This window comes from Pseudonaja textilis, chromosome Z (assembly GCF_049901715.1).
Source record: "Pseudonaja textilis isolate UNSWEBS1 chromosome Z, rPseTex1.2, whole genome shotgun sequence".
NCBI classification, from domain to species: Eukaryota; Metazoa; Chordata; class Lepidosauria; order Squamata; family Elapidae; genus Pseudonaja; species Pseudonaja textilis.
Window position 1 is genome coordinate 63,002,663 of NC_142008.1, and position 981,454 is coordinate 63,984,116.

Consider the following 981,454-nt stretch of genomic DNA (forward strand, 5'->3'; position numbering starts at 1 on the left):
TTCCAAATTATCATATTTCCATACAAGCACAATTTAATATGCATATTTATCTTATATATTCAACTTCATATCTTTTCCCAATTTCTCTCTATTTCTCCCTTTCCTTCTATTCAATTATATTTCTTTTGCCTTGATTTCTATATATTCATTGTATCCATCTGTCTTATTTACAATTTCATTATTCTCTTCCAACATTTTTCTAGAATTTTATTAATTCAAACATAGACAAACAAAACACAAAACATAAATACATAAAACTTCTTTTTGGAAAGCGGCTTAACCCCGGGTTACATCTTTTTGTACAGACATAAATCAAATTCATGCTCACCTAATATACTATTTCATATCTTATTTAACATTCTATATTTTCTATATATTTTCACTCTTCTATTCACTCTCTTAATTCTATTTTATTTATTTCATCTCAATTTAGATAATTATACTTGCATCTTTTGTCTGTTCTCTTTCAATTATCTATTTATCTTTCCTTTCTAATAGAATATTTCTCCTGTAATCACTGGTTGAAGTATGACAACTTTTTATCTTTCCCCTAAATTTAACACTTAAAATAATACATAATTTCCATACTGATTCTGCTTAGTACATTCTAAGTACTACATTTTAAAATAGTAAAACAAAAGAAGAAAAATAAGCTTATAATATAGTAGAAACAATGTTCCATAAGGAATCAAACTCTATTGTTAAATCTTACACATTTTTATACATTCCCTTTAATGTATTGTTAACTCTTATAATATTCAGTTTTCTAACTCGATTTCAAATATTAATATCTACAACACAGTCTGATGTACTTTTGGAGAATCTTTTTTTTTTAATTATATTTTACCCTTTGTCTCTGAAAAAAACCTGTTTTTTAACATCTTGTGTTATTATTTATGACTTCTCTTCCCTTTTTCCCTTCCTTTGTCAATTCTAGCCTTTTTGTCCCCCATCTCTCAATCTCCACTCTCTTAGTCTCTCCTCTCTGTTGTATTTCTCTTTTCTGTTGCTTTCTGACATTGTATCGATTTTTCACCTTATTTTTCCCTTTCTTGGTTGCTTTTTTAGGTTCTCAATTCTCCATTTTTTTACCCCCCTTTCTCTTTTCTTCCTCAACTAAGATTATTTGTCCATTAAAGATGGCTTCTTCTTCTTCATCCCAGCTTTCTTGTTGTATTTCCTGGTAGGTAGGAATCGCCATTTCTAAAAAATAGATCCAGAAGAGCCCTTGCCTTCTTGTTCCTCTTCTTTTTTGAAATTCCATTTGCAATTTTTCAACAGATAATGCCATTATCAAGAGAAGAAAGTTTTTTTTAAACAACCCAAATGTTTTTAGTCTTTCAAGAAATAGTTTCCAAAAGTCACAAAGTCACAAAGCAATCCAAATCAAGACAAACTATTTCATTTAGCATTTTCTTCTTTTTATATTTTCTCTTCCTGGGGTAAAATTCAATTACACAGTTCCAAAATAATTTTTTAGAAGTCTTATTGCCATTTATTTCTGGTCTTATAAACTCCAAGCAGTCTCCTCCAGTACAATCTTAAAATAAGTTCTTTACCTCTTCCTTCCCACTTATAGCAAAAAGATTTTAATTTTTAATTCCAATGTTCAAAAATCTTTTATCCCCTTGGCTTTAATTTTCAAGTTTAGTTACCTTCTGTGCCCAAGCAGGTTTTTCAGATTTCCATCTGCTATTTCCGTAGGGAAGGAGAGTGAGAGAAAATAACTTTCCTTTTCAACTTTCTTCCGCCGCTTTTACAGTCTTCTGGGGAAACAATGTATCGTTCAAGAGATTAAATTTCCAGGGTATTTAGAGGTTCCTAATTGTCCCAGTTCAGCCAAGAACTTTCACTTTCTCCGACTTCCTCCTGCACAATCTTGTCCCGCTGCAGGCTTCTTTGTGGCAGCCATTGCTGACCGCCACTCCACGGCCTTGGGAAAAGGGGGTTTAGCTGGCTGAGGAGGGGGGTTGCGATGCCCCTGGACCCCTGCCCGGATCCCCCCTGTCTTCAGTTACCTCTACGGAGTAACCATATCCTCCAAATCCAGCTGAATCAGAGGGACTTCAGCAGCAAGCACAGCGGGAACCGCGCACAATCGCGGATTCCTGCCACCGCTGAAGCTTTGCAAACTGGAAGCCAAAATAGAATAGAATTCTTTATTGGCCAGGTGTGATTGGACATATAAGAAATTTGTCTTGGTGCAAATGCTTTCAGTGTGCATAAAAGAAAAGATACATACATCAAGAATCAAGAATTATATGGTACAACACTTAATAATAGTCATAGGGTACAATAAGTAATAAAATCATACTGGGAAATAGTCAATTTAAATCGTAAGGATACAAGTGACAAAGTTACAAGTGGGAGGGGATGGGTAATAAGGAGTGATGAGAAGATTAATAGTAATAGTGCAGACTTTGTAAATAGTTGGACAGTGTTGAGGGAGTTATTTGTTTAGCAGAGTGATGGCATTTGGGAAAAATACTGTCCTTGTGTCTAGTTGTTCTGGTGTTCAATGCTCTAGAGCATTGTTTTGAGGGTAGGAGTTGAAACAGTTTATGTCCAGGATGTGAGGGGTCTAAATATTTTCAAAGCCCTCTTTTTGACTCACGCAGTATACAGGTCCTCGACTGAAGGCAGGTTAGTAGTAATTGTTTTTTCTGTGGTCCTAATTACTCTCTGAAGTCTGTGTCTGTCTTGTTGGGTTGCAGAACCAAACCAGACAGTTATAGAGGTGCAGATGACAGACTCAATAATTGCGGTGTAGAACTGTATCAGCAGCTCCTTGGGCAGTTTGAGCTTTCTGAGTAGGCACAGAAAGAACATTTGTTCTTTGTTGTGCTTTTTTGATGATGTTTTTGATGATAGGTGTACATTTTAGGTTTTAAGCAATTAGTAATTAATAACTAATTAATGAGTTAAGAGTACCATTAGAAGTATTATTGTAAAGGATACTATAGGACTGTGATTGATGAATTTTGAATTATTGTTTCTAATATTGAGTTAAGAGTGATAGGAACATCTCCAGGAACGAATCTGCATATTGATATACAGAATAGAAAGGAAATCAAAGATATAAAACAGTGGAGGGTTCAACAAGCAGGGGAAAGAGGTGGGAGAGTCTGATAAAAAGCAACTTTGTAAAAAGATTGTTAAAATGACTAGTACTACTGATTTAACAAAGATTGGAGCAGGAAGGAAAACAACCCCACAGGTGTCAACAATGTCATCAAGCCTCTCTAATGAAAAATCTATTGAGGAAATGTTACAAAAGGAAAGATCAAATTTGTTCAAAAACCTGCAAAGCATGTTGCAAAATATGCAAGAAACAATGACAAAGAACCATGAAGAAATGAAAAAAGAGAAAGGAGTGGTGAGAAATGATACAGGTGAACTTAAAGAAAAAATACAGATGATGGATGGAAAATTTGAAGCTTTCCAACAACAGATGTTTAAAAATGGGCAGAAACTATTAGAAATGGAAACAAGAATGGAAAAGGAGGAAAAAAGAGTCAATGATTTAAGTGGAAAATTAATTCAGGCAAACAAAGAACCAGAATGACAGTGATCTTTCTAAAGGCTGAAAAAGCAGCCCATTATCTACTTTTTCAAAACGTAAAAGAAGCAAAGGGGGAAGATCTACCGGACGCGATGGCAGACTTGATTGTGAAAGCACTCAGAATGGAAAAAGTTGAAATGTTGATAGATATAGATGAAATATACAGGGTGAAAACCAACTACACAAAGAGACACAATCTCTCGAAAGAAATACATATTAGAGTTGTAAAAATAATCCATATGGGATGAGATACAACACAGAACAAGAGACAAGCCAATAGAATATAGAGGAAAACAGACAGAATCCTCAAACAAGTACCAAGAAGGGATAAGGGATCTGAGAAGACCCTACCAATTTTTGATGACAAAATTGACTAAAATTGCAAAATTGAATTTAGGTGGTTGTCATCAGAAGGTATCATGGTTACCTGACAAGATAAGAGGTATAGACTGGACTTGGTAGACAAAGCAGAAGAATTCCACAACCAACACTTTACTAATGAAGAAGAAAGAGAAGAAAGAGACACAGCAGAAGCAAGATATGTAGAAAGAATGATTAAGAAAGAAAGCTTACTATATATTAAGAACAAAGGAAATGGAAGAAGAGGAAATGCAAAGAGATGCAAGAAGAATGCAAGATGAATATTAACAGGCTAAATTCTCCCATGAAAAGAAGGAAAATTCTTTACAAATTAAAGTGCCAAAATGTAGACATAATAGCCTTACAAGAAGTTCACATAAAAGAAAAACATATGTAAAAGATAGGATCCTGGCTAATCAAATCTATAAAAACAAAGAAGGGAGAAACCTGATAGTAGAAATAGAAATAGATTATACGAAAATATTAATAGTAGAAATTTATGCACCAAATGGGGGACAGGAGCAATTTTTCAGAAATTTACATAATATAATTTGAGATATAGAATATGATGAGATTTGTATTCTAGGTGACTTCAATGCAATCAATAATAAAAAAAAGATTAGACTACAAAAGCAAGAATAGGGAAAAGAAGAATATTGCCTAAAACCTTCTTTAAAATGGCAGAAGATCTAAACATCCAAGACATCTGGAGTGAAAGAAATTGAGAGAAAAATCAATACACATTTTACTCAAGCAGATACCAATCATGGTCTAGGATTGATATGGTGTAGATCAGGCTTGTCCAACCCGCGGCCCATGGGCCGCATGCGGCCCAGGTCACCTCGTAATGCGGCCCAGTGCCCACCCCAACCATCGTGCCACAGCCAGCGAGAAGGAGGAGGAGAGGCAGGCGCGAGGCGGGGCGAGGTGAGCACCAGGTCAAGCAGCAAGAGAAAAGGCGGGCACCGTCAGGCGCCACCTCCTGCTGTTGCCGCCACGGCACCGCCGCCGCTTCTGCCCCCGCCACCACTGCTGCTTCTGCCCCGCCGCCACTGCTGCCCCCGCCGCCGCCGCCGCTTCTGCCCGCTGCCACCCCTGCTGCTTCTGCCCCCGCCACCCCGCCGCTTCTGCCCTGCCACTGCTGCTGCTTCTGCCCCCACTGCTACTGCTGCCCCCGCCGCTGCCGCTTCTTCTCGCCGCCGCCACCCCCACCGCTTCTGCCCCCACCGCCGCCGCTTCTGCCCCGCCACCGCTGCTGCTTCTGCCCCGCCACTGCTGCCCCGTGGCGGGGAAGAAGCAGCTGTGGCGGGAAGAAGCGCGGCGATAGCGGTGGGGGTGGTGGCGAGGGCAGCAGCGCGGCAGCAGAAGCAGCAGCAGTGGCGGGGAAGCGGCGTGGCGGGGCAGAAGCGGTGGCGGCAGCGGGGGCAGAAGCAGCAGTGTCGGCAGGGGCAGAAGCGGGGGGGCGGGGCGGGGCAGAAGCGGTGGTGGGGGCAGCGGCGGCGGGGGCAGAAATAAAAAGTTTTGAAGAGTTCATACTTATTTTTGAAGGGGGGAGAGACTGGTTGTTACATAAAGCAGGGTCTTCAGTAGTGGTCAACCCAGAGAGAAATATTTTTTTCTTCCAAAATTTCACTCTACCAAGGGGACCCTGCAACAAAGTCTGAACATAGCAATGAGCAAGGGGAAGCTGAGTGCTGAGGAGAAACCTCAACAACTACCCAGACACCAGCTCTGTATGCTCCATTGAACACATCAAAGCTATCTGAAAGTTCTATGATGCCTCAATGGTCTATAGGCATAGGGAAAAGAGACAGCTGGGATGGAAGAGCCAGGGGAGTAACCCTCACCCACAGTAACCATAAACCTGGATGGAAAATGAAACTGGAAGCCTTTTCATGACCAGGAAGAGCTGATCAAGGAATTGCTGGTGGATAATCAACTGAAATGGTACATAAATCGACTTGTGAGGGAAGCCTTGGAAGACCTCAACATGCGAGATGAACCAGGTCGCCAATGAAGGAGAGTGAGTAAACCAGCAACTGAGGAAACCTGAGCCATCAACCCTGATCCAGCTGAAACTGATTGAGCAACCGACCAAGCCAGAGGACCAGCAGCCATGACAGGTACCCAACTTCCTGCCATTCCAGAGCAGGGAATTAACCCCAGCCAACCCAGGGACCTATGGCTGCAGAGAAAGATACCCCCCTTGGGGGTGATATTGGATGGACACCCCAGAAATTGGGATTTTTTCCTGGTGCAAGTCCTCACCTATATGCAAAAATATGAGCAGAACTCCCAACCCAAGGAGGCCTGAGTATGAGTCATCACCTAAAAGGGGCAGCCACCAGATAGATGGTAACCCTCCACAATGTTGATGCTCCAGAGCTGTGGAATCTCAATCAAATCATGACAGCCCTACACCACCACTTTGAAGACATCCTCACTGATCAAAAAGTCTGTGACCACATTAGTGTCGTAAAGCAGGGCCATCGCCCTGTAGCCAAATAAAATTCCATCTCCCTGAAAAATTCCAAGCTGACAGCCAAGTCAACTGTCCAGAGGATATTCTAGTCTATTTGTTCAAAGATGGACTCAATGACGACCTATACATTGCCTGCCTGGCCCACAGGGCCCCCAGCCACCTGCATGGATGGCAGAGGAGGTGGAGAGCGACATGACCCAAAACCAGTACTGCACTGGCTTGGAGAAGATCCCCACCCCAGGGGAAGCAAGAGCTTTTCAAGCCCCAAACCACCATGGCACCAAGACCATCTGACTGTTTTAAATGTGGGAAGGAGGGGCACCATGCAGTGGAGTGCCATTCAAAAACCCCTGCCAGAAAGCCAGATTGCCCATCGGGGGGAAACCTGGAAAACCCAACTCCCGAAGAAAAGAAACTGCTCTGAGAAGCCAAGAAGCCATGGGGTTTTGGTCCCCTCCAAACCCAGAGGAAGAAACTCCAGTGCCTCGAGAATACCTGAGCCAGTCCAAAAGCAATCCAGAAGACAACCCGCTGGTAAATGGCCCAATCAAACTGCTCACTCTATCTCTAAGAATCTTTATTCCCAGCCGAGGGAAGGGGGAGGAAGTAGCAGCATTACTGGATTCAGGGTGCACCCATGCCTAATCAACCCAACCCTAGTAGGGAGTTTGGGGATCCACCTAAGGACAATGGAAAACCCCATCGCTTTCTGCCAGTTCGACAAGACTATAGAGGGAAGGAGCCAGCCATTTTTGCCACAGAGCCATTACAAATAAAACTGGGGGACAATAGTGAGACATTCACATTCATTGTAGCCCTGGGAATAGAAGGGCCACTAGTCCTAGGACTCACATGGCTATGGAAATGGAATCCAAAAATAAATTGGGAGAGAGGAACTGTTATGATATGTACAGAATAACCCTTGAGTAACAAGGATATGCACATGGAAACATTTATGAGAATAGTTATGAATAATAATCCAGCCACACACAGATACACTAAATTGAGTTAAAGTTTACTTTAAGAAATAGCACAGTCCAATAAACAGTCCAGGTCATATAAGTTTAACAGTCCAAAGAATATCCAATTACAAAGTCTTCTTACCGGTTGCCTTTGTCATTTACAGTAAACAAAAATATCAAAGTATAAACACAGCTTAGATAGCAACACAATGTCAGAGATACAGAATGTCAGAGAGAGCAAGCCATGATCTCTAGATCCCTCTTATGGCAATTCACAATACAATCAACCAATCGGAATAGAATACAAATCAATCAGTAACTTTGTCTTAAAACTACAAACATACATTGTTGGTTTATACATTGCCAACCCAACTAATTGGTGGACAGATTCCTAACAGGAACCATAAAATCCAGAAACATGCAACATATGTGAACATCCTAGAGGAGGGGAAGGAAGGAAAAGAAAACAGAGAAACAGCCATGGCTGGCCAGCCTGCTGAATCCACTAACATCTCCAAAGAATACCAGGATTTGGTCAAGTATTTAGCGAGGAAGCATCTGATGAAGTCCCGCCTCATCACGCCATGGATTGTGCCATTGAGATCCTACCGGGGGCTAAACTTTCAAAACCAAAAATGTACTGCATGTCCCCTAGAGAACTAAATGAACTCAGAGCGTTTATTGACAAAAATCATTAAAAAATCTCAAAAGGGTTTCATCGAACCCACACGACCTAAAATAGCAGCCCCAGTATTATTCCATGAAAAGAAAGATGGCACCTACACCTCTACATTAATTTCCATAATTTAAACACCATCAGCATGGAAAATATGTACCCACTCTCCCTCATGAAGGACATGCTAACCCACCTCTCTAAAGGAAAACAATTTTCAAAGTTAGATTTATGAGAGGCATACTACCGCATCAGAATTAGGAAAGGGAAGGAATGGAAGACTGCTTTTAACACCCCACTGGGGTGCTACCAATTTAAAGTATGTCCTTTCAGACTACAAGGAGTTAATGAGGTGCTCCATGAACATTTGTACAAAGGGGTCTTTATCTTGATGACATTTTAATCTACAAACAAAAGAAGAGCACATAAAATTAATCTGAGCAGTTCTCACAAAACTTCAAGCTGCCAAACTATATGCAAAACTCTCTAAATGTGAGTTCCACCAAGAGAAAATTGACTATCTGGGATACAGAATATCTCATGAGGAATAGAGGTGGACCCATAAAAAGTAAAAGCCATTATCAATTGGGAGGTGCCCCCAAATTGCAAACAACTACAAAGTTTCCTGGGTTTTGCAAACTTACCATCAGTTCATTCCAGCTTTTGTGAATATCACCCTCCCAATTATGAGCTTGTTGAAAAAGAAAGGGGTGGGTGGGAAACTGAAGCCAAGGCAACCCTTTAACTGGATGATGGAATGCTAAGTGGCATTCAAAAAACTTAAACAACTATTCTCAGCAGAACCTATCCTGAAACACCCAGACCCAGAGCAATCATTTGTTATCCAAGCGGATGCTAGTGACATAGCAGTAGGACCAATCCTACTCCAAAAGAATGAACATGGACAATTGAAACCATGTGCTTATATTTCCAAGAAATTGATAGAAACTGAGCAAAGATGGACTATATGGGAGAAAGAGGCATATGCCATGCAATGGGCCCTCCTCACATGGAGATATTTCCTAGAAGGGAACAAAATCCCTTTCGAAGTCTGGACTGATCATAAAAATCTAGAAGCCCTGAAAACTCCACAGAAACTCTCTGCCAAACAAGTATATTGGGCGCAATATTTTAAATGCTTTAATTTCACTCTCAAGTATCTCCCAAGCGGGGTGGGGACTTCTTGGCAGATGCCCTGTCCAGGAAACCCCAATATAACAGTAAAAGGATTGAAATTGTAAAACCCATGCTCCAACCAACCCAACTTGCAGCCAAAGTAATCACCCAAGCACAAGGGAAGAAAGAACTACTTTCTGACAATGCAACAGCTTCCAAATTTAAGGAGGCACTACTTAAGGATGATTGGCTCCAAGCTAACAAAAATATTTGCTTACTCAAAGATGGTCTAGCCTGGATAGAGATCAAATTTTATGTCCTCCCCAGCCAGAGACTGAACCTCATGAAATGATGCCACGACTCCCAAATAGATGGACATTTTGGATATGTAAAAACTCTGCACCTCATCAAGAGACAATTCTGGTGGCCATCCCTTAAAAAAGAGCTATTGAGCTATGTTGCCAGCTGCCCTATCTGTGCAGCTGCAAAAAGAAGACAAGGAAAATCCCCAGGACTTCTATAAACTGTAGCAGAATCTTCAGCACCCTGGAGAGAGATTTCTATGGATTTTATAGTGGAGCTCCCTGAAAGTGTGCGAAACACTGTCATTTGGATTATAATGGATCTCTTTCCAAAACAAGTCCATTTTATACCCTACCAAAAGAATCAAATAACCAAGGCGTTAGCAAAGATGTTTTTAGTACATATTTATCGCCTGCACGGAACTCCCCAACACGTTATCTCAGACAGAGGTGTACAAATCACTTCAAAATTTTGGCTGGCTTTTTAAAACCTATTAGGCTCCACCCAGGAATTGAGCTTTTCACAGCACCCCCAGACAAATGAGGTGATGAAGAGAGCCAATGGAATATTAGAACAATATTTAAGATGTTTTATTAACTACAAACAGGACAATTGGACTGACCTTTTGCCTTTTGCTGAGGTAGCTTACAATAACTTGATACACAGTAGCATGGTTTCACCCCATTCCAGGTAGCCACACGACAAGAATTCAACCTCATGCCAGAGCTACATACCAAGGAACCTGACATTCCCTCCCTTAAGGAGTTGATAAACAATTTACAAACCATTTGGCCAGTGATCAGACTAGCCCTACAAGAGGCCAGAGCTGCTTTTAAAGCTCAAGCTGACAAAAAATGCACTGAACTCAAACCATTCAAGGTTGGGGACTGCATATATTTATCTACAAAAATTCCTACAATCATTACAACCTTCTAAGAAACTGGGACCAAAATTAATTTGCCCATTTCCCATCACCAGCATCATCAACCCTTTCACTGTAGAACTTCTACTCCCTAAGACACTTAGACAGTATTTCACTGCAGCCTACTCAAACCAGAAATCACTTCAAAGTTCAAACCCCTTCTTCTCTCACCTCCAACCCCCATTATGGTGGAAGAGGAACAACACTTTGAAATGAAAGATATTCTTGACTCATGCACTCACCATGGCTCCACACAATATTTAGTAGCATGGAAACACCTACCCTCCTCCCAAAATGAATGGGTAGCCAAAACACATGTAAAAGCCCCTAACATTGTTATGGAAATTCCACCTGAAATACCTTCACACACCATCCTAAATCTTAATGTAACACATGTTTATGTCTTCCAGGTGGATTTCTCAATTTTTGAGGAAGGCAATATGTCAGATCCATATATCTGCCATTCTTCAATGAAAGAAGAAGGGGGGAGTTGGTACAAGTAATCCTTTTTGATGTAACCTGAATATCTTAAGTCTTGTATTGAATCTGTATAACTTGTACATGATATACAACTGGGGACTGGAGCCCAGATGACTGGAAACTTGTCACCTCTTGGAAAGAGAGCAAGAAGAGAAGGGGCCATAAAAATTCCAGCTCCAAAAGAAACTTCCTGGGAAACTTTTCTCAACTACATTCCCAGAAAAAAAGGGGGGGTGATTAACATGTTGCTTCTTTCTATTGACAAAACCCCCATCAGACTAAGGGGAGGGGTTCTAACTCTCTTTATCTATGCTGCATGCCTGGAGGCATATTAGACCCTACTTTGACTATTACCTGATAACTTCCCTTTCAATAAAGAATTCCTTTTGAAATACCCAGCTTTCAGAAGTTCATTCTTATCATTTGAAGGGGAGAGAGTCTGGGCCTTAAAGATAGTATGATGAGAGTCCCGGGATGTGCTGCAGTGGCAGTAAAGTCCAGCCCCCTCTCTTCAGCCCTACACAACCTTCTCACCCATCAGCATCCGATGGCAAAGCACTTGCTTTCTGCTATCTGGAAGTACAACAGATGCTTCCAAATGACTTCTTTTGGAGCCAGAGATGTGAAGGAGGGAAATTTTATGCCAACATTCAAAGTGCAAGTGCAGGTCTACCACTGGATAGGGAGTACCATAGTGTGGCCCCAGCAGCAGCCTTCATTTCTTCAGATATACTTTGTTAGTGATGATGACAATGAGAGAGACAACTCTAACTGTTGCCTGGCACCGCAGATGCCTGGAAAATTCTCATCTCTTGGAGAGATTGAAAGGGGAGAAGGGGCCATATAGATTCCCGTACCGGAAGAAAACTCCTGGGAACCTTTCCTTAGGCTTTCCCAGAGACAAGCAGAAAATAACATGTCCGCACCTGCAAATTGGTGGAATCCATATCAGACTACGGGGAGGGGTTCTAATTCCCTTTATCTGAGTTGCATGCCCTGTGAGATATCAGACCCTGCTTTGAATTTTGACTTGCTTTTTCCCTCTTCAATAAAAGATTTCTTTTTAACTACAAGAGTTCATACTTACTTTTGAAGGGGGGAGAGACTGGTCTTTACAATGCCTTTCTATGGAATGGCAGAATTACAATATATAGATATTTTCTAAGACATTATGTGAGGTATGCTTTACTTTTAGTATGGGAAAAAGTTAAACTACAAAACTATAGGAAAATACCAGTCTGTCTTTCCACAATGGAAGCATTGATACATCCAAATGTTGTCAACTTGGAAAAAATTCTATCCTACAAAGATATCTGAAACAAGAAAGGGGAATGTAAAACCAGACAGAAATTACAAAAGTCACAAAAGGGGTGGATTTAGCGTGGTGGCCACACTTGCAAATGCAATCAAGGTATGAGAAAGAAGTGAAAACATGAGGTTTCTATAAAGGACCAACAACACTTGATATTATTAGGGTCAGATGAAAAACTAATAAGAAAACTATATAATTACCGATTAAGCTTTAAAAGATGAATGGAAAAGGAACAATGATAGTATGGGCAAAAAAAAAATGGCTATATGGTATAAACTAGATAAATGGCAAAAACTTTGGGATAGAAATTACAAACTGATAATGGCTACTGCATACAAGGAAAATCTTTATAAAATGTTTTAGCAAGATTAGCAAAAATATTTAACAAGCCTGCCAAATGTTGGAAATGTAATCAGACTCCAGGTACCTACTATCATATATGGTGCACATGTATAAAAGCAAGAAAATATTTGGACAAAATTACACACATGACTGGAAAAGCAGCATATAGATTTAATGCCAGAAATATTTTTGTTAGGTATAATAGCATTAAACTATGATAAAGGGACTATATATTTAATGCTACATGTATTGACAGCAGCAAGAATTGTATTTGTGCATTATTGGAAAAATGAGAACACCCCACCAGATGAAAATATAATTCAGAAAATATTGGATTGAGCAGAGATGGATAGATTGATATTGAAAATAAAAGATAAAGGCGATACAGAGTACCATTCAACATGGAATAACTTTTTTTTTAAAGTAAAATAAAAATAAGTCACTAAATCTAATGTCACCCACCCCAAGATCTGTTCCTTATTTCTTTACCATTTTTGTTACAGATATTAAATGTTTTTCCACCAATTTCTGGGACAATATCCCAGATCACAAAGAGCTGTTAATTAGGATCCTTGCAATTTCAAGTAGTTTGGATAGGCAAATTAAATTATCTAGTCTCACAATGAGCATTTACATATAGTAAATGATGGTTTCACTAAACACTAGCATCACATTTGAAGTGATTACATTAGAGAACCCTCTGAAAGACAAAAAAGACAAGTATAAAAAGTGGAAAGAAGGGCACATAACTAAGGCAGAATATTGGCAAATAGCCTAAGCCTGCAAAGATGAAGTGAGGTAAGCTAAGGCTCATAATGAATAAAGGCTTGCAACAAAATTAAAAAAATAACAAAATAAGCTTTTCCCAACATGCTAAAAACAAGAAAAAAAAGTCAAAGAAACAATTGGTCCATTGCTGGGAAAAAGTGGCAAGAAGGTGACAAGCAACAGAGAGAAAGCAGAACTACTTAACTCATTTTTTTTTGCATCTGTCTTTACATAAGGGGGAAAAAAACAGTCCCACCTAGCAAAAACAACACCACAAAAAACAGATTAGGAACACAAGTTAAAATAGGGAAGAAAATAGTAAGTGAGCACCTGCCTACCCTAGACAAGTTCAAATCACCAGGACCGGATGGATTACACCCAAGGCTCTAAAAAAACTGGCAGACAAGATCTCAGAACCATTGAACTATATCTTTCAAAGATCCTGGAGCATCCAGGAACTGCCAGAGGACTGAAAAAGAGCTGATGTAGTTCCAATCTTCAAAAAAGGAAAAAAATAGATCCAGGAAATTGCAGACCTATCAGACTGACCTCAATACCAGGGAAGTTTCTGGAAAAGATAATCAAGCAACGAATCAGCAAACACCTAGAAGCAAAGTAACTAAAAGCCAACAAGGGTTTGTCAAAAACAGATCATGCCAGACTAATCTTATTGCATTCTTTGACTAACTGACAAAATTAGTGGACCAGAGGAATGCTGTGAATATAATTTACTTGGACTTCAGTAAGGCATTTGATAAAGTAGACCATAAACTACTACTTGATAAAATAGAAAAATGTGGGTTAGACAGCATCTAACCCACATTCGTAACTGGCTGACCAACTGCACTCAACCTGGAACTGCATCACTCAATGGAACTACATCTACATGGACAGAAGTATGCAGTGAGGTACCCCAAGGTTCTGTTTTAGACCCAGTACTCTTCAACATCTTCATTAATGACTTGGACAAGGGAATAGATGGGGAACTCATTATATTTGCAGACGGCACCAAGCTGGCAGGAATAGCCAACACTCCAGAAGATAAGTTTAAGATACAAAAGGATCTTGACAGACTTGAACATTGAGCGCTATCTAACAAAATGAAATTCAATGGTGAAAAAAGTAAGGTTGTACATTTAGGCAAGAAAAACAAAATGCACAGGTACATTATATGTGGTACCTCGCTCAATGGTAGTAACCGTGAGAGAAATCTTGGAGTCCTAGTAGACAATCATTTAAATATGAGCCAGCAGTGTGCTGCAGCTGCCAAAAAAGCCAACATAGTTCTAAGCTGCCTAAACAGAGGGATAGAATCAAGATTGTGTGAAGTGTTAATAGCACTTTATAATGCCTATAATGACCATACTTGGAATGCTGCATCCAGTTTTGGTCCCCACGATGTAAAAAGATGTTGAGACTCTAGAAAGAGAGCAGAGAAGACCAACAAAGATGATTAGGTGACTGGAGGCTAAAATATATAGAGAATGGTTGCTGGAACTGGGTATGTCTAATTTGGTGAAAAAATAGACTGGGGTGACAGGTCTACTGAGCAGCTGTGACTGCAGAAAACAGTAGGGCCATGGTCCATCAAATGTGTTATAAAAAATGTATACAATCTAAAGTTAAAGAGATATAATTTGAATAAATAGAAGGAAAAGAACTAATAAAGAGAAGTTTGGGATAAGATATGAAGATGAACAGATAAGGTAAATATATATATCAAATTGTGCTTGTTTGGAAATGTGATAACTTGGAATAATTCTGTCTTTAAATAAGTTGTTGTATTGGCTTTTTAAGAAAAAGAAAATTCCTATGTCATTATATTTTATGTTTTGTTTGTCTGTGTATTGTTTTGGAAAATCAATAAAATTTGTTCAAAAAAAAAATGTGTGACAGGAACATGCTCCACACACAGGCAAAGGGCAAGACATATGAGGGGGCTGAGGAGAAGATGACCAGTGGTGACCTGTTCTCTAACAGCAAGCAAAAACAGTGGGATGGAATAAACAGGTCCAGTGGTTCTGCATCACATGCCTCCCAATTTGTCCTGCAACAAAGTTCTAGCATCATACTAAATACAAAGTTTTGGAAGCTTTTTAATGTTTTCATTAATACTTTTAGCAGTTGTTCCCTTAGAAGCATCTCCTGCTAAATTTACCAGGAATATATGTGTGTGCTTGAGGAGAATGCAATAAACTTATTAGGATTTCTTTTTGTGAGTGGAAATGGAAGGAATACTTGCTAACTCATGGAACAATGCAACTATGGGGAAGGACATGCAGTAGTTGACCAGTTTGAAAAAGTGAGCAAAGATGGCTGGCATTTCTTGTGCTTTTTGTTATTGTTGAGTTCAGATGAAGAAACCATAAATAATGATTGTCTGAAGGCACACTTCACAAACACCAAATTTGTAACTATACGATAACACAAACCAAAAGTGTTGAATTCTGCAGAAAATGAATATCATATTAAGGGAAGGGGGGAAATACGAAAGTATTTTAAAGACTGGAAGATTTAGTGTGTTCAGTTGGATAAATAAAGAGGCTTTGGATTTTGTCAATCTAAAAGATGCCCCAACATAACCATGGACAATTCTGCTTCACATTTTATTGCCAGTGGGGAAATTGCTAGTTGTAAATGTATACCAGTGACCTTTCTCAGACCACAGCTGAAGTACCTCTAGACTAGTAGTACTAACAAGCACATCCTGAAAGCCCTTCAACTGCCTTTTGACTAGCTATGTATGTATTATTTGTCTTCTCTCCATGGGATCTGTTAGTCTGTTTCAGTAATGGAGAGTATTCCCTGTGTTGTTGAGGTACAACCATAGAAATCCAAATTTAAATATTTAAATAAATCTTCAGCCACAGAAATTTACTGGGCAATTTATTTTCTGTCTGCATAAACTTTCATAAGTTAGTATTCTAGGACTAAACTAGATGAAGGAGCCCTATGTAATTGGCCTGTTATCTGGACAAAAGGCAGGATAAAAATACATATTTTTATTATTAAACTTTTATGCTACCCATCTCTCTGAGGTGAATCTTTCATATATAAATATGAATGTTCACAATTCCTGCTTACCCTAAATCCTGACATAAGACTGTAGAAGCTAATTCTCTCTTTTTTTAGTGCCACATATTCTGACTGTCAAGCGACTCTTTACAGACATTTCCTATATGCTATGTGTTAGACCAGGGCTGTCAAACTTGCAGCGCACAGGCCAGATCCATCACACATTGGCCATACCTATGCCCAGTTTAACAAAGGAGGGGTGGAGTTGTGATACATCACATGACAACATCGTGATGATGCAAGTTTGCCACAGTCTTCTGACTGTGCTAGACAGTCAGAAGACCAAGACAAAGTTCTTCTCTGCCACAATCAAAACCTTTAAACTATCCATTCATAATGACATGCCTGATGTAGTTACATCAACTTCAATCCAGAATAACAAAGAATGAATATAATCTAGATGACTGGTGATAATATATAGAAGAAAACCTCATGGATCATGTTTTCCTTGCAGTTTATTCACTCAGTTTAAAGATTAAAATTAAATCATGTTTTGTTAAGAGCATGTTTTGTTAAGTATGCAAAGGTCAGCACAGTAGGGTTCAGCCAGGTGCTCAATTTCCAAAGAACAGACTGCTTCATTTACTTTTGCACTCAGTGAACTTGATAATAAGAAAAAAGAACAAAAGGGAAAGAATGGCAACTGCTGTTTGAGCATTTCCCCTCTTTTCTCCTATTTCAGCAAAGTAGTCAATAAAACAGGGTAAACTATTCTTAGGCCTAATGACTAGATTACAGAGTTAATACTGGACACCAGGATCAACATTCTCATAAAAATAAGAGTGCCCAAGAGCATCTCTCTAAAACCTGAGTGATCTATCTCCACAACCATCCTCCATATCTTGGGTAATAGGATGGTCAGAAATACATTTTCCAAACAAACCTGAGCATCAACCTTCAAAGAAGTAATACTGTTTTCAGCAAGTCTTTCCTCTTCCCTTCCTTTTCTTTTTTCTTTTTAACCTCTTCACACATTCTAGGGGCAATTTCAGAAAGGGTTTGGTTCAAAATGTGAAATTGGAAGGGATTGTGTGCTTAGATGCTTTGTGAACTCTCCAGAAAGAGAAGCAAACAACTTTGGGGCATACTGAAGGCTTCTGCTTTACTGAGCTTGTTGGACAGGAAAACAACAGAGAACTTGGAAACATGTCATGCTAAAAAAACACAAGCTTTCCTGAGATAAGGTAACAAAAGTGAAGCCCTACCAAAAAGAAACTCCATGGTATTTCAGAAAGGCACATTACCTCCATAAAACAAAAGAAACAAAGCATTAATAGAGGGTAAGCAAAGCAAAAGTTCCAGGACAGCTGTCTTAATCAAAAGGCGGGAAACTTCAACATACACACACCCCTCCCTGAATCTCAGCTTTTGATTTGAGAACCCAAAGGATTGCTAAAATACACATCCTACCACCAAAGGGCTCACCAATGGTAAAGCTGTAGCCATCAATGCTGAAAGTGGCACTCCTGCATTTTTTAAATCCTTCCTTTCGGTTGCTGGGTTCTGTCATGATGGAATTGCCGAGAAATCTTCAAGCAGCAGAAGCAGCAGCAGCCCCTTCCACTTCTAACAGCAGCAATCTCCCTTTGTGGGATATAAGCTTTTCTGAGCCAGCAATTTTCTGCCTTCAAATCTCTCCTGTTGGCAGTTCTTACTAATGACTTCACACCATCTCCTAATGTACAGCACTAATGCCAAAAGAGCGAGGGAGAGAGACAAGGAAGAGATGCACCCAGCAGCATTCTCCACCCCTAAGATTGTCACTTGGTACCTACTTGGAGATGCCGACTGGAGATGTTAGAATCCCAAACCTAACAGCAATTAATGTAATATTACTGAGCTAAACAAATTGGCAATTCAGGCTGCCAATGCTTGCAAGCAGGAGTTCCAACTATAATATTGGAATATTCAGGGCTGCCAAAATAAATTTTGTCCCAAACTTCTTTCCTTCCTGACCAACACTAAAATGTCCTGCTTTTCCTCCTTTGTCTGGGGTCAATTGCAGTTACTGTTAATAGAAGGTGAGAGAGATCCCGCTATGGCCCCTATTATGGGGGGTTGCATCAGAGTTTAGTTTTCTTTTCTTGCCTACTATTTAACATTTACATGTTGGGTAAGGTGCACTTGCAATCTTCCTTGCAAGTTTAGCCATTGACTTTTTGGAAAAGGAGCAGAGAAGATTGCAAATGGTGATCCTTTGATCACAGGGGACTTGGTGCTGTAGCTAGCCATCAATGTGAATAGGTGGCCAAGTGCTCAAAATGTGGTCCTGTAACCAGGGTGGCTGATACAAAATGCCCAGAAATGATTTAGAGGCTGGAAAGCACCCATTCCAAGGTCATAGTGATTGTGAACTGTTGTTAAACCACTGTTTGTATTTTGAGGATTACCTGAAACTTGATTTTGGGCTTTTTTTTCTTTGGGTGGTGGGGAGAATGTCTCTAGCTGTGAGAAAAGTTTCCAAATGTGGCCATCACCCTTTAAAGAAGAAAGGCTTACAAAGTATTCTATGCAACATGTTCTCCATAAGTCTCAGGCACTGCAGGTTGGTTTCATTAAATCTTCACTTATGGCAGGAATATCCCTAATTTTTACATATATGCCTAAGGATATTCATATACAAACTCATTTATTTATTCTTAAAAAGTAACCAGTTGTTGTTGAAGGGCCTATATTGGTTGCCATTTCATATGAGGCACAGGAGCCTAAAGCTTCACTATTTGAAGGAATAGTTCTGTTTCAAACATCCTTAAGCATTTAAGATCTGCAAGAGATTTATTTCTTTTTAAAAAATTATATGGCCACTTATTCTTAGTGACACTGAATGGATTACAAAAATAAAAACCTAGTATACAACAATAAAAAGCAATACCCCAACTCACCCTCCTGGCAATAACAGTTAATAAAACAAGCCACTTGATGGGCTCCATCCCACTCTGGGTTTCCCAGGCCTATTGGCAAAAACCAGGTCTTCAGGGCCTTGCAAAAGAGTGGGGGCAATTCATTTCTGCAGGGATGGTGTCATAACAGAGAAGAAGCCATAACAGAGAAGGCTCTTCTTCCTGATCCCAATAGATGTACTTCCTTAGGAGAGGGGACACACGACATTGTCAGAGTATACATGAACTGGCAGAGACATAATTAACAAAGTCAGCTAATGGGAGCTGAATTGAAGGCGTGGCTTAGCTCCATGTTCTTAGCACTGAAGTGAAACTAACTCAGTTGCTCTCAATTCTGAAAGTGAAACAAGTAATCTGTTCTGAGCCACCTGAGCTGCTATTTGTGTTTTGCTTGTTACGGTGGAAGAAACTACTAATGGTATTGTAAACTTTATTTCATATTATTTATGTATATAAAGAAGTTAAAGAATCCTGCTAAATCAATCATCTGTGTGTTTTCTGGACTTGAATTCTGCTGTAAACTCTCACAGGTTATGGGCCCAGCCAGAACCAGAACCCAGAAAAAGACTGAATTGTAATTTAAGCTGAGAGAGACTGTCTGTGTTTAAAAGGAGAAACAAGACAGAGAGAAAGCTTTGCAGGATGGCTGAGAAAATTAAGGAGACCTCTCTGCTTCTTTTGGGTCAGAAGAATCATATTATTTGGGCTGTGGAGATGGGGAGTGCTTTTCACATGCCTCAGCATCTGAGTTGTCCATATCAAAGTCATCGAATCTATGGACACCTCTTGCTTCATCAAACCCCAAAGAAGGTTTCAAGCCTGCAGAGGCCCAGTCAAGGTATTCAGATCTGACCGTGGAACGAACTTTGTAGGGGCTTGTAAAGAATTACAGATTGAGGAAGGCATTCGCCCTAACTCGCCAATTGATGGCTATCTTAAAGCTCACAATTGTGTATGGATATCTAAACCTGCCCATACATCCCACATGGAAGGGGCATGGGAACGCATGATCGGAATAGCTCAATTTACATAGACTTCTGTAAAGCCTTTGATTCAGTGGTACACGACAAACTACTACTAAAACTAAAATCTTATGGTATCTCTGGACACCTACATAACTGGATAGAAGCATTCCTGTCAAACAGACAACAAATGGTCAAAATTGGGAGCATCCTATCAAATTCTGTACCTTAAGGCAGTGTTCTAGGACCAACTCTCTTCATACTCTACATAAATGACCTCTGTGATCATATTAAGAGCAACTGCGTTTTCTTCACCGATGATGTAAAGCTATTCAATACCACTGACAATATCACTACCCTTCAAAAAGACTCGACTATGTATCAGAATGGTCAAACAAATGGCAACTTCAAATCTCAACAAATAAATGCTCTGTCTTACATATTGGCAAAAAAAAATCAGAAAATAAAATACAAGCTGAATAGTCAAGACCTTGTAGATGATCCAAACTCTGTCAAGGACCTTGGGGTACTCATCTCCAATGATCTAAGTGCTAGAGCCCACTGTAACTACATAGCTAAAAAAGCATTAAGAGTTGTTAACCTAATCCTATGTAGCCTTTTCTCTGGTAATATCACACTACTAACTAGAGCATACAAAACATTTGCTAGACCAATACTTGAATACAGCTCATCAGTCTGGAACCCACATTACGTATCTGGTATTAATGCAGTTGAGAAAGTCCAGAAATATTTCACAAGAAGAGTTCTCCGCTCCTCTACTCATTGCAGAATACCTTATGCCACCAGACTTGAAATTTTAGACCTAGACAACCTACAACTACGATGCCTTTGGTCCAATCGAAATATAGTATATAAAATTATACATTGCAATGTACTACCTGTCGATGAATACTTCAGCTTCAACCATAACCATACAAGAGCATACAATAGATACAAACTCAAGGTAAACCATACCAAACTTGATTGCACTTGGATTGAAACTTGATTAGACTGTCTACTATTGACCTCACCCCTTTCCTAAGAAGTCTGTAGGGGGTGTGCATAAGTGCACCAATGTGCCTACCGTCCCTGTCCTATTGTTTCTTTTTATTTTTCTTATATGTATCCATTTCATGTATTCATAACTATGTTTATACTTATACCTGTTATCTTATAATTGCTTGATAAAATAAATAAAATAAAATAAAAATAAAAGCTAAGAAACTGTGGAATATTGTGGAAAACCCATCCCAAGCGTGCTTAACTGCTGCAGATCAGAGGCAGCATGATAAAGCAATGGCTTATATCATATTAAGTTTACAAGATGAACAGTTTATCAATGTAGCTGATTTAAAAAACTACAAAGGAAGTCTGGCAGAAATTAAGGACTGTACATGTGAGTGTGTCAGCATGTAATATTATGCAATTATCAAGAAAGTTATACAGAGCCAGTTTGCAACCAGGAGAATCTGTTGAGCACATTAAGTGAACATGCGAAGGTTGTCTATGGAGTTAGAACAGCGTGGAATGCAGATTCCTGAATCTCAGAAAGTGCTGCTAATTTTAAACAGTCTAGATGACTCGTGGGATATTTTTTCTGCAGTGTTTGAGCGTTAACCAAAGCAGGAATTGCGTTTGGAGCAAGGGTGGGATTCTACAGGTTTGCACCTATTTGCTAGAACCGGTTATTAACATTCTAAGCAGTTCGGAAAACCAGTTGTAGAAGAAATTACTGGCCTAATTCTGTAAGGAAGGCAGGAAGGAAACATTCTGGTGTTGCTTACAGAAACTGCCTCTCCGTTAACCCTTATTACATTCTTGGCAAGACTAGACTTCCTGTCTCAGGAACATCTCTGGAGTTTTTTACCCTTCCTTTGCTGGTACTTTGCTTGTGTGGAATGACCATTTAAAGTTACAATGGCACTGAAAAAAGTGACTTATGACCATTTTTCACACTTATGACTGTTGCAGCATGGCCACAGTCATGAGACGCCAGGGGAGGAGATGCATGCCTCGATGTGAGTGATATTGAGTTGGCCACATGTAGCCAATAACATGACCACCAAGCCATGTCCACCCAGTCACATGACCACCAAGCCACGCCCACCACCTAAGCCATGCCCACAGAACCAGTTGTTAAAAATTTTGAATCCCACCCCTGGTTTGGAGGCGTTGAAAGCATGTCTGATCAAGAAAGAAAATAAATGCCATTATAGAAAAAGCCCTGAGGAAAAAATCCCTGAGGAGGGGGCCCAAGGAGCAGAATGGAAAATTCCACAGACTGGCTGTCTCCAGAGAAGCACTAAATGTTAACTCATAAAATATTTCTATGGTCTTTTTAGAGTTGCCAACAGAAAGGGAGGCAGAGCAGTGCAGCAGCTTGGAAACCAAAAGTGCATTCCATAAATAGTTTTCAAAGATAGTAACTAGGTGACTGAAGTTTCTGCCATGCAAAATTCTAACTGGAGAGCATGATTAATGACTCTTGGCTATGGATGTGCCCCATTGGAGAATATGAATTATAATACACCCAGAGGGTGAGGGGAAACCAGGGTCAAAGGTGACAATGAATTATGTGTCTCAGAGTCGGCTACACCCAGGCAGTGCCAGACATTTTAACTCCCAATAAATCCTTTTGAAGTTTTGGAAGTTTGTCTCGAGACTCATGATATAAATGAGGGTAACTGCCAGAATCCTGACAGCTAACTGACTCTCATAATTCATCATCATTACCAGGACACCTGATGCCTGGCCTCTTCTATCATTTCCTGACATCTGGAATGCATGGAGAGAAAGTCAGGTGACATGGCAGAAGGGGGATTATCAGAAGAGAACTTCCTCCAAACTACTCAAATGCAAACAGAAGCTGACAATATAATTACAGCCAAAGCAGAGAAACCTGATCCAGTGAAGGAAAGAAAAAAAGATGAATACTGGTGGAAAACAAAACTCCCCAAAACTTCAGAAGTTGAGTTCCCCTATCCCAAAAGGAGAGGAAGGCCGCTGAGCGACTTGGGAAGAGTGGAATGGTTGTGGGACTGGGAACAAGCCACAGCCCCAAAGCTCCTGACGAGATCCCTGGGGAGATCCATAAAGCAGCTGAGAGAGGAATTTGACTGAGCTACCATTAGAGATGACAGCCCATCATACCACCCAAAACAGAGAGGAGTTTCCACAGAGTTTTCTGAAGTGAAGAGAAACAGGCAAAATCACAGCCTCCCCTTCCCTACCCAGCAGAAGAAAAAAGAGTCCACAGCAGCAACCAGTGCCTTCCTCCATGCAGCAGGCAGCCCCCTCCTCCTGTGCAAACTAGAGCTGGGAAGGAAGGTCAACCATCTCAAGCACAAATTTATAGAGGGTGACAGGAAGAGGGGAGAGCAGAGCTCTACGAACTGCTCTGGTTCTGGAGGAAATTTGATGGGGACCCAGACCAGCTAGCTCTATTCCTTGACTCAGCTGAGATCCACCTAGAATGCTATGGACACCTCTACCCCTCCCCTAGAGCCATGGTGAACGCCATTTCTGGGGGTTTTGAGGAAGAAGCAATAGGATGGCTAGCAACTGTCCACAAGAGAAGGACCCCCCCCCAGCTATATTACACAGATGACTTCCTACAACTGCTAGATGCCAGATTTGAGGAGGCAGAGGAGGGCCCATATGCAGAAGATGAGCTCAGCAACCTAAAGCAGGAAGGACAACCCATCAAGGAGCACATCTGTGAATTCAGGAGAATTAATGGGAAGCTACCCCTTCTGCCTGAGCAGATGCTAGGTTCATTTTTCAGGACAAGCCTGGGCAAGCAACTTAGCAAAGTAACCGCCTATCAGGACATCCCGAACTGACTCTCTGAGTTGTTCTGAGTTGCCAGAAAAGTCAACGGGGCATTATGCCCTAGCAACATGAGGAAGCTGCCAGGAACCAGAGACAGAGGGCAACCAGACCAGGGGCCACCAAGCCAATGGGACAACACAGCACCATGATCTGCCGCAAAACCAACCCTCTCATGAAGCCCAATTAAATGTTACTGATGTGGGCGGGGGGAGAGGCGTGTGCAACCCCAGATTCGAAACCAAAGCCAAACCACCACCCAGGGAGCAACCTGAACGAGGCCCCATATGTGCCACCAATGCTTCCTAGAAGGTCCTTCATGCTGCAGAGGTCCTTCTCCATCCAGCTGAAGAAGGAGGGACCCCAGACAATGATGACCAGTCATTGGATTCTTATGACAGCGAGGATGAGGGTGAAAAAAACCTAATGGTGAGTGGATCGATTCCCCCTTGCATCTTCCCAATATGGCTTATGGCTCCCAAAACAGGAAGTAAGGGGACTTTCCAAGCCCTAATAGATTCAGGTTGCACTAGGTGCCTGGTCAACCTGACCACAGTCCTAAAACTGAGGTTCAGAGTGAAAAAGGTAGCAAACTCAGAGCCTGACAGCCAGATTTTTATGACAGCAAGGACAAGGTCGAAAATGACCCAATGGTGAGTGGACCGATTCCCTCTTGCATCTTCCCAATATAGCTTACAGCCCCCAAAACAGGAAATAAGGAGACTTTCCAACCTCAATAGATTCAGGCTGCACCAGGAGCCTGATCAACCTAACCACAGTCCTAAAACTGGGGATCAGAGTGAAAAAGGTAGCCCACCTGATCTGATTTGAACAAGTAGCTGGCTCCCTGCTGGGAGGAGCCTATTCCACTCACTTAATCGAACCAGTGAGACTAGAGCTAGCAGATCACTGGGAAACAATTCGATTTGTAGTGGCTCCCAAAATGACAGATGCAGTCATACTGGGACTTTCCTAGGCCCGACCATCTGATGGCACGGGGGAAGCTGCACACTGAGGATAGCAAAGGGACCTCAACCCCTTCCTCTCCATCGAATAGAAGCACTGGCCATGCAGGGGATCAGAACAACTGGCAACCACATCCGACAGAACCCCAGAGGCCAGACAGATCCCAAGAGAATATCATGACCTTGCTGAAGTATTCAGCAAGATTGAATGTGACATGCTACCCTCCCTCCCATCGTCAGACAGACTGCGCCATAGAAATCATTCCCAGGGCAAAATTACCAAAACCCAAAATGTACGCCATGATGCCCTGGGAAATGTAAGAAATGCACGAATATATAGACAAAAACTTAGTAAGTGCCAGCCAGGCCATGGATTGCAACTCCAGTCTTGTTCAAAGAAAAAAAAGATGGGACTATGAGATTATGCATTGAAGAGGGCGGAGCTGGCATCGTGACAATACGGCATGCGATTTTGGAGGTCTGAGATCGCTGCCAATATCTTTGCTCCTGGACAGCCCAATCAGATCTAAACTGTCCCAAAGAGATGATGAATGTAAAGAGTGCATCCTGTCGATCCCAGGGATACCACAAACTCCCTGGTAGATCCAGGAGAAGCTCTTTTTGCCAGTGGCAAAGAGGCAGCCATTAAAGCTGCTGAAGTTGGGACAGCTCCAAAACGAAAGAGAACGGAAAGAGAAAGTGTGCCGGTTTGGTGAGAACTTTTTCTTTATTTTAAGATTTGAAAGGACACCCTAAGGAAAAGAAAGAATCTGTAAAAGTTTTGACAGAAGTGATTAAGCGGTGATTTTAAACAGGAATGTCAAAGTAATTTTTTTTTCCTCATTGCTGGATTTTCTACACATGATTTTATATTTTGAAACTGGACTGGGCTTTTTTTTCTTCTTTCACCTATTCTTTCTCTCCTTTTTGTCTTTATAATATTCTAGGCTAGAGGCTCCCTTTTAGTCATCTTTTTAAATATCTTTTTCCCTTTTTAATTCATTTTTATTATATTTTATTTGGAAAAGGAGGGGGAAAGTGAAAGCAAAAGAGACTTTGTAACACTGCCAACTAGAGGCTTGGAAATATTCTATTGTTAATCTAATTCTACGTAGTTTTTTCTCTGGTAATATCACACTACTAACTACAGCATACAAAACATTTGCTAGACCTATACTTGAATACAGCTCATCAGTCTGGAACCCATATCATGTATCTGATATTAACACAATTGAAAAAGTCCAGAAATATTTCACAAGAAGAGTTCTCCGCTCCTCTACTCATTGCAGAATACCTTCTGCCACCAGACTTGAAACTCTAGACCTAGAAAACCTAGAACTACGATGTCTCCGGTCTGATCTAAGTATAGTATATAAAATCATACATTGCAATGTCCTACCTGCAAATGAATACTTCAGCTTCAATCATAACAATACAAGAGCACACAATAGATACAAACTCAAGGTTAACTGAATCAAACTTGACTGCAGAAAATACGACTTCAGCAACAGAGTGGTCAATGTTTAGAATACTCTACCTGACTCTGTGGTTTCTTCCCTAAACCCCAAAAACTTTAACCTTGGACTGTCTACTATTGACCTCATCCCCTTCCTAAGAGGCCTGTAGGGGGTGTGCATAAGCGCACCAGTCATGCCTATGGTCCCTGTCCTATTGTTTCTTTTTATTTTTCTGATAAGTATCTATCTCATGTATTCAAAACTATGTTTATTCTTATTCCTATATCTTGTAAGCAATTGACAAATCAAATAAATACTAAAAATAAAATACTACAAAATTATGCTATTATAGCTTATTGTAATAAAGCATACATGTAGCATTGGCTACATCTATCATAGCAGTAATTTAATATGTAGACAAGTCTCTAGGAGGTTACCTGGATGATTTGTATACATCCTTAAAACTCTTTAGTTGCCCTAGTCCTAGAGGATGCTGAGCTCTAGCATAAATGGTTAATTTAATTATGTGCCATCAAGTCATTTTTTACTTCTAGTGACTATATAGATGTTCTCTATGATGATCTGTCCCTAACTTGGTATTTCAGGTCTTCCACAGTGGATTGATCAGTGCATTGATCAGCACTGTAAGTCCATCTACCTTGCTGTTCTTTCCTTTCCTTCTATCTTTTCAAGCATTAAAACTTTTTCCAAACAGCTAAATCTTTGCATAACACATTCAAAATAGGATTATTTGAGCTAGTGCCTTGAGTGAAAACTTTGGGTTGATTTATTCATTGGTCCATTGCTTTGCTTTCTTGGGTGTCCAAAGTATTCTCAAGTGCCGACTCCAACATCAAAGTTCAAAGTATCAATACCTTTCCTATCCTGCTTTTTGCTCTTCTGCTAATTCATATATGCATAGATTTTCTTTATTGATTCAAGAAATGGGACCTATATACAGAGGAGGAATACTTTTCTGAATCAGAAACTGTATTCCTGTGATCTATGTAAAATGAACATGTGCCCAGAAAAGACCATGCTTTACATGGGCATTATATGATAAAGTTCTTCCATTATTCTAGAAAAGCATGAGGCTTGGAATTCCATAAGTACACACACATGTATGCACTTTCCCACTTGCGTCAGCAGCAGGTAAACGTGCATATGCAATCCATTTGCATGAGCGGTGGGTACATATATGTATGGCACTTTCACAAATGGAGCTATACATGCTAGCCGGCCGCTTGCATGAAACCATCCCCTCTCCTCCCACACACACTGGTCCACAAAGCCAGAACAGTTAGGGAACTTTGAAGTAAGCCTTTGATAGCCTTATGAGACAGATGAAAAAAATGTTCATAACAGAAAATTCCCAACAGAAAAAAGATGGGACATCACATACAGCTTCAAAAGAAATTTGTGTGCCTAAAGAACATTAGGCCTAGCTAACTAAGGTTTTGATATAAGCATTTTGAATTGTACTCAGTAAAGATAGACTGAACATAAGCACATCCTTAAGTCATTATACTATTTTCAATATCCATTCCAGCTTCTCTTTTCACATTCTTTATAACGGCTTGTAAAGGCCAATATTGCACCTTTTTGGTTTAAACTTTTTCTATAAATTCAATGTTACTAAATCTGCTAAATGGTTATACTGATAGGCATATGACTTGCACTTTCTACTGGTTATGTTTTATGGTTTTAATTGGGTTTTTTATTGATGTATTGCATGTATTGCTATTCAGAGTCATGAATGTGAGATAAGTAGCTCTACAAATGAAATAACCACTAACAGCCCTTAGTTTCCTGTTGGAGTTTCAGCACAATAAGACCTCTGAGGTATTAAGCACCTTTTGAAATCTGCAAAGAATAAAGTTATATTAAACTATGGCTATTACTCTGCTTCTCTGGCTCTCTTTGGGAAAAAAAACCTCAGTAAGTGGCTTTTTAAGTTACCTAAAGAATGGATTTGCTGCCTCGTTAAAAAGAATGGGGGGAATCCTAGAAATTAACATAACTCAAAATCTGCAATCGATAGTCTCAATCAGCAGCCCCCAACCTTTTGGGCACCAGGGACCAGTTCCATGGAGATAAGTTTTTCTGCAGACCAGAAGGGGTGTTTTATGTGCTGCCTGCATCCCGCACATGGGGCTTTGCTGGCATGCCACAGACTTGTGCTAGTCCATGGACCAGGGATTGGGGATTGGGGACCCCAGCCCTAAATCATATTTCCCATGCAATACTGTAGCAATTTCTCCTTTTCTTGCAAAATCACTCCAAAACAAGTTAAGGATGGTTATCTCAGTAATGTTTCTCAATGCCCATTCCTTAAACTCTGTTCTTATCTCTTAAGCAATTTGCCATTAGCCTTGGTTATTCTTCAGCACCTGGTGGTGCTTCCTGAAAATAGCTTGCTAAACATATTTGAATCTTTGTGCAGGAAAACAATATGGCATGATGCCAGATAGTGCCTGCAACAATGCATTTGATTCATGCCCAAAAGAAAAAAGATGACAATTTAGTCCTCAATTCAGTCATTGAGCTGAACTTCATAAAATTGAATACTACAGTGTGTAGTACTGCAGTTACTAAGTTTTTGGACTGACACTAGGGAGATGTAGCTTCAAATTTATCAACCACAAACATTTACAGTATTAGTTGATTTTGCACCAATTCCTCTTCATGCTCCCAATCTACCTCTCAGAGTTACTAAGAGGGGAAAGAGAAGGCACATTAATAAATGAAAGGCAAGATCTAATAATGAAAGAGTCAACAAGAGAGAGAAATAAAGTTTATATTATGACATAATGTTAGACAATGAGGGTGGTAGCAAATATGATTCCAGCATTCTGTACAGCAATGCCTCCATGAATCTAAGTGACTGCGGGGTAACAGAAAAGAATTATTATCTTTATTGCCCTTCTCCACACATCCTGGCTCAAACATCTGATCAAACCTACATGGAAACAAAGACCTGGACAGATAAACTTTTGGCTTAATCACACAGGTCTTGAAGACTTGCCTCTTGCACATCCAATTTGGGAAAATGCAAAACAGCCTAACCACCTAGAGGTGGTTGTCATAACAAATAATCAGCAATGCATAACAAATCATTTGCAATGCAAATCCTCTGCAATGCATTTATCATTCATTGTGAACCATAGCTCATCACCTTTGTTTGGATCAAATATCACATTCCTGTCTATAACAATAGCAGCCAATCCTTATAGAACATAATATTTTCATTCTCCTTCAGTGTGTGTGGGGTGGGGGGGGTGGGGAGGTGGAATGTTTGAATCCCTTACTGGTGAAAAAGTGAAGCTGCTGCACAAACAGCTTTGCAAATTCTATACATGCAAACAACTTTCTATACATGCAATATTCTTGTGCAGGAGTATGTGACATTTCTTTCAGTTTATCTTAGGCTCTATTTCATGTACAAATGAATTCCCTGATTCGCAGTAAACTCTTTAAATGTATGAAAAGAAAAATAACTACCACAGAATTTTTAAAAGTTGTGTGACCATTAAATGTTGGCATTAATGAAAGCTGAATTGGGAAGGGTTCAAATTCTAGCCAACAATAATTTACTATAAGACCAACACTACAATTCTCATTCCAAAATGCCTCTCTGCATTTGAGAGACTGCCAAGGAGAAGTCAGTACAATGGTATGGGAAAATTGAAACTTTCCAGTGTTGAACTTATTACCTACTGGGAGAAAAACTAAGATTGTCATTTAATTAAGAGAAACTGCTACAAATCCAGATCCAAGGCCAAGCTTTAATAGTGTCCTCTCTGTGAAGACCTCTTAGTGGAGGGGAAGGGGGTTGGGGAAGACAATCAGAAGTGGGATTCAAATTTTGTAGCAACTGGTTCTGTGGGTGTGGCTTAATTTGTGGGTGTGGCTTGGTGGTCAAGTGACTGGGTGGGCGTGGCTTGGTGGGCATGTGACCTGATGGCGTGGCTTGGTGGGCATGTGACTGGGTGGGCATGGCCAGGTGGCCATGTGACTGGCAAACCAAATGCAAGTGGTCCTCGCTTAATGGCTGGTTGCCTAGCAAGTGTTCTAATTTATGACTGATCTCACCAGAGCTACTTGGCCTGTTTTTGGAGTTTTCACAGCCATACACACACACACACACACACACACACACCCTTCTAACCCTGCTATTCTATGATTCTGTAAGGATCTCCTGCTGAAGCAGGGGGTTGGACTAGATGACCTCTGAGATCCCTTGCAGGCCAGCCTTAAATTGCTGTGCTGCTTCTCTTTCTTTCTGTTCCTTCCTTCCATCCCCGCTTTCTTTGTCAATCCCTTTTCTTCCTTTCTCTTCCTTTCTCTCTCCCTTTTTCTTTCTTTCCCCTTTCTCTTTCTTTTCTTTCTCGTCTCTTCCTTCTCTCTTTCCCTCTCTCCCCTCTCTTTCTCTCCCCCTCTCTCTTTCCCTTTCTTTCTCTTTTTCCATCTCTCTTTCTCTCTCTTCCTCTTTCCCTCTCTCTCCCCCCTCTTTCTCTCTCTCTCTCCCTCGCTTTCTTTCTCTCCCTCTCTTTCTTTCCCTCTCCCTCTCTTTCTTTCTGTTTCCCTCTCTTCCTCTCTCTCCTTCTCTCTCCCGACTCTCTCTTTCCCTCTTTCTTTCTTTCTTTCTTTCTTTCTTTCTTTCTTTCTTTCTTTCTTTCTTTCTTTCTTTTTCTTTCTCTCTTTCTCTCTCTTTCCCCCTCTTTCTCTCTTGTTCCCTCTCTTTCTCTCTTTTCCCTCTCTTCCTCTTCTTTCCCTCTCTCCCCTCTCTTTCTCTCTCTCTCTTTCTCTCTGTCTCTCTCTCCCCCTCTTTCTTTCTCTCCCTCACTCTCTTTCCCCCTCTCTCTCTTCCTCTCCTTCTCTCTCTTTCCCACTCTCTCTTTCCCTCTCTCTCTCTCTTTCCCTCTCTCTTTCCCTCTCTCTCTCTGTCCCTTCCATTCCTCCTTCCTTCTCTCCTTCTAAAGCTAGGAAACCCACCTAATTTACACACAAACACACACACACACACACACACACGCTTCTTACATTGCTCTTTAACTTATGTTCTTCCTGGCCAGTCTCCTAGAGTCCCAAGGACTGGGTGCAATTGTCCATTTGCATCCGGTCCTGTGTTGCCTGGAAAAGCCAGCAGGCAAAGCTGGGGGGGGCTGGGGACTTCCTCCCCTCCCTCAAGCTCCCACCCCACTGGCATTCCAACTGCCTGCAAAGTGCAAACTTACCTTTCTCCCACAGCTGGTCGCAGAGGGAAAGGTGAGCCAGCCAGGACAAAGCCATTGCCAGTTGGCTGCCCGCCAGCCCGCATCTCATCCCTTGCTGCTGCTCGGATTCTCCACAGCTGCTGGGGCTCGCGGCTGCCCAGGGGGAGCTGTTGCCACTCAGCTGCCCACCAGCCTGCATCTTGTCCCCTGCTGCTACTCGGATTCTCTGCAGCTGCTGGGGCTTGTGGCTGCCTATGGGAGTGCAGGAGGCAACCAGGAAGCACGCATCCATCCTCATTGCCCCTCTGTCTACCACCCCTCCCTCGCCTGGCCAAGCGTTTTAGCCGAGTGCAGGCCACCGAGGAAGATCTGCTTCCTTGGTGGCCCACAGCAGGCAAAGGGGTGATGGGGGCCCAGGCACCATAGCATTGTGCTCCTTGGTTGCCCCCCTCCCCTAGTAGGCAAGGCCAAACAGCTGCGGAGAATCCAGGTGGTGGGTGAGATGCAGGCTGGTGGGGACCCGAGCAAAAATGAGTCAGCCCTGGCTTGCCTTCCTCTCTGCCACCAGCAAGCTAGTTAAGCTGGAGGCTGGGGACAGTTGTGGGGGAAGCTTGCTAGGCCTGAGTGCCACATGGGTGGTGCTGGCAGCTAAGCAAGCCAGGCAGGGATGGGCAGCTAGCTAGGCCATGAGCACTGAGGGTGATGACGGCACAGCAGTGGAGGCCAAGGTCAGCCTGGGAGTCAGGACTCAACTGGGGCTTGTGGCAGTGGTGGTAGCAAGGGCAAGGGCGGCAGTGCAGTGGTGGCAGCCTAGGCTGGCCCAGGAGTCAGGACTCAACTGGGGCTGCAGCAGCATGTAGGCAACCGGGGCTTGCAAAGTCTCACTTACCTAGGGAGATCATGGTGGAAAGCAGACAGCAATGGCTGGTGGGCAGGCGAAGGCAGACTGCAGGCAGTGATGGTGTATGTCCGAGATAAGGATGGGCGGGGCGGGCAGGATTAGAATGCAGTCAGCTTGTTGTACGTGCGTGCAATGTCGTGCATGCGCGGTAAGGACTGACTGGGCAGGGAGTGGAGAAGCGGGCGGAAAGGAGTGGGGCCAGCCAGGGGCCGTTTTACCGGTTCTCTGAACTACTGGGAATCATAACAACAAGTTCTACCGAACTAATCTGAACCAGTAGAATCCCACATCTGAAGACAATGCAGGGTGGCTGTTAAGACAGCAAATAAGCTGGTAAGGATCAGGTGAGAGTTTCAGTTAGAAAGAGAAAAGTAGAGAGAGGGCCAGATATTCAGGAAGCCCCAAGATATGAAGAGGTGGAATCACAGAAAAAAGAAGGCAAAAGAAGATACAGGAATGGAAAGAGCAGCTTTTGGAAATACATGGCACAGATCAGACTGGAACTGTTAGAAAGGGAGGAGAGGGGAAAAATTCAATGTAAGAGGGAATCAAGGACCTTTGCAGGGCCTGTTCCTCCACCAGGCTGTATGAACTTTTGTACTCTTACTCTATTTGATTATCTGGATTGTAAATAGAAGAACCTGGAAAGAAGGGGTTTGAAACTGTTAACCATCAGCAGATGGATGGCATACTACAGACTGCAAAATGAGTAGCATATAAATTTGACAAATAAATACTAAGCAGACTCAGTATACAGAGGCACAGTCTTTCTCACCATGCACAGAACTATTGACATTCCATATAATATTCCTAAATTTATATTATTAGCAAATGTAAATTGCATGCAATTTGGTTTTAAGTAAAGATCATTCCAATCATATGCTAAATTTATATCACTGATGTTATTAGGTAATAATGATCAGACAATCTTTGAGCATTCACATATTATTTTTATTTTGGTAAAAGTATTTAATGAGTTTGAATCTTTAATTCTCTATGCATGCATTAGTGAACATTTTGAAGAACCAGTAGCAAGTATAATTTAATAAACTGTGCTACTTCTCTACAAAAAATTAATCCTGTAATCTTCTTGATTCAGACATATTTCCAGGTTTGTAGCATGTCTTCAACCACCACTAAAATTCATTCACCAAGTGTAAATTGAAGAAGTAATTCTCAAAAGGGATAAACTAGGATCTCTGCAAAGATACTTTGCAGAAAGCTAACATAATAATTTCCAAATTGCTTGTGGTAATTGGGCTCTCTACATCTGATCAAATCTTTGAGTCTTTTTTCTATAGAAATATAGCATCTGGATGTTCAAATGACTTAATCAGGGAAATACATTCAACTTCAGTCATTTTTAAAGAATTAAATAGCTTGAAGTCAATGCAATAATTTTGCTAAAACAGTTCAGCTGTTGTTGTTTTTTAATTCTCTCTCAAAGCTGACCATTTTACTCTTGCCAACTATTAATCAAGCATTCTCCAAAATCCTAGGAAATGTTCAATGCTTGTGTCACTTCAGATTTTTTACTTATTGTTTTCCTTTTGGGGAGACAGGAAAATATGTTTTTAGAAAAAAGTGAAGAAAATAAAATTGATTATGGACTGAATTCAAACCAAAGCATTTCTTTCCACTACTGATTTGAATTGTCAGTACTTATTGCTGTCAAATTGAGTAGTGCATGAATTTATGATGGATTAAAATCAGCCATCCTGCGAAATAAACACAGACATTTCTTTCATAGCTATATTGTAAAGCATTAGACTTGAACCAAAAAAATATGAGTGTTGTTTGGTTAATTCAATTCAGTAGGCTCTCCTCAGGCAAAGTTCAGTGCCCTGTCTGCTTGTAAAATGGAACAACAATCTTTTTCACTAGGGTATAGTCAGTGTAATATTTTCCAACAAGAGAAAATTATTCCCCTTGGTACTTTTGCTTTGCCCACAGGAAGAAAAGAAAGTAATTCTGTGGAGTAAGTGAAATGGAATCACACTCTACAAAAACTAACACCTTGACTTATCTCATAAATTAGAAGATCAAAAAAGCAAAAACAAGAAGCTATGACTTATAAGTCCATTTATCTTTTCACTAACTCTGACAGGCACAATATCTGCTGTCTGATATTTAAATAAGACTAAATATGCCTAAGGTTTAACTATAACACACAAACATTGTGCTTTATCACTGAATTATAGTTATACAATGCTGAGTTAACCATTGGGTGCAAGCTGCTAGAATACAGCCATTACTGTGAGCTATCTACAAGTTAGTGGAACTTAACTAAATGTATTTATCCAAAATTGGATTTTTAAAATAGTTTAATGCACACAAGTTTAATATCTGAAGTAAACTTCAATAAATTCGGAGTCATATTTGATTAACATAGGATAAAGTGGAACTGTTTCCCAGGATTAGAGGGTGTGCGTGTGTGTCTGTGTGTATGTGTATATGTATGTGTGTGTGTGTGTGTAATCTGTCTCTGTGTGTGTGTATATGCAGCATAAATTTCTATTTGTCTTTTTATAGCTATATCACATTTTTTTACATAGTTTGATCATTCACTTTGAAATCAGTTATTCTAAAATCTTTTTCGCAAGTAAAATTATCAAGTCAAGTGTCTCCAATACCTGTCTTTAGTCTATTGAATTCACTGTATCTATCTAATTTTGTATTAATCTACAAATTTAGTACTTTGATACACTTCTTCACCCATGTTACTAATAAAAATATCTGTATAGCTTTTGCAAAACAGGATGAGCTAATAAATAAACTGTTCAGCAGGTCACTGCATCATTGGGAAGATAACAACTAGAAAGTATTTCCAATTGCTATTATTCTAATTGCTATTATTACTAACACTTATTTATTATGGTTTCCCCCTCTCCCACTTGTCTGACTTGCTGATGGCCGAGAGAAAGGTGAGACAGGGCTGACCCATTGCCACTTGGGTCCTGCCTGGATTCTCCACAGCTTGCTGGGCCTTGCCTGCTAGGGCCGGGGGTGGGGGTGGGGTGACCAGGGAGCATGATGCCATGCCTCCTGCATCACCGTTTGCCTGCCTCTCTTTCCCTCTGCTGCCTGCGAGGTGTGCACTTTGGCTGAATGGGGACCGCTGCTGTGAGAATTATGCGAGTCAAGCCTCACAAGAGTGGATCTTTCCAGCCCATGGAGCTTGCATAGCGGTGTCCTGCACTTGGCTAAAATTCTTGGAGGGGCAGCTGGCAGAGGGGCGATGAAGGCAGTGTAAGCCTCATGCTTCCTGGTTGCTTCCCATACTCCCCTCCAGCCACAACCCGCGAGCCCCAACAGCTGACAAGATGTGGGCTGGCGGGGAGCTGAGTAGCAACAGGTCTGCCTTAACTGGCTCACCTTTCCCTCTGCCACTAGCTGCAGGAGGAAGGTAAGTTTGTAGGCAGTCGGGAAAGCCCAAACTGCTGCTACCTGATTTGAGGCTCCTTCATGTTTCTTGCCATTGTGTGCAGGGAAAGAAAAGTTCTGTTGGGGCTAAAATAAATTCCAGCCAGGGGAAAATGGCAAACATGCAAGTCAGGCAAACCCAGAGACAGTGGGGGGGACAGCGCAGTGGCCTAGGCCAGCCCGGGAGTCAACTTGATGGAGCTTGCTTGCAGGCTCACTCACCCAGGGAGATCAGGGCCAGGGCAGAAGGCAAGCAGCAATGGCAGGCGAAGGCAGGTTAGCAATGGCAGGCAAAATGAGGAATGACTGGGTGGGGCAGGACAGGGTAAGTGGTGGGTGGAGTGGGTCAGGCAGGGAAGGGAGGGGTCAGCCAGTAGCATGATTTTCCAGTTCTCCGAACTGTGCAGAATCATAACAACCCATTCTATGGAACCGGTCCAAACCGGTAGAATCCTACCCCTGATTAGGATCATCCCAGCCTAGACAAATAGAATGGGGTCTTATTAGGTATGTCACCATTTTGTAGAATCTGTGTCAGTTCTTGCTATGTTCTTCATTGTGTCCAATAATATAGTAAGAGTTGCTACACTTAAACTTTGACAACTAGTAATTGATTTTTATAACGAGTAAAGTAACATCCTGTATTCTGTCCTTGAATTCAGCATTCTGATTTGTTTTCCTTTATTTTCTTCTTTCTTTTTCTATTGCATTTTTAAAACTTGATTTTTATCACAAGAAGCCCATTTAACTTAATGGGAATATCCATAAAAAGCTTTCACAAATTTAATCAGCGCCTTTTTTTCTTATTATTATTCTTATAAAAATTATTGCAGGTATAGGACTTAGAGTTGTGAAACAACCCCCCCCCCACCTTGCTGGCTTGGTTGGATTTTCTGCATGGATCTTAGTCACAAGGTGATCGGCTTGGATGTTCCTACTGTTTACCCAAGATGTCTCTGATAAGGGGTAGCCCTTTCACTTGATTAAATATTGGAGTTGTCTTCTGTGCCAACTCAAATTGAGGATTCACTGCACCTCATAATGGGTTTGATCATGGGGTCTGGGGGCTCATGAGGTCAGGGTCTCAGGGTTGATCCGACCATGGGTTTTAAGAGGCGACTATGAAATATCGAGTGTAATCAGGGCAACTTCAGTTGCACCGTGACTGGGTTGATAACCTTTACTATGGGGAATGGTCCCATAAACTTTGGCCCCAATTTCTTGCTAGGGGGTCTATTGTAACTTTGAATGGTCACTAAATGAACTGTTATAAGTCAAAGATTAACTGTACAAAAATACAAAAAGCCTCTTTGCTTGAAAAAGCTGCCCTAAATCTTAATCATTAGATTAAAAATACCTGCAATCTGGAGTTACAAATCAGGCAGGGTGCCAGAGCACCTTGATGAATTAAAATAGTTAAAATGCAATGATAATTGTCAGCAGCCAACTCTTGCTCATAAAGTGAAACCCTTTAGCACTGTGGTCCCCAACCAGTGGGCCATGAGAAAATTTTGATGGGCCGCAGAGAAATCTCACCCACAATGCACCCCCACAAAGCAATTAATCCAGGCTGTGCAAAAACACAAGGCTGCACTGCCCACATGGCCCATGGGAACCTTCCCTGCCCACTCACTCCTTACCCGATAAACTTGCCTGCTAAATTGCTATTTTTCCTTTTTCCGACCATCATCTGTTCTGCTGTGCCTGGAGATTTAGATTAGCTAGGAAGCAGGAAATGGTTGGATTTCTTGCTTTCTAGCTAGTCTTTAGATCTTCAGCTCAGCACAGCCGAACCTCCCTTAGGACTGAAGGTTTGCTTGCAAGCAAATTCAGTGCAGACTCACGGCAAGGAAATTTGAGAGACTGAGCTAGCTGATGGCAGATAGATAGATCACTGAATGATTCTGTGAGCAACTCAATCTGCCTGCTTTGCCTGATTTTGGGTAAAAGTTGCTCTTTTTTATAAAAAATTCATATTTGCATGCATGGTGTGTTGTGAGTTAATTTTGTGAGTTTGCTTGCAAGCAAATTTTATGTGACAGACTGAGCTAGCCAATGGCAGATAGATAGATCTCTGAATGAATCTGTGATTCTGTGAGCAACTCAATCTGCCTGCTTTGCTTGATTTTGGGTAAAAGTTGCTCTTTTTTATAAAAAAATTAATATTTATATAAATATTTATATTTACATACAAGCCATGCCCAGCCAGTCACATGACCATCAAGCCACACCTACAAATTAGGTCACACCCACAGAACCAATTAGTGGTCCCTGGGATCTAAAATTATGAGTTTGGTGGTCCTTGAGGTCCAAAAGGTTGGCGATCCCTGCTTTAGCAGATAGGTCATTTAAGCTCTCCAGAAAGAGCACACCCAGGAAAAGCAATCCTTAGGTCCACTTAAAGGTACCAACTGGTTTCACTCACCTCACAAGATATCCTAAAGAAATCATCCAGATTTAAGGAAAGGTCACATGCCCCCCAGGAAGGCAGTAAAAAAAAGTCAGTGCCAAGCTTGTATCCTACCTCTTGGAAGTACACCCCAAAAGGACAGTACCAGATACCACTAAAGCAGTGAATGTAGACCACCTCCCCAGATAGAAAAAGAAACCATGAGGCAGGAAAAAATTCAAACACAATGCAAATAATTAAATCGCAACAGTAGATGTTGCTTGTTAAACCAATTACCGGAACAAATAGACACAGGAACTAGCCAGATTTCTCAACCAAGTTTCTTTTTGGGAACAGAGATTAACCTTTTTCCTTCCAAACAAAGCTGAATAGGGAAAATTATCCCATCAATAAATGCAGGATTAAACTTCACCAAGCACAGAATTAAACTTCACCAAAAACCAGTTTTAGATCAAAATGCAGAAAGTCTGCACATTTGAATGCTAATCTTTCTAGCTAGCCAAGAAGCCTTGCTGACTGTCACTTATCTTGGTTCCTTGTCATTAAAAAGCTTCAAATCTGCTTCATTATTCAATTATTTTCTTCAAAGTGCTGGAATGATCTGGAAGTATCTCCAGGGGAGTATTTCCTCCCAACAGCAATGTAAAAAGCTTAAAACAATCCTTCCCCTTTAAGAAAGTACTAGGAAAGAAAAAAAACTCCTTTGGAGACAGTATCTTTAGGAATACTGCCAAGAATGTAATAAGGGTGGGAAAAAACAAAACGAGATTTATTCTAACAACCAGTTCTCCAAACTACTTAGAATGTTAACAAGGGGTTCTATAGAACCAGTCAGAACCAATAGAATCCCATCCCTGGTTTTTTCCCTTTCTATACTAGGTCATCTCTTTTTGTTAAGATGTGTTGATTCTGACGGTCTGCTAGCAGTTCAGTTTTTAATTTCATGGTTGTCTGTGGATTGAACTTGCCAATCACAGCATTGTTGTCTGGTGGTTACTTGGGCAGCTATTTGGGTAAGGGCGTTTATGACCTCCTCCCTTTCACATTTATACTGGGGCATGTGAGAGAGGGCATCAGCCAGAAAGTTCTTTCCTCCAGGATGTGTTTAGCATGAAGTTGAATCGGATGACGTATTGGGCCTAGGGGACTTGTTTGTGTGATAGTTTTCATGGGGTTCTAAGTGTAGATGAGAATGTTGTTCAATTAGACAAGGACCCCCCCTTATAAAGATGTTTGTGTAGTTCCTCATTTATTAATTTCATAAACACCGCTGGGGCTCCCTATAGTCTGAAAGGCATGACTTGAATTGGAAGCTCCCTAGGGGCAGTTGAATGCTGTTTTCCATTTGTCTCCCTCCCTGATGCAGACTGCATAGTATGCTTCTTTGGGGATCTAATTTGCTAAAGATCTTCCCTTTGGCCAGTTGGGATAGCATGTGATTATATGAATGGGAGGGGATATAGACTGTGTACATACAGTCTGTTGATCGCTCTAAATTATGAGATTATGCATTGGCATAATCTCATAGTACTATCTTTTTTTTTCTTTGAATAGGACTGGGGCTGCAACCCATGGCTTTGCTGGCTTCAATGAACCCTCTTGCTAGGTTTTTGTCGATATATTTGTGCATTTCTAGGTTTCTGTCGATATATTTGTGCATTTCTTGCATTTCCCAGGGCGTCATGGCGTACATTGGGTTTTGGTAGTTTTGCCCTGGGGATGATTTCAATGGCACAGTCTGTCTCATGATTTGGGGGGGGTAGCATGTCACACTTGGTCTCACTGAATACTTCAGCAAGGTAGTGATATTCTCTTGGGATCTGTCTGGCCTCTGGGGTTCTGTCGGAGGTGGCTGCCAGTTGTTCTCTGAGGGGGTTCCCTGCATGGGCAGTGCTTCTATTTGATGGTGAGGAAGGAGTTGAGGTTCCTTTTCTATCCTCAGTCTGTGGCTACCAGATAGTCAGGCCCTACTTGCCTGCCACCAGATAGTCAGGCCCTACTTGTCTAGCCAGGAAAGTCCCAGTGTTGAGGTATTCCCCATTAGGAGAATGAGTGCACTCAGGGAAATGTACTGAGAGTGATGTTAAATAACACACAACCAGCATACAGATACACTGAATAGTAAAATGTAGGTTTTACTTCCAATAAATGGGTAAACAAAGTCCAACAAACAGTCCAAATCATACATGGTTAAAGCAGTTATTATCAGTCCAGTCAGTCCAGGGATAATCCAAAAACGAAGTCAAGTATAAACAGAGTTCAGTAAACCAAGTTTGCTAACAATTGCCAGACTCACAGCAATCCAAGCAGAACGATGATCAGGCAACATGACAAAACGGAAATGCAAGAAGAGAGAACCAGGCTCCATCTTATGGCCATTGGAGGAACCTAAACCAATCACAATTACAGCATTCTCTTAAAGATACAACAGTGTTAAATGACTATCTTGATTTATATATTTCCAATCCAACTGTTAGGTGACTATCATTCCTAACATTCTCCCCTTTGGGTAGGACAATATATAAAGCCTTACAGTTTAAGTCCATATTCATCACAGCAAGCCTTATGTTTTACAGTGCCTTGGGTTTTCATAAAATGATCTGCAATGTTACTCCCTGACATGCAGTACTCCAGTGTAATCATTTTACTTTGAACACATTGTCTCACATTTAGATATCTTAGATCAGTGTGTTTTGATCTTGTCTTTACAGCGAGATTGGAAGCATCTGAATTGCTGATTGGTTGTCTTCATGCACAACAATAGGTTCATTTACATTAATTCCCATATCCATCATTAGTTGTTTATAACATACTAAATCCATACATAATAGAGACAAACATGAGAATTCAGCCTCCATTGTTGATAAGCTTAGATGTTTTTGTCAAACAGACTGCCATCCAATTAACACCTTTCCTAATACTACAGTACCTGATGTTGATTTACATGTAGGTACATCTGTAGCAAAACTTGCATCGGCATATGCAGTTAAACTTAGTTCATCCTTAGGCTCTAAATATAATGCATAATGCATTGTTTGTTGAAGATATCTTAATACATGCTTAGCAGCTTGCCAGTGCCTTTAAGTAGGCTCAGCATTAAATCTGGCTAATTGGTTAACACTATATGCTATGTCTGGCCTAGACCAATTACTAAAATAAGATAAGCTATCAATCAATGAGTGATAAATATCTTTATCAAAAATAGTACTTTGCACATCACTGTGGCTAAACTCATTGGTGTTTTAGGTGGCTTACAAAGTTCCATTTTAAAGTTTTTCAGTAATTGGTTAATTTTATCTGCCTGGGAAATTTTGTATCCTCCCATAGTTTTATCTATTTTTAAACCAAGATACTGTTTAATCTCACCTAAATGTTTTATTCTAAATTTCTTCTCTAACAGTGAAATAATCTCAGTAGCTTCTTGCTCAGTTTTCATGATTAATGCTATGTCATCAGTGAACAACAGCAACAATGAAATTACACCATCACTTTCCTTTTTGAATAAACATGGATCAGCCATGCCAGCTACAAAACCTATCTTTGTTAATTCCTTCACTATGCACTGGTTCCATTCATAGCCTGATTGCTTCAATCCATAAAGACTCTTTTTAATCTCCAGCAATCAGTTTTGTTATCAATTTTTATCCCCAATGGCTTCTTTAAATATATAGTATGTTGCAACAGTGCATGAAGATATGCCATCTCCACATCTAAATGGTTTATTGTGTATTTATTCTTAGCTGCCCACACTAATGCTGCTCATAATGTGGTAGCCTTCAGACTAGGTGCAAACACCTCATTGTAGTCATTGGCTGACTGATCAAACCCTTGTGCTACTAACCTGGCTTTATGGGTAAAAGTCCCATCCATACCTGTCTTAATTTTATAAATCCTCTTACACCCTATGGCATGCTTACCTGGTGGTAACCTGTCATTTTCATATACCTTCAACCTTTGTAAGGATTTCAGTTCCTTCTCCATTGCTTCCTGCCAAGCAGCCTGATCCTTAGCAGGATACAGTTTCAGTTCATTATAGTTAGTAGGAACTATATTTACTTGGCATACTATACTAGCCTGGTATCTATCTGGTAGTCATGTTACACAGGTTGAACATCTAGGCAACTCAGGGCTTACTGGTGGACTCTCCTGTTCCACCTGCTCCTGTTCTTCTACCTCCTCCTGTACCTGTTCTTCCTCTTTAATAGCTATTGATGGTTTAACTATCTCATCATTTGGGACTACTTGGATGTTGATAACAATATCATTTTTGGATTCCTGTTCCAGTTTATGCCACCCAATGTGCTCAAGAAATTTAGCACTAGCGCTACAGTAAATATTAGGCTGTGCCTTGATCCCAAAATCTAAATGATCTATGGTTGGCCTCGTAACCTACAAAAAATAATTTCCTAGCTCTATATTGCCCTTTCAGTCTTACTTGTGAGGGCATATGTACCTATGCTAGAGCTCCAAATGTGTGTAGATAACTTAAATTTGGTTTTCTGCCATGCCAACGAGTGAATGGCAATTCACCAGTTGTTGTGTTCACCACATTGTTTAACACATGGTTGCTACACATTATGGCTTCACCCCACAGCATTTCAGACAAACCTGAATCAGATAACATAGTGCAAGCCATAGCTTGTAACGCTTGCCCCCTTCATTCTATAAACAAGTTATGTTATGGCCTGTAAGGAGCAGAACGCTCATGCTTGGTACCAGCCAATTTCAACATTATTTGGAATCTAATATTAATAAACTCAGTTCCATTATCTGTAACTAAAGTAATTATCTTACGTTTCATTTTTCTTTCTGCAAATCTTAGCCAATTAAAGAAATGTTGGAATGTTTCTGTTTTGTTTTTCATTAGATAGCAGGAAACGTACCATGAGTAATGATCCATTATATTCAAAACATAGCAGGCACCTCCCAAACTGGGTTTCTTAGGACCAATTATGTCAGCAAACACAACCTCTAAAGGTTCTTTGGTCTTAAACCCATTCAGTCTGTTTGCTGGAGTAACCTTGCTTTTCTCCTGGTTACAGGCATTACAGTTTAAGTACTTGCTACAGGGTTTTCATTTTACTCCCTCTGACAATTTAACAGTTTGTTTCAACATTTTGAAATTAATGTGCCCCAGACGTCTATGTAGTAAATGTATACATTCGTCATATGGCTTAACATTGTTATAAACCAAGTTAGCCATCTGCAACTGGTCATCATGTATCACACATAAATCATTCTCTAAAGTAGCAGTAACACTTTTACCCTCTTTCTCTATTATACAGTTATCTCCTCTAAAGGTTACTACATAACCAATATTAACTAAAGCCCTTACTGATAACAAATTAAATTTCAGTTTAGGTACATATAACATAGTTAAATTCTCGTTTATACATGAATAATATGACTAACCTTCACCAGACACTTTCATCTTCCATCCATTTGCCAATGATACTTGTAGACATCTTTATAAACATCTCTCTATTTCTAGTAATGCACTGCGATGCTCCACTATCAACAACACACAAATCATGGTTTATAGTTGAATTGCTAGACATAGCTAAACTAACATTTTTCTTAGCCTTCTGGTGATTACCAGTATTCTGTCATTTTCCCTTCTTACAGAATCTAGCTATATGTCCCCTAGCCCCACAAGTCTAGTCTTGCCAAGAATGTAATAAGGGTTAATGGAGAGATAGTTTCTGTAAGCAACACCAAAATGTTTCCTTCCTGTCTTCCTTATAGGATTAGGCCAGTAATTTCTTCTAACAACCAGTTCTCCAAACTGCTTAGAATGTTAACAACCGGTTGAAGTGAATAGGTGTAAACTGGTAGAATCCCACCCCTGCTTTCATCCAATGAGGAAAGAATTATGTAAACCTGGTGTAGCTCTGAAAAAATCAGTTCCTTTTCATGTAGCTCTTGAAAAGTTCTTTTCATGAAATTCAAATGAGCTAACCTATCTCCACCTTTCTGAAGACGTGCTCTAAACAGTTTATGTGTAAGATGTGTGTGTGTGCACCTACACTGTCACGAATATAAATCCTCTTCAAATTCTCCCAACACCTAGCAGCAGACTCTTCTCCACGAATATGGACTAGCTGCTGGTCACTCAGTGTTAGTCCAATTATACAAATAGCTCATTTTTTGTTCCATTTAAAGTAAGCTAACTTTTTGGCATCATCCTCATTATTTGGATCCCAAGAATTTACATCTGGTGGATCCAGAACTGCAGCCCATAATCCTTCCCTTCGCAGAAGTAGACTGCACTTCATAGACCAGGATACATAGTTTATTCCATCCAACCAGGTTATCAGTGATAGATTTGTTGATGGGTCTTGTGCCATTTTTACCAGGACAGTAACCCACAATTAAACAGTAAACAGCTGTCTGTATATGGTACTGTGTGTTCATACTAACTCTCAGTTATCTGAGCCTGGTATGGTCTGGGCCCATAACCAGTGTTGAGGTATTCCCCATTAGGAGAATGAGTGCACTCAGGGAAATGTACTGAGAGTGATGTTGAATAACACACAACCAGCATACAAATACACTGAATAGTAAAATGTAGGTTTTACTTCCAGTAAACGGGTAAACAAAGTCCAACAAACAGTCCAAATCATACATGGTTAAAGCAGTTAGTATCAGTCCAGTCAGTCCAGGGATAATCAAAAAACAAAGTCAAGTATCATAAACAGAGTTCAGTAAACCGAGTTTGCTAACAATTGCAAGATTCACAGCAATCCAAGCAGAACAACGATCAGGCAACACGGCAAAAGGGAAATGCAAGAAGAGAGAAACCAGGTTTCTGGCTCCATCTTATGGCCATTGGAGGAACCTCAACCAATCACAATTACAGTATTCTCTTAAAGATACAACAGTATTAAATAACTATCTTGGTTTATATATTTCCAAACCAATTTTAGGTGACTGCATATGTCATTTTGGGAGCCACTACAAATTGAATTGTTTCCCAGAGATCTGCTAGCTCTAGTCTCACTGGTTCCATTAAGTGAGTGGCATAGGTTCCTCCCAGCAGGGAACCATCCACTTGTTTGAACCGGATTGGGTGGGCTAGCTTTTTCGTTCTGATCCCGTTTTAGGACCATGGTCAGGTTGATCAGGCACCTGGTGCAGCATGAATCTATTAGGGCTTGGAAAGTCCCCTTACTTCCTGTTTTGGGAGCCATAAGCCATATTGGGAAGATGAAAGGGGGAATCAGTCCACTTACCTTTAGGTCATTTTCACCCTTGTCCTCGCTGTCATAAGATTCCAGCAACTGGTCATCATTGTCTGGGATTCCTCCCCCTTCAGCTGGATGGAGAGGGACCTCTGCAGCCTGAAGGACCTTTGGGATGCATTGGTGGCACATCTGGGGCCTTGTTCCAGTCGTATCCTGGGTGGTGGTTTCGGTCTTGATTTCAAATCTGGGGTTGCTGCAATGTGCCCTCCCCCCGTATTGGTAGCATTTTATTGGGCTTCATGAGAGGGTTGGTTTGGGGGCAGATTATGGTGCTGTGTTGTCCCGTCATCTTAGTGGCCTCTGATCTGGTTGCTTCCTCATGTAACCAGCGCGTAATGCCCCGTCAACTTTTATGGCTACTCGGAACTACTCAGAAGGTCAGTTTGGGATGTCCCAATAGGCTGTTACTTTGTTAATTTGCTTGTCCAGGCTTGTTCTAAAAATATGAACCAGCATCTGCTCAGTCAAAAGGGTAGCTTTCCACTGATTCTCCTGAATTTACAGATGTGTTCCTTGATGGGTCACCCTTCCTGCTTTAGGTTGCTGAGCTCATCTTCTGCATACAGGTCATCCTCTGCTTCCTCAAATCTAGCCTCTAGCAGTCGTAGAAAATCATCTGCATCACAACTTTCTCTTGTGGAGGGTTGCTAGCTATTCTCTTGCTTCTTCCTCCAACCCCTCAGAAATGGTATTCACCATGGCTCTAGGGGAGGGGTAGAGGTGTCCTTAGTATTCTAGGTGGATCTCAGCTAAGTCAAGGGATATGAATGGTCTGGGTCCCCATCAAATTTTCCCCTGAACCGAAGTGGTTCGTGGAGTTCTGCTATGCCCTCTTCCTGTTGCCCTCAAAAACCTGTACTTGAGGTGGCTGACCTTCCTCCCCACCTCTGATTGTCCCTGTGGGCTCTTTTTTCTTCTTCTGGGCAGTGATCTTGCCTGCTTCTCCTCACTTCAGAAGGCTCTGCGGAAACTCTTCTCTGTTTTGGGCAGTATGATGGGCTGTCATCTCTAATGGTAGCCCAGTCAAATTCCTCTCTCAGCTGCTTTATGGATCTCCCCAGGGATCTCATCAGGAGCTTTGGGGCTCTGGCTTGTTCCCAGTCCCACATCCACTCCACTCTTCCCAGCTCGCTCAGGGGCCTTCCCCCCTTTTTGGCATGGAGGTGGGGGAAATCAACTTCCAAAGCTTTGGGGAGTTTTGTTTTCCAACAGTACTCATCTTTTTTTTTTCTTCTTCACTGGATCAGGTTTCTCTGCTTGGGCTATAATTATATCATCAGCTTCTGTTTGCATTTGGGTAGCTTAGAGCAAGTTATCCTCTGATAATTCCCCCACTGCCATGACTGCCTGATTTTCTCTCCACACATCCCAAATATCAAGAAGTGATGAAAGAGGCTGGGCATCAATTGTCCCAGTAATGATGATGAATTATGAGAGTCAGCTAGGTGTCAGGATTCTGGCAGTTACCCCAATTAAATAATGAGTCTTGAGCCAAACTTCCAAAACTTCAAAAGGATTTATTGGGAGTTAACATGTCTGGCACTGCCTGGGTATAGCTGACTCTGAGGCACATAATTCATTGTCATCCTTGACCCTGGTTGTCCCCCACCCCCTGGGTGTATCATAACTCATATTCTCCAGTGAGACATAGCCAAGAGTCATCAATCATGTTCTCCAGTTAGATATTTGCACAACAGAAACTTCAGTCACCTAGTTACTATCTTTGAAAAACTATTTATGGAATGCACTTTCCAAGCTGCCACACTGCTCTTTCAAACCCCTTTCCCCCTCCTTTTTTTTCCAAAAAGTATTTTTTTATGTTATATTTTACAATAATTCCATTCCATTTCAATGATGTGTCGACTAGGTAAATATTTCTTGTGCTTACAATTATAATTAACATTTTTCTTATCAATATAACAATAATCAAATTTTCTTATAAGTATTATCTAATATATTCAGCAAATCCCCAGCTGTGAGACCCTTTTTCTTAGATTGGGCTCAAGGGATCAGGTGGGATTGCTGCAGCTATACCAGCCTCCCTGCTGCATGGCAGCTTCCCTACCTGGGCTCCTGGACCTCACTGCAGGGCTTGTGGTGGAATTCCCCAGGCTTATAGTTCTGGGGAATATCAACCTGCCTTATCTGGGTCGGGGTCGGAGGTAGCCTGAGATTTTATAGAAACCATGATTTCCATGGGCCTGCCCCAGATTATCCAGAGCCCGACTAGTAATAGTGGTCACATTCCTGATTTGGTGTTCTTGTCAGAATAGTGTCTATGTGACCTGGAATTGGTAGATCTCTCCTTGGTCCCCTTGTCATGGTCAGATCACAGTCTGGTGGCAATGAGTTTCTCAAAAGCTGCATCCCCCCACAAGGAGGCAGGACCCATTAGATTGGTCCACCCCGTTTACTAATGGACCCAGATGGGTTCCAGAAGGAACTGGGGTTTATAACTGCAGATCAATTATGCAGTCCAGCTGAGCTCTTAGTCACTGTTTGGAATAGGAAGGTGACTGAGGCTCTGAACAGGATTGCACCCTTGCAACCTCTCCTCACCCATAGACCTCTCTGTGCCCCGTGGTATACAGAGGAACTGAGCAGGATGAAATGCCTGAGGAGACTCTAGAGCACCACTGGCAGAAGACAGGAGATGAATTTCATCTAACATGGGTAGGAGCTGCTACTAAGGCCTATTTGTGGTGATTCATGAGGCAAAGTGTAAATACTTCTCCACACTAATTGCATCTGCAGATAATCGCCCAGCGACCCTCTTTAAGGTGAGTCGTCTTCTCCTAGGCAAGGAGAAGATTGAGGTCTACCTGAAGGGGCGCACTGAGGAATTTGTGGATTTTCTGGAAGACCAAATTGCTTGACTTCGTTCCTAGTTGATGCTGGCATAGTTGCTGATCTGGTGGAAGCTCCTGACGCCTGTTATCTGGGAACAGTTTGACCCTGTTGCTCCTGAGGAAGTGGACAGGATCCTAAGGAGTATGCACGCAAGCACCTGTATTTTAGACCCATGTCCCTCCTGGCTTGTGAAAGCTTCCCATGAGATGACAGGCGGGTGGACTTCGGCGGTGATTAATGCTTCTCTACAGGAGGGGACAGTGCCTCAGCACTTTAAAGAGGCTGTGGTCTGCCCTCTTCTTAAGAAGCCATCACTGGATTCCATCCAGTTGGAAAATTTCCGACCTGTCTTCAATCTTTCCTTTTTGGGAAAGGTGGTTGAGAAGGTGGTTGCGCAGCAGCTCCAGAGGTTTCTGGATGAAACGGATTATCTCGACCCCTACTAGTCAGGATTCAGGCCTGGATTTGGAACAGAACAGCATTGGTCGCACTTTTGGATGATCTCTGGCAGGAGCGGGATGGGGGTAGTGCATCCATCCTTACTCTACTTGACCTCTCAGTGGCTTTTGATACCATTGATCATGGGATTTTCCTGGGGCGGCTTCGGGGAATGGGAGTGGGAGGTCTTGTGCTGTCTTGGTTCACTTCCTTTCTCTGCGGCCGCTCTCAGTCAGTATTGATAGGAGGGGAAAGATCCAACCCTCGCCCACTGCTTTATGGGGTTCCACAGGGCTCGGTACTCTCTCCGCTCCTGTTCAACATTTATATGAAGCCGCTGGGTGAGATCATCCGTCACCATGGACTGAGGTATGCTGATGATACTCAGCTGTATGTCTCAGCCCGTTGTGAGTTAAGTGTTGCTGTGTCCTCCCTCTCACAATGCCTGGAGGCTGTTAGGGGCTGGATGGGGAGCAACGGGTTGAAACTAAATCCTTGCAAGACCCATGGCTTTGGGTTTGGGGTTCATAGGTTCAGGGAGAATTCCATCTTTAGTCTTGGATGGGGTGGCACTACTCCAAACAGCCCTGTGCATAACCTAGGGGTTTTCCTGGATTCATGACTCCTGTTCGAAGAGCAGGTGGCGGTCATGGCCAGGAGGGCCTTTGTGCAACTGAGGGTTGTGTACCAGTTATGCCCTTTCCTGGATCAGTGGTCCCTACTCACAGTCACTCATGCCCTGGTCACTTCCCATCTTGATTATTGCAACACGCTTTACATGGGGCTGCCCTTGAAGAGCATCCGGAAGCTCCAGTTGGTGCAAAATGCAGTGGCCCACATAGTTTTATGCAGACCCCGGTGTGCACATGTGTCACCTCTCCTGCAGGAGCTGCATTGGTTGCTGATTTGCTTCCAGGTGCAATTCAGGGTGCTGGTTATCACCTTTAAAGCCCTTCATGGCTTGGCTCCAGGTTATTTAAGGAAACATGTCTTGCCAGTCACATCCACCCGACCCATTAGAGCGAGGAGGCAGGGAATGTTGCGGGTCCCAACCCTGAGGGAGATACACCTGGTGGGACCCAGAAGAAGGGCCTTCTCCATGGTGGCTCCATCTCTCTGGAACATCATTCCCCCAGAGATTAGAATGACCCCCTCACTAATACTCTTCCGAAAGGCACTGAAGACCTGGTTTTGCCAGCAGGCCTGGGGAACCCAGAGAGGGATGGAGCCCATCAGGTGGCTAGTGTGATCTACTGTCATTGGGGAGGGGGGTGGGAGTTGCTTTTTGATTTTTTTTTTTGTTTTCCCAAATGTTGTTCTAATTTATTTGATTCTTTTTATTAGTTTTTATTGTTTTTATTTTTATTGTTTTGTTTTAAATATGGTTTTACATTCTGTAAGCTGCCTCAAGTCACCATGGGCGAATAGGTGGCAATATAAATTAAATAAATATCTGTCATTTTTAACAATTCTGTCTTATTGCTTTATACATTCATTTAATCCATATTGTTTTATTTTCAAACCATTGATAAAGTAAATCCCATACTGTATAATATTTCTATTTCTTCTTTTCCTTTAATTTCCAATGTTACTCTACTCATTTCTACACATTCAAATATTTTCTCAATTATTTTCCCTTCTGTCAGTATCTTATCGCTTTTCCAATTCTGAGCAAATACAATTCTAGCTGATATAAGTACATGTATAATTAAATATGTTTTTGTTTTTTGTTTCTTTTTGCTGTAACCTTCAGATACCATTCCTAATAAAAAATATTTCAGGCTTCAAGTCTATGTGTTGTTTTATCATTTTTTCCAACCATGTGTGTATTTTTGTCCAATTTCTTTTAGCTTCTATACAAGACCACCACATATGGTAATATGTTCCCAGTGTTTGGTGACACATCCAGCATTTGGCTGATTTATCTTTAAACATCTTAGTTAATTTTGCTGGTGTAAAGTGCCATCTATAAAACATCTTATGCAAGTTTTCTTTATATGCTGTCGATATTGTTAGTTTATATTTCTTATCTCATAACTTCTGCCTTTATCTAGTTCTATAGTATATCCAAAGTTTTTTGCTCATGCTATCATTATTTCCTGAACTTGTTCTTCTAATTTAACATCTAATAAATCACAATATTGTCTTTTAATCAGCTTATCTTCTGTTCCTGTTAATATTTTATCCAATTCTGTCAACTCCTTTTCATATCTTGATTGTATCTGTGTACATGAATACCAATGCAACCCTTGTTCATTCAATTCTTGTTTTGTTTTGAGCTAACCCTTTTTATTTAAAATATCTTTGTATCTAGCAATAGTTTTTATTTTACAAACATTTGTATGTATAAGTGCTTCCATTGTTGACAACCAAACTGGTATCTTCATATAATATTGTTCTCTAGTTTTTCCCCATGCTAGTAACAATGTGTTCCTGATGATATGCCTTTGAAAATACCCATGTATTTTGCTTCTCCCATACCACAAAATGCATGCCAACCCATTTGCAAACCACGTTCTTCCAACATTAACAACCTTTTGTTCCTCAGTGTAATCCATTCTTTCATCCACGGTTAATACCGTGGCCTGATAATACATTTCCCAATTAGGTAACCCAAATCCTCCTCTAACTCTCGAATCATGTAGCATTTTACATTAATTCTTGCTTTCTTCCCTTGCCATATATATTTCAATACTTGTTTATTGATATCTTCAAAATATTTTTCCCAACTTTATTGGAATTGTTTGAAACAAATACAACATTTGTAATATGTTCATCTTAATTGCTGCAATTCTTCCTTTTAGTGATAACTACATATTACCCCATTTTTCCAACTGTCTTAATTTGATGTTTAAGTTTATAGTAATTATCTTCTTTAATTATTCCATCAACTGAATTCCTAAATATTTAACTTTCTTTACAACTTGAATATTTATACTCTTTATCAATTCTTTTTTTCTATTTAACTTTATGTTTTTTCCCAATATCTTAGTTTTTCCCTTTGTTTATTTTCAATCCAGCCATATCCCCAGATTCCTCTATTTAGTTTATTTTTGGGTCTTGTTCCTAGAGGTTCTTCTAATATAAAACTAAATCATCTGCAAATGCCTGTAATTTGTACTCCTCTTTTCTTATTCCCATCCCTTTTATCTCCTTATCTACCCCAATATTTCTATTTAATACTTCTAATGTTAATACAAACAACAGTGGCGATAGAGGACACTGTTGCCTTGTTCCTTTCTCAATATGAATTTTCCCCATCAGTTCTCCATTAACCTTTGCATATTGTTTATAATATGTTGTCTTAATCATGTTAATAAACCTTTCCCCAAATTCCATTTCTTCCATTTGTGTCAACATAAATTGCCAGTTCACATTGTCAAAGGCCTTTTGTGCATCTAAAAATATCAACACCAATTGTTTTTCAGGATGTGTTTCATGGTATTCCAAAATGTTTAAAATTATTCTCATATTGTCCTTTATTTGTCTCTTAGATAAAAACCCATTTTGATTTGGATGCATAAATTGGTTTAGGTATCTCTTTAATCTTTCAGCTATTATTGATGCAACTATTTTATAGTCCAAGTATAATAATGATATTGGCCTATAATTTTTAATCTGTTGTAAATCAGTATCGTCTTTTGGTATAAATGTATGCTTGCATCCATGAGTTAGGTGTTTTGCCTGAGACAATATTTCATTTACTATTGCTAGTAATATATTGCTTAAAAAATCTTGTAGGGTTTTGTACATTTCTCCTGGTAGGCCATCTGGCCCTGGCAATTTCCTGTTGTTTTGTCTTTTAATTGCTTCTGTTAGTTCCATCATTGTAATTCGTTCCTCTAACATTATTTTAGTTTCTTCTGGTACTTTAGGTAATTTTATCTTCTTTAGGTATTTCTTTATTTCAACCTTCCCCATTTGTTCTTCTTTGTATAGTTCTCTATAATATTTTTGTATTATTTTTTTTTAATCTTCATTTTTATAACATAAATTCCCTTTAACATCAATTAGTTGAGAGATCCTTTTCTTTTCTTTCTCTTTTTTCAGTCTATATGCTAGCCACATTCCTGATTTTTTTGTATCTTTGAAAAAGTTCTGTTTGGGATTTTTTATTTTTTGTGCTAGCTCTTCTTTATCTACCTTTCTTTGTCTGTCCCTTTATCATTCTTTCCCTTTTCTCTTTTTTTTTTTTTCTTCCTTCTCTCTCTCTTTCTCTCTCTCTCTCTTTCTTTTCTCTCTCTCTCTTTCCCTCTCTCAGGCTCACCCCATTGACTTGGTGCACTGCTTCACTCAAACTTGCTTGGGCAGGTCCCTCCGGTGCAGCAGGCTCAATGGGATAGACCTGTGGGGCTGGCACCTAGAACGCGGCAGTGGCGGCACATTTGAAAAGTAGAGCAAAGCCAGAGGTCAGTAATTTTTGCTGCAAAGAATCACAAAAGCTTCTGGGCTGTGCACAAGAAGGGACACACATGTCAATGCAATTCAGCAACATAAAATAAAGAAATACAAATAAAACAAATCAACAAGAATCAGCAAAGCATCTCTGATTAGATTCTATTCACTACTAGAATCTAATCAAAGATGCTTTGCCGATTCTAGTCCAATGATCTGCTCCAGCAGGGTTAGAAGTGTGTGTGTGTGTGTGTGTGCGTGTGTGTGTGTGTGCGCGCGCATGGCTGTCAAAACTCCCAAAACAGGTCAAGTAGATCTGGGAAGGCCAGTCATAAATTAGAACAATTGCTAAACAATCGGCCACTTGTATTTGATTTGCCAGTTACCTGGCAACACCCACCCAGTCACATGATCACCAAATCACACCAGTCATGTGACCAGCAAGCCATGCCTAGCCAGCAAGCCACGCCAGCTAGTCACATTACCAGCAAGCCACGCCCTCAAATTAGATCACGCCCGCAGAAATTTGAATCCCACCCCTGGGTGGGGGGCACCAAGGATGAGTTTGTAGCACCAAGGGGGAAGTGGACTGAAAATGTTTGGGAACCACTGCTCTAGAACATCATTTCTCACCAAAAATGCAATTTAATGGATAGTAAAGATCTTATATTTAAGCAAGAAAAAAACCAAATGCATAGGAATAGAATAGGTGGTGCCTGGCTCAATGGAAGTAACTGTGAGACCAATCTAAGAGTCCTAGTGGATAACCATTAAGTATGAATCATAAGTGTGCTGCAACTGCCAAATAGTCATTGCAGTTCTTGATTGCATCAAAAAGGAATAATATCAAGATCACATGAAGTATTAGTACCACTATAGACTGCTTTATAAGATTACACTTGGCATCTTGTATCCAATTTTGGTCACTGCAATTCAAAACAGATATAAAGATTTTAGAAAGAATATAGATAAGAGAATTGAATTGGTCATGCCCATGCACTCACATGACTACCCAGCCCTGCCTTCTCAGCTGGCCATTAGGGCAGAGAACCGGTTGTTAAATTATTTGAATCTCACCACTGCCCCAAACCATTCCCTGAAACTTTAGAGTAATAATTAGAACTGAGTTGAAAAGTGGCAGAATCATAAGAACCAATTGGAAAAAAGACAATGTTCTGGATACTCAGATCACATCAGGCAAATACCACATTTCTGAAGAAAAAAAATGATGTTGTCTGAAGAAATGTCTGAAGCCAGACAGATTGTTCCCAGGTAGATCACTAGCCTTAATCTACCTGCTGGGTATTGAAATAATTCCTTGTTCAAGAATCCAGGAATATAACTTAGGATGTTTATCAAACAATACAAGTCCTAAAAAATTTACCAATCAGCAGGACTGAGTTGATAACCTTACTATTTTCTGTTAGGAATGAAATGGTGACATCCCATTTAACAGATTTAATCAATTGAAAGAGTTGGAAGGGAACTTGTAGGTCATCAAGTTCAAACCCCCGCCCAAACAGAAGACCCTACACCATTTCTAACAAATGGCAGTCCAATATCTTCTTGAAATTCTCAAGTGATGAAACTCCCACAACTTCAGAAGGCAAGCTGTTCCATTGGTTGATTGTTCTCACTGTCAGAAAATTTCTCCTTATTTCCAGGTTAAATCTTTCCTTGTTCAGTTTCCATCCATTATCCCTTGTCTGGCCTTCAGGTGTTTTAGAATATAGCTTGACTCCTTCCTCTCTGTGGCAACCCCTCAACTATTGGAACACTGCTATCATGTCTCCCCTGGTCCTTCTCTTCACTAGACTAGCCATGCACAGTTCCTGTAACTGTTCTTCATATGTTTTATTCTCCAGTCCCCTAATCATCCTGGTTGCTCTTCTCTGTACTTTTGCTAGAGTCTCAACATCTTTTTTTACAGTGTGGTGACCAAAACTGTAGTGGTGCACTGTTTGTACACCAGGTACAACAGTGTGATGGAAGAACCTCAGCTTGAACTGTCAGCTTAGAAAGCAAGGAATCGCCCTGGGACATAGGTTCCCCAGAGGGTTCCGCTGTAATTTCATCCGGACCCAGCTGAGCAGTATTTTGGGCCTTGTAGACTTGAACAAGGATGATCAGAAGAGATTTCTAAAGGTTGGTTGCTCAGGCTTTAAACCCTCATCCTCTCAAAAATTTGGAGACTCTAACCTCCCTTCCTCCTCCTCAGACAGAGGAGTGGCTCTGGTCAGACAGGTCCATGGAACATTCTTCCCTGTAGTCCACCCATTCAGTATGAGAGGAAGCTAACCCTTGCTCAGGTAGTCTGTTATACTTGGCCCTCTCAGGTAGGGCTACCTGCTGAGGGAAAGGATGATAAAAACCAAGGGCTAACTTAGTAGGGCACAGAAATTTGCTGAAATCCTTCAGCAACCCCCTGTCTAATTGCTACCGTTACCACCTCTTTAATATCTTCAAGACTGCTAGTTACAGGAGATTCTACGGGGCATAGGCCAGCAGCTATTGGCATAAAAGTGGCCTCCAACCCTTGTCTATTCCCGCCTTAGGGCAGATTCCCATAAGCATTGGTGCTTCTGATGCTGAGACTGCCTGCCTAAAACTAGGGCCAGTTCTGCTTAAGGCCTGAGTTAAAAAAAAAGCCTCAGCAGCCCCATCTGGAGACCATGCCTGTAAACGATGTGTAGGGCCTAGTTCTGCCTTTGCAGCCCTGGACAGTTTGTGGGCAGACCTGAAAATCACCAGACTGAGGAGACAGTTGGCTCTGCCCGCCTGTTTGTTCCAGGCTTTTTGCAAATTGCTTTGCCAAGGTCTCATGTCTCCTTTTTTCAGCCTTAAGCTCTGTTTTTGAGGCCTTCTTGGTAGCGAAGGCTTTGGCCTTAATCTTGGCTGCCACCTCCCATTTAGTTGAATGGGGCCTTGAATGTCTTTTTGTTTTGGATGGCCCTTGAGAAGCTTTGGCAGAATGGGCCTCATTGCAGCCTAGTAGACCTGACAGGGCCTGTGTGTCCTTCATTTTGCTACGGCCCATTGAAATAGGCTCTGGAAGCAGCCTATCTAGTTATCCTCCCTGCTTCCTTAGGCCAGGCGAGCAGGATCACCGCTGTGAGACCATACTTAATGCCATGAATATAAGCAAGGGTGGGAATATAAGCAAGTTTGCACCTATTCGCTAGAACCAGTTGTTAACATTCTAAGCAGTTTGGAGAACTGGTTGTTAGAAGAAATTACTGGCCTAATCCTGTAAGGAAGACAGGAAGGAAACATTCTGGTGTTGCTTACAGAAACTGCCTCTCCATTAACCCTTATTACATTCTTGGCAGGACTAGACTTCTGTCTCACAAACTTCTCTGGAGTTTTTTTTCCTCCTTTGCTGGTACTTTGCTTGTATGGAGTGACCATTCAAAGTTACAATGGCACTGAAAAAAGTGACTTATGAACATTTTTCACACTTACAACTGTTGCAGCATCCCCACAGTCATGAGAGGCCAGGGGAGGAGATGTGTGCCTCAATGTGAGTGATATTGAGTTGGCCACGTCCAGCCAATAACATGACCACCAAGCCACGCCCACTGACTAAGCCATGCCCACAGAACCAGTTGTTAAAAAATTTGAATCCCACCCCTGGATATAAGGCCCAGGAATTTAAATGGGCCAAATTTTTCCTTTTAGTCAACTGAGAAGTGCTGCAATAAAGCTGATAGGCACAGTTGATAAGTTGCCCTTGCACCAGCTGCACAAAGGTCTGGGGCCAGTGTGTAAAACCTTGGCACAAGCCGAGGTTCTTATGCCAGTACTCACTCTGTTGCTGTGCTACCACCCTGGCACCAAAGCCCTGGCACTGGAGGAGAGTGGATTCCCACTCTCCACAATGGTGCAGGCTCCACTGGATTCCCAGGAGCAGCTGATATTTAATTTTGTTGATTGTTGTTATTTCAATAGTAAACTAGCAAGAGCTCGTAGAGGCATGTCCTTCCCCAATGAGGGGCTGAGTCAAAAGCTGGGTGCCATGGCAACAGAGGCAGGTCTTATCAGCTTGAGACTCAGTCCCTATGATGAAGGAGGAGTTTTCCCTAGCCTGGACTCTCGCAGCAGCGTGGAGGAGAAAGAGGGGGGAGGGAAGGAGGAGGGAAAGAGAAAGAAAGAGAGAGGGAGGGAAGAAAGAGAGAAAGGGAATGGGAAAGAGAGAGAGAGAAAGCATGCACACACACATACATATATAATATCATTTAAGCCTTATAACATTATCCGCACTTCCTAAGTTATGCCAAATATCTTCAAAATATTGTTCTTGTCAAATCCAGAGGAATATTTTCTTTAGTAACGTTGATGCTTTATCCTCAAAAGTAATGGAAGGAGAGATAGTACATCACCTATCAAGAATATCCCTGTGTATGTTCTTTCACAAAAGTTGAACCAATTGCACATATTCTATTTATATGCTTTTGAACCATCTGCCAAGCTGATACTATATCCTTGAATTGACTCAAATGAGAAATAATGCCTTTCCTCCCAAGAAACCATTCTACAGCACACCAAGAGCAATCATGGTTAGAAGATGATGGGTGTGATTAGTTGAGTCACAATTTCCACCCTAACATATTAAGTTCAAGAGATCTTTTGTTATTTTTGCAATTATTTTTATTATGAACATTAATATTATTACCATTTTACTTTTTTCTGGGTATTTATATTATTCTATACCTACTGTTATTTGTTTTATTTTGTCTCTAATTGTTCTTTTGATCTAAGGTTTCAAATTCAATGAATAAAGAAATATCCAAACCAAACAAAGATTTTGGGGAGTTAAAATTGATCCTCTTGTAACCCAGAATTTGAACATTTCTTGTTCAAATGTCATGCAATCCAGTCAAGCCCCTTGTATGAGCAGCATGTGACTTATGGATTAGCCATTGCCTTAACAATCTTTACTGTACAAATTAAGTATTTTAAAAATGAAATCCCCACACATAGACTCCTAAATACAAAACATATGAAAGGAATTTGATCTTCTTAATACTATCACTTCTGTTCAGCTAATTATACAAGCCAGCTTAATTTTAATGACCATCATATTATCTGATGGCAGTTTATCTCCATGTTTTGCAACTCAGACAAAACAAAACAAAACAAAACTGATTCCCGCCCCCTCTACTAAAGACACATTGGCTAATCAAACATAATACAATGTTTTACTCTGATGCTATAGGTCTGCAGGAACAAAGTACAGCAGTGAAATAATAAGATGCTTCTAGAGTAATCCAGTTCCAATTTATAATTAGGAACACAATGAAAGACATTTGGTGGATGCTTGCCAATATACAGCCAAAATAAAACACTTGCAGCACTGAATCATTCACAGTATTCATAGGCTAAGAATAATTAATTTAGCAACAGACTCATTCAGAATTTGGCATAGCATCTGCTCAATCATACTGTAGTACTGGGGCTAAAGGAATTTCCTGGAATCCATATGCCTTCCCCCTAAACTTTAAAAGGTTTTATGTGAAAGTATTAAACACCCCCCACAAAACCCAATCCCAGCTTGAAATTTCTCATGACCCATCATGGCTTGACAAATTTCCTTTTTGATGAAGGGCTCTCATACCTGGGGTACAAAACTCCAGAAAACAAATAGAAGGCAACAAAGAGTTTGTTTTCTGCCATCTACGGCCATCTGCATCTGGTGGTCATCTGGATTTTTGCATCCCAGATACAGTAGCCTACCTTAGTTGCATAATTTTATCCTTATCTCATCCTCAACTGCTCTGAACCATTCATGTCATTCATATATTTACCAGTAGATAAGCATATTTTTCCAGTGTATCTTCAAGATCCATAAAATCAATGAAATTTTATTATTATTAACATTGTTTTGGAGGGAATATCAAATGATCTATTTGAAGGAGGAGTGATCAAAGGTTGTTTAGAAAGTGCTGGGAGCCATAATATATTGCTTTCTGAGTTCCTTTCATACCTTTATCCTCCTTCCTTTTAAAATTGAAGCTTCTCTTCAGGCTTCCAATAAAGTATTGAAGAATAGAATCGGGACTATTTTAATTTGATAAGAATAAAGCACATATTAGTGTATTATAGTATATTATTTCTGACTAACAAAATTCCAAAATAACCAGAACTCCAATATTTTAATCCTCAAAAAAGAATCATTATGTGAGGAAAATATATGTGTCCCAGTATAACGTTGCAGGATCCAATCTTAGTCAGTCATCAGGACCAAAGATTTCAATCTACCAAGCTTTGAGGCTCATGCTGAGCCCATCATCAGAGAACTTCTCTCTCTCCAGAATATTGGATCCTTCAAGAATCATCATATCCTTAAGGAATTATGAAATAAACAGACTGCCACTATACAATATAGGGAAAAAGAGGAAGGTTATATGTATCTATTGCACTTTATATTATGTTCTAAAATAATTTCAATGTGTATATTTTTCCTTAAGTCCTTCTGGCTCCTTTTTTTTTTTTTTTTTTGCTTTTTCATATCACAAAAATAATGAAGGTCATGAACTGATTTTTGTTACTTACATGCCAGTTTCTCTAATAATCATCATTTTAATAATTTTTCTGTCTCCTTCTCTAGTACATTTTTCTGGACATAAATGCATGAATATGGAAATCAAATTTTTGCCCATTTGGTACGTTCTCATCCTGCCCCAGAGAGATTCATACAGTTCTACACATTGATGCAAATGCAGCCTTTTATAGAGGGTTCTGGGCAGGGGTGGGATGCTACCAGTTTGGCCCAGTTCTATAGAATTGGTAGCTGCGAAGAGCAGTTGACACTGAACCCGTTTGCTGTTGCCCAGGCTCTAGGCTGTCCCTTCTTTCCTGCTTTTCCCTTCTCAACTGCTTTGCGCAGCACAGCTGAGATTGAAAAAGCAGGAAACAAGAGGATTTTCAAACACTGCGCACCTGCATGCAGCACTTGTCAGCTGTCCAGGCAGCACAGCTGATGATTTCTTGAAAATGCTGCACACATGCGTTATGATTGTCTGCAGTTCAGAGAACTGGCAAATCGTTCCACTGGCTGGCCGCTCCCCACCCCGTTCCCTCACTCCTTACCTGGCATGCGAGCCATCCAACTTGCCTGATTTGGTAAGTTGCTATTTTTCCTTTCCCACCCCGGTGACCATCAGCTGTTCTGCTCTGCCAGGAGATTTAGATTAGCTAGAAAGCGGAATCCTTGGATTTCTTGCTTTCTAGATAATCTAAAAGCAGAGCCGAACCTTGCTTAGGACTGAAGCTTCTATTTTTCAGTGCAGACTCAGGTAGCTGATTGCAGATAGATAGGTCTCTAAGTGAATTTGTGATTCTGTGAGCAACTCAACCTGCCTGCCTGCTTTGCCTGCTTTTGGGTAAAAATTGCTCTTTGTTTATAAAAAAAAATCAATATTTACATAAATATTTATAATATTTACATACAAGCCATGCCCACCAAGTCACATGACCACCAAGTCATGCCCAGTCAGCAAGCCACACCCACCCAAGTCACATGACCACCAAGCCACACCCACAAATTAGGCCACACCCACAGAACTGGTTGTTAAGAAATTTGAATCACCCCCTCTGGTTCTGGGTGATATCAGCAGAACCTCCATGCTGTATTCATTTTTAACTGGAAAAAATCATTTTTCTGAAAGTAAAGAGGACAGGGTAAAACCAGCAAACATACAATAATTTCTTGCTTTTCATCCATATATCCATAGGTGTGACATTTAACTGAGAATACAAATTACAACCCTTGAAATTGTGGGAATACTTTTCGGAATAGAATGAATAAACGAGGTAAGAAGGACTCTAACTATGATTATCATATTGACAACTTCAGAACAGGTGCAGCTGAGTTTTATTCTACTCTATTAATGGTTACACTTAATAATTTAACTGTCATGCTCTCTTCAGGATCAAATTGAGTAGAATTAACATATACCATAATTTGTACACGAGAACTTGAGTCACTTCTTATACTCTTTAAAATCACAGTTGGATGCTTATGTAATTATTCCCTTGGCAGGAAAATGCATCATGTAAATATTAATAGTGACTAATAACCTTTAAACTCTCACAGTAGGAATACTGGATGTAAAAGAACTAAATAAGAAATGAACAAGATAGAAATGCTGTATTCAGCACAATATTCTCATAGGTTTGTCCCATCCAGCCCCATTTGGACAAAGATACACAAAATATCAAAACCTGTGATAAAAGAATTAAATAAAATAATGGATAACAACAATATCCCTCTTTCGGAAATTATATTGCCTTTTCATAGAAATAAATTATAACTGGGAAAAATCTAAGTCAATTGTCAAATTAGTAGCAATTGAGTATACACAAATCAACTCCACATATCATCCAAAGTGATGTTTTATTAACTGAACTGTATTGACTAAATCATAGTTGCTGGGTTCGTTAAATACACTAAATCATGGTTTCCAAACCATAGTGGTTTGTATAATAAGAGATAATGAAAATACTGAGATGTCTGTCTTCAGCATTGTTACACTTACAGTATCTGTTACATTTTCAACTACTGGTACTTTTAGCATTATATTCAATTCAAAGTAAATTGGATAAAAAAAAATTAAACTCAGAGCATTTTATCTAGTGAAGTATTTTAACTTTTTCCAATGAAAATCTTGTAGGAAGATTACCTGAAGCAGGATTCAAACATGATATACATAGTGTTAAACTTTTCTCAACTTTACTCCAAAGTAATTTTAAAAATAGTAAGATGTTTACATGTTTGCCACTTCTATTCATTGTTTCATTATTAATTTCTTGCTTTGCCTATTGCCATACTAACACCACATTTTTATTGCAACAGAAATTAATATGAAAAAGGGGAAAAATAATCAAGAAATTATTTAAAAATGGAAATAAAAATATTTTCTATAATGAATTTTTTTTCAGTCAAATATGGGAATATTACATAACAAAATAAACCACAGTATATTTTAAGGGCCAATCTGTGGCTGCGTTGACTTGTATTTGATTTAGCTTAGATCCAAAGGAGGAAAATACCTCTCCTACAGGATTTTAGAACTCCAATTTTTTTTTTCATTTTAAATGACATTTCCAATCCATATGTGTGTTCTAATTTTATACAGATGTACTATTTACACCTAAACAATCTTGGTTTGTTTCCTGAGAGGTCGTGGCATGGCATTAAGATCCTGCATTTGTTAAAGTTGTTCCACAATCAATGCATCATGCCAACAACACATCTATTTCACTTCTACAGTTTAGTATTAAAGTTCAGCAGCTACATGCTGCAATATTATTCAGCCATTATTTCAGAAAACTCAAATAATATTGTTGTGGAGCGATGGTAAGGAAGAAGCATGAGACCAGAGCGTACAACTAACAAGGCTTTATTGCAGGGAATAAAGGGTTGTCGCGTCTGCTTGCTAACTTGCAGACTAGCGGGCGACAACGGACTGGCTCTGCTCGACAGCCGGTTTATATAGCCGACTGTCAAACGGAGCCAACCAATGGGAGCGGCTGGTGCTCCCGCTCAAACAGCGGACCTGGTTGGGAACCCCCACCAGTTCCACGGACATAACACTCCTTTCCCCCAGCTGGGAACATGCGTAGTCCTGTAGGTAAGTTGGCTGTCTGCGCTGGTGACCAGAACGTCGCAGTTCGGGTGAACTGTTGGCTGGTGACAAGTCCAGGCCCTCGGGACGTGCCTCGACGGTCGTCGGGGCATGGGCTTGCCCTGGCGCGGTGTTCTGTGAAGTCGGCGAGTCCCTTTGCTCGGGCTGACCCGGGCGAGTCTCGAGGTCTGGTTGGCAAACTGGAACACTCGGCTGCTGAGTCGGTGATCCTGGCTGGAAACTCGGGTTCTCCAGTAGACCTTCCTGTTCGTCGGGGAAAACCGGGTCCCACAGGGAGCTTCCGTCTGGCACCGGCAGGGAGACATTGGCGCTGGCAGGTCGGGTTGGGTTGGTATCAGCCACACGTCGCCTTCTGAGTTGGTCCACGTGCCTTCGCCACAAGCGTCCATCTTCCAGGAGGACCCTGTAGGATCTTGGACCTGTGACTGACACGATTTGACCTGGTACCCACAAAAGATCCCCTGCATAGTTCCTGGCGTACACCAGGTCTTGCAAGGCAAAGTCTCTGACCAGACTGTCAGACCCTAAAGGGGTGTCTGGGCAGTAGTGGGGGTGTAGCCTGTCCAGGGTGGTTCTAAGGCATCTCCCCATTAAAAGTTCGGCGGGAGATTTGTTAGTAGTGGTGCAAGGCGTCGTATGTTGGCTGAGCAGGAAACGAGACAGTTTAGAGTGCCAGTCTTCCTGGCCAAACCTGGTGAGTGCCTCCTTGGCTGACCTTACTGCTCTCTCTGCCATCCCGTTGCTAGCGGGGTGAAAGGGAGCTGTAAGGACATGTCTGATGCCCAAATTAGCCCACGTACATACTGAACTCACATGATGTGAACTGCGGGCCATTGTCAGACACCAGCGTGTCTGGAAGTCCATGGGTGACAAATAAACGGGTCAGGGCTTTGACTACTGCTTGGGTGGTGGTCGTGGGAAGCAAGGCCACGTCAATCCACTTGGAGTAGAAATCCACGACCACCAAGAAAGTCTTGCCATGCACTGGTCCGGCCAGGTCGATGTGCAGGCGAGACCAAGGGGCGCTAGCACTTTCCCACCTGGTGGGTGTGGCGGCTGGCGGGGCAGCCCTGGTTTCTTGGCAAGGTTGGCAAGAGCTTACCCAGTTGGCGATTTGAGCATCCATGCCGGGCCACCAAACATAGCTGCGGGCCAACGCCTTCATCCTTACGATGCCCGGATGGCCCTCGTGAAGCACCTTCAGGATGGGTACTCGAAGGGTGGCTGGGATGACTACTCTTGTACCCCACAATAGACATCCCTGTAGCCTCGACAGTTCCTGCTGGCGGGTTTTAAAGGGAACAAAGTCAACTGTACATTGAGTTTCCGGCCACCCCCTTCCCACCCAGTCCAGAACCTGGGCAATTATTTTGTCTTTTTTTGAGTGCGCCGCGATGTCTTCGGCTGTCACTGGAAGTTTGAGTTCGTTGACCTCAAAAATGGCGTGAATTGGTGCAGGGTCCTCGACTGGGACTGGCAGGGGGCAGCGACTGAGGGCATCGGCATGACTCAAGTTCTTGCCAGGACGATGCACCAACTTGAATGAGTAGGCGGCCAGAAACAAAGTCCATCTGGTCATTCTGGGTGAAAGTACCTGCGGGTTTGCTTATCTCCAGATAAAAGTCCTAGGAGAGGTTTATGGTCAGTCACAAGTTCAAAATGGTGGCCAAATAAGAATTCGTGGAACTTTTTAACTGCGGCAACCGCAGCCAGGGCCTCTTTATCGATTTGGCTGTAGTTCCTTTCTGCCGTGGAGAAAGTCCTAGAAAAGAAGGCAATTGGTGCCTCGGAGCCGTTGGGGAGTCTGTGGCTTAGGACAGCCCCAATCCCAAAAGGGGATGCGTCAGCAGCCAGGACCAGAGGAAGGCGTTGATCGAACTGGACTAAAACCGCTTCCGATGTGAGTAATGATTTGACTGATTTGAAAGCGTGGGCTTCTTTGGGTCCCCAATGCCAGGGTGAGTCTTTATCTAAGAGTCTATGTAGAGGTTCAGCAACAGATGCTTTGTGTGGGAGGAATGAGGCGTAAAAGTTTAGAAGCCCCAGAAAGGCTTGTAGTTCAGTCTTGTTGGTTGGTGTGGGTGCCTCGTGGATGGCCTTCACCTTGGACTCAATTGGGTGGATGCCAGAGGCGTCTATCCTATAACCCAGAAAGTCCACCTGCCTAGTGGCGATGGCTCACTTCTCCCTTTTAAGTTTGAGGCCATGCTGCCTAAACTTCTCTAGCACTGTCCTGACCCTCTGAATGAGTTGAGGTCGGCTAGTAGCTGAGACTAAGATGTCATCGAAATACGGAACAACTCCTGGGAGACCTTGGAGAATCCGTTCCATGAGTGATTGGAAAATACCCCGGGCCACACTGACCCGAATTGAGGCGCTTACATTTGAATGCCCCTCTATGTGTGACTATGGTTTGTAATTCAGCTGTCTGATCATCAACAGGGAACTGTTGGTATGCCTGGGACATATCTAACTTGGTGAAAATGGTACCGGGTTCGAATGTGTGTAACAGGTGCTGAATAACAGGGACGGGGTATGCGCTGACCTGTAAATAACGGTTGAGCGTGGTTTTGTAGTCTGCGCAGATCCTTAAACTGCCATCCTTCTTGAGTGGGGTGACTATGGGGGTCTCCCATTTGGCAAAATCAGTAGGTTCTAACACCCTTGTTTAAGTAGTTTGTCTAATTCTGCGTCCAATTTAGGACGGATGGTGAAAGGCACCCTGCGTGGCTTAAGGCGGAGAGGAATTGCCTGGGGATCTACGGAAAACGAGATGGGGTGCCCGAATAGCAGCCCAGCTCGCTGCTAAATACGTCAGAAAAATCAGAAAATAATGTATCTACGTCAGAAGTTGAGACAGCATGGATCCCAGTTACACTAAGGCCAAGGGAAGGAAACCAATCAAGTCCCAACAGGCTGGGGAGGGCACCGTTAACAACCACTAAAGGCAAATGGCCTTTAAAGGCTTGGAATTGAATGAGGAACTTGCCTTTCCCGAGGACAGGAATGTTCTTGCCCTGGTAGTCCCGCAGTGTCAGGTGGCATCTTTGGAGCTGTTTCCTTGACAGTCTGGGCTGGATCTTCTTCAGAGTGTCCCAGGAGATGATTGAGAGTGCAGATCCCGTGTCTACCTCCATCCTGCAGGGTTTACCTTCTAGGAAAACAGAAATTTTAATTTTATCAGGGGTTTGGGAAGTATGGTTAGCGTGGTAGCAGGTATAGCAGTCCTCCACTTGCCTTTGGGAAATAGAAGGTGGTGGAGGTCTTTGAGGCAAGGAGCGCCCTGCTTGGCATACTCTAGCGAGGTGACCCTTCTTCTGGCAGTTCAGGCAGATGGCGTTTCTAAACCTGCAGGATGCCCTAGAGTGGGAGCCTCCGCAGGTTAGGCACAAGGGCGATTGTTTGGGGGTGAAGTTGTTTGTCTGTCCCGCTCCTACCTGTGAAGGCTTCTGATGCTTAAGGCGGTTAATGTCTGATGAGTCTGTGGGGTCTTCTTCACTGAGCACTTCTTCAGAATGGACGGTTGGACTGGTGGGCTTTAATGGAGTGCCCTGAATCTCAGCTGCTGACTGGGCAGAGAGCTCAGCAGCCAGGGCTTCCTCCATGGCTAGGGCCAGATTCAAGTCCTTTTTTGCCAGCAAACGTCTTTGGAGTCTCAGGTCTCTAACCCCACAGACGATCTGGTCCAACAGCATGTCTTCCAGATATACTTTGAAACCGCACTGTAAGGCAGCTGTCCTCAGGGCAGCCATGTATTCGTTGATCGACTCCCCCACTGCCTGCTTCCTGATTCTGAAGGCATACCTTCTAGTGATCTGGGATGGTTTTGGCGCGTAGTGATTGGAGAGTATTTCTTGTAGTTCATCCCATGGGATGCTTCTGATGGCGCGTGGTGCGACTAACGCTGTAGCGGTGTCAAAAACGGCGGCCCCACAATAGCTGAGGAAATAAGACTTCTTTCTATGTTCCGCAGCATCAGCTAACCCGATGGCATCGAGGAAATGGCTGAAGCGATTCTTGTAGGAGTCCCACATTTCCTCGTTTGGCTTGAATGGCGGGAATGCTGGATTAGCATTCATCGTGGGTAGTGTCGGGTTCGTCTTCTACAATCGTCTTTGAAATCGCGCTCTTAAAAGAGCACAGGCTGTGACTGTCTCTCTGGGCTACGTAGCTCTTTTTGAATTTCGCGCTCTTGGTGAGCGTTGGCGGCCGCGGCTACGGTGCCGGTGGCTCGTTTCAGTGACTGCAGCTCGAGTAATGGTGGTTTGAATTTCGCGCTCTTTGTGAGCGTTGCGTGGCTGCGGCTACAGCGCTCGTGACTTCACTCTCAGTGATTTACAGCTCTTTGAATAGACGCGTCTGGTTAGCCTTCGACCATCCCACCTTCGTCGCCAGTGTTGTGGAGCGATGGTAAGGAAGAGGCATGAGACCAGAGCGTACAACTAACAATGCTTTATTGCAGGGAATAAAGGGTTGTCGCGTCTGCTTGCTAACTTGCAGACTAGCGGGCGACAACGGACTGGCTCTGCTCGACAGCCAGCTTATATAGCCGACTGTCAAACGGAGCCAACCAATGGGAGCGGCTGGTGCTCCCGCTCAAACAGCGGACCTGGTTGGGAACCCCCACCAGTTCCACGGACATAACAAATATCAAAAGAGAATTTTGTTTCTCTGAAGAGTTTCCTGTTTGTAGCACAGAGTACTTTAAAATACAGAGGAATTCAGCAGTAGGAGTAGATTCTATGAACCCACTATTATGTTAATCAATGTGCCTTATCTAACGAAGAAAAGTATTTTTCCTTAAGTTTTCCAAATTAATTATTCTACAATTAGAACCCCTCCAGTTACAATTATTATATAACAACAACAAAAATAGCAGCTATAATGGCAAGATTGCAACTTGCATAATTACTAGCTTTATTTTTTTTAATATCTTACTTTGTAGAATACTTTGAGTCTTTTCTCATTTGCTACCATTAGTAGGAGGGACATATTTTTTCCTATACCATTACATTACACCTAGATGGGTTATCTACTGCAGCTCGATTCCATCTCTTGCTCACTACTATGACAAGCATACAAGACCTTGATTCAGTCCTCTCATAGGATCCTCTATTTTTTATTACTTGAACAGTTTGGTAAACAAACATAGGATAAGGATGAATTGACCATACCCATGAAATCAAATCCCCTAGTGTTTCCTCTTACAAGAACTGATTGCTATATATGCCAACTGTTCCCAAAACACAGCAACTGTCCTCAGCCCATGCAAGAACTATCCAGAATGGGTTCCACAAAATCACTGAATTTTGTTATTCTCAATGCGCTAGTGCTTGCATCTTGTCCTGTGCAATCATTGAACCTTAATGTCCTTGTTTAGAATAGAAGGAAAGATCCAATTCATCAAAAGCATCTCATAAATGACAACTCTGTATTAGGATTATTATATTGAACTATAGGCCAACAGCTATATATTGTTAGCATTCTGGCTTAGCAATTCACAAAAATCAGCAGAGGGAAAATATTTTCTGCTATAAAGAAATGGATTTATTAGAACTGGATATGGTCAGAGCCAAGATGGGTAAGATAATGAGAATTCAATATAAAATAAAAGAATAGTTTCATGCATATATCCTTCTCAGCCAGCCTTAAGTTCCTGCTGCAATTTTGTGGGTAGAGTAATAGCAGAGGCAAACAAGCTTAATAAGACTAATTAAGGGACTGGGTGGTATTCAGCAGGTTCTGACCAGTTCTGGAGAACCAGTAGTGGAAATTTTGAGTAGTTCAGAGAACATCAAATACCACCCCTGCTGGTCCCACCCTCATATATTATCTGCCTCCTGATCGGCTGGGTCTTCTTTTGCTGCCCTGCATAGGAGAACGGAGTTGGAAAGTAGGTTGGTGGGGTGGGAAGGGAAGGGAAGGGGGATATTGCAGTATCCTTCCCCTTCCCACCAAGCCACAACCACAGAACTTTGAATCCCAACACTGGAATCCATAGAAAGAGAACTTAAAGAAAATGTAATTATAAAGGATACTATTAAAAGAAGTGGTCGACCTATACTCCAAAGCACATAAAGTAATGGACAAGAAGTAATAGATGGAAACTAATGAAGGAGATAAACAACCTAGAAGTAAGGAGAAATTTCCTGACAAAACAATTAATCAGTGGAATGAGTTGCCTCCAGAGGTTGTGGGAGTTCCAAAACTCATGGTTTTAAAGAAGAGATTGGACAATCATTTGTCTGAAATGGTATAGAGTTTATCAGATAACAGATAATCAGAGTTGAAAGGAACCTAGTAGGTCATCTACTTCAACACCTCCGCCCAAGCAGAAGACCCTACACCATTTCTGACAAATGGCAGTCCAATCTCTTCTTGAAAGTCTCAAGTGATGGCACTCCCACAACTTCCGAGGGCAAGCTGTTCCATTGGTTGATTGTTCTCACTATCAGAAAGTTTCTCCTTATTTCCAGGTTAAATCTCTCCTTGTTCAATTTCCATCCATTATTCCTTGTCTGGCCTACAGTGCTTTATAAAATAGCTTGACCCCCTCTTCTCTGTGGCAACCCCTCAAATATTGGAAGACCTCTATCATGTCTCCCCTGGTTCTTCTCTTCACTAGACTAGCCATGCCCAATTCCTGTAACCGTTCTTCATATGTTTTAGTCTCCAGTCCCCTAATCATCCTGGTTGCTCATTGTACTTTTTTATAATGTGGTGACCAGAACTGGATGCAGTACTCTAGGTGTGGTCTTACTAGGGCTTTATAGAGTGGTATTAGTACCTCACTTGATCTCAGTTGTATCCCTCTGTTAGTGCTTAGGATTGCATTAGCTTTTTTGGCTGCTGCTGCACACTGCTTCTCATATTTACCTGGTTGTCCATTAAGTTTCCAAAATCCCTCTCACAGTTATTACTATTGAGCCTGGTTTCACCCAGTCTATATGTGCACTTTTGGTTTTTCTTGCCTAAGTGTAGGACTTTATTTTTCTTTAACTGAATTTCATTTTGTTAGATACGGCCCAGTGTTCTAGTCTGTCTTTTAGTTTTTAGTTTATTTTATTGTCATAGCACCACGTACGATGAAATCAAACACCATCTTCAGTGCACATCATGACCATGACCATGACCATGAAAATAAATACACACATCCTTCACCCTTCACTCATTGAACCGGAAACCCCCAACGCACCACAGCAACATTGCACTATACAGCAGAATTCAAAAGAGCTACTGCCCTGGGATAGAAGCTGTTTCTCAGCCTATTTGACCTTGTTTTTATTATTCTGTACCATCTGCGAGAAGGTAATAGTTCAAAAAAAGGGTTCCCGGGATGAGATGGATCTTTCTTAAGGCAGCGGGAGCTATAAAGCTCTTCCAAAGAGGGGAGAGGGCAACCAATGATGTTCTGGGCATAACATTAACCCTCTTGAGTACTGCCCTACCTGCCACTGTGCAATTGGCAAACCATACAAAGGTGCAGTATGTTAAAATGCTCTCTATGGTGCAGTGGTAGAAGGTCACCAGCAGTTTTCATTCAGTTGTTGTTTTCTGAGAAGTCTCAGGTAATATAATCTCTGCTGGACCCTTTTGACCAGGGCTGCAATGTGGGCACCCCAGGTCAGGTCCTCTTTTAGGGTAACACCCAGAAACTTAAAACTGGCCACTTGTTCCACTTGGTCTCCATTGATAAGCAAGGGCTGGATGTCTGATCTGTTCCTTCTATAATCCACTATAAGCTCCTTGGTCTTATTGGTGTTGAGGACCAAGTTATTGTCTCCACACCATGAAAGCAATAAGTCCACTTCATCTCAGTAGGCAGACTCATCCACCTGGAGATAAGTTCCACCATTGTTGTATCATCTGCAAATTTAGAAATAGTATTACTCGCGTGAGTGGGGATGCAGTCATGATGTCAAGATCCATCTGGATCTTGAGCCTATCTTCTTGGGTGTTAGCTATTCCTGCCAGCTTAGTATCATCTGCAAATTTGGTAAGTTCCCCTTCTATTCCCTCATCTAAGTTGTTAATGAAGATATTGAAGAGTACTGGGCCTAAGACAGAATCTTGTGGCACCCCACTGCTTACTTCCCTCCATGTTGACTTAGACCCATTAAGGACTACTCATTGAGTATGGTTTGTCAGCCAGTTGCAAGTCCAGTTGTGGTGGTGCTATCTATTATAGCTTACCAAGAAGTAGGTTGTGGTCTACTTTATTAAATGCCTTACTGAAGTCTAAGTATAATATGTTCACAATATTTTGCTGGTCTTCTAATTTAGTCACTATGTTGAAGAATAAAATAAGATTGGTTTGGCATGATCTGTTTTTAACAAACCCGTGCTGACTGCCACTTATTACTTTACTTGTTTCTAGATGTTGGCAGATCCGTTGTTGTTTTTTTTAATTATCTTTTCCAGTATCTTCCCGGGTATTGATGTTAGGCTGATTGGTCTACAATTTCCTGAGTCTGTTTTTTACCACCACCAACCCACCTTTTTTTGGAAGATGGGAACCTCATCAGCTCTTTTCCAGTCCTCTGGTAGTTCCCTGGTGCTCCAGGATTTTTGAAAGATATGGTGCAGTGGTTCTGAGATGACCTCTGCCAGCTCCATTAAAACTCTGGCATGTTGTCCATCAGGCCCTGGTGATTTGTGTTCATCAAGATCAGACAGGTGTTCTCTTACTATTTTTTGCTTATTTTAATTTTTATTTCTGGTCTGTCTTTTACAGTTATCTTTTTGGTGGGTTGAGCTATAGTTTCTTTTTGCATGAAGAGCAATGCAAAGAATGAGTTAAGCAGTTCTGCTTTCTCTTTGTTGCCTGTTACTTGCCATCTTCTCTCTTTTGTGGACAGACTGTTTCTTTGATTTTTTTCTTGTTATTTATATGTTGGAAGAAACTTTTTTTATTATCTTTGACTTTTGTTGCAAGTCTTTGTTTGTTCTGATCCTTTGCTTTCCTGACCTGGTCTTTGCAGATTCTGGCTATCTGCTGATATTCTGCCTTAGTTGTATGCCCCTTTTTCTGTACTTGTCCTTTTTTTCTTTCAATTTGCCAGAGAGATCTTAGAGCAGCCATGCTGGTTTCTTCTTGGATTTCTTGATTTTCTTTCTCAGTGGTATTGTGCTGGTCTGGGGTTCTATGATGGTACTTTTTGGAGTTTCCCAACATTCTTGAGTTGTTTTCCCCTTTAAGATTTTCAACCATGGAATCTTTCCCAAGTTCTCTCTGAGTTTATTAAAATCAGCTCTTTTAAAATCCAAGACTGGTATCATTATGTTCTGTTACTTGTGTTTGTGTTATGTTGAATTCTAGTATGACATGGTCACTCTCACCCAAGGTTCCCGCAGTTTCTTCTTCTCTGTTTGTAAGAATTAAGTCCAGTATGGCTGTCCCACTAGTTCCATCCTACCTTTTGGACAACAAAGTTCCATCCTACCTTTTCGACAACAAAGTTGTTAGCTAGGTTGGTTAGGAACTTATTTGATTTCTCACTTGGTGCAGAATTAGTTTTCCAATTGATATCAGGATAATTGAAGTCCCCCATTATTATTGTTGTATGTTTCCTGCATATGTTTGTTAGTTGGCTGGCAAAAAGGACATCAATATTTTTTGCTTGATTGGGTGGCCTATAATATATACCTATGGCCATGTCATTCTTTTTTTCTTTTATATTGACCCATATGTATTCTAGGAGGTTTTTATCTTTGGTTTCATGCATTTCTGTAGCAATACAGTGGTCCTTTACATACAATGCAACTCCACCACCTTTTTATGGGGTCTGGTTTTTTTGAACAATGTGTACCCTTCTACCAGTATGTTCCAATCATGGGTTTCATCCCACCAAGTTTCTGTTATTTCAACTATATCATATCTACTTTCATGTATTTGTAGTTCGAGTTCACCCTGTTTGTTCCCAAGACTTCATGCATTTGTGTATAAGCACTTGAGATCTTTATGTCTGATGCTGTGTTTACTGTCTATGTAACTTGTGTTGTGCCCACCTGCCCCTACTTTCTTGCCACCTGTTTGATTAATGCACATGGTATAGCATTCACTATTAAATGCTTGGTTTTGGTTGACAGCAAAGTTGATAATCTTACCTGCACAAACATCTATGTTACACGCACTGATATCCTTATTAATTTTTGGTTTCTGGGGACATAAATGTTCTGTATCCATTAATTCTCTATCCAAGCTGTTCAGTTTAAATATTTATCCAGAAAATCTGTGAATTTAATGCCAAGTAACTCAGTCCCTTTCTTTGATGGATGCAAACCATCTCTTTTGTAGTTTTTCATTGGACCAGCTGCAGACATCATGACTAATAAAACCAAAGCCTTCCCTTTTACATCACCCTTTTAGCCACATATTAAACTCCACTACATGGTGGACTTTCCCTTTTTGTTTCTTGTATACTGGTAGAACCTCTGAAAAGATAAGCCTACAGCCCATACTACTAAGTTCATACCCCAAGTTCTGGAAGTCTTTCTGCATAGAAAGTGCATCCTTTTGGGACAGATCATTTGTATCAAGATGTATAATAGTATCAACATCACAGTCCTTACTGGCATTCTTGACTATCTTAAGAATATGCCTCTTGTCTCTGCTGGCAGTAGCACCTGGCAGACACCTGACCTCTTTCAAAACTTCCATATCCTTTCCTAAATTTACATCCCTTCCAATTGAGTCCCCAACCAAAAGGTGGCTTATCTTTTTGGATACCTTGCTCTTCTTGTGTGACTGATGCGTAATACCTGATTCACACTTTCCCCTTTCCAAAGTAAGTTCTTCTTCTCAGACCATGATCCCCAGCTTGTTTGAGTTATCATTATTACAATAACCTTGACCTGTCACTTTAGTATTCCTATTAAGGTCAGCAAAGGCACTGTATCTGTTATGCTGTGACACAGCAAAAGCTTTGTGTTTATGGTCCGCAGCTCTCACCCTGCCAGATTCCATGGTTGTCCATACTGCCCTTTTCCTGTAGGATTTTTGTGGTAGTGGGGGCTGGTAGCACAGCCGCTCAATAGACTGGTATGGCTGGATTGGGCACCTAATTTCTCCTGGAAGAGCACAGATTAGAGATTCTAGATAAGTAATCTGTCCATGTAGACTATTAATTTGTTTACAAAGAGGATAGTATGCAAATTTGAAAAGAGTACTGCGAAAGACAGCTGCAAAACAACTATTACACTGAACTAAGATGGTCATTTGGAAATAAAATAAATCACAACCTCAAGCACACTAACCCTGAATGTATTATTGCTATTTTTGGTTTACAGTTATATGATTGGCATGCAGTTAGGTATGAGGGCTGCTAACTTTCTTCTTTGTATTCACTCTGCCTCCATCATAAACAGCTAGCAGCTCCTCCCACCAGCCTCTGGGAAGTTGAAATGCAATGGAAGTAATTCAAACTACCTTTCTCCTTTGTACTCACTCTCTGCCTCCCTCACAAACAGTCAGCAGCTCCTCCCACTAGCCTCTGGGAAGTTGGAAATGAGGAGTTTCCTACTTGAGGAGTGGGTTGGACTCCAAGATCTCTTTCAACTCTGTTATTCTGTTATTGTTGAGGATGTTTTCATTCAAATTCCTGCATCCCTACAATCAAATTTAGTGGTAAAAATCTATAGCAGCAGTCCCCAACCTTTCTGGCTTGGTAGCCAGGTGGAGGGAGAGGAAATAGTTCTCTGTGACTGACAGGGAGGTACATGCAAACCTGAGTGACCATCAAGAGTGCAAGGGGAGCTTTGTGCACACATACCCACTCCCCCACCCCATGCATGACCTGGTTCCAAGCAGGCCACAGCCCAAGGTGGGTCGCAGCCTGGAAGTTGGGGACCCTTGATCTATAGGGTTTGTGGTGGCAATGGCCTCGAAGAGCCTGAAAGTCTAATTTCTCCAAACAAAAATTCAGAGTTTTGTTAGTCCACAATATATAAACATATCTAATTCAAACATGCACCATCTGTATATATTTTTTAAATAAATGCCTGCCGTACTGGAAAGATAGAGAACACAGAGAAATGTTCTCTAGCAAATATATCATTATCAAGTTTCCCTCTTCATCATTAGTGACTAAATAAAACATATTTGTAGTTGTTCTAAATACCATTTCCTTTCAAAACCCCATGTTGTTCAATTAAAAGTACACTTTTACCTTCATTAGCTATGTAAGTTGATCAGCATGAAAGATTTCTTTTTTCTTTTTTAATTCCCAGTATCCCAGATGTGATTATTCCAATTTGTTACAACAGCCAATAGTGACAGGTAGCTATGAGAGCTATATGATTATTTTCTTCACTCTGGCCTTAGCTGCCAAATCAAGGTAATTCTTAAGCATGATTCTATTTCTCTTTTTGAATCCTCTTGTAATAAAAATATACCTGAAATACTCAATACACATGCATGCATGTATGTAATAAAAAATTAAAAGCCTTTCAGAGAAAAGTCAGGTGTGAACCTATTGAAAAACAGGAGCTTGCCCTACCTTGGTTTTTCTTTCAATTCAGGAAAACATAATTGTAATTAAGACTAAGACTCACTTAGTAAGTAATATAACTTGTCTTTGAGGCTTGTGATTATTTTATGATAATTATTTTAAAGTATTATTTAATTGCAGAAAGTTTGATAAAGCTGTCATATTTATTCAGTATTAATCCACCTGAACAAAGGTTTTGAACAGGAGATCCAAAAAGGTACAGTAATTCCCTGGAGTAAAACATCATTTGACAGTCTAGTCCAATCACTGGGTTGAAGAATTATTTAAAATATAATCCATAAAAATGTATTCCTTCCAAGTTATTGTTTCTGTATTGTTTCTTCTGGTTTGGTAACCATGCTGTGACCATTGTCTATACCTGCTATTTTCTTATGAAGAGGAACATTAAATTAATGTATTCTCCCTTACTAATTCTCCATTCTATTATTTCTAGCATCAATTCACTGATGATAATGAAAATGAAAATGAAAATACATTGTACTCAGACCAAATATCATCAATAAATATCTTACAGCACAGATGGACAGAAAATTGATTTAACTGGTAGATTGCTAGGTAATTTATAGTTCATCCAGAAGTTTTCAAAAATTAAACATCTGTTAAGATGCAGCCCTATCTTATCTAAATGGATTAATTGTTATGGATTTCCTTTTTGATAGTCTATTCCCTTTAATCATTAATGTGTATATTTCATAAGCTGTGCACATCTTTCCCCATAAATAAATTCTCAAGATCCCAATTTAGAAATAATGTCTCATGATAGTTTAAAATAAACTCAGCTTACTAATGTATTTCCCTTGTAATAAATAGAATGATGCTCTTTCAGTCTGTGAATTGGAAAACATTCATTGAACCTATAGTACAATACCTACAGCATTTGCCCTATTTAATCTATTTAATCAGGTGCATATTCAACATCTCCCAAATACTCAACTATTCACATGGCTAAATATAATAATCTTAGTGTCAGCTTTAAAATTCAGCTGCCACATTTTTTTTCCTTTTAGAGAGTTGAAAAGTTCAAGGTTATTCTGTATGTCATATTAAGTAATTCCAGTGGCAGTTAATTGGTGCTCGTGATTTATGAAGTGTAGAAATGGGAGGAGAGAAGGTGGATTCTGTGTAAGGCGCGAAAATAATTTCACTTGGGAAATTACCTTTGCCATGCCAGATCTGTTTCTAATAAATTCAACCTTGGAGAGAGATGTCTTGGAGTGATTGATATCATGGATACTTTCTGGATGCCTTACATTAATTTCCCAAGTCTAAATTTTTTTTAAAAAAAGGGCTTGGCTGATACCCAGATTTCTTTTTCCTGAGATGGAGAATTATCAACAATCAGCCGAAGTTGGAGGTATGCAGGGGAGAGAGTATGGGGGCCCTCCCTCTGGAACATTAATTGAATCTGCAAGCCTTTGTTTGGAGGAGATGATGGATGCTTCCAGAATGACAGTAGAGGAAAGAAGTTTGGGAGCTATACCGAAGCGTTTCAACTCAAGAAATTGTTATAACCCAGAGGTAATCCAGCTGGTTGAAGAGAAATCTTCCTTGAGCCCCAGGCAGATTGTTATTCTGTCTAATTGGAGGGAAGAGTCTATACAGATGCCAGAAGGACGTATCAACTAACAGAGGTATGTTGCAGCCTTTGAGGCAATCCCCTCATTTTCCAGAGGGAATTTTGCCCCCTGCAGAGAGTATCCTTCCAGGGTGGAGATTTAATCTAGGCCAGGGATGGATTCAATGCCAATGGCAGACAGCACTAACCCAGCCCTGGTCTGAAGGAGGGTTGCTGAGACAACAGACAGCAGCCACTTCCCTCCTCCTGACCAGGCCACACCCATCTTCCTCCTGGAAACCACAAATGCAGCCCCAACCAGCAGTGAGGCCAGAGGAACCCCTATTCCAGAGAGGCACCACCCAGCCAGGATACAGGGGGCCTACCCAGCCTACGTATGCCACCAGGCCGGTTTCTTTCATTCCAGTACAACCTGCAGGGGCCTGGCCTGTGCCACCTCTGCAACCATGACCCAGGCTGGACCAAATACCCTTTAAGGCTGTATTCGATGGCCGCCATGAACATTTCAATTACTTCCTCACTTGAATCCGATCTCATATAGAACAGTTTGGAGATCAATATGCTAGAGTCCAATTTGATTACAGCCATAACAAATGGGATGAATGAAGGGGATGCTTCAGACTGGCTGGCCCAACTACACAACGAACAAGCCCCCGAATTATGCAGTGTAAATGGATTTATTCAATTAAGACTCAGATTTGAAAATCCAGACAGGGTAGCAGAGAATGAAGAGAAGTTAATGGAAATGAGGCAAGGCAAGTGACCCTTGTCAGAATTTATTTGGGACTTTAGAAGGGTCACAAGCCACCTCATGGATTGGCCTGAAAGAATGACTTTACACTATTTTAAAAAGACCATTGATCCAGAAGTAACGAAGGCCTGTGAAATTAGGGGAATCCCAGAGACCTTACAATTGTGGTATGTTGCATCCCACAGCTTAGATCGCAGCATCAACCCACACAGGAAACCCTTTCCAGCAGCCCTGCCTAAGAGAATTGTGGCTAGGAGACTGCCGACCAGATCAACCGAAACTGCTCATACCCAACCTACCAGGGTGCTGAAATATTACCTATGTGGCCAAGCCAGCCACAGAGCAACAGACTGTCTGGCCCCTGCTCCTGTACCACAAGCTCCACAGTTGAAGTCTAATCCAGCTGTTAGAGGTTGGAAGAATCAAGAAAGACCTCCAGCCAGGGGCAGGTTCACCAAACACAGCTGGGAAAGCCCCCTCGGCACAGATGGGAGCAACAGACCACCAGACTGCCACCACATCCTCGAGAACCCGACCTGTGAAGACAACCCAATGGTGAGTGATTCCATTATACCTTTTACAGTCAAGGTCAAGTTAGTGTTACCCAAAATAGGGGAGGTGGGGGAGTTAGAAGCTGTCATTGATACTGGGTGTTCTAGATGCCTTATCGGACTCCCCATCGTTGAACCATTGGGCATAAAGGCTAACCTGCTAAAATGCCCAATCAGATTTGAGCAAGTGGATGGAACCTGAATTGGGGGGCAGCCACTCAGGTGACTGAATTAATCAAGATGGAATTAGGGCCACATCGCGAACTCATACGTTTCATAGTGGCCCCCAAGATGTCAGAATCAATCATACTGGGACTTGCTTGGCTAGACAAATGGGCCCTGATGATCAAATGGGAGGATGGATTCAGAAAAATCCTCATTGGACCAGGCCCGTTGCCCCCTCTTTCACCCACTACAAAGCCACCAGTCAGCTTGAACCCAGAGCCTGAGCCAGCATCCATGGCATCCCACCTTCTCCCAGATAACCCCCAGGTACTCGACCAATACAAAGACTTGGCTGAAGCATTCAGTGAAGAAGACTGTAATGTCTTACCTCCCCATCGAGCCACTGATTGTGCCATAGAATTAGAGCCCGGGACGAAATTACCAAAACCAAAGATGTATTCCATGATGCCTGCTGAAATGACTGAATTAAGGAAATACATCGACAGCAATTTGGAATGAAGTTTTATTGAGCCTGCCAAATCAAGACTAGCTGCCTCCGTGTTGTTCAAGAAAGATGGTGGGTTGAGATTGTGTGTTGACTTTAGAGGCAGGAACATCAAAATGCATCAAAAACATGTACCCTCTCCCCCTTATGAAGGACTTATTGAACCACCTATCGAAGGGCAAGATATTCACCAAGCTAGATCTCAGGGAAGCTTACTACCAGGTCCACAGCAAAGAAGGAGATGAGTGGAAAACTGCTTTTAACTGCCCTCTGGGTAGCTTCCAATTCAAAGTCATGCCTCTCGGACTTTAGTGGGCTCCTGCAGTGTTTATGCAGCTCATGAATGAGGTGCTACACCTGCACCTTTACCAAGGGGGTCCTCATGTAACTGGGTGACATCCTTATCTTCAGTGAAACCATGGAAGAACATATTCAATTGGTCTGACAAGTTCTAGAAAAACTTCTAGCCGCCAAATTATATGTGAAACTCTCAAAATATGAATTCCGCAAAGAGTCATTTGACTACTTAGGCTATTGAATATCCAACCTGGGGATTGAAATGGATTCCAGAAAGGTGAAAGCGGTGCTGGACTGGCAACCCCCCAGAATTCGAAAACAACTTCAAAGTTTCTTGGGGTTTGCCAACCTCTATAGACAATTCATTCTGTACTTTGCTGAAGTTGCCCTCCTGTTGATGGATCTGTTAAAAACAGGCCCATCATCTACAAAACCAAAGCCAAAGCTTGGACCAAAGCCAAAGCTTGGACTATGGACTGTTAGAAAGCTTTCGAGGCCTTAAAACACCTTTTTGCAGCTGAGCCCATCCTCCAGCACCCAGATGCAACCAAGCCCTTTATTGTCCAAATGGATGCAAATGATGTAGCAGTGGTAGCTGTTTTGCTGCAAAAGGACTCTCAAGGTTGACATCATGCCTTGACTTATGTGTCTAAAAAACTGACAGACACTGAGTGAAGGTGGGTGGTCTGGGAGAAAGAATTATTCACTGTACGGTGGGCTTTGTTGACTTGGATGCATTTTCTAGAAGGGGTGGCAGAGGCCTTTGAGGTATGGACTAATCATAAGAACCTCGAGGCTCTAAAGACCCCTAGGAGATTATTGCCCAAACAAGTCCGTTGGGCCTAATATTTCAAGTGTTTCAACTTTAACATTAAATATATCCCCGGAGGATAAAACTTACTGGCGGATGCTCTGTCCAGAAAACCTCAGTTTGACAGCTACCGAGAGGAAATAGTACAAGCCTTAATTTCAGAAGCTCAATTGGCAGGCTAAGTGACCACTCGAGCCCAAGCCAACCACAACCCCAAACACCTGGAAGATAAGCTGACTACAGAATTGAAAACAGCGCTATTGACCAACCCTTGGTTCCTGGACCATCAAAATGAGTTGACAATGAATGACGGACTAGCTTGGAAAGGGATTAAGCTTTATGTACCCGCAACCCTAAGACTACTGGTACTAAAGCATAGCCACGACTCCCTGCTGGGAGGCCACTTCGGATTCCTAAAAACCCTACATTTACTGAGAAGACAGTTCTGGTGGCCAAAAATGAAACCTGATGTCGAGGACTATGTAAAAAGTTGCTCAATTTGTGCCACAACAAAACACAGAACTGGAAAAACCCCTGGCCTCCTGTAACAAGTTGCAGAACCAACCCAACCTTGGGAAGAGATCACAATGGACTTTATTGTTGAACTACCTAAGAGTGAAGAGAATACAATCATTTGGACTATAGTTGACTTATTCTCTAAACAGGCCCATTTTATAGCCTGCAAAGGACTTCCATCTGCAAAAAAAACTTGCAAAGCTATTCATGAAACATATCTATAGACCACATGGATTACCTTGTAGAATAATATCAAACAGAGGGGTACAATTTACTGAAAAATTTTGGAGGAAATTTCTGAAATCCATTGGTTCATCTCAAGGGTTATCCTCAGCTTTCCATCCTGCTTGTAAGGGAGCAGTGGAGAGGGCTAATGCCATGATTGAACAATACATTAGATGCTATGTAGATTATCAACAAGAAAATTGGGCTGAGTTATTACCTTTTGCAGAGGTTGCTTACAATAATGCAGTACATAGCAGCACGGGATCCTTTCCAAATCAACACTGGAATAGATGTTGTCCTGATGCCAGAGTTACCTAGACACCCTCCCTCATCCATGTCCCTAACAGAATGGATGAACTCATTAAAGAAAGGATCGGAAGATACAAAAAAAGCTTTGACCGAAGCTGCAAAAAATTATAAAAAACAGGCGGATAAACATAGATCCCTTAAACCGCCTTTTAAAGTAAGGGATAAAGTATATTTGTCAATCAAGTATTTTAGGTTGAAACTGCCCAGTAAGAAGCTGGGTCCAAAATTCTTGGGTCCGTTCCCAATTTCAAAGATAATCAATCTGGTCACTGTCTAATTAAGTCTTCTTCGAATATTGGGGAAAATTCATCCAGTATTCCATTGTAGTTTACTAAAACCAGCTACTACATCAATGATAAGACCACCACCAATCACTCCCCCTAAACCGTTGGTACAGGGGGAAGCATATTATGAAATTCAAAAAATTCTCGATTCTAGATTACACCGTGGCCGATTGCAATATTTGGTCTAATGGAAAGAATAACCTCTCTCAGATGCTAGTTGGGTAAAGAGTTGGGATGTTCATGCTGATCAATTGATTAACCAATTCCATGAGGATTTTCCCCACAAACCAAAGAGTCCTCGTGGGAGGGGAGAGTGGGTTAAGGAAAATGTGTTAACCCCTGTATCTGTTCTTTTCCTTTCTTTTAGGAGGAGGGGTTTTCAAGGGGGGATGCCTGTCAGCTTTAAAATTCAGCTGCCACATTTTTTTCCTTTTAGAGAGTTGAAAAGTTCAAAGTTATTCTGTATGTCATATTAAGTAATACCAGTGGCAGTTAATTGGTGCTCGTGATTTATGAACTGTAGAAGTGGGAGGAGAGAAGGTGGATTCTATGTAAGGTGCAAAAATAATTTCACTTGGGAAATTACCTTTGACATACCAGATCTGTTTCTAATAAATTCAACCTTGGAGAGAGATGTCTTGGAGATTAATATCATGGATACTTTCTGGATGCCTTACACCTAGCATGAAAATTGGGAGATGAGTTCCTATATCTTGAGGACTTCAAATTAGAAAAGGTGGGGTAATTCAAATAAAGATCAGTTATGTACTAACTCTATGCAGGTAGTCCTTGAATTACAACAATAATTGGAACTGGAATTTCCAACACTAAGTGATGTGATTGTAAAGCATAACATCATGTGACCACACCACTTTTAGTTATGACAATCCTGCCTGGCAGTCCCTTTGCTGTCAATAAGTGAGATTCAGATGAGTGATTAAGTGAAGAACTCATAGGACTATAGCTTACAATTTCCTGCTGGTTTCCAAACAACAAAATCAATGGGAAAGCCAGCAGGAAGTTACAGCTCACAAGCAGATGGTGGGAAGTACCACATCAAGCAAGTAAATACTACAAAGTGCAGTAGGCACATGTATGGTGATATGAGCAGTCAAGTGCTATGGGTGGCTATGACTGCAAGTAGACACACAAGTGAATGCTAAAGGTGCACACAAGTGCAGGTCAATACCACAGATTACCCCTACCACTGAAGAAAAATTAGAGAAAAATTGATAGCAGCAGCACTTGTTTGAATGACTTGCAATCTCCCGCCAGTTCCCTATTAACATTACTTGTGGAAAGTCAGAAGGGAAAGTTCCAAATGATAATCATATGATCACAGGATGCTAATATCATAATTGTGAGCAGTTGCAATTATTTAATCATAGAGACACTGCAAAGTTTACATCATTAAAGACAGTTGTTAATCTCCTATAGGAAGAGGAATAGAATTTGGGAGTGGAGTTAAAAGAGGGATCAGCCTAGAATCCTGTTAGAGTTTGCAGCAGAAACTCAAATCCAGAAAGCACACACAGATGACTGATTCAGCAGAATTCATTAACTTCTTTATATAACCAGGGGTAAGATTCTACCAGTTCTGACTAGTTCCATAGAACCCCTTGTTAAGTTTCTAAGCAGTTTGGAGAACTGGTAGTTAGAAGAAATCTCCTTTTGTTTTTTTCCACCCTTATTACATTCTAGGCAGTATGTCTGGACTTACTGTCTCCAAAGGAGTTTTTCTTTTCTTGATATTTTCTTAAAGGGGAAGGGTTGTTTTAAGCTTTTTACACTGATATTGGGAGGAAATACTCCCCTGGAAATACTTCTTCTTGGCTAGCTAGAAAGATTGACATTCAAATGTGAGTTTACATACCCTTTCTGAGTTTTGGTCTAAAACTGGTTTTGGATGAAATTTAATTCTGTGCTTGGTGACATTTAATCCTGTGTTTATTGATGGGATAATTTTCCCTATTCAGCTTTGTTTGGAAGGAAAAATATTAATCTCTGTTCCTGAAAAGAAACTGGGTTGAGAAATCTGGTTAGTGCAGCAGCGAATCCACATCTAACAGCCTGGGCATATGCCAAAGCCTCACGTAGGCAAAGGAGTTTTGATATATGCCAAGCCTCACGTAGAAAGGAGTTTCGATACCTGCAAGACCTCACGTAGGCTGAAAGCAGGTATCAGGAACAAAAAGGATGCTGCCCACCTTGGGCTACTGGCTGGACTGCAGGCGCGGATTGGTTACTTTGTATCCCTTAAGCACTGTGATTGGGTGCTACAATGTATCCACTGAGACCACCCACTCTTTTAACATGTAAAGTAGACTGAACTTTCTCTTTTGTGATGTTTAACAATGTGTGTTCAATAAAAGAGCTTCCTGAGCACGTGTTCGGGCTGCTCATCCAAGACTGAACCGGCTTGGTCTCTTTCTTGATGAATTGGACTCAATGAGAAGCCCTCCTAATGCGGAGCAAAGCCGCATCTGGTGACCCCGACGTGATCTGCTGAAAAAGAAGCAGACCCGCCCGCCTTCGACCTCCCATCTCACCCGGCCGGACGAGCCAGTTGCAACCCAGGGACGCCGTCTAGTGTCACGGATCCCTCCCCAGGAGAAAATCCTCCCTTCAGGTGAGTATGGGCGGAAATTTCTAGAGTGCAGATGGTGCATCTGCAAGAATTAAGGGAATTAACGAAGAGCTCACAATTTTGATTCTTAGGAGTCAGGGCAAACGCTCTCGGCTCCAACTAAAAAGGACCTCATAGCGCTTTTAAAGTACATCCACACGCAGTGTCTGGCTTATCCGGAAAAGGGGTCCTTAAAAGTCTCCACACATGGCAACGTTTGGGTGACTTTTTCATGATACTCCCAGGGCTCCGCCAAAGATTTTAACCACCTGGCGGATAATTATGGAATGTTTAAAAGTTCACAGCTCAGTGCTGACTAACGCTGGCACCCCCCCCTGCGGGAGGTCCCCCTCCCTATGCTGCTGAGACCAAAACCAAAGACGCTCTCCCACTGGAAGCCTCTTCCCCCACAGCTCCTGAGCCCTCGGTTCCTCCTAAATTAAATCCTGCGGGGGATCAGACACCCATGGGAGCAGTTGCACAAGCCATGGCACAGGGGCACAAGGAGGGCTCTCTTACCCTAGAGGAGCTCTCCCTCGTCCCCATAGAATATGTGGGGGATGGAGCTGGGAATATGCTGCCTAGGCTTGAACCCTTATCCATGAAATTAATTAGAGATTTAAAACAAGCTGTGGCCATGTATGGCATTCAGGCACAGTATGTCAGAGGTCTCATTAACACCATCAGCACCTCCTTTTTTCTCCAAAAGGCTGTCCAGAGGCAAATTTCAAATGGAGAGGCCCGCAGAGAGCTTCTGTTGAAATTAGCCTTTGAGAATGCAAATGAGGATTGCAAAAGGATTCTGCAGCCTCTGGCTGCCCGAGGGGGCTTCTCTCAGACTATCTAAAGGCTTGCAGAATCGTGGGGACTGTTTCCTACAATATGGAACACCTGGCAATGGCCCTGCAGCAAGCAAATTCTCAAAACAGGCCGGCTGGGAATTGCTTCAATTGTGGGAAACCAGGCCACTTCAAAGCACAATGTAGGGCTAGGGACAATCCACAAAACAACAACAAGCCAAAACAATTTGCCCAAGGTGCAAAGGGTACCACTGGGCAAGCCAGTGTCGCAGCAGCACCCCAACCGCAGGGAAACTAGAGGGGGAGCAGTCAGCCAGCCCCACTCCAAAGGCTGACACCATATCTTTCCAATTAGTTGCTTCTGAAGATATGGAAATTGACATCCCAGGCACTGTGTACTTTCTCCCCACGTGTCTGAAAACCATCCCTCCTGCCATGACGCCCTCATAAATTGAAATCCCATCCGGGACCTCATGGCAAAAGGAATTATTGCATCTCCATTTCTGAGAGATTCGATGACTTTTCCTCAGTTGCCATAGCGGTAATTGGAAATACTCCCACAAAATTTAGCAAGGAGAACTAGTGGCAACTGCTGTTCCAGTACCTGTTAAACTGAAGATGCCTGGGCATTCGCTGTCCATCAATCTATGGAATGAGCCAGGCCTGTATTACAATTCACAATCAATGATAAGGTCTTTTCGGTCTCTTAGATACTGGAGCTGACGTTAGTGTCATCCGAACGGCTGAGTGGCGCGACGATTGGCCCCTGGAAACTGCCCCGGCCGTTCGGGGGAGTGGGAGGAGTTCAGCACGCCCACCATAGCAAACACTGGCTACCAGTGAGTTCATCTGACGCTCTCGCACTGCCTACCTCCAACCCTTGGTGCTTCACTACACACTAACCTGTGGGGCCATGATCTCATGTCTCAACTTAATGCAAACTCATCATAGACTAATGGCATCCTCCACTGAAACCCCACTGCGGCTGCAACTAAAAACCACAGAGCCTGTTTGGGTGGATCAGTGGCCCCTTACTATAGACAAATTAGAAGCCTTGCAATCACTTGTCCAGGACCAAATTGTCAAAGGGCATGTTGAACCATCTGTCAGTCCATACAACACCCCATTTTTGTTGTAAAGAAAAATCAGGGAAATGAAGGCTCTTACAGGATTTGAGGGCCTTGAACATGATTATAAAACCAATGGGGGCGTTACAATGTGGTCTGCCAAATCCCAATATCATCCCTGAAAAATTTGATCTCATGGTTGTTGACCTAAAGATTGTTTTTTTTCTATCCCACTGCATGAACTTGACTGCGCCTTGTTCGCCTTTACTCTGCCTCGCTTGAATAACTCCTCTCCCTCCTCTCGCTTTCAATGGAAAGTCCTACCTCAGGGCATGCTCAACAGCCCCACCATGTGTCAGCACTATGTAAATGAGGTCCTTACCCTATCGTTCTGCCTATCCACAATTTCTGGTGTATCATTACATGGATGACATCCTTGTTGCTGCTCCTGGACCCCCAGGTACAGTGTTTGCTTCGATTCTCTTTCCTGAAAGCCATCCTGCGCAAAGGGAGGCTTGCACATAGCACCTGAAAAGGTACAAGTGCTGACTCCTATGCATATCTAAGGCTATAAAATGCTCTCAACTACTGCCTATCCTTCACTCCCCTCACTCTCTCTGCCTCCTCAACCTACCCTGGTTCAGCTTCAACAATATCTGGGCACCATTAATTGGGCCCGACCTTTCCTGTCACTAACCACTGACACTCTTTCTCCGCTGTTCGAAGCCCTTACTTGGGGAAAAGGGCCCGCTGACAAAATATCCTTGCAGCAACCTCAGCTTCAAGCGCTGACCCATATAGAAGAGAACATACGTAGAATATGGGTGGATAGGGCCGCTGCCAATACTCCTCTAGATATGGTCATTCTAGCCACCCCAAGGCTCATGACCGCGGCAGTGACCCAAAAGGACCCAAAGCTCCACATCTTAGAGTGGATCCATCTCTCCCACACACCCTGATGCTCCATCACTTCCAAACCAGCTCAATTGGCTCAATTAATCGTAAAGGGCAGCCGCATAAAAAGCACTCATGGGGATAGATGTCTCCACACTTTTATCCCCTTCTTGCTGCAAATTTGAACCTCTATTCCAAAACTCCCAGGAGCTTCAGTTGGCCTTATCCGACTGGCCTGGGCTAGTCTCCTGCCACCCACCCGCTGACCCACGTTTTCAGATCATTGAACCATACCCATCTCCTTCTCCTCTCCCATCAGCAAACAACCTTTGGTCAGTGCCCTGACTATATTTGCTGATGGCAGCAGGGAACGAGGGGCATGCGCTTGGCAAAAGAATGGAGCATGGCACACCAAAACCACCCCTGTGCAGACTTCACCACAAAGGGCTGAGCTTGCTGCAACCATACTAGTCCTCCAAAATTTCATGAACCCCTCAACTTGATCTTGGACAGCCTGTATGTTACCCAAATAGTCTCTACCATCCACGACTCTTACCTCTCTCCCGCTATTGACAAGAACCTTTCTCTCTTTTTGTTACACTGCAACAGCTTGTTGCGCAACGACAACACCCTCTCCTTGTAGCCTACATTCGCAGCCACCAGCCTTTCCCAGGAATTCTCCAGGAAGGCAATGACATGGCTGATCAAGCGGCTGCAGGTATTATGACCACGCACACCCTAACTCCCTGGGAAAGCCATTCTTACTTTCATCAAAATGCCAAAGCCCTCATGAAACATTTTAACCTTACCATGGCAGAAGCCTCAGCCATCAGACAGCAATGCCCACCTGCAGTCAGCAAGCCAATTCCATCCCCTTAGGAGTAAATCCCCGCAGGTTGAAAGCCTGTGAAATATGGCAAATGGATGTTACTCAGTTTCCTCCATTTGCCCCCTGGAAGTACCTGCATGTCACAATTGATACTTATTCAGGGTTCATAATGGCAACCCCGCAGAGAGGAGAAGCCTCTAAACATGTCATTAACCACTGCATTCGCACCTTTGCATCGTTGGGACGCCCAAGCGAAATAAAAACAGACAATGGTCCTGCATACACTAGTGTGGCTATGTCAGAATTTTGCTCTAAGTGGCAGGTCACCCACAAATTTGGGATCCCTTACAACAGCCAGGGACAAGCCCTGGCAGAGAGAGCCAATTTAACTTTAAAGACAGTGCTAGAACGACATCTGACCAAAGGGAAAAAAACCCCTTGGCCTCCCGGCGATGCAAAACACCCTTAATCTTTGCCTTTATACGCTTAATTTCCTCAATCTCTCTGGCACCCTGCTACGACAGCAGCGGACCAACACTTTTCCTCCCCCTCCTGATTCTCCCAAACCACAGGTATACTACCGCCAACTGCCAGACCCTGCTTGGAAAGGTCCTGCTGATCTCCTCACCTGGGGTCGCGGCTACACAGCTATCCAGCTTCCAGATCGTGTCCTGTGGGTTCCTGGATGGCACGTGAGACCATACCACCCCAAGGTAGCAAAACCACCAGCTGCAGACATATCAACATGATCTGCCCTGCTGCTTTGCTGACCCTCCTCCTCCTCCTCTTCCTCCTTGCTGCACACACCTCCAAAGTTTCCATTCCATCCAGAGTAACATGCCTTCACGCCAGACACCCCCTCCTGCTGACCTGCACTGCATCCTGGGACATTTTCCCCCTTATCTCAGATGGTCAGCGCTTCCTCAGCCATGGTCCTACATCTCCAGCAACGCCTCTTTCCGGGTCAACACCTTTGAACAACCCCTCGAGCTACACTCCTCATATCCCATCCTACTGCAACCACCTACTATTGTTCAGGTCGACGCCTCCATGATTCTCGCGCAACACCTACAGCTCCTGGACAATCCTCAGACCTTAACTCACCTCATCATCATCACAGACAATTCGTGAATCAGCCTGACACTCATATTCAGAACCCCCTTTGCTGCATAGGATTAAAAGATCACAAAAACCCACCAAACCAAATGACTGCACCCCCTGCTTGACCAAAACCACACAAGCAGGCTTCACTCGACTGACTCTCATTTACCATACCCAGCAACCACAGAGATGCCTTTCTACTGGGAAAACTTGCCAGAATAACGGGACTATGTATCAGTTATGCAAAATGAACTCAAAAACTATTTGCTATGACCCCAAGGCGGCTGTTCAGCCTCAATGTTACTTTGTGGGCCGGACTTCCAAAAGCCTCTGGCAGAGCCGATCCTGAAGGGGAGGAAAACTTTACTACCTAAATCACACCACTGTGCTTAAGGATGGTACTGACCCAATTGTCTTAACTTTTGATGTTTTCATTGCTTGTTCCAAACCAGGGGATATCCTTATGGGTCAAATGTTTGGAAAACCAAATATGCTCATGATCATAAGTATTTGTGTCCCACACCCATCAATTGGGCCGTAGGGAACCTAATCATTGGATCCCTTGCGGGGGCTCCATTGAATGCTCGGGTTGGTCTTGTGTCTGTGATTACACTGGGGGAGGTACTCAGGCTGCAATCATCTGTCACATTTTAAAGCAAGTATCAGGGTCTACCAAGGACAACAAGGTAGTGATCACTATCTCCAGACAACACCCTGCCATGGATACCTATGGTATAGGGATCGATGGCATAGGAGCAGACCCAAACACCTACATTACTATAAAAACAGAAGTGATATATAAGGGTAAGGAAACATCATTAGGCTGGTCAGTGTATAATAATTTAAGAAAGTTAGATAAAGCCCTGATACCAGCATAATAGCAAAAAACCTATTCATGGACATGGCAGAAAAATTGCAAAACCACTTGCAATAACCAATTGCTTTGTCTGCGGGGGACCACCACAGGAGAACAGTGGCCATGGCAAGCCTTAGAAGCCTCGCCATCACTGTTCAACAACATGTCTTCTATAGGAAACATAACAGCCAGAACTGCCCCTGACCCCTTATCTGGACAATTACTACCAATCTAATCGGTAGAAACTGCTTCTCCCGAAGCAGGTCCATTCCGGTAGGACATCTCCTTTGTTTAGGTACGTGGGACATCTCCTACCGGAATTGGACAGCACCTGATAATGCTACTACCACACCCACAAAATTCAACACAACCCTCCTCCCTTATCTCAGGGACACTTCATCCTCCCAGAACTGGACTGCACCCAATGACATGTATTGGATCTGCGGCAACCTAGCCTACCCATCCCTCCCAGCAGATTGGCAAGGGTCATGTGTATTGGGATGGATAAGACCTTCCTTCTTCCTCCTTCTATCTCAGTGAAGCAGGAACTAGGCATCCCTGTTTATGACATGTTGTCTCGCAAAAAAAGGGAAGCCGACAATGCTTTTGCAGGCTTCCCCTGCCAATCAGAATACACAGGGGACACCAGGACCTCAGAAAGAATCGTCTGCACCTATGGCATGGCTACTTGGGCCCAAGACGGGTCTTATGGGTACAGGACCCCCATATATATGCTTAATAGAATCATTCGTTTGCAAGCTGTCTTAGATTTAGCAGGTCAACGAATAGATAAGGCTCTAAACACTCTTGCAACTGCTACAGACAAATTGCGCACAGCTGTCTACCAAAATCGCTTGGCTTTGGATTATTTATTAGCCAAGGAAGGGGGGGTATGTGGAAGGTTTAATCTCACAAATTGCTGTCTTCAAATTGACAAGGTTGGCAAAGTCGTAGCGCAGTTAACTACTGAGATGCGACAATTAACCTACAATCCGGATCAAGTATGGACCTCAAAAATATCTTTAGCTCCTGGCTCCCAAAACTGCCAGGATTACAAGCTATAGTAGCACTCATAAGTATTATTGCTGCTGGGTGTGTCATTCTTCCATGTATATTACCAATCTTTGTTCGCACCATCTCCAGTAGTCTGTCACTGCTAGCAGAAAAACGCGCCATTGCACAGGTCAATGCCCTCTGGGAAAAAGAATCTCTGTACAAAGCTATACCCTCAGAGGACCCCGATGAGAACATGCGCACGGACATCTGTATGGGCTATAGCGAAGAACCAGAAGAAATCCTCTGCGTAAAACTAAAACAGAGGAGATGCAGCAGCGAATCCACATCTAACAGCCTGGGCATATGCCAAAGCCTCACGTAGGCAAAGGAGTTTTGATATATGCCAAGCCTCACGTGAGCAAAGGAGTTTCGATACCTGCAAGACCTCACGTAGGCTGAAAGCAGGTATCAGGAACAAAAGGATGCTGCCCACCTTGGGCTACTGGCTGGACTGCAGGCGCAGATTGGTTACTTTGTATCCCTTAAGCACTGTGATTGGGTGCTACAATGTATCCACTGAGACCCCCCACTCTTTTAACATGTAAAGTAGACTGAACTTTCTCTTTTGTGACGTTTAACAATCTGTGTTCAATAAAAGAGCTTCCCTGAGCGCGTGTTCGGGGCTGCTCATCCAAGACTGAACCGGCTTGGTCTCTTTCTTGATGCATTGGACTCAATGAGAAGCCCTCCTAATGCGGAGCAAAGCCGCAGGTTAGTTCCTATTTGTTCTGGTAATTGGTTTAACAAGGAACAGCTACTGTTGTGATTTAATTATTTGTAATGTGTTTGATTTTTTTCCTGCCTCATGGTTTCTTTTTCTATCTGGGGAGAGGTTTTTCCTTCACTGCTTTAGTGGTATCTGGTACTGTCCTTTTGGGGTGTACTTCCAAGAGGCAGGATGCAAGCTTGGCACTGATATTTTTACTGCCTTTCTGAGGGGCATGTGATCTTTCCTTAAATCTGGATGATTTCCTTAGGATATCTTGTGAGGTGAGTGAAACCAGCTGGTGTCTTTAAGTGGTGCAAATGGATCTAAGGATTGCTTCTCCTGGGTGTGCTCTTTCGGGAGAGCTTAAATGACCTCTCTGCTAACGGGTTTCACTTTATGAGCAAGAGTTGGCTGCTGATAGTTATCATTGCATTTTAACTATTTTTATTCCTCAAGGTACTCTGGCACCCTGCCTGATTTATAACTCTGGCTTGCAGGTATTTTTAATCTAATGATTGGTATTTAGGGCAGCTTTTTGCAAGCAAAGAAGCTTTTTGTATTTTTAACTTACAACAATTCATTTAGTGACCATTCAAAGTTACAATGGCACTGAAAAAAGTAACTTATTACCATTTTTCACACTTACGTCCATTGCAGCATCCCCACTGTCATGAGAGGCCAAGCAAGGAAAACTGCCCCTTGACATGAGTGACATTGAGTTGGCCATGCCCACCCAGTCACATGACCACAAAGCCACAACCACCAAGTAAGCCACATCCGCAGATCTGGTTGTTAAAAAATTTGAATCCCACCTGTGAGAAGTGTTAATAAAGTATCCTTTTTATGACTCAAATCTCATGTTGAAAGATAGATTATGTCCTTGAAGTAAGGGAGTGCAGTACCAGACACCAGTTACTTTTTTGGAACGTCTTTGAAGCGCTGGGAATTATCACACTTTTTGGAATGTCTTTGAAATGCCAGATACTGGGTAAGAAAGTGTCTGTTATGTGCTGGGTACCAAAAAGATAATAAAATGTAACTTGTATCCTGAAAGATGTATTGTAAATCGAGCCATTTGTATACGGGGGAGGGGGAAGAGGGGTGTAGTTTTAAGATATAAGAGTAGAGCAAAAACTATGCTTTTTGTTCCTCCCAGCTGCCAAGGGTGGAACCCATCTGCAGATGTATATCCAATAAAGCCTTTTTCCTTGGATCAACTTTGAATCCTGGTGGTTTTTCTTTAGCCACAATCTCACACACCCCTGCATATACCACATAAATAAATGTACAACACCATGTAGGTTCTTCCAATGTGGTAGAGAGTTTCAGGCAAAAACACAAGCAGAGGAGAAAACAGTTTCAGTTTCAATTCAGCAGTTGCAGACAATACTGCAACTTCAGAGCTCAGAGCTTAATATAGAGTCATGCCTAGATTATTTCCAGTTTCAGTTTCCAAATAACCCTCATTGGTTCACCTAGTTGCTCTATCTATTCATTGGCTGACGTTGTAACCATGCCTCTGCCAGTTCATGAATATTCTAACAAATCCCATAGCTACAAGTGAATTAAGTCCAACCTCCACTGAATTATCTAACTCCAAGTAGGCGCTGTTAGTTGAGAAGATTTCCGTGCATAGGCATGATAAATCACATAAAGTGAGAAATCAGTTTCATCGAACCTTTATGTGTAGACACTAATTTTTCATACTTGACATGTCCAATATTCAATACTGTCATGAGCTGAATTTTTCTATGTATGTGTGTGTGTGTGTGTGTGTGTGTGTTAAGGTCCAGCATTATAAATAAAAGCAATAAAAACAACAATAACAGTAAGAAAGACAGAATAATATATTGTGATTGGTGGTGGATTATCAATGAACAGTTAGAATCTGACTAGTTTTATATACAGCAAAAAACATTTCCCCATTCAGATATTGCCATTTATTTTGTGAGTTCCAAATCAATATAGAAGTCATATTAAAATGTAAATAAACTTATGAAGAACATTTGGAATTGGGCCCCATGAGTGGCTGACCAGAATGAGTATTCATGTAGCTCAACTTGCATGAGCAGCAGAGCAGTGTGCAATCATGCACATGCGTGCTGGACCACCACTTGTGTAAGTTGAGCTGTGCCATATGTGCCAGCCCACCACTCAAGCAAGGGCTGTGTATGTGCATGCAGGTGTGTGCCATTCACACAATCCAATTCCCCTCTCTCCCCTCCCCCAGCTGAGCTGCTAAGCTGCAAAGGATGGGGACTGCAGAGCTGGGAAAACAGAACCAATAAGAAGTATAATAACTAAGTTCTAAACAGACCAATACAAAATACTTCTCTTGATTATCCTCTCTAGTGGCAGAGGAGACTGAAAGCCTCCAAAAGTAAATACTTTGCCTCTCTGAATCCCATTCAATACATTAGTACTAGACTTGAGGAATGCCTACATATTTATAAGCTAACACAAATCATTATTAGGAATGTTGTGTCTATTTATTTTTATTAGACCACATGACAAAAATAAACCAAGAGGAGGGAGACAGGCAAAGGAGAAAAATTATTAGCCCCTGCTTAGTATCTCTTCTACTCTTATAACTCATATGTCTTGTTCTTTACATTAATTATATTCCCTTCCTGAAATATGCATATCAATTAACCAGTAAGCAGACCTTTATACATACTCAAAAAAAAATTCACTAAATCCTGAAATATTTCTCTTTTCTGACTAGTGTTTGTTTTGTTATTGAAGACTATTGCTATTGAAATTTAATCTGTAATTGAAAGAAGCATTTCGGGGAATTTGAAAAGAGATCATACTACCCACAAAGACCAAATCCAAGTAGGTGATCTCACAATTTCTTTTTTTTTAATAGAGAATCTAGAAGCTGGCTAGAATTTGCTGTCTCATCTCCAGTCACCACCACACAGTGCCATTCCTTCTCATTCAGGAACATCTAGTTCACCATGAAGTCTCACCAGAAGCCATTATATAGGTAGTCCTTGACTTACAACAATTCATTTAGTGACCGTTCAAAGTTACAATGGCACTGAAAAAAGTTACTTATGACCATTGCAGCGTCTTCAGTGGTCACATGATCAAAATTCAGACACTTGGCAACTGACTTATATTTATGATGGTTGTATCGTTCTGGGGTTATGTGATCACCTTTTCTTCTGACAATTTAGTAATTTAAAAACTGCAATGATTCACTTAACAACTGTGGCAAGAAAGGTCATAAAATGGGGCAAAACTCACTTAGCAATTGGCTCACTTAGCAACATAAATTTGGGGCTCAATTGTAGTCATAAGTCTAGGACAACCTGGGGTTCAATTGTGGTCATAAATGTAGGACTACCTGACTACTTTATTTCTCATAGTGCAAAAAGTCATTTAACAGATTTTCTCATGTCCTCTAGCTTAGAACCCACTTAACCCAAGATTTTCAAGTATAATAATCCCCAATTTAGAGGCTTCTATTTCTTCTATTTTGTAGGTTTCCTGTTCATGGATGCAGCCAAAGGTGGGCTGCAGATGGTTTGCATTGTTAAAATTCTGTGCAGTTTGGCGAACTGGAAAACCCCACCACTGGCTGGCTCTGCCCCACCCCCTAGATCCTGCTATACCCCTGCACACTCCCTGTGCCCCCTGCGATCCCCAACCCCCCTGGGGTTGCCATTCAAGGTGGGGAAGCTGCAGGGACATGACTGGAAACCACGCTGATCATCTGGGAGGCGATGAATGAACCTGCAGCGCCGATCAACTGGAAGGCTGCCACCCCCCTGCAGTCCAAAAGAGACCATGTGACCACCAGTTTTTAAAAAGTTCAGTCAGACCTTCCAATTTCGTAAGATCTTTTTTTCCCTGAGAAGTTGGAAGGTCTGACTGAACTTTTTTTTAAACTTGAAGTCACATGGTCTTCTTTTGTTGCCCTGCAAGCAGGAGAACAGAGCTGGAATGCAGGTTAATCAGGGAATGGGATGGGGTGGGAGTGAGGATTTTGCATTATCATTGGTCTGGAATGGGGTGGAAGTGAGGATTTTGCATTATCAGTGGTCTGAGATGGGATGGAAGTAAAGATTTTGCAGTATCATTGATCTGGGATGGGATGGAAGTGAGGATTTTGCATTATGATTGCTTGTAACTAAGTAAGGACCAATGAAAGAGGAACGGTAAAATCCCTATCTACAGATTCACTGTTTTTTAATCTTGGCAAGTTTAAGATGGCAAACTTCATGCTGCCTTGGGAATTCTGGAATTTAAATCCATGCACCTTAAAATTGCCAAAGTTGAGATGCATGGGTCTACACTACAGCTTGGGGTTTTCCATTCCTGTTTTATTTAGACTTTGATGCAATTAAATAAATCAGTTGTAGTTTCCCTAACAAACAGAGATTAAAGCAATATGAATCTGTTCTAACCTAAACCTGGTTCCAAGAGAGCAAACACAAGACAAAGGCAGCAGTATAATCTTTTTATGTTTCAGCTAAGAATTCTGTTTCTTCACAGACAAAAGGCTGCTTCCAACTAATTAGCTGCGACAAGAAAGAACCTTGCCAAGTTTTTGCAAGTCTGCCAAAACACAACAGATAAGAAATAGTTTACAATACAAGAGTCTTCAAATACCAACTGTAATGTCCATGAGACTGAATTCAAAATGTCTTTGCCTTCTGCAAAGAAGGTTAGTTTCACAGCTGGCTTTTATCTTCTTGAAGGAGGGGCCATTACCTTGCAGCCTTACTCCCAAGTTGCCTGTGCTGTTGTAATTGCTGTTTCCTATGAGCAATCCTGCGTGCACGCGCACTTGGCACAGGCTCCTTGGGAACCTCCTCATCACTGTTGCCAGCCCCCACAATCTCTCAAGGCAGCAGTCCACTCCCTAACAGTCCTGGCTCCTCATCTGAGTCCTTGCTCTCCTCAGCCATCCGCACCTGCTGCCAGATAACCACAACAGAACCATTACTGGACTTTTTGTGAAAAACTGAAATAAAAGTTGATCTGGGCTTTGATGATTAGATATGAGATTATGGAAATAATGTAGACTAATGTTAATCTTAGAGTAAGAGTTTGATATATTTTTACTTATATTTGTACCAAAGAAAGTTGGAAGTCATTCTTTTTTTGTTTTCTCCTTTTCCTCTTTTTTTCTTTCTTTCTTTCTTTCACTTTCACTCTTTTTCTTTCCTGAACCTATTCCTTTTTTCAAATCTATTTTTTATTCATTTATCTCTTAGCTTTGTTTTTTTTTTTTTTTTGATGTTTGAAGGATCAAATACTCAGCCATTATAATTCTACATTCATTATTTATAGAAATGATATCAAGATTTAGAATGAAATCTACTGGGAACCATCTCAGATAAGGCAGGCTCTGAGTCTCTTTAACCAAAAAGGTGTTTATTGATTAAAGAGAATATGTGTAGCTGTTCTGACCCAAGCCTCGTTCAAAGCAAACAAACACCAAACAGAGATAAAAGCAAAATCTTTTTAATGCTTCTCTGTGAATTCTGTTCATTCACAGTAGAACGCTATTAAAAACTAATTGTCCCAGATAAGAACAAGCCTTGCCAAGATTGTGCAAGGCTGCCAAGAACACTAGATTAAATTGCAAGGAAATAATCAAAATCAAAAGTCTCCAAACACAAACCAGGATAGTCCGAACTTCCACAAGATGTGAAGTGCAAGAACTTCTTTGCTTCCTGCAAAGAATCCCACCTCTGAGGGCTGGCTTTTATCCCTTAAGGGAGGGGCCATCACCATGCAGTCTTACTCCCAAGTTGCCCGTGCTGCTGCAGCTGCTCTTTCCTTCAAACAGCCCTGCATGAACGCACACTGGGCACAGGGTCCTTGGGGTCTCTGCATCACTGCTGCCAGCCTCCACAAGACCTGAAGGCAGCACTCCACTCTCTGATTGTCCTGGCCCTTTCCCTGCATCACACACAGGCCCCTCATCCAAGTCCTCGCTCTCCGAGACCTCAACCATCCACACCTGCTACTGGCGAATCACAACACTAGCTCAGGTTAAATTATGGGGTCCTTGGTGCTCTTTGAGCTTGATGGTTTTCTTGCAGATGTTTCATTACCAAGCTAGGTAACATGATCAGTACTAGAAGGGAGTGGATTTTGCTCTTATTTTCATATACTAGTGGATTCCCTGTCAGTGTTGATGAATTGCTTCACAAACAATGTTTTGATTGGTGCCAGGTCTCTACAGCCTCAGGCAGAGAAGGTCTATTCTCTGCAACCCTCCCTCAAATGTTCTTTAAAATACAGAGTTTTCCAGCATTCCTTTAGGATCCTCCAACATGCAAACTGTGGTTATTCATCCTAAAATGAATCCTCTTTACCTGGATCTTCAAAATTTGCTGTTTGCTGGGAAGATGTGTAGCTAAAAGTCAGTCTAGATTTTCTTCATAACCAAACAAAAGTGTATTTTCTGTGCAGTTCACACCCCTTGCTCGCTGACTCTGGATTTCACAAAGTAAAGCTCACATTTTGTAATTAACCCCTGTGCCCTGTTTTGCCTGGAAGAGTGCTGCAGGAGACTGAGTGTTGTCACACACCCTGGCCACACCCTTGGCCATGCCCACCCACCCAGTCATTAGGGCAGTGAACTGGTTGTTAAAAATTTTGAAGCCCACCACTGGATGCAGCCCTTTCATTTTTTCAAAGGCTAACTGAGAGGCAGTTTTCCAGCCACGCAGGAGTTAAAAATTACATAAGGGACAAAGATTATTGAACTCTATGATCAATAGCAACTAGAGGTTGCCTTCCTACTTAAAGCTTTTCCTAATCTTTCTAGACTAAATATTAGTAGATCACAGAAAAGTGGTACAGCTTTTTTCTGGGTTAACCTAATGGATAAAAGTTCTGCAGTGTACGATATTCTTGTACTGTCAAAACCTAGATTGCTATGTACATCCTTCACTTTCTATTAGTAATCACTTCCTAACTGACTTTCTTGTGATCTCAACCAAGCCATGACCGCAGTTTGTGCTGTCTGCATGATTCTTCCTTTGGAAGCAAATTACCAACTGATAATGACATGAAAATTCTACATACCATATTTTTCGGTGTATAAGATGTACTCCCCCCACAAAAGTGGGTGGAAATGTCTGTGCATCTTATATAGAGAATGTTGCTGAAACCCCGCCCACCCACCGGCCCCCATCCTTCGGCCTCTGCCTCCCAGCAATTTGCCTCCTTGCAGCAAACAGCAAAGAATCTGGTCAGCTTCAGCACAGCCTGATTACCACAAGCAGCAGATCAAAGTCAGTTTGATCTGCTTCCTGATGATCAGCTGTTTCAGGCTGCATGGATCGCCATCGCTTATTCCTACCTCTGTGTGCCCCATTTTTGGCCTCTGCATCCAATTTTCAGTCTCCGCATGCTTCATTTTTGGCCTCAACTTTTCCCATTTTTGGTCTGTTCTGATCCCTGCTGCATTAAACAGGCTGAAAATGGGGTGTGCCAAAAACAGGGCACTCAGAGGGCAAAAATGGGATTCAGAGGTCAAAAATGGTGTGTGTGGAGGTAGCCATAGGTGATGGCAATCTCTGCAGCCTGAAACACCTGATCATCAGGAGGCCAATCCAACTGACAATCAGTTGCTTGTGCTAATCAGGCTGTGCTGAAGCTGACCAGGCTCTTTGCTATTTGCTGCAAGGAGACAAATTGCTGGGAGGCAGATTTTTTTTTCCTACCCAAAAGCTTATACTTCAGAGGGTCTTATAGTCTGAAAAATACAGTAATAGAAATAACTTTAATCTCAGTAGAGGAAAATTAAGTACACCTGGAAAACAAAAGGGATCTGATTTTGAAATTGCAATTTAAAATATCAGTTCATTCTAAGTTATGGAGGAAAAATGAATCTAACAGGAGGATGTGGAAGTGAACAGCTTTTGAGTTGTTTGATTGTGAAAGAAAGGGAGTGCATGCTTAATGGAAGCCTTGTTGGGAACAGAAGATAGCAGGCTAAGCCTTCACTTGTGCTATCCTGTTTATTTACTCTACAAAACACCCTATACAATAAGGAATCTATGTAAACATATATGTTTGCAGATTGTCTACTTTGTAAATCCCAGGAGTGCCAAGCATCCTGATGACATGCAACTTGCAATAATAGAAAAGGCTTTTCAGTCTGGAGCTTTGAGATCATTACAGATGTAGATAGTCTAATACAGCTGGTCACCATCAGGGTGAGAGATGATATACAAAATGCTAGAAAACTTTATTTGGCAATGAATAGGGTTGAAAACACCTAAACTGAACTTAATTCACAACTTAAATCTGACTTAATTCTATCACACCAATGTAAGCAACTCTGAAGTTATATGAAAACCAAATTTCAGTAAAGAAGAATTTGTCTTCTTTGAAATCCAAATACCAAAGTGAATTTCAACTGATACTGTTGGTTATGTCATCATGCTTAAGGGAGATGAAAAGTTGCACCATCCAGAGCTTTTTACTCATTTAGTACTCTTGAAAATAGACCAGCCTTCTCCTATGTTGCATCTTGATAATATACAGTAATTCACACTCGCTTAGATAGGGTCAGATCACTTCAAAGAAAGTTTTACCTGCTGCAGTAGGACATATTGGAAGCCGGACCCCGATCAGGGAAATGAAATCAAGTGAACAATACGAGAAAGAGAAGCATCTCAAAGTCTATGTTTTTCTTATCCCTTCCATGATTATACTTGTTGATATGAATGTATATGATTATATACACAAATACAAGATTATACTCACAGGCGCTACGATTACGGCGGGGAGGAGGCAAGACTAGCCCAGGGGCTCTTTCTTCCGTTTCCGAATACTTCAGCACGTCAGACAGCTCCCGGATCACTTCTGCCGCGGCTGGGGCAGGCCTGCTGCTCCCTTCCCAGGCGCCGGGAACAGGTGGGAGTTTACGGACTTCTATAGTTGCCGCTGTCGTCTCTTTGGTCGGGCTTTTAAAGGTTCGCGGCTTTCTGGAGGTGATCCGTGGAGGAGCTGCCGGCTCCGAGGTCAGCTGCACCACTGTGTTGCGCGACCGGGTGAGTGCTGAGGTGACTGAACCCATTGCCGTGCGGGGAGATCTGGCTCCGTCAGAGAACTTTGCTCGGAGTCAGATCAAGCACCTCGTCCGCCCTCACTCTGGTGCTCCGCCTTTTCCCGCCCTTGCCAGGCTCTGGGAACTCAACTTTCTCTGTTTCAAACGGCAACTTCAGGCCCCCGTGCTCTCTTTTCTCATGCTGATTCGTTCCTTCTGACTCTCGGAGATAAACGATATAAAGTGAGCATCATCCTGGAGTTTGCCATCTCACTATTGGTGACAGATAAAAGGAGGCTCTCAAAGCCTGTTGTCAGTTAGCTCTTTCTGTTCTTGTATTTACTACTCATATGGAACAGCGGTAAACATCTTCTTTTCGCTGACTTGCTATATTGTGAAAAGGGAAATCCAGAGAATCAGGAAATAGATTCATTTGCTTACCAAATTAAGCTGTCTGTGCAAAAATAATTATTTTATTAAATGAAAGCTAAAGAAATTTAGAGAGCCACTTTGATGTCGTGATTAAGACACCAGGCTAGGAACTGGAAACATGAGCTCTAGTCCTGCCTTGGACACAAAGCCTGCTGGATGACCTTGGACAGGTAATTATCTCCCAGAAAGAAGACAATAGCAAATCGTTTCTGAAAAATCTTACCAAGAAAAACCAGGAGTTTTTCAAGGCACTCTCTGAGAATTAGACACAAGAAAAGAAGAAGAAATTAAATAGTGCCTTGGAGATAAGGATGGGAAACTATTATTACATTTATTCATGCTGAGCACAAGAACTGAAAGGAAAACTTCTCTTATTCAAGATAAAATTGAAAGTAATCCTTTTTTGTATGAAAAGGCTCCAGATTCAGCCAATCCTTACTTGTCTTTTATGGATAGACACAATGGATATACTGCTTAGAAAAATGGGGGTGTAATCTTGTCTGGGCATGAAACCTAAGAGGTTGAGGCTTAGTTAGCATTTGGATAGAGACCACCAGCAATCTCATGGGCTCAGACTAGATCAGGAAGATGAAAAACATCCCAGAAAAAGAAAAACTGCATAGGTGTGCCCATGAAGCTTCATGAAATACTTTCAAGTTGATCTAAACATCTAGTAATTGTTCCCATGCAGTTTTCATGGCATTTATAGATTAGCCCTTATCTTCCTCAGAGATTGTTATTTGATTTTATAATTTAGCCAGTTGAACTCACAAGTATTGTCTCATCTCACCACAAACCAAACCAATCTTATATGGCTTTTAAGAGCAACCAATATCAGCTAGAAGCTGCCACATGTCATATTTATTTACAAAGTTTGTGGGTGGGGGGAACCAAAGTTTGAAAAACAAAACTGATTGGGATGGGGGAAACCTAAAAATAAAAGTCCTTTTGTTAGTCAAGGGGAAATGAATATATATAAGCAACAAATGAAGTTTTCTTGGTGAAGAATAACTAACAATACTGTACCATTTTCTATTGTGGAAATTATAGTGCTAATGCATCTAAAAAACATTGGACTAGGAGGAGATGACATAATGGGGACCGGTTAGGAGTTTTCAGAGCCCCTAACATTGCAAACAACATTGTGAAGGTTCTGTCTCATTTTTATTAATGGGTTTTCATAATAAGAAATGAGAAGGAAGATGATTTCTTCTAGCACCTTTCCCAAGATCTGTTTTAGAGGAGGCAGAAAGAGACCCACATGCCATGCATGAAAGAATGATGATCCAAAGTAATCAATATTTCAAAGGGAGCAATACTTTTCATTCAGCATTATCAGTTTGCTGTCCAGGGGAAGATAGAATAGGAGCAAGCTTTTGGTCCTTTGGTATTCTCTTCTCCTGGGATCAGATCTGGAGAAATCTGTTCTTTCTTTATCAGTGAACTGAAAGCAGGGGAAAACCATCCTCTTTCACATAATCTTTGGAAGGTAGGTTTAAATAATGTTGGCTATTATTTTGGCCCTGGAAGTTACAGTTTTATGCTTTAAATTCTGTATTAGGAACAGAGGTGGTATTCAGCAGGTTCTGACCAGTTCTGGAGAACCAGTAGAAGTTTTGACTGGTGATTTTACTGTATCCTTCTCCTGCCAAGCCCACCAAGCCATGCCCACAAAACTGGTAGTAAAAAAAAATGAATCTCACCACTGATTAGGAAGTAATTTGGCCCATAATGTTTACATTGATTTTATGATTAAAAGATTCTATTGATACTTTATTGTTGTGAATTTAAGGCAAAGAAGGCACAAAAATAATATAAAATAAATAAAATCCTAATAATTACTCCAATATTTAGGGTTTCTTTACTTACATTCATTTAATGAGCTATGAGCCACAGTAGACAAAAAACTATATTAAGCATTGTATCTTGTTTTAAACGAAGTTACATCATAAATGAGATAGCAGTAACAACTTAGCTATTTCTCCGTTGTGTTCCAATAAATGGTCATGTTATCAGGCCTTTTGTAGGTAAAGATTATCCAAAAATTTTGTTTTTGTTATTTCCAAAAGAAGTTGGCTTTATTCTACAGAGATACAGATTTTATGCTCTGACAAAGACTTAAGCCTCTTCAACAGTAATGATGCCATGAAGTTTCCACCACTAATGGAATTGTCCCTTATGAGCACAAAAAACAATTCGTATACTCGGTCAAAACAACCTATACACCACCATCCCCAAACCAAGCTCAAGCCTACTGCTACCATGTGTTATTGTTTGGTCTTCAGCAGCATCTGTCACTGAACCTGGCTCTGAATGGGCTTCTCCCTAAGGGAAGAAAAAGAGAGTAGCAGCATCAACAGTAATAGGTGGCAAAAAAGTATTTTCCTCCTGGGGGAGGCTATTTTGTTAGTGACTAAGAAATGTGTTTTATTATTATAAGCTTCGAGGTAAAGGGATGAAAAAAATACCACATGGCAATTCTACATCAATATTTTAGACATAGTTCTTTCTATTGTTGAAATCCTGAGACAGACAGAATCCTTTTCTTCATTGACACAGCAACCCATATAAAGATTCCAGAGTTATTCTCATTTTACTGGGCTTAATAATTAATTTATCATTGTAGCTAATCAATTGCATTTTAGCCAATTTAAATAAAAGTCAGGGATAGGTAATTTCCTCCTGGGCTAATTCCCTTCTCCCCTAAATATATATGTATAGATATAAAAGAAGTTTGGATTGGTGATCTGTCACCCAGCTAACAACTGAGTGCTCCCAGTTGAGTCATGGTTATTTCCCAATTATATGGCTTACCTGGAAAAGGCCTGCTAAACAATATCAAATTCTTTTTATGAAGTCATTACTTTGGAGAGCAGTATGAACACAATTTCTGTTTTTGAAGAAGGACCCCATTTCTACAAGTGAAACTCTAAAATTTAGAATATCATGCAAAAGTTCATTTATTTCAGTAATGCAACTTAAAAGGTGAAACTAATACATGAGATAGACTCATTACATGCAAAGCAAGATAGTTCAAGCCATGATTTGTCATAACTGAGATGATTATGGCTTACAGCTCATGAAAACCCCAAATCCATAATCTCAGAAAATTAGAATATTGTGAAAAGGTTCAATATTCTAGGCTCAAAGTGTCCCACTCTAATCAGCTAATTAAGCCATAACACATGCAAAGGGTTCCTGAGTCTTTAAATGGTCTCTCAGTCTGGTTCAGTAGGAAGCACAATCATGGGAAAGACTGCTGACCTGACAGTTGTGCAGAAAACCATCATTGACAACCTCCATAAGGAGGGAAAGCCTCAAAAGGTAATTGGAAAAGAAGTTGGATGTTCCCAAAGTGCTGTATCAAAGCACAATAATAGAAAGTTATGTGGAAGGGAAAAGTGTGGAAGAAAAAGGTGCACAAGCAGCAGGGATGACCGCAGCCTGGAGAGGATTTTCAGGAAAAGGCCATTCAAAAGTGTTGAGGACTTTCACAAGGAGTGGACTGAGGCTGGAGTCAGTACATCAAGAGCTACCACATACAGACAGATCCTGGACCTGGGCTTCAAATGTTGCATTCCTCTTGTCAAGCCACTCCTGAACAACAATGTCAGAAGCATCTTACCTGGGCTAAAGAAAAACAGAACTAGTTTATTGCTCAGTGGTCCAAGGTCCTCTTTTCTGATGAGAGCAATTTTTGCATCTCATTTGGAAACCAAGGATCCAGAGTCTGGAGGAAAAATGGAGAGGCACACACTGCAAGATACTTGAAGTCCAGTGTGAAGTTTCCACAGTCTGTGTTGATTTGGGGAGCCATGTCATCTGCTGGTGTTGGTCCACTGTGCTTCATTAAGTCCAGGGTCAACACAGCCATCTACCAGGAGATTTTGGAGCACTTCATGCTTCCTTCTGCAGACAAGCTTTATGGGGATGCTGACTTCATTTTCCAGCAGGACTTGGCACCTGCCCACACTCCCAAAAGCATCAAAACCTGGTTCAATGACCATGGGATTACTGTGCTTGATTGACCAGCAAACTCACCTGACCTGAACCCCATAGAGAATCTATTGGGCATTGCCAAGAGAAAGATGAGAGACATGAGACTGAACAATGCAGAAGAGCTGAAGGCCACTATTGAAGCATCCTGGTCTTCCATAACACCTCAGCAGTGCCACAGGCTGATAGCTTTCATGCCACACTGCATTGAGGCAGTAATTGCTGCAAAAGGGGCCCAAACCAAGTACTGAGTACATATGTATGCTTATACTTTTCAGAGGTCCGATATTGTTCTATGTACAATCCTTGTTTTATTGATTGCATGTAATATTCTAATTTTCTGAGATTGTGGATTTGGGGTTTTCATGAGCTGTAAGCCCTAATCATTTCAATTATGACACATCACGGCTTGAACTATCTTGCTTTGCATGTAATGAGTCTATTTCATATATTAGTTTCACCTTTTAAGTTGCATTACTGAAATGAACTTTTGCACGATATTCTAATTTTTCGAGTTTCACCTGTATATGCAGAATGAACAGAATTTAGAACCCCAAGAATGTGACATTTATATTTTAAAGATGACTGAAATTTCTGTTTTGTTTCTAGAATATAGAATCATAGGACTAGAATGAACCTAAGAGATCTTCTAGTCCAATTCCCTACACAAGGCAGGAGACCTTATACCATCCTGGTCAATTTGTTCTCAAGATTTTCAAAATCTTGAGTAATGGAGCATCCACAACTATGTGAGACAAGTCATTCCATTGTTTATTTTTTCTTTCTGTCTTCTAGGTAGGATCTCACTTTAGCAAGCTTCCACCCATTATTTCTTGTCCTGCCCTCTGCTGCTATGAAGAAAGTCAATTCCCTCTTCACTGTGATCTCAAGTACTAGAAGACAGTTATCATACATCTCCTAATCCTCTTCCTTGATAGGCTAGACATACCTAGTTCCCTCAACCATTCATCATACAATTTAGCATTCAATCCCTTTTTCATCTTTATTGCTTTATCTGCACTTTCTAGACTCTCACCATCTTTTTTCTATCATAGCAACCAGAACTGTACGTAGTATTCCAAGTGTGGCCTCACTAGTGCAGCATAAAGCAGTATTATCTTGTGATCCTGATGCTGTCCTCTGTTAATCAGCCCAGGACTTCATTGATTTTTTTGGCAGCTGCAACATGCTCATACTTACGATAAATAGTAGGCCATTTAATGTTATTATGTAAGGAACTGGAATGATTTTGTTATTGAAACCGCAGATAACTGTTTAAAAGGAGGTATTTGTTGGTAGCAGATGGCTTAAATGACTGAACTTGATCAGCTCTGAAGACCCCAAGGAAAAACCAGACTGTAAGCTAGTCTGAGAAACTTTTTAAAAAATCCTAAAAGGCAGCAATGGCTGACTGTTGGCAAAAAAATGACACTGATGTACCAATCATGCTAATATGAGCTACAATTAACTCAAAGAATTCTTTATTTTTCAATTGCTGAACTTTTTCTGGAGCTTAGTTGGGTATGAACTATTTGGAATCTCTAAATAGCAATAGCAAAACCACCATATATAAATCCAGTCTTTTAAAACAATCCACATACTATGGATTGGAGAAATTATCATTTATTATGTTTGAAAGTGATGAAAGGTTGGATCTCCATGTCATTGCCAGAAAGAAAGAACTTACTATGGCTTTCTACAATGGAAGCATTGATACATCCAAATCTTATTAATTTGGAAAAAATGTATTTTATAAAGATATTTTAAATGAGAATGGTGAACTTAAAACTAGACAAGAATTACAAAATCAAGGAGTGGACTTAGCTTGGTGGCCACACTTGCAAATACAATCAAGATACGAGAAAGATGCAAAAACATATATATATATATATATATATATATATATATATAAATTATTTATTAAGCTTTAAAATAGAAGATGAAAGAAGTTAAAGTTAAAGAAGTTAAAGAAACAATGATAGTATGGGCAAAAAACTTTGGTTATACTATAAAACTAGATGGCAAAAACTTTGGGATAGGAACTATAAACTGACAATGGCTACTGCATATAAGGAAAACCTTTATAAAATGTTTTATAAGTGGCACTTGCCACTGGCAAGATTAGCACAAATGTTTAACAACATGTCCGCCAATGTTGGAAGTGTAATCAGATTCCAGATACTTATCATATGTGGTCGACATGTACAAAAGCAAGAAAATATTAGATGAAAATACATACATGGCTGGAAAAGATGATTAAGCAACATATAGATTTGAAACCAGAAGTATTTTTGTTAGTTATAATAAGAAAAAGGTTATTGCCATGGCCCTGGTGGAGACTGACTCTGAGGAAGAGGAGGAAAAGCCAACAGGGAGTGGGAATGTGGCTCCAGAGGTGGTGGAGGAGTTTGTAACTACGCAGTCAGAATTGCTGGAGTCAAAGTTTAGTTTATTGTTTCCTTTGAAAGAGGTTTATCTTGGTTGGCGTTCTTCCCATGGACTCTCCCTGTATCTTCCTGGAATGTATGATTAATTATCTTGGCTTGCTTCAGAACTCCCGTCAATGCGGTTTGTTTTGGTTTCTTTTTTGCCTCATTATTTACTTTTGTGACTTTAAACTGTGCCTAATAAAACAGTGAAGTTTAGGTTGAAGGCATTACTGGGCTTTAATGTATGTTTTGGGTTTTGGGTTATTTTGAGAGATTACGCGTCATCACATTTTAATTCCAGCCACCCCTGCAACTTATTTTTGCTTTTTGTGGGGTGACCATGGATCAGCTCAGGGCAGAAATTGCCCAGTTAACCCAGCAAGTGGCTCTTTTGACTGCACAGGTGGCACAAATGCAAGATGCCTGGCCATGCCGAAAATGCCCAGTGGCAGTGCCAGATAAATTTGATGGTTCGCTGGCCCAATTTCCAGCATTTTTTGGGAAGTGCCAGCTTTACATGAGCCTTCGGCCTGAGGACTTTCCCACTGACCGGGATAAAGTGGGGGTTTTGATTAGTTTGTTGTCAGGCTCTACAGCACATTAGGCGATGCCTCTGCTGACCCAGCCCAACAGGTGCTGGACAATTTTTGCCATCAGTTTCAGGCCATGTTTGAGGACCCTGCTCGAAGCCAAACAGCAAACAGACATTTGAGAGAGTTGAAGCAGGGGCGTGGCTCACTCATGGATTATATTGCTAGTTTTTGGGTGGTTGCTCAGGATGTACAATGGAATGAGGCAGCACTATTAGACCAGTTCCAGGAAGGCTTGTCATTGGAGCTCCTGGATGAGTTGCCGTGCACTGAATGCCCTCACACCCTTCAAGAGCTCATGCATCTGTGTCTTCGTATTGATGCTAGACTTGTTGGCATTCTTCCCATGGACTCTCCCCGTATCTTCCTGGAATGTATGATTAATTATCTTGGCTTGCTTCGGAACTCCCATCAATGCAGTTTGTTTTGGTTTCTTTTTTGCCTCATTACTTACTTTGGTGACTTTAAACTCTGCCTAATAAAACAGTGAAGTTTAAGTTGAAGGCATTACCAGACCTTAATGTATGTTTTGGGTTTTGAGTTATTTTGAAAGACTACAGGTCATCACAGTTAGGATAAAGGGACTCTATATTTAATTTTACATGTATTGACTGCAGCGAGAATTGTATTTGCACAATATTGGAAAAATTACAACATCCCATCAGATGAAAATATAATTCAGAAAATATTGGATTGTGCAGAGCTAAATAGATTTACATTGAAAATAAATGATAAAGGAGATACAGAGTGTTACTTAACTTGGAATAGATTTTATGAATGATTAGAAATAAGAGGTAGAAATTAGATGAAGAAAAAGTATTGCAATATATAAATTAAACCTAAACATGGTTTATAGATATACTAATATAATTATAGAATTATAAATCAGCCAACATAATTATAAGTTTGGTAAAATTATTCTGTTGTACCACTACTGTTATTAGCATATATGTTACTATTTCTTTTTCCCCCTTCTTTTGTAAAATGATATGCCCAGACAATACACTGTATTCATGTTTATATATAAATAAATAAAAATTGGACTCAAAAAAAAGAAAGAACTTGCTATGCATAGTGCCATTATTCAACTTTCAGTAGAAAAACTAGCAGCTTAATTTTATTCCAGCACTGACAACAAGGGCAACAAACTAACTTTGAGGGTACATATTAGTTGCTCATTATTTCTTTCAACATCTACCATGTGTAATAGGCTGTTAATACTACTGTACATCTCAGAACAGGGATAGTTCAGACTTTAGTTAACTTAATTATTTTTCGCTTGCTAGTGGTGTATGTTTGGGATTACTGATTCCAACATTTAAATATTTTAAATTGCTGTGGGTCAAAAAGCCCATAGTATTGGCTAAAAAGCAAGATCTAAATTAATATAATTCATAGTTTTAAATTTAGTAAATAAAATATCTGCATATCTTGAATAGCAATTAGCATTTACTCTATTTTGCTAAATAAGTTTCTTCAGAAAGGAAATGGTCATTAGTGTTACAAGGTTTACAAATGTGAATGCTAGGAAGAAACACTGTTACTGCACAAAAACAATAGAATCAGAAAGGTGACTGGGCAGACTGTTAAATGAGAACTTAAGAATCAACCTACTCATGAATGCTTATTTCTACTCAGGATGGCATTCTTAAGCATACATATTATTATAATGGCCATAATCCCAATCATTTATATGCAGGTAAGGATACAAAGAGATCTTTAAGTTTACAACTTCCACAATCAATAAAATATGGCAATGCCTCAGTTTAACTTTAAAAAAGCTAATTTATCATCTAGATTGTTAATTGTCTATCTTGTTTGATAATTGCTCTTTATTTTCAGAAAGAAATCTTTTTCAGCTCTAGCCAGAGATGCCTCAGGGAAAAAATCCAACAAACAGTGGGCACTCTGATTTATGGCCTTTTCTTTTCGTTTCAATGTCCCAAAAGATCTTCTAAGTATTTAAAAATCATCTTCTCAAGCAAGAAAGTAATAAAGAGATTTTATTGGGTTAAGTAATATCTGATTTGGTTTCGATATTCAATGTCAGTCAAGAAATTGTTTCAGAACAGGCATATTTCTTGGAAAATGAAATGAAATATTAAAAAGATGTTTATCTGATTAGAACAAATATTAACCCACATTCACTCAAATAGGTGAAGCAATCATTTAAAGTAGTCCAGTAGTTTACACATCATTCTTGAAAATACTCATGAAAACATAGCAAAAGATAAGTATAATTTGTAATTAACAGAATTAAAACAAACAAGAGCTGAGCTATATCCCAATGTATACAAATTCTTTGAGCTATAGGCTTAAATCATTTATTGCTATCCATTATCAGCTTGAATTCACTATTGTGTTTGTAGACTGATATTTCCTCACAAGGTGCATTGATTTTTGAATCATACCTAATCATAATGTTATTTCTACTTATGCAGCTTGTTTCTGGCTTTTACTTTATGTGGGTTGGGTTCAGGTTCCAATTTGCTTCCAATAATGCTGTTGTCTTTTTATTGCTTGCTTACTATTCATAGAAGCAATGCGACATATACATCTTTGTACACACAGTAGTAGTAATTTTATTTATAGTCCTTGACAGATATAGCATAAAGAAATAAAACAAAAACAGAAAATCAAACTAGAAAAAATACTATAGAATTGAATAAGCATGCAGCATGACATTTAGCAAATAATGTTTAAACTGATCCCAAATTAAAATATGTGGGACTTGTAATCTTTAGCTTTAGTATATTTTACCAACTGATCTTCTTCCAAATGACCAAGCTGGCCAAAAATTCTAACAGCTTTAGTTCAGGAGATCTAGAGGACACCATACTGAGAAAAGCAATTAAAATTAAATATTAGATTCTCGCCTTGTGCATAAAAGTAATGTTTATCTGATCTAATAATTCTGGTTCTGCTAATATTATTTTCAGTGAATGAGTTCATATTATCCCCAAATAAATAACCAGGTTAATCAACATTTTATCATTAACTGGGGGTTGCCCAAAGAAGAGGGAGTCAAACTATTCTCCAAAGCACCTGAAGGCAGGACAAGAAGCAATGGGTGGAAACTAATCAAAGAGAGAAGCAACCTAGAATTAAAGAGAAATTTCCTGAGTTAGAATAACTAATTACTGGAACAACATGCCTCCAGAAGTTGTGAATGCTCTAACACTGGAATGTTTTAAGAAGAGATTGGACAATCATTTGTTTGAAATGGTATAGGGCCGTGATGGCAAACCTATGGCACATGCCGGAAGTGGCACACAGAGCCACTTCTGCCAGCATGCAAGAGGTCGCCTGGAAGAGCCCCACTGTGCATGCATATGCGCCGCCCACCTGCCAACTAATTGTCGGGTATCTGGTATGCATGCTGGGGGCAGAGGGGTTGGAGATTCATGCACATGCGCAGCCACACAGGGTACATGGGGTGTCTCATGTGCATGCGCAGAGTTGTGCGGCGCATGCAGGGGATCGCATGTGCATGCGCAGAGGTGAGGGATTGTGCACACATGCAGAGGTGCACGGCACATGGTGTGGTTGCACACGCAGGGGGTGTGGAGGGCCCGCCTTCTGGGTGCTGGCGCATGAGCACGTGAGCATGAGTGCCCATGCAATTTTTGACACAGGAGCCCAAAAAAGTTAGCCACACTGGTGTAGGGTTTCCTGAGCAATGGAACAGCAGGTTTCCTGAGCAGGAGATTAGATTAGAAGACCCCCAAGGTATCTTCCAACTCTGTTATTGTTACTAATCAGAGAAATACATACATCCTAAAAGTCTTGCACTAAGTCTTTTGGAACATTTTTATATTTCTATGTAAATTTTTGCAACTAGGAATCTCCAAATAATATTTAATAAATATTTTAGAAAGAATCCATGCATATTAGTATGGAAACATGAGTTCCATGATTTTTCATGATCAAAGTATCTCATAGCAGTGTGGCCTTGTTTGTGACTAAAACCATTTAACCAAATAACTAAAAAACTCTAAATGTAGTGAACACTCATATTGAGCTGATAGTACAAGATGGCAGTTTAATTAGGACATATGGAAAAAATCAAAGCATAATTTCCTTAAAGCCCCTAAAATATAGACCTGGCCAGCTTTTACTAACCATCATATTTTTGCCTTTCACAAAAAATATGAATCCATTTTGTAATTTTTGTTGTGGAGATAATTTTCTTCCTGGATTGAAAAAGAATTATTATGTAATATAATCATAGTAAAGTATTCTCATGTAGTATTTCCCTATCCATTATTAAACAGTATTTAGTACTAGAGTAGGTCACAAGCCTTCATTTCATATCTATGTGCAAATCTTTAACCAGGAAAATAAAGTCAAATTTTAGTTTTCATTCTTCTTCTGAAACAGCTGTAATTGAAAGACCTATAACAAACATAAATAAATCCCATTAGCACAGCCTAACAACCAGCTCCTATCAGGAGACAATCACCATGTTCTATTAACACTGCACAAATGTGAACTTATGAATCATTCACATGCTTTTCTCCTGGGCTTACTTTTTCCACAGTGTTTCCTTATTTTGGGCAGCTCAGATTTCCCAGGTTTTTGTTGATAATAGGTTACTATGACAGTGTTTTTAATGTTCCTAAACCATATAACTTCTTGCAGAATAAAAGCAAACATTTAATATTGAATTTTAACAGCAGTTCTATTGAACATCATTCACATATGCATGGCATTTGACAATGAAGAATAGCATTGATACTACTTCATGTATACAATAAACTAAAATTGAACCACTGCTTTCACCTGACCTAAACTACAATACTGGTTGAGTTGCTATGTCACAAATTTTTTAATGGCCCCCAAACGTTACTATATGCTGGAAGGGAACTGATTGACATTTGATTGAATAACAAAGTTGTTTATAGCTGATTATAAGGATCAGGAATTAAAAGACAAGGAATTAAGGATGTGTGAAAATTGGAGAAAAGTGGGAAGGTACTAAATAAAGTATGAAAGAGTGGGCAGAAAGCTCAAACATTAAAACTTTAGGAAATAGAATTTTTAAAGCAGATGTAATGGAACATATACATGGGATTGAAAGATTCAACTCAAAGAGGCCAGGGCATACTTTCCCCCTCCCCACTTTTTTTTCAGTGAAAAGACAATAGAGGAATTTCAATCAATTTTTATCAGATGTCAGTCAAAATCACTTTTCAGTTTACTTTCATTTACTATGTATATGGAATTCCCTTCTACATGACATAGCCTGATTCAAAAGTATCAAACAAGCTTTTCTTCTCCTGCATTAACTCAGAACTCTATTTCAGTAGTCTCACACTAATTCTACATATCATTTATTTACTTATAATTTAATGTATGTGTATACCTAGCATACAGATTTAAGAAAAGGACTTATAGAACATACATGCAAACTTTATCTATCAGATGAGAGAGAATAATCTGAAACTAGCTGATGACCCTCTCATAAACTTTGATCTTTCTTCAGTGCATTTACTGGCACTACTCTATGTCTTCTGCACTATCAGATGCTTTCTTATCAGTATGTCTCTTCCAAACATTAAACATTCTGTGAACTTCGCCCTACTCAGAAACAGAGAAGCCATCAGTATGTTTAACTGTTTAATCCAGTCAGGAAGTCTAATCACATTTTCTAGATCATTTAGATCAGCAAGCTTTGTTCAAATTGCTTCAATGTAGCTAGCTATTCCAGTACTGTTAGCTGTTCACTATCACGTTCATGACCAAGCTTTTCCTGATGTAAAGACTTATTTGCCAACCCTCCAATCACTTGTTATCAGGGTGTACAGCAAATGGTTTACTCATTAGCAAGTAGTGATTATTTGAATTAACCATATATAACAAGCAGTGTCCACATTCCTTGTTAAACCAAATTAAATACAGTAATTTTTAATTGGAAAAAAATTAAAACACATTTCCTACTAAAAACATAGCATACACAAATAAAACATCAAGTAAAACTTCAATGTCGGGTCAGAAACCACATTAGGAAATATTAGCCGTATATTAGGGAACAAATGAAGATCAGAAGTAAATCTGTACTTTTCCACTGGCTGAAAGTACTAGATCAGCTGCTTTGTAATTCCCAAGGCATCTGATATGTGCAGTTGCTTGGTAACTTGTGAAGTGCTACTGCACATATATTATGTACACATGCAGAAACAATTGTAAGATGATAACAGTCAAATACTGAAATTATTCATCAGGTATTTTATTAGAAGTTCCATTGCATTTAGTTTTCTCAATTTTTATTATCATTTTTTACCTTTTAGGGTAGAATGACATTTAAAGCTTATCATTGTAATTTTAATGTATGTGTATATTTTATAAGGTCCTTACTTAAATAAGCCAAGAAAAATGTAAGAAAATTGCAGAAATGAAATAATAGTTGATAATCAGCAATTACTTGTTCAATGATTTGGGGAAATAATTATTTTTAGCATATCATTAAGAGTCTTTATTTAAATGTCTGCTTAAAATCGTATTCAACTGAAGTCAATGAGATTCACTTCCAAGTAACTACAACACCTACTATACCAGTTCTTTGATTAAAACCTACTTTTGCTAGTTCTCTCTAAAATACACTGAACTAGTTCTTATCTGAGCTACTTTCAACATAAACACTTGAAAATTTAATTTAGCATGAATGGAAACTATAGCAAAAATATGTAATCATATACTGTACCAATATGCAATTCTGATATCAAATATAAAATCCAGAAGAGTTGGAATTTTCCTAATAATAATGACTGTTTACTGCATGTCTTTTACATATTACCCTAATTCAATAAAATACTGTGATTTTTTTTCAGTTTGCACGTATTTCCATTTTTTTCATGTGAGAATTACCAAGGAAAGACTTCACTTGCATAATAATGAAACACTGTAAGAAAACATAAAAGGAATAGAGCACATATCAACAATATTACTTTCACAATGTAACTTATTTCAAGGAATGTTTCACATAGGATTTAAAACATGTTTTCATTTTTATAAGGTAAAAAGCTGCTATTTCCATCCCTTATTTATTTCCCATCCGAGTTATTTTTTGCATTTTCAATTACTGCTTTAAATAAAAGAGCTTCCCTCTACTGGGCAGTTAGAATGATAGAAAACCAATATATTAGTTGAATCAGAAAGTAAATTTTATACGCAGGAAATCCTTGTTTAACAACCAGAACTGGGACCCGCAACTTAATTGTTAAGTGAAATGGTCACTAAATGAAAGTAATTGTCCTTATGATCTTATTTCAGTTTTCCTTACAGTCTGTCGTAACTGTGAACACTGTTAAATGGGAAAGTCACTAAATGAAGATTTATTTTACATTTAATAATAATCCATATATCACATTAACACTTGGAATATTATTTTAAAACTGCAGTATCTAAGTTCATGTATTTTATTAAACTAAATTCAAACTACACTCCAGCTTAATCTGATATACAAACCCAGCCAATGTATATTCAACGACACCTCTGCCTTCCAATATGTCACGTTCTACCTGTGAGATCAATTGGTTTGAAAAGTTCCTGGCAGGAGAAAAAAATTTGCATAGATATACTGGACAAAGCACAAGAATTTCTTGAATTCATGGCACCAGACAAAGAACAGGATAGTAGAGAAGAGATAGAGAACAAAAGTCAGGAGGAACAATCAGTGGAAGAAAGGGATCCGGCCAAGAAGTAAGAAAACGACAGGAAATTAAACACCAAGAAATAGAGAGGATAAAGACATGGTCGCAAAGAGAGATAAAAACAAGGAGAGGAGAGAGAACTCGGTATAAACAATAACATGGCAGAAGTTACATTTCTATCATTTAATATAAATGGACTGAATGCTCCGATAAAAAGAAAACAAGTATTGACTAAACAGAATGCTGATATTACTTGTCTGCAAGAATTTCACATTGAAAAGAAGTACGGAGACATGTTAGAATCACCTAAATTGGGAAAATTGCACCTTGCATTGGTACAGAAAAAGAAAAGAGGGATAGCAATATATATATATAGCAATGGTTAAACCCTATTCAAATATTTGCTGACAAGGAAGGAAGAATCCTAATGGTAGAAATACAAATAAACCAAAAGTATTATTAACAGTAATATATGCCCCAAACACTAACCAAAAAGAATGTTACAGTAAGCTGTATCGGAAAATAGTAGAATTAGAACATGAAAACATATGCATTATAGGAGACTTTAATGCAGTAGTAGATATAGAAAAAGACTACACAACAAAGAAAAAAACTGAAAAAAGAGGAAAACACTGCCAAATACATTTCATAAATTGACACAAGAATTAAACCTCAAAGATATGTGGAGAGAACTTAACAGACAAGAGAGACAATATACTTTTTTTTCAAACCAACATAGTTCCTGGTCTAAGATTGACATGGTATGGATGGATACAGAAGTAGCAAAAGTTATAGAGAACATAGAAATAGTACCGAACATATGGGCAGGCCACAACATACATCCGAGGTCTAACAATCACATATGGAGCAAAAAAGAATAAAGATAAGAAAAAACAACATATAGAATTACAAGAGAAACTCAAAGAATTGGAACATAGAATGCAAAAAGAACCACAGAATGAAGAAATTAAAAAGAGAGAGAGAGGTGACTAAACATAAAATAAATCTAACCTTACAGGATGAAATGTCACGGAATCTCAGGATGGTAAAGCAATACTACTTTGAGTATGCTAATAAACCGGGGGCATTGTTAAATTGAAAAAAGAGAAGGAGAGCAAAATCATACAAACCCTACAGGATGAAATTGAAATTCCACACCATCTGGCGGAAGAAAAACAATCCATTGCCAAGAAATATTTTGCAGCACTGTACACTCAGGATGAGATACCAGAAGAGAGGATCAAACAATACTTGAATGAGAAAAATTAACCTACAATTCCAGATCTCACAAAGGAAACGTTAAATGCTGAAATCACAATGACTGAAATGAAAGAGGAATTAGTAAACAAAAATGTAAGAAATCACCGGGATCAGATGGGATCCCCGCAGAATTATACAAGGAAATTCAAACACCATTGGAACAGCTAATGTTGGATGTGTACAATGAAACATTAGAATAAGCAAAACTCCCAAATTCATGGACAGAAGCCTATATTACCTTTATTTTAAAAGAGGAATGTTTGGTTTTATTGTATTTGTATAAATTTGTTTAATAAAATATTTTTCTAATAAAAAAGAGATTAAAGGGTTGTAAACAGAAAAATATGTTTGATAAATAAATGTGTGAAATAATCATCATCATCAAAAAAAAAAAGAAAAAAAAGTTCCCAGAAAAACGTAAAAAAAAATCTATTTGCAATAATGAAAATTTTCTCACATTATTTTGGATCCAAGCATACTTATTAAAAAAGGATTTGCATTGTATTTTAAACTCTAAATTGTAATTTAAATTGTATTTTAAATTGTGTTTTAAACAAGGTGACTTTCAGAATACTCTTAACATAAAAACTATAACAAGAATAAATTATTTATTTTCTTAACACACAATATAATTAGACATTTTCCATTATAGATGGTAAGGTAAATACAGCGAAGTCTGACAATATGTGTGAACTAATTTTTCCAAAAATTTTTCCAATAAGTTGCTGTTCATCTGTTAAATGAGCTTAGAGTAGTACAACTGTTATGGAGAGGATGAACCACAGTAAGAGGAATTCCAATGAACATGTGACATTTTCTCCAATAAAGTTAAGATTTCCTATAGTTTAACAAGCAGATACTGTTTGGAGTTACAAGATAATAAGTTCTATTTTTAAAAAGGGCTAAGACAGGTGTCTGCAATCTTAAATACTCAGAGCCCACAGAAAATGCCAGGAGCCACAAACCTGGGTGGGCGTGGCCAACTTGACATCATTATATCCCACCCAGTAACATGACCCCCCCCTCCCAACCACACCTACCCAGGTTTTTGTGGCTTCTGGTATTTTCTTTTCTCTGGGAAACAGTATCTGTGCGTGTGTGTGTGTGTGTGTCTCTCTCTCTCTCTCTCTTTCTCTCCTCTCTCCCTCTTTCATCTTTCTCATCTCTTTTTCTCCCTCTTTCTCCCTCTCTCATCTCTCTCCCTCTCATCTCTTTCTCTCTCATCTGTCTTTCTCATATTTCTCCCTCCCTCCCTCCCTCTCGTGTTTGTCTGTGTATTCCCTCTTGAACTATTTCCCAAAACAGGAGAGGGTTGGGTTTTTTGTTTTACTGATACTGTTCTTTTTTCTTCTTTGGGTACTTTTTACCATATGATTTAAATCAAGAGTCATTTCAGGTTCCCAGATAAATGAAGCTTTTTTATCCTCCTGCTGTGGCTTCCTGTCAGCTGAACCCAACAGTGGCTGGGCCCCCCTGGCCCTCACTTCCCACTCACTCTTCACCTGCCCTGAGAATGGGCATTGATATAATTACCTGAGAATGCCCTTTCTATCTACGCTGCAAGAGAGTTGAGGAATGGGTTAAGCTCCTCCTTCTGTCACCATAGAGCTGAGTCTGTCACTATAAAAAAAGCCAGCCCCTGGCTGGCCCACCCATCTTTTAGGCAAGGATAATTGACAGACGTAATGTGTCTCTAGAAGATAAGCAAGAAATTAATTTCACCCCTCCCCAACCATCAAAACCAGACATATAGGGTGGGGCTGGACTCTCTTGCAGCATCATCCATGCTGTTTTGAGAATCCAGGAATGGGACATACCAAAGCCTGAATGTACATGGGAGGGCCAACATCTAGGCCAGTCACTCTGACTGAGGAACCACCTGTTGAAGCACCCTCTGACCAAACGATACCTGGGCTGAGGCAAATGAATCCAGGTGATAATGCCATATAAATGGTGAAACCGGAGCATCCATCAAAGGCACTAGCAGTGGCCCACATTATGGAATCATCTGTCATGAGCAGAAGGGCAAGGCCCTGCCCCTGAAGAGGTGCACTGTTCCTTCACTAAATCAAGGAAAATTAGTGGGGAGGGGAGAACCTCGGTATGCACCATAGCATGGAGAACAACGAATCAGTGTAGCCAGATGTGGTCGCCTGTAGTTCTGGGGCCATCTCCTCAGGGCTTAGTTGTACAGTGACCAAAGCCTTGTGTAACAAAGGCTTGAATAAGGAAGGCCTAAAAACCCCTGCTTTCTGGGAGCCTTGGCTCTGATTTTTGCAACAGCCTGTTAGCAGAAAGGCCTCTTTGTCTTTTCTTCTTCCTTAAAGGGGCTTGGAAGTTTTGGTGTCTTCGAAACCTTTGGGGCCAGGTTGGGGGGCTTCCCTCTCCATCTTGCTAACAGAGCAGGCACCAAGGGTGCTGTGAGCTTCCCCCACATAAATGCTGCTTGTTGCTAAGGCCAGGTGGAGTCAGGAGACTGTGAGGCCTCGGGGAAACACTTTTCCCTGAAACAAAATGGCCACCCGGCATTTCCAAAATGGTCACCCACCACGTGGAGTGGCCTGGGATGGCCTCACCACCTTCTTCGCACTTTAGACTCTTACTAGGCCCCAAATGATCAAATTAAGGTGGAACAGTTGAGAAGCAGCAGGAACAGAGCTCTGGAGTAAGCTCTGAAGTGGCTTTGCCAGTGGTGGTAGCAACCAGGTTTGTGATCAGTGGAGATGCGTTGGAGTTCTTCTGAATGTTCCCTGGATCTGGAGTCCTTGCACGGCAGCACCGAAGCCTCGACGCTGTAGGAGAGCAGATCCCTGCTCTCCTGGAAACAGAGATCTACTGCAGCCCCAGGAGCTGGATTTTAAAATTATTTGCTGTCTCCTTTGTTCAAACTTTCTTTTAGCTGGCTTAAAGCACTTCTTCCAGAGACTATGCTCTCAGACAAGAAGCTGAGCCAAAAGATGGACAGGCCAGCCAGGGGTTGGCTTTTTTATAGTGGCAGACTCAGCTCTACGATGTCAGGAGGAGCTTAACCCATTCCTGGACTCTCGAGGCAGCGTGGATGAGAAGGGCAAAGGTGGTGGATGGAGACTTGCTCCATATTCCAGAGTGGGAGTGATGCACCCCTCTACTTGCCTCTTCTTCCACTCTTATTGGTGCTGCGTGCACCTCAGCTGCTCAGGGAGACACACAACTTCCTCTCCACCCTGAGACACTGGCTGGGCCAGCTGCAGCCAATGCTCATGTCATAATGGACTCCAGAAGGAGGGGACACAGTCTCCTCCATTGTGAAGCATGCTAAATTTAAGTGTGCTGTGCAAGGCGCTGCAAAAACAGTGAGCAGGACATGGAGAGGTGAGAGTAATATGGGGAGACGCGTGACTTTCTCTCTGTCCTGAGACGCTGGCTAGGCCAGCTGCAGTTGACATCACCGCTCTCACTGCCTCCATGGCCTGTTCGCTGTCCTTGCAGCACTTTCCAAGCAGAGTTAAATTTAGTGCGCTTCATAATGGGGGAGATGGCATGTCCTCCTCCCGGAGCCCATTATGATGTAGAACATTGGCTGCAGACGGCCCAGTGTCTTGGGGTGGAGAGAAAGTCACACATCTCCCCAAGTGACCGAGGTACACACAGCACCAACAAGGGCTGGAAGAAGAGGCAAGTAGAGGAGCACTTAGCTCCTGCTCTGGAATATGGGATGAGTCTCCATCTATTGCCATTGCTCTTATCTTCTCAGGAAAGAGTTGGAAAGTAGGGTGATGGGCGGGGCCAGCCAGTGGTGGGATCATCCGACAGGGAGCTGCAGGAGAGGGCCCAAAAGTCCGCATGTGGCTCTGGAGCCGCAGGTTGCTGATCTCCAGGCTAAGATTTCCACACACACCAGTTCCTTCCTTTTATTTATATAACTATAGATTTGTCAGGTGATTGTTTAAACAGGGAGCAAAATCAGGGAGGAAAGCCTTGAAGGGATGTTCAGAGAATTACTAGGCATGAAACAAATACACACATGAAAATTTGATGATAAAAATGTACTATCTATGTACATTTTTGTCTATGGTACAAAAAAAGTGTTAATAGCTCGATTAATAAGGCTTTGCAGTTCTTTGGATACAAAGGAGAGCAGATGCTTTAGAGCAGATATCCCCAATCCTCAGGTCATGGCACACTACTGGGCTGTGGCTCATTTGGAACCAGATCATGGAAGCAGTGGATGAGGAGCATGCATGTGTGTAGTCCAGCACTTGTAGAAAGGCAGCTGTGCATGCCATTTGCGCAGAACCATCCATTCTCCCTCTCCACCAGTCTGCAAAGCTGGAAAGGCTGAGAAATGCTGTTTTAGAGTATCTAAGGGAGCTCTAGAGCATTTATCAGCAACTCCTTAAAGCAGCTGCATCTTTTCCCAGAATCATGCAGATACAGCACATTTTCTGGAAAAATATCTTTGGATCTAAAGAACAATCTGTACATGCCCCATGTAATGCAAAGCAATTTGAAATTTGAAAGGCTGAACATCCTTATTACATACAGTCTTTTATAAATTGAAGCAAGTACTATAGATCTCACTTAACAATTCCTGTCAATAGCCATTTCAAGTTATGATGGTACTGAAAAAATAATGACAAATCCTCATAGTTATGACCGTCAGTGTCCCACAGTCATATGATTACCATTTGAATGGTTTACAACCAGCTCCCAAAAAGCAAAGTCAATGGAGAAGCTGGCAGTCAAAATGAAAGTTGTGGTCACATTATGTTTTGCTTAGCGACTCACAATGACTTAAGAAACAATCTGAAAGCAATGTGTTAAATTTGCAATAGTCATATGTCACTTAGCAATCTCAGAATTTAATAACAACAACTATGGTTGTTAAATGAGGATTACCTGATCAGTCTTCTGGGCTAGTGCTCTAGATCAAAATCTCTCTTTCATTTATTATTTCCTCAAATAACAATTTCTGTTTTCATTCAAGGAGAAAAGAACCATATCTTTTGAGTACAAAAATTAATTAAAGGGAAACTCATAAGAGAAATAAAATAAGCTTTTGGAATCACGATTTTATTATTTTATGTATTTAATGGTATATTTTCTATTATTTAAAATACTAATCCTTCACCCTCAAATCCCTATTTACAACTCTGTAATCCCTTAATTTGAAGTAGAAATGCTTGAAACAACTACATCTACTTGATTCCAAGCTCTTACATAAACCACATACTAATCAGAATTAAAAAAAACATTTTATTTTCTTGCCCTTAATAGCAAATTAATTTTGTTTTTACAACAAAGTCATGATTTTAATGTACAAAACTATTATTAAAGATGCTGCATCCTTGAAAAAGAAACTATGTTATATTTAAATATCACTATGACATGTAAGAACAGAAATTTAACAAATTTCAGAACATATTCTAGCAATATGTTTCAAACAGAATATGCAACAAAACTTCTTGCAGTGATGTCAAATGAATATTTATACTTCTGGTCCTTCTCCTCCAGGAACCAACTGTTTGGAGAAAAAAGAAGTAAGATTTTGTTTTGGAAGGGAGATAAAAATAAATATAAAATAAATATAAATCCTGCAGTCTCTCACCACTGCTGTGCAAACCCCAGCACGGCCTTCTCCCTTCCAAAACTCACTTGACCTGCTATTGAAACACCTCCTGGTTCTTTTCCAGAGAGAGAGTGGCTCTTCTCTACATTTCTCTGCCTTCACTGTAGTGCAAGGGTCGGTGGGCAAGTCCCACTTTACTTTTTCGACGTGCTTGCCGCTCACTTACAGCAATTGGGACTGCTGCAGGCGGCACTGGAAGCAGGTGTAGGCAAAGACACAGGGCTGCTCACTCGTGTCCAGCAGACACTGCAGGCGCATTTTAGACAGCTGCTGCAAGCACATTTCAAGAAAGAGCTGGGAAGCATTTCAATATTGGCGGCAGGTCAAGCTGGTGTTTTTTTCAAATCACATCTCAGCATGTTTTGGAAGGGAGAAGGCTTCCATATTGCCCAGGATGTGATCTGAGTAACACCTGGCTTGATCTGCTACTATATTAAATGCTTCCCTGAAAAGGAAACAAATGGGAAGGGCACCCAGACTCGCAGCACTTTGTTTTGATTCAGGTGTTCCAGCTAGCTTGGAACAGCTTTTACATTTATATGCCATGTCTCCTGAGAGGTCTCGCAGAGAGGCAGGATAGCCCCTTGTCCTTAGCTTCTCCCTCAGCTTTCTCCTGTGCCAGCCCAGCCTAGCTCTCCATCCAGCAGCTAAGGATGAGGGGCTTGCCCCCCTCTCCATGAGGCTTCTAAGGGGTTTATCCACCTCTCAAAAGACCTCTAAAAGAGACAGAGTGTGCGAATCAAAACAAAGAATCGCAAGTCCAGTCATCCTTTCTGCTTGTTCCCCCCCTCTCTCATCCTCTCTCAAAATTGCGGGGGGGGCATCAAGGAGATGCTGGCAAGACACTCCCAGGGAGATGAAAAAACAGCCCTGCTGCCACAGCCCAGGCAATGCTGCTAACTTGGAAGGGGCAGCTTTTACATTTGCATGCTGTGTCTCCGAAGAGTTCTCATGGAGAGGCAGGTGAGCCCTTCGTCCTTAGCTGCATGGCTATTCCCCCCTCCCCCACTTTTTCTCTTTTGCTTCAGCTCAAGCTAGGCTCCATATCCCACCAAGGAGGGAGGCCAGGTTTAAAGGTGGGGTTGGGATAAATCTGCAAGAAACAGACCCTTTGGCTCTGGGTTTCCGCAGGGCTGGGGAACAGCGCCAAAGAGGCAGCCCTCGAGTGACCGCTCTCCCTTTCTCTCCTTCTCCTTGCTTCTGAGGTGAGGGATGAAAAGCTCCATCGTTCCCAGCCACCATCCCACTGTCTGTGTTTATGGAGCGTGCTGCAGAGCTGGAGCATCAGGTTGGATGGTGGGTGCAGAGCGTGCAGGGGCCGTGGCATGATGCCATCCCTGTTGCCTTGCAGCAACAGCACCAACAAGTAGAGAGGTGCAGGGTGGGTGAGAAGGCATGTCTGGTGGGCTGCATCATGTGCCTCCCTCACCACCACCCCCTGCTGGTGTTGCCGCTGTGAGGCAAAGTAAGTGGTGGGGCAATAATGGTGCCATGCTGCGGCGCCGGCACTCTCAGCCCCCATAATCCAACCTTGTCCTCTAGGTCTGCCACACTCTCCACAAAGATAGATGGTGGGACAGCTGGCATGCCTCCCTCCTCACACCTTTGCATGGAGGGACTGGGCTTGCGCAGGCTTCAGCTGCTTCTGGACACCACTGACCCACACACACATGTTCTTTGCCTCTGTTGGCCACGCTCAGCTCCCTACCCCTGCTAATGATGTTCTAAACTAGGGCTTATTTTTTGGATAGGGCTTATTTTGAGGGAAAACACAGTAATAGAATTTTACCTCCCTGAAGCAGGAATCCTGAACAATGCCAACATTCATTCTTGCTCCAACTTGTTGTATCAACATACTCTATTTTTTCTAATGGTATTATTTTCCAAATGTTGTTCATAACAATAAAAATACCAGTCTTTCATGAGCCGTTTGAACTGATAAGTAACAATTTAAGGAAGAAACTACAGAACACAAATTATTTACCATAGTTATATTGTTTCCATTCAGCAGAATCTGATCCAGCTTTGTGATTCTTCTTCCTTCAGGTGTTATTTCACTGTTGAGCATGATTGAAACAAAGAATATGTTAACAAAAAAAGAAAACTATTAAGATTGTTTTATTAAGATATGCTTCATCAAAAGTTTAGCTTTTTAATGAAAAATTAGTATTAGTGTTTTATTACATAAAACACATTTTCATTAATACCAAATTTAATGGTCCTTTTCTAAGAACAGGCTGAATTAATACAATTCCAGCCTTATTAACTCTGGCATGCATTATGCAGTATTTTACCTGCCACACAAATATATCTATTTGATCTAAGTGGAAAGACTCAATGAAGCAGCTATTTCCCATGTTAAAATCATCACTGTGTGCTGATGTTGGATATTCAGGCTCTCCTGTCTATTCTGTTTCACACAGTGAATTAAGTCATAATATAATGTCTTAGTAACTTTGTGTGATACATAGACACTTAGCCTGTTTAACATTGTTCATGGTTTGGCATATTATTTGGGGGTAATTTAACATATTTTATTGTCTGGACTTGATAAAAAAATGTTTGGCTTAGTACAATATGCAATGCAAGTCATGATTTTGCTTTCATGCTCACAGAACAATGTGGGAAGCAATCCTGCTGGAACAGTCCCAACACAGCAGTAATAAGATAAACCAAACAGGCCCACTGGAAGCATTAGTAGTACACTTTCCTTTTTAACAAATACCAGTATTTTGAATGTATTTACCAATTAATACTTTGTGCAAAAAGTCATCATAGAAAATACAATTATTAACATTACAGAAACAGAATAAATATTCCAGAGGAACCCAACAAACCTCCATTAAAATTAATCTCAGGAAAGAAGCATTAAAAAAAACTGTATTCCTGAAATAAATACATTAAATCATGATTATATAGGAAAGAAAAAAACCTAAACATAAGAAAAAAAATTAAACCTTATATATTTACCCCATTTAGTTTGGTCAACTCAAGCAGTGAATATAACTAATATTCCTGCCTCCTGTTTTCCCACAGTAACAATCCTGTGAGGGGGCTAAGAGAGTGTGACTGATCCAAAGTCATTCAGACAGTTTTCATGCATAAAGGACACCTGGAAGTCAGAGTCTCCTAGTGCTTAGGTCAATGTAATAAATATCTATATAGAATTACATCAAGAATTAAGCTTATAATTAAATCACACAGCAATATACTGTGCTATCATTAGAACCCAAAGACTTTGTAAAAATAGTGAACTTCAAACTTGGATTCATTCCTTAAAATCAGAAGACTTTCTGTCCAGTTACATGTTTTATATTCCAGGATAGTCATATTTCTTAATTTTAAAATGTATTTCTTTTACTTAATAGCAGTGTATAAAAGAACAAATTAAACAAGAATTGTTGGGATAAATAAAATAAACAGAAAAAGCACTATTAACAAAAAAGTTCAATAGTTTATATTTTTCATATTTTACAAGAGCTGACATATTTGTGACTTGCGATTAACATATTAAGCATAATCTGCACTTGCTTATATTTAAATTTGATAAAAGTGTGATCCTTAAATTTACAAGTTTATTATTCTATATTTATTAGTATTTTTTCTAATAAAACAACTGAGACCCAATCAATTAAGAAATATCCAATCCTGAGCAATAATTAGTTTTTCTACAGAAAAGTAAATAGAGCAGCTTTTCATTTTAAAATAAGGTATTTGATTTATAAATAAATACAAGCATAGCTAAGAGCATTTGATTATATGTTGTTATATTAACATATAATTACCTTTACCTTTGTGCCGGAACAGTACTAATTTATCAGACATCCACCATATATGTTAAAATTTCTCTTTTCTACAGCCACTCTTAATGTTTTAAATAATGTATGAAGTATATACAGTATGCTTGTTGTGGTCCGCTGGCAGCCTGCGGAGACAGCAGCAGAATTGGAAGGTGGGGACAAACATGGGCAAGTCCGGGAGTCTGGGGAGGATTTGGACGATGGTCCTACATCCGATACAGAGATGGGGACAGAGCCATCTGGGAGTTATGTGCTGACTCCAGAAGCCTCCAGAATCTGACTGCAGCAAGGCAGAGGAACAAGGGGAGCCTGTTCCCAGTGCATGTGTGCAGAGCTGCCAGAAGGCAAGAGCAGTTAAGACAAAAGGGGCAACTCAGGAGTAAGGCTTGGAGGTGATTGCCCTCCCATAAGATATAAAGGAAGTGCAAAGGGACAGGAGCCTTTGCAGGAAGCAACATTGTTTGCTCTGGTCGGTTTGGAACCTAAAAGCTCCATGGTGAATTTGTGCTCTGTTTGGTTTTGAAAGACTAATTGGTACTTTAGTCGTTGGCAGCACTTCAAATAAATAAAGGTGCATTCTTATCAGACTTCTCCCAAAGAACTTTGGGACTATTTATAACTGGTTGAGACTCGTTACGGGCTGTGAATGACGATAATTCACAGCCATTGAACTAAGGGTTTTGGATTTAACATGTGTTTGTTGGTGTCTCAGGAAGCCTTGGTCAGAACAATGCTAATCTAACAGGAGCTAAATGTCATCTTCAACTGCAACTCTCAGGCAGAGGTGGAAAGAAACCCCCTTGTTTTTTTACAATTTTAGTTCAACTATTGGCTTGCCTAATAAAGCAGTATCTCAAAGTATTGTTTAAACCAGAAGGGATATCCCTATCTCAAGTTGCAATACCATAACAATCTTTTAACCTTTAATAATATATGTACTAACAATTCTCTAAAAGATTCTACATCATTCAACAGGAAATCCATTCCATCTTGATACTGTCTACCCCCAATTTCATTGCCTGCAATTGCCTGCTTTTGTACTCTCTTGTAATGTTGATGTTGTTCCAATATTTCTGTTCTCAATAATTTTTTTTAACTAACATGCTTCTTCGTAGACAAGATTCCTCAAGATCAGATTTCCTGAATTTAAAAAATCTTGCACTATAATATTGAGAAGGACAGAATAGAATGTAGTTGGCAAATATATATTGTATTTTTGAAGTATAAGACACACTTTTTCCCCCTAAAAGAGGGTGAAAATTTGGGTACCTCTTATATACCGAATGTAGTCCCGCCCACCTGCCAGCCCCCACCCTTTGGCCTCTGCCTCCCAGCAATTTGCCTCCTTGCAGCAAACAAATAGCCAGTTTCAGCTTCAGTACAGCCTGATTAGCACAAGTAGCTGATTGTCGGTTGGTTCGGGCTCCCAACCATCAACTGTTTCAGACTGCAGGGACTGCCATTGCCTATTGCAGTCTCCATGTGCCCCATTTTTGGCCTACGCATCCCATTTTTGGCCTCCCGCCACCCCATTTTCCGCCCATTCCGATTCCTGTTGTCTGGAACAGTGGAAAATGGGGCACACAGAGGCCAAAAATGGGGTGCCCGGAGGTGGCAATAGGCAATGGCAATCCCTGCAGCCTGAAACAGCTGGTCGGGAGGCTTTTTTTTTTCTTTTGTTTTCCTACCTCCGCAAAAGTTAGGTGAGTCTTATACTTCGGAGCTTCTTATACTCGAAAAAATATGGTATGTAAACTTTTAAATAGAGAAAATATTACGCACTACTTTTTAAAATATGTATGAAAACATAATTAGAACATGCTATTCAAAATAATTCTCAACCAATACCGAAAGTTTATTAGCTAATAAATATATTGTATCAAAGAAATTAAAATCTACGATATTAGAGGAATAAAAGGGCAACTTTAGAAAAGAGCAAAAGTAGACAATTGCTGATCCAAAAAACAAACACAAAATCTGTTGAAGTTATAAGCCAGAGAAGCAATACTTACAATTCAGTGACATCTTCTAATACCATGTCTGGAATTTGTTGTTAAGAAAAATATAATAAGTCACCACAAAAGTATTAACTTTTCTGCAAAATAAATTAAATTATTTTTATAATATCAAAAATATTAACTTAAATTTGCAAGCCTTGACAGCCTTTCAGCTGCTCAGTATATACAGTATTCAGTCATGGCCTTGAAATATTTTATATATTCTGTTAACTTTATAGATATTCCTGGACTTACAATTGTTCATTCAGCGCCTGTTCAAAATTATGTTAGTGCTGATGAAGGAACCTACTTCCTCTATCTAAAGTTCTAACAGCTGCACTGTCCCCACTCTCATGACTATGAAAACACTGCAACTCCCCCTTCCCATTATGGGCCAGAATGCCTTACCCAGTTGGTGCTGTGCAGAAATTTGCTGCAGGCCACAAATCCTTGACCAGCTAGGTCACTGTTGCATGGACTTCCTCTTCCCACCCCGAGGCCTCAGCCTTCTTTCTTCCCACCATGCCTGGGTTACTTACTTTCCTTGCAGCTGCTGACAGACAGAACCAGCCTATTCAAGGCACAGCCAGCTAGAAAGCTCACAATTGGCTAGAAAGCTCACAATTGGCTAGAAACAGCTGGCTAACTTTCTGTTCCTGGACAGCCTTGAGAAACATTGCCTCTCTAACCTTGATGAAGCCTGCCTTGTTCTTGCTGGCCAACATTGGCTAGGCGAACCTGTCAGCAGCTGCAGAAGAGAAAGATAAACCTGGAAGTGATGGGGCAGGGAGAAGGAATCCTGGGAGTGTTGGGAGTTGGAGAGGGGGAGGCCATGCACTGGTGGCCTAGCTAGTTGAGTCCTCTCAACTCATATTGCCATGTGCTGGTGGGTTATGGGCCTCCCCCATTCCTTAAGGTATCCCATGCATGGTCACTTGAATACTACAATGGAGAGAACTGGCCTTATGATCATTGAGCTAGGTGATTATAAGGTGTCTTGCTTAATGACCACAGCAACTTACAATCAAATTTCCAGACTTATTTGTGGCCTTATGTCAAGGACTTCCTGCATATAGAACTTCCAAAACATAAGAATTTCTCACAAAAACTAAATACTCAACAGATATTTGCAGATTATTTCATCTTAATTTACAAAAACTCTTTTCTAGAGAAACAACAGTTGAAAAAATTAATTTTAAAAAGTAGAGAAAAGCTCCCAAATAGGTATAGAAAGGATACTGACAAAATCATCAAATCCTAGGAGCGTGCCAACAATTTCTTTATCACTTTTCATTACAATGTGAATACGAGAGCCTATACACTTGTCTACCAGTTCTGTTGCATAGAAAAACAGATATTAATATTTTAAAAGAAATATTATCTCCCAGATAGTGTACATTCAAAACACTGCATTTAAAATGTCTACATCGTGCTACATCAACTTTTAATATAAATGCTATTATTATACAGTGGAACCTCAGGTCACAAACGCTTATGTTCGCGACCAAATTCGGCGACGACCAAAAATTTGAGAAAATTTTTGCTTCTCTCCGTGAACAGATCTTCAGGTGCCAATCAGTACAGCCACGGTGATTTTCCCTGCCATGGCGATTTACCCTTCCGCACATGTGCAAAACTGCATGCATATGCGCTGTCAGTCTCGCTTCTGTTCGCGACCAAATCGGGTTTTGACCAAAGTCCTGGAATTGATTACAGTCGTGACCCAAGGTATGCACTTATACCTTGATGTATTTTCTGGTTGTCCGGGAAAGAATGGATTTAAAACCAAAAAAAATAAAATAAAATCAAACGTTTCATTTTTGAATTATACACATTTTTGTATAATAGTCATAAATTACAATAAAAATGACAGCACAACAAAATGGGTTACAATGTAGGATGGCAAAATCGGAAATACTCTCCACTTGACCATTCCTGGGATTGCTACAATAGGGGGAAAATGCAAGCCATACTGTTGATTTGTTTGAGTTCTCAAACAAAAAAGACTATGCATTCAAAATTAATTAAATAAGAATGAACTTCATGGGAGTTCATTCTCAACTGAGCAATTATGCAAACAGCAAAGTAACAGTGATACACGAAACTGCACATAACTAATTCTTTCCTCAAATATTTTTTGCTTTGTAAGAGGACTGCTGCAAAACTATTTACAGCTCTGTGATGAAGGCTATTTCATTTGTGGTGCTGCAGTTCAGATGAATGAATCTTTTCCTTCATGTATGAGCCTGTGTGGTAAGTGTATATAAACAGAGAGGGGAAAGGAGACAGTATGACAAAGGAGCTAAGGATAGTCTTATAACTTAGGAATCTACCCGTTCAGGATGAGTAGGAACAATGCTATTGCCCACCTTATTCTTGGAAAAGAATGAAAGCAACCAGCCTATAAACTATTATACCATATATGCAATTTCTGTCCATGACCATGAGCTCACAAGCAAAGCTTCTTTTCTTCTCTACCAATCCTCTACTGGGAAGCTATTATATATTGAAGAAGTGCGTTTATAGTGTTCTACTGATTCCCTTTTAAAGGTTGCAAAAAGTTGGTTATCAAAGAACCAGTGCTTCAGGCATCAGCTAGAGCTTCAGTTGCTTTGTTTTTTTCTAACAGAAAAAGACAAAAGGAATGCCAAAAATGGTTCATAGGGAAAATCTCCTTCAAAATGTTCAAAGCTGTTTAATGTGGGTTCCTTTTAGGAGCTGGATGAACCTAGACAGTATACTTTCAGAATGGAGTTGTGACTTTAGTCATAACCAATCCAGCTTCCGTGACCCAAATCCTTATTTAGAATAGGACACTGTTATAACACTCTATTTTCCTTACCCACACTATTCATAAAATCCACCCAGGTACAAAATGTTAAACATTATTCCATGAAACCGAACAACATACTCTTGTTCCAATTATTCTTTCAAATCTTATCTTTCTCACATATCACTATATTGATTATCAAGAGATTTTGCAAAAGGAAGAAAGGTTATAACTTCAAGCACAAGTTTATGAATAAACTCGTACCCCATCCAATTGGAATCTCTTTTATATTTCAAAATACTTTATTGTGTATGCTTATAATATAAAATGCAGTATATTTGTAAAATGCTTCCCATTATCTTTAAATACAAAACTTGATTTCAAACCTTTACACTATGCCTACAGGGGAGAAAGCAATTAATTGTCACCTATAATATAAACTGTCCTCTATTGCTAGAGGCTCTTGAGCCTCATCTGCCTCAAACCTTAGAATGAAAACAGCAGAATGGGAGAACGATTCTTTTTATCTGTGCAGTTTTTTACTTTACTTTCACTGATATACCATCCCATTCTACCAACAGCCTGATATAATCCAAATATTTCTTTTTCGTTCTATCTCTTGCTTAGAAACCACTTCAATTTCAGCAGCTTTGACCAACTTGGAGCCCTTCTGACGCGTTACTGCGAGAATAGTCAACATTAGGCCCATTGGCGGGAGTTACGGAAGGCTGCATCCTATTAAAGGGGACCCATGCCCATGAAAAGCAGTGCTCCTCTGCTTTCGATCCCGCATCACAAGCTGGACTTTTTCTACACCCTCTGTCATTTGCAAAAGGCACTCAGGCAAGCCTACTCTAATCTTCCGATTTGCACACCGGGCCACCCATACACGCGGGCATGATTTTCATTACCAAGCGGCAAAAGCTGGGACGGATTGGTAGTCACGTTGGCCGCCATTCTTCAAGAAGATCTAGCCAATCAACTCCGCTTCCAATTATTGGCGTTGGTGCGAGGCTATTGGTCGAAACGGGGAAGCGGGAGACAGTGAAGCAGACACTAGAAGTCGAAGAGGAATAATCGAGCATCCAGCGCGAGGAAAGGCACAGAAATCCCCGCGACAAACTCGTTGAATAGCTATCAATGCCCATTGCATAAAATAAAAGATACAGGCTTTAAACATAGATGAAATTTACATCGCGGAAATGAGTAATTGTTTTATGTCTGTTATTTGGGAAATAATTAGAGGGATAGAAAATGGCTGCTGATTCAAATCTAAATGTTACGGGGGGCGGGGAATAATCTGGCGAGTATATTTATATTATAGACCACTCCGGAGAAGTGTAATTTCAGAACATATTCTAATGCCAAAAGAATGAACATGTTTATAATTTGTATTATTATTCCTGACTACTGCTTGCTAGCTGTACTTCACGAAGTCGGCATCCAACTAGAAATTCTACGTAAATTTTGGCTTAAGAGAAAGTTTTGCGGCGGGAGGGGTTTTTTTCAACAGGCAATAAGTAATACTTACCCTGGAGGAATTGTTAATATGCCGTGTTAGCCACTGTGCCCTTCTAGCATCATCTTTTTGAAGTATTTGCATCATTCTGTATAATGATCTATGTTAAAACAGTATTCTGCATTTATCCCTCATTTCTTGTCCGTTTTTTTATCTCAACTCTTGTTGACTACTTGGCATATCTCCCATACTCCCATGGGATCTTTTATCTTCTTATCTCGTTCTTGTTTAAGTATTTCTTCTATCCCTTTCCCTTCTTCATTCTTTTGAATCTTCAATACACCTTTCAATGATCTTTTCCTCACCTCAGAGGTGTCTTTCTGTGTATCTCCTTCTAACTTTTAATCTCTTAAAAGTATAATTCACCATTTCTGTTTCAGCTTTGACTGTCTCTTCTTTTTTATCTTTTTGTATCATTTATCATTTTCCCTCTCCTGTCCTTTCCTCTGGTCTTTCTATTTTATTTTCTGTTTCCTGAGTTTCATGTTTGTTGTTTAATGTCTTTTGGTCATAGTTTCCTGGTCTCATAACTACATCATGTATCAATTCTTTTATCCCCCTATGGTTCCTTGTCATCATTTCCTGCGTACCTTGGAGGGTCAATAATATTTCTTTTAGTAAGGTATTTATTTCTCCTTGCAGTCTCATTTTAACTTATTTTAATAAATTTAAAATTTTACTCCGTAATCTGTCAGAATCCCAATATCCTAGTTATGTCTCACCAAGATAGCCAATATTAGAGCAGTTCAGACAATCACTCCATTAATTAGTCCCTTAACAGTGTAGGAAGGGAACATAAAGAGACACACAAACCATAAGGAAAACTTTTAATCCCAGAGATAAATACAGTAGGAATGGCCAGGAAAAAAACACAGATCACAGTCAAGTGCTATCACAAGAAGCTGCTGCTCCAAACATTGAGATCAGGAAGTAACCTCAAAGTCAGCATAAACACATTAGAATGAGGAACATTGAAACCCCTTATAGAAACTAATAGCCCAGAAGGGAAAAGACAGAAATAGAGTAATTAAAAGATTCAAAAATAGGAAAACATAAAGAAATACAAAACACCTAAGGCAACAGACCACGACAACAAAGGGAAGCAAAGAGGGAGACACCCAAGATCGATCACGAACACCATACCAGTTTCAAAAGACACTTAGGACAGATAAGATTAAATTAGAAATCCAATCAAGCCCTAGCAAGCACTCCCCATCAGCCTTACGAATAATTCCAAATAAGGAATAAATCCATTAAGCACAGGAATCACACGAGGCACAAACCATTAAATATAATAGAAACAAAAAAGCTATTCTTAAAGGAAAAAGGGTATAAAAACATCCAGTTACTCACAGTCAGATTGTTAGCCCAGGAATCTGTGTCCTCGCTACCACTCATGCCACTTGTATCCCTTCCTGCAATAAATAAAGGAGGTCTTGCTTTCAGCAGCTGTTTCCATCTCAATTTCTAGACCGTGCCGGCAACCCTTCCCAGCGGGAAATTCAAACCTAGCGGAGGAGATTTCACATTAAATTCAATAACAGTCTCCACTTTGTTTCATAATTCCAAACTACTTCATACTCACACATTGTCCAACCTATTTATAATCCCCAAGGTTCTAATGAATGTCTTCACAGTCTGTCTCCAAGCACCAAGTATAATCAGTTGCAGGTGTTTAGTCCAGCCAATCTATCCTGCTCAAAACAATTTTCACTTCATCCACTTTTTCTAGCTTTATATTGCCTTTCATGGCCAGCAGGTGTCACTGTTACTTTTTTTCTCCACTTTTGCTGCAAATAAAATGTCTCCAAATAAAAATATTTTCCAATAGTTTCCCAAAATTCATCAGGTCAAGGTGGTAGTAGTAAGAGTATAATCCAGAATTTTGAAATAATTTAATTTTTAAAGAGCTAACCATTGCAAGTCTGTCCCTTTTAAAATTACTTCTGACTGCATTTTTCTTTCTTTACCAAATTTGACAGTAGCTCCAGGTCTTTAGTCACTGCTATTTACCTCCATTGAGTCCCACTTTCCACAGGGGGTGCTTTCCCACAGGGAAAATTCCATGGCAAAAGTTAGAAAAATTCTTACCCAGACTGAGCACACTGTTACAAGATCTTTTCTTTCTTCACTTCCATTTCAGCTGTTTTCACGGCTTCCGTTCAGCCATAATAGCCGTCTTCTTTTCGGTCAGTTCAGGGAGTTTTCTTCGGGTCAGTCAAGAAGACTGCTCTCCTCGCAACCACTGAAGCATCACCTCTACCTTCATTACCCCTACAGGGTGACTTTCGGCCTGTAAAGCCTCCAGACTTGAAGAAATCGGCAGGACTTTGTGAAGCTGCTGCTCATCCGCACCACTTCACCGCTAGGTCCACTGCAGAAACAAAGAAATGCTGAAATAAAGAATTCAGGAAATACTGACTTAAGAAAAAATATAGTTGTTGTTCCTGCATCTATGCTAGAAGTCTGCAACCTTAAACACTCAAAAGAGCTATTTGAATCCTTTCCAACAGAAAACACTGGGAGCCAATAATTTAACAACCGGTGTGACCGGGTGGGCATGGCCAACTCAACATCACTCACTCCCACCCAGTCACATGAACCCCCAGCCACTCCTATCCAGCTGGTCATTAGAGCAGAGAACCGGTTCTTAAATTATTTACTACACCTGGCCCCGGCTCACCCCTCCCCTCCCAGCCAGTTCTCGCCACACCCGGCCTCAGGTGTGTTGTTCACCTTTTTCTCCCTCTGTGTCTGTCTGTCTGTGTATCTATCTCTGTCTCTTGTCTCTCTCTGTCTCTCTGACACCCCTGTTAACGGGCAAATGGGCCATGGATGCATTGTGTCTCTGCATCGTAATGGGCTCCAGGAGGAGGGGACCCATCTCTCTCATTGTGAAGCGCGCTAAATTCCATTGTCCTGCACAAGATGCTGTGAGAGCAGCGGGCAGACCATGGAGGTGGCAACTGCTCCGAGCCTGAAGCCACTTATAGCTTTGAGCCCAAAGTGACAGGAGGCTAGAGCTGCCTTGAACAGAAATGTACCGCAACGAAGGTAGAATGCTGTTGCCACGCAAAGGCAAGTACAGGGGTAGTTCCCTCCCATTCTGGAATATGGAGCTCCAACCCCTGCCATCACCCTTAGTTTCTCAGGCCAGGTGAGGAGTGACTGGGAGGGGAGAACCAGCCAGTGGTGGGATCAGCCGACGGAGCATAGCAGAGGGCCGAAAGAGCTTTATGCAGCTCCAGAGCCACCAGTTGCAGACCCCTGATCTATGCAGAGCACAATGGATTTTTCACAAGTAGTGTAAATGAATTAAAAACATTCATGGAGTTTATATTAATATTGTCATTTCCTGAATTATGAAAAAAATATTCCAAAATCATTAAAAACTCAATGAAATCTTGTATGTCTAAATGGTATAGACACATACAGCAATCACACTTCAATTTATATACTACTTTACAGTGCTTTACAGCCCCTCTCTAAGCAGTTTACAGAGTCAGCATATTGCCCCCAACAATTTGGGTTCTCATTTTACTCACCTTGGAAGGATGGAAGGCTGTGTCAACCTTAAGCCTGGTGAGAATTGAACTGCCATATTGCAGGCAGCCAGCAGCCAGCAGAAGTAGCATGTAGTACAGCACTCTAACCATTGTACCACCGTGGCTCATATCCTAATACAGTGGAACCTCAGGTCATGAACGCTCCTGCTCACAACCAAATCGGGTGGCGAACAAAAAATCCACCTGATTTTTGAATCGGGTGATGATTCAATAATCAGGTAATAAACAAAATTGGCGCAGAAAGATTCCCTTTCTGTGCCAATTTCCCCTTTGGCACTATTTTTTTTTTACTGAATGCATGCGCAGTCAATTGTGCTTCTGGACATGACCAAATCAGGTCACGACCGGAGTCCAGGAACGGGTTAGGGTTAGGGTTCCGCTGTATGTGGAAGAATTCTTTCACAAACAAGACAATTTTCCTTAAGCTATAAACATTACTGGTACATAGAGATGTACAGTTTAAGAATATTTTCTTTACATGGCTCAATTACACAATGGACTGCAAATTCACCAGTCATATTTTAATAGATACCATAGATAACTTTGTCATTTTTTAACTATGGGCACACTGGCACATTAAAAATGAAATCCTGCTCTCAAAAGTATACAGATAGATAACACACGCACACACATACAAAATTAATTGGCCGCTCCCAGCAAACCACATATATTTTCTCAGACTAACCAATATTTTGATTTATAAATAATCTAGCATTTTTTTCATTTATTTGAAATTAGAACAATAATTATTTATTAAATTTCTATGCTAGTCATCTCCCCTACAAGATGACCCTGGGCAACTTACAAATTGTGGAAACTAGTGAAATATAAACTAATAGTTTAGTTTACTTTATTGTCATTACACTTTGTACAATGAAATTAAATACCATTTTCAGTGTACATTATGACTATGAAAATAAACACACACATCCTTCACATTCTGTACATTGAATTGAAAACCTCTGATATCGCATTAATATTGCACTATACATTAGAATTCAATAGAGATACTGCCCTGGGAGAGAAGCTGTTTTTCAGCCTATTTGTCCTTGTTTTTATTATCTTGTATTGTCTGCCAGATGGTAATAGTTCAGAATAAAAGGGTGCCCAGGATGAGATGGATCTTTGAGAATGTTTTGAACTTTCTTAAGGCAGCGAGAGCTATAAAGCTCTTCCAAAGAGGGGAGAGGGCAACCAATGATCTTCTGGGCAATGATGTTAACCCTCTGGAGTGCTGTCCCATGTGTGCAATTGGCAAACCATACACAGGTGCAGTATGTTAAGATACTTTCTGTGGTGCAGTGGTAGAAAGTCATCAGCAGTTTTTCATTCAGTTGTTGTTTTCTGAGAAGTCTCAGGTAGTATAATCTCCACTGGGCCCTTTTGACCAGTGCTGCAATGTGAGCACCTCAGGTCAGATCCTCTTTTATGGTAACACCCAGAAACTTAAAATTGGCCACTTGTTTTATTTGTTTGTTTATTTGTTTATTTATTTATTTGGTTTGTCAATTGCTTACAAGATAATAGGTATAAGTAAAAACATAGTTATGAATACATGGATACATATAAGAAAAAAAATAAAGAAACAATAGGACAGAGACGGTAGGCACGTTGGTGCACTTATGCCCGCCCCCTACAGACCTCTTAGGAAAAGGGTGTGGTCAATAGTAGACAGTCTAAGGTTAAATTTTTGGAGGTTTGGGGAAGAAACCACAGAGTCAAGTAGAGTATTCCAGACATTGATCACTCTGTTGCTGAAGCTGTATTTCCTGCAATCAAGTTTGGTGCGATTAACCTTGAGTTTGTATCTATTGTGTGCTCTTGTATTGTTATGATTGAAGCTGAAGTATTCATTAACAGGGAGTTCCGGTTTGTCAGGCTTCAGCGACGGCAGGAATTCGCGATTGTGCGCGATTCCTGCTGCGCTCGCCGCCAGAGTGCCTCCGATCCAGCTGGATTTGGAGGCTATAGTTATCCCATAGAGATAACTGAAGATAGGGGAGATCCGGGCAGGGGTCTGGGGGCATCGCAACCCCCTTCCTCAGCCAGCTCAACTCCCTTTTCCAAAGGCGGTGGAGTGGTGGTCAGCAATGGCCACCACAAAGAACCTTTCAGCCAGACAAGTTTGTGCAGGAGGAAGTTGAGAAAGTGAAAGGTTTTGGCTGAACCGGGACAACAAGTAACATCTGAATACCCTGGATATTTAGCTCTTTAAAGGATACATTGTTTCCCAAGAAGATCCTAAAAAGCTGCGGATGAAAGTGGAAAGGAAAGTTTTTTTTCTTCCACTCTCCTTCCCTACGGAGATAGCAGATGGAAATCGAAATACCCGCTTTGGCCACAGAAGGTAACTAATTTTGAAAATTAAAGCCAAGGGGACATTAAAGATTTCTGAACATTGATATTTAAAAATCAAAATCTTTTTGCTATAAGTGGGAAGGAAGAGGTAAATGATTTATACTAAGATTTTGCTGGAGGAGACTTCTTGGAGTTTATAAGATCAGCGACTAAACTGCAAAAAAACTTCTAAAAAATCATTTTGGAATTGTGTAATTGAACTCTACCCCAGGAAGAGAAAGTATTAAAAGAAGAAAGTGCTAAATGAAACAGTTTGTGTTGATTTTGATTGCTGGATGACTTTGGGACTTTTGCAAATTCTCTTTTGAAAGACTAAAAGCATTTGGATTGTTTAAAAAAAACACCTCACAATGGCATTATCTGTGGAAGAATTGAAAATAGAATTTAAAAAGCTAAAAGAAGAGAAACAAGAAGGCAAGGGCTCTTCTGGATCTGTTTTTCACTTCTTAGAAATGGCGATTTCTACTTATCAGGAAATACAGCAACAAGAAAGCTGGGATGATGAAGAAGAAGCCATCTTTAATGGACAAACAACTTTAGTTGAGGAAGAAAAGGGAAAAAGGGGAAAGAAAATGGAGAATTCAAGATTTAAAAAAACAATCAAGAAAGGGAAAAATAAGGTGAAAAATCGATATAATGTCAGAAAGCAACAGAAAAGAGGAATACAACAGAGAGGGGAGACTAAGAGGGTGGAGATTGAGAGATGGGGGGGTAAAAAGGCTAGATTCGACAAGAAAGGAGGGGGAAAAGGGAAGAGAGGTTATAAAGGCTTAAAACAAGATGTTAAAAAACAGGGTTTTTTTAGAGACAAAGGGTAAAATACAATTTAAAAAGTGATTCTGCAAAAGTACGTAAGATTGTATTGTATTTGTATTTGAAATAGAGTTAGAAAATTGGAATATTTTATGTGTTAATAGAATATTGTAGGGAATGTGTAAAATGTCTAAGATTTAATAATAGAGTTTAATTAATTTGTTATGGTACATTGTTTTTACTACACTATAAGCTTATTATGTTTTTTATTTTAAAATGTTACATAGAATGTACTAAGCAGAATCAGAATGGAAATTATGTATTATTTTAAGTGTTAAATTTGTGGGAAAGATAGAAAGATGTCATACTTCAACCAGTGATTACAGGAAAAATTTTGTATTAAAGAGAAAAGATAAATAGATAATTGAAAAAGAATGGACAAAAGATACAATGATTTAAATTGAGATGAAGTAAATAAAATAGAATTAAGAGAGTGAAAAGAAGGGAGAAGACATATAGAAAATATAGAATGTTAAATAAGATATGAAATAGTATATAAGGTGAGCATGAATTTGATTTATGTCTGTACAAAAAGATGTAACCCAGGGATAAGCCGCTTTCTAAAAAGAAGTTTTATGTTTTCATGTTCTGTGTTTTGTTTGTTTATGTTTGTTTATTGAGAATTAAGAATGTTGGATGAGAACATATGAAATTGTAAATAAGACAGATGAAAGTATAAGTTTAATGAATAAAATTTAATAGAAGTAAAGGGAAAAATAGTGAGAACTTGGAAAAAGAGTAATAAGATATGAAGTTGAATACACAAGATGCATATTAAATTGTGTTTGTATGGAAATGTGATAATTTGGAACTATGCTGTACTTAAACAAGATGTTTTATTTGTTTTGTTAAAACTTAAGCAGTTTTTAGAAAAGATGTTTTATGTTCTTACATTTTATGTTTTGTTTGTTTTTGTATTGTCTTTGAAAATTAATAAAATTTGTTTTAAAAAAAGTATTCATTGACAGGTAGGACATTGCAATGTATGATTTTATATACTATGCTTAGATTGGACCGAAGGCAGCGTAGTTCTAGGTTTTCTAGGTCTAGAATTTCAAGTCTGGTGGCATAAGGTATTCTGCAACGAGTAGAGGAATGGAAATATATCTTGTGAAATATTTCTGGACTTTCTCAACTGTGTTAATATCAGATACATAATGTGGGTTTCAGACTGATGAGCTGTATTCGAGTATCGGTCTAGCAAATGTTTTGTATTCTCTAGTTAGTAGTGTAATATTACCAGAGAAAAAGCTAAGATTAGGTTTACAACTCTTAAACGCCTTTTTGGCTATGGAGTTACAGTGGGCTCTAGCACTTAGATCATTAGAGAGGAGTACTCCAAGATCCTTGACAGAATTTGGATCATCAACAAGGTCTGTTATATTTTCAGCCTGTATTTTATTTTCTGTTTGTTTGTTTTTTGCCAATATGTTAGACAGAGCATTTATTTGTTGAGATTTGAAGTTGCCATTTGTTTGACCATTCTGATACATAGTCAAGGTCTTTTTGAAGGGTTGTAGTATTGTCTGTGGTGTTGAATAGCTTTACATCATCAGCTAAGAGAACACTGTTGCTGTTAATATAATCACAGAGGTCATTTATGTAGAGTATGAAAAGAGTTGGTCCTAGAACACTGTCTTGGGAGACACCACTGTTGACAGGTACAGAATTTGATAGCGTGCTCCCAATTTTGACCATTTGTTGTCTATTTGACAGGAATGTTTCTATCCAGTTATGCAGGTGTCCAGAGATACCGTAAGATTTCAGTTTTAGGAGTAGTTTGTCGTGAATCAAAGGCTTTACAGAAGTCTATGTAGATTGTGTCTATTGCTTTGCTCTGATTGAGTTGTGAAGTCCATATGTTTTTGCAGTGTAAGAGTTGCAGATTACAGGATAGTTTTTTTCTGAAACTAAATTGTTTATTAGAGATTAGGTTGTTTGTCTCTAAGTGGAGGATGATGGATTGGTTAATAATGACTTTACAGGTGACACAGCATAAAGAGATTGCTCTGTAATTTTCAACTAGGCTGGGGTCTCCCTTTTTGAAGATGGGGATGACCATGGTTTGTGACCATAGTTTTGGCAAGGAGCTGGTCCTGAAAGATTTTTCAAAGATTATGCTTAGAGGTTCGGCTATGGCAGTGGATAGCTTTTTAAAATAGGCACATATTCCGTCCGGTCCAATAGATAGAGATGGTTTTAGATTGCGTAGTGCTTTTTCAACATTGTCTTCTGTAAAATCGATATGTATTAGATCATTGTGGTTGTCTGTGGTTTGACTAGGTAATACTGGGCATGATCCATTGCTGTTTACAAATACTAAGCCAAAGAATGTATTAAAGAGGTTGGCTTTAATGGTGTCGTTGTTGCAGTCTTTACTATTTGGTCCTTTCAGGGGTGGGATGGACCTTGAGGGCTGTGAAAATATTTACAGACCCGTCACATCTCGGACATAAACTGTTTCAACTCCTTCCCTCAAAACAACGCTATAAAGCACTGCACACCAGAACAACTAGACACAAGAACAGTTTTTCCCCAAAAGCCATCACTCTGCTAAACAAATACTTCCCTCAACACTGTTCAACTATTTACAAAGTGTACACTACTATTGCTGTTAATCTTCTCATCACTCCTTATCACCCATCCCCTCCCATTTGTGATTGTAGGACTGTAACTTTGTTGCTTGTATCCTTATGATTTATATTGACTGTCTCCTAGTATGATTTGATTGTTGATTGTACCCTACGACTATCATTAAGTGTTGTACGTTTTGATTCTTGATTCTTAACGAATGTACCTTTTCTTTATGTATACTGAGAGTATTTACACCAAGACAAATTCCTTGTGTGTCCAATCACACTTGGCCAATAAAGTATTCTATTCTGTTCTATTCTATCCTATTCTATTGAGTCTTTTAGTTTGTTGTTTACAAAATTGTAGAAAACACAGGTGGAATTGGTGTGTGGAAGGTTTTCCTCTTGTTTAATGTGATAATTGGTGCATTCAGCCTTTATCTGGTGCCATAAATTTTTGTATCGGCTTTTGAAGTTGGCAACGTGACCAGATTTGTTTTTCCATCAAAGTGATTTCTTTTTTGATTGAAGCTTCCTTACTGTTATGGGTAATTTGTTTTTTCTGGTTTTGGGAGTTGTTATTGGTACATATAGTTTGACGACTCTTTTGACGTCAAGTAAAAATATGTTGTAATGGTCTTCTACAGTATTGCATGTTCCACTCCGTCTCCATTGATAAGCAAGTGCTGGATGTCTGATCTGTTTCTTCTATAGTCCACTATAAGCTCCTTGGTCTTACTGATGTTGAGCACCGAGTTATTGTCTCCACACCATGAAAGCAACCAGTCTACAATAGCTAATTGTATTGTGTTACTGATAAATATTGAACATATATAGCAATCTATGTTTGTCTTAAGGTTGGTTTCTGAGGTTCTGATACTATTTTTGAAGAGAGAGTTTAGATTGAGCCTGCACTTTCATGTAACTTTTGTTGAAGTTTATTTACTTAAATTTAAATATTACTTCATAAATTATTTACTTGCTTTTTTATGTAAAAGTATGATTAATATATTGGATTATTTTCCAGATTGTACAGCATTTAAGCTACTTGTGGGTGTTTCACTTTATTATTAGACTGAAACCTAAGCTACATCGGGAAATCTAAGCAGACACCGTACTAACAATGTAGCAGTCTTTGTGAACGAATGCACATCGTTGAATCACACAAGGTCCTAGTAAGGGTAGAATGGCCAGAGTTAGTTTCTGCTCCTTTAAGAACAAAGCACTGATCGATGGTTGCCAGGAGAAACCAACCTGAGGTAATAGGGTAAAGAAACTCCTTCCTGTCATAACATATTTTTGCAGGCAGTCGCTATATTCCTATAGTGAAGGGTCATTTTAGAGCGTATATGTCCTAACATAACCCTTCCCTCTGGAATTAACCCTTGTAGCTTAAGCCGTTTTTTTGAAGATCTCCCGGCACCCGCCTGTGAGTTGTTTTTCACCCTCGAGTCCACGAAAGACTGTCTACCCGAGCGGTCCGACCACCCGTTCCTTCTTCGTCTCCTATAGCTACGCGGTCAATCCGGATGGCTTGAGTAACGACACTAATTCCACAGGCGCTACTGAGCGTGCTCAGACTCCTGGAGCATGCTCAGTGACAGCCAAACTGCAACTTCTGTCGTTCGACGAGTTTCACGCGTTCAGCAAGAGGAAGCGCTCCCAGCCCCGCAATAAACGGCTTCCCGCTGCAGGGCGACAGCGGTGTGGTCTCCTAGATGGAGCGAAGGGCCAAAGGGAATCCCGATCTCTGCATTCGAACTGGTGGCAGTCCTGTGCTACACATCGTGGTGGTCGGTTTCCATCACAAAAAGGGCTGCCAGGTGAGCGGCTGCCAGCTAGACTGGCTTCCTTGACCTATCCTTTCACTCTTTTATGCTTCTTCCCGCTTTCCAGCCATGCTTCCTTACGTATTACATCTCTTCTGGTGCCCGGCCACCCCATTTTTCCTGACACTCATCTTCTATGTATAATACATGGTCTTTTCATTTATTTCCATTGCCCAGCTTTTCTAAAGCTACTGCCTTTCCGCGATTGAGACTACAATATAAGTTAGTCCCAACCAGCATGCTAATAGTGGCTATTCATAATTATAGTATTAACGCATTATGGAGTGTTCTTTACAATTAAACAATTAACCCATCTTACTGTTTCTGTATACCTATAGGCATATTATATGATGAGGTATCATCAAAAATTGCATATACATCTATTTCTAAATGTGAGAGAAAATCTGTATGTGTGTGCACAACTCTACATAACTATACTGTAGAAGTATATAATTAACTCATCCAAATGTCCAGATACCATGAAGCTTCAGGTCACTTATATTTCTGAGACATTTCTAAGTATTTCTAGACATTCTTTTAACTAAATTAAACCAGCTATCAGTACCTGAACACACTTGTAAGTGGATCATAAGCTTCTTAACAGACAGGAAGCAGCAAGTGAAGCTAGGCAGAATCACATCTGATACCTGTACAATTAGCACATACACACACACACACCCCAGGCTGTGTGCTTTCTCCACTTCTCCCTCTATACCAATGACTGCATCTCAAATGATCCATCTGTTAAAATACTGAAGTTTGCAGATGACACAACAGTGATTGGTCTCATTAGAGACAATGACAAATCCGCATACAGATAGAAGGTTGTACAACTTGCCTTGTGTTGTAACCAGAACAATCTGGAACCGAACACACTCAAATCCGCAGAAATGATGGTAGACTTTAGAAGAAACCCTCCCATACTACCACCTCTTACAATACTAGACAACATAGTATCAACAGTAGAGACCTTCAAATTTCTAGATTCTATTATATCACATGACCCAAAATGTACATCTATCATCAAAAACATCATCAAAAAAGCACAACAAAGAATGTTATTTCTGCACCAACTCAGAAAACTTAAACTGCCCAAGGAGCTGCTGATACAGTTCTACAGAGGAATTATTGAGTCTGTAATCTGCACCTCTAGAACTGTCTCGTTTGGTTCTTCAACCCAACAAAACAGACACAGACTTCAGAGGATAATTAGGACCTCAGAAAAAACAATTGCTACCAACCTCCCTTCTATCGAGGACCTGTATACTGCACGAGTCAAAAAGAGGGCTGCGAAAATATTTACAGATCCCTTCACATCCCGGACATAAACTGTTTCAACTCCTTCCCTCAAAATGACACACTAGAGCACTGCACAACAGAACAACTAGATACAAGAACAGTTTTTTCCCAAACACCATCATTCTGTTAAACAAATAATGCCCTCAACACTGTCCAACTATTTACAAAGTCTGCACTATTACTATTAACCTTCTCATCACTCCTATCACCCATCCCCTCCCACTTGTGACTGTATGACTAACTTTGTCACTTGTATCCTTACGATCTATATTGACTGTTTTCTAGTATGCTTTCATTGCTTATTGTACTCTATGACTATTATTAAGTGTTGTACCTTATGATTCTTGACTCTTGACAAATGTATCTTTTCTTTTATGTATACTGAGAACGTTTGCACCAAGACAAATTCCTTGTGTGTCCAATCACACTTAGCCAATAAAGAATTCTATTCTGTTCTATTCTATTCTATTCTAATTTACTTTTATCCTTACAGATTTTTTTAATATAAATTTTTATTGAATAAACATTAAAAACAATTGAAAACAGTTCTTGGCCATCATTTTGGCCATACAATCTATAGTATAAAAATACATATGACAGTTAATTTCCTTTTTCCCTTATGTTATTAGTATAGTACTAGCTGCATAATATTTCTGTTTACGTTGATCTACATTTATATACAATTATATACATATTTACAACCGTCTTTTATACTCATACATTCGTATCATCTCGTATTTGTCCATTATATTTCATTCTCTTTAGTTTACAAAACTTTAGCTTTCATTCCTATAAAGTGTCAGCCCTTTCTTTCTTTTTCCTTGACTCTAGCCATTGATACATTTTACTCCAGACTTCATAATACTCTGTCTCACCCTTACCTTTGATTTCTAAAGTTAGTCTTTCCATCTCTGCACAGACTAATATTTCCTTATTATTTCACTTTCTCTAGGGGTATCTTCATTCTTCCAATTTTGGGCATGCACCAATCTCGCAGCTGTCATTTTATGAATCATTAAATATATTGTTCCTTTACTGTATTTCTCATTAATAATTCCCAGTAAGAATGTTTCTGGTCTGAACACTACTTTCTGGTTAACCATCTCTTCCATCCAAACCTTTATTTTCCGCCAATATTTTTTTGCTTTTATACATTTCCATCACATATAATAATAGGTCCCTATCTCTATATTACATTTCCAACAATGTGGTGATATACTTTTACTAATTTTTCCCAATCTAGTTGGAGGAAGATGCCATCTGTAAAACATTTTAATTGGTTATCTTTATATGAAGTTTCCAATGTTATTTCTTTCCCCTAATTTTTGCCAATAGTCTAACTCAATATTATAAATGAAATTTTGAGCCCATTTTATAATTACTTTTTTGACTTGCTCCTCCTCCATTTTACATTCTAGTAAATATAAAAATATATTCTCTTGATTGTTTTCCCCTCCGTTCCTAATAGTATCTTATCCAATGCCATCAATCCTCTCTGTATGTCCCATTCTGTCTTTCTTGTATCTTGATTGGATTTGTAGGTATGCCCACCATTCAAGTTGTATCCGTTCTTCTTTCAGTTCATGTCTGGATTTTAGTTCCCCTTTTCAATCTAGTAGATCTTTGTATGTAATGACTTTCTCCAGTTTCATGAAATTTGGATGCACTATTGCTTCTAGTGTTGAGAGCCATACCGGAGTCTTCATGTAATTTTGCTGTTTAGATTTTATCCATACCGTAAGTAGAGCATATTTTACCTAATTCCTCTGGAAATACTGGTGGACTGTCTTTCATCCCATAAAAAAGTGTGCCATCCTGATTGTAGGTCATGTTCTTCCAATGTTAATAACCTCCTATTTTTTAATTTTATCCACTTTTGCTCTCAATTTATTGCAGTGGCTTGGTAATACAGCTCCCAGTCAGGTAAAACAAATCCCCCTCTTTCTTTGGCATCTTGCAATAATTTTAATTTAATTCTTGGTTTCCTTCCCTGCCAAATAAATTTCAACATTGTTTTATTCAAATCTTTCTCTAATTTTATTGGTATATTTTGGAAAAGAAAAAGTATTTTAGGTAGAATATTCATTTTTATTGCTGCAATTCTCCCCATAAAGGAGAGTTGCAGATTTCCCCATCTTTCTAATTCTTTCTTTATTTGATTGGTCAAATTAATATAATTATCCTTTTTAATTGTTATATACCTTGCTGATAGTTATATTCCCAAATATTTTACTTTCTTTACTATTTGAATACTTATCTTCTCAGCCAAATCTTTTTTCTGTGAATTTGTCATGTTTTTTATTATCATTTTAATTTTATCTTTATTTATTTTTAGTCCTGCTACTTCCCTGTACTCCTCCAGTAAGCCTTGTGCCTGATTGCAGTGGTTCCTCTATAATGAATACAAGGTCACCTGCAAATTGCCTGTAATTTGTACATTTCTTTCTTAATATTTAGCACTCTAATTTGTTGTCTTTCCTAATAGTTCTTGTTAACACTTCCAATAATAACGGTGATAATGGACATCCTTGTCTTGTGCCTTTCCTGATTTTAAAACTTTGCAGTACTTCTCCGTTGAGAAGACTCTCGCCTCTTGTTTACTGTATATAGCTTTGATTATATTAATAAAATTTTCACCAAAATCCATATAGTTCAACTCTTTTAACATGAAATTCCAATTTATGTTATCGAAGGCTTTCTGTGCATCAAGGAATATCAATGCTACTTGTTTTTCACAGTGAACCTCATAATATTCTAAAATGTCCCCTTGGTGCTACAAACTCATTTTTAGTGCCCCCCACCCCCTATAAATAGCATTATGAGGAAGATAGTAACAGTAAAATTCAAACTGTAACAATGAATTGCACATTTATTCAAAATCCAATTTAAAAATCTTTGAAAATCCATTTTAAAAATCCTGTTCTGTGGGCATGGCCTAATTTGTGGGTGTGGCTTGGTGGTAATGTGACTGGGTGGGCATGGCCAGGTGACTGGCAAACCAAATACAAATGGTCCTTGCTTAATGGCTGGTTGCTTAGCAAGTGTTCTAATTTATGGCTGACCTCCCCAGAGCTGTTTGACTTGTTTTTGGAGTTTTGACAGCCACGCACACAACCACACACACACACACACACACACACACACTCACACTCCCTTCTAACCCTGCTGGAGCAGGTGGTTGGACTAGATATCTCATTCACTTTCTCTTCCCTCCCTTTCTTTTTTCTTTCTATCTCTTTCTTTCTGTCCCTCCCTTCTAATCCCCCTCTTTCTTTGTCTATTTATCCCTTTTCTTCCTTTTCCATTCTGTCTCCCTTTTTCTTTCTTTCCCTTTTTTCTTTACTTGTCTCTTTCTCTCTCTTTTTCTCTTTCCCTTTCTCTCTCTCTCTCTCTATCCTTTCCCTTCCTCCTTCCCTCCTAAAGCTAGGAGACTCTCCTGAAACAAACACACACACACACACACACACACACACTTCCAACAAGGTACTCACCCGGCAGTGTCACTCATGACAAGTCTCCCAGAGTCCCAGGGATTGGGCATGATTGTCCGTTCACGCCCGGTCCCGCATTGCCCAGAAAAGCTGGCAGGCAAGGCTTCCGGGTCCAACAAAGGGGTCGCAGGCAGGACTTCACCCCTCGCATTATTCTCACAGTGGCAGGAGGCATAGCATCATGCTCCCTGGTCGCCCCCGGTGCGAACTGGTAGAATTCCACCCCTGAATTGTGCCCTGTGAGGGGCCCACCTCCAGCACTCCTCTGCCACCCCCTTGACTTTTAGTGCCTCCCTAAGTCATCCCACCACACCCAGGGAGTGGTACCGGCCACGTTGGGAACCACTGTTTAATCCTTTTTTTTTCTGTTTTACTTTTGTAGTCTTGTTTTTGATTAGTAATTACATTAAAATCTCCCATAATACAGATATTGCCACATTTTATCTCTTGAATGATGTTATATAGTTTTTTGTACTAATCCACTGTTCAGGGCGTATATTCCTACTAGCATCACACATTTTTTATTTAATATTGTTTCTACAAACATCCTGCCTTTGTTTGTAAATTTGCTTAGCTGAGATTGCTTTTTTGATATATATATTACTACCCCTTTTGTTTTATTTTGCACTAATGATGTAAACATATTCCCCAATTTGGGATAGTTCAATAGGTATTTGTGCTGTTCTCTTATGCGTACTTCTTGGAGCCCTATTATATCCAAATTCTTTTTATTAAGTTGTTGAAGGTTAAGGTTTTGTTCCTTTTTTGAACTGAATTCAATCTATTTATGTTCAAGGACAACATCCATATTTCTTCCTGCATTTTCTTACTTGTATCTAGTTTTAATACCCTCGTTATTCTGGTTTCTCTTGGTTCTTCTCTCAGTTCTCTTTTTTTCCTTTATTTTCAGTTTCTCCTCTTTTTCCATTTTTCCTTTCTCTCACTTGTAATTCTTTCTCTTCTCTGGCCTGTGTTCTTAATTCTTGTTCTCTTTCTCCTTCTGCTTCTCTTTCTTCTACTTCTTCTTCATTGCTAAAGATGTCTTTATAAAACTCCTCCGCCTTCTCCAGGGTATCTATTATAATCCTCTTTTCCTGCCAAGAAATCATTATTCCCTCTGGGGTCAACTATCTGAAAATAATATTGTGCCTAATCAGTTTAGATGTCAAAAATTGATTTGGTTTCCAAAGGTCCCTGATCCTTTTTGGCACTTGTTTCAATACTATTAGTTGTTTCCCTCTGTACTCTAATGGGTCGTCTCCTGTTCTATGGAGGATTTCGTCTGATTGATTTTTTGATGAATCTTACATGAATTTCTTTTGGTAGGTTGTGGCATCTTGCATAATTAGTCTGTATTCTATAAACTTTGTTCATTTTGATCAGCATTTTGTCCTTTCCTATTCCCAAAGCTTTTGCCAATAGTTCCACCATTATTTCCGGTAGATCCTCTCCTTTTTCTTCTTTTATGTTTTGAAAACGTAAATAGTGAGCCGCTTTTTCGGATTCTATGACCATAACCATTGCTTCTAATTCTTTATTTGCCCTGGTCAGTTTCTCATTGATTTCTTCCACTTTTTTTCTTCTCTTTCCATCATTCTTCCTTCCATTTCCTGTAATTTATGCTCATTTTTCATAATTTGGTGTTGAAAAGATTCCAGTCTCCCATCCATCATTTCCAATCTCCCAACCATCATTTTTATCTTTTCTTTAAGTTCGCCAGTGTCGTTTTGTACCTCCCTGATCTCTCTCTTCATTTCTTCATGGTTTCTCAACATAGCTTCCTGCATTGACTGCATCATAGCCTGTAAGTCTTTGAACAAATTGGACCTATCTCTTTGTAATAGTTATTCTATTGACCTCTGACTAGATGGACTTGAGGTCACTAATGATGTGTTCGATGAAGTCTTTCTCAGTTGTCACTGCTATAGAGTTTTGATTTCTTCTTCCAAATAGTTTTCAAACAATAAGAGTCCAACAGTGTAGGTAATATTCAATATTCAATTCTCAGTTTTTGTTTTTAAATCAGACACTTTGGAGGTGAGTTAGCAAATAGTCAGCAAATATCTCTCTCATGCTTCTTCTAGCATGGAGTCTGTGCCAAAACTGCTCTGTCCCTGTCAGCCAGCCCTGCCTGTCAGCCTCTTGATAAGAATTGTTACCAAGATCTTTCACAAAGTCTTTTCAAAGATAGAAAAAAAAACCCTTCAGCCAGCCTCTCTTGGATTATCACAGTCTCACTTTTAGATATGCAGTTCTTTTATTCTTAAGTGATTTTAGTTGGGATTCCTAGTTTCCCCCACAATCTCCTTTGCCGTTATCTAAGAGGGGGAAGGCACCTCCTCCCTCTTTTTTCCTGGGTTTTCCCTCTTCTTTATTTCTGTGGGAACTCTTTCCGGGAGTTCTTTTCCCCAGAGTCACTTACATTTCTTGTCAAGGTTCCTATTTGCCTGTTCCAGTCGCACAGTTATTCTGCTTCTTCACCACTTCCCTTGTCCAGCTGTCAAGCCTCTCTGATGGCCATTGCTGGCCGCTTTCCTCCTTCCCTTAATTGTCCAGACCTCCTCAGCTTGCAAGTTTTGACCACCACTTAAAACTCACTCGGCTGAACATCCTTCCCTTCTGATCTCCCTCCAAGAGATTGCAGCTCCAAAAAAAAAAAAAAAACCTTGTGGAGCCAATCAAATGGGTAGGAAACAGCTGTCCTAATGGAAGAGCTGTTTTGCACATCTGGATGGCTCGGCAGTTGGCCCTGCCCCCCTTACAGAACTTTCTGTTCACATCTTGACCATGCAAATCAACTGTATGAGGAAAAATGCCTAGACTGTAACTTTATCATTGTGATCTTAATTTATAAATATTCTTATTAAGCTGAATGCAATGGAACATAGTAGCAATAGCGCTTAAACTTATATCCCCCTTCACAGCCCTCTCTAAGCAATTTACAGAGTCAGCATACTGTCTCCAACAATCTGTGTCCTCATGTTATTGACCTCTGAAGGATGGAAGGCTGAGTCAACCTTGAGCCTGGTGAAATTTGATATGCCAAATTGCAGGCAGCCGGCAATCAGCAGAAGTAGCCTGCAGTACTGCATTTTGCGCCACCATGAACAAACTTGTCCTAATGGCATTAAATAGGTTTATGTTGTCTTTATATACTATATAGCTATGTCAGGACATTTTTATGAGAAAGGTATAGAAAAATTAAAGGATTTTTAAAGGACTCTTATTCCACATGAACTACAAAAAAAGCATACATAATTTAGTGACTGAGGATCTCCTATTACTGAAATTATATAAGATTAGCCTTGATTGATTAAATCAATTGTATAACTAATCCAATCCAAAACCCGCACAGCAGGGTAAATTCTGATACTGCTGTTTAAAGAAGCAATAGTATTCTGTAGGTTAAAATATACAATAATTGAAGAATAAGTGCAGGAATATGATGCCTTAATCAGTTGTTCTGACAAACTTATTACTTTGAGGGGAACTATGATCCATTCCCACTGTAGAAACACATTCTTTTCCTTGGAAATACTCTTTTATGAATACATCTACTGACAGCACCATCAGTATCTTTTAAGCGCTTTTTGGTTTTCTTTTATTTTTTAGATAAGTTTTAATTGAAACATTTTAATAAAACTTTGGCATGATGTAGAGATAGCATTCCTCTGAGGCTATCTATAGGTTATTTGTAGAACATAAAAACAGGTGACTACAGGTTTTTTTGTTTTAAAATGTGCCTATAAAACAAGAGGAACTAGATCTTCGATTTACAGCAATTTATTTTGTGATCGCTCAAAGTTACAGCAACACTGAAAAAAGTGGCATATGACTGTTTTTCACACTTACAACCATTGCTACATCCCCATGGTCACATGATAAGAATTCAGACACTTTTTGAGATATGACAGGCAAAATCTATGGGGAAACTAGATTCACTTAACAGCCATGTTACTAATTTAATCACTGCAGTGATTCACTGAACAACTGTGCCAAGAAAAGTCATAAAATGGGGCAAAACTCATTTAACAACTATCTTGCTTAGCAACAGAAATTTGGGACTCAACTGTAGTAAGTTGAGAACTACCTGTAAGCTGAAATGACAAACTCCTTATACGTTAGAAATTTCTCCTAGAAGAGCAGGGAACAAATTTACTATTTACTATTATTTACTATTTATTCCCTAAAAGAATAGCCATGGGTTGCAATATAAAACCGTATAAAGCAGATCTACTTTTCAGTAGTCATGCATAGCATTCTTACGGAAACATGTTGTGTTAATCAGGTGCTCAAAAATGACATCATTGAGTTCAACTCCATTCAAACAAAAATATTGATAATTTTATTTTTAAAATGAAACTGGCATTTTAACAGATAAAAGATAATCAGAGTTGGAAGGGACCTTATAGGTCCAACCTGCCGCCCAAGCAGGTGGCCCTACACCATATCTGACAAATGGCAGTCCAATCTCTTCTTGAAAGTCTCAAGTGATGAAACTCCCACAACTTCTGAGGACAAGCTGTTCCATTGGTTGATTGTTCACACTGTCAGAAAGTTTCCCCTTATTTCCAGGTTAAATCTCTCCTTGTTCAGTTTCCATGCCTTATTCCTTGTCTTGCCTACAGGTGCTTTAGAACATAGCTTGACCCCTTCCTCTGTGGCAGCCCCTCAAATATTGGAAGATTGCTATCATGTCTCTCCTGGTCCTTCTCTTCACTAGACTAGCCATGCCCAGTTCCTGTAATCGTTTTTCATATGTTTTAGTCTCCAGTCCCCTAATCATCCTGGTTAAACTTCATTTTATACACTACTTTAACATCCAGAAGAAATAATAACATAATGTTTTCTCAGTTGGCAAAGAGCCAAAATGCTCTTTTTCAGATATGGTTAAAGAGAAAGGCACAGGGACTTCCGTCGAAGACAAATCAGAGTCCGCAATTGTGCTCAGCTTCGATTCATGCTCTACCCATTGGAGGGTCCCAAACAGGGCCGAAGCCACTTTGTAGGGGTGGAGAAAAAGGAGGAGACCACCTTACAGGTCGAGGGGAGCTGCATCTCCCCTCCCTGGCTAGGAACACTCCCTCCAAAGATGGGCTGTAGCAGTGGTCTGAAGACGGCTAACTGGGAAATCAGGTTGTGCTGGAGAGGTGAAGCTATGAACAGTGTGTGGACCAGGTGAAATATCTGGATATTAAAAGGTAACCCCGTAATTAAAGGAAAGAGTTCTCAATTGTAGAATCTGTGATTTGAGAGAGAGAGGAAAACTCAAGAAATTGGATTTTGGACTTTGAAAAAAGAATTAAATTGGATGTGAAAAAACTTAGAGGAAAACATTGAATTATAACAGATTTGGAAATTTAATTGGATAACTATTTAGAATTTGGCACTAAATAGGCATTGATTAAATGCTATAATTGACTGTTAAAAAGGAATAATACCTAATAATTGGGAATTACCGAAATTAATAAAAGAAAAAAGTGGAAAAATAAAAGATGGAAAGTGGAAAGTGATTTAAGCCACCAAATGGTAAAGAAAAAATTGTATTGACTTTTTGAAAAGTGTTTGGTCTGTTTTAGATTGGAATGTGAAATGAAATAAGAGGAAATTAATTACACCCCCCACCCCCAAAAGTGGAATATTAAAACATTACAGTAAAGGGATACATGAAGATAATTACCGCGGGACTGATTGGTGGCTTTGAAAAGGAGTTTGAAAGGAGCAAATTGAATATAACTGGGAAATAAAGACATAGATATTGACTGTTAAAATTAAACATAAAAGACACTGGTTGAAATAAACTACTGGATAATCGGATTTGATTCAATATTAAAGAAGAAAAAGAAGTACACAAAATGAGTGGAATATATGTGGAAATAAGTTCAGAACTGCAAAGCATGAAAGAAATGATGAAAGAAAGCTTGGAAATATGCAGTACTATACTAGAAAAACTAGAAATGGCGACACAAATTAAAGAAGAACAAAGAGCTGGAGGGGGAGGAGTTAAGCAAAGAAGAAATCAGCTTTAAAGAACAAGCGGAACAATGAACATTAAGACGGGACAAAAAGGAGTTAAAACTAAAATTTTAAGGTTTGATGTGATAAACAAAGGGGGAATTATCTGGGAGGTTAAACAAAGGAAGAGGGAAATAGAAGAGGGAATTACAGAGGAAAGATCAAAAGAGGAAGGGGTATAAAATAAACAATTGGAACAAGAAATTGAGGGAAATAAGGAAAAGAGGGGAAATTAAGAGAACTGACCAAAAGATGATAGAAAAGAGCAAGCTAATGAGAAGGAATTATATAATCAGGAAGGCAAGAGATGATGGGTAGATGATGCTTAGGAAAAGGGATTCTGCATGGAAATGTATTGTGGTATTTAAGAATATAGATATAAAAATGGAAAAGATTGGAACTGATATTTTATTAAAAATTATTATTAAACTAGATATAAATTTAACTAGAATAGACATGGAAATAAGAACTTACTATAATATTTAACAATGTGATGAATAAAGTAAATATGGAGTATGAGAATTGAAATGGAAAGAAAAATAAATTGGTTATGTAAATGTTTTTGGAATAAATATATAAATTAGAATGTAATAGAGAAAAGAAAATACCATGTGGAATCTGATTTTATATACACACACACACACACATATATGTATACATATATACATAAATACATATGCACATATGATACATAGCAGTTAATGGATTACCATTGGGGTTTTTTTTTTGAACAGAATTTTATTAGTTTTTAAAGACAAACAAAATGTAAAAGCATCCAACTTTCCATAAGTATACAAACAGTGTGTCGGTTGGTTTACCAATTTTTTTGTGCATCCATTTCGTAGTCTCAATTACAGTTGCATTACATAATGACTCATATTATCAATCAAAAATTATATACCCTAGTATCATTATTAAACAATCATTTGACTCTAATTTTATTCATTCATGCTTTACGAGATAGCTATAATTTACTTAGTTTATTTAATAGCAAATTGTATAGTCATACCAGATCTATCCTCAAAACATTATAATATCAAATAGAAAAGAAAAAATGTCTCTTTATATATTCATTATCATCTAAAATTCTAAATATTCTATTTATTATGTTTTATCATCCAACCATCTATAGAAAAGATCCCAAATTTCATAAAATTGTTTATCCTCTTGTTCTCTAATTTCAAATGTCAATCTACTCATCTTACCACATTCCAATATTTTCTTAATAATTTCTTCCTGCAATGGTATTTTCTCATTTTTCCAGTTTTTAGCAAATACAATCCTAGCCGCTGTTAATATATTTACAATCAGGTATTTCAAATCTTTACTGTATGTATCAGGTAAGATTCCCAATAAAAAAAATCTCTGGTTTCAAGTCTATATGTTTCTTTGTCATTTTTTCCAACCACATGCGAATTTTAGTCGAGTATTTTCTAGCATCCTCACAAGTCCACCACATATGGTAATATGAGCCAGGTATCTGATGACATTTCCAGCATTTTTCAGATATATTCTTGAACATTCTTGCTATTCTTTTCGGGGGAAGGTGGCACCTGTAAAACATCTTATACAAATTTTCTTTATATACTGTTGACATTGTCATTTTATAATTTTGAGACCACAATTTTTGCCATTTCTCTAGATCAATCCCATATCCAAAATTCTTTCCCTGAGCAATCATAGTTTCTTTAACTTGTTCTTCCTCTAATTTCATTTCCAATAAATAACGGTATAGTTTTTTAATCACCTTTTCATCAGTACCTGTCAAGATCTTGTCTAAATCAGTCAATTTATCATAAAATCCCTCTGTCTTAAAATCTTCATCATACCTTGAATGTATTTGCGCATATGAAAACCAGTTCATCTTTATACCTTGTTCCTCTAGATTTTGCATTGATTTAAGTTCACCCTTTTCATCGAGTATTTCCCCATATCTGTTTGTTCTTTTTATAAATTATAGGATAGGAAAATGCTTCAATAGTCGATAACCAAATTGGAATTTTCAAATAATATTGTCTTTTAATCTTCTCCCAATTCAACCACAAAGACTTCCTTATATGATGTCTTCTAAAATAACCCTGTGTTTTAGTTCCCTTATACCATAAAAAAGCATGCCACCCCAACAACAAATCATGTCCTTCTAATGTCAACAATCTAGTCTTTCTTAATATTGTCCATTCTTTAGCCCACATCAAGTTTGCAGCTTGGTAGTACAATTCCCGATTAGGCAAACCAAAACCTCCTCTAACTCTGGCATCTTGTAGAAGTTTTAACTTTATTCTTGCTTTTTTGCCTTGCCATATGTTAGGAATAACAAGGTTACCTAACATAGTTTGGGTAAAATAATATATATAAACTATGATAGTAAGTTTAAGTGTGTGTCACTTTAAACTGCAAAGCATGTAATTTTGGGTAAAGGTGTGAAACCGCCATAAGAGGGAGCAAGAGAACCTGACAATTGCTGGCGCTTGCTGACGCTTGCTGGTTTGATGGATTGATGGTTTGTTAACTGCGTGTTTCCCTACTGCTGAGTTGCTGAATGCTGGAGGAAGAAAGGAGGTTTGACTTCTTCATATCTCTACTGCGAGGAGATATATTACTGGACTGATATTTGTAAGTTTACTGACCTCTCTTTTTCGACACTAGAATTTGCAACTGAATAATCCCCGGATAGACTGAATTAGTGAATGATATATGGACTGTTTTGACTATGCAAAAACTCTTACTGGAATAAACTATTTAACTAGCACTGTGTATCTGTTTTACTGAGTTTAAGCTACAAAAACGTTTATCTCACATATTTTGCCTGCCTGCCTGACTGCCGTGCAGATTTTGCTAGGGTGTATCCCTAACACTGGTTATGGGCCCAGCTGCACAGTCAGACTAACCAGGATATAACGGGCTTATATAAAGTGAGAGTTAGTGTAGTTACACAATACTGTAAACAGACAGCTGTGTTTTATTAATTATAGTTTAATATCCAGAGAAAGATGGCACAAGTCAATTTACCAAGTTTGTCTCTAATATCCAAATTGGATGGAACAAACTATGTTTCATGGTCTATGAAATGCAGCCTACTTCTACGCAGAGAAGGTTTGTGGAGTATAATTCAAAACCCACCAGAGGTAGATGCTTGGGATCCGGATGATGAGGATGATGCCCAGAAAATACAAGAATATAAACTGAAGAATGAGCAAGCTCTCTGTATAATAGGACTGATACTCTGTGACCAGCAGCTTGTCCATATTCGTGGAGAAGAAACAGCTGCTAAGTGTTGGGAGAATTTAAGGAAGATTTATGTTTGAGACAGTGTAGGAGCACATATAAATCTTACACGGAAGCTGTTCAGAACACATCTTCAAAAGAATGGAGACATGTTGACTCATATAAACACTATCAAGAGGATTTTTCAGGAACTGCATGAAAAAGAACTTATCTTCACTGAACTGCATCAGGTTTATATAATTTTGTCTTCGTTAGATGAGAGCTATGACGACTATGTAACTTCACTGGAAGTACTGCCAAAAGATAACCTCACATTAACTGACATTACTCGCAGATTAATTGAAGAAGCTAGGAGAAGGCTTGAAATGGATCAACTGAGAAGGGAACAACCACAAGAAGAGAAAATATCTTCGTCAGCCTACACAATTAGAAAATGTTTTAATTGTGGAGGAAAAGGACATTTGGCTAGATTCTGCAAGAAAGGAAAATGCCACAATGCCAGCCAGAATGCAAAAAGGCATCAAAAGGATGAAAAATGCTTAGCCATGTATAGCAACGAAAATGTGAACAACAATAATTTTTGGGTTATAGATAGTGGAGCATCGCACTGCATAACGAAAGATAAGAAAAGATTTGTTAAGATGTCCATGAGTTCACAACAGATATCATTAGCTAATGGCTGGAAAATCAAAGCAAAAGGTCAAGGTATTGCACATTGTTTTTGCATAAAAGAAAATGTAAAAATTATACATTATATGTACCACAACTTAAGTTTAATTTGCTTTCGGTTAGAGTTTTGATTAAACTAGGTTATGTAGTTACCTTTAGGGGAGAAAACTGCATAATAGAAAAGGAAGGAAAAAAGTGACTACAACTTTAAATGGTGAATTGTATGTGTTAAATGATAAACAATTAGAGGTGGTTAACACAGTGTATAATGTTAAACCTCATGATGAATGCATACATTTGTTACACAGACGTTTAGGACATATAAATTTTAAAATGCTCAAGCAAAGGTTGAAACGGTATAAAAACGGTATAAAACGGTTGAAACGGCAAACGGTATAAAACTGAAGCCTTGCAGCAAGTATTTGCACTGCAATGCTTGCAGTCAAGAAAAAAGCAAGGTAATACCAGCAAATAGAATTAATGGATTTAAAACTAAAGAGCCTCTAGAGGTCGTATTTGCTGATATTATAGGTCCTAAAAAACCAAGTGTGGGAGGTGCTCGTTATATATTAAGTATAATGGATCATTATTCTAGATATGGTTTCTGTTATTTAATGAAGAGTAAAACGGAAACATATCAGAATTTCTTTAATTGGTTGAAGTTTGCAGAAAGAAAAACTAAAAGGAAACTAGTAACTCTTGTAACTGATAATGGTACGGAATTTATAAATAATAAATTCCAAAATAGACTCAAGATGGCAAGTGTGGAACATAAAAAGTCTGCACCATATAGGCCACAACATAATTCCTTTATAGAAAGACGAGGCCAAACACTACAGGCAATGGCTCGTACTATGTTGTCGGATTCAGGATTACCTGAAACTTTGTGGGGAGAAGCAATAATGTGTGGTAATCATATATTGAATAAAGTTGTTAACTCAACAACAGGTGAATTACCATTCACATGGTGGCATGGTAGAAAACCTGACCTAAGCTACATGCACACATTTGGAGCACCAGCATGGGTGCATATCCCTACACAACTGAGACATAAGGGGCAGCATAGGGCTAAAAGATTATTTTTTGTAGGTTATGAATCTAACCACAAATCATACAGGTTCTGGGAAAAAGGTACATCTAGTGTTTTCTGTACTGCTAGTGCACAATTCCTTGAACATGTAGGATGGGAAAAACTGGAGCAAGATTCAAGTAAGGATGTAATTATAGAAACCTACAAAAGACCAAACCACCATATCAGTAATAAGAAGAATCCAATTAAAGAGGAAGTACTGGAAGAGCAAATAGGACCAGAACAGGAAGAAATAAGTGAACAGGAAGAAATAGATAACCAGGAACAGGTAGTACATGAAAGTCCACCTGTAAGCCCTGTAATACCTAGACGTTCAACATGTGAAACCAGACCACCTGACAGGTACCAAGCAAGTGTAGTTTGCCAAGTTAATAAAGTTCCAACTACTGTGGAAGAACTTAGAATGTATCCTGCAAAGGATCAAGAGAATTGGCATAGAGCAATGGAAAAGGAACTAAATTCATTAAAACAAATGGAAGTTTATGAAAATGTTAAATTACCTCCAGGTGAAAAGTCCATTGGCTGTAAATGGATATTTAAATTAAAAATTGGTAAAAATGGGACTGTTACCCATAAGGCTAGGTTGGTAGCTCAAGGATTTAATCAAACTGCATGTGATTATGATGAAGTGTTTGCACCGAGTCTAAAAGCAACAACCTTGAGAGCAGCTTTAGTGTGAGCAGCTAAGAAAAACTATATCATAAATCATTTAGATGTAGAAACTGCCTATCTGCATGCACCATTGCAGCATACTATATACCTAAAGAAACCTGTAGATATTAAGGATGATAAAAATAATAATGGCTGCTTGGAAGCTTAAAAAGAGTCTCTATGGATTAAAACAATCTGGTTACGAATGGAACCAATATATTGTTAAGGAGTTAAACAATATAGGGTTTAAAGCAGGTTTAGCTGATCCATGTTTATTTTAAAAACAGACAAATGGAATAGTGTCATTATTGTTGTTTACGTGATATTTAGATGATATTGCTTTAATTACAAAAACTAATAATGAAGCTACTGAAATAATATCATTATTAGGTAAGAGGATAAAATTAAAGCAATTAGGAGAGATAAAACAGTATTTAGGATTGACAATAAATAAAACCAACGGTGGCTATAAGATATCTCAAGAGGATAAGATTTATCAATTACTAAAAACATACAAGATGGAACTTTGTAAGCCGGCAAAAACTCCAATGGGTAAGGAATTTGGCCACACTGATGCTCAAAGTTCAAAATTCGATAAGACTATATATCAGTTGTTAATTGGTAGTTTATTGTATATTAGTAATTGATCAAGGCCAGATATTGCCTATAGCGTTAATCAATTGGCACGATTCAACGCTGAACCAATTGAATGACACTGGCAAGCGACAAAGCGTATCTTAAGATATCTTAAAAGGACAATGCACTATGCATTGTATTTGGAGCCAAAAGATGATTTGATTTTAAGTGCATATGCTGATGCAAGTTTTGCAACAGACATAAACACTAGGAAATCAACTTCAGGAATGGCTATACTATTAGAAAAGCATTGATTGGTTGAAGGTCAATTAGACAGCAACACATAAGTATGTCCACAATGGAAGCAGAATTTTCATGTCTATCTTTATTATGTACTGATTTAATTCTGTATAAACAGTTACTATTGGACATGGGAATAACTGTTAATGATTCCATTGTAGTGTATGAGGACAATCAAGCAGCCATACGAATGGCTACAAATATTGCTGTAAAAACGAGATCTAAGCATACGGATCTTAGATATCTGAATGTAAGACAATCTGTAAAAAATGGTTTAATAAGATTGGAATATTGTATGACTGAACAAAATATTGCTGATCAATTTACAAAAGCCCAAGGTGCAGTGAAACACAAAGAAAGTTGTGATGACTATGGGTTGAGGTTATAAATAGATATATATATTATATTACCCAAAAGGGGAGAATGTTAGGAATAACAAGGTTACCTAATGTAGTTTGGTTAAAATAATATATATAAACTATGATAGTAAGTTTAAGAGTGTGTCACTTTAAACTGCAAAGCATGTAATTTTGGGTGCGGTGTGAAACCGCCATAAGAGGGAGCAAGAGAACCTGACAATTGCTGACGCTTGCTGACGCTTGCTGGTTTGCTGGATTGATGGTTTGTTAACTGCGTGTTTCCCTACTGCTGAGTTGCTGAATGCTGGAGGAAGAAAGGAGGTTTGACTTCTTCATATCTCTACTGCGAGGAGATATATTACTGGACTGATATTTGTAAGTTTACTGACCTCTCTTTTTCGACACTGGAATTTGCAGCTGAATAATCCCCGGACGGACTGAATTAATGAATGATATATGGACTGTTTTGACTATGCAAAAACTCTTACTGGAATAAACTATTTAACGAGCACTGTGTATCTGTTTTACTGAGTTTAAGCTACAAAAACGTTTATCTCACATATTTTGCCTGCCTGACTGCCGTGCAGATTTTGCTAGGGTGTATCCCTAACACCATATATACTTCAATACAATTTTATTTAAATCTTCAAAATAGTCTTTTCCAAGCCTAATTGGTATCGTTTGAAACAAGTATAAGATTCTAGGTAAAATATTCATCTTGATTGTTGAGATTCTCCCTATTAATGACAATTGTAGATTTTCCCATTTCATCAAGTCTAAGGCTATCTGTTGCTTAAGTTTAATATAATTATTCTCTTTTAATGTACTACATCTTGGTGTCAAATATATCCCCAAATACTTGACCTTATTTGTAATTTGAATTTTCAATAGGTCTGCCAGTTCTCTTTGTTTTAATAACATATTTTTCGTCAAAATCTTTGTTTTATCTTTATTTATTTTCAAACCTGCCACCTCACCATAAGCCTCTATCTTTTCCAATAGTTTTGGAGCTGTTTCTAAAGGGTTTTCCAAAATGAAAGCCAGATCATCCTCAAAGGCTTGCAATTTTTTAATTTTCATTCCCTTTATACTTTTATCATCTCTAATGTTTCTATTCAACACTTCCAAAGTCAATACAAATAGCAAAGGTGATAGAGGGCATCCTTGTCTTGTACCTTTTCTTATATTAATAGAGTCTGTGAATTCTCCCTGTATCATTACCTTTGCCGTTTGCTTATAGTATATGGCTTCTATTGCTTGAATAGATTTTCTGGCAAAACCTATCTGTTCCAATAATAATAACATAAATCTCCAATTCACATCAAATGCCTTTTGGGCATCTAAAAATATCAAAGCCATTTGCTTTTCGGGATGTGCCTCATAATATTCCAAGGTATCCAGGATTACTCTCATATTGTCCTTAATTTGTCTCTTTGGTAAAAATCCATTTTGATCTGGGTGGATAAAGTTATTTAAGTATTTTTTAAGTCTTTCTGGCAAAATTGAAGCAAAAATTTTATAGTCTGCATTTAATAAAGAAATAGGTCTGTAATTCTTGATTTGCAATGGATCAGCCTCTTCTTTTGGAATAAGTGTAATATAAGCTTCTGACCATGTTTTAGGTATCCTCTTCTTTAACATAGCTTCATTCATGACTTCTAGCAATGGAATGCTCAATGATTCTTGTAGTGTTTTATAAAATTCTGCCGGAAGCCCATCTGGACCTGGTGCTTTCCCATTGTTTTGCTTTTTAAGTGCTTCAGTTAATTCCATCATTGTTATATTACTTTCTAACATTTTTTCAGTCTCTTTAGGTATCCTAGATAAGTTAGCATTCTGAAGATACTGTTTGACTTTTTCCTCATCAACATTCTCTTGCTTAAACAGTTGCCCGTAGAAGTCTCGAATGATTTCCTTTTTCTGTTTATTACCATAGCAAACTTGGCCTTGATCATTTATCAATTGTAATATTTTCCTTGACTCTTTCTCCTTTCTCAGTTTATATGCTAACCATCTGCCTGGTTTATCTGCATCTTCAAAATAGTTCTGTTTAGCACTTCTAATTTTCTGTTAACAATGGATTACCATTGTTAATGTAGAATGTGGTAATTAAAAATGGCTATATTGTTATAAATTTTCATAATGGGTTAAAGGGAGTAAAATGGGGATAATGTATAAGGTAAAGGGATGCTTGAATTGACAATGAAAGGGATAATAATAATAATAATAATCATCATCATCATCATCATCATTTTATTGAACAATGAATGGAATAACAGTATGTGATAAAATTTGCAAATGTGGCGGACATAAGAAAATGTGCGTAATGAATATAGAAATTGAATAAGAATACAGATGTTGAATAGCTTTACATTGTCAATGAAGAGGACACAGTTGCTCTTAATATGATCACAGAGGTCATTTATGTAGACTATGAAGAGAGTTGGTCCTAGAACACTGCCTTGGGGGACACCACTGTTGACAGGGACAGAATTTGATAGGACGCTCCCAATTTTGACCATTTGTTGTCTGTTTGACAGGAATGCTTCTATCCAGTTATGCAGGTGTCCAGAGATACCATAAGATTTTAGTTTTAGGAGTAGTTTGTCGTGTACCACTGAATCAAAGGCTTTACAGAACTCTATGTAGATTGCGTCTATTGCTTTGCCCTGATCGAGTTGTGTAGTCCATATGTTTTTGCAGTGTAAGAGTTGCAGATTGCAGGGTAGTTTTTTTCTGAAACCAAATTGTTATTTGAGAGTAGGTTGTTTGTCTCTAAGTGGAGGATAATGGATTGGTTAATAATTGATTCCATGACTTTACAGGTGACAGAGCATAAAGAGATTGGTCTGTAATTTTCAACTAGGCTGGGGTCTTCCTTTTTGAAGATGGGGATGACCGTGGCTAGTGACTGTTAGGGATATACCCCTAGCAAGAATCTGCAGGGCAGTCAGGCAGGCAGGCAAAATATGTGAGATAAGTGTTGTGTAGCTTACACTCAGTAAAAGCAGATACAGTGCCAATTAAAGTAGTTTTATTCCAGCAAGAGTTAAAGCATAGTCAAAACAGTCCATATATCATACACTTAGTTCAGTCCGTCCAGGGATTATTCATTTGCAAATTCCAATGTCGAAAACGGTCAGTACACTTACAAAATAACAGTCCGGTAATTTATCTCCTCGCAGTAGAGAGAGATATGCAACAAACTCAGAAGCTCCTCTCTTCTGTCTGCAAATCCAGTAATTGCCAGCAAAGCGTCAGGGAATCGTCAGCTTCTCGTCAGCGTCTCATCAGCGTCTCTTGCTCCCTCTTATGGTGGTTTCACACCACACCCAAAATACATGCTTTGCATTTAAAGTAACACACACTTTAAACTAAGAATCATAGCTTATATATATATTATCTTACCCAAACTAGTTAGGTGACCAATGTTATACCTAACATTCTCCCCTTTTGGGTAATATAATAATATATATAGCTATTTACAATCTTAACCCATAGTCATCACAACTCTCTTTGTGTTTCACTGCACCTTGGGCTTTCATGAACTGATCAGCAATATTTTGCTCAGTCATACAATACTCCAATCTTATTAAACCATCTTTTACAGATTGTCTTACATTAAGATATCTAAGATCTGTATGCTTAGATCTCGTTTTAACAGCAATATTTGTAACCATCTGTATGGCTGCTTGATTGTCCTCATACACAACAATGGAATCATTAACAGTTAATCCCATATCCAACAACAACTGTTTATACAGAATTAAATCAGTACATAATAAAGATAGACATGAAAATTCTGCTTCCATTGTGGACATACTTATGTGTTGCTGTCTAATTGACCTCCAACCAATTAATGCTTTTCCTAATAGTATAGCCATTCCAGAAGTTGATTTCCTAGTGTTTATATCTGTTGCAAAACTTGCATCAGCATATGCACTTAAAATCAAATCATCTTTTGCTCCAAATACAATGCATAGTGCATTGTCCTTTTAAGATATCTTAAGATACGTTTTGCCGCTTGCCAGTGTCGTTCATTGGGTTCAGCGTTGAAACGAGCCAATTGATTAATGCTATAGGCAATATCTGGCCTTGACCAATTACTAATGTATGATAGACTACCACCAACGACTGATATATAGTCTTATCGAATTTTGAACTTTGAGCATCAGTGCGGCAAAATTCCTGACTCATTGGAGTTTTTGCTGGCTTACAAAGTTCCATCTTATATGTTTTTAGTAATTGATAAATCTTATCCTCTTGAGATATCTTATAGCCACTATTGGTTTTATTTATTGTCAATCGAGATACCTTTTTATCTCTCCTAATTGCTTTAATTTTATCCTCTTACCTAATAATGATATTATTTCAGTTGCTTCATTATTAGTTTTTGTAATTAATGCAATATCATCTGTAAACAACAATAATAATGACACTATTCCATTTTTCTCTCTTTTGAATAAACATGGATCAGCTAAACCTGCTTTAAACCCTATATTGTTTAACTCCTTAACAATATATTGGTTCCATTCATAACCAGATTGTTTTAATCCATAGAGACTCTTTTTAAGTTTCCAACAATCATTATTATTTTTATCATCCTTAATTCCTACAGGTTTCTTTAGATATATACTGTGCTGCAATGGTGCATGCAGATAGGCAGTTTCTACATCTAAATGATTTATGATATAGTTTTTCTTAGCTGCCCACACTAAAGCTGCTCTCAAGGTTGTTGCTTTTAGACTTGGTGCAAACACTTCATCATAATCACATGCAGTTTGATTAAATCCTTGAGCTACCAACCTAGCCTTATGGGTAACAGTCCCATTTGTACCTGTTTTTAATTTAAATATCCATTTGCATCCAATGGACTTTTCACCTGGAGGTAATCTAGCATTCTCATACACTCCCATCTGTTTTAATGAATTCAGTTCCTTTTGCATTGCTGTATGCCAGTTCTCCTGATCCTTTGCAGGATACAATTTCAATTCTTCCACAGTGGTTGGAATTTTACTAATCTGCACACCATACTTGCCTGATACCTATCAGGTGGTCTACTTACTCGTGTTGACCTTCTAGGTAGAACAGGACTCACAGGTGGACTCTTATCTATCACCTGTTCCTGGTCATCTATTTCCTCTTCACTTATTTCTTCTTTAACTGGTTCTATTTTCTCTTCCTTTACTTTCTCTTTAATTGGATCTCTCACATCACTAGTATGGTGGCTCAGGCCCCTGTAGGTTTCTATAATTACACTCCCATTCGAATCGTGTTCCAATTTAGTCCATCCTACATGTTCCAGGAATTTAGCACTAGCACTACAATGAATTCTAGTTGTGCCTCTTCCCAAAACCTGTAAGATCTATGGTTTGATTCAGTAACCTACAAAAAATATAATCTTTTAGCCCTACGCTGTCCCTTATGTCTCAGTTGGTGGGAATATGCACTCCATGCTGGTGCACCAAATGTGTGCATGTAGCTTAGGTCAGGTTTTCTCACCATGCCACCGTGTGAATGGTAATTCACCTGTTGTTGAGTTAACAACATTATTCAATATATGATTACCACACATTGTTGCTTCTCCCCACAAATTCTCAGGTAATCCTGAATCTGACAACATAGTACACAGCCACTGCCTGCAGTGTTTGGCCCTCGCCTTTCTATAAAGGAATTATGTTGTAGGCCTATATGGTGCAGATTTTTTATGTTCTACACCTGCCATCTTCAGTCTATTTTGGAATTTATTATTTATAAATTCGTACCTATTATCAGTTACAAGAGTTACTAGTTTCCTTTTAGTTTTTCTCTCTGCAAACTTCAACCAATTAAAGAAATTTTGATATGTTTCCGCTTTACTCTTCATTAAATAACAGAAACCATATCTAGAATAATGATCCATTATACTTAATATATAAATTATGAGCAGCTCATTACACTTGGTTTTAGGACCTATAATATCATGCAAAATCACGACTCTAGAGGCTCCTTAGTCTTAAATCCATTAACTTCTATTTGTTGGTATTACCTTGCTTTTTTCTTGACTGCAAGCATTGCAGTGCAAATACTTACTGCAAGGCTTCAGTTTTATACCTTTAGAAAGTTCAACAGTTTGTTTTGAGCATTTTAAAATTTATATGCCCTAAACGTCTGTGTAACAAATGTATGCATTCATCATGAGGTTTAACGTTATTATACACAGTGTTAGCCACCTCTAATTGATTATCATTTAACACATACAATTCACCTTTTAAAGTTGCAGTCACTTTTTTACCTTCCTTTTCTATTATGCAGTTTTCTCCCCTAAAGGTAACTTCATAACCTAGTTTAATCAAAACTCTAACTGAAAGCAAATTAAACTTAAGTTGTGGTAATATATAACATTTTTACATTTCTTCTTTTATGCAAGGACAATATGCAGTACCTTCAGCTTTTGCTTTAAGTTTCCAGCCATTCGCTAATGATATCTGCTGTGAACTCATGGACATCTTAATAAATCTTTCTTATCTTTTGTTATGCAGTGCGATGCTCCACTATCTACAACCCAAAAATTATTATTGTTCACAGTTTGGTTACTATACATGGCTAACTCTAAGCATTTTTTATCCTTTTGATGCCTTTTTTGCATTCTGGCTGGCATTTGGCGTTTTTCTTTCTTGCAGAATCTGGCCAAATGTCCTTTTCTTCCACAATTAAAACATTTTTCTAATTGTGTAGGGCTGGACGAAGATAATTCCTCTTCTTTGTGGTTGTTCCCTTCTGAGTTGATCCCTTTCAAGCCTTTCTCCTGGCTTCTTCAATTAATCTGCCAGTAATGTCAGTTAATGTGAGGTTATCTTTTGGCAGTACTTCCAATGAAGTTACGTAATCATCATAACTCTGATCCAATGAAGACAAAATTATATTAACCTGATGCAGTTCAGTGAAGATAAGCTTCCTTTTTCATGCAGCTCCTGAAAAATCCTCTTCATAGTGTTTATATGAGTCAACATGTCTCCATTCTTTTGAAGATGTGTTCTGAACAGCTTCCGTGTAAGATTTATATGAGCTCCTACACTGTCTCGAACATAAATCTTCTTTAAATTCTCCCAGCACTTAGCAGCTGTTTCTTCTCCACGAATATGGACAAGCTGCTGGTCACTGAGTGTCAGTCCTATTATACAGAGAGCTTGTTCATTTTTCAGTTTCCATTCTTGTAACTTCTGGGCATCATTTTCATCCTCTGGATCCCAAGCATCTACCTCTGGTGGGTTTTGTATTATATTCCACAAACCTTCTCTGCGTAGCAGAAGTAGGCTGCATTTCATGTAGACCATGAAACATAGTTTGTTCCATCCAGTTTGGATATTAGAGACAAACTTGGTAAATTGACTTGTGCCATCTTTTTCTGATATTAAACTATAATTAAAGCACAGCTGTCTGTTTACAGTATTGTGTAACTACACTAGCTCTCACTTTTATATAAGCCTGTTATATCCTGGTTAGTCTGACTGTGCAGCTGGGCCCATAACCAGTGTTAGGGATATACCCTAGCAAGAATCTGCAGGGCAGTCAGGCAGGCAGGCAAAATATGTGAGATAAGTGTTGTGTAGCTTACACTCAGTAAAAGCAGATACAGTGCAATTAAAGTAGTTTTATTCCAGCAAGAGTTAAAGCATAGTCAAAACAGTCCATATATCATACACTTAGTTCAGTCCGTCCAGGGATTATTCATTTGCAAATTCCAATGTCGAAAACGGTCAGTACACTTACAAAATAACAGTCCGGTAATTTATCTCCTCGCAGTAGAGAGAGATATGCACCAAATCAGAAGCTCCTCTCTTCCGTCTGCAACTCCAGTAATTGCCAGCAAAGCGTCAGGGAATCGTCAGCTTCTCGTCAGCGTCTCTTGCTCCCTCTTATGATGGTTTCACACCACACCCAAAATACATGCTTTGCATTTAAAGTAACACACACTTTAAACTAAGAATCATAGCTTATATATATATTATCTTACCCAAACTAGTTAGGTGACCAATGTTATACCTAACAGTGACCATAGTTTTGGCAAGGAACTGGTCCTAAAAGATTTTTCAAAGATTATGCTTAGAGGTTTGGCTGTAACAGTGGATAGCTTTTTTAAGAAGTAGGCACATATTCTGTCTGATCCAATAGATAGAGATGTTTTTAGATTGCGTGGTGCTTTTTCAACATTGTCTTCTGTAAAATCGATATGTATTAGATCATTGAGTTGTCTGTGGTTCAACTGGGAAATACTGGGCACGATCCATTGCTGTTTACAAATACTGAGCCAAAGAATGTGTTAAAGAGGTTGGCTGTAATTGTGTCATCATTGCAGTCTTTACCATTAGGTCCTTTCAGGGATGGGATGGACCTTGAGTCTTTTAGTTTGTTGTTTACAAAATTAAAAGTGCGGGTGGAATTGGTGCGTAGGTTTTCCTCTTGTTTAATGTGATAATTGGTGCATTCAGTCTTTTATCTGGTGCCATAAGTTTTTGTATCGGCTTTTGAAATTGGCAACGTGACCAGATTTTTTTTTCCGCCAACGTGATCTCTTTTTGGATTGAAGCTTCCTTATTGTTATGGGTAATTTGTTTTTTTTCTGGTTTTTGGAGTTGTTATTGATACATATAGTTTGATGACTCTTTTGACTTCAAGTAAAAATATGTTGTAATGGTCTTCAACAGTATTGCATCCAGTGAATAGAAATTGCCAATCAAGGGATGAGAGATCGTTGTCTATAAGATCATACTTGCCTTTTTTGAAGTTTTAATTGGGGATCACATCGTTGTGTTGATTTTTGTGTGGACATATGTTGAAACAAAAGTCAATCATGCTGTGGTCACTGTTGGAAAAGGTTTCTTTAATTTGTATTCCATAAATTGAATTCAAACTATGCAGAGGATGAGATCGAGGCAGTTGTTAAGTCTAGTGTTGTTGGTTACTAGTTGTTCCAGTCCCGGGTTTGTTACATCTTGTAGAAGGTTGCATGTATGGGTTCAGTTTTACATTCGTTTAGGGTCCAGTTAATGTGAGGTAGATTGAAGTCACCAAGAAAGATAAAAGTGTGTGGGCAGGATGTTGCCCATGTTAGTAGTGAATTTAGCTTGTTTACATGTTCGATGTCATAATCGGGCTCTGTAACATAGTAAGAATCAAAATGTGATATTTAAGGACAGTTCACAGACGATGGTCTCAGGAAGAGCAAGCTCTTGGGTAACTTGGATGTTTTTTAGATGTATGGACTTTTTATAGAAGATAGCAACACCACCTCCTCTACGGATTTCACGATCTGAACGGTAAACATGATAGTCTCTTACTGTGGTAATGAAGTCAGGGAGAGATGCATTGAGCCATGTTTCACAGACAAATATGATGTTGAATTTAGCCATATTTAATAAGAGGAGAAATTCAGGTATTTTATTCACAAGGCTTCTTGCATTGCATAGTTTGCATTTAAGGCCAGTTGTAGCTGGAATTGAGGTAGTTAGGGGTGTGCATGCCCAGTTTTGAGTGATGGTGGGTTGGATGAGGTAGGGTTGGATGTGGAGTTGTGGGTTGTGTGACTTACTTTTGATACAATCTGCACGGTAGTCAATGTAGAGATCCTTCTCTCCATTGTCTAGACATCTTTTGAGTTCATTGTGGAGTTCATGGGAGCAGATTCTTTGCAGTATGAATAAGTCTGGTCTTGAGCGAAGTTTTTTGTGGTTGGGGTTGGTTTTTGCAATGGCGTTTATTGTATGAATATGTGTTTGCTGGACTCATTTTTGCAAACAACTCTACAAAATTTTGGGGCTACAGAGCCATCACTGTATTTGAACTCAGGGCCATCTCTGGTTATTTCAATGATATCTTCAGGAGAGATTTTTGTTGTATTTGAGTTGCTTATGATATTACGAACTTTGGTGATGTCATCTGATTCGTTGGTGTCTTCAAGACCAAATAAGATGGCATTTGGACGTTTCTGATCACGTTCTATGGTGTCTCTGATGAGTAAGGAGATATCATTTGTGGAATTATTTGATGGGATAATAATTATTTGTGGTTGTGGTTTGGTTGTAGTTGTGATTGTAGTTGAGGTAGTAGTTGTGGTAGTGGTTGTTGGGTTGGGATTTTATTTTGAGTTGATAGGTCATTGCTTATCAGTGCTGTATTTTTAGGCTTTCTTGTATAATTGTTTCAAAATGTGTTGCATTTTTCTATTGAGTGCATGAGTGATTCTATGCTATCAACTCAGGCAGGGTACTTGTTTAGCTTAGGAAAACATGATGGACATAGACAAAGGAATGTATCTAATGCTTTTAGGATGCTTTGTTTAATTTTAAGCAGGCAAGATGGGCTTGATTGTCACATAGGTAGCATTTGATGTTATTTTCACTTTCATTGATAGTTTTAAGACATCTGAAGTATGTACAGAGTCTGGGAGGTCATTGGTAGAGATATTATTTTTTGTTGTTGTTTGGTAGTGGAGGATTTGGAGTTTCTGGAGTTTCTGACTGGCATGCTCAATGACAATAGTACACTAAACAATTACAATAGCTAATTAATGTGATAGGTAGACAGTTACTTAATTAACATTGGTAATTAATAAATGTTAATTGATAAGTTAGAGAACAAATCAAAAGTAAGGTTACTTATTACTAAAAATCAATCAACTTATTACTAAGAATCAATCAATCAATCAGACTAGATAATCAATAATACAGTATTAAATCTCTATCAATTCAATAAATCAGTAAGTTAGTGGTCATTTAACAATTAATTATTATACTATTATATGATAAATCAATTATTATAGACAAAGCATTATCTGTAAATATTTGGTCTTGAGGTACTGAAATAGTGTAGGTAGTAAAGTATTGGAGGTTTGTTATGTAAATTTCCTTTGTTTTTCCTTAAAGCCATGTTTGTTGGTTTTTGTTTTGCTTTGTTTTTGTTTTAAAGAGGAAGTGTTGCTGTTTGATAGATTTGAATGGAGAAGATTTGAATGTGCTCACCAATCATCTACTTTGGAATTTGGAAAGGATGAGATTTGGGTGGGGTTTTAGTGGAGATTGTCCAATCAGCTGAGTGGGAATTTAAATTCAGGCTGACTAATCAGCTGGGTTCTTTAAATGGAGCTGGGTGATTTATATGGAGACCATCAATTCTCCGTGAGTCTCCTTTGTTCTTCCCAATTGGTGGCCATTTAGAATTATTTTTGGTGATTTGATTTAAATGGGGACTGTAGACATCATGCCTGTTCTTCCATCATTGGAATTCACAATCAATCTCAGTTTCAAAAGACAGTTTTCCTGAATAAAAACCTTTCTTCACACCTCTTCTTCTCGTCTAGTCCCCCTTTTTTTCCTCCTTTAATCACACTTTCCTCAAGCTGCCATTTAACTTCCAGAGTTAGAGGGTAAAAACATAAATTAAGCCGCTGCTACTTAATCTCCACACTCACCCCTTCCACTCTGGAGTCTTCGCTTTTTAAGTTGTTTCTGACTCGGGTCCACAGTAAATCTTCAAGCCGTTTACCCGCTCCTTCCTCCCACTGAAAAATGCACCCCCAATCTATCTATTCTATTTAATTCTATGAAAAATTTATCTAATTTTATAGTTGTTTGGAATAGGTATAATAATTTAGGTAAAATATTCTTTTTGATAGTTGCTATTCATCCTAATAGAGATAATTGTAAGGCCCCCCATTTCTCCAAATCTTTTTTAATTTGATTAAGTAATTTCATATAATTGTCTTCTTTTATTGAGGAGCATCTTGCCATTAACAAAATTCCTAAATATTTGATCTTTTTTGTGATTTGTAATCCAATTGCATTTTCTAATTCTTTTTTGTGTTTTAATGTTACATTTTTCACTAGCATTTTGGTTTTAACTCTGTTAATTTTTAGCCCTGAAACTTCTCCATATTTCTTTAATTCTTGTATCAGAATTGGCCCTGATTCTAATGGCTCCTCAATTAAAAAACCCCAAATGGTCTGCAAATGCTTGTAATTTGTACTCCTCCTTTCTAATTCTGTTTCCTTTTATTTCTAGGTTTGTTCTAATTTTTTATTAATGATGTCTCTAATGCCAAAATAAAGAGCAAAGGTGACAGTGGACATCCCTGGAGAACTCCTTTCATTATTCTGAATGCTGTTGTTATGTCTCCATTTATTATTACATTAGCCTTTTGGAGGAATAGACTGTTTCTATCAATTTTTCAAATCTATCTCCAAATTTCATTTCCTTAAATTGTCAAATTAATTTAATTTAATTTAATTTAAATTGACAAATGCTTTTTCAGCATCCAGAAAAACAAGAGTCACTTGTTTCTCAGGAAGCTTTTCGTAATATTCTAATATATTCACTACCATTCTAATATTATTTCTTATTTGCCTTAATGGCAAAAATCCATTCTGGTCAGGATGTATAATCTCATTTAGGATTTTCTTTGTCCTTTCTGCTATGATATTCATGAAAATTTTGTAGTCAGCATTCAAAAGTGAAATTGGTCTATAATTTTGAATTTGGTTAAGATCGGTACCTTCTTTTGGGATCAAGGTGATGTTTCCCTCCATAATTCAGATGTTTTAGCTTCCAGCGAGGCCTCATTGCACACCTCCAATAGTACTGGTTCTATTGGTTCACCTATGTTCTTATATAATTCCCCTGGTAAGCCATCTGGCCCTGGGGTCTTATTTGCTTTTTTTAGTTCTGTTAATGTAATTTCTCTATTTAATTTTGTTCTTTTTTCTTCCTCTATTGGTAACATACTGTCTCTTTTTAAATGCTGGCCTATTTTATCTGTTGCTATTTTTTCTTGGCTATAAAGGTCCTCAAAGTATTTTAAAGCGATCTTTTTCTCTTCTTTGTTATTTTGTAAAATTCCTGTTTCGTCTTGGAGCTTATGTATTATTCTTTTTTTTTCTTTTTTAATTTGTAAGCCAGTCATCTCCCTGGCTTATTCACACTTTCAAAAAAAAAAATTGCTTCATAAATTTAAGATCCCTTGCATGATCCTCTTGTTGTAATACATTGATTTTATGTTTATGTTTAGTCAATTTTTCATTAATTTGTTCATTCGCCAGTTTGTAATTGTTTTTCTAAATCTCCAATTTCTACTTGTAATGTGTTATGTTGCCTCCATTTCTCCTTATTCCTTTTTGTCGTATAAGCTATTGTTATTCTCCTGGTGTATGCGTTCATTGTGTCCCATAAAGTTTGTAGTGAGGTGTGCTGTTTTTTATTTTTATCAAAAAATAGCATCAGTTCTTTGATGAGTCTTTGAATATATTCTTTCTCTAGTTATATCTGGGGATTCAGTGTCCATCTTCTCCTTTTCTTTCTCCCATGAGCTGTTCAGAGCATCCAGAAGTGGGAGGTGCTTCAGTCTCTTCTGGAAAGGCTGGGCCGGGACGCTCCTCCTCCCCCACGAGACACCTCCTCAGCATCCCCCAGTTTTAGCTCAGCCTTCGTGGTAAGAGGTTGTGCACTCCCTGACTAGAACGGTTTTCTGATTCAGGTTTGCTCTTGGGTTATTTCGGTTTTTAAAATTCTTCCCCATTTAATTTGGCTTTTTCAGACTTGTCCCTCTATTAGGTTACCTCGATTAGTTCAAAAAACAAACAAACAGTTTCTTTTGTAAATAGCGGAGCCTGCCACTCTGTAGGCAGCTTGAGGCTACCGCCTCAGGCAATTACCTTATCTAACTTTCCGATCACCTTCTCTGCAATTGGAGCGGAGCACTCGCAGCCATGGCTCACTTCGCCTTGCCGTTTCATCTGACAGCAGCATTTAACTCGCAAGTTAGAGCATCAGCAGCAGCGGCTCATTAGACAGCTCAGACATTAGCAACAGTGATTCTGCTTCCCGCCCTTTTCAACGGCTGGCTCAACTTCGTGCCTAATTATCACAGGCGCCATTCCTCGCTAGTTTCCCTTTCTGGGGACTGAGGCAGTACCTTTCCACTTTGTTCTCCCTGGGTTTAGCTCTCCCTTGTCTGGCTAATGTTGGATAAGCAGGCTAGTCATTAAACAGGCATTTCTTTGCAATTGCCTTTGGATCATTTCTTCGGACTGAAACTGCAAGTGCCATTTAAATTGCGGGACGTTTGGTTTTGACAGGAAAGGATTCACCTCAGAGCCTGTATAGCTGGTTTCCCTTGTTGGGACCAGGGATCCAGAGTTTTTCTCGCTTGGAGCACTTGAGGGTTTCCTTTGTTGGGGACCCTTAGATACTGTTTACCGTATACACAGTTATACATATAGATACAGGCATACGCTTATGTATATGGGCATGCATATATACGTATATACATGTATACATATATACATATACACATACACATACACACACACACACACACACACACACACACACACACACATATATATTTGTTTTCTGATATATCTATCTATCTATCTATCTATCTATCTATCTATCTATCTATCTATCTTACTCTCCTGGAGGAGCGTTCTACTTTCAACCACAGGGGAAGGCATCACCCCAAAGTACAAATATTAACAACAATAATAATCATCATCATCATAATTGGAAAAAAAAGAAGAAAATTTAAAATTAAAGTCAGAGGCAAGACAATCAGTCATCTACAATGGAAGGTGACAACGTTTTCCACTCCAAGTCAAATAAGTCCCAAATTTAGCCAGTGGGCCCCAAAAAGGCCTCTAAGGCGGTGGATAAGGATGCCCATAGATGGCACCTAGCTTTGGAAAGGCAATTGCAGAAACGAGCCAGGAAGGCAGACAAGATGGCTATGAAACAACAATCTGATCAGAACCCAAACCCATTGATGGGGCTCTTGGACTTATCTACCCAGCCCAGGCAGGCTGTTTCTGGACAACCTCCCATAGGCACATCTTCTCCAATGAGCACTGCCCAGCCAATCCCAGAGGCAATCTTCACCCCTACGGTCACCAGCCTAAGACAGGAGGAGGGATTACCTGAGACCATCCCCATCAAAATGAGGCAATGGATGGAGATGGCAATTCAAAGGGGCATTGTGGCTGGAGTTCAGCAATCCATCAGGACCAGACACTTCTCGGCCACTTCGGATGCGGGATCAATGTCCGCTCTAGCCTTTGCACATATCGGACAACATCATTCTCAGGTATTCCCCAATATTCCTAACCTACCAGCCCAGGATCTTCGGGAGGAGGTGGACTTTGAGGATCAGGATGTTCCCATGGAGGGGTGGTCGATCCATCAGATGGACTTGGGGTTGTCAGAGGCTGACCCGCTAGAACAGGGAATGTCAGACGACGAGGGCCTCGTTCCGGACCAACCTACTTTTTCTGGCCTTTTTCGCCCACACCTCTTTAAATCCTTACTGTTCAAGGCAAAGAACACCACTAAACTAGGCACATCAAACCCTCATCCATTGTCAACAGGGTCTCAGGACGAATCTGAGGATCTAATATTCTCACAACTGGCTAATGAGGCGGAAACTATTCCTGTTCCTCGTATGTTTGCTGAATTAGTACAAAATCAATGGGCATCAGCAGCATCATACCCAGCCCCAACAGGCTATGATAAATGATATTATAATTTGGCACCAGAGTTTTCAAATTTTCTCAAAACGCCGGAGATGGATGAGCCCATTGTGGCACTGGCCTCTTCTTCAACCTTTCTCAACGAAGCTGAGGAAGCCCTGAGACCGGAAGAAAAGAGAGCAGAGTTGGCACTCCGTAGGGCACACGTTTCTGACGCCTGGGCCAGTAGGGCTGCTACAGCAGCATCCTTTTTTACATGGTCCTCCCTCCGATGGCTCTTCCACTTGAGGGATATATTGCCGGCATCAAATGTCAGAGCCCAACAGGACATAGCTAAAATTATTGCAGCAGCAGAATTCTCTGCCGACGCCACATTTAATGCAGTCAAATTCTCATCTAGGGCCATAGCATCTCACGTATCAGCACAGAGACTGCTATGGCTCAGACATTGGCAGGCGAATACCTAGCATAAATGCAAGTTGGCATCAGCCCCAATATCGGGGGATAAATTATTTGGCAGTGTTTTGGAGCCGCTCATAGAGAATAGAAACAAGAAAAAAGTGCTTCCCCCTCTTTTTCGGAGGTCTGAAAACAGAACGCCCCAGTCGTTTCGAAGGGGTTCCTTTCGGCCCTACTATCAAGGCTCATACGTTCCCAAATCTCAGAGAACATCAGGCTACAGGCCCAGTTTTAGACAGGATAGGTCTGAGTCTTCCGATAGAGGTCAGTGGGGAGGCCAAAACAGAAGAAACCCCAGAGGCACTGGACGCCGATTTTTTCATCACCCCAAGTGAGTCCTTGACAGCAGTTCCCATTGGAGGACGGCTAAAATTGTTTGCTGATCAATGGGACAGCTCCACCTCTGATGCATGGGTCAAGGACAGTATTAGGTTTGTTTTGTCGCTAGAGTTTCAATCCTCCCCCCCGAACTTTTTCATTAGGAGCCCTAGGTCCATGGACCCCATTAAGAGGGCGTTGATGCAGGAGGCTATCAATCATCTTCTACATATTCGGGCCATTAGAGAGGTCCCATCTGAACAGTGGGGTCAAGGCTGTTACTCTCTATTGTTTGTGGTCTCAAAGAGTTCGGGGGGCTGTAGGGCAATTCTGGACCTCAAACGTCTGAACAAATCATTGGTTTATCGAAAATTCAAGATGACTATTCTCCAGTCCATTCTGCTCAGCATCAGAGAGAATGATGTCCTGACCTCTATAGATCTCACAGAGGCTTATCTACATATACCAATTAGACCTGCTCACTACAAATATCTTAGATTTTGCTATTGTGATTGGCACTACAAATATATCGCCCTACCATTTGGTCTGGCTTCGGCCCCTAGGACTTTTACCAAGGTCCTCGCGGCTTTGGCTGCCTCACTCAGGATCAAATCTATTCGCTTACAATGTTATCTAGATGATATTTTAATTTTGTCATCTTCCAGACATCAAGCAAAATTGAATACCAAGATTAGTCTGGAGACCCTTCAGGGTCATGGCTTTTCCATAAATTGGGATAAAAGCCATTTGATCCCCTCAACTAGGTTAGTTCATTTAGGGGCAGTGATAGATACTGTGGAGGGCAAGGTCTTTCTCTCTCAGGACAGGCTAAACAGTATCCAGTCTTTGGCCAGAGAGATCAGAGCCTTAAAGAGGGCTTCCCTGGCAGTGCTGTCTCAACTGTTAGGGAAACTGATTTCTTGTATTTCCATTGTGTCTTGGGCTCGATTCCATTCTAGAGAGCTGCAATGGTTCCTGCTACCTTTCCAGCGATCCGGAAGAGCCACTTCCAACGTCTGGATAAAGGTACCACACAATGTTCTCCGATTGCTCCGCTGGTGGTCGGAAAAAATGATAAACAAGGGGTGTCCTTTCAAGGAACCTTACAGGGCAACAATCACAACCGATGCCAGCCTGGTAGGATGGGGAGCTCACTTCCAATCCCACACTGCGCAGAGAATTTGGACTATTTCCAAACAATCACAAAGCATCAATCTGTTGGAGCTGCGAGCAGTTCACCTGGCCTTACGCAGTTTTCTACCCCTTTTCCAATCATGCCACGTTCTGGTCTTGACAGACAATATCACAACCAAGGCCCACGTAAACAGACAGGGGGATACCCACTCCAAACTTCTTATGCTGGAGACGGCCAAGTTGTTCAAGTGGGCCGAGGCCAATCTGTTTTCGCTCAAGGCACAACACATAGCAGGGGCATTAAACACACAAGCGGACTTGCTCAGCAGGGCCACGATAGATCAGGCAGAGTGGTGCCTACACCCATCTGTCTTCCAGGAAGCAGTGCGGAGGTTTGGGCAACCGGTGATCGATTTAATTTCCTCTCCTCTCAACGCCCAATTGCCCCGGTATATTTCAAGGTACCTGACTCAGGGGGCGGAGGCCGTCAATGCCCTACCATGTCAGTGGCCTCCCGGACTTCTATATGCGTTTCCTCCACTCCTGATAATACCCAGGTTGATCCAGAAGTTATTGGAGGAACGAGCAGAATTGATATTGGTCGCCTCTTATTGGCCCAGGCGAACGTGGTTCCCAGATTTACAGGACCTGTCGCGAGAACAACCTTGGAAAATTCCACCATCGAAGGTTTCCCTCTCCCAAGGGCCGATACGTCACCCGAACCCAAAATGGCTCAGTCTAGCCATATGGAGGTTGAGCGGAGCCGTTTAAGGGCCCAACAGATTTTAGAGGATGCTATTGCCACCAGTCAAGCATCCAGACGGTCCTCAACAAATCGTATATACGAGGCCACGTGGTCCGCCTTCTGTCACTGGTGCCAGGGGTCTAAGATTGACCCAACTGCCCCATCAGTAGGACAATTATTGGACTTTTTACAGGAGGGGTTGACCAAGGGCCTATCTCCAAATACTTCACGCAGACAGGTGGTGGCTTTAGCCTTGGTGATAGCCTGGAGTGGCCTCCATTCCATAGCGCACCATCCACATGTCCACAGCTTTCTTAAGGGTGCTGCAAACTTACCACCTCCTGTAATTCACCGCTATCCCACCTGGGACCTCAACAAGGTGTTATCCGCACTTACAACTGGCCCGTTCGAGCCTTTAAGAACCACTGGTCTTAAATTCCTGACATATAAGGTGGCCTTCCTAATTGCAATCACATCAGCTAGGAGAATTTCCGAATTGGCGGCATTGTCAATGAGAAAGGACCTGTGCGTGTTTCATGCGGACAGAATGATTCTCCGATTGGATCCATCGTTCACTCCTAAAGTAAATTCACCCTTCCACAGAGTGCAGGAGTTGGTCCTTCCAAATTTTTGTCCGAAACCATCTCATAGACTGGAGCATCAATGGTATCGACTTGATGTTCAAAGGGCCTTAAGCATCTATCTAGACCGTACGGCGGCATTTTGAAAATCTGAGGCTCTATTCCTATCCTTCAATCCATCCACTTTAGGGCAAAAGGTGTCGTCCATGACCATTGGTAGATGGTTGAGAGCCACCATAGCTAAAAGTTATGAATGCCAGTCCATCTCAGTTCCTCAAGGCATTACAGCCCACTCAACAAGGAATGCGGCAACATCAGCAGCATGGGCCACACGGGCTTCCATAGACGAAATTTGCAGAGCAGCAACTTGGGCTTCACCATCTCCCTTTGTCAGAAATTGTAAAACTGATGTCTATGCCTCAGCAGATGCTTCATTTGGCAGAAGAGTCCTGCAGAGGGTCCACAGAGTTTAGGAGTGGATTTCGATCCAGATGGAATCCCTCCTTAAGGACAGGCCAAGTTTTGGTATGTCCCACTTCTGGATGCTCTGAACAGCTCATGGGAGAAAGGGCGTTGGTACTTACCTGATACGCCCATTCTCTGTGAGCTGTGAAGAGCATCCAGCCCCACCCATTTCTTTCCATCTGGTGGGGTTCTGATCCAGTCAGGGATCTAGATTAGGTGATGAGTCCCAGACTTTGGCACTCAGTCTTCGCAAAACTGGGGACACTGAGGAGGTGTCCCGTGGAGGAGGAGGAGCATCCCAGAGTTTTAAGCTCAGCCTTTCCAAAAGAGACTGAAGCACCTCCCACTTCTGGATGCTCTTCACAGCTCACAGAGAACGGGCATAAGGTAAGTACCAATGCCCTTTTTCTGGCCTCTCCATACTACTTTAATGGGGTGTGATCAGCCAGGTATTTGGGGAGATCTCAATCTTCTCTATCTCTTTTCCTAAGTCAGTACTTGCCCATACCACGTTAATCCTCGAGCAAGATTTATGTGGGTTCGAGTAAAAGGTAAATTTCTGTTCTGTGGGATTGAATGATCTCCACACATCTATTAAATTTAGTTCCTCCATCATATCAAAAAATGTTTTTGGTAATATATTTCTTTTCTTTTGTTTCTTGTTATCACTAATGTAATCTTTTGTAATATCTACAATTCCATTATGATCTCTCACTATAAATATGTCCTTTTGGCCTGTCTCAATAATCTTTTAGTGGAGTTTCTTATAGAATTCTTTTTTATTTTTATTGGGTGCATAAGTATTTACTAATAGCATCAATTTTTGTCCTATCTTTATTTCAATCATTAAGATTCTTCCTTTAGTGTCTGCATAAATTTGCTTAGCTTTTATCTCTTCACTGATGTATACCACCACCCCTCTTTTTTTTCTCCGCAAGTGCTGTGTAGAGTTTTTCCAATTTGTTGAGTTCTAAATATTTTTCATCTTGTCTTTTAATATGTATCTCCTGGAGGCACACAATATCTACATTTTGCTTAACCAGTTTTGAAAGTATTTGTTTTCACTAAGGCGTTTAACCCATTCACATTTACTGACAATAGTTTTAATTCTTTCTGCTTGGTTGGTCTACTGGTTTCTAGTATCTATTGATTTTCTTGTTTCTTTCTGTTCTTGTTCTGATGCCTTCTTCCTTCTGAAATTCTTGTGTCTCTTTACCTTTGCCTTCCTGATCTTCTATTTCGGATTTCAGCTGACGGTCTTCTTGACTCCCTCTAGTTTCTTTCTGCTGCTATCATTCTCTTCCATTCCTGTCAATTGATCATATAATTCTTGGGCTTTATCTAGATTGTCTATTTTTATCTTTTCACTTTGCCAGGATACTAGCATGCCTTCTGCGATAATCCACCGAAATAGTATATTCCATTTACTCAGTTGGGAGTATTTTTCTCGATAGACTTCATTGTCTCCTCCGAACCTCTCTTCTTCGCTCTTCGATCTGTTCCAGGTTTTTCTGACTTCTTTCAGCCTCGGTTCGCTCAGCCGTTACTTTGTTGCTTTCAGCACTAGTCGAGTTGGGTCGCAGAATTCTCCTTTTGTCTCTCTCACCTTTAATGCCTTCCGCTCTCCTGCTTTCACTTTCGACATTCTTTCTCTTTTCTTTCCCTCCGTACTCGTTGCACCCCTCTCCATCACTATTGATTTCAGATTTCTTCCACTTTTTGGGTTTTAAGTTCAATAGATCACAGCTCTTCCCTTCGGATCGCTGCTAAATTTTTCAGGATTAAAACCTTCCCACCAAAGCTTCCTTTTTTACCAAGAGTTTCTGGGAATTAATCACTTTAACAATTCAGTTCAATCCACTGCAGATCTGGGATTTTCTCGCCAGTCAGAATGTCACAGTCTGTTCAATACAGTCTTTTCTTCCTCTTCTGTTGTGACTAGTCATGCCCTCAGGTCCGCCATGTCAAAATGACATGGCAAGACACTTTCCGTGCCAGGTTTGAGAGGGATCCTTTCGTTGCAGCGAATGGTTGGCTTCCTCCTGCTGCTCCCCAGCCCCAGGTATCCCTCTGTTTCACGTTGCTCTCAAAGCTTTCCACGCCTTTGAAGGTTCTCCAATCACGGTAAAATCAGAGTCAAAGGACTGAGGTCATCCTTTTTGCTCTCTACTGCCACGACGTGAAATAGAATTTATTCTATTTGAATCATTATTTATTTATAAAAATTTATTGGCCACTCATCTTACCACAAAATAACTCTGGGTGGCTTACAAGCATAAAAGATAGAGAAAGAGGTGTGGTGGTGCAGTGGTCAGAATACCGTAATGCAGGCTACTTCTGCTGACTGATAGTTGCCAGCAGTTCAGTAGTTCAGTTTTTACTCAAGGTTGACTCAGTCTTCCATCCTGGTAAAATGAGGACCCAGGTTGTTGGAGAAAGTATGCTGACTCTGTAAATTGCTTAAAGATAGCTGTAAAGCCCTGTGAAGTAGTATATAAGTCTAAGTCCTATTGCTATTGCTATATATCGTGTGTGTGTGTGTGTGTGTGTGTGTGTGTGTGTGTGTGTGTGTGTAAAGAGAGAGAGAGAGAGAGAGATTATTGTAAGCCACCCAAAGTAAATAAATTAATACTGGCAAAAGCTATGATACAATTACAGATGGGGAAGATTACAGATGTTGTAAGATCTGTTGTTAATCAATCAACCTCCACTGGGACTCAAAGCTAACTGACAGAGCCAGGTCTTTAGTTCTTACAAAAGGCCAGGCTGATTGAGGTTATTAACCTGCTGATCTGTTTAATCATTCTCTATATAGAATAGAACTCAGCCTTACTATTTTAATCTGAAATATTTGCTACCATAAATTGTATATGCTGCTTGGGTTTCTCTACACCTCTTGCTTGAAGTAACAGTAGAATTACTTAACAGTTTTATATTGGGATACCTGATAACTGAGTATAGGTTTGATGAGGTTCTCTTGTATTCTTGCATTTAAACTCATGTAATATATGTTTGTTTTCAGATTGAGTTCTCCTATCCTCCTCTAATTACTGGAGAAAGTCATGATAGTAATAGTTTGCCAGAGGAATGGAAATACCTGCCTTTTCTTGCATTGCCAGATGGTGCTCACAACTATCAAGAAGGTAAGAGCTCACATATGTTCCTTTCCTATAAATGCCTAAAAACTCTGGAATTTGATACTAGGCAAAGAATTTGATGCTCCGTAAAGAATTTGATGCTCTCAACGCAGGACCAAACTTTTTTTATATGGTTAGCTGGCAAAAAAATCTTTAAAAAATAATACTGTATGTTTTCCAGCCACAAACAAAACTTCCCCCTCTTTTGCTAGACAAAGAAAGGTGATTGTATAAACATTTTAAAATGCCATTTACAGGTAGAGGAAGAAGTAAGTTTTATAATTCAAGTAATATGAAGTAAAACTGATTTGGCCTTCAGTATTTTCTTTAAAAAATACGTTTATATATCTGGTGTTTATGGTATGAAACGGTTCTGCAAAACAGTATGAATGTGCTTAGGCAAACTGTGTACAAGACTTGCACAATATCAACAATTCCTAAATAACACAGACCAAAACACCAAAATCAATGCATACTGCGTTTCCCTGAAAATAAATTGGGTCTTGTTTTCTTTTGGAACCAAATAAGCACTAGGGCTTATTTTTAGGGGCATCTTATTTTGTGGCCACCAGCTTTGCTCCTTTCCACCATCTGCTTGCCCATGGCTGCAACAGCTTACAAGGCTTCCCAGGGCAAACACACTTTTTGACCAAGAAATGAGAAAGGCTCAAAGCTTCATCTGCTTGCAAATGGGACGGTTTGAAATGGAACTAAGCATGTTAGGATTGTCTGCCTCCCCCCCTCCCCCCCGGTGGGATGCTTTGAAATAGAAAAAATAGCATTTTCAAGCAGATGGACTTCATCTACCACTGGGCGAAAAGTGTACAGCCAGGTAGAGGGAGAAATATGGGTGGGGTGGGGTGGAAGAAGGCGATCCCAATGTGCTTATTTCTGTTTCAAAGCATCCCATTTGCAAGTAGACAAAGTTTCATCTTGATCTGGGCAAAAAGTGCATGGCAGAGGCGAGCTGAGACAGGCGATCCAGACATGCTGCACGGCTGCCTGGCTCACAGGAGGCTCACGGGAAGTTTGTGTGGTGGCACCAACAGCAGGCAGAGGCACGGAGGAAGCAGCTGCCCACCCTCTCCCTCCCACCATCTGCTTGCCTGCAGCTGTAACGGCTTACAAGGCTTCCTAGGGCGGACACATTTTTTTGCCCAAACGGAGAAATGAGGGAGACTCAAATCTTCGTCTATTTGCAAATGGGACACAAATGCAAAACAGAGCAATTAGCTCTGTTTCAAAGCATCCCATTTGCAAGCAGATGAAGTTTTGGCTCCCTCTGGGAGAAAAGTCACGGGCAGAGAGGCAGGTGATCCCAAAGCACCACCCACTCCATCCCACCATTTCTCGGGTTGCCTGAGGCTGCATCAGGCAGGCACTCCCATAGGACATCGGGATTGCCTGTCTCCCCCACCCGCTTTGCCTCTGCCTGCTGCCAGTGCCACTGTGCAAGTCTCCCGCAAGCCTTCTGTGAGCTAGGCAGCCATTCAGCACATCCAGATTGCCTGTCTCCCTCTGCATTTGCTTCCACCCTTGGACTTATCTGTTCTGTTCCAAGGAGCTGGTGGGCTATGGGTCCTAATCCTTGCACACTCTCTGCCTCTTGTGTTGGTCACACCCATCTGCCGGGTTTATTTTTGTAGTAGGGCTTACATTAGGCCCACTCCTAAAAAATGAAGCCAGGGCTTATTTTCTGGGTGGGTCCTATTTTCAGGGAATCACGGTGGTTACCAATTATTCTACCACTATTGCAATAAGTCATTGATGCATAGTTGTAGTAAAAGAAAAAATATATGCTTTCAGAACCAATTCCTTTGTTTCTGAGAGGCAGTTCATCTCCATATTAGGCTGCCATTTACACTCTTTGCTTAATATATTTTATTAATATTGTGGACTGCATGAAGGACCAGTTTAAAATATAATAAGGAAAATTGGTTTAAAGTTTCCGTCTCAACCAGCTGTGAAAATAGCCAATAGCAGAATATTTTCATAATTCCCAACATCCTATCTACTTAAAAATATGCATTTTCCAATCTATAGGAAGCAAAGGTGCTTTGGACCAGTCATGGGTACTTTCTGTATCTTAAAATAATTGTATCCTTTTAAGATTTGCACAGTAATTATGCAGACTGTGAAATATGCATTTCCTGAGCTCCTTGGCTACTGTGAAACAGCCCAATTCCTTTAAGAAACTGCTGACAGGGTCAGAGAGGGTGTGCTCAATAGATCTGATGCCCACTTTGTATCCAAATAACATATATCTCTCTATTTGTCTTGAAAGGCTGCATAAAGCAAATGAAGTAGGAATTTTGCAATATGCTGGAAGAAGGAAAGCAACTGAGACATTTGGATGTATATGAAAACTAGTAGAAAAACCTTTTTATGCAGGATCACAAGCCTTGTAAAAAAACATAGATACTTTAATGAATCATGTATCATATGTATCTTAAGATTATAGTATCTCAAATTTGGAATTAGAATCTTGAAAGCAAGTTTTAAAATGCCAGATTTGATAGTATATGTTTAACATAGTATATATTAAGGATAGCATATGTTTAACATTTACTCTGGTCATATATTTTGTTATTGGTTATCTAAATTGATAAGATAGCTAACCCTATCCTAATTTAATATTGATTGGGTTCATAGGTAACTCTAAATAAGGGGTGTCAAACTTAATTTCATTGAGGGCTATATCAGGATTGTGTTTGATTTCAGGGGACCAGGGTGGATGTGGCCTGGATGGGCATGGCCAGCTCAACATCACTCATGTCAATGCCTGTGGCGGCCCAAGTGTTCTGCCAGTGGAAACAGGCTCCTGAGCTCTCTTTCCTGCTGCAACAGTCTCCTGCAACCGTTTGCCAGCAAAAACGGAGGTCAGGAGAGCCACTTGCAGCCCTCCTGAGTTCCATTTTTTCTGGGTGAAACACCACAGGCCAGTCCCTCGCTGTATCCAGGGTGGCCCCACAGGCCAGATCTAAGCACCTTGTGGGCTGGATCCAGCCCTTAGACCTTGAGTTTGACATCCCTGCTCTAAACAATTGTGGTTTACAAATCACAATGGCTGGATTCACAAATCATGCTCAGTTAAAATCTCCAGACCCTATTAATGGCCTTTGTGATATGTGAAGTTAGTGCATAATTATAATTTAGATAGCAACCTATTAGAAAAAAAGTTGAAACTTTCTACTCTCTTCAGCAGGATAATGAATGAGTAGCCTTAAAGGAATCTGAGTGTCAAAAACATTGGAGGTGCTGAACTTTTGTACATATTGATTCAACCATAAAAACTATTCAAACCAAAGAATTATTTCAGTATGATTAAAATCACAACTTTTTAAAACTAGTAAAACGGCTTGGGCTGTTCAGAATAGTCACATGCTTATTTCTAATACCAAGCCAAAAGGTTGCATTTTTTCCCTGATTACGATACATTAATTTGAAATTTGGTCCTTATTATTTGGAAAATTATAGTCCCGAAGAAACTTAATGTCTCAATGTGATACTTATAAGGGATATAAAACAATCTCTTTTCTTCATTTTTAGACACCGTGTTTTTCCATTTGCCACCAAGAAGTGGAGATCGAAGCACAATATATGGGGTCTCTTGTTATAGGCAAATTGAAGCTAAGGTAATTATTCTGAAGTTAGGTAAACATTTGTACTGAAAATTTATTGAAAATGCGTTCTTCAACTTACAACTATGGTGGAGCCTGGAATCTCAATCTAAGTTCCTGTTGCAGGCCTACAGTATGTAACCAGATTCAATTTTACACATGTTTACAATGATTGTAAAGCAAGTCACTATGGCGTTAAACAAATTATGTGATCATTAAGCATATCCTAGCATTTTCCAATCCTTTGCCAAAAAATGGTTAAAATGTCATAAATTGTAGTCACCTGTTGAACATTACAGCTGGCCATAAATGCAAGCTAGTTGCTATGTAACTGAGATGTGATCATGTGACTATAGGGTAGGAAAGGAGCAGTCATAATTTCAACAGTAAGTCATAAGTAGCTTTTTAAAAAATCTGCTATACCTTCAACCAATTGTTAAAAGACCAGTTGTTAGTTGAGGACTGTATACTGAATACTGGTTTTTACATGTTCATTTGATATTGAACATCTGCATGGTTGTTCAAATGCTAAACCAGTATTTTTGAGAATTCAGTTTATCAACAATATCTAATCATTTGGGGCTTCCCGCAAACATGTACATACAAACAATTAGAAGATAGGTAAAGGAAGAAACCGCTTGAATTCAAACATTCAACTGCTTGCATTCAAATAGTCTTAGTTTCTAATAAGATAGAAATTAAAGTTAGCTCATAAATCTCATTAAAGATTTATAAATGCATAATGTGTGACAATACTTGTTGTAGCATTGGATGTCCAGCTTCTTTAGCCATATGATCACAAAAATGCTTTTATATTAACATATTCCCTATGAAATAAAAGACAATGACTTTGACCTATAAGTTATAAGTAGTTTGAATAATGATTACATGTTTCTAGAAATTCTTTAGAAGGTGCAGAAGTAATTTTTTTGCTATTTTATCTTCAGATTTAGATACCTGCAAATATAATCCTACTTTGATGTAATATTTATTAAGAATTGTGATTATACTAATAAATATTAATACAAACTAAACTTGAACAATGAGGAAAGAAATAGTAAAAAGTGCAAGAAAAAAGAACATAGAAAAGATAATGAATGTTATAAAGAAAGATCTTCATTTATTTATTTATTTATAAAATTTATTGGCTGCCCATCTTATCACAGGATAATTCATCACAAGTGTGAACACATTTCTTCTCTTTAAAGTTATAAATATTTATTTCCTCATCCCATGTCCCAATTTTGATCAATAGATAAATCTATAAAACATCATCTTTTCAGTCCTGGTATCAGCAGAAAGCCCATAAAGGATAGCCACAAGTAACAACATACTTTGTTTTAAATAAAGCATTTATTTGATAAAGTGAACCAACTCTATATTCCTTCCTTTTATTTCTGACTGTCTTAATCTTTAGTTCATTAACAACTCTTTGTAAATTAAATAGGAAAAAAATTACCGGGATCACTCTCTTGATTTGTCATTTGTATTTCTTTTTTAAATTTTAATTTTTCACTCAGTTTCATTTACAGAGCCAATCAAACATCCTTTTATAAATTTTTCTCTTGGCCTGGAAGTTGTAAATCCACTTTCAATACCATCTCTATCTTGTCAGATAAAATTTATTCTACATCTGAGTATGCTTCAGTAACATCTTTTGGTCATAGTCTGTCCATAGAAGCAGTCATCATTGTTGATAGCATGGATATTGTAGCTACTATTTTCTGATTCCATTCTTCAGAAGTCTCCTTCAGTATTTTTATTGTCATAATGTTTTGTATATTACAGTCTTATATATCTTTATCTAAAATCTTTAGTCCCCTCTGTGATCCAATTTTTCAAAGCACAACTTTGCTTATCTATGCTATGTCTCCTAAAACGAAAACAGGATCTATTTCCCATGACAATTTTTTGTTTTATAATTAATTCCAAAATCTTATTGTAAAAGTTTCAACATTCCAAATTTATCTGGACCCTTAGTCCACTGATAGCTTCTAAGTTCAATTTTTTTTTAGTTTTCATTTTTATTTCAGATTCTTTTAATTAATTAAATTTATAATTAACTTTTTCATTCAGAATTCACCCACATTCACAGAAGGAATTTTAAACATGTCATTCTGAAGATCTCTTAATAGCTTAGAAGTAATTACTGTGCGATTTCCAGAAGCGATTAGAAAATTAGGTTTGCAAATTTAGTATCCTTTGCTGCTGTTATAAGCAAGATGGCTAATCCTATTCTTGGCTCTGCTTTCACATAGCCATCTTAAGTTCACCATAGTTTCCATGGAAATCACCCAAATATATTCCTACTTTCTGAGAATTTCTACTTCATTTATTATATAAGCTATTTGATATCTTGTCCTATTAAAAATCAATAACATTAGTAATTTATAAAATCATTTTAGTTTCCAACTGTAGTTGCATCTATCATCTATATTCAAAGGATGGACATGATAATTTGAATAGTTTTAACGTAGGATCAAAGTTCTATATACTATACAGGAAGTGATTAAGTATTTTAATTGTTCCAAATTAATAATAACTTCCCAAATAGATTTATTTTGTAGAAAATAAAATGAGTAAAATAGCGACAAACACAAGAAATCAATGGGTTCGCATAACATTAACTCCAAACAAGTCCCATGGTACCTTTCCATGATGTGACTTTTTCTAATGTAATGCTTTAATATTTCCCTATTATATTCTTTCTCTTTCAGTAAAATGGATCTTCAGTCAAGTTGCTAGACTACTTAACTTTTTTCTAGATTATTAAAGTTAGTAAATAAATGTCATATTTTAGTGAAAAAATGTTTGCTTTTAAATGGAAATACATTAAGAAAAGCTTTCTAAGTTTAGTTTTTCTTCCTTTAAGGCATTGAAAGTACGGCAAGTAGACATTACTCGGGAAACAGTACAGAAAAGTGTATGTGTTCTAAGTCAGCTGGTAAGAGATAAGATAACATATGATGCTTTGTTTTTGGATGTTTATATTAGATATGGATAATTGCATGAACTGAAATCTGAATCAAAGTTATCCTTTCCAGAGGATTTGTTTGATAGAGAAAAAATACTCTGTATAAACAGTTAAATAAGAGCAACCCAACTGGATATGCCCATATTTTTCAATATAGCATATTGTAATGTAGGGCAGGGGTCCCCAACCACCGGGCCGCGGACCGGTCCCGGTCCGTGGATCATTTGGTACCGGACCGCAAAGAAAATAAAAATAAAATAAAAATGGCGGCTTTCTTCGCCTTCGGTGAATGCTGCTGGGATCAGGGATCAAGAATACAAATGAAAGAAGGGGAGGGAGGAAGCAACCAAAGCCTGTCCTGCTCTCCGGCTCAGCGGCTTCGGTTTCCTCCCGCCTCGTTCCTCTCTCAGTCGCTCTCGCTCCTCCACCAGCCCAGGAAGAAACTGCTTCAAAGAAGCCAGCAGGGTGGCTTTTCCTGTCGGCGCAGCTCCTCCAGCGCCCGCTCACCCCACCCGCCGCCGCGGTTCAATCCAGTGCTCCGCTGCCTGCCTGCCTGCCTCGTTTCTGGTTGTTTCGGAGGAGCTTTGGCTGAGAATAATAACTATTCGCCTCTTTTACTCAGCCGAAGCTGCTCCAAACAACCAGAAACGAAGGCAGGGAGGCAGGCAGGCAGAACGGAGCACTGGATTGAACTGCGGGCGGCGGAGTGGGGGTGAACGGGCGCTTTGGAGGAGCTGCGCCGACAGGAAAAGCCACCCTGCTGGCTTCTTTGAAGCAGTTTCTTCCTGGGCTGGTGGAGGAGCGAGAGAGCGACTGAGAGAGGAACGAGGCAGACACCTGAGGGATGAGGCTGAAGGAGGCAGGGCTGAGAGGCGGGGCTTCTCAGCCATCCTGCAGGGACTTGTCCTGAGCCTCCCTGAACTTGGTGGTTTGCTGGCAGACGTTTTATTACCTGACTAGGTAACAACATCAGATGTTATCTAGTCAGGTAATGAAATGTCTGCAAGCAAACCACCAAACTCGGACTCCTCCCCCCCCCTTGAAAAAGTGTCTCCCCCTCCGGTCCTTGAAAAAGTGTTTCTGCGTGAAACTGGTCCCTGGTACAAAAAAGGTTGGAGACCACTGATGTAGGGTACAAAAAATTATTGAAGCTTATACTGTTAAAGTCTTTTTCCAGCCTTAAGTTCCACTTTAAGTTCCACTCAACTAAATTTAGAAAATGACATTCAATTCCTGCTCCAATTTTAAGAGAAAGAAGACTATGATTCCTCACATGATTTAGATCTAAATACTTGTCTTCCTAGTCTTGTCTCCCAGTTTGTTAATCTGTTACACCAGTTTTTAATGAAATAGAATGAGATATTTTGCCCATATTTTACTGTATTAGTATCTAATGTTTTGAATAAAAGCATATTCATAAAAAAACACAGATGTATGCGCAATTAAACCCAGTGTTGCTTTGAAAGCCACATATCCCAAAAGTGCTTTTTCAAGAGGCAACTGGACTTTCTGTTTTTTTCTTTTGTTTCTCATCCAAGAAGCTTCTTCAACTCTGACTGGATGTGGGGAATGGAAGGATTTATACTCCTTGCAGACATCTGGCCATTTGCATTCTTTTAGTGAGTTAAAATCACTTGGAGGTTTATCTGTGTCATCAGGGTGCGTGGAGTCTTCTTGGAACTGTTGAAATGACTGTGTTGTAGATTGGAGACAGATGATGTTTTATCCGTCCTTCTCCCTCTCCCTCTGTTGAGAGAAAGCTGTTCAATTTTGATATAGATGGCCTCTTTGACCCTTCTCTCAAACTACAGGTCCTCCCTGTCCAATTTTGGGTCATAGAGGCCATCTATATCAAAATTGAACAGCCTTCTCTCAACAGAGGGGAAGGGATACAACATCATCTGCCTCCACAGTCATTTCAGCAGTTCCAAGAAGACTCCATACCCATTGCCACTGGTGACCCTGATGACACAGATAAACCTCCAGGTGATCTTAACAACTCACTAAAAGAATGCAAATGACAGTCTGCAAGGAATATAAATCCTTCCATTTCCCACCATCCAGTCAGAACTGAAGAAGCTTCTTGGATGAGAAGTGAAACATCTTCAAAGAAAAAAAACCTAGAAAATCCAGTTGCCTCTTGAAAAACATCCTTGGGGCAACCATGACCTGGATGACTGAGAGTCTCCATAGAAAATGAAATCCAGATCTTACTGTATAGAATAACTGACCATTCCAATTCATATTCATAAATTAGCTGCAACTGTATATGATATATGGCTTGAAGAATATTCAGTGTATTCAGATTATTCAAATTCATCTGCTTTTAATGACTAGATTGTGTTATTACTACATTGTTTGGCTTTGTTGATATAACATGATGCTCTGTTTCTTGCAAGCCTCTATATGGGCTACTTCAAGCTAAGTTGCAGCTAATTACGCATGCCTACTTTGAAGAGAAAGACTTCTCACAAATTTCAATTCTTAAGGTATGTTTTAAATATACAAAAGTAAGAGAGGGAGGGAGAGGGAGGGAGGGGAGGGAGAGAGAGGGAAAAAGTGAGAGCACATTCAGTAACATTAAAAGTGGAATGGAGAACCCATTGCTGATAGAAGAGTATATACACTCATGGACAGAGTCTATGATCAGAATAGAATGGAAGATTCTGCTTAATGATATTCTTTGCAGCACAGATAGTCCTCATCTAATGACTAGTTGTTCAATGATAAGTAGCGCTGATGAATGCTGGTTAATGTCTGGTCCCCAAAGTTATGATCATTGCAGTGCCTCCAGTTACATGATCAATATTTGGATGCTTGGCAGCCCATCTGCACTTATGACCACAGGGACTTTTCAACTCTCTATTTATTTATTTTTATTTTTATTTATTTATTTATTTTTATTTGTCAATCACTTACAAGATAATAGATATAAGTATAAACATAGTTATGAATACATGAAATGGGTACATATAAAAAAAATAAAAGAAACAGGACAGGGACGGTAGGCACTTTGGTGCAGGCCCCCTAGAGACCTCTTAGGAAAGGGGTGAGGTCAATAGTAGACAGTCTAAAGTTAACATTTTGGGGGTTTGGAGAAGAAACCACAGAGTCAAGTAGAGTATTCCCGACATTGACCACTCTGTTGCTGAAGTTGTATTTCCTGCAATCAAGTTTGGTATGGTTAACCTGAGTTTGTATCTATTGTTTGTTCTTGTGTTGTTATGGTTGAAGCTGAAGTATTCATTGACAGGTAAGTCATTGCAATGTATGATTTTATATACCGTACTTAGATCAGACCGAAGATGGCGTAATTCAAGGTTTTCTAGGTCTAGAATTTCAAGTCTACAATGAGTAGAGGAGTGGAGAACTCTTCTTGTGAAATATTTCCAGACTTTCTGAACTGTGCTAATATCAGATACGTAATGTGGGTTCCAGACTGATGAGCTGTTTTCGAGTATCTTGCCTATCTTTCCCTCATCTTTGCTCTTTAGGCCACCTGCAAGACTGCTGGTCTTGCCGCCCTGTGCTCTGCTGGCCCTGATTTTTGTCAGAGCTTTAAAAAATCTGTTTTGGAAGTTGGTATCCTTGTCCAAACTGCATGCGGCCCTTGTCTAATTTGAAAAGATTGCAAGAAGGTCACAGGTTTAAGAAGGCCTAGTGCAACAGCAGCTGCCTTGCAAAGGGCCAAGCTGGGTGTGCCTCAAACAGCAGTAGCAGAAGGAAGAAGATGCAAATGTCAGCCGGGGGTGGCAGGGCTCATATAGCCTTGTAACATTCAGGCCTGCTGAATGTTAGTTTCCTCTTACCTGTTATTTACAAAGAGAAACTTGATCCAACCAGGTGTCCATTGTTAGTAAGTTAGAAGGTAGTTTCTAGCAAGACTCTGACAGCCAGTTTTGTATGCTTTCTGAAAGAATATTCTATTTAAAAGCTATTGAAACTATTGCTAAGGGATGTTTTTGAAAGCTACATGCACACATTATTTGCAGAATAGCATACTGTATACAAGATCTTTGCAAAATTCCATTAAAGCAGTTCTGGACCCCAGGATTTTAAAGATTGAATAACTATATCTTTTTTTGAGAGACTCAAAAAAGTTAGCTCTCTTAGAAAAACTATTTTGGTATATTTTTCTTATAGAAAGTAGACCTATTCCTTTTCCCTCTAAAGTTACTTTTAAAAAAAGGATGCTTATGCTTTCAATATTTTATTGTTTTTCAGGAACTTTATGAACATATGAATAGCTCACTGGGAGGGGGCTCACTGGAATGGTCACAAGTTTATCTCGGTAAGGTAACATAACGCTTCCAATTTTTATAAGTATTTTATAACATATAAAGCTTAATGCCAATCCTGTAAGTCTGAAAATAATTACCAGTTATTTTGATTTTCTTTCCTATTTGTCAAGCACCTGTGTATCATGATTTGTGTGTCATGTATCATAAAAATATTAGGTGTTATGTTCAACTTCTTTTTTTGCATTTCAATTTATTTCTGAGGAATTTCTTACAAAATAGTTTTTAGAAACCACAACCACAATATTAAACATGTGTTATTGAAACAGATCATTCAAACTTCCTTCCTTTTTTCTCTTGGAGGATTTGATATGAGGATTTAAAATCCATAAAAGTTAAAAAAAAAAAAGTCCAAGAACTAGACTTTTTTTCAATATAACTTTATCCTATTCTTCCTGCTTTAATTCATACTGTCAGCAAACTTCTCTAATGTACAGTATCCAAATAAATATACAGCATATGACAAAAGTCATTGCACCAGGTTTACACAAATGAAAATATAAATGACCAACACAGTCACATCTTGTCTAAAATATTCATTATATTAAGTAAATAATATAATGCTCAGTGATGAGAAATAGTATTGTCAGTTGATGTTTCCCTCAAAAACTTGCCCGATGTTTTAAGACAAAGAAGACATACAATGCAATAAAAATACTTTTTTTCTTATTGGTGGTAGAAATTCAGGATGCTTCTCATTGTAAAATGAATAATGAGGCAGATCTGCACTCTAGCTGCTTATAAAGACTTTACATTCACCTATCTGACTGCAGAGTTAGAAATTTTAGGCTGTGAAAATTTGATGTTTTATATGAAGAGATATTATCTAAATAACAGTTCACAATATTGCATTTCTACCACCCCAAAAAATGAATTCATATATTTAGTAAATGGAAACAGGTAAGACTCTTAGAAGATTTCAAAGTGTTAGTTGCTTTTATTGAAATGTACCATTTTCCTCTCCATTGTTTTTAGGCCTGTCCCCACGAGATCTTGTTCTTCAATTTAGACACAAGGTATGTTATAAAATTGAAATGTGCATAACTATTTCCACTTTTTTTGAAACTTAAAAAAACAATATGTAGTTACAGATATAAGTAAATAAAAGAAGAATTTTCTGGATCTATATTGTACATTGACATGACATTTGAATACTTTAAGCGTAGGGTCATTTATAAATACATTGCTGGACTACTAAAGTTTTAAGATATCTCTTTCTTTATGTTTTAAAGGTTTTAATTCTTTTTAAGTTGATTCTTCTAGAAAAGAAGGTAAGATTATTCTTATATTTCCTAAAAGGCAAAATATATGACTTCATTAACATTATTCCATTAATACTTATGGAGATGCATTATTCCTTTATGCAGTTAACCAGGATGGAGAAGTGCTTATTTTCCCACGAGCTGCAAAGAGCATCCAGTAGTGGGAGGTGCTTCAGTCTCTGCTTATCTAGGCTGGGCTTAATTTGCGGAACGCTCCTCCTTCTCCACGGGACTCCTCCCCAGCGTTACCCAGTTTTGGCTCAGCCTTGTGAGAGATAGGCAGTGCTTCTTGTTAATCCTTGGCCGAAACAGAATTCTCTTTAAGGTTTGCAGATAGTCAATTGTTCTTTCCTTACCGACGCTGCCCTTGCCATCTGGCCGTTGGGGATCGCATTACCAGGAAGCGCTCCTAAGCGCAGGGAGGCTTCGATTTCATTTCGCTCCCACCAACCACTAGCCCTACTCTTGCCATTACGATCGCGGAGCTGCTTTATCATTTAAACAGCGAGGCTTTTTTTCTCACGCTCTCTCCTGAGTTGTATCACAGTTTTTCCTTTTCTCCAAGAACGCCGTTTAGGTGGAGGTGTAATCGCCTTGTTATTTCACCCCTCCCCGCCGGTTTAGCCCTAAGGGAAGGCTGTTGGAGCTTATCTGTTTTTCTTGGTGGGAGATTGCTGCTGGCATGCACGCCACAAATAACGTCCAGTCGCCAATTTTTTTTTCTGTCAAGGTTCTAATTCAATAAATTACCTGTGTGAGGTAATCCTTATTACGGATTGAAGGGTTTTTTCACACAAAATACCCCGAGGAATCATTACAACCTCATTTTCAACATATTCGAGGCTTTTGTTAATTCGTGTTGTTGGCTCAACCCTCACAGTTCTCCCTATCCAGCGGCACAACAGCAAGCAATTAGGCTAGCTTCTGCCTGTGCAGGGAAGCTGTTGAAAGCCTGAGAGTGATTATTTGGCCTGCTAGGCGTTCTCAATTTGGCTGATTGGGACATCCAAATTTGATATATATTTGCACCCATACGCTCTGATAATATTAATCACACCAATATAATAATACTGGCAATTTCATAACAATAATAAATTAATTGTTGAGATACGACTCAATTTTGAAGCAGATATCCATATTTTAAAAAAAACTTTAAAAAAAATGGGGGATTTGATTTCAGGGCACCCTATCTATTCTTGGCCAGGTTCCTGGGTGCGCCAACCACCTACACAATATAGCATTAAATAATGAGCGTACTGGTCCTTTTATAATCACAGTGGCAGGGGTAGTGGTTCACCCTCCTCAACTTCAAGGGACAAGTCCATATCTCAACACAATCCTAAGCAAAAAAAAAAAAAAAAGGACTTCTAAGGCATCAGAAAAGGATGCCAACAGGCGCCACAAGGCTCTGGAAAAACAAATAGATGTGCACACGGGAGGCACACAGGACCTCTCAAGTCTTCTCACCCCACAGTCCAGAGCTGTCCTCCTCTTTCCTCCCTCCTACCCCCCTAGATCTCTCCCTCCCATCCAGGCGCAGCGTGGCTCCCCTGAGTCAACAGGCCCAATCAGCTTAATCACCAACCATGTGAAGAATACCTGAAGCGATGTTCACACCAATGGCTGCCAGTCTTCAACAGGAACAATCTCTTCCAGAGGATGTGCCAGAGTGAATGAAGACCTGGATGGAGATGGCTGTCTGTCAGGGAATCGCAGCAGGCCTGCAACATGCGGTTCTGACCAGGGATCATCCCGCACCCGCTGAGTATGATTCGCAATCAGTTCGATCATTGGCCAAGTCGGAGCTACACTATACCCAGGTACAGTGTCAAAGGGGTATGCTCCTACAGGAGCTACAGGAGGAGGAGCAGGAGGAGGAGGCGGAAGAGGTGGAACACATTGAACACATGGACCAGAGTGAATCAGAATCAATGCATGATACTGACCTGGCCATGTCGGAAACAGACCCCTTAGAAAAGGGGATGTCTGAGGATGAGGGCCTCGTTCCCAACCAACTGGTATTTACAGGCTTGTTCCAGCCACAACTTTTCAAATCTCTATTATTCACGGCCAAAAATACTGTGCGACTGGACAAGCCGGCCCCTTCTAACACTCCAACTCCATCAGACGAGAGACCAGAGAATCTCATTTTCATCCAGCCTGTAGTTGAGGCAGACGTGATTCCAGTCCTTCACATGTCTACAGACCTGGTACAGAAACAGTGGGCTTCTGCAACAGTGTTCCCGGCCCCCACTGGTTACGACAGGAAATTCTTTAATTTGGCCCCAGATTTCTTAAAATTGTTGAATACTCCTGAGGTAGATGTACCCATTGTGGGATTAGCGTCCTTGTCCTCCATTCCCAGTGAGGCGCTGGAGGCATTAAAGCCGGAGGACAAACGGGTCAAGCTAGCCCTATGCAGGGCCCATCAGTCTGATGCGTGGGCATCAGAGCGGCCACGGCCGCTTCCTTCTTTACCCGTTCTTCCCTCAGATGGCTCCGGCTATTACGGGAGCATGTCCCCAATTCCAACACTAGAGCACACCAAGACATTGCAAAGCTTATAGCAGCCGCCGAATTCTCAGCTGACGCAACTTTTCATGCAGTTAAGTTTTTAGCCAGAGCCATCACTTCACATGTCACAGCGCGACGCTATGGTTAAAGAACTGGCAAGCGGATATTAAACATAAATGCAAGCTCGCTTCATCTCCTCTAGTGGGAGACAGACTGTTTGGCCCTTCCCTCGATCCGCTACTCATCAAGACTTGAAATAAAAAGAAAATTTTACCCTTCCTTTTTCAGAGGTCAGACCCTAGAGACCCTAAGTCCTTTTGGAGGGGATCCTTTCGGCCCTTTTATCAGGGACCGTTCTCAACCAGATACCAGAGATCCCCACCTTTCCAACCAGGGCAACAGCCAGAAAGGTCAGACTTTGGGGATAGGAACAGAAGGGGTGGCCAACCCAAGAAATCCTTCCGAGGAGCGGGCCTCCTTAAATTATTCACAGACCAATGGGACTCCTCAGTGTCTGATTCCTGGGTCAGAGACATGATCAGATTCAGCCTCGCGCTGGAGTTTCAATCCACTCCCCCAGACTTCTTTATGTCGTGCCCTCTTTCCAGAGATCTGGCTAAACGAGATCTTATGGAAACAGCTATTCAGCACCAACTGGACATACGAGCCATCCAACCAGTAGCTACCGACCAACGAGGGTGAGGTTTTCTATTCACATCTTTTCATTGTTCCCAAAAGTTCAGGGGGGTGGAGAGCAATCTTGGATTTGAAATGCCTTAATCAATTTTTAGTATATCGCAAATTTAAAATGCACACCCTACAATCTATCTTACTTGGTATCAGAAAAGGTGACGTCCTTACATCTATAGATCTGACGGAGGCATATCTACATATTCCAATTCGGCCTTACCACTATAAATTTTTAAGATTCTGTTATAATAATCTCCATTTTGAATATGTGGCTCTTCCCTTCAGACTAGTCTCTGCCCCCAGGACCTTCACAAAGGTTCTTGCAGTCCTCGCTGCTCATCTCCAGGGGTGTCCCCATACGACTGCAGTGTTACCTCGATATCTTAATTCTGTCATCTTCTGTTCATCAGTCAGTCAGAGATACTCAGACATTACACTCCCTATAACTACATGGGTTCTCAATCAATTGGGAAAAGAGTCATTTATACCTTCAACTCGATTAATCCATCTGGGGGCAGTCATAGATACAGTGGAAGGCAAAGTTTTCCTGTCACCAGATAGACAAAACAGCATTCATCAATTAGTTAAGGAGATCAGGGTTCATAGGAGGGTGTCCCTAGCTGATTCATCAAAATTTTTAGGCAAGACGATCTCATGTATATCTATTATTCCTTGGACCCGGCTCCACACTAGATCCCTCCAGTGGTTCCTGCTTCTGTACCAGCGATCCGGCCAAAGCAACTCCAAATACAAGGTCAGAGTTCCATCACAGGTCCTCATATCTCTCCTCTGGTGGACCAGACCAGCCATAAACAAAGGTTGCCTATTCAAAGAGCCCCACAGTCTTACCATCACCACCGATGCCAGCCTGATTGGAAGGGGAGCTCACTTTCAATCGCTCACAGCCCAAGGCTGCTGGTCCTCCATAGAACGATCGCGCAGCATAAACTGGCTGGAGCTTTGAGCAGTACACCTGGCTCTCCGCAGCTTCCTTCCACAGGTACGCAACCAACACATATTAATATTGACTGACAACGTAACCACGAAAGCTCACATAAACAAAGGGGGGAACTCAGTCGAAACACCTCATGCGAGAAGCGGAGTGTTTGTGTCGTTGGGCAGAGAGCAACCTGATTTCCATCAGAGCAGAACACATTTCAGGACTGTTGAATACACAGGCAGATTGGCTAAGTAGGGCCACGATAGATCCATTGGAGTGGTGCCTCCATCCGACCCTCTTTCAAGAGGCGGTCAGGACATTTGGGCAGCCAGTAGTAGACCTGTTCGCTTCTCCCCTCAATGCTCAGCTCCCGAGATTTCTTTCCAAATACCCCTCACAAGGAGCAGAGAATTTCAATGCGCTCCATTGCCGTTGGCCCCTGAGGCTTCTGTATGCATTCCCGCCACTTCCACTGATCCCCAAGGTCATCCAGAAGCTACTTGATGAGAGGGCGGAGCTGCTTCTGGTAGCTCCCTATTCACCCAGACGGTTGTGGTTTGCAGACCTCCGCAATCTATCTGTATCATCACCATGGAGAATTCCGCCAGACAGGGTCTTGTTAACCCAAGGACCCCTTCAACATCTGGACCTTCAATGGTTGCACCTGACCGTCTGGAGGTTGAGCGGAGTCGTCTGAAGAGCAAAAAGTTTTCCAACAGAGTTATTGCCACCATCCAAGCTGCCAGATGCTCCTCAACAATTCTCACCTACATTGCCACGTGGTCCAGTTTCTACAAATGGTGTACCAAGTCTCAAATTGATCCCATTTCTCCATCTGTGGCACAGATCCTAGAGTTCTTACAAGAGGGGCTTGACAAGGGATTATCACCTAATATGTTGAAAAGACAAGTGGCAGCCTTGGCGCCAGTCATCACTTATGAAGCTCTCCTATCCCTTTCCCATCATCCATGCATAGAGTGTTTCCTTCGAGGAGCCACAAACTTACGCCTGCCAACAGTTCACCGTTATTCCACTTGGGACCTTAACAAGGTCCTTCTTGCACTCACTAAGTGCCCTTTCGAGCCTTGGCAATCATCAAGTCTCCAATTTCTGATGTATAAAGTAGTTTTTCTTGTAGCGATCACTTCCACTTGTCGTATTTCAGAACTGGCAGCCTTGTCGATCAGACAAGATCTTTGCGTCTTCCATTCTGACAGGGTCGTCCTTCGTCCCGATCCTACATTCATACCCAAAGTTAATTCAGCCTTTCACAGGGCACAAGAACTGATACTTCCTAATTTTTGTCCCAGGCCATCCCAAGGACTGGAACGACAATGGCATTGGCTGGACGTGAGGCGATCGTTACGAATATATATTCACCGCACAGCCTCTTTTAGAAAAACGGAGGCTTTATTTGTGTCTTTTCAGCCCAACAATCAGGGATGCAAGGTCTCATCCTCCACAATAGGCCGTTGGCTATGGGCCGCAATAGTGAAAACATATCAGACTCAAGCACTTCAGGTGCCCAGGGGCATAACAGCTCATTCAACAAGGAGCGCCGCAACATCGGCAGCATGGGCCACGTAGGCACCAATCACTGACATCTGTCGTGCCGCAACCTGGGCCTCTCCATCGCCTTTCATTAGGCATTATAAAATGTGTTTGCATCAGCCGAGGCCTCCTTTGGCAGAAGGGTTCTGCAATGGGTCCACAGGGACCAGGAGGGGATCCCAAGACAGATGGAGTCCCTCCTGTAGGACAGCCCAAGCTTTGGTATGTCCCACTACTGGATGCTCTGGCAGCTCGTGGGAGAAGGGGTGTTGGTGCTTTCCTGACATGCCCATTCTCCTTGAGCTGCGAAGAGCATCCAGCCCCATCCTCTTCCGTCTGTTTCAGCCAACAAATTTTTATAGTATTAAGGGCGAGGGTGTTTGTTTCTCTCATCTTCACCAAAACTGGGGAACGCTGCGGAGGAGTCCCGTGGAGGAGGAGGAGCATTCCGCAAATTAAGCCCAGCCTAGATAAGCAGAGATTGAAGCACCTCCCACTACTGGATGCTCTTTGCAGCTCAAGGAGAACGGGCGTGTCAGGTAAGCACCAATGCCCTTTCTGTTTGTTTTCTGTAGATTTATTCATGGTTCCATCAATGTTATTTGCTATGTTACGATAAGTTACAGTTCGCTAGTGAAATTAAGTCACTTGCTTCCTCTCTTTAAACAGACACATAAACCTGATTTATGTTATTTATCTATTAAACTGATTTTTAAACTATCTAACTCTTTGGATTCTGAGCATAGCACATACAAAACAATGAAATGGAAAAACTTCATAGAGTCCCCTGGACAGAACAGCAACCAAATTTCTTCCCCACTTGCAGAAGAAAAACAGTCAAAAAGACACCAGCCCAAAACACAGAGAAGGAGCCGTGGTTATAGTGGTATTTTAATGTTGGTATGGCAAAAGGTTTTTCAAATGTTTAGCCTACAACATGTATCCTCTGTTGGCCCTGATTATTAATCAAGAGAATATAATACATAATACGCCTTATCTTACATCTTACATACAAACCTACAGAAGCCTTTGATTAGAAAATATATTCATTATAGAGAATAAAAGAAATAAAACTCTATAGTTGAATCTAGAAAAGAAAATTATATCCAAAATAAAAAAGTTTTAATAATCAAAGTAACAGCTTATCTTCCAGAACGTATACAGGTGAAACTTGACAAATTAGAATATCATGCAAAAGTTCATTTATTTCAGGAATGCAACATAAAAGGTGAAACTAATATATGAGATAGACTCGTTACATGCAAAGCAAGATAGGTCAAGCCGTGATTTGTCATAATTGTGATGATTATGGCTTACAGCTCATGAAAACCCCAAATCCACAATCTCAGAAAATTAGAATATTGTGAAAAGGTTCAATATTCTAGGCTCAAAGTGTCCCACTCTAATCAGCTAATTAAGCCATAACACCTGCAAAGGGTTCCTGAGCCTTTAAATGGTCTCAGTCTGGTTCACTAGGAATTGCAATCATGGGAAAGACTGTTGACCTGACAGTTGTGCAGAAAACCATCATTGACACCCTCCATAAGGAGGGAAAGCCTCAAAAGGTAACTGCAAAAGAAGTTGGATGTTCCCAAAGTGCTGTATCAAAGCATATTAATAGAAAGTTACTGTATTTCCCCATGTATAAGCCACCCCTTTTTTCCAAAATTTTCAAGCCCAAAAAGTAGGGGGGTGGCATATACAAAGCAGGTACACTTTTTATACGTGAAAAATGCATAAAATAATAAAGTAGGAATAAACTGGTTTTCCAGCAGTATGCTATACTTTTTTGTAAAAATTGTACGTGATGATACGATTACAGTGCGAGTACGCGATAGAAATGCATATGCTAGGCATCGGCCTGAATGCTTCGTTCCTACTCTCGTTCCGATGCGTAGATTGCTAGCGTCGCCGCACCGCTTTCGGCGTCATGACCGAAGTTGTAGATCTAGGCGTCAATTTTGTTTCTTTGTAAATTTTCTTTCTTCATAACTTGTTTCTCTAATAAAATATTTTTTTCAAAACTTCACAGTCCAAAAATTGGGGGTGGCTTATACAAAGGGGGTGCTTATACATGGGGAAATACGGTATGTGGAAGGGAAAAGTGTGGAAGAAAAAGGTACACAAGCAGCAGGGATGACCGCAGCCTGGGGAGGATTGTCAGGAAAAGGCCATTCAAATGTGTTGGGGACTTTCACAAGGAGTGGAGTGAGGCTGGAGTCAGTACATCAAGAGCCACCACACACAGACGGATCCTGGACATGGGCTTCAAATGTTGTATTCCTCTTGTCAAGCCGCTCCTGAACAACAAACAACGTCAGAAGCGTCTTATCTGGGCTAAAGAAAAACAGAACTGGTCTGTTGCTCAGTGGTCCAAAGTCCTCTTTTCTGATGAGAGCAACTTTTGCATCTCATTTGGAAACCAAGGATCCAGAGTCTGGAGGAAGAACGGAGAGGCACACACTGCAAGATGCTTGAAGTCCAGTATGAAGTTTGTGTTGATTTGGGGAGCCATGTCATCTGCTGGTGTTGGGCCACTGTGCTTCATTAAGTCCAGGGTCAATGCAGCCCTCTATGAGGAGATTTTGGAGCACTTCATGCTTTCTTCCACAGACGAGCTTTATGCTGACTTCATTTTCCAGCAGGACTTGGCACCTGCCCACACTGCCAAAAGCACCAGAACCTGGTTCAATGACCATGGGATTACTGTGCTTGATTGGCCAGCAAACTCGCCTGACCTGAACTCCATAGAGATTCTATGGGGCATTGCCAAGAGAAAGATGAGAGACATGAGACCTAACAATGCAGAAGAGCTGAAGGCCACTATTGAGGCATCCTGGTCTTTCATAACATCTCAGCAGTGCCACAGGCTGATAGCTTCCATGCAACGTCGCATTGAGGCAGTAATTGCTGCAAAAGGGCCCAAACCAAGTACTGAGTACACATGCATGCTTATACCTTTCAGAGGTCCAATATTGTTCTATGTACAATCCTTGTTTTATTGATTGCATGTCATCTAATTTTCTGAGATTGTAGATTTGGGGTTTTCATGAGCTGTAAGCCATAATCATCTCAATTATGACAAATCACGGCTTGAACTATCTTGCTTTGCATGTAATGAGTCTATCTCATATTAGTTTCACCTTTTACATTGCATTCCTGAAATAAATGAACTTTTGCACGATATTCTAATTTTTTGAGTTTCACCTGTACTCCAACAAGTGATTATCTAAAACTCTCTACTAGATTTCAATGTAAATTGCTGCATAATGGCCCATAATACTACATCATAGTACAGCTAAGGGGAGACAATGCATTGAATAGTTGGAACAGATCTCCCCATTATTGGGCCGTACATTGAATAGTTGGAACAGAGAATGCATTAAAAAGTTGCAACAGAGAACCCCATTATTGGGCCGTGGCTATTTCATACTGGGTTGTGCAAGCAATGAGCAAGCACACGTGTGAACTGCACAAATCTCCACTCATAAGAGTAGTGTGCCCTTGCACTCATTCATGAAGCTCCTCTCACATGAGTGGAGGGCACACTCCGCAAGCACAAGTGGAGCTTTGCACATGAACACAAGTGCCCTCTGCTCAAACGCCCTCTGCTTAAACGCCCTCTGCTTGTGCAAGTGGACCTTTACATATGAGTGCAAGCACCCTCCTTTCACACGTGAAGCTCTATTCACGTTAGTGGAGAGTGTGTGTGCCTGCCACTCGCACCAAGGGAGCTGGACATGCATGCATGCATCTGCCACTCACACATCCTGCGCTGTGCTAGGCTGCTGAAGTGGAAAGATTGGGAACTGCTGAGTTACAACATTTGTGCAAATAAGGAAGGAAAGTAAGAGACATTATTTATAAAATCATCAGAGAGGAACCATTGTTATATAAGGGAAAAGAGATACTCATATTGAAGCAAATCCCCAGGAGAGTACGCGAACAACAGGATTACCGATTTTTGGCAAGTCATCTAAACAAAAAGAGCATCCTGTTTCGATGAATCACACCAGAGGGAATGCTGATCACATGGTATGAAAATAAAATAAAAATTGATAATCTGGAAAAAGCCCAAGACTTCTACGAACAGCTGGTGGGATCAGAAGAGGAAAGTGATAGCAGAGGGGAATTTGATCCACCGAGTCAAGATGAACAACAGCAAGAAAATAGGAGGAGCAAGAAAAGGGAAATTGCGAGGAGAAAGTCAACCAAGAAGAGGAGGGAGTACAAACTAGAAACCAAAGAGAAACTAGAGCAAACAGAAGGCAGATATTGGAACAGAAATAACAAGGATTAAAGTTAGTATCGATCAGTGTAAATGACTTAAATATACCAACAAAAAGAAGAATACTATCTAAAATAGAGAAATAAAAGATGGACGTTGTGCGTCTTCAAGAAGTGCACAATAAAAAATGAGAGACATCTACAGTACAAAAAATTAGGAAAACTATATACATTAGCAGAAGAAAAAAGAGAAAGGCAGCAATATACATTAAAGAAGAAATAATATCAAAATTAGTATATACAGACAGAAAAGGAAGAATTTTAATAGTGGAATTATTTGTGGGAAGAAAAGATATACTATTGGTAGGATATATCCACCTAACAAAAATCAAAGCGAGTTTTACAAAAATAAACAAAATAAAATTATTGAATTAGGAAACCAAAATGTGTGTGTAATTGGTGACTATAACACAATTTTAGACACCTGAAAAGACTACTGAGCAAAAATGTAAATACAAAAGAAACATGCTATCAAAAACCTTTTTTGAACTAAATTTAATGATCTACGGAGGACCTTGAACCCAGGAGAAACCCAATTCACCTTCTACTCCAACCCACATAAATCCTGATCAAGAATAGACATGGCCTGGGTAAATGGGGACTTAATCAAAGATATTGAAAGAATAGAAACAATGCCAAATATCTGGGCTGACCATAATCCTCTCAAAATAATATGGAAAGGACAGAAGAGGAAAAAGAGGCAGATGGACCCTAAATGCACAAATTCTAAAAGAAAAAGAATAAATCCAAAAATATTCAGAAGAATTCAAATTATTAAAGATAATAAAAACTAGAATACCTCATTACAAAATTTATGGGATACAATGAAGGCATATTTGAGAGGAATAACAATAGCTTATATGGGAAAGAGGAATAAAGAAAAATGGCAAAATTACAATATATTAGTGGGGGGAGATAAACAAAGTAGAAGATAAATTACAAAAAGAACCAGGGAAAGAGCAAATTAGAAACAAATTGGCCCTAACAAAACACAAATTGAACATTTTAGACCAAGAAATTTAAAATATACAAAACAAAATAATTTTGAACATGCAAATAAACCTGGCAGATTGGTTGGCCTATAAATTAAGAAAAGGAAAATAAGAGAACTATATACCAATTACTAGATAAGAATAGCACTGAGGAAATTACCATGGATACGAAAAAAGAAATTGTAAGAGAATTCTTTGAAAATTTATACACTCAGGGAAAGATAGAAATGGAAAAAAATAGTTGAATATCTGAAAGGAGAAATGCCACCCCCATTATTACAAGAAAAAGGGGAATTATTAAATAAGGAAATAACACTAATTGAATTAAAGGAAGCAATTAGAAGACAAAAAAACAATAAAACCACAGGTCCGGATGGTCTACCAGGAGAACTTTACAAAAATATATGAGAATCTGTAGAAACATTGTTACTAGAAGTTTGTAATGAGGTATTGATAAAAGCAGATTCGTGGAAGGAAGCCTATATCACATTGATTCCAAAAGAGGGGTCAGACACTAAGTAAATTAAAAACTATAGACCGATATCCCTTCTAAATGCTGACTATAAAGTGCTTATGAGTGTTATGGCAAATAGGTTAAAGAAAATATTAAATGATAGAATATACCCTGACCAAAATGGATTTCTCCCAACATGACAAATTAGGAATAACACAAGAACAAAAATTAACATATTAGAATATTATGAAACACACCCAGGAAGTCAAGTTGTGCTTGTCTTCCTGGATGCGCAAAAAGCATTTGACAATGTACACTGGGAGTGTATGACCCAACAGATCAAATTAATGGATTTTGGAGAAAGATTTGAGAATGTGATAGAAACGATCTACTCTATTCAAAAGGCAAGTGTTTTAATAAATGGGGAAATGACAGATTCATTTGAAATAACAAAAGGAGTTAGACAGGGATGTCCATTGTCACCTGCTTTTCAACCTGACTTTATTAAGAAGAATCAGATTAAATAAGGAAATAAAAGGAACCCAACTTATAAAAGAGGAATATAAGTTGCAGGCCTTTGCTGATATGGCATTCATTATTGAAGATCCATTGGAATCTGGACCGATACTGTTGCAGGCCTTAAAATGTATATGGACAGGGAAAAAAGCAAGAATAAAATCAATCTACTTAGAGGATAGCAAAAGCAGATATGGCTTTGGACTCCCAATATGGGAGACTTACTACAAAGCAGCAGCGTTAATATGGATTAGGATTGGATCAAATTAGAGAATAGGAGCATCTTGATATTAGAAGGATATGATATAGAAATAGGATGGCATGCCTTCATATGGAACCCCAGGAACAAAAACCACTCCTACTTTTACAGGCACGTTTTACAAGATTCGTTGATAAATATCTGGGAAGAAATTAGGAAGAAACACTATACCAAAATTCCAGGTTGGTTGTCACCATGGAGGCAATGATCCACCCAAATACTTTGGATATCAGTAAAAAAAGTCAAATATTACCAAATTTGGGATAATCAAGAAAGACTTAAAACAAGTCAAGAATTAGAAACACGGGGAATACATATAGATTGGTGGCCATACCTTCAAGTACAGACGAGGTATAAAAAAGATCTAGAAGAATTCGGATTTGAAATGAAAGAAACCCAGCTAGAAAAATTATTACTAGGATCAGAAGAAAAAACAATATCCAAAATATACAATTATCTATTAAATTTTGACTTAGAAGAGGAAATTGTTAAAGAAACCATGTTAGCCTGGGCTTGGGAAAAAAATCTGGCATAAATTTTTTTCCTTGACGAAGTCAGTTGCATATAAAGAGAATGTATATAAAATGCTTTATCATTGGCATTTGGCGTCATCCAGATTAGCAAAAATTTATCCTAAGCTGAACCCAAACTTTTGGAAGTGTAAGAGAACACAAGGCACCTTCTTCCACGTCTGATGGCCGTGCCCAGAAATTAAAAAATATTGGACCAAGATACAAACATAGAGGAAATTATCCATTGCAGGTTGGAGTGGAAGCCGGAATTATTTCTCCTGGGAATCATTAAAGAGAAATATCCCCAAAAGATCCAATATCTGATTATACACATAATAACGACGGCAAGAATTGCCCTAATGCAGGCTTGAAAGATGTCTACCATTCCGTCTGATGGAAGTTATAATTCGTAAAATCCTGGAATGTGCAGAAATGGATAGTCTCACAATGAAATTAAATGATAAAGAAGACTCAGAATATTACTCAATTTGGAACATTTGGTATCAATGGGTAGACAGTAAAACATGAAATATATAGATTAAAAGAGGAAATAAAATTGGCATATAGGTAGCACCAACAAGAAACTGTTGAAATCAAGAAACTGCCAGAAAACTGAGATCTATGTAAATATTTATATTTAATTTATAATAAGTATGTAGTTATATTTATATTGTATACTGAAAATATATAACGTATCTACTCTTATGGCTTGGAATAGAGAGGACAGTACATAGACTATAATTATGTAGATTAATCTCTGATTTTTCTCTTTTTAGATAAATATATATTGCTTAATTAGTCAAAGAAATTGAATAAACATTATCATGTCACAAACAAGGACCCAAAATCTTACTCAGTCTTTTATCAACCATCACATTACTTTAAGCCATAGAATGCAAGGTCTAGTAGTTTCATAATTTTTCAAGAAGTAATAATACAGATTGCAACATATTTTTGTGGTTATTATACAGGTGGTATATTATAACATCTATATTAAAAATGGCAGAAATATAGGTAAATAGATACTACTGATCATCATCAATCATCATCAACCAATCAATCTTTATTATGGTCACAGACCAGCAAATAAAAGGATTAAAATGATAATGGTAAAAAATAAATATAAAAGTCAGAGTAATATATTGTGATTGGTAGACAGAGGGACCTTGGAATCCTAGTGGATGATCCAATAGTACGCAGCAGCAGCCAAAAAAGCTAATACAATCCTGGGCTGTATAAACAGAGGCATAGAATCAAGAACGGAGTGCCATTTTTCAGAAATGGTATAGGGTCTCCTGCTTGGGCGAGGGTTGGACTAGATGACCTACAAGATCCCTTCCAACTCTGTTAATCTGTAATCTGTAAAGATCATGTGAAGTACTAGTACCACTTTATAAAACTATAGTAAGACCACACCTAGAAAACTGCAACCAACTGTCACCATACTAGAGGTGAGACTTTGGAAAAAGTTAAAAGAGCAACTAAGATGATAAAGGGCCTGGAGATTAAAGAATATGAAGAATGGCTGCAGGATTTGAGTTTGGCTAATCTTAAAAAAAGAAGAATTAGGGGTTACATGATAGCAGTATTCCAGTATTTGAGAGGCTGCCACAAAGAAGAATGGGTCAAATTATTCTCCAAAGCACTGGAGGGCAGGACAAGAAACAATGGTTGGAAACTAACCAGAAAGAAGCAACCTAGATCTAATTAAGGAGAAACTTCCTAACAGTGGGGACAATTAATCAGTGGAACAACTTGCCTCCAGAAATCTTGGGTGTTCCATTACTGGATATTTTTAAGAAGAGTCCAGATAGTAACTTAACTGAAATGTTATAGGTTCTCCTGCTTGAGCAGGGGGTTGGACTAGCAGACCATCAAGGTCCCTTCCAGCTCATTCATTCTATTCTATATAAATATTTTGCTGCTTTAAAGGGGGCAGTTTGACTGCCTCGGTTATACTCCGGTTTCTTTTGAAATGGTATACTATTGATATATTTTTCCCTGCTTCTTTTCAGGTTCTGTTTTATATCTCTCCAGTTAATCGGCTGGTGGGAGCATTAATGAGTGTCTTATCACTATTTCCTGGTTAGTACATATGTGTATGTGTGTGTTCTTATCAAAATGCTACTTGAATCCATAGCCATTTTTAATTTAAGTATTTAATTTATTTACTTGAGAAATATTCTGAATTTTAAATGGCTTACCCCTCCCCCAAAAAGAATAGGCAGGAAAGGTAAATGTACACAAAAAGAATGTGTAATGTCCAGCTGCCCCACATTGTCAATTTTAATTACATAGAAATCAGTCCTAAATATGATACATCTTTATGAATTTATATGTGCATAAGCTTCTAAGAAGATATAGTCCCCAAAGACTTAACAGTAGTTCAAAAAACATTAATATTAATTCAGCTAATAACTATTGATAAAAATTATTGGCTGTAAAACAAGGTATCCTATTGTATTTAATTGATCTACAATAATTATACAACCAGCTATTCTCACACGAGTCATTGTCACACACAAAATATACAAGTACATTCACCAATATTCCCTTTCTTTCTTCTGATAGAATCAGCCAAAAGAGGTACAGAAAATATGCAAGTTGCATGAGGAAGAGAAGAAAAGGGGCAGTTAAGCTAGTTGGAAATAATGCAAGGAGAAAATACAATTGCATGGGGGGAGTGAAAAAATGTGTTTCAGTATTACAGAAAGGGCTAAAGGTTCAAGAAACTAATAGCCTTCCCAACTCATGACTAATTTTCAGGTTAGTTTTCAAAAGCATTTTTGTAGTAATATGCAGCCATTTGTATTTTCTCCCATTTATTTAAGTATTTTATTGAGTATAATAGAACATTCCCTCCCAGAGGATGGGGCTGACCTGACGATGATACGACATATCCCATGGGGCTCCATGGGATCGTGTCGAAATTCAAAGTGCAAGGAAGTTCTGATGGACCTAAATCACCTCAGAAGGATGATGAAGTAAGACAGCATACTCCACTGATCTCAGGAAGCCTGCAAACTTCCTGATCGATCCAGAAAAGGCTCTCAATCCAACAGGAAAAAAAACCCATTGCATGCCCGATCAAAGGCAGCAAAGCTGACCAATGAAGAAAGCGCGAAATATTGAGGAACAGTGTGAATGATCTGGGTGACAGATTTCTAACTTGTAACTGCGATTGAGGAACAAGCCCCCTGGAAACTAATCTGGGAGAGAGTAGGACCCCTAAAAGAGGAAGTTGTGTTCTTCCACCTCCCAAGAAAAGCAAATGAGCAAGCTGGAGAGCCATTTTTAAAACCGGAAAGAAAAGAGAATTTTTTAATGAAGTGGAAGAACCTTAAAATTAGGAAGCTGGACTGAGGACTCAAATATAATATTGATCAATTTGGAAAGCTTTTGGAGATTATAAAATTTGGACTTAAAGAACTTTCTGGACTGGATAATACAATATAAAATAAAAGGGAGAGAAGCAGAGCAACAGTGACACCTGCTGGCAGAAGTCAAAGGGTGCAAAGGAAAAAATAAATAAAAGCAAATATAACCTTGAGAGACTGAAGAAGAAGTAGTTACGGGTTGGTTGCTAAAATAAAAAACATTTATACCAGTAAGCTGTTTATGCTACATAGTTGAGACAGAGAGTGAAATATTGAGACTTTAAAAACAGTCTAGCTCTTGAAACTCAAGCAGAAGCTAAACAGACAAAGTGAACAATAAAATATCACCCTTCTTTTTTGTTCATTGCTCTGTGGACTCTCCCTTTAAAGATACAAGATAGTTGGCTGGTTGAACTCTGGGATTTGGTGGGCCTATATGAATTATAAATTTAACAAGAGAAACAGATACTTTTTGAACAATGAAGGGCTAATAGCCTAAAAACTCTTGGATTACAATTTATACTTTCACTTTCCCTTTGGATTATAAATATCAGTTTCATTTCTCTGCCTTTGTGGTTTATAATTACGTGTCTCTGGGATTACAATTAAATTACAGTTATAATTAAAGCATCACAAAATGAAGAAAACTACATCTGTGGCATCTGCAGCAGCAGCAGCAGCAGCATCCAGCCTAGCAGGTCAAAGGTCATTGGATGTGATGTTGCAGCAAGAAAAAATGAATACGACGCAGGCAGAGATGAAAGCTTTGCTCCAAGTCATGCATGAAGCCCTCAAGGAAAGAATAGGAAAAGTAGAAGATAAAATAGAACATTTTCAACAAATAATGGCTAAAAATGAACAACGCATCCAGAGAAAGCTGAACAAACAGAAAAGAGTGGAAGAGGTTGTTCACAGACTTACATTGGCAGATAAAAATCAGGAGAGAATAATATTATTGGAAATGGATAGGGCCGACCATTACTTGCGTTTCCAGAACGTTGAAGAAGAAAAGGGAGAAAACTTTGTGAGAAATAATGGCAGAGCTGCTGGCAAATGTCTTAGAGATATCCAAAGAAAAGGTGTTCGCTGAGATGGACAAAATATTTAGAAATAGACTTTCCAATGAGGTACATGTGAAATTCACTAAAAAAGCACTAAAAATAGAGGTACTACAAAGGGCAAGGGATGAACCCATAAAATACAAAGAGAAAGAAATAGTAGTTCTAAAACATTCCCAGAAGAGTAAGACAGATAAGAAAGGAATATCAGTTTTTGATAAAACAGCTTATTAAGAATGGAGTAAATTTTAGATGGCTGATACCAGAAATTTAGATGGCTGATACCAGAGGGTATTGGTGACTTGGATGGAACAAACACATAGATTAGATTCCATAGAAAAAGCAGAACAATTTTATGATAATTATTTTGGACCACAAGAGGGAGTGATAGTAAGAGAGATAGTAAGAGATGATCCAACCGATAATCAGCTGCTTGTGCTAATCAGGCTGTGCTGAAGCAGACCAGGCTGTTTGCTGTTTGTTGCAAGGAGGCAAATTGCTGGGAGGCAGAGGCAGATTTTTTTCTTGTTTTCTTCCCCAAAAGCTAGGTGTGTCTTACACTTCAGAGTGTCTTATACTCCGAAAAATATGGTACCTCTCTATCACAACATAAGAAGAGAAGAGTAGCGCTTTGTATAAAAGAAACAATAAATGCTAAGCAAATATTTAGGACAAAGAAGGGAGGATTTTGATGGTGGAAATAGCAATAAACAGATATACCTGGTAGCAATTTATGCACCAAATAGTAAACAAGAGAATTTTTATAGTAAACTTCATAAGAAAATAATAGAATTGGAGTATGAAAATATTTGTATTGTGGGAAATTCCAATGCAATTATAAATGCGGAACTAGACTATAAAACCAGGAAAGTGAACAAAAAAGCGAGGAAAATGCTTCTAAAGGCTTTCTTAAAATGGTGGAAGAACTAGGCATCCAAGATGTATGACAAGAGATACATCCTAAGGAAAATCAATATTCATTCTATTCAAATAGACACGTTTTGGTCAAGAGTAGATATGATATGGATGTCAGCTGAACTGAAAACTAATGTACAAGAACTGAATATAGAAATAAATAATTGGGTAGACCATAATCCAATAAAAGTCACATGGAAAAAAACAAAAAAAAATTAAGATGAATATTGAATCAATCAATATTAAGACAAGGAATTTATTCAATTCATGGGAAAAGAATTAGATTTTTTTCTTTAAAGAGAATTTTTTTGAAAATGTAAATAAACCAGGAAGATGGCTGGCATATATATTGAAAAAGGAGAAAGAAAAAAAATTGATACATCAATTAATGGATGAGGAAGGAAACCTTTACCATCAAAATGATAAAAAGTAAGTGATTCAAAATTATTATGGAAAACTATATGACTAAGAAACAGTTTCAGAAGATAAAATAAAACAATACTTTAAAACGGATGTCAGGGCTCTGGCAGTTACCCCCATTTAAATCATGAGTCTCAAGCCAAACTTCCAAAACTTAAAAGAGGACTTATTAGGAGTAAACAAGTTGGTACTGCCTGGGTGTAACCGGCTCTGAGACACATCATTTATTGTCACCCCTGATCCTGGTTTTCCCCCACCCCCTGGTTGTATCATAATTCATATTCTCCAATGGGACACATCCATAGCCAAAAGTCATCAATCATAGTTAGAATTTTGCACGGCAGAAACTTCGGTCACCTAGAAACTATCTTTGAAAACATTTATGGAATGCAAGCTGGCCACTGCTCCCCCCTCCCTTTCTGTTGGCAACTCTAAAAAGACCATAGAAATATTTTATGAGTTGACGGCGGAATTACCTAAAATACCTGAAACAGAAAAGGCCATGTTAGATGAGCATATAACAATGATGGAACTAACAGAAGCAATTAAGAGACCAAAAAATAGTAAAAAATAGGGCCCAGATGGTCTACCAGAAGAACTTTATAAAGGTCTGCAAAATATCCTAAGTATACCAATGCTGGAAGTGTTCAATGAAGTACTGTTAGAATAGAAGGTATCATGGACGGAAGCATACATCACACTCATACCAAAAGAAGACTCAGACTTATAACAGATAAAAAAATTACAGGCCGATATCGTTACTGAATGCGGATTATAAAATATACACCTCAATAATTGCAGAAAGACTTAAAAGATTTTTAAATCAATTTGTACATCCAGATCAAAATGGATTCTTACCTAAGAGACAAATTAAAGACTATAGGAGAATAATTTTAAACACGTTGGAGTACTAGGAAGCACATCCAGGGAAGCAAATGGCATTGATCTTCCTAGACACACAGAAAGCATTTGATAATTTGAACTGGCAATTTATGTTAGCACAGTTGAAAGATATGGATTTGGGGGAGAGATTTATTAATATGATTAAGGCAATATATTACAAGCAAACAGCAAAGGTGATGGTAAATGGAGATATGACAGAGCAGGTTGATATTAAAAAAGGCATGTCCCTTCTTTCCCCTACTATTCATAATGCCACTGGAAGTATTAAATAGAAATATCAGACAAGATATAGAAATAAAAAGGTATGGAAATAAAAAAAGAAAAATATAAATTACAGGCATTTGCAGATGATTTAGTTTTCATTTTGGAACATCCACAAAAAGAGGGCCTAAATTAATTAAAAAATAGAGGAATATGGTTAAATGGCAGAATTGAAAATAAAAACTAAGATATTAGTTAAAAATCTCACAAATATGCAGAAAAAAGAGTTAATGAAGACAATAGGTATTCAGCTTACTAAGAAAGTAAAAGAGGGATTAATTTGACCGCAAGATTTGTAATTCATAAGAAAGATAATTATTATAAACTGATGCAACAAATTAAAACAGATCTGGAGAAATGGATAAACCTGCAACTATCATTGATAGGAAGAATAGCTACAATAAAAATGAATATATTGCCAAGATTATTATATCTATTTCAAACAATTCCGATAAAACTGGGAAAAAATATTTTGAGGAACTCAATAAAGTAAGATATATTTGGCAAGGGGAAAAAGCAAGAATAAGTCTAAAAATGTTGCAAGATTCGAGAAATAGAGGAGGCTTTGGGTTACCGAATTGGGATTTATATTATCAGGCTGCAGTACTCACTCTGAAAGAATAGATTGTATTGAGGGGAAAAAAAGACTTTGGAGGGACATGATTTGCAATTGGGCTGGCTTGCCTTCTTGTGGTATGGGAAAAATAAAATACATGGTTACTTTCAAAGGCATTACATTAGGAATGTGTTATTGTTAGTATGGGAGAAAATCAGAGAACAACATTATTTGAGAATACCAGTTTGGCTTTTGACAATGGAACCACTGGTTCACCCAAATGTCATTAACATAGAAAATATTGTTAGATATGAAGGTATTTTGAATGAGAAGGGGGAACTTAAACATAAACAAGAATTAAGCGATCAAGAGATTGATAGACATGGTATTCACAAGTACAGATATGTGAAAAAGATGCAAAACTATATGATTATTATAAAGAACTAACAAAACTAGACAAGATATTAATGGGCAGAAGAAAAATTGATTAAAAAAACATACATCTACCTATTAAACATTAAATTGGAAGATGAACAAGTGAAGGAAACAGTGATAGTATGGGCAAAAAAATTTGGTTATACAATTGAATGAGATAAATGGCAAAAATTGTTGGATAGGAACTATAAATTATCAATGTCAACTGCATACAAAGAAAACTTGTATAAGATGTTTTATAGATGGCATTTTGCGCCAGCACGGCTGGCAAAGTTCTTTAAAGATAAGTCGGCTAAATTTAGAAGTGCCACCAGATATCTGGGTCATATTATCATATGTGGTGGATTTGCCCAAAAGCAAAAAAATACCAGGTAAAAATATATATGTGGTTGGAAAAAATAATAAAACAGCATACTGATTTGAAGCCAGAAATATTTCTATTGGGGATCCTACCTGAAAAATATAGTAAGGAAAATGCATATTTAGTTATTCATATATTAATTGCTGCTAGAATTGTATTTGCACAAAGCTGGAAGAGTGAAGAGATACCTACAGATGAGAATGGGAACAGGAAAATATTAGAATGTGCAGAAATGAACAGATTAACACATGTAATTAAGGAGAAAAAGCAAACTGAATTATTATATGACATGGGATTTATTTTATCAATGGTTAAACAACAAAAATGGAAGTTAGAAATAGGGAAATGGAAACAAAATAAAGAAGATGTGTTTAAAAAGATACGCTAATATAATTAGTTTGTTGAATATTACTATTTTAATATTGTAGAATTAATGTGTGAAATATTACTATTTTAATTAATGATGTTGCAAATTTTGATTACTGTTCAACAAAGATATTTGTACCCAGAGAACACACTGTTCAACTAAAGATGGATTATTATATTAAAAATAAAAATAATAATAAATAAATAAAAGAACATTCCCTCCCAAGGAAAAAAACATTTGTCTTTCTTTTGAGTAGGGTTGGTACTGTGAAACATTTTTGACTAGCAGAAGGCTTGTAATAGAATCATTTTTTACTAACCTTGTAACAATAGGAACTTCAGCCATGAGATTTAGTGCTAGAATCATTATTAGGAGCCAAAGAAAATACTTGTTGAGAATTCTTTTATACATACATGCATACATACATACATAGTTTTTATTTTTAACAATTATACAGTGTGTCAATTGCTACATAATTCTTGTGCACAATATGTATAGTCTTTTCCTCTTAAATTTAAATTTACATTCATATTATATTAATCAACTTTCCATATCATATTATATTATTATTACACCATCATTAGACTTTAGTTTCAAATCCACATTATCCTTTAGAGCAAATCTCAGTTCTTACTAATTTTTATTCATATTAAAAGTTGTTCTATAATAATCAATTATAACATATCATTACTGTTGAATTATACTTCAATTTCCCAGTTTTCTATCTAACCATTGATAAAATAAATCCCATATCTTAAAATATTCCTTTTCTTCTTGCTCTCTAATTGCTAATGTTAATCTACTCATTTCTGCACATTCCATTATTTTCTTAATCACCACCTCCTCTGTTGGAATTTTCTCATTTTTCCAATTTTGAGCAAATACAATTCTAGCTGCAGTTAAAACATTAATAATCAAGTATATCAATTCTCTATTATAACCTTCAGGTAAAATTCCCCCACAAAATATCTCTGGTTTCAAATCTATATGCTGTTTTGTCATTTTTTCCAGCCATCTGTGTATTTTACTCCAGTATCTTTTAGCTTCTGCACACATCCACCACATATGGTAATATGATCCAGGTGTCTGATGATATTTCCAACACTTCACCAATTTATCCTTGAACATCCTTGCTATTCTTGCTGGGGTAGATGCCACCTGTAAAACATCTTATACAAATTATCTTTATATGCTGTTGACATTGTTAGTTTATAGTTTCTAGTCCATAGTTTCTGCCATTTGTCTAGATCTATCCCATATGCAAAAAATTTCCCCCATGCAATCATTGCTTCTTTAATTTGTTCTTCTTCTAGTTTCACTTCTAGTAAATAACCATATAATTTTTAATCACCCTCTCAACAGTACCCGTTAAGATTTTATCTAGTTCTGTAAATTCTTTATAAAGCCCTTCTGTCTTACTGTCTTTATCATATCTAGAATGTACTTGCACACATATGAATACCAATTCATCTTTAACTCTTGTTCATGTAATTCTTGCTTTGTTTTGAGTTCACCCTTTTCATTTAAAATTTCACTATATCTAACTATGTGTTCCATTTTAAAAAGAATTGGATATGCGAATGCCTCTATAGCTGATAACCAGAATGGTATTTTCATATAATGTTGTTTCCTTATTTTCTCCCATGTTAACAATAAAGCATTTCAAATATAGTGTCTCCTAAAATACCCATGTGTTTTCCTTTCCTTATACCATAAAAATACATGCCCCCACAATTGCAAATCATGGCCTTCCAGTATTAACAATATAGTATTTCTCAGCGCAATCCATTCTTTCACCCACACCAGTATTATTGCCTGGTAGTATAATTCCCAATTGGGTAGTCCAAAACCTCTTCTCAGTCTAGTATCCTGTAGCAATTTTAATTTAATTCTTGCATTCTTTCCCTGCCATATATATTTCAACATTATTTTGTTTAAGTCCACAAAATATTCTTTCCCTAATTTAATTGGAATTATCTGAAACAAATATAATATCCTTGGTAGTATGTTCATTTTGATTGTAGATATTCTTTTTATCAGAGATAATTGTAAATTTTCCCATTTTTTCAAATCTGTTGCAATCTGTTGTTTTAAGTTCTAATAATTATTTTCCTTTAATGTTCCACCGCTTGCTGTTAATTGTATTCCCAAATATTTTACTTTGTTGTGATCTGGATGTTCAGTCTGTCTGTTAATTCTTTCCTTTGTTTTTCCATCATATTCTTAACTACAATCTTAGTTTTATCTTTATTTTTAGTCCTGCCACCTGCCCATATTCTTCGATCTTTTCTATCAATTTAGGTGCTGTTTCCAATGGTTCCTCCAATATGAAGACTAGATCATCTACAAATGCTTGTAATTTAAATTCCTCTTTTTTATTTTCATTCCCTTTATTTCTCTATTATCCCTAATATTTCTATTTAATACCTCCAAGTCAATACAAACAGCAGTGGCAACAGAGGACATCCTTGTCTAGTTCCTTTTTTAATTTGATATTATCTGTCAAATCTCCATTTATCATTACTTTTGCAGATTGTTTATAACACAGTATATTGTCTCAATTGCCTTAATGAAGCTTTCTCTAAAGCCTGTCACTTCCATTTGCAATAACATCCATTTGCCAATTTACATTGTCAAAGGCTTTTTGTGCATCTAAAAATACCAAGGCCATTTGCTTTTTTGGGTGTGTTTCATAATATTCCAATGTATTCAAGATTATTCTCGTGTTGCCTTTTAGTTTGCCTCTTAGGCAGAAATCCATTTTGATCAGAGTGTATAAAGTGGTTCAAATATCTTTTAAGTCTTTCTGCCATTACTGAGGCAAATTTTTTATAGTCTGCACTCAGCAGGGATATAGATCTATAGTTTTTTATTTGTTGTAAGTCAGTATCCTCTTTTGGTTTAAGAATAATATAAGCCTCTGTCTATGTATTAGGTGTTTTGGTTTTTGACAAAACCTCATTCATTACTTCAAGCATTGTAATGCTTAAGGCAGTTTAAGGCTTAAGGCTAACCAATTCTAGGATATTTCAGTACTTGGACATGTTGTTTTTTAATATGAACTACTTGCAAGCAGACTATATCTAGTTTCAATTTTTCTAATTTAAGGAACGTTTTTTCCTTTTGATGTCCCAATTCAGTCCATTTATATTTATTGTAATCAATTTCTTCCATTGTTTATACTCTATATGTAGGGTTTACTGCTCTCGTTGTTCTTTGCTCTCTTCTTTTAATTCCACCCTTCCACCTACTGCTCCCTCTTCTCGTGTCTTTTCATCTCTTTTTTCTTTATCTCTTACTTGAACCATTTCCTTTTGAAGTTTAACTATTTCCTCGTCTCGTATTCTCTCCTCTTCTTTTCCTCTATATTCTCCATAAAATAATTCTGCTTTCTCTATTGAGTCCAATCTGTGTCTTTGCTCTTGCCAAGTAAATATTAAGCCTTCTGTAATCAACCATCTATAGTTCACTCCTTTCTTAATTAAAATCTTTGTCAAGAATTGATATTCTCTTCTCAAATCTCTCATTTTTCTCGGTACTTGTTTTAGGACTGTAATCTCTTTTCCTTTATATTTCAATGGGTCATCCCTTGCACTCTGTAATATTCGTGTTTTTATTGCTTTCTTAGTGAATCTTAAATGGACTTCTCAAGGCAATTTGTTTTTCATAGCATATCTTGTGTACACTCGGAACACTATCTGTTCCATCCATCTTTTTTTTTAGATATCTTCAAGGCTCCTGCTGTAACATAGTGCGAAGTGACCACTGAGAATTTGGGCTGAGAGAGGAGGTTGTCTTCTTCATCTTTGAATAATTGTAATCCCAGTCAAAAATTTCAGTGTACAACACCAAAAACAATTTTCTTCGGGTTCTTCTTTACCCTTAATCTAATTATCGGGGGCGGGGAGGGGGGAGAAAAAGTTGCAGAGAAGAAAAATAAAATAAAATTTTAAAAAAGGGGAACAATAAAAAACCCAGGAGAACAACAGAGAGCCAATAAAAAAAGGAAAAGATGCTGGGATGTAAAAATGTGAAGATAAAGAAAAAAAGAAGAAAATATAAAAACACCATGTTTAAAAATAGTATATATAAAAAGGAAAGAAAAATAGTAAGATAAATCCACCAGTAGTTTAAAAGAGAAAAAGAAAAAAAAATTAAACAGGGGAGGGTTATATTCTAACAGTGAGACTATAAACAGGCTAATAACTTGAATAAGCCTAAAAAGGAACAAAGTAGGCCAAGATTGGCCACCCACCAACAAAAAAAAAGAAGAAAAAGATTCAGTTGTAATTTAAGGATGAGTCACAAAGTAAATTACTGCCACCATATACTGTCCAAGGCACAATATCAAAGTTTCAACAAGTTTCAGCAAAATATAATCCAAGGTCACAATAATCTTGTCTCTTTCAACTTCAGTCTCCAGCTGTTTAGATTGTTTTACAAGAGAAGCACCTGCATAAACATTTATTCAGTGCTGTACTCTCTATCTTAATATAAACAGCCTGAGAATTCTATATAAGTGGAAAATTTGAGGAATTTGTAACAGGTGCTGTCAGTTCTTCAAGGCAAGCCAGGTTATGGTATAAATAACGCAAGGATTTCTGGAACTCTACCATACTTGAAAGGCATCTAGCTTGAAAGTTATCGTATGCCTTCTACACCAATCAGAATAAAGGATTGTTCTTACAACAATTCTGATGTTCCTTCATTAAAATTATCTCCAAACTCTGCTATACCGACTCAGTTACACCAAAGATTATTTTCTTCATTGAAAAATAACTTTCTGAAAGACTAGAAAGAATCATGGGTGTGTTGTATTTTTGCAATTAACTGTAGTTTTCATCTTAGCATAATTTCCAATATAAATTGGTGATTGCTCCTATATAGAATATATTAATCTCATTTTTTAAATAAATTCCAGGTATGATAGAACATGGTCTTACTGATTGCTCACAGTACCGACCAAGAAAAAGCACATCAGAGGAAGTTGGACAAGAAGTTTCTCCTCCTTCCAGTTACTTTGTTTCTTTGTCTGCTCTGGCAGTTTCAAATGCCAATTTTGACACAGTTGGGGAAGGCAACCAAGAAAGAGATACCCAGAGAGCAGATGTACCTTTATTTCAAGTTGAGCATCAATCTAGTGAATTACATGTCTGCCAGGATCATGGACAATATTGGAAACCTTCTTTACCCACTTCTCCAGAATCTTCTGAAAGTGACTGGGAAACCTTAGATCCTAATCTCCTAGAGGATCCTAACTTGAAAGGAGGAGAATGTGAAATTACTTCAGTAGCAGGACAGACTGAATTTCTTCTGAAGGAGTCAGTGATTTCCAAAAGTGTTCCAATTATTGTTCAGCCTCAGCCTAATACAGGACATACAGTCCTTGTACCTGGACTTATTTCTGGTTTGGAAGAAGATCAGTATGGTATGCCATTAGCTGTCTTCACTAAGGTAATTCCTGTAGTATAAAGTGGGACAAACTTTAGTTACCAAGTGCTGTTTTAAATATTTTTCAGGAATAAAGGGAGCATAGAGGGTAGAAATATTTTTCACTTCAGAAAAACAGGAAATAATGTTAATAATTTTGAGTAATTATAGACAAACAATCACTGGAAGCAAACTTGGAGATTAAAAGCTGCTGAGGTTGCCTTCATCTGCTCTAGTAATTAATGAGCAATTCTCTGTAATTTTAGGAGCTCTTTCAAAAAATGTCGTGTCACTACAATAGATTTATTTTTGAAGAATGTCAGGGACCTTGATCATAAAATGCTTTGAATAACAATTGCAGAAAAGTGAAGATATCAAATCAAAGCTGCATGTTTTTGTAGTAATGGATTGATGGAGTGGATAAATATATTAAAAAGGAAATGAACTTAAGTACAATATAGACTTTCAATTATAACTCTCCTGGTAATATATGATATCCTAACAAAGCCAGTAGTGTCCAGCTTCTGGAAATCCTTTAGATAAATTGATCTTAGAGCAGGGGTTCCTAAAATGTTTGCCATCATACCTCTCTTATTGTAATCTTAATGTAAACACCTCCTCTAAAAATCCAAACACCAAATGAATACAAATAAACAATGAAAACAATATTATGCTAGTATGTGACCATAATAAAGATTTGGTTGATAAAAACCAAACAAATACATTTTGGCAAATATGGATTTTGTCAGGGTTTCAATCAATGCTCTTAACAAAATCAGGAGCCCCAAGCCATTGTGCAAGAAAAAAATCCAGATGTTTATTAGGTGTGCCATGTCGGTACAACCTAGGTGAATCCAGCTCTGACTTCACCCAGTTTGCACCTTGCTTCTTATTGCCCCCTCCCCACAAGGTGTGTCACCAGTCACATTCCCCAATGAAGCAATTTTGGGGGTCGTAGGTCACTCCCTCCAGCCATTGTAGGTCTCCATGGAGATGGCCTTGACTTCAGATGGCTAGGATACTTTTGTTTTGACTGAGGTGTGAATTTCTTGATACAGCTGCGAGGCACGATTTCCCACCCCCCTGCCTATGGCAACTCGGGAGCAGGCCAGGAAAGCTTCACAAGTTGACATTTGGCCTTGCTCACTTACTGAAGGCAACCTATGCTGAGCAAAAATAATTTGAGTACAGATATATCTTTTAAGGGTATGATTCCCCCCCAGCCCAAGTTTGGTTGGGTTCTCTTCATGGAATCTGGCTATGAGGCGATAAGCTTGGATTTTTCTGCTCTGTGCCCAGGATACCTCCGATAGAGGATAACCCTTCACTTGCACCTCATAATGAGTTGGCCCCCTATGATCATTGGATCCAGGGGCTCATAGGATGGTCTCAGGATCGACCTGACCACTGGTTTCAAGAGGCTGCTGTGGAATACCAGATGTATTTTTCCCAGCAGCCAGGGCAGTTTCAATTATACCATGACTGAGTTGATAATCTTTACTAAGGGGAATGGCCATTAATTTTGGTCCCAGCTTCTTGCTGGGGCATTTTAACCTTAAGTATTTTGTGAAGTGGTACACCCCAACTGAAACGGCTGTTGTGGGGTTTGATGTTTGTCTGCCTGTTGCTTATAGGTCTGTGCCACTTTAGCTAGTGCTTTCTTGATGTTTTCCCATGCCGCTTTTAGCGTTGACAGCCAGTCAGTCAAACTGACAGAGGAGGGAGCTTCCCTTGAGTATTCCGGCATTGGGACAAAGTCCATACCACTTACTATCTTGAAAGGGGTTAATCCCGTGCTGCTGTGTACAGCATTAGTATAAACAACCTCTGTGAATGGCAGAGTCTACCCAATTGGACTGTTGGAAGTTCACGTAGTACCTGAGGTACTGTTCTACAATGGTGTTAAGTCTCTCTACCCCCCATTGGTGCTTGGATGCTCTGCCACTGACCACGTCTCTTTTTCATAGAGGCACAGATGGTGCAGCTTTTTTACATAACTGTCCATGTCTTTTTTCATGCCAGGCCACAAGAATTGTCTCCTCACTAAGTGTATAAAGTTTTTAAGAATCAAAATTGGCCCACTGATTTGACATTATGGCTTCTCCGGAGGATTGAGGTCTACAGGGACTCGGGGACATAAAGTTTTGCCCCCTTCCATACTAGGTCCTCCCTTTTTGTCAAGATGTGTTGGTTGACACGGAACCAGGGGTCTGCTTCCAGTTTGGTTTTGAGATTCATGGTTCGAAGGCTTGCGAGTTGGTCTTGCTGGCTGTGGTGTTGTTGGTGGGTGGTCACTTGGGCCATGGCTTAGGGAAGGGGACTGATGGCATCTACTACCTCCTCCCGCCCGCATTTGTATTGGGGCATGCAAGAGAGTGTGTCAGCTGGGAAATTCCTCCCCCCACCCCCGGGATGTGTTTAGCATGAAGTTGAATCAGTTGAAGTATTGAGCTCAGCAGATTTGTTTGAGTGATAGTTTCTGCAGTGTTCTAAGGGCCTCCAGATTCTTATGGTCAGTCCAGACTTCAAACGGTTTCTCTCTCCCCCCCTTCCAAAAGGTGGCCCAGGTTAGTAATGCCCATCTTACTGCAAAAGCCTCCTTTTCCCACACTGCCCATCGTCTTTCCATGTTAGTGAGTTTACAGGAGGTAGAGGCACAAGGTTGTAGTTTTCTCTGACAATTTCTTTATGGTAAAATGGTTTCCACCACCATGTCACTGACATCTGCTTGGATGACGAAGGGTTGTTCAGGGTTAGGATGTTCCAATAAAGATTCTTTTGTGTTCTAAATCCCTCTTGGAAAGTTAGGTCCCACTGTAGGGGTTGCCGCAGACTGGGCTTCATCCCTGGGTTCCCTGTTTTTAGGAGGTCTGTCAAGGGTTTGGCAATTTTTGCAAGGGGGGGGATGAATTGCCTGTAAAAGTTTGCAAATCCCAGGAAACTTTGTAACTGTCTACGTGTGTGAGGGGGCTGCCACTCTAGGAAGGCTTGTATTTTATTGGGGTCCATCTCTATCCCCTCATTTGACGCTCAGTAGCCCAGGTAGTCTAGCCACAAGCAATGAAATTCGCATTTTGACAGCTTGACATATAAGTTTGCTGCAAAAGGTTTTCAAGCTAGGGGTACGTGGTCGTCTATGGTCTCAGTAAAGATGAAGATGTCTCCAGGTAGATGAGGACCTTCTTATAGAGATGCTCATATAGCAGTTTGTTTATTAGCTGCATAAATACCACTGGGGACCCCTGCAGCCCAAAAAGCATTACTTTGAATTAAAAGCTTCCTAGGGGGCAGTTGAAAGCTGTTTTCCATTTGTCTCCTCCCTGATTTGGACTTGGTAATATGCTTCTCTGCGATCTAGTTTAGTAAAGACCTTCCTTTGGCCAAAATGGGACAGCATGTCCTTCATGAGAGGGTATAGTTTGTGCATGCAGATGCCGTTAATCCCCCTGAAATCCACCCATAATCTCATAGTTCCATTGTTTTTCTCTTTAAATAGGACTGGAGCTGCGACTCATGGCTTGGCCAGTTCAATGAACCCTCTTGCTAGGTTTTTGTCTATGTATTTGCACATTTCTTTCATTTCCCAGGGCGTGCAGTTTGGGGAGCTTGGCACCGGGGATGATGGCACAGTCTGTTGTGTGGTGGGAGGGTATGACATTGCACTCAGTTTCACTAAACACTTCAGCAAGATTCTGGTATTCTACAGGGATCCATTCAGTCTCTGGGGTTTGTTCAGAGGTGACCACCAGTTGTTTTGACCACCAGCTGTGGGCAATAACTTTATTTGCTGGTACGGAGGGGTTTGGGGGCCTCTAGCTATCCTCAGCCTCTGTTTCCCTTTGCCACCAAATGGTCGGGCCCCATTTGTCTACCCATGAGAGCTCCAGTGTCATCACCTCTGTCATTTTGGGAACTATTATGAATCAAATTGATTCCCAGGGGTCCGCTAGCTCTAGCCTCACTGGTTTGGTGAGATGGAGGCATGCCCCCCCCAATAGGGACCCATCAACCTGCTCAAACTTAATTGGGTGGGCCAATTTCTTTGCTCTCATCCCCAGTTTCAGGACTGTGGGTAAGTTAATCAAACATCTAATGCAGCCTGAGTCTATTAGGGCTTCAAACATGGCGAGAGTCCTTGTTTTGGGGATTGTGAGATGTATCAGGAAGACGAAAGGGTAAATAAATTCACCCACCATCAGGTCGTTTTCTCCCTCGTCCTAACTGTCATAGGGTCCTGGTGATTGGTCATCAGCTGGAATCCCCCTTTGACTGGGTGGGGAAGGGCCTCTACAACCTGGAGGACTTTTCGGGACTTATCGTCAGCACACCTGGGCCTCGTTCCGGTCACGCCCTGGATGGTAGCTCTGACTTGGGTTTCGGAGCTGGAGTTGCACAAACTGATGGAAAGTGACCTATCCCTCCGCATCTGTAGCATTTCAACTGGTCTCAGGGGAGGGTTGGTCTTGGGGCCAGTTGAGTTACCACCATATACTATCAGCCAGGTGGTCTTCACTCAGGCTGTCCTCTCTCTCTGGGATTCGGTTGCCTCCACATATCATTGGTGCACAAACCACAGTCAATCTTTATGACCACTTGAAATCAGTCAGAGTCAGTTTGGAATGTCCTGATAGATGGTGGCTTTGCTAATTTGCTTATCTGGGCTTTTTCTGAAGAAATGGACTAGTAACTCCTCCAGCCAGGGTGGTAGCTTTCCCATGATCCTTCTGAACTCACGGATGTGTTCTTTAATGGGTTGCCCTTTCTGCTTTAAATTCTGAAACTCAGCCTCTGTATATAGTCTCCTCCACCTCCTCAAATCTGGCTTCTAGCTCTTGCAGGAATTTGTCGATGTCCTGCAGTTGAGAAGCTCTCCTCCTATGGAGGGCTGCTAGCCATTCATTTGCTTCTCCCTCTAATCCCATGGCAATGGCATTCACCATGGCTCTATGCGATGGGCAGACATGTCCATAATGATCTAGATGGACTCCAGCAAAGTCAAGGAATAGAGCCAGTTGATCTGGGTCCCTATTGAACCTCCCCCTGAGTCAAGGTGGCTCATTCAACACTGCCACACCATCTCATTGGGTTTCATCTAGCTGCGCCTGGTGTGCTTGGCGGTCTCCATCAACTCTAGCTCATGGAGGGGGGGTTCTCTCTGCCTGTATTTGTTTTGGGGAGTTTCCTTGGGGTTTTGAGGGCTTCTAGAGTTTTGTGATCAGTCCAGACTTTGAAAGGGATTTTACTGCCTTCTAGGAAATACCTCCAGGTTAAACACGCCCACTGAACTGCATAAGCCTCTTTCTCCTAAATGGCCCACCTTTACTCAGTCTCATTCAACTTTTTGGATGTGTTAAGCACATGGTTGTAGTTGGTTTGCTCATTTTTCTGAAGCAGGACCGCCCCTACTGCCACATTGCTGGCATATGCTTGTATGATGAATGGTTTCTTTGTGTCCAGGTGCTGAATTGGCTCTCCGTTTTAAGTTTCTCAAATGCAGCTTGACATTCCATTGTCCAGTTCAAAGGCCGTTTCGGTTTTGGGTTGCTCTCCCACTTTATTTTTAAGAGGTTGGTAATGGGGAGGGCAATCTGAGTGAAAGTGGGGATAAATTGTCGGTAAAAATTGGCAAATCCCAGGAAGCTTTGTAACTGCTTATGCATGCAGGGTGGTTCCCAATCAAGTTCAGCCTGCACTTTTTGAGGGTCCATTTCTACACCCTGATGTGAAATGTGGTACCCCAAATAATCAATTTTTCTTGGTGGAATTCACTTTTAGAGAGTTTAGCATAAAGTTTGACGGAGCGGACTTTGTTTAAAACAGCTCAGACTAGTTTTACATGTTCTGCTTTGGTCTCAGTATATATTAAAATGTTGCCCAGGTAAATCAGGACTCCCTTATACAAATGCTCATGTAGCACTTCATTTATTAATAACATAAACACCGCAGGGGGCCCTTGTAACCCAAGTGGAAGCACTTTGAATTGTTAGCACCCAGGGGGGTGTTAAACACCACTTTCCACTCATCCCCCTCCCTAATTCTGATTTGGTAGTAAGCTTCCCTAAGTCCAGCTTTGATTTAAAAAAAAATTCCCTTTAGTGAGGTGTGCTAGCATATCTTTCATCAGGGGGAGAGGGTACATGTTCTGCTCACTCATTGTATTTAAATTTCTAATATCCATGCAGAGATGTTTTGAGCCATCTTTTTTTTTCTCTAAATAACAGTGGGGCTGCGATTTTCGATCAGGCTGGCTCGATGAAACCCCTTGCTAGGTTTCTCTCAATGAATGCCCTCAGTTCTTCCAGATCCCTCGGGGACATGCTATACCTCTTGGGTTTAGGGAGTTTGGCACAGATATAAAATTCTGGGTAATATATTCATTTTGATTGTTGATATTCTCCCTATTAATGACAGTTGTAAATTTTCCCATTTCGCCAAATCTAGTGCTATCTGCTGCTTAAGTTTGATATAATCATTCTCTTTTAGTGTACTACATCTTGCTGTCAAATATATCCCCAAGTACTTGATCTTATTCATGATCTGAATTTTCAATAGGTCTGCCAGTTCTTCCTTTTGTCTTAATAGCGTATTCTTTGTCAAGATCTTTGTCTTATCTTTATTTATTTTCAAATCAGCCACCTTTCCATATGTCTCTATCTTTTCTATCAATTTTGGTGCTGTTTCTAGAGGGTCTTCTAAGATGAAAACCAAATCATCTGCAAATGCTTGCAGCTTAAATTCTTCCTTTTTGATTTTCATTCCTTTTATATTCCTTTCATCTCTAATATTTCTGTTTAGCACTTCCAAAGTTAAAACAAATAACAAAGGTGATAGTGGGCACCTTGTCTTGTTCCTTTTCTTATATTGATAGAGTCTGTCAGTTCTCCCTCTATCAGGAGGGCAGAGCTGGCGTCGCGACGATATGTCATGCGATCTTGGAGGTCTGAGATTGCTGCCGATATCTTTGCTCCTGGACGGTCCTATCGGATCTAAACCATCCTAAAGAGACAGTGAAAGTGAAGAGCGCATCCTATCGATCCCAGGGATACCGCAAAGTCCCTGGTAGATCCAGGAGAAGCTCTTCTTGCCAGTGGCAAAGAGGTAGCCATTAAAGCTGCTGAAGTTGGGACAGCTTCAAAACGAAAGAGAACAGAAAGAGAGCGTGTGCCGGTTTGGTGAGAACTTTTTCTTTATTCTAAGATCTGAAAGGACACCCTAAGGAAAAGAAAGAATCTGTAAAAGTTTTGACAGAAGTAATTAAGTGGCGATTTTAAACAGGAATGTCAAAAGTAATGTTTTTTTCTCATTGCTGGATTTTCTATACATGATCTTATATTTTTAAACTGGACTGGTTTTTTCTTTTGCATCTATTTTTTTTTCTTTTTGATTTTGTAACATTTTAGGCTAGAGACTCCCTTTTAGTTATTTCTTTTTAAAAATATATCTTTTTCTTTTCTTTTTTTATTAATTCTTATTATATTTTGCTTGGAAAAGGAGGGGGAAAGTGAAAGCAAAGAAACTTTGTAACACTGCCAACTAGAGACTTGGAAATATTCTATTTCTCCTGTGACCAGACAAAGCTGAGAAAGAAAGAACTGAGACTTTTTTTCAAGGATATTGCTATTTGATAAGATAGAGGGAAGAGCATGGGAGAGTATTATTGCAGGTGCTCTTCTGGGTTTCTATCAACAGCTGGAGACTGGTGTTGAAACCTAGGGGAAAAAAGGTGATAAGTTTTTGGAGAAGAAGTTATAATAAGAGCCTTGGATAATTAAACAAAGTGCAGTGTGCTCTTTCTACTTTTTGTAAGTTGTGCTATCCCTCCTCACCAGCTTTATTTTATTTCATTTTATCTTTTTTTTTTTTTTTGCAATAGCTATTTGGATTTTTGCTTTGTTGAAGCTTGTCTTTGTTTTTCTTTTTGTTTGGAAGTCCAATTTCTACGCTTGCTTTTTATTTTAAAGGGAAAGCTTTAGTATTAATGTTTCCTTTTTTTTAAGGGAATAGCCTTTTTTTCTCCTTTCCTGGTATTTTTGTTTTTTCATCTACCTTTCTGGTTTATTTTTATGCACTCTTTTTGATTTGAGACCTCTCAATTGGATTAAGGTATTGAGGAACCTGAAGAATTTTTCCTTTTCTTTTTTTCCAAGCCTTTTTCTTCATCTAACTACTGATTGGATTAAGGTATACAAGAACCTGAAGAAATTCTGTCCTCCCTTTTTTTTTCTTCTTCTTTTTTTAATCATTACTATTTGGCTTCTTTTTTGTACTATTTTTATTTCGAATTACAATTGGTTATTTCACTATGGGATTAAGGTTTAGAAGAACCTGAAGATTTTGAATTGCTTAAAATGAGTAGGAAACTTACAGTTCCCGGTTCTTTAACTTCTACTTCTTCCTCTCCACCATCTGGAGGACAACGTTCAATACAGACAATGTTAAAGCAAGAAAAAGTGACTCTGCAGATGATTATGCAAGGAATTCAAAATATTCAAGCAAGATCAGAGAATATTGAAAAGAGAATAGAGAACATTAAACAAAGAACAGAGAATATTGAACAGATAACAGGAAAGACTGATGAAAAAGTGGAGAACATCCAACAAATGATGTTGAAGTATGATGAGAGATTCCAAAAAATTGAACAAGAAGATAAAAAAGAGACAAGAAGATTGGAGATATTGATAATAGATTAACAGTGGTTGAACAAGATAAAAGTGGTATGTTCAGATGGGAGATGGATAGATCAGAATTCTATCTTAGATTCCAAAACGTAGAGGAAGAAAAAGGACAAAACTTAGCTGATATAATGATAGAAATACTGGCTGAAGCTTTGGAAATAACTCAAGAGAAGATGATGGATGGAATAGATGAGGTTTATGGAGTTTTCACAAGATATGTGATGAGAAATAGCTTACCAAGAGAAGTTCATATTAGATTTACAAAGAAAGCCATTAAAACACAAATATTGCAAGTGGCAAAAGAGAAAACATTGAAATATAAGACAAGGAGATTGTGGTCTTGAAACAAATACCCAGAAGAGAGAGAGATGAAAAGAGAATACCGATTCCTGACTAAAATGCTACTTAAAAAAGAGGTGAATTATAGATGGCTGATTCCAGAAGGTTTAATATTCACATGGCAAGAACAGAGACATAGAATTGACTCGAGAAAGCGGAATTATTTTATACAGAATTTTTGGGAGGGAAAGAGGAAGAGGCAGAAAAAGAAATCTCACTAATTGAATTCCAAGAGGACTGCCAAATGGCGATTGAAAAAGAAGAAGGTGCAGTAGGTGGAAAGGTGGAAGCCAAAGAACAACGTGAACTAAGATCTACAAGAGTTGCTAAACCTAACTACAAAATATAACCAAAATATAACAATTAATATAAATGGACTTAACTCAGCCATTAAAAGAAGGACAATCTTTCATAAATTAGAGAAATTAAAATTTGATATAATTTGTCTACAAGAAGTACATATTAAAAAACAATATGAACAATTATTGATACAGCCCAAACTAGGAAAAATATTTACTTCCTTGACACAATGTAAGAAAAGAGGAGTTGTTTTATATATTAACGAGACCATCCCAGAAAAATTGATTTATACCGATGATGACAGAAGAATATTAATGGTGGAAATAATGGACAATAATACGAAAACACTCCTGATTGCAATCTATGCCCCGAATGACAAACAAGAAGAATTCTACAAAAAAATTACATATGAAAATAATTGAGCTGGACTATGCTAATATAGTTATGATGGGAGATTTTAATGGAATTGTAGACAATAAATTGGACTATACAGCACAGAAAGCAATAAAGCAAAACAGAAAGACTCTCCCTAAATCTTTTTTTTTAATGGTAGATGAAATAAACTTAAAAGATACATGGAGAGAAAGAAATGCTAAAACTAAACAATACACCTTCTATTCAAATAGACACTTACCATGGTCCAGAATAGATGTGATATGGATGTCAACAGAATTAATAACTAATATTCAAGAAATAAATATTGAAACAAGTACTTGGGCAGATCACAATCTAATGACAATTAAATGGAAAGGACAAAAATGAAGATCTAGATGGATGTTAAATAATACTATTTTAAAGGAAAAAGACTTCACACAGTGGATGGAGAAAGAATTGCCTTTTTTCTTTAGAGAAAACAAAAAAGAAGATACATCAATTCAGAATGTATGGGATACAATGAAGGCATATGTAAGAGGCTTGATAATAGACTATACAAGGAAAAGAAGTACTATGAAAAGATTAGCCTCTAAGGCCTTAGAGGATGAGTATAAAAGACTTGAAAAAGAGCTACAGAAAATGCCACAGAAAAAGGACATCAAGCTAAAAATGGATATAGTTAAACATAAAATGGATCAAATAGAAAAAGAAGAATTAGCACAGAAAATTAGAGGTGCTAAACAGAACTACTTTGAAGACGCAAACAAACCAGGTAGATTGTTAGCATACAAATGGAGAAAAGAGAAAGAATCAAGGAAAATATTGCAATTAACAGATGACCAAGGCCAAGTTTGTATGGTAGTAAAGAGAAGACGGAAAACATTCGAGACTTCTATGGGAAACTATATATGCAAGAGAATATTGATGAGGAAAGAGTTAAACAGTACTTACAGAATGCTAATTTACCTCAGATATCTAAAGAGACTGAAAAAATGTTAGAAAGCAATATAACAATGATGGAGTTAACTGAAGCACTCAAGAAGCAAAATAATGGAAAGGCACCAGGCCCGGATGGGCTTCTGGCAGAATTTTACAAATCATTACAAGAATCGTTTAATCTTCCATTGTTAGAAGTTACGAATGAAGTTATGTTAAAGAAGAAGATACCTAAATCATGGTCAGAAGCCTATATTACACTTATTCCAAAAGAGGAGGCCGATCCATTACAAATTAAGAACTATAGACCTATTTCATTACTAAATGCAGATTATAAAATCTTTGCTTCAATATTGGCAGAAAGACTTACAAAATATCTAAATAATTTTATTCATCCTGATCAAAATGGATTTCTGCCAAAGAGACAAATTAAAGATAATATGAGAGTAATCTTGGACACCTTGGAATACTACAAGGCACATCCTGAAAAACAGATGGCTCTGATATTTCTAGATGCACAGAAGGCATTTGATAATGTGAATTGGCGATTCATGTTATTACTGTTGGAACAGATGGGCTTTGCTAGAAAATTTATTCAAGCAATAGAAGCTATATACTATAAGCAAACGGCAAATGATAGAGTGTTGTCATATATTTTTATTTAATTTTATATGTCATCCCTTCTACAATATATTAAATCTATATAAACAATTAAATTAAATGGTTTTCAAAATGGCTGCATACATGGATGCTGCAGTTAACCGTTCCTTCTTTCAATGTATGGTGTGTATGATTCTCTGTGTGTTTTGGATCCTTTCCTTGAGTGAATTCTGTGGGGCAAGGAGCATCTATAGTCGGCAAGCTTTGTTACAAATTGGACTGAAATGTGAAAAGGCTATTACAAATGATTTTATACATTCTCATAACATACCAAAGGAGGCAGTTAGGCCCTGGGGGAGCCATGGATCACTATTCCTGTAGGAAGGAGGAAGAGGTGGAGAAAGAAGAACAGGAAGAGGAAGAGAGGATGCCATGCTGGGGTTTTCTTTAAGCTGAGTAAGTTTCCACACAAGCCTTCAATTCCAAGTATATTTCTTACCAATGCAAGATCTCTGACTAACAAAATGAATGAATTAAGGTTACAGATTGCAAAGACTAAATTCATCAAGAACAGCTGTGTTTTGCTATTCACAGAAACTTGGCTTTGTTCACTCATTCCAGATGCAGCTGTTGAGCTGGAAGGCTACATAGCACACCAGCAGGACAGGAGTAGAGATTCTGACAAGATCAACGGGGGAGGTTTAAGCCTTTATGTGAACAAAAGCTGGTCTATCAACACAAAGACTGTAGACAGCCACTGCTCTATGGATCTGGAGTATATGACTCTTAAATATAGACCCATATATCTTCTGCAGGAATTCAGTGTGGTTTTGATTACTGCAGTCTATTTCCCACCTGATGCCAATACTACCATAGCTTTGGGATTCTTGTATAACATTGTTAGTAATCAGCAGAATAAGTATCCTGATGCTGTGCATATCATAGCGGGGGACTTTAATCAAGCTGATCTAAAAGAAGTTCTCCCTAAATTCTATCAGCATGTTAAGTGTGCTACTAGAGAACCAAACATATTGGACACAGTATATACCAACATCAAACATGGCTATAAGGTTATACAACTACCACATTTGGGACAATCAGATCATATGTAACTGCTTTTAGTACCAGCGTACATCCCTCTTGGGAGACTGGCTCTGCCTATAATAAAGTCAGTGAAATCTTGGCCAGAAGATGCTTCTCAACAACTTCAGGATTGTTTTGAGAAAACCAAGTGGGACATCTTTTACCACCCTGACCAAGAAGGGCACACTGCAACTGTTCTGTGCTATATCATACACTGCATAGATACTTTCACTGTGGATAAACGTATTAGGATCTATCCCAATCAGAAGCTAATCTGAAGAAAGGTATTTGGAAGGCCAAGATTGATTGTAAGAGGAAGATTGAGGATAATTTTTATAGCAATAACATGAGGCAGGTGTGGCGGGGGATTCAGCAAATTACAAACCATCAACTGACCAATGTCATCCCTGCTGAGGGGGATGCTTCATTGGCTGAGGAACTGAATCATTTCTTTGCTTGCTTTGAAATGGAGACATCAGAGACAGATAAAATACAACCACTAGCCAATTGTAGCCCCCACCTCATTGTGGAGGAACAGGAGGTGAGCAGCATTCTGAGGACTGTGGACCCTAGAAAGTCTGCCGGTCCTGATGGTATATCTGGCCGAGTGCTTAAAGACTGTGTTGATCAGTTGGCTAGAGTCTTTACCAGGATCTTCAACCAGTCTTTATCCCAGTCCACTATTCCATCTTGTTTGAAGTCTTCCACCATTGTTCCACTGCCAAAGAAGTTCCCTATCAATAACCTCAACGGTTACAGACCAGTGGCACTCATTCCTATCATCATGAAGTGCTGTGAGAAATTGCTCTGCCGGCACATCATTTTTGGTCTTCCGCATACATTTGATAAACACCAGTTTACATACAGAAAAAATAGATCTACAGAGGACGCTATAGCCATCAGTCTTCACACTGCTCTGACTCATCTAGAACAGCAGGGGAGGGCTATATGAGGATGCTTTTTGCGGATTTTAGTTCTGCATTTAACACAATTCTTCCATATAGACTAATGTCTAAACTTCTGGACTTCGGGCTTTCTAATTCAATCTGCCTTTGGATTATGGATTTCCTGTCTGGCTGCTCACAGAGGGTCAGATTAGACAATCATACCTCTTCAGCCCTTATTCTAAACACTGGTGCACCACAGGGTTGCGTGTTGAGTCCCTTACTCTATACTCTTTATGTGCATGACTGCATTCCCACTCGTGCTAGTAATATTATTGCTAAATTTGCAGATGATACAACCTGCATCTCTGTATGGTTTGCCAATTGCACAGTGGCAGATAAGAAAGCACTCCAGAGGGTTAATGTCATTGCCCAGAAGATCACTGGTTGCCCTCTCCCCTCTTTGGAAGAGCTTTATAACTCCCACTGCCTTAAAAAAGTTCAAAACATTCTCAAAGATCCATCTCATCCTGGGAACTCTTTTTTTAAACTATTACCATCTGGCAGACAGTACAGAATAATAAAAACAAGGACGAATTGTCTGAAAAACAGCTTCTATCCCAGGGCAGTAGCTCTTTTGAATTCTGCTGTATAGTGCAGTGTTGGTGTGGTGTCGGGGGTTTCCGGTTCAATGTGTGAAGGTTGAAGGATGTGTGTTTGTGTTTATTTTCATGGTCATGGTCATGATGTGCACTGAAGATGGTGTTTCTTTTTGTTGTGTGAGGTGCAATGACAATAAAGTAAACTAAACAATTGAAAACTGATGTTAAAACCTCTGTCTTGGTTGCTGCTTTAAATTTAGAGAAAATAGGGACCAAACATAGCTCCTGAAGAAGCATTTTTCATAGTCATGTAGCAAAACAGAAGAAACTCCTTTTTGTACAAATAACTAAACGTAATCAGAAGGCATGGTGGCATAGAAGAGTCTACAGTGTGTGTGTGTGTGTGTGTGTGTGTGTGTGTGTGTGTGTGTAGATAGACAGACAGACAGAATGGAGCCTCTGAGTATGGAGCAAAGATGGGATTCAAAAAAATTTACTACGGGTTCCGTGGGCATGGCTTGTTTGCTGGGCATGACTAGGTGGGCATGGCCAACTTGGCAAGGTGGTGCGGTGTTGAGTTGGCCATGCCAACATGACCAATGCTGCAGAAACAGGGTGATTTCTACATACCTTCCTCCCCCCGCCCTTGGGCTGACAAAAAAAAAGCCCAACTAAAAATCACGACTGCCTGCCAAGTTTGCCTGCCAAATGGGTTTTGTTTTGGGGTGGTTTTTGTTTTGTTTTTTGCCAGAAGCCCCTCGGAGATAAATTTGCACCACTAAAATATACTGTACCTTGTTGCAGCACTGCCTGTTGCTGCTGCGGGTGCTGCTGCAGCGGTCTGGCTGCCCAAGTTAAGAACCGCACCGGCTCAGGGCAACTATGAGGAGCAAGAGGGGAAGCCAAGACATTCTCCTAATAGCAGTCAACTTTGTTCTCTCTCACTCTGGTTAGGCGCTCCCGGTGTGCACAAGGAGCGTGAAGAGAGGCAGACTCCACGCAGATGCGTTTTAAAAGTCAAGAGAAGTTTGCCCAAGACTTGTCGTGAATTCAGGAGCTATACTGCTCCCAATGATGAGTTAGCGGCAATCTAATGAAAAGTCTTCCAGCTCTTAAAAGATTGACTTTAAGAGCACCCCCATGGAAGAAGCCGAGAATGAGAGCAAATGTAGTGGTGGCGGGGGTGACAGGGGCATGTGATGGATCCCTCCACGGTCCCCTCCTGGGTGACAGTCAGGGCTTTGGCACCTCCTCTTTTCTTCAGAGGTGTGGTGTCTGCCTCCCTTCACACTCCTTGTGAAAGGACACACAGCCCATCACCCCTGCCACTACTACATTTGCTCTCAGTTCTTGGCTTCTTCCATGGGGGCACTATTAAAGTCGACCTTTAAGTAGTCCCAGAACATCTGCTCGCTTGCACGGCACCCGCCCCCCTGGGGCACGCTTTCTTCTCCTGGTGGATGCACCCCTCCAGCCCGGCCCGCCAGCAGGTGACCACATGCCCCGGGGCTTCTTGCCCCCTCCTTGTCACGAGATGCCTGCAGCTGCTGCATGCTTTTTTCAGTGCGGCTGCAGTCCAGCAGCCACACCGAAAAAGCATGCCTTGTTCTATGTGCCGGGCCCGGCAAGTCCAAGCAACCGGCACATAGAACAGGGTAGTGCCAGACCCTTGGAGAAGCAAAGCAGAGCCAGACAACAGTAGCTGCCTCTTTCACAGCACAGAAATCCTCCCCAAATCGGCCGGCTGGTCTTCACTTTTTCCACCTGTTTGTTTTGTATGGCCGAGGAGGTGGCCAAAGGGGCGGCTGCTGGAGGCAACTCTTTTTCGGTCTCCAGCCCCCTTTTCAGCACAGAAATCCTCCCCGAATCAGCCTGTTGGTCTCCTCCTCCTTGGCCATACAGAACAAATAGGCAGAGAAGGAGACGACCATCCGACCAATTCGGGGAGACTTCTTGCACTGCAAAAGAGGTGGCTACTGATCTCCGGCTTTGCTCTGCTTCTCCAATGGTCCAGCACCGCCCTGTTCTATGCACCAACTTGATGGGCCTGGCACATAGAACAGGGCATGCTTTTTTCGGTGCAGCTGTGGGACATCCACCCAAGCTGCGCCATAGCTGCCACATAGCTGCCACAAGCTAGGGGCAGGGAGCGATTGGGCGATCACGTTGGGGGCGTAGCCACCGGTTCAGCAACCCACACCAAATCACCGCTACCAGTTCATGTGAACCGGTATGGACCAGTTGAATACCACCTCTAATATGGAGGCATCTGAAGAACAATCTGGCTGTAAACTATTTAGGATTATCACCAACAGTTGAAATTGTGCTCATAAAGGAATTGACAGTGATTTGGAAACGATATGGCACATTTCACACTAAGTACAATTTCCAGATTAATTTTGAGGACAGTCTCATAGAAAGATGTTGTGCTAATAAATATGAGGTTTGATTTATTTTATTGGATAATTTGTTGTTTTTTAACTTTGGCAAATTTAAGATGTATGGACTTCAGTTCCCAAAATGAATTAATTTATAAGTAGTTTTTGTCCAGATACTCAAGGTAGCTGTCATGGAAATCACTCTTCATTTTATCTCCACAATAAATCTTTGAGTAGATTGGGATGACAGAGAGTAAATGAACCAGTGGATTTATATATTTGAAAATGGAATTGAACTTGGGCCCAACAGTCTTAGATGAACGTTTTAACTGTTATAACGCATCAATTGGCATTGATAGCTATTGACAAATCCAGTCTGGCTTAGAGCTGTAAAGCAGGGTCTCCAACTGCGCTCTGTTTGGAACTGAGCCATGCAGGTGCTGGAGCGAGCGCATGTATGGGCATGAACTTCCCCTCTTGCAAGTGGTGACCGCTTGGCATTGTACAAACAGCAGCTGCTTGCCCTCACAGCCTCCTGCAGCCCTCTGCCAGTGAAAATGGAGCTCCATTTTTGTTGACAAAGGGCAACAAAAACAAACTAAAAACAAAACAAAGGAGAAATGTTTCCCCTTTTGCATCTGAGCATGCAATAAGGGTCAGGAAAGGAGAAAAGGAAAGAGGAAAGACAAAGAAAAAGAAGAGAAGATGGGAAGAGAGCAAGGAAGGAAAAATAAGGGAAGAGGTGAAGGAAGAAAGGAGAATTAAGAAGGAGGGAAGGGAGGGAGGGAGGGAGGAAGGAAGGAAGGAAGGAAGGAAGGAAGGAAGGAAGGAAGGAAGGAAGGAAGGAAGATTATAATGAGGGTGGGGGATGGTCTGAGGAAAGTCCTGCCTTAGCACTTGGCCACACAGGCACCCCCAACACAAGTGACGTTGAACTAGCCATGCCCACTCCAGCCCCCTGAGGTCAAACGCAACCTGATGCAGCCCTCAATGAAATCGAGTTTCACACCCCTGATCTAAATGTTCAGCAACATTGGAAAAGGCAAGTTTTTTCCATTCCCCTTCCTTCACCAGCCTTTTTATACTGCTTGGATTTCTTAGTGAAGGCAATAGGTTAATTCAATGAAACAATCATCTATTGTTTCTTTAAAACAAAAATCCCAGAGTGGTAAATAAGCAATAGCTAATGCAGTAAATTATAACCATTGCTTTTATATTGTACATTAAAATTGTTCCTCCAATCCTTCTGTCTTTCTAAATTATAATTTCATCCATGATTAATATTTTTCTTTATTTTAGGGATACCTTTGCTTGCCATACATGGCACTGCAACAGCACCACCTTCTATCTGATGTAACAATCCGCGGTTTTGTTGCAGGAGCCACCAATATCCTCTTCCGTCAGCAGAAACATCTAAGTGATGCTATTGTAGAGGTGTATATTCTTTCCGTTATAATTTCTTATAGTAATTACTTCATGGAGCAAAAGACAACTTATGTATTACAAGGTTCTAATTAAAAAGTTTCTTAGATTTTTATAAAAAAATATTTGAGATTTTGGAAAGCAGTCATTTTATAATCACATGGCATACAAGTGATATATTTCCTTATGTGTTTAAAAGTGTGTATGTTATGTGCGTATATGTGCATGCATGCATGCATACAAGTGTAGATAAGATTCTCTTTGTGGATAAATTTATCAATAATAGATGGTAAACATGTTTAAAAAATATTTTCAAGACTGCATTTAGTCACTGTTGAAATGCCAAAATTAAACTAATGGACCTTTCTAATCAAAGATCTAAAAAAAAAGATTGTATTAGGAGCTAGTTAACACATTACAAATCTATGTATTGTTTCTTAAAGTAAGCTTTCATAACTCCTTGTAAATCATTAATACTTAAGTCTCTTGATAGTTACTATTTCTTGGAGTGCTTTTAGTTACACCAGATTTCTACTTCTTGGTTTGATAGAATTAGATGTGAGCACAGGAGAATCAGGTTGCCTGGACTACAATGAATTTGTGATGCATTCTGAAATCTTTCCATACAAGATGAAAAAGGTGTCTTGCTTACTTTTAGAAATTGGAATAAATAAGTACAAATGATTGCATATGCTATTAAACTCAGAAGCCAACATAATCATTTACATTACATTATGTATGTATTTGTGCCCAATAATATATCACTAGATATTAATTACAGTATAGCTTTTGGTAAGATGGAAATAATATACCTATGTTTATGATTACAGTTTGTGTTGTTTCAATCACCATCTCTACCCCAAAGTTTTTTCACTTTGAATTGTTCTCAATCAGATTGAGGAAGCTCTTGTCCAAGTCCATGATCCAGACCTTAGAAAAGTCTTAAATCCTACAACAGCTGACCTGAGATTTGCAGATTTCTTAGTGAAGCATGTAACTGAAAACAGGGATGATGTCTTCCTGGATGGCACTGGCTGGGAAGGAGGGGATGAATGGATTCGAGCCCAATTTGGGTTATATCTCCATGCCCTACTTGCTGCTACAGTACAGCCAGGTAAGTTCTGGAATATTTTGATCTGTAAATTTAAACAATCTTACAAAATACTTTGTAATTGTCCAGGAGAATCTAGAAAAGGAAAGTCAAAAAAATCCAGAGAGTAGGATATGGCCAGCTTAATTATTGATTGAAAGACATTTCCCTGTTAAAAAATATCGATCATTTATATATTCTCATGACTAATTAGTCTATGAGTTATTGTGAAAATGGCTTTTGAGAAACTAAATTGATTGAGCACAAACTATGGGTGGCATTGAGACATAATACTTCAATGTTCTGCACAAGTTCATCTCAACTGCCCTTGCAATCTAGTCTTGAAATTTTTGTCTTCACTGGATTAATCGAGATTTAGTCATGGTTAAAACCTCTGGAGTAGACTAGCTGAAATTGATTAACTGTGTTATGACTAACTTTTCCACTGATTTCAATGCATATGATCTAAATGTTAAATCTGTATCTAACCATTTCATTTGTAATCCTTACCAACAAGGGTCTGAAGCTTAAAGAAAAGGCTAGTTTTTCTCTGAGAGCAACACAAAATTCACACTAGTAAAAATTAAAATATTGTTAAAACTCTTTCTAAATAGTCCTATGCTGAGAGAGATAATGCTCAGGATACATGAAAAGAAACTATATTTAGTTCTTCAAAACCAATTGAATAATTGCAAAACTCCTTTTCCTGGATATTTATATTCTTCTGGATGGAATAATGGGTGATTTGAATTTTGTAAAGTAAAATTGATGTGTTTACTTTTTGAGTGAAGATACATTTATACTTTCGCTGATTACATTTGAAAAATCACTCTAATCCCATTTCTGTTTGGGTAGGGAGCCATTAACAGTAGCCCTTTCAAAGAAGAAACTACTTTTAGTAGCACTTGTCATCTGTATAATTTAGAATTAAATCATGCATGTTTTGGAATATGCAGGAAAAATTTGGCATAAAAAGAAACTATCAACTTTTTAACCATTTTGTTCCTTGACTAGATATTTCTGTATCCATCAGTCTTATGATAGTTTTATGCTATTGAGGAAAGGAAAAAAGAAGTCTTGCCCTTTAAATAATAGGCAAAGTTCTTTCCTTTTTTGGATTCAAATTTCCAGGCTGGGAGAAATGCAAAATGATTTGGTCAGCTGCTTGGAAGTCAGAATCAGTTTATTTATAGGAAGGCAGGTAAGAAATCTGACAGTGTTCCTAGGATTAATCTAATAAGTGAGTAGAAAAACCTCTCTTTTATACACTTCAGGTTCTTTGATTTGTAGGCGTGAATCTTTGAAGACTTTGATTTGTGTGTGTTGAATTTCTGTCTCTTTGGGATCTTGGTTTTATGGTCCTGGTCCTTTGTAGTTGCTTGTTTGCTATCATGTTTCCTTCCTGCCATGCTTTTTGGTTTGCTTTTCACAAGTTTTTATAACTTGCCATCTATTATATTTCTATGGGAAAAGATCTTAGCTAGTTTGTAGGGTTTTTTTCTCTGTATCTCATGCCTGTAATTTTCTCCTTCCTTTGTTGTGAAAAGTAAGCTGACTCCAGCTGTTTGAATAGCCCTATTTGACAAAGGGTGGGGGCTGTTTCCTTAGAAGAGGGGGGAATCATAACTTCCAACACTATCACGGTGAAATAAATTTCTTAATATATTAAATTCTAAATTCAAGTTAGCTTTGCCTCCTCCCTATTAAAGGAAGATTACATAGAAAAAAAATAATCTGTCTTCAGCAAATCTGAGATTGCTCTTCTATTTCAAAATTAGCCCTTTAGAAATAAACTAGTATTTCACTGAGGAGAAGGTATATATTCTTTTATTGCTTAAGAACAGACCACAATCAGTAGGTATACCTAAAGGATAGAAAGTATTACAACCCAGTCACTTTGCTCATTTTATTTAGCAGATAGTGAGAAAATATTGTCTGACTTTGGAACAGCCTTCGTAGCAGCTTGGAAGAATACTCATAATTATAGAGTGTGGAACAGTAATAAACACCCAGCCCTTGCAGAAATAAATCCTAGGTAAGATTATATCAATTTATATGGAAATGAAAAAGTTATGGTGATAGTGATAAACTTCTCATAATTTGGGAGTGTATTTGCTTAAAATCATTGGTGGTAAAATCTTCTGTTTCTTCCGCTGAGAAAGATTCTGCAAAGTTATTCCTGATTTGTTGAGCTCAAGTAATAAGCCAGAAAGTGTTCAACTTCCTTTGTCCTTAATAGTACCTAGCTAATTACTGAAGCAGCAGGATTGCCGGGCATCAGCTGTTTAACACACAGGGAGAGAGTGCAGGATTGCAGGAGAAGGTCAGTAGCAAACCCTCTGTGTGCAGGCAAAGCGTGCACTCACCAAACCAGTTGTTACACCGGTTGAATCACATCCCTGGTTCCCAAAGACAGGAAATACCTAGATTATTGATTCCTAAGAAGAGGGGAGGCAAAATGTTTTAATGTATCCCATTTCACACAAAAGTAATGGTTCATAGTTATAACTGAGAAAGTATATGAAATGGTTTGTCAGCTTACCTTTTCTCTCTCTCTCCTGCCCTACCTCACTTTTCAGTCATCCATTCCAAGGACAATATTCTGTTTCTGATGTAAAATTAAGATTATCACAGTAAGTATTGCTTATGTTTTTAGTCTATTATTCAGTTATGGCAGTGTTGGCTTAAAAAGTGAAATGGATTGATCAATGCTCAATATTTTATGAAAAATTAAGAATTTTTTGAAAGATTATTCAGATACTTCTAAATAGGCATATAGACCAAGTTTTAAAACTATTTAGAAATAAAAATAATGTTCAAATTCCTGGAAGCATTCTGAGATTGAAAAAGCAATAGATTGAGTTTCAAGCAGTTCCAAAATGGAACAAACAATTTTAAATTCAAAATATTTCAAATTCAAAATATCTTACCATTCTAGTGCTAATTATCTGCATCATAAATTAATACTTCAGTTTACTTATGCTTAATTGATACTCTTAAACATTCATATCATCATCATCATTTTAGCCATTGTCCACTGCATAATGAAGGCCTCTTCTGCATGTTTCCATCTAATACAGTCCTGACCTTTCTTTTGCCAGTTGGGCCTATAATTAATACTATTAAACATTACATACATGAAATTAGCAGAAACCAGTAAGACATGCTATTTTATTTCTTAATTTAGTTCTGTTCAGAACAGTGAACGTAGTAAGAAGATTGGAAATGCCATGGTTACCACTAGTCGAAATGTTGTGCAGACAGGAAGAGCTGTTGGTAAGTGATCCTCTTAACTAGAATCAAAGTGCTACAAATTCAGTGGCTGGACTATGCATCCTATTAGGCAGTGATGAAATTTATATGGCTAATGGCTTAGTGTTATATATAAACCCAGACAATTGACTTTTATTCCGGCTTGCAAACAAGAGACTGGGGAGAAATCTTCATTCCGCAAAATATCCTTCCTTTGGCCAGCTTTAAAATATTGGTTTTTTGCTGAACCATAAATTCAAATTTTACCAAAAATATTTTTTAACACAGGAAATTCATGAACCATTTAGGTCCCACATAATACCAAAAACCAAACAAACATTCCGTAGCAAATTAAAATATAAGGATAAAAGAATATATATGTAAAAGAAGAAGCAGGCATCCTGCGATCTCCAAAACTAAAAACTATATTTGTTGTACTTACTAAGCTTTTGTCAGCCTCTGTTGACATCGTCAGAGTATTAAGCTACCATTATAGAGACTCTGTCTTTACATATCATTAATCAATTTAGCCCTTGCACACATAATAGGCTCTTCCAACAGCCTCCTATCTGTAATTAACTTTTTTGTTTGGTCATGTTAGTCAAAGGAGGCTTATCTCTTGTTGTTGGTTCCTACCTTGTCAGATCCAGCCTGGAATGCTTATCTCTATGAGGGATGTTAACCTGCCAGTTATTGCAATTTGTTGCTTTGCTCGTGACCTTGTGGTCGGCCTGGCTCGTTCTTCATTATTTCTGTCTGTTATAACTTGAGGCAGCTCTGCCAGACTCCTCTCTATTTGGACAGGCCTTTGTACAAAATCCTTGCTTGAGATTGTGGTTTGGAGTCAATGAAATCATGCAAGCAATATCAATATTTACAAAGAATAAGGAAGAGATGCATACATGCACCAGTGCCATATAATTTATAATTAATGATTTAACAATACTGATGAAGAATCATGAAGCACACATGCCTAAGTATTGCAACACTTTGCTGTAAGCTGACAATGACATTATCATATTCAATTCTACAGGTAGTCCTCAATTTACTACCACAATTTTTTAAATATATTTTTATTGTTTACAACTATAAATATCAAACACAGTACAACCATTTTGGCATTATTCTGCCATACATACAAAAATATTATTAAACTATTAGCATTCATATTATTGATACAGTATTTTCATTCTAGATCTATTCATTCTAACTATTTTTGTTCCGACCTTCCCCTCTTTTTTGCAACCATTGATAAAACTTACTCCAAATATCATAATATTCTGATTCCCCCTTATTTTTCAATGCTAAAGTTAATTATCAGATTCTGCATAGGCACTTATTTTCCTTATTATTTCTCTTTCTGGTGATATATTTTTGTTTTTCCAGTATTGTGCATAGACCATTCTCACCGCTGTATATTATACCTTTGCTGTAGCTTTCTGTCATTATTCCTAAGAGAAATAGTTCTGGCTTAAATTGAATATGTTCTCCCACCATTTGCTCTACCCATGTCTGTATCAGTCATCAATATTTTCTTGCGTGGTTACATGTCCACCACGTATGCTAGAATGTACCTGGCAAATCCTTAGTTTTTGAATATTTTGGCAAGCCTTGCTGGGGGAAGATGCCACCTGTAAAACATTTGTATAGATTTTCCTTGTACGCTGTGGCCATTGTTAATTTTCTATTATTCTCCCAAAGATTCTGCCATTTAGCCAATTCAATATTATATCCAAAATTTTTGGCCCATGCCACCATTGTCTCTTTGACATGCTCTTCCTCCAATTTATATTCTAATAGATATCCATATAGCACCTTAATTTACTACCACAATCGAGCCCAAAATTTATGTTGCTAAGTGAAATATTTGTTAAGTGAGTTTTGCCTCATTTTATGACTTTTCCTGCCACATTGGTTAAGTGAATCACCGCAGTTGTTAAATTAATAGCATGGTTATTAAGTGAATCCAACTTCCCTATTGACTTTGCTTGTCAGAAGGTTGCAAAAGGGACTCTGCCACCATCATAAATGTGAGTTTGTTGTCAAGTATCAAATATAAATCATATGACCATGGGGATGCTGTGGTCATAAGTGTGAAAAATGGTCATAAGTCACTTTTTTCAGTGCCGTTATAACTTTGAAAGTTCATTAAGCAAAATGTTTTAAGTTAAGGATTACCTTTATTCCTAAATTGGATTATGTAGATAAGAAGACTTGACTCCCTATTATCATAATTCTCTGGTTATTAATAAATCAAAGACTATGGGTTTTTTTAGAAAATGACATTGCAGTCATAAGTGGCTTTAAGGAACAGTCTTCTCTAGACTGGATCTTGGCTCCCTCATCATCAAAGGAGCTCACATAAAGTGAGAACACATGTAATTTTTTTTGTTAAAATTAGTAAATCACTGTTATTCATATTTTTAGCCATAATTATTAACGTATACCAAGACAAAGGTACTCCTATACTCCCTATATAGAATTCAAATAAAATGTACAAATTATGGAGCACATACAATACATGAGAAGTATTTTGTATGTGGCTAAAAGGACCTCAGTTGTTGCAGTCAGAGCCACATTGGGAATGTGTTTTCTAAAATCAACGCACACAATTATTGCACCAAAATCAATGCTAGCAGTTATAGTGGCCCAGTGGTTAGAATGCTCTATTGCAGGCTAATTCTGCCACAGCCTGGAATTCGATCCTGACCAGCTGGAGGTTGATTCAGCCTTCCATCCTTCCTAGGTTAGTAAAATGAGGGCCCAAATTGTGGGGGCTATATGCTGACATTTGTAAATTGCTTAGACAGTGTTGTATAGCACTATCGAATGATATATAAATTTAAGTGCTAGTGCTATGGAAACTGACAGACTTCCAAAATTATGCTTTGATAGTACAGACTGAATTTCAGCTAGAGAACTCTTTGAATTGTTTCCTATTTTGGATAATGAAACATCTGCAAGAAAACAACCAAGCTCAGAGAGTATCAAGGACCTCTCAACTGTTGAACTACATAAGTCACAAACTGTATCAGAAGTTGTGGTCTTCCTGTTTCTTATCCACCTGTCTCTGGGAAACAAGAAGACTGCTGCCCAAGAATCTTGAATATATTGTAAAAGCTCAGAGAGATATAATTACCTTCAGTTCATTGAAGACCCTCAGCTTTTATAAAGTCATCTTCCAACCTGCAAAATATTTAAATATAGAAATGCCCAAGCATCGTAGTGGTCTATTTCTCCAGCAAAATTTCAGCCGTTGTACACAATGATTAAATATTAAAAGATTTTTTACCAAGTACCATATGACAAGGGTATTATGAAATAAAAGAGACTTCTGGTCATAACTCATATATTATTTGAATGCCAATTGTATAATAGAAAGAGAGATCAATATCCCTGTCTTTATTATCTAATAAAATAATTATCCAGATCAATATCTTAGATATATTTTTAAATGGCTTATTGGGATCCATATATTAAAACAATATATTTCATGTGTGGTAGGAACCCAAATACTATGTATAATATGGTCCTTTATTCAACCACAACAGTACAATTGAGAACTGTGAGGATGTGATTATGGTAAATTATAAAGGTGATGCAGAAATATGATTTATATATCCTTTTAATTCTTTTATTTATTCATTCATTCATTGCCTAAATTTATATAGCCACTCAAATATGTAATGCTGAACAGCATACACAGCACATATAAAAATAATAAAACAAAATAAACACACAACAATTTAAAAGTATTGAAACAATAATTATTATTTTTAATCCGTAACCTGTGTGGAAGCGTGCACTTATTTTTCTAACAATACTGCTACCTGGCAAGCTCCATAAACATATCACTGGCTACCCAGATCAAATGGCAGCCATGTTTTCAACCCTTTTGAAGGTGATCAAAATTAGGGCCAGTATGAACTCTGGGGAATTAATGTTATAGAGCAGGTGTCCCCAATCCCCTATCATGCCTTGAGCCATTTGGAACTGGGCTGCGGATGTGAAAGTACTGAAAACTCTGTTACAGGTATTTCTGGCTCTCCATCAGATAATGTTCCTTTATGGACTGGACCTGTGACATATCTTTCCCACCAGAGTTGATGGGATTGATGAGATTGGGGAGAAGCAGTCCCTCAAATAACTCAGCTCCATGCCATGCTTACTTTTATTTGGTTACCTGTGGTCTTATTGTTTTATATTTTATATTCTGATATGGCCTAATGGTTACTGTGATGAATAAAATATTATTATTCAGCCAGAAGACATATATTCTTAATCTATTTTTTTTTCTCCCATTCCCCCTCTTATTTTGTTTTAATACAGGTCAGTCAGTTGGAGGAGCACTCACCAGTGCAAAATCAGTAATGTCTTCATGGTTTTCTACTTTCACCCAATCCTCTCAAAGCCCTGGGGAATAATTCTTCTGGGCCAAGATCTTACATTTCTTTTAAAAAATCAAAAACCTTTGCTATAAAAGCATAGGCGCTTGAATTCAAGCTGCATGAAGATGAGCTGCACCACATATAATTTGGCAAATGTTTTTATACTCCTTTGCTTTCTTTTTGAACCTTGTTACACCTTTATTTTTTATTTTGGAGGATGGTGATCTATGTCAATTTAGCTTTTTCAAATTAAATTGTTCAGCATTGTTTTTAAGAGTTGAATTATATTTCAGTATGGAACATGATAGTGCATATGGAAATAATATTTCAACATTTAATACATAAAAATATATTCAATTTGTATTTGTAATATCTTTTCCATTCTGCAAGTCCAATGTGCAGAATTTTTTCCATATATATGGAATATATTTCCATAAATGTGTTACAAATGGAAGTAATTGTCAGTGGGGTAATGTGAAATTAATGAGATTTAAATTAGTTAACTTTTCACACTGAATAGTTCTAACTACTGTTTTTGTTAATGGGAATGTAATGCAATTTCATGTTATATTTAAGTATCTCAATCTAAATACTTCTAACAAATTATCTACCTCTCCTCAATTAAGCTCTTTTTTTCCATAGCTTCTATAATATTTTATAGTCAGCATGTGTTAACTAGGAATTTTTGCTTCATCTATATACACGTACATTATGTTTAACCTTATTCAATCATTTTGGGGGAAAAAAGTAGTCTCACTGATGCCTATGAAAACATAATATGACCCAGTTTAAAACAACAACTTAACAAAATATTTACTTTGGGACCATTTTCATTTTGAAATAATCCCATTGTCACAATTGGTCATTCTCCTTTTCAGAGTTGATGTAATGGTAATGCATAGATTGTTAACAAAAATTATGACAGCTGTAAGTAGATTATTTATTAGGTTTCTAGACATCTGAAGATTAAAATTACTAGTACATTATTTCTTTCTTGGCTGCATTTGATCTTGTTTACCATAATCAGATTTTTGTATTCTGAATTTAAGAGAAACATATGATTGTATTTTTCTAAATAAATTTATTTCAAATATATTCCTAGTTACAATTAATGTCCACGATTTCCTTATAAAGTAGGAATGAGAATGCCTGTTATCAAATTTGTACTAGCAACATTCTTGTCTATTTACTGTGCTGTGTCAGTTCTGAAATTAGATATTTAATTTCTGCAATTGCTTTAATGATTGGCTATATTATCTGGAGTGAATGGAAATTCTAATTAAAGCTCCATCATGAAAACTTGTTCTATAATATTGTTCTTATAATATAGATTAGTTTATTGTACAATAAATATCTAATCTATTCCAATTTTATGAAAACTAGTAACCAGTTTTGGCACCCCAAGCATCCATGTACTGTCTTTATAAAGATTAAATAGAATATTTTATAGATATATTGCTGCATAATGTAATATATGTTTAGAAAGGGCAGCTAGTTCCATTGGAAAGAAGCTAATTGCTGTTTCCAAACATTTTGATAACTGAAATGCAATGAATATCGTGATTTGTCAAACAACTGTTCTTTTAATAGTGCATTACTAGAGTAAGTTCTTAAAGTACAATTCTGTTCTGCACGTATAACTGTTAACAGGGTTGTCAAAGAAATATTTTATCACAAGAACTTGCTGTAATCCTATCAATAAAATTGAATTTACAGATAGCTGGACAGACTATCCAGCTATTGACTAGAGTTTAAGCACAATGAAAGTACCATATTTTTCAGATTATAAGACACACTTTCCTCCCCAAAAAAGTGGGTGGAAATGTCTGTGTGTCTTATACAGCAAATAGGGGCCCATTTTTGGCCTCCCAAAGCCTCCGTGTTCTGTTTTTGCCCTCCCCAGCGTCAGACTCTGCAGGCCAAAAACGGGTGCGTTTTTGGCCTCCAGAGGCCTTTGCTCCCCGGCATCAGGGAGGTCAAAAACAGGACCCACAGAGGCCTCCAGAGGCCAAAAACAGGCACATTTTTGGCTTGCAGAGTGCTTCTGGACATCGGGGAGGGCAAAAATGGGATTCACGCAGACAAAAAAATTATTTTCTTGTTTTCCTCCTCTAAACCAAGGTGTGTCTTATAGTCTGAAAAATACAGTACTTGTAGTAATGAATAATTAATTTTGAACAAAAAAGTGGAATAGAAATCAAATACACTGTAAAGTAGTTGCTTTTGAATTTTAAATGCTATCATCACATAACTTTGGTTTGATTTTTGTTCTGGTTTGGTTTATTTTGATTGTTGGGAGTTTGTTGATTATATACACTTTTTACATAGAAAAATTACAGCTTTTTGAAACAAAGGTGACAATCCCATGCAAGTATTTATAATATATGCATTCTAAAAGTTAGTTCACATACTGAGAATTTAAGAAGAAATATTTAACCATATCGGTAAAGCTAAAAAGTCATCATGTATCAATTTCTGATCCTTTATGCATAAATCACTGATTATGATATGACTCCAACATATCTTTTTAATGATGGGACTGATATTTCAAATTATGTTGCTTCAGTGATACATAAAAATGCAATTAATATGAACAGTGTATCTTTGTATTCCAGCCAATAATGACTTCTGTTCTGGAATTTGAGCCTTGGGTACAATTCTTTAAACTCCATCAGTAGGAAGTGAAAATTAAAAACTAGGTTTTACTTAAAAAAACACTAGGATTTTATTTTAGCGTGTCAGTTTATCTACCTAGTGTATTCCTGTGGCATTGTCATTCATTGATAAGTACTACACAAATGAAGTTTATTCTTCCAATTCCATTTTTAATTCCTTATTTTGATGTTTTTACTATTGTGCAGATAGATCTTATAACTAAAGTCTAATTTAGCTTTCATTGTGTCTTATGAAATGGTTTATATCATCAAATGGATCTTATTTTATTGTGACACGGAATGTGTTTGTGACTCAAATATATGATAAAATGAGTAAAATGAGACACTCACGCTTTTTTCTACAGATAGGAAAAAATGTGAAAATAAAAGTTGCATGTAAAAGGAATAACTGTGTGCAATCAATATGCCATGAAATCTCCAGTTTCTGAATATATTATATGTACCCAATCTTACTGTGCGAACAAATGATCAAGAACAGATAATGCGAGTATTTAATAGATATTTTGAACATCATGTTGATGCTACATATGCATGAACAGGTTAGGATCAGACTTACGGTCTCTTGCTATTTTGAAGTATTTTTGTTTTAGCACTGGGATTTTCTACTGTGAAAATATATATTTGCATCATACACAACAGATAACTAATATTAGTTTTTAAAACTTTTTTCAAGCATTTAGAAATGTGTATCATATTACAAAATGAAATAAATACTTAAACCTCTTATCTAATTTATAAGTCATTAGAATCACAAAATTAACTTCTGGACATACAAACATAGTTGTCCAATCATGAGTTAACTGAAGTGAAACATAATAGTAAAAATTAATTGAAAGCAACCCATTATCAGTTCTAAAAAAATAAGTATATATTGGATGAACAAAATAATTTATTTTTAAGGTATCTGAAGACATGTTATTTGGATAATATACTGTAACAAAATATGGCACATAGATTTCAGTACAAGTCATTATTTTTGCTATGTAGAAACATTAGGAGCAGATTTCACATGAGAAATTAACAGCGCTAAAAGCTTCTGAACTGATGAAATTTGTGTTATAAAGATAACAAAAATTAAAAAAAAGTGAAACGCTAAAAGTGCTTTACACTTTACCATCTCTAATGTTCTTCGGTGGATACAAATTTTAATATCCCCAAAATCTTTTTCTATTGAACATGTATGATGATATAGCTAATGGAAAATGCTTATTTTGTCTATGAAATGACAATAAAAAATATAAAGTCCACAAAACATTTTAAGTCTTATCCTCAAGGACAGGAGTGTCAAACTCAAGGTCTGCAGATCTGGCCCACCAGGTGCTTAGATCTGGCCCACGGGGCTACCCTGGAAACTGGGAAGGACCAGCCCATGGTGCCTCTGCCAATGAAAATAGAGCTTGGGAGTGCTTCACACCACTCTTATGGGCTCTGTTTTTGTCAGCAAAGGGCTGTAAGAGGCCATCGCAGCTGAAAAGAGCCCAGGAGGACTGTGTGCAGCCCTCATGAGCTCAGTTTTCGCTGGCAGCGCTAGCAAAACAAACTGCTAACAAAACAAACTACTAGCAAAAGTAGCATATGATCACAGGAGTGACATTGAGCTAGCCATGCCCACCCTGGCGCCCCAAGATCAAACACAAACCTGATGCATGAAATAGAGTTTGACACCCCTGCTCTAGGCAATTTAGAAAATAACTGTTTTATCTCTTATTTTGCTTTTGCCTTGGTATCCCATTCTACTATAGCCTGAATTACCATTTAAGTCAGGGGTGTCAAGCTCAAGGCCCATGGCTCAATGGGCTGGATCCAGCCCACAGGGTGCTTAGATCTGGCCTGTGGGACCACCCTGCAAACAGCAAGGGACCCACCCACAGTGCCTTTGCCAGCCAAAACAGTTCGGGAGGGCTGTTTGTGGCCCTCAGAGGCTTCATTTTCAGCCACGACAGTCTCCAGCTCTCTGCCAGTGAAAAGCTCGGAGGGACAACATGCAGCCTGGGCAGGCCAAGTGATGTTGAGCTGGCCATGCCCATACTGGCCACACCACCCTGGCTCCCCAAGATCAGACACAACCCTGATGCAGCCCTTAATGAAATCGAGTTTGACACCTCTGATTTAAGTGTTAATCATGGTTTCAAACTTTTCTTATACATACTTGCTATAAAGCAGTTTCAGGTGCATATTTTTTAAAAAAACCTTATGCTGTTTTGCTGTACAGACGCACCAGAATCTTAGATAATTTCCATAAAAATAAAGATCCTAATTGTATATACACCCTTTACAAGTTTATGACACCAAATATTAGCTCCAAACGTCCAGGTAAGCCACCAAAGACTAAGGACTGTAAAGTAGGTGGGCCTAATCACATATAGGCAGAACTCTTTGGAGAGTATTTTTTAAAATAGATGTTCCTGGTTTTGAATTTACATACTATACCATATCATTTGTTCAAAATGGTGTGACAGTTGAGTTTAGTTACCATGATCAGATGCTCTCAGGTTGACAAAAGGATAACATACCTGTATACAACTAGATCCTTGTCTAAGAATTTTTCAAATGTTTTTGAGCTGAGGAATCTGATGGTTTTAAAAAAAAAGCTATAATCCCTGATCAAGAGTATTACTCAATATTAGATGTTACATGTCTTCTTTTAAATTTAAGATTGCAATTTATATCTATCTAATATATATATATATATATACACACACATACACACCCTCACACAAATTTATGAGTACAGATTAGCATAATCTCAATGCCTCCCTTCCACAGACAATTTTATATTTACATTTTTACAGGGACAAAACCAAAATCAAAAGGAGCCCAAATTAAAGAACAAAAGGATCAGCCATATTTACTACTTTAAATCAAATGCTTCTTAAAGGGAACTATTATAATCCAACACCAGCATGCTCAAGTATAAGATACCTACCTTATACAAGTTTCTGTGACCATATATTGTAACTTCTGCCATTCCTCCTTTTAATGTAAATCTCTTTAGCTGGGTTTGTTTTGTTTTTATTTTCCAAGCAGCAAGAATTGGCTTATTCAGTGATCATGAAAAAGTATTCTAATTAGTGCTATCACAACTCTGAAAGTTTTGCTACCGCATTCCATCCTAACCAAAATAGATAATTTCAAAAATAGAAAGTTTTTAATAAGCTCTTGAAGAATGAGTAATTGACTCAAAAAGGGACGATAGGTTCTAAATGCTTCTGATTCCATTCTCAAAATTGGCTGATACAATCATATAATTTCTATGATTTGGGCCGAATATCAGTTTTCTAGTTTTTGTGATGTCTCCTATGAATGATGGCTTATCCACGTCTTCTCGAGGCCTCAAGGGAAAATGAAAGCATTCCTGGCACGTCTGGTATTGTGGACCCTAAACTGCTGGCAGAACATGTCTTGGCTGGGCAGAGCTCGCAGACCAATGAGGAAGAGAGGGAGGAGCTGCCAGTCTTAGTGAATGCTAGAGTGCACAGGGCAGAGATCTGCCAGACTGATGGGGAAAGGCTCCGCCCCTCTTAATGGGCTATATTGGTAGAGGTTATTTAGCACAGTTGGCAGAGGGAGGCATTGCTAGAAACAATGTGTGGGTCATGGCCAGATAGTTGTTTGTGTTTCCAGGATTCTGCAGCTTGTGGATGTAATTTAGTTGCAGTGTTTATTTTTGGAACCTACCCAGGCAAAAGCTTTATTTCTAAGACTGTTTGTGGTTTGGCTGTAAGTTTGTTTTCCTTTTGGTTATCTAACTGGTTGCGAGCCAATTACGAGCTTGTAGCTGGGGATTAACTGAAAACCTGAAATAGAACCGGGGGATCAGACTGAATAAACCTCTCTACACCAACCCTGATGTTTGGGTGAGTGGGAGCAGCATATGTTTACAGAGACTATTTGCAAAGCAATATAAGATCTATTCTAAAGATTAAAGAAAATATAGTTACTGATTTGGAAGGAAGGAAGCAAAAAGCAGGTGTAAGAAATCCCAGGGACAAAAATAAATGGCTGAAGGCGAACAGGAAGATTCAGTATACTGTTTGACTGTATTTACATTAGTATGATTTTGTGTAATAAGACTATGAATACTGTCTATGAAGAAGGCCTATGTGTAAAAGCCTGCATGGTCTTTAACAAATACAGTTTTTACCACGTTATTCTTCTGTCTTCAAACATTTGTTTACTTCCAAAGAGAAAGAAATAATAGAAGTCACTTGCTCATCTTTTTCAGATTTTTCTGAACAGTTATACTGTAAGTATTAATATTGTAAACAGCAATTTAAAAAACTGTTCTTCAGTCATACTTCAGTAACTCGAGATAAATACACAAACGTGTGAGGGGGGAAAGAACAAACTGATTCTTTTTAATAAATTAATATCATTCAAAATACAGTGCCAGAACATAATTCAGTTGAACATGCTAGTATGATCCATCATGAAGTATCTGGTCTCATGTGAGATTGGTGGTGCCTTACTTCTGATAGGGGTGCCTGGGATTAATTCCAGAGAAGCATCAGACAACCACTCCTCTGCACAAAGTATTCCTGAACAAAAGTTCTCTCCCCCAACCCCACAGAAAAAAAATAAGAGACAAACAATGTAAGGATATTTTTACAAAGACATAACTACAGTAATGTTAAATTAACAAAAATAAAGACACTATACTTTTGTTTATACTGGGGTAGGGGAAAATAAGCAGCAAGAACTAATATTCATGAGCCAATGTTTCTGAAATACAGAACATGGAGCTATTTACTGATCAAAAGCTCCACAGAGACCCGCACTTGGAAGGGCTAGCAATTCTTACTGCAAACCCAGCAATATCACTTCACACCTGGTAAACTACCAGCTGCTCGGAAGACCTGTATTCTAAATAAACAGGTATAAGTTAGTGAAAATACATGCACCTAGTCATCTTCATCATCAAATAGCTCGACTGAACCTGCAGTCATTTTGCCCTGCATATCACCATAAAATGGAAGATCTACCCTTCCTATCATAGGTAGATCCATGGGATTTTATTCTTTTACATGGTATTATTACACCAATACAACTGTGTGTATTGAATGCAGCACATTTCATTCAGCTATACAATCTATATAACAAGCACATACAGATATTTCCAGAACTCATTTAAATATAACTGGAAGGTATTTTGAGCAATTAATATAACATTCTAGAAATAGAAGCTGCTTTGTGAAAAGTTCCAGAACTCACTGTTTTCGCAGGAGTAAAAATTTAGACAATAAGCAGAGACTTTAAGCTTGAAATATAGATACATATAGATAATACATATAATCATGATACATATATGATCATACACATACAAACATATCACACACCTAAACATCTGTGTGTGTGTTGTGTGTGTGAGAGAGATTCCATCAACTATCAGAGGGACTGAGATTATGGAAGCATATCTAGTAAGATTTTTTACTAATTTAAACTCAATGGCCACAAAAAAAATTAGGGCATACATACAAGACAAGTTAACATTTCATTTTGCAGCTCTAGTCTCTCAAATACAATGTTCATTAGTTACAGGCATGCAGTCTTTGAATAAGGGAGCTATACAGGTGGCAGTGGAACATCTTCCTCAATTTCAAACTCATCATCTGTGTAAGGAAAGACTAGGTATGATGGAGGTTTCCATGTGGACTCTTCAAGACAAGATGGATATAGTTTTCCCACAGTGCATCGGAAGTCTTTTCCCAAATCCCAGAGTACCCGCTCAGATATATCCTGTCGCAAAAACCAACGATCAAGTTCCATGTCATATTGGTATGTAGCATACTTGGCTCTTTCATGCATATGAGTTTCTCGTATGAAGATACACAATGAGTTAGAAATCACAACAGCTCTGACACAGGGATCAGAATAACGCTTGGCAGGAATTTTGGCGGTCATTTGCCATTCATTTTTATTCACGTCATAAACTTCCACTGCTAAGGAAGGTCCAGTTACAGCCCGAGGACGTAATCCTATACCAAGATTGCCGCCAACATGCAAGCCTCCAATATAAAATATTTTATCCCGAAAAGCAGCAGCTGAAGCAAAGCATCTATTAGTTTGTCTTGTAGCCATTTCAACCCAAGCATCTGATCTGGGGAAGTAACAGTACATCAAATTGTGTGCCATTACATAAATGCAATTATGAAGAGCAACGGCTGTACTCCACTGCCAAGCACAGGGCAGAGGGCTTACCATAGTCCATTCATCTTTCTCAGTATCATATCTTTCTACAGTTCTTCTGTCAAGTTCTCCACCAACACTGTCTCCACCAATTGCATAGATAAGACCTTCACAGAAAACAAGAGACGGCTTTATACGAACAAATAGCATTGGACTCTTTGGAAACCATGTATTTTGTTGGGCATCAAACCAGTAAAAACAATTCACAGTACGGAAGGCAAATTGAAATTTGCTAGTTTTGCCATAGTTGATTTTTGTACTTTTCAGTGGGATTTGCCCACCCGCTATATAAATATCATTATCAGGAGTTACAAGTGTCCCAACTTTATGGAGATCAGCAGGAGGACTGCAGAGTTTGTAAACTTTTTCAGCCTGTGGGCTGTAACATACTGAAGAGTAAAGGTTACCAGGACTTTCAGCAGCAGCTTCAATGAAGATCATCATTTCCTCTTTAGTCATTCCAAGTCTTGGTTTAAAAAACTTCGGCATAGATTTATACAACCCTTGAACCACTACTGATTTATCATTTGGCGGTAAGCCTTGAAACCAAGCTCGTTGTGTAACTTCAGAAAGTGCATCAATTCTTATTTGGCTAAGAACTGATGACAAATACTGTGATCGGGATTCGGTATTATACTCCAGCCACAACATAGCAGCTTCACGAACTGTTTCTTCTTTTTCCACATTTAAATTGTCACTGCTCAAAATATCTATCAACAGATCATGTGAGAGCTGCATGAAAGCCTCTTGGTGATATACAAGTGTAAACTTGTGTTCTACCATTCTTTTAGCACTCTGTTTTAACTCCTCACAACTAAAAAGATCAGCAAAACTCAAAAGCCGCACACAGTTTTCAGCATTAATTTTTTTAATTAAATATTCCTTACACTGATGTAACACATCATCGACCTGCAATTAAAAAGATGTATAAATGAGAAGTGATCAAAACATTTTCATCATCTTCATACTTGTGGTTAATGATGAAAAAATGGATTGTAAAAATCTTAATTTCTATTTTCTGTCATATATTAAAATATTGGGTATCACATTAATCTAGGACTGTTTACTGTTAGCAGATTGTGGAAAGAATAGAAACTATCAAAATTTCTTTCTGAGACCAAATTGATCAATAGGAAGTAATAATACTGTGCAAAGTATCTAAAAGGAACTTCACAAAGTATATTGTGAAATACAAGCAAAGCACCCTTTCTTGAACTGTGCTAATGATTTACTTCCAGTACCACTGAACAACCAGAGAAAACTTTCAAAGAAGCTATATTGAGACTGCTGAAGAGCATAGTTGCTTTTACATTTTGAGGTGTGCTTCAATATATCCCAGTTATGCTTTCTAAAGTCTGACTTCACTTCAATGAATGCCTTCCACTGATCTAGTGAATAGGACTATGCAGATGATGCTCCTGATTTAGATACAAGTACAAGCATGTTCACTTTGCTTTGATGGGAAAACAATGAAGCTTGGAAAACCACACAGCTGCTTTAAAACAAAAGAATCTCATACACATTTCTGCACATTCTAAAAATCTCTTTCCAAGAGGTGAACCTTAAGAGTTCTAATTTTTCCCCAAACCACTGAAATTAATGCAAGAATGTCTACTCTTATGAAATTTTAGCTAGTCAGAATGAATTTCTGTACCAAGAAAGGTATTTTCCACTATGCATTTTTATTACTGAGGAGACTATTAACATCTCAGTAAGCAATAATTTTTTTCTATTATTTCTATATTAACAGAAGAGATGTCATGACATTTTAGTGTGAGTCATAGGTATCTAAATCTGCACAATAATTATTTGTTTAAACAGAAGGGTATAGTTGGAATTTCAAGAGTTGTTTTCATTTTTTCTTACCAATCTTGCACGTTACTTTATTGTTAAGTACAGTATTCAATTTTATTAAAGATATAACTTAGGAAAACATGTCTTAGAAAAGTTAGTATAAAATAATCTTACCTGTAGGAAACAAGCTGTTTCATAAAGCTGTTCAACTGTTGTGTCATTTATTGCCAAATTACCCGTATAAGCATAAGTTATTACGATCTGAAAAGTAGTTGCATCAACATTCCTCAGATGAATATGTGTTTGCTTGCTTTCACTCAGACCGCTCATGAACATTGCCCTGGATGAAAAAATAATATTGTAATCATCTTTAGTTCCTATGTAGTTGTTCCAGTATTCCAAAAATGGTTTGTGAATAGCATTCAATATGATTATCTTGTAAACTATTGATTCAAAATATATAGTTGTACGGTCTTATAAAAATTAATCATATTTTAGAAAGTCATAATACCCATATACCACCCATTGTCACTTTTAGAAATGTTAGCATTCAACACTACACACTATTTTCATTGCTAAAATAGAAAAATGCTTTTACTGTTTTCCCTGAACTATCAAAAATTAATTACAGATAGTCCTCGACTTACAATAGTTCATTTATGACTGTTCAACGTTACAACAGCACTGAAAAAATTAACTCATAACCATTTTTCATACTTACGATCATTGTAGCATCCCCAGGGTTATGTGATCAAAATGCAGACTCTAGAAAACTGACTCATATTTATGATGGTTGCAGAGTTTCAGAATTACTTTTGGACCTTCTGACAAGCAAAGTCAATGAGGAAGCCAGATTCACTTAATAACCATGCAACTTACCTAACAAATGTAGTGATTCACTTAACAATTTTGTCAAGAAAGGTTGTAAAATTAGGCAAAATTCTTTTACTAAATTGTCTTACTGAGTAACAGAAATGTTGGGTTCCTTTGCAAGTTTAAGGCTACCTATATTAAGAGCTGTTCAATTTTGTTCATATTAGTTCATGTTATAATTTCTGATGTTTAGAAAGCTAGAATCTGTTGACTCCTCTCCACAATGGCTGAAGAGTAACAACTTGCTTTCTCTTACTCATGATCATGACTCATGTTTGCTGCCAGAGCTGATTCTTTGGCAGTCTTGCCCCCTGCATTGGAACAGGGTCACTTAGGAATGATTGAAGATGACTTTTGAATGGATGTGGACCTACCCAGAAGGGAGAATCTTGAAGATTGCAACTCCTTGAGGGAGCAGCTGGAAAATCAGTGGTCTTTTTTACATCTCTTCCTACCAGCAGAATGTTTTCTTAAGCAGAATGTTTTCTTAATGTTTTCTTCTGGGACTTTTAACTTCACATTTGTGAAAATTTTTGTTCTTATTTTTAAAGGTTAATTGGTTGGCTGAATGTTGATTTATTTCAATCCCCCGCTGGATTCCGTCTGGTATTTTTTTTAGATTTTCTTTTTCTTTTTTTATTTGACTGCTCTTATCAATTTTTGCTTTTCCATATGGAAACATGGCATATGTCTCTGGATTTGTATTTTATTAACCTGAAAAAAGTTTTGGGACCAAAATAGTCAGAAAATATCTTTGTAGTTTAGTTGTTCCCTGCTTTATTTATCCACTCCACTGAGCAACAATTACAGAGAGAAGGAAGAGGCTGTCTTAGGGGAGGGGAGGGGAGACAGAGACTGCAGCACATGCAATCTTTAGCTGATTTTTTTCCCCAAATGTTTTGATGAACTAATAAAGATCATGGAAAACATTCTGAAGAAACTGACCTTAAATACTTTAAATCCAGAAAAAAAACTTGTTTTAAAAATAGCAGCTTCAAAGCAAGAAATAATAGACTCAGAAGCAACACAGACTGTGGAAAACCTTCTGAACGAATGTAATTTCCCAGTAGTAAACCGGTCGTGAAGAAATATAGACTTAGAAATAACAGTGTCAACTTCATACACCTTCCTGAAGCTCAATACTGTGCTTTTATATAATAGCAGAGAACTCTCTGGTAGCAAGAGAATGGTAAAAGGGCTTTTTAAAGGGGTCTGAAGGAGAATGGGAAATTGACCTATTATATTTAATTGAGGAACAATCTTATCTGGTTATTTTTTAGAAGATACATTAGCTTTGGAGATTGGACTTATTGTATTCAATCAATCAGAAATTGATAAAAGAAGATATAAAGAAACAAACATATTTGATCCAGGACCGGTTAGGGTTATTATTTGAGATGATTTGGGATTAAAGCCATGGTAAATTTTCTATGAGTTGATTTAAGTTTTTTAACACAGGGTTTTGGAATTTCAACCTTGTTTTTCTGTTATTAATTTTTATTAGATTTATAATTTCATATATTACCATTTTTCCTGTTAACAATTTTGTTATTAATCTAGTATACAGATGACTGGCTACCAATCTTTAGATTTAGTAGTTTAATAGTTTAAAATTCTTCTTGCCTATTTTGCAAGGGGTGGAAAACTAACACTGATGTATTTATATTAATCAGCATTCAATGAGGGCAAATATTATGTGTTAATCTTTTCTTGTTTTTTAACATACCTTTGCTTTTCAATGTACTCTTTATTGTGGGTTTTATTCTTTTAAATATTTCAGCAGTTTATATTTTAACTTTCTTTGAATAATCTAAAAAATTGTCTGAAAAAAAAGCTGGAATCTGTTTTACCAGAGATACTTGCCTAGTTTCCTCTACAAGGAAGCAAGCCATAGAAGAAAAACATTCTATCCCAATATCTTGCAAATCAATGCAGAATATATGGACCAAGCCTTAGGCTTAACTAACACTGCAACCATTTCATAACAAATCTTATCAAGTAACTTTACAGTTATCTAGTGGTTTCCTATAACTGGAAGGAGGGCCTATGTTGATGCAAAATATTATATAAATTAGGCATGCAGGTGGATAAGCTTTAAGCACCATCTCCTATTATGCGAAACACCCCTCTAAATAGTGGTGAGATATGCAAAACACCCCTCTAAATAGTGGTGGGATTAGAATGCAATATTGCAGACAAACCCTGCCCATAGCCTGGAGTTTGATCATGGTGAGTCTCAAGGCTGACTCAACCTTCCATCTTTCTGAGATCGGTAAAATCAGGATCCAGATTGTTGGGGTAAAATGCAAATAATGTTCACATTGTAAACTGTTCAGAGAAAGCTATAAAGCAGTATAGAGCAGTATGCAAGACTAAATGATATTGCTAATATACTTTGGAGAATACTAATTGTCAAATTCATGGATATAAATGTTTTACATTGTATTAATGGTATCCCATTCCAGTTCAAATAAGGGAACCTGTAGTCAAGTCTGTTTGCTTTCAACCTTATAATTGGCCTAGTCTTCATGTTGCCTAATACTGATCAACTTTCCTTCAAAATCATTTTATATCCCTAGTCAAGATAAGCTTTCCATTTCAATTTGTCTTTAAGATTTACCTTTTTGAGATTTCTTTTAGTTAAACACTACTGTCTTCTTCATTTATAACAGAAACAATGCCCTATAAGCTGTATGTGATCTCAAGAGATTCCAGAGATCTCCAAAACCTGTTATTAAATTGTAATTTTAAATGACAGAGGGAAAACATTATTAAATATGTTACTAGGGAATAGCCATAGCACTTAAGACTTATATATCACAGAGCTTTACAGCCCTCTCTAAGTGGTTTACAGTTAGAATATTAGGTCATGGGTCCTCATTTTACTGACCTCGGAAGGCTGAGTCAAGCTTGAACCAGTGAGGATCGAACCTCTGCCAGTCAGCAGAATTAGTATGCAATACTGCATTCTAACTACTGCACCACCACAGCTCATTAACTCATTAACTATATTTTAATTCAAACCAAAATAAATTTTAAAATAAACTGCCCACCAAATTAATGAGTTGTTTTTGAGATGTCAGATAAGTCAATAATTAAATATATCACATAAAAGTGGCGGATTGCAGCAAAATGCTTCATTTATACATATTTCATTTGTCCAATAAAAAAGTTAAAGTTGAGCTAGATAGACAACATAATGGATGGACAAATTTGAAGAATTTTTGGTTGCAATGTTGCCAGTTTTCCTCTGAGAGGGTGTATAAGATGTTTTGAAATTCCAAAGATACATAGGGATTTCAAAAATTTGCCTATTCCTCCCTCATCACATGACTATGTTTAAATAAACCTCATATATTTGATGTCCATTTTTATCTTCCATATTGTGAATAACCCTGAAACACTTAATATGCATTATGTTCAATTTTTTCATATTTGTTAACCTGAGTTTAAACTGCATAATAACTTAGTTCTTCATTTATTTCAAGTTAGTGGTAGAATGCACAATACATTATTCAGACATATTTTGGATACTTGGGAAAAATAGCGTTACTATAAACACATACCTGAAGTAAGAGCTGCACGTAGCAAGAACCATCTTATGACATGGGAATTCAGTGCCCTCAACAATTAAAACAATGTCAGTTAGCAATTGCTGTTCGTAGAATGATTTTAACTGTTCTAACAAAGCAACAGCATAGTCTGTGTTGATCTGTATTCCTTCATGAGTAGACATGACTGCATTCCATTTAATATCTCCAAGACAAGATTAGAGAAAGCCAGTTGATTTCAGAAGAGATCAAGCTACCTTTCCTGAATAATTAAGAACTATAGAGAGTACTATATGAAGTGTTTTTAAGCTTTCTTAACATACTTATGGATAATAGATTGGCCTGCTGAATTGAGAATGCTTCATATTTTGACCCATTCCTAGAGTCTAATACATTGACCTGATGTCCGTATATTCTCCTGAGACTTTCAAAAATAACTGACAAGTTCCTGTTGAGATCTCCAGTGATGCAGCACATGGGCAAACAAACGGAATTTGTGAGGTAGATTTTCTTGAACCATCTCTTAACAATGACTTGCAACTAGAAGGGGGAAAAAAATCATGTCAGATATTTTTTCCTAAGCCAAGCAACTATGATTTTGCCTGAAATAGTGCCTGGTATACCACTTTCTACAATTATCTGCTTGTTTTATGAAGGACAGGAGCAGAGGTTGTTCAATACTTTCTCAAGATCAATTTATTAGGAACATGGACAACTACAATTGAGATACTAAATAAACAGTACATAGTATATAAAAACAATCAGAATTTCCTTTAATTTCACTGAGAAAATATACTAAAGCACTGATTTAAGATTCCATAAAAATGTAAACTGACCACAAACTTCAACAGAGAGATCATTTGATTTAGAATCAAATATTAATCTAAAGTCATAAAATGGAAAGCTAACTATCTAATTTCACATGTTTAACATTCAAAAATTTTAACTGAGGAAGGACTACATTTCAGTTATTCATTATCACATTAAAATATGATAAAACATCAATATTCTTTGTAAAATATAATCTATTTATTGTAAAAAAAACCTGTGTGATCATGCCTGCCTTCTCCAAAACCTGCTAGGACATATCTGTGATTTATAACATATAGGTATATTAAATACCAAATAAATTTTAGCCTGAATCACTGTTTTTTATTCCCAGTAAATAAAAGTAGATATTGACAAGCATGTATAACAAGTAGGGGTACTTTTGACATCCCTTAAGTGTTACATTGCAAAGCAGAAGTTTTCCAACAGTTTGGAGTAGTTTTAACATGATAACCCCATCTTTCTCTCTTCACCACAAAGAAAAATTATTATAAATTTTAGTATCAAAATCAATTGAGAGATTCATTAAAATTGACAGCTACTCACAAGAACAGCCAAGCCAATTCAATTCATAAACAAAATTTGAAGTTAGATTGAAACAGATCTCACTAGTGCATTTGTGTAAGTGTAGATACCGGTAATTCATTTGCATTTCCTCATTCATTTTCCCCAATAATACAATATCTAAGATTATATAATTAGCTAAATACACAGATATTTAAAAGATTTTGAGATTATGAATATGCAATTATTCCCTTGAGGGGCTTTCTATCCAGGCATCCTTTATTTAAGTATTAAGTTTAAAAAAAACCAATCACAAGCTGTTGTAAACTTAGGCAATTATCTATGTAAAAGTTCTTTCCAAATCTTAAGAGATAAAATAAACCCATAGCATTTTTACTGTAGAAACTGAACCAGAAAACATTTCCAGCATAATTAGAATTGTAAATCAAAATGAATATAAATTATTTTATATTAGTTATAAAAATCTAATGAACTACTTGGAAGCAACTACCCTTTGGCCACCCTTACAGGTTACATGTTATGAGAAAAAAATGGAAGAGGAAGTGCTATGTGCAATACTTTCACCTGTATTTTAAAAATAAATAAATAATTGTACAGTGGACTTCACCAATTGATTTTAGCAGATCTCCAAAATGTTTAACTTTGATGGAAGCCAGTTTAAAGAGAGCTTTCAGATCACAGCAAATTGGGTAAAGCAACACTAAGAAGATATTGATAGAAGAAAAAAGAGCCAGAGAATCATGTACTGGCAACTCGTTTTATCCATCCACATTCTCTGATAGGCATCTGAACTTTCTCAACTTTCTCACAGATTCTTTAAATGGCCTTAAATATTTTTTTAATATTTCAGCTAATCCCAATTTATTTAAATCCTATTTAGGTTTGACAATCAAGCCAGTTCTTACAATCCTTTTAATCCTACTCATTCTGCTTGTATATTTCTTTCAATGTATAGATATTGGATTTAGTCACAGGCAAGCATGAACAATAATGTAATAAGAAGTCCTTGGTGGTCTCCAAGCTTGGTTGTTTTCTTGCAGACGTTTCATTACCCAAACTAGCACTGATGATGTTACCTAGTTTGAGTAATGAAACATCTGCAAGAAAATAACAAAGCTCAGAGACCACCAAAAACCCTCATGTCAACTCTCAGCTACAAATATTTTCCTTTGTTGATAAAATTGTAAATTTGCAACAGCCTATTTAATTGGGATTAATATTTATGACATTCTGGGAAGCTGAAGCATTATGAAAATAATCAGCCCTATTATGTGGAGTTGCTTTGAATAATAATTTACTCTTTGAAAAATTCTATTGCTGAAATTATCAGTCCTTATTTCTCCATTTAGAGCCAGAGGTTATTTTGGCTAAGACATGCATACATAAATGCATTTTTGCCATACATCCCCAAAATAGCCATCTTCAATCATACTTTTTGGCACAAAAAGGCAGGTTAACTCTTGTTTTGACACTGGGCTTTGGGTACCAGGACTATGCGTGCTTTACAAATGATTCAGAAAAATGATTCAGACTTTTTCTGAATCCTGAATAAAACAGCCCAACTTTGTTCAAGCATGAAAAAAAGTTACAGTTTTAAGGATTGATTTTATTAAATGTAGCACTTTTTTCAGGACCGATGAAAGACTGAAAAATGCTAAGCTGCTTTTATAAAAGACAAATAAGCAACAACAGGGCTATGAGATTCTGAAAGGAAAAATATCATTTGGAGCAGAAATCACCAACCAGTGGTCTACGGACTAGAAAATTTTGGTGGTCAGCAGCGCACCCAGATGGAGGAGCTGCTTTGGGATGACCAATGGGCCAGTCCTGTGATTAGAGTTATACTGGAATATGGGACTAGCCAGACAACTTGTGGTGGGGCTGGAAATTTCCGCTGTAGAAGGAGATATGTGCAACTTGCATCTTTGCAAGTAGTTAATGTGCAAGGAATAGTGCAGCCCTCACTGGCCGGAATGAGGTAATGGTGCTGTTGCAGCAAGTGGGGGGGTGGCGCAGGCAGGCCGAAGCAACGGGTGTCAGCACCCGCAGCTGTTTCATCTTTCTGCTATGACTCCGTCAGCTGAACCCATCACTGGCCTGGCCTGGCCCACCCCTCCCCCTCCCCCCGTCACTCCTCACCTGGCTTGAAAAGGTAAGGATGAAGAATGGAGATTCGCTCCATATTCCAGGGTGGGAGCGAAGCTTCATCTCTTGCTGGGTTTCATGGGCATTTCCTCCGGCCCTTATTGGTGCTGTGTGCACCTCGATCGCTCAGGGAGGCACATGACTTTCTCTCTGCCCCAAGATACTGGCCCAGCCCGGCCGTTTCTCTCTGCCACTGCTGTTGGCACCCTCATGGCCTGCCCACTGCTCTTGCAGCGTCTTGCACAGCACAGTTAAATTTAGTGTGCTTCACAATGGGGGAGCATTGGCCGCAGCTCTGTCAGGCAAGTGTCTTGGGATGGAGAGCAGGTCATGCATCTCCCTGAGCGACCAAACTGCATCCAGCACCACAAAGGCCAAAGTACCTGTGAGACCGCAGAAGAATCAGAATGAGAGATGAGAGAGAGAGAAAGAGAGAGAGAAAGAGAGAGAGAAAGAGAAACAAACAGATACAGATGAGAGAGGGAGATAGGAGAGATACAGAGAAAGATGAGAGAGGTGAGAGATGAGAAAAACGGAGGGAGAGATCCCAGTGTTTTATTTTCTGTGGGAAACTGGTCCAAATGGTTCTTTGAGTGTTTAAGGTTGCAGAAACAGGCGGCCAAGCTAAGTGCCTGAAGGACCCCATACCATCACTGGGAGTCCAAGCATTTCAGGGAGCGGTGCGCTGGATTCATATTACGGGATTTAAAATTATGAATTTAATGGCCCCTAAGGTCCACAAAGTTGGTGACTCCTGCTTTGGAGCACACTAAGAAAATTACAGAGCAACTCCTTAAACCAGCTAAATCTTTTCCTAAGATTCCTAAACTGCCCTCTGTGGTACAGAGTAATCATTTGGCTCAAGTAAGGCATTGCTAACGACTGCTCTTTAAACAGTTAAATCTGCACAGTCCTACTATCTTTTTTTTTAGCTGTGCCTCTCATTTTTCCTTACTGAGCAAAATTATCTAAATGGTTGAATTATTTTCTTTCAGACATTGCCACTAATTCAAAGAAATAAAACCACTAAAGATATTAAGGTAACAGTTTCCCAAACTGTGAAGTTGCCTTTTCCATTATTGCTACATTTTTGTTTCAAGTTAAAACTTTCCCTTCTATAGGACAACTGTTTTTGTAAATTAGCCCATACATCATTTAAAACTCAGTATGAATGTTGCAACAAAACCTGCATTTTTGCTAAATGATAATTTAATTAGAAATAGTTCACTAGTAAATGGGTCAAAAATAAAAATGACAAACTGCAGCCATGGGGTGTGGGTGGCTGCTTAGAAAGTAAGTAATCATTAAAAGTAAATAATCATCAAAATTCTTTAACTGTATTATTTAGAACTTAGTTATTTACTATTCCCAGTAGGACACTATATAATCTGTCCAATAGTCTCATATCTAATAGACTAGGGGTCACCAACCTTTTGGACTTCAGGGACCACCAAACTCATACTTTTAAATCCCGAGGACCACTAATATGATTTTTTTTTAAGTTAATATATTTAATATAAAAACTTATATTAAATATAAATTTATATTAAATATATATACACACACACTTAATTATAACAAAAATGTAAATGCTTAATGATAACAAAGTAAAATGTTCCGGGCTGGAAGTCTCCCCCCACCTGCACCTTCCAAAGAGACAGAAGAGCGGAGCTGAGGGGCCTCGGGGCAACTGCCACTGGGAGAAGCAGAGACAGAAAGGGGGCTTTGCTCTCCTTGGTGGGCAGCGCTCCTTGGCCACCACTCCAGGGGCTTCTCAGCAGGCATCTACCTACAGAAGGACTGCTGCCCTCGGCGATTAATTGGGGGAGGAGTGGGGGAGAAATTTGGAGCTCCTTTCAGATTCCAGGTGGACGATTGAGAGAGAGCTCAGATCTGCAGCTGAGGAAAAGCTGGGGAGGGCTCTTCCAGCCTCACCTGGAGACAGGCAAGGAAATGTGTCTCTGGGGACACTTCGCTCACTTTAGTGCTGCTGCCAAACCCAGCCACAGCCAATGATTATTTGGGGGCAGGGGAGGGGAGAGAGAGAGAGAGAGAGAGAGAGAGCTTCTCTCTCATTACCAGGGGAGGAAAGGAGGTGAAACAAAGCTCACTCTTTCACCAAGACCTACAGAACGCCAATCTACTGCATACTAGGAGTTCTTTGAAATCACTCGCAGTTCTCACTCTTCCCAGCTCTTCAAGGCTTCGATGTCCCAGCTCTTCAAGGGACATCAAAGCCTCAGAGATGCAGGCAAAGTTGCCACAGCAGTAGTGCCCAAGTTGCCTTAGCATACTCAGTTAGTTCAGAATCGCCCTACCCAGAGAAAGAGATACTGGAGGAGGAGGAAGTAGCGGAAAAGCAAACAACTCAGGGTGCTACCACTGCGGCGGCTTTGCCTGCATCTCCAAGGCTTCGATGTTGGGAGAGGCAGCGAGGGCTGGAGGAGCTGAGAACTGCACACGGCTCCGTCTCCCTTTCCTTGCCTGCCTACACATGGGTGCAGGGGGGGGAGGGGGAAAGAAAGAGAGAGAGGCAGGAGCAATTCAAAGCTAGAGAAGTAATGGGGAGAGCTAACAGTGGGCAATGGGGGAAGGGACTGTTGTTGCCATCACCCACCATGTGTGGGAGCTGGTTGGTTCGAGCATCTCGGGGACCTAACTCCAGGGTCCCTTGAAGAGCCGGAAGAGCTGCGCAGCCCAGATTAATTGCTTTCGGGAGCCATTTCTTCTGTGGCCCACCAAAAAGTTTCCACAGCCCACCTGTTGGTGACCACTGTAATAGACTAATACTGTACTGCAAATTAAGTTCTCACTATAGTTTGATTACTTTTGGCCCGAAATTTAAAAAGTTGCTATTCCTTATTAATTATACTTTTTTTAAATTAACAAACCTTTCCCCTCTCCTAGAGTGGGAAATACCTTTTTTAATCCTCTCTGGCATGCAAAATCATTGCATAACCACTGACAATTAAACCCACCCTACCTGCTTTTCTTTTAGGGGGGCTATGAATTATTCTAACTGCAGCTGGGCAAGGGTTTCAGGTGAGCACAGCCAACTTAGTATTTGCACAGCAGAATCAGGATACCACTTTCAAAGCAATAAGGTACCCTGACCCATACCCCATCAGAATGTCATCCTATGGCCAGGCAAACCAAGTTATTCAGCTTCTCTCTTTTCCCGTCCTATGCTACGTATCTCGAAAATCACCTCTGTCAGTCCCTCTGGAGCAAAGCACCTTGTGTCAGGGTTTAGCCGCAATATGACTTCAGAAGAAGCCAGGAAACAGCGGTGCTGTTGCCCATAGCAGGATCTCACCCAGGCTGTCGCTGTACCGCCGCATGATGATAAAAGAAACCGGAGGGCGGGATATATTGACCTGGTCCACTAAGCGCATAGACTATCACTTCCCTGCCCATTCAGCCGCTTCTGCTGCCCCGGCAACCGCCGGACTCCAAGGACACAGCAGAAAAGGCGATTCTCCCAACTTCCTTACCCCACTCAGCGAAAGCACCCATTTCCTCCTTCCTTCAGGCGGTTACTCGCAGGTCACAGCCCGCCTCCGAGAACCAAGTTTGGAAAGCAAAGAAAGAGAATGAACACGCCCCACACCGTCTTCTCCACAACTCTCGCCGAGCAAGGCCTGCAGAAGGGAAAGGTGAGATGATGGAGGAAGGGAAAAGGAGGGGACGGGAAGCGAGTTCCCCGCTCCTTCCTCCCAGCTTCCGGCCTGCTTTGTCGCTTGTTTAAACCCCATAGCTTCCTCCTGGCCATAGAGTAGGAGGTGGCGGGACTATTGGGGAAGGGACGCAAGGCGACTGCATGCAACCTCACCTAGTTCTTCCCCCGCCCTAACGTCCGCTGAATAATACCGAACGAGCAAGAAGCACCATTCAGAGCTCTTCGATCCCAGGGTAGTGCAGACTCCGAACAAGAGAATCGGACGTGGGTGGGAGATGAAGAAATCACCTTCTTGTTGAGGTATAGCTCCGCCTCCGCTTCCCCCCTGCGCTTGCGCATTCTGTCTTCCTTTTCCCCTACATTGGGAAAGCAACTCCTTCCAATAATGCGCATGTTCACTTGTACTTTTAGGCGCTCTCTCGAAAATAGACTTTAGTTAAAAATACTTGGGTTATTGCTTCTAGTTCGTCCCTTCCTAAAACGTTTACCTCAAACGCGAGACTTAATCGAAGTTCAGCGTTATACGCAACCTGTACTTTCAAATGATATTGGAAGCCTTTTTTTTTTAATGAGATGGCTCCCTACACCGGAAGCCCGAGTTTTGTCTTTTGCTCTAGCAGTTGGGGTGCTGTCAAACGGGTGGGCGGGGTCCTTTCCTGTACCAGAATTGAAACTTTATTTTATATCATTATGCGGTTTGGTTTGGGCTGATCGTATTTTGTATATTTTGCAAAACTATACCTGGAGTGACTTCAATGCAGCAAAACAAACTGGTTTGGTACAGTTTGTGATCTTAGCCATTATGTTAAAGAAAAACTGCATTTTAATTACTTAGAGATTTTTAGCGTGAACGTATTTAATAAGCTAAATGTAATAATACTGCCTGGAATTTTAGGCTTTGTTATTAGCATTTTAAAATGTGATATTAGCACTTTTAACATGGCAGTCTAGGTATCTAACTTCTAGATCCTGACTGAGATCCTTCCTTGAATCCACCATAAGATCTTTGTAGAGATCACTTCTGGGATTACCTCCATGCCGACATGTTCTCTTCCAGGATCATATTCAAGGATGAAATAAGACTCAGGCTGTCCCAGTCCAATCTGATGTGTATCAGCAAGTCACCCTCCCTGCTTGGAAATGGTGGTCGTTTCAGGATTGCACCATGCAGTCAGCAATGAAGTGGCTTGATTTGCTTCACTTAATGCAAGTTCAGCAACATTCTGAAGCAAAGCAAACTATTGCTGGCCTGCATGGCACAATCCCAGAAGTTTCTTCAGAAAATGGTGTCCGCTTCCAGAATTGTGCCACATGGCCCAGCGATGTAGTAGCCTGCCTTTCTTTACCTATCCTGATTTGTTGAGATCTCTAAAAGGTAAGTTAGGAAGAGAATATAGGTCCCAGTGGGAAGGAAAGCAGGCCCAAGGCCTGCATGGACCCAATTGGTGGATAAGAGTGGAAGGGCATTACAGAATCCTTGCGGTAGGACATAAGGGCAAACAATCCCAATGCAGATGTAACCAGGACTGGATCATAACTACTTTTTGGGGGGTGTACCTGTAACTTTGAACAGTTGCTAACTGAATGACTGACTGAACTGAGTGTCAGCTGTATCACTAGAGGCAAGCTACTCAACATTAAAACATCTACCATGAGCAGCTTGGGGGCACTGATCATTGTATGATTCACCGCATATAGATAGAAAGTGCTAGTATGAGAAGTTTTCTGTGAAACAGGCTTGAGCAATAAAGTAACTAGTTTATACATGTGAGTCTGGTTGTTCTCAGTTGACAGTAGTCCTTCACCTATGACTGTAAAAGCCTGGCCAGCTCAGTCATAAGACATGATGGCTGTTAAACCAGAGGGCCTCTCTTAATAACTTCCCCCATCCCTTCCTCTCCCTGATGCAGTTGTTAAACAAATATGTAGATCATTAAGCAGAGTACTGGGTACCTCAGGAGTGGGACAGATCTAGTGTAGGTATAGCCCCACCTGCCACAGGTCTCCCAAGACACTCCCCATCCTGAGACACTCTGTGCTCACATCCCACTCCTTAGAATCCCACAACCCTTAGGTCTGCTTCCCCACTCCAATGTCACCCTGCAGACCTTCCTCAAACAAACCAGATTCCTACAAGCTTTACCTCTCCCCCCACTGCCCCCAGCCCCTGCAGGCCTTTATCCAACCACTGGATCCTGCCCCCCTCCCACACCAGTCCCTGCAGGGCTTGGGCCTTTTCCTCACCCACCATCACTCACTGCACACTTACCTTTTAAAGATCTTTGGAGCTCTCAAGTTTTCTGCAGTACAATTCCCAGATTAGGTAATCAGAATAGACCCTGGGCGCAGTGATTAGCCACTCCATTCTGCTTTCCTAACAAAGTCTCCACAGGACTGTGGAAAGCTCTGGATGTTTCCTCAGTGTTGTACAGATTGCTTTGGGGAAACAGAATGCACAGTTCATCCTTGATCTGGACAGCAACTTTTCAGAAACAGTCGTCCTTTCAGCATAAACACAAAAAATTGTAAGCCTGCTGAAAATGGCAGCTTCTTCCAAGAGGCCACCACATGGCCCAGGGACAGGGGCCTTCCCTCCTTACCCAACATGGTGGGATTTTCAAAAAATAAAGCGTGTGATGGATGAGAGATAGGTGGATAGCAGTTTAAAGGTCTGTGGGACTTTTTACATGCATTAGTCATTCTGACATGTATGAGTTCTGTTGAATATTCAATAGGGAGTGGATTCTGACGTAAGAACACTCATTTCCCCAGCAGGAAATTGAAGTATTGTCAGTGACTTAAATACCAGACAGCTCCAGTTAAAAAAGCAGGGAGCCAGCAGCAACTTAGCCACTTGTTTCTGCATCTTCAATAAGGAACTATTTATATGGTCCTAAGTGTCCTGCCTCTTCAATTGACCCCCCCATAACTTAATACTAGCAATGAGGATCAGATTCTAGAAGAGAACAAAGGATGAGGGACTCCGCATGGCATCTGCAGCAATCTTCTCAAAAAGCACACCTGCAAATGCATCAGTCAGATCCAGGATGACCACGCACTGCCAGCTCCATTCAAACCGGCCGATGAGAAATGGTCCTCATATATGGTCGATTTAGGATGCTCCTGGAAGCCAACAGTCTCCAGGATTTGTTGCATCCCTGGAAAAGAGCACTTTTCCTAAGTTACTGCGGTCCACAGATGTACGAAATAGCAGAAAACCTAGTCTCACCCACAGATGTAGAGACTATATCATGGGCAACGCTGCAAGAGACACTTAAGGAATATTTTGAACCCTCTGCATCACCACTAGTTTGCAGACATGACTTCTATATCAGAAGCCAACAAGCAAGGGAGACAATAAATGAGTTTGTGACTGCCCTGAGAAAACTTGCAACCAACTGTGAATTTCCAAATGTGGAAGACATGATACAAGATAGGCTCATATTAGGAATGACGGACTTAAACCTACAAAAACGTCTATAGCAAGGAACAGTGTCCTATTTAAAGACGCTGTTGAGGAAGCCTGAGCACTTGAAACCTCAGATAGATCTGCCACCAAAATTCATCTAGGGGAGTGACTGCCAAGGAGTACAAGGGAGCACAGAAAACAACGAAAGCACTGAGGAGGAGGAAGACATTTACCAGATAAAGATCAGCAAAAAGGTAGGACAGTCGGAAACGGGGCAGAGACCTCCTTGGTGTGCTGGCTGTGGGGGGAATCACCCCAGGGTGGCTTGCAGGTTTAACACTATCTGCCAGAGGTGTGATCACAAGGGTTACATAGCCAAGGCATGCAGAGCGAGCAAGCCAACTTATCACCAACAGAGGCAACTTTGGTCCCCCATGCATCTGTATGGCCCCAGATGTGTTTCTGGAAAGCACCAAACTCAAAATATAACTGGAGAGAAGACCGAAACGAGGAAGCTAGGGAAACCCATCAAACGATAGTGGGGCATTCTGACATGTATAAATTAAAAAAAAACACCATATCATCATGCAACTTGAAGGAAAACCATGCAACATGGAGGTGATACAGGATTTTATATTTCCATGGTGTCCTGGTCCACTATCAAAAAAGCAGTCTCGAGCATCATTCCAAAACAGCTAAAACCGCAAAAGACACTTAGATTATCAGGGAAATCGCATCCCAGTATTAGGGAGAGAGTTATTCAAGATTAAGTTTAAAGAGTTTACAGGCTCATTACCGTTGACTGTATTGGATAAGGACCTCCCCAGCTTCCTAGGAATCGAGTAGTTCGAGGCCCTGGGACTAGGTATGACTGGCATCAACGCCGTCCAAAGAGATGACTTCGAAATGCTGGAATCTAAATGTGATAAATGCCAAAAAATAGACTCGACAACCAAAGAACCATAAAAAGCTTTATTCAGAAAATTTGCAAATATCAGAATAGAACCCCATCTCCTTAACATTAGGAGATGAAGACACCACACCCAAAATGGTTATTGCTTTTATAGAATATCACATTCAGAGGATTACATAATTCTTCCTATTATGCTCTTTCAGTATTTTTAGGGGTTTTCTGCAGTAAATTTCCACTCTAGCTCCGCCCAACATATCATCTCTGGCCTTGTCTTCCTGTTATGCCCATTTTAACACAATGGATCATTAACAGGTTCCACTGAGTCAGGATAACCCTGCATCTCTCACATGTATCTGTAAGCCAAGGAAAATACAGGCCCCCTGTTCTCACCAAAAACCTGACATTTACTTAAGAACATAACAAGTTACAAAACATAATATGCTTATTAGTTCAAATATTGGATAAACATGGATTCCCTTCTGTTCTTCATTTTCTCAGGTGTAACTCACAATATATAATTTCCACGTATAACACCAAATTCAGGATGTCTTCAATGGAAGCCTAGGCAAGTACACGGGGACTCCTATATCTTTCAATTTAGACCCCCTAGCTGCCCTGTCCGACTGAAACCGCAAAGAGTCCCTTTTGCTCTGCAGCCCAAAGTTGATGGAACCGATTGACCACGCAAAACTAGGCATGCACACCACTAACTACCTCTATTCCAACCACAACTGGTCTTAAATGCAAGCTACTCAATGCATGAAGCCTTGTAAATAAAATACCTGAATTTCTCCTCTTACTAAATATGGCTAAATTCAACATTATATTTGTCTGTGAAACATGGCTCAACGCATCTCTCCCTGACTTCATTACCACAGTAAGAGACTATCATGTTTACCAATCAAATCGTGAAATCTGCAGAGGAGGTGGTGTTGCTATCTTCTATAAAAAGTCCCTACATCTAAAAAACATCCAAGTTACCCAAGAGCTTGCTATTCCTGAGACCATCATCTGTGAACTGTCCTTAAATATCACATTTCGGTTCTTACTATGTTACAGAGCCCCTGATTATAACATCAAATATGCAAACAAGCTAAATACACTACTAACATGGGCAGCATCCTGTCCACATGCTTTTATCTTTCTTGGTGACTTGAATCTACCTCATATTAACTGGACCCTTAACGAATGTACTACTGAACCCACACATGCAGCCTTCTACAATGCACTAACAAATCTAGGACTAGAACAACTAGTAATCAACAACACTAGACTTAACAACTGCCTCGATCTCATCTTTTGCAATAGTTTGAATTCAATTTACAGAATAAAAATTAAAGAACCCTTTTCCAATAGTGACCACAATATGATTGACTTTTGTCTCAACATACATCCACACAAAAATCATCACAATGACGGAATCCCCAATTATAACTTCAAAAAAGGCAACTATGATCTTATAAACAATGATCTCTCATCCCTTGATTGGCAATTTCTATTCTCTGGATACTGGATACTGTAGAAGACCATTACAACATATTTTTACTTGAAGTCAAGAGTCATCAAACTATATGTACCATTAACAACTCCCAAAACCAGAAAAAACAAATTACCCATAACAGTAAGGAAGCTTCAATCCAAAAAGAAATCACTTTGGCGGAAAAACAAATGCGGTCACGTTGCCAACTTCAAAAGCCAATACAAAAATTTATGCCACCAGATAAAAACTGAATGCACCAATTGTTGAGGTATTCCCAGTTAGGAGAATGAGTGCACTCCGGGAAATGTAGTGAGAGTGATGTTGAATAACACATAACCAGCATACAGATACACTGAATAGTAAAATGTAGGTTTTACTTCCTGTAAACGGGTAAGCAAAGTCCAACAAAACAGTCCAAATCATACACGATTAAAGTAGTATCAGTCCAGGAATAATCCAAAAATGAAGTCAAGTATCATAAACAGAATTCAGTAAACAGAGTTTGCTAATGATTGCAAGAACTCACAGCAATCCAAGTAGAACAACGATCAGGCAAATACGGCAAAACAGGAAATGCAAGAAGAAAGAAACCAGGTTTCTAGCTCCGTCTTATGGCCGTTGGAAGAACCTCAGCCAATCACAATTACAGCATTCTCTTAAAGATACAGTATTAAATTACTATCCGGGTTTATATATTTCCAACCTAACTGTTAGGTGACTATCATTCCTAACATCAATTATCACATTAAACAAAAAGAAAGACTACACACCAATTCCACCTGCGCTTTCTACAATTTTGTAAACAGCAAACTAAAAGACTCAAGGTCCATCCCACCCCTGAAAAGACCTAATGGCAAAGACTGCAACAACGACACTATTAAAGCCAACCTCTTTAACACATTCTTTGGCTCAGTATTTGTAAACAGCAATGGATCGTGCCCAGTATTTCCTAGTTGAACCACAGACAACTACAGTGATCTAATACATATCGATTTTACAGAAGACAATGTTGAAAAAGCACTACGCAATCTAAAACCATCTCTATCTATTGGACCAGATGGAACATGTGCCTACTTCTTAAAAAAGCTATCCAATGCCATAGCCGAACCTCTAAGCATAATCTTTGAAAAATCTTTCAGGACCAGATCCTTGCCAAAACTATGGTCACAAGCCACAGTCATCCCCATCTTCAAAAAGGGAGATCCCAGCCTAGTTAAAAATTACAGACCAATCTCTTTATGCTGCGTCACATTTAAAGTCATGGAATCAATTATTAACCAATCCATTATCCTCCACTTAGGAACAAATAACCTACTCTCTGATAAACAATTTGGTTTCAGGAAAAAAACATCATGTAATCTGCAACTCTTACACTGCAAAAACATATGAACGACACAACTTGATCAAGGCAAAGCAATATACAATCTACATAGCAATAGATGCAATCTACTTCTGTAAAGTCTTTGATTCATGACAAACTACTCCTAAAACTAAAATCTTACAGTATCTCTGGACACTTGCATAACTGGATAGAAGCATTCCTGTCAAACAGACAACAAATGGTCGAAATTGGGAGCGTCCTTTCAAATTCTGTACCTGTCAACAGTGGTGTCCCCCAAGGCAGTGTTCTAGGACCAACTGTCTTCATACTCTACATAAATGACCTCTGTGATCATATCAAGAGCAACTGCGTTCTCTTCGCTGATGATGTAAAGCTATTCAACACCACAGACAATATTGCTACCCTTCACCGTAGATCGTGACTCTCTGTGACTATGATCCGTGCTGTTTCATTGGAGAGCCCCGATCATTACGATTAGGGGCTGAAGCTGCCTTGGAGGGGCGGCGGAGTAAGGGGAAGCTGCAAGACAGGTTGAGGGGAGTTGCATCTCCCCCCACGGGCTTGGTCTTTTTCCCCCTGAAGACGACTGCAGTGGTGGTTTAAAATGGCCACTCCGAAGAGGAGGACTCAGCTGGATTAAGATTTGTGCAGGAGGGAAGAAAGAGGTGGATAACATCTGAACCGGGACAACTGGGCAATACAACTAAGCAAAAGTACCCCAAGATTAAGGTAACATGGAATTTTTAAGAAAAGAAAAGTGAGCGGCGAAATTACAAAAGGACAGGAAAAAAATAAGAAAATATTTTTGACAGCTAAGCGGGGCTTCGAACCGGGAAAGGAAGAAGCCGGAACTAAAGATTTAACTAAATTGGACTAAAATATTTTGGAAATAAACAGGCATAAAACAAAGCTGGACTTAAGATTGTCAAAATAATAATAATAATAATGTTTATAAATTGGAGACTGGACTGTGTTGGAATATTGAGGTATGAAAAACCCTAAATAAAAAAATAGGGGAAAAAGGTGAAGACTTTGTATAATGGAAAGTGCCACCTTTTGACAAAAACTTGAGCTCAAACAAAAGGGAAAGCATCCTGTTTCTGAATGAACTTGTGTGGATATAACATTAAAGAAATATTGAAACAAAGTAAGAATCTTAGAAAGTGAAAGCAGAACCAGAATAAAGGAAAAAGCAAGGAAAGACCGACTGTGGGATTGATTGATGTTTTTGGTATAGACTTTGGGCTGGAATAACTGAGAACTTTAGAAAATTGAAAGAAGAAAGAAGGAAAGTAAAAGTGTTTGGGTTTTTTTTTTTTTTTGTGGACTAACAATCATAAAATATAAGAGTGTGTAATGATGATATCTCTTCAAGAATTAAAAATGGAACTTAAAAATATGAGAGAATTACTACAGGAAAGAGGTGAATCATTTTGCTCTGTGTTAGAAAAAATGGAAATGGCGATTGAAGAATACTAAGAAAGCTTCAGAGGAGGAGGAGTCAACTCAAGGAGAAGACATTTTAAATAGATAATTAACACAACACTACAAAGAAGTGGGGAAAGAAGGAAGGTTAAAAAGTTGAGATTTGAGAAGGCAATCAAAGGGAATATGGGAAAGGCAGAAAGACCCATCAGAAAAGGGGAAAGGAATATATTAAGAAAGAGAGGGATATAATGGAATGAGAAAAGATATGGGGAAAAGAGGGGGAGGAGAAGCAGTAAGAAACAGGTGCATGAAGTAAAGAAATACAGAAATAGTAAAATGTTGAAAAGAAATTGTTTTTTCAGAGATAATGGTTGATGAATTAAAATGGGGATTCTGCAGGGTGACAAGGGTAATAAGAATATTTCTGCAATTAAAAATATTTAGAAAATAGGGTAATGTAGATACTGATAACTCTTATTAAAAATCAAGGGGGGGAAATATGCTGCGGAATCCAAATGAAAAGATGTAATGATTATTATTGTAATTTCTTAAAAATAATGGTTTACTGGGAATCAAGATGAGGGAATAAAGGTATATTTTAATCATTGAGGTGTCACACTCAAAGCAGTAAAAGAGAGGAAACCTATACTTGGTTGTTGTTTTTTAGTGTTAAAATTTGTATTAATCTAGAATTTATAAAAAGAATGTGTAATGGAAAGGGAATATGACAGACTAAAGAACCAACTAAATTAATAAGTTAACATAGACTATTAAAAGCAAGGAGAGACATTGGTAACTTTATTATTATTATTATTATTATTATTATTATTATTATTATTATTATTATTATTATTATTATTAGGCAAGCACATATTGTTTATCTTTATTTTTAAAATAAATATTAAAGGTTATATTTGAAATAATTGAAATGAAACAAAAAGATGTTTCAATTGAGATTAATGAAAGAGGCTAGAATTAATGTGCTTGTTTCTCTCCTTACTCAAAATTTGGAATGGAAAAGGTAATAATATAATTAAGTATGCATATATGAATGTATAATTGCTGTCATATTTGTATGTAAGTGATGACCCGGAAATATGTTGTCCATTAAAAAGAGATTTTTGTTTTTAATGTGAAAAACTGAATAAAATTTGTTTAAAAAAAAACACATAACAACACAAGAGCAAACAATAGATACAAACTCAAGGTTAATTGCAACAAACTTGATTGCAGGAAATACAACTTCAGCAACAGAGTGGTCAATGTCTGGAATACTCTAGCTGACTGTGGTTTTTTCCCCAAACCCCCAAAACTTTAACCTTAGACTGTCTACTATTGACCTCACCCCTTTCCTAAGGGGCATGCATAAGTGCACCAACGTGCCTACCATCCCTGTCCTATTGTTTCTTTTATTTTTATTTTTTTTCTTATATGTATCCATGTATTCATAATTATGTTTTTACTTAAACCTATTATTTTGTAAGCAATTGACAAAAATGAGTAAATAAAAATAAATAAATATAATTCATCTTATATTACTATTTTGTGGATTATTTTCCAATATATACAATTTATGCAAAAGTAAACATTAGTTTATATGTTGTTTATCATTAATTTTTTCATCATCCATCTATCTATCTTTGCTCAATACCATTTTTCCCAAGTCTTACAATACTCAGTCTCCTTTTTCTCTTGTAACATCAGGGTTAATTTATCCATCTCAGCACAAGTCATTATTTTTTGAATGATCAATTCATCTGCTGGTATACATGTATGTTTCCAGCATTGGACATAAGCAATTCTGGCTGCAGTTAGAATATGTAATACTATATATTTTATATTTCTCCCGGAATTTCTTTTTGTATATCCCCAATAAAAATAATTCCAGTTCTAGTTCTATTGGTTCATTAATAATCTCTTGCAACTATTGCTTAATTTTTAATCAATATTTTTGGGTCTCTGGGCAGGACTACCACATGTGGTAGAATGTACCTTTTTTCTTTTTGCACTTCCAACATGCTGGATTCATGTTGGGATACATTTTCGCTAATCTCAAAAGAGGCAGATACCATCTATAAAACATCTTGTAAGCATTCTCTTTATATACAGCTGATTTTGTTAATTTATTATTTTGATTGCACATGCTTTCCCATACTGTCAAATTTATGTTATGACCAATATTTTGGGTCCAGGTTATCATGCATCCTTTAACAATCTCTTCTTCCAATTCTACCTCCAAAAAATACTTATAAATTTTTTTTTTGGTCTGGGCCTATTAAAATTTTGCCTAATTGTTGGTGGTTTCAAATATATTCCAAAATCTTTTATGTCTTTTTTGTACCTATTTTGTAACAGAAGAAACACCAGTCAATATGTATCCCTTATCTTTGGAGGTGTTGCATCGATTTCAAATTTCCTTCTGCGTCTAATATATCTTTGTATTTTGTCATCTTACCTAAATCTAGATTATTTGGATGAATCATAGCCTCCATCGTAGATAGCCAAATTGGGATCTTCCTATAGTGTCTATTTTTAATTTTGGTCCAGTTTTGTAATAGAGAGTCCCTAATTAAATGCCAATGAAAATATGTTGCTTTCCAGTTCCCGTTTCCCACAAAAAGGCATGCCATCCTCTTTGCAGGTTGTGACCTTCCAAGTTTAATATTCTTTTATTGGTTAAATTAATCCATTCTTTCATCCAGATTAATGCTGCCGCCTTATATTATAACTCCCAATTTGGAAGCCCAAATCCTCCCCTGCTTTTTATATCTTGTAATGATTTTATCTTTATTCTGAGATTTTTGCCTAACCAAATAAATTTCACCATAATTTTATTGAGTTCATTAAAAAAAAGATTTCTTTAATCTGATAGGGTTCGTTTGGAATAAATATAAAAATTTTGGTAAAATAGATGTTTTTATGGCTGCTATTCTTCCCAGTAATGATAATTGCAATTTGGCTCATAGTTCTAAATCTTTTTTAGTTTGTTGTAGTAATTTATCATAATTATTCTCTTTTATTGTTTTGCATTTTGCAGTCAGCCATATACCTAAATATTTAATTTTCTTTATAGTTTGTAATCCCATTACCCTTTTTAATTCTATTTTTTGTAATTCTTGTAAATTTTTTGTTAAAAGTTTCATGTTCTGTCTATTAATTTTCAGGCCAGCCACTTCCCCATATCTTTCTAGTTCACTAATTATCTCCTTCCCTGTCTCTATCGGGTCTTCAATAAAAAACACCATGTTGTCCGCAAAAGCTTGCAATTTGTATTCTTCCTTTCTAATTCTCGGTCCTTTTATTCCAGGATTTTGGCTAATTTGTCTTAATAAGGTCTCAAGTGACAATATAAAAAGCAGAGGAGAAAGAGGACAGCCTTGTCTAACTCCTTTTCTTATTTCTAAACTCTGGGTGTTTTCACCATTAACTATAATATTTGCCTTTTGGGTAGAGTATATTGTTATTATGTTCTCAAATTTAATTCCTAGGTTCATATTGTAAATTTGTTGTATCATAAATTACCAGTTCAAGTTGTCAAATGCTTTCTGAGTGTCCAGCTGGACTCAGAAAGCATTTGACAACTTGAACTGGTAATTTATGATACAACAAATTATGATACAACAAAAGACAATGGATACTTGTTTCTCTGGGTGGGCACCATAATATTCCAAAATATCTATTACTATCCTTACATTGTTCCTAATTTGTCTATCTGGCAAAAATCCATTTTGGTCTGAATGAATATATTCATTCAGGAGTCTCTTCAGTCTATTCATTATAGTAGTAAATATTTTGTAATCAGCATTCAGTAGAGATATTGGTCTATAATTTTGGATTTGTCTAATATCTGTGCCCTCCTTTAGGATCAGTGAAATAAGTGCATCCCTCCATGACTCCGGCATCCTGGCTTCTATCAAAATTATAGAGGTCTAACAACAGTGGCCCTAGTTGTTCTTCCATCACCTTATATAATTCCCCCCAGAGACCATCTGGCCCTGGAGTTACTAATTGTCTGATTCAATTCTACTGTGGTTATATCTTTGGTTAAGTTTTCCTTCAAATCTTCTGCTATTAATGGCAGAATCCTTCCTCTCAGATATTCTCTTATCTGTTCTTCATCTACCTCCTCTTTTTTACACAGATTCGTGAAGTATTGGTGTACAATCTTTTTCTTTCTTTCTATTGTGTGTTGGTATTCTCTGTTTTCATCCTGTAGTTGATAAATCATTCTTTTTTCTCTCTCTTTCTTGAGCCTATAGGAGAACCATCTTCCTGGTTTATTTGCTTGTTCGAAAAATGTTTGTTTAACGGCTTTTAGATTTTTCACCATTTCTTCCTGTTCTACTAAATTAAGTTTATGTTTAGATAAAGTCAATTGTTCTTTTAATTTGATATTTTGTAGGGTATTTTGTAGTTGAATCTCTAATTTTTTTAATGGTTTCCCGCAGATTATTTTGTTGAGCCCATCTTTCCTTGTTCTTTTTTGCTGTATAATATATTATCCCACAGGTAAATGCCTTCGTAGTGCCCCATAAGTTCTGCATTGATGTATGTTGTCTATTATTTTCCTTAAAGAATAATGTTAATTCTTCTCTAAGTTTCTGGACAAATTCTGTACCTTTTAGTATTTGGGTATTTAAAGTCCACCTTCATCTTGTTTTTTTCCTACCTCTCCAACTTATTTTGAGTGGATTGTGATTAGCCCAGGAATTTGGTAGTATTTCTATATCCTCCACTTCTCCTATTTCTCTGTCCATCCAGGCCATATCGATGTGTGACCATGATTGATGTGGATTGGAGTAGAAAGTGAATTGTCTTTTTTCTGGATTCAATTTTCTCCAGACATCTATCAAATTAAATTCTGCAATAATTTCAAGACATGATTTTCTTTTCTTTTCTTTCCTTTCCTTTTTTCTTTTCAGCCCTATAATCTTTTTTGTGATCTGCTATTGCATGATAGTCTCCTATGATACAAATATTTCTTTGTTCTAATTCAATAATTTTCTTATGTAATATTTTATAAAATTCTTGTTGATTTTCATTAGGTGCATAGATTACTACTAATGATACCGGTTTGAGGGCTATTCACACTTCCATCATCAAAATTGGGATCTGCAACTTCCAGTTTGCAGGGATTCGTCAGCAGGCAGGAATCCGCGATTGTGCACGGTTTCTGCCTGGGCTCGCCGCTGGAGCGCCCCAAGCCAGCTGGCTTCAGGGCTAAGCCACCCCGTAGAGGTGGTGAAGACGGGGGAGATCACCAGCAGGGTCGAGGAAAGCCGCATCTTTCCTCCTCAGCTGGCCAAACTCCCTTTCCCAAAGGCGGTAACTCTTACCGAGTGGCGGTCAGAAATGGCCACCTCAAAGAAGCACTCAACCGGGAAAAAAAAGTGCAGGAGGAAGCTAAGAAGTGAAAGTTTTGGCTGACCGGGATAAAAAGCAACAACTAAGGTACCCTGGAATTTAAATTTTATAAAAGATAACATCGCTCCCAAAGAAGACTCGGAAGCAGCGAATGAAAGTGAAAGGGGAAAGATTTTTTTTTTCACTCTTCTTCCTCACGTTGACAATGAAGAGAACTGAATAAGAAATCAGAAAAATCCGCTTTGGCACCAATAGGTAATTAAACTGGAAATATAATTAAATGCCAAAGGGACAATAAAGATTTCTGAACATTAAAAAATCCTTTTTTTGCTATAAGTGGGAAGGGAGAGGAAAAGAATAAGGGCAGGATTTGGAAGGAGGAGTCTGCCTGGAATTCAAAAGAATCTAAAATTAAATCTTAATAAGACTTCTAAAAGATACATTTTAACTGGAACTTTGCAACTAAATTGTAACCCCAGGAAGAGAAAGTGAAAAAAAAGAAGAAAGTGTTAAAAGAAACAGCTTGTGTGTATTTGGATTGCTTGGTGACTTTGGGATTTCTGGAAATTATATTTGAATGACTAAAAACAATTGGGTGGTTGTTTAAAAAAATTCTACAATGGCATCACTTTTGGATGAACTGAAAATGGAATTTAAAAAATATAAAGAGGCACAAGAAGGGAAGGGCTCCTTTGGCTCCGTTTTTCAATTCTTAGAAATGGCGATCTGTGTATACAAGAAACAAGAAAAGACTGCGCAACATGAAGATTGGGACAAAGAAGAAGCCATCTTTAATGAACAAGTAACTCTATCTGGGGAAGAAAGGGGAAAGGGGGAAAAGAGAATGGAGAATTTAAGACTTAAAAAAACAGCCAAATAAGGGAAAAATAATGTGAAAAGTGGATATAATGTTGGAAAGCAACAGAAAAGGGGAATACAAAAGAGGGAAATGGAGGTGGAGAGATAGGGGGGTAAAAAGGGGAGAGAGAAGAAGAAAAGGAAGAAGGAAGGGAAGAGAAGTTACAAAGGTTTGGAGCAAGATGTAAAGAAACAGGACCAGAGATAATGGGTGAAAATTTAACTGAAAAAGGGATTCTGTAAAGGTACATAAGATTGTATTGTTATATTTGTAATAGAAATAATGTTAGGAAATTGGAAACAATATATGATTATAAAGTGGAATAAAATAGTCAGTGTAATCTAGTGAAACTTTTGTGAACAAAATAAATGAAATGAAATAAATGAGAAAATTGAATTAGGAAGGAATGGGAACATTTTAACTACTCAATGTTTTATAAAATATAAGTGAAGTGTGGGGGAAGTAACTATGGAAAGTTTATAAGTGTTTCCATAGAAGTATGATACTTATTTGAAAAGTAATGTGTAAAATGTTTAAGATTTAAATGAATATTAATATTAATGATAGAATTGAATTGGTATGGATTGTTGTTTTAATTATATTATATGTTTATAATTTTTTCTTTTTTAAAAAATACAGTGTGTAGTTTTAGAATGTACCAAGCAGAATCCAAATGGAAGTTATGTATATAAGTGTTAAGTGTTATAATTTTAGGGGAAAGATATAAAGGCGTCATACTCCAATCAGTGATTACAGGAGAAAGTTTGTTTAATGAGAGAAGATAATAGACAGTTGAAACAGGACAGACAAAGAATATAAATACAATGATTTGAATTGAGATGAAATAAATAAAATAAAATTAAGGAAGTTAAAAGAGGGGAGAAGCTATATAGAAAACATAGAATGGTAATAAGATATGGAATGGAATATAAAAATGAGCATGAACTTGAATTTGTGTCTATATGAAGAGATGTAACCCAGGATCATGCTGCTTTCAAAAAAGGTGTTTTATGTTTTTATGTTTTATGTTTTGTTTGTTTATGTCCGTTTTTAAAAATCAATAAAATTTTCAAAAAAAAAATTGGGATCTGCAAAAATTAAATTCATTTTTATTTCCTCTTTGATGTATACAGCTATTCCTTTCTTTTTGTTTGAATCTGCTGGGGCAGTATATAATTTCCCTAATTTGGGACATTCTGTTTTTCATCTACTTTTTGGATATGTGTCTCTTGTAAAAATATTATATCTACTTTTTGTTTAATTAATTTTGCTAGTTCTTTTCCTCTTTGTTGCTGAACTGAAACCATTTATGTTAATCGATAGTAATTTCACTTCTTCCCCCATTCACTTAGTTGTATCTAATTCTTTGTCTTCTGCTCATCCTTATTTCTCTTTGTGTTCTAGTTGTTGTTTTTAGGTCTTCCTGATCCTATTGTTGATGATCTGTCTTTTCTGTTCTCTGATCTTCTTTACTCTCTTTTTGTTGTTGTTCTTGCTCCTCTTGGGTGTGTGATTCAAGCTCTTCCTTGCTGTTCTGATCTTCCGGACCAACTAGTTGGTCATAGAAATCTTGGGCCTTCACTAGGGTGTCAATTTTAATTTTCTTTTCCCATGTGGTAAGCATCCCTTCTGGAATCAGCCACTGAAATAAGATATCCCTCTTGTTCAAGTCAAAGAAACTATGATTGCTTGGGGGGAAAATTTTGGATATGGGATTGATTTAGAGAAATGGCAAAAATTGTGGTCTCAAAATTATAAAATGACTATGTCAACAGCTTATAAAGAAAATTTGTATAAGATGTTTTACAGGTGGCACTTTCCCCCGACAAGAATAGCAAGAATATTCAAGAATAAATCTGAAAAATGCTGGAAATGTCATCAGATACCTGGCTCATATTACCATATGTGGTGGACTTGCGAGGATGCTAGAAAATACTGGACTAAAATTCACATGTGGTTGGAAAAAATGACAAAGAAACACATAGATTTGAAACCAGAGATCTTTTTATTGGGAATCTTACCTGATACATATAATAAAGATTTGAAATACCTGATTGTAAATGTATTAACAGCGGCTAGGATTGTATTTGCTAAAAACTGGAAAAATGAGAAAATACCATTGCAGGAAGAAATTATTAAGAAAATATTGGAGTGTGCTGAAATGAGTAGATTGACATTTGAAATTAGAGAAGAAGAGGATAAACAATTTTATAAAATTTGGGACCTTTTCTATCAATGGTTGGATGATAAAATACAATAATAGAATATTTAGAATTTTAGATAATAAGGAATATATAAAGAGATTTTTTTTCTTTTTTATTTGATATCACATTTATAAAATGTCTTCAGGATAGATTTGGTATGATTATATGTTTTGTTATAAAATAAATTAAGTAAATTATAGTTATCTCGCAAAGTATGAATGAATAAAATCATAGTCAAATGATTGTTTAATAGTGATACTAGGGTATATAATTTTTGATTGATAATATGAGTTATTAGGTAATGTAACTGTAATTGAGACTACGAAATGAATGCACAAAAACTAGTAAACCAACCGACACACTGTTTGTATATTTATGAAAGAAAGCTGGATGTTTTTATGTTTTGTTTGTCTTTAAAAACTAATAAAATTGTTTTCAAAAAAAAAAAAAAGATATCCCTCTTGTTCAATTGCATAGCCAAGAATCTATAGTCCCATCTCTGCTCCCTCACCCTTCTCAGGATCTGTTTTAATATCTGAATCTCCTTTTCCTTGTAGACAACAGGTTCATCTCTTGTTATTCTGTATACTATAGCCCGGACCTTTTTCCTTGTAAACCTTATGTGGACTTCCTTTGGCAATTTATGTCATCTGGCATAACTTGTTCTCACCCTGTAAACGTCATCCATTTCATTCAGTATTTCATTTTTATCTCTTCCTAATGTTTCTGCTAAGATTTCCACCATCACCAGTTCCAGATCTTCTTCCTCGGTTTTCACGACATTTTGGAATCTAAGATATGAAGCTGCTTGGTCCATCTCAAAGTGGCTCAAGGAATCTTCCAATTCTTTTTTTATTATTTTCATCTGTTGATCGACCATTTCTAATCTTTTCTCCATTTGTTTTGTTCGTTTTTCAACTTCTTTTATTGTATGATCATTCTTTTCTAGGGCCTGCTGAATTGAACCAACTTTCTCATCTAATTTAGATATATCTGATTTAATTTCACTGTTTAATTTTTCCCATTTCTTCTTTGACTTCATTTATATCAGCTCTCATTTCTGTATGGTTCTTTATCATTGTTTCTTGGAGTTTTAATATCAATTCCTGTAATGTAAGTAATGTAGTTTGTATGTTAATGTTTGAAGCCAAATTCTGTTTCTCTGCTGTTAGCATCCCCTCAATTGTTTTTTGTGTCAAGGATGAAGCTACCATCGTTGAGGTTGTTGACATCGGTGTGGTTTTTTTCCCCGGTCTTCACCATCGTGGTGGTTATGCTTGTCATTTCTTTTAATATTTCAGTCTGTTTTCTTAAAATACTATAAACATTATCCCAAATCAACATTAAATAATCTAACTAATATGGATTACTAAATTTAAGTATTTATCAATGATATACTTCTAATAATTTAATTCCTAAAACTTTCAATTTTCCTATTTAAGATCAACACTTATTGCCCCCCTATTAATATTTTTAGATACTCAATTTATCTGACCATATAAATATGTTTAACTATATAAATATATAAGTATGTAAATAGATATATAAACTGTAAATAGAATAAATAGAAACACACTATCCCCCCTTATTAATTAAATAGAAAATTAATCTAACTGTTTAAATATATGTAAATGTATATAAAAGTTGTAAAAATGTGGATATATAAATATAGATATAAACTGTAGATCAGTGGTGGGATTCAATTTTTTTTTACTACCGATTCTGTGGGCGTGGCTTGGTGGGCGTGGCAGGGGAAGGATACTGTAAAATCTCCAATCAGAGGTGGGATTTGCCGGTTCTCTGAACTACTCAAAATTTCCACTACTGGTTCTCCAGAACTGGTCAGAACCTGCTGAATACCACCTCTGCTGTAGATATACTGAATATAAATACAATTAACTAAGTACCAATAAAGTAGATACTATTAAATTAAACACAGTATAAAATAATATAAAAGTTTAAGCTCTGAGCCTCTAATCAAATCTTACTGATTTTATCTATTCTTAATTTCTATAAAGTAATTTTCTAGATATCACTCTATTAGCAGATTTATGTAAATGTAAACACTTATTTCTGTAGATCTTCAAGTCCCTTGTAATCAAAGAGGAAAAAAGAAAACAGAGGAAATGTCAATAATTCAGTAGTTAATCTAATAATACACTCCTCACAATGGCTTTCCACTAGTTCAGTTCCCTTATCTTAAAGGCAAGTTGCTGAGTAATAGTTGTTCTCCTCGATGGATGCCTCCAATATTCCAGCCACTTCTCTTGTGTTCGTCACTTCCTTAATAAAGTTCCCTAACTGCAGCCTAGTAACTGGCGCTTATCACTATCACGTCTTTTGTTCTTTTAGGTCTAAAAGGCTTCCTGGATCTTCACTCTTTTCCCTTTTTTGGGGGGGGTTGTCACAATCTCCTAGCTCCTCTCTTGGGCAATCTGCTGCTCCCCGCTCTCTCTCGGATTGATCTCACCCCCACCTGCTTACCACTTTTCCGGAGCTCCGATCAGCCTTCCAAACTAATCTCTGCCACAGCCTATCTCCAATCTTGCTTCCTCCTATCAGCTGGGCTGTCAGGACTTCAGAGGAAGGTATTCAAGGACGGCAGCCTCTTATGTGCTGGGCTCAAAGGGTTTCTCTTTGTCGCGGGAGCAGTCGCCCTCCGCCACTCCACTCCTCAAGTTTCCCCACACCATCACAATTCTCTTCAGGATTCGTGTTCCCCACAGGGTCACTCCAGCACCAAGAAAAAGGGGTGAAGAACAGAGCCTGCTCTTTGTTGCCTCTTCTTGTCCTGACATCACAACCGGAAGCAGCCAAACATTTCTTATAATTGTAGATGCATATTCAAAGTGGTTCGAAGTAATCCAAATGACCACAACCATGGCAGAAGCCATTAGCAAAGTACTAAGGAAACTGTTGGCCAGCCATGGGTTACCGGACATAGAGGTGTCTGATAATGGGCCCCAATTCATGGCAAATCAATTCAAAGGGGTCCTAGCAGAATAAGGAATCTGCCATGCCCTGTCCATGCCCGGACGATCAAGCACTAATGGTCAAGTGGAGAGGATGGTGAGATCAATCAAGGAAACCCTAGCCAGAATGGGCCCAGGGGATTGGTAAGCAAAAATAGATAAAATGTTACCAATACAACATATCACTTCTAGTGCCACCACACATAGAATTCCGGCAGAATTATTAATGGGCTGGAAATTAAGATTCCCCCCTGGATAGGTTACACCCAAATTATAACACATCCATGGACTTGACCAACAAATGCCAGTCATTTAATATAGGGTAGTTAGTCTATGCCCATAACTACATGGGTGGGGCCACGTGGGTCCTAGCACAAACAGTACAAATCACAGGTCCCTGATCTTATTAGATAGAGTTAGAGGACAGTAAAATATGGAGTAGGTACATTGACCAACTCCAGGGATGGTTGAGCCACCACAGGACCAGACATGGAAACACAGAACCAGCCCTGACACAATCCAATACTAGTCTCAAACCCAAACAGTTGTCTCAATCACTTGAGCTGCGCAGGTCAGGTCACACCCACCATAGCCCTGCCTACCTGCATGACTACTTACTACATATTCAATCTGATTGGTTAACACCTGTCCAAGAGGGGAGGGGTGTTGAATATTCAACAGAGTGGATTCTGAAGTAAGAATCCACTCATTGGAGCAATTTCCCTGATAGGAAACTGAAGTGCTGTCAGTGACTGAAATGCCAGATAGCTCCTGGCTCTCAGCTGCTTGTTTTAAGATCTTCAATAAAGAACTATTTATATGGTCCTAAGTGTCCTGCCTCTTCAATCAATCCCCCAACTTAACAAGTTCTGTGTGAATTTTGTGAGAATTTAAGAAAGCAATGGATACATGTGATTCAGAAAGAAAGGGGGACCTGCAAAATAATTTCTGATTTTAAGAATATGAACTGCTGACTCCTGTTGCCTTATAACTCTTGATTTAACAGACTTTTTTCTCACATTTCTTTTTTGGCTCCTAAAATCTAGTTGAAGATTTTGTCTATGTGTGCTGATAACTCCTGAGCATTTAAAAAGTGTAGGACATACTCCATTTCCTTTTTGAAGCAAGCTGAGTACTGAGTATTATGGAAAACCTCAGATTACATAGCAAACTTTTATTTAGCTGAGGTTTAAACTTTTTCCAGCACAAAGAGAATTACAAATTAAATGTAGAAAGTTAGCACCCACCCCTCTCCTAGAAGAATGAAATATTCTAGGAAATATTAAAAAGGCAGAATATTATACCTCCCTGGATATACACCGAAAACCAGCAGCCCCCAGCTTTGTTAATAGCCTCAGAAAGACTGAGCTTTCCTATCTATAAGACAAAAGGCCTTCAGCTCCAGGGTGATAGCATTAGCTCTCACTCAAGATCCAAGATCCAAACCAGGACAAAGCCACTAAGCCATAATAGAATACAACTTCTTCATTACATCATCACCCAGCAAGATTCAACCAAGCCTTGGACACAGACAACTTACAAGGTTAGCTGGACCCCCACATAGCCCTCTGGAAATCTGACAACCAATAGGATACATTTCTTGCAAGGCCCAAAAGAGGATATAAATATATCTCACTCTCCCCTCCATGTGGTCAGCTACACAGGATTTGAAACCCATGTGGTCCTGTTCACTATTAAACCATCCTTCCAAGCAACCTCCATGTTTCCAGTGTCTTTCTCCCCACTTGGAATTGAACCCAGATGGATTTTCTTCCACCATAAATAAAAATATTATTCTGCAGGGTGGTAGCTCCTACCCCCCAAGTTTGGACTGATTGTCCAATCTTATCTAAGGCTCCCCAGGTAACAATTCAGACTTTTTAAGTTAAATTAAAAGCTCATGAAGGGAGTGGTAAAGATAGAAATTCCAATAGCAATTCGTTTTATTTTGGTGTTTTTGTTTTATTTTCGTTAAACAAATAGGAAAGAGCAAAAATTTTCACACACCACTGGATTTAAGAAATGCCCTTTCCGAAACTTCCAGTTTGCAGGGCTTCGGCAGCAGGAAGGAATCCGCGATCGTGCATGGTTTCTGCCTGGGCTCGCCACTGGAGTGCCCCGAGCCAGCCGGCTTCAGGGCTAAGCCACCCCGTAGAGGTGGTGAAGACAGGGGGGATCCGGTAGGGTAAAGTGGAGCCGCACCTCTCCTCCTCAGCTGGCTAAACTCCCTTTTCCGAAAGCGGTAAGAGCGGCGGTCAGAAATGGCCACCTCAAAGAAGCACTCATCCAGAAAAGAAAGTGCAGGAGGAAGTTAAGAAGTGAAAGTTTTGGCTGACCGGGATAAGAAGCAACAACTAAGGTATCCTGGAATTTAAATTTCAAGAAAGATACATCGCTCCCTAAGAAGATTCGGAAGCAGCAAATGAAAGTGAAAAGGGAACGTTTTTTTTCTCACTCTCCTTCCTTACGTTGACAGCAGATGAATGAGAAATCGGAAAAACCCGCTTGGCAACAGCAGGTAATTAAACTGGAAAATTAAATGCCAAGGGGACAATAAACATTTCTGAACACTTAAAAAACTTTTTTTTTGCTGTAAGTGGGAAGGGAGAGGAAAAGAATAAGAGCAAGATTTGGCTGGAGGAGGCTGCTTGGAATTTAAAAGAATCTAAAGTTACAGTAACAAGACTTCTAAAAGATACATTTTAACTGGAACTTTGCAACTAAATTGTAACCCCAGGAAGAGAAAGTGAAAAAAGAAGAAAGTGTTAAATGAAATAGCTTGTGTGTAGTTGGATTGCTTGGTGACTTTGGGACTTTTGGAAATTATATTTGAATGATTAAAAACACTTGGGTGGTTGTTTAAAAAGTTTTTTACAATGGCATCACTTGTGGATGAACTGAAAATGGAATTTAAAAAATATAAAGAAGAGGAACAAGAAGGGAAGAGCTCTTTTGGCTCCATTTTTCATTTCTTAGAAATGGTGATTTGTACCTATGAGAAACTACAAGAAACTGCGCAACAAGAAGATTGGGACAAAGAAGAAGCCATCTTTAATGAACAAGTAACTTTATCTGGGAAAGAAAGGGGAAAGGTGGGAAAGAGAATGGAGAATTTAAGACCTAAAAAAACAACCAAGAAAGGGAAATATAAGGTGCAAAATGGATATCATGTCAGAAAGCAACAGAAAAGAGGAATACAGAAGAGGGAAATAGAGCTGGAGAGACAAGGGGGTAAAAAGGGCAGAGTGAAGAAGCAAGGGAGGAAGGAAGGGAAGAGAAGCTACAAAGGTTTGGAACAAGATGTAAAAAAACAGGATTTATTTAGAGATAATGGGTAAAAGTATAACTGAAAAAGAGATTCTGCAAAGGTACATAAGATTGTATTGTTATACTTGTATTAGAAATAATGTTAGAAAATTTGAACAACATGTGATTATAAAATGGGATAAAATACTCAGTGTAATTCAGTGAAACTTTTTTGAATAAAATAAATGAAATGAAATAAATGAGAGAATTGAATTAGGAAGGAATGGGAACATTTTAATTACTCAATGTTTTAAAATATAAGTGAAATGGGGGGGAAGTAACTACGCAAAATTTATAAGTGTTCCCATAGAAGCATGATACCTATTTGAAAAGTAATGTGTAAAATGTTTAAGATTTAAATGAATATTAATTTTAACGATAGAGTTCAATTGGTATGGATTGTTGTTTTTAATTATATTATATATTTATTATTTCTTCCTTTCTTAAAATATAGTGTGTAGCTTTAGAATGTACTAAGCAGAATCTGAATGAAAGTTATGTATTACATTAAGTGTTATAAATTTAGGGGAAAGATATAAAGGCATCATACTCCAAGCAGTGATTACAGGAGAAATTTTGTGTTAATGAGAAAAGATAATAGACAGCTGAAACAGGACAGACAAAGGATATAAGTATAATGATTTAAATTGAGATGAAATAAATAAAATAGAATTAAAAGAGTGAAAAGAGGGGAGAAGCTATATAGAAAATGTAGAATGGTAATAAGATATGGAATGGAATATAAAAGTGAGCATGAACTTGAATTTATGTCTGTACGAAGAGATGTAACCTGGGATCAAGCTGCTTTCAAAAAAAGATGTTTTATGTTCTCATGTTTTGTGTTTTGTTTGTTTAAAAATCAATAATTTTTTTGGAAAAACAAAAACAAATGCCCTTTCCCCCCCACTACATGAACATTTCTAGCATTTGTTTTTATATGGAAGGGTTCTTCAGTATATTTATTTGCATACCTCATAATGCTTGGATTTACGCACAATCTGTTTTTCTTTTTCTTTTCTTTTTCAATTATTAAATTTTATTTAGTTTTCAAAATTTAAAAACAAAATAAAACTTTATACATCATTATATTAGTGTCAAGACATCTTTTACATTTCCTTATCATCTTTCTAAATACGCCTTTCTTTCATTATACTATTTCAACTTAATATATAAATAAATATAGATAGATATGAATATAGATGAATATAAGTATTTACATATTTCTTATTCTTTACTTAATTGCCATTTTGATTCCTTTTTATTCTTAAACCATTCATACCAGGCATACCAGACATTATAATATATCGACTCTTCTTTGTCTCTTAATTTCATTGTTAATCTGTCCATCTCTGTATAGTCTAAAAATTTTTTATAACAGTTGTGCATAGGAAATCCTAGCAGTTGTTAAAATGAGCTTAATGTATTTATCTTTTTTTTATTATATTTTTCTGTTATTATGCCTAATAGAAATACTTCTGGTTTGGTTTCAGTTTTCTGTTTTGTTATTTCTTCTAGCCACAATCGAATTATATTCCAATATTTCTTGACCTCTGGGCAGGTCTACCACATGTGAAAATATGTACCTTTTTCCTTTTTACATTTCCAACAGCTTGGGCTTAGGTTGAACATTTTCGCTAATCTAGCACCTATAAAACATTTTATATAGATTTTCCCTGTATGCTGTGGACATAGTTAATTTGTAATTTAGTCCCCACATTTTTTCCCAATGTTCCAAATCTAAATTGTGTCCAATGTTTTTCACCCATATCACCGTTGTCTCCTTTACCACCTCCTCTTCCATCTTGAAATTTAATTAAAAATTATATATTTTTGAAATCATTTTTGTTCAGTTCCAAGTATAATTATGTCTAATTGGTGTTTTCCCATGTGAAATCCATATTGTTCTTTATCTTTTTTATATCTCGCCTAAATTTGTATGTATGGTCTATTTTTATATTTTGTTGTTGTAGTGCTTATATTGTTTTCATCCCTCCTTATTCATCTAATAAGTCTTTATAATTTCTCATTTTGGTCAGATCCATTGCATTGGGGTAGATTTGTGCTTCCATAATTGATAGCCAGCAATGTACTTTATCATAATGATTCTTTTTAATTTTATTCCATATTTGAATTAATAAATCTCTGATAAGGTGTCTCTGAAAATATGAATGTTGCTTATTTTTCCCTTCCAACAGAAAGCTATACCACCCTTTTTGCAAGTTGTAGCCTTCTATCAAGAGTATTATTTTGTTTTTCCAGATTGATCGATTCCTTAATCCATACCATGGCTGCTGCCTGATAGTACATTTCCCTGTCAGGGAGTTCAAAGCCACCCCTTTCTCTTTTGTCCTGTAATAGTTTCATTTTTATCCTAGCTTTTTTTCCCCCAAATACACTTATTTACTATTTTGTTAATTTCTCCAAAAAATTTTTATCTAATTTCACTGGTATTGTTTTAAAAAGATAATACTTTGGGTAACGTGGACATTTTAATTGCCATGATTTTCCCCATTAATGATAACTGTAATTTCTCCCATATTTCTAATTCTTTTTTAAATTTGCATCATTAATTTATCATAATTATATTTTTTTAATTGATGAGCATCTTGATGTTAACCAGATGCCTAAATATTTTATGTTTTTGACAATTTGCATTCTCAATTTTTCTTCCAATTCTTTTTTTTTTTTTCATCTTTTAGATTCTTGGTCAATATCTCTGTTTTATTTTTATTTATTTTGAGCCCCATAACATTGCCAAATTCTTCTATTTCTTTTAATAATTCTACTCCAGTGTCCTCCGGATCTTCCAAGAAAAATACTATATTATCAGCGAAAGCCTGTACTTTATGATGCTCCTATCTCATTAAGGTCCCTTTAATTTCTTTATTTTTCCGAATATTCTCCAATAAGTTCTCTAGCATAAGTATAAAGAGTAGGGGTGACAGTGGGCATCCCTGTCTTACTCCCTTGTTGATCTTAAATGTTTCTGTCCTATCACCATTTAGTATTATACTGGCCGTTTGTGTTGAATAAATTGCCGAAATTGTTTTAATAAACTTGTCACCGAAATCCATACACAATCTGTTTTTCATTGACTTTTACAGAAAATCTGCTAGTTTTTTTCTAACCTTTTGCTAGAGTAGACTACAATTTTCCAATATGATGATTTCATGTGTTGATCACATGAAAATGCTACAGTTAGAATAAATTACAATTTGCTCAGTTAAACAAAAGACCAAACAAGAGGGCTATGCATATGAAGACCAGTAACTAGATGCCGCATGATGTACCCTTCTCAAGCATGGGAATGTTTGCTCATTTTTGCTTTATGACTTGCATCCTATAAAACATGCAACATCTGCAGAATCCAAGTATAACAATTTCCAGTGCTTCTCTTAAAAATCCAGCTGAATTTTTCCTGTCTCCCATGACAAAAAGTCCAGCTTTTCTTTTTTCAGTAGCAGAAATGAAGTAAATAAATGATCTCAAAGATGCACCCAGTTTTAATACAAACTTTAAATTTTACTGTGATGATATTAGTTCCATCACAAAGTGGATAGAGTGCAAGGCGCAAGACGGGATATGCAGCCCCCACAAAACAGAACATTCTCTAAACAGCAGAATTGCAACATAATGGAGGTACAGAAGAAACAGAAATATTAGCCTAGAGGTTTAAGCAAAATTGGGCATGTATAAGAGATAGTTGGCAAATGTGCAAATTGTTTAGCTTATTCTAAGGCACAGCGCGAGTGTCAAATTCATGATGTCACATTGTCATCACATGATGTATCATGACTTTTTTCCCCTTTGCTAAACTGGGGGTGGAGGCGGGGTGGCCAGCACATGACGCATCCAGCCTGTGGGCTGCAATTTTGACACCTCAGTTCTAAGGGAAGAGGACTAAAGCCACATTCATCCTGATTATTATTCAGGAACTGTGGTGGCACAGTAATTAGAATAAAGTAATTGCAGGCTAATTCTGCTGACTGCCAGGAATTCAATCCTCACCAACTCAAGGTTGACTCAGTCTTCCATCCTTCCAAGGTCAGTAAAATGAGGATCCAGATTGCTGGGGGCAACATGCTGACTGTAAACCGCTTAAAAAGGGCTGTAGCGCACTGTGAAGGGGTATATAAGATTAAATCGTAAGTGCTATTGTTATTTAGAGCATGGTACAAGATACAGATAATCAGAGTTGGAAGAGACCTTGTAGATCATCTAGTCCAACCCCCCAGGCCTCAGCAGGAGACCCTACACCATTTCTGACAATCTCTTCTTGAAAGTAATAAAGTTCCCACAACTTCTGAGGGCAAGCTGTTCCATTGGGTGATTGTTCTCACTGTCAGAAAGTTTCTCCTTGTTTCCAGGTTAAATCTCTCATTGTTCAGTTTCCATCCATTATTTCTTGTCTGGCCCACAGGTTCTTTAGAAAATAGCTTTACCCCCTCCTCTCTGTGGCAGCCCCTCAAATATTTGAACACTACTATCGTGTCTTCCCTGGTCCTTCTCTTCACTAGACTAGCCAAGCCCAGTACCTGTAACTGTTCTTTGTATGTTTTAGTCTCCAGTCCCCTAATCATCCTGGTTGCTCTTCTCTGTACTTTTTCTAGAGCCTCAACATCTTTTTATAGTGTGGATTTACTAAGGATTTATAGAGTGGTATTAGTACCTCACTTGATCTTGATTGTATCCCTTTGTTAATGCAATTTAGGATTGCATTAGCTTTTTTGGCTGCTGCTGCACATTGCTGGCTCTTATTTAGCTGGTTGTCTATCAAGACTCCAAGATCCCTCTCACAGTTACTGCTATTGAGCCTGGTTTCACCCAGGCTATATGTGTACTTTTGGTTTTTCTTGCCTAAGTGTAGGACTTTACTTTTCTCTACATTGTATACATAATATAGCTCCATTACCTCACATCTCCTTGTGGAATTTTCCCTTGCAAACACTCAGGTCTTTGAGTTTCTTTAAATATTCCAAGTTGCTCATATTCTTTCTCATATAGAGGCAGATGATACATGAAAAATTTTGGACAAGGAAACCTTGACAGAGCAGCCTCAAGCAAATACCTACTAAACAAATGAAAAAAAATATGTGCAGTAATATGTTTAAATTTAAATTTTTACCAGGATATCAGCATAGTGTCCTTATTCTTTAAGCTACCCTATCAATTGTCTTGTCTAGCATTTATACCTTTTAAATTTTATATCTCTCACTATTTATCTATTTCAAGCTTAGAAAATGAATGTTCCTCCAGCTCCAGAAAGCAGACCTTATTCCACAAACCCAAGGCCTTTTTTTTAATGCTCAGCCTACAGCACATCAGCCATTTCCTAATCCATGGCTTGTTGGACCTATATACAATCCCTATGGCATGCCTGCATCTGGTAAGAGAACCTATATAATACAATGTTCTGATAAACAATGATAATCTTGTGAAAAATAGCGGGGTAGTTTGCCAACTTGAAACAGGAAACCAAAAAGTGAAAAAATCTATCAATGTTGTTTTCTCCATTTGGTCAAACATAGAGCTGCCGTTGAACTGCTAATTTATTTATATTTCTGTTAAGGCTTCATCTACTGTTCTGGATCTTGGCAATAGTGCTTTTAACTTATTAGGGTCTACAGAAAATGAATGTTCTAAAACAGTGGTTCCCAAAGTGGCCGGTACCGACCCCTGGGGGTCAGTGGGATGACTTAGGGGGCGATAAGAAGCAAGGGGGCTGGCAAGGGGGCACTAAGAGGCAAGGGGTGGCAGAGGAGTGCTGGAGGTGGGTCCCTTGCAGGGTGCAATTCAGGGGTGGGATTCTACTGGTTTGGTCCTGGGGGGAGACCAGGGAGCATGATTTTATACCTCCCACCCCTGTGAGAATGATGTGAGTCAACCCTCACAAGAATGGATCTTCCAGCCCATGGAGCTTGCATAAGGCGGCCTACACTCATCTAAAATGCTTGGAGGGATGGTTGGCAGAGGGGCGAGGCAGACAGCGTAAGCCTCATGCTTCCTGTTGCCTCCCGCACTTCCCCTCAGCAGCTGTGACCCACGAGCCCCAGCAGCTGACAAGATGCAGGCTGGTGGGGATCCGAGTAGGACAGGTCTGCCCTGGCTGGCTCACCTTTCCCTTTGCCACCAGCTGTGAGAGGAAGGTAAGTTTGCAGGCAGTCGGAAAAGCCCAAACCACTGCGGTTTGGGTTTTCCTGACTGTCTGCAAACTTACCTTTCTCCCACAGCTGGTGGCAGAGGGAAAGGTGAGCCAGCCAGGGTGACCTGGCTCACCTTTCCTGCAGCTCACTTCTCCCACAGTTCCTGCAGTGGGCAAGGCTGCAGACCTTTCCCCAAAAGAGGGAGAGGTGGAAATCCTGCCTGTGTCCCCTTTGTTGGACTTGGGAGCCTTGCCTGCTGACTTTTCCAGGCAATGCAGGACCGGCATGAATGGACAATCACGCCCAATCCCTGGGAGACTCATCATGAGAGACGCTGCCTGGTAAATACCTTGTTGGAAGAGTGTGTGTGTGTATGTGTGTGTGTTTGTTTGTTTTAGGTGGGTCTCCTAGCTTTAGAAGAAGAGAGGGAAGGAGGAAGGGAAAGAGAGAGAGAGAGGAAAAGAGAGAGAGAGGAAGAGACAAGAAACTAAAGAAAGAAAAGGGAAAGAAAGAAAAAGGAAAAAGGAAAAAGGAGAGAGAAAGGAAGAGAAAGGAAGAAAAGGGATAGATAGACAACGAAATGGAATGGAAGGAAGGGACAGAAAGAAAGAGAAAGGAAAAGGAAAAGGAAAAGGAAAAGGAAAAGGAAAGAAAAAGAAAGAAAGAAAGAAAGAGAGAGAGAGAGAGAGAGAGAGAGAGAGAGAGAGAGAGAGAGAGAGAGAGGGAGGGAGGGAGGGAGGGAGGAAGGGAGGAGAAAGTGAATGAGATATCTAGATCAACCACCTGCTCCAGCAGGGTTAGAAGGGAGTATGTGTGGGGGGTTGTGTGCATGGCTGTCAAAACTCCAAAAACAGGTCAACTAGCTCTGGGGAGGTCAGTCATAAATTAGAATACTTGTTAAGCAACCGACCATTAAGCAAGGACCACTTGTATTTGGTTTGCCAGTCACATGGCCATCAAGCCACACCCACAAATTAGGCCACATACACAAAACCGGATTTTTAAATTGGATTTTCAAAGATTTTTAAATTGGATTTTGAATAAACGTGCAATTAATTGTTATAGTTCTGAATGTTACTGTTACTATCTTCCTTAGTGGGTCGTGCAAACCGCTATTCTGAATAATGCTCTTTATAGGGGGTGGGGGATGCTGAGGATGAATTTGTAGCATCAAGGGGGCAGTGGACTGAAAAAGTTTTGGAACCACTGTTCTAAAACAAGGAGACTTCCGGTTGTTCCTTCGTCACGTCGGAGCAAAATCCACAATCGTGTGTGGTTTTGCTCTGTGCTCACTTGTTGGAGGGTCCCGATTGGGACCAGAACCACCCTGGAGGTGTGGTGAAGAAAGGGGGGACTGCTTAGACGGTTGAGGGGAGCCACATCTCCCCTCTCTGACAAAATAACCCCCCTCTGAAGAAAATTGCAGCGGTAGTCTAAAATGGCCACCATGAAGATGGGAGGCAGTCCGGAAACTAAGACTGTGCTGAAGTGGTGAAGTTGTGAGTGGTGTGTGAACCAGGCAATATACATGGACCTTAAGGTATCCCGGAATTAATAAAGAACTATTTTTGATTAAAGTGTGTAAAAGTGGCGACCAGAGAGAGTGAGAAGAAAATTTGAATTTATGAAATTGGTTTGAACATTGAAATGAATTGATTTGGAGATGAAAAATTTAGAGGAAAATGTCTGATTACAAAAGGCTTGGAAATTAAACTGGATAATTATTGGACTTTTGGCACTAAATAGGCATAAGTAAATACTGGAATTGAATGTGTGAAAAAGAAATAATAGCTAATAACTGGAATTAATGAAATTAATAGAAGTTTAAAAAGTGAAAAGTGAAAAGAAAGGGTGGAACATGGAAACAAAACTGAGAGCACCACCTAATGGTACAGGAAAAATTTCAGTGACTCTTTGAAAAGTGCTTGGTCTTTCTAAAATTGGAATTTAAAAGGAAATAAGAGGAACTCCACTACAATAAAATAAAAACCCAGATGGCCAGAACCCATCACCTCTGAGAGGCACAGCCAGGAGATGAGAAGATCATAAAAAATCCACAATGAGATGTGTCCTGGAAATCTCTGGAAAAGTTCATTGTAAAAAGGGGATGGAAGAAAATTAGGTATGCCCTGGGGAACTGTGAAAAAGATCGTTTCTACAGAAGGGGTGGGGGGCATTAACATACTGGCTTTTAGTTCACTAAATACACATCGAGGTAAGGGGAGAGGTTCTAAACTCCCTTATCTATCCCTGTATGCCTGAGGAACCTGCTTTGAACTCCTACATGAACTGTCTCATCTCAATAAAGGATTCCTTTTGATAAGTTTGGTTTTCAGAAGTTCATTCTTGTTAATTGAACGGGAAAATGTTCTGTAGCCTGACACAAAGACTTATGAACAATGATTGTTGAAATTAAATATAAGAGATGCTGGTTGAAATAAACTACTGGACATTTGGATTGGGTATAATTATCAAATAAGGGGGGAGGAGAAGAGTACAAAATGGGAGAATTATATGCGGAAATGAGACTTTCTTTCTTTAAAATAAAATAAATTTCAAAACTACTTAGTCACTTTCACTCTCAAATTTCACAGTCACAGCTTTATATCAAAATGGTTCCACTCTCCGTTCAACTACAGTTCTCCATTAAAGTTCCAATTGTTTTCTCTAATGTCTCTTTTCTGCTCTACCAGTAATCAATCCAAATTGTAGAAATTTTGAGTTTTTATTCACAGAGTCTCGATCTTTTCTTCTGCAGTACTCTCTCTCAGCTGTTAAACTGTTGTTTCCTCCTCTCCCTTTCGGTCCGCTATCCCCTGCCAATTAGCCACTGTATTCACTCTCTCCAGAGTCTCACTTTCTCAAAGTCTTTCACAGGGCTCTGTCACCTCTCAAAAACTGTTCCAGTCTGCTGTTCTCCTTCTGATGTCTTGCGTTGATCCACTTTCCTGCTTCCCGATCGCAGCTGGCTGTCACAACTTCGGACCCGCCATAGATGCCGTGTTTCTTTCGTGCCAGATTCAAAGGGCTTCCCCTCATTGCAGTGGGAGGTTGCTTTCCTCCACTCTGCTCCTAGGTTTCCCCTTAATTCGTGTGTCTCTCCAAGCTTCACAATGCCTCTGAGAGTTTCCAAGCATGAAAATTCAGATACAGGATTGCAGAGTTCAGTCTCCTGCTCTGCTCCGCTGGGATTTTACCACCGGAAGTCTATTAATTGATATTTAATAAAGCAGTGAATAAAGTTAAAATGAATTATGAGAATTGTAATGGAAAGATTAATATCAGTTTCTGCAATTAATTGAATAGATTAATATTTTTGAAATATTTAGATGATTTATAAGGTAATTGAGAAAAAGAATACCATGCGGAATCTGATTTAAAATATAGATGCATATGTGATATGTAGTAGTTAGGAAAATATTGTTAGTAATGTAGAATGTGGTAATTTAAAAATGACTATACTATGGCAAATTTTTATAATCAATTAAAGGGAATAAATTGAAGGAATGTATAAGGTAAATAAGTGGCAAGCTCAAATTGACAACTAAAGGGGACAACAAAGTGTGAATTTCACCAAGGGAAAATTGACTATCTGGAGTATCGCTTATCGCATGAAGGAATAGAAATGGACCCAGAGAAGGTCCGAGCTGTTTTAGAATGGGCTCCCACACACAGCAGAAAACAATTGCAATGTTTTCCAGGTTTTGGTAATTTCTGCCATCAATTTACCCTGGCTTTTGCAAAAATTGCATTGCCCATTACAAACCTCCTAAAGACAAAAGGAGAACTAAAACCAAAGCCCAGTCAACCTTTGAAGTGGTCCATGGACTGCCAAGCGGCTTTTGAGAAACTGAAACAACTATTTGCAGCTGAACCTGTTCTTAAACACCCAGATATAATCCTTTGTAATCCAGGCTGATGCAAGTGACATTGCTGTGGGAGCAAATGTGAATGGGACTTTACAACCTTGTGCTTACACCTCCCCAAAACTAACTGAAACCAAACAGAGATGGGCTATATGGAAAAAGGAAGCATTTGCCATCTGATGGGCATTATTATCTTGGAGACATTTCCTCGAAGGGGCGAAATGGCCCTTTGAGGTATAGACAGATCACAAAAACCTAGAGGCTTTAAAGATCCCGTGAAAGCTGTCTCCCAAGCAAATTCATTGGCCTCAATACTTTAAGCAGTTTAATTTTTCATTAAAATACCTGCCAGGGGGAAAGAATATGGCCAATGCTTTATCTAGATTGCCCCAATATAATAGTGTCTGACCTAAAGTGATTCATCCTATTGTCCCTACTAAGCAACTGGCTGTTCCAGTGGCCACTAGAGCCCAGGGGAAGGGGCTTAACCTTTGGAATGATTTAAGTGAACAGTTAAAAGAAGCTTTAAAATTGGATGATTGGTTTTTATTCCACTCAAATTATTGCATTGGGGGTGAAGTTATATGTCCCTGCTAGTCTTATAGGAGCCATTCTAAAACATGCCCATGATTCAAAAGTTGTCGGGCGTTTTGGGTTTGTGAAAACACTACACTTAGTTAAATGGCTATTTTGGTGGCCGTCTTTGAAAAAAGACATAGAAGCTTATCTCACCAGTTGTCCTGTACATGCTTCAGCAAAACAACCTCCTGGTAAACCAGCTGGTCTGCTACAGAATGTTGCTAGGCAGAGTGCCCCGTGGAAGGAAATTTCCATGGATTTCATTGTGGAATTACCTGAGAGTGGGGGAAATACAGTCATTTGGGTGATTTGGCACACTTTGTAGCCCTCTGCTAAAATGTTGGTTAAATTGTTTATTATACATGTGTATATGCTACATGGTGTTCCTGAACATATAATTTCAGATAGAGGAGTACAATTCACTTCTAACTGGAGATAATTTTTGAAGTTATTAGGCTCTGCCCAGGGCTTAAGCTCCACCTACCACCCTTAACCTAATGGGGCTTGTGAATGGACTAACTCAGTACTAGAACAATGCCTTAGATGTTATGTAAATTATCAGCAAGATGACTGGACTGATTTATTGTCTTTTGCAGATGTGACTCCATCCATAGTAGTACTGGATTCACCCCATGTAAAGTAGATACCGATCAAGATTTTGTACCAGAGCTACCTCAGGAGAAACCCCAAATCCCATCGCTGGTAGAATAGATAACCCAGTTCTAGCTTACCTGGCCAGTTACCCATAAAGCATTAGATGATGCTCATCAAGCCCATAAGAAAAAGGCAGATAAGAAAAGAGTACTACAGAGAAACTAGTGGGAAATAATTGACCATTAAGTACTTACAGACCACCCAGAAATCTAAGAAATTAAGACATAAGTATGTTGGGCATTTTCCAGTCGTACTGATTATGAATCCTATTGCAGTACAGTTAGAACTACCAAAAACTCTTAGAAGGATGCACCCTGTATTTCATGTTAGTTTATTGAAGCCTGAACATAATTCCCCTCTTTGACCTGACCAGGCCCCTCCAGTTCCCCTCCTAATTGAAGGTGAACAGAGGGAAGACTCCAGTACTAGGTTGTTTGGAAACATTTTCCTCCTTCACAGTCGGAATTGGTTAATAACCATGATGTCAGGGCCCCTAAACTTATACAATTGTTTTACTATAAATATCCGGATAAACCTTGATGTAATCTTATATGTATCTTATTTGCTCCTATTTGATTTCTTTTTTGCCTGTTATCTACTATGTTTTGTTTTCCAGGGCTAACGCCTCTTTTGCAGGAGGGCCAAATGTCAGCCTCCAAGAAATTTTCCTGACACCTGTTGCTGCTTGAGTCTTGTTGGCTGCCATAGAAATGGGGGTGATTTGGTATTTGGCAGGGAAGACGGCTGGAGTGAGAAGACATTCTTGTGTGAACTAATAAGGAGGGAATGCTTTCCTGCTTACTATACAACTGCACACATTTATCTCTACTAAGCCAAGATCAACCACCTTGGCATACCAGATGAATGAGAAACCTCCTGAAGATGTATCCCACATGACATTATATGTTCTGTATTGCTACATTAGCATTCTTGTAACCCCCCGTCCTGATTGGCCAGGACGCATGGCACTCGGATTGGCTGAGTAAGCTGCAGCGATTGGCCCGTTGCGAATCTCCCGCGATTGGAGGAACCAATCACGGGGGATTCAAAACGGTGTCATTGGCCGCGGCTGGCGCAGCAAGTTCAATATAAGCCACCACCGATCCGAAGAGAGCCGAGCCGATCTCAGAGCAAAATAAAAGAGCTTAAAAAGGTCACTGAGTCTCGTGTTTCCTTTGCGATCGGTGAACATGACACTGGTGATGAGGATGGGATCGCCGAACTGATACCCCCAAACACGTGGCACCAAGATGAAAGCAGCCGACAAGATGGCCAGCAACATCGCGCCACCCGCACCCTTTAACAGGCTACTGAGGACTGGGAATCGTACATTGATCGATTCCTGATGTTCCTGGAAAGTAGCAACCTCAAGGACGCGAATGGACAGTGGGCCGGCAGTGTTCAAGATGGCGAAGGCCCTCGCAAAACCCGAAGATGTAAAGGCGATGGACTGGGCCGATCTTGAACCTTTGTTGCGAAGCCGAAAAGGAACTACAGTCAGCTAGACAAGGAAGCCCTTGCAATCATCGCCGCCATGAAGAGGTTCCACGAGTACCTCTACGGCAGAACATTCACCATCATCACCGACCACAAACCACTGTTGGGCATCCTGGCAGGGAACAAGGCCACCCCGAACATACTATCCCCGAGAATGACAAGGTGGTCCGAATTCCTTGCCGCCTACAGCTACCTGCTGATCCATCGACCCGGTAAGACAATCGCACACGCAGACGCCTTGAGCTGCACCCCGCTACCCGACCTGGATGCCGACCCGGCACCCACTACGTCCACCCTGAGCATAGAGACCTTACCCAACTTCCCCCTAACTGCGTCAGACATTGCCCGCGAAACCAATAAAGACAAACGTCTGGTGCAGGTCCTCAATTGGGCGGAGAAAGGGTGGCCGAAAAAAGACAACGACAAACAATTCAGGACTTTTCGAAACCGACAAACAGAACTTTTCACACATAAAGGTTGTTTACTATGAGTGGACAGGGTTGTTATCCCGGAAAAATTACAGAAAAAGGTTTTGGAATTACTACATGAGGGGCACCCAGGCATCGTTAAGACAAAAGCCCTGGCCAGGAGTTACGCCTGGTGGCCAGGAATGGACAAGCAAATCAAAGCCTGGGTGGCAACCTGTAGGCAATGCCAAGAATCCAGGCCGAGCCCTCCCGCCGCCCCAATCCTGGAATGGGAAACCCCTAGAGGGCCATGGTCCAGGATACACATAGACTTCGCTGGGCCCACGAAGGGGCACACGTTCCTTATAACGGTAGATGTCTACTCCAACTGGTTGGAGGTAAGCGACATGAGAACTACCACCACAGAGGCCGTCATCAAAGAACTCAACAAACTGTTCTCAACTCACGGTCTCCCAGATGTAATTGTATCAGATAACGGCCCACAGTTCACCGCATTGGAATTCGAGAAATTCCTAGCGGAACGGGGAATACGGCAGGCCCTGACAGCGCCAGCACATCCGGCGGTGAATGGGAGGGCGGAACGAATGGTCCAATTCACCAAAAAAACAATCCAATAAATTGAAACTGGGGAAATGCAAGAAAAAATAAATAAAATGCTATTCATCCAACACATAAAGCCTAACACAATGACCAACAAAAGCCCAGCAGAACTATTAATGGAAAGGAAATTAAGATCTCCACTAGACAGGCTGCACCCCACATACAACCCCGAACCCCCCCCGACTCATCGAGCAAGCACCGAACATTCACACCAGGAGACGCAGTATACGCAAAAAACTTCAGAGGGTACCCACTCTTGGTACCAGCAATGATAACCCAGGTAACAGGTCACCGCTCATACTGGCTACAAACAAACGATGGACAAGCATGGAAGTGACACATCGATCAACTAAGATCGAGAATTGCCACGGGAAACACAACCGACATGCAAGCACACAAAAACAAAAATCCAGGAGGGGAGGGGGAGCACCCAAACACCAGCCAAGAAGGGAAGGCAAACCCTGAAAATCAAAACAGGCAACCCCAACAAGAAAGAAACCAAGAATACTCACCAGCCGAAGCACAGGGAAATGACCAGCCCGAAGCCTCGCCTGGAAGGAGCAGCCAAGCCAGCTCAACCAGCCCGGAAAGACCATGCGGAAGCAGCGGAGCCAGCAGCTCAACCAGCCCAAGTAGACCGGGAGGAAGCTATGGCGAAAGGCCCGGCTCACCCTTCCAGGCGGTTCCATTGATGAGGCAGAGAGCGACACGGAACCCGACCGAACCGCTTGAAGACCAGGCACCAAATAACCTGCGCAGGTCCAGTAGACGGACACGGAGCCCCGCCTACTTACGGGACTACGTTACGTAGGACCATACCATGAGGGGAGGGGTGTTCTGTATTGCTACATTAGCATTCTTGTAACCCCCCATCCTGATTGGCCAGGACGCATGGCACTCGGATTGGCTGAGTAAGCCACAGTGATTGGCCCGTTGTGAATCTCCCGCGATTGGAGGAAACCGATCACGGGGGATTCAAAACAGTGACATTGGCTGCGGCTGGCACAGCAAGTTCAATATAAGCCACCACCGATCCGAAGAGAGCCGATCCGATCTCAGAGCAAAATAAAAAAGCTTTAAAAAGTCACTGAGTCTCGCGTCTCCTTTGGGATCGGTGAACATGACATTATACACACCTCAGATTGGATAACCAGTCTGGACTCCTGGGGGAGGGGACTTGGGATAACTTTAATATGTAATTTCTGTGCCTATTTGCCTCAGATCTTATTTTCCTTTTGTTGATATCACTTCAAATCTAGAAAATAAGTTTTCTCTATTTTAATGGAATCTAAGGATTTTTTCTTGGATTTCAAATGGATGCACAGCTGGCACATTGTGCAAGATGTAAAGAATCTAGCTGAACTAAAGAATGAGTTACAGAACAGGCCTCCCATACTGTATGGAGCTGGATTATGTTTTGGTTATCTGTGTCAGTCTGGTTGCAAAAGTTGGCTCTAGGATGCCAAAAGCTTTGAATCCTGGAACTCTGTACCCTGAGATTACAGGTAAAGAAAACTTATGTAACTGTTTGCAGACCAAGAAAGAAAAACCTTGCTTAAATCTTACTAAAGATTATAATATTGCTAGAGACATAAATATTAATTATGTTCACTGATTCTATATTCATTTTTGTATTTGCCATATGGAAGCTGAAAGGATTCATCATCTCAGGCTGTCTGATTGCCTATGCAGATTTGTCATTTCACTTTTAGATGCACTTCTTTTATTACTAAAGGCAATTACTTTGCTGAACCAACTGTTACATAGGCTGCTCAATAACTATTTTACCTAGTGTCAAGGCAGTGATCAGGTGCCCAACTAATTGGTTCTTTTGGATCCAGAGAACAATAAGCACACTAGTAAATAAAGGGATTTTAAGTTTTATTAGTAGCTCAAGCAAACAGAGTTAAAAGCATAACATAAAAAGCAGGCATACCAACAAGTTAACAGCTTGGTATGTATGGTTATAAGCTACCAAGAGATGCTTATTAACAACAACAGAGGTGCTCTAATGGAACATCAACAGTACCCAATACTAGGGTACAGACAACACAAACCCAAGGTTTTTTTTTTAATCAAAACCTGGCCTCATGACTTCATGGTCTGCAATGATCAGGAGACTATAAGACCTGACCTTGACTCTCTGGCACATGACTCTAGGATGGAATCAAAAGTCTAGCACTTTCCCACACAGGTGGTATTCATCAGATTCTGACCAGTTCTGGAGAACCGGTAGTGGACATTTTGAGTAGTTCAGAGAACCGGCAAATCCCATCTCTGACTGGTCCCGCTCCATCTATTCTCTGCCTCCCAAGTCCCAGCTGATCAACTGGGTCTTCTTCTGTTGCCCTGCACAGGAGAACGGAGCTGGAAAGCAGGTTAGTGGGGCGGGGAGGGAATGGGATTTTCAGTAACCTTCCCCAGGAGTGGGGAGGGAATGGAGATTTTATAGTATCCTTCCCCTGCCACACCCACCAAGCCACACCCACAGAACTGATAGTAAAAAAAAATTGAATCCCACCATTGCTTTCAGAGCAAGAGAAACTTTGAAGCTACATGAAGATTTCTCCTTTGTTTAGCAGGCAAGAGTGGAAAACAAACATCTGAGCTCAGAATAAGCTCTAAACTTCTAGACTTTTCTTAATACAAAGGAGAAATCTAAATATGTCACTAATTCCTCACAATAACAATTGTCTTCCCATATTGCCATTACACTAAACCTGTGTCTTTAAGTCTTTGCATCTGTGTTTCAAATTCCCTCTGCTGTTACAATTTCTCTATGATGCGTCTTGAAATGGCTTCTTCTGGATGATTCCTAATGGATGATCTTTTTATTTCTATTTTATTTTATTTGGTTTGTCAATTGCTTTCAAGATAATAGGTATAAGTAAAAACATAATTATGAATACATGGATACATATAAGAAAAATAAAAGAAACAATAGGACAGGGACGGTAGGCACTGTGGTACGCTTATGCACGCCCCCCTACAGGCCTCTTAGGAATGGGGTGAGGTCAATAGTAGAAAGTCTAAGGTTAAAGTTTTTGGGGTTTGGGGAAGAAACCACAGAGTCAGGTAGAGTATTCCAGACATTGACCACTCTGTTGCTGAAGTCATATTTCCTGCAATCAAGTTTGGTGCGATTAACCTTGAGTTTGTATCTATTGTTTGCTCTCGTATTGTTATGGTTGAAGCTGAAGTATTCATTGACAGGTAGGACATTGCAATGTATGATTTTATATACTATACTTAGATCAGACTGAAGACGGCGTAATTCAAGGTTTTCTAGGTCTAGAATTTGAAGTCTGGTGGCATAAAGTATTCTGCAACGAATAGAGGAGTGGAGAACTCTTCTTGTGAAATATTTCTGGACTTTCTCAACTATGTTAATATCAGATACGTAATGTGGGTTCCAGACTGGTGAGCTGTATTTGAGTATTGGTCTAATAAATGTTTTGTATGCACAATAAATATAATAAAACATAATGTTTTGTATTGTCTCAAGTAGTTTTCTCCTCCCTCTTCTGGCTCAGCAACTACATGTGAAAAGATATTGTAATATCTAGGGTATTTGAGACTGGTTTATTCCTGGAAGCTATGTGGCAATTTCCAGGAGTTTCTTCTAGGCCAAGGATTTACAAAGGGGAGGGGAGTGCTCCCTGCCATTTCAATGCATTCATGGCTAAGGGAGAACAAACTAACTGCCAAAAAGTTTCTATCCTTACAGAAGTAGTGTAGAGAGCTCTGAAAGGCAGTTCTGATACAGTTCTCTGAGTGACCAGATACATCCATTTCAGGCAGGAAAATTTGTGCTGCTTAAAACTTCCATTGGATGATTCTTGATTTTTGCTGACGACCCAAATGTAGAAGAAAAAGATTCCTGAATTCCCACAGGAGATTGTCAGACTTGTGAAACTTACCTGATGAACTTTCTTTGGAAAAAAACATTTGTGGACTTACTGCTTTTAAATAACTATAATTCTGTTGGACATTTGCTTCTGTTCCTTCTTTTACAATCTTTTTTATGCAAATGGGAGTGGTGAGGCTGAGAGAACAAAATTCTTATTCAGCTCAAGCAGTATATAATTGAAAATGCTGGCCTGTAAAATAAAATTATTGGATTTACTCTTTGCAGATTCCATTGAGTAAGACATGTCCTCTTTTCCTGTGCTCTATGTACTGATTGATGGGTAAATCAAATTACTGCATTTGATTTCAGTGTTACACAGGAACACTCTATTGTGCCAATCTATTTTCAAAGAACTTCAATATTTCAAATACACAAATAATGTTTCTGTTATATTTGTATTAATCAACTGATTATGAAGCAGCTTTTGATATTAAAACACAAACCTGCTCAGGGCTAATAGCCAAATACAATAGATATAATAGTCACAAATAGTTGTAGTAAAATTGCTTGTGGTGGTCTCTCATGGAAAAGATGAGACACAAGCGAGTGTTCTCGGGATGAGAGCCCAGAGCAAAATCCAGCGCTCCCTTTTATTGAGATTTTTGTACATGGTAAACATAGCAAGCATAATCACATGATGGGTTACAATAGCTCAGATATAGTATAGACCTGTGTATTGCTGTCTGAGACTTGTGTATTGCTGTCTGAGCTGTTTCCTAGTTCCTTGTGTTTATTCTTATCGTTCTCATTGTGAAATTTCCTTACACTATCTCAGTGACCTTTAAACAAGCATGTATGTACAAAGTATTAGATTGATCAATACCCAAACCCAAACCAAAGTTTTATTCCCACATCTCCCCTGTTTTAGTTTTTTGATGATCGTGGATGCCTCGGTAGCTTTTCACCATCTGCAACAGCAGTTCTCCTTCTGGAGGCTTCACCCGACACATTCCTAAAAGTCCAGGGAGACATTGGATATAACAGCATGCACAGAGAGAAAGTATAATAAGCAATATCACTCCAACAACTAGGTGACGAATCCATGAACCATTTGGCAACCAGGACCAAAGTGCAGACCACATGTCCAGTCCCTCACCCTCCGATTGTAATGGATTCTCCTTCAAGGTTTGTTCCATATACTGTATAGTAGCTGTAATGTTTGGAGAATAATCAGAGATATACATGCAACAATGCGTATGAACCACAGTGCAAACTCCCCCTTGCGCAGCCAGAATAGTATCCACCGCATATCTGGTTTGCAGGACGAAGTCACAAATTTTGCCTTGCTCTTCTTCAAGCAGCCTTAGCGTTTTAATGGTGTCATTAAACATAGTAACTGTCCAATTGTTTAAACAATGCAAATCTCTATAGTTCACCATGACTATGGGGAATCATTCCCCTTGATATCTGTGTCCAGTAGTCATGGGTCAAAACAGAGTTTACTTCCATTGCAGAACGCGCATTGCAGATATGAGCAGTCCCCAAAGATTTTGAAATGACATGAGATGGGATTACTTTCCCAAAGGTGCAGACCCCTTTCCATCGTGCTGGCATGCGATCATAGGCCATCTGGCCACACAGCAACCATAAATTTGCTCCCAGGAGATGACCAACCTTACCTGGCTCAACATAGATTAGTTTTGCAAAGGACTCCATTAACATAGCCAAATAAGTGGACGATGGTGCGTTAGTCCCGTTCGCACATTTAGACAACTGGTTTTCTGTTGTGGTGGGACAACATGTGGCAGGAATATATGGGCACCCATTTTCATTGATCAAAGATGTGATATCAAAATAAGAAATGTTGTGTACAAAGTAAGTAAGATTTTTTGTTTTCATGTCACCCGAATAAACCCGACTTCCATTGCCAATAACAATTGTTTTGTTGCAAAACGGATACGTTCCCAAGTAAGTCATATTCTCTACCATCTCATTGTGGGTCCAGCAGATACCCGCCACCTCTTGGATCCGGCTTCCAAGGTGTAAGGTAGTTATGTTACTTGGAGTCCAACTGCTAGACCACGTCCCTGAACAACCATAGCATTGTCCCTTATACCAATCACCTTTGGCCAGAGGTACTGCAACCATTGGAAGCCCTGATATTTTGTGAGTTGGCATGTGCATACATACCCAACGATCAGTTTTGTTATAAAGGTTTGCTAGTTTCCCCAATGTGTTTCTTTTCCATTCCCCCAAATCCACCCCCTTGCCCCTTTGGCTGATGATAAGGACGCACACAAGGAGCAGGAACCCAAACAACTGTCCCCTCATCTTCAACGGCAGCGTATCCTCGGCCCCAAGTTATCAGCGGGACAGGTCCTCTCCATGTTGGATCTGGCAGTCTCCTATACCGAACTTTCGGTCTTGGCGCTCCTGCAGAAGGGGAGGAAACAAAATGCCTACTGGCTGCCGTAGCAGCAGGAGATCCTGTTATGTTTAGAAAATTTAAACTATATAAGGTAATATTAAGAATGTTTTGTATGTAAGGCAAACCATATCCATCCACTTCCCCCGTTTTTGTTTTTATATGAAGGAGTGCTTGTTTGAGTGTCTGATTAGCTCGTTCCACAATGGCCTGACCAGTGGAATTGTAGGGAATGCCAAATTTATGTATAATTGACCATCGATGACAAAATTCCGCAAAGGCGGTGCTGACATAAGCAGGGCCATTATCGGTTTTTATCTCCATTGGTGGCCCCACATGTGTGAAGGTACGGAGACAATGGTTGACTACATGTTTTGTAGCCTCTCCTCGTTGAGGTGTTGCCATAATAAATCCTGAATAGGTATCAACGGTGACATGCAGATGGTGCCATGGTTTGAAAGGAGGGTGTTGTGTGACATCCATATGCCATAGCTGACAAGCAGATGTCCCCCAAGGATTTACTCCTTGAGGAAGAGCACTGGATTGGGCACTGCAACTAGGACATTGCTGGATAATAGCTGCTGCTTCTGCAGCAGTGAGACTGAATTGTTTACAAAGAGCTTTGGCATTTTGATGAAAATAGCTATGTGAGTCCCACGGAGTAACAGGGGAAAGCGAGAGACATGACATGGCTGAGGCGGCTGCGTCGGCCACGTCATTCCCTTCCTGCAGCTCCCCGGGAAGTGGCTGGTGGCTGCGAATATGTGTGATATGCAAAGAATGTATGCAAGAATGAAGACAGCTTTGCAGGGCTAAAAACAAACTCATAAGATTAGCATCAACAGATGGGGAAAGATAAGCAAATTCAATGTTAAGTATCAATTGATAAACGTAAAGAGAATCCACAATTAGATTTAGCGGTTCTTGCGCAAATTCCTGTAAGTCCAAAATAGCAGCAGATAATTCAGCCCTTTGTGCTGATTGCTGAGGAGGGGTAATCTTTGTTTTCCATACCCTTCCTGTCTCCATGCACAAGCGCCGTAGGTCTTACCACCATCCGCATAAACGGTCACACCCTCAACAGGCTGCTTAGCAATAACTGAATTAAAATTTACAGATACGTTTCAAAGCAACTGGAAACGGGGGTCACTGGGGGTATGGTAAGAAATCTTCCCCGGCCAATTTTCAAGAACAATCTGCAATTCAATGGATTGACTATACCAAGTTTCCCACAAAGTGAGGGAGATAGGTAAAAATAACTGAACTAGATCTATGCCATATAAATGCATACTGCGATTCCGGCCTTTGATGATTAACTCACTATAAAGCATAGCCATAGTAGAAACTGTTTTTCTGGGAGTATTCTGCAAATGTAACCATTCAATGATATAAACCTGCGCCTCATGTAATTGAAATAAAGCTGCCGTAGGCAAGGCTGGAGTTTGTAAAATTGCCAAAGCAAATGGGGTATCGGGAATGCATCGATCAACCCAACGCTGCGTTAAAGCCGCATTTACGTGTGCCAGTACCTCCCTTTGTTCTGCTGATAATGTTATAGCAGAATCCGGCCTCGCGGAGCCCTTTAGGGCCAAGAACAAGGGCTGGAGCACCGCTGTAGTTAATCCCAGGTAGGGCTTAACCCAGTTAATTGTTCCTAGTATTTGTTGTAATTTTACTAGAGAAATTTTTTCCTCAATTTTGATTTCCAGAATGACTGGATGAGCGTAGGTTGCAAGGACCTTATGCCCTAGGTAGGCATATGGCGTTTGACTTTGAATTTTTTCTGGGGCAATATGAAATCCAAATCACAATAATACCTCTTTAAGGCAAGGTAACGCTGCCTTAACCATTCCCGGTGGGCCGGGAGCTGCAATTAAAATATTATCCCTGTAATGGTAAACCTTCCACCCAGATGAGAGGTTCTGAATGGAGCCAGAGCCATTCGAACATATGACTGGCACATCGTTGGACTGTTTAGCTTTCCTTGTGGCAAAACCTTCCAGTGGTAACAAAAGGTAGGTGCATTGTTATTCAACTCAGGTACGATAAAGGCAAATAATTGCTTGTCATCTGCATGCAAAGGGATAGAAAAGAAGCAATCCCGCAAATCTACTACAACTAGATCCCAATTGCGCGGGATCAGGTTAGGGTTAGGCAAGCCACATTGTAATGCTCCCATTGGTTGAAGGATGGCGTTGACAGCTCTCAAATCATGTAAAAATCTCCATTTTCCATTTTTCTTTTTGATAACAAACACCGGAGTGTTATACGGACTAGAAATGGCCTAATTGTAGCTGCTCAGCTACCAATTGATGTAAAGCTACAAGCTTTTCCTGTGGAAGTGGCCATTGGTCAACCCAAACTGGCTGAGAGGTTAACAGTTGTAACTTTTCCATTATCCAATAACAATTTTTGTGCGGAACTGTGACAGCAAATCTCTACCCCACACGTTTACATGCAGGGGCAACACAATAGGTTGAATCCTTGCAGTCTCGCCAGTTGCTCTATGCAATGCCGACAACCAATGTACACTACTTCTTGCAAACTGCATACCACCTACTCCACGAACAGCCGGAGAGTCCTCAAGCGCCCATTCATTTGGCCATTCCTTTTGGCGTATCACAGAGACATCTGCTCTGGAATCTATAAGGCCAGAAAATGATTTTCCCTGAATTTCAATTGTCATTTTAGGTTGGTCTGTAGTCAACTCTTGTCAGAGCTAGCAATTCTGCAGCAACTGGAGAACTGGCCATTTCAGTGGATCCAAAACCGCCAGTTCGTGGGATCCCAATTAAAGGATTCACAGGAATGTATGGAAGCAATAATAACTGGGCAATAGATTCACCGGCCATTAATGATGCAGGAGTATCAGTGTACAATTATATCTTAATAAGCCCTTTATAATCTTGATCAATAACCCCTGATCTTGATCAATAACAAAGAACCCTTTTTTTGATGCAGATGACCTGGGAAGTACCAATCCCACTATTTTTTCTGGCAGTGGCCCATGCAAATGAGTGTCCTCAATGTACACTTGATTAGGAAAAGTCACATCAATCGAGTGCAACATTTTTAAACCCAAACCTGCACTCCCGGTGTTGCAGGTGATGCCTTTGTAACAGCCTTGGGAGCAGGGCTAGCTGCACGCCCCAAATCTAGTTTCCCGAATTTTGGTTCTGATCAGAGCGACATTGATTTGCCCAATGAAACCCTTTTTTGCATTTCGGACAGACCGACTTCAAGCGGACGTCCTTATTTTTGTTTTTCTTAAACGCCATTCCCCCCCCCCCCAGGGGCTCGGCACTGGGCTTTAAAATGGCCAGGCTTCCCACAATTAAAACAGTTCCCTGTAGGTTTCATCCCTCTTTGTAATGCCTTAGCCAAAGTCTCCATGTTGTAAGCCTGAGAACCCACCACTGCTCATGCCTTTAACAGATCAGCCAGAGTAACCTCACCTCTAGCCACCAAAGGCTGTAAGATATGCTTGCAGTCAGCGTTTGCATTTTCGACTGCCAATCTCAGCAAAAGTTCCTTTGCCGCTTCCTCATTAGAAATCTGCCAGGTAATAGCCAATTGTAGCCTTTCCACAAATTCGTTATAAGACTCAGATGCTGTTTGCTTAATTTGAGAAAAAGACCATGCCGGGGTTCCCACATCCTGGATGCAGGACAACGCTCCAAGGACAGCCGCCATAACCACGGGAAATACATGATCAGGCAAATTAGTAGCTTGATCAGCAGTGGATTCAAACAAGCCTGCCCCATAGATTTGGTCTGGTGCATACAGCCCCCCCGAATTCCGTCCCCTAGTGATAGCTTCCCTTTGGTACTCTGAATCAAAAACCACATACTGAGTAGAGCTCAATATTATTCTCATTAAATCTTTCCAGTCATTAGGAATCATGCGTGAGGTAGCCAAACTTGTCAGGAGACCCTTTGTAAAAGGACTTTGAATACCATAATCTTTAACGGCTTTCTTGATTTCCCTAAGTACTGCCAATGGAATCGGAACCCATTCTGCCTGCATGTTGCCTTGAGCATCCACTTGCCTATTAACTGGAAACAAATTCATCTGGGGAATCTCATCAGGCTCTAATTTCCCCTCATTGAAAGCCTGATGCATCATTGCTTGAACTTTTCCCATTTGTGGCTGGAGTTTCTCCTCCACAGGCGTAGGCGCTGTTGGGGGTGAGAAAACATACTCCAGTTTTGGAGTCGGAGGGTACAACACAACTCCTTTATAAGGAGGAGGTTCTACTAAAGGTTTTAAAAGAGGTTGTTGCTGGGTCTCTAAAGCAATCATAACAACCTTCCAATATGTCAAAATTTCAGCTGTTGCCCATGGTTCCTCATGAAGGATAGTTCCAATTCTCCTCCACATGTCTAACTTTAAAGAGCCCCTCTCTGAGTACCAGGGGCATTGCAGCCAGATCTCTTGCAGCAGCTTTTTCACATTACCTTTTGAAAGAACTATATGCTCCCCTCCGGATGATTTAAAGATAAAGAAATTTGTCCTGACTAACTTCAGCAGCTCGCTAACATGACGTTCCTATGGCTGAGAAAGTTTTCCCCCCATGTTTCCTGAAAAATCCTATTGTCCAGCAATAGTTAAGTACGTACTTTACCTATTCCAGGCGAGGAAACACGGAGATCCGGACACGTACCACCTGCCATGGATCACATCAGGGTCACCACTTGTGGTGGTCTCTCATGAAAAAGATGAGACACAAGCGAGTGTTCTCAGGATGAGAGCCCAGAGCAAAATCCCTTTTATTTAGATTTTTGTACATGGTAAACATAGCAAGCATAATCACATGATGGGTTACAATAGTTCAGATATAGTATAGACTTGTGTATTGCTCTCTGAGACTTGTGTATTGCTGTCTGAGCTGTTTCCTAGTTCCTTGTGTTTATTCTTATCGTTCTCATTGTGAAATTTCCTTACACTATCTCAGTGACCTTTAAACAAGCATGTATGTACAAAGTATTAGATTGATCAATACCCAAACCCAAACCAAAGTTTTATTCCCACAATTGCTGAATATTAAATTTACAGTAGATAAAGTTGAATTATCATTATTAAAACCATCGCTATCCACAGGACCAGATTGTTTTTGTGCTTTCTTCCTGAAAAAGCTTGCTACCATCCTGGCTGAAACTTTGTGTACAATTTTCAAAGTATTGTTTCAAACTAGTTCTCTGCCTGATCTATGGACCAATCTCTTTGTGTTGTGCTACATGCAAAGTTATGGAATCAATTACAAATCAATCCATTGTTCACCACTTAGAGACAAACAACTTGCTATATGACAGACAGTTTGGCTTTAGGAAAAACTTGTCCTGTAATCTGCAACTTTTGCACTGTAAAAACATCTGGACTACATCTGGACTCAAGGCAAAGCTGTAGATGCAATTTACATAGATTTTTGTAAGGCTTTTGATACAGTAGTACAGATAAACTGCAAATTGAAATTAAACTCTTACAGCATTTCTGGTCCTTTGCACAAATGGATTGCTGCTTTCCTGTCTAATAGACTGCAAAATATCAAAATAGGCAACTTGCTGTCTAACCCTGCATCAGTTAACAGTGGTGTTCTGCAAGGCAGCATCTTAGGTGTCATGCTTTTCTTCCTCTATATCAATGATTTATATGATCAACTTAAAAGCAATTGCATCCTTTTTGCTGATGAGGTAAAATTATTCAATACTACAGATAATTCTGTGATTTTACAAAGTGATCACGATTATGTGTCTGAACGGTCATCTATTTGGCAACTTCAAATTTTGATCAATAAATGCTCTGTCTTACATATTGGTTAACATAATCAGAATGTCAAGTATAACCTAGGTGATTGAACTAGCTGATGACCCTCACTTTCTCAAGGACCTAGGTGTATTTATCTCTAACGATCTATGCTCCAAAGTTCACTGTAACAGCATTGCTAAAAAGCATTAAGAGTTGTAAATTTAATTTTGCAGTTTTTTTTTCTGGAAACATTGTATTGCTATTTAAAGCTTATAAAACTTATGCTAGACCAATCTTAGAGTATTGTTCAATTGTTTGGAATCCCCACCATATATCTGACATCAGTACAATTGAGTGGGTTCAGAAGCATTTCATGAGAAAAGTCTTGTACTGTTCTGTACACAATAGAATTCCCTATGCTACTAGGCTTGAAATTCTTGGTTTGGATAACTTAGAACTGTGTCGCTTGCTAGTATTGCATACAAAATTATATGTAATATAATGTAAAATTATAAGTTTTACCTGTAAATGACTTTTTTTTGTTTTAATTGCAATAATACATGTGCTAACAACTGCTTTAAACTCAATGTAAATCGTTCTAAACTTGACTGTAAAAATATGATTTCTGTCATATTTGTTGTCAAAGTCTGGAATGCTCTATCTGATTCAGTTGTTTCAGCTACAGATTTTCAGTTTCAGTCACAAATTGACTTCTGTGGACCTTACATCATAGTTAAGTGGTTAGTAGAGGGGGCCTGCATAAATGCACTAACATGCATATCATTCCTGTCATTGTATTTTTATTCTTTTATTCTTGTTCTCATTTTTGTTTGTCAAATTCTAATAATAAATAATAGCATTTACACTTTAATGAATATATATTAGCCTGAGCCTTGGCATATAATACTGAAAGCATCGAATTATATTGGACTTCTGACATAGTTTTCAAGCTCTGTTAAAATCCTAACAAGGAATTTATACTATTTCTTGGCAATGGCCAGAAAGAATATTTTCACCACAAGAAATCAAATGGTCATTTAGCCATAATTATAGAACATGCAGGGCAATTACTACTTCTATGAAATTATACAAACTATGAAAAATAAAGGCATTCATAATGTGGCTACATTTGTTGTAAATCTGTAACTTTTAAAATCTTATTTAATGATATCTTACTATTAAATTATTTCTAAGAATGAGCTGAGGCAGGCATTGATGAACGAAACAATGTTTATTGTAACAAAGAAACAGGTTACCCTAGTCTGTGGATATGTTGCTGAATCAGCCAGCTGACAGGTAACAGCTGATGCTGTCTGACAGCTCCCTTTTATAGTTCACTGTCAGGCTGCTCAGCCAATCAAACAAGCAAAACTCCCGCTCAAAATGCGGACCAACAAATAGAACTTCTGTAGAACACAATACTTACAATACAGTAAACTGCTTCAGAATGAAATTCTTTCCCTAAAAGATATAGAATAACAAAATAGGCTGGTGTTAGATCATTTGCAATATAGGGAGTTTGTATGCATATTAATCACATGCACTTGCATATTCTATGAAGGTTTAATTACATAACAGCAATTAGCTAGACTAGTTGCCTCCCTATCTACGGACAGGAATATTTTTCAAGAAACATTTATTACTTGACATTATTATTACATTGATACTCCTTGTTTACTACAATGTACTACAATAAGAATATGCAATTTTTTGTTTGTTTGTTTTCCTGCATCCCAATCTGCCACAAGTTTTTTAAATCTGTGCTACAACACATATTCTTTGTAGTTTCAAATGCTAACTACTTGCTTATTAAATATCATACTTCAGCAAATTATAAATGAGAATAGAATGAGAAAATTATTGCCTGGAATTGTAGGCTTCATTTATTAGTATTTTAAAAGATGATATTAGTACTATTAACATGGCACTAGGCTTTTTTTAAACTTTGTTTTTCTCTTCTTAGCTAAAGTCATTTCTTTTGGTTTGGTTATAAATCATGTAAAAGGTTATACAAAAGACAATATAGGAAATAGGATATTTAGGATACATAAAGAGGAAAAGAATTAAATGTATCAAATCCAACCCCCGCTTTTCGTCATCAAAGAATGGCAAATATACGGATCTGACATATTGCCCTTGTTAAAAAAATGGAAAATCCACCTGAAAGACATAACCATATACTACATTAAGAATTAGGATGGTATGTGAGGGTATTTCAGGTAGAATTTCTATTACAATGTTTTTACATGTTTTTTGGCTACCCATTCATTTTGGGAGAAGGGTAGGTGTTTCCATGCTACTAAATATTGTGTGAAGCCATGGTGAGTGCATGAGTCAAGGTTATTTTTAATTTCAAAATGTTGTTCCCCTTCCAACATAATGAGGGTTGGAGGTGTGGGAAGAGGGGATCTGAACTTTGAAGTGCTTTCTGGTTTGGGTAGGATGTAGTGAAATACTGGATGAACTGTCTAAGTGTCTTAGGGAGTAGGAGTTCTACAGTGATAGGGTTGATTATTCTGGTGCAATAGTATGCCTCTCGTAAGTCTAAATTTGAAAAAAAAATCCTTTAAATAGGTGGGCCAGCATGTCCTTCATAAGTGGGAGTTGATACATATTTTTTTCCATGGTGATAGTGTTCAGGTTTCTGAAATCCACATAGAGACGTAAGGTGCCAACTTTCTTTTCATGGAAGAATACTGGGGCTGCTATTTTCAGTTGGGTGGGTTCGATGAAACTCCTTTTTAGTTTAACACTCTTTCACCTAGTTCTCTAGGGGACATGCAGTACATTTTCCATTTTGGAAGTTTAGCCCCTGGCAGGATCTCAATGGCACAATCCATGGCACAATGAGGTGGGAGTTCATCAGACACCTCCTTGCTAAATACTTTGGCCAAATCCTGGTATTCTTTGGGGATGCTAGCGGGCTCAGAAGGTTGGCTGGCCATGGCTGTTTCTTTTCCTTCCTTTTTTTTCCTCTGGGATGTTTGTGAATGTTAAATTTCTGGAATTGTATGGTTCCTCTTTTCCAGTTTATTCTAGGATTCCACTTCTATAGCCATGTGAGTCCTAGAACTAGTGGCTCTTCCATTCCCAGGGCTACAATGAATGTGAGGGTCTTATCATGGTCCCCCAATTTTATTTGTAATGGTTCTGTAATGCTGCTACTTCCTTCCCCTTCCCTTGGCTGGAGATAAAACAGTCTTAGGGGTAGAGTGAGCAGTTTGATTGGGTTGCTTACCAGCGGGTCATTCCAGATCACTTTCAGACTGGCTCAGGTCTTCTAGGGGCACAAGAGTTTCTTTTTCTAGGTTTGGAGGGGAACAGAACCCCACAGCTTCTCAGCATATTTTTTGTCCTTGTGGGTTGAGTTTTGCAGATGTCCCCCCGATGGGCAATCAGGCTTTCTGGCAGGGGTTTTTGAATGTCACTATGCTGTATGGTACCCCTCCTTCCCACACTTAAAGCAGCCAGATAGCCTTTGTGCCATGGTGGTTTGGGGTTTGAAAAACTCCCATTTCCCCTGGGGTGAGGATCTTCTTTAAGCCCTGCTGGTGCGGTACTGGTTTCGGGTCATGTCAATCTCTGCCTCCTCTGCCACAGGTACCATTAATGCAGGCAGCTAGGGGCCCTCTGGGCCAGGCAGGCAGTGTACAAGTCATTGTTAAGACCATCTTTGAACCAGCAGACTACAATACCTTCTGGCCAGTCGACTTGGCCGGCCAGGTCACAGAATTCCTGAGTGTATTCAGCTACAGGGCAACTTTATGATCCTAATGCGGTTGTGGGCTTTGTGATTGGCGAGGGTTTTTTTGAAGCAGTGGTGTAGTGCTGTCATGAATCGATCGAGATTCTGCAGCTCTGGAGCATCAACATTGTGGAGGGTCACCATCCATTTGGCCACTGCCCCTTCTAGGGCTAGGATGATAACTTACACTCATGCCCTCTGGGTTGGGAAGTTCCGCCTATATTCTTGCATATAGGTGACGATTTGAGCCAGGAAAAACCCCAACTTCTGGGGGACTCTGTCGAATCTTACTCCCAAGAGGGGATCTTTCTCTTCAGTTGTAGGTCCCTGGGTTGACTGGGGTTAATTCCCTGCTCTGGAACAGCAGGAAGTTGGGAAACTGGCATGGCTGTTGGTCCTCTGGCTTGGTTGGTTCCTTGATCAGCCTTGGCTGGATCGGGGTGAGGGCTCGGGCTCCATGGGTTGCTGGTTTGCGACCTGGTTCATCTCAGACATTGAGGTTTCCCAGTGTTTCCTCATGAGGCAATTTATGTACCACTTCAATTGATTATCTGCCAGCAGTTCCTCGATCAGTTCTTTCTGATCAGAAACAGCTTCCAATGCCAGTTGCCACCTGGGTTTATGGCTACTGTGGGTAAGGATTACTCCACTGGCTCTTCCATCCCAGCTGTCCCTTTTCCTTATGCCAATAGCCCATTGAGGCTTCGTGGAACTTTCGAAGACAGCTTCAATATCTTTGATGGGACATATGGAGCCAGTGTCGGATTGGGTAGTTGTCGAGTTTCTCCCCAGCACTTGGCTTCCCCTTGTTCACTGCTTTGTTCTGACATTGTTGCAGGGTCCCCTTGATAGAGTAAATTTTTTTGGGGGGGGGATTTCCTCTCTGGGTTGATCACTATTGCAGATCCTGCTTTATATAAGGAACAGCCTCTCCATTCTTCAAAAAATAAGTATAGACTCTTGAAAACTTTATATTTCAAAAGGAATCTTTTTATTGAAGCGAGATAAAAGCAGGTCAAAATTCAAAGCAGGATCTGAGGTCCCTCAGGGCATGCTACTAGGATAAAGGGAATTAGAGACCCCTCCCAACAGTCTGATGTGGATTCCATCAATCTGCAGGTGTGAAGATGTTATTATACCAGTGTCTCTGAGAAAGTAGATAAGGAAAGTTTCCCAAGGTAATCTTCCGGTGCTGGAGTCCACATGGCCTCTTCTCCCTTAGCATCTTCCCAAGAGGTAAGAATTTTCCAGGGATCTGTGGTGCCAGGCAATGGTTATAAATCATGTAAAAGAGTATACAAAAGATAATGTAAGAAATAGGATATTTAGGATACATAGGGAGGAAAAGAATTAAAAGTATCAAATCCAACCCCCACCTTTCTTCCATCAAAGAATGGCAGATACACGGATCTGACAGGAAAGTGTATTCTGAAAATTATTAAATACATTTGCACATTTTTAAAAAGGTACAAAACCAGCTGGGAACGATTAATATAACCCATACATTTGCTCTTGTGGAACATTATCTAGAATTAAGTTTTCTATTGTTCAAGTCTCATAGGTAATTAAGTGTTGTTTATTGTTTGATCATTTGATTTCTGACATATATCCCAAACCTATGTATCATTTGTTTCTGTGCCCTGTAAAAAGACTTGACACTCCCCATACCCACTCAAATAAATGTTTTTTGCTCTGCCTGAATTATTGAGTGATTTGTATTTTCAAGTAGGCAAAAAAGCCACAATATTTTTTGAAAGGAGAGAGGAACACAAATTAGTACTGAGTATTGTGGAAAGGAGGTCACTTGAAAAAATATAATTTAGCAAAGAAAAAAATGTCTCTCTGAAATTTAGGGATCAAGTTCTTATCAGCTCCAAGTCAAACTCAGATGCCTAGATTTGGAAGCAACAATAAACACCCATTTTGTACATTTGTGTATGGGGTTCACAAAATAATAATAAATTACTTTAAATATTTTAGGAGAGGCTATTTAAAATTGATTTTATTTTTATATAAGGTAGAGGTGCAAGATATTTCTTTGAAGTTGCTTGTAATTTCTACCATTATATCAGGTCTGTTACATGGATTGAGCAAAGAGATGGTGACTAGGAATTTTCCAAGACCTGAAACTCCTGGTCCCAGGCCAAAACTTTAATCATCACAGTCCACATATAAGACTATCTGTGGAAAGAAGTGAGTACATTAAGAGTAAAAAAAAAACTTAAGCTGGAGCCCCAACGAGATTGGCAAAAATTTATCCCAACACAAATCCAAAATGCTGGAAATGTAAGAAGGTTGACAGTACATTTTATCATCTGTGGTGACTATGCCCCGAGACTAGGACATTCTGGATTCAAATTAAAAACTGGCTACAAGAGATTATTGGTTATCAGATTAAGCTCAGACCAGAAACCTTCCTTCTAGGAATTATTAAAGATAAAATCTCAAAAGAAATAAAATAAAGAAATATTTTAAGAAACAAAAATATCAAACAGCCACCAGAATAGTCTTTGCACAGGTATGGAAAACTCCCAATATTCCTAAGGAAGAACTCATACTACAAAAAGTAACAGAAAGTGTGGAGATAAATACGTTAATGCTGAAATTAAAAGAAAGCGATGACTGAATTCTTCCTAAACTGGAATAAATGGTATGAACTAAAAAATAAAACAAGAATACTAACTTTTAGAAGCCTTAAGAAAGTAAAATGTAAATTTGTAAATTATATAAGAATATAGGAATAATAATTATATTTAAAGTTATTAATATTAAATATAAATACAATGTGTTAAGATATTAAAGATAAGAACTTGTATAAATATCAAGAATGTTGTTGAAACTATGATGTTTTGTGTTGAAACAATAGAAACTTAATTAAAACATATTTAAAAAAAAACTTAAGCTGGAATGTTCTTAGATTCTCCATCAAGTTAAAAAAAACATGTACAACTTTTATGTTTTCCTTCTGAGCCCAATCCACAATAATTTTTTGAAAGGAGAGAGGAACACAAATTAGTACTGAGTATTGTGGAAAGGTCATTTGAAAAAATATAATTTGCTCAGTTTTAGTTTAGTATGTTGTACAAACCAAGCTAATCATAGTTCTTTATATAGTAATGTGTAGACTGGTCATTGAGATAAAGTTTGAACTTAAAATATAACAAAAAGTATTTCTATGTTCTATTTTATACAGTAAAGTGAGACAGTGTTCTAAAGTTCAACCTAATCACCAAAGGCTCTATGTAGATAGTTTTGCAGATACTCTACATGGAAACAAGCAGTAAGCTAATTTATGAGAACATTATAAGAATGAGCTTCAGCTGTGTATGGAAGACCACTGCTTATTAAGAGAGAGAGAGCTCTTTTCATTTAGTTCCTTTCCGGGCTGTTCTCAACACAGTAGCAGCTTGCGTCTTTGGTTGGAATCATATATAACACTGTAGAAGAGCTTCTGTTCAAGGTTTGAGGGCTATTTGCATGTAGAAATGCCTAGTTTAAAAGGTGGGGGTGAGGTTTTAAAGCAGTGTTGATTAGCTTTTGAAAATGTCTCCTTACTTCAAAAGATTCTGTTTTATTATAGTTTCTATGTGGTTTGGAAAAGTATTGATCCCTTTTAAAGAAACGTTTGTTTTTCCTTTGCAATGCTTTTATAAACCAATTTTAATAGCATTGTGTATACAATACTAATTAGGAACTATACATCCAGGATATTCTATATGGTTTACTATGTTGGCTGCAACAAATATTCTACTACAGGAATTTCAAGTAAAGAACTTAGCCAGCTGACCAATTCCCAACTTATTGAAATCTCTATGTGCTTGTTTTAAAAATCCCAATAGTGGAGATGTTACTTTACTCTGTTGGCCACAACATGGAGGGAGAGGGGTTGATTTAAACTAACAGTAATAGAAATCTTGTTTATTCTGTTAGGTGCAACTAAACTGGAGTTGCTTTAAAACCCAGTAAATAAATTTTCCTTCATTCTGCTGGTAGCCATTAAATTGGGGGCGCTTGCTTTAAAATCCCAACAATTTAAATGTTTTCTTTTGTTAGCTATAAGTAAATGGGGGTGCTTGCTTGTAGACCCCAGTATTACAAATGTTTTATTGTTTTGACTGCAACTAAATTGATGTTTCTTGCCTTAAAAATCTCAATAATAGAAATTTTGGTTTATTCTGTAGGCTGCCTCAAAATTGAGGATGCTTGCTTTAAGTAATAGAAATGCTTTTTTTTTTAGTTCATTATAAGTAAATGGGGATTGTTCCTTTTAAATTCCAGTATAAGAAATATTGTTTTGTTGGCTATAAGTAAATTGCTTGCTTTAAAATGCCAGGAATAAAAATTCTAGTTTGTTCTGTTGACAGCAACTAAATCAGGTTGGAATTGGATGCTTTAAAATTTCAGTAATAGAAATGTTAGTTTATTATGCTGGCTAAAATTAAGTTGGGGCTTGTTGCTTTAACATCCAGTAAAGAAATTTTCCTTCATTTATTGGTAGGTTACCAATAAATTGGAAGTACTTGCTTTAAAATCCCACTTTTAAAAATATTGGTTTATTTCGTTGAAGCAACTAAATTGGGACTGTTTGCTTTAAAATCCCAGTATTAGTCATGTTTTATACTGTTACCTACAACTAAGTTGGAATTTCCTTCTTTAAAATTCCAGTAATAAAAAGGTTTTATTTTGTTGGCTACAACTAATTTAGGGGTGCTTGCTTTAAAATCCCAGTATTAGAACTGTTGTTTATTTTGTTGCAGCGCTGAAAGTAGAGTGCTTATTTAAAACTCCATTAATAGAAACATTGTTTTATTCTGTTGCTGCAACTAAATTAGGCTTGCTTGAATTAAAAGTCCAATAATAGAAACGTTTTATTTTGTTGACTATAATTGGGGTGCTTGGTTTCAAATCCCATTAATAAAAATGTTAGTTTCTCTGTTGAGTGCAACTAAATTGCTTTAAAATCACAGTAATCGAAATTTTAGTTCATTCTGTGGGCTGCCATGGAATTGGTGGTGCTTTAAAATGCCACTAATAAAAATGTTATTTTATTTTGTTTGATATAAATAAATGGGGCTGCTTGCTTTAAAATCTCAGTATTAGACAAGTTTTATTGTGTTGGCTGCAACTAAGTGGGGCTTTCCTTCTTTATAATCCCAGTAATAAAAATGTAGCTTTATTTTATTGGCTACAACTAATTTTGGGGTTCTTGCTTTAAATTTTCATTAATAAAAATGTTGGTTCATTCTTTTGCAGCAACTAAATTAGGGATACTTGCTTTAAAATCATAGTAATAGAAATTTTAGTTCATTCTGTGGGCTGCCAAGAAATTGGTGATGCTTGCTTTAAAATGCCCCTAATAGAAATTGTTGGAAAAATGTGCATCTGGGTTCAGTTCCAAGAGGGAAGAAAGACACTGGAAACTGCTTGGAAAGATGGTTTAATGGTGGACAGGACCACGTGGTTTTGAGATCCTGGGTAAAAAAAAAAAAAGCATATGGGTGAGAGAGGGAGAGAGATTTTTAACCACTGTTGGGCTTTGAACTTGCTTCCTGTTCCTATAGCAAGAAATGTGTCCTGACTGGTTGCCAAACTCCCATGGGGCCATGCAGGGGTAGCTTGGTTGAATCTTGCTGGGTGATGTAATCTTCCCAGGTGCCATATGATGAGATGGATAGAGGGCTAATCCTATCATGTCTTAATCCCAACACCTGGAGCTGGAGGGGGGGCAGGGAGTTGCTTTGTCTTTAAAAACATGTTTCTCCTTTTTTCATCCAGGGAAATATAATATTGTGCCTTTTTAATATTTCCTAGAATATTTCATTCTTCTAGGAGAGGGGTGGGTGCTAGTTTTATTTTTCTGGATATAAGTAAATGGGCCAGCTTGCTTTAAAATCCCAGTATTAATCATCTTGTTTTATTCTTTTGCAGCAACCAAATTAGGAAATGCTTACTTTAAAATCCCAGTAACAGAAATTTTAGTTCATTCTATGGGCAGCTATGAAATTTGGGGTTCTTGCTTTAAAATGCCACTAATAAAAATCTTGTTTAATTTTATTGCTGCAACTCAATTGCAGCTGCTTACTTTCGAATCCCATTAATATAAATGCAGTTTTATTTTGTTGGTTGTAAGTAAAAAATGGGGTTTGCTTTAAAATTTCAGTTTTAGAAATGTTGATTTATTCTGTTACAGCAACAAAATTGAGGTGCTCATTTTAAAATCCCAGTAATAGAAATTTTGGTTCATTTTGTGATCTGCCACAAAATTGGAAATGCTTGCTTTAAAATGCTGCTAATAGCAATGTTACTTTATTCTGTTTATTCAATATTATTTTATTCTTTATTCTTTTGAATTGGTCTGATTATTGAAAACTCCATTAATGGAAACATTGTTACATTTTTTTACATGGGGTATGTGTGCTTGCTTTAAAATCCCAGTATTAGAAATGTTGGTTTATTCTGTTGCAGCAACAAAATTGGCAGAACTAATTTAAAATCCCAGGCTGTACAACTTTAATAGGTAATATGGCAACAATCACTGATAATGTGGTTTGTTTCATTTTGCAGGATCCTGATGGGGTAAGATTCACCAAGTATTTGGGGCTACATACAGATAGATACAGATACAGATAATCAGAGTTGGAAGGGACTTTGTAGGTCATCTAGTCCAACCCCCTCCCCCACCTAAGCAGGAGACCCTACACCATTTCTGACAAATGGTAAACCAATCTCTTCTTGAAAGTCTCAATGATAAAGTTCCCACAACTTCCAAGGGAAAGCTGTTCTTGGAAGAGTTAATTGTTCTCACTGTCAGAAAGTTTCTCCTTGTTTCCAGGTTAAATCTCTCATTGTTCAGTTTCCATCCATTATTCCTTGTCTGGCCTACAGGTGCTTTAGAAAATAGCTGGACCCCTTCCTCTCTGTGGCAGACCCTCAAATATTGGAAGACTGCTATCATGTCTCCCCTGGTCCTTCTCTTCACTAGTACTAGCCATGCCCAGTTCCTGTAACCGTTCTTCATATGTTTTAATCTCCAGTTCCCACAACTGCTGGTTGCTCTTCTCTGCACTTTTTCTATAGCCTCAACATCTTTTTTTATAATGTGTTGACCAAACTGGATGCAGTACTCTAGGTATAGTCTTACTAAAGATTAATAGAATGGTATTAGTACCTCAGTTGATCTTGATTGTATCCCTCTGTTAATGCAATTTAGGATTGCATTAGCTTTTTTGGCTGCTGCTGCACATTGCTGGCTCATATTTAGCAGGTTGTCCACTAAGACTGCTATTGAGCCTGGTTTCACCCAGGCTATATGTGTACTTTTGGTTTTTCTTGCCTAAGTGTAGGACTTTACTTTTCTCTACATTGTATACATTATATACCTCTATTACCCCACATCTCCTTGTGGAATGTTCCCTTGAGAACACACAGGTCTTTGGGTTTCTTTAAATATTAAAAGTTGCTCATATTCTTTCTCCAAATGTAGAGGCCGATGATACATGAAAAAATTTGGACAAGGAAACCTTGACAGAGTAGCCTCAAGCAAATACCTACTAAACAAATGAAAAAAAATATGTGCAGTAATATGTTTAAATTTAAATTTTTACCAGGATATCAGCATACTGTCCTTATTCCTTAAGCTACCCTATCAATTGTCTTGTCTAGCATTTATACCTTTTAAATTTTATATCTCTCACTATTTATCTATTTCAAGCTTAGAAAATGAATGTTCCTCCATCTCCAGAAAGCAGACCTTATTCCACAAACCCAAGGCCTTTTTTTTATGCTCAGCCTACAGCACATCAGCCATTTCCTAATCCATGGCTCGTTGGACCTATATACAATCCCTATGGCATGCCTGCATCTGGTAAGATAACCTATATAATACAATGTTCTGATTCACAATGATAAACTTGTGAAAAATAGGGGGTGGTTTTTCAATTCTAAACAGGAAACAAAAAAGTGAAAAAAAATCTATCAGTGTTGTTTTCCTCATTTGGTCAAACACAGCTGCAGTTGAACTGCTAATTTATTAATATTTCTGTTAAGACTTCATCTGCTGTTCTGGATCTTGGCAACAGTAGTTTTAACCTATTAGAGTCAAAAAAAAAAGAGAGAGAATGTTTTAAAACAGTGATTCCCAAAATGGCCGGTACCGCCCCCTGGGCATGGGTGGGATGACTTAAGGGGGGCGCTAAGAAGCAAGGGGGTGGCAGAGGAGTGCTGGAGGTTGGCCCCCTGCGGGATGCAATTCAGGGGTGGGATTCTACCAGTTCATTACCGTTCCTGGTAGTTTGGAGAACCAGTAAAACAGGCCCCTGGCTGGCTCCGCCTGCTCCTTCATTCCCTGCCCATTCTGTCCTTATTGCACATGTTCGACATTGCACACATGCGCAACATAATAGCTGACAGCCACATTGGCGCATTGGAGAAGTGGAGCAAGGAAAGCCAGAGGTTGTAATTTTCACTGCAAAAAGCCTCCAGCCGTCACGTGTTTTTTTCACTGCGGCTGCAGTCTAGGCGACGTGACAACGGCGACGTGGGCTGGTGGGAGCCAGCGACAACAATGGCTCAGCCCTGGCTTGCCTTCTCTGGCAGCCAGCCATGGGAGGAAGGTAAAGTCACAGCCATGACTGGGATGACAAAAGAGGCGGTTGTAGGGGAGGAAACAAAGAGATTAAGGGCCAGGGCCTCTGAAAGGGGAAACAGGGTGATGCAGGATTAGCTCAGATCTTTGACAGATTAGACCATGCCTGCCTGGGCAGAAAATAGGTAGATAGATTAAGGAAGGGATAGAGAGTGAGGGAAAGAGAGAGAGCAAAGAGAGAAAGAAAGAAAGAAGAAAGGGAGAGAGGGAAAAAGAGGGGGAAATAGGAAAAGAGAGAAAGAGAGAGGGGGAAAGAGAGAGAAAGAGGGAGAGAAAAGAGAAAAAAAGAAAGGGAAGGAGGGAGGGAGAGGAGGAGAAAGTGAATGGGATATGGAGGGAGGGAGGGAGAGAAAGAGAGGGAAAGAGAAAGAAAGAAGAGATAAGAAAGAAAAAGAAAAGGCAAAGAAAAAGGGAGAGAGAAAGGAAGAAAAGGGATAAACAAAGAAAGAGGGGGGATGGAAGGAAGGGACAGAAAGAAAAAGAAAGGAAAGAAGGGAGGGAGGGAGGAGAAAGTGAATGAGATATCTAGTCCAACTACCTGCTCCAGCAGGATTAGAAGGGTGTGTGTCTGTGTCTGTCTGTCTGTCTGTCTGTCAAAACTCCAAAAACAGGTCAAGTAGCTCTGAGGAGATCAGTCATAAATTAGAACACTTGCTAAGCAACTGACCATTAAGAGAGGACCAGTTATATTTGGTTTGCTAGTCATATGGCCACCTGGTCACGCCCAGCCAGTCACATGACCACCAAGACATGTCCAGCAAGCCACACCTACCCAGTTACATGACCAAGACACGCCCACAAATTAGGTCACACCCACAGAACCACTTATTAAGAAATTTGAATCCCACCTCTGGGTGGGGAGCACTGAGGATGAGTTTGTAGCACCAAGGGGCGGTGGACTGAAAAAGTTTGGGAACCACTATTTTAAAACAACTAGGAGGCTATGCCTAGGAAGGGGCATAGCAAGTCTCAAAGATATTGTTGGAAGAAATATCAAGGTCCAGGTCCAAGCTGGGAGAAAGATACCAGAAATAAAATGGAGCTAGAGGTTGATTGGAAGGAAAGGTTCCTTTTATTGATGAAACAAAATCATCAACCATATGTGATTCTGGGCAACTGACAAAATAGAGTTTAGAGTGGGTAGGTTTTTATACCTTCTGGATTCCAATGGGGGTCATCTAGGGATCATAGCTGGCTCTATAACCAAAGAAGAAATGCAAATCCTAGGTGTTTGTCTAAGCAAATTTGCTCAACCTTTTGTTTATTATTTGCGTTTCTATCTTGATCCAGTCTTTCTGAATGGATTACCAGATCTGCATTTCTAAAAGTTGGCCTCCTCAGTTTTGGCTTGGTGCAGGGAGATTGAGGCTTGTTTCTGTCTCCCTTAAGATTTTTTTCCCATTTCTCCTTTAGGGAAATATTCCATCCTGCCTTTTAATATGTCCCAAAATATTCCATTCTTCTAGGGGGAGGGGTGTCTTCCCACAACATAAAGGCTGATAAGGCAAAAATGACACTAGCAAATTTTTCCAACAGTTTGCTCATGCCTTCTTAAGTCATAATTTGTTATGCATTCTTTTCAGATGTTGAAATTTGCTTTAAAACTTATTTTCTATAATACTAGCAAAATACGGTGTGTGTATGGAACCACTAATACTCAGATTAGGATCATAGTTCTAATGTTTTGTGACACACTTTATAGTATACTATAAAGTTAATTAGTTATCAATACCTTAATAGGTTCTGCATAGTTTTGTTCATTGTGGTTCTCTTTAACAGCTTAATGATACTTAGTTTAAAGTGGATGAAACTTTCCGAGCATATAGTAACAAACAGAAAATATCTCACTTTCATAACCTCTGCTTGCTTGCTCCTAGAGCAAATGAGCTTAGAGATTAATATAGAAAGTGTCTCCTTCAAGTCAAACACAGCTTCTAGCAGCTTCATAGATATGCCCCTGTTCTTTTGGCTCAATTTGTTTTTTTAACCTTCCTAGTATTTCATGGATATTTCCATACAATTACTAGCCAGATATATACTAGCTCTGTTTTTCAAGATCTATCAAAAGCAAAAAGCATAACAAATATAATTGTCAGCAAAAATATTGTCTTCTGTTTATTCAATTCCCAAATTATACAAGGTTGTCAACCTCCTTTACTTGTAAATTATGGCTTTTTTTCAGTAATAGTCATTGAGCTGCACTGAAATTTTGCATGTACTACATGTTTTCTCTGTCTTGCTAAGCTAAATTTAATTGTAACTGTGGGATCCTCAGTGATCTCTGAGCTTGGTTGTTTTCTTGCAGACATTTCAGTACACAACTAGTGCTAAAAGAGGATGGGGTTTACTCTGTTTATATACAAGTGGTTTGCCTTGTCCATGTTAATAGGACTGTTCTTGGTGGTTCCTTAATTAGATTGTTTACTGTTAGGTCAAACACTGTTAGTATTGATGATGTTTGCTAGTTGGGTAATGAAATGCCTGGAAGAAAATAACAAAGTTTGGAGAGCACCAAGGGCATTGCAGTTCAATCATGACCTACAAATATTCTTTTCTATTGGCATAACTGTAATCTTAAACTAAAAAAATGTAAAATCAGGAATTGCCAAAGGCACAGAGCTATTAATTTTTTCAATATCAGAAAACAAGGAGCTTAGAAATGTTGATTTATATGTTGCAGCAACTAAATTGGAGGTAATAGAAATATTGTTTTATTCTGTTGCAGCAACTTTATAGGATACCTAGGAAGATATAGAACAGTCTGTTGATGCTATTAAAATACCATAAATACATATATTCTTTATTTTTAGGGGCTTTATTGAATTTTTTGGATTAGCTTGATGGCATGTTTAGCCTTGCTGAAGATCTACAATTACAAATCAATGATATAACTGATGTAATTTTGGTTTTGTTCTAAGGTTTAAGAAATGGCAATCCATATTTCCAATGTTACTCAGTTCCTGCCCATGAATATCCTCGATATTTAGTTCCACAGCCTCCTATGCATATGAGAATTAGACGACCTTATTTTGGTGGTCCTCCATCACCTATGGTGTATCAAGTCCCACGGTTCAGGCATGGTTTTCCCATGATGTATCAACCACAAAATCCAGTGAAACAAACAGAGGACAAAGAAACTCAAACTGATTTTGGAGAATCTGAATGTGGAGCAAAAACACATGTGGAACAAGATATAGGAACAACAAGCTGTGATGCTGGAAATACTGAAAATACTGCTTATATTGCATCTGATAGTTCTAAGGAATTTGAAAGTTTATTAGAAAAAACAGATAAAACAATATCTTCTGCTATGTCAGACAAGGAACTTGTCAAGAACCCTTCAGGTCTTGTACCATTTCGAAGTCTTCCCCCAACAGGCTATGCCATTGAGAAAGAGAAAGTTAGAGTACAATATGGAAATGATGGTGCTCCTGCTATTCAGCTCTGGAAGTCTTTCAAAGAAACAATCCCTCTCTATGAGATGGCACAAAAACAAGTCCCAAAGAATATCGTGCAAAGAGATATGCTTGCTGGTAGCTCCTGTGAAGGAGTTGCATATGGGACTCATGAACAAGGAGAATTACTTCCATGTATTCCATTTTCAGAGGAGCAAAATGTTCCTGAGGACATGCAGAAGAAACAGCTTCTATGTAAAGAAAATCAAGATTCAGAAAAACAAGGAATTATAAACTACAGAGCAAAAGGTCCAAGGGATGAAGCTGGAACAGTGCAACTGACTGAACTAACTGGGGCTGACCACCCAGGGACAAAGCAAGATGTACTGATGGCCAAAATACCACCTGGTTTTAAAAAATCAAGTAGTTCAAAAACTCCACAAGAAGTTTCAAATCATATTCGACAAAGAAAATTATTTCCCTCTGGCATGGAGATGACAAATGATTTGCCTCAGAAGTTGAGTGAATATAATGACATGAACAATGAAAACTGGAATACTTCTGAAAAAATCCAATGGTGTGATGACTCTGAAAAATATCTTCCTTCTGAGAGCTGGTTGGCTTGTGTGGATAACATGGATCCAAACTATAACTACGAAAAATATCTTTTCCGAAGAAAGCGTCCAAATTTGCTCAGTATTACCTCTGATGATACGTCTTCTATTGAAGAAGGTGTATCAACTGAGAATTCTTCAGTGTCTATCATAGTTCCAGACTATCTGGTTCCAAAGGGTTTATGTACCTTCAAGAAAAATGGCAATGACTTGGGAATAGGTCAAATAAGAACTGGAGGCACCCTCAATGAAGATGAGGAAGTGATGGGGATTGAACAGGCCACTAGTGAGCTTAGTCAGAATCTCAAGAGGGATTCAAGAGTCAAGGTTAAAGAGATTCCTAGCCAAATCAAAAAGATGAGCATTTTTCCAAGATGTTCCAGTAACAAGCATCTCTACTATCTCCAAAAAATAACAAGTTCATCTCCATCAGATGCTGATGATTCTGAAGAATATTGGGTGATGGAACCAGAAGAATATGAAGAACAAGAAACTGATGAGGAATACTTTGTTGAGGAAGATATGCCATATGAAATCCCAAACCCAGACAAAAGTAGATTGGGTCAGCAGACTGCCCAGAAAGTATTTTGGAGAATCCCTAAAAATACAGTCCCACCAAATGTAATTAACTGGCCTGTGCAAGAAAAAATATCTGGGTTACCTATTAAACTGCAGAAGGAGCAAGATGAAAATCTCTGTGATGATTATAACATCTGCTGGATGAGACCTAGAGCCCAACAGGTTGAATTACTTGAACACACAAGAAATCCACAGAAATGCTCAGGTAAATAGAAAACTGAAACAGATGTCAATCTATTATTTTAGAAAACTTCATTTTCTCATGTCTTTATAAGTCAAGAAGAGGGAGAGTAAAATAGATTATTTTGGGGGATTTGCAGGCTTTTAAAAAAATAAGCTGTATATCAAGAATTTTGTACATAGCTACTTGAATGCCTATCTCTCTGAAATGTTGCAGTTTAGAATGTATTTCAAATTTTCTCTTTCTCCTCATATATATTTCTTACTTTGAAATACTTGTACACACTTAACAAACAAGCTTTTAAAATATGATAGGATATTGAGTGAGTAGTCTAAATGTTCCTTGATGAAGACTTGAAAGTAGCATAGTTGATTTATGTGTACATCTGAATATATTCATAGTCTGAAGTTATATCAGTGGACATATTGGAAGAGAATCAATTTTGTTAGGATTATTGAGCCAAATTGCTTTACCAGCTACTAACCATATATGTAGCAAAGAACTGAACTTTTGCATTATATGTTGATCAGGATGGTTACAAGAGGAAAATAGAAGGACTGGACCTGATGAATACTGGATAAAAAGTGGTGCTAGACCCCGATCTGCTAGCCTAAAGCCTGATGATATCTTACCTACTGCTACAAAAGAGAAAGGTATGGTCTTTATTGTTTAAATTTAAAATGTACTGCATTCAATTGATTTTCTTTAACTCAGTGGCAACTGATTCCATTTTTCAAAGCAAAGTGGCAACTTATGCAAGCAAAAAGAAGTTAATTTGAATGCTGAGATATTATACATAAAAGCAATTCCAATGCTGCTCGAAGCAAATGTAAATTTTGAATAATATCTACAATTCAACTGGAACCCTCAGTCACAATTATCTAGCTGCTGGTGTATATGAAGCACATACCTACTCATACTTTATTCTGAGAAAATATATATTATCTTGTATAGTGAATTTGAAAAACCATTCTTAAAGAATGAGGTGTGGTACAGATGTCTTTACAAGCAAAGTAACTTAAAAGTGGGAAATGGCAGAAGGAATTAAACTTTAGGCACAGAATAAATAAAACAAATGAATAAAATTATTGCATTTATAACAGATATCTTGGAAGTATTCCCTTTTGCATCTGACAATATGTACATGGACTGTCCAAAGAAGAAAAGAGTGCATAAACCACCTCATAAACGCAGAGACACAAGATGCGAAACAGCTGAAGTATGGAAGAAACCTAAAATTACATATCACAAGGGTAAGTACAATATATCAGTAAGTTATCTCATAATAAACAGATAATCTCTTTTAAATTCACCTTTAAATAATTTCTATAAGAAGGTTCTGAGTAGTATATGGAAGTCCAATAATATTCGGCATATAGTCTTCTTAGAACCAGTGCTACAAATGAAAACTGTCGGTTCACAGAACTGGAAAAACATGGTGGAATCTTTTTTTTTTTTTGCTTATTATGTTCCTGCTCATCTTTGAAAGATATATGTAGTAACATGGATCATAATCAGTAAAATATAAAATAACTGTAGTGACTATATAATCAGTGGAATACATACTGTATGTATACAATACATACCTGGAAAGCAACCTGTTAAGTCTAGCTGAAGTGCTATGGGAGATTCCTGTTTGTTCTAAACTGTTTAGCCATAGACTAATTTCTTGAAAGATCTGACACTTATATATTACTGAGCATCATGCCTGCTTACTTCCCTATTATGGATTGTTATATTGCAACAAGTATTAATAACAGTTGAAATTGAATGCCTAAGTGGGCTTTTCCTAAGGTACAGTCAAGATGTTCATATCTTTGGCACATATTTTACTAGGTAGTTATGCTAATTGTTGCTGTATACTGCCATGTATCTATAGTTAGTGCATGTTAAGCTGTAATACAGAAAGATGTGAAAACAGACATGTCAGACAAATCAAACTGGGATGCAGGTTGTAAGTCTGAATTCTCACACTTAAAAGAAATTTTTTTTAAAAAAAAATTAGGCTGGATCCCAATCTTTTCAATCCATGCATCTAACTTACGTAAGTCTCATGATATCCTAATTTTTAGCAGCTGGGAAGTATCTGAATGCTGCTCATATATGGCTTTTTCTTATATAGATTGTTCATAAGTAATATAAACTTATTATGATAGGCCTATCCCATGTACATATTTTGAGTATTGGAAATGTTTTATCATCCTGTCTAAGATGGTCCTTCATATTGGTTATACTGTAATGGTTTGTAGAAGCTTTAAATCTTGACAGACAAGTTTGCAATATGGTTATTCTGAACAGCTCTGAATATTGTCAATTTGCAAATTATTTTTTATCTAAGACTTATAGGTAAAAACAGGTTGCATATATTAATGGATGTCAGATGGTTAAAGTCTAATGGTTTCACTTTGGCCTACTTTTAAAAACTATGTTGTCTAATATTATGTTTTCCTTCTGTGCAGAATGTGAAGCAAGGAAACCACCCTATAAAAGATAAAAGAAGACAATGATAATCAGAAGTGCAAATATTTGTTTGCATTGTTTAGAGGAATTGTAATATTTTTGGAGAAGCAAATCGGTTTAAATTGCATTGTAAAGGATTCCTCAATTCACACTGTAAAATGTGCAAAACAAATTAATTTGGACACACACATTTCACACGTTAAGTAACACAGTGTTTAAATAAAGTTGAAGTTGCACTAATAGGATGTGTGAATAATTTCTAATGTAAAACTTATTCTCAAAGAATGGATAAAGCTTCAGCTGAGAAATAAGAAATAAAGGACTATGGGAATCACAATTTAGTTTAAAAAGCATTAACTTTAAAAAGTATCAATTTTGGCACAAACAGTCTTGCTTCTAGTGATACCTGAAAGGACACCAAGGTAATTGTTATAAATAAAGAGAAACTATAAATATAAAGTTCGAATCATGGTTTCATAAACCAAGGCTTTAAAGAAATATGCAGCCCTATAGATTTTGAATGGAGTCTCAGAATTTAAGTTGCCTTTAAATTGTAATTTTTAACATGCAGCATGTAAAATTGATTTCATAGGAGGAAATCTCATAAAATATATTTAACTTTAATTGAATGCAGTTTATTAGGTCAGAGTACATACTTCTAGGATTCTAGTTCCCACGCTAAAAAGTTATGCTACAGTATCATCTTAGCATAATTAAGACTATAATATGGATGAACGTATCAATGTATTTTCTTAAATGTAACAACATTTTCATGCTTAAAAGGGCAGAGCCTTCATTATTCTGGGTCAGCAACATACAGTAGAATGGGAAGCCTTGATTCAGATCCATTCTGTTTCTACATCTTCACTCTCAAGAGTGATTCTAGCTAGCTCTGCTTATAGAACATGCTGCAGAATAAACAGATAAAATGGAGGTGTTGAGTTGTTAATGTGCTCGATAATGATTCAAGTTATCCAACTAATAGCTGGTAATACAAACAGTTACTGGAAATAGTGGCTCAAATTGCTTTTAACACCCTAGCAGTCCTTTGCTTTAGAAGATAATTAAGCTTTCAGCTTAATAAATAGGAAGAGATGGAGATGTGAACAGGTGTAGATGAAGCGAGATATTTTGCATCCAGTCATTTAAAGAAACCAGCATGCTACAGTTTTGATGAAAAAGTGTGCTGAAGCATCAAAACATTTTTATTTGCTCTGCATCACAGTTGTTTAGGATTTTGATCCAAAACATTAGTTCTTTTGCTGCTTTTCAATTAAATAAAGTATTGCAGATGAATAAGCAGCTCCTTTATTGGCCAGAACAAATATGCTGCAATTAATACACCCATCCTTCCAATATTTTTATATTTAAAAAATATCAAACTTGGGGTGCCATAATAATGTAATCAATTATAACCATTTTCAGAATTTTCTCAAAAAGCAACACAACATATATGGTTACTTGCCAAAAACATTTTTAATTTTTCAAGCACTTTTCTGTGAATTGGTAGGGAAATGGACATTAAAAAACAAGGTATATTTAAGTGTGCTTCATTATTAGTAAAACTGGATCTTTAAAATTTGTGATCTATAGATTGGTTTTACAATTCCCCAGACACTTTTTCTAATCTTATAGAAGTCTGTGGAGCCCTTCCTATTATGTCAGATGCAGCTGGAAGATGGGTGATAAATTATGCAATTACAATAAGGTACACCTGAAAATAAATTATAACGTATATTCTATTGTGGTAGATGATGGTAGTTGTATTGTGCTTCATCCTTTGTAGAAAGCCATTTTTGAGCAAAGTTCAGTTGGAGGCAGTTAAGGGTGAAGCCTATACTATGCCTCTTTGTAATTATTTGCTTTTGCATATGATCCATTAAGCTTCTTTCTGGGACTTCTGCCATATTGCAAACACTGGTGACATGCTACTAAAGGAATCCTTCTGGCTAAATGTTACAAAGCTTTGATGAAAAGGTATTTGCTATATCTTGGGATTTATTTTTGGAACTTCCCTATTGGTAAATTGGAACTTCTCTATTGGTAGTTTCCCCCTTCCTAAACTGATTGATTATTAAAGTCTTGGTAGGCTAAAAAGTGGGTAGAGGGACCTTTTACAAAAATACTTAAAAAGAGTCTGTGTATACACAGAAGCAGTTTTCTTTAGCAGCATCTCCTACAGATAGAAAATAAATTTTCTTGTTTTGTTGTTATTATTGTTTTCCAACATAAAGGAAGAGAATGCAGGTAAAACACAAATGAAGAGATGCTCTTTGGATCTTTTACAACTTATTGACATAAAGGCAACCATCTTCTCAATCTGATTCAGACTTCTTGCTTGATTTAGAGGACTGACGTTTTCTCTTTTTCTTTTTTTTCTTTTTTTCCTTTTTCTTCTTCTTCTTTTTTTGCTTCACCCGACTCTCTGAGGAACTGGAACTGTCATTGCTGCTGTCCTCATCTGATGTAGAGTCTTCCAGCAACCGTTTTAATTGTTCTATCCTAAGTGCATAAATAGACAGTGTCAAATGATATTTGCTTGGGCAGGTTTCATTTCACTTGGATATCACTTTAAAACAAAAACTTTGGAACTATTACATTAGAAGTAAAAGGGATTCTTTATAGTTAAGTAGTCACTGCTTTTTTTTTCTTTGGAGAAAAATATGAAGTAGTTGCCATAATGGATGGATGGCAATTTTCTTGGTTCACATTTTACAGGACATTCTCATGGGCAAATCTCTCAATTTCAAACTTGGGGTCTATATTACGGAGCTTTTTTATAATAGTTATAAAATATCTGGAAATTGGTGAAGTATTGCTATCATCATTTTCATTATAATTTCTTAAAAGAGATCCAAGCTTACCTCATATCTTTTTCATAGCGTTTATTTTCTCTTATTATATCGTACATGGGATCTTCATGTGCCTTAGAGAGGAAAGAAAGCTAATTACTTAAATTCTCAATGTGATACCCTCCAGATGGAGTTGGATTGAAATTCTCTTGAGAATCCTAGGACTTATAATCCAACTATATCTGAAAGACTTAGAAGGTTCTAAAGCATTTCTTTACAAAAAAACCACTGAGGGCATTTCCTACATAGGAGTGGCAAATTTTTTCCTAACAAGATTGTCACTTGAATCCCATGTAGGGTACTGCGGGTGGAATACAAACATAACAAGTGTTAACAAAGAGGATAAAACATTAAAATTTCTAACCCTACTGACCCAAATTGTGATGGCAAACCACATTACCAAATGTTGTTGGAAAGAGTCACTGGCAACTTTTGCAGAAGCTCTGGAGTTCTCAAAATAGCATGGTATAGATTGCTAGTCAAGGCTGCCTATCACGTCCTCCCCATCAGTCTATGGACACAAGCAAAACAATTTTGTCAGCCTATTTTAGAGAGTTGTTCCATGCAGCAATTGTTTTATATCTACACTCTTTTGGTTCATGCAGGGATGTATTATATTGATATCTTAGGTTTAAAATATAATTTGTGGATCAGCTTAATTTCTCCCAATCAAAGGATTAATTCAGGTAAAAAATTTCAGTTTGATAAAATTCAAACCCTGCCTCTTTTATATGCATTAGCAGTTTGTTAAACCCATTTCCTATATACAATGCACCTATCTTTCTTTGAACTTCTGTTTTGAAGTCAGATCTTAAACCACTATGTCCCATGTATAGTAAACTGGACAACCAAAAGAAAACCAAATGTGTCATTTTCAGCATTATTCCTAAATTTTTAAACTACAAATACCAAAACTGAAATGTAAGGATGCAAAAGAGTGGAATTCTAAGCAATGTTAAGAGTTGCAATATTTTTATATGATTAATTTTCAAACGTTTACTTCCATTTTCTAGCTTGCAGTTAGTTAAAAATGACTGGATACAGAATTTATATCTCTACTGTGTACATCAATTTTAAATGCATAAATAGCCAAACACTTCATAGATACATACTTATCTAATCATTTGCATTTAATACGATTTGCCCTCTCGTTTGATATGGAATCTGTATAAAACCCAATGGGATTTATTTGCATAGGCTAATTTGAGGATAAATATTGAAATCTATAGTACATAAGTAATAGGACCATGTTTGCTTTGAAACCAGTGCAAAGGACTAATAGAAGCATACACTTTTCTGAAATTCAGTTAAAAAGCTCAACAAGCTTTTGGAAACGTGCTGTTTATGAGGTTTGAAGCCCTTCTTCTGAATTTGTCTGAAAGCATACTCAGCCTTAATAAAACACCTTCATTCTCCCTTTTATGGATTTTGATACAAGGCATGCAATAGCCCTAAGTGCTGGGTGGGGAAAGGCAAGTAGAGGGGAATAACAGCATAACTCAAGGATTCTCAAACATTTCTTTGCCATGGACTCCCTTTAAATACCTTTTGTGGCCATGGACCACTAAGACTTAATTCAAGATTTAAATCATAACATTTCTTCAAGTTTTCATGGCCCCCTGGGGGTCCATTGATCACAGGTTGAGAACTACTGGCATAAGCAATTAATGTAGTTACAGGGCATACTTTAATAATGTGCCCAAGCAAGCTATCTATATATTTAGTATTTATTTTCCAAACCAACATGTCTTGGGATGAGCCTGAACATGTAGTGGTTGGCTAAGACAAAATGCCAGAGAGAGACATTAACTCCAATTTATTCTCTGTTGAAACAGCCTTCACTTTACTCCTAAGAAAATGCTATACGAAAGATTAATATTAGCACGTCATATTTTACAGAATGTTAATATTATCTAGAATAAACATTATCTAAAAAAAACAGATGTCTTAATTTAACATTCTTTTCACATGATCATTTAGAGCATTGGTGTTAAACTCAGGGTGTCATGTGACATCGCAACATTTTTCCCCTTCATGGAGCTGGGCTGAGCGTGGCCATGTGTGATGTACCTGTTCCACGGGCCACCCGTTTGACATCCCTAATTTAAGTAAATTATGTCACAATTTACACTACTTACCACCCTGAATTGTTCTAATTTTTGGTTGCCTTTGATGAAGAAAGGACATTCTTTATCTCCTGTTCTGTGTCCATATCGTTTACATCTCCAGCCTTGAGAGAAGAGATTAACACTGAAAAATTATATTCTATCCAAAATATTTTTTTACAAAAGTGTGTATGAAGACACACAAACATTGTAAAATCAAATTTATTTATTCTCATGTAATTATATAACACCATCCTCTTGATTTCTGAAGGGAAGAAGGCAAGATATAGAAGAGAGAAGATGAAGAAAACTTAGTTCACATTTATATCTTTATACCAGTCGTCATCAAGACTGATTTGCTTTGATTAGACTCCTAGTTCCAGAAGGATGTCACCAAAATTATTCAGGATCTAAAGAAATTGGGGCTTCTTAACTTGAGGTAACTAATAGGCAACACAATAGAAGAATACAAATTAATGTATAGTATGGAAAATATGGAGGTTTGTAGCAATGTGAGAAGTTACCCACAAAAATGAATTGCTATGCATCTCTGTACTGATAAGTAAGTTTGTAAAAAATATTAACTTCTTCCACAATGTACAATTATTTAATAACATTGTGGAATTTGTTATCATCAGAGCTCCTGGTTGCTACTAAGGATTGCTTTCAAAGACGGTTAGATAAATTTATACAAAATGATATTACAGCTATTCTGCAACTTTGATAGTAATATACTACTTTGGAAGGATAACTGCTATATCTTAAATACTTGATGTGTGTCAGTGAAAGACATTTATTAATTTTATGTCTTGCTTATAAGTTTCCTGGGTGTATCTTATTGGCCTTTGGTCCAAATTTTTAGGGAAAAAATATGTTCCAGTGTCAATCAATTACACATCTATTTAAAAATAAGCATGCAGTGTAAGACCAACAGCTTTTGAAGATACTTTTTGGTGAATTTTTTCTTCAACCGTCCTACCTTTCTTGAGTATAAATCAATTGATTATAAACATGCCATGCTACATCCTTATAGATTTTCAACTTTCATCTACAGAATGCACATTCTGAGCATTTATACTGTTTCTAAGTTACTACTTCTGGTTTGACAATGCATGTCCTTTTTCCTTTATTCTCCCTAAATGCTATGAATATTTAAGATATTCAATTACTGAAAGCACCGATATAGGGTATATTGGAAGTTCAGTTAATAATAAAAATTAAAGCTACAATCTTTTTGAAAAAGACCAGTATAAAAATATGTATAATAAAGCAAAAAGCATTTATAAATTAATTATCTTCACTAAGGAAAAATGGTAACTGCTACAGAAAAGATTTTATCTCCTATTCTCACCAACTATCGCTATTGCTGGATTTATTACAGAACCTCCAAAATCTAGATGCTCCACTTACATTGCATAACCTTGACCTCTTTTCCTAAAGGCATCCATAATCCTTTGGTTGGAGCATGTGCTAAGAATTCTCGTGCATTTTCATTGCCAGGTACATCAGGAATGCAATCTTCTGGTTTAGTCTCATTTTCCTGCAACAGAAAATAAGTCCACTAAAGCTATAAAGATAAATAAGTATTTTTCTATAGGCACAAAGTAGTAATTTGCAATCATGGCTAGAACTCATACTTCCCGGAAGCTGACTCATGAACAACCAGGAATTGTGAACATAGGATTGCGGGAAAGTAAATGAAGCACCCTGGACAAGCAACCATTCAGAATATTATTAGTTTTCTGCTTCTAATGGTAGCAGAAAAGTACCTACCTGAAACAAGATTCTGAATACTATTAGTCCCCTCTTGAACGGACATGTATACATTAATTGTATTGTTTGAACCTGAAGCTGTCCAGACAGTTGAACCTAGGCTTATGCCATAAGAATCAAACGTTGAAAAGGTTGCCCAGTGACATTTTAATAAAATCTGATGGATGTATTCAAACTCAGATTCAAAAGTAAGCACTAACAGTTCTGTAGGCAAAAATGAATCTCAGGGCATACATAACTATATAGAATATTTAGTGATAATTTGAAAAACATTTACATTATATCTGTTATATTATCCTCTAAAAGATATTATTTATAGCCCTCTCACATACCTTAATTAGCCCTGGAGGAAGTTTTTCATAGCTGAAAAATAGATTGAAAATATATCTTTAGTATTTTTTCTTTTTTTAAAAAAACTAAGCAATGATTTTTTTAGTTTCCACAAAAAATAGGTTACTTTCTTTAAAAGTGTTTTTCATTTCCCTTACTTGGCAAATAATATGAACAATTTTGGAAAATGATTCCATTTAAAGGTGTCACATGCCCACCAAGCCAAGCCACGCCCACCAAGCCACATCCACAGAACTGACAGTAAAAAAAATTGAATCCCACCATGGAGTCATTGTAATGAAACAAAAAATGAGTAGTTTCAATCATGTAAAGAGTTGTCTCTAGATGACATGTTCATAATGACAGTTTCCAGTCCTTAATCCTCATCAACAATCTGTCAGAAACATATTAGTTTTTTTCTTGCAATGTAACTGCCTTCAGGAGAAGAAAAACAGTTTGTTTCTTCTTATTGGCACAAATGACAGAGTCACAAGATTTTTATTGCCCCTATAGTCCATTTAATTTATTATTTCCTGTATAAGATTTGAAACACTTGCCATAATTCCCTGCATAAATGCATACTATATCTTAATAAGTTAAATTTAAAACAAAAACCAGAAAGGCAGCAGTGTTCCAAAGGTGATTTTTCAGGAGGCAACTGAACTTTGTTTTTTCTTCTGAAAACATTTTGCTTTTTATCGCTTCAATCAAGCTTCTTCAGTTCTGACAGGATAGTGGAGAATGGAAAGATTTATATTCCTTGTAGACAGCTGTAGATCTGGATGATTCACTTTTGCTTATCTGAGCCATCCAGCAACAGCTATTTTTCCTGTGTTCTTCTACCTTTGTCTACAATAGTAGACAAAGGGTAGTTAACTTGAAATGGACACTGAGACGTTGATGGGCTGCTAATTGCGGGTTTTTATAGTCATCCCGAGTCTCATGCTTTTTCTTAATAAAGTAGTTGGACAACCTTGACTGACAACGCACAGCAATATAGGTTCAGTGGAAAGAGGATAGAATACAATCCTCACCAGCAACCTTTGTCTTTCAGACTTCCTCAACACCACAACCCAGCTGTAGTTGTGCACCGGATTAGGAAGGGTATCATCATAACTGTATAGGTTTGCGTGCTGTAAAAGGTCACGGGATAGCTCGGTGGGAAGGAGGAAATAAACAAGTCAAGGGACCGACGAAGAAGATCTGCTTACAAGGACTCCAGATGTTGGATCTGTTGGATTTGCTGCACCACCCGCTTATTTCTCTTTTGCTCCTTCAGATCCTGCCCTTTATGGTTTATCTGGGAGCTGCAGCTGGGCAGCGATTCGCTAGGGCTCCAACGTTTCCGGAGGGTGCTGCCTGTCCCTGTCTCTTCCTGCCTGCCTCCTTGGGACATGGCCGCGCTGACGGTGCCAGAACCGAGGCAAGCGATCGGGTCCCCAAATGGGGCTTGGCCTCTGCTCGACCGGTGTCTCCTTTCACTTCCAGGTCGAAGTGGAAACAAGCACTTCCTTCAGCTAGAGAGGCTACCTCTCTCGAGGCAGCGCCCCCTTCTCTTCTTGTTCAGCTTTTTGGCCGAAGGATTGCAGAAGCTTTGCTCCTCTTCGGGCGGGCCCGAACGGAAAGGAAAGCCGGAGTATTTACAGTATTGCTTGGCAGCTATAACTGGAATTCGAAGAGCCTTTTTGGGAGGAAGCGTCGCCTGCTAAAGCTGCTTTAACTCCTCGTAATATAATAATTAGACATCTGGATCCAATGGTGGCAACTTTCAGGAAACTCAGCCTCAGCTCCCTGCCCCCAGCAAATATTTGGTGCCCATTAAGAAAGAATGGGCCATCCTATCTACAAGATGAAAGACCTTCAGCCTCAGGGTGATAGGATTTAGCTCTCACTCAAGATCCAAACCGGGACAAAGCCTTGTAGGCCATTTATTCTAGTCCAACCCCCTACCCCCACCCCCCATCCTAAGCAGGAGACCATACAGCAGTGGTTCCCAAACTTTTTCAGTCAAACTCATCCTCAGTGCCCCCCACCCAGGGGTGAGATTCAAATTTCTTAGCAACTGGTTCTGTGGGTGTGGCCTAATTTGTGGGCAGAGCTTGGAGGTCATGTGATGGCATAGCTTGATGACTGGGTGTGGCTTGGCCACATGACCAGATGGGTATGGTTTGGTGGTCATGTGTCTCGGTGGGCCTGGCCAGGTAGCCATGTGACTGGCAAACCAAATATAAGTGGTCCTCGCTTAATGGCTAGTTGCTTAGTAAGTGTTCTAATTTATGACTGACCTCCCTGAAACGACTTGACCTGTTTTGGGAGTTTTGACAGCCATGCGCGCGCACTCTCCCTCCCTTCTAATCCTGCTGGTGGAGGTGGTTGGACTAGATATCTCATTTTCTCCTCCCTCCCTCCCTTTCTTTTTTCTTTCTTTTTTTCTTTCTGTACCTTCTACCCCCACTCTTTCTTTGTCTATCCTTTTTCTTCCTTTCTCCCTTTTTCTTTGCCTTTTCTCTTTCTTTTCTTTCTTGTCTCTTCCTTCTCTCTTTCTCTCCCTCCCTCCATATCCCATTCACTTTCTCCTCCCTTTTTCTCTCCCATTCCCTCTCTTTTTTCTTTCCCTTTCTCTTTCTATCCCTCCATCCATATCCCATTCACTTTCTCCTCCTTCCCTCCCTCTTTCTTTCTCTCTCATTCCCTTTCTCTTTCCCCTCTAGCTTTCTTTCTGTCCCTTCCTTCCATCCCCCTTTGTATATCCCTTTTCTTCCTTTCTCTTCCTTTCTCTCTCCCTTTTTCTTTCTTTACTTTCTTGTCTGTACCTTCTCTTTTTCCCTCTTTCCCTTTCTTTTTCTCTCTCTTTCCCTCTTTCCCCCTCTTTTTCTCCCTTTCTCTTTCCTTCTCTTTCCCTCTCTTTCCCCTCTCTCTCTCCCTCTCTCTTTTGTCTCTCATTCCCTCTCTTTCTTTTCTGTCTCTCTCTCATTCCCTCTCTCTCCCCCTCTCTCTATCCCTTCTTTAACCTATCTATCTATTTTCTGTCCAGGCAGGTGTGGCCTAATCTGTCAAACGCCTGGGCTAATCCCCATTCAGAAGCCCTGGCCCTTAATCTCCCATTTCCTCCCCCACGACCGCTTCTTTCGTCATCCTACAGCTGTGACTTTACCTTCTTCCCACAGCTGGCTGCCAGGGAAGGTAAGCCAGGTCTGAGCCATTGTTGCTGCTGGGCTCCCCGCCAGCCCATGTCGCCCTTGTCACAAATGCCTGCAGCCGCCATGTGTTTCGGCTGCACCAAAAAAACATGCAGTGGCTGGAGGTGTTTTGCAGTGAAAATTATCGACTTCCAGCTTTGCTCTGCTTCTCCAACGTGCCGCTGCAGCCACATTCTAGGTGCTGGCCCACAGGTTCACCCCATTGAGTCCACTGCACCAGAGGGAGTTTGAGCGGAGTAGTGCAGCAGTCAACGGGGTCAGCCTGGATGGCCGGTGCCTAGAACGCGGTGGCAGTGGCAGAGCAAAGCCAGAGGTCAGTAATTTTTGCTGCAAAAAACCTCCAGAGGCTGCGTACTTTTTTTCAGTGTGGCTGGACTGCAGCTGCACCTAAAAAAAATCACAGCGTCTGGATGCTTTTTGCAGCAAAAATTACCGACCTCTATCTTTGCTCTGCTTCTCCAACATGCCGCTGTGGCGGTCAGCGATTGTTGCACATGTGTGCGATGTCACACATGTGCAATAAGGACTGACTGGGCAGGGAACGGAGGAGCGGGTGGAGAGGAGCAGGGCCAGCCAGGGGCCCATTTTACTGGTTCTCCAAACTACCAGGAAGAGTAATGAACTGGTAGAATCCCACCCCTGAATTGCACCCTCTGTGAGGGGTCCACCTTCAGCACCCCTCTGCCGCCTCTTAGTGCCCCCCTGCCGGCTCCTTTGCCTCTTAGCGCCCCCTTAGGCATCCCACTGCCCCCCCCCAGGTGGCAATACCACCCACATTGGGAACCACTGCCCTACACCATTTCTGACAAATGGAAGTCCAATCTCTTCTTGAAAGTCTCAAGTGATGAAGCTTCCAAAGGCAAGCTGTTCCATTCATTGTTTATTCTCACTGACAGAAAATTTGTCCTTATTTCCAGATTAAATCTGTCCTTGTTCAGTTTCCATCCATTATTCCTTGTATGGCCTACAGATGCTTTAGAAAATAACTGGACCCATTCCTCTCAGTAGCAGCCCCTCAAATATTGGAACACTGCTATCATGTTTCCCCTGGTCCTTCTCTTCACTAGACTAGCCAAGCCCAGTTCCTGTAACTGTTCTTCATATGTTTTGATCTCCAGTTCCCACATCTCCTGGTTGCTCTTCTCTGCACTTTTTCTAGAGCCTCAACATCATTTTTTATAGTGTAGTGACCAAAACTGGATGCAGTACTCTAGGTGTGGTCTTACTAAGGCTTTAGTGAAGTATTAGTACATCAGTTGATCTTGATTATATCCCACTGTTAATGCAATTTAGGATTGCATTGGCTTTTATGGTTGCCGCTCATATTTAGCTGGTTGTCCACTAAGACTCCAAGGTCCCTCTCACAGTTACTGCTATTAAGCCTGGTTTCACCCAATCCATATGTATACTTTTGGTGTTTCTTGCCTTAAGTGTAGGACTTTACTTTTCTCTACACTGAATTTCATTTTGTTAGATAGGGTCCAGTGTTCAAGATGTATCTGGATCTTGAGCCTGTCTTCTAGGGTGTTAGGTATTCCTGCCAGCTTAGTATCATCTGCAAATTTGGTAAGTTCCCCTTCTATTCCCTCATCTAAGTTGTTAATGAAGATATTGAAGAGTACTGGGCCTAAGATGGAACCTTGTGGCACCCCACTGCTTACTTCCCTCTATGTAGACTTAAACCCATTAAGGACTACTCACTGAGTACAGTTTGTCAGCCAGTTGCAAATCCATCTGGAGGTGATGCTATCTATCCCACTTTTTTCTAGCTTACCAAGTAGATTGTAGTCTACTTTGTTGAATGCCTTGCTGAAGTCTATTATGTCCACAGTATTTTGCTGGTCTACTAATTTTGTCACTGTTGAAGAATAAAATAAGATTGGTTTGGCATGATCTGTCTTTAACAAACCTGTGCTGACTGCTAATTATTACTTTGCTTGTTTCTTGATGTTGGCAGGTCTGTTTGTTTTATTATTATCTTTTCCAGTATCTTCCTGGGTATTGATGTTAGGATGATTGGTCTATAGTTTCCTGGGTCTGTTTTTTCCCCCCCCATTTTTGAAGATGGGAACCACAGCAGCTCTTTTCCAGTCCTCTGGTAGTTTCCTGGTGCTCCAGGATTTTTGAAAGATGTGGTGCAATGGTTCTGAGATGACCTCTGCTAGCTCCTTTAGAACTCTGGAATGTAAAAGGTTGGGGGCCTTTTGCTATCCTTTTGCTATCCTCTATCTATTTATGATATAGGGGAAAAGACTGTGGAGTGAGATATAAAATTGAAATACGTGAATAGTCTTTCAAGTACAGGACCCAAATACTGAATGGTGATTTGGGATAATATATTTAAAATTGTGCATCAACAAAAATAAATACTTAGAGAGATGACATCCACAACAACTATGGCCTTAAAAACAGGAAAGAAGGCTATCCTGACCCTATCGACTACGTTGACAGCCACCCCACCAACATCTCAAAAAACTATCGAGGAGTCTTTAATAGGGGAAAAGCAGCCCAATGTCCCCAATATTAATATACAAACTTCCATATTAGCCTTGCAGGAAGCTATATCTAAAATGCAAGAAATGATGATTAAAAATCACAAAGAAACTAGAGCAGATATAAGCGAATTGAAAGATGAGATGGGGAAACTGAAGGCTGAAATGAAAGCGGATATATCGAAGGTGGAGGGTAAGATAGGGTCTCTACAGCAGGCCATGGAGAGAAACGAAGTGAAAATAAAAGATATAGAGAGTAGAACAACACGCATGGAGACTAACTTTGAAAGGATGGATGAGGAATTTAAAAATGTACTTAGAGAAATGGAAGACTCTCTGGTCCACCTCGAGATGGACAAAGCAATGGCGTATTTAAGATTCCAGAATGTGGCGGAAGCCAAAAATGAAGAATTGGAACATTTGATGGCAGAAATATTGGCTGAATGGCTAGGAAAGGAAAAAGATGATCTAATTAAAGAGTTTGATGAGGTATATAGGGTTAGCACAAGCTACGCCAGGCGTAACAACTGTCCAAGAGAAATTCATATCCGCTTCTCTAGGAGATGTCTGAGGGATTTAATTTTGAAAATGTCTAGGGAGGAAACAATATCATATAAAGGCAGAGAAATTAGGATTTTAAAACAAATTCCAAAGAGAGTGAGGATGATAAGACAAGATTATAAATTTTTAGCTAATGATTTAAATAAAGAAGGAATCCATTTTAAATGGTTAATCCCAGAAGGGATGTTAATTACATGGAAAGAGAGGAAAATCAAAATAGAATCGATAGAACAGGCCCAAGTTTTTCATCAACAGCTCACAGATAAGAATAGTCAACCCACCAAAGAAGAACCTAAAACACAGGAGGTCCGATATTATCACAGAACCCAAAAGGAACGACTTTCTCCAATTTCAGGAAGTGATAATCCACAACATGGGAGAGAAGAGCAAATCCCACAACAACAACAACAAGAGAACCGAATCATTACTAGGCAAAAATCTAAGCAGAAGTAGATAAATGGTGGAGGGGAAGAAGTTGCTCTCCATCAATATAAACGGATTAAATTCATTATCAAAAAGAAAAAGGATATTCTCAAAACTTATTCAACATAACGCAGATATAATATGTCTTCAAGAGACACATATTTCGAAAAATGACGAAAGACATCTAATTTGTCCAAAATTAGGTAAACTTTTTACAGCACCGGCCGACAAACACAAGAAAAAGGGAATTGCAATTTACGTAAAACAAGATGTAAAGGCAGAATTAATCTGGTCGGATCCCGAAGGAAGAACTCTGGTTATACAAGTTTGGATAAACCACATCACATTTTTACTTGTAGCAATCTATGCCCCAAATGATGACCAGGGGAAATTTTTTAAACACCTTCACCAAAAAATAGTAGGCTTTGAAAAAAGAAACATTTGCTTGATTGGCGATTTTAACTCCATTGCAGACTACCAGAAAGACCATAGTAATATGGGGAAAAACAAGAAGGGGAAAAGGGAACTTTCTGCGGCATGTAAGGAAATGTTGAGAGAGCTAAATTTAAAAGATCTATGGAGGGAACGGAATCTTGAAGGAAAACAATTTACATACTATTCTAACCCACATAAGACTTGGACCAGAATAGATATGGCTTGGATGGATTTGGACTTGGCTAATGAAATAAAAGAAATCAAAATCCTACCGAATGAATGGGCTGATCATAACCCAATACAGCTAATTTGGAGAGATAGGAGACGAATAAAAAAAAGATGGACACTAAACAACCAAATTGTAAGCGAAGAAGAGTATATTAATAAACTGAAAGAGGAGCTAAACTATTTTCTAAAGATAATAATAATGAAACAACTTCAAAACAGAACATTTGGGATACTATGAAAGCAATTATAAGAGGCACAACAATTTCCTATAATGCTATGAGAAACAAGAGAATTTATGCCCAACAAAACGTGTTACAACAACAAATCCAAGACTTAGAAATACAATTACAAAAACCCCTAAGATCCAAGGACTACAAAATCAGTTAATACTAGCCAAACATAAGCTGAATTTAATTGAACAAGATAAAATAGAAGTTAGCTTGAGAAGGTCCAAACAAAATTATTTTGAACACGCCAATAAACCAGGAAGATGGCTATCTTATAAACTTAAAAAGAAAAAGAAAAGAGATTGATACACCAATTAATAGACGAGAAAGGCATCCCACAACATGAGATTGAGAAGAAAAAGGATATTATATTAAACTATTTTCAAAGATTATATAAAAAGAAGAAATCAATGAGGATAAAATAAGAACTTATCTGGAGAATACGAATGATAAAACAATAGGGGAAGGAGACAAAGAATTACTAAATAAGGATATTACATGGTCTGAGTTAAAATCTGCAATGGAAAATCAATGTAATAATAAATCCCCTGGTCCAGATGGGATTCCAGTAGAATTGTATAAAGCCACAATAGATTTAGTAGGGCCTCTGATGCTGGAAGCGTTTAACGAAGTACTTTTGGCTGCCAAAATGCCAGACTCATGGAGGGAGGCGTTGATTGCGTTAATTCCGAAGGAGGATATGGATGCCAGATATATCAACAATTATAGACCAATCTCACTTTTAAACGCCGATTATAAATTATTTACCTCAATTATAGCGAATAGAGTAAAACAAGTTTTAAATTTATACATTCATGAAGACCAAAATGGTTTCCTTCCATTCCGCCAAATTAAAAACAATTTAAGAACCGTTATTGACGTCTTAGAATATTATGAAGCTCATCCAGAGAAACAATTTACACTCATGTTTCTAGATGCGGAGAAAGCATTCGATAACTTACATTGGCACTTTTAATACAAAAAATCTATAACATGAATCTGGGCACTAAATTCGAGAATATTATCACAACAATTTACAATACCCAACAAGCTAATATACTAATTAATGGTGAACAAACAGGCCCACTAAGCATTGAAAAGGGCATTAGACAGGGTTGCCCTCTCTCACCCCTCTTATTTATATTTGCTTTAGAATCATTGTTAACGCGGATAAGACAAAATTCTGAAATCCAAGGAGTTAGGGTCAAAGCAGAGGAATATAAATTACAGGCGTTTGCAGACGATATGGTTTTCTTCCTAGAGGATCCCATGGAAAAAGGACATAATCTAATAAAAGAACTAGAACAATATGGCTCAGTAGCAGGATTAAAGATTAACAGAAATAAGGCGAAATTACTGACTAAAAATCTAACAGAGAACCAGAGGAAAGAATTAGAAAAAACCATGGGGATACAGGCAACAAAAAGGTCAAATATTTAGGCATATGGTTAACACCACATAGTAAATCACTCAAAGAGAATAATTATGATAAACTGTTACAGCAAATTAAGAAAGATCTAGAATCTTGGAATAAGTTGCAGCTTTCTCTACTGGGCAGGATTGCCACAATCAAAATGAACATCTTACCAAAACTCCTTTACTTATTCCAGACAATCCCAATAAAATTACCAAATTTTTTTTTTGATGATATAAATAAGGTAACTCTTAAATTTATTTGGCAAGGGAAAAAAGCTAGAATCAGTATTAAGGCCTTACAAGATGCAAAAAAGTAGAGGTGGGCTAGCGCTTCCAAACTGGGAATTATATTATTGGGCAGCCAACTTATTATGGTTAAAAGACTGGGTCAATTTACGGAACAAAAGAACTCTAGTCTTGGAAGGGCACGACCTTCAGAGAGGATGGCACGCATTTCTATGGGATGTGGGAAAACTAAACAGGCGTACTTTCATAGACATCTTATTAGAGATTCACTATTAACTAATTGGAAAAAAATATGTAAAAACATTATTTAAAAAATCCGATTTGGCTTTCAACAATGGAGGCAATGGTTCATCCCAACAATTTGGATATAACAAAAGCGACTAAATATAAAGATTTATTAGACCCTTTAGGAAAATTAAGAACTCGACAGGACTTACAGGAACAGGGATTTAAAATTGATCAGTGGTTATATATACAAATCCATAGTAGATACAAACAAGATATCAAAGAGTTTGGAATCTATAGCAAATTACAACACTTAGATAAAATCTTATTAGGATCAAATAAAAAGAATATCTCTAAATTTTATAAATATTTATTGGAGGTAGAATTAGAGCAAGAGATAGTGAAAGGAACATGATAATGTGGAGTAGGAATATCGGAAGAAGCATTACATTAACAGAATGGGAAAAGATCTGGAATAGAATCATTAAGATTACGAAATATACGGTGTACAAAGAAAATATGTATAAAATGTTATATAGATGGCACTTATCCCCTTCGAGGTTAGCGAAAATGAACCCAAACTCTAGTCCAAAATGTTGGAAATGTAAAAACATAGAGGGAACCTACTTTCATATGTGGTGGACCTGTAAAGAAGCCCAGAAATACTGGCAAAAATTAGAAAATGGCTGGAGGAGATAACCAAAGAACAAATCGAATACAAACCAGAGTTCTTCCTACTAGGGATCTCTGATAAACATTTTCCTAAAAAGATGAAATATATAATAATTCATATTCTAACTGCGGCCAGATTAGCATTTGCCCAGTGCTGGAAATCATCCTGTTTACCTACAGATCAATTGGTCATTCAGAAAATATGTGACTGCGCAGAAATGGACAATTTAACCATAGCTCTTAAAAATAAAGAGTCTTCAGCATTTGATAATAATTGGAATGCGTGGTATAATTGGTTATATCAGAGATAAACTGTTCAAGGAATAATGGGTAATTTAAGCATAAATAGTAATAAGATGTGTATATTTAAAGTAAGGTAGGAGAATTGGATCTTGCAGACTGTCAAAAAGAATATCTGTTTGGTTTTAACGTATTTTCTTTTTCTTCCGTCTCTTTGTTTTTTTCTCTCTTTTATACTTCTTTTTCTCCTTTTTCGGTCGCAAGACCGAGCGTTTTTTCTTTTCCTCTCTCTTTCTCTTCTTTCTTTCTTTTTTTCTCTCTCTGTTGCATATGTAATGTTGTTATGTTATTTTTTAATTGTAAATTCAATAAAATTTATATATAACGAAGAATAAAATAAGATTGGTTTGGCATGATCTGTCTTTAACAAACCTGTGCTGACTGCTAATTATTACTTTGCTTGTTTCTTGATGTTGGCAGGTCTGTTTGTTTTATTATTATCTTTTCCAGTATCTTCCTGGGTATTGATGTTAGGATGATTGGTCTATAGTTTCCTGGGTCTGTTTTTTTTTCCCCCATTTTTGAAGATGAGAACCACAGCAGCTCTTTTCCAGTCCTCTGGTAGTTTCCTGGTGCTCCAGGATTTTTGAAAGATGTGGTGCAATGGTTCTGAGATGACCTCTGCTAGCTCCTTTAGAACTCTGGAATGTAATCTGTCAGGTCCCAGTGATTTGTGTTCATTGAGATCAGACAGGTGTTATCTTACTATTTGCTTATTTTAAAATTTATTTCTAGTGTGTCTTTTACTGTTATGTTTTTGGTTGGTTGGGCTATAGTTTCCTTTTGTGTGAAGACCAATGCAAAGAATGAGTTAAGCAGCTCTGCTTTCTCTCTATTGCCTGTTACTTCTTTGCCATCTTTCTTTAGTGCAGGGGTCGCCAACCTTTTGGACCTCAGGGACACCATTCTCATAATTTTAAATGCCAGGGACCACGAACCGGTTATGTGGACGTGGCCTAATTTGTGGGTGTGGCTTGGTGGTCATGTGACTGGCTGGGCATGGCTTGTATGTAAATATTGTAAACATTTATATAAATATTGAATTTTTTATTTAAAAAAGAGTAACTTGTACCAAAAAACAGGCAAAGCAGGCAGTCAGATTGAGTTGCTCACAGAATCACAGATTAATTCAGAAATCTATCTATCTGTCATTGGCTAGCTCAGTCTGTCACATAAAATTTGCTTGCAAGCAAACTCATAAAATTTGCTAGCAAGCAAATTCACAAAATTAACTCCCAATACACCATGTATATAAATGTTGATTTTTTTATTAAAAAAGAGCAACTTTTACCCAAAATCAGGCAAAGTAGGCAGACAGATTGAGTTGCTCACAGAATCATTCAGTGATCTATCTATCTGCCATCGGCTAGCTCAATCTCTCAAATTTGCTTGCAGTGAGTCTGCACTGAATAATAAAACCTTCAGTCCTAAGGGAGGTTCGGCTGTGCTTAAAAGCAGAGCCGAAGATCTAAAGACTACATAGAAAGCAAGAAATCCAACCATTTCCTGCTTCCTAGCAAATCTAAATCTCCCGGCACAGCAGAACGGCTGATGGTCAGAAAAAGGAAAAATAGCAATTTAGCAGGCAAGTTTACTCGGTAAGGAGTGGGCGGGGAGGGTTCCCACGGGCCATGTGGGCCGCACAGCCTTGTGTTTCTGCGCAGTCTGGATTAATTGCTTTGTGGGGGTGCTCTGGGGTGAGATTTCTCTGCGGCCCACCAAAATTTTCTCACGGCCCACCAGTGGGCCATAGCCCACCAGTTGGCAACCGCTGCTTTAGTGGACTGACTCCTTGATTTTTTTTTTAATTTATATGTTGGAAGAACCTTTTTTTATTATCTTTTACTTTTGTTGCAAGTATTTGTTCATTCTTAGCCTTTCCTTTCCAGATTCTGTCTATCTGCTGATATTCTGCCTTAGTTGTGTGTCCCTCTTTCCATTCTTTGTACTTGACCTCTTTGTCTTTCAATTTGTCAGAGAGATCTTTGTGCAGCCGTGCTGGATTTCTTGTTCTTCTTTCTCAGTGGTATGACACAAGACACAATAGGAATTGCCCAACACCCTTTCAGAACACAAGCCTATTCATTACATCATTACCCAGCAAGCTTCAACCAAACAGACAACCTCAGCTATGATCCCTGCATAGCCTCATGGGAATGTAACAGCAGCCAATAGAATACACAAGAACAGGAAGCTCAAGCTCAAGGCCCAAGAGAAGGTATAAAAGCCACCCTCTCTCAACTCCATATGGTCAGCTGCCCAGAATCACCCATGTGCTTCTTTTTCATCGATAAATGGACCCTCTTTCCAATGAGCTCTAGCCTCCATTTTGTCTCCAGTGCCTTCATCCCAGATGGATATTTCTCCCAACAATATCTTATTCTTCATAATGCTAAACAAGGGAAGGCATACAGCACCTATTTTTATCTAATGCCTATCTTCCATGTATATTGAACATTAGCGTTATTTGAAGAGTTATTCTTGCTGTGGAAAACATTAATTTCAACTAGTAATGAAAAGTGACAATCTTCTTTGAGCCTCTAATTCCCAGATCTAATGTCAAAGCTGTATAGAGATATGTATACAGGCAGTCCTTGACTTAGAACCATTCATTTAGTGACCATTCAAGGTTACAAGGACACTGAAAAAAGTGACTTATCACAATTTTTCATTTCACTTATGACTTTTGTAGCATCCCCATGGCTACATGATCAAAATTTGGTCCAACAATTGGTAGAAGATTGTTTAATTTTTTTCCTGACTTCATGAGAGACATTATTTTTGGCAGCCATTCTGAAAGTCTACTTGTGTACCTTCTTTTCTTCCATTAATTTAGCATAATAAAGACATGAACTTTACATGGAGGTGGAGGTGATGTTGCGGTGATACGGTGTACTTTCCATAGGGCTCTATGGAAATGCGTTGAATTCCTCCTGCCAGAAGGTCCAGAGGGACCTAAGCCACCCTGGAGAGGTGGTGAAGAAGAGAGGACACGCCATAGATCACAAGATTGCAAACTCCTTGTTTGATCTGAGGAAAGCTCTCAATTTGGCAGGAAGAAAAAGATGTCCGTTGCGTGCCTGATCAAGGCTGTGACAGCCTGACCAGAGAAGAATGAGTGAAGATTATGGAGGAACAGTGTGGTGACTGGGTGAGAATTTTCCAACTTCTGTTGAGGAATTTGCCCCTTTTAACACTGGCTGGCATGACAGTTGGACTGTAAAAGAAGGAGATGGATTTGTTTATCTGGTTGTTAAAAAAAATTAGAATGGGAAAAGGTCTGGACAAGGAATAATAAAATTACAAAATCAGCAACATATAAAGAAAATGCCTATAAAATGTTTTATAGATGGCACCCCTTGCCCTCGAGAATAGCGAAAATATCTCCTAACATGAATTCGAATTGCTGGAAATGTAAAAAGAAATACGGAACATTCTTCCACATGTGGTGGTCCTGCACTGAAGCCCAAAGATACTGGCACAGAATAAAAAAATGGTTAGAGGAAATAACAGCGGAGCAAATTGAATTAAAACCAGAATTCTTCTTACTGGGGATATTTAATAGACAAATTTCTAAAAAAGTCAAATATATAATACTGCACATTCTTACTGCAGCCGGAATAACCTTTGCACAGTGTTGGAAACAAGCAGATATTCCAACAGAGGAAATGGTCATTCAGAAAATAACAGCCTGTGCAGAGATGGATAAGTTAACCTTAGCACTTAAGGAAAAAGAAACATGAGAATATTATAGAAGCTGGGAAAGCTAGTATGACTGGATAGAACAAAAATAAAAAATATATTAGTAAACAACGTAAAATGTAAAAGAGGTAGTAATCATATACTCGCAATAAGATGTATTTGTAAATATGTCACCAATATTGATAACAAACAAGGAACCATAGCTTGTCGATAATAGAATTGCTAGGGTTTTTTGTGTATCTGTTTGTTTGACATTTTAGTTGTATAATCAATAAAGTTTGTTTTTTTTAAAAAATGAATCCTGCCCCTGCTTTGATTGTTGTGTGGATCACAACAAATTTTGGCAAGTTCTTAAAGAGATGGAAGTACCAGATATCTTATTTGTCTCTTGAAAAACCTATATGCGGGTCAAGAAGCAACAGTGAGAATTGGACACGGAACCACTGATTGGTTCAAAATTGGGAAAGGAGTCCAGCAAGGCTGTTTACTGTTACCCTGCCTATTTAACTTATATGCAGAGCACATCATGAGAAAGGCAGGGCTAGATGAATCAAAAGTTGGAATTAAGATTGCCAGGAGAAATATCAACAATCTCAGATATGCAGATGATACCACTCTAATGGCAGAAAGTGAGCAGGAACTAAAGAGCCTTTTGATGTGGGGGAAGGAGAGTGCAAAAGTTGGCTTGAAACTCAACATTAAGAAAACTAAGATCATGGCATCTGACCCTCTCGATTCCTGGCAAATAGATAGGGAAGATCCATTTGGGGGCAGGCCAGCCGAGAAGAAAAGCTGAAGGTTAATGCATGGAAGTGGAACTCTGGAGTCAGGTGCAGCCAATGGTAGGAGCCTAAAAGTCGCATTCTGATGCCACAAAAGTCATGCACAATCTCATAGTCTGATCTTTTTTTCTTTGAATAGGACTTGGTCTGCAACTCTTGGCTTTGCCAGCTCAATGAACCCCCTTGCTAGGTTTTTGCCTATTCGTGCATTTCTTTCATCTCTCGGGGTGCTATGGCATACAGTTTGTGTTTGGGAAGTTGGAGCCAGGGATGATTTCAATGGCACAGTCCATTGCATGGTGGGGGGATAGCGTATTGCACTTGGTCTCATTGAACATTTCAGCAAGGTCCTGGTATTCCCTAGGAATCCTTCCAGCTTCTGGAGTCTGTTCAGAGATGACCACCAGTTGTGGGTGATGCCTCTGTTTGCTGGTGCAGAGGGGGTTGGGGGCCTTTTGCTATCCTCAGCCTCTGGCTGCCTCCTCTCCACCAAATGGTCAGGCCCCACTTGTTTAGCCAAGAGATCCCTAATATGACCGCCTCTGTCATTTTGGGAGCTATTATAGAGCCTCGTGTTGCAGTGGTTAGAGTGCAGTACTGCAAGCTGCCCCTACTGCAGTTTGGCAGATCGAATCTCACCAGGTTCAAGGTTGACTCAGACTTCCATCCTTCCGAGGTGGGTAAAATGAGGACCCAAATTGTTGGGGGCAATATGCTGACTCTGTAAACCACTTTGAGAGGGCTGTAAAGCACTATAAAGTATATATAAGTCTAAGTGCTATTGCTATTACGAATCTAATTGATTCCCAGTGATGTGCTAGTTCCAGCCTCACTGGTTTGGCTAAGTGGGTGGTGTGCCCCACCAATAGGGACCCATCAACTTGTTCAAACTTAATTGGGTGGGTCAATTTCTTTGCTCTGATCCCTAGTTTCAGGACCGTGGGCAAGTTAATCAAGCATCTAGTGCAGCCTGAGGCTATTAAGGTTTCAAATGAGTTCCTGTTTTTGGGGCAGTGAGGTGTATTGGGAAGGTGAAAGGGTGGATAGGTTCACTCCCCATTGGGTCCGTTTCCTCCTCGTCTTCACTGTCATAGGGTTCTGGGGATTGGTCAGCAGTGGCTTGGGTCCCCCCCCCTTCAGCAGGTGGGGGGGATTCCACAATCTGGAGGGCTTTTTGGAACTTGGTGGCACACCTGAGGCCCTGTTCTGGTCATGCGCTGAGTGGTGGTTCTGGCTTGGGCTTCGGGGATGGGGTTGCACAGGCCAATGCAAAGTGGCCTACCCCCTCTGCATCTGTAGCATTTTAACTGGCCCCGGGCAAAAGTTGATCTTGTGGCTGGCTGGGCTGCCATGGCTTCCTGTCAGCCAGATGGTCTCCAGTCTGGTTGTCCTCTGTCTCTAGGACCTGGCTGCCTCCACATGTCATTTTCATGGAAGCCGCTGTTAACCTTAACCGCCACTCGAAACCAGTCAGAGAGTCAGTTAGGAATGTCCTGATAATCTGCTTATCCAGGCTCTCTCTGAAAAAGTGGTCTAGTAGCTCCTCTGGGCAGGGCAGTAGCTTCCCTATGACCCTTCTGAAGTCATAAATGTGTTCTTTAATGGGTCGCCCTCTTTGCTGTAAACTCTGGATCTCATCCCCTGCATACTGGTCATCTTCTGCTTCCTTGAACTTGTTTCCAGTTCTTGCAGGAATTCGTTGACATCCTGCAATTGGGGGGCTCTCATCTTATGGAGGGCTGCCAATCACTCTTTTGCTTCTCCCTCCAGTCCCATGGCAATGGGATTCACCATGGCTCTTTGAGATGAGTAGAGGTGGCCATAGCAGTCTAAATGGTCTCCAGGTGAGTTAAGAAATAGAGCCAGTTGATGTGGGTCCCCATCAAATGTTCCCCTGAATCGAGATGGCTCGTTCAATCTGCCACTCTCTCTTCTTGTTGGGCTCCATCTGCCTGTGCCTGGAGAGCTTGGCAATTTATATTGGCTCTGGCTTGTGGAGGAGAGGCTTGCCCTGCCTGGGCAGGTTGTCTACAGTACGGGGGAACCATTGGTTGCAGCCTCAAGCTCAATTCCCTTCTGGCGGGTAGAGAAGGGGTGCTGTATTCTTGCCTGCCTCTCCCACTTTGGGCAGCTGCATATGCATGCGTACCCCACAGTTCCTCTGTGGTTAATTCCAGTCTGAGCTTAGGGCTGGGCAATTGGAGCTTCACAGGTTGAATCAGGCTTCCCTTCCATTCAGAGAGTTTGACTGCACCTCCCCTCCATCTCTTTCCCCATTTCCTTTGGTCGGCATGATGGCCCTTCACTGCAAAGAGTGGCTTGGCCAAATTTCTCTCTCAATTGCTCCAGGGATTCACTTCGGGTCTTGAGTAGGAACTTTGGGGTCCACATCTCTTCCCACTTCCTCTTCCACTTCAATCCCTCTAGCCTGCTTATGGGTTGTACCTTAAAATGGTAGCTTGGGTGGGGGAACTCAACCTCGGCTGCTTTAGGGACTTTTTTCCACCACTGCATATCCCTGTCTGCTTTGGTCATTGAGATGGGCGTTCTATACATCTCGGTTTCCATGGTTAGCAATGGCTCTCCTGGGATTCCGACTTGGCTGCTAGTTCCTTGAGTTCTCTGACTTGAAGTAGGGACTACTTCTTTCTCTGTTGCCAAGAGCAGGCTTTCCTCTGAGATCCCGCCTTCTGCCTTGGTATCCTGAGTTCTTCTCCATGCACCCCAGGTATCGGACTGTCAGTATATAAGAAATTATGATCTGGGATAGCATAACAAAAAGTCAGCCAGTGGAAACTGTTTGGTGACTAAGAAACAGCACCTGTTGTGAGCCATGTCATATAGCTTGGAGCCTGTGCATAGCTTAGGGCAACTGGTCTGTATAAATATAGAGCTTCTGTGAATTCTGAGTTCTGGTGGTTCTGGCTTCTTGTTCTTGTTGTTGTTTTTTTCAATACATTTTTTATTTTTATTTCTTTAAATAAATCTGTGGGTGAACAATATGATTCCAGGTTTTTAACATTTTAAATCAAACATGACCATAATTACATATTCCTACTAGTAGCTTTCTTATCTGATTTCATATCATTGTCTATTACCAATTTTTTCATTCAATATTCTCATACATTACTTTATATCAATCTCTATATTTTTAATATTCATTTTTAAAATACATATTCTTGTATTCGTCATATTTGCAAATTTTATCAAATTATATCATTCAATTAATCATTCATAAATTCATCTTAATTTATATTATCCAATATTTATCCCTCTTTTAATATTGATTTTGCCACCATTGTATTTTTTTAAAAAACAACCTCCCTCTCTAATTTCATTACATTACACAAATCATATTTTCCATTTTATTTTCATTTAACAAATTATCTAGTCTAATAACAATATAACAATTTTTATCTATTATCATATACTATGTACATAGTTATTCTCAATCAGATTCCAGATGTCATTTCCTTCCCCCTACTATCATATTAATTTTCTTGTATATTCCATAAACAATTATATATCTTAAATAATAATTCTATAGTAAAACCTTATTTTCATATTTGTTCCAATTTTAAGTATTAATCCTTATTTTTTATTCTAATTCATATTTTATATATCTTTAATCATAATTCTATGATAAAGTATTAATTCCAAGTTTATCAAAATTAATAATTATATATTCTAACTAATAAAACACCCCTTCATGTGGAATCCTTATCCTTCCCATCTTCACCATTGTCTCTTACTCTCCTTACTGTATTATTTACTCTCTTCTTAACTTGCCTTCCATTTTCTATCATTTTTTGACTCTCTCATTTACTCGTTCCTCCTTTCTCTATTGCTTTCCACTGTTTCTTTTTCCAATTATCTGGTTTTGCCTTCACGTCTCCAAATCTTCTATAATTTCCTTTCCTGTTGCTGAACCTTCAGAATATTCTCCCCTTGATTTATTACATCAATCATTAACATTTTAGATTTAATTTCCTTTTTGTCCTTTTGTATTATTTGTTGTTCCCTTTGCTCCATTTTGCTGCTTTTTCCTTTATTTAACTCCTCTGCCTCCTGCATTCCTTGTTCTCCTGTAGTTTGCGTTGCCATTTCTGAATTTTCTTCCATGTTCTGTATTTTATTCCATAAATCCAAGTTTTGCTTATCATTTCTTTCAGTCTGAAGATCCAACCTTATTTCTTTGCATATTTAGCTCATTTTTATTTTGCTTGTTTTATTTTTGTGTCCAATTATCCAATTTTCCTGCAGTCTTTATTTAAACCAGCATCTTTCTTTGATCTTTGAAGCCAATGTCTTTATTTCCCAAGTTTAAACAAACTATTCCTTTTCAAAAAAATCTAGGGATAGTATCTTCATATACTCCTCCACCATTTTAATTTTAATATTTCCACTTTCTGGGGTCTTGTAGTACAGTTCCTTTTAAGTCATAAAGTTTCAGGGATCTACAGGATTTTTCTTGTAATAGCAGGTGACACTTTTAATCCAGTTTTCACTTTCCACCTCCCCCCCTTCATCAACTTTGCCAGTTTTTCAAATTTTAGCTATTATTTCTTTTTTTTCACAATCAATTTCAGAATTTTAAATAATGCCTATTCAATGCCAAATCCTGTACAACCATCAGTTCTAATTTTATATTTTTTTTGTAAAAGTTTTCTTTTTGAATTATTTCCTTCCGTTTAAATTTTAAAGATTAAATTCTTTACATTTCCCAACATTTTCTCTAATGTTAAGATCACCACTAGTACAGTTCAGGAATGTCTGCAAAATGGATGGTGACTTTGCATAATGATAATGCCCCCCAATTGATTAATTATGACCTGTTTACAGCAGCATTGTGCACCAGATTTGAAGACCCACTAGCCGAATGTAAGGCTAGGATTAGGATGAAAACCATAAATCAGGGGCAGAAATCAGTGGCCGAATACACTCAGGAATTTAGAGAGCTGGCATGCCATATTCGAGGCTGGTCCCAGGGGGCCTTGATCAAAGCTTTTAAAGATGGGTTGAATAAAGATGTTTATCAAAATTGCATCGCCAGAAAGGACCCCAGTGATCTACAACTCTGGTATGTGTTGGCAGCAGAAGTGGAGATCGATCTAACCTGAAACAGACATAGGGGTGGCCTTGGTTGGAGCAAGCCCTCCCCCACCAGCCCTCGAGAAGCCCCAAAGCCTCAAAGGGAGGATTGGCAGTAAAGCCCAAAACCACCACCTGCTTCCGATGTGGGAAGGAAGGTCACTGGGCTGCAGACTTCCACGCTAAGCTGGAGCTAAAGGGGGCACCAGTGGGAGGAAGAAAACCTGAAAAAAATCCAGTCAAGCCACGCAAAATGGCACTTAAAGCAGAGGAGGTTGTAGAGTTCACCCCTCTGAAAGGAGAGGAGCTGGGAACTCTGACCTCTTCTGGTGAGAGTGAATCTGAATCTGAAAATGTCCCTTTGGTAAGTCCAAACAAGGGCCCAATGACCATCCCAGTGAGATTGAGGGTACCCACATCAGAAGCCCAAGGGGAAATGTTGGCCTTGTTAGACTCTGGGTGCACAAGATGTGCGATCAGCTCAGAAGTCTTGGAGAAGTTGGGTTTAAGGCTAAGGACTTTAAAAACTCCCTAAGCATTTTGCCAACTGGATGGATCAGTAGCTGGGGATGGCCCTGTGCATTTCATAACGGAACCAGTGGAAATAACTATGGGGAGGCATAGAGAGACTTTGTGTTTTATTGTTGCCTCCAGGATGCAGCACCCCTTACTACTAGGCTTGTCCTGGCTCCAGAAGTGGAACCCCCAAGGGATTGGGGAAGGGGATTGTTATGCATATGCACTGACCAACCCCCCAAAAGGAAGGGGCAGTCTCAGCCGAACTCCCAAAATTCCATAGAGCTGGCATCCATGGGCAGTGTGAACCTGGGGGGAGGAGGAGAAAATCCCTGAAGAATATTGGGATTTAAAAGGCATCGGACGAGCTCCCACCCCATCGCTCAACAGATTGCAGTATTGAGATTTTACCAGGAGTGAAACTCCCAAAACCTAAACTACTCAATGACATTGCGGGAGTTAAAAGAACTGTGGTCATTTATCAATAAAAACCTTGAACGAGGGTTCATCCAACCTGCTAGGCCTTGAGTAGCAGCCCCAGTATTATTCCGCGAGAAGAGGGCTCACTTCATTTGTGTGTTGACTATAGAAATTTAAATGCAATTTCGGTGGAGAATGTGTACCCCCTCCCCTTGATGAAGGATATGTTAGCCTACCTAGCCAAAGGAAAAAAATTTTATGAAACTCGATTTGAGAGAGGCTTACTACTGAGTTCAAATCAAGGAGGGAGATGAATGGAAAACTGCTTTTAATTGCCCAATGGGATATTTCCAATTCAGCGTTCTCCCATTTGGCCTACAGGGGGCTCCTGCTGTATTCATGAAAATGATAAATGAGATTTTGCAAGGAGTAGTGATTTATCTTGATGATATCCTTATCTACACTGAGATTCTCGACGAGCATGTGAAATTGGTATGGTCAGTTTTGAAAAAAACTTCGAGCTGCTAAACTGTATGTGAAGTTATCCAATTGTGAGTTCCACTAAAAAAAAAATTGACTATTTAGGCTACTGCATATCATATGACAGCATAGAAATAGATCCGGGGAAAGTTCACACCATTTTGGAATGGGCCCCTCCCCACACCAAAAAGCAATTGGAAAGTTTCCTGGGATTTGCTAATTTTTACCATCAGTTTATCCTGGCCTTCGCAAAGATTGCACTGCCTATTACAAACCTCCTAAAAACCAAGGGGGAGGTGAAACTGAAGCCCAGTCGACCACTAGAGTGGTCCATGGAGTGTCAAGCCGCTTTTGAAAAGCTGAAATGACTTTCTGCAGCTGAGCCGGTGCTAAAGCACCTGTGTTGGGTATATGGATACACCAACCAGCTTTGGGTTGAATAAATATGTAAACCTATGATTAAGTGTTTTGTAGCTTTAAGCACAAGAAACTGCAATGTCATTGTGGGTGCGGTTGCAGGCAGTAATAAAGGTAGGAAGGGAAACGTAATAGACGCGGCTTCTGGATGCACCTGGTTCTGTTCCTGGTCTGCTGCCTGCTGTGTTGGAACGTCTATCTGCTTGCTTTTGGAGGCTACTGTGCCAGATACCATTTCAACTGAACACAAGGACTGTTTGCCTAGTGAGCTGAGGATTCAGCGTTGTCCTTGAGAGAAAGGTATCAGAAGGAGAAGATTACAAGCAGATAAGAACATTGTATTGACTGTTAATGAACTTGATAACTGGATGGATATACTGGATAATGATATATAGACTGAATGACACTTCTTAATCTCTGTGTGAATTAAATAACTATTTTAAAACCACAAACAGTGTTTTTGTCTCCAGTGTGTGTATACTCTTGGGCCCAGCCTCTCTCTCATTTGCCTGCCTGGCTTGACTGCTGCTGCACACTCTGCTAGGGGGTTTATCCCCAAACACTAACATTGGTTATGGGCCCAGCAGTGTGCACAGTTTAACTAACCAGGTTATAGCACTGAGAGTTTTTGGGGTGAGTTGCACATTGCTGTAAAGACAAACTGTTTGTTAAATAGTTATTTTTCACAAGAGCAATGGCACAAGTAAATTTGCCACATCTGTCCATGATATCCAGACTAGATGGAACAAACTATGTTTTCATGGTCAATGAAATGTAGTTTACTGCTACGAAGAGAAGGTTTGTGGGACATAATAACAAACCCACCAGATGTATCAAACTTAAATCCCAATGATGAAGAGGATTATAAACTGATACAGGATTATGAACGAAAGAATGAGCAGGCTTTGTGCATCATAGGTCTCACCCTGTCTGACCAGCAACTCATTCATATCCGTGGAGTGGAAAATGCTGCAGACTGCTGGGATAATCTCAAAAGGATTTATGTTCGAGACAGTGTAGGAGCTCATATCAATCTTACACGGAAGCTGTTTAGAACACATCTTGAGAAAAATGGAGACATGTTAACTCATTTAAACTGTATGAAAAGCATTTTTCAAGAATTACAAGAAAAAGCGCTTATATTTAATGAGTTGCAACAAGTATACATTATACTGTCTTCATTGGATCGAAGCTATGATGATTTTGTGACTGCATTAGAGGTGTTGCCAAAAGACAGTTTATCAGTAACTGAGATTACCGGCAGGCTATTAGAAGAAGCCAGAAGAAGGTTTGAACGTGACCAGCTGAGAGTAGATAAGCCTAATAAAGAAGAGAAATTATCTTCAAAGCTTGAGAGAAACCAGCTGTGTAAAGTAAAGCACCCGGAAGAAGAGAAGTTATCTTCAACGGCATACACAATTAAAAAGTGTTTTAATTGTGGAGGCAGAGGACATTTGGCAAGATTCTGCAGAAAAGGAAAAAGCCAGAATGTAAAGAAGCCAAAGAAATCTTTTGAACTGGCCATGTTTGGCAATTGTGATATCAAGAATGATTTATGGGTGGTGGACAGTGGTGCATCCCACTGCATCACGAGAGATAAGACAAAGTTTATAAAAATGTCTACAAGCTCTCAACGTATATCACTTGCCAATGGTTGGCACCTCAAGGCCAAGGGTGAAGGTATTGCTTATTGTCCATGTTTAAACCAGAATATAAAAATGTTATATGTACCACAGTTAAAGATGAACTTACTTTCTGTAAGTGTATTAGATAAACTAGGATATGTGGTTACATTTAAGAATAATAAGTGCATACTGGAAAGAGATAACAAAAGGGTAACTGCAGCTTTAAATGGAGCATTATATGTCTTACATGATGGTAAGAAAGGGGAGGCACAAACTGTATTTAATAATATCAAGCCTCATGATGAATGTATCCATTTATTGCATAGGCGTTTGGGGCATGTGAATTTTAAAATGCTAAAACGTACAGTAGAGTTATCTGAAGGAATAAGGTTAAAGCCCTGTGATAAGTATTTGCGTTGTAATGTCTGTTGTGAAGATAAGAGTAAAATAATGCCTGCAAATAGGCTAAATGGCTTCAAAACTAAAGAACCTTTAGAAGTAGTATTTGCAGACATTATTGGTCCAAAGAAACCCAGTATGGGGGGTGCTCGATATATACTGAGCATTATGGACCATTACTCTAGATATGGGTTTTGCTACCTAATGAAAAGCAAAACTGAAACATATCAACATTTCTTCAATTGGTTAAAGTTTGCTGAAAGAAAAACCAAACGGCAAATTATAACCCTGGTGACAGATAATGGCATGGAATTTGTTAATAGCAAATTCCAGAATAGGTTAAAGGCAGCTGGAATAGCTCACAAGACATCTGCACCATACAGACCACAACACAATGCATTTGTTGAAAGGCGAGGCCAAACATTGCAGGCAATGACCCGTACTATGATAACTGATTCTGGGTTACCTGATTCTTTGTGGGGGGAGGCCACAATGTGTGCTAATCATTTATTAAATAACGTTGTTAACTCAACCACTGGTGAAATACCATTCACCATGTGGCATGACAGGAAGCCTGATTTGAGTTACCTGCACACATTTGGTGCACCAGCATGGGTGCATATCCCTACACAACTCAGGCGTAAAGGGCAACATAGAGCTAAACAATTATTCTTCGTTGGTTACCAAGCTAACCATAGGGCATATAGATTTTGGGAGAAAGGCACATCTAAGGTGTTATGTAGTGCTAATGCCCAATTTCTAGAGCACGTAGGATGGGATAAGTTAGAGCAGGATAATAATAACGAGGTGGTTATTGAATCATACAGAAATCCCATTAAGTATCCCTGTAACTTTAAAAATAATGTAAAGCAAGAAGTACAGGAAGAAGCACAGCCCCTAGAGGAAGAAATAGCTGAGGATGAGGAACAGGAAGTAACTCAACCAAGCCCAGTAATACCCAGAAGGACTACACGTATTTCTAGACCGCCTGAAAGATACCAGGCTAATACAGTGTGCCAGGAAAATAGAATCCCAAATACTGTGGATGAGATTAAAAGATATACTTCTAAAGAGAAAGAAAAATGGTATGCAGCAATTAATAAAGAATTGAAGTCTCTGAAGGATATGCAAGTGTATGAAAACGTGAGATTACCTAGTAATGAAAAACCCATTGGCTGCAGATGGATTTTTAAAATAAAAACAGATAAGGATGGAAACACAATCCATAAGGCAAGGTTAGTAGCCCAAGGCTTTAGACAAAGTGCAAAAGACTATGATGAAGTATTTGCATCTAGTCTGAAAGCAGCAACTTTATGGGCAGCATTAGTATGGGCAGCAAGCAAGCAATATATAGTTAACCATTTAGATGTGGAAACTGCTTACTTGCATGCTCCACTAAGACATACTGTTTATATGAAAAGGCCTAATGGATTTAAAGGAGACAATAATAATGATTGTTGGTTATTAAAGAAGAGCCTTTATGGTCTTAAACAATCGGGCTATGAATGGAACCAGTATATTGTGAAGGAACTGACCAATATAGGGTTTAAAGCTGGTTTAGCCAACCCATGTCTATTTAAGAGGGATAAAAATGGGAAGATATCATTATTATTGTTGTTTACTGATGATATTGCTCTGATAACTAAGACTAATGATGAAGCAAATGAAATAATTGCATCATTAGCCGAGAAGGTAAAAATCAAGCAATTAGGGGAGATAAAGAGATATCTAGGATTGAATATACTGAAAACACAGAAAGGTTTTAGGATATCTCAGGAAGATAAGATATCTAAATTGCTAATAGATTATAAGATGGAACTTTGTAAGCCTGCAAAGACTCCAATGAGTCAGGATATTTGCAAAATGGATACACAAAGTCCCAAATGTGATAAGGAACTGTATCAATCCTTGATTGGTAGCTTATCATATATTAGCAATTGGTCAAGGCCAGATATTGCTTTTAGTATTAATCAGCTGGCACGACACAATAATGATCCGCTTCAATGTCACTGGATAGCATTGAAAAGAATCTTAAGATATCTTAAAGGTACATTACACCATGCACTGTATTTAGAACCAAAAGGTGATCTCATATTGAGTGCTTATGCAGATGCTAGTTTTGCAGCAGAAAGAGATACTAGAAAGTCGACTTCAGGAACAGCCATAATGCTGGGTAAGACATTAATAGGCTGGAAGTCAATAAGGCAACAGCATATAAGTTTGTCTACTATGGAGGCAGAATTCTCCTGTTTATCTTTATTGTGTACTGAGTTGATTATGTACAAACAAATGTTGAAGGATATGGGTATAACTGTAAATTACCCTATAGTTGTACATGAAGATAATCAGGCAGCAATTCAAATGGCCACTAATATTGCAGTTAAAACGAGAAGTAAACATACAGATTTAAGGTATCTTAATGTAAGACAGTCTGTACAGAGTAAATTGATACAGCTGGAGTACTGCATGTCGGAGGACAATGTAGCTGATCATTTTACTAAAGCCCAAGGTGCTATTAAGCATCTAGAGAGTTGTGAAAAATATGGGTTTAGAATGTAAAGGCATTACATATTTATATCACCCAAAAGGGGAGAATGTTGGGTATATGGATACACCAACCAGGTTTGGGTTGAATAAATATGTAAACCTATGATTAAGTGTTTTGTAGCTTTAAGCACAAGAAACTGCAATGTCATTGTGGGTGCGGTTGCAGGCAGTAATAAAGGTAGGAAGGGAAACGTAATAGACGCGGCTTCTGGATGCACCTGGTTCTGTTCCTGGTTAGTTAGACTGTGCTCACACTCCTGGGGGGTTTATCCCCAAACACTAACAACCTGGACATGGACTTCATAATCCAAGCCAATGCGAGTGATGTAGCAGTTGGGGCGGTGCTACTACAAGCAAACAAGACGGGGACTCTGCAACCATATGCATACACCTCCTGTAAACTGAGACAAAAAGAAGATGGGCCATTTGGGAAAAAGAAGCTTTTACTGTTTGTTGGGCTCTATTAACCTGGAGGCATTTTCTAGAGGGGGCAAAAATCCCTTTGAGGTGTGGACAGACCATAAGAATTTAGAGGCTCTAAAACACCTTGAAAATTGTTGCCTAAGCAAGTTCGCTGGGCTCAATACTTCAAACGGTTTAATTTTTCATTGAAGTACATTCCAGAGGGGAAGAACTTCATGGTGGATGCATTGTCTAGATTACCTCAATATAATAACGCCCATCTGGAAATGATCCACCCTATTGTCCCAACTAAACAATTAGCAGCTCCAATGGTTACTAGAGCCCAGAAAAAAGGGGAGGTTGATTTATCAAATGACTTATCTGCACGGATAAAAGAAGTTTTGAAATTAGATGATTGGTTCCTGGCTCACTCAAATAACTGTACAGTTAGAGATGGACTGTCATGGGTGGGGGATAAATTGTACATTGAGAAGTACATTAAGTTGAGAAATCCCATATTACAACAAGCCAATGATTCCAAAGCTGCTGGACATTTTGGGTTCATGAAAACCCTATATTTGGTTAAACGGCAATTTTGGTGGCCTACTTTTAGAAAGGACATTGAAGCTTATGTGGCTAGTTGTCCTATTTGTGCTTCAGCCAAACGACCACCTGGTAAACCAGCTGGCTTGCTATAAAATGTAGCCAGGCCAACTGCTCCATGGAAAGAAATTTATAGTGGAATTACCTGAAAGTGGGGGAAATACAGTTATTTGGGTGGTAACGGACTTGTTTTCCAAACAGGTATATTTCATACCTTGTGCAAAAATCCCATCTGCAAAAACCTTAGCTGAATTGTTTATTTTACATGTCTATAGGTTGCATGGTGTTCCTGAACAGATCATTTTGGATAGAGGTGTCCAATTCACCTCAAACTTTTGGAAAAAGTTCCTGAAGTTATTGGGCTTTGCTCAGGGCTTAAGCTGCACCCACCACCCGCAAACCAATGGGGCCTGTGGGAGGACTAACTTGGCATTGGAACAATATCTTAGATGCTATATATATTATCAACAAGATGATTAGTCGGACTTATTACCATTTGCTAGGGTGGCATATAAGAATTTGGTTCACAGTAGTACTGGTTTACCCCATTTAAAGTTGCTTCAGGGCAAGACTTTGTACCCATATCAGAGCTTCCACAGGAGAGACCCAATGTTCAGTCATTGAGTGAGTGAATAACCCAACTCCAGCTTACCTGGCCAGTTACCCATAAAGCATTGGATGATGCTCATCAAACTCATAAGAAACATGCAGATAGAGACCTCCTGTCATGCTCCTGGTGGAGACAACTCTGAGGGAGAGGAGGAACAGCTGACAGGGGGTGGAAGTGTGGCTCCGGAGGTTGTGGAAGAGGCTGGGGAAGGGCAGAGGCCAGCTGAGCAGTCAGAGGAGGACCCAGGTCCATCCCTTCTCCATCCTAAGGCATGCAGGGAGGAGATGATAAGGGAGAGACTAGTCTACTCGGGAGGAGAGGGCCTTGATCCTCTCCATGGGCTGCACATGTGAGAACTGCACAAGTTTGGACCTGCATTCTGGCAAACAGTGGAGACAAAGTGTGTTTTATTTTGGTTTGAGGTTATCTTGGTTGGCGTCCTTCCAAAAGACTGTGCATAGTTATCTCCTTGAATTTGGTAAATACTTCTCCTGTTCCGTTGTGGAAATTTCATCATTGTAGTTTGTTTGGTTTTTATTTTCACCTCTGTCTGCTCATTAAATTTGGACTGTATTGCTTTCTTTTGAAGACTATTTTTGAGTACGTTTTATCTCCAACTGAGAATTATTGAACAGTGGGGCCAAGTTGGAGGCATTAAAGGACATTTATTTATTTATTTTGGATTTTGTTACATTTGTGTTATACTCTGGTTCATTACAGCTCCACAAAAACAATAAGTGGGGGACAAGGTTTTCTTGTACACTAGATATTTGGTCTAAAAGAATCGAGCCCCAAATACGTGGGACCTTTTCCAATTGAACAAATTATGAATCCTGTGGCAGTACAACTGCAATTACCTAAGACCCTTAGATGGATTCACCCTGTTTTTCATGTTAGTTTGTTGAAACTGGGCGCTGGTACTTACCTGACACGCCATTTCTAGTCGAGCTGCGTAGAGCATCCAGAGAGTGGGAGGTGCTCTAGTCTTCACCAATTGCAGGCTGAGCTATAATTTGAGGAACGCTCCTCCCACCACGTGGCTTCTCCATGCATTCCCCAGTTTTTACGAAGACGAGAAGACAAACAATTATCCTCTCATCTTAACTATAAACAACACTTAACCACAAAAAAACAATATGAATCATTGGCTGAAACAGGATTCCCCACCAGACGGACCAAATAGGGTGGGGCTGGATGCTCTATGCAGCTCGACTAGAAATGGCGTGTCAGGTAAGTACCAACGCCCATTCTCAATCGAGCTGCTCCGAGCATCCAGAGAGTGGGACATACCAAAGCATGGCCTGTCCTACGGGGGGGACTCCGTCTGGCTCGGAGCATGTTCTGGATCTCTCACCACTTGCTGAAGGACTCGTCTGCCAAAGGAGGCTTCTGCCGAGGCAAAAACATCGATTTTATAATGGCGAATAAATGGAGATGGAGACGACCAGGTAGCCGCTCTGCAAATATCATGAATAGGAGCCTGAGTAGCCCAGGCTGCAGAAGTAGCAGCACTCCTTGTAGAGTGAGCGGTTACTCCACTGGGAACAGGAAGCGCCTGTGACAAATAGGCCTTGGATATTGTAGCTCTAATCCAACGGCCAACAGTAGACAGGGAAACTTTGCAGCCCAGCGTCTTTGGTTGAAAAGATAAAAACAAAGCCTCTGACCTCCTGATAGGCTGAGTGCGACTGATATAGATATGGAGCGCCCATCTAACATCGAGAGTATGCCACTGCCTTTCTCTCTCTTGAGAAGGACTTGGACAAAAGTTAGGAAGGACAAGCTCCTGTGATCTGTGAAAGGCTGAGTTTATCTTGGGCATGAAGGAGGGATCTGGTCTCAGGACCACCCGATCAGCGTGGAAAACACATAACAACTTTCTAACAGATAGAGCTGCTATTTCAGATATCCGACGAGCCGATGTAATTGCCACAAGAAAAACCACCTTGAGCGTGAGGAGTTGGAGTGACGTCTCTCTTAGAGGCTCAAAGGGGGGCTTAGTTAGCACCGAGAGAACCTTGTTGAGGTCCCAGGTCGGGTATCTGTGAACTACTGGAGGGTGCAAATTAGTGGCACCTCTAAGAAAAGCTCTAATGCGAGGATGGTGGGAAAGCGGGCCAGACAGGTTGCCAGAGATAACCATAGATAGGGCCGCCACCTGCCTTCTTAAAGTGTTGGGGGAAAGACCTTTGCCCAATCCTTCTTGTAAAAAGGCCAGAATTTGTGCGATTGATGGAGAGATCGGATTAATGTGTAACTTGTGGCACCACTTACAAAATATGTTCCAGGTGGCATTGTATATGCGAGTGGTTGAAGGCCGCCTGGCTGCCAGAATAGTGTTGATGACCAGATCGGACATGCCCTCCTTCCTTAAACGGTCCCGCTCAACCTCCAAATGGTCAGCTGAAGCCATTGTGGATTCGGATGCTGAAGAGGTCCCTGGGACAGCGAAATCTTGTCCGGTGGAATCCTCCAAGGAGGAGCCACTGATAGGTTGCGAAGGTCCGCAAACCAGGGCCTCCTGGGCCAATATGGGGCCACCAGAAGAAGTTCCGCTTTCTCAAGGATTACCTTTTGGATCACCTTGGGCAGCAGCGGTAGGGGGGAAAGCGTATAGGAGCCCCGTGGGCCAAGGGCAATGCAGGGCATCGTGGTTCTCGGCCCCCTGGGTGGGGTACCGGGAGAAAAACCTCAGTGTCTGGGCATTGGATGGGGACGCAAACAGGTCCACTAGCGGAAACCCGAACCTCCCTGAGGCCTCCCGGAAAAGGGAAGGATGCAGACACCATTTAGACTGGTCAGCGACGGTTCTGCTCAACCAGTCTGCCTGAACATTGGAGATCCCCGAGATGTGCTCTGCCTTTATGGATAGCAGATTGGCCTCCGCCCATCGACAGATCCCTTCGGCCTCTTTCATGAGTCTGATGGAGTGAGTGCCCCCCTGCCGGTTGATGTGGGCCTTGGTCGTAGTGTTGTCCGTCAAGACCAAGACATGACGCCCTCGAACTTGAGGAAGAAAGGTGCGTAATGCCAGATATACTGCATGGAGCTCTAACCAATTTATGCTGCAAGAGCGCTCGTTTACTGACCAGGTTCCTTGAGCTGACAGCGAACGAAGGTGCCCCCCCCCAACCTGTTAGGCTGGCGTCTGTTGTGAGGGTGACTCTCTGGGGTTCTTTGAACGGATGCCCTTTGTTGGTAGTAGGTCTGGTCCACCAGAGTAGCGAGGTTAGAACCTTTGGAGAGATCCTTACTACGAATCTTGAATTGCTCCTTCTTGAGCGTTGATAAGGTAGCAGGAACCATTGAAGGGACCTGGAATGAAATCGGGCCCAGGGAACAATGGATATACATGAGATCATTTTCCCAAGCAATTTAGATAGGTCCAGCAATGAAGCTTTCTCTGCCCGCCTGATGGCCTTAATCGAATTTTGAATGCTAGCAAACCTTTCCGGGGAGAGGAAAACCTTTCTCTCAACTGAATAAATCACCGCCCCTAAATGAACTATTCGAGTGAAAGGGGTAAGCTGGCTCTTTTCCCAATTTACAAGAAAACCATGATCCTGAAGTATTGAAAGAGTGGTTCTGGTGTCCCTCTCAGCTTGGCTTTGGGTTGGAGAAAGAAAGAGAATGTCGTCAAGATAGCAGTAAATACGGACAGGGAGTTGTCTGAGGTGAGCTGCTAAGGCTACCAAAACCTTGGTGAAGGTCCTGGGAGCCGAGGCTAACCCAAAGGGAAGGGCTACATATTGATAATGACAGCCATTGTAATAAAATCTCAGATATCTAGAAAAGGAAGGGTGAATGGGTATATGAAGATATGCCTCAGAGAGGTCAATGGAAGTGAGCCAGTCTCCTTCCCTGGTGCCCTGTAGGATGGACTGAAGGGTATGCATTTTGAATTTATGATGAACAATATAATGATTGAGCCTTTTTTAAATCCAAAATGGGCCTCCAACCCCCAGAGTGCTTAGGGACTAGAAAGAGGAGGGAATAGAATCCCTCTCCTTGTTGAGAAGGTGGCACGGGCTGTATGGCCTTAATATCCAACAGATGTTTAATGGCGGTCTCTAGGAGAACGCGCTTGGTATGATCCCTGGAAATGGGAGAAACCATGAAGTGTTCGGGTGGAGGGACTTGGAACTGAAGGGAAAAACCAAATTGGACCGTGTCTTTAACCCAAGCATCAGACGTAGATGCTTCCCACTGGCTCACAAAGAATTTAAGGCGACCGCCAATGGGTAAGGGGGCTGAAACCTATCTTGGACGGCGGGGAGTCTTACCTGCCAAACCCCGGAAGGGTCTTCTGTAACTACCCCCCCCTCTGGATTTCCAGAGATGGGAGCTGAGGCCAGTTTCAACTTGTTTTTAATGTCAGCCTGCCAATGCCTAAGCCAAAGCAGCCGTCGGGCTGTAACATGAGAGGATATGGCCCGAGAGGAGAACTTCACCGAGTGAAAATTTGCATCGGCTGCAAACTCAGCTGCTGCTGTTAGTTTTGCAATATCTTGATGGGCCCTAGTATTAGATGGAGGAACATGCTGCTTCAGCTGTCAAAGCCACCTAATAGACGACCTAGTAAAAGAGGATGAGGCGGTGGCAGACCGAATGGCCCAAGCATCAAACTGGTGCGCCCATCGCAGCGCCATCTCCGCTTTCTTGTCCTCCAGCCTTAAGGCTTCCAGAGCGTCTGTGGGGTTAGATGAGGATGCCAGTCTGATAATAGGGTCATCCACCTCGGGGGTGTCTAGCATGGTGGAGAAGTCTGCGTCGAGATTAAAAAATCTCTTGTCCTGCCCTGAGGGGGCGGAGGGGAGACCGGAAGAGGCTAACTGTTTCACCACTAGATCGGAGAAGATTGGAGGGACTGGCACAACTTCGGCCTCCACCGCTGCCTGCCTGAAAATGGCATCCTCTGGAGCCCCAGAGGCTGCTGGCGAGGAATCAGAAGATGGCTGGGGAATTAGGCCTGAGATATTCTTTGCTTTGAACAGCAAGGACTTAAATAAATGAGGCTTGAACAGGCCTACAAGGGAGGGCTGGTCGAGGGAGATGCCCTCATCCTCCAACATGTCCCCTTCCAGCTGTTCCACTTCGGAAAAGGGCTCAGAATGGAGGGACCCCCTCTCTGACCCTTCCTCTGCCCCGTAGGGTGCAAAGGCCATTTCCTCTTCCTCATCCTCTTCCTCCCCTTCTGGGAAAGGAGGGTCCCCTTGGGAAGTTACCTGTCTGTGGAGAGTCACCGGTCTGGGTAGAGGTTCTCCGGAGGCAGAATCAATCTCGGGTGCCATTGCTTGAGAGGCTGTCTTGGACAACTGTTGCATACCTTCCGCGATCCCCTGGCGGATGGCAAGCTGCATCCATTCCTTAACGCTGTCAGGGATGATGCTAGTTGAAGGGTCTTCTGGGCATAGGCCAGCAGCGGTTGGGGTGAAGGTCGCCTCTGGAGTTCGAGTGGCCCGGGGGCTCTGGACAGGTGTGTTGTGCCTGGAGAGAAAAGGTTGTTCTGGCAAAGGGGGAGGTTGGTTAGAGGTAGAGGGAATAGAAGCTGGAATTACAGAATGAGAGTCCCTGGAGCGCCTATCAAACTCCTTTTCCAGAGCTCTGTGGTGCCTCAGGGCGTCCCTTTCAGAGGCTGTGGTAGGTTCCTTGGCCCTTTTGCGCAGATGGTGAGTTTTAGACTTAGCCTTTAGGGAAGGCCCTCTGGGATTTTCCTCTGCCATTATAACCAAAAGGTAGAAACAAGGTATATTGAATATGAAGGTGGTTGGCACGCCTAGGAATACGGTCCACAATGGGAGCTGGGTATCCTACAGTTGAGCCACGTCCCCCTTTTGGAAAAATTTTTAGATAGCGATATATATATATATATATATATATATATATATATATATATGATTTTTATTTTTATTTATTTATTTATTTTATTTTTTTTGGAAAAAGGAAAAAACACCTCTAAGGGTATACAATAAAAAACTGCACCAAATGACCAAAAAAGGAACTAAATTATTAATAAAATATAAATGGTTTGGGATTTTTTTTTTTTTATTTATTTTTAAATATAGTTTATTAATTTTTACAATTAAAACCAGTCACAATACATACACAAATAAGCAAAAGAAAGAAAGAAAGAAAAGAAAGAAAAGAGAAGAGGAAGAGAGGGAAAGAATTTTAAGAAAAGAAAGAAAGAAAGAGGTTACAGGATTAAAAGTATTCTTATTTAACAGTTTGCAAGATCTTCTTTTGTTTTCATCACCTTAACTTGTGTCATATAACCACACCTGTTTTTAACTTATATCGCTACCTCGCTGTTATGTATTGATACTTTTCTTTTATGCCTTATAATATATTATTTATCTTTGGTCAATCCAATTATACCAACAATTCCAGCTGTCATAGTATAGTGAAGTGTCTTTGTTTTTTTAGCGCCAAAGTCAATTTATCCATTTCTGCGCGTTTTGAGATTTTTTTCAATAATCATTTCTTCTGATGGAATTTGGTGTTGTTTCCAATGTTGAGCGAAGGCTAATCTGGCGCTGTTAAAATGTGTATTGTTATGTATTTGGTTTTTGGAAATTTGCTTATCAAAAATCCCTAGTAGGAAGGACTCTGGTTTGTATTCGATCTGCTCTTTGGTGATTTCTTCCAACCAAGTTTTGATTTTCTTCCAATACTTTTGGGTTTCTGCACAGGACCACCACATATGGAAAAAGGTTCCTTCTTTTTTCCTACACTTCCAGCAATGCGGACTCATGTTGGGGTGCATCTTCGCTAACCTCGAAGGGGGAGATGCCATCTATAGAACATTTTATAAAGATTTTCCTTGTATGCTGCCGATTTGGTAATCTTATTGTTTCTGCCCCAAACTTTCTCCCATTCCGCTAATGTGATGCTGCGCCTACATTCTTACTCCAAGCAATCATATTTCCTTTTTACGATTTCTTCTTCTAGTTCTGTTTCTAATAAGTAGTTATAAAATTTTGTTATGTTTTTTTATTTGATCCTAATAAAATTTTATCTAACTGTTGCAGTTTGTTATTAATTCCGAATTCTTTTTTGTCTTGTTTATATCTGCTTTGAATCTGAAGATAAACCCATTGATCAATTTTATGTCCTTGCTCTTGAAGATCCAGCCTCGGTTTCAAATTTCCTTGTGGGTCTAATAAGTCTTTGTATTTAATCATTTTGGTAAGCTCCAAATTGTTTGGGTGAATCATTGCCTCCATTGTTGAAATCCATACTGGTACTTTTGTATAATGTTTTTCCTTATTTTCCTCCAAATTGTTAATAGTGCGTCTCTAATTAAATGTCTATGGAAATATTTTTGACTGGTTTTCCTACGTCCCATAGAAAGGCGTGCACCCCTTTGTAAATCATGGCCTTCTAGAAATAGTATTCTTTTATTGGTTAAACTCACCCAATCCTTCAACCAAACTAATGAGGTGGCCATATGGTATAACTCCCAGTTTGGAAATGCTAACCCTCCCTGCTCTTCATATCCTGCATTGCTTTTACATTTATTCTGGGTTTTTTCCTTGCCAAATAAATTTCAGGGTTGTTCTATTGAGTTCTTCAAAAACTTTTTATGTAATTTAATTGGGATCGTTTGGAATAAATACAAAAATTTAGGAGAATGTTCATTTTAATAGTAGCAATTCGGCCTAGTAGTGAAATTTGAAGTTTCCCCACGATTCTAAATCTTTCTTTACCTGATGTATCAGTTTATCATAATTGTTTTCTTTAAGTGTCTTACGGTGTGGGGTTAGCCAAATTCCTAAATATTTCACTTTCTTTGTCACTTGTATCTGCATTATTTCTTCTAGTTCTATTTTCTGTTTTTCTGTTAGGTTTTTGGTCATTAATTTGGTTTTTTTTTTGTTTATTTTAAGTCCGCTACTGCTCCAAATTTCTCTAATTCACTCATCAATTTTGGTCCCCTGTCTTTTGGTTCTTCAAGGAAGAAAATCATGTCGTCCGCAAACGCTTGCAATTTATATTCCTCTTTCTTAACTGTTAATCCCTTTATATCTGAATTCGCCTAATTCGTGTTAATAATGTCTCTAATGCTAATATGAAGAGCAGGGGAGAGAGTGGGCAACCCTGTCTCACTCCTTTTTCTATCTTTATTGGGCGGGTGCATTCCCCATTCACTATTATATTAGCTTGTTGTGTGTCATATATAGTTGTTGTAATATTTTCAAATTTGGTACCCAGATTCAAATTATAAATTTTTGAATTAAAAATTGCCAATTCAAATTATCAAAGCTTTTTCTGCATCTAGAAACATGAGTGCTACTTGTCTCTCTGGGTGGGCTTCATAAAATTCTAGTACGTCTAATACTATTCTTAGATTATTCTTTATTTGCCTAGTTGGAAGGAATCCATTTTGATCTTCATGTATATACAAGTTTAGCAATCTTTTTAATCTGTTTGCTATAATAGAAGTGAATATTTTATAATCAGTATTTAAGAGTGAAATCGGCCTGTAATTGTTTATATATCTGGGATCTGTATCCTCCTTCGGGATCAGCGTAGATCAGTGCCCCCTCCATGAGTCCGGCATCCTAGCTGCTAGTAAAACGTCATTAAAAACTTCCACCATAAGTGGTCCGATTTGATCTGCTATTGCCTTGTACAGCTCCCTGGGATCCGTCTGGGCCGGGGTTTTATTATTTTTCTGGCTCTCTATTGCTGATTTCAATTCGATTCAGTAATGTCTTTATTTAATAGTTCAGCCATTTCTTCCCCAATTGCCTTATCCTTTACTTCCTCTAGATAATTCCTTATTCTATCTTCACTGACATCCTCTCTTTGTATAAATCTTCAAAGTATTTATGAATGATTTCTTTTTCTGTTCTATTTCCTGGTATGTATCTCCTTTGCTATCTATTAACTGGTATATCAGTCTCTTCTCTTTCTTTTTTTTCAATTTATAAGATAGCCATCTTCCTGGCTTGTTGGCATGTTCAAAATAGATTTGTCTAGTTAAGTTCAAATTCATAGTCATTTTCTCTTGATCAATTAAATTCAGTTTGTGTTTGACTATACTTATCTGATTTTGCAGTTTGGATTCTTTTGGGTTATTTTGTAGAAGGGTTTCTAGCTCCTTAATTCTCTGTTGTAATTTGTTTTGTTGGGAATATTTTTCCTTGTTTCTCTTAGCATTATAAGAGATTGTTGTGCCTCTTATAACCGCCTTCATCGTATCCCAAACGTTTTGTTTCGTGGTTTCTCCGTTATCATTTTCTTTAATAAAAAAATCAATTCCTCCTTTAATTTATTAATATATTCTTTCTCTCTTATTAATTGAGTGTTTAAGGTCCATCTTTTCTTTGGTTTTGCCCTGCCCTTCCATATTACCTGTATTGGATTATGATCTGCCCATTCATTAGGCAAAATTTCCACTTCTTTTGTCTCATTTGCTATCTCTCCACTCATCCATGCCACATCAATCCGTGTCCATGTTTGGTGGGGATTTGAATAAAATGTAAATTGTCTTTTTTCAGGATGTAATCTTCTCCATATATCTGTCAGATTTAGCTCTTTCATCATTTCCCTACAAATCTTGGGGAGCTCTCTCTTCCCCTTTTTATTCTTCCTGGCATTACTGTGATCCTTTTGGAAATCAGCAATGGAGTTGAAGTCCCCTACCATACAAATATTTCTTTTTTTGCAATTCAACCAATTTTCCATATAGGTGTTTAAAAACTCTTTTTGGTCTCCATTTGGGGCATATATTACTACTAAAAGAATTGGAATATCATTAATCCAGATCTGCAAACCCAGAGTCCTTCCTTCTAAGTCCGACCATATTAGCTCAGATTTCAAATCCTCTTTCACATATACTGCGATTCCCTTCTTTTTCTCCTCATCTGCTGGTGTGGTAAATAATTTTCCTAATTTCGGGCATTCTAAATATTTTTCATCCTTCTTCTTTATATGGGTTTCTTGCAGGCACGTTATATCTGCATTATGTTTAATTAATTTAGATAATATCCTTTTTCTCTTAATTGTTGAATTTAAACCATTTATGTTTATTGATAGTAATTTTTTTCTTCTCCCATCTATTTAGTTTTGTTTTGCTCTTTGTCGTGTAACAATTCCCTCTCTCTTCTTGCGCTTGTATTGATGTAGTTCCTTCTGTCTTTTTTTTTTTTAAATAGGGAAAAATTAAGATGAGAAAACTATCTCTAAACAACCAAATTTAACCAAATGAATGCTGAGGCCAAACTTAAAACATGAAAAAATATACCAGGAAAGAAATTGTAAAGGCCTCTGAGGCTGCCTCCCAACAACCTGGGAAGTAGGTGCCTGTCTTCACCTCTGAGCAGGCTGCGGAATGCCAACAATTAAAATGGGGCAACAGGGCACAAAGCCACAACACCCCTTCTGAAATAAAAGCTCCCACAGGCCTGTAGGGCCTGCTATGGGGCTCTATCAACTTCGCAGCAATTTGAGCCTGGGCAAAATGGCGCCCGCCACGAGGCACGCCTAAAAATGGCTACCGGGCTGGAAGCAGGGCTCAGAGACAGAATAGCCCTAAGAAAAAGGCAGTCAGCTAAAAAGATTGAGCTGGACAAATGAGGGCTAGGAAAAGGCATTCGTGGGGGGAAGACACAACGCGCGCTAGGAGAACACAATAGCAGGAACGGCTTGAAAAGGCAGGAAAGAGGGAAGGGGGGGTGGGGGGAGCAAAGACTCTAAAACCCCTCTATCTCCCCCCTGAGGGGTGAAACTTCGCTCCTTTACACACAACTAAAACTCAAAAGCGCAGGGACCAAGGAAAGAAGCCAAAAACGAAATGATCAAACCTGAAAGTGAAACAGAAATCCTGAAACGGCCAAAGAGAATGATCTATAGCTGCCTGTCTCTTGCGAGGCTGAGCTAAAAACTGGGGAACGCATGGAGAAGCCACGTGGTGGGAGGAGCGTTCCTCAAATTATAGCCCAGCCTGCAATTGGTGAAGACTAGAGCACCTCCCACTCTCTGGATGCTCGGAGCAGCTCGATTGAGAACTGAACATACATCCGACCTGAGAACTGCTCAGGTCGACCCACCAGTCCCTCTTCTGATTGAGGGTGAACAACATTTTGAAGTTAAAGTAATTTTGGATTCCAGGAGCCAAAGAGGTCAAGTCCAGTATTTAGTCATTTGGAAACACTTCCCTCCTTCCCAGTCAGAATGGGAAAATGAAAGGGATGTTCGAGCCCCTAGGCTCAAACAAGCATTTTGTGTGAAATATCCTGACAATAATTCTTCAGATTCAGAATTCTGCATAATTCCTCAGATTCAGAATTCCTTTGATGTTACCACTTGATTTCCAGTAAAAGATATCTTTCCTCTAATTAATGGATTCTAAGCGTTTCTTTCTTGGATTTTGAACGGAGCATCACCTGACATCTACCCCATGCGTGACGTGCCATGAAGATTATCCCAGGCAGAGGAGTCCAGTTCATGGCCAAATTCTGGAGGGAGTTCCTGCGGACTATTGGGTCGTCCCAGGGCCTTAACTCAGCTTTTCATCCAAGTACCAATGGGGGTGTGGGCAGAGAGATTGAACACCATGGTAGAGCAGTACCTGAGGTGCTACATAAATTATCAGCAATCCAATTGGGCAGACCTCTTGCCTTTTGCGGAGGTCATGTACAATAATGCTGTTCACAGTAACACGGGACTAACCCCCTTCAAAGTAGTGAGTAGCATGGACTTCGTCCCAATGCCTGAGTATCCAAGCATCCACCCTTCTCAGTCAGCCTGACCGATTGGATGTCAATGCTGAAAGCAACTTGGGGGAATATAAAAGCACCACAGAGCTATAAGAGACAGGCAGACAAACACCAGGCCACACAAAGGCCATTCCAGGTGGGGGAGAAGGTCTAAGTCTCCATCAAATACTTGAGGTTAAGGCTCCCTAGTAAGAAGTTGGGGCCAAAGTTCATGGGACCTTTCCCCATAGTAAAGGAGGACCCAGGTCCATCCCTTCTCCATCCTAAGGCATGCAGGGAGGAGATGATAAGGGAGAAACTAGTCTACTCGGGAGGAGAGGGCCTTGATCCTCTCCATGGGCTGCACGTGTGAGAACTGCACAAGTTTGGACCTGCATTCTGGCAAACAGTGGAGACAAAGTGTGTTTTATTTTGGTTTGAGGTTATCTTGGTTGGCGTCCTTCCAAAAGACTGTGCCTTGTTATCTCCTTGAATTTGGTTAATACTTCTCCTGTTCCATTGTGGAAATTTCATCATTGTAGTTTGTTTGGTTTTTATTTTCACCTCTGTCTGCTCATTAAATTTGGACTGTATTGCTTTCTTTTGAAGACTATTTTTGAGTACGTTTTATCTCCAACTGAGAATTATTGAACAGTGGGGCCAAGTTGGCCACGCAAAGCCCATTCCAGGTGGGGGAGAAGGTCTAACTCTCCATCAAATACTTGAGGTTAAGGCTCCCTAGTAAGAAGTTGGGGCCAAAGTTCATGGGACCTTTCCCCATAGTAAAGGTCATCAACCCAGTCATGGTGCAACTGAAGTTGCCCCAACTGTAAAGGAATATACACCCAGTATTTCATAGTAGCTTCTTAAAACCTGTGATGGGATTGAACCTGAGGCCACTACCTTATGAGCCCCCAGACTCCATGATCATAGGGGGCCAAATCCATTATGAGGTGCAGTGAATCCTTGATTTGAGGTGGCAAAGGAGACAACTCCAATATTTAATCAAGTGGAAAGGCTACTGTTAGGAATGTAAGTCACCTAACAGGTTGGAAATATATAAACCAGGATAGACACCGGCATGTTCACTCCTAGTAAATCTTCTTTGAACTCTGAGAGATGCGGCTAGAGACTCATGATTTAAATGGGAGTGGATGTCGGAGCTCTGACATTTTGTATGCACATGGCATTCACGCCATGGAAATCCATGCATAATCTGAGAGCATCTTTTCTTTAAATAATACTGGGGTTGCCAGCCTAGATTTCACTGGTTCAATGAACCCTCTTGTTCTGACCAAGGCTTATTGAGACACTAACAAACACACATTAGTCCCAAAACCGTTTTTTCTTTATTTCAATGCCTGTGAATTTTAGTCATTCACAGCCCGTAATGAGTCTCAAGCAGTTTGTAAATAATCCCATGGAAGTCTGACAAAGTCCTTCAGGATAAGTCTGATAAGCACGTACCTGTATCTTCCTTGAAATGCTGCCAATGACCACATTTCCAATTAGTTATGCATAGCCAAATGGAGCATAAATTCAACACACTAACTGCACTAACCATCTGCATCATTTGCCTTTCTGGGAAGGTTTTCTTTGGCTGGAGGTTCCTTGCTCTCTTCTGTGGGAAAGGGAACCTCTATGGCTTTTCTGGCAAACCAACTGGTCTCGGGGTTTCTGTGGAGCTCTCCTATCTCTGGCAGCTGTAGTGGGCCTTGGTTGTGGAACCAGTACAGGGGCCTGACGCTCAATGACCCACTTGAGCACAATGGTAGCATTTGATAATTCCTGTAGGTTGGGTAGGAGCACCTTCAGCAGGTTTAGTCAGAGGATGTCTGGCTAAAGTTCTCCTAGGGGACCTCTCAGAGGGAGGTTTCCAGTGTGGGTGAATTTCTCTATCCAGGATAATGGACATGCAATACTTGCAGTCACTCTGGCACCCCGTGGATGCCACAGGCTTTTCTAACTTCTTGATCAATGGCTTCTTTAAGATAGTTCAGAAGTATTCTGTCAGGCCAATGCATGAGACGTCCTGTGATCTGTCTAAAGTCCCACACAAAGTCTTTTATGAGTTGATTACCTTGGTTCATCACCTTTATTTTATCTTCATTTTCACTTACTCTGTCAGGGTCTTCAAATCTAGCCCAGAGTGCAACAAATGCATCTGCATCATTTAGCTCTGCAGCTCCCTCATTGTGTAGCTGAGCTATCCAGGTAGAAACGTTTCCTTCATTCATCCCATCTGTAATCACAGAAACTAAGTCATGATCTGTTTCATATTGGTCTCCATTCAAAATCCAAGAAAGAAATACTTAGACTCCTTTAATCAGAGAAAAGATATCTTTTACTAGAAATCAAGTGGTAGCAACAAAAGAATTCTGAATCTGAGAAAATGGGCGCGTAAATCACATATACAAAGTAATGGCAACGTTCCCACCCCCAATAGTTCAATTGGCTCATCCAATTAAAAGGTGTGTAGATCATGTGGGTATCTCCATGTGGTGATGAGGCCTCTGTCCATTGACCTTGACATATTTTGATAAAGGATTGCAGCTACGCATAGTATAGGATAGAAACCTAAGCAAGAATCTACCGCCCCACCTTATACAGTTCTGGTTTGTAACACCTCCAGCTCACTTCCCATAACCATTCCCCCTCCTCCCCCCATTACTTATGACAACCGAAAGATGCAAAGCAAAGGGAGAAAATCTTGAAGGCTGACAATATTGATCTATATGTGCCCGGATTCAACTTGAGGAAATAAGCAAGTTTTTCAGGCTTCCCATCAAATGTTGCTTTAAATCTTGGTGGTGTTGACCTTGCTGGTGGAATCACCATGGCTACTGGTGGAGGGGCAGGGGCCTGCGGGGGCACTGCTATGGGTGGCAGGAGAGAGGCCTGCAGGAGCACTGCGATGGGCAGTGGGGTGGCAGGCAGCGGCTGAGCTGGAATCTGCTGTGCCACTGCTGCTGGCTACTGGATAGGGGCTAGCTTCTGAACTGGCTGTCAAGTTGGAAAAGGGGGTGGCTACAGCCTGCTGCTGGATCTGATTCCATTGCTGCGCCAGGAGTGTTGTAGCAAATTGGCCCCACGGTGGTCCCGAAGAAGGTGGTGCAACTGGTGCTGACATCCACTGCATTGGGCCCACCCATGACCAGGATAGCCAGCCTGAGGGACTACATTCCGCAGAGGGTAGCATAAGGATTGGCTGATGAGGGGAGCCAATTGGAGGTTTCAGCATCCCAAATGCTGACTGCATCTGCTGTCTCCCCCGTTACTTGCCTCTGCCATCATCTCTCACTGAGTGGAATGAAGCCGACACCATGCTGGTTCCACTGCCAGGTTCCAGATCAGAAAAGTGGACATGGGTTGCACTAAGTTCCATCTTGGTTGGGGAGGTTGGGACTGTGGGACATAACTCCCCACTTCAAGTAGCTCAAATCGCTCCAGGAGTCCTGCCAACAATTGGCTTTGAGATGGAGGCAACAGGTTCCAGTCTCGAGAGTTGTCGGACCCCCCAAAGCCCCACATCTTTCCATTCTGACTCATGGGCTGACTTCACTGGGCTGGAGTAGGAACAATGTTCCGGCAGCCTTTCTTCCGGCCCCATCTCTGGAACTGGATCAGCTTGGCAATTTTTCCAGGAATCCATTTCCTTGGGCTGAGTGCCTAGCCTTCGCCTCTCCTCTGCAGCTTCAATGGTTCACACAAATTCTTCAGAAGGAGGATACCAGGTCCCAATCAGTTGTCCGGTATCTGTTCCCACCGCTCCTTCTGTGATCTCCTCCTTCTCCTCCATCTTTGCTGAGTCTTTGCACCGCCTGAACTTTAGGTTGGTACAGGAGCTCAGCACTCTGGGCAGTCCCCTTTCGGGGTGCTGGTAACTATTTAGAGATTCGAGATAATGTTAGCATTCAAGAAAAACGTGACTCCAACAGATAACTCCAAACCAGACATATTCTCAAAGTTCCCTTTTATTAGAGTAGTAAACTAGCACATCTGGGAAATCCCAAATCTGAAAGTTTCGGGTTTCCCTCCAATAAGTAAAATATTACAAATCAGCCCCTGCTCTGATCATTCCATCACATGCCCCAATCATCACTCGTCCCAACTTGAGACGTCCCCTCAACTACTCAGCCAGGTGCAGGAAAAACATGACCTTGACTCAGGGGTGGGATTCAAATTTTTAAACACTGGTTCTGTGGGCGTGGTTTAATTTGTGAATGTGGCTTTGTGGTCATGTGACTGGGTGGTGTGGCTTGGTGGTCATGAGACTGGGTGGCCATGGCCATGTGACTGGCAAACCAAATACAAGTGGCCCTCACTTAATGGCTGGTTGCTTAGGAAGTGTTCTAATTTATGACTGACCTCCCCAGAGCTACTTGACCTGTTTTTGGAGTTTTGACAGCCATGCAGACACCCACACCCACAAACACACCCACACCCACTCCCTTCTAACCCTGCTATTCTATCTCCTGCTGGAGCAGAGGTTGGACTAGAAGATGACTTCCGAGATCCCTTCCAGGCCAGCCCTAGATTGCTGTCCTATTTCAAAGAGTCTTCTGAAGCCAGGGTTTGTGTTTTTCCTTCCTTTCCTTTTTTCTCTCTCCCTCCCTCTCTCCTTCCATGTATCTACCTATCCACCTATATATTTCATTCATTTTCTCCTCCTTCTCTTGCTTTCTTTTTTCTTTCTCTTTTATTTTGTCCCTTCCTACCATCCCCCCTCTTTCTTTGTCTATTCCTTTTCGTCCTTTCTCTACCCCTTTTTCTTTCTTTCACTTTTTTCTTTTCTTGTCTTTTCCTTCTCTCTTTCCCTCTTTCTCTTTCTTTCCCTTTCTGTTTTTTTCTTTCTCTCCCTCTCTCTTTCCTTCTCTCTCTTTCTTTCTCTTTCCCTCTCTTCCTCTCTTCCCCTTTCTTTCTCTCTTCCTCTCTTTCTTTCTCTCTTTCCCTCTCTCTTCCTCTCTCTTTTCCTTCCTTCTCTTTCTCTATCTTTCTCTCTCCCCCGCTTTCCCTCTCTCCCCCTCTCTTTCCTCTCTCTCTTCTCTCTTCCCCTCTCTTTTCCTTCTTCTCTCTTTCCCTATCTTCTTCTGTCTTTCTTCCTCTTTCTCTCTTCCCCTCTCTTTTTCTCCTCTCTCTTCCTCCCTCTCTCCCTCCTTCTTTCTCTTTCTCTCTCTTTCTCCCTCTCTTTCTCTCTCTCTTTCTCTCTCTCCCTCTCTTTCTCCCTTCCCTTCTTCCTTCCCTCTCTCCTTCTAAAGCTAGGAGACCCACCCGAAACACACCACAAAGTGTATATACACAATAAAGTGAATATTTAATATTGCATGTATTAACAGCAGCAAGGATTGTAGTTGCTCAGCATTAGAAAAAAATAAAGAAGTACCACTAGACAAAGAGATATTTAAGAAGATATTGGACTGTGCAGAAATGGGCAGACTTAGTGGTGGGATTCAAATGTTTTTACTACCAGTTCTGTGGGCATGACTAGGGGAACTGGCTAGGGGTGAGGCCATTTGACTAGGTGGGCATGGCCTTTTTTGCTTTTTGCAGCACCTCTACCCCATTTTTTTGGGGCCTTCTGGGCCTCAGGAAGTCTCCTGGGGGGCGTTTTTGCTCCCAGAAGGCTTTCCTAGGGCTCAGGAAGGAAAAAAACAGAGCGTGGGGGGGCACATCTCCCCACGTTTCATTTTGGGGCCTCCCTGGGATGCAGGAAGGCAAAAAATGGAGGGGTTTGGGGTTTTTTTTGCCTTCCTGGGCCTCAGGGAAGCCTCCAGGGCAAAGCAGTAAGTAAGCAAGGGGAATCCCGGCACAGCTGATCATAGGAACAGCTGATTGTCAGGAGGGGGGGGGAAAGGAAATACCTTAAGAAGTGACTGGATGGTCTAGTGTCAGGCAGGTGCGGTGAGTGAGCATTGGATGGGTGAGGAAAGCGAGCAAGCGGTGACCGGGCAAGCGGGTCGGGGGCATGGCCAGGCAGAATTTACTACTGGTTCTGCAACCCATGCCAAATCCTTGCTACTGGTTTGCCCGAAGTGGTGTGAACCAGCTGAATACCACCACTGGACAGACTTACATTGAAGATCAAACAGAAAAAAGATATAGAATACTACAAAACATGGAATTTATTTTATCAATGGCTGGAAAAAGGGGGTAAAGATTAGGAATATAATTTGTATTGTTAAGCAACTCAAATAACCCAGACAACAATGTTTATTAAACACTAATTAAATGTAATAGTAGAAAATTAATAAAACTTAAATTTAAAAAATATGCACAGTTAGAACTTATTAAAAAATACATTCTGTCTCTGTCTCAATCCAAATATTCCCAATATGTGTATTTCTGGCTAGTAAAATAAGCTCAGTTTTTCCACCCATTTATGCACATGAAGTAGTTTTAGTCAATAAAATAAATATACAAAAGGAAAGGAATAAAAAAAAATACTTACTGTTTTCTCTGTTTTCTTTTGGTAATAAGGCAGACTTTCTAGGTGTTAGCCTTCCAGCAGCTCAATTTCTAAATGAATGGTGTTGGAAGAGCAGGAAAGAATTATCTCTGAAGAAGCAATATTTTATTCTTGTTGAATAAAATAAATACTGTAAATGACATATTAATAGTATGATAGATACCTCCTTACAAAGTCTATGCAAGCAACTTTTCTCTTCGATGAGAGAATTACAAGCCATGTGAATTTTGCATTTCTCTGTCTCTCTGTCTCTCTCCCCCCACCTCTAATCTTCTCAATTTCCATTGCTTTTTGGAAGAAAAGCTGACTTTTTCCCACATGTTAAGCCTTCCTAAAATATGTTGAGCAACATTACACTTAGCAGTTTCTGTTTCTTCTTGGAAACTGGGAGTGACTCTTTTGCACAATTTTGGCAGACAGATGGTGGGCATTGAATTTCAAAGTATCTTACACTTTCTCTGCCTGCATTTTTTCAGATGCTTTCCTGTCCAAACCTCCCAAATGTTGACACATTTTAAGCCCATCCCCTTTGCAAATTTTATATTTATTGTATAAAACTTCAATTTGTGGCAAAGATGTCTGCCCAAAGTATCTTCTTTCAATGAGATCCATGAAAACATAGTATAAATCTATCTAATAAAATAAGTTACTGGAGAGGAAGGAGAAAACTTGATAATGACAACAATCAGTTACTATATTTTTGTGACTACAATTCTCAGGACTCCTTGGGGAAATTAGTTTATTAGTCAAAGACATTGTATAGTAAGAAGCTTATGGTTTGCTCTTATAAAGAGGTTTCATAAATATTGGCAAAGTGCCAAGCCATGTATAGAATATATATATTTTAGGCAACATCCTTATTCTGTTTTAGTTTAAGCTCATGTCATGTGTGCAACGAAGACTTTAAAAAAATTCCTTAGGTTATAGGATATCTTCCAAGACACTAGAAGTCCAACTTCTGCTACCCTGCCATGTTGTCTCTATTGTCAGTCCCCTTTATTTTTATAGGCAGCCAAAACAGATAATTATAAACCAGCAATGGCTAAGACCACATGCCAAATAGCTTACTGTACGCAGTCTGCCCTATACTTACAGTTTAAAGTGCTCTGAAGATTTTATATAATTTAATTAACTTTTTCCAGAACTTCAAATTCTTTGATGATCCCTCATTTTAGATATTTTGAGAAAAACATAGTCCTAGACATAGTCTGCATGAAATAAACTCTTTCCATTATGTTTCCCTAATGGTATTTATTAATGCATCAATTTTCCATTAACATTGGTGGCCAAACTATCATGCCAGTGCTTTTACAAAACATCTCATTGTGCATATATCCCTGTTTGTCTCCTCTTACAGATGCCTATGGTGGCAAGTTGGCAACATGTCTTCTGTTATTTATGCATCATTATCAGCCCTTGTTTTCCAACTTCATTGACAGGCTGAAAGCCATTTTCATTGTACACCTTTCCACTTTACACCTTTGAATTTTTTTGGAGCATTGTTTTGCTTATTTGGAGGTCAGATGGTATCAATTCAATATCTAATATTCATCTGTTGAATGCAATATGGCCAACCCATTGTTATTTAGTTGGAATCTCTGTTTTGAAGTAAAAAGTGCAAGTCCCTGATTACCAATTAATTCTTTTTTTTTAGTTTCAGTTGTTTGTTTTGTATTTTGTTTCTTTGTATATTATTAGTATTCAAGTTGGACATTTAAATAAGTGCCTTGAATAAATAATAATGTTTCATAAGGTAATCTAGCTTATTATGTCAAATACTACCTGTTGGCATTTTTATGTTATATTTTTATGTTATATTAAACATACTTTTTTGTGTATCTTTCAACTTCTGTACTACTTTTGCATTCATGTCTAATTGTCACAACCATTCATCAGTACTGGTAGTAAATTATTTCTTCTTTAAAAAGTTTGGCATGTTTTATTGAATACAGTATGAATTTATCCAAATATTCTCCAACCTACTTAAATTTGATTTGGATTTTCTTCTAGGTAATCTTTTGCCTGAGGTAGATGTAGCTGTTGACTTTCTTCAGTTCCTGATTTTCAGATTATTGGGGGGGCGGGGAAATGGAATCAATTACTAAATATGCCTTCTTAAACTTCTTTTTCAAGGCTAGTAACATCATTAAATTCAGTCATCTTTAAAGGTCTTCTCTATTGTAGGAGAAAGAGACAATATTGTCACCAATAAAGCATAGGTGATTGAAGTAGTCAGCACTGATATTTATTTCTACCTTGGACCACTTCACCTTTTTGAATGTCTACAATACAATACACAATCTGTAGTACAAGTACAACAACAAAAATGTATGTCTTTGTTTCTTTCAGGATTAAATATTTTTAGGAGTCCAAGCTGATATGTTGTACAATTAATGTTATTTATAAAGATTTCTAATTAAAAAAAATTGAAATGGGTTTAAAACATCACAAACTAAACCCAGGAGCAATAATAGCAAACAGGTTTGTAATAAATAGTGCTGCCAGGGAAAAAGATGATGATGAAGGACCGCTCCTCATGGGTTGAATAGCCCTATGCCCTTGTCTTGCTTCTCTGTTTCTCCCCTCAAGGCAGCGTCTCTTGAGATCTCTGTAGAACCACTTGTGAAACAACGTTTCACTGTGTAAACAGTCTCAGCTGCTCTGCTATCATCTTGCAATGTTACAGTTTTTGCCCGGGACTGAGCATTATCCCCCACCCCTTCCTAGTCGCCTCTCCAGCTGTTTCTGTTCTATCAGTAATCGGCTATTCAAATATATCATTGTGAAGTCCCTCTCTTCCATAGACTCTAGGCTAGCCATTAGAATGTCCCATGAAGTGTCTAACAAATTGAGCACCACATACATACACCTTGCATGCCTCAGTAAATGTCATTCCTCTTTCCTCTAATTCTAAGAATTCTTTCTCATGGACTGCAAATGTGCAGACATACTCTCTCGCAGTTTCAGTTGTGCCGTATACAATCTCTTTGTCAGCAACACTTTGCTACTCGCAGTCTAACATACACACTATGTAATACCTCCCAGCACTCTTTGGCAGACTGGAGATCCCTCACATATATCAGCTGACTGCCCTCCAAATGCAGGATGATGCCTTTTCATTCCTTCTCTGGGACCCATCATCCAAGAGCAATGCTACCAGGAGGACTAAGAGCCCCCATGAAGCCAGCAGCAGAATGGGCAGCCGCGGCCAGCATAGTGCATCCCAGCAGCAGCTGGATCAGTAGACAGGGTGGATGGAGACTGGCGTGTGTCGAGAACTTGACCCGTTTCAGCCATAGCCATACAGTAGGATAGAGAGGGCAGGGCCAGTGGTAGCTGCGCTCCCATTCCCATTGGCCCCCATGCTCACCACCTCTTGCACGTCAAAAAAATAAGTCCTCCCCCAAAATAAGCCTGAATGCTTATTTTCAAGCCCAAAAGAAAATAAGACTGGGAATAAACAGTAGGAATAAACAGTATTTGACACTGAAAGAACAGTCTTCTCCAAGACCTAAATATTCCTTCTGTACATTTAAAATAATCCAGAAACCTTGATCAAGAAGGAAAGTTTTAGTGATATAAAACTGAATGTATTAAAGTAAAATTTTCAGTTTTAGTTCTTAGTCTCCCATAGAATTTGCTTGAAAAATGTAGAAAATCAGGACCCACCTACCCTCCTAAAGAATGAAATATTTTGAGGAATATTAAAAAGGCAGGATAAAGTATTTCCCCTAAAGGAGAAATGAAACAAAAATATTTTTTTAAGGGAGGCAGAAACCAGCCCCAGTTTCCCTGCCCCAAGCAGCAACTGAGGAGGCCAGCTTTTAGAAATGAAGGTTTGATAATCCATTCAGAAAGACTGGGCCAAACAGAAACTCCAGATAAGCAGTTGACAAGATTAACTCAAACACCTAGGACAATGGTGGTGAACCTTTTCAGCACCAAGTGCTGAAACGAAAGCATGCGTGCATGTGCACATGCCCTGGAAATCATGAGAGCAGCTCCCTGGCACACTGCATGGGAGCGCCAGAAACTGGGAACTCAGCTTCCTGCCACATGCATGCATGGTGTCCATCTGGTCTTCCAGTTTCTAACATGCATATGTGTGCAAAGACCAGCTGGCCATCACGCACATGCATGCAGGAGCGCTGTTCTTCCGGTTTCCAGCACTTTCACATGTGGAAAGACCAGCTGGCCAGCATGCATGCACATGCCGGAACCCAAAAGAGCAACGGGTGATGGCTGGCATACCCGGAGAGATGGCTCTGCATGCCACTTCCAGCACGCGTGCCATAGGCTCACCATCACAGACCAAGGATTTGCATTTTCCCTTCTGCCTATAGTCAGCCATGACTCCATAGGAGTGTGACAACAACCATTAGAATGTTAAAGGATAGGAAGCTCAAATAGAAAGCCCAAAGAAAGTATAAAAGCCCACCCACTCTTAACTCCATTTTGTCAGCTGTTGGTGGTTCTGCTTCATCAATAAACCAACTTTCTTTCCAATCAGCCTCCATTTTATTCCCAGCTTGAAACTGGAACTGTATATTTCTTCCAACAAAAACATTTTATTAGTTTGTTGAGAATACACTGAATGCTTCATTCATGTTGATCTCTTGCTTACTTATGTCAGAAAGTAGGCAGAGTTTTTAAAATAATGTACTGGAATTTGTTTGTTTTTTTAATGAGGAGACAGGAGATAACCAGTCTGTCAGCCTTCAAGAATCCTTCTGCTTGTCTTCCAGCTGCCCTAGAAAGTGGGGGGAGATTAATTGGGCTTTGTGGGGGGCTTTGTGCTGGAGGCTTGAGATAGGGAAATTGTAAAAACTTGGGAAAACTTTCTTATTTGCTTATTATGCAGCTGTAGCTTATCTAAGCAGGCCAAGGTCAACTGTCCTGGTGAGCTTGATGTCTGAAACACCACCTGAAGATGCTCCACATGACATTATACACATTTCAGATTGGATAGCCAGTTTGAACTATTGTGGGTGGGAATGTTGCCATAACTTTGTATAGGTGATTTTCATGCCTAATGCACCAGATCTTAAATTCTTTTGATGCTACCACTTTCATTTCCACTAAAAGTCCTTTCTTTTCTTGGATTTTGAATGGAGCCTCACTTGACACAGCCAATCTCTCTGGCCAGTGATTAGCCAACATTTTCTTCTCTAGCTTTTTGGAAGAAATATCTGTTTCAGTTCCAAGCTGGGAGAAAGGTACTGGTGACAAAATGGAGGTTGGAGGCTGATTGGAAAGAGGGTCCATTTATTGATGAACAGGATCACATTTGTGGTTATGATGCAGCTGACCACATGGAGTTGAGAGTGGGGTTTTAAAAATAAATTCTCTTGGGCTTTGTACTTGAGCTTCCTGTTCCTGTGTAAGAACATGTATTCTATTGGCTGTTATCAGATTCTCATTGAGCCATGAAGGGATTATGCAGGGGTCACAGCTGGCTCTATAGGCAAAGTACAAATCCTAGGTGTTCGTCTGAGCTAAGTTTGGTTGACGTTTCTGAGGGTGATGCAATGAAGGGGCATTGGGTAATTCCTATTATGGCTGAGGGATAATCTTACCTTTGTTCAGAGGTTGCTGTGCAAGAAATTTCAAAATATCCTGTCTTGAGTGGATTTCAAGCCTGCAGTATTTGCTTTGCCTATGAATAGAGCTACCTAGACAATTGGTTTCTTTCAATCTCTTAAATTCTGACATCTGCTGAGGGCTATTAAGAAAGGTGAGGCTGCTTTCTGTCTCCAAGAGCACGTTTCTACATTTCACCTTAAGGGAAATATATCTTGCCTTTTTAATATTTCCCAAAATATTTCATTCTTCTAGGAGGGGGAGGACTTCTCTCAAGCTCAAAAGCATCCTTTAGTACCTGTGGAGATTCTCAGTCATCCAGATCATAGTTGTCTCAAAGGGGCTTTTTACTTCAAAAAGCAAAACGTTTTTTCCTTAAAGAAAAAACAGCCCAGTTGCCTTCTGAAGAAAAAAGCACCTTTCAGACATCTTTTAATATGGTACTTTAGGCAAGTGGATGAAAACAAGTCAAAGTGCAAAGAAATATAAATCAATCTAGCAGATAATTTTTAAAAACTGCTTATTAAAGAAAAGGTAAAATCAGAGTAAAGAACAGTATAATTATAAGATGTATTAGGCCAAGCTAGATTTCGTTCCTGAGATAAATAAATAACTGTTTACTCAAGATCGCAGACTGATCAGAAAATCTTGTGCACTGATCTTGGTTGGTTCAGTAAACCAAAAAAATGAGGCAGTAAGTGGAATATTCCAAGAAAGAAAAGCAATGAATTTTTAAAAGGAGAGCAATCAGCTGCTTTCCGCTAGGTCCCTTAGTTCGCTGAGGCTCCTCTTACAGTGGGGTATCCAGCTCAATCCAACGAGGAGGTAATGTGCCCCACCCGCTGCCAACACGCGAGCCTTTCTAGCCACTCAGGTCTAAGAACGAGGCGATGCCACGTAGCGACGCCAGGGATGAAGGCTGGGGGTAGGGAGAAAGCAGCCTATCGGTGGGTCGATCTCCCGCCCTTCAGGTTTGAATTGTCTTTTCGCTGAAGGTAGCTTCGATTTCCAAGTGGACTCAGACCAAATACCTTAAAGTCACGCTCCAAAGTAAACGTTTTTGCAGGAAGAAGATAGTGGCTGGTAGTCAGACCTTGGTTTTCTTATCCAAGGGAACTTGGCTGCGCCCCTCTTCCCGCGGCCTGACTCCTCCCATTGCTAAGCAGCGAAGGGGCTGGGAATTTCCTCTCCACCCGCCCCCCCCCTCCACGTTTGCAGTTTGGGGAAGCCGGGATTGCAGCCTAAATTGCTTTTGAATGTTCTCGTTGCGCTCACTTCTCGCAATAGATATGCCGAGAATGCCGCCGATCCGGAGGCGGCGACACCGCTGCTGCTCGCCCCTGCTCCTCGCCTTGCTAGTTAGTTGCGTAGCGTGCCAGGCTCCGCCAGTGCCGGCTGGGGAGACCCACTGGGATGGAAAAGACGTGTTGATCGAGCGCAAGTACGTGCCGGACAAATGCCCGCGGACCGTTATTTCCGGCGACTTCGTACGTTATCATTACCATGGCACTTTGTCCGACGGCAAGAAATTCGATTCCAGGTAGCCTCGGCTCTTTCCTTCGCCGGCGTGGTGCTGCGGGCGGGGAGGAGGCCAACGCAAATGGGGGCAGATGCGGGACACAACTTGGGTGTCTTGACTCCAAAGGAAACCCCAATTAATGGGCCCGTTTGCCGGAAGATGAACTCAAGCTATCAGTTTCGGGGAAATGCCCATACCTTCGATGCACACTCTCAGTTTCTGGTCTTTGAGATCCCATACAGAAGCTGGCATTGGAAAGCTTTATCAGATGTGGGAAAGTCATTGGTCAGAGTAGGTAAAGCCTTATGGTAGTCACTAATCAGCATAGAGAAAATCGATATGCAAATATCCAAAGCTGATTTGAAAACATCGAGATAATTAGGATATATACAACGAAATTTGAGTAAATTTTTATTAAAAGCAAAGATGGTTCCTCAGACAACAGAATAGTTACCAGGACCTGGAGAAGGGGCAACATTGTAGGTTCACTCCTTGGGAGCAATCAGAGAAAGCCAGGAGCCACCCTTGGAGGGAATGCATACACACCACATCTTAATGATATCAGCTTATAAAGCCTTTCAATTTATATTAAAAAAATTAAAGACAAATCTGAGGAGAAATGTGTACAAAGTATCACGTCACACCTATTCTTAAATTGTAAATTGGCTGAAAGGAAATAAAATTTTAAGTTATGTCAATGAAATGTAATATTTGAATTTGGAAAGCTAGTAGAAGTGGAGAAGCCATTTTCAATATTATCATTCAGGAAAAGTGCTGCACATTGTAGTGGCAAGTGCTTAAAGCTGGCAGTGGCTGCATCTGCTTGTCTCAAACTGCATTTTTTCAAATGGCAACTGGACTTCCTTGATTTTTCTTAAAGATGTTTCATTGGCATCCAAGAAGTTTCTTCAATTCAGACTAACTGGTGGGAAATGGAAGGATTTATGCTCTTTGCAGTCAGCCAATTGTTAACACTGAGGGTAGTTGAACCACCTGGCAGGTAACCTGCGCTCTCCAAATAAATCATTCCATTTCTCAACAGGTACTTGAACTGAAGAACTTCTTGAATGAGAAGTGAAATGTCTTTAAGAAAAATCAAAGCAAAAAGCATTTTTGTTTATTAATCCAGATGACTGACAATTTCTATAGACATGCTACAGCTATTTCCTCCAGGGAAAATGATGGAATTTTGGGAAACCACTTGCTTCAGTTGAATTTTGGATGTGAGCATGTGATCTAAACTTCTTTTTGGAATGAATCTAATTTCATTGATTGTGTTCCATTGGTATTCTGAAGGGGAGTGATTTATCTTTATAATTTATATGAGCCACAATGTTTGTTGGATGTTGTAAACATCAGATTATGTGATTGTTATTATGAGGCTGTTCATTGGAATCTATGAGATATGTAAGAAATGTTTAATAGGGTCTTCACTATTTTACAGTCAAAAAGAACAAAAGCCACAGAGGAAACAAAGAATCTGCATGGGATTTAGAGGAAACCCAGTGACACTCTTGGATGTAAAAATAATGCTGGAAATAATACTATGTTTTGTAATGTATCACTTTATAAAGCCTTTCAGTTTATATTAAAAAAAAATTAAATGCAAATATGAGAAGAAATGTTTACAAAATATCATGTCACACCTATTCTTAAATTGTTAATTGGCTAAAAGGAAATAAAAATATAAGCTAGGTCAGTGAAATGTAATATTTGAATGTTTATTTAACCGACCTAACAATTCACTCTCTTCTAGCTATGACAGGGGCTCTACATTCAATGTTTTTGTGGGGAAAAATCAGCTTATTGCTGGGATGGAGAAGGCTCTGCTTGGCATGTGTGTAAATGAAAGGCGATTTGTAAGGATTCCATCCCATCTTGGATATGGAAATGACGGAATTTGTAAGTACAGTTTTCTGTACTTTTTGATGCCTAAATAAAATGATCCAGGACAGATTTATTAAGCTATAGTTAATGTGAGGCTTTAAACATTAATTTAACTTATGTATTATGGATTCATTGTTGACCAGTTAATCTTGTATTGTAGCTTTGAATTATGACAACATATTTATTTCCCCAACTGAGTATTGATAATTTCTAAGGTACTAAAGACATATGTAGGTCAAAGATTGAATCAATGATTCTATCCATTTTTCTTATGATTAAAAACAAACATATAATATTTAAATAGCCTAGGCAGTCTTGTTAATGTTGATGATGCTATCATGCGTTAATTGATTTAATTTTATGAAAGAAAATATTTAAGTCCTCATTGTTCAAGATTTTCTCTCCTTCATTTTCTTTCTAAGATCATTAAAAGGACTTGGTGAGTATCTTGATAATCTCTTTAGGAACAAAAGGAAGTAGTTTTGCTGTATTTGTGCAAATAATGCACAATATTTCTTAATGTTCTACTATTCTTTAATGCAAAAATAGATTGCACCATGATTAATGAAGTATAGCCTTCACCTACTTGCCAGCATTGGAAACGGAATTCTGAGTTGCAAACTGAAGAGACCAGTTTCTGAAAATTATAATACAGTAAGACTTAGCAGCAATAGCAGTATTCGCTGCCATGATAGCAGGCCAAAACAGTCACTATGCATTTGTGTTTAAACATTACACTTATTTTCTTAGTTGAGGTAGACTTTTTTGGGAATTAAAATGGGTGATAACACATCTTTATTACTTTGGGCTGCTGATTATACCCTTGTTCCATCTTTTAATCATTTCTCCTGTAACTCACCAGGAGTGCTCACAGGGAACAGGTCAGAAATATAATGTGATTCATCATATCATTCATCATACCTCCTTAATGTAAGGCATGTGTGCAATGCATCTAAAAAAAAGTGGGTCTTCAATCAGATAGTCATAGTCATATGACTTTTTGAAAATTCTTTCTGTAATGCCCCTATAATTCATTGCATTAAAACTTGTCTTGGAAGGCGGGGCTGGCGTCATGGTGGTACGAAGTACGATCTTGAAGCTCTAAGATCGCCATCGATATCTTCGTTGCTGGACAGTCCTTTTGGACCTAAACCATCCCAAAGAGATGGTGAAAGTAAAGAGCACATCCTGCCGATCCCAGGGACACTGCAAAGTCCCTGGTAGATCCAGGAGAAGCTCTTTTTGCCGGCAGCAAGGAGGCAGCCATCAAAGCTGTTGAAGCTGGGACAGTCCGAATGGAAAAGAACGAAAAGAGAAAGTGTGTCAGTTTGGTGAGAGGATTTTTTAACTTTATGATTTGAGAGAACACCCTAAGAAAAAGAAAGAAATTGTAAAATTGAAGACAGAAGTGGTTAAGTGGCAATTTTAAACAGGAAGTCAAAATTAGTGATTTTTTTATTGCTGGGTTGTTTATGTATGCTTTTTTACTTTGAAACTGGACTGTTTTTTTTAATTTTATTTTTTCTCTTTTTCCTTTTTCTCTTTTGCCTTTATAATACTTTGTTAGAGATTCCTGTTTAGTTTTTTCTCATAAGCTTTTTTTAATTAATCTTTTACTATTTAAAATACTTTTAACTTATTTGTTTTGGAAAAGGAGGGGGGAAGTAGTAGAGGAAAATTTGTAACACTGCCACTCAGAAGCTTGGCAACATTATTTTTTTCACTTTCTGAGACCAGACAAAGCTGAGAAAGAACTGAGGCTTTTCTTCAAGGACTGAGCCTGTTTGATGAGATAGAGGGAAGAGCATTGGAGAGTGTTATTACGGGTGCTCTTCTGGGTTTCTATCAGTGGCTGGAGTCTGGTGTTGAAAGTTTGGAATTTACAGAAAGAAGATTACAAGACCCTAGAGAAGAGAGTTATAAAATTGTTTGGAACTTAACAAGAAGCCTTGCATATTATATAGGCACAGTGTTTTTTTTTCTTTTTCTTTTACTAATAGAAAGCTTGTTGAGGTAATTCCCCGTTAGGAGAATGAGCGCATACAGGGAGACCTATTTGAGAGTAATGTTTGAATAATACACACACACAGCACACAGATACACTGTACAGTAAATGTGGGTTTTTACTTCCAATAAAGGTTTTAAGCAAAGTTCAAGATAAGCAGTCCAAAAATCATTCACAGGTAAGATCAGTCAGTTTTTAGTCCAGGGATAATCCAATAACGAAGTCCAGTGTCAAAAACAGTTCAGTATCAGACTTACATCAAATCCAGAAATAGCAGTCAATTAGGAAAAATGGAGGAACGGCAATACTTTCCAACAGAAGGAAACAGGGATTCACTCTCTTCTCAGACTAAGACTAAGACAAGCCAGGTTTCTGGCTCCACCTTATGGCCAATTGCAAAACCACACCCAATTGCAGTTTTTGCAATCTCTTAAAATCATAGTACTAAAATGTCTATCCTGGCTTATATATTTCTAACCTAAATACCTGTTAGGTGACATATTCCTAACATTCTCCCCTTTTGGGTAAGATAATATATACAACCTTACATTTTAAGTCCATAATCCTCGCAGCAAGCTTTATGCTTTATAGAGCCTTGGGCGTTTGTAAAATGATCTGCTATATTGTTTTCTGACATACAGTATTCTAACTTAATCATTTTACTTTGCACACATTGTCTCACATTTAAATATCTTAAATCTGTGTGTTTCGTTCTTGTCTTAACAGCAATATTTGAAGCCATCTGTATTGCTGATTGGTTATCTTCATAAACAACAATAGAATCTGTTACATCAATTCCCATATCAATCAATAATTGTTTATATAAAACTAAATCTGTACATCGTAAAGACAAACATGAGAATTCAGCCTCCATTGTTGACAAACTTAGATGTTTCTATCTAATAGATCTCCATCCAATCAATGCCTTTCCCAATAATACTACAGTACCCGATGTAGATTTTTGTGTATTTATGTCTGTAGCAAAACTTGCATCAGCATATGCAGTTAAAATCAGTTCATCTTTAGGCTCCAAATACAATGCATAATGCATTGTTTGTTTTTAGATATCTTAACACACGTTTAGCAGCTTGCCAGTGCCTTTCAGTTGGCTCAGCATTAAATCTCGCTAATTGATTAACACTGTATGCAATATCTGGCCTTCACCAATTACTGAGATAAGATAAACTACCAATCAAGGACTGATCAAAAATAGGACTTTGTACATCACTATGGCTAAACTCCTGGCTCATTGGTGTTTTAGCTGGTTTACAAAGTTCCATTTTAAAACTTTTTAGTAATTGGTTAATTTTATCTGCCTGTGAGATCTTGTATCCTCCTCTAGTTCTATCTATCTTTAAACCAAGATATTGTTTTATTCTCCTGTTTTATCTTAAATTTCTTTTCCAATAGTGAAGTTATCTCAGTAGCTTCTTGTTCAGTTTTGGTGATTAATGCTATGTCATCAGTAAATAATAGCAACAATGAAATTACACCATTACTTTCTCTTTTAAATAAACATGGATCAGCCATGACAGCTACAAAACCTATCTTAGTTAATTTTTTTAACTATACATTGGTTCCACTCATATCCTGATTGCTTTAAGCCATAAAGACTCTTTTTCAATCTCCAGCAATCATTATTATCAGTATTACAATTTTTGAGACCTAAAGGTTTCTTTAAATATAGTGTGTTGCAACGGTGCATGCAGATAAGCTGTCTCTACATCCAAATGATTTATAATGTATTTCTCCTTAGCTGCCCACACTAATGCTGCCCTTAATGTAGTAGCCTTCAGACTAGGTGCAAACACCTCATCATAGTCATTTGCTGTCTGATTGAACCCTTGTGCTACTAACCTGGCTTTATGGGTAACAGTCCCATCTATACCTGTCTTTAGCTTATAAATCCATTTACATCCTATGGCATGTTTACCTGATGGTAACTTAACGTTTTCATATACCTCCAGTCTTTTTAATGATTCCAGTTCCTTATCCATTGCTTTCTGCCAAGCAGCCTGATCCTTAACAGGATACAGTTTTAGTTCACTATATTTACTTGGAACTGTATTCAACACTGCATACAACACTAGCTTGATATCTATCAGGTGGTCGTGTTACTTGGGTTGAACGTCTTGGTAATACAGGCCTAACTGGTGGACTTTCCTATGCCACCTGCTCCTGTTCTTTTACCTCCTCCTGTGCCTGTTCTCCTACTTCTTCCTGTTCTTCCTCTTTAATGGCTATTTGTGGTTTACTGATTTTATCCTTCGGGACTATTTGGGAATCAATAATAATATCATTGCTGGATTCCTGTTCCAGTTTATCCTACCCAACGTGCTCAAGAAATTTTGCATTAGCACTACAATAAACACGAGCTGTTCCTTGATCCCAGAATCTAAATGATCTATGGTTGGCCTCGTAACCTACAAAAAATAACTTCTTAGCTCTATGTTGCCCTTTCAGTCTTACTTGTGAGGGAATATTCACCCATGCTAGAGCTCCAAATGTGTGTAGGTAACTTAAATTTGGTTTTCTGCCATGCCAACGAGTGAATGACAATTCTCCAGTTGTTGTATTTACTACATTGTTTAAAATATGGTTACTACACATTATGGCTTCACCCCACAGTGTTTCAGGTAAACCTGAATCAGATAACAGTGTGAGCCATGGCTTGTAATGTTTGCCCTCTTCATTCTACAAATGAGTTATGTTGCGGTCTGTGAGGTGCAGAACGTTTATGCTCAACACCAGCTAATTTCAGCATACTTTGGACTCTTTTGTTAATAAATTCAGTCCCATTATCAGTAACTAAAGTAATTACTTTACTTCTCGTTTTTCTCTCAGCAAACCTTAGCCAGTTAAAGAAATGTTGGAATGTTTCTGTTTTGTTTTTCATAAAATAGCAGAAACCATATTGTGAGTAATGGTCCATAATACTCAAAATATAGCAGGTACCTCCCAAACTTGGTTTCTTAGGACCAATTATGTCAGCAAACACAACCTCTAAAGGTTCTTTGATCTTAAACCCATTTAGTCTGTTTGCTGGAGTAACCTTACTCTTTTCTTGACTACAAGCATTACAGTTTAAACACTTGCTACAGGGTTTCAATTTTACTCCCTCTGACAATTCAACTGTTTGTTTGAGCATTTTGAAGTTAATGTGCCCTAGACGTCTATGTAATAATACATTCATCATGTGGCTTAACATTGTTATAAACTGAGTTAGCCATCTTCAACTGGTCATCATGTATCACACATAAATCATTCTTTAAAGTAGCAGTAATACTTTTACCTTCTTTCTTTATTATACAGTTATCTCCCCTAAAGGTTACTACATAACCAATATTAACTAAAGCCCTTACTGATAGCAAATTAAATTTTAGTTTAGGCACATATAACATAGTTAAATGTTCGTTTATACAAGAACAATATGCAGTACCTTCACCTGATGCTTTAATCGACCATCCATTTGCCAATGATATATGTTGTTTACTTGTGGACATCTTTACAAACCTTTTTCTATCTTTAGTAATGCATTGCGATGCTCCACTATCAACAACCCACAAATCATGGTTTACAGTTGAATTGCTAGACATAGCTAAACTAACATTCTTTTTGGCCTTCTGGTGTTTCTTCTTGTGGTTGTTCCTTCCTCAGTTGGTCCCTATCCAACTGTCTTCTTGCTTCTTCCAGCAATCTTCCAGTTATGTCAGTCAATGTCAGTTTATCTCTGGGCAGGACTTCCAGTGAAGATACATAATCATCATAACTTTCATCCAATGAAGAAAGAATGACGTAAACTTGATGCAGCTCTGAAAAAATTAGTTCCTTTTCATGTAGCTCTTGAAAGGATCTTTTCATGAAGTTTAAATGAGCTAACATATCTCCACCTTTCAGAAGACGTGCTCTAAACAGTATACATGTAAGATGTATGTGTGCACCTACACTGTCACAAACATAAATCCTCTTCAAATTCTCCCAACACTTAGCAGCATACTCTTCTCCATGAATATGGACTAGCTGCTGGTCGCTCAGTGTTAGTCCAATTATACAAAGAGCTCGTTCATTGTTCTGTTTAAAGTCAGCAAGCTTCTTGGCATCATCCTCATTTTCTGGATCCCAAGCATTCACATTCAACAACATTCAACAAATGATGATGAAGTATGAGGAGAGACTCCAAAAAATTGAAGAAGAAGATAAACAAAGAGATAAGAAGATTGGAGATATTGATGGCAGATTAAGCATGGTCAAACAAGATAAGAGTGGGATGCTGGGATGGGAGATTGACAGATCAGAATTTTATCGTAGATTCCAAAATATGGAGGAAGAAAAGGGACGATGATGATGGAGGAATCTTGATGGTGGAGATAGTGGACAATAGTATGAAAACACTCCTGATAGCAATCTATGCTCCAAGTGATGATCAAGAGGAATTTTTTAGAAAATTACATATGAAAATAGTTGAACTGGATTGTATTGGTGTTTGTATGAGGGGAGATTAAAATGGAATGATAGATGATAAATTGGACTATACAACACAGAGGGCGGCAAGGCAAGGTAGAAAGACCCTCCCTAAATCCTTTTTTTAAAATGATAGATGAAATAGACTTGGAGGATGCATGGAGAGAAAGAAAGGCTAAGACCAAACAATACACTTTTTACTAAAATGGTCATGGTCTGGAATGGATATGATATGGATGTCAATAGAATTGATTTCTAATCTATAAGAAGTTGACATAGAAACAAGTATCTGGGCAGATTGTAGTCTAATGACAATTAAATGGAGAAGACAAAGAGGAAGATCCGGATGGACTTTGAACAATGCTATATTAAAGGAGGAAGACTTTGCCCTTCTGGTTTGACAGGCTTCGGAGGCAGCAGGAATTCGCGTTTGTGCGCGATTCCTGCTGCGCTCGCTGCTGGAGTGCCTTCAATCCAATTGGATTAGGAGGCTATAGTTATTCTGTAGGGATAGCTGAAGAGAGGGGGGATCCGGGCAGGGGTCGGGGGATATCGCACCCCCCCTTCCCAGCCGGCTTAACTCCCTTTTCCAAAGGTGGTGGAGCGACGGTCAGCAATGGCCGTCACAAAGAACCTCTCAACCGGACAAGTTATGTGCTGGAGGAAGTGAAGACAGAGAAAGCTTTTGGCTGAACCGGGACGACAATTAACATCTGAATACCCTGGAACTTTGGTTTTTAAGTGATATATTGTTTCCCAGAGGATCGTTAAGCTGCAGTGGAAAGTAAAGGGAAAGTTTTTCTCTCCTCACTTTCCTTCCCACGAGACAGCAGATGGAAATCGGAAATACCGCTTTGGCAGCAGAAGGTACTAACTTTCAAAATTGAAGCCAAGGGGACATTAGATTTCTAAACACTGATATTTAAAAAATTAAATCTTTTTGCTTTAAGTGGGAAGGAAGAGGTAAATGATTTATACTAACATTTGTTGAAGGAGACTGCTTGGAGTTTTATAAGATTAGAGATTAAATCACAATAAAACTTCAAAAAAATGCTATGAATTGTGCAATTGAATTTTTGCCCCAGGAAGAGAAAGTAGAAGAAAGTGAAACAGACTGTGCTGATTGTGCTGATTTTGATTGCTTGATGACTTTGGGACCTTAACTATCTTTTGAAAGACTAAGAAAACATTTGGATTGTCTAAAAAAAAATTCTTTCACAATGGTATCTGTTGAAGAACTGAAAATGCAATTTGAAAGATTAAGAGAAGAGGAAGAGGAAGGCAAGGGCTCTTTTGGATCTACCCTTTGCTTTTTAGAAATGGCAATTTCTGCTTACCAGGAAATGCAACAAGAAAAAGGCTGCGATGATGAAGAAGAAGCCATCTTTAATGGACATATGATTTTAAAAAAGGGTAAAAGAGAAGAAAATGAAGAATTTAAGTTCTAAAAAAACAATCAAGAAAGGGAAAAGTAAGGTGAAAAATTGATATAATGATAGAAAGCAACAGAGAGGGGAGACTAAAAAGTTGGAGATTGGGGGTAAAAGGTTAGATTTGACAAGGAAGGAAGGGATAAAGCGAAGGGAAGTTATAAAGGCTTAAAACAAGATGTTAATAAACAATTTTTTTTCAGAGATAAAGGGTAAAACATAATCTAAAAGAGATTCTGCAAAAGTACACAAGATTGTATTTTAGTATTTGTATTTGAAATATGTGTTAATAGAATATTGTAGGGATTGTGTAATTAATGTTTAATTAACTAATTTGTTATGGAACACTATTTTTAATATACTATAAGATTATTATGTTTTATATTTTAAAATGTTATGTAGAATGTACTAAGCAGAATCAGAATAGAAACTATGTATTATTTTAAGTGTTAAATTTGGGGGGAAAATAGAAAGGTGTCATACTTCAACCAGTCACTACAGGAAAAAGTTTGTGTTAAAGAGAAAAATAAATGGATAATTGAAAAAGAACAGACAAAAGATACAAGTGTAATGATTTAAATTGAGATTAAATAAATAAAATAGAATTAAGAGAGTGAAAAGAGGGGAGAAGATATATGCAAAATATAAAATTTTAAATAAGATATGAAATAGTATATAAGCTGAGCATGAATTTGATTTACGTCTTTACAAAAAGTTATAACCTGGGGTTATGCCGCTTTCTAAAAAGAAGTTTTATGTTTTTATGTTATGTGTTTTGTTAGTCTATGTTTGTTTATTGAGGAGTAATGATGTTGGATAAGAACATATGAAATAGTAATATGAAATATAGTAATATGAAATATATGAAAGTATAAGTTTAATGAATAAAATTGAACAGAAATAAAGGAAGAAACAGTAAGAAGATGGAAAACAGTAATAAGATATGAAGTTGAATATATAAGATGCATATTAAATTGTATGTGGAAACGTGATAATTTAGAACTATATTGTACTTAAATGAGATGTCTTATTTGTTTTGTTAAGTAGTTGTTAGAAAAGATGTTTTATGTTCTTATGTCTTATGTTTTGTTTGTGTACTCTCTTTGAAAATTAATACAATTTGTTTAAAAAAAAAGGAGGAAGACTTTGTACAGAAAATGGAGAAAGAATTGTTTTGTTTTCAAAGAAAATAAAAAAGATACATCAATGCAGAACCTATGGGACACAATGAAGGCTTATAATAGACTATACAAGGAAAAGAAAGATTATGAAAAGACAAGCCTCTAAGGCATTAGAGGATGCGTATAAAAGACTTGAAAAAGAGTTACAGAAACTGCACAGAAAAAGGACATTAAGTTAAAACTGGATACAATTAAATGTAAAATGGGATTAATAGAAAAAGAAGAACTAGCACAAAAAATTAGGGGTGCGAAGCAGAACTATTTCGAAGATGCAAACAAACCAGGTGGTTTGTTAGATAGTTAGCATATAAATTGAGAAAGGAGAGAGAATCAAGAAAAATATCACAATTAATAGATAAGCAAGGCCAAGCTATTATGGAAGTAAAGAGAAGAAAAAAATACGAGACTACTATGAGAAATTGTATGAACAAAAGAATATAGATGACGAAAGAGTTAAACAATACCTGCAGAATGCCAATCTACCCCAGATACCTAAAGAGATTGAAACAATGTTAGAAAGCAATATAACGATGATGGAGTTAACTGAAGCACTTAAGAAACAAAATAATGGAAAAGCACCAGGTCCGAATGGACTTCCAGTGGAATTTTACAAGACATTACAAGAATCGTTGAATCTCCCATTGTTAGAAGTTATGAATGAAGTTACGTCAAAGAAGAGGATACCCAAATCGTGATCAGAAGCATATATTACACTTGTCCCAAAGGAGGACGCTGACCCACAACAAGTTAAGAACTATAGACCTATTTTCCTGTTAAACTCAGGCTATAAAATCTTAGCTTCAATATTGACAGAAAGACTTAAAAGATATTTGAACAATTTTATTCATCCTGATCAAAATGGGTTTCTGCCAAAGAGACAAATTAAAGATAATATGAGAATAATTTTGGACACTTTGGAATACTGTGTGGCACATCCTGAAAAACAAATGGATTTGATATTCTTATATGCAAAGAAAGCCTTCGACAATGTGAACTGGCGATTCATGTTATTACAGCTGGAGCAGATGGGCTTTGGTAAGAAATTTATTCAAGCCATAGAAGCTATATATCATAAACAAACAGCAAAGGTAACGATGGAGGGAGAATTGACAGCTTCCATTGATATAAGAAAAGGGACAAGACAAGGCTGCCCACTGTCACCTCTGTTATCTGTGTTAACTTTGGAAGTGTTAAATAGAAACATTAGAGAAGAAAAAGATATAAAAGGGATGAAAATTAAAAAGGAAGAATTTAAACTGCAAGCATTGCAGATGACCTGGTTTTCATTTTAGAGGATCCATTAGAAATAGCATTTAAACTGATAGAAAAGATAGAGGCATTGGAAAAGTAGCTGGTCTGAAAATAAATAAAGATAAAACGAAAATCTTGACAAAGAATATGTTATTAAGACAAAAGGAAGAATTGGCGGATGTTTTGGAAATCCAGGTCACAAATAAGGTTAAGTATTTGGGGATACATTTGACAGCAAGATGTTGCACACTTAAAGAGAATATGTACTAAACTCAAACAACAGATTCCCACAGATCTGGCGAAATGGGAAAATTTACAGTTATCATTAATAGGGAGAATATCAGCAATTAAGATGAATATATTACCTAGAATCTTATATCTGTTTCAAACAATTCCAATTAAGCTAGGGAAAGATTACTTTGAAGATTTAAATAAAATAGTGCTGAAGTATATATGGCAGGGAAAGAAAATGAGAATAAAATTAAAACTATTGCAAGAAGCTAGAATAAGAGGAGGATTTGGCTTGCCTAATTGGGAGTTATACTATCAAGCTACAAACCTGATGTGGGTTAAGGAATGGATAACACTAAGAAATATTAGACTGTTGACATTAGAAGGACATGATTTGTTGTTGCGGTGGCATGCCTTCCTATGGTACAAGGGAATTAAAACACAGGGGGATTTTAGAAGACATTATATGCATGAGGCTTTGTTACTAAACTGGGAGAAGACTAAAAAGCAATGTTATTTGAAAATTCCAGTCTGATTATCGACTATTGAAGCATTTTCTTATCCTATAACATATAAAAGGGAACAAACAGTTAGATAGGGTGAAATATTGAATGAAAAGGGTGAACTTAAATCTATGCAAAAACTAGAAGAACAAGGTATAAAGATGAATTGGTTTTCATATGTGCAAATATGCTCTAGATATGATAAAGATTCCAAAACAGGTTTTTATGATAAATTGACCGAATTAGGTAAGATTTTGACAGGTTCTGATGAAAAGGTGATTAAAAAACTGTATGGATATTTATTAGAAATTAAGCTAGAAGAAGAACAAGTTAAAGAAACAATGATTGCTTGGGGGGAAATTTTTGGATATGGGATTGACTTAGAGAAATGGCAAAAATTGTGGTCTCAAAATTATAAAATGACAATGCCAACAGCATATAAAGAAAACTTGTATAAGATGTTTTACAAGTGGCACTTACCCCCAACAAGAATAGAAAGAATGTTCAAGAATAAATCTGAAAAATGTTGGAAATGTCATCAGATACCTGGCTCATATTACCATATGTGGTGGACGTGCACAGATGCTAAAAGCTATTGGACTAAAATCCACACATGGTTGGAAAAAATGACAAAAAAACATATAGACTTGAAACCAGAGATATTTTTATTGGGAATTTTACCTGAAATATATAGTAAAGACTTGAAATACCTGATTGTAAATGTATTAACAGCGGCTAGGATTATATTTGCAAAAAATTGGAAAAATGAGAAAATACCAATGCAGGAGGAAGTTATTAAGAAAATAATGGAATGTGCTGAAATGAGTAAATTGACATTTGAAATTAGAGAACAAGAAGACAAACAATTTTATAAGATTTGGGATTTATTTTATCAATGGTTAGAAAATAAAATATGGTAATGGAATATGTAGAACTTTACAATATAAGTATATATACACATACATATATATATATGTTTTCTTAAGTTTTCGCGGGTACTTACATGTATGGCATTCAGCTTTGATCGGGTATTTTCCCACGTCATTGTAGTTGTGCTTTTAAAGTTGTAGCAACGTTTCGGAAGAATCTCATCTGCCTTCATCAGGCTTCTGTATAGTGTTCATCTGTGAGTCAGGCTTTTACAGTGGTTTCAGATTTAAATTTGGGGCACAGCAATAGGCTGTAAAAATCTGACTCACAGATGAACACTATATAGAAGCCTGATGATGGCAGATGAGATTCTGCCGAAACGTTGCTACAACTTTAAAAGCACAACTACAATGACATGGGAAAATACCCAACAAAGCCAAATGCCATACATGTAAGTACCTGAAAACTTAAGAATAATATATATATATATATATATATATATATATATATATATATATATGAATATGAATATGAATATGAATATATAATATTCTATTATATATATAATAGAACTATATAGAATATGTAAAGATGTGTTATAATTACGGGATGAACTTAGGATGATAATATGAATTGTTATAAGATAAATCAATTTAAAAATATGGAATATCTTGCATAACATGAATGAATAATAGTATAGTCAAATGATTGATTAACAATGATAATAATGTATTTAGGAATATTTGATTGATAATATGAGAATATATACAAGTAATTGTAAGTGAGAACTATGGAGAGGATGCACAAAACAATTTGTAACCCACTGACACACTGTATATACGTAAGTGGAAGATGGCTTGATGTTTTTATGTTTTGTTTATGTTTGTCTAAAAAATAAAATTTTGTTTTTTTAAAAAACTCTTGTCTAGTCCTTTTTTTTATATGGTTTGAAAAACAGCCTTTCATAATTTTATCTTTGTTGTGACAGGAATTACTTGGAGGACAGTTTGATTTATTTCTTAAATTTGCAGTCAAGAACTTAACCCAAATCTGGAAGGACAGGTAGTCTTCACATTACGACCACAATTGAGTCAAAATTTCTATTGCTAAACAAAAAGTTGTTTACTGAATTTTGTCCCATTTGCAACCTTTCTTGTCACCATTGTTAAGTGAATCTTTGCACTTGTTAAGTTAGTAGTACAGTTGTTAAGCAAATCTGGTTTCCCCATTGACTTTGCATGTCAGAAAGTTGCAAAAAGTGATCACATGTCCCTGGGTAATAAATGCCATTTTGATCATGTGACCGTGGGGATGCTACAATGGTTGTTAGTGTGAAAATGGTCATAAGTCACTTTTTTCAGTGCCATTGTAACTTTGAATACTTACTAAACAAACTGTTGTAAGTTGAGGACTATCTGTATCTTTCAAGTTAGAAGCTTTAGTTTTGTTGAAAATATTGGAAAGAAAAACTATTGCTAAATGTTTTCTTTCTTCATTGCTTTCATGAATGAGACATTGGTGTTATTTTGTTTGTGATCATTTTTAATAGCAGATGCTATGATTTTAATTACATTTAAGCTCTTGAGAATAATGAAGAGAAGAAAGAAGAGAAGAAAATGTAATTTAGTTACATTTTAAGCTCTGTAGCTACATTTTAAGCACTTGATATATAAGCTTTAAGTACTTAAATCAAACATATAAAAATACCGGTAGTACATGTATACTTTTTCCCTGGCCCATTATTAATAAAAAAACGGTAATCAAAAGGCAGGCTTGTACTAAAAAATTTTGGGACTGTAATTCTATAATTTCCCAAAGTTTCATTTGGGAGTATATAGCAGTGTCTTACATTGCTGTGCATTGGCAGGAAAAGCAAAAATAAATTCTATAAAGAATAGCAGCCTACTGCAAAAATGGATTTAAAATAGTTTCTATCTATGAATTATATTTTGTCTTTTCCCATTCTAAAACACTCTATGGTTTGCCTGTTTTAGCATCTTGTAATATGCAACTTTGTAGTCTGTGTAGATTGTGACTGATGTCTTAATATGGTGTTTCTTAAACTTTTTATCTTCTCACTTTAAAAATTTACAGTGAATCCCTAAAGAGATTTTGTTTATATGCATTGTATTTATTGATATTTGCCATACTAAAATTAAAATTGACATTCTTATGATCACTTGATGAGAATTTTAACATTGTATTATTTTTAACATATGCTGGCAAATATTTTGATTAAGCAAACCTTGAGGAACCCGCAGGGGTCTTAGGACCACATTTTAAGAAACAATGTCTTAGTGTAAATTTTGTAAGCTGTATAGATTCTGTTATTGGGTTAATATAACTATACTTAGAATTGATCTCTTGACCTCTTGAAAAAAATATGGTCCAATTCATTGTATTAGCCTAATGGATGGAAATGACATTACTAAAAATGGTATATTTACAAAAATTTATTGTAATTTTTCAGAAATGAAGTATTATGATTTTTCCTTCATCTAAAATATGATAACTAATATATATTGTACATAAATCTGAAAAAAGAGTTCACATTCTCTATTTCTTTGTATTGCTGGTACCTGGATGTTGGATACAATAATCAGAAAAATAGCTTTAAAAAATAGTGGTAGCTGGTGAATAATGTGATTCAATTTGTTTTTAATATCTTTTGCATCCCCAGCCAGTGTAATTCCCGGAAATTCAGTTCTGAATTTTGATGTCCTTCTGGTTGATGTTTGGAATTCTGAAGACCAAGTTGAAATTCAGACTTATTACAAGCCAGAAAATTGTACAAGAACAATTCAGGTGTCTGATTTTGTAAGATACCATTATAATGGAACATTTTTAGATGGAACACTATTTGACTCAAGGTATCAATAAAATATTTCACCTTTTTCATATATTGGGGGAATATAAACATAAATAACTGTTCAGATATGCAATGCAGATCTTAAATGAGCAAAGATACAATATTATTTTTTCTTCTTCCTTATATCCTTTCACTGAATGACTTGAATTAAATGTTAAATCCAACTTTGAAACCATTTGGTTTTGTAAATTTCTACTAGAATAAAGTCTTAATGTTTTAATTTTCAGTGATCTGTTAAATGCTTAACATTTGTACTGCTTGAATAGAAATAAATTATACACCTTATTATATTGATTTATACTGTGCTGATTTTTGCTGTTAATATTTATTCATTATTTAATTTTTAAACAGATTTAGAATAATATCAGTCATTTAAAATGTTGAAATATCGAAAACTCCAAATTACCAAGTTCAGCCTTATTTAGTTTGGTGATACTTGTAAATTTCTCATTTATTCCCCCTGAGGCTTTTTTTTGGTCTCCTTTTTCCATTGTTTGTCTACTATTGGTACTAACAATAACTAAATGCTATAAAGGACTGATAAAAGAAAGAATTTATGAAAAGTTTAGTGCTTTTTATTTGATGGCAGACAGGTACATAAACCTAACACCTGTTTGTAACTCCTGAAACCAAATGCGTGCTTCTAGATTTCACACTGCAGCTATGAAGGGCTGTGAAATAAATCTGGACAAAAGTATAGCAACTTAAAGCAGTTGGAGGCAATGGTACATTGGTACCTCCACTTAGTCTGGTGTATCTTTCTGCCTTCAGATCTAAAGCACAACACATCTTTATTATTTATTCAGTGCATAATTAAAAGTATTGACTTCTCTGCCACCTGTAAGACACTCTTTCATGATATATTGACTTTTATGCTATCCATGACACTTGGATTGGACCTTTCTGCTTGTCAATGCTCTGTGTAATCTTCTGAATTATACCATGGATTGCTGTAGTGAATATAAAACGTGTGTGTGTATGTTGAGAACAAGTCAAAACACACATGCTCTTGTTTTGTTACATTTAATCCTCTTGTTTTATTACTCTGCACTAAATTGAAGAGATCTGGAATTCACTGGTATTTATTTATATTTTCAGTCACAATAGAATGCGAACGTATGACACTTATGTAGGAATTGGGTGGTTAATCCCTGGAATGGACAAAGGTCTTCTTGGAATGTGTGTAGGAGAAAAGCGTATAATCACAATACCACCTTTCTTGGCATATGGAGAAGATGGAGATGGTAAATTATTTTGTGTTTTTGCAGATAAATGAAGAGATTAGTATTGATCAATACTAATTTGACTAATTTGAAAGTTTACTCATTCCTAATTAATATTCTAAAGCAGGAGTGTCAAACTCAATTTCATTCAGAGCTGCATCAGCATTGTAGTTGCCCTCAGGTGGGCATGGCCAGGGTGGCATGGCCAGCTCAATGTCATTCAAGTTGGAGCTGCCTGTCGGGAACTAGGTTGGTCTGTGAGGGATCCAGGTGTCCCTGGAGGAGATGGGGGCGGAACCAGGGCTGGTGCCGGGATATGATCAACCAAAGGAGCAAAGACAGATAGTGAGGCAGCCCAGCCAATCGCCATCATTGCCATGCTGCTGCCCATGTGCGCTTGGCCTCTACCATCCAACTGCTAGCAAGACTGCTCCCCACTCTTCCCATTTACTGGGGCCATTGGGGATAGGTGGGCAGGAGACAAGTTTGCTGGAGAACAAGGTTGAATGGTGGGGCCAAGTGCACAGGGGCCATGGTGTAGCGGTGACAGTGGCCAGCTGGGCTCCCTCACCATGATCCAACCATCTGATTTTGATTGCCCATGGTCACTACAGCTTGGATGGGACAGGTGTCCATGCTTGGAGGGCCGGAATAGTGGTTGTAGTGCACCATCCCCCACCTGTGCTGTGTGGGCTGAGAAGGGTGGCAGGTGGCTGCTGGTGCCAGACACTGTTCACCATCACATGCTGCCCAGTGCTTCCAGCAGGCTGGATCATCTGCCTCCCCTACCAAGCCTTTGCCTCTGCCTGCTGCTTGAAGGATCAGCCCAGATGTCCTGGTGCTCAGGCCCACCTGTAGGGACTGCGGAGTCTGGACTGCCTCTTGTGGATTGAGGCACCCTTTTCATTTTCTGGGGCTGTCATGGAGCGGCAGGCAGCAGGCTCATCCTGTGTGTGTGTGGTGCAGCTGGAAGATGTGGTTGGCTGGAGAGGGCTGAGTGAGCAGGAGCCCTGGCACGGCACCACTTCTGCCCACCACCTGCCTCACCTTGCCCTGCAGTGATGGCACTGGCAGCAGGCGCAGGTAGAGAAGTGGGGAGCCACATGATCTGGCTTACTAGATGCCTTCCCCATCCCAGCTGCAGAGGCTACAGACAAGCAAAGACATATGGTGGGATGGAGCAGGTGGCAGGTGGCTGTATGGTGTGTCTGGCAGGCTGAATCACGTGCCTCCACCCAGCGCCTCAGCATCTGCCTGCTGCTTGGAGGGCTGGCATAGTGGCTGTAGTGCACCATCCTCCACCTGTGTTGTGTGGGCTGAGAAGGGTGGTGGGCGGCTGCTGGTGCCAGACACTTCACCTTCACATGCTCGCTGCCTCCTGAGCGTGCGCTGGAGGGGCATTTGCCTGGGGTGGGCCTTGGTTGGGGCATCAGGGGTCAGTCCTCTGCCATTTCCAGGGTGGTCCTGCAGACCAAATCTGGGTCTATCATGAGCTGGATTCAGCTAATGGCCTTGTGTTTGACATGTCTGTTCTAAAGTGTGCTCTAATACAAATAACATACAATTGAACATAAATTTTATGTGTTATTAACTTTATTAATTAATGTATATGGCTGCCCATCTGACCAAGGATTCTCTTGGCCACCCATAAAAAACAATGTGTAACCAATCCTATACATATATAAAATCAATATTTAAAAATAAATATTATTAAAATTAAAATATGCAAACCTCGTTGAAAGAATATCTAATCCAGTAGTGGAGCATCTATGATTTATACTATTTTTACATAATTCATTCTGTAATATTGCACATGGTGTTAAAGTAATTCATTAAATTTAATAAACATCTTATTTTTAACCTATTTAATACAAAGACATTGAAATAATATTTAACTCAATAGTGGAGATCCAAAATTTCTGTTTTTCTTGTTCTCCTCAATAATAATTCTCTTTTATTATCTGATTTGTACTATTTTTACATAATTCATTCTGTAATATTGCACATGGTGTTTAAGTAATTCATTAAATTTAATAAACATCTTACAAAGACATTTTTAAAGGATAACTTTGTTTTTCCTTGTTACAAGGGAGGAAGGTGAGGGAGTATAATAATGAAGCTTCACTAAGGATGTGGGGGGAAATAACAGCAGACTCCTGAAGCTGACTCCCCCATTATTTTATTACAAATCAGATTTATTTGCATTTGAATTGAATAGGTACCAACCAAACCTGATTTCATTTGGAGGTTTTCATGCAGGGTAGCAAGGCCTTTATCTACTCAAGAATATTTGAATAATTAAAAACAGCAGAATAAGTTCTAAAAATTTCATAACACACAGGAGATAAAAATTGGATATATGCCAGCTTTATTTCTTCCAACAGTCAACATTATTGAGCCTCGGTGGTGCAGTGGTTAGAGTGCAGTACTGCAAGCTACCCCTACTGCAGTTTGGCAGATTGAATCCCACCAGGCTCAAGGTTGACTCAGCCTTCCATCCTTCCGAGGTAGGTAAAATGAGGACCCAAATTGTTGGCAATATGCTGGCTCTGTAAACCGCTTTGAGAGGGCTATAAAGCACTATAAAGCAGTATATAAGTCTAAGTGCTACTGCTATTATGCAGATACCTGATACCTCATAACTGATACCAAAAGAAGGTACACCAAATGTTTGCAAATGTTCAAAAACTCAATGTTTGTTTATTTTCTGTATACTTTGTTTGCAGGGAAAGAAATACCTGGTCAAGCTTCTCTTGTCTTTGATGTAGCTCTTCTAGATCTACACAATCCTAAAGACAAGGTTAATATAGAAAAACTGTATGTACCAAAGTCCTGTGAACGTCAAACCCAAATTGGGGATTTCCTCAGGTATCACTATACTGGTACCCTTCTTGATGGAACAGTGTTTGATTCCAGGTAATAATGTAATTAAGCATAAAATCTATCCTGTATATATTCTTAGCAGTCCTTGGCTACTTTTTCCAATAGCTTTTTTATTAGAAAGCTTTTTAAATTTCTGGATATAAATATATTAGTAATTAATAAGTAAGACTGATTATGTGCATCAAGTTGTGTCAATCTTAGCAATCATAAAGATGGATTTTATCCAGGAAGTAAATAATATACCAATAAAATAAATTAAGAATTTCACCCAGATACTTATGATGGAAGCAACTTTTTCCCCTTACAACTTTTCCCATTTAGTGAAGCCATAAGCTGAGCCTGTAAATGTCAAATATACACATTTAGGAACATGTGCATTTGAAGTTCATGCAATTTTATAAGTAATGGTTCAGTAATTATTAGAATAATTTTTCTGTATAAAAATTTGCATTTTCTATTTGTTGAATTAATGAATGAGAAAAATACTGTGATGAATGTAAAATAAATGTCAGGACATTCATTTTCTCAATTCAAAGGGCATGCTTGTTCTCTGAATTATGTTCATTACGATGTAAGTAAGTAAAGCCTATCAAATATGTATGGAGCAAGAATAAAAAAGGAATTTAGATTTAATTGTATTAAAGTATGTTAAATTAACTAAAAGCTATCTATATCATCTAATAAAGGAGAATATTTGTAGCTCAGGCTTGAAATGAGGGGTCCTAAGTGCTTTCTGAGCTTGTTTGTTTTCTTGCAGATGTTGCATTACCCTAATTAAGTTACATCATCAGTGCTAATAAGGAATGCTGTTTACTGTCATTTTATATTCAGGTGACTTGCTCGTCTGTATGGGTTGGTGTGGTCAAAAATTTTTTGGTTGGGCTGTTTACTGATAACTCATCGGCAGTTTCTGTTTGGGGTATTGTTTATTTGATTGTTGGTCTGAAGTTGATCTTGGAATTAATCTGCTGATCTGAGTGCTCATTCCTGGTGAAGAGGTACTGGAGTCTTTTTCTCTTTTGGGCTGGTTGATTGTTTCTTTTGCATAGTCTATAGATATTGCTTTCTGCCAGTTTTCTGCCTGTTTGTCCTACATAATAGTTGTTGCAGTTCTTACACTGTATGTTGTAGATGACTCCTGTTTTTTCTTCTGGGGTTGCTGGGTCAAAAAGACAAATGTAAAAAATAAAAAAGTATAAAATACAAAATGCAAGAAAATACATTATTCCATGACAATTCATCCATGAATACCAACTGGCAGTCAGAAGACATGATGAAAATTCTTTAATTTCACAACATATAGACAGATTTAACCATAGTTTCAGTTGGGAAAATGTGACAATCCTAGACCAGGCCAAGTCCAAAAATGTCAGGGAATTTCTAGAAGCCTGGCACTCTGACAAATTGGCCATCAATAGAAACATAGACATTAACAACATTTACAGACTGCAAAAGAAACAATCAACCAGCCCAAAAGAGATATAGCATCTCTACCAGTAACCAGCACTCAGATCAGCATAGCTCTAAGGTCAACTTCAGACCAACAATCAAGTAAGCAATACCCCAAACAACAAATTGCCAAAGAGCCATCTGTAAACAGTTCAACCAAAGAATCCCTAAGATCGCCCCCACCACATAGACAAGCAAGTCATCAAAATATAAACTGACAGCAAACAGCACTCTTTACTACCATTGATGATGTTACCTAGTTAGGATAATGAAACATCTGCAAGAGAACAAGCAAGGACCCTCCCTTTTATCTATATAGCTATCTTCTTCATTATATCATCATATAATCATCACTATCATCATTATTACCACATCATCATCATCTATCAGTTCCGTTCTCACTATTATGATGATCTGTTTCTTCCTCGATCTTGGGTGTTTTACCCAGAGGCTGGCTTGAGGGTTCTGCAATGTATCTTAGCTGTTCCTAGCACTGTACTCTTCTCTCTTTTGGGCAGAGAGCCCTGCTGTTGTACCCAGGATTTGTTGGAGCCACCCAACTTAGAAGACAACAGCTCCAGCTCCATTTAGCAGTCATGTTCTTAAACATCTTTGCCAGTCTTGCTGGTGGAAAGTGCCATCTGTAAAACATTTTCTATAGATTTTCCTTATATGCAATTTATATATGTAGTTCATTTCCTATAATTTCTGCCATTTACCTAATTCTATCATATAACTTTAATTTTTAGGCCATACTATTATTGTTTACTTATTCTTCTTCCATTTTAATGCTCAGTAGATAACTATAATTTTTAATTAATTTTCCATCTGTCCCTATTAGTATCTGATCTAGATCTGTTAGTTCTTTATAGAAACCATATATTTTAGTGTCTTTCTCATATCTTGATTGTAATTGCACATAAGGCCACCATTATAAATCAATCCCCTCACTTTTCAGTTCTTGGTTAGTTTTAACTTCCCCTTTTTAAGTCAAAGTATCTTTATAACTTGTAATTTTTTCCATGTTGACAATCTTTGGATGTATCAGTGCTTCCATCATGAAAAGCCAGACTGGTATTTTCATATAATGTTTTTCTTTAATTTTTGCCCATACTAATAATAAATCATGTCTAATATAATGTCTTTGAAAGTATCTATGAATTTTGTTTTTCCTATACAATAAAAAAGCATGTCACTTCAATTGCAAATCATGTCCCTCCAAAATCAGTAATTGTCTGTCTCAAATTTATCCATTCTTTCACCCAGAAGGCTGACAGTATAGCTTCCACTGAGGCAACCCCAAACCCCTTTGTTTTTAGAATCTTGTAACATTTTCAAACTTATTCTTGCTTTTTTCCCTTGCCAAATATATTTTGACATTATTTTATTTAATTCCTCAAAATATTTTTTCCAGCTTTATCGGAATTGTTTGGAACAAAAAGAGTAATCTCAACAAGATACTCATTTTTGTGGTAGCTATTCTTCCTCTCAGCGATAGTTGCAAATTTTTCCATTTCTCTAGATCTAATTTGATTTGTTGCATTAGTTTTATATAATTATCTTTTTTAATAATTGCACACCTTGCTGTTAGCTGGATTTCTAGGTATTTTACTTTCTTAACTATCTGAATATCTGTCTTCTTCATCAATTCTTTTTTCTGTTTATCTGTGAGGTTTTTTAACTACTTTTACTTTTCTCTTTAATTTATTTTCAATCCTTCAACTTCACCATATTCTATTTTTTTATTAATTTGGATCCAGTTTCTTGTGGTTCTTCTAAAATAAACATCAGGTCATCTGCAAACATCTATAGTTTTATTTTTCGTTGTTTTATTTCCATACCTCTTATTTCTATACTTTGTCTGATATTTCTATTTAAAACTTCTAATGTCAATATAAATAGTAAAAGGCTAGGGTTAGGCATCCTTGTCTTGCGTCTTTCTTTATATTGAAGTTCTCTGTCATGTCCCCATTTACCATCATTTTTGCAGTTTGTTTAGAGTATATTGCCTTAATCATATTAATAAATACTTCACTAAAGTCCATATACTTCAATTGTAATAGCATAAATTGCGAGTTTGTATTTTCAAATGCTTTCTGTGCATCTAAAAGATCAGCACCATTTGTTATTCAGGATGTACTGCATAGTACTGTAGCATACTATATTTAAAATGCTTGATGTTATTGAAACATATATTTTATAGTCAACGTATAGCTGTATAGTTATCTGTATCCTATACATTTTGTAATGAAGTCTTTTTTTCTATTCCATTTTAAAAAGAAATAAATTTATTTTTCCATTTTTGTGTGTAAATTCTTTATCCTGTAATAGAATTGATTCAAAGTCCATCTCAATTTTTTCTCTTGCCCTTTCCACTTAACTTTTACTGGATTATGGTCTGCCCATATACAGGTGAAACTCAAAAAATTAGAATATCGTACAAAAGTTCATTTATTTCAGTAATGCAACTTAAAAGGTGAAACTAATATATGAGATAGACTCATTACATGCAAAGCAAGATAGTTCAAGCTGTGATTTGTCATAATTGAGATGAGTATGGTTTACAGCTCATGAAAACCCCAAATCCACAATCTCAGAAAATTAGAATATTGTGAAAAGGTTCAATATTCTAGGCTCAAAGTGTCCCACTCTAATCAGCTAATTAAGCCATAACACCTGCAAAGGGTTCCTGAGCCTTTAAATGGTCTCTCAATCTGGTTCAGTAGGAAGCACAATCATGGGAAAGACTGCTGACCTGACAGTTGTGCAGAAAACCTTCACTGACACGCTCCATAAGGAGGGAAAGCCTCAAAAGGTAATTGGAAAAGAAGTTGGATGTTCCCAAAGTGCTGTGTCAAAGCACATTAATAGAAAGTTATGTGAAAGGGAAAAGTGTGGAAGAGAAAGGTGCACAAGCAGCAGGGATGGCCGCAGCCTGGAGAGGATTTTCAGGAAAAGGCCATTCAAAAGTGTTGGGGACTAACAAGGAGTGGAGTGAGGCTGGAGTCAGTGCATCAAGAACCACCACACACAGACAGAGCCTGGACATGGGCTTCAAATGTCATATTCCTCTTGTCAAGCTGCTCCTGAACATCAAACAATGTCAGAAGCGTCTTACCTGGGCTAAAGAAAAAACAGAACCGGTCTATTGCTCAGTGGTCCAAAGTCCTCTTTTCTGATGAGAGCAACTTTTACATCTCATTTGGAAACCAAGGACCCAGAGTGTGGAGGAAGAATGGAGAGGCACACACTGCAAGATGCTTGAAGTCCAGTATGAAGTTTCCACAGTCTGTGTTGATTTGGGGAGCCATGTCATCTGCTGGTGTTGGTCCACTGTGCTTCATTAAGTCCAGGGTCAACACAGCCATCTACCAGGAGATTTTGGAGCACTTCATGCTTCCTTCTGTAGACGAGCTTTATGCGGATGCTGACTTCATTTTCAAGCAGGACTTGGCACCTGCCCACACTGCCAAAAGCACCAAAACCTGGTTCAATGACCATGGGATTACTGTGCTTGATTGGCCAGCAAACTCGCCTGACCTGAACTCCATAGAGAATCTATGGGGCATTGCCAAGAGAAAGATGAGAGACATGAGACCGAACAATGCAGAAGAGCTGAAGGCCGCTATTGAAGCATCCTGGTCTTCCATAACACCTCAGCAGTGCCACAGGCTGATAGCTTCCATGCCATGCTGAATTGAGGCAGTAATTGCTGCAAAAGGGGCCCAAACCAAGTACTGAGTACATATGTATGCTTACACTTTTCAGAGGTCTGATATTCTATGTACAATCCTTGCTTTATTGATTGCATGTAATATTCTAATTTTCTGAGATTGTGGATTTGGGGTTTTCATGAGATGCAAGCTATAATCATCACAATTATGACAAATCATAGCTTGAACTATCTTGCTTCATGTAATGAGTCTATCTCATATATTAGTTTCACCTTTTAAGTTGCATTACTGAAATAAATGAACTTTTGCACGATATTCTAATTTTTTTGAGTTTCACCTGTATTTGATTCTGTTTCTATCTCTTGTACATCTGCTCTTAATTCCAGCAACATCCATATCATATCTATTCTTGACCATGATTGGTGTCTATTTGAATAAAATGTTTATAGATTTGTCTTTGGTTTTATTTCTCTCCATGTGTCCTGTATACGTAGTTCTTCTGCCATTTTAAAGAACGTCCTTGGTAGAATTTTCCTTGCTTTTTTGTCTACTTTGCTGTATCTATAATCAAATCTTGCATCTATAATTGCATTAAAATCTTCTACCACAATAAATATTTTCATAGCCCATTTATATATTTTTTATAATTTTTTCGTAAAATTCTTCTTGTTTCTTACTTGGTGCATATATTATTATCAGAAGAATCTGTTTTTGCTTTATTGTTACCTTCACCATCAATATTCTCTTTTGTTCATCTATGTAATGTCTGGCATTTATTGTTTCCCCAATACATAGAACCCCCTCTCTTTTGTTGTGGTAATGATGAATATAATTTCCCATTTTGGGGGTTTTTCAGCAAATTACTATGTTGTTTTTAATGTGAACTTCTTGTAGACAAATTAAATCTACTTTTAATTTTTTTAGTTTTATAAAAGTTTTTTTTCCTTTTAATAGGTGAGTTCAGTCCATTTATGTTAATTGACACTAACTCTAGTTCTTCCATCATTTCACTTATAAATAGGTCTTGTCCTGGTTGATCTTATTATCTCTGTTATTTTGCTCTTGCTTCTTCTCATTCTGCTCCTTCTTTTTTCCCTTCACTTTCTTCTTCTTGTGTATCAATTAGTCCTGTCAAATCCTCTTGTCTTTTACCTTCTACTTCCTCTCTTCTCTCTTCTTCCTCATTTGTACAGAAGTGGTGATCATAAAATTTATATACTTTATCTAGGGAGTCCAATCTATATTTTGTCATTCCAGATGACTAATATTCCCTTAGGTATCAGCCATCTGAAGTTTATATTGAATTTAATCAACTGCCCTGTCAGGAATTGGTATTATTTCCATAGGTCTCTTACTCTTCTAGGTACCTGTTTCAGGACCATAATTTCCTTCACTTTGTATTTTAATGGTTAATCTCTTGCTTTTTTGAGTATTTCAGCTCTTATCATCTTTTTAACAAATGTCACATATATTTAGGAGGGTATATCTTCTCACATAGCTCATATATATTCTAAATACTTCATCCATCTATAACAACATCTCCTGCTTATTTATCTGTACGGCATCTGCCAACAATTCTGCCATCATATCAGTAAGATCTTTCCCTTTTTCTTCTTCAATGTTCTGGAATATCAGGAAATACTCTGCCTTGTCCATTTCTAAAGTTATAATGGTTCCCTCTAGCCCCTTATTTGCCTATGTCAATTTTTGGTTCACCTCATCCACTTTTTTTCTCTGCTTGTTCAGATTTCTCTTCTATTGTCTTAACCCTTTGTGCATTTTAAACTATCATTTGCTGAAAGTTCCTTATTTTTTCATTCACGTTTTGTATTTTTTCCTTCATCTCTCCCATCTGTTTTCATCTCATTATGATTTTTTGCCATGGCCTCTTGTAGTGATTAAAACATCACCTGCATTTCTTTTTGAAATGTATTAATTGTTTTCTTGCTGTAATGTACTTTCTATTGATCCTTGGCTTGATGGTCTAGATTGGGGGTGTCAAACTGAAGGCCATGGGAGCATCCTGGTCTACCCAATGTGAAGAGGAATGATCGGTCCAGTCTACCCAGTGTGAAGAAAGATCCGGCCATCGTAGCTTCGGTGTAGCTACCTGATATGAAGAAGAAAGATCAGGCCAACAACAAGAGGAAACATGCTAGCAGTTTAGGGAGTTGGCATCAAGCTGGCCATGTCCATCCGGTTGGCTATGCCCACCCGGCTCCGTGAGGTCAACCACAGCAATGATGCAGCCCTTAATAAAATTGAATTAGACAGCCCTGGACTAGACGCTGCTGCTGATGGTGCAGATGAAGTTTTTAACTTGAAATACTTGTCATTTTAGGCTATATTGATGAATTTAAAAAGATAAACAACAATAATCCAAAATCCCAGCTAACTTCTCTCCCCACTTTTAGAATATTACCAGGAGAAATTAACCAAAAGTTCCCCCCTGTTTTTTTCCCAATTGCAAGCCAGCATCACAATACTTTACTTTGTAATCCACAAGGTCAGTCTATGGGTTAGTCCAAAAGGTTTCTCTGGAAACAGCTGTTATTTCTTCTTCTTTTAGCAAATAATATTTGCAATCCACAAGGGCCCACCAAATCCCCAATATTTTGTAAACTACAATGCCTGGCAGATCAAAAAATCATCCACTTGGTCTCAAAACAAATCCACACTGTCTCCCAATTTCGCACTGCCAAGCATATTTATAATCCACAAAGATTCAGAGAGCTTCAATGTTTAAAGAGATTCAATTGTCAGCCTTCCAAGTAACATGTCCCCTGAATAAAAAGCCAAGGCATCCATCTTTTTTAAACATCTGTTTATTAGGAACATATCAAATTGGGAAGGACTTGGTATAATTCTGACTCTGACTAGATTCCAGAATTACACCCAGTAAAAAGCAAAAGTTTGAAACTCCCCTACCCCCACCCAAAAGTCACACCCTCCAATCAATTCTCAGCCCATCAGTCTGCTGATTCCAAACTCCACCTTCCTCCAGCTACAGGCATTTTCTCTGTTTTTAGGGAAAGAATGCCACCTAGACATAACATTCCCCCTTTATCTCTATAACTTCTCTCACCAGCTAAAGAGTGGCAAACCTGAAATAACATCAAATTCCTTTGCAGAAAGCCTAAAGAAGCTAGGAAAAAAATAGATGTAAGCTCGAATAAAATATGGCTAAGCATATATCATCTTCAGGATCGACATCAATGTTTTCTCTGTCAATTGCCAAATGTCAAGTATAAACAATTTGCAGGTGTTACGTTGTTTCAAGCAATCTTATCTGTAACAGTTTCAAGGTTACATTCCTTTCACTTTCGTGATGTTATTCCCCACTAGTAGGTGTCTCTCTTGCTCTGTTTTTCCACTTTTGCTTCCAAATTTCCAAAATGTCTGGAATTCCCTCTTTAAAGGTTCCACAAGTCAAAATATCATTTTAAAATATATTCTAATATTTTTAAGTCAGTTGGGTAGCTGAAAGCAACCAGTTCAGTCTTTCCTCTAGCTTTAAATTTTATTTCTCTTTAAAAGTTCTTTTCTCTTTCTTTCAGAATCTGTGAGTAGTGTTGTGGCAGCTGGCAGACCTGGCAGCAGAGTTGAACAATAGTGAGGAGGCTGGGGAGGAACCCGGGCCATTCCTGGAGGCTGAGGAAGGCTTGGATGAGGGCTCTGCATCAGAGGCAGAGATAGGGCCAGGGCAGGCTGGCAATCATCAGCTGCCTTTGGGCTTGAACAGCAGTGAGGTGGGGGAGTTTCTGAAACCAGTTCCCAGTTTGTGCATGCACAGAGCTGCCAAAAGGAAGGCGCAATTAAGAACTCAGGATCCATGTGGGAGTAAGGCCACGGATGATGAATGGTCCTTCCAATCAGGATTAAAAGAGAAGCAAAAGGGGAGGGGGCTTTTGCAGGAAACAACTCATTCCTTTGTTCATTTGCTCCAGCCTCATGGAGATTTGTCTGTATAACCCAGCCCTTCCCTGCTAGAACTGAGTGTGGAACTATTTACCGGGCAGCATTCCAGGATTGGTAAAGGTCTGAGCTAATTAGTATACCTTTGCAAGACTGTTTGTCAAGCTGTTGGCTGACTGTGAATGAAATAAATTCACATTAATGTAATAAAAGAGGTTTTTGCTGGGACTCAGAATTGACAGTGCTTTTTGGGGGAGGCCTAGGACAGAACAAGTAGCTTAAAGTCTTAATCGCCATTATTCTTGAGGAGGGGGCAAAAACTCCACCTCCTCCTCTCTTGAGTCCCACTTTTAACAATAACAACAAAAACAGTATTCTGGGGAAAATTCCTCAACAGAAGTTGGAAAAGTCTCACTCAGATCATCCACACTGTTGTCATCTCATTTCTTCATTTTTTTTTTCAGTCTGTTGTCACAGTCTCGGTCTGGCCATAATGGCCATCTTTTTCTCCTCACTGGTTTGAGGGGCTTCTTTGGATCAAACAGGAAGGTTGCTGTCTTTTTGTGATCAATGGAGTGTCCTTTCTGTCTTTGTCACCCCTCTGGGATGACTTTGGCCCTGTAGGACCTCCTGCCAGGGAGAATTCAGCAGGATTTCACAGAGCCCTGTGAATCCATACCGTTTTGCCACGACGTCAGCCCCACACTTGGTCTTGCATTGCCATGGCACTTCCATTGCTTGATCTTCTTCCCACATCTGCAGTTACCTCAGGCATTCTCTCAGCAGCTCATCTTTGTTTGTCATCTTACTAATGTACTGCTGGATGCTATGAGTTTCGTCCATTACAGTGGCTTTGACACTCACCAGACTCTGACTGCCTTCTTTCCTTCTGATGTACTGTTTCTAGGTATTGGACTTGTGGTGGAAACCTCTATACATTTTCGGTCTTCACACTGCCAACTTCCCTGTGATTCTTTGGCCAACTTATTATAACTGCAAATTATCTGATGACTGGCAGGGCATACGTATTGATGGTATGGATCTTATCCTTCCCTTTGAGCTGGCTCTTCAGTAACTGTCTTATCCTTTGATGATATTTGTATGTTGGTATCTTCCTTGCCTCCTCCCTCTCATGGTTCCCATGTAACTGTGAGATACCAAAGTACTTGAAAGTGGTCTGTATGTCTACTATATGACCTGCTGGTATTTCCTCTCCATCAGTCCTAACTATCTTTTTTCTCTTACTAACCATCCAGCTACAGTCCCAACTACTCTGAATGCTATCCCAGTGTCTTCACTCTAGTCCATGTTGGGTGGATCAGCAAGTTGATGTCTTGTTCATTCTTTGCATATATTCTGATATTCTTGTAGAGAAGGTAGCTAATGGTAGTTCCATTCTTAAACTTGTATCTATATCCAGTCTTTGTGATTTTACACACACACACACACACACACACACACACACACACACACACACACACAAAGCATGCCCGTATGTGTCTTCTTTATTAGGAGTTCCCAACCTCTCTGGTCCATATCCTGGTATTAGTCCATGGTCCTTATAACTCTCACTTCCATATGGGTAAAATTATTCCCTTGTACACAGCTATTTTCTTTTGCAATTTCTTTTTTTCTGATCAAAGACAATTGTATACATTAGTTCTCTGTTCCTTCTTCCTTCAAAAAATCTGTACCAAACTTTTTACAAATCAGTCTGATTCTCAGCCAGCCTTATGGCAGATGTGTATATAAACATATACATTTATATTCCTAACTAACACACGCGTAATACCACTACAAACATTCTTTATGTATATACTGCTGTATTAAACAACACATATATGTGAGAATTAGTTATCCAATATTCAAAAATAAACAACTTGATACTAGATGTGTCAATGACCTATAAACTAGTCAGGTATAAACCAAGTTTTCCATCCAAAAGAAGGGGGCATTGGTCCATTGCGTGTAGCGAAAATAGAAATTGAATCTTGATTTCACTATAAATAGGGCTTACATTTCATATTCAGCAATTACTGAAATTCTTTTTTAATCACTTCCTACGGTAGATTTTTTTGAAATCCTGGAAGTATTTCTTTTAATTCTTATATAGGTAGTCCTTAACTTACAACAATTCATAATTATTTGATTACAACAGCATTGAGAAAAAAGTTACTTACAATTGGTCCTCGTAATTATGACTATCATAGCATTCCCATAGATGTGATCAAAATTTGGTTACTAGACATTTAACATGTATTTAAAATGGTAGCAGCATCCTGGGGTCATATGATTTGTGTCCTCAGCTAGCTTCCCACAAGCAAAGTCATTGGGGAAGTTGAATTTGCTTAATGATCATATGATTCACTTAACAGCGGCAATAATTTGCTTAACAATTGTGGCAAAAAGATCCTAAAGGATAATAATATATGCTTAGGCTTTGAAAATCAAGGGGTTTTTTAGCTGCTGTATTGTGGCTGCAACTCATCACTATTCAATATGCTCCTGGCTGAGGTTATTCTAGTAAAACTATTTTACAAGCAAATGCTCTATTAGTTGAAAAAGGTTTTGTAGGTTAACAGATGGGATGATGGTATTGTGTAAATGAAATGAATCTTTCTGTCTTTCTCCATTCATATATATACATTAAATTGTATAAGATTACATCTATATTTTTGTCTATATTTGCTGTTATACTTAGTAAACTATAAATTTGGACAATTGATGGTAACTATAATAAAGCAAAGTATCTTCTGTAGTTACTCACAAAATCAAACCTATGACACCTACATTGGCAAAGGTTATGTGATTGCTGGGATAGATGAAGGTTTGCTTGGAGCATGTGTTGGAGAGAAAAGGAGAATAATAATACCACCTCATGTTGGATATGGAGAAGAGGGAAAAGGTGAGTATAAGTTTTATTCAGGTGCTTTATTAAATACTAATGTCCTGCACCTCAGTTACTATTTTAATATATTGAATATATTAAATATATAGTATATATATATTAAATATATAATATATATTTAAGCATGTTGAGTAATACCAGATATGAAAGTATGATGCTTTAAAGTGAAAGCATTTTCCACAGTCAGAGGGATAAAGTCAGTGCACCTGATTCCTGAACTCCATATGAGAATTGTAACAAATTTATAGGGAATTTTGCTAATGCAAATGGTAGAATAGGAATCAATGGATGTTATCAGTGAATGTGGCTTATTTAATGATACTTGCTTGGAGAACATCTTTTATAACATCTCCAGAAATAGATATGTGATTGAAAGAATTAGTAACAGATACCATAATTACTGAGCTCCCTAGGTAAATATTTTTTTCTTAGGTTTTGCAGATGCTTACAGTAGTTCTATCTTTGGAGATAATGGATGCCTTCCAAGTGGATCTGGAAACAATCCTGTTATTATGTTTTGACGCTTAACATTAGCTAGAGACAAAAGGAGGTTTGGAATGAATGGATAAAATCATTATATTAATATAAAAGATCCTATATTAGACATGCAAAAGATGTGATGTTTTTCTCAATTGGAAAGAACAGAACAGGGAAGACATGTTGGGATCTTAATGCTAATCCAGGCATTGGTATTCAAAGTATTTGTATGTAAAGTGGCTTCATAATTAGAAAAAAGGATTAAAGGACTAAGGTGATTCACTTGGTGCTAAAGCATAGTGACTTGCTTTATGTAAGGAGTGAGAATCCATACTTTCTATTGGAAGTGCAGAAGCAATCCAAACTCACTCCAAGTGATTTTTCCTAAAGCCCTTCCAATGAAAGCTAATCACTTTCACCAATTTTAGCTGCAAATTCACTCAATAAAAATACAAGTTTCTAAGCTTGCTTATTTTTCTTCAGTGCATTCATGCTTCCAAAATGAGTAATAGTGGTAATCTCCCCAAATATCATGGTTCTAAAAGTATATAGATTTTATGCTGTTGGAAAAGGATAAAATGGCACAAACGTTAGCATAATTCAAAATAATCTTTGTAGATGCTCTTGACCACACCTTTATTTTCACAGTATCAATTTTCAATAGATGATTTTGTTGTTTACAAGGTGAAAAATCAGCAAGAGAAGAAAGGTGAATAGCCTATTACTTTGTGATTGCTTATTATTATAGGAAACATTCCAGGATCTGCTGTATTGGTATTTGAAGTTCATGTGATAGATTTTCACAACCCTTCAGATTCAGTTGCTGTTACAACCTATTACAAACCTACTAACTGTTCAGTGCTAAGCAAAAAGGTGATTACTTGAAGTATCATTACAATGCTTCTCTCCTGGATGGCACTTTATTAGATTCAACGTAAGTATATCATCTGGCCATAAATAATTTTGCAAACATGAAAAAAAATAGATGTGGCTCAAGACATAATTTCGTTTTTATTTAACTGTTTGCATTCTTTAATATAACTGAAATAAGTATGTGATATCTTACATGCAGACAGAAAGTCTATAAATTATGAAAATAAACAATGGAAATTGTTTTTCTATCTCCAAGTCCTCATTTATTTATTAATTAAACAAACATATATTCTGTTTTTATTGATTTTACAAATAACTCAACATGACAAATGTATTAAAAAACCCTTCCTTTTATTTTCCTCACAACAACAATCTTATGGGTGAATTAGGCTAAGAGAGTGACTAGCCCAAGCTTCCCCAGCTGGCTTTCATGACTAAGGCAGGAGTAGAATTTATGGTCTCCAACTTTCTAGCCTGGTGCCTTAATCACTAATGATGCCAGTGGTATTATGGTGCCTTCATATTCTTTGTTTCATATCAGCTAGTTCCCTACTTTACCTAACGTAGAACAGAACAGAATAGAACATTCTTTATTGACCAAGTGTGATTGGATACACAGGGAGCTTGTCTCCGGTGCATAAGTGTACATACAAACATCAAAGTGATAAATCATAAATCATAAGATACAAACAACAAAGTCATAAATCATAAGATACCAATAGGAGAAAGTAATAAGAAAGATGAGATGGATAATAGCAATATGGCCATAGTGCATGTTTAGATATCCTTAGACATAAGACAGTGCTATGGGAATTATGTGTTTGGCAGAGTAAGGGGGAAAACTATCTTTGTGTCTAGTTGTTTTAGCATGCAATGCCCTATAATGGTATCCTGAGGGGAGGAGTTGAAACAGTTTATGTCCAGGAGGGGTTTATAGATACTTTCTTGGCACTTCTTCTGACCTGTACAGTATGAATGGTAAGCTGGTTCAATATTTTTTTCTCCAGACCTAATTATCTGTTGAAATCTGTATTTGTCCTGTTTGATTTCTGTGCCAAATCAGACAGTTATGGAAGTACAAATGACAGGCTCAATAATTCCTCTGTAGAACTGAATCAGCAACTCCTTGGGTAGTCTGAGCTTTCTGAGTTGGTGTAGGAAATGATGCCTTTTTAATGATGGTTCTAAAATTAGGTGTCCATTTCAAATCCTGGGAGACTATAGAACCAAGATACTTGAAGTCTCTACTGTTGATTACTCTGTTGCCTAATGTTATAAGAGAATGATACCCAATATTTGCAGCTTGGTATACTGGTTGAGAGGGGAATCAGGCTGTGTGAGTGATGGTCTGGAGCGTGTGCATGTTTAGCTCCACTCATACAAGAGAGAAGATAAGCCTTTGGGACAAGGTCTTGGCTCCTTCGGGCTTCTCCATGCCAAAAGCTTTTACAAAGGGATGGAAGGCCTGAAGCAGCAGGAGATTACTCCCCCAAAACCTTTCATCTGTTTGCAAAAGCTTTTGGCATGAAGAAGCCTTTGGGTGCATGGTCTTCAGACTCACTGAGGCTACCCAACACTCCAAAAGTAGATTAGGAGTTCTGTTCGGGCAACCTTGGTGAGTCAGCGAAGCTGAGCAAGGCACATTCCTCCACTCAGCCTCTGCTCTCACTGCACTGCTTTTGCAGCACCAGGAGCAGGTGGCTTGGCAGCCCAGCTGGTGGGGGAGAGGGTGAGCTAGCACATGTGCACACACAGCTGCACTCATGCAAGAGAGAAGCCTTTGGGGTGCTGCTTGCATTAGTCCGGTTGAGAATAGGCCACGGCCCACAGGTTGGGGAGACCCCTGTTGTAAGAGATAGTAGAATAATATAATATGTTGCATGCTAATCAAAAATGAAAAGCTGAGGCTTCCGGTTTGAAGGGCTTCGGCGATAGACAGGAATCCGCGATCGTGTGCGGTTTCTGTCTAGGCTCGCCACTGGAGCGCCCCGAGCGAGGTGGTTCCAGAGCTAAGCCACCCCGTAGAGGTGGTGAAAAGGGGGGAGACCACCAGCAGGGTTGAGAAGAGCCGCATCTCTCCTCCTCAGCTGGCTATTACTCCCTTTCCCGAAGGCGGTAGGAGCGGTGGTCAGAAATAGCCACCTCAAAGAAGAACTCAACCAGAAAAGAATGTGCAGGAGGAAGATAAGAAGTGAAAGTTTTGGCTGACTGGGTTAAGTTGAAAAAGCAACAACTAAGGTATTCTGGAATTTAAATTTTATAAAAAATAACATCGCTCCCAAAGAAGAGTCGGAAGCAGCAAAAGAAAGGGAAAAGGGAAAAGTTTGGCTTTTTTCTTCTTCTCTCTTCTTCCTTATATAGACAACTAAGAGACCTAAATAAGAAATCGGAAAAATCTGCTTTGGCATCAATAGGCAATTAAGCTGAAAATATAACTAAATGCCAAAGGGACAATAAAAATTTCTGGACATTAAAAACTTTTTCTTCTATAAGCAGGAAGGGAGAGAAAAAGAATAAGGGCAGGATCTGGAAGAGGGAGGAGACTGCCTGGACTTTAAAAGAATCTAAAGTAAAATTTCAATAAGACTTCTAAAAGATACATTTTAACTGAAACTTTGCAACTAAATAGTAACCCCAGGAAGAGAAAGTGAAAAAAAAGACCAAAAAAGAAACAGCTTGTGTGTATTTGGATTATTTGGTGATCTTTGGATTTTTGGTTATTATATTTGAATGACTAAAATCAATCGGGGGGTTGTTTAAAAATTTATACAGTGGCACCACTTCTGGATGAATTGAAAATGGAACTTAAAAAGTACAAAGAAGATGCACAAGAAGGGAAGGGTTCTTTTGGCTTCATTTTTCAATTCTTAGAAATGGAGATTTGGAACTATGAGAAACAACAAGAAAAGACTGCAAACAGGAAGACTGGGACAAAGAAGAAGCCATCTTTAATGAACAAGCAATTTTATGTGGGGAAGAAAAAGGAAAGGGGGAAAGAGAATGGAGAATTTAAGACTTAAAAACAATGAAAGAAAAGAAAAATAATTCAAAAATAAGTATAATACTGGAAAGCAACAGAAAAGGGGAATACAGAAGAGGGAAATAGAGGTAGAGAGACAAAGGGGTAAAAAGGGGAGAGAGAAGAAGGAAATGAAAAGAAGTTACAAACGTCCGTAGCAAGATATAAAGAAACAGGACCTATTTAGAGATACTGGGTAAAAATCTAACTGAAAAAGGGATTCTGTAAAGGTACATAAGATTGTATTGTTATATTAGTAATAGAAATAACTTTAGAAAATTGGAAACAACATATGATTAGAATGAGGGATAAAATAGTGTAATTTAGTAAAATATTTGTGAATAAAATAAATGACAAAATAAATGAGAAAATTGAATTAGGAAGGAACGGGAACATTTTAATTAGTCAATGTTTTATAAAATATAAGTGAAGAGGAGTGGGGGAATTAACTATGGAAAGTTTATAATTGTTCCCATAGAAGTATGATATTTAATTGAAAAGTAACATGAAGAATGTTAAGATTTTAATGAATATTAATATTAATGATAGAGTTGAATTGGAATGGAATATTGTTTTAATTATATACATTTATAATTTTTTTCTTTTTTTTTTTTCAAGAATTTAAGAATGTAGTTTAAGAATGTACCAAGCAGAATCCGAATGGAAGTTATGTATTATATTGAGTGTTATAACTTTAGGGAAAAGATATAAAGGTGTCATACTCCAATCAGTAACTACAGGAGAAATTTTGTTTAATGAGAAAAGATAATAGACAATTGAAACAGGACAGACAAAAAATATGAGTACAATGATTTAGAATTGAGATGAAATAAATAAAATAAAATTGAGAAAATTAAAAGAGGGGAGAAGCTATGTAGAAAATGTAAAATAGTAATAAGATATGGAATAGAATATAAAAATGAGCATGAACCTGAATTTGTGTCTGTATGAAGAAATGTAACCCAGGATTAAGCTGCTTTCAAAAAAGATGTTTTATTTGTATTTCTTTTCTTTTTGAGAAAACTCAAATAAAATTTACAAAAAAAAAAAAAAAAAGGAAAAGCTGACATGCTACAAAGCAAAATATTTCCATTTTCTTCATTTTCAAAAAAGACTCTGTGCTTCAACTGTTCTTATGTTTTCTTAGAAGATAAAAATGATAGATAGTTGCAGTCCAGTGCTACGTATTGTTCTGTGCCAGTATGCTACGATAAAGTATGGTAAAATGTAGGAATAGAGGAAAACATGCTGAGGAGTGATGTTCCTGTAAAATAAAGTTTTACATTTTATAAGAACATAGAATGTTCTTGTAAAATGAAGTTCTGCAATAGTTTTGTGTTTCACATTGTACAAATGTGATAAGTTTTCCATTTCAATCTAAATCTTAGCCTCAAAATGTTAAGGACACCTGAAGAACTTGTGAACTCTTAGATTATTAGATTTCTATATAACTAATTTTACATTGAATTTCTTAGAAACAGGCTATCAGTAATGTTCATTGCATGTAAATAGAAAGAGTAGAAAAAAGCTAGAACGCTGGATGAGTTGCTAACTATTTTTGTGAATGTTTTTGTTTTTCAGGGTTAGCCTTGGAAAAACATATAATATAGTTCTAGGTTCTGGACAAGTTGTGCTGGGGATGGATATAGGTCTTAGAGAGATGTGTGTGGGAGAAAAAAGAACAGTTGTTATTCCCCCTCACTTTGGTTATGGAGAAGCTGGAGTTGGTGAGTATATAACTTTCAAAGTCCTTTAAATACTCAAGTGTACTGAAGGGAAGAAAGTAATGTGAGTTGACGCAAATTTCTTCTGAATTCACCTGCAGTGGTGTATAGTTGCTTCTATATGTACTTTGTGAAATTATACTTAAAGATCCACAGGCAGTTCCAACATGATTCATTTCCTATCTTCTGCTCTCAGTGGAATAAATTGAAATGAATTGATGATACAACAAAATTATTTGGACCTGTATAACAAATAATGTTGAAGCTTACTCATTAAATAAGATTTGAACTTCAATTTAACTTAAAAATTAGCATAGAAATTATATTGTCCACCAGTAGAATTGCCTTATGCATTTTATGTGATGAATCCTTTAGAACAGCCATTGCCAACTGGTTGGCCGTGGCCCACTGATGGGCCACAAGAAAATTTTGGCGGGCCGCAGAGAAATCTCACCCCCAGAGCATTCCCCCAAAGCAATTAATCCAGGCTGTGTGGAAACGAAAGGCTGTGCTGCCCACATGGCCAGCGGGAATCTTTCCCGCCCACTCACCCCTTACCTGGCAAACTTGCCTGTTAAGTTGCTATTTTTCCTTTTTCCGACCATCACCTGTTCTGATGTGCTGGGAGATTTAGATTAGCTAGGAAGCAGGAAATTGTTGGATTTCTTGCTTTCTAGCTAGTCTTTAGATCTTCAACTCTGCCTTTAAGCACAGCCGAACCTCCCTTAGGACTGAAGGTTCTATTATTCAGTGCAGACTCATGACAAGCAAATTTTATATGACAGGCTCAGGTAGCCGATGGCAGATAGATAGATCATTGAATGATTCTGTGAGCAACTCAATCTGCCTACCTGCTTTGCCTGATTTTGGGTAAAAGTTGTTTTTTTTATTAAAAAAATCAATATTTATATAAATATTTATAATATTTACATACAAGCCATGCCCAGCCAGTCACACAACCACCAACCCACACCCACAAATTAGGCCATGCCCACAGAACCAGTTAGTGGTCCCTGGGATTTAAAATTATGAGTTTGGTGGTCCCTGAGGTCCAAAAGGTTGGCGACCCCGCCTTAGAATGTTGAGCTATATAGTTCATGTCATAAAGCAACAAGATAAGCATTGTCTGTGAACAAATGATTTTGCATTAAGACTTAAGCCTAAAAATAATCACATAATTTTCTTTAGAAAGAAAATAATAATAACATCCATTATTCACTCAATAGATCTAATTTTTGCATTCTATCATTCTTTGCTGAAATAATATCTATAGCACAACTTGCTTATTTTGCTACGGGTGAATTTCTGTCCCCCACTCCCAACCTCTCTGCATTAGGGATAGCAACATCCATATCATCATCCTTGATCATTTCCCTTTCATGAAGCTTTTGGAAAACTTATTTTTCATGTTCATTATCTATGAAACCCTCAAAATCATTTTCAGATCTGCTTCCCAGTGACATCATTGAATTACTTGGCAGGAAATTTTTAAAAATTACTTGGTTGGAAAATTAACTACTTCCACTGAAAATATAGAGCAAAACAAAAACATTCCCAAAAAGCAAATATTCAGATTTAATTTTTGTCATTTAATGTTGCAGAAGGAGAAGTTCCAGGAAGTGCTGTATTACTGTTTGACATCGAGCTGCTTGATTTAGTATCTGGTTTACCAGAAGGCTATATGTTTGTGTGGAATGATGAAGTATCACCAAACCTCTTTGAAGAAATAGACAAGGATAACAATGGAGAAGTTCTTCTAGAAGAAGTAAGAAGTTATTTTGGTTTATAAGGATTTTCTTTGATGGGTATTGTTCTGACCTAGGTTTCACCAATAGCACAAAAACGAGTTCTTGTCCTGTTAAACCTTCTCTATTTGATTTACAATAAATTTCCTCTCCAACAAAGTCCCAGCCAACAGTCTTTCAAGATAGTTTCCAAATACAAACCTTTATCAAGCTTGGAGCGTGGCCAGGCCAATATCTTTCAGATGCCGCAATATTTCACAAGCATGCCGGAAGGAACTAATTGTCTTCTGCAAAGCCTCACTCCCCTTTTATTCTCTAGGGGAGGGGCCATTCACTGTCCACCTGTAGCTTTACTTCCAAGTCGGCCCTTGTTCCTCAGCTGTTCCCTTCATCTGGCAACTCTGCACATGTGTACACTGGGAACAGGCTTCTGCCTCACTGATGTCTGACTCTGAAGGCAGCTGATAATTGTCAGACAGCCCTGGCCCCCTCTCTGTCTCTGATGCAGAGCACTCGTCAGAGCCTTCCCCAGACTCCAGGACTGGCCCATGTTCCTCCCCAACCTCCTCACCGTCTGAATCTGCTGCCAGCTCTGCTGGCTGCTGTCAGGCCACAACAGGTAGCAACAAAATGTTAGGTATACCATGTTCTGTGCAGGTTTTTTAATCTTTTCAAACTACAATATAGATTTTGTTTTATAGTATTAGTATAGTATAATGTATAATTATAATACATCATGTTGTATGCCCCTAAATATGATAAATGAATTTACATGACTAAACCAGCATTATTACAGTGTCTTAGTACTAAATGCAGAAGTTATGGAAATGCATTGTGATATATGTAGCTTTTAAATTACAATACTGAAACTCATTTTATTTCCTATTCTTATTTATCTTTTAAACTCTAGTTCAATAAATATATCCATGATCAAGTCAATTCTGGTAAAGGAAAGCTAGCCCCTGGTTACAATTCTGAAACAATTGTGAAAAATATGTTCAACAATCAGGACCGAAATGGAGATGGCAAGATTACTTCTGAAGAATTCAGACTGAAAGACCAGGAGCCACAGGGACATGATGAACTGTAACTTAGCTGAATTTAAAAACTTTTATGAGCCGAACTGCTGTTAGTGTGCATATATCATAGAAATAATCTGAAATCCCCGTGCATACTTTAAAAAAATAATAATGTGGAAATGAATATGTCCTTGTGTTAATTAAGATACAACAGGGTATAAAATTAAGATTTTTTTTGTTATGACGTTTATATTAAAAATGCAAGGTGCCTTAAAATGCATTTTAATTATTTTTTAAAATATACATCCCACCATAGTGATATATTCAGCTTTTTTCAGAGATGTGAATGTTCTGGAAAAAAGATAGAACATTTTCAAAAGCAAATTAATATGATTCACATGTGTGTATTTTTTTCAATATTTATAATATTTGGACTGCATGATTTGAGGTGAAGAAAATGTCCTAAGCTTGAACATTATTTGAGAAACAAAGCTATGTGGTAAAACCTGACATCAGATTTTCTGAGTTAATGGAGCTTCATCACTTTCCTTTTCTTAATAGTTTTATGTAAATGGTTTTTATTTGTTCAGGACATTTTCTACATTGCAATTTCTTTGATTTCATGGCATTTTTGGCACATTTTTGCCTGCAATACTTGTGCTTGCCAATTTTCTTATTGTACTGTCTTACAACTTTAGATTAGCCATTGTGATTTATAGTTGAAGTAGAAAACACATAGATCATCAAGGTCTACTGAGAGACCACACAGGCAAATAAGTGTACACTACATGCAAAATTATTTACACAGGAAGCAGGACAATGGGATCCTGGCTGCTCTTTAAACATCTTTGCTTGCAGATATTTTAGTAGGTAGCATCATTTCCACTAGGTAACATCATTAATGTTGGAGGCGGGAGTTGTTCCCTGATTATATGCAGTAGCTTTCCCTGCCAGTAATGGAGATACAGGGAAATACAGGGCAAGTTACAGTATATAAATAGAGAGCAAAACCTTCCCTCCACAGACTAGTACTAATGTTATCTAGTTGGGCAATGAAATGTCTGCTAACAAGCTCAGAGAGCACCAAAAGACTCCATTGTTCAACCCACATTTTTGAAGTTTTGATACAAAGATACAAACTTGCATTAAAATCATGCCTTTTGCCCTGGATTGTTACATTCTGGTGGTATGCTATATTAACAGTTAATGGGAATAAATTCTGAAAAAAAGAAGATAAATTATTTGGAAATCTGGATTTTAAAAAAAATCCGTATTTGGTGCATTGGCATTAAAATCTTATGCTTACTTAAGAATTGAATTATACTGGTAATTAATTAACTTTTACTTCCCTTTTTCCTAAATGATAAAGTGTTATCATTTTAAAGTGCATTTAGGCAGCTCCTAGCTTTCTGGAAGTATTCCCATTCTGCTTGTGTTGCCACCTCCACAGCAAAATAAAATAGGGTTATTAACACTACTGCTTAGATAATGACTATACAGGTGAAACTCGAAAAATTAGAATATCGTGCAAAAATTCGTTTATTTCAGTAATGCAACTTAAAAGGTGAAACTAATATATGAGATAGACTCATTACATGCAAAGCAAGATAGTTCAAGCTGTGATTTGTCATAATTGAGATGAGTATGGTTTACAGCTCATGAAAACCCCAAATCCACAATCTCAGAAAATTAGAATATTGTGAAAAGGTTCAATATTCTAGGCTCAAAGTGTCCCACACTAATCAGCTAATTAAGCCATAACACCTGCAAAGGGTTCCTGAGCCTTTAAATGGTTTCTCAATCTGGTTCACTAGGAATCACAATCATGGGAAAGACCGCTGACCTGACAGTTGTGCAGAAAACCATCCTTGATACCCTCCATAAGGAGGGAAAGCCTCAAAAGGTAATTGCAAAAGAAGTTGGGTGTTCCCAAAATGCTGTATTAAAGCACATTAATAGAAAGTTATGTGAAAGGGAAAAGTGTGGAAGAGAAAGGTGCACAAGCAGCAGGGATGACCGCAGCCTGGAGAGGATTTTCAGGAAAAGGCCATTCAAAGGTGTTGGGGACTTTAACAAGGAGTGGAGTGAGGCTGGAGTCAGTGCATCAAGAGCCACCACACACAGACAGAACCTGGACATGGGCTTCAAATGTCATATTCCTCTTGGTCAAGCTGCTCCTGAACAACAAACGTCAGAAGCATCTTACCTGGGCTAAAGAAAAACAGAACTGGTCTGTTGCTCAGTGGTCCAAAGTCCTCTTTTCTGATGAGAGCAACTTTTGCATCTCATTTGGAAACCAAGGACCCAAAGTCTGGAGGAAGAATGGAGAGGCACACACTGCAAGATGCTTGAAGTCCAGTGTGAAGTTTCCACAGTCTGTGTTGATTTGGGGAGCCATGTCATCTGCTGGTGTTGGTCCACTGTGCTTCATTAAGTCCAGGGTCAACACAGCCATCTACCAGGAGATTTTGGAGCACTTCATGCTTCCTTCTGTAGACGAGCTTTATGCGGATGCTGACTTCATTTTCAAGCAGGACTTGGCACCTGCCCACACTGCCAAAAGCACCAGAACCTGGTTCAATGACCATGGGATTACTGTGCTTGATTGGCCAGTAAATTCGCCTGACCTGAACCCCATAGAGAATCTATGGGGCATTGCCAAGAGAAAGATGAGAGACATGAGACTGAACAATGCAGAAGAGCTGAAGGCCGCTATTGAAGCATCCTGGTCTTCCATAATACCTCAGCAGTGCCACAGGCTGATAGCTTCCATGCCACGTCGCATTGAAGCAGCAATTGCTGCAAAAGGGGCCCAAACCAAGTACTGAGTACATATGCATGCGTATACTTTTCAGAGGTCTGATATTGTTCTATGTACAATCCTTGCTTTATTGATTGCATGTAATATTCTAATTTTCTGAGATTGTGGATTTGGGGTTTTCATGAGCTGTAAGCCATAATCATCGCAATTATGACACATCACGGCTTGAACTATCTTGCTTTGCATGTAATGAGTCTATCTCATATATTAGTTTCACCTTTTAAGTTGCATTACTGAAATAAATGAACTTTTGCACGATATTCTAATTTTTTGAGTTTCACTTGTATTAGCAAATGCTTTGAGAGTCTTCTGTCTTTAATTGTAGAGAAGAATTAGAACTCTTAAAGATTAGAACTATGGTGTTGGGCTGCTCTATTTTAACAAAAGCAATAAATCACAAGATTTAAACACTGGAACAAAATGGCAGCAGGGAAATTAATTTTTTTTTTTGTCAGTAAATTCAACAAAATTACGTGAATATAGGATGGATGTCAATGAAGCTCTGTTTTTCCACTGCAAAGAAGAATGACCCATGCAATAAATGTTGCATCAGTCATGCTTCTACTGTATGAAGCTGTTGATCAATTGTTCAGCTTTGCATTGGATATTTAAAATATGTGTTTGTCTTTTAAATATTTTAGGAAAAAAGAAATAAAAATGAATTATATATATGTGCATGAAGCTGTTGATTGCACCTGGGTAACTTAACATGATCCGTCCACCTAACTCAAGTATTTTGAAGTGATTTTCAATTTACTCTCCAATATTGGCTTTGTCAATAAAATATATTAAGTTAAATAATAAACAAATTAGGATAAAAAGTTACTAAAGAAGGGAACATAAGACCTTTACCATGACATTAATAGAAAATGTATAAGCATATTCCACAAGATAGCGGGGCGTGTAATTATAGAAAGGGACCATTTTACAGCACTCCTTTTTAAATAGTTTTATAAGATGTACAATTATATGGGTTTTCTATGCTATTAACACCAATACCATGTTCTATCAAATGCAATACATTCTGGTATCATTAAATAAAATGTTGACAAGTACACCGGACAAGATGCTTTATTTATGTATGAGTGGGAAGAGGCAAATAATTGATGTTAATTTTTGCACTTTGGTTACCTGTACATCTATAAATGGATGTTAGTAAGACGCATTGTATGACAACAGATCATATCCACAGACTGAGGGAAACAAAATTGAAGAAAAATCTCTAAGTTATTGTATAAATAGTTTCTAATTATTTAGGACTGTCCCATTATGTCAAGTTCAAGCTGAAAAGTATATTATAGATGGCATAAGTGAATGAATTTAAGACTTGCATGCAATTATTTAAAACATTTTTTGATTCTTTTGTATCATTATGTGGTTATTGACAGCTATTTACAGATAGCTGGACTTACAGGAAAAAGTATCATTGCATCCTTAACATATGTGGACTTTAACTCCCAGATTCTGGCTGGGGAAATTGAAATCAACATATTTTAAAGTTGCTAGAGTAGAGAAACACTGATCTAAATTATTGAGAACTGGTATATCAAGCTCCTGAGCTCACCAAAGCACCATTTCTAGATGGAATTTGAAGCGCTGCACAACCTAATTGTATCTGTGTATAAATAGACCTATGGATTGTATGAAATTACAGCTATAACTTAGTAGTAATCAGAGTTTGTTTCTCCCTGAATTTGAATAATTGGAACAAAGTTGTACTATTGTGAGATGCATTCTCCCTTCATTACTCCCTTACTGTCAAGATGGCGCCACCAACAACTGCCTGGGTAAATGCTCTCTATTGTTTTATCTATTTTTTATTATTCTCTGTGATTCACTATGAATTTCATTCTCACAAGACCATCTGCTAAGAATTAGGCAATGTTTCTTTAAGGAGCAGCTTTCTGTGTCCCACCCTGTCTTTGCAAATGCTGAAGAGATTCTAACACAAGAGGAAACAAATTCCCCCTGGATTACAACAAACAAAGGAAAGAAGCGGCGGAAAAGAAGATGAGGTAAAAGAGCGGGAATTTTGAATAGACTAAGGAAAGGGGGGGAAACCCCTCTCCAAGCTTTCTGACTATGCTTACTTGCTAATAAGATGGATGAAATACTCCTTTTAAATAGATGCAATTCTGATTTCTACAAGCAGCTCTCTGCTTCACTGAATCCTGACTACATGAGGAAATTGATGACCGCAGCATAAATATCCCAGGATTTCAGATATTTAGAGCAGACAGGATTGCAAACACATCTGGTATAAAGAAAGGTGGAGGCTTATGTTTATATATCAACAACAGCTGGTCTCAGGCTATAACTATAATATATAAATTCTGTGATAAAAACCTAGAGCCTTTACATATCAACTGCAAACCATTTTATTCTTCATGAGCGTTCTCTTCATTTCTACTAATAGCTGTGTATGTTCCTCCACAAGCTTGTGTAAACAAGGCATTACAAACTCTAGCTGACCAGATTATGGAGGCTGAAGCCAAACACCCAGATTCCCTTTCCATCATTTTAGATTTCAATCAAGCAAATTTAAGGAAAGAGCTTCCAAAGTATTTCCAGCATGTCAAGAGGCAAAAGTACTTTAGCCCATCACTACACAACACTAAAAGATGCTTATAGGTCATTACCACGAGCAGCTGTGGGACACTCTGATCACTGCATGATTCGCCTTGTATCTCCTTACAAACAAAGACTTAAAACCATGAAACCAACAATTAAATCAGTGAGGACTTCGACTGAGGAGGCAAATCTAAAGCTACAGGCTTGCCTTGATTGCAATGATTGGAATGTTTTCGAAGATACCTCTGCAGATGTAGATGAGCTCACAGATACTGTAACATCATATGTCACCTTCTGTGAAGACATGTGTTTCGACCGGGAACCTGCAAATATACAGTAACAATAAACCTTGGTTCACAGCTAAACTTAAGCAGAAAAGGTGACAGAATGCTGTACAATCAGGCCAGAAACATATTAACAAGAGAGATCAGCGCAGCAAAAAGAAGCTACTCTGAAAAGTTAAGGAATCGGTTCTCAACAAATGAACCAGTAAACACGTGGAAAACTCTTTAAACCATCACAGGCTAAAGCAAACCTTCTTCCCAGGCAGAAGGAAATCAAAAACTAGCAGATGACCTGAATGTGTTTACTGCAGGTTTGAAAGGAAACTACAGTCACCTATCTCCAATACCCCATCTCAGACACACCAACAACAGCCAAGCCTCCTGTAACTGACCCCAACCCATTGGGTTCACAACCCCTGGTGATCACAGAAAAAGAAGAGCAAGATCTATTTCACAGACAAAAGCCAGGAAAAGCACTAGGGCCAGTCAAGATAACTCCTTGCTTAAAAGTCTGTGCTGCCAATTGCCCCAGTGGTGGAATTCTTTTTTTTTTACTACTGGTTCTGTGGGCAAGGCTTATTTGGTGGGCATGGCTTAGGGTCACATGACTGGGTGGGCGTGGCTTGGTGGCCATATGACGGGTGGTTATATGACTGGGTGTGGCTTGGTGGTTATGTGACTGGGTGGGTGTGGCAACTCAATGTCACTCATGTCAAGGGGTGCCTTCCCTGGCCCCTCCCCTCCCAGCCATTCCTTGTCACACCCAGCCTCAACATAGTTCTGTAAAAATGGTGGCCACCTTTTGTTGACTTTATTATTTACGTACTATAGGTGTACTTTAATGGACCACTAAAAGGAGGAAATGGCTCACGTGCTTTGCCCAAGAGTGTGATAGGCAAGAGGCTTTTAGAGAGCTACCAGAAAGAGGGGGGGTGTCAATGTATTTTCCAAAGCACCAGAAGGCAAACTGTATTTTCCAAAGCAGGATGGAAACTGAACAGAGAGAGAAGCAACCTAAAAGTAAGGAGAAACTTCCTGACAGTGAGAACAATTAACCAGTGGAACTGCTTGCCACCAGATGTTCTGAGTCCTCCAACACTGGAAGTTTTTAACAAAAGACTGGACAGCCATTTCTCTGAAATGGTATAGAGTTCCCCCCAAGGTCCCTTCTAAGTGCTATTCTGTTATTCTGACACCTTTCCCAGGATCTCTACTCAGAATTTGGCACCCTCAGTTTTCCTGCCTGAGCAGGAGGTTGGACTAGAAGACCTCCATAGTCCCTTATAAGTCTGTTAAATGCACCTGTATTTATGCTCTGGACTATTGACATGTAAACCCTGAAAAATACCTGGGCAAAAGAAAGGCAATAAAATCACTCTAGGTGTAGGGACAGTGTAAAATATATGATAAATAATGGAACAATTAAAAATAATAGCACTGAGTTTTTTCTCTCCCCCTCTTCCTTTTTTCTTTTCTCTCTTTCTCTCCCTTCCTCTTCCTTCCTTCCTTCCTTCCTTCCTTCCTTCCTTCCTTCCTATTTTTCTTCTCTTTCTTTTTTCCTCTGTTTCTTTCTCTCCCTTCCTCCCTCTTTCTTGCTCTTTCTTCCTTTCTTGCTCTTTCCTTCTTGCCCTTCCTCTCTTCCTCCCTTTCTTCCTCCCTTTCCTTCCTTGACTCACATACACACACCTTTTCTGGGAAGAACTTATTGGGCAAACTCCAGAGTAGTGAGCGGCGGGACAATGAAGAAAGCAGCAGCCCCGGAACATCCATCCACCCTCCCTTTTGAAGCACATGGCAGCGGTGGGAGCAGGGGTGGGTGGGGGTGCCCTGAAAGAGAGGGAGAGCTTTCTCTGCTGTGCTGGGAATGAGGGGGTAGTGGAGGCAGTGGCAGGGTACCCCGTAAAGCAGGGAGAAAGCGAATGGAAAGCCTTTCTGTTCGCTTTCTCTGCTTCACTGGGGCTGGGGCTGAGGGGGTGGTGGTGGCAGTAGGTGGGGGTGCCCTGAATGGCAGTGAGAGCTTTCTTTGCTGTGCTGGGGCTGGGCTGAGGGGGCAGTGGCAAGGGCAGTGGTGCCTCCCCGAAAGACAGGGAGAAAGCAAACAGAAAGGCTTTCCGTTCACTTTCTCTGATGCACTGGGGCTGAGGGGCCAGCGGAGGCAGTGGCAGGAGTGCCCCGAAAGGCAGCCAGAAAGCAAATGGAAAGCCTTTCCATTCACTTTCTCTGCTGTGCTGGGGCTGAGAGAGGCAGCGGAGGCGGGTGAGGGTGCCCTGAAAGGGAGGCCGGGAACACTTGGGGCTGCTTCCCATAGCCACGCTGCACCACTGCTGTCCCCACCACCCTCTGGACTGGCCCAAAAAAGACGCCCCACCTTGGCCTCCTCCCGCCCGGAAAGTCCCGGGCATTGGGGGAGAGACCTGGAAAGGCCCTGGGCAGTGGGGGGGAGGCCCAGAAAGGCCCCAGTGGGTGGGCAAGGGCCTAGTGCAATGCAGGCTTACCTGTGAACATGGCAGGCAGATCAGGGCTGCTCAGTTGGGGTGCAGGCACCACGTGGGGAAGTCAGGTTAGGCAAGCCATGACGGGCTCAGTGTACCACATAGGAAGGGAAGAGTGACTGGGTGGGGCAAGTGGCGGGCAGACGAGCTGCGTGAGTGAGCGAGCATCAGGTGGGTGGGGCAGTATATCATATCTATCTGCCCCACTTTTTCCTTTCTTCCTCTCTTCCAGATGGCATGAATCAAAATTATGGAATTTCACAATAAATTAGGTTGGGTTTTGTTCAACAAATTCTACTTATATGTATTTTAATGGCAAACTATACTTGTGAGCTTTGGATTGGTAAGCTTATCCTCTTAAGAGTCTAAACCAGCAACCATTGTAAATGTCAGCCTTCAAGATCTTTTCTACTGCTTTGCATCTTTTGGCTGCCATAAGTAACGGGGGGAGGGGATATGTCTGGGAAGAGAGCTGGAGGTGTTACATTCTTGTGTTGTGTAAATGAGGAGTGGGGGGGAGTATAAATTCCTGCTCTTAACTTTCTATTCCTTGCTTAGCTTTCTTTTCTCTGCGCAACTGCAAATTCTTTATCAAAATATGTCAAGGTCAACGGACAGAGGCCTCATCACCACCTGAAGATGCTCACATGATCATATTCACAACTTTTAATTGGAAGACTCATTTGAACTATGAGGAGTGGGAACGTTTCCAACACTTTGTATATGTGGTCTGCGCGCCTAATTTCTTAGATTCAGAATTCTATATGATGCTACCACTTCATCTTCAGTAAAAGATTTCTTTGCTCTAATCTAAAGAGTCTAAGTTTTTCTTTCTTGAATTTTGAATGGAGCACCACCTGACATTATTCTGAATCTCATCACCAGCCCACCCAGAGAAAATATCCAGTTTTCTTCCAAGGGGGTTTGATATCATGTCATCTCCAGCTAGTGATGAGGACGACCTGGGAGCTGTGGGGAGGCAGTCGTTGCTAGCCGACCTTACTCTGGAGGAAGTTCCTGCTGAGAGGCCCAGATGGTCGTTGGGTGTTGGCTGGAGGAATCCGGAATAGCCCCCCCTCCTGGAATCACCACGACCCGACGGCGTGGAAGAGAGGAGCCATGGCAAGAGAAGGAAAGAAGAGAATTTTTGCTGGATTAAGCCAGGCAGCTCCTTAATGAAGCTTTTGGACAGCCTCAGGTCGCTCCAAGGTATGAAGGGGAAGAGGGAGCAAGTTCATCCAGAGACAGCCAGGCTGCCCCCACTCCCATAGTTCAGCCTGTGCCAGCACATCAACCAGCTGCAGCCCCAGGGCCCCCAGCGGGAGGTGTGATCCCTAGAAGATGCAGAGCTCTCAAGCTGCCTCTGTTAGAAGTGAAATTTGGGGGAAATCCCAAAGACTTGGGTTTCTTCCTAGCACAAGTTTGGAGCTATATGGAGGAATATGGGCAAGAATTCACCTCCGAAGCAGCCAAAGTGAGATGTGTTACCAGGGCCCTGGAGGGAATAGCAGCAGAGTGTATGGTGACTTTGCATAATGATAACTCCCCCCAACTGCGGAATTACAACATATTCATGACTGCATTGCGGGCAAGATTTGAGGACCCACTGGCGGAGAGAAAGGCCAGGATCAGGAGGAAAACCATAAATCAAGGGAGGAGGTCAGTGGCCGACTACACCCAAGAGTTTAGACAGCTGGCGTGCCATATCCGAGGCTGGTCCCAGGGAGCCCTGATAGAAGCCTACAAAGATGGTCTAAATGAAGACATATACCAGCTGTGTATTTCCAGAAAGGACCCAAATGATTTGCAACTGTGGTGCTTGCTGGCAGAAGAAGTGGAGATAGATTTGACCCGAAGCAGATGCAGGGGGGGCTCTGGATGGAGCAAGCCGTCCCCCCCACGCTTTCAAAAGGCCCCTAAGCCTCCAAAAGGAGGAGTGATGGCAAGGCCCAGATCCACTGCCTGTTTTCGATGTGGGAAGGGGGGCCACCGGATTGCAGACTGCAGGGTCAAGTTGGATCCCAAGGGGGCACAGAGAGGAGGGAGGAAACCTGAAAAAAACCCAGCCAAGCCTCACGAAACCATGCTAAAGACGGGGGAGGTTGTAGAGGTCGCCCCTCTGGCAGGAGAGGGGTTGGGATCTCCGACCTTCTTTGAAGAAAGTGAATCTGACTCGGAAGACGACTTCCTGGTAAGTCCAAATAAGGGCCCCATGACCATTCCAGTAACATTAAGAGTACTCACTTCAGGGACCGAAGGGAAGATGCTAGCCTTGCTAGACTCTGGGTGCACGAGGTGTGTAATTAACATGAAAGTAGTTGAGGAAATGGGCATCAAATTGAGAACTTTAGAAACGCCCATAGCCTTTTGCCAATTGGATGGATCAGTGGCGGGAGGTTGCCCTGCATGCTTCATAACGGAACCCCTAGAGATGACCATGGGGGAGCATAAAGAGACTTTGTGTTTTATTGTGGCCCCTGGAATGGAGCAACCATTAATACTGGGATTACCCTGGCTTTGCAAGTGGAATCCCCATGTGAATTGGAGGAAAGGGTTGCTGCCCATACGCACCAATCAGAGACAGGAAGGGGAGGGGCGATCCCAGCAGAGCCTTCAGAATCTGGTTGAGCTAGCCTCCATGGGCACCAAGGACTTGGAGGGGGAGGAAAAAATCCCAAAAGAGTATTGGGACTTAAAGGAAGTGTTTAGTGAAAAGGCTTCAGATGAGCTTCCCCCTCATCGGTCAACAGATTGTAATATTGAAATTCTGCCTGGGGTAACGCTCCCGAAACCGAAATTATATTCGATGACACCACGGGAATTGGAAGAGTTGAGATCCTTTATCGACAGGAATTTGAAACGTGGTTTCATCCAACCCGCTAGACCTCGGGTAGCTGCCCCAGTGCTGTTCCGTGAAAAGAAAGATGGCTCCAAGCATCTGGTAGTTGACTATAGAAACCTGAAAGCCATTTCCGTGGAAAACGTATACCCCCTCCCCGTGATGAAGGACATGCTAGCCCACCTGGCGAAAGGGAAAATTTTCACAAAGTTAGACTTGAGAGAAGTGTACTACCGAATTCGAATTAAAGAAGGAGATGAGTGGAAAACTGCTTTTAACTGCCCGATGGGTTGCTTCCAGTTCAACATTCTCCCATTTGGACTACAAGGGGCTCCAGCCATATTCATGCAGATGATCAATCACGTGTTACATGTTACAAGGGGTTTTTGGTTTACCTTGATGACATCCTTATTTACACGGAAACTTGGGATGAACATGTGAAACTGGTGCGTTCAGTACTACAGAAACTGCGAGCCGCCAAACTGTATGCTACTGTCCAAATGTGAATTCCATCAAGAGAAAATCGACTATCTGGGATATCGCATTTCACACGAGGGTATCGAAATGGATCTAGGGAAGGTGCGGGCTGTGTTGGAGTGGGCCCCACCACGTACCCGAAAGCAACTTCAAAGCTTCTTGGGATTTGCCAACTTTTACCAGCAATTCATCCCGTCTTTTGCTAAAATAGCAATGCCTATCACCAACCTCTTGAAAACTAAAGGGGAGGCGAAACCAAAGCCTAGTAAGCCGCTGGAGTGGTCCATGGAGTGCCAAGCTGCCTTTGAAAGGCTGAAGCGACTGTTCGCTGCAGAACCAGTGCTAAAGCACCCGGACATGGATGCCCCTTTCGTAATCCAAGCTGATGCAAGTGATGTGGCCGTTGGAGCGGTATTACTTCAAATCAATGAGAAGGGAACTTTACAACCCTGTGCCTACACCTCCTGCAAACTAACTCAAACTGAAAGGAGATGGGCCGTCTGGGAGAAGGAAGCGTTTAGCTGGGCCCTATTGACATGGAGACATTTCTTGGAAGGAGCAAAACACCCGTTTGAGGTATGGACTGACCAAAAGAATTTGGAAGCCTTAAAAACGCCTTAATTGTCTCCTAAACAAGTTAGGTGGGCCCAGTATTTTAAGCGGTTCAACTTTTCATTGAAGTACATCCCGGGGGGGAGGAATTTTATGGCGGATGCTTTATCTAGACTGCCTCAATATAACAGTGTCCATCAGGAAGTGATACGACCAATTGTTTCAACCAAACAATTAACTGCCCCGGTGGTCACTTGAGCCCAGAAGAAGAAACAAGTTGTGGATTTATCGAATGATTTGATGGCGCAATTGAAGGAGGCCCTAAAATTGGATGAATGGTTCTTAGCTCATTCAAATGACTGTACAATTAGAGATGGCTTGGCCTGGATGGGGGCAAAGTTGTATGTACCAGAGACCTTGAGGAGCCAAATATTGCAACAAGCCCATGACTCTAAAATGGCTGGTCACTTTGGATTCGTGAAAACCTTACACCTCGTTAAGCGACAATTCTGGTGGCCTGCGTTGAAAAAAGACATTGAAACTTATGTGGCTAGCTGCTCAGTTTGCGCCTCAGCGAAAAGGCCACCTGGTAAGCCACTGGGGCTGTTACAAAGTGTGGCTAAGCCAACAGCTCCATGGAAGGAAATCTCTATAGACTTTATAGTAGAGTTACCCGAGAGCACCGGAAACACGGTTATTTGGGTAGTAACCGATTTGTTTTCCAAACAAGTGCATTTCATACCTTGTTCTAAGATTCCCTCTGCAAAATCGTTGGCTAAACTGTTTATACTACAGATTTATAGGCTGCATGGCATCCCTGAACGTATAATTTCTGACCGAGGGGTTCAATTCACCTTGAACTTTTGGAGGGAGTTCTTGAAGTTAATAGGCTCCGCCCAGGGCTTAAGCTCCGCCCACCATCCCCAAAACAATGGGGCCTGTGAGAGGACTAACGCTGTGCTAGAATAATACCTCAGATGTTACATAAATTATCAACAGGATAATTGGGTTGACTTATTGCCATTTGCTGAGGTGGCATACAACAATTCTGTTCATAGTAGTACCGGTTTCCCCCCCTTTAAAGTGGCATTGGGACAAGATTTTGTGCCTATACCTGAGTTTCCTCGTGAAAAACCTAACATCCAGTCGCTAGACGAATGGATATCTCAACTCCAACTGAACTGGCCAGTTGCTCGCAAAGCATTGGATGACACCCATCAGTCCCATAAGAAATTTGCAGATAAAGAGAGCCCCACAGAAGTCCTATCAAGTGGGTGACAAAGTTTTCCTGTCTACCAAATACTTACAAACCACTCAAAAGTCGAAGAAACTTGGTCTTAAGTATGTAGGTCCTTTCACAATTGAACGAATTGTAAATCCTGTGACAGTCCAATTGACACTACCAAATACTCTTCGACGAATTCACCCGGTTTTCCATGTTAGTTTGTTGAAACCTGAACACACTTCTGGTCTGAGACCAACCCAGACTGATCCTCCTATACCATTGCTGATTGAGGGTGAACAACACTTTGAAGTTAAAGACATTTTGGACTCTCGTAAATGGAGGGGTTGTCTCCAATACCTCGTTGCTTGGAAACATTTCCCATCTTCCCAAGCTGAGTGGGTTAATCAGAAGGATGTTAGAGCCCCTAAGCTGATCAAAGACTTTCGCACAAAGTATCCTGATAAGCCCTAGAAATGTATATAATTGTTAACCAGTATCTTTTATGTTGTTCTCTCTTAGAGGACTAATGTCTTTTTTCTAGGAGGGCCGAATGTCAGCCTTCAAGATCTTTTCTACTGCTTTGCATCTTTTGGCTGCCATAAGTAATGGGGGGAGGGGATATGTCTGGGAAGAGAGCTGGAGGTGTTACATTCTTGTGATGTGTAAATGAGGAGTGGGGGGGAGTATAAATTCCTGCTCTTAACTTTCTATTCCTCACTTAGCTTTCTTTTCTCTGCGCAACTGCAAATTCTTTATCAAAATATGTCAAGGTCAACGAACAGAGGCCTCATCACCACCTGAAGATGCTCACATGATCATATTCACAACTTTTAATTGGAAGACTCATTTGAACTATGAGGGGTGGGAACATTTCCAACACTTTGTATATGTGGTCTGCACACCTAATTTCTTAAGATTCAGAATTCTATTTGATGCTACCACTTCATCTTCAGTAAAAGATTTCTTTGCTCTAATCTAAAGAGTCTAAGTTTTTCTTTCTTGAATTTTGAATGGAGCACCACCTGACAGTAATGATCCTTTTCACATTCAAATTCACATCTGATATTTGTTTAGAACCTGAGGATTATCATGAATATATTCACCTGAGAAACACTTGAGAGTCTGATTAGTAAAGGAGAAAATTCTTTTTGTTGAGTAGTGGCTTGTAACTGGAAAATTAACATCCTCCTGAGGAAAAATTAAAGCAATATTTTTGGTCTAGTTTTAAAGGAGGGAGGGAAGGTTTTGCCAGATATTTAGAGATGAACTTTTTTTAACAGATAAAAGTACTTTTTAAACTTGTTTTTATGAAAGTCTGCGCATGGGAAAAAGTGATGAGAATTCTAGCACTTTATGTTTAACTTGTAGCATGATGCAATGAAATATCTTTCTGTAGAATTGTGTTTCAAATTTCAGTATTATTAAATATGACTTTTTAGTTAATACTGTAAAATATCTACTTCATTAATCTTATTTAAGCCAATATGACTTTAAAATTTTTAGATTCAACTGCAATTTCCAATTTACAAAGCAGTGAGCTTTATCAAAATGTAGTGATTTACACACATTTGTACTACTGAACCTCAAAAGATTTGATATTTATTGATTAATCATTATCACACCCATCATGTTTCTCTTATTTTCTATAACAATTCCACAAATGCTGAAAATATCATTTATTGTGCAGAAATAAAGATATTTTTTCCAGTAATCATTAACAATATTTCCACTGGAATTAATAAATAGGGAAATAATAAACAGTGAAATATATTTCAACAGCATGGAGCAATATAATGAGGAATACAGTATTTTTCAAATGAAATGGCAATAGTATGGAAAGTAGCATTGGATTATTGTTTTCATAGCTGGTCATGCAAATTTGTCCAATGGGTTCTTTTAAAAGAAAACAATGATAACACTACAAAATCTTTTGCAGGATTGAATTGGCCACATCCAGAGAATCATCTTTCACCAAAACAATATCATAGGACTCCATATATTTTTCCAGCAGTTCTTCAACCTAGATTTTAAAATGTGAAGAAAAAAAATTATGTGAAAAACCAAACTGACATTCTTTATATATTTCTTCAGTATATTTTTTTCTATTTCTATTTATCTCTTTTCCTTTTTTCTTTTCTGTACTTTCTACTCTCACTTTTTATTCTTTTCAGTTTGTATTTTTACTATTGTATCTTCAATAAAATTAAATAAAATGAAATGGGCAAGCACAGATGCAAGACGTTTGATGAAGAAAATTTCAGAACCATTCATATATAAATTAGATTGAGCTTGAGTTAAGCAATCACATCATTTTGTCGTTTGTCAACTGTAACAATATAAATATACTTCTATTAGTTTAGATGATTAAAATCTAAAGCCACAAATTAAAGAGCAATGAAATTATTTGTAGTTTATTTTTTCTTTCGTTTTAAATGAAACATTGTGTAGTTTCAGCCCAAATTTAGAAATAATTTTATTTTGTCTAATTTAAAGAAAGGGAGTTGAATTAAAAGATCTTTCCACATTTTCATTTGTGCATTACATTTGAACAAAATAGCTGTGTTTAGGGAGAAAATACAGATATTTTTAAACTATAGAGCTTTTTAAAAGGTTTTTTTTTCACATTTTAAAAGTTGTGGAAAGATCTTTTAATTTCATATATATAATTGAACTCCTTTTCTTTAAATTGGACAAAAAACAGAGCTTGATTTCTTTTCCTTCTCACAAGACTTTTTAATAAACTTTTGTCACTCTCTTGTTTTGTTTACATATGTCTTTTAACTCTTAAAATATCCGGTGGTTTCTTTTATACTGTTACATCTTTTTTCATATTGTTCCTGTAGCCTGTCATACTATAATTGTAATAATGTAACAGTTTATAATGGTAAATCAAGCTTTTGTCTTCTTTAACTGCAATCTTTAGTTCTGTCTAGTATCCAATTTTTAAAATCTTACTTTAAAAAAAAATCATAACTAGTATTATGATAATATTATAAAATCAGTATTAGTGTAATACTAATGCAGTATCAGAAGTTCCAGTTTAATTGTATAGAATGTGAAAGATGTATTTTTTTGTTTTATTTTTATAGTTTTCTTATGTATGATGTACACTGAAGATAGCATTTAATTTTGTTCGAGGTACAATGACAATAAACTAAACTAAACTAAATCAAAAGCTTTTTCCCACATTGAAGATTCTTTATAATCTTATTTCAATCTTATATCTTACTGTTTGTAATTTTTTAAAATCAAAGTTTTATTCATCCTTTTATTGTTTATTCCATTTTTAAAAGTTCTTTAAACGTGATTTTTTTTCATTAAGGATTGAAGGTAAATTCACCAAGTAGTGTCCAATTTTTTGATTCAAAGATTTCTAATTGCTAAAAAGAACTTAAGAAGTAATTTCCAAATGTAACTAGAACAATATGTGAATTTAGTGTCCTTCCAAAGATGCTGACTGCTATTTGGGCAAAATGGCTATTTCCCCAAGCTCTAGATATGCTGGAGGGCTATTTCCTTGCAGTCTCCTCAGGAAGAACAGCTGCTTGAAGCGTTTGTGACTGATCTTCCAGAAAGGATCAAAGAGCCAGCCTCGGGAAGAAGGCATGACATGGCCTGCAGCTGCCTGTAGGATCAAGTTGGATGTACCTCATCAGCATTAGAAGAAAGTGTTCAACTGAGTATGGCAGACTCTGTAGAGCATAGGAAGGTGGGGGCAACAGGGATTTATGCTATGGTACTGGGATGGTTAATCACAGGGTGGGGCTTGAGGCAATATATCCTAGCAGCAGTGATAGTGTTGTGACTGAAATAGAGGCCTGTGGTTGGTGGCAATTGGCTGAGATTGTTGAACACTCAGGCCTCTATTTCAGCCCTAGACCTGACATGTTGCTGAGGAGTGCCACAGTGCAGGGCAGCCAAAAAGACATAGGTGAGATGAGTTAAAGCACTCCTGTAATCATAAGTATGGGTGGATTTCCAAGCATTCAAATTTTGACCATGTGATTATGGGGACACTGCAACAACTAGGAACCAATCATAAGTCCATTTTTTTCAGCACCATTTACAACTTCAAGTGGTTGCTAAATGATCATATGTCAAGAATTACGTTTATTTAAAATTCAGCTAACTTGTTAAAGGCCTCCTACATAAATATTACCTGCTGCTAGCAAAATAAGGATTTGGAAGTTGTCTGAATACCCTGTGAAGATGGCATTATTTTACTTACTTACTCAATTTGAAAATAGACTCATCCAACTAAGCTGCAATTGGATTTAGTATATTTTAGCTATATTTTTTCAACAAAACATGCATGACAATCAACATGAGAATTTTTTACACACTTACTTTATCATTGAGATATCCAATCTTAAGAATATGTTCAACATTTGCCACTCCATCTGCCATTGTTAAGTCTCCTTGAGAATCTCCAAGTAATATGATATTGCTGTTATCTTTTAATTGTTTAAAGTACTCTGTATTTTTCAATGCCCCATCATGTTTGTTGTAAACATGAATTAATTCTCCTTTAAATCCTTTCAATATGCCCTATTGAAGATGACAGAAATTATTCCTAAGTAACCAGGCAAAAAAAGTAATAACATATATACTTTTAGAATATTTCCAAGACAATTTACTCTTTCCACAAACTCTAAACATATTTTCATTTTATATATATATGTTTTCTGAGGTTCTCGTGGGTATTTGTATGTGGATCTTTGGTTGTTCGGGTTTTCTCCCGCGTAAGATTCGAAGTATCTAGGCAACGTTTCGATGAAGTCTCATTCATCATCTTCAGGCTTCTGTCTTCAGCTCTGTGCTTCTCAGAGTGATGTGAGCTTGCAGCTGCTTCTTCCTTTTAACTGCTAGTGGGGGTGTGACTTGATTGGGTAGGGGCTTGGCTGTGTTTTGATTGGGTGTGTGTGTGTTCTCATTGGTAGGGGGTTTGGCTGTGTTGTGATTGGTTGGGGGTTGGCCGTGTTCTGATTGGCTGGAGGCATGTTCTGTTCAGGTGGGGGCTTTGTTGTACAAACAAATAGAAGGAGCACTCATGGGATCACCCCTCTCACCTGTCATCGCAAACCTCTACATGGAACACTTTGAAACACAAGCTCTAGAAAAATACGATCACAAACCCAAACTCTGGCTCAGATATGTAGATGACACCTTCATAATCTGGCCACACAGGAAAGAAAAACTGAACAACTTCCTCACACACCTCAACAGCCTACACCCCAAAATACAATTCACCATGGAAACAGAAGCCAACAATCAACTTCCCTTCCTAGATGTCTTGGTATACAAAAAATCCAATGGCTCCCTAGGACACACCATCTACCAGAAGAAAACACATACTAACCGCTATCTACATGCACTCTCACACCACCACCCAGCACAGATCAATTCCGTAGCCGAGACACTCATCTCCAGAACAAAATGCTTAGCCGACGAACAACACCTAAAAACCGAACTACACACTCTCACCAACGTACTAACAGCCAATGGATTCCAAAGAAAGAAGATTACCCACCTAATCCAAAAAGAAACCCCAACCAAAATCCAGGACAGAGAACAAGAGAACGGCAAAGCCCTCCTCCCATATATAAAAGGCACTACAGACAAAATCAGCAAGATCCTCCAAAAACACAACATTAAAACAGCATTCTGCACAAACAGAAAAATATCCACCATCCTAAGAAACCCCAAAGACAAAATTGAATTAGAAAACCAAGGAGTATACAAAATCCCTTGCATTGCCTGCCCCACCACCTACATTGGACAAACTAACAGAAGAATAAGTGCACGCATCGAAGAACATAAGAACTCAATTAAAAAAGAAGAACCGACCTCTTCCCTGGTCCAACACCTCAAAGCCACAGGACATGAGATTGACTTTAAAAATACCAGAACTATCGCCAAAACCGAACACTTCAACAGCAGAATAATCAGAGAAGCCATAGAGATAGAAAAACGCCCACGCAGCATGAATAAACGAGATGACACCTCCCACCTACCAGCCATTTGGAAACCCGCCCTCATGAACAGACGAGTACCTAACATGAAGAATGACACCAGACCCACACCCATGAGGGCCACACAAGATGCCACCATCACACTTCCACGCAGAAAGCAGACTCACACCCACACAGAAGATGAGACATGACCACGGACCAGAAGCCGCACTGCAGCCGCATCACTACCCACTTCAAACCCCTCCGAGCCATACATGAAGCGAACTGACACCCACTATGAAGATGCAGCACAACCATGAACTCGAAGCCAAACAGCAGGATCACAGCTCACCAGCTCAAATCCCCCAGCAATTAAGACTAACCTGAGCACAACCAAGCCCCCACCTGAACAGAACACGCCTCCAGCCAATCAGAACACGGCCAACCCCCAACCAATCACAACACAGCCAAAACCCCTACCAATGAGAACACCCACCCACCCAATCAGAACACAGCCAAGCCCCCACCCAATCAAGTCAACCCCCACTAGTAGTTAAAAGGAAGAAGCAGCTGCAAGCTCACATCACTCTGAGAAGCACAGAGCCGAAGACAGAAGCCTGAAGATGATGAATGAGACTTCATCAAAACGTTGCCTAGATACTTGAATCTTACGCAGGAGAAAACCAAAGATCAACAACCAAAGATCCACACACACACACACACACACACACAAATACTGAGAATAAAATACTTCTATTGAAGCCTAGATAATGGCTATCTTATTTATTTTTATATATATTTCAGATTCCCAAAAATTCTGTGTAACTAATAATCAGAAATATCACTGAGCAACTCTCCTCTCCTATGTCTAATATATTTAAACATAAAATAAATCAAAATTATATTTATTAAAAAAATAAAAATGTGACCCTTTAAAATTCATATCTTCAGTTACATGTCTTTTTCCTGCACTTGATGGAATAAATGGGTCTTAACTACTCTCCTAAAAGCCAAAAAGGAAGGAGCAGACTAAATTTCCATGAGGAAATAATTTCGGAGTATGAAGTCAGTGAGCAAAGATAAACATTTCGAAAACCCATCAGATAGATAGGATCTTCAATAAATTGATTACATAATTCAATCTGATTGGACAGGCAGATAATGTTAGAAGAAGGTCCTTGAAATAACGTGGAATCATGTATATCCTTAAAACTACAACATCATTTTATCTTATTGAGAAGCAAACTGGAAATAAATATAATTGCCAAAGCAATGAGGTCACCTGAGGATGTAAGGATATATATTCTAGGGAATCATGGAGATAACCTAGGAGAAGGGAATCCAAATGATATTAGGGGAACACCAGATAAAACACACACTAAACATGTTTGAAATTTAGTGCAACAAATAGCTTCCCCCTCCTCTACAACTCCCTGGGATATAAGAAGAAGGGTCTTCTTATAGTCCAAGGGTAAGGTCAAATGCATCACCAGTTTGGAGTCACAATGCTTCTACAAGAGAACTAAGTCCAGTCCCCTTGAATTCCATTGATTTTTATCTAGGATCACTTTTTCTTGACTGTTAATAGACCAGATTTTTGTGTATAGGTTGCATGTAATAAATCCAAAGTCCTTTCAACTAAACTCCTCTTCCTGGTTATTTGTGCCTGACAGAAAGGAAGGAAGTCCAAGCAGACTTGCAAAATTTTGTTATTTTATAGTTCTGGTGGTCATATGGAGTCTGTTCCTTGATCTGGAAGAGCTGACATATATCCATTAATGAGAAAGCCCCCGGATTTTGTATCAGCTGTAGCTTCAAAGGCAATCACATGTAGAACACTTTGCACTAATCCGGATGGGAGGAAAGAAAAAGGCATGGATACATCAGAGTTAGTTTGGTCTAGTGATTAAGGCACCAAACTAAAAAGTGGGAGACCATGAGTTTAATCATGAAAGCCAGCTAGGTATCCTTGCAACAGTAACTCTCTTTCAGCCCAACCCACCTCAACAGGGTTGTGGTTGTGGGGAAAATAGGAAGAGAAAGGTGGATTGGATATGTTTGCCTTGACAAGATGTTACAAATAACACCCTGAGTTGTTTGTAAAAATAATAAAGGTGGGATATAATAAATAAATAAATGTAAGCAGAGCCTCCCAAGACAAGAATGGCTGCAATTGGATAGAAAAATATATAACCATATAAAAACCCTCTAAACTGCAGTTTTTATATGCTAAACAAGTAGGAGCTGTGTATCCAGGTTACCTCCATATGGCAAACCACATTTGAATAGGAGAGTTCAATTTGGTTTTTAAGAAGACATTAAAACTGAGTGAGAGTAGAGAGTCCCAAGACATTCCACAAAGTAGAGATTTCTGAGAAGATAACTCTCCCTATCCAGACTGGAACTACCACCTCAGAAAGAACCACTACACTATCTTTCCCAATTGACAGAGTGGTTAAGAAGAAAAACAGTATTTACTGTGTCAAAAAGCTTCTAAGAGATTAAGGAGAGTTTTAGTTCCCCTCAACCTGATTTTAACAAATTTGCAAACAAATTAATATATTCTAAGAATACTGACCCTATCAACTGAAGCATATAACTCTAAATTGGAAATATGTAACATTTTTATATGTTTTGAAAGATTCTTATATACCTTAGTAAATGATAATGTAATCTACAATTGCACTTTGTATTTGACATTTTCATACTCACATTATCATCAAAATCCATAAAGTTGGAAACTACTTTGATATTGGAATGGTAGACACCTGCTTGGTGAATAATCTGTTCCAGGATGTCTCCAATCCCAGCAGAAAATATAAATACTGGGACACTGTGTTCATGAAGTTTGTCAAAAAAAAATTCATACCCCTCTCTGTAAAACAGGATAGTTATTTGTAAAAAATTGAATTAAAATCTGACAGTATTTTTTTTTCTGAAATAAGTATTGAATAACTCCTATTCTCAGTTTCAGAATAAACAAGATAGTAGTAACTGGCATCTTATTAGTTATGAAGCCAAGGATTCAATATTTTAAGAATATTTTATTTTTAAAAGAAATGACCTGTGGATTATTTTGGAAACCAGTTGAAAAATTTGCTTTGTTTGATCATTCTAGTCTGATTTCTGTTTGTACAGATACTCATTTTTATTTTGCTATATAAGTGACTCAAGGGGAAAAAACCATCTTTGAAAAGGGTGAAACAGAAATCCCAGAAATTCAGAATGGATCTTCTGCACCTTTCTTATAGAAATAAGATAAAATAGAGAAAGAAAAAAACAAAACCTTTCTTGTGCAATATCTGCTTTCCTATTCCTTGGATCTGAGTACATGCAATAATAGTGCAACACTTAGAAAGAACACAGACTAATGTCTAAACTTCTGGACCTTGGATTTTCTTATTCAATCTCCGTTGGAATTATGGATTTCCTGTCTGGCTGCTCACAGAGGGTCAGATTAGATAATCATACCTCTTCAGCCACTGGTACACCGCGTGTTGAGTCCCTTACTCTATACTCTTTATGTGCATGACTGCATTCCTGCTCATGCTAAGTAATACTATTACTAAATTTGCTGATGATACAATAGTGGTGGGACTCATCTCCGGGGGGGATGAGTCTGTCTACAGAGATGAGTTGGACCGGTTGCCTTTGTGGTGTGGAGACAATAACTTGATCCTCAACACCAATAAGACCAAGGAGCTTATAGTGGACTATAGAAGGAACAGATCAGACATCCAGCCCTTGCTTATCAATGGAGACCGAGTGGAGCAAGTGGCCAGTTGTAAGTTTCTGGGTGTTATCATAAAAGATGTCCTGACCTGGGGTGCTCACATTGCAGCACTGGTCAAAAGGGCCCAGCAGAGATTATACTACCTGGGACTTCTCAGAAAACAACAACTGAATGAAAAACTGCTGGTGACCTTCTACCACTGCACCATAGAGAGTATCTTAACTTACTACACCTGTATATGGTTTGCCAATTGCACAGTGGCAAGCACTCCAGAAGGTTAACATCATTGCCCAGAAGATCATTAGTTGCCCTCTCCCCTCTTTGGAAGACCTTTACAGCTCTCACTGCCTTAAGAAACTTCAAAACATTCTCAAAGATCCATCTCATCCTGGGCACCCTTCTTTTTTGAACTATTACCATCTGGCAGACAGTACAGGATAATAAAAACAAGGACAAACAGGCTGAAAAACAGCTTTATCCTAGGGCAGTAACTCTACTGAATTCTACTGTATAGTGCAATATTAATGCAATATCAGGGGTTTTCAATTCAATGTATAGAATGTGAAGGATGTGTGTTTGTGTTTATTTTTCATAGTCATAATATACACTGAAGATGGTATTTAATTTTGTTGTACGAGGTATAATGACAATAAAGTAAACTAAACTAAACTAAACATGGCTACAGTCTTGTTGAAGTAGGGTAAAAAGCAGATAATCAAATTCTTGAATGCCCCAATGAAGGGGGGAAAATTTCCAATTTTTAAAAGATGCAGTACTACTATTAGATCAGTAATGGTTCGTAAGGATTAGACTTTCAGATGATTGCGATACAAGTGAAAAATAAACTTTGAAGAAATAGAAACTTCTATATTACATAACTGTAAAAAGTGAATAACAAGTAAAAAGTGGTTAATTCTCATAAAGCATTATTTTCAAATATAGCCAAATCCTCATTTATCATTACATAACAAACCAACAATGCAACATTGTGATATGGAACATTTTTAGTGTGCTGACATGGTAAGAAGCTCAATATGTGCTATACAAGAATTACAATGGGAAAGGCAATTAAATTGAAGCACTTTTCTCATCACCATTAAGTACCAGTAAGTCCACAGTGAAGAATAAATGAACATATAACATTTCATACAATTTTTTATTTCTGATGTTTTATGATTACAGAAATAGATGCTTACTTCAGCATAACATCAGACTCTCTCACAATTTCAGCAAGTTTTTCCTTCTGTAATCCTTGTTCAATAAGCAATGCATGGGATTTGTTGTACCTACAATTAAAAATAAAACATTAAAAAGTTTCTTTTCTTATAGGCAGAATATTTCTTCTGGGTGTGTGCATGTGCACCTTTGAATCAGTCTTGACTCCCGGTGACCACCTGGATTAGTCATTTTCAGAAGCAGCCTGCCATTGCTTTTTTTCGAAGGCTGAAAGAGAGTGACTGGCCGAAGGTCATTTAACTGGTTTTATGTCTTAAAATAAAGCTATAACTCATGCCTTCCCAATTTCTAATCTAGTTCCTTAACTACTATATCAAACTGGGTCTTCCTTGGGGCTTTCTGTCCATAAGAAAAATAATATAAATAGACTTCTGAAAGCCACTCTTTGATATGTGTTTGACAATCTTTATATCTGGTGCAACAATGACAGTTTAAGATAAAGCAATCTAATGGAGAAGCAAAAAATAGAGACAAAAATGATTAGCATTAATCATTAATCCGAAAGGCAAGGACAATAATTGAAGAAAGCCTGATCTCTGGAAGATATTCTACCATTCTACTATTGGATATACTGTCTAGGGCTGATGAGATCTAAGGTTGAAATAAATGGAGGGAAATTTATTCTATCATTATATTTGGAAGGTGATTTTACTTCTCAAAAACTGTACCTTATATGTTTATTTTTCCTAAATACTGTACTGTATGTGTAAAATTATGTTGGATGGCATTATACATTTTCAATGGATATCAGAGGACACCAATGAAACTGTTACTTAAAGGATGCTAGAAAGAGTAAGAGGCAATAACTTAAAGCAATAATTTGTCAAGTTTCTTGACAAATTTATTTTAGGTGCACAAATGGTGGACTTAAAATAGGTCATGTATATTATCAAGACACAATAAGTGGGTGCTCTTATCAACAACTGTTTAATTATTCAGTTGCAAACTTTAACCTTTTAACAGTAAACAAATCACTTTTCACAAACTCACCACTCAACCATATATGGATACTTCTCTTCCACTGTAAGACTAGGATCAATTTCAATAGCATAATATATTTCTTTTAGCTGGAATAACTAGAAAGAAAAACAATTAGTTGCTATTTATCTCTGCAATATCGCTTTTTTATTCTAACTGTATAAACTAAACATAAAGAAGAGGGAGTCAAGTTATTTTCCAAAGCACCTAAGGGCAGGACAAGAAGCAATGAGTGGAAACTAATTCAAGAGAGAAACAATCTAGAACTAAGGAGAATAATTAATCAGTGGAGCAACTTGCCTCCAGAAGTTGTGAATGCTCCAACACTGAAAGTTTTTAAGAAGAGATTGGACAACCACAGCGAAATACTGTGGACATAATATACTTTAACTTCAGCAAAGCATTTGACAAAGAAGACCACTTCTTGTAAGGCTAGAAAAAAGTGGGATAGATAGCATCACCACCAGATGGATTTGCAACTGGCTGACAAACCGTACTCAACGAGTAGTTCTTAATGGGTCTACGTCTACAGGAAATAAGCAGTGGAGTGCTGCAAGGTTCCATCTTAGGCCCTGTACTCTTCAATACATTCATAAATTACTGGAGAGGGCGGAGCTGGCGTCACGACGATATGGCATGCGATCTTGGAGGTCTGAGATCGCTGCTGATATCTTTGCTCCTGGACAGTCCTATCGGATCTAAACCGTCCTGAAGAGACGGTGAAAGTGAAGAGCGCATCCTGTCGATCCCAGGGATACTGCAAAGTCCCTGGTAGATCCAGGAGAAGCTCTTCTTGCCAGCGGCAAAGAGGCAGCCATTAAAGCTGCTGAAGTTGGGACAGCTCCGAAACGGAAGAGAACAGAAAGAGTGTGCTGGTTTGGTGAGAACTTTTTTTTATTCTAAGATCTGAAAGGATGCCCTAAGGAAAAGAATGAATCTGTAAAAGTTTTGACAGAAGTGATTAAGCGGCAATTTTAAACAGAAATGTCAAAATAATGTTTGTTTGTTTTTTCTCATTGCTGGATCTTCTATATATGATCTTGTATTTTAAAACTGGACTGGTTTTTTCGTTTATATCTATTTTTTTCTTCTCCTTTTCGATTTTGTGATATTTTAGGCTAGAGGCTTCCTTTAGTTATTTCATTTTTCTTAAATATCTTTTTCTTTTTTTTATTAATTCTTATTATATCCTGCTCGGAAAAGAAGGGGGAAAGTGAGAGCAAAGAAACTTTGTAACACTGCCAACTAGAGACTTGAAAATATTCTATTTCCCTGTGACCAGACAAAGCTAAGAAAGAGAGAACTGAGACTCTTTTTCAAGGACATTGCTATTTGATAAGATAGAGGAAAGAGCATGGGAGAGTATTATTGCAGGTGCTCTTCTGGGTTTCTATCAACAGCTGGAGTCTGGTGTTGAAACTTAGGTGGAAAAAGGTGATAAGTTTTTGGAGAAGAGAGCTATAATAAGAGCCTTGGATAATTAAACGAAGTGCAGTGTGCTCTTTTTACTTTTTCTAAGTTGTGCTATCCCTCCTTACCAGCTTTATTGTATTTCTTTTTATTCATTCATTTATTTATTTTTTTGTAATAACTATATTGGTTTTTGGCTTTGTTGGAGCTTGTCTTTGTTTTTCTTTTTTTCTTTGGAAGTCCAATTTCTACATTTGCTTTTTATTTTAAAGGGAAAGCCTTAAAAGCCTTTTTTTCCCTCTTTCCTGGTATCTTTGTTTTTTTCATATACCTTTCTGGTTTATTCTTATGTACTTTTTTCTATCTGAGACCTTTCAATTGGATTAAGGTGTTGAAGAACCTGAAGAATTTTTCCTTTTCCTTTTTTCCCCCTTTTCTTCTTAAGCCTTTTGCTTCATCTAACTATTGGTTGGATTAAGGTTTACAAGAACCTGAAGAAATTTTGTCCTCCCTTCTTTTTTCTTTTCTTTTTTTTATTATTGGGCTTCTTTTTTCTACTATTTTTATCTTGAACTATAATTGGTTACTTCACAATTGGATTAAGATTTAGAAGAACCTGAAGATTTTGACTTGCTTAAAATGAGTAGGAAATTTACAGCTCCTGGTTCTTCAACTTCTACTTCTTCCTCTCCACCATCTGGTGGACAACGTTCAATACAGACAATGTTAAAGCAAGAAAAAAGAACAAGAAAAAGTGACTCTGCAGATGATTATGCAAGGAATTCAAAATATTCAAGCAAAATCAGAGAATATTGAAAAGAAATAGAGAACATTGAACAAAGAACAGAGAACATTGAACACAGAACAGAGAACACTGAACAAAGAACAGGGAACATTGAACAAAGAACAGGGAAAACCGATGAAAAAGTGGAGAACATCCAACAAATGATGTTGAAGTATGATGAGAGATTCCAAAAAATTGAAGAAGATAAACAAAGAGACAAGAAGATTGGAGATATTCATAATAGATTAACAGTGGTTGAACAAGATAAAAGTGGTATGTTGAGATGGGAGAAGGATCGATCAGAATTCTATCTTAGATTTCAAAACGTAGAGGAAGAAAAAGGACAAAACCTAGCTGAGATAATGATAGAAATACTGGCTGAAGCTTTGGAAATAACTCAAGAGAAGATGATGGATGGAATAGACGAGGTATATCGAGTTTTCACAAGATATGCGATGAGAAATAGCCTACCAAGAGAAGTTCACATTAGATTTACAAAGAAAACCATTAAAACACAAATATTGCAAGTGGCAAGAGAGAAAACATTGAAATACAAAGACAAGAAGATTGTGGTCTTGAAACAAATACCCAGAAGAGTGAGAGAGATGAGAAGAGAATACCGATTCCTGACTAAAATGCTATTTTAAAAAGAGGTGAATTATAGATTGCTGATTCCAGAAGGTTTAATGTTCACATGGCAAGAAGAGAGAATTGACTCAATTGAGAAAGCGGAATTATTTTATACAGAATTTTATGGAGGGAAAAAGGAAGAGGCAGAAAAAGAGATCTCACTAATTTAATTCCAAGAGGACTGCCAGATGGCGACTGAAAAAGAAGAAGGTGCAGTAGATGGAAAAGTGGAAGTCAAAGAACAACGTGAACTAAGATCTACGAGAGCTGCTAAACCTAACTATAAAATATAACCATAGAAGAGAAAAAATTGATTACAATTAATATAAATGGACGTAACTCAGCTGTTAAAAGAAGGAAAACCTTTCATAAATTAGAGAAATTAAAATTTGATATAATTTGTCTACAAGAAGTACATATTAAAAAACAATATGAATGATTGTTGGAACAGCCAAAATTAGGGAAAATATTTACTTCCTTGACACAATGTAAGAAAAGAGGAGTGGTTTTATATATTAAAGAGACCACCCTAGCAAAATTGATCTATACTGATGATGATGGAAGAATACTAATGGTGGAAATAATGTACAATAATATGACAACACTCCTGATTGCAATTTATGCTCTGAATGACAAGCAAGAAGAATTCTACAAAAAATTACATATGAAAATAATTGAACTGGACTATGCTAATATAGTTATTATGGGAGATTTTAATGGAATTGTAGACAATAAATTGGACTATACAGCACAGAAAACAATAAAGCAAAACAGAAAGACTCTCCTTAAATCTTTTTTTAAAATGGTAGATGAAATAAACTTAAAAGATACATGAAAATGCTAAAACTAAACAATACACCTTCTATTCAAATAGACACTTATCATGGTCCAGAATAGATATGATATGGATGTCAACAGAATTAATAACTAACATTCAAGAAATAAATATTGAAACAAGTACCTGGGCAAATCACAATCCAATGACAATTAAATGGAAAGGACAAAAAAGATCTAGATGGATGTTAAATAATACTATTTTAAAGGAAAAAGACTTCACACAGTGGATGGAGAAAGAATTGGCTTTTTTCTTTAGAGAAAACAAAAAAGAAGATACATCAATTCAGAATGTATGGGATACAATGAAGGCATATGTTAGAGGCTTGATAATAGACTATACAAGGAAAAGGAATACTATGAAAAGACTAGCCTCTAAGGCCCTAAAGGATGAGTATAAAAGACTTGAAAAAGAGCTACAGAAAATGCCACAGAAGAAGGACATCAAGCTAAAAATGGATATAATTAAATACAAAATGGGTCAAATAGAAAAAGAAGAATTAGCACAGAAAATTAGAGGTGCTAAACAGAACTACTTTGAAGACGCAAACAACAGGTAGATGGTTAGCATACAAATTGAGAAAGGAGAAAGAATCAAGGAAAATGTTGCAATTAATAGATGACCAAGGCCAAGTTTGCCATGGTAGCAAAGAGAAGAAGGAAATCATTCGAGACTTCTATGGGATGGGGAAAGAGTTAAACAGTACTTACAGAATGCTAATTTACCTCAGATATCTAAAGAGACTGAAAAAATGTTAGAAAGCAATATAACGATGATGGAGTTAACTGAAGCACTCAATAAGCAAAATAATGGAAAGGCACCAGGCCCGGATGGGCTTCTGGCAGAATTTTATAAAACGTTATAAGAATCGTTGAATCTTCCATTGCTAGAAGTTATGAATGAAGTTATGTTAAAGAAGAAGATACCTAAATCATGGTCAGAAGCGTATATTACACTTATTCCAAAAGAGGAGGCCAACCCATTGCAAATTAAGAACTATTGACCTATTTCTCTATTAAATGCAGATTATAAAATCTTTGCTTCAATATTGGCAGAAAGACTTAAAAAATATTTAAATAATTTTATCCATCCTGATCAAAATGGATTTCTGCCAAAGAGACAAATTAAAGACAATATGAGAGTAATCTTGGACACCTTGGAATACTATGAGGCACATCCTGAAAAAGAAATGGCCCTGATATTTCTAGATGCACAGAAGGCATTTGATAATGTGAATTGGCGATTCATGTTATTACTGTTGGAACAGATGGGTTTTGCTAGAAAATTTATTCAAGCAATAGAAGCTATACACTATAAGCAAACGGCAAAGGTAATGATAGAGGGAGAACTGACAGACTCTATCAATATAAGAAAAGGAACAAGACAAGGGTGCCCACTATCACCTTTGTTGTTTGTGTTAACTTTGGAATTGCTAAACAGAAATATTAGAGATGAAGGAGACTTCAGGTTTGAAGGGCTTCGGCAACAGACAGAAATCTGCGATCGTGCGCGGTTTCTGTCTGGGCTTGCCACTGGAGCGCCCCGAGCCGGCTGGTTTCGGGGCTAAGCCACCCTGTAGATGTGGTGAAGAGGGGGGAGACTGCCAGCAGGGTGGAGGAGAGCCGCATCTCTACTCCTCAGCTGGCCATTACTCCCTTTCCTAAAGGCGGTTGCAGTGGTGGTCAGAAATGGCCACCACAAAGAACTCGACCGGAAAAGAATGTGCAGGAGGAAGATAAGAAGTGGAAGTTTTGGCTGACTGGGTTAAATTGTAAAAGCAACAACTAAGGTACCCTGGAATTTAAACTTACAAAAAATAACATTGCCCCCAAAGAAGAGTTGGAAGCAGCGAAGGAAAGTGAAAAGGGAAAGGTTTGGCTTTTTTTCTTCTTCTCTCTCCGTCCCTATACTGACAACTAAGAGACTTAAATAAGAAATTGGAAAAATCCGCTTTGACATCACTAGGCAATTAAGCTGAAAATAAAACAAAATGCCAAAGGGATAATAAAGATTTCTGGACATTAAAATTTTTCTTTTTCATAAGCAGGAAGGGAGAGAAAAAGAATAAGGGCAGGATCTGGAAGAGGGAGGAGACTGGAGACTGCCTGGAATTAAAAAGAATCTACAGTAAAACTTCAACAAGACTTCTAAAAGATATATTTTAACTGAAACTTTGCAACTAAATAGTAACCCCAGGAAGAGAAAGTGAAAAAAAGAGCAAAAAAGAAACAGCTTGTATGTATTTGAATTATTTGGTGATCTTTGGATTCTTGGTTATTATATTTGAATAACTAAAATCAATCGGGTGGTTGTTTAAAAATTTATACAATGGCACCACTTCTGGATAAATTGAAAATGGAACTTAAAATGTACAAAGAACATGCACAACAAGGGAAGGTTTCTTTTGGCTTCGTTTTTCAATTCTTAGAAATGGAGATTTGGAACTATGAGAAACAACAAGAAAAGACTGCAAAACAAGAAGACTGGGACAAAGAAGAAGCCATCTTTAATGAACAAGTAATTTTATGTGGGGAAGAAAAAGGAAAGGGGGAAAGAGGATGGAGAATTTAAGACTTAAAAAAACAACCAAAGAAGAAAAATAATTCAAAAAATAAGTATAATACTGGAAAGCAACAGAAAAGGGGAATACAGAAGAGAGAAATAGAGGTAGAGAGACAAGGGGGTAAAAAGGGGAGAGAGAAGAAGAGAGGGAAGAAGGAAAGGAAAAGAAGTTACAAAGGACCGGAGCAAGATATAAAGAAACAGGACCTATTTAGAGATAACGGGTGAAAATCTAATTGAAAAAGAGATTCTGTAAAGGTACATAAGATTGTATTGTTATATTAGTAATAGAAATAACTTTAGAAAATTGGAAACAACGTATGATTAAAATGAGGGATAAAATAGTTAGTGTAACTTAGTGAAATGTTTGTGAATAAAATAAGTGAAATAAAATAAATGAGAAAATTGAATTAGGAAGGAACGGGAACATTTTAATTAGTTAATGTTTTATAAAATATAAGTGAAGAGGAGTGGGGGAATTAACTATGGAAAGCTTATAACTGTTCCCATAGAAGTATGATATTTAATTGAAAAGTAATGTTAAAGATGTTAAGACTTTAATGAATATTAATATTAATGATAGAATTGAATTGGAATGGAATGTTGTTTTAATTATATACATTTATAATTTTTTTCTTTTTTTTTTTCAAGAATTTAAGAATGTAGTTTAAGAATGTACCAAGCAGAATCCGAATGGAAGTTATGTATTATATTGAGTGTTATAACTTTAGGGAAAAGATATAAAGGTGTCATACTCTAATCAGTAACTACAGGAGAAATTTTGTTTAATGAGAAAAGATAATAGATAATTAAAACAGGACAGACAAAAAATATGAATACAATGATTTGAATTAAGATGAGATAAGTAAAATAAAATTGAGAAAATTAAAAGAGGGGAGAAGCTACGGAGAAAATGTAAAATAGTAATAAGATATGGAATAGAATATAAAAATGAGCATGAACCTGAATTTGTGTCTGTCAAGAAATGTAACCCGGGATTACGCTACTTTCAAAAAGATGTTTTATTTGTATTTTTTTTCTTTGTGAAAACTCAAATAAAATTTACCAAAAAAGAAAGAAATATTAGAGATGAAAAGAATATAAAAGGAATGAAAATCAAAAAGGAAGAAATTAAGTTGCAAGCATTTGCAGATGATCTGGTTTTCATCTTAGAAGACCTTTTAGAAACAGCATCAAAATTGATAGAAAAGAGACATATGGAAAGGTGGCTGGTTTGAAAATAAATAAAGATAAGACAAAGATCTTGACAAAGAATATGCTATTAAGACAAAAGGAAAAACTGGCAGACCTATTGAAAATTCAGGTCACGAATAAGATTAAGTACTTGGGGATATATTTGACAGCAAGATGTAGTACATTAAAAGAGAATAATTATATCAAACTTAAACAGCAGATAGCGCTAGATTTGGCGAAATGGGAAAATTTACAACTGTCACTATTAGGGAGAATTTCAACAATCAAGATGAATATACTACCCAGAATTTTACATTTGTTTCAAACAATTCCAATTAGGCTTGGAAAAGACTACTTTGAAGATTTAAATAAAATTGTGTTGAAATATATATGGCAAGGTAAGAAAGCGAGAATAAAGTTAAAACTTTTGCACAATGCTAGAATTAGAGGAGGATTTGGTTTGCCTAATTGGGAGTTGTATTACAAGCTACAAATTTGATGTGGGTTAAGGAATGGATAACACTAAGAAATACTAGATTGTTGACATTAGAAGGACATGATTTGTTGTTGGGGTGGCATGCTTTTTTATGGTATAAAGGAACTAAAACACAGGGGTATTTTAGAAGACATTATATATGGGAGTATCTGTGGTTAAACTGGGAGAAGATTAAAAGACAATGTTATTTGAAAATTCCAGTCTGGTTATCGACTATTGAAGCATTTTCTTATCCTATAGTACACAAAAAGGAACAAACAGTTAGATATGGTGAAATATTGAATGAAAAGGGTGAACGTAAATCTATGCAAAATCTAGAGGAACAAGGTATAAAGATGAATTGGTTTTCATATGCGCAAGTACATTCAAGGTATGATAAAGATTTTAAAACAGAAGGTTTCTATGATAAACTGACTGACTTAGATAAGATTTTGACAGGTACTGATGAAAAGGTGATTAAAAAATTGTACGGATATTTATTAGAAATTAAACTAGAAGAAGAACAAGTTAAAAAAACTATGATTGCTTGGGGGAAGAATTTTGGATATGGGATTGATTTAGAGAAATGGGAAAAATTGTGGTCTCAAAATTATAAAATGACAATGTCAACAGCATATAAAGAAAATTTGTATAAGATGTTTTACAGGTGGCATTTCCCCCCGACAAGAATAGCAAGAATGTTCAAGAATAAATCCGAAAAATGTTGGAAATATCATCAGACACCTGGCTCATATTACCATATGTGGTGGACTTATGCAGATGCTAAAAAATACTGGACTAAAATTCACATGTGGTTGGAAAAAATGACAAAAAATATATAGACTTGAAACCAGAGTTATTTTTATTGGGAATTTTACCTGAAATATATAGTAAAGACTTGAAATACCTGATTGTAAATGTATTAACAGCGGCTAGAATTGTATTTGCTAAAAACTGGAAAACTGAGAAAATACCATCACAGGAGGAAATCATTAAGAAAATATTGGAATGTGCTGAAATGAGTAGATTGACATTTGAAATTGGAGAACAAGAGGATAAACAATTTTATAAAATTTGGGATCTCTTCTATCAATGGTTAGACAATAAAATACAGTAATGAAATACGTAGACTTTTAGAAAATAATAAATATAAAGATGTACTTTTTTCTTATATCTACAAAATGATTTTAGGATAGATTTAGGATGATAATATGAACTGTTATAAAATAAAATAAGCAAATTATGATTGATTAATAATGATACTAAGGTATTTAATTTTTGATTGACAATATGAGATCATATGCAATGTAATTGTAATTGAAAACTACGAAACGGAAAAACAAAACAATTTGTAAACCAACCGGCACACTATATGTACACCTATGGAAGACAGCTTGATGTTTTTATGTTTTGTTTGTTTATGTTTGTTTTTAAAAACCAATAAAATAAAAAAAAATCATAAATTACTTAGATGAGGGAAGGGGTAACTTACCAAATTTGCAGATGATATTAAGCTGGCAGGAATAGCTAACACCCAAGAAGATAGGCTCAAGATCCAGATGGATCTTGACAGACCAGAACACTCAGCCCTATCTAACAAAATGAAATTCAATGTAGAGAAAAGTAAAGTCCTACACTTAGGCAAGAAAAACCAAAAGTACACATATAGACTGGGTGAAACCAGGCTCAATAGCAGTAACTGTGAGAGGGATCTTGGAGTCTTAGTGGACAACCAGCTAAATATGAGCCAGCAGTGTGCAGCAGCAACCAAAAAAACTAATGCAATCCTAAGTTGTATTAACAGAGGGATACAATCAAGATCAAGGGAGGTACTAATACCACTCTATAAAGCCTAAAACCACACCGAGAGTACTGTATCCAGTTTTGTTCATCACATTATAAAAAAGATGTTTAGACTCTAGAAAAAGTACAGAGAAGAGCAACCAGGATGATTAGGGGACTGGAGGCTAAAACATACAATGAAGGGTTGCAGGAACTGGACTTGGCTAGTCTAGTAAAGAGAAGGACCAGGGGAGACATGATAGCAGTCTTCCAATATTTGAGGGGCTGCCACAGGGAGGAAGGGGTCAAGCTATTTTCTAAAGTACCTGTAGGGCAGACAAGGAATAATGGATGGAAACTGAACAAGGGGAGATTTAACCTGGACAACCAGCTAAATATGAACCAGCAGTGTACAGTGGCAGCCAAAAAAGCCAATGCAATCCTAAATTGCATTAACAGGGGGATACAATCAAGATCTAGTGAGGTACTAATATCATTCTATAAAGCCTTAGTAAGACCACACCTAGAATACTACATCCAGTTTTGGTCACTACATTATAAAAAAGATGTTGAGACTCTAGAAAAAGTGCAGAGAAGAGCAACCAGGATGATTAGGGATGGAGACTAAAACATATGAAGAATAGTTACAGGAACTTGGCATGGCTAGAGAAGAGAAAGCTCAGGGGAGACATGATAGCAATGTTCCAATGTTTGAGGGGCTGCCATAGAGAGGAAGGGGTGAAGCTATTTTCAAAGGCACCTGAAGGCCAGACAAGAAATAATGGATGGAAACTGATCAAGGAGAGATTTAACCTAGAAATAAGGAGAAATTTTCTGACAGTGAGAATATTCAACCAATGAAACAGTTTGCCTTCAGAAGTTGTGGGAGCTTAATCACTGGAGACTTTCAAGAAGAGATTGGACTGCCATTTGTCAGAAATGGTATATGGTCTCCTGGGTGGGCGGGGGAGGGACTAGATTACTTACAAGGTCCCTTCCAACTCTCTCAATCTGTTAACCATTCGTCTGAAATGTTATAGGTTTCCTGCCTGAACAGGGGTTAGAATAGAAGATCTTCCAAGGTCCCTTCTAACTCCTGTTCTGTTCTGCTCTGCTATGCTCTATTCTATTCTGCTTCTGTGGTTTTGGTACATATCCCTAGTATTTTAAATAAGTACATTATATACAATATTTACTTAAGATGTGTATAAACATATAAAGGCATATATTCACAAAAATCAGTAAGTAGTCTTAACATAGGGAATCTCTGACTTACAATGGTTATTGGGATTGGAATTTCTATTACTAAGTGATGGTTACTTAACAAGTGGCCTAAATTGAGGATTTACCTATACTTCATGACAATTCTATGCAAAGTACAAAACAAATAATACAACCTTTCATAACAGTAGGAATTGATAATGAATACAGGAAACAAAGGGGCGTTGGTAGACTTACTAGTGAACGCCCTTTCTAAACACGCTGTAAGAGAGTCCAGCACTGGGATATGAGTCCACCCTCTGATGTCATCGAACTGAGTCTGCCTCTATAGAAAGCCAGCCTCTGCTGAGAGCCCCAGTTTTCTGACTCAGCTCTTTGACATTAGAGCTGGTGTGTCTAGATTTCTCTAGGCTCTCTAGAGCAGTCTGTAGATTACCATAAAAAGCAGGAATACAGTAAACACAACAGCGCAGCTCCTGGGGCTCCAGTAGAGCTGCGCCTACAAGCGCTGACATTAACAATTGTGAGTGCGGCCTGGGAGAGCGGCAAAGAGCCTCCCACGCCATTCCCTTACCAAGCGCAGCTCATTAGCATCTAATTGTCCATGAGACCTCTTTAGGTCTTGCGTGGTGAGCATCTCCTGGAGCGCAAATTACAAGCCACAGAAAGAAGCAGCAGCAATATTCGGCTGGCTTCTCTGAGGTCCCTCAGCTGCGCTAGGCTACGATTGTGATCATGCCCATCAGCTGTTGTTCGGGGCCTTGCACAGGACCTCCCTAGGCTCAGCAGCAGCATTACTTCTAAAATTCACTCTCAAAGCAGTGTGGTGGAGAACTTCTGTTTTAAATTACCTTTGTGCGACAGTCCTCTGTAATGAGATTACAGTTGTCAATGATATCTGGAAAATGTTCAAAAAGGTTTGAGAAATGAGTATGTGCAAATCAAACAATGCAAAATTTTAATTTACCCATCTACCAGTAAAATATTTGTAAACCACTCAAAATAAGGCAAAATCCCTAACTTTAACATTATTATTAGTTAAAATTGCTGTAAATATAATGGCATTCAAGTGTAAGTCTACATGAAATACCCAGATTCATGAAAGGAAGTCAGTTTTGACTACCATTTTTTTCACAAATCCAATGTCCTTATTAAAATGGGATTGTTTATGCTATAATCCACTACACAGAATCTAGAAGAATGTAATGGTGATAAATGTAAAACAATAGTTAAAAATGTAACATATCACAACCAGACCAAACAATGCACCAGAAGGAAAATCCAAGATTTTTTTCTTCTGCTATGTGTTTTCAGTCATAGGTGTTCTTGAGTTTCATGAGAGTTATGAATTTTTTTTACAACAAATCTATAATACTCACTATGACATGTTGGGCATCTTTTGCCATTATGGGTAAACCTACTTAGCGTCATATCAAAGTCTGTAATTATCTGTAAACAGTATATAAAGAAATATATCATGAATGCAAAATAAAACTAAATATTTGAAATGTAAAATCTAAAAGAAAAATCAGTGTTCTACTTATAGGTTTTGCTCTCATTTAATTTTAAGTGCACTGAAGCTTTTGTATTATACCCAAAGGTGCTTTTTCAAGAGGCAACTGCACTTTCTGGTTCACTTCTCATCCTAGAAGCTTCTTCAGTTTCTTCAGAGCTGAAGAAGTTTCTTGGATGAGAAGTGAAATGTCTTTAAAGAAAAATCAGAAAGTCCAGTTGCCTCTTGAAAAAGCACCTTTGGGACAACCATGACCTGAATGACTGAGAATCTTCACAGACGTTTAGTAATTAATTATGTATTATAGTAAATTTTAGCAAATATTGAAGTAACATTTTAGCAAAATAAAGATCTACACAAAATAACCAAATATTCTGAAAAGCTTTGGGAGTCCTTTGATATGATCTTGTATGACCTGAACATTGTCCATCTCATTCACTGCTTGGTATGAAGCTGTTTTCTTATGATTTATTTTGGAGGATTTATATAATGGAAAGCAATACTATATCTAAATATTTTACATATAACAGATAATCAGAGTTGGAAGGGTCCATCTAGTCCACCATTTCTGACAAATGGCAGTCCAATCTCTTCTTGAAAGTCTCAAGTGATGGAGCTCCCACAACTTCTGAGGGCAAGCTGTTCCATGGGTTGATTATTCTCACTGTCAGAAAGTTTCTCCTTATTTCCAGGTTAAATCTCTCCTTGTTCAGTTTCCATCCATTATTCCTTGTCTGCCCTACAGGCGCTTTAGAAAATAGCTTGACCCCTTCCTCCCTGTGGCAGCCCCTCAAATATTGGAAGACTGCTATCATGTCTCCCCTGGTCCTTCTCTTTACTAGACTAGCCAAGTCCAGTTCCTGCAACCCTTCATTGTATGTTTTAGCCTCCAGTGCCCTAGTCATCCTGGTTGCTCTTCTCTGTACTTTTTCTAGAGTCTCAACATCTTTTTTATAACGTGGTGAACAAAACTGTTTTATATTTATTTTCCTTGTATCATTATCAAACCTCTTGTATAAGCCTTCATCGCGTCCCAGAGGTTCTGTAATGATGTGTCCTCTTTTGTATTTTCTTTAAAGAAAAAAGTCAATTATCTCTCAATTTTCTGTTCAAAGTCTTTTTCCTTTAATATCGTATTATTTAAAGTCCATCTAGATCTCCTTTTTTGTCCTTTCCATACAAGTGTTATTGGATTGTGATCTGCCCAAGTGCTTGCTTCTATTTCAATGTCTTGTATGTTAGAAAGCAACGAGCAAAGCACTGCCACTATATGTTTGAGGCTCTTTACTAAATCAAAAAACAAAACTTCCAGTTCTCTTTTCAAGGTCTCTTCAATCTTCTTTCTTCAATTTCAAATCCAGACTCCAGCTATCAGTAGTTCCACAGAAGAGCACCTGCAAACAATCTACATGCTCTTCCCACTATCTTTTCAATGAAAAGCACAGAGTCCTTTAATGTGGTGAACAAAACTGGATACAGTACTCTCAGTGTGGTTTTAGGCTTTATAGAGTGGTATTAGTACCTCCCTTGATCTTGATTGTATCCCTCTGTTAATACAACTTAGGATTGCGTTAGTTTTTTTGGTTGCTGCTGCACACTGCTGGCTCATATTTAGCTGGTTGTCCACTAAGACTCCAAGATCCCTCTCACAGTTACTGCTATTGAGCCTGGTTTCACCCAGTCTATATGTGTACTTTTGGTTTTTCTTGCCTAAGTGTAGGACTTTACTTTTCTCTACATTGAATTTCATTTTGTTAGATATGGCCCAGTGTTCTGGTCTGTCAAAATCCATCTGGATCTTGAGCCTATCTTCTTGGTTGTTAGCTATTCCTGCCAGCTTAATATCATCTGCAGATTTGGTAAGTTACCCTTCTATTTCCTCATCTAAGTCGTTAATGAAGATATTGAAGAGTACTGAGCCTAAGACAGAACCTTGTGGCACCCCACTGCTTACTTCCCTCCATGTAGACTTAGACCCATTAGGGACTATTCGTTGAGTATGGTTTGTCAGCCAGTTGCGAATCTATCTAGTGGTGGTGCTATCTATTCCACGTTTTTCTAGCTTACTAAGAAATAGGTTGTGGTCTACTTTTCTCTACACTGAATTTCATTTTGTTAGATATGGCCCAGTGTTCTGGTCTGTCAAAATCCATCTGGATCTTGAGCCTATCTTCTTGGTTGTTAGCTATTCCTGCCACAGTATTTTGCTGGTCTACTAATTTAGTCACTGTGTTGAAGAATGAAGTAAGATTGGTTTGGCATGATCTGTTCTTAACAAACCCGTGCTTTTTCTTTTTAATAATTTTAGATTCTTTATACTTTTTATTATTCCTGATTTTAATATTAGAGGGGAAGTGAAATGTATCCAAGGGAAAGGGAAATAAGTAGCGCTGCCACCTGGAGGCTTGGATACATTGTTTTTCTTTCTTTCTTTCTTTCTTTCTTTCTTTCTTTCTTGTTGATACATTTGCTGTTACATTCAAGGACTCTGTGCTTTTCATTGAAAAGATAGTGGGAAGAGCATGTAGATTGTTTGCAGGTGCTCTTCTGTGGAACTACTGATAGCTGGAGTCTGGATTTGAAATTGAAGAAAGAAGATTGAAGAGACCTTGAAAAGAGAACTGGAAGTTTTGTTTTTTGATTTAGTAAAGAGCCTCAAACATATAGTGGCAGTGCTTTGCTCGTTGACAGAATTGCATTTTCTCTTTCCTTTTTTTCTCTATTCCCGCCCCCTTCCCCAGTTAGATTTTTATATTTGGACATACAAGAATAACACTACTCCCCCCCCCCCACGCTTTGTTTTACCTTTTTGGCAAGGGGAATATACAGATCTCTATCTTTTTAAATCTTTTCTTAATTTTTTTTATTTTTTCATCCTTTTTCCATTTTATATTTTTTTTCTTTTTTTCCTTTTTTCCTACATAATTGGAACCAATTGGATTAAGGTATTCAAGTGCTTGAAGATTTTTCCCTTCCCTCTTTTATTTTTATTATTATTATTATTATTTTTTTACTGGAGTGGCAATTGGCTGCTCTTGCTTTTTCTTTTCAATTTTTCTATTGTACTTTAAGATGAGCAGAAAAATACCAGCCTCAGCTTCTTCAATCCCGACTTCTTCTTCCTCACCATCTGGAGGACAACGATCCATACAGGTGATTGTTACAACAAGAAAAGGAGAAAGAAGTGACACTGCAGATGATTATGCAAGGAATTCAAAAGATACAAGTAAAAACAGATAATATTGAAAAGAGAACAGAGAATATTAAGCAAAGAACGGAAAAGACAGATGAAAAAATTGAAAATATTCAACAGATGATGATGCAATACGAGGACAGAATTAAGAAAATTGAAGAACAAGATGTACAAAGAGATTAGAAGATTGGAGATATGGATACCCAATTGAGTGAAGTGGAAAGAGATATGGGCAGATCTCTGCAATCATTGGGATGGGAAATTGATAGATCAGAATTCTATCTTAGATTTCAAAATATAGAAGAAGAAAAGGGTGAAAACCTTGCTGAAATGATGACAGAAATCATGGCGGAAGCATTAGAGGTAACTAAAGAGACAATGATGGATGGAATGGATGAGGTTTTTTGTGTCTATACAAGATATGCAATGAGAAATAAACTGCCAAGAGAAGTTATATCAGATTTACTAAGAAAATAATTAAATCACAAATACTGCAGGCGGCAAGAGAAAAAACACTAAAGTACAAAGATAAAGAAATGGTGCTACTGAAATAGGTACCGAGAAGAGTGAGAGAGATAAGAAGAGAATATTTATTCTTGACCAAAGAGTTACTTAAGAGAGGAACAAATTACAGTTGGTTGATACCCAAACGTCTCATGTTTACCTGGCAGGAACAAAGGCAAAGAATTGATACAGTTGAAAAAGCTGAGTTATTCTATCTGGAATATTTTAAAGGAAAGGAGGAAGATACAAGAAAAGAAGAGTCGTTAATTGAATTTCAAGAGGAATGTACAGCAGTAATTGAAAAAGAGGAAGGAGCCGTAGGTAGTGTACCCAGAGAACAATGAGAACCAAGATCTACTAGAGCAACAAATCCTTCTTACAAAGTCTAAAATGGATGAGAAAAAATTGATTACAATTAATATAAATGGGCTTAATTCAGCTATTAAAAAAAGAAAAATATTTCATAAATTAGAGAAATTAAAATTTGATATAATCTGCCGACAAGAAGTACATATTAAAAAACAACATGATTATATATTGAAACAACAAAATTTAGGGAAATTATTTACAGCATTAACACATTGTAAAAAAAGAGGAGTGGTGTTATACATTAGAGATACAATCCCTGCGGAACAAATATATACAGATGATGATGGAAGGATTTTGATGGTGGAGATAACAGAAAATAATCTAAAGACACTTTTAATAGCAATCTATGCTCCAAATGATAACCAAGAAGATTTTTACAGGAAATTACATAAGAAAATAGATGAACTGGACTATGCTAATATCTGTCTGATGGGAGATTTTAATGGAATAATAAATAACAAATTGGATTATAAAACACAAAAAACAGCAAAGAAAACTAGAAAGACATTGCCAAAATCCTTCTTTCGAATGGTAGATGAGATAAACTTAAAAGATGCATGGAGAGAGAGAAACGCGGAAAATAAACAATATACCTTTTATTCAAATAGACATGCATCATGGTCTAGAATAGATATGATATGGATGTTAACAGAATTGCTTTCTAACATACAAGACATTGAAATAGAAGCAAGCACTTGGGCAGATCACAATCCAATAACACTTGTATGGAAAGGACAAAAAAGGAGATCTAGATGGACTTTAAATAATACGATATTAAAGGAAAAAGACTTTGAACAGAAAATTGAGAGAGAATTGACTTTTTTCTTTAAAGAAAATACAAAAGAGGACACATCATTACAGAACCTCTGGGACGCGATGAAGGCTTATACAAGAGGTTTGATAATGATACAAGGAAAATAAATATAAAACAGAAAAAAATCTTTAAAATATTGGAAGATGACCACAGGAAGTTGGAAAAAGAACTACAGAAATTTCCACCAAAAAAGGACATTAAAATTAAAATGGACATAACTAAGCATAAAATGGGGCTAATGAAAAAAGAAGAAATAGCACAAAAAATTAAAAATGCTAAGCAGAACTATTTTGAAGATGCAAATAAACCAGGCAGATGGCTAGCATATAAATTGAGAAAGGAAAGAGACTCAAGAAGAATAAATCAATTGATAAACGAACAAGGACATATGCTATGGAAATGCAGAGAAGAAAAAAAATTATTCAAGATTACTATGGAAAACTGTACCATCGAGAGAATGTTCAGGAAGAAAGAATTCAACAATACTTACAGGAAGCAAATTTGCGCCAGATACCCAAAGATATTGAAACAATGTTAGAAAGTAATATAACAATGATGGAATTAACATAAGCTTTAAAAAAGCAAAACATTGGGAAAGCACCAGGTCCAGACGGTTTGCCGGTGGAATTTTTAAGACATTCCAGGAAACATTGAATCTTCACTTATTAGAAATTATGAATGAAGTTATGACAAAGAAGAGAATACCCGAAACATCGTCAGAAGCATATATATAACACTTGTACTGAAGGAGGACACAGACCCACAGCAAGTTAAAAATTACAGACCTTTATCACTGTTAAATTCAGATTATAAAATTTTTGCTTCAATTCTGGCAGAAAGAATGAAAAGATATTTAAACAATTTTATTCATCCTGATCAAAATGGATTTCTGCCGAAGAGACAGATTAAAGATAACATGAGAATAATTTTAGATACATTGGAATACTATGAGGCACATCCTGAAAAACAAACGGCTCTGATGTTTATAGATGCACAAAAAGCCTTTGACAATGTGAATTGGCGTTTTATGCTGTTACAATTAGACCAAATGGGCTTTGGTAAAAAATTTACTCAAGCCACTGAAACGATATATCATAAACAAACTGCAAAGGTTATGATAAATGGAGAGTTAACAGACTTTATAGATATAAGAAAAGGGACCAGACAAGGCTGTCCACTGTCGCCTCTGTTGTTTGTGTTAACACTGGAAGTGCTGAATAGGAACATCAGAGAAGAAAAAGAAATAAAAGGAATGAAAATTTTAAAAGAAGAGTATAAATTACAAGCTTTTGCAGATGACCTGGTATTTATATTAGAGGATCATTGGAGTCTGCACCTAAACTGATAGAAAAGATAGAAGAGTATGGGAAAGTATGGGAAAACAAAGATTTTAGCAAAGAATGTGTTAGTAAGACGAAAGAAAGAATTGGAGGAAGTTTTGGGGATCCAGGTCACAAACAAGGTTAAGTATTTAGGAATACATATAACACCAAGATGTAGCACACTTAAGGAGGACAATTATCTCAAACTTAAACAACAGATTGCAACAGATTTGATAAAATGGGAAAATTTACAATTATCACTGATTGGGAGAATATCTACAATTAAGATGAATGTATTGCCCAGAATCTTATACTTATTCTAGACAATTCCAATCTGATTAGGGAAAGAATTTTTTGAAGATTTAAGCAGAATGGTGCTAAAATACATTTGGCAGTGGAAGAAAGCAAGAATAAAACTTAAATTGTTACAAGATGCAAGAATAAGAGGAGGATTTGTTTTGCCCAGTTGGGAATTATACTACCAAGCGACAAATCTGATGTGGGTAAAGGAGTGGATAACATTAAGGAGTACTAGACTTTTGAATTTAGAAGGACATGACTTGCTGTTAGGGTGGCACGCCTTCCTTGGTATAAGGGAACTAAAACACGGGGGTATTTTAGAAGACATTCCATTCGAGAAGCATTGTTTCTAAACTGGGAGAAGATAAAAAAGCAATATTATTTAAAAATTCCACTATGGTTATCTACTATTGAAGCTTTTTCCTATCCAATAATATATAAAAAGGAACAAACAGTTAGATATGGTGAGATGTTGAATGAAAAGGGTGAACTTAAATCTATGCAAGCGTTGAAAGAACAAGGTGTAAAAATGAATTGGTTTTCATATTTGCAAATACAATCTAGATTTGATAAAGATGTTAAAACAGAAGGTATCTATGACAAGTTGACTGATTTAGATAAAATTTTGACAGGTACTGATGAAAAAGTAATCAAAAACCTTTATGGACATTTGCTAGAGTTTAAATTAGAGGAAGAACAAGTAAAAGAAACAATGATTGCGTGGGGGAAAAATTTCGGATATGGGATTGACTTAGATAAATCACAAAAATTGTGGTCTCAAAATTATAAAATGACAATGTCAGCTATGTATAAAGAAAATTTGTATAAGATGTTTTACAGGTGGCACTTACCCCCGACGAGAATTGCCAGGATGTTCAAGGATAAATCAGATAAATGTTGGAAATGTCATCAGATACCTGGTTCATATTACCACATGTGGTGGACATGCTCAGATGCAAAAAGATATTGGACTATAATCCACACATGGTTGGAAAAAGTGACAAAACAACACATAAACCTGAGATACTTTTACTGGGAATTATATCTGAAATATATTGTAAAGAATTGAAATATTTGATTGTAAATGTTTTAACAGCGGCTAGAATTGTATTTGCTAAGAACTGGAAAAATGAAAAAATACCTATGCAGGAGGAAATTATTAAGAAAATCATGGACTGTGCCGAAATGAGTAAACTGACATTTGAAATTAGAGAACAAGAGGATAAACAATTTTATATGATATGGGATTTATTTTATCAATGGTTAGATAAAAAGACATGGTAAAGAAATAGACTAGTAAGACTTACAATAAAAGTTAATAGATTGATATTAACCATTGGATGAATGTGTAAGATTAAATCAAAATGAAAATTAGCATATCTCGTATAAAATGATGGAAAAATAGTCAAATGAATGTTTAATAATTGATATTATATAAGCACAAGCTAGATCGATAAGGTGAGAATTTATATAACTTGTGAGTAATGGTAAAAAAAGCATAGCACAAAAGATTGTAACCAACTGACACACTGTATGTATATAATTGAAAGTTGGTTTTATATTTTTATGTTTTGTTCGTATGTTTGTTGTAAAAAATAAAAACTTTGTTTTAAAAAAAAATTGAGGCGAATTTTGTAGATAAATTAAGATGTAAGAGAACTTGAAATAAATCAAATATTATAAGCATATTTTAGTAGTCTGTATGTTGTTCTGAGAGCCAAGCTAGTGGTTAAGATGCCATTCTAGAAACTATTTTAAAAATATAGTCCCTTAAAATCTGACTTTTAACAATACCTGTATCTTTGCTAATTTCAAAGATAGCGTGATAAAATACAAAGCAATGACAACCTACTCTGATGCAGTCTTACTGGTGCTAAGCAATCAATATCATGGACTCTCCCTCAAAGAAAACATGCAGACACACAGAAAAGAAGCATCATCAAATGTCCTTAAAAAAGTAGCACCACCAAATACTTCTGTGATAGATAGAAAAATACCCAAAACCTCCCTAGGAAAAAAAGGCGAGTGCTGGTGATAGGAGATTTAATTCTACAGAAGCAGCTGTCTGTAAACCAGAGGTTTGTTGTTTCACTGGAGCAAAAATCAAAGATGTTGCTGAGAACCTAACCAAAATAATAAAACCCACAGATTACCATCTACTTTTCTACTACTACCTATAGGGATGAATGACACAAAAAGGGACTTAAAAGCAATATTGAGTGATTACGAGTAGCTAGGCAAGAAAGTGAAGGACTTAGGTTCACAATAATTTTTTTCAGCTGTACTGCCAATGACAGGATAACATCCAGTAAGAGAACAAAGAATTATAGAAGTGAACAACTGGCTAAAGGGTTGGTGCGGCCAAAAAAACCCTTTGGATTCCTGGACCATGGTCTATACTATCTCCATGATAGGCTTTTGCCAAAGGATGGGCTGCATCTCACAAAGACTGGGAAGAATGTTTTTGGGAAACAACTGGCTCAACTTATCAGGAGGGCTTTAAACTAAAATTGAGAAGGAAGGGTGACCAATCTTTAGGATCCCCCGGAACTAATTCCAAGCAAAAACCCCTAGAAAGCAAGTCAAATAATGACATAAGAAGGGATGGAAAGGAAGACAAACTCAAGCACCAAATAGGAGACATAGGAGGCATACCCAGAGTCAGATCTCAAGTGCCTATATACAAATGCCACAAAGTCTGGGGAACAAACAGGGTGAACCTGAACTATTAATACATGAAGGTAGATATGATATAGTTGGAATTACAGAAACTTGGTGGTACCAAACCCATGACTGGAACATACTGATAGGATAGAAATTGGTCAAAAAAACCCAGACCCCATAAAAGAGGAGGTGGAATTGCACTGTATGTAAAGGACCACTATATTGCTACAGAAATGCATGAAACCAAAGATAAAACCCACATATGGGGAAAAAAAAGAATGACATGGCCATAGGTGTATACTATAGGTCACCCAATCAAGCAGAAAAAAATATAGATGTCCTTTTTGCTAACTAACAAATACAGATAGGAAAAACACTAAAATAGTAAAGGGGTCTTCAATTACCGTGACATCCATTGAAAAACTAATTCTGCATCAAGTGAAAAATCAATAGGTTCCTAATCAACCTAGCTGACAACTTTGTTGTCCAAAAGGGAGAGGAAGGAACTAGAGGGACAGCCATACTGGACTTAATTCTTACAAACAGAGAAGTGATAGAGGGAGTTGAAACTGCAGGAACCTTGGGTGAGAGACAGGGGTGAGTTTCAAAATGTTTTCTACCATTTCGGAGAGCTCACTTTGGGCATCTCAAGCAGTGCTCAAACACTGTTTTCTGTATCAACGCTGGTGAGCTGTGTAGGCATGTCTATTGCACGCATGCACCAAATGCGCATATTGTGCATGGAGGATTCAGAGACTGCCCTCTTTATCAATTATGGTGAACTGTGCTGTTTTTTAGTTAGCTGAGGCATGGCAATCCGCTCTGCCGTGTAAATCAGCTGAGCTAATAAACAACAGAATACAGGAGAGGTAGGAGAGGTAAAAGCGGGGGTGGGAGGGCGGGACCAGTCAAAAATTTTCCCTACCAGGTTTCCAAACCAGTCAAGGGAAACAGTCAGCCCACTAAAAGGAGAAGACAGCAAGGAAGTAACAGGGAACAGAGAGAAAGCAGAGCTACTTAACTCATTCTTTGCATTAGTCTTCACGCAAAAAAACCTACCAAAACATAACTGTAAAAGAAATAAAAGTTAAAATAAGCAACAACAACAAAAAAAGGTAAGAGGACACTTGTCTAATCTTGATGAGTACAAATTACAGGGACCTGATGGATTACATCTCAAAGTTCTAAATGAGATGGCAGATGTCGTCTTAGAACCACTATACCACATCTTTCAAATATCCTGGAGCACCAAGGAACTAGCAGAGGACTGGAAAAGAGCTGATGTGGTTTCCATCTTCAAAAAAGGGGAAAAAAACCACCCAGGAAACTACAGACCAATGAGCCTAACATCAATATCCAGGAAGATACTGGAAAAGATAATTAAAAAATAAATCTGCCAATATCTAGAAATGAGTAAAATAATAACTACTGGTCAGCATGGGTTTGTTAAAACAGATAATGCCAAACCAATCTTTTTTTTATTCTTCAACATAGTGATTAAGTTAGTAGACCAGTGAAATATTGTGGACATAATATATTTCTATTTCAGCAAGACATTCAAAAAAAGTAGATCACAACCTACTTCTTGGTAAGCTAAAAAAAAAGTGGAATAGATAGCTCCACCACTAGATGGACTCGCAACCGTACTCAATGAGTAGTCCTTAATGAGTCTAAGTCTACATGGAGGGAAGTAAGCAGTGGGGTGCTAACAAGGTTATGTCTTAGGCCCAATACTCTTCAATACCTTCATTAACGACTTAGATGAGGGAATAGAAGGGGAACTTACCAAATTTGCAGATAATACTAAGCTGGCAGGAATAGCTAACACCCTAGAACAAGATCCAGATGGATCTTGACAAACTTGAACACTCAGCTTTATCTAACAAAATGAAATTCAATGTAGAGAAAAGTAAGGTCTTACACGGGCAAGAAAAACCAAAACTACACATATCAGGGATGTGGTGGATCAGTGGATAAGATGCTGAGCTTGTCAATCAGAAAGTTCAGCAGTTCGAATCTCTAGCGCCGCATAATGGAGTAAGCTCCCATTCCTTGCCCCAGAAACCTAGCAGTTTGAAAGCATGTAAAAATGCAAGTAGAAAAATAGGGACCATGTTTGGTGGGAAGGTAACAGCGTTCCGTGCACCTTTGGGTTTTAGTCATGCTGGCCACATGACCATGGAATCGTCATCAGACAGCGCTGGCTCTTCGGCTTAGGAACGGAGATGAGCACCGCCCTAGAGTCAGGAACTAGCATGTATGTGCGAGGGAAACCTTTACCTTTACTGTACACATACAGACTGGGTAAAACCAGGCGTAATAGCAGTAACTGTGAGAGGGATCTTGGAGTTTTAGTAGACAACCAGCTAAATATGAGCCAGCAGTGTGCAGCAGCAGCCAAAAAAGCTAATGCAATCCTAAATTGTATTAACAGAGGGATACAATCAAGATCAAGGGAAATACTAATACCACTCTATAAAGCCTTAGACCACACCTAGAGTACTGCATCACATTATAAAAAAAGATGTTGAGACTCTAGAAAAAGTACAGAGAAGAGCAACCAGGATGATTAGGGGACTGGAGACTAAAACGTATGAAGAATGGTTACAGGAACTGGAAATGGCTAGTCTAGTGAAAAGAAGGACCAGGGGAAACATGATAGCAGTGTTCCAATATTTGAGGGGCTGTGACAGAGAGAAAGGTGTCAAAAGTTATTTTCCAAGGAACCTGAAGGCCAGACAAAGAATAACAAATGTAAACTGAACAAGGAGAAATTCAACCTAGAAATAAGGATAAATTTTCTGACAGTGAGAACAATCAACCAATGGAACAGCTTGCCTTCGGAAGTTGTGGGAGCTTCATCACTGGAGACTTTCAAGGGGAAATTGGACTGCCATTTGTCAGGGATGGCGTAGGGTCTCCTGCTTGGGCGGGGGTTGAATTAGATGACCTACAAGGTTCCTTCTAACTCTGTTAATCTATCTACCTAAACTGTAGAAGAGCACTCAGTGCTGAGGTCAAGGGGGAACAAATGACAAAATGTCACAGTGACATTATGGTCCTTAACATTGGCATGAAATTTTGAAATGCATGTTTGAAAGGGTGGAGATTCATGGCTAGCTGAAGATGATTCTGCCATTCTGTGATCAACATCCTATGTTAGGACTTTTTATTGCAAATCTGAAATGTCTGTAAGAAATCATAACCTTTTAAAGTTACTTTTAATACTGTAGTATTCCTGTTTCTAGACAGGATCCAACTCTGTCAGTCATTCATAAAGTCAGTGGTGGGATTCAGCCAGTTCGCACCACTTCAGGAGAAATGGACTTTCTGAGCAGTTTGGCAAACTGGTTGTTGGAAGATCTCATTAGGGCAGAAAACCAATTGTTAAATTATTTGAATCCCACCACTGCATAAAGTTATTAAGTTGGATGCCTTCAGTGATTGTGTGTGTGTGTGTGTGTGTGTGTGTGTGTGTGTGTTATCATCTTAGTCTCTTGAATTGTGAATGAATTAGGGTTGCTCCTTATGTTTGGGATATTATTGATTATATTGTTCCACTGTCATGTTTATATTATTCTATTTAATATTTAATCATTTTAATATCAATGTTTTGAAGATTTAAGATCAGATGATAGATACAATATCTGTGTGAGCCTTTCTTATTGATTTCTTGCAATTACATGGACAAGTCCCTGCAGTTATATTAGCAAGGATTTTGGAAGTGGTTTCAATACTGCCTTCTTCCAAGGGCTGAGAGGGAATGACTGGCACAAGGTCACTCAGTTGGCTTTATGCCAAAGTGGGACTAAAACTTATAGTCTTTTAAATGTCTATGGAGATTCTGTCACCCAGGTCATGGTTACTAAAATTTATATGCTTATTATACAATCACCATCTCAGCTGAACTAGGAAGGTCTTTGAGTATATTAGTTCTTTAAGAGTTATTTTAAAAAGCAGCAGCATTATATTAAGCCATATCACATTTGACTGGATTTATTTAGTGTGTAGTGAAATAGCCAGTACCAGTATGATGTGTAAATCTTGGTGTAAAAATGAATTTAGGAATCCTTGATTAAAGGACTAAAGAACCATTTTCCAGAAGACAAGTTTGTGAAGTTGCTACCTATAATCCCTATTAGGCTCCTACTTTATCTTATTTTTTGGAAGTAGGCACACTTTCCACTTAAGCATTTGATGTAGCCACTTACTATTTTATTTTCCAGAAATGTTTTTTCACCTTATGTGGATCCCAGAGTCATCCTTGGAAACAGAAATAAGGACTGATATTTTGCTTTCCAAATTAATTTAAAGAGTAGAATAAATTAGACAGAAAGTCTTGCATACAGAGGCATACCCTTTGGATTATTAAAGTAAAGGAATTTCTAAGTACAGTGTCCTGTATAACAATGATGCTTACAAATAAACCAAAGAAGACTTTTAAAAATATGGTTAAAAGATAAAAATGTAAACATTTAATTTAATTTATGGAGGTACATAAGTTAGAAAGTTAATATCCAGCTTTTTAACTTAGAAGAATTCAAGCTGCAGCCTATGTTTTTCATTTCAGTTTCATTCACCATTCATGACCTACTTGTCCATTTGGAGATTTATCAAGCTACTAAAATGTGTACTGCAATTCTGTAATTATATCAAAGATATAAACTGATTCATGTGATATAAATTCAGATATAAATGGAACCATCTCTCTGAAAAGTCAATAGAGAGTTGTCATTAGATAAAATGCACCGACTGAAGCTTTTGGTTCATGCATGATAGTTTACTTAGTAAATATAATCCTGCTTCATACTGGGTTCCAAAGTGAAACTAGAAGCAGCTGATTTTGTCTATGATGATACCAATAAGCATTTCATATTCTTAATTTTTATAACAATGTTTGCTCTTTACTTGAAGTTTGGTAGCTCCTCCTTTGATGAGACCACAGATGATTTCTTCTACCCTTTCTGGGTCTTTGATATGGACAGTTTTCTTCTGAAATTCTGGCATCTGAAAAAAAGTAAAAATCTGAATATTAATTTTACATATAAATATTTATTAAGCTAAGTAAGTGACTCTATTATGGAAAAACGTTACCATAGTAAAGAATGTAAAAACTAATATACTTTTAAATAGGAAAAGCAGAGGACGTATTAATTCAACACAGGCATAAGATTATCATTTGAGGAAGGATGACATGATTCTTGTTTATCTAACAATTAATTAATCGGCTTATTAAATTTGTAGTTCTAGACACACACACAGACACACACACATATACACATATACATGTACACACATACATACAAACTAACAGAAGAATAAGTGCACGCATTGAAGAACATAAGAACTCAATCAAAAAAGAAGAAACGACCTCTTCCCTGGTCCAACACCTCAAAGCCACAGGACATGAAATTGATTTTAAAAATATCAGAACTATCGCCAAAACCGAACACTTCAACAGCAGAATAATCAGAGAAGCCATAGAGATAGAAAAACGCCCACACAGCATGAACAAACGAGATGACACCTCCCGCCTTCCAGCCATTTGGAAACCCGCCCTCATGAACAGACGAGTACCTAACATGAAGAAGGACACCGGACCCACACCCATGAGAGCCACACAAGATGCCACCACATTTCCATATAGAAAACAGACTCCCACCCATTCAGAAAATGAGACACGACCATGGACCAGAAGCTGCACTGCAGCTGCATCACTACCCACTTCAAACCCCTCTGAGCCATACATGAAGCAAACCGACACCCACTATGAAGATGCAGCAGGACCACGTACTAGAAGCCAAACAGCAAGATCACAACTCACCAGCTCAAATCCCCCAGCAACTAAGACTAACCTGAGCACAACCAAGCACCCACCTGAACAGAACACGCTCCAACCAATCAGAACACGGCTAACCCCCAACCAATCAGAACACAGCCAAACCCCTACCAATGAGAACACACCCCCACCCAATCAGAACACAGCCAAGCCCCACCCAATCAAGTCCCACCCCACTGGCAGTTAAAAGGAGGAAGCAGCTGCAATCTCACATTACTCTGAGAAGCACAGAGCCGGAGACAGAAGCCTGAAGATGATGAATGAGACTTCATCGAAACGTTGCCTAGATACTTCGAATCTTACGCAGGAGAAAACCCGAACAACCAAAGATCCACATACATACAAATATATATACTATAAATGCTTATTTAATTGTAACAAAATCGTAAATGCTTAATCATACCTGTGGGTCAAAGCTAAGAGAAAGGAGGGGCCTCTCTCATCTTTTTTTTTGGGGGGGGGGGAAGAAGGAGGATATAAGAAGCCACATGGTGCCTGGGGGCTGGGAAGATCTGGACGGGGAGGAACCGGCTTCCCCTCAAATGGAACAAAAGCAGAGCCATCTCATATCTCCCCCAAGTCAGAGGAAACCTCTCCCTCCTTTGCCAGGTGTGGCTGCCTGGCGTTGGGGGAGGGAAGCGGGGCAGGGCTGGAAGCTCCTACGAAGACTGGCTTCTAATAACCAAGCAACAACCCTCCCCCCATTGGCTTCCACATAAGAAAAGGACTCCCCAAGGCTAAGCTCCAGTTTTCTCCCACAACTTCCAAGCAGAAAAGGTCCCTCCCATGTGGAGGCCGAAGGGGGTGGGTGTTGACCCCAGAAAAGCTCGAGCTCTCACCTGCACAAACAGGCTGGTTATTAGGAGCCCATCTTCCTTGGCACTCTTTTGGTCTGTGCATTTGGTCTCCCCCATGACAAAAGAAAGCCAACTGGGCTTCTCCTTTCCTTCCCCCTGCTCCCTTCCACCCACTCAATCTTACTTCGGGACAGAGCAGAACGTGCTGGAAATGTGTATTGGCTTTTCCAACATGCCTTTCTCTGGCACTCATCTACAATTCTTCAAGTTCCTCCAGGCCTGGCTTGCTGAGGGGGGAGAGCAGCCCTGACATCCCTGCTGCCCGCCCCAAAAGAAAACAAGCTGAAACAGAGATCTCACTGGGGAGAAAAAGCAGAGATTGGAAGGCACAGGCAACAGAAAGCAGCACTTTTCAAAGGCGGCAGCTTCCGTCTTCTCTTGCCTGTGCTTTCCTCGATCTCCACTCTTTCGCCCCAGTGAGAACTATGTTTCTGCTCACTTTTCCTATGCTTTCCCCAGGCAGCAACGGCTGGGGCTGGGCGGGGGGGAGGCGGCAGCAGACCCAGAGGGACAAGGAAACTGACACTGATGCTCCATTCTGGACTTCTGAACTGGATGGTGAGCGCAGACTTGCCCACTCCGCCCCCTCCCATCACCACCAGCCAGTACTTTTCCTGGGCTGTCCCTACAGCCTGCAGCCATTGAGGTAGACCCCAGGCCAGGAGAGGCGAGCTGGAAGGTGTGGAAGTGCTGCACAAATGCAAGTAGCATGGTGCTCCTGCACCTTCCGGTCATCTCCATCACTGCTTTAGCCTGCCTGTGCCGCCAGCCCCCTCTTTCTGCAACAGCACATTACCTCATCCTGGCTGGTGAGGGCTGTGTTGCTTTTTGCAGATTTGCGCTCGGCTGAAAGGTGGGAGCCAGCAGGTGGGTGCAGTGTGGATTAATTGCTTTGGGGGGACATTTCTCTGCAGCCCACCAAAATTTTCTCATGGATCACCAATGGGCTGCAGCCCACTGGTTGACAACCACTGCTTTAGAAGATTTAAGAACTTTACCAAAATTATATAAAAGTGATAGAAATTTATCCAGCTAATGGATAAATTATAAAAGGTCTATATGAAATATATATGATGGTTTATATTTGCATCCATTACAATTTAACATTCCAAAAATATTCATAAAAATATAATATCAGTGTTGTTCCTGAATATTCATGCAGGCTTACTCTGGCATTTTCTTTTTATTACTGTTTCTCAAAAATAATGGATAAGAGAGCACACATTTGTTATTTAGGGCCACAATTATGGAGTAATCTAAGTAGCATTTAGGTAAAACAGTATAGTGTAAAAACAAATTAGAAGGAGATGGGAGAAAAGAACCATATGAGCATTGGCAGAATTCAATGAAAGCTTTAGCAGAGAAAATGCATAACTTTTCAGTGATATCTTTCTAAAAATAACATAGCATATACTTTGAAGAAAGATAATCAGGGCTTACGATATTATTTTTTAAAATTTTCAAAATAGATAAAGGTAGTGGTGGGCCATGTGACTGGGTAGGTGATGTCACTCATCACACCCAGCCCTGCCTCCCGGCCACTTGCCTCAAAGGAACAAGTAGGATTCAGCTAGTTGGGCCTAATTGTTCGGACCCAAACCTGGTTCCAAGAAAGCAAACACAAGACAAAGGCAGCAGTATAATCTAAGTTTCAGCTAAGAATCCTGTTTCTTCACAGATAAAAGGCCGCTTCCAACTAAACTTGGCGTTGCCAAGTTTTTTTCAAGTCTGACAAAAAACAACAGATAAGAAATAGTTTACAAGAGTCTTCAAATACCAGCTGTAATGTCCACGAGGCTGAGTTGAAAACTTTTTTGCCTTCTGCAAAGGTTAATTTCACAGCTGGCTTTTATCTTTTTGAAGGAGGGGCCATTACCTTGCAGCCTTACTCCTGAGTCGCCCATGCTGTTGTAACTGCTCTTTCCTCTGAGCAATCCTTCGTGCACGTGCACTTAGCACAGGCTCCCTCAGGAACCTCCTCATCACTGCTGCTAGCCCCCACAATCTCTGAAGGCAGCAATCCACTTCCTAATGGTCCTGGCCCCTCATCCGAGTCCTCGCTCTCCTCAGCTGTCTGTACCTGCTGCCGGCTAACCACAACACTAATCCCATCACTGGCTAGTCCAGCCCTGCCCATTTTCAGGCCATTTTGGGGGAGTTTGGGGGGCATGTTTTGGGTGATTTCCAAGCTGTGTTTCCGGCCAAAATCAGCCTGAAAACAGCCCCAAAACTGGCCTGAGAACAGCTCAAAAACAAGCCTTTTTTCAGGCCTGAAAAATGGCTTGAAAACAGCTTTGCCGGTTCTCTGAACCATGCAGAATCGGAACAAGGGGTTCAGGCAGACGAGTCCGAACCTGCAGCAGCCCACTCTGGATAAAGATCCAAATGCTTAAGTATTTTCAAAATTATCTGTCCTTAAATATTTTCCCTCTGGCATAAATACAGGAAAAAGAACTTATTTTAACTTATTCTTATAAAAGTAATCTATAAAACATTTTCTCCCTATATTAGTTTAATAGATTTACAGTTTTATCCAGTAGACTACATTTTCATAAAATGTCCCTGGAGGAAAGTACACTAAGCTGAAACCATACCAAAATCTTGTTTTCTGGTTTAGATTTCTTGTCTGAGTTTACATAACGGAAGAGCATGGGAAGAAAATTAATACGCATCCTTTAAATCAAAATTATACTATCTTTTTCTTTCTTTGTTTCTCACTTTAGGCATTCTTATCTCAGGTGTACAGGTATAATACAGCAGGATTTAGTGGTATAAATCAAGGATCCCAGGCTGAAATGTACTATGATTGTAAACACTGTCAAATATTTTGCTCACATTATTCCCCCAAATTCCTAGAGTCTTAATTCCTAAAGTTTGCTAACGAAAACAGAAAGAAAGAGTTAAGCGATGCCATATCCTTCCTCTCACAGTGCCTGGAGGCTGTTAGGGTCTGGATGGCAAACAACGGGTTGAAACTAAACCCTGGCAAGACTGAGCGACTCTGGATTTGGGGTTCATTGGCTGAGGGAGAATTGCCACCTTTGGTCTTGGATGGGGTGGCACTATGCTGAACAGATCCTGTGTGTAATCTGGGTATTCTCCTGGACTCACGACTTCTGCTTGAAGAGAAGTGGTGGTTGTGGCCATGATGACCTTTGTGCAACTGCGGGTTGTACACCAATTATGCCCTTTCCTGGACCAACAATCCTTACTCACAGTCACTCATGCCCTTGTCACTTTCTTGTCTTAACTACTGCAACATGCTCTACATGCGGCTGCTCTTGAAGAGCATCCAGAAGCTTCAGTTGGTGCAAAATGCAGTGGCCCGCATGTTTTGTGCAGACTCTGGTGTGCACATGTATCACCTCTCTTGCGGGAGTTGCATTGGCTGCCAATTTGCTTCTGGGTGCAATTCAAGGTGCTGTTTGTCACCTTTAAAACCCTCCATGGTTTGGGACGAGGTTATCTGAGGGATTGTCTCTTGCTGGTCACGTCTACCTGGCTCATCAGACCGGGGAGGCAGGAAATGCCGAGGGAGATACACCTGGTGGGATCCAGAAGAAGGACCTTCTCATGGTGTCTCCCTCTCTCTGGAACATCATTCCCTCAAGTGATTAAAACATTCAATACTCTTCCAGAAGGGGCTGAAGACCTGGTTCTGCCAGCAAGCCTGTGGAACCCAGAGTAGGATGGAGTCCATTAAATGGCTCGTGTGATCTACTGTTGCCAGGCCAGGGGATGATTTTTTCATATTATACTATATTAATTTATTTGATTCCTTTTATTAGTTTTATTGTTGTAAATGTGGTTTAATATTGTGTAAGCCGCCTCGAGTTGCCATGGGCAAATAGGGGGAAATATAAATTCAATCAATCAATCAATAAACAAACTTATTCTATCATTACAACTTTCTGAATTACTTTATTAATTGCTACAAGGGTGGTAGAATTAGATAGAAATGAAAAGGTAAAATTTTAAAATAATAGGTCTCCTAAAACACTTAGAAAATAATACCATGTATTTATATAAGAAAACTATGTTTTTTAGGTAGTAAAAATCACATATTTACATGAAAAAGTAGAATAGTGCATTATTTTTTTTGTTGAAATTTTTAATTTGCTTGAGAAACTCAGATGGGATTACTGACAAATTGTTGCAAGCATATATTTAATAAAAAAAAAAAATCACCCTGCAGCAATAGAATAATTACAAACTATTTAAACATATAAAAAGAATAAATAAAAGCTGAAAAATGGTCTTAGCCATTTTATAAGGAACCTGAAATTAATATTGGCTTAAATATACTATGAAAAATCAAGAGTATTTGACTAAACATTTATACATAAAAATAGCAATCAAAAGGTGCCATATGCAGAGTCTAATTAGAGGGAATCTCAAAATTGTACATCTATAATATTCTTTGATAGATTTTAGCTGCAAGTATACAATTAAGTATGATTAACAGCAGTGGTAGGGTTCAATTTTTTTTACTACAAGTTATGTGGGGGTGGCTTACTTGGTGGGCGTGGCTTGGTGGTCATGTGACTAGGTGGGTGTGCTGGGTGGTCATGTGTCTGGGTGGGCATGGCCAATTTGACATCACTGACGTCAAGGGGTGCTTTGCCTGGCCTCTCCTCGCCTCAGAGATACAATTTCCCTCTCTATTTATTTACTACTGAACATCCAAAGATCAGATTTACTTCCCTAGCCTGCATACGACTGTTAGACCCAGGAGATGTCATGGATTGAGTAAAATGTAGTGAAACTTACTTAACAACACTCTTGTTTAGCAACCAAAATTTTGGGCTCAATTGTGCTCATAAGTGAAGGACTATCTGCCTTCCCCTGCATGGCAGCCTTGTCCTAGTAAACTCCTCTGCCAATTTTCCTCTGTTAAAGGCACCAAAATAATCCAGATTCCAGATGATATAAGGTCTCCTGCTGGAGCAGAGGGTTGGACTAGATCAGGGGTTGCCAACCTTTTGGACCTCAGGGACCACCAAATTCATAATTTTAAATCCCAGGGACCACTAACCGGTTCTGTCGGCATGGCCTAATTTGTGGGTGTGGCTTGGTGGTCATGTGACTGGCTGGCCATGGCTTGTATGTGAACATTATAAATATTTATATACATATTGAATTTTTTATTAAAAAAAAACAACTTTTACCCCAAATCAGGCAAAGCAGGCAGGCAGATTGAGTTGCTCACAGAATCACAGGTTCATTCAGAGATGTATCTATCTCCAATCAGCTAGCTCAGTCTGTCACATAAAATTTGTTTGCAAACAAACTCAAAAAATTAACTCACAACACACCATGTACGTAAATATTGATTTTTTTTTTAATTAAAAAAGAGCAACTTTTAGCCAAAATCAGGCAAAGCAGGCAGGCAGATTGAGTTGTTCACAGAATCATTTAGTGATCTATCTATCTGCCATTGGCTAGCTCAGTCTGTCACATAAAATTTGCTTGCCATGAGTCTGCACTGAATAATAGAACCTTCAGTCCTAAGGGAGGTTCGGCTGTGCTTAAAAGCAGAGCCAAAGAACTAAAGATTAGCTAGAAAACAAGAAATGTAACGATTTCCTGCTTTCTAGCTAATCTAAATCTCCTGGCACAGCAGAAGAGCTGATGGTCGGAAAAAGGAAAAAAAGCAATTTAGCAGGCAAGTTTGCCAGGTAAGGAGTGAGTGGGCGGGGAGGGTTCCCATGGGCCATGTGGGTGGCGCAGCCTTATGTTTCTGTGCAGCCTGGATTAATTGCTTTGGGGAGGTGCTCTGGGAGTGAGATTTCTCTAAGGCCCACCAAATTTTTCTTGTGGCCCACCAGTGTGCCACAGCCCACCAGTTGGCAACCGCTGGACTAGATGGCCTCCAAGGTCCCTTCTAACTCTGTTATTCTATGATTCTGTAAGGATCTCATGCTGGAGCAGAGGGTTGGACTAGAACAGGGGTCTTCAAACTTGACAGCTTTAAGACTTGGACTTCAATTCCTAGAATTCTTCCTCCAGTCATGTTAGCTCAGAAATTCTGGGAGCTGAAGTCCACAAGTTTTAAACTTGCCAAGTTTGAAGACCCTTGGACTAGAAGATGATCTCCGAGATCCTTTCCCGCCCTAGATTCCTGTGCTATTTCAAAGAGTCTTCTGAAACCAGGGTTTGTGTCCTTCCTTTCCTTTTTTTTCTCTCTCCCTCCCTCCCTCTTTCCATGTATCTATCCATCCATTCATCCATATATCTCATTTACTTTCTCCTCCTTCCTTCCCTCCTCCTCTTTCCTTCCTTCCTTCCTTCCTTCCTTCCTTCCTTCCTTCCTTCCTTCCTTCCATCCATCCCATCTTTCTTTATCTATCCCTTTCTCTCTCTTTCTCCCTTTTTCTTCCCTTCCCTTCCCTTTTCTTTTCTTTCTTCCTTCTCTCTCTCTTTCTTTCTCTTTCCCCCTCTCTCTTTCCCCCCTCTCCCTCTCTCTTTCTCTTTCTCTCTCTTCCCTCCTCCTTCCTCTCTCCTTCTAAAGCTAGGAGAGGAGACCCACCTGAAACAAACACACACATACAAACTTTCAAGTGCCCAGCACCATCGCTCCTTATGAGGGTTTTTCCTGGCTGGTCTCCTGTCCCGCGTTGCCCGAAAAAAGCAGGAGGCAAGGCTTCTGGGTCCAACAAAGCGGCCGCTCCTTTGAGACTTCCAAAGACTTCTTCCCCTTCCGCTTTTGGGGAAAGGAAAGGGCTGAGAACTTCAAGTGAGGTGTCTGCTGCAGCCTTGCACCCCCCCACGCCGGCAGCTCTGGGCTAGGGAGCAGTTTGGCTTTCCCGACTGCCTGAAACGCTACCTTGATCCTGCAGCTGGTGGCAGAAGGAAAGACAAGCCAGCCAGGTCAGAGCTGTTGTTACTTGGCTCCTTGCCAGCCCACATCTCATCCCCTGCCCAGATTCTCAGGCAGCTTCTGGGGCTCACCTACCAGGATGCATGGGGACAGGGCGACCAGGAAGCACGAGGCTACTCTGCCTGCATCGCCCAGGGCAGCTGTCCCTCCCTCGCCGAACAATCATTTTGGCAATTGTTGCAGGGAGGGAGAGCTTCATTTGTTCAATTTCTACCTATCCCACCATTAGGCACTACAAAAAACAGAAGAGGTTAATACAGCCTGACAAGAAACAAGAGCGGCAGGGAAGATGCAAGAAGCGAAGCCAGAAAGTGAAGCCAAGCCTACACTCCCACACAAAGCCTCTCACCTGCCACGTGCTCGGCCCTGCCTCTTGCCCTGCTGCTTCACTCCCGCTAACTGTTTTCTTGGTTTTCCAACCGTCTTTCTACACAAACTTCCCCCACGACCCCACCAGCGAGCTCCCTTATTGGCCCACTGCTCAAGCAGTGGTAGTTGTCAATTTCTAGCGTTATCTCTGTTTGGGTGTTTAGTTACAGCCTCTTTGGGCAATGAGGAGTATCGAGGATACCCAGAAAGATGGAATAAGGTTGCCACACTCACCCTTTCTCCTAGCACTCACCCACACTTACGAGCTGCTGGAACTCACCTGCTGGGAGGCGTGGTGACCAGGAAGCATGAAGCTATGCTGCCTGTATTGCCCAGAGCAGCTGCCCTCCATCTCCAGGCCGAGCATTTTGGTAGAGTGCAGGCTGCCATTGTGACATTGGTGCGAGCTCCATGGGCTGGAAGGTATGGCTGATGGCAGGGAAGGAAGATCTGCTCTGGCGAGGCTTGACTGCCTTTCAGGCCCTGCTCTGGGTTGCCACCTGTTCAACCTCCACCCAGCCTTGGGTCCTGCATCAGCCCACGACAAGGGGACATACTGCTTCCAGGCCAGCCCGGCCAGTGGATGGGCGAAAAGACAACCCTCGGGGGAGGCATTTTCTCTCAGGCCTCCCACGTGGAAGGCCCCACAGAAGCCAAAGGTGGGCCTGAAAGGCAGCCTCACTTCACCCACCCCCCCAGGCAGCCCTTTGGCTGATCGTAGCAAACCCGGTATAGATCTTCCTTCCCCACCATCAGCATTAGGGCTCGCTCACAGCATTCTCAGCAGCTGCCCACACTCGACCAAAGTACGCAGGTTGGCGGGCAGGAGAGGAAAGAGGCGCCAGGCAAAGGGGCGAGGTGGGCAGCATAATGTCGTGCTCCCTGGTCACCACCTCCCCGCACCCATCCCTAGCAGGCAAGGCCCAGCAGCTGTGGAGAATCCAGGCAGGGGGTAAGATCCAGGCTGGTGGGGACCCAAGTGGTGACAGGTCAACGCTGGCTCGCCTTCCTCTCTGCCACCAGCAAGCCAGGCAAACTGGAGACCAGGGGAAGTGGGGAGAAAAGCTTGTTAGGCCGCAAGTGTTGCCTGGGATGGAGCCACACTGGTGGGAAGCCAGCCACCTGAGCCCGGGAACAGTGTGTGGGCCCGCCAAGATCCGGGAATGGGGGGGGGGGCTATCCCGACTTGCAGGCTTACCTGTGAGCAGCAGGCAACTCAGGGCTGTTCAATTGAGGTGCAGGCACCACAAGGGAAGGCTAGAATGGCAAGCCATGAGGACCCAGCATGCCTCATAGGAGGGGAGGTATGACTGGGTGGGGCGAGCCATGCCAGCATTGGGTGGGCAGGGTGAGCAAGTGACATCGGGCAGGCGGGGCAAGCGAGCAAGTGGCAACCAGGCGGATGGGTCGGGGACGTGGCCAGCCAGAAGTTACTACCAGTTTGGCAACCCATGCCAAATCCTTCTTACTGGTTCACCCGATCCAGTGGCAACCGGCTGAATACCACCACTGATTAACAGTAAAAATTTGACAAAACTTCAGCTCTTCAAGATACTGTTTTGGAGACACTCTGAATGTGGCTATTAGGGAAGGACAAACATAGTGGAATATTTATTAACTGATACCTGTCTTTATGCAAGCTTGTACTGCTGTAATCTGTTTATTAATGCTTATTCTAATGAAAAATTGCTTTAAAAGTCTGTGAAAGACAAGTTATACCCTATATGAAAATTGAATTGCATTTTATTTATTTCTAGTAAGTATAATAAAGAAATATACCTTTCCTCTTCTTTATGAAAAATGTATATGAAAACATCTTCATATACAACATAATAAAACAGAAGAAATGTCAGAAAAATGAGATCACATCTTATTAATATAAATATGAAGTAAAATTATTTATATTCACAACTGCATTTCAGAATTCTGGAATACCCCTATATAGCAGAGAATAAGACAGAATAAAATTGTGCTCCTGACTTTTGATAGCAGTTTTATTATCATTGATAGGAGCAGAATAGGAAATAAGAATAAGGAATAAATAAGACTTTTTCCCCCATTCTTCCAAGAACTGCTGGACCACCTAATGTATTTGCTTTATTTCTACCACACCTTTCCCACTATGAACTCTCAATACTCAAATAGACACCATTTCTAGTAGCTATCATATAGACATTTTGCACTGGCTTAAAAAGGAAATGTTACAAAGGTAACCGGCTTTTAGTCAATTGCTTGCCCTAGTATCCTGTTTAAATTTCAATTATTCCAGACCTATTGGAAATATTGGAAACCATGGTAATAAGCACAAACACATTTACTTTCAATAAAGGCTAATTAACTTTCAGATTATATTTCCATCTTTAAAGAAATATGATAACAACTGAAATCTCAGATCTCTTCAGCTTTCAAAATGATCAAAAACTCCATAATGTACAGGAAATACAGGTTTCATATTTATTTATAATAAAAACAAAAACAATTAAAAGGTTAAATTTCCTTCCGTGAAAACATTAATTTAAATATAAAACTATAATAAATATCTCATTTAAAAATCTCTTTCCAGTTACAAAACCACTATGAAATATCTATAATTTTAACATGATTCCATTTTTATACCAAAACATAGACTGGCAAAGTAATATAACCATCCAGTTAGTTTTCATAAGTCTTGATCATAAACTTGCAAAATTTATGTGCTAGTTTATATTCAGAATTGTCCTTTAAATTTTTTATGTTAACTAATTAAATTATCTTTGGGAGAAGAACACAGTTCCATGACCTTAAAATAGCATAAATATTAATTTTCCAATCACAAAATATATTTTATTTGTTAAACTGCTGTTATGATGCAAAAGATAGAAATATAGTTCAGATTCAGTTGTAAAGTCCATAGTAATCTAAACTGATCTAATCTAATCTGAAATAGTATTACTTCTGCTTGAGCAGGGGTCTGGACTAGAAGACCTCCAAGATCCCTTCCTATTTTGTTCTGTTCTGTTATTCCATTCCATTATACTGTAGACATTATTATTGAATGAAAGAGTGCATTTATATATATAAAAAAAGATGCTTGGTAAGTGTTTTAGATTTTTCTAAAGAAAACTCTCACGGTTAAATACCTCTTTAGTATATTATCTGATGTAACTAAATCATCTAGATTTGCAACTGTTATCTGCCATGCACACAAGAATATATGCTGAAGTCTAGTAATTTAGGGTAAGAGGCTTGTCCAAATTTTTCTTCATTTTTTTTAAAAAGAAGGTACATGTGCGCTGACCTTAAAGCACCTTTGCTTCTTCGGTTCTTGATCCTTTCCTACTGCAACTGCACAGGTGACAAGCAGACTCCAGAGATTCAGGGCTTGCATGCAGGCTGCCAACAAAAATCAAGGGAATTGCTTAGGGAATGGTCTACTATATTATCCAATCTTTAGAATTCATCTGCATAAACATGGTAAACATAGGTTTATCTAAATAGCTCCAATTATGAGTTTTATAAATATTTCAATAGTCCATGCTTAAAACACTACCAGAGCAGTTTTATGAATGCTTACTCAGAAACAAATATATACTTATTAGAGTTTATTTCTAGGAAATTTATATTAGAGCACAAAATTAACTTTCAATCCTACAATACTTATTTTTTTCTAGGATATAAATCCTGCTTAGCACAATAGAAATTGTTTCTCTATTAAGGAGCAGAGAACTCTCCTGCACAGTATTCAGAATTTAAGACAAGTTATTAGATAAAGGTAAAAAACAGCACAGAACTGATTCATACAGTATTAACTTGAAAACAATACCTCTGTTTATAATTCATCAAGAGAAGCTTGTGAAAAGCGCAGCTGCAGCAGTGAAAAGAATTTTTCACTCAGTAACTACTAATATAGCAGCACAAGGTGCAGTTGAGGGCGTTTCCAAAAGTAGTTAATCTCTGGCAAAACAACAACAACCCCAAGCCTTGTGACTTATATCAGGAAGGCATGGCTCAACTATCTAGCTCGTTAGATTGACAGATAATCTACTGGGATACCAACAACAGAAGCTCAGAACCAAAACAGTCTCATAGTCAGATAGAACAGGAAAGTGGGAGAGGGGGGAGATTATTATAAGACAAGTGATCTGAAATATAAAAGGCAAAAATCTGAATGGTAGTTACAAAACAAAAAAAGGTAATTTTTGAAGAAAAAGAACAGACAATAGATGGAAAGATTTTGGTTTATACACTTTCATTATATTCTACAGATCAAAAGCCTATAAAAGTGAACCAGATGGGGAGTTAAAATGGTGGAAGGCAGCAACAGCTGTAAAGAGCTCTTCCAAAATTAAAAAGTTTTTTTTAACCTTGTATTTTTAACCCATTTTAATCTATATCTGACTTTTTATAAATGCACATATACTGAACAGGTTACCAGTTTGTTTTAGCTACATTTTAACAATACTATGGATTTTTAAGAATGGGGAAAAGGAGAAAGAAATAGCGTGCACAAATCTGTACACAGAGTTCATCCAAGTCATTGAAGCAACAGAAAATGGAAGATTATAATTTTTAAATCTTACAGCAATAATTATAAATATTTTATAATCTGTATTTAGGAGAGATATTTTGAATTCTTGTCTGGTCTGTACCTTTTTTTTAACCAACACTATATTGGCCTCTCTCCAAGATTTTGGTATTTTCCCTTCATCAAGCACAGCATTGAAGACCTCTAATAGATATTGAGGGTATTCTGATGTTCTTTGTATAGCTCTACAGGGATACCCTCTGGGTCAGATGCTTTGTTGTTGTTTTGTTTGTTGATTGCTTTGGCTACTTCTGTCATGGTGCTTTCTTCATTAAACATTAATTTCATAGCTTCTGAAGTCTTTGGTAATTCAGCTTTCCTTAGGTAGGTTCTAATCTTTTCTTCTGAGTAGTTTTTGTTTCTTGTATATAATTTCACACAGAATCTCTGGGCAATAACTTTTTTAGAGTTCTCATCATAATATATATTCCCTTCTTCATCTTGTAATTTGTTTATTCATTGTTTTTCTCTGTAATTTCTTAATTTTTGTGCCAGCCAATGTCCAGGTTTATTAGCATTTTCAAAATATTTTTGTTTGGTTAGTTTGGTTTGTTGTGCTATTTTCTCTGTTGCCAAAATACATAGTTTATGTTTAAGAAGATCTAATTTACTTTTCAAATTTTTGTTATTAGATTCTTTCTGGTGCAATGCCTCCATTTGCTTAAGCTCTTATTCTAGTTTTTCTCAGTGTTGTTTTTTTGCCTTATTTCTTTTTGCCCTATAAGAAATTGTTACACCATGAATATATGGTTTAGCGGTGTCCCAGAGTGTCTGAATTGAAATATCATCTTGTTTATTTATTTAAAAAAAAAATTCAATTCTTTTTCTATTATATTGAATTCCTTTTCTTTGAGAATTGCCTTTTGGAAAATCCATCTAGGTGTGGCCTTATGTCGTTTCCACTGTAGACTTATGCAGTTGTGATCGGCCCAGGTGTTAGTCTCTATAGTCACTTTTCGTATTTCAGAATAAGTCTTTTGATATCCAAACCATGGCAAACCTAGACCAGGCTTTATGGTGATGTGAGTAAAATGTGTAATAATTCTCTTCATTATTCCTTTCTCTCCAAAGGTCTATCAAATTTAGATCTCTAATCATTTCAAAAAAAGTTTTGGGGAGTATCCTCCCCCCCCCCTTTTCTTGTATCATTATGTTTGTGGTCTCTTTTCCTATCTACAATTGCATCATGTTTGTGGTCTCTTTTCCTAACTACAATTGCATTGAAGTCCCCAACTACACATAACCTATCGTATTCTATATTACTTATTATGTTATGAAAGTTTTTATAGAAGAATTCTTGGGCTCCATTTGGAGCATATATCGAGGCAATTATTATGTTTTGTTATATAGCTTAATCTCAACTATTAGAATTGTTCCTTCTTTATCTTTGTACGAGGGCTATCCACAAAACAGATTATGTTTTCATCTGTAGCAAGAAGGGGCAGAGCTAGCATGGCCATCTTTGGTCTGTGCATCTGCTGCTCAGTCTGCATCTAGTCATGCTAGTGGGAGGTTTGTATCGTTGCCTGTTATTTCACAGCAAACCTTTGAAATGTGTGCTGCAATTGAAAATCCCGCGAGCTGTGAGGTGCGATCTGCAAGGAAGATTATGGCGACTGTTTTTTGGGATAGGCAAGGTGTGCTTCTTATCGATTTTCTGGAACATGGTGCAACAATAAACTCTGTGAGGTATTGTGAAATGTTGCAAAAACTAAGAAAAGCAATTCAGAACAAGCGTAGAGGAAAGTTAAGCTCAAAAATTTTGTTTTTGCATGACAATGCCTGACCACACACAGCAAATCGCACTCGAGAATGCTTTCAAGTGGGAGATTTTTCCTCATCCACCCTACAGCCCTGATCTTGCACCAAGCGACTACCACTTGTTTCCGAGGATAAAGACCTGGCTTGGAACACAGCCCTTTGATGACGACGCAGAACTGCGGGCGGGCGTGACTGACTGATATAAACAGGTTCCCTAACTTAGGTTGTTCTAGTTGATGTTTTTGATCATATCTTTTATGGACTTCTTGCAAAGCTATCATATCAGTTTTCAATTTTTGTAGTTTGACAAATATTTTCTGACATTTATTGGTGAGTTGAGTCTGTTAATATTTATTGACTAAATCCCGCATTCTTCATCTGTCATAGTGAATTCATACATAGTGATAAAAATGGCTTCCTCCTAAATAGATAAAATATAATGTGAGAATAGTCTTAGACACTCTTGAATTCTATGAAGAAAATAATGATCGACAGGCAGATTTATTATTTCTAGATGCCCAGAAAGCCTTCAACAATGTAAATTCGCCCTTTCTAATGCAACAGTTAAAACACATGGATATTGGTGAAAAGTTTTTAAAGATAATTATGACAATATATGCACAACAAGAAGAAAAAATAATAATAAATGGAGAATTGACAAGTAATGTCTATTTCCAAAAAGGTACAAGACAAGGTTGTCCTCTGTCCCCATTACTATTCATATATACATTAGAGGTCCTAATGAGAATAATTAGGCAAGAGACACAGATCAAAGGATTGGAAATTAAAAAAGAAAATTTTAAATTACAAGCATATGTCGATGACTTAGTATTTTTCTTGGAAGGCCCTGAACAAACAGATCCGAAACTATAAGAAAAACTTGAAGAATATGGAGAAGTAGCTGGTTTGAAAATAAATAAATAAAAAACAAAAATCATAACTACGAATATGACCAGCAAACAAAGAGAAAACCTTGTTAAGCTATTAGATATTCAAATAGTACAAAAAATAAAATACCTAGGAATTAATATTTTGGCACGCTGCTCAACAATTAAGGAGGATAATAATGAAAATTTATTGAGACAAATTAAAACAGATTTAGAAAATTGGAGTAACCTTCAACTATCATTAATAGGCAGAATTTCGGCAATTAAAATGAATATATTACCCAACATTTTATTTTTATTTCAAAACATACCAATCAAATTAGGGGAAAAATTCTTTAAAGATCTGAATAAAATAATGTTAAATTTTGTGTGGCATGGTAAGAGACCAAGAATCAAATTAAAACATTTACAAGGCGCAAAAGAAAGAGGAGGATTAGATTTTCTGAATTGGGAACTGTATTATTAAGCGGCCGCCTTAACATGGATTAAGGATTGGATAAACTTGGAAAATAAAAAACTTTTACTTTTAGAAAGGCATGATCTACAACAGGGCTGGCATGCATATCTGTGGCCCAGTAGACATATGACACACCAATATTTTTTGAGACATAAAATCTGACAAGCCCTAATCTCAATTTGGAATAAAATAAGATTGCAAAACTATTGGAAACTCCAAGCTGGCTCTTCTCCTTAGAAGCCATATCATATCCGAATCTCTACCGCCAGAAAAAGGCAATCACATACAAAGATATCCTAACAGATGAAGGAAGATTAAAAAAAGACTGGAATTTAACCAGCAGGGCTTAACATTGGAATGGTGGGCATATCTCCAAGTACAATCCAAATATGAAAGGGATAAAAAAGAATGAGGAATAAATTGTCAAGATACAATATTAGATAAAATATTATTAGGATCAGAGAAGAAACAAATAAAGAAATTGTATAACTACTAGATTATAAGATGTATGAGGAGCAGGTGAAAGAACCAATGTTAACTTGGGCTAGAAATTTCGGCCATAAATATAAATTTGAATCAATGGCAGCAAATTTGGAATCAGAATAAAAAGATTACATTAGCTACAAGGAAAACCTATTTAAGATGTTTTACAGATGGCATCACCCACCTGCCAGGTTAGCCAAAATGTATAGCTCTCAATCACTTACATGCTGGAAATGTTTGAAAGAACGAGGCACTTATTATCATATGTTGAGGGAGTGCAAAAAAATACAAGAATTCTGGCACAAATATGGTAATGGCTAGAAGAAATGTTGGACCTAAAAATAAATTATACACCAGAAATGTTTTTATTGGGAATAATAAATGAGAATTTCAAAAAGCATTATTTATGTAATGATTTATGTTATTACAGCTGCAAAATTATCAATAGCCCAAACATGGAAGTTAAAAGGAATACCGAATGATGAAGCAATAATAGGAAAAAAAAAAATCAGTGTGCTGAGTTAGATAGTATGATGTTAGAACTGAAGGAGGGAATTCTATGCAGTATGGGAAAAAATTTATAAATGGAGGGATATGAAAGGAGATCTAAAAATGTGAAATAGAATTTAAAAAGAGATTATATTGCAACATAATATTTAAGATAGAAATTGATTCAAAGATTACAATGTAAATGGGCATTGGTCTTACCTGACACGCCATTTCTAGTCGAGCTGCGAGGATCATCCAGAGAGTGGGAGGTGCTCCAGTCTGCGTCTGTGTAGGCTGGGCTTAATCATTAGGGAACGCTCCGCCCTCTGTCACATGGTCCCTTGTAGCCTCCCAGTTTATGCGAAGTCGAGAGAGGAAGAAAGTCGTCTAACTCTCATCTAACTAGACCTAAAGTATCATTGGCTGAAACAAGGTTCCCCCAGACGGAAAAAATTAAAAAGGGTGGGGCTGGATGATCCTCGCAGCTCGACTAGAAATGGCATGTCAGGTAAGACCAACGCCCATTCTCCCTCGAGCTGCTCGGATCATCCAGAGAGTGGGACATACCAAAGCTTGGCTGTCCTACGGGAGGGAATCCGTCTGGGGTGGAAGCTCCCCTGGGTCCTCGATGACCCGCTGGAGGACTCGTCTACCAGACAAGGCCTCAGCTGACGCAAAGATGTCAATCTTATAGTGCCTAATGAAAGGGGAGGGAAGCCCAAGTGGCGGCCCGACAGATGTCTGAGATTGGAGCCTGGGTGGCCCAGGCGCAGAGAGTGGCCGCACTCCTGGTGGAATGCGCCGTAACCCCACTGGGAACTGGCAAAGCCTGAGGCGAATAAGCCTTGGCGATGGTGGCTCTGATCCATCGCCCGATGGTGGAAGGGACACCTTGTGGCCTAAGGACTTGGGCTGGAAGGAGAGAAATAAAGACTCTGACCTTCTAAAGGGTTGTGTGCGGTTAATGTATATGCAGAGGGCCCGCCTGACATCTAGGGTGTGCCATCGTTTCTCCCTTTCCCGTGAAGGATTGGGACAAAAGTTCGGGAGTGTAAGCTCCTGAGCCCTGTGGAAGGCTGAATTGATCTTGGGCAAGAAGGTCGGGTCGGGCGTAGAACCACCCGATCAGAATGGAAGAAACAGAGGTCCTTTCTCACCGAAAGGGCAGCAATCTCCGAAAGTCGGCGAGCCGAGGTAATTGCCACCAGGAATACTACCTTAAAGGTCAAAATTTGGAGAGAGGATTCTCTAATGGGTTCGAAAGGAGGTCTGGTGAGGGCCACCAGGACCTTGTTAAGGTCCCAAGTGGGGTACCGGTGCACAACAGGGGGACGGAGGTTAGTAGTCCCCCTTAGGAAGGCCCTGATACGGGGATGGTGAGAGGGGACCCAGATTGTCGCCGGAGACGACAGTTGAGAGGGCCGCTACCTGGTGTCTCAGGGTATTAGGTGAGAGACCTTTTTGAGCCCATCCTGGAGAAAATTCAGAATCTGGGCCACCGAAGGCAGAGCGGGTTGACCATGGATGAATGGCACCACCTGCAGAAGCTGACCCAGGTGGCATCGTATATCCGATTGGTTGAAGGCCGTCTGGCGGCCAGGATCGTGTTAATGACCTGGTCAGATAAATTCTCCTTCCTCAACTTTTCCCGCTCAACCTCCACACGGTTAGTTGGAGCCATTGGGGCTCCGGATGTTGAATGGGCCCCTGAGACAGGGAGATCCTGTCCGGAGGGATTCTCCACGGGGAGACACCGAGAGGTTGCGGAGGTCTCCAAACCATGGTCGCCTGGGCCAATAGGGGGCCACCAAAATCAGATCTGCCTTCTCCTGGATCAGTTTCTGAATGACCCTGGGAAGCAAAGCTAACGGGGGAAGGCATACAGGAGTCCGGGGGCCACGGACAGCGAAGTGCGTCGTGATTCTCGGCCCGGGGAAGGGAATCTGGAGAAGAACCGAGGAGCTGGGTGTTGCAGGGGATGCAAAGAGGTCCACTAACGGGAGACCGAAGATCATGAGTCGCCTCCCTGAAAAGGGATGGATGAATGCGCCACTCGGACTGGTCCACGGTGGCCCTGCTTAACCAGTCCGCTCGGGTGTTTGAGGCCCCGAAATGTGTTCTGCTTTGATCGAGAGGAGGTGACGCTCTGCCCAGCGGCAGAGTCTCTCGGCCTCTCATCAACCGAATAGACTGGGTCCCGCCTTGCCTGTTGACATGGGCCTTGGCAGTAAGCGTTGTCCGTGAGAATAAGGGACGTGCCGCCCGCGTACCTGAGGCAGGAAGTGGCGCAGGGCCAGGTGGATGGCATGGAGCTCCAGCCAGTTTATGCTGCAGGCCCGCTCTGCATGGGACCATTGCCCTGTGTTGTAAGGGACTGGAAGTGAGCACCCCAGCCGCTCAGGCTGGCGTCTGTGGTGATGACGAGGCGCTGGGGATCTTTGAAGAGATGACCCCTGTTGATGGCAGGGTTGATCCACCAGAGGAGAGATGAGAGGACCTTTGGAGGTACCTTGATGGAGGATTTTTAGTTGCTTCTGCCGGACCTTTGAAAGCGGAAGCAGGAGCCACTGCAGGGACCTGGTATGAAGGCGGGCCCAAGGAATAATAGAGATGCATGAAACCATTTTTCCCAGTAATTTAGATAAATCTAACAGAAAGCCCTCTTTGATCGGCGAATAACCTGAATTGAATTTCAAATACTCTGGAACCTTTCCGGGAAAGGAACACTTTTTCCTGCACCGTGTCAATGATGGCCCCCAAGTGGGCAATTCGGGTAGAAGGGACCAGTTGGCTCTTTTTTGGTTGACCAGGAAACCATGGGCGTGGAGGGCGGAGAGAGTAGTCTTGGTGTCCAGCTCTGCTTGGGATTGTGAATGGGACAGGATGAGGATATCATCCAGATAGCAGTGGAGACGGACTGGGCAGTCCCTTAGCGAGCTGCCAGGGCGCGAGGATCTTAGTGAAAACTCTGGGAGCGGAGGCTAACCCAAAGGGAAGGGCCACATACTGAAAATGGTGGTGATTGTAACAGAATCTAAGGAATTTAGAGTGTGAAGGCCGAATTGGGATGTGGAGGTATGCCTCAGAGAGGTCTATAGAAGATAGCCAATCTCCTTGCCTGGTACCCTGCAAAATGGATTGGAGGTGTGCATTTTAATTCTGGGGGTTTAGGAAGCGGTTGAGCCGTTTGAGGTCCAGGATAGCCTCCATCCCCCGAGGACTTGGGAACCACGAAGAGGTGGGAATAGAAACCTTGCCCTCGCTGAGAGAGGGGAACTGGCTGGATGGCCTGGATGGAGAGTAAGTGATGGATGGCCGCATCCATTAATTTGCGTTTGGAGGGGTCCCTAGAGGGGAGATGACATGAAGAACTCGGGAGGTTGAGAGTTGAACTCCAGAGCGAGTCCAAACCTGATGGAGTCCCTGACCCATTTGTCGGAAGTGGTAGAATCCCACAGGTCGGCGAAATGCCTCAGCCGACCACCAATGGGGGAAAAAGACAGGATTCATTTGGAGCGCCGGAAGGGTCTCCCGGAACCCCTGAAGGGGCGCTTAAATCCTCCGCCCTCTCCTCCTATTTCGATCGCTCGGGTCGGAGCGATCCTGGGAATATGATGCTCTATATGAGGGAGGTCTCGGGTACCTGGGGGAAGGGGACTGGTAGAAGGACCGGGAGGATCCTCTTCGAAAGGGCTGAGGGGCTCGGGAGTCAGGCCTCCGAAAAAGAGGAGGAAGGAATTTCTTCTTTCCCTAGTTTCGGCCAAGAGAGGGTCCAGGGCCGGCCCAAAGAGCTTCTCCCCTTTAATGGGGGCGGAGGCCAGCTTGACCTTGTTCTTCACGTCCGCCTGCCATGGTTTGAGCCAGAGCAGGCGGCATGCAGTGACCTGGGACGCTAACGCCCGGGAGGCGAATTTAACCGAATGGTACGTGGCGTCAGCTGAGAACTCTGCCGCCGCTGTGATTTTGGCTATGTCCTGCAACGCCCGTGTATTGGATGGAGGGATGTGGGCCTTCAATTGACGGAGCCACTGGATAGAGGACCTGGTAAAGAAGGAGGCTGCGGTGGCCGATCTAATTGCCCAGGCGTCGGCTAGATGAGCCCGCCGCAAGGCCAATTTAGACCTCCTATCCTCGGGTTTGAGGGCCTCCAGGGGGTCACTCGGGGAGGAGGAAGAGGCGAGACCAACAATGGGGTATTGAGGAGGGAGCAGAAACCCGGTTCGAGGTTAAAGAACCTCTTATCCTGTGTGGATGGGGCCGGAGGAGCCCCGTAAAACCCAGTTGGTTGGAAACCAGATCGTGGAAAATGGGAGGAGCGGGAATCACATCCTCGGCCACCATGGGCTGTTTGAACATTGCGTCCTCCGGTTCCTCCCCAGAGGAGTGGGGGACAGGGGGAAGTTGAGTGGCCAGGCCCGAGGTGTTCTTGGCTTTAAGCAAGATGGACTTAAACATGTGGGGCTTGAATAACCCCACAAAGGAAGGCTGGTGGGGGTAAGGCCCTCGTCCTCCGACAACTCTGCTTCCATCGGGTCTAAATCTGAAAAGGGTTCCCCATGGAAGGTGGATCCCCATTCAAGGTGCTCCTCCTCCTCCCTGTATTGGTCTAAAATTTCCATTCCCTCCTCTGGTTCCCTTTCTGGAAGAGGGCTGGCCCCCGGGAGGGTACCTGACCAGGAGCAGGGTCCAGGGTGGGCATGGACCTAGTTGGCACCGGTTCTTGTGTGGGAACCGTCTGAGGAAGGCTTGATCCGGCCATCTGCTGCATGCCTTGAGCTATCCCCTGTTGAATAGCCTGCTCCATCCAAGTTCTCATGTACTCAGGCATCTCGATTGTGGGTGGGTCCTCCTGTCTCAGGCCAGCGGCCGTAGGAGTGAAAGGTTGCTTCAGGCATCCGGCTGGTAGCTGGTCCAGGGTCGTGAGACTCCTGGGATGAGCTGTGCCTGGAGAGAGGGGAACAAACTGGAGGGGGTGCCTGGAAGTAGAAGGGCGGCTGGGGGTGATGGTTGAGTCACCCTAGAGCGCCTATCGAACTCCCTCTCTAGTGCCTTATGACGCCTTAGGCGTCCCTTTGAGAGGCCTTAGAAGTCTCCTGGGAGGTTTCCTTAGCCTGTCTGCGCACATGATGGGACTTAGATTTCGCCTTCAAAGAATGGCGGGAGTTAGGGTTATCATCTGCCATGGTAAAACAACAGAAGTATCAAAATGAATATATAGAAATATATATATATGTGTGTGTGTGTACAGGTGGTTGGCATGCCTAGGATACGACCTGGGTAAGGCCGGGTATCCAGAAACTGGCCCGCACCCCTTTTGGAATTTGCAATGAATAATCTGAAAATATGACCAAAAAGGGGGAAAAATTTTTTTTTTTTTAAACTGCCACAGATATAGACTTTTAATGTACAATTATATCCCACCAGGATAAGGATCCAGGAAAACACACTGCAGCGACAGTGATGGAAGCTAGGTCTCTCTAAGCAAATCTGAGAGAGAAAAATGCCAATTGAATGAGATTGGATTACCAATGTAAGGAAATATGAAGATATTCTGTATTAGACTGAATAACAACCTGGCAGTTGGTAAAAGGAAGAGAAGCCAATCAGCCAAATCAACGCCAGCAATACAAGGCCTCAGGCAGCTTGCCCCCCTCAGGGAGGGAGTGGCTGCTTTTCTAATTCCCCACCCTGAGATCTGCTGCGGAAGCCAACACTTACACCAACAATTAACAGAGTAAGAGTAAAGAACAGCTTTCTTTTTCCCCTCTGGGAGAGGGAGATAGAGAGATCAGCCCTACTAGGCCTGGGAGCCTAAGCCTAGGGCCAGCAGAACGCCGCAGCAATAGGAGGCCTGCAAAATGTCACCCGTGCCACGAGGCGGCGCCCAAAATGGCGGCCGCCTGGAAATCAAAGTGAAAGGCAAAGCGGGCGGCTCAGGGTGGGTGCGTCCTGCAAGCCACGAGGGCGGGGCGCTGAAATTGGCGTTAGTGGGGGAAAACCAGAATAAAAAGGCTCCAGACCTTAGAAAGGCACCAGGACAGCAAGGCAGGAAAGAAGAAATAAATGGCAGAGAGCGGGGTGGGGGTGGGGGTGGGGTGGGGGGGTGTTAGCGCTAAGCGCTGCTAAGCTGCCCGCCCAGCCCCTGAGGGGCAAAAAATGCACACCCCTAAGTCTCAAGACACCCCCAGATGCGCAGAGGCTAAGGAAATAATAAGCTTAAATCAAACCTGAACTGAAATATTATCCTGCTTGAATCAGCCAAAGAGTGGGAAGCACAATCAAAACACACAGCCTAACTCTGCAAAGGCTGGGCATAAACTGGGAGGCTACAAGGGACCATGTGACAGAGGGCGGAGCGTTCCCTAATGATTAAGCCCAGCCTACACAGACGCAGACTGGAGCACCTCCCACTCTCTGGATGATCCGAGCAGCTCGAGGGAGAATAGCTGTATATATGGATATAAATGTTTATATTGTTTGATATTTTGCTCATATAGCAATGTAAAGACTGAGATATATGTCAAAAAGATCACCACATTCAATGTTTTTAAAACCTAATTTTCAGTAAAACTCTTTTTAAAAAAAGGAAGATTATACTGCAAACAGACAATCTGCTCCAATAAGTAACACATCTGCAGTCTCCTTATCAAATAGATCTAATTTATGTGACTCATTGGAATGGGACTTACAAACCAAACTTGATAGCAAACATCATATAGAACTTTCTTCCTCTCTCACAGAATATATCTCCCCCGCTTGGAACTCAACAGTCTGCTCAGCAGCCACTTTCCTTGCACAGGATGGGAATGTAACAAATTTTAAAAGGGAAAATGTAACAGATTTCCTTTCCAGACAATGTTTGCTTACAGCTCAAACTGTATATTCAATCTATGAACTTCTATCAACTGTCATAAATAAGGTTGACTGCTTGAAAGTCGTTTGCAAAATTTATTAAGAGTCACCCAAATATTGAGGAAGGACTCAGGAGAACACCTAGTGATAGACAAGAGGTTGCTAATTCAGAAAACTGAAACTAGAACAAGCCCTTCTCTCCCTTCCAAAAACGTGAGAGGAAAGAATACTTATAAAGAAAATAACATTCAGTCAGATAAAGGTCCAAGAGATGACCAATATAACTTCTATTTTCAGACCAACCAGGTTTACATTGCAAATTTACCACAACAGAACGAATAGAGGGCATTGGAGTGATAGAAAAGCTGTTAGGCTGTCTCTGAGCCAGTTCCTCCGTTGCAAACACACTCTGATAGATTTACTACATGCAGAATGGTTGCCAGTGAGACGGCAATGTACATGAATTTTGTTCTCTTTCAAGCAGTCCACAATTCCTTTTATATTGTGACTGCATAAGAGTCAGGTGGAGTTGAAATTCAGGTACAAAGTGTTAGGTTAATTCCTCTCAACCCCACTCTCCACCCCCAGGGCCCATGTCCATCTATAGTCAATAAGCTGCCGCAAAGGTTGCAGAGAGGGAGTCAGTGCAGATGGCCACATCTCCCCCTTAAATTCCCCAAGCAGCTATAGTAAAAGCATACAAAAACCATTCCACTCATAGTGCCTCCCATCTCCTTCAGAATGGCAACATTCTGATAAGGACCTGACAAATGGATAGGAGGACCAGAAAAATAAACACAATAATCATACCCTTAATCCTCACAGCGCTATTGACAGACTCTACCTACCAAGGTAAACAGGTAGGCGTGGAATATTGCTAGAACAACAGATGATTGAAGAAGAAAAAAGGGCTTTGGAAGGATAACGAAGATGCACTGAAGTTAGCATGCCAGGAAGCAGGCTGGATAAAAACCAATGGCTTTTTAATTTTTTTTTAATCAGATTTTTAAAATTTAAATTGGATTTTTTAAAACTAAAATTTATTTTAATAAAATGCTTTTGGAGTAAAAATCTATCTAAAGATACACTAATAATTTAGTTTATTCAGCATGAAATTGAACTTATTTATGTAGCATGAGGCTGTTTATTCTGCAACATTTAAATTTTTGGTAAACTCATTCAATAAATCCAAGCTCTGCAAGCTGAGATAACATGTACTACATTGATACATTTACACAATTTCACAATAATCATAGATAAATCATAAAACAAAGTTCAGAAATATTCCTTTAGGTGAAAGTAATCCTAACCCTAACCCTAACCATCAACATAAAAGATTCTGGAAACTATCTACTTTCTAAATAATCATCCTCTTATTCTACAGTTTCAGAGTTATCTCTTCAGGATAGTGCATCAGTCACATCATTTATACATATCTGCAATATATCACCTAAAAGAAAGAAACCACCTGGAACCACCACTATAGACAAGTTTGTGATAAAACCCAGCAGATTAGAAAAAGAGTTAATTGATGAAAAAAAAATGCTTGGTTTGTTTATAAAACAAACTCTTTTTCTGTCTGCTTGAAAACTCATACTTTGTTAATATGCTTCAGTCACTGAGACTAGGAAACAAACACTGTTGGATAAAATATATGATGAAGAAATTATGCAATGTACAAGTCTAGAAGGTAAAATTGTTAATCTAAGTCTTGATGGATGGAATAATGTCCACAATGATCCCATTGTGTGTGCTTATATAACAACAGAAAAATGGAATTTATTCCTTGCAGAAACAATTGATACTTCAAGAAATGCACACGCAGCAACACACTTAGAAGAAATAGCAGCAAAAGTTATCATAACCTGTGGAAAAAAATTCAAATGTCAAGTATGCAGTTTGGTTAGAGACAATGCTGCAAATATGTTCAAAATGAGAAGAAATTTAGAACAACATGAAGAAACTACCAAGCTAATAACATGGTTGTAGCACAATTGTATCACAAAACGTACAATCAGTTGATGCACCACCTAGCCCGGGTGTCAGCAACCCGTGGCTCCAGAGTTACTGGCTGGTCCCGCCCCTCGCCCTCCCTTGCCTGGCCTGAGAAGGTAAGAGCGATGGTGGGGGATGGAGAAGTGGCCGGGGCTGATTTCCAGTGCCTCACTCTTGCTGCTTGTTGGTGCTGGGCATGCCTTCTGGCCCTTGTTGGTGCTGGTATGCCTTGCAACTGACACCGGCCTCGCTAACATGAGGGCTGACGGGATAGGAATGGGATCAGGGAGGATGGGATGACGAAAAGGGCAATGGGCCCACAGTGCCCAGCTGTGGCTTTAAGAAGCTATGGGCAGCAGGAAAGGGGGTCTGGCCCTGCCAAACCTCATCCCAGGAGTCAGGCTCGGAGAAAGCTGGAGCGCCATCGCCAAAGATGCTTGCATGTCAGCCAGTTTCCCCCATGTCTCTCTCTCTCTGTATGTGTGTCTCTCTCATGCTCTCTGTCTCTGCACCTCTTCTCTCACTCTTGGAAAGCCATGGCTGGGACAAGCCAGCAAGCTCTCTTTGGGGCTCTTGGCTATTCCTTTTATTTTTTCTTTCTGGAAATCTGGGCTAGTTGAGGAATGATCGCCAACTGTGGCAGAGGCTTCTCTTCAGGCAACCCTCTTCCTCCTCCTTTTCTCATGACTGGGGGCTGTGGTGGGGCTGGGAGGGTGTGCACGTGAGGAAGTCCCTCCTTAAGTGAGCGCCAAAGTGCAGCAAAGGCACGCATGGGGAGAGCGACCGCTTGCTTAAGGAGAGTCTTAACAGGACACTCTCCTGCACTAAGGCTCCAGTCATTGTTTCACCATATCATCATTCCCCACTCTGACAACTCTTCGGCCGAGCATGGAGGGTGCAAGTTCCAGCCTGAAGGGGCAGGAAGCGAAGGCTGCCTTATGCGCAAATGCAATGTGAAGGTAGTACAGGGCCACTTTGCTCCTGCACTAAGGCTTCAATGATCTTCCTCCCCCTCCTTCTCCTCTCATGACCCCCTGGCCTGCTATAATGGGGCTGGGAGGGTGCATACGCATGGGGAGACCTCAAAATGCAGCAAAGGTGCGCGTGGGTGTCAGCTGCTCGCTTGAGGGTCTCCCTGCCTGTGCACCATCTCGGCCCCGCCCCAGTTGGCCAGAGTGTCATGAGAGGAGAAGTAGGGGGAAGAGGAGGAGGGTCGCCCAAAGAAGAAATAAAAGAAATAACCAAGAGTCCCAAGAGAGCTTGCTGGCTTGACGCAGCTGCGGCTTTCAGACAAACAGACACACACATACACACAGGGGGGAGAAGTGGGGAGAGAGACACATAGACACACCAGAGTGATACACAGAAAGGGGGGAAGAGAGGAGAAGATAGGGAGAGAGACAAAGAGAGAGACAGAGATAAAGAGGGAGAGAGATACAGAGAGGGGAAGATAGGGAGAGGGGGAGGGAGAGAGAGAGGGAGAGGGGAGAGAGATAAAGAGACATAGAGTGAGAGAAAAGGGTTTTGTGGCTGAGTAGGCGTGGCTAGGGGGTCATGTGACTGGATGGGAGTGAGTGACATCAAGCTGGCCATGCCCACCCACGTTTTGTAGCTCCCAGTGGTTTTTTTTCCAGATCCAAATGGGTCCAAATGGCTCTTTGAGTGTTTAAGGTTGCAGACCTTATTCTAGCCAAAGATTTATGTGTGCCAGAAATAGAGTAATATTATTGAAATTTCTAAATACTTTTGTAATAATCATTTTGCAGCAAATGAAAATAATGCAAATAATGGGAACAAAGCTAACACTCCCACAAGATGTTAGACAGAACTCTATAGTGGACTTTTTGAACAATACATTAAAAAACTGGCCTATTCTAATGACCATTTGTGAGCAAAATCAAGAAAAAATAGATGGAAATCCTCAAAATTGGGCTTAATCCTCTAAGTCCTCAAAATTGGGTTTAAGAGAAATGTTGAACATATGCTGTGCATCCTGAAATCCATTTCTGAAGCTTTAAACAGAATCCAGAAATGGGTCGTTGGTTCTTATCTGATACGACCTTTCTCGTTGGATGGAGATAGCATCTAGAATTTTTTAAAATTTGACCTTAAAATTGCTTAAAATTAAAGAAATTCAATCCTGAATGCTATCAATGTGACAGCCGGCTCCCAGTCTACCAAGTGAGCAGCTGTCAAAAAACTGATTGTTTGGGGCTTTGGCCTGGAGCGAAGTGGACAGATCAGCTGAGGGCCAATTCCCTTCAAGTAAGAAGTAAGCTCTTGCCATCTACACTGCTCTTCAGCTCCCCCTGTGGCTAGCTCCTGCAATTGCCTCCTGCCATTGTGATGAGACCAATGGTTGCTCCTCATTTTGGCGGGAATCAATACTGGTGCTGTTGGAATAGCTTCCAGGCTTTCCTGGGCTGCTTCTTTCTGCCCTTTTGCCCACAGCCTGTTCAGCACCCTGTCTCTGCAACGCTTGTCCCGCTCTGCTGCTTTGGAGCTCTTTCAAGCTCCTGCAGCCTTGGCTCTTGGCTTGGGGTCTTCTGCTAAAGCTCAGCCAATCCATCACTTCGGTCTGGGTTGAAACCCTGAACAATCGGTCTTTTGACAGCTGCTCACTTGATAGACTGGGAGCTGGCAGTCACATTGATAGCATTCAGAATTGGATTGCTCTAATTTAAAACAATTTAAGGTCAAATTAAAAAAAAATCTAGGCTGCTATATCCACCACAATGGAGAAATAGTTGTTTTATTGCTGATGCTGTTGAAATTTGGAAGGCTGAGCACTTAAAAACAAAACTACACATTGACAAGCAGAAATGACAAAGATTTTAAAAAGCAAATAGGACAAGTACTGTCTCCAGCTCATTTTCTTGCAAACATTGTCAATATCCGGTATCAGGGTCAAATCTTAAGTGTTGAAGAAGAGGAGTTAGCCATGACATGGGTATCCAGCAATCATCCATCTCTAATGCCAACTATAACTTCAGAAATAATGGGGAACCATTCAAGAATATATGTTTGCAGATGAGGTTTTAAAGAAAGTTTCACCAATGAACTGGTGGCAGTCACTTAAGCACTTGGATTCAGAAATGATGCAATGATTTCACTTTTAAGCGCAGTGGTCTCTTTTGCTGGCATTCCTTTTGACTTGTTCAGTCTAAATTGAGAAATTCTCTTCCTTTTGACTTGTTCACTCTAAATTGAGAAATTATCTGGGGCCTGATAAAGCAGGAAAGCTTGGTTCTCTTTTCCAGATCATGAACAAACAAGAGGACGAAAATGAAAATAGGTGAGCTGCAGAAGACGGTGTTTGAAGTTATTTTTTAATGTGGACCCAGTTGATATATTCAGTTTAAGTTCTTTTGTTTTTTCAAAGATATTTTGCACTTCAATTACTAAACATTGATGTTTAAGCAAATACAAGAATATGTAATATGTTACTGTTTTAATTAAATAAAAGAATTTGAGTAGTTCTCCAACTATGTTTGATTAACCTATTAACCTAAAATCAGTTCAGATGTAGCTGTTTTACCAACCTGACAGCTTATTATTCTAAATGGGAAGCCTTCATTTTATTTGCAAATAATATTAAAGATTCTAACTACCAGCAAGAATGAGTCCTTACATTTCAGATCAATCATGGCAGTTTTTATTAGCGGGCATCCACCCACCTGCTACCCGCCATGTCTTTCACCTTTTGTGTTACTGCTGCACCACCAGCTATCTCATTAAAGTGAACTGGACTGTTGGTGAGTCAACAGCGGGTCAGAGGAGGAGCCGCTGTGGGACAGAGATGACAGTTGCTCTTTAAAAATTATGATTTAAATCGAGTTGATGTCAACTCGTAAAGCATTTTTGGCTTGCTCTCAAGTTGCCATTAGAAGGGGGGAGATCTGATGGAGCAGTTCATTGCTATGATCAGAAGTACATTCCACACACATTTTTCTCCAGATTGTGTCTCAGGTTACCAAGCCCAGCTGGAGAGGCATGTTTTTCACAGTCCGTGAAAGTGCTTTGTTGGAGAATGTGATTTATGACACACTCTGGGAGGAGGGGGGGAAACAGGATTGTAAGTGGGCAGTAAATTACGTAGGGCAGCGCCGATTGCACTTGGGAAAAGTGCCAACATGTTGCTCCTAATCAATAATTGGATTTCTTGGCTCGAGGCTCATCCATTGGAACCCTGACAGCCAGTCGGCTCTCCTTTTTAAACTAATCAAAATTACTGGGATTCCTGGGTCCTGGCCTTTCCAAATGCTCCCTGACATCTGGGGTACTTGGAGAGAAACTCAGGCAACCATGGCAGAGGCCGGATTATCTGAAGAAAGCATGCTTCAAGCAACCCAAAGGGAGGCAGAACTTGCCCCCAACCAGGAAATTCTAGGACCCTACAGCCTAATTGCAATTGGATTGCAGCCCTACCTGGACACCAAAGCTGAGATGTCTGCCCGAGCTACTGAAGCAAGAAGGGATGAGTATTGGTGGAAAAGAATCCCTAAAGCATCTGAGCTTGAATTCCCTCACCTAATAACCAGCCGAAGGGCGGAGGGCCCCTGAGCAAGCTGGGAAGAATGGATTGGATGTGGGACTGGGCACAGGCCAGGCTCCCAAAGCTCTGGAGGGAGACCCTGGGAGTTCCATAGAACAGCTGAGGAATTTGATCAGGCCACTATCCATAATGAGGGGCCTCATGCTGCCCAAAGGAGAGGGGAGTTGCAGCCAATCCTTTTGAAGCGAGGAGATGCAGACGGGAATGCAGCCCCACTTCTCCAGCCATCAGGAGGAGCCCAAGACTGCAACCTCTCCCACATAGCAGGGAGGACGCCCAGAGCAGACAACTCCCTCCCTCTCTCTGAACTAAAGCCGAGGAAGGTGGTCAGCCACATCAAGCACAGACTTACAGGAGGAGGGAGGAGCATTGCTGGATGAACTGCTCTGCTTCAGGGGAAAATTTGGTGGGGACTTCAACCAGCTAACTCTGTTCCTTGATTTGGCTGAGATCCACCTACAATGCTATGGACACCCCTACCCATCCCCCAGAGCCATGGTAAGCACTGTCACCCAGGGGCTAGAGGGAGAGGCAAGGGAATGGCTAGCAGCCCTACACAAGAGGAGAGCCCTCCAACTGCAGGACATAGATGACTCTACGATTTCTAGAGACCAGATTTGAGGAGGCAGAGAACAACCCGTGTACAGAAGATGAGTTCAGAAACCTAAAGCAGAGGAGGCAACCTATCAAGGAACACATATGTGAATTCAGAAGAGTAATTGGGAAGCATGTTAGTGCATTTTTTCAGAACAAGCCTGGACAAGCAAATTGCCCAGGAATCTGCCTACCGGGACATCCTGAACTGACTCTGAGTGATTCCAATGGCAGATTGCACGCCAATGACATGAGAAAGCAACTGGACGCTAGAGAGGGAGATCAACCAAACCAGAGGCTACCCAACCAATGGGGTACCATACCACCACAGCCTCCCCCTAAACCAGCCCTCCCACAAAGTCCACTGAAATGCTACATATGCAGGGGAGTAAGCAACATGACATCAGCATGCCCAATCCCAGCCCCAAAATCAAAACCAGAGCCACCACCCAGGGCACGACTGGAATGAAACCCCAAGCGCACCACCTATATGTCCCAGAAGGCCCTCCAGATTGTAGAAGTCACTCCCCACCCAGCTGAAGGGGGGGAACCCCAGGCAACATTGACCAGTCACTGGAATCCTATGACAGCGAGGGCAAGGGCAAAAATGACCCAATGATGAGTGAAACAGTTCACCCTTTCATTTTCCTAATATAGCCCCAAAAACAGGAACCCAGGGGACTTTTCAAGCCCTAACAGACTCAGGCTGCACTAGATGCTTGATCAATCTAACTATGGTCCTGAAACTGGGGATCAGAGCAAAAAGACTTACCCGATCTGGTTTGAACGGGTCGACGGGTCCCTATTGGGGGGAGCCTATGCCACTCACCTGACCAAACCAGTGAGGCTAGAGTTAGTGAATCACTGGGAAGTAATTTGATTTGTAATAGCCTCCAAAATAACAGTTGTAGTCATACTGGGGCTTGCCTGGCTAGACAAGTGGGGACTGACCATATGGTGGCAAGGGGGTAGCCCCAGACTGAAGATAGCAAGGGGACTCCAACACCCTCCACACTAGCAAATAGAAGCACTGTTCATGTAGGGAACCCCCCCAAAGAGACCACCAGAACTGGCAGCCCGCTCCGACAAAACCCCAGAGGCCGAGCAGATCCCAAGGGAATATCATGACCTCCCAGAAGTATTCAGCGAGGCCGAGTGCAACATCCTGCCTCCCCACCATGAGACAGACTGCACCATCAAAATAACCCCTGGGGCAAAACTTCCCAAGCCGCAACTGTATGCCATGACGCCCTGGATAATGCAAGAAATGCACAAATACATAGACAAAAACCTAGCAAGGGAGTTCATCGAGCCAGCCAGGCCACAGGTCACAGCCCCAGTCCTGTTCAAAGAGAAAAAAGATGAAACTATGAGATTATACTTGGATTTTAGAGGCATAAACTGTGTATGTATACACAACCTATACACTTTCCCTCTCATGAAGGACATGTTATCTCACCTGGCCAAAGGAAAAGTCTTTACCAAATTAGACCTCAGAGAAGCATATTACCAAGTATGCATCAGGGAGGGAGATGAATGGAAAACAGCATTCAACTGCCCCCCAGGGAGCTTCCAATTCAAAGTCATGCCTTTTGGACTGCAGGGCCCCCCAGCAATGTTCATGCAGTTAATAAACGAGATGCTGCACGAGCATCTCTATAAGGGGGTTCCCATCTACCTGAACGATATCCTCTTCTACACTGACACCATGGATTACCACACACCCCTGGTCCCCCAAGTACTGGAAAAACTTCTGGCAGCCAACCTGTATGTCAAGCTATCAAAATGCGAATTCCACTGCACACGGCTAGACTACCTGGGCTACCGAGTGTCAAATGAGGGAATAGAGGTGGATTCTGCCAAAGTACTATGCTGGCAGCCCCCTTGCACCTGCAGACAGCTACAAAGCTTCTTAGGGTTCCCAAACGTCTATCAGCAATTCATCCCCTCTTTTGCAGAGTGGGAAACCCATGATGGACCTCCTAAGACAGGAAGCCCAGGAATGAAACCCCATCTGGGACAACCTCTACAGTGGGACCTAACCTGCCAAAAGGCATTTGGAACACTAAAAGAACTGTTTGCAAAAGAACCAGTGCCGACCTATTTCAAATTCCAAGAGGTTGGTGGGAAGAGCTGCTGCTGCTTGTGAAGAGGCAGAAGGTGAGTACAGAGGAAAAAGGCAGTTTGAATTGCTTCCATTGCATTTCAAATTCCAAGAGGTTGGTGGGAGGAGCTGCTGGCTGCTTCTGAAGAGGCAGAAGGTGAGTACAGAGGAAAAAGGCAGTTTGAATTGTTTCCATTGCATTTCAAATTCCAAGAGGTTGGTGGGAGGAGCTGCTGGCTGGTTGTGAAGAGGGAGAGGATGAGTACAAAGGAGAAAGATAATGGCCCGCGCACCTTACCGCGCGCCAATCATATAACTATAAACCAAAAATACCAAAAATACCAATAATACATTTAGGGTTAGTGCGCTTGAGATTGTGATTTTATTTTATTTCAGAATGACTGGCTTAGTTCAGTGTAATACTCACTTTACAGCTGTCTTTTGCAGTACTCTTTTCAAATTTGGATACTGTCCTCTTTGTAAAAAAATTACCAATCTACATGGACAGATTACCTACCTAGAATCTCTAATCTGTGCTCTCCAAACAGAAATTATGTGCCCAATCCAGCCATCTATTGAGCTGCCATGCTACCAACCCCCACTACCACAAAGATTCTACAGGAAAAGGGCAGTATGGACAACCATGGGATCTGGCAGGGTGAGAGCTGTGGACCATAAACACAAAGCTTTTGCTGTGTCTCAGCATAACAGATATAGTGCCCTTGCTGACCTTAATAGAGACACTAAATTGACAGGTCAAGGTAGTTGTGATAATGATAACTCAAATAAGCTGGGGATCATGGTTCTAGAAGAAGTTACTTTGGAAAGGAGAAAGTGTGTATCAGGTATTACGCACCAGTCACACAAGAAGAGCAAGGCATCCAAAAGAGAAGACACCTTCTGGTTGGGGACTCAATTGTAAGGGATGTAAATTTAGGAAAGGATACGGAGGTCTTGAAAGAGGTCAGGTGTCTGCCAGGTGCTACTGCCAGCAGAGACAAGAGGCATATTCTTAAAACAGTCAAGAATGCCAATAAGGATTATGATGTTGATGCTATTATACATCTTGGTACAAATGATCTGTCCCAGAAGGATGTACTTTCTATTCAGAAAGACTTCCAGAGCTTGGGGTATAAACTTAGTAATATGGGCTGTAGGCTTATCTTTTCAGAGGTTCTACCAGTATACAAGAAACAAAAAGGGAAAGGCCAGCGTGTAGCAGAGTTTAATGTGTGGCTAAAGGAGTGATGTAAAAAGGAAGGCTTTGGTTTCATTAGTCATGATGTCTGCAGCTGGTCCAATGAAAAACTGTACAAAAGAGATGGTTTGCATCCATCAAAGAAGGGAACTGAGTTACTTGGCATTAAATTCACAGATTTCCTGGATAAACATTTAAACTGAACAGCGGGGAGAGAGAATTAATGGATACAGAACATTTATGTCCCCAGCAACCTAAAATTAATAAGGATACCAGTGCATGCAAAATAGATGTTTGTGCAGGTAAGATTATCAACCTTACTGTCAACCAAAACCAAGCATTTAATAGTGAGTGCCATACCATGTGCATTAATCAAACAGGTGGCAAGAAAGTAGGGGCAGGCAGGCACAACGCAGGTTATGTAGACAGTAAACACAGCATAGACATAAAGACCTCAAGTGCCTATACACAAATGCACAAAGTCTGGGGAACAAACAGGGTGAACTCGAACACGAATACATGAAAGTAGATATGATATAGTTGGAATAACAGAAACTTGGTAGGATGAAACCCAGGATTGGAACATACTGGTAGAAGGATACACATTGTTCAAAAAACCCAGACTCCATAAAAAGGTGGTGGAGTTGCATTGTATGTAAAGGACCACTGTATTGCTACAGAAATGCATGAAACCAAAGATAAAAACCTTCTAGAATGCATATGGGTCAAAAAAGGAAAAAAGAATGACATGGCCATAGGTGTATATTATAGGCCACCCAATCAAGCAGAAAATATAGATGTCCCTTTTGCCAACCAACTAACAAACATATGCAGGAAACACACAACAATAGAAATGGGGGACTTCAATTATCTTGATATCAATTGGAAAGCTAATTCTACATCAAGTGAGAAATCAAATAAGTTCCTAACCAACCTAGCTGACAACTTTGTTGTCCAAAAGGTAGAGGGTGAAACTAGAGGGACAGCCATATTGGACTTAATTCTTACAAACAGAGAAGAAGTGATGGAGGGAGTTGAAACTGTAGAAACTTTGGGTGAGAGCGACCATGTCATACTAGAATTCAACATAAACTCAGAGAGAACTTGGGAAAGATTTCATGGATGAAAATCCAAAAGGGGAAAACAACCAAGAATCTTGGGAAAGTCTGCAAAGTATGATCATAGAAGCCCAGACCAGCACAATACCACTGAGAAAGAACAACAAGAAATCCAAGAAGAAGCCAGCATGGCTGCACAAAGATCTCTCTGGCAAATTGAAAGAAAAAAAGGACAAGTACAAAAAATGGAAAGAAGAAAATGGAAAGAAGGACATACAATTAAGACAGAATATCAGCATATAGTCAAGAATCTGCAAAGATGAAGTCAGGATAGCAAAGGCTCAGAATGAACAAGGTCTTGCAACAAAAGTCAAAGATAATTTAAAAGGTTTCTTCCAACATATAAATAACAAAAAAAAAATCAAGGAAACAGTTGGTCCACTAAAGAAAGAAGACAGCAAGGAAGTAACAGGCAACAGAGAGAAAGCAGAACTGCTTAACTCATTCTTTGCATCGGTCTTCAAGCAAAAAGAAACTATAACTCAACCCACCAAAAGCATAACTGTAAAAGACAGACCAGAAATAAAAGTTAAGATAAGCAAAAAAATAGTAAGAGAACACCTGTCTGATCTTGATGAACACAAATCATCAGGGCCTGATGGATTACATCCCAGAGTTTTAAAGAAGCTGGCAGAGGTCATCTCAGAACCACTGCACCATATCTTGCAAAAATCCTGGAGCACTGGAGAACTACTAGAGGACTAGAAAAGAGCTGATATGGTTCCCATTTTCAAAAATGGGAAAAAAACAGACCCAGGAAACTATAGTAGAGAAAAGTAAAGTCCTACACTTAGGCAAGAAAAACCAAAAGTACACATATAGACTGGGTGAAACCAGCCTCAATAGCAGTAACTGTGAGAGGGATCTTGGAGTCTTAGTGGACAACCAGCTAAATATGAGCCAGCAGTGTGCAGCAGCAGCCAAAAAAGCTAATGCAATCCTAAATTGTATTAACAGAGGAATACAATCAAGATCTAGGGAGGTACTAATAACACTCTATAAAGCCTTAGTAAGACCACACCTAAAGTACTGCATCCAGTTCTGTTCACCACATTACAAAAAAGATGTTGAGACTCTAGTAAGAGTACAGAGAAGAGCAACCAGGATGATTAGGGGACTGGAGACTAAAACATACTAAGAACGGTTACAGGTACTGGGCTTGGCTAGTCTAGTGAAGAGAAGGACCAGGGGAGACATGATAGTGGTCTTCCAATATTTGAGGGGCTGCCACAGAGAGGAAGGGGTCAAGCTATTTTCTAAAGTGCCTTTAGGCCAGACAAGGAATAATGGATGGAAACAGAACAAGGAGAGATTTAACCTGGAAATAAGGAGAAACTTTCTGACAGTGAGAACAATCAACCAATGGAACAGCTTGCCCTCGGAAGTTGTGGGAGCATCATCACTTGAAAATTTCAAGAGAGTGGACTGCCATTTGTCAGAAATGGTTTAGGGTCTCCTGCTTTGGCAGGGGGTTGGACTAGATGACCTACAAGGTCCCTTCCAACTCTGATTATCTGTTATTTGACCACGAACAACCCTTCGTCATCCAAGCAGATGCCAGTGACCTGGCAGTGGGAGCTGTACTACTCCAAAGAAATAGCCAAGGAAACCTATAGCTCTCTGCCTACACCTATTGCAAACTCACGGACACAGAGAGGCAATGGGCTGCATGGGAAAAAGAGGCTTTCACGGTGAGACAATTAACCTAGCACCACCTACTGGAATGGGGGCAGAGGCCGTTTGAAGTCTGGACTGTCCATAAAAATCTGGAGGCCCTTAATAAGTTTGCTGGACTCAATACTTCAACCAGTTCAATTTCGTGGTAAAGCATGCCCCAGGGGGGACAGAAATTTCTAGGTGATGCAGTCTCTCATATTCTCCAATACAAATGCAAACAGGAAATAGTAGATGCCAACATCCCTCCTGCCCAAATAACTGCCCAAGTAACCACCAGGTGCAACCAGCAAGACCAACCCTCAAGCAATCTAACAATGAAACTCAAAAGTGAACTGTTAGAAGACCCCTGGTTCCGAGACAATCAACAGATTGACAAAAAGGGATGACCTGATGTGGAAGGGGATAAAACTCTACGTCCCAGAATCCCTATGCACCCTAATTCACCAAACTGGCAGGTCACTTTGGGTTCTTAAAGACTTTACCTGGCATAAAGAAAGATGTTGACAGTTGTGTAAAAAGTTGCACCGTCTGCGCCGCAATGAAAAAATGACCAGGGAACCCCTCCCCCCCAGACTGCTGCAACTGGTAGCAAAGCCGACAAGTCCATGGGAGGAAATCACAATTGACTTCATAATGGAGTTACTGAAAAGTGGGGAGAACACAGTGATCTGGACTGTAATAGATCTGTTCTCCAAACAGGTGCACCTCATACCCTGCAGCAGACTAACCTCAGCTCACCAGTTAGCCAAGCTGTTCCTGAAGCATATCTACCACCTGCATGGAGTACCACGAAGAATTATCTCAGACAGAGGGACGGAGTTCCTGCTGTCCATTGGATCATCCCAAGGCCTTAGCACTATCTTTCATCCAAGCACCAATGGTGGGGGGCAAAGAGACTGAACACCATAGTAAAGCAATACCTGAGATGCTATGTGAACTGTCAGCTGTCCAATTGGGTGGACCTCCTGCCTTTTGCGTACAATAATTCACAGTAGCACAGGACCAACCCTGTTCAAAGTAGTGAGTGGCATGGACTTCATCCCAATGCTGAGTATCCAAGGGATCCCCCCCTCCTCTATCAGCTTGACAGATTGGATGTCAACGCTGAAAGCAATTTGGGAGAACATTAAAAAAGTGTTAGCTAACCTATAAGAAACTGGCAGACAAACACTGAGTTCTGCAATGGCCATTCCAGTTGGGGAGAAGGTCTACCCCTCCACAAAATATCTGAGGTTAAAACTCCCTAGCAAGAAACTGGGGCCAAATTTTATGGTACCATTCCCCATAGTAAAGATATTCAACTCAGTCATGGTGAAATTGAAATTGTCCCCACGGCTAGGGAAGATAGACCCGATATTCCATAGTAGCCTCTTCAAATCCATGGTTGGATGGACTCTGAGGCCGCTACCCTGTGAGCCCGGATCTCGTGATCATAGAGGGCCAGACCCATTATAAGGTGCAGCAAATCCTTGTTTCGAGGTAGCACAGGGGACAACTCCAATGCATAACCAAGTGGAAGGGCTACCCTTTATCAGAGGCATCTTGGGTAAAGAGTAGGAACATCCAGGCTGATCACCTTGTAGCAAAATTCCATACAGAAAATCCAAACAAGCCCAGGGGGACACACCCCTAAATTCTATACCTGTACTTAAATTGTTTTTGCTTTGCGCAGGTCGCCTTCAGGAAGTGAGGGGAGTTGAATGTCAACTCATAAAACATTTTTGGCTTGCTCTTGAGTTGCCATAAGAAGGAGAGGGAGGGGATCTGACGGAGCAGTTCATTGCTATGACCAGAAGCACATTCCATGCACACCTTTCTCCAGACTGTGTCTCAGGTTACCAAGCCCAGCTGTAGAGGCATGTTTTCCACAGCCTGCGAAAGTGCTTCATTGGAGAATGTGATTTATGACACACCCTGGGAGGAGGGGGGAAACAGGGTCACAGGTGGGGAATAAATTACATAGGGCAGAGCCGACTGCCCGTGGGAAAAGTGCCAAGATGTTGCTCCTAATAAATAATTGGATTTATTTTTAAACTTGGCTCGAGGCTCATGAATCTGTTGGAATCCTGACAGTTGGTTTAAATCAAATCCACCCTGGCAGGAAGGCTTACTGACTACTGAAATGATCAAACTGGCCTACAAGAAAGACCAGATCAAGAGCAGAAGGCATTGGAATACAAAGTATTACATGCCCAGTGCATTAAAAAATAGCAGACAAAGCAATTAATAACAAGACTTGGCAATGGCTAAGAGCAGGAAAATTGAATAAAGAGACGGAGGAACTAATTTTGGCTGCACAAGACCAAGCCTTAAGGATAAATACAAAGCGAGGATTGAGAAGACAGCAACAGACAGTAAATGCCACTTATGCAAAAAAGCTGAAGAAACAGTGGACAACCTGATAAACTGCTGCAAGAAGATCATACAGACTGACTACAAACAGCAGCATGACATTAATAAAATAGAATCATAGAAAATGAATAATTTAAATTGCTCTGGGATTTAGAATTCAAACAGAGGGGCACCTGCCACATAAAACCACATACTTAACAGTAAGATAAGAAAGACAAAAAAAGTCTGGATAGTGGATGGGGCGTTGGTTCTTACCTGATACGCTTCTTCTCGTAGAGCTGCGTAGAGCGTCCAGGATGGGAGGTGCTCCAGTCTCGGCTCTCACAGGCTGAGCTTGAATTGAGGAACGCTCCTCCCCATCACATGGTCCTCGTAGCGTTCCCCAGTTTTGCGAAGACGAGAAGGAAGACCCTATTCTCATCCTAACTAAAGACTAACCTATTGGCCGAAACGAGATTCCCCATCAGGCGGGTAAATGGGTGGGGCTGGACACTCTACGCAGCTCTACGAGAAGAAGCGTATCAGGTAAGAACCAACGCCCCTTCTCCATAGAGCTGCTACGAGCGTCCAGGATGGGACATACCAAAGCTTGGCGAGTCCTGCGGGCGGGATCCCATCTGGTGTGGAATCTCCCCTGGGACCTCAAGAACCCGCTGAAGGACCCGCCTGCCAAAGGAGGCCTCAGCAGAGGCGAATACATCGATTTTGTAATGCCTGATAAAAGGGGATGGGGATGCCCAGGTGGCAGCCCTACAAATGTCAGTTATTGAAGCTTGGGTGGCCCATGCGGCAGAAGTAGCCGCGCTTCTAGTAGAGTGCGCGGTCACGCCAGAGGGAACAGGTAGGGCCTGTGCCTGGTATGCCTTAGAGATGGCGGCCCTAATCCAACAGCCCACAGTGGTAGGGGTCACTTTGTGACTGAGGGACTTAGGCTGAAAGGACACAAACAAGGCTTCTGACTTCCGAAATGGTTGGGTGCGCTTGATGTATATTCTTAGGGTGCGCCTCACATCAAGGGTGTGCCACTGTTTCTCCCTCTCCCGAGAGGGTCTGGGGCAGAAGTTCGGGAGGATGAGCTCCTGAGCTCTGTGGAAAGCTGAGTTGATTTTTGGGAGGAAAGTGGGATTGGGTCGGAGAACGACCCTATCTGAATGGAACACACATAAGTCCTGTCTGATGGAGAGGGCTGCTATCTCCGAGATCCGGCGAGCGGATGTGATAGCCACAAGAAAAACAGTTTTGAGGGTCAGTAACTGGAGGGAGGCCTCCCTGATGGGCTCAAGGGGGCTTGGTAAGAGAGACCAGGACCTTATTGAGGTCCGAGGTGGGAAAACGGTGTATAGTCGGAGGATGCAGGTTGGAAGCTCCCCTGAGGAAGGCCCGGATAAGGGGGTGTTGAGAGAGGGAATCCCCACTATCGGAGGAAACGATGGTTGCCAGGGCCGCGACCTGCCGTCTTAGGGTGTTAGTGGATAGGCCCTTATTGAAACCCTCCTGAAGAAATTCCAGTACCTGAGCAATGGAGGGAGAGAGGGGATTGATCTGGAGTCTGTGAGCCCAACTGCGAAAAGCGACCCACGTGGCGTTGTAGATTCGTGTGGTCGAGGGCCGTCTGGCTGCCAGGATGGTGTCTATGACTTGGTTGGAGAAGTTTTCTCTCCTTAAGCAGTCCCGCTCAACCTCCAGACGGCTAATTGGAGCCATTGGGGTTCGGGTGTGTAAGAGGGCCCTGGGACAAGGAAATCTTGTCGGGTGGGATTCTCCAGGGGGGTGGTCACCGAGAGGTTGCGAAGGTCCGCAAACCAGGGACGTCTGGGCCAATAAGGGGCCACCAGGAGAATTTCTGCTTGTTCCAGGATCAGTTTGTGGATAACCCTGGGGATAAGGGTTAGGGGGGGGGGAAGGCATAAAGGAGCCCTGGGGGCCAAGGGCAACGGAGGGCGTTGTGGTTCTCCGCCCCGTGAGAGGGGTACCTGGAGAAAAACCTTGGTAGCTGGGCGTTGAGGGGAGATGCAAAGAGGTCCACCTTGGGAAGACCGAAGATTGAGACTGCCTCCCTGAATAGGGATGGATGGAGGCGCCATTCTGCTTGGTCTAGGGTGGCTCTGCTGAGCCAATCTGCCTGGATGTTTAAGGCCCCGAGATATGGTCTGCTTTGATGGAAGACAGGTTCACTTCCGCCCATCGGCATAGACGTTCGGCCTCTCTCATGAGCCGTATTGATTGGGTACCCCCTGCCTGTTGATATGGGCCTTTGCCGTGACATTGTCTGTAAGGACCAGGACGTGGCGCCGCGCACTTGAGGTAGGAAGCTGCGGCGCCAGGTAGACAGCGTGGAGCTCAAGCCAATTTATGCTGCAGAATCATTCTGTTGCCGACCATTTGCCCTGGGACGAGAGGGAGAGGACGTGCGCGCCCCATCCGAGGAGGCTCATGTCTGTGGTGATAGTCAGGCGGTCGGGCTCCTTGAAGTAGTGGCCCTTGTTGATGGCCGGTCTGGTCCACCAAAGGAGGGACGTGAGGACTCTTGGAGGGACTCTGACCGGGAGTCTTGAGTTGCTCCTTCCTGAACGCTGATGCGGAAGCAGGAACCATTGAAGGGACCTGGTGTGGAAATGGGCCCAAGGGATAACAGAGAAACATGAAACCAGCTTCCTCAAAAGTTTTGACAAATCTAACAGAGACACTTTCTTTGCCTGCCTGATATGCTTGATGGATTGTTGGATGCTGAGCCACCTGTCCGGGGACAGGAAAACTAGCTCCTGAGTAGTGTCGATCACCGCCCCCAAGTGAATAAGCCGGGTAGAAGGGGAAAGGTGACTTTTCCTCCAATTTATCAGGAACCCGTGGTCCTGAAGGGCAGCAAGGGTGAGCCTGGTGTCTCTTTGAGCCTGATCTTTTGAGGAGGACAGGATGAGAATGTCATCCAGGTAACAGTGGAGACGGACAGGGAAGGATCTCAGGTGGGCGGCCAGGGCCACCAAGACCTTAGTGAAAACCCTGGGAGCGGAGGACAGACCAAAGGGGAGAGCGACATACTGGAAATGTTGTTTATTGTAGGAAAACCGCAGAAATTTGTAGTGGGAGGGTCGAATTGCAATGTGTAAGTATGCCTCGGAGAGATCAATTGAGGTGAGCCAGTCCCCTCGCCGGGTTCCCAGGAGTATTGATTGCAAGGTGTGCATTTTAAATTTGCGAGGGGCTAGGAAGCGATTCAGTCTTTTTAAGTCTAAGATAGCCCTCCAACCCCCCGAGTGTTTGGGCACTACAAACAAATGGGAATAAAACCCTCGTCCCCGCTGGGCTGCGGGAACGGGTTGGATAGCCTTTATGTCAAGGAGATGACTAATGGTGGCATCCATGAAGGCCCTCTTAGCAGGGTTCCTGGAAAGGGGGGAGGACATGAAAAAATCAGGAGGGGGGGACTGGAATTCAAGGGCAAGGCCGAAGCGGACCATGTCCCTGACCCATGCATCGGTAGTGGTGGCCTCCCATTGGCTGGCAAAATACTTGAGGCGGCCGCTGATAGGGAGGAGGAGGGTTGAGTTACCTTGAGCGGTGGAAGGGCCTATTTTCCGGATCCCCGGAAGGGCCTTTATAGGGACCACCCCTTCTGGGCCTCTTGGTTGGGTCCGCCCGGTCTTGCGGTGGAGGGGGTCTGTAGGAGGGGGATCGGAAGTATCTAGGGGGGAAAGAGGCCTGGAGGGAGGGCCGAAAGGAACCTCGTCGAAAGGAGGCGGAGGCACTGGGGTCAGACCTCCGAAAAAGCTAGGGAAGGTATTTGCGCTTGTTGCAGCTCTCAACCAGCAAGGGGTCAAGAACCGGGCCAAACAATTTACCTCCCGAAATGGGAGCGGATGCCAGTTTCACCTTGTTTTTGACGTCCGCTTGCCAGTGGCGTAGCCAAAGCAAGCGGTGAGCAGTGACCTGAGAGGATATGGCTCTGGTGGAGAATTTCACGGCCTGATAAGTAGCGTTGGCCGAGAACTCGCCGCGCGCCGTGAGCTTTGCGATGTCCTGCTGCGCCCTGAGATTGGACGCGGGACGTGTTGCTTAAGCTGCCGGAGCCACCTAATTGAGGATCTGGTGAAGGACGCGGCCGTGGCCGCTCTAATAGCCCAGGCGTCGGACTGGTGGGCATGGCGCAGGGCTAGCTCGGATCGCTTGTCCTCTGGTTTCAGGGCCTCTAAGGCATCGCTAGGGGTCGAGGAGGAAGCCAGAGCCACGATAGGTTCGTCAACAGAGGGGGGATCGAGCAGGAGAGAAAATTCAGGGTCAAGGTTAAAGAAACGTCTGTCCTGACTGGAAGGGGCCGGAGGCGCCCCCGTGGAGGCCAGTTGTCTGGAGACCAGATCAGAGAAGATAGGTGGGACCGGAATGACATCGGTCTCTACCACGGGCTGAGTGAAGATGGAGTCGTGGGGGCCCCCCGAGGCTACAGGCTCAGGTGGGGGGTAAGGAGTCAGGCCAGAGATGTTTTTGGCCTTGAAAAGGATTGACCTGAACAGGTGCGGTTTAAACAACCCCACAAAGGTGGGCTGGTCCGGGGTGAGGCCTTCATCCTCTGACATCTCCCCTTCCATTGGGTCTGCCCCCGAGAGGGGCTCGCTGTAGATGATGGACCCCAAGTCAAGATCCTCCTCTTCCCCGAACTGGGTGGGGTCCCCGTGCTCCTGCTCCTCCTCCTCCACCCCCAGAGAGAGAGGCAATTCCCTCTGGGATACTACCTGGCCATGCGAAGCATCCGACCTGGAGAGCGATCTGACAGATGGAACCTGGATTTCAGGGGCCGCAGGCCGCGAGGCCGGACCGGCCATCTGCTGGAGCCCTTGAGCGATTCCCTGCCGGATGGCAAACTCCATCCATGATCTCATGCTCTCAGGGATTTCAGCCATGGGATGTTCAGGTGGCTCTTCCTGGCGCAGGCCAGCAGCAGTGGGGGTGAAAGTAGCTTCAGGAGCTTGCCCAGGCAGCGAGGCTGAGGATTGAGCAGGAGGGGGGGAGGAGGTTGGGAGGAGGTTGAGGGAGTGGCGGGAGGAGGAGCCAGAGGCACGGAGCTTGACTCTCTAGACCGCCTCATCTATTTCCCTCTCTAGTGCCTTGTGGCGTCTGAGGGCATCCTTCTGGGAGGCTTTGGAGGTCTCCTGTGCCTGGTTGCGCAGGTAATGAGATTTGGATTTGGCCTTCGGAGAAGGGCCACGTGAAGGATTGTCATCTGCCATCTAGAAGAAGCTGGTAAAAAAATTATTTAAGTTAATATAAGACGGTTGGCTCGTCTGGATGCGGCTTACACCAAGACCAGGTATCACAATGGTTGTTTCACGCCCCCCTTTTAGTAAATTTTTTTTTTATCAATCCTGGAATTGTTCTGGTTTGTTTTTGTTTTATTATTATTATTATTATTCCATTAGGTACATCATTGACTCATGATGAATCACTTTGTTTGCCTGAAACAGAGTTTCCTTTTTTTTTTTTTTTAAATAAAGAAGCAGGGACTAGCCCAAAGTCTCGTTGCTTGTTATTAGAGCGTGTCCGATTAGCCGAAAGAACGCCAGGCCTGAGTAATATAATGGCCTATTGCAGCTATCCCCCAGACGAAAACCGGGGGGGGGAAGAAAGGTGAATGCTGCTACATCGCCAGCTGAGGAGGCTGCGGAGCCAACGGACCTTATGAGTGCTCGGGAGCCCTCGAAAGCCTTGAGGGGACAAGCTGGAGCTATAGGCAGTCCTTGGGAAGCTACCTAGTGAGGGATTAATCACGCAGCCTGGAAAAAAACTGTTAGACAAGGCCCCAAAATGGCAGTCGGCCATGCGGCCGCATTCAAAATGGCGGACGCCACATGGCCACACCCAAAATGGCGGATGCCACGCGGTGCCCAAAATGGCAGCCGCGAGCTATGCGAGGGGCTATCAGCGGCGGTACTCTCCCATTAGATGAAGAGGCCTAAAAGGCCCTAAAAGAACGGGAGGAGCAGGGGATAATTATCTCCCCTAGCCTAGATTATGGCGTTCAGTGGGGGGGAAACAACAAAAGGAGGCAGGAACGAAGCGGCGCTCAGCGGCAGGCGAGGGGGTGGGTGGGGGGGGCGCCAGCAACTCGAAGCGCTGGAGACTTGTCCCCGGGAAAAACAGTTAAAGCTTTCCCCCCCTTTATGGAATGGGGAAGAAAACTCCCATAGGGAGCTGAAGGCCCCAGGGCAACTGCGCAGAATAAGAATAAAAGGTCCAACCTGATCGAAGTTCTGGAAAGAAAACCTGAATCGGCCAAGAGCTAGGTAGAAACACAGCCTGACTGTCATGAGGTTGAGCTAAAACTGGGGAACGCTACGAGGACCACATGATGGGGAGGAGCGTTCCTCAATTCAAGCTCAGCCTGTGAGAGCCGAGACTGGAGCACCTCCCATCCTGGACGCTCGTAGCAGCTCTATGGAGAAGTCGCAGTGCCTTGAGACAGCAAAATGGAAGAACTGGAGAAGATAACAACATACAAAGACCTACAAGAAGAAATTGAATGACTGTAGCAAAAGCAAGCAAAGGTGATACCAATAGTAATAGGCACCTTCCAAAACAATTGGAGCATCACTTGAACACCATTGGCACTGACAAATTTGCCATCAGTCAATTGCAAAAAGCAACTTTATTTGGAATAGCATCAACCGTGTGATGGTAGCTGTAACATCATCAAACATCCACCAGTGGTGGTATTCAACCAGTTCTCACTGGTTTGGGGAAGCCGGTAGTGACGATTTGGCATGGGTTGCCGAACTGGTAGTGACTTCTGGCTGGCCACAACCCCAACCTGGTCACCCAGCTGCCCGTCGCTCACTTGCCCCGCCCGCCCAATGCTCATTCGCCCTGCCCAATGCTCACCCCACCCAGTCACTCCTCACCTCCTATGAGTTTTCGCGGGTACTTACATGTATAGCATTCAGCTTTGTTCGGGTATTTTCCCACGTCATTGTAGTTGTACTTTTAAAGTTGTAGCAACGTTTTGGCAGAATCTCATCTGCCATCATCAGGCTTCTGTAGATGAACACTCTACAGAACACTCTACAGAAGCCTGTTGATGGCAGATGAGATTCTGCCGAAATGTTGCTACAACTTTAAAAGCACAACTACAATGACGTGGGAAAATACCATACAAAGCTGAATGCCATATATATATGTGTGTGTGTGTGTGTGTGTGTGTGTGTATGTGTATGTATATGTATATATATATATATATATATATATATATGTGTGTATATATATATATATGTGTGTATATATATATATGTGTATATATATATATGTGTGTTTTCTGAGGTTCTCGCGGGTATTTGTATGTGGATCTTTGGTTGTTCGGGTTTTCTCCCACGTAAGATTCGAAGTATCTAGCCAACGTTTCGATGAAGTCTCATTCATCATCTTCAGGCTTCTTTCTTCAGCTCTGTGCTTCTCAGAGTGATGTGAGATTGCAGCTGCTTCTTCCTTTTAACTGCTAGTGGGGGTGTAACTGCAGCTGCAATCTCACATCACTCTGAGAAGCACAGAGCTGAAGAAAGAAGCCTGAAGATGATGAATGAGACTTCATCGAAATGTTGCCTAGATACTTTGAATCTTACGCGGGAGAAAACCCGAACCACCAAAGATCCGTATATGTATATATATGTGTGTATACACACACACACACACACACACACACGAACCACCAAAGATCCGTATATGTATATATATGTGTGTATACACACACACACACACACACACACATATATATATGTGTGTGTGTGTGTGTGTGTGTGTGTGTATACACACATATATATACATATACACACACACACATATATATATATATACACACACACACACATATTTTCTGAGGTTTGTTTTCTGAGGTTTTCGCGGATATTTGTATGTGAATCTTTGATTATTCGGGTTTTCTCCTGCGTAAAATTGGAAGTATCATGTTCAGGCTTGTATCTTCCGCTTTGTGCTTCTCAGAGTAATGTGAGCTTGCAGCTGCTTCTTCCTTTTAACTGCTAGTGGGGATGTGACTTGATTGGGTGGGGGCTTGGCTGTGTTCTGATTGGGTGGGGGGTCTGTTCTCGTTGGTTGGGGGTTTGGCTGTGTTCTGATTGGTTAGGGGGTTGGCTGTGTTCTGATTGGCTGAGGGTGTGTTCTGTTCAGGTGGGGGCTTGGTTGTGCTCAGGTTAGTCTTAGTTGCTGGGGGATTTGATACATATATATATATTTATGCATCCTAATCAATCTTTCAATACACACTACTTCCATACCCTCATATTGTATACATTATTTACATTTTCTATTCTTATGTCAATCCAGATGTACCATGTTTCCCATATTGCATTGTATTCCATGTCAGCTTTTAGTTCCATAGTTAATTTGTCCATTTCCACACACTCAAAATTTTTTTAAATTATTAAACCTTCAGGAGATATGGCAGTTTTCTTCCAGTACTGGGCATAGGAAATTTTAGCTGCTGTTACATGTAATATAATATATTTTATCTTCCTATTATAGTTTCTTTTTATTATTCCTAAGAGGAATAATTCTGGGATGAATTTATTTTCAATTAACTCCTCTAACCACATATGAATCACTTTCCAATATTTCTTTGTTTTGGGGCATGACCACCAAAAATGAAAGAAGGTACCTTGTTGATGTCCACACTTCCAGCAATTTGGTTTTAGCTTTGGGTAGATTTTAGCCAATTGTGAAGGCTCCATATACCAATGATAGAACATTTTATGTTGGTTTTCTTGTAAGCCACTGATTTTGTTATTTTATAATTGGTATTCCAAATCTTTTCCCACTGCTCTAATTCAATAGTATATCCAAAATTTCTACCCCATGCAATCATTGATCCTTTTACAATCTCCTCTGCTCTTTCCCATTCTAATAAGTGTTTGTATATTTTAGATAATAATTGTTCATCTGGGCCAATCAAAATTTTATCTAATTTTTGCAATTCATTGTCTATTCCAAACTCCTGTCTTTTTTATATCTTGTTTGTATTTGCATATAAGTCCACCAGTTCAATTTTATTCCCTATCCTTCCAATTCCTACCTACTCTTTAGATTCCTTTGTTTGTCTAAAATTTCCCTCTACCTGGCCATTTTCTTAACCTCCATTATATTAGGGTAGACTACTGCTTCCAAGAGAGATATCCAGTTTGGAATTTTCAGATAATATTTATTTTTTATTTGTCTCCATGATTGTATTAGCATGTCTTTTATTTTATGTCTATAAAAGTATAGATATGGTCTGTTTTCTTTATCCCACAGGAAGGCATGTCACCCTCTTAGTAAGTCATGCCCCTCTATGATTAATATTCTTTTGTTTCTTAGATTGATCCAATCTTGTATCCATACAAATATTGCCGCCTTATAATTCCCAATCTAAGAGCCCAAGGTCACCTCTTCTCTTGCTATCCTGTAAATCCTTTAACTTTATTTGCATTTTCTTACCTGCCCAAACAAATTTAGTAATTGTTGTGTTTAATTCTCTAAAAAAATTATTGCGATATAGTATATAAATAGGATAAATTGGATAGGAATAGTGAGAAAGAGCTTGGCTGAGAGGTAGATAGGTATGTTTTGTGATTGGTAGGGATACAGTAAATTGGGAAGGTTTAAATATTTAAGATAAGGAAAACTCGATAAATTGGGGTAGGTTTTAAAGTAGAAACAAGTAGGAAAGGAAAAGAAAAAAAGAAGTCAACCAAAGTAAAACTTTGAAATCAAACATAAAGTGGATGCTAGGGTGGGCAGAAGTAAATAGAAGTTTCAAAAACATGACAAGTGCCATAACATCAACCTTGAGAACGACAAAGAAGACAACACCCTGCCCAGTATTGACAGTCTTATCCCTTTGCTGGCCAGAAGACGATCGAGGGAATGTTGGGGGCTGAAAAGCGAAGTACAACGTCCAACATGCAAACAATACAAACATCATTGCTGGCAATCCAAGAGACCATGATGAAGTTGCAGGAGCACCAGATGAAGATGCAGGAGAACATATCAAGGAACCATGTAGAAATGAAGGGGAACATCAACAAGTTAGAAGACAAAGTAGACACAACACAACAAACTATTGAGAAGAATGAACAAAAATTATGAGTGGTGGAAATGAGATCAGAGCAAAATGAGAAGAAACTAGAGTTAATAGATAGATAGATGACAACAATGAATAAGGAATTAGAGGAACAAATTATACATCTTGAAATGGACCATGCTGCTTTCTACTTGAGGTTCCAGAACATCATGGAGAACAGAGAGGAAGATGCACTATCATGGCAGATCTAATTGTACCAGTTCTACAGAGAGAAAGTTGTTAGATCCTGCTAGAAATTGACAAAGCCTATAGAATTCAAACCAGCTATGCGAGACATAATAGATTACCATGAGAAGTCCATGTTAGGTTTGCTAGGAAGAAAGTACGGGACATAATATATAAAATAACGAGGGATGAACAGTTAATATATACAAATAAAGAGATACAAACTTTAAAACAGATCCCGAAGAAAGTATGTGAGTACAGAAGAGATTATAAATTTCTGGCAACGCAATTGATTAAAAGAAATGTAGCATTTCGATGGCTTCTCCCAGAAGGGATGTTAGTAACATGGCAGGAGAAGAGGCTGAAAATAGACAATTTGGATAAAGCACAGGACCTCCATGACCGAATAGTAGGAACGAAAGAAGAAAGCAGTAGCAGGGAGCAAAGAAGACCAATGACAGGAACTAGGAGAAATGGAACAAGAAGGAGGAAGTGAAGAGTAAATTGAGCAATATGTCTGCAAGAAGTGCATATTAAAGAACAGTTTCGGAAATGCTTAGAATACCCAAAACTAGGAAGGTTATTTACAGCTCTGGCAGATCAGAAACAGAGAGGGATAGCTGTATACATCAAAGAAGGAATAAAGGCAGTAGAAAAATATGTAGACCCCAATGGAAGAGTGTTGATACTTGAATTAGAGATATGTCAGAAGCCAATGTTATTAGTTGTAATTTATGCCCCGAATGAAAATCAAAGTCAATTCTATAGTAATTTACATGATAAAATTTTAGAAATTGGACAAGGAAATATATGTATAGTGGGGGATTTTAATGCAGTGGCAGACATAAGAAAGGATTATATTAGTATAAAAAAATAAAAAGGAAAGGAAAAGCCTGCCAACATCCTTCTTTGAGATGATACAGGAATTGAACCTGGTGGATTAAATTTGAGAAAAAAGAATATACCTTCTACTCCAATATACCTTCTACTCCAATCCACATAAGTCGTGGTCGCGATTAGATATGGCATGGATGAATGTAGAACTAGGAAATGAATTAGAGTTGGTAGAGATTATGACAAATTTATGGGCAGGCCACAATCCATTAAAAATAATTTGGAAGGGAAGGAAAAAATTGAGGAGAAGATGGACATTAAGCCCGCAAATCATAAAAGAGAAAAAAATTGTGTCAAAAATTAAAATAGAAATGGAGTTATTTTTTAAGGAGAATACTGTCCAACAAACCTCAATACCGATATTATGGGACAGAGCAAAAACGTATTTGAGGGGAATAACAATAGCCTGCATGGCTAAAAGAAATAAAGAAAGGTAGGGAAAACAAAACAGGCTACAGGAGGAGATTAGAGTTAGAAAGCAGACTACAAAAAACACCACAAGATGAGAAAATGAGAAGGGAGATAGTTCTAGTTAAGCATAAGTTAAATATTATGGACTAGGAAGAGAGAATAAAGGAGGTCAAAAGAGGAAACAGAATTTTTTTGAGCATGCTAATAAGCCTGGGAGGTTAGCCTATAAGTTAAAAATAGAAAGAGAGAAAAGGCTGATTCAGGAGTTGGGAGATGCAAACGGAAAACTACAATATCGAATGGCAGCGAAGAAATAGTGCGAAAATATTTTGAACAATTATACAAGGAGGATAAGATGAACAAAGATAATATAGAACAATATTTGAAAGAGAAAGGTCTACTGAAAATAAATAAACAGAGGGACATATTAAATAGAGAAATTAACACCCATAGAATTAGATATAGCGGTTAAAAAACAGAAAAATAATAAGACTCTGGGGCAGGATGGTCTTCCAGCAGAAATTTATAAATGTTTGTATGAATGTTTTGCACCAGTGATGTTAGATCTCTATAATGATGTATTGGAGAACACCAAGCTACCCAAACCATGGACAGAAGCATATATTTTGTTAATCCCCAAAGAAGATACTGACCACAACCAAATTAAAAACTATAGGCCAATATCATTATTGAATGTAGATTATAAGATATTCACAACAATAATGTCTGAAAGGTTGAAAGTAGTACTAAATGATCTTATACATTCAGATCAGAATGGCTTTCTACCTTCCAGACAGATAAGAAATAACACGAGAATAGTGCTTAATGTATTAGAATACTATGAGACCCACCCGGAAAAGCAGGCAGCATTGATTTTCTTGGATGCTCAGAAAGCATTTGACAATCTCAATTGGCAGTTCCTAATTCAACAGGTAGAGAATATGGGGTTTGGAATCAAATTTGGAAAAATGATAAGCACTGTATACTCAAACCAAAAAGCCAAGGTGATTATAAATGGAGAGACTATGAAAAATTTTAAAGTACGGAAGGGTGTACGGCAGGGATGTCCAATGTCGCCTCTACTTTTCATTTTGACTCTGGAAGTGCTATTAACCCAGATCAGACAAAACATGGAAATAGGTGGATTGAGGATTAAAGGAGAAAAATATAAAGTACAGGCGTTTGCGGACGACCTGGTATTTTTTTTATTAAAGAACCAATGGAGACAGGGACAAATTTATTACAAGAATTGGAGGAATATGGGCAGTAGCAGGATTACAAATTAATAAGGAAAAAATCAAAATATTAAAAATTTAACAGAAAGACAGAAAAAAGATTTAGAAGAAAAAATGGGATTGCAGATGATAAAAAAACCTAAATATTTGGGAATTTGGCTATCAGGGAGATGTTCCTCTATAAAAGAGGACAATTATAAGAAATTACCTCAACAGATAAAGGACCTGACAAACTGGGGGAAATTACTATCTTTATTATGGTGGATAGCAGCGATAAAAATGAATATTCTACCAAAATTACTATACTATTTTCAGACAATTCCTATAAAATTAGATAGATTTTTTCAGGAGCTAAACAAGATAGTTATGAAATTTATATGGATGGGTAAAAAAGCACGAATAAGCCTAAAAACACTACAAGATAGTAGAAGTAGAGGTGGACTTGGACTCCCAAAATGGGAACTGTATTACCAAGCAGCAGTACTATTATGGGTGAAGGAATGGATAAATTTGAAAAATAAAAGAATTTTGGCAATTGAGGGCCACGACCTCCAAGCAAGGTGACATGCCTTCTTATGGAACAAAAAAAACAAGACACATTCATACTTCCATAGACATTTGATAAGAGAATCACTACTGAAAACTTGGGAAAAGTTAAAAGAGAACATTATATGAATATACCAAAATGGGTCTCACCAATGGAAGTGGTATTATACCCAATACAAGAGATACAAGGAAAATGGTCAGATATGAAGAACTATTAGATAATCAGGGGAAGTTAAAAATGATTGATAAATTAAAAGACCAAGATATAATTATAGATTGGTGGTCAGACTTACAAATTCAGACAAAATTTAGGAAAGACTTAGAAGAACAAGGGATAGAAAAGGACTTACAACAACTGGACCAAATTTTGACAGGCAAGGAGATAAAATTTATAACAAGAATGTAAAAAAAATTGTAGTTGGCATTGAAATTGGTCTATAATTTGTGATTTGATTTGATCGGTTCCTTCTTTCAATATCCAGGTAATATATGATTCCCTCCATGATTCAGGGATTTTTGCATTTAACAGGGCCTCATTGCATACCTCCAATAGTACTGGTTCCAATAATTCCCCTAATTTTTGATATAATTCTCCTGGTAAACCATCTGGCCCCAGAGTCTTACTTGCCTTTTGTTTTTGGATCGCTTCCTTCAATTCTATTAATGTGATTTCTCTATTTAATACATTTCTTCTTTCTTCTTCAATTAGTAACATGCTATCTTTTTTAAAATACTGTTCTATTTTCTCCGTTGCTGTTATTTTTTAACTATAGAGATCTTCAAAGTATTTTAGGGCAATCCTTTTTTCTTCTTCTTCATTATTTTGTAGTATTCCTAATTCATCTTGAAGCTGGTATATTTTTCTTTTTCTTTTTTCAATTTATAGACCAGCCATCTCCCTGGCTTATTTGCATTTTCAAAATAATTTTGCTTCATAAATTTAAAGTCCCTTGCAATGTCTTCTTGTTGTAATAGATTTGTGTTTGGCCAAATTTAATTATTCTTTAATTTGATCGCTCTCCAGATTTTTTTTCATGTTTTTCTAGATCCCCAGTTTCTACTTGTAATGTATTATGTTGCCCCCATTTCTCCTTGTTCCTTTTTGCCATATAGGATATTGTTACCTCTCTGGTATGCGCTCACCGTATTTGTGGCTTGCCTTTTTAACCTGACTTCCCACATGGTGCCTGAGCAGCTCTGATCTTCCTGCTCACAGCTAAGCCTGTGAATCATACTATCCCACCCACCATCCCTGGAGCTTCCCCCCCACTTCCCCACCATTCTGTAGCTTGCCTCCACCTCCCCCTGTCCCCAGAGCTTGCCAAGCTCCCCTCACCGTCCCTGGGCTTGCTTGGCTGGCTTTGTTGCTGGCATGGCCCCATCTCAGATGGTGGTGCTGGCTGTCACCTAGCTTGCTGCCCTCCCACCCCCGGGCTCACCTGGAGAGACCAAGAGGGCGGGCAGATGTCCCGAGGTTGCACATGCTGTGCACATTTTGCAGCAGCACTGGGACATGGCTCCCAGAGCAGCACCACCACAGCCACTTGCTTTCTTCCTTTTGTCCTCCAGGAGAAGGAAGAAAACACCACATGTGCAGCTCCAGGACATCCACCCACCCCCCTGGTCCCTGGAGCAGCAGCACCGCTCCCTTTCTTCCTTCTCCTGGGGGACGTGCTGCTTCCAGCCCAGCCCAGCCAGCGGGTGGCTGGGTGGCCCTTGAGGGGTATCTCTGCTGTGTTGGGGCTGAGAGGGGCAGCAGAGGTGCCCATGTGCAGCAGCCTCGGTACTTCCACCCACCCCACTCTCCCGGAATACTGCCATCACGGCTGTTTGCTTTCTTCCTTTCATCACCCAGGATCACTGCTGCTCACTTTCTTTCTTCTCCCAGGGGACAAAAGGAAGAAAGGAATGGCTGTGGCATGCTCCGGCCACCACCCCCGCTGCCGCTGCCACCTGCTTTCTTCCTTTTTCCACTGCTCTGGAGCTTGCAGGATCAGTTTGTCCCAGTCAGACCATGTGTGTATGTGAGAGAGAAAGAGAGAGTGTGTGATGTGTGTGTGTGTGAGAGAGAGAGAGAGATTGGTGTGAGTGTGAGAGAGTGTGGTGAGTGTGTGTGTGTGTGTGTGTGTGTGTGCGTGAGAGTGAGAGAGAGAGAGAGAGAGAGAGAGAGAGAGAGAGAGAGAGAGAGAAGAAAGAAAAAAGAACAAAAAGAGGAAGCAAGGATGGGAGAGGGAGGGAGAGAGGGAGGGAGAGAGAGCGAGCTCTGTGCTATTATTTTTAATTGTTCCATTATTTATCACGTGTTAATATTTTACACTGTTCCTATACCTAGAGTGATTTTGCTGCCTTTCTTTTGATCAGGGCTACCACATGTTTTTCAGGGATTTACATGCATTCAATGTCTATTGTCCAGAGCACAAATATGTGTGTGTTTGTTTTGAACATCAGATTGCAAAAATCCAGCTTAAAGTGCTATTCCTGGTATGTGATGTTTTGTATACATACAGAGAAAGAAACACTCTTGTGATCTTTGACTTTTAGGCTTGCTGTCAAACATCAACCATAATACTAATTACTGTTTTGAACAATATGCAGGTTATATTACACAAATGGCTATTTTATATGTGAAATTGACTGAAATATTTCTGCACCTTTATTGATTTAGCACAAGGGTCTGCAACCTTAAACACTCAAAGAGCCACTTGGACCCATTTCCCATTAAAAACAAGACACTGGGAGCCACAAAACTTGGGTGGACGTGGCCATCTCAACATCATTCACTCCCGCTCAGTCACATGACCAAGCCATGCCCACCCAGTCACATGACCACCAAGCTATGCCCACCAAGCAGGCCACATCCACAGAACCAGCAGTAATTTTTTTTGAATCCCACCACTGACATCCACATCTGTCTGTCTCAGGTCCTTAGTAAGGAATCGATAGACAAAAATGCCAAATCCAACATCTGGCTGGCTGTGCGATGAGTAACAACAATAAAAACAAATTTGGGCAGAGCTGGCGTCGCGGCGATATGATGTGTGATCTTGATCCTCCAAGATCGCCGTCAATATCTCCACTGCTGGACGGTCCTGATGGACCTAAACCATCCTGTAGAGATGGTGATCGATAAGGGCACGTCCTGTCGATCCCAGGGACATCGCAAAGTCCCTGGTTGATCCAGGAAAAGCCCTTTTGTCGGCGGCAGAGAGGCAGCCATTCAAGCTGCTGAAGCTGGGACAGCTCCGGAACAGAAGAGATTGAAAGGAAGTGTGTCAGTTTGGTGAGATGAACTTTTACTTATTATTTCTTGAAGAGAACACAGTGAAAGATTTAAAGTGAAATTAAAAGTGAAGAGAAAAGAGTTTAAGTGGAAATTAAGCCAGTTAAAAGTGAAAGTTTTTTTCCCCTTTTTATTGGAACTTTGAATTTGGTAAAGCTTCTTAATTTTAAACTGGACTGGTCTCTCTTAAATTTTCTATTTTTGTTTTTATTTTCTTAATAATTTTTTGAAAGTCTATTTTGATTAAGACTCTTCTTTTTGACTTGAGATTTATTTATTTATTTTCAAAAGGAAGGATTTCATTTTTTCTTTTTGTTCCTGGCACTGGATACATGAGAGGGGAGTGAAAGTGAAGTAAACAAAAGTAGCACTGCCATCTAGAGGCTTGGATATATTGTTTCTTTTTTCTTCTATTTGTTTATGCATTTGTGCTATACTCAAGGACTCTGAGCTTTGCACTGGAAAAGATAGTGGGATGAGCATGGAAGATTGTTTATGCAGGTGCCCATCTGTGAAACTATAAATAATTAGAGCTTCGAGTTGAAGTTGAAAGAAAGAAGATTGAAATGACCTTGAAAATACTGGAACTAGAAACTTGAGTTGATTTACTAAAGAGACTTGGATACTTAGTGGCAGTGGTTGGCTTCACATTAGAACTGTTTGTTTCTCGGAGAAGGCGGAGCCATGTCGCTGCGATACAGCTGCAGTCTCGGGGCTCGGAGATTGCAGCTGATATCTTCGCCCCTGGTCGGTCCTAATGGACCTAAACCGTCCCGTAGAGACGGTGATAGTAAGGGGTGCGTTCTGCTGATCCCAGGGACATCGCAAAGTCCCTGGTTGATCCAGAAGAAGCCCTTTTACCATCGGCAGAGAGGCAGCCTTTAAGCTGCTGAAGCTGTGACAGCTCCGGAAGGAAGAGGCAGAAAGAGAAAGTGCATCGGCTGGTGAGAATCTTTTTTTTTGGGGGGGACTTAAGGACACTCTAAAATGAGAAGAATCCTGTAAGACTTTGGACAAAAACTGATGAAACATTTAGCGGCGATTTTTTAAAGAGAATGTCAAACTGAGGCTTGGCTTTTTACTTTTACTATTGTTTTCATTGAACCTCTATTGTGATCTAGTAACTGTAACTAGACTGGTTTTTTCTCTTATATTCACCTAATTTTTCTTTCTTTTTTCCCCCCTTTTGACTGTTAATAGTTTTTTTTTTTAGAACAGAGGCTCCCTTTAGTAATTTTTTTTTCTTTCCTTAAATATATATATATACATGTATATTTCCTTTTTTATTAGGCTTTTTTGGGAAAGAAGGGGGAGTGGATTAAAGAAACTTTGTAACACTGCCAACTAGAGGCTTGAAAATACTTTATTGGAAGTTGAGAGGGCTGTGAAGAAATCCTTTCTCAAGGACACTGGAACTTGATTAGATAGAGGGAAGAACACTGGAGAATGTTTTAACAGGTGTTCTTTGGAACTTCTATTATTAATTGAGTACTTGAAGCTGGGCTTTGGAATTTGTGGAGAAGCCATAATAAGAGCCTTGGATAACTAAATAAGATGCAGTGTGCTCTTTTTTTTAACCTTCTTTTAGCTGTTCCATCCCTCCTCTTCAATCCCACAGTATTTTGTAATATTTGTATATCTATTTTTTTTTCTTTCTCTTGTTTGACTTTATTTTTAATTTTATTTTTCTTCTTAAAGGGAAAGCCTCAGAATATTTTCTTTTTTTCTTATTGGGATTTTTGCCTTTTCTATTTTCATTTCTTATTTATTTTTATGGTTATTTTTATTTTTTGAGACCTTATAATTGGATTAAGGTGTGAAGAACCTGAAGATTTCTTTTTTTTTTTCTTCCTTTTTTATCATTGCTTTTTAATATTATTGGGTCTTACTCTCTTTTTCTTTTTTTCCCCCTAATATTCTTAATTTTTATTTTTGAATTATAATTGACTATTCCACAATAGGATTAAGGTTTAGAAGAACCTGAAGAATCTCCTCCTTTTTCTTTTTAATCTTCTTTTTCTCCTTCTCTTTTTAATCCTGGACTCTTCATTTTTTATTGGTTTTTTAAAATGTTTTTCTTCTTCCCAATTGGATTATAACTGGCTACCTTATTAATTGGATTAAAGGAGCTTAAAGATCCTGAGTTATTCAAATGAGTAAGAAAACTTTACCTTCTGGCAGTTCAACTTCTGCTCCTGCTTCTCCATCAACTGGAGGACGACTATCAATAATGGCGAAGCAAGATAAAGTATAAATGGACCTAGCGACGATTATACAAGGAATACAAGAACTTAAAACGAGTATTGACCAAAGAACAGAGAGTATTGAACAAAGAATTGCGAAGACTGATGAAAAAATTGAAAATTTTCAACGAATGATGGCAAAACAGGAGGAGAGACTCCAAAAAATTGAGGAGAAAGACAAACAAAGAGATGAGACAATTGGAAATATTGTCAGCAAATTAACAACGGTGCAACAAGATATAACTGGGATGTTGAAGTGGGAGATGGATAGGTCAGAATTTTATCTCAGATTTCAAAATATAGAGGAAGAAAAAGGACAAGATTTGGCGGCTGTAATGATAGAAATTCTGGCTGGAGCTTTGGAGATAACAGAGGAAAAGATGATGGATGGAGTAGATGAGATATACCGTGTCTTCACAAGATATGCGATGAGGAATAAGCTACCAAGGGAGATTCATGTCAGATTTACTAAAAAGGCTATTAAAACACAAATATTACAAGTCGCAAGAGATAAGGTGTTGAAATACAAAGGTAAAGAGATTGTGGTTTTAAAACAAGTGCCCAGAAGAGTGAGAGAGATGAGAAGAGAATATCGATTTTTGACCAAAAAGTTATTGGAAAAAGAGGTGAATTATAGATGGTTGATCCCAGAAGGATTAATGTTTATATGGCAAGAACAGAGACACAGAATCGACTCAATTGAGAAAGCAGAAACATTCTACAATGAATTTTTTGGAAGAAGAGAAATAGAGACAGGAAAAGAGACCATCTCAACTGAACTTCAAGAAGACCAGATGGGAACGGGGAAAGAAGAAGGTGCGGTAGGTGGACAAATGGAGACCAAAGAACAATGTGAAGTAAGATCTACAAGAACTGTTAGACCTAAATACAAGACATAACCATGGAGGAAAAAAAATTGATTTCTATGAATATAAATGGATTGAACTCAGCTATTAAAAGAAGAAAAATCTTTCATAAATTAGAGAAGTTAAAATTTGAGATAATTTGCCTACAAGAAGTACATATTAAAAAACAACATCAATGATTATTGGTACGACCAAAACTGGGGGAAATTTTTACCTCCTTGACTAACTGTAAGAAAAGAGGAGTGGTCCTGTACATTAAAGAAACTATTGCAGCAAAATTGGTTTATACTGATGAAGATGGAAGAGTATTAATGGTTGAAATAGTGGATAACAATATAAAAATATTACTTGTTGCAATCTATGCTCCGAACGATAAACAAGAAGAATTTTATAAAAAGTTACATATGAAATTAATTGGACTGGACCATGTCAATATAATTATGATGGGAGATCTTAATGGAATTGTAGATAATAAATTGGACTATACAGCGACAGCATTAAAACAAAATAGAAAGACTCTCCCTAAATCCTTTTTAAAATGGTAGATGAATTAAATTTAAAAGATATATGGAGAGAAAGAAATGGTAAAACCCAGCAATATACTTTTTATTCAAATAGACATTTATCATGGTCCAGAATAGATATGATTTGGACTTCATCAGAATTAATATCTAACATTCAAGAAATAAATATAGAAACGGGTATATGGGCAGACCATAATCCAATGACAATCAAATGGAAAGGACAAAGAAGAAGATCTAGATGGACATTAAACAATGCTATTTTAAAGGAAAAAGACTTTACACAATGGATGGGCAAAGAATTGGCCTTCTTCTTCAGTGAAAATAAAAAAGAAGATACTTCAATGCAGAATGTTTGGGATACAATGAAGGCATATGCGAGAGGATTAATAATGGATTATACAAAGAAAAAGAATATTAGGAAGAGGCAAACTATTAAAGCTTTAGAAGATGATCATAAAAAACTGGAAAAAGAATTGCAGAATATGCCACAGAAAAAAGATATTAAATTCAAAATGGATATAATTAAACATAAGATGGGTCAGACAGAGAAAGAAGAATTGGCACAAAAAATTAGAAGTGCTAAACAGAACTATTTTGAAGATGCAGACAAACCTGGTAGATGGCTAGCATACAAATTGAGAAAAGAGAAAGAATCTAGGAAAATAGTACAGTTAATAGATGGGGGGACGAGCGGTCTGCCACCTCCAAGTGGTGTCCCCTGGATGCGCGAAGCCGTCAAACGCTGACCGTAACTGAGAGCAGACCCTCCGACGACAGGCCCACGCGACAGGCCGGCTGGAGTACTCAAATGCCGCATCAACATGATGGAAACGTCCACTACAAAACACACGTCCAATGCTACCGCGTTCGGGGAACCGACGGGCGCAGGAGACCATTGGCCTGCGCCAAAAATCAACGAAATGGTCCACGCGGAAAGCACGGCCGTGTGAAAAACGCAAGCGGGGAACAGAGGACTGCCAGGCGCTCAAGGTGGCCACCTGGAACGTGGATTCGCTGACTGGGCGCTCGACCGAGATCGTCAGGGCCATGCGGGACAGGAAGCTGGACATCTGCTGCCTCCAGGAAACTCGCTGGAAGGGCAACAAGGCTACGACTATAGACGGCTACAAGATCATATACACCAGCTGTAAGGAAAACCGCGGCGGTGTAGCTGTGGTTGTCAGTCCAAGCTGGCAAAGTTCCGTCGCAGAAGTTAAGCGCCTCACAGAACGACTGATGATAATCGTCGTGGCGACCGAGAGGCAGCGCCTACACATCTTGTCCGCCTACGCCCCTCAGACCGGATGTCACGAGGAGGAGAAGGATACCTTCTGGGAACTGCTCGACATCCAACTCAGGCAGATCCCACACGAAGACGACATCATCATCTCGGGCGACCTGAATGGTCATGTAGGGCGGGACAAAACGGACACCAGTGCCACGGTGGGCACGGCACAGGCGATACGAATGAGAATGGCCAGAGGATCCTGGACTTTGCCGACTCCCATGATATGACCATCACGAATACCTGCTTCATTAGGCGAGAATCTCAACTCCTCACCTACCATAGCAGAAACGGGAGCCACCACACACAGATCGACTACATCATCGCACGACGAAGAGCCGCTAAAAACGTGCTCAACGCCAAGGCTTACCCGTCGAATCGAGCAGTCAGCACAGGCCGCTGATGGCGAAGATCAGGATCAGCAAGCCCAAGACCAGGATTGACAAAAGAAATGCAGACCAGCCACGAATCAAGTGGTGGAACCAGAAGAAGATGGCGGGACCCTCATCAAACCGGAGCAGTTCCCGCAGATGGTCGACGGGCCACAGGAAGCGTGGTCCATGCTGAAGAGCACTGTTCACACTGCCGGCTGCCAACAGCTTGGTTGCACCAAGCCAGGACGGAGACGCATCGAACGAGATACATGGCTCTGGACACCGGAAGTACAAGATGCCGTACACCTGAAGAAACGGCTCTACAAGGCCTTTCTTCAGGACAAGACCAGCGAGAAGCTCTGCGAATACAAGGCGGCCAAAAAGGCAGCCAAGAAAGCAGTAGCGACAGCCAGAAGCTCCCACTACGATGACATCTACGAGAAGCTGAACACGCGAGAAGGCGAGAATGAGATCTACCGCCTAGCCAAAAGCAGACACAGGAAGACCCTGGACATTGACCAGTTTCATGGGATCAACGACGAAAGGGGAAATTTGATCGTCAACCCCAGAGACGCTGCGCGGAGAGGTGGCGGCAATACTTCGAGAAGATCTCCACCGAGGAGTTCCCACACCCACGAACCCCGCGAGGTGACCCAGTTGAAGGCCCAGTCTCAGGCATTTATGCCAGCGAGGTCGCCGACGCCATCAAGGCCATGAAAACGGTAAGGCAACAGGACCAGACGACATCCCTGCCGACTTCTGGAAAAAGGCACTACCGGGCTCGGCATTGTGGCTGTGCGAGCTGTTCAACAACATCGTCTCCACGGAAAAGTGCCACACGACTGGTACCGCAGCACCACTGTTCCGATCTAGAAGGGAAAGGGCAGCCCAGCGGACTGCTCCAACTACAGACCGGTCAGGTTACTGTCACACACTATGAAGATCTTTGAACGCGCCCTGATAAGCGCATTCGGGACACCGTCGACATCAGCGTCAACCAGGCTGGATTCATCAAGAACTGCGGCACCACCGACGCCATCTTCGGTGTGCGGATGCTGATGGAGGCTCACAGAGAGAAGAAAATCCCGCTCCACACCGCCTTCCTAGACTTGGAAAAGGCCTTCGACCGAGTCCCGCACGATCTCATCTGGTGCGCACTGCGGACCACGGCGTGCCTGAGCTGCTCGTGACAATGGGTCCAACTCCTATACAGATGTCACAAAAGCCGTGTAAAGCGGCAGCTGGGATATCAGAGGAGTTTAATATTACCGTCGGCGTACACCAGGGCTCTGCTCTCTCACCACTGCTGTTCATTCTGGTGATGGACACAATTACACACGACCTGCACGCCGCCCCATGGACGCTGCTCTCGCCGATGATGTGTTCCTGGCCAACCTGTGCAAGGCTGAACTAGAGCACCGAGTCCAACAGTGGCACGACCGCCTCGAGCAGTTCGGGCTCCGGCTGAACCTAAAGAAGTCCGAATACCTGACCACTGACAATGAAATGACAGGCTCCATCCACGTGAACGGGCAGGAGCTACGCGCGCCTCCACCTTCAAGTACCTGGGAACTACTCTTGGGGAAGAAGGCCTACTACAAACTGAGGTGGCAGCCAGGATCAATGCAGCGTGGGGCAAATGGAAGTCCGTCACGGGCGTCCTCTGTGACAAGAAGATGCCGATGCGCCTGAAGGCGAAAATCTATAACTCTGTGGTGCGCCCGTGGCCATATACGGCGCAGAGTGCTGGCCGACGACCAAAGAAGTCGAAAGCAGACTCCAGATAATGGAGATGCGAATGCTCCGATGGTCGGTAGGCCTCACCCTACTCGATCGCGTCAGGAACGAAGAAGTGCGTAGGCGGTTCAACGTCGTGCCCATCCCCACGGTCATGAGGCAGTCCGGCTACGATGGTTCGGCCATGTGAGCCGCGCAAGGAAGAATCCATCATCAAATCTGTAATGAAGGTGACTGTCGGAGGAGCGAGACCGCGTGGTAGACCTAAACAACGCTGGATGGACACGATCAAGGCCGATCTAGAGATCGCGAAGGCAGACCCGACACACGTGGCAGACAGAGAGGTGTGGAAGCAGTACTCAAGGACATTAGCGGACCTCGCCCGAGCGTGAGACAAACGCTGAAGAAAAAGAAGAAGAAGAAGTACAGTTAATAGATGATCAAGGCCAAATGTGTTATGGTAATAAGGAGAAAAAGACAATTATCCAAGACTTTTATGGACAATTATATAAGCAGGAGGATTTTGATGAGGAAAGAATTAAGCTTTATTTACAAAATGCTAACCTACCTAAGATATCTGAAGAGACTGAAAAAATGTTAGAAAGTACTATAACAATGATGGAACTAACGGAAGCATTTAATAGGCAGAATAATGGAAAAGCACCAGGCCCAGACGGGCTCCCGGCGGAATTTTATAAAACATTACAAGAATCGTTGAGCACTCCACTGTTAGAAGTTATGAATGAAACCATGTTAAATAAGAGAATACCCAAAACATGGTCAGAAGTTTATATCACACTTATTCCAAAAGAAGGGGCCGATCCATCACAAATTAAGAACTATAGACCTATTTCTTTACTGAATGCAGATTATAAAATTTTTGCTTCCATCTTGGCAGAAAGGCTCAAAAGATACCTAAATAACTTTATTCATCATGACCAGAATGGATTCCTGCCAAAGAGACAAATTAGGGATAATATGAGGGTAATTCTGGACACCTTGGAATATTACGAGGCGCATCCTGAAAAACAAATGGCTTTGATATTTTTAGATGCCCAAAAGGCATTTGATAATGTGAACTGGAGATTCATGTTTTTGTTATTGGAACAGATGGGCTTTGCTAGAAAAATTATTCAAGCAATAGAAGCCATATATGATAAACAAATGACAAGAGCAATGATAGAGGGAGATTTTACAGATTCTATTAATATAAGAAAAGGCACAAGACAAGGTTGCCCATTATCACCTTTGTTATTTGTATTGACTTTGGAAGTGCTGAATAGAAACATTAGAGAGGACCCAAATATAAAAGGAATGAAAATTAAGAAGGAGGAATTTAAATTGCAAGCCTTTGCGGATGATTTGGTTTTTATTTTGGAAGATCCTCTAGGAACAGCTTTAAAGCTACTGGAAAAGATAGAGATGTATGGTGAGATGGTGGGCTTGAAAATAAACAAAAGATAAAACAAAGATCTTGACAAAGAATATGTTATTAAAACAAAGAGATGAACTGGCAGATTTATTGAAAATTCAAGTTACGAATAAGGTTAAATATTTGGGGATACATTTGACGCGTCAAGATGTACTACATTGAAAGAGAATAACTATACTAAACTTAAACAACAGATAGCATCTGATTTGAAGAAATGGGAAAATCTACAATTGTCATTGATAGGTAGAATTTCAACAATCAAGATGAATATTTTACCCAGAATTTTATATTTGTTCCAAACCATACCAATCAGGCTTGGTAAAGATTACTTTGAAGAATTAAATAAAATTGTGTTGAAGTTTATATGGCAAGGTAAGAAAGCCAGAATAAAATTAAAACTTCTACAAGATGCTAGAATTAGAGGAGGATTTGGCCTTCCGAATTGGGAGTTGTACTACCAAGCTGCAAATTTAATGTGGGTTAAAGAATGGATAACATTAAGAAAGACTAGATTGTTGACATTAGAAGGACACGACTTATTACTGGGATGGCATGCTTTTCTGTGGTATAAGGGAACTAAATCGCAGGGCTATTTTAGAAGGCATTATATAAGGAGTCTTTATGGTTGAATTGGGAGAAAATTAAGAGAAAATGTTATTTGAAAATCCCAGTCTGGTTATCAACTATTGAAGCTTTTTCTTATCCTATAATTTATAAAAGGAACAAACAGTTAGATATGGGGAAATATTGGATGAAAAGAGTGAACTTAAAACAATGCAGAAACTAGAAGAACAAGGCATAAAGATGAATTGGTTTTCATATGCGCAAATACATTCAAGGTATCTTATAGATTCTAAAGCGGAGGGATTTTATGATAAATTGACTGATTTAGACAGGATCTTGACAGGTACTGATGAAAAAGTGATTAAAAAAGTATACAGAACTGTTTGTTTCTTTTCACTTCCTTTTTTACTCCCCATCCAATTAGATTTTTATATTTGGATCTCAACCTTTTATTCCAGGAACTAGAATGTATTTTTTTTTTTGCTCTCTTCCTTTTCTCCTTCTTAAAAAGAGAAATAATTGGATTAAGGTATACAAGTGCCTGAAGATTTTTTCTCCCTTTTTATTTTTTGGAGTGGCAATTGCCTGCCTGTGCTCTTTTTTTTCCCCCTTTTTCCTTTTTTCTTTTTTCTCTTTTTTTCTTCACAGATAAGTACTACAAGATGAGCAGAAAGACAACAGCTCCAGCTTCCTCAATACCAATAGCCTCTTCACCATCTGGAGGTCAATGATCAATACAGACACTCTTACAACAGGAGAAAGAGAAGGAGGTGACATTACAGGTGATTATGCAAGGAATTCAGAAGATTGAAAAGAGAACGAAGAATATTGAGCAAAGAACTGAAAAGACAGATGAGAAAGTAGAAAACTTAAAAAAAAGACTTAAAAAAATTGAAGTAGATACACAAAGGGACAAGAAAATTTGAGATATTGATACTCGATTGAGTGATGTCAAGAAGTGCAGATGTGAACCATTACGAAGGGAAATTGATAGATCAGAATTCTCCTTAAGATTTCAAAATGTAGAAGAAGGAAAAAGTGAAAATCTTGCTGAAATAATGACAGAAAGCAGAAGCGTTAGAGATAACCAAAGAGAAGATGATGGATGGGATGGATGAAGTGTTCCGTGTCTATACAAGATATGCAATGAGAAACAGGTTACCAAGAGAAGTTCACATCAGATTCACTAAAAAGATTATCAAGACAAATATACTGCAGGTGGCAAGAAAGAAAACATTAAAGTATAAAGACAAAGAAATTGTGGTGCTGAAACAGATACCAAGAAGAGTAAGAGAGATGAGAAGAGAATACTTATTTTTGACCAAAGAGTTACTTAAAAGAGGAGTAAATTACAGATAGTTGATGTCAGAAGGCCTCTTGTTCACCTGGCAGGAACAAAGACACAGAATTGACAAAGTTGAAAAGGTGAGTTATTCTACTTAGAATATCTTAGAGGAAAGGAGGAAGAAGCAAGAAAGGAAGAGTCATTAATTGAATTCCAAGAGGAGTGTATAGCAGTAATTGAAAAAGAAAAGGAAGAAGGTGCAGTAGGTAGTGTACCCAGAAAGCAATGAGAATTAAGACCTACTAGAGTAATAACTCCCCCACCCCGCACAAAGCCTAACATGGATGAAAGAAAATTGATTATGATTAACATAAATGGACTTAATTTGGCTACTAAAATAAGGAAAGTATTTCACAAATTAGAGAAATTAAAATTTGATATAATTTGCCTACAAGAAGTACATATCAAAAAACAACATGAATATATATTGAAACAAAAAAAAACAGGGAAATTATTTATGTCGCTGGCACAATTTAAAAAAAGGGTGTGGTATAATATATTAAAGATACAATTTTGGCAGAACTAATTTATACAGATGACGATGGAAAGATTTTGATGATGGAAATAATGGACAATGATGTTAAAACACTTTTAATTGCAATTTATGCTCCGAATGATAACCAAGAAGAATTTTACAAGAAACTACATATGAAAATAATTGAATTGGACTATGTTAATATTTGTATGATGGGAGATCTTAATGGAATAATAAATGACTGGTTGGACCATAAAATGCAGAAATCAACAAAGAAAGCTAGAAAGATACTACCAAAATCTTTCTTTTGAATAACAGAAGAATTTAACTTAAAAGATGCATGGAGAGAGAGAAATGTGGAAAGTAAGCAATACACTTTTTACTCAAACAGGCATGCATCATGGTCTAGAATAGACATGATATGGATGTCAGCAGAATTACTGGCTAACATACGAGTGATTGAAATAGAAACAAGCACCTGGGCAGACCATAATCCAGTGACAGTTATTTGGAAATGATATAAGAGGAGATCTAGATGGACTCTAAATAATACGATATTAAAAGAAAAAGACTTTAAACAGAAAATAGAGAAAGAACTTGTTTTCTTTTTAAAAGAAAATAGAAAAGAGGGTACATCTCCATAGAACCTCTGGGACACAATGAAGGCCTACATAAGAGGCTTGATAATAGACCATACAAGAAAAAGAAATATAAAACAGAAAAAGGCTTTCAAAACATTGGAGGATGACTATAAAAGATTGGAAAAAGACCCTCAGAAGTCTCTACAAAAAAAAGACACTAAAATAAAATGGATATAATTAAACATAAAATGAGACTAATGGAAAAAGAGAAAATAGCACAAAAAATTAAAAATGCTCAACAGAATTACTTTGAAGATGTAAATAAACCAGGCAGATGGCTAGCCTATAAACTGAGAAAGGAAAGAGAATCAAGAAGAATTAGTCAATTAATAAATGAAAAAGGACATGTTTGCTATGGAAATGAGAAGAAAAAAATTATACAAGATTACTATGGAAAATTGTATTTTCAAGAGAATATTCAAGAAGAAAAAGTTAAGCAATATTTACAGAAAGTAAATTTACCTCAGATACCTAAAGACACTGAAACAATGCTAGAAGGGAACATAATGATGATGGAATTAACAGAAGCCTTAAAAACACAGAACGTTGGAAAAGCACCAGGTCCAGATGGCTTGCCAGTGGAATTTTACAAAACTTTTCAGGAAATATTGAATCTTCACCTATTAGAAGTTATGAACTAAGTTATGCTAAAGAAAAGAACATCCAAAACATGGACAGAAGCATTTATACCAAAGGAAGATACAGACCTGCAGCATGTTAAAAATTATAGACCTATATCCTGATTAAATTCAGACTATAAAATTTTTGCTTCAATTTTGGCAGAAAGACTAAAAGGATCTTTAAATAATTTTATCCATATTGACCAAAATGGATTCCTGCCAAAGAGACAAATCAAAGATAATGTGAGAATTATTTTGGATATTCTGAAATACTATGAGGCGCATCCTGAAAAGCAAATGGCCTTGATGTTGTGAAGGCACAAAAAGCCTTTGACAATGTGAGTTGGCGATTCATTTTATTTCAATTGATACAAATGGGCTTTGGTAAAAAATGTATCCAAGCCATTGAAACTATATACCATGAACAAACTGCAAAAGTTATGGTAAATGGAAAACTAACAGAATCTATAGATATAAGAAAATTGACAAGACAAGATTGTCCGCTGTTGCCTCTGCTGTTTGTGTTAACATTGGAAGTGTTGAAGAGGAATATTAGAGAAGAAAAAGAAATAAAAAAAATGAAAATCAAAAAGGAAGAGTATAAATTGCAAGCCTTTGCAGATGACCTAGTATTCATATTAGAGGATCCATTGGAAACAGCACCTAAATTAATAGAAAAAATAGAAGAATATGGAAAAGTAGCAGGTTTGGAAATAAATAAAGATAAAACAAAGATATTAACAAAGAACATATCAGCAAAAGGAAAAAAAGAGTTGGAGGAAGTTCTGAAAATCCAGGTCACAAATAATAAGTATTTAGGGATATATATAATAGCAAGATGCAGTACACTAAAGGAGGATAATTATCTTAAATTCAAACAACAGATTGCGACAGATTTGATAAAACGGGAAAATTTACAATTATCGATTGGGAGAATATCTACAATTAAGATGAATGTATTGCCTAGAATTTTATATCTATTCCAGACAATTCCAATACTACTAGGGAAAGAGTTTTTTGAAGACTTAAACAGAATTGTGCTGAAATATATCTGGCAGGTTAAAAAAGCAAGAATAAAACTAAAACTGTTACAAGATGCAAGAGGAGGGTTTGCCTTGCCCAATTGGGAGTTGTATTACCAGGTGACAAGTTTGATGTGGGTAAAGGAATGGATAACATTAAGGAACAGTAGACTATTGACTTTAGAAGGGCATGACTTGCTGTTGGGATGGCACGCTTTCCTTTGGTACAAGGGAACTAAAATACAGGGGTATTTTAGAAGACATTACATTCGAGAGGCATTGTTTTTGAATTGGGAGAAGATAAAAAGACAATACTACTTAAAAATTCCATTATGGATATCTACCATTGAAGTTTTTTCTTATCCAATAATATATAAAAAGGAACAAACAGTTAGTTAGATATGGTGAGATATTGAATGAAAAGGGTGAACTTAAATCTGTGCAAGCATTGGAAGAACAAGGTGTAAAAATGAACTGATTTTCATATTTGAAAATACAATCTAGATCTGACAAAGATATTAAAACATAAGGTATTTATGATAAGTTGATTTAGACAAAAATTTTGATGGGTACTGATGAAAAGGTAATTTAAAAACTTTATGCACATTTATTAGAATTTAAATTGGAGGAGGAACAAGTTAAAGAAACGATGATTGCTTCGGGAAAAATTGTGGTCTCAAAATTATAAAATGACAACTGCATATAAAGAAAATTTGTATAAGATGTTTTACAGGTGGCATCTACCCCCGATGAGACTTGTGAGAATGTTTAAGAATAAATCGGATAAATGTTGGAAATGTCATCAGATACCTGGTTCATATTACCATATGTGGTGGACATGCTCGGATGCAAAAAAATATTGGACTAAAATCCACACATGGTTGGAAAAAATGATAAAATAACATATAGACTTTAAACCAGAGATTTTTTTTATTGGGAATTATACCGGAAATATACAACAAAGAGCTGAAATATTTGATTGTGAATGTTTTAACGGTGGCTATAATTGTATTTGCTAAGAATTGGAAAAACTAAAATACCTATGCAGGAGGAAGTTATTAAGAAAATTATGGACTGTGCTGAAATGAGTAAATTGACATTTGAAATTAGAAAACAAGAAGATAAACAATTTTATATGATATGGGATTTGTTTTATCAATGGTTGGACAAAAAGACATGGTAATGTAATAGACTAGATAATTTTGCAGTAGAAGTTTAATAGATTGATATAAAATATAATATAGACATATATAACCATTGGATGAAAGTATAATATAAATTTTAAAACAAAATTTGGAATATCTTGTACAAAATGATGGAATAAATAGTTTAGTCATGGATAATTAATAACTGATAAATATATAAGCATATGTTTGACAATGTTGGTATAAACTGTAATGACTACAAAAGGATAGCACAAAAGATTTGTAACCAACTGACACACTTATGTATATAAAATGGAAGAAGGTTTTATGTTTTTATGTTTTGTTTGTATATGTTTGTCTTAAAAAATAAAAACTTTTTTTTAAAAAAAATAATAAAACAAATTTCCAAAACTGTGAACTTTACTTATAGGAATAATAAAATATTAATAGAATATTTTAATAGAAATTTATATATTTTATAATATATAAATTATATTTTAATAGAAATTTAATATGACTAAAATTATTCTCTCTCTCTCTCTCTCTGCTGATTAATTACATCTACAATCTATTTATAATAAAGTGTAGTTATAAAGATAATCACAGATGAAATCTATGAAAAAGTGAATGAAAATTTAAATAGAAGCCCATTTCTGAGTATGAAGTATTTTATGAAGTTTGATTACAGCATATATTGATAATAGGATAAAATTTATAAAAAAACAAGTAATGTACTAGGAAAGTTTACCAACTACTGGAGAGACCAAACTGGCTTACAAAAAGATCAAATGAAGAATAAAAAAGAGAATGGCAAGTAAAAGCATTATATGGCCAGACTATGGTGTTCCTCAATAAAATATCCACCACATTGCATCCGAATGTTCATCAAGAGCTTATACTGACCCAATGTTGGATTTTTTCAACATAGACCACCCTGTCTTTGAATGGTGGGTGGACTGGACATTAACATTTGAACCACTGTAAGTCCATGTATTTGCTATACACTAAATAAAACAAATAAGCAGGCAAGTCTCATTGGCTAACGCAAACATCAAACTCAAGGCCTGCAGGCCACATCTAGCCCACAATGCAATAAGATAAAGCCCGCAGGTCTGCCCTTGAAACAATGAGGGGCTGGTCCCTGTGGCCCCAGCTCACCCTAGCCTGGGGCTTCTCCTGGGGCTTCATTTAGATCCCCCTCACCATTCATGCACACCACAATTCACAGGAGTGGGTGGGGTGGGTGGGATCTAAATGAAGCCTCTGAATTGTTTCTGGGTAAAAAATTAGGCTGAAGCCTACCATGCCTGCGGCTTTGCTCTCTCAGCAGCATAGGCGCCACACGGATCCCCAAATACAGCAGCAATGGCTTGCCCCATTTTAATGGTAGGACAGCTCTCCTAACACAGTTTTATCTCCAGAATACATGGGTAGTGCTGAATCTAAAGCTTCCAACCCGTAGTAATTGTTCAAAAGCTCTGCTGCTTGCCCTGTGCCACTTTTCAATGAGGCGATCGCTTCTGCATACCACCACCCCTGCTGCAAGTTACTTGGTGTGGTCCACCCTGTGATTGTTTCTGCAAGGCCAAGCGGGGCGAGGCGAGGCAGGATGAGGTGAAGCCAAAGAGCTGCAGCCACTGCCAGCTACTGCCAGCTCCCCCGGACTTGCTGCCTCATGTGCCATGCACCTAGGGAGGGGAAGCATCCAGCTACCCTGGACTGGGACTGAAGTCACTGGGGCCGGATCCTCGCCATCTACAGGGAAGCTCCATGGGACAGATCTAACTGCATCGCAGGCCAGGTCTGGCCCATGGGTCCTCGGTTTGACATGTCTTCCATAAGATAACTTTGGGCACCTTACAGTTATATCTAAGCCAAAACATAAAAAGTTAAAATCAAACATTAAAACCAAAGATGCATGGGGAGGGAAGGGGCAGATGGGAGGGGGATTTGGAATCTGTTATTACTCAATCCACCAGCTCCATTGTGCTGTTCCTCCACTGACTGGTAAAGTCCTTACGAAAATATAGCAGAGTTGGGGCCAACCTCATATTGGGGGATAAGATGTTCCAGACGGCAAGAATAAAAGTGAAGAAGGACCTCCACCTGGATGGACCTTATCAGCTGGAATAATCCAGCTGATGGGACCCGTAGCATGCCTTGTCTGCTGGCATGAGTGGTACAGGCCAATCCCAGTGGGGTGAGACATCCCTCAAGTAACCTGGACCCACTCCATGAAATGCTTTAAAAGTGATCACCAACATCTTGAAGTAGACAGGTAATCAATGCAGCTTGTGGAGCTGTGGTGTTACTGGGGTCATCCTTTGGACCACCCAAAACTAACCTCACTATGCACCAGTTCTAACTTCTGAATGCTCTTCAAGAGTAGCCCCATGTAGAGTACATTATAATAGTCCAGTCATGAGATGAGTAGGGACTGAACAACTGAATTCTGGTCCAAGAAAGGCCACAACTGGTGCACAACATGAAGTTATGAAAGGCACTCCTAGCTCTGATTGCCATCTGTTCCTCAAACAGGAGTCACACGCCCAGGGCAACTCCCAAGTTGCAGATCTTTCTTGGGCAGTATAACCCCACCTAGAATCAAAGATGACAAAGTCTCAAATCCTAGGGCCCCAGATCAAAGCCATTCAGTCATACCAGTATTCAGTTGGAGCCTGTTGTCCCCCATACAGGTCCCCACAACAGCATCATTTGGGTCACCGAGAGTGGAAATATAGAGTTGGGCATACAACCTAGCCTACAATATAAACCTCAACCCATGGTGATGGATGATCTCACTCAGCGGTTTCATATGCATGTTGAAAGCAGTGGAGAAAGTACCAAGTTCTGGGTATAGCAGCTGAGGGCTGGACCTCTCACTCCCTATCAATACCAATCGGGATCTGCCACAGAGAAAGGATCCAAACCAGCACAGAATTGTTCTACTAACCCCTGTTCCCTGCAGCCACCCCAAAAGGATACCATGGATGATAGTATCAAAAGCCACTGAGAGGTCAAGGAGAGTGAGAATGGTTGCACTACCCCATCTCGTTCTTGCTAGAAATCATTGACAAGCACAACTGATGCCATTTCTGTCCTATAACCAGACCTGAATCCTGGTTATAGGATTCAGGACTCTGCAGCTCTCTGCAGCTGCTAGGCTACCATCTTTTCTACAACCTTCCCTAAGAATGGGAGGCTGGAAACTGGACAAAAATTGCTCCAATGATGGTTTTATTTAAGGAGGGGGCAAACCAGGGCTTGCTTAATGTTGGGGAGCGATTGGAGAGGTTGGGACCCAAGTATCCCGGTAAAGTTAATTAAGAGAATCAACTTGCTGTCAGGATTCCAGTGATCACCCTAATTAGATCATGAGCCTTGAGCCAAACTTCAAAAAACTTCAAAGAATTCATGAGGAGTGACATACTGTGCCACTTGTTTCTCTGGATGTGCCTCATAGTATTCTAAAATATCCAACAATATCCTTGTATTGTTCCAAATTTGCCTTGATGGAAGAAATCTGTTTTAGTCCGGGTGAATATATTCATTTTATAATCTTTTCAATCTGTCTGCTATTATATTTGTAAATATTTTATAATTGGTGTTCATCAATGATATCGGTCTATAATTTTGAATTTGTCTACTGTCAGTACCCTCCTTTGGTATTAGTGAAATGTATGCTTCCCTCCACGAATCTGGCATTTTGGCTTCTGTCAGTACCTCATTGTACAATTCTAACATTAGTGGTTCTATCTGTTCACCCATCATCTTATACATTTCCCCTGGGAGCCCATATGGACTTGGAGTTTTATTATTTTTCTGATTTTTGACTGCTTGTTTTAATTCTATCCTTGTTATTTCTTTAGGTAAGCTTTCCCTCATTTCTTCTGTAATTGATAAGACTCCCTTTTCCCTTTCAAATTGTCTAATATATTCTCTTCCTCTATTTCTTCATTTTTATACAGTTCTTTTTTCCCCTTTCATTGTGTGTTGAAATTCTCCATTCTCGTCCTGAAGTTGGTGTATACTCTTTGACTCAAGTTCTTCTCTCTCTCTCTCTCTCTCTCTCTCTCTTTTTAATCTATAAGACAACCATCTTCCCGGTTTATTTGCTTGCTCAAATAAATTTTGTTTAGCTGCTTTTAAATTCTTTACCATTTCTTCTTGTTCTAATATATTAAGTTTGTGTTTCGTTAAAGTCAGTTCCCCTTTAATTTTAGTGTTCTGTGGTGTTTTCTGTAATTGGTTTTTTAACTTCTTAATTTCTTCATGTAATATATTCTGTTGTTTCCATCTCTCTTTATTTCTTCTTGCTGTATATCATATTATAATTCCACGTGAATAAGCTTTCATGGATTTTGTATTGATGTATATTGCCTGGTATTCTTTTTAAAAAATAGTTCTAACTCTCATGAATTTTTGGGTAAATTCTTTGTCTTTTATTATTTGCGGATTTAAAGTCCATCTTTTTTTCTGTTTTCTGTCGGCTCCAAATTATTCTAAGTGGATTATGGTCTGCCCAGGTGTTTGGTATTATTTCAATCTTCTCCACTTCTTTTCCTACTTCTCCATTCATCCAGGCCATATCAATCCGGGACCATGATTGGTGTGGATTAGAAGATATTTTTTTTAATCTGAGTTCAATTGTCTTCATATATCTAGTAAATTTAATTCTGCTATCATTTCAAAACATGTTTTTGGCAATCGTTTCTTTCCCCCCCATTTTTCTTATCACTACTATAGTCTTTTTTACAATCCACTATGCGTTGTAGTCTCCCACAATGCAGATGTTTCTTTGTCTTGTTTCTGCAGTTTTCTCATGCAATTTTTTATTCTTTTTGATTTACATTAGGAGCATATATTACCACTAATAATACTGGCTTTTGGGCTATCCATATTTCAGTCGTTAGTATTCTTCCTTTGGGGTCTGTATAGATTAACTTTGTTTTTATTTCTTCCCTAACATATATGGCTACTCCCCCCCACCCCCCCAATCTGCTTGTGTTGTACACAGTTTCCCTAGATTGGGGTATTCTAAATATATTTCATCTAATTTTTTGATATGTGTTTCTTGCAAGCATACTATATCCACTTTTTGTTTGGTTATTTTTGCTAATATTCTTTTTATCTTGGTCACTGAATTTAATCCGTTTATATTTATCAATAGTAATTTAATTTTCTCTCCCATCCTCCTAATTGTATCTTAGTCTTTGTCATCTATTAGCTCTTGTGTCTCTTTGGCTTCTTGTTGTCAATCTCAGATCTTCTTCTTGTTGGTCTTTCTCCTCCTTACTTCTTTCCTCCCAATCTCGTTTCTTCTTCTTCTTCTTCTTCTTCTTCTTCTTCTTCTTCTTCTTCTTCTTCTTCTTCTTCTTCTTCTTCTTCTTCTTCTTCTTCTTCTTCTTCTTCTCCACCTCCTCCTCCTCCTCCTCCTCCTCTCTTTGACTCAAGTTCTTCTTTACTGCTCTCTCTGTGTCGTTTATACCTTTAATTCTTGTACGTTTTTCCTGTACCTCTATATCTTGTTTCTGTCTTTTGTAGCTTCTTTTCCTTTCCCTCTTCCCTCTCTTCTTCTCCCTCTCCTTTTTATTCATTTTTCTATCTGATTCTCCCTTCTGTGATCCTCCCTTCTGCTTCTTCCTAATATTATGATTACTTTTCAAATTACTCTTTTTTTGGTTGTTGCTCCAGTGCTTAAGTATTTAACTCCCTTTCCCTCCTTTCCCTTTTTTACGCCACTTAAAATTGCTTGATCATTAAAGATGGCTTCTTTGTTGTCCCGCCCTTCTTGTTCTGCCAGCGTTTCTTGTTTTTCATAGTTCAAGATCTACATTTCTAAAAATTGAAATACGAAGCCAAAAGATCCTCTTCCATCTTGTGCTTCTTCTTTTTGTTCTTTAAGTCTCATTTTTAACTCTTCAAGGAGTGATGCCATTTTAAAAAATTTTAAACAACCCCCAATTGATTTTATTTTATTTTATTAGGATCCTCCATCCGAAGTTCCAGGAATCATCCAATAATCCAAAACTGTTTCTTGCTTCTTTTCTCACTTTCTCTTTCCAGGGGCTTTGTTATCTTACAACAAAGTTTCAGCTACAATGTATCTTTTGCAAGCCTTGTTAAAATTCCACTATCAATTTTTTTTTTAAATTCCAGGTGGTCTCCTCCACTTTCCAGATTCCACCCTCTTGTTTCCTTTTTCCCTCCGCTGCTTTCTTTCTTTTTTCTAAAGAAAGTTTTTAAATTATCCAAAATTCTTTATCCCTTTGACACTTTATTTTCAGTTAGAAATAGCCTATTATTGTCAAAATGGATTAGTATCAATTTCTTATTTGAATCTCTTCTTCTTAATGTTCCAAGTCAGTTAAAACTGTCAATGTTAGAGGAAAAAAAGCCAATTCCATTTCCTTTCCCTTTCTTTTTTGCAACTTAAAATCATTTTAGGAATAGTATTAGTCTTTAAAATTCAGGTTCCAGAGTTCCCCTTTTTCTAATAAAACATGAAATATATAAATGTAAATATAACTAAATATCCCCCAGTACTCTAATCCCCAATTACTGATTATACTAAGGTCTTAATTTTAAGAATAATATAATAAATATAAACTTATTTCATTAGACTTAAATCATCAATCATTTCGTCAAACACTTTCACCCATAAATGTTCTTTTCCTTAATTGGATTTAAATTATCGGTAAAATTTGCTGTACAATACCTGCTCATCTTTTCAATGGACTCTGATCGTCTCTATTGCATCAGCCACTTCCTCTTCTGTTCCTTTCTGTCCTTAAACTACCAACTGAAAGTGGTCTGAAAACAGTGATCAGTCCTGCAAAAACCCAGCTTCTTCTAAGTCCGGATATCTTTCTACTTCTAAATTCTTCCTCGTCTCTTTGTTTGTTCCAATTCAAAAAGAAAATTGTTCACTTGGACAAGCCTTTCGGTCCCAGGCACCACTCACACAACTGCCAACTTGCCGCTGTTTTCCGAGCTCCAAACTGCTTTCTTACTGAGACTACCTCTTTCACTCTTCACAGTTTACAAACCTTCTTTCCAAGCTGTAACTTTTCGTCACTCTCGATCTCTTTGCATTACAAAGGTGCGATCAATGCTATTCCCAGTTCTTGCTTTCTTTTTTCAACTGGATTATCGGAATTGCAGATCCACTATTGAAGGATGGCAGACGCTTACACCCTGGGCTAGAAGGGTGTCCCTTCATCGCAGGGGCAGTTGCCCTCCACCATACTGCTCAAGTTTCCCCACTCCACCACGAATCTCTTCAAGATCTGTGTACCCCTTCGGGGTCCTCCCAACATGAAGAATTAGGGTAAAGGAATGGAGCCCGTTCTTCTCTCCTCACCATCGTGACGTCACCACCGGAAGTCCTTTCCTCTTTCTTTCTTTCTTTCTTTCTTTCTTTCTTTCTTTCTTTCTTTCTTTCTTTCTTTCTTTCTTTCTTTCCTTTTCTTTTCTTTCTTTCTCCTTTCCCTCCCTCCCTCTTCCTTCCTTCCTTTCTCCCTTGAAGGCTCCCTGGAGCCTCCTGGAAGCCAAACAGGGCATGTTTTTGCTCCCAGGAGGCCTCCCTACACTTACCTGGAAGCCAGATGGGCCTTGTGAGGACTCCTGGGAGAGGCAAAGTGGGTGGGGTGGGGCCAGCTGGTAGTCAGAACTACCAGTTCACCAAACTGGATGTAAATCTAACATCTGGTTCACTCAAACTGGCCCAAACCGGCTGAATCCCACCCCTGCCCATATATATTACCATGTATAGTCTACAAAGAATCCAGACAGCAGCTAAATAGTTATGCAAAAGTTGCAACTCTGATGTAGTTTTTGTTAATTGAGTAAGTAGACAATCCTCGAAACCATTTAAGAGTTCCAGGCTTAGATTTAAGTTTATCATATAAATATGTAATTAACATGTAGCCAATTTTCTAACTTTTGTGATATCCCTTTGCCATACTAGTCCTTAACTAAAATACTAGGCTTATAAAATTATTTGGAATTTTCAGCATTCTCAAGGTGCCAGTCCTTAAGTCCTCTTTAATATATGCTTTACAAAATGTATCCATCTGTTCATTTTCAGAGATGGGACCTTTCACCTTTTCTTTTTCTCTTTCATCACCAGACCTCTTTTGCCTTATTTCTAGAATCTAGCTTCTCTTTTTTCTCACCTGTGATGTCCCCATTTTTGTTGTGACTGGTTTATCTGTTTCTTTAACAACTGCAGAATTGATGTCTTTTCAAACCCTGCCTGCAAGCTATATCCACTCCACCTCATCTCTCCATCTCTTATCCTCTGTTCTCCATCCCTATGTCGGACCAACAATGACTCTTCTGGGAGGGTCACCCACAAAGGGGGGAGGTGGTTTTGTTCACATATTTTTCAGCCTTGAACAATGACTACACAACCCGTGGAAGCAGAGCACACTGACCGAGATGCTGCCTCCAGAGAAGACTCTACATTCATTTGAGCCAGGGAGTTGGGATTGGATCCAGAATCAGAATGGAAGACCTTACCAAGCTTGATTGACCAACCTTAGCACCAAGCCAAACTCAACACCACCTATCAGACTTAAAAAGAGAGGTCCCTGAGATGGGCAAGTGGAGAGTAACAACTCTCTTTAAAGCCTATGGAATGACTATGGGGGTAGGTGGAAAGTCATTATAGGGTTTTCTTTCTTTGCCTCATTTACATTGTAATTAACCAGTTAAATGGTTAACTGGTCCATAGAGGGACTGGTTGGCACAGTTAGAAGGAAAATTATCAAGGAGTCTTTATACTACCTGTCTTGCAGGGGCAGCTGCACACCATTCAAAACCACATTGAGACTATCTCCTTCACCTACCTCCACATAAAGCTTCCCCTAGGCTGGTTCTTGCTCTGTGGCACTAAGGCCTAGTCATGCCAATTCCACAGGGGGGTCATGTCCCCCTCAAGTGATTAACAATTCATATGCCTTCATTGAAGAGGTAGCAGAAAAGAGATCTCCAAATCCTGTGCCCTGATTATGACTCACAAATGATGCTGCCCAGTAAGACAGAATATGTTGCACTGATGGTCTTATTAGTAGGAATCCCAGAGTTCATTGTGTGCAATTTCAAAAATATCAATAGTCTGGGCTTGCACGCTGGCTACATCAGAAGCCCAGGATGCCCTAAATTAATAGCTAAGGCAGGTGAGAAATAGAGAAAAATCTTAAAGGCAGAAAGCATCCTCAGTCTTCCTGCCATAACCTCAAGCAGAAGCCTTAAATCTTTAGAGATGGATATTTTGTACCAATTAAGAAAGACTGGGCCAATCTACTCATAAACAAAAGCCTTCAGCCACAGCTCCCACAGAAGGCTAGAACTGATGAGATTAAGAATTTACATTCCCCACACAAATTCTAAAGATAGGACATGACCTTTAGGACATAATAGGTTTTATCTACCACCATTAGAATAGTAAAAGACACCAGGTTAATTACATTGCGCAACCCCCTGGAGAATCTCAATCACCAAACCCCAGAACCCCATAAAAATCCATCACTCAGAGACTTCCAGTTGCACTTCCTTTGAGGATGGACTGAGGACTGCGATTGTGTGTGGCTTCGATCTGTGTTGCACTTATTATAGGACTCCAAACAGGGTTAGAACACCTTGGAGGGGTGGGGAAGAACGGAGAGACCACCTGTCAGGTCGAGGGGAGCTGTATCTCCCCTCCTTGGCCCCCTGAAGACGGTCTGCAACGGTGGTTAAATATGGCCACCCTGAAGAAGGAAAGCTATCTGGGACAAAGATTGTGCAGGAGCGGAGAAGAAGTGGACAATGTGGAGACCAGGCAAATGGGATGCAACATCTGAATATAAGGTAGCCTGGACTTACAAATTTAAAGAGACTTTTAAAAAAATTGGAACAGCGGCGACCAGAGGGAGTGGGGGGGAAAATTTGAGAAAAGTGAAAGTGCTTTGAACAGTAAAAGACAAATTGAAAAAGTCAAACATTTGTATAACTGGATTATATTAAATTATACAATTGGCACTAAATAGGCATATTTAAAAGGTGAACTTGAAGGTGACAAAAGGAAAAAATAACATTGGATTTATTGGATTTTTCTTTTTAATCAAAAAGCCTTAAAAGAGAAAAGAAAGTGGAAAGAAATAGCGGAACTTGGACATAACAGAGAGCGTCACCTAATGGTAAAGGAAAACTATCAGTAATTCTTTTTAAAAAGTATCTGGTTGCTATAAAGTAAGAAGATTTTTTGAAACAATATGATAAAAACCCTGAAAAGTGAATTTTATTATATTACAGAGGAAGAAGAAAGAAGTCTGAACCCTGGGAATATTAGGTGACTTTGAAGAAAATTTAAAACTCAACAGAAGGAATTAACAACAAAATATATGAACATTTGACTATTTTGACCCTGGAAACCTGAAATAGAATTTATTAGAAATTGATGGTTAGAAGCTGGATTAAATTAATTTTTGAATAACTGGACTGGATTTAATTACTGAAGAAAGAGTTAAAAGGAAAATTAAATTTGAAAGAGGTGCACAAAAATGGCAGAATATTTTGTGGAGTTAAAATCGGACTTAAGAAGCATAAGGGGGGACTTCCAGTTAAGCCTGCCTCGCTGACGGACTGGAGACATTGTCCATGGCTTTAGTCCATGCTCTCTTGTCGGAGAGCCCCAGTCTTTTAGAAGCTGCTTCGGAGAGGTGGTGGAGAAAGGGAAGCCGCCAGCCATGTTGAGGGGAGCCACATCTCCCCCTCTTGGCTTGGCAATATTTCATCCTGAAGACAGCTGTAGCGGTGGTCTAAAATGGCCACCCTGAAGAGGAAGACCCAGCTGGAGTAAGATTGTGCAGAAGTGAAGAAAGAGGCGGATAGGATGAGAACCGGGACAATTGGGCACAACAAGTAAATAAAAGTTACCCCGGGACTAATAAGAATTTTTAAGAAAGACAAGAAAGCAGCGGAAATACAAAGGGAAGGGGGTAAAAAGGACAAAATAACTTTGACAGCTGAGCAGGGGCTTTGAACCGTGAAAGGATGAAGCCAGAATAAGATATTTAATTAAATTGGACTAAGATATTTTGGCACTAAACAGGCATAATTAAAGCTGGACTTAAGAGGCTCAAAGAAAAAAAAAGGGGGGGGGGAATATACTAACTGTACTGGAATATTGAGGTTTGAAAAGCCCTGAATAATAAAACTGGGGAAGAAAGGTGAAGATACAACGGAGAGTGGCATCTTGCGGACAAAAATTTAACTAAAAAGGAAAAAAAAGACCTTGCTTCTCTACGAACTTGATTTGATACAAGTAAAGGAAAGATTGAAACAATAAAACAGGAACCCCGGAAAGTGAAAGTTATATTTGAACAAAGGAAAAATCAAGAAAAGACTGACTTGGGGATTAATTGGTGATTTTGGTATAGACCCATGGCGGGAATAATTGTGAATCTAGAACATTTGAAGAAGGAAGAAGAAAATTAGAAGTTGATCTTTGGATTTTACTGACTATAAAAGTGTGTAATGATGTTATCTCTTCTGGAAATAAAAATGGAACTTAAAAATATGAAAGAACTACTACATGAAAGAAGAGAATCATTGGGCTTTGTCTTAAAATCTTTGGAAATGGCTATTGAAGGACATGAAGAAAGAATCTCAGAGGAGGAGGAGTTGATTCAAGGAGAAGCCATCTTTAATAAATACTTAGCACAAAGAACACTTCAAAGAAGAGGGAAAAGAAGGGGGTTTAAAAATTATAGATTTAAGAAGGTAACTAAAAAGGGGAATACCCGTGAAACTAGGAAAGGCAAAAAGGAACAGCAGAAAAGCAAAACGGGGAAGGAAGAGGGAGGCGGATAAAAGCTGAAGGGGGAAAAGATGTGGGAAAATAAGGGGGAAGAGAGGCAATGAGAAAGAGGAGCAGGAAATAAAGAAATATGGGAACTGCAAAATAATGAAAAGACATAGAGATAATGGTTGATTAAGAATTAAGAAATGGGGATTCTGCATGGAGATGAGGGCTAATAGGAACGTATTTGTAATTATAAACTATTTAGAAAATAGGGAAATATAAATTTTTAAGAGGAAGGAAGGACACTGATATTTTCACTATGAATGCATGTTTTTATTTTTATCTTTAAAAGAAATGTTAATGTTTAATAAACATATAGCAATAACTGAAATGAACTGTGAGGATGTTTAAAATGAGACTATCAATATCAGTGACCAGGACTAGTAAAATGGATTATTTTTTTTCTTTTTTTGAAACTGTAAATAATCTTATGAAATCAAAGGGGAAAATATGCCGAATCTGATTGAAAATATATAAATGTTATGTTGCTTCTGGGGGATTGTTATTATTATAACTAATTAAAAATAAATGACTATTGGGAATTAAAGATGAGGGAATTAAAAATATTTGAACCACTGGGGTGGCAAACCCAAATTAGCAAACGGGGGGGAAACTTTGTCTTTTTTTCTTGTGTAAAAGCTTGTATTAACTTGGAATTTATGAAAAGAATATGCGATGAAATTGCAAATTTGACAGATAAAAGTACTAAAAGGTAATAAATATGAGGATACGGGAATTATATAAGGTTATGTGATTTAAATGAAAAAGAGTATTTCAGAAAAGGTAATAATAGAATCAAGTAAAAATCGAAGAAAAAAGAAACAGCAGAAAGGGGAAATACAGGAGTAGGTAAAAAGAGGGAGAGGGATAAAAAATGGAGTCAAAAATGGAGGGGAAAAATAAAAACAAAGAAGCAAAGGGAAAATGGAATAAGGGAAAGGACCAGAAAACATATAGCAAGAAGACCTAGAGATAATGGCTGAACTGGGGGGAAAGGGGGGGTATTCTACAAGGTAATAGTTAAAGAGATATAAGAATATATACTGTAAAAAACGGAATGACTGGAACTGATGGTTTTATTCTTTATTTCAGTCACTTTATTTGATTACTTTCCAAGAATTAGTGCTAATTTAATAAGAATGTTAATTGCATTAAATGAAAAGAACAATATAGTTAAAATGAATTGTTGTACTAAAAAGATAAATATCAGTTCCATGAATTAGATGGAAAGATTGACATACAGAAAAAGTAAATGTTTTAGAACAAAGAAAAGAATACCATGTGGAATCCCACTTAAAATGAATATGTGATATGTAGTATTTGATAATTAAAAATGATTGTATTATGGTACTTTTTAGTATGAGATAAAGAGGAGTATATTGAGGAGGAGTATAAGAGGAGTGCACTCAAATGGGTAATTAAGGGGGAAATATTTGGAATTATTAATATTAAGATGGAATTTACTGAACAATGAAATAAGAATATGTGATGGAATGGCAAATATGACAGATAAAAGCATAAGAATATAGTGAATATAGAACAAGAAATAAAGAATTTTAAGATATTATATAAAGAAGATAAGTGTATAATTAAAGAAAAATAGAATGTTATATCTATTAGAATCGGATAAAAGTTAAAATATACGAATATTTTTGAAAATTTATAGAAAATGGAAAATGTAATGATATGATAAGAAACTGAATACGTGAAATAGATATGTAATTATGGTCATATCTGTATGGAAATGTAAAAATCTGGAAATACACTGTTCACTAAAAGTGATGTAAAAGATTAAAAATAAAAAAAACTTTTTGGAAAAAAAAATCCATCACCAACTCAGCCATTTTGTCAGCCACCCCAAAAACATACTGCTGTCACTGAAGTTTCTGGAAATCAAATAAACAGAGACCTTCTTTCCTTGACAGCTTTCATTTTGTTTCCAGCATTTTTCTCCTGGCTTGGAACCATACTGGATTTTTCTTCCAACAATTTAATTATAACTCACAAGACCATTCCATGCACCACCACCACCCAAATTCCAGTTTAAAAGATATTTGAAGGAGGTCTCTGATTAGCTCATGGCAATTTCACTCTGGCTGTGTTTCATGAGTTACAATAAAACATGGAAATGTTGCAAAGAAGGAAAAATAATCAATAGATCCACAGTTAAAGTAGCATGGATTAATCCTGGGTGTATTTTGTACTGGAATCAGAAGAGCTGGTTGATGAAAAATCTAGAATCTAGAATCTGTTGATAGATCAAACGTACTTGTTTAGGGCACAAAATTAATTAGATTTTATTTTTGTCCTGCTAACATTAAAAACCATAACATATACAGTTGTGCTCATAAGTTTACATACCCCTTGGAACTTCATCAATATACGTGTCTACTGTTTTGAATTCAGCAAACAAATATGGTATTATATCAAATTAGAATCACAAAATGGACTAGATTATTATGTAATTATATGTTTAATATATTAACATTCAGGAAATCCATTAAGACATTGCTATTCTACACAGCCTTTGAAAGAGAAATGTAACATAAATGGAGATAATCATTGGGTGGGTATTAATTTATGTAGGTGGTTTTGTGTATTGATCATTCTTCTATTTTATGGTTTTAGTGTATGTTTTATGAAATGAAGGCCTCATAGTATCATTGGATGATACAACATGCAAATAAATAATAAATACCAAATCTAAACTCAGATATCTTCCTTAATGAATATAGAGTAGATTGCCAGAAATAGAATGAAAAACCATACTTTGGTACAGCATCTCAGGTTTGAGTAGAACAAATCAGGAAATTCAAGGTTTGAATTCAGGATACACCTTAGATAAAGGATGGAGTCTCTCAATCCATGCCCAAGCCAATTGGAGCATTGCTTGGTCTTGTGCATACAAAATATTCATTGGATTAGACCTAATGGTACATGAGAAGAGAAATTATCTACATACTACTAAAACCCTCATGTCTGTTTGATATTTTGTAATCCTCAATTGGGTGAAACAGCGCATCAAAGAGCAACAATTTTTGAGTAACATACTTCAAATAGGATAATTTAAAGAATGCATCCAAATTTTGGGACTCATGACTCCTGTGGGATTAAAATTTAGTAAAGTTGTAGCTGCTTCAGTGCCATCATTACTTCCAACTATTCTTTCCAGAACATTGCACAAGGAAAGATGGAAGATAAATAGATAGATAGATAGATAGATAGATAGATAGATAGATAGATAGATAGATAGATATAGATATAGATATAGATATAGATATAGATATATAGATAGATGTATGTATGTATGTATTTCTATCTCCCTTTTCTATCCCCAGCGTGACCCAATGGATGAGTGGCCATTGGCTATTTTGAAACTGAGGCAAAATTTTAAAATCTCTTAATGGCAGTGGTGAGGGAAAAATGAGGGAGCAACTTGGATGCCTATTGGCAAGGTAAAACTGACTGTGGAGTATCGGCAATTGATGGGTGAGCCTTCTTTCTCTTTGGGGACACATCAGAATGAAAAGCATGGGTGAAGTTTTCCTCACAGTTTGTGGCTCCCTCTGTTCACCTTCCCCACAGGCAGGCTTTTCCATGGGTCAGCGAAGGGGAAGGAGAAAGAGGCTTCACTGGGGTCTCCTGAGAGTCATGAGGGAAAAAGACACAAGCCTGTATTATAAGTGGAAAGAACAATGGGCCAATGGCTAATGGGTTGTCTACTGAAAACTAACAGCTTCGTTGCTTTCAGAAAAATGATACTTTTTTCTCCAATTACTGTTTGATATATTTAAGAATTGCCATTATCCTTAAATTGAATGGGATACATTTAAATATTAAAAGCATAAGAAGGTATATAAAATTTAAAACTGACAAGGGATATTAAGAATTAGTAGTCATAGTAGTTTTAACCATTTAATTGTGTCCGACTCTTGGTGACTTTACAGGGAAGTGTTCTCTATGCTATCCTATAAAGCACAGCTTCTTTCAATTGTTGGATATTCACCTTTATATCAGCTTTTATGGTATTGAGCTAGAGAGTTCTTTTGCTTGCTCCTTCTCCTTGATCCACTAATCATTCCTAACACCACTGACTTCTCTGATAAATTTGCATGCATAAAATAGTTAAAGTAAATCAGACATAGTCTTATGATTTGGCTTCTAACTAGTGGTGGGATTCAAATTTCTTAACAACTGGTTCTGTGGATGTGGCCTAATTTGTGGGGGGTGGCTTAGTGGTCATGTGACTGGGTAGGCATGGCCTGCTGACTGGGCATGGCTAGGTGGTCATGGGATGGGATGGGTATGGCCAGGTGGCCACGTGACTGGAAAACCAAATATAAGTGGTCCTCACTTAATGGCCAGTTGCTTAGCAAATGGTCTAATTTACCACTGACCTCCACAGAGCTACTTGACCTGTTTTTGATGTTTTGATAGCGATGTACGCACACACACTTATGACCACTTACAACATCCCACACCATCTTGTGACTGAGGTTTTCTGTTTTTTGCCAGTTCCCAAGGCCTGGAGAGCCCTGGAGAGGGCAAGGCAAGGCTTGGGCAGGTATGAGGAGGGCTGGGCAAAGCCCAGGCAGCTACGAGGAGCTACAGGGAGGGCAAGGCGAGGCCCGGGCAACTACGAGGGCTGGGCGAGCCCCAGGCAGCTACGGGGAGTTACAAGGAGGGCAAGGCGAGGCCTGGGCAGCTACGAGGAGGGCAAGGTGAGGCTCAGGCAGCTACAAGGAGCTACAGGGAGGACAAGGAGAGGCCCGGGCAGCTACGAGGAAGGCAGGGCAAGGCCTAAGCAGCTACAAGGAGGGCAAGGTGAGGCTCAGGCAGCTATGAGGAGCTACAGGGAGGGCAAGGCGAGGCCTGGGCAGTTACGAGTAGTGCTGGGCAAGCCCCAGAGGGCTACGGGGAAGTATGGGGAGGGCATGTTGAGGCTCAGGTAGCTACGAGGAGGCAAGGTGCAGCTCGGGCAGCTACGAGGAGAAACAGGGAGGACTGCAGAGGACTGGGCGAGGCCAACTCAACATCACTTCTTTGCCCTAATGACTAAGTATTAAAAAAAGATATACCAAAACAAAAGGTAGTTTATTATGTCATGTCTTTAATACTTAAATAATAAAAAGGTACACAAAACTATGTTACATTTTAAAATATTAATCAAAAACTATTACATAGCAAAACTTTACAAAAAGCAGTAAAACTTAAAGTGCTGCCAAATTGCTTTTCTATTATCGTCCTGAGTTACAGTTTTCTTGTGTTTAACACGAGCATCATCAGCTGTGTGATGTGCCCGTAACCGCTTCTTTACTATAGGAACAAGGTCCCATTCTTGCAGAGGTAAGCCAATTAGACTGACGGTCAGGAGGTTTGTAATATTGGAAACCGTAAGGCGACTTCTGCCCTCTGAACCTATTATGTTTATCTGCGAGAAGCTCCTTTCCGCCTCTGCTGAACTGACTGCAATAGTTTTAATAATATCTCTAGCCTTTTAATGCTTCAAGGTATTTTATATTTTTCTGGATCTTTTAATACATTTTCTATAAAATCACGATAATCATTAATACTGATTTCATAACTGAAAATTTCACCAAATGCAACCAATTATTCTTCAGCTACTCTCCATGGAACCACCACTTCTTCAATGTTCCAAAAATGTGGCTCCAAATAATTTAGAAATTTTAATTGATCAGTGTCTTTAAGTTCACAATCCATCAATCTTTTCTTCAAATTAATTACAATGCTTACTGTAAGTTTTTCATGAGGAAGTCCCACGAATTGATGATTTTGTATAAAATTTATATTTTTAAAGGTTTCTGAATTCATCAACCTTTTTTTTTCATATGCACCCTTTTCCTCTATAAGCATTTCAAATGATCTAATTGATCTTACCACAAGTTTTTCAGCCTTTAATAATGTCTATGTTTCTCGCTTGCAATGCATTAGAAAAAAAGAGATATTTCAGTTAGCACATCAATCATCAAGACCAAATCAGTGAGAAAATATGTGTTTTCAAAACGGGCAACCATACCAGAAAAACTGATGTAGCGCTGGATAAGCCTGCCACACAGCTAGGGTTGATCTTAAACTACAGGCAGCCCATCTTGGTCCAGAAACACTATCAATTTTCATAATTTCAATCTCAAGTTGTTCGGAAATTTTGTTAAGTTCAATTTGGTTCTTATTCAATTGATGGAAAATAGAATATATTTTATCAATAAAAATTTGAAAATGATTGATTTGCTTTATTTCCCTAATCGAATCATCTAAAATAAGTTGCAAACAATGGTTTAAAAAGTGCCATATTATAACATTTGGAAACTCTTTGGCTATCCTAGTACTTACTCCAGATTTTCTTCCAAGCATAACACTGGCTCCATCAGAGCAAAATCCAATTAAATGTTTCTCCAGATACTTCCTATTAAACCCAACTTTATTCAAACTTTCTATAACTGAACAACATATTTTATCTGCATCTTGTTTATCTAATTCTATTAGTTCAAGGAAAATTGTTGGTGAGAAAAATGGATCCTCAACTTTTAAGTACAGTATAAGAACTGGTTTGGAAGATATTGTTAAGGCTTCGTCAATTTTCAAACAGATTTTGTGAGTTTTCTCAATAATTTTGCTAAATAAATGTTTCCTGATGTCTTTTGCAATGAAATCTACTATTGCAACTGCAGTTTTATGTGAATGCAACCCTGTTCCCAAATCTAAACCATTTGTTATTTGTAATTCAATCAGATTTTCTATATATTAAAATGGTCTGCATGTTTGTGCTAGACTATACACTGTAGTAAACACTCTACATGTACTACCCAGATATTTCTCAGTCCTTTGCTTATGACATCCTAGTCACATTGCTTCAACTTCTTTGTACAGATGTTGTGAGCCTTAGATGAGAAAAGTTCCTTCAATTTCTTTCTGTGGGAAGCTTGTTGGATTTCTGTAGTCTTTCCTGATGGTTCAATTTGGTAATTTTTCCATTCCTTAGTTTCATGGACACTTCTTTCTTTGGTCGAAATTTCAAATCTTCTGCCATGCTTGCAACCTAATTTTTTTCTGGGAAACGTCCAGTCCATCATATTTTCCCTAAAATTATTGTACTGCTCCAGTGTCCAGCAGTCAGGAAGGTTCCCTTTAATGTCTGATTCAGTTCTTCCAGCACCTGATGATGTGCTGGCTCTTTCCTCTGGTCGCAGTGTGGATGATATGCTAGCTCTTTCCTCTGGTTGCAGGGTGGATGATGTGCTGGCACCACTCTCCTCAGACTCCAATGGTTGTGGTTGTGACTTTTTTGGATCTCCTTTTGTTTTCTTGCCGAAAAAAGCAGACAAACTCATTTGCCTTTTCATCTTGACAATATGCTGCAAAAAAAAAATCAACAATGTAGTGGTTTGGACTCGATTGTTGTTGTAAGTTGAGTGGTGAAGGCAGTGGTAAGTGAAGAAAGCAGGAGAGGAATGGAAATCAGTAATATTCAGTTATTTTTAAGAGTCCCTAACCCTATAGCTAGTTAGTGCTTAAAAGATGTTATGGAAGAGGAACAAGTTTCACCAGACAAGACTGAGACGGAACTGAAAGTGGATTTGAAAATGATAGGTCTATAAAAAAGATGTTGCGCTGTGTATATAAAAGATTGGCTGATTTTTCATAATTACAATTCATTAATTGAAAAAGAAACACTTAAAATGGAAATACTATTAACAAACCAAGGGAGTTTGTTACTTTGTGCCAGTAGTGGCACAAAAATCTTTCCTACCCAAGACTACTTACCTGGACCAACAGTGCCTAATGGAATGCTCTCTCTATAGCAGAGAGAGAGAAGCCGGGGAAGCCATGTTTAGTCACCTAACCTTTTTAGAATGCAGCTTAAAAATGTACTGAAGCCTTTTACAGCGTTATGCAGATATATATAGTACCAAAAAAAAAAGATAATAGTACAAAATCATATAAGAAGTTAGATTATGAAAGGAATTGATAGGCACATTCACAGAGCAATACTGAATTCTCTTTCTGAAATTTATTCCTCAGTTTAAAAAACTGGAATATATGAATTCAGTATTGGGCTCTGCCGGTGTAGCTATTCAAGAGGATATAGTGTCAAGGTTAGCAAAAATGGTAAAGCAACATAAAGATTTAAATTTTAAAACCAGAAACATTTTTGTTGGTACCCACATAAAGGGAGTACAACATATATTTAATGTTACACATGTTAACAACAGCTAGAATTATGTTTGCACAACAATGGAAAATCAAAAAGATCCCCATAGATGAAAATGAAATTTAAAAATTACAATGTGCAGAAATGGATAAAGAGGTAGAAATTAGGCGGAGAATAATAATTGCTATATATGAATTAAATACAGAAGGTTGACAGTTATAAACATGTTGATATAATTAACAAAATTAGAAATAAGCCAATACAAAGAAATTTAAATAATTTTTCTGTTACACTGCTGTACTTATTGATATTTACATATCAATATGTAACAGCAGTGTAACAAAACAATTTTCATTTATGAAATATTTTATAAAACTTTATAATTATAATAGAATTACATAGATAAAGTAAAGTAAGGATAATGTCAGATCCGTATATCTGTCATTTCTTCAATGGAAGAAGAAAAGAGTGGGGGAGACTGATAAAGATATCCTTCTTGATGTAATCTGAATATATTTAATCTTATATCGAATTTGTACACATGATACAATGGAGAGATGAAACCCAGATGGCTGGAACCTATCACCTCTGAGAGAGACAGCCAGGAGATGAAGAGACCATAAAAATTCCACAGTGAGATGTGTCCTGGGAAACTCTGAAAAAGATCGTTCTAAAAAGGGGGTGGGAGGAATTAACACATTGGCTCTTTGTTTTACTAAATACACATCAGGATAAGGGGAGGAGTTTTAAACTCACTTAACTATCTCTGCATGCCTGAGAGACCTTAGATACTGCTTTTGATCCCTACATGAATTGTCTCATCTCAATAAAGGATTCCTTTTGATATGTTTTCAGAAGTTCATTCTTGTTGATTGAATGGGAAAAGTTCTGTAGCCTGACAGATATATTGTTACAGAATAGATTGGTGATGATGAAATGAACATTATAAAGTAGATTAAGTAAAAATGGCGATTTGCTCACGAAAAATGATGTAATATTAGTAAAGTCTAGTAATTAATAATAGTAATAAAATATATATAGTATTTATGATATAAGGATTAATTCAAATTGGAAGGGAAAGACTGCAGAGATTGTGCACAAGTGATTTGTACCAACCAACACACTATATGTAACTGAAGATGATTTATGTTTGTTTTGTTTTTGTTTGTGTTCAAATTTTTTTAAAAAAATATTTTTTAAAAAAATCCATTTATGTATGCATGCAAGTTTTTGTTACATTGCTGTTGCTATATATTGATTTTAGCAAAAACAGATAATATATAACAACAGCAATGTAACAAAAAGTTGCCTGCCTCATTTTTGGTAAGTTGCTTTTTTTATTCATGTGGGGTGGGAGGGGGAGAATGAGGCAAGGATTGTTGTGCATGTGTGAAAAATGTCAAAAAAAGGTTTTTGGAGTGTAGGAGCAGTGGAGGGGTGGGGCTAGCCAAGTGTCCGTTTTACCGGTTCTAAGAACTACCGGAATGTTAACAACTGTTTCTATAGAACCGGTGCAAACCGGTAGAATGCCACTCCTGCTTCTAACTAGATGTTTCTGGTTTTCTGTGATTCAGCACCTCTCTATTCGTTGTTCTGGTTATCCATAGTATTTACAATATTTTACCGCCAGTAACGCAATTCATAGATATAAATTCTTCTTGAGTCATTCTTAGTATCCAATTCTCATACCCATACATCATTTTAGGATAGACTATTGCTCTGATTTTTATATTTATATCAATATCTCTGCTTTTTCAGATCTTATTCATGTTAAATTTTGTAGTGAGGCCTAAGGTTATCTTGCATCTGATTTCAGGTGTAGAATTACCATCTTGAACAATTTTTGATCCAAAGAAGATAAATTCTTGAACTACTTAAATTTCCTCGTTATTTTAAACACCTCATGTCCATTTACAACTGTTGTCATTATCTTTGTTCTTCTAAAGTTAAGACCCAATCCTACTTTTTCATTTTCATCCTTGATTTTCTAGATCATTTTTTCCAGGTCTTTCTTATTTTCAGCCAACACACAGTGTTGTATTATCTGAATATCTCAAATTATTTATGGTTCTACCTACAATCTTCACTTCCAATTCAGGCAGTTTCAGGTCTATTTTCCACAGGATCACTTCAGCATACAGATTGGATAAATATGGTGATAAAATACAGCCTGCATTGACCCTGAACCAATCTATGTTGCCATTAGAATGTTCTCATTTTTGCCTTCTGATAATTGTACAGTGATCTGATAAATCTGATCAGATGGGTTGGGACACCAAGATTACACAAAGTCACCATAGCTTATTGCATTTTACATGGTCAAAAACCTTTCTGCAATAGATAAAACACATATATAATTTTTTATATTTATGTGGCTTTTTCATAATCTATCTAATATTGACAGTGTGATCTTGAGTGCTGTGCCCCTTTCTAAAGCCAGCTTGTAAATCAGGTAACTCTTGATCAATGACATTCTGTTGAATGATCTTTAACAGAATCTTGCTTGCATGAGAAATCTATGCAATTGTGCAATAGTTGGACAGTTTGTCTTACTTTACTAATGGCATAAAAACAAATCTTTTTCAGTCCTGAAGCCACTGACATTTAGTCTATATCTTTAGACACATCTTTAGGCAGTGATGATGCCAACTGGCTTTAGTAATTCTGTAAGTATTCTATCAATACCTAGAGGTCTCCAGTTCAATAATTTCTCCATGGCCCATTTTACTTCTTCTTTCAAAATGTTTGGTTCTTTATTAATTAGGCTGTCATCATTGTCATCTTGATAGTAAATCAAACTGAGTCTTTCTGAATATTCTTTCCACCGGTTCTCGATCTTCTGCTGGTCACTTAGTACATTCCTGTTACAGTCTTTAACCATTCTTTGCCATGCTGAAAAGCTGGATTGAATCATTTTCACTACAAACATGGTCTCAGTATGTCCCTTCCTGTTAGCTTCTTCCAGATGATGCCAGTGCTTCTCCCAGTGCCTATTTTTGTCTTTCCTGTTTTCACATTGGAAAATTGCTTTTCATCCCCATCACCATTGGCTCTGCCTACCCTATGCTGATCAGCTATTTTGATGGTGTCATCAGATAGCTATTTGTCTGTTCTCTCTAGTTTTTGGCATGACACACACTTTCCAGCAATTTGCATGATGCTACTAGGTAGGTGAGATGCTGTCTACATTGAATTTTGGGGACATAGTACCATTTTTTTACTTTGTCCAGCTTGAGTTTTCAGCCACTAATAGCTGATGGTCTGAGCTACAATCAGTGCCAGGAAGTGCTTTAAGAAATGCAACGGAATCTTTCAAGCATTGTTGACATAAAATGAATATTTGATTTCAATATTGTCCATTTGATGCTGTCCATAGTGTATAAATGTTGCTTTTGTTGAATAAATGTGTTCATTATGCTGAGTTTCCTAGCAAAATTGCACTAGGCAATCACCAGCTTCATTCTATCTACATAGCCCAAACTTGCCTATTATTCTTGCAACTTCTCCTTCTCCTACTTTTGCATCGAAATCATATCCATTTCTGAGACATGTTGAGTATTGTCATAAAGTATTCTGGTGAGATTTTTTTACAGGGTAGTTTATCATTGCTTTCCCCAATCCTCCCCATTTATCTGGGCTTGGGGCTGGCATATGGTTGATGAATTAATATCCATATGCCTGGGTATTAAGAATTAATTAAAATCAATTCAATTCTGTTAAAGATGCATTGCTCATTGAACTATGAGTAGAATTATGTGCACAAAAAATTGTTCAAATTTTGACTGACCACTTTTGATACTGTTGATCTAAAATACAATTTAGCACTTTACAACATAACACACCATAATTATCTTAATCATATTAGACAATACAGTATCTTAGCTTTCATGACATAGTAGGCACATTGGCTACAGTTTCATAACACTAAATCCTAACAGACTATAATTTGATATGATGTACAATCCCAACCACCATTGAATTGTACATATAAACACCTTCATGCTTCCCAGCCTTCTATTAGTTTCATTCTTAACTTTCAAGGAATCACATAGTTAATTTTGGAATTTCAGTGTAATATGTATCTGATTACTTTTATATGACAAATGAATTTTTGCTTTACAGGATTATACTAAAGAATACAAAATAATTATTTTGCAAGTATGACTGCTTGTGAGTATCCCATAAATCAGTGGTCCCCAACCACCGGGCCCCGGACTGGTACTGGTCCGTGGATCGTTTTGTACCGGGCCGCAAAGAATGTTTGCTTGGGCGCCGCAATCTTGTTTCAGTGTCCTGAGTTGCCTTAGCATGCTCGGTTAGTTAAGAAATGCCCTACCCAGAGAAGGAAGTGGTGCTGGAGGAGGAGGACGAGGCAGTAGTGGAGAAGCAAGCAACTCAGGGCGCTACCACTGTGGCGGCTTTGCCTGCATTTCCGAGGCTTCGATGTTGGGAGAGGCAGCAAGGGCTGGAAAAGGGGAGAGCTGTGCAAGGCTCCGTCTCCCTTTCCTGCCTGCCCGTGGGTGGGTGGGAGGAAAGAGAGAGAGCCGGGAGCAATTCAAGGCTAGAAAACTAATGGGGAGAGCTGACAACGGGCACTGGGGGAGGGGACTGTTGTTGCCGCCACCGCCGCCGTGTGTGGGAGCCCTGCATCTCAGGGACCTGAGCCAGGAGGCGCGAGAATTGCAAGTAGGAGCTTTTGATGATTTTGAAGAACTCCTGGAACACGGTAGATTGCCGTTTTGTAGGTCTCAGTGAAAGAGTAAGCTTTGTTTCATCTCCTTTCCTTCCCTGGTAATGCGAGAGATGCTTTCTTTCTCCCCTCCACCCCCAAATAATCACTGGCTGTGGCTGGGTTTGGCAGCAAAGTGCTAAAGCAAGTGAAGTGCCCCCAAGGACACATTTCCTTGCCTGTCTCCAGGTGAAGCTGGAAGAGCCTCCCACCCCAGCTTTTCCTCGGCTGCAGATCTGAGCCTCTCAATCCTCCACCCAGGATCTGAAAGGAGCTCCCACTTTGTCCCCCTCCCCTCCCCCAATTAATCACCAAGAGCGGCAGTCCTTCTGCAGGCAGATGCCTGCTGAGAAGCCCCTGGAGTGACAGCCAAGGGGCGCTGCCCCCCAAGGAGAGCAAAGCCCCCTTTCTCCCTTTGCTTCTCCCAGCAGCAGTTGCCCCGAGACCCCTCAGCTCACACACACCGCCTGCTCTTCTGTCTCTTTGGAAGGTGCCAGGTGGGGGAGGCTTCCAGCCCAGAACATTTTATTTTGTTATCATTAAGCATTTACATTTTTGTTATAATTAAATAAGTGTGCGTGTGTGTGTGTTTGTGTATGATGTATGTGTGTGTGTGTATATGTGTGTGTGTGTGTGTGTATTTTCTTAAGTTTTTACGGTTCCTTCATGTATGGTATTCAGCTTTGTTCAGATGCCCACGCCACAGTTGTGCTTTAGTTGCAGCACGTGCTGGCAGAATTCATCTGCCATCATCAGGCTTCTGTATTGTGAATACAATATTGTGAATACAGAAGCCTGATGATGGCAGATGAGATTCTGCCAAACGCTAAAACTTTAAAAGCACAACTACAATGACGTGGGAAATACCCAACAAAGCTGAATACCATATATACATATATATATGCATATATATGCATATATATATATATATATATATATATATATATATATGCATATATATATATATGCATATATATATATATGCATATATATGTAACATTAACATAAAAATTATATTAAATATATTAGCTTTTTAAAAAAAATCATATTAGTGGTCCTCGGGATTTAAAAGTATGAATTTGGTGGTCCCTGAGATCCAAAAGATTGGTGACCCCTGCCATAAATAATGCCTAACAATATTTAGCGTAATTCAGCAGTTTTAATTTTCCTCCCTGCAATGTAAACATGTAAATTAAGGTGACATTGTATTATTCAGTAATAAAATCATGTGTCTTTTGGCAATTAGCTATAGACTAAAGCAATCTGATAATTTGTTACTCAAAATATACTCAGATAAAAATCTCAAGTGAACATATTCCTTCATTGATTAAAAGGGATAATGCTCATATTACCTAGCTAGTGCAGATCTCACATTTATGAATATAATAGTCAATTCCAGGCTGCCAACAAACTTGCTTATTGGATAACCTGGGAATAAATATTAAAAATGCAAACGAAGTGTATTAAATACCCCATGTCGTTAGACCAGGCTTAGATTGCAAAGTATATATTCTATGTACACACATAATTATATAAATTGAGTCAACTACATCTGTCTGGTTTACCAACTTCCTTCCGCACCATTTCCAATTGGTAAACAAAGAATTATTACCGCAACTTTATTCATTTTCAGAGGCCTATATTTCTACCCCTATTCTACTCGTTAACATGTCAATCAACAGTGCCAAAATAGGTAAGCACTAGTTACACGTTTGCTCGGGCTGCAAGTTTTGATGACATCCGGAGGAAAGGGACAAATCTGAGCATCTAGAATCCTAAAGCGTGCTTACCATCTCTATAATCTTCGTTTTCCTGCCCGTTTTCTTCTTTACAGTGAAAATGTATTGGGCCAGGACTACTCCTCCAACCAGGGCGCATACGCTGGCGCTGGCCACGGCTCCCATTTTGGCTACGGCGCTCTTGTCCATAATGGCACACTTAAACACCGGCTTTAGAGTGGAACTGAATAGAAATTTCGGTCTCAGAATCTGAACTCCCAGCAAACCACTAAGTAGCTTTCTGAGGCCCTGCACGCCGTCTGCCGCACTGGATTCTCGTAGTATCCTTGCCCTTGCGTCAAAACGTCGTTAAATGAGAAAAGTAAGTGAATCTCGTCTCCTGCTGCCTCAGAGGCTCTTACTCCTTTTCTTAACAGGAAGTGCGCCTAGACTACAAGAGAAACGTCATTTGACCCTAACAACGATCTTGACGCTCGAACTGAGCGAATGACTAATAAGGCTATTAGGAACGGCTTGGCTGGGCCTATGGAAGAAACCATGTTACTCCAAAACAGGGTGGAGTAGTTTCTTTTTTGTCTTTCTAGTTATCTTAATTCAGAACAACTCTCCCATTTCTCTCCTTACATTATAAAATTGATTCTAACAAGATGCTGGGGAAAAGAATACTTCCACATTTCATAGATATTTCTCTCTTTGTATGCCGAATAGTACAAGCCAATCTACCGCTAGTCCATCCATTACTTACCCTTTTTTGGGGGGTAAGACTACACTTCCCAACGTGCACTCTTCGGCCTAGACTCCTCCTCCTCCCACCGGCAGCAAACTTCAACGGTGGTTACAGTCTTCCCGGCCAAAGGGATTTCCCTGGGAATGGGAGGGGTCAGAGCAGACTTGGTTTGTCAAGGTACTATGACAACGGCAACGAAAATGGCGGTTAGTTTCTGTGGCTTTTCATTTTATCGTCGAGTAATCAAGTTCATCCGCGTTTCTGTTTAGTAGGTATGATTTTATGTTCTCTTGGCAGTTTCCGTTTATTTAATTTCTCATAGGTTTCTCGTGTAATGCTGTCATAAACCGGTTGCACTTAAAAGAATACCGTTCTGATACAGAGCAAAAAGCTTTGAAGCCTATCAGAAGCGACCCTCTCTAGCGCTCACTTCTCTGGTAACACGTATATACTACTTCAGTTCTTGGAATGCTTCTTCTCTGTAACTAAATTTGTGTAAGGTGAGGGGTTTAAAAGAAAATTCATCAGTTACAGAACAAGTCGGGTAAGTGAATAAAATAGGCATAATTTAGCTCAATGGAAAAAGTTATTGTTTGCAATTGCATAATACTCTGCAAATTTTTACCCTAACAATAACAAACGTGTAAGATTGTCATTATAGTCATGTTATTTTATCCATGGATATTTTGAAATATATCTCCGTTTGGATGTAGTGTGATGTAAGCATCCTTTTTTCATTGGTTCATTTATGCATTTGTACATGTTTTCTGGGTCGACATGATATGCTTGGAATAGTCTTTTGTTAGTGCTAATCTAGATCTTGAGTATTGAGTATTGTAAAAATTTGTTTTGTTTTTTTAAATTACAAGTGAACAATAGCAGTACTGGCATATTCTTAAAATAACTTTTGCGCTGTTTGTGGAACATTTGCACAACTTTTGTCATAAATTTTGTAATTGATAGAAAAATGTTGAAATAGCAGATTATACTATTTGATTATGTATACTTAAAAAACTTTGCATTAATATACTCACTTGATATTATCAAGCTAAGGATTACTCATTTTCTTCCTCACCATACACCAGATAACTTTAAGTAGGCATTAGCACAAGCTATTTATATTCTGCCAGATTGAGTTCCTCAGCTGTGGTCACAAGGACAAATGTAAGTCAATTATGGTAGAGAATTAAATGATCTTGTAATGTCTGGATTCCTGTTAAAATCCATTTTTGTTCTTCTGTTTTTTAATCTTTTGTTTGCCACTTAAAGTTTCAACTAGCAAGATGGGCATCTGCATAAATAATACAAAAATCAAAGGAAAACTTTTGTTGCCATTGAAGGGAATAGGATAGGAATAATTATTGCCTTGAATAATTATTTTCATATGGGATGGTCGATAAAATACTTTTGTTCTGGTCTATCAGCCATTCTCTGTTTTATTCTTCTTCCCACTCAGTTTTCCTTTTCTCATGGTCACAAAGCAGCTAGTATTCTGTGGTCATTAGGGTTCCCCCCTATATACTAAGGAAAGAGGGGGTTTGGGTTTACCAGACCTGGAAATACAATTTTGTATTTTGAGGCATGCTGTTTGGCCCAGTTAAAAGAGTGGGTTAAGCTTCAGAATAAGAGGCTACTTGAATTAGAGGGCCATGAATTAAGGTTTGGATGGTACAGTTATTTATGGTATTGTTGCAGGAAATGACAAGACTCAGCCCTTGGAAGCTAAAATAAGTTGCTTTTATTTGTGCAAAGGTTCAGAGCAATATAGCTAAAGCAACATCTGAACAACTTCCTATAGATCGACACTCACATATATATACACTTCAGAAGCAGCAAACCACGGAAACATAACTTGTCAATCATTCATTGGTTACTTTGAATTACAACCCCCCCTGTTGCTAGGCTAAAGTAATGAAATACCTTCCCCTCTCACTAATCTATGTCAAAGGTATCTTGCCACAGCATCTAGTTTCCGGCAGTACGTTCGTGGTTTTGTTGCAAGCGAGACATGTGGTTTTCTGTAACAAAGCTTCCTGCTTGAGAAATATTAGTGACCGACCGATGAACCTGTGATCTGACATTTTCCATTTTCTTAATACACACATTTCACTATCTAGAACAGGGGTGGGCAAACTTTTTGGCTCGGGGGCCTCATTGACTTTTAAAATTTGACAGACGGGCCGGGTCAGCACAAGATTTTTTGGGAATTGTGCCGCCCCCTTCTCCCCCTTCTTCTCCTTCTTCCCCTCCCCTTGGAGGTCCCCTGAGTCAGGAGTTGCTACCACCGGCGCAGCTCTGCGCGGCTCCAGTCCCTCGTTGCTTTGGGAAGGGAAAGGCAAAAAGGAAGAGCCGCGGCGGTGCTTTGAAATGGCAGCAGCGGCACCGGAGGCTCAGGCTCAGCGGCTCCTTGTTTTGCCTTTCCCTTCCCAAGACAACACGACTGGAGCCGCGCGGAGCTGCGCCGGCGGTAGCAACTCCTGACAGCCCCAGCCGGACACCTGAGCGGAGCCTGGGCGGAACTGCCTGTTGCTGCTGCGGGCCCTGCTGCGGGCATCTGGCTGCCCAAGTAAAGAACCACACCAGCTCAGGGCAACTGTGAGGGAGCAAGAGGGAAGCCAAGGTGCTCATTTCATAGCAGTTACCTCACTCTCTTTTGCTCCAGTTAGGTGCTCCCAACATGCACAAGGAACATGAAGGGAGGCAAACACGCACGGATGCGTTTTAAAAGTCAGAGAACTTTGCCCAAGACTTCTCATGTATTCAGGGGCTACACTTCTCCCAATGATGAGTTGGTGGCGATCTAACAAAACATCTTCCAGCTCTTAAAGATTGACTTTAAGAGTGTCCCAATGGAAGAAGCCAAGAACGAGAACAAAAGTAGAGGCGGCGGGGGCAACAAGGGCATGTGATGGGTCCCTCCACGGTCCCCTCCCAGGTGACAGCCAGGGCTTTGGCACCTACTTTTTTCCTGAGAGGTGCGGTGTCTGCCTCCCTTCATACTCCTTGTGGAGGGACACACATGCCCCATCACCCCTGCCGCCACTACGTTTGTTCAGCTTCTTCCATGGGGGCACTCTTAAAGTCTACCTTTAAGTGGTCCCGGAACATCTGCCCTCCTGGAGCACGCTTTCTTCCTTCTCCTGGAGAACGTGCCACTTCCAGCCCGGCCTGGCCCGGTCAGCCAACAGGTGACCACATGTCCTGGGGCTTGTCACAAGATGTCTGCAGCATGCTCTGTTCTATGTGTCAGGCCCAGCAAGTCCGAGCAGCCGGCTCATAGAACAGGGTGGTGCCGGACCATTGCAGAAGCGGAGCAAAGCCAGAGATTAGTAGCTCCTCTTTCGGCGCAGAAAGCTTCCCCCAACCAGCTGGCTGGTCGCCTCCTCCTCAGCCATACAGAACAAACAGGCAGAGAAGGAGGAGAGCAGCTGGCCAGTTGGGGGAGGCTTCTTGTGCTGTGAAAGAGGCGGCTAATGATCTCCGGCTCTGTCTGCTTCTCCAACATCCGGTGCCGCCCTGTTCTGTGTGTCAGGCCCAGCAAGTCTGAGCAGCCGGCGCACAGAACAGGGTGGTGCCGGACCATTGGAGAAGTGGAACAAAGCCAGAGATTAGTAGCTGCCTCTTTCGGCTCATAAAGCTTCCCCCACCAGCCGGCTGGTCTCCTCCTTCTCTGCCTGTTTGTTCTGTATGGCCGAGGAGGAGGAGACCAGCCGAGAAGCACGCTGCCAGGCGGGGGCCACACGGTGCAGGGCAACATGCCACCGCCCGGCCCTGATGAGGGAAAGCAGTGGGCGTTCCCCGGGCAGCGACCTCAGCCCCGCCACCAGGGAAGCACTGCCCAGCTCTGTGTTGTGTGTGCGATTTTTTGGCACGGTGCGGGGCCTCTTTTGGCTGGCCCCGATTATTTTTTCAGAAGGGAATTTTTTTTTTCAGAGGTGGGCCATATTAAAATGACCAACAGGCTGGATGTGGCCCGCGGGCTGTGGTTTGCCCACCCCTGATCTAGAAGAATCATGTCAATATCTCTCTAAAAGTAATACATTTCTTCTTTATGTCCTGCCTTAGTATGATGAAGTTAAAGTTGATTTTAATCACCTTTCTAGAGGTGCCATATTAAGAGTTTGGAATAAATATAAAATAAGGTTTTCTACGAAGCTGCCTTTTGGATATCCCCCAAAGAAGCTCTTTTAGAAAAAGATGGTGACAAAGCTAGACTGGCAAAACATTATTTTTCGACTCTGGTGAACCTACATTAAAGTCAAGGGAAGAATTTGAATTAAGTTATGTTTTTCATTGGTTTACATATTAACAACTGAAAGAAAGATTTAAATCAGATAAAAAGAGTTGTGGGTTTCATTTTGCTAAAAATGAATTGGAAATCTTATTGTGTGGTAGTGATGAGCATATTATTGCTAAGATTTATAAAATGTTATTGAAATTGAGTTTGGAAAGTGAACATGTAAAACATTGTATGGTGTAATTCAGTGGACAAGGAATGCTGGCTATAATGTGATACTTGAACAATGGAAAAATATGTGGCTGAAAGGTTTAAAATTTACACTAAACTATCATTTAAAACAAGTGTCTTCAAACTTGCCAAGTTTAAGACTTGTAGACTTCAACTTCCAGAATTCCTGAGCTAACATGACTGGAGGAGGAGTTCTGGGAGTTGAAGTCCACAAGTCTTAAAGCTGTCAAGTTTGAGGCCCCTGATTTAAAAAAAATTTTTTTTAAGATGATTTATTGGTGGTATTTAATACTGGAGAAGTTATCCAGAATAAGAATGTTGTAAGTGTAAAAGCAAAGAAGGAACTTTTTATCATCTATGGCGGACATGTGATAAAGCAAAGAAATTTTGAAATAAGATTCATATTATAATACAGAAAATTCTTAAAATCAAAATAAAAATTAAACCAGAAACTTTTCTTTTGGGGTTTAATGGAAAAAGACGTGGAGAAAAAATTTGGAACTTTGATCTTATATATGTTGACAGCAGCAAGACTATTGTATGCACAAAAATGGAAGGACACCTCAATCCCCACTATGGGTGAATTATTTACAGAAGCTGAGATGACAGAAATGACTAACTTGACCATTTCGATTAAAGGAAAGAAAATAAATATATTTGTTTCCACATGGAGACTACTTCTAACCTTTGTGCTTGAAGTGGAAAAAAATGAAACTTTGATTTGGATTTTACCAATTAGATTGATATGTTTTTCAGAAATGACTAGCTTATATTATATGAAAAAACAAAACAATGTGGTTTAATGCTAATACTTTTTTTACTGCAACAGGGGTAGTTGGAAGTCAATGTTTCATTTTTTTCTTTTTCCCAGTTTCCCTCACTTTTCTCTCCCGCTCCCCCACTATGTCTTCCTATTTACTTTTGTATTTTAGCTTATTACCTAATAAAAATGTTAAACAGTAAAATGATTTTTTTCATATTATTCATTCCTTTCAGCAAATCTTTGGACTTCTCCAAGGCTTTGAATACTTTTTCCGTGTACAAGTGCACCGGTCTTTCACTGTATAAGCAACCCTACTGTTAGTTTCAGAAAGAAATAAAAATTATAGTAGATGGAGTCAAAATATCCCAATTGAAATAGTTAGGAAATAACCAGTAACTTCTCATATCATATTAAATTGTTGCTCCAATCAACACCTTGCAAATAATTTTCTGGAGGAATGTAAAATAAGAAGGAACAAGATATTTCACTGGATAAGTAGATTTCCATTTGGGATTCTAATATTGCAATATAAGAAATAAATCAGCCTTTTTTGAAAATGTGCAGTAATTACATATGCTTGTTGTTTCAATCCTTTGTGAGTGAAAGGATGCATCATGCTTTAATTTATGAAACTTTGTTCTAAGCTGTCAGAATAATGAACATTAATCTCTAGTACCATATTATTGTGAGGGTATTTATTTAATAAAAGAGAATGCAAAATGAATTTCTAACTTATGCTTTTTATGGTCTACATTAAAGCTTGGTACATTTACAATACACACAACTCTTTCCTTTGAGCATTACATATTTTCTGTGGCTCTGATCCAGAAAAATCTCCAGGGTGCATGAGGATTTATTTGTATGCTAAAATAGAAACCTATATCCTCCAACTCATAAACTACTTTCAATTTTTTTTTCTGAGTTTGTTTAATAGTTGAGATAGGGTATAGAACTGAAAACTCTGCTGGACTGCAATCTTTATTCCTAACTCTGCACTCCTGTCTGTATAGCTTATATTTTTATTTTTATTTGTGGGATGCCAACTAAAATGTCAGCACATACTTGGATTACATAAGCTCTGTGAATGATGAACTTGATTCTCATCAGAAGTAATTAGAATGTTTTGAAGGAAAAAATACCTTCGTGTTTTCTCTGTTAAATTGAGATGTTAGATGAGATATAAATTATTTTTAAAGGGTTCATAATAAGGCTTTTATGCTAGTCTTTTTCCCCCACTAGGGCTGACAGAGAATGTCTCTATTTAAAGCCAGGGAGTGGTGGTCTACAATAGTGGGCAATAAAGAAGAATTTGACCAAGGATGTTTATGTGTTGCAAATGTTGACAATAGCAGTAGTGTACAAGGTAAGTGGATACTTTTACATTTAATGTGTAATTAAAATTCTGAAATTATACTCTTCCAATCAAGTTGTAATTTATTTATTTATTGTAAGATGCATCTTATTAAACTTAGAAGAATTAAATTCTAAGAAAATAGCTAGTGTTCTATGGTAATGTGCAGGGAGTGGATAAAATCTCTGAATCATCAAGCTCATTTGGAAGATTTAGGCAAGTTATAAGTTATAGAGATTCTCAGTCATCTAGGGCATGGTTGTCCCAAAGGTGTTTTTTCAGAAGGCAACTGGACTTCCCTGTTTTTTTCTTTTGAAGACGTTTTGCTTCTCATCCAAGAAGCTTCTTCAGTTTTGATAGGATAGTGGGGAATTGAAGGGTTTCTTTTCTTGCAGACAACTGGTTATCTTTTGTGAGGCACAGACGACGTCCACGATTATGCTAAGTCAACCTTTATTAACTAGTAACTATTAACTGTAACTGTTAACTGTAAGAGTAACTGTAACCATGGTAACCGCAATAGCCGTTACTGTTGCGAGTAGGCTGACAGGCATGAGCAATAACCGACACGGTCTGACAGCTCATTTTTATATGGCTCGCTGTGAGACTGCTCAGCCAATGAGAATGGACTTCAGTTCCCGCTCAGCTCAGTCGAACGTAACACCTCTTCCCACCAGTCAAGCACATTCATAGTCATTCAGATAGGCGGGGCGTTGCCTAGTCTGGCTGGACCTATGCAGTTCGGCTTGCCCGGTCATTGGAGAATGATCGCTTTCAGGGTTAACAGACGACGATGGAGACAACGCTGGACCCTTCTCGTTGGCTGACTCGAACTCAGATGGAGAAACTTCTAAAGGTAGGCCTTCACTCCTTGGCGTGTCGGCCACTCCGAGTTCGCGTTGCTGTGCGCTGGCCAGCTCACTATCAGACGGGTCCTCTGAGAACTCAGCCCAATGCCCCCTTACATAGTCTACATGTAGGCGCCAAACTTGGCCATCCGACAGACTTATTTTATAAGATTTTGGACTGGTAATTGCCTCTATTTTCCCTGGCAGCCACAATGGATTACCTACAAAATTCTGTGCATAAACTAAATCCCCAACTTGGAAAACTCTAATGCCACTAAAAGAATTTAAAGGAACATTTGGGGCATAACTGGGGTGGAGTCTGTCCATATGGTTCCTTAACTTTTGGCCCATTAATAACTCTGCTGGGGAACAATTGGTCACTGTGCTGGGGGTAACGTGTTGCATTAGCAGGTACTTTGCCAACTTAGAATGCCAGTCCTTATCCTCTAATCACCCCAGCACTTCCTTGGTGGCCCTCACAGCCCTCTCTGCTTGACCATTAGACGCCAGGTGGAAAGGGGTGACAAGGGCATGCCTTATGCCCCGGTGTGCCAAGAATAACTCAAAGTTCGCCGGAGTAAACTGTGGACCATTATCCGACACTAGGATGTCGGGAAAACCATGGGTTGCAAAAAGGCGATCTAACGCCTTGATGATCATCTCTGATGTGGTAGGCTTCATGAGGACCGACTCTATCCACTTTGAATATGAGTCCACAATGATAAGGAAGGTGCGACCCTGAAACGGCTCAGCCAGTCAATATGGACCCTGACCCATGGCGACTTAGCAGACTCCCATTCCCCAGAAGTAGAGGCTGGAGGTGCCACTCTAGAATTTGGCATGTATGACATGCCCTAACTCTTGTGGTAATATCATAGTCTATGCCAAACATAGCTCTGAGCTAAAGCCTTCATATGGGCTATTCCTAGGTGGCCCTCATGCAAGCTGTTTAAAACTTAGGTCTGAGGATATTGGGAACTACTACTCTACCTCCCCACAGTAGGCAGCCCTGTTGGGTGGATAATTAATGCTGCTTTGCTCTGAATGGCATAAATGGGGCATCTACAGCCCGCTCTGGCCACCCCCTTATCACCCAGTCTAATACTCGTAAGAGAATAATATCATTAGAGCAGGCTTTTGTGGCCGTCAATTAGTAGAATAGATGAGGAAGGAGCAGGGTCTATAATTTGGCAAGAGGCAATGGCTCAATGCATCCGCATGTCCAAGGTGCTTTCCAGCCCTGTATTGCAAGGTATAGGAGTATGCGGCCAAGAATAATGCCCAGCGGGTCATCCTAGGGACAAAATAGGGGAACTTCATCGGTCATCAGCCAGGATACCTAGGAGAGGTTTGTGGTCCGTTATTAAATGGAAGTGACAACCATAGAGGAATCGTTTAACAGAGGCAATGGCTGCCAAAGCCTTCTTATAAATTTGCAAGTAATTTCTTTCTGTTGCTGACATAGTCCTTGAAAAATAAGCTATAAGGGCTTCCACTCCGCTAGGCAATATGTGAGCTAAGACAGAACCTATACCATAAGGAGATGCATCGCAACATATGATCAAAGGCAATTGGTTATTAAATTGCATCAATATGCTGTCAGAAGAAAGCATTGCTTTGATAGCGTCAAAAGAATCCTGTTGTAATTTGCCCCACGACCATTGAGCTTGAGAGTCTAATAATCTGTGAAGTGGTTCTGCAATAGAAGCCTTGTGCGGAAGGAATGAGGCATAAAAATTTAGAAGACCTAAAAAGGCCTGCCAGTCCTTTTTGTTGGTAGGAACAGGTGCTTTTTTAATGGCTGTAACCTTGGAGTCTGTAGGGTGAATCCCTTGAGCATCAATGCAGTAGCCCAGGATGTCCACTTGGGAAACACCAAATTTGCATTTATCACTTTTTAATTTGAGTCCTGAGGTCTGGAAGCAAGTGAGGACTTGTCTAAGGCGTTGCAGGAGGTCTTGCATGTTTTGTGCCGAAATGATGATGTCATTAAAGTATGGTATAACGCCAGGGATACTTTGCAGCAATCGTTCCATAAGGCATTGGAATATACCAGGAGCCACAGATACCCCAAACTGCAAGTGTTTATGCTTAAACGCTCCCCGATGTGTTACAATGGTTTTGGCCAGAGCAGTTGTTTCAGTGACAGGCAGCTGTTGATATGCTTGGGCCATGTCAAGCTTAGCAAATATGGTGCCCTTTTCCATTGAATGGAGGAGATGTTGAATTACAGGCACAGGATAAGGTTAGTGCACAAAGCCTTATTTAATTGTGCTCTTATAGTCCACGCATAATCTGATAGAGCCATCATGTTTAAGAGGGGTCACTACAGGGATTTCCCATAGTGCATAAGCTACAGGCTCCAGGACCCCTTGGAAGATCAACTTATCAATTTCTGCATCCACTTTTGATTTTAATGCAAAAGTGACACGTCGGGGTTTCAATCTGATAGGAGTTACTGCTGGGTCTAATGCAAAAGAAATTGGGGTGCCTACCTAATGGCCTAACTGGTTGTTGAAAACGTCCTTAAATTCAGCTAACAGTGCCTCAATATCTTGGTTTTGAGTGCAATGTACACCTGTCACTTTAAGCCCTAAAGCGTCAAACCAGTCTTACCCCATTAAACTAAGTAAGGTGCCTTCTACAATAGTAAGGGGTAATTGTCCCTTGAAGTCCTGAAATTTAATTGCAAACTTGCCTGTTCCTATAACTGGTATGTTACGCCCCTGGTAATCTTTGAGAAACAGATTGCAAGGTTGAAGCCATTTCTTTGAGATGGTCAGAATCAGTCTCTTTAGGGTGCCCCAAGACAGTATGGACAGAGATGAACCGGTGTCAATCTCCATTGGACAGTCTTTACCTTCTAACGAGATGGTTACATGAAGTTTATTAATGTTCAGCTGTTGTGGAAAAATGTTGAGAGAGTCAGTGGAAGATCGTCTAATCACAGTAAAACATTCATCCCTTTGTTTTTTGAACCTATTTGGCAGCTGAGGCTGTGATTGTGGTGTTCTCTTTCCAGATTTGCAGACCCTGGCTATATGGCCCTTTCGCTGGCAATTTAAACAAATAGCATTTCTAAACCTGCAGACAGGTTTAGAAATCTTAAATGATTTATTTCTGTTGCTGACATAGTCCTTGAAGAATAAGCTATAAGGGCTTCCACTCCGCTAGGCAATATATGAGCTAAGACAGAACCTATACCATAAGGATGCATCACAATATAGGATCAAAGGCAATTGGTTATTAAATTGCATCAATACGCTGTCAGAAGAAAGCATTGCTTTGATAGCGTCAAAAGAATCCTGTTGTGATTTGCCCCACGACCATTGAACTTGAGAATCTAATAATCTGTGAAGTGGTTCTGCAATAGAAGCCTTGTGCGGAAGGAATGAGGCATAGAAATGATTACCCCCGCAACTTAAACAAATGACCTGCGCTGTAGGAAGCTGTTGTGATTTGTTCCCTGGGTTCCAGCCTTTTTGTTGCTGCAGTTATTGGCAATTGGAAAGGCGATTAATGTCTTTGCCATAATCTAAAAATTCATCGGGGTAAACTCTTCAAAATGAACAGTAGCATTTGGTTTAGCCCCTGGATTGCTAATTGTGTCTTGGATCTAAGCCGCAGAGAGATTGGACATCTCAGCGGCTTGAGCCTCTTCAATTGCCATTTTTAAAGTGAGGTCACCTTTTGCTAACAGACGTCTTTGGAGTCTGAGGTCTCACTCCACATACTAGTTGATCAAGCATGTCATCAAGCTCTTTAAACCCGCATTGTAATGCAGCCGTTCAGAGAGCAGCCATATACATACTGATGGTCTCCCCCTCAGCTTGTGCCCATCGCCAAAAAGTGTGCCACCTAGCGATTGGCGATGGTTTGGGGGCATAATGGTTATTCAGGATTTCCTGGAGTGCTTCTCAGGAAACCTCTTTAACTGATTGTGGCGCCAATAAAGCAGTGGCAGTGTCGAAGACAGCTGCTCCACAGAAGCTTAGAAAATAAGCTTTTTTTCTGTGATTTGATATGTCCGCCAAATTCGCAGCATCTAAAAAGCACTCAAAATGGTTAATGTAGGAATACCACGTCTCCGTTGTAGGGTGGAAACACAGAAATGCCGGAGAGGAGGACACCTCATCAGCTGGCTGAGGTAACTTCACTGCACGCTCCGACTCTTTGAAATTTCTGTGTGCCTTCACTGCATCGATCCCATCCTCGTCGCCAGTTTTGTGAGGCACAAATGACGTCCATGATTATGCTAAGTCAACCTTTATTAACTAGTAACTATTAACTGTAACTGTTAACTGTAAGAGTAACTGTAACTGCGGTAACCGCAATAGCTGTTACTGTTGCGAGTCGGCTGACAGGCATGAGCAATAACTGACGCGGTCTGACAGCTTGCTGTCAGACTGCTCAGCCAATGTGAATGGCCTTCAGTTCCCACTCAGCTCAGCCGAACGTAACATTATCTGCATCCTTTCAGAGGGTCGTTGAAGCATTTTGAGGTTTATCTGTGTTCTCAGGGTCACCTGAGTAGTGCTCCTGGTTCCTGTAGTCTGTAGTCCAGAGGAAAAATTGCAGACTACAGGAACCAGGAGCACTATTCAGACGATCTTGAGGACACAGATAAACCTCCAAGTGCTTCAACAACCCTCTAAAAGGATGCAGATTACCAGCTGTCTTCAAGGAATATAAATCCTTCCGTTCCCTACTATCCTATCAGAGCTGAAGAAGCTTCTTAGATGAGAAGCGAAATGTCTTCAAAAGAAAAAAGAAAAAAACAAGGAAGTCCAATTGCCTCCTGAAAAAGCACCTGTGGGATAGGCCAATTATAATTTCTTAATCCAATTTATTTCATAGGTTGGATTCAGTAAGGATTAGGAGACTTAGATATGTACATACCTTAGATTATAGAGTAAAATGTAAATGATACTTATTTTAAATAAAACAAGCATAGTTTGGTCCTCTGACTTGTTTACTTAGAACATTGAAGTATGAGTTGGATATGAATGTTTGTCTCAATGTTCTTTCATAAATATGTTTTTATTTCAGATAAAATTATTGTAGGCAGTTATATGGGATTTCTTAGAATCTATAATCCACATCCTATAAAACCTGGACATGCTATGCAAGCTGAAGATATGCTCTTGGAAGTACAATTATGTGAGCCAATATTACAAGTGGAAGTAGGAAAATTTGTTTCGTAAGTAAACAGTATTGTTGCTTCTGATGAAGCTAATTGGATAGATATAAACTAATTTATCTTACTGCTATGACCAATTTGTTCCCTAAAGTAGGGGTGTCATACTCAATTTCATTGAGGGCCACATCAGCCAAAACTGGGCGCAGGGGTTGATTACAAAATGTGGGCTTTGCTTTGTGACAGCAGGCAAGGGGTGTGTACTGCACAGAAAATACATGTTTGTTCGGTTATGAAGAAATATGCTCCAAGTCAGGTGTAGATTAAATGTAGATTGACTTTTAGCTACACACCTTACCAGCAAACAGCAAATTTTGAAGCTCCAGGTAAAGTGGATTCATTTTAGGCTGAGTACCCACAGTTTGTATGTTGAAGGTTCCTAAAGGAATGCTGGTAAACTCTATTTTAAAGAACATTTGAGGGAGGGGTGCAGAGAATAGCCCTTCTCTGCCCGAGGCTTTAGAGACCTGGCACTAATCAAAACACTGTTTGTGAAGCAACTGATCAACACTGACAGAGAATCCAGTAGTATACGAAAATAAGAGCAAACTCCACTCCCTTCTAGTACTGATGATGTTACCTGGTTGGTAAATGAAACATCTGCAAGAAAACCATCAAGCTCAGAGAGGACCAAGGACCCCACAATTCAACCCTGAGCTACAAATATTCTCTTCTATTGATAAATATTTTTTTGTTAGAGCACTGGTTCCCAAACTTGGTGACTTTAAGACTCTGGTGGACTTCAACTCCCAGAATTCTCCACCAGTCTTAAAGTTGCCAAGTTTGGAGACCTCTGGGTTAGAGGGACTCAGTGCATGCCTCATATGAGATGGCTCTTAGTGGATTTCATTCTAAATTTTGATATGATTTCTGTAAATAAGAAATGTAGAATTATAATGGTTGAGTCTTTGATCCTTCATACATCAAAAAAGTACAAAGCTAAGGAATAAACAAATAAAAAACAGATTTGAAAAAAGAAAAGGTTCAGGTGTCAGGAATCCAGCAGTTACTCCAATTAAATCATGAGTCTCGACCCAAACTTCCAAAACTTCAAAAGGATTTATTGGGAGTTAACATGTCCGGCACTGCCTGGGTGTAGCCGACTCTGAGACACATAATTCATTGTCACCCTTGACCCTAGTTTTCCCCCACCCTGTGGGTGTATCATAATTCATATTCTCCAATGACACATATCCATAGCCAAGAAAAAGAGTGAAAGTATAAGAAAGAAAGAGGAAAAGAAGGAAAACTGAAAAAGAATGACTTCCAACTTTCTTTGGTACATATGTAAGTAAAAATATATCAAACTCTTACTCTAAGATTACCATTTGTCTACATTATTTCCATAATGCCATATCTAATCATCAAAGTCCCAGATCAACTTTTAAATTCAGTTTCTCACAAAAAGTCCAGTAATGGTTTATATTGCTTTAATCACTGTTAGTTAAAGAAATCACATTTGATTTATTTAATTGCACCAAACTCTAAATAAAACAGAAATGGAAAATCTAAAATTCTAGTCTAAGCCCATGCTTCTCAACTTTGGCAACTGTAAAGTGCATGGACTTCAACTCCCCGAATTCCCGAGGCAGCATGAAATTCACCCATCTTAAACTTGCGAAGACTGAGAAACGCTGATCCACAGATAGGGATTTTTCCATTCCTCTTTTACTGTTTTTTACTTAAAGTTTCTGATTTTCTTCCTTCTGCATAGCAAAACGGGAAGCCCTCCCCATCCCAGAGCAATCATAATGCAAAATCCTCACTCTCACTCCATTCCAGAGCAAACATCATCCTCACTCCCACCCCATCCCAGAGCAATCATAATGCAAAATCCTCACCCCATCCCATCCCAGAGCAATCATAATGCAAAATTCTCACTCCCTTCCCATCCCAGACTAACCACAACTGCCCTCACTAACCTACTTTTCCGCTCTGTTCTCCTGAGTGCAGGAAAACAAAAGACCATGGGGACTACCAGTTTTTTTTTTAAAAAAATGCAATAGACCTTCCAACTTCTCGGGGAAAAAAGATCTTCCAAAGTTAGAAGGTCTAATTGAACTTCTTTTTTTTTTTTACTGGTAGTCACGTGGTCTTTTGTTGCCCTGAATGCTGGATAACGGAAGTGGAAAAATGGTTAGTGAGGGAATTGTGGTTGATGCAGGAATTTGCAGGATGCCATCCAGGTCAAAAGTGGCCCACAGGTGCGCCCCCCTGCTCCCTATTTTCACTAGCAGAGGCACCGCAGGCAGTTCCTTTGCTATTTCCAGGCTGGCCCGCAGGCTGGATCTAAGCACCCCACAGGCCAGATTTGGCCTGCAGCCCTTGAGTTTGACACCCCTGCCCTTGCGCACATTTTATGAAATATCTTGGGATCATAGAGTAGTAATCAAGATACAAGCTTTGGATGCTTACATTTCTTGGAACAATCTAATACATATAAAGCTCATGCATTAGATTTCTGAATATAGCTTTAGGATAGAATGTGTCAAACATGGCCTGTGGGCTGGATCTGGCCTGTGATAAGCCCCAGGGCTGTTCCTGAGATGATGAGGGGAAAGTGGGCCTGGCCACACCCACCCAATCAACCCCAATAATCAAACCACATCTCCTGGGGCCTCCGAAGGCAAACAAACTCCTGATGTGATCCGCAACTTGATCGAGTTTGACACCCCTGCTCTAGTTTAATAGAAAAAGGTAAAATAAATTTTACATTTATTTAGTTATTTATCACAAAAATCAGGAATATGTTATTAGCTAGTTATTAACTTTCTAGTAATGTATTCCACTGTTGCTTAGTTTTGTTGAATTGTAATTTACCACAATGTCCAAAAAGATGTACTGATTTTTTAAGAGTGACAACTTGAAAAATGAGTATTTTTAAAGAAATAATTTATTTATTTATTATTTTAATAATTTATTAAACTTGTATGTCACTAACTCTCATATTATCAAACAGATCATGTAGCTCACATGATCAAACAAATTATAATTAAATAAAATGATAAAGCTAAAAAAATGCAAGTACAACAGATGAGATGGAAGGAAGCAAGAGGTCTCACTTTCCTTCAAGAAAGGCTGAGGAACATCTGACTCCCAAGAGGACTTGAGAGGACTTCACTGCTGCAGACAAGGCATGCTTCCAGGGTTCCAACAGATGTCTTTATTTAATTGAAGGAACTCAGAGTGTACCAACTCTGCCGGATTTAATTGGCTGTATAGTTGTTATGAGAGACAGGTAGTTCCTCAAATAATCACATTCTGTACATATAGGGCTTTGTAGAGAAAAATCAGCATTTGAATTGCACCTTGAAGCAATGCAACTTGTGAAGCGGAGGTTTTACATGGGCATATGAAGGTGTGTCCATTATTGCTAATTCCCCTGCATCAGGGGTCTTCAAATTTGACAGCTTTAAGACTTGTGGACTTCAACTCCCAGAATTCCTCCTCCAGTCATGTTAGCTAAGGAATTCTGGGAATTGAAGTCCACATGTCTTAAACTTGTCAAGTTTGAAGACCCTTGCTCTACATTCTGGAACAAATAAAGCTGCTAGGTTTTTCTTTAATATTATTTATGCATTTTTTCTTTAACCAAGTGCTGTGTGAGTCAATTTGCTTATACAAAATAATAATAATGATCTTAATAGTAATCATAGTAATAATGTATTATTTACTTATACATAATAATAACCTTTCATCATTTACTTATACCTAGTAATCTTTTATCTTCTAATTTCTACCTTTATTATCTAACCACTGTTAAAATAAATCTATGTTAAAAATATTCTGCTTCTTCCTTTTCCTTTATTTTTAATGTCAATCTATCCATTTTGGCACGACCTAATATCTTTTCGATTACATTCTCATCTGTAGGAGTATCCTCGTTCTTCCAGTATTGTGCAAATACAATTCTGGCAGCTGTCAACACATGTAATATTTAAATATATATTCCCTTTGTTATAATTCTCTGTATTATACTTAACAAGAATATTTCTGGCTTTAAATCTATATGTTGCTTTATCATTCTCCGTAGCCATATATGTATTTTCATCCAGAAATTCTTTGCCTTTGGACATGTCCACCACATATGATAGAGCCTAGTATCTGATTACATTTTCAGCATTTAGCGGACATGTTTTTAAACATCTTTGCTAATCTTGCCGATGGCAAGTGCTATCTAAAATATTTTGTACAGATTTTCCTTATAAGTAGTTGCCATTGTCAATTTATGGTTTCTATTACAAAGAAACTATAAATTTTGTTTCTTTGCCAATTATCTAACTCTATAGTATATCCAAAGTTTTTTGCCCATGTTATCATTGTTTCTTTCATGTTCATCTTCCATTTTGATATTTACTAGATAGCTGTATATTTTCTTTATTAATTCTTCACCTGTCCCTAGAATTATCTGATCTAGTATTGTTGGTTCTTTATAAAAAACGTATGTCTTTATATATTTCTCACATCTTGACTGTATTTGCAGGTGTGGCCACCATGCTAGATCCACCCCTTTTTTCTGTAGTGCCTGCTTAGATCTGAGTTCCCCTACTTCATTTAAAATGTCTTTATATGTTACAATTTTTTCCAAGTTAATAACATTTGGGTGTCTCAGTGCTTTCATCATAAAAAGCCAGAGTGATATTTTCATATAATTTTTTGTTTTGACTTTTTCCCATATTAAAATTTTCTTACATAGTGTCGTTGAAAATATCTGTGTATTTTGTTCTTTTCATACTACAGAAAAACATGCCATCCAATTGAAGATCATGTACCTCCAACAATAATAACCTTCTATGCCTCAAATTTATCTACTCTTTCACCCAAATAAGTGCAGAAACCTTATAGTAAAGCTCCCAATCTGGCAATCTAAAACCCCCATTTTCTTTAGATTCTTGTAGCATTTTTAGTCTTATTCTTGCTCTTTTCCTTTGCCATATATATTTCAAGATCATTTTATTTAGCTCCTCAAAGTTTTTTTCTCTCTAATTTTATAGGAATTGTTTGAAACAGAAAGAGCAATCTTGGCAAAAGATTCATTTTTATAGTAGCTATTCTTCCCACTTTATAATTTCTCCAAATCCAGCTTTATTTGTTGCTGTAGTTTTGTATAGTTATCTTCTTTAATTGTTACACATCTTGCTCTTAAATAGATTCCTAAGTATTTAATTTTCTTTACTACCTGAAGATCTATCTTCTTCATTAATTCCTTTTTCTGTTTATCTGTAAGATTTTTAACTAATATTTTAGTTTTTCCTTTATTTATTTTCAATCCTGCAACTTCTTCATATTTTTCTATTTTTCCTATCAGCACAGGGCCAGTTTCTAGGGGTTCTTCTAAAATAAATATCTCGTCTACAAATGCTTGTAATTTGTATTTTTCTTTTTTTTTTAAATTTCCATACCTTCCACCTCTAAGTCTTGCCCAATACTTCTGCTCAACACTTCCAATGTAAGTCTAAACTGTAGAGGGGACAGCAAGCATCCTTGTCTTGTGCCTTATATTAAAATTCTCCCTCGAGTCCCCATTCATAATCACTTTTATCATTTGCTTGGAAATATATTGTCTCCATCATGTAATAATTTTTTTGCCAAAATCCATGCATTTTAATTGTTGTAGCATAAATTGCCAATTTACATTATCAAATACTTTCTGTTCATCCAAAAAAATCAATGCCATCTGCTCTTCAGAATATACTTCACAATATTCCAACATATCTAAACAATTCTCACACTATCCTTAATTTGCTACTTAGGAATTCATTTTGATCTGGGTGTACAAATTTACTCAAAAATCTTTTAAGTCTTTCTGCTATTATTGAAGCAAATATTTTATAATCTGCATTTAATAATGATTTTGGCCTATAGTTCTTTATCGGTGTTAAATCTGAATCTTTGGGAATTAAAATAATATTTGCTTCCATCCAAGTATTTGGTATCTTAGCTTCTAACAATATTTCATTGTAAACCTCTAGCATTGGTAGGCTTAATGTATCTTGTAAATATTTATAGACTTCTGCCAGTAGTCTGTCTGTTCCTGATGACTTATTATACTTTTCTTTTTTTATCACATCTGTTATCTTCATTTCACTTTTGGTAGTTCTGATTTTTCCAGGTATTGCTTTATTTTTTCTTCTGATATTTGGTCATATAGCTTTCTATAGAACTCCTAAATTATTTTCTTTCTACTCTCTTTTTCTGGCAGTAATTTTTTTCTTGTTTCAACAAACATATTATTGTGTGAACAATGTGACACCGAAGTGTCTTACATTTTAAAACAAATATGACAATATTCTTCATGTTTAATACAATTGACAATATTTTAAAATTTAATATTGATATGCTTATTTTGTTAAATTATCATTCTTAATTATTTGATATTTCAATATATTATTTTTGTGTGAATCTCTATATTCTTAACATCAGTCCTTTTACTACAAATAATATATTGATAATCATATTTGCAATGTTTAACAGACTATATAATTCTAATAACAATTCATACATTTATATTGAGTTGTAATTTTCCGTTTATCCCCTTTTTAATTTTTAATTATGTCACTGTTATCTTTAAAAAATATCCCCTTTCTAATCACATTTTAATACAAATAAAATAGTATTCATAGTATTACTTGTAACAAGTTACATAATTCTAATAATAGTACAGTTATTTTTATTAAGTGGTAATCTTTCATTATTATCTTATGCAGTATTTCAATATATTATTTTTATGTCAATGAAATTCCACATATCATTCCTTTTCCTCCAATGAAATGTTAATATACCTATTTATTAATGATTATATATCTTAACTAATAATACACACATTTATGTTAAATTGTAATTTTTTTAACCATCATCTCTCATTCACAAGGCTTTAATTATTCGTTTCTTATTTCCCATATTCCTCTCTTAACTCTTTGTCTCTATCTGCCACTTCTTGGCCAATTCTCTTAAACATTTCTCCCTTCCCTACTATGTTTCCTTGTCTCATTTTCAAGTTGTCCACTCTTACCCCTATCTGTCTCCCCACAAAATCTCCCTGCAATTCCAATTCCCTTTTAACTTCCCTTAAAGTACTTTTCCCTCGGTTTATTTCATTAATCGTCATTTTTATTTTTATCTCCTTTTTATAATTTTTGTTTTGTTTGTTATTTTGTTTGTTCTATTTTTATGGCTACTCTTTCAGTTGACTCTTCCTCTTCCTTGGACCTCCTGTTTTCTTTTTGTCATTTGTGTCTCAATTTCCAACTCTATGTCTATGCTCTGTATTTTATTCAAGATCTCCTCACATCTTCTTGTCAAGGTGTTTTTTATATCCTGAATTTACAACTTTACAAATTTACACTTTCTTTCCAGATTCCACTCATCTTTGTTTTTGTTTATTTTATCTGTTTTTGTTAACTAGTCCAACTATATTTTTTTTCACACCAGCTTCTTTATTGATACGAAAAGAAAAGTACAAATAGTCTTTAAAACTTCTGGAACTGTTTTTTGGTGCCAGCAGCCTTGGTCACCTTAAGGACGTTGAATCGGACAGTCTTGCTGAGGGGCGACACTCTCCCACCGTCACGATATCCCCATTTGGCCCAAGTACTTATAGTCCAACAATCTTATTAAAGTCACTTTTCAAACAAGAAATTCAATGTCCATTGTCTAAGAGTCTTTATATCTCCAAATTAATCGATCTGTTTTTTTTAAGTAATCCAAGGGTTTACCTTCATAAATCCCTCTACCAGTTGAGTCTTGTATTGAAGCGTTCAGGAGTCATTTGATAATAAAGTTCTCTTATTTCTCCCTTTTAATTCTCCATAAGCCAGGTCTTTCCAGGACTTTGGGAGTATGTTATGTCTTCCTTTGACAGCAGGTGGTGCTCTTTAAGGATTATTATGAGTCTCTCTTTTCTGAATACTCTTATTGGGGTTGCACTTTAACTAAAAAGAATTGTCTGTTTGGATTTAAGATATGTTTGATAAGTATACATCAGTATAAAGTTATTGAAAAAATAGTTAAAGTATTAGGTAAAAAAAAGTTTGTATATTACATGCTGTTAGTATTTAGTATAATTTATTGGTTTTCAAGAAGTGTTTTTTAAACACATTTTCAATCTTGTCCTTTCTGCTAGTGGCACAGAATTGCTTCATCTGGCTGTGTTGCATTGCAAAAAATTATGTATCTACGCTGTCTCAGGTAAAAGACAAATCAGATCAACTTACTTTCCCTATTTCCCACTTATAAAATATAGCATTTTCTTCCTAAAGATTTAATGATATTAAATCTATTTCATATTATATAAAAAAGATACCCTTTTGGAAAATTTTCTCTCTCTCTCTGTATGTATGCATGTATATATGTATGTATATATGTGTATATATGTATATGTATGTGTATATATATATATGTATGTATGTATGTATGTATGCATATGTATGTATGTATGTATGTATGTATGTATAGTATTCAGCTTTGTTCGGATATTTTCCCACGTCATTATAGCTGTGCTTTTAAAGTTGTAGCAACGTTTTGGCAGAATCTCATCTGCCATCATCAGGCTTCTGTATTGTGTTCATCTGTGAGTCAGACTTTTATGGTGGTTTCAGTTTTAAATTTGGGGCTAGACTACTGCTGTGCCAGAATGGTTTTTTCTTCATCCTGATTGGTTGGGAGTCTTGGTCTGTGTTTATTGGTTTTGGAGTTTGCTGTGTTCTGCTTGATTGGTGTTTCTAATATCTTCTGTCTGTTTTGTGGCTCTTTTTGTGTCTTGATTGGCTGGCAACATTGTGTACCTGTATTGGAGGCCTTTAGTGCAGCTTGGCTCCGGGTAAATGGACAGCTATCATTTATTAGGAAGCTAGGTTTCATCTGGGTGCCTGGTTGGGGTGTGTTTGAGCTGGAGGTATCAGGGGGGATCTGTTTGTGCCCAGGTGTTTGCCTGGCTAGTGGTGTGGAGATTTTTTTGTTTGTGAGTTCAGGCTTCCAAATGATTGACAGTCTGGTGGAATCATCTCTTCTATTCATTCCACCAGACTGTCAATCATTTGACATTGGAATCATGTATGATTCCACCAGACTGTTAGCCGTCCATTTACCCGGAGCCAAGCTGCACTAAAGGCCTCCAATACACAATGTTTCCAGCCAATCAAGACACAAAAAGAGCCACAAAACAAAACAGAAGATATTAGAAACACCAATCAAGCAGAACACAGCAAACTCCAAGACCAATAAACACAGACCAAGACTCCCAACCAATCAGGATGAAGAAAAAACCATTCCGGCACAGCAGTAGGCCAGCCCCAAATTTAAAACTGAAACCACCATAAAAGTCTGACTCACAGATGAACACAATACAGAAGCCTGATGATGGCACATGAGATTCTGCCGAAACATTGTTACAACTTTAAAAGCACAACTACAGTGACGTGGGAAAATACCTGAACAAAGCTGAATACCATATATATAGCATATACTAGTATTTCTAGAAAAGTTGTCCCCTTAATTTGTGGCAATGAAAAGGAAGTTTCTGACACAGTGCAGGTAGTTGTCGACTTATGGCCATAATGGAGCCTACTATTATAGTTGCCTGTTATAACTATCATTTAACAAGGTGACCATGTGGTCGCCTTGTTTAGCAGGCATCTTGCTTTCTCTGATGCAACCATTAAGTGGAGCTTTTGAAAATGGCAAACACAACATCAGAAGATATAAGTTCTTATTGAAAGTGTATTTATAGAAGCATACTGTAATATTAAACTTGCATCTCAACATCTTTTCTTAGCTGATTGAAGATGTTCATGAGCAATTATATCAGGGCCAAGGTTAGCTTAGTGTGCTGCAATTTTTTCAGTCATCAGCAGTAAAAGGGCTAGGTCATACATACAGAAAGAAGATAAACCTTAGAAGTACTGCAGGCTAATAATGTTTTGGTTTAATTGTGCCCTCAAGTTGGGGCCAACCTTTAATGACTACATAAATAGATTTTTCTATGTGATGGTCTGTAGAGGAATAACACATTTTGAACCTTCATATTTTAAAAACTTCCCAGTACAAAAGCCTTTCTCTTTGTCCTCTAAAGAATTAGGTAGCTTGCAGCTCTTTACTTGTTATATATCAAACTCTATTGAGCCTAGATAGAAGTTATGGATGATGATGAGTTAACGGTTCATCAAAATTTAGGGAGATTATGATGTCATTCCTTCAATAGTATGATGGAGATATCTGTATTCTCTATTTGATATCAGAATCAAACAGAGAATGAACTGAAAACTTTCAGTTTGTGAGAAAAATGTACTGCAATTACTTTTAATAAGTGGTTAATTTTCCCCTCAGTTTTGTGGTATAGTCAAAAGAATTTTGGAGGGCACATGGTATAATAATCAATGAAACTTGAATTCTGAAAACTGTATTCAAGTGTAATATAAGTATACTACTGCATCTTTCATAATAACATTTTCCAGAGAAAATATTGCAAGCTTAAGGCAGCTTTTTCTTTTATTTAATAGGAAGCTTAGGAAATACAGAACATGGCAACCAATACCAGCTAAAACGTATGTATGAACACAATCTTTATCGAACAGCATATAACATGACACATGGACCATTTGGAGGTATAAAAGGTAAGTTATTGGTCCCAGACTATTTTCACTAATACAGAATAAACAAAGGAACATTACTTTAAGACATTGGTGCTACACCTGTGGCTCAGGGGACTTGTGCAGTTGGCTATGGCTTTGAATACTACATCAAGAATCCCCTACTGATTTTGTTGTCCAGCAACAACATAATTTCTATTTTTCCCTGCCTCATTCTGTTGCTGCTTCTATATATGATTCAATTTTGTGTGAAAAAGAATATCTATGAGTAAATGGTGGAATTGTTTATTTTTGTTCACATGTTTTTACTGTATTTTAAATTTACGGGAAGATGTGCTTTAAATGTGTTAAATTTGAAGAGTCAAAGTATTTTATTAATATTAGGATTCAATATATGTAATTTTTCTATCTCTGAAACTTTTTCCATGTTTTCCCCTCCTTTTTCCCCTCATCTTTGGTGACTGGGTGGGATGGAAGCTGAGAACAAAAAAAACTGTATACAGCCCTTTGCATGCCAGTACCTTCTGGTTTTAGGTTCCTTTGGATCAGGGGTCACCAACCTTTTGGACCTCAGGGACCACCAAACTCATAACTTTAAATCCCAGGGACCACTAACTGGTTCTGTAGGTGTGGCCTAATTTGTGGGTGTGGCTTGGTGGTCATGTGGCTGGCTGGGCATGGCTTGTATGTAAATATTATAAATGTTTATATAAATATTGAATTTTTTTTAAATCAAGCAACTTTTACCCAAAATCAAGGCAAAGCAGGCAGGCAGATTGAGTTGCTCATAGAATCACAGATTCATTCAGAGATCTATCTGCCATAGCTCCGTCTGTCACATAAAATTTGCTGGCAAGCAAACTCACAAAATTAACTCACAACGCACCATTTATTGTTTTTTTTATTAAAAATGAGCAACTTTTACCAAAATCAGGCAAAGCAAGCAGGTAGATGGAGTTGCTCACAGAATCACAGATTCATTCAGAGATCTATATTTATTAAAACCAATTGAATAAAATTGGCTAGCTCAGTCTGTCACATAATATTTGCTTGCCGTGAGTCTACTGAATAATAGAACCTTCAGTCCTAAGGGAGTTTCGGCTGTGCTTAAAAGCAGAGTCGAAGATCTAAAGACTAGCTAGAAAGCAAGAAATCCAACCATTTCCTGCTTCCTAGCTAATCTAAATCTCCCGGCACAGCAGAACAGCTGATGGTCGGAAAAATAGCAATTCAGCAGGCAAGTTTGCAGGATAAGGAGTGAGTGGGCGGAGAGGGTTCCCGCGGGCGATGTGGGTGGCGCAGCCTTGTGTTTCTGCACAGCCTGGATTAATTGCTTTGGGGGGTTGCTCTGAGGCTGAGATTTCTCTGCGGCCCACCAAAATTTTTTCGCAGCCCACCGGTTGGCAGCCGCTGCTTTGGATGACTGAGTGGCAGGTTGGGAGCAGGCCAAGATCTGTGGAGAGAAGAATGGGGTGCCTTAGGGGATAGGGAAGCTTTGGGAGGCCTGGGGCAGGTGGGCCTGGCCCTGCACTAATCCTCACAAGGCCTTCCTCAACCCTGAGGTATTCTGTGCTTTGCTTAAGGACCCATGTGTTTGTTTAAGGGCTGCATCAGGGAGAGCAGGAGATGGGGGCCTTTAAGCAAGGCCATCTAGCTTAATGACATAACCACTTATGATTTTAATGGGCAAGTTATAAGGTGAGGACTACCTGTAATATACTTGGCAACTACTGTTTTGAAATACTTGTAAAAACATGTAAAAGTAAAAGCTTTTAAAAATTACAGGAAGAGACCTAAGATGTACAGAATCTTATTTGGCATATTTTGGAAATTGAGAAGCCATTATTAATGCAATGGTTTTAACAATGTTTCAGTAAAATGCCTTTTACCGAAACGTTGTCAATAGTTTGCTTTCTGCTTTCTTCTTATGACATATTTAACCATAATAACATTAATATATATATGTTTAATTGAAATAAAATCCAGATGAAATTTTAATATTTTATAGTATGCATGCTCTAATAAGAGCATGTTTTATGTAGAGGTTAAAAGCACTAGATTAGAAACTGAGAGAACATGTGTTCTATTCCTATCTTGGACATGAAGCAACTGGGAGATTCTTGGATCAGCACTGCACTCTTAATCATAGGAAACAAGTAGTGTCAAACAACTTCCAAAAATTCTTGATGAAAAATTCTAATAATTACTCCAAGCAATTTTCAAAAGTCAAGAATCACTTTGATGGCAGCAATCAAACAAAAATAAGCTTTAGGTTTTTTGTTCATAGACTTTTTAATTCTTTTGATATATCCATTCATACTGATCTTTTTTAGATGATATGTAAGCATGCATTTATCATAATAACATGATAAATGATAGGCAAACATTAGTTTGTGTTCAGGGACAAAACTAATACTAACAAAATTGTATGCTTTGCTATGTGCTATTTTTTGTAAAGTTTATAAGCCAAAAGAAATGAAACTTCGGATATATATGATAGAACAAAATAATTGCTTGGTGTTATCTTGATGGGTTGCTCATATTTGTTATCTTTACTTTCTCCTACCGAGCATCCAGGCATGGGAGGTGCTTCTGTCTGTTGTTCGATAGGCTGAGCTGATTTCTGAAGACACTCCTCCTTGTGTCCCCAGTATTAGCTCAGCCTGTGTTCAGATAACAGATAACAGATAATCAGAATTGGAAGGGACCTTGTAGGTCATCTAGTCCAACCCCCCGCCGCCCAAGCAGGAGACCCTACACCATTTTTGACAAATGGCAGCCCAATCTCTTCTTGAAAGTCTTAAGTGGTGGTGCTTCCACAACTTCTGAGGGCAAGCTGTTCCATTGGTTGATTGTTCTCACTGTCAGAAAGTTTCTCCTTATTTCCAGGTTAAATCTCTCCTTGTTCAGTTTCCATCCATTATTCCTTGTCTGCCCTACAGGTGCTTTAGAAAATAGCTTGACCCCTTCCTTCCTGTGGCAGCCCCTCAAATATTGGAAGACTGCTATCATGTCTCCCCTGGTCCTTCTCTTCACTAGACTAGCCAAGCCCAATTCCTGCAACTGTTCATTGTATGTTTTAGCCTCCAGTCCCCTAATCATCCTGGTTGCTCTTCTCTGTATTTTTTCTAGAGTCTCAACGTCTTTTTTATAATGTGGTGAACAAAACTGGATGCAGTACTCTTACTAAGGCTTTATAAAGTGGTATTAGTACTTCCCTTGATCTTGATTGTATCTCTCTGTTAATACGATTTAGGATTGCATTGGCTTTTTTGGTTGCTGCTGCAAATTGCTGGCTCATATTTAGTAGGTTGTCCACTAAGACTCCAAGATCCCTCTCACAGTTACTGCTATTGAGCCTGGTTTCACCCAGGCTATATGTGTACTTTTGGTTTTTCTTGCCTAAGTGTAGGACTTTACTTTTCTCTACATTGAATTTCATTTTGTTAGATATGGCCCAGTGTTCTAGTCTGTCAAGATCCATCTGGATCTTGAGCCTATCTTCTTGGGTGTTAGCTATTCCTGCCAGCTTAGTATCATCTGCAAATTTGGTAAGTTCCCCTTCTATTCCCTCATCTAAGTCGTTAATGAAGATATTGAAGAGTACTGGGCCTAAGACGGAACCTTGTGCCACCCCACTGCTTTCTTCCCTCCATGTAGACTTAGACCCATTAAGGACTACTGATTGAGTATGGTTTGCCAGCCAGTAGCGAGTCCATCTAGTGGTGGTGCTATTTATTCCAATTTTTTCTAGCTTACTAAGAAGTAGGCTGTGGTCTACTTAGTCAAATGCCTTGCTGAAATTTAAATATATTATGACCACAATATTTTGCTGGTCTACTAATTTAGTCACTGTGTTGAAGAATGAAATAAGATTGGTTTGGCATGATCTGTTCTTAACAAACCCGTTCTGACCGCTAGTTATTACTTTACTTGTTTCTAGATGTTAGCAGATCAGCTAGGAGTTTTTTCTCTCAGCCAGGAAGACTCACAGCTGAAATAAAGAACATCTACTTTCTTCAATCTTAAAAAAAAAGGACAAAACTCGGTGAGATCACAGCCTCTGGCTGCTCAGAATAATAACAGAAAAAAAGAGGAGCTCTGATGCTGCTTTGTAATTAAAATCAGCTGGCAGTTGGAGATAGTGAGTGGTGCGCTAAGCGGAGCCTCGCGCCTGCCGCAAAAGTCTCCTCTTTCACATTTTGGAAGTAAAGCTCCCTCACAGACCTGACCTAGAGTGGAGCACATTAAAGTGTCCTCTCTCCTCAGCTATTACAAGAGAAACAGATTAATGTAGGTTTTTTCCTCAGCCGAAGCCGTGATTAAATTTACGCCAGAAATAACGGCTGGCATCATTTTAAAGTGGAGTTTTTGACGCCAAGGAAACACAGCAGCTGTTACCTCAGAGACCATTCCTGAAATTACAACTGTTGGGGCATTGTCCCATTGAAGGCCTGTCTCTGACAGCCTGACTGTGGAGTTTGGAACGAAACTTTTGCGTACATGATGGAGCAAGTAAGGCATAAGGTTGGCATAGCCCCACATTAGGCGTCCAAAGCAGTATAGCAGTTAGTGCTTAGGCCTTGAGCCTGCTCAATTAAAGCTGCCAAAGTCCAGGCATCTACCTGGATAGGTCAGTGTCAACCCCTTAGGCCTAAAGAAATATTTTTATTGGCTCAAGGGGGCTTCACACACACACACAAACACACACACACACGAAAAACATATAAATTGATATAGTGATTCACTGATCTGGCGCTCTTTTTTATAAAGGAGTCACTGCTCGTAGCTCGGTGCAAACTCTCCAGGTGTGCTAATCACCTCATTGAATAATCTTTATATTATGCCATTTTACCCTCCTTAAATGCGCCTGTTATCCAGGAGTGTAATAGTTGGTGGCAGCTGTGCTAGTTCCAGCACTCCAGGATTTAGAGCGGTGGCCAGAAGGGCTATGACTAGGAACCAGAAGAACCAGGGTTCCAAAAAGCCCTCCAAGGTGGCGGAGAAGGACAGGAGGAGGTGCCAGAAGACAATGGAGAAGCAGTTATAGAACTGTCTCAGGGAGGCCGAGAAGAACAGGCAACCACTCTCTCCAGTGGTCACGGTACCCCTCCTTCCCCTCCCAACTTTTCCTCTGGACCTGTCCATCTTGTCCAGGAGTAGTACTGTTCTACCCTCACAAACTAAAGTTCCATAAGGAACTCCTGAGGTCTTCAAACTTCAGGTTCCGGGGCCGAGCTCCATGATACCAGTTCATGGGTTCAGCAAGGGTTCATGCTCCTTGGTCATCTTCAGACCAGGCAGCCCAACTGAGCAAACGACCGAGGGTAGCACCTGAAGCTTCTTTCACACCAAGTGCTGCAGGACTCCACACAGATGAATTCCTGCCTCAGGACATCCCTCCACAATTGAAGGTCTGGATGATGGAGGCAATTAAGCAAGGCATTGCTGCAGGAGTACAGCAGATCTACCAATCCAGAGGTCAACCACCAGCCTCCCACAATACCAGGACCCTCCTCCAGTGCTGCACAGAGTTGAATTTCCTCAAATTCAGGTAACCTGTCTATAGAGCCCCCACTCAGGATCTTCAAGTATCTTCAAATACCACAGATGAGGATTGAGCAGAGGGAGGATCTAGATGCCCACGTCTCTATGTCTTCACAGGAATTTGAGGCCTCTTTATCTGAGGTAGAAGATTACCCAGGACAGAATATGTCTGAAGAGCTAGCCACGGAACAACCAATATTCATGGGGCTGTTCCTCCCTCAATTGTTCAAGTTCTTGTTATTTAAGGCCAAAACCATGGCCCGCCTGGACAATCCACTGGCCACTTCAGAGACTAACTCTTGCTCTGCAGATTCTGATGATCTCTGTTTCTGGACCATATCAATAAACATTTTGGCTACTGGGATGACCTCTGCCTTGCTGATGGGCTGATTTTCACTCAGCCCATCACCAAGGCAGAGGTCATCCTAGTACCCAAAATGTTTACTGATATGGTCCAGAAACCGTGATCATCTATGGGCACCCATCCTATCACCACTGGGTATGACAAAAAAATTTATAACCTAGCCCCCACTTGGTTGGGTTTCATAGTAGATTCATAGTAGATGAGCAAATTGTAGCCTTAGCATCTTCCTCCATGGTTCCCAGCGAGCCAGAAGATGCCTTAAAACCAGAGGAGAAGAGAGCAAAGCTTGCACTACGTAGGGCTCATCAGGCAGAACGCCTGGTCCATTAAGGCAGCTAAAGCTGCCTCTTTCTTCTCCAGAACATCCCTAAGATGGCTTTGCCACCTCCAGGAAACTATCCTGATCACCAACGTCAGGGCACATCAGGATATAGCTAAGCTGATGGCAGCACCAAATTTTCTGCAGATGCCACCTTAAACACAGTCAAATTCTCTTCCAAGGCCATAGTGTCACAGATAACTGCTTGCCGTTTACTTTGGCTTTGCCATTGGCAAGCAGATACCAACCACAAATGGAAGCTGGGTTCAGCTCCCTTTGAGGGTAACAAGCTGCTTGGATCTTCCCTAAATCCGATCCTGGTGGAGTCTTGAGAAAAGAAAAAAGTCCTTCCCTCTCTTTTTCGTAGATTTGAGGCCAGATCTCAGTCCTTTCGGAGGAATTCCTTTCGCCCCTCCTACCAGGGAATCTATTACCCAAGGTCCCAGAGACCCTTTGGATACAGACAGGGCCAGCCAGACAGAGCAGATTTCGGGGACCAAAACAAATGGGGAAGGCAAGCAAAGAGACCATTTCATGGCGCAGGAAATAGATCCTTTCAAAGTCTGAAATAATTTCCTACCTGACACCACCACCCCTGCATAGGTTGAATGGGCCTCTTTGCTGATCAGTGGGAATCCATTACTTCAGATGCCTGGGTCCGAGAGACCATAAGATCAGGTCTCTCTCTTGAATTCCACTTCACACCTCTGAACTTTTCCATGCAATGTCCTGTCTTATACAAAAAAGACCCTTAAGGAGACTGCAATCCAGCACTTGCTGGAGATCCACGCTATTTGATCTGTACTGCGGGATCACCAAAGACAGGGATTTTATTCTCATCTATTTGTGGTCCCAAAACATTCGGGGGGTGGAGGGCAATTCCGGATTTGAAACACTTGAACTGATTTTTAATCTACGGAAAGTTCAAGATGAGTTCCCTGCAATCCATCCTCCTGAGTATCAGACAGGGTGACATCTTAACCTCTATAGATTTGACAGGCATACCTCCACATTCCTATAAGGGACAACCATAGAAAGTCTTTGCGGTTCTGTTCCTGTGGCCGCCATTATGAATATAGGGCTCTGCCTTTTGGTCTAGCCTCAGCCCCTCGAATCTTTACAAAGATTCTAGAAGCGTTGGCAGCACACTTTAGGAATAAGCCGGTCCACATACAATGTTATCTTGACAACATTTTAATTTCTGGTTCCCTACAGAACAAACCTGCAGTATCAATTGGCTAGAACTGAGGGCTGCCCATCTGGCCCTCCACAAATTTCAACCAAAAATCCAGGGACAGCATGTCCTCCTCTTGACCGAAAACGTAGCTACGAAGGCCCGCGTAAACAGACAGCGGGCCCTGCACTCAAAGTCCCTCATGAGGGAAGCAGAGAGACTGTGCTGCTGGGCAGAGAGGCATCAGAGCGGAACGCATCTCAGGATAGTCCAGTGTCCAGGCTGACTGCTTGAGCGGGGCCACTGTCAACCATTCTGAGTGGCACTTGCACCCCAGACTGTTCCAAGAGATGTCGGATCGGTTTGGCCAACCAATCCTGGACCTTTTTGGCTTGTCAATCAATGCTGAGCTCCTGAGGTTCTTTTCAAGGTTTCCAACCAAGGGAAGGGTGGAGGGAGTCAATGCCCTTTGCTGCCACTAGCCTTGAGGCCTAGTCTATGACTTCCCTCCCCTCCCACTGGTCCCCAAGCTGGTCCAGAAACTCCTGGAGGAGAAAGCAGAACTGTTACTGGTCACACCATACTGGCCCAGACGTCCATGGTTCACGGATCTTGGATCTATCGATCACCGACTCATGTAGAATTCTGCTGGACAGAGTCTCATTCACACAGGGTCCAATTCAACATCCGGACCCACAATGGCTACATCTAGCCATATGGCACTTGAGCAGACTCCTGAAGCTCTCCAACAAAGTCATCTCAACAATCCAAGTGGCCAGATGTCTGTCCATGAATCATATATATAACCCTACCTGGACTACTTTCTGCAGGTTCTGTGACAAGATGAAGATTGATCTAATCTCTCCATTGGTGGCGCAAATACTAGACTTTTTCCCGGAAAGTTTGGACAAAGGACTTTCCCCAAATGCTTTACATAGACAGGTAGCAGCCTTAGCCTCTCTCATTTCCTATGGTGATCTAAGATCCCTCACTCATCACCCGAGGATACTTAGTTTCCTCCGTGGGACCACTAATTTAAGGTCTCCAGTGGTCCATGAATACCCCACCTGGGATCTAAACAAGGTTCTCACAGCACTCACTAAGAAACCTTTTGTACCTCTGAGAACCATGAGTCTCTACCTTCTCACTTGGTGTTCTTAGTAGCCATAACATCTGCAAGATGAATTTCTGAGCTAGCTGCCCTGTCAGTGAGACAAGATCTCTGCATATTCCATTCTGACAGAGTCATTCTTCGCTTAGATCCAACCTTCATTCCCAACATTAATTTGGCCTTCCATCGAGCACAGGAGTTCATTCTCCCCAACTTCTATCCTAGACCAGCCCATGCTCTAGAGAGACAATGGCATATACTAGATGGTAGACGTGTCCTCTGAATTTACATAAACAGGACTGTCTCATTCAAGAAGACGGAGGCCTTATTTGTCTTGTTTCAGCCTTCTACTCAGGCCAGAAAAGTCACATCATCGACAATTGGAAGGTGGCTGCAAGGCACAATTGCAAAAATCTATGAAACACAGACATTGCCCATGCCTACAGGTATTATGGGACACCAACTAGGAGTGCTGCTAGATCGGCAGCGTGGGCTACTCAAGCGTCAATCAATGAGATCTGCAAGGCAGTGACGTGGGCATCACCATTGCCTTTCATAAGGCACTATAAACCAGACATTTTTGCTTCCGCTGAAGCAGCCTTTGGCAGACAGGTCTTACAACAGGTTCACATGTAAAAAAGGGGACTCCAAACCAGACAGAGATCCTCCCATAGGACACGCTAGCTTTGGTATGTCCCATGCCTAGATTCTCGGAACAGCTCATCAGGAGAAGGGGCATTGGTGCTTACCTGATACGCCCTTTCTCTGTGAGCTGTGAAGAGCATCCAGCCCCACTCAGAGACCATCTGGTTGTGGGGCCAATCCTGGCCAAGTCTAGAGAGCAAAGGTGAAGGAGAACAACAATGAACTTATCACTTTGACTTCGCCAAAACTGGGGACACTAAGGAGGAACTGCAAGGAGGAGTGTCCTCAGAAATCAGCTCAGTCTATTGAATGACAGAAGCACCTCCCATGCCTGGATACTCTTCACAGAGAAGGGGTGTATCAGGTAAGCACCAACGCCCCTTTCAGTTTCTAGGGAATGGGAACAAATGTTATTTTAGATTATGTCTTGTTTGTTATCAGGGTAATATGCTTCTATGTTTTAATTATTATTCATTTTATGAGATCATGAGATATAAACAAGTTCTTTATGAATTCAGAAATATATAGCCACCAGAGGGCACTCATGTTTTCTGAATCATAATTGAGATTCAACTAAAATGTTCAGTCACAAATGATGAACACATGTTCTGAATAGTGTCAATATATATGTAATAAAAATGCTGGAATTTCTTTGTTTCTCCTTCTTACCAATGACTCCTAATATTGAATTGAAGATTTTCTAAGATTACAATAAATTTTTATTAATTGCTCTCTTTGGGCTATACAAAATCTGATATAAATTACTAGATTATAATGATTAATATAGCCATTCCTTGATTTGCTGATGTTACTAGTTTGGGGTGCTAGGAGTTGATTTGGAATGTTGGATTTTACTTTATTTTTAATATTCTTATTGTTTTCATGAACAGCCCAGAATTATGGCATGAAAGGTGGGCAGCTATATATCTCAATAAAATGAAATAATAAAATAAAATAATACTGTTTGAAAAATACAAAGATGTGTGGGTGTCAGTTCTTATGGCTAGCTGTTTTCCTATTTGAAACCAGACATTAATTCAATAAACTTAATTAACTTTATTGCCCAAAGTGTAGGGAATAACATAATTAAAACATTTGGAACAGTGATTCTAGCTTGAATTGTTTGTAGTGATAATTTGCAGGTCATGAATTCATAAACTTTATAAGTTGAATTCATAATACCAGCTGAACTAATTGTAAAACTATGTGCATGTGAGAATACATTTACAATTATGTTATAATAACAAAATGGAATAAAAATCACTGAAGTGAAATTGGCAGCATTTTATTATCAGTTATTATACAGATTAATCATACCATATCAAACATAGTGGAGGTTGAAGGAGAGGGCCCATTCATATTATTTCTTAATTTTACAAAGAGATACTTTTTCTTCGTTTTACAAAACAGGATCCATCTGCTTTGCAAACCCAGTATCAATGAAAGAAACAAGTTGACTTTTTCTTAGTTTACTAAGTAAATGAGCTTTTTTGACTCTTCTAAAAGTCTGCTATAAATAGCATTGTTAGAATAAAAAAGGCCTTCACAGAATATTTGAAATGTATATAATGCCTTCCAAAATTGACCATGTGTTCCAATATTAATCCATTGATTTAATAATGTTAAAGACAAGTCTTTTAAAAAGTGCCATGTTTCCCTGAAAATAAGACCTATCCTGAAAATAAGCTCTAGCTTAATTTTATGTGTGTGCCTAATATAAGCCCTATCCTAAAAATAAGCCATAGTTAAGACCCCACAAACTGTCCCACTGTCTGGTTATATGAGGTGGGTGGGAGTCCTATATAGATATAATAATTACAGTAAATAATCCATCTGTCAGAATAATTTGGCTACTGTATTTTAGGATTTTAAATAAAAAGTAGATTTTATAGAATGTAGTTTTCTTACTTTAATCTTTTCAAAGCTTCTAAATATTTTTGATGGCTTAATTTATATTATGAATCAGATCTCTAGAGGTTAATGAATTCTGGAGTTTTGGTTGAAGTTAAGCCATGAAATTTTATTCCATGAAAATAATGTTTTATGGTTAATAATGGGTACAGATCAATTCAGTTTATCGGTTTATTATAATCATAGACCAGAGACCAGAATAAATAAAAACACTCAGTAAATATTCAATTAAAAATTCTAGTACAAAATAATAACAAAATTTATGATAAAATCTAATCAGTCAATTACACATGGTCTAACTATACTAAAATTACAATCCATAAACTGTGTGGCCCATTGTCAGTTTAATATCAAAAGGGAAAGGAATAAGCAGTGCAAAGGGTTTGCTACATTTATTATATAACATTAGTATAGTGGATTAGACACATGTTTCCAATGAATCCCCAGTGCTGCTGTGCAGAATCTAGCCACCTGTGCTGTAATTATGAACCTTTCATCCTTAAACAGCCACTGGAGGTAAGCAGTGTTGGAACAACCAGGATATCTAGCAATTATTGGCAGAATATATTTTTTCTGACTCTCTGTATAAAAGGAACATTGACAGAGTACATGATCCACAGTCTCCACCTCTCCTGAGCCACAGAAACAGAGTCTTTCAGTCAATGGTATCTTTTTATACTTGGTGTACAAAACGGCCAATGGAAGCGCATGGCACCATGCGAGTGAAAATGCTTTCTAGTGATTCGCTGACTACAACTGGCTTAGATAGCTAACAGCAGTCTAATGGCTTCTGGAGCCAGAAACACTGTAGATTTCCCTAAGTCCGTTCGCCTTTTGATGTCCTCTACCCTTTATTGTAAAGTTTGTTTTGCTTGGTTATAGTCCATCTTGAGTATCGAATCGGAGAAGCCTAGTTTGGCAAGGTTGGACTCGAAAGCCTTGATCCATGATGAAGAGAATTTGTCTTAGAGGATTAATGGAGCAAGACCTTATGGAAAGAAATTAAGCTTTAGCCAGGGATTTAGGGATGCTATACAGATATTTGGTTTGACTTTTTGTCAATCCTGTCTCTAGGTGCAGAAGTGTATTTGTGGCACACATGGCATCTGGAGAATTGATCTAATGAATTTGGATTGAACTTTTTTCAGTGGTGTAAAACACGGGTCACCAACCTTTTGGACCTCAGGGACCACCAAATGCATAATTTTAAATCCCATGGACCACTAATATGAATTTTGACTGACAGTGGCTTGCTGACATTGGTGGGAAAGTTGGTCCCATATTCCAGAGCTGCAGTAGTCACAGGACTGACCCTTTGGTCGTCCCAGAGCAGCTGTTTCTTCACCCGAGTGCACCAGCCTGCCATGGACTGGAGAAGCAGCTACGGGATGACCAAAGGGCCAGCCTTGTGACTACTGCAGCTCTGGAATATGGGACTGACTTTCCCACCAACATCAGCAAGCCACCCCAGGATGGATTTTCCTTCCCCGCTGTTGGTCTTATCTTCCAGTTCCAGCTCGCATGGCTCTACTCAAGGTAAGGTTTGCACTTGGCCAAAGAGTGGTGGCCAGCAGGTGGGCAGGCCATGTGGGCAGCACAGCCTTGAGTTCCCACGTAGCCTGGATTAATTGCGTTGGGGGGAGTGCTTTGGGGGGGGGACATTTCTCTGCGGACCACCAAAATTTTATCGTGGATCAGTAGTGGTCCCCAGCCCACTTGGTTGGCAACCACTGGTATAAAACACAAAGCTGAGGGGCCAAGCAAGGTCCCATAAAGAAGCTGTGCTAGCGATTTGGCCAGAAAAAGCTTAATTGCAGATGGACATAATATCCTCACTTTGTGCAGAAAAATTTAGGGATGGTGCTTGCTGATCTTTGGCCCAAGGTAGCTGCATATTCGCCATGAAGCAGTGGCCTGGATGACTACCCCCAGGTATTTGAAGGTGGTTACCTGCTCTTTTTTATGGCCATTTACCATGGAGTTTTGGTCTTTTGCAAAGGCCATAATCTTTGTTTTGTCATAATTTATATCCAGTTTATTGTAATTACAATATTGGATGAGGGCTTGCAAGGCTCTTTTAAGACCTACTGGTGTCCTGAGAGGATCACAGCATCATCTGCATAGAGCAGCAGGGCGATGCTTCAATCACCTATTTTTGTGGAGTGGTAATTTGGTTTATTTAACCATTTTACTATGTTGTTTATGTAGAAGTTGAAAAGTAGCCCTGTTTAACCCCCTTTTGAGCTTTGACTGACTTTGAGATCCTTGCATATTACACCTCACCTTGAGGGATGTTTTAGTACGTAGGGCACATAATAGATGAAAACTCCTGTGGTCAATTGAGGCAGCTTCCAGCTTCTCCCATAGCTTAGTCCTGGTAACCATATCAAAGGCTGCCTTGAGATCTATAAAACTGGCATATAATGATACAGGTCTATTTGACATATATTTTTCAATAAGCTGATGAAAACTAAGCACTGATCTATGATGATGCTCCCCGCTCTGAACCTGGCTTACTCTTCAGTGATCAAGTTCTCTTTTTTTTTTTTAAATAATTTTTTTTTATTTTTTAATAACAAAATAAACATAAACATACATAACAAAATAAACATAAACATACCACAAAAAACATAAAAAGATCCTTCTTCATAAATTTACATACAGTGCATCGATTGGTTTACCACTTTTTTTTGTGCATCCATTTCCTAGTCACCAGTATAATTATATTACATAATAGCTCATATTATCAATCAATAATTGTGTAACCTAATATCATCACTAAAAAAAAAAAATCATTTATAATTTTGTTAATTCATATTTTAACGAGATAACTATAGTTTGCTTAATTTATTTTGCAATAAATCATAAGATCATACCAAATCTACCTTAATAATGTTTTATAAAGATAATACTAAGAAAAAAATTTTTTTTTATGCTAAATCTGAATATTCTATCATTATGTTTTATTATCTAACCATTGATAAAAAGATCCCAAACTTCATAAAATTGTTTATCTTCTTGTTCTCTGATTTCAAATGTCAATTTGCTCATTTCAGCACAATCCAATATTTTCTTAATAATTTCTTCTTCTGATGGAATTTTCTCACTCTTCCAGTTCTTAGCAAATACAATCCTAGCCGCTGTTAATATATTTACAATCAAATACTTCAAATTTTTATTATATATATCCAGTAAGATTCCCAATAAAAAAATCTCTGGTTTCAAGTCTATATGTGTCTTTGTCATTTTTTCCAACCATATGCGAATTTTAGTCCAATATTTTCTAGCGTCCTCACAAGTCCACCACATATGGTAGTATGAGCCAGGTATCTGATGACATTTCCAACATTTTTCAGATTTGTTCTTAAACATTCTTGCAATTCTTGTCGGGGAAAATGCCACCTGTAAAACATCTTATACAAGTTTTCTTTATAAGCTGTTGACATTGTCATTTTATAATTTTGGGACCACAATTTTTCCCAATTCTCCAAATCAATCCCATATCCAAAATTCTTCCCCAAACAATCATTGTTTCTTTAACTTGTTCCTCCTCTAATAAAATTTCCAACAAATAAGTGTATAATTTTTAATCATTTTTCATCAGTACCTGTCAAGATCCTGTCTAGATCAGTCAATTTATCATAAAATCCCTCCGCTTTAGAATCTATAAGATACCTTGAATGTATTTGCGCATATGAAAACCAATTCATCTTTATGCCTTGTTCTTCTAGTTTTTGCATTGTTTTAAGTTCACTCTTTTCATCCAATATTTCCCCATATCTAACTGTTTGTTCCTTCTCATATATTATAGGATAAGAAAAAGCTTCAATTGTTGATAACCAGACTGGGATTTTCAAATAACATTTTTTCTTAATTTTCTCCCAATTCAACCATAAAGACTCCCTTATATAATGCCTTCTAAAATAGCCCTGCGATTTGGTTCCTTATACCACAGAAAAGCATGCCATCCCAGTAATAAATCATGCCCTCTAGAGTCAACAATCTAGTCTTTCTTAATGTTATCCAATCCTTAACCCACATTAAATTTGCAGCTTGGTAATACAACTCCCAATTCGGGAGGCCAAAACCTCCTCTAATTCTAGCATCTTGCAGGAGTTTTAATTTTATTCTGGCTTTCTTACCTTGCCATATGAACTTCAACACAATTTTATTTAATTCTTCAAAGTAATCTTTACCAAGCCTGATTGGTATGGTTTGGAATAAATATAAAATTCTGGGTAAAATATTCATCTTGATTGTTGATATTCTACCTATCAATGACAATTGTAGATTTTCCCATTTTTTCAAATCAGATGCTATCTGTTGTTTAAGTTTGATATAGTTATTCTCTTTCAATGTAGTACATCTTGACGTCAAATATATCCCCAGATATTTGACCTTATTCGTAACTTGAATTTTCAATAAATCTGCCAGTTCATCTCTTTGTTTTAATAACATATTCTTTGTCAAGATCTTTGTTTTATCTTTGTTTATTTTCAAACCGCCATCTCACCATAAATCTCTATCTTTTCCAGTAGCTTTAAAGCTGTTCCTAGAGGATCTTCCAAAATAAAAACCAAATCATCCGCAAAGGCTTGCAATTTAAATTCCTCCTTCTTAATTTTCATTCCTTTTATATTTGGATCCTCTCTAATGTTTCTATTCAGCACTTCCAAAGTCAATACAAATAACAAAGGTGATAATGGGCAACCTTGTCTTGTGCCTTTTCTTATATTAATAGAATCTGTAAAATCTCCTCTATCATCACTCTCGCCGTTTGTTTGTCATATATGGCTTCTATTGCTTGAATAAATTTTCTAGCAAAGCCCATCTGTTCCAATAACAAAAACATGAATCTCCAATTCACATTATCAAATGCTTTTGGGCATCTAAAAATACCAAAGCCATTTGTTTTTCAGGGTGTGCCTTGTAATATTCCAAAGTGTCCAGAATTACCCTCATATTATCCCTAATTTGTCTCCTTGGCAGGAATCCATTCTGGTCAGGATGAATAAAGTTATTTAGATATCTTTTGAGCCTTTCTGCCAAGATGGAAGCAAAGATTTTGTAATCTGCATTCAGTAAAGAAATAGGTCTATAGTTCTTAATATGTGATGGATCAGCCCCTTCTTTTGGAATAAGTGTGATATAAGCTTCTGACCATGTTTTAGGTATTTTCTTATTTAACATGGCTTCATTCATAACTTCTAACAATGGAATACTCAACGATTCTTGTAATGTTTTATAAAAATTCTGCCGGAGCCCATCTGGGCCTGGTGCTTTTCCATTATTCTGCCTATTAAGTGCTTCCGTTAGTTCCATCATTGTTATGGTACTTTCTAACATTTTTTTCAGTCTCTTCAGGTATCTTGGGTAGGTTAGCATTTTGTAGATAAAGCTTTAATTCTTTCCTCATCAAAATCCTCCTGTTTATATAATTGTCCATAAAAGTCTTGGATAATTATCTTTTTCTCCTTGTTACCATAACAAATTTGACCTTTATCATCTATTAACTGTACTATTCTCCTAGATTCTTTCTCCTTTCTCAATTTGTATGCTAGCCACCTACCTGGTTTATTTGCATCTTCAAAATAGTTCTGTTTAGCACTTCTAATTTTTGTGCCAACTCCTCTTTCTCCGCCTGACCCATCTTATGTTTAATTATATCCATTTTGAATTTAATATCTTTTTTCTGTGGCATATTCTGCAATTCTTTTTCCAGTTTTTATAATCATCTTCTAAAGCTTTAATAGTTTGCCTCTTCCTAATATTTTTTTTTCTTTGTATAGTCCATTATTAATCCTCTCGCATATGCCTTCATTGTATCCCAAACATTCTGCATTGAAGTATCTTCTTTTTATTTTTAATGAAAAAGAAGGCCAATTCTTTGTCCATCCATTGTGTAAAGTCTTTTCCTTTAAGATAGCGTTATTTAATGTCCATCTAGATCTTCTTCTTTGTCCTTTCCATTTAATTGTCATAGGGTTATGGTCTGCCCATATACCCGCTTTCTATATTTATTTCTTGAATGTTAGATATTAGTTCTGATGAGGTCCAAATCATATCTATTCTGGACCATGATAAATGTCCATTTGAATAAAAAGTATATTGCTGCGTTTTACCATTTCTTTCTCTCCATATATCTTTTAAATTTAATTCATCTACCATTTTAAAAAGGATTTAGGGAGAGTCTTTCTATTTTGTTTTAATGCTGTCGCTGTATAGTCCAATTTATTATCTACAATTCCATTAAGATCTCCCATCATAATTATATTGACATGGTCCAGTCCAATTAATTTCATATGTAACTTTTATAAAATTCTTCTTGTTTATCGCTCGGAGCATAGATTGCAACAAGTAATATTTTTATATTGTTATCCACTATTTCAACCATTAATACTCTTCCATCTTCATCAGTATAAACCAATTTTGCTACAATAGTTTCTTTTAATATACAGGACCACTCCTCTTTTCTTACAGTTAGTCAAGGAAGTAAAAATTTTCCCCAGTTTTGGTCTTACCAATAATCGTTGATGTTGTTTTTTAATATGTACTTCTTGTAGGCAAATTATCTCAAATTTTAACTTCTCTAATTTATGAAAGATTTTTCTTCTTTTAATAGCTGAGTTCAATCCATTTATATTCATAGAAATCAATTTTTTTTCCTCCATGGTTATGTTTTATATTTAGGTCTAACAATTCTTGTGGATCTTACTTCACGTTGTTCTTTGGTCTCCATTTGTCCACCTACCGCACCTTCTTCCTTCCCGATCTCATCTGGTCTTCTTGAGGCTCAATTGCAAAGGTTTCTTTTTCTGTCTCTATTTCTCTTCTTCCAAAAATTTGTTGTGGAATATTTCTGCTTTCTCAATTGAGTTGATTCTGTGTCTCTGTTCTTGCCATATAAACATTAATCCTTCTGGGATCAACCATCTATAATTCACGTCTTTTTCCAATAATTTTTGGTCAAAAATCGATATTCTCTTCTCATCTCTCTCACTCTTCTGGGGACTTGTTTTAAAACCATAATCTCTTTACCTTTATATTTCAGCCCCTTATCTCTTGCGACTTGTAATATTTGTGTTTTAATAGTCTTCTTAGTAAATCTGACATGGATCTCCCTTGGTAGCTTATTCCTCATTGCATATCTTGTAAAACACGATATATCTCATCTACTCCATCCATCATCTTTTCCTCTGTTATCTCCAAGGCTCCAGCCAGAATTTCTATCATTACAGCCACCAAATCCTGTCCTTTTTCTTCCTCAATATTTTGAAATCTGAGATAAAATTCTGACCTATCCATCTCCCACTTCAACATCCCATTTATATCTTGTTGCACCGTTGTTAATTTGCTAACAATATTTCCAATTGTCTCATCTCTTTGTTTATCTTTCTCCTCAATTTTTTGGAGTCTCTCCTCCTGTTTTGCCATCATCTGTTGAAAGTTTTCAATTTTTTCATCACTTTGCAATTCTTTGTTCAATACTCTCTGTTCTTTGGTCAATGCTTATTTTGAGTTCTTGTATTCCTTGTATAATCGTTGCTAGATCTATTTGTACTTTATCTTGCTTCGCCATTATTGATAGTCGTCCTCCAGTTGATGGAGAAGCAGGAGCAGAAGTTGAACTGCCAGAAGGTAAAGTTTTCTTACTCATTTGAATAACTCAAGATCTTTAAGCTCCTTTAATCCAATCAGTAGGGTAGCCAATTATAATCCAATTGGGAAGAAGAAAAACATTTTAAAAAAAAGCCAATAAAAAATAAAGAGTCCAGGATTAAAAAAAGAGGGAGAAAAAGAAGATTAAAAAGAAAAAAAAGAAGGAGATTCTTCAGATTCTTCTAGACCTTAATCCTATTGTAAGATGGCCAATTATGATTCAAAAATAAAAATTAAGAATAGTAAAAAAGAAAAAGAGAGTAAGACCCAATAATATTAAAAACAATGATCAAAAAAAAAAGGAAAAAGAAAGAATTCTTCAGGTTCTTCACACCCTAGTCCAATTGTAGGATCTCAAAAATAAAAAAAATAACCATAAAAATAAATAAAAATGAAAATGAAAAATAGAAAAGGCAAATATCCCAATAAACAAAAGGAAAAAGAAAAGCTATTCTGAGGCTTTCCTTTAAAAAAAAAAAAGTAAGTTTAAAAATTAAAAATAAAGTCAAAAAAAAAAAGAAAAATAAAATAAAATATACAAATATTACAAAATACTATGGGGTTGAGGAGGAGGGATGAAACAGCTAAAGAAAGATAAGAAAAAGAGCACACTGCATCTTATTTAGTTATCCAAGGCTCTTATTATGGCTTCTCCACAAATTCCAAAGCCAAACTTCAAGTAGTCAATAATAGAAGTTCCAAAGAACACCTGTTAAAACATTCTCCGGTGTTCTTCCCTCTATCTAATCAAGTTCCAGTGTCCTTGAGAAAGAATTCCTTCACAGCTTTTTCAACTTTCAATAAAGTATTTTCAAGCCTCTAGTTGGCAGTGTTACAAAGTTTCTTTAGTCCACTCCCCCTTCTTTCCCTGTGATCAAGTTCTCAAGATCCAGCCATTGGTTACAGATCAAATACATAATGCGATAGTCTTTTTAAAAAATCTAATATTTTTGTTCATCATCCGTATTTTAGTTGATATAGCATAATGTGAGAATTTAATTATTGATAAATAGAATTCGGACATTGTGTTAATACCGAAATCTGGTATTAGAAAGTACAACTATTTAAAATTCTTTTATAGTGATTATTAATGAGTGAAAAAATATTTTGAAATAGTTTGAATATAAAAATTGATATTAAAAATTGATAAATTCTAAATTTGTGCCTTCATTCTTTTAATGAAACATTTGAGTTTGGATATTATCTAAATTACTGTATTCATTTTAATTTAGAGAGCAATATTTTGTTGCAGTTCTTCAGAGAGTAGTTTTATGCTAATCAGTTTTTCTGTTCAAAAAGGTATGCATGCTTATTAATTATCACACCAAAGCAACCACATAATTGAATATTACAAACTGTATTCTGTTATGCTGTTTCAGTGTGGGTTGATACATAGATGTTTTCTGATTTCCCAATCAAGAGGTGCGGGAGAGTGAATGGTTTAAAATAGATGTGTTGGCTTCCGTGCCTAATGAAGGAAAAAGATTGGGTCTCCCCACTTCCAGGCTGTACTTTAACTGCTACATTACATTGGGTGTCATGTATATCCATCCATCTATCCAAACTCTCTTTCCTTCTCTGTATTTTTCCCTCATGGGTTTTAATTTTGAATATTGATACATCATCAGATTTTTTTTGTATTACCTTGGCTCTTGTTTTAGAGTATCTGTAACTTTAAGCAATTTACAACATGCGTACTTTAATAATTAATCCAATTATATTTACTAAGACATATAATATTAGGAAATAATTATGAATCAAGTTACTTATCATTTAATATTTTGGACTTACTAAGTATTTGCTTAGCTGTAAAGATTTTGAAATGTTTGCAGCTGGCTTTAGCTATTTAAAGGGAACATTTCAGTGTATGTATGTATAATTGTTTATAATATTATGAACAATAATATCTAAGCTGAATAGAAGTCATATAACCTGCTCTATCATTTGAAAAATATGTTTCATTGTTAGAATTGAAGGAAGTCATTACTCTAAAACAGAGGTGATATTCAGCAGGTTCTGGCCAGTTCTAGAGAACCGGTAGCAGAAATTTCCAGAGAACCAAAATTTCTAGAGAACCATTTCTGATTGGCCCCACCCCCGACTATTCTCTGCCTCCCGAGTCCCAGCTGATTGGCTGGGTCTTCTTTTGTTGTCCTGCACAGGAGAACAGAGCTAGAAAGCAGGTTAGTAGGTGGTGAAGGAATGGGATTTTGCAGTAACCTTCCCCCAGGAGTGGAGAGGGAATGGAGATTTTGTAGTATCCTTCCCATGTCATGTCCACCAAGCCACGCCATGCCACGCCCACCAAGCCATGCTCATAGAACCAGTAGTAAAAATTTTTGAATCACATCACTGCTCTAAAACAATTGGCCTGTTCAAAAAAAAAGATTTCTATATATTAAACGTATAATTCTGTTAAAATTATTGAATTTGGTAATGGGACAAATTTGTTCACTGATTTAAACTGTGACACATATTTCTAAGAATGATAGAAGGCTTTTACTATAGAAGAAACAGGAAGGCCTTAACATGATCACTATGTGAAATATTCAAAACATTGGTGAAATAACGTGTTCTGATGGAATAAAAAATTTCATTTAAGTTTTTAGTGAAATAATGTCCCAAAGATTTAAAGGGATAAAATCTTACAATATGGTATATTAGGTATCAGTTTAGCGTTATAGAAAAATATGAATTTTTGGTAGTTTGTTTTATAAATCATGATTCTATAATATGACAGTGCTGAAATAGCTTTTATAACTTTTTGTGAAATATAAATTCAAATATTTATTTCAAGCTTACAGCTCATTTTGAAAATGGAAAAATAGCTGATTTACAGTATATTAAACATCCAGATGAAAAATTCAATTGTTAACAAAACCAAGTCTTGGCTGATAAGTAACTCTTTTTAAGGATAAGATAATCTATTAGATGATTTAAGCTATCTGGCAGAAAAATATTCCTCTTGGTATCAAATTCCTTTTGTACTGCATTTATAAATTTGAAAGTAGCTTTTGATTTGATGTTTATGGAAATATTGTGGAAGAAACTGATATTGGTAGTCTTCAATCTGGGAACCTGCCCATTACAGTCATGTCTTTAAAAAAGGTTTGTGATTGCCTTGCTTAATGACTCTCCATACCTGCTTTCCCTGATGTAGTCATTAAGCAGAGCATAGGATAAGGGAGATGCTTGGAGGTCTAACACAGACCCTGACTTGGCTGACCTGAGTCTAATAAACTTTCCCTCCATACTTTGATGACCTTATCCTCCACTTTTCCTAGCAGGCCTTGAGTTTCCCATCCAGCTACTTATCTACACTGCAAAACTCTGGCTAGCTATATTGTGTGGGAAGTCACTGTAGCTTGTTGGCCTCAGGCTTCCTTCACACCTAGCAATTCAGTACCCAGGGACTTGCAAGACACAGCCTGTTCTTCAGCCATCTCTTGGGCACTCCAGCACTCGAAATAACACCCCCCCCGCCGCTTCTGAGAGAGGCACTCAGGTGATGCGATGCAAGGCTCAGCTTTCCTACAGATACAGCTTCATGGCAAGATTGAGCTATTCTGCAAGCAGGTGTTGCTTTTGTGATCTTGTAGGAGGTTCTTTTTTAAAAATAACAAACAAACAAATAAACAAAATAAAAATCCCCTTAAAAAGAGAATCTTCTGTAAAAATTGTGCTTAAAGAATAGCATGACACTGCCACAAGGTTGCCACTGCAGGAAAGCTGAGGTGCCAGGCATTTGCTGGCAAAAGGATTATTACAAGCTGTAGCCATTTTGCACATCTTGCAGCCAGCCTGAATTGCCCTGTATGGATGGGAACAAAGCATGCATGTGAACTGTATTTGTGTTCTGACCAAGGCTTCCCAAGAGAATAACAGTCACATGTTGTTCCCAAAAACCTTTTATTTTAACAGCTGTGAATTATATGCATTCACAGTCCATATTGAGTCCCAAACAGCTTATGAATAGTCCAACAGAAGTCTGCCACAGTCTTTCGGGATAAGGCTGATAAGCACCCACCTTTATCTCCCTTGAAATGCTGCCAATGACTAAATTGCCAATTAGCTGTACCAGGCCAAATGGAGCACAAAGTCAACACGGAGCTTCAGAGTTTAAACTGACCAGAAGGAACAAAGTTGCTTCCTGCAAAGGCTCATGTCCTTTTGTTCCTCCTTTATGTCTTATGGGAGGGGCCAATCATCTCCAAGCCTTACTCCCAAGTCACCCCTTTTGTCTTAACTGTTCTTGCCTTCTGGCAGCTCTGCGCAAGTGCACACCGGGAACAGGCTCCCCCTGTTCCTCTGCCTCTCTGATGTCAGATTCTGGAGGTTTCAGAGTCAGCACATAACTCTCAGATGGCCCTGGCCCCATCTCTGTGTCGGACGCAGATCCTTTGTCCGAGCCCTCCCAAGACTACAGAACTGGCTCATGTTCCTCCCCATTGCTTGACTCTGCTGCAGCCCTGCAGGCCGCCAACAGACCACAACAATCTGCTTTTCACACACTACAGTTGGCCTGAACTCCCTTGGATGAATGAAGAAGAAGGTTCAGGGCCTGCAAGCTGCAGTTTATTTGCATGGACTGGCCTAGGTGAATGTTGAGGTGGTCTGAACTCCCCTGGATGAATTGAATGGATGGTGAGACAGGAGCTAAAGGTCTGCAAGGTGCAACTGTTCCACCATACTGTGGTCAGTCTAATTTCTCCAGGTGAATGAGTGGCTGGATGGGAAGGAAGTCATGGCCTGGCAGGACAGGATGAATGTGGGGAAAGATGGGGGGATACTGCAGTGTTCACCATGGTCAACTATAAGGGTGAATGACTGTGGGGGCTGCAGCAGCCCATTATGAAATCTGTAGACAAAGCAAAAAGCTACACTGCATATGTACAGATAGTTGTTGTGTAGTGACCAAAATTGTGATGGGACCGCCAAAAAATATTTATGACCCAGTTCAGACGTTCAGATGGCTGGGTCTCCTGCAAGATCATGGGATCATATTTCATGTACTTGGCAGCTGCTCTTTATTTATGACTGTTTTCAGTATCCTGCAATTGTGACCATAGTTTATGCCATTTTTGTCAAAAAGTGGCATTTATTTCTGGTTTTCAGAAAAAGTGTCCCACTAGAACAATGGGTTTGTTTAGTGACTTAATGTCCATTGCATTTGCTTAACGATCATTCAACGACCATGATATTTGCCTAACAACTGCTGCAAAAAAGTTGTAAAATTGATTTGGTTACATGATAACCTGCTTTACAAGTGTGTGTTTACTTGTGACCAGAAGCTCAATTGCAGTTTTAAGTTGAGGACTACCTATAGTTGGTATAAAGTGGTGTATCTTTGTGGGACAAAATTTAGTCATTTGTTTACTACAAGTGTTTAAAAACATTCTTTGAAATTTTGGTAGATTGTTTAAAAAAAACTTCTGGAGGATACTGTTAGGAATATGAGTCACCTAACAGCTATTTGGGTTAGAAATATATAAACCAGGATAAACATTTTAAAACTGTATCTTTAAGAGCATGCTAAAAACTGCAATTGGGTGTGGTTTCTCAAATGGCCATAAGATGGAGCCAAAAACCTGGTTTATCTTAGGCCTTAGTCTCAGAAGAGAGTGTGAGTGTATCCCTGTTTCCTTCTGTTGGAAAGTATTGCCGTTCCTCCATTTTTTCCTAATTGACTGATATTCCTGGATTTGATGTAAGTTTGTTACTGAACTGTTTTTTGACACTGGACTTTGATATTTGGATTATTCCTGGATTGAAAAACTGACTGATTTACCTGTGAATGACTTTGGACTGCTTATCTGGAACTTTGCTTAAACTTTCTGGAAGTAAAAACATACATTTACTGTACAGTGTATCTGTGTACTGTGTGTGTATTATTCAAACGCTTCTCTCAAATATGTCTCCCTGTATGCTCTCATTCTCCTAATGGGGAATTACCTCAACAGATACCATAATTAAGGTGAAGAATTATAACCATAACTATTACCATTTACATTTTTTTACCCTTTATCTTATTTTCCAGTCTGAAGAACTTGACAAATAATTTTATTTTTTTGTTATATCAATCTTCATTGAGAGACATATAAGTGATTCTTCAGCATGCTTTCACAGAAGCAGGTGCTCATAGGATCATACAGAGTTTCAGCAACTTTTTAGAGAGAAAGGTATTAAAATATAACTGCTTTGTTTTGCTTCTTTTTATGTAGGTCAAGATTTGATTTGTGTACAGTCTGTGGATGGAATGCTTATGTTGTTTGAGCAAGAAAGCTATTCATTTGGCCGTTTCCTTCCTGGCTTTCTTCTTCCTGGTCCACTGACATATAGTTCTAGAACAGATTCATTCATTACTGTCTCTTCCTGTCGACAAGTTGAGAGCTACAGGTATGTTTAAAAATTATACCCACTGGTCTTTAAAACGTATTTATATAAATATTTCAGAATGATTTACATACATGAAAATCCAAACCTTGATTTAATTAATGCTCCATGTAGTTATTATATAATTTGTGCCAGAGGTCATATCCAGATATTCTAACAGTACTGATTTATATGAAATATCCTGCTAGTCTCTATATTTATTAATGCCTGAAAGCCACATTAAATTTTATGGGTTCTTTGTGGTTTCTTTGCATCACAGGTATCATTTTGCATTTTTACAGAATGTTTTTTAGAAACCTTCTGAAGACAAATGAATTTTTAATGGAAAGAATATGTCTACAGAATATGTAGAAGGCACAGCTCCTATATTTTTCTTTCTCCACTGTGGAGGTTTCCAGAGATCCAGAGGTCATCTTATTCTAGTGAATAAAGAGAGCTAAAAGCAAAATTCTGTTGAAATAATATTTCAACATAGTTCTGTCCTTTTCTATTGCCAGCTATACCTAGCTTGCTGCCAATCCTTCCTTTAGAGAAGAAAGTTTTTCCAAATTGCAAAGTCTAGGGATTGAAATTGAGATAGATAGAGCAAAAAGTATGTATTTATTTTCAATTTAATTCTGTAGAACCAGATTAATTGCATCTTTGGGTATTGAAGGAATTTGCCGATGGCTTCACCAAATATTTAGTTTATATATTTTTGAGAAATCATTAAGAAATTGGTGAAGTACAAGATGTCTGGAGAAGGGCAAAGATCCCTATAGACAGGAAAAGAAAAAATAGAACTGTAGAGAATTCAGTCTGACACCAATATCAGAACAGATTAAAAAGATGTAGAAAGCAATGTGTTAGTTATCAAAAATCACTATGGTTTTACTTTCTTATCAGATTTACTCTATCACATTTTTTGATCAGGTAATTTATGTAGTAGTTTGTAGGGATTATATAGGTGTAATATTTATTAGACTAAGAGTCAACTGATTCTGAATGGTGTATAACTCACATTCATAATTATTGGAATAAATGCATAATAATAAATTAAAAACAAGATCATGCATCATAATGCCACCCTATATACATCAGGAATCAAACATTCCAAAGTAAAAATAATTACTAATGTAGAGTAGTAGTCATAGAGCCATCCCTCTAGACATAGTGAAGTAGCTAAGATCAGGAGGGAGGGGTCATCTGTGATATTATTTCTAAGATGTGATTTTATAACAAAAAAACATAGTTCCTTGGCTCTGTAGATAGCAGTCTCAGATTGAGAGGCATATAAAGAGCCCTCCCTACAAAACCTTACCAAGATTCAATATGTATATTACGCATGTTATTGAAAGAAAGTCATCCTGAAGATATCCAAATGCTAAACCATGAAGAGAGTTACAGGTAATAACCAGCACTTTGAAATGCTTCCTGAAACCTATGAGCAACCAATACAGTTCTCAAAATAGAAGTTTTTTTTATGTGGGATCCTTAGTGTTGTCTGAGTTACATTAAAAGGCATTATATTAATGCCTTTTGGTAACACATAACTATTCAGGTTATTGCATTCTGGACTAACTTTGGAGATAACTTTGTTATCTTAGTGCTTTTCAAGCATAGCTTTATGTAATGGACATTGCAATACTCTTATAAAAAGTAATTAAAGAGTAAATGACACTGATTAAACATTATCTTTATATTAGCCAAGCATTTGATAAGGCGCCTTATGATAGTCTAATAGTAAGTTACTTAAAGGTGATCTAAAGGGCACTAACAAATACATAGAGGGTGTGAAAATTGTACTTCAAAAAGTTCATGCTATGAAATGAGAAGCCACTAATGTTTGTTCATCAAACTGGCCCAGGCATTGAGTGGAATTTTACAAAGTTTAATCCTGAGTCCAGAATTTTTCACTATTTTTACTAAAGACTGAAAAGATGAAGGAAAGTTTATCCAAATGCACAAATTAGACAAAATCTCTCTATGGAGATTCTCTCATCGAGGTCATGGTTGTCCCAAAGGTGCTTTTTTAAGAGGCAACTGAAAGGGATTTTTTAATTTTTTTCTTTGAAGACGTTTTTCCTCTCATCCAAAAAGCTTCTTCAGAAAGTCCAGTTGTTTCTTGAAAAAGCACCTTTGGGAATCCTAGAAGATAAAAATATAATTCAAAATGATCAATAAGCTAAAAATAACAGTCCAAAATATAAATTTCTTCACTAGAAAACCTAAAATAAAGAAGCATGAATGAGAAATACTTGCTTCTTTGCTTTAAAGAGAGGTGTGTCTGTGGGATCCTTGTTGTTCCCTGAGCTTGGTTGTTTTTTTTACATATATTTCATTATTCAAATAGGTAACATCAGTGCTAGGAGGGAGTGGGATTTGCTCTCTGTGCCAACTAAAAAGGTACTCCTTTGGTCTTTTTAGCTGTCAGCAGAAAGAGAGTGGGGGAAAACAGTGCATTCTTCAAATGCCTGAGATAATTGCCTTAGCAGCCCAAAGTTGTGGGCGGGCAAAAATATTACTGGAGAGCATGATTGATGACTCTTGGCTATGGTTGTATCCCATTGGAGAATATACATCCAGGGGTGGGGGAAAGACCAGGGTCAAGGGAGAAATGAACGGTGAATTTTAGTGTTGGCTGCATCTCCAACATGGTCATTCCTTAATAAAACTTTTGTTTTTACTCTGAGAGATGCAGCTAGAGACTTATGATTTGAATGAGGGTGAATTTGTTGGAGCCCTGATACTCTGTTTATGTACAAGTGGGTTGCTCTGTCAGTATTATTGAGCATGTTCTTGGTAGCTCTTTGACTAGGCTGTTTACTCATTTCATTTCATTTCATACTGGTGCTTACTTTGTATTCCTAGTACTTTTTAGTGATACTAAATTTAAAGTTTAGTTACTAAATTTAGTGATTTTAAACTTAGAGTTATTGAAGCTCTGCTAAGTCTTAAAAGATGAAGGAATTGGGAATATTTATACTTGTGAAAGTGGAAAATATCTGCCTTCTTTAAATAACATAAATGGTGTGATACAAACTATAGATAGATTAAGCAATGTACTATATCATTGCTGATTATTGGACATAGAAGAATGGATTTAAGTTTTAGAAGAATTATTCAGTTGAATATTAGAAAATGTTTCTTAACAGTAAGAGTAGTATGATAATGTAACCAGTTATTCAGAAAGGATGTGTTGTTCAAGAGTTTAGTAAAACATCTGTTAAGAATAGATTAATTAGCAATGCTTTCTTCAGACTCAGTTATTTTAGAGGATTATAGAATTACAGCTGATAGTTGTAGTTTTACTGGCTGCAATTGTAGTTTTACTGTAATTCCAAGTATGAATGCTGTATAAGCATATCTGTTCTGCATCATTCTACTAATACTATTTTTTGAGTTATATTATTAGTAGAAATAAATATGTTATCTTATTCTGTTATTTTAGTGAATTCAGATTCAAGCCCTGTGTTCCAGATTTTCACTATGTAATCAGATTGTTAGGTAAATTGGTATCTTTTGCATTTTTTCAGGAAGGTTTTCCACATTAAGTATAATAAATGATTACATGATCAGAGTTTAAAAATTGAAGAATGCTGCTAAGAATAAGTGCATGAGCTCCATTCAGTTGTCACTTATTCTCATGCCAGCAATGATCCTGAGTTTCCGGTAATATTAAAGTCAAAACAGAAGCTCATTATTTTTAAACCTGAATCTTGGAAATCTATAATTTTGTATACATACAACAAATAGGTTTGTTTTTTTTGGTCTTTCCCACTGACTATTATTATTTTAGTTTGTTCCATGAGTTTGTAGATCAGCATATTTCAGAAGAGTATCTGACTTTGTGCCAAATCTTCTTGCTCCTAGGCTTTACAAAGTAGTGAAATGGTTGCAAACACCCACATCTCCAAGGAATTATTATCTGGATGCCTCTGAACAACTAGCATGTTTTAGTTGAGCTTTGCTGACTTGCAGTTTCTTCTAGAAAACTTTTTAATTATTTGTGAAAAGTTCTACTAATTAGTCATTTGTACATAATACACAAATTCCATAGAGCTACTTCATTATAATTATTTCAGTGTTCATCAGTGCATTCACAGAACTCCTACAGGAACTTGTCTTTAGACAGATGATCCTTGGCTATGATTAAAGTTGGAATTTGCAAATATAAACAAGTGAAAAAATATTATATAGTTTATAATATATGTTGTACATATTCTCATATAACATTTTTTGTGAAAATATTATATATTTTGTTTAAACTACAGGTATCAAGTACTTGCATTAGCAAAAGATGCTGAAATACAAGAAACTGAGCAACAAAAAATTGGATCTGGAAAAAAACTTGTGGTAAATTTAGCTATATAGATCAACATGCTACTTAATTAAAACACCTGAGAACAGGATGGGCATGAGTGTTATATGAAGAGATTTTGATTTTGAACTGATTTTCCTTTTATAGGAATTAATGCAAAACAACTATCTTAAGATAATAAAGATTCAGTGTACAGTATATACAGGTAGTCTTCAGTTTACAATCCAGTTCCAAAATTCTGATGGCTTCCCCCACTCTAGCTCTGCAACTGGCTTCTATTTACAGCCTTTTGCAGCATTCCAAGGTCACATTATCACAATTTATGATGGTCTTGCTAAAAACAGGAGCCTATTTCTAGTTTATAGCAAACCAGGCCCATAGCAAACAGTAGGCTCACTTAATGACTACTGCATTCACTGAACGAGTGCCACAAAAAATATCATAGAATAGAATCGGTCACATGATGACTGCTTATGGATGCAATTTGTGTGTGTGTTTATATAAAATTAAAATTTTTATATATGTTTATATAATTCAAAATATCTACTATTACCAGCAAACACTTCAATGTTCTACTGCTGGCATTTCAGTTTAATCTACCTGTATTCTCTGGAATGGCCAAATGACCAAATCCCTTCCTTCTACTATCTGCTTCCACATAACTCTTTTCTTTATTTGTATACAATATATATATAATTTCTCCCCATTTGCATGGCTATCACTTACATGTCCTTACAAATATATTATCTTCAGATAATGTATTAATGCTAGTTCCCAAGTAAGTTTAATCATGTATTCTCTCTATTATATTCTTCATAATAAATATATTTACTCTTAGTATTCCATTCATTTCCTGAATCTCCTTATTCTTCAATAGGGGTTATCTAACTATCCCCTTAATCCTTTCCGGATTTATCTTCTTATTTCCATGACTAATCAAATGTCCTAGGTACTTGACCTCAGATTCCACATATTGCAATTTCTTTTTTGAAAAAAAACTCTCAGGTCCTGTTGTCCTAAGAAATTCAACAACTCATTTATGCCTTTTTTCAACATAATAACCGCTTCTATTAAATCTACTTATTATCAGATCATTCAGATGGAAGTTTTCCTGCTGCCAAAACTTCATCAATGTCTCCATTAACCAATGCATACCTATTCTTCCTTTTTCTGTCCTCCACTGAGGACAATACATCAATAAACAAATTAACTCCTTTCTCTATAGGGCTATCTTCCAAACCCTTCCACACTTTAGTATTTAACTCCACACAACCTGTGCTCTGACAGATACTCCACTGGATCTAAATTCCTATTAAGAGAACCCAGTTCTCTTGGAATAACTCCATCATAACAACATTAGTGAGCCACCGCTTAAATGCACAAAGGCCAAACACACACATCACCAGATCCATCAAAAATTTTTACAAACATGCTACTGGTTTCTTCTTCCCAGTCTATGTTTTAGCTAGCAATCCTCTGACCATGCCATCCTCCACTCCTTTCACAGAAGAACTTCAGCTTCAACTTTCTCTGTATCATCAACAAATACTGTAATGTCCTCACTTAAGGAAAATACACATACACAGTACATGTTACTGCTGGCATCCTGGCTTCTAAATCAGCTAAACTAACGCTTCAAGCTTCAGAGAAATACAAAGCTTCTAATTTAAGCCATACAAAGTCCAACTCAAAATACTTTCTAGCTAGCCAGACCAAAAGTCCAACTCTTCCTTGAGAAGCAATCCCTTCCCCAAGGAAATATCCATTAAGCCACCAACTATCCTTTGCCTTCCCACTTCTGGACTAAAATCCTCAAAAGCCTACCCTTATCCAGGTAATACTAGTCTCAAAATAACATAAATATTTATCCCTCTGGCTACATATGTAGTTCCTAATTCCTCTCTCTTTTCTTTTTTTACAAACAAACAATATTCCATAGGATGTATTCAAAATGAACACACATGCAAACCATGAAAGTTGTAAAAAAAACCTTCAGAAATAAAGCAACCATATTTTGGGTCACTATTCTGAAATATCAAACTAAAAAATCAAACTAAATCAAACTAAAAAAAGAAAATCACACTTCAGAGCAGGAAAGAAAACCTATCATTCAGATTTAGATCTAGCAATACTCCTCCCTCTCAGCAGAGAAAAGAAAAAAAAATGTTTAAAATGAGCAGCAGACAAGCCTTACCCCCCTCCCTTTTCCTACTTCTCTCTTTCAAAGCAAAAAGTCCTTGTGTAACAAGCTGACAGAAGGGGGCTAGAGGGAGGGGAAAATGTTTCACCTACACAAGTTCCATTCCTCTTAACAAAATACTTTTCCAATTCTCTCTAACTTTATTAAATCATACCTATTTTCCATAAATACCTTTCACACCATGGGGTATTTATATCTCCATTTGCCTTAACAACAACAACATCGAAACCACACTGTTTTTCAGCACAAAGCTCTCAAGGACACCTTGCTTTATGAGCCTCAGGGCTTATCACACACTCACATTTGTACAGCAGTCAGACTTTTCTGTTGAACCCATATCTCATACATAAAGTTCCATTTTTCTACTTAAAACTATCATCATAATTATTTCAGGGAACTTTTCACAAACCAATAAGCTCAATTTCTTAAACAACAATTTGTGTACGATTACCACATCCTCCCAGAAGATTTTGGGAAATAATTACACATAGACACTTTCATGTAAACATACCATTATGAGCATCCATAGCCCACTCTTCAGACAGTGGAAAAGGGAGTGGCTTTAATCACAGTGTGATTACTACCTGTCTCTAAATATGGTCACTCCCTTCTAAAGACATAATAATTTATTTTTCAGGATTCTTAACAAACATTTTCCACCCAAGACTGTTACTCCTTCCTTTAACTGTTTCCTTTAATAGAAATCACGCTGCACTTCAAAAAGGAAGACTCAGTCATCGTCAATTGTTCAAGGAGGGACAGATCACCCAGTGAGACTTAACTAAGTACCCCTTACGTACTAGTACTCACCCAGGTACCGGTGCTCTCCACTTGGGCTACTTCCTCATTCAGCGCCTTGTTTAGGGTCTCCAGCAGTTCATTTGAAGAGCAAATCCATAATTCACCTCCGGAGAAGGAGAGATCTCCCAAATTAGCCAATGAAAACAGCATGGGCGTCCCCCGGTCTACAGACAGCTTACCTCCACTAGCGGCAAATTGGATGTCTTTGAGTCCCTGTTCGCAAGCCAATTGTGAGAAAATGATAAAACACAACTGGAGACAGTAAACAAGAGCTTTATTATTAAGCTTTTACAAAAGGGAATTCTGCACATAGCAGAAAGCATCTTTCCCAGGAAGGCTGGGGAATATATATATATATAGGTTCAAATATACAGTCTCTGCCCCTTTCCTGGGTTCATAATCTATTCAACTACATAATTCCCTATGCCACACCTGTAGCGTACCAACTGTTTCCCTTTCTTTGGAAACCACCCTTGTTCTCATGGCATCTTCCCATTATGTTCTTCTGAACAATGGATCATTAACCAGTTCCATTCAGGTCAGAATGACCCTAGCATCTCTTACATTAATTTTCAAGCCAAATACAAACCTCCATGTTCCTGATATTTACTTTAGAACATAACACATTACAAAACAGTACATATTTGTTAGATACAGTTATACATACATACATACATTATTTCTACATATAACAATACATGTGTATATAATTTATTTATAAATATATAAAATACACTTTAAAATATAAAATATAACACAGACACACACACACACATCTCATCTTTTAACTTAAACAAAAATGCAAATATAGCATCAACGATAATTGTTTTACTGCCAATTTTTTGTAATGCAGTATTGGAGTGCAGGATGGATTTATAGTGTTGTATAATGTAACAAGCTAGAGAGTTGCAAGTAGCTTATTGCCTTTTCAGGTATAAATAATCAGTGCTATTGCTTACAACTACACATAAGTATATATCCTAACTATAACCTTAACCCTTTCCTGGGAATAAATCCCCTTGATCTTAATAGTTTTAGTTTTTGTACAAAGGTGTGTATAGGATTGTATTATAAATTAATTTATATAGTCACAATCTTCAATTCTGCCATGGGGTTTATGCTGGTTTTCCTAAAAAAAGATCTTCCATATCAATAGGGGAAAACAAGTGGTTACATTTTTATATTTGACATAATTTTAAAAGGATCCATTGAAATGTTGAATACTATGGAAAAAGTAAGCAAAAGTTTTGTTTCATGTTATATATACAAAGTGGGTGTTTTTTGTATAATTTAATCTCATCCTGGCTTACTTTACCGCATACATTTTTTTGCTTTGGGAGCAGGGCTTATCTAATTGAAACTAGAGAGTAATTAAAAGAATTAGAAATCAAATAAAACTAAAATGCAACATTTTAAAACATTTCTTATAATTTATAGACTAGGAACAGATTAGTCTCTCATTTACCTTATGATGTGAAACCAATCTTCTGGTTTATGAAGCTTACTCCTTTTCTTAAACAATGAAGTATGCTGAAATTAGTGTATGCCATTTATGGCTTTGCTATGTGGCATTTTATCTCAGGTTGAAAAATAATTTTAATTGAAGTGAAATTGAAAGCTGCTGTTAACATAAGCTCCATACTGCTGTATTTTGTCTCTTCATCTGTTTAAGGTGGACTGGATTTCAAACATTGGGGAGCAAGCCCTGGACGTATGTGTTGTTTCATTTAATCAGCTTGTTTCCAGCATATTTGTTCTTGGGGAGAGAAATTTGTTTTGCTTTAAGGATAATGGACAAATTCGGTTCATTAAAAAGCTTGACCACAGCCCAAGTTGCTTTCTTCCATATTCAGGTTTGTGAATAAAAGCAGTTAATAGCATTGTTATAAAGAAGGTTTACAAGTTCTAATTCTAGCATGTTGTTATGATATGTACAGAATAACCCTTGAGTAACAAGGATATGCACCTGAAAATGTTTATGAGAGTAGTTCTAAATAATTATTCAGCCACACACAGATACACTAAATTGAGTTAAAGTTTACTTTAAGAAATAGCACAGTCCAATAAATGGTTCAGGTCATATACGCTTAATAGAAGAATATCCAATTACAAAGTCTTCTTACCGGTTGCCTTTGTCATTTACAGTAAACAAAAATATCAAAGTATAAGCACAGTGTAAATACAATAGAGAACCTTAGATAGCAACAGAATGTCAGAGAGAGCAAGCTATGATCTCTAGCTCCCTCTTATGGTAATTTGCAATATAATCAACCAATCAGAATATAGTATAAATCAATACAGTGATTTTGTCTTAAAGCTACAAACATACATTGTTAGTTTTTATATTGCCAACCCAATTAATTGGTGGACAGATTCCTAACATTCTCCCCTTTGGGTAGGTCAATATATAATACATTACTACTTTAAACCATAATTCTCACAACACTCTTTATGCTTAATTGCACCTTGAGAATTTCGTGAAAAGATCTGCAATATTATGTTCAGTCATGCAGTATTCTAACTGAATTAATTTATTTTGAACACATAGTCTAATGTTCAAATATCTCAAATCAGTATGTTTAGACCTTGTTTTAACAGCTAAATTTGTAGCCATGCTATTTGCAGATTGTCTTCATAAACAAACGGATCACGTACAGTAATTCCAATATCCTTCAACAATTGTTTATAACGTATCAATTCTGTACACAATAATAATAAACATGAGAATTCCACTTCCATAGTGGATAAACTAATATGTTGTTGCCTAATAGACTTCCATCCTATTAAAGCATTACCCAACATTACCACTATACCTGATGTTGACTTATCAGTAGCAAAACTTGCATCAGCATATGCAGTTAACACTAATTCATTACTTGGTTCTATAATAATAATAATACTTTATTTGCGGTCACAGACCAAAATACAAGTACAACAAAAGAAGAACATGGGAAAATTAATCATGAACAATTGGTCACCAAAAACTTGACTAAGGGGAATTACAGCATTCTCTTCTGATGGTTACAGCTCTTAAAAAAAAATTGGAAAACAAAGAAGTGATATATGAGGAACCATGCCCTAGACAATATAAGAACAAATTACTAACCTTGGGTCTAGAAGGGTCTGTTTCAAGGAGAGACAGTAACTTAGATCTGCCTGTGTTATACATAGGGTAATATAAAAAGACATGCTCCACAGTTTCAACCTCAGCTCTGTCACAGGGGCATAGCCGCTCATTAATCGGGAGCTTCTTAAATTGCCCATCCAGTAGTGCTGAGGGCAAAACATTAAAGCGAGCTAGGGAGAAAGCTCTTTTATATTTGGGAATGGTTAGAGTGTAAAAATAGGAAGCCATCCTTAGTCTGTAATTATTAAATTAGCTGAAGATCAGAGGGAAGCAAGGTTTTTTAGCTCTGGCTCATAGATATTGCAAGTCAATGTCCGCAAGCCATTGGACTATCCTAAATTGGGCGTCCTTAAGGCCATAATCTCCCAGGGCACCCCCCGTAAAGCTTAGCAGGTGTAATTTCTTCATCAGCTCCCTCTCCCAATGAGAAATATGAGAATCAGCCAATGCCAGGGAGAGGTAGCCACCAGGAACTTCCAGAAAGAGCACCCAAAACCACCATTTAAAGGTGTTAATCCACATCATACATTCGACTGATCGAGTGCCCAGTTCCACGTACACCGGAGCAAAACCAACACAAGGAGAAAGACCCAGAAGTTTTCTAAAAAAGACAGCCTGGGTTCTTTCAATACAATCCTTGAAGCCCCGTATCCATATGGGAATTCCGTAAAGAGTTTGAGCCAAAGTTTTGGCTTTGTAAATACGCAGAGCAGAAGGAATAAACTGGCCTCCTTGGGTATAAAAAAATCTTAAAATCTGCTGGTAACTACAGGAGGCCGAATTCAGCACCTGGGTTCGATGTCTAGTCCATGCACCAGTGTTCTGAAATTGAATACCTAAATACTTAAAATGGAAAACCTGCTTAACAGCATTATTACTTGGTTCTAAATATAATGAATAATGGATTATGTGTTTTAAAAACCTAATTATTTGCTTAGCTGCTTGCCAATGCCTTTCATTTGGTTCAGCGTTATACCTCGCCAATTGGTTTACACTGTAAGATATATCTGGTCTAGACCAATTACCCAGATACCAATTAAGGATTGATATATTTCCTTATCAAACATAGGACTTTTAATATCACTATGTGTAAATTCCTTACTCATTGGTGTCTTAGCAGATTTACAATGCTTCATGTTATAGCGTTTTAATAATTGGCTAATCTTCTTGGCTTACGAAATTTTAAAACCTTTATTCGTTTTCACTATATCAAGACCCAAATAATACTTAATTTCTCCTAAATTTCTAATCCTGAACTTTTTCTGTAATCTATAAACAATATCATTTGCTTCTTGTTCAGTTTTAGTTATAATTGCTATGTCATCCGTAAATAATAGTAATAGAGAAATTAAACCATCTTTTTCTCTTCGGAACAAACAAGGATCAGCTATACCAGCTTGAAAACCTATTGAAACTAATTCATTTACAATAAATTTATTCCATTCATAACTGGATTGCTTTAAACCATAAAGACTTTTCTTTAATTTCCAATAATCAGTTTTTCCATCATCCTTTACACCTAATGGCTTTTTCATATAGATGATATGTTGTAAAAGTGCATGTAGATATACAGTTTCAACATCTAAACATGGTTTATTTTACATTTATTCTTCGCTGCCCAAACTAATGCTACTCTCAATGTATTTGCTCTCAGACTAGGTGCAAACACTTCATCATAGTCCTTATCTGACTGAGCAAATCCTTGAGCAACTAATCTTGCTTTATGGGTAATAATCCCATCCATACCAGTCTTTATCTTATACACCCATTTGCAACCTATTGCACGCTCACCTGGTGGTAACTTTACATCCTCCTACACCTCTAAATCCTTTAATGATTTTAACTCCCTATTCGTAGTTTCCTGCCAAGCTACCCGAGCCTTTGTAGGATACAGTTTTATTTCATTGACGTTAGAAGGTTCTGTATTAACCTGACATACAATGCTTGCTTGAAATCTGTCAAGTGGACATCTCTCCCTAGTTGACCTCCTAGGCAACTCAGTACATGTTGTTGGCATGTCCTCTTCCTTTACCTCCCCTATCAAATCCTCGTCTTCTACAGTCATAGAGGGTTCTTCTATTGATGATTCCTCCATTGAGGATTCCTCCACTATCTTATCATCAATATTATTATCATCAGGATTATCGGTAAACAGTGTAGTCTCAACAACACTATCCTGTACCTTATTATATTCCTGTTCAAGCTTTCTCCGGCCAACATGCTCCAGAAATTTAGCACTTGCATTGCAATATACATTAGTAGTATCTGGCTCCCAAAATCTAAATGATCTGTGATTAGCTTTATAACCTACAAAATATAATTGTCTCACTCTATGTTGTCCCTTTTGCCTTACTTGTGTGGAATATGAACCCATGCTGGGGTTCCAAATGTATGTAAATAACTGAGATCTGGCTTTTTTTCCATTCCAACGAGTAAATGGTAATTCACCAGTCATTGAATTCACTACGTTATTCAAAACATGGTTAGCATACATTATTGCTTCACCCCAAAGTTTCTCTAATAAACCAGAATCCGAAATCATAGTCCTAGCCATAGCCTGTAATGTTTGTCCTCTACATTCAGTATATGAGTTATGTTGTGGTCTATAAGGAGCAGAACGCTTATGTTCAATGCCAGCTTTCTGTAACATGGCTTCAAACTTTTAATTGGTAAATTCAGTACCATTATCTGTTACTAAGCTAATAACTTTCTTTTCCCTTTCAGCAAATTTTAGCTAGTTTACAAAATGCTGGTATGTTTCTATCTTCGTTTTCATTAAATAACTGGAAAAATGATCAGTTATACTTAATATGTAACAGGCTCCACCTAAACTAGGTTTCTTAGGTCCAATAATATCAGCAAAAACAACCTCTAATGGTTCACTGGTTTTGAATCCATTTACCCTATTTGCAGGAGTAACCTTGCTTTTTTCATGATTGCAAGCATAGCAATTTAAATACTTTGTATAAGGTTTTAATTTTATACCATTAGATAACTCAACAGTTTTCTTTAGCATTTTGAATTTTATATGTCCCATACGTCTATGGAGCAGATGAATACATTCATCATGAGGCTTTTTATTCTCATAAACTGAATTAGCATTAATTAATGGATTATCATGTATAATAAACAAACCATTATCCAATCTTGCAGTAACGCTTTTACCCTGTTTTTCAATTAAATATTTATCTCCCTGAAAGGTTACAACAAATCCTGCTTTTACCATTGCTCTTACAGATAGCAAGTTAAATATCAGTCTAGGTACATATAACATTGGTAAACCTTCATTAATACATGAACAATATGCAGTACCTTCTCCAGATGCCCTCAATTTCCATCCATTAGGTAATGATACATGCTGGTTACTCTTTGTCATGTTAACAAACCTCTCTTTACTTTTAGTTATACACTGCGATGCTCCACTGTCAACTACCCATATATCATGGGTTAAAGTTGTAGTTGTACTTGATATGGCTAAACTAACATCTTTATAAGCTCTCTGTATATTAATAGCATTCTATTTCTTACCCTTTTTACAGTATCTGGCTATATGACCTTTAGCCCCACAAGAAAAACATTTCCTAACAATATAGCCAGTTGAAGACAGTTTTTCTTTTTGTGGTTGTCTTTCTCTCAGTTGATTTCTGTCTTGCCTTCTTCTTGACTTCTAACGGTCTTCCAGTTATGCCAGTCAATGTAAGTTCATCTCTGTTTAAAACTTCCAGTGAAGACATATAATCATCATAAGCTTCATCCAAAGAAGAAAGAATGATGTAAACTTGATGCAACTCCAAGAAAATCAGCTCCTTTTCTTTTAGCTCTTGTAAAGTCCTTTTCATAAACCTCAAATGAGCTAACATATCGCCACCTTTTATAAGATGGGCTCTAAATAGTTTACATGTAAGGTGTATGTGTGCACCCACACTATCTCGGACATTAATCCTCTTCAAAATGTCCCAACACCTAGCAGCAGATTCTTCACCATGAATATGGACTAACTGCTGATCACTCAGTGTCAGTCCAATTATACTAAGAGCCTTTTCGTTATCCCGGTTAAAGTCAGCTATTTTCTTTTTATCTTCATCATTCAGTGGGCCCCAAGCTGTTACATCCGGTGGACTATTAACTACAGTCCATAATCCGTTTTGCGCAGAAGTAGGCTGCACTTCATAGACCAGGAAACATAGTTTGTTCCATCCAACCGGGTTATTTGGGATATACTGGTTGACTGTTCTTGTGCCATTGGTAGTTTAACAATAAACCTCAATCGGCTATCTGAATATGAAACTGTATTTTCACACTGATTCTCAATATCTCTCTGGGCCCATAAACAATGTTATGATATGTACAGAATAACCCTTGAGTAACAAGGATATGCACATGGAAACGTTTATGAGAGTAGTTATGAATAATTATTCAGCCACACACAGATACACTAAATTGAATTAAAGTTTACTTTAAGAAATAGCACAGTCCAATAAATGGTTCAGGTCATATACGCTTAACAGTCCAAAGAATATCCAATTACAAAGTCTTACTGGTTGCCTTTGTCATTTATAGTAAACAAAAATATCAAAATATAAGCACAGCATAAATACAACAGAGAACCTTAGATAGCAACAGAATGTCAGAGAGAGCAAGCTTTGATCTCTAGCTCCCTCTTATGGTAATTTGCAATATAATCAACTAATCAGAATATAGTATAAATCAATACAGTGATTTTATCTTAAAGCTACAAACATACATTGTTAGTTTATATATTGCCAACCCAATTAGTTGGACAGATTCCTAACACATGTCAACCACAATTATACAATTGTAAATATGATTTGTCTGTAACAATACTTTTAACCTTCAGTGCTTTTTGAGTACATAAAAATATTCTGTAAATTCATTACATTATAATCTATAAATACCATGTTTTCTTTGAAAATAAGACCAGCCCTTACTTTCCTTTGGGCTCAAAAATAAGGACTAGGCCTTATTTTTGAGGATGTCTTATTTTTTTCACCTACAGGAGGCAGCGAGCCTGAGGGCTTACGAGAGGGAGTGCTTCTACTGCTGGCCCCGTCCTCTATCCCAACATCTACTTCCCTGCGGCCACAACAAACCAGCCTGCCCTGCCCTCTGCCCTCCATGCCTGCTGGCCCTGCTGCTGCTAGGATATTGGAGCTGGTTTTTCTCAGACTGCTGTTACAATTAGGCAGAAGGCCATAGGGTGCATAGGGATTGTTTCCCCCGCACATGCCTCTGCCCATCTGCTGGGCCTGCTGCACCTTCTGCTGCTGGCCTCGTGGGGCTCTTCCCCTCCTGGCCATGCTGCTCTCAGCATCCCTGCTGGACTGCTTCTGCCTGGTGTGGGCAACTTGTGGGGTGCCAAGGAGGGAGGAGCAGTCTCCCCTTCCTCTCCATCTGTCCTGCTGCAGCGCTGCCATGGAGCTCCTGCCTGCCAAAGCAACAGCTCACCCAACCCACTTTTCACTGGTGTATAGATATTCAGTTAGATCAAATGGGTTTATTTTTCCTGCAGGCAGGCAGAAGCTCCATGGTGGCCCTGCAGTGGCATTGAGGAGGGAGGAGGAGATAATCCCTTCCTCCTCTATCAGTCTGCTCCTGCCTGGTGCAGGACAATTTTTGGGCTGCAAAGAAGGAAGGAGCGGTCTCCCCTCCCTCCTCCTGTTTGTCCTGCTCAGGGTTGCCTTGGAGCTCCTTCCTGCTGAAGCAGTAGCTCACCCAACCCACTTTCTGCCAGTGTGTAGATATGCAGTTAGATTGGGTTTGCTTTGTTATCACGTAAATTATCCCCAAGGAAAGGAGGATCAGAGGAAAATCCCTCCTCCCACTTGCAGATCACTTGTGAAAAAGTTTTCCTCACCATTGTGCAGGCGCTGCCAATTCTCCTTTCCTTGGGGATGATTTATGCTGCAGCCATGGAGGGAGAATTTTTTGGATGTGCATGTGTACAGGGTTGGTGGGGCTGATGAACAGAGGGGGTGGATCTGGTTTAGATGAGGGTAGAGCAGAGAACAGAACTGCGGACACCCCTCAGATCTTGTTGGCTGCCTCGTTCATCATGGTTTGAGTTTGCTTGAGATGCGGAAAAGGGAGAAAGATCAGAAGTGCCTGCACAATGGGTGAGCAGGGTGAGGAAAACACTTTCAGAAAGTGATCTGCAAGTGAGGGGGGGATTTTCCTGCCAATCCTCTTTAATTGGGGATGATTTTTGTGAGGACAAAGCAAACCCATTCAGTCTAATTTCATATCTACACTTTGGCAGAAAGTGGTTGGGTGAGCTACTGCTTCGGCTAGTAGGAACTCTGTGCCAGCCCTGCAGCGGGACAGACAAATGGAGGAGGGAGGGGAGATCACCCCTTGCTCCTTTGCATCACAAAAATTGCCCCGCACCAGGCAGGAATAGATGGATGGAAAAGGAAGGGACAGTCTCCCCTTCCATCCCACTGCAGGACCACCAAGGAACTTTTGCCCGCCAAAGTTGCAGGGCAGCTGAGAACAGTGCAGCCAGGAGAGTGAAGAGCCCTTGCAAGGCCAGCAGCAGTAAGTGCAGCCTGGCAGAGGAAGGGGGGGAGCAGGTGATCCCTATATGCCAGTTTTCTGCTTCATAGCAGCAGCCTAAACAAGAGCTGAGCTCTTGGCCTGACGGTGTGCAAACCATGGTCACTGCCTGATCCAGAGCCACAAGATGAGCTGTGGAAGACAGGCCCTCAGCTGCGAGGTTGCCTGATGCTGCGGGAAGAGCAGAGACTGGCAAGAGTGCTCTGGAAACACCCAGGTGCCCAGAGAGACAGATCTAGAGGCAGCTCCTGGCCTTCGCTGGCTCAGCTGATCTGCAGGCTGTGATTAAGGGACCAAACCTCCATGAGGTGACTGGGGAAAGGAAGGAGCAACCATGCCTCAGGAATCGCTGTCTGTATTTCTGAGGGGACACGCAATTGGGCTGCCTCCTGTGCTGCCCATGCCTATCTCCTTTTTTAGGGCGTATTTTGGGGGTAGGGCTTATATTAGGCCCACCCCCAAAAAACAGGCTAGGGCTTATTTTTGGGTTAGGTCATATTTTCGGGGAAACACAGTATGTGTTAACTTTGAACTATAGTAGTAGGCCTTGCAGTTATTTTATTAAAATGGATTTCTATATGTGAACATCAGATTTGTAAAATGGATTCAGTGATGTCATTCTAAAGTTAACATTTATGAACCAAATTAACATCTCTTTCCAGAGAAATGGAATATAAACTGTAGAAATTATTTTTTGGGGAGAATGGTTAAGCTTCTCTGGTAAAATATTAGTTTGCATTTCCATGATAAGCACAAATTAAGTAGTATATGATTGTATGTCAGCCCTTGTTCCATTCCTTTGTGTCTCCAATGAAGGAATTATCTTCTCTTTGAGTAGCATAAATAACAGCCAGAAGGAAAAAGGATGGCTGAATTTGTTCCCCTTCTTATATATCATTTTATCTCGATCTCTGATCTCTTATTCCTATCTCATCCCTATCCCATCCCACTCTTTCCATCCCATCCTTTTCTATCTTATTGCTATCCTACCCTATCTATCCCGCCTTTATTATTTGCTTGCATGTACAAAATTCCTGGTCACCTATAGCAATTAAATAAATCGTTAAATGGAATACTAAAGCTGACCATTTAAAAGGGTTATAATATATAAGATGGGTTGTATTTGTTTATTATGTTCTCCATTTTTTTAGTAATATAATCCATTCTGATCAGGATAGGGGTTAAATTATTAAATTGAAACTGAGCAATTATACTTTTTTATTAGAAAAAATTGTACTGTAACTCTTTGCTCCAAACTTTTTTGTTACAGACATATTTTACTATTCCTTTCTAGTTTATTATCTGAGACTACAATAGACTCAAAAAAATTGATCATACTAGCAAAAATATAGTCATAACATTTCTAGGAGTTATCTTTATTTGTACATTTATTTCACATATATTGGTGTAATATATAAGAATTTCTCTTAAACAAAGAAAAATAGTTAAGAGGAATATGAATATAACATCTTTCCCAAACTCCTTACATATGTTGTAGTGTCTGGGACTGCCATAAACACATTGATTGGAAATCACAACAGCATCCTACATGTTTATCAAGACATGACTCTGAAATGGGCAACTCAGCTTCCTCATATTCCTGTGGCAGCACGACTGGGAAAATTACTGTATGTAGTCTTAGCATAATTTTAGCTTAGAATTGTGTGTGTGTGTGTGTGTGTATTTCCTAGAATAAAATTTGAGTTTACTTTAATTGTCCTTGATTAGCTTGTGGTTGTTAAGCTGTGCTGTTTGATGAAATAAATTGTAATCAGAGAAAACGCATGCCATAATAAATTTGTTACTATTTGAATTATACATGCCATGTTGTCTTTCTTTCAATTCAGTTAAGTTATTGAAACAATTTTATTACAATGTATGTTTTAGTGTTGTGAATAATATTGATAACCATAACATATTTTTGTTATATTCTCTTTTGTTATATTCTCTTTTATTCTATACTGTTTTTCAAGGAGTTCAGAATAGTACACATTACATTCCTTTTTCTGATATTTTTCTTATAGCAATAATTCTGGAGGCTGGTTGGATTGAGAATAATGAGCTCATGTGAGCTTCCATAACTGAAGATGGAGTTGAACATGTATCTCTCCAGTCACTCCACACCTTACTGTTAACCAATATTGTTGACCTAATATTGTTGCTATGCTTTGGAAAAAAAAATGTATTAGTTATCTAGCTGAGCACATCAGGGCCCACACTCATATAACACACCTTTTGAATGGATTCATTTTATTGTCATCATGGAAAAGTAATTGTTATCTAATTTTTGATGTATTAAATATTGTCTACATTTGCTTTTATATATTTAAGTTGTATTTAAAGTATAGCATGGATCGTAGCACCTTTGAAAAATATTAACTTAGAATATCTAGCTAAGGGACAATGTGTAGGTATATCGATCACTTGACTTTTTTTCCCCTACTGTTAATTCATAGGCAGTTGTCAGTTTTTATAATGCTCCTCTTTTGGTTACATCTTTTCATTGCTGTCTGTCTCATTACTGAATAGGCACTACAAGTATATTTATTTCATACAAACTAATACAACTCCAAGTTAATTTTCATTTAAAAAAAACCTCGAGGGAACACATACCTTCCCACTAGCTTTTACACGTTTTTTTAAAGTCAGAAGATCCATTTAAATATTTTATGTGATATAAAATTTATCCTTCTCTATTATTTTCAGTAACTTAAGCAAGAATTTTAATTGAGTAGAGTGATAGTTAGATGGTCTTGAAACAAGATAGTACCTGGCAGAAGTGTTTAGAAATGTTTAGTTGTTGATAATATTTGATGCCAAAATATTTTTAATTCAATACTTCAAACTGGAAATAGGAAATTAAAAATGTGAATGTTAATTATTTAAAATCATAAGTAGTAGATCAAGTGAAATGAGTTTGACTCCTTTTTGCAAGTGAATTTTCTTGGAGAAAACTATGATAGCTATTAGCCCTCTAGAAAAATATTTAGAATTAATTATACAGTAGATGCAAACCAAAGATGGAGGTCTCCAGTTATTCTTATTAAGAGTTGTAACATTATTAAATTTTATATTTTGTAGTTATTACAACAACATATTTTTAGTTTGAGAAAGGAGTATTTATTAATATATCAAAATAAGTTGCCAAAAGCAGAAAAATATTCAAACATGATACAGATTTCTTTCCTAAAGCATCCAAATAACTGGATAATAATTGTGGGGAAACATTTTAATTTTATTTCAATATGCCTTCTTCGTATGTTTATACTGTTTTAAGAAAATAAGTATTTCTTAACTGAATAGTATAAGAGTTGTCTTTATATTGTTACAATATAATAATTTATTTTTTTCTTTTGCAGAAATTTGAAAGGTGTGATTGTTACACTGAGTGATAGTGGCTATCTACAATGTTCTTACCTTGGTACTGATCCTTCTTTATTTCAAGCTCCTAAAGTTGAAGCTAGGAATATTAATTATGCAGAATATGATGCAGAAATGAACAAACTCCAGAAAATCATTAAAGAAGTCAGGAAAATTAAAGGTAATTTTCATTTTTCTTAATATTTTAAATAGTGAAGGTAGTCTAAATGGATGTGTTTTGTAGTCTTAGTCATATTCTTCACATGTGCCTACTTTTCAGATAAAGAGAGCTGAAATGGAAAAGATGGGAGTAGGTTTGCTACTTCACAGGTTTTTTAGGCCAGGGGTCCCAATCCAAATGGAACTGCAGGTGCTTGCACCTGCCCACTTACCACTCACAAGGAAGTATCCCCTCTACCTGCCATCCCTGCTGGACCATCAAGCCAGAAAGGTTGGGACCGTTGTTTTAGGCAATTAGGATATTGTATATGTGTCATGAATATATGGGATTTAACCTTAAATTGAAGTTCCACATCTTGTAAATGTATACAACTTATTTAGATTATTTTTATTGGGATAATTAACTAAATTTGCTAATTCCTTAAATCTTTCAGATATCCTGCCTAAGTCTGAAAAAAGTGAAGATTTTGCACTTGGTGTGACAGTTTTGCCTGATCTGGATTCAGTTTCTGTATGTAAATTTGATTGCTGAATTTAGATATAACAATTACAACAGTGCTTCTCAAATTTGGGTAAATTATCCCAAATTGGGTAAAAGTTATTTTGCTTTGGATACTTACACAGAAACCCATTACTCAATCACAACAGGGACATTTCAATTTACTCAAAGTGCTTTACATAAGTTGGGCAAAAAAAACTTTCTGATAAGCCGTTTTGTTTTGGATAATGAAAGAAAGTTTCAGAAGCACTGAATTACAGATTTCAAAAACAAGTTAATTATTTAGATATAGCTGGGTATATAAGTATTTAATTTGTCTATATAAACTCATTTGTGTATAGGATTATGTGTACCTTTAGATTTGTATATAATGACACATATTCTAAAAACAGAACAGTTTCTAGATGTTTAATATCAAAATACATTTCATGCAGCTGCAGTCCCAAAGTGGGTAGTCCTGATTGTGTTCATGATGCCTTTATTACTGAATGAATCTGTTTCCTCCATCCACTGAAGTTTGGAGAAAAATACTGTAAAACAGCAGCTAGTTGTAGGTCGAATTATACTTTCTTGAGGCAACAGACTAGTGGTGGTGGAAGAAGCTTGTCCCATCTTCTGCTGCATAGGACAGGATAGATTTTCATTTATTCATTTAACAGTGATGAAAATTACTATAGAATTTTCATTATTACTATTACTAATTTTCATTATACTATAGAATTTTATTATTACTATTACTATAGAAATCAGCCATAGCAAAACTAAAAATTTGATTTTTGCGAAGAGATCTAAGCAGCATGCCTGGAGAGTAAATGGCCAGAATATTAAACAAGTAAAAATATTTAAATCTTTAGGCATGATTTTTCACAATTCCACTAAACTCAATGCACTTCAAAACTATGACATACAAAATGCTAAAAAACCAAAAGCCAGTGGTCACAATCCAATAACTTCCATTTCACCAGAGTATCAGCACTACTGAAAATATTTTCAGCTGAGGTTTCTGGTGCCCAGAATTATTCCTCTTTTATCCTTTTCGAAAGGGTTCATCCAAATTTCTATCTGCATTCCAAATGTAGTACTAAGGAGGGAGGGAGGGATTTCTAAGGTCAAACAGATGCATTGACTTGCATCATAGCACACTGGCTGAAATTACTGTTGTTTCCCACAATTGTAAGTTCTTGCTTTATAGAAGATAATTACAAATCAACATGGATTAGGATTATTTCAGAAACATCTAGACCTTTCCAAGGAAGAGTTTCTACTGATGATCTATGAATGTGCACTCTGCACATTTAAACAAAGATTGGAAGTCTGACAGAACCTGTCTGCTCTACCTAAGATTGTTCTCTTGAGTAGTTATATCCCCTTTCATAAATCAATGAGATAACTGTTTCTGAATTAAAGAGGGTACTATCTTTAACCTTTATAATGCCCTTCCTGTAGTTCTAGAGGACCAACCAAATAGTCCCCAAAATCCCAGACATGAGCTGAGATTGGGCCTCTATGGATAAGTTGCCACTGAAACCCCAGCTAACGTATTGTACTCTCTATAAGGATTCATGGACTCATTTTATAACTACCCTGATAAAATATCTAGGAAATCCTTATCTCTTTTATGAACAGTTGTTTCTGTCCATTACGTATGAAACAGGCCTTGAACATAGCTACATTCTGGTATATTATCTGTAAAATTAGCAGAATTTGGCCAACCATCAATGATCTCACCATAACTGCAATGTGGTACTGTATCTTGTTCTACTCTGTTTCATTTTATTTTAATGTTCTAATTTTTAATTCTGGCTTGTGATCATAGAAAAAAAATGATCGATTGATATATTCAGTTCAAATATTCTGTTCAAATGGCAGGTTGATAATAGTAATAATAATAGCACTTGAACTTATATACAGCTTTATAATGCTTTACAGTCCTCTCAAAGCGGTTTACAGAGTCAGCATAATTGCCCCCAACAATCTGGGTCCTCATTTTACCCACCTTGGAAGGATGGAAGGCTTAGTCAACTTTGAGCCTGGTGGGATTTGAACTGCCAAATTGTAGGCAGCTGGCTGCAGAAGTAGCTTGCAGTACTACACTCTCACCACTGCGCCACAAAGGCTCGATAAGGAGATACAGTGGTAAAAATTTGTGAACCCTTTTGAATTTTCAACATTTTTGCATAAATATAATATAAAATGTGATCTGTTCTTTCTATAAATTCTAAACCTAGATACAGAGAACTCAATTAAACAAATGAAACAAAATGATGATTATAATCAGGTGTGAGTATTGGAGGTCTTGCCTTATTTAAATAACAGAATTCTGAATATTCACTATCAAAAGTATCTTCTCAATACAGCTATATGGAAATGTGTCATAGGTTGAAGAAAGATTTCTGAGGATGACTGAAAAGAAGTTATTTTACACACAGGCTGGAAATCTTATAAAGCTATTTCCAAATAATTTGGACTCCACCAGTCCACCATTAGGCAGATTTTGTATAAATTGAGGCAATTCAATACCTTATTTACTCAAAAATACCACACCAAGAGAAAGACTTGTTATATTCTGGGGAGCCTCAAAGAAGCCTAAGATAATGTCTAAAGAAGCTAAAGGCGTCTCTTGAATTCATGAATTTCAAAGTCCATGAGCACACTTAAGAGAATCCTGAACAATAATATGTATGGCAGGATTGCAAGGAGAAGGTCACTACTCTTGAAAAAGAACATCACTACTCATCTACAGTTTGCAAAAGACTATGTGGATAAGCCAGAAGGCTATTCAGGCCCTGACACTTTTCCAGTTTCTCATACTTCTTTCTGATGTTGTTATTATTTGGCATCATTACATCTATCACTACCATTGTTAGGAAGTTTCTCCTTAATTCCAGGTTGCATCTCCGTTAGACTGCTGAGAGAGTCTACTATGGGTGTTCCTCATGTCTCCTCATCACATGACTGAGCCTGCCAATCATTGACCTTACCACCATTGCTATGGATAACTCAGCTTTATCCTCAGTCTGCTCAGGAAGACAGTTGTGTTCTGAATAGGCTTTCCAGAGAGAAAGCTTAAAAATTCGGCAAAAATTAAAGCAAAAGAAGCACAATCGGCTGATTGGCACGAAGATTACAGTGGCTCCCGGGGACCCGGAGCCACCGTGAAGATGCCACACGGGCTGGAAGGGACCTTCCTCCCCACACAGGGTGTTTCCAGGGCCAGAGATCATTTCCTAGTGCTGAGGGCCCCTGCGGATTAACTTCAATCTTCAATTGTAAGTTGTTGCAGAAGCAAGCGGAGCAGCATTCCCTAATCAGCTAATTCCCCTCTTTTAGCTGCATGAGGCTCCCACTGCATAACTGAACTGTACTGCGAGGTGGGAGATCTATCCCCTGCTGGAAAGGCCTCAAGGCTTTCTAGTCTGTGTGGCCTGGGATCAGTGACTGCGTAAACAGTAACTCCCAATCCAAGGAATGGAAGGGGAAGTAGGCAGAGTAGGCATCACTACTTTTGATAGTGAATATTCAGAATTCTGTTATTTAAATAAGGCAAGACCTCCAATACTCACACCTGATTATAATCATTTTGTTTCATTTGTTTAATTGCATTTATTTATTTATTTATTTGTCAATCGCTTACAAGATAATAGGTATAAGTATATACATAGTTATAAATACATGAAATGGGTACATATAAGAAAAATAAAAGAAACAATAGGACAGGGACGGTGGGCACGTTGGTGCGCTTATGCACGCCCCCTACAGACCTCTTAGGAAAAGAGTGAGGTCAATAGTAGACAGTCTAAGGTTTAAGTTTTTGGGGTTTGGGGAAGAAACCCCAGAGTCAGATAGAGTATTCCAGACATTGACCACTCTGTTGCTGAAGTTGTATTTCCTGCAATCAAGTTTGGTGTGGTTAACCTTGAGTTTGTATCTATTGTGTGCTCGTGTGTTGTTATGGTTGAAGCTGAAGTATTTATTGACAGGTAAGTCATTGCAATGTATGATTTTATATACCATACTTAGATCAGACCGAAGACAGCGTAATTCAAAGTTTTCTAGGTCTAGAATTTCAAGTCTGGTGGCATAAGGTATTGTACAACGAGTAGAGGAGTGAAGAACTCTTCTTGTGAAATATTTCTGGACTTTCTCAACTGCTAATATCAGATACATAATGTGGGTTCCAGACTGATGAGCTGTATTCAAGTATTGATCTAGCAAATGTTTTATATGCTCTAGTTAGTAGTGTAATATTACCAGAGAAAAAGCTATGTAGGATTAGGTTAACAACTCTTAATGCCTTTTTGGCTGTGTAGTTACAGTGGGCTCTAGCACTTAGATCATTAGAGATGAGTATTCCAAGGTCCTTTACAGAGCTTGGATCATCAAAAAGGTCTTGACTATTCAGCTTGTATTTTATTTTCTGGTTTGTTTGTTTTTTGCCAATATGTAAGACAGAGCATTTATTTGTTGAGATTTGAAGTTGCCATTTGTTTGACCATTCTGATACATAGTCAAGATCTTTTTGAAGGGTAGCAGTATTGTCTGTGGTATTGAACAGCTTTACATCATCAGCGAAAAGAACACAGTTGCTCTTAATATGATCACAGAAGTCATTTATGTGAAGTATCAAGAGAGTTGGTCCTAGAACACTGCCTCGGGGGACACCACTATTGACAGGTACAGATTTTGATGGGACACTCCCAATTTTGACCATTTGTTGTCTGACAGGAATGCTTCTATCCAGTTATGTAGGTGTCCAGAGATACCATTAGATTTTAGTTTTAGGAGTAGTTTGTTGTGTACCACTGAATCAGAGGCTTTACAAAAGTCTATGTAGATTGCGTCTATTGTTTTGCCCTGATCGAGTTGTGTGGTCCATATGTTTTTGCAGTGTAAGAGTTGTAGATAACAGGATAGCTTTTTTCTGAAACCAAATTGTTTATTGGAGAGTAGGTTGTTTGTTTCTAAGTGGAGGATAATGGATTGGTTAATAATTGATTCCATGATTTTACAGGTGACTCAGCATAAGGAGATTGGTTTGTAATTTTCAACTAGGCTGGGGTCTCCCTTTCTGAAGATTTTTGAAGATGGGGATGACCTTTTTGAAGATGGGGATTATCTCCTGCTATGGCACAAGCCTCTTCAAGGCAGACCAAAAAGCATTCCTCATCACAAGGGGCTGCAGCTAGAATTAAAGCCAAAGCTTTGGCCACAAAGAAAAATTCCAAGGCTGAGGAACACGTGGAGAAGAGAAGACATAAGGCCCTAGAATAACAGTTTGCTAAAGGCCTGGAGCAAAGGGAGGGGCAGGGCCAACTATCACCCCATCCAACTGTTGCTAGGGCAGATTTGGAAACAGTTAATGTTCAGATCCCACAGTCTTGGTCATCAGAGTGAGCAGTTGAACTCAATCCTGCATTTCCTCAAGATCTAAGCAGAAAAGGTCCCAGCAACAGGCCTGTGGTTTGGCCTACTCCTGCCATTCCTCAGTTTATTCCACCCTTTAGCCAGCTAAGTGTACTTTACCTAGGATTGAGATCCATGTTTACCCCCTCTGCTGCAGGACTTTGCCCAGGGGGCCCTTCAGGGTCTGATATGTCAGACTCTATGAGAGAGTTGGTGTCTTCAGCCATCAGACAAGGTATTGCAGATGGGATCCACCAGCTGCCAGGTCCTTCTGGGATTGCCCCTGGACTGTGGAGGGATCAACTCTGACAGATTCCACCTGGAGCTCCTTCCACCAGTGCTAGACCTGTACATTCCAACATGGCCAGAGAGACCCTTACCCTAACTCATAGTGAATTGGGGGGATATCAGGAGGCTGAATCAAGGGAAAGTCAGAACACAGCCACTTCCCTGACCCAGAGGTGGAGGAAGGGGAATTGAGGGCCCCTAGATTCTCAGATGATGAAGAGGTCTCAATTGATACACCTGTATTCTCAGGTTTGATCATTCCTTATTCAAATCCTTGTTACACAAGGCCAAGAATACAGCTCAGTTGGCCTCAGATGAGTCCTCAGTAGAGCCAAACCCTCAAGGACAGCCCCAGAGGGACTAGTTTTTCTCCCAGCCCACTCTCCAGGCAGAGATATTACCATCACCTAAAATGTTCCTGGATGTAGTACTAAACCAATGTGCTTCTCCAGGCATGGGCCTTAACCCATTCTCCTCAGAGAAAAAGTTCTACAATGTGGGTCCAGATTTGGCCAAGGCTTTGCAACTTCCCTCAGTGGATCCACCAGTGTTTAGTTCCACATCTTCCTCAGGGACCCCCACAGAACCAGAGGATGCATTAAAATGGGAGGACAAACGCTTGGAAAATAACCTGCAAAGGTCCCACCAGGCTTCGGCCTGGGGGGTCCGTGCCTCTACAGAGCCATTCTTTTTCACGCGGGCTTCACTGGTTAAAACAATTACAGGAGTGAGTACCAGCGTCTGACATCAAGACACATCAAGATCTGTGCAAATTATAGCCGCCACGGAATTTACAGCTGATGCTACTCTTGATTCGGCTGCGTTTACCTCCAAGGCCATGGCTACCTCTGTCAATGCACAGAGGTTTTTATGGCTCCGCAACTGGCAGATGGATGCCTGCAGGAAGTGGAAGGTGGCTTCAGCCCCTTTAGCAGGGGACAAACTGTTTGGGTGGGCTTGGAACCCTATTTAGTTGAGACCCAGGACAAACGAAAGATCCTGCCTTCGATGCCTAAGAGATTGAAAATGAGACCAGCACCATACTTCCGGCCGTCGTCCTTTGGACAAGATTCAGGTTACAGATTCGTCCACTCGCAGAGGCCCTTCCCAGCTTGGCCAGACTAGCACCAGGAATGGTCAGGTAGATAGTTTCCTCTCTCACAGGGCAGATGGCCCTTTCGAGAAGGAGGAAGTCGTTAGGCCTGGAATTCCAAGTAACTCTCCCATCAGTGATTGTTTGTCTCTATTTGCCACTCGGTGGGAGAGCACAACATCTGACGCCTGAGTTCTGCAGACTGTGAGGTCGGGACTTTGCCTAGAATTTCTTTCTTTCCCTTTGAGGTTTTTTCTAAGCTGTCCCATCTCCAGGGACAAGGCTAGAAGGGTCCTCATAGAATCCACCATTCAACACTTAGTTGATATTCATGCCATCCAGGTGGTTCCTGTGGATCCGCAAGGGCAGGAATTTTATTCCTGGTTGTTTGTCATCCCCAAGGCCTCAGGGGGCTGGAGAGCTATCTTAGACCTCAAACGTCTGAACAGTTACGTTATTTACCAGCATTTCAAAATGCAGTCACTCCAAACTATATTGGAGAGCATTCGGGAGAGTGACTTCCTCACTTCCATTGACTTGAAAGAAGCTTACCTCCATGTACCAATTTGGACAGGGCATCGTAAATTTCTCCGTTTTTGTTACAACAGTCAAACTATCAATATAGGGCCTTACTCTTTGGCCTTTCTTCTACCTCTAGGGCTTTCACCAAGTTACTGGTGGCACTGGTGGCCTCATTGCGATCCCTGCCAGTGAGAGTTCAATGTTACTTGGACAATATTTTAATTCAATCGTCCTCAGAACTCACTGCCAGGAGAGATCTCCGAATTACATTGCAGATGCTGCAGTCGCATGGGTTCTTGATAAACATCAAGAAGAGTCATCTGGAGCCAACCAACTGTCTTCTACACTTTGGAGCAGTGATAGACATGGTGGCCTGTGAGGTCTTCTTATCTCCAGATCGCCAGCAGAGCTTGCAGTTGTTGGCCAGACAGATAAGACAATATCAGACTGTACCTTTGTCTCTTTTATCTCAGCTTTTGGGCAAGATGATCTTGTACATTTCCATCATCCCATGGGCAAGACTTCATGCATGTTCACTACAGTGGTTCCTGCTTTCCTACCAACAGGCAGGCAAGAACCACTTGACCATCAGGGTGTCAGTTCCTGGAACTGAGTTTGTTAAAATCAGCTTCTTTTTAAAATATTTTTTTATTTTTACTATATAGTAAAGCAGAAATGTAAAGAAAGCAACAGTTTCGATTATATAAACACTTATTGTCTGGTTACAGTTAATTTGAACAATGGCTATCATCATAATAGTAATTATGTTCATTAGTAGTGATCATGTAATAACAGTATTTTCTCAACAAAATATTAATACTTAATTGTTAATACTAAATCATATTAATAATAAACATATAATAAACCTTCATAGTAAAATTAATCCTTCTCTTATAATTTTAAATGTTCTAACTTCTGTTTCTGTTAGTTAACCATTGATAAAATGAATCACATGTTTCAAAATATTCCGTATCTTCCTTCTCTTTAATTTCAAGTATTAATGTATCCATTTCTGCACATTCTAGTATTTTTATTATTATTATTATGTTCTCTTCTATAGGGATATCCACACCTTTCTTTTTTTTTTTTCAGCTTTAAAATAAAGTTTATTTAAGTTTCATATATTTAAAACATTTAAAAAGAAACAAACAAACATATAAACAAATATATATATATATATATATATATATATATATTCTGCCGAAACGTTGCTACAACTTTAAAAGCACAACTGTAATGATGTGGGAAAATACCCGAACAAAGCTGAATACCACAAATATTTATACATACCTACATGCAGCAGGTATTGAGCATTGGTTACATTTTCTTTTCTTTTTTTTCTTTTACCCCATAACATTGACGTGATCTACTTTGTTACAATACCTTCCTCGTTCTTTTAATGTTTTAATTTCATAGAATACTTTATAATTAAATGGACGTCCTTCATAGTTTCATAACTTATTCAGTTGTCAAATGTTACTTTTTCTTTAACCATTCGTACCAACAGTTCCAAACTTTATAGTATTCACTATCTTTGTTGTTTTTTAGTAATTTGGTTAGGCTGTCCATCTCTACACACTTGTGATTTTTTTTAATGACCATCTCCTCTGAAGGGACAATAGAGAGCTTCCAATTTTGAGCATAACTTATTCTGGCTGCCGCTATAATGTGCAAGATTAAATATTGATTTTTTTTCTATTTTTGAGTCTTTCATACCCAGCAAAAAGGTTTCGGGTTCAAGTTTTACTTGTTTAGTTATATTTAGAATCCAATTTTTGATATTTTTCCAAAACTTCTGAGCATATGGACATGTCCACCGCATATGGAAGTATGTTCCCTGGACGCAGTTACAGCAGTTTGGGAGGAGGTTCGGGAACATCTTAGCCAGTCTCGTGGGTGGCAAGTGCCAACGATACACCATTTTATAGAGATTCTCTTTGTACGAGGCTGACATAGTTAGTTTGTAATTTATTTCCCAAATATGTTCCCACTTGTCTAATTCAATACTGTGGCCCACATTTTTTGCCCAAATTATCGTACACTCTTTGACTGTTTCTTCTTTTAATTTATAATCCAATAGATATTTATATATTTTACTAATCAACTTCCTTTCCTTTTCTCTCCATGCCAAATTTTATCTAATTCTTGGTAGGTCATGTTAAAACCAAATTGTTCTTTATCTTTTTTGTAGTGCGTTTGTATCTGCGTATATGGCCATCATGCTATCTCTTTTCCCTGAATTTGTATTTGATTCCTAGCCTTTAACTCTCTGGTTTGATGTAATAAATCTTTATATCTTACAATATTATCAAAATCTAAAACGTTTGGATGTGTAACTGCCTCCATTGCAGATAACCACAGTGGGACCTTACAGTAATGTACTTTTTTTATCTTTTCCCAAATAGTTAGTAACACACTCCTTATATAATGCCTTCGAAAATACAAGTGTTGTTTACTTTTTCCATCCCACATAAATGCGTGCTATCCAAGTTGGAGATCAAAGCCCTCTAATGTTAAGATCCTTTTACTTATCAAATTAACCCAGTCTTTGAGCCAGGTTGCTATTGCAGCATAGTAGTATGTTTCAAAATCTGGAAGACCAAAGCTTCCTTTCTTTCTATCATCCTGTAATAATTTATATTTTATTCTGGGTTGTTTTCCCTTGCCATATAGATTTGGATATATGTTTATTTAGTTGTTCAAAAAAGCTTTTTTCCAACTTGACTGGCACCATCTCAAATAAGAACAACAATTTTGGCAAAATATTCATTTTTACTATTGCAATACGGCCTAATAGAGATATTTGTAATTTAGCCCAATTATCTAAGTCTTTAAATATTTGGATTGTTAATTTATCATAATTATCTTTTTTAATTGATGAGCACCTAGCTGTCAGCCATATCCCCAGATATTTTACTTTGTTTACCACCTGTATCCCTAATCTCTTTGTTAGTTCTTCCTTTTGTTCATTTGTACAGTTTTTTGTTATCACTTTTGTGTTTTCTTTATTAATTTTTAACCCTGCCACCTTTTCATATTGTTCTATTTGTTTCATCAAAATGGGTGTCGTTTCCAGGGGATCTTCCACCAACATCTCAAAAAACTATCGAGGAGTCTTTAATAGGGGAAAAGCAGCCCAATGTCCCCAATATTAATATACAAACTTCCATATTAGCCTTGCAGGAAGCTATATCTAAAATGCAAGAAATGATGATTAAAAATCACAAAGAAACTAGAGCAGATATAAGCGAATTGAAAGATGAGATGGGGAAACTGAAGGCTGAAATGAAAGCGGATATATCGAAGGTGGAGGGTAAGATAGGGTCTCTACAGCAGGCCATGGAGAGAAACGAAGTGAAAATAAAAGATATAGAGAGTAGAACAACACGCATGGAGACTAACTTTGAAAGGATGGATGAGGAATTTAAAAATGTACTTAGAGAAACGGAAGACTCTCTGGTCCACCTCGAGATGGACAAAGCAATGGCGTATTTAAGATTCCAGAATGTGGCGGAAGCCAAAATGAAGAATTGGAACATTTGATGGCAGAAATATTGGCTGAATGGCTAGGAAAGGAAAAAGATGATCTAATTAAAGAGTTTGATGAGGTATATAGGGTTAGCACAAGCTACGCCAGGCGTAACAACTGTCCAAGAGAAATTCATATCCGCTTCTCTAAGAGATGTCTGAGGGATTTAATTTTGAAAATGTCTAGGGAAGAAACAATATCATATAAAGGCAGAGAAATTAGGATTTTAAAACAAATTCCAAAGAGAGTGAGGATGATAAGACAAGATTATAAATTTTTAGCTAATGATTTAAATAAAGAAGGAATCCATTTTAAATGGTTAATCCCGGAAGGGATGTTAATTACATGGAAAGAGAGGAAAATCAAAATAGAATCGATAGAACAGGCCCAAGTTTTTCATCAACAGCTCGCAGATAAGAATAGTCAACCCACCAAAGAAGAACCTAAAACAAGACCACAGGAGGTCCGATATTATCACAGAACCCAAAAGGAACGACTTTCTCCAATTTCAGGAAGTGATAATCCACAACATGGGAGAGAAGAGCAAATCCACAACAACAACAACAAGAGAACCGAATCATTACTAGGCAAAATCTAAGCAGAAGTAGATAAATGGTGGAGGGAAGAAGTTGCTCTCCATCAATATAAATGGATTAAATTCAATATCAAAAAGAAAAAGGATATTTTCAAAACTTATTCAACATAACGCAGATATAATATGTCTTCAAGAGACACATATTTCGAAAAATGATGAAAGACATCTAATTTGTCCAAAATTAGGAAACTTTTTACCGCACCGATAAACACAAGAAAAAGGAATTGCAATTTATGTAAAACAAGATGTAAAGGCAGAATTAATCTGGTCGGATCCCAAAGGAAGAACTCTGGTTATACAAATTTGGATAAACCACATCACATTTTTACTTGTAGCAATCTATGCCCCAAATGATGACCAGGGAAATTTTTTAAACACCTTCACCAAAAAATAGTAGGCTTTGAAAAAGAAACATTTGCTTGATTGGCGATTTTAACTCCATTGCAGACTACCAGAAAGACCATAGTAATATGGGAAAAACAAGAAGGGGAAAAGGGAACTTTCTGCGGCATGTAAGGAAATGTTGAGAGAGCTAAATTTAAAAGATCTATGGAGGGAACGGAATCTCTTCTTTAACTTTTAACCCCCTGATCTCTTGATTTTGCTGGATTTGTACCAGTAATGTCTCTTCTGCTAATATATAAAGTAGGGAGCCAAGGGGCATCCTTGTCTTACACCCTTATTTATTCTTATATTATCTGTATTTTCCCCATTTATTAGTATTTTTGCAGTTTGGGTGTTATATATTGTTTTAATGAATCCTAAAAAAATTTCGCCAAATTTCATGCCTGTCAGTTGTTTAATAAGAAAATTCGAATTCAAATTGTCAGATGCCTTCTGAGCATCTAAAAACATCAGTGCCATTATTTTAGTTGTGTGTACTTCATAGAATTCTAAAACATCCATAATTATTCTTGTATTTGTCTTCATTTGTCTATATGGCAGAAACCCATTCTGGTCAGTATGAATAATCCTACTTAATATTTTCTTTAGTCTTTCCACCAATACTGTGGCCAAAATCTTGTAATCTATGTTTAAAAGTGATATTATTATCACTTTTATTGGCCTATAATTTTGAATTTTTTGTGGGTCTTATTGCTCTTTGTGAATAAGGGTTAGATATATGCTTCGGTCCATGACTTTGGTATATTAGCACTATACAAGGCTTCATTATATAGGTCTGTCATTTACTCATCCAATAGCTCTTGAAACTCTTTATAGAATTCAGACGGAATTCCATCCGGGCCCGGGGTTTTATTTAGTTTTTGGGCTCCAACTGCCTTTCTAATTTCTTCTGGGGATATTTTATTATTTAAAATACATTTCTCTTCATAATTTCCAGTAAATTTCTTTCCTTCAAATATTGATTAATAAGTTCTTCTGGTACTTCTTCTTGATTGTATAGATTTGTAAAAAAAGTCCTTGGCAATATCTTGCTTTTCCTTAGCCCGGGTACATACTTTCCCTTCTTGGTCTTGAAGAGCTACAGTCGTTCTTTTTCCTTGTTTTTATTTTATTTTATTGGCTAACCATCTCCCTGGCTTGTTTGCATTTTTAAAATAATTTTGTTTTACTAATTTAACTTTTCTGGCTAGGTCTTCCTGCATACTTAAATTTATCTTATGTTTTACCCAAATCTATTTCTTTACTAGTGTTTTGATTATTCGGATCAATTTGTCTACTTACTTCTAAATCTTTACGTTTCTCTCTCCACACATTTTGTTGTTGCCTTTTTTCTTTATTCTTTTTAATACTATAGCCAATAGTTAAACTTCTCACATAAGCTTTTGTTGTATCCCAAAGATTTTGAAGGGACTTATGCTCTCTCTTATTTATTTCAAGAAATATTTTCAATCCTTTTCTCACCATTTCAATATATTCGTTATCTTTTAATATACTATTATTAAATGTCCATCTTCCAATCATTCTCTTTTCTTTCCACTTAATTTGAATAGGGTTATGATCAGCCCATACATTTGGCAAAATTTCTATATTTTCTTTTTTTTTTAAGAACAAGTTTTATAGATTTTGAAGACAAACAAAACATAAAACATAAAGTATAAAACCTCCTTTCTAAGAATTACTTACAAATTTTAACAAGGCAAACAAAGCATTATTTTTTAAGACATAGTTCCACATTATCACATTTCCATTTACACATATATATCTTTTCCAAATTTCTCATTATTTCTCCCTTCACTTTTATTCAATTATATTTCTTCACTTTTATTCAATTATATTTCTTTCTATCAAGGTTTTATTAATTCTCAATCAGTCATAAGCACACAAAATACATAACATAAAACAATACATAAAAAAAATAAAACCTCCTTAATTGTCATTTATACATGTCTTTTCCAAATTTCTCTCCCTTTAGTTTTATTCCTCCAAGGTTTTATTAATTCACAATCAAACATAACTAACCAAAACACAAAACACAAAACATAAGACTTCTTTTGAAAAGTGGCTTAGCCCCGGGTTACATCTTTTCTAACAGACCTAAATCAAATTCATGCTCATCTTTTTTTTTTTAAGTTTTTATTGTTTTTTAACATACAAACAAACAGACAAAACATAAAAACATCAGCTCCCCCATATTTATATACAAACAGTGAGTCGGTTGGTTCATCAGTTTTGTGCACTCATCTCATAGTCACAATTACAATTACCTTATATAATAACTCTTATTGTCAATACAAACTTATAAATCATAATATCACTCTTAAAAAAAGAAGTTTGACTAGACTTTTATTCGATCATGCCTTTGTGAGATAACTATATTTTAAGTAATTTATTCTAAAACAAATCATAAAATCATGCCAATTCTATCCTAAATAAGAGAAAAAAAAAAAGAAACAGAAAACTATTATATAAATATAATATCCAGTACCAAAAAAGAGAAAAGAAAAATAAAATCAATATTATTCCTTATTGTCTAACATTTCTATTTTTGTATTTCATCATTCAACCATTGATAGAAATTATCCCAAACTATATAAAATTGTTTATCTTCTTGCTCTCTGATTTCAAAAGTCAATCTACTCATCTCAGCACATTCCAATATTTTCTTTATAACTTCTTCCTGCAATGGAATTTTCTCATTTTTCCAATTTTTTGCAAATACAATCCTAGCCGCAGTCAATACATTTACAATCAAATATTTCAGCTCTTTACTATAAGCATCTGGTAAGATTCCCAGTAAAAAAAGCTCCGGTTTCAAGTCTATATGCTTCTTTGTCATTTTTTCCAACCACATGTGGATTTTAGTCCAATATTTTCTAGCGTCCTCACAAGTCCACCACATATGGTAGTATGAACCAGGTTTCTGATGACATTTCCAGCATTTTTCGGATTTGTTCTTGAACATTCTTGCTATCCTCGTCGGGGGAAAATGCCACCTGTAAAACATCTTATACAAATTTTCTTTAAAGGCTGTAGACATTGTCATTTTATAATTTTGCAACCATAATTTCTGCCATTTCTCTAAATCAATCCCATATCCAAAATTCCTCCCCAAGCAATCATAGTTTCTTTAATTTGTTCTTCCTCCAACTTAATTTCCAATAAATAACCATATAATTTTTTAATCACCTTTTCATCAGTACCCATCAAAATCTTATCTAAATCAGTTTGTTTATCATAAAATCCCTCTGCTTTGGAATCCTCATAATACTTTGAATGTATTTGCAAATATGAAAACCAATTCATCTGTATACCTTGTTCCTCTAATTTTTGCATCGATTTAAGTTCACCCTTTTCATCTAGTAATTCCCCATAGCTAACTGTTTGTTCCTTTTTATAAATTATAGGGTAAGAAAACGCTTCTATCGCCGATAACCAAACTGGAATTTTCAAATAACATTGTTTTTTTGTCTTCTCCCAATTTAACCACAGAGACTCCGTGATATAATGTCTTCTAAAATACCCTGTGTTTTGGTTCCTTATACCATAAAAAGCATGCCAACCCAACAACAAATCATGACCTTCTAATGTCAACAATCTAGTTTTCCTTAATGTTATCCATTCTTTAACCCACATCAAATTTGCAGCTTGGTAGTACAACTCCCAATTAGGCAGGCCAAACCCTCCTCTAGATCTAGCATCCTGTAAAAGCTTTAACTTTATCCTTGCTTTCTTGCCTTGCCATATATACTTCAAAACAATTTTATTTAAATCCTCAAAATATTCTTTTCCAAGCCTAATTGGTATTGTTTGAAACAAAAATAAAATTCTGGGTAGAATGTTCATCTTAATTGTTGAAATCCTTCCTATTAATGACAATTGTAGGTTTTCCCATTTTTTCAAGTCTTGGGCTATCTGTTGTTTAAGTTTAATATAATTGTTCTCCTTTAATGTACTACATCTTGGCGTCAAATATATCCCCAAATACTTAACCTTATTTGTAACTTGAATTTTTAACAATTCTGCCAGTTCTTCTCTTTGTCTCAGCAACATATTCTTTGACAAAATCTTTGTTTTATCTTTGTTTATTTTCAGACCGCCACCTCCCATATGCCTCTATCTTTTCCAACAGCTTCAAGGCTGTTTCTATAGGGTCTTCCAGGATAAAGACTAGGTCATCTGCAAAAGCTTGTAGTTTAAATTCTTCCTTTTTAATTTTCATTCCTTTTATAGTTTTATCTTCTCTGATATTTCTATTCAACACTTCCAAAGTCAATACAAATAACAAGGGAGAAAGAGGACAACCTTGTCTTGTGCCTTTTCTTATATTAATAGAATCTGTAAATTCTCCCTCCATCATTACCTTAGCTGTTTGTTCATTGTAAATTGCTTCTATTGCTTGAATAAATCTTCTAGCAAAGCCCATCTGTTCCATTAAAAGTAACATAAATCTCCAATTTACGTTATCAAATGCCTTTTGAGCATCTAAAAATATCAAAGCCATTTGCTTTTCAGGATGCGCCTCATAATATTCCAAGGTGTCCAGAATTACTCTCATATTGTCTCTAATTTGTCGCTTTGGCAGAAATCCATTTTGATCTGGGTGGATAAAGTTATTCAAATACTTTTTAAGTCTTTCTGCTAATATTGAAGCAAAAATTTTATAATCTGCATTTAATAAGGAAATCGGTCTATAATTCTTGATTTGAAGTAGGTCCGCCTCCTCTTTTGGAATAAGTGTAATATAAGCCTCTGACCATGTTTTAGGTATTATCTTTTTTAGCATAACTTCATTCATAACTTCTAACAGTGGAATACACAATGATTCTTGAAAGGTTTTATAAAATTCTACAGGAAACCCATCTGGACCTGGTGCCTTTCCATTATTTTGTTTCTTAAGTGCTTGGCTTAACTCCATCATTGTTATATTGCTTCCTAACATTTCTTCAGTCTCTTTAGGTATCTTAGGTAGATTTGCATTCTGCAAGTATTGTTTAACTTTCTCCTCATCAAAAAACACAAAACATAAGACTTCTTTTGAAAAGTGGCTTAGCCCCGGGTTACATCTTTTCTAACAGACCTAAATCAAATTCATGCTCATCTTATATACCATTCATATCTTATTAGCCATTTTATATTTTCTATATAACTTCTCCCATCTTTTCACTCTCTTAATTATGTTTTATTTATTTCATCTTATATCAAAATCATTATGCTTGTATCTTTTGTCCGTTCTTGAGACACTTCCGGTTGCAAGGCTTCGGTGGCAGGAATCCGCTTCTCTGTGGGTCCCTGCTGCGCTCGCCACTGAGGTACCCCCGATCCAACTGGATTTGGGGGTTGTCACCAGCCTGAAGGGGCAGCGGAAGACAGAGGAGATCCAGGCAGGGGTCTGGGGATATCGCACCCCCTTTCCCCAGCTGGCTAGACTCCTTTTTCCTGAGGCGGTGGAGCGGCTGTCAGTAATGGCAGCCACAAAGAAATCTTCAACCGGATAAGACTGTGCAGGAGGAAGAGCCAGAAGGAGAAGTTTTCTTGGCTGAACTGGGACATTAAGTTACTTTCAAAACACCCTGGAAACCTGACTTTCGGATTGATACATTTGTTTCCAAAAGAATTTGTTACAGCGGCGAAAGTGCTGAAGGAAAGTTCACTCCCCTTCCTTACGGAGAAAGCAAATGAGCACAGAAAACCTGCTTTTTAAAGGTAAAAATAAGCTCTTTGTTACAAGTGGGAAGGAGAGGACTAAAAAAAAAAATCTTTAAAACTTTGTTGGAGGAGACGCCTTGAAGATTATAAGACTATCAATTAACTGTAATACGGCTTTTAAAATACAATTGGGATTTTGCCCCTGGAGGAAAAATTGTAAAGAGAAGAAGAGGAAATAATTTTTGTTTGTTTGGATTGTTTGATAACTTTGACATTTGGAAATTACTTTAAGATTGAAAACATCTGGGTTGTTTTTAAAAATTTACAATGGCACCATCTGTGGATGAACTAAAAATGGAATATGAAAAATTAAAAGAAAGACAGCAAAATGGCAAGGATTCCTTGGGAGCTGTCTTCCACTTTTTAGAAATGGTGGTTTCTATGTACCAGCAAATACTTGAGGAAGAAGGAGAAGAAGAAGAAGAAAAGAAAGAAGCCATCTTTAATGGACTAAAAAGTTTGATTAAGAAAGAAAATGGGAAGAGAGGAAGGAAAAATGAGAATGTAAGATTTAATAAAACAACCAAGAAAAAGAAAAATAGGGTGAATAAAAGGTACAATGTTAGAAAGCAATTGAAAAGAGAATTACAACAGAGAGGGGAAGTTAAAAAGGGGGAGGTTAGGAGAGTGGGGGGCAAAAAGACGAGACTGGAGAAGAAAGGGGGGGAAAAGGGGAAAAAAAGCCACGGGCTAGGACAAGATGCCAAAAAGCAAATTTTTTTTAGAGATAAAGGATAATGGATAGTGTATAATTAAAGAAAGATTCTGCAAGAGTACGTAAGATAGTATTGTAGTATTTGCATTTGAAATAGTCTATTGGAATATTTAATAAAATATTAATGTTTAATAATGATAGATTTCAATATTTAATGAAATATTAAGGAGAATGTGTAAAATGATTAATGTTTAGTTATAGTTTAATTCGTTATTGTCTTAATGTTATTATAAACTTAGTATTTTATTTTCTTATTCTAAAATAATGTACTAATCAGAATTAGAATGGAAATTATATATTTAACTATACTATAAGTTTATTATTCTTTTATTTTAAGATGTAATATGTAGAATGTACTATGCAGAATCAGGATGGAAATTATGTATTATTTTAAGTTTTACTTTAGGTGAAGGTGTCACACTTTAAAAGTGATTACAGGGGAAATTCTTTGCTAAAGAGAAGAGATAAATAGATGATTGGAAAATTTCTATATTTTCAATGTTTTCCATTGAGCCTGAGTCCATCCAAATCTGATCTATTCTAGACCAAGAGTGATGGGGATTGGAAAAGAAAGCATATTGCTTTTTAGTTGGATATAGTTCTCTCTACACATCCTTCAAATTTAATTCCTTCACCATGTTATTAAAATAATTTTTAAAATAATTTTTTTGGGGGAGGGGGATCTTTTATAGTCTTTGTCCTTGTCTGAAACAGCATTCAAATCTCCTACAATACATGCACTTGTATATTCAGTTTCTACTATCTTGTGATGGAGTTTATTATAAAATTCTTTTTGATTTCCATTTGGGGCATATACTGAAACCAACAAAATCTTTTTCTGGTTTAATATTATTTCTATAAATAACATTCCCCCTTCATCATCCTTATATACTTGTTTGTGTTGCAGCCAGTCTTTTATATATAGTACGATACCCTTTTTTCTTTGATTTGAAAGAGCCCAATACATTATTTCCAAATTGGTATCCTTTAGGACGTCTGCCTGTTTATCTATGTTGTGTACTTTGTTGTATACAAGTTATGTCTGCATTTTGTTTTTTAAGTTTTTCAAATGACTGTTTTTTTTTAATGTTGAGTTTAAACCATTGACATTAACTGAAAATAAGATGATTTCTCTGTTTGTGTTATTGTCTGTGTAGAGTGTTTTTTGTTTCTTTCCTTGTTCTGGGTTCTCTTGTACTTGGTCTATTGTCCTCATCTTCTCTAAGTTTCTGAGATTCTAACTGTGGTGCAAGTTCTTTCTCTTCGGAGAGTTGTTCTTCCTCACTTCTTGTATTTAAATCTTCTCCACTTTCACGTTCTTCCTCAGGTCCCAGGTATTGTTCGCAAAATTGATGCGCTTCCTCTATTGTATCAATTTTATATTTTTTATCCTGCCATGCTACTAGGAGCCCTTCTGGGGTGAGCCATCTGAACGATGTACCATTTTTAATTAACTGAGATGACAAAAACTGTAGCCCCTTCTTTGCTCCCTAACTCTCCTGGGTATTTGCTTCAACGTTACCACTTCATGATCTTTATATATCAGTGGCTCATCTCTGGTTTTGCTGTATAGCATGTTTCGTATCGTCTTTCTCGCGAATCTGATGTGGATTTCTCGAGGTAGTCTGTGTCTTTGGGTTCAGTGGGTGTGTACTCTAGACCTCATCGATGTCATTCTCGATTTCCTGTTTGTCTTTCTGTAGGGCTGTTGCTATCAAATTCACCATTATTTCACGTAAATCTTCCTTTTTATCTTCAACAACATTCTGAAATCTCAAATAAAATGATGCTTTTTCTAATTCTATATGCACCACAGAATCCCGAAGTTCACAATATAAAACTTTCCAATTTTGTTCCGATTCCTATATTCTCTTTTCCACCACCTCAGTTCTTGCCTCTACTGTGTTTAATTTTTGTCATTTTGTCATTGTCTCCTGCATCTTTCCGATTTTGCTATCCAAATTTTGTATCTCGTTCTTCACTCCTCCTATTTCCGTTCTCATTTCTAACTTCATGTCTTCATGATTCCCTGGTATCAGTTCATGGATTTTTACCATAATGTCCTGCATCATGGCAAGTGTTGACTGTACTGCCTGCAAACTTTGAGCGGAACTTGTCTTTTTTGCCAGTAACATTGTGTCAATCGATCTCTGTCGCAGAGGTGAAGATGTCACCATTGTAGGTTTCTTCCCTGATTTTATATTTGTAGTTATTGTTGCTGTTTTAATTATTTGTAGAAACTCTCTCCAATCCACCCTCAACTATCCTAGTAAAGTTATATTGTCTTCTCCTTTAAATACAGTATACATCTTTATGCATATATTGTTAAGTAAGAGTTTTCTATTATAGATGGTCCCAGACAGATCTTATTTCTATTTCTTGTCACCTATTCTAAGATTTAGAGAGTTAAATATTAATCCAATATATATTTAGTTAATCCACTATAAATACAAGTAAATAGATACCAGTATGCTTAACCAGAAAACACCAAACCTATATAATCACGTAATTACTGTAAATAGTTAAAGCGCCCAACTCATTAATATATTTAGATATATGAATTTATTTCCTTAGGGATATATATTTAATCAAAGGAAGTAAGTCTCATTCCCCCCCAGATTTCTTATATAGTATTTTTAAACAAAAATTGATTGGTATAATTTATCAGTAGAACAATAAGATGAAAATAATACTCTATAATTATTCTTTGACCATCTAATTCATATGCTTATAGAATCACTTTCCAACAATTATTCAATTAATCCAAAAAGTTCAATCAGTATTAGGCAATATTCTGTATACAAATTTCTAATATATTTACCGCTATCAAATTAGTTTTCTACCAGCGTCACTTAAACAGGTTTGTATCTTACCAATATCTATTAAATCAGATCCAGAGTTTTTTTTTTGTTAATTGTCTTACAACAACTCTTGATTGAAAATTTCCTCGTTCCAAATTGCAAAGTCACTTTCTCCGTTTGTGTATTTTCTTGTTACTCTTTTGTTCTTTTATTCCCACATAGTCACAGTTTCACGGTTTGTCGGCTTCGGCGACAGCAGGGATTCGCGTTTCTCTGCGATCCCTGCTGTGCTAGCCGCCTTGGTGCCTCCGATCCTGACGGATTTGAGGCTAGGCTGCCCTGTTGGGGCAGCTGAAGAAAGGGGGATCCGGACAGGGGTTGAGGGGTATCGCAAACCCCCTCCCCAGCCGGCAATAACCCCTTCTCTCAAGACGGTGGAGCGGCGGTCTTAATGGCCGCCATGAAGAAGCCGGCAACTGGATAAAGAATGTGCAGGAGGAAGAAGAAGGAGTTTTAAAACGAAAGTTTTTTCTTGGTCGAACTGGGACCTTAAGGACATATTCAACACCTGGGAAAGTATTGGCTTTTTCTGGATGCTACAATGTTCCCGATTGATGTTTTCAGCTGCGAAGAAAAGTGATGAAAAGGGAAAGTTACTCTCCCTCCCTTATGGAATTAACAAATGGACAAGGAAAACCTGCTTTTTAATAGAAGGTAAAACCTAAACTCCTTTGTTATAAGTGGGAAGGAGAGGCTTGGAAAAAAAAATTATTCTAAGACTTTGCTGGAGAAGATGCCTTGAAGATAAAGGGAATAGAAATTAATTGTAAAAAGATTTAAAGCACAGACTGGACGTTTTTTCTTTCCCTAATTTGACTTCACCCCTGGAAGAGAAATTGTAAAAGAAGTTTGTACTCTGCCTGGACTGTTTGATGACTTCGGATTTTGGGACTTTTGGGAACTGTTTTAAGTTTGGAAATAACTGATTGGCTTAATAATAAGAAGAGGATACAGAAAAAGAAGAAGAAACAGTTTAAAATGGCTCTATCTCTTGATGAACTAAAAACAATATTTAAAAATAAGGAAAGAAGGCAAAGATGTTATGGGAGAAGCCCTTTGTTTCCTAGATATGGCGCTTGTCATGTGTCAGCAAATTAAACAACAGCTGGAAGAAGACGAAAAGAAGCCATTTTTAATGAACTAAATGGTGTGACTAAGAAAGAAAGGAGAAAGAGAGGAGCGAAAAGGAAGGACTTAAGAAATAAAAAAATATTTATGAAAGAGAAAAATAAAATGCATAAACAACAGAATGCTAGAAAGCAAAAGGAAAGAGGAATGCAACAGAAAGGGGAAACCAAGAAGGCAGAGGTTTGGAGAGGAGGGGTAAAAGTTTAGGTGGGCTAAGAAGGAAAGGGAAAAGCGGGGAAAAAGTTACAAGGTATAAAACAAGATGGAGAAAAGAAATTTTTTTTAGGGATAATGGGTAATGTGTGGGGTTTTTTTCTTAAAAAAAAGGGGGATTCTGCAAAGTACACATGAGTATTATAATAGTGGTATTTGTATTATAAGTAGATAATCAGAACTTTTTAAGATCTAATAAAAGACTAAAATATTAAGGTATAACTTTAAAATGTTTAATAATGAATGATTTTAAATTTTAATAAAATACTAAAGGGAATGTTTAAAATATTAGTTTAAATACAGAGTTTAATGGATTAATGTGTTGACTGTTATGGATTTATTATTGTATTATTGTAGTATTGGTTTTTGAAATAGTAGAATGTACTAAGCAGAATCTGATTGGGATTTAGGTGTTATTTTAAATTTTAATTTAGGGGAATGATAAAAAGGCATCATACTCTGATTAGTGATTCCAGGGGAAACTATTCTTTTTTATATTGGAAATGAGACAGATGTAAATGGAGAAATGGACAAAAGATATAAAAATATTTTTCTTTAAAGCAAGATTAAATATATAAAACAGAATTAAGATGAGGGAAAAGTGGAGAGGAGTTATATAATAGATATAGAATGGTAAACAAGATAGGTAATGGTATATAAGAAGAGCATGAATTCAATTGAAGTCCATACAAAAAGAGGCAATCTGGGGCCAAGTTACTTTCTAAAAGAAAGTTTTATGTTTTTATGTTTATGTCTTATGTGTGTGTGTTCAATTAAGAATTAAATAATAAAATCTCGGAGGAAGACTAGATGAGAACAATTATAAACAAGCCAGAGGAAAATATAAATGTGATGATTGAATAGCAGATAAATTAGAAAGGAAATATGATTGAATAATGATTAAAGAGAAACAATGTGGAATTTGGTAAAGGGAATTTACGTGTTTATATGGAAATGGGATAAATTATAAGTATGTGATATAAAGCAATGTGTTACCTGCCTTGTAAAGATTTACAGTGGAAAGAGGTTTTATGTTTTTAATGTTTAATGATGTTTTGTTTTGTTTGTAAAATCTATAAAACTTGTTTAAAAAAAAAAGTTCATTTCCAAGTTTTACACTCTTAATTGTTCTTTCGTTTTCCTATAACACTTAATCACTTTCACTTCTTTTTCTTTCTTTCTTTCCCCACTTCTCAAATAAACGGTTCTATAGTTCACTCCTCTACTTGCAAAGCAAATGTTATTATCTCACCCTTTGTCTCCTCAGGTTTCACAGTTCTATTAGTCAGCATAAATCTCTGCCATTGTTTCAGTCAGTGCTCCTGTCAATAACTTCGCCGCTTCACCACACCACTCGATTCAGAGCTTCTTTTACAATATACACCAGTATTCTGAAAATCTTCTTTAAATACACCTTTCCAGTGCTCAGCCTGCTGTTTCCCTCTTTTTGCTTCTTTTAATTGGCTGGGCTGCTTCGTCTTTGGTTCTGATCGTCACGGTTGTCATGATCTCCCTCTTCTGCCATTGGTTTTCTGTGGGTTCTTCTTCCAGTCTCCAGGATCGCGGCACCTCCCCAAGACCTCTTTATCTTCCCCTTTCTTTTGCTTACCCCTCCGGGGTCCGACACATTCCAAAAAGCCACCAACTAACGAAAATTGGAATCTTTCAGAGCGGTGATCTGCTCCTCAGCTCCACACCAACACAGCACCCAACCAGAAGTCGGGATCTCCACACCTTTCTAATGTTGTGCAAATATAAATCTGGCCGCTGTTAACACATGTAGTATTAAATACATAGTTCCTTTATTATATTTTTCTGGTAGGATACCCAACAGAAATATTTCTGCTTTTAAATCTATATGTTCCTCTATCATTTTTTCTATCCAGGTATGTATTTTTGTCCAGTATGCTTTTGCTTTTGGGCACGTCCACCTCATATGGTAGTACAAGCCTGGAATGTGATTACACTTCCAACATTTAGCTGACATATCTTTAAACATCTTGGCCAATCTTGCTGGTGGGAAGTGCCATCTGTAAAACATTTTATATAAGTTTTCTTTATATGCAGTAGACATTATTAAGTTATAATCTCGATCCCACAACTTTTGCCATTTATCCAATTCTATAGAATAACCAAAGTTTTTAACCCACACTATCATTGTTTCCTTTACTTGCTCTTCTTCCATTCTAATACTCGATAGGTATACATTTTGAAAATTAAGTTCTCATCAACTCCAATTAGAATCTGGTCCAATTCTGTTGGTTCTTTATAAAAACTACATATTTTAGCATGTTTCTCATAGCTTGACTGTATTTGTACCTGCGGCCACCATGCTAAATCTATGCCTTGAATATTCAGTTCCTCTTTACTTTTCAATTCCCCTTTCTCATTCAAAATAGCTTAATATTGTTTGATTTTTTCCGTATCAGCCACCTTTGGGTGTATCAATGCCTCCATCATGGAGAATGAGACTGGTATTTTCAAATAGTGTTTTTCCTTAATTTTTCCCATACTGAAAACGGGGCATTTGTAATGTAATGTCTTTGGAAGTAATTGTGTATTTTATTTTTCCCATACCATAGAAAGGCATGCCAACCCAATTGCAAGAAGTGACCTCCAAAGTAAATAATCATCTATGTCTCAAGGTTATCTATTTTTTTAGCCACACAAGTGCAGTTGCCTGGTAATATAACTCCCAATTTGGCAACCCAAACCTCCTCTATTATTAGAGTCTTGTAACAGTTTCAGACTTATTCTTGTTTTTTTTTACCTTGCCAAATAAATATTAGTCTATTTAATTCCTCGAAGTATTTCTTTTCCAGCTTTATTGGAATTATTTGAAACAGGTAGAGTAATCTTGGTAGAGTATTCATTTTAGCTATTTTGCCTATTACTGATAGCTGCAAGTTTTTCCACTTTTCCAAGTCAAGTTTAATTTGTTGTATCAATTTAGCATAATTATCTTCTTTTATAATTGCACATCTAGCTGATAAATGAATACCCAGATATTTTACTTCCTTCACTATCTGAATATCTATCTACTCCATTAAATCTTTTTTCTGTTTGTTTGTGAAGTTTTTGTCTAGAATTTTAGTTTTCTCTTTGTTTACTTTTAATCCTGCAACTTCCCCGTAGTCATCTATTTTCTTCATTAGTTTAGGTCCAGTTGGTTGCTGTATGATGAATATCAGGTCATCTGCAAATGCTTATAGTTTGTATTTTTCTTTTCTAATCTCCAATCCTTTTATTTCTGTGATGCTGAATATTTCTATTTTAACACTTCCAATGTCAAAATAAATTTATTTTTTAGGATGTAATTTATCTGTAATTTATTGTTATTTCCACCATCAATAATCTCCCATCTTTATCTGCATAGATTGTTTTTAGCATTTGTTGTTTCTTTATATATAATATATAAGACCACCCCCCTTTTCTTTTGTTGCGCTAACAAGGAATATAGTTTCCCAATTCTGAGATATTCTAAAAGTTTGCTATATTGTCTTTTGATATGTACTTCTTGTAGACAAATTATATCTAATTTAATTTTTTGCAATTTTGTAAAAGTTCTCCTTTTCATGGGAGAATTTAATCCATTTATTTTAATCGACAATAAATTTATTTCTTCTTCCAGTTTTCATTTATAAATAGGTTTTGCCATTCTAGTTGTTCTGCCCTTTAGCTCTTGCTCCTTCTCTTTCTGCTCATCTTTTTTGTTCAGTTTCACGTTCTTCTTGTTTTTTACTTGTAGCTTCTCCTGCCATTAATTCTTTTTGTCCTCACCCAGATCAACCATACTGTTATCCACTTATCTTCTTCCTTACTCTTTCATTGGAGCCGCAGCTTTAGTCCGGTCATTTCAATGGCCATCTTTTTCCCCTACCGGTTGGAGGGGTTTTTCCTGATCAAACAAGTTTTCTGGCTCCTTGTGATCAACAGAACTTCCCCTCTATTTTCACCACCTCTCCAAGGTGGCTTGGGTCCATCTGAGCTCAAATGGACCTCCTAGCAGGTGGAATTTGGAGGCTTTTATGGAGCTCCGTAAAAGCACACCATTTTGCTATGACATCAGCTCCTCCTTTTGGAACTACCTAAAATCAGCTCTTTTAAAGTTTAAAGACACTGGTTAGATTATTTTCTATTGCTTGTATTTGCATTATATTGAATTCCAGTGTAAAGGGGTCACTTTCACCCAAAGTTCCGGCAACTTCTACTCCCTCTATCACTTCTTCTCTATTAGTAAGAATCAGTTCCAGTATAGCTTTACTCCTAGTTCCCTCTTCTACCTTTTGGATAATAAAGTTGTTGTCTAGGTTGTTAGGAATTTGTTGGAACTCCCACTTGCTGCAGAGTTGGTCTCCTAGTAACTGTTCTGACCAAGGCTTCCGAGACCGTAATTAAGCACATGCTTAGTTAAAACAACTCTTGTTTTATTTCAGTGATGGGAATTGTGTTCATTCCCAGACTGTAATGAGTCCCAAACAGTCCCTCAAGATAAGCACCCACCTTTCTCTCCTTTGAATTGCTGCCAACAACAAAAGTGCCAAATGAACTATTAAAAAACCAACCAAAATACAAAGTCCGCACAGAGCTTCAAGGATTAATCCGAACAGAATGAATGACTTTGCTTCCTACAAAAATTTCTTCACCTTTGCCTGTCCTTTATACCTTATGGGAGGGGCAGTCACCTCCAAACCTTACTCCCGAGTTGCCTCTTTTGTTTCAGATACTCTTACCTTCTTGCAGCTCTGCGCACACACACACACTGGGAGCAGGATCCCCTTATTCCTCTGCCTTGCTGCTGCCAGACTCTGAAGGCTCCGTAGTCTGCATACCATACCAGATGGTCCTGGCCCCATCTCTGCATTGGACACAGGACCCTCATCCGAATCCTCTCCAGATTCCCTGACTGGTTCCCGTTCTTCCCCACTGTCTGATTCCACTGCCATTTGTACTGGCTGCCAGTGAACCACAACAGTAACCCAGTTGATATGTGGATAGTTAAAATCTCCCATTACTACTGTGGTATGCTTCCTACATACATTTGTTAACTGGTTGGCAAAGAGTTTATTTCTTCTGATTGGTTGCATGGCCTGTAATATTCACCTATGGCAATGTCAACTTACACCCCACCCCCCTTTTTATATTAATCCATATACATTCTGGAGAGATTTTGTCTTTGATCATGTGCATTTCTCTAGATACAGTACCTCACAGAAGTGAGTACACCCCCTCACATTTTGTAAATATTTAAGTATATCTTTTCATGGGACAACACTGAAGAAATGACATTTGGCTACAATGTAAAGTAGTGAGTATACAGCTTGTATAACAGTGTAAATGTGCTGTTCCCTCAAACTAACATAACACACAGCCATTAATGTCTAAACCCCTGGCAGCAAAAGTTAGTATACCCCTAAGTGATAATGTTCAAATTGGGCCTAAGTAGCCATTTTCCTCCCTGGTGGCATGTGACTCATTTGTGTTACAAGGTCTCAGGTATGAAGGGGAGCAGGTGTGTTAAATTTGGTGTTATTGCTCTCACTCTCATACTGGTCACTGGTAGTTCAATATGGCACCTCATGGCAATTAACTCTCTGAGGATCTGAAAAAACAAATTGTTGCTCTACATAAAAACACCCTAGGCTATAAGAAGATTGCCAAGACCCTGAAACTGAGCTTCAGCATGGTGACCAAGACCATACAGCGGTTTAACAATACAGGTTCCACTCAGAATAGGCCTCGCCATGGTTGACCAAAGAAGTTGAGTACCCGTGCTCAGTGTCATATCCAGAGGTTGGCTTTGGGAAATAGATGTATGAGTGCTGCCAGCATTGCTGCAGAGGTTGAAGTGGTGGAGGATTAACCTGTCAGTGCTCAGACCATATGCAAGACACTGCATCAAATTGGTCTGCAGGGCTATCATCCCAAAAGGAAGCCTCTTCTAAAGATGATGCACAAGAAAGCCTGCAAATGATTTGCTGCAGACAAGCAGACTTAAGGACATGGATTTCTGGAACCATGTCCTGTGGTCTGATAAGACCAAGATAAACTTACTTGGTTCAGATGATGTCAAGTGTGTGTGGCGGCAACCAGGTGAGGAATACAAAGACAAGTGTGTCTTGCTTACAATCAAGCATGGTGGTGGGAATGTTATGGTCTGGGGCTGCATGTGTGCTGCTGGCACTGGGGAGCTAATATTCACTAAGGGAACACAAATGCCAACATATACTGTGACATACTGAAGCAGAGCATGATCCCCTCCCTTCAGAGAGTGAGCTGCAGGGCAGTATTTCAACATGATAACCCCAAACACACCTCCAAAACGACCACTGCCTTTCTAAAGAAGCTAAAGGTAAAAGTGATGGACTGACCAAGCATGTCTTCAGACCTAAACCCTATTGAGCCTCTGTGGAGCATCCTGAAATGGAAGGTGGAGATGCACAAGGTCTCTAACATCTACCATCTCCGTGAGGTCGTCTGTCTCAGATTCCAGTAGCAACCTGGGATGCTCTGGTGAACTCTATGCTCAAGAGGGTTAAGGCAGTACTGGAAAATAATGGTGGCCACACAAAATATTGACACTTTGGGCCCAGGGTGGGATTCAAATTTTTTAACAACCAGTTCTTTGGGTGTGGCTTAGTTGGTGGGTGTGGTAATGTGACTGGCTGGGTGTGGCCGACTCAACATCACTCACATCGAGGCATACATCTCCTCGTATTGGCCTCATGACTGTGGGGATGCTGCAACAGTTGTAAGTGTGAAAAACGGTCATAAGTCACTTTTTTCAGTGCCCTTGTAACTTTGAATGGTCACTCCACACAAGCAAAGTACCAGAAAGGAGGGGGAAAAAATTCCAGAGATGTTCCTGAGACAGGAAGTCTAGTCCTGCCAAGAATGTAATAAGGGTTAACAGAGAGACAGTTTCTGTAAGCAACACCAGAATGCTTCCTTCCTGCCTTCCTTACAGGATTAGGCCAATAATTTCTTCTAACAACCGGTTCTCCGAACTGCTTAGAATGTTAACAACCGGTTCTAGCAAATAGGTGCGAATCTGTAGAATTCCACCCCTGTTTGGGCCCCATTTAGACATTATCATTTAGGGGTGTACTCACTTTGGTTGCCAGTAGTTTAGACATGGCTGTTTGTTGCGTTATTTTGAGGGGACTGCACATTTACACTGTTATACAAGCTGTATACTTACTACTTTACATTGTAGCCAGATGTCATTTCTTCAGTATTGTCACATGAAAAGATATACTTAAATATTTACAAAATGTGAGGGGGTGTACTCACTTTTGTGAGATACTGTATGTAGTGATCTCTCACTTATAGTGCACTCCTCTTTGTGTTGATCTGTTTCTTTTGAGCAATTTGTATCCATACATCAGTGCATTCCAGTCATGGGTTTCATCCCACCAGGTTTCTGTAATGGCAACTATGTCAAACCTACCCTCATGTATTATTGCTTCTAGTTCACCGTTTGTTCCCCAAGGTTTGAGCATTTGTATATAAGCATTTAAGAATTTTATGCTTGTCTATGGGTATGGTTCCTGCATTTCCTAATTGTTGTTTGAGTTTTTCTTTTTTCTCATCACTCCCTAACATATTGTTTGATTTATTTTCTAGGTATTTATGATTAGTTTTGTGTTCTAGGAATTCTAAAGATTGGTCACCCTCCTCCTTCAATTTTAGATTAAAGCCCTTCTAATGAGTTGGGCCAGTCTTTTTCCGAGTATATTTTCCCCTATTTTTGTGAGGTACCTTGCCAAGAGTCCTTCTTTTAGGTTATGTAGACCATAGCCCAGAAAACCAAAATGAACAAGTTACAATGTTTTTGACTCATTTGCTTAATTGAGTTTTCTTTAGTTTTAGGATCAGAATTAGAAAAGATCATGTTTTAAGTCATATATGTGCAGAATTACTGAGAATTCAAAAGGGTTCCCAAATTTTTAAGCATCACAGTAGAATGTTCTGATATAAAGTTAATAAATGCTCTCATGTGGGAGAATGACTAGGACTTAGTTTGCTTATGCCTGTAACTTTTCAACTACAGTTATACACTAACAGAAGGAAATGACTTCCAATAATAAACTGTTAATTATGATTCATACGATTATGTTTAATTTTATTCTTCAACACAGTGACTTAATTTGTAGATCAGCAAAATACTGTTGATATAATATACTTAGACTTCAGCAAGTTTTTGACAAGTTAGACCACAACCTACCATGTTTCTCACAAAATAAGGCTGGGGCTTATTTTTTTTTGACCCCCCCCCAAAACGGCTAGTCCGTCTTTTGGGGGGGTGACTTAATTCCCCCCCCCTTGCATCCTTGGGTGGGTGGCAACAGCTTGGATGTTGACCTTGGCATTGGTGGGGCACTTCATATCGGGAGACCTTTCGCCACCATTGCTTTCCCTTCTCCCCATGCTGCCGCGGCATTTAGAGCAACGCTGTAGCATTTGGCACAGCCATGTGTGGCCAGCCAGGGCTCCTCCCTGTAACCGGAGCCCGGCAGAGACACTCGGCTTCAGGCGCTCCTGTTGCCGCCTTCCCTTCGCCTTTGAAGGCAAAGCCAATTCTTATAAAAGCGACACTCTACTACCAGTACGACAAAGCCTCCTCTGCCCGAGAGGGCAGCCCAATCCCACGTGGGGAGGCAAATCTCCCAGGGCCGCAGTGCAGGATCGTCCCACCCTGGAAGAAGTGCCCAGCCGCCATCCCTGCCTGGCGCTGGGCAGAGCGTGAAGAGCTTCACCTGGGGCGCCCAGCACAGCTGACAGGTGGGCCCTCCTGCCCAGCGGCATAGCTCTCGCCAAGGCAGTGAGTGCCTCCCCGCCAGGCCCTCCACTCATCCCGCCAGGGCTGCGCCACAGCTGTGGAGGCTGGGCAGAGCTGGGAAAGCGAGCCGCGGGTACGCACCCGCCTACCAAGCGAAAGGGCCGGGCTGACCCAAGCTTGGCTTCCTTCCCAAGTCCCTCCAGCCTGAACATCCGTGGACAGGGAGGCAAGGCGACAGCCTGCACCACATCCTCCGAGCTGAGCTCCGCCGAGTGAGCACCTCTGCCCGATGCCCATGCCCCTGCAACATTTGGAGTTGCTGGCGCATTTGGAGATGTGTGGGGACGGGATGGATGAGGTGTGGAAAGGACAGGCGGCTTCGGGCTCTCTGCTGGACCTGCCGGCCAGGGAAGCAGTTCCGCTGTCGCCTCGCCTCCTTGTCCGCGGACGGGTGGGTGCTATCACTGCCTCAGGCAGCCTCGCCCAGTGGCCCCTTCAGGTTCGGGCTGGAGGGACTTGGCTGCACCAAATGCCCCGGCGTTGCTCTAAATGCCGTGGCAGCACGGGGAGAAGGGAAAGTAATGGTGGCGGAAGGTCTCCGGATACGAAGTGCCCCACCAATGCCGAAGTCAATGCAGGCAGCACCATATCCGGGTATGCAACAGAAGTACTTCCTAACGGCAAGGCGCCCCTGCCATTCCCCCCCATTTTGCATGTTTAATAAAGGCCTTAATTTGGGGGGAGTGGCTTAATTTGATTTTATGCCTATAAAACATGCTGGGACTTCCTATTGGGGGAGGCCATATTGTTGGAAAAACACGGTACTTCTTAGAAAGCTAGAAAAAACGTGGGATAGATAGCATCACCATCAGATGGATTTGTAACTGGCTGACAAACTGTATTCAATTAATAGTCTTTAATGGTACTATATATACATGGAGGGAAGTAAGCAGTGGGGTACAACAAGGTTCCATCTTAGGCCCAGTATTCTTCAATATCTTCATGAATAACTTAGATGAGGGAATAGAAGGGGAACTTACTAAATTTGCGGATGGTACTAAGCTGGCAGGAATAGCCAACCCCCTAGATGATAGGTTCAAGATCCAGATGGATCTTGACAAACTTGAACACTGGGTGCTATCTAACAAAATGAAATTCAATGTAGAGAAAAGTAAAGTCTTATACTGAGGCAAGAAAAACCAAAAGTACACATATAGACAGGGTGAAACCATGCTTAATAGTAGTATCTGTGAGGGGGATTTTGGAGTCTTAGTGGACAATCAATTAAACATGAGCCAATAGTGTACAGCAGCAGCTAAAAAAGACAATGCAATCCTAAGTTATATTAACAGAGTGATGTAATCAAGATCAAGTGAGGTACTAATATCAGTCTATAAAGCCTTAGTAAGACCACACCTAGAGTATTGCAGTTTTTATCACCACATGATAAAAAAGATGTTCAGACTCTAGAAAGAGTGCAGAGAAGAGAACCAAGACGATTAGGGGCTGGAGGCTAAACATACGATGAATGGTTGCAGGAACTGGGCATGGCTAGTCTGGTGAAGAGAAGGACCAGGGGAAACATGATAGCAGTGTTCCAATATTTGAGGGGCTGCCACAGAGAGGAAGGGATCAAGCTATTTTCTAAAGCAACCGTAGACCAGACAAGGAATAATGGATGGAAACTCAACAAGGAGAGATTCAACCTAGAAATAAGGAGAACTTTTCTGATAGTGAGAGCAATGAACCAGTGGAATAGCTTGCCTTCAGAAGTTGTGGGAGCTTCATCACTGGAAGCTTTCAAGAAGAGACTGGACTGCTGGCTGTCAGAAATGGTTTAGGGTCTCCTGTTTGGGCAGGGGGATCGGACTAAATAACCTACAAGATCCCTTCCAACTCTGTTAATCTGAAATCTAAATTCAGTGGAAGCTGCTCCCTATTTTAGAAGCCCTATCTAAATTCTAGTTTTTACCAAAAGCTATCCATTGCCCATCCACAAGCTGTTCTTTTTGCTGTCTCTAATTCAGACTTTATGCAAAGCTATGGTTTATGCTGACCACAGTGTAGAATTTGCAAAAGTTAAAACTCAGATCTAGAAATGCTAGTTCATTTTTGTTTTCTATTCAGTAAGCACTTGGCTTTATATATTGAATCCTTTATCATAAAAACAACAGTGTCTACTGGTAAACAATGTGTGGAATTATAATTAGTCAATTCTGATGTCTATTCAAAACATAAATACATTTTCATAAGGGCTACAGTGGTGTTTGAAATGAATCACTGGCTCTTTCTTCCTAATTCTTATGCTAAAATAATTAAATTAGATTTGAAATATGTTCTAAAATTATACATTTTAATTATTTTACCTTTTTATATGATTTTTCAAAACAATTTATAAAGTACTATTTTGAAATATTTAAGTGCCTGTAAATTACATTTTTTTGGCTTGGCTATGAGACAAATCTAGGAATACACTGCTTGTATATTTTTCTTTTTAATTTTTAAACAGTTTTATTTAACTTAATCTTGTCTTGTTTCATTATTTTAAATATAGTCATCTAATAGAATAATGTTTCCTGTATCATAAACATTCCTGACTAATTCATTATGTTTTGTTTACAGCAAGCTGTTGACAGTGAAATTAAAGCAGGGGTGATTCCTTCTGTGACGATAAAGGTATTAGCATGTTTAATAAAGTTATCTAATCCATTGCATAAATTATGTAATATAAACATAGAGTTGAAGATTGGTATACAGGAATAATTAAAAAATTTACAGAAATATTTGAGTGATTTAAATTGTTTTTATTTTGTATTTTGGAAAATAAACATCAGATGTAAACACTGTTTAGAACAGAAGTCCCCAACCCCTGGGCTGCGACTACTACTGGGCCTTGAGCTGTTCAGAACCTAGCTGTGGAAGTGGCAAGTGAGCATGGGCACACATCCTCACTTGTGCATGCACACTCCATTTGTGCAATGGCATGTGTGCCTGCTGCTTCTGCAAATGGAGCTGCATGTGTGCACCTATGCTTGCCCACCACTCACACAGAACCATCCCCTTGTCTTTCCATACCAGTTTACAAAGCTGTAAAGGTGGGGGAACTCTGATTTAGAAGTAAGGTAAGAACAATGATGGTACCATTCAGATATTTTGTAAATTTAATTTTAACATAGAATTGTTAATTATCTTAAGTGAGCATTTCTATTTACAAAGATGTCATCTTTTCTTGAGTCATAGTTAGGGACCTGCAATGGCTTAGATCCATAAGAAGTTCCTTATTGTGTTCTTGTTTTTCCTTGTTGTTGCCCTGTGAATATGCTAGGAATGATAAAGAGAAACATTAGCAGTGATAAAAGGGATTATGGGCTTTTAATTTCTATTACCTCTTTCTGTCTGGTGTTCACTTTCTTTGACCCTGTACAGAAAATCCTCAACTTATGACCACAATTGGAACTGGAATCTTGATCATTCAGTGAAACAGTCATTAAGGCATCCTTATCATAGCTTTACTTAATGACTGTAATTCTGCCACTCCTGGTTATGGTTGTTAAGTGATATTGCAGATGATTAAGCAGAGGAAGTCCCAGGTATGGTGTTCAGGGTGCCTCAGGGTTTTGTGGCAGACCTTCAGTTTTGCTCAGCTGAAAAACTTTCCGATCAAAATTGAAGCAGGATTTTCAGCTCATATATGACCTGCACTGGGCCTCCTGGAGCTTCCCACATACAGGTGAAACTCAAAAAATTAGAATATCATGCAAAAGCTCATTTATTTCAGTAAGGCAACTTAAAAGGTGAACCTAATATATGAGATAGACTCATGACATGCAAAGCAAGATAGTTCAAGCCATGATTTGTCATAATTGAGTTGATTATGGCTTACAGCTCATGAAAACCATAAATCCACAATCTCAGAAAATTAGAATATCGTGAAAAGGTTCAATATTCTAGACTCAAAGTGTCCCACTCTAATCAGCTAATTAAGCCATAACACCTGCAAAGGGTTCCTGAGCCTTTAAATGGTCTCTCAGTCTGGTTCAGCAGGAAGCACAATCATGGAAAAGACTGCCGACCTGACAGTTGTGCAGAAAACCATCATTGACACCCTCCATAAGGAGGGAAAGCCTAAAAAGGTAATTTCAAAAGAAGTTGGATGTTCCCATAGTGCTGTATTAAAGCACATTAATAGAAAGTTATGTGGAAGGGAAAAGTGTGGGGGAAAAAAGTGCACAAGCAGCAGGGATGACCGCAGCCTGGAGAGGATTGTCAGGAAAAGGCCATTCAAAAGTGTTGGGGACTTTCACAAGGAGTGGACTAAAGCTGGAGTCAGTGCATCAAGAGCCACCACACACAGACGGATCCTGGACATGGGCTTCAAATGTTGTATTCCTTTTGTCAAGCCACTCCTGAACAACAAACAATGTCAGAAGCGTCCTACCTGGGCTAAAGAAAAACAGAACTAGTTTATTGCTCAGTGGTCCAAGGTCCTCTTTTCTGATGAGAGCAACTTTTGCATCTCATTTGGAAACCAAGGACCCAGAGTCTGGAGGAAGAGTGGAGAGGCACACACTGCAAGTTACTTGAAGTCCAGTGTGAAGTTTCTACAGTCTGTGTTGATTTGGGGAGCCATGTCATCTGCTGGTGTTGGTCCACTGTGCTTCATTAAGTCCAGGTTCAACGCAGCCATCTACCAGGAGATTTTGGAGCACTTCATGCTTCCTTCCGCAGATGAGCTTTATGGGGATGCTGACTTCGTTTTCCAGCAGGACTTGGCACCTGCCCACACTGCCAAAAGCACCAAAACCTGGTTCAATGGCCGTGGGATTACTGTGCTTGATTGGCCAGCAAACTCACCTGACCTGAACCCCAGAGAATCTATAAGGCATTGCCAAGAGAAAGATGAGAGACATGAGACTGAACAGTGCAGAAGAGCTGAAGGCCACTATTGAAGCATCCTGGTCTTCCATAACACCTCAGCAGTGCCACAGGCTGTTAGCTTCCACGCCATACCACATTGAGGCAGTAATTGCTGCAAAAGGGGCCCAAACCAAGTACATACTTTTCAAAGGTCTGATATTGCTCTATGTACAATCCTTGTTTTATTGATTGTATGTAATATTCTAATTTTCTGAGATTGTGGATTTGGGGTTTTCATGAGCTGTAAGCCATAATCATCTCAATTATGACAAATCATGTCTTGAACTATCTTGCTTTGCATGTAATGAGTCTATCTCATATATTAGTTTCACCTTTTAAGTTGCATTACTGAAATAAATAAACTTTTGCACGATATTCTAACTTTTCGAGTTTCATCTGTATCTCCGACACTCCCCATGCTCTTTCCATATCATTCTGCTTCTCTTTTCTCTGCTTGGATGAAGGAGATACCTGCCAAAACATTTCTGCTGCCTTCTATGGATCCAGTGAACAAACATCTTCACTGGAGGCAAGAAGGTATTCCTTTCTGCCCTTGCATCCTGCTACAGAAGATTGGTTGTCTTCCAAGAAACTTCCTTTGACAGGATGAGGAAATGGAGCTAAAATATTCAGGATTTCCATTTCATTTCTGCATCCTATTGTAGGAGTTCAGCTGTCCTTGGAAGTTGGCTGTTTCAGCCAATCTCATTGCTGAGAGGGAATCCTTCAGGCAGGCAGCAGTAGTTTGCAATCTTCCTTGCAGTCTTCCCTATTGACATTCAGGGAAAGCCAGCAAAGAGTGGAAATAGTGATCATGTAATTGTGGGATGTTTGGCAACTAGTCATTAGATCAGGTTGCCAAGCACCCAGATTATAATCACATGACTATGGTGCTAGTCATATAATGTTTTGCGGAGACCAAATACGATTTAAGGGCTGTACAGCAACTTCTCAAGATTGTTATTAATCTGTTCTGTCATTACCCAAATGGTGATAAGTCAAGGACTGCTTGTATTCACTATATAGTGGTGTGGATTTGGGCCCAAAATAGTGAGAAAGGAAATTTATAATGATGAGAATTTTTAAGAAATAAGCTTGGTATTTTTGTCCAATAGTATCCTAAACTTTGAAACTTTTCCTGCTTTGACTTACTGACTGACTTGGTTAAGAAGAAGTGTACTGGGAGTTGAGGTGGAAAAGAACAGGAGAATTCTAATTTCAAAACCCTGGATTTGAATAAATAACATTAGATAGAATATAAACCTATGCTGAAATATATACATGACTATGTTCTTGTATGTTATTAATCTGCACGTAGTACCCCATAATGTCAAAGTGAAAACAGAATTTTAGAAAAGTCTGTAAATTTATTAAAAAGAAAAAAACAGAAATATCACATTGGCATAAGCATTCAGGCCCTTCACTGGGTAGTTTATTGAAGCACCTTTGGTAGCAATTACAGCCTCAAGTCTTTTGGGGCATGACTCAATAAATTTTGTACACCTAGATTGGGAGATTTTTCTCCATTTTTTCTTGCAAATCATTTCAAGCTCAATCAGGTTAGATGGTGATCATTGATGGACAGCCATTTTCAGGTCCCTTCAGGGATGTTCAGTTGGGTTCAAGTCAGGGCTGTTGCTGGACCACTCTAGGACATTCATAGAGTTGTTCCTAAGCCACTCCTTTGTTGTCTTGGCTGTGTGTTTAGGATTGTTGTTATGTTGGAAAGTGAACCTTCATCCCAGTCTGAATGCTGTGGAAAAGGTTTTAATTGATATCCCTATACTTTGCTCCATTCAGCTTTCCCTCAACCCTGACCAGTTTCCCAGTCCCTGCTGCTGAAAAACACCTCCACAGCATGATGCTACTATCACCATGCTTCATTGCTGGCATGATATTGGGCAGGTGATGAGCAGTGCTTGGTTTCTTCCAGAAATATCATTTAGAATTGAGCCAAGCAGTTCAGTGTTGGCTTCATCAGATCAGAGAATCTTATGAGTCTCCTTCGGCTACTTTTTTGCAAACTCCAAGTAAGCTTTCATGTGTTTTGAACTGAGGGGAGGCTTCCATCTAAGCACTCTGCCATAAAGGCCAGATCGATGGAGGGCTATAGTGATGGTTTTCCTTCTGGAACTCTGTCCCATCTCCACACAGGTTCTCTGGAGCTTAGTTAGGTTGACCATTGGGTTCTTGATCACCTCTCTTGCTAAGGCCCTTCTTCCCCAATTGCTCAGTTTGACTGAATGACCAGCTCTTGGAAGAGTTCTGGTTGTGCCAAGCTTCTTCCATTTGAGAATTATGGAGGCCACTATACCCTTTAGGAAGCTTCAGTGCAGCAGAAATGTTATATTGTAGCCTTTCCCAGGTCTGTACCTTGTAATAATCCTGCCTCTGAGCTCTACAGGCAATTCCTTTGACCTCCTGCTTTTGCTTTGTTACAATATGCATTGTCAGCTATGAGGCCTTCTATAGAAAGGTGTGTGCCTTTCTCGATTATGTCCAATCAATTTAATTTGCCACAGGTCAACTCCAAGCAAGGCGTAGAAGCATTTCAGCAATGATAAAGAGAAATGGAAGGCACCTGAACACTTTCAAGTTTTGTTGCAAAGGGTCTGAATACTTATGTTAATGTGATATTTCAGCTTTTCCTTTTAATAAATTTACATTTCTAAAATTCTGTTTTCACTTTGTTATTTTGGGGTATTAAGATAGATTGAGAAAAATGTGAATGCATGATATGTTTGTACATATATATGCATATGTGCATGTGTATATACCCCCCCCCATACATCTCTCTCTCTTTGTCTCTGTGTGTACACATACACATAAACATACATATGGAATGGGAAGAGAAATTAAATGATAGATGTAATGATGCCAAATGACAGCAACATCAGGAAGCAAGATTACGAGAAATTGGAGAAGTACCACAATCTGAAAGAGAAATTGGAGAAGATGTAAAAAAACCGAAACTGGTTACAGTGGTGGTAGGAGCACTCAGGACTATGACATCTAATCTGGGAGAATGGCTCCAAAAGATTACAGGAGTAACATCAGTGCTCTCTGTCCAGAAGAGTGTATTGCACAGAAACCCCAACCTTCCAGTAGACAACCAGAGATCGGGGAAGACCCATAAGGATGACAAGTTAATTTTTTTTTATGTATGTGCATCTCTCTCCTCCCACCCCCTCTCAATGTCTCTGTTATCACTCTCTCTCTCTCTCTGCATGTGTATGTGAACATTGCTTGTATGTTAATCCCCGAAGAAGTACTAACTACTGATTTACTGAAGTGATGAAATTTTTGAAGTTCTAAATATTAGTTTTATAATTATAAGTTTATAAGTTTTATAATTATAATTTATTTAAGTAATATTTTATTATTGTCTATAAATATCTTTTAAATATTTTCATTCAACAGATTGAAGTTGAAAGCAGACTACCAACACTTACAAAATTAACAGTATGTGTCCCATGTCCTTTAGCATTGACCCAAAATTCCTTCATTTTCGAATTAGGTAAATGCTTATTTTTCTATGATTGTTTGATTAATTAAACATAGTTTAAACTCTTCACGTAGGATTTGTATAATTTTTTCTATTTTTTGTGTATTTATTTTCTATATTTTTAAAGATCAAAAGTTAAATAGGTTTAAGTAGATAGAAGTTTCTGAATTATATCTCCATTTTTCTTTCTTTTTACTTTTATTTATTTCATATGGCATACCCGAATGCAACATTAATGCATCTGAAAAGAGCCATCATTTTTATATTTGTGGTGTTTCTTCTTGCTGGGAGATCTTTGTGAGGTCCAGCAGTCAGAATATGTAGACTATTTTGATGTGACAAACTCAGGTTGCCCAGGTTGTACCACAAGGAGGTGCACCACTTTGCTACATCTTTCTACTGAATTTGATTGATCTGACCAATATTAATCTTTTTTCTCCAATGGGTATTCAAGACAAGAAACAAAACTTTAAAATTATACTCCAGGGTACAACTTGAAAGAAAATCAGTACAAAATGTTTTACAATTATATACATAATTTTCAAGATAAATAAATATACAGTAATAAATATTAGAAATGCCATGAAACATTTTACCACATGTAGGATATGTAAAAAAAGTCAAACTACTGAAAAGATATATACAGTACAACGTTGAAAAGTTTTAGAGATTAAAATTGAAATCAAACCACAAATTTTCTTACTAGGTATCTAAGTAAGCATCAACAATTTAAGAAAACTTCAACTAGAAATATCATGATTTAATGAGATACGTGTTTGCAGATGTGAGAGTAAATTTTGCCCAGCACTGGAAGAAAGATACAATTCTCCTATGAGCTGTTCAGAGCATCCAGTAGTGGGGGAGGTGCTTCAGTCTCTGCACGTCTAGGCTGGGCTTAATTTCTGGAACGCTCCTCCTCCTCTACGGGACTCCAGTGTTCCCCAGTTTTGGCTCAGCCTCGTGAAGGATGGGCAGTGCTTGTGATTCTTCTTTGGCTGAAACAGGAAAATTCGTTTCTTTACTCGCAGGTTTGAAAATTGATTTTCTTGTCTTTAGGACTCTTTAGCCTCCTAATCCCATTATGATCTCTCAACGTTGGCTCTTTAACATCAGGCAGTTGGAGATTGCTTGCATTACAGGGAAACGCTATTTCGTGCCCCAAAGCGGAGGGAGGCTTCCGCGCCCCCTCCCCACAACCGCTTTTTCTATCCCTGACAGATAGCCGCAGAGTTTCTTTCATCTGAACAGCAGCGTGAACTCTTTGCTCACAATGAAGTCGTATCGCTTTCCTTCCTCCCTCTGAACGCTGCCTGGGGGGGTGGAAGATTTAAATGCTTAGTTCCTTCCACCCTTCCCCACTGTTTAGCCTTATAGAAAGAACCCTCAGAGGCTACTCCTTCACACGGTGGGAGGCCATTTTTTCTTACAAAAACCTCGTGACCACGCTGACTGTATTTCATTTCATGCTGTGAGGTACTTTCTTTCCCAAGCAGAGGTTTCTCTTTAAGAACACTCGGGATCATTATACCCTCGTCTTGTTTTTACTACATTCGAGGCTATTCCTACATTTAAATTGTTGGCTTAACCCTCACAGCCCAATCCACCCAGCGGCACAACAGCGAGCACCTAGGCCTGTGTCTGCCTTTGCAGGGAAGCTGTTGAAGCCCTCTACCTTTATCAACTTGGGCCTTTATGCATTCTCAATTTGGCTGTTTGGTTTTTCAACATTTTAGCCTCGTGCTACTTAATTGATATTCATATACATATAGATATATATATTAGTGAATAATAATAATAATAATAATAATAATTATTATTATTATTAGGTATAATATTTTAATATCAATAAAATATTATTACTGAGATACGACTCATTATAGATAGGTATTTTAAAAAAAGAGAAAAGGGGGGGGGGGATAAAAAAAATCATCAGGGCAACCGGTCTGTTCTTAGATCAGGTCCCTGGACGTGCCAACCGCCTTCACGGTATTGCATTAAATAACAAGCATACTGTAATTCCTTCAATAGAAATGGCAGGCGGTAGCAGCCCTCAGACCTCATCCTTGAAGGTCAAAGCCAAATCTCAGCACAAACCCAAGCAGGCTAAAGGGAATTCTAAAGCTTCAGAAAGGGATGCCAACAGGTGCCATAAAGCATTAGAAAAGCAGATAAGTGCACACAGGGCCTCACAGCACTTTCCCTCCTCCAGTCCAGGTCCGTCTACTTCTTCCCACCCTCCTCCTCCCCTAGATCTCTCCCTCTCATCCAGGCGCAGCTTGGCTCCCCAAAGCCAACAGGTCCAATTACCTGGAACACCGACCATGCGAAGGGCTCCCGAAGCTACATTCACTCCAACGGCTGCCAGTCTTGGACAGGACGATACTCTTTCAGAGGAGGTTCCAGAGAGGATGAAGGCCTGGATGGAGCTGGCAATCTGCCAGGGAATCGCAGCAGGTCTTCAACACACAGTTCTGACCAGGGAACATCCTGTAACTGCTGATTATGATTCCCAATTGCTGAGGTCATTGACCAGGTGGGAGCAACACTATACCCAGGTACATTTACAAGGGGAAGCACCCTTCCAAGGGCTGACTGAGGAGGAGGAGGAGGAGGAAGAAGAGGAGGAGGAAGAAGTGGATCAAATTGATCAAATGGAACAGATTGAATTGGGATCAATATATGACAGCGAGCCCATGTTGGAAGCGGACCCCTTAGAAAGGGGGATGTCTGAGGATGAGGGCCTTGTTCCCGATCAACCTGTATTTACAGGCTTATTCCACCCACAGCTTTTAAGATCTCTCTTGTTTAAGGCAAAAAACATTGCGCGCCTGAACAAGTTGACCCCTTCTACCACTCCAACTCCTTCAGAAGAGGGACCAGAAGATCTAATTTTCAATCAACCAGTAGTCGAGACAGATGGGATCCCAGTTCCTCACATGTTTTTGGACCTGGTACAGAAACAGTGGGCGTCTGCAGTGGCGTACCCGGCCCCCACTGGATATGACAGGAAATATTTCAATTTGGCTCCTGATTTCTCAAAATTGTTGAATACTCCTGAGGTAGACAAACCTATAGTGGGATTAGCGTCTTCCTCCATTCCCAGTGAAGCGCTGGAGGCATTAAAGCCGGAGGAAAAACAGGCCGAGCTAGCCCTACGCAGGACCCATCAGTCTGACGTGTGGGCCATCAGAGCAGCCACGACCGCCTCCTTCTTTTCCCGTTCTTCTCTCAGATGGCTCTGCCTCTTATGGGAACATGTCCCTAATTCCAACATTAGAGCGCACCAAGATATTGCTAAACTTATAGCAGCTGCAATTTATCATGCTGTCAAGTTTTCAGTCAGGGCCATTTCTTCACATGTCAAAGTGTGGTGCTTACTATGGTTAAAACATTGGCAAGCAGACTTTAAGCACAAATGCAAGCTGGCTTCATCTCCTATTGTGGGAGACAGACTATTTGGCCCTTCCCTTGATCTGCTACTAATTGAAACCCAAAACGAAAAGAAAATTCTTCCTTCCCTTTTTCAGAAGTCAGATTCTAGAAACCCTCAGTCCTTTCAGAGGGGATCCTTTTGGCCCTTTTACTAGGGACCCTTTTCACCCAGATACCAGAGACCCCCATCATTCAGACCAGGGCAGCAGCCAGACAGGTCCGACTTCGGGGAGAAAAGCAGAAGGGGTGGTCAATCCAAGAGATCCTTTTGAGGAGCAGGAAACAAGTCTTTTTGGCGTCCAAGATAACTCCCTGGACCTGACTCCCATTGGCGGATGCCTTAAATTATTCGTGGACCAATGGGACTCCTCAACGTCTGATTCCTGGGTCAGAGACATGATCAGATTTGGCCTTGCGCTGGAGTTTCAATCCACTCCCCCAGATTTTTTCATTTCATGCCCTCTCTCCAGAGATCTGGTTAAATGTAATCTCATGAAAACAGCTATCCACCATCTACTGGACATACAACCATCCAACCAGTAGCCACCAACCAACGAGGACGAGGTTTCTATTCACATTTTGTTCTTTCTATTCACATTTTGTTGTTCCCCAAAGTTCGGGGGGTGGGTGGGGGGTGGAGACCAATATTAGATCTGAAACATCTCAACTGTTTCTTAGTATATCGCAAGTTTAAAATGCACACCCTGCAATCTATCTTACTTGGCATCAGAAAAGGTGACGTCCTTACGTCTATACATCTGACGGAGGCATACCTACATATTGCTATTTGGCCTTCCCACTATAAATTTCTGAGATTCTGTTATAATAACCACCATTTTTAATATGTGGCCCCTCCTTTCGGACTAGCTTCTGCCCCCAGGACCTTCACAAAAGTTCTCACAACTCTAGCTGCTCATCTCTGTGGTACGACTCCAGTGTTACCTTGATGACATCTTAATTTTGTCATCTTCCAATCATCAATCAGTCACAGATAATCAGAACACATTACAATCCCTACAACAACATGGGTTCTCAATAAATTAGAAAAAGAGTCATTTAATACCATCGACTCGGTTAATCCATCTGGGGGCCGTCATAGATACGGTGGAAGGCAAAGTTTATCTGTCACCAGATAGACTAAATAGCATTCAGCAATTAGTTAAGGAGATCAGGGGTCTTAAGAGGGTGTCCCTAGCTGAACTATCAAAATTGTTAGGCAAGATGATCTTATGTATATCTATCATCCCTTGGGCCCGGCTCTACACTAGATCCCTCCAGTGGTTTCTGCTCCCGTACCAGCGCTCCGGCTGAAGCAACTCCAAATACAAGGTCAAGGTACCATCAAAGGTTCTCATACCTCTCCTCTGGTGGACCAGACCAGTCATCAACAGAGGCTGCCTCTTCAAAGAGCCACACAGACTTATCATCCACTACCGATGCCAGCCTATTTGGATGGGGGGCTCACGTTCAATCGCTCACAACCCAAGACCGCTTGTTCACCATACAACACTCGTACAGCATAAACTGGCTGGAGTTTCAAGCAGTACACCTGGCACTCCGCAGCTTCCTTCCACAGGTACTCAATCATCACATACTAATATTGACCGACAAAATAACAGCCAAAGGTCACATAAACAAACGGGGGCACACAGTCGAAACACCTCATGCAAGAAGCGGAGCGCTTGTGTCGCTGGGCAGAGAGCAACCTACTTTCCATCAGAGAAGAACACATTTCGGGCCTGTCAAAGGCAGACTGGCTAAGCAGATCAATCGGAGTGGAGCCTCCATCTGACCCTGTTTTAAGAGGCGGTCAGGAGATTCGGGTAGCTGGTGGTAGACTTGTTTACTTCGCCACTCAACTCTCAGCTTCCCAGATTCATTTCCAGGTACCCTTTGCAAGGAGCAGAGAACTTAAACGTGCTCCGCTGCCGTTGGCCCCAGGATCTTCTGTATGCATTCCCACCACTTCCTCTGATTCCCAAGGTCATCCAGAAGCTTCTAGATGAGAAGGCGGAGCTGCTGCTAATAGCTCCTTACTGGCCCAGACGGCCGTGGTTTGCAGACCTCCGCAGTCTATCCTTATCAACACCATGGAGAATTCTGTCGGACAGGGTTTTGCTAACCCAGGGACCCCTTCAACATCCAGACCCTCGGGAGTTCCGGTTTGTTAGGCTTCAGAGGTGGCAGGAATTTGCATTTGTGCGCGATCCCTGCCACGCTCGCTGCTGGAGTGCCTTCAAACCAGTTGGATTGGGAGGCTATAGTTATCCTGTAGGGATAACTGAAGAGAGGGGAGATCCAGGCAGGGGTCTGGGGGTATCGCAGCCCCTTCCCCAGCCTGCTTAACTCCCTTTTCCAAAGGCGGTGGAGCGGCGGTCAGCAATGGCCTCCACAAAGAACCTCCAACTGGACAAGTTTTGTGCAGGAGGAAGTTGAGAAAGTGAAAGCTTTTGGCTGAACCGGGACGACAAGCAACATCTGAATATCCTGGAACTTTAGCTCTTTAAGTGATACATTGTTCCCAAGAGGATCGCAAAGCTGCGGTTGAAAGTAAAAGAGAACACTTTTTTTTCCTCCTCACTTTCCTTCCCTATGGAGACAACAGATGGAAATCGGAAATACCTGCTTTGGCAGCAGAAGCTACTAATTTTGAAAATTAAAGCCAAGGGGACATTAGATTTCTAAACACTGGCATTTAAAAATTAAAATCTTTTTGCTATAAGTGGGAAGGAAGAGAGGTAAATGATTTATACCAAGATTTGTTGAAGGAGACTGCTTTGAGCTTATAAGATCAGAGATTAAATTGCAATAAAACTTCCAAAAATTACCTTGGAATTGTGTAATTGAATTCTACCCCAGGAAGAGAAAGTATTAAAAGAAGAAAGTGCTAAATGAAACAGTTTGTGCTGACTTTGATTGCTTGATGACTTTGGGACTTTTGTAAACTACCTTTTGAAAGACTAAAAAAACATTTGGATTGTTTAAAAAATTTTTTCACAATGGTATTTGTTGAAGAATTGAAAATGGAATTTGAAAAGTTAAAAGAAGAGGAAGAAGAAGGCAAGGGCTCTTTTGGATCTATTTTTTGCTTCTTAGAAATGGTGATTTCTACTTATCAGGAAATGCAACAACAAGAAGGTTGGGATGAAGAAGAAGAAGCCATCTTTAATGGACATATAATTTTAATTGAGGAAGAAAAGGGTAAAAAGGAAAAGAAAATGGAGAATTTAAGTTCTAAAAATACAACCAAGAAAGGGAAAAATAAGGTGAAAAATCGATAAAATGTCAGAAAGCAACAGAAAAGAAGAATACAACAGAGGGGAGATTAAGAGGCTGGAGATTGTGGGGGGGTGGGTAAAAAGGCTAGACTTGACAAGGAAGGAAGGGAAAAAGTGAAGAGAAGTTATAAAGATGTTAAAACAAGATGTTAAAAAACAGGTTTTTTTCAGAGACAAAGGGTAAAATATAATCTAAAAAGAGATTCTGCAAAAGTACATAAGATTGTATTGTAGTATTTGTATTTGAAATAGAGTTAGAAAATTGGAATAACATATGTGTTAATAGAACATTGTAGGGAATGTGTAAAATGTCTAAGAATTAACTAATAGAGTTTAATTAATTAATTTGTTATGGAACATTGTTTTTACCATACTATAAGCTCATTATGTTTTTTATTTTAAAATGTTATGTAGAATGTACTAAGCAGAATCAGAATGGAAATTATGTATTATTTTAAGTGTTAAATTTGGGGGAAAGATAGAACGGTGTCATACTTCAACCAGTGATTACAGGAAAAAGTTTGTATTAAAGAGAAAAGATAAATAGATAATTGAAAAAGAACGGACAAAAGATACAAGTATAATGATTTAAATTGAGATTAAATAAATAAAATAGAATTAAGAGAGTGAAAAGAGGGGAGAAGACATATGGAAAATATAGAACGTTAAATAAGATATGAAATAGTATATAAGGTGAGCATGAATTTGATTTATGTCTGTACAAAAAGTTGTAACCCAGGGTTAAGCCGCTTTCTAAAAAGATGTTTTATGTCTTTATGTTATGTATTTTGTTTGTTTATGTTTGTTTATTGAGAATTAATAATGTTGGATAAGAACATGTGAAACAGTAATAATATGAAATATAGTAATATGAAATAGATGAAAGTATAAGTTTAATGAATAAAATTTAACAGAAGTAAAGGAAGAAACAGTGAGAAGTTGGAAAAAGAGTACTAAGATATGAAGTTGAATACATAAGATGCATATTAAATTGTGTTTGTATGGAAATGTGATAATTTAGAATTCTGTTATACTTAAATAAGATGTTTTATTTGTTTTGTTAAGTAGTTCTTAGAAAAGATGTTCTATGTTCTTACGTTTTATGTTTTGCTTGTCTGTGTATTGTCTTTGAAAATTAATAAAATTTGTTTAAAAAAAACAAACAAACATCCAGACCCTCAATGGTTGCACCTGACCATCTGGAGGTTGAGTGGAGACATCTGAAGAGCAAACAGTTTTCCGACAGAGTTATCATCACCATCCAAGCTGCCAGATGCCCCTCAACGACTCGCATCTACAATGCCATGTGGTCCAGTTTCTACAAATGGTGTACTAAGTCTCAAACTTATCCCACTTATCCATCAGTGGCTCAAATCCTAGTTTCTACAAGAGGGGCTTGACAAGGAATTATCACCTAATACGTTGAAAAGGCAGGTGGTGGCCTTGGCATCGGTTGTCATTTTTGAGGGTCTACTGTCTCTTTCTCATCACCCACGCATACAGAGCTTCCTTCGAGGAGCCACAAATTTACACCCGCCAGCGGTTCACCGTTATCCCACTTGGGACCTTAACAAGGTCCTCGTTGCACTCACTAAGTACCCTTTCGAGCCCTTGAAATCGTCAAGTCTCCAATTTCTGACATATAAAGTAGTTTTCCTTGTAGCGATCACTTCCACTCATCGTATTTCGGAACTGGCAGCTTTGTCAATCAGAAAAGACCTTTGTGTCTTCCATTCTGACTGGGTGGTCCTTCGTCCTGATCCTATGTTTATACCCAAAATTAATTCAGCGTTTCACAGGGCACAAGAGCTGATACTTCCTAACTTTTGTCCCAGGCCATCTCAAAGTTTGGAACTACAATGGCTTCAGCTTGATGTGAGGCGAGCATTGCGAATATTTATTCACCGCACAGCGACTTTCAGGAAAACGGAAGCTTTATTTGTGTCGTTTCAGCCAAACATTCAGGGATGCAGGGCTCTTCTTCCACAATAGGCTGTTGGCTACGGGCTGCGATAGCGAAAACATATCAGACTCAATCACTACAGGTGCCCAGGGGCATAACAGCTCATTCAACAAGGAGCACAGCAACATCAGCAGCATGGGCCACGCAGGCACCAATAACTGATATTTGTTGAGCTGCAACCTGAGCATCTCCATCGCCCTTCATTAGGCATTATAAAATAGATCGTTTGCATCTGCTGAGGCCTCCTTTGGCAGAAGAGTTCTCCAACGGGTCCACGAGGACCAGGAGGGAATTCCAAGCCAGACGGAGTCCCTCCCATAGGACAGGCCAAGCTTTGGTATGTCCCACTACTGGATGCTCTGAACAGCTCATAGGAGAAAGGGCGTTGGTAGTTACCTGATACACCTGTTCTCTTTGAGCTGTGAAGAGCTTCCAGCCCCACCCATTTTTCCATCTGGTGAGGTCTCGTTTTGGCCAACAAATTGATGTTGGGTTTTTTTGAAAACAATTTTATTGGTTTTTTAAAAGCAAGCAAAACAAACAGAACATAAAAACATCAGCTCTCTTCCATACATATATACAAGCAGTGTGTCGGTTGGTTCATCAGTTTTGTGCATTCATTTCGTAGTCTCAATTACAGTTACATTACATAATAACTCGTATTATCAATCCAAACTTATATATCCTAGTATTACTATTAGAAAATCATTTGACTATGATTTTATTCATTCATACTTTATGAGATAACTATAATTTAGGTAGTTTATTCTATAACGGATTATATAATCATACCAAATCTATCCTAAAAACACTTTATAGATATGATGTCAAATAACAAAAGAAAAACAAAAAACAAAAATATTCATTGTTATCTAACATTCTAAATATTCTATTATTGTATTTTATCATCCAACCATTGATAGAAAAGGTCCCAAATTTTATAGAATTGTTTATCCTCTTGCTCTCTAATTTCAAATGTCAATCTACTCATCTCAGCACATTCCAATATTTTCTTAATAATTTCTTCCTGCAATGGTATTTTCTCATTTTTCCAATTTTTAGCAAATACAATCCTAGCCGCTGTTAATACATTTACAATCAGATATTTCAAGTCTTTACTGTATGTATCTGGTAAGATTCCCAATAAAAAAACCTCCGGTTTCAAATCTATCTGTTTCTTTGCCATTTTTTCCAACCACATGCGGATTTTAGTCCAATATTTTCTAGAGTCCTCACAAGTCCACCACATATGGTAATATGAGCCAGGTATCTGATGACATTTCCAGCATTTTTCAGATTTATTCTTGAACATTCTTGCTATCCTTGTCGGGGGAAAGTACCACCTGTACAACATCTTATACAGATTTTCTTTATAAGCTGTTGACATTGTCATTTTATAATTTTGCGACCATAGTTTTTGCCATTTCTCTAAATCAATCCCATATTCAAAATTCTTCCCCCAAGCAATCATAGTTTCTTTAACTTGTTCTTCCTCTAGCTTAATTCCCAGTAAATAACCATATAATTTTTAATCACCTTTTCATCAGTACCTGTCAAAATCTTATCTAGATTAGTCAGTTTATCATAAAATCCGTCTGTTTTAGAATCTTCATCATACCTTGAATGTATTTGCGCATATGAAAACCAATTCATCTTTATACCTTGTTCCTCTAGATTTTGCATCGATTTAAGTTCACCCTTTTCATCCAATATTTCCCCATATCTAACTGTTTGTTCCTTCTTATAAATTATAGGATAGGAAAATGCTTCAATAGTCGATAACCAAACTGGAATTTTCAAATAACATTGTCTTTTAATCTTCTCCCAATTTAACCACAAAGACTCCCGTATATAATGTCTTCTAAAATAACCCTGTGTTTTAGTTCCCTTATACCATAAAAAGGCATGCCAACCCAACAACAAATCATGACCTTCTAGTGTCAACAATCTGGTCTTTCTTAATGTTATCTATTCCTTGACCCACATCAAATTTGCAGCTTGGTAGTACAACTCCCAATTAGGTAGGCCAAAACCTCCTCTAATTCAAGAAACTTGCAAGAGTTTTAGCTTTATTCAAGCTTTCTTACCTTGCCATATATACTTCAACACAATTTTATTTAAGTCTTCAAAATAGTCTTTTCCGAGCCTAATTGGTATTGTTTGAAACAAATATAAGATTCTGGGTAAAATATTCATCTTGATTGTTGAAATTCTCCCTATTAATGACAATTGTAAATTTTCCCATTTCTTCAAATCTAAGGCTATCTGTTGTTTAAGTTTAATATAATTATTCTCTTTTAATGTACTACATCTTGATGTCAAGTATATCCCCAAATACTTGACCTTGTTCGTGACTTGGATTTTCAACAGGTCTGCCAGTTCTTCTCTTTGTCTTAGTAGCATATTCTTTGTCAAGATCTTTGTTTTATCTTTATTTATTTTCAAACCAACCACCTCGCCATATGTCTCTATCTTTTCCAATAGTTTTGGAGCTGTTTCTAAAGGGTCTTCCAAAATAAAGGCTAAGTCATCCGCAAAGGCTTGCAATTTAAATTCTTCCTTTTTAATTTTCATTCCTTTTATGCTTTTGTCATCTCTAATATTTCTATCCAACACTTCCAAGGTCAATACAAATAGCAAAGGAGATAGGGGGCATCCTTGTCTTGTGCCTCTTCTTATATTAATAAAATCTGTAAGTTCTCCCTCCATCATTACCTTTGCCATTTGCTTATGATATATGGCTTCTATTGCTTGAATAAATTTTCTGGCAAAACCCATCTGTTCCAATAGTAGTAACACATTCACATTATCAAATGCCTTTTGAGCATCTAGGAATATCAAAGCCATTTGCTTTTCAGAATGTGCCTCATAGTATTCCAAAGTATCCAGGATTACTCTCATATTGTCTCTAATTTGTCTCTTTGGCAGAAATCCATTTTGGTCTGGATGAATGAAATTATTTAAATATTTTTTAAGTCTTTCTGCTAAGATTGAAGCAAAGATTTTATAGTCTGCATTTAATAAAGAAATAGGTCTATAGTTCTTAATTTGTAGTAGATCAGCCTCTGCTTTTGGAATAAGTGTAATATAAGCCTCTGACCATGTTTTAGGTATCATCTTCTTTGACATAGCTTCATTCATAACTTCTAACAATGGAATGCTCAATGATTCTTGTAATGTTTTATAGAATTCTGCCGCAAGCCCATCTGGACCTGGTGCTTTCCCATTATTTTGTTTCTTAAGTGCTTCAGTTAATTCCATCATTGTTATATTGCTTTCTAGCATTTCTTCAGTCTCTTTAGATATCTTAGGTAAATTAGCATTCTGTAAGTACTGTTTGACTTTTTCCTCATCAATATTCTCTTGCTTATATAGTTGCCCATAGAAGTCTCTAATAATTTCCTTTTTCTCCTTATTACCATGGCAAACTTGGCCTTGGTCGTCTATTAACTGCGTTATTTTCCTTGATTCTTTCTCCTTTCTCAATTTATATGCTAGCCATCTACCTGGTTTATTTACATCTTCAAAATAGTTCTGTTTAGCGCTTCTAATTTTCTGTGCCAGTTCTTCTTTCTCTATTATTTTATGTTTAATTATGTCCAATTTCAATTTAATATCTTTTTTCTGTGGCATTTTCTGTAATTCTTTTTCAAGTCCTTTATACTTGTCTTCCAAGGCTTTGGTGGCTTGCCTTTTCCTGATATTCTTTTTTCTTATGTAATCTATTATCAAGCCTCTGGCATATGCCTTCATTGTATCCCAAACATTCTGAATTGAAGTATCTTCTTTTTTATTTTCTCTAAAGAAAAAAGCCAGTTCTTTCTCAATCCATTGTGTAAAATCTTTTTCCTTTAAAATAGTATTATTTAGCGTCCATCTCGGTCTTTTTTTTTTGTCCCTTCCATTTAATTGTCATTGGGTTATGGTCTGCCCAAGTACTTGTTTCAATAGTTATTTCTTGAATATTAGATATTAATTCTGTTGAGATCCAGATCATATCTAATCTGGACCATGATTAATGTCTATTTGAATAGAAAGTGTATTGTTTAGTTTTAGCATTTCTTTCTCTCCATGTATCTTTTAAGGTTAATTCATCTGTCATTTTAAAAAAGGATTTAGGGAGAATCTTTCTATTTTGCTTTGTTGTTGTTGCTGTATAGTCCAGTTTATTGTCCACAATTCCATTAAAGTCTCCCATCATAATTATATTGGTATAGTCCAATCGAGTTATTTTCATGTGTAGTTTTTTATAGAATTCTTCTTGCTTATCATTCGGAGCATAAATTGCAATCAAGAGTATTTTTATATTATTGTCCATTATTTCCACCATTAATACTCTTCCATCTTCATCAGTGTAAATCAATTTTGCTGGGGTAGCCTCTTTAATGTATAAAACCACTCCTCTTTTCTTACATTGAGTCAAAGAAATGAATATTTTCCCTAATTTTGGCTGTACTAACAATTGTTCATGTTGTTTTTTAATGTGTACTTCTTGTAAACAAATTATATCAAATTTTAATTTCTCTAATTTATGAAAAATTTTCCTTCTTTTAACAGCTGAATTAAGTCCATTTATATTCATTGTAATCAGTTTTTTCTCTTCCATGATTATATTTTGTAATTAGGTTTGACAGCTCTCGTAGATCTTGGTTCACGTTGTTCTTTGATATCTACCTGTCCACCTACTGCGCCTTCTTCTTTTTCAGTCCCCATTTATTCCTCTTGGAATTCAATTAATGAGACCTCTTTTTCTGCCTCTTCCTCTCTCCTTCCAAAAAATTCTGCGTAAAAAAGTTCTGCTTTCTCAATTGAATCAATTCTGTGTCTCTGTTCTTGCCATGTAAACATTAGTCCTTCTGGAATCAGCCATCTATAATTCACCTCCTTTTTCAGTAGCATTTTAGTCAAAAATCGATATTCTCTTCTCATCTCTCTCACTCTTCTAGGTATTTGTTTTAAAACCACAATCTCCTTGTCTTTGTATTTCAATGTCTTCTCTCTTGCCACCTGTAATATTTGTGTTTTGATAGATTTTTTGGTAAATCTAATGTGGACTTTTCTTGGCAAATTATTTCTCATCGCATATCTTGTGAAAACTCGGTATACCTCATCTACTCTATCCATCATCTTTTCCTCTGTTATTTCCAAAGCATCAGCCAGAATTTCTATCATTATCGCAGCCAAATTTTGTCCTTTTTCTTCCTCTATGTTTTGAAATCTGAGATAGAATTCTGACCTCTCCATCTCCCACTTCAGCATCCCACTTTTATCTTGTTCAACCACTGTTAGTCTGCTGTCAATATTTCCAATCTTCTCCTCTCTTTGTTTACCTTCTTCTTCGATTTTTTGGAATCTCTCATCATACTTCGCCATCATTTGTTGAATGTTTTCAACTTTTTCATCAGTCTTCCCTGTTCTTTGTTCAATGTTCTCTATTCTTTGTTCAATAGTATCTGATTTTATCTTGAGATCTTGGATTCCTTGCATAATCATCTGTAAAGTCACTTTTTCTTGTTCTTTATCTTGCTTTAACATTGTCTGGATTAAACGTTGTCCTCCAGATGGTGGGGAGGCAGAAGTAGAGGTAGGAACGCCAGAAGGTATGGGTTTCCTACTCATTTTGAATGATTCAAGACCTTCAAATTCTTTTAAACTTTAATCCACTTGGTAAGGTAGCCAATTATAATCCAAAATGAAAAATAAAAATAATAGAGAGTAAAAAACCCAATAGTAAAAAGCCCAATTGGTAAAAAGGAAAAAAGAAAAAGAAGGAAAATTCTTCAGGTTCTTCTGGACCCTAATCCAATTATAAAATAATCAATTATAATCCACAATAAAGGATAAAAATAAAAAGAAGGAAAAAGCCCAATGATATTAAAAAAAAGAACAAAAGAAAAGAAAAATTTCTTCAGGTTCTTCACACCTTAATCCAGTTAAAAAATCTCAATAATAAAAAGAAACCAAAATAGTCCAAGAACATGGATGGAAGAAGCAAAAATCCCAGTGGAAAAAAGGAAAAAAAGAAAAGGAGAAAAATTCTGAGGCTTTCCCTTTAAAATAAAAAGCAAAAATATAAATATTGCAAAAATAAAAGTTTACAGTAAAGCTGGTAAGGAGGGGTAACACAACTAAAAGAAGATAAGAAAACACACTGCACATTGTTTAATTATCCAATTAATATTATGACTCTTATTATGACTCTCTTCTCCACAAGCTTCAAAGCCAAACTTCAAGTATTAAATTGTTGATAGAAGTCCAGAAGAACCCCTGTAATAATATTCTGCCAAGCTCTTTCCTCTATCTTATCAAGTTGAAATGTCCTTGAGAAGGAGTCTTTCCCAGTTCTCTTCAAGTAAAATATTTTCAAGCCTCTAGTTGGCAATGTTACAAAGTTTCTTAGTTCTCACTTTCCCCCTTCTCCCAGGAAAACGTAATTGAGGTTAAAAAGAAGAAAAATATATACATGTATATATAAAAGAAAAATAACCAAAGGGAGCCTCGTCTAAAAAAATTAAGAAATCAAGAAGGGGAATAAGAAATTTTCATATATATATATATATATATGAAAATTCAGTCCAGTTAACTGCTAAGTCGCGATAAAGTCCAGTAAAAAAGTAAGGAAAAAAAGCCAAGCCTCACTTTGACGCCTCTCCCTTTAAAAGTTGCCGCTTATTCAATTTTGTCAAAAATCTCACAGGTTTCTTCTTATACTTAGAGTGTCCTTTCATGTCTCAAAATGTTAGTAAAAAAAAAAGGATTCTCACACAGCCGACACACTTTCTCTTTCAGCCTCTTCCTTTCCGGAGCTGTCCCGACTTCAGCAGCTTTGGGGCTGCCTCTCCGCCGCCGGCAAAAGGGACTTCTTTTGGATCAACCAGGGACTTTGCGGTGTCCCTGGGATCCACAGGATATGGCCTTCATGATCACCGTCTCTGCGGGATGGTTTAGGTCCGTTTGGACCGGCCAGGGGCGAAGATATCGGCTGCAATCTTGAAGCTCGATTGCAGACTGTACTGTCGTGACGCCAGCTCGTCCCCTCTCCCGCCAACAAATTGTTAAGGCATTCAGGGCGAGTGGTGTTTATTCTCTCGTCTTTGCCAAAGGTGAATGCTGGGGAACGCTGGGGAGGAGTCCTGTGGAGGAGGAGGTGTGTTCCAGAAATTAAGCCCAGCCTAGACGTGCAGAGACTGAAGCACCTCCCCACTACTGGATGCTCTTTACAGCTCAAAGAGAATGGGCCTATCTGATAAGTACCAACACCCTTTCTGACATTTTATTGGCTTGGGAACTCGGAGAATATGTAGGAATGGTAAAACTGACAATATATATTATATTCACCACAGATGTTTAACCAAATTTAAAGAAGAATGGTTCCAATACATAAAATGTACAGCATGACAAATTTGAATATTTACAGTTGGTGTTCTGAGGGGCCTAAATGTAAATTAGTTGAAGCACAAAAAAGAGAAAGTTAGAAACCAAATAGCTTGTTTTTCTTTTTCTTTTTTGTTGTTTTCTGTTTTACTTTGCTAGTTTCTTTTTTCTTTTTTTCCAAGATGCACAAACAATGGTATGTAACAATATAGTGGAGACTTCAGTATTAAGTTCATTTTAAGGCAGAATCGTTATTGTATAATAAATAGAACCAGTTTGGTGTAGGGGATAAAGTGCTACCAGGAGACTATTAGTTTAGCCTCATTTTGTACAAGAAAGCTGGCTGAGTGACTTTGAGCCAATGATTGCTCTCAGCCCAACCCAAGTCAGTGGATTGTGATTGTGGAGAAAATAGGAGAAACTTTTATGTAAGTCTGTTGCCTTTTGTTACTTATAGAAGTAATAAAGGTGGGATTAAAAAAATCTAAAGTAGTAAAACAAATAAAATATTTTGTTGTACTTTGCAGATGCTTCTTAACAAGATACTTGGTTTTGGATATAAAAGCCAATTATGATTGTGAGTCAAGAGCTACCTGTGTCTTTAAAGTTTATACTGTTAATCTTTAGTCAACATTGCAGAAGTACAATATTATATTGAAATAATGTAATACATTACATGTAATATATTGCCTACAAAATATGTAATATTACTTATAAAATATAATAAATTAAAAAGAGAACTAAAATATAGTTAGAAACATGGTTAACATTAATTCTAAAATGAGTTAACAATTAAAAGCTTGGTGAAAGTGATGCACTGAAAAAATGGGACCAAATTCAGTTTCTCAGTGTGCATGTTTGTATTGCTTGAGAGCAACATAAGACTCCCCCCACCCCACATGATAGAAAGTGAGAACTCTTATAGTGAGGCCTATTTTTCACAATCAAACAGATATGTAATAACTTGTCAGATGGAGCTGGGAGAGGTGAATTTTTCATTTTATTGTTAACCAGGAAGCCTGGGCAATATATATTTTTAAATTGCCCACCAGGTCAGTCCATCTCAGAATAAAGCCTGGGCAATATATATTTTTAAAGCAACTGACCTGACAAGGAAGAGCAGAACATGCTGGAGGGCCACCATTTCTGTTTCTTTATCTTCTATAATTGAACTGAAATCTGAAAGGAAAGAAAGCTAGCCAAAAGTTGACCTCCTGACCCTGCAGTGGTCAAATTGCACAGTGGTGGGATCCAAATTTCTTAACAACTGGTTCTGTGGGCGTGGCCTAATTTGTGGGTGTAGTTTGGTGGTCACGTGACTGGCTGGGCATGGTTCGATGGTCACATGACTGGGCGTGGCCATGTGACTGGCAAACCAAATACAAGTGGTCCTTGCTTAATGGCGGGTTGCTTAGCAAGTGTTCTAATTTACGACTGACCTCCCCAGAGCTACTTGACCTGTTTTTGGAGTTTTGACAGACAGACAGACACAAACACACACACACACACACACACTCCCTTCTAACTCTGCTATTCTATGATTCTGTAAGGATCTGCTGGAGCAGGGGGTTGAACTAGAAGATGACCTCTAGATCCCTTCCAGCCCCAGATTGCTGTGCTGTTTCAGAGTCTTCTGAAGCCAGGGTTTGTGTCCTTCCTTCCTCTCCATTTTTCTCTCTCCTTCCCTCCCCCCCTCCCTCCCTCCTCCATGTATTTATCTATTCATCCATATATCTCATTCACTTTCTCCTCCCTCCCTCTCTTTCTTTCTTTGTCCCTTCCTTCCATCTCTCCCTTTCTTTGTCTATTCCTTTTCTTCCTTTTGCTTCCTTTCTCTTTTCTCTTCCTTTCTCTTTTCTCTTTCTTTTCTTTCTTGTCTCTTCTTATCTCATTCCTTCTTTTTCTCTCTTTCCCTCTCTCTCTCTGTGTCTCTCTATGGCTCTCCCACCCCCGTATCTCTCTCTGTCTCTCTCTCTGCCCTCTCCCTATCTTCCACTTTCTCTCCCTGCCCTCTCTCAAAGCCGCAGTTGGACCAAGCCAGCAAGCTTTCCTTGGTGCTCTTCACTACTTTTTTCATTTCTTTTTTTTTGGAATCCAGACTGGTTGAACAACGATCGCCAGCCATGGTGGAAGCACCCCTTTGGGTGACACTTCTCCTTCTCCTCCTCTCACGACCGGCGGCTATGGCAGGGCTGGGAGGGTGCACACGCATGGGGAGCCTCCTCAAGCGAGCAGCCGCCCACCCCGCACCCGGTTTTGCTGTGCTTTGGCACTTGCTTGAGGAGTGTCTCCCCTCGCATGTGCATCCTGCCGGTCCTGTCACAGCTGCCAGTCACAAAAGGAGGAGGAGGAGAAAGGTCACCTGAAGGGATGCTTCCACCGCAGCTGGCAGTCATTGTTCAGCCAGTCTGGATTCCAAAAAGAAGAAATGAAAGAAGTAGCAAAGAACACCAAGGAAAGTTTTCTGGCTTGGCCCAGTCGCGGCTTTGAGAAAGACACACGCGCGCGCGCGCACACACACACACACACACACACACAAACAGAGAGAGTGGGGGGGAGAGACGGGAAGATAGGGACCCAGATGCTTTACTACTCCCTGCCCTTACCTTCTCAGGCCAGGAGGGGGAGGGGCAGGGCCAGCCGTTTTGGGCAAGGTCAAGAGGTGGCGACCAAGCATGGGTGAGTAGAAGCCTGAGATCAGTGGTCCCGGCTCAGACAGCCCAAGGGGCTTTGAGGTCGGATGGCTTGGAGCTGCTGAGATCCGAGTGAGCATTGCATCGTGGGTTCACCTGACTGCCCATTTCTTTGGTGTTGGCTTTACGGAGCCGCGGGCTGAGGCCTGGGCTAATGTGTGACAGCAACGCCTTTAACTGCACTTGCTTGTAAGTGTTCAAATAATCCGTTGAAGACACCAGAGGAGTCGCTCAGGTAGACCTCCCTCCTCAGCAGTCTTCCTGCAGAAAATGGCCGTTCGCTGAGCTAAGAAGGCAAGGAGTTGCGGCTTGACTCATCCAATTCCTAGGACTACTCTGAATGGTCCCAATTCAACATGGAGAGGGCAGCTTCCTCTGACAATCCCCCTTTCCCTCGGTGCTCTGACTTCCCATAGCCTGCTGGCCTTAACGCTGGGTCAGACCACTAGAAGGCCACTTCCCTGCTTCTCAATAGTGCTCCTGTCCTGGCCACTGCAGGACCCTTTATCTCCTTCCCCAATTTCTTCCTCAACTTCAAAATGACAACGCCTGTTCCCGACACAGGTGCGACCAGGCAGGCGTGGCAGAGCCAACCGGGGTGATTGTTCTGGGTCCAAGAAAGGGGCTGTAGGAGGGAGAGGAAAGGGGTGGCAGGCAAAGGGGCCATGCGGGCAGCAAAGTATCATGCTCCCTGATTGCCCACCCCCACCTCCCCACCACTGACAAGGCCCAGCAGCTGTGGTGAATCTGAGCTAAATTTCACTGTACCAGAGAACATGTGGAGAGGCTTGTGTTCTCCTTCTGCTGGGAGAACAAGAGAGTCTTTCCTGGCACAGTGAAAAGTTTGCAAGTTCCCCTCCAATAGGGAAACAGATGGCTCCAGGCAGCAGAGAAGCAGCCCGGTTGAATCCTGTTTCTCTCTGCCACCCAGAGCTGTGCCAGGAAAGACTTTCTTGCTTTCCCAGCAGCAGAAGAACATGAGCCTCTCCACATGTTCTCCAGTAGGGTGAAATTTAGCTCGGGTCCCCACCAGTCTGCATCTTGCTCCACACCTGGATTCACCACAGCTGCTGGCCCTTACAACTGGGGGTTAGGGCAGCAGGCGGCGGCAGCAAAAGGCAAGTGGGGTGAGGGAGAAAGGTGATCGGCAGTGGCAAGTAGGTGATTGGGCCCTGGAACTTGCAGAGCCTCACTCACCCAGGGAGACCAGGCAGGGCCACAGTGGAAGGCATGCAGCCTGGCTGCCCTGGCGGGTGGGCTAAAGCAGGCTGCAGGTGATGCTGCACATGCACGATAAGGACTGACTGGGCGCGGAGGGGAGGGGTGGGGCCAGCCAATGGTGCGATTTGCCAGTTCTCTGAACTGCACAGAATCATAACAACCAGTTCTATACAACTGGACAGAACCGGTAAATCCCACCCCTGAAATTGCAGCATTCTATTATATAAATCCCTCTGATTACTGGTCAGTTTTTATTTCAGACTGTTTTTATCCCCCCTGTTTACCTGATTATTTTTAATATAAGACCACAATAAATATTTCCTCTCATTTCCAACATGTCATATGTGGAATAAATTTGTTTGGTGAAGCTATGACTATACAAGATGTGTGGTAGCAATATTTTAAAATGTCTACCTATTTATTGGTAAAATATAGAAACTAGAAAGTAAAATAGTATGTCATGTGCACAGTTAAAAATTGTACTTTCAATTAATTTTACTCCCTCTGCAATATTCTTGGCAAGGTGTTTAGAAGTGTCTTGCCAGTTCCTTCTTTCTAGGATTAAAAGGGAGTATCTGTTCCAAAATCATCAGCTGGTTTTTTGCCTAAGGAAAGACTAAATCTCTCAGTCTTTATATATGTTTTTTACTTTATTAAACTTCAATTATTTACCTATTTCTGAAAGCATGATCTGGATCATGCTTTCAGAAACACATCAGATTTCTCAGTGCGTCTAATAGTGATAGAGCTTCTAATATATTGTGTTCATTGGGATATATTCAGAGATGTAGCTGCCTAGAAAATAGCCCAATTTGAACTATATAGTCCAGTCAAACATAAGCACAGAAAATATTTTATGTCATTTTGTATTATGTTACATATCCTTTTTCTGATTATTTTTATGTCATAAAATGTTTTATAAAATTGCCAAATTTCAATTATTTCAACCATTTTTGGAGGGATGACGGAGATTAATTAAACCTTCTTTGGAGAAACTTTCTTTTTAGTTTGGAGCCTCTGGGATCCTGTCTGGCATGTCTCTTGCTGGATCTGATCCAAAGTATAAAGCTATGTTAGGCCTGGCTCCTACTATCACAAGCAAAAGATCCTCGCTCTGTGCCACAGCTGCACCAAGGAACCCTCACTATTACAGTTAAGCTAAGGCAGTCAGATGGTTTTAGAGCTCTGTATCTCTTAAAGTTGTTGTTTTGGTGTCTCATAATTAGCAAACAGAATCTGTTGTCTGTAAAGTAAAAAAAAATAGTTTGCATAATTCCAATTAATACTGGAACATTTTGCTATTGAATAGATGTTCTATTGAACATGATTTTGAATGAAATATATGACAAATTTTAGAAATTTCAGTTTTTTTATTATACACTGTTTTTTACATGAAAAAACATGTAAATAACATTACATGCCTTTTTCATTATAGGATAAAGATTGAATGAGTAGTGAGTTGCAACTGAACTGATGTTTCTTTGTTATAATTTCATAGACAAATTTCTCAGGCTCTTTTTCCAATTTACCTTTTCATTGTTCTGCTTGTGTTCACAGAATCTTCTGTATCTAAAACAGTTGTACTTTCTGCTTTTCGAAAAGGGAATTACTTACCAGCAGATTTGGAAGGTAGTGTTACAGCATCATACAATACAGCGACAGGTAAATTATTAGAGAATGTAAATATATGATAAAATAATTATAATAGTTTATTTGAAAATAATTCTATATATAACATTTTATGTCTTAATGTCTTTGTAGAAACAATGTTAACTATAAAATAAATCATTGAAGGATACTGTACATCTCAATTTTACCTTGGTCTTTCTTATTGTGGGGATGGGCACTAATCTACATAAAAACACTTTGTATTTTATGTAGGCTTTAGAAGCATTAAAAAAATCAAGTGACACCAAGGATCAGGCTTAAGATGCATTATCGCACCTAGAATTGGGGTATTTTGATTTAATATGTGTGTGTGTGTGTGTGTGTGTGTATATATATATATATATATATATATATATATATATATATATATATATATATATGATTTATTTCAGGTGCACCAAGGGTTGCCCAATGCACATTCCGATTACCTTTGCGGCTGGTTTGTTTTCCTGCTCAGCCTTTAAAAACAGCAAGCCAGAAGTTAACTATTGATACCAACAAACCTACAGTCAGCCTTATTACTCTTTTTTCAGGTAAAAATTCAAACAATAGGTTTTTTAAATAAGAAAATGCCTGCAATAAACATGAACATTTGGAAGAAATGATGCAAACTGTGTTTCTTCTTTTTCATGTAGACTTTGCTGATCAAATTGATGAAGATCAACTTAATGTTTTAGGATTTCAGTTATTAGCTGGCTCCAGAATCACTTTACTTGCTTCGAAAACTTCTCGTGAGTATCTGATTAATTGAAATAATTCAGAGTTGGGATTTGTGTTGGATTATACAGGAACTATTCCAAAGATCTAGATTTGGTTAATTTTAGAATTTGGTTTGATTAATATATGCTATAACAAATCCACATAAGATTAGAACATTATAAAATCACTAGTTCTTACGTTAAGCGTGTTTTTGCATGAAAAAGACCAATGCTTGAATTCTGAGTCTCATTCAGTTGGTATTCATTAATTATTCTATCATATCTATGGTGAAGAAAGGCCAGCATGTTTAATAATCATATTAACAATGTTCTTATGCATATGTAGAAATAATTACTTTAATAATTACTGATGCCTAATTTTATATATATGTGTGTGTGTGTCTCTGTGTGTATGTGTGTGTGTGTGTGTCAGTGATGGGATTCAAAAATTTTCACTACAGGTTCTATGGGCATGGCTTGTTGGTCATGTGACTGGGTGAGCATGGCTTGTTGGTCATGTGATTGGGTGGGTTTGGCCAAATCGATGTCTCACAACAGCACAGCGCTCAGTGTTCAGCCACAAATTTTAACCCTAACTCATAACCCTAACCCTGTAAGAATGAGATGTAAAGAATGGCTGATATTTGAACAATTAATTAATAATTGAAAAATAAACACTTAAAATGGAACAATTACCAAATCAAGGGAGCTTGTTACTTTGTGCCAGTATTGCCACAAAAATCTTTCCTAGCTATCTTACATTAGCCCAGGGCTTACCTGGACCAACAGTCCCTAACGGAATGAGAGCTGTAGCAGAGAGAGAAGCCAGGGGATTTAGGGGAAGCCATGTTTAGTCACCTAAGCCATTAAGACTTTTCATCTTAAAAATGTAGTGAAGTGTTTTTCAGCATTCCACCCAGGCGGCATTGTTCTGTGGGAACTTGGAAGGACCATACCAGAAACCTCACAGCAACAGAAACCCCAGAAAACATGGCCAAGAAACTCAAGCCAGCCCTTTCCCCTTTAGAAAAACCAAGAGTCAGCTGAAAGAGATAACTCAGACAGACAGAGCTGACAATAGAAACAATTAAGTTGAGCCATTAAAATAAGGAGAATCAGGCTAAAAATAACTCACCAAGGCATTAATTAACCTATTATGGCAAGAAGACAGATCCAGGGTAATCACTTTAACTAGAGGCACACAAATAAACTCATCAAGCTGTAGGTGCTTCAAAGAGAACCTAAAAAGCTCAAATTCACACTTCCAATCTGCTTTTGCAACCCAGGAATGCTTGGGCAACCCAGCTGTGTCACACCAGCTTTTTGCCTTCCTTCATTAAAGAATCCCACTAGTGTGATAAATGTTTAAGAGAGTAGGGGATTGGGGCCCAACAAAATGGGGACAAACAAAAAAGATGAGAGACACCATATTAAAGGGTAGTCATTTTTGTGAGTAGTAAGCTTTTAGTGCTTTTTTCAGCTTCTCACACAGTTCATTTGGAATCTCAGACTCCTCCCTCCCCTGAGTTCTAGTGGTTACCAGGGCTACTAGCTTCTTTAAGGGGATAACAGATCTGACCACTTCAGCTGTTATATTGGGACAATCTAGACAAAGCATCTGCCATAAAATTCTGCCCCCGGGACATAAACGGAGAGTGAAATTGAAACGATTAAAGTGTTGAGCCCAACAGATTTGTTTAGGGCATAGCTTGCATGGAGTTTTCAGGGCTTCCAGATTTTTATGGTCAGTCCTTACCTCAAATGGCATCCTTGCCCCTTCCAGGGAATGCTGCCAAGTTAGTAGGGCTCACCGCACTGCATACACCTCCTTCTCCCATATCGCCTACCTCTGTTCAGTCTCGGTGAGTTTCTTAGAAGTGTACGCACAAGGCTGTAGCAACCTCTGGAAATTCCTCTGCAATAACACTGCTCCCACAGCTACATTACATGCATCGGCCTGAATTACAAATGGGGCTTCTGGGTCAGGGTGCTTCAGCATGGGTTCTACTGTGAACAGTTATTTGAGGTTTTCAAACGCTGCCTGGCACTCCATGGTCCACTTAAGTGGCTGATCTGGTTTTGGCTTCCCTTAGTTTTTAAAAAGTTGGTGATTGGCTATGTGATCTTTGCAAAGGAGGGGACGAACTGTTGGTAGAAATTGGCAAAACCCAGGAAGTTTTGCAATTGTGTCCTAGTCTGGGGAGGGGCCCACTCTAACACTGCATTTACCTTTTCTGGGTCCATTTCCACTCCTTCATTTGAGAGATATAACTCAGGCAATCAATCTTATCTTGGTGAAATTCACACTTTAAAAGTTTTGCACACAGTTCGGCAGTTCAGAGCCTTTTAAGAACTGCCTGCACCACTTTCATATGTTCCTCTCTCATTTCAGTGTATATGGATATTTTATACTCCTTTGTACAAAAAGTCATGCAGCACCACATTGATTAGTTGCAACCGCGGGAGGCCCCTGTAAGCCAAAAGGGAGCACCTGGAACTGAAAACATCCCAGCGGGCAATTAAACACAATTTTCCATTCATCGCCCTTCTTGATTCGTATCCAGTAGTAAGTTTCCTGCAAGTCTAACTTAGTGAAGATTTTTGGCTAGATGTGCCAGCATGTCTTTCATCAGCAGCAGTGGGTAGACATTTTCTATGCACACCGCATTTAGCCCACTATAATCAATGCATAGTGAAGAGTCCCATCTATCTTCTCCCAGAACAAAACTGGGGCTGCCACCCATGGCCTTGCTGTTTTAAGTTCTTGTCTATGAAGGTGAGAAGCTCTCCTAGCTCATGTGGAATCATAGAGCAAAGTTTAGGCTTTGGGAGTTTAGCCCCAGGAAGGATTTCAATACTGCAATCTGTGCGGTGATGGGATGGGAGCGAATTAGAGCCTTTCTCTCTAAATACATATCTCAAGTCCCAGTATTAAACATTCATTTGACTAAAATATTTTTCCATCATTTTATGTGAGATATTCTAAATTTCATTAATGGTTTAATCTTATACATTCATCCAATGGTTATATATTTTATATTATATTCTATATCAATCTATTAACTTTTTTTAAATAAAGTTTTATTTGGGTTTTCAGACATACAAAATACAAGTAAAACATCTTTTTTGAAAATAGCATGGTCCCGGGTTGAACTTTGTTATACAGACACAAAACTCAATTTCATGCTCCTTTTTGTGTTCTATTCCATATCTTATACTATTCTACATTTTCTATATAGTTTTTCCCCTCTTAATTTTCTCAATTTTATTTTGATTATCTCATCTCAATTCAAATCATTATATTTATACTTTTGTCTGTTCTGTTTCAATTTCATATTATCTTTTCTCATTAAACAAATTTTCTCCTGTAGTTACTAATTGGAGTATGACACCTTTATATCTTTTAATTACACCCATTCAACTCTTATTTAAACTTCAATATATACCTTAAGGTTATGACCTTCAATATAATATATAATACATAACTTCCAATCGAATTCTACTTGGTACATTCTTATAATACACACTATATTTTTTAAAAAAATTTACAATCTTTTTTTAAAAAGAATATAGTGTGTATTATAAGAATGTAATACACACTATATTCTTTTAAAAAAAAAAAGATTGTAAATATATGTAATTACAAACCCTCATTCCATTCCAATTCAGTTCTATCATTAATAATCATTAAAATCTTAACATCTTTAACGCTTCTTTTCAATTAAATATCATACTTCTTTAAAGACACATATAATCTCCATAATTAATTTTTCCGTTATTTCTCTTCACATATGTTTTGTAAATCATTAAATATTCATTTTGTTACATTTATTTATTGACAAGCATTCTACTGAATTACGATAGCTATTTTATCAAACGTTTTAATCATACATTGTTTCATATTTTCTAAAATTATTTCTGTTTCTAATATAACAATACTATCTTATGTACCTTTGCAGAATCCCTTTTTCCATTAAATTTTCACCCATTATCTCTAAATAGGCCCTGTTTCTCTATATTTTGTTTCTGTCCTTTATAACTTCTTTTCCTTTCTTTCTTCCCTCTCATCTTCTCCCTCCCTTTTTACCCCCTTGTCTCTACTTCTAATTCTCTCTTCTGCATTTCCCTTCTGTTGCTTTCTGGTTTTATACTTATTTTTCACTCTATTTTTTTTTTTTGGAGTTGTTTTTCCCAATCTTAAACTTTCCATTCTCCTTCCCCCTTTCCTTTTTTCCCCCCACCTAAGATTACTTGTTCATTAAAGATGGATTCTTCTTTGTCTCAATCTTCTTGTTCTGTAGGCATTTCTTGTTGTTTCTCATAATTCCAAATCTCCATTTCTAAAAACTGAAATACGAAGCCAAAAGAGCCTCTCCCTTCTTGTGCATCTTCCATTTTCAGTTCTTCTAATAGTGGAGCCATTTTAAACAGTTTTAAACAACCACCCGATTGATTTTAGTCATTCAAATACAATAACCAAAAATCCAGAAATCATCAAGTAATCGAAATAGTCTGAAGTTATTTCTTCTTATTTCTTTTTCCACTTTCTCTTCCTGGGGTTTTTGTTGCGAAATTTTAGTTAAAATGTATCTTTTGGAAGTCTTGTTGAGATTTTGCTGTAAGTTCTTTTTAATTCCAGGCAGTCTCTCCCTTCCAGATCCTGCCCCTTTATTCTTTTTCTCTCCTTTCCTGTTTTCAAAAGCTTTTGATTATCCAGAAATCTTTATTATCCCTTTGACTTTTTATTTTCAGCATTAAATGCCTATTAATGTCAAAGTGGATTTTTTTCCAATTTCTTGCTTAAGTCTCTTAGCTGTCAGTATAGGAAAAGGAGAAAAAAAACCCAAATATTTTCCCTTTTCTCTCTCCTTCGCAGCTTAAAAATCTTCTTTGGGAATAATGTTATTGTTTTTTTTAATAGTTAATAGTATTAATACTATTAATAATAATACTATTAATTTAATAGTACAGTTCCAGAGTACCTTATCTGTTGCTTTTTCTGTTTGACCTGGTCAACCAAAACTTTCTCTTCTTATCTTCCTCCTGCACATTCTTTTCCGGTCGAGTTCTTCTTTGTGGTGGCCATTTCTGACCACCGCTACAACCGCCTTTGGGAAGGGGAGTAATGGCCAGCTGGGGAGGAGAGATGCAGCTCTCCTCAACCCTGCAGGCAGTCTCCCGCTTCTTTACCACCTCTACGGGGTGGCTTAGCCCCGAAACCAGCCGGCTCAGGGTGCTCCAGCGGCGAGCATGGATCGAAGCCTCGCAGAGACGAGGTTTCGGTCTGTTGCCGAAGAAGCTCAAACCAGAAGTCCTCAAACTATTAACTTTTATTGTAAGGCTTACTAATCTATTTCTTTACCATGTCTTTTTATCTAACCATTGATACAATAAATCCCATATCATATAAAATTGTTTATCTTCTTGTTCTCTAATTTCAAATGTCAATTTACTAATTTCAGCACAGTCCATGATTTTCTTAATAATTTCCTCCTGCATAGGTATTTTTTCATTTTTCCAATTCTTAGCAAATACAATTCTAGCCGCTGTTAAAACATTTACAATAAAATATTTCAATTCTTTACGGTATATTTTCGGTATAATTCCCAATAAAAATATCTCAGGTTTAAAGTCTGTGTGTTGTTTTATCATTTTTTCCAACCATGTGTAGATTTTAGTCCAATCTTTTTTTGCGTCCGAGCATGTCCATCACATATGGTAATATGAACCAGGTATCTGATGACATTTCCAACATTTATCTGATTTATCCTTGAACATCCTCGCGATTCTTGTCGGGGGTAAGTGCCACCTGTAAAACATTTTAAATAAATAAATTTTCTTTATATGCAGTTGACATTGACATTTTATAATTTTGAGATCACAATTTTTGCCATTCATCTAGGTCAATCCCATATTTCCTCATGCAATCATTGTTTCTTTTACTTGCTCTTCCTCTATTTTTTTTAAATTTTATTTTAAAATAAATTTTATTTAAGAATCATACATTTAAAGAAAAACAAACGAACATATAAACAGATATATATCTACATTTTGCAGCAAAAAGTTGAGCAATGGTTACACATTTTTAACATTTTTTAACAATAACGTGATCTGCCTTGTTACAATACCTTTTTCGTTTTTTCAATGCCTTAGTTTCACAAAATGCTTTATGATTAAACGCACGTCTTCAATAACTTTATAGGTTATCCAGTTGTCAAATATTGCCTTTAAGCATTCATACCAGCAATTCCATGTTTTATAGTAATCTCTATCTTGGTTATTTTTTAGTAGTTTAGTTAGGCTATCCATCTCTGCACACTCGTGAATTTTTTTGATGACCATCTCCTCTGAAGGGGTGGTAGACAATTTCCAATTTTGTGCATAGCTTATTCTCGCTGCCATTATAATGTGTAAAATTAAATATTGGTATTTTTTTCCCCATTTTTGAATCTATCATACCCAGCAAGAAAGTTTCAGGTTCAAGGTTTACTTCTTGTTTAGTTATATTTAAAATCCAATTTTTGATATTTTTCCAAAACTTTTGCACAAATGGACAGGTCCACCACATATGAAAATATTTTCCCTGGATGCAGTTACACTTCCAACAGTTTGGGGGAAGGTTCAGGAACATCTTAGCCAGTCTCGCGAGTGGCAAGTGCCAACTATACACCATTTTATAGAGGTTCTCTTTATACGAGGCCGACATAGTTAATTTGTAGTTTGTTTCCCAAATATGTTCCCACTTGTTTAATTCAATACTGTGGCCCACAGTTTTTGCTCAAATTATCATGCACTCTTTGACTGTTTCTTCTTTTAATTTATAATCCAATAGATATTTATATATTTTACTAATCATCTTCTTTTCCTCTCCTTGCCAAATTTTATTTAATTCTTGGTAGATCATGTTAAAGCCAAATTGTTCTTTATCTTTTTTGTAGTGCAATTGTATCTGCGCATAAGGCCACCATGGTATCTCTTTTCCTAAAATTTGTATTTGATTCCAAGCCTTTAACTCTCCATTTTGATGTAATAAATCTTTATATCTTACAATATTGTCAAAATCTAAGACATTTGGATGTGTAACTGCCTCCATTGTGGATAACCACAGTGGGACCTTGCAATAATGTACTTTTTTTAATCTTTTCCCAAATATATGGTAGCACATTCCTTATATAATGCCTTTGAAAGTGGTGTTTACTCTTTCCATCCCACATAAATGCATGCCATCCAAGTTGGAGATCAAAACCCTCTAGTGTTAAAATCCTTTTGTTTATCAAATTAACCCAGTCTTTGAGCCAAGTTGCTATCGCAGCATAGTAATATATTTCAAAATCTGGAAGACCAAAGCCCCCTTTCTTTCTATCATCTTGCCATAATTTATATTTTACTCTGGGTTTTTTCCCTTGCCATATAAATTTGGATATATGTTTATTTAGTTCTTCAAAAAAACTTTTTTCCAACTTGATTGGCACCATCTGAAATAAAAACAAGAATTTTGGCAGAATGTTCATTTTTACTAATGCAATATGGCCTAATAAAGATATTTGTAGTTTAGCCCAATTATCTAAGTCTTTAAATATTTGAATTGTTAATTTACCATAACTATCTTTTTTAATTGATGAGCACCTAGCTGTCAGCCATATCCCCAAATATTTTACTATATTTACCACCTGTATCCCTAATCTCTTTGTTAGTTCTTCCTTTTGTTCATTTGTAGAGTTTTTTGTTATCACTTTTGTGTTTTCTTTATTAATTTTTAACCCTGCCACCTTTCCATATTGTTCTATTTCTTTAATCAAAATAGGTGTCGTTTCCAGGGGATCTTCCACTGTAAAGCCTATATCGTCAGCAAATGCTTGAAGTTTGTACTCCTCTTTTTTAACTTTTAACCCCCGATCTCTTGGTTTTGTTGGATTTGTACCAATGGTATCTCTTTTGCTAATATATAAAGTAGGGGAGCCAAGGGGCATCCTTGTCTTACACCCTTATTTATTCTTATATTATCTGTATTTTCCCCTTTTATTAATATTTTTGCGGTTTGGGTGTTGTATATTGTTTTGATGAATCCTAAAAAATTTTCACCAAATTTCATGCCTGTCAATTGTTTAATAAGAAAATTCCAATTTAAATTGTCAAATGACTTCTGAGCATCTAAAAACTAAGTGCCATTATTTTAGTTGTGTGTACTTCATAGTATTCTAAAACATCCATAATTATTCTTGTATCTGTCTTCATTTATCTATATGGCAGAAACCCATTCTAGTCAGTATGAATAATCCTACTTAATATTTTCTTTAGTCTTTCCGCCAATATTGTTGCCAAAATCTTGTAATCTACATTTAAAAGTGATATTGGCCTATAATTTTGAATTTTTTGTGGGTCTGATTGCTCTTTGTGAATAAGGGCTATATATGCTTCAGTCTATGATTTTTGTATATTAGCGTTAGCCAAGGCTTCATGACATAAGTCTGTCATTAATTCCTCCAATAACTCTTGGAACTCCTTATAGAATTCAGACGGAATTCCATCCGGGCCCAGGGTTTATTTAGTTTTTGGGCTCCAATTGCCTTTCTAATTTTTTCCATGGATATTTTATTATTTAAAATACATTTCTCTTCATCCATAATTTCCGGTAAAAAATTTTCTTCCAAATATTGGTTAATAAGTTGTTCTGGTACTTCTTCTTGATTGTATAGATTTGTAAAAATGTCCTTGGCAATATCTTTCTTTTCCTTAGCCTGGGCACATACTTTCCCTTTTTGGTCTTGGAGAGCTACAATCGTTCTTTATCCTTGTTTTTTTTAATTTTTTATTGGCTAACCATCCCCCTGGCTTGTTTGCATTTTCAAAATAATTTTGTTTTGCTAATTTAACTTTTCTGGCCAGGTCTTCCTGCATACTTAAATTTATCTTATGTTTTATCCAAATCTATTTCTTTAGTAGTGTTTTGATTATTCGGATCAACTTGTCTACTTACTTCTAACTCTTTAAGCTTCTCTTTCCACACATTTTGTTGTTGTCTTTTTTCTTTATTTTTTTTAATATTATAACCAATATTTAAACCTCTCACATAGGCTTTTGTTGTATCCCAGAGATTTTGAAGAGACGTATGCTCTCTCTTATTTATTTCAAAAAATATTTTCAATTGTTTTCTCACTATTTCAATATATTTGTTATCTTTTAATATACTGTTATTAAATGTCCATCTTCCAATCGTTCTTTTTCATTTCCACTTAATTTGAATAGGGTTATGATCAGCCCATACATTTGGCAAAATCTCTATGTTTTCAGTGTTTTTCATTAAACCTGGGTCCATCCAAATCTGATCTATTGTGGACCAAGAATGATGGGGATTGGAAAAGAAGGTATATTGCCTTTTGGTTGGATATAGTTCTCTCCACACATCCTTCAAGTTTAATTCCCTTACCATGTTATTAAAAGACGATGGGAATAGTCTCCTTTTATTTTTTTTATTTTTTTTGTGGGGGGGGGGAACTTTTATAGTCTTTATCCTTGTCTGAAACAGCATTTAAATCTCCTACAATACATACATTTGTATATTCATTTTCTACTATCTTGTGATGGAGTTTATTATAAAATTCTTTTTGATTTATATTTGGGGTATATACTGTAACTAACAAGGTTTTTTTCTGATTTAATATTATTTCTATAAATAACATTCTTCCATCATCATCCTTATATACTTGTTTGTGTTGCAGCCAATCTTTTATATATACCACAATACCCCTTTTTCTTTTATTTGAAAGAGCCCAATACATTTTTCCCAAATTAGTATCCTTTAGGAGGTCTGCCTGTTTGTCTATGATATGTACCTCTTGTATCCAAGTTATATCTGCGTTTTGCTTTTTAAGTTTTTCAAATGGCTGTTTTCTTTTTATTGTTGAATTTAAACCATTGATATTAACTGAGAATAAGGTAATTTCTCTGCTCATATTACTGTCTGTGTAGAGCATTTTTTGTTTCTTTCCTTGTTCTGGGTTCTCTTGTACTTGGTCTGTTGTCCTCATCTTCTCTAAGTTTCTGAGATTCTGACTGTGGTACAAGTTCTTTCTCTTCAGATAAATGTTCTACTCCACTTTCACGTTCTTCTTCAGGTCCCAAATATTGTTCGCGAAATTGATGTGCTTTCTCTGTTGTGTCGATTTTATATTTTTTATCCTGCCATGCTACTAGGAGTCCTTCTGGGGTGAGCCATCTGAACGATATACCATTTTTAATTAACTGAGATGACAAAAACTGGTAGCCCCTTCTTTGCTCCCTAACTCTCCTGGGTATTTGCTTCAACGTTACCACTTCATGATCTTTATATATCAGTGGCTCATCTCTGGTCTTGCTGTATAGCATGTTTCGTATCGTCTTTCTCACGAATCAGATGTGGACTTCTCGGGGTAGTCTGTGTTTTCGGGCATAATGCATGTATACTCTGTAGACCTCATCGATGTCATTCTCGATTTCCTGTTTGTCTTTCTGTAGGGCTGTTGCTATAAAATTCACCATTATTTCATGTAGATCTTCCTTTTTATCTTCAACAACATTCTGGAATCTCAAATAAAATGATGCTTTTTCTAATTCTATATGCACCACGGAATCCCGAAGTTCACAATATAAAACTTTCCAATTTTGTTCCGATTCCTCTAATCTTTTTTCCATCACCTCAGTTCTTGCCTCTACTATGTTTAATTTTTGGTCATTTTTTGCCATTGTCTCCTGCATCTTTCCGATTTTACTATCTAAATTTTGTATCTCATTCTTCACTCCTCCTATTTCCGTTCTCATTTCTAATTTCATGTCTTCATGATTCCTCGCTATCAGTTCATGGGTTTTTACCATCATTTCCTGCATCATGGCAAGTGTTGACTGTACTGCCTGCAAACTCTGAGCGGAACTTGTCTTTTTCACCAATAACATTGCGTTAATCGATCTCTGTCGCAGAGGTGAAGAAGTCGCTGTTGTAGGTTTCTTCCCTGATTTTACATTTGTAGTTATTGTTGCTGTTTTAACTATTTGTAGAAGCTCTCTCCAAACCACCCGCAACTATCCTAGTAAAGTTATATTGTCTTCTCCTTTATATACTGTACACGTATTTTATACATATGTTGTTAAATAAAAATTTTCTATTATAGGTAATCCCAGACAGATCTTATTTCAATTTCTTAAGTAGTCAAATATTCTAAGGTTTAGAGTTTTAAATATTAACCCAATATATATATTTAATTAATCCACTATAAATACAAGTAAATAAATACTAATATGTTTAACCAGAAGAACATCAAGTCTATGTAATCACGAAAATATTGTAAATAGTTAAAGCACCCAGCTAATTAATATATTTAAATATCTGGATTTATATTTTTCATTAAGGATATATATTTAATCAAAGTAGGTAATTATAATTTATTTTTTTCCCTTAGATTTCTTGTATAATACTTTTAAACAGGGTTTGGTTGGTATAATTTATCAGTAGAACAATAAGATGAGATTAATAATAATAATACGATGATAATACTATATAATTATTCTTTGACCATCTAATTCATATGTTTATAGAACCACTGTCCAATAATTATACAATTAATCCAAAAAATTCAATCAGCATTAGACAATATTCTATATACAAATTTCTCGTATATTTTTCCTCTATCAAATTAATTTTCTACCAACATCACTTAAATAGGTTTGTATCTTACCAATATCTATTAAATCAGATCCAGCAATTTTTTTTAATTGTTGTTAATTGTCTTACATCAGGTCTTAATTCAAAATGTCCTCGTTCCAAATTGCACTGTCACTTTCTCTGTTTGTATATTTTCTTGTTGTTCTTTTATTCCCGCACAGTCACAGTTTCACTTATGAACCTTAGATAAGTCTTTCTTATTTTGTTGTCAGGATTGTCTATTAATATTTATCAGATTAAAGTTTCTTTTCCCCAGTCCTTTCTTCCGGTCTTTCAATGCAGTAAAAGTTCGTTCCCATGTTTGTTACTCTTAATTGTCCTTTCGTTTTCCTATAACACTTAATCACTTTCACTTCTTTTTCTTTCTTCCCCCACTTCTCAAGTAAACGGATATTAAAGTTCTATAGTTCACCCCTCCACTTGCAAAGCAAATGTTATTATCTCACCCCTTTCATGATCCATTAGTCAGCATAAATCTCTGCCGTTCTTTCAGTCGGTGCTCCTGTCAAAAACTCCACCGCTTCGCCACACCACTCAGTTTGGAGCTTTCTTTATAGTACACAAATATATTCTGAAGATCTTCTTTAAATACGCCTTTCCAGTGCTCAGCCTGCTGTTTCTCTTTTTTCACTCCTTTTAATCGGCTGGGCTGCTGCGTCTCTGGTTCCGATCATCGCAGTTGTCACGATCTCCCTCTTCTGCCATTGGTTTTCAGGGGGTTCTTCTTCCAGTCTCCGGGATTGCGGTACCTCCCCAAGACCTCCGTGTCTTCCCCTTTCTTTTGCCTACCCCTCCGGGGTCTGGCATGCTCCAAAAAGCCACCAACTAGTGAAAATCGGAAACTTTCAGAGCAGCGGTCCACTCCTCAGCTCCGCACCAACACAGCGCTCAACCAGAAGTCTGCACTTCCTCTAATTTAAACTCCAGCAAATGTCCATAAGGTTTTTAAATTACGTTTTCATCAGTACCTGTCAACATTTTATCTAAATCAGTCAACTTATCATAACTACCTTCTGTTTTAAAATCTTTATCAAATCTAGATTGTATTTGCAAATATGAAAACCAAATCATTTTTACACCTTGTTCTTCCAATGCTTGCATAAATTTAAGTTCACCCTTTTCATTCAATATCTCACCATATCTGTTTGTTCCTTTTTATATATTATTGGATAGGAAAAAGCTTCAATAGTAGATAACCATAGTGGGATTTTTAAATACTATTGCTTTTTTATCTTTTCCCAGTTTAGAAACAATGCTTCTCAAATATGTCTTCTAAAATACCCCTGCATTTTAGTTATACCAGAGGAAGGCATGCCACCCTAAGCAAGTCATGTCCTTCTAAATTCAAAAGTCTAGTATTCCTTAGTGTTATCTACTCCTTTACCCACATCAAACTCGTCGCCTGGAAGCATAATTCCCAAATGGGCAAAGCAAATCCTTCTCTTATTCTTGCATCTTGTAATAATTTAAGTTTTATTCTCACTTTCTTCCCCTGCCAAATGTATTTTAGCACTATTCTGTTTAAATCTTCAAAAAACTCTTTCCCTAATTTGATTGGAATTGTCCAGAAGAAGTATAAAATTCTAAGCAATACATTCATCTTAATTGTAGATATTCTCCCAATCAATGATAATGGTACACCACTGTTCCGGGGTGGGAAGCTAGATCACTGCCGCCGATTTCCATCCTCACCCTTTTCACTTTGGGTTCCTTAATGCAGGCAAATATCTGTTCCAATACTCCAGTTATAATCCAAAAAAAACCTTCCAGTTTCTTCTTGCTTTGTTGGTCCCTCCAGGACCAAACACCACCACGAACGGTTGTCCAGATGCGAAAACCTGGTGCAGGAGAGCAGAGCAAATTTCTCCTTCACCGCCACGATGTGACGTCACCCAGAAGTCTCACAAGTTGTTTTTTTCAATGCTGTTGATAACTCTGGTCACTAAATGAACTGTTGTAAGTCGAGGACTTGCTTAATGGCAATCAGTTTCACTTTCTGACACAACGGGGAACAATCTGAATTCCTCAAAGTTTCTAGTGTCGGAAAGCCACCCAGAGATATTTTGTTCCTTTGAAGATGCTGTTAGTGCTTACAAATTAACAGAGTTAGAAGGGACCTTGTAGGTCATCTAGTCCAACCCCCCCCCCACCCAAGCAGGAGACCCTACACCATTTCTGACAAATGGCACTCCAATCTCTTCTTGAAAGCTTCCAGGGATGAAGCTCCAACAACCTCCATTAACAACGAGATCCATCATGAACAGATTAACAGAGTTGGAAAGAACCTAGTAGATCATCTAGTCCACCCCCCCTGGCCCAAACAGAAGACTTCACACCATTTAGAATCAATATTGTTGATTGTTTGCTGAGTTTCAAACAAAAAAAAAATCAAAAATACAAACAAAACCACTCCAGCCACCTATTCTGATTACAGTACAGGTAATCCTTGACTTACTTTCAGTTTGTAAGTTAAATGAAAAGGAAAGAGGTGACTAGGACCATTTCTCACACTTACGACCATTGCAGCCTTCCCGTGATTTCCATTCAGATGCTTGTCATCTGACTCACCTTTATGATTGCAGCAGTGCCCTGAGGTGATACGATCCCCAAGCAAAAGTCAATGGGGAAGCCGGATTCACTTAACAACCAGGTGACTAACTTAACTGCCATTATTCCCTTAACGACAATGGCCAGAAAGGACATAAAATGGCCCCAAATAAATTTTTCACTTAATGATGTAAATTTTTGACTCGGTTGTGGTCGTAACTCAAGGACCAGATCTTTTTCAAGCTTTCCAGATCTCACTTTAACTATTAGGAGGGGAGAAAAAAGATGCAGAAATATATTTTACTTTTCCTCCATAAATTCTTACACCCTATTTAAAACTATTTCAAACTGTGGCTGGTTGAAAAATTTGGAGCACAAATTCATGGTGTTTTCTATTTTGGAAAGTGAATTGTATTCAGTTTAGTCACAATATTAACAACTTAACAGAATAACAGAGTTGGAAGGGACCTTGTATAAGGCCCAGACTCCCCTTCAAACGATAAGAATGAACTTTTGAAAACTGGGTATTTCAAAAGGAATTCTTTATGAAAAGGAAGTTATCCAGGTGATTTTCAAAGCAGGGTCTAATATGCGTCCAGGCATGTAACATAGATAAAGGGAGTTAGAATCCCTCTCCTTAGTCTGATGTGGATTTTGTCAAATACAAAGAAGCAACATGTTAATTCCCCCCCCCCCTTTTCTGGGAATATAGTTGAGAAGAGTTTCCCAGGAAGTTTCTTTCGGAGCTGGAATTTTTATGGCCCCTTCTCCTCTTGCTATCTCTCCAAGAGGTGACAAGTTTCCAGACATCTGGGCTCCAATCCCCAGTTGTATTTCATGTGCAAGTTATACAGATTCAATACAAGACTTAAAATATTCAGGTTGCATAAAAAAGGATTACTTGTACCAACACCCCCCCACCCTTCTTCTTTCATTGAAAAATGGCAGATACACAGAACTGACATATTGCCTTCCTGAAAAAATTGAGAAATCCACCTGGAAGACATAAAACATGTGTTACATTAAGACTTAGGATGGTTTGTGAGGGTATTTCAGGTGGAACTTCTATGGTAATGTGGGTGCTTTTACATGTCATTTGGCTACCCACTCATTTGGGGAGGAGGGAAGGTGTTTCCAAGCTACTAAATAACTCACTCCATGGTGAGTGCGCAAAACAAGGATATCTTTGATTTCAAAATGTTGTTCCCCATGTACCATAATAGGAGTTGGAAGTGTGGGAAGGGGGGCGGTCTAAGTTTTGAAGTGATCTCTGGATTCACTAGGCTGCAGTGAAATACTGGATGGACTTGTCTAAGTGTCTTGGGGAGTAGAAGCTCTACAGTAACAGGATTTATAATTCTGGAGATGGAAAATGGGCCAATGAATTTAGGTCCCAGTTTTTTAGAGGGTTGCAATGATTTTAGGAACTTGTAGACAAATATACACAGTCCCCAACTTTGAACGGTTTAGGATCACAGCGTTTTTTGTCCACATAAGCTTTAAAAGCTGCTCTAGCCTCTTGTAAGACTAGTCTGACCACTGGCCAAGTGGTTTGCAAATTATTTATCTATTCCTTAAGGGAAGGGATTTCAGGTTCCTTGGTAGGTAGCTCTGGCATGGGATTGAATTCTTGTCCTGTGGTTACCTGGAATGGGGTGAACCCAGTGCTACTGTGGACCAAGTTATTGTATGCTACCTTTGCAAAAGGAAGAAGGTCAGTCAATTGTCCTGTTGGTAATTAATAAAGCATCTTAAATATTGTTCTAATACATCATTAGCTGTCTCTGTCAAGCCATTAGTTTCTTTTCTTTTCTTTTCTTTTGAAAATTTTATTTGGGTTTTCACACAAAAAAACATAATACAAATAAAACATCTTTTTTTGAAAAATAGCATGGTCCCAGGTTATCACTTCTTCATACAGACACAAACTCAATTTCATGCTCATTTGTGTTCTATTCCATATCTTTTACATTTACATGGTTTTACATTTTCTACATAGTTTTTCCCCTCTTTTAATTTTCTCAACTTTATTTTGATTATCTCATCTCAATTCAAATCATTATATTTATACTTTTGTCTGTCCTGTGTCAATTTCATATTATCTTTTCTCATTAAACAATTTTTTCCTTGTAGTTACTGATTGGAGTATGACACCATTTTATCTATTCAACTCTTATTTAAGCTTCAATGTATACCTTTAAGACTATAACATTCAATAAAATACATAACTTCCAATTGAATTCTGCTTGGTACATTCTTAAAATACACACTATATTTTTTTAAAAAGATTTTATATATATGTATGTATGTATGTATGTATGTAAATAAAGCACTCATTCCATTCCAATTCAATTCTGTCATTAATATTCATTAAAATCTTAACATCTTAAACATTTTTTTCAATTAAATATCATACTTCCTTGGTAACATGTATAACTTTCCATAATTAATTCTTTTTTTCCCCATATTTCTCTTCACTTATATTTTATAAATCATTAATAATTAAAATGTTCCCATCCTTTCCTAATTTAATTATCTCATTCACTTTATTTCATTTATTTATTAACAAACATTCCACTAGATTACGATAAATATTTTATCCATCATTTAAATCATATTTTCTAAAATTATTTCTATTTGTAATATAACAATATTATCTTATGTACCTTTGCAGAATCCCTTTTACAACTAAGTTTTCACCCATTATCTCTAAACAGGCTTATACTTTCAATTCTTATACCTTTTCCCTGTTTCTCTATGTCTTGTTTCTGTCCTTTATAACTTCTTTTCCTTTCCTTCTTCCCCCTCTTCTTCTCCCTCCCCTTTTTACCCCCTTGTCTCTGTACTTCTGATTCTCTCTTCTGTAATCCCCTCTTCTGTTGCTTTCTAATATTATACTTATTTTTCAAACTATTCTTTTTTTTTATTATTTTTTCAAATCTTAAACTTTTCATTCTCTTTCCTCCCTTTCCTTTTTTCCCCCCACATAAAATTACTTGATCATTAAAGGTGGCTCCTTCCTTGTCCCAAGTCTTCTTGTTCTGCAAGCGTTTCTTCTTTCTCATAGTTCCAGATCTCCATTTCTAAGAGGTGAAATACAAAGCCAAAAGAACCTCTCTCTTCTTGTGCATCTTCTTTGTACTTTTTAAGTTCCATTTTCAGTTCTTCTGAAACTGGTGCCATTTTAGACACTTTTAAACAACCACCTGATTGATTTAATCATTTAAATGCAATAACCAAAATTCCAAAGATCACCAAATAATCCAAAGCTGAGGTTGAGGTTTCACTGTAAATTCCTTTTAATTTCAGGCAGTCTCCTCCATTTTTCCAGATCCTGCCCTTTTTTTCTCCTTTCCTGCTTTTAAAAGCTTTTAAGTATCCAGAAATCTTTATTATCCCTTTGACATTTTATTCTTAGCTTAATTGCCTATTGATGTCAAAGTGGGGTTTTTTTTCAGTTTCTTGCTTAAGCCTCTTAGCTGTCTTCCTTTCCTTAGGGAAAGGAAGAAAACAAAAACAAATCCTTTCCCTTTACTCTCTCCTTCGCTGCTTCAAAATCTTCTTTGGGAACAGTGTTATTTTTTTAATAATTTAAATTCCAGGGTACTTTACGTTGTTGCTTTTGCAGTTTAACCCCGTCAACCAAAACTTTCTCTTCTTATCTTCCTCCTGCACATTCTTTTCCGGTCGAGTTCTTCTTTGAGGTGGCCATTTCTGACCACCACTGCAACCACCTTCGGGAAAGGGAGTAATGGCCAGCTGAAGAGGAGAAATGTGGCTCTCCTCAACCCTGCTGGCAGTCTCCCCACTTTTTACCACCTCTACGGGGTGGCTTAGCCCCAAAACCACCAGGCTCGGGGCACTCCGGCGGTGAGCACGGATTGAAACCATGCACGATCACGGTTTTGGTCTGTCAGCGAAGGGCCTCAAACCCAACCTATCTCCACCTTTTCGAAGACGTGCTCTAAACAGTTTATGTGTAAGGTGTATGAGTGCACCTACACTGTCACGAACATAAATCCTCTTCAAATTCTCCCAACACCTAGCCGCAGACTCTTCTCCACGAATATGGACTAGCTGCTGGTCACTCAGTGTTAGTCCAATTATACAAAGAGCTCGTTCATTGTTCCATTTAAAGTCAGCTAACTTCTTGGCATCGTCCTCATCATCTGGATCCCAAGCATTTATGGTGGATTTTGAACTGCATTCCATAACCCTTCTCTATGCAGAAGTAGACTGCACTTCATAGACCAGGAAACATAGTTTGTTCCATCCAACTGGGTTATCAGTGATAGACTTGTTGACGAGTCTTGTGCCATCTTTACTGGGACAATAACCCACAATTAAACAGTAAACAGCTGTCTGTATACAGTACTGTGTATTCACACTAACTTTAGTTATCTGAGTCTGGTATGGCCTGGGCTCATAACCAGTGTTGAGGTAATTCCCCATTAGAATGAGTGCACACCGGGAAACATAGTGAGAGTGATGTTGAATAACACACGACTAGCACACAGATACACTGAATAGTAAAATGTAGGTTTTACTTCCAGTGAACGGTTAAGCAAAGTCCAACAAGCAGTCCAAGTCATACACAGTTAAAGCAGTCAGTATTCAGTCCAGGGATATTCCAAATTACAAAGTCCAATATTATAAACAGTTCAGTATATAGACTCACAGCAATCCAAGAAGAATGACGATCAGCAACAGTCAATAGGGAAAAATGCAGGAACCAAGAACATCGACCATCAGAACATCTAGCAACTAGCAACTAACAACAAACAATTAAAAACCCAGGTTTCTGGCTCCATCTTATGGCCATTTGAGGAACGACAGGCAATTACAATTTTAGCATTCTCTTAAAAAGACAGTATTAAATGTCTATCCTGGTTTATATATTTCCAACCCAACTCTTAGGTGACTATTAATTCCTAACAGTCCTGTCCAGCCCTGGATTGCTGTGCTGTTTCAAAGCATCTGTTTTGGTTTTTGGTGGGAATAATCATGTCAGGCAGGGGCAGGGTAAACAGTTTCTGTTAGGCTGTGTATCTTTTTGTTTACTCAAGATTGCAACATTTTTACAAGGTTAAGTGGTTCTTGGCTAAACACTCGGAAATCTTGAGGGGTGTTAAGGTAAATCTTCCTTCTTTCTTTCCTTCCTTCTTACCTACCTTCCTTCCGGTTTCTTTCCCTTTCTTTCTTTCTTTCTTTCTTTCTTTCTTTCTTTCTTTCTTTCTTTCTTTCTTTCTTTCTTTCTTTCTTTCTTTCTTTCTTTCTTTCTTTCTTTCTTTCTTTCTCTTTTTTGGTGAGTTATTTATGCCCCTTCACCCCTGCTTTTCCCCCCTCCCCTTCCTTCCCTTAACAAGCGGCAGAACCTTTTCACCAATTGCACCACCAATATTGTATCAATCATCATTGCTCTCAAATTCTCAATCTGGGAGATAAAGGTCTCCTGCTGGAGCAGGGATTTAGACTAGATGAATTCTGAGGTCCCTTCCAGCCAGCCAGGTTATTTATGCCTCTCCACCTCTGCTCTTCCATTCCCCCTCCCCTTCCTTTCCCTAACAAGTGGCAGAACCTCTACACCGATTGCACCAATTGATGATAACATTGGCAGTCAGCCAATTGGCTGACTGTGAACTGTTCTGGTCACCCAAACACCTGACACAAACTATACTTCCACGGGACTGGGATGGCATGGACATGGCCCATGTGCTGTTGTGAAAGGATGGGGGAGGGTCAGCCAAGGAGAAAGACTGGTGGATAATAAAATGGTGGTGAAATCCTGGAGGAGAAGCAGACATGCCCAAAGGTACAAGCTGAAAAGTCCCATTCCTGCCACTTCCAATCAAGACATTTGCACTTTTTTATTTTTTTATTAAAAAAATATTTTTAACAGCAAACATAAACAAACACAAAACAAGAAATATATCTTCCAATTGTACAGTGTATCAGTTGGTACATATTTCTTGTGCACATTATCAATAGTCTTTCCCTCTTAAATTTAAATTTGTATTCATATTATATTATTCAACTTTCTATGTCATATTATATTATCATTACGTCATTGTTAGACTTTAATTACAAATTCATATTATTCTTTTCAAGTCCACTTCAATTTTTACAAGTTCAAAGTCATATTATAATTTCTTCTATAATAATCAATTATAACATATATTACTATTGTATTGGATTTAGTTTGTATTATATTTATATTAATATATTTCATTTTCCTAGCTAACCATTGATAAAATAAATCCTATATTTTATAGTATTCTTTTTCTTCTTACTCTCTTAATTGCCAATGTCAATCTAGTCATCTCTGCACATTCCATTATTTTCTTTATCACCTCCTCTTCTATCAGAATTTTTTCATTTTTCCAGTTTTTAGCAAATACAATGCTAGCTGCTGTCAAAACATTAATAATTAAATATATCAATTCTCTACTGTATCCTTCAGGTAAGATACCCAATAAAAATATCACTGGTTTCAAATCTATATGCTATTTTGTCATATTTTCCAGCCATGTATGAATTTTAGTCCAGTATCTTTTGGCTTCCACACATCCACCACATATGGTAATATGATTGAGGTAACTGATGACATTTCCAACACTTTGCCGATTTATCCTTGAACATCCTTGCTATTCTTGCTGGGAGTAAATGCCACCTGTAAAACATCTTATACAAGTTCTCTTGATATGCTGTCGACATTGTTAATTTATAATTTTGAGATCATAATATCTGCCATTTTTCTAAATCTCTTCCATATCCAAAAATTTTCCCCAAAGCAATCATTGTTTCTTTAACTTGTTCTCCTTCTAATTTCACTCCAAGTAAATAACCATATAATTTTTTAATCATCATCTCATCAGTACCTGTTAAAATTCCATCTAATTCAGTAAGTTCATTGTAAAACCCTTCTGTTCTACTATCTTTATCATATCTAGAATGTATTTGCGCATATGAGTACCAGTTCATCTTTATCTCTTGTCCTTCTAATTTTTGCTTTGTTTTGAGTTCACCCTCTTTAATATATCACTATATCTATGTGCTCCATTTTAAAAACAATTGGATATGCGAATGCCTCTATAGTTGACAACCAGACTGGTACTTTCATATGTTTCCTTATTTTTTCCCATACTGTCAATAATGCATCTCGAATATAGTTTCCCCTAAAATACCCTTGTGTTTTACTTTCCTCATACCATAAGAATTCATGCCATCCCAATAGCAAATCATGACCTTCCAACGTTAACAATCTAATATTCCTCAAAACAATCCATCCTTTCACCCACGTTAATGTTACTGCCTGATAATATAATTCCCAATTGGATAATCCAAAGCAGCCTTTTGTTCTAGCATCCTGTAGCAATTTTAATTTAATCCTTGCCTTCTTTCCTGCCATATATATTTCAACATTTTTTTATTTAAATCCTCAAAGTATTCTTTCCCTAGTTTAATTGGATTGTCTGAAACAAATATAATATCCTTGGTAATATATTCATTTTAATTGTAGATATTCTCCCTATTAGAGATAGTTGTAAATTTTCCCATTTTTTCAAGTCTGTCGCAATTTGTTGTTTTAGTTTATAATAATTATCTTTTAGTGTTCCACATCTTGCTGTTAAATATATTCCTAAGTATTTAACTTTATTTGTGATCTGGATATTCAGTCTCTCTCTTAATTCTTCTGCTTTTCCATCATGTTCTTAATTATAATCTTGGTTTTATCTTTATTTATTTTCAATCCTGCCACCTGCCCATATTCTTCCATTTTTTCTATCAATTTAGACGCTGTTTCCAGTGGTTTCTCCAATATAAAAATCAGATCATCTGCAAACACTTGCAATTTATTTTCCTCCTTTTTATCTTCATTCCCTTTATTTCACTATTGTCTCTAATATTTCTGTTTAACACCTCCAAAGTCAATACAAATAACAGTGGCAACAGAGGACATCCTTGTCTAGTTCCTTTTTAAAAAAAAATTATTAGTGAAACAAAAGAAAAAACATTTAAAAACAGTGAATGTGGTGCATACATCCCGACACACCTGCTCATCTTACATCATCAAATAATACAGATAAAAAAGTACAAATTTACATATGTACATAGATATTAATCATCTTTGTTACAATTACTCCTTTCTTTTTTTAAACCAGTGGTAAAACTTCTCCTAAATTTTATAATAATCAGATTCAGTCTTATCTTTTAACTCTTGAGTATACTCTATCCATTTCAGCGCATGTCCAAATTTTTCTAATTATTTCCATCTCGTCTGGCATGTCATTACCTTTCCATCTTTGGGCAAGGGCTAGCTAACATGGACTATTAAATATATTATCTCTTTATTGTATTTTCCCACATTGATTCCCAGTAGAAAAATTTCAGGTCTAAATTCTATTTTAAAATAACTATGAATTTGTTGTTTGTCTTGCCACAAAAAGGCATGCCACCCTGCCTGTAGATTATATCCTTCTAATGTTAACATTCTTTTATTCTTAACACTTATCCAATCTTTAACCCAGGTCAGGATAGCTGCTCTATAATATACTTCCCAGTCAGGCAGACCAAATCCTCCTCTTTCAGTAGCGTCCTGCAACAATTTCAGTTTGATTCTGGATTTTGTTTTCCTGCCATATAAATTGTGATACTAGCTTATCCAATTGGTCCAAAAAATTTCCTCTAGTTTTACCAGAGCATTTTGGAATAAAAACAGTAATTTTGGTAATGTGTTCATTTTTATGGATGCAATTCTCCCCATAAAGGAAAGTCTTAAGTTATTCCATTTCCTGAACTCTTCTGTTATTTTTTTAATAGTTGGGTATAATTATCCTCTTTAAGGGTTATACATTTTGTTGAAATTACAATTCCCAAATACTTAACTTTATTTATCGTCTGGATGTCCATTATCCTAGTTAAGTTTTCCTTTTGTGCATTTTAGTATTTTACTTTTTCCTTATTAATTTTTAGCCCCATGACTTTTCCAAATTCCTGTAATTGTTCTATAAGTTTTGGTCCCGAATTTTGCAGATCTTCTAAAATAAAGACCAAATCATCAGGGAAGGCTTGTAATTTATATTCTTCTTTCTTTATTTTTAATCCTTTTATTTCTGGTTTTTCCTGATTATTCTTGTTAATACCTCTAATGTCAAAATAAATAATAAGGGTGATAATGGACATCCCTGTCTCATTCCTTTTTGTATCTCAAATTTATTCATTGCATGATTGTTTATCAGAATCCTGGCTTCTTGTTTGTTATATAATTTTTGCCCCAAATCCATGTACTTAATTTGTTGCAGAACGAAACTCCATTTTACATTATCAAAGGCCTTTTTAGCATCCAAGAATAATCGTGCTACCTGTTCTCCACTATGATCTTCGTAATACTCTATGATATCTAGAATTGTCCTAATATTATTCCTAAGATGCCTGTGTGGAAGAAAGCCATTTTTATCTGTGTGTATAAATTTGTTTAACATTTTCTTGAATCTTTCGGCTGTTATAGTTACCAAAATTTTATAGTCCACATTTTATAGAGATATTGGCCTGTAGTTTCCTGTTTATTTGATCTTTTTTTTTCTTTTGGGATAATCGTAATCATTGCTTCCTTCCATGATTGCAGGATTTTTGCCTTATCCAAAACTTCATTAAAAAATTTGAGTAATCTGTTGCCTAATAATTCTTGTTGAATTTTATATAGTTCAGCGGGGCGTGAATCTGGGCCTGCCACCATATTATTTTTTTTGTTTATTTATTGCCCAAGACACTTCTTCAAGATTTATTCTTCCATTCAATAAACTTTTTTCTTCCAACAGTCTCTTTAAACAATTTATCCCTTTTTCTTCTATTACGAATTCTTCTTTATATAGATCCTCATAAAATTTCTGAACCATATTCTTTTTTATTTCTTCTTGATAGCATATCTCCCCCTGTTCATTTTGTAGCTTAGTGATCCATCTTTTTTCTGCTTGTTTTTTCAGTTTACAGGCTAGCCATCTTCCTGGTTTATTAGTGTTCTCAAATACATTTTGTTTTATTCTTTTCAGTTTTGGGGTCTTCTTTTTCCAACAAGTTTATTTCATGTTTTATTAAGTCCATTCGTAGTTTATCTCTTTCTGTTTTGGTTCTTTTTGCAGCTTCGTCTCCAAGTTTCTATATTTCACTTCTAATGCTCTTCATTGTAGTTTCTTTTTCTTATTTTTATTCACCATATAGTTTATCACAACTCCTCTCATAAATGCTTTGGCCATATCCCAGGTGTTTTGTAGGGATGTGTCTTCTTCTTTGTTCTCTTTAAAGAAGAGTTTCATTTCCTTTTCCAATTTAATTTTAAATTCCTCCTCCTTTAGAATCGTTCTTTGTAGGGTCCATCTTAAGGTCTTGAGTCAGCCTTTCCAGCTAAACTTGACATAACTATGATCTGCCCACAAGCTTGCTTCAATTTCTATTTCAATTATTAGTGAGATAAACTTCTTCGGCATCCATGCCATATCTAATATCGACCAGGACTGATATCTATTAGAATAAAACGTAAATTGTTTTTTACTTGGGGGATGTTCTCTCCATGCATCATAGATCTAAAGTCTCCTTCGCCAAATCATGAAAGTTTTTTTAAAAATTTTCTTATTTTCACCTTTATAATCCATTTTTTATCTATAATTGCATCAAAATCACCTAAAATACATATCTCTTCACATTGTATTTCCTTAATTTTATTATACAATTTTTGAAAAAAAAAGTGTTCTTGTGGACCATTCAGAGCATAAATCTCTACCAAAAGAATCTTGTTGTTTTCTAATTCTATCTCTACCATCAATATCCTACCATCTTTATCTTTAAAAATTTATTTAGCCAAGATCCAATTTTTTATGTATAACACCACCCCTCTTCTCCTAAATGCTGCTGCAAGAGCCCAGGATGAGTTAGACTCCTCCTGATGACATCATCAAGCTGAGTTTGTCTTATATAAAAGGGACTGCCTGTAGGAGTTTCCCCCAGCTTTGACTCGACTTCTTTCAATGACAATTGAGCTGTGTCTCTGAAAGCAATTTAGCAAAGCAAAGCAACAGCAAATTTGGAACAGCGATTACAAGCCTTCAGCACAGCTCCTGGGGACCTGGTGCAGCTGTGCCTTCAGGAGAGCGGTACTCCGCTCTCCTGCAATGCAGGGAATCATCCCATAATCCAGGGAGACTGTAAGAAAAGGAGAAGCCATAGGCCCTCCCCTGCAGCTCTCCCTGAGCAAATTCGGCCGTCGTGATCATAAAGGTTGGATCGGTGATAACAGCGCCTCACAGCTGATCGTAAACAACATGATTTCCTTTCTACTGGCGATTTTGCTGCTCGGGCCACTTTCTCTGCCTAGAGAGCAAGGATCAGCCATCACAGACTGCAGTTGTGTGAGGGACCATTTTAGATCATCTCCTTAGTGCACATGGTGAGCGGCCATTTTAAGTGGCCACACTCATCATACCACAGCAGGCCATAATTAAGGCCTCTACATAGGCAGCACATAGTGAGGGTTGCTCACAGCACCTCTTGTACTTGTCTATACCAACGATGGAGAAGGATAGGATTCAAGCAGAGCTTTCAGGCTTGGACAACCAGAGTCTTCAAATGATCAAGAGAAAGAGAAAGAGACAGTTCTCTCAGTCAGTGCAGAGAGAGGTAGCGGCCAAGATCAGGGCCAAAGCTTTGGGCCCTAAGAAAACATCCCAGGCTGAACTTAAAGCAGAGAAATGTAGACATGCAGCCTTGGAGCTACAGTTCAATAAGACTATTGAGCAGATGAGAGGACAGCTGCAACAGGCCTCACAATCTTGCCCTCCGGTTGTTCAGGCAGGTACTTCCAGGGGATTGGTGAAAATCCAGGCCCTTTTGACAAAACTCAAGCTTGGTCTCCAGAGCCGGTTGAAGAATAATTCGGGCCTCAAGACCTAAGCAGATCAGCCCCAATTTTAAACAGGCCTCCTGGGACCTCTCTTCAGCTCTGCCCTCCATGGCCCATGGTGGTTCTCAACCTAGACCTGAGGCTACCTTCACCCCCTCTGCAGACCTTCGCCCCATAGATCCATCATTTGGTGGCAGACCCAACAACATCCAAGATTTAGTTTCCATTGCCATCAGACAAGGCCTAGTAGAAGGGCTGCAACAAATTTTTTGACCCTCAAACAGGGCCCAGCCCCTTTTTTGGGCCTACCCACAAGCCCAGATCCCCCAGAGGGGACTGCCTCATCCACAGGAGCCCAGGGTCCCTTCTGCTCAATCAGAATGGGGTGAGTTAGAGCAGGGAGACTATGCAGAACCATATGAACGTAGCCACTCTCCTGCTTCTGAACGGGAGGAGGGAGAAATCTGGGCCCCCAACCTCTCTGAGGAAGATCTGAGACCCTATCAACCCCCATTAGCCACAATCTTTAAACCAGCTTTATTCAAGCCTCTTCTCGACAAGGCACTGGTTACTACCCAGTTGTCCCCAGAGGAGACTGCCCCCGAACCCCAGGTGATACAGTCGGGGGCCGGGGATACCCTCCTCTCCAAACCCATAGTCCACTTGGAAGTCCTTCCATCACCCAGAATTTTTCTGGATCTGATCAAGGAAGAATTCGCCTCTCCTGCTACAGCCCCCCCATCTTCATATGACTGGCGGTTCTACAATGTGGGCCCTTCCCTCGCTACTGCTCTTGCAGTTCCCTCTGTAGACACTCCAGTCATGGCTTCCTTCTCCTCGGGCACTCCAACTGAGCCCGAGGATGTACTTAAGGCAGAGTACAAACATGCTGAGCAGACATTAAAATGTAACCACCAGGCTCTCCTTGGGCTGTCCGGGCCTCAACTGTGGCATCATTTTTCACAAGGTCCTCTTTCCTCTGGCTGCACCAACTACAAGACCGCATACCTCCATCAGCCTTTAGATTGCATCAAGATTTCAATAAGATTATAGCATCAGTGGAATTCATGGCGCATGCCACCCTAAATTCCGCCAAGTTCTCCTCTAGGGCCACGGCATCGTCTGTGGCAGCAAGGAGACTGCTATGGTTACGAAATTGGCAAGCGAAGCCTCGGCGCAAGTGGAAGCTGGCTTCGGCCCCCTGCACCAATGAGAAGCTGTTTGGCGATGCTCTCGATCCATTCATCATCGAAACGAGGGACAAAAGAAAAGTTCTTTCCTCAACAGGGAAGAGGGCAGACTTCCACGCTGCCCCATATTGGCCACCTCCATTTAGCCCCGAAATTACTTCTCGCTTCTCCAGGCCGCAGAGAGCGTATTCCCAGCACCAAGAGCAGCACCCTGATGCACCCGTCAGACAACAACAAACTGTGGGTAAACAGCCCTTTTGTGGGGGAGGGGGTCGCTCATTCCATCGCTCTAAATAATTCCTCGTTCTCCCCACCATTGGAGGTCATTTGGCCTTCTTCATCTCCAGATGGGAAGAGTCAACGACAGACGCCTGGGTGCTCAATACAGTAAGGTTGGTATTACAACTAGAATTTCTACCATCACCCCAAGAAAATTTTGTGCTCTTCCTTGTCTCACGGGACAGTTCAAAAAGGGCCCTTATGGAATCGGGCACTCAACACCAAGTTGACATAAGGGCCATTCAGCCAGTCCCTGAGCTCCACCAGGGACATGGGTTTTATTCTTAGCTTTTTTTTGTCCCCAAGGCTTCAGGGGGGTGGGGGTGGCGAGCTATTCTCGATCTTTAATTTCTGAATGAGTTTATCCCAAGGGGAACAAGACCAGGGCCCTAATGAGGGAAGCTGAACGTTTGGGGCAGTGGGCAGAGAAACACCTGTCTATCACAGCAGACCAGATCTCAGGAGTCGACAACTCCCGATTGGCTGAGCAGGAGCCTAGTCAACCACGCAGAATGGTCCCTCCATCCGGCCATATTCAGGGATCTATCACTCAGATTCAGTGCCCCAGTGGTGGACCTCTTTGCTTCTCCCCAAGAAGAAGGGAGCTCAAGTCAACAGGTTCTTCACTAGGTTTCTTTGCAGAGCGGAGGGGACCAATGCACTTCGGAGCAGATGGCCCACAGGTTTCCTCCACACCTTTTCCCCTCTTCCCATCATTCTGGTGGTCATTCAGAAGATGTTGGTGGAATGGGTGGAGCTGATTCTCCTGCCCCCCTATTGGCCCAAGAAGCCCTGCTTTGCAGACCTGGTGAACCTGTCAATAGCCATTCCCTGGAGGATCCCAAATGACATGATCTCCTTTCATCAGGGAGCCTTGCTCCACCCGGATCCCCAGTGGTTCAAACTGACCGCATGGCGGTTGAGCAGCATCAGTTGAGAGCAGCTAACCTCCCAGATAGGGTCATTCTCACTATCCAGGCATCTTGTAAACCTTCTACGACACTCATCTACGATGCCATCTGGAAAGTTTTTTGCCAATGGTGTCAGACAGGGGGTCTCACTCCAACTTCGGCTGGTGTAGCAGAGATTCTCCATTTCCTTCAGGACTGCCTAGAAAAGGGTCTCGTACCTAACACCTTTCATCGCCAAGTACCAGCTCTTTCCTCAGTCCAATCCTGGGAATCCCATCCTTCCTTCTCTCACCATCCTTCAGTTAGGTTTCTCAAAGGGGCTTCCAACCTTCACCCTCCTGTTGTACACAGGTACCCTTCCTGGAGCCTTCAGAAGGTGCTCCAGGCTCTAACAGAAACTCCCTTCAAACCCCTTAGAACAGTGTCTCTTCATTCTTGACCCTGAAGGTAGTTTTCCTGGTAGCTATCACATCAGCTAGAAGGGTGTCAGAGCTGGCGGGTCTTTCTATCAGACAGGATCTCTGCACCTTTCATGACAACAGAGTTTTCTCTGCCTAGATCCTACCTTCATTCCAAAGGTTAATACCTTTTTCCACAGATCTCAGGGCATAGTGTTACCTGATTTCTACCCTCTTCCGCATCACAAACGTGATGGCACACCCTAGATGTTAGAAGGGCACTTAGAATTTACATCAGATGTACCTCAACGTTTAGAAAACTGAGGCCATGTTTGTGTCCTTTCCCCATTCCCATTGAGTAGGTGGATCAGGGCATGCATCGCACAGGCCTACAAAGCCAGAGCCCTTCCAGTACCCCAGGGCCTAACGGCACACTCTACTAGGAGTGCCTCAACTTCAGCTGCCTGGGCCACCTAGATACCCCTAGAAGAGATTTGCAGAACGACTATGTGGATCTCCCTGTCTCTGTTCATCAGACATTACTGTCTGGACTGCTATGTCTCAATGAGTGCAGCCTTTGGCAGATGGGTTGTTGCCTTTGTCAGTGTTTGGGTGGGTATTTTTTTCCAGTTCCTGCTTTAGGTATATTTGTGTTAGTTGTCATACTAAATATATTTTTCAACCACCTCCTCCAATTTTTCTCTTCCCTTTCAAATCCCTCCATCTGTATTAAGTTCTAACTTCACACTACAGTATTTAACTGTTTTTTCTTATATCAGTCCTATATCAACTGTATCAACTATCCAATAACTTATATTAGTAATAGAACCAATCTAGTAATAGATCCAAACTAATATCAAGTATTCAGTATTACGTTGTTATATCAACAATATCAACAATCAGTATATAATGATTAATTTTAACAGATTTGATTAATCAACTTTACTAAGAATATAATATATAATTTGCATTTGTATAATTATATCAATCTGAATTATCCAATATATGCAGAGACTTAGAGATGAGCAAAATCTTAAATTTATCTATATATGCAGTAATTTAAAAGTCAACAAACCAAAGCAAAAGACAGAGGCTTTAACATAAAGGAAAAAGAAACCAAGTATCCTTTTTTGTAAACTTGTTACAGTTTCTCTTCAGCTCAGTGGCCAGCAGATGTCTCTCACGAAGCGCTACAATGTCTTTTGGTCAACTTCAAAACTGCTGTCTCACTGTCTTTGTATCATCCATTTTAGTTAGTTCCAAGTTTCTTTTTCCAAAGAGTTCAGAACAGTTCAAAAAGATGTATAGAACAAAAATCAAGAAAATCCAATTTCGTCACAGTATTCGATCACAATTATCAATTCTCTCTCAAGCTTTTAGATCCAATCTATTTAGTTCTAATCCCTTCTGCTTTCTCCGCTTTATAATCCCCACAGGGCTCACACCAAATCAACACTTGACCCTCTCAAAAGACACTGTTCTCCAAGTTAAATCCAAAGTTCCCTTCTTGCTTTAATTCCAGGCATCAATCTAATCGTTTCTTTCTTTTTTCACAGCCTTATTTACTGATCTTCTCCCATTCTATTCTCTAGATCTTTTTTTTCCTGTGGCTTCCCTATCTTCTTCCGATCTCTTTGCCCTCCATTAAATTTGCCGCTCCTTCCGTTCTTAACTAGGGGTGGCTCTTAATGCTGGGTTTTCTCTATACAATTTGCTTTTGGTGCCCCTTTTTGTTTACTCACTTTGAAGTTATTAAGGCTGTCCATTTAGTATGTACCTTCGTTCCACTATTTCACTGATAGTATGACCATCTGTCAGCTTCTATGGATGGTCTGCCAATCGTCCTTCCTCCGTTTGCTTGATCCCGGTTCTCTGTGCTCTCCCACACGATCCATCGCCCGTGTAGGTTCTTTGGCACCCCTACACTTCAGAAACCCTACGAGCCTCCTTTTGACCCTGAAAGGTCCTGCAAAATGAAGTTCTGAAGATGGTGCTTTGCAGAGAAATCTGCTTGCATGTCTTCTCTCCCAGACAGCTGGCTCCGCCCCATCTGTTTCCTTTTTTAATGTTAATATTAATTGTTAAATCTCCATTTATCATTATTTTACCAGATTGCTTATGGTATATTGCCTTGATTGCTTTAATAAATCTTTCCCCAAAACCCATTTGTTCCATTTGTAATATCGTAAACTGTCAATTTACATTATCAAAGGCTCTTTACATATCTAAAAATACCAAGGAGATTTGCTTCTCTGGATGTGTTTCATAATATTCCAATGTATTCAGAATTATTCTCATATCTTTAATTTGCCTCTTAGACAGAAATCCATTTTGATCAGTATGTATAAAGTTATTCAGATATCTTTTAAGTCTTTCTGCCATTATTGAGGCAAAGATTTTATAATCTGCAATTAGCAGGGATATAGGTCTATAGCTTTTTATTTGTTGTAGGTCAATATCCTCTTTAGGTGTAAGAGCAATATAAGCCTCTGTCCATGAGTTAGGCATTTAGTTTTTGACTAAACCTCATTCATTACTTCAAGCATTGAAGTACTTAAAGATCCCTGGTAGCCCATCAGGGTCCGGAGCCTTTCCAGTATTTTGTCTGTATAGTGCCTCTGTCAGTTCCATCATTGTTATTTTCCCTTCTAACATTATTTTAATATCTTCAGGTATTTGGGATAGCTCTGCTTTTTGCAAATGTTAACTTTTTCTTTTTCAATATTTTCTTGATTATATAATTTCTCGTAGTACTTCTGTACTATCTCTTTCTTTTTTTTATTTCTATTGCAAACCATTTCTTGATCATCTATAAGTTGTATTATCTTTTTTCATTTCTCTCTCCTTTTTCAGTTTATATGCCAGCCATCTGCCTGGTTTGTTTGCATTTTCAAAGAAATTCTGTTTAGCACTCCTAATTTTTTGAGCTAATTCTTCTTTTTCCATCAACCCCATTTTATGTTTAATTATTTCCATTTGACTGTTAATATTCCTTTTTTGTGGATATTTTTGTAGTTCTTTCTTGAGTTTTCTATAGTTTTCATCTAACATTTGTTGCATTTGTCTTTTTTTAGTATTTCTTCTCGTGTAGTCTATAATGAAACCTCTGACATAGGCCTTCACGGTACCCATAAGTTTTGTAGTGAAGTTTCCTCCCTGTTGTTTCCTTTAAAGAAAAAAGCCAGTTCTTTTGTGTATATTCTTTTTCTTTCAATATTGCATTGTTCAAGGTCCATCTTGATCTTTTCCTTTGTCCCTGGCATTTGACCCATATTGGATTATGATCCGCAAGAACTTGCTTCTGTATTTACTTCTTGTATATTAAAGATTAGTTCTGTTGACATCCAAATCATATCTATTCTTGACCATGATAAATGTCTAGTGGAGTAGAATGTATATTGTCTATTCTTAGCATTCATTTGTCTCCAAACATCTTGAATGCTTAATTCTTTTACCATCTTGAAGAAGGATTTCGGAAGTATCTTTCTATTTTGTTTATTAACTTCCTATGTTTTATAGTCCAACTTTGTGTCCACTATCGCATTAAAATTTCCCAAGATGCATATATTGTTGTATTCCAGTTCTATTATTTTCTTATGTAGTTTCTTGTAGAATTCTTCTTGCTTTTCATTGGGAGCATAAATTGCTACTAAGAGCATCTTTACATTATTGTCAATTATTTCCACCATTAATATTCTTCCTTCTTAATCTGTAAAAGTTAGTTCAGCTTTAATTGTATTTTTTTTATATATAAGACCACTCCTCTTTTTTTTGTGCCAATGATGTAAATAAATTCCCAATTTTAGAGTGTTTCAGTACTTAAACATGTTGTTTTTTTATGTGAACTTCTTGCAAGCAGATTATATCTAATTTTAATTGTTCTAATTTGTGATTTTTTTTCTCCTTTTGATGGCCAAATTCAATCCATTTATACTAATTGTAATCAGTTTCTTTTCTTCCACTGTTCATACTTTTCATACTGTTCATACTGTAGGGTTTATTGCTCTCGTTGTTCTTTGCTCTCTTACTTCTTTGAATGCCACCCTTCCACCTACTGCTCCCTCTTCAGATGTCTTTTCATCCCGTGTTTCCTTATCTCTTGTTTCAACCATCTCCTCTTGAAATTTAAATATTTCTTCCTCTCGTATCCTCTCTTCTTCTTTTCCTTGAAAGTATTCTCCATAAAATAGTTCTGCTTTCTCTATTGAATCCAATCTATGTTGTTGCTCTTGCCAAGTAAATATGAGATCCTCTGAAATCAACCATCTGTTGTTCATTCCAGGGATGGGATTCATTTTTTTAACAACTGGTTCTGTGGGTGTGACTTAGTTGGTAGGTGTGGCTTGGTGGTCATGTGACTGGGTGGGCATGGCTAACTTGACATCACTCATGTCAAGGGGTGCTTCTACTCACTTGGCCTCTCATGACAGTCATAAGTGTGAAAAATGGTCATAAGTCACTTTTTCAGTGCCATTGTAACTTTGAATGGTCACTAAATGAACTGTTGTAAGTCAAGGATTACCTGTAAAAAATACGAAAAGCTTCTTTGCTTGCAAAACTACCCTAAATACCAATCATTAGATTAAAAATACCTGCAAGCCAGAGTTACAAATCAGGCAGGGTGCCAGAGCACCTTGAGGAATGAAAATAGTTAAAATACAGTGATAACTATCAAGCAGCCAACTCTTGCTCATAAAGTGAAACTCTTTAGCAGAGAGGACATTTAAGCTCTTGAGAAAAAGCACACCTAGGAAAAGCAATCCTTAGATCCATGTGCACCACTTAAAGATACCAGCTGGTTTCATTCACCTCATAAGATATCCTAAGGAAATCATCCAGATTTAAGAAAAGGTCACATGCCCCCCAGAAAGACAGTAAATAATCAGTGCCAAGCTTGTATCCTGCCTCTTGGAAGCATACCCCAAAATCACAGTGCCAGATACCACTAAAGCAGTGAACGAAGACCCCCTCCCCAGATAGAAAAAGAAACCATGAGGCAGGAAAAAATTCAAACACAATACAAATTATTAAATCACAACAGTAGCTGTTGCTTGTGGAAGCTGAATAGGGAAAATTCCCATCAATAAATTCCCATCAATAAATACAGGATTAAAGCTCACCAAGTACAGAATTAACCTTCACCAAAAACCAGTTTTAGACCAAAACTCAGAAAGGGTATGTAAACTCATGTTTGAATATCAATCTTTCTAGCTAGCCAAAAAGACTTGCTGAATTTCACTCATCTTGGTTCCATGTCATTAAAAGCTTCTTTCTGACAGCTCTGCTTCATTATTCAATTATTTCTTCGAACTGCTGATTGTCCAGGGAAGTATTTCCTCCCAACAGCAGTGTAAATATCTTAAAACAACCCTTCCCTTTAAGAAAGTCAAGCCCCAGAAGCTCCAGAGACAGGAAGTCTAGGTTTACTGGCAAGAATGTAATATGAGTGGAAAAAAACAAAAGGAGATTGCTTCTAATTACCGGTTCTCCTAACTGCTTCAAAAGTTAACAAGGGGTTCTATAGAACCGGTAGAATCCCACCCCTTGTTCAGTCCCTTCTTTATTAAATTTTTTGTCAATAATTGGTATTCTTCTCATTTCTCTCACTTTTCTTGGTACTTGTTTTAGGACCATAATCTCCTTTCCTTTGTATTTCAATGGGTCATCTCTTGCACTTTGTAATATTTGTGTTTTGATTGCTTTCTTAGTAAATCTTACATGGACTTCTCTAGGTAGTTTATTTCTCATTGCATATCTTGTAAAGACTCGATACACTTCATCTATTCCATCCATCATTTTCTCTTTGGATATCTCCAAGGCTCCTGCCAGCACTTCTATCATTATTTCAGCAAGGTTTTCTCCCTTCTCTTCCTTGATATTTTGAAATCTGAGATAAAAATCTGCCTGGTCCATCTCCCAGGCCAACATTCCAGTTCCTTTGTCGTTTTCCACAACTGACAGTCTGCTGTCAATTTCTCCAATTTTTTTATAACTCTGGTCACCTTTTTCTCCTATCTTTTGAAATCTTTCTTCATTTTTCATCATCATTTGTTGTATATTGTCTTTTTTCTCATCTGTCTTCTCTGTTCTGTCCTCTATTCTTTGTATTGCTTGCATTATCACTTATAATGTGACCTCCTTTTCTTTCTCCTTCTCTCTCTCTTTCTCCTGATGCAACATAGTGTGTATTGACAGCTGACCACTGAGTGGAGAAGAGGAAGTTCCAATTGCATGCAGATCCAATCAATCGATTACAAAAATCAAGAATGGAAAAGAGAAAAAATGCCACAGTCTTCAAGTTCTTCTTAACCTCAGTCCAATTGAAAAGGGAAAGAAGATTTAAAAGAGTTAAAAATAAAAATAAAAATAATGATGAAGACCATGAAGAAAACCCAATTCCATAAAAACATATAAAAATTTAAAAAAGAATAAAAATGTTTAAAAATGTAAAAGTAATCCACCAATAGTGTTAAAGAGGGAATAGAAAAACCAAAAACCCCAAAAGGACAAAGTTTATATTCTAATACTAGAGCCAAAACCAAATTAAAGGCTTAGGAAAAGGCCGGAAAAATTAGGCCCAGAATATCCACCAACTATCAAAGTGGAGTGAAAAGAATAGAAAACAACAACTGAAGTTTAAAAATGTCAAAAAGTAAATCACTGCCACCAAACAATGTCCAAGGCACACTATCAAAGTCCAGCAAAGTATATCCAAAATCACAGTGAGTTCTTTTCTTTCAATTTCAATCTCTAGCTGTTTAGTTTATTTTACAGGAGTAGCACCTGCATAAACATTTCTTCAGTGCTCAGCTCTCTTTCTTCTCTTGATGTAAACAATCTGTGGTTGGGAAAATTTTCTTATGGTTCAATCGTTCAGTTCCATCAGAAGGATTTTGTAAAGCCTTTGGGTGGCAGTGTTACTTTACTTTGCTTAACTTTCACTCCTTCTTTACAATGTAACTAAGACAAGAAAAAGTTTCTAATGCAAAAGATTCCCTTTCAAAGAGAAAAAAGAAAACTAACAAAGTATCCAATTTCTCCCTTTAAAATAAATATTAGTATTTGTCTTTTATTAATTGTAATTAAAAAGTCCAGTCCAGGTTAAAAAAATCCTTTTTAAAATGTGATAAAAAGTTCTCTAATTAATTTTACAAAAGATTTACTTTCGCCGCTATTTCCTCTTCAGTCTTTTATATTCTTAAATTCTTCCCTCCCTTAGGGTGCTCTCTTGTCAAAAAGAAAAAAGTTAAAATCTTACGCAAAGCCAACACTCTTTCTTTCCCCTTTTTCCGTTCTGGAGCTCTCCCAACTTTTTAGCAGCTTCAATGGGCACTTTCCTCTGCAGCCGAATTAGAGAGTTTTTCTGGATCAACCAGGGACTTTGCAATGTCCTTGGGATCTACAGTCTGCATTCTCCTCGATCATCGTCTCTACGTGACGGTTTAGGTACAAATGGACCATCCAGCTGCAAGGATATCAGCACCAATCTCGGAGCTCAGAGATCGTTCATCGTACTGTCATGATGTCAGCCCCGCCCTCAAGACATTTGCACTCTTTACGTGGCCCTTTCAAATCTAGCAAGATCAGTGCATATGAATTATAAATGTTACTCAGTATATTTTAATGCTTCTATTTCAGCACCCAATTGAGTTTAATAGCCCATTATTTCAAGTTTTAATATGTTTTAATTACAACTATGAATTGAACACATTTTTTATTAATACATTCGTGTAAACTGTTATAAATTAGAATTTCAGTGAAATGTGAAGCAGTTGTGAGAAAAGGATTATGTAGTTAAGGATAACAATTATAATATTCAACTTATAGTATTTGTTGCATCAATAAAACACTACTTTAATAATTAATACCACTTACAGATGAAATGCAAATAATTTTTGCCTTTATTTTTATTTTGAAGAGCGTTACAGAATTCAGTGTGATCAACTAGAAGACATTTGGCTAATTACAAAAGAACTCACTCTTCGTCTTGAGCAACATTTTGGGAGGCAAAATTGTAAAGATTTTGTATGTACTTTTTCTGGTCCAATCCCTTTACAAGACTATTTTGATATAATTGATCACCATTTTGAGGTATGCTCATAAATATATATTACTTATGACTTTATCAATGTTTATAATTTCTTCAATTGTTGTAATGACTTCTAATTTTTATTAGAATGATTTCAGATTTATTACAAAGAATGCTGTGGTTTTCTAAGAATTTGCTGTTTATTTTTGTTTTCCTGTTAGAATGATCTTTGAGAGCAGGAATGCACACCAAAATACTCGATAAAGTACCTTTTGAATTGCTAAATGGCAAATTAATTATAGAAAACTTTAAAATATTAAATATGTCTGTGGGATTAAATCCCAAGTATGCTTGCTTGCTTCTGAAAAAATAAATATGAACTTTTATGTAGTGAGTTTTAACATTTAGCTATCCTCTTTGTAAAGATATTGTACAATACTACATTTAAAAATGTAATGGTTATTCAAGGAAGGCTGGAATGGTACCTTGTAATATGCTACTGCTATGAAAACCATAACATTATTTTGTATTACCTTGGATTCAACAATTATTTTTTAGTTTCAGTAATAACTGGCATTCATTTAGTCCATTAATATATTTCATGATGAGTGTATAATTTTAAACTTTCATAATGACAATATAAAAGCAATAATTGGATTTGTGCAGTAAATGTAGCACCATATATTTTGTGCTCTAGAATACCATTAACTCTTTCTTTGATTCCTTAATTATAGCTGCGTTTGAATGCTATGAAGTATGAGCAACTATTAGCTGAAAGAGCCATACAATTTAGAGCTATTGAACGGTGTTTACTGACAAGGTTTAAAGATAAAACTCCGGCTCCACTTCAACATCTGGATACCTTGTTAGAAGGAACATACAGACAAGTCAGTATATCTTCCTTGTTACGTTTATCATTAAACAATAATTTGTTTAACCTACTATTCCCTGCAACTTTCCAGATGATCTGCAATAGTTTTGTTTGATCTTGTAACATAGGATTAGTACTCAGAAGTCTCATGAACTTTGACAGTGCCTCATTCTTTCCAAGCTGGTGATGTGAAAATATTTTATTGTTCAGAACTTGTGTAAACATTTACATATACTGTAAACTGATGGAATAGTTTAACTGCTGTAATATTTACAACAAAATAATTTGAGACTAGCAGTCTCCTTTTACAAATGTGTTTACATTCTGGGTGTTTCAAGGGCTATAGTTAAAGTAATTGAAAGCAAACTGGCTGGTATTCTCTTGCAATAGGTATAGTTTGATTTATTATCTCAGCCATGCATTACTTTAAAAAAGAATGCCATCAGACAGACGGTAGATCTTTCACAGAACATGCTTGGGTCTGTCTAAGAAATACATGGTACGGTATAAGAATAGAAACCATGATTCAACAGCATAACACTATTATAATGGAGGCTCTATAAGTCATTGATATAAGAGTGATTGATGAGTTAGTCTTCTATGCATATATCTAGTCCATTCTTCAATGTGCTTATCTCATTTGGGGCCTAAATATACTATTAATTATGTAGTGTCTATGTGTGTGTCTGTGTGAGTGTATGTATTCTTTGTTTTATTTCTCTAACTGAAATGATGGGATCTTTTCTAAACTCTTTTTCAATTTATCTGTTTTCTCCTACATATGTCCTAATAATTTATGTATATGTATAAAATATTTAGGATATTGAAGCTCATATAAGCAGTTACTAGAGTTCTTTGTCTTGCTAAAATACAGAAAGTTTTATGAATAAGATTGAATATGCTAGTTGAAGAAACAAACGGCAAACCATATAGCTTTCACTAAAACAGACACAAGGAACCTTTTTGTGATCAAGGGTATATTACATTTTAATGCAAGAATGTCTGCTGATTGGCTGTTCACTGTAGTCTTTTTCATAAACCCGAATTTTACGAAGCCAGTGTGGTTGCTGCTATACATTCATTGCTTATAAGAATTTATAGTTATATGCACAATTTAAATAAATCTAATAAGCAATCACTTTTGTGCAGAGGTGGGCTGTATTTTCATTGACAAGGGGTTTGCTGGTTGTGAGTGCGCACAATTTGGGACTGAAATGCAGCTTCAAACAGGCAGCTAATCGACTCAGGCAGCTCTGGTGAGTACAGCAGGGCGGCATGGAACCCACCTAGGCAGTCTGGGCGAGGGAAAAGTTAGTTATTTAGGGAAAGCATAGCACAAAGGCGGGTGGGCGGTCCCAGCCAGAGATCACAGCTAAGGGTTCTCCCAAACCTCACTGACCATTCAGCAGCCCACTACTTCTTTTGTGGCTATCTAAAGAGAACTGAATACTAATTATATTTTACACATAAACATATTTTAGTATATCATTATTAAAACAGTTACTGCCAAGAATGGTTGCATCCCTGTCCTGATTGCAGATCAAATGCCTAAAAAGAACAGGAGTCAATAGAAACATTAGGTGCTTTATGGAAAGATCAGTGGCACAATAGAAGATATAGATGCTGGTCAATGGTGATACATTGGAGAGGTTAATATCAAGAAGAATCATTCAAGAAGACTCACTTGCATTTGTCATTGCATTGATTTCTTGGTCAACAAGTATTGAACAGTCTCTGGGCAGGGCTATCAAATGTCGAAAACACCTTCAAAACAATCCTATCTACACGGACGAACTGAAGCTGCATGGAAAAGCACCATCTTGTACAAACTTAGCACGCTCACCTCTCCTAGAAGAATGAAATATTTTAGGAAATATTTAAAAAGGCAGAATATTATATTTCTCTAAAGGAGAAACATGCTCTTGTAGAGCAGTCCCCACCTTTCTTAATAGCCCCAACAGGACTGAGCCAGCCTATTTACAAGACAAAAGGCCTTCAACCTCAGGGTGATGGTATTAGCCCTCACTCAAGATCCATACCAGGACAAAGCCATTAAGACACAATAGGAATAGGAAATAGGAAAAAATTGTAATGTATAAAGATATTTTAAATGAGAAAGGGGAACTTAAAACTAAACTGGAATTACAAAATGAAGGTGTGGTCCTAGCATGGTGGCCACATTTACAGATACAATCAAGATATTTGAAAGATGTTAAAATGTATGATTTTTATAAAGAACCAACAGCACTATTAGGAACAGACAAAAAATTAATAAAGAAAATATATAGTTATTTATTAAGCCTTAAAATGGGAGATGAACAAGTGAAAGAAACAATGATAGTATGGGCGAAAAACTTTGGATATGTAATAGAATTAGACAAATGGCAAAAACTCTGGGATAGAAATTATAAATTGGCAAAAGTAACAACGTACAAGGAAAACTTATATAAAATATTTTACATTTGCTACCGGCAAGACTAGCAAAGATGTTTTAAAACATGTCCACCAAATGTTGGAAATGAACTACACACCAGGCTCTTATTACCATATGTGGTGGGCATGTCCAAAGGCAAAAAATTTTTGCATGAAAATATATACATGGGCTAGAGAAAATGATAAAACAACATATAGACCTAAAACCAGAAATATTTTTGTTAGTTATACTGCCAGAAAAATATGATAAAGGGAAGGTATATATAATATTACATGTTTTGACAGAAGTGAGAATTATATTTGCACAATATTGGAAAAATGAGGAAACACTTGCAGATGAAAATATAATCAGAAAAATATTAGACTCTGCAGAAATGTATAGGTGAACATTAAAGATAAAGGACAAAGAAGACAGAATACTTTTTAACTTGGGTTTTGTTTTCCCATTGGCTACATAATAAAGGTAGAAATTAGTAATTGGAAGAATATCATTATATAAGTAAAGACAGGTGTTATATAAGTAAAGACCGGTGTTACTACCGGTTCAGTGATTACGTTTTACGTGATTTATGATACACCAGCCATGAAGATCCTCCAGTTGAAGAATGTGATTTATGACACACCCAGGGGGAGGGGGCAAACAGGGCATAGGTGCACCGTAAATTACATGAGGCAAAGCTGGCTTCATTAGGATAATTAGGAGCCGACATGTTGCTCCTAATAAATAATTGGATTTATTTCGAAGTTTGGCTCAAGGCTCATGATTTTATTAGGGCTTCCATCTGAACCCTGACCCTGGTCTTTGTCTATTAAATTGTCTACTATTTCAATGTCTGGTTAATTATCTAATGCCTGCCTTTCCTTCTGGGTCTGGAACTCCCACAGATTCTTAGATCTATTATTTTTCACAATCTTCTGTGGAAATTCCTTGATGGCTGGCTGGAGATTTCTGGGAGTTAAAGTCCATACATTTTCAGCTGAGAGACACTGATCTACCCCTTGGGTTCTATCTAGTGTGGTAAATCTCTGCTTCTGTGGATCTGGTGCTTAGTGCCTGTTCTTGTGCTGTTATGATCAGTAATCAGTGCTGCCTTTTACACACACACACCATATCAGGAATTATAAAAATGATGATTTCTCACTCACTTTCTCACTTTCTTTACTAGTAGTAGAAACAAAATAAGTAGCCATAAATGTCACTTAAAGTTATCCGAAATACCAAACATAAGATTAAAAATACCTACAAGCCAGAGTTACAAATCAGGCAGGGTGCCAGCATGTTGAGGAATTAAAATAGTTAAAATGCAATAATTATCAGCAGCCAACTCTTGCTCATAAAATGAAACTCTTTAGCAGAGAAGTCATTTAAACTCTCCAGAAAAAGCACACCTAGGAAAAGCAATCCTTAGATCCATTTACACCACTTAAAGATACCAGCTGGTCTCACTCACTTCACAAGATATCCTAAGGAAATCATCCAGATTTAAGAAAAGGTCACATGCCCCCCAGAAAGGCAGTAAAAAAATCAGTGCCAAAGTTGCATCCAGCCGCTTGGAAGTACACCCCAAAAGGACAGTTCCAGGAACCACTAAAGCAGTGAATGAAGACCTCCTCCCCAGATAAAAAAAGAAACCATCAGGCAGGAATCAACCATTCAAACACAATACAAATTATTAAATCACAATAGTAGCTGTTGCTTGTTAAACCAATTACCAGACAAATAGACACAGGAACTAGCCAGATTTCTCAACCCAGTTTCTTTTCAGGAACAGAGATTAACCTTTTTCCTTCCAAACAAAGCTGAATAGGGAAAATTATTTCATCAATAAACACAGGATTAAATGTCACCAAGGACAGAATTAAACTTCATCAAAAACCAGGTTCAGATGAAAACTCAGAAAGGGTATGTAAACTCACTTTTGATTGTCAATCTTTCTAGCTAGCCAAGAAGCCTTCCTAATTGTAATTCATCTTGATTCCCTGACATTAAAAGCTTCTTTCTGGCAGCTCTGCTTCATTATTCAATTATTTCTTCAAAGTGCTGATCCCGGCTGGAAGAACTACAAAAGGGGAGCATTTCCTCCCAACAGCAGTGTAAAAAGCTTAAAACAACCCTTTCCCAGCAAAGGAAAAAAAAAACTTTGGAGACAGGAAGTCTAGGCTTACTCCCAAGAGTGTAATAACAGTTAATGCCCTGTAAGCAGGGCATAAAGATTATGCTAGAAACAACACCAGAATATTTCCTTCCTGCCTTCCTGACAGGATTAGCCCTGTAAAGTGAAAAAAAAACAAAATATTTCTTCCAACAACCGGTTCTTCAAACTGCTTAGAAAGTTAACAACAGGTTCTAGCGAATAGGTGAGAACTGGTAGAATCCCACCCCTGCTCTGTGAGAATAAAGGACATGATTCATTGTCATTATTTTTCTGATCTTTTTATCCATTGAATAAGAAGACCAGAAAAATAATGTGCTTGAATCCTGTCCACTATTCCAGCTGTCTATTTAATTATTGGAATTACCCAGGTATTTCCTCCATTGAGTTTGGACTTTAACATCTTCTTCACCCTCTAATCTTTTTCTTGACTCCAGTGGCCCTGATATTGTGAGCTTGAAGGATACCCAGGTATTTGTAGTAATCATCTTCAGCCAGACCATTAATATTATTTTAATGGCTTCTTGGTTCTTTCAATTTTCATTATTTTTCCTTGTTTGATAGTGAGTATGGCACATTTCTCCAATCCAAACTCCATTGCAATATCTTGACTATATATACAGATGATGGTTAGCAGTTATTCTACCATGTTTCCCCATGTTTCTTTTACCATAAGATCTGGTCTTATTTTCTTTTGGGTTTGAAAATAAGGAAAATAAGGACTTGAGCTTATTTTCGGCGGGGGGGTGTCTTATTTTTTTCCAGTGTAGGAGGCAGTGAGCATGGGGGCCGACAGGAGTGGGAGCATAACTACCGCTGACCCCACCCTGTCTGTCTCAATGTCTGCTTGCCTGCGGCTGCAATGGGCCAAGTGTACCAGGTACCGGTGTACCAGGATCAGTGTAGCTGTAAGCCCAGCACCTGCAACGTCGAATAGGTGTGGGGGCAGGCATTCAGCAGCCCAAAGGCGGCAGGTGAGGTGGCACAGGCTACCTGGCTCCATCGGCAGCGTTCGTGAAGGCACCCTGGCAAGTCGAAGGTGGTACAGAGGTTTTCAATCTAGGAGCACTCACCCCATGCCAGGCAGGAGCAGCCCAGCAGGGTTGCTGAGAACATTACTGCCAAGAGGATGAAGAGTCCCTGCAAGGCCAGCAGCAGCAAGGACATCCACCTGGTGGCCAGCACGACACCCACCACAGCCGAGAGAGAGAGAGAGAGAGGTGGGGTCAGGGAGAGAGAAATCTGATCCAACCTCAGAGAGTTATACCAGGGCTGACAACAGCAGATTAACAGATTAACAGAGTTGGAAGGGACCTTGTATCTAATCCAACCCCCCACTTAAGCAGGAGACCCTACACCATTTCTGACAAATGGCAGCCCAATCTCTTCTTGAAATTCTCAAGTGATGGAAGGTCCCACAACTTCTGAAGGCAAGTTATTCTATTGCTTGATTGTTCTTACTGTCAGAAAATTTCTCCTTATTCCCAGGTTAAATCTCTCCTTGTTCAGTTTCCATCCATTGGAAACTGGTTGTCCACTAAGACTCCAAGATACCTCTTACAGTTACTGCTATTAAGCCTGGTTTCACCCAATCTATAGGTGTATGTTTGGTTTTTCTTGCCTAAGTGTAGAACTTTACTTTTCTCGACATTGAATTTCATTTTGTTAGATAGGGCAGAGTGTTCGAGTCTTTCAAGATCTATCTGGATCTTGAGCTTTATCTTCTTGGGTATTAGTTATTCCTGCCAGCTTAGTATCATCTGCAAATTTGGTAAGTTCTCCTTCTATTCCCTCATCTATGTTCTTTATGAAGATATTGAAGAGTACTGGGCCTAAGACAGAATCTTGTGGCACCCCACTGCTTACTTTCCTCCATGTAGACTTAGACTGATTAAGGACTACTTGTTGAGTATGATTTGTCAGCCAATTGTGAATCCATCTGGAGGTGATGCTAGCATCCCCTTTGCAAGCAGAAAAAGCTTTGTCTCCCTCTGGGCGAAAAGTGTGTAGCAGAGCCAGGCAGAGGTGGAGGCAATCTCAACATGCCACCCATTCTGTCCCACCATCTCTTGGCTTGTATGCAGCCACATCGAATAGACACCTGCATCAGGCGTTGGGATTGCCTGCCTCCCCGATCTCCCATGCATGTGCCTGCTGCTACTGCCACCGTGCAAGCCTCCCTGAATCTCCTGTGAGTCAGACAACTATGCAGCATGTCTGAATTGCCTGCCTTCTCCCCCCTGCTTCTGCCTCCGTATTTGGAATTAATGGTATTTGTGCTTTGCCAAGGGGCCAGCAGGCTGTGGCCAGACACCATTGGTTCCCCACCCACTCACTGTCTTTTCCACATCCATCCCTCTCGGGGTTATTTTTGGGGTAAGACTTATATTAGACCTAACCCTCCCAAAAAACAAACTAGGACTTATTTTGGGGGGTGGATCTTATTTGGGGGGAAACAAAGTATTTCAAATGGTGTTTTTTCATACAGCTTCAGATCATTCATATAAAGAAGACGGGATAGCATGGCAGATATTTTTGATGTTCGATAGCCTGGGTTATTCAATATTGTTGACATAGGAAACAGTCCATTGACAAATACAGTAACCAAATCATTCAAATCTAAATGTAATTATCACTTTATGTTCCAGATAACTAGGGGCTCTCATTTCTGAGACATTTACTCAAATTATATTCTTACCTTGAACTCCAATTTTGTCTCAAGTTCAAAGTGTGATTATGCTGTTGCAGCCATTTTTGCTTCTCAGCTTGCCACAGAACAGGAGGGGGGAAGATTAGATTAGGAATGCCAGTTTCAAGGAACAACAAGAAATTATTCCATAGGAACCAAAGTCATCTCTAACAATACCCAGACACCTAATTGGATAATGTGACTGGCACTAATTGGAAGGAGGGGAGGAACTATTCTTCAACTATGCAAAAAGTGGTGGGACGGAATGGGTGGCATGTTGAGATCGCCTCCACCTCTGCCTGGCTCTATGGAAGTGGCAGAGTGGAATGGGCGAATGATGGTGCTGCTGGCTTAAGTGGCCCTGCCAGCCCTGATGCCCTTGTTGCATCTAGGGCCGAGTCCGTTGGCTTCTGTCAGGGCTGCTGGTATCCAGCAAGGGCCCTGCCTTTGCCCAATTCTGGCCCAAGACAAGGAGCTGTAAGACTGTTCTGAGCCACCAGTCTGTCTGCATGCTGCACTAGTTGGCTACCACCACAACTGGCGGTGAATGGCGCCCAGCCCTTCCCATACTCTCCTGTACCTGGCTGGGTTCAGGACACTGGGGTGCTCCCACCCCATGAATCCTTCGCCAATGAAAGCTACATTTGACTGAAAAAATAACTTTTTTCCAAAACCAGGTGTCGGCATACCTGGACTGATAGGCTTTGGCTTACCCCGACAAGGTGACAATGGTAAATGCCATTGTCACTAACATTAAGCAGGAAGCAGCAGATTTGGTGACGGAGCTTCACAATGAAGAGGCGCCAGAATTAGGGAATCCTGGTGCTTTCCTGGCAGAGCTCAGAGCCAGGTTTGAGGATGACACCCAAGTCCAGTGGGCAGAGTCACACCAATAGGCAAGGAAATCAACTGGTAATGGAGTTTGTGAGTTCTGGCGGATCACAGGGAAACTCGGGCATCAGCCAGAGCAGCTGCTGGTCTACCATTGTCATCATGGATTGTAGCTGGATGACAAACTGTACTCAATGAGGTGTCCTTAATGTTACCATATGCACATGGAGAGATGTAAGCAATGGGGGTACCACAAGGCTCCATCTTAGATCCAGTACTCTAAATGATTTAGATGAGGGGATAGAAGGGGAGCTCATCAAATTTGCAGATGACACTTAACTGCCAGGAATAGCCAACACCCTTGAAGACAAGCGAAGGATCTAAAAAAATGTTGACCAAGTTGAACAATGGGCTCTAGCCAACAAAATGAATGTTAATGTGGAGAAAAGCAAAGTTTTACATTTAGGCAGGATAAATCAAAGGTATAAGTACAGATTAGGTGAGACCTGGTTCAAAAAACAGTAATTGTGAGTATTCAGGGGCTGCCACAAAGAAGAGGCAGTCAAATTATACAAAGCATCAGAGAGTAGGACAAGAAACAATGATTGGAAACTAATCAAAGAGAGAAGCAACCTGGAATTAAGGAGAAATTCCTAACAGTGAGGACTATTAACTAGTGAAATAGCTTGTTTTCAGAAATTGTGGGCACTCTATCACTGGAAGTTTTTAAGAAGAAACTAGACAGTCACTTATCTGAAATAGTATAGGTTCTCCTACTTGAGCAGGAAGCTAGACTAGAAGATCTCCAAGGTCCCTTCTATTCAATTCTATTTGATTCTATTTTAGAGATGGCTTGAATCGGGAGTTGTATCACACCTGCCTACCCAGGAAATACCTGACTGGATTTGTGACTGTATTGACTAGCGCCGGTGGTGGAGCTTGAAATAAAAGAAGACAAGAGGCATGGGGGGAGTGAAAGCCCGCCATAAAAGAGGCAGGAGTGGCACTCATTGAGAAGGATACCACTGTCTGCATTGACTCCAGCCTTCCAGAAGCCCCAAGATGCAAATCCGGTTTGTGCTTCCAGTGTGGCCAGGAAGTCCAGCAAATAGCTGTATGTCTGGCACCAGCCCCCAAGGCAACTTTAAAAGCTCCAATCCCTCCCAAACATAAAACTCTCCAAAAAATGTGTCAGAGAAACAGAAAAGAGAGTTAATGATAGACTAGATACCCAGATCACAAAGAAAATGAAATATTTGGGGATTCAGTTAATGGCTAGATGTGGAAAGAATTAAGGAAGATAACTATTATAAATTGAAACAACAAATTAAGTCAGATTTGGAAAAATGGGGTAACATGCAACATGTCCTGTTCTGCCTGCCGCAATACAAAAGCAATCAGGAGGTAATGAATGCAATCATCCCCATGAAGCAGCGAGTGGCACAAGACAGCAGGTGAGAAAAAAGCTGTCAGATTCCAGATTGCATTGACAGGAACTATGAACCAATGAGGAAATTATGAACCAATACCTGGTTTGGAGCCCATGGGGAGGGAGCTAATCTTGAGGGGATAAGTTATATGTCCCTAGCAGCCTGTGAGTACAGATTCTGAAACGGAACCATGATACCAAGCAAGCTGGCCACTTCGGATTCTTAATGACTTTACATTAGCCAAACGATAGTTTTGGTGACCAGGAATGAAGAAGGACATAGAGAGCTATGTAAAGAGTTGTACAGTGTATACGGCTATGAAAAAAAGATGGGCGGTTTGCAACAAGTGGTGGAGCCAATACTAACTTGGGAAGAAATAGACATGGATTTTATATTTGAACTCTCAGAAAGTGGGAAAAATACTGTAATTTGGACAGTAATTGATTTGTTCTCCAAGCAAGCTCACTTCATAGCTTGCTCAAGCCTCCCATCAGTCCAGAAATTGGCTAAGTTGTTCCGGCAGCACATCTACCAGCTACATGGGGTGCTGAAATGAATTATCAGGGAGGTCCAAATCAAAGTCAAATTTTGGAGGAAGTTCATAAAGCTAATAGGTCATCCCAGGGACTCAGCTCAGCTTTTCATCCAAGTATGAATGGGGCTCTGAACGTACTAACGAAATGGTGGAACGATACCTGCATTGCTATGTCAACCATCTAACTGGACAGAAATCCTGCCAGTTGCTGAAGTGGCCTACAATAATGCTGTACATAGCAGAATGGGACCTATTCCTTTTAAGAAGCAATGGGAATAGAATTTGTGCACATGCCAGAATACCCTAGGGAACCCTCCATGTCAGTAAGTTTAACTGGATGGGTAGGTTTCTTCCCAAGTGCCTGGGGAAACATGAAGAAAGCATTAGCTAAAGCAACTGAGAGTCAAAAAAAATCCAGGCAGACAAGAAGCAATTGCACCAAGGGAAATTCTATATAGGGGACAAAATTCTATATAGGGAACAAAATGTATCTATCTACAAAGCATCTTAAATTAAGGCTACCCTGGTCATAAACCCAGTCACAGTGGAACTCAAGCTACCCTGAATATTGGGAAACGCGCACCCAGTGTTTAATTGTAGTTTGCTTAAGCCAGTGGTGGGATCAAGGCTAAGACCAATGGTGAAAGAGGCTCCAGGTCCCATAATAGTGCGGGATGAAATGCATTATGAAGTTAAACAAGTGTTGGATTCATACTATATAAGGGGAAACTCCAGTACTTTGTACAATGGAAGGATTACTCAATGTCAGAAGCATGGTGGGTTAAAGCCCAGAATATGAAGGCAAACTGGGTCATAAGGAGATTCCATGAAAAATATTCCAAAAATGCTGGGCCCCTTTCCTAGTGGGGTTGGGGACCCCTGATGTAATTAATATGGGTGTCGGGTTCCAGTTCCGACAACGTCTGTGACAATGGGTTTACTATTTTCCAGGTACCTTCCACATGCTAGGGGAGTCCGACTTAAGTTCAAAGTTTGATTATGCGGTTACAGCCATTTTTGCTTCTTAGCTCGCCACAAAATTGGGGTGGGGGGAGGAAAGATTAGGTTTGGAGTTCCAGGCGACAGCAAGAATTCATCCCATGGGAACCAAGGTCATCTAACCATATGGATGACATAGACTTGGACAGGTTTCTATAACAATACCCAGACACCTAATTGGACAATATGACCTGCACATTGAGGAGGGAAGGGACTATTCTTTATGCGAAAAACATGGGAATTAAGTGGAACTGGTTTTGCTTTCAATATGTGCTGAAATGATGTATTCAGTAAAGTTTTGCATAAAGAGATTGGATCGTCTCAATAGTGCTTGCAGGCTTGGTTTGGGTTTGTCAGTCAGGACATTGACATTTTGCTTATTAGATCTTTGTCTAGACTGTGGCTCTTTCTCCTGTCTCTCAAGCTTATTGTAATGGATTGTATCAAAGAAGGGGTGGTAATGTGATAATGTATTAGATTATAATGAAGTGGCAATTTTCCAGGAAGGAGGGAGCATATTTCAAGGAGTAGGAGAAGACAAGAGAAAGCACAACTTGGAGCTGGAATCGAGATACTGGAAAATATTTAAGATACCCAGTACCTATAATCACCCAAGATATATCGGTTAGGGTGAGTGTAGTATAGGTTTAGCCTGGCAAGATTTGTCTATTGGATATAAGCAGATAAAATACTGAACTTTTGATCTATGTTGTCCTTGGGCATAGCCTGATAGTTATACTTATATCCATTAATATTAGAACATAACCCTTTTCTTGATAAATTATAACAATATTTGATGTTGATGCCACTACCAAATGAACCATATCCAACATATGATATTTAATGGGTCTATGTTCACATGGAGGAAAATATAAAGTAGGGATTCCAAAATTTTATCCTGGCCCCAGTACTCTTTATCATCTACATAAGACATTGGTGGGGGGGAGTTAAAGTGATGTCCAGAAAATTTGCCAGGCCCAAAGCAGACGACGAGCAGGTAATTAATATTTCAGAAGACAACTTAAGATTTCAAAAGATCTTGATAAGTTTGAACTGGATCCCTCCAATAAAATGTTGTTCAGTGGTGAGAAATGTAAAGTTCTGCATTTAGGCAGAAAAAGCCAATAGCCAGCTTAACAATAATACTTGCAAGAAAGATCTGGGAATTTTTGTAGACCACAGATTAAACATTAGCCAGCAATGTGCTATAATTGCCAAAAGAACCAATGTAGTTTTGGATTGAATCAGTAGTACCATATGACCTACCCCCAAAATTAGCCCTAATGGTATCATCAGCAGAGGGTGGGATGGTGGGCATGGACAGCTGATGTTGCTCACATTGGGTGTGGGGGGAGGAAGATTTCTTCAAAAAAAAAAACCCCTTTCTTTTCTCCCTGAGCAATTGCCACTTGGTTCTTTCAGCAAAAGCAGAAGGGGCTGAAAGGGAAGAAGCTGTCCGTTCTTCCCTGGATTGATTTCAAAGGTTGTTGTCAGCTCCAAGGCCTGGGTGCTTGCCCTGCTGCACCTGCTGCTTCTTGGGGGCCTGATGGCATCTGGGCCAGGCTGCTCTTCAGCCAGACCAAGAGGCATTGGCAGGAGTGGCTCCTCACAATGTCTATACTGCTGTTGCACAACCTGCCACTGCGCTGCCTGACCCCGGCTCTGGCTGCTGCCCTGCTGCTGCTCTCATGGTCCCTGCTGGCCAAACTCTCAGTCCGCCCTGGCCTCTGCAAGCCCAGCTGCTGGCCCTGCTGCTGCTGGGACACTTTTCGGCCATGGCAGGTGCCGTACTGGCTATGGAACAGCTGCCCCTACTGCTACTGCTGACCTCAAGGGGGCTCTTTACCCTCCTTGCTAGGTGGCTCCTGCCTGGCACAGAGCGAATCGCCTCAGATCTATGACCTTAGGAAAATAAGGCTAGCCTGTACCACCTGACTGTGTGTCCGGGGGTGCATGTATGTGACTGGCATCAGAAAAGAAGCTCCAGGTATCCCCCTCCTTTCATCCCGAGCGGGAAGAGCTGCACAGTGAGGGACTGCCAGTCAGTCTGCTCTGTAAACAGCACCTTCACTGGCTTCTCCCCTTCAGTTGCGCCACCATCATTCTGGGAGAGAGTGTGTGAGCCAGCCAAAAAGCCCTGCCTTCAGCACCCTCACACCAACATGCCCTGGCCGCTTTCGATGGCTACCTCACCTGTGGTTGCTCTGCTGTGCCTCACCTTTTTCCCAGCCCAGCTTGCTCTTTCGGTTAGAAATTTGATCGCGCCAGCCAAAAAGCCCTGCCTTCGGCACACTTGCACTGATATATGTGCACCATTGTTTTGTGTATTGTCAAGCATTGTGCCGAGGGAGGTCCATGCTTTCTCCTTCCATTCTTCCCTCCCCTCCAGCTGCTCCATTTCAGCTTACACAGACAACCATCTGCCAGGACTGGAGGGTCTGTCACAGGGCATGATCAAACTTCCAGTCCCAACTGTTACCAGTTATGACAGCACTGTACAAGGGGGATTTACGATCAGTCCTTGAGCTTTTAGTAATCAAGCATTCTGCAGTCACATGATCATCATTTGTGATTTTTCCTGATGATAAACCCTTGGAGGAAGACAAATGGAGGCATGTCACACATAGAAGGAAACACAATAATCAAAGAAAGAAGCAGCACATATCTAACAAACCCCTGCTGCCCAGTCTAACCCAATCAGAAGCATCTCCATTAAAACTGAGCAACAGATTTTCCCCCCAGTTGAAAATACTCAGACCCACAACGTCCCCCTCAAAGAAAACATGCAAAAAAAAAGGCATCATCCAACATCTCTAAAAAAAGTCACATCAAACTCACCTGGGATAAACAGAAAAGCATCCCAGACTGCACCCCCTAAAAAAGGAATGTGAGTGTTCATGATAGGAGATTTTATTCTCAAAGGAACAAGACCAGCCATCTGCATACTGGACATGCCTTCTAGAGAGGTATGTTATCTCCCTGGAGCAAAAATCAAAGATGTGGCTGATAAACTAACCAAAATAATTAGGCCCACAGACTACTACCCTTTCCTACTACTACATGTAGAGACAAATGACACAAAAAAGGACTTGAAAACAATATTGAGTGATTATGAGCAGCTAGGCAAGAAAGACTTAGATGATCAAGTCGTTTTTTCATCTATACTGCCAACGAAAGGACAACATCCAGTAACAGAACAGAGAATTTTAGAAGTGAACTACTGGCTAAAGGGTTGGTGTCACCAAAAAAACTTTGGGTTCCTGGACCATGGTCTATATAATCTCCATGATGGGCTTCTGGCAAGGGGTGGTTTGCACCTCACAAAGAGTGGGAAGAATGTTTTCAGAAAGTGACTGGCTCAACTTATCAGGAGGGCTTTAAACTAAAATTGAGTGGTGGGTGACCAATCCTTAGGATCTTCAGGACCTAATGCCAAGCAAAAACCCTACAAAGAAAATCAAATAATGTATAAGGAGGGATGGGAAGGAAGACAAACACAAACACCAAAAAGGAGACATAGGAAGCATAAAGATCTCAAGTGCCTATATACAAATGCACAAAGTCTGGGGGTAAAACAGGGTGAACTTGAACTATTAATACGTGAATGTAGATATGATATAGTTGGAATAACAGAAACCTGGTGGGATGAAACCCATGACTGGAACATACTGATAGAAGGATACAAACTCTTCCCAAAAAAACAAGCCCCGTGAAAGAGGAACTGGAGTTGCACTGTATATAAAGGACCACTATATTGCTACAGATATGCATGAAACTAAAGATGAAAACCTCCTTTATATTGGGTCAATATAAAAGGAAAAAAGAATGATATGGCCATAGGTGTATATTATAGGCCACCTAATCAAACAGAAAAAATAGTTGTCCTTTTTGCCAACCAACTAACAAATATATATAGGAAACACATTACAATAGTAATTACCCTGATATCAATTGGAAAACCTTGGATGAGAATGACCATGTCATACCTTGGATGAGAGTGACCATGTTATAATTCAACATAACACAAACACAAGCAATTGAACATAATGACACCAGACTCTTAGATTTTAAATTCAGAGAGAACTTGGGAAAGATTCTTTGGATGAAAATCCTAAAGGGGAAAACAACTCAGGAATCTTGGGAAACTCTAAAAACTCTAAAAAGTATGGTCAAAAAAGCCCAGACCAGCATATTACCACTGAGAAAGAAAAACAAGAAATCCTGCACAGAGATCTCTCTGACAAATTGAAAGACAAAAAGGACAAGTACAAAAAATGGAAAGAGGGACACACAACTAAGGCAAAATATCAGCAGATACACAGAATCTGCAAAGACAAAGTCTAGAAAGCAAAGGCTCAGAATGAACAAAGACTTGCAAAAAAAGTCAAAGATAATAATAAAAAAAGAGTTTCTTCCAACATAACAAGAAAAAAGCCAAGAAACAGTCTGTTCACTAAGGAGAGAAGACGGCAAGGAAACAACAGACTGACCAGAGAGAAAGCAGAGCTGCTTAACTCATTCTTTGCATCGGTCTTCACGCAAAAAGAAACTATAGCCCAACCTACCAAAAACAAAAGTCTAAAAGACAGATTAGAAATAACATTTAAAATAGGCAAAAAATAGTAAGAGAACACCTGTCTGATCTTGATGAACACAAATCACCGGGACCTGACAGATTACATCCCAGAGTTTTAAAGGAGCTGGCAGAGATCATATCATAAACACTAACCACAAAAATCCTGGAGCCTGGGGAACTACCAGAGGACTGGAAAAGAGCTGATGTGGTTACCATCTTCAAAAAAGGGAAAAAAACAGATCCAGGAAACTACAGACCCAATCAGCCAAACATAAATATCCAGAAAGATATTGGAAAAGATAATTAAAAAAAACAGATCTGCCAACATCAAGAAACAACTAAAATAATAACTAGCAGTCAGCATGGTTTGTTAAAAACAGATCATGCCAAACCAATCTTATTTCATTCTTCAACTTAGTGACTAAATTATACATCAGCGAAATACTGTGGACATAATATATTTAGATTTCAGCAAGGCATTCTACAAAGTAGACCACAACCTACTTCTTGGTAAGCTAGAAAAACATGGCATAGATAGCATCACCACAAGATCGATTCACGACTGGCTGACAAATCATGCTCAACGAGTAGTCCTTAATGGGTCTAAGTCTACATGGAGGGAAGTAAGCAGTGGGGTGCCACAAGATCCCATCTTAGGCCCATTACTCTTCAAAATCTTCATTAAATCTTCATGTCTTAAATGAGGGAATAGAAGGGGAATGTACCAAATTGCAGATGATACGAAGTTGGCAGGAATAGCTAATACCCAAGAAGATAGACTCAAGATCCAGATGGATCTTGACAGACTCGAACACTGGGCTGTATCTAACAAAATGAAATTCACTGTAGAGAAAAGTAAAGTACTACACTTACACAAGAAAAAACCAAAAGTATACATATAGACTGGGTGTAACCAGGCTTAATAGCAGTAACTCTGAGAGGGATCTTGGAGTCTTAGTGGACAACCAGTTAAATATGAGCCAGCAATTGCAACAGCAGCCAAAAAAGCTAATGCAATCCTAATTTCATTAATAGAGGGATACAATCAAGATCAAGTGAGGTACTAATACCACTCTATAAATCCTTAGTAAGACCACACCTAGAGTACTGCATCCAGTTTTGGTCACCACACTATAAAAAATATATTGGGACTCTAGAAAGAGTGCAGAGAAGTGCAACCAGGATGATTAGGGGACTGGAGATGATAACATACGAGGAATAGTTACAGGAACTGGGCATGGCTAGTCTAGTGAAGAGAAGGACCAGGGGAGACATGAAAGCAGTGTTCCAAAATTTGAGGGGCTGCCACAGAGAGGAAAGGGTCAAGCTATTTTCTAAAGCACATGAAGGCCAAACAAAGAATAATGGATGGAAACTGGACAAGGAGAGATTTAACCTGGAAATAAGGAGAAACTTTCTGACAGTGAGAACAATCAACCAATGGAATAGCTTGCCCTCAGAAATTGTGGGAGCGTCATCACTTGAGTCTTTCAAGAAGAATTTGGACTGCCACTTGTCAGAAATGGTGTAGGGAACCCCGCTGAGGTGGGGGGTTGGACTAGATCAGCGGTCGCCAACCAGTGGGCTGCGGTTTATCTTTGTCTGGGACTGCGTTATAGTTTACAATGCGTACATTAGCATACTCAAATTCTATTATCTTATGGTGAAGCCTATTATAAAAGTCTTTTTGGTTTGTATTCGGGGCATATATTGTGACAAATGACATCTTTTTCTGATTTACATTTATTTCTATAAAGAGCATTCTCCCTTCTTGATCTTTGTATATTTTTTTTATGTTGCAACCAATCTTTTACGTATACTACAGTACCCCTTTTTTGTTCTGTTTGCAAGTGCCAAGTACATTCTACCCAAATTTATATTCTTTAAGAGGTCTGCTTGATTGTCTGGAATATGCACTTCTTGGATTCAAGTTATGTCAGCATTTTGTTTTTTAAGTTTCTCAAATATCTGTTTTCTTTTTGATGATAGATTTAAACCATTGATATTGACTGAAAATAAACTGATTTCTCTATCAGTGTCACTGACTGTATGAGGCATTTCTTGTTTCATTTCTTGTTCTAGGCTCTCTTTTTCTTAGTCTGTTGCCTTCCCCTTCTTCTCTAAGTATTTTGTTTGAGCAATGAGAGGCTGAACCAGAGCATGAGTGCAACAATACTTTATTTTACAATAAAGGGCTGACCGTGCTTGCCAAGCCTGGAACTGGCTCGCAGCAATCAGCAGCCGAGTTGGACCCCGCAGCCTGCTTTTATAGCTGGCTGCTGGGAAGAGCCAACCAATGGGAATGGGGGAATAACGCCCACGTAAAGTGAGTGGACCTGAGTGAGAACTCCTTGAGTCCTCAGGACATAACACCCCTTCCCCCAGATGCGAACATGCATAGTCCTTGAGGTAGACGGGGGGTTTGTGTTGGCACCCGGAACGGCGCAACTCGGGAACATTGTCTGTCAGTTCGGTACCAGTCTGTGATGGTTGAGCCGGCATAGTGTCGCTAACACTCTCTCTGGACTGGGCATCCTCGGGAACCACCGGGTTGGTTACTGGGGTCGAGCTCGTGGGTTGGGTCCAGGCTGGTCAACTCTCTGGGCGCTGTTGTCCGAGTTTGGCTGACCGTGAACGACCGCTGGTGCAGACTGGTCGCTGGGCAATGTGGCTGGGCGGCGGATGAGGCGGTTCCCCTCGACTGGAGACTCTGGATTCTTGTTGGCAAGGGTGCTGAGGCGCCTTCTAAGCTGGTCTATATGTCTCCTCCAGACGCGACCATCCTCCAGCCTGACTCTATACGATCTCGGCCCGGTGATGGCGATGACCTTGCCTGGAATCCAAAGTGGGTCCCCTGGCGAAATTCTTGCGAATATCGGTTCCTGTAACAAAAAATGTCTAACCCTGACGTAGAAGCGAGGGAGAGTCAGGGCAGTATTGTGGGTGCAATCTGTCCAATACAGTCCTCAGGCGCCGGCCCATCAGAAGTTCCGCTGGGGACTTATTGGTGACTGCACAGGGGTTGAGTGCTGGCTCATCAGGAACCGTGCGAGTTTGTGGTGCCAGTCATCCCTGCCAAACCTAGCGAGGGCCTCTTTGGTGGTCCTGATGCCCTTTCAGCCAACCCATTACTGGCAGGGTGAAATGGGGCTGTGAAAATGTGGCGAATGCCCAGGTTGGCAGCAAAACGGCTGAATTCTACTGATGCGAACTGTGGGCCATTATCGGAGACAATGGAGTCGGGTAGTCCATGTGTAACTAACAGGCGCGTTAAAACATTGGTGATTGCTAGTGTGGTGGTCGTGGATAGCTGTGCCACATCTATCCATTTGGAATAAGCGTCCACGCACCACTAGGAACATCTTTCCATGCACGGGCCTGCCAGATCGATATGGATTCTAGACCAGGGGGCGTTGGCGCTCTCCCATCTGGTAGGGGTGGCGTATGGGGGGAGCAGGACGGGATTCCTGGCAAATGCTGCAGGAACTTACCCAATTGACAATGTCCTCGTCTAGACCCGCCACCACACGTAGCTGCGTGCTAATGCCTTCATTCTCACAATGCCGGGGTGTCCTCGTGCAACGCTCCAGGACTGGTACGCAGCGAGGTCGGAATGACCACTCGAGTGCCCCACAGTAGACAACCCTGCAAACTGGACAGCTCCTGCATGCGAGTCTTAAAGGGTGCGAATTTGTTATCAACGTTGCCTCCCGGCCACCCTCCTCACCCAGTCGAGCACCTGGGCGAGCGTTTGGTCTGCCTTGGTTTTAGCGGCGATGTCAAGGGCGGTGATGGGCAGGTCCAACTGGGTGATTTCAAAAATGGCGTTGACAGGAGCTGGGTCTTCAGCCGGAGCGGTAAGGGGCAGCGACTGAGGCGTCGGCGTGGATAGAGTTTTGCCCGGGCGGTGAATAAGTTTGTATGAGTAGGCCGCTAGGAAAAGTGTCCACCTTGTCATTCTAGGGGAAAGGACTTGAGGTGTCTGTTTGTCGCCGGCCAGCAGGCCCAGGAGGGGCTTATGGTCGGTGACCAGTTCAAGAAATGGCCAAAAGGAATTCGTGAAACTTTTCACGGCCGCAACAGCTGCTAGGGCTTCCTTGTCTATTTGGCTGTAATTTCGCTCCGTGGCCGAGAGCGTCCTGGAGAAGAAGGCAATGGGGGCCTCGGCGCACATTGGGGGAGTCTGTGACTAAGGACCGCCCCAATTCCAAAAGGGGATGCGTCTGCTGCCAGTACTAAAGGAAGGTTGGGGTCGAATTGGATGAGCACTGCCTCTGACGTAGTAGTGATTTGACGGCATTAAACGCCTGGTCTTCTTTGTGCCCCCAGTGCCACGGTGACTTTTTGTCTAGTAATCTGTGTAGGGGTTCGGCTACTGAGGCTTTATGGGGCAAGAAGGATGCATAAAAGTTCAGCAGCCCTAAGAAAGCTTGTAGCTCCGCTTTGGAGGTTGGTGTGGGAGCTTCGTGGATTGCTCTAACCTTGGACTCCAGGGGGTGAATGCCAGAGGCGTCAATTTTATAACCCAGAAAGTCCACCTGTCTAGTGGCAATGGCGCATTTTTCTTTTTTTTAACTTGAGGCCATGCTGTCTGAACCTCTCTAACACTGCTCGCACTCTCTGGAAGAGTTGGGGTCTGTCCCTGGCCGAGACCAAGATGTCGTCGAAGTAGGGTACTACACCAGGGAGGCCCTGTAAAATCCGCTCCATGAGGGATTGAAAAATACCCGGGCAACACTTACGCCAAATTGGAGACGCTTGCATCGGAAGGCACCCCTGTGAGTGACGATGGTCTGAAGTTCCGCTGTTTGGTTATCAACAGGGAACTGCTGATATGCTTGAGACATGTCCAATTTAGCAAAAAATACTGCCCGGCTCGAATGTGTGCAATAAGTGCTGAATGACGGGCACAGGGTAGGCGCTAACTTGTAAATATTTATTGATTGTTGTCTTGTAGTCCGAGCAAATTCTCAGGCTACCATCTTTTTTAAGGGGTGTGACGATGGGCGTCTCCCACTTGGCGAAATCTGTTGGCTCAATGACCCTTGTTTTAGTAGTTTATCCAATTCAGCGTCTAGTTTTGGTCGAATAGCAAATGGAACTCTACGTGGTTTTAATCTGATTGGGACTGCCTGGGGTCAACGGTGAACCGAGATGGGGTTCCATTATAACACCCCAGCTCCTCGCTGAACACATCTGCGTAGTCAGCTAATCAAGGAGTCAGTGTCTGAGGTTGAGACAGCATGGACTCCTGTTAACCCTAGGCCGAGGTGGGGAAACCAATCGAGCCCCAATAAGGTGGGTAGATTGCCGTTAACTACCACTAGAGGTAGGTGGCCTTTAAAAGCTCTAAAACTGACAAAGAACTTGCCTCTGCCGATCACGGGAATGGCTTTCCCCTGGTAGTCCTTCAGACCGAACTGGCATCTCTGAAGCCGGGTAGTAGATAGGCTGGGGTGGAGTCTCTTGAGGGTGTTCCACGAGATTATTGAGAGCGCTGACCCTGTGTCAACCTCCATGTGGCACGGTTTACCTTCTAGGGAAACGGAGAGAGAAATTTTACTAACAGCGTGGCAAGAACGCCTGGCAAGGCGGTGCGTGCGACAGTTTAATACTTGCCTCTGTGGTCCCGCGTGCGAGGACGGGGTCTGTGTGCAGCGCTTTGGGGGCTTGGCAGACTCACGATGTGCCCCCTCTTATGGCAGTTGTTGCAAGTGGCTCCTTTAAACTTGCAGGTGGCTCCTTTGATGCGATCCCCACAGGCTAGGCACAATGTGATGTGCTTGGGAGGACCGGTGTATTCTTGTTTGGCCCCCTACCTGCACCGTCTGTCGTTGGCGAGGCGGTGGACGCGTTTTCATCGTTGTGGGTTTCCTCTGCTTCCACCTCTTCGGAATGGACTGGGAACGATGCTAGCTTGGCACTTGGGCCCTGAATTTCGGTGGCTGAGTTCGTTGCTAGCTCGGCTGCTAGGGCCTCCTCGACCGCTTGTGCGAGGTTGAGGTCTTTTTGCTAGCAGGCGCTCTGTAGGTTGAGATCCTTGACCCCACAAACTAATTGATCGAGGAGCATGTCTTCCAAGTATGTTCCAAACCTGCAGTGCAGGGCTGCTGTTCTGAGGGCGGCCATATATTGATTGATGGTCTCCTTACTTGATTGCTTCCTCATACGGAACGTGAACCTCCTGGCGATTTGTGAAGGCCTGGGAGCGTAGTGGTTAGTGAGGATCTCAAGCAACTCGACCACGGAACGTTTTTCAATTCTCTCGGCGCTACGAGTGCTGCGGCGGTATCAGTAAACGGTGGCTCCGCAGTAGATTAGGAAATAGGATTTTTTCCGATGCTCTCCCGCATCCGCCAAGCCGACCGCATCGATGTAATGATTGAAGCGGTTCTTATACGACTCCCACTTCTCTTCGTCTGGTTTAAACGCCGGGAATACTGGGTTGGAACTCATGGTGCTGGAACGGCTGGGCTACCTGCGGAAAAATCTCTCTGGGACTACGGGCGCTCGTGAGTGATATCAGCTCTGGAGAGGTTTTTTTGCTACCCTCTCTTCTCTCTCTGGGTTACCACGTTGGCTGCTAGCCGTTGGAGGTGTCTTGATTCGCGCCAAAAGTGGGCGCTAGTGACTTCCTACAGCGCTGTGTGTGTCTCCTACTGGCTCGAAATTCAAATGACACCCGCTTGAATTTCGTGCCAAATACAGAGCGGCTGCGGCTCGCAGCGCTTCACTTTCCCTGCAGCGGGCTAACAAGCTGCCACAGACGCTTCTAACTTTGAATCAGACCGCTCTGGCTGCGGATCAGCGCTTGCTCTTTTTGATCGCCGTATTGTTGGCTGATCGCTTTTCTGGCTGCGGATCAGCGCTTCCCTTGTCGCCAGCTGATCGCTCTCTGGGCTGCGGATCGGTGGCTAGTGACTCAGCGGTTGCAAGGTGCTTCTGGTAGCCATCCCATCCTCGCCGCCAGTGTTTTGTTTGAGCAATGAGAGGCTGAACCAGAGCATGAGTGCAACAATACTTTATTTTACAATAAAGGGCTGACCGTGCTTGCCAAGCCTGGAACTGGCTCGCAGCAATCAGCAGCCGGTTGGACCCCGCAGCCTGCTTTTATAGCTGGCTGCTGGGAAGAGCCAACCAATGGGAATGGGGGAATAACGCCCACGTAAAGTGAGTGGACCTGAGTGAGAACTCCTTGAGTCCTCAGGACATAACACTAAGATTTTGGGGTTCAGAGTGCAAATCAGATTCTTTTTCTCCAGAGAGTTGTTCCTCTTGGCTTCTTGTATTTAGGTCGTCTCTACTTGCTTGTTCTTCCTTGGGTCCTAGGTGTCATTCACGAAGTTCCTGTGCTTTTTCAATTGTATCAATTTTGTATTTTTTGTCCTGCCACGAAACTAAAAGCCCCTCTGGGGTGAGCCACTTAAATGGAATACCATTTCTAATAAGCTGAGTTGATAAAAATTGGTAGCCCCTTCTCTGCTCTCTGACTCTCCTAGGTATTTGTTTCAGTGTAACCACTTCATGATCTTTGTATACAAGTGGTTCATCTCTGGTCTTACTATAGAGCAGGTCTCATGTTATCTTCTTCCAAATCGAATATGAACCTCTTGAGGTAGTCTATGTCTCCTCACATAGTGTGTATATACTCTGTAGACCTCGTCTACATCATTTTCAATTTCCAGTTTGGGTTTCTGTAAAGCCGTCTGTTAGGGATACACCCTAGCAGAATCTGCACGGCAGTCAGGTAGGCAGGCAAAATATGTGAGATAAACGTTTTTGTAGCTTACACTCAGTAAAACAGATACACAGTGCTAGTTAAATAGTTTATTCCAGTAAGAGTTATAGCATAGTCAAACAGTCCATATATCATTCACTAATTCAGTCCATCCAGGGATTATTCAGTTGCAAATTCCAGTGTCGAAAAAGAGAGGTCAGTAAACTTACAAATATCAGTCCAGTAATATATCTCCTTGCAGTAGAGATATGAAGAAGTCAAACCTCCTTTCTTCCTCCAGCATTCAGCAACTCAGCAGTAGGGGAAACACGCAGTTAACAAACCATCAATCCATGCAATCCAGTAATTGTCAGGAATCGTCAGCAAATGAGCAGGTTCTCTTGCTCCCTCTTATGGCGGTTCAACACCGCACCCAAAATTACATGCTTTGCAGTTTAAAGTGACACACACTTAAACTTACAATCATAGTTTATATATATTATTTTACCCAAACTACGTTAGGTAACCTATGTTATTCCTAACACCATCGCTATCAGATTCATCATAATTGCACATAAATCTTCCTTTTTGTCTTTCACCACATTTTACCTAAGATGAAATGATGCCTTCTCTAATTCCATGTGTACCATCAAATCCCGGAGTTCGCAGTAGAGCACTTTCCAATTTTGTTCTGAATCCTCTAATTTCTTCTCCACCATCTTCGTTCTTGCCTCTACTAAATTTAATTTCTGTTCATTTTTTATCACTTTTTCCTGCATCTTTCCAATCTTACTATTCAAATTTTGTATTTCATTTTTCACTTGTCCTATTTCAGTTTTCATCTCTGTTTTCATATCTTCATGGTTCCTCGCTATCAATTCATGGGTTTTTGCCATCATTTCCTGCATCATAGTGAGCATTGCCTATACTGTCTGCAGGCTTTGAGCTGAACTAGTTTTTTCTGCCAATAGCATTGCATCTATAGATCTCTGCCCCATAGGTGACGACATCATTGTTGTAGTTTTCTTTTCTGATTTTACATTTGTAGTTGATGTTGTCGCCATTTTAACTATCTGTAGCAGCTCTTTCCAATCTACCATCAACTATTCCTAGTAGAGCACTATTTTCCTCTCCTTTTCAGTTCAATAGTAATACTAATACATATATTATTATATTATTAATTACCAAAATTCTATTATGGAAAATCACAATCAGATCTTATTTCTATTTTTTCTTATTGAACTTATTCAAATATTACAATACTTAAGAGAATTCAATATTAATCAAATACTTATTAATCAAATATTTACTCACAAAATCAACAGTTTTATAAGCTTAATTAATTAATTTAAAGCAGCCAATTCATTAAAATAATTGTCTCATCCTTCAGCTCCTCTGTTTTCAGCGCTCCATTAATCAGCACAAATTACTGCTGTTTCTTTAGTTAGTACTCCTTCCGATATTTCTGCCACTTTGCTGCTCTGTTCGGTTTAGAGTTTCAATTTTCAATTTCCCTTTGTAGTATAAATCAGTATTCTGGAAATCTTCTTTAAGTTCACCTTTCCACTACTCAATTTGCTATTTTCTACTCTTTGCTTCCTTCCTTCCTTCTTTAAGCTGCTGGGCTGCCATGTCTATGGTTCTGATCTGTATGATCTCCCTCTTCTGCTGCTGGTTTTCGGGGAATTCTCTTGTAATCTCCAGGATCACAGCACCTCCCCGAGATCTCCAGGTCTTTCCCTTTCATCTGTATACCCCTCCGAGGTCCAACACGCTCCTGGAAGCCACCAAACAGCGAAAATCGGAGCCTTTCAGAATGGTGATCCGCTCCACAGCTCCGTATCAACGCAGTGCCCAGCTGTATTTTTCCTTTTTCCAACCTTCTGCTATTCTGCTGTACTGGGAGATTTAGATCGTTGGATTTCTTGCTTTCTAGCTAATCTTTAGATCTTCAGCTTCTGCTTTTAAGCTGAACCTTCCTTAGGACTGAAGCAGTGCAGACTCAGCTAGCCAATGGCAGAAACACAGATCTCTAAATGAATCTGTGATTCTGTGAGTAACTCTAATCTGCCTGCCTGCTTTGCCTGGTTTTGGGTAAAAGTTGCTCTTTTTTTATAAAAAATTCAACACGGTACATGGTATGTTGTAAGTTAATTTTGGGAGTTTGCTTGCTAGCAAATTTTGTGTGACAGGCTCAGGTAGCCAATCTCACAGATCTCTGAATTCTGTGATTCTGTGAGCAACTCAATCGCCTGCCTGCTTTGCCTGATTTGGGGTTAGTTACTCTTTTTTTAATAAAAAAAAACAATATTTATATCAATATTTATAATATTTACATACAAGCCATGCCCAGCCGGTCACATGACCACCAAGCTACACCCACAGAACTGGTTGTTAAGAAATTTGAATCCCACCCCTGTGTGTGTGTGAGAGAGAGAGAGAGAGAGGTGAGGGGGTTAGATCAGATCTTTCTCTCTCTCTCTCTCTCTCTCTCCCACCAATGTCAGCAAGCCACCATCTGTCAAAATTCATATTATTGGTCCCTGGGATTTAAAATTATGAGTTTGGTGGTCCCTGAGGTCCAAAAGGTTGTCGACTCCTGGACTAGATGATCTACAAGATGTCTTCCAACTCTGATTATCTGTATCTGTATCTATTCCTGCCAGCTTCCCACAAGCAAAGTCAATGGAGAAGGTAGTAAGAGATTATAAGTTGCCTCTGTTTCCTCCACTTTTTCTCTCAGTGATTTTCTGGATGGCAAGTGGATCTTAAATTCTGTTAGTACCTGCTTGGGCATTTTGCCCATATGTAATCCAAGCCACATGCCTACCTGCATTTGCATCTATTTGTAGCAGCTGCCTGCACTCACTATTAAGCTGAAGTCATGCAAGCTTCATTTCTGTAGAGTTTCGATAAAAGATTGGACAGTTATTTGTCCAGGATGATAGGAGGCTTTTTGAACTAAATGGCCTCCAAAATCATTTCAAGCCCTATGATTCAAGACACGTGATATGGCATTCAGGTCTGGGGACAGGGTTTGGTATAACAAGGCAAGAGCGGAACTGAGGCGGGGCATCAAGGAGGCAAAAAAAAAACTATAAAGGGAAGATTGAGGACTACTTCACAAATAATGATCCATGACAGGCTTGGCAGGGAATTAAACACATCACTAATTACAGGGCCAGCAACCCCATATTGATCAATAAGGATGCATCACTGGCAGAAGAATTGAACTCCTTCTTTGCCCGATTCAAACTGAATAGGTCTTCGAATACACTGCCTCTACAAACCACCGGTACTCAACTCTTCACAGTACAAGAGTATGATGTGAAGCAGGTGCTCAGAGCAGTGAATGTGAAAAAGGTCGCTGGCCCTGGTGGGGTCCCTGGGAAGGTAATCAAAGCATGTGCTGTTCAGCTCACAGGTGCGTTTACAAATATTTTTAACCTTTCTCTTACACAAGCCATTGTTCCATCTTGTCTCAAAAGTTCCATTATTATTCCAGTTCCCCCAAAGCCCTCTCCTGATACTTTAAATGACTATAGACCGGTAGCTCTCACACCCATAATTATGAAGTGTTTTGAAAGACTGGCCTTAAAATATATACAGGATTGCCTCCCATCAAACCTTGACCCATACCAGTTTGCCTATCGAAATAACAGATCCACAGAGGATGCTATTGCCATGGCTCTCCACATTGCACTAAACCATCTGGAGCATAGCGGGAGCTATGTGAGGATGCTTTTCGTTGATTACAGCTCAGGTTTCAATACCATCATTCTGGATATACTGATTAAGAAGTTGCTAGAAATGGTTCTCTCCTCTCACATCTGCTGTTGAATAAAGGACTTTCTTACTAACAGACCCCAAACTGTTAGGATTGGCAGCTATTTTTCCTCCACTCTTGCTCTCAGCACTGGATCTCCACAGGGTTGTGTGCTGAGCCCCCTTTTGTATTCACTCTATACCTACGACTGCACTCCCTCTTGTCCCACTAACTCTATAATAAAATTGGCAGATGACACCACGTTGGTGGGACTCATATCAGGAGAAGACGAGACGGCCTATAGGTCAGAGGTTCTCAGACTGATCTTGTGGTACAAGAGTCATAACTTCTCCCTGAGCATCAAAAAGACCGAAGAATTAATTAAAGACTTCAGACAATGCAAAGCACAGCCTCTCCCACTATATATTAATGGAGATTGTGTGGAAAGAGTTCATAGTTTTAAATTTCTAGGAACTTGTATTTCCGACAACCTTACTTGGTCGGTCCATACTATGGCCACTGCAAATAAGGCCCAACAGTGCCTGCACTTTCTGAGGCGGCTGAAAAAGAGTGGTCTGGGTGAAAAGTTGCTGGTTACTTTTTACCGTTCTACCATTGAGAGAATTTTGGCATACTGTGTAATGGTGTGGTATGCTGGATTCTCTGTAGTGGATGCTCCAGAGAGTTATAAACACAGCACAAAAAATCATCGGTTGCTCTCTTTCTTCTTTGGAAGAGATTGCGAAGACCAGATTCCTCTCTAGAGCACTAAAAATCTCCACAGACCGTTCTCATCCTAGTCATTCGTATTTCGAACTGTTACCCTCAGGGAGACATTATAAGTGTCTTAAAATGAGGACTAATAGACTGAGAAACAGTTTCTTTTCCAAGGCAATAATTGTATTGAATCAAACAATGCATATGTGATTTAGCCATATGTATATAGTGGCATTTTTAAGCTAACTTACTATATGTTTTAGATGGTTTTAGACTAGGTTTTTAATTATTATTATTATTTTAATTATTTTAATTTTTAAATACTCCGTAGTGTGATTGTGATGTCTTGTTTGGGGCACTGTGCTGGAGTAGCTTTCAAATTTCCTTGTATTTGTAGAATGCAATGACAATAAAGGTATTCTATTCTATTCTATTCTATTCTATTCTATTCTATTCTATTCTATTCTATTCTATTCTATTCTGCTTTTAATGCAAATGAACTTACTTTTATATTTTTCCTGTTGCAATTTTAAAAAGAAAAATTGGATCAATATAATATTAACCTTACTGCACAAATTTTCATTAGCTTTCACATGCAATTATTTTGTCAATAGTTTTATGAAATATAAGGAAAGATTAATTCATGCTATTTGCTATAACATCTGGTTCATGAAGAATCCCTAAATTCACTGCTGACAGAACTTTATACCCTTGATCTGTAAAATTGAGCTAGTTAGTTTTTGAACTGCTTGGAGAATCAATCCCATGTCTAGATTTATGTAATATAAACAATGTGTTTATAAAAAGAAATCTTTGATTTTTTTAAAACTCATTTATTTAGAATATTTCTAATTACGTTTTCCCACTGATATTAGAATATTAGGACAAAGTATTATGTGAATTTATTTTTTTAAATGTACCATTGCCATTCAGTACACCTTCAATTTCCTTTCAGAGTTTGGTGTGCCAGTAGTTATACTGTACTTGTACCATCAACATATGTGTATTAATAAAACCAAGTAATGTGATAGTTTACATAAATTAATATATGTTTGTGAGGATATATGTTTTTTTAAAAAATTGGTAACAGGCTTTATATAGAAATAATAAATGGTATTTAAATGAATGCTTATAGTTTATTAAGGGCTATTCTATTATATTTTATACTGAGAATCAGCTTCAATAATATAGAAATTCTACAGATTCTATTCTGTTGATTGCAATGATATGTTAATTGACTGCCATGTGGATTTTAAGATTTTTTAAAAAATGAAAGTTCATCAAATTTTTCTTAAGAAAACTAATTATTAGCCATAAGCAGTGTTAGTGTTCATTATTCAGGAATGCTACCTAACAGAAGTTTATAATTTTTGTAGGTAATAGCTCTAGCAGATGCAGCTGAAGAAAACCAAGCCATTATGTTCCAGGCATTCACAAAATTAAAAAGTGCCACCCAGCTAGTAATCCTGCTGATTAGTCTATGGCAAAAACTGAGTGCTGACCAAGTTGCTATTCTGGAAGCTACATTTCTGCCATTAACACAGAATACTCAAGAGTTGGTAAGAGTGTGCTAATTTTATTTTTAAGCCACAAAAAATATTACCATTATAAGGGATGGTTTTTCATTTAATTTTCTTTCCTGCATGGAATTTTGAATTAATGCTCTACTTGAATCAGAGTGCTTTTTATGTTATTGAAGGACAGTGAACTGCTTCAGCCAACATATTTGGAGTGCATTATTAAAGAGCAACTAAAACACATTCAGAACATACTGCTTCCTCCATTGTATTCACTTTCATTTATACGAAAAGCTTTAATTTCTTTGCAGTGTCCAAGATAAAAATGTATAATGTCTGCCTTATGGACATAAATTGTGGGCTTATGCTTAGTGGGATAAATTCTTGTTTTTCAGGGAACAAGTCTATTTTGAATAGCCAAAATTACAGAAATGAAGAAGCTTAAAGAACTGCAGAAACATGTAGACAAGACCTTTCAATTATAGCAAGGGTGTCAAACTCGCATTGTCACAATGGCATCATTGGGGTTTTTTTCCCCCTTCGCTAAACTGGCAGGGCTATTACGTGACAGGTCTGGCCCACAGCCCGTGAGTTTAACAGCCCTGAATTATAGTACCTTCATTGTACTTTCAGGATTATAGAGTTTTTCTTAACCTATAAAAACACTATTACTTGGCTTACCAACTTTCTCTCACATCACTACAAACTGTCTAGGTACAGCAACCAGATTAGAAAACATTCTACAGGTAATAGTTCTGTACATTAATTGGGGTCTTCTGACCAACTCCTTATCCAAGCTTTTTTTTTTTTTTAACCTCATGTCAGCAGCTTTCTATCACCTACCACCTCAGCTGCCATTTCTTTCATGGTCATTGACTGTTGCTCTATAGATCAGGGGCGTCAAACTCAATTTCATTGAGGGCCGCATCAGGGCTGGTGGTTTACCTCGGGGAGCCGGGGATGTGTGGCCGACTGGGTGGGCATGACAGCTTAAAGCCACTCACTGGGCGTGGCTGAATGGATGGAGATGGCCAGCTCGGTGGGCGTGGCCAGCTTGATGCCAATCTCCAAACTACTGGCATGTTTCCGCTTTGCATTCAGTAGCCATGTTGCCATGAAGCCATGTTGTCCCGATGTTTCCTCTTCACTTTGGATAGACCGGGCTGAAGCCACGCTGTCCCGATGTTTCCTCTTGCATTGGGTAGATTGGGCTGAAGACATGCTGTTCCACTGATTTTTCTTCACATTGGGTAGATCTGCCGAAGCCACGCAAGTAGATCGGGCTGATGCCACGCAGACCAGCCCCTTATATTTTCCAGGACGGCCCTGTGGGCTGGATTCGACCACATCATGGGCCATATCTGGCCCACCAGCCTTGAGTTTGATAACCCTGCTAAAGATAAACCTTACTTAAAGTCACAGTCATGCTGAAAAAATAAGTCTGTGACCAAGATATACGTTTACAACTTTTACAACATCTTTGTCTGTAACATCTTTACCATTGTATTTAGAGCATGTATTGTCTTGTGTGTCACTGTTCCCACCCCACAGCAAAGAAAAACATGCAATCTTTTTCTCACCTGCTTTTCTCCATAGTTCAGCACTTCCCCAAAGGACACTGACCACAAGTTAAGCTCAGCTGTTTGTCCTGAATTAGTAGTTTACAACTGCTTCCTGGAGCTGACAAGACTTTAATCATTATCACACTTTGACTTTTGTTTGCTTCCTGAGTTACTTGGGACGCAGAACTATGAATGCAGTAGACAAACAGCTTGTAATAGTGTTTTCTTTTCAATGAGTATTTCCAATTGTGTGGTTTCTTTTTTCCTCCAATGAATGTAAATACAAACATTAATTCTCTTCTTACTAATTATTCCCGTGTTAGAATGAGTATGCTAAAGCACTGGAGTGGGAGAAAGGGAAAGCTGAAGTAAAAACATAAGTACAGCTGCAGTCATGTGATTTTCCATTTAGCAATCATCAGTTACAAACAAGTTGCCATTCTCAGTTGTGATATAGTGTCATTTAGTACAAGTGTGCTGTTCAGACAGTATATAGTTAATTGGGAATTGGGAGCTGTCCCCTTAAGGAAATGCCTCATGGGAAATGTAGTTAATGCCTCATGGGAAATGTAGTTCGTGTCATGTGATCACATCTGTAATCCTGATTGGTCACTGAATTGACCCTTGGTTGGGTTGGGGGAGTTTCCTTTATTCTTGCTTGGACCCCAGCATCGTGCTGGTGTCTTTCCCTTTGCTCCATCGTTATGGGATGAAGGTAACTATATTTTCACACTATGAAGACAACTATGCAAAGATTGGACATTAGATGAATCTCAATATAACTGAATTATACCTTGAGGATGCCTATTATGATCCAATAAATAAACTTTGTATGGAAGCCTTTGTAGAGTTTAACTGCTTATCTCAAGTATTTGAGAAGATAAATCTTGCTTGGGACAAGACAGTGAAAATACAGTTATTCAGATTGCCCATGAAAGAGTGAAAATATAGTTAAAAGATAAGTCCTATTTCCTCTTAAGCAAAGTGAAATATGCTTTAATCTGAATTCCCAAAGTGAAATATGTTTTAATCTGATATCCTAAGGAAAGTGAAAAGATTAGTTTTATTCCTTCTTGAATCAGTGGCAAGAAATTTTAATTGTGTCTCGGAGAAGAGGAGAGGAAATGTTGAGCAGATAGAGAATTGCACCAGTGCTGTCCCTGTCTCTCCCTACGAGCACTTCAGTTTGGTGTTAAGAAAGTTAAAAGGCCCATTTGAATTATTGGGAGGGGCCAGAAATCCCCCATTTGCAAGAGACTAACAAGTAACATCATCTCTGTCTCTCACGGCAACTTCTGTGACTGTTTTGCAAACAAGAGGCTGCTTTGAGTAAGAAGCTGTGTGATCTCTTGGCTCTTGAGTAACTAAAACAAAGAGTTGATTCCCCTGTTCTTCCGGAAGAAGGAATTCATGCCATAAAGGGGCCCACCTTTACTCAAGTTTATGATGGTGGTCTCCAAGCAACAGAGTCATAAATACTTTAGGTTGGGCAATTGAAAGGGATCTCCATGGGGATAAGCCATCTCCATAGAAACGAGTCATAAACCCCACCTAAAGAGGGAATCTACATCTGTAAGAAGGTAAACTAAACGCAGACTGTTGTTAACTTTGTTTGCAAAGCTGAAGAAGCATCTCCCTTTACTGGAATTTAGGGGCAATCTCAATTGTAAGGACACTAGCTTATATTCCTCAACAAAGGGAAATTGCCTGATCACAGTTTGCTCCAAACAATTAATCAAAATCACAGCATCCTTTGGTGACTACTCTTCATAGCATAACTGCCTAAATTCAGCTACCCGCTTGCAGCACCACTCCGTGGTCAAGTAGAGAATTTCAGAGGAGTTTCCTAAATTCAGCTACTCGCTTACAGCACCACCCCATGGGCAAGTAGTGAATTTCAGAGGAGTTTCCTAAATTCAACTACCCGCTTGCAGCAGCACTCAGTGGTCAAGTAGTAAATTTCAAAGGAGTTTCCTAAATTCAGCTACCCGCTTGCAATCCACCCCAGTCGTCAAGTAGGGAATTTCAAAGGAGTTTCCTAAATTCAGCAACCCGCTTGCACTGCAGCCCAAGGGTCAAGCAGTGAATTTCATTGGAGTCTCCTAAATTTGGCTAGCCACTTGCAGCGCACCCTAGTGGAAAAAAAGGGAATTGTATGGAAAACCGCTAAATTTTCCAAAATTCACCTTTGCCAATCTAAAGCATGGCAACATCTTCAGCCATGACAGATGTCTCTGATGTACCAGAGGACTCGAACCCTCCACCCACCCTTGATGTAAATGTGGAACTTGTTCCCCAAACCCAGAATTGGATGTCCAAACTTCCGAAGAGGCAGAGGTACCTCAGAAAGCCTACGACCTCAGATAGCATAGAAAGCCTACCGAGGCCATGCAGTTACATTTGATGGAGGATTGGAACTGACAGTATCAACGCTATACAGACTCATGGTCAGACCTGGTGAAGATCTGCGATGCCCCCATACGCAAGTTGTCCTTCGACAGCATCTGCTCATTGGAGATTGAGATAGATGACCTTCTTGCATGGTGGAGAGACAGCGAAAGTTACCTCAAATCCATCCAATCAAGGCTGGGTGACTCAAAGCTCCAAGAGTACATACAATGCTTTGAGGAGCTAAACAAGGAACATGAGGACTACATTCAGAGAGGCAAAGACTTCCTCCAGGCAGCGCTCCATGATGCACTACAGATGGAAGAAGTGTCAAGAAAGAGGGCTACATCTGACATAGCCCCTCAATCACCTGTACCCACCTCCCACTATTCTAAGAAAGCCTCCTCCCTCCATCCTAAGCCAGCTAGATCTCAAGCAGATTGTAGCGTCTCACGGCAATTCTCAGCCGCAAGCTCTTCCCATCCTTCTAGAGCATCCTCCTGTTGCAGTGATGCATCTAAGGCCTCAAAAGCAGCAAGTTCTGCCAAACGAGCTACAGAAGCTCAAATTGAAGCTGCAGTAGCAGAGGCAGATTTACGTGCAACAACGTAGGTGACACAGTAGAAGGAGGCAGTAGCAGCTCAAGCAGCAGAAATGGCCAGCCAACAAGCAGAAATGGCCAAAGCTCAGACCAGCCAACAAGCAGAAATGGCCAAAGCTCAGGCCCAATTGTAGTTGCTTGAACAACAAAGGGAGACAGCAGCAAAGACAGCAAAAGGAAGATATCAACGTGCACTGTATCATGAAGCACGGTGGGGAGGAGAGGTACTGGACTCTGTATAGTGCCATTAGATGGGAGTTCCCAGTTACCACTGCCGCCTGTGTTAGAATGGGATGAGATACCAGATGACCGCAATCAGATTACAACACCAGAGGTAGCAAGTAACATACCTCACCTGAAGCACATGGCCCATCACTTTCCCGCTGTAGATCCAGTAGCCGAGATTCTGCTCTTGTTGGGAGTAGATGTACCTGACGCTTTCATTCAGAATAAAGTAGTCAGAGGCCCGAAAGGCTCCCTATTTGCCTTCAAGACAGCCCTAGGATGGAGAATCACAAGGATAGTCTGCATCGGTTGGCTGCAGGGCCTATCCCAGGCAAATATCTTCGCAACATCCATTCCAACAGTTTTCCAACACCCTTTGGAACTGTTTGAAGCAAGGATACCTGTCTACCCTACAAGGCTGTCATAAGTGACCAGCAGACTTTCACCAAGAAGCTCTACACCAGACCGGTCACCGACCTAGTGTTGCTGCGGAGAAAGCTGACCTCGAAGATTGAACCTCAAACTTTGCATGCTTTGTATCTACCTCATTGCATTGTTTGATGCTATATTACTATTTACGATTTATCTTAGTTGTTTATTTTAGTTGATAGGTAGTTGGTAGTAGAATTTATAATTCCAGGCGGGGAGTGTGCTGTTCAGACAGTATATAGTTAATTGGGAATTGGGAACTGTCCCCTTAAGGGAATGCCTCATGGTAAATGTAGTTAATGCCTCATGGGAAATGTAGTTCATGTCATGTGATCACGTCTGTAATCCTGATTGGTCACTGAATTGACCCTTGGTTGGGTTGGGGGAGTTTCCTTTATTCTTGCTTGGACCCCAGCATCGTGCTGGTGTCTTTCCCTTTGTTCCATTGTTATGGGATGAAGATAACTATATTTTCACACTATGAAGATGACTGTGCAAAGATTGGACATTAGATGAATCTCAACATAACTGTGAATTATACCTTGAGGATGCCTATTACAATCCAATAAAGAAACTTTGTATGGAAGCCTTTGTAAAGTTTATCTAACTGTCTTTATATTCAACCAGCAATTTAAAAACAGAACAACAAGGATTGCCATTAACTTGTCAAGTATAATTTGCTGCTTGGAGATCATTTTCATTCCTTCAAAATTCAAAATACACAATTATTTGGGAAGTAATTGGAGGAGCATTTTAGAAATTTGTATGGGAGTTTATTTATTTACAAGACTTATATAGTCACCTATCTTATTATAATGATTCTGGGTGGCTCAAAGTATCATTAAAATGTGGTTCCCCCAGACCAACATTCTCAAAGCTCAGCCCCCATCCTAGCCCAATGCTTGAGAACCAGTTGTTAATGGACTTTTAGAAAGCTCCCTCAGATCTCAGGTGGGAGGCTGTTCCAAAGGGCTAGGGTTACTACCAAGAAGGTGAGTGATATGGGATGGCTCGGTTGGTCATTGCGAATGCAAATGCGAGAGATATGTGAAATAGTATAATTGAAACAAATGCCCTATAATACATAAATCTTTGAACCCCCAAAAAAGAAAAAAAAGAAATATATATATAGAAAAATGTTAGGTTGTAGATAATGATATAATTGGAAAAAAATTAAAACAATAATTGTGGTTTGTTTAAGGAACAGCTTTATGACTTTTTAAAACATTTGTGAAAGTTTTATCTGAATTTGAAAGTTGGAAGAACATTATCCTCCTATTGAAAGTTGGAAGAACATTATTCTATTAAAAAGAATGATTTCCATAAGTACAAAGGATTAGTTTTTCTAGAGTTCCTAAAAAGGAATTTGGCAAAAATCTGATTGAAAAAGTATGAAATGTGAGAATAAACAAAATTTAGGAAGAGCAGAGTGCAAAATGCACAAATATGAGAAAAGTTTTTGTACATTTTTATTTAGAGGAAAGCACTTTATATTGTTAACATCCAATTAAGGAATGTTTTCTCTGAATATGGAGTGAAGATTAGTTGCTGAATAAAATCACAGCAGTATATGATGGAGGTAATACAATGATAATGGAATAGTTCAACTTTGAAAAGTACATAAGGCACATATGTGTAAGGAAAACTTATGGTAAAGACAAAAATATGCCGATTAAGGATATGTGAAGCTCTGAATATTAATATTAATAGCTTATAAAGTACTAAGATAGTTTCACAAGCAACATGGATTGAATTGCAATGTAGACATTGGGATGAAAAGCTAAAACAAATATATGAATAGATCATTAAAAAGTTAATTGAAGTGGAATAATAATTGGAGTAATTTTAAGATTTACAATACTGATAGGAATGGGAAGTGTGAAGAATGAACGTCCAAAGAAAGAGAAATAGTTGTGTATAAACTATTATTCTGCTTGTTTTGTTATATGGAAATGAGAGTTGAGTGTGTCAGAAGAAGCATAACAGTTAAATTAAATGCAATGGTAATAATATTTTGATATATGTATATAAAGCACCAAAAGATAGGATCAAGAATGGATGCATGCTGAGTGAATCTACTATTCACTACAAGCAAAAATGTATACCAAAAAAAAGAGCAAAAAAAGGACAAAAAGATTACATGTGGAAAATACCTCAGATTTTAAATAGAGAAATAATCCTTGTCCATAAAGGGGCCCACCTTTACTAGAGTTTATGATGGTGGTCTCCAAGCAACAGAGTCATAAATACTTTAGGTTGGGCGATTGAAAGGGATCTCCATGGGGATAATCCCTTGAGCTGGAATAATAATAGTTTTTTCATTATATTGATAGTTGATAATTGAAAATCAGAGAGTAAACACATATCAAACCAATTTTGCATATCTGAATTAGCACTTTCTTTCAATTCAAAAGTAGATTTTTTTCTCTTTTCTTTCTATCAACCCATGCTTGACAAATCCAGAATTCTTAAACAAGTAATATTCCAAATTTTCATATATAATTCAGATTTTCAAGATGGCCGGCACATGGATGCTGCGGCTGACCACTCCTTTCAGTGTATGGTGTGTATGATTCTGTGTTTGTTTTGGATCCTTTCCTTGATTGAATGCTGTGGAGCAAGGAGCATCTATAGTCAGCAAGCCTTGTTACAAATTGGACTGATATGTGAAAAGGCTATTATGGATTATTTTATACAGTCTCATAACATACCAAAAGAGGCAGCTAGGGCCCTGGGGGAGCCATGGATCACTATCCTTGTAGGAAGAAGGAAGAGGCGGAGAAAGAGGAACAGGAAGAAGAAGAGAGGATTCCGTGCTGGGATTTTCTTTAGGCTCAGTAAGTTTCCACACAAGCCTTCAATTCCAAGTATATTTTTTACCAATGCAAGATCTCTGACTAACAAAATGGATGAATTAAGGCTACAGATTGCAAAGACTAAATTCATCAAGAACTGCTGTGTTTTGCTAATCACAGAAACTTGGCTTCATTCACTCATTCCAGGTGCAGCTGTTGAGCTGGAAGGCTACATAACTCACCGGCAGGACAGGACTAGAGATTCTGGAAAGATCAAAGGGGGACGTTTAAGCCTTTATGTGAACAAAAGCTGGTCTATCAATACAAAAACTGTAGACAGCCATGGCTCCATGGATCTGGAGTATATGACTCTTAAATGTAGACCCATATATCCTCCATAAGAATTCAGCGTGGTTTTGATTACTGCAGTGCATATCCCACCTGATGCTAATACTACAATAGCTTTGGGATTCTTGTATGACATTGTTAGTAATCAGCAGAATAAGTATCCTGATGCTGTACATATCATAGTGGAGGACTTTAATCAAGCTGATTTAAAAGAAGTGCTCCCTAAATTCTATCAGCATGTTAAGTGTGCTACTAGAGGAGCAAACATATTGGACAAAGTATATACCAACATCAAACATGACTATAAGGTTATACAATTACCACATCTGGGACAATCAGATCATATGTCACTGCTTTTAGCACCAGCGTAAATCCCTCTTAGGAGAGGGATTAGGAGCTCTGCCTATAATAAAGACAGTGAAATCTTGGCCAGAAGATGCTTCCCAACAACTTCAGGATTGTTTTGAGAACACAAATTGGGAAATCTTTTACCACCCTGACCTAGAGGTGCACACTGCAACTGTTCTGTGCTATATCAAACACTGCACAGATACTATCACTGTGGATAAATGGATCTATCCCAATCAGAAACCCTGGATGACCAAGGTAGTCCAGCACCTCTTGCACAACAGGACCAAGGCCTTTAGGTCCACTGATGGGGCAAGATACAGTGTTTCCAGAGCTAATCTGAAGTATTTGGAAGGCCAAGACTGATAATAAGAGGATAATTTTTACAGCAATAACATGAGGCAGGTGCGGCGAGGGATTCAGCAAATTACAAACCATCAACCAACCAATGTCATCCCTGCTGAGGGGGATGCTTCATTGGCTGAGGAACTGAATCATTTCTTTGCTTGCTTTGAAATGGAGACATTAGAGACAGATAAAATATAACTACCAGCCAATCGTAGCCCTCACCTCATTGTGGAGGAACAGGAGTTGAGGAGCATTCTGAGAGATGTGGAGGAAATTAATATTAGTAATTATTGAGATTTTATAGAAAATGTGCTAAAAGATTCAGAAAAATATGCAATTCCTGACAGCATTAAAAAAGCTAGAGATACTGTCAGGACAATTGCAGTCAGTTCAGCAGAAGTGGAAAGAGGTTTCTCACAAAAAGAACATAATTTGTTCAGAAAGCAACTAACCTACTGACTATTAATCTAATTGGCCTACCTCTGCAAGAATGGGACCTGTAGTAAAAAAAATGGTTGCGAGCACATCACACAGCTGATGATGCTTGTGTAAAACAAAGGAAAACTGCAAGTGAGGAGGTCAATAAAAAAGCAATTTGGCAATACTTTAAATAACAGTTTTTGGCACCAGGCTTGAGATTTTGGGCTTGGACAACCTTGAACTACGCCACCTATAGTTAGACTTAAGCGTAGCACACAAAATTATCTGCTACAATGTCCTATTAGTCAATGACTACTTCAGCTTCAACCACAACAATACAAGAGCATACAACAGATACAAACTCAACGTAAACAGCTTCAAACTCAATTGCAGAAAGTACGATTTCAGCAACAGAGTGATCAATGCCTGGAATGCACTACCTGACTGTTGTTACACCCTCTAACTCCCACTCCTTTAACCTCAAACTAACCACTATTGACCTCACCCCATTCCTAAGAAGTCTGTAAGGGGCATGCATAAGTGCACCCTTGTGCCTACCATCCCTGTCCTAGTGTCCCCATTTATTTGTACCTATTTCCTGTATTCTTACTCATGTTTATACTTATACCTATTATCTTGTAAGCGATCGACAAATCAAATAAATAAATAAATAAATGTTGGAGCAATAAAGGGGAGGTTTGAACTGTCAGCTGTTTGTGTCATTGTTTGTACTGCGCCCTGGGTTATCACAACACCAATCTTAATCCCAGTTGCTGTCACATAACCCAAGGACTACCTGTAGTATTAATTTTGTGCAACTATTCCAACCATTTAAAACCAAAATTTAAAAGGTTATATGAAGTCCTTAATAATTAATGTATTTGTATGCCATTATTTGTTTTCAGATCAGAATTTGAATAAATAACAAAAGCTATTTATGGCTGCATGTGTGTGCACTCATACCTATGTATTTCTACACATTCACACACACACACAAAAAAAACCCTATATTGATCCATGTTACTTACTGAAACACATATGTGGAAGCCACATTATCTCTTGAGCTTTTTTTCTTTGCTTTTAAGTATATACAGCAGTAAAGAAACTTAGATTGTTTGACACTTTTTTTGTTCACTTTTGGGCAAAACCCAAGAGAATTTCATTAGAAAGAGGCCAAGATTTCTCAAATGAATAGAATAATTTAGAAAAGTTGAAACCCTACTTTAAAAATGTTTATATTCATTTAGTTTGGAGCAGACTGTTTAATGTATACACATATGCATTATACATGTATGTGTGTATACATATCTGAATTCTAGAGTATCAAATTCTAAACCATCGGGCGCACATGATATGCAACAATCTACTATTTTTGGAGAAAAAAGAATTATCTCTGAGATATTACAACAATTTCATATTGTATTTTATATAGTGCCACACAAATATGAATGTAATTTAAAGAGAATATAGTTTATAGTGTGTAAATAGGGAGTTATTTATATTCCATTAGTATTTTTAAATAAAGGTTTGTAAATTGTGCTTATATTCTCATGAAAATCTTGTGGTTCTGCAATGGGAGATATTGTTGATATCTTTTTTGGACAGTCCTGTAAAATCTCATTTTTATTATTAATAAAGTTCCAAATAGTTGATTTTATAATAATCCAGAAGTGGTATCTGTCAGAAGTTATGCTTTGGTTGTAGAACAAGTACTATCTTTATTTACACAGGCTTCACTTATGTGTGTAAATGCATTTCCTGTTTTTTATTTTTTACGTGGATAAACAGGAAAATCTTGAACATAATAAAATATCAAATATATTTTACTTGAAATGTTAATTATTTTTCAGTATTATTAAATTGATGGATAATTATACATTTATTTTATCTTTTGAGAGAGGGTTGAAGGTATGTTGTACAAGGGAGATGTTTTTAAATGCATTTCATTTCCAATCTGTTAATTTACTCAGATAAAAGACTGCAATGTATTGGAGTGGTAGATTGCTTGCAAAACAGATAAAAACACAAGCATCTGTTTGTTCGTTATAGCAAGTTAGTGTGGAATTTTTTCTCTGTTACATCCAACAGTTTGAATTCATCAGATATCTTATTTGTTTTTTAAGGAAGTTCATTTAATAAGAAAAGTTCAATTTAAAATTAAAAAATAAATATACATATTTTTATGGTTAATCATTAAAGCGATATCTCTGACAGAATAATCTTCAACCAGAATAATATTATTTAGAAATTTTATCCCATTAAAATAGATCTATAATTTTATTTTTGCATTATATGCATTTTATTGTCTAAAAGCCATTTCCTTATAATAAAACTTAAGAGCAACTTTTTATCTTGCAATTGACTTTTTTAATTGTTGCATTGCATTGAGTTGTTGATATTTTGATGTGCTTTTTGAGACATGACACCTCAGCATTGATTTTTTTTTCATCCTTGTCCAGAGCAGAAAAAAATGTAAAAAAGAAAATATTTTTCCATTTAAAGGAAAATTCTAGTGGTAATGTTCTGTCAGAGGAAATTAGCATTATCTAAAGGATAATTTGTGATATAATAAAATTTTTTATATAATAAAATATTTTATTATCCAAAATTATTTAGATTTAATCAGTTATGATTGAAAATCTTTCACCTGTTTCTTTCTTTCAAACATCATGCAGATCTCAAAGAAAAATATATTCAACTTATAATTCTATTATGTCTATTTGTTTTTATCTTATATCATTATTATGTATGCCTTTATATGTGTGTAAAACACACCTGTTACAGACCTATTCTAAAGGTTTTAATTCCAATTGTTTGCTACAGCCATCTATCTTGGAGGTAGTCTTTGGGGATGGTGTTTAGAATGTATATATTGGTTTGTATTGTACTTTTAACTGTTTAACCCATCCAGAAAGTTTTTAGTGAGTTTCATGGAATTTACTTTCCAAGAAGTGAGTATAGAAATACAATTCTACTGAACAGAATGAGTGGGCTAATATAATGTTAATTTTTTCCTCTAAAAAATGGTGTATCTTTCAATGTACATATTTTAAGATGTATATAAACCACATTTTCAATTAACTTTATTTGTCTGCTTAAGTAATTTCTGATTATGAAAGCTCATGCCAAAATAAGCCAGTCAGCCAATATCTGAGATATTCTTGCGCTCTTTGATTCCCATTTCCGTAATAAATTTGAGGAACAAGTTTTTCAAAAGTATCAGAAATGGAAAGTACAGTACTATATCTATGGATTTGTGCTTATCTTCCCCCAATCTCTGGAAAAAATATTTTTAATAAGTAAAGAATTCATATAGTTTTCCCCCATTTGGCAGTATTTATTCTAAATGTTATATTTATAATCAAAGAGTGAAATAAATACTTCTAATAAAATAGTGAAATGAGTAAATCAGTGATATAATGCTTTCCCACCTTTTAAAATGGTAAATAATTAAAATACATTTCAGCATTCTCTCTGATACAGCTATTTAGAAGGAGTGATGATAGATCAAATCCTTTCTATGGCCAGAGAAAGAGCAAATCTATTTCTCCCTTTCTGAATTACTTCATATAGTATTAATGATTGGCAAATATATTCAGAGGAAAAAGAAAATGCTGAAATCCAAAAAATAAACCTCCTAAACTCATGTAGTCTCATGTATCTCTTCACCGCTATTATAGAACTGGTTTATCTATTGGTAATTGATTTTGTACATAAAAAATACAGTTATAAGTCAGGAATGCCAAAAATGGGTGCATTTTTGGCCTGCAGGGTGTTTCTGGCTGCTGGGAAGGGCAAAAATGGGACCCCTGGAGGCCTCCTGAGGCCAAAAAATGGGCCCATCTTCATTGTATAAGATGCACATACAGATCCATCCACTTTTGGGGGGAGGGGAATGTGTCTTATACTCCAAAAATAGAGTAGATTCTATCTAATCCATATCTCATTTTGTCCATATTGTAAGGACCAGCCTCTCCGGCCCCTTTCAAAATATAAATATAAACTTTTGAAAACTTTATATTTCAAAAAGAATATTTTATTGAAGAGGGACAAAAGCAGGTCTGGGGTCCCTCAGGGCATGTAACTAAGATAAAGGGAGTTAGAATCTCTTCCCATAGTTCGATGTGGAACATGTTATTATCCCATCATCGTTGAGAAAGCAGATAAGGAAAGGTTCTCAGGAGTTATCTTGTGACGCTGCAATCCACATTGCCCCTTCTCTCCTTACATCCCTCGAAGAAGTGAGATTTTTTCCAGGCATCTGGGGCACCGGGCAATGGTTATAAATCGTGTAAAAGGTTGATGTATGAAATAGTAAGAAAATGTAAGAAATAGGATATTTAGGATACATAGAGAGGAAAAGAATTAAATGTATCAAATTCAACCTCCCCTTTCTTCCATCAAAGAATGGCAGAGACACGGATCTGACATATATCTTTTGTAGTTGTTTTCTCAATATCAAAATATCTTAATGAATGATAATAATACATTTATATGTTTTCACATATGCATACACAGGATTACTTTTCTTTTAAAATATTTGGGACAAATTATTTTATAAGCTTTATAGACAAATCAATGGATATAAAGCTTCTAAACTAGACAACACACTTTCATGACAAAATTAGCACTGATTTAAATAACTGTTTCAATCTTTCTCGTGTACATTACTTTTTAGGTTTTAGCTTTTTTTACTGTTATCTTGTAACAATAAGACATCTGCTTATTTAAGTTATTAATATTTGTAATAGTGTCTATATATAAACCATTGGTGACTATGATTTGAGTTTGGCTGTCCAAGTACAGTTTTAGTACAAATCACAATAATAGCTTGAGCCTATAAATTGTTTGGGTTAAAATCCAAAATATGAACTTTGAGATGTTAACTATGTTAACTATTTTTCTCTTAATAGTCGAGAGATTTTCTTTCAAATCTCCCTCCCAAAAGGGAAGTCAACTACAGTACAATATCACAGTCAAATAATACAGGTGCCAACTCTGAAGCGAAACTGGCTAAAGCCATCTTTTGCTGCTTCATAGTTGCTTCATCATTGCCTTTAAGAGGGAGGAAGTAGGTGAATTGTCTCACAGACAAAACAACAAGCCTTCCCATGGGAATCAAGGTCATCACAACAGGTGGCAGTTGAAAGAGCAGAGGAGCCCTCTGACTGTTTTAATTGGGCAAAGTGACTTGGGACATTTGGAGAGGGAAATAATCACTTTTTTAAATTATGCTATTAACATGGGAAACTTCAGAGTTGGTTTTCACTGGCTGTGCTGATATAATGCATCCCATGTTCTTTGAAGGACTTGCCTGCCTCAGAATTCTGATTTGGCGGGGGGGGTTGTTTCTTGGAACACTTACATTAAACCAACTCTCATACCTTTCCACTCCATCCGGAGCTGCTCTCTGGGGTCCTGAGCCCTGATTGCCCACTGACCCCTTCAGGGGAGCAGAGAAGACTCAGAGAAAACAAAGAGATGGAAAAAGAGGGGGAAGGGGCTGCCAACCCCAGCACGATCCCTGCTGAAGAGCTGGAAGTCACGGCCTCACTGGGAGATGTTGCCCCACCAGCAGCAGCTCAGCCAAAGACGCAAAAGGAAGCCCCACCTTGGTCCCGGACAGGTGTTTGGAATGGAGCTGCTATTGATATCCATGCAGGATTTGGGTGTCTTCACACCTCACTGGAAGGTGAGGAGTTGGATGAGTCAGGAGAATGGAGGTACCTGACCACCCTGCCTGACCACACAGTGGATCAACTGTGGGAGAAGTTTGATTGGGTGAACATCCAAGGCATGGGCCAGACGTGTAGGTTTGTCAAAGTGGATTTTTTTCCAATTTCTTGCTTAAGTCTCTTAGCTGTCAGTATAGGAAAAGGAGAAAAAAAAACCAAATCTTTTCCCTTTTCTCTCTCCTTCGCAGCTTAAAAATCTTCTTAGGGAACAATGTTATTGTGTTTTTTTTAATAGTTTCAATTCCAGGGTACCTTATTTGTTGCTTTTGCTGTTTGACCCGGTCAACCAAAACTTTCTCTTCTTATCTTCCTCCTGCACATTCTTTTCCGGTCGAGTTCTTCTTTGTGGTAGCCATTTCTGACCACCACTTCAGACGTGTAGGTTTGAACCACCTGGTGTAGTCCTGAGCCGAGCTAACCTGCTGTTTCCACCCCACCACAGCCTGAGCCCAATCGCAGGGGTGAGGCCTCCCAGGCTGACAGGAAGATTAAGGCCAGGATCATAGCAGAGCCCTCCATGCCATCGCCGGATGGCGAGCCTGACCAGCAGAGCCCTCCGGGATGGCCGGATCCTGAGCCCTGGCCATACTACATCAGAGCCAGCTGAGTCCAAGGGCAATGGCTACCTATCTGGATGCTATCCCCCCAGCCTCCTCTTCCTTTTCCTCCAAGGTTGACAATTCCTCATCCCTTGAAGGCACTGTTCAATGGGGACCCAGAGAAGCTTGCATTCTTCCTGACCCAGACATGGGCCCGCCTAAACGGCCATACACCAGTCTATCCTAATGACCAGGCAATGATTTGCATGGTGGCTGCCAACTTAGAGGGAGAAGCAACAGAATGGGTGACACAGCTCCATGACGAGGCTGCACCAGAGCCGGGAAACATTAACACCTTCCTGCAGGAACTAAGGACCCAGTTTGAAGATGAATCCCAAGCTCTGCAGGCTTAGACAGAAATCCGCGAGACCAGACATAGGGCCAGACCAGCCAAAGAATACGTCTGAGAATTTTGGAGGGTGGTCGTCAAGCTGTGACCATGACCAGAGAGAAGATGACTCAATGGCAAGTGAAACTATCTGCCCCTTCGCCATCCCTGTGAAAATCATGGCACCCAATTTGGGTCCAGGGTGCGGTGGATACTTTAATAGACTCAGGCTGTACTCAGCTGGCAGACAGGTGGCATCAAAGCTAAAAAACTACTGTGGCCCATGAGATTTGAACAGGTTGACCAAACAGTGATAAGAAGAGCTCGTGCCATGCTCCTTACTGAACCAGTGCAGTTGGAAATGGGCCGGCACTGGGAAGTTATCTGGTTTGTAGTGACGCCAAAATGATGGCAGCAATAATCCTAGGACTGTCTTGTGTAGACAAGTGGGGGACATGCTAAATTGGTTCACCAAGTACTCAGGAAATTTCTAGCCGCAAACCTATATGCCAAGCTATCCAGTGGTGCAATTATTATTTTTTTACTACCAGTTCTGTGGGCATGGCTTGGTGGGTATGACAGGGAAGGATACTGTAAAATCTCAGTCAGAGGTGGTATTTGCCGGTTCTCCAAACTACTCAAAATTTCCACTACCGCTTCTCCAGAACTAGTCAGAACCTGCTGAATACCACTTCTGAAGCTATCCAAATGCAAGTTCCACAAAACCAGCCTAAAGTATTTGGGATATTGGGTCTCCAATGAGGTGGTTGAAATGGACCCAGGAAAAGTTAGAGCCATCCTAGAGTGGTAACCCCCACAGACCTGCAAACAACTCCAGAACTTCCTTGGCTTTGCAAACTTTTACTAGCAATTCATACCACCCTTTCCAGAAATCACCCTCCCAATCACTGAGCTACTGAAAATGGGAGAGGGGGAGTAAAACCCCGACCAAGTCAATTCTTACAGTGGCTTCTGGAATGCCAAAAGATTTTTGAAACACTTAAAAGACTATCTGCCCAACAACCAGTCCTAAGACACTCTGATCCAGAGAAGCCTTTTGTCATCCAGGCAGATACCAGCCATGTCACAGTGGCCACAGTACTCCTTCAGAAAAACCCAAAGGTTTTTTCTGAAGTAGGAGGAAATAGGTGGACTTTCACACAGAAAAAAAAAGAGCCTTCCAACAGGTGACAGCTGAAGGAGGAGAGAAGTGACCAGGGAGCCTGCCGACTGTTTTAATTGGACAATGTAACTTGGGACACTTGGGAAGGGAAATAATCACTCTTTTAATTATGCTATTAACATTGGAAACTTTAGAGTTGGTTTTCATTAGCTGTGCCGATATAATGCATCCAATAAACATGTTATTTGAATGTTCTGCTTGCCTCAAAGTTCTGATTTTTGGGGGTATGTGACTAAGAACACTGACAACAAGAAAGAGAAGAATATAAGGGATTCATAAAAAAGTCACTAGATCAAACACTTTCTGACAGCAATTGCAATGGAATAGAATTTAGTTATATCTATCAATGGACTGATTTTCCTAATAAAATAATACACAACCTCCTTTGTAGGTGAGCCCAACCACCTGTTAAAGGGTGATGGTGAAAATATTATATTAGATTGCCTGCTCACATAAAAAGTACAGCATACAAGTGATTGGAGCATCATCCAAGCATGAACATAAATATTCTGAAAAGGCTATTATTCTAATTTCCTTCCAATATTTTTGAAAGTAAAATGTTCAACTTTTCTGGACTGCAAAGATAGGTTTTCCTACAAGAACAGAAATAATTTTAAAAGGTAGTTGGTTTTGAGCAGGGGTGTCAAACTTGATTTCATTGATGATTGGATTAGCATTGCAGTTGTCCTCTGGGGGTATGGCAGGGGTAATTGTGGCTGACTGGGTATAGGCCAGGGTGTATGACCACCTTGATGTTGCTCTCATGGGACATGGCTATGGGGGCCGGGTGGGGTTGGGGAGGGAATTCCCCAAGGGGGGTCTGGAGGGTGGGGTGGGAGACTTGTCCTCTGGGATGAGTTGAAGTGAGGCAGGGGGTGGGGCAGCTGCAGCCAGAGACTATGGGCCATTGTGTGCTTGCTATTCTTTTTGCTCGGGGCCTGATAATTTTTGGTTGCAGCCACACTCTGTCCCACTGTCTGTTTTTGCTTACAGTTGGAGAGGAGGTCACTGCTGCTCATCTTCTCAGCCCCTTCACAGATCTTGCCCTTGGCCTATGCATGGAGCACATTCCCCTCATATACCTGATGTACCTTGGCCCCACTGCGGGCTGCCGCCATTACCACTCAACAGACCCGCCCAGCCTCTAGGAGGTGAAGCAGCCAGCTGGAAAGGCCAAGTAGAGGTGATAGAGCATGCCCATTCCCAGTAGGTAAAAGACAGCCACTTCATTGCCAGATCACCATCATTGCCATGGCTGCCCAGGCCCAACAGAGATGGGGAAGTGAGGCATGCGATCCTGACTGGGCCTGAGCGGCCATGGCGCCAATAGGGATCCAGCTTTCCCCTCTTGCCTTTTGCCTACTGGCTTGTGCATGCTCTACCATCTCTACTCAGCCTTTTTAGCTTGCCTCGTTGTCTCCTTTGGGCTGGGTGGGCCTGGTGCTCCAGATGATGACGGCAGTGGCCTAATGGACCTACACAAGCTGCTACTGGCTTCGTTGGTGGCAGCAGCCCACAGTCATGCTGAGGTGCATTGCATGTGCAAAATGAACGTACTCCATATGTGGGTCAAGAGCAAGACCTGTGAGGGGGATGAGGTGATGACCAGTTGTTACCTACTCTCCAACTACAAGCAAAGACAAATAGGATGGAGTAGTTGGACCGATGGTGTCCAGCAGCAGCCACCCCACACTCTGCTTCACCTTGTCTTGACCTGCAGCTGCAGCAGTAGCCAGAGGCAGAGGCACAAGGGCAGGTATGTGGTCCAGCCTACTGGAAGTGCTGTCCAGCCACTTGCCCCATCCCAACCACATGAGATGGAGCAGGCACATCTGGTGATCTGCATCACATGCCTTCCCTCTGACTCTGCCTGCTGCGAGTGCCAATGCTGGCATTACACCTGCTTCTTAGAGGACCAGCCAGTGGTTGCAGCAGGCTGCAGAACCCCTGCTGCCGGACACTTCCTCTCACGCAGACACAAACACAAGTGAAAGGATGGGGAGCAGGACATGGAGGTGCAAGTGTGGTGCTGATCTGCAATCTGGTGGCATCCATCTGGTCCAGACCGCGACTAGCCTTAGATCCCGCAGCCAAGGGGTGGGGCTGGGACAGCAGTGTGGATTTAAGGCTGGCTGCAGTCCAGCCTGGATGGATGCCATCAGGTTGCAGATCAGTGCCCGGTCAACCTGAGGCTGGGTTGAGGCCCACTGGGCCAGTCCTTTGCTGTTTCTAGGGCCTTGAGTTTGACACTCCTCGTTTAGAGAATAGTCTACAGAATAGACTTTTGTTTTAAAGATTGAAGGACTTAAGTCTCTTCTGTAGGCTCAAATAAACTCTATAAGGGGTTTTGGGGGACTAGGAATTATCAAGGATTGAAATGAAAGACCATGGAGCATTGACTTCAATACTTTTTCCACAAAGAAAATAAATCTATTAAACCATCTATGAAAATTAGTTTTAGCCAGTACTTGACATGGTAAATTGTCCCACAGAGATAAAGGCAAACTTCAAATAATGTAGTGTAAAGGAAACATGAATCAGAGTTCATATATTTTTAGATTATATTGCTTTTAGGATGCTTGGATCCATATATTATAGGAAGAGCTATGCCTCATATTGGAGGAAGCAAAGAACTTGTGCTCTAAATAGTTTGACAGTTACAGAATTTCATGTTGAAGACAGAAGAAAAAATTAGCCAGGTAAAATATATCCTAATGTTTGCTAATGTAATAGAATTATATGTTAATGTGTGAATCAAATGTACTCTTATTTATGTCAAATTCCCATAAAAAGAAGGAAAAAACCAGTTTACCAAGAAAAACAGCAAAATCAGTATTATTAAACTGAATTGAATTGAATTGAATACTTTATTTGGCCAAGTGTAATTAGACACACAAGCATTTTAAAAGTGTTAAAGTTAATTGAATTTGAATATTTAAGGGTTCTTTGGGTGTATTTCCTTGTTTTTTATTTTGCTAATTTTAATTTTCTTTTATCCAATGCAATAAACTAAATTCGTTATGTAAATCATGTCTAATTTATAAATATTTTTCTGATTCTTTTGCAGGGTTGGGAAGAAACTGTGGATGCTTCTATCTCTCATTTGTTAAAAACATGTCTGTCCAAGAATTCTAAAGACCATGCTCTTACACTTTTTAATCAATTATGTATCCCCAAGGATACTAATAGATTGAAGAAGCACATAACTTTACTCTTCGATAGACTGGCAAAAGGTGGTCGTATGTCTCTAAACACAGACCTAGACTGTCAGCAACTTATGCTTTTGTCAGGTAAGTTGCACCCAGGTTAGAAAAAGAATAGTAGCTTTCGTGAGGTTGCTTAAATGTCCTGCTAAAATAGTCTGAGTAAACAAAACAACAACAACAAAAAGTTGTGTCTCTCCTTTAGAAATTCCAAAATTGCCACTGAATAAATATGCTAATGGAATTTTGATGCCAAATATTTTTAGAATGATATGTATTTAACATGATTCATTATGTTTTCTTTCTAACCAATAAAAGTGGATTCGAGAATAAAATCACTTTGAACTAACATTTATCTAAATGTGATCAATGACTGTTGCATTTCAGAAATAAAAATAGACTTGATACAGAGATTAATGTACCCAGATGATCATTTCACGCTAAGCTATCTAGTACAGTATTGACAAACCTTTAAGCTATCTAGTACACTATTGACAAACCTTTTCAGCACCGAGTGCTGAAATGGGAGCATGCGCATGGGGAGTACCGGAAACTGGAAGAGCAGTTTCCTAGCGCGCATGTGTGTACCAGGAAACTGAGCTTCTGCTTTCCAATGTGCACATGCACGCTGGCCACCTGGACTTCCAGTTTCCAGGCATGCGTGTACGTGCAAAGACCAGCGTGCGCTCCAGAAACTGGAAGCTCAGCTGCTCTTCCATTTTCCGGCATTCCATACACAAAAAAAAGCTGGCTAGCATACATGGATGCGCTGGAATCCAGAAGAGCAATGGGCGACGGCTGGTGTGCCTGGAGAAATGGCTCTGCTGCCATTTCCGGCATGCATGCATAGGTTCACTATCACGTATCTAGTAAGTTCAGCTGAAAGTCACACAGATATATAATTCTACTTTAACAACTTCTGAAAGAAATTCATTTAAACTGCTTTTGCCTGAATGGTGCAAATATGGGGATATCCATGAGATTCTATGCTGTAATGTTAGTTTTTGTATTTAATGTGTGGATATATTTAATAAATCAAAGGAAAAAGAGGTGATTCAAATCTTTATGTTTATCCTTGGTAGAGTTGCACAAAGGCATGATGTCCAGATTACCCCTTCTGAAGATAAATTGCTGCTACTAAGGCCTACCTTGTGGCGATTCGTGAGGCAAAGTGTAAAGTGTTAGTTCTCCACACTAATTGCGTCTGCAGATAATTGCCCAGTGACCCTCTTTAAGGTGAGCTGTCTCCTCTTAGGGAAGGAGGAGATTGAGGTTCACCTGAAGGGATGCGCTGAGGAATTTGTGGATTTTCTGGAAGACAAAATTGCTTGACTTTGTTCCCAGTTAGATGCCGGCATGCTTGCTGATCCGGTGGAAGCTTCTGAGGCAGGTTCTTGCCCTGTTATCTGGGAACGGTTTGACCCTGTTGTTCCTGAGGAAGTAGACAGGATCCTAGGGTGTATGAGCGCGAGCACCTGTATTATAGACCCATGTCCCTCCTGGCTTGTGAAAGCTTCCCAGGAGGTGACAGGCGGGTGAACTTTGGCGGTGATTAATGCTTCCCTACAGGAGGGTATAGTGCCCCAGCACTTAAGGAATCTGTGGTCCACCCTCTTCTTAAGAAGCCATCGCTGGACTCCACCCAGTTGGATAATTTCTGACCTGTCTCCAATCTTCCCTTTTGGAGGAAGGTTGTTGAGAAGGTGGTCGCACAGCAGCTCCAGAGGTTTCTGGATGAAACGGGTTATCTCGACCCCTACCAGTCAACCTCTACCAGGAGCAACAATCAGGATTCAGACCTGGATTTGGGACAAAAACAGCAGTGGTTGCACTTTTAGATGATCTCTGGCGGGAGCGGGATGCGGGTAGTGCATCCATCCTTGCTCTACTTGACCTCTCAGCGGCTTTTGATACCATTGACCATGGGATTCTCCTGGGACAGCTTCAGGGGATAGGAGTGGGAAGCCTTGTGCTGTCTTCGTTCACTTCCTTCCTCTGCGACCGCTCTCAGTCAGTGTTGATAGGAAGGGAGAGATCCAACCCTTGCCCACTGCTTTATGGAGTTCCACAGGGCTCGGTACTCTCTCCGCTCCTGTTCAACATTTATATGAAACTGCTGGGTAAGGTCATCCGTCTCCATGGACTGAGGTATCACCAATATGCTGATGATACTCAGCTGTATGTCTTGGCCCGTGGTGAATTAAGTGTTGCTGTGTCCTCCCTCTCACAGTGCCTGAAGGCTGTTAGGGGCTGGATGGGGAGCAATGGGTTGAAACTAAACCCTTGTAAGACCAAGTGGCTTTGGGTCTGGGGTTTGTTGGTTCAGGGAGAATTACCACTTTTAGTCTTGGATGGGGTTGGACTATCCCAAACAGACCCTGTGTGTAATCTAGGGGTTTTCTTGAACTCACAACTCCTGTTTGAAGAGTAGGTGGTGGTCATGGCCAGGAGGGTCTTTGCACAACTGCGGGTTATGCATCAGTTACACCCTTTCCTGGATCAGCGGTCCCTACTCTCAGTCACTCATGCCCTGATTACTTCCCATCTTGATTATTGCAACGCGCTCTACATCGGGCTGCCCTTGAAGAGCATCCGTAAGCTCCAGTTGGTGCAAAATGCAGTGGCCCACATGGTTTTATGCAGACCCCAGTGTGCACATGTATCACCTCTCCTGCAGGAGCTGCATTGGTTGCCAATTTGCTTCTGGGTGCAATTCATGGTGCTGGTTGTCACCTTTAAATCCCTTCATGGCTTGGGTCTGAGTTGTCTGAGGAAACATCTCTTGCCAGTAACATCTACCCGTCCATTAGAGCAAGGAGGCAGGGAATGATGTGGGTCCCACCTCTGAGGGAGATACACCTGGTGGGAGCTAGAAGAAGGGCTTTCTCTGTGGTGGCTCCGTTTCTCTGGAACATCATTCCCCCAGAGATTAGAATGCCCCCCTCATTAATACTATTCCAAAAGGCACTAAAGACCTGGTTTTGCCAGCAGGCCTGGGAACCCAGAGAGGGATGGAACCCATCAAACGGCTAGTGTAATCCGCTGTCATCGTGGAAGTTGGTTTTTGTTTTTGTTTTCTTTGTTTTTGTTTTCCCAAATTTTGTTCTATTGTACTTTACTAATCTATTTGATTCTTTTTGTTAGTTCTTACTGTTTTTATTTTTTGTTTTAAATATGATTTTACATTGTGTAAGCTGCCTCGAGTCGCCATGGGCGAATAAACGGCAAAATAAGTAAGTAAGTAAGTAAGTAAGTAAGTAAGTAAATAAATAAATAAATTGTCAAGTTCTGGTTTGTTGATTCCATAACAATTTTTTGATATTATGGTTCTGAACAGTTTCTTATTCTGTCACAAATACCAATTGTGTGTTACAGGTTTTATCTTAATTTATCTAATTTTTCTTTATCAAAACCACATTCAAAAAATAGTCCTGTGAAAACAATTATGCCAAGTTAATTAAAATATTGAATCAGTATTATGTTTAGTACTGTTCAGTAAATATATGATAATATTGAAAAAGAATATCCAAATTTGTCTAAATTAAAAGAATATGAACTTCCGGTTTGAGCTTCTTCGGCGACAGACCGAAACCTCGTCTCTCCGAGGCTTCGATCCATGTTTGCTGCTGGAGCGCCCCGAGCTGGCTGGTTTTGGGGCTAAGCCACCCCGTGGAGGTGGTGAAGAGGGGGGAGACTGCCTGCAGGGTTGAGGAGAGCCGCATCTCTCCTCCCCAGCTGGCCATTACTCCCTTTCCCGAAGGCGTTTGTAGCGGTGGTCAGAAATGGCCACCACAAAGAAGAACTCGACCGGAAAAGAATGTGCAGGAGAAAAGATAAGAAGAGAAAATTTTAGTTGACCAGGTCAAACAGCAAAAGCAACAAATAAGGTACCCTGGAATTTAAACTTAACAACATTGTTCACAAAGAAGATTTTGAAGCTGCAAAGGAGAGAGAGAAGGGAAAGGATTAGGGTTTTTTTCTTCCCTTCCTTATACTGATTGCTAAGAGACTTAAGCAAGAAATTGAAAAAAAATCTACTTTGACATTAATAGGCATCTAAGCTGAAAATTAAAGTCAAAGGGATAATAAAAAAATTTCTGGACATTTAAAAGTTTTTAAAAGCAGGAAAGGAGAAAAAAAAAGAATAAAAGGGCAGGATCTGGAAAAATGGAGGAGACTGCCTGGAATTAAGGAATGGAACTGTAATTAAAAGGAATTTACAGTGAAATTTTAACAAGATTCCTCAAAGATACATTTTAATTGAAACTTGTAACAAAATAATAGAACCCCGGGAAGAGAAAGTGGAAAAAAGAAGCAAGTAGAAACAGCCTTGGATTATTTGGATTATTTGGTGATTTTTGGTTTTTGCATCTAGATGACTAAAATTAACCGGATGGTTGTTTAAAAGTTTTTAAAATGGTATCACTCTTAGAAGAACTGAAAACGGAACTTAAAAAATGGAAAGAAGATGCACAAGAAGGGAGAAGTTCTTTTGGCTTCGTGTTTCAATTCTTAGAAATGGAGATCTGGAGCTATGAGAAGCCACAAGAAAAGCTTGCAGAACAAGAAGATTGGGACAAAGAAGAAGCCATCTTTAATGATCAAATAATTTTAAGTGGGGGAAAAAGAAAAGGGGGGAAAGAGAGTGAAAGGTTTAAGACTAGAAAAAACAACCAAAAAGAATAACAATTTGAAAGATAAGTATAATATTAGAAAGCAAGAGAAGAGGGGATTACAGATGAGAGAGTTAGAAGTAGAGAGACGAGAGGGTAAAAAGGGAGGGAGAAGAAGAGGGGAAGAAGGCAAGGAAAAGAAGTTGTAAAAACAGAAACAAGAAATGGAGAAACAGAGAAAAGATATAAGGATTGTAACCATAAGCTTGTTTAGAGATAATGGGTAAAAATTTAATTGCAAAAGGGATTCTGCAAAGGTACATAAGATAGCATTGTTATATTACAAATAGAAATAATTTTAGAAAATATGATGATGGATAAAATATTTACTGTAACGTAGTGGGATGTTTGTTAATAAATAAATGAATTAAAATGATTGAGAGAATTAAAAGGGAACATTTTTAATTATTAGTAATGATTTATAAAAATATAAGTGAGAAATATGGAAAAAAAAATTAACTATGGAAAGTTTATAAGTGTTCCCAAGGAAGTATGATATTTAATTGAAAAGAAATATTAAAGATGTTAAGATTTTAATGCATATTAATGATAGAATTGAATTGGAATGGAATGTGTGTTTTATTTACATATATATATATATAATTTTTTCTTTTTAAGAATATAGTCTCTATTTTAAGAATGTACCAAGCAGAACTCAATTTGAAGTTATGTATTATATTGAATGCTATAATCTTAAAGGTATACATTGAAGCTTAAATAAGAGTTTGAATGGATAAAATTAAAGGATATAAAGGTGTCATACTCTAATTGGTAACTACAGGGAAAAAAATGCTTAATAAGAAAAGATAATGTGAAATTGAAATAGGACAGACAAAAGTATAAATATAATGATTTGAATTGAGATGAGATAATTAAAACAAAGTTGAGAAAATTAAAAGAGGGGAAAAACTATGTAGAAAATATAAAATGGTAATAAGATATGGAATAGAATATAAAAATGAGCATGAAATTGAGTTTTTTGTCTGTATGAAGAAGTGATAACCTGGGACCATGCTATTTTCAAAAAAGATGTTTTATTTGTATTTTGTTTTTGTGAAAACCCAAATAAATTTTTTAAAAAAAAAGAAAAAAAAGGACTATTGCGATAGTTGCTGAAACTATTACTGAATAAAAAATAAATGGGAATGGTGATACAGTACTTTCTCTTTAAAACTGAAGTTAACAGTTGCTTTTTCGCAGGGTCCAATTTGGGTCGGTCAATGGAATCAGTGGTTTAGCCTTTTGAGCTTTCAAACTCATGTTGGAGCCCATCCTCAGAGAATTTCTTTCTACGTTGACACATACATACAGTGCATACATGCAACTCAACTTCTACATTATGGTACAGAGCAGTTATCTGAGTATGGGAATTTGAATCCAGAAACTTGAAAGAATAAACCTCTGATCCCAGGGTCCGGCCCAGATTGGATCCTGCAATATTATTCAGAGACATATATATATTTGCCTTTATTCATGAGTTGCTTTTTTGGCATATCCCATAATGAGTATGATGGAGATAAGAAAAGTATTTACTATGGATTAAAGAAGATGCCACTTCTACACCTGTTTTACATTGGGTTTTTTTCTCAGCTGTTTCTTGTTAATTTTAATCTTATTATTTATATATTTTATGTTTTATATTGTCATTTTATTTAATTATAAGCCACCCAAAGTCTTTCATATTATAACTCTTTTCTTATTAGGTCTCATGTTCTGATCTAAATATATGTTGTTAGAAAAATGTACTATTTGTGATTGAAAATAGTGCCTCTACTGAGAATTTTGACTGATAAATTGGGGGATAAATATTAAAATGTATGTTTTAAATGTAGACATAAAGGTACTCTATAGCATTGTGCTACCCTGAAGTTTGCTCAATATTCACTTGCCATCATCTCTGTTATTAGATTAGTTTGGAGTTGATCCGCTGGAAAGGGGCACTGGTGGCTTGTGTGAGGTTCTCTGCATTTCAAGATAGACTGATGAGGACAAACACAGCTTAACATTCTATTGAAGGATTTGGAAAATGAAAAAATGGTAGTGTAAAAGTCATATTCATATCATATCACTACATAATTTAGGAAGACGTTATTTTTACAAGGCTATAAAAACCTATAAAAATTGGTGTATAGACTGAAACATGTACAAGCATTGTGTATATATTTAGTCACAACCTATTAAACTTTTAATTCCGCACATTTCTTCTATCCACTTATGTAGAGTTTGCCAGTATTTTTGGGCCTCTTTGCAACTCCACCATAAGTGATAATAAGTTCCTATTTCTTTATTGCATTTCCAACACATCGGGAAAAGTTTAGGGTTCATTTTTGCCAAACTTGATGGTGGTATGTGCCATCTATAAAATAATTTACACAAATTTTCTTTAAAGGGAATCGCTAAAGTCATTTTTTTGTTTCTATTCCATTTTTGCCAATCATCTAAATTAATGCTATAGCCAATTTTTTTCATCCATATCACCATCATTTATTTTACTTTTTCTTCTTTCAATTTAAATTCCAATAAAACTTGATATATTTTTTTATCATCTCTGCTCAGGTCCTAATAAAATTTCATCTAATTTTGTCCTAGTTCTACTAATTCCCCATTCTCTCTTATCTTTTAAATATTTTGATTGGAGTTGCAAATAGGCCCACCATTTGACCTCAATTCCCTGATTCTTCAACTCTTGTCTAGTTTGTAGTTACCCTATTTCATTTAATATCTCTTTGTAGGTGATGATTTTTCCTTGTCACATAAGGTGTGGATGCATCAGTGCCTTCAAAGTTGATAGCCAAATAAGTGTTTCTATAACATTTGCCTTTTTATCTTATACCATGTGTTTAAGAGAATCTGTCTTACTTTATGCTTTTGCACATAACTATAACCCTTTAATTTCTCCTGCCAGAGGAAGGCTAGCCCTCCCGACTGTAAGTTGTAGCCTTCTAATAACAATATTCTTTTGTTTCTATGATTAATCCAACCTTTCACCTAAGTTAATATTGCAGCCCTGTAGTCAGGTAGGCCAAATCCTCCTCTTTCAGTAGCATCTTGCAATAACTTTAATTTAACTCTTGGTTTTTTTCTTTTGCCATATAAAATTTCTCGTAATTCTATTCAAATTATCAAATAGCCATATTTGTATTTTAGCCAATATTTTTTAGCCTTTGGACACGTCCATCACATATGGTAATAAGAGCCCGGTGACTGATTACATTTCCAACATTTTGCAGACATATTTTTAAACATTTTTGCCATTCTTACTAGTGGCTGATGCCACCTATAATACATTTTGTATAAATTTTCTTTATAAGTTGTTGACATCATCAATCTATAATTTCTCTCCCAGAGTTCTTGCGATTTATCTAATTCTATAGTATATCCAAAAATTTTACCCCATGTTATCATTGTTTATTTTACTTGTTATTCTTCCATTTTAAAACTCAATAAGTAACTATATACACTGAGCCTCTTCTGGCGCAGTGGTTAGAGTGCAGTACTACAAGCTACTTCTGCAGCCAGCTGCCTAGAGTTTGGCAGTTCAAATCCCACCAGGCTCAAGGTTGACTCAGCCTTCCATCCTTCCGAGGTGGCTAAAATTGTTGGGGGCAATATGCTAACTCTGTAAACTGCTTAGATAGGGCTGTAAAGCACTATAAAGTGGTATATAAGTCTTAAGTGCTATTGCTAATGCTGTACGTTCTTTTTATTAATTTATCATCAATCCCTAAAAATATTGTTCCAATTCTGTAGGTTCTTTGTAAAATCCATACATTTCTATATCTTTCTTGATTGTATTTGCATATGTGGCCACCAAGCCAAATCAATCCCTTGATTTTTCAGTTCTTGCTTCGATTTTAGTTCCCCTTGTTTATTTAAGACATTTTTATATCTCATAATTTTTTTCAACTTCATAACATTCGGGTATATTAGTGTTTTCATCATGGATAGCCAGACTAGTATTTTCATGTAATGTTTCTCTTTAATTTTTTCCCATACTAAAAGCAGAGCATTTCTAACATAATATATCCACAGTATATCATAGAAGTGAGTACACCCTCTCTCATTTTGTAAATATTTAAGTATATCTTTTCATGTGACAACACTGAAGAAATGACAGTTGGCTACAATGTAAAGTAGTGAGTATACAGCTTGTATGACAGTGAAAATGTGCTGTCCCCTCAAAACAATGCAACACACAGTCATTAATATTCAATTGCTTCTTGTTGTATAGCCTTTTCCTCTCTTGGTATTTCTTTTTGTCTTTTGTTTTATATTTCTTCTCTACTTTCCTGTTCATCATTTGCAGTAAAGTGGTAGCCATAAAAATTTGTATGCTTTGTCTAATGCGTCCAGTCTGTGTCTTTTATTCTGCCAAGAAACTAGGATTCCCTCTGGTATTCATCACCTGGATACTTCTTGTTGTGTTTGATCAATTTTCTTATCAAAAATTGATACTGTCTCTCTAGATCTCTTACTCTTCTGGAAATTTGCTTCAAAATCACAATTTCTTTATCTTTATATTTTAGTGATTCATCTCTTGCTCTTTTAAGTATTCCACCTCTTAATGTCTTTTTTGTGAGTCTCACATGCACCTCTCTCGGAAGTTTGTGTCTTTTTGCATAGTTTCATCTATTTTACCTTGCATCTCTTGCTTACTTTTTTTTGGTAAGGCATCAACCAGCAGCTCTGACATCATGTCCGGCAGGTCTTCCCCTTTTTCTTCTTCATTATTCTGGAATCCCAGGAAGTAAGCCACTTTCTCCATTTCAAGCATGATTACTGTTTCTCCAAGACTCTTGTTAACTTGCGATATTCTTTGATTTATTTCATCAACTTTATTCTCTACTTACTCTGATTTCTCTTCCATTTTTTGAATCCTCTGATCATATTTTTGTTATCATTTGCTGAAAGTTCCCTATTTTTTCATCCATCTTACATATCTCTCCCTTAATCTCACCCATTTCACTTTTTAGTTCGCTGTGGTTTTTTTACATGACTTCTTGACTTGTAGCCATAGCTTGTTGTATTGATTGAAGTATCATTTACATGTCTTTCTGGAATGAATTTGATTTTGGGGGGTTTAACATACTCTCTATTGATCTAGATGGACTAGATACTGCTGATGTTGGTGTAGATGAAGCTTTCCTTCCTATCTTGGTCAAATTCAAGGCACTTGTCATGATTAAAAGTGAAGAAGAGGAAAGGAAGAAAGGACAATAGAAAATTTCAAAATTTCCAACAATTCCTTAAGTTTTTCTACTATAGTGTAACACCCAAAGAAATTAAAAGTCCAATTTTCCCAAACACTCCAGCTTCATAGCCACTTATGTCTATAGTCCAGAAAGTTAATTAGACCATCAGCAACCTAAAGGTTCTTTAGAGACAGCTGTCTTTTCTTTTTCCTTTGACAGTTTATATTTATAATCCACAAAGGCCCACTAAGTCTCCCAATTTATTATAATCCAAAAGTACTTTGCAAGTCAAAGGGGCATCCACTTAGATTCAAAAAAAGATACAGGCTATTTCTTGAATTCACCCTGTTGGGCTATTTATAATCCTCCACAGTGTGAAGACAGTCCAATATAAATGATTGCAGGTATTGCTTTCTTCTTTGTGTTTCTTCAGAGACAGCTGCTATTTCTTCTTCCTTTAACAATTAAATATTTGTAATCTACCAAGGCGCAACAAAACCCCTCTATGATTATCCAAAGTGTTTGGCAGATCAAATAGCTTTCATGTCAAAACCAAGCCAAGATAAAACGAAGCTGTCTCCAAGGTCAGGTCAGGCTGCCCCGTCTGTTTATAATTCACCAAAGCTCAAAGAGTTTAAAATTCTCACAGACTGTCTCTAAACATTGAGGGTTTATTAGTTGTCAGTGTAAATATAACTTTGTTTCCATGGCTTCACTGTTCTCTGTTAAAACCACAACAGTGAAATCACTTTCACTTCATGGTATCTCATCCAGTAGATGTTGCACTTGCTCTTTACCTCCGTTGGCTATGCTGTTAGTCAATTTGTAACTTCCACCCCCTTTTTTCCCTTGAAGCCCTTAAGTTTTGAAATCCAAATAATGATAAAGATATAGCCCAATACTCTTAAATCAATATGAATCTTTGAAAATAACCAATCCAGTCTATCCTTTAATATAAAATTAAATCCCTTCTACAGTTTCTTCCACTCTTTTCTGGACCTGTCAATAGCTCCAAAATTTTGTCATTACTAATTTTGGGGAGCAGGAAATCCTGCTCCTCCTCTTTTGAGTCCCACTTTCAAAACTCAAAATTTCTTGGGGTAAATTTCCACAGCAGAAATCAGAAAGTTCCCAACCAGCTCAACCACTCTCTTCCTGGATTTTTTCCTTCTTCTTCCTTTCAGCTGCCACAACTCCAGTCCAGCCTTAATGACTGTCTTCTCTCCTGTCAGTTTGAAGGACTTTCTTCTGATTTACCAGGAGATTACCATCTCCTCATGATCTACGAGGTGTCCCGTCTTATCTTTGTCACGTCTCCAGGGTGTCTTATGGCCCCTTGAGGCCCTCAGGCAGGCAGAAATTGGGTGGATTCAGCAGAGCTCCGTTCTTCCACTCCATGCTGCTGTGACATCAGCTGCCTTCTCCAATGAATTTGAATCTTAAAGCATTGCAATTTATTTTATTATTTTCCTAGTAGTGTGGAAATGGAGGAGAAGAAAAGTGCATAAATTTGTGGTGTATGTTTTAGCTGAAAAGTATTGCAGTGGTGTCTTGTTAAACAAATATTTCACCTAATTGTTTGGGCATAGACATTTATGTAGAAACTTGTATGCTTTGATATTTCTGAATTTTACAGCGATTTTCTTTTACAATAAAATGTTTATTGAATTTATGTTTTATTATAGTTAGCATGACTATTTTTGTTAAACAGTAGCTTTATACAATATGTTATTGTATTTAGATATATTCAAGTATATATCTGAAGCAAGGGTACAGAATTTGGTTCATTTGTCAAAGATAATAAAAAAATAATTCTTCCAACATATAAATAACAAGAAAAAAATCAAGGAAACAGTCGGTCCACTAAAGAGAGAAGATGGCAAAGAAGTAATAGGCAACAGAGAGAAAGCAGAACTGCTTAACTCATTCTTTGTATCGGTCTTCATGCAAAAAAAACCCAAAACTATAGCTCAACCCACCAAAAACATAACTGTAAAAGACAGACCAGAAATAAAAGTTAAAATAAGCAAAAAAATAGTAAGAGAACACCTGTCTGATCTTGATGAAAACAAATCATTGGGGCCTGATGGATTACATCCCAGAGTTTTAAAGGAGCTGGCAGAGGTCATCTCAGAACCACTGCACCTTATCTTTCAAAAATCCTGGAGCACCAGAGAACTACCAGAGGACTGGAAAAGAGCTGATGTGGTTACCATCTTCAAAAAAGGAAAACAAATCAGACCCAGGAAACTATAGACCAATCAGCCTAACATCAATACCCGGAAAGATACTGGAAAAGGTAGTTAAAAAACAGATCTGCCAACATCTAGAAACAAGTAAAGTAATAAGTAGCAGTCAGCACAGGTTGTTAAGAACAGATCATGCCAAACCAATCTTATTTCATTCTTCAACACAGTGACTAAATAAGTAGACCAGCAAAATACTGTGGATATAATATATTTAAATTTAAGCAAGGCATTTGATAAAGTAGACCACAACCTACTTCTTAGTAAGCTAGAAAAAATTGGAGTAGATAGCACCACCACTAGATGGACTCACAAATGGCAAACCATACACAACGAGTGATCCTTAATGGGTCTAAGTCTACATGGAGGTAAGTAAGCAGTGGGGTGCCACAAGGTTCCGTCTTAGGCCCAGTACTCTTCAATAACTTCATTAACAACTTTGATGAGGGAATAGAAGGGGAACTTACCAAATTTGCAGATGATACTAAGCTGGCAGGAATAGCTAACACCCAAGAAGATAGGCTCAAGATCCAGATGGATCTTGACAGACTAGAACACTGGGCCATATCTAACAAAATGAAATTCAATGTAGAGAAAAGTAAAGTCCTACACTTAGGCAAGAAAAACCAAAAGTACACATATAGCCTGGGTGAAACCAGGCTCAATATCAGTAACTGTGAGAGGGATCTTGGAGTCTTAGTGGACAACCAGCTAAATATGAGCCAGCAGTGTGGCTCACTAATTTGAAAAAAGGATTATAAGACCTCCCACTCCTGCCTCAGCTCCCATTTTTCTTTGTACCCAAGAAGCAAGACCCCAGTGAGCCTAATGATAATGAGAAATTCCCACTGAGAATGATCCATGATTATAAGGCTTTATATATAGTCACAGTAAGAGACCATTTTCCACTGCCATTAATTCCAGATCTAATAGATAAGACAATAGGAAGCAAGCATTTTTACAAGACTAGACTTCTGTAATTTTTACAATCTTATTCAAATATAAGAAGGGCATTAACATTTAACCACCTGTAACACCAGCTGTGGCAAATTTGAAGACATAATCCTGCCTTTTGGTCTGTGTAACACCCCAGCCATATTTTCTAGATTCATGAGCCAAATTTTTCAACATTTAATAGATAAATTTTTGATCTTATATTTGTTATTTTAATCTACTCTGAGAATGAGGCTCAGCATACAGACCATGTGCGCATAGTCAGTAGTGGGCTGCCAATTTTTTAACAACCAGTTCTCTGACTGGGTAGGTGTGGCTGGTTGGTCATGTGACTGGGTGGGTGATGTCACTCATACCCAGCCCCGCCTATCAGCCACTCGCCTTAAAGGAAGAGGTAAGATTCAGCACTTGGGGCTAATACCACCACTGGCTGGTCCTGCCCCCCCACCCATTTTTGGCCTGTTTTGGGGGCATTTTCAGGCAATTTTTCAGGCAATTTTTAGTTCAGAAAAAAATATGAAAATGGCCCAAAACAGTCTAAAACAGGCCAATTTGGGGCTGTTTTCAGGGCATTTTTAGCCTGGAAACAGCCTGAAAGTGGCCCAAAAACCTGCCTGAAAACAGCCCCCAAACAATCTGAAAACTGTTTGAAAATGGCCCCAAAATGGCCTATTTTGGGGTCATTTTCAGGCAGTTTTCTGGACTAAAAACAGCCCAAAACGGGCCTGAAAACAGCCTCAAAATGGCCTGAAAATGCTCAAAAAACTGCCTGAAAAGAGCCCCAAAACGGCCTGAAAATTGCCATAAAATGGCCCCAAAACAGCCTTTTTGGGGGCATTTTCAGGCCTTTGGCGGCCATTTTCAGGCCTTTGGCGGCCATTTTCAGGCCATTTTCTGGGCTAAAAATGACCCCAAAACAGCTCCAAAATGTCCTGAAAACAGACCCCAAAAGCAGGCTATTTGGGCGGCACTTCTCAGGCCCATTTTAGCCCAGAAAACGGTCTGTAAAACTTCCTAAAATGGCCCAAAATGGCCTGAAAACAGTCCCAAAAAACTGCTCAAAATGTCTTGGTTTTTTGAGCTATTTTCAAGCTGTTTTTTTGGGCTGTTTTTATCCCTGAAAATGGCCAAAAAGTGGCCTGAAAATGGCCCCAAAACAGGCTGAGAAATGGGTGGGGGCTGGGCCAGCAGTGGTGGGATTTGCTGGTTCACCAAACTGCGCCTAATCTTAACTACCGGTCCTCCAGAACTGGTGAAAAATGGCAGCAGCCCACCTCAGCACAGTCCTCAGTAGATTAAGAGATAACCACTTCTTTCCCAAGCCAGAAAAATGTGCCTTTGATTTGCAACAGCTAGACATTTTAGGCTACCATATTTCCACAAGAGTGTCATGACCCCATCGGAGTCTGAATCAGAGGAGGAAGACAAACAGCCATCAGGGAGCGGGAGAGTGGCTCCATTGGCTCTGGAGGAAATTGGGGAATGGCAAAGTCAGGCTAGGTAGAACAAGGGAGAGAGGATTCAGAGGAAGACCAAGGCCCACCCCTTCTTCATCCTAGGGCATGCAGGGAAGAACAGGGAAGAGAGAAACGTTGGTTGCATGGCTTATGAGGGAGGGAGGGCCCTGAGGCATACCTGGGAAGGGAGTTTAAAGGAGAACCAATTGGAAGGGGCATTCTTTAAGAACAAATGTTGAGTTTGTATTTGGCTGCAGTTACCTGAATTCCTGCATCCTCCCAACTGGTTTGATTTACCACCTTTTTACTTCATTTCTGGAACTCCGTATCTTACTTTGCCAGATTTAATTACCTTATTTGCTTTGTTGGATATATAGTTTAAAGTTTTCAGTTAGCAACGTTTGGGCAGGAATATCTGCAGCCAAAGGCTGGTGCAGGTTTGTGGGAGAGTTTTTCTCCAGACAGGAAGGTAACCAGGTTATTGGGGGCAAAGTTGGAGCTAATGAAGGAACTCATTCTTATTTTCTGGCTGTGTTGCCTTTGTGCCACTCCCTGGGTCATCACAAAGTGGCATTCAGGTAGCCCCCTAAAAAGTCCAAGCTGCACTTGACTGGTAAGCTCCTTGCCCAGCCAAAGATGTTCAATATTTTCTGGGATTTGCTAACTTATACCAAGCTTTGCTCATAAAGCCAAACCACTGACCCAACTGACTAAGAAAGGAGTTAATTTGGGGGGTGGGGGGCAATCAGCATTTGAACAGTTAAGGCAACTTTTTGCTTGCCAGCTTTAGCATCTGTAAATATCAAAAAGATTTATTATCCAAACAGATGCATTAGATATTGCCATTGGAGCTGTTCTCTTATAAGAGAGAGTGGGGGAAACAATGGCTTTTCCAGAGCCTGGACAGCTCCAGAATGCAATTATGACATCTTTAATAAAGAACCCCTTGCCATTAAATAGCACTGGAGACATGTCTTAGAATGTGCATGCTTTCCTATAGAGGTCTAAGAATCTGTACACAAAAATCTACATCCTGCAACAAACCAAGCTGCTTTCATCCAAAAAAGTCAGATGGAGCCAATTCTCCTCACATTTTGATTTTTACATTAAGTGCATCCCAGGTTCCAAGAACTTAAAGCCAGATGTGCTCTCCCACAAACCAGAATATTATTTTGTTCAACAGATTCCAAAACCAACAACCATCCTGCAACCATCCAATTTCCAGCTTTGCCAATCATTACCAAGCACTGAGACACTGGGAGTTATCCAACAGCACCAGGACTTAATCCCCAAGAACAGCAACAATGAGATCAGTTCTCATGGGCCAGAATAGATGTCCTCAAGGAGATCTCAGCATGTATGGTAACCCCGTTAGCAATGGCGAGGTGCCCTGAAACAGAGGCAGAATAGTAGTCCCCCCCCATGCAGGGAAGAGGTACTGCATTTACCACAATAATCAAATGACAGGGTGAGGAGGAGTGTTCAAAACCCCGCACAGTGCCTTAAGAGACTTTTTGGTGGCCTAGGGTGGCTGTAGACTTCAGGGAATATGTAGTTTTGTGCCACTATGCAGGAGGGCCAAACCACTCCATCAGAAGCCTACAAGACTTATGACAATTATTAGGAATGATCGTTACCTAACAGTTGGGTTGGCAATATATAAACCAGGATAGTCATTTAATACTGTTGTATCTTTAAGAGAATGTTGTAATTGTGATTGGCTGAGGTTCCTCCAACAGCCATAAGATGGAGCCAGAAACCTGGTTTGTTCTTTTTTGCATTTCCTTTGATTTCCTTTTGCCTTATTGTCATTCTGCTTGAATTGCTGTGAGTCTTGCAACTATTCGCAAACTCCATTTACTAAACTTTGTTTATGATATTGGTAAAGAAAAGGACTTTGTTTTTGGATTATCCCTGGACTGATTATTTTGAATACTAACTGCTTTAACTACGTATGATTTGGACTGTTTGTTGGACTTTGTTTACTCGTTTACAGGAAATAAAACTTACATTTTACTATTCAGTGTATCTGTGTGCTGGTTGTGTGTTATTCATCACCACTCTCACTATGTTTCCCTGAGTGCACTCATTCTCCTAATGGGGAATACCTCAACAACAATAATCACCTATGCCCCCCCGCCGCCGCCCATGGCATACATTTTTTCTGAATTTCATTACTGATTTATATCATTTCATTACATCATTTCATGATGACGTGAGTTTGCTGTAAGTGATTGCCCAATGCCAAAGACTGCTCATCTTTTTCTAGACCATGTCTTTCACTACCATAGCATAGTCTCAGCACTCACGTCAGACAGAGGGGCACAATTCCAATCTAGATTTTGGAAAGAACCTTTTCAGTTACTAAATGTCAAGATCAACCTTTTCTCAGATCATCACACTACCACAAATGGGGAGGCTGAAAAATCTAACCAACTCCTCTAACATTATCTCAGGTGCTACTGCACTTTCAGCCATGACAACTGGCCATCATTACTACCACTCACAGAATTTTCTTATGACAGTTTGCTGCACTTATCGACTTCAGTGACACTGTTTCAAACCAGTCATACACCATAAAGCCATCTTGCACTGTACTCCACGGCAGTTCCAGGGTGGTTGACTTTTTATAAGAGCAACTTGCATCCCAACATCTGTTGAAACAACAACTTCATCAAGCGAAGCAGGCTTACCAGAAAGCAGCAGATGCACATCAGCCATCCACCCATAGCAATAGGAGACAAAGTTTGGTTCTCTACTTACCAGTAGGTTTTTAATCACTTCAAAACCTTCCAAAAAGCTAAACACTCAGTTTGTGTACCCGTTCAAAGTTCTCGGACAAATTAATCCTGTGGTCTTCCATCTATAATTACCCCCTTCAATGAAGGTGCATTCAGTATTTTAACAAACATTACTTTCCAAAGATGCCTCCCCACAAACACAATAAGATCCAAACAACAACCTTCACCACTGGTCATTATAGAGGGAGAACCAGGTTGAAGAAATTTTAGACTTGGAAAAGAAGCAAAGGCTTCCGGTACTTGATTCATTGGAAGGGCTACCATTTTCGGATCACTTCTGAGAGAATGTATGGTATGTTAATGTCCCTGATTTGGTTTGTGAATTCCACCAGCACTTCTCTGACAAGCTAAGGCTCACCAAGCTACCAGAGCCCTGTCCAGTTTTGCTTGAGGAACCTCTTGAGGAAAAGGTTAACCAGACCCTCTGCATTTCTTTGAGGGGAGGAGACAGGCTCCCTATGATGGGCTTTCCACATCCAGCTTTCAATTCCCAGGAAGGAGAAGGAATCTCTAACAATGTTTATGCATTACAGCAACCACCACATGGCTCACCAGCTCCTGCAGAGGAATGGGAGGAGGATTGCTTAGAGACAGCCTCCCTGCCACCTTTGCCAAATTCTCATGAGAACACAGACTTTGAAAACACAAGAAGAAAGCAGCATAGAATAGTTCATGGAAGAGAATGAGGAGGACCAAGATGGATGGGTGATGTAGCAAATGACCTGGCAGAGCTCTAGGGAGGGGTCAAACACGCCATAAGTCACAAGTCTCTGTGTGCCAGCAAGAGATCTATGTCCAGCTCACCTTGAATGTCTCTCTTATCTCCTGCTCATTTCCCTTGACTGCCAGTTGAGCAGATTCTTGTAGAGAGGTTAAGCATGCAATAAATATTTATACCCATTTGAACTTCCTGAATCTCTTGATTTCTCTGACACTCTCAGCACTAATATTCTTTCAGCAGTTCATCTATGGGTGCCATCTTACTGATGTACTATTGGATTGTCAGGATCACAGGATAGTGATTTTGGCACTTTTCAGAGTCTCACCCCTTTCTGACTTAAGGGTATAGTCACTGGTTGGTGGGGTAAAACCTCTATATATTAAAAAAAGGTTTCTTTCACTTAAACATACCCTTCTTTAGCCAACTCACTATACTGGCAGGTATCTTGTATTTCAAATTGAGCTGGCTTTTTAGAACCCATCTTAGCCTTTTGTGGTTCTTGAATGTTGCTTTCTTCCTTTACTCCTCTGTGTGTGATTGTGGGATACCAAGGAACTTGCACCTGTTTTATATGTCTGCTATTTGAGCCACTGGCATTTTATTCTTAACTAACATCCACCTTGGCCATCCATCTCCATTTCTGATCACTTTCCATTGTCCTCACTGTGGAGCTCTGTTGGCTGTTGATACCTCATTCACTCTTAGCATAGTTATCCATGTAGAGAATGTGGGCTGATGATAATTCCACTCTTGAACTTGTATTTAAATTAAGTCTTTGGATTATCAGGCTGAGGGGTTTCAAGTCTATGTAGCCTGGGCACTATTCTGGATATAGTGCTTCATCTTGGAATGGGGTGTATGTCACACTTGAGAGCTACTTGTTCTTTTGATTTATTTATTAATTAAATAAATTATGTAGTATTTTCATCCAACTCACACATAGGTGATTCCAGATGCCCTACAACATTAAACATCACAATCCATATCTCTCCCCATCCAAATTCCTCCCCCCCCCCTGCACAATCAAACAATCAGTTAAACACTTGTTTGGCTCCATTCAGGGCCCCCATGTCTGCTGATTTTAGGTTGTTTCAGGAAAGCAATTGGGTGGGGCCATCTGTACCAGAGGTGGTATCCAGCAGGTTCTGACGAGGTTTCTGGAGAACCGGTAGGGGAAATTTTGAGTAATTCAGAGAGCCAGCAAATACCATCTCTGACTGGAAATTTTACAGTATCCTTCCCCTGCCACGCCCATCGAGCCACGCCCACAGAACTGGTAGTAAAAAGTTTGAATCCCACCACTGATCTATACCATGGTAGCAATGGTGTTCTATAGAGAAGAGGACACCCCTGAGAATGCTGTTTTCATGATATTATCAGATGTATATCCCTAATAAATGGGATCCATTTATAGATCCCATTTAAGACATACCCCGTCTTGTCCTTGTGGCCCAGATGCAGTTAAATTCCTGTGTTGTCTTCTACAGTTCTTGAGGAAGGTTCTGGTATTCTTCTGTCTTGCACAGTGCCACATATTCACAGATCCATGTATATAAGTATATATGTAAATCATAAATTTCCCTGTAGCCAATGCAGGCTGTACTCAGATTAGACTAGATCTTGAGTTTTAGGTGAGAGTTTTGTTTATGAACAATGAATGTTTTGAGCCTCTGATGTTGTTTCCAATGCTGATCTGAGCTGTGCTCGTATACTGACCCATATAGTCCTATAGCTTGGCAGCTATGATGTTTAATAAGACTCTGCAGATGTGTCTAGCTCTGGTTCTTAAAATACTTTTGGAGATTTAGTATTGTGACTGTTCTTTGGGTTACCAAGATTATTACCATATGTACAATAATTAATAAAATATATAAAACATTCATGTGATTTAACTAGTAAAACTGAATACATAGCATCTTAAACATAAAGAAAACAAATAAACGGATCTGACACAGATAAAGAACTACAGGCCTGCATCATTATTAAATGTAGACTATAAAGTATTAACATTAGTAATGGCAAAAGGCTAAAAAGATTCTTTAATGAATTTATTCACCCGGAACAAAATTGATTTTTACCAGAAAGACAAATTAAAAACAATATAAGATTTATCCTAGACATCTTGGAGTACTTATTATGAAGTCCATTCTGAAAAACAAATGGTGCTGATTTTCTTAGATGTGCAGAAAGCCCTTGACAATGTAAATTGGCAATTTATGTTACAACAACTAAATTGTATGGATTTTGGCGAGAAGCTCATAAACATGATTAAGACAATTTATCATGATTAAGACAAGTTAGACTTGAACAAATGGAAGAACTCATCAATGATGGGAAGAATTGCAACTATAAAAATAAAGGTACTTTTTTGTTTCAAATGGTTCCAATAAAACGAGAGGAAAAAAATATTTTGATGAGTTAAATACAATAATTTTGAAATATATCTGGCAAGGCAAAAAAGCAAGAATAAGATTGAAAATGCTGCAAGAATCTAAAAATAATGGAGGTTTCGGATTATCAGATTGGGAGTTTTGTTGTCAAGCATCTCTATTAATATGGGTGAAAGAATGGATAATGCTCAGACACAGAATATTATTATTCTTAGAAGGCCATAACCTCCAATTGGGGTGGCACGCTTTCTTGTGGTACAAGAAGAATAAAATATATAGATATTTTCAAAGATATTGTGTAACGAATGCCTTATTTTTAAATAGGGGAAAAAAATTAAAGCAAAAATCTCTATGAAAATACCATTTTGGCTATCAACTATGAAAGCATATCAATCCAAACATAGTAAATATATAAGAAACATTTGTAATATATAAAGACATTTTGAATGTAGAAGGGGAAGTTAAAACTAAACAAGACATGAAAATCCAAGTATGGACTTAGCTTGGTGGCCACATATGCAAATACAATCAAGATATGAGAAAAATATTAAGACATATGGCTTTTATAAGGAACAAGCAGCATTTGATCAAATATTATTAGCGATAGATGGAAAATTAAGAAAGTATATAGTTTATTAAGCCTAAAAATGAAAGATGAACAGGTGAAAGTATTAATGATAGTATGGGCAAAAAACTTTGGATATATTATAGAATTATAGAAATGGTAAAAATGTTGGGATAGAAACTATAAATTGACAATGGCAACTGCATATAAGGAAAATTTATATAAAATGTTTTTTAGGTAGCCTTTACCACCGACAAGACTTGCAAAGATGTTTAAAAACAGGTCTGCCAAATGTTGGAAATGTAATCAGACATTGGGCACCTATTATCATATGTGGTGGACATGTGCAAAGGCAAAAAATTTTTGGATGAAAATACATACATGGTTAGAAAAAATGTTAAAGCACATATAGACTATAACCCAGAAATATTTCTATTAGACATAGTACTAGAAAAATACGATAAAAGGAATATATATTTAATATTACATGTCTTGATGGCAGCAAGAATTGTATATGCATAACACTGGAAAAACAAGGAACCACCCATAGAAGAAGATGTAATAAAAAAAAAAAAACCACATTATGCAGAAATTGATAGGTTGACATTAAAGATAAAAGAAGATACAGAATATTTTCAGATATCGGACTTATTTTATCAATGGTTGGATAATAGAAGTAGAAATTAGAAATTGGAAAAATACAATTATGCATGTCTTATGGTTAATATATTAGTATATTATATAATATTATGTAAGCAAATTAACCCAGACAATGCTCTGATATGTTAATTAAGGAAAATATATAAATAAACTGTTTTTAAAAAAGCGAATAAGCAGAGGGGAAAAAGGAGCAGAAGTCTATCTTCTGTGTATTGCTAAGTCATACAATAGGTGCTGCCAGAGAGAAATCTTTTCGCAGTTGGCTATTAAGATTCTTCAGCAGGCAATAATCAATTTCTCACTGTTAGTGTTAGAATTTCTGCTAAAATGATAATGTTTTTATTAATACTATACTCTTGAGGTAGTGTTTCTGTTTATTTGATTTAGCCTCATCAATCATTTTGAATAACTCATTTTTTTTTCCAATGACATCATTATAAAAGACCCGAGGAACTGATTTTGTGATGTTAAATTTTTTGCACTATAGATAATTATATCAAGGAATTGCATGTACTATATATTAAATTCTTACAAAATCGGTTTGAATATGAATTTCACAATAGATATTTTAAAAAAATATTTTATAAATGTAATTGATGTTATTTAAATATTTTAATGTACAAGGGGCAACCAAGCTGCATGTGGCTTCCAGAAGATGTTCCTATGAGAGTTGTTTTTGATACTGATTTTCTCTGTCTACCATCTCTGTCTACCAGACCAATTGTTTGGCATGCTGATAAGAATATTATTTGCCAGCATGATTATATTCTTGCCAATCAAGAAGTTGGCCCTACTATCATAACAGAAATTGAGCTCTTAACTCTACTGTTGAGCCAACAAAGAAATAGTATACCTTTTTGATTCTTAATAGCGATGGAATTATGACAGTCCTTGCTGGAAAGGAGTGGTGAGGCATGCTTTCCTTAAGATTACTCAGACTTTTGTAGCTAAGGACAGGATTGAAGCTATAGATGTGTTATCTGATCTGGCATCTGATGTATTCCTCTGAGCCAATAATATTGCATAAGGGTTGTACCATTATACCATATCTTTTAAAAATCCTTGTGTACCGGGGAAGTACCTGAAAATTGAGCAAGGCTGATGTGGTTCCCATCTTCAAGAAAGGGGAAAAAACAGACCAGGAAACTACAGACCAATCAGTCTAACATTAACACCTGGGAAAATCCTGGAAAAGATAATCAAAAAACAGATATGCGAACAACTAGAAGCAAATAAAATTATAACTGGTAGCCACCATGGATTTCTTAAAAACAGATCATGCCAAACCAATCTTATTTCATTCTTTGATAAAGTCACTAAAATAGTAGAACAGTGAAATGCTGTGGACATAGTATACTTAGATTTCAGTAAGGCATTGGACAAAGTAGACCACAATCTACGTCTTGGTAAGCTAGAAAAATGTGGAATAGTCATCATTACCCTCAGTAGGCAAGATGGATTTGTAGCTGGCTGATAAACCGTACTCTATGAGTAGTTCTTTTTTTAAAAAAAATTTTTTAATAAATTTTATTGAATTTACAATTAAAAACATATCGAGATTACATATACAGAAGGGAGAGAAAAAGAAAAAAAGAAAAGAAAGACGCTCAGTCTTACGAACCGAAAAAGGAAGAGAAAAAGAGATGTAAAGAAAGAAAGAAACAAAGAAGCGGAGAAAAAAGAAAATACATTTAAAAAACAGACAGATATCCTTTTTGACATTCTGCAAGATCCAATTCTCCTACCTTAATTTAAATACACACATCTTGTCAATATCTATGCTTAAATTACCCATTGTTCATTAAGCAGTTTGTCTCTGAAGTAACCAATTATACCAAGAGTTCCAATTATCATAAAATGTTGAAGACTCTTTATTTTTAAGTGCTATAGTTAATTTATCCATTTCTGCGCAATCACATATTTTCTGGATGACCATTTGTTCTGTAGGTATATAGGGTGATTTCCAGCACTGGGCGAATGCTAATCTGGCCTCAGTTAGTATATGAATTGTTACATATTTCATCTTTTTAGGTAAATGTTTATCAGAGATCCCTAGTAGGAAGAACTCTGGTTTGTATTCGATTTGTTCTTTGGTTATCTCCTCCAACCATTTTCTGATTTTTTGCCAATATTTCTGAGTTTCTTTGCAAGACCACCACATATGAAAGTAGGTTCCTTCTATGCTTTTACATTTCCAACATTTTGGACTAGTGTTTGGGTTCATTTTCGCTAACTTCGAAGGGGGCAAGTGCCATCTATAAAACATTTTGTATGTATTTTCTTTATATGCTGCCGATTTTGTAATCTTAATATTTCTATTCCAAATCTTTTCCCATTCTGATAATGTAATACTTCTTCCGATATTCCTGCTCCAGGCCATCATGTTCCCTTTGACTATCTCCTGTTCTAATTCTACTTCCAGTAAGTATTTATAAAATTTGGATATGTTCTTTTTGTTTGATCCTAATAAAATTTTATCTAGATTCTGCAGTTTGTTATAAATTCCAAAGTGTTTTATATCTTGTTTGTATCTGCTATGAATTTGTATATATAACCACTGGTCAATTTTAAATCCCTGTTCTAGTAATTCTTGTCGAGTTTTTAATTTTCCTTGTGGATCTAATAAATCTTTATATTTAATCATTTTTGTTATGTCCAAATTATTGGGATGTACCATTGCCTTCATTGTTGATAGCCAGATCGGAATTTTTAAATAGTGTTTTTTACATATTTTTTTCCAATTAATTAATAATGAGTCCCTAATGAGGTGTCTATGAAAGTAAGACTGCTTGGGTTTCCCCACTTCCCATAAGAAGGCATGCCACCCTCTCTGGAGGTCATGCCCTTCTAATATTAAGGCTCTTTTATTACGTAGGTTCACCCAATCTTTTAACCATAATAGGATAGCTGCCGAATAATATAATTCCCAATTTGGCAGAGCTAGGCCCCCTCTACTTTTCACATCTTGTAGGGCCTTTACATTGATCCTGGGTTTTTCCCCCTGCCAAATAAAGTTAAGTGTAATCTTATTTAAATCTTCAAAAAAGTTTTTTGGCAACTTAATTGGAATTGTCTGGAATAAATAAAGAAATTTTGGTAATATATTCATTTTAATCGAAGCAATCCTGCCCAATAAGGATAGCTGCAGCTTATTCCAGGATTCTAAATCTTTCTTTGTTTGTTGAAATAGTTTATCATAATTGTTCTCTTTAAGTGATTGAAGTTAACCATATTCCTAAATATTTGACCCTTTTTGTTACCTGTATCCCCATCATTGCTTCTAATTCTTCCTTCTGATTTTCTGTTAAATTTTTGGTCATTAATTTCGTCTTTTTTCTATTAATTTTTAATCCTGCCACTGCGCCAAATCGTTCTAATTCTTTTATTAGATTCATTCCTTTTTCCAAGGGTTCCTCCAGAAAGAAAACCATATCGTCAGCAAACGTTTGTAATTTATATTCTTCTGATTTGACCCTCACACCTCTAATTTTAGAGTTTTGCCTCACCCGTGTTAAGAGAGATTCTAGGGCAAAAATAAAAAGAAGAGGTGAGAGAGGGCAGCCCTGTCTGACACCTTTTTCTATATTTATTAGACCTGTTTGTTCGCCATTGATTAGTATATTAGCCTGTTGTGTATTGTAGATTGTTGTTATAATGTTTTCAAATTTAGTGCCAAGGCTCATATTGTAAATTTTTTGAATTAAAAAGTGCCAATTTAAGTTGTCAAAAGCTTTCTCAGCATCTAAAAACATGAGTGCGGATTGTTTCTCCGGGTGAGCTTCATAATATTCTAGTACATCAATAACGGTTCTTAAATTGTTCTTTATTTGTCGGAACGGAAGAAATCCATTTTGGTCTTCGTGTATATGTGGATTTAAAGCTTGTTTTACTCTATTAGCTATGATAGAAGTAAATAATTTATAATCGGCATTTAAAAGTGAAATCGGTCTATAGTTGTTAATGTATCTATGATCTGCATCCTCCTTCGGGATTAGCGAAATCAGCGCCCCCCTCCATGAGTCCGGCATCTTGGCTGCCCGAAGTACCTCACTGAACACTTCCAGCATCAGTGGTCCTACTGGTTCCAATATTGTTTTATATAGTTCTGCCGGAATCCCATCTGGTCCTGGAGATTTGTTATTACTTTGGTTCTCCGTTGCTGACATCAATTCAGACCACGTAATATCTTTATTCAATAATTCTATCCATTCCTCTCCAATTACCTTGTCATTCGTCTCCTCTAAATAAGTTCTTATTTTGTCTTCATTAACTTCCTCCTTTTTATATAATCTTTGAAAATAGTTGTAAATGATATCTTTTTTCTTCTCTATCTCATGTTGTAAGATGTCATTCTCATCCATTAATTGGTGTATCAATCTCTAAACCGTACTCTATGAGTAGTTCTTAATGGTACTACATCCACATGGGGAGAAGTAAGCAGTGGAGTACCATAAGGCTCTCTGTTAGGCCCAGTGGTGGTATTCAGCCAGTTTGCACTGTGTCAGGCGAACCGGTAGCAAGAATTTGGCGTGGGTCACTGAACCAGTAGTAAGTTCTGGCTGGCCATGCCCCCCACCCGGTTACCCTCCCACCTGATGCTCGCTCACCCCGTCGCCCGCCTGACATTTGCCTAAGGTATTTCTTTCTTTTTTTTCCCCTCCCGACAATCAGCTGTAGATAAGATCAGCTGTGCCAGGATTCCCCTTGTTGAGGCCCAGGAAGGCAAAAATGGAGGGAGGAGTTCAGGCCCCCCTTCAATTTTTTTCCTTCCACAGCCCCAGAGGAGTCTTAGGGGAGCAAAAATGCCCGCCAGAGGCTTCTCTGAGGCTAGGAAGCTCCCAAAACAGAGCTTGGAGGGGTGATGTGTGCCCCTCCCATGCTCTGTTCCTTTTCTTCCAGAGCCCCAGAGGAGCCTTAGGGGAGCAAAAATGCCCCCCCAAGGCTTCTCTGTGGCTAGGAAGCGACCAAAAATGGGTGGGGGCTGCAAAAAAGCCACACCCACCCAGTCACATGGCCATGCCCACCAAGCCATGCCCACAGAACTGGTAGTAAAAGTTTTTGAATCCCACCACTGGTTAGGCCCAGTACTCTTCAATATCTTCATAAATGACTTAGATGAGAGAATAGAAGAGGAACTCATCGAATTATATTCCTTAATTCCAAGTTGCTTCTTTCTTTGATTACTTTCCAACCATTATTTCTTGTCCTGCCCTCTGGTGCTTTGGGGAATAATTTGACTGCCTCTTTTTTATGGCAGCCCTCAAATACTGGAATACTGCTATCATGTCACCCCTAATTCTACTTTTCTTTAGATTAGCCAAACCCGAAGAATGGGTGCTCCATCAGTGGAGGTTTTAAGAAGAAACTAGACACTCACTTATCTGAAATAGTATAGGTTCTCCTGCTTGAGCAAGGGGCAGGACTAGAAGACCTTCAAGATCCCTTCCAGCCTTTTCTATTTCTACTCTACGATGGATTTACCAAATTTAGACTACATAATTGTGGTTGGCTACTAAATGGCAGACTAATCTAAACTTTTCTCTGTTTTTTTGTTGTCTACTTGCAACTGTGTAAATTTTAGCAGGTATGATTCTCCCACCAAATCAAAACTTATAGTTGAATATTGCTAGCATGAACCTGATTGTGCCCTGTGTCTTTTGTTACCTTATAGCAGTGATAGCGAACCTTTTTGTTGTGGTGTGCTGAAAGCGCATGTGCGCCAGCACCCACAATGCAATGCACCCTGCCCCCCTGCATATGCATGTGCAACCCCCCCAGCTGATTTTCAGCCTGTTTGAGGCCTTTTTCACTCTCTTGGAGGCTCAAAGTAAGCCTCTGCAACCTTTGGAGGCCGAAAAATGGCCCCGTTTTGGCACTCGGTATTTCTGGAAGGCCGGTTTTTCAGCCTACCAAGGCTGCAGAGGCTTCCTTTGAGCTGGGGCTTGCGTGCCTGCACAAATGGCTCAGCGTGCCACCTGTGGCACATGTGCCATAGGCTCTCCATCATGGCCTTATAGCATTCATTATGAATGTTAGTATTAGGTAGAGTATTAATTGATATTAGGTACAGTATTGCAGGAAAGTTGCAAGTAATCCTTCATCCTTCTTTTTTTTTTTTTAAACAAGTTTTATTGATTTTACAAACAAACAAACAAGACAAAACATCATTAAACATTAAAAACATAAAACCTCTTTCCATTGTAGATCCTTACAAGGCAGGTAACATATTGCTTTATATCACATACTTATAATTTATCCCATTTCCATATAAACACATAAATTCCCTTTATCAAATTCCACATTGTTTCTCTTTAATCATTATTCAATCATATTTCCTTTCTGATTTACCTGCTATCCAGTCATCAACTTTATATTTCCCTCTGGCTTGTTTATAATTATTCTCATCTAGTCTTCTTCCGAGATTTTATTATTTAATTCTTAATTAAACACACACACATAAAACACAGACATAAAAAACATAAAGCTTTCTTCTAGAAAGTAACTTGGCCCCAGATTACCTCTTTTTATATGGACTCAGTTGTATTCACGCTTTTCTTATATACCATTACCCATCTTATTTACCATTCTATATCTATTATATAACTCCTCTCCACTTTTGCCTCATCTTAATTCTGTTTTATATATTTAATCTTGCTTTTTTAAAAAAAAAAATATTTTTATATCTTTTATCCATTTCTCCATTTACATCTGTCTCATTTCCAATTTAAGAAAGAATAGTTTCCCCTGGAATCACTAATCGGAGTATGATGCCTTTCTATCATTCCCCTAAGTTAAAATTTAAAATAACACCTAAATCCGAATCAGATTCTGCTTAGTACATTCTACTATTTCAAAAACCAATACTACAATAATAAATCCATAACAATCAACACATTAATCCATTAAGCTCTATATTCAAACTAATATTTTAAACATTCCCTTTAGTATTTTATTAAAGCTTATTATCATTCATTATTAAACCTTTAAAAGTTATACCTTGATATTTTAGCCTTTTATTAGATCTTAAAAAGTTCTGGTTATCTACTTATAATACAAATACCACTATTACAATACTCATGTGTACTTTGCAGAATCCCCCCTTTTTAAAAAACCCCATATATTACCCATTATCCCTGAAAAAATTTCCTTATCTCCATCTTGTCTTATATCTTTGTAACTTTTTTCCCCTTTTCCTTTCCTTCTTAGCCCACATAAACTTTTACCCCTCCTCTCAAAACCTCTGTCTTCTTAATTTCCCCTTTCTGCATTCCTCTTTCCTTTTGCTTTCTAGCATTCTGTTGTTTTTGCATCTTCTTTTTCTCTTTCATAAATATTTTTTATTTCTTAAGTCCTTCCTTTTCGCTCCTCTCTTTCTCCTTTCTTTCTTAGTCACACCGCTTAGTTCATTAAAAATGGCTTCTTCTTCCTCGATTTCTTCCAGCTGCTGTTTAATTTGCTGACACATAGCAAGCGCCATATCTAGGAAACAAAGGGCTTCTTCCATAACATCTTTGCCTTCTTTCTTTGTTTTTAGATATTGTTTTTAAGTTCATCAAGAGATAGAGCCATTTTAAAGTTTCTTCTTCTCTTTCTGTATCCTCTTCTTAAACCAATCAGTTATTTCAAGGCTTAAAACAGTTCCCAAACGTCCCAAAGTCCCACAGTCATCAAACAATCCAGGCAGAGTAAAAGCTTCTTCTTTTACAGTTTCTCTTCTAGGGGTGAAGTCAAATTAGGAAAGAAAATTCTCTTTATCTTCAAGGCATCTCCTCCAGCAAAGTCTTAGAATAAGAACTTGTTTTCCCAAGCCTCTCCCCTCCCACTTATAACAAAGGAGTTTAGGTTTTACCTTCTACCAAAAGGCTGGTTTCCCTTGTCCATTTGTTAATTCCATAAGGGAGGGAGAGTAACTTCCCCTTTTCGTCACTTTTCTTCGCAGCTGAAAACATCAATCGGGAACAATAGCTTCCAAGTCATTACTTTCCCAGGTGTTAAATATATCCTTAAGGTCCCAGTTCAACCAAGAAAAAACTTTCTTTAAAAAAAAAAAAAGAAAACTCCTTCTCCCTCCTGCGCATTCTTGATCCAATTGCCGGCTTCTTTATGGTGGCCATAAAAAGACCACCGCTAGAACCGTCTTGAGAAAAGGGGGTTATTGCTGGCTGGGGGGTTGCGATGCCCCTCACCCCGTCCGGATCCCCTCTCTTCAGCTGCCCAAACAGGGCAGCCTTAGCCTCCAAACCGTCAGGATCGGAGGCACCAAGGCGGCTAGCACAGCAGGAATCGCAGAGAAGGCGAATCCCTGCTGTTAGCAAAGCCAACAACCGGAAGTCACCTTCATCCTTCTTCTGGTTGAGGTACAAAACCCCTAGATGTATGTTTCAATCTGTATTATAAATAAATGAATTTGTTATATTCATTACATTCCCCTAAGCAAAAAATTGAAAAGAATAGTAAGATAAATAAGTTTATTGCATGCAAGAAAAAAATCAATATTGCATACATCAAGTACTAAACAGTCAAGTGACAGAAGATTAAAAAGTGGTAAGAATAACATTTAAAAGAAATAAATAATTGACAGAAAAAGTCATATGTAATTAATTTTTTAAAAATGTATTTGATTTGAGATTCATGGTTATTTATGTTGTGAAAAAAATATTACCTGGCAACCCTGAAAGTTCAGTTCTCTAGGAACAATTGGAATCAACACTGTAGTGTCTTTCTGAGTTAAATCCACTAGCAATAGCACTTAGACTTATATACCACTTCACAGTTCTTTACAGCCCTCTCTAAGCAGATTAGAGAGTGAGCATATTATCCCCAACAATCTGGGCCCTCGTTTTATTGACCTTGGAAGGGTGGAAGACTGAGTCAATCTTGAGTCTGGTGAGATTTGAACTGCCAAATTGCAGACAGCCGGCAGGCAGCAGAAGTAGCCTGCAGTACTGCATTCTAACCATTGTGTCACTACGGCTCAGTGTATATCTGGAGGGGACAAGTCTGGTGTGATACGAGCCAATACTTTATCAGTCTATATTCAGAAATCCCACAATATTTCAACCAGCTTATTTTTAAACTACTTTTTCAACTCTATGTTCCCATCCATTTTTTATTCCTACAGGTAGTATATGATATGATAAGTTTTACAATGCTCCAGTGACCATTTTGGCAAAGGTGTTATGTTATTGTTTATAATCCGTTGACAAAAGGCACAATTTGGCACTGCATCCCCTCAGCCCATGCAAACATGTTTAAATAATTTACAAATATAATAAAATCTGAAGTAACTATTAAAACCCAATAATTTCATTTATTAAATTTATATGCTATCCACCTCATTCTACAAAGCAATTCAGGGCAGCATATAAATTGGTAATGAGGCTTCTTTTAAAAGATTTAGCATTAAGAAGACTACAAAATTCCTAAATATATCTGAAGAGCCATCTCATTCCAATGGGATATACCAAGGGGTGGGATTAAAATTTCTTAACAACTGGTTCTGTGGCTGTGGCCTAATTTGTGGGTGTGACTTGGTGATCATGTGACTTGGTTAGTGTGGCTTGCTGACTGGGTGTGGCTTGGTGGTCATGTAACTGGCTGGGTGTGGCTAGGTGGTCATGATGGGTGGGTGTGGCTATGTGGTCATGTGACGGGTGGACGTGCTAGGTAGCCATGAGACTGGCAAACCAAATATAAGTGGTTCTCGCTTAATGGCCAGTTGCTTAGCAAGTATTCGAATTTACAACTGAGCTCCCCAGAGCTACTTGATCTGTTTTTGGTGTTTTGACAGCCATGCACACACACACACACACACACACACACACACACACACACTTATGATCAGTTACAACATTCCACACAGTCTTGTGACTAAGGTTTTCTATGTTTTTTGTCAGCTTCCAACAATTCCTTCTGGTTTCTGGTTAAAAATGCCCATTGGGGAAAATGGACTTGTTCAACAAACAGTGTTTGCTTAATGACCACAAGGTTCACTTAAAAACCATGGTGTTTGCCTAACCCAGGGGTCTGCAGCCTTAAACACTCAAAAGAGCCATTTTTCTATTTTCTTTTAAACAGGTATCTCTCTCTCTCTCTCTGTGTGTGTGTGTGTCTTTCTTTCTCCCTCTCTCTTTCTCATCTCTCACATCTCTCTCTTTTTTCTCTCTCTTTCTCTCTCTCATCTATAACTGCTAAGATTGGAAGCTGTTTTTTTATAATCCCATTTCTTATTTTTTTCACACATATTTGTGCATATTTATCCATACTCTTTCTCCCTTTCTGCTATGTATTCAAGATGGGCAATGATTATGTGTGTTTGTGTATGTGTGTATAGCCTCTCTATATTTGTGTTATGTATGTGTATGGATATGTATATATATTTCACTTTTAATGTGTGCCAGTGTACTTACAGTAAAAAATGATAATCTTATCTTTTTTCCCAAAGATTTTTTATTGTTTTTTAACATACAAACAAACAGACAAAACATAAAAACATCAGCTCCCCCATATTTATATACAAACAGTGAGTCGGTTGGTTCATCAGTTTTGTGCACTCATCTCATAGTCACAATTACAATTACCTTGTATAATAACTCTTATTGTCAATACAAACTTATAAATCATAATATCACTATTAAAAAAAGAAGTTTGACTAGACTTTTGTTTGATCATGCCTTCGTGAGATAACTATATTTTAAGTAATTTATTCTAAAACAAATCATATAATCGTGCCAATTCTATCCTAAATAAGAAAGAAAAAAAAGAAACAGAAAAATATTATATAAATATAATATCCAGTACCAAAAAGAGAAAAAGAAAATAAAATCAATATTATTCCTTATTATCTAACATTTCTATTTTTGTATTTCATCATTCAACCATTGATAGAAAAGATCCCAAACTATATAAAATTGTTTATCTTCTGCTCTCTGATGTCAAAAGTCAATCTACTCATCTCAGCACATTCCAATATTTTCTTTATGACTTCTTCCTGCAATGGAATTTTTCATTTTTCCAATTTTTTGCAAATACAATCCTAGCCGCAGTCAATACATTTACAATCAAATATTTCAGCTCTTTACTATAAGCATCTAGTAAAATTCCCAGTAAAAAAGTCTCCGGTTTCAAGTCTATATGCTTCTTTGTCATTTTTTCCAGCCACATGTGGATTTTAGTCCAATATTTTCTAGCGCCCTCACAAGTCCACCACATATGGTAATATGAACCAGGTTTCTGATGACATTTCCAGCATTTTTCGGATTTGTTCTTGAACATTCTTGCTATCCTCGTCGGGGAAAATGCCACCTGTAAAACATCTTATACAAATTTTCTTTAAAGGCTGTAGACATTGTCATTTTATAATTTTGCAACCATAATTTCTGCCATTTTCTAAGTCAATCCCATATCCAAAATTCCTCCTCCAAGCAATCATAGTTTCTTTAACTTGTTCTTCCTCCAACTTAATTTCCAATAAGTAACCATATAATTTTTTAATCACCTTTTCATCAGTACCCATCAAAATCTTATCTAAATCAGTTTGTTTATCATAAAATCTCTCTGCTTTGGAATCCTCATAATACTTTGAATGTATTTGCAAATATGAAACCAATTCATCTGTATACCTTGTTCCTCTAATTTTTGCATCGATTTAAGTTCACCCTTTTCATCTAGTAATTCCCATAGCTAACTGTTTGTTCCTTTTTATAAATTATAGGGTAAGAAAACGCTTCTATCGCCGATAACCAAACTGGAATTTTCAAATAACATTGTTTTCTTGTCTTCTCCCAATTTAACCACAGAGACTCCGTATATAATGTCTTCTAAAATACCCTGTGTTTTGGTTCTCTTATACCATAAAAAGCATGCCAACCCAACAACAAATCATGACCTTCTAATGTCAACAATCTAGTTTTCCTTAATGTTATCCATTCTTTAACCCACATCAAATTTGCAGCTTGGTAGTACAACTCCCAATTAGGCAGGCCAAACCCTCCTCTAAATCTAGCATCCTGTAAAAGCTTTAACTTTATCCTTGCTTTCTTGCCTTGCCATATGTACTTCAAAACAATTTTATTTAAATCCTCAAAATATTCTTTTCCAAGCCTAATTGGTATTGTTTGAAACAAAATAAAATTCTGGGTAGAATGTTCATCTTAATTGTTGAAATCCTTCCTATTAATGACAATTGTAGGTTTTCCCATTTTTCAAGTCTTGAGCTATCTGTTGTTTAAGTTTAATATAATTGTTCTCCTTTAATGTACTACATCTTGACGTCAAGTATATCCCAAATACTTAACCTTATTTGTAACTTGAATTTTTAACAATTCTGCCAGTTCTTCTCTTTGTCTCAGCAACATATTCTTTGACAAAATCTTTGTTTTATCTTTGTTTATTTTCAGACCGCCACCTCCCCATATGCCTCTATCTTTCCAACAGCTTCAAGGCTGTTTCTATAGGGTCTCCAGAATAAAGACTAGGTCATCTGCAAAAGCTTGTAATTTAAATTCTTCCTTTTTAATTTTCATTCCTTTTTATAGTTTTATCTTCTCTGATATTTCTATTCAACACTTCCAAAGTCAATACAAATAACAAGGGAGAAAGAGGACAACCTTGTCTTGTGCCTTTTCTTATATTAATAGGATCTGTGAGTTCTCCCTCCATCATTACCTTAGCTGTTTGTTCATTGTAAATTGCTTCTTTATTGCTTGAATAAATCTTCTAGCAAAGCCCATCTGTTCCATTAAAAGTAACATAAATCTCCAATTTACGTTATCAAATGCCTTTTGAGCATCTAGAAATATCAAAAGCCATTTGCTTTTCAGGATGCGCCTCATAATATTCCAAGGTGTCCAGAATTACTCTCATATTGTCTCTAATTTGTCGCTTTGGCAAAATCCATTTTGATCTGAGTGGATAAAGTTATTCAAATATTTTTAAGTCTTTCTGCTAATATTGAAGCAAAAATTTTATAATCTGTATTTAATAAGGAAATCGGTCTATAATTCTTGATTTGAAGTAGGTCCGCCTCCTCTTTTGGAATAAGTGTAATATAAGCCTCTGACCATGTTTTAGGTATTATCTTTTTTAGCATAACTTCATTCATAACTTCTAACAGTGGAATACACAATGATTCTTGAAAGGTTTTATAAAATTCTACAGGAAACCCATCTTATCTTATCTTATCTTATCTATCTATATCTTATCCTATCTTCCTTCTTTCCTTCCCAACCCCATTCCTCCCCATACCCTACTTCTTTTGGCTTCCCAGCCAAGGACTTACCAGGTCTGATCCTGTTTAGCTTCTAAAATCAGCCTACTGAAAAAAATACCAAACTAAACTGCCTAATCATTTACCTACGATCACTATCTTGCACCTGATTTCAATGTAAACAGCCAACCTGCAGTATTACTAAATTTTGCTAGGCATCTCCTGCATCTTATTCTCTCTTCCTTGATAACCCAGATTCTAGTCTTAGCTGGGCGGAACAGTGTGGACTCATATTCCTTTCTCTGTGAGCAGCCTCATCCCCTCCTCCTCATTTGTGAAGTGCACTAAGTTTAAAGGTGCTGCAAGAGGCTGCTCACTGAAAGAGGAATATGGGAGACGCGTGACTTTTCTTCATACCAAGAGGGCTGCTCTCGCTCTCTCTTGCCTCCATTCTTGATGCGGAGAAAAGTCATGGGAGCAGCAGTTGAGGTGATTGGTCACCTGTCCTGGGATTTACACTCACCATACCTGCAGGGGGTGGGGGATGCAGTGACAGTGAGGTGGCAGTGGCAGTGGCAATGGCAGCAAGGAAGGCAATGGCAATTCCAGCAGTGTCGGGGCTTCCAGGACCAGCTTGCCCCCTGCCATGCATGTGGCTGCACACGTGGTGCATCAGGGTTTCCAGGCACCGTTCCCTGCAACCGCTGTCAGCTGTCCTGAACTCGATCAAGGGGCAACTTGCCAATACTAGCCTCTCCATGTGTTCCTTCCTGCTGCTCTTGCTGGGAGAGTGAGCTGGGACTTGCAAGCTTTTCACTGTGCCAGGAAAAACTCTATTGCTCCCCCAGCTAAAGCAGCAGGTGAGAAAAATAGCCGCTCACCTGGCCGGAGTCTATACTCCACATGTTTTCCAGCAGAAGGCAAGTGGTGGGGAAAAGGCAACTAGAGGCAAAAGGCAAGTGGTGATGGTGGGGGGAAGGCAACTGGCAGCGGCAGAAAAAGTGGTGTGGGGAAGGGGGAAAGGCGATCGGCGATGGCAGATAGGGCTTATAGAGCCTCACTCATCCAGGGAGATCAGCTCAGGCAGGGCCACAGTGGAAGGCAGGCAGCAATGGCTGGACTGGCAGGCATGCGAAAGCAGGCTGCAGGCAGCGATGTCATGCATGTGCTTGATGACGCGCATGCGCAATAAGGATTGACTGGGCAGGAAGCAGAGAAGCAGGCAGAGAGGGCCAGGGCCAGCCAGAGGCCCGGTTTACCTGTTCTCCGAACTACAGAGAATGATAACAACCGGTTCTAATGAACCAGTCCGAACTGGTAGAATCCCACCCCTGGATTCGCCCATCCCATTTATTTCAGCAGAAAACACCATGCACCCCATCAGTCAAGGAATTTCAGCTGATGGGATCTAGAGGAGCCTTTTCTAGAGTCTTACTAGAAGGATTTCAAAACCTAGTTCTGCCAGCTGTTTTGAAGCCCCAATGGGGGTGCTGTATGCTGGAAATAGCTGGTGGGATAAGAGAGAGGATGTTTCATATAATTAAAATGCTACACAAGCCATCATGGAGAGTATAAAATACAACAGGAACAGGAAGTGCATCGCAGGAACAATAGAGATGAGATAAATACTAAAGTAACAGGAAACAACTACACTAGCAAGGAATGATAAAGCTGCACATAAGGTGACATAACACCTGTAATATCTTCCCCTTTTCATGTTTACAAAAAACAACATTGTAAAATTTCATATGAGAACTGGTACCAACACTTCCTCTAGGTTAAGTCTATTAGGTGGTTATGAACGTCTGACACTATGGGTGAAGACTGGCTCTCTTTGTACTAAGATCTTTTCCGACCTCGCTGAGGTTTCTGGGCTCTTTTCACCACTTACTGGGATGTTCCATGTTTGACTGCTGTCAGGTATACTGGCTTGCTCAAGCCTGTCATTAACCTTGGTCTGTGGCATTAACACTGCATTCTCTATTGTCAGTGGGTAAGTGTGGAGTGGTAATACCAGGTGAATCTGGTCTGTCCACTGGATATGGAGAGTCAAGCTGCTCAGCCACATGCAAATCCACACGATTGCAATGATAGAGTTTCCTCAATGTCCACTAGATAGGAGCATGGTGCCCCTGTTGTAAACTGATACCGATTTTCAAGTGACCTGTTCGATCTCCAAGCAGCAGTCTTATATGGATTTGTTCCCCAATATTCAATTCTGGCAAATCTCTGGCTGATTTGTCATATCTTGCTTTGAACACTTGTCTCTTAGCTAACTTTTCTGGGATCCCTTGTATCACAGAGGGCCTAAGCAACTTATTTGTTAAGGTATTGATTTAATAGCTGACCAGCTGTTGTAAGGCTGCTTTAAGGCTGATGCAATGAGGATGAATCAGCATGGTTATTGCAGCTTTAAGACTGAGGATGGGTCCACAGGGTTTTATCACTTTAAGAAGCTGTCTATATGTATGAGGCCATGACTGGGCGTACCTCTCCTTGTATTCTGTATACATTGTGGTTCTCCATACAGAGTAAAGAAGACTGATTGCTTGCCAGGTATTTGCCTACCATATATATGTATGTATATAGCTGTCTTATATATAAACCACTGTTAAAAGACAAAGCCTCTGTGTGCTGTGTTTTGCTACTGGGTTGTCTCACAATGGTAGCCATGCTGCAAACACTCTGACAGGTTATGGGCCCAGAACAGAGAGAAGGCCAGAATGACTGGAGAGACTAGAGAGAAGAGAAACCCAGTGGGATCTTGCACCAGAGCCAGACGTGGTTTAATCATGGTTAGTGTCTTGTGAAGGAACACAGGCAACATGGCCTCCATTGGCATAATGGGAGGAGGTTTATTGGTGTCTCAGCTGAATGAGACAAACTACCTCTCCTGGAATGTAAAGATGGAAATGTACCTTCAAAGGGAGGAATTGTGGACAATTGTTACTAATCCACTGGCGATCCTAGATGATGGGGACCGGAGAAAAAAATGAAAAGGCTTTAACCAGTATAATTCTGGCTTTATAGGATAGTCGGCTCATACACGTGAGGGGTCTCCAGTCTGCGAAAGAGTGCTAGGAGGCATTGCACAGTGTGTACATGAGAGAAACTGTGGGCAGTTGCTGACAAGGAGACCATATAAAGCACAGCTGAAGCCGAGGGAGAGTATGTCCACACATCTGCAGAATATGAGAAGGACATTTCTTGAGTTAGAAGAAAGAGAAATGACATTTAGTGAGGCTCACAAGGTGTATGTGATGCTCAGTTCATTGGACAGTTCATGGGATATTCATGTGACAAGACTAGAGTCTATGCAAGAGTGGGATTTAACAATGGCATATTTAACTGGTTGATTGTTAGAGGAGGAGCAGAAACAGCTGGAGAGGCATCCAGGAAAGGGAAGAGAGAACGCTCAACACAGACCAGCATCTACAACAGTCCAGGATGCTGGCAGAGTAGCTGAGACAGTTAACACAGTGAAGAGATGCTACACGTGTGGTTCTACTGAGCATCTCTAGAGACGCTGCCCTGAGAGGAGAAACAGGAGCAGCGAGACAATGGCACAGGACTAAACACATGTGGAGCAGTTCTCCAGCATAGTTTTCCTTGGCAGCGTCAATGACTAAAGACATCAGGAATAATTGATTGTTGGACAACAGGGTGAGCCAGCATATCGCTAACAATCCACAAGCATTTTCTGGTTTGAAACCAGCAATGCAAACATGGGTTAGCCTGGCCAATGTTCATTGACTTAAGTTAAAGAAATGCAATATTCCGCTGTTTGTAAGGAGTCAACATCCAGGGCATATCCTGTAAATAAGAAAAGCTCAAGGAAAACAGAGTATTGCAGTTAGTTCATGATGACTTGGTTGGCCCCATGGCACCCTCTTTAGGAGTAGCTAAATATTTCTTAGTCATAGTAAATGACTACAGTAAATATGGGTTTTGTTATCTGCTAAAAAGAAAGACAGAAGTATTGCAACAATTCAGGCAATGTGTAACACTTGTAGAGCGAAGGTATGGTTGTAAACTATGCCAGCTGCAAACAGACAGGGGAACAGAGTTTATGTCTGATAAATTCCAAAGATGGTTAAGCAGTGTAGGCATAAGGCATAGATGAATGAATCCATATTCACCAGCTGAAAATGGAGTGGCTGAAAGAAGGAATGGTGTAATACAGACCATGAAGGATGCATTGCTTGCTGTTGCAAGCATGAGTAAAATATACTGGGGGGAAGCCATAAAGACAGCAAATTATATAATTAACAGGATATGGAGTGTGGCAATAAACACCATATTTCATGTTGCCTGGAAAGAAATACTCCTTGGCTCATCTAAGGACATTTGGCAGTTATGTCTGGGTGCATATTCCAAAAAGCACCAGGAGAAAAGGACAAAAAAAAAAAAGGCCAGGAAGCTTAGGTTTGTTGGGTATGAACTAGAATCCAAAGAGTATAGGTTTACAGATGGAACTAGAAAGGTAGTGATTTCAAGACCTGCTAATTTTGCAGAGCAGAACAATTGGAATAGGGGTGTTATGAGGTGTTTGTGCCAATGCATAGCACTAGTTTACCAGAAGGCAGCTCAATGAAGGAAAGACAGGCAACCGGGTCAGATATAGATATAGAAGAGGATAGATCTATGATAAAAAGTGAAAGCACAGAAACTCAGGACCAGATAATACCAAGGAGATCTGAAAGAAGTAATAAAGGTACACCTCCTGAGCAGTTCGCTGCAAGTTGTGGGATCTCACATTGAAATGTTATGTAAATAGTGACTGGGCAAATGATATACAGGATAGAAAATCAAACACAGGTTTTGTAGTATTATTTCCTGACATTGTAATTGGATGGAAATCCAGAAAACAACCTTCAGTAGCACTCTCTACTGCTGAAGTGGAATTCATAGCTTTGTCTGAAGCATGTTCAGAAATAACCTGGTATGTACAATTGCTAAAGAATGTGAATGTGAATGTAAAAGATGCTGTACCAATATTTGAAGACAATGTTGCATGTTTAACAATGGCCACAGGAGATTGTGTTGGAAGCAGGAGTAAACATGTAGACATCAAATACTGTAATGTTAGGAGGCTGTAAAGGAGAAACTGATCAGATTACAGCATTGTTCTACCAACTGTAATATAGCTGATATGTTAATAAAGCCTGTATCTGTGGAAAAACATCAGGACTATGTTAAAGCATTTGGATTATCAACTATTCAGCTTTAAATGGGAGGAGTGTTAAGATATGATTTAATAGCTGATCAGCTGTTGTAAGGCTGCTGCAAGGCTGCTGCAAAGAGGATGAATCAGCATGGTTATGGCCACTTTAAGATTGAGGATGGGTCCACAAGGCTTTACCACTTTAAGAGGCTGCCTATATATATGAGGCCATGAGAGGGTATATCTCTCTCTCCTTGTGTTCTTTCTCTATTGTGGTTCTCCATACAGAGCAAAGAAGAGTTTTTAGTGAAGATGAGTGCAATGTGCTCCCCCCCAAATCAACGCAGAGCCTCATCCCACCATCTTCTCTTTAAATAGTACATGGGCTGCAACCTTAGATTTTGCGGGCTGGATAAATCCTCTTGCTAAGTTTGCATCAATGTACTTCCTCAATTCACCCATCTCTTTAGGGATCATTGAATACATTTTTGGCTTTGGTGGTTTCACCCCTGGTATGAATTCTATTGTGCAATCAGTGGGTTGATATAGGGGGAGCACATTGCACTCTTCTTCACTAAAAATTTCTATTAAGTCTTGGTATTTTTGGGGTATCCTAGGGCAACCAGGCAGCCCCTTTGTGGTGGAGGTCACTCCCTCCTTCTGGTTGCAGTCACTGGGTCCCAAAGATGGCCGGTTTTCAGTTTGTGGAAGGGATGGTAGCAGTCTGATGCCCAACTTTAATTTACAATAGCCATCTTCCCATGTGCCCCCCCCGCTTGTCTAACCAAGCTAAACTAAATTGAGGATGAGTGCCTCAGTCATTTCTGGGGCAACTACGAATTGTATAATTTCCCAGTGTTGCCCCATTTCCAGCCTTACAAGTTCAGTGACTAAAGTTGCAAATGTTCCCCAATTAATGAACCATCCATTTGTTCAAATCAGTTGGTGAGGCTTAACGTTCTTGTTTCTATCTCTAAATTTTGCAATCTGCGAGCTAATCAAGCACCAGGTACAGCTGGTGTCTATTATGGCCTCTAGGTCCCCATGGGCTCCTGTCCTGGGAACTATTATGTGAGACTTTATGGAATATTCATCTCTAATTATCTAAGTGCTAGAGCCCATTGTAACTACATAGCCAAAAAGGCATTAAGAGTTGTTAACCTAATCCTACATAACTTTTTTACTGGTAATACCACACTACTAACTAGAGCATTCAAAACATTTGCTAGACCAGTACTCGAATACAGCTCATCAGTCTGGAACCCACATTAGATATCTGATATTAGCACAGTTGTGAAAGTCCAGAAATATTTCAGAAGAAGAGTTCTCCACTTCTCTACTCGTTGTAGAATACCTTATGCCACCAGACTTGAAATTCTACACCTAGAAAACCTTGAATTACGCCGTCATCGGTCTGATCTAAGTATGGTATATAAAATCATACATTGCAATGACTTACCTGTCAATGAATACTTCAGCTTCAACCATAACAACACAAGTGCACACAATAGATACAAACTCAAGGTTAACCGCACCAAACTTGGTTGCAGGAAATACGACTTCAGCAACAGATTGGTCAATGTCTGGAATACTCTACCTGACTCTGTAGTTTCTTCCCCAAACCCCAAAAACTTTAACCTTAGACTGTCTACTATTGACCTCACCCCTTTCCTAAGAGGTCTGTAGGGGGCGTACATAAGCACACCAACATGCCTACCGTCCCTGTCCTATTGTTTCTTTTTTTTTTATATGTACCCATTTCATGTATTCATAACTATATATATACTTATACCTATTATCTTGTAAACGATTGACAAATCAAAATAAATGAATAAATAAAAATAAAATCTGTAAAAGCCCTGTGGGTTTCCCCGGAGATCTCTTTGCTGCAGCATAAACTGGAAAGCTGGCCACATAGCTTTAAATGTCTTTCTTCAAGGAAGGCCACCAAAACTGCCTCTTAACCAAGTGCAGGGTTTTTACAAATCCAAAATGTCCTGCTGACTTAGAGTCATGAGTGCCCTTTAACATGGTGCCTCTCAAGATTGAGGGCATATATAATTTGGCCCCGGCCCAAGCCAGTGCATCACGCATAGTGCAGTCATTTTTATGTAGTAAGCAAGTCATCAACTTTTAGTGCTTCTTTGAGCTTCTCACACAGTTCATTTGGAATCTCAGGCTCTTCCTTCCCTCTTGTGGTTATCGGGATTACTAGCTGCTTCGAGGGGATAACAGGTCTGACCACTTCAGCTTTAGTGTTGTTGTATTGGGCCAACCTAGACAAAGCATCCACCATTAAAATTCTTCTCCCAGGGACATAATGCAGGGTGAAGTTGAAATTATTAAAGTGTTAAGCATACCGGATTTGTTTAGGAGATAGCTTGCGTGGAGTTTTCAGTGCTTCCAGATTTTTATGGTCAGTCCATACCTCAAATGGTGTCCTTGCTCCTTCCAGGAAGTGCCGCCACATGAGTAGGGCCCATCACACTGCATGTGCCTCCTTCTTCCATATTTCCCACCTCTGCTCAGTCTTGTTGAGTTTCTTAGAAATGTACGCGCGTGGCTGTAGCAACCCCTGGGGATTCCTCTGCAATAACTCTAATCTCACGGTAACATCGCTTGCATTGGCCTGAATTACAAATGGAGTTTCTGGGTTGGGGTGCTTCAGCATGGGTTCTACTCTGAACAGTTGTTTGAGTTTTTCAAATGCTGTTTGGCACTCCATGGTCCACAAGTGGCTGTCCTGGTTTCAGCTTCCCCTCACCCTCAGTTTTTTTTTAAATAAACTTTATTAAAGGTTATTTAAAAATTATGTACAATACATAGTATATGACATTTCATTGCAAATGAAATCAATATGAAAAACACACACATACACGCACATATATATAGTAATAAGTCCAAATTTCCAACTGAAACACAAATAAGCAGGCAAGTCCAGTAATTACAGGGTTAAATTCCTTAAGCCGACAACATTCTTGGCAGTCTCACGCAAGCTGTCTGGCAAATCCAATAAAGAAGCAGGAACATAAATCACAAGCTGTTGCCACACAGGATAATTCTGAAGCTTCTCTCACTAAATAACACGTCCCAAACAAGAACCCAGAGCTAACACACCCACTTTTATTCCCTGTGGGGCGTGTCAGTCTCTCATCTCAGTCTCTGATTTGTCCTTTCTTTCTGCGTTGCATCTCACGCTTTTGCCTGCATCTTTGCCTCACATCAAACCAACATTCCTCAGCCAGAGGCTCTGATACGCCCTCCTGGTTATCTACCAACACCTGAGGCACAACCAGGGAGGAAGGTCTTGCCAAAGAGGAAAGTCCTGAGGAGGAAGGCAATTCCAAATCCTCTAACAAAACAGGCTCAAACGTCAGAGCCAAATCCTCCTCTTTCTCATCCAAGTCTGTGTCCTCTAACAGAGCAGGCTCAAACCTCTGAGTCACAACACTATCCCTCACTGCAGGGCCCTTCCCCTGAGTCTGACAATCAGGATGTGGTTTCAATGGGAACTGTGCATGGAATCTCCGGATAAGGTCCGGGGCGTGAACTGTGGAAGCATCCACCCAGGAAAGAACCTCCAGTCCATCTCCTAGCCTCTCAATGAAGTATTGAAACAGTCCTTTCAACCAGCAAGAATCCTGAATGCTGACCACCGTGTTGTCAGTAGCGGGAACATTGCTGGGTATAGATGGAGGAACTGTAGCAGCGGGAGAATGGAGAGGACTCGATGGGTCATCAGGAACCAGAAGGGAATGGTGGAAGACAGGATGAATGCGCATGGAGCGTGGTAGGGTGAGCCAATAAGCAACGGGATTGATGACCGCCTCGATAGGGAAGGGACTGATGAAGCGATGATCCAACTTCTTAATCAGATGATCGACCCGTAGATGCTTCATGGATAATCCTCCTTAGCCCGTTCCAATTGCTGTGAAATCAATTGCTGAACCAAATGCAGTTCCGACAAGAAGTCTCGCGTATTGGGAACCGGGGAATCCAAGATCGACAATGGAAAAAACCTCGGATAGTAACCCACATTTGTGTAAAAAGGTGTCATGTGAGTGGAGGTGTGCTGGGAGTTGTTGAAGGCAAACTCTGCCAAAGAGAGTTAAGCCACCCAATCGTTCTGTCGGTGGTTGACAAAACATCGTAAATATTGGGCAAGGATGCCAATCATCTTCTCCGTCCCACCATCAGTCTCCAGATGGTGGGCCGACGCCAAACACACCTGTACCTGTAACACAGTCATTAGGCTCTTCCAGAATTGAGCAGTAAACTGGACACAGCGATCTGAAACTACCCTGTCCGGCAGACCATGTAGACGGAACACATGTTGCAAAAATAACTGGGCAGTAGTACGAGCTGATGGTAACTTCCATCAGGGGATAAAGTGAGCCATCTTAGTTAACATATCAACCACCACGAGCACCATTGTATATCCTGACAAAGAGGGCAAATGTGTTAAGAAGTCCATGGAAATTGCCCCCCATGGTCTGTCTGGAGTCGGCAGAGGTCGAAGTAGACTAGGAGGCATACCCATCGCGGCTTTCGCTTGCTGGCATGGTACACAGGATGCCACATAGGCGTAAACATGCCGGACTCGAGGCCACCAAAAAGTCCATGTGACAAGATGAAGGGTCTTAAAACACAAAATGGCTGGCAGCAGGGTTGTCGTGACATTGAGTCATGATAAGGGCTCTTAAGTGTCCCTGTGGGCACGTACAACCAGCCCCGATGTCGTAGTAAGCCCTCCTCCAAAGTCCATGGGGAGTCAAGTCCAATTTCCCCCATTCTCTGCTGCGACCAAGCGTCTAAGCGCTGCACGTCTCATATCAGAGTCCGCAAATCCACTGGTTCCTGGATAATGGCCAAAGAGTCCGGTGGCAGCACTGTACGTGGAGGAAGAGGGTCCTCGGGACAACGGTACTCAGGTTTACGGGACAGGGCATCTGCTCTCCGATTTTGACCACTGGAGATATAAGTCACAAAAAGTTGAACTGGGAAAAGAACAATGACCACCGAATCTGTCGCTGGTTCAACTTCCTCGCAGTAGACAAGTGCTCCAAATTACAATGATCCGTCCGAACCTCCACCTTGTGCTGGGCCCCCTCAGGATGATGTCGCCAGGTCTCAAACGCAGGCTTGATAGCCAGCAAGTCTTTTCCCAGATAGTATAGTTGTGCTCGGAAGGAGTGAGTTTCCGAGAATAGTAAGTGCAAGGAAAAAGAGGGGCGCCATCCGCTGGGGCTTGCAACAACACAGCCCCAATAGCCACGTTGGACGCATCCGTCTCCACCACAAACGGACGATGTGGATCAGGATGCCTCAGGATAGGTTCTGCGATGAAGGCCTTCTTGAGAGCCTCAAAGGCCTGTTGCTGCAGGGGGCCCCACTGGAATGGGACCTCCTTTTTAAGGAGCTGGGTGATGGGATCCGTCAGCTTGGCAAAACCCGGGATGAAGGTCTGATAATAATTAGTGAACCCCAAGAGACGTTGAACTTCTTTCACTCAACGAGGGGGTTCCCAACTACACAAAACCTCCACTTTACGCGGGTCCGTGACAATGCCTTCGGGAGAGATGATGTGCCCCAAGAACTCTATGGAAGTCTGGAAGAAGAGGCATTTCTCCAGCTTCGCATAGAGTTGATGCTCCCGAAGACGTTGCAATACCTGACGAACTTGTTGAATATGGTTGTCCCTGGACCTGGAATAAATCAAAATGTCGTCCAGGTACACCACCATGAACCGATCGAGCATGTCCCAGAACACGTCATTCATCAGGTGCTGGAAGACCGCGGGGGCATTGGTCAACCCAAACGGCATCACAATGTATTCAAAATGGCCGTATCGGGTGCCAAATGGCGTCTTCCATTCGTCCCCCTCTTGCATCCGTACCAGGTTGTAGGCCCCTCGAAGATTGAGCTTGGAGAAGACAGTAGCCTCCTGTAACCGCTCCATCAACTCTGGAATGAGCGGCAAGGGATAACTATTCTGCACCGTAATGGCGTTCAACTGGCGGTAAACGCAGCACAAGCGCAAGTCTCCTGTCTTCTTTTTAATGAAAAGAATGGGAGCAGAAAGAGGGGACGATGACAGCCGGATAAACCCCCAGGCCAAATTCTTTCCCAAGAAATCACGAAGTGTGGCCAATTCGGGCTCAGACATAGAATACAGGCATCCCTTGGGTAGTGGGGCATCGGGCAGAAGGTCCACGGGACAGTCATAGGGTCGATATGGGGGTAACCGATCCGTCTCCTTCTCACTAAATACATCGGAGAAATCGGAGAATTCAGGAGGTGGGGGCGGCGATGTCCTGGCCAGCACAGGTGTGTTGTAAATGGTCCACGCACTGGAGACTCGGCAACAAAATGGTGTTCTGCGCCCATGCCACCCGAGGATTGTGTAACCGTAACCAGGCCATTCCAGGGACCAAGGGGAGATGGAGGTCTGCTGTGATATAAAAACTAATCGCCTCCTCATGGTCCCCAATAACCAGGCGCAACAGCTGGGTAGCGAAACGAATGGGCCCAGCACGAAATTCCCACCCATCAATCATTTCCACCTTGATTGGAGGCTACATCGCAGCCAAGGGGACGTCAAAATGAGTAGCAAAGGCCTGGTCCATAAAACTGGTCGTAGCCCCTGAGTCCACCAACGCAATTGCAGGAATCCCCTCCGACCGGGACGGCAAGAAAACCCGAGTGTCTAGAAGTAAATGTCGAGGGGGTCCAGAGTCCACCTCCGCTACTTTGGGTGATTGGTTGATACATGCCCGACCTAGGGTTTCCCCGAGGATGGGCCTGCCCCATTTCCCGACTGATCAAGTTTAGATTCGGGCACTGGCTTGCGTGCCCCCCATTGTTTAACAGAACAGGAATTCGCAAAATGTCCAGGCCCCCCACAATATAGGCATAAGCCTCCCTGGAGTCTCCGTGCACGTTCTTGGGCCATCAAACGAGGTCGGATCGCACCCAACTCCATCGGCTCCTCGGCCATGGCCACAGCACTGTGGGAGACCTGGGGCGCTGGTAGTACAGGATTCTGTGGCCTTGAGGTGGGTGGCTGCTCCAGAATGGGGCATCGAGTCTTGCGCCGTTGAAGTCGGGCGTCAGTGCGTAAGCATTGCACCACCAGATTGTCGAGGATCGGGGCCAGCTCCACGTGAACCAACTTGTCCTGTATGTCCTCCGACAGGCCATCTTGGAAAGCATCCATTAAAGCCGCATCATTCCACAGAGTCCAAACAGAGCAGTTGAAACTCTGAAATGAACTCCTGCAAGGGGCGTTTCCCCTGGCAAAGTTCCTTCAGGCGTCTGGCTGCTGTCTGAGCCCGTATGGGGTCCTCATACATTAGTCTCAGGTGACGCCAAAACCCTTGATACTCCGTTAGCAATGGACTGTCCTGCACCAACAAAGGAGTGGCCCACCTTGCAGCCGAGCCCGAAGGCTGATTACAAACCCTACCCGAGCCCAGTCATCAGGAAAATCCTCTGGCCTCAGAGCTATAAACAATTGGTACTGTCCCATGAAAGCCGGGAACATTTCAGGCTGCCCAGAGAACTTTTCCAGCACAGCTACCGGGCATTTCCTACGGGGAGGGGCAGGAGGAGCAGCACGAGCCTGCAGCAGAGTGAGTTGATTAATCAGCTGAGTAACTTGCTGCTGCTGCTGCTGCTGCTGCTGCTGTTGATCCATCTTGGTCAAAAGATGGCTTTTGTTATGGTTTGGGACAAAAATGTTATGTCTCACCTGGACAAACAAAGTAATAAGTCCAAATTTCCAACTGAAACACAAATAAGCAGGCAAGTCCGGTAATTACAGGGTTAAATTCCTTAAGCCGACAACATTCTGCAGGTAGTCTGTCTGTTCTGGGGTTTTTATTATTTTTTGTTTAATAATTGCCTCTTAGTTTCTCCTTAGTAATCTCTTCATTTAATCTTTCCCTTTCTTCTTCTGTTAGTATTGGAGTATTTTCTTCCTCTAAGTATTATTTAATTTTCTCTTCACTCATATCTTCTTGTTTATAAAGTTCACTAAAATATTCGAGTACTATTTCTTTTTTTTCTTTTCCATATTGTTTTGTATCTTTCCCTCATCTTGTAATTGCTGGATCCATCTTTTTTCTTCTTCCTTCCTTAACCTATATGCAAACCACCTTCCCGGCTTATTTACATTTTCAAAATAATTTTGCTTTACTAATTTCAAGGCTCTTAAATTTCTTTGCTGTTCTAATATGTTTGGTTTATGTTTAGCTAACCTACATTTATTTATGATATGCTCATTCTCTGGTATTAATTGTGCTTGTCTTTCCAATTTTCTGATGTCATTCTGTAATTCATTACTTTCTTTTTCTTTTTTCTTTCTGGCATTATATGCAATTGTTAGTCCTCTTAGGTAGGCCTTCATTGTGTTCCACAAATTCTGTAAAGATGTGTGTTACTTTATATTTACTTCAAAAAACATTTCTAATTCTTTTTTTAATTTTTCTAAGTATTCTTTATCTCTCAGAATTTGTGGGTTCAACGTCCATCTCTCTCTTTGTTTTTGTTGGCCTTTCCATGTTACTATTAGTGGGCTATGATCTGCCCACATATTTGGTGCTATTTTTACCTGCACTATGTCTTCCATGCCATATCAATTCTCGACCATGATTTATGGGGAATGGAATAAAAGGTGAACCGCTTTTCTTTTGGGTTGTGTGTTCACCAAATATCTGTTAAATTTTGTTCTTCTGCCATGTTAAAAAATGTTTTTGGAAGGGTCTTCTTTTTTTTCCTTTCTTTTACTGGTATTTTGGTAATCCTTTTTGTGTCCGTGACTGCGCTGAAGTCCCCTATCATACAAATATCTTCTTTACCTAATTCTAAAATTTTCTCATGTGTCTTTTTGTAATAAATTTCTTGTTGTTTATTAGGAGCATATATTACAATGAGTTGTAGTTTCCTCTGTTCCCATACAACTTCTAACATTAATGTTCTACCCATTGAATCTACATATAGTACTTCTGCTTCTATCCCTTTTCTAACATATATTACTATCCTCTTTTTTTTTCTTCTGATAATGCTGCATAAAGTTTTCCTAATTTTTTATATTGTAAATATTTTTTATCCGGAGCTCTAATGTGCACCTCCTGGAGGCACACTATATCCATTTTTTGTTTTGCCAATTTCTTCAGAGTTTGATTCCGTTTCGATGGAGAATTAAGTCCATTTATATTTACTCACAATATTTTCAAATTATTTTCCATTTTCTTTCTTTGCCGCTACTAATTAGTTCCTGTTGTTCCTTGCCTCTGTTTGTGCCCTTGTTCTTACTATTCTCTTCTTGTGGTCTTTCTTTTTTTTCCTTTTCCTCTTCTTCCTGCTCTTTTTTGTTCTTTTCCAATTGTTGATCGATTCCAATTCTTCTCTGCTGCTACCAAGTTCTTATGTGCCTATCAGTTGGGTATGGAAGTCTTGCGCTTTATCCATAATATCTATCTTAATCTTCTTCCCTTGCCACGACACCAACATTCCCTCTGGTGTTATCCATCTAAACAATGTTGTTTTTATTAAGTCAGGTGGCCAAAAAACAGTATTCTTTCCTTTGTTCATGTACTCTTTTCGGGACTTGTTTTAACGTTATGATCTCTTTTCCTTTATATGACATAGGCTCGCCTCTAGCAATCTTGTAGATTATATCCCTCACTTTTTTCATGCGAAGTGGACGTGAACTTCTTTTGGCAGTCTGAATCTTCTGGCATAATTTGTATAGACTCGGTAGACTTCATCCAACTCATTATCTCACTCTTATCTCTTTGGAGTGCCTCTGCAATAATCTCAGCCATTATTGTTGTTAAATCTTCATCCTTTGACTCTTCTACATTCTGAAATCACAGGTAAAATGAGGCTCTCTCCATTTCCAGCTGGATCAGTGAGTTCTCTACTTCCTTGTTCTACCGACTCTAATTTCTGTTCTGTTTTTTCTGTTCTCTTCTCAATCATTTGCAGTCTTTGGTCATTCTTTTGTAAGACTTCATGAATCAGGCCCATTTTTTCATCTAACTTCTAAATGTAATTTCTCTTTTCACTTCCTCCATTTCTATTTTCATTTCTCCATGGTTCCTAGTCATATTTTCCTGTAGTTTTATCATCGTTTCTTGTATTGATAATAAAGTGGTCTGCATGATCTATGTGTTCATCGCGGAAGTTGTTTTATCTGTTGTAAACATTTCTTCTATGGATCTTTGTGTAGATGGGGATGGTATTGCTGTAGTTGTTGCCAGAATGGGCTTCTTCCCGGTCTTCACTGCAGTTATCGTAACACTTGTCATTTCTTGTAATATTTTATTTTGTTGTCCTAATATTCTTTCTATCTTCTCCCACAACACCATTCAATGTTCCCCTAATTTCTATCACTGTCCTTATTCTACCATGCAGTCTACATCTCTATATCTCGTATTAAATCCTAATTAATTTGATAAATTTCAAAGGTTAATTTAAACTATGCAGTTTTACGAATCAATCCCAATATCCAGAGCCACACTTATATTAACTGTTTACCAATCTATTATTTTTAAATATTCTTATGTATTTCTATTTGTTAATTCCTTAATATTTTAAAAAATTAAATGTTTAAACAATTGATTATTTAGCAATTAACTTATACAATTAGATTCCTATCTCTAATAGTCAATTTAAATTTATAAAGTTACAGTTCTATATTCCAGTATACCTTTAATAACAATAATACTTTACTAATAGGAAAAAACAAACAGTAATCTAAATGGGTCCATCAATGTAATTCTTAGAGAATATCTATATTAAATTCTTTAAATTATATTACATAAATTATATATATATATATATATATATATATATATATATATATGTAGATCTTTGGTTGTTCGGGTTTTCTCCCGCGTAAGATTTGAAGTATCTAGGCACGTTTGATGAAGTCTCATTCATCATCTTCAGGCTTCTGTCTCTAGCTCTGTGCTTCTCAGAGTAATGGAGATTGCAGCTGCTTCCTCCTTTTAACTGCCAGTGGGGTGGAACTTGATTGGGTGGGGGCTTGGCTGTGTTCTGATTGGGTGGGGTGTGTTTCTCATTGGTAGGGGTTTGGCTGTGTTCTGATTGGTTGGGGGTTAGCCGTGTTCTGATTGGTTGGAGGCGTGTTCTGTTCAGGAGGGCTTGGTTGTGCTCAGGTTAGTTTTAGTTGCTGGGGGATTTGAGCTGGAGAGTTGTGATCTTGCTGTTTGGCTTCTAGTTCGTGGTCCTGCTGCATCTTCATAGTGGGTGTTGGTTTGCTTCATGTATGGCTCAGAGGGGTTTGAAGTGGGTAGTGATGCAGCTGCAGTGCAGCTTCTGGTCCATGGTCGTTTCTCATTTTCTGAATGGGTGGGAGTCCGTTTTCTACATGGAAGTGTGGTGGTGGCATCTTGTGTGGCTCTCATGGGTGTGGGTCCAGTGTCCTTCTTCATGTTAGGTACTCGTCTGTTCATGAGGCGGGTTTCCAAATGGCTGGAAGGCGGAGGTGTCATCTCGTTTGTTCATGCTGTGTGGGCGTTTTTCTATCTCTATGGCTTCTCTGATTATTCTGCTATTGAAGTGTTCGGTTTTGGCGATAGTTCTGGTATTTTTAAAATCAATTTCATGTCCTGTGGCTTTGAGGTGTTGGACCAGGGAAGAGAGTCGTTTCTTCTTTTTGATTGAGTTCTTATGTTCTTCAATGCGTGCGCTTATTCTTCTGTTAGTTTGTCCAATGTATGTGTTAGGGGCAGGCTGTGCAGGGATTTCGTATACTCCTTGGTTTTCTAATTCGATTTTTGTCTTTGGGGTTTCTTAGGATGGTGGATATTTTTGTTTGTGCAGAATGCTGTTTTGATGTTGTGTTTTTGGAGGATCTTGCTAATTTTGTCTGTAGTGCCTTTTTATATATGGGAGGAGGGCTTTTCCGTTTTCTTGTTCTCTGTCTTGGATTTTGGTTGGGGCTTCTTTTTGGATTAGGTGGGTAATCTTCTTTCTTTGGAATCCATTGGCTGTGAGTACGTTGGTGAGAGTATGTAGTTCGGTTTTGGTGTTGTTCATCGGCTAAGCATTTTGTTCTGGAGATGAGTGTCTTGGCTCTGAATTGATCTGTGCTGGGTGGTGGTGTGAGAGTGCATGTGAAGCGGTTAGTATGTGTTTTCTTCTGGTAGATGGTGTGTCCTAGGGAGCCATCGGATCTTTTTGTATACCAAGACATCTAGGAAGGGAAGTTGATTGTTGGCTTCTGTTTCCATGGTGAATTGTATTTTGGGGTGTAGACTGTTGAGGTATGTGAGAGGAAGTTGTTCAGTTTTTCTTTCCCGTGTGGCCAGATTATGAAGGTGTCATCTACGTATCTGAGCCAGAGTTTGGGTTTGTGGTCGTATTTTTCTAGAGCTTGTGTTTCAAAGTGTTCCATGTAGAGGTTTGCGATGACAGGTGAGAGGGGTGATCCATAGGTGCTCCTTCTATTTGTTTGTATTTTTGTCCATTGTAGGTGAAGTAAGTATTGGATAGGCAGTGGTTGGTTAGATCTAGGATGTGCTTGGGGGTTGTATTTGTTTTGGATGGCTGTCAAGGCTTCTTTTATTGGCACTTGGGTGAAGAGGGATGTGACATCGAAGCTTACTAGTAGGTCGCTAGGTTGTAAGTTTTGTTTCTTTATGATCTCGATGAACTGGAATGAGTTTCTTACGTGTGAGTTGATGGATTCTGCATAGGGTTGTAGTTGTTTGGCAAGAAATTTGGCCAGGTTTTGTAGAGGTGAGCCTATGGAGCTGACTATTGGTCTGAGTGGGGTTCCTTCTTTGTGTATTTTGGGGAGACCATAAAGCTTGGGGCATCTGGATGATTTTCTCTGGGTATGATTCCTTGCTGGATTTCTTCACTGATGGGGGAGGCTTTTATTTTGGATTTGGTAGTTTTTTCTTAGGTAGGTAGGGGGGTGGTGGGGTCTGTCTTTAGGGGTTTGTATGTGGGGTCTTGGAGTAGGTTCAGGCCTTGCCTCAAGCCAACTGGTTAGCTTGGTTTTTGGTAGTCAGATGTGTTCCCCCCCACAGCCACACATGAAACAAACAGTGCACAACATTACCACTGTCGCATATGGAGTTGAAACCAGCTCTGACCAAAACCAACCCTGATGATGCTAACAAAATCAGACTCGAAATCACCAACATCCTCTGCACTAGCAAACCACCCAAAAGCAACTTATCCAAAGAAGAACAAACTGCACTACTTAACCTGAAAGAAGACACCAGCATAATAATCCTACCAGCAGACAAGGGCAATGCAGACAGTGGTAATGAAACACATCTGACTACCAAACCAAGCTAACCAACCTACTCCAAGACCCCACATACAAACCCCTAAAGACAGACCCCACCACCTACCTAGAAAAACTACCAAATCCAAAATAAAAGCCTCCCCCATCAGTGAAGAAATCCAGCAAGAGAATCACACCCAGAGAAAAATCATCCAGATGCCCCAAGCTTTATGGTCTCCCCAAAATACACAAAGAAGGAACCCCACTCAGACCAATAGTCAGCTCCATAGGCTCACCTCTACAAAACCTGGCCAAATTTCTTGCCAAACAACTACAACCCTATGCAGAATCCATCAACTCACACGTAAGAAACTCATTCCAGTTCATCGAGATCATAAAGAAACAAAACTTACAACCTAGCGACCACTAGTAAGCTTCGATGTCACATCCTCTTCACCCAAGTGCCAATAAAAGAAGCCTTGACAGCCATCCAAAACAAATACAACCCCCCAAGCACATCCTAGATCTAACCAACCACTGCCTATCCAATACTTACTTCACCTACAATGGACAAAATACAAACAAATAGAAGGAGCACCTATGGGATCACCCTCTCACCTGTCATCGCAAACCTCTACATGGAACACTTTGAAACACAAGCTCTAGAAAAATACGACCACAAACCCAAACTCTGGCTCAGATACGTAGATGACACCTTCATAATCTGGCCACACGGGAAAGAAAAACTGAACAACTTCCTCACATACCTCAACAGTCTACACCCCAAAATACAATTCACCATGAAACAGAAGCCAACAATCAACTTCCTTCCTAGATGTCTTGGTATACAAAAGATCCGATGGCTCCCTAGGACACACCATCTACCAGAAGAAAACACATACTAACCGCTATCACATGCACTCTCACACCACCACCCAGCACAGATCAATTCCGTAGCCAAGACACTCATCTCCAGAACAAAATGCTTAGCAGCCGATGAACAACACCAAAAAACCGAACTACACACTCTCACCAACGTACTCACAGCCAATGGATTCCAAAGAAAGAAGATTACCCACCTAATCCAAAAGAAGCCCCAACCAAAATCCAAGACAGAGAACAAGAAAACGGAAAAGCCCTCCTCCCATATATAAAAGGCACTACAGACAAAATTAGCAAGATCCTCCAAAAACACAACATCAAAACAGCATTCTGCACAAACAAAAATATCCACCATCCTAAGAAACCCCAAAGACAAAATCGAATTAGAAAACCAAGGAGTATCGAAATCCCTGCACAGCCTGCCCTAACACATACATTGGACAAACTAACAGAAGAATAAGCGCATGCGCATTGAAGAACATAAGAACTCAATCAAAAAGAAGAAACGACCTCTTCCCTGGTCCAACACCTCAAAGCCACAGGACATGAAATTGATTTTAAAATACCAGAACTATCGCCAAAACCGAACACTTCAATAGCAGAATAATCAGAGAAGCCATAGAGATAGAAAAACGCCCACACAGCATGAACAAACGAGATGACACCTCCCGCCTTCCAGCCATTTGGAAACCCGCCCTCATGAACAGACGAGTACCTAACATGAAGAAGGACACTGGACCCACACCCATGAGAGCCACACAAGATGCCACCACCACACTTCCATGTAGAAAACGGACTCCCACCCATTCAGAAAATGAGAAACGACCATGGACCAGAAGCTGCACTGCAGCTGCATCACTACCCACTTCAAACCCCTCTGAGCCATACATGAAGCAAACCAACACCCACTATGAAGATGCAGCAGGACCACGAACTAGAAGCCAAACAGCAAGATCACAACTCTCCAGCTCAAATCCCCAGCAACTAAAACTAACCTGAGCACAACCAAGCCCCTCCTGAACAGAACACGCCTCCAACCAATCAGAACACGGCTAACCCCCAACCAATCAGAACACAGCCAAACCCCCTACCAATGAGAACACACCCCCACCCAATCAGAACACAGCCAAGCCCCACCCAATCAAGTTCCACCCCACTGGCAGTTAAAAGGAGGAAGCAGCTGCAATCTCCATTACTCTGAGAAGCACAGAGCTAGAGACAGAAGCCTGAAGATGATGAATGAGACTTCATCGAAACGTTGCCTAGATACTTCAAATCTTACGCGGGAGAAAACCGAACAACCAAAGATCTACATATAAATACCCATGAGAACCTCAGAAAACAAATATATATATATATATATATATATATATATATATATATATATATATATATATATATATATATATATATATATATATATATATATATATATATATATATGGTCTTCTTTACATTCTAGTCAATATATGATTATATAAGAATAAATATTTGAATATTTTATCATATACACTGCTCAAAAAAATAAAGGGAACACAAAAATAAGACATCCTAGATCTGAATGAATGAAATATTCTTATTAAATACTTTGTTCATAAACATAGTTGAATGTGCTGACAACAAAATCACACAAAAATTATCAATGGAAATCAAATTTAGCAACCCATGGAGGTCTAGGTTTGGAGTTACACTCAAAATTAAAGTGGAAAAAAACACTACAGGCTGATCCAACTTTGATGCAATGTCCTTAAAACAAGTCAAAATGAGGCTCAGTAGTGTGTGTGGCCTCCACTTGCCCTTATGACCTTCCTACAATGCCTGGGCATGCTCCTGATGAGGTGGCAGATGGTCTCCTGAGGGATCTCCTCCCACACCTGGACTAAAGCATCCCCCAACTCCTGGACAGACTGTGGTGCAACGTGGCATTGGTGAATGGAGAGAGATATGATATCCCAGATGTGCTCAATTGGATTCAGGTCTGCGGAACAGGCGGGCCAGTCCATAGCATCAATGCCTTCGTCTTGCAGGAATTGCTGACACACTCCAGCCACATGAGGCGTAGCATTGTCGTGCATTAGGAGGAACCCAGGGCCAACCGCACCAGCATATGGTCTCACAGGGTGTCTGAGGATCTCATCTCGGTACCTAATGGCAGTCAGGCTACTTCTGGCAAGCACATGGAAGGCTGTGTGGCCACCTAAAGAAATGCCACCCCACACCATTACTGACCCACTGCCAAACCGGTCATGCTGGAGGATGTTGCAGGCAGCAGAAAGTTCTCCATGGCGTCTCCAGACCCTGTCACATCTGTCACATGTGCTCAGTGTGAACCTGCTTTCATCTGTGAAGAGCACAGGGTACCAGTGGTGAATTTGCCAATCTAGGTGTTCACTGGCAAATGCCAAATCTCCTGCACAGTGTTGGGCTGTAAGCACAACCCCCACCTGTGGATGTCAGCCCCTCATACCACCCTCATGGAGTCTGTTTCTGACCGTTTGAGCAGCCACATGCATATTTGTGGCCCTCTGGAGGTCATTTTGCAGGGCTCTGGCAGTGTTCCTCCTGTCCCTCCTTGCACAAAGGCGGAGGTAGCTGTACTGATGCTGGGTTGTTGCCCTCCTATGGCCTCCTCCACATCTCCTGATGTACTGGTCTGTCTCCTGGTAGCACCTCCATGCTCTGGACACTACGCTGACAGACACAGCAAACCTTCTTGCCACAGCTCACATTGATGTGCCATCCTGGATGAGCTGGCTACCTGAGCCACTTGTGTGAGTTGTAGACTCCATCTTACGCTACCACTAGAGTGACAGCACCTCCAGCATTCAAAAGTGACTAAACCATCAGCCAGAAAGCATAGGAACTGAGAAGTGGTCTGTGGTCACCACCTGCAGAACCACTCCTTTATTGGGAATGTCTTGCTAACTGCCTATGCTTTCCACCTGTTGTCTATTCCATTTGCACAACAGCATGTGAAATGGATTGTCAATCAGTGTTGCTACCTAAGTGGACAGTTTGATTTCACAGAAGTGTGATTGACTTGGAATTACATTGTGTTGTTTAAGTGTTCCCTTTATTTTTTTGAGCAGTGTACTATAAACACAAAGAAGAAAGAAAAGGAAAAAAAGAAAAAAGAAAAGAACTTAGTCACAATATTTTTAAGTATATAAATATAGATATAAGTATTATAGTCAGTATTGCCCATTAATTTTAAGCAGAAACGCTTTAAAAGTTCCAACCAGATTGCTTGGGTCTTACTGTAGTGTTGAAAGCTGTGAGGTTGAAGAGTTAACTTTTACTTCCCTCCTTCAAAATGTCTGTGTCAGCCTCAAGATCTCTTCGGGTACCCCAACTACTATCCATCCCCTTTATCTCTCCCTTAGTTTCTCTACTGCTAGGCTTACTTCTTTCGGCTGTCATTAGCAACGGGGGGAGGGGTAATTGTGGAGGGGAAGAGAGCTGGAGGTGTTTTGCATTCCTTTACTGTGGGCAGAAGAAGGGGGGGATTTCTTCTTTCCAACTTTCCATTTCCTTGCTAGCCTCTATCCTTTTTGCGCAGCAGCGAAGTCTTATCAAAATATGTCAAGGTCAACGGACAGAGGCCTCATCACCACCTGAAGATGCTCACATGATCATATTCAGAACTTTTAATTGGAAGAGACTTCTGGACTTCGGGGGGTGGGAACAATTCCATTTCTTTGTATGTGTGATCTGCGCGCCAAATTCTCACTTTCGGAATTCCATTCGTAGCTTCCTTTTCATCTTCCAGTAAAAGAAGAACTTTGCTCTGAACCATGGAGTCCGAGTATTTCTTTCTTGGATCTTGAAAGGAGCACACATTGACATTATTCCGAAAGTCCCATCAGCCCACCCGGAGAAAACACCAATTTTTCTTCCGAGGGAGTTTTCACATCATGTCATCTCCAGCCGGCGAGGAGGATGAGCAGGGAGCTGTGTTGGGGCAGCCAATGCTGTTACCAGAGATGCCAGCCACCGATTTGTTAGCTGACCTTACCCTGGAAGAAACTCCAGCTGAGATGCCCAGATGGTCGTTAGGAGTTGGATGGAGAGATCCGGAAGACCCCCCCCCATCCTGGAATCACTGTAAGTCGAAGAGGTGCGAGGGAACGGCTGTGGCAAGAGGGGGAGGAGATGGAATGCAGGCTGGATCAAGCCGGGAAAAGCTTTAAGGATGCTTCTGAGAAAACCGGCGGGGCTCCAACATATGAGGGGGAAGAGAGAGCGAGTTCAGCCTGAGGAAGTCGGGCTGCCACCACCCCCCTGGCCCAGCCCACGCCAGCGCAACCACCAGCCCCCGTCTGGGGAGCCCCAGCAGCGGGGTAATGCCTAGAAGACGCCACCTGCCCTCCTTAGATGTGAAGTTTGGAGGAAATCCCAAGGATTTGGGGTTTTTCCTGGTGCAGGTTGGAAGCTATATGGCAGAATATGAAAGGGAGTTCACCTCTGAAGCAGCCAAAGTAAGATGTGTTACCAGAACCCTGGAGGGGATGGCAGCTGACTGGGGGGTGACTCTGTATAATGATAACTCCCCCCAACTGCGAAGCCTTGATGTTTTCATGACTGCCTTGAGGAGGAGGTTTGAAGACCCGCTAGTGGAGAGAAGGGCCAGGATTAGAATGAAAACCATAACTCAAGGGGGAAGATCAGTTGCTGACTACACCCAAGAGTTTAGACAGCTGGCATATCGCATCCGAGGCTGGTCCCAGGAGGCTCTAATAGAAGCCTACAAAGATGGCCTAAATGAAGAGGTATACCACATGTGCATCTCCAGAAGGGATCCGCATGACTTGCAGTTGTGGTACCTGCTAGCGGAAGAAGTAGAAATAGATCTAGCCCGAAGCAGACGCCGAGGAGGCCCTGCATGGAGCAACCTGCTCCCTCCCCGACTCCGAGAGATCCCTAAACCCCGAAGGGGAGGGGTGATGACAAGGGCCAAATCCACTGCCTGTTTTCGTTGTGGGAAGGAAGGCCACCCAATTGCGGATTGTCGAGTCAAACCAGATCCAAAGAAGGGAGGGGCCCTGGAAAGAAGCCCGAATCCTCCCCAACCAGGCCTCGTGAAACCGGGCTAAAGATAGGGGGGAGGTTGTAGAAGTTGCTCCCCAGCAGAAAAGGAGCTGGGACCTCCGACTCCTCCTGACGAGAGTGAAACCGACTCGGAAGACGACATCCCGGTAAGTCTAACCGGGGTCCCCTTACCATCCCAATTAAGCTAAGGGTGCCCACATCGGGTACCGAGGGGAGATGTTGGCCTTATTGGACTCAGGGTGCACGAGGTGCCTAATTAGTATGAAAGTAGTTAAAGGCATGGGCATTGGACTAAGAAATTTGAAAACGCCCATATCCTTTTGCCAATTGGATGGGTCTGAAGCGGGAGGTTGCCCTGCACAGTTCATAACGGAGCCCTTAGAGATGACCATGGGAACTCACAGTGAGACCTTGTGTTTTATTGTGGCTCCCGGGATGGAACAGTCCCTAATCTTGGGGTTGCCCTGGCTTCGGAAATGGAATCCCCAAGTGAACTGGAGAAAGGGGTGGATACGGATTCATACTGACCAACCTCCGGAAGGGGAGGAGCAACCCCCTGGAACCGGGGAGAATCCCCATCCGAAGCCCCAAACCCCTGTTGAGACAGCTTCCACAGGGGCCGGCGCATAGAAGGGGAGGAGAAAATCCCGAAAGAGTACTGGGACCTAAAAGAGGTTTTTAGCGAAGAGGCCTCCGATGAGCTCCTCCCCATCGGTCAACCGACTGTAGCATCGAATTTCTACCGGGAGTGACGCTACCGAAACCAAAGATGTATTCGATGACCCCAAGGGAGTTAGAGGAATTGAGATCGTTTATCGACAAGAACTTGAAACGAGGGTTCATCCAACCTGCCAGACCTCGAGTGGCGGCCCCTGTGATGTTCCGCGAGAAGAAAGATGGCTCCAAGCGCTTGGTGGTGGACTATCGAAATTTGAACGCGGTGTCCGTGGAGAATGTGTACCCCCTTCCTCTAATGAAGGACATGTTAGCTCACTTGGCCAAGGGAAAGATCTTCACGAAACTGGACTTGAGGGAGGCTTATTACAGAATCCGAATTAAAGAGGGAGACGAGTGGAAAACTGCATTCAACTGCCCGATGGGTTGCTTCCAGTTCAATGTTCTCCCGTTTGGCCTACAGGGGGCACCAGCTGTTTTCATGCAATTGATCAACCAGGTGCTTCATGAACATTTATACAAGGGGGTTTTGGTCTACCTGGACGATATCCTTATCTACTCGGAGACCAGAGACCAACATGTGAAACTGGTACGGTCCGTGCTGCACAAACTGCGCACTGCCAAATTGTACGCCAAATTGTCCAAATGTGAGTTCCATCAAGAAAAGATTGACTACCTGGGATATCGTATCTCACCCGAGGGTCTCGAGCTGGACCCAGAGAAGGTACGAGCCGTATTAGAGTGGGCCCACCGAGAACCCGAAAACAACTTCAAAGTTTCCTTGGATTTGCCAACTTTTACCGGCAATTCATCCCATGCTTTGCTAAAATAGCCATGCCTATCACCAACCTCCTAAAAACAAAGGGAGAAGCGAAGCCAAAGCCCAGTCAGCCGTTGAATTGGTCTATGGAGTGCCAAGCCGCTTTTGAGAAGCTAAAAAGACTATTTGCTGCAGAACCAGTGCTAAAGCATCCGGACATGGATGTCCCCTTCGTGATCCAAGCTGATGCGAGTGATGTGGCGGTAGGAGCGGTCTTACTTCAGTTAAACGAGAAGGGGACACTACAACCGTGTGCCTACACCTCCCGTAAATTAACTGACACTGAACGTAGATGGGCTGTCTGGGAGAAAGAAGCTTTTGCAGTCTGCTGGGCTCTAATGACCTGGAGGCATTTTCTGGAAGGCGCGAGGTACCCATTTGAGGTTTGGACTGATCATAAAAATCTGGAGGCATTAAAAACGCCTCGGAAATTATCTCCTAAGCAAGTTAGGTGGGCCCAGTACTTCAAACGATTCAATTTCTTTCTGAAATACATCCCAGGAGGAAAGAATTTTATGGCGGATGCTTTATCTAGGATGCCACAATACAACAGTGTTCGAAAAGAAGTGATAAGTCCGATTGTGCCCACCACACAGCTGGCAGCACCAGTGGTCACCAGAGCGCAAAAGAAGAAACAAGAGGCAGATCTGTCCAATGATTTGATCGAACGATTTAAAGAAGCTTTGAAAACAGATGAATGGTTCCAGGCAAATGCAAATAACTGCACCGTTAGAGATGAGTTAGCCTGGATGGGAACGAAACTGTATGTACCAAAAACATTGAGGAGCCAAGTATTACAACAAACTCATGATTCCAAGGCAGCGGGTCACTTTGGTTTCGTGAAGACCTTACACCTGGTGAAACGGCAGTTCTGGTGGCCCTCCTTGAAAAAAGACATTGAAACTTATGTAGCAAGCTGCCCAGTTTGCGCCTCAGCTAAGAGACCTCCTGGTAAGCCGCCAGGTCTGTTACAGAATGTGGCCAGACCAACTGCCCCTTGGAAAGAAATCTCTATGGACTTTATAGTAGATTTACCTGAGAGTGCTGGGCACACGGTCATCTGGGTGGTGACCGACTTGTTTTCCAAACAGGCACATTTCATACCTTGCTCCAAGATTCCCTCGGCGAAGTCGTTAGCCAAACTGTTCATTATACACGTCTACAGACTGCATGGTGTTCCTGAACGTGTAATATCAGATCGAGGGGTTCAATTTACCTCGAACTTCTGGAGGGAATTTTTGAAGTTAATAGGCTCCACCCAAGGTTTAAGCTCCGCCCACCACCCCCAAACTAATGGGGCCTGTGAGAGAACTAACGGGGTGTTAGAGCAATATCTCCGGTGTTACATAAATTATCAGCAAGACAACTGGGTGGATCTGCTACCTTTGCAGAAGTGGCGTATAACAACTCCGTTCACAGCAGTACTGGTTTTACCCTTTCAAAGTGGCCACGGGACAAGATTTTGTACCCATACCTGAACTCGAAACCCAATATCCAGTCATTGGATGACTGGATATCTCAACTACAACTCAATTGGCCAGTCGCTCGTAAAGCTCTGGACGAAGCGCATCAATCCCATAAGAAGTTTGCGGACAAGAAGAGAGCCCCACAAAAGTCGTATCAAGTAGGCGACAAAGTATTCCTCTCAACCAAGTATCTGCAGACCACTCAGAAATCAAAGAAGTTAGGTCCTAAGTATGTGGGGCCTTTCCCTATTGAGCGAATTGTGAATCCTGTGACGGTTCAGTTGACTCTACCGAAAACTCTTCGTCGCATTCATCCTGTTTTCCATGTTAGCCTGCTAAAACCCGAACATACCTGTACATTGAGACCGACCCAGACTGATCCCCCGTCCCATTGTTGATTGAGGGTGAACAACATTTTGAGATTAAAGAGATTTTAGACTCTCGGAAATGGAGGGGTCGTCTACAATATCTTGTAGCCTGAAACATTTTCCCCTCTCATGCTGAGTGGGTGAACGAAAAAGACGTTAGGGCTCCTGACCTGCTAAAGAAATTTTATACTAAGTATCCTGATAAACCATAAGAATGTATGCAATGCTTAACATATCTTTTATTCTCTCTTACAGGGACTAATGCCCTTTTTCTAGGGGGTCCGAATGTCAGCCTCAAGATCTCTTGGGTACCCCAACTACTATCCATCCCCTTTATCTCTCCCTTAGTTTCTCTACTGCTAGGCTTACTTCTTTCGGCTGTCATTAGCAACGGGGGGAGGGGTAATTGTGGAGGGAAGAGAGCTGGAGGTGTTTTGCATTCCTTTACTGTGGGCAGAAGAAGGGGGGATTTCTTCTTTCCAACTTTCCATTTCCTTGCTAGCCTCTATCCTTTTTGCGCAGCAGCGAAGTCTTATCAAAATATGTCAAGGTCAACGGACAGAGGCCTCATCACCACCTGAAGATGCTCACATGATCATATTCAGAACTTTTAATTGGAAGAGACTTCTGGACTTCGGGGGGTGGGAACAATTCCATTTCTTTGTATGTGTGATCTGCGCGCCAAATTCTCACTTTCGGAATTCCATTCGTAGCTTCCTTTTCATCTTCCAGTAAAAGAAGAACTTTGCTCTGAACCATGGAGTCCGAGTATTTCTTTCTTGGATCTTGAAAGGAGCACACATTGACAGTCTGGCTCTCAAAGTTTTGCACTGTCACTGTCACTTTCCTTTTCAGTCTTTTTATCTGCTTCTTTGTTTCTTCTTCTACTGTTACAATGTTATTCTTTTGGGAACTCAAAAATTTCAACCACACTGTTCCAATCAATCCACTTTCGCCTCTCCTCTTCTCCCAACTCACATACAGTCTATTACTTTCTCTTCTTCTCTGTTCTTTCCTTCTATTGCTGCAACCTCTTTCGTCCTCTCCCTTTTCTGCTCTCCTCACCATTTTCATGTCCATGTGCCACTTTGAGCTTTCACTTTCACCGTCTCTCTCTGGTCGCCCTTAGTTTTTAAAAGGTTGGTGATCGGCAAATGCGATCTTTGCAAAGGAGGAGATGAATTGATGGTAGGAATTGGCGAACCCCAGGAAGCTTTGCAATTGCCTCCTAATGTGGGAAGCCCCCCCCCTAACATTGTTTTTACCTTTTCTGGGTCCATTTCAACTACTTCATTTGAGATACGATAACCCAGGTAATCAATCTTGGTGAAATTCACATTTTGAAAGCTTTGCATACAGTTCAGTAGCTCACAAGACTGCCTGCACCAATTTCATATGTTCCTCCCTCATTTCAGTATATATTAAGATGTATTTGGATACACCAACATCAACACTTCCTTGTACAAAAAGTCATGCAGCACCTCATTGATCAGTCGCATGAACACTGTGGGGACCACCTGTTAGCCGAAAGGGAGCACCCAGAACTGGAAACAAGGCAATTAAATACAGTTTTCCATTCATCACTCTCCTTGATTCAAACCCAGTAGTAAACTTTCCGCAAGCTTTTTCCTTTGGCTAACTGTGCCAACATGTCCTTCATCAGAGGCAGTGGGTAGACATTTTCTATGAACACCGTGTTTAGCCCCTTATAACCAACGTGTGAGAAGTACATAAAAATGAATCAACAGACTTTTGATAATCTGATCCATAGGATGCTTTATTAGGGAGAATACTGCAGCATGGACCCGTTTACTCCAGGAAAAAAACCATTTTCTAGGAGGAAGGAGACACTTCCATTTAGTGAATACAGCTTATAAAGGTTTATCAAATCACATGGTTACATAACACTTCCTGTTGTCCATATATAGAGAAGTTATACAGCATTTTCATAAGAAAGTTCCAACCTTCCATGGAAAACTCCCAACATTCTCATTATAATCAGATTTCCTGTTATTCAAATACCAGAAGATTATAAGAAAACCATTAATATCTCTTAATGTGATTTATAATGTCAGAGTGCCCCGGCACATACCTCTAACTTATGCCAAGTACATAGCTTTGCAATCTTGTATAATTTCTAGCAGAAAACACATTACATAAATGTTATGAACTTTAAAAATTCAGACTGCAAACTCAAAATGGCTTCAGTTCGGCTCCTCACATTTTCAGGTGTTATAACCAAATTTTCACCTATAACAAATCCACCGTTTTTCTTTTGTAACTAATTTACACCTGAGAATTTCCATCAGGCTCTCGCAACATAAGCCTAACTTCCTGCTTACTAAACGTTTTACGTTTTACTTCAGGTTTCTTAGCCTTACAACAGTGGAAACACAACTTACATTATGTAAAAGAAGCATCATTAAACATTAATCTTGTTCTTCTATATTTTTTTCACATGTTCATCCACAGATTCATGTTCAACACCTCATCATATGATTTGATTTTTTTGTTTGTATTCTTAGCATGGGCTGTTGCCATAACAGTCATTAAACGACCAATTGCACACCCGTTGTATTAACTGGTATAAATAATGCATATTCATATGTTCCACAAAACATAAAATCTAGGTAAATACAACACATGTGTCATTCCACCTATGTCTTCAACCTCCATACAATATAAAAACTTCTTCAGTAGGCAAATAAGTATAAATTGTTTTGTCACCTGGATGTTTATACTTAACACAATCATAAGCTGGAAAAACTGTCAGCTTTTTCTGATTAGTCCATTTTGTTGGCTTCACAGGAAATCCAAACAAAGTATCATCTTTGACAAATTATACAAAATATAAGCATCAGGATGTATAATAATCTTAAACTCTGCTATCAAAAAAAATCTTCCTGACACTGGAACTTCTATAAAACAAGTAGACATGATGTCTGTAACTGTAGTCTCTCCTTTCACACAAAAAGAAAAACTATTCAAAGCTACTCTCATTAATTCCAGAAAAACATTTTCACTCTTAGCAACAACAGGCTCTTTTCCTTCAGTATCTTACACTTCTATGTAAAACTCTTGGTACTTCAAAACATCCAACTGTACATCTACCTTTCCAGTAAATGAACATTTTGCAATAGCTAAACTGTCACACAAAAACATCAACTTCATTAGAGTACTTCTTAATTCAATGAATGGCATAAACAATCCCTTCTCCAAAGCTCTAAATCTCATATAGGAAGGAGAATAATTGCCATACATGTCAAAACAACGATCATATAGTTGTTCCATCCTCTTAGACAAGTCCTTATGTCATATGTGCAGTTACATGTTGGATATTTTCTCAAATACAAACCATCATCTAAGGTGGATCTTATGCAGATTCCAACCTCAGCCGTAGGTTTCATCAATGTCAGTGATATCTGCCCTTCATATTCTATACTGTCAGGTTCAATTTGGAAGCATAACCATTGCCACGTTAACGGATAACCAGGCCATACCTCAGAAGCCTCCATACCTACCCCACATAAGGCAATAATCACTATCTACATCATATTAACAAATGGACTAGGCCCCCAACCCACCTTAACGTATGTAGTTTTATACCTCAAAACTTACAACCAGTCTTTGGGGACTTACATCCACTTCTTCATCTTCTACTGCACTCAGAGGACACAATACCTGTCTACACCAATCTATTGTTTCATCTAATAAAATGAAATTCAATGTGGAGAAAAGTAAAGTCCTACACTTAAGCAAGAAAAACCAAAAGTACACATATAGACTGGGTGAAACCAGGCTCAATAGAAGTAACCGTGAGAGGGATCTTGGAGTCTTAGTGGACAACCAGCTAAATATGAGTCAGCAGTGTACAGCAGCAGCCAAAAAAGCTAATGCAATCCTAAGTTGTATTAACAGAGGGATACAGTCAAGATCAAAGGAAGTACTAATACCACTCTATAAAGCCTTACTATGACCACACCTAGAATACTGCATCCATCTTTTATAAAAAAGATGTTGAGACTCTAGAAAAAGTACAGAGAAGAGCAACCAGGATGATTAGGGGACTGGAGACAAACATACAACGAACGGTTGCAGGAACTGGGCTTGGCTAGTCTAGTAAAGAGAAGGACCAGGGGAGACATGATAGTGGTCTTCCAATATTTGAGGGGCTTCCACAGGAAGGAAGGGGTCAAGCTATTTTCTAAACTGCCTGTAGGCCAGACAAGGAATAATGGATGGAAACTGAACAAGGAGAGATTTAACCTGGAAATAAGGAGAAACTTTCTGACAGTGAGAACAATCAATCGATGGAACAGCCTGCCCTTGGAAGTTGTGGGAGCACCATCACTTGAGACTTTTAAGAAGAGATTGGACTGCCATTTGTCAGAAATGGTGTAGGGTATCTTGCTTGGGCGGGGGGGTTGGACTAGATGACCTACAAGGTCCGTTCCAACTCTGATTATCTGTATCTGTCTTAAAATATTCAACAATGCAAGGAAAACATGTATTACACTCAACCAAATAATTAACAATACATCTCAAAGTTCCACAAGCTTAAGCTAAACTAGACATGTAATTATCTATCCCCACTATCTTAAAGAAATGGAAAATAAAGAGTCCAGTCCTTCCGAAGCTTGCTTCCACTGGAAACAGGAATCGGATCCACAAGTCCCTTCACACACGAATGATGTGTCCAACCTCACTCACATGTCCACACAACCAACTCAGTAGTCAACAGTACTTGGAATGGTCCTTCCCAGATAGGCCTCAGCTTCCCCAAAGCTCTCCACTGCTTTATCAGGACCCAGTCTCCACTCTTAAAATCATGCACTTGGAAATCAAACGGTGGTGTTTGAGCCAAAAGTCCTTCAGACCTTAAAAGAGAAAAACACTGGGACAGTCCCTGTATATATTTTCTAAAAAAATATATCTTCAAGTACAATTCTAGACATACCCACACTTCCAGTATAAGGTATTCCAAACATCATTTCATACAGTGAAATTTCAACATCTTTTCTCAAACAAGTACGCACTCACAATAGAGCTAGAGGTAAACATTTCATCCAGGGTAATTGAAGTTCTAACATTAATTTCTTTAATGTATTGTTTTATAGTTCTCATTTTTCACCCTACCTGAGGAAAAAGGCCCAACAGGTCTATTGCCAATCTATTTCCAATTCTTTCCTTATACCCTTTTACCACATGAAAAGTAAAATGTGTACCTCTATCACTATAAATGCACTATCAATGCATATCTATATATATTTATATTTGTATATATCTGTTCCAATATTAACTTCACAGTCATTTGTGCATTCGCTCTCACACAAAGAAAAGCTTCCAACCATCCAGTCAAATGATCAACAATCACCAACAGATATTTCAAAGTACCCACTGCTGACATTACAGTACAATCAACTTATATTCTTTAAAACGGCCAAATAGCCAAATCTCTAAAACAGCCAAATAGCCAAATCTCTTCCTCCTGTCAGGATTATACACATCCACACACATAATGTATACATTTTCTACTCACTTGCATAGCTATTGTGTACATACATCTACAAATATATTTTCTCTTCACAAAAGCCACAAATACTTGTGTTCCTAATGAGTACCCCTCATGTACCTTCTCTATTATGTCTCTCATAATAGGCTTATTAACTATTTGCAATCCATTCTCTATTAACCACTTCCAATCTACATACTCTACATTCTCTAATGTCATCTCTTTCTCTTCTTCATCAGTGAAACCTGGTTTTACATCCCATTCCAAAACAGGAACTAAAACCATTATCAGCACTTCTCTCATACATGCATCTATACATACATACATAAGCCTCATCTGCTAATCTATTTCCCAAAATCTCTTTGGAAAACTTCTCTTCTTACTAGCTTCAACATATATTATAGCTAATTCAATAACTTTAGCCATTGCTTCATTTTCTAAAAGTTTCAAAGCTTGCACTAAAGCAAACACTTTGCACACCTAAGCAGAATACTCAACAGATAAGCATTCTCCACTTTGAGAAGATCTATCAATAAACAAATTAATACCTCCCTCTATTGGGATATCTTTCAAATCCTCTCTCATCTTTGTAAATCTAGAACTTCAATACAATCATGTATTATTCTATATCTTTCCATTCCTGTCTCTCTCCCAAAAGGAATTCAACTGAATTTAAATTCCTGTCAGTTGAGAGAAACAAATTCTCCTTGACAATAAAATAGCTTTAAAAATCTAACATATGTAAGCCACAAATGCTTTCTGCATTAAAACACTTACTACTAAAGCACTTCCAAAAGTCAGCTTCCTACTTCCACAAATATAGCCATAGCAGCTACTGTCTATATACACAAAGGCCAATTATTCACTACTGAATCCATCAATTTTCAACAACAAAAAAACACTATAAGTTTCTTCCTCCCAGCTCACACCTGAGCTAGAACAAACACCTTTAGCTATACCTCTTCCACTGCTACAAACAAATGGAAAGGGTTTTTTTTTTAACTCAGATAAACTCAACACAAGAGCTCTCTTAGTTCTCGGTATAGATTATCTAACTATCCCACTCAATCCTCTCTCTGGATTGATTCTCTTGCTTTCATATCTAATCAAATGTCTTAAGTCAGACTCCACTTATTACAATTCCTTCCTTAAAACTCTCAGGCCCTATTGTCCTAAGAAATCTAACAAAGCATTTACACCTTTCTCAACATCTCTCTTCTTCTCACCTAATACCAACAAATCATTCACATACTGTAACACCTTTATACCCACAGGCGGTTCAAAACCCCCAAGGACCTGCTCTACACTTGTCCTAACAAAGTAGGGCTTTCTAAGAACCCCTCTCGGTAAAACACACCATCGATACTGTCAAGTTCGATGTGTATCTGGATCAGCCCTCACTACTGGGCAAGTCCAAGCATCTTTCAAATCTATCACACTAAAATACCTGTATTCATATGGAATTCCCCTTAACAACGTATAGGGGTCTGGTGTAATAATCACCAAGTGATTATATGAAACCAACTACTAGACATCAAAAACCATCAGGTTTCTCTACAGGTAATATAAGTATATTGTATGGTACTTTGCGGCTCACTTAGCTCATCCCTTAACAGGGACTCTATCACTGGCTTCAAGCCACATCTCCCTTCCAGGGAAATATCACATTGCTTCCACCTCACTGGCTCAATATCACCTCCACAGGTGCAATATTCAAAACACTTCTATTCCCTTTCACTTCCCACACTATGGGATCTATAAATCTCTCCTGTTCATCAGTCAATAAATGAACAGTACACTTATCTTCAGAAAGATAAGCACAACCTAATAAGGACAAAGCATCCCGTCCTAAAAGGTTCATACCTGCTTCAGGTATATACATAAAATCCAATGTTATCTCAGAGTGTCCTCCTTTTAGAGACACAATAGCAATAGCAATAGCAACATCAAAAGACTCTCCCTTAACACTAGATACATCATAGTTTTCCCGACCTGGGTAATACCCTCAGGTAAATTCAAAGAAATTCTGGCTACACCAGTATCTATCAGGAAAACACAATTGCTTCCTCAGGTCCCATCTTTACATTTACTAAAAACTCCCGATGAGACACAAGTGTTAAAAGCCTTTGACCCCCCTAATCTTCAATTAGGGTATACAGCCTCTGCTGCATTCTCCGCTTGTCCAGGCAATTTCTCACAAAATGCCACAAGCAAAACACTGCTTACTTCTTTAGCAGCTATTTCTGTTCCATGAAAGAAATTCTATTCTCTCCTTCTCCAGTATACTACAGTATACTTCCAGTATATGAAACTCCAATCCTGCGATTATTATTAACTATTACAAATCCAAGTCTATATGACTTATTATCTCTGCTCTCTCTAGCTTCGTTACAGCTTCGAACACAGAAAACATTAACTAACTGACAAGACTTCATTACATCACAACTTTTTTTAAAAAACTTTCTTGGCCTCTGTCACAAACTACAATTTCATTAACACGCTTAGTATTCTGGTGTCTCTGAAGCAAAAACAGAACACTTATTCAAACTATCCCTAATTCTATTCAAGAATTTAGCTGGCGATTCATCTCTTAACTGACCTATCTAAGAAAAAACTCTAACCAGATTCCGCCCTCGTGGCACATCAGTTTTAATACCTTGTACTTAACCACCCTGACTATTCCAGCCAGTATATCACCAGGTATTTCCTGCAGTAGGCTATACTAGTAGAGTATAGTATCTATATCCCTTCTGGAGTAAACAAATAATCCAAAATATGCTGCAACTCCACAAAAATATAAATGGTTAAACCAGGGAACAAATCCTTATCGGAACACTTTGCAACCACAGCATTGACAGCTTATAATTCCTCAAATCAGAGGAAGGAAGTAACACAACTGTAAAACTATTAGGCATTTCACAATACGGATAAAATTCCTTTGCCTTAAATTTTATAATTATTCCAAACATAAAATCCTTCACCTCCCTCTCACAGAAACATAGCTCATATTTCAGCTCTCTGCACTGTGAAACAGTAGACACTCATCCCCCTTAATTCTCCCCCTCTCAGCTGTATCTGAAAGAGTTGGAACATATTACAAGGGAGGAGATGAGCATAAATAGCTAGCATATTCCAGAGGCTCCCCCTCCTTAATAAAATCTCTTACTAAGAGGGGAAAGATTCTTCCACATATCACAGATCAACATAAATCACCTGGGCATCTAACCTCTTTAACCCTTCAACACAGCATTAAAAGAGACAATACAAAGAGTCAACAGTTAACTGTTTAACACAGCTCTTAAGGCATCAAGCATCAATCCAATACACATTTCAATACGCTCTCCAAATTTGAACAGTTTCAAACATAATTCAGCCATTCCAGCCATACAAAGTACAATCTGTATCACTCATCAAGGGGTTAATACTTAAATACCAGCAGCCAAAAGCTGAACCAGCTCTCCAAAAGGAGAGAGAACTCTGGGACTTTACAAACATATTGTTCTTGTTAAACAAAAAAATGTCTAACCCCCCCTTAACACAAAATATGACAGGGAGAAACAGTGTAGACTCACACACATATGTCAAATAGAAATCATTTTCAGACAACCAATACCCCTCTAAACAATCCTAAAACGATATAGGAAATGTTGCAACACAATTTTAAAAGTTTTAAAAGTTACTAATTCGATTCAACTCACCTGAGCCCCAGTGCACCAAACGTTGGCCGTTCCAAGCTCCTATGATCACAGATTATCAGTCAGTCAAACATAGATTTAAGAGTGATTTTCCCTCCCTTGGGTGGAAGATCCAGCAACTGCCTCCACAAACCCAGTGGAGAGGCACCATTGCAGTCCTGAAAAATCATCCATCCAAAGGAAGAAAAAAAATGTCTATCCCCTGGCTGGCTCACCAAAATTATGAGAAGTACATAAAAATGAATCAACAGACTTTTGATAATCTGATCAGTAGGATGCTTTATTAGGGAAAATACTGCAGTATGGACCCCTTTACTCCAGAAAAAAATCCATTTTCTAGGAGGAAGGAGACACTTCCATTTAGTGAATACAGCTTATATAGGTTTATCAAATCACATGGTTACATAACACTTCCTGTTGTCCATATATAGAGAAGTTATACAACATTTTCATAAGAAAGTTCCAACCTTCCATGGAAAACTCCCAACATTCTCATTATAATCAGATTTCCTGTTATTCAAATACCAGAAGAAAACCATTAATATCTCTTAATGTGATTTATAATGTCAGAGCGCCCCAGCACATACCTCTAACTTATGCCAAGTACATAGTTTTGCAATCTTGTATAATTTCTAGCAGAAAACACATTACATAAATGTTATGAACTTTAAAAATTCAGACTGCAAACACAAAATGGCTTCAGTTCGGCTCCTCACATTCTCAGGTGTAATAACTAAATTTTCACCTATAACGCAATGCATAGATGAAGAGTCCTATTTTTCTCCTGGAACAAAACTGGGGCTGCCACTTGTGGCCTTGCTGGTTGGATAAATTCACATTTTAAGTTCTTGTCTATGAAGGTGTGAAGCTTTCCTAGTTTGCGTAGAGTCATCAAATAAAGTATAGGCTTTGGGAGTTTAGCTCCAGGAAGAATTTCAATACTGTGGGGCAATGGGGCTGGAGCGCATCAGAGTCTTTCTCACTAAACGCATCTCTCAACCCCAGTACTCCTCCAGGATTCTGGATTCATTTATTGAGTGATCCCGAGTTGCTGCCCCCAGCTCCCTTTGCCCTTTATTTCTCTCACAGCTGGGTTTTGGGATCTTTTCCTCTTTCTTTGCCACTTTCGGCCAAATCTTTAACCCCCCTGCTTCCAAGTAACTTCAGGGTTTCATGTCTGCAGCCAAGACAGTCCAAGTAAAAGGGGCATCTCCATCCTGGTGCCACTATAAAACTCAGAGTCTCTTTGCTTTCCCATTCTCATCTCAACTGGTTCAGTGATAAAGTGAGCCGGCCCCTCTCCAGCTACAATTCCATCTAGCTGGCAAAACGTTACAGGCACCCTCAGTCGTTTGAATCTCAGTCCAAGCTTTTCAATGACTTCAGGGTTGACAATGCATCTAGTGCAGCCTGAGTCCAATAAAGCTGGCATCCTCCCTTGGGTCCCCGAAGAGGGCATCACTAGCTCCACTGGGAGGATTACAAGGATCACCCGCTGACTTACCAGGGGTTCATCATTGCCATCACTGTCAGCTCACCCGAGTTGATCAGAGTTTCCAATACCTCAGTGCCAGGAGAGGTGAATCTATGACCTCCAGACCTTTCAGTGCTGTCTCTTGGATCCTTGGAGCTGGTTTTGTTGCCTCCTGCCTCAGGGTTGCCATAGCACTGAGATTGATTCTGCTGGGTTGGTATGCCACAGCTCAGTGCCTCTCCTCCTCCTCACACTGAGGCATGTCATGCTCCCAGATTGTTTCTTATCCATGGGAGGGAGGACTCACCCTGTCCACCAGCTCTCATTTGTCAGTTCTGGGCAAGGTTGATGTCCACTTCCACTGCCAACACATATCAGCATCGTAGGGTTCGCGGGACCCGACACAAGATGCAGGTATGGTAGATGTCATCTTTGAGGCCATCTTTGAAGAAGTCAGATGTTCTGACCCAGCTTTTACATAAGCAAGAAACAGACTCCCCACAAAGGAAAATCCCACTTTATTTACACATTGGGAATTAACTGCATTCACCAACAGAAAGTCCTGGCAAGAGTCCAGCAAGAAATTAACTGAAACAATAGTCCTTATCAGCTCATTATGATAAATGCAAGGCTGTGAGCTCCCAGCTGGAAGGCTGCAAATAGATTCAGTTCAAACAAAGAAATAGACAAACCTCAGTTCTGGCAAGGCAATGTTTGTCATACAAAATACACAAGGAACAAATCTTGCAGAAATGCGAATGGTTGTCTGTGACAATCTGTTGTGGCCCATCAGCAGCCAGTGGAGCTGGCAGCAATTCACTTGAAAGACTGTTTGCTGGGACTTTGCTGGATGTGAATGATAGAAATTAACATTAGCCTAATAAAAAGGAGTTTTGAAGGGACAAGGAGTCTGCTTCATGATTTTGTGAAGCCTAGGTCAGAACACAACCAAACCACTCCCCTTTCGTCCTATTTATTCCCCAGCCAGGGAGGAACCATTCAGCTCCATATTCGTTATGGTTCCCAAGCCAGCTCATTGTCCTCCGTTGTTCACCTCTCCTATCTGCTCTGTGCAGGGCCCAGCTGTTTCTCGTCCTCACTCATCTCTGACTCCAAAAGTAGCTGCCTCTCTGGCTGGGGAATGCCAGACATTCCTGGCTCTATCTCTGTGTCCAATGCTGTGCATCCATCAGATTCTTCCCCAAGCTCCAGAACTGGCCCAAGTTCTTTCTCAACCTCCTCATTGTCCAAGTCTGCCACCAGCTCCACTGGCAGCTGGAGGGCCACAACATCAATGACAATGTCCTTGGACCATGCAGCCAACCAGCATACCAACTCTCAAAACTCCTGTATGTAGGTGGCCAATGACGTGGTCTTCATCTGGATCATAGCCTTGCACTCAGCCAGTGGATTCTTTAATCATTGGCGAAGGGCTGCCATAAAATGGTTATAGTTCTGAAGTTGGGGGACATTGTCATTGTGGAGGGAGACCATCCACTCTGCCGCCGCCCCCTTCAGGGTCGTGATTATTCATCTTATCCAGGCTTCTGCCATCTCTACTTTGGCTCCATACTCCTGCATGCAGTTCCAGATTTGCATCAGGAAGAACTGCAATTGCTCAGGGTCTCCCCCATACTTAATCCCCAAGACTGGGACCTTTGGGGCTGGTGCCTTCAAGGAGCAGTCCCTGCAGGTGGAGTGGCTTGTGTAGCTAGGTCTGAGGTGACCCAGGAACTTTGAGAAGCTTTCTGCGCAAGAGATTCTTGGGGTCTTCAACTCCCACTAACCTACTATATCAGGAACAGGGCCTGGTTCAGCATGGCTTCCTCTGGGCTTCTCTCCAGGGGGTGGTTCTCTTTGCCCTTTGCTCCTCACCCACCTGAGCTTGATGGGCTTCTCGTTGAAGTCCAGTTCTTCTCACTATTCTGCCTTGCCTTGAGCTCAGTGTGGTCTAGTGGGAGAGTCGGCCATAGCTCCAGTTACCTCCAGCTTGCTCTTGTTGTTGGACATTGGAAGCTTGATCCCCACGTAGATTTCTGTCTCCAGGTTGACCATTAAAGCAGAGCTTGCTTAATGTCAGGGCTGTCTCTGTTCATTTCCTAGAAAAGAAAAATCCTTGGCTCCAAAATTACTTTTATGAGGAACAAGCCAAAAGCAGACAGTTTCAAGCAAGTTCTGAGGCAAAGAGTGGGAACACAGCATCTTGAAACACAGTATAAAGCCCAACCCCCTTGTAGCTAAGCAACCGGAGGCCACCGCATACCAGAGCCAATGGACCTGGTCTTGGAGATAACCACAGTTGTAAAGCTGCAATGTAAACCTCTTTATAGTTCCCTATTCTATGGCAGCAAGCAACAGGCTGGCTGACAGTGACTTGATTCTCAATTCCAGGCCTCTGCATTACATACCACATATGTTGAACCTGGTTTGGGAAACATAAACTTGAAAGAAGTTGAAAATTGTGTTTAATTGCTGCAGGATCTTGCAGACTTGGAGGGGGGAGGGGAATAAAACTTGCCAATTTTAGTAAAAGAATTAAAACACATTAAACCTGTTAAATATGGTTTCAGCTTGAATATTGCTTGCTACATATTTGAATGTAAAATAGCTCAGGTATGCATTTTCCAAAGAAGGAAGTAACTGATGCCCCAGCCTAAGCTAAGCAAGAACATTCTTTGCTGCATGGTCAGAAGAGTTGTTGTTAGTACCTGCAAACTGTTTTCAGACTAAAGTTTATATATTTCTACACAAATAGAAACAAATCTCTGTGAATATGTTCACAGGGAAATAATTGCTTAATAATTATTTTCAAGTAATTATAATCAGGGGAAAATAATAGATGCAATCTACATAGACTTCTGTAAAGCCTTTGATTCAGTGGTACACGACAAACTACTATTAAACTAAAATCTTATGGTATCTCTGGACACCTGCATAACTGGATAGAAGCATTCCTGTCAAACAGACAACAAATGGTCAAAATTGGGAGCGTCCTATCAAATTCTGTACCTGTCAATAGTGGTGTCCCTCAAGGCAGTGTTCTAGGACCAACTCTCTTCATACTCTATATAAATGACCTCTGTGATCATATTAAGAGCAACTGCATTCTTTTCACTGATGATGTAAAGCTGTTCAATACCACAGACAATACTGCTTCCCTTCAAAAAGATCTTGACTATGTATCAGAATGGTCAAACAAATGGCAACTTCAAATCTCAACAAATAAATGCTCTGTCTTACATATTGGCAAAAAAAAAAAAAAACAGAAAATAAAATACAAGCTGAATAGTCAAAACCTTGTTGAGGATCCAAACTCTGTCAAGGACCTTAGAGTACTCATCTCAAATGAGTACTAAGTGCTAGAGCCCACTGTAACTTCATAGCCAAAAAGGCATTAAGAGTTGTTAACCTAATCGTACGTAGCTTTTTCTCTGGTAATATCACACTACTAACTAGAGCATACAAAACATTTGCTAGACCAGTACTCGAATACAGCTCATCAGTCTGGAACCCACATTACGTATCTGATATTAGCACAGTTGAGAAAGTCCAGAAATATTTCACAAGAAGAGTTCTCCTCTAATCATTGTAGAATACCTTATGCCACCAGACTTGAAATTCTAGACTTAGAAAACCTTGACTTATGCCGTCTTCGGCCTGATCTAAGTATGGTATATAAAATCATACATTGCAATGACTTACCTGTCAATGAATACTTCAGCTTCAACCATAACAACACAAGAGCACACAATAGATACAAACTCAAGGTTAACTGCACCAAACTTGGTTGCAGGAAATACAACTTCAGCAACAGAGTGGTCAATGTCTGGAATACTCTACCTGACTCTGTGGTTTCTTCCCCAAACCCCAAAAACTTTAACCCCAGACTGTCTACTATTGACCTCACCCCTACCTCACTCTGTGGTTTCTTCCCCAAACCCCCAAAACTTTAACCTCAGACTGTCTACTATTGACCTCACCCCTTTCCTAAGAGGTTTGTAAGGGGTGTGCATAAGCGCAGCAACCTGCCTACCGGCCCTGTCCTATTGTTTCTTTTATTTTTCTTATATGTACCCATTTCATGTATTCATAACTATGTATGTACTTATACCTATTGTAAGCGATTGACAAATCAAAATAAATAAATAAATAAATAAATAACTTGGCATTTACATAACAGGAATTTTAAAATTTGTGGCAGCAACTGGCTACTTTATCTGGATGTCTGATCTTAAATTAGGGAAAGGGAATATAGGCCCATTGCAATCTTCTTAGCAATTGCAACACTTAGTGATAGATTGACCAGTCCCAAGTGTGATTACTAAGTAAGGACGTAGTTTAATGAATGACTATCAGAGAATACCAGAGTTTAGGTTGACTGAGAAGTCAAAACACCCCTTGAAGAAAGGCAATGGTAAATCATTTCCATATTTTGCCAAGGAAACTGATGCCTAATGAAATAACTTAGTATCAAAGATATCAATTAGAAAATATATAACCTTTTTGGCTTTCAGTTTAAAAATAAGTTTTAAGAATATTTATATATAGAAACCTGATGTGTACAATATTAATTATTAGATACTCTCTTGTAATTTGTATATTCTTGTATTTTTGTATTATAAAATAATATTTAAAATATTATTTCAATCAATCTTGTGAGGTTTTTATGTAAATATGTTTTTATTCAAACTCATCTGTCAAAGGTATTTTTTCTTTTTTGAATAAAGTGAATACCTATGTCGCTTATTAATCCTTTTGAGTTAAAAGTTTCCATGTGCAAACATATAGCAATAATTTTTCACTGTTCTTTGTTCTGAAAAGGAGTGCCTTCTATATATACACAATATTTTCTCTTAAAATGCATGTATCCTTTATAATTGTCAGTTCATTTGTATAAGCTAATTTAGCTTATACTAGACCTATATATTATATCTTAGGGATTTCATCTCATCATATTATTTTTATGGCATGTTCAGATAAGCAGGAAAGGCCCTCTTAAAGAATTTTTCCATTCTGTAATAACAACTAGCAGGTATTAAATTCATTGCTTTCTCCTATCTAGTGTGCAAGTAAGTGATAAAGTAGTAACTGAACTGTTTTACTTTTTGTTCAAAGGAGGGATACACATAATTGACTGCGTACCTATATAAAAATAGTTTATATACATAGAAAATAAGAAATTAGGAAGAAAAAGTAGATCCTATTGATTTATATTTTAAAAGTGTAGCATTAATGGGATGGAAATGACCATTCCACAAAGGAATGCATCATTTCATAGTTAAAGTACTGGACTAAATCTCCAGGTTACTGGAGAACTTCTATTGTGGTCTATGCGTATACAAATATTGGCCTAAATCAGGGGTGTCAAACTCAAGGCCCGGGGGCTGGATTTGGTCCAGGGTTGCTTAGATCTGGTCTATGGGGCCGCCCTAGAAACTGCAGAAGACAGGCCTGTGGTGCCTCTGCAAGTGAAAATGGAGCTCAGGACGACTGTATGCAGCCCTCTCGAGCTTCATTTTTGCTGGCAGATGGTTGCAGGAGGCCATTGCAGCCAAAATGAAGCTTGGGAACCCATTTTCACTGGCAGACCTCTCAGGCCACTACAGGCACCCCTGACACAAGTGATGTCAAGCTTGGCCACACCCACCCTGGCCATGCCCATCCCATCCCCCCAAAGTCAAAAACAACCCTGATGCAGCTCTCAATGAAATCAAGTTTGACACCCCTAGTCTAAATAAACAGCAGGAGTATTCTGACAGCATAAGTAATTGTTTGAAAAGTAGAGGGTGAGTGCACAATGATTAAATGTGTTCTAATATCCTACAGTATTAACAATGATGCTGAGATACAAATGTTGCATACAGCTGTTTGTGAAGAACTCTGTTTAATTGGATCCAAAGTCCAGTGTTTCTCAACTTTGGCCACTTTAAGACATGAACTTCACTCAGAGGTAGGATGCTACCGGTTCGGCCCGGTTTTATGGAACCTCTAGCTGTGAAGAGTAGCTGACACCGAACCGGTTCGGTGTTTGGCTCACCTGCCTGCCCGGGCTCTAGGCTGTCCTTTATTTTATTCCCTGCTTTTCCTTCCTCCGCTGCTTTGCGCAGCACAGCTGAGGTTGAAAAAGCAGGAAACAAGAGGATTTTCAAATGCTGCGTATCCACGCGCAGCACTTGTCAGCTGTCCAAGCAGCAGAGCTGATTTCTTGCAAACGCTGCTCACACATAGTTCAGAGAACAGGCAAATTGCTCCACTGGCTGGACCCACCCCTCCCCGCCCACTCATTCATTACCTGGCATGCAAGCCATCCAACCTGCCTGGTTTGGTAAGCTGCTATTTTTCCTCCCCCCCCATCAGCTGTTCTGCTCTGCCAGGAGATTTAGATTAGCTAGAAAGCAGGAAATCCTTGGATTTCTTGCTTTCTGGCTAATCTAAAAGCAGAGCCGAACTTTCCTTAGGACTGAAGCTTCTGCTTTGCAGTGCAGAGTCAGCCTATTGGAGATAGATAGATCTCTAAATGAATCTGTGATTCTGTGAGCAACTCAATCTACCTGCCTGCTTTGCCTGCTTTTGGGTAAAAGTTGCTCTTTTTAAAATAAGTATTCAATATTTACATACATGGTGTGTTGTGAGTTAACTTTGTGAGTTTGCTTGCAAGCGCATTTTATGTGACAGACTCAGGTAGTCAATTGGAGAGATAGATAGATCTCTAAGTTAATCTGTGATTCTGTGATCAACTCAATCTGCCTGCCTGCTTTGCCTGATATTGGGTAAAAGTTGCTCTTTTTTTATAAAAATTCAATATTTACATAAATATTTATAATATTTACATACAAGGCATACCCACCCAGTCACATGACCACCAAGCCACACCCACAAATTAGGCCACACCCACAGAACCAGTTGTTAAGAAATTTGAATCCTACCCCTGCTTCAACTTATGCTACCTGGGGAATTCTGGGAGTTGAAGTCCACATGTCTTAAAGTGTCTAAGACTGAGAAACATTGATTTAGACTTAACAATGCATCCTGCAGTAGGCAACCAAATTTATGAAAAGAGAAAGGAGCCTAGTTTTCAATCATCCTGTTTAATCATCCACAGTAACAAATTATCTTAATTTACTCTACATTTTCTATAGTTAAAGAATAGCTAATATTTTGTAAAAATTAGGCAACTTTTTTCTTTTTTAATGCTCTTATGCCTTAATTTACCTCAATTATTTTATTTGTAATTTAGGTAGCTGTGATACTATCCCAGAGTCCGATTTTGAGGAAAGACCAGCCACACAAAACTCATCAATGTTTGTCAATTACAGGAATGTGGATAAGCAAGATAACAAACCCGGTAAGATGAATGAATTTCCATAGGGTAATTATCATAAAAATGTTTCATTATGTTTGCATGAAGACTAATAGAACTTATTGATTTTCAAAGACATATACACACACACATATATATTCGTAGATTTTCACGGGTACAGGTATGCAGGTCTTGGCATGCAACACAGCCAGCCTCTCCACCAGTATTTATAGAGAGATGGCAGCTCCACGCTTTGCTCGCACAAGCACGAAGCCGAAAGCACCAGCCTGAAGATGGCGAGTGGGACCTCATCGAAACATCGCCAAGATACTCTCAATCTTACACAGGAAAAGACCCGAACAAGCCAGGTTTGGCAGCACGACACACATGATTAAAAAGAACCCAATACACAAGCCTGAGGATGGCAGATAAGATTCTGCCGAAACGTCACTATAATTTTAAAAGTACAAATATTAAGACGTGGGAAAATATCTGAAGAAACCTAAATACCATACATATAAATACCCACAAAAACATAAGAGAATATATATGTGTGTGTGTGTGTGTGTGTGTGTATCTCCCAGCAAGCAATGATGAGTCTAGGCTTCTCAAGGCCTTTTGTATAAGATTCTTAGAATTAACCTCACATCTAGAGTTGGTCCCTTCTTCCTAGTCTCTCTAGTATCTTCCAGTATTAACTGCCTACTCATTTTGGACAAAATCCATGCTCTCCAAGGTGTTCTGTCTTGTAAAGCAAGTTCTCAATCCAAGGGTATTCTTAGTCTCATGGCTTGTCTGTAGAGCAGATGGAGATCATAGTGGGTTGCAGCCATTCCTGAACTACAGGCTTCGTTTATGATAATTCATGCCTTTCTTACTTCCTAACTGCAATAAACTTGTTTTATGAGAAACTGTCTTTAAGCCCACACAGAAGCCATAGCTGATCGGGAACGCAATACTCTTAAGTGATAATGGCATATCAGAGCTTATTTTTGTAACATTGTTTGAATTGCACTAGATGCTGGCTGGCTAGTAGGTTTTTAATATTCTTTATGGCCCAGGATCTGGGTATCTATTAAATCACTTTATTCAAGTTGCTTCTGCCCAAACAGCAAGATTCAGTGGGAAAGATATACTGCAGTTTCCGATCCTTAATGAATGATGCTATCAAATATTTTGAACACTGCACCACTCATCTTTGAAACACTCACTGGAACACTCACTGGAACAATCCTTCTCTGGACCATTCTCTTCTTTAGAATACCCTTGAGAAAAGATTGGTTCTGAAAGTTTTTGGTGACAAATAAATGGTGAGAAATTTGGGGATAGTTGATTAAGGATTTTGATGTTGGAGTGGGGTTTTTTGTTGTTATTAATTTTCACTTTCATAATTTATTGTATTTCAGTCTTATTGCTGGAATAAGGAGTTGTTATTGAGTAGAATAGCATACCAATAGTCATCAACATCCGTTCATTCAGCAATTATTCAAAATTACAATGGTGAATGAAGAGACTTATGGACCCTGCCAAAGTTACAGAAATTACATTCAGGAAGAAGAGCTGGCCAATCCACTCCTCAGCCTCTCTATAGAGTTTGGAGACCAGGTGACTCCATCCCAGAGGTGGGTATCATTTTAGGGTAGCCATAGTTTATTGTAGCTACTCCCAAAATGACATCCGCCTCCAGGATGGTGCCATGTGGCCTCCCTGTAGGAAGGCGATGGGTGGGTCATCTAGTTCCACAAGGAAATTGGGGAGACCCAATAGGACAAAAGAAGGCCCTGGTCTGTGGAGGATCCAGTGAAGTGAAAACAGAGTATAGAGGGCCTCAGATGTGGAGAAGCCATGGGAGGACAGGACAAGCCATGTGAGAGCTGGGAAGGTACTGCAGTACAGGTCTGAGCCTGGTTTGGGGGTCAGGGTGTGTAGCAGCTGGTGATGCAGCAACCAGAGAATAATCAGGGAAGCCATTGAAATAGAGAAACACCCCCATAACATGAATAAACGGGATGATACCTCCCGCCTACCAGACATCTGGAAAATATAATTTTAAAAGAGATTCTGCAAAAGTACATAAAACTGTATTGTTGTATTTGTATTTGAAATAATGTTAGAAAACTGGAATACTATATGATTATAAAATGGGATAAAATATTAAAAGGAATGTGTAAAATGCTTAACATTTAATGATAGAGTTTAGTTTGCTAATGGATTATTGTTTTAATTATATTATAAACTTATCATTTTCCTATTTTAAAATATAGTATGTAGCTTTAGAATGTACTAAGCAGAATCAGAATGGAAACTATATATATTTTAAGTGTTACATTTAGGGGAAAGATATAAAGGCGTTATACTTCAATCAGTGATTACAGGAGAAATTTTATGTTAAAGAGAAAAGATAATAGATAATTGAAATAGAACAGACAAATGATACAAGCATAATGATTTAAATTGAGATGAAATAAATTAGAATTAAGAGAGTAAAAAGAGGGGAGAAGCTATATAGAAAATGTAGAATGATAAATAAGATATGAAATGGTATATAATGTGTGCATGAATTTGACTGATGTCTGTATAAAAAGATGTAATCCGGGACTAAGTCGCTTTTCAAAAAGAAGTTTTATGTTTTTATGTTTTGTGTTTTGTTTGTGTATGTTTGTTTATTGAAAATTAATTTAAAAATTATTAAAAAAAAGAAAAGAAATACAACACAGCCAACCTCCCCACCAGTATTTATAAAGAGATGGCAGCTCCAATCATGATTTGCTTGAACAAGCACGAAGCCAAAAGCACCAGCTTGAAGATGGCGAGTGGGACCTTGTCGAAACGTGGCCAAGAAACTCTCAATATTGCACGGGAAAAGACCCAAACACGCCAAGACCTGCATACCTGTACTCATGAAAATCTACAAATATGTGTGTGTGTGTGTGTGTGTGTGTGTGTATTTAGCCTACAGGCCATATCAACATACAGCTTCAAACACATTACCGATAAAACTAAAAAAAAAACAAATTAAAATGAGAACAGGGTAAAATACAATAATACATAAACATGTAAAAGAATACAATGGCATAAAATTATATTTCTGTATCACACCTGCTCTCAGTCAGACCATTTGAGTCAGAAAAAAATGGAGCTGGGGGGGTGCACAGCTCCCCCCTGAGCTCTGTTTTGGGGCCTTCTGGGCCTCAGAGAAGCCTCCTGGGGGGGCGTTTATGCTTCCAGAAGGCTTCCTGGGGCTCAGGAAGGAAAAAATGGAGCATGGGGGCATGCAGCACTCCCCTGTGCTCTATTTTGGGGCCTTCTAGACCTCAGGGAAGCCTGGGGGGTGTTTTTGTTCCCAGATGGCTTCCCTGGGGCTCAGGAAGGAAAAAAACAGAGGGGTTGGGGGTGCTGCTGCGCCCCTCTTCCATTTTTTGCCTTCCTGCAGTAAGTAAGCGAGAGGAATCCTGACACAATTGATCATAGGAACAGCTGACTGTCAGGAGGGGGAAAAAATACCTTTAGGAGTTACTGTGAAGGAAGAATGCAGTCAGTGATGTCAGGCATGTGCTCAATGTTGCGCATGCGTGATAAGGACTGACTGAGTGAGGAGGGGATGGAAGGGGTGGGCAGGTGGGGCGGGGGCCAGCCAGGGGGATGATTTGCTGGTTCTCCGAACTGCACAGTATAATAACAACTGGTCTGAACTGGTAGAATTCCACCCCTGGGTGTAAACCCCAAACCTCAGCTCCATATAGAAGTATGGGGATTACCTTAGATTTATATACTTCGATTAGTGGTACTAGGGAGCCTGGGTAACTGTGATTCTTTAATTTAAATAATAGATTCAAGGGAGCTTTTGCTCTAAGAATGTTCCATTCATGGTTACAAGCCCAAGATCTGGTCTTGGAAAAAGTTATGCCTAAGAATATGAAGGTGTTAACCTGTTCAATTGGTTCTCCATCTAATTGTGATCTATGTCTCTGGTTATGTTTTATCCTGACAATAGTATTTCAATCTCCTTAGTATCCTATGCAGTCCTACTTGTCAGTATGATCATAGAATAGAATTCTTTATTGGTCAAGTGTGATTGGACACACTTGGACAGATAATAAAATCATATTATCAACATAGAGCAAGGTGTTAACAATTTCTGTTGTTCTAGCCCAGTTGGTAGCATTCTCTGCTTTAAGGTGGTCTGATATTGCCTTAGTATCAACTTTAGCCCAAATTTACCTTTTATTTTGGATCACCTCTACCTTTTTGATAGCCATCTGTCAACCATGTTATATGGTCTTAGATCTGAACAGCCTTGCAATGTCACATTTGCACGCTGATCGCTATCATCACTAAAGTGTACCATAACCTCTGAGAAGAGGTCAACCTTATCTCTAGACACACAAAAGAGATCCAGGACACTGCTTGAATGAGCCAAGTGGTATGTGTAAATATACGTGTAATTCTTATCCTTACCTCCCAGAATTTGGAGATTACCCTTAAAAATTAAGGAGAATAGGAGCAGGCCAGCAGTGTTACTTTTGCGGTCTCTCTTGAGCAACTGAGGATGGTTGTCAAAAAATTCCTCTGGGTCTCCTTTCTTCTGGGCGAACTCATACAAAGAAGGACCCAACCAATCATTATAATCTCCTAATAATACCACTAATGGTACAATACAGATATATCGTCTAGGATAACTTCCAAATTTATCCAATATTCAGAGTTATAATACCACGATGAGTTTGGAGGGATATACACATTTACCATATTACCTCAAACTCTTCATACCCAAATTTAACAGCTAGGAAATATGAATACTTATCTTCATTGTATAGTTTCTCCCCCTGCCATTGCAATTCTTGCTTTTTAAGAATGCATAACCTACCAGAGAGTCTCCCTTTGTTTTGTTTTGGGGCTGGGGAGGCTCATCCCTGAAAGTCTGGCAGTTGTACTGATTTGTCCACTTTGGTTAACCAGGTTTCTTTAATGGCTATTTCGTCGAATCTAGAGAGAAAATACATTAGTCCACCTAGAAAGAAAATTCATTATCAACACTCCTTTCCAGTCAGCCATGTTCCAAGTCACAATCTATAAAAGATTCCCAGTGGTAGGTAGTCTGGCTTGGATAGTAAGAATGCCAGATGTCAACTTGACTTTGGAGCTGGGCCAATATTAACTATGCTTCCTGTATACACAGAGTTATTGTATTTCTCCTCATGAGTTGCAAATCTTGTTGCTCTTTATTTTGATTGCCAGTGTTCCTCTGCTTTTGCTCCAAGACTGACATTTCTTCAGGTGGGCGGGAACTCCTGCTTTCCTTCTCTTTGTCTAGTTGTTCTACTGGATGGTTAATTTGGACTTATACTGTTAAGTCCTGTTGGATGTCCTTTTTCTTTTTCTTTTGGACTGGTATGCCTTTTCTTTTTCTTTTTTTGGGCTTGAGTGCTTTCAGAAGCCAGACTTGATAGCAATTCCATGGAGGAGCTGCCAGAAGGAAGCAAAACATTCAAGCTTTTGTTGTACTAGTTGCCAACATTTGACCAATTATTTCAATCTTCTTTAATATCATCTCTTGATCTCCTGAGCAAATGGTGGCAAACTAGTGGACTAGCTCTTCCTCATCATCCATGAACTGAAGGTTTCTGTTGTGTAGGTTTAAATATTCTTTTTTATTGTTCTTATCTTTTTTTCTAACTTTGTTAATTGAGGGCTTGCTTGTTTGGCCATTCGTGTTTTGGAGTTTTCAAGGTTGATGTCAATCTTCCTCAGTGTCTTGGCTCTCTGCCCAGACTTTTAACAGGGACTGTTAATTTGGGTGGTGTGAAATACTCATCTTGGCAAAATACAGAATTTCTTTAGTGATGTTTCAAGCCTGAATAAATTGATGGCAGAACAATCTGCCCAAAGGTTAGTGTTATTCTTTTCCAGCCTTGTCTGTCAGGGAGCCAAATAATCTCTGTTAGCTCATTAGAATGTACCTTACACCGTAAAAGTTGGGATAGAGGGATCAAAACCATTCTCCTGTTATGCCACCTGCCTCTGTTCATGGGACATTAGCAACTTGGAGTAAGATCCTGTGTCTCTGTAAGACCAGTCTCTCCACTGCAGTCCTGAGGCCCCCAGTCCACACAGGCTGGCCAAACATCATGGGTAAGCTTTGAAATGTGAGCTTTGCGGAGGAGGCGGGGCTGATGCTGTAACGACACGACATGCTCACAGAGAGGTCTGTGGGGACCATCGATATCCAGCTGGCAGAGGGGTCCTAATAGTTCCAAATTACCTTGGAGGGGTGAGGATTGTAGAGACCGCACTCTGTTGATCGCAGGGAGACCACAAATTCCCTGGTCAGTCTGGAGAAGGCTCTCCAATCTGACAGCAGAGAAAACAGCCATTGCAAGCCATTCTAAAGCTGGGGCAGCCACTGGAAAGAAAGTGAAAGCAGGAGATGGTGAGATTGGACTGGGTGAGAAACCTTTTAATTGAATTGAATACTCAAGAACAGATAGTAGAAAGAACCCCCTGGAATACAATTAAGGGGAAGTAAGACAGAAAAGAAGAGGTAGAATTTTTTTCCCCACCTCTGGAAGAAAAACTGTGAGGAGAGCTGTTAAGAGCCATAATAATTAGTACAGGAAATGGCTTAAAGGACTGGTTGAAAGATTATACTTAAGAAGTTAGACTGGGTATTTCAAAAGAATATAATACCAACTTAGAACTTTTGGATAATAACAAAAGACTATATGGAATTTTGTTTTAAATATATTTAAACATTTTATGATTTTACTCTACAACTTGAAAACTTTTACAGAAATACAGCATATAAAAGGGAAAGAAAGGAGAAGCCAGAGCAACAGTGCCACTTAAAGACAGAAGTGAAAATTGAAGGGGAAATTACTCTGACTTTACGTTGAAGTAGGACAATAAAATAACAAGACTATTTTGACTGAAGAATCAAAATAGAGAGTGGAACACTGAGACTTTGTTTTTTTTAAAAAAGTGTAGATCTTGGCACTTAATTGAAAGGAAACAGATAAAGTCAACAGAAGCTGAAAATTGTCCTTCTGTCTAGATCTTTTTCTCTCTTGTTTTTTTTTTCTCGTGAATTCTCCCTTTGGATACTAAACAGCTGGTGGTGGAACTCTTGGGTGTGGTGGGCCAATTTGGATTACAAATTATTGTTATATTAATTCTTTTTCTATGAGTAAACAGATTAGGATTAGAGAAAGCTTTAAAGAGTGGCAAAACCTGATTTTGGATTATAACTTCCTGGGATAACAACGTAATTTTTTAAAATTACTGGGGACTATAAATACTTAAATATTTTAAAATGAAGAAAACTTCTGCACCATCCTCAGTATCTTCTTTGGCAGCCTCCAGCTCTGTGGGCCAAAGAAACTTGGACTCCCTACTTCATCAAGAAAACACAAATGCGCAACAAGAGAAATTGAAAGTGTTACAAACGCTCCATGAGGACATGAAAGAATAGAGAAAATGGAAGGGAAATTAGAAGGAAAAATAGAGAAAATAGAAGGAAAAGTAGAGAAAATAGAAGGAAAAATAGAGGCCTTCCAAAAAATGATGGCAAAAAATGAACAACATATACAAAAAGTAGAAGAGAGAGCCGAATTAACAGAAAAAAGAGTAGGAGAACTTGACTGTAGATTGACACAAGCAGATAGGAGCAAGGAAAGGACAATAATAATGTTAGAGGTGGATAAGGCAGATTTTTACTTGAGATTTCAAAATATGGAACAAGAAAAGGGAGAAAATCTAGCAGAGATAATGACAGAGTTGTTGGTAGGAGCTATGGAGGTAGCTAAGGAAAAAAATCTTGGCAGAGATGGACAAAGTGTTTACATACTAGATATGCAATGTGAAATAGACTTCCCAGAGAGGTTCATGTGAGGTTTACAAAAAAAAGCACTAAAAACAGAGATTATGCAGAGAGTGAGAGATGGTCCCTTGAAATATAAAGGAAATGAGATTGTAGTCCTAAAACAAATTCCAAGAAGAGTCAGAGATTTAAAGAAGGAGTATCAGTTTTTGACAAAAATCTTAATCAAAAGGGGAGTGAATTTTAGATGGCTGATACCAGAAGGAATTTTGGTAAACTGGCAGGAGCAGAGACATAGATTAGATACAATAGAGAAGGTGGAACAATTTTATGATCATTACTTGGGACCACAGGAGGAAGAGAGAGTGAGGGAGGAAGATTCGAAGCCAAGAAGAAACTGCAGGAGAGAAGGAAATATAACAAAAAGAGGATGAAAGAGACTTGGAGGAAATAACCATAAGAAAAGGAGCTAGGGCAAAAGAGCCAAGAGACCCAAGGATGACTAGAACAACAAAACCTATCTATAAATAAAATCATGGAAGAAGAAATAAAATTAATGTCAATTAGCATAAATGGACTGAACTCCGCAATAAAAAGGAAAAGAACTTTCAGTAAATTAGAAAAATTAATGTTGGATATAACTTGTCTACAAGAAGTTCACATTAAAGAGCAACATAACAAGATATTGGAACATCCTAAAATTGGGAAGATGTATGCCTTTCTGGCACAACAAAATAAGAGAGGAATAGCACTGTATATAAAAGAGACAATAAACTCTAAACAAATTTTCATAGATGAAGAAAGAAGGATCTTGATGGTGGAGATAATGATGAATCGCAAACAGGTATTATTGGTAGCAATATATGCACCGAACAGTGACCAAGAAGACTTTAATGATCAATTGCATAAGAATATAATAGAATTGGAGTTCCAAAACATATATGCATAGTAGGAGATTTTAAGGCAATTGTGGACTCAAAACTGGACTATAAAACTAGGAAAACAAATAAGAAACCCAGGAAAATATTTCCAAAAGCTTTATTTAAAATGATGGAAGAACTAATCATTCAAGATGCAGGAGAGAGAGATGGAGAGAGATCTATCCAGAGAAAGAACAATATTAATTTTATTCAAACAGACATATGTCCTGGTCCAGAATAGATATGATGTGGTTTTCAGCAGAATTAGATCCAACATACCAGAGATTGATATTGAAACAAGCATATGGGCAGATCATTAGCTGATTAAAGCTATATGGAAAGGACAAAAAAAGAAATTTAGATAGACAATGAACCAAACAATATTAAAAGAAAAGGAATATATTCAGTTTATGGAAAAAGAATTAGATTTTTTCCTTAAAGATAACAGAAAAGAAGAAACTTCATTACAAAATTTATAGGATACTGCAAAGACATATTAGAGATACATTAATGATAACATATGTGGGAAAGAAATAAACAGAAAAGTACAAAAAAAATTAGGAGAAGAATATAAGAGATTAGAGACTGAACCACAGAAAGATCCACAAAAAAGAACATTAAAAAACATAGAATTTAAAAAACATACGCTGAATTTGATGGATAAAGAGGAACTAGCACAAAAAATTAAAAGCGCTAAGCAAAACTTTTTTGAAAATGCAAACAAACCAGGGAGATGACTGGCATACAAACTGAAAAAAAGAGAAAGAAAAGGAACTATTCATCAACTAATAGATAATGAAGGGATATTTCATCATAAAAATGAAGATAAAATGAAAATAGTCCAAAAGTACCATGTAAAACTATATGATCAAGAGATAATCGCAGATGATAAAATAAAACAGTATCTACAAAAAATGAAATTACCATCAGTAGCTGAAACAGTTAAAGAAACATTAGGAGAAAGAATAACAATGATGGAATTAACAGAAGCAATTAAAAGTCAAAGAATGACAAAACATCTGGCCCAGATGGACTACCAGCAGAACTATATAAAGACTTACAAGACTTTTTAAGTAACATAACGTTGGAAGTGTTTAATAATTTATTGTTAGAGGCAAAGGTACCTAATTCTTGGATGGAGGCATATATTACTCTCATACCAAAAGAAGACTCAGATTTTCAACAGATTAAAAATTATAAACCAATATTGTTATTGAATGTGGATTACAAAATATTTGCATCAATTATTGCAGAAAGACTAAAGGGATTTTTAAATCAGTGTATACATCCAGATCAAAATGGTTTTGTACCTAAGAGACAAATTACAGACAATATGAGAATAATTTTGAACACACTGGAGTACTACGAAGCACATCCAGAGAAGCAAATGGCATTGATCTTCTTAGATGCACAGCGAACTGGCAGTTTATGTTACAGTTAAAGGAGATGGAATTTGGGGAGCGATTTATTAAAATGATTAAGGCAATATATCACAAACAAACTGCAAAAGTGATGGTAAATGGGGATATGACTGAAAAGGTTAATATTAAGAAGGATACAAGATAAGGATGTCCCTTGTCGCCATTGCTATTTGTATTGACTTTGGAAGTATTGAATAGAAACATTAGACAAGATAGGAAGATAAAAGGCATGGAAATTAAAAGGGAAGAGTATAAGTTACAGGCATTTGCAGATGATTTAGTTTTTATTGTAGAAGATCCACAAGAAACAGGGTTGAAACTTATGGAAAAAATGGAAAAGTATTGGGATGTGGCAGGACTGAAAATAAAAAGAGAAAAAAACTAAGATTTTAGTGAAGAATATCACAGATAAGCAAAAGAAAAGACAAACAACAAATTAAGATAGACTTGAAAAAATGGAAAGGTTTGCAACTATCATTATCAGGAAGAATAGCTACAATTAAAATGTATATACTACCAAGATTATTGTATCTGTTTCAAACAGTCCCGATAAAGCTGGAAAAAATATTTTGAGGATCTGAATAAAATATTAAAATTTATGTGGCAAGAGAAAAGAGCAAGAATTAACTTAAAAGTGCTACAGGATAAAAGAACAAGGGGAGGTTTTGGACTGACAAATTGGAAACTACACTATCAGGCAGTGGTGTTAACATGGATGAAAGAATGGATTGTACTGAGGAACACAAGATTATTGAACTTGGAGGGACATGATTTGCAATTGGGCTGGCATGCTTTTGGAGAAAAATAAGATACATGGTTACCTTCAAAGACACTACAAAAAAAATGATTTATTGCAAGTATGGGAGAAAATTAAAGAACAGCACTATTTGAAAATAACAATTTGGCTTTCAACAATTTATAGTGAAGAGAATGTATATTTGATTATTCATGTACTAACTGCAGCTAGAATTGTATTTGCTCAAAACTGGAAATGAAACTGATTGAAGCATAATTCTATTAACATATTTTCTATATTTCACTAATCTATTAGCTATTTCTAGCTTTCATATTTTTTCTCTAGCCATCGATAAAATAATTCCCATATTTGGTAGTATTTAATTGCAAGTGTTAATCTATTCATTTCTGCACATTCTAATATTTTTCTGATCACATTTTCATCAGTAGAAATGAAACTGATCAGGAGCTGGTCAAATATGGCAGAGACTCTTTGTGCTGTTAGTAGGCAATTCTTGGCAACCAAATCCAAGTCTCCTTTAAAATTGTTCCTACTATTATTCTTTGTCTCCCCCCCAGCTCCTACTGTAGCTGGAACTCCCTCCTCCACAGAGGAGCAATCGTCCTCTTCCCAATCCAGTAAGGGGCTAGGTTTGTTTGGAGAGTGGGGGAAGAAAAGGAGTCTTACTTGCAGTGTCTGTTATCTGGAAAAAGTCTTGGATTGTCTTGGTGTAGTTGCAGCCATGTTGTTTCTGAGAGAGGTTTGCCTGTTACAATTTATTGCTTGACTATCATAGGGCTATTAAAAATATTTATACTGAAAAAGTAAACAGTCCAAACAATCTTATCACTCCTGATTCATTGATAAAACCACAGAAGGAAAACATTCCTGCTGTTGCTGCTTCTCTATGTTAATCTCCAAAAAAAGCATATATGTCAACTCGCGAAGTATTCCTGACCTGATCTCGAGTTGCTATAGGCAAGAAGGATGGGGAATTGAACTTCGCAGTTGCATCGAGGAACTTGCATTTCAGTCAAAATAAAGCACATTCCAGCCAGTAACATCAAGGTCATCTCTTTGGAAATCCACAGTGGTCGGAGGGAGTGACTTCTACAACCCATGAAATTGCTTCTTGGGGGAATATGACTGATGACACAACTTGGGGGGTGGGGGGTCAGAGCCAAAGCATGAATTAAGTGAGGTTAGAATTGGCTTCATTTGGTCCGTGCCGACATGAAGCTCCTAATAAATAACTGGATTTCTTTTGAAGCTTGGCCTGAAGCTCATGATTTAATTAGGGCATCGGTCGGAAAGTTAATATATAAAAGTTAAAAATTAAAAAGAAGAGGCAAGGGTGATTAAACCCTGTTAAAATTAGTTTCAAAGGCTTAAAAATAATTGAAATTTTAAAACATTAAAATTACATAGATTAAGATTTTAAAAACCAAGGTGAGGTAAACTGAAACCAGGACCTACATTCCCCTAAACTCTCTGGCAGCCAATTGCATTTGTAGATCTGTGGTAGGACTGGGATAGGATAATGCATTCATCTTGGCCTTTCTTATTTTTGATTCTATCAATCATGACATATTTTTGGATCAACTTAAAGGTTGAGTGTGGGACAATTTCAATTAGTGTTGATAGGAGACGAGAAAATTGTCTAACCACAGAATTTTACTCTCTTAAAAGAATGAGGACAAGTCTTGCCTTTCTTTGGTACAGGCAGGCAGGCGGGAAGGGAAAGGAAGGATTCTCTATGTAAGGAGAATTTTCCCACAAATCAGATCATGGGAAAATAAAGTTCCACACTGTGGATTACCTTTTTGTTTGATAGGAAGGAAAAAAACCTTTCAGGATTGCTTTTAGTGAGAATTACTTCTGAATTTCAGCTTGAAAAGGAGAAAAGGAGTTAAGTGTTATAATCTGATATGGGAGCAACACACATCAGCACACGCATGCATGCACGCACACACACACTACTCACTTGAGATTGTAATCAGTATTTTGGTACTTACCATTGCTATATTACCCAGAGTTAAATTTTTAAGTGCTTTCTGTTTAAATAAACTATATTGAATTTTTATTACATTAAAAACATAAAAAAATATATCATTCAATAACAGCTATTTGTGGTGCTTATCATATAACAATCATTTGTGCAATATTTACAAATATTAATTTGTGCCTAATTATATACTTATTCTATCTATATTCTATATTTAATAATTACCTATCCTTAATCTATCTCCGATCTATCCAGTTATACCATTGTTTCCATACCTTATAAAATATTGAAGCTTCCTTATCTTTTAAACTCAGCATTAGTTTATCCATTTCAGCACAATTCATAACTTTTTGTATAACCAGTTCCTCTACAGGTGTATATGGCTGTTTCCAACATTGTACAAAGGCAATCCTGTTAGCAGTCAATATGTGTAATAATAAGTATTTTGTACTCTGCGTATTTTTTTTTGAAGATCCCCAATAGGAAGAGTTCTGGTTCTAGGTCTAATTGTTCATTGGTGATTTCTTGTAGCCAATTTTGGATTTTGAGCCAGTATTTTCGAGCTTCTGGGCAGGACCACCACATATGATAATATGTTCCCTCTTTTTTTTACACTTCCAACATATAGAACTCATTTTAGGATACATTTTTGCTAATCTCAAAGGGGGTAAGTGCCACCTATAGAACATTTTATATGCATTTTCTTTGTATGTTACTGATTTTGTTAATTTGTGATTTCTATTCCATACAGTCTCCTAGTCTGATAACTTTATATTATGACCAATATTTTGACCCCGTGCGATCATGCATGCTTTCACTACTTCTTCTAATTCTGCCTCTAGAAAAAACTTGTAAATTTTGGTAATATTTTTTTCATCTGAGCTTAATAAAATTTTGTCTAATTGTTGAGGTTTCAAATATATTCCATACTCCTTTACATCCTTTTTATATTGACTTTGTATTTGAAGATAAGCCCACCAGTCTACTCATAGCCCTTGTTCTTGGAGCTCCTGTATTGTTTTTAAATTTCCATTTGTATCCAATAAGTCTTTATATTTTAACCTTTTATTCAGGTCTAAATTATTTAGGTGAATCGTCGCTTCCATTGTATAGCCAAATTGGGATTTTTATATAGTGTTTCTTCTTGACCTTGATCCAATTGTATATCAATGAATCTCTAATCAGATGTCTGTGGAAATATTTTTGTTTAGTGGGTCCAGTGTCCCAAAGAAAGGCATGCCATCCCCTCTGAAGATTTTGACCATTTATAGCTAATATTCTTTTATTCTTTAAATTAATCCAATCTTTTAGCCAAACTAATGCTGCTGCACTATAATATAATTCCCATTTTGGCAGTCCAAAGCCTTCTCTGCACTTCATATCTTGTAGTAGTTTCATTTTTATTCTGGGTTTTTTACCCTGCCAGATAAATTTTGCTGTCATTTTATTAAGATTATCAAAAAAGGTCTTTTCTAATTTAACTGGAATAGTTTGGAATAGATAAAGAAATTTTGGTAATATAGACATTTTTATGGCTGCTATTCTTCCTAGTAATGACAATTGCATTTTCCTCCATAGTTCCAAGTCTTTTTTGTTTGTTTGCTATAATAGCTTATTATAATTATTCTCCTTTATCGCCTTACAATGTGCTGTCAGCCATATTCCCAAATATTTAATTTTTCTTGTTGTTTGGAGTCTGAGCACCCTTTCTAATTCTGTTGTTTGTAGGTCTGTTAAGTTTTTTACTAGAAGTTTCATTTTCTGTCTATTAATTTTCAATCCTGCTACCGCTCCATATCTTTCTAGTTCCTTAATTAATATTTGTTCTTTTTCTATTGGGTCTTCCATAATAAAAGCCATATCGTCTGCAAAAGCTTACAGTTTATATTCTTCATTTCTAGTTTTCAATCCTTTTATCTCAGGGTTCTGCCTCACTCTTTCTAATAGTATTTCTAATGATAATATGAAGAGCAGAGGGGACAACGGACAGCCTTGTCGGACTCCTTTTTCTATATTTATAGTTTGGGTATTCTCTCCATTTATTTTCATATTTGCTTTTTGTACTGAATAAATTGTTATTATAATATTCTCACATTTGGTGCCAAAATTCATATCGTAAATTGGCTGAATCATAAATTACCAATTAAGGTTGTCAAAAGCTTTTTGAGCATCCAAAAAACCAAGAGCTACCTGTTTCCCCAGGTGGGCTTCATAATATTCCAGACTATCCATTATTATTCTTAAATTGTTCCTAATTTGTCTATTTGGGAGAAATCCATTTTGGTCTGGATGTATGTAATCATTCAGAATTTTCTTTAATCTAGTGGCAATAATAGTAGTAAATATTTTATAATCTACATTCAGCAAGGAAATTGGTCTATAGTTTTGTATCATTTTGGCATCTGAGTCCCCCTTCAGGATTAGCAAAATTAATGATTCTCTCCACATGTCTGGCATTTTAGCAGATAATGCCTCATTATATAAATCCACCATTACTGGTCCCACTTGTTCTTCAATTGCTCTATAAAATTCTTCTGGGAAGCCATCAGGGCCCTGAGTTTTATTACTTTTCTGGATTCTAATTGCTTGTTTTAATTCTGTTATAGATATGTCCTTCATCAAAAATTCTTTCATCTCTTCGTTAATTTCTCGAGTTCTTTTTTCTCTTAGGTATTCCCTTATCTTATCTTCATCTACTCTCTCTTATACAATTTCTCAAAATATTTATGTGCAATCTCTTTTTTCTTCTCTATTGTACGTTGATAATTTGCACTTTCATCTTTTAGTTGTTAGATGGTTCTTTTCTCTTTCTCTTTTTTGAGCTTATAAGAGAGCCATCTACCAGGCTTATTTGCATGTTCAAAATATATTTGCTTAGTTGCTTTCAAGTTTCTTTCAATTCTTCTTGTTCCACTAAATTGAGTTTATATTTATACAGAATCAATTGTTCTTGTATTTTAACATTTTGTGGGGCGTCCTGTAGTTTGGATTCTAGTTTCTTGATTGTTTGATATAAATTGTTATTTTGAGCATGTTTTCTTTATTTTTTTGTGCAGTGTAAGATATTATAATTCCCCGTATAACGACTTTCATAGCATCCCATAAATTTTGGATAGTTGTGTCTAGGTTATTTTCTTTAAAATAAAAAGTTAATTCTTCCTTAAATTTCTTTATAAATTCCTCATCCTTTAATAGTTGAGAATCTAAAGTCCACCTTCTCCTTGATTTTTTCTTACCTTTCCAATTGATTCTAAGAGAGTTGTGGTCTGCCCAAGAGTTCGGTATAATTCTGTCACTTCATCTACTAGATCTCCACTCATCCATGCCATATCAATGCACGACCATGACTGATGGAAATTTGAGTAGAAAGTGAATTGTCTCTTATCTGGGTTTAATTTTCTCCATATGTCTATTAAATTTAGTTATTTAATCATTTCTACACAAATTGTAGGTAATTCTCTCTTCTTTTTTTTCCCTTCCCTTCTTATTCCCCCATTATAATATTTTTGATAATCTGCTAAAGCATTAAAATCCCCTATAATATAAATAATTTTCCTTTCCAGTTCAATGATTTTGGCATATAAAATTTCTAAATTTAATTTCTAAAATTCTAAAATCTTTCTAAAATTATTTTTGATTGGCATTAGGGGCGTAAATTACCACCAATAGAATTTTTTAAAAATTTATCTGTATTTCTATTGCCAGAACTCTTCCTTTGGGGTCTGCAAATATTAATGTTGCTTTTATCTCTTCTTTAATGTAAACTGCTATTCCATTCTTTTGTTCATTATCTGCAGAAGCCATAAACACTGTCCCTAATTTGGGGCAGTCTAAATATTTTTCCACTGCTTTTAAAATGTGTGTTTCCTGTAAACAAATAATGTCTGCATTTTGTTTTATCAACTTTGCCAGAATCCTTTGTCTTTTTATTTTTGAGTTTAATCCATTTATATTAATGGATAAGAGTTTCACCTCTTTTTCCATAGTTCTAGTTATATCTATTTCTTTATCTCCTAATTGCTCTTGTTTCTCTTTATGTTATGTTTATTAATTTAAAATCTTCTCTTTCTTGTTGTTACTAGATAATTTTTCTTACTTCTTGTTTTTCTTCTTTATTCTTGATTGGTCTTATTCTTTTTGAGAGTTTAAGTCTAATTAATTCTCGCTCTTTGCCTTGTAGTTACTCCTAGTTCTACTTGTGGTTGGTAATGTGCCTTACTTTCTTCTTTTTCTTCTTGTTGCTGGTTGTTTTTCAAGTTTTCTGGGGTCTCTGTCCCTTCTTTTGATGCTCTTGGTCTTCTTTGCTGGTCTGCTCTTCAGAGCCTACCAATCTTTCATAGAAATCTTGGGCTTTTTTGAAAGAGTCTACTTTAATTTTCCTTTCCCCCCAAGTAATTAACATCCCTTCTGGGACAAGCCATTTAAACACAATACGTTTTTGATTTAATTGGGCCGCCAGGGATTTATAATCTCATCTTGCTTCTCTGACCCTTCTTGGGATTTGTTTAAGAACTGAGATTTCTTTATCTTTATACTTGATTGTTTCGTCTCTTGATATTTTATATATAATGCCCTGGACTTTTCTTCTTGCAAAATGTACATGCACTTCTCTTGGGCATTTGTGTTGTCTTGCATAATTAGTGCTTACTCTGTAGACTTCGTCCAACTCTTTCAGAATCTCACCTTTGTCTCTTTCCAGTACCTCCACCAAAATTTCTGCCATCACCTGATCTAAGTCTTCTTCTTTTGATTCCATTATATTTTGGAATCTTAGATATGCTGCAGCCTTGTCCAATTCTAAATACACCAGGGAATCTTCCATTTTCTTACTTTACATTCTTTAAATGTTCATCTACTCTTTCCAGTTTCTTTTCAGTTTGTTCTGTCCTTTTCTCTACTTCTTTTATTATCAATTCATTTTTCTCCAATGCTTGCTGTAATGTTCCAATTTTTTCATCTAATTTAGAAATATCTACTTTCATTTCTGCTTTTAATTTCCCCATCTCTTCTTTTAGTTCATTTATATCTGCTCTCATCTCTGTATGATTTTTGAGCATTATTTCTTGTAGCTTTGACATAGAATCTTATAAAGTAAGCAATGTCGAATGGATATTGGCATTTGTAATAGAAGGTTGTTTCTCCAATGTTAATGATTCCTCAATTGTCTTCTGTGATGTCGGTGAGGGTATTGCCATCAGAGTTGTTAATGTTGTCTTCTTTCCGGCTTTGAGCATTGTAGTCGTTATGGAAGTCATTTCTCCTAAGATTTGTTTCTGTTTTTGTGTTATATTAATTACATTATCCCAAATTAGCATTCACTGTTAAATAATATATCGTAAGGTTAATCAATAAGCTAAATTGACCGATAAACTAATTAACTAATCTGTTTATCTATCTCTTAATTTCCTAAATTCTTTAGTATATTCAACAAACTTGTAAGTACAAATACTATCCAATATAATCTCAAATTAAAATTCTAAATTAAATATATGAATATGCAAAATCTATGCTTATTTCTCAATATTATAAAGTCCAAGTGATATTCATAATAGATACCTTCTCCTATCTCTCTAATTTAGATACAAATCTTATCTATTGTATATTCTATACCATTCCAAATATAAAGATATATATCTGTATGTATTATGAGACAGTATTATATTGTAGTATTATAAAAAATTCATCAATGCACATAGAAAAATTTAAAGATAGATTAACCTGAAAAAGTCAATTAATTATTTAAAGTAATAAGCAAGATATATTCAAATATTAATATGTAGTTAATCAATTATAACTGTAAATGTAGTAAATATTGTAAATATTAAATGATTATTGTTATCAATATCAATGCTATTTGACAAGTTACTGATAAATCAGCTAGGTCCAGCAAAATACCTCACAATTACACTCATCAAATGTCTCTCCTTCAATCAGTACATCGGTAAAGGATAATAAAATGTAGAATAGTTGATCCAAATATCCAGAGTTGAAGAAAGGGGAAAGTCTTAAATTAATTGTCCAGCTTTCCATCTCTGAAGCTAGATGATTTTGCTTCCTTGTGTTCAGTCAACAAAAAAAATTTCTGAGTAATGTCTATGGCTTCCTAATATCTCAACACACTCAGCAATATACACTCCTCTTCTGTCTTGGGTTTCAAGCAGATAGTTTTTCCAGAATTCTCCACTAAAGTATTCCCCCAGCCAGCACCCCCCATTTCACATCCAGAGAGACTTAAATCAGTTATTAATATTGTCTGTAACCATGAGTCTTTAATCTACTTCAAAGGTTCAAGTCTTCTCCCGGTCTCAAAAACAGCCAGCCCAATCTTTCCAAGCAAAATAATCCCAAAACACCCCAAACCTCCATGTGTCAAGCTTTTTTTCTCCAACTGGCAACAATATAGCAAACCTCTCAGATCCAAGCCTCCTTTTCCTCTAAGTCGCTACTCTTAATCTTCACTTCCTCCTCTCGAGCCCTTTCACTTTCAAACACTTTCGCATTCTCTCTTCTTCACTGCTTCTTTCCAGGCTCCGATCAGCTTGTTTCTCAACGAATCTCTTCACCATTCAGCAATCGAACACTCTCGCAAATTCTCCACACAAACTGCTTCATTAGCCACCACAGGCTGTCACTCACTCTCTTCCTTTTGCGGGTGACAGTTCGGACTATGGGATCGCCATTACAAACCGGCAATCTCTTGCTGGCTAGTCTCTGCAGGGTTTCTCTTCATTGCGATGAGGGGTTGCCCTCCCCTCTCACCACAGCCTAAGTATCCTGACACTGGCACGGTTCTCTATGGGAACCGTGCACCCCAAAGGGTCGCACCAAACAGCAAAAAGGATTTAGAAGGACCGGAGACGGGCTTCTACACCTCTGTTCGTCCTCACATCACTAGAAGTCCTAAGTGCTTCTGTTTAAATCATATCATTCAATTTGATTAAGGAAGATATATTTGGTACATGTTTTCAGTCATTGAAAACTAAATCAAAATATGGATATTTACTCACTGTGAATGTGTAGAGCTTTGTTCTAAAGATGCCAACTATGAGTTTGTCCAATATGAACTTTAGCAGTGATAAAATAAGATATCTTACACGAAATATTAGCTGTCTCGTATACATTTCCTGTTTACAACATTCTGATATTTTAATGCTTTTTGTAAATGACACTGATTTATGAGTCATTAATTATCTTATAATTAATGCACTATACTACTTTATGGTTCTTGACAAAAATTAGGGATTTGGCTGAATAGATACATGTTCCTTCCCATTCTGCTTTTCACTTAGGATGAGCTGGATGACTATACATGATATGCTAAAAGATTATTTGAAATATTCACATATTAATGGTACCTCTGGTTTGAAAGAAAAGGACAGTGTACTTGGAAGAAGGAGAAATAATTTACAAACTTTAATCCTGAAAATAAGAGATATAAACATCAGAGTTTCTCTTCAAACTGGTTTGTGCATTAATTTGGCTCATTTATTATAAAATGATATTATATTTAAAAGGATTTTAATCAAATATACTAACCAAAGACTTCTCCCTTTTTTTGCTTGTTTATTTCAAATTCTTTCAAAAATTGCTGTGAAATAGCTATCTGTTCATATGGAAATTCAAATAAAGTTTTTGAAACTGCTTTTCAAGACAATTTAACCAAGGGGTGGAATTCAAAAATCCCAGCAACTAGTTCACTGCCCGGTTGCTGGGTGGGTGTGGCCATGAGGGGCATGGCCTACTGGAACTTCCAGGAGGGCTGTTTTTCACCCTCCCAAGGGTCCAGAGGCTTCCCCCAGGCCTCTAGGAGGGCGAAAATGGCCTCCCCTGGGCTCTGGAAGCCCACCAGAAGCCGAAAACAGGCCTGTTTCTGGACTTCTGGAAGGCCCATTTTTCCCCCTCCCAGAGCCTCCTCACTTGCCTGCATCATGTGGAGGGGTGGGGTGGTGGGGCCAGCCAGTCGGTTGAAATACTGGTTCAGTGAACCAGATGAAAACTTAACATCCAGTTCACCTGAACTGGTAGAATCCCACTCCTGAATTTAACCTACCATATTTTAGCAGCAGCAATAAAGCAGGAAAAGATTTTTTAAAGTCTACCTTTATTTTTGTATGGGTGAAGATGAATCTGCATGCTCATTATAAGTAGTGGGCAGGTAGTTCATGGAATCTAGAAATAAGTTGGGAATTCAGATAACAAAATTGCTGTATAACTTGATTGATTTAATCTCCATCATATTGATTTGATGCACATTGAAGTGGATAAGCTAAGGTCTGGTTTATTCATCATATCTGCCATGTTTCTTGATAAAATGGTAGCTAATGCCAGCCTCTTGACGTAGGCAAGAAATAGAAGAAATAGAAGCAGCAGGGATTCCATTGTTGAAGGGTAGAATAACATCATCTCAAAATTCTGTCAGTTTCTATCTTTTCTATTTTGTACAAAACTAAATCAAGGAAGGGTTATTCTGATTCTTTTTTTGTTATACTTCTGCTTTCTCGTGATTCAATTGTGCTTTCTCTTTTTTTTAAATTTTTTATTGGTTTTTAAAACAAACATAAACAAACAAAACATAAAAACACCAAATCATCTTCCATATATGTACATACAGTGTGCCGGTTGGTTTACAAATTGATTTGTGCTTCCATTTCATAGTCTTCAATTATAATTACATTGTATATAATCTAGTATTTTCAATCAATATATTAAATACATTAATATTATTAATCAATCATTTGACTATACTTTTATTCATTCATGTTTTCCAAAATGATCATATTTTACTTAATTAGTTTTATAACAATTCGTATCATCATCCCAGATCTATCCTAGAGTCATTTTGTACATATAATTAGAAAAGAATACATCTTTATATATTTATTATTTTCTAAAAATCTACATATTTCATTACTATATTTTATTGTCTAACCATTGATAGAATAGATCCCAAATTTTATAAAATTGTTTATCCTCTTGTTCTCTAATTTCAAATGTCAATCTATGCATTTCAGCACATTCCAATATTTTCTTAATGATTTCCTCCTGTAATGGTATTTTCTCATTTTTCCAGTTTTTAGCAAATACAATCCTAGCCGCTGTTAATACATTTAGAATCAGATATTTCAAGTCTTTACTATATATTTCAGATAAAATTCCCAATAAAAATATTTCTGCCTCCTCTTTTGGAATAAGTGTAATGTAAGCCTCTGACCATGTTTTAGGTATCATCTTTTTTAACATAACTTCATTCATAACTTCTAACAGTGGAATACACAGTGATTCTTGAAAGGTTTTATAAAATTCTACAGGAAACCCGTCTGGACCTGGTGCCTTTCCATTATTTTGTTTCTTAAGTGCTTGGCTTAACTCCATCATTGTTATATTGCTTTCTAGCATTTCTTCAATCTCTTTAGGTATCTTAGGTAGATTTGCATTCTGCAGGTATTGTTTAACTTTCTCCTCATCAATGTCTTCTTTCTTATACAAATGCTTATAAAAATCATAAATAATCTCTTTTTTTTCTTTGCTGCCATAACAAATTTTACCTTGGTCGTCTATTAACTGCGATATTTTCCTCGATTCTTTCTCCTTTCTCAATTTGTATGCTAGCCATCTACCTGGCTTATTTGCATCCTCAAAAAAATTCTGTTTAGCATTCCTAATTTTCTGTGCCAGTTCTTCTTTCTCTATTAAGTCCATTTTATGTTTAGTTATATCCAGTTTCATTTTAACATCTTTTCTGTGTGGCATTTTCTGTAATTCTTTTTCAAGTCCCTTATATTCATCATCCAAGGCTTTAAGAGTTCGCCTTTTCCTGTTATTCTTTTTCTTGTATAGTCTATTATCAAGCCTCTAACATAGGCCTTCATTGTATCCCAAACATTCTGTATTGAGGTGTCTTCTTTTCTATTCTCTTTAAAGAAGAAGGCCAATTCTTTCTCCATCCATTGTATAAATTCCTTATCCTTTAAAATAGAATTATTTAATGTCCATCTCGATCTTTTCCTTTGTCCCTTCCATTCAATTGTCAATGGGTTATGGTCAGCCCAAGTACTTGTTTCAATATTTACTTCTTGAATACTAGACATTAAATCTGTTGAGATCCAAATCATATCCAGTCTGGACCATGATAGATGCCTATTTGAATAGAACGTAAATTGCTTAGATTTATCATTTCTTTCTCTCCATATGTCTTTTAAAATTAATTCATCTATCATTTTAAAAAAGGATTTAGGAAGAGTTTTCCTGTTATGCTTTACTGCTGTTGCAATATAGTCAAATCTATTATCCACAATTCCATTAAAGTCTCCCATCATAATTACATTAGCATAGTCAAGTTCGGCAGTCTTAGTAGGCAATAGAAGCAATTTACAATGAACAAACAGCTAAGGTAATGATGGAGGGAGAATTTACAGATCCTATTAATATAAGAAAAAGCACAAGACAAGGTTGTCCTCTTTCTCCCTTGATATTTGTATTGACTTTGGAAGTGTTGAATAGAAATATCAGAGAAGATAAAACTATAAAAGGAATGAAAATTAAAAAGGAAGAATTTAAACTACAAGCCTTTGCAGATGACCTAGTCTTTATCTTGGAAGACCCTATAGAAACAGCCTCGAAACTGTTGGAAAAGATAGAGGTCTATGGGGAGGTGGCTGGTCTGAAAATAAATAGAGATAAAACAAAGATCTTGTCAAAGAATATGTTGCTGAAACAAAGGAAGAGTTGGCAGAACTGTTAAAAATTCAAGTTACAAACAAGGTTAAGTATCTGGGGATATATTTGACATCAAGATGTAGTACATTGAAGGAGAATAATTATATTAAACTTAAACAACAGATAGTTCAAGATTTGAAAAAATGGGAGAACTTACAATTGTCATTAATAGGAAGGATTTCAACAATCAAGATGAACATTTTCCCCAGAGTCTTATTTTTGTTTCAAACAATACCAATTAGGCTTGGAAAAGAATATTTTGAGGATTTAAATAAAATTGTTTTGAAGTATATATGGCAAGGCAAGAAAGCAAGAATAAAGTTAAAGCTTTTACAGGATGCTAGATTTAGAGAGGTTTGGTCTGCCTAATTGGGAGTTTACTACCAAGCTGCAAATTTGACGTGGGTTAAAGAATGGATAACATTAAGGAAAACCAGATTGTTGACATTAGAAGGTCATGATTTGTTGTTGGGCTGGCATGCTTTTTATGGTATAAGGGAACTAAAACACAGGGTATTTTAGAAGACATTATATACGGGAGTCTCTGTGGTTGAATTGGGAGAAGATAAAAAAACAGTGTTATTTGAAAATTCCAGTTTGGTTATCGACGATAGAAGCGTTCTCTTATCCTATAATTTATAAAAGGAACAAACAGTTAACTATGGGGAATTATTAGATGAAAAGGGTGAACTTAAATCGATGCAAAAATTGGAAGAACAAGGTATACAGATGAATTGGTTTTCATATTTGCAAATACATTCAAAGTACTATGGGGATTCCAAAGCAGAAGGATTTTATGCTAAGCAAACTGACTTGGATAAGATTTTGATGGGTACTGATGAAAAGGTGATTAAAAAATTGTATGGTTATTTATTGCAAATTAAGCTTGAGGAAGAACAAGTTAAAGAAACTATGATTGCGTGGGGAGGAATTTTGGATATGGGATTGATTTAGAGAAATGGCAGAAATTATGGTCGCAAAATTATAAAATGACAATGTCTACAGCCTATAAAGAAAACTTGTATAAGATGTTTTACAGGTGGCATTTTCCCCGACAAGGATAGCAAGAATGTTCAAGAACAAATCCGAAAAATGCTGGAAATGTCATCAGAAACCTGGTTCATACTATCACATGTGGTGGACTTGTGAGGATGCTAGAAAATATTGGACTAAAATCCACATGTGGCTGGAAAAAATGACAAAGAAGCATATAGACTTGAAACCGGAGTTTTTTCTATTGGGAATCCTACCAGATACTTATAGTAAGAGTTGAAATATTTGATTGTAAATGTATTGACTGCTGCTAGGATTGTATTTGCAAAAAATTGGAAAAATGAGAAAATTCCATTGCAAGAAGAAGTTGTAAAGAAAATTTTGGAATGTGCTGAGATGAGTAGATTGACTTTTGAAATTAGAGAGCAAGAAGATAAACAATTTTATTTAGTTTGGGATCTTTTCTATCAATGGTTGAATGATGAAATATTAAAATATAAAAGTTAGATAATAAGGAATAATAATGACTTTATTTTCCCTTTCCTTTTATTGGTTTTGATACTATATCTATATAATAGTTTTCTTTGTTTCTTTCTTTTTCATATTTGGGATAGAATTGGTATGATTATAAGATTTGTTTTAGAATAAAATATTAAAATATAGTTATCTCATAAAGGCATGACTCGAATAAAAGTTTAGTCAAATTTTTCTTTTTTTTTTCTTTAATAGCGATACTAGGATTTATAAATTTGTATTGATAAGAGTATTATATAAAGTAACTGTAATTGTGACTATGAGGTGAATGCACAAAACCGATGGACCAACCGACTTACTGTGTGTACAAAAATATGGGGGAGCTGATACTTTTATGTTTTGTTGTTGTGTTTTCTATGTTAAAAAACAATAAAAATTTATTAAAAAAAAATATTTCTGGTTTCAAATCTATATGCTTTTTTGTCATTTTTTCCAACCACGTGTGGATTTTAGTCCAGTATTTTTTACCATCCGCATAAGTCCACCACATATGGTAATATGAGCCAGGTATCTGATGATATTTCCAACATTTTTCGGATTTATTCTTGAACATTCTTGCTATTCTTGTCGGGGGAAAGTGCCACCTGTAAAACATCTTATACAAATTTTCTTTATATGCTGTTGACATTGTCATTTTATAATTTTGAGACCACAATTTTTGCCATTTCTCTAGATCAATCCCATATCCAAAATTCTTCCCCCAAGCAATCATAGTTTCTTTAACTTATTCTTCTTCTAGTTTAATTTCTAATAAATATCGATACAATTTTTTAATCAACTTTTCATCAGTACCTGTCAAAATCTTATCTAAGTCAGTCAATTTATCATAGAAACCTTCTGTTTTAGAATCTTTAATATTCCTTGAATGTATTTGCACTTATGAAAACCAATTCATCTTTATACCTTGTTCCTCTAGTTTTTTTATAGATTTGTTCACCCTTTTCATTCAATATTTCACCATATCTAACAGTTTGTTCCTTTTTATATATTATAGGATAAGAAAATGCTTCAATAGTCAATAGCCAGACTGGAATTTTCAGGTAACATTGTTTTTTAATCTTCTCCCAATTTAACCACAGAGACTCCTGTATATAATGTCTTCTAAAATACCCCTGTGTTTTAGTTCCTTATACCATAAAAAAGCATGCCACCCCAACAACAGATCATGTCCTTCTAATGTCAACAATCTAGTATTTCTTAATGTTATCCATTCCTTAACCCACATCAAATTTGTAGCTTGGTAGTACAACTCCCAATTAGGCAAACCAAATCCTCCTCTTATTCTAGCATCTTGCAAAAGTTTTAACTTTATTCTCGCTTTCTTACCTTGCCATATATATTTCAACACAATTTTATTTAAATCTTCAAATTAGTCTTTTCCAAGCCTAATTGGAATTGTTTGAAACAAATATAAAATTCTGGGTAATATATTCATCTTGATTGTTGATATTCTCCCTATTAATGACAGTTGTAAAATTTCCCATTTCGCCAAATCTAGCGCTATCTGCTGCTTAAGTTTGATATAATTATTCTCTTTTAATGTACTACATCTTGCTGTCAAGTATATCCCCAAGTACTTGATCTTATTCATGACCTGAATTTTCAATAGGTCTGCCAATTCTTCCTTTTGTCTTGATAGCATATTCTTTGTCAAGATCTTTGTTTTATCTTTATTTATTTTCAAACCAGCCACCTTTCCATATGTCTCTATCTTTTCTATCAATTTTGATGCTGTTTCTAGTGGGTCTTCTAAGATAAAAACCAGATCATCTGCAAATGCTTGCAACTTAAATTCTTCCTTTTTAATTTTCATCCCTTTTATATTCTTTTCATCTCGAATATTTCTGTTTAGCACTTCCAAAGTTAACACAAACAACAGAGGTGATAGTGGGCACCCTTGTCTTGTTCCTTTTCTTATATCGATAGATTCTGTCAGTTCTCCCTCTGTCATTACCTTTGCCATCTGTTTATGATATATAGCTTCTATTGCTTGAATAAATTTTCTAGCAAAGCCCACCTGTTCCAGCAGTAATAACATGAATTGCCAATTCACATTATCAAATGCCTTCTGTGCATCTAGAAATATCAAAGCCATTTGTTTTTCGGGATGTGCCTCATAGTATTCCAAAGTGTCCAAGATTACTCTCATATTGTCTTGGATTTGTCTCTTTGGCAGAAATCCATTTTGGTCAGGATGGATAAAATTATTTAAATATTTTAAGTCTTTCTGCTAATATTGAAGAAAAGATTTTATAATCTGCGTTTAGTAGGGAGGTAGGTCTATAGTTCTTGATTTGTAATGGATCGGTCTCTTCTTTTGGAACAAGTGTGATATAAGCTTCTGACCATGATTTAGGTATCCTCTTCTTTAACATAACTTCATTCATAACTTCTAGCAATGGAAAATTCAATGATTCTTGTAATGTTTTGTAAAATTCTGCCGGAGGTCCATCCGGGCTTGGTGCCTTTCCATTATTTTGTTTCTTAAGTGCTTCAGTTAACTCCATCATCGTTATATTGCTTTCTAACATTGTTTCAGTCTCTTTAGGTATCTGGGGTAAATTAGCATTCTGTAAATACTGTTTAACTCTTTCCTCATCAATATTCTCTTGTGTGTATAGTTTCCCATAATAATCTCGAATAGTTTCCTTCTTCTCTTTACTACCATAGCAAACTTGGCCTTGGTCATCTATTAATTGCGATATTTTTCTTGATTCTTTCTCCTTTCTCAATTTATATGCTAACCATCTACCTGGTTTATTTGCATCTTCAAAATAGTTCTGTTTGGCACCTCTAATTTTTTGTGCTAATTGTTCTTTTTCTATTAGACCCATTTTATGTTTGGTTATATCCATTTTTAACTTCATGTCCTTTTTCTGTGGCATTTTCTGTAGCTCTTTTTCAAGTCCTTTATACTCACCTTCTAATGCCATAGAGGCTAATCTTTTCATTGTATTTCTTTTCCTGGTATAGTCTATTATCAAGCCTCTGGCATATGCCTTCATTGTATCCCATAAATTCTGGATTGATGTATCTTCTTTTTTGTTTTCTCCAAAGAAAAAGGCCAATTCTTTCTCCATCCACTGTGTAAAGTCTTTTCCCTTTAAAATAGCATTAATGTCCATCTAGATCTTCTTCTTTGTCCTTTCCATTTAATTGTCATTGGATTGTGATCTGCTCAAGTACTTGTTTCAATATTTATTTCTTGAATATTAGTTAACAATTCTGTTGACATCCATATCATATCTATTCTGGACCATGAGTAGAAATTGTATTGTTTAGTTTTAGCATTTCTTTCTCTCTATGTATCTTTTAAGTTTATTTCATTTACCATTAAAAAAAAAGATTTAGGGAGAGTCTTTCTATTTTGCTTTATTGTTTTCTGTGCTGTGTAGTCCAGTTTATTGTCTACAATTCCATTAAAATCTCCCATCATAACTATATTAACATAGTCCAGTTCAACTATTTTCATATGTAGTTTTTTTATAGAATTCTTCTTGATTGTCATTCGGGACATAAATTGCAATCAGGAGTGTTTTTGTATTATTGTCCATTATTTCCACCATTAATATTCTTCCGTCATCAGTATATATCAATTTCGCTGAGATGGTCTCTTTAATATATAAAACCACTCCTCTTTTCTTACATTGTGTCAAGGAAGTGAATATTTTCCCTAATTTTGGCTGTATCAACAATTGTTCATATTGTTTTTTAATATGTACTTCTTGTAGGCAGATTATATCAAATTTTAATTTCTCTAATTTATGAAAGATTTTCCTTCTTTTAATGGCTCAGTTAAGTCCATTTATATTAATTGTAATCAATTTTTTCTCTTCCATGGTTATATTTTGTAATTAGGTTTGACAGCTCTCATAGATCTTGGTTCACATTGTTCTTTGGCTTCCTCTTTTCCACCTACTGCACCTTCTTCCTTTTCAGTCGTCATTTGGGAGTCCTCTTGGAATTCAATTAGTGAAATTTCTTTTTCTGCCTCTTCCTCCCCTCTGAAAAATTCTGTGTAAAATGATTCAGCTTTCTCAATTGAGTCAATTCTATGTCTCTGTTCCTGCCATGTGAACATTAAACCTTCTGGAATCAGCCATCTATAATTCACCTCTTTTTTAAGTAGCATTTTGGTCAGAAATCATATTCTCTTCTCATCTCTCTCACTCTTCTGAGTACTTGTTTCATGACCACAATCTCCTTGTCTTTTGGAATCTCTCATCATACTTTATCATCATTTGTTGAATGTTCTCCACCTTTTCATCAGTTTTTCCTGTTCTTTGTTCAATGTTCTCTGTTCTCTTTTCAATATTCTCTGTTCTTATTTGTATATTTTGAATTCCTTGCATAATCATCTGCGGTGTCACTTTTTCCTGTTCTTTTTCTTGCTGTAACATCGTCTGTATTGAGCGTTGTCCTCGAGATGGTGAAGAAGTAGAAGTTGAGGAACCAGGGGCTGTTAGTTTCTACTCAGTTCAGACAATTCAAAATCTTCAGGTTCTTCTAGACCTTAATCCACTTGTGAGATAACCAATTGTAATTCCAAGTAAAAATAGTGAGAAAAAAGAAGCCAAATAATAACAATAATAATAATAAAAAAATAAAAAATTTCTTCAAGTTCTTGTATACTTTAATCCAATCGATTGGTTAGATAGCAGTAAAAACTCAAAAATGGAAGAAAAGACCATAAACACACACACACACACACACAAATTGTTAAATCCTGGAACAGGCAGAAAAATAAAAATAAAAAACTAAAGAAGAGAAAAGAAAAGTTCTTCAGATTCTTCAACACCTTAATCCAATTAAAAAGTCTCAGGTATAAAAGGATGCATAACAAAAAAGAGAAAGCCACAAAAAAAAAAAAAAAAACACCAATATGGAAGGTAAATAGAAAAAAAAATACAAGGGAGGGAGACAGAAAAAAGAAAAGAGACTACTCCCTACAAAAAAGAAAAAGGAAGGAAATCATTAATACTAAAGCTTTCCTTTAAAATAAAATGCAAATGTAAAAATTAGACTTCAAAAACAAAAAGAAAGATAAAAACGAGTTCCAAAAGTCCAAAAGTCCAAATAGCTATTACAAAAAGTAAGCTAGTAAGGAGGGGGTTTGTTAAATAAGAAATAGCCCAGCTTAAAAAGAATAAAAAGAGCACACTGCACTTCGTTTGATTATCCAAGGCTCCTGTTATAACTCTCTTCTCCAAAGACTTATCACCTTTTCTTTTCCTAAGCTTCAACACCAGACTGCAGCTGTTGATAGAAACCCAGAAGAGCACCTGCAATAATACTCTCCCATGCTCTTCCCTCTATCTTATCAAACAGGCAATGTCCTTGAAAAGAAGTCTCAGTTCTTTCTCAGCTTTGTCTGGTCAAGAAAAAAAAAGAGATAGAATATTTCCAAGCCTCTAGTTGGCAGTGTTACAAAGTTTCTTCTGCTTTCACTTTCCCCCTCCTTTTCCAAACAAGATATAATAAAAATTAATTAAAAAGGGGAAAAGATATTAAAAAAGATGACTAGAAGGGAGTCTAAAGCCTAAAATATTATAAAGTCAAAAAGGAAAGAAAGAATAGGTGGAAGAAAAAAAACCAGTCCAGTTTCAAAATCTAAAATTATGTGTAGAAAATCCAGCAATGAGAAAGAAAAATAAAAAAAATATTACTTTGACTTCCTATTTAAAATCGCCACTTAATCACTTCTGTCAAATTTTTACAGATTCTTTCTTTTCCTTAGGGTGTCCTTTCAAATCTTAAAATAAAGAAAAAATTCTCACCAAACCGGCACACTCTCTTTTTCCGTTCTCTTTTGTTTCGGAGCTATCCCAACTTCACCAGCTTTAATGGCTGCCTTTTTGCCGCTGCCAAAGGAGCTTCTCCTGGATCTACCAGGGACTTTGCAGTGTCCCTGGGATTGACAGGATGTGCTCTTTACATTCACCATCTCTTCGGGATGGTTTAGATCCATTTGGACCGTCCAGGAGCAAAGATATCGGCAGCGATCTCAGACCTCCAAGATCGCATGCCATATCGTCGTGACGCCAGCTCCACCCTCCCTTATCCATTTCTAATGCTATAATTGTCCTTTCTTTGCTCCTATCTGCTTGTGTCAATCTATAGTCATGTTCTCTCACTCTTTTTTTTGGTGATTCAGCTCTCTCTTCTATTTTTGTATACATTGTTCATTTTTGCCATAATTTGTATACATGTTTTATTTTTTCCCATCATCTCTATTTTCCCTTCTGCTTTCTCTTTTTTCCTTTCTATTCTCCCTTCCATTTTCTCCATTCTTTCTTTCATATCCTCATGGAGTGCTTGTATCATATTTTAAAATTCTGCTTGCTTTTTCTTGTTGAAGTAGAGCATCCAAAGTTCTTTGGCCCACAGGGCTGAAGGGTGCTGAAGAAGATGCTGAGGATAGTGCAGAAGTTGCTTTCTTCATTTTAAAATATTTCAGTATTTATAATCCCCAGTTGTTGAAATTTATTTCCATTCTTATCCCAAGGAGCTATAATCCAAAACCCGTCTTGTTACTCTTTAAAGTTTTCTTTTTTACTTCAGATTCTTCAAAGCCTAATCCATTTTCATGTAGGAAAAGAGTTAATATAACAATAATTTATAATCCAACTAGGCCCACCACACCCCAAAATTCCACCACCAGCAATTTACATCCAAAGGGAGAGTTCACAGAGCAAAACAAGGACCCAAAAAAAGGAAAAAAAGATCGAAGCAGAAGGGAAGTATTTAGCTTCCGTTGACTTTATCTGTTGACTTTCATTTAAGTTGCAAGATCTACACATTTTTCTTGAAAACAAAGTCTCACTATTCTGCTCTTTATTTTAATTCTTCAGTCAAAACAGCTCCTGAATTTTGTTCTCAGGCTTCAAGGCTATATTTATTAAACAGTATACTTTCCCCTTCGATTTTCACTTCTGCCTTTAGATGGCACTGTTGCCCTTCTTTCCCTTTATATATGCTGTATACCCAGTGAAAGTTTTCAAGTTGCAAAGTGAAGTAGTAAAATATTAAGTATATTTAAAACAAAGTTCCATATAGTCTTTTATGTTATCCAAAAGTTCTAGGTTGGTATTCTATTCTATTTGAAATACTCATCCAGCTTCTTAAATAAATTCTTTCAGTAAGTCCTTTAGGCAATTTCCTGTTCTAATTATGGCTCTTAACAGGTCTCCTCACAGCTTTTCTTCCAGAGGTGGAAAGCAAACCAAATCCACCTCCTTTTTTAGGCCTCACTTCACCTTAATTATATTCCAGGGGGCTCTTTCTCCTCAATATTCAGTTCAATTCAAAGATATCTCACCCAGGTAGATCACACTGTCTTTTGCTTTCACTTTTTCCCCAGTGGCTGCCCCAGCTTCAGAACAGCTCACAATGGCTGTCTTCTCTGCTGCCAGATTGGAGAACCTTCTCCTGACCAACCAGAGAGTTTGCAGGCTCCCTGCGACTGATGGAGAGTGCTCTCTATGATCCTCACCCCTTTGAGGAAATTTGGGTCTGTTAGAACCCTTCTGACAGCTGGATATTGATGGTCCCCACAGAGCTCTCTGAGGCACATTGTGTTACCGTGGCATCAGCCCTGCCCCCTCCAGGTGATTGCACTTTTAATGCTGAACAAAACAGCCACTTTTTATGATAGTTTTGAAAATTGGCTCTTGTTTTCTGCAAATTGTGCCTGTCAGGTTTTGAATAATAACGCCATAGAAAGCAGCTCTGAGGCAGGCAAGTTCCTCAAAGAACAATTTTATTGGAGATATCATATTGGCACAAACTGGTGAAAACCAACTCTGAAGGTTCCCACGTTTTTCACCTGGTTAAAAAGTGAACGTTCCCCCTTTCCTCAAATGGTCAGTCACAATGTCCAATTGAGGTGCTGGCTGATCAATTGGCAACTGGACTCCTCCTCTTCCCCAGCCACCTGTTGGAATGTCCTTGATTCCCACAGGAAATTATTTTGTTTTGGCTACAAATCCCCTCTCTATCCCTTCTTCGCACTGTGGCAACTCTGAAGTCTCCAAAATGGCCACAATCAGATTCACTTCAGGGTTGACAATTGGAGAATTTAAGAGAAGAGAAGTTCCTGAAAAAGAAAAGAAACCACATGGAGGTTAATTAGTGTTCACTCACCACCCTCTTCTCCCCTTGGAGGTCCTTTTGGCTTTTGAGGGTACTTCTTGTGGAACTGCTTAACCAACCTGTCTGCTTTTACATCCCAGGTAATTCTTCCACTATACTAAGTACTGCAATTTCCCCCTGTACAGTCTGGAATCCAAAATTCTCTTGATCTCATAATGAGTCTTCCTTTGCACTATAATCAGTTTTGGGGCTGCCCAATCTACTGGCATGAGCTGGAAACCTACCTCTGGCTTTAACAAGCTAATGTGAAAAAGTGAATGCACTTTCCCCAGCAGATGGGGAATTGTTATCAGTGCCCATCGGACTGTATATGAGCCTCTGTGGCACAGTGGTTAAAGTGCAGTACTGCAAGCTGGCAGTTCAAATCCCACCAGGCTCAAGCCTTCCATCCTTCCAAGGTGAGTAAAATGAGGACCCAAGTTGTTGTATGCTGACTCTGTAGAGAGGGCTGTAAAGCACTATAAAGCAGTATATAAGTCTAAGTGTTATTGCTATATGCTTCTTTCTCCCACATGGCCCACCTCCTCTCTGTTTTGGTCAGTTTTTTTGGAGGGTAAGCACAGGGCTGCAAGTTTCCTTTTGGATTATTTTGGAAGAGGACTGTGTCACTGGCTACTTCACTGGCATTGGCTTAGATCATAAAGGGCTGTTCAGGTGTTTAAGGATCGGCTTTGTGGCAAACAGTCTTTTGAATGTTTCGAATGCCCACTGATGTTATAAGGTCCAGTCTAGATGCTGGCTTGGCTGAGGCTTCACTCCCCCCCACCCTTCAGTCTTTAACAGTTCAGTAATGGGCAGGGCAGTTTCCACAAAGGAGGGAATGAACTGTCTGAAGCAGTTTGCAAATCCCAGGAAGCTTTGAAGCTGCTTGCGGGTGTGAGGGGGTTGCCAGTCCAAGACTGCTTGGACTTTGCCTAGGTCCATCGCTATGCCTTCACTTGATACCCAGTACCCCAAGTAGTCTAGGCTGGACTGGTGAAATTCACACTTAGACAGCTATATAGATTGGCTGCAAGGAGTTTTTAAAGTACCTGGCATACAAGTTTAACATATTCTTCTGGGGCAGTGATAGTGAACTTTTTAGGGATCAAGTGGCAAACTGCAACCCAAAACCTACTTATTTATCACAAAATGCCAACACAGCAATTTAACCTGAATAATGAAGTTTTGTGAGAAATTTCAATCACTCTTTTACAACTTGACTTCTCCCTGGTGGTACTGGATTTCTTTAACAGCACAACTCAGGAATGATGGGAATGTAGTGTAGTAGCTTCTGGACGGCCATCACATCCTTATTTCTTCCTTCCCACCCTCCCTCCCTCCCTCCTCCTCTTATTTCACCTTCCTTTAATCCTGTATATTATGGTTTATTATTGATAGTATTTATTAAAGAATGCTGTGTAGCTTAGAAGCTCTCAGCAAAAATAACAGCAGCTACTATTTGTGGCAGAAGCTATCCCAGGCTGTTATTTACACATGCGTGCGCGCGCACGCGCGCGCACACACACACACACACACACACACACACACACACACACACACACACACACCTATTTTTATTCCACTTTCCCTGGGTCCTTAGGAAGGGAATGGCATCTTTTCCCCATCCCTGTCTTTAATAAACCGTAACTCTAACCCACCCTTGCAGCCTTTTAGTTACCTTGCTTCCCCCTCCCTTTAAAACGTGTCTAGGGAAGAAAACCAGGAAGAGGGAATCTAAGGGTGAGGGAAGAAGAGACCCAGGCAAATTCCCCTCTGAATAGCCTCCCACACAGATTTTGACTGATTTAGTCTCCGATCCACCGATGAACAGCCCCCCTGTTTTTCAACTCTGGACAGCTGGTCCTTTATTTATTGGGGGAAATTGGATTTTTATTGGGTCTTCCTCCTTCCCTACACCAAAAGGAAAGCCAGCCGGGCTTCTCCTCCTAGAAGCCCCCTTCCCCTTCCCCCTGTTTCCTTCCCCCTACCACCCACTCAACCCCACTTTGGGATAGGGGAGTGCGTGCTGGAAATGTGAATTGGAGTGATGTCAGACATCTTACCCTCTGGTGCTTGACCTGCCACTCTCCATGCTGCTCCAAGCCTGGCTTGCCAAGAAAAGAGGAGCAACCCTGATGCCTCCATTGCCCCACGCCATGCCTCAGCCATCACTGCTCAGCTTCCTCAAAGGCATAGCACATTTCAAAAGTGGAAGCTCACATCTGGAGGTACCAAATAGTGTCCTGCTGCAAGAGCCGACCAGGCCTCTCCACCATCTGACTCACCAATGGGGGTGCTTCTCCTGGGCCAGCCATCTCCTCCCACTGAGCTTTTGTGCTCAGCATTCAGTGGGGGAGAGGAGTGCTTCCCCATGCCAGTCCCTTCTTCCTCTTGCCCCCACTGATGAGGGAGGAGGAAGGTGAGGCTTGGCGTATGGTCCTCACCCCACAAGATCTGCCCCTCTCATTCTCTCCCAGCCCTCTTTGTTGGTGACAACAGCAAATTCCACAACGAAGGCAGAATCCTGTTGCCCTGCAAAGCAAGTACAGGGGCACTTCACTCCCACTCTAAGGCTCCAGCCATTGCCATTGCTACAACAGGGCGAGAGCTTCTTCATCCCTCTAGCATGACAGAGCCACAGGGAGCTACAGCAGAGAGGTGAAAGAGTCACATGGGTCGCATTGTGGTCTGCATCTTAATGGGCTTCAGGAGAGGATGGGACCCCAGTTTCCCCATTGGGAAGTGTGTGAATGAAAAAGTTCACTCAATCAATTCCAACTTTGTGAGATCTTTTCCTTTTGCGAGAAGTTGGAATTGATTGAGTAAAATGCGATGGAGAAACATAATTGGAGCTGGGCTGGGACAGAGAGGGCAACCATGCCATAGGTTCACCATGACAGCTCTAGGGTTTCAGTGAAGATGAGAATGCCATCTAAATATACAAGGACCCCTTTATACAGATGCTCATGCAACACCTGATTAATTAGCTGCATAAATACCATGGCGGTTCCTTGGAGACCAAATAGCATCACTTTAAATTGAAAGCTGTCCAAGGAGCAGTTGAAGGCGGTCTCCCATTCATTTCCTGCTCCAATTCACACCTGATAGTACCCCTCTCACAGGTCTAGCTGTGAGAATACCTTTCCTTTTGTTAGGTGGGCTAACAGGTCCTTCATGAGGGGGATAGTAGATATATTCCAAACAAACTGGGTTTATTCCTCTAAAACCTATGCACAGCTTTATTGACCCAGTTTTTCTTTAAAGAAAAACAATCCAGCCACCCTGGATTTGGCCAGTTGTATGAATCCTCGGGCTAGGTACATGTTGATGTATTCTCTTAGCTCCCTGATCTCTTTAAGGGTCATGGAGTACATCTTTGGCTTGGGTAGTTTCGCCTGGGTAAGAATTCTCTAGCACAGTCCATGGGACGGGGGGTATTTAGCTTTTCTTAGCTAATTATCCCATTAGGTCCTGGTATTCCTTAGAGACTTGCGCCCACAAGCAGCTCGGGGGTAGCTGTAGCTCTCTTGCTTCACTTAGCGGTGTTCTGCCACTGGACAGCTCCCCTCACAGGGAGGAGGGATATGGCTTACTCTCAGTCTCAGCTTCCGGTTGCCCCCTTCCCTTTGCCTGGTTGGATAAATGGGATGCCATTTATCCAGCCAGACCAGACCTAGAATCACTGCTCGGTCATCTTTGGTGCCATTGCAAAATGATTGAAGTCTCAGTCCAGCCCATTTCTAACTGTACAGGTTCAGTGATGAGCATGGCAGGGTCCCCCCCATTAGTGACCCATTGACTTGCTCAAACCATATGGGTCAGGTCAGTGTTTTCACTCTGATCCCTAACTTTAGAACTGTGGGTAGGCTGATCAGGTAGTGGGTGTAGCCCGTGTCTATGATGGCTTCCACCTTTGCTCCAGCCTTAAGTGCTATCAATCTCCCCTGGATGGCGAATGGGCAGATGGCTTCACTTACCAGCCAGTGCTGCAGTGACCAGCCACTCAGTACAGACCTTCAACCTGGTCCCAACTTGCTGGGCAATTTCTGCAATCACTTCTGCCACCCACCACCTCTCTGTGGGGGTCTGTAAGTCTTCATCCCCTTGCTTTTCAATGCCTGCAAACTTCCCTGAGTTTTCCTGCTCCCTCAGTCAACTGGGTGAACAGACAAGGCTCAGGGCTCCAGAAAGCAACTCAGGTTGGGGTGGAGAGTTAGGCAAAATTGGTTTAATGTCAGGGTTCCAAGTAAACAAACAATAATAAACAAATAATTCTCTCAACACTGTTCAACTATTTACAAAGTGTACACTACTATTACTGTTAATCTTCTCATCACTCCTTATCACCCATCCCCTCCCACTTGTGATTGTAGGACTGTAACTTTGTTGCTTGTATCCTTACGATTTATATTGACTGTTTCCTAGTATGATTTGATTGTTGATTGTACCCTATGACTATCATTAAGTGTTGTATGTTATGATTCTTGATTCTTAACGAATATACCTTTTCTTTATGTATACTGAGAGTATTTACACCAAGACAAATTCCTTGTGTGTCCAATCATACTTGGCCAATAAAGTATTCTGTTCTGTTCTGTTCTGTTCTAATAATACCATAGAAAGCAGAACTCCGAGGCAGGCAAGTTCCTCAAAGAACAATTTTATTGGAGATATCATATTGGCACAAAATGGTGAAAACAGACTCTGAAAGTTCCTGTGGGTTTTCACCTGATTAAAAAGTGAAAGTTCCTCCTTTCCTCAAATGATCAGCCACATTGTCCAAGTGAGGTGCTGGCTGGTCAATTGGTCACCAGATTCCTCTACTCTCCAGCCACCTGTTGGAATGTCCTTGATTCCCACAAGAAACTATTTTGTTTTGCCTAAAACTCCCATCTAACTATGCCCCCCTCCCTATCCCTTCTTCACACTGTGGCAATTCTGAAGCCTTCAAAATGTCCTGAATCAGGGCTATTTCAGAGCTGACATAGTGAGCACTGGGTTCATTTAATGACCATGGCATTTCCACTTATGACTGTGGCGTTTACTGACTAACTGACCCATTTTACAACCATGATGTGTTACAACCATAAAGGGCAGTCTCCATTATAGTCATAACTCAAGGACTATCTGTAATGATAACAGGTAACAACCAATCTTAAAATTGATAATGAAAATATCAAAGGGGTAGATAATATCTGTCCTTTAGGATTGATTATTAACAGTTAAGAAATAAGACTCAGATCAGCAATTGCTAGAGTAGTCACGAAGACTTTGAAAAGATATCCAAATGCAATGATATTTCAGAACTATAAAGATCTGAATTATGCAAGCCATGGTATTCCCTGTGACACTATAGAAGCAAAATGTGGACTCTTAAGAAGCAGGATAGAAAGAATGTTGACATCTTTGAACTTGGTGTTGGAGAAGAATCCTGAAAATCCTGTGGATAGTGAAGAAAACCAGCTGATCATCAACCAGATTAATCCAAACTCAAGGCATAAATTACCGTGATCAGAATATTTCTTCAGACACATTAATTTCTGCAGAAAATTCTAGTGTTGGGAAAGATGGAAGAAAAAGAAGACAACCAGCACCAAGGTAGACAGACTTAGTTATGATTCCACTGCTGGGAGTCATGAAAGAACAAGTCAGGGATAGATCTTCATGGAGAAGATTTTTTTAATAATGATTTTTATTATTATCCATCAGTACAAATCATAGTTACATTTTCAACAGCATTTTGTATCAATATGCAATATTGTCTTTTATTTCTATCATCTATTCGTACATATCACTAATAATTATTATCTTATATTTATTAGTAATATCTAATTTTATCTACTATACATATCTACATACCTATGTATGTAGGAATTACCTATGTATCTTAGGAATTCTCCTATGTAATCTTCCTTTTTCAATCCTTATCTCTCTTTTCTAACCACTTGTACTGTCTATGCCAAATTGAGTAATAATCAGATTCTTCTTTTTCCTTCATTTTTAGTGTGAGCATATCCATTTCTGTGCAATCTGCTATTTTTTGTAATACTAATTTTTCCGTTGGAACTTTGGGCCCTTTCCACATTTGCGCAAAGCTATTCTGGCAGCTGTTAGAATGTATATATATAATGTGTAACATTATATATTGTATCTTTTTCGGATATTGAGTTTTAATTATCCTCAATAAATAGAGTTCTGGCTTGAATTCAATTTGATGTCCAGTGATTTCTTGTATCCAATCTTTAATTTTAGTCCAATAAGTCCTGGCCTTGGGGCATAGCCACCACACGTGATAAAAGATACCGTCAACTCGTTGACACTTCCAGCATTTTGGGCTGGTATTTGGATATATCTTAGCGAGTCTTGCTAGGGCTAAGTGCCATCGATAAAACATTTTATATAAATTTTCTTTATATATTGAGGCTGTTGTTAATTTGTAATTTATGTTCCATAGTTTTTCCCATTCTTCTAAATTTATATTATAACCGAAATTCTGCGCCCATGCTATCGTAGTATTCGTAACCATTTCCTCTTCCATTTTAAAATCCAGTATATGTTTTGGATATACATTTTTGTTCTGGTCCAAGTAGAATTTTGTCCAATTGATTTTGCCCCATATCAAATTCAAATTCTTCTGAGTCTGTTTTTCCTCCATGCTTGTAATAATGAATCTGTTATTAAATGCCTATTAAAGTAGGTGTGTGTTTTACCTTTTTTCTCCCACAAATATGTGTGCCAGCCTTCATGGAAGTCATGATTATTGTTAGTATTCTTTTATCTCTTAATTTAACCCAGTCCTTAACCCAATTTAATATTGCTGCCTGATAGTATAATTCCCATTCTGGTAACCCAAAACCACCTCTGCTTTTACTGTCCTGCATCCATTTTAGTTTGATGCATGGTTTCTTGCCCAGCCAGATGAATTTAGTTTTATTTTACTTAATTCAGTAAAAAATGGTTTTCCTAATTTTATTGGGATCATCTGAAAAAGATGTATCAATTTTAGTAGGGTATTCGTTTTCAATACTGCAATTCTGCCTAATATTGATAGTTGTAGTTTCTCCCATGTTTCTAAATCCCTCCTGATTTCTTCAATTAGTTTGGTATAATTATTCTCTTTAATTGATGAGCACCTAGTAGATAACCATATTCCCAAGTATTTTTTTTTTAACTCTGTAGTGCCAATTTACTTTGTAATTCTGTTTTCTGCTTTGCAATGCAATGTTTAATTATCATTTTAGTTTTGTTTTTATTTATTTTCAATCCTGCAACTTCTCCAAATTTTTCTATTTCTTGAAGTAGTATTGGTCCATTTTTAATTGGTTCTTTCACTATGAATATAAGGTGATCTGCAAAGGCTTGGATCTTGTATTCTTCATTTCTAATCCCTTTTATTCTTAAATTCCATCTGACTGCGGCGAGTAACACTTCAAAAGATAAAATAAATAGCAGAGGTGATAGTGGGCACCCTTGTCTCACTCCTTTGCCTATCTCAAAGTCATCTGTATGTTCTCCATTCATTAGCACACTTGCTCTTTGGGTGGAATATATATGTTAGGAATAACATAGGCTACCTAACGTAGTTTGGGTAAAATAATATATATAAACTATGATTGTAAGTTTAAGTGTGTGTCACTTTAAAACTGCAAAGCATGTAATTTTGGGTGTGGTGTGAAACCACCATAAGAGGGAGCAAGAGAACCTGATTGATTGCTGACAATTACTGGATTGCATGGATTGATGGTTTGTTAACTGCGTGTTTCCCCTACTGCTGAGTTGCTGAAGGAAGAGGAGTTTTTGACTTCTTCATATCTCTACTGCAATGAGATATATTACTGGACTGATATTTGTAAGTTTACTGACCTCTCTTTTTCAACACTGGAATTTGCAACTGAATAATCCCTGGACGGACTGAACTAGTGAATGATATATGGACTGTTTTGACTATGCTATAATTCTTATTGGAATAAACTATTTAATTAGCACTGTGTATCTGTTTTACTGAGTGTAAGCTACAAAAACGTTTATCTCACATATTTTGCCTGCCTGCCTGACTGCTGTGCAGATTCTGCTAGGGTGTATCCCTAACATTTTTAATATTTTTGTAATGTCTTTATTATGTTAGTACCAAAATTCATTCTTGTTATTTGTTGTAACATAAATTTCCAATTAAGATAGTTGAAAACTTTTTGTGCGTCCAAGAAAATTAGTGCTGCTTGCTTTTTGGGGTGTGCTTCATAATACTCAGTTGTATTTAGTACTATTCAAATATTATTCCTAATTTGTCTTTTTGGCAAAAATCCATTCTGGTCTGAATGTATAATTTCGCTTCAAATTGGTTTCATTCTCTATGCCAATATTGTCATAAATATTTTGTAATCTGTGTTTAATAAGGAAATTGGTCTATATTTTGAAATCACTTGTTGGTCAGTACCTTCCTTTGAAATTAGGGTAACATATGCCTCAGACCAGGACTTTGGTAATTTAGCTTCTAATGGTGCCTCATTATATACCTCTAATAATATTGGTTCAAATAATTCATACATGTTTTTATATAATTCACTGGGAAAACCGTCTGGTCCCAGTGTTTTATTATTTTTCTGCTTTTGTATTGATTTTTATATTGACTGTTTCCTAGTATGATTTGATTGCTTATTGTACCGTGACTATCATTAAGTGTCATACACTATGATTCTCGACTCTTGGCAAATGTATCTTTTCCTTTATGTATACTGAGAGAATTTACACCAAGACAAATTCCTTGTATGTTCAATCACACTTGGCCAGTAAAGTATTCTATTCTATTTTTAAGCTCTGCTGGTATTATTGCTCTATTTATTATTTCCTTTTGTTCCTCTGTGATTGAACCCAAACCATTCTCCTCTAAATATTGTATTATCTTTTCCTCCATAACTTTCTCTTGTTTGCACAACTCCCCAAAATAGCTTAGTGCAGTGTGTTCTTTTTCTTTCATCTGACAGCAAATATTTCCTTTTTTATCTTTCAATTGTTGGATTAATCTTTTTTCTTTTTCTATTTTTAGCTTATGGGCTAGCCATGTACCTGGCTTATTTGCAGATTCAAAAATGTTTTGTCTTATGAATTTTAAATTCCATGCTCTTTCCTCTAAAAATGTCAGGTTTAACTTGTGTCTAATCGTCATTATTTCTTTGTTCATTGTCATGTTCTTAGGATCTTTTTGGAGTCCATTTTCTAATTCTTTAATCTTCTACAGCTCATTTTGTTGTTTCTGTTCTATTTTATTTTTTCTAATAGTGTAGGCTATTGATACCCCTCTCATATAGGCTTTTGTCATGTCCCACAAATTCTGCAGATTGGTATGTTCTTTTAATGTTAAAAATATTTCCAATTCATTTTTAATTCTCTGTATATATTCTTTTTCTTTCAAAATTTGTGAATTTAATGTTCATCTCATTTTCCCTTTCCTCTGTCCTTTCCAAATAATTTTTAGTGGATTATGGTCTGCCCATATATTTGGCATTATTTCTACTTTGTATATGTCATTTCCAACTGTCCCATTTGCCCATACTATGTTGATTCTTGACCAAGATTTGTGGGCACTTGAGTAAAAAGTGTAGCTTTTTTTCATTTGGGTATCTTTTCTGCCATATATCCTCTAAGTTAGTTTCTTTTATCAAATCAAAAAAATGGTTTTGGTAGACAATTCTTTTTTTTTCTTCCTAATTTGTTCCTTACTAGTGTAATCCTGTTCAATGTCTACTATGGCGTTGAAATCCTTGACTAAGCATATATTGTCCTGTCCCACCTCCACTATTTTCTTATATAATTTTTTGTAGAACACTTTTTGATTCACATTTGGGACATCCCCACTAATAGTAATTGTTTTTTAAATATATTCAATTGTACCATCAAAATTCTTCCCTGTTCTGCATAAATTTGTTTTGTGTTTATCCCTTTTCTGATGTACATAATTACCCCTCTCTTTTTTGGTCTGCCAATGCTACATATAATTTGCCTAATTCGGGATATTCCAAACTTTTACTAGGTTTTTTTTGAATATGTACTTCCTGTAAGCATATGACATTGATGTTTTGTTTCACTAATTTCACCATTGTTTGCTTTCTCTTAGCCAGGGAATTCAACCCATTAATATTTATTGAGATTAATTTGATTTCTTCTTCCATCATGTTAGTTGTAGGTCTGTCTTAATCTTCTATTAACTCTTGCTTCTCTCTGTGGTCTTGCTCTTAGTCCTTCTTTTCTTGGTTGTTCTCTCTCTTCCTTATCTCCTCCATTCTGTTCTTCTTCTAACACCTCCTGGTGTCGATCTTGTTGCTGGTCCTCTTGATTCTTACTCTCCAATTCTTCTTTACTACTTGTTTCTTTTTCTATTCCTGCCAGTTGTTCATATAGTTCCTGTGCCTTTTCAATGGTGTCAATTCTTATTTTCCTCTCTTGCAAGGTCATGAGCATTCCTTCTGGCACCAACCATCTAAACCAGATGTTTTGCTTGTTTAGGAATGATGCTAGGAATTTGTATTCTTTTGGATGGATGGATGGATGGATGGACAGATAGACAGACAGACAGACAGAATGTGACAGCGGTGGCACTTTGGGAAAGCAGTGGAGGCAGCTTTTCCCAATGTGCTGCCACATTTGAGGCGCCGGTTCTGATGCAGTACAACAGTCAATGGGGTGAGCCTGCAGGGCCGGAGCCTCAAACACCGCCCTGTCACCTCCTAGCATCCGCAAGGGGGCCGGCAGAGGGGCACTAAGAGGGGTGCTAAGAGGGGTGTTTGAGGCACTGGCCGGCCCTGGAGTTTCACCCATTGACTAGCACCACTCCAGAGCCAGCGCCTCCAATGCGGAAGCGGTGGCACGTTACATGCCACCGCGGCCGCGTTCGACACGCCACCCCCCTGCTGCCTCTTAGCGCCCCTCTGTTGGCCCCCTTGGGGATGCTAAGAGGCGGCAGGGGGCATTTGTGGCGCAGGCCCTGCAGGTTCACCCATTGACTATAGCACCGCTCCAGAGCCGGTGCTCAAATTAGGCCACACCCACAGAAATTTGAATCCCACCCCTGGATGGGGGGCACCAAGGATGAGTTTGTAGCACCAGGGGGGCAGTGGACTTAAAAATTTTGGGAACCACTGCTGTAGAGGTACAAAGCAAATATTTAATTTGAAAACCCTTTACAAATTGTGTGCAGGAAGAACACTAGAGATTACGGATTTCATCAGTAGCAACAGGGATTACAAATGAGCTACTGAAATCTTAGCAATAATTTCTGTTTAATTATCGGCTATCTAAATAATACCAATTATTATAGTATTTCCTTTGGGCTCAGTCAACTATTTCCATATCACTAGGATCCTTATTAATTTAATTACATTTTAATCAGGTCCTTCAGGGAAATTGACATGTTTCTATTGGAGGGTCCTACCCTTTAACTAGCAAACTATGATATAGGCAAGGCAGATGACATGAAACTGGCTTGAATTCACTTTGTTTCATGTGTGCAGAATTAGAACCATATTCCTAGTCTAACACTACTTTTTTCTTTTAATGTTTTGGGCTTCTTTTACTTTATATGCTTTAAGATTATTAAATGGATCAAATACCAAATACTTGTAAATCACACCATTTACCCCAGATCTGAAAGGTGGGCCTTGAAAAGATCACATGCAAAAAGATAAAATGCATTTGCCTCTCTTTTTCTAAGTTTAGGGAACTATTTTATTTTTTTATTCACTGCTTTTAAAAATTGTATATATAGCCAAAAATGGGTCATAATGTATCCAAACCAAATTTCCTTCAAATTAGTATTTATAGATATTTTAAAGAGAAATGTCATATAAACCAGCGATCCCCAATCTTTCCAGCTCAGTGGACCAATGAAGGTAAAGGCAGTGGTGAGGGAAAAGGGGATGGTTTTGTGCGTGAGCATGTGCCACTTTCTTTCTTTTTTTTTTAATAAATATTTTTATTGTACATTTTATTTGTAGTACATCGCATTTTCCACCTTGCAACAACAATATGCAGTTGTATCCCTTTTTAAGTGTCCTTTTATGTCCTTTTTAAGTATACATAGTGTTACACACCCTGGTTACCAATATTCTCTTAATCATACATTTATAATCTCTTTAACTGCATATTGTTACATGTCATAGTTATAATCTTTATTTTCATACTGATATCATAAAATTCTGTGTAATTGTCTCACTCTTTTCCTCTCTCTACTTCCCTCTCCTTCCTTCTCCTCCCTTTCTTCTCCTCTTCCTCTCCTCTCTCCTCTTTTCTACTTCCTTCTCCTTTTCTCTCTCCTACTCCTCTCCTCCTATCCATTTTCTTCTCTCCTTTCCCCCTCTTTCCTTCCTTCTCCTTTTCCCTCGACTTTTCTTCCTTCCTCGCCTCTCCTCCACCCTCCACTCTGCTTCCTTCTCTCACTTCATCTCTCCATTTCCCTTTCCTTCTATACATTTATCACTCCATGTGTTTTGCTTTACAATTGCGTACAGTCCTCTAGTACTATTACTTACCATTTATATTCTCGTATATGTCTTTAACTGTATTTATTTCATTACATTTTCTACTCTCTGCACCTATTATCTAATCACTTATATAGATTAAGTCCTATATTGAGTAATATTCTGTTTCTCCTTTATCTTTGAATTCCATCATTAACCTGCCCATTTTGGCACATTCTGATATTTTTTAATTACCATTTTGTCTGAAGGTATACTTCCATTTTTCCAGTTCTGTGCATAGATAGATAATTCAAGCAGCAGTTATTACATGTAACATTAAATATATAATTCTTTTATTATATTGCCATGGTAGTATACCTAGTAAAAATAGTTCTGGTTTTAAGTCTATTTGTTGTGCTATCATCTCCTCTAACCACACTTTTATCTTTAACCAGTATTTTTTTTGTTGATGGACAGGACCAATACATATGGTAGTAGGATCCCTATTGTGGAGCGGCAGAGATACGAGGCAGACTCAGAGCGTTCGTTCAAGGCTTTATTCAGCGAATAAAGGGTTGCCGCGGCTGCCAAAGGCTAACAAGGCAGATCAGCTGGCGGCAACAGCTGATGCTGTTTGTCAGCTCTTTTTATAGCCGGCTGTCAAACGGCATCAGCCAATGGGAGCGATCGGCGCTCCCGCCAGAAATGCGGACCTGGTTGGGAACTCCAGTTAGTTCAATGGACACAACACTCCTTTCCTCCGGCCAGGAGCATGCGTAGTCTTGTAAATAGGCTGGCCGCCTTTGCTGGCGGCAGGACCGCCTGAGTCCTGGGGAATCTCCGGCTGGAGTGAAGTCCTCCACCCCTGGGGGTGCCCAGGGGACCGCAGGGGTGCGAGTCTGGTCAGCAGGAGCCTGCGGTGGATCAGGTAGTTTCCCTCGCTCAGTTTGTTTTGGGCGCGTCACTTGGCCGGGGCAGTAGACCGGGTCGTTAGGTCGGGAGTCCATAGCGTTTCGTTGGTAGACCGGGTCCGGCAGGGAGCTCTCGGTGCTGGCTGGGTAGATCGGGTCCGGCAGGGAGCTCTCGGTGCTGGCTGGGTTGGCTAAGTAGACCAGGCCCTTAGTGCTTGTCGAGTCAGCTGGATCCTCAGGTCACTCGGCTGGATGCGGGAGTCATCAGTTGTGCCTTTCCACCTTCTCCTCAGCTGGTCCACGTGTCTGCGCCACATACGACCATTGTCTAGGAGGACCCTGTAGGATCTTGGCCCTGCAACTGATATAACCTGTCCAGGTACCCACAACGGGTCCCCTGCATAATTCCTTGCATAGACCAGGTCATGCAGGGCAAAGTCCCTGACAAAACTGTCAGACCCCAAGGGGGTGTCTGGGCTGTAATGGGGATGTAGTCTGTCCAAAGTGGTCCTAAGACACCTGCCCATCAATAATTCAGCTGATGATTTGTTTGTTGTGGTGCAGGGGGTTGTATGCTGGCTCAGAAGATATCTGGATAGTTTGGAGTGCCAGTCTATCTGGCCAAACCTAGCTAATGCTTCTTTTACTGACCTGACTGCCCTCTCAGCCATCCCATTACTAGCTGGGTGAAATGGGGCTGTGAGAATGTGCCTGATCCCGAGGTTGGCAGCAAACATCCTGAACTCACAAGATGTAAACTGGGGGCCATTATCAGACACCAATGTGTCAGGGAGGCCATGGGTGACAAAAATTCGGGTCAGGGCTTTAATGATGGCCTGAGTGTTTGTGGAAGGAAGTAGAGCCAAGTCAATCCATTTAGAATAAGAATCTACTAAGACTAGAAAGGTCCGCCTGTGCACTGGTCCAGCCAGGTCAATGTGCAGGCAAGACCAAGGGCCCCCAGCACTTTCCCACCTGGCAGGGGTGGCCGCTGGTGGGGCTGGTCTGGTAGTTTGGCATGGTTGGCACGAGCTTACCCATCTGGAGATTTGGGCGTCCATGCCTGGCCACCACACGTAGCTGTGGGCCAGGGCCTTCATCCTTACAATGCCTGGGTGGCCTTCGTGAAGGACCTTTAAAATTGGTTTCTGAAGAGTGGCTGGGATGACCACCCTTGTTCCCCATAACAAACAACCCTGCAGGGATGACAACTCTTGCCTGCGAATCTTGAATGGCATGAATTCAGGAGTGTATTGCGTTTGAGGCCACCCCCTCCCCACCCAGTCCAGGACTTGGGCAATTACCCTGTCTTTTTTGGAGTGCGTTGCAATGTCTTCAGCTGTAATAGGTAAATTGAGTTCGTTGACTTCAAAAATGGCATGAATGGGTGCGGGGTCTTCAACTGGTACTGGCAGGGGGCAGCGACTATGGGCATCTGCATGACACAAATTTTTTCCTGGGAGATGCACTAATTTGTATGAATAGGCAGCTAGGAACAGAGTCCACCTGGTCATCCTGGGTGACAGGACCTGCGGGGCTTGCTTGTCCCCTGACAACAGACCTAGAAGTGATTTATGGTCAGTTATAAGTTCAAAGTAGTGACCAAAAAGGAATTCGTGAAACTTTTTGACAGCAGCCACTGCAGCCAAAGCCTCTTTATCAATTTGGCTGTAGTTTCTTTCTGCAGCAGAGAAGGTTCTTGAGAAGAAGGCAATTGGTGCCTCAGAGCCATTTGGGAGCCTGTGGCTCAGAACTGCCCCTATACCAAAGGGGGAAGCATCAGTTGCCAAGACTAGGGGGAGTTGTTGATTAAATTGGATTAAAACTGCATCAGATGTTAGTAAGGATTTGACTGATTTGAAAGCGTGGGCTTCCCTAGGTCCCCAATGCCAGAGGGACTGTTTATCTAAAAGTCTGTGCAAAGGTTCTGCAATGGATAACTTATGAGGAAGAAATGAAAAGTTCAGGAGCCCCAAAAAGGCTTGGAGTTCCGTCTTGTTGGATGGTGTGGGTGCCTCATGGATAGCCCTGACTTTGGACTCAACTGGGTGAATACCAGAGGCATCAGTTCTGTAACCTAGAAAGTCCACTTGCTTAGTGGCAATGGTGCACTTCTCCCTTTTAAGTTTGAGGCCATGCTGCCTAAACCTGTCTAGGACTGCTCTAACCCTTTGCATGAGTTGAGACTTATTCATTGCTGAAACCAAAATGTCGTCAAAGTAAGGGACTACGCCTGGGAGCCCTTGAAGGAGCCTTTCCATGAGGGACTGAAAAATACCAGGGGCCACACTAACGCCAAATTGGAGGTGCTTGCATTTGAATGCACCCCTATGGGTGACTATGGTTTGCAATTCAGCTGTCTGGTTATCAACAGGAAACTGTTGGTAGGCCTGGGACATATCCAACTTGGCAAAAATAGTGCCAGGTTCAAAAGTATGTAAAAGGTGTTGGATTACAGGGACAGGGTATGCGTTGTCTTGCAGAAAACGATTGAGGGAAGTCTTGTAATCAGCGCAGATTCTCACGCTGCCATCTTTTTTGAGAGGGGTGACTATGGGGGTCTCTCCCACTTAGCAAAATCTACTGGTTCTAATACCCCTTGCTTTAACAATTTGTCTAATTCTATGTCTAATTTGGGGCGGATAGCAAAGGGTACTCTGCGTGGCTTGAGGCGAATGGGAGTTGCCTGGGGGTCTACAGTGAACGAGATAGGGGTGCCAGAATAGCAACCTAATTCATTGCTAAAGATATCAGAATAGTCTCTGAATAGGGTGTCTACTTCAGAGGTTGAAACAGCATGGATACCAGTTATACTAAGGCCAAGGGAAGGGAACCAATCTAGTCCCAACAAACTGGGGAGGGCACCATTAACTACCACCAAAGGCAAATGGCCTTTAAAGTTTTGGAATTGAATTAAAAATTTGCCTTTCCCGAGGACAGGGATGTTCTTGCTCTGGTAGTCCCGTAGGGTCAGGTGGCATTTCTGGAGCTTCTTTTTGGATATTCTGGGGTGAATCTTCTTCAGAGTCTCCCAGGAGATGATTGAGAGTGCTGATCCTATGTCCACCTCCATTCTGCAAGGCTTACCTTCTAAAAAAACAAAAATACTTATTTTGTTAGAGTCTTTAGAAGTGTGGTCTGAGTGGTAGCAAGTATAGCAATCTTCCACTTGCCTTTGAAAATTAGCAGTAAACTGAGGTCTCTGAGGAAAAGTTCTCCCTGCTTGGCAGACTCTAGCTAGGTGGCCTTTCCTTTGACAGTTCAGGCAAATAGCATTCCTGAACTTGCAGGATGCCCTAAGGTGGGACCTCCCACAGCTCAGGCAGATGGGTGGTTGCCTGGGGGTGAGGTTGGTCTTTTGCCCAGCTCCTTCTTGTGGGGGCTTTTGCTGTCTAAGGCGGTTTATGCCCATTGTGACTACAGGGTCTTCCTCTAGGGAAACTTCCTCAGAGTGGATAGTGGAGCTTCCTTGCCTGATAGGAGTTCCCTGGATCTCAGCTGCTGATTGAGCAGATAGCTCAGCAGCTTGGGCTTCTATTGCTATGGCTAAGGTTAAGTCTGTTTTAGCTAGCAAATGTCTTTGAAGCCTAAGGTCCCTGACCCCACAGACAACCTGATCCAAAAGGATGTCTTCTAGGTAGTCTCTGAACCCACACTGTAAGGCAGCTGATTGCAAGGCTGCCATATATTTGCTAATTGACTCCCCCTCAGCCTGCCTTCTAATTCTGAAGGCATGTCTTCTAGCTATCTGGGAAGGTTTAGGGGAGTAGTGGTTGGAAAGAATCTCCTGGAGTTCTTCCCAAGGGATGGTTCTGACAGAGCGAGGGGCTACCAGTGCTGTAGTGGTGTCAAAGACCGCAGCTCCACAGTAGCTAAGGAAGTAAGATTTTTTTCGGTGCTCTGCAGCATCTGCGAGGTTGATGGCATCTAGGAAATAGATGAAACGGTTCTTGTAGGACTCCCACGTCTCTTCGGCTGGTTTGAAGGGTGGGAATGCCGGGCTGGTGCTCATCTTGAGGCGGCAGTGTCAGTCGCCTCAGCTGCTGAAGGCTTCGAAAATCGCGCTCTTAGAAGAGCGTTTTGCGGCTGCACCTGTCAGGTGGCGTCTGTCTTCTCAGCTGAGGAGGCTTTTAAATTTCGCGCTCGTGGAGAGCGTTAGTGGTGGTGACTCTCAGCTCTCGGTGGCTCCGCTCTTTTTCAGTGACCAGCTCAGTGATCGGAATGTCTGGTAGCCTCTTATCGCATCCCGCCCTCGTCGCCTGTATTGTGGAGCGGTGGAGATACGAGGCAGACTCAGAGCGTTCGTTCAAGGCTTTATTCAGCGAATAAAGAGTTGCCGCGGCTGCCAAAGGCTAACAAGGCAGATAAGCTGGCGGCAACAGCTGATGCCGTTTGACAGCTCCTTTTATAGCCGGCTGTCAAATGGCATCAGCCAATGGGAGCGATCGGTGTTCCCGCCAGAACTGCGGACCTGGTTGGGAACTCCAGTTAGTTCAATGGACACAACAATCCCTGTTCCTATTACATTTCCAACACTCTGGTGACATATTTGGGGACATTTTTGCTAATCTTGCTGGTGGTATAGAACATTTTGTACAGATTTCCTTTATATTTATTTATTATTTTATTTGTTTGTCAAGCATATATGAGAAAACAAGTATGTATGAGCATAACATATAAACATAAGTATAAACAGGTATAAGTATATACATAATAAATAAGTACTAATAAATGGATAAATGAGAACAGTAGGACAGGGACTGGTGTGCTTATGCATGTCCCCTACCAGACCACTAAGGAATGGAGCGAGGTCCACAGTAGACAGTTTAAGGTTAAAGTTTTGGGGTTTTGAGGATGTAGCAACAGAGTCAGGTAGTGAGTTCCAGACATTGACCACTCTGTTGCTGAAGTTGTATTTTCTGCAATTGAGTTTGGAGTGGTTTACTTTGAGTTTGTATCTATTGTTTGCCTACGTACACTGCTCAAAAAAATAAAGGGAACACAAAAATAAGACATCCTAGATCTGAATGAATGAAATATTCTTATTAAATACATTGTTCATTACATAGTTGAATGTGCTGACAACAAAATCACACAAAAATTATCAATGGAAATCAAATTTAGCAACCCATGGAGGTCTGGATTTGGAGTTACACTCAAAATTAAAGTGGAAAAAAACACTACAGGCTGATCCAACTTTGATGCAGTGTCCTTAAAACAAGTCAAAATGAGGCTCAGTAGTGTGTGTGGCCTCCACGTGCCTGTATGACCTCCCTACAATGCCTGGGCATGCTCCTGATGAGGTGGTGGATGATCCCTCAGGAGCATCCCCCAACTCCTGGACAGTCTATGGTGCAACGTGGCATTTGTAGATGAGCGAGACATGATGTCCCAGATGTGCTCAATTGGATTCAGGTCTGGGGAACAGGCGAGCCAGTCCATAGCATCAATGCCTTCATCTTGCAGGAACTGCTGACACACTTCAGCCACATGAGGTCTAGCATTGTCTTGCATTTAGGAGGAACCCAGGGCCAACCGCACCAGCATATGGTCTCACAAGGTGTCTGAGGATCTCATCTCGGTACCTAATGGCAGTCAGACTACCTCTGGCGAGCACATGAAGAGCTGTGTAGCCCCCTAAAGAAATGCCACTCCAAACCATTACTGACCCACTGCCAAACCGGTCATGCTGGAGGATGTTGCAGGCAGCAAAACGTTCTCCGCAGCGTCTCCAGATCCTCCCACATGTGCTCAGTGTGAACCTGCTTTCATCTGTGAAGAGCACAGGGTGCCAGTGGTGAATTTGTCAATCTTGGTGTTCTCTGGCAAATGCCAAACGTCCTGCATGGTGTTGGGCTATAAGCACAACCCCCACCTGTGGATGTAAGCCCCTCATACCACCCTCATGGAGTCTGTTTCTGACCATTTGAGCAGCCACATGCACATTTGTGACCCGCTGGAGGTCATTTTGCAGGGCTCTGGCAGTGCTCCTCCTGTCCCTCCTTGCACAAAGGTGGAGGTAGCAGTCCTGATGCTGGGTTGTTGCCCTCCTACGGCCTCCTCCACATCTCCTGATGTACTGGTCTGTCTCCTGGTAGCGCCTCCATGCTCTGGACACTACGCTGACAGACACAGCAAACCTTCTTGCCACAGCTTGCATTGATGTGTCATCTTGGATGAGCTGCACTACCTGAGTCACTCGTGTGGGTTGTAGACTCTGTCTCATGCTACCACTAGAGTGACAGCACCACCAGCATTCAGAAGTGACCAAACCATCAGCCAGAAAGGAACTGAGAAGTGGTCTGTGGTCACCACCATCTCCTTTACTGGAGATGTCTTGCTAACTGCCTATGCTTTCCACCTGTTGTCTATTCCATTTGCACAACAGCATGTGAAATGGATTGTCACTCAGTGTTGCTACCTAAGTGGACAGTTTGATTTCACAGAAGTGTGATAGACTTGGAGTTACATTGTGTTGTTTAAGTGTTCCCTTTATTTTTTTGAGTCGGGTATTATTGCAGTTGAAGCTGAAGTAGTCATTGTCAGGTAGGACATTGTAGCAAATAATTTAGATCAGACCATAGGTGGCGTAGTTCTAGGTTGTCCAGGTCCAAAATTTTGAGCCTGGTAGCATAAGTTATTCTATTACGAGCAGAGGAGTGGAGTACTCTTCTTGTGAAATACCTCTGGACTCACTCAATTGTATTAATGCCCATTATACAGTGTGGATTCCAGGCAGGTATTCCAGGTATTCGAGAATTGGTCTGGTGAAGGTTTTGTATGCCCTGGTTTGCAGTACAGTGTTACCAGAGAAGAACCTTTGCAAAATTAGGTTAACAACTTTTAATGCCTTTTTGGCAATGCTGTTACAGTGAGCTCTGGGGTTTAAATCTTTTGAAATGAGTACTCCTAGGTCCTTGACAGAGTGAGGGTCATCCCAGTTTGTGTTTAGTGTTCTGATTTTTGTTGCCAATGTGTAAGACAAAGCATTTGTTGGTTGAGATTTGAAGTTGCCAATTGTTCGATCATTCTGACACATAGTCAAGGTTGCTTTGTAGAGTAGCAGTATTGTCAGTTTTACGTCATCAGTGAAGAGGGACGCAGTTGCTTATAATATGATCACAAAGGTCTTCTTCTTCTTCTTCTTCTTCTTTTTCTTCAGCGTTTGTCTCAGCGCTCGGGCGAGGTCCGCTAATGTCCTTGAGTACTGCTTCCACACCTCTCTGTCTGCCACGTGTGTCGGGTCTGCCTTCGCGATCTCTAGATCGGCCTTGATCGTGTCCATCCAGCGTTGTTTAGGTCTACCACGTGGTCTCGCTCCTCCGACAGTCACCTTCATTACAGATTTGATGATGGATTCTTCCTTGGCGCGGCTCACGTGGCGAACCATCGTAGCGGGACTGCCTCATGACCGTGGGGATGGGCACGACGTTGAACCGTCTACGCACTTCCCGTTCCTGGCGCGATCGAGTAGGGTGAGGCCTACCGACCATCGGAGCATTCGCATCTCCATTATCTGGAGTCTGCTTTCGACTTCTTTGGTGGTCGGCCAGCACTCTGCGCCGTATATGGCCACGGGCGCACCACAGAGTTATAGATTTTCGCCTTCAGGCGCGCCGGCATCTTCTTGTCACAGAGGGCGCCCGTGACGGACTTCCATTTGCCCCACGCTGCATTGATCCTGGCTGCCACCTCAGTTTGTAGTAGGCCTTCTTCCCCAGAGTAGTTCCCAGGTACTTGAAGGTGGAGGTGCGCGGTAGCTCCTGCCCGTTCACGTGGATGGAGCCTGTCATTTCATTGTCAGTGGTCAGGTATTCGGACTTCTTTAGGTTCAGCCAGAGCCGAACTGCTCGAGGCGGTCGTGCCACTGTTGGACTCGGTGCTCTAGTTCAGCCTTGCACAGGTTGGCCAGGAACACATCATCGGCGTAGAGCAGCGTCCATGGGGCGGGCGTGTACAGGTCGTGTGTAATTGTGTCCATCACCAGAATGAACAGCAGTGGTGAGAGAGCAGAGCCCTGGTGTCGCCGACGGTAATATTAAACTCCTCTGATATCCCAGCTGCCGCTTTTACACGGCTTTTGTGACATCTGTATAGGAGTTGGACCCATTGTACGAGCAGCTCAGGCACGCCGTGGTCTCGCAGTGCGTACCAGATGAGATCGTGCGGGACTCGGTCGAAGGCCTTTTCCAAGTCTAGGAAGGCGGTGTGGGCGGGATTTTCTTTCTCTGTGAGCCTCCATCAGCATCCGCACACCGAAGATGGCGTCGGTGGTGCCGCAGTTCTTGATGAATCCAGCCTGGTTGGCGCTGATGTCGACGGTGTCCCGAATCGCTTATCAGGGACGCGTTCAAAGATCTTCATAGTGTGTGACAGTAACCTGACCGGTCTGTAGTTGGAGCAGTCCGCTGGGCTGCCCTTTCCCTTCCAGATCGGAACAGTGGTGCTGCGGTACCAGTCGTGTGGCACTTTTCCCGTGGAGGCGATGTTGTTGAACAGCTCGCACAGCCACAATGCCGAGCCCGGTGGTGCCTTTTTCCAGAAGTCGGCAGGGATGTCGTCTGGTCCTGTTGCCTTACCGTTTTTCATGGCCTTGATGGCGTCGGCGACCTCGCTGGCATAAATGCCTGAGACTGGGCCTTCAACTGGGTCACCTCGCGGGGTTCGTGGGTGTGGGAACTCCTCGGTGGAGATCTTCTCGAAGTATTGCCGCCACCTCTCGCAGCGTCTCTGGGGTTGACGATCAAATTTCCCCTTTCGTCGTTGATCCCATGAAACTGGTCAATGTCCAGGGTCTTCCTGTGTCTGCTTTTGGCTAGGCGGTAGATCTCATTCTCGCCTTCTCGCGTGTTCAGCTTCTCGTAGATGTCATCGTAGTGGGAGCTTCTGGCTGTCGCTACTGCTTTCTTGGCTGCCTTTTTGGCCGCCTTGTATCGCAGAGCTTCTCGCTGGTCTTGTCCTGAAGAAAGGCCTTGTAGAGCCGTTTCTTCAGGTGTACGGCATCTTGTACTTCCGGTGTCCAGAGCCATGTATCTCGTTCGATGCGTCTCCGTCCTGGCTTGGTGCAACCAAGCTGTTGGCAACCGGCAGTGTGAACAGTGCTCTTCAGCATGGACCACGCTTCCTGTGGCCCGTCGACCATCTGCGGGAACTGCTCCGGTTTGATGAGGGGTCCCGCCATCTTCTTCTGGTTCCACCACTTGATTCGTGGCTGGTCTGCATTTCTTTTGTCAATCCTGGTCTTGGGCTTGCTGATCCTGATCTTCGCCATCAGCGGCCTGTGCTGACTGCTCGATTAAATGCAGGGACGCCTTGGCGTTGAGCACGTTTTTAGCGGCTCTTCGTAAATGCGATGATGTAGTCGATCTGTGTGTGGTGGCTCCCGTTTCTGCTATGGTAGGTGAGGAGTTGAGATTCTCGCCTAATGAAGCAGGTATTCGTGATGGTCATATCATGGGAGTCGGCAAAGTCCAGGATCCTCTGGCCATTCTCATTCGTATCGCCTGTGCCGTGCCCACCGTGGCACTGGTGTCCGTTTTGTCCGCCCTACATGACCATTCAGGTCGCCGAGATGATGATGTCGTCTTCGTGTGGGATCTGCCTGAGTTGGATGTCGAGCAGTTCCCAGAAGGTATCCTTCTCCTCCTCGTGACATCCGGTCTGAGGGCGTGGCGGACAAGATGTGTGGCGCTGCCTCTCGGTTGCTCGACGATTATCATCAGTCGTTCTGTGAGGCGCTTAACTTCTGCGACGGAACTTTGCCAGCTTGGACTGACAACCACAGCTACACCGCCGTGGTTTTCCTTACAGCTGGTGTATATGATCTTGTAGCCGTCTATAGTCGTAGCCTTGTTGCCCTTCCAGCGAGTTTCCTGGAGGCAGCAGATGTCCAGCTTCCTGTCCCGCATGGCCCTGGCGATCTCGGTCGGCGTCCAGTCAGCGAATCCACGTTCCAGGTGGCCACCTTGAGCGTCTGGCAGTCCTCTGTTCCCGCTTGCGTTTTTCACACGGCCGTGCTTTCGCGTGGACCATTTCGTTGATTTTGGCGCAGGCCAATGGTCTCCTGCGCCCGTCGGTTCCCGAACGGTAGCATTGGACGTGTGTTTTGTAGTGGGCGTTTCCATCATGTTGATGCGGCATTTGAGTACTCCAGCCGGCCTGTCGCGTGGGCCTGTCGTCGGAGGGTCTGCTCTCAGTTACGGTCAGCGTTTGACGGCTTCGCGCATCCAGGGGACACCACTTGGAGGTGGCAGACCGCTCGTCCCCGATCACAAAGGTCATTTATGTAAATTAGAAAAAGAGTGGGCCTAGAATGCTGCCTTGGGAGACACCGCTGTTAACTGGTGCAGGTTTCATAGGGCACTCCTTATTTTGACTATTTGTTGCCTGTTTGACAGGAATGCAGCTATTCATTTGTGTAGTAATCCAGAAATGCCACAAGAGCATAGTTTTAACAGTAGTTTGTCATGTACCACTGAATCAAAGGCTTTGCAGAAGTCTATGTAAATTGCATCTATTGCTTTACCCTGGTTGAGTTGTATAGTCCAAATGTTTCTGCAATGTAGGGATTACAGGACAATTTTTTCCTGAAACCAAACTGTTTGTTAGAGAGTAGGTTGTTTGTCTCTCAGTGGAGGGTAATGAATTGGTTGATGATTGATTCCATGACTTTGCAGGTGACACAACATAATGAGATTGGTCTGTAATTTTCAATTTGGCTGGGGTCTCCCTTTTTGAAGATAGGAATAACTGTGGCTAATGACCATAGATCAGGTAAAGAGTTGGTTCTAAAAGGTAGCTCGTAGATTGTGCTTAATGGTTTGGCTATGGCAGTGGAAAGTTTTTTTTAACAAGAAGGTGCATACTCCATCAGGGCCAATAGATAGAGATGGTTTTAGTTTGCGGAGTGCCTTTTCAATGTTATCTTCTGTAAAATCAATATGCAATATCATTGCAATTAGTTGTGGTATAATTAGGAAATGTGGGGCATGCTATATATATTGCTCATTGCTATATGCTGTTGACATAGTTAACTTGTAATTTCTTTCCCATAAGTTTTGCAAATTATCCAGTTCTATAGTGTACCCAATTCCCGCCCCCCACATATTATTATAGTTTCCTTTACAATTTCTTCTTCCATTTTAAAATTCAATAGATAATTATAATTTTTTTAATCATTTTTTCATCTCTCCCTAGTAATATCTTATCCAGTCCTTGTGGTTCACTATAGAGTGTATATAAGTCTGTATCTTTCTTATATCTCATTTGAATTTTCATATAGGGCTACCAGTCCAAATCAATTCCCTGATTTTTTAGTTCCCGTTTTGTTTTTAGGTTCCCCTGTTCATTTAGTATATCTTTATATCTTACTATTTTATCCAGATCTAAAACGTTAGGATATATTAGTGCTTCTATTGTGGATAGCCAGACTTGTATTTTCATATAATGATTCCATTTAATTTTATCCCATACTAACAACAGAGTGTTTCTAACATAGTGTCTTTGGAAGTATTTCTGTAGTTTATTTTTCCCATACCATAGCATGCCATCCCAATTGTAGGTCATGCCCTTCTATCATCAATATCCTTTTATTCTTCAGGTTTATCCACTCTTTTAACCATGTAAGCACTGAAGCCCAAATCCTCCCTTGTTTTTAGTGTCTTGTAACATTTTCAACTTGATTCTTGGTTTTTTGCCTTGTCAGATAAATTTTATTATCAGTCTATTTAAGTCTTCAAAAAAAGGTTTTCCCTATTTTTATTAGAATTACTTGGAATAAAATTAGAATTTTCAGTAGGATATTCATTTTAATTGTTGCTATTCTTCCAATCAGCGACAGTTGTACATTTTTCCATTTATCCAAATCTATCTTTATTTGCTGTATTAATTTGATATAATTGTCTTCTTTGATAGATATACATCTTGCTGTCAGTCAGATTCCCAGATATTTAACTTTTTTAGTTATTTGCATATCCAGCTTTTCAATCAATTCAATTTTCTGTTTGTTTGTAAGGTTCTTTGTCAGAATCTTGGTCTTTTCCTTGTTTATTTTAAGTCCTGCCACAGCACTGAATTCTTCTATTTTTTAATTAATTTGGGTCCGGTTTCCAGGGGTTCCTCCTGGATAAATACTAAGTCTGCAAATAAATACTAATTCTGATAAATTCTTCAAATGCTTGTACTTTATATTGTTCTTTTAAAAAAATACTTCAGGCCTTTTATTTCCTGGTCTTATCTAGTCTGTCTGAGTAGGACTTCTAGGGTTAATATAAATAATAGTGGGAATAATGGATAGCTTTGTCTTGTGCTCTTATTTATGTTTAACTTTTCTGTTATTTCTCCATTTACTATCACATTTGTCATTTGGTTGGAGTATATTGCTTGAATCATCTTTACAAAATTTCCTCCAAAGTTCATGTTTTTCAATTGTAGTATCATAAACTGCCAGTTCATGTTGTCAAAGGCTTTTTGTGCATCCAAGAAGATCAGTGCTAGTTGTTTTTTGGGATGGTAGTATTCATAGTATTCCAGTATATTCATAATAATCCTCGTTATTTTTCAATTGTCTTTTGGGTAAAAAAAGCCATTCTGGTCAGAATATATGAATTCATTTTAAAATCCTTTTAATCTTTATGAAATTATAGAGGCAAATATTTTGTAATCAACATTTAATAGTGATATTGGTCTGTAATTTTTTATCTGTTGATGGTCCGTATCTTCTTTGTGTATGCTTCTGTCCATGTTTTAGGGAGTTTGGCCTTTAATAACGCTTCATTGTAGACCTCCAGCAGAGATGGTCTTAATGATTCTTGTATATTTTTATAAAGTTCTGTGGAGATTCCGTCTGGTCCTGATGTTTTTATTGTTTTTTTTTAATTGCTTCCATTATTTCTGTTGTCATTATTCTTTCATTTAGCATTGCTCTCGTTGTGCCTGATATATTGTTTAGGCCATCTTTTTCCAAATATTGTTTAGTGGTATCTTCTGATATATTTTCTTGTCTATACAGTTTCCTAAAGAATTCCTGGGTTATTTTCTTTTTTTCTTCATTCTAATATTGTAGGTTTCCCTTTTTATCTTGCAATTGGTGTATCATTTTCCTCTCTTTTTCTTTTTTAGCTTGTATGGTAGCCATCTATCTGGCTTATTTGTGTGTTCAAAAAAGTTTTGTTTCGTCATTTTAAGTTTTTGTGCCATATCATCTTGCACTATTAAATTCAATGTATGTTTTATTAAGTCCTTTTTCTCTCATCTTTTTTTTTGTGGGTCTTTCTGCAATTCTGTCTCTAATCTTTTTAAGCTTCTCTTATAGTATATTTTGCTGTTTTTTCTTTTCTGTATTTCTTCTTGCTATATATGTTATCGCTAGTCCCCTCATGTATGCTTTTGCTGTATCCCAGACATTTTGCAGAGATGTATCTTCTTTTCTATTTTCTTTAAAGAAGAATTTTATTTCCTTTTCCACCATTTGTGTAAACTCCTTCTCCTTTAGGATGGCTTGATTCATTGTCCATCTCATTTTCTCCTTTTATCCTTTCCATATAACTTTTATGGGGTTGTGGTCTGCCCATATATTTTTTGTTATATCTACCTCTTGTATGTCTGTTCTCATTCCTGCTGTCATCCATACCATGTCTATTCTTGGCCAGGATGGATGTCTATTCGAATAGAATGTGTATTGATTTGTTTTTGAGTTCAACTCTCTCCATGCATCCTGCAAGCCTAATTCTTGTGTCATCTTGAAGAAAATTTTTGGAAGTATTCTCACTTTTTTATTTCTTTTGCTGCTACTGTAATCTTTTTTAGCATCCACAATTGCGTTGAAGTCCCCTATTAAACATATATTTTCATAGTCTATTTCTATTATCTTTTTGTAAAATCTTTTGTAAAACTCTTCCTGCTTGTTATTTGGGACATATATTGTAATGAGAAGGATTTGTTTCTGATTTATTAATATCTCTGCCATTAGTATTCTTCCTTCTTCATCTGAGTAAATCTGTTTAGATTTGAGTGATTCTCTAATGTATAATGCTATTCTTCTCTTCTTTTGATATATCAGTGATGAGTACAGTTTCCTAATTTTGCGGTGTTCTAATAGGTTGCCATGTTTTTTTAATGTGTACTTCTTGAAGGCATATTATATCCAATTTTAATCTTTGTAGTTTTGTAAATATTTGTTTTCTTTTTGCGGGGGAGTTCGATCCATTTATAGTAACAGATAGCATCTTAACTTCCTCATCCATCTTTTCACTTATATATAGATCTTGCCCTTCTGGTTGTCTTCTCTCTGTGTGTCCTTTTGTTCTTACAACTTCTTGTTCTGTACACTCCTTTTCCGCCCTCACTCTTTCTTCTAGTTCTAAAGCTTTTTCCTCTGTTTGCAATTCATCTTGATTTTTACTTTCTACCTCTTCTCTACTTTCCTGGTCTACATTTGTCATAAAATGGTGTTCAAAAAATTTGTATGCTTAGTCTAGGGTGTCCACCTAATTTTTTTCTCCTGGCAGGAGATCACAATTCCTTCTGGTATTAACCATCTGAATGTCACATTGTATTTTATCAATTGTGTGGTCAAAAATTGACACTGTCTCCTCTGCTCTCTGACTGGATTTCTCTCCCTTTGTATTTCATGGATTCATCTCTTGTTCTTTTGTATACTTCATCCCTCACAATCTTTTTGGTGAATCTCATGTGTACCTCTTTCGGTAATTTGTGCCTTCTTGCATAGTTTATGTGAATTCCGAAGACTTCGGCTATGTCTCTTTGTACATCATGCTTATTTTTCTGTAATACTTCTGCCAGCAGATCTGTCATCACCCTACCTAGGTCTTCATCTTTCTCTTCAACAATGTTCTGGAATCTCAGATAAAAAGCAGCCTTTTCCATTTCCAGAAAAATTGTTGTCTCTTCTAAATCTGTATTAGCCGAGAATAGTTTTTGATTCATTTCCAGCCCTTACTTCTATTTTCTGTATCCTCTGCTCATTCTTCATTATCATTTGCTGGATGTTCCCTATCTTTTAACCCATCTTATGTATATCCCCTTTCATCTCCTCCATATCACATCATGATTTTTGGACATGGCTTCCTGAGGTTTAGGCTTCTTGTATCGATAGTAACATCGCTTGCATGTTCTTAATAGAGCTTGACTTCTCCAGGTCTAGCATGGTTTCTATTGATCATTGATTGGAAGAAGATGAAGGTGCAATGAAGTTTTCTTTCCTATCTTTGATATGTTTTATGTGCTTGTCATCTCTAATGATTAAAAAGCATTACTCCAAAATTGCAAACACATTAAATATTTTTACACTGCTAGAAATTTTTCCCCACACCCCCTGGTGTATCTTGTTCAACACTCTATTATTATAACAGTAAAGATCAGCCCAATACTCAATAGAGTATATAGACTATATCCAGGGGTGGGATTCTGCCAGTTCACACCTATTCAGTAGAACCGGTTGTTAACATTCGAAGCAATTCAGATATCCAGTTACAAAGGAATGGAATTGTTCCCATCCCCCAAAGTCCAGAAGACTCTTCCAATTAAAAGTTCTGAATATGATCATGTGGGCATCTTCAGGTGGTGATGAGGCCTCTGTCCGTTGACCTTGACATATTTTGATAAAACTTCGCAGCTGCGCAAAAAAGGATAGAAGCTAGCAAGGAAATGGAAAGTTGAAGAGAAGAATTCATACACCCCCTCCTTTTGCTTACCCACAGTAAAGAAATGCAAAACACTTCCAGCTCTCTTCCCCCCTCAATTACCCCTCCCCCCGTTGCTAATGACAGCCGAAAGAATTAAGCCTGGCAGTAGAGAAGATACAGCAGATAGGATATGAGAGAGATAAATGAGATAGATAGCAGCTAGGGTAGCCGAAGAGATCTTGAGGCTGACACTGCCTCTCCATTAACCCTTATTACATTCTTGGCAGGTCTAGACTTCCTGTCTCAGGAACTTCTCTGGAGTTATTTTTCCCTCCTTTGCTGGTACTTTGCTTGTGTGGAGTGACCATTCAAAGTTACAGTGGCACTGAAAAAAGTGACTTATGACCATTTTTCACACTTATGACCGTTGCAGCATCCCCACAGTCATGAAAGGCCAGGCAAGGAGATGCATGCCTTGATGTAAGTGATATTGAATTGGCCATGCCCAGCCAATAACATGACCACCAAGCCATGTCCACCCAGTCACATGACCGCCATGCCCACCAACTAAGCCACGCCCACAGAACCGGTTGTTAAAAAATTTGAATCCCACCCCTGACTATATTGGCTATTTATATATATCTTTTAGTCTAAACAATTAATAATTGAAAATTAATAATAATTAGTGAAGGTTAATACTTCTATAAGTTCTATTGATTTTTCATAAATCTTAAGTGTAGGCATTTCTTCCAACTCTCCTTTCTTCACCACTCAAGTTTGTAATCAACACAAAATTTGTCCTCACTGTTGTTGATATCATTCTTTCAATAGTCTTTTTGCAGGTTAAGATTTATAATCCACAAAGGCCCCCAAACCCATCAGGTCCCTAAAAATGTTCCAAAACAACACTGGAGTGATTATACAATTTCCAAGTTCACTGAAAGTATTTCTCTTCCTTTTTACTCTTCCATATTCTCACTTCAATTATGTCCTCTAAATGTCTCAGAAGTCCTTTTGTAATGTCTATAGATATTGCATCAGTTACTTCACTTTATATGCATTCTTGTCAGTAGATGGCACTCTTACTCTTTTTAATACTGAAACCGCTTCTCCCGAAAATGAAAAAGTCAAAGAAAAGAATAAAGACAAGATAAAGTCCTACCCCAATCTTTTTTGAGTCACACTTTCCTATTACTATGCCAGGGTAAATCCATTGCAGAGAGCTAGAATTGAAAAGTTCTCACCTAGCATCTCCACATTGCTTCTTGATTCTTGCCTCTTATCTATCTGTCACAGCTTTGGATCAGCAATACTGACTGTCTTTTTTCACGTTGGCACCAAGGGGTTTCCCTTCACTCTAGCAGGAGATTGCCTTTCTCCACACTGTCTTCAGGGCTTCCCCTCTGCCTCTGCTAACCTCTCCAGGATTCACAATGCCCATTAAGGGTCACCGGACTTGAGAATTTGGATGTGAAACGGAGCCCTGTTTCTCTGTTCCACTTCTCTGTGATGTCACTACCAGAAGTCCTGTGCCACTTTCTCAAATGCATTTTTGCGCACACATGTGCTCAACCATCATTTCCACAGCCCGGTTCCTGATACAAAATGACTAAAATGAGAACAAAATTCATTTGGAAAAGAAAATTAAATATCATGTATTCACAGATAAGCAAATTGATTGCTATCACTTGCAAAGATAATAGAAGATCATATTGAACATCACTAAAAACTAAAACCAGAAATTTTGAATTGCCAAAAGGCTGGATCCAGACATTGCGCATAGACTGTGCCCATTGAAATTGGTGAGAATTAAAGTTTAGTCTTCAATAAATCAATTTTCATTAGTTTAATCATGTTAAAATAGTTTGAAGCAATAATGTGAATAGAAATACTGTAAAGAATGCTTTGGAATAGCTGTCAGTTTTGTGAGAAGGCACGAGACCAGGTGAGAAGGCAAGAGACAATGTGTTTGAATCCCACCTTAGCCATTAAATTTAGCTGGGTGTCTTCATCCATCCATTCTCTCTCACAGTGGCTGTTGTGGGGAAACTAAAAGGAGAATGATGTATTGGATATGTTTACTGTGTTATTTATAAAAATAATCAAGGTGAGATATAAACAAAAAATAAAAAAAATATATTTAATCTGATCCTAAAAAGTTTGTTTGTGTCTTTTCCTTACTTATTTTTGAACTTATGGACAAGCCACCAAGTTTATTGATTTAAACCTTCAGCATCACGTTAAAAGTACAAATTTAAAATGGCACTTTATTCAATCTGATTGAAAATAAATTCCAAATAGTTTACTTGTTTAGGTCCCAAACCATTTTAATTCTTGCATCAATAACAGTTATAGTTGTTTGAAATAACTAGTTTAATCTGTTTTGTTGTACTTTATTTTCTCATATAAAGCTATATGTCAACTCATAAAATATTTCTATGGTCTTTTTAGAGTTGCTAACAGAAAGGGAGGGGGAGCAGTGGGCAGCTTGCATTCCATAAATGTTTTCAAAGATAGTTTCTAGGTGATTGAAGTTTCTGCCGCACAAAATTCTAACTGGAGAGTATGATTGATGACTCTTGGCTATGGATGTGTCCCATTGGAGAATATGAATTATGATACACCCAGGGGGTGGGGGAAAACCAGGGTCAAGGGTGACAATGAATGATGTGTCTCAGAGTCGGCTACACCCAGGCAGTGCCGGCATGTTTACTCCTAATTAATCTTCTTTAAGTTTTGGAAGTTCAGCTCAAATCTCATGATTTAAATGGGGGTAACTGCTGGAGCCCTGACACTATAATTAGCAAATATTATATATTTGAAGACTAATGCCTTAGTAAAGGAGAAAACAAAATTCATATGGGACATTCATATATGTGCATTTCTGAAAAAAGTTAAGGTAATCTTTAGATAATTATGGTATTCTTGGAGTATGGAAGGAATGAATTATATTCAGCAAAGATACACCTGATCTTGGTATTCAAGTAAGTTGTTGGAATTCAAGTAATATAGCTTTGTTTCTTACATTAAGACTTGAACTGAACTATATGAACAAAATTATTTAAGAAATTCAAGGAAACTAAAAGGAAATTTGCTTTAGATTCAAAATGGGAATTCATATGTTTAATCCATGGTTTCTAATGCATAAGGACAAACAGAAATGCAGGAGGTAATGTTCTGTTATACTTAGTTGTTAATAGGATGATGAAAAATTGCTTTGGGTAATGCAGTGTTTTCAAAATACATAATATAGAAATTAATAGCAAGGTACTGAGTTTGAGCTGAACCATTAAGAGATTCTTTCATTCCCTCCCCCTTTTTTTTTCTTTATTTCAGAGACTAAGTAAACAGTACTGGAGGCTGTAGCCTGCATTTGTAACATCATTGTAAAGTTGAACTTTTACAAATGTTGTGCATAAAATTGAAGAATAAAATTTTAGAATAATTAAGTATTTTTAGCATCTGTGTAGCAACAATACCTGGAAACTCTGTTATAATTAGTTATAATATAAATAAGCTGAGCTATCCTTTTCTGACTAATGTGTACTCCCCAAATTTAGCAAAATGAAACTTCTCAAAACTTGTTTCATAATGCATTCAAATTGTATTGAATGATGTGCTTAGTTATACATTTCAAAATAAATATTGAAATAACAATGTGTGTATCTTTTATAAGATGTATATTCTGGATGGAATGGAATAGTGAATGATTATGTATAAAAGCAACATAAATCAGAAATAGTTTCTTTCTGCCTGAGCATTTTATTTTATACATTTTTCTTGGTGAAAAGTATGATACCAGTAAACTGGGGTTGAACTCTTTGCTTTGGCAACTGCAGTGGAAAGTTATTTCTGTTTTGATCTTTGTTTTTATAGCCATCTAGAAATAATTATATAAGACAGATTGTCATATAAGTCCAATAAATAAATAAGTGCCTGAGAAACAACTTAAAATATTTTTAAGTTTCTGCCTTACAATCTGTTTATCTCCCAAATATTAAGGCATGTCAATACATATTTTAGTAACATTAACTTTTGATGCAGCCTTCTTGGTAGAAAGGAAGAAAACTAGATAGATGAGGTATATGTGATTACTGAACTTGAAAAGAAGCTTCTGGAGAAGTTGCCAAGTTTTTGTGATGCATTAGTATTGTGAATTGCTAGCCAGGAATTTATATTTGCATGCATGTCTGATAAAAATTAATTTTGCCAATGTAAATGCATAAAAAGAGTCAGTTTGGTATAGTGGTTAAACTATCAAGATAGAAATCAGGACACTAAATTCTAGTCCTACCTTAGGCACAAATTCAGATGGGTGATCTTAGACCAACCACTTTTTCTCAGCCCTAGGAAGGAGGCAATGGAAAATCACTTCTGAAATATCATTCAAAGAAAACTGCAGGGATTTCAAGCAATCTCTGAGTCAGACACAATTCAACGAAAGAAACAAATAATATACTAATTAAGTATTTCAAATTAAAACAATTGATATGTGCAGCCTAAATATTAATGTCAGCAGAATTATTTTTAGTGGATTACCATCAGCATAATTCTCAGCTTTATATATTTTGTCCAATCCTAAACATTTTTAATGAGGCAAAAATAAAATTAAAAAATCAGAGATTTGGTTTCATTAAGTTAGTATATAATGTAGAATATATAATACCATCAAAGTGCTATATATTCAGAATTAATAAAGATAGATCTCTGCTTCAAGAATTTCACAATTGAATGTGAATGTTTTTCTGGAATAAGTGACAAAGAAAAGAAAAATAATAAAATTGAGATAGGACTAAAGTAAAGAAATATCTATGTATTTTAAGTATTTAAATATCTATTTTGAGTCTGTTGGGACTTAAGAATAAGCAGATTCCATTGTTAGTTTTTATTGGGCCTAAAAAGTCCAGTTTGTAGATTGTATGATTAAAATGGTAAATTGACTGCTTATATTGGCATAGTCTCACTAAAGTCAGTAGGCTTGTGCCAATGTAAGCTGCCATAGAATGGCTGCATTAAATTAATAGTTTTGATTAACTAGTTTGTCAGAAATTAAAAGCGAACTGTTACTCTATGGACTGCACACTTGACTGGTCTCCTTCTCCATCAGTCTCAAAGAACAAGAGGTAAAATAGAGTGGCCTAGACATGATTCATCAGTTATTCTACAAGGCAGCCAAAGGATACAGGATGTGGCTCATGAACAGCATGAAATAATCCTGCTTCATGTATATAACCCATGGTATCAAAAATACACCACAGGGACTTATTCTGTACGTAATTATATTTACCCGTATTTGAATGAATCTTGTAGAGGGGGTTGATTGTTCCAGAATGTTTTGCCAGATTTTAAATGTGGAAATACTATTTCTTATAACATTATTTTGGATTTCTTAATGTTCTGTCAGTTGGAATTGAATTATATGGTTAAAATATTCAGTTAATCTTTACATTTAAAATGTAGAATTTCTTCTTCATGAAAATTCAATGAATTTCTAGTTTTTTTAGTAGCTATCTATAAGTTAATCAAAAATAAAATTATGCTAGAAACTATTTGGGGCATGAATTATTGTAATCATTTTTATTGGTTCTTGAATTGTTTATGTGTTTATTGTTGGCTGATTTATTTGTTTTATCTAGGAGTTTTGACTTTTTATTGCCATTTTTATTATTATTATATCATGGAAATTCTATTGTACTGTTTATTGATATATTAAAATCAAGTCACTAAAAGTGTCATTAATTATGGCAGACATAAAGGCACTAATTAAAGTTGCTAATTGTGGCAGATATAAATTGAATAAAAATAGCTTCATTGTATGTCTAAAAGTAAATATTTATTTATATATTTGTATTTTTATTCTAGCAAGCATTTTTAAAAGTTTTTGTTGATATTTAATTTTTTAATATAAATTACAAATGAAAATAAAGACAATAGGGAACATGGCAAATGGAAAAGGAGGAAAAAAGATGTTGAAGAAATAAAAATGGACTTTTAACTTTTTTCATTGCAGTAAATTACATAGTAAAATTATGATCTTAACTTTTTACTTAAATGTAATTAATGTGTATTAGCCATTTCTATAACAACATCCTATTCTAATCATCAAAACCCAAAGCCAAATTTTCATGTTTTTAAATTTTGAGCAGGAAATCCAGAAATGGTTCCCAAATGGAAACAAAGGTAGATAAATTTTTTTCCTTGATTAAATCAATTAATTTTTGCAATCTCTGCCAGGTCCATCACTTTTTCTATCCATTAAATCTATATATTTTATCTATCTACTATAGGAGTTGACCATATCTTTTTGTTTTTCCACATATAAAATTCTCGCTGCAGTTACCATATATAATAACTAAGTTCCAACTCCAGCTTGCATTATTGTCTGATACAGAATTTTGATCATAAGTGCATTTGTTGGTCAGGTAATTATTTTTTTTGCTAATGTTTATTATTGCTTATAACTGTTAAAAAAAACTGTTGTATTTGCAAATGATTGCTTCCTGAGGTAATGATTAAATGAGGCAGGCTGTAGTTTAAATTTCAAAAATAATGTGTGATTTTAATCAAATGTTTTCTCAGATCATATCCAGTACTTTTCCAGCCTTAGATCACTGAATGGAAATTATCAAGATGTAATGTTAAGTTGTTTAGAAACTTTCTTTAGTACTGCGATTCTTTGGGAAAATATTTTTTTTATAATTAATCAGTCTTTGTATTATTTGGGTAAGTCTTTTTTAATTCCATACAGTCCTTCTTACTTTTGAGACCATTAAACAATTCAGCTTTAAAGAACCAAAATCAAAGCAATATTCCATTATGGCTCTATTATGCTATTTTTTTTTTCTTAGATTTGTTTCAGATATATAATTGCTTTCCTGTTAAACATTCTAAAATCTAGTAACAGCTTTTTATTTTTTTAAAAAAGAGAGATGTTTTAAAAGGAAGGTTTGTGTTTAACCAAATATAGTTTTTTAATACTATTTATTATCTTAATGATATGTGATTACAAACATTCAACAAATACTATTTTTCTGTAAGTTGTAGCATACATCAAGATGTGCATATTATACATTTGACTTAAATGTTATGAAAGGTAGAATTCTCCTATTCTCACACTGTTTCTGTGTTTTTGAAATATAAACAGAGCACATTATTTTTACTCAAAAGCATATAGATCAAGGTTAAATATGTTTTTAAAAACTTTTCACAATATAATGTGTTATGATTAATTTAAAAGAACGGGTCTATTCCAACACATACATATTCCCAGCCTTGAAAATGTAGGTGAAAAGTCCACTATTAGCTGAGTTTCATATCTGCCTAATTAATTGTGAATATAGTACCATGGGAGATTATTTCTTACACAAAGCACAGTTTTCGTAAAGATATCATGGTCAAACATTGCATTTAGAGCAGGGGTCCCCAACCTTTTTTGTACCAGGGACCAGTTTCACAAGTATTAATTCTTTGCGGCCTGGTACAAAATGATCCACGGACCGGGTCCGGCATCAGCACACATGACCAAGGCAAGGCAAGCCGAGTGACCGGCCAGGCAGCCATCCCCTGCTTCTCCCCGCCACCTTCAACTCCTCCTTTGTACCTTCTCGTGGTTGATGGGCTTTTCGGGCTCTTTCTTAATCTCCTCCTGAGTAAAGCAAGACTCCACTGCCATTGGGATGGCTCTTCGTTCGAAGCCGCCCCCCCTTCGATGAAACTAAGGCGCGAGGATTCCTTCAGCACCCAAACGCCGCTTTCCAACTGACGACCGACAAGCTCACCTGGAAGCACTTTCTCAAGCGCCGTCGAAACAAGATGGTAGCGCCCAAGTACCGGCAGCCCGGTACAAAATGATCCACGGACCGGTACCAGTCCAGGGCCCAGTGGTTGGGGACCCCTGATTTAGAGGGTCTCTGATACTATCTCAGTATGGTTGTTTTCTTGCAGTCATTTCAACACCCAAACTAGTTAACATTTTCAGTAATAATAAGGAGTGGGGTTTGCTCTCAGTGTTGGTGAGGGTAAACTTAGAGCTTTGATTAGGCTGTTTACTGTTAATTTGTTTGGCAGTTCCCTGATTATTGGTCTGATGTTAATTTTGGAATTAATCTATTCTCATCTGAGTGCTGATTTCGAATAGGGAGGTATTTTGATCTTTTTGTTCCTTTTTGATTTCTTAATAGACTATTCTGCATCACATGTAGATACTGCTTATACTGCATCTGTGTCTATTGATGACTAATTTGTCCAAGTGCCAGACTGCTAGAAATTCCCTAGCTTTTTAAAATTAGTGTGATTTTAGTGGGATCAATACAACAAGCCTTGGAGAAAAGTGAATTCACAATCAAAGAGGTGGAGAAAAGAACAGAACAAACTGAAAGGAAGCTGGAGATGGTAGACCAACACTTAAAGAATGTTAGCAAAGAAATGGAAGACTCACTGGTCTATTTAGAGATGGATAAGGCTTCATCATATTGGAGATTCTAGAACATAGTGGAATCTAAAGAGGAAGATTTGGAATAGGTGATGGCCGAAATACTAGCTGAAACATGAGAGAAGGACAAAGATGATATTTTGAAAGAGATGTTTATAGAGTCAGCACGACTTATGCGAGATGTCATAAGCACCCAAAAGAAGTTCATGTAAGTTTCACGAGAAGGAAGGTCTGCGACATTATCTATAAAATAACCAGAGAAGAAGCCATTATATACAAAGGTAAAGAGGTCCAAGTTCTCAAGCAAATTCCAAGAAGGGTGAGAGAACAAAGACATGATTATAAATTCTTGGCGGTACAACTGAACCAAAAAGTTATTTTATTTAAATGGTTAGTCCCGGAAGGGGTGTTAATTATGTGAAAGAAGAAGAAAATTAAAATAGATAACCTGGAAAAAGCTCAAGAATTCTATAAACAATTAGTGGGACCAGAAGATCATAGTAGCAAAGACGAACTAGAATCTAACTCCCAAGAAGACTGAAGTCAACAAAGAAATAGAGACAGGAATCAAGGAAACAGAAAAATAACCCAACAACAACAAGAAGGAGAAGAGAGTAGGACAGTCTATCAGACACATAGAGAAACTAGAGCAACTACAAAACAAAGAGTGAGACTTAATTAGAAAATGGAAGAAGAGATGAAAATATTATCGATTAATATAAATGGCCTAAATTCAGCAATGAAAAGGAAAAGAATATTAGCGAAATTAATTAAACAGAATGCAGATATAGTATGGTTACAGGAGACCCACATTAGAAAATCAGACAAAAGATACATAAAATGTCCTAAGCTAGGGAAATTGTTTACTGCACATGCAGATTCAGGGGGAAAAAAAGTGTGTTATATGTTAAAGATAATATGAATGCAGATTTAATTCTGACAGATCCCGATGGAAGAATTCTGGTTTTACAAGTCTGGATCAATCTAAAGCCAACCTTATTAGTTGTAACTTATGCCCCCAATAAAAATCAAAAGGGAGTTTTTAAAAAATCTACATGAAAAAATAGCAAGATTAGAAAAAAAATATTTGCATTATAGGGGACTTTAATGAGATAGTATACTATCAACCATAGTTGGGGGGGGGGGGAGAAGAAGGGAGAATTACCAAAAACATGTTTAGAAATGATAGCCAAACTAAACCTGATAGACATTTGGAGGAAGCTAAACCCAGATAAAAAACAATTTACGTTCTATTCAAATCCACATCAAATGTGGACATGGATTGATATGGCTCGGATGAATGGAGAATTAGCAAATGAAATAGAAGAGACAGAAATTCTACCAAACATGTGGGCAGACCACAACTCCCTTCAGATAATTTGGAAGAGTAGAAAAAAGACAAGGAAGAGGTGGACCTTAAATACCAATTAGTAAAAGACAAAGAATTTATTAAAAGACTTAAAGAAGAACTAAACTACTTTCTGACTGAAAATAATAATAATGATACTACTATACAGAACTTATGGGATACTATGAAAGCAGTTATAAGGGGGATTACAATATTACATAACGCAAAAAGAAATAAAGAAAAATATGCTCAACAAAATAAATTACAACAAAGAATTAAGGAATTAGAAACCCAACTACAAAATACACCAATAGATGTTAGCCTGCAAAATCAGATGACGGTAACTAAACACAAACTTAGACTAATAGAAGGAAATGATCAAAAATCTGAATATAAGTAGACAGACTTATTTTGAACAGGCCAATAAACCAGGGAGATGGCTTTCTTACAGACTTAAAAAGGAAAAAGATTAAAGATTGATCTATTAACTATTAGATGAAAACGGGGATAGCCAACATGGCATAGAAAAGAAAAAAGAAATTGTATATAAATATTTTGAGGATCAATACAAAAAGGAGGAGATGGATGAGGATTTGATAAGGGATTATCTCGGAGAAGTAAAAGATAGGGTAATTGAGGAGGAAAGGAAAGAGTCTTTAACTTGGTACATTTTATCATATGTGGTGGCTATGCCCTGAGACAAGGTCATTCTGGATTCAAATTAAAAACTGGCTACAAGAAATTACTGGTTATCAGATTGAGCTCAGACCGGAAACCTTCCTTTTAGGAATTATTAAAGATAGAATACCAAAAGAAATAAAATATTTATTGTTACATATCACAACTTCGGGAGAAGCAGAGTGGCAGGACAGGAGAACGGAGGTGAAGAAGTCTGGTGCAGGCTTCGAACACCTTTTCTGGCGTCAGGAGCGATCCCCCAGGGATACATGAACCCCGGAGAGGTTCGTGTCAACGTGGAGATCCTCGAGCTGCAGAGGGGGGAAGGCAACTCCCCGACAGTGAAGAGGGAAGCTCCCGAGCTCGGTGCTAAAGAGTAAGCTGTCATTTTATGGCGGCTTCCAATCCGGTCTGCCACTTGAGTGAATAAGCAAAGCAGTGACAGCCTGCGAGTTCGAGTAACAGGAACAGAGAAACGGTTTATATCTTGGATTCTTTGAAGTCTGAAGGGAGTAGAATGACAGAAGAATGATAGCATAAATTCTTCTCTCCTGGTTGTGATAAGCACCTCTTGGAAGTCGGGTGGAGAGCGCCAGAAAAGCAATTGGGAAAATGGAAAGATTATAATGGAGAGCGAAGGAAAACACAGCTTTACCCTGTGAAGGGGAAGCTTTGGGGAAAAAGGGAGATTGCTAAAACCTGGAGATCGGAGGTCCGGAACTGGTGAGGGGCTTTATTTGATTCTTGGACCTTTCTTTTTGACTCTATTTGAGAAGAGGAGGCAATGGAGGTGAAAGAATATTGACATTGATTGAGTCTTATGAATCCTCAGATCTGAGCACAACATGACTATTACATCTACTTAATATTGGGGAGAAGATAAATTGAGCATTATATTGGACTTTGGAAGATTTGTATGTGGATTTAAAAGTTGGAAAGCAAAGAAAGAAGCAGCAGCAAGAGGAAGAAGGCAGAGGCGAACAGTAGGCTGGGAAAGACGGTTTTGGGACTGCAGATTAGTCAGCACATTTCACCATTTGCTGATTGGAAGGCTGAAAAGAAACCTCTAGCTGGAAGATGGAACTTTAGCTCATCCAATTTGCTTTCTTTATTACGTGGTACTACTTAAGTTTACTAAGTGGGTACTATTTTCTCTTTAAGATGACTTCCTTGTTGTTTGTTTGTTGATTTTCTGAAGCTGTGGTAATCTCTCTTCTACCCCTTCTCTTATTATCTTGCCCCTGCCTCCCTATTGTATCTCCTAAATACTTTACATAATTTTACTTACTGGGGGGGAGAGGAGGATACACTATTATCAAAGAGTTAAGAGTTTACTGTTGTAAGTATTAATAGTAAAAAGGGATAAACTAAATCTATTTATAAATTATTTAGACTACTTATGACATTTAAGATTAAGCCCTTAAAGTGTTAATTGATGTACTATTGCTGACCAATTTTCTTATTACATAGACTAGAATATTGTTGCAGATATCTATTTATGATATAGGGGAAAAGACTGTGGAGTGAGATATAAAATTGAAATACGTGAATAGTCTTTCAAGTACAGGACCCAAATACTGAATGGTGATTTGGGATAATATATTTAAAATTGTGCATCAACAAAAACAAATACTTAGAGAGATGACATCCACAACAACTATGGCCTTAAAAACAGGAAAGAAGGCTATCCCGACCCTATCGACTACGTTGACAGCCACCCCATCAACATCTCAAAAACTATCGAGGAGTCTTTAATAGGGAAAAGCAGCCCAATGTCCCCAATATTAATATACAAACTTCCATATTAGCCTTGCAGGAAGCTATATCTAAAATGCAAGAAATGATGATTAAAAATCACAAAGAAACTAGAGCAGATATAAGCGAATTGAAAGATGAGATGGGGAAACTGAAGGCTGAAATGAAAGCGGATATATCGAAGGTGGAGGGTAAGATAGGGTCTCTACAGCAGGCCATGGAGAGAAACGAAGTGAAAATAAAAGATATAGAGAGTAGAACAACACGCATGGAGAATAACTTTGAAAGGATGGATGAGGAATTTAAAATGTACTTAGAGAAACGGAAGACTCTCTGGTCCACCTCGAGATGGACAAAGCAATGGCGTATTTAAGATTCCAGAATGTGGCGGAAGCCAAAAATGAAGAATTGGAACATTTGATGGCAGAAATATTGGCTGAATGGCTAGGAAAGGAAAAAGATGATCTAATTAAAGAGTTTGATGAGGTATATAGGGTTAGCACAAGCTACGCCAGGCGTAACAACTGTCCAAGAGAAATTCATATCCGCTTCTCTAGGAGATGTCTGAGGATTTAATTTTGAAAATGTCTAGGGAGGAAACAATATCATATAAAGGCAGAGAAATTAGGATTTTAAAACAAATTCCAAAGAGAGTGAGGATGATAAGACAAGATTATAAATTTTTAGCTAATGATTTAAATAAAGAAGGAATCCATTTTAAATGGTTAATCCCGGAAGGGATGTTAATTACATGGAAAGAGAGGAAAATCAAAATAGAATCGATAGAACAGGCCCAAGTTTTTTCATCAACAGCTCACAGATAAGAATAGTCAACCCACCAAAGAAGAACCTAAAACAAGACCACAGGAGGTCCGATATTATCACAGAACCCAAAAGGAGCGACTTTCTCCAATTTCAGGAAGTGATAATCCACAACATGGGAGAAGAGCAAATCCGCAACAACAACAACAAGAGAACCGAATCATTACTAGGCAAAAATCTAAGCAGAAGTAGATAAATGGTGGAGGGGAAGAAGTTGCTCTCCATCAATATAAACGGATTAAATTCATTATCAAAAAGAAAAGGATATTCTCAAAACTTATTCAACATAACATGAGATATAATATGTCTTCAAGAGACACATATTTCGAAAAATGACGAAAGACATCTAATTTGTCCAAAATTAGGTAAACTTTTACAGCACCGGCCGACAAACACAAGAAAAAAGGAATTGCAATTCGTAAAACAAGATGTAAAGGCAGAATTAATCTGGTCGGATCCCGAAGGAAGAACTCTGGTTATACAGGTTTGGATAAACCACATCACATTTTTACTTGTAACAATCTATGCCCCAAATGATGACCAGGGAAATTTTTAAACACCTTCACCAAAAAATAGTAGGCTTTGAAAAAGAAACATTTGCTTGATTGGCGATTTTAACTCCATTGCAGACTACCAGAAAGACCATAGTAATATGGGGAAAAACAAGAAGGGAAAAGGGAACTTTCTGCGGCATGTAAGGAAATGTTGAGAGAGCTAAATTTAAAAGATCTATGGAGGGACGGAATCTTGAAGGAAAACAATTTACATACTATTCTAACCCACATAAGACTTGGACCAGAATAGATATGGCTTGGATGGATTTGGACTTGGCTAATGAAATAAAAGAAATCAAAATCCTACCGAATGAATGGGCTGATCATAACCCAATACAGCTAATTTGGAGAGATAGGAGACGAATAAAAAAAAGATGGAAACTAAACAACCAAATTGTAAATGAAGAAGAGTATATTAATAAACTGAAAGAGGAGCTAAACTATTTTCTAAAAGATAATAATAATGAAACAACTTCAAAACAGAACATTTGGGATACTATGAAAGCAATTATAAGAGGCACAACAATTTCCTATAATGCTATGAGAAACAAGAGAATTTATGCCCAACAAAACGTGTTACAACAACAAATCCAAGACTTAGAAATACAATTACAAAAAACCCCTAAGATCCAAGGACTACAAAATCAGTTAATACTAGCCAAACATAAGCTGAATTTAATTGAACAAGATAAAATAGAAGTTAGCTTGAGAAGGTCCAAACAAAATTATTTTGAACACGCCAATAAACCAGGAAGATGGCTATCTTATAAACTTAAAAAGAAAAAGAAAAGAGATTGATACACCAATTAATAGAGCGAGAAAGGCATCCCACAACATGAGATTGAGAAGAAAAAGGATATTATATTAAACTATTTTCAAAGATTATATAAAAAGAAGAAATCAATGAGGATAAAATAAGAACTTATCTGGAGAATACGAATGATAAAACAATAGGGAAGGAGACAAAAGAATTACTAAATAAGGATATTACATGGTCTGAGTTAAAATCTGCAATGGAAAATCAATGTAATAATAAATCCCTGGTCCAGATGGGATTCCAGTAGAATTGTATAAAGCCACAATAGATTTAGTAGGGCCTCTGATGCTGGAAGCGTTTAACGAAGTACTTTTGGCTGCCAAAATGCCAGACTCATGGAGGAGGCGTTGATTGCGTTAATTCGAAGGAGGATATGGATGCCAGATATATCAACAATTATAGACCAATCTCACTTTTAAAGCCGATTATAAATTATTTACCTCAATTATAGCGAATAGAGTAAAACAAGTTTTAAATTTATACATTCATGAAGACCAAAATGGTTTCCTTCCATTCCGCCAAATTAAAAACAATTTAAGAACCGTTATTGACGTCTTAGAATATTATGAAGCTCATCCAGAGAAACAATTTACACTCATGTTTCTAGATGCGGAGAAAGCATTCGATAACTTACATTGGCACTTTTTAATACAAAAAATCTATAACATGAATCTGGGCACTAAATTGAGAATATTATCACAACAATTTACAATACCCAACAAGCTAATATACTAATTAATGGTGAACAAACAGGCCCACTAAGCATTGAAAAGGGCGTTAGACAGGGTTGCCCTCTCTCACCCCTCTTATTTATATTTGCTTTAGAATCATTGTTAACGCGGATAAGACAAAATTCTGAAATCCAAGGAGTTAGGGTCAAAGCAGAGGAATATAAATTACAGGCGTTTGCAGGCGATATGGTTTTCTTCCTAGAGGATCCCATGGAAAAAGGACATAATCTAATAAAAGAACTAGAACAATATGGCTCAGTAGCAGGATTAAAGATTAACAGAAATAAGACGAAATTACTGACTAAAAATCTAACAGAGAACCAGAGGAAAGAATTAGAAAAAACCATGGGGATACAGGCAACAAAAAGGTCAAATATTTAGGCATATGGTTAACACCACATAGTAAATCACTCAAAGAGAATAATTATGATAAACTGTTACAGCAAATTAAGAAAGATCTAGAATCTTGGAATAAGTTGCAGCTTTCTCTACTGGGCAGGATTGCCACAATCAAAATGAACATCTTACCAAAACTCCTTTACTTATTCCAGACAATCCCAATAAAATTACCAAAAATTTTTTTTTGATGATATAAATAAGGTAACTCTTAAATTTATTTGGCAAGGGAAAAAGCTAGAATCAGTATTAAGGCCTTACAAGATGCAAAAAGTAGAGGTGGGCTAGCGCTTCCAAACTGGGAATTATATTATTGGGCAGCCAACTTATTATGGTTAAAAGACTGGGTCAATTTACGGAACAAAAGAACTCTAGTCTTGGAAGGGCATGACCTTCAGAGAGGATGGCACGCATTTCTATGGGATGTGGGGAAAACTAAACAGGCGTACTTTCATAGACATCTTATTAGAGATTCACTATTAACTAATTGGAAAAAAAATATGTAAAAAACATTATTTAAAAATCCGATTTGGCTTTCAACAATGGAGGCAATGGTTCATCCCAACAATTTGGATATAACAAAAAGCGACTAAATATAAAGATTTATTAGACCCTTTAGGAAAATTAAGAACTCGACAGGACTTACAGGAACAGGGATTTAAAATTGATCAGTGGTTATATATACAAATCCATAGTAGATACAAACAAGATATCAAAGAGTTTGGAATCTATAGCAAATTACAACACTTAGATAAAATCTTATTAGGATCAAATAAAAGAATATCTCTAAATTTTATAAATATTTATTGGAGGTAGAATTAGAGCAAGAGATAGTGAAAGGGAACATGATAATGTGGAGTAGGAATATTGGAAGAAGCATTACATTAACAGAATGGGAAAAGATCTGGAATAGAATCATTAAGATTACGAAATCTGCGGCGTACAAAGAAAATATGTATAAAATGTTATATAGATGGCACTTATCCCCTTGAGGTTAGCGAAAATGAACCCAAACTCTAGTCCAAAATGTTGGAAATGTAAAAACATAGAGGGAACCTACTTTCATATGTGGTGGACCTGTAAAGAAGCCCAGAAATACTGGCAAAAAATTAGAAAATGGCTGGAGGAGATAACCAAAGAACAAATCGAATACAAACCAGAGTTCTTCCTACTAGGGATCTCTGATAAACATTTTCCTAAAAAGACGAAATATATAATAATTCATATTCTAACTGCGGCCAGATTAGCATTTGCCCAGTGCTGGAAATCATCCTGTTTACCTACAGATCAATTGGTCATTCAGAAAATATGCGACTGCGCAGAAATGGACAATTTAACCATAGCTCTTAAAAATAAAGAGTCTTCAGCATTTGATAATAATTGGAATGCGTGGTATAATTGGTTATATCAGAGATAAACTGTTCAAGGAATAATGGGTAATTTAAGCATAAATAGTGATAAGATGTGTATATTTAAAGTAAGGTAGGAGAATTGGATCTTGCAGACTGTCAAAAGAATATCTGTTTGGTTTTAACGTATTTTTTTTTTCTTCCATCTCTTTGTTTTTTCTCTCTTTTATACTTCTTTTTCTCCTTTTTCGGTCGCAAGACCGAGCGTTTCCTCCTCTCTCTTTCTCTTCTTTCTTTCTTCTTTTTTTCTCTCTGTTGCATATGTAATGTTGTTATGTTATTTTTTAATTGTAAATTCAATAAAATTTATATATAACATATCACAACTTCAGCTGCCAGAATAGCCTTTGCACAGGTATGGAAAACTCCCAATGTTCCTAAAGAAGAACTGATATTACAAAAAGTAACAGAAAGTGCCGAAATGAATATGTTAACATTGAAATTGAAAGAAAAAGATGATTCTGAATACTTCCTAATCTGGAATAAATGGTATGATTGGTTAGCAAACAGAACTAAAAAATATGACAAGAAATCTAACTGTAAGAAGCCTTAAGAAAGTAAAATGTAAATTTGTAAATTATATAATATAGGAATAACTATTATAGCTAAGTTATTAATTAATATTAGATAAATATAAATACAATGTGTTAAGATATTTAAGATAAGAATTTGTATAAATGTCAAGAATGTTGTTAAAAAACCCAGGTCCAGATGGTATCCCAGGGGAACTTTATAAAATAATAGAACAAATAGGACTCTTAATGGTGGACTTATACAATGAGGTACTGTTTGCAGCCAAAATGTCGTATTCATGGAGAGAGGCACTGATTTCGCTGATCCTGAAGGAGGATTCGGATGCCCAATTGATACAAAACTATAGGCCAATTTCCTTGTTAAATGCCGATTATAAAATATTTGACACTATTATAGCAAATAGACTAAAAAGAATTTTGAGTAAATATATCCACAAAGATCAAAATGGATTTTTCCCTAACAAGCAAATTAGGAATAATTTAAGAATTGTGCTAGATGTTCTGGAATATTACAAAGCCCGCCCAGAGAAACAAATAGCCCTTGTATTCCTGGATGTCCAGAAGGCATTTGATAATTTAAATTGGCAATTTCTGATCCAACAAATTTATAATATGAATTTAGGCACCAAATTTCAAAATATAACTCCAATCTATTCCACACAAAAGGTGAATATTATGGTAAATGGGGAATACACCCAGACATTAAAAATAGAGAAAGAAGTCAGACAGGGGTGCCCCCATCACCTCTGCTCTTCATAGTATCTCTGGAAATATTACTAAGACAAATTAGACAAAACCCAGAAATAAAAAGATCAAAAATCAAGAAATAAGAATATAAACTACAATCATTTGCAGATCACATGGGTTTTTTCATCAAAGACCCAATAGAGAGAGGACAAGAACTAATTGATGAGTTAGAACAATTTGAAACAGTGGCAGGACTTAAAATCAATAGAAAGAAAACAAAATTAATAACTAACAATTTAACAGAAAAGCAGATATTAGAGTTAGAAAAAGTGATGGGACTACAAGTGACAAAGAAAATCAAATATCTGGGTATATGGCTGATGGCACACTGTAAGACATTAATGGAGAACAACTGTAATAAACTACTACAACAGGTAAAAAAATATCTAGAATTATGGGTTAAGCTGCAACTCTCTTGAGAAGGATCGCCGCTATTAAAATGACTATCTTGCCAAAATTTATATATCTATTTCAGACAATACCGATTAGAATACAGAAAAAATATTTTGTAGAACTTAATAGGACTATTGCAAAATTTATCTGGCAGGGCAAAAAACCTAGAATAAATAAAAGCATTACAAGATATGAAAAGCAGAGGTGGTATGGGACTCCCAAATTGGGAACTATACCACAGTGCAGCCTCTTGGGTATGGTTGAAAGAATGGGTTAACCTAACCAATAAAAGAATATTAGTATTAGAAGGCCACAACCTACAGAGGGGCTGGCATGCCTTCCTGTGGGATACGGAAACTACTAAACAGAAATATTTTCATAGATATTTAATCAGAGATTCTTTATTGTGTAATTGGATCAAAATTAGGAAAAAACACTATATAAGGATTCCGATTTGGATATTAACAATGGAAGCAATGATTCACCCCAATAATTTGGACATGAATAAGATGATAAAATATAAAGATTTGCTAGATATACAAGTAAATTTGAAAACAAGGCAGGACCTCTAGGAACAAGGGCTATATATTGATCGGTGCAGAATAGGTATAGACAAGAAAGAAAATGGAATTCATGTGAAACTACAACTATTAGATAATAGTTGTAGTTTAAAGATAATAGTCTTTACTAGACTCAGACAAAATATATATAACTAAATTATATAATTACTTATTGGATATAGAATTAGAGGAAGAAATAGTCAAGGGTAATATGATAGCCTGGAGTCAAAACATAGGTCGTAATATTAGTCTAACAGAATGGGAGAGTCTCTGGAACAGGAATAATAAAATCACAAAATCGGAAACATACAAGGAAAATAGCCACAAAATGTTCTATAGATGGCACCTGCTCCCTTTGAGACTGGCAAAGATGTACCCCAACATGAGCCCAAATTGTTGGAAGCGCAAAAAAAAAGGACAGTACATATTATCACATGTGGTGGTCCTGCACAGAATCTCAAAAATATTGGCTGAGAATTAAAAAAAATGGTTGGAAGAAATTACAAATGAGCAAATTGAACTAAAACCAGAATTGTTCTTATTAGGGATATTTAGGGAAAAATATGCAAAAAACTGTTAAATATATAATATTACATATACTGACCACAGCCAAACTGGCCTTTGCTCAATGTTGGAAATAGTCCTACACTCCACCAAAGGAATTGACAATTCAAAAGATAATGAATTGTGCAGAAATTGATAAATTAACCCTACCCCTAAAAGATAAAGAATCTTCAGAGTATTATATGATTTGGGATTATTGGTATGAATGGATTGAGCGAAGACAGACTATATAATAAACAGTAAAGGAAGATAAGCAGTAGTTGTAGTGAATATATATTTGCATAAGATACCAATTGTAAATATTACACAAAATAATGTTACAAATAGGAAACCACAATCTGACGTTGACACAGTTTAATTTTTCTTTTATGTTGTTTTTTTGTTTTAATTGTAAAAATCAATAAAGTTTAGTTTTAAAAAATTGGTTTGGTCTAGAATGATCATGGTCTGTACAATCTCCATATTGGGCTTCTGACAAGGGATGGGCTGCACCTCACAAAGACTGGGAAGAATGTTTTCGGAAAATGCTCAACTTATCAGGAGGGCTTTAAACTAAAATTGGGTGTGTGTCAAGTCAAATAATGAAGTAAGGGATGGGAAGGAAGACAAACACAAACACCAAAAAGGAGACATAGGGAACATATCCAGAATCAGACACAGAGATCTCAAGTACTTATATACAAATCCACAAAGTCTGCAGAAAAAACAGGTGAACTTGAACTATTAATACATGAAGGTAAATATTGGAATAACAGAAATCTGGTGGGATGAAACCCATTACTGGAACATACTGATAGAAGAATACAAACTCTTCAAAAAACAAAAACAAAATCCAGACCCCATGAAAGAGGAGTTGGAGTTGCACTGTATGTAAAGGACCACTATATTGCTACAGAAATGCATGAAACCAAAGACGTAAATCTCTTACAATGCACATGGGTCAATATAAAAGAAAAAAAAATGTCATGGCCATAGGTGTATACTATACACCACCCAGTCAATCAGAAAAAATAAATGTCCGTTTTGCTAATCAACTAACAAATATATGTAGGAAAGACACTACAATAATTATAGGGGATTTCAATTACCCTGACATCAATTGGAAAACTAATTCTCCACCAAATGATAAATCAAATAAGTTCCTAACCAACCTAACTGACAACTTTGTTGTCCAAAAGATAGATGAGGAAACTAGAAGGACAGCCATACTGGATTTAAATCTTACCAATAGAGAAGAAATTATAGAGGGAGTTGAAACTGTAGGAACCTTGGGTGAGAGTGACCATGGCATACAAGAATTCAGCATAACACTAACACAAGCAATAGAATATAATGACACCAGAGCCTTAGATTTTAAAAGAGCTGGTTTTAATAAACTCAGAGAGAACTTGGGAAAGATTCCTTGGATGAAAATCCTAAAGGGGAAAACAACTCAAGAAGCTTGGGAAACTCTGAAAAGTACGTTCATAAAAGCCCAGATCAGCACAATACCACTGAGAAGGAAAAACAAGAAATCCAAGAAGTTAGCATAGCTGCACAAAGATTTCCCTGACAAATTGAAAGATAAAAAGAACAAGTACAAAAAAATGGAAAGAGGGACACACAACTAAGGCAAACTATCAGCAGATAGTCAGAATCTGCAAAGATGAGGTCAGGAAAGCAAAGGCTCAGAACAAAGACTTGCAACAAAAATCAAAGATAATTTTAAAAAAAATTCTTCCAACATATAAATAACAAGAAAAAATCAAACAATTGATCCACCAAAGAGAGAAGTAACAAGGAATAGTAACCCCTTTTTCGGCCTGGCAAAGAAGTAACAGGAAACAGAGAGAAAGCAGAACTTCCTTGCATTGGTCTTCATACAAAAAGAAACAATAGTCCAACCTAGCAAAGACATAACTTAAAAGACAGATGAGAAATAAAAGTTAAAATAAGCAAAAAAAATAGTAAGAGCTGTCTTGTCTGATCTTGACAAATACGAATCACCAAGACCTCATGGATTACATTTCAGAGTTCTAAAGGAGCTGGCAGATGTCATCTCAGAACCACTGTACCACATCTTTCAAAAATCCTGGAGCACCGGGGAACTACCAGAGGACTAGAAAAGAGCTGATGGGGTTTCCAACTTAAAAACAGGGAGAAAAAAACAGACCCAGGAAACTACAGATCAACCAGCCTAATACCAATATCCTGGAAGATACTGGAAAATATAATTTAAAAAACAGATCTACCAACATCTAGAAATGAGTAATGTAATAACTAGCAGACAGCATGGGTTTGTTAAAGACAGATCATGCCAAACCAATCTTATTTCATTCTTCAACGTAGTGACTAAGTTAGTAGACCAGCAAAATACTGTGGACATAATATATTTAGAATTCAGCAAGGCATTTGACAAAGTAGACCACAACCTACTTCTAGTAAGCTAGAAAAAAATGGGATAGATAGCATCACCACCATATGGTTTTGTTACTGGCTGACAAACTGTACTCAGTGAGTAGTCCTTATTGGGTCTACATCTACATGGAGGGAAATAAGCAATGGGGTACCTCAAGATTCCATCTTAGGCCCAGTATTCTTCATTATCTTCATAAACGACCTAGATAAGGGAATAGAAGGGAAACTTACCAAATTTGCAAATGATACTAAGCTGGCAGGAATAGCGAACACCAGGGGTGGAATTCTACCGGTTCTGTCCGGTTCTATAGAACCCCTTGTTAACTTTCTAAGCAGTTTGGAGAACCAGTAGTTAGAAGCAATCTCCTTTTGTTTTTTTCCACCCTTATTACATTCTTGCCAGTATGCCTAGACTTCCTGTCTCCGGAGCTTCTGAGGTTTCACTTTCTTAAAGGGGGAGGGTTGTTTTAAGATTTTTACACTGCTGTTGGGAGGAAATACTTCCCTGGACAATCAGCACTTTGAAGAAATACTTGAATAATGAAGCAAAGCTTTTAGTGACAGGGAACCAAGATGAGTGACATTCAGCAAGGCTGTTTGGCTAGCTAGAAAAATTGACATTCAAACATGAGTTTATATACCCTTTCTGAGTTTTGGTCCAAAACTGGTTTTTAGTGAAGGTTAATTCTGTGCTTGGTGACATTTAATCCTGTGTTTATTGATGGGATAATTTTCCCTATTCAGCTTCAATAAGCAACAGCTACTGTTGTGATTTAATTATTTGTATTGTGTTTGAATTTTTTCCTGCCTCGTGGTTTCTTTTTCTATCTGGGGAGGGGTCTTCTTCAATGCTTTAGTACTATCTGGCACTGTCCCTTTGGGGTATACTTCCAAAAGACAGGATGCCAGCTTGGCACTGATTTTTTTTTACTGTCTTTCTGGGGGCATGTGACCTTTCCTTAAATCTGGATATCTTGTGAGGTGAGTGAGACCTGCTGGTATCTTTAAGTGGTGCAAATGGATCTAAGGATTGCTTTTCCTGGGTGTGCTTTTTCTCAAGAGCTTAAATAACCTCTCTGCTAAAGGGTTTCACTTTATGAGCAAGAGTTGGCTGCTTGATAGTTATCACTGTATTTTAACTATTTTCATTCCTCAAGGTGCTCTGGCACCCTGCCTGATTTGTAACTCTGGCTTGCAGGTATTTTTAATCTAATAATTGGTATTTAGGGCAGCTTTTTTCAAGCAAAGAAGCTTTTTGTATTTTTGTACAAGTAATCCTTGACTTACAACAGTTCATTTAGTGACCATTCAAAGTTACAATGGCACTGAAAAAAATGGCTTATGACCATTTTTCATACTTACGACCATTGCAACACCCCCATTGTCATGAGAGGCTAGGCGAGGAGAAGCGCCCCTTGACATGAGTGATGTTGTGTTGGCCACGCCCACCCAGTCACATGACCACCAAGCCACACCCACCAACTAAGCCACGCCCACAGAGCTGGTTGTTTAAAAAACTGAATCCCACCCCTGGCGAACACCCTAGAACAGGGGTGTCTAACTCAATTTCATTGAGGGCTGCATCAAGGGCTGCATTGAGGGCTGTGTTTGACCTTGGAGGGCCAGGGTGGGCATGACCAGCTCAACATCACTTGTGTCAGGGGTGCCTGTGGTGGCTTGATCTCTCTGCCAGCGAAAATGGGCTCCCAAATTCCATTTTCAGCTGTCTTGACCTCCTGCAACCCTCTGCCAGTGAAAATGGAGCTTGAGAGGGCTGTGTGCAGCCCTTCCGAGCTCTGTTTTCACTGGCAGAGGCACCGTGGGCTGGTCCTTCACTGTTTCTATGGTGGCCCCGTGAGCCAGATCTAAGCATCCCAAGTTTGACACTTCTGCCTAGAAGATAGGCTCAAGATCCAGATGGTTCTTGACAGACTTGAACACTGGGCCCATCTAACAAAACAAAATTCAATTTTGAGAAAAGTAAAATCTTACACTTAGGTAAGAAAAACCAAACTTTTACATATAAACTGGCCAGATAAGAAATAATGGATGGAAACCGACCAAGGAGAGATTCAACCTAGAAATCAGGAGATATTTTCTGACAGAACAATCAACCAATTGAACAGCTTGCTTTTGGAAATTGTGGGAGTTTCATCACTGGAGATGAAGATTGGACTGCCATTTGTCAGGAATAAAGTAGGATTTCCTGCTTGGGTGCGGGGTTTGGATTAGATGACCTACAAGGTCCCTTCTGTACCACAGTTTTTCAGTTGAAACTATGGTTAAGCCTGTCCATATGTTGTGAAATTATAGAGAAGACATTATCATGTCTTCTGAGTGCTAGTTCCAGCCCCTTATTTCAACCCTGAGCTACAAATATTTTAATATTTAAATTGGTACTTTGTATTATTTCATCTTTTTGCTGAATTCTACATTAACAGAAAAACCTATGTCTACAGACTAGTGCTTAAATGTTGGCATCTATAGTTTTCAGCTCTAAATCCACATCTTATCTTGAGAATGTTCCCTCTCATTCTCCTTATTATTTCTTTCACAATCAGAGCAGTAACCCAAATATTTCTTATATGAAAATAATTTAATAGATACTACATTAATTAATATGTGAATAACAATATCAACCCCTTGGATAATCCTATTGACCCCTAGCAATTAATATTAACTACTTTTAAAAAATCTTTGTTTATGGTTTTAAATAAATTTCAGAAATGTTTCATGTCTAATAGTAAAATGTCCCCTACAAATGGTCTTCATATTCAGTCTAGTTGGAAGAGGAACTTAAAATAGATTCTTGTTTCCTTTGCCAAAAATTGAGTAATCACCAACATGTTTTTATGAACTATATTTTTAGAGAAGGTACTTCAGGTGGCAAATATATTTAAATCTTATCTCCTCTAAAAATTGCTTAGCTTATAGAGAATTGACTGATCAAATTTTGATGCCAGACATGTCCACATAGGAAATAATTAATTATGTAGCTCTAGATGGCCACAAGAATATGCACATTCATCAACTCCAATTGGTGCCACAATTTCTGTACCATAAAATTAGTTGATAGTTTGGACACACACACATACCAAACTCAAACAAAAGAGGCCTCCCCTCCCTTCCTGCCCCTCTCTGGACCCTCTGGAAGTTGAGCCGCAGGGCTCTGCTGTTGCCAGGTCACAGAAGCCTCGGAAAATTGAATGAGAATACTCACATGATTTGTGGATGCTTCAGAGGCTAAAAGCAAGATACAAAAGCAAAATCTTCTCATGCGAGTTCCAGAAGGTATGAAGACCTTGTGTGTCACCAAAAATGGCATGTTGTGTCATCTGTTGCATATTTGTCATATGTTCATCATCACTAATCTAAAATATGTTCCATTTCATTTCAAATTCCTGTTCCTCTTTATCACTGAAATGGAGAGTGGTGGTACATAAATGAACAAGGGAGGAATTTTAATGCCAAGAGGGAATGGAGAAAACTGGTTGCATTTTAAGGGCGGGTTGAAGCTGAAGGATAAAAAAACTAAGGGCTGTTATTTATAGTTACAGAACTTAGCATACAGCTTTCTAGACAGTTTTTTGAAGGGAGAAATCTAATAAAAAAGCCAAATAAGGTTGCCAACAGAAATGGAGAGATTTTCAGAGAGGTTGGTTAGTGCCGCAGTGGCTATGACGGGACTCCATGAGCTTCATGGAAATTGTCAAAATCCTCCTGCCGGGGGGTCTCTGGAGACCCTAGCCAACCTTGCAGGGGTTGGTGAAGAAGAGAGGATACTCAAAACACCACAGGGAGCATATCCCTGTAAGAGCAGAGAAAAACCTCTCAGACCGATGAGGAGTGACAGGCAGACATTACAAGCTGTCAGAAGCTGCGGTAGTCAGATCGGGAAGTTAAAAGGAGAAGATTGCAGAGTAGTGTGCTTATCCTAGGTGAGATTTTGTTGACCTCTACTTCAAAGAAAAGAAAAGAATTAGTTCTCCCTTAAATTGGATTAAGTGAAAGTGAAATTAAAGTGAGATTAAAGAAGGGGATGGGATTTAAACCTTCCACCTCCAGAGCTGGTGGTGAAAAGGCATTTAGCCATTAAGAAGGGAAAATACTTAGTGCTACATAGTACAACAGCCGCCAGAATAGCCTTTGCGCAGGCATGGAAAACACCAAATACCCCCAGTGTAGAACTAATAATACACAAAGTAACAGAAAGTGCTGAGATGAATATGCTAACAATGAAATTGAAAGAAAAAGACAACTCTGAATTCTTTACAATTTGGAACAATTTTATAAATGGCTAACAAACAAAACCAAGAAGTGAGACAAAAATGTTAATTGAATCAACCTTTAAGAAAATAAAATAAAATTTTGTAAACTTTATAAAGATATAAGAATAGTAATTATAGCTAAAGATATTATTTAATAGTAGATAAATGCAATATAATGTATTATGATATTTAAACCAAAATCCTGTATAGATGCCAAGAATGTTGTTGATACCATGATGCTTTACGATGTAAAAAGAAAAGAAAATTAATAAAAATATATTTTATAAAAAGAATGGAAAAAGTCAGAAGAATTTACCATTTTGCCAGAAGAGTGATAGAGAGAGGAGGCTGAGATACTAGTGAGGTTGAGTCTCTGTTGTCCTCACTATATCAAATTTTGGGACTTTTGGCTGTGAAAAGGAAAAGTTTCTAAGTTTTAAAAACGAGGGATTGGATTAAAGGGAGGAAAAAGAACAAGTGTTCCATCTACTAGTTCGTGCTAGCAGAGAAAGTGTTTAAAGTGAAAAGACTTGTGAATGGACATGGCCTTGAGATGTGAATTACAGTGAGTGGAACATAAAGATTCTTTTGACATCTATAACATTTTTAGTCTGGGAGGCTGGAACAGAGAGTGAAAGAACTATTACTGCGCAAATTTAACAGCTTTCTGGCTCTAGCAGATAATAAACCGGGACCATTTTGAATAGAATACTTTGGAACACTTTTGAATTGCTATCAACCTTTTTTTCCCTTTTCCTTTTTTCTTCTGGACTTTTTTTCCTATTTTTATCTAATTCCCCTTTTTTTTTTGTCTTCCCTGCTACCTTTTGAGATTTATAAGCCTAGAGACTGGGAATATGCAAAGATTTGCCAAATTGGGCTGGAATATAACTAACCTTGGTGGAACATGATTAACTTTGTGATATTATAATTGAAGAAGGAGAAGAAAAGAGGAACTTCTATAAGAACTTTTGGAATACTTTGGGAAAACTGTTGGGGACATTTGTGGGCCTAAGTGGATTACAAATAAATAAAGCTGGATAGCCTACCCACCTAAAAAGAAAGAAAAAGAAATAAAGCAATCTGCAAGAGAAAGCCCGATTTGCCCTATAAAATTTTGTGAGAGACATATTGTGGATCTGGTGAACCTCAAGAGACTAATTATCATTCTCATTCTATTGCTATATAATATTGTTTTAAAAAAGGAAAGTGGAAGAGTAAACATTTATACTTAAAGAGTATGACATACATTTTAGATGGCTTATTCTGAAGGTTTACTGGTGACCTGGCATAAAGAAAGAGGGGTAGACCTCTACATCAAAGAATCTATAGATTCAAAACAAATTTATAAAGATGAAGAGGGAAGAACTTTGATAGTGGAAGTAATTATAAACAGATATTATTAATAGTAATATATGCACCAAATACTAGTCAAGAAGTGTTTTATGATCATCTACACAAGAAAATT

At 39.0% G+C, this 981,454-nt stretch overlaps 10 protein-coding genes, 1 long non-coding RNA gene and 1 pseudogene across 46 annotated transcripts in view; 5 read left to right on the forward strand and 7 right to left on the reverse strand.

Annotated features, from left to right (window-relative positions):
* Nucleotides 1–100,532, reverse strand: part of PDE1C (phosphodiesterase 1C) — a 335,246-nt gene extending 234,714 nt beyond the window's left edge. For 2 of the 3 annotated variants that reach the window (XM_087917919.1, XM_087917921.1), the window contains exon 1: nucleotides 100,173–100,532. In XM_087917919.1, the coding sequence (XP_087774045.1) occupies nucleotides 100,173–100,485 (313 nt within the window). In that variant the 5' untranslated portion in view covers nucleotides 100,486–100,532. The remainder of the gene's footprint in view (nucleotides 1–100,172) is intronic. The other variant, XM_087917920.1, reaches the window with a different exon arrangement.
* A 21,497-nt stretch (nucleotides 100,533–122,029) lies between these two features.
* On the reverse strand, nucleotides 122,030–134,220 carry LSM5 (LSM5 homolog, U6 small nuclear RNA and mRNA degradation associated). 3 transcript variants are annotated; one of them, XM_087918086.1, is made up of 7 exons: nucleotides 134,094–134,220; nucleotides 133,862–133,923; nucleotides 131,901–132,003; nucleotides 129,459–129,554; nucleotides 128,235–128,262; nucleotides 124,407–124,479; nucleotides 122,030–122,314 (listed from the first exon to the last, which is right to left on the reverse strand). In XM_087918086.1, the coding sequence occupies exons 3-7, from the start codon at nucleotides 131,944–131,946 to the stop codon at nucleotides 122,282–122,284; spliced, it is 276 nt and encodes a 91-aa protein (XP_087774212.1). In that variant the 5' UTR covers nucleotides 131,947–132,003; nucleotides 133,862–133,923; nucleotides 134,094–134,220; the 3' UTR covers nucleotides 122,030–122,281. The 3 variants fall into 3 exon arrangements, with proteins under 3 accessions (XP_087774212.1, XP_087774211.1, XP_087774213.1); XM_087918085.1 differs by having other exon boundaries at nucleotides 131,901–132,123; XM_087918087.1 differs by lacking the exon at nucleotides 131,901–132,003.
* Nucleotides 134,221–143,438: 9,218 nt separating this feature from the next.
* Nucleotides 143,439–250,230, forward strand: AVL9 (AVL9 cell migration associated). 13 transcript variants are annotated; one of them, XM_087917923.1, is made up of 17 exons: nucleotides 143,439–143,641; nucleotides 183,541–183,661; nucleotides 187,205–187,290; nucleotides 190,148–190,219; nucleotides 192,649–192,738; nucleotides 194,474–194,540; nucleotides 195,523–195,563; nucleotides 195,780–195,818; nucleotides 210,540–210,609; nucleotides 219,479–219,532; nucleotides 222,099–222,631; nucleotides 240,079–240,213; nucleotides 241,096–241,315; nucleotides 243,206–243,326; nucleotides 243,871–243,924; nucleotides 244,479–244,567; nucleotides 248,873–250,230. In XM_087917923.1, exons 1-17 carry the CDS (start codon nucleotides 143,537–143,539, stop codon nucleotides 248,965–248,967), a joined length of 1,992 nt encoding a protein of 663 aa, XP_087774049.1. In that variant the 5' UTR covers nucleotides 143,439–143,536; the 3' UTR covers nucleotides 248,968–250,230. The 13 variants fall into 13 exon arrangements, with proteins under 13 accessions (XP_087774049.1, XP_087774050.1, XP_087774052.1 ...); XM_087917924.1 differs by having other exon boundaries at nucleotides 243,209–243,326; XM_087917926.1 differs by lacking the exon at nucleotides 240,079–240,213.
* On the forward strand, nucleotides 176,534–179,469 carry LOC148124044 (uncharacterized; annotated as a pseudogene).
* Nucleotides 250,231–255,943: 5,713 nt separating the features above from the next.
* On the reverse strand, nucleotides 255,944–271,488 carry KBTBD2 (kelch repeat and BTB domain containing 2). Of its 2 annotated transcripts, XM_087917934.1 has the most exons (5): nucleotides 271,341–271,488; nucleotides 271,003–271,149; nucleotides 264,026–264,550; nucleotides 259,761–259,926; nucleotides 255,944–258,701 (listed from the first exon to the last, which is right to left on the reverse strand). In XM_087917934.1, exons 3-5 carry the CDS (start codon nucleotides 264,193–264,195, stop codon nucleotides 257,169–257,171), a joined length of 1,869 nt encoding a protein of 622 aa, XP_087774060.1. In that variant the 5' UTR covers nucleotides 264,196–264,550; nucleotides 271,003–271,149; nucleotides 271,341–271,488; the 3' UTR covers nucleotides 255,944–257,168. The 2 variants fall into 2 exon arrangements, with proteins under 2 accessions (XP_087774060.1, XP_087774061.1); XM_087917935.1 differs by lacking the exon at nucleotides 264,026–264,550.
* LOC113437296 (uncharacterized) lies at nucleotides 271,286–340,109 on the forward strand. Of its 2 annotated transcripts, XM_026702204.2 has the most exons (6): nucleotides 271,286–271,487; nucleotides 331,708–331,860; nucleotides 335,559–337,433; nucleotides 337,940–338,062; nucleotides 338,513–338,662; nucleotides 339,869–340,109. In XM_026702204.2, exons 2-6 carry the CDS (start codon nucleotides 331,716–331,718, stop codon nucleotides 339,901–339,903), a joined length of 2,328 nt encoding a protein of 775 aa, XP_026557989.1. In that variant the 5' UTR covers nucleotides 271,286–271,487; nucleotides 331,708–331,715; the 3' UTR covers nucleotides 339,904–340,109. The 2 variants fall into 2 exon arrangements, with proteins under 2 accessions (XP_026557989.1, XP_087774048.1); XM_087917922.1 differs by lacking the exons at nucleotides 271,286–271,487; nucleotides 331,708–331,860 and adding an exon at nucleotides 332,352–332,608.
* Nucleotides 340,110–341,056: 947 nt separating this feature from the next.
* Nucleotides 341,057–348,552, reverse strand: RP9 (RP9 pre-mRNA splicing factor). The gene is made up of 6 exons (XM_026702225.2): nucleotides 348,141–348,552; nucleotides 346,932–346,962; nucleotides 346,237–346,366; nucleotides 344,860–344,951; nucleotides 342,734–342,795; nucleotides 341,057–342,371 (listed from the first exon to the last, which is right to left on the reverse strand). Exons 1-6 carry the CDS (start codon nucleotides 348,323–348,325, stop codon nucleotides 342,185–342,187), a joined length of 687 nt encoding a protein of 228 aa, XP_026558010.1. The 5' UTR covers nucleotides 348,326–348,552; the 3' UTR covers nucleotides 341,057–342,184.
* Nucleotides 348,553–388,120: 39,568 nt separating this feature from the next.
* Nucleotides 388,121–399,853, reverse strand: LOC148124045 (uncharacterized). The gene is made up of 3 exons (XR_015740369.1): nucleotides 399,731–399,853; nucleotides 393,102–393,169; nucleotides 388,121–390,537 (listed from the first exon to the last, which is right to left on the reverse strand). It is a non-coding gene; the product is annotated as an uncharacterized LOC148124045 (long non-coding RNA).
* Nucleotides 399,854–399,903: 50 nt separating this feature from the next.
* On the forward strand, nucleotides 399,904–445,691 carry FKBP9 (FKBP prolyl isomerase 9). The gene is given in 11 exon segments (XM_026702217.2): nucleotides 399,904–400,239; nucleotides 401,975–402,120; nucleotides 416,718–416,907; nucleotides 418,005–418,150; nucleotides 420,856–421,045; nucleotides 432,810–432,955; nucleotides 434,184–434,306; nucleotides 434,309–434,369; nucleotides 438,909–439,054; nucleotides 440,653–440,816; nucleotides 441,707–445,691. Coding segments are annotated over 11 exon segments (1,776 nt in total). The 5' UTR covers nucleotides 399,904–399,955; the 3' UTR covers nucleotides 441,887–445,691.
* A 10,966-nt stretch (nucleotides 445,692–456,657) lies between these two features.
* NT5C3A (5'-nucleotidase, cytosolic IIIA) lies at nucleotides 456,658–591,830 on the reverse strand. 13 transcript variants are annotated; one of them, XM_087917947.1, is made up of 10 exons: nucleotides 591,730–591,830; nucleotides 505,769–505,863; nucleotides 493,455–493,553; nucleotides 479,247–479,316; nucleotides 478,719–478,765; nucleotides 466,987–467,072; nucleotides 465,957–466,046; nucleotides 463,740–463,902; nucleotides 459,424–459,624; nucleotides 456,658–457,096 (listed from the first exon to the last, which is right to left on the reverse strand). In XM_087917947.1, the coding sequence occupies exons 2-10, from the start codon at nucleotides 505,856–505,858 to the stop codon at nucleotides 456,995–456,997; spliced, it is 948 nt and encodes a 315-aa protein (XP_087774073.1). In that variant the 5' UTR covers nucleotides 505,859–505,863; nucleotides 591,730–591,830; the 3' UTR covers nucleotides 456,658–456,994. The 13 variants fall into 13 exon arrangements, with proteins under 13 accessions (XP_087774073.1, XP_087774070.1, XP_026558007.1 ...); XM_087917944.1 differs by having other exon boundaries at nucleotides 505,757–505,863; XM_026702222.2 differs by lacking the exon at nucleotides 591,730–591,830 and adding an exon at nucleotides 591,036–591,464 and having other exon boundaries at nucleotides 505,757–505,863.
* BBS9 (Bardet-Biedl syndrome 9) lies at nucleotides 591,782–957,531 on the forward strand. Of its 6 annotated transcripts, XM_087917938.1 has the most exons (23): nucleotides 591,859–591,983; nucleotides 598,182–598,305; nucleotides 599,072–599,149; nucleotides 604,191–604,341; nucleotides 612,461–612,525; nucleotides 614,835–614,948; nucleotides 639,876–640,050; nucleotides 644,301–644,382; nucleotides 649,021–649,201; nucleotides 658,547–658,676; nucleotides 660,408–660,589; nucleotides 661,023–661,099; nucleotides 694,950–695,003; nucleotides 700,665–700,761; nucleotides 722,268–722,372; nucleotides 722,771–722,911; nucleotides 723,014–723,109; nucleotides 759,908–760,080; nucleotides 760,753–760,905; nucleotides 790,112–790,294; nucleotides 810,629–810,851; nucleotides 891,243–891,350; nucleotides 956,920–957,531. In XM_087917938.1, exons 2-23 carry the CDS (start codon nucleotides 598,194–598,196, stop codon nucleotides 956,928–956,930), a joined length of 2,691 nt encoding a protein of 896 aa, XP_087774064.1. In that variant the 5' UTR covers nucleotides 591,859–591,983; nucleotides 598,182–598,193; the 3' UTR covers nucleotides 956,931–957,531. The 6 variants fall into 6 exon arrangements, with proteins under 6 accessions (XP_087774066.1, XP_087774065.1, XP_087774062.1 ...); XM_087917940.1 differs by lacking the exon at nucleotides 599,072–599,149 and having other exon boundaries at nucleotides 591,782–591,917; XM_087917939.1 differs by lacking the exon at nucleotides 599,072–599,149 and having other exon boundaries at nucleotides 591,829–591,983.
* LOC148124046 (uncharacterized) lies at nucleotides 714,079–715,066 on the reverse strand. Its single transcript, XM_087915875.1, has 2 exons — nucleotides 714,550–715,066; nucleotides 714,079–714,516 (listed from the first exon to the last, which is right to left on the reverse strand). Exons 1-2 carry the CDS (start codon nucleotides 715,039–715,041, stop codon nucleotides 714,136–714,138), a joined length of 873 nt encoding a protein of 290 aa, XP_087772001.1. The 5' UTR covers nucleotides 715,042–715,066; the 3' UTR covers nucleotides 714,079–714,135.
* Nucleotides 957,532–981,454: the final 23,923 nt, after the last annotated feature.

What these genes read in the sequence shown, in the direction of transcription:
- LSM5 (XM_087918086.1), bottom strand. Translation starts at nt 131,946, where the DNA reads ATGGCGGCCAACGTGACTACCAATCCGTCCCAGCTTTTGCCGCTTG. An exon ending in TTAGAAGATGTCACTGAATT is followed by an intron (nt 124,480 to 128,234) that starts GTAAGTATTGCT and finishes CATGCTCAACAG; the next exon opens with TGAAATAACACCTGAAGGAA. An exon ending in ATGGAAACAATATAACTATG is followed by an intron (nt 122,315 to 124,406) that starts GTAAATAATTTG and finishes TTCTCCAAACAG; the next exon opens with TTGGTTCCTGGAGGAGAAGG.
- AVL9 (XM_087917923.1), top strand. Translation starts at nt 143,537, where the DNA reads ATGGAGCGAAGGGCCAAAGGGAATCCCGATCTCTGCATTCGAACTGGT. An exon ending in ATAGGCAAATTGAAGCTAAG is followed by an intron (nt 187,291 to 190,147) that starts GTAATTATTCTG and finishes TCTTCCTTTAAG; the next exon opens with GCATTGAAAGTACGGCAAGT. An exon ending in GCAGACAGGAAGAGCTGTTG is followed by an intron (nt 244,568 to 248,872) that starts GTAAGTGATCCT and finishes GTTTTAATACAG; the next exon opens with GTCAGTCAGTTGGAGGAGCA.
- KBTBD2 (XM_087917934.1), bottom strand. Translation starts at nt 264,195, where the DNA reads ATGTCTACTCATGAAGGAATACAGATCAACACAGACTATGCTGTTGCT. An exon ending in ACGTGCAGCTCTTACTTCAG is followed by an intron (nt 259,927 to 264,025) that starts GTATGTGTTTAT and finishes TTTTTCATCCAG; the next exon opens with GGCAATGTTCATGAGCGGTC. An exon ending in AAACAGCTTGTTTCCTACAG is followed by an intron (nt 258,702 to 259,760) that starts GTAAGATTATTT and finishes TTTTAATTGCAG; the next exon opens with GTCGATGATGTGTTACATCA.
- LOC113437296 (XM_026702204.2), top strand. Translation starts at nt 331,716, where the DNA reads ATGAATGTTCCTCCATCTCCAGAAAGCAGACCTTATTCCACAAACCCA. An exon ending in CTATGGCATGCCTGCATCTG is followed by an intron (nt 331,861 to 335,558) that starts GTAAGATAACCT and finishes TTTTGTTCTAAG; the next exon opens with GTTTAAGAAATGGCAATCCA. An exon ending in TAAAATTACATATCACAAGG is followed by an intron (nt 338,663 to 339,868) that starts GTAAGTACAATA and finishes CCTTCTGTGCAG; the next exon opens with AATGTGAAGCAAGGAAACCA.
- RP9 (XM_026702225.2), bottom strand. Translation starts at nt 348,325, where the DNA reads ATGTCCCAAGGAGGCAGGCAGGAAGAGACAGGGACAGGCAGCACCCTC. An exon ending in TTCCTCCAGGGCTAATTAAG is followed by an intron (nt 346,367 to 346,931) that starts GTATGTGAGAGG and finishes TTTCTGTTGCAG; the next exon opens with GAAAATGAGACTAAACCAGA. An exon ending in AATTAGAACAATTCAGGGTG is followed by an intron (nt 342,796 to 344,859) that starts GTAAGTAGTGTA and finishes TTCCTCTCTAAG; the next exon opens with GCACATGAAGATCCCATGTA.
- NT5C3A (XM_026702222.2), bottom strand. Translation starts at nt 591,123, where the DNA reads ATGCGCCCTGGTTGGAGGAGTAGTCCTGGCCCAATACATTTTCACTGT. An exon ending in AAGATGCCCAACATGTCATA is followed by an intron (nt 478,766 to 479,246) that starts GTGAGTATTATA and finishes AACATTTTCCAG; the next exon opens with ATATCATTGACAACTGTAAT. An exon ending in GAGTCTGATGTTATGCTGAA is followed by an intron (nt 463,903 to 465,956) that starts GTAAGCATCTAT and finishes CCTGTTTTACAG; the next exon opens with AGAGGGGTATGAATTTTTTT.
- BBS9 (XM_087917936.1), top strand. Translation starts at nt 598,194, where the DNA reads ATGTCTCTATTTAAAGCCAGGGAGTGGTGGTCTACAATAGTGGGCAAT. An exon ending in TTGCTTTCTTCCATATTCAG is followed by an intron (nt 649,202 to 658,546) that starts GTTTGTGAATAA and finishes CATATGTTGTAG; the next exon opens with TGTCTGGGACTGCCATAAAC. An exon ending in ATCATACAATACAGCGACAG is followed by an intron (nt 722,373 to 722,770) that starts GTAAATTATTAG and finishes GATTTATTTCAG; the next exon opens with GTGCACCAAGGGTTGCCCAA.
- LOC148124046 (XM_087915875.1), bottom strand. Translation starts at nt 715,041, where the DNA reads ATGAGTAGGAAACCCATACCTTCTGGCGTTCCTACCTCTACTTCTGCC. An exon ending in TGGAAATAACAGAGGAAAAG is followed by an intron (nt 714,517 to 714,549) that starts ATGATGGATAGA and finishes GTATACCGAGTT; the next exon opens with TTCACAAGATATGCGATGAG.